We start from the raw sequence: 848568 nt of genomic DNA on the forward strand, positions 1-848568 counted from the left end.
AACACGCATTCTTCTCCGCACAGCATGCACCTTAATACAGGTAAAACACATCTTTGCCATATCGGTCAAAATGAAAGAAACCAAGTCATGTTCAGGTCTCTAAGCCGGGTTAGTCCCAGGATTTTTGATATCCGGTCCCGGTATCCAATGGCTCGGATTGTTTCTTCCCTTGTCGCAGGTGTTTTGTCTGTGACATGGTTTGCCATAACGAAATATAAGGACTAAGAATAGGATTCCTGCAATTAGTCCCAAAATGAGGGGAACTCCTCCAAAAATCGAATGGACGAAGTCTGGAAAAATACCCAGTATGGCTTTGAATGGTGTTAATGCCATCGAAAATACTGTCTTAAATACATTTGAGACTCCACTGGTATCAGAAATATTTAAGATTTCATTCAGGATTTCTGCGAAATGTATGGGGGAATTAGTTGATAACAATGAGTGAATCTCTGCAGTCGTGCTTGCGACTAGGAGATCATACGTTTCTTTTGATGACGTGAGCCTGGTCGGCGTCTGAAGAAGCACTGTTTTCATTCTGCTTAAAGTATCAACTCGAATAGAAGTAATTTTCAAGTTAGGCCATGTCCTTGCCTCCCTGTCTGGAAAGGAGCTGGGGAACAATAAGCGTCCACAGCACATGACCTTCGCAGTCGTACTAACGAGATAAGGAACCCCGGGCAGTAGACTACAACATCTGCGATCCACAATTAGAATGTAACTCCCGTTATAGAGTTTTTTAAAGAATGGTTCTATCTCTGCTGCAGGTGCGCCTAGCTGGTGACATGAAAGGTTATTTGAGTTCCCTTCACAGGCTCCATGCAAACTAATTCCATTACACAGAAGTGTACCGCTTAGTGACATTGCACAGTTATTGCCACTAAGAAACACTTTCTGTCCTTTATTACTGACACATGCATGTGAATAGGGCAAGTTCCATGTTGTCTTAATGTACCCTTTTCCCAATTTTTCGTACATGCCAGCCTGTATATATTTTTGGCAGTATTGAAACCTGAAAGTAGATATCGGAATATTAATTATCCCATGTATTATCCATTCAATGACAGGTCGTTCTGACATTGTCAATGGTAATCTCTCGAGTTTCTCAATGCTCAGGATTGTATAATCAGCACCCTTCTGTGCCATACTGATCTGTTTATCAGTAAGGTTAAAGATATTGAATAGTGACGTTGTGTTGATTAAACGCCAAGGCACATAGCCTGAACGCAGGTTTTGTAACGTCCAGCCAAGCTGTACAATAGAACGCAATTGAGACTGACCGTGTTGTAACAACAGTAAGTCTTGCGATATTATGTCGATTGCTGATGACACAATGCTGTCCAATGAAAAGATTCTGGAGGACAGAGTCATTAACCCATTGTCCACTACAGAAAGCGATTTTTCCAAATTAATACGGTCAATTTCCCGTATACTTTCTGCTGTCTCAATTTGAGTTATCTTCCAGGCCTCGTTGTAAGCTGCATATATGGAGGCTGCTATGAAGCGTTTTTGACGCTGTTTGCGCGGTCCCATAATGAAATCACGCAAGTCAGCACCATCAGTAAGTAAAGTTAGGTGTTGCTTAATTTCTGTCAGTGTGGAAGTTTTTAGCCATTGAAGGCAGAGTTTGCCCACACTGTAGGTGGTGATTATCCCTGTGTGTTGTCTTTGGGAATATCTAGGGTCTGGCCTGGTCAATGTGAACCCCTGTGTTTTGTTCAGGAATCTGTCTTGACAGTTATTAGTATCTGTGGGCCAGATCAACCATTGTTTCCAATCAGGATTTGTTCTGTTTTGGTTTAATACATAGTTTACGTCTATCTCTTCATCTGCAGAGTTATTGCTGTTCATTGTTGGTTTTGGAATAGACGGTTTATTTAAGTCTTTGATTTTGGCTAATCCAAGACAGGTAGTTTGTTGAATACTTTCATTCAAGAATATAATTTGTTCTGGGATCATGCAGGCTCTAAACAATGATTCTATACCTTGTACTTGCCATTCTTTTGTACCCCAAACACTTTTTACTTCAACATTTTTGTCCCAATAATCAAAACCAAATGTATTCATTTGTTCAAAAAATGAGTCCGAATATATCAATTTCGTGTTTGTAAGCATGGTTTTTGTTCCTGTCTTATTTGACAATTTGAAATAAAATGTTTCAGCATTACTTGTGTTGAACCCTGAAAAGTATGAATATTTGTCATAAAAGGTTCTTGAGCTTCCTTTTGGAGGGGTTGCACAATGTTCCCATTGATTATAATTTAAAACATTTCGAGGTTGTGCTGATTTATGTAAAAAATGGTTACCATAGTGGTTGTAGCAGTACATACTACATAATTAGATGAACCCTGCAAATAATCATGTTTGGTAAATTTAGCAGACATCACTAGATCAGACATCATGTTATTAATACTTTCAAAGTCCCAATCATCAGCAAATGAGTTTGGTTTTACAAAGTCACTCAACGAGATCTTGATTTGGTGTGGATATTTGAGGATCTCAACCGGACCATAAATTTCATAGTCAGTATTGTCCCATGCTACCCCACCCGGTATAGGATTGGCTGTGAAATTGACTGAAGAAAGTTCTCTTTTCTTGACGTGTGAAGACGTGTGTGGCTTGAGGATCAAGTTGATTTTCTGGCTTGCTGTGTCCATTTTAGCATATTTTCCCTCAATGAAGCGTCCCAAACATAGTATCATGATGAGCCAAAGTATCAGGATAAATACACCAAAGGACACCCAAAATTCAATCCACGGAGAAATCAGATAGGTTTCTTTCAGCTGTTTCAAAAGTTCCTTAGCTTTATCTTTAAAAGTTTTTGTTGATGGCTGTGTCTTTGATTCACTTAGATCTTCAGAAGAATCATCAAAGTTGATGAAGTAGCCGGATGCCGTTCTGTCTATTGTTCCAATTGCTTCAGGATTACTGTTTCTTGCAGCTTCAGCATATTCATTTGTTACTTCATTGTAGGTTGGTGTGTCTCTACTAAATGTTTTTATTTGGGTTTTCAGAGGTGTGAGTTCCATTGCATTGTTGCATAGTCCTTGTTGTTGTTCTGTAGGCGTTTCGAATGTGATTAGCCTTTTAGTTAGCACCTCTGTACTTGTAGCAAACCTTGGTGTTCTACTACTTATCGGGAGTCCACTTGGCCTACTGTTTGTTATCGGCCACATGATTGTGGTTTTACCAGGTCGATGGATACAACTCGGTTCTCCTTTTTAACAGCAAGTGGCGGTAATACAACTGATCTTGTCCCGTTGATGGACAAGACAGGAACTGCTTTTCTGTAAGAAGGCCCAAATTCCTTCTTTACCGCGATCTTTTCTCTGACTAGATCCCCGATTTTTGGAATCCAGACAGGTCTTGCTGGGACAGGTGGTGGTTCTTCAGTGGTTGTTGGCTGCTGTTTCAACTTTATGTTGCTCAGGTCTTTTCTTGTTTCGTTTAAGTCCTGTAAAATAGCCAAACGATCTTTGATATCAAAGCTTTTTTCTTTCACCACTGAAGTCTGACTGTCAAGATCTAAGACTAGCATCCTAGTCCCAAACAGTAATTCGTACGGACTGAATCCCCTCAGAGAATTTCTTGGCAAGTTGTTTAGACTACGTTGGACACTTATTAGATGTTTGACCCACCCAGCTCCCGAACCTAATACCTTTGCTGTTATAGATTGCTTTATGCCTTGGTTTTTTCTTTACACCATCCCGTATCCCTCAGGAAGGAAGTGAGAAGAATCCCGCTTCGCTATGCTCATTTGGCCGTGCTTTCCCACAAGCTTGAGGGCTAAAGTGAAAACATTGGTCAAACATAGCATGCTCCTAGCGTATATGCCATTTAGACTCGCAAATCTTTGTATAACAGTCCCGACGTCAGCCGAGTGCTGGGGTCTACATTTATAAGTGGAAACTAGTCCTTATTTGTTAATGGGACGCATTATTTACACTTGTTTCACTGATTATTGTTTAACCCTTATTGAGTGAAACGCCATGGTATTACCCCGTTCCTCTCGCCGCTGCGATCTCTGTTGCAGCCCGGGCATTTTTTTACAAAAATGTGATGATGCAGGCTCATGCCTGGCCACCAGTACACTGATTGTAGTTCTTCCAGAGAATCTTTTAGTTTGAGGTGTCTGAGACCCTCGCCCATATGTGCGTCTGCTATTAACAAAGTTCTCCTGTCCTTGTTTGGAATTACTCTATCCCCCACTCCAGGGATTCGAGCAAAAGGAACGGAGTTCGCATCGATTATGTATGTATATTTGAGTGGATAACTTTTCGGTAACGCTGAGCAGTCGCCTTTTGATGACGTTTTCACCGCCAGCATTGTTTCACCATCAATGTATTTTACTGCACGCTTTTTTCTAGCTACGGAAGCCGATTCAGTTGCTACCGCTGTGGCTTTCTCAGCCAATGAATTCCCTGCAACGTGAACGCCATCACGCTGATGACTCAGTGAGTGTATCACGTGAGTCTTTGGTAGTTCTTTTTTTAACAGAACTATTTGTTCCCAAAGCAGTTTTTGCTTTATTGTTGCACCTGTGTCATCTTTGTAACCGTTTTGAATCCATTTCTGTAAATCGCTGTTATATGATTTGACGCAGTAATACGAATCGGACACTATGAGTGTCGGGAATTCGCGATCTGCATTATCTAGCGCCATTTTCAATGCTAATATTTCAGTCTGTTGTTCTGAATTAGTTTCTACTGAGTGTGTTTTTGTTAATAGAGGTCTTAGTATACCTCCGCGCCACACTTCTTTTGTAATCTCACATGTGGGGTTGTATGCTTGTTCTCCCCAAACGGATGGTTGAGCATGTCCGTCTGTATAGATTACACAAGCGTACTGTCGTAATGGCAGAATGTCGATTGGCAGAGGGAATATTCTTTCATATTCTAGATATTTTAGTTCCTCTAGTTCTGGATCAAAGTAGTATTTTACTTTGTCCATTGTAATGGAATTCACCCATTGTATCCATTCCGGATTCAATGCTGTTGTTGGTAAATTACACGGGGTTGTTAATGCCTCAAAGGCTGATTCCGCTGTTCTGACTGTGATGTGTCTACCGTCAGCTTTATCTTTTTCTCTAGCTATTGCGGTCTGAACTGCATGAACAATGTTTTCTTTAATGCTGAATTTCTTTTCAGCTTCTGTGTACAAGTGCGATTTGAATGTAATTGGTACCTTTTCTCCCTCATTAGAGGTCAGGTATGTGAATCCGCATCTTCCTGGGATGACTCGAATCACAAGGTTGCGTGTGTCATCACGTGTTTCTAATTTTGTTTTAATTAACATATCTGTTTGTAAGGATCTCAGAATTTCTGTGTGTTTTTGAGTCCAATTGGTTTTTTTAAAATCTGGTTTTATTAGATCATAAAGGGGTTTGACCCTTTTTGCGTAATTTGCAATGTATGTTCTTCCGAAATTTAGGAAGCCTAGAATTGACTGTAGGTTTTTTAGTGTTCTAGGTGCTTGGAGTACGGCACATTTCTCTAGGAAATTGTCAGCCAGGCTTTTGCCTTCACTTGATAATTCATATCCTAAGAACAGGACTGTTAGATGGGCAATTCTAGATTTTTTAAAGTTGAATTTGTAACCCTCTGCCGCGAACCCAAGTATTATGGTGTTCACTCTCTTCAAGTGAGTATCCAAGTCATCGTCTGTTAGGTATATGTCATCGACATAAGATAATGCTTCGTCATCATATGTTTGTAGTAACTCTGTTACCCTCGCTGAGAATACTCCTGGGCTGTTCTTGTACCCCTGGGGTAACCGACAGAATTCTTTTTGAGCGCCATTTATTGAGAACGCTGATAAGTATCTGCTCTCTGGTGCTATATTTTGACAAAAGAATCCATTAGAGATGTCTAAAGTTGTTTTGTATTTTTTGCGCACTATGTTATTCATTAGTGCAGCACTATGCGAGTTTTGTACTGCAAAAGTTTTGCAACATGAGTTAAGGTGTCTGTAATCCAAAACTAGACGATATGAATTGTCTGGTTTGGAGACAGGAAACAAAGGGTTGTTCATTTGTGAGGTGCAAGTTTCAATCACCCCCTGGTATTCTAGTTGATCTAGAATTTCTTTTACCTGTTTTTTAGCTTCTTGCTTGATTGGATACTGCCTTTGTGCAGTAGGTTGTGATTTTAACTGGATTTTGTGAGGAGGAGAGTCCTCATCCCATCCTACATGATTTTTATATAAAGCAGGAGCCTGAGCTACTGCCCACTTTCTTGCAAGTGTATATTTTTTATGAATTGGAATATGATTTGAGAAGGCAGGCATAATTATTTCTTCGCCATGTGGGCACTCCCTGACGAACTCTGGTGGCCAATCTTTTTCAGCTAGAAGGATGTCATAGCCCTTGGAGAGATTATCCCAAAAAAGGCCCCTTATTTTCCTAGTCTTATCCCCTTCTATACGTAAAGTTATTTCATATATTTTGTGAGGTTTGCTAACTCTGGTGTCTGCAGTTTCCACCTGAATGTATTCATTCGTGTCCACTGTCTCCAGATGATTCATAAGGACTTTGCGTGCTATGCTCACTTCTGCTGCGCTGTCTAGCATTGTCTGAGCCCACTCTCCGTTTTTCAGCTGTGTCCTCAGTATTCTCGGCATTGTTGAATACTTTAATACTGGCTACCTTCTTTTTTGGAAACTGTAATTTTTTATTTGGATGAGCAGGTTCCTTGTCTTTGGACTTGACGTGCCCTTCCCTGGGTTCCGATCGTCCTCTTCTTTCCGATTTCTGCGAGGAAGTCTGAAAAGATTGAGAGGGACGTGTATCAAAATCTTGATATCTATCCGGTTTCTTTATGTTATCCCTATTTCTAAGGTTGTATTTTTTCACAGAGGGCTCCTTTTGGGGAGACTTGGGTCCTTGGTCCGGAGATCTTTCTCTCCGCCGAGGAGACCTTCCTCTGGACTGGAATCTCTTTTCTTTTGGATTGGATTGTTTGTTTCCATCCCAGTTCTTCTTTTGACTGTTTAGATTATTTTTAATAAATATTTTTTCAGGACTTTCAATTAGTTGGGGCTTTACTGCTATTCCACCCAAACTATCTCTACCTAGTTCTTCATAGGATTTTTCTATAATTCTGGCAATTTCAGCTGGTTGGTCTGCTATATCTGTCTCTTTTAACCTATGGCGGATCGGCACATTCGCTGCTTCTCCTTTTATGTTGGCTAGTAATATTGCCGAGACCTGCTTGAAGTCTTTTAGTTATTTCATACCAAGAGTTAAAGCGGGTTCTGGACCGTATTCGTCTTGAATTTGTTTTAGCACATCTGGTATTACCGACATGGATGGTACACCATGTGTTTTTGTGTAAATGGAAGCAAAGACTGTACCCCAAGTGTCACAGTCCTCCACGTGTGGTGCGATTCCCATTGGAAGACAGATAGTCAGAATCCTGTGTTTATCCACAGGGGTGGTGTCTGGAAACACCGCCTCTATTTGGGTGATTTTTTGTGCTAACCAGAATGGTATTTGTTCCCGTTTAGCTGGTACTTTACCTAGGCAGGACTGTATGTTCTGTGGTGTAATTTTATTTGTGTTCCCCCAATGTGGGGTCAGCTGTGGAATTTTAACTACAGGTTGGATGGTTGAAGTCCGCATTACATATTGGACTAGTTGTCTATATATTTTAATTAATTGTTTTAGTTTTACTAAAACATCTGCTGCAGACATCCTTTCGATGTCTGGATGTGGTGTGTATCGGCTAGGACCGGCCACGTTGCTCCTGGTCTACCTAGTGGACCGAGCCTGGTGATGTGATTATTATGTTTTGGGGCGCCATTAAACAAGAGCAGGTGCTCTTGGAATTTGAGTGGTACTTCCACTTCCTCGAAAGGAGTGTAGGTATCCGGTGGTTCCTCTATTTTATAATAGTGGAACTCCTTTGTTACAGCATTTGCTGCTGGAAAGTGTATCCATGAATAGAATACCTCTGTCTGCCGATATTCGTGTGCCTCAATTACGAATATGACTGTACCACCTCTTGGTGTCAGTCCATTGTCTATAAGTTTTAACGTTATAGATCTTCTTATGTTGACCGGGATGAGTTTTATATCCGGGTCTGCTCCTTGCATAGTATTATCAGCTTCTATTATTTCAGCTGCTAATCTAGCTCTCTCTCTTTCATCATCACTTTCTGGCATTTTACTGTCAGGAAAGTTATTCTGTTTGTTTGCAGATCAGGTTTCTTACGGAAACAAGGATTAGATGCACAATATTTTGGAACTGTGTATCCTTCAACGTTGATTGAACCAAGAACCATACATAGGAGTTCCCTCCTGCGAGGTTTGGCGGATTTTACCTCTCACCCACTCCAGACGTCTTTGGAGTATTATGGGAAAAAGGGGTCTGAGTGAAAAAGCACGACTGAGTTACTCTAAAGTCTTGCGTTAGTTTTATCGCCTATCCAAACACGTTGGGCGCCATGTAGTGTAGTTCCTATTATCCCAATAGGCTCTGCGCATTGGAATAATACCTCCAATAGTATAGACCTAGACCAGACGTTAACTAGGTCTTCTACTGTCGATATTAGACTTAAAGTTTTGGGTTTGCCAGCTAGCTCAGAGTTCACTAGAAACTTTCTCGAATAGGCAAGGAGGAGTTGAACCTCCCTGGATAGACAAGAAGGGATTTAGTTTCTGACAACCATAGAACATGACAACTTTGCTCTCCCCTAATCAAGAGTGTATCTCTAGAGTCGTGTGAAAACAAAAGACAACTTATTTTACTCAGTCAGTACGTGCATTCTTAGTTTCACCAGATTGTAGAGAAAAGGAAGAGACGGGCGTGTTCAATAAAAGATGTTATTTATTGATCAGTCTCTTTTCTCGTACAAGAGAAATGGATCGATATTATTGCAATACTTATGGTTAAGTAAAGTGCATACAATAAAAGCAGAATTATAAAATAATACTGTAAAAACATTGATATGGTTTCTAAGCCATACGTTATTTAAAATGGACAGAATAGATACATACATATAAACATTTGACTAATCGTACTCAACTGGTGCTTCTAACTACGCCTACCCCAGTGTACCTGACCTAAGCCTAATACGTGGGCGGGGATAGAAAGTAGCAGTTTAAGTTAAGTTTGTTTTGCCAAGTGTCTGACTCAAGAATTCTCTGCAAGGGGTTATTCAGCTCCGTACCTGAGGTCTAGGATGGTTGAGGGATAGTATCTCTCGTCTGAGGTCTCGATATTCCAAGCTGCCTGCGAGGGCTGCTCGGAAGCGCCGGAGCTGGATTTCTCGGCAGGAGAAAGCAGCGTCTCGTTCTCAGCGCGTCAGGAAGGCGGGGCAGCTAGTGGGCTTCGCTCTCTGCTGGGCTTCGGCAAGTCTCACTGCTCCGATCTCGTCACCACCGCGTGTGTTTGCTTAAGGCAATGTCGGTAATATATATACCTGTAAGGTGCCGAGATTGACGTAAGGATGGACATAGATACGTCAATAAGGATGTCATACGAGCTGGTCGTTAGCACATTCTTTTACTGAAGTTCTCGGTGAAATCAAAACAATGGCCGCAGGGTTTTTCCCAGGTTGTCATAGGTTTGATTTGTTTTGAGGACTCCGAATGCCTTATCAGGGGCTGGAGGAATATTGCTTTGCCTAATTAGATGGCAAGCGTTATGACCTAATCAGATAACGCGCTCCTGTGCCGTGGTCTGGCGTAATCAGATAACGGTTTCTGCATCATGGGATGGCTGCTAGTTAACTCGTTAACCAGAATAGGGTCAGGAATAGGGGGATCGATACAGAACCTATAGGAATACATCACAGTTTTATCTAATTGTGCTCCTTTGATCATTACTTTGAAGCCTAGATGTGCTAGGATGCATATTCCAAATACTAAATGCACACAGAGATATTGTCAGATGGACCTTTAATGGGGCTTTTGAAGGAGTATACTAGATAGTTCTTTGCAAACAATCATGAGTCAACTGAGAGTAGAGCTACTGAGTGGGGGCATACAAATGTCCTCTTATAAGGAAGTGTATGGCACAGATATCTGGAGTTTAGCGACAGATGGAGCCATCTCTATCCAGTTTAGAAAAGAGGCAGGCACAGGAGGACTACCAGATGCTGATGGATCTTATAACTGTCCAGCAGAGGGTTGACACAATGTGACAGACAGACGATATCTTGTATAACCTATACAAGTACACACACACACAATACAGACAGAGATTGTTCTGAAAAGGGGTAAGTCCAGTCGTATGTTAGTTTGGCTCTGGAAGAGAGGGAGGCCACAAACATGTACTATATTTGAAGAATGCACGGGGCCGGGATATTGTGGCAAGAAACCGTATAAACGCGGAGTGTTGTGCACAATTGAAAGACTGCTTTTCCAGGTGCTGACTGTGCCCCCAGGAGAGCTAGAGAGGTACCTGGAAGGGAAGCGGGTCTCCCATGCCTTTCGGTGGGGCGGCGACAACTTTAGAAGTCACTATGGGATTGGCTGAATTGAAGGAAGTACTGAAGGTGTGAAAAAAGGTAAAGTGCCAGGTTCTGAAGGCATCCCAGCAGAGACGTATCAGATGATGTCTTTGCTCCTATTTAAAAAACTGCTGGAGGTGTTCACTGAAGCGTGTGAAAGAGGGAAGCTTCCTCACATAGAGAAAGAGGCACTTACCTCCAGATTCATGAAAGCCACATTCTGCAAATTCCAAATTGCGAAAATTACCGAATCGCAATTTAGAATTTGCAGAATGGGATTCATGTAGAAAAGCGATCAAAATAAGCGAATCGCAATCGGCCGCAATTGCCGTTTGCGATTTTGCCGAAATTGGAAAAAAATCGCAGATTCGCCCTTTTTCCGTGTTGAAATTGCGATCTTGAAATTACCGAAATCGCAAATTGCGAGATCGCAAAAACGGGAAGTCGCATTTCGAGCACAATGATGACATCACAACCAGGAAGTAGGCAGTTACCTGCCTCATTCTGCTAACTGAGCCTGAAAGTGGAAGCAGCACTTGCCAGAGCTCCACAACAGAGCACCTGCAGCAGCAAACCAGGACACAATCAACCCCAGAAAATGTCCCAGGAAGCAGCAGGGAGCAGTGCCCCTGGAAGAAAAAGGAAGATTACATTTTCCGAGCAGGAACTAGAATATTTAATTGAGGGAGTCACCAAGGACCATGACCGGCTCTTCGGGAAGGATTCAAGGAGGGTGCCTGAGGCGGACAAGAGGCGCATTTGGCTGCGCATCCGCGCTAAGGTCAATGCAGTGGGAGTGACCCAGCGCTCCATTGACAAACTCAGAAAGAGGTGGTATGACCTCAGAGGGCGTGCAAAAGAGAGAATTGCAGAGAGGTTGGGGGAGCGAATTGCAACCGGAGGAGGAGAACCCACCGTACCACTCAACACCCCACTGGAGGACCTTGCGGAGGACACCCTGAATCCCCAAGCATGCGTGGGGGTCACCTGGCTGGACTCCTCCCGACTCACCCAACAATCCCAAGGTAAGTGCCATGCGACTGCGACCCTGTCCCCTGACAATGGCCATGATTCCAGAGCTAACCATTAGAAAACCCCAGTCATGCAGGCCATGCACACCAGAAATGCCCAATTGCATTGTGGGACTTGTAGTGTGACCACAATTTCCAGAAAGCCCCATACAGCCAGACCTGTCAAGTGAGAGTCATTCCTAAAGCCAGTAAGGGAATGCTAGCCTGCATGCATGTAGCAACCTCCCATGTGCAAGAAACATGTCATTAATCACGGTCCCATTTACATCACAGGTGGCACAGAACAACCCAGCTCGGACAGTGAGGCCCTACACATTGACGACAACCCCGACGACACCGAGGGAGTGGGCCGTCCTTCACACCAACCAGGACCATAACAGGCAGCACCAGCAGCAATAGTACCACCACCTGCCCCTGTGGACAGTGCCACCCCTGCAGCCACATGCGCGCCTCAACCAGCCGGTGTAACACCCATGGCAGTGGCACAGGCCACAACAGTTGCAGCCTGGAGGCAGACAAGGCGCACAGCCACTGTGCGATCACAGTCCAGTGTACTAGTGAGGGAGCAGCGCGACACAACAACACGCGCACGCAGGGGGGAAATATCCGGGATCCTGGCCTGTCCATTGAACGTCGCATGCTCTGCGTCCATCAGAAGCAGGCACGTCTCTTGGCTGCCATCCACCTGAAGCTGCACAAGACTGCACGTAATGTGGGACAGCTCACTGACAGCATGCATGTCATGACCGCTGCTGTCCAAGAAAACACCCAGGTCCTGTTGTCCCAGCAGGATGTCAACCGCCGCCGCCACCGCCAGCTGCTGACCCGCCTGTCAGCTTACACACGCTCCAATCATATTATCGGGAATGCCACCTCCCAACTATCGCGTCGCTCCCTAGCGATGCAGATCCAAATGGTTCAGTGCTGCCAGGACGTCGCTAGGGCACTGGAGCAAGTCACCACAGCAGTGCAGGGTCTGCAGGCGACTGGCCATGGACAAGCTAGGGGGGGATGATGCCAGTGAGGGCAATTCCAGCCACAGCAGCCTGTTGTTGCCGCTGGTGACGGTACCCCGCCGCAGCACCAGGCCTACTGCAGCCTCACGGGCTAATGCTGAAGGGGAGGAAGTCAAAAGGCGACCTGGAGCTTCTGCCCGGAGACGCCACTGACTCTTCCTAATGTACCTGCAGGGCCATGCTGATGATACAAGCATGCCCTCTTCACAAACATGGGGATGTAATGTGTTAATACAGCTCTCATGCAATGTAAAAATAATATGACTACATTATTGTGAAAAAAACAATAAGGTTTAATATGCACAAGTTAATCTGACTCATGTCATTATTTCATTTGTCATGCATGAGTGAACTGTTGGGTGAGGGGAGTGGGTGCACTAGAAACAGTTCACTGCGATTTGGATGCGGCGCCTGTGTCCTTCAGCAGGATTCTCCCCCGTGCATGATGCACATGTGCAGGTGGGCGGTTGTCCCCGTCCGACTCACTGCCAGAGATCTCTACAGGTATCCTCCGCTTGGTAGCAATGTTGTGGAGTATTGCACACAGGGCCACGATGCGGCAGCAGACTTCAGGCTGGTATTTGAGGACCCCACCAGTCTTGTGTAGTATGCGGAATCGGCTCTTCAAAAGCCCAAATGTCCGCTCAATGCAATTTCTTGTGCGGCATTGTAACGCCGTTGCTGTAGTGTGGCAGGGTTGAGGTATGGGGTGAGGAGGTACTCACGGAGACCGTAGGCGCTGTCACCTGAATGAAAGGAGAAGAGGGTGAGTGCCTGTTATGCGCACCTACATGGTCGCGATGTACTGTTTGTTGGCATGTGTACTTACCTAGAAGGTATCCTTTGTCAAAGTCTCCCCTGGCCAGTCGTGTGTGCATGCCGCTGTGCCGGAATATGAAGGAGTCATGTGTGCTCCCCGGGTATTGTGCCACTATGTCCGTGATGATTGTCTTAGCGTTGCGCACAATCTGGATATTCAGTGGGTGGTAGCACTTGCGGTTCCGGTACATGTATTCTGTTTGTGCTGGTGGGCAGATGTGGGTACAGTCAATGCATCCAATGACATGGGGGAATTGCGCAATGTTGTAAAAATCAAGCTTGGTTTGATTCAAGTCCTGTTGGGTGGTCGGGAATTTGATGTAATGGTCAGCATGGCCTCCAGGAAACTGTTTAGGGAGCGTGACATGGTGCTCTGGGAGATCCCCCCTGCAACGGCAACTATCCCCTGGAAGCTTCCCGAGGCTAGGAGGTGCAGGCTGCACAAGACCTGGACATGGGTGGGCAGCGCATTGGTCCTCCTTGTTGGATGCTGCATCAGGGGGTCAAGGTCCCGGATGAGCTTTGTAATCATTGCCCCATTCAGCCGGTACTTTGAGTAGATTTGCTCCTCAGTTTGGCCCAGAAGTGTGATCCGCTGGCGGAATACTCGCTCCTGGATCCTGCGTCTGTTCCTTGCTGCAGCCTGGAGCCTTCGCCGCCTAACCACCATGTATAGTCCTGGCATTGTGAATGTCCTCATGCTCCTACTGTGTCTCCTTAAGTGTGTTTGGTCAGGGCCGCGTCTGTGGCTAGTTTAGGATTTTTTTTTTCATGGACTTCATGGTTACCACCTGGTTTGGGTTCTCCTTAAATTGCGCCTCACAAATTGCAATTTTGTGGTTTTTCGCAATTTGCGATTTTTGATGAATTTGGTTTGCGATTATTTAGCGAATTCGCAAGGTAAATCGCAGTTTCATTGCAATCTCGCAAATTCCGATTCGCTAAGGGGGTTCCACCTTGATTCTGCGATTTTATTTGCGAATTCGCAATATCTATTTTGCGAATTCGCAAGTTGTTCTTTTTTCATTTCATGAATTGCAGATCATTAAATTGCGATCGCAATAGCTAATTCGCAGCTATTGCGATCGCAATTTTGGTTGATGAATCTGCCTGCAAAAGTTTTGATTCCTAAAGAGGGTAAAGACTGAGTTATTAACATCCTATAGACCAGTGGTTCCCAAACTTTTTTGACCTGTGGCTCCCCTGACCTAACCGGCAGTTGGCAGTGGCTCCCCACCATTTTTTTACCGGTGGGTGGGTGGTGTGTACCTCCTGTTATCTTCCTTAACGTATTTGGGACGCAATGAAGGTTTTATAATGGTTGGAATGCTTGAATTATTAATCTCATCCACTGGCAATCACTTTGGCTGCATCCCAATCCATGTTTTTTTTTCCCCAACAGAGTGCCTGGTCCCAAACCCTTATTTATGCCAGCTGCTGCTTTCAGTACCTTTTGGGACTGAGACCCGCTCTGAGAAAATGGAACATTGAGTTTGGTCTGTCGTAATCAGTATTACCAGCCTTATTTTTACACTAAAAAGGTCTGTCCTTCCATCTGTGTGCCCATCTATATCCAAACATATTCAACCATTTGCACACCTATCCACCATATATCCTTCCGTCTATCATTTCACTCATCCATCCCTCCATCCACCCTTTCACTCATCCATCCATTATTCATCTACCCAACCTTTCACCCCATCCATCTGTACAATCATCCATCCATCCACTCTTCCACCCAGCCATCCATTCACTTACTCATCCATCCACCCATTCACTTATTCATCCATTCACCCAGTCATTTATCCTTCCACCCATTCACCCTTTCAGTCATTCATCCTCCCTTTCTCTCTACATCCCCCTTTCACTTATCCATCCATCTACCCACCCATTTACTCATCCATTCATGAATCCATCCATTGATCCTATTACTCATCCATTCTTTCACTCATCCAACCATCCGTTCACTCATCCAGCCATCCGTTCTCTCATCCATCCACCCTTTCACTTCACTCATCTATCCATCCTTTTGTCCATCTACCCCCTTTCACTAACTCATCAATCCTTACATCCACCCTTTCACTCATCCATCCATTCACCATTTCACTTATGAATTCATCCATCCACCCATTCACTTGCCCATCATCTACCCTTTCATTCATCCACCCATCCATCCTTTCACAAACCCATCCACCAATTCACTCGCCCATCAGCTGCCCCTTCACTCATCCATCCATCCTTTCACACACCCATCCACACTTTTACCCATCCATCTACCCTTCAACCCATACATCCATCTATTTACCTTTTCTCTCATCCATACTTCCATTCATTCACTCATCCATCCATCCTTTCTTTCATTATCTATCCATTCCCCCCTTTCATTCATGCATTCATCCTTTCAGTAATCCATCCAGCAATTCAGACATTCCTTCACTTATTTACTCACCCATCATTTCACATTATGAGCTGAGCCTTTTTGTCTGCAGAGTTGCAGGCAGAAGAGGCCCATCAAGAATGAACTACAGCAAGGGGTGGGCTGGTGGAGAGTTCACTATGCCCCTGCACATAGGCAGACTGAAAACGTAGAAGTTGCACAGTGCCAGGATGTGAGGTTACTGTAGCATGGTGTTGTTTCCAGGGCTTTAAGCGGTGTAAAAAAACTGGGGGGTCTCTTCAAAGGGGGGTGTTTGATGTAATTAAGAGCGCAGTTTAAAACACCTAGGCTAAAAATCTGTGCTTAGCATAGTGTTCCGCCTCACTGGTATTATGTTGTTTCTGTCATTGCATCCAGATATATAATACAGCAAGTATCATTACACCTCAACAAGCCAGGACTATTGGCTTTGTCAATGGTTGCTAGTTCCTTAAAAAAAAAAAAGGAGCAACCATGGCTTTGTTGAATACAATATTGAAAATACTTCAGTTCTAAAATGACAGGACAGTGAGAGAACGATAACCTGTTCTTTTTAACTTGTTTTACAGGCTTCTTTGAATTAAGTATTTTCTAACTGCAGCGTGGGCGTTTTACTTTTTATCGTACAGAATGCCCTTCGGTGCGCTTCTGTACCCTGAGGCCGCCACATGGTGTCACACCCCCAGACTGCCCCATTGTCATTCTGTATGTGGCAATCAGCGGCATACTGAATGACAATGGGCGGGTGGGGCTGCTCTTGTGCTCCTGGAGGAGTGCGAGGCGGCTCCATCAGGGGGGTGAGGCCTCTCACAGGGGAGCAGCGCTGCTCCCTATGATTGCCAAAATAAACAGATAAAAGAATTTACGGACAGTTGGTCACCCTAGTGTGCGCGGCGCCCCTGGCACCTCATTACGGCGCACCGAGGTGCCGCGGCGCACAGTTTGGGAACCACAGCTATAGACCCTTGTTAATGCTCAATACGGTCATTATGCTGTTGAGTAATGTTCTTGCCAATAGACTTTTCAGAGTTATGCTCCCTGATCCCAAACGATCAGAAGGGATTCCTTCTGGGTAGTAACACTGTTTAGGTTTCGCCTGGTGATCCGCTGCGCAGCAGCGTTCGCTCAGGCGAAATCTTATGTTTTTACCAGTATGGGGCTTTGTCCCGCCTTCTCTTCCATTGGCTAGCTCCGTAAATGGAGGCTAGCCATTGGAAGAGAGATCTGTCCGTAATTGCCGGAGCAGATTCGTGGGCGTTCTGGAGATTTTTACTCATCCCGCCCCTTTTAGAACGTCATGCGGCGGTGAGCGGATTATTTTTTTTTCTCGGTCATGTTTTGGTCTTTTTCGAAGTGTCTTTTGCCAGAGTGGGCTGCGAGATTTAAGTTGCCAGGAAGTACTTTGTATTTGCGATCAGGTAAGCAGCATTTTTCTTGTAATTTTGCCTTCCCCCGCCCCCCCTCCCGCTGTCTGTGTCTCCGTTCCCACCCCCCTCCATTGCTTTGTTAATGTTCCGTTCCACATTCTTAAGGGCCCTGTTTGGTGAGAGGGATAGGTGCTTGCTGCTGTCCTGCCCCCCCCTTGTTCGTGCTTGCTGTCCTGCCTTCCCCCGCCCCCCCTCCCGCTGCCGAGAAGTACAGGTCGAGGTGCCCCACATAGTCACACTGCTCAGTAATCGGCAACGTGCACAACTCCAGCGAGGCGCTGGGACTGGGTGTAAGCAGGACTGCCTCCTACTGGCCAGACCCGGTGTCCACAGAGGATGGAGGGGTGCGGGCGGATACGGGGGCTCGCCACCCGGTTGCTGATGGGGGGACTCCTGCTTCTCGCCGTGTGCTGGTGCTGGGCGCTGCATGGGGGTGCAGAGGTGAGTGCAGTATTATCATTCCATGTTAGCATTTTATTTTCAATAGCGCTTTCTATGACGAACGAGGCTTCAGAGCGCTTTCTAGGGAATTGAGGAAACAGCTAAATCTTTTTGTGCTTGTTTAATGTTCCGTTCCACATTCTTAAGGGCCCTGTTTGGTGAGAGGGATAAGTGCTTGCTGCTGTCCTGCCCCCCCCTTGTTCGTGCTTGCTGTCCTGCCTTCCCCCTCCCGCTGCCAAGAAGTACAGGTCGAGGCGCCCCACATAGTCACACTGCTCAGTAATCGACAACATGCACAACTCCAGCGAAGCGCTGGGACTGCATGTAAGCAGGACTGCCTCCTACTGGCCAGACCCGGTGTCCACAGAGGATGGAGGGGTGCGGGCGGATACGGGGGCTCGCCACCCGGTTGCTGATGCGGGGACTCCTGCTTCTCGCCATGTGCTGGTGCTGGGCGCTGCATGGGGGTGCAGAGGTGAGTGCAGTATTATCATTCCATGTTAGCATTTTATTTTCAATAGCGCTTCCTATGACGAACGAGGCTTCGGAGCGCTTTCTAGGGAATTGAGTAAACAGCTAAATCTTTTTGTGCTTGTTTAATGTTCCGTTCCACATTCTTAAGGGCCCTGTTTGGTGAGAGGGATAGGTGCTTGCTGCTGTCCTGCCCCCCCCTTGTTCGTGCTTGCTGTCCTGCCTTCCCCCGCCCCCCCTTCCCGCTGCCGAGAAGTACAGGTCGAGGTGCCCCACATAGTCACACTGCTCAGTAATCGGCAACGTGCACAACTCCAGAGAAGCGCTGGGACTGGGTGTAAGCAGGACTGCCTCCTACTGGCCAGACCCGGTGTCCACAGAGGATGGAGGGGTGCGGGCGGATACGGGGGCTCGCCACCTGGTTGCTGATGCGGGGACTCCTGCTTCTCGCCGTGTGCTGGTGCTGGGCACTGCATGGGGGTGCAGAGGTGAGTGCAGGATTATCATTCCATGTTAGCATTTTATTTTCAATAGCGCTTTCTATGACGAACGAGGCTTCGGAGCGCTTTCTAGGGAATTGAGTAAACAGCTAAATCTTTTTGTGCTTGTTTAATGTTCCGTTCCACATTCTTAAGGGCCCTGTTTGGTGAGAGGGAAAAGTGCTTGCTGCTGTCCTGCCCCCCCCTTGTTCGTGCTTGCTGTCCTGCCTTCCCCCGTCCCCCGCCCACCCCCTCCCTCTGCCAAGAAGTACAGGTCGAGGCGCCCCACATAGTCACACTGCTCAGTAATCGGCAACGTGCACAACTCCAGCAAGGCGCTGGGACTGGGTGTAAGCAGGACTGCCTCCTACTGGCCAGACCCGGTGTCCACAGAGGATGGAGGGGTGCGGGCGGATACGGGGGCTCGCCACCTGGTTGCTGATGCGGGGACTCATGCTTCTCGCCGTGTGCTGGTGCTGGGCGCTGCATGGGGGTGCAGAGGTGAGTGCAGTATTATCATTCTATGTTAGCATTTTATTTTCAATAGCGCTTTCTATGACGAACGAGGCTTCGGAGCGCTTTCTAGGGAATTGAGTAAACAGCTAAATCTTTTTGTGCTTGATTGGTAGAATCTGCGTTTTATTGGGTGTCTGTGAGCAGTATTATCGCATGAAGCAGAGAGATGTGAGAGGGGCAGAGACACGTTTCCATAGAGCTAGAAATACAACAACAGTGCAAGTACAGTGGGGCAATTTAGAAAAATCACATGCACACCATAGTCCCTGGCCTAACCCAGCCTACAATCTGGCCTCGTTAGATACTGAGAAACATCATAATATCTTTAAACACATATGAATAACGTTTTTACAGTGCATAACATGAAGAGAATCACCTCTTGTTGTTCCTAAATTTGCCAGTGAAGAAACACGAGGCACTACGCTGCAGGGTGGTCTGCCCAGGATCATACAGTTTGGGTAAACGTGGATGCTGGGATTCGAGCCTAGGTTTTCAGTTGGCATTATTCAGCCACACGAGGTATCTGCACAGTCTACTTTTGTAGAAAAAAAGACATTGCTTCGTGTATTAATGAAGTGTGGTCAATAAAACTTGCATGTCGAATATAGGGACCACTTGCTAACCAACCTGATACTTCACAAGACGTCTGTCCAGATAGTTAGATAGTGTGTGTTTGGCTGGCTCTGGGTGTGTGTGTGTGGCTCTGGGTGTGTGTGTGTGGTAGTAATTGCTGTCTGCTGAGCTCGTCCGTAGGGTACAATAGGTCTCACATTTGCGAGAGATTAAGCTAATGGCAATGTAAATGACAATGCCATTTATTTATCTGTTTTCAAAACCAACACATAAATACAAATGTTGTCATTTACAATGCCAATAGCTCTAACTTTTCCAAAGGCGAAGCCATTGCATTGTAAATGCTTGTTTTAATATTACGAGACTTTTGCATGTTATGTATGAGTAAGAGCCATCTGAAGACTAGTAGGCCATAGCATCCTTAGACCTGGAGCAGGCACCCAACACAGTGAATTAGAAATGTTAATAGGCAGTACTGCGAGGTATGGGTTTTGGTCCTGTCTTTATAAATTGGGTTAAATTACTATATACAGAGCACAAAGCTAGAGTTGGAATGGGAGAACTAGTATCTGACTCCCGACCCTTGGAAAGTATAATGCTGCAGGGTTGCCTGTTATCATTGTTAATATTTGTGGTGGTGATTGAGCCCCTACCAAGCAGATTACGACCAAGTATTCTTCCATGTGGTATCCGGGTTGAAGACACAACACATGCTGTCTCCCTTTATGCAGATGATGCACTTGTGTATTTACATGACCTGATTACATCGGATCAAACACTAGCTGGAAGAATTGGAGAAGTTTAGAGAGGTATCAGGGCTGCGCACTAATTGTTTAAAGTCTCAGCTGTTCTCCTTGGGAAAGACACAACTTTAGGTATTTGGTAGTGCAGGTAGCACATTGTCTGAGAGCCCATTACTTACTTAATTTGGGAACAATGGTGGATGGTTGAAGCTGTTCAGTAGACAATTTGGGAAATGCTGTCTGTTTTAATTATGGGCAGGATATCTGTCTCCAAAAATGGCACTTTTGCCACGATGCTTATATATTCTGCAAAACACAATGTGTCCTTGTAGTAAATTGGGTCACTGGTCCAGGGGGGTATAACCCTACTAAAGCAGCAACCACAGTTCTTGTCAGGGTGAAACACTAGCAAACCCCAAAGTAACCTGTGCTTAACCGTGTGGAAGCGTGGCACAAAGCAGGCAGGCTTAAATTAGAGGCAATGTGTAAAGTATTTATGCAGCATTTCAAATAGTGATAAAGTGAAAGCACAACACAAGAAAAATCTCACATCAATTTACAAAAATTGAGTACATTTACATAAATTATTTGAGACATAAACACCAAAATCAGTGGAATCGAAGATATGCAATTTTAAAGATTCAAGTGAAAATATTGCCTAGAAGCACAAAGCGCCAACTGAGGTCATCTGGTCGCGCTGGACTTGCACAAAGGCACAAAGGCACAAATTCAGGCTGACTGTGATGGAGTACAGGGTCAAAGTTAGGCCCGCTGAACAAACTACTTTAAATCCTGGTTGCAGAGTGTTGTGAGATACTGTGTAGAGTCTGTGTTGCGAGTGGCAGCTATACTAGAACAAAGCTGTGGGGCTACGATGTGAAATCCTGCATCGAGGATGAGTCACGCAGTGGCAGTTCAGAGGAGCTACGGGCTGTGAAACAATGTCCTGCATCATCATTGAGGATCCTGTTGACGTGGGGATTGAGATGAGAAGTCCTGTGTCAAGGATACGTCACACAGCTGCAATTGCGAGGAGTTGCGAATCGAGAACCTGCATCAGGGATGATTCGTGCAGTGGCACAGTGCGAGGAGATGCGTCCCACTGCACGGTTCTTCCCACAGGACTACAGCTGGGCTGGCAGAGCACCTTCAGACCCACCTCTGAGGGTCCAGGACTGGGGTGGCAACATTTGTGTGGCAAGACTTCAAGCAGACCGAGAAGAGGTGCTGGTTTAAAAGTGGCTGAAGCCTTTTCCACCCCCTGAAGCTCTGATCAGCTAAACACAATACAAAGGATTCATGCAAAATTACATGCGATTTAGAGTAGGTCATGCTCCGAGAGAGGAGGCTCTCTACCCATCATGGTGAAGGGTCGGATAGCTCTTTCCAAGATTACTTTATTACTTTGCTAACTTGCAAATCTCTGTACCTCTCAGCACATGCCGTTTACTGAACATATGTTGCGAGACCTGATTTGGAATAAGGATAGATGCAGAGTTGCCCCAGCCAAGCTACCACTTGTGACAGATAAAGGAGTCCTCATAGTGCCGATATTTGAACTTTACTACCTGGCTGGCCAGTCACAACCTTGCAGAGGTCTGTGCGGGAAAGGGATGGGGGTACTGAATATTGCACGGGAGCTGTTTCTCCTGAAACTGATAAAACCCGTGTCTCCCAACAGCCTGTTTCAGATGGCCTACAACAGTTATGGATGATCCCTGCAGGCCTCCCAAATGTGACACTATATGCGCTGGAGATCCCTTTGACATCCACACGCATCTTCATACAGCCATTGGTCGAGAGGGGGTGGAGACTTGGGAGTTCTTGGGTTTGGGCACACTTGGTGATCTGTTCCAATGGGATCTGGACAGAGACTTATCTACTGAATTGACAAAGCTATACTTGACAAGGCCACAGACCCATCAGCCGTCTTCGGACACAAGTGGGAACTTGATAAACGACACCCCCTGACTCCCAAGGAGTGGAACAGAGTTCTCATATATCCGCACAAGGTCTCACACAATGCCCACTTTCAGTACATGCATCAACAGAACATCCTGAATAGAGCCTAATTAACACCAGCCAGACTCCATAAAATGTATCCTACCGAGTTGCCCGACTGCACCCGCTACCGTAACCCTCAAGCACATTTTCTACACATGTTCTAGAACTGTGTGACCATGCACACTTTCTGGGATGAAGTCTACATGATCCTAACGAGGACCACAGGTTACCAGGACAAGAATTGCATTGTCAGCTGTATATTAGGCTTTTACAAACGCCAGAGGGTGGTGGGAGCAGCCAACGGATTCACTGACCTTTCCTTCTTGTTTGCCAGGCACACAATTACAATGACATGGAAAGCTCCATCACTGCCAGGGGTTTCGTAGAGGCAGAGCCCAGTGGTTCACTGGGCCATGGAAGAGTCCACGTCCTTGCACCAAGAGGAGATATGGTGCCTACTGCACACATTCCAAAGCGACCCCAACGACAACACACGTCTGCCCGGATTGTTCACGTAAGCAATATCGCATTCCCCTGACACACCCCCCAGGTAACATATCCCATTACTTGTCTTTGGCCCCTTCGCACCAGTCCGGCTACGGAGAGACAGATACTCCATGCATCAATGCGCCACCCGTGGACATTACCATAATTACCTCATTAAGCCCATAGTATGGGGCCATGCTCAAAATTGTTGTTGGTTTTCTTTTTTTCTATTTTCTTTTTTCGTACTGTCGAGAGTTATGAACTTGACTTTGTTTTACATGGTTTCTTTTAATGATTGTACACCTGTATGGAAGCATGATAAGTCACAGTACTATTGTGTTTGCTGAAAAACACAGAAAACTCAATAAAGATTTTTAAAAAAGGAAATGCTTGTGCTAGTGATGCTCCTCCCCTTTACCCCTGATGATCAGGGCGAGATGAAAAAGAACAGTGACTGTTTTAGTGTTTGTGAGAGTAATGCTTCTCAGGGCAGGTAACACTGGGGAAACAACCTTTACAACGTAACCATTACATCGCACTATATTTACAATGCAGTTATTACATTGCAACATCCTTTACATTGCATGACACTACAATGCACCCATTACATTGCATGTCACTACAATGCAGGTATTACATCACATGTCATTACAACGCATACCATTACAATGCATAGTACCCCCTACACTATCCAACACTTACCCTACTGTTGCACCCCCTGGAGTTAGAATAGTAATTTCTAACCCTACACTATCCAACACTTACCTTAAATGCAATGTAATGGTATGCGTTGTAATGATATACGTTGTAAAGGTATAATGCGATGTAATGGAATGCGTTGTAAGTGTAGTTTAAAAAAAATTGTTGTAGTGGTATGCATTGTAAATGTATGCATTGTAAAGGATGTTGCTATGTAAAAACTGTGTTGTAAAGGCATGCGTTGTAAATGTATGCATTGTAACGTCATACAGTCGTAACACTGGGGATGTCTCCAATCTGGAGCACCCAGAGCATAGGCACAATGAAGTTTAGGATCTTATATCTGGCTGTCATTCAGGCTTCCTATAGCAGTAAACAGACACACAAAAGGAAAGGGCCTGCCTATTAATGTCCTCACCTGAATAATAGAAACTGCATTCTCACCCCACACACTTAACCATCTACCAAACCTGCTGTGCTCAGGAAATAAATAATCAGCATCCCCTTCCCAACAAGGCACTCATCGAATTTCTAAGGGGAACCCTGTCTCCATTATTTTCCCACTTATGTGAGAATGTCACCAGCCTTAAGCCATAGGAATACTGGCAATACACTTCCACTGTCTGGAATGTCCTCTCTGAGAATCGTCCCGTTTGCGAACGGGAAAAAGGCACCTCTGGCCCTAAGTCTGTGCACTGCTATTAGCGATAAAACTTTCATTAAAGGTTGGTGATGCGTCTTCAGTTGGCTCTAGGAGCCCATGGTGAAATGTCCATATATTTTACGACTGACAAAGGCATTTTTGTAATGACACTACCGTAAGACGAGGGTGGAGTCTTCCTGTACTTTGCTCACGGAGAGAAATCCTTTGATAAAAGACCGGCGTGGTATCTAGATTACCAACGGAAACATTTTTCTGCATTGCACATTATAAAGGATAGGTTTTTATGATTTATGTCGCCTTACCCCGTCACTGAAAATATTTAGTATTAGCTCCATCCCTGTAGTTTCTTACACAAAACACATATCCATTACACATTGACAAGCCCACAGTGGGTGAAATGATTCAAACAGAGCGCTCCTTATGAGACACGTTAATTCATCGGCTTCCTCTCAATATCTGCACCCACATCATATTGTCCAAGTAACTGTTGAAAACTGCCTGTAAAAATGGTTTACTTCAACCTTATCTTATTTTTACATTCTTTTTGCTTCACTGGTGTGGAACTTTAAAGTCCCACAATGCATCCAGGATGGGTCTTTTGGGAACGGCAAACAGCTATCTAGGTTTTAATATAAAAGTTTTGCTACCACAGACACAAGGATAAAAGAGGCAACTTCACAATTCCTGCACATGATAAAATGAAGCACTTTTTGCCTTTGTTTAAATAGCCCGCAAAAGAGAACAATATCTACTTAGCACAAGACTTCAAGGTACATACATATACGTGGAGTTAATTATAGTAAACCTATACTTACCTATATATAAGTACCATTATGAAGGAGAAGAGTAGTTGTGTAGAGGGGACCAGTGCCCCCAAGGACCGTGTTTCGATAGCAGATTGAGGAGACTTTTCACCCTAGTGAACCCACTCTCCTACCTCGTACCTCAGTGCTGATGACAGGGGAGGCTGGCATATGTATATGGAAAGCAGTGCATGTCCCTTCCCCACGTATTTCCCGTACCCGAGTAGGAAGCAGTAGAGAGAAAGAATCATTGAGCCATACTGGGCATAAGTATAGCTCCTTTTTCCCGAGGCCAGCCTTTCTGCTCCTGCCCAGGTTGAAGGGTATGGAGACGGCTATCGTGTGCTCCTCTCCTTTGAGGGGGTAGGACATTTCTTTGCCTTGCCTCCTACTGGTGGCATAGTAGAAGGAAGACGAGTTCCCATGTTTTATCTCTCAACCAATCAATAAAAGTCTTCATTCAAATCTGAAAAAGATCATAAAAGCACAAAATAAAAACAATACAATGAAACATATATAATTCATACAACATCATAAATATTCTCAATTCATTCAGAATAGCTAAAAACATTTTTTTTAAATATAATAATAATAATAAAGGGAGTCTTATCGTGCGCAAACTTAGCCCAATGGGCGTCAAGGCGCCTAATTCCAGAACCAGCTCATAGCAATAACCCTGCGGTTCAGCCTGTGTAGGCCCTTGAAAAGCACCACGTTTTTAAGGCCTTTTTAAACAACGCTAGAGAAGGTAGAGTCTTGATCTCCATAGGCAGGATGTTCCAGAGCTGGGGGGCAGCAACAGAGAAGGCCCTGGCTCCCCATCTGGTGAGCTTGAAACGAGGGACAACAAGCTGGAATAGTCCCGAAGAGCGAAGACACCTTGTAGGATGGTAGCGAGTAAGCAGGGAGCTGATAGCGCCTTTAGGTCCATCCTCAAGAGCTCTGTAGGTCAGACAAAGAATTTTAAAATAAATTCTGTGCTGAATAGGCAGCCAATGTAGGTCTCTCCTCGCAGTAGTAGCAGAAGAAGCCCTAGACAGGTCTAGGACAAAACGTGCAGCAGCATTCTGCACGATTTGCAGCCGATGTATGAGGCCCTTGTTGGACTCCATGTAGAGAGAATTGCAATAATCTAACCTGGAACCAACAAGGGCGACTGCAATCTGCTTACGTGCTTGAAGAGACAAATAGCTGCAAATTCTATTGAGCGTCCTGATCACGCCCCAACAGGTTGCGACAGTCCGATTCACCTGAAGAGACATCGAGAGTGAAGTATCAAACACCAAATCACATCATTCTATTACAAACAATGCATTAAATCCATAAAAGAGCATGGGACTTTCTCCTAGGCATCTCAACTACCCTACTAGGTCCCCCCTCCATTGATTTTCTGCTTTGAATAGCCATCATAAAGAGTCTCTCATTGAGCCCGTAGCAGCCAATGTTACCAATAATTTTCATTACTCCGTGTCTAGGTCTTTCTTCTATCTCTCCCGTTTCGGGTGGGGAGGGAGAGGCTTAGGGTCAGGGAAGTTAGGCTGCTTCAGACTTGTTCAGGTTTAGAATTACAGGAAGTGGGATGGGCCTATTTGATATATTTGTGAAAGGAAGAGGAAGTCGGGCATCTAGGAAGGATGGGAAATGTAGTGTGCTTTTTAGGGCAAAGCCCACCAGACAACACAGCTGTCTGGTTGCGAAAGACTTCTAGGGCACATTCTGAAAGCTTCCCAGGGAATGCATTGCGCCCATTGCTTACCATTGGCTTTGTATTTTGCAACTCAGAATTGCTTGCTTTCTATTTGCTGTGTTTATTTTGTTTAAGGCTGTCCAGCAGGTCTTTGTTCATTCTGTGGAGCATAGTCTGTTTACAACCTACCTGACTGGCCCCTTGCATTCCTCCATGAGTGCTCGCTTTCTGGAAACTAATTTTCTTTTTCTTAAGACACTTAATATGCTGCTTTGCCTATAAGTGGTTTCCTGCCTCCTGTCTTTCTGCTGGGATGAGTCTACTTATCTTTGCCACTATCATCATCAGTCTTGCATCATGCCTGTGAGGAACAATGTTCTGTCTACGATCTTGTTTATGTTAGTCAATGATCTTTATTAATAGCATAACTTAAGCTTCCTCAAACACACGCCATGCCATAGGGACTGGAAGTAGAGGAGTGAGGGGGTGCTGAAGTACCCCCAAAATAAGCATTCTGGAGTTCAGAAGTGAATGAGCAGTAAACAAGCCGTTACATTTAGTTGGTTTTTTTTTGTGTTTTTAAAAAATTCTTTTTATTAAAGAAATACAAGAAAAACATTCGGCTGATGCCTTACATTACGGAGTAAGCAACACTTATACAGACCAACAGTGGGTAATGTACGGAAATTCCACAAGGTGAAAGCTAAATATCAAGTTACCATGGCATGCGATCGTTAAAGCACAGGAGGTATCGTTCCGACCAGTTTGACACTTTTCGTAAGTCCACCACCCTTAGAAACAGGATTTTTAAGGAGAAAAAGAATCAGAAAGTTCGAGTGGCAGGCAGGCTTAAAAGAATTAAACCATAACAAAACAACGATCGCTCCCCGTTTGTGGCACTTAAAGGCAATACATTATAAAGGATCTCTTGCACATCACCACCCCTAGGACCCGTCCACCCACCAATCAATACAACCCCTCAGGAAGGCATCTAATAACAGAAGAGGAACAGGATAATAAAGGTGAAAAACAAAAAGACAGACAATACAACAAAGCCCTACTCCCCACCCTGCACCCCTGCATAAGGCTTCCGCCCAACCCCAACTAGCAGTGTGCCTGTCGCCCCAACTAACTGTGTACTAAACGTAGAAAAGAAAAGTGGGGGAGGAAATCGACATACAGGCTCCCGGTCCCCCCTCCCCCCGCCAGAAACAACGACCCCTGAACGCATAACCAAAAACAATCAGGAAATTCAATCAGAGCTAACAGGGGAGGTTATAAACACCGTCCAACCCTTTGCAAGAATAGTGGTAGCAAACCCATGTCCATTGAAGCCACGATACAAGCCCCTTTCAGTCAATCTCAACCTTGGCCCTTACGGTCTGCAATACGAACTCCCACAGGTGGAACCACTCTCTCAACAGGATAAACAAGATGGAAAAAGAGGGCCAAAATGTTCAGTCCAGATAAGGTCAATAGTAGTGGTCCATCACAGATCCCAGTCTCACATAAGCGCCCCCTCTCCGACAGTAAGTCCCAATACTGTTTCCTCCGAGAACATGATGAAGCTGCCAGGGGGGAAGAAAATGTTGTTGCGGTTCGAGAGTGATTGAAGAGAGGCTCCGGGAACGGAGGGTCTAGTGGTTCCACCTTCGTCGGAAGAACTATTAGATGTGGCAATGCATTCACGATACCAGGGTTACATTCAGGTATTCGGTTACCAACCAAGGGCTCCAACACTGCATCCAGCACGAGGCCAACATCCACCGGCAAGGCATTTATCGTGGGAGGCTCGCACGTTTGGGCTCTTGCAATGGAGCAGAGTCCGGTCTCAGGCGCTCAGTCCCAGCTGCACAAGCGGACATTTTGTGGATCAAAACCTCCACATGAGAATGTAGAGCCCCGATGGCCATGAGGACGGTCCTCAGCGATGGTTCGCACTCCGTCCGACCCATCTCCGTTCAGTTAATTGCTGGCAAGATCTTCGTCCCCAGAGCTCCGGTTCTCCGGGGGAGCAGGCAAGAGCGGAGCGGGCGGTCACGGAGGGCGGTTGATCGTGTACCCCACAGCAGTCTATTCTCCGCTACCGCGAGTGAGGACCCCGACCCCACGAACCCGGGGAGAGGGCGCACCCGGTCTCCGGGACAGGGGACTCTGGCCCACGGCCACAGGAGCGTCGCGGCACCTCTTCTTCGGTGTTAAGCAGACCGAGCGACCGCCATCAGAATCGGGCAAAATGACCTCCGCAGCGAGAGACCGGACCCAACCTGGGTCCCACGGCCGATGTTGTTCAATTGTAACCCGGCCGGGCCAGTACTCGAGGCCCCGGCTCACCAGCCGGGTTAGGCCGAGAATTGCAACACGGTGTAACTTCGTCGATCAAGTCTGCAAAATGATCGGGATTGCACCACCGGGGTCAGCAACTATTCATCCACCTGGAGATCGGGCGTAAGATCAGGATACATAACAGGATAATCCGACGGGAGACGGAGGTCGGCGGACCTGGGAGCCTAAGCGGCCATCTTGTTCGCGAGCGTAGCTCCTCACGATTTACATTTAGTTTTTATCTTTTTACATTTGCTGTGCATTTACAGAGGTCAAATGTTAGGTTCTGCCTTCTGAGGGAAATTGGTGTTCAATATTCTTTCTCTGACTGCAAAGTTAGAGGATTTATGTGGCAATCTTGCTGGGTGCTAGGGGTGGAAAAGGCTGTAGGATATTATCATTTTCTAGCACACCACCAAGTTTAATTGCCAGTAAAGGAACTGTACAACTATGTCAGCATTTACCAGAAATAGGAAAGCACAAATGAAGCACTTTTTTTTAAAGTCTGAAGTGTGATGGAAACAAATATTTTACTATAATCAAAACAAATCAATACACTAGATGATGCTGATTTCCACACATTATAGTTTGTGTGCTGTATAGTTTAATCAGTAAAACTGTACGTCTGTGGAAATGTAATGGTAATTTCAATTGAAAATGTGTGGTCTGTAATGGCAGTGCGCTACCACACCATGCAATCTATGCTCTTTGTCACTCCACTCTACTCTATGCTCCTCCACTGTATTACGCTCTACTGCACTCTACGTCCCTCCAATCGACTTCATTCTACTCCACTCAACACTATGATGCTCTGCTCTATGCCACTCGGCGCTACTCCACTCCACAATACTCCACTCCATCATACAATACTCCACTCCACAATACTTTACTCCACTCTACCCTATGCCACTCTACTCTACGACATTGTATGCCACTCCCCCTACTCTACTCCACTGCACCCTATGACACTCCACACTACAATACTCTAATCCATTCTACTCTATGCCACTCCACAACACTATACTCCACTGAAAGCCACTCCACGACAATTACCTTTATTCAATTTTACGCCACTCCACACCACCTTACTCCCCTCCATTCCACTGTACAACACTCTATGACACTCCACTCTAAGATTCTACTCCACTCTACACCCAATTTACTCCACTCTATGTCCACTTTACTCCAAGACACTCTGCGCTACTCCACACATATTCCACTTGACATCACCCCACAACACTCTACGCCACTATATTCCACACTATGATACTCCACTCAAAGACGTTTTACGACATTCTACACCACTCCACAACACTATACTCCACTGTAATCCACTCCACGACCGACAATTCACTCTACTCCCTGTTACGCAACTCCCCACCACTTTACTCACCTCCACTCCACTGTACAAACACTCTATGACACTCCACTCTAACATTCTACTCCACTATACACTCAATGTACTCCACTCTATGTCGACTTTACTCCATGCTACTCCACACACATCACTACATCCTACGTCACTGCACAACACTCCACGCCACAATACTCCACAACACTCCACTCAAAGACACTTTACGACACCCTATGCCACTCCACGACATTCCACAACCCTCCATAACACTCCACTCTATGACACTCCACACCACTTTACTCCACTCTACTTCACCCTATGCTACTCCATTCTATGCCACTCTATTTCACTTTACGACGCTCTACTTCACTCAACACTATACTCCACACCACACTATCCACTCCAGAACACTCTACTCCACTCCATGACACTCAAGTCTTCGTCACTCCATACCACTCTGCAACTCTATCACAGTATGATACTCTACTCTACAACACTACTCCATTCCATTATAACCATCGATGCTAGTTTTCCCCCTCACCTCAAAGTTCATATAGTCCAGTATGCAACAGTGAATGATTTCAGTACAGCCCGGTCAGACCACGCATCATCGCAGGGTGTGCACACGATAAACACCACACGTACCACCAACTCAGTACACCGTAAATAATCGCCACGTGCCCTTGTTAAGGCAAAATTCAATAGTCAAAACACATTTTTACCAGTGCGGTCTGCCTGAACCACGCATCATCCACACAAACCGCCCCTACCTCAGTGCGCCACAACTCATGAACCCTTTTTGATAGAATGTTTTGTGTATTATTTCACATACAATGTTTCTACCTTTGAACAACAGAAGTCATAAACTGTTATGATTAAATATCTGTACCTGATATCATGATTACTATTCTACTTGTTAACAACAACAACGTAATAAAATGGAGTCGAGCACACGTGCCCGTACCCTCTTCAACTATCTATCTGTGTCTGTGTATTTATTGTGTTTGTAAAATGCTGCTCCTCTGACCTACCACATTATATTGTGGTATAAATAGCGTATGCAGCCAACTTACCTGTGACAGTCAGTGTGGGGTATTCCTCTTTTTTTTTTAAAAAGCATATTTATATAGCGCAACAACAACCCAAAACTATACCAGATATTTACATGAGCACCGTATTTACAATACATTTTTAGGCACGCGTACATTACGTCATTACTCTACAATAACAGGATGTGCAAGCAACTCCGAGACTCGAACACTGATTTCCAGCATCAAGTTCTACAGTGTACCTGAATGACCACATACGTATATATATTAGCTGCCCTTCATGTGCCAAATACTACAACTTAAACCTTTCACAGCCCTGTATTACTACAGCTACAACACTGAATATACAATATTCATTCCTAATCGCAGAAATACATTATGTCCACCATCTATTATGTATGCAACTATGAACGAATAAAGAGTAAGTGATACCCGTCCTTAAATGTTGGCCAAGTTGTGGAACTTTACAGACATAATGACACGTTTGCTTTTAAGACCCGGGTGACGTCTGCACTACAAAACGGACACCCGAATCTCTTAATTTCTTATATAGCGCATGACGGGACCATGCCCATAGCTCCGGAAATTATGCTTCAGAGCCTCGCGCAGCACTAGCATACGTCAGGCCAGCCCACTCCACTTACGCTACCAGGAAACACAAAAACGAAAAATGGCCCAGATTTCCATTGTAGTGATTTCTTAGTTTCAGGTCTAGTTGTCAGAACGGCACACACACTCCCTCATGGCTGGTATACACCCACACCACACCCATCCAACGCATCCGTCACTACACACGTGACCGTACCTATAAAAAAGACAGGGCGCACGTGCTGTACGCCATTTTAGAGTTGCTCCCATCGCAAGCGCTGTGATGGCCCGTCCTGGTGGTTCGGACGCCTCATATAGGCCCAAACCACGAACAGTGGGCCCACCACCACGTGCGTGGCCTCTTTGGTTACTGAGTTAGTGGTACCGGAAGGACTGAGCGGGTGAAGAACCTGCGATGATGATGATGCCAGCACGAGTATGTCGTTAGCCATATCAAGACTCAGCACCATATGTGGGACTTCTTAGTGGCAGAGCGGGACTGCATGATGTAGAAGGTGTCCTGTCCACGGAATGGTGAGCAGTGAGGCTTGGGTGCGCATCGGAGGGAGACGAAGGGCTGCAGCAGACTGGATACAAAAAAGCGACGCAGCGATTTAGTCGTACTCAGTCCCATATAGTGTATCTTATTGCGTGTATATATATTTTTTCCAATAGCAGGAACGTTTTTATAATCGGTCAAACGTCCGGAATATAAACTATACAAATAATTGTTTTTAAATGCGAGAGGGAACGTGTGTGAAAGGGCGATGTTATTCAACTCCACATTAAGATAGTAAAAAATACCAATCATAACATCTTTCTTTTACTATCTTTTAGATGTAGAGCTTCAGGGTGCATTATGTCCCGGCACGTGGTGAAAACCACACTGGTGACAGAAAGGTGAGCTGCGAATATTCTTTACAGTCACTCTCTCACTTCCTCTCTCCTTTGATAAAAAAATTACACACAATGTTAACTACCTTTTTATCTTACAGGTTGTGTTTCACAAATTGGTGTCCCCCCAACATCTCTAAAACTCAACGTTCGAGGATTCTGCGATGATGCGTGGCCATCGTAACAAGGGCTGGGCGTAGTTCGCGAAGTAGCGGCACTTCACACTATGCGAACTACGCGTAGCACTACACGAACTGCGTAGTGCCTTGTTGGCGCTGTGCAAGATGCCGTTTTCAATAATTGCACAGTGCGGACAAGCATCCGGCAGTGTGCAATCATTGAAAATGGCATCTTGCACAGTGCGAGCTGTAGTTTTCTGCCACTCGAGGAGATTTTTACTCGAGCGGCAGCTTTCTCAACGCGGACTGGTAGTTTCTCATCGCGAGCGGTCACGAGCATATGCGACCACTCGTAATGAGAAGCCAGACCTCCCCGCGTTAAGATTCTTGCCGAGCGGTTTATTTTCCACGCTCGCGATGGGCAACTTGAGGTTGCTGATCGCGAACAAGGCAAAAGTCTCGCAAGGATGTCATTTTGCTTGCTCACGGTCGCCAACTTCACGTTGAGGACCGCGAGCAAGCAAAAAATGACGGCTGCACTACACTAGGCGTGTTCGCACTGTGCTGCGTGCAGTTCACGTAGTGCGAAGTTGTGCAAACTACGCAAGCGTAGCGTAGTGCTTTACCCAGGGTTAATCGTAACAACTTCTGAGAAAGCTGCTTCGACATGCAGTGCACCCCCTTTGAATCAGGCCAATGGCACAAGGTGAGCAAAGAAGCTTGCTTCCAAAACAACGACAAGTCATCAGTGAAAGGAGAGAGTGTGTAGTGTGCAGCAGCTTCACTGCGTAGAAATGTACAATTACCCCCAGCCAGTGAGAATAGATAGGTTACAACAGTCTGAGGGGCAGATGTACAAGCCCCTTGTGCCACTTTTGTGTCACTTTTAACATGGGAAAAGTGCGCAAGGAGCTTCTAAATCTGCCTCTGACTTTCCAAGAAAAACACTCACCTCCGGACTCTGCGAGTCAATGGGGTGCAACAGTCTAGATACCCAATATTGAGAACTCACAGCTATGCAGTGGGAATGCATGGGATATACTACTTTGGAATAAAACAGCGCACAGACACCTCCTTACAGTGGAACTTGTTGTAATATAGTATCCTGAGTGTACAAATAAATAAACCAAAAATATACGTGTGCATTTGTATGTACTATGCTATTACTGACTCTATATACTATCTTTCAGATCACTAAACTGGAGGGTGCACTATGAAGCAACACGTGCTTGGACACACAACGGAGGCACAGGGTGAGCTACGAGTATTTTCTCCAGTATTAACTGCTCCATTCTTTAACTTTCTCTCTCTCAAACTTTTAAAGTTGTTTTTTCTCTCTTTCTCTCGCTCACTTTTTCTCACATCGTTTCTCTTTCTCTTTTAATGTTATGGACGCTGCTGTCCACTCTGACGTGTAGAACTAAAGCTGAGTTTAAGTTGTGGACTCTGTTGGTCACAGTGTTTACACAAGGTAAGCAGAGCGGCCTAGATATTCAATCCCTCCAATTAAATGCATTAGAATTAAAAGAGCTTATTTACAACCCCTTGTACCACTTTTGCGTCACTTTCAACATGAGAAAAGTAACACAAAAGTGGCGCAAGTGTCTTGTAAATAAGCCCTAAAGAATATTGTCCTCTATAATGACTTGATCTCTCACCTAATTCTGTCTCATCTCTAAATCATTTTAAAGACCTGTTGATCTATAGTGTAAATCTGACGCAGTATGCACTTCCAAACAGACACCGCTTGAACGCGGGCCTAAAAGACAAGTGAAATGTATCAGGCACACTGCAGACATATAAATAGGGAAATATCGCCAAGTGTTACCTTGACTTGTAATGTTCGACCTCATTTAGTCACATTGATCTAATTTTAAACACTAATTTTCTTTTTAGTTTTGCAGATTACATAGCGTACTTCTATTGGAGTCCATATCACATTTTGTTTATTATATTGTTTTGTTAAAGTTATTTTTCTAGTTATTTATTGTATTGTTATTTTTAAGTTACGTTTCCAGTTATTTATTGTTGTTTTAATAAAAGTTAATAAAAAAAAGTATATACGTCTTCTTTTTTGTGGGGTTGGCGGTCCCCAATAGAAATTATATTGATAATTTGAAGTATAATTCTGAGGCTAACTCTTTCACAGATCTTTCCCAGAGTCTATAGCCACGACTAACGGTTCCTATGGAAAAGTTTTAAAACTCCAGCACAGTAACTTTTTCCATTAGCAACATAGTGTGGTGAACTTCTAACCTCTGTGCTCACGTAAGTGTTCCATGAACTGTTACTATGCTAACAGGCAGAAATCTGTTTGGGGGTAGGGTTGAAAGGTACTGGCTGTACAGAAACTGTTATATTTACCCTGGATCCTCTACATGACAGAAAGGAAAGCAAAGTAAAACAAAACACTGTGTACCTGATTTACAACCCCCTTGAACCACTTTTGTGTCCAAGGCCCACCCCCTTCAAAATTAGAAGTGTGTGGGCCTCAATGATGCCACTCAAGGCCCGGGAACCACCACCCCCGGAGATTTGTGTATTGTGGGAGGCAGGCTGCGTAGCCTTCTGCCTGGAGCCCTCGAGGGCCCTGGGGACCACCACGCCCAGGGCCGGTTCCTACAGTGTCCCGGGGTGCCTACCCCCGGGACACTGCTGTTTGCTATAAGAGGGCGAGAGTCTCGCGCCTTCCGCCCTCCCATAGCAAACTTAGTTTCCATTTTGAAAGACAGAGCAGTGAAATCTGTTCTTACTTTCAAAATCCAAAGCAGATTGCATTTCCACATGCAAGTTAGCATCTCTCCATGCAGAAAAGCAATGCCGCCTCCCGAAGAACGCAGGAAGCCGGCGGGACCGTGGGGGCATTATGGCTCCCCCCACGGTCCCCAAATTTTTTTATAAGACCCGGGGGATACGATCCCCGGTAATATTAGAAAGTACTGATAGGGGCTATTTTTTTTTACAGAAAAAGTAAAAGTCGAGCACCCAGCGCAGTGCTCAGTGCGGTCCCCTGGTGTGCACGCGCTGGATGCACCACTCATAATCTGTTGGATGCGCGACTCCAGCGCCTTTGCTGCACAACCTCTACGCGTTTGGGAGCCGGCATTACTTTGCCACATCAGGACCTACTAACATGTAGCTCCCCATGTTGAAAAACAATCTGATTTAGATTTTGAAAGAGAGAACAGATTTCTTTTCTATGGGAGGGCGGGATGGACACCCCGGGACACTGCAGTAGCCGGCACTCCCACAATACATAAAGCCCCGGTGAGTGGTGGTCCCCGGGCTTTGGAGTCCTTCGACCCCTCCCCCCACCATTTTTTTTTGTAGCCCCGGGGGGTAACGGGGTCCTCAAGTGCTCAAGGAGGGGAGCCACGCAGTCCCCCTCCCCCAAAATACATAAAGCCCCCGGGTGATGGTCCCCGCGGCTTTGACGACCTTCGACCCCTCCCCCCACCATTATTTTCTTTTAAGCCCCGGGAGGGTGATGATCCCCGAGGCTGGGGGGGCCCCTCTGGGCCCCACATAAAATGAAATAATGTTGCCCCCGATATTTAACCCCCCGGGGACTAATTATTAAAAAAAACTGTTGTATTTTATTTATTTTACGGCACAGTCCACGCACCCTACATGGACATGCTGAGTTTTTAAAAAAGAATATGTGGGCCCTGGGGGTCCTTCTGGGGGTCTAGAGGGTAACATTATTTCTACCCTGCCTCCTTTCTCCGTTTTGCACACATATTCCACTGACTTCCTCAGCCTCGCTTCTACCGACACACAAAATGGCTGCCAACAGTTCCTGGTTTCGAATGTTTACAACCACTTGACAGCCAATCAGCATTCAGCGCGTGATCGGGATGGTGCGCTTATGGTACGATGACAATCCTCGCACACTCCGCGGATCCACCGCGCCCATAGATATATAAATGACTTTAACTGTAATTTTCTCAGGAATTATTGAACAGATTGACACCATATAAGCAAAAGGCACAAGTCAGAACTGAGGACTACCTCTTTGCCAAATTTTGTATAATTCTGTTCCACCGTTCGAGTTGCAGCTGTGGCTAAAGGTCCTATGGGAAATTGCATGGGTAAAACACGTTTTAGGACCCCCTTTTTTCTCAGCCCCCGCTTCACGAATCACTCCCAAACTTTCAGGTGAGGAGCGGAACTGAGCTGGCCAAAAGTTTGGAAATTTTCGCAAAGATTCATCAATTGGCGCCAAAGTTATTGGGAATAGAATGTTGCGGATTTCATTTGCATCATAGGTCCTAACTATAACTACCTACCGGCAACCATTTCCTTGCTATGGGAGTGCGGGATGGACACCCCGGGACACTGCAGGAGCTGGCACTCCCACAATACATAAAGCCCTGGGGAGTGGTTGTCCCCGGGGCTTTGGAGACCTTAAAGCCCCCCAGCCATGTTTCTTTTTGTAGCCCGGGGGGTAACGGGCCCTCAAGTGCTCCAGGAGGGGAGCCACGCAGTCCCCCTCCCATAATACATAAAGCCCCGAGGGGGTGATGGTCCCCGCTGCTTTGACGACCTTTGACCCCTCCCCCCACCATTTTTTTCTTTTTAGCCCCGGGAGTGACGATCCCTGAGGCTGGGGGGCCCCTCTTGGCCCCACATAAACTTTTATAATTTTGCCCCCGGTATTTAACCCCCCGGGGACTAATTATTAAAAAAAAATCAGTTTTATTATATTTATTTTACGGCACAGTCAACGCACCCTACACACACCTGCTGGGTTTTAAAAAAATGTAGGCCCTGGGGGTCCTTCTGGGACCCCCTAAGCAGGTCTAGAGGGTAAAATTATTACTACCCTGCCCCCTTTCTCCGTTTTGCACACATATTCCACTGACTTCCTCAGCCTCACTTCTACCGACGCACAAAATGGCTGCCAACAGTTCCTGGTTTCGAATGTTTACAACCACTTGACAGCCAATAAGCATTCAGCGCGTGATCGGGACGGTGCGCTTATGGAACGATAACAATCCTCGCCCACTCCGCGGATCCACCGCGCCCATAGATATATAAATGACTTTAACTGTAATTTTCTCAGGAACTACTGAACAGATTGACACCATATCAGCAAAAGGCACAAGACGGAACTGAGGACTACCTCTTTGCCAAATTTTGTGTAATTCCGTTCAGCTGTTCGGGCTGTAGCTGTGGCTAAAGGTCCTATGGGAAATTGCATGGGGAAAACGCGTTTTGGACACCCCTTTTTTCTCAGCCCTCGCTTCACGAATCACACCCAAACTTTCAGGGAGCGGAACTGAGCTAGCCAAAGGTTTGGAAAATTTCACAAAGATTCATCAATCGGCGCCAAAGTTATTGGGAATAGAATGTTGCGGATTTCCTATGCATAATAGGTCCTGACTATAACTACCTACTGGCGACCGCCAGTAGAATATATATATATATATATATATATATATATATATATATATATATATATATATATATATATATATATATATATATATATATATGTATATATATATATATATATATATATATACACATACATATATATATATATATATATATATATATATATATTACCTACTGGCGGTCGCCAGTAGATATATATAGTTAGGATTGATTTACATAGGGAAATCGCAACATTCTATTGGGAATAACTTTGGCGCCGGTTGAGGAATCTGCCTGAATTTTATAGCAACTTTGCCTCGCGGCGCTCCGGTCCTTCCCTGAAAGTTTGGGGGGGATTCGTCAAGCGGGGGCCGAGATAAAAGGGGGTCCCAAAACGTGTTTTCCCCATGTTAATTTCCATAGGGCGGTCTGTCGCACTTTTAGCTCGAACGGCTGAATGGATTTTCACCAAACTTGGCAAAATTGTAGGGACTGGTAGCCCGATGTGCCTTTGCTATGTCTCAAGATATGTGCTCCAGAGGATTTAGAGTAATTTAGGTTCAAAAAATGTATATATCTATGGCAGCTTACCCAAGAGCTTACCCGTACGCTTACGGTACACTCACGTACGCGTACCGTACGCGTACCTCTAGTGCGCGAGCTGCATTCTGATTGGCTGCCAATGTCTGTCAACACTCCAAAACAGAAACTGTTGGCAGCCATCTTGTGCCTCGGTAGACTGAGGTACAGGAAAGCAGAAAAACAAACGTGTAGAACTCAAAAAGGAGGCAGGGTAGAAGCATCCTGACCCCCTAGGCCTGCTCAGGGTGTCCAAAAAGGACCCCCAAGCCCCCCCCCAAAAAAAAACGGAAAATCGCGGAGTACGCTTACAGGATGCGTACCGGTACGCGTACCGGTACGTGTACCTCATTTTTTTACAAGAAAAAAAAAAAATTGGGGGGCTTTGTAGAAACACTCTGACCCCCCTAGGGCTGTTCAGGTGGTCCCATACGGATATTAACATATATAAATGTTATCCGCTAATAACATTTAAAAAACCTTGCGAGTTCACTGAAAAAAACAAAGGTTTCAGGCCTTATATAGTTAGGAATTAGCATTTAAAAAACCTTTGAAATTCACTGAAAAAAACCATAGGTTTCACACCAGTTATAGTTAGGAATTAGCATTTAAAAAACCTATGAAATTCTCTGACTAAACCATAGGTTTCACACCAGTTATAGTTAGGAATTAGCATTTAAAAAACCTATTAAATTTACTGAGAAAACCATAGGTTTGACACCAGTTATAGTTAGCTGAACATTTTACTCATACACACACACACCCCACACACATACCCCCACATACACACACCCCACACCCACCCCTCCCACACACACACCCACACACACCCCTACACACACCCACACACACCCCTACACACACACCCACACACACCCCACACACACACCCACACATCCTACACACACACACCCCACACACATACCCCCCCACACCCCCCCCACACACACACACGCCACACACACTTATTATTATTTTTTCTTTTTTTGAGGGGGTGCCCCACACACATACCCACACACAGACACCCCCCACACCCACCCCCCCACATACACCCCCACACATACCTCATACACCCACACCTCCACCCACACCCAAACACCCCACACACCCACACCCACACACACACCTTACACACCCACACCCCCACCTACACCCACACATCCCACACACCCCCACCCACACACACCTCACTCCCCCCCCCACACACACACACACCTCACAGACACACCCCACACATCCCCCACACACACCTCACCCCTTCCCCACACACACACACACCTCTGACACACACCTCACACACACACACACACACCACACACACCTCACACACACACTACTCTCACACACACACATCCACACCCCCCCACACACATACCCACACCCACACCCACACATCCTACACACACACACCCCACACACGTACCCCCCACACACACACCCCACACACACACCCCCACACACATACCACACACACACACACACTCATTATTTTTTTATTTTTTTGAGGGGTTGCCCCCACACATACCCCCACACACACACACCCCACACCCACCCCCCACACACACCCCCACCATACCTCATACACCCACACCTCCACCCACAGCCAAACACCCCACACACCCACACCCACACCATACACCCCGACACCCCCACCTACACCCACACACCCCACAAACCCCCACCCACACACACCTCACTCCCCCCCCACACACACACACACCTCACAGACACACCCCACACATCCCCCACACACACCTCGCCCCCCCCACACACACACCTCTGACACACACCCCACACATACACACACACACACACACACCCCACATACACACCTCACACACACACCCACACACACATGCCTCACCCCCACACACACCCACACACCCCCCCACACACACACACACCCACACACACACCCCACACACACATCCACACATCCTACACACACACACCCCACACACATACCCCCCCACACACACCCCACACCCATCCCCCCCCACACACACACCACACACACACACTCATTATTTTTTTTATTTTTTTGAGGGGATGCGTGCCCCGGTACACGTATCGGTACACGTACCGGTACGCGTACCCTGGAGGAAAAAAGAAAGACAGAGTTTTTTTAAAAATTAGCATTTTTATATAAATTGGAGGTAGTTCTGAAAAGAACTGTTTTTTATTCTTATTGTTGTTTTATATTTTTTTATTGTTTTTTTGTACCCTGCGACTTTAAAAAAAAATATATATATATTTTTTTTGCCTTGGGGGTCCTTGTGGGACCCCCTGAGCAGGCCTAGGGGGTCAGGGTGTTTCTACTCTGGCCCCTTTGCGAGTTTCACACCTTTGTTTCACTGCTTTCTTGTGCCTTTGTTCTAACAAGGCACAAGATGGCTGCCAGGGACACCCAGTATGCAAGGGGAATTAGTTCCCCCTCTTCAAACATGCACGGGGGCTGCGTTGCAGAGAGGTGTAAAAAGGGTGTGGCCTCATTACACCTCTATGCAATGCAGCCATCTGGTGCATACTGGAGGCTCCTGGTGGGCTAGTTGGCCCCCAGGGACCCCCATTATGCAAGGGGAATTAGTTCCCCCTCTGCAAACGCGCCAGGCGGCTGCGTTGCAGAGAGGTGTAACAAGGGGCATAGCCTCATTACACCTCTGCAATGCAGGGGCGTAACACAGGCCCCCACAGCCCCCGCGTTGCGGGGGGGCCACGCTCTCCAGGGAGCCCCGGGCCGGCCCACTCATTTGACTTACACATGCATGATTTTAATGGTGCGCTGTGCGCACGGCACGCCGCACGCCCGTTGTACCATCGTTTTGCAGCTTAGCTAAGCAGTGATCCTCCTCTTAATAAATTGTTGCACGGGCCCCGGCCGGGGCCCCTGAGCTCTTCAGAAATGGTGTGCGGGTCCCGGCCGGGGCACCTGGGGCTCGTCTTCAGAAATGGTGCGGGGGCCCCTGAGTCTCTTTAAATGCTGCACGGGCCCCGACCAGGGCCCCCTTCAGAAATGGTTTGCGGGCCCTGGCCGGGGCCCCTGAGGCACTCTTTCTATTAAATGGCGCCGGGACAGGGTGGGTTGTTTACTTGCAGGAGTTGCCCCGCCTACGCGCATTGTACAGGGTGGGGGGAATGCCCTGATTACCTTTTTCTGGACATGCGCATTGAGCGCACACGTATTTAAAAATGCGCAGGCGCCTAACTCTGAGCTGCAGGACAGGCCCTGGTCAGGTGAGTGAGTTTGCAGCCCATCCGACGGTCCGAGCGAGCCTAGTAGGCAGGAGGTGTGGTTGGGGGGGCGAGGACCGTCGGGGTGGCGGTGGCGTTGGCGGGTTGGTATTGGCGCGCGCGCATACCATTCCTGATCAATGCACAGCCTTTCCCCAGTACGTACACAAACACTTTTAGATCAGTGTAATGCTCCAAGTGTGTGCCTCACTCAAATCATGCACCGCAGTACCTGGAACCGAAACCTCTACACACTGCTGCACGGCCAGTGTAGTGTCATAGCTGACACTGTTAAGGGTTAACAATGTAAGCCTACACTAAACACCCACCCACCACTGATGTCACGAGGCACGTGACATCAGTCAATAAAAGGACATGAGCGCACGTGCTCGTGGCTCACTAACCCACTGTATATCTGGTGTCTGTGTCACCCTTATTGTTAGCATGTGGGCCTAGGGCCCACGACCACTACAATGGCGACGAGGGAGTGTTTCGAACTCCACGCGACGCAGCCACTGCAAAAGGGGAGGAGAATGCTGCCCGTGTGAAGAGCAACCCCCTGGTGAGGCAGCGCCGGCCGCCGAGAGGCCCGTGGGGCGACTGCGGTGCCCCGGGCCGCGTCACCGATGAAAAGCGAACCGGACAGAGCCCACCTGCACCGGCCGCAACTGGGCACCAAGCAGACCGTGCGGTGCCCACCCGCATCGACCGCAACTGCCCCGGTGAGGAAAGACCGGACGGAGCCCACCCGCCGCTGCCGGAGCCCGACTGCAAGGCCCGTAGGCCGGAGGTGAGCCGCGGAGATGTGAATGGCCCGGAGGGGTCGCATATGCCAGAAGCGACCCCCCCTCATTGATTGCGCAAAGCGGAGCTCACCCGCATGCCCAGAGCGCGAGACGGCCGACGATGAACCTTTAAAGAAGGCAAGACCAGCGGAGCCTACCCACGGCCTGCACGAAGCGACCCCGTGTGGAACTCTGACGCGGAGCCCACCCGCATGGTCAAGCGCCCCGCCGGGCGTGAAGCAGTCCGAAAATAAACTTTAAATAAAGCAGTGCCGGCAGAGCCCACCCGCGGCCTGCCTGAGGCGACCCCCGATGGACAACTTTTTCAGCAAGGCCTGCGGAGCCCACCCGCGGCCTGCCTGCGGCATCTCTCCCGCCGCCCGGCATGTGTGAAGAGCCGCGGGCGGAGAGGCGAAAGTAGAAGCAAGCGGGGCCGGACTGCAATGACGCCGACCGCCGCTGCCTGCCCCGAGAGAAAGAGTGAGGAGCGCCGTGATCTACTGCCGACACCCTGTACCCGCACCGCAGGAGAGAGTGCAGCGGTAGCAGCAAGGGGAGAATGATAATTAAGCGGAGCCTACCCGCTGTGATCGCTGACTCGCCCCACCTGCAAGAGCGCCAGCAGCCGATCTGAGCAATTCCCGCCCCCGCAGCCCGTGAACACTTTGCCGGCTGCTGAGGGTAGAGAGCAGGAAAAGAGAAAATAAATGCACCAACGGTAAAGAGCCAGTGGGTGCCCAACCCCACGAGACTGCACAGATCCTGCAAGTTCCCCCTCCCCGCCCGAGAACTGTCACGAGCTGCCAGGGCAGGGAGGAAGAAGCGTAAAGACTAGCATGGCCAGCGCTGGGGGGAGAAATGTGCCCCCACACTCTGTGCATCCCCCAAAAAAAAAAAAACTGTGAAAAGGCATCCAGCTGACAGCGAAAGCAAGCACCACAGCTGCAAGCTGCATACAGCCCCCAACTGCCCCAAGTTACGAAAAGGAAAAGAAAGGACTTACCTGCAGTGACTCCAGCCCCCTCCTGCACACTCCTGGCACCAACAGGTCCTGCAAGCAAGCTCAGGACTCCAAGCCCAAACAACATGGGAAGGAAAAATCACCAAGAGGAGGCGAGCTCCTGCTGAAGGGAATCCAGCCCACACTGCCATCTAGTGGTCACTGGGTGATATTGCGTCAGAAGAAGCACAAAGAAGCCAACAAGCACAAGACACAACAAGGGAAAGCCGACAAAGGTAAAGCAAGCCTGCAGCGACGCGGCCGAAGACGGAGACCCATCAACACTGCAGAAGTGACGCCTGTGGCCACAGGTGCTCACCGCAATCGCAGAAGACAACCTCACGCTGGACGGAGAGGAAGAGTCAAGATGTCTACCGCAAGCAGCAAGATCCAAAGGCAATCGACTGGAAGAGCGCAAGTGTACCCCGGACGCGGACAGTACAGGACAGCGCCTGAAAGTAAGGAAGCCACACCCAAAGCACCAGAAGACGTGCGAGGCAAGTAACCAAGTGTGAAGAAGAAAAGTGCGACACGCAAGTGGAAGAGCGACAACGCCAAAGAATCTAATGAACCGCAAGGAACAAAGCTACACTGAAGATGTATCACGACGGTACCAAGTGAAGCAAGAACTTGCCACTACACTGCACACTGACGTGCACCGGAAGAGTAACGCAAAGTTACCCCGCAGCCAAAAGGAGGCGAAACAACCAAGCAAGGTGAACGCCCCAAGAAGCTAAAGAGCCTCACCGGAAGCGAGCACGAGAAGTGCATCCACCGGAGAAGGTCCAGGGAGAGGTGAAGCTAACCCTCCGGAAAATCAGAGCACACGAAGAGCGCAGGAGAAACTGCGCCAACGCAAAAGCACTGCAGCAGAACCAATAGCGATCCCAACGGTCGCCGATAGCAAGAAGACTCACGAAGAGCAAGCTGTCCACCCCATCTGGTAGCAAAGAAGATCGCCCAGGAAAAGGATGATCCGACAAGCCGGAGGGGCACCCAAACAAAAGCCGATCACCCAAAATGATCGCCAGAAATGAAAGAAGAAATTCTGCCAAGTCAGGATGAATATGTCCTGCCAGAAGACGTCCGTAAACCGAGAGATCAGAAGACCCGGAGACACGGACGCAACACCAAGAGTAACTAGAAGTAATTCGTAGACAAGAGAGAAGATCGTAAGGACCGGTCCAGTCACCGAGGAGTGGAGAGAAGACAGTGTCCTAAAGACAGGACAAGACCAGAAGGAAACAGGCGGAGTGCACGCTGCTTGAAGAAGCCTGGTCAGCAAGACAAAGGAAGAAAGGTGACCGCACTGTGTCGTGAAAAGGAGAAGAGTGGCACGATGCCATGAAGAAGAGAACTGAAGAAGTCATGTGGCACGACGCCATCATCAACAACTTCTGGAAAAGGTGAAGAGAGGTGTAACAAGTCCCCACACCTACAAGAAGAAGAAGAGGTGAAACACTACAACATCGTGTACAGTGACCCGCACGTCCTGGAGAACACTGATAGCACCAAGAACAGAACAGGCACCTATTCACAAGACCCCGACGACCCGTGGACGGTAGGAGAGCACAGGCCGGACCATTGGCAACACCCACCTTTGGGATTGAGCGGAAGTCTGGAAGCTGAGGGAGCTCAGATGTCCTGAACAAGGAGAACTGACCAATCCACACCAGCCCGTGGAGATCCAAGGGGCAAAGGCCTCAGGGACACCGGTGGCAGAGGGTCCCAACACGAGAGATGAGTCCATCGCCGTCTAACCTGCACGTCCCAGGAAGATGAGGAACTTGTGCGCAAAGGCAAGAGTCAACAACTACCCTTCAGGTGGAGCTACGGACTTTGCGAGGTAGTACCCCATCGACTCCTCCATTCACACGCAGACTGTGGAGTTGGAGCAACGCTGTGGAATAATACCCGGCCCAGTGGAAACCTGGTAAAAGGGCCTCCGGTGATATCTCGTGGCAGGAGAACACCCGCGAGAGGGGCGTCCTAGTGAGAAGAATGTCCTTCGAACACTCCACCCTTTGAAAAGTGAAGCCACGCTGCCTACAGTGAAGAAACCGACGGACCAGCTGAAGACAACCCCATCCAAGTCTAACTCCTGGTCATCCTGTTTGACGTCATCCTCAAAAGCAAGATCTCCGTGGACTGACCACCACACGTCCACGGCGCAAGCAAAGAAGAACACGCCCACCGAGAACCAGGACGTCGAGCCAAGAAGAAATAGTCTCAGCAGCAATTTCCATCACCGTCATCAAGCAAGCAGCTGAAGAGACTCACTGTAAATTTGTAATTACTGTATATTTATGTACTTCCTCCCACAGGCTCGGACTTTGTGCCTTTCCTTAATTTTTATTAAAGTTTGGGAGGAATGTAGTGTCATAGCTGACACTGTTAAGGGTTAACAATGTAAGCCTACACTAAACACCCACCCACCACTGATGTCACGAGGCACGTGACATCAGTCAATAAAAGGAGCCGAGCGCACGTGCTCGTGGCTCACTAACCCACTGTATATCTGGTGTCTGTGTCACCCTTATTGTTAGCATGTGGGCCTAGGGCCCACGACCACAGCTCGGGCCACAAGACGCAGCTCTACAGATCAGCTGCACACACCACACGGCTGCCATCCATCCTCGTGCCCCCCAACGAGACGCCTCTGTGTGCCCCTTGCCTTCACCGAACTCCGCTGTGCGCTGCCAGCGTGCATGACCTGCCCCTTTGCCGCTTGCATACAAAGCCACTCTTGCCCCTCTGCCAGGCCATGGGTGGGAAAAGCACCCGTATTGCAAAGGAGTAGGGGGCACTCCCCGGACGGCGACGGACCCCTACCCTAACATTAACGAATGCGCAACTCAGCCGCAGCACGTGGCACAGCCCGAAGTCTCTCCCCTATTCCAAAATTCAATGGTACCACTACAGCCTACGCGAGGGGGGGGGGGCTGCCGTGGACTCTGCTTGCCACTGCAGAATTGTCTCAGCCCAAATGCATGCTGCTCTGTCCGCACTTACGCAGCTGCATTCCTGCCAACAAAGTGAACAAACCCACTTTCCCTCTGCGACCGAGGCAGCAGCCGAGCTTCCCCCCAGCACTCTGAGGAATTATAGGAGCTGCTGTTTCCCAAGGCAGGGTGAGCTTCCCATGCGGGGCGCGAACCTGCAACCTCAACCTTACACGCAGGAATATGCAACCTCCTCCAACCCACTGAGCTGCATTGTGCCTCCCACAAAATTGGCACGCACCATTATAGCTGCTGCTGTTTCCCAAGGCTGAGCTTCCCATGCGGGACTCGAACCTGTGACCTTAACCTTACACGCAGGAACATGCAACATCATCCAAACCACTGAGCTGCATTGTGCCTCCCACGAAATACAAGGGGGGGCCAATAGGCCCCCACGCAAGCATGGCGGGGCCCGGCCCCTCCCACACCCCGTCCCTTTCGGGGCCGCTTGCCCCGCGCCCTCGCCCCGGAAGTAGTTGTGCGCTTCCGGGGCGAGGGGGCGGGGCCGCGGCGGCGAAAGGGTTAAAAGCCTGGGGAGCGCGGGAAGCGGCCTCTTTGTGCCCGCGCTCCCAGGCTAGCTCCTCGCCCCACCGTGGGGCCGTGTAATTTTCTTTTTGTTTATTTTGCAGGTTACTCTTTCTTTCAGGCGCCGCTTGTGATTTCAGGACCTGGTATTTCGAGGACTGCAGTGGGTGTATCGTCGTGGACGCCGACCTACGGACGGAGCCGACGGAGAACTGCGGTGTGTGTGCTGCCGACCTGCGGAGGATTTCGGTGTCTACAGCGGCGTATCAGGGAAAGAGATATCCGGGATAGCGGAGCGAGGTCACCCAGGCCGACCGAGGTTTTCGGCGTCTACAGCGGCGTATCAGGGAAAGAGATATCCGGGATAGCGGAGCGAGGTCACTCCAGGCCGACCGGGCACAGAGGAAAGGGTCGTCAACGAGACACGAGGTATTGTGCGGGGCGTGGGGGGGCCTTAGCGGACGTGCGGAAGAGCCGGCATTAAGGTATTGGGGTGAGCGCGCTGCAGGCTGCTCATTGTGCGGGGTACAATTAAAAGCATTTGGCAGGTACGCGAGTGCCCCGAGAACAGTTTGCTAATTGTCGGGTTGTGCGATTGGCCGGGTGCAGGCGGGTCCAATTTGATGCGCGATCAGTGAAACCAAGTGAAGCAGGGACAGCTAGGGCAGAAGCCGGATGGGAGACCAGAAATCCCTTTATTAGCGAACCAATTTCTGCAAAGTGCTAGAGTTGACTTGTTTTTTAAAATTACGCTAAATTAACACGCTAAAGGTGCCCTGCATGTTTAAGTTGGGATGTATTGCCGCATATCACTGCTTTTATAATTTGTTTGAAGTTGCATGCTAAAGGTGCCCTGCCTGTTTATGTGTGATTTATTGCCAAAAATCCCTTTATTAGTGAAAACAATGGCAGCAAAGTGCTAAAGTGGACTGGTTTTGATATTTTAGCTGAATTAACACGCTAAAGGTGCCCTGCCTGTTTATGTAGGGATTTATTGCCGCATATCACTGCTGTTATATTTTATCTGAAGTTGCACGCTAGGTGCCCTGCCTGTTTATGCTGTGATCTATTGCCTCACATCACTGCGGTTTCGCGGAAAGGAAGTGTAGAGTTGATTTGTTTTACATTTTGACCGAATTAACACGCTAAAGGTGCCCGGCCGGTTTATGTTGGGTTCTATGTTCTCATACCACTGGTAGGGCTGAATTCTCACAGAAAAGGGGCACTTCTTATGTATTTGGTGTTTACTGTTCCCAGATCAAAGTGTCTCTAAGTAAAGCAGTTAAGTTTGGTTGTGCTGTTGCGAAGGGTGATCTGATTGCTTGTACTGCTTGCTGGACTTGGAGATAACGTGCTTTTTATTTTCAGGGAAGCAAGCCTAGGACCTAGGTCCGTGTGATCCAGCTCGGGCACCTTCAACTGGGTCAGGTACGGAGCACGGTGTGCTCATCAATATGTCTCAAAGAAGGGGCCATGCGAATGTGGGGTTAATGTTCCAAAAAATGATGCGCAGAATGTCTGCAATGGATAAGCGATGGGGGAAGTTTGATAAATTGAATAAGACTGTAGCGGAGTTGGGGGCTAAGGTGGATGCCCAGGCAGGCCCATCTGGAAGACCTAAGCGGACGATAGTACCGCCCAAGCCAAGGGGCGTCTTTGTGACACCACCCAGGCGGGCAAGAAATAAGAGGGTGGGGGGTCAGCCACAGAGTACTGCTCCCAGTTTACCTCCTGCTGTACCAATCCCGCCACCCCAGGTACCCCCTGCTGCCCCAATCCCGCCACCCCAGGTCCCGTTGGCCGTCCCAGTCCCGGTGCCCCAGTTGCCAGTGGCAGTACCAATTGTGCCAGTAATTCCGGTGGCAGCGCCGGTGCCACCCGTCGCGCCACCACATACTCCGGTGCCCCTGGGTGCGGCCCCTACTCCCATCCCCGCGTCGGGGCCAATGCCAATAGACCTGGCAGCTCAGGTGGCGGCTGTCCTCCCGTGGTTAGGGGGGGGTGCGTTGCCGGTCAATACGGCCCTTACAACGGAGCAGCAAACATTAGTGACTCAGATATTGTTGGCTAGTGGTAGGGGCGCCACGCCGCCTGCACCAGTTTCTCCCCAAACAGGTCCAGCGAATGATGGAGGCGGTGCCAAGACCGCGGAAGCAACGTTACCCAACAACAATGGTAAGGAGATTGCCCAGCCGCTGCTGGGCGAGGGAACATTGCCCTCTAGGGGAGAGTGCTTAGCACAGCATGTGTCACAAAGTGTGAAGGAAATGATATGGGCTGACAAGTATGTGAATATTTTTTCATTGCTGATAGATAACAGGGAATGGGAATATGCAAAATCACAGAAGGATATGTTGTTGCCCAGTGAATGGAGAGCGAAGTTGTACAAATTTAGGGTGGAGGAAAACATCATCAACTGGGTGAGGGCTTTTGCAGTGTACAGCGCAGTAATGGGCGAACGCTTTAAGGGAATGCAACCTGCCATGAACTGCTATCAGAGTAGAATAACAATGTACCATGAGAATCATGCAGGGGATGTATGGAAGGAATATGATGTCGCTTTCAGAAAATCCAAAGAATTTGATAAGACTTTGTCATGGGACAAGGTGGATTCTATCTCATGGCACAATCAATTCGAGAAGGGTCAGGGAGCAAGCACTAGCGCTACTGCGAATAAAGGTTATTCCCCCAGGCCGCAACAGCCGTTCCAACAGCCCTTTCGATCAGCACCAGGTGGGGAGACGGCCCAAAAACAGAGAACAAATGGAGGGGCGAAGGGGGTATGTTGGGACTTCAACAGGCGGACATGCCACAGGGCACCAGGCACCTGTAAGTTCAGGCACGCGTGCAATGTATGTGGGCACCCTTCCCACCCAGAAACAACATGCCGCAATAAAAACAGTGGTTCAGGAAACAGGGGTAGGAAAAAACCTGAATAGTAAGATCCACCCCATAATAGCGCATTCGCCCATTCAGTTGTCAGCTATGATCCCCTGGCTGAACAGGTACCCTAATCACACTTCTGCTAGGTTATTGCAAGAGGGTTTCACACATGGTTTCAAAATTCCTGCTGGGGGGTATGTCGGGAGACCACAGTGCAGAAATCAGCTATCAGTTCTTGCCAATCCGACACTGGTGTCGACAAAAATAGGTAAAGAGGTGCGTTTGGGTAGGGTAGCGGGACCGTTTCATGTCATTCCCACGCAGAATTTTGTGTGCTCTCCTCTGGGGGTGGTGCCTAAGAAGGAACAAGGGGAATTTAGGCTCATCCACAACTTGTCCGCTCCTAGGGGTACATCATTGAATGATGCTATTGATGATGCAGTTTGCAGTGTGAAGTATGCGTCCTTCGATCAGGCAGCGGACATGCTGAGGAGTTTGGGCGCGGGAACACTGATGGCTAAGTCAGACATTGAGTCAGCCTTTAGACTACTCCCGGTTCACCCAGAGGACCAGCACCTTTTAGGTTTCTCCTTCAAGGGGAAGTACTACATGGATAAGTGTATGCCCATGGGTTGTTCAATTTCATGTGCATATTTTGAACAGTTCAGCTCTTTTCTGGAATGGGCATTAAGACAGCGTTCGGGTCACCAGTGGGTTATGCACTACCTGGATGATTTTCTTTTTCTGGGTCCGGCGGGTTCACGGGAGTGTGCGTCAGCATTGCAGGAATTTTGCGTGCTCATGCGCTCTTTCGGGGTCCCGTTGGCGCAGGGGAAGACAGTTGGACCAGTAACATGCCTCGAATTTTTAGGCATTGAGCTGGATTCTGTAGAGGGTTGTTTTAGATTACCAGTGGAAAAGATCCAGAAATTCAAACAGACACTAGGACTGTGCTTGCAAGCGAAGAAAGTGAATTTAGGACTGTTGCAGCAGACAGTGGGGCAGTTGAATTTTGCATTAAGAGTAATTCCCGTGGCACGCCCCTTTTCACGCTCAATTGCACAGGCCATGAGGGGTCTTCGTGAAAAACATCACCGGACACGGCTATCTGCTGAGGTGCGTCAGGACATGCGGATATGGATTGCATTCCTGGCGGATTTCAATGGCAGAGTGCTGTGGGGTGCACCCACGGTGTCCTCGGAGGACATTGGTTTATGGACCGATGCGGCAGGCAGTGTTGGGTTTGGTGCCATCCTTGGCAAGAAATGGGTGGCACAGAAGTGGCCTGCCTGGTGGGAGGAGAGCGGGCTGACGGTGAACATTGGTTTCCTCGAGCTCTTCCCAATCTGGGTGGCACTGAAAGTCTGGCCCGAGGAGTTGGCCAACAGATCGGTAATATTCTGGTCAGACAATATGACAGTGGTTGAATGCATCAACCAGCAAGCTGCAAGGTGTCCATTCATTTTACGCCTGATCAAAGAGATTGTGCTGTGTTGCATGACAGGGAATGTACTTTTCAGAGCAAAACATGTCCCAGGGGTGTTAAACAATGCAGCTGATGCCCTTTCTCGCTTTAAGATGCAGGTGTTCAGGGATCACTTGCCGGAGGCGGAGACAACGCCGGCCCACTTCCCGGCGACTCTTTGGCAAATTGGTGCCCCCAACTACATGACCTCGTGGCAGCCAGCCTAGCACCCAAGACCAGGACGGCATACGAAGGGGCGTTCAGGTCTTACTGTCACTTTCTGGGACAGGGCTGGGAGAGTAGGTGGACTATGGAGGCTAGCTTCAATGGGTACTTATGCAACTTACACAGGGAAGGGCGCACGGTGGCGACAGCCAACAGGCACAAGGCCGCTATCTCCTTTTTCGCACGTGCAAAAGGGGGCAGGGACCCTATGAACAGCTTCCAGGCCCAGAAGGCATTAAAAGGATGGCGGCGCATGCAGCCCCCCTCCACAGATTCTAGGAAACCTATAGGTTTTGAACGTCTATCAGCAGTTCTCCTCGCGCTACCGGACACATGTAGCTCTACGTCTGAGGTGGGCCTCTTTAAAGCTGCTTTCTCTTTAGCTTTTTATGGGGCATTCAGGGTGGGTGAACTGGTGGCGGCCAACAAAGGTGACAGGATAGGCGGCCTTCAGCTGCGGGATATCAGCATAAAGGGCGACACTATGTGGATCAGCATCAGGAAATCTAAAACTGATCAGGAAGCTAGGGGCCAAAGCCTGGCGTTACATCGTGCAAGGAACAATCCCTGCTGCCCGGTGACACATGTTGAGGAACTGATAAGACAGCGGGCGCAGGAGTGTGTGGGGTCACTGCTAATGCATGGGGATGGGACTCCTTTGACCAGATTTCAGTTCCAGAGGGTACTAGCCATGAGTATGGCAAGAGCTGGTTATAACCACAAAGAGTTTGGGACGCACTCCTTCCGGATAGGGGCAGCCACGGAAGCAACAGCCAGGGGTTTGACCACAACTAGTGTGCAAAGGATTGGGAGATGGTCCTCAAGCGCTTATAAACGCTACGTGCGGTTGCACATGTTGTGAGAGCTGCCGCCATGTTGAGTATTGCTAATACCTGCTGTTTTTCTGGTTATTTACAGTTTCACGGGCCTGTGACGCAGGACGGAAACTACCCATGGATCATCAAGGCAACTTATCTACATCATGGAGGAACCAGGAGGACAGACAGAAGACAGTGGTCATCTGGGTAGTGGGGCATTCATATGTCAAGCGTGCTAACCAAAATTTTCTTGCAGGATCAGGCAAACAGAGGGTGGAGAGTAGGGGTGCACGGTCTCCTTCCATGGCAGGGGGGGGCTCCGCCTCAATCAGTTCAGGGACTATATGTCGGACTTACTAGCACGACATACTACACCTCCCTCGGCGGTGATCCTTCATTTAGGGGGGAATGATCTGGCAGGTCTGGGTAGAAGGGTCCTCCTGGAAGAAATTATATCAGCAGCGGGTTGGCTAGCGAAGCGGTTACCAGGTAGTGTTGTAGTATGGTCACAACTGATACCAAGGATGCAATGGAGAGGGGGAAACTCAGTCAGCGCGTTGAATAGCTCGTTAAAGAGGGTCAACAACAAGCTGGACAAGTTATTTAGAACTCCGGTCTTACAGACCATTCCTCATGGTTGCATCTGGGGGGAGCACTTCTACCTGCGGGACGGGGTTCACTTAACAGAGGAGGGGAATGCCCTTTTTATAAGAAACATCCTGGCATGGGTGGAAGTTTTTGCAGGGAGAGTATGATCTTTCTCGAAGGGGTGTGTTCTGGGGGGGGGCCAGATAGTCGGTTAACTACCTGGCCTGTGGCGGTAAGGTCATTAATCGGTGAGCAGCATTTTAAGGTCCTTACGGGGGGGCGGACCCATTCACGAAAGGGGCCGCCCGCGGGAGGGGCCATTGGTCTCTCTCAGAACTTCAGGGGCAGGATATGATATCCCGTTTTAAAGGGTGCGGGGGAGGGAGTCTACGCTTTCCTCAGGCTGGTAGCCACCCCTCACAACACTATGACGTCACTAAGGTGCGCGAGTGTCTGGGCCCTCCTGTTATGGTTAAATGGAGTTCAGGGAGCGCACGTGGGTGTAACGTGCCCTGGGTTGCGCATGCGCATCTCCAACGTGGGAGCGCAGCTGTAAAAGGATCTGACACCGGTTGGCGACCTTGCCGTAGGACTTTATTAAAAATATTAGAATGCAGTTTAATTTTCAGGATGATTAGACTCGGTTAGGAAACACGCTGTACTAGCTATTTGTTAAGGTTAGCCCATCATACCATGTCGAAACGGATGTCAATCTAATCTTCTGAAAAGTGTGCATTTTAATAATTGTCAGAAATGTTTATTTGATTAAAATTTTTGATTTGTTTTATATTTTAATAAATACGGCCAGGGGGGGGCCCTGTACCCCCCTTGACTTCCAAAGACCCCCATGTGTTGACTGGTTGAATTGGGTAATTCAGTCAGTGTCTTAAGGGGGGAGGTGGCCGGCAGTCCAAGACCATGATACAAGGGGGGGCCAATAGGCCCCCACGCAAGCATGGCGGGGCCCGGCCCCTCCCACACCCCGTCCCTTTCGGGGCCGCTTGCCCCGCGCCCTCGCCCCGGAAGTAGTTGTGCGCTTCCGGGGCGAGGGGGCGGGGCCGCGGCGGCGAAAGGGTTAAAAGCCTGGGGAGCGCGGGAAGCGGCCTCTTTGTGCCCGCGCTCCCAGGCTAGCTCCTCGCCCCACCGTGGGGCCGTGTAATTTTCCCCACCCTCCATCCCTTGGTAGCAGTCCTTAGGGCCTGGCAAATGGTAAGTATCAGGTTTGTCAATGTGCCGGACTGTAGGTTTAGGGGGCTTGATCCAGTAGGCCTTGTATTTTCCGTTTACTGGAAGGTAGAACAGATGTAAATATTTTGTGCAGTGTCGTGATATTTTAACTAAATTCTCTCCTTAGGCCTTTTTTCCGCTTACAGGAGTATGTGTATATGTATATGTTGTGTGCTTTGCTGTGTATTAACAATTTTCTCCTTAGGCCTTTTTTCCTTTTAGAATAGCAATGTCGTATTTATTATGTGTGTCTGGCGGTAAGGTCATTAATCGGTGAGCAGCATTTTAAGGTCCTTACGGGGGGGCGGACCCATTCACGAAAGGGGCCGCCCGCGGGAGGGGCCATTGGTCTCTCTCAGAACTTCAGGGGCAGGATATGATATCCCGTTTTAAAGGGTGCGGGGGAGGGAGTCTACGCTTTCCTCAGGCTGGTAGCCACCCCTCACAACACTATGACGTCACTAAGGTGCGCGAGTGTCTGGGCCCTCCTGTTATGGTTAAATGGAGTTCAGGGAGTGCACGTGGGTGTAACGTGCCCTGGGTTGCGCATGCGCATCTCCAACGTGGGAGCGCAGCTGTAAAAGGATCTGACACCGGTTGGCGACCTTGCCGTAGGACTTTATTAAAAATATTAGAATGCAGTTTAATTTTCAGGATGATTAGACTCGGTTAGGAAACACGCTGTACTAGCTATTTGTTAAGGTTAGCCCATCATACCATGTCGAAACGGATGTCAATCTAATCTTCTGAAAAGTGTGCATTTTAATAATTGTCAGAAATGTTTATTTGATTAAAATTTTTGATTTGTTTTATATTTTAATAAATACGGCCAGGGGGGGGCCCTGTACCCCCCTTGACTTCCAAAGACCCCCATGTGTTGACTGGTTGAATTGGGTAATTCAGTCAGTGTCTTAAGGGGGGAGGTGGCCGGCAGTCCAAGACCATGATTGGCACGCACCATTATAGGTGCTGCTGTTTCCCAAGGCTGAGCTTCCCATGCGGGACTCGAACCTGTGACCTTAACCTTACACGCAGGAACATGCAACCTCATCCAACCCACTGAGCTGCATTGTGCCTCCCACAAAATTGTCATGCACGTCCTCCCCTGTGGCGGCCGCGGTACAACACTTGGATCAGGCCCCTCGCTCAGGCCCAGGGCAGGGTATTATTACCGCCAAGCCTTTCCCCAGTACGTACACAGACACTTTTAGATCAGTGTAATGCTCCAATCAAACCATTGGCTGGCGAGCACGACGACAGAGACTTGTCTGAACCAAGCACTTAGGTCGGCTTCGGACAAACTAAGGCTTAGTCTGCAATAGTGTTTTCACTTTTCAAGACACATACACACTGCCCCAGAGCAGTGCAGTCGACGAAACCCTGGGGGCAGGTGGTGGGACGAAGGTCGAAGTGTCGTAGCACGAGCCAGGGTCATCTGAGGGATTGTAAGAGCTAGTCCATAAATCGTGTTAGGTTTTAATTTACATTTAATATTCCAACACTTAACTGCCTTGGACGTGGGTATTTAAAGCTACCAAATATATATTGCACCCGTTCGCATGGCCATACGGGTGCAGATCTACAATACAGACGTGGAACATCCTTTGTTTTTGGGAGTAGTGAATTATGTATAGTAAATACACACAGCAACGAGGTCTGAGCTTTCAAGTTTCTTGGGTACAGGCGTGGGTAACTCATCCAGTCTAGAATTTAAGGTTGCATCGTGGGACATGTAGTTCATTTTTATACCATTAAAAAAATCAGGACTACAAACACCAGCGTTCGAGTTTCCCATGTTTTCTAGAAAAAAACAGGACAGGTCTTTCTTGATCTTTTGGGATTTGTAGTTCTGTTTTATTTCATTACAAAATCAGGACTACAAGTAAATGAATACCAAAAGTAAACCTGGACTGTTTGTACTACTCACAAATGGCCTTTGGAAACCTTAGGAGGTTTAAATGTATTTTAACTTCACATCACCTTTATGAACCAACACTAAACTGGCTATTTAACAACTCTCTCTCAGCAAAACACAAGCAAGCACCCATGCAGAACCATGAAAATCCCATAACTGTGTCCAAGGGACACCCAGATTGTGTACCTGCAGCAGCGTCATGATAAGGGCTGAAAGTGCTAAACAATGCTGTCACAATGAAGACAATACCCGATTCGAATGACCTTAGGGACTATTTCAAATATGTAAAGGCAAGAGAAGGCTAATGCACTGCTAGAAATCTGGTGTGCTGAATATTTACAGTATTTGATTGCCTCAAATGTAAAGGTCTTTGTTGGAACGTTGTCCTTTCTGTAAGGTCACCCCACATTGTCTTTTTTTTTTCCTTTTTATGAGCCCTATTTTGCTGGCTATTTATTTGTGCTTTCCAATTTCTGATTTATTCTGCAATAGTTGAACTGTTCATTTACAGGCATCTACATTTTTGTTGTGTGCTAGAAAAATACAATTGTACATCCTTGCTCCAGAAGAGCTCCTAACAGACCCCGAGAGCAGGTGATGACACAGCAAAAGTGGAAATGTAGAGAGAGTGGAGAGAGAGAGAGTGGAGAGAGAGAGAGTGGAGAGAGAGAGAGAGTGGAGAGAGAGAGTGGAGAGAGAGTGGAGAGAGAGAGAGAGAGTGGAGAGAGAGAGGAGAGAGAGAGAGAGAGTGGAGAGAGAGAGAGTGGAGAGAGAGAGAGAGTGGAGAGAGAGGGAGAGAGAGAGTGGAGAGAGAGAGTAGAGAGAGAGAGAGAGACAGAGACAGAGAGAGACAGAGAGAGAGACAGAGACAGACAGAGAGAGAGAGAGAGACAGAGAGAGAGACAGAGACAGAGAGAGAGACAGAGACACAGAGAGAGACAGAGAGGAGAGTGGAGAGGGGGAGAGAGAAGAGAGAGAGAGAGTGGAGAGAGAGAGAGAGAGAGAGAGAGAGTGGAGAGAGAGAGAGAGAGAGAGAGTGGAGAGAGAGAGGAGAGAGAGAGAGATAGAGTGGAGAGAGAGAGAGTGGAGAGAGAGAGAGAGTGGAGAGAGAGAGTAGAGAGAGAGACAGAGAGACAGAGACAGGGAGAGAGACAGAGACACAGAGAGAGAGAGAGAGAGAGAGAGAGAGGAGAGTGGAGAGGGGGAGAGAGAAGAGAGAGGGTGTAGAGAGAGAGTGGAGAGAGATAGTGGAGAGAGTAGAGAGAAGAGAGAGGGTGTAGAGAGTAGAGAGAGAGAGTGGCGGGAGAGTAGTGAGAGAGTGGAGAGAGAGTAGAGAGAGAAAGTGGGGAGAGACAGTGGAGACAGAGTGGACAGAGTTGAGAGAGAGAGAGAGTGGAGAGTAGAGACTGACTGACTGACTCAGAGACTGAATACTCACTGACCGAGAGACTGACTGGCTGAGAAACTGAGAGAGAGAGATAGAGACTGGCTGACTGAGAGAGAGACTGACTGACTGACTGACTGAGGTAATGAGATACTGACTGACAGAGAGAGACAGAGAGAGAGGCAGAGACTGATTGACTGAGAGAGAGACTGGCTGACTGAGAGAGAGAGAGAGACTGGCTGAGAGAGAGAGAGAGAGAGACTGGCTGACTGAGAGAGAGAGAGACTGACTGACACAGAGAGAGAGAGAGAGAGAGAGAGAGAGAGAGAGAGAGAGAGACTGTGATGGAATTGGGGTCAAAGTGTGTATGAAGCTATGCAATGCCTCTTAAGATTGCTATTGTCTACTAATAAAAATGTATTCTCAAAATGTGCTCTTTGTAGTTTAATCTGCTTTTGAAATACTGCATTGTGGCATTGTCTAATGTTTTAAAACGGAAATGAGAAGGAGCAGTGGATGCACTATTGTCAAAACTGAACGATGAGTGGGCCCGATGTATATCATGACAGGAGTCTGCTTCAGGAAACCCACCTAAAATTGGGCAAACTTCCCCGGCGTACTGATGGCCGGGACCTGTAAGGAATGGACCATCCCCTATGATAACCTGCTGGCAGACTAAGCCCAACCTTTAACTCCACCATCCAGTGTTACTTACAACAGCTGTATTGGTGACAGTGGCGTAACAATAGCCCCGCATCCCCTGCAGTATGGCGGGTCGCATGCCTGAGAGCTCTAGAATGGCACGGAGACTGGCGGGGGGGCCCCCTCCATGTAGTTTGCAGGGGGGCCCCCTCAAGTTTCGTTTCGCCACTGCTGCAATGCAGCCCCCTGGCACATACTGGAGGTTCCAGGTGGGCTAGTTGGCCCCCAGGGGCCCCCAGTATGAAGGGGGAATGAGTTCCCCCTCTTCAAACATGCACAGGGGCTGCTTTGCAGAGAGGTGTAAAAAGGGCCGTGGCTTAATTACACCTCTCTGCAATGCAGTCCCCTGGTGCATACTGGAGATTCCTGGTGGGCTTTCAGGTCTTATATAGCTAGGAATTAGCATTTAAAAAACCTTTGAAATTCACTGAAAAAACCATAGGTTTCAGGCCTTATATAGTTAGGAATTAGCATTTAAAAAACCTTTGAAATTCACTGAAAAAACCATAGGTTTCAGGCCTTATATAGTTAGGAATTAGCATTTAAAAAAACCTTTGAAATTCACTGAAAAAACCATAGGTTTCAGGCCTTATATAGTTAGGAATTAGCATTTAAAAAAACCTTTGAAATTCACTGAAAAAACCATAGGTTTCAGGAGTTATATAGTTAGGAATTAGCTTTTACAAAACCTTTGAAATTCACTCAAAAAACTATAAGTTTTAGTGGTGTTATAGTTAGCTGGACATTTTACTCATACAAAACCATTGAAATTGCTCCTATATAGTTAGTTGTACTAAGTATATATCGCGCACCCGCAATCCACTGCTGATGATGTCACATATTAGATCATTCATGACATGGTCAGTGACATCACTGATGACATGTCAAATGACATCACTGATGACATCATCCACGTGACAATCACATACACCTTTTCATACACTATTACAATTTTTCATCACTCTTTGTAAAATACAGAGTATCATATTTAAATCCATTGTCACAGCAATACAAGTATCTAAAAATCCACTCAGTGATTCATACATGTATACACACATCTAATCCTTACCTATGGATTCACTTATACATGCTGTCAATGAACAATAGAACACTATCAAAAATACTTATACATCTATATCGACATTAAACAACAGCACGCATCCTATTCACATATGAAGTCAACCTACTCACTTATGCAAACAATGGATCATACTTGAGAAAATGGTCCTAAACCACAGAAGAGTAGGAGGAGCACTCGTGAGGGAGTTCTGGGCCTCACCTAGGAGCTCGCTCTCCCCAGTAATTGACATCTACAAGGCTAAAGTAGTGACATCAGCCTTGTATGGGGCTGAGCTGTGGGGCCACTGCCGATTGGATGCTCTAGCGGCAGCGGAGACCAAACTTCTAAAATCCATCATTTCCATTCCACTGAGCACGCCATCTGTACCAGTGCTGTTGGACACGGGCTGTAAGAGCATCAAAGACCAGGCTCAGCTTCGCCCTCTCCTACTATGGACACGAATTTGGAGGGGTGAGGATTTAAAATCTTACGCCGAGGGTTTGGGGGAAATAATGAGTCTGGGGGGTTGGGCCAAGATCAGATGGCTGAGTGAAACCAAGAAGCTCCTGGAGAAGATTGGTCTAGGGGACTGTTGGTCTTCACGCTCAGCCCCTCCAAAAGAAGTTGTTAAAGCGCTCTTTTGGAAATGGACGGCGGAGCGTCTAATCACAAACTCGAAGCACTGCAAGTCCACTGTCTCTTTTTTACAAACTAAAGATATTGTGGCCTTTGAACCCTACCTGGACCTGATCACACTCCCTTTTGACCGAGCCCTTTATTTTAAATTTAGAGTTGGATCCCTCCCGCTAGGAGCTGTGGTATCAAATTGGACATCAGTGGCCCGTGCCTCTCCGAATTGTGCATGTTGCCCGAACAGGGTTGAGTCCATTGTGCATGTACTATTTGAATGTCCGGACTATGCCAGGCCCCGGAGGTACTGGTTGAAACCCCTCTTCCAAACTTTGGGTACACGCAGCCACTTAGTCGCCCTGCGCATCCTAACCACGGACACTTCCCCCCCCATTGTGTGCGGAATAGCAAAATTTTTAAAACAGTTCTGGCTTATTCGATGTAAGAGATTGTCAGTAGCGGTTTAATTCTTTTTTAGCTAAGTTATTTATGGGCGCTCTATGTCCTTTTATCTTTTTTAAATGTGTTCTTATGCTGACTTCTTAAAGCTATGTCTTTCTGTATTTTGTAATGATTGTTTTGTATATGTGCTTATAAGATATCTTGCATATCGAATAAAAGCTTATGACTGACTGACTGGCAAACAATGGATCATACTTACATATTTACTTAGCAAAACACTTATACAAACAACACTTCTTCTATTCATTTAGATAGTAAGTCATACTTAGTGAATTATAAAATCATTATTACAAGTATACAGTTGTCCATACAGTCACTCACACAATCATTGTGTCTTATGTATACTTATTTATATACAACAACTGACACATACACTGCCTTTTATTTTTCTAGTTTGTTGGACCTGTACCTTTGAGAAATATATTTGCTCGTCACCACACCCATAAAGAGATTCCCTCACCCAAACTGTTAGAACATGTAGTTTTACCTTCATATATCTACTGAATAAACTATTCACACATCTTTGGACAGTCACACACCCTCCACCGAACCACACACACTTTCACACTCCCATACAAATACTCAGTTAACTAATCAATAACTAATATAGACTTTCACATAGCTAGTAACCAACTGTAGAATCAGTTTACACAACAACTGACAAAGTGATACAGATATTCACACAGTTTAGTCACTATCCACTATATTTAGTGAGACATTATAAATTGGTCAAGTAAACAGTCAATTACACTGCTACTAAATCCTCCATCCAAATATTTATTTATATATATCCACTCATTCTTCAATGCAAATTGCTATATATATAATGCATATTTAAATAACGAAGCAAACCACATTCACTGGATGATGTCATCAGTGATGTCATCAGTGATGTCATTTGAGATGTCATCAGTGATGTCACTGACCATGTCATGAATGATCTAATATGTGACATCATCAGCAGTGGATTGCGGGTGCGCGATATATACTTAGTACAACTAACTATATAGGAGCAATTTCAATGGTTTTGTATGAGTAAAATGTCCAGCTAACTATAACACCACTAAAACTTATAGTTTTTTGAGTGAATTTCAAATGTTTTGTAAAAGCTAATTCCTAACTATATAACTCCTGAAACCTATGGTTTTTTTCAGTGAACTTCAAAGGTTTTTTTAAATGCTAATTCCTAACTATATAAGGCCTGAAACCTATGGTTTTTTCAGTGATTTTGCAAGGTTTTTTAAATGCTAATTCTATTAGCGGATAACGTTTTTATATATTCAGACGTTTTTTAAAACTAATTCCTAACTATATACGGCCTGAAACCTATGGTTTTTTCAGTGAATATATATATATATATATATATATATAATTTTTTTGTCACTTTTTTTTGGGATAAGCCCATTTAGGGCCATGAAAGTATCATAAAAGAGAAAAGCACAAGCAATGTATTTTATGATTTGATGCGATATTGTTCAAAGCCAATATTTACTGTGATAATATTTTTCAGTCTGTTGTCACATGTTTTTAAACGGTTAACACTAGAGCACTTTATTTGAAATACGCCTTAAAAGACCACATGAACTGTTTTATTAGTAATACACTATAAGATGGCTGCTGCGAATGCAACCTAGGCACTGAAAACCATTTTCTATGTTGATGAATGTACATCATAATGTGGCTTTAAATGGCGTCACCGTGTGCACACAAACTGACACTGATGAAGCTTTTTTAAGTGAAACGCGTCTGTTAGGGGTGAGGGGTTTTCAATAAAGCAACTTTAAAACGGATACCTGCGTGCTTGCCATCTTTCAGCCTGGATTGGGAGTGAAAAAGTGTTCGAGTGTTTCAGCGATTCACCACCGCTGGCGAAAGCACCCGGGAATTGGAGGAGCGACGGCGGTGAAGAAGCGGTGCCTGAAGTTAATATGGCCGTCAGCCCCGAGGCGAAGTGAACCGCAAATGAGAAATCACTCGGAGAGCATACATCGAACTTCGAAAACAAAGGAAGAAGAAAGCACATGAGCCGCCCGCCCGTAGCATCAGAACGGTAGCAGGGTGAAACGTCGGACGACGCTTCTAGGCAACCCGCGACGAACTCGGTGAGTGCAGCGGCTGCGTTCTATAAGATTAAATTGTGTTCAGCCTCTGTCCCGCACTGGTACCGAAAAAATATTGCAAACCCCGCAAGAGTGAGAAGTCACTGCCCTACTTAGTAAAATAATAACGAGCTTTGAATAAACGGATATACAGCCATGTCAAACACTGATGAGCTCAGAGAGGAAAGGGAGTCAGCTGCTAATCTCATGTTTAAATCAGTAAATGAGAACCCGGCCAGAACCGAAAGTGCTATAACATCAGTGACACCTATAAGTAATTTAAAAATTCTATATCAAAGGCTGGAAAAGCTGCAAGAAAGGGAGGTAAGAAAGTGGTGGGAGGCCACCTCCCTCCAACGTTATGTAGACTGCAAAAGGATCCCAAGAGGGTTGCGTATCTTCACCGTGCCTTCCTACGAGAAACCGAATCCGGCCCTATTGAAAGAATGGGTGGAATACACAGCAGAATCAGTGAAGGGAATAGTACGCATGCTTATAAAATATACCTGGATAGATCGCGATGACTGCCTGAAGGAGATAACTGACCTGGAAGAACTGATTAAAAAAGAAAAAGATACAAAAACAAGTGAAGATCTAAGGAAAATGATGATGAAAAGAGTGAAAGAGTATGAATTGGGAATCAGAAAAAGGAAGCAAACAAAGTTTCAACATGACGAGCATGATTATATGACGGGGAGGATCCTGACTTTTGCTCATAAATTTGAGGCGACAAGGAAACGTCTCGCACAAGGCACTGCTGGCCCCAAAAACGCTGAAACCTCCGAATCAGAGGTGGAGTTGTCTGATGAAGAGCGAATGGGAGCACAGGCAAGTAAAGAACAACCAAAGGAAACGCCTTTTTTCGACGAATATCAAGTTATCAAGGAGACACGACAGAGGCCACAACAATGAAATCACCCCCCCAACAAAGCCAAAGAGGAAAACAAGGAGGGGCAAGAGGGGGAAATGCGGCAACCGCTTCACCAATGGTAACGAGGAGCGCATCAAGACGCAAGAACTGGTGAACAATATAGAAGAGAATAACATCATAAACCTCTCAAAAAGAACATTAACAGAGGATGAAATCAAGGTCCTTAAGAAAGGATTGAGCTTCTGTCCATCAAATGACCTTGATCTGGTCAACACCAGAATTGATTTATTTAGATATATTTGAAAACTAAAGTTTCAGAAAATCTTCGCGCAACAGCCAAAAAATCAGTCAAGCTGTGAAAATGTGAACAACATGGCGGAGAATACAATAGAAACAATGGAAGAGTTTCCGGACACACCCCTGACATTGGAATGCTAACACAAGACAATTTGGGGGAAAACAGCAATGAGTCACAAGTTGAGAATACTATCATCATTCAGGCTCGTGACCCGAGCAATATGAAAAACAAATCAAGGAAATTACCTAATGCTCCCAACGACGCAATTGATGTCTTTAATGAGGCCATTCAAATTGACTTAGAGAAACTAGCAAAAGAAAAAATGACATGAGAAAAATCGAACATTACGAGAAAAGAATGGGAAGCCATCAAATCCCTAAGAAATGACACCTCTATAGAGATAAAACCTTCTGACAAGGGAGGAAATATTGAGATCTTTTCAAAAGAACATTATGAACAGGAAGCCTTGAGACAACTGAGGGACCCTGACTGCTATACCATCATTAAAAGAGCAGAATATGTGAAAAGCACTATGGACTTCCAAAAAATGCTGGAAGAATGGAAACAAGAAGGAATGCTCAATATGGATGAATTTCTATTTTTACAATGTGAGGCACCAGTCCTGCCAACGTTTTACCATCTGCCAAAAGTCCACAAAAACGCCAAACGACCACCAGGGCGGCCGATAGTATAGTCTATCGGGAGTTTGCTAGAAAACACATCACGCTTCATTGATCATTTTCTGGCACCAATTGTGAAAGACTTACCCTCCTATGTGAGGGACACACAGGACTTTCTGAGACAAATAGACAATATAAACTGGGAACCCAACATGCTCTTGATCACACTGGACGTTGTCAACCTTTATACTTGCATTGCCCATGAGAACGGCCTAGCAGCAGCAAAATGGTTTTTGGATAAGAAACCAGAAAAGTACTGTCAACATAACTCCATGCTGCTGGAAATTATAACATTTTGTTTATATCATAACATCTTTCTTTTCTCAGGGCAACTCTACAAACAGATGAGGGGCACTTCGATGGGCTTGTGCTGCTCCCCTAGCTACGCGAACTTGTTCGTGGGCTGGTGGGAGAGGCACGAGGCATGGGGTGAGGCCAACGATCACTGGACTGAGAAAATTCTCTTATGGACGAGGTACATAGATGACCTCTTTGTTATTTGGCGCGGGGATCGGACCTCTGCTGAGGAATACATCTCCGCGCTGAATGACAATGATTGGAATCTAAGATTTACGAGCACAATCAGTGACATCAGTGTTTGTTACTTAGACTTGGAGGTCTATATTGAGAACGACAATATTCAAACAAGACTCTATAGGAAACCAACAGCGGGAAATGCTGTGCTTCATGCAGCAAGTCATCACCCAAAGAGTCTGACACAAAGCGTTCCCTATGGTGAATTCTTACGCCTGAAACGCAACTGCTCGGCGACAGAAGAATTCACATTAGCGAAGGATGAGGCTATAAAAAGATTCCAAGTCAGGGGGTACACTAATAGCATACTAAAACAAGCTGAAGAAAAAGCCTCCAAAATAAATAGAAAAGATCTCTTAGTAATCAAACCAACTCAGAAGTTGGCAGAACCAACAAGAATGATCACCAATTCCAGTACAAAAGCAGGAAAAATAGTGCAAATATTTAAGAAGAATTGGCACATCCTAACTACTGATCATGTGCTTAAAAGAGTTCTTCCAGAAAGACCGTTGATTACTTACCTCGTCCAAAGCCACTTCTCCTCCAAATCTCCGCCAACCAAACTCTCTAAAGCCAAAGGGTTCTTTCCATGTCTGCGGTGCAAGGCCTGTAAAGGTAGTAAAAAGTGTTGAACTCCCAGGAAGAACTAATGAAAACAAACCCAACAGGGAGATCAAAAAGCTTTTAAACTGTAACTCAGAGTACACCATTTACTGCCTAGAATGTCCCTGCGGAAAACGCTATATAGGGAGTACCATCAACCCCACAAAGTTAAGAATTCTAGAACACATGCGTGCCATAGCAAAAAATGATAAATCCTATCCAGTGGCACACCACTTTGCAGAATTACATCAAAGCAACAGGGATCTGTTGAGCTTTTACTGCATTGATCAAGTGGACCTCTCAGAAAGAGGGGGGGACAGGGTGAAGGCTCTACGTACTCTGGAATCAAAATACATAATAGATCTCAAAACCATGGCACCTTGGGGGCTCAATAATGATGAAGAAATGTGGGTGCACCTGTAAATTCTGAACTTTTTCAATCATGGGAGAAAAAAAAACCCGACCGAGAGGCTATTGAGAGAGAAATCCAAAGATGAGGAATAGAGATCCTGAACACTCATTAATGAACTCTTCATAGTAAATGACAGCCTGTAACCGCAGAGATTGAATGCAATCTAGGCCCATTCAGGGCCCAAACCAACCCAAAAACAAAAGGGATAAGCCTATTTAGGGCCATGAAAGTATCATAAAAGAGAAAAGCACAAGCAATGTATTTTATGATTTGATACGATATTCAATATTTACTGTGATAATATTTTTCAGTCTGTTGTCACGTTTTTAAACGGTTAACACTAGAGCACTTTATTTGAAATACGCCTTAAAAGACCACATGAACTGTTTTATTAGTAATACACTATAAGATGGCCGCTGCGAATGCAACCTAATTGCAAAAAACACAGTTTTTGTGAATGTACATCATAATGTGGCTTTAAATGGCGTCACCATGTGGACACAAACTGACACTGACGAAGCTTTTTTAAGCGAAACGCGTCTGTTAGGGGTGAGGGGTTTGCAATAAAGCAACTTTAAAACGGATACCTGCATGCTTGCCATCTTTCAGCCTGGATTGGGAGTGAAAAAGTGTTTGAATATATATATATGAATGAATATATATATATCCACTTGGAAGTACGAGAGAGCACACTACAGTAACCATAAGGCCATGAGGATGGCCACGCCCACAGGGGCGGGTTTTTGGAAACTACATGTGTACTCCCAGCCGCGTCTCCAGTCATTTTGCACGAAAAGCCACTGAAGAAAGGGTCACACCTGAAACGCGCCTGGCTTGATGTACTTTGAAATTCAGCTCTGTGATGTTTCCTGCTGGCAGGCTGTTGGGCCAATACATGTGAGCTTCAACTAACTTCGTGTGGCAAGTTCTTCAAATGGGTCTCCTGTTTTGTTGGATGTAAAGGCGGCCCTCACCCGGTCACGAAGACGAGCCCACCGCAGCAAGCGGGTCAGCGACGGCACCACGCAGGTGCTGCATTGGTCTGAACGAAGGCGAACTGGCGCCTTTGCAGGGAGGAACCGGTTAGGATAAGCTCCGGCCTGCAGCCACAAAGCAGGGCAGGTCCCGCCGCAGAGCTTGGCAGTAAATATTTTGTGAATTTTAAAGACTGTGACAGGCATCCACTTGGAAGTACGAGAGAGCACACTACATTAACCATAAGGCCATGAGGATGGCCACGCCCACAGGGGCGGGTTTTTGGAAACTACATGTGTACTCCCAGCAGCGTCTCCCGTCATTTTGCACGAAAAGCCACTGAAGAAAGGGTCACACCTGAAACGCGTCTGGCTTGATGTACTTTGAAATCCAGCACTGTGATGTTTCCTGCTGGCAGGCTGTTGGGCCAATAAATGTGAGCTTCAACTAACTTCGTGTGGCAAGTTCTTCAAATGGGTCTCCTGTTTTGTTGGATGTAAAGGCGGCCCTCACCCGGTCGCGAAGACAAGCCCACCACAGCAAGCGGGTCAGCGACGGCACCACGCAGGTGCTGCATTGGTCTGAACGAAGGCGAACTGGCGCCTTTGCAGGGAGGAACCGGTTCGGATAAGCTCCGGCCTGCAGCCACAAAGCAGGGCAGGTCCCGCCGCAGAGCTTGGCAGTAAATATTTTGTGAATATTAAAGACTGTGACAGGCATCCACTTGGAAGTACGAGAGAGCACACTACATTAACCATAAGGCCATGAGGATGGCCACGCCCACAGGGGCGGGTTTTTGGAAACTACAAGTGTACTCCCAGCCGCGTCTCCAGTCATTTTGCACGAAAAGCCACTGAAGAAAGGGTCACACCTGAAACGCGTCTGGCTTGATGTACTTTGAAATCCAGCTCTGTGATGTTTCCTGCTGGCAGGCTATTGGGCCAATAAATGTGAGCTTCAACTAACTTCGTGTGGCAAGTTCTTCAAATGGGTCTCCTGTTTTGTTGGATATATATATATATATATTCACTGAAAAAACCATAGGTTATAGACCATATATAGTTAGGGATTAGCATTTAAAAAACCTTATTTTACTCACACAAAACCATTGAAATTCCATATATAGTTAGTTGCACTAACTATATATCGCGCACCCGCAATCCACTGCTGATGATGTCACATATTACATCATTCATGACATGGTCAGTGACATCACTGATGACATCACTGATGACATCTCAAATGACATCACTGATGACATCATCCAGTGACTGTGTGTTTCTGTAAAGTTTAAATATGTTTTACATATTGAAGAATGAGTAGATGTAGAAGTGTCTGGATGAAGGATTTAGTAGGTGCGTGACTGACTGTATGAGTGAGTGATTAAATGTGTCTCACTGAGTGCATGGGTTAGTGACTAAACTGTCTTAATTTGTGCATCATTATGTCTGTTGTTCTGTAAACTGCTTCAGAAAAGGGGGTGGTGATGAACAGAGTGTCTGAATTAAGCAGACCACTCTTACCCAGTCCAAAGATCAGGACTTGATCCATCACCGTTATTTAGCTCACTGCCCCATCCCAGATCAGAACCTGGCTATATGCAAATTAGTCTGTCCCTGGCCCAGTGCATCATGGGAACAGGGCAGACCAAACTACCAAGCCAATTCTTCACCAGAAAGGAGACAAGCTTCCGGGGACCGGTTTCTGCCATTCCAGGCGTCGTCGGCCCGGCTTGCTTGAATCCTGATGGAGCAGTGAGCAAGGGACTCATGTCTGAGTATACCCTTCCACGCTTATGGTGGACAAAATGATTCAGAAAAGGGGGCCCTGTTCCCATGATGCATTGGGCCAGGGTCAGACTAATTTGCATATAGCCAGGTTCTTGACTGGGATGGTGCAGTGAGCTAAAAAACGGTGATGGATCAAGCCCTGATCTTTTGACTGGGTAGGAGTGTTCTGCTTAATTCAGATACTCTGTCCATCACCACCCCCTTTTGAATCGTTTTGGCCACCACAAGTGTGGAAGGGTATGCTCAGATGTGAGTCCCTTGCTCACTGCACCATCAGGATTCAAGCAAGCCGGGCCGAAGACGGCTGTAATGCCAGAAACCGGTCCCCGGAAGCTTGTTTCCTTTCCAGTAAAGAATTGGCTTGGTAGTTTGGTCTGCCCTGTTCCCATGATGCATTGGGCCAGGGTCAGACTAATTTGCATATAGCCAGGTTCTTGACTGGGATGGTGCAGTGAGCTAAAAAACGGTGATGGATCAAGCCCTGATCTTTTGACTGGGTAGGAGTGTTCTGCTTAATTCAGATACTCTGTCCATCACCACCCCCTTTTGAATCGTTCTGTAAACTGCAGCATGTGTTGGTCAGTAGCTATATGAGTAACTATATGGGTTATTGATTGATTGCCCAAGTATTTGTATGGGAAACTGAGTGTGTGTGGCTGGCTGGGAGGTGTGTGACTCTGTGCAGATCAATGTGTACTTGTATCAATGATTGTATAAGAGAGTAAGTATGTGTTAGTATATGTTTCAAAATGTAATGTGCTCTATGTTTAACTGTATAGATTAGAAAATGGAAGTGTGATTGATTATTTACAGGACTGACTAGGTGTGTGAGTAACTCCATGGATGAGTGACAGAGTGTGAGAGTCTGTATAGGTGTATGAGTGCATATGATAGTGTTGTAAAGATGAGTGATTGTATGTATGAATGATTGTATGGGTAAATGAGTGAATGTGTGTGTAAACATAGGAATCACTGAGTGCGTATGTAGTAACTAGTATTGGTGTGTCAATGGTTTCAAAAATTATACTCTGTATTTAACACTGGGTGTAACAGAGATTATATTAAAGTGTGAGGAGATGCATTGTATTGTCACATGAATGATATCATCAGTGATGTGGTCATTGATGTCAAATGAGATGTCATCAGTGATGTCATCAGTGATGTCATTTGAGATGTCATCAGTGATGTCATTTGAGATGTTATCAGTGATGTCATTTGAGATGTCATCAGTGATGTCATTTGAGATGTCATCAGTGATGTCATCAGTGATGTCACTGACCATGTCATGAATGATGTAATATGTGACATCATCAGCAGTGGATTGCGGGTGCGCGATATATAGTTAGTGCAACTAACTATATATGGAATTTCAATGGTTTTGTGTGAGTAAAATAAGGTTTTTTAAATGCTAATCCCTAACTATATATGGTCTATAAGCTATGGTTTTTTCAGTGAATTTTCAAGGTTTTTCAAATGCTAATTCCTAACTATATATGGTCTCTAACCTATGTTTTTTTCAGTGAATTTCAATGGTTTTTTAATAGCAAATATCATAAGCTGTCGAATGTCAAGTACGTGGTAAGTAAAAACATTTTCGTGTTTATGCACACTGATCTGCTTTGAATGCTGCCTTCTCCCCCTCATTTCTATTAGGAGTACTCTCTCTTTGCAGATAGTGAAGGGTAGTTAACGCAGGCCTTTGCCCCCGTTGTAATCCGTCGTGCCTGCTTCTCTCTCTCTCCATTTGATTGATTGTTATCCAAGCATTTACTGTTTTAGAATTGGTTCTCTTTGGTTCATTCTCTATTTACAAACAAGCACAGAGTCGCAATACTCTGTTTAGTCTTTGCAGATAGCGAAAAATCGTGTAAAAAAACAAAAGGAATCGAGCAAAATCAGTAGGCCACTAATGGGATCTCTTTTTGACCTCGCTAAAATAGAAACATTAGGAACAACCCCTCATGACAAACACGAAACTATTGAGATGAACTGAACTCCACACCATGATGGCTGCAATACAGCTCGGCTCCGCCACCCACCCAGCCCAAAATAACGATAAACTCTATGCAAATATTACAAATATATACAACACACCAGCAAAGTAACAGGGTAAAACATTTTATTAAACAATTATTTACATAACTATTTTATACTTTTTGTTGCCCGATCCGGCTAGCTCAATCGATCGAGCATGAAACTCATGCACTCTGATGGTTCAAAGTTTTGAGGAGTGCTTGTAACACTGTCTGAAGCCTATTTGCACTTGCTTCAGCTTCACTATTCTCAAAGTAAAGTGGGGGCTGTTTGAGGACGTGACTGCATTTGTGAACAATGTAATGCGGTGCCACCCTGAACCGCTTGACGGAGGCCCCCGAGGGACGGTGTGATGGCGCGGACTCGGAGGGGGCGCTTGGCTCCGGCTCCCTCCCCAAGTCGTGTTCTCCTGGTGCCTGAGATCGCCCCCGACATAGGTGGCCGGCTCCCGGGATCAAGCGGAACTTTTTGCCTTTTGGTAACTCTTCCATTCTTGACCTTGTCCCACAATCCGTTTCACCTAAAGACACGCTGTAGTGGGGCGCCCCTTTACCATTTCAGTTGCCATTCCGCCCGCTTTTGCTACACTGTGCCTCTTCCGCTATTCAGCTGTTTACCGCCCGCTCTTTCGACTACAGCGTCTCGCTCACCATGTAGTTGAGTTGCTCCCGCTCTTGCGGTGCAGCGATAGCCGGCTGCCACAGTACTCTCAAAATGGCGGCCGGCTCTTCAGATTTGGGCGTGGTCCACTAAAATTGCCCTGCGACACCTTGGAACTCGGACGCTTGTCTGCTAGAGATTGGGCTCCATTCTCGAAAGCGTCCCCTCAGCCTTGAAGATTCTACAAAAGTCTTGGGGGCCCCCGACTCCCGCAGGCTTCTGGTGGAGAGCGGCTAGCATTATTGGTCGTCGAATGGCCACGACGGAGCTACGAAATGGTGGTGCCCTCATGCTAACGCCAGCTTCAGTCTGAAACATCCAGAAACACTGTAGACTACCAATTCGATCAGTTCCGGTAGCGCCCCAACGTGACCCAGTAGAGAAGAACTAGCCCTCCCCTCTTTCACTGATGGTTCTTGTTGCCTGTCCCTTCTGTTGTCATTTAACAGAACTATTTAGCCTGCTGAAAGGGGTTGTGTTCCGACCGCTGGTTGGTGGAGACATTTTGACTATATTCTAGACCTGCGTTGTCGCGTAATGCGTCATATGACGCGCCGCGTTAGCGCATCCGGAAGTGATCCGGGGCGCGACGCGCAGCGCGTAACGTAAGCATAACAGGTCATGTGACTTGTTAATAAAACTTTTCATTGGTTCATTTTACTTTTCTTATTCTAATGATGCTTTCGAACATTATTTTTTCTTAAATATATGTTATAATGTTCCAGGCTAATGTACTTTCCCGGAAAATTTACAACTGTCCTGCAAGTAAAATATATTCCTTTTTCGAGAAAAAGGGCGTTTCTTCGTCCCATGACCAATCAATCAATCAATCAGGTCATTTATAGAGCGCACTACTCACCCGTAGGGTCTCAAGGCGCTGGGTGGGGGGGGGGTGCCGTTACTGCTCGAACAGCCAGGTCTTGAGCTTCTTCCTGAAGGAGAGGTGGTCTTGGGTCAGGCGCAGGTCGGTCGGGAGTGAGTTCCAGGTCTTGGCGGCCAGGTAGGAGAAGGACCTTCCTCCTGTTGTCGCTCTTCGGATGCGGGGGACGGCGGCGAGGGCGTGGCTGGTTGATCTGAGGAGGCGCTTGGGAGTGTAGAAGTTGATCCGGTTGTTGAGGTAGCTCGGGCCTTGGTCGTGTAGGGCTATGTGCGCGTGGGTGAGGAGACGGAAGGTGATTCTCTTGTTGACCGGGAGCCAATGCAGATCTCTCAGGTGTCCGGAGATGTGGCTGCGTCGGGGGATGTCGAGGATGAGTCTGGCCGAGGCGTTCTGGATCCGCTGGAGTCTCTTCTGGAGCTTGGCGGTGGTTCCGGCGTAGAGGGCGTTGCCGTAGTCCAGTCGGCTGGTGACGAGGGCCTGGGTGACCGTCTTCCTCGTCTCGGTGGGGATCCACCGGAAGATCTTACGTAGCATGCGCAGGATGTTGAAGCAAGACGAGGAGACGGCGTTTACTTGTCTGGTCATGGAGAGGGAGGAGTCCAGGATGAAGCCCAGGTTGCGTGCGTGGTCCGTCGGTTTGGGTGCGGTGCCCAGGGCGGGGGGCCACCAGGAGTCGTCCCAGGCGGAGGGCGAGGAGCCCAGGATGAGGACCTCCGTCTTGTCCGAGTTCAGTTTCAGGCGGCTGGTCGTCATCCATTCGGCTACATCTCTCATCCCTTCGTGCAGGTTGGCTCTGGCGGTGGCGGGGTCGTTGGTCAGGGAGAGGATCAGCTGGGTGTCGTCGGCGTAGGAGATGATGTTGAGGTTGTGTTGGCGTGCGATGGCCGCGAGGGGGCTCATGTAGACGTTGAAGAGGGTGGGGCTCAGTGAGGATCCTTGAGGGACGCCGCAGATGACTTTGGTGGCCTCTGACTTGTACGGTGATAGGCGGACTCTCTGTGTTCTTCCGTCGAGGAAGGAGGTGATCCATTCCAGTGCCTTGTCCTGGATTCCGATGTTGCCGAGGCGCTGTACTAGGGTGCGGTGGCAGACAGTGTCGAAAGCCGCGGAGAGGTCCAGGAGGATGAGGGCCGCTGTTTCTCCGTTGTCCATCAGGGTTCGAATGTCATCGGTGGCAGCGATGAGGGCGGTCTCGGTGCTGTGGTTCGCTCGGAAGCCAGACTGTGAGGGGTCGAGGGATCCATTCGTCTCGAGGAAGGCGGCCAGCTGTTTGTTGACGGTCTTCTCGATGACTTTGGCCGGGAACGGGAGGAGCGAGATGGGACGGTAGTTCTTGAGGTCGGTGGGGTCTGCTGTGGGTTTCTTTAGAAGAGCGCTGAGTTCGGCGTGCTTCCAGCTCTCAGGGAAGGTGGCGGTGTCGAAGGAGGTGTTGATGATGTCCCGCAGGTGGGGTGCGATGACAGCGTCGGCCTTGTTGAAGACGTGGTGAGGGCAGGGGTCAGTCGGAGATCCGGAGTGGATGGAGTTCATTGTGCGGATGGTGTCTTCGGTGCTGATCGGAGTCCAGGTGCGGAGGGTGGTGGTGGGTGGCGTTGTTGCGGTTGTGGCTTGCGTTGGTTGGTTGCTGAAGCTGTTGTGTATGTCCGCGATCTTGTTGTGGAAGTAGGACGCGAGGGAGTTGCAGAGGTCTTGCGACGGGGTGATGTCATTGTTTCCGGCGTTGGGGTTGGAGAGCTCTTTCACGATGTTGAAGAGTTCCTTGCAGTTGTGTGCGTTGTTGTCCAGCCGGTCCTTGTATGTATTTTTCTTGGTGGCGCGGATCAGTTGGTGGTGTTTCCGGGTGGCGAGCTTGAGGGTGGTCATGTTGTCCGTAGTTGGTTCCCTTCTCCAGACTTTCTCGAGGGCTCGACAGTTCTTCTTGGAGCTCTTGAGTTCGTCGGTGAACCATGGTGTTTTTCTGCTGCAGGGTCTGCTGGGTGGGGTTCTCAGAGGGGCGAGTTCGTCCGCGCAGTTGTTGATCCACTTCATGAGGTTGTCGGCGGCCTGGCTGGGGTTCGCTGAGCTGGCGGGAGGGTGCTGGCTCAGGGAAGCGGTGCGCTGGTCGGCTGTGATCTTGTTCCAGCTTCTTCGGGCAACCTGTTGCTGGTGGTGGTGGATCGTCGTTCTTTTGAAGGTGAAGTGGACGCAGCTGTGGTCCGTCCAGTGGAGTCCTGTTGCGTGGCTGAAGGTGACGTCTTTGCTGGATGAGAAGACGGCATCGAGTGTGTGTCCGGCGAGGTGGGTGGGGGTGGTCACCAGTTGCTTGAGTCCGAGGTTGGCGAGGTTGTCGAGCAGGGTGATGGTGTTGCGGTCGCTGTTGTTCTCCAGGTGGAAGTTGAGGTCCCCCAGGAGGATGTTGTCGGCGGAGGGGAGGGCATGCGGGCTGACGAAGTCGGCGATGTCCTTGCTGAATCGTGTGCGTGGACCCGGGGGTCGGTAGATCAGGGTGCCTCTGAGGGTGGTCTTCGTGTTGGTGTGGATCTGGAAGTGCAGGTGTTCAGCGGTGGTTAGGGTGTCGTCGGTGTTGGTCGTGATGCGGATGGTGTCTCTGTGGATGATGGCGATGCCTCCTCCCGTCTGGTTGGCGGTGCGGTCCCTCCGGATGATCTTGTAGCCCTCCGGGATGGCGATGGCGATGTCGGGGGCTGAGGAGGCGTTCATCCAGGTCTCGGTGAGGAAGGCAACGTCAGGGGCGGTGGTGTCGAGGAGGTTCCAGAGTTCTACGGCGTGTCTGTGGACGGAGCGGGTGTTGAGCAGGATGCACTTGAGGTGGTTGCTGCTGATGTTCGGCTTGGCGAGTGCTGGTGCAGGGTGAGTCCGGATGCAGGTGAACTTGCAGGCGTGGCAGCTGAAGGGTCCGTGGGTGTGCTTCGGGGCGGCTCGATGACATCCTGGGATGCGGCCGGTGTTGAGTGCGATGAGATCGGTGGCGTTGTAGGTTCGTCGGGTCGGCTTCCGTCGGTGGGGGCCAGGGGTCCTGGCACTGGGCGCGGTCCAGGCGCGGACGGGCGCAGACGGGCTTACCTTTGGCGCGCCTTCGGCGCACAATCGGCGCGCCCGCTGCGCGTCAACGCTGCGCGTTCGCACGGTCGCCATATAAGGCGAAGTGCGCGGGTGGGCGGAGCAGCTGGGAGGCGGGAGCGGGGAGGGAACAGAAGGAAAAAAGGGGCGGGGTCGGCGGTGGTGGCGGGAAGCGGGGGGCGGCGAGGAAGGCGGGAAACAGGAAGGAGAACGGGCAGAAACTACGAAGAAACAAGCACAAATGATAATCAAAAAACGCTTAACACGGGCAGAAACTACGAAAAAAACAAGCACAAATGATAATCAAAAAACGCTTAACACGGGCAAAAACTACGAAAAAACAAGCACAAATGGATAACAAAACAGAACAAAACAAACGACAGCAGGGTCAGCCGGCAGCGAGGCAGGCAGCGAGGCAGAGGGCACAGCAAAGGGGCACACGCAGCAGCTGGTGGCCGTGCGGCGCGGGGGTGTCCCACAAGTGGGAGCCGTTGAGCAAAAGAGGGTCGGCCTGCTGTCTTAGTCGCCGATACACCTGAATATGAGATTCTTATCGATCACTTTATGTTGCAGGAGTAGAAAACACAACAGCCCATGACCATTTATCTTTACTGCGTTCCTGCGTATTATACCTTTTACCCTTCATGTAATTGGTCTGCTTTATTTCACTTGCCTTTTACTGATTCTAAAACAGTGACTATTATTAAAAACTTTACCAATGTATATACTACTACTGGTAACCTGGTAGCCCCATCCCCGGATGAGTCCGAAGTTTCCCCTTGTGGTAGACGAATAAAATGGGCGAAACTGGTCTTATCCGAGGCAAAGGTAGGGGAAATTCAATCCCTTTTAACCCAGGCAGTAATAACCATTGGAACCTCCCTAGAAGGGGCGGTGGAGCTAGCGGGCTTTTTGTCTCCCTGGTAGTAGCCCTACCCAATGTGTTTACCATGTATCCAAACCAGTCGGGTAACAAAAAATCACAAAAAACAGTCGATGGTTGGTACACTCAAACCTGTAGGGTCCACAAGGCAAGGCTAGTAGAGGCGGTAAAACTTAAATCTCGAGGCGTGATTCAGGAAGCTAGGAAGGCCTATAACAAATCCCTCAAACTTGCCAGGATGGAATGGGAAGAAAACTTTTGGGATGACCTCCTCCAGGCTAGTAAGATCAGGGACTCAAGGGCCTTTTGGAATCTCATTAGCACTCGGAATCAACCCGATGCATCGATGAGACCCTGTAACATCCCGCCCCAAAACTGGGTAAAACACTTTGGGAATCTATATCTCCCTCCAATTGGGGAACTGATCTTGGGGATGGACCTTATACGTGAAATTGAACCCCTTGCCTATGATCTCTTCACTCCCCTAGAGATTGAGGGGGTTATAGGTTGGGTAGCACCGCGTAAGGCAGCGGGCCCTGATGGCTTACCAGGGGATCTTATGAGGGCATTCCCAACGGAGTGGGCTAGGGTTATAGCAGCTCTCCTGAACGATATCATGGCGGGAGGGGCAGTGCCAGAATCCTGGAAAGGGGCAGTGGTGGTCCCGATCTACAAAAAAGGGTGTAGGGAAACACCGGGGAATTACCGCCCTATAAGTCTGATAGACTCCACCCAAAAGATAGCCGGGAAAGCTATCCTTGGTAGGATTCTTTATTGGGTGGAGGAAAATAAAATCCTATCAGACTTTCAGGCAGGTTTTCGGGCAGGTATGGGGACAATAGAGCAGGTGTTTAGGCTGGCACTATTGGGGTGGAAGGTGGTGGAGCTAGGCAAGGGTAGTCTTTATTTGGCCTTTATAGATCTGAAGACTGCCTTTGACCTGGTTCCCCGGGAAGAGCTTTGGAGGGTACTCTATGAGATGGGACTTCCTCCTTACATCTTGTCCCTTCTCATTAGCCTTCATACCCATACCTATGCACAAGTCCGCTGGGGTAAGAATGGAGAGCTCACCGAGAAGATACCAGTGTCTAGGGGCGTAAGACAGGGCTGTGTCTTGGCTCCCACCCTCTTCTCGCTTTATGTGAACGGTGTGGTCAAACATCTTCAGCAAGAACCAGCCGACGCCCCCTGCCTCGGAGGAGTCCGCATCCCCACCCTACTCTTTGCGGACGACACGCTCCTGATTTCAAAGACCCCACAAGGCCTACAGAAATTGCTAACACGATTTCAGGAGTTTTGTACAGCAAAAGGGCTAACAATAAATGTGGATAAAACAAAATACTTAGTCCTAAACCCTCCTAAGAAACTGGGCCGCCCACCGTCACTTAACTCGATCCCTTTAGAAAAAGTAGCGGAATTCGACTACCTCGGCATTCGAATTACGGATAGGTTGTCCTGGGCAAACCACATTGAAAAAATGGTCCTCAACCATAGGAGAGTTGGAGGAGCCCTCATGAGGGAGTTCAGGGCCTCACCTAGGAGATCTCTTAGCCCAGTAATCGACATCTACAAGGCTAAAGTTGTGTCATCAGCCTTATATGGGGCTGAACTGTGGGGCCACTGTCGAATGGACACCCTAGTGACAGCGGAGAGTAAGCTACTGAAATCCATTATCTCCGTTCCACTGAGCACTCCCTCTGTACCAGTGTGGTTGGACACGGGCTGTAAAAATATCAAAGACCAGGCCCAGCTCCGGCCGCTCCTACTATGGACACGAATATGGAGGGCCGAAGAACTAAAGTCCTACGCTGATGCCCTGGGGGATATAATGAGTCTGGGGGGTTGGGCAAAGATAAGATGGTTAAGTGAAACTAAAAACCTCCTGGAGAAGATCGGCCTAGGAGATTGCTGGCCATCACGTTCAGCCCCTCCAAAAGAAGTGGTCAAGAAACTTTACTGGAAATGGATTTCGGAGCGCTTAAGTACAAACTCCAACCATTGCAAATCCACGGTTGCCTTTTTACAAATTAAAGACATTGTTGCCTTTGAACCCTACCTGGACATGATCACCATCCCCTTTGATCGATCACTTTATTTTAAATTCAGAGTTGGATCCCTCCCAGTAGGTGCTGTGGTATCGAAATGGACATCAGCGGGCCGCACTTCCCCTAATTGTGCATGCTGCCCGAGCAGGGTTGAGTCCATTGCCCATGTTCTATTTGAATGCCCGGATTATGCAAGGCCTAGGAGCTCTTGGCTGAAACCTCTATGTCGAAATATGGGCACACGTAACCACCTAGTAGCCTTGCGTATCCTAACCACAGACACTTCTCCCCCTTTAGTGTGTGGAATAGCAAAATTTTTAAAGCAGTTTTGGCTTATTCGTTGTAAGAGATTGTCAGTAGCTGTTTAATTCATTTTTTAGCTAATTTATTAATGGGCATTTCACGCCCTTTTATCCCTCTTAAATGAGTTTTATACTGGCTCTTGTACGGCATGTTTTTCTATTTTTGATACTGTAATGTTTGTATTCAAATGTGCTTACAAGATATCTTGCATATCGAATAAAAGCTTATGACACATATACATGACACATATACTACTACCATGTTTTCTTTTAAAAACCTTTATTGTGAAAATGTCATTATACAAATACGGGCCTATAACCACGTGGGCCGGCCACGGAGCAAACTGTAATCGTATATGATGAGTAGACATTTACACTGTAGAGGAACGTAACGGGCGGGCCATTAGGTTGCAAGAACTAAAGTGTCTAACAGTTGCGGAATTGGTGGACGTACATTTTATAATTAAAATACGACAGGGCCAGTTACAATAAAATTATCTAGATATACATTTGCGGGCAAGTACCATAGGTGACGTTAATTCGAACTTTCAATAGTACAGTAATCAATAACACATCAGAACTTAATATCAATAGGGATATCGAAATATTCAATCTATTCTCGTCCCCGCCCGCCATGTGCTTCAAAACTGCATACGTATCTCATGATATCAAGGTTGTGCAACCAGTACACAACAAGGAGTTACGAGTCCCATTTATTCCGGCGCCATTTTGGGCGAGGACGGGCAGGTCCAGGATATAGTCAAAATGTCTCTACCAACCATCGACTATGATGATGTTCATATGCTGTATTTATTAGAGTAACACTCATCTGTCCACATGAAATTAATTTGCCACAATCTAAACATGTCATTTTAATCTTTCCAAAGTTCTTCTAAATATTTGGGACCGTTTCCCTTGCCTCTGATGCTGTCAGTGCCACTTCTTTGATGAATGTACTGGCAGGTCGGGGGTTCTCCTCCAAATCTCTCTTTTATGCAGCACTATAATTAATCGGTGCCACCTCTCCATATGACGATGCATGGTATAGTTACCATAACTATATTTTTTTCGGTTCCTCTGGAGAGTACATCGTGGCAGATGAGGCAGGTAACGTACCGGGCATTTACTTTTTTTTGCATGTAGAGGAAAGGAAAAAAAATTCGAGCGTCCGAGTTCTAAGGTGTCCCAGGGCCATTTTAGTGGACCAGGCCCAAATCCAAAGAACAGGCCGCCATTTTGAGAGTCCTCTTGCAGCCGCCTGTCGCTGTAGCATCAAGAGCGGCCGAAACTCAGCTGAATGGCAACTGAAACGGTAAAGGGGCGCCCCACTACAGCAGACGAGCCTCCACCTAGGAAGGCCCGTTCACGCCGCCTCCCTCCCCCCCCTTCGGGCACCCCACGCCGTTATTCGGAGCAGGATTGTAGGATGGCCACACCAGTACGGCAACTTGCTAGACACCACCTCGGTGCCTACCGAATCTCAGCGCCTTGTGGTGTCTTCTATTCAGAAAACATTGTTGTGCTGCCTTCGACCTATTCGCCGCAAGTGCGCACGCAACTCAGCTGCATAGCTTGCTAGACACCACCTCGGTGCTAACCGAATCTCAGCGCCTTGTGGTGTCTTCTATTCCGAAAATATTGTTGCGCTGCCTTTGGCCCCATTCGCACATCGGTCCGCTACTGACGCCATCTCACAGGCCAACGGGGCACCCCACGCCGACTTTCAGCATTGTAGGATGGCCACACCAGTGCGGCAACTTACTAGACACCACCTCGGTGCCCTCCGGATCTTGGAATCTCAGCGCCTTGTGGTGTCTTCTATTCAGAAAATATTGTTGCGCTGCCTTTGGCCCCATTCGCACATCGGTCCGCTACTGCCGCCATCTCACAGGCCAACGGGGCGCCCCACGCCGACTTTCAGCATTGTAGGATGGCCACACCAGTGCGACAACTTGCTAGACACCACCTCGGTGCCATCCGGATCTTGGCATCTCAGCGCCTTGTGGTGTCTTCTATTCAGAAAATATTGTTGCGCTGCCTTTGGCCCCATTCGCACATCGGTCCGGTACTGCCGCCATCTCACAGGCCAACGGGGCGCCCCACGCCGACTTTCAGCATTGTAGGATGGCCACACCAGTGCGACAACTTGCTAGACACCACCTCGGTGCCATCCGGATCTTGGCATCTCAGCGCCTTGTGGTGTCTTCTATTCAGAAAATATTGTTGCGCTGCCTTTGGCCCCATTCGCACATCGGTCCGCTACTGCCGCCATCTCACAGGCCAACGGGGCGCCCCACGCCAACTTTCAGCATTGTAGGATGGCCACACCAGTGCGACAACTTGCTGGACACCACCTCGGTGCCATCCGGATCTTGGCGCGTTGTGCTGCCTTCGGCCTATTCGCACATCGGTCCGCTACTGACGCCGCCTCACGTGCCAACGGATTTTCTACGCTTTTTATACCCTATGCCGCATAACAGGTCATGTGACTTGTTTATAAAACTTTTCATTGGTTCATTTTACTTTTGGTTTCCTAGTGATGGAAGGCTTGATCATATGACCTAAAAATAACACTTTTCATTGGATGAAAACTATTTTTTTTTCCCAAACGATGAAAGCCCCACCTTGTTTCTGGATGTTTCAGACGGAAGCTGGCGTCAGCATGAAAGCACCACCATCTCGTGGCTCCGTCGTGGTCATTCCGCGAGCAATCATGGCAGCCGCTCCCCACCGGAAGCCTGCAGGAGTCGGGGGCCCCCAAGACTTTTGTAGAATCCTCAAGGCGGAGGGGACGCTTTCGAGAATGGGGTCCAAGACCTAGCAGACAAGCGTCCGATTTCCAAGGTGTCCCAGGGCCATTTCAGTGGACCAGGCCCAAAAAGGAAAGAGCCTGCCGCCATTTTGAGAGTCCTGTGACAGCCGCCTATCGCTGCACCGCAAGAGTGGGCGCAACTCAGCTGAATTGCGGATTTTGACACAGTGGACCAAAAGCGGACGGAATGGCAACTGAAACGGTAAAGGGGCGCCCCACTACAGCAGACGAGGCTCCACCTGGGGAGGCCCGTTCACGGAGCCTCCCCCCCCCCCCCGGGGCGCCCCACGCCGTTATTCGGAGAGCGGCAACTCAGCTGAATTGCGGATTTTGACACAGTGGACCAAAAGTGGACGGAATGGCAACTGAAACGGTAAAGGGGCGCCCCACTACAGCAGACGAGGCTCCACCTGGGGAGGCCCGTTCACGCCGCCTCCCCCTCCCCCCCCGGGGCGCCCCACGCCGTTATTCGGAGGGCGGCAACTTACTGGACATCACCTTGGTGCCATCGTTCTGCTGCCTTGGAACTATTCGCACAACAGACCGCTACTGATGACCCACCCCCCGCGACGCCCCACGCCGGATACCGAAATCAGTGCGGCACCCAGGCAACATCACCTGGGTGCCGTCCAGAAATCTAGACGTTGTGCTGCCTTGGGACTATTCGCACAACCGACCGCTACTTCCTTCTTTTTCCCTAAAAATGTTTAAATGTTTTTACTGTTTTTGTTTTGTTGTATATATTTATAAGTTATTAAAGTTTTATAATCCTACTACTTTGTTGGAGTGCTATATATTTTTAATGTGACACATAATTGTAAAAACTTTGATGTACAAAGAGTCATCCCTGGAATCTTCCGCTTCAGGCTCGGTCCCCTCCCCAATCACAATACAGGATGGTTTTCAGATAGTAGGAACGCGTGTGGTGTGACGGATCTCATCGGGTGTGGGCCTTGATCTACTATAACTCCTTTGAAGAGGGGTAATTCTTTACAGCTGGGGCCATAAACTACATCTGCAGGGCTAGCTGATAGCCTGGGACCGGCCTGGACAATCGGACACAGAGGAAGAGGAGTGTCAGAGGGTGCGGTAGTGAATAGGGCGAAAGGGAGGTGTCGGGCGGGCACAGGGTGTGATTCTCAGGGAAGAGCAGCGCAGATGGGGGGAGGTTTATTGCCCATGCATAAGACAGAGAGCGGGGGTGACCAGTGCCTGGGGGAGATGCTTGCGAGGGTGGGGAGCCATGCTAAGGATCGACAGCGTGCAGAGAGTGGGTCTGGTCAAGTCATCTAAAATGGCTGCCGTGCACGACAAAAGTGTGGCATTTGAAAAAAGGCAAGATGGCGCAGACAATGTTTTTCAACACTTCCTGATTTCCTTCGAATCGAACGTTAACAGACGTTGGGGCATATTACCAAAGTTAAGCGATATTTATCCCTAACGATGCTTAGCAACGAATTTTTTACCGCTAAGCATCGTCAGAAATTATCGCAGATAAACCTTGCTATTATCAAGGTTTATCGCAAATGCGATAAAAAACGGCCGCAATGCATTAATATCGCTGAAAAGTCAGCGATATTCATGCATTACCGAGCTAATGCTCTTAGCCATGTTATCCACCTCCCATTGGATAACATGGCTAAGAACTGCTCAGGGCAGGTGTTACTTTTTGGAGATATTCGCGCTTAGCGCGAATATCTCCAAAAGTTGGTAATAGGAGATAGCGATGTTAGCGACTGTTTCCAGTCGCTAACATCTTGGCATGCCCACTTTGCATGTCATTAGTGATAAATATCACTGACATGCAAAGTGGGGCCCAAGATGGTCGCTATCTCCTACTAGCGGTCGCTAACTGGTGTTAGCGACAGCTAGGTAATACGGAGATAATTTTATCTCCGCTTTCTTGGCTTTTAAAGCCAAAAAAGCGGAGATAAACCCCCTTGATAATATGCCCCGTTATCTCTCCCACACTACCGGTCCCCCTGGGCTTAAACGCCGAGATGGTAGGGACTGCATCCCGTGAAGATAGGCCGAGACGTCACTCAGCAGAAAAAAAAGTTTAAAAAAAGTCTATAAACATACAATAAGTTAAAAGTCAATCATTCTTCATTCCTTGTAGTACGCTCCCCAGTCCGCTTCCCGTTACGCTAACCGGGCGCACCCCACCAAAAAAACGCCCCGCGGAGCCCTTTTAAAGCCTCCACATCAAACCTATGGGGTCAGGGAGGATCTACTATGCACCCTTATGGTCATTTGCCCCTTCGCTTTGGCCTCCTCTTGTCTCTCGATCCTACCGAGAGACAAGATGGCGGCCGCTACGGACTGTTTGGAATGTTTACAGACGCCGGAGAACCAATCAGCTTCGCTTCACAAAGCTCCGTAACGCGAAAAGTACGCGAACTGGAGCGCTGCCCGTTCCGCTGTTACAGATATATATCTTTTTTTGAACGTTAATTTCTCAAAATCCACTGGAGCACATATATTGAGACCTAGCAAAGGCACATCGGGCTACCAGTCCCTACAATTTTGCCAAGTTTCGTGCAAATCCATTCAGCCGTTCGATTATTATTATTTATTATTTTTTTTGCCCCGCGGGGCCCTTTTAAAACCTCCACATCAAACCTAGGGGGTCAGGGAGGATCTACTATGCCCCCTTATGGTCATTTTCCCCTCGCTTTGGCCTCCTCTTGTCTCTCGATCCTACCGAGAGACAAGATGGCGGCCGCTACGGACTGGTTGGAATGTTTACAGACGCCGGAGAACCAATCAGCTTCGCTTCACAAAGCTCCATAACGCGAAAAGTACGCGAACTGGAGCGCTGCCCGGTCCGCTGTTACAGATATATATCTTTTTTTGAACGTTAATTTCTCAAAATCCACTGGAGCACATATATTGAGACCTAGCAAAGGCACATCGGGCTACCAGTCCCTACAATTTTGCCAAGTTTCGTGCAAATCCATTCAGCCGTTCGGGCTAAAAGTGAGGCCAACCGCCCTATGGAAAACTCAATGTTAAAAACACGTTTTGGGACCCCCCTTTTTTCTCGGCCCCCCCTTGACGAAACCCCCCCAAATTTTCAGGGGCTGCTCAGAAACAAAATGTTCAAATTTCCTGAAAATTTCAGCCAATTCCGTCCACAAACGCCAAAGTTATTAGACATAGAATTTTCAAAAATCCCATAGAGAAAAAATCCTAATTATATATACCTACTGGCGACCGCCAGTAGGTAATATATATATATATATAACTGCTCCTGGAACACCACAAGCGAGTCACTCTTGGGGCGGGTGCTGCAGCGCGGTGGTGTACCGCGATATTTATAAAGGCTCCACAATCTTTTCCATTTCCTGAAAAGAAAAAGCAGCACTCCCGGGATTTCAGCAAAAGCGATTTTATTTTCTCCTCAAGACAGACGCGTTTCGGGAAGGCTCCCTTCCTCGGTGTCAAACATTTAAGCGCTGCGCGGCGCCATTTTTAAAGCAAACGGTCAACCACAGATGATGAACAGAAACGAGGGGTGCTTGCGCGAAACACACAATGGTGAGCGCCATTTGTAAATGGAATATTTACAACAGAGTGAGCATTTTCAAATGACAGTGCAATTAATTCGCTATCTGCAGTTAAATATATGCACAACTAGACGATATAGTCTTTGTTAACTATGTTGCCGTGGATCGGCTATTGGCCCGCCCCCCGAGGGCAGAATGTTCTAATTTGTACGAAAAAAGGCCTCATGGAGCCCGAGGAGATTGAAATCCCCTCAGGCTATGTGAGGCCTTTGTTAAACATTGGAATGTTGAAGCTCTGGGCTTCTATCAGCTATTAGAAGCCTAGAGCACAACATTTTTTTCAATGGAGTTCCCAACATTCCAATGTTCTAATTATGAATATGTTATTTATCAATAGTTATTTATGCAATAAAGTGTCCTGGATGTTCAAATGTTTCAAAAGGGTCCTAAGGCATGTTCTAAAGATTCTAAAGTCCCTCGTCTACATAAACAGTATACTTCTCCAGTCATAGTGTCCCAGCATCTTACAAATATTTGTATAGTCAACTAATTAAGGCCCATCATAAAATATACTGTTCTTTTTTTCATAAGGAATTATTGCTACCTGTGACACAAAAATGATTCTCAGTGATAACCAGAATTCCTACAAATAAATTCAATTACTTTATGGACACTTTTCTCCATTTCGGGTGCAATACTTTCCTTTTATTTGTGATAAGACCATCAGATTTACTTTTTCTTTCAGCTGATGTTTTGAACATTCAGTGCTAATATTTTCTTTTAAGAATTCATCAAGGTTATTTCTCTTACCACTGTCATCTTCCCTAGTATTTTTCCACGGTTTTGTGATTTCGGTCGCTATTTTATTACATACAACAGCCTAATAAAAGATACATGCATAAAAACTGCTTAGAATCCAGTGCCACTTTCAATGCCTGTATTTCAGTAGTAGTTACACCAACATTCAATAAGGGAAACTGGAAGTATTCTATTGCTATCATCCTATCTCCCTCCTTGCTTCGTTATCTAAACTTTTCAGAAAGTTGAATACGCCAAGCTCTTTGTAGGAACATGCTACCAGACATACAATTTGTCTTCCGTGAAGGCTGGAGTACTCTACATCGGGGACTCAGTCTAGATGTGGTATCATCAAAATATGTTTTTACCAAGAAAGACTATCTTTGCTACACATTCAGATGTTGGGGCTCATAATGGAGTGGTTCATGAGCTATACAAAAAAGCTCCTCATGTTTAAACTCGTCTCTTGATTTTAAAATGGCAAGGGTAAAAGCTTCTCAGTGGAAGAGGCATCATTTTATTTTTCTAGTCTCCCTGTGCTTATGAGTTTATGTATTTCATAGACAAAACTGTTTTACAGGGTTTTACTGGGACTTTATCCAATCCAGCTTGCCACAGAGACACACAATTGTTGCCAGGCAACTCTCTCTGAGTGTGCTCAGGCTTGGCATTGTGACATAAAGATGGCCTGCTGACAGTCACACTCAGCTTACTGTGAATGGGCTTGGGAGAAGAGAGCCTGCAGGCACATTCTGCTGTGGGAGGAGCACCATCAGTTGCACTGGACGCAATTTGCTAGGACTGGGAGTGTGTGGCTACAGCCCAAGGATGGGACTGAGGGGTGAGAGCATCATGGAAGAGAAAAGGAAAGGAGGTGAGGAGGCACAGAGGTGTGTGTGTGTGGACTAGGGATATTCAAGTGATAAAAGGGTGTGCTATTCAATGGAAGCCACTGACAAAGAAGAGTGACCAGCCATTAATGTACAGAATAGACTTATACCTCATTTGACAGAGAATAGGATTGGTACTATTGATAAAGATTGCTAGCACAAGTATTTAATTCATATGTTTGGAAGAGAGTTATGGCTTAGTTATAAAGTAGAAATACAATGACTGACCTGTAAGGAAACAAGAAATGTAGGCTATGGGACACATGAACAATAGAAGATAAGAGTCCCCTGTCGAAGAGCTCTCTACATTTTGAAATGTAAGAACCCTGCCATTAGCCTCTCATGTGATTCTGTTCATGTAATTTCTCTCAGTAAAGGGGACAGGTCAACACCTTAGTCATAAACACAGCTGAATTTGCACTATTCAGACTCAAACAATTCCCTGAAAATGCAAACAAGGGCAATTAAATACTGGCAAGCAGGCAGAGATGAGGCGTTCATATAGACAGGAAATAATCTGAAATGCCAGCATTGGTGAGGAAATAGATTTAAGGGCTTCAAGTTGCGAACAGGAAGATTAAGTGATTATTAACCTGACAAAACCAACACAATTCCGGGCCCAAGCTAAGACTTTGGTGCCTATGATGTATATATAGTTAGTTGGTAGATAAGACCACTTAGAGGCCTGATATAGATATATCAAAGAGATTTACCCATTCGGTCTGTTCATATATTGATAGATAGGGATTTAAGTTACTCAAGTATAAATCACTCGTATCTGGTGGGCACAGAAGTTTCAATTACATATTTGTAAGCCTAGTGAGAGGACCATTGACAATCCTGTTTAATAACTTCCACTCCGTTTGAAGAGCAAATGAGTTAATAGCAAAGCCAATGTTGCAATTATCTCAAAGCTGGCGAAACATCCCAAACAATGCATCTCGGACAGGTCTATCACCCTAATGAACATAGTCCAAAATAGATTTTTGGGCCTGATTCACAAACTGCACTTTGTAGTACGTTTTCTAGTACTACAAAACTTACTCCAATGTGCTGTCCACAAACTGCACTTTTGTAGTAGCTTATACTGTTGAGTAAGTTTATGACTTTTCGGCATTCGCAACTGACACATTAGTAGTAACTTACACTGTTGTTGAAACTTACACTGTTGTAGTAGGTCGCTACCGCCATTATTTTCTGAGGGAGGGTGTTTCAGTACCAGTGGTTTGCCATGTGGAGTTAGTCCAGTTATTGATTATATTGTGGCATCAGCACTGATCACGGATATCGGTCTATATGACCCACGTTGATTTGCTGGCTTATTTTTCTTTATAAATATCATTATACGGACTACTTTCCATTAGGATAGTATTCCCTCACCATCAACGAACATAGCAGCAATATTAACTATTACAGAGTTGAAAATATGTACGAATTATATGTCTATCAGTGAACATTGCTTATGTACATTAGTGTAATGTGTGAAGCCCAGATCTTCAAAATGTAAATATCTCCAGATATCCATTAGACCATTTTCAACACAAATCATTTTAATTGCTTCTCCTACTCTAATTATTGGCTGAGGTGCCTTACTATTGATAGTGTCCATTGTAAAATCCATAATACCTTCAACGTCACCTAATAAAATGACCTCATGCTTCCAATCCATTAATTCCAATACTATACCTTCCCATACACTAGCATCATCCGTATTGGTGCCGTAGACCTCACAGAAATGTATTATTGAATGCTCCATTTGTATCTGAGCAAGTACTCACCTACCCTGTGCATTTGCTTTAATCTTTATTATTTTAATCTTCATATATCCAAGTTGAGCCCGGGAGGGCATCCTGGTGCAGATACTTAAATAATACGCAAATCTCCTGTACCCTATAACATCCACACTTGCACTCTACAATTTCTGATGAATTCTAAAATATATACCATGCTAATTACCATATTCTCCTTCTTTTTATGTGTAGCAACTTATCATGTGGATGGATTTTTTTTACAATAACTTAACACAGCAAGAACTAGGCCTGGGCCGAGTTAGCGGAACTCTGCGAAGTAACCAAAAACCTCTGCCACGCTATCCGGAGTTCCGCAAGCGGCAGAGTGCGTTTGGTCATGCAGTTTGCATTGATTTTCAGCGCTGGGTGTTTGTCCTGGGCTGTAAAATCAGTGCTACTGCACTATGCGCAGCACAAGAGGGTGCTGATTCTTAACTTGCTGCTCAAGTAGGTTTTCTACCTGAGCAGCAGCTTCTCAATGTGAATGGAAGGTTTCTCAATGTGAGCGGTGCAACCATCTGAGACCGCCAGTGTTGAGAAATCCGGCCACCCGTGCTGAGAAATTTTGCTAGGTGGTAAATTTTCTTTGCTCGCCCTTGCCAAACTCCACTCGTGAACTGGAGTTTTTTGAAAGTGCGGAAAACTCTGCAATCAGAATGGAGTTCACTGCTCAGGCCTAGCGAGAACCCAAATTTATCACTGGTATGACTGTCTAATTCTCGAAAAAAACACAATATATTCATTGACTTATTAACAAGCCAAGTAATCCTTACTTCACAGTACTTGTACCTGGTAAAAACATATAAAGTTACAAATTACAACGTATATGTATAACAAAAGGAATGTAACCAAAAACATAAAAGAAGGGCAGTTAGTTGCCATATATATATAACCAAACAAATTTGTGAAATTAGAAGAGGGACAGCAACTAGTAGCATAACTTCAGTCTTCCCGTGGCTGTTTCCCCAATTTGAATATATAGTCCACAAAAGGAGGTAGTCTGTGAGGTGGTCTACACACGAAGAACGATTTTGTCCTTTATTTGGTGTGTGTCCCAAATATTGCTTTAAATGTTCAAAATCGGACCTCTCCTTCAGAAAATAATGGTGATGCATTTTGCCCCTTTTAAATGTGGGCCTTTTCAGGACCGAGGAAGAACAGAAGTACAGTCCATGAGCCACCAGGCTCGTGTGGAACAGTGAGGTAGGCACTGCCCTGATTCCACCCAGGAAATCGACTCTCTTTGGAGTCTGTTTGAGAAAAGTAAAGACGACTGCCGGATATGTCGGAGAGAAATATGGCGGCTTAAAGACTGTACTTCTGTTCTTCCTCGGACCTGAAGATTTAAAAGGGCCAATTTTCTGGAGGAGACTTCCGATTTTGAACATTTAAAGCAGTATTTGGCAGGGACACCAGAGAAACAGAGGACAAAATCGTCCTCCATCTGTGGACCACTTCAAGGACTACCTCCTGTTGTAGACTGTATATTCAAATTGTGAACAGCCACATATGCTTTGAGTAACTGGAAGACTGAAGTTAAGCTCCTAGTTGCTGTCCCTCTTTTACTTTCACAAATTTGTTTGGATGTGTATATATGTAAGGGGATTTATTGCCCTTTTATGATTTTGGTTACATTGCTTTTGTTTTGTGTGTACATTGTAATTTGTAACTTTATATGGTTTTCTCAGGTACAACTACCATGAGGATTACTTAGCTTGTTCATAAGTTAATGAATACATTGTGTTTAGTGAGAATGTAACAGTGATACCAGTGATTAATTTGGGTTCTCACTGTGTTAAGTTAGTGTCAAAAAAGCTGTCACCATTGCATACCAATTATCTGTTCCCAATACTTATACCCAGGCATAGTGAGGCCATTCGGGTAAACTCCTAAAGTATGTTCCCAGTAACTTATCATGAATATGTCTCTGCTTCTCTGGTTTTAGCTCATTGACCCAATGTTTTTTTGCAGTTGCCACCATGTTAAAATGCAAAAACCTGATCTTTCAAAGATGAAAATATCCCGATCCAGACACAAGATACGGTCTTTGCTTTAGAAAATATTTCTTGCCTCAGGATAAAGTTAACAATTTAGGTCAATATTGCTCTAGCCTTGTCGCCCTTTTGTGTCTTTTGACTCTGGCATGTGTGATATCTATGTGATTTTTGTATCTGAGCATCAATGTCCCAATCAGACAGATCAGTGAATACTATCCTGAAAAGTTCAACAATAAGTTGTCTGACATCCTTCCCTTCAAGGCCTTCTTGAGTACCAAGGTTGCACTGAATATTGTGCCAATGCCGGTTTTCAAATCTTTTTGTCGTTTAAATCCTGCAACATACTTTCCTTTTTGTTGATGATGTCTTGGATCCTAGCATTAGACTCTTCTGTTTCATCAGTTTGTCGTCCCAAATTCGTAATGCATCCTAGAATGTCCCCTATCATATATGATATGAACACATGTTTGTGTCTTAGCTTGGTTTGGCCTAACTTCTGCATACGGAGTAATGGTTTCTTTCCGGTCCTTTAGTATGAACTGGAAAAAAATCAGTTAGTGTTGGTTTTCACCTGATCTCATCCAAAGATGTTTTTATGCAAGTAACAGACTGCAAATTAGTGCTTCTAACCCCTCCTGAGCATTTCTAGCAGGCAAGCCCCAGTCTGTATTGTTTGTTCCATGTTGCCTGCACTTGTACATTAGCCTTTGTTGGTGTACTGGCTCTGAGGCTGAAGCAGGGCTAGAACAAGTTTCAGCACTGCACCTTTTAGTAGACATTGTTATAGGACTTCTTCCTTCGTGTAGAGTTTGAGGTACATATACTTGTATTACTTTTATCAGATTGTTTATTTTCTCAGTGGCTTGCAATCAATACCATCCTTTCTTCCCTTCTTCTGACCACCAGAGCGAATATCAGAACGTTTAAAGTACCATCTCTTCAGGCCACTGATTCTGTGAGACTTTTATTTGATGCCTGTGTCTTTATTATCTTTATCCCGTGTAAACTTTTCCCCTTCAATCCCTTTTGATCTTTTTGTGAGGATAAGGCACTAAAATTGGAATCCCCTTGTCAGCCATTGGTATTTTGGCTTCACACTGCTCCTTATCCTCCATGTCCCTATCTCACCAGAATTTGTGAGCACAGAATTAAGTATGGGCCATTAAATGTTAAATGTTTGTATTGCTACTCCTTCTTTCTCTATCACTTTCCCTTTTTCATCTGACATCCTTTTATCAACAATAACCTAAGTTGCACCAGGTCTAGAGGAAGAGCAGCCTCTGCAACCGAAGCACCGTCTTCTTCCCCACAGTTAGATTTATTTTGTCGGCTGTTTCTTGCCTCAATTCGACAACAGCTGCAGCATTGTTACAGTTCTCCTCACTGGTAACATACTGGTTTCACAATACTCCCAACTTCTGAAGACTGACTGCAACCCTGTTCACTATCAAAGGCCTATACGCCTGTTGCAAAGGTCAAGCAGGGATATTTGCTGCTGCCTGTTGAATATACTCACGAGCAGCTAGGATACTATCCCATTCTGTTTCCCCCACCATAACTATTTATGCCGGACTCGAAAAGAGTGTACCCTCGCATCGTGTGGGTGGAAACCAAGACAGAAGCAAATACCGTGGCAACAAAGAATGGAGTGAAAGATGGCGGATAGCAATATGTAATGCATCGGAGCAACTTCTTTTCGCTCCACAAAAAAATGCAGAAAAGGTCATTTTAACTTATGGCACCGCATAATTTGTATACGTTTTATACGTTTTTGACTGGTCTTCAATTCAATAAAAGTTGGGTTCTTTCTGACAATGGGTGAGGTGCTCGACTCTGGTGGCAGCCACCTCCCCCTCCCTCACTCCCCCCATCGCACAAAGGCGAGCTTTCAAAAATCAGATTACAACAGCCAAGTTACACAATGCAGAAGATGTGCTCTTGTGGTTCGAAATATCATGACGTTTAATTTATTGTAGGTGGGTCAACGTGTCAGGAAGAGATTAGGAAATAATATGTAAATTGGAAGACACACACGTGTATAGTTTCACAAGAGCTATGAATGTTGAATATTTTGCTAGCTGCAGTGGAGAAGGCTGTCAGTAATATGTAACATTCTGTTACATGACATTAATTTTTAATGCTACAATTCCACCTAGGCTCTCTCTACACAGTGGTTGATACATGTCCATCTTTGCGTACACTATGTAGAATTTGAACACTTCAATACAGCATTAACGATGCCTTCACATTGCTTGGTAAGTAGCAAGGTCAACATTAAGTGAAAGTCACTGCATTAGTTATCTCTGAAGACACCCGCCAAACTCAAACAACTAGCTCTCATGTTTTCAACGATCAATCCTATTATTTATCAGTATGCTTAGTTCTAACTTCACTAAGTAGGTTTTACAATTTGTCACTTTTGTGGAATCATTATTAGGGACTATTTTGCAAAGTAGTTACAACGCTCTGACAACGTTGCATCTGCCCCAATAACAGAAGGCTTATCAAGCAGCGATGACATTGTGCCAACATGAGTCTGGGTCTTCATGGTGCACTTACATAGGACGCTATAACTTTTTTTACTCTGCTTGGTTTTCCAATCCAAACCTTCGTTTTCTTTACAGGACCATCATTCAACCAATAATGTATGTGCCAAAGGTTCCATCATCTGGGTCACTGAGATTTCTAATTTTACAGGAGAGGTTTGCAATAAATCTTTTTAGCAGATCCCAGCATTGTCATCCACAGGGGGAACGTATGTTCTACTAGGAAAATACGAGACTTTAGCGTTTTTTCACCTTCATCAAAATTGTCGGGTTGATTAACCTGCAGTTTAACCCATATTTTTCCTATCTGGGTCTGTGATTTTGATAAGTTACATTTTGGTTTATAGATGTGTTTTAAATCTGTAAAATATATTCTAAAGGATGTAGTCAGTTTCATCAGTTTCATTTGGTCTTTATTTCGAATAAAAAAATCATAAAAGACAATACAATATACAATCATTCACAATATAAGATCCACTGACATTTCCCTGGTAAAAATAAAATACAATACAACGAGCACATGAATTAATACTGCTAATATCCACATTAATCTAAAAAGCGTGATACAAAAATACATCTGGTTAGAACAATCAATGCAAGGGTATATTCAGTCTCTTAGTTCGGATCAGCCAGGCCCAACCCAGGAATTTAGCAACACAAACCACAACTGTTTCTGATCTAAGTACTTGTAGTTTTGTGAGTGCATCTCGGTGACCACTACAGTTCAGGGATGTACATATGGGTTTTAGCCATTTGCTTCTAGGCGATCGATAAACAGGACAACCGAAGAAAAGATGGCCAACACTTTCCTCCTGGTCAGGACACCAGAAGCATTTGTTTCCTGTCTTCGAGTCCCACTTTGCAGTAAAGGAGTTGACAGGCAAGGTGCCAGTACGGAACTGATGGTATAGTTTACGGTCTAACACCTTCGAGATCAAGTCCCAATACTGCTCAAGGGAAGGGATAACCTTGTGCATTAAAAATAAACCAGTTAAATTTACATCCAGGGATTGAGTTACTAAAATAGATTTTTTCCAGGCCCAAAAAAGCGCCTTGAACTCAGGTTTTGATGGAAAGATTGACCCCCCTGGATTGGACCATAGCTCAGGAAGGCCCATCATATACAGGATGTTTTTGACTTCCCTAAGCCATGGTATTTTTTGCGCGCCCCACATTGATTTTACCTCGTCTAATTCACGAGAAAAAAGACTAAGCTCTGGGGTAGTCCAGAGACGACGCCATAGTGCCACTACGCGATACTGTGCCATCTCGTTGATAGGTCTACAACCAAGATCTAGTAGCAAAGGTTTTGTGGGTGCAGACTGCGGGAGGCCTACCAGGTTCCGTAAGAACCTATTCTGTGCAACGGCCAAGCATTATAGATCCTTGTGGCCCCAGACATCAGCTCCATATAGGGTTGCAGCGACAACCTTGGCGTCATAGATCTTTAAGGCTGGTGTGATGCGCTTTGTTAGGGAGTTCCTTTGTTCGTGGACCAGACATCCAGCCAGCCGGTTAAATTTAAGTTTAGATGTCTCCAATTGGGGGTTCCAATTGAGTTGGTGATCAAGAGTCACACCTAGATATGTCATTACCTTGACCTGCTCAATTAGAACGCCATTTAAAGTGACTGAGCAATTAGGGGGGGTTTTCTTACAAAAAACCATAAATTTGGTTTTCTCAACATCTATTATCAAGTCATTTGTTTTACAAAACTCTGAGAATCTGTTCAGGGCTACCTGAAGCCCGCCTCTAGTTTTCGAAAGGAGGAGGGTATCGTCCGCGAAAATTAACATGGGGTATTTGAGACCGCCCAGGGTCGGTGCATCAGATTGTGTATTATAAAAATATTGGACCACCTGATTAATAAACAGAAGGAACATGGTGGGGGCCAAGACGCAGCCCTGGCGCACCCCACGTTGAACAGGGAAACTTTTGGTCACCTGCCCCTGGCTCCCCCACCTTACCTGAGCAAAATTATCCTCATGTAAACGCTGGACTAAGCTCAATAGCTCTAATGGAAGACCCATTGAACTAAGAGCCTCCCATAGCTTCTTCCTTGGGACTAGATCAAAGGCCGACTTAAGGTCGACAAATGCGGCGTATAAAACACCGCCACCCAAAAGGACCACCTTCCAAAAAAGCAGTGTAAAACGGAAGACCTGATCTATAGTGCTGGTGCCAAACCTAAACCCTGCCTGCATAGGGGAGAGTATATTGTTTGATTCAATCCAACCCTGAATTCTTGCTAACACCATTCTTGAGACTATTTTTTGGATCGAATCGATCAGACTAATGGGCCGGTAATTATTTGGGATGGAGCGGTCACCTTTTTTGTGTACTGGCAGAATTTCCGCCCCTTTCCAAGATTTGGGGATCTCAGCCCCAGCAGCAATGTTGTTAGCCAGTAGCGTAATGTAGGGAACCCAAAGGTCAAGGTTGAGTTTAAAGAGATCTGCTGGAATAGCATCTAGGCCAGGAGCTTTACCAGACTGTACAGACTCAAGGGCGTGCACAGTATCAGATTCTAAGAATATAAGTCTGTCTCCTATTTGTGGTAGGGTACACAGTGACGTAATTACAGTGGTTTGATCCGGTGCAACACTTGGATCTTTAAATTGGGCCGAAAAGAATTCCACCCAGGACTGGGCCGAGACGTGATTGTCGGGGGTTTGGGCAACTGAGTCCCTGCCCCGCCTGACAATAAGCCAAAATTCGGTTAAATTAGAGGATTGGCAGGCTCTGAGGAGATCGAGCCAATAAAAATCATCCCAGTCCCGCTTGGCTGCCCAGAGAGTATGCTTATAGCGCTGCCTAGCTGACCTAATATCATCCGTATTCCGAGCCTTAACAGCAGCTATTAAGTTACTGTGAGCGTCTCTACAACTCTTGGTGTACCATTTTTTGTGCACCTTTGTAGTAACAGACTTTGAGGGTTTGGTAAGAAGGTTTTTAAGGCCCAAAAAACACTCCTCGTGGAGATTGGTGATTGTAAAATCAACGTCACCAGAAGAGGATAATGGTGACATCCTACTCCACACATTCAGAACCTGCTCCTCAATCTTAGAAATAAGCGCTGGGTCAACTAAAACCCTGGACCATTTTACTCGCCGTCTGTTGTCGCACAAGACTACATCAGACGTTAAGCAATTAGTTCCAATGACTGGAGCACCCAAACCGGGGACCAAAATCTCCAGGGAAAGAGGGTTATGGTCACTCTCTGGTCGGGACTCTACCACCATATCTCTCACCATAAACCATGATTCGATATTAATCAATATATAGTCGATACGGCTGGAGCTCAGACCATTATCGAAGGTTTTAGTCCCTAAGCTGTCAGAGCGTGTGCGCCCATTAACAGCCCGAAGGCCCCATTCCAGACAAAGACCCAACCAATGTAAGGCTGCCTCAGTGCCCCTAACTCCCTTGGTGATGGTTAGCGGGGGAATATTCCAGGCAGTATCCTCCTCAGATCCCACATCCTCTGCCAAGGTAAATATGGGCTCGAAAGATGTGTTCATGTCACCCGCTACTATGACAGTCTGATCGACTTTAAAGTTCTTAAAAAGTTGATCGAGGTCATTCAGGACAGTTTGTTTCCTCCCACCCTGACAGCCACGGGCATAAACATCAATTAGGAGGAAATCCTTAGTGTTTGCTTTACTCAAAATAATACATAAGAGGTCAACACTCTCTACCAAAATTTCCTTAACATGAAAGCCCAGATTGTGTTTTATCCAAATGGTAAGGCCACCGGAGGCCCTACCCTTGGAACTCTGGATAGCAGGTTTGGTAAAGTTGAGATAACCCAGTCTAAATAAGGGGACTGTTGACCATGTTTCCTGGAAAACAACGATGTCATAGGAGTCAATGAAGTTGACCCAATCGTCGTTGTCCAGGCGTCCCCGTAACCCTGCAATATTCCAGGAGGCCACTCTTAATAGATTATCCGTGCCGATGGCAGGACCAGGACCATCATTCAACCAATAATGTATGTGCCAAAGGTTCCATCATCTGGGTCACTGAGATTTCTAATTTTACAGGAGAGGTTTGCAATAAATCTTTTTAGCAGATCCCAGCATTGTCATCCACAGGGGGAACGTATGTTCTACTAGGAAAATACGAGACTTTAGCGTTTTTTCACCTTCATCAAAATTGTCGGGTTGATTAACCTGCAGTTTAACCCATATTTTTCCTATCTGGGTCTGTGATTTTGATAAGTTACATTTTGGTTTATAGATGTGTTTTAAATCTGTAAAATATATTCTAAAGGATGTAAATAACTAATTTCTGCTTCGATGGGCAATGCTAAAATCTGCAATACGAAATGCACCAAATTAGCCTTTTTGGATTAAAAATAAATGGAAGTTTTTAGTCCCATTTTATGTCGAATGTTTTACTCTTTCATTTTCCATTACGCCAAAATAGATCAGAAATGTCGGCCTCGAAAAGAAGCTGGCAATCTCACTTATCTCCACAAAGTACTTTATATCATCTGCCCCTGGTAAGATTGGTGTGGTCGATCATCTCCAATGCATTCTTCTCATACTGATAAAATACAAGACGTCAGTCATTCTCACTTCACAAATCAACCAACACAAAAAGCACATGACAAACATTGTCTAAGAGAAAAAAATGTTTAATGAACACTTTGGTACAGTGACACAGACTGAATTTTCCAGAGATGGGGTGCCGCTCGAAGGCGTGGACACTAGGTGAATTTCTTTCTTCCTTCTGACTACGGATTGATGGAGGCTGACCAAGGAACTCTTACCGATAGAGGGGCAGAGTACTTCAGGACCAACAGCCGGTTCGGGACTGCGAGGACCAGCGGGCCTTGCGTGACATCATTGGCCGCAGCTGGGGCCTCTTCCCGCACCCTCCTCCCTTTCGTACTTAACGGCTCCCGGCCCCCGCTCCGCGGGTGCCGCTCGAAGGCGTGGACACTGGGTGAATTTCTTTCTTCCTTCTGGCTACGGATTAACGGAGGCTGACCAAGAAACTCTTACCGATAGAGGAGCAGAGTACTTCAGGACCAACAGCCGGTTCGGGACTGCGAGGACCAGCGGGCCTTGCGTGACCTCATTGGCCGCAGCTGGGGCCTCTTCCCGCATCCCTCCTTTCATCTATTTTAGCTACGCCTACATTCGCGTACGTGGGACGCGCGCGGGATTAGCCCGGGCAAAGCCCGGGCCAAGGGCGGGCCCGTTTAAGCCCATTCAAGCTCGTGCAAGGGCGAGGCGGGCCACCCCCCTTACATCTTAGCAACGTGTGTTTGTACTGTGTACCCCCGTAATTGTATTACTGTTTTGATATAATTGTAAATGGCAGCCAAGGAAGCTAGTAGTAAGATGGCTAGTGCAAACCTAATAGGTTCTATGGATAAATGTATTACCAGGGTGAATTCTGCCATTGATCGGAGTATTACAATCATGGAGAGGCGGGTTTCTCAGGATCTGGCACTTGCCAGAAGATCTTCAATGGGTCCAATAGCCAACGTCAGGACTCCGGCTAATCATTATAGCCCTAACAATCCTGATGTACTTCCCTCCCTGGAATCTTTAATTTCTGACCCGGTGGTTTGTGAAATTGACAATCTCTCTGAAGGGAACCAAACCACGGCCTCTGACTTGCTTTTGATAACCCCCCACGAACCACCAAAAGAGCCTAGTCCCGTCAGGGAGTATAATACTAGACAACTTCGGGAAAGGCGTCAAGGGGCTATCCCAAAAACCAAACAGCGTCTGGTCACTACTAATGCTCAAAAGTTGGAAAAAGTAATCAAACGCAAGGGAAAAGCTCCCATTGACAAAGGGCAGGCCCCTGAGACCACTAAGGCAATTGTACACACTCCTAAGGTAATCATGACCCCTGTGAGACTGCCTTTGGAGGTCGACGGGTTAGACAGTGGGGCACTTAATGGGTTGGATGTGGAGGACACCTTCATTAATAAGATATGAGATCTATTCAGACTTCTTCTCCGCCCAGTTGTTGAGAGGTTAACTAAGATCGAGGAAAAATTAGATAGGATTGGTATTGTGTCCTCTGATAAGGTTGATTCATGGAAAATGGTGAAAGTATCTAGGGTTGAAGTCCCTTCTACTAACCCTCTGAGAGCGGGACATACAAGCAAAGGTCCTAGGTGCAACACAGAGTAAAACGCCTCAAACAAATCTGGGAGATGGGACCTCGAAGGAACTATCTGCCAGCGAAGGAATTATTATCGATCTTCCCCCGGAAGTAAGTCCTTATCTGGTAGTTCTAGCAGGAGTACCAGTTTTGGAAAGAGATGACCATGAATCGTATGCATCTTTACGTAACAAGGTTGTGGCCTGGCTTAACAAATTTAGACTGCTACCTATGCATATCGTGAGTAGAATAATGATGGTTAAAAGGGTCTCGTGGGTGGGACACTCAGACAAGGACATTAGGGGGGATTGTGTCTTAGTCAACTTTGACGACCCCAGGACAGTAGGACACATTTGTAATTGGAAAAGCCATGGTCTGGGAACTTCCATTCTAGCCCTCCCATTGTCCTATTTTTATCCCTCCGGTTTTCCTCCTCCAACAGACGACGGTTGGACTTTAATACAAAGGAGAGGTGGGAGATTTAACCTTGGGGGAAACTTGAATCGCGGTGGTTGGTTAGGCCCCCAGTTTGTTCCATCTTTTATTCCCTGCCAAAACCAATACAGTGGATTGGAAGCTGTTGACTGACTTTCGGTACAGATAGGGGTCTCTCCTGTTTCTATTGTCCCTCCTAGAACTATTGATAGTAGTCCTCCCAGGCTACCAGAACCCCACGGTATTCCATTCCCAAAACTGGCCACTCCAATACATGGGGTTAATAAGGATAATGCCCAAGGTTTAATTTCAATTTTTTTTATTAAAACATATATTTGCATATCAGAAGATACAAACAGTACAGAGCAATGCAGGGGAGGGGGTATACATTCGGGGGTTGGTTGGGCTTGTTTTAGCCACAGGTTGTGCGCTGTATACATGGTGGTTGGCTTGTCCTTGATTGTCCAACATTACCCCCCTGGAGAGAGAAAGAAAGCGGAGAGGGAGATAGTGGGGGGGGGGATTTAGGTCTGGCGCGTTTCCAAGTGTGCGTCGAGTGCTTCCCACATGTCGTTCTTGGCGTTGTGCTCCTTCGAGAAGTTGCCAGCGATGTTGTCTGCGCCTCTGAGGAAGGTGACCCAGTTTATCCAGTTTTTGAAAGTGGCTTTGGCCGTGTTCTTCCAGTTTGTTAGTATGATTTTCACTGCTGCTGTCAGAAGGATGTCTACTAGGTCTCTTTCCTCCTTGTTTTCTAGGCAGTCCGTCATGAACCCTGTGGCGAGACCAACGAAAGTAATTGGTATCTCTTTGCCTGTGACGGCTTTGATGAAATTGTACACATTTCTCCAGAAGTTCCTGACTTTGTGACACTCGAAAATGAGGTGTTCCAGGCTTCTGTTTTCTTTGTCGCAGTTCCAACATGTTCCAGTGTCCCTTATGCCTGCTTTGTGTAGCCTCGCCGGTGTCCAGTAGGCTCTATGAAGGAGCCAGAATTTCGTTTGCGCCAATTGCGGCGTGACTTTGTTGGTTGTGGCTGACGTCCACAGTTTGCTTTTTTCTTCGTCACTGAGTTGTCTCTTTGTCAATGCTTCCCATGTGTTCATCACTTTCTTGTTTAGCGTGGATGTTTGGGGGCACAGTAGTCTGTAGATTTTCGCTGTGTGGTGGCCTGTGGCGTTGAGGTTGTCCATATATTTGATGATGGTCGGTGGTGTTTTGCTTAGGTTCGCCTTCGTTGTGGCCGTTTTTATTTTTAGGAATGTGTATAGTTCTATGTCTGGGAGGCCGTGAATTTGTTTCAGATTCTGGAAGGTGATAGGGGAGTTTCTCGTTTCCAGTTGATTTGGCGTGGTGACTCCACTCTTCATCCATGTTTCGTTGTCTAATGTCTTGCCCTGGTATAAAATCCTTGAGTTGTACCAGATTGATTCCCAGTTGGTACCCCCGATCCTCTGTTCCATAAGTTTGTCCACCTTCATTAGGGCTTTTTTTGTGTGTTTGATGATGGGGTTTAGTCTGTGAGGGTGTTTGTTCGCTGTGAGCAATGCAATTGGGTTTAGGCCCCCCAGGATGTTCCTTTCCACTTTCAGCCACTCCGGTTCGTAGTCTTGTGTGTTTGTGACCCAGAAAATTCCTTGCTTGGCTAGGCAGGCTGTTTGGAAGTGTTTGAAGTTCATTATGTTCAGCCCGCCCAAGTTTCTCGTTAGTCTCAGCTTCTGCAGACTGATTCTTGGTCTCTTGTCTCTCCATATCAATCTGTTTATTAGTTTGTCAAGCTTCTTGTGAAAGCTCTCTGTCATTGCTAGGGGCAGCATGCTGAGTGTGTAGTTGACGGCTGGTGTCACCATCATTTTAATTGTTTCAACCCTTCCCCACCAGCTGATGTATTTGGGCGACCAGAGGTCTAATCTCTCCTTTATCTTTTTCAGGGTGGCTTCTTTGTTGTGTTCTAGGGTAGCTTTTAGGTCTCTCCCGAACAGTAGTCCTAGATACTTGAGGGGTTTTGTTTGCCAGGCAAGGCCTGATTGGCCTAGTACTGCTCTTGTAGTGTGTATGTTCATCGGCTTGCACTCAGATTTATCCTTATTGAGCTTGTACTCTGAGGCGGCTGCGTAGTCTCCAATGGTCTCCATTAGGGCTGTGATTGATCTGGTCGGTGTTGTGGTTGTAATGAGAACGTCATCTGCGTATGCTGCCAGTTTTACCGTTTTGTTTTTGATTTTGACGCCGGTTATGTCGTTGTTGTCTCTTATCATGGCTAGTAAGGGTTCAAGTGCTAGCAGGCATAGTCCCGGTGATAGGGGGCAGCCTTGCCTTGTGCCCCTTTCTAGCGTTAAGGGTTCTGATGTGCCTTCATTCACCAGAACTCTGGCCCTTGGTTTGTTGTACAGGGCCATTACCATTGTTCTGTATTTAGTGCCCAGACAGAATTTCTCCATGCATGAGTCTAGGAAAGGCCAGGAAACTCTGTCAAACGCTTTCTCGGCGTCCAGTGCTATCATCACGGCCTGTTCTTCACTGTGTGTTGTTTGATTGATGAGGTGACAGAGCAGACGCGTGATGTCTTGGGATAGTCTGTTCTTGATGTAGCCTACTTGCGAGTTGTGGATCAGTAGTGGCAGGATTCTGTTTAGTCTGTTTGCCAATATTTTTGCGCAGATTTTGCAGTCCGCATTGATGAGTGATATGGGTCTATAGTTTTGCGGGAATTGCGGGTCTTTCCCTTCTTGGGTATCACGATGATGTTGGCTTCTGCCATTGAGTCGTCATTCTACCTCTGCGGATACAGTGTGTGTATGTCTCTGCCATGATTGGTCTCAGCTGTTCGAGGAATTTTTTGTAGAAGGTTGCGGTGTACCCATCTGGCCCCCGGTGCCTTGTTCGGTTTCAGCTGGTTGACTGCTGCATCGATTTCCGCATCTGTTATGTCCTCTTCGAGTAGCCCACTTTGTTCAGATGTGAGTGCTGGCAGATTGACTCTTCTGAGCAGGTTCTCCCCTCCGTCTGCGTCCAGGTTTGTGTCTGCCCTGTATAATTCCTGGTAGAAATGTCTGAAGACTTCTAGGATCCCTTTGTTCGTCGTCTGTGATTTGTTTGTTTTGTCCGTTATAGCTGCGATTGAGTGCTGCCTCTGCTTCGCTTTCAGGTATGATGCCAGTTGTTTCCCTGCCTTGTTGGCTGAGCATAGATTTATGGCTTTGAATTTATTTATCCATGTACCTGCTCTCTCACTCAGGATCTTGTTAAGCTCATATTTTTTCTTTATTAAGGTTGTTAGTGTATTTTTGTCTGTGATGTTTGCACAGTGTTCTTTCTCCAGGAGGCCAATTTGTTCTTCTAGTTCCTTTATCTTCTTGTTCCTGCCTCTGTTCATTCTGGCCTTGATGTTTATCAGCTTCCCCCTGATTGTTGCCTTTAGGGCGTCCCAGATGGTGCTTTTCTCTACTTCGTCATTGTCATTGAGGTCCAAATAGTCTTTAATGGCCTCTTCTATTTCCTTTATGTTGCTCGGGTCTTGTAGGATATCGCTGTTCAATCTCCATCTGCTAGTTGGTTTGTCGTTGTGTTTCCCGTACATTGAGAGTGTGATGTGCGCGTGGTCCGAGATGGTTATCGGTGCTATTTCTGTGTGGTCAATCAGGTGTGAGTGCGTGTTGGACATTAGAATGTAGTCTGTCCTGCTGTAGGAGTTGTGAGGATGTGAGTAGAAAGTATATTCGCATGCATCAGGGTGCTGCAGCCTCCATGGGTCTGTGAGTTGAAGCTTGGTGCAAACGTCTTTCAGGATGTTGGGATTGTGGGTGTCATGGCTTGCTCTGTGTGGGTGTCTGTCTGTTGCTTGGTCTAAGACTTGATTCATGTCTCCTGCCACGAGTAGGAGGTCTTCTTGGGGAATTTCTGATAGTTTTGTGGCAACCCCTTCCCAGAATCCTTTGTCATCCGAATTTGGTCCGTATATGTTGGCTACGTGTATTGTTTCGTCCCCTCTTTTCAGACTCGTTAGTAGTAGTATTCCTTCTTCATCTGTGTGTGTTTTTTCTAGGGTCAGGTTGGCCTTCCTGCTTACTATTGTGACTACCCCACGCTTCTTTTGCTTTGCCGGTGAGCAGAAGACTCCCCCTATCCACCTCGCTTTCAGGTGTGAGGCCTCTTCGTGTGAGAGCTTTGTTTCTTGTAGTACATAGACGTCCCCCTTCAGTTTTGCCAGACATTCGAGCGTCTTCCTGCGTTTGACTGGGAGGTTAAGGCCTTTGACATTTAGGGACACTACCTTGAGGTCTGTGGCTGGCCTGGCTTGTGTTGATGTGCTCATGGTGGTTTCTTGGTGTCGCCGCCTATCGGTGGGTCGTTTCGGTCACTTGCTGTGGGTGCCATCGGTCTACGCTTCTCGCTCAGAGATGCCCCCCTGGGCTGTGACTTGGTAAGAGTAGATATGTAGAGATAGTAAAGACATAAAGAAAAAGTAATGCATGCTTCTGTACCATGGTGTTCACTCGCAATCTCCCCTTCCCCTCCTCCCTCCGTCCTCCTCCCTCCCTCCCCTCCCCCCTCCCCCCGCTTTTTGAACTGTGAGCGTGTGACAGCAAGAGTCCTCCCTCTCTCCCTCTTCCCAAGTCGTAACTGTGCTGAAAGAATTCCCCGCCTGGCTCAATTGTGACTGTGAGAAAAAAAAGGATATGGTTGGACTGCTGCGCCTTCCGTGCCGTTGCGTGTGTTTGTCAGGTAGCTTGTTGTGTCCTTCTTCCTCTCCCCCATTCGCTTGGGGTAAGTTTTGGTCGGGTCGTCACGCTTGTGTTTGTCTAAAAAACAGACTGAGGTAGACAGAGGTTGCATACTTCGGTTGTGCAGGCGCTGCCCTGCGATTGTATCTTCTCTCTTCCAAGTTGAGGTAGGTATGTCATCAAAGTTAAAAACAGTGCTCGCCTGCCTTGGGCCGAAAGTGTTCCAGTGTCGGTTTAGGTGGGCTTTATTCCTCTCCGCCTTCTGCAGCATCTGACAAGGCCCTTCTCTTTGCCCCTGACCTCTTTGCCTCCATGTTTTCTGGTTCTGGCCCTCTTAGGTATCTCTTTAGTTCGTTGGGGTCCTCGAAAATCAGGGTGTTATTCCTGTCGGTTATTTGCATCCTGGACGGCCCGGCGAAGCTGGAGGTGATATTGTCTCTACGCATCTTATCCCGTAGGGCTAGGAACCCTTTCCTGGTCTCTACTGTGTGTTTAAAGTAGTCTTGCGTAATTGTTATCTTCTGGCTGTTTATGGTCAACGGTTGGCCCTTTCTGGCGACTGCAAAGATAGCATCTGTTTGGTTGCCACTCAGTGGTTTGCAGATGATTGGCCTTGGACTGTTGCTATTTTGGAGCTTCTTTGCTGGGATCCTGTACGCTTTTTCTATTTCGAAGGGCTTGTCGAATCTCAGACCTGTGAGTTTCGGTAGTATGTTTTCCAGCATAGCTGCGCATGATCCTGGGGCGTCTTCCTCTCCTTCTGGTACTCCCAGTAATCTTATGGTTCCTTTTCTGCTCTTATCGTCGTACTCTGCCTGGATTCTCTTCAGGGTGTTTGTCTTCCTTATTACAATGCCCAGGTCTTTGTGAGTCACTCTTGTGAGGTCTTCAAGGTCACCGACTCTTTTCTCTGCGGCATCTATTCTGCCGTCCGCCCTGCTTTGCGCTGCTCTTATGGCTATTAGTTCCATCTGGATGTTGTTCGTGGCTTTTGGCAGGTCGTTACCCTGGGTGATTTTCTTTAGGAGTGTATCTAGCGTAGTTGCTTCACTACTCTGGCCATTCTTGAGTTTACCTGGGGATTCTGGGTATTCGTTTCTGCTTTTTTCGGATCATTGGCGATCTTTTTATCTTCCTTACCCGCCATTGTTTCAAAATCTCTTCTGATCTGGTGCGTTAGGTGCCTGCCTGCTTTTTTCTGTCTGTCTGGGTTCTCCTTTGCGATTCCTGCTGCCTTTGTCGTCGTGCTGTGCTGTGTCAGAGGGCCCTCCCGAAAACGACTTGGCTCCTTGACTATCCTGGTTCTGGTCTTTGTCCCCGCCAGTTCCTTGGAGTACCTCCCCTTGGCTTAGTGGCTGTTGTTCTCCTTTGTTATGGTTGCTTGCCTTGAGCTGCGTGCTTCTTTCACTTAGCTGCTGGGACTTGTCGCGCTCCTCAGGTTGCGTGCCCGCTTATGTGCAGTGTTGGTGGGCAGATCCCTGCTGCGCCTGGTGCTCGTGTTGATTTCACTTTCTTCTGTGCTGGTTTTGTGTGCACACACCCACTCCAAGATGGCCGCCTTGTAGTGAGTGCTCGGTTACTTTTCGGGCCCTTCCCAATATGGCTGCCGCTTTATTTCTGTTTTCGCGAGGGCTCCCCCTTGGCCTAGACTCTCCGGTTGGCTCGTGTTATGGCTTCCGTTGCTGCTGGTGGCGTGTTGCTCCGTTTGCAGCTCTTGTCTCCTCTTAACAACAGGTGTGGCTTCGTTTCGGCCCTGCTTGCCAGTTCATGTGCCCACCTCAAGATGGCCGCCGCCACCGCACTACGAGTTTTTTTTTTTTAAATGTGCTCCGATCTACCTCTTGCCGCTCTCCAAGTGCTTCCCCCTTCACGTCGCTTGCTTGGATTCCGCTTGCTTCTATTGCCTCGGCGGTGCGCTCCGCCGCTGGCAGCCTCCTCTTATCGTCCTGCTTGCTACGCGGCTTCTGTCCACTTCTCCTTGTTTCCCACTCCATACTGTCCCCGGGTTGCCCCGCCTATGGCGCCTGCAGCTCCTGCCGTCGCTGCCTCCACTGCCAAGCCAAGCACCGAACGTTAGTGTCTGCTCTCCGCGCCTCTGGCTTGGTAAGAATTGTCGCCTCACAATGGCGCACAGCCTGTTTTGTTTTCGGTTTCGTTTCCCCGGGTGAGTGAGTGAGGGGGGGGGTGTGGGACTCACCGCTGCCGAGTGCGTATTGTCGCTTTTTCCGCTCGTCTTGCTACGCTCCTCTTTTACTTCTTCCTTTTGCAGGGCTCTGGTAGCCTGCGCTTGCGGTATTCCCCCCCTGGCTAATTGCTGGTCCCTTGGCTAAGCCTTACTTGTTGCCGCCATCTTGGGCTCTCCCCCGCTTCCTCTGCTCGTCTGCTTTTTCGCTCTTATCTCCTTTCCTGTTGCTTCTTGGGTGTGACTGGCTGCAGCTGCGTGTGCCCTCCACCTTCGCACACCTTCTCCTATGTAAACTTCCTTGCTGCGGGCTTCTACGCCGTTATTTTCGCCGCTAGTTCGACTTGGGGGTCGGGAGCTCTGGACCTAGGCGTGCTTCCTCCTCGCCATCCAAGCCACGCCCACCGATAATGCCCAAGGTTTAGACCACCCTTTAGGTTTGACGTTTTCTCTGGACTCCACTGTTCTGGCAGGAAGTGGTAACGATGGGCTCATGCAGCCTATAGTGCCTGTATTGGCATGTCCATTGATCCCAACCGTGGGTGGTGACAAAGGCTCTGGCCAGGGGTTATTCTCGCTACACGATGATGTTGCTCCCATTAATGGTTACAACAGTAACCTTAACATTATTTCATGGAATGTAGCGGGCCTACGCAAAAAATTACTACTCCCTGACTGGAATAACCTTATTGATAAATATTACCTGTGCATTTTCCAGGAAACTTGGTGCCTTGAGCCAATGTACAAGACGGGCTATTCTTCTTTTTATGTCCCAGCTACCTCTTCTTGGCGGGGTCGCCCGTCGGGCGGACTGTTAATTTGGGGCAAAATTGCGCTAAATTGTAAAATTACCCACCATCAAAGTACATCAATGGACCTGATGAGGCTAACGATTAGGGATCCTAAGGCTACAGTGACCCTGGAGCTCTTTAATATTTATGCCAGAGGTCTGCAAGGGGGGCTAAATCTCCGACTATTTCTGCGTTGGCAGATTTACTCCTAAGCTGCCCCACTGACTCCCTGTCCCTGATTGCCAGCGATTTTAACTGTACTTTCGAACCGCTGGCTGTGGACGGTGCTGGAGGATTTTACGATGAGGATGTTAGATTGGGCATACCGCAACTGACGATCGCACCAATTAAAAAATGGACACCGATTGTCATACAAATGAATGCCTTAATAATGGAGCATGCCCTTGTAGCTGTCAATGGGCGTACGCCATCTGATTTCTTGGGAGCCCATACATACAACAGGGTTTCGTGCCCAAGCAGAATAGATTACATCTTGGTTGATAAGAGGCTATGGAAATTTGTGAGTGTTATGACTGTCATTCCATCTATCCATAGCGATCATAATCCTCTGTCCCTTTGTATGCGGAACCAGTTGTTTAATGGGAAACCTCAGACTAGTAGCAGACCGAGGATGCTGACCAGGGAAATAATACCTTCTAATTGTAGAAGATTTATCAAATGGCAAAAATTCATCTTAGATGAACAAAAAACCACCGCCCTTGGGGAGATCGTAAGAGACCAAACTGAGAAGCTTTCCGCAATTTGCATCAACAAATTGGAACCCTCTCAGGCCGTTGTAACTTATGCTGAACAATTGATATGATGGGCGCTCTCCTCCTTGATACTCGGGCCAAAAGCCAACCCAGGAGCAGGAAACCTGCAGCCAAGTGGTATAATCAGCATTGCAGGGGGGCAAAATCAAAACTAATATCTGCCATTAAAGCTCGCGATGCCGTTGAGGTTCGCTTAGCCCGTATAGGCGAGCATTACTGGTGGCAAAGAGGGCGTGGGACAACACTCATTGGGAGGAGTTGAAGCTGGCTAGTCAGTCTAAGAATGGTGATAGGTTTTGGGCTTTGGTCAGAAGCTCAAATGGTGGCAACACTGATCCAATACCCAATCATATCACTGATGGGGAATAGTTTGACCACTTCAAGAGTCTGTATGAAGGGGCAGGGGTAATAGATAATAGTGGGCCCTTTGGACATGATCCATCACCCATGACAAACACTTCATCCATCATCGACCCTGTAGGGCAAAAAGAGGTCGAGGCAGCCATCAACAAAATTGTATCTGGGAAGGCATTGGGCCAGGACGGCATTCCAGGCGATCTATTCTGTGCCAATATCGAGCAATGGGCTAAGTTCTTCTCCCTTTTGATTAATGCTCTTCCTCAGGGGTCTCCGGTTCCGAGCTCTTGGAAAGGGGCCGAGATGATCTCAATTTACAAGAAGGGTCCAAGGGGAGACCCTGCCAACTATCGTCCAATCAGCCTTATTGATGCTGGTCAGAAGGTGATTGGCAGGGTCCTTCTGGAGAGGATCCTTTCATGGGCGGAGGAGAACAACATCATCTCCCAATTCCAGGCAGGCTTCAGGGCGTGCACAAGCACTGTTGACCAGGCATTTAGGCTGGTTTTGTTGCACTGGAAGATAGTAACCATTGGCAAGGGCGGCCTGTATTTGGCCTTTATTGACTTAAAGACCGCGTTTGACCTGGTTCCCAGAGAGTGCCTGTGAATGGTTTTGTGGGAGATGGGGTTTCCCTTGCCCAGTTTGAATCTGTTGGCCCGTATGCATGATGGAAATTATGCATGCATCCGGTGGGGTACACAGGAGCAGAAAACCGATAAAATCCCGGTAAATTGAGGTGTCCGCCAGGGATGCGTCCTGGCGCCGACCCTCTTTTCGTTGTTTGTTAATGGGGTTGTTTCTTTTTTGTCTGAAATTGACGCTGATGCCCCTACTCTGGCTCTGGCTGGAGTCAAAGTCCCTGCCATGCTCTTTGCGGATGATACGTTATTGGTATCTAAAACACCAATGGGGCTCCAGAAGCTCTTAGATCGTTTCTGTACTTTTTGTAACTTAAGGGGCTTGGTAATTAATACAACCAAAACCAAGCTCCTTTATTTTAACCCTAGCAGGAAAGCCAAATCCATGCTTACACTTGATGAGGTGCCCCTAGAGCGTGTTAAAATATTTGATTATCTAGGGATAAGGATATCAGATCAATTGAAATGGCACCCACACATTGAGAAAATGGCCTTAAATCACAAGCGTGTTCTGGGAGTCATTGGGAGGGAACATAGAGCCTCAATATCCAGACCCATAGCACCTGCACTGGAGATTTATGCTGCAAAAGCAGTAGGTAGTGCATTGTATGGAGCTGAGCTCTGGGGTTTCAACAATGTTGACCCGCTTGTTACAGCTGAAAATAAGTTTTTTAGAGAGCTCGTTTCATTACCTAGGGGTACTCCAACTAAGCCACTCCAGTGCGACATGGGACGCCGATCAATTAAAGACCTTATTACTTTGCATCCGCTTCTCTATTGGGCCCGTTTGTGGCGCACACCCGAGCTATCTAGCTATGCGGATGGCCTAAGAGAAGTCATGAATATGCAGGGGTCCCATAAAATTGTTTGGCTTACTAGGGTAAAGAGGCTTTTACTCGCTATTGGTTTTAATATTGCATGGGAGTCAGGTGTATCGGTGTCAAAACTGGATATTAAGAGAGCTTATTGGACATGGGTTGATACCCAAGATTTTAGAGATACCAACCTGGGCAGGTTGACAGATGAGTTCCGCTTACACAAGACAGTACATCGTCTTGAACCCTACCCGAATTTCATTAGGAAACCCAGAGACAGGGCACTTTACATTCAGTTCAGACTGGGAACTCTTCGGATTCGTGAACGCACTTGTAAGTGGAATCCACCCAACCAAACACCTGTTGATTGCCCGTTTTGTACCGATGTACCTGAAACTATCCCACATTTTTTCTTTGTATGTCGCGCTTATAATAAACCTAGGTCGAAATGGTTAAAACCTGTATGCCGCCAGCTTGAGACCAAGAATCACTCTTCTGCCCTCAGAATTTTGCAGACAGATCCTAACACCACCCTAGCTTGTGGGGTGGCCAAATTCCTTAGCTGGGCAGGGGGGTTGTATGACGAACCATCGCGCGCAATCGCATCGCGGCACTTTAGATCGCGGCCACGACATCGCATCGGCCGTTACACCGGCCATTATTTCGTCGCAAGCATTTGCGCCGCAAATGCGGCAATTTCATTGGATCGCGTGTCACATCGGCGATTTAACATCGCGCGACATGACAACGCGATGTGTTAGCCTCCAGTTAAAAAAAAAATGCGATGTATCCGATGTAAGGGGCGCTTCCCGTTCCCGTCTACCAGCAGCTCGTTCAATATCAATTAAGGCAGCCAGCAGAAAAGTCTGCAGTCTCTGAGAGCTTCCAAAGGCCTGATAGTGCCACTTATTAGTTTGGAAAACTAGGAAAATATTAATAATCAACAACCAAGTGGGAGCAGAGGAAACCGGAGACCTGCAGGGAATGGAGAAAAGCATTCTGGCATTGAAATGTGCGTTTGCATGCAGCAGGGACGCTTCCAGAGCAGGTTGAATAACATTTCTTGTGTCGGGTGTTTGCTGTGCGACTGGCGGTTGTGTTCAGGTAGCTCGTCCAGGTGTCAGTGGCAGCTGACAGGGCCCGGCTACCAGAGGAGGTTAAAACTCTGAGTTTATTCAAGTCACTTTTGGAAATAATAAATCACATTAGCCCATTATAACATGTGAAATCCAACATTCATTAGGTCGTTCCGGCATCCTTTCTCATTAAGTCTTATTTTTTTATCTGACCTCTTCTCCCCTCACGTAAAATGAGAGCTAATGAAAGTTGATTTTATTTATTTATTTCGTGAAATTGAATTTAGTCTCACAGGATTCGTCTGTATTGCCTCGCAGTAACACAGCACGAAGACAATCGTGCAAGGATTAAGAGTTTTGTGGTCGCTTATTGGCTCTCAGTTCCATTTTTGTGCTTGGCTGTGGCTCTGGAGGCCTTGCGCAAGTCTAACTGGGCTATGGTGTGACAAGCGAAGGCATTGTGGTATTTCATCGTTGATTACCACACATACCCGAATTATGAGTTTGGTGGCACCGTAGCTCTGAAGTTTTTCTCCTGTAAATTTCGGCAGGTCAAACCTTCAAATGTTGATGCAATGAGCACCAAAATGTGAATGTTATTCCCCGTTAGCGGGGACAAACTCATAATTGAGTGCCATTTAACATACTCAATGAATTCCAACACAGTGGTGTCAGATTTGATTGGGTGAACTAAATATCTGCCCAAACGCCGGGTCACTGTGAGTGAGGGCCAATGTCTTCCAATCTTAACTTACTCCAGCAGAGACCTACTCCATGCGTCACGACCATGATAATTGTTTTGTTCGTTCTTCCAGGCTAATAATGCATTATGAATTGAGAACTATATAATTGAAAATTAAAATAAAATGCTGTTGCCGAATTAGCCAATCAGAATTAATCATCACAAAGACAACAATCAAAGCCCAATTGTGTGACTAACAATGTGAGCAAAATAAATCAAAAGGACAGGATACAAAACAAAAAGAAGAAAAGAAAATGGAAACAAACTCATGATTCAAAATATAATCATAAGAAATTAATATTAAATGTTTTTCAAACTTATAGTTGCACAATCATTCATATTTAGTGAACTTGTTCACATAATTTATACAGACATGTTTTTTGTATATCATCCATGTTCTTATGGACAATGTTTGAAGTGTACTGCGATTGTCATTGCCGGTTTATCTATTTCTTAAGCACTATTAGTAATGCACAAAATAGTTTCTTGTTTCATCCGCAGATTCAACATTAGTGAATAAATACAAATATCTTAGAGACCACTACAATGTTGGCATAGTACCTTCAAGATACTTGCATTCAATATTCCAAATAAAAGCATAAGTGTCTCTCATCATTTTTTCAACATAGACTTTTATCAGTTATGAACTGGTGTATCCAATTTCACTGCACTTTGATTTATATCAAATCATAAACTGAACATTTTGTACTATGAGATCCTATTAACACTACAGGCCTAATATACTTATTTTGTAATTCAATACGAATGCTCAATAACATTGTTAAATAGAGCGGAGGTGTTTACCAACTGTGTTCCGTAACATTATTATTGTATTTGATGACAAAACCCATCCCATCCCACCCACCCAACCACCCATCCATCCATTAATCCACCATCATCCATCCACCCATCCCACCCACCCACATCCATCCACCCACCCATCCATCCACCCACCCGTCCATCCACCCATCCCATCCCACCCACCCATCCATCCATTAATCCACCATCACCCATCCACCCATCCCACCCACCCACATCCATCCACCTATGCCATCCATCCCACCCATCACCCATCCCACCCAACCACCCATCCATCCATTAATCCACCATCACCCATCCACCCATACCACCCACCCACATCCATCCACCCATGCCATCCATCCCACCCATCACCCATCCCACCCACCCACCCATCCATCCATTAATCCACCATCACCCATACACCCATCCCACCCACCCACCCACATCCATCCACCCATCCCATCCCACCCACCCACCCATCCATCAATCCACCATCACCCATCCACCCATCCCACCCACCCACATCCATCCACCCACCCATCCACCCACCTGCCCATCGACCCATCCCACCCACCCACCCATCCATCAATCCACGATCACCCATCCACCCATCCCACCCACCCACATCCATCCACCCATCCCACCCATCCATCCATTAATCCACGATCACCCATCCACCCATCCCACCCACCCACATCCATCCACCCACCCACATCCATCCACCCACCCATCCACCCACCCGTCCAACCACCCACCCACCCATCCATCCATCCCACCCACGCACATCCATCCACCCATCCCATCCCACCCACCCACCCATCCATTAATCCACGATCACCCATCCACCCAGCCACATCCATCCACCCATCCCATCCCACCCACCCACCCATCCATCCATTAATCCACCATCACCCATCCACCCATCCCACCCACCCACATCCATCCACCCACCCATCCACCCACCCGTCCAACCACCCACCCACCCATCCATCCATCCCACCCACCCACATCCATCCACCCACCCGTCCAACCACCCACCCACCCATCCACCCATCCCTCCATCCACCCACCCACCCATCGTGCGTGAAAAATACACTTGCCATCAAATGTTTAAAAAAAAAGAAGTATATTATCTTGCTATGAGTGGATGCTTGCAGGCTCCGTCTGACCACATCTTGTTGTAGTTATAGACACTGTGATTACGATATGAAATATGATGTGTTAATGTATTTCGAATTTGAAGACATAAAAGTATATTATTGTTAAATATTAAATATATATGGTCTTTGCAGCTTCCCATTTTAAGCGCAGCTTAAAGTAAACACTGCTATGAGTGGATGGTAGGAGGCTTGAACCTCGTCTGTCAGCACCAAAGTCTGTCTATGTTTCCGTCAGACCACATGTTGTTGCAGTGATTGACGCTGATGTTTCGCTTACTTTAAATAAACATACTTCCAAATATGCGCTGCTTTGCTTGTTTGTGCTCGCATATTCACATTTTATGTAAATTGTGCAATTTAGTAATTGTGCTCGCTGTCAAATAACTTAAATAAACATATGCGCTGCTTAATTCGATGTCATCAGCAATGCTTCACATTTTATGTAAATTGTGTTAATCGTATACTGCTCGGGAAGCGCCCCTTACATCGGATGCGATGGTTCGTCATACAACCATACTGCTCGCTGTCAAATAACTTAAATAAACAGAAACATGTGTTAATTGTGATTGTGATCTTTCATTTAAATCGATGTCATCAGCAATTGTGCTCGTATACTGAAATTACTTAAATAAACATATGCGCTGCTTCCCATTTGAAGTACATTATTGTGCTGTAAATTCGATGTCATGGTTAACGATGTAATATTCAATGCGATGCACTTGCATGTGTCCTGATGACATGCGATGTGATGACGGGCACGATGAAATCGGCGCGTTGCAATGTCAGCGCGATGCGATGTATCAGATGTAAGGGGCGCTTCCCCCTCTTCCCGGGCAGGGGTGGTCAGACTGAAAGACTTACGTTAATTTTACAAGGCGACTATCTTTTAACTCTGTTCAAAGCTGTAATTAGTTTAATGATTTCTTATTGTTGTATTCCTGATTAAGTGTTTTTTAATGCCTTTTATAAATCAATTGTATTTTTTAACTGCAAATGTGCTTTTTAAGATATTTCATATCGAAATAAAGCTTTGTACTACTAAAAAAAAAAAGAATTTTCCAGAACCTTTATTTAACATGATTCATATACCTCATGAAGGAAAGTCACCTTTTCTGCATGGTCACCCCAGACTTTTTTAGTTTTGCTGGACCTCATACTGTTGCGGTCTTTAGAACTCTGTGCAATTTAACCAGTGGTCGAGTGGCTGGGCCCCTCCTTTAAACATAGTTAAACTGTCTTATTGCTAAATGGCACATTTTAATTGCCTCTGAGACTCATACATATGGTGTAGAAAGTGCACACAAGGCCTGGAAGTTAAATGTTGTTTGTAGACTGCAGCATCTAGTTTGCCATCCAATATAGCAGCAGACCAACATGATTTCCAGTGGCGTAATGCAAGCAGATGGTGGTACCCTGCAAAATGTGAATAGATCAATGCTTAATTTGTGTCAGTGGTTACAGTGCTCGGCACAAGCACTTAATTATCAACAATGGCACGTATGACAGTCTGCCAAATGGAGGTGCTGTCTGTAATTTTGATAGGAGCACAACAGCCATGATTTTATAATATACTATTTAATAATAAAAATGACCAACACCTGCCACTGAAGCCATTTTTATAGCTTGGGTGGCCTGGAATAGTCTGAATTTCACACTTGTAGGATTGTCATGGTTGTAACTTGTGTTGGTACTATCATCGGCAGTGCTGGCAGAGGTCATTGGGTAGGGCAAGCAGCAGTGGCCTCCTGAGAAAGGCCCTGGCACTTACATTTTATTTTACAAAATAAGCACTGGAAGAGAGGCCGGAAGTCTCCTATATCTCACAGCTACTCATACAACCTGGACTGAATGAGGTTCCCCTGAGCAGTTGCCCCCAAGCCACAGGGGCTTGTGTTATGCTTCTGATTGCTCCAGAACTACCCTCTAAAGCCGGACTACTGTAGTGTAAAACCTGCATAGCGACCTTTTATAATGACTCTTTTACACAAGTAAAAACCCATCTTTTAAATAATAGTAAGTTGTCCCTTTGTGAACTTTTTAGCTACAAGCTAGGATGCATATTTAAAAGTCAGACATGCATATAAATAATGTTACCATGTCCCTACAGTGACAAGGCTCTAAAGGCTATTTTCACTGTGGCAGACCTAGCTGTCCTCTCTAAACAATAAGAGTGCAGATTACAATACTAATACTGCTAACTCAGAAGATAAACCACTTATTAAGCCACTATTTTTAATCGTTTTTATTAGTTATTAAAACTTCAATTCAATGGTGGGCATTGTTTTTAACACTGCTTGAGAGGTCTAAGCCATGCCAGCCTTTTACAAACTTGAACGAGAGAGAACAGGCTGCCAAATACATTTTTGGGTATCCTAGGTCTGGTTGCTGAGAGGCCCTGCTTTTGTCCTACTAGACTTCTGTCTTAGGGTTTATTATGGGTACAGTACCTGCTTCAAACTGGATTTTAGTGTTAGATGTGGAGGGAGTGGGACACTAGGATTACCATAGTACACCCCCCAGCCCTCAAAGCCCATATTTAGAGTGGCCAAAGACTTTCGACATCTTGAAAATGCCCTGACACATGACATTTTGCATTTGTTTGCAATAAGGGAAATAGGAACTGCTGTAGAAAGTGGGTAGGGCTACCCCATGGAACTTTTACTGCCATTGGTTAGGGAGTAGCCAGGAGTTACCCTACCTCCTACTTGCTAGTGCCAAGCATACATGTAGCCCTTTCAGGCACCCACTTAGGGACACTGTATGGACCTGCAGAAGTTAGGAAGAGGACTGGAACTCCTGTCTGTGACCTGAAAAACTAGACCAGCTTCCTCTAGTACCCAGGGCAAAGATGCAGCCTCTAAGTGTCCGTTGGCTAACCTCTTGTGTGGCTACAGGGAGACAACAAGCTGCAAGAAGCCTTTTCCTAGAAGTGCTTAGCTGACCAGTGGCAACTGGGCCTGGTATTGCCCTCTGCCTGACACCCTGTGAGTCTGTAGGTGTCTCCACTGAGGTTCTGGGGGTCTTTAGAAGTGTACTCCTGTGGCTGACTCGGAATTAAAAGAATAAATGAGAAGGCAAAATCTTTGACCAGGAACGAACCTGGCCATTCACCAGAATCCGGTGCTTGTGTCTGGCAGTGGTGGTTGTGGTCACACTCTGGTGAATGGCCCTGCCTATCCTCTGTGACATCCACTTAATATTTCATTAGGAGATCCTGTTGATGACCCTAGGAACCACTAGTTCACCTCTATTCATCTCTGCTACGGCCGCCATACATTGTTTGCTTGTTCTCATGCCTCCAAGGCACCAAGGGTAGCATATGGTCACCCGTTTTTTTGTTTGTTTTTTGTTAGAGTTTTCTATAGCGCAAACTAGACCCGACACATCGAGTATCAGAGCGCTTTACATAGCACCAGTTTCATTAAAGAAGGACACATTTGGGGGAGGAGCTACGATAGCAATCAAGATGGCCGCGTGAGTTCCCTGCTCCGCCGACCTCCGTCTCCTGCCAGTAGATTCCTGTCATATATCCTGAATTTGCACCCTGCCTTCTTGTGTCTGAACTGGTCTGGATCGCAATGGTGCAATCCTGAGATTTCTGCCATTCCGGTGGAAAAAGATACGTCGTGTGGCACTTTGCGGCCTACACCAGCTTGAAAGCCGGGGTCTCGAGTACTGGCCCAGCCGGGCTGAAGTTGAACAACATCGGCCGTGGTTGTGTGACAGGGTCCGGTCAGCTGAGGTGGCAAGTTTTCTTTTGACCCGCCCGCTACGGACGGCGATTGGTGTGCTTGGTATACATTGAAAGAGGGGTGACAACACATAATTGCAGCAGCGGACCGGGGTTCCTGGCCCGGTGGCCCGGTTTTGGGAGCGGCCGGTGCTCGCCGGGTGGGGTTCTCCGCCTGCGGTAGCTGCGTCCGGACTATCATTGTCGCCAACAGAGTGTCCCCCTCTGCAGTCTTCCATTCCGCATCCACTTGTTTTCCCCTCCGAGGGACGGGGCTCTCCGGAGCCGACACTATGATTGAGACCGAATGCAGTGTTGTGGAAGGAACCGGTAGTGTCCCGTCACTACTAACTGTGTTGGCGGCCATAGGGTCATTCCATGAGTGTATTGATGCACACCTACGCACAATGATAACTTGCTTGACTGGAATTGAGCGGACCGGACCGGACCCTGCTCCACTGCGGGAAGAGGAACTACTCGAGATGCCCTTGATGGCCACTTCGACGGGGGATCCAGACCCTGTGCTGTGGGAGGTGTCGGAGCCTTTGAACGGTGTTGCGTGTGAACGGAGAGAACACGAAGTGGTGACTGGATCGTGTGGCCTAAGACTAATGCTGATTATGGATGGACTACCTGCTGCTCCCCTTCCGGAACCCAACGCTGGGAACTATTGTCGGCCTGGGCCCGCGTTACTCCCCTGTGTGTCTAGGCCGCTAAGATGGCGGCCGCAACAACGCTGTGCATCCGTGAGGGCTAGGGGAGTCTCGGACCCTGGTGGAGTTATCGGCACTCTCCACCCGGTGCTACATCCTGGTTTTGACTCTGTTCCGATCTTTTTATGTTTTGACTATCTCGCTGAAACGGCTATTCGTCTGGAGGGGGTTCGGGTGTCTGCTCGAAGGAGACAAAGTTGAGATTGAGAGACTGGGTTTCACATCGAGTCTCGCTGGACATGGGGTTTGCGATGGAACTATCTATGGAAGGCAGGGCGGTATTTGAAGTTTCCCCTGTTATGCCACGAATTTACAGCTTACTACGTTTTTGATTTACTTCAGGGGATTCTTGGTTCGGGCGGGGGGAGGGTGGGCCGGGGATATGATAGACGATGCCCTCCTCCGTTTCTTCCTTCTTTTAGGGCTTAGTTAGCTGGGGCGACAGGCACGCTGCTAGTGGGTTGGGCTGTAGCCATCTGCAGGGGTGCAGGGTGGGGGGATGTTTTTTTTTTGTTTTGACTTTATTTTGTTTCTATGGCCTTCTCTTCTTTTCTTTCTTTCTTCTACGAGATGTGGGTGGATTATCCTGAGCTGCTCTGTTTCTCATATTCGGGTGTCATGTGTTCTGGCTATAATTATCCTGATTTTGCGGGTGGACGGGCCCTGAAGATTTCAGCCTAGCCGGGTTGTGGATTGTTATGTCCTTACTCCTGCTACGTATTTGCTAGTGTTGACGTCTCAGTCATCCTTTAATTGATATGTACCCCTTTAGTCTATTTGCCTGTTCACCTCCGCAATGTGCTCTGTTATACGGTACCCGATGTATGTACTCACTCTCTTGTTTTTTCTTCAAATAATAAAAATATATATATTAAAAAAAAAAGAAGGACACATTCATTTTTGTTAGGCACGGGGAGATTAAGTGATTTGCCCAGAATCACAAGATGTTTTGCGTCGATGCCGAGACACGAACCAGGTTCCCCAGCTTCAAGGTCGATCGCTCTAGCCATAAGGCTACATTCTCTCCACCCTTATGGTGGAAACTCCATATGCATGTTTGCGTATGTGCTGACACTGCCCAGAGAGTCACATATCACTGGTTACATGTGCCATCACGGGTATGATGAACCTTCCTGCTGTTACTATTATGGTGAGTAGCCAGTATGACTGCAGCTGACTGGCTACATCATAGAGGCCGTTCCTGCCCCGGGTTCTATGGCAGACTGGTGTGGAATATTATATCATCATCAAGGAGGTGTGGCACTCGGGCCTCAATGCTCTCCTTTCTGTGGACTCCAGATTTTTACATGCATTCTTAGGCTTCCCTATTTATAAAGTCTCAGGAAGTCTGAGGAGCGGTCATTCTGCAAATGCAGCCATTGCAGAAAGCAACTAATGAACAGCTCTCACTCCTGGCCTTTTATTGAATGGGGACAGAGGGCTCTGCAGGGGACAAGGCATCACACCTCATCAGTGATGAGGTTCCATCATAGATTCTGTTATACCACAGTATAGACTCCTCACTTTTCCCTACATTGAGATGCTATTGGACTGATTCCTTCTGTGGCCTACATCCTTTCCACATTGCGACCAATTATGTGACTGAACTGTATGGTGACTACTCACAGCCTGCCCACACTGTGAAACTGCTTAGAAGTCATGCATGTGTTATTTTTCACTGTGCACCGTTGGGCTTAGCTACTTACTGCATAGTGGGCAGTGTACTGCTGGTGAGGAGGCGGGTGTCAGTATGGGATTTTGGTACATTGAGTCTTGGATTATAACTTTTCTTGTGCACAGAATGACCTATGCATGGAATGTTTAGAAGCATTTGGATCTGCGCTACATGAGTCCTGTGTGTTTGTCTGCTCTCCATGCCGCCTGGCTGGTGACTCGTCTTGCATCAGATGGGATGGTCTACAGTGGGCCCACTGCCACTTGGTGCATCTACAGCGTTCTGCTTGCAAGCACAGACAATGTCACACGGTTGCCATTCCTGATGACTTCCACAGCTTAGACAGCTGTCAACACAGGACTGATCTTAATCGGGTGGGGTGAGTTTGCCGGTCACTGAGCAGTGTCAAACTACAGCAATATTCTAAAGTTGCACAGTCAAAATGGTTCCACATGAAAAGACTGCTGTACACAGCAGATATGCTTGTAGAAGGCCTGTGGAAGACCTAGGTCGATATGATAGAAAAATACAGTTATTAAAAACGTGAGGATCAGTCCCTAATAAGATGCTTTTAAGTGTCTGGGTGGGTTTCTCACTACCAGCAACACCCCTGCCCTAAATCTTTCCTTTTTTACTTTACCTATTTATTGTGAAACCTTGAGGTGGACTGATCCTATCAGACCAGGCCCAAGAATTAGTTGCAAATAGCTGGTCTTTGCAGCGGCTCACCCGGGACTGTAGAAAAAGTGTTGGGGGTGAGAGAGAGCTTGCATGACTGAATGTAATCACTCAACACAGAGAGTATTGGAGAGGGGGAAAAAAATGTTCATCCACTGTGTAATGAAGTAATGACCTTTGGTAAATTAATATGCAGTGAATGTGAAATTGTTGCCTGATAACTGCCACTGAATGACAGTGGCGGCTGGTGACATTTGAAATTGGTGAGGCGTAAAATTGGCGGTGGAGAAAAGTCCATACAGGAACAAACACTAGAGGCTATTAGAATGTTAGAGAAAAGTTGGCCGGTGATTTCATAATATGCGCCACACGAGATAACAGTCCTGCAGACTTCCCACACACTCACAAATGGAAAAGACAGCACATAAAGCAGGGGTACAAGCTTAACAGACTCAGCATAAACACTGCAGCTGAAACGCCCCTCAGCCATATGATACACATCGCTAAGCCGAAGTGGACAGATCAGGAAGCAGTACAGATCAGGAAGCAGCAGAGAGCATCCTTTAGGTTACTCATCACACATAGAACAGGCACAGCAGTGTCTGCAAACATGAAAGCGTCATTCGTGGAGTGCCTACTATCTGTAGCGTAAAGGGTGCCTCCCATATTGCTCCTAAAGAAAAGCACAGAGGTCCCAAGAGAATAATTAAAAAAGCCCAAAAGAGCGAGAGAGGAGTGAGAATGAGTGATTCTGTTTTTAAAATGTTGTGAGGACCAGAAAGGTTCTCACAAAACTGCTAAATTCAGACAAGTACTAACTCTGCAAGGACAACCGGGATGTGGGGTCCCTGAAGACTGTTAAGGGACATTTGTGTGATTGCATCGAAAAACTAAACACAATCTTATATTAGCTTCAGTCTGCTGTATAACTACCCCAGTGTCATGCAATCCCTAATGCGCTAACAAGGCCAGATGTCAATCCCGCTGCTGCGTCACACAGCTGCTGGCCCGGATAAAAAGCGACATGTGACAGGGTGGTCCTGCTCTGTAAGCCTGTCTCTGCGTCTCCAGGGAGAACCCGCTGCTGAAAATAAATATTTTAAAAAACTTACCTTGGCTTCCCGCGCTGACTCCCGACTCGAGTCCCGAGACTGCAAACTCCCGCCGTCCTGGATTTTGAATGCCGACGCTGCGTCTGACGTGGTGTGGGCTCTCGTCACTGAAGGCTGCAGGCAGCCTCCCTCCCCTCCATGGCAGCCAGCGCTGATTGGTTCGGCCGGCTGCCCTAACCGCGTCATTTCTCCTAGTCTGCATCCTGCAGAACGGAGAGAGTGGGAGGTGGCTTGGGGGAGCGGCTTGCCCACTGTTGCTAATACTGTCTGTTTGGACTGCTCTCAGGCTGTCCAAACAGTCAGTATTAACAACAGTGGGCAAGCCACTCCCCCAAGCCACTCCCCCCTGCCCTGAGGCTCGAGTAACCAGGAAGTTCTGCTGACTGCTTTCTCGCCGTGCGAGAAGGGCAGGCAGAAACAAATGGTAGTTATAAATAAATAACTACCATTTGTTTCTGCCTTCTTCTCGCATGGTGAGAAAGCAGGTGAGGCGGCGCCCAAACGCCCCCATGGAAGAACCGCCACTGCTGAATTAATAGTCTGACCGTTACTCCACAAAACAAATCATAATACGAATGCGTTGCCTGCCTTTAAATTGAAGACTCAAATCACACAAACATAATGGTGTCATGTATTAGGCAAACACAAGGAGATGATGGACAGATTGCTGAAACTTTTCAGGGACTCGCCCCAGTCACAGATCTGGGTTGAATCCATTATCATTCTTTAGCTCACTTCGAAAACCTCAGTTCAGACCCAGCTATATGCAAATCAGTCTTGACCCTGTGCCTCATGGGAACAGTCCAGCCCGAACTGCCAAGCCAGGTCTTCCCTGAACCAGAAAAAAGCATCCTGGGACCGGTTTCTGGGTAACACCCTTCATCAGCCAGGCTAGCTTGAATCTAGGGGCAAAGTGTGCAAGGGACCCACGTCTGGGCATACTCTGCCAACTTAGGGCAAACAGAGGAAACACAAGGAGTTGATGGACGGATCGGTGTCGTGTATTAGGCGCATATGACGCGATCAATTAACAGAAGTAGGATTTGAAATGTGCAACAGCGTGTTGCCACCAGAAATGAGGAAACGCTTACAATGGACACAGGACTCTCAATTGCCCACAGCTGCCTGTTCCATTCGTACCTCCCTTGTTCTTGTGCCATGGTACCACTGGTAATGTTCCTGCACCACTTAAGAATGTAGAGGAGACACAAACCAGCAACACGGAACATCTTTCAGCTCATTGCCAAATGGGGGAGTAAAGGATGATCAGAAACGCAAGAATTCCACGGAGTCAATGATGTTTATTAAGTTGCATACAAAAGGCAGCTGTCAGGGAGATCAATCAGCAAATGACCATCCAACCAGGGCACAAGTCATAAAAAAGAGGTGGGGGGACTGACCAGGTTAGGCAGTATCCAAGTGAAATTATGACGCGTGCCATCACAGTGCACGATGTGTGACATTGCTCATGATATAACAGGAAGTGACATCAGATACTAAGACCTTATACATGTTTATCAGGTATATACCTAGTACATTTCAGCACATTATGAAATTTAACAAATAAGATTTTGCGTCGGGTGGTGACAAAAAAGTGGTGAAACCCCAAAGCAAAATCTGGGCCTCAAGTAATATATTATTTTTTAAAACACTAACACAAAGAAAATGGCAACAAGGAGAAGCATGCTAGTAGATCTGTTCTGCATAATTGGTTGCAAAGTCTGCATTTTAAAATATTTTATGGGTTAAGGCATCCGCTGTAAAGGTGCCCAGTAAATCTCAGGGAATAGTAATAACGGTGAGATAACTCTGGAGGTGATTGTGTTTGTTGGAGAGATCTTTGTTATGTGAAGTCCCAGATTTTATTCAAAGTAGCATAGAAGGTTAATGTGTCACCTGCAAAGCACAACACGTATCCTGCAGATTACAGATTTTTATTTTAAGTAGATAGTAACGTGGGTCACTGCTTTTAACACAGAGATCCTTTTGTTTACTGCAGTTCATAAAATGTAATCCTTGTAATATAGCACAGTGAGATGAAGGACCTGTGGCTCCTACACCTTGTAACCATGGCTCATGTAACTCATCTTATGCATTTATTTACACATGTACATGATTTATTGTCAGTGTATAATGTGTATGTTACGTAAAGAGCTCTGGCATTAAGTTGCGTAGCGCTATAAAAGAAATAAAATTGTACTATTGAAACTTTTAATTGTGTAAATACTGGGATAGACCAACACACCTGACATTCGTACAGTACATGCATCTCTTATATACAAGGACTGAACAAAGGCAAAAGCATGCCTCTCTTAAGTACCTGTAAAGCGATAAGCTGTGTGCCTTTGTTTCCCTTCCTTCACTATCGATGTTATGCTTCTCCTACTCACCTCCTGCATTGCCTCCCACCACTTGTGCCCTCTGCTGCCCCACCAATGCCCTTTGCTGCTCTCTTCCATCCACCTCAACCGCACTCTTCGTTCTCTCCCACTATCTGCACACTTGTTACTCCCCTCACCATTCCCCTCATCTTCCTCACCAACCCCAACCCCCGCGCTTTTTATTTGCAGTCCTGCCAAGCGTCACGCAACAGGTGTGACACTCACGCATTTCAGTGCGGTGATCCGCATCACCGCACTGAATGCATTTGTCACGCATTTTGCCACCTGTGCCAGCGCGCCGGGAGCAGCTCCTGTGGGCCCGGGCTCTCTACAGTGAGAGTTATGCTGCTTTGCCCACTGTGCGCCTAAACAGAAACCAGACAGACACTGCAGTAGCTGAGCTCTCTGAGCTCGTGAGCGGCGCCGCCGCGCTACAATGTATCTCTCTGCCTGCTAGAGTCCGACGTCGACTTAGTGTTCCGTCGCCCGGCCTGCCCGCTCAGAGTCGATACAGCCTCAGAGCTGTCAATCAGGGTGGCGCAACAGGGCGCCAGGATTAAATCCGGATGTGCCGGCCTGGGATGGGCCGTCACGTCCGGAGGAAGCAGGAAGTTCAGAAGCGGCGGGTGATTAGAGAGAGTGCAGGCAGGTTGCGGCGCGCATGCATTCCTGACTCTGTCTCAAACATGCCCACCTGCCGCGGCCGCCCCCTGTGCAGCCCCCCCCCCCGCTAAAACACAGCTCTGCAGGGTCTGCAGCGCACCTTACATAGTCATGCGCATCGCGCAATTAAAAGTGCGCGCATGACTGGTGAGGAGAGGTATCACAGAGGCCGGAGATCACTGATAGGGACCGGGCTGCCGCCGGACATAATTAATTAGTTCTAGCCCCTGGCTCGCCTTGCAGTCTTCCCTGTCTTCTGCCGCCCGCAGGTGAGTCTATGACACCTCCGAGCCAGGAACAAGAAGTCCGTGTCAGAGGGTGGGGGTTGAAATTGGATGCATCATGGTGCGGGCGGCCGGGGTTATGTAGTATAGGCCCTCGTTCCGTTCTGTGCAATGCAGACCACGAAGATTGCTCAAGTTTGTGAGAGCGGGGATGATGGTTGCAGCTTGTGCACCATCGCGTGGCTGCAATAAATCAAACATTTTATTCATGTTGATTGTCACCTTTGCAATCATCATGATAAAAATGTTGGACTTATTTCAGCCACGCGATAATGCACACGCTGCAACCATCATCCCCGCTCTCCTCTCAGTCTCAGAAACTGCGGCCCCAGCGCCGTGAATTGCAGAGGGAGTGACATATTTCAGGGCTGGAATCTGAGGAGGCAGGCGACCGGGCCGGTCAGCCCGCCCCGCGGTAATTAACCCATCGCTACAGCTCGCGGCCTTGCTGTAGTAAGGTCAATCTCCCTGGGCATGTATGCAGGCAGGAGATTGCCAGTGTCTCGTTTTGAGAGTCAGTGTTGGTGACTGAGACTCTGTGGCGCCTTCAACAACAGGAACACCATCTACCGCCTGTACAGGAGGCGGGCACATTGAAAAGTAAGGAGAGACTTAGGAGACCGAGACATCTGCTTATTTAGCCGGTGTGCCGCCCACTACTAGGTTTCTGTAAACCAGGCACAAATGCGTGCACGGAGCTCCGTAGAAAAGTTTCATAATCATCTGCGGACGGGCTAAGTACGTACCAGCCAGAGCCTGTGCAGGTCGGGGCCGAGGGCAATTAAAGCGTACTTAATTAGAAAAAGAATAGCAGGATGTTGGACCTGCAGATAGCACAAAAACATTGGTAAAAGTATGATAGACACAGATTTTTCCCCAGATGACGAGATGCCAGCTCCTACTTTCTGCGAGTTACACAGACTCATGCCAACCTGCCATGTTTCTACACCTGACATACTTGCCTTGCTAACGCTGGTACTGTGTCACGAAGACTTCACAAGGAAGAGGCAGTAAACAGGAATGACTGGCTGTAAGTTCTTTTTTGGATGTTGTGGTTTCCGTTTCTCACCCTTCCAGTACCTCTCAGCAGAACATAGGCTGTGGGTACAAAGGCAGGGCATGCATAACACAGAGCCCCGCGTCTTCCACGGTGCCAGGGAGTCCTGGCTCCTGGGGCCCCCCTCAGCCACATTTCATCTTCGCCTTGAAAATCTCTCTTGGGCCCCTCAGCGTTTGGATCAACCCTTCGACGTCATCTGGGTCAATGGGTGTGTGACATCATTCTTCAGCCCTAGGCATTTTTGTGAATCTGTCAGTGATTATACGTGTATCAAGCAGCCACGTCCATCAGGTGATCTGACAGACAGCAGAGAGAAGCTCTGCAACCTCCCCTCCAAGGTGGGTATCACCTGCGTGTATACCGTGTATCCCATTCCACTAGCAGGAGAACACAGCAGTTGCGATCCTCGTGGGACTTCTGTCCGGCGCTCAGGAGGCCTCTATTACACAGATGCTTGCCCCATGTCGGACGAGAGTTGCCCTGTTCTTCACCTTGGGCTGTAGTTTATTAGACCACGTTATTTCTGGTCCTGATGCTCCATTATTTCCCTCAATGATATTGTGTCTGGTACCAGGTTATTGCCCAGTGAGAGCTGCACATTAGGAGCAGGAGGAAGCCAACTTAACCTGTCCCCAGCCCACTGGGCTGCGGCGCCGCCTCAGCAGCTGCTGTGAGGAGGAGTCTGCAGGCGGCATGACAAGTGCCAGAGAGTGAGCGCAGGTAAAGCATATTTATCCTAATTAAACTAAGTAAACATTATTTGTGCCACAAATTATGTGTTAATTGCTTATAAGGCTAGTAGACTGTGCAACTTACTCTTTTAATACACAATTCAGTTACTCAGTGGGTGTCTTTTTAAAAAAAGAAATTACAGCCTGGGGCTGGGCTGTGACCCCTAGGCTGTGAGTGTACCTCTCCTGTCCTTCGATTTCTGGTGTTTTGCTGAAGTTCTGAGACCTTCTTAGTGTTTCTTGTTGCTCAAATGGGTGTAATGTCTAATATTTAAGTGTTTCCCTGGTCTTCATTGCTTGATTTTGCTTGTGACAAAGTGTCACTCATAGTCGTTGAAATGTCACTCATAATGGCACTGAAATTATGAAAATGTCACACACAGCAATTTGAAACCTTGGCAGCTATGTATTTGCTGCTCCAACTAAGCTCAGAAAATAAAAAGACAAGTGAAAAATGCAGCCGCATTTGTTTTCTTATTTAGCCATGCTGCACATCATCTTGGACAGCAGGGCTAGAAACCATTGATAAAGCAATTATGTCGCAAAGGCTAAACCTGTTGGCTTTGTTAATGTGCTCCCGCACGGAGCATGTTTTACAAACACACCACTAGCAAGCGCTGTCTTTTAATTGACCAGTGACTGATGAAAATGTCACAAGTATCAAGGGAATCCTGCAGCAACACAAAGGCTGCTGGATGCATATATAACAGCTCAAACGACTCTAGTAGTAATAAGCGGCTGAAGCAGACAGCTATGTGCATTTACGCGGCACCAAAAAAGGTAGATCTGGGTGCGCACGGCCGTCGGCGGTACTCCTACTTTCGGGCATTTACACCTATAAAGAGACTGCCGAGGGAACGCTAGGAAACAGAGGACGTTATAGCTCACAAAGGACGTTATAGCTCCCTAGCGTAGCGTTCCCTCGGCAGTCTCTTCGGCACGGCGCCGCGCATAAACTTAAATTACTGAAACAGGGCTTCTGCTGAGACACTGCTTAAATGCCACAGCTTCACACGTCGTTGCTAGGGACGCAGAACAGTTCCAGCCTATAAACACAAGGCTGGATAATTGGCTGACTTGCAGATGGTGACGTTTTCCGGGGCAGAATGGCGAGCTCTTCCGGGACACTAGCTGGGCGGTTCTTAGAGGATGGGCGGGCCGTCCTTTCTGTAAGGGTTGCTTTTTCCAACCATTCGGAGGGGTTTCTTGGAAATACAGTCGTAAGACCCTCCCAAATACGCCCCTTTGCCTGTCAATCAATTTGAAACCAGCTGTTTTATTATCTTCTCTTGCCTTGGTGTATCACACAAGCAGTCGGATGAGAAAGATCGTCTGTCGAAAGGTAAGGACCACTTCGGGAATCTCACGTTTAGTTGGTGGGTTGGCATGTAGGCATAATAATAATAATAATGATGAGTTTCCCAGGCGTTGGTTATTCAGAACCGTTATCCAGAGCTGGCCTTTTTCAGTGTCAGAGGGAGCATAACATGCAATATTGACTTTCAGTTTAAGTAACCCATATTATAGCTGCCAAGTTAGCATTTTGCTTATGTGTGCCTTTTCCAGGTTTTCAGTTTTCTTATATGTGACATTTTAAAACCTAACGTGCGACATTTTGAGTGACAATTTGTTGCGAGAAAACATATTCAATCATCCTCAATCAAAGTCTGTTTATTTTGGATTTATAATGCGTAAAACAATTATAATGCAGTATCTCTTAATAAGGTTAAAACTTAACATTGTATTTGATTGCACACAAGATGCCAGTTGAAAAATTCTCAGGTAAAGTGCATTAAACAGGTCGTCAGTGTGGTGTGCAAATCAGCAAAGTGCAATGTCTCCAGTAGCTGTAACAGGAGAATGACCATTTAGTACCCCAGCAGAATAAAATGTTAAAATCGAAAACAAATGTCAATAAAATATTAGATTAAAAAAATCCAGACTAATGTCAGTTGCTGCTAAGAAAGCTGCCCGCATCGCTAGCAAAGTATCTTTTGCATGTAAGCCATACAGCGTATAAAAATTTAGCAACACCTATAACAATCGTATGTCCGGTATCAGAGCATAGGATTCTTAATCTAACTTCATACTGTCCGAAACCTAGCAATTGGCACAAAGGTTTGATCCACTTCTTGCGTGGAATTGTATACACACAACAAAAGAAAATAAGAACTGGTGCAGTTTTTCAGACTCCAGCTTACATGATGGACAAAAAGTGCTTGTGCATGTGTTATTTCCCCTGTTGATGGTGAAACTATAGATAGGTTATATACCATATCTGAATTTTAGATACAACTACTTAGGTAAAAAGAACTGGGATAATGTCAAAGAAAAATTAATACGCAGGGATGTTTTTGTGTTCTAAAAAATGATGAGTCAAACTTTCCCCCTTACAGCTCTATATTTCCTCTCGCAATAAGTACTCCCGTAACCTTCCTTTATCAATAGTTTAGGTCAGGGGTCTAAAACCATTTCTGGAATGCCAGCTACTTATGATCAGTGAAAATTGTTGTGAGCTACTGAAGGCCAAGTAACTCGCTCATTGTTACCAGCCATTCCCTCGCCCAGCTTCATTGACTTTAAACCTAATGTCCTTGGAGCCCGATACTATGGTTTGAACAAAATGATGTGACTAGGGGTACTGTGATAGGGCTGCCATGTGTGTCAGTGAGTGTGTGGTCTGTGGGGATGTATGAACATGTGTGTGAATGAATGAAATATGTGAATGTGTGACTGAGAGCCTGTGTCATAAGTATTTGTAGCACAGGACATACCTTTCACCATATGTGGCACCGTTACACTCACAAACATACAATAATATTTTTTAAATGGGAGAACTTTAAAGTGCAGAAAAATGTTCTGCAAAAATGTTCATAATATGGAAAAAAAAATTGCACTCTAAATTTCTCTCATTCAAAACAATTGCTGTATTTTTCACTTATAAATATGGCAGCATGTCGAACAGCCACTGCGATCAAGATGCCTGATGTGTGTAAATGCAACACTTTGAAATGGGAGAAAATCAAACTGAAGAGTTAACTATTTGTGTACATGCATTCCATAGAACTCATCGTTTTAATTTTCTCCCAAGTCAGTATGTCTTTTCAAAAAGAAAGCATATTACTCCCAGTGACCTGTAGACATGGTGCCATATTTAATACAGGAAAATACATTCGTCTGTTTAAATGTGCGGAATTTAAAGTAAAGAAACATGCTTCATAAAACATTAGGACTTAATTGGCTTAATTTAAAAGAGAAAAATATTAAGACAATGTTTCACAGAAACATTTTTCTTCACTTTAAGTTCTCCAATATAAAATAAAATTACTGTATTTTTCAGTTATAAATAAGGCACTGTGTCTACCATCCATTGGAAGCAAGATGCCTACTGTCTGTAAATCTGACACTTTGAAAATGGAGAAAATTAATAGGAAGAGTTAACAATCATTGTTAACTCTTTATTTTAATGTCTCATTTTAAAGATTTCAGAAATATCATTTTGTTCTTACGTTCCAATATTGATTTAAGAACTATTTTTATTTAAGACTTAAATACCTCAGTGCTTCAGTTCTGAACCTCTGTGACCCATAAGGATCATAAATCTGAGCGGCACACTCCTTGTTATGAGGCCCTGCTTCCTGCAGCCTGATAATAATGTAAAATAAATATAGCCTTTACTTAACTTAAAAAGGAAAACACAACCCTTATTTATTGAAGTTATTAGTTAAAAATAAACTCAAGGCTGGGAGCTACTTTGAAGGCTTCTGCGAGCTACTGGTAGCTTGCAATCAACTGGTTGGAGACACCTGGTTTAGATATTTTACAGGCTTCATCTGGAGAGGAAATTGAGTCTTAAATTGTGTAACCTACTTTTAATACAGGATAGCAAAGGAATTCTCAGATGACCCTGAGAGCTTAATAATTCCTTTAGTAGGAGCCTAAACCTAGACAAGAGTCTATGCCAGTATAGCAAAGATATCAGCATCAAAGTGAAAGAGATCAAGTATTACTAGTAATGGAAGACGGGGGGTACTCTGTGGGAGATTTATAAGGGAACTGAGGACTTATTTTCCACCAAAGTAACCCCATTGTCTTTTACATGACCCCATAGTTCTGAACCGTAAAGGGCCAAACCTTTAGCTTTGACATTGCAGATTTCTACAGTTGGGGAGAGGATTCTAGATTTAATTTGCTTTACAAGTTTGAGGACAGCCCTGGTTTCCTGCTGTAGCTTTAGTGTGCTCTTACATATGTGTAACGTCCAGTTAACTTTGTTTGATGATCTCACTCCCAGATAGACAAAATCTTACGTTTGCTCAAGCGGTACAATCTGCACTGTAATGGTAGTTCTCACAGCTTCTTAGGGATTTAACGCCATAAACTTGGTCTTGCTAATATTTAGCCCAAACCCCCTATCAGCACAGAATACTAAAACAAGCATTTACAATGCAATGGTCTCTGCAACATTAAAGGTAGAGCTATTGGCATTGCTCATGATTTTTTTTTTAAATCATAAATAAATGGCATTGGCATTTACATTGCCAATAGCTTAATCACTTGCATATGCGAGACCTATTGCATTAGCACCCACACACAGAGTAAGTAGTATAGTAGTAGAGTGTTCTTTCTGTAAGTTATGGTGTATATGCCCGGGCGGATGCAGGGTTTCTGATTGAAAGCCTGGGGGCAAAGAATCCCCCACACATATACGAGCTATGCAATGACCTCAACAAGTATCAACAGTGCTCATTAGAGTGAAGTTCAGGCTTTCGTGCCTGTTCAAAATCCCTGTGGGCTCTGCTGGCCCTGCACCTTTGCTGGGGAGGGGGGCGAGTTAGGGGGCACGTGACAATCAGATGTTAACAGTGCAACTAGTAACGAGTGCAGTTAATACAAACTTACAGGCTACAAATGTTGAGGGACCAGTAGAGTACTGCGTGAAACCTACAGCAACAGAACACTTCCTAAAACTTGCAAGTGCACGTGCACAGGCGACAAAGCACTCCTTGGAGCTAAACACACAGTATGCAAAATACTTCATGAAACAAAAAAAAACCACATACAGTCACCCAAGCGGTGCATGAATTCTAAATGTAGAATATCTGCAGACACCAAAACACAGCACTTGTCTTACAGTTCACAGAATACAGCAGCCAGCAAAAGAGTTTAAAACGCTGCATGTAACTTTTAGTCCGCCTTTCACTGCGCCAAGATCGAGGTTGCACGTGCCCGCAAAGTGTCAACAAAACTCGGAGTGATGCCCCAAGATGCAATCACAACAGCACACTCTGAACTTACCCAGGGGATGAGACTTCTAAGTTGAGTTCACAGCTGCGCCTCCGGTCTCGGACCCTGACCCCGGGCAGGCCAGGTCAGACCCTACCCTGGCTCGGGGGGCTTCTCTTACGTCCTGGGGCTGCGGTGTGACTGCTGGACAAGGAACAAGAATGCTGCAAGGCATCTCCTGGTAGAAAGGAGGGAGTGTCCTTCAGAGGTGTGGGTGTCTGCTCAAAACACAGGGTAAAGGGCTGGAGGTCGGAGGCAACGGAGCAGGGGCGTCGCCGCCTGTTGAATGAGGAAAGGGGTCATTGGGTGAGGGGAGGGGAGCGGTTGGGGGCTGAGGGCGTTTGTCGTCCCCCCCCCAACTAACGACCTGCAGAGTTCTGGACTGCAGCTGCCCAGCTGAGTGTATAGGAATGCAGCCCCTCCCCTCCAGCCACTGCAGAGCACACTCAACGCGCCCCCCCACCACGCTATCGTACCAAGAGACAGCCATGCCACCTTTGACCGTAATGGCTACCACCCTCAGACTCAACTCTCAGGGAAAACATCCTTTAACATACTAGAGCTGACAGACACATCCCAGCAGCTCATACCTACGGCGGTTCGACTCCCGTCCATCAGAAAAAATACACACGCATGTCCAGTCCAGTCCAGTCCAGGACAAATGCACAACATTTGGAGGCTGAGAAACAAAACGTACCTGCTCCTTAATCTGACGGGCAGGTCATTTCCACGGTTCTGGACAACAGACGAGCTTTCACCGAATCAGAAGCCGGAACAGAGTGTGAGGTACACCTTATTTCTCTGTTCCGATTTCTGATAGGATAAGAGGGCACATAAATTGGCAAGCCCTGAATCTCCATTATTTATCGGGCACGCTGCACTGCCTTAGCCAGTGCAAGCATGCCAGATATGTATTGTGCCAGTGTAAGGTTGGGCCGTATCAGCCCCCGCCTAACACATGCGCAATCCATTCATTGGAGCCCTCACCTGCTGCTGGCAATGGGATATGTCCGCTTTTACATGCAAATAAACGACCCATGAGAGCATTTGTTTCCATGTGAAAGCTGTACATTTTGGTCACCTGTTGCTCGCGCACTAGCTAAATACAATAAACAATGACTCATTTTAACGCTGCTCAATGTATCGACCTTGGCAGGATAAAAGACTGAGTTGACCCTACCGGGATTCAAACTTTAAATGTGCAGGTCACAATTGTGCATAGTGCTCAACTCACTAAGCTATCTTGCCGACATACGCTAGACAGCGATATATTTCTTATAATTTAATTACCGGCGGAGTTGTTCATTGGGCTTAGATGCGCTGCTGGTCCTGGGTGTGACCCCAGGCCTGCCATTACCCAGCACTTTGACTAACAGACGCTTCTATCCTGTCTCCGACTTCGTGTATGTAAGCCCGTGTAAATCAGCAGCACTGCCGCCGTCTCGGTTCTGCCTCCAACATTATCCATGACCGAAGGCGAAGCACTTTAGCTCCCGCTTCTGTTCAGTCGACTGTAATGAGGTCACATGGCAAACGGAACACCGCAAGTTCTGTTAGGAGAGCTAAGTAGACGAGAGAGATGGCAGCTCCGTGGGCAGAGAGTGGGGAGAGAGTGGGGGGAGGTGAGCAGCGGAAACAAGAAATGGGCACGCATAGAAGGCGCGAGGCGACAAGGAGGAGACAGACGGAAAGAAATAGGAACCTGGGAGGGAATCGTAATAGAGAAAGAAGTAAAGAAGAGAAGAGGGTGAAAATGAAAGGGTGAAGAGGGCGGTGATAAAGTAGAGGAAAACAGCAACCAGGGGGAAAGGGGGTTAACAAAACAAGTATTTAAAAAAACAAATGGCTGCAAGCAGGGAAAACGTGCGGAGACGCCAAGAAAAGCACAGGGAGGTAATGAGACGGCAGGGAAGGAAAAGCCCCGTTTGCCATCCAGTTGGCTTGCCGCCAAGCAGCACGACCATCTTTCTCCGAGGCTTGGCAGAAAGCCTCGGAGAAACACACGGTCATTTTCAGATTCGGGGGCGTGCTTTTAGGTTTGAGTGACGGATGACGTCACAGGTAGAAAGAAGCTAAAAAACACGCCCCAAATCCGAAAAAGACGGGGCTTAAGGGGAGTGACGCCCCTCTCCTCCAATGGCTGGCCAGCATTTACTAGGCCAGCCAATGGAGAAGAGGGGCAGGTTCAAGCCCCCTTACTAAAAAACATTAAATCTTCGGAGCTCCGCCCCCACTGCTTACAGCAGTGCGACGGAGTCCTCGACCTAAAAACAGTCTACTACAGCCTGAAGCCTGAAATAAAAAGTGTATTGTCCGCAAACAAGAGCGTGGGAATTTAAGTGGCACTTATTTTTGAAGCATCATTACCAGGAAAGATCGTTGATATATAGAGTGAAGAGGAGCAGAGTCAGAATGCAGCCCTGGCAGACTCTCTTCTCAATTTAAAAATAATCGGATAACTCTCCCCTATTCCCATACCTGACATGGGAGTTTGAAAAGAACCTCTAATATCTTTTCTGGGACCCCCATCAGGACTAAGACCTCCCATAGCTTATGACAGGAATGAAATTGAATGCTGATTTTAAACCAACAAAAGCCACGTGCAAGTTGCCCTTTTCCAGCACAAAATCTTTCCAGTAAACAATGCAGAAACAGAATAGTTGGTCAATTGTACTGGTTTTTGGTCGAAAGCCAGAATGAAGGTATGTTTAAATGCGATTCTCGACAACCCATTCAGACAGTTTCCCCAGAAGTTGTTGACAGAAAAGCTTCTGTAATGCATCAATTAGGCTGATGGATCTATAATTGCAGGGACCGCCCGCGGGGCCTTCATATATATGGAAACAGTTTCCGCATTCTGCCAAGATTTTGGTATGGGACCATCATCCAGAATAGAGCGAGAGAAAAGGTTAAGACAATGACCCCATATATATGGCTCAGCATGTCTAAATCACCCAGGATGCAGCCAGGGCCGGGAGCCTTCTCTGGGGCTATTGTCTTTAGCATCTCAAGACAATAGATAAGTTGAGAGGTGTTAGTCTTTTGTTTGATTTAGAGAGCCCCTTAATTTGCAGCCACACTTCGAATGGCTCCCATTTCTATATAGCGGCTCTCAAAATGCTCGACCCACACCTACAATTGGATATTGTAGACCACTGATCAGACAGCATGTCGACTGCCTTGTGTGATTATTCCCCAGAAGATCTTGAAGTCTCCTACTTTGGCTGCTTGCACCAGGTCACTCCAGACCTCGTTCTCCCAGTTTAGTTGGCATTAGTCAGCTCCTCTTTGTACTTCCTCTGCACCAGGGTGAATTCTACACGATTGTTAGCTTTTATAGACCTAACTAGATCAGCTTTTGAAAGCTTGCACTCACTTGCTAATAAACCATGGATGTTGGACGACGCTTTTATAATCCCTTGATAGCAGGTCATGTAAGCCAGTAAACTTTTCCTTGTGGTGTGAACGTATAAAAAGTGGGTCTGCAACAGATTGCAGTTATGTTCATTTAAGGAGATGATTGCGAACAATGCATCGTTGTGTGCATTATAATTTCTAGAACAGGGGTCTCCAATATTTTCTGTAATAAGTGCTAACTACTTTTATTCAATGAAAATCCTCCCAAACTACTAATATTATTAGAGGTGGGATAGTTACTGCATCAAACAAGATTACATTAGTAGCCATCATATGCCGATGTAATGAATAGTGATCACTTCTGTGCATGAGGCATGGTTGCGAGCAGTAATGTAAAAATGCTTTGTCAGTGTAGAATGCCTCTGCATGGATAATACATAACAGCCGTAAGTGCAATGTCTCTGTCACCAAGTTAATAATTACAGTAATACCTTTCCCCAATATAATTCGATTTTTCTCACTCAATTATCCACTTTAAATATATTTTGCAAATGTAACTATTTTTCTCCACAAATCAGCTTATGAGTTCTAAAAATGCACAGATTTTCCTCTCCAATGCATACTTTTCAATTTTGGTATACAAATATCATTAATTCAACTAAGCACAAGTGTCTAACTTATTTAACTAGACGGCACACAGGAGGGCTACTTACATGTATCTAGAGAGAGCTACCTGTGGGTCACGAGCTACTTGTTGGAGATGCATAATCTAGAAAGTCCTCAACACCGCAACACTGCACCTGCAGGTTCACTACTCTAATTCCTTTCATGCAAAGTGCGCATGTGAAAAGTCAGGTCTGGCTGTAGGTGTCAGTTACATAAGACATGACACATGGTCAGTCATGTCATGGACTTAGTACCTTACCATAATAATTGATTGAAATTGGTATTTACAATAGAGTATGTACATAGATTGAACTGCGTTTCCCATCCTCAACTAGAGACAGTATAAAATATTGCAAATTGTTTTAACTAGAAGTTTTTGGATATTATTGATGACTAATGTAGCGAACTAGCAGCCAGTACTCTGGGCCGGTGTACTATCGAGCTCTGTACCCCATCCAGGTCTGTCCCCCCCCCCCCCCCCCGTTTTGCGCATGCGCAAGAATGGTGCGCATTCGCACATTACGGCACATGACGTGGCACAACGCCCACCATCATTCCATGTACCCCCTAAAGTTTCGCATTTGCGCATGCTCTATTCAAAACATGCCCTGGCGTTGTGCGCTGCGGGTGCTGCTCTGCAGAGGCGAGAGAGGGCACTCGCAGGAGAGAGTGCTGCAGGACGGGGAGCCCATGGGAGGGAACCCCAGCACTCCCGCAGGCTACTGTGGGGGCGCCCGCACACACGCCCGAGGAAGGGTGGGCTGGGGGGCGCTACCGTGCACCCTCCCTGCTGTGCACCCCTGCCCGGTCCCTCACACCACCTCTGACGGACGGTGAAAGGCTACTCTGGGGGCGCCCCCACACATGTCCGAGGATGGGGGTCTACAGTACACCCCTGCCAGGGCGGAGGATGGGGAGGCACTCAGCCTGATCCTCCCCCACCCTTAAAGGATCTATGTGGGGTACCCCCTCGGCTCTTAGACAGTGTCGAGGATGGGGGCCCCCACCCGGGCGGCACACTACTCGCCTCCCCACACTTCTGAGTACGGTGAAGGGCTACTGTGTGGGGCCTCACGCGCCTCCCCCGCCGCCGTAGGATGGGGGGGGGGTCCTGCGAGAGAAGAAGGGGCTCCTCCCGTTTGTTGGGTGGGTGGGTGGGCGGGAAGCCACTATGGTGTGTGTAGGGCGGGTACAAAGCTCGATGGGGAAACAGCGGCAGATAGGCCGAACCTATCAAAATCTGCACCCCCGTGACGTAGGGGGTACAGAGCTCGATGGAGGTACAGCGCTCCTTAGAACACCGGACTAATGTGAAATGACAGCTGTGTGTGAGGCCAGTACCAGAAACCCTAATTCACCATGCCACAGGAAGGAGAGGACGGCAGGCCGATACTTTCAATGTTACTATGTATCAGTTTTTTATTTAAACAACGTAGCTGGGCCCAGGCTGAGATCTCCATAGCAACCCACTTCTCCAGGCCCGGCTTACACTCTGGCATGTGTATCAAGACTCTGTTGCAGCGTTTCGTTCCAAATAGGATCTAGCTTCAAGGTAATGTGTGACAATAGCATTTTATTGTGATTATGCAGACACCAGCACTTAAATGTGTTACAGTAGCCTGTGATACGCATTGTACTTGGCAGGCCTGGCACATTTTGGCATACACGCACAATAAGGATGTAATAACTGATTGAAGACATAGGCCATTCTGGTGGGGAGCTGCTAAATGTGACCAGGCAAGCTGCATGCATGGAGCTGGAGGTTAGGTTAGATGTTCTCACTGGCTGAGCAGACCCAGACCCTTTTGCATCCCCTCTCCTTTAGGGCCATCATCATCCATTTATTTTTGACAGTACCCCAACTACAAAATAGTGCGTTCTCCTTGCATCAGGTTTTCTTGTAAGCAAAAATGGTAGCTTTAGGACATGCAGCTGTTTGACGTCTCATTTAATGAAACTATCTTACTTAGATTGACCGCATCTTTCCAGGTAATAATTGACATTGTTATGATTAGGTCGAGCCTAGCGCAGTTCGCATGCGCTGCTCTAGGAAAACGACCTCTAGGAATCACTCTGGACTTTCCACACACTCGTGCGTGTGATTTGTTTTCTTCATTATTTAAATTGGTCTTTGCGTGTGTCTTTCTAATAAGACAGAACCCAATTGGGCAAAGGCGGCTGCATGTCCCACCTTTCCCAGTAAATGTACCCGCCTACGTCTTGCGGTATGAGCAGGGGCGCCATCTGTTCGGGGTCATGTAACCATCTGTTTTTAATTAGCTCATTCACCCCACTGCCGTGCTCAATCGCCCCGATTCTCTCTCATGCCATTCTTTTTAACCAATCCTCCCTTCCCATGCCACATGCACATTTTCTGTTTGCAATGAGAAACTTGTGCATTCGCTGTCAATGCTAGGCCCATTGCTGTTGACTTGTAGAAGGAGGAAGGCAATCTTAACTTTAAGGCAAGCACCCTATTAATCTTATGTTTGACCTCACAACCGCAGGTTCGAGCTCCAGCGCGTCTGCTCAGCCTTTCATCCTACTAGAGGCCTACAAACTAATTAACATTCATTTGGTTGGCAATAAACATCTGTTACTCAGCACCAAGATGCAGCATACTCCAGCCCCGCCTTTACTTGCACACTGGGATAGCTCACTTTCACCTCCTTTCAATTTCGGCTCCTGATTTTCTCTACTGTGCTCGCTTTCAGATTTGGTACTGGCATTATATAATGCAATCTTAACTTTAAGGCAAGCTCCCTCTTAATCTTATGTTTGACCTCACAACCGCAGGTTCGAGCTCCAGCGCGTCTGCTCAGCCTTTCATCCTACTAAAGGGCGACAAACTAATTAACATTCATTTGGTTGGCAATAAACATCTGTTACTCGGCACCAAGCTGCAGCTTACTCCAGCCCCGCCTTCACTTGCACACTGGGATAACTCACTTTCACCTCCTTTCAATTCGGCTCCTGATTTTCTATACTGTGCTCACTTTCTGATTTGGTACTGAGTTGGTACTGGCAAATATATAATAGGAGCCATCAGCAGCGGCGTGCAGGCTGTCATCTGTTTTGGGTCAGGTTTCATTTCCAGACCCTGCTGCTTTCATCAGAAGGCGCGTCCCCGCAATCCCACCTCTACAAAAGTGCGCTTTCATTTTCTCTAAAACACAAAGGAACAGAAACAAAATCAATTACGGTGACATCTTACTTTTCAGCGGAATCGTCAGTACCGTCTAATGAGCGGGACTTGGCCAACAAGCCTACCCTGGAAGGCTACAAGCAGCTGCTACCATAGTTAAAGCTCCTTAAAGCCCACTCATGTCTTGGTAAGAAAGGGAACAATCCTCGTGGGGTTTCAGTAAATAGCTACATTGTGATGCTTAACCATTTGTTGACCGGATGATCATGCTTCTGGTTAAACAAAACAGAAGAACTTTAGCAATTAGCATTTTACCCTAACTGTTGTGGAGAAAAAACAAACATCTCCAGCTGGTAGGCACAGCGTAACTCTACAGAGTGCATCTTTTCACTCCCCCACCTCAGAAATCTGCAAGCACTTCTCATTTCATTCCTTTTTATTTTTTACATTATGTAGCACGAATGAAGGTATCAAAGCACTTTACATGAGTACTAGTTCCTTTACAGAAATCTGCCCGGTGGGTGATAATATGCTGCATGGCTAAACACTTATAAGATCCCAAAGGGGAGACCTATTGGCTATGCCAATGCTTGTTTTTGTATTCTTGTTTTGCTACCATTGAAATATTAGATGATGAAAAGTTCAGAACTGGAAACAGTACCCTTAATGACCTGGAATGATGTGGTCATATTAATCTCACTGGGTGTGATAATATGTGCTTTATGCTTGTATTAAACCTGAGCGTATGTGTAGTAGTTTTGTTAATCTGAAGGACTACACGCCCCCTTCCTCTTCATTTTACCGTTGCTTTCTTTTGCACCGTAACAATTTTAACACCTCATCAGTGGATAACAAGGAACACGTCTCAGCAAGTGTATAATAGCGTACTGCTTTTGCCAAAATCCTCTATCTCTTTGAATTCATAAATCTGTTGGTGTGCCTCCACCCCCACATGCAGAGAACTGTTTTTCTGCTTTGAGGAAGCTCAGTATTACTTATATACACTCCAAACCTGTGCATTACAAAACAAGCATTTACAATGCAATGGTTTCGCCTTTTGAAAAGTTTGAGCTGTTGGCATTGTAAATGACAAATTTTTTATTTATGTGTTGGTTTTGAGAATAAATAAATAAATGGCATTGTCATTTACAATGCCAATAGCTTAATCTGAACTTGAACTGAAAGGGTCAAAATAAACACCATTTTAAATAGTTACTTCAGAGACGAGCACTTACACACGTTGACCTTCCAGGCACCCGGATCTCATATTTTACCATTGGCCACCACTGTGTACTTCATATATTTGATCCCATAGTTGGAAAAACGTGGTTGTGATAACTTTGCAGTAAAACCCCACTGAGCTACATTACCAACTTAGAGAGCTAGGAGGCAAAGTTCTACTTGAGAGGCTCCGAGGCTGCGTGAACTCTGCTTGCACAATGACCCTTCCTATTAATTCGGCTCACGGAAAGACAAGCCCTGAAATAATTATTAGGAGTTATTGTTTTTTTGTTTTTTTACCCCCAATAATAGAGGTCTTCATTGGCCATACAAAACAACTTCGTATCTCCCAAATCACGCATTAAAGTACTAGACATCGCATATGGGATCAGTGTGAGGGAGGAGTTAATGTGAGGGTACTGGCACTCTTTTAGGAGCAAACAGATATTACGGTAGTGCTTACCAGCACGTCTGTATTTCCATTTAAAAGCACAGGGTGGTGATTACAAGCAGTGCCATTGGGCAAATCTCCTTTTTTATTGGACCAACCCTGTTATCTGAGGACTTGAGCTGTTTTCCACATTCTGCTATAAAGTGTCTGTCCATTTCCAGACAGAGGGATCAAGCCCTGGTGCGATGCTCCCCCACAGGCAGGAGGCTGGTGTTTGTGCGCACCTGCTCGTACAGGAGACTTCCTGATTTCCGATGCGACCCTTATCAGGGAGCTCCTGGCGCAGCGCCGAGAAGCTTCAGGCCGGCGGGAGACAGGGCAAGTTGCCACCCGAGCACAACCTCGGACCATTAGCATCACCCGTGAGATTCAGCATCCCTCCTTTCACCCCGTACCTTGCTGAACACCTCCAGGTCATCGTCCTCGTCAAAGTCCAACGCATCAGTGCACAGGGGCAACGTGGCAGGTAGGGCTCCCGGGGGCTGGGCTGGGACGTGGTGGCGCAAGGGAGATGGGGGTGCTCCCCCAGTAGGTTCCACTCGCTGGACCTCGGGCCGGCTGACATGGCCCCGGGCAGCGACTTCAGTCATCCAGAGAGCGATTCTGGCGGCTGCCTTCCAGCGCGATGTAAGCCGTGCAGTAATCTTGTGTTTTTTCTCCGTATTTGGAGTGACGCCGGTTAGGCTTTATGTTTACTACTGTATGTTTTTTGTGACGTCACTAGCTCGGATCGGCGCCACATATTTGGGGTTGACGCAGATCGGTACGGGATGTGAAAGGATATATATGGGGTGTGAGAGGCGCTGGGTGATGGATCTGTTACGTGTGCGTTTCAAATGCAGGCACATATTGTGTTTTTTTGGAATTGCAGCAGGCATGACTCGTGCGGGATTTCAAGTTTCATTTCACGGGAAATGGCAGCGCGAGGGCAGTTTCCTGGGGAGAACGGAACATCTCGAGCATCCGCTCAGCCCCATCTCCATGAAAAAATGGCGGCCGCAAACATCAGGCAAAAAAAAAAAAAGTAAACACCCACTGCCTCATGATGCACGAAAATGGGCGGAGAGGGAAAAAATCGCCGGAATGCCCACGAATCGCCTCGCACAATGACGGACGCCTCTCTCTTCCAATGGCTAGCCTCCATTTATGGAGCTAGCCAATGGAAGACGGAGGCGGGACAGCCACCACATACTATTCTCAAAAGATTTCGCCTGCGCGAAACGCTGCTGCGCAGCTGTTCGCCAGGCGAAACCTAAAATGGATTATGCCCATAGATGCTGTTGTCGATGTAGCTGCTGAGCAGATGTGATAAAACATTAAATAAACCTCGTGATTCTAGCTACTATAATGGACACCAACTTACAGTCTGAATGACTGTAGAATGCAAACAACTAAATTTGGTTTCAGCAAATATATATTTTCTAGGAAATCGGCATTCTGGAAACGGGAACACCGAGATACAGGTCAATGGACGTATCAAGGTCCGCGTAGCAGCGTTTGGATGTGTCACTAACAGCGAGATAACACTTACTAATTCGTTATTCTTGATCCTTTTGATTATAATTTTGGCACAACATCATATACCCAACGATGTGAAACTCTGGTCTTTTATTACTATCATAGAAGCTTTTCCACAACAAATCGTTTGCTTTTTGATAAGCATACTTGTCAGCTCTCAACAGGATAAACAATATATTCGTTTGAGCCTTGAAAAAGCCCTGCGGGCGAAACGCGCGTCGGCTGCTGCTGTATATTCTGAAAATAAAGTGAAAAGTGGCAAAAAAGACCAGATTTTTGGGACTGTGATTGAAGCACTTCTTGGAGCCTAAATCTTGGAATATTGGAACAATGAACCGTTGGAAGCTTATTGGTGGGCGACTGTCCCACAGTGATCTTTATTCTTTGAATAACCTCTGTTGTTTTTGGGATTATAGATATAGTGATAGAGTGTGCTCTGGTGCAGCTTCAATATCTTTAATGATGATCATCAACAACAACCACAGCGGAGAGAGCTGCAAGATCTAGTGTCTGAACAGGCTTAGATGTCAAATAAGAATGTTTCTGTAACCCCTCACTACTGAAATGTACTGCATTCTTCACCGTAACATCACTATGACCATTATTACCCCCACCTAGAAGAAAAATATATTTTACAGTTTGTGGTGATGTATGGTCAGCTTTGGAGCAAAAACAGCCTGGAGTCGGGCTTACCTGCTCCAGTCAGGGACAGAAGATTGCTGAAGCACTAGGATACTCGTGCTGCTTTCTCTGCTTGACTATTACAGGCTGATGGTTGTGTCCACTCCTGTACTTGGAGATTAGGTGTGTTTGCATGTGTAAGTATTCACAGTGTGTTTTTTCCTGTCAGGGGAGCTGTGCTGTGGGGCTGCTGCATCATTTTTACTGTTCCTTTGGAATTATTGTGTGTTTCTGTGTTCATCCCTGTGCGTTTTGTTTTTTGTGTTTGTCGATCAAAGTTAGATGTAGATCGTTTAATCACCCTGTCTGCATGTCAATTCTTACATATGATGCAAGCTGTGTGCATGTTGTTTGGTAATGTAATCTAATGGTTTTGTTTATTGGTGTGTTACTAGGCCACAATCGCTGGGACTTAGAGCCTGATTATGATGTCAGGCGGACTGCCACTGATATCGGTCTGAGCACCACATTACTATGGGGCAGTCGGACTGCAGCAGTTGGGGGGAAAGACTGACTCCTCCAACAGGATCATCTGATCCCGACGGGGCAGCGGTCAGAATTGTACTTCCGACAGGAGGCGGTACCAAGGCAGGCACTACAGTCGGGATTATGATGTTCCTTTTCGACAGCCTTTTTTATGGCGGTCTGACCGCTATGAAAAGGCTGTCGGAAAGGGACTTTGGATGTCCCAAACAGGATCTGTCCCTCGTGGTCCACTGCAAAGTGGCACAGGGGGCACATGTAGTGCCCCCACGCACATCCATGCACTGTGTGCCATGCACCACATGGTGCATGGCACACCGTGCATGGATGTACGCAAAGTGCTTATTTACTCTGCGGCTTGTGCTGCAGCCCTTTTCCTGGGCCACAGCACAAGCTGCAGTGTAAATGAGCCCTTTCCGACAGCCACCATGGCGGTCATATCATAATTGGGCAGTTGGACCGCCGACTGCTTGTCGGGTGGTCTCCTGACTGCCGCAACAGCGGATAGCGGTCCGACTGCCCGATATTGTAATCGGGCCCTTAGTGTTTTTATAATCTTTTCATGTGTTTTGCATGGGTTTAGTGAACTGTGTTTCCTCGGTTGACACAGACCTGTTTTTATCTCTAAGTTGATACCTGGTTTAGTTGTTGGTTCAAGTTTATGATGGTATCAGATTCTATTTCATGGCTTTGCTTATTCAGAGCCACATTCATATAAGAATGCTGTGGAGACATTACACATGCAAACTTAAAGGATATACTGACAATTCTCAAAAAAATAAGTTTGTTTGAATATTAATTTGTTTTCCACCACTAAAAAGATTTTATCAAAATCCAGTGTTTTACCTACATTTTATCATTTTAAAAAAACCCACTGAAAACGTTAGTTTCTCACAATATGTTGCATTTACAATCTGAAATCAAATCGTTTTTTCTCATATCCCTAATTATGTATCTCGTGGTTGTGTTTCAGCTGTTGCACTCTTTAATTTTCCCCATTATTACATTAAAATATCCCACCCATCCAGAATTACTAATCTAAAAGTCTTCCTGGAAAATCTTACAAATTGGATGAACTAATATTCTGTAAAGGTGAATCCTTCAATAACTAATGCCCCAACCCCATTCTGAAGGCCCACTAACTACCCTACTCCAAAAAAGACTGGTACATTTCATTAACCTTGGCACATCACCCACCTTGGTCCTCGCTACCCAATCATTTGGATTGTCAGCAGGTCTCTTTCTGATCTGCTAAAACCTTGGGACTTTCTTTCATTTCAAAATTATATATGGGAATACAGCAAGAGAAATATTCAATGATGAGGTTATGAGAAAGAAGCAGGTAAGTCCCATGTTATAGGCACAATACAGACTACACGTATCATTGCTAAACAAGAGCATAGGTAAAAATCACTAACCTATCAGTTGAATGGAAGCATATCATAAACATCATAAATCAACAAAACATTCATAACCTAATAAATCAGTGTTTTAGCACAATATTATGTTACATTACATAGACCGCAGGGGTTGTAATAGAGATCCATGACTAAAAAGGGAAAAGCAGACCTCATGGGAGAATCAAGAGTAGAACAAGCATTTGCAATGCAATAGGTCTCGCATTAGGAAAGTTTGAGCTATTGGTATTGTAAATGACGAATTTTTTATTTATGTGTTGGTTTTGAAAATAGCTAAATTAATAGCTTTGTCATTTACAATGCCAATAGTTTTAACTTTCGCAAATGTGACACCTATAGCATTTGTAATGCAATATGTGTTGTATTTACGTGCCTTAGATGTATTGATATTACAAATAGCAATGGCTTTTAATTTTTTTAATAATTAGTACTTAAATAAAAGTTATAGTAATTTATAATGGCAATAGCTTAAACTTTTGTAAATAACTTTTGGGAAGATTATGTTCAGTGTATTTTATTGTGACGAAAATCCAAGAACAGAAGTGAAATATTAACATTTTTTTTGTGACATTTGAAATAAAGCTTGAAACATTGAGAGAACATATTTGAACCAGTTGTTGTTGAATTGAATGGTTGCACAGAGTGATGCTGTGGCGTTCAGTGGTTCGGAGCGATGCTGTGGCATTCATTGGTGCTGAGTGATGCTGGTGCGTTCAGTGGTGCTGAGTGATGCTGTGGCGTTCAGTGGTGCTGAGTGATGCTGTAGCATTGAGTGATGCTGTGGTGCTGAGTGATGCTGTGGTGCTGAGTGATGCTGTGGTGCTGAGTGATGCTGTGGTGCTGAGTGATGCTGTGGTGCCGAGTGATGCTGTGGTGCCGAGTGGTGCTGTGGTGCCGAGTGATGCAGTGGTGCCGAGTGGTGCTGTGGTGCCGAGTGGTGCTGTGGTGCCGAGTGATGCAGTGGTGCCGAGTGATGCAGTGGTGCCGAGTGATGCAGTGGTGCCGAGTGATGCAGTGGTGCCGAGTGATGCTGGGGCGCCGAGTGATGCTGGGGCGCCGAGTGATGCTGGGGCGCCGAGTGATGCTGGGGCGCCGAGTGATGCTGGGGCGCCGAGTGGTGCTGGGGCGCCGAGTGGTGCTGGGGCGCCGAGTGGTGCTGGGGCGTTGAGTGGTGTTGGGGCGTTGAGTAGTGCTGGGGCATTGAGTGGTGTTGAGTGATGCTGTGGCGTGGAGGGATGCTGTGGCGTGGAGTGATGCTGTGGCGTGGAGTGATGCTGTGGCGTGGAGTGATGCTGTGGAGTTGTGCTGTGGCGTGGAGTGGTGCTGTGGCGTGCAGTTGTGCTGTGGCATGGAGTGATGCTGTGGCGTGGTGCTGTGGCGTGGTGCTGTAGCGTGGAGTGGTGCTGTGGCTTGGAGTGAAGCTGAGTGATGCTGTTGCGTTGAGTGATGCTGTGGCGTTGAGTGATGCTGTGGCGTTGATTGATGCTGTGGCGTTGAGTGATGCTGTGGCGTTGAGTGGTGTTGAGTGAAGCTGAGTGATGCTGTGGCGTTGAGTGATGCTCTGGGGTTGAGTGGTGTTGAGTGAAGCTGAGTGATGCTGTAGCGTTGAGTGATGCTTAGTGATGCTGTGGCGTTTAGTGATGCTGTGGCGTTTAGTGATGCTGTGGCATTCAGTGGGGATGTATGACGTTACAACTCATACTTTTACAACGCATGCCATTACAACAAATTTTTTACAACGCAAAAACTTTTACAACGCATGTATTTACAACGCATGTTTTTACAACGCAGGTACCTTTACAACGCATACCATTACAACGTAAGTATTGGTAAGTATATATTACATTTTTTTTAATTTAAAATAATTGAAAATAATATAATTTAATTTAATTTAATTTTATTTTATTTTATTGATTTAATTTAAATTTAATTTTATTTTATTTTTACCTTATACCCCTGTACCCCAAAAACCCCAAACTGACCCTGAACCCTAAAAATACCCCTGTACCCCAAAAACCCAAAACTGACCCTGAACCCTAAAAATAACCCTTTACCCAAAAACCCAAAACTGACCCTGAACCCTAAAAATACCCCTGTACCCCAAAAACCCCAAACTGACCCTGAACCCTAAAAATACCCCTTTACCCAAAAACCCAAAACTGCCCCGAACCCTAAAAATACCCCTTTACCCAAAAACTGAAAACTGACCCTGAACCCTAAAAATACCCCTTTACCCAAAAACTGAAAACTGACCCTGAACCCTAAAAATACCCCTTTACCCAAAAACAGAAAACTGACCCTGAACCCTAAAAATACCCCTTTACCCAAAAACTGAAAACTGACCCTGAACCCTAAAAATACCCCTTTACCCAAAAACTAAAAACTGACCCTGAACCCTAAAAATGCCCCTTTACCCAAAAACTGAAAACTGACCCTGAACCCTAAAAATACCCCTTTACCCAAAAACTGAAAACTGACCCTGAACCCTAAAAATACCCCTTTACTCAAAAACTGAAAACTGACCCTGAACCCTAAAAATACCCCTTAAAAAAACCCAAACATATACATTTTAAAATATAATTATATACTTACCAATACTTACGTTGTAATGGTATGCGTTGTAAAGGTACCTGCGTTGTAAAAACATGCGTTGTAAATACATGCGTTGTAATGGTTTTTGCGTTGTAAAAGTTTCGTTGTAATGGTAGTGCGTTGTAAAAGTTGCGTTGTAATGGTTGTTTCCCATTCAGTGGAGGGATCCGTGAGTGGATGGATGGATCAATGGGTGGATGGATGGATGGATCAGTGAGGGGATGGAAGGTTGAATGGATCTATGAGTGAGTGGATGGATGATGAATGGATGGATCAGTGAGTGGATGGATGCATGGACGAATGGATGGATGGTGGGTGGAGGAATGGATGGAAGGCTCTGAGTGGATGGATGGATGGGCGGTAGGAAGAATGGATGCATGGATGAATGAGTGGATAAACGGATGGATGTATAGATGAATGGTAGTCACCGAGACAACTCAGAGCACATAGTACGCAATCAGTGCCTGCGTCTATGCAAGCCTCACGCACACCTGCCATTATGCAGGATCTGGGTTCTGCCACTATGCTATCTGCGTGGCTCACCCGCCCCGGCTCTCCCTGCTCCCTCCCCTTTGTACAGCGGGAACAGCTGTGCGAATAAATAAGCCTCGAATGACGGCACTTTATGTCGCCCCCGCCGCCACGAGTCTGCTGTAGTGGCTGAAATCGGCCTCAGAACAATGGGAGCCGCTCCGCAAGAGTAAGATAACAAGCATCAAAGGGCCGAGAGAGGGAGAGAAAAGAAAGCGCGAGGGGGAGGGAAATGTAAACAGAAAGGAAATAGGAACCCCTAGGCAGTTTAATGCGCGGTGAACGTTCTGCAAATGGGTTAATTCAAAGGAACATATCAGAGGGGACATGAGGGAGTGGGGAGAAGGGGGAGGGAGTAAAAGAAAACACGGCGAGAAGGACGACCGAAACAGAAAGGGATAGAATGACAGAAGAATAAAATAGTAGAGAAAATCAATGCAGAATGAAGGGGCGAGAAAAGGGGCGAGTGAGGCCGAGAGAGGAGAAAGGGTGTAATGAGTGTAAACGAGCAACGGAGAAAGGAAAAAAGGGAAGGGGTGAGTAGTAAAGAGGAATAGAAGAGGCTGGCAAGAGAGAACATGGATAGAAGTAGGGGGGGAATTAGGTTGATGCCAGAGATAAGGGGTTAGAGAAGATGGAAATGGAGAGAGGGAAGTGGAGAAGAGAATGGGCGGGAGGAAAGAGGTGGAAATGAATAATGGAGGGCGAGGGACACATAGCGATGGAATGGATTTGAAAAAAGTGAGATATTGGAAGAGTGAAATAGAGAGAGGGAAAAGAAGAACATGAGTCAGTAAAACAAATAAGTGTCTGCGGGAAGAAGGGATATCAACTAAGTGAAGGCGCTCAGGTGAAAAAAGTTACGCTGTATAACAAATGTGGCATGTTAGAGAAACATGGTGGCGAGTAAAGGTAATCAATGAGACATATGGTGTGTCACGTAAGTAACGAAGTTCAAAGTGGTGGAAAAGACTCTCTACTTTATATGGAAAAAGATAAGAATAGGCAGTGGTTTGTTGCCAGGAGACAAACGTTGCGTCCAAGATCTTAAAATGCAGCATGCCTGATGTTTCAAAAATGCGGGCTGGTATTTTATGCCGGCATTTGTTCGTGAACAAATTACAGGGTGCCTGGTGGGGGCAGAGAATTAGGCCGGCATCCGTTTGTAAATACATGCCCGGATGGGGCTGGCACAATGAACCCGTATGCAAGATGGTTCAATAAATGCATGGCTGGGAGGCGCGCTGAGCCTGATGCGCAGTGAAGGCTCGTGAATGAGTTAAAAACGGGGAGAAAATGCATTGACAGCATAAGCGCCTTGTGTGCCAGGATCTTTAAAAGTGCAGAGTGCCTGATGTTACAATGATGCGGAGACACGGCCTGGCGGCCGTGAAAGTGAAAGTACCGCTGGCCGGCCGCGGGCAGTGAATAATTAGGGGAGGAGAAATGGAGGACGCGCGGAGGAGAAATGCCTGAGGCCGAGCGAGCGCATGCTGGGGGAAGCTTCAGAAGCCTGTGGGAGGGAGGCTGATTGCTTTGATGTGGACGCAGATGGTGCCTGTGGGGGAAAAGCGTGTGCTTGTGTTCACGTGAACTGTTTGAAATCCGCCGATGGTTTGACAAATTATTTTGCCTACTAAAATTCCCCCCTATCCATTCCTTACGGAATGGGATAGGCAAGCCCTAAAAATAAAAAAAGGAGCTGCAGCTGGACTAACACTAAATGTGAAAAAAACTAAAAATGGAAATCTTATTAAGTCTCAGAATTGCCAAAGGAGAAAGAAGATAGCCAAAGACATAATTTTCTTAAATCACAGCCACGGCGAGATAGCAATTGCAGCCCTGTAGGTAGAAGACAGCTACTACTGAGAAGAAAAGCAATGACAAGTCTGGACAAAGTAACAAAGACATCTCGCTGACAAAAAAGATACGAATAGTTAAAGCAATGGTCTTTCCTTTAACAGTGTATGGATGTGAAAGCTGGACTAAAAAATGATTATAGAATTGACGCCTTCGAACTTTGGCACTGGCAACGGCTTCTGCATATCCCTTGGACTGCTATAAGACTGAATCAATCTCTACTTGACGAGCAAGCTGGAACTTTTGCTAGAATAGTTTATCATAAAAATTAAGCACAAATATTTTGACCACATAATGAGAAAAGAAGACTTTGGGGGGGGGGGGGGGGGGCAAATGACGGAAGGAAAATGGAAGAGAGGAAGACCAAGATCACGGTTGTTAGATACAAACAAGAATCTCCAAGACCTAAAGAACTCTTATCGACCGAAACAACGGAGGAATTTTATCCATTTAATCACCAAGTGTTAGACACGGCTGAATAGATAAAGACAACAGTGATTTTGGAAGTAACCACTACACACTTTATACTAATCTATGCTTAAAACAGGACACCCGACAACAAAACATCCAAAAAACAAACCTATCTTTCGCGGATAACTATACTGTGGTTAGAAGCCTTAGAAAATGAATTTTAACACAATGTATTTCCCGTTGATAGGTTTCTACAACCAATTTTTAGTAGAGAATATGTGCTTCAAGGTAGCATGTAAATACATTACCAAAGTCCAACATGAGAAGTATGCAAATATTTTGCAGTAGTGGTTACAAACATGCCACAGGTATTTTGAATTCATTTTGTAGATGTCTGTGGCACAAGGAAGGAAACATTTAATGCCTACGTATACTGGTATCCCAAAATCATAAAATACATTTGGGACCTCTAGGTACCAGCTGGTCATGAACAAGCTATTCACCAAAAAAAAACTGAAGGCAAGAGGCCCCTACAACAAACAGGAAATCCAATTCCTGTTAACCAGAGAAAAAAGTTGGCAGACTATAATCAGTAACTTATTTGTGTTTTTGATAAATAACAGAAAACTACTCCAAAGGTGATGGAATTTTTCCGTACCCTACATTTCTATGATCGTACTAAATGTCCTAAATGTGGTCTGGTGGCAGCTGACCGTATACATATGATTTATTTGTGCCCATTATTAGCAAAATTTTGGTGGGACATAGAAAATATTTTAACCCATAATCAACTGATCAATTTTTCGTTAAATGCCGCTGTGGTACTTTTAGCTATATACCCGGTTAGTCTTTAAATATACTATTTATAAAGATTTGCTAAATATTACATTGGCTTGTGCAAGACTGGTCGTAGCAAGGGCCTGGATTTCTCAGAATCCTCCTCATATAACTGAATGGTGGTCATTGGTTTATGAAATTCATACTATGGAAGAAGCTATTGCCAGGAATAGAGGAACTAAAGCCAAAATTAAGTTTATTAAAATATGGGGTAATTTTTTTGCTATGTCGGCAATGATTTGAACCATGTATGTGTTTTTTTTTTTTTTGTTTTTTTTTTCCTTTGTTTATGATATTATTAATTATTAGCAATGTGTCCTGAGTAGGAACTACTTCTATTACTTTTTTGTGTTTTTATTTTTCTAATACGTATCCGCATCAAATTGAATTCGATTTATTTTTTTCAGATTATGTATTCGATATGTTGATTTCCTTGACTTGCTTGTCAAAAAAAAATAAAAAAAAAAGAGAAATGGTGCCATCTTTCTGCGTGTGATGATAAAAGAACTAACAGTTCGAAAAAACGTCAAATTAAGAACAGTATAATACATTACACACAAAAATTAACAAAAACACATTTATGACAGGATTGGTCTTCATGAAGTCACGCAAGAATGAATCAAAAACATAACTAGAGATGTACTGTATGTAAATGGAAAGTAAAAAAAATGGAAAGTAGCAAATACTCCTTGACCTGTGCAATGTGATGTCGGTCAATCTGTGTCCAATTAAATGCAATTATAAGGAGGGAAAAATACAAACTTACCACCGTCTCTCTCTTGCACCCGGTGAGTATGTGCACTTTTAGCCTTGCTGTGTCCCGTATCGTCACTGTACTTGTTTTCAGGACTATTGGACCGCCGCAACATTTTATTTGGAGGTGAAGGATCTGCAGGATCTCGCATCTTTTCATGGCGGTAATCCCCGGAACTAGGATGAGTTTTCGACGAGTATTTAAGCGTCTAAAAAAAGAAAAAATTTGGACACTTCTACAAAAAGAAAATTATTTCTTAAGAAGATCAAAGATTTGTATCTTTTACGTATTCTCTACTGCTGTTAATGTGGAGCATCGAGTAATGTGCACAAACACTTCCTGTAAAGAAACTGCATATGTTTAAATTGATGCTCTGGCCAAAATAACATACTAAACTTTACTAGTAACGACAATAATCAAATGCTAAGAACTTTTTTGCGGGGTTTTTTAAACTACCATTTAGATTTAATAGTGGCTCTGCAGCAGCTTTCAGATTTCCATTAACACTGGTCCACAGACTATCCTGTGTCTTACAAGCAGATATGGGCAAAAGCATTTGTAGTTTTTTTTAGATCAGAACTAAAAAAAAAAACTTTGAATAATTTGCTTATGTACTGAAGGCATAAATCAGTTACTGATTTATAATTTCAGGATTCTCTCATTCAGCGGCACCACAAGTCAAGCCAACACTTTCTAAGAGTTGATGCTACCAATAGAGGAAAATGTATATACTAGGGGAAGGAAAGGACAAGCAGGGGAAACACCACTGGTTCAATAGTAAACTATGATGAAGTGAGCGAAGAGCTAAAAATATAAGCTCGATAATCAACACCACAGCCAGGCAGACCCCCATGGTCCAAATGTAATGCTCATATGGCGTTAACCTATAGTCATTTAACAGGTTGGCGTGGTTTGTATGGCAGCTGAGGCGATGTAGCTCACTATAATGCAGTAAAGCTAAGGTGTAAGTATTGTATTTGTGACAGGTCTATTAAAGTAGTAAGTCATTATTAAAACATACTTCACGTAACACGGGGGAGTAACATACAATAAGTAGGGTCTAACAGTGTTTTAAATGTAAATATAGAAGTGCAGGTTCTCTTTATTTGGAGTACCTGTTCGCTCCTAAAAAAATAAAAGTGCTGGAACTCATCCACTGTAATGTATTGCAGCAGTGCTTAGAAGTGCAGACACTACCCATCATGTTGAAGAAGTACAAGTACTCCGCACTAGACAGTACCTGCCCATTTAAAGCACTGGTGTCTACTCATAAAAAATAGTAAAGATGGTAGGAAATACAAACCTGCAAAAAAGTTAAGTGTTGTAAAGCAAAAGGTTTAATGGTCGATTTACTTCCGCACTTTACAATCGTATTTCACAGGTAATGATTTTTCCACTACCAGCACACCCAACACTATTTGTAAAATAAATACGTCACTGTCAGTCGGGGGTGTATCTATTAATTGTAATATGACTGCGAGGGGGCATGTTGATAGGTTCGGGCCTGTACTCTTCCTAGGCGCTACTGCCCTGTTACACACGGGACCATGTATGCAGGAGGAAGGGACTGGTGGAGGCGGGGCACTGCTAGAGCAGGGCACGACACCGCTGGCTCTGCAGCACCGGGGCCTGCGCTGCCCGGAAACCTCAGACTAAAGTACGGCGGCCCCAGCTGCGGATAGGTACCTGGTAAGGCTGCGACTCTCGCCGGTCGTGACAGCTGAAAAAGACCAATAAAAAGACAGCATAGAGGGGGCCGCCAGTCCCCGGAGAAGGGGTCCGTGTTATAGGGTGACATAGCTGCCAAGGTTTCAGATTGCTATGGGTGACATTTTTATAATTTCAGTGTAATTATGAGTGACATTTCATCCACTATGAGTGACACTTTTCTCGCCGAGCAAAATCAAGCAGTAATGATGAGGGAAATTTATAAACATAAGAAATGACAGCCATTTGAGCAACAAAAACCTCTAAGAAAATCCTAAAACTGCCTGAAATCACAGAAATGAAAGGGCACTAACCTAGTGCCATTGTAAACTGATCGTAGTTTTTTGGAGGAATATGCAGTGCATCATTGGCACAGTCAAGTGCTTTCAACAGTCCGAAATCACTGGTAGCGTTAAATGTATAATAAATACTTCTGTCTCTAGTAAAGTCACAACAATAGACTAGTGCACCTAGGTGGGGGGACGGGGGACGGAGGTGCCGATGTCCTTGAGAACAGTGTCTATGTCTGTTACACTCACTGGCTCAGCCAGTGGCGAAGTTATTCTGCCCCCTAGTGACGACGCTGGTGAGGAGCTCAGAAGGCAAAACTGGTCACGTTGGCACAGCTCTGCCAATGTGAGAAGAGCCGGCCCTAAACACCGCCAGCTCAGCCTCTCTCAGGACTCAGTGCAGAGTTCTAGAATTGCCAGGTCTTCTCGACAGCAATACTTAGTGTGGGCCTGGGCTGGGGCACAGGCTGCTGGAGTAATAAGAATCGGAACTACCCAATACTACACTAACCGCTCACAACTGTAACAACAATCTATACACGGCAGCTGCGGAGAAATGTTTACAAAGATGTCATTTTTGAACATTACAGTTTAGTTAATACCTTACCTGCTCTCTCAGGCAGTTAATTATTCATGCGTCATTGTGCAGCTGAGCCCGGCTGCGGCCCGGTAGGCTTAGTCCCATTTGCATGATATATCACCGCACCGTGCCTAACGACTCCCGCCGCAGCAAGCACCGGCCAGGACATGATGGTGTGGCTGCAACTCCAATGACTGCCCCGGTCTGTGCAGGGGTCTTAGCTCAGCCGCTGGTCGGGCCTGTTGCCTGTAACCATTGCACAATTTGTCATGCTGCGAGGCAGCGCGGCCATTGCATGCAGCCTACCAGAGTTTAATTGAACTGTACTACCAGCCCTCACTTCTTAGCTCGCACTGCGGCGATCATCACCACCGATGTTGACGGCGGCCATGAAACTCTCAACTCAAGTGAGTGACTACTCAAGTCACTCGATGCTGGCAGCCTCCCGCAGGTCCAACGCTGGTTTTATTGGCCCCGAGGACTCTTCGCTGCTATACAACACAAGCCGTGAGCGTGCACGCTCCCGAACTTCCGGTTTCGGGATGTGCACGCTCACGGCTGTCGTGGGGCGGGACTTCCGTCTTTTCGAGAAGCCCGCGCCCACGGAGTGAATGGCCCAGAGGACCGGTGGCAGCAGAAGTCAGGAGTGGCGGCTGAGGCCGCTGATACGGTAAGTGGGGCTTAGGGGGCTTGGCGCGTGTGTGTGTCTGTGCGTGTGTGTGAGTGTGTGTGTGTGTGAGTGCCTGCGCGTGTGTGTGAGTGCCTGCGCGTGTGTGTGAGTGCCTGCGCATGTGTGTGTGTGCGTGCCTGCGCATGTGTGTGTGTGCGTGCCTTCGGCCGGCCTGCAAAGCGCGTCCACAGACCCTGGTAGGCTCGTGCACCGCTCTGTCTCCCTTGGGAAGCAACTCGGCGGCAATAGGTCTCGAGCGAGACCTAAAAACAAGAGGAGAGAGAGAAAAAAGGATGATCATCAAAGATTAGTGCAAGGACACTGGATTTATGTGAGTGTGCGGCCGCAGCGATTTACGCATAATTATAGATTTGACACATTTGCCATGTAATCTGTCATCTGCCGCATAATCTGAAGATGTTAACAAAAAACGTAAGGTTTCTAGTTCAAAAGTTACAAAAAACACTGGGACAAGTGTTGCGGCGTACTGGAAGGACCTTTCTGTTGCTTATTGCTATATTTGGGTGTTAAACTGGTACTAATGAGGTGCAATCTATGCCCAGACAGTGTTAAGTTTAAATATGACTAAATAATGAAGTAATACTAATACAAAATGTGCCCCATTATGCTGCATACTTTGGCGTTTATTGCAACATAATTTACTAAAACCTGCCGCATAATTTGGCCCTCTCCTGCAGCATAATTCCAGTTGCCCTGGATTACTACAACAATAATAATGGAGACACAATCAAATATGTGAAGAGGAAGGAGGTAAAAAGACAGAATTTTCCAAATGTATCCAACAACAACTACAGTGGAATCCATATTTTGCATTAAGCTTTTTTCAGAGACGCGTTTTCAACAAACTAAACGTTTGGTGGATACACTGGAAGAGTGGGGGCGAGACCTTGACTGGTGCCAGCAGGCTGAAGAAACAGTGTATAGGAGTAGGGGGTGTGTTAAAAAATGGGAACGAATATGGGCGCCTTGGCGAAGATACAGAGGGTTGTGCTTGGGAGAATGATATGCATCATCCGAAATGGGGTGGAGTGGCGGTTGGTAGAGAGGGCCAAGACACTTGCTACACAAATTTATCATGGTATGTAGGTCTACCCGGAGAAACCTTTTCATGTGTTCTAGTCTCCTGTTCCCTCGAGAATAATATTATTGATGTACTGTATCAGCCTCACTGTGTACCAATGCAAGTGATTCCTGTAAAGTGTGGTCTTTTGAGCAATGTTAATAAAAAGAGTTTAAAAAAAAGAACATTTGGTGGATGTGTACAAATATGTGAGAAAAATAAAGGAAGCCAAATACTGCTTTTCTGGTAAGGGGAAAAAACATACGAGAGAGAAGGAAGGGAATAATACAAACAAGGAATTTGGGGACCTAACTGGTGCTCACATGCTGGGCAAGCTGAAAAATAATGATAATGAAACACATGTGACTACATTTTTGCAATAAAATGAATGGTAAAGAAAATACGTGTGGCTAAGTTACATAAAGGAAAAATTAAGAATTTGTCCCTTACTAGTGTTGGGTATTAAATATGATTTAAATGATTCACTGGTAACTAAGGATTTAGAAAAACAGGAGGACAAAAAGAAAGGAGCAGGAAAACAGAATGGGAACATAATAGCGAACTGGTGAACCCTAAACACTTATAACAAGATAATACGTTGGAAGTTAAGTAGATAGAAAATGGAAAATGGGGAAAAATATAATTACGATTAAAGGTGATCATGAAATAAAGGGCTCATTAGAACAATATGTATCCAGTGAAAAATTTGAAGACATCCTAATTAAGAACTGAAAGAACATTAAGACATCAAATCCACTAAATGAAAAGAGTGAATTGATGATGTTGCCTATACATTCTTGAAAATAACATAATCAATTAGGCCAACATTATTCTTTCTCCCAACGGTACATAAGGAATTCAAAATACCTTTGCGTTGGTCTACCGTATCTTCACAAGTCTTGTTGTTTAAAAGAGGTCACAGTATAATAGACTACTCCTGGTACCCATTTAAAAATCTAAGATCATACTTCAGGAACACAACAGATTTGCTAACTCACTCACAGAATGCACTGTGGTTGGAGTCCTACCAATTGATCACCATAGACGATTTAGTGTTATGTTAAACTTGTTAAACACCAAACGTGAGTTGAAGCATGCAAACACTTTGTACAGTAAAGAATAGCTCTCTACAAAAACATACTGAAATATTAGTGGAGATGATGCAGATCTGTCAAGCTTAATGTATTTCAGTTTAACTATCATTTATACAAACAGAGCTGTGGCACATTGATGGGATTTCTTTCTCTGACGGTCTCACTTTGGGCTGGTGGGAAAAGTAGTCAGATAATGACGGGCACATGAAAATAATGTAGAAAAAATGTGAGGCAGTTAAGATTTAAAGAAGACTTATTTATCATGTGGGATGGATCACAACAACCATTTAAGGACTATTTTTCGAAATGAAACAACCATGAAAACGGTTTGAAATTTGCAAATGACTACAGTAACAAAAAAGGAGCTTATCTAGAAACAGGCAACTATATTGAGAAAGGAAAAAAACAGACACAATTACATAGTGAAGAAACAGCAACTTGCAGTTTGCTGCATGCTCGTAGTTGCTTTAATCGCAATGTGACATGGATTTTTCCATTTGTAGAATTCCTTCACCTAAAATGAAATTATTCAAAGGAAACAATTTGAAAATCACAGTCTGATTACAAAATAATGCTCTAAGGAGAGAAAATATAAACAAGCAGTTGAAAAAGGATTGGGAAGAAAAAACAGGGAAGAAGGATAAAAAGAGCTACAGGAGCAACCAAAATACAGAAATGAAGGATGATTATGATGTACAAGTGTGCATCCAAAGAGCAAAAGAAATGCAAATATTACGAAAATGCAAAAGTGTGTTTTGCAGAAGATGATCCAAACATTGTGTACTTGTAGACTGGCTAATATATGTCTGAAATGTTAAAATTATGAAATGATGAACTAACAACTCAAAAAAGAAATCTAGGATGCTGCAAAGACCCATGTTACAATAAACTGAGCCTTCAAGATATATCTCTTTGTTATATTGGGTTAAAATGTGTGCTTTGATTCAGAAATGTTTTGAATCAATAGAGAATTCTTTACAATTCATTATACATATTGTGTCCCTTGCTTTTTGCATAAAACAATTCTTTATTAAAATACAAACTTAACTTTCTTGTTTCTATAGATAGTAAACTTCGCGGGACATGTACGATGAATTCTAATCAAGGTAAGCGTAGCTGAACTTCGTATGAAAGATGATGAATAGAGATTTGCATCTCACAGAAAAGTTAATAACGTTGGCTTGGCTCTCTGCACATATGAACAAGACTGCCCCTTAGTGATCTTTTACTTTAGACCTATGTCCAAGTATATAAAGAAATATTTTCTATCTATCTTGTTTCCAGTGTACTAGAATGCAAGGGCCAACAATTGGTTTATAGGTGGGACTTTCATATCATTACTGGTGTGTACAGGAGAGATAAAGAAACTCAGACTCTGAAAAGACAAATCCAGTGTTTCTCCAATTGCAGGAAAATATATCAAAATTAATTGGCAAAAGTATGATGTTTTCCTCCGTACTGCTTTTTTCATAGAGCTCACTTTGCTAATTGGAACATGAAATGGTCTATAGATTGGATAAAACACTAGAGGATTCAGTTGTTTAATGGACGATAAATAATGTTAAAAAAAAATACTTAACCCATCACCATTTGGATATGTATTTTTCTGAGATGTACTGTTCTCCCCTTACCTTTCTTGGAAAAATATTTACAAGACATGTAGAGGGGGTTTTACATTCTTTGTGGATTTACAGGAAAGGGTTGAATTTTCGGAAAAAAACTGTTGTTCAGGAGCATGGCAAAAGGAAGTTCTTTCTCCAGATTACAGACAGTTGCTATAGGGCTTTTATGTAATGAACAGCTCACTTTTGGATGCAGACTGACTAGAAACAGTCCCAGTATGGATCAACAGGGAAAATCACTGGCAGGATTTATGTGCTCCTTAAGAGTGTTATTGTCAATGGAGGTTAAGAGAGGAATGAAGTAGATTCTTCCAACAGAATCACATACTCTTAATATGTGGCAGAAAATGTGTATGGAACTGAAAGTTAATGTGGCAGTGTCACTTTGGGATAACCCATCTATCAACTTGGAGAATAACTCATTTAAGTGGAAAAAAGTTGCATTAATGTGGGGAATTTTAAAATAAATCCAGTGTGAGCTGATTCTGGTTTTATTGCGATCTAAATACCTTAAATTCCAATATAAGATTAAAAGCAGCAAATAAAGACTTTTGTAAGCTCTCCTCGTCACCTTTGATAACTCCCTGTCTTGGTCACTACATGCCCTTTTTTTGTTTTTAATGTACTGATGGATGCTCTTGTACTTTTTGGATTTCATATCATTTTCAAGGACTTTGCCCACTTTGTCATATTGTATGTCATTTTTTAATGTAATGTATTTCTTATTTTAGTATATTAATGTATATATATTTTGGTGTGTATGATATATATTTGTTTTGGCTTCACAACTTTGTAATAAGGTAACTGTCTTTCCAATAATGGTTTAATTAAGTCCATATTTGGACTTCCTGACTTTGGCGAGTAGCTGAGACCATTTTGAGGCAATATGGTTAGTCAGTTTCAAACTGTTTTTGATGGTTATTCTAATTATATATTTTGTAATATTATATCTATAAACGTACTCTTTATCTTCACTTTCTCAGTGCCTTATAGAAAATTAACAAAATCTCATGTTTTTCAAAAGTATATTGCTTATACATGTTGATCTTTTGGAGGTTAGAAATTATGACGTCTTTTTTTTGTCTTTGTGGATATTTAAAATCTATATGTTGTGGCTTGTTGCTTATTTTTTATCTGACCTCACTGTAGATCTGCTTCAGCATGATAGTCCAACAAACTGAGACAATTTCTTTTAAAATGTGTGCCATTTATTGAGTGCCGGTCAACCATACTGTGGGTTCTACACACAGGTTATTCAGGTCCACGCAGTCAGTCTGCCAGTGCAAAATGGATGCTGCAGTGGGTGAACTGTCAGGTTCTAGGTTTCCAATGGCGAAACAAGTTGATGCTCAGCCATCACAATTCTCGAAGTATCTCCACCTCAAAATGAAGTGAGGAAATGGCTGGACTACACCTCTGTGAATCCCTAAATTAGCCCAATTAGGCCAATACATTTTCAGTACAAATTCATTAGCAGTTAGATGTAGTCCAAGAGACTTTGACCCATTGCTTGAACATAGACTACCCCATTGTGTATTTTTAACATGTTGGCCTGACCACAGAGTTGAATTATACTTTTTATGTTTTAATCTTACCATCTGCTGACCAAAATAAAGCTGTAGGTTAGCTTTGAGTTTAACTTACAATTTTCTCTAGTCACTCGTGCCTTCCCTTGCAGGGGAGTTTTTTGGGTGATAATGCTTTTGGTTGCCTTAAAATACTAATACAGTAACAACTAGAACTACTTTGTTACTTAAGATGTAGCTCACTCATGCCACAAGTGTGTGACATTGGTGAGGTGAGTGCCCAGTGTCCTTTTAGTATTAATTAATACCATTAACTGATACTGAACCCTTTCAGGATTATCTATTCAACCGTAAGTACAGACTTCCTATCAATTTGTTTATATTGGGATTTCATTGCCCATTACCTCAGAGTACAGTTTTGTGTTTCCCAATAGTGTCTTCAATGACTCAGTATCTCATTGTATGGTTCTGTGGGAATAAGAGAGCAAGGATTAACATTTATCTGAGGAACAAAAGGGCGCTTTCATCTTTCAGCTCTGGGTTATTTATTTTAGACGCCATGTCACCGCTTCTGGGGCTTGCTAACTCAATGCTGTTGACCATTAACGTGTCTCCATAGACAGGAAAATGTACACACTGCCTATTTGGCATTCCGCCTCAAATTTACAGAGCAAAGACTATGTCTCTTGTAAAATGCTAATTTTACGTGTACCACTTGCTTTGCTCTGTCTTCCAGGAGGAAGTCTAGGGGACACCTGGATTCAACAAGCATTGACAAGCAGAATTGTTTTCTCATAGTACCCAGTGGCATTTAAGGATTATATCACAGAAAATTGTGAATTAGCAAATCCCAGTTCGTTTACAGTTAAAAGATCATGTGGTGCCTGGTCTCCAAATCTTATCTTGTTTTTTTAATGTCTCAAAATGGCAATAGCACTAAAGCATATTTCTAACATTTGCGTCCTGCCTTTTTAACTCATAAAACTTTGGTGAAATATTGGCTGCTTTTTTGCTATTTTCTCCATGCTTGGTCATATTAGGAAAAAGGTTTCTAATATTAAAGTGCACCCTATTTGTTTGGCTCAAGAAGTCCAATTAAGACCTTGTTCATTTCTTCCATTTTAAAAAAGGACAATATAAATAGCACGATTCCTTGTAACCATTACCGGCTTATGTTATATATGTTACATGCCAATTCCAGGCAGACACTGAGCCACACAATCTCGTCCTCTTGTATCTGTCTGGTTTTATCCTCAACACCGTAGGGAACCACCATTCTTCAGGGGATTGATTATCTGCTTTAGACTACTGACAAGAGCAGCACCAGCAGATTTTTGCATTTAGATATCTTAACATTTGATATAATGGACTATAAGATGATGTTCCGTTTTCTGCTATTTTCATAGGTTTGGTGGGCATTATCCACCAATGTTTTTAATCTTTTCTTTTATGGTGAATTCATTCGGTCCATATGGATTCTTCATGATCCTCTTGTGAAGGCCTCAGCAGTCCATTTTGCCACCTTTGGCATTTGATGTATATTTATACTTAAGAATCAATTACTATGGCCCTGTCATTTGCTCCTGTCCTCCATCTTCATCCTAAAAATACTGGTATTAAGAGATGCCTGTGTCAAGTGACAGTTGTCCCCCACCAGCCCTATTGGGAACAGTGCACTAGAACAAAATTCTTCTCCATTAGTTTGTTGTATTGTCCTAGGAGAGGTTACAGCCCTTGGGCAAAGTTGATAGAGGTGCAAAAGACTTGTTTGGTTAGGCGTGACATGCAAAGCAGTACTCTTTGGGGCTTACCTTCCCCAAAGAGCACTGCTTTTTTTTATCTCTTCTGGTGTCTGCAAGCTCTATGAGGTTAAAACATGTGCAAATGCGTTAGAAGTGTTGATCGATTCCCCTCTTCTAAATGTGGTGGAGTTTAGCACTATTTTTATTTGTTCCAGTGTTTGTAGTTAAAACAAATAGCAATCCATTTATTACATTGTTTAAAAGTTTTAGTGGAAGCTTTTTTTTTTTTAAATATATTTTATTGATTTTAATACAGAAAACAGAAAGACCGTTGGCATGGGTTAATTTCAAGGTTACAATCTTAAAATAATATTCGCAAATACGATTAGTTTCTTGCACCTCCCCTTCGCCAATACGATTCGTTTCTTGCACCTCCCCTCCCGTTATCATCTTTATATCAACCACAAACAAATCTCCCTCCCCCAACTCATCAACCCTCCTCAGCCTCATCTTCTGAGCTTTCATCATCCAATTCAGGAATGGGGTCACAGATGTTCCCTCTATACGTATTCCAGTTGTTCCATATTTTAGACCATTTGCGAGGGCATTTCCTAGACATATACACCGTTCTCTCCGTAACCATTGTAGCATCCATGTCTCTGCACCAAGCCCCCAAAGAAGGCACCGCAGCTGCTCCCCACTTTTGTGCCACATTCCTCTTGGCCACCATGAGGCCTAACGTCGCCCAGATTTGCCCATGTCTAGATAAGTCATTTGGCTCCCAGATATTGAGGAGGCATCTTCTCGGTTCGGGCAATAGGGAAACATGTAATGTTTGCGATACTGTACGCAGTATCCGGCACCAATAATCTGTTAGTAGAGGACAGTCCCAAATTGTGTGGAAAAAGGTGCCCTCGTTTCCACAGCCTCTCAAGCAATATGGGTGTTGAGTCCTACCGATTCTGTGAAGTGTAGTTCTTGTGAGATAGACTCTATGTAAGATTTTAAATTGCACCAGTCTGAGTCTGGCCGAAATTCCCACCTCCTTAGGGGAGGCGAGCGCCATCTGCCAATCTTCTTCCTCTAGGACATCAATATCTGCTGTCCATCTCTCTTTCAGTGTTGCCATGGGATCTGACATATTGTTTATGAGTTTGCGGTATGTGAAGGAGGTGGCGCTTTTAGCAATGAAGTCTGTGAGGAACCTATCTTCCAGCGGGGAGGCCTCCGGTACATTCTCAGTCTGGGGCAGAGCTGTTTGGAGTGCGTGTCTGATTTGCATGTAACAAAATAGTTCAGTTGGTGCAAGCTTGTATTGATGTCGAAGCTGGTCAAATGAGATAATCGCCCCCTTATCCCATAGGTCACCTACTGTGGAGATACCGATGCTATCCCAGTGTGCAAAACCCTTGCTGTTTCTGAGGGTCCCGAGTTGCTTCGTGTCCCACAGGGGTGTGAGTTTAGTTATGACCTCCTTCCATCCCAATTGGGTCTGAGCTGTATACCATGGCATAAAAGTGTGTTTCTTTGGGCCCACTAGCTTCTGCGCTCGCCTTCTATCATATAGGGCAGCTAGCATATTGTCTGTTCCCAGCTGTGCCCAATCAGACATGTAGGCTGGGTCTGTCCGAGGGGCATGTAGCCATTGTTTGATTACTTTAAGATGTGCAGCCCAATAGTAAAGGCGTATATTAGGGAGAGCCATGCCGCCATCATACCAACTGCGATGTAGTTTGACTTTAGCAATGCGTGCTGGTTTGTTGCCCCATAGGAGTGTGGACACTTGTGAAGCTATAGTTCTAAAATATTTTATGGGTACCAGATGTGGTGTATTCTCCAACGCATATAGAAATCGGGATAGGGCCATCATCTTGAATAGTGCAGCCTTACCCAATATTGTTATGGGCAGCGACTCCCAGTGTGTTACGTCTCTGCGTAGTCTTTCCAGCGGGGGTGCCAAATTCTTAGCGAAGAAGGTTACTGGGTCTCGTGTTATGTGTATACCTAGATATTTAAACGTGTTGTGGGAAACTGTCAGTGGACAGTGAGGTGGGAGTCGTGGTGTCAGGCCCTTCAGCGGGTATAAGACTGACTTATCCCAATTTATGGTGTATCCTGAAACTCTCCCAAATGTGTCGCATAACTTGAATAAAACCGGCAGAGTGTTTTCCGGGTCTGTCAGGTATACCAGAATGTCGTCTGCGTAGAGGGAAATACGGTCTTCCCATCCCTCTGCCCAAGTAATACCACGTAGAAGAGGTGTGGTACGAACTTGCGCCGCTAGGGGTTCTAAAACCATTGCAAAAAGGAGTGGCAACAGTGGGCATCCTTGCCTGGTTCTCCTGGCGAATGTTATTATTTCTGACAGTCGCCCGTTCACTGTCACGTGCCACTGGATCTGCATATAAGAGTCGGATCCATGCGCAAAATTTAGGGCCGAAGCCCAAGCGTGGAAGAACTGTAAATAGGTATGGCCATTCCACCATATCAAATGCCATTTTTGCGTCTAGTGAAAGAACCGCCGCCGTTTCTGTCAGTCTGTTCCCGCGCCAGCACACTGTGCAAACACTGTGCAAACGCCGGAGATTAAGTGCTGTGTTCCTGTTTGGCATAAAGCCCGATCGATCCGGGTGAATTGTGTTAGGGAGGTGTGCCTGCAGTCTATTCGCTATTAGTTTGGCCAGAATTTTGGACTCAGCATTGAGTAGTGATATTGGGCGATATGAGTTACATTCCGTCGGGGGCTTTCCAGGTTTTAGGATAGTCACAATGGTGGCCATTCTCTGGTCCAGCGGCAGTGTTCCCTGTTCCAGACTATTGTTGTACATTGCGAGTAAGTGCGGGCTGAGGGTTTGTGTCAGTAGTTTATAAAGTTCGAGTGGTAATCCATTGGGCCCCAACGCTTTGCCTGATTGCAGGGAGTTAATTGCTACTCCGACTTCCTCAACAGTGAGGTCTGCCTCGAGCTCCTCTGCAGCCTCCGGGTCAAGGCCCGGAAGCTCCACCTTGCGCAAAAAGGATGCAGCCTCCTCCTCCGTGGTTATCGAAGAAGAGGCGTACACCAGACTGAAATGATCAGCTAATGTCTTCACAATTTCTCCCGGGTCTGAAGTGAGATGGCCCTCGCTCGCGCGTATCTGTGCTATAGTACGGTTTCCCCGTTCCCTCCTGTCCAGCCATGCCAGCAATCTCCCAGCCTTATCGCCCACGTCGTAAAGTCTGTGCTTGGTCGCTGTGATGGCAGCCACCGTTTCTTGTCGCAAGTATTCCTTGTGTTGTTGTTGCCTCAGCAAAAGAGTGTGAGCTGAGTCAGGTGTGGGGTCGGCCGAGTGTGTAACGTCGTTACAAAAGGGGGGTTGAACCCATGCAGTCGCGGGGACCTGGGCGTAATGTGGTATATGAAAGGAGGGTCCCCGCACGGGGAACGTGTTGTGTGCGAAACACACACTCTTACAATTACTAGTTTAACTTAGACTGAAAGAGAAGGGGACATCAATCCAAATTACTTACAGAAGGTGTTGTCATTTATTTAACAATACCAGACTTTCACTATGATAGTACAAACATATTTACATCAATAAGTAAGCCCCAGTTGGGTGAGAACTAAAAGGGAGGGGGAAGGGAGAAGGGGTGTGCTCAGGGCGGTGTAAAGTCACAAAAGAATAAATACAATCATAAAGAAAGTGAATAATAACAATTTCAAATCAGATTCGGAATGACTCAAATACATGGCCTAAACAGTTAGGGCATACATTGAAAACTGTTAAGCTAGGAACATTTCACGGTCACACGCATAATTTGAAATAATCTGGGGCATGTGTTCCGGAAGTCCAAAGGAGAAAGAGCCGTCGACGTTTCGACCCCTGACAGTAGGATAAGTTAGATCCTTTAGCGGGGTCTTCATCAGGACAAGTGCAGAGAAGGAGGGAGGAGGTGTGGGGCAAGTAGATCTGTGGATTAAAACTACAGGTCAGACTTATTTAATAGTGCGACCTAATAAGTGTCATATGATTAAACACCAGAATAATACACAACTAATAATTCCATGGTGTCCGGGACCAACAGGGCCTCCAAACACAGGAAATGAGTAGGGCCAAGTACACGATCATGGTCAAACTCAGCAATACTAATTACCAACAGAGGAAAAAGGAAACAGTTTAAATTACTAAAGATTCTGTACAAAAGTATCACCTCAAGAAAGAACTTGAATCCGGAGTTGACACGTAGTCAAATTGGGTGTGATATAAGATTATCAGTAGTCGTTATTCAGACAGGACATTGTATCAGACTGGAATACGGACTCTAGGTTAAAGATTAAAAGATTAAAGGGACCGATTTAGTGACATCAAATTATCAATACGAAAACAAGTAATTAAAGTCATCATATCACTTACATTCGACCAAAAGGAGACGCACTGTCGGTCTTGAACACCCAGGGGTTATGGCTTAACGGCGTCTCTTTCACTATAAAAATAAATTCAAGAGGCCCCGCTAGTGAAGAAATACTTTACCCTATGAGCCTAGTTTAACACAAGTTATAGCGCAAGATATTTGTCCTTTTATAACTTACATGATCAGGACGCATCCATACTATTTTCATGGGTCGCCACTGTAAGAATATTAATATTAATAATGATAAATATTTCCTCAGCACAGCCGATCTAAGCGCTGTCAGGGAAACCTTCCACGGCTGACGACACTCAGCCCAATCACAGCGGCCACGCCCACCAACCTTAGGCCACGCCCCCTCACCCAGTACTTAGGCGCGCTGAAACGATAGCGCGACCAGAGAACTGGTTAGCTCCTGAGGCGGAAGCCGGGAGGAAAAACGCTAAAATTGCTTGTGTGTTTTAAATACTTTTACTCTTTTGTGATACTGTGATTTTAACTATTTAGAAGCCTACCTGCCACTCGACCACTGTTTCCTCAGCACAGCCGATCTAAGCGCTGTCAGGGAAACCTTCCACGGCTGACGACACTCAGCCCAATCACAGCGGCCACGCCCACCAACCTTAGGCCACGCCCCCTCATATCACATAAATGTGCTTCCCCCGGAAGCGCAGCGGACGAGCGCAGCGGGAGCGCCGTTTGCGCGCCGAAGGCGCGCCTAAGGCAAGCCCGTCTGCGCCCGTCCGCGATCGAACGCGGTCCAGGGCCATACCTTATGCCCCACAGGAGACTAGCATCCGTTGGAGCAAACAGGAACTGGCAAAATTTCGCCACAACACGGCCACTTCCTGCACTCATACCTTACGAGTGGAGGATAACATAGGTTGCGAAAACTGCCACTTCTCCTATGACCCTGACCCTGACGCGAACATGGCCACTTCGGATCACACCTTGCAATGCGGATTACTTAACTTGCGCTCGTTGCGGAAACATAAGCTAGATTTACACGACCTACTCACAGAGAAACGGTGGGACCTCATGTTTTTAACTGAGACCTGGCTTGACGAAGGTTCCACTCCGGATGCCCTTGAGGCACTCCCAGAGGGCTATACTATGCACAGACAGGATAGACCCAAAGGTAGAGGAGGCGGAATTGCAATCATAGCCCAAGAGAAATTACACTGCCAACTAGATCACTCCCCCATCCTACACAGTGAAGCAGGGAACTTCACCATCAAAGTGAATAACGGATATACACTGAAGGGCGTGCTAATCTACAGACCCCCGGGACCACTGGCCAGGTTCGAAGAGAGCCTGGTTGAGGGTATCATAGAGATGGCGCTATGTAAAGAAAAATTCCTGGTACTCGGAGACCTTAACCTTCATCTCAATGACCCCTCCGATAGCGTCAGTAAGAACTTCTGTCAGGCACTAGGAGCCCTCCAACTGAGCCAAATCGTTAGGGGTCCTACGCACCAACTTGGTCATCTGCTTGACCCTATTTTTGTTAACTGGAAAGAAATAGAAGCTTCTACCCCTATCCCGATCCCCTGGTCTGACCACCATTTAGTACCTTTCTCTATATACATTCCTGAAAGGAAAACCCCGCCACCAGTGGCACTTTACCACCTAAGGAGGAGATGGGCCACCTTCTCCCAGTCCAAATTTTGCGAGGCATTAACCAAAGGGGGTAACCCCGGAGGGAATGATGCCGATACAGCTAACATCAATCTGTGCAAGCGCATTAATGAGGCTCTTGACGCCACCGCTCCCCTCTCAAAAGCTAAAATAGGCAATCGTGCTCAAAAAACAGCCCCATGGTTCAATGACGAACTACGAGTCAGGAAAGCCGCACTGAAAAGAGCAGAAAGACACTGGCGGGGGGCACCCTCTAAAGAAACCAGGGACATCTACCTGAGTGTGAGGCGCCTCTATCATGGGCTAATTAGAAAGTCCAAATCAACCTACTATTCAGCTAGAATCAGTGAAGCTGGTAACTCTATGAAGGAGCTCTTTTTGATCTATAAAACTCTTTCTAGTGGAAAACCTGCTATTACCCCAACCGACTGCTCGCCTGAATCCTGCAATCAGATTGCAGATTTCTTCGCGAAAAAAATAACTAATATTTATTCGGCTTTCCCAACCCAGCCCATCACCGGGCTAGAATTCACTGAAAGACCCAGAACTTGGGGGGATAGACAAAGACTGACCAACTTTGTCACCCCGCCCTCAGATGAACTTCTAAAAATCTGTAGGTCCGTGAAATCGGGTTCTCCACGCGACCCTACTACCCCCAAACGTCTAATAGATAGTTTGGCGGTATTAGAACCCTACATACGACACCTACTGGACACATCTTTCAGCACCAAGACTGTGCCAAATGACTGGAAAAAGGCGGTGGTCCTACCCCTTAGAAAGAAACCGAACGTCAGTTTCGATAAACTTGACAATCTGAGACCAATTTCCCTTCTACCCTACCTGGCCAAAGTGGCAGAAAAAACGGTCAACCGGCAACTAATGGAGTTTGTGGATAAGGCAGCCTTACTTCACGACACCCAATTTGGTTTCCGTCCCCGCCACTCCACAGAATCTGCGCTGTTGACAGCGGTGGAGTCCCTACGCCAGGGGGCGGATGAGGGTCACACTATGGCCCTCATCCTATTGGACTTGAGCGCAGCATTCGACACTGTAGCTCACACCACCTTGCTACAGTGTCTGAATAGTGGAGGAATATCAGGAGCTGCACTCCAATGGATCCAATCCTACCTGACTGGGAGGAGTTTTCAGGTCCGCCAGGGAGACCACTACTCCAGGGACATAGATTTGGGCCAGGGAGTTCCCCAGGGATCATCCCTGAGCCCCACTCTTTTTAATCTCTACGTCTCCCCATTAGCCTCCATTGCCACAGGACACGGGCTGCAAATTGTGTCCTACGCCGATGACACGCAGCTGGTAATCTCCCTCTCGCGTGCACCCGACCTTGCTATGGACAGCTTCAGAAGTTGCATGCAAGACCTGGCAACTTGGATGTCCAGCAATTGCCTCAAACTTAACGGCAGCAAGACCGAGGTGCTCGTGATAGGGAAGAATCCGTCTGCGTGGTCATCGGCGTGGTGGCCACCATGCCTGGGGGAAGTTCCAACACCCCGACAGGAAGTCAAAAACCTAGGCATTTGGCTCGACTCGGACCTTTCCTTTGGACCCCAGATAGATCGGGTGGCGGGCGTCTGCTTCACTGTTCTGAAAAGCCTGCGGAAGGTCCTTGTCCTCTTGCCAACTTCGGCCCGCAGAACGCTGGTGCACGCGCTCGTTACATCACGGTTGGACTACGGTAACCTACTGTATCTGGGAGCAACCTGTAAGGCAGCTAACCGCCTTCAGGTGATACAGAATGCGGCAGCCCGCCTTATACTCAATCTCCCCAAAAGATCCAACTCCAAAGCTGCCCTTCAGACCCTCCACTGGCTGCCAGTAAAGAGCAGAATTGCATTCAAGGCCCTATGCACCTGTCATCGCATTTTGGCTGGAAAGGCGCCAGCCCCACTCAATAGCCTTATCACCAGGTATACACCAACACGCGCCTTACGCTCCTCTCACGGAGGCCTGTTAAAAGTCCCTAGGGTTAGCAGGACTCGCATGGGAGGGAGGTCCTTCCGTTACCTGGCGGCGAAGAGTTGGAATGACTTACCCCTCAACCTTCGCTTGGACCCCTCTGAAGCAAGCTTCCGAAAGAAATTGAAAACGCACCTCTTTCAAAATTAATTAGGCCTCCCCCTCCTTCTGTTTCTAAGCCCCAGTTCCAGCGCGGGGACACGCTTTCTGCGTAACCATGCGCTTTACAAAAATCCCTAATAATAATAATAATAAAGGACTTGTTCGATAACAGTTCCAAACAAAATAACCTATTTGGTCAAATATAGAAAATTTTGACATACCTCTGATACTGTCTTGGTATGTTTAGAATATATCGTTATTTCCTATACTCAGTCTGAGACTCGTCAGCAGCATGGGTTGGGCTGCCGCATCAATCGGCGTCACAAGGAACTACTATTGTTAGTAGTCGTGGTTATTTAAGCCTACGAGAGAAGGGAACCCGTCAGAAGGTCATTCTGGGATCTTAAATTAAACACCCGGAAAAAACACAAGTAGTTATTAAGAGGTGGGGGGTAAAGATTTTTACCAGCTTTCGAAAGGCCGCTGCATTCAAGCTCGCATCCGAACAAACTCCGCCAGGCTGCTACGCGGAGTTTGGGGGCGGGGTCAGTACTAAACTCAATGCCATAGACATAAAGGAGTTACTAAACCGTTCGTAAATACTCAGAGCATTATCGAATGTTTGTCGCATTGTCAATTAATTTCATAGAAAATATAATACAAACAATAATCAGAAGTTTGATGTTTCTAAAAATTGACAAGTCGGACTAAATCATCAACAGAACTCGAAATGGCCTGAAAACGAGCAACTCTCTCGCAGGAGGTTGTAGTCGTCGAAATGGCCCTTATGGGAAAACATTTAAAACTGATAAGATTACATTGCTCGTGCACTTCTCCAGCATGAGAGTGTAGACGAGCAGACAACAAATATACATAGATATAGTAGTATCCATCACAAAGGCAGTCCCGTGCAACCCTCAAGCCTGGGGTTATAAACGGGTCTGATTGGTGTTTACTGCCTCAGCGTCTTATTAGGGAATGGAAATGAACACACTCTCCAGGACTAGATACATATTGTCCCTATCTGATATATCTAATATTTTGAATGCTCAGAAGTTTTGGAGAGAATAAGAAATCGAGAATAGGTGCTTCATCCCAAGGCTGCCAATTGAGCCAGGCTGCTATCCTGTTCGTTCAACCCATTTTTAATTGTGTCCAAAAGGGACATCCATTTAGATTCGCGTGTGTTAAGGGCTGTACGCAGGTTACCTCCTCTTTTCCCCAAAGCTACTTTTTCAATAACTAGCCATTTGAGGTCGGACACCATATGTCCTGTCTTTTGCCAATGCTCAACCAAGGGGGCACCCAGCACTTTACAACGTATTCTGCTACAGTGGGACGAAATGCGGGATTTTATTTTCTGTTGAGTTTGTCCCACATAAACCTGGTTACATGGACATTGTATCATATAGATGACACAGGACGAGTTACAGTTGGTATAGTGCTTGAGAGTAAAAACCCGTCCCCCATGAGCAATAGACTTAGTCTGGATGGTGGCATCACAGGCGGTGCATGTGCCGCATCTGTAATGTCCAACCAAAGGTGGCAAGTTCCATAAGGTGGTTATTCTTGGTTGGCTTGCAGGTTCCAAATAAGAGTGAACCACCATATCTCGAATGTTTTTTGCCCTTTTAAATGAGTGAAGGGGAAGATGTGGTAGTTTGATCTCATCCGCCACCAGGGGCCAATTCTTATTGATAATTTGTTTTATCTTGTTACTTCGTGTAGAGAAGGTGGTGACACAGATGATACGTTCTGATTGTGTCTGACTATTAATTTCCGGGTCCAACAGGCTATCGCGTGGATTGTACCACGCTCGTTTTCTTGCACGTTTCACCATTCGTGCGGGGTATCCTCGAGAGATTAAGCGATCATTTAAGGTCTCTGATTCCTTAATGTAGTTGGCACGAGTGGAGCAATTTCGCCTAAGTCTGAGAAACTGCCCCACAGGCAGGTTGTCCTTGAGGCCTCTCGGGTGGTGACTCCCATATTGCAGCAGAGAATTGCGCTCCGTCGATTTCCTGAACAATGTCGTCTCTAAATGGTCCCCGTTGACATAAATTGAGATATGTGATGGCAGCCACCGTTTCTTGTCGCAAGTATTCCTTGTGTTGTTGTTGCCTCAGCAAAAGAGTGTGAGCTGAGTCAGGTGTGGGGTCGGCCGAGTGTGTAACGTCAGCTGTCTGCAGCTCCTGTTCAAGTGTCGTGAGTTCATGGTGTTTTGTGCGTTTGTGTTCTGTTATGGATGAGATAGCTTGACCTCTAAGGACAGTCTTATAGGCCTCCCATAATATGGTTGGAGAGCTTACCGAGGTTTCGTTTTCGTTAAATAAATGTTTCGTGGCGTTACGGAGATCCCTACGAATGTGTGATATATGTAGATAGCCAGGATGTATGGGATAAATTCTCTTATAAGAGGTATGGGCAGAGGAGAGCGTCAATGTCACCGGGGAATGGTCTGAGATGCCTCTCGGCCCAATAGCGATATTGTCGACACATGTAAGGGTGGAGTCAAGGGCCAGGAAATAGTCTAGTCTGGATAGACTGTCGTGTACTGTTGAGTGGAAGGTGTATTGCTTGTCTAACGGATGTTTATGTCTCCATATATCCGTTAGTCCGAGTGCCTCTGTGAAGTTCCGTAAGCGGGAAACTCCAGTCGCTGTTGCACGTGTCGGGTGTCTGTCCATGCTAGCATCCATTGTGGCGTTAAAATCCCCACTAATAAGGAGGTCCCCGCTGGGCAGAGACAGTAGGAAATCACTAAGGGCCGGAAGAGCCACCGTTTGTAAAGCCGGGGGGATATACACTGATACCACGTTAACAAGTTTGCCTTCCCACTGGCCGTGTATCGCTGCAAATCTACCCTGATCGTCATGCTTGGTGTGTTTAACTATAAAGGGTGAATTTTTTCTCATTAATATTCCAGTTCCCCTCGACCCCGCTGAAAAATCTGCGTGCACCACCATTTTGAATCCCCACCTATCCATTGCCCTGCATGCCGCTCCCGTGAGGTGAGTCTCTTGTAGGAGTACCAGTGTTGGGGCCAGCCGTTTTAGGGCTCGGAGCACTAATCCTCGTTTAATTTTATCTCCTAAGCTGTGGACATTCCATGTAATCACTGTCAGCGGGGCCACGGGGGCTATCGGGTTCTCCGCCCGCACATTAGCGCTAGTTGAGTCCGTCCCCATGTCTATGTGGAGTGGGAAATGTGTAGTGTAACCTCGCCATGCCCTGTAAGTAAACAATAAGCAGTAGATGCCATGCCTTGGAGCCTTTTCCATTATGAATCACAACCAAAAAAACAAAACTTCGAATACCCCCAACCCACAATGCCGCCCCCCTCCCTGCCTCCCTGCCCGACGGACCTTGAACTGCCCGCCACCCCAACTTAGCAGAGTGCTCACTCCCAACCCACAACAGAGTACTTGCGTGTAGGGGTTACGGAGTCCGGCACGAGTGTAACCCCTCTTTCCGGGCTGGACCCGTGCATGCCCCCTGTCCAGAGCCGGCTTATAGAGATGTCAATGTGTATCTTAAGTGAACTGATAACAGTTCTTTCCAAATCGGTCCAAATAATTTCTAACCAGGGTGGTCTGCGTCCGTGCTTTGTGAATCGTGTTCGGCCTGCGTTAAGAGTTCTGGGCTGCCCATCTCTGCTCCGTCCGTTCGTCGACGCTGGTCTCTACCCCCACGTCTGGTTCCTTCTTTCGTCCTCCAACCTTCAAGCCAGTCATATGCCTCCTCAGGAGTCTCAAAAAACCAAGTCTTTCCTTCTGCCACCACTCTTAGTCTTCCCGGCAACAACATGGAATAGGGTACTTCGTGCGCTCGTAGAGCTTTTTTGACCTCCAGAAAACTGCGACGTCGTTTTGATACCGCTGCCGTGTAGTCAGGGAAGAAAGAGACGGAGGAGTTCTGCAGCCGAATTTGTGGGGAGACTCGTTCAGTTTGGAGAATAACATCTCTGTCCCTAAAGTTGAATAGGCGAGCGAGGACCGGTCTTGGGGGGGCCCCTGGCATGGCTTTTCCGCCCGGAACCCGATGCGCTTGTTCCACCGAAAAGAACATGGAGAGACCCTTAGGTTGCAGCCTAGTTTTCATCAAATCTTCCACAAACAAGTCCATTGCCTGGGTGCCCTCAGTTTCCGGAATACCTAAAATTCGAACATTATTCCTGCGAGAGCCCCCATCCTGATTGTCCAGCTTCTCTGCCAAAATTTTGTTTTCTGACTCGAGTCGCGAAACCGTTTTCTTCAACGCTGCTGTGTCGCTCACTAGTGACTTTGTGGTCTGCTCCACCTCTGTTACTCTGGTGGTGATTTTCTGGAAGTCTGCACGGAGTAACGACACGCCCGTTGAAATGGAGCCTACTTTAGTCTGTACGTTAGCCAATGCCGCCATTATGTCCTCCAAAGTCACTTTTTTGGGAGCGCCCTCCCCTTGTGCTCCACTCGACGAGCTTCTCCCCTCTTGCAACGGGGGAAAGTCCTTAGTGTATGCATATTTATCCAGTTTAGCTTGCGTCGTAAGATTTCTGGGGCCTCTGCCCGACATGATGTTACTCTTAGGTGGCCACAGGGATTGTGATGCTGAGTTTATGTTGGACTAGCGGACTCCGAGATCGCAGCAGAGTGATGTTCCCACTGTTGCCCACCGTCTCTCTTCAGGTTTCACAGTACAATCACCATCTAGGGGGGGGGGGTGAGGGGACACAGGGGAGTGTCTGTGCTTCTCTGCTTCACTAGTATGATTCCCAGTGGATATGGGGGCTTTATCCCTTGAAGATTCGTGTTGCACTACGGAGGCAAAGTGTCTTGTTGTCACCTGCAGGACTGTCTGCAGGGCGCAGGGGGCCACCTGTACCATGTGGGGGGGTCGCGTCGTAAATTACTGAAGTACGTTTCCACAAGTCTTTCCAGGCCCCACCGGTAGTTACATGTGCACGGGCTTAATTGGTTCAGTTCGAGTGACCCTCCAGGGCCGAGACACCACTGCTACCTTTCTGCTCGCGTGTGCGTTTCTCTGCGGACTTTTCACGGCCTACTCCGGCACTCCTGGGCCGTTCTCGGCCTGTTATGGCGCTGGGCCCCTCTGTCCCTCTTATCCGGCCCCTCCGCCACGCCCGTGCAGCGATGTATCGTGGAGTTTCAGGGGCACCGTGCGCCCGCTCGCTTCAGCTCAGAGAAGGGCCTTTTAGCGCTCCATCAGATGCGGGGGCTGCCTGGGCTGACTGAGCTGCCGAAATCCCGGCCTCCGTAGTGTGAACGGGCCGTCGGTCCGAGGCCGCTTGATGTCCTGTGTGACGCCGCACTCAGCCGCGGCAAGTCGTTGATGGGCCTCTGAGCACCGCCCCCCGAGTGTTGTATGGGTCGCCGCTCTGTTGTTGCGCCCAGCTGCTCAGTTCCGCGTCCTCGGCCCCATGGTTGCGCTCCTACCTCGGTGCAGTCACCGCATACAGAGGGGTGTTGGGAACAGTCCCGCAGGTCTTGGATATGAACCCCCTGCCGGCCCCTCGAAATCACCACCGCAGCACTTTCCCTCGGGTCCCTCCGGGCAGCTGAAGCACTCGAGGCCCCGACTTCTGTCGTGGAGGTAGGCCACCAATCTTCTGTACGATCTTTCCCTGGTTACATGCGGCGGATCAGCTCCGGGACCGGGTCATTCAACGCCGCTCGGTCATGGACACGCACGGGCGGCCCAGCCTCCCGTTAAGGTGCAGGATAAGTGATCGGATGTAGCGTGAAGGGCACCTCAGCTCCGGAGCTCCTTCAGCAAGCAGCCATCTTCACCGGCCGCTAGCCACGCCCTCCCGTGGAAGCTTTTAATGTTTTCTTTTTTATTACTTTTTTAAAGAGAAGATATTTAAAAAAAGGGGAGTACTCCCTCTTCTTCCCTCTTGAGCATGGCAGAGGTGGGGGTCAGGGGAGAATAAAACTTGAACTCACCTCCCACACCCTTAGGCTAAATTCTAGGGCGCCAAACATCTTTTGGGCCATTGGGCAAGGCTGGAATAACAGTTCATGGAGCCAATGATGCTCCTTAGTGCCTGGTACTATTGATCTGGGGCGCCCATGTGATCATGATAATCAGCTCTTCTTGAGGTCCTTACTAATGGCTGGACTATTGAAACACATTAAAGCTGTTACCATTCGTTCTCATTATTGTGTGGTGGTCTTGATATTCTTTTATTCATGGGCAATTGATGATCCCTACTGCTTGGGGCATTAAGTCTTACTAATGTTGGAGCCATCAGAACAAAGTGTTGTTAATGTCTATCAATTCCTGGTTCTGTTAATGATTATTTTTAAATGTGTCTGTTATGGCCAATTTCTAGCGGTGAAATTGAGCCTCTTAAAGCCCAGAGTTCATTGGCATCATGAAATTTCTTTTGTAACCACAAACACTCATTAAAGTCATTAGAATAAAATTTAGCTAAGGTTGATATTTGGTCTTTAGCACCTGCAGCATAAAACATCAAGAGACAGAAAGTATAACAGTTATGCTAGTAAGTTAACGTTAGTGTTGTAAGCACTGTTTATCTTCCATTTCTTAACTAAGTTTTTCTTGAGTACCAGAGAGAAGGGGAGAAAGGTAAAAGAAATGGAAAGAGAGTAAGAGAGAATATTTACATAACCATTGGGAAACCCACCACCCAGCTGTATGGTCTCCATTCCTCTGGTTTTTTCATGAAGTTAGCTATTCATAATAATGTAATTTGAAGCCAATATCAATTACCTACAGATTTGGTTTTCTGTGACGTTAAGTGTGGATGGAAACTTAATTTCTCTATTACTCCTACCAGAGAGCGTAGCCATTGTGCCTAGCAAGGACAAGTAAGCTGGCCAGTCTTGTATTACAACTTGAGCTAAACATGGAATTGGACCCCCTGTTCTGGAATACTTACTCGTCTACCCATTGCAAAGAAATCTCTGAGAGCTTAGTACCTGTACTTGTATCTATCAAGTAATTTATTCAAGCTGTTAATTTCTGGCCTAAGATTCAGGCATTGTTTCTCCTACATTTTGGTAGAGGTAGCACGCTCCTTAAGTGTCTTACAAAATGTGTGCTACTTCATTTGTGAAGCACTGTCACCTGCTGTGGCACACCGAGCAGCTCAGCTTCCTAGGCACAAGTTTGCTGGGTGTGCACTTCTCGGGAGATGGTCTAGTCTTGGTGCTCCTGCAGTCCACATCTGCTGTAGGGGTTTGGCTGGTCTGCCTATAGTGTGCCTATCTGCAGATTTTTTTCCACGTCTCTTATTGGGCTCTGTGATTGGGCACCAGTAGTTTCCAGGCATTCTCCATGGCTCCAGTCTTTGCTACCAGCACTTCACTCATGCCGGTTGGGGTTTTTGGCACTAGGGAGCAACAGTAGGGGCAAACCAGAGGGCCTGGGTGATTGTGAATAAGAAAGCACTTGCCTCATGTACTCCCTGCACCACTCCATAGTATGTTCTACTCACTGTGATGGCACCACTATATCCGTTTCAAATTAATGATGTTTACTTTAGAATACCTTGCTACTAGTCTCCTACCTACCCAGTAAAGAGGCCTGTTTCCTGTACTGTTTCCTCTGCCGTCACCTCCTATATGTCCCTGTTTAAGGTGGATTTCTTTAGAGAGGGACATATCCCAATACTTTCGATGTGATAGTCTGTCAGGTTCATCATCTCCTGAGCTACTCCATTTTGTTGCTTTCCCTTGTTTTATTTGAAGGATTCTGCCGTTTGAACTTTAGTTTTCCCTTTGGAATTCCACTGGCCTTCTGAGTCATGTTCTGCTTTATCCTGGGGACAGCCTAGTGCCCTCCTTTTATTCAGGTGTTCTCTTAACTTTTGCCATTTTTCACCTTCTACAAGGATTTTGACATCTGACTTGTTAAGGAGCCTTTTGTGCCTTTTCTGCTTTTTCCTTCTACTGGAACTCTTCTGAGACATTAGCCATCTCTCATGACTTCCAAAGTGAAATCTGGCACCGTAGCTATAGGAACTGGTCTCACTTTCTTCTGGAAAACGAAAAGAAAGTTTTACTGTTGCCTTCCGCCCTTAATAAGCATATGGACTGTTCCCATGTCATTGAAAAAGCAAGGCAACTTTGCCATATATGTACTTAGTCACTTCATTGACTGCCCTTGGGCCTATAGTATCAAGTTTTAAGTGTGATTGTCTCACTTGTGCAGCATACATTTTGAAGCGACCACCATATTTCTCTTCTGAATTGTTGTTAGCAACAGGCTTTTACTATAGTCAAAGCAGGAATTTTTTTCTATTTGACATACATGTGGTCAGAAATTCAATGTCTCGGCCTGCTTCAGAACATCCCTCAAATTTTAGAATTCAGTTCCTCTATGTCTATCACCTTCATTTCTTCTCTTGGGGGTAAGAATGGAAAACATTCTTGAGTTTTTTTGTTGATTCTCAGCAGTAAACTAGCAATGCTGTTTGTTTTCTGTTGGGGCTGGTATGCTGTATTGCACTATAAATCTATTTACTTAAAATGTCTGTCTTTTGTTTACTGTGTATTAAGACGTGTTCATATTGGCATTTGTATTTGTACTAGTTTATAGTTACTTTATTCTTCGCCGGGTCTACCCTCCAAATACTGTAATTAATAAACAACATAGATAATGTTGAAAGTATTTGGGACAGATTGATGTCTCAGAAACGCCATGTGAGCCCTCACGGTTAAAGGCTAGCCTATTAACATGAATTTGATTTTTAGGAGTGGCTTACTATTTACCTAAACCTTTTGGAACATGTATATGATGTATAGTATATGATGTACTGATTTTCGCATAATTGCCCCGTTACTTACTATATGGTGGCTTTGGAATGGTTTACTTAAATAAGTTGATCAAAGTAATTATTTTCTTTCTGCAATTCTGCTGCTCCCAAGTGATGGAGATGGCACGTGTGTTATTTTTGTTTCTCACGATGTATCATACCTTATCGGAATGGGAATCGCCCGGCCATGGGTCTGCGGTTCCACATACCTAATTACAATGCGACCGCACATGCGGTCATAAACTCACATTTCCCTATGGGAGCTTGTGCTTTGGCCGTAGCACAAGCTCCCATAGAGAAAATAGGAGGGCCTGCCACATGGTGCAGGGATTCACAGGGGGCCCCTTAGGCCCCCAACTGGAGGCCGGTGGGTTAAGGGGGCCCTGCTAGGGGCCCTCGATGTCGCTTTCCAACAGGTTTTCCATGTAGAAAAGCCCAACAAGGAAAAAGCCTGTCGGAAACGACATCATAATCCCAATGGCGAAAAGCTGTCCATTGGGATTACGTGCCAGTCACCGACTGGCTGATGAGCTCCTTGAGCCTGTTGGAATCCAGCTGGAATGACCGGCCAGTTTCATTTTCGACCGCCTGCATTGCAATGCGGCGGTCGAAACTGAAACCGCGGTAAGAAGCTATCCGAGCCTCATTGTAATCGGGCCTTAAGTGATTCAGGCATTGCTAGTTGCTCCGCTTTGGACCACATTGGGCACACGTATGCATGTTATATTAGGCTTCCTTTCTTTACCACTCTCCTTCACGCCCCTCGCTTTTCTTTTGTCTTACTACTTCTCCCTTGTAGAAGCAAGTGTATAAATGTATCTAAGTGGCATTTGTCACCTTTGATTATTTTGTTCTCTTGTCCATATGGCATTTTGAGTTGGGGTGAACGTCTTTCTTATTCAGTGCAATAAATATGCAGGTAACGGAAGAGTATCAGCACTTAGGGCTCATGAACTAATAGGTTCTCAAAAAGTGGTTGCAAATTGCTCAGTCTTCTTTGCAAGTCAAATCTGATTTTGCGAACCGACCTTCACACAAATAGGTCCGTTCACTTAGTACCGAATTGCAGGGGGTCTTGAATGATCTGACAAATGTATATTCATGTCATGAATTCAATATCCCTTAGGCGGTCGCATTGGGCCGCAATCACAAGAATGGTGACCAACTAGGGACAGCAGACTACTATGTCTGTGATTGCGTTTAAGTACAGACATTTTTTCTTTTAATGTCTCCAGTTTTCGTTAAAAAAACAGTACTGCATTTTCTTGCTTTTTTTCAAGATTTACAAAGGGGAATTGTTCAAGGGGGACCCTTTTCCCTTTGCTAAAGGGGACCTCTTTCACTTGGCAAATCAGATACTGCCCCCTTTTGTAATGTCTGTATCTGAACAATGGTTTGCAACTGTAATTGTTTATGGTCGCAGACCATTGGTACATTACTCTCCGATTCGTAAATAGGATGGGGGGGTCGCCTCTTTCATGCCCCCTCTTATTTGTGATTACATAGGGTCGCCAAAGTGTTTTTTATGAGTCAGAAAGAGCTTGCCAATTCGGAAAAAAAGTTCATTATACATAAAGAAAACCCCTTTTTCGGTCGTAAACCCTCTGATTTTGCAAAGTGTAGGTTTAATGTGGGAAAAACACGAGGTAATGAGGCAGAACGTAAGAAGAACGTGTTTGATCCCTGGAAAGGAGTACCAACACCTGCCACTCCAATAGATATAGAACTTTGATTACATTTTAGACATTTGTGAGGAATCGTGCGTGCACACACAGTAGGGAAGAGAGAATGGGGTAAGAGATGACAGCCAGAGCAACAAACAACAACAACAACACAATTGCATGCAAATAATGGCAATTCAAGGTTACACATGGTTTGTGTTCACAGTAGTGCTTTGTAGATGAGGCCCCAGCTCACAGCAGGAGTGAAGTACGTATAATGGGAGAGCACAAGCACTTCTCATTGACAAATAAGTACTGTGGGACAGTGAATACTGGCACATCTGTATTTCAGTTTCAAGCACTGGTCTACTCTAAGTGCTGGTGCCCTTCGTTGGTTGGCAAACATAACTTCACTGAGTTTAGTCAGTATGGTTTTCAGAAGAACCGACTCCCTTCTGAACGTCTTTCCGTTCGCATAACGTGGAAGGTTAATTGTCAGGGCCAATCGCCCCATTCCCGACTAATGAATTTCTGCCACCAAGAACGCATGCCCCCAGGCACGTCATTTTCGTCCTGTCTCACATTCCCAGAAAATTGTATGTCAAATTGCTGACACAATATAATCACCCGCAAAGCTCCAAGCACAGTGCGTATTGATTCTTTTTCAAAACGACCAGTACGTTTAAGCTAGTGTGCTGATCAAGTATATCCAATGGGGCCACTCAGAAGGAAAGTGGTGAGTGATGAACATTGTTTTCTGCTTGAGCTCTATTAAAAAGTTTGCTTGTTGGATTGAGGGAACAGTAGCTATATCTCGCTATACAGTGTTTTTTTCTTCAGTTTGCACACCCAACATCGCATGGCTACCCTAAGTTATCTGTATCACTACAGAAGCCAGGTAACTCGCCCTTTTGACAGTGGCACCCCTCAACTTGAATGCTTTCCTGGACCATGGACCAAGTACTCCCTTGAACACCATTAAAACTACTAGCAAGAGCAGCTTACCTAGTGTCTCTTAGTATTCTTTTACTTTTCCAATACACCACTACATTTTTGACACATGTTCAGTTCACTAGACTTCTTTTAACGTTTATTTATAACTTGGATAGCAAGGTACATTCACAGGAATGTGCTAATGAACATAAAATTACACATATACATTTCTAGCTATATTTAGGTATTACAGAAGCATTCTCTCATCAGTCATTTAATAGGAGTATGACCCAGTATTGCAAGTTGGAAATCCGATATCTAGAGTGTTATATCAGTAGACGAATGGTAGTGCTACAATCTGAATTATATTTTAATTTGGTATCTGTCAGACCGTAAGCTCAACTGCCATTTGTTCATTCTCTCACCTTTGTAAGTATGCCTGGAGGGGACTATATTTAGCTCTTGGGATGAATGTTCGGGGGAGAGGAATGGCATCTACCCCGATATTGGCATTGCAATAAACGAGGTCACTCAGCCAGTTCGTAATTGTAGGTATTGGACTATCTCGCCACCCCATAAGAGCTCTCGACTTGGCCCGCAGTAGTGAGATAGAGTGCTAGATGTTGGACCACAATCCTGTCTGAGATTATATAAAAAAATTCAGGGGAATTTAGCAATAAACACATGTTAATACAAAGAGGCTCTCTGTGCGTCTTCAATGCTAGGGTTTTCACAACGGTGCTGTCAGTAGTCTCCTGTTATTTGCGTAAGTGCATTTCATTATACCATTACCTTGATAGCTCGCTTACAAAGACACCTATTCAGAAGGAAATTGGCAGAAACCTACAGTTTATGTGTAAACCCACCACAGTTTAGATTTCTCCTTAAAGGTCAAGACGTCTCAGCTAACCCTTTGCAAAAGACTACAATTTTGTTGGGCTCTGCTCAGCCCCTCTTTGGAAAGGATCACCCTTCACCAGCGAGTGGAACATATGAAGCAAACCATCTCATATGTCACTCTGAGAATACCAGTGTAGTGGTTTTCTAGGCATCATGCATTTTCGTGTTTCCTCTTGTTCATCTGGAAATTAGGCCTTTCAAAATCCATCTGGTTAGAAAGTTAGAATAACTTCAAGAGCCTCAGTCAAATAAAGTGTCTTTCTTAAGCAAGCCTGTGCACTCTATCTAATGGTGCCAATCTCTTCCCGGTGGCCAAATCGTTCAGCCACAGGTCACACACATAACAATGGTGCCCACTCTTCAATATGGGTGGGTAGTGCCCTGTTAGGACATCAACAATGGACTGTCAGTAGCTAAAATGAATTGAAGCTACACATAATTCACATGAAGAAAAAAAATCTCTTCTTTAGACTTAATGCATAGCTTCCTCTACTTCAAGTAGAAGTTCTACAGATCATCACAGACAACAGCCCTGCCATGTAACATGTGAACAAACAGGACTGAACAAAGCTTCACTTCCAGTGTGTGCTGGCTAGTCAACAGTACGTCTGGGTGATTCAGAATATCATCTTTCTTATGACTTTTCAACTCATGTACATGCTCAAGTAAGAAACGGTATCTAAGTGGATAATTTGAACAGCTAGTACCATGCTACTCACAAATATTAGATTAATAAATTGATCTTTCAGTCCATCTTCAGTAAGTGGGGTTTTCTCCGGATCAATCCATTTGTGACATCAGGCAGTCATCGCTGTCCTCTGCTCACATCTCATATGGCAGTAGAGGTGGAATTTCTATGGGGATGTTATTCATCTGGCTTGGTCAGGAACATTTTCGATGCATTTCTACCAACGCTAAACAATTCTACAAAAAGAAAATATTTGCAACAAGATAAAGAAAATGCTCTACTTCATATTCAGTTCGAAATAATTTTCAGACCTACTTTTTTGTTCTTCAGCAACTTTTTTCATAGCTTTATAAAGTGTGAACTTGTTCCAAAGGCGTTAGAGCTCTTTCCATGAACGCCAGATTACCTTAAACAAGATCAGACACATTTTTATGTTACTTTCTCTAGTTCTAGATATGCTTCTGCAAGGTGCAATGTTGTTCCATCCTGTCCTATCAGTTGCTGAACATGAGAGCCTGGCTCCTGAAAAGTTAGCATTTGGAAATGTGCACTTGTCAGACATAACCATTGCTGTTGCAATAAACAACCCAACCTCAGGCATCAGAATCTCAGATTGCCTTGTTTTGTCCCTGGTCTTTTTGAGCATTACTTTAAACCTTTAGTACCTTATTTACATAACATCTTGACTATCAATACATTTTTCTGATATAGGAATCTTGGTTGACTCCAACAGACATTACCCCTCAGCTATTGTAACCCACCTTAATTTCAATTGAGACAGTTGCTCCTTAAAAACCAAATGGGTTAGAAGGTACTTTGATTAAATGAAGTAGTTTTAGAAGGGAGAGCTCATGCCTCGTTCTTTCTCAGTGAGGTCTTAACTTGGTCCTTAAATCTTTCATGCACGCACAAACCATTTGGGCCAAAGGCATTTTATGATATTGACTTCTTCACATAGAAAACGTCTTTCATATTTGGTATGACCTCCTTAAACGTGTCATAGTTTCCCCCAAAAAAGAAGTGGTGCTGAGAACTGTCCTCTCTCCAGATATGAGGTTTTTGACCGGATTTCATGTTCAGCAACAGGGTCCAGGTGAAAGTATGACACTTGGGCAGGTGTGTGAGTGCTTAGCTAACATTTTTGTGATATGTTCACCTCACCTTAAACATACACACAGAAACTGTACCCAATCCATGGATGAATGACCCCACTCTGGGAATAGTATTGATCAGGCGGGCTTTCGCTTCATTGTTTGTTGGTTATGTATTGGAGGGCATGAATCCTAATGCTTGGATCCCTCTAGTTCCTCCCCTTTTTGGTTTATAGAACATCATCGTATCCAGGAAACCTCTATTTTCACCCAGTTCTTTCTGTTTTCAGCATTTAAGGGGCTGGGGAATTGACTTATCAACCATTTAAGGAGAGCGAGAGTCAGAATGTCAGAATGTGGACGATTTAAGTCCTACACTAGGGCCCATGACACACTGGCGACCCCACTTAAGTGCTGTGTGCCTTAACAACACTTTTAAAGAATTCGCAACTTTAGCATAACCTTTTATGAGGTCCTGCCTGCAGTGCAGACATACCCAGCCAGCTGTTATTGAGGAAAATAAAAAACTAACAGTACTGTAATCTCCATGATCGTAATGTATCTTGATTACATACACCACTGTGGCTGATAAGGTTTGAGGGTCCACGTTACCAAAGTACCCCTACTTGCATTTGATGGTGAATAATGTTTACTGTTTGTGAGCACTCTGTGTGGTTTTGATTTTTCCACAGTTAGCACACACTGCTGTGCATAGTAAATCCATAGCAATACGGTAGGTGTACATTGCTTTGCCAGCTAACACCTTTGAAAAGGTTATCTTAAATATGAAATCACCCAGCTATTCAAATTACCAGATACCTCTCGATCTAGCAAAACTATTCAGACACTGCCTAGCCCAAATTGGCTGTAGATCATAAACTCTTCTCCAAAAACAGATCTGTCCCCCATTCCTTACGAGTAGGTGCCTTAAACCCCCTTTTCAGCCTTCACGTTACCTATACAAAACAAAAAGAACTCTTCCCCCATTTCAGGGCTTCCTTTCGTAGCTAAAGTACTGGAATATTTGATAGCAGCTCAACTAAAATCATTCCTCAAATATAGTGACCTGATAGGTGAAGACCAAGCCGGTTTCCATGCGGATGACAGCACAGCAACTACTACCCGAAAACGAGTGGAAAATATTTACAATATGATTGATAGAAATAAACCTTAAACCTCCCTCCTAAAACGTCAGGACTTATCATCTGAATTGGACACCATCAACCACAACATCCTCCTATTCACTTAGAAAAATGGATTAAGACTTGTTGGAACTGTTCTGAAATTGTTTGAGTCACATCTCTCAAAAAGAGTCCATACTGTAAAATGTAATGAGCTCCCCTAGATAGAAACCCCGCTGGGTTTGTGGTTTCTTAGAGGCATCAATTGTCACATCCCTGTTGTTCATTGCCTACATTCAGCCATTAGATAAGCTTATGAGGGAATTGGATGTAAATTTCTTTCAAAAGGCAGAAAACATCCAGCACTACATTGGTTAACCACTCCAAAATGTAATCTCTCTCTCTCTCTCTCTCTCTCTCTCTCTCTCTCTCCGTCTCTCTCTCCGTCTCTGTCTCTCTCTCTGTCTCTCTCTCTGTCTTTCTCTCTCTTTCTCTCTCTCTTTCTCTTTCTTTCTCTCTTTCTCTCTTTCTCTCTTTCTCTCCTTCTCTCCTTCTTTCTTTCTTTCTTTCTTTCTTTCCTACTTTCTTACTTTCTTTCTTTCCTTCTTTCTTACTTTCTGTCTCCAAACTTCCTACTTTCCACCCTCCCTCCCCGAGATAGCACGTCTCCATACAACAAAATGGTTTTATATCCAAATTAGTTCATTCTGGCAAATCTCTAGATTTAAAACAGGACTAAAGCTTACATTTGAACTTGCAAGTCAGGAACATGTTTTAAAGACATCTATCTAAAACTGTTTTCTATCAATTACAACTACTCGGACACTGAAACTAGTAGCATGACTTAAAAATTGCTGTCCCAGCGTTATTTCTCACTTTGGCTATGGTTTCTGTAATGTTAAGACTTGAGCCACAAGCTTAAATCTTGGCAAACTCTGCCAAAAACAGAACTGAGCGGAAAATAGTGGGGTCATTGTCATTACTTATCTGCACATTTGCATACGTACTAGGGGTAACTGTGTGCAATCATTGCCATTATAATGAAATCATCTTCAGCCGCTCGCTCTAATAAACTAAATTTATTGGAGTTCATCTGATTTTTCAAATCTAGATTAATTTTCACTGTGTTCGGTAACCAGACACATTTTCAAGACCACAACAGTTTTACGCTTCTTATGCCCTTTTGTGATTAGATGTTCTATGCCTTACTCTTGAGCAATGAAACGGGTTGTTGTGTAGTTTTCTACAGACATGGCACCAGCTATGACCTCACTCATTTCATGTGTATGGGAAACTACAATAATTACGAATTGTTTAGTGTATTCTTTAAATGTGATGTGCAGAAGAAAACAATGCTTTCTCCATCTTACCTTCAGGGTCAGATTCACCTATTGGGAAGTTAGGCAGTGTCCAATGGGCTCGTCTGAGAGGTCAGTGTGCGGCCCATTTTTAGGTCATGCTTACAGCTGTTGCGCTGTCAAGCAAGACTGTTGTATCTCCTCTGTGGGCTTTTGGCATGCCCATCATTGCTATTTCTTATTTATTGTGGCTTTCACAAATGCTGCCCTTTTTATTGGTGCATTCGTTGTAATTGACCCTCCTTTGGGTGCTTGGTTCCCACCCAGGCATTTTCACTCAGTAGTTCTTTTTTGTTGGCCATCCCAACCTGGTCATGCTTCCTCTTGGCACAGAGCAGGATGGCCCCTCCTCCCGCCTGTGAGCCTCCGGGGTCCTTCTGTTTGTCCATTTGTTTGTTCTAAACACCTGTGAATACTCGCTCACACTGAGAACACAGATTTTATATAGCGCAAACAAGGTATTGGAGGCTTTGCATGAGCGCCAGTTACATTACACAAGGACACATTCATGCTTTTAAGGCACTGGAAGATTAAGTGATTTGCCTGAATCACAGGATGTTGAGCTGATGCTGAGACTCGAACCTGTTTCCCCAGCTCTAAAGTTGGCATATGTGGCCATTACACCACATCCTCTCACGTTCAGGTTGGGGTGTGAAAGGGAGCTTTATCGATGTATTTAAGTTTTAAGGACATACTTAATGTGCTATTGTTTATTGTTTTCGAAGTGTCTGCTCGTAAAAGGTGTTTTATGGACAGAGTGGAGGGAGAAGAATTCTGCAATATCCTCTTGTTTTTAAATGTAATTTTGACTTATTCACAGGGTCAACTCCTAAACGCGTAGAAAATATGCCCTTTTCTTAGAACAGGAAAAATTGCTTAACAGTTTTTCATATTTCCATTTTTTATAGAACCCAAAGTAATAAGGCCTCTTCTTGACATCCTCCTTTCAGGAAAACCTGAATATAATCTTCTTAGATTGCTGCATATGATCTGTATATGAAACTATGCACTGCATACCATATATTTGCTTAGATAATACTCCTTGCTAAGTTTTACCTTGTGTGACTGTAAAGGGAGGCTCAATAAGGTTGCGACAGCCTTTCCAATGATATGTGACATCGGCCAACATTGCCTACGATAACTATTCCCTATCTCCTTGCTTTTAGGGTTCAGAGAATTGCAAACATGGGTGTCCTGCACCTGGTTGGCGCTACACAAAATGGATGAATATGTTGCTTGATTGTTTTTGACTCTGGGTGACTTCTTCGGTTCACTGTCTTTTCCATGTACTACCATGCTTTTAGGAAAGGCCATGTTGAGGACGCGATCAGCGTTTCGCTGCCAAGGAACTGCTCATATGACCAGGGCCCCAACATTAAATTGGTGAACCAGGCTCCATGCTGAGTGTGGCATTTGGAGCTGGGCGCTATGAAGCCTCACCCCCGCCTGGCCTCCTTCCACTGCCTCATGCATACTGCTTCTCCTCTGAGCACACTCATTTCATGTGCGTGGACTCAACTCCATGCATCTCTGGTGGGTACCTGCACCACAACTTTCTGTATGGACCGCTATGGTTTTCCTGGTTCCTGAAATGGAATCTGTATACTTAACACTTTGACAGCACCAAATAAAAGTAATACAGTCACTTGTCAAGATGACCGGGATCTGGAGGGCAAGGCCTTCTCATACGTTTTTATGATTTAAGATAAACAGTTTCCTCAACTTTTTGTGAAGTAACGGTCTCGAGATGGTTAATTCTAAGCTTTGACATGCGTTAGCAGAAGTGTAAGGCAGGGAGTCTTCTGTGTTGTGAAACTGAGGGGGAGCCAGCTAAACAATCCCTTTTTGCCAGGGTGCCTGCTTGCCTGAAAGAAATGTAAATGTGTGCAACTGATCCCTCTGCAAATGTAAAGGGTGCTTCAAAACTAGTATTAGCTTGAATTGAGAAATCACTTGAAGCTTCCTGAAGGCACATATTTATTCTTTTTGATTGGCATTGCAAGGGTTTTACCTGGTATGCTGAGAAGTGTATGTTTTTTTAGGGGCAGTTAAACAAAATACTTTATCACAGTTTGTTTATTACTAAAATCTATATTTTGGAAGCAACTTTTTATATGAAAGTTTTTTGCACATTTTGTAGCAGCCTATCATATATTGTGTATAACACAAGTTTCAAATAATCACTTGCATGTTCACAGGGCTTTCTGTCATAAAGTGGGACCTTGTAGCACTAAACATGCACAAGTCCCTATTCTCCACTGCACCAAGCAGAATTCAATACTGAGACTCTCTGGTTACAGACACAGACCTCTGCCGCGCATTAACTAATAGAGATTTCATAATGTACCATAGTGCATTTCCCACTGATTAACTGAACTTGCATGTATTGTTCATTTACGTTTTGCCTTATTTTAGTAATATAATATTTTATTTTAGCCATGCCTTTGATCACGACCCCATGCCTACTCACCCGGCCCCCTTTGCGCACACCATCAAAGGTCACATACTTTTTTAATGCACTTTGACCACTGAGTAAAATGTGTTGGATTTGAAAAAAAATCTGATTTTAAAACTGTTGTCGACTTTTGTGTACAGTATTCTCCACTTCAAATGAATGCTGATGTCCTAAATAAAGGTAACTTTCCCTCCCCAGCCTTCCCCGTTAGTTATTAGTTGAGAGTCGCGTCTGAAGGAGCCAGCAGCACTTCTTCCTGTTTCAAAGTCATTGTTTTATTGTTTTACTGTCAGAGGGCGTGTTTGCATTTCACAGTAACCCTCACTAGAGAAACCTTTACCTTGGCAGCGCCCTTTCTTCCTCGTCCCTACTAGCCCTTGTGTTGTGTGGAGTCCAGCAGGTAAGGCGTCTTGCAACCTCTGATTACCTCATTTGTACATATTTATTACCTAGTGCTTAGCAAAGGCGCGTTCACGCACACGGATTTATTGTGCACGGCTTTGTAAAGTACAGGTTCTTTAGTGAAACCCTCATACACTAGAAATGTACACGTATATCCGTTTCTTTTTGGGCTTTAGGTTCGTCGTAGTTTTGCTTCTCCGAGTCTAGCATTGCACAGCAGATCTGTGTACCTTCACGGATCGGACTCTGATTGGATGTTATCTCCGTACAATCAGCTTTCGATGATAATCTGTTTGTATTAGAGCGTTTCACGCCTCGTTTCCGAGCACAGTAAATAAGTTGAGGTTATACAATGTAATGGTTCTTCATGTGCCGACTTCGCAAGGATTGAAAGCTGAATCTTCGTGCTGGGATTCAAACGAATGACCTTCACGTCGCTGCAGAGGTCGGTGATGAATGGTCACTCTAAGGCTTACAGATGAGTAATACTGATATTTAAAACATTAGTGTAAAGTCTAGAAAATGTGGATTCTCTGCCATGCTTTCTCTTTTATTTGCAACTGGACAGTATGCTGACACTTTTTTGTTTTCGTTTTATGTGCTTCCAAATTGGAGTGCTAGTCTTGCGTGGTTGGGGAAGGGGCGGCAGAGGATTTCTTGTATGTTGGGATTGGTCAGATTAGATCATTGTAGTAGACAAATAGATACTTGCCCTATCTCCTTCTGAATTTAATTTCTCTAATTGTACAGGACAAAAAGGCAGCCTGAATTGAAGCCAGGCTAACCCATATGACTTTCAAAGTTGCTGTTTTTCCTGCCAGCAGAGTAAAATCAATACCTGATCATAAATAGGATAGAATTCTCCGGTTTGAGCTACCCCAAAAATTGCTATTTACAACCATGAATGTGAGTGTCTTAGATAGAGTACAGAATGGAAAGAGGGAAGGGATGTGTCTCTCAGATGTAGCTTTTAATCTAACATCACCAAATGTCCAATTTCTTATGTACATGATTTATTCATGCAGATAATTCACAGGAAAGACAAACTCTAATGGTTATAAATCCGAAAATAACTTGAACTGACATATAATATAAAGTATGTGCATTGTGAAGAAATTTAGATGGCCGTTGCAGAATGACTTCTGCCTGGGAGGCTCTTGGGTTGGACTACAATCCCAGTGACTCAGGAGCCCATTCCTTGAGCCTTACAAGCAGTGCTTGTATGTTGTCAAATTCATTTTTCCCCCACGAAATGTACAGGCGGTTCACAAAGAAATAGAAAATGTTCTGAAATTTTTAAGTGTAAACATTTTGATGGTTTTTGTATTACTGCTGTGTGCCTGAAGTGTGGGCGGAAGCCCAACATAATTTGCAGCATTTTAGAGATTCATTGTAAAAATTGTGCATTTTTGTTCAGTGGTTGACCGCTTGTGAACATGCATTTTTGTGTTTTTAGTGTAAATTTCTATTTTTGCATGCATCTTGTGACCCTTTCAGCCACACGTTTGTAAACATTTGAAGAAGATCAGTGCTCAGATGTTCGGTCCTGACATTTAATCCTATTGTGACCTTACCAAGAATTTACAGCCCACCCATTGCTTACCGTTGCTTGACTTCATTGTCACTTATCTCCTTGCATTTTATTCCATCCTTGATCCTGCTTTTTAGGCCCGTTGTCCTGGTCTGTTGCCTCCGACCCTGCCATTGCTTATATATTTCTGTAATACACTTTTGTCACACTCCTGATTCCGCTGCTTTTGTGTTAATTTCACTTTTTCCGCAGTATTTTGCGTCCTCCATTGCTTTTCTGACTTTTTTTTGCCAGTAAATGCTTACTTTCCTTTCTCGTTCTTCTCTGTACGAAGTTGAATTTTTTCCACAATTTTTTCTACTGCACTACTGTTTTCTATGTTTTTATGTGCACTTGTCCCTAAGCTCGGTCTCCCTCCCACTTTCATTTATTTTGTGGCTTTTGTAGGTATTGCTTTCATTTTTAATCCCACTCAGTGCTCCAGCTGTGCTCTTTTTGAGCAATATTTGCTTCCATTCTGAGCTCATTTGCATTTATGTGTATTTGCTCTTTGCGTGTCTTACGTTTATCCTACATGGCATTTGAGAGCTATCTTATGCCGACATATTTCATGTTTTCTTGTCCTTTTATTTTGTTTCTTCTCTTATGATTATGTAGCATTTTACATTTTCTCACTGATATACCCACTCCTCTATTTATTTCTCCCACCCACACGTACCAATTTCCTTTATTTTCCTCCCTCTCCTCCGCCATACCTTTGAAGCTCACCTGTTACCCTTGTCCATTGATTCCTAAGACTGTTATTGCCATTTGTTGAGTTGCTGATTCATCTCTGCACAGTTTAGTGAACAAGTTACTTACCTTTGGTAACGCACTTTCTGGTAGAGACTCTATCTGGTTGCAGGATCCTCACATTTTGAATTTTCCCTAGTGCCAGCATTGATCAAGAAACTTTAAAGCAGAACCTCTACATGCCAGTAGGTGGCACATGCAGCTTCACACTGACGCCATTCGTCTCCGGCAATGACATGCAGTGCCTATGTAGGTGCCACCCTCTGCATGCTGTCAGTTGCTTTCGAGAGCGTCTGTACCTCCAGATGCAGAGTCCCTAAAGCAAATTGATGTGACCAATGTGCTGATTCCTTGCCTTGGGTTCTTATTAATGGAAGTGCCCAATCACAGAATAAGGAGAGCCGGAGGGTCGGTGAGGAATTTGTGGCTAGATAGTCTCCACAAGAAAGAGCGTTAAAGAAAGCAAGTAGTTTGTTCTTCTGATAGAGCAGCAGGTTCGTCCGCTTATGAATAGATAACAATGCAGTACCTAAACACAAGGGTGGTAGTGATCCCTCAACAGGGAATGTACGCACATTCAAGAATACACTCTAGTCATCTATAAGATTATCGTGAAAAAGTAAAAAAAATATTTTAAGTCTGTACAAACGGGTGCTTGCTTAGCCCAAAACACCTACCACCTGAAGGTGTTATTTAGCATACATCCGTGTGCAACAACTTGTATCAAAAGATTGAGACTCCAGCAGCACTCCTTTAAGTTACATGTTGATCATACACCGTAACGATCACAATTCTTGGGACCTATAATTGTATACAAACAATGCAGTAGCTATTGGGGGCGCTAGAGGGCGCGCAAGCGGAATGGCTGCCTAGGCTGGTAGCTCCCGTGCCTCACTGCAAGATCCTACATATATCCTGTGCCACAAGGTGTTTTTTCTTCCCTCAAGTACCAGCACAGGGTGCAGGACGACGTCCTTCACACTCGACCCGAGTTTGAAGCTGCTGGGACCCGTGCAACGGAAGATATTGCCGCATTTGTCTGCAGCGGAGATAGCCTGATCTTTGAGGGCGCCCGGACCCGGCTACTGAGCACTACGGCACACCGCGGCTGACCACGAGGGGTTAGGCCGCGCCCTCCGTCATCCGCCCGAAGCTGAATCTGCAACCAGGAGAGGAGCCGACGGTTGGGGACGGGGTGCAGAGGCCTCTCTACCCCGCACCCTTCTGCCATCGGGGACTGCCTACCTCCGACGCCTGGACCGCGGGTGAGCTGACTCTGCCGCCGGGTGCGGGTTAAGCGCTGCAGCGCTCCTCGCGTGTCTGGGAGGCGGGCGGGTTTCTGGGCCCCGCACCGGGAGAGCGGAGGCCGCACGGAGCCTTGACGCGGCGCTGAGACCTCTCGCCCTTGCTCCCAGGGCGGTACCGAGCCGCCACGTCCAGTTCAACCGGGAGACGCCCGGGCTTCACAGGCTACACCCGCTATACTCCACAGCCACTGGCTCGCCTCCTAGCTGCATGGTGGGTCGCACCAGCTCCTTCATGGCTGCAGCTTGCTGACCACTCTGGCCTCCGCTGATTACTGCACCCCACCATTACAGAGAGGACACTGGGGGACCTGAGACGGGCTAGGACACTGCGCCCTTCCCCCGACGTTGGCTGCGGTCTCTCCTTGATGTCCTTATTAGGATCCTCCATGACTTTCAGTGCCTGACAAGACTACCGGCTACCTGTCTATTTACCGGCCTGTATACACTGACCTCCTACCCTACGGAAGGCGATCACGCCTACTGGATACCACGGCCATCATGGGGCGCCCGGATAACCGCCAAGCGAAATTGAGTTTTGATGGCGCCAAAAAAGGCGCCAAATCAGTGCCCAACGGTCCCGGTCCTTCGAGGGCTGTTACACCCCCATCAACTGATCTGGACCTTCACAGCCTCTTTCAGGAGATGCGGCAAGGATTCGCCACTGTGGTTGAAAAGGTGGACGGTGTCACTGCACGACTGGACGCACTGGTCCACAAAGTGGATCGCCATGAGGAGCGACTGACAACCATGGAACAACGTGTCTCTGATGGTGAGGATGTTTCCGCGACACACACGACGCACCTGGCCCGGATGGACAATTTGCTTCGCATTATAGCGGCTAAAAACGAGGACTTGGAGGCCCGCAGCCGCCGGAGCAACATACGAATCACGAATGTGCCGGAATCCACAGATACAGGCAGAATGGAGCTGTACGTCGAGAAGATGCTCAAGGGATCAATCGGTGAAGAAGCTTTTTCACCCCAATTCATTGTTGAACGAGCGCACCGGTCATTGGCGCCTATGCCAAAACCTGGCCTGCCACCCCGGCCCATCATAGCTAAACTGCTGAACTATCGAGACCGGGACACTGCACTGAGAGCGGCCCGCACTCAGCGCTCGCTGAATTACAATGGTATTGAGTTTTCCATATATCCGGACTTTACCCCGATGGTGCAGGAGGAACGACGTAAATTCCTCCCGGTGAAAAAGAAGTTGCGTGAGGCACAAGTAGATTATGCCCTCCTGTATCCGGCTAAGCTGCGGATCACGCATCAGGGCACACAGCGCTTTTTCACGAATCCACAGAAGGCTGAGGACTTCTTAAAATCACTGCGGAGAGCGCGTAGAGGAGAACGAGAAGCTGAGGCGGAGGCGTCTGATGAGGACTTACCGCCGGCACAGAATGCTCCTTGAATACTCGTGCGAACTATGTTGGTTCATTTCTCTCCACATGCTGCGTGGCGCCCATCATCCTATCTGCAGACGCTGCGCTGACTGCCTGCTTCGAACCTGCGAGGGAGTAACGCACCTGTGGTAATGTACATCGAGGCCCACTCTCTAGGCCCTATGCTCCGCCGAGGGTGGTACAGATGGGAGCTATGGGCCGGGAGGGTGCTGTGCACACTCTATGCCTAACCCCTACAGGGTGTTCCCCCTGGGACTGCTACTGTTTTTATTGTTGTTGTTGCAGGGACTAGAAGAGGATGGTTGGGTGGGGGGAGGATGGGGGGGGTTCATCGGCTACCGGCATGATTGGGATGCTGGGGTGGGAGGGAGGGTTGGCAGTTTTGAGACGAGGCAAATATTACTGGGACTGGGTATGCACATTATGCACCAAATTGTACTTTTCTCTAGATGGAATGATTTTGACCTACGCCTATTGCACTGGTTGGTACTGTTGTTTTTGCTATTAACCTACCTATGGCTACTTTAAATGCTAACTCTCAATTGACGACTATGTCTTGGAATGTTCGTGGTCTAAATAATGCTAAGAAGTGTCGTAATGTACTAGCCTATTTGGATAGACACCATGTGCAGGTTGCCATGATACAGGAAACCCACTTGCCGCCACGTGCTAACCCTACTTTTGCGAGTAGATGGGCTGGGGATCGGGTTTTCTCCTCGTACTCCACATATGCGAGAGGGGTGGCTATTATTGTGGCCCGCAATGTTCCGTTTTCTAAATGTGGGGAACTGATGGATGGTGAGGGGCGGTATGCACTGTTGTGGGGCAGGCTGGGGAGGGAGACTGTCACGTTTGCTGTTGCATATGCACCGAACTCGGATGATCCTACCTTCTTCTCTGCACTCTGGGGCAAAATCATGGCTGTGGGCTCACATCACGTCATCTGGGGAGGCGATTTCAACCTGGCTATAGTGCCACATCTAGATAGGGCGGATGGGCTATGCACTTACAAACCTAGAGCACGTGAGGCGCTGGAGGGGGTGCTTACAGAGGGCGAGCTGCTTGACGCTTGGAGACACTTGCACCCACTCAGGAGGGAAGGCACACACTTCACGTCTTACACGGGAACATGGGCACGCCTGGATTATATTCTTGTCACCAGGGAGATAGCATCAACATTAACAGGGGGAAGACACTTACCCAGGACATACTCTGACCACAGTCCTGTCGTGCTTCAATTCCACATGCCGGGATGGGATAACCCTAGACCACACTGGAGACTCCGCCCTAACATATTGCTCGACACCGTCTTTCGCACGGAACTAGCTGAAGAGATAGCCGCTTTTTTCCCTAGAAATAAGGGCTCTGTAGATTCGGTGGAACATATATGGGAGGCCTTTAAGGTCACCGTTAGGGGATACTGTATCTCTAAAAGTTGCGGAGTCTTACGCGACATACTCCGCACCATTGATACGTTAGAGAGAGAGCTAAAGGACCTGGAATGCCGGATGGTGGAAGACACTAACCCTACACTGCATGCACTTTTCAGGGAGACACTTTCTAAGTATGAGGAGGAGGTCTCCAGGGAATCCAATTTTCGTGGTAAACACTGGCGGGCCAGGAAATACTGCGAAGGAGATCGTCCTGGGAAGGTACTCGCAATGCTCACTCAGGCCCCTAAGGGTCGCAATGTTATTGTTGAACTCGAAGACGCTTCCGGCACCACCATTAGGGACTCGGATGAAATCCTCAACACATTCACTGCACACTATCATGCATTATATACCTCTATCTCGAGCTCCGAAGCGTCCTATACCAGCTATTTAAAGGATGTTGCGCTCTGCTGGCTAAGCGATGGGGATAGAGCATTCCTTGCGGCGCCTTTCGAACTTGACGAGATCCGTGATGCCATTATGTCCCTTCAGAATGGTAAAGCCCCTGGGCTGGATGGCATCCCTGCCGAATTTTACAAAGCTTATATCGATATAATGGCTCCAGTGTTACGTGAAGTGTACTCGGAGTCCCTTAGTGATGGCATTCTTCCTGGCTCCATGCGTGAAGTGGTTATCACTTCTCTTTTGAAACCCGGTAAGGACCCCTGTTCTTGCGACTCTTATCGTCCCCTTTCTCTCCTGAACTGTGATGTAAAAATTCTCGCTAAGGTTCTAGCCACCCGGCTATCCTTACTAATGACTCGAATCGTCCTACCGGATCAATCTGGCTTCGTGACTGGCCGGTCAACTTCGCACAATCTTCGTACCCTGTTCTCTCTCCTACGCACGGTTCATCCTGACACACCTGTCGCAGCTGTCTTCCTAGATGCGACTAAGGCCTTCGACTCTGTCGAATGGTCCTACTTATTTTCGGTGTTGGCTAGCATGGGATTCCCGCCTCTGTTTCTGTCTTGGGTTCGTCTGCTTTATACCCGTCCCACGGCGAGGATATTAATCAATGGTCGCCTGTCGCAACCTATTAACATCACCAGAGGCACGCGCCAGGGCTGCCCACTTTCTCCCTTACTATTTGCCATAGCGGTTGAGCCTCTCGCCTGTCGCCTGCGTCAACTACACCGAGACGGGGCGATACAATGCCTACAGCGACAAATCGACGTATCCCTTTATGCTGACGACATCACCATATATGTTAAACACCCAGAGATACACCTGAATCCCTTACTCAGGGAATTCATCTTATTTGGTGGGATGTCAGGGGTACACATTAACTGGTCTAAATCCCAGCTCTTTCCCCTGACGGCTGCGGTGGAAGATTTTCCTCTTGACTACCCATTGGAGTGGTGCCGGACGGACCTTAGATATCTGGGAATCCGTATCTCCCGGGATCGGGAAGAGACATTGCGATCTAATTATGGAGTAGCTATTACCAAGCTGACCTCCACTGTGGATCGTTGGATCACCATGCCGCTCTCCATGGCTGGCAGAGCATCCCTTATCAAGATGGTTATTCTCCCTCGCTTTCTCTACCTCTTCCTTAACATTCCCTACTACCCAGGCGCCTTTTTCTTTAAGACACTGAAAACGGAGGTGTGTAGGCTTTTCTGGGGAGGCAAGAATCCCCGGCTTAAATGGTCCACGCTTACTCTACCCTATGATAAAGGGGGCTTTGACGTCCCTGATTTTCTGGAATACTATCTATGTGCGCAGGCGCACTACACTTACCACTGGATGGCTCCCACGCCGTTCATGCCACATATAGCGGTAGAAGACTGGATAGTACACCCCCTTCCGCTAAGTGGACTACTCCACTGTCCGGAATCGGCCATCACCACACCGAACACCTCGGTATCATGCACAATGGATGCGTGGCGCCGGATAGCGAAACGGTTGTCCTGCCCCATACCCTATTCGCCGAAACTGCCGCTTACCTACCACCCTCATCTCACCCTACTGTGGGAACGGGGTTTTCGTAACCTCTGTGCAAAGATTAATGTCTCCTGCTGGGGCGACTTATTTGCTGACGGAAGCTTCAAAACGGCAGACCTTTTCTTCGCGGCACATGCCCGCACTCCCTTAGACTTGTTTTATTATGTGCGACTACGTGCGGGGTTGAGGGACATCTTACCTTCCTTTCCTAATGAACCGGAAGCTCTGCCACCCCTTCATTTCTTGCTATGTTCTCCAGACGGGACTCACTTGGTCTCTGGCCTCTATCGCCAACTTCGAAGCGCGGCCACGATGCCGGACTCTGGCGCACGGACGCGCTGGTCCGCTGAGCTGGCCACTGATGTCACGGACGAACAATGGCTATACTGCTGTGCGCTCACCTCCCGCATTTCTGCCAGCAGCAGATTGAAAATCATACATTACAAATTCCTACAGCGGATGTATTATACGCCAGTGAAAAAGCATAGATTTGGTCTTGCGAGGGATGATCACTGCACGCGCTGTCATGCAGCTCATGCGGATATGTTGCATCTTGCCTGGGAGTGCCCTCAGGTGTCACTTTACTGGCAACAAGTGTCGGGTGCCATTGAAGGCATGACTGGTACCAAAGTGCCCGTGGACCCCTTGGTGACAATTCTCGGATATACGCCACAGATCCCTAGTACATGCCGAAAATTCATTGACACTGCGCTGCTACTGGCCAAGCGGCGTGTGGCCTGTCGGTGGGGCCGGGGCAGGGCGCCCAAGTTCAAGGAATGGCTGGAGGATTTGACCCACTGTCAAGACCAATACACCACGTTTACTGAGCTGTTACCTCTGACCAGCCGACCTAAAGATATATGGGGTCCGCTGGTGACATATCTTCTAACGCGATCCACTGAGACTGACGCCTCTGACGATGCTCCTGATGTCGACCGATGATGCGTCCTCCGACCCTTACATCGACAACTGACCCTGGCCCCCTACATACCACACATGTTGGGCACTGCACACTGGGACATACTCTCTTTATGTTGGGATACACTGTCCGACATCTGATACACCACTCAGTCCTGGGTGCTGTAACCCCTCTTCCTGAGGTTGACTTACCCCCTCTTTCCCCCTCACCGCCGGCCAGGCCGCCCTCCTTCTAACATCTTAACAGACACACCCACATAACTTTGCCTTTCTGTACCACTTCTACATTCCACGCCACTGCGTTTGCCACTGTGGAAAGCTTCACTGGCTTAAGAAGTGACTGTGCCACAATGCTACTGTTCTATCATGAGAAGTTTCTACATTTTGCTGATGCCTTATTGATTTCATACCCACAGACTTCCGTAGAAGACTGAACTGCCTCTGGGTTTCTTTATGGTTGGGGGGTTCTAATTGTTTTTTAATGTTACGATACCGACTGTTGCTTCTAAAACCACTGTTCTACTGCGGCTCATCCTTCCAGTGCCTAACACGACTGACTGTGCTGTACTCCTTGTTCATGTATAGACTACGCCTCCGGGCCTCAGGGATGCCGGTTACAAGGCTGTGTATCGTTACGTAGACTATGCTGCCGGCCTCCGGGTTGTAGGCACGAACAGCTGTGTACTCTTTACTATCATGCTCAATAAAGCAGTGTTGAACTCAAAAAAAAAAAAAAAAAATAAAAATAAAAAAAAACAATGCAGTAGCTATTAACCCTTTAAGTGCTGCCGTCGGCCAACGGTCGTCACGGGCACTACCTCCCCAGTGCTGCGTGCGACCGCTGGACGTCCAGTTCAGCACTGGATAATGGACAGCGCAGCACTGGGGAGGTTTATTTACAAGCTCCTAAGGTGTTAAGAGGCGGGTCTGTGACTGGACTCAAATTACAAAGTCCTGAAGGACTAAGCGGGCATAATGCTGCTCTAGGTGTATCTGACTGTCCAAACAATCGTGCTTTGTGAACGTATGGAGAGACGCCCATGTAGCTGTCTGGAATATGTTTAGGACAGGGACTCTGCTAACAGAGTGATAGAAACTTTTGCCCGATATTCAGGCTTCACGATTCTGCCGACTATAATGCATTTTTTAAGACTTTCAGGTGAACTTTGATCAGACATTCGGTGCTCTGTGACATACTTTCATACTTCCCCGACTGTCATTTATTTTGAAACGCTTCACTTTATACCTTTTAAAATTTCACCGACCGTAATGCATTTTTACTTTGTGGTTGTGTTAACTTCCAATTGTAATGTTTTTTGAAACGCTTCAGTTTAAACGTTTTTTTACATTTCAACAACCGTAACGCAATACCAAGCAAACTAAGTTAATCCAGAAGGGACACTTAGCGGCAAAGGGTCTCCCTTGCAGCTTTCATAAGGGACATCTAGTGGTGGATTGCAGCCATTGCAGCCTCTCTAAAGGGACATCATTTTACATTGAACATGCTTCTGCTCCAGTATGTTAAGCAATACTCCATCTACCGTGTACCTCCCGATCTGTGGGTGTGTGCAAAAGTAATGGATAACATGCTGCATGGCTAAACACTTATAAGATCTCAAATGGAAAAACACATGGATAAAAGACGTTATCATTTACAATGTCAAGTTTCAAGTTTCAAGTTTCAAAATGCTTTATTCGGTTTGTACAAGTACAACCATATAGCAACACATATCAATACAGTTTAAAAACATATTTGTGTAAGTTGATTAATGAAACTTATTAAAATTACATCAATATCCATGCCAGTCTTATTAAGTCCATAAGATATATCTCATTGATAAACAGAATTAAATTTGGTCACTATGTATTATTTAGCAGCAGTTAAAACACGCCAAGTAGAAAAAAGTGCAAATCAGCAAAGACCTATATTGAGCATAAAGTGCAGTTAGTATGTGCAAAATATGCAAAGTTATAAATAAAGTGCAACGTCTGTTTGGTCTCTTAGGTATTTTAGCAGCGGTTTGTTTACAGAAAATTTGAAAAAGGCATTAGTGCAAGAAAAAGTGCAAAGCCGGAAGATAATCATTATCAAGGATACAATCAACGGTTAAAAAATACAGAGTGGATAAAATTCATATAAGAGAAATGCACATAGTTTAACAGTAACTCACAGTTATTCATTGGATGTGTTTACCAAAAGGAAAGAAGGGGGCTCATATAATAATTGATTTCCTATGCCCAATACATTTAAGAATATAGATGGCTACACGGTAACACACATTCGGGGAGGACAAGTCAAACAACAATTGCATTGCAGCTCTTATATTGCACGTACTGTGTTCCAAAAATAGTTGCTTCAAATAAAACTTTCTAAAACCAGAATAAAAGTTACAAAATAGAAAAAAATGGCAGATACTCTGTTTAGATTTTCCGTCACATGGGCACAGACATAACCCAGGTTTTTTAACAGTAGGGAAAGCCACCAAATGGTGGACTATACCCAACCTTAGGCGTGCTAAAACAAAGCGATGGGAGTTAATATTAACAAATGTGAGATAGAATGAAAATCCTATGCTTAGATTATACTCCAGATACAGTTTAAACGTACTTTGCATAGCATACTTCTTCGTTCTGGTGCCTTTTGCGTGATCCATAAAGATGGTTTTAAGGTCACGCTTCGTTAAAACAGATTCTGATAAAATATCTTTAAACATGTCCTGATCAAAAAGGATCTTGTACCAGGAGAAAATGTGTTTTAACCAGGGAATTTTCGAGTGCTGATCCAGTTTAATACAGTCTAAAATTACTTCCTGGGTGAACTTAGTTTCTTTTTTAGCCCATATGGATCGCCAAAGGGAAAGAGGACGCAGTGCGATCAAATCTGTGGCATGATTTAAACCTAGCTCTCTATGAGTGATCTCATTTGACGCTGAAACAGGGAGACATAGTAAACGTTTCAGGTACCTGTTTTCCTCTTGCTGGATGGATTGGGCAATCTGGGGATTATATCCCCATATCCCTGCTCCATATAGAGCACAGATACAGAGGACATTTACAATGTCAATAGCTCTAATTTTTTCAAATGCGAGACCTATTGCATTGTAAATGCTTGTCTGACAGGTTTTGGGTCTATGTGATGGTCTGTGGGTCGTTTTTTAATGCTAATGTCCCGTATACCATAAATATTGCCTGCAGCAAGCACAAATGCCTGCAGTCTCCTATACCTTGCAATATACCTAAGCAGTGTGTCTAAATAAGGTAAACATTGCCATGATTTGCAAATGTACCACTTTTTGAGCTATCTGGTTTGCTAAAGGGAGCCACTTTTATTTTGTTTCCTGGGCCTAGTTTCTGTCCCAGTCCGACCGTGATTACTTTTTGTGTTATCATTATTAGCAAACATTTCCTATCAGAAGATTACAGCCTAGCAGCAGAGTCCAGTTCTTCGTGCAGATATGATTGCTCCAAGGTTTATTCTTGCGGAGTCTTAAATTGTTTATTTTGGCATTGCAAATGGCGATTGTTGTTTTTTGGCCAATGATTCGCTGTGCTGGGTCAAACGTACACTTTGGACTCTTCTTCTGCAAATTATGTCTCACTGTACTTCAGAGAGGAGTAGAGTTGAATATCTTTAGATTTTTTTTGTTCGGTTATTGACTCTAGAAGGCTTGCCTTCGGGGGATAAATATCAAGTGGTGCATGGAGCTGCGTGTTATAAATAAAATAAACTAATGTCTTGCATTATGTGGAAAGCGTGCCTGCGCCACACTGCATCACGCACCGAATCTCACAATATTACTACTAGTCGCACAGTGAACACATTACTTATTCTTCCATACTCTAATCCTGTCCTGTACCAGGGGAGCTTTATTTCCGCACAGAAAGCATTTTAGACATGTATATATTAAATATTTAACCCTTGAATTATACGCTCGTGTTTGTTGATCATCTTCCTCCCATCAGATTCAGAGTTGTCTCCGTATGAATGCTCATGTAATGAGGGACTGCGGCACTACAAGTTCGCGACATGTCATAATACTTATTTTGCTACATCTAAATAGGTAAATGAGTGGGGGTTTTAATTTTGTGAATGTTTATGGAATATCTTTTTGGAAAGAGTTACTTTTTTGGCTCTTCATTCTTGCTGCAGCTGAAGTGCTCTGTGACCCAGCTAGCCATTTGCATTGCACAGAAAAACAACCCCTCCAAAAAGGAGCATTTGCAAAGTCTTTTCTTTAGGGTTGTACCAGAGGTAGGTTAGTTTGACCCACCATAGACACTTTACAGCCAGATTCTCAGCTCGCTGATGTTGAGCGAGCCTGCTGATAATTAAATTAATGTTGGTTCAGCGCCAACTTTCCATCAACGTGCACTGGCTTAGTTGGATGAACAGTTTTTAATAGTTTTAGTAAGTAATTCCTTCAAGTAGAAAATGTGGTCTTATACAAAAGCCATTTCAGAGATACAAATTGAGCGTTTGCCATTACTGGCCACCTAGTAGTCTAACCGGGGGCATAGAGTCTAAAGGAGCATGTGGCTGTGTGAGATGCACGCTTACCTCACCCACATTCTTATCTCTGGCTGGTACCTGCAGCGCGTGAAGTGCTGTGAGTGGTGGGAGTCAGTCAGTGTGCCAGGATGGATCACTGCAACTTAGTGAGCAATACAAGATGCCTGGGAGAGAAAAGAGAGGATGAAAGCAGGAGTAGATGGTGGAGAAGATGAGCAAGAAGAATGGAGGGAAGGGATAGGTAAGAGGGCGATCCAGCAGAGGAATGGAAATGGAATGATGGAGACTGGAGAGGGGAGTGAGGCTAACGTGATGGAACCTATACATTAGCGATTTGGGTGAGGTCAATATGAGAAAAATATAATTTCTCCTCATATTCTTTTTTTGAATTTGTTTATGAAAATTTTGCATAGCACACACAACAGTGTAGTGGTACGTTGAACATTTTAATACGTGGACATATTTTACAAAGAGATGACAATATCATAGTATAAGAGTTACCCTCAGGTTGGATTACATTGGGGAGAAATAACAACAATAGGTATTATGTCGATTGTTGGCATTGTGAAAAGGAATAAGGGAAAAGAAAAGGGAAGGGGATGTACTAATAGAAGCTTTGCAAGGATTCCAAGTAATGCGTGAGGTAGTCTGCTGTATATGTGCGTATTCAGCCAGGGTGTATCACCGATGGAGATCCTGTCTTGAAAGTAGAGGGCTATACTTAACGATCTGGTCAACGTGACATATTTCAGGGTTAGTCTGGCACCAGTGTGCGTGTTGCAACAGCAGCATTTTGCAAAAATAATGCATGAGCAATTGCATCATGCTGCCGAATGCAATAGTGGAGTATTAACACTGACATGAGGTGAACCCTTGGTAGCCGCGTGCAGGTCTCAGGAGAGCAGTTCATGGTGGGCGCTCATCAGTTTTGGTCTCAACATTAAGTAAAAAGGTCTCCCAGCATTCACCACCCATATGGGAGTTGCCTCTCATACTGAGCAGCCTGAGGGTGTGAGCCTCAGCCCTAGTCCACACCTCCAGAACACAAGGCCAATGCTGGAGCTCCGGGGGGGCAGGAGCTTTCCATTCCATAGCTATGTTGTGTTTGAACAAAACAAAGGCTAAGTCAATGAAGCAGTAGGTTTATCTCATTTCGCACGAGGGTGCAGTCCCACTGAGTGGCATTTGCGGGGTGGTTGCAAGAGTGTGTGCCGACATTTCTACCACTGCAGAGGTGACCGATAGCCATACCAGCGGTAATGCCGCGCAAGCCCACACCATGTGTAATTAGTCAGAGGTCTGTAGCTTACAGTGAGGACACACAGGGGAGAGTGCCGGTAACATGCACTGGATACGTTGTGGGGAGAGGGAAGTGTGGTGAACATAGTTGAACTGCGTGAAGCGGAACCTGGAACTGCGCAATATCCACTTGACCAGCAGCAGAGCACGGGCCCAGGCCGCATCAGAGATAAGCTGCTGTAGCACCCCGTCCCAGTTAGCGTGCACCTTCATTTTATGGTCAGGAAGAGGAATTTTCAGTGAAGTGTAGAGAATTGTGATGGCATGTCGAGTGTCCGCAGCCGTCACCAGTGTGTTCAGGATCACCAAGGTGGGCAGTTCATCATCCCCATTGTGTTATGTCCGGCGTAGCGCATGCCGAACTGTAGGAAAGGTAAAGAATTCACCAGTGTTCAGCCCGCAGGTGTCAACCATATCCTGGAAAGTCATGATTGTACCATTATAGAGGTTTCCCATGCGTGTTACCTCCCCGTCATTCCACAGGGCCAAGTCAGTATGGTGCGCTACATTACGCTGCCGCTGTAAATCCTGTATGGGACTTTGGGCCCTTATGGTTGCACGTACCAGCACCAGCAGGAGCGGGCCACCGACGTTTGTTCGATCTCATTCCGTGGGTGGACAATTGCATCAGAGAGCCTACCGTAAGTGATCACCTCCTTCAGTACTTCTTGCACAAGCAAAGTTTCTTGGCAGTGTGCCATGCACAGCAACGTCATCGGCCATTGGAATTCTGCCGCCACACAGTAAAGCTTGAAGTTGGGTGCCTCGAGTCCGCTGGAGAGCTTTCCCCCTCCTATAAGAGGGCAAACACATATCCACCCTATTTTTGAGATATCACGATCATTTATATGTTCTGTCCCACCAGTATGGATGTGGCAGGAACCTAGCTCACTTACTGAGTATGTCCTCAAAGCAGCACATAAATATGAATGAGGTGCGGATATTGAGATTTGGCCAACTTGATGAGAGTAACTGTTGGTGTTTGGTCCGCGACAAACTTGAGATCATGTCTGAGCACTGCCACCTGGGGATGGTGATTAATGGTAAATTGACACTGCAGCCTATACTTCTAATTACTAGAAACGGTCTAGAGTTTCAAAAGTAGACTTACTAATGAATGGGATGTGACATAATTTATGGGGAACCGAAGTTTGTTATGTGCACTTTTTATTTTACATTGGCGACTAATTTCCTTGCAGTCTTTGTAAGTTGTAAAGAATTATGGTATGTTGTGAAGAATTGTGGCCATAGGCTGTTGGTCCATTTCCTAAAACAATTATGAATGAAGCAACAACCACTTTGTTTAATTTTTGGTTTAGCATCGATTTCCACAAAACAGTCACTGCACAGTGTAGTAGATGCACAACAGAAGATGCCCTTTCTTGCAGAGCTCAGCATTCGAAGTGTAATAACACCAATCTAGTCTAAAAGGTAACTTCCAGCTACTGCTGCTGAAGCATCATTACACCACATTTAACTAAAGTAGCCTGTGGTCAGGAGGGCATGTTTTAAGCACAAGATCCACATTATGCTATGTCTGCTTTATCCTCTTCATCCAGTTCATCTGAAGTGTTGTAAACATAATAAAAACACTGGTTCTCCACTTTCCTCACTATTTTCCATGTGCTGGATTTTGGTGTTCGTTTTATTTGTTAGTGTTTTATGTTTATAGTAGACTCGCCTGAGAGAGTCTGGCCTTCTCCTAGATTCTAATATTAGTTTCTTCATTATTATAATTAGTAGTTGTAGTTGTAATAGTAGTGCTTTGTATTATTATTGGTATTGTTATTATTATTATTATTATTACTGTTAATATTTTTAATATTATTACACACCATTGCAATCACTTGTGCCTTCTTAACCAGCTCATATTTACTACCCCAGGCAGGATGGAATGCTTAGTTTGGCTTGGCCAAAATCTAGTCTGTGAGCGGCAGATTACACCAATCTCAAAACCTGGTGTAAAATGTAAAAGAAATGGTTAACCACTCAGCACAGTCTTACTGTGAATCCATTGTAATGAATGTTTAGAACACTTTAAGGCATCGAAATACCAAATTAAAATGCCTCCGCAATACCAACCTGTTTTTGGTTAAGACCTAACAAAAGTAATAACTTGTTTTATATAGTTGTGTTTAGTCAGCCATTGTATAGCTAACAATCTACCTTTAATAGGTCTGCCTTTCGATAGTCCAGGGTTTGACTGTCACAATGAGCACTCATATTAGGTTTCAGTCAAGCTAGCGCCAAGGCAACTCTGGGTATATGCTCGCTTTTGGTATAAATATTAAAGAACTTATGAAAATTTCAGTCACAGCCTAATAGTTGCTTACCTTACCAGCTCATGGTTACTTTTATGTCAAAGGCCACTGCTTCCTCTTGTTTATTATATAGTTCGAGTTCATTGGTTGCTAAAAATACAGTTTTGATTGTCCAATCAACTGCTATTCTAAGGCCGGCCATTTCGGAGTTCGGCGAATAGTGGCCGGAAGGTGTGCTTGGATTGTCAAAGAGGTAGTCCCAATATTCCACTATCATTCCATTTTATAAAGAAGGCAAGGTGCCATTAAGAAATCATGTGTAACTCTCAGGTTTCGTTAGTAACATGCAGTGAACATATCACTTCCATAATATGAGTGGGTACACTTTAATGGTAGCACTGTCTATACCAATCACTGAAAGGTTTATGAGACTGTATCTGCAGTGGTCGTGGATAAACGAGTTTGGAAGTGCACTAGGTTATTTATGATAATTTTTTCTTTAATTGATATTCTACATTGTTATGAAGCCTTTTATACAGATCCAGTGGCAGGAAGATGTTTTTGGACAGTGTGTGTGTGTGGGGGGGGGTATTGTAATTTAACAATTTAACACTGGTTTTGCAGGACCCTGGATACCATTGAGCTCCAGTTGGATTGGCCATATGCTCCGTCAGTGCTCTTTATCTGAAAGAAACAGGTTAGTATTAGATTCCTTACCTTAAAATATCTCCAGGCGTCAGACTGGATCCGGAAAATTTTGCGTAGCAGTACCCATGCGCGTCGGTAGGCGTCGTCCGCGGCTCCGCGTGCGCCGTGATGACGTCGTCGGAGTACTTAGACGCCGCCTCCGCGCGCTGACGTCAGTTCTTTTTTCCGCGCCAGCAAGCGCAGATCTGGAAAAAGTTGTACCCTAGCCAATTTTTGACTATCTTTTTACGATCCTTTTTGATCTACTTTTGAAGTCTCTCGAATCCGACAGTGCCGGTAGGGATACCCGGGTTCAAGCACTCCGCCAACTGCAACCGACTGATGTCGGTTACCGACCCCCATCGCCGGTGCCTGCACTGTCTAGGCCCGGACCACGACGACAAGTCTGCTCCGACTGCTGGGCCCTGATGTCTAAAGCTAGACTGGAGCGGTCCCGTAAGCGACTCGAGCTTTGGTAGTCCGCCCCGAAAGGAGGTCGAGGGACCGGTCGCGGGGCCGGAGTCACCGCAGTTCCGGGAGTCGTCATCGGTCTTTGGGCTCGAAGTCCACAGGTAAGAGGTACAAGAAGTCGAAAAGGCACCATCGGTCTTCTGACTCCCCCCGACGCTCGCGCGATGCGGCCGGGGGTTCGGGTGACACCGCCCACACGGCCCGGAGCCGCAGGTGTCGCAGCCTGCTCCATACCCGCCGGTCCCTGGGCAGACCGCGACGCCGGGGGAGATTGATGACTTCCTCATGGCCATGAGGTCGCTCGCTCCTCCGTCGGGTTCCGCGGCGCCTTCGGGCCAAGCGGTCCCGACTGGGTCCCCACGCGGGCCGGGTGCTTCGGCCCTGGCACCGTCGGGTGCTTCGGCCCTGGCACCGTCGGGTGCTTTGGCCCTGGCACCGTCGGGTGCTTTGGCCCTGGCACCGTCGGGTGCTTTGGCCCTGGCACCGTCGGGTGCTTTGGCCCTGGCACCGTCGGGTGCTTTGGCCCTGGCACCGTCGGGTGCTTCGGCCCCGGCGCCGTCGGTGACTTCGATCCGGACGCCGCAGGGCCCCACTGGATCCGGCTCCGGGTTCCGGGTCGCCGCCGGTCGACCTCACGACCTCGCCGGCCCCAAGGGTGTCGCCCCCGGCGCCGTCCCAGGACGACGCCGTCCCTGGTCCTGCCCTCGAGTCTGAGCGGCGCCGCTCTCGACGCTGATGGGAGATTTTTACTTCTACGACCCAGGCGATGGGTGACGAGGGGGATTGGGAGGGGTCTGAGGACCCTCTGGCACGTGAGTGTCAGTCTTCTGCGGACTGGACAGGAGAGCTTGGGGATGCCAGTGGTCTGGACACTTCGCCCAACACTGGTTTTGCCTCCCCTCCTAGCGTGGCTACGGAGGAGGGGGCTGTCTATAGCATGGTGCTGATGAGGGTGGCCAAGGCCTTGGGCCTTGAGCTCTCCGTCACGGCTGTTATTATTATTATTATTATTATTATGCGTTCTTATATAGCGCTCGATTACCCGTAGGCATCTCGGCGCTTGCCTTGGGAACCCGTCCTGGCTTTTCCCTGTGAGATACCCATACTGGGCATCCCCAAGGTGAAAGCCAGGCATCCCGCCGCGAGGGGCCGTAGTGGAGATTAAGCAGGCTAATGCCCAGATCTGCAGAGTGTGAACCCATGATTCGAGTAGGCACCGAAACGAGAATTATCAAGTCCGTGGATAATTGGGCTCAAGACCCTGCCGCGTCGGGAATTGAACCCTGGTCCCGGGTCTGACCTCTGCTTCAGGGTCTGCCTCCTCTAACCAGTGAGCCACACTTCTCCACTGTGAGGAGTAACCTCCTCACTGAGGTCCTTAAACCGCAGGCAAGCTCGGCCGAGCCTCTGCTGCCGTTTAATGAGGCCTTATCAGACGTTCTTCTGGGCACTTGGTCCAAGCCCGCTACAGGTCAGCCTGTGGATAGGAACGTGGCCAGGCGCCACCGCCCGGCTCCGGGCGACCCTTGCTTTCTGTCTACCACCCCACCCTCGAGAGCCTGGTCATCCAGGCCTCTAATTCCCAGACTGCATTCCCGTCGGCTCCCCCCCGACCGGGAATCCAAGATGTACGAGCAATACGGAAAGAAAGTATTCTCTTCCCTGAGTTTAGGATTGCGGTCAGTCAACACAGCATGCCTCTTGGGCCGCTACACCCACTCTCTGTGGGATACGGTCGCGGACGTGCTGCCAGAATGCCCGGTGGAGGTCCGGGCTAAACTCGACCAAGCCCTTGTGGAGGGTCGAGATGCGGCGCGTTATTCCATCCGGTGTTGGCTGGACACTACTGACTCACTGGGCAGAGCGATGGCAACGACGGTGGCGATTCGTCGCCACGCCTGGTTGAGATCTGCCAATTTCTCGGCTGATGTCCAAAACACACTTATGGACATGCCGATCGATGGCCGTCGCCTCTTCGGCGACAAAGCAGACCATGCGCTCGAGCGCTTTAAGGACTCAAGGGCTACGGCCAAGTCCTTGGGCCTCTCGGCCCCGCGCCAGCAAACGACTGCTTTTCGCTCCTTTCGTGGCCAAGGAAGGGGCGCCCCCACACGTTCTGCCATCCACGGGCCGCAAACTACCATTCAGCGCGGCGGCGGACGTGGAAACCGCCGTGGTGGCGGTCGGGGACAACGGCGAGGCCAGTCCACACCAGCCCCTGCAGCATCCGCCTCAAAACCTTCCTAGTCCGAGTTTTCAGGCCCTTTTGACGCCGGTGGGGGGCAGGGTTCACCACCTCCACTGGCACACTGTCACATCGGACAGGGTGGGTGCTGCAAATCGTCCGAAGGGGCTACTCCCTCCCCTTCAAGGCGACCCCTCCAGCCATGCCACCGCAGTACCACCACATGTCGGGGGATCACTTGCAACTTCTGCAAGAGGAAGTTACGGCCCTCTTGGCCAAGGGGGGGGGGCATCGAGCGCATTCCTGGGCCAGAAGTAGGGTGTGGTTGTTACTCCCACTACTTTCTGGTACCCAAGAAGGGCAAAGGGGGCCTACGCCCAAGTGGATCTAAGGAACGTCAAAGGCTTCCTCCGGAAGGAGAAGTTCAAGATGCTGACACTGGCTCAGGTCTTAGCTGCCCTGGACCCAGGAGACTGGATGGTAGCGTTGGACTTGCAGGACGCTTATTTTCATATCCCCGTCCTGCCGGCCCACCGACGCTACCTGCGGTTCATGGTAGGCCACAAGCACTTTCAGTTTACCGTGCTCCAATTCGGCCTTACCAGCGCCCCACAGGTGTTCACGAAAGTGATGGTGGTGGTCGCAGCTCATCTGCGCAGGTTAGGGGTTTCAGTCTTCCCCTACCTCGATGACTGGTTGTTGAAGGCGGGCTCGCCCCAGACAGTCATCAGCCACCTCCAGACTACGACCGACCTCCTGCACCTGCTGGGGTTCTCCATCAATGTGCCGAAGTCACACCTGTGCCCCTCTCATAAGCTCCTCTTCATCGGAGCTGTTCTGGACTCGGCGCAGTTTCGGGTTTATCCTCCCGAGCAGTGGGTTCGGGATATTCAGGCTCTGGTTCCGATCTTTCAGCCTTTATCCTGAGTCTCGGTCAGGTTGACTCTGTGGCTTCTGGGGCTGATGGCCTCCTGCATCCTTCTGGTGCATCACGCCCAGTGGCTGATGCGGGCTCTGCAGTGAGACCTGAAGTTTCAGTGGGCCCAGCATCAGGGCAACCTGTCCGACCACGTCCTGATCTCGGAGGGCACTGCGAGACAGTTGCAGTGGTGGCTGACGGACCGCCAGGGCTGGGGGGGCCACATGGGAGAGGCGGAGATCAGAGGCCTCTGGTCTCCGGCGGAGTCCCGGCTCCACATCAACCTTCTGGAGCTGCGGGCGATCCGGCTTGCACTGAAGGCATTCCTCCCCTCTGTCCGGGGGAGTTTAGTGCAGGTGTTCACGGACAACACCACCGCCATGTGGTACTGCAACAAACAGGGCGGGGTGGGGTCGTGGACCCTATGCCAGGAGGCTCTGCGTCTATGGCAGTGGATGGAACATCAGGGCGTGACCCTGGTGGTTCAACACCTGGCAGATTCTCTGAACGCCAGGGCGGACGAACTCCGCCGTCGGTGCATGATGGATCACGAATGGCGTCTGAACTCGGACGTGGCGCAAGGCCTCTTTCAGCAGTGGGGAGAGCCTTGGTTAGATCTATTCGCCACAGAAGAGAACGCGCAATGTCATCAGTTCTGCGCGTTGGAATTTCCAAGGCGGCACTCGCTCGGAGACGCTTTTCGTCACGAGTGGAGTTGCGGTCTGTTGTACGCCTTTCCGCCTATACCACTTCTGCCCAGAGTGCTGAAGAAGATCAAGCGCGACCGGGCCCAAGTCATCCTTGTGGCTCCGGACTGGGCCCAAAGATACTGATATCCTGAGCTACTCGGCATGTCAGTCGATCCCCCGATTCATCTGCCTCTTCAGGAGGACCTTCTGTCGCAGCAGCAGGGGACGGTCCTCCACCCGAACCTGTCCAGTCTCCACCTCCATGCTTGGAGATTGAGCGGCAACAGTTGAGCCATTTGACTTGCCTCCTGAAGTCTGTGACGTAATTCTGGCAGCCAGGCGTCCCTCCACAAAATCGGTATACGCCTGCAGGTGGAACAAATTTGTGGCATAGTGCACAGCAAAGGCTGTGGATCCCCTTTCTGCCCCTCTTTCACAGGTTCTCCTCTTCCTTCTTTCTCTTGCTCAGCAGGGCTCTGCTCTGGGCACTATCAAGGGCTACCTTTCTGCCCTTTCCACCTTCTTGAGGCTACCTGATCAGCCGTCTTTGTTCAAGTCCCCAATTGTTAACAGATTTTTGAAGGGCATCACTCATATGTTTCCCCCTGTTCCTTTCGTGATGCCCCAGTGGGACTTGAATCTGGTTTTGACTTACCTGATGTGCGCTCCCTTTGAGCCACTTCATAACTGTCCTCTTCGCCTTCTTACTCTGAAGACTGCTTTCCTGGTTGCCGTCACCTCTACCAGGAGAGTGAGTGAGCTCCAGGCCCTTTCCTCTAAACCTCCTTTCCTTTTTGTCCATCCGGACATGGTGCTGTTGTGGACAAGACCCTCTTTCCTGCCCAAGGTAGTCACAGCCTTCCACATCGGGCAGTCCATCACCTTGTCCACCTTTTTTCCGCATCCCTCTAAAGAGGAAGAGCAGCTCCATCGTCTGGACCCAAAACGTATGCTGTCATTCTATTTAGACCGCACACGCCAGTTACGGGTGGATGACCAACTCTTTGTTGGTTATGTGGGCGCTAAGAAGGGGCGGGCTGTGCACAAACGGACCATCTCTCGGTGGGTCCTGTTGTGCATCAAGGCATGCTACTCTTTGGCTAAAAAGGAGCCTCCTGTTGGGCTGAGGGCCCATTCCACTCGGGCCACGGCGGTTACTACTGCCCTGGGCCGGGGAGTCCCCTTGCAGGACATTTGTCAGGCAGCTACGTGGGCCTCGCTGCACACGTTTGCAAGACACTACTGCCTGGACAGCCAAGTCCGGAGGGATGGCTTCTTTGGCCTTTCTGTCCTCCAGGACTTTCTGCTGTGATCATTGGTTTGCAGACCCACCACCGGGGTTGGTATTGCTGGGGTATCTATTCTAAGTGAAGGAATCTAATACTAACCTGTTTCTTTCAGATGCACAAGTTACTTACCTTCGGTAACAATATATCTGTAAGAAACAGTAGTTCGTATTAGATTCCATACCGCCCCACCCATCCTCCCCGTTCTGTGAACCGATATCTAGGGTTGAGGTCATCCCCTTTCAGGGCCCTAGTTTCATGGCACCAGTGTTGGTTTTTATCATGGCTCTGCGTTTCTGGCGCGGAAAAGCTGTGTATAAGAACTGACGTCAGCGCGCGGAGGCGGCATCTAAGTACTCCGACGACGTCATCACGGCGCCCACGACGCCGACGACGGCCGCGGACGACGCCTACCGACGCGCATGGGTACTGCTACGCAAACATTTCCGGATCCAGTCTGACACCTGGGGATATTCTACGGTAAGGAATCTAATACTAACTACTGTTTCTTACAGATATATCGTTACCGAAGGTAAGTAACTTGTGCTTCTCTACTATTGAATCTCCAGCGATAGCTTGACTAACCAGTCATGGCATCCTCCATGAGACGGTAGCAGGATTCAAACTCTGAAACCCAGAAGATCTCTGCTAGGCCATGGCCGAGGATCACACATAATTCTAGAACTTGCGTAATAAAGTGATCAAGCCCATTTAAGGAACGACTGTCCTATAAATTCTCATTTGTTCTAACCCATAAACACACACTTATCTTGCATCTATCTGTTTTGTCTTCTTTAATGCAGTTTTTTCTGGTCTATATTTTTATGAAGAGTGCGATTGTTTTGCCTGTTTAGGTCAAGCCTAGCGCAGCGTACATTTGCTGCTCTGCGAGGCTTCTTGTATCTACTCTTATCTATGCTGTGTGGGTCTGACTCCCCCCACACATTGGGTTGGCTTTTGCGTGTGTCTATTTCTAAACGTAGCCTGCAAATGGCTACGGGTGGGAGCATGTCCCACCTCTTCTGAAAAGGTTCACTCCCACTGCGTTTTGCCTGCGGCAGCGAGCAGCGATGCACAGGGCGGCATCTGCTGTGCCTCCTTGTCTCCGTGTGCCCGCCCCTACCACTCCTCTTTGTGTCCCTTTAGATTTCCGCCCTCCGCTCGTATTTGGAATGTTGTTTTCTGGCTTTCAGAAGCACCGTTGCGGATGCTGCCAGCGTCTTGTGCTAGGGGCCCAGCTCCTCGTCAGTTAATGCACCTTCTCCTTTTTTCCAGACACAGAGTATTTTTATTTTACAAATGCTCCCTTCTCATTGCTGAAATCCACCCACCAGCGTGTTGAAAGACCCCAATCAGAGATGGGATAGCCTCGCACACGTGCGCATGGAAACAGGGGCACTGCCCCCTCACTACTCCGACATTACACTTTGGGTGTACCTCTTTTCAACTACTCAACCTTTTGTTAAAAGGAGGAGCATTTAAATTGCTGGCACATTGCCTAACCATCAGAGGGGTCAGGCCACTGGTGCCTGGCAGTGTGGCAACTCAACAAGCTCTGTGCCAAATACATCCAAGGTGGGCGCATTCAGTACGTGCAGTTAAAGAGACTTGGAGCCAAGGTGCAGCAAGCAGAAGGGTGGGTTCACCTGATGGCACCAGAGGTCTGCCATGTGTGCCACTAAGCTCTTTTTTCCAAGGAGCTGTGGGCCAGTGCGGACGGCTCCCTGTTGGGTCTTCGTGCATCGGGGTCACCCCAGGGCAGCACTGCTTGTGCACCCCTCTCCCTGCCATCTGCTGTCCTCACCTCTGTTCTGCTGCTTGCTTCGCCCCCCCTTCTCGCACCCCCGCTCGTAAAGGCGCATCTGGTACCCGAAAGAGGCACTGCCTCTCCCCTGCTTCTAACGCGGGCGGTCTCGCATGATCGCCATATTTCTTGCCTGTCCCTGCTCTGTCTAAACTTCCGAGCGTGCTCCTCCTCGGCACAGGTGTGTAATGCCTTCCTCTTCCCTCCTCTTCATTACAAGCTCTGATGCTGCCGCGCCCATGCATGAATGCCAGCCCAGAGTATCCGAATGTGTAGAACTTCATAAAACAATCTTTTCCTTGGCTTTGCTTTTTAGGTCTGCTTCAGAGGCCTCTTGAGCGGTCTCCTCGCCAGCCTGTTAGATTTCCAAACAGATTGGCATCTCCGAAAACTCAGTAGGGCTGGGACGGGTAATGTCAGTCAGTGCCTCGGTAAAGCGTTTATAACTGAGGACGAGTCAGTCACTTACCTGGCCTGTGCCTCAGAAAGGGTGTTGAAGCTGCGTCAAAGTCACTCACTGAAAGAGCCAGACACATATCAGAATGGTGGTTCTGAAACACCAGTAGGGCCAGAGAAGGCCAGGGCCCCTGGAAGACTGGTGGGGCCTCTACAGTCACTTACTTATCAGGCTCCTGAAAGGTCAGAAAGTCTTGGGCAGTCAGTCACATGCGATGCCTATGTCTCAGAGATGGTACCAGATTTAACCTCTGTCTAAACACTTATAAGGTCCCAAAGGTGAGCCCTATTGGCTATGCCAATGCTTGTTTTATACCTGGTGGTAGCCCAGATGTTTTGAGTTTAATATAATATTCTTATTTATAGCGGCTTTCAGCCACTCCTCTTCATTGATCAGTCTGTTATTGTGTAATTTATATTTTGTTCTCGGCACTACAGCATACAAATGGAAAAGTGAGTTAGCCTCTTCAGCTGTTTACTAACTTCATAGTAGGTAAGGCCTGCCCTTTCACATCTACACACAAAGTAGTTCCATTCAGTTCCAGGGACTACTATGTAAGTGTGGGCTTTTTGAGACCAAACACATTTTGTTTTACTGAGAAAGCCCAGGAACTTGACAGCAATGCAGTTCTGCAAAAACCATGACAAAACAACTATTGGCAAAGCCGTAAAGGCTGTTAGCCAACACCAGACCTATAGGTTTTGCATAGCTGGCGTTAGTAAATTTGTTTTTAACCATAATTTATATGCAATACATAATTCTACCCAGGAACTTTGAGTCTGTCCTCTTCATCTATTGGTCTGCTCTAGCGGTATTAAGATTTTTTTCGGACAGAAGGTCATCCCACTTCAGCCATTGGCATGCCTGATTGTGAGAAGTGGCATTCTTCTTGTGCACAATGTGCACATCTGCACAGTAATAAATCCCATTCTCGGCCAGGGATTACTTGTGCAATGTGCACTTTTACATTTAACAAATATATTTTTAGACAATTCTGGATTGATATACTATTCAGATACTCTTTTGACGATGGAGCTGGAATAACATATGTGGTTCATAACATTGGATATTTTCATGTTTATTACTAAATTTTGTATATGATGTACATTTTTCTAAAAATGTGTTTTGCATCAGATTAATGTATGAATTAATTTGCTGATTTTGTCATGTTGCAAGCTGTTGCTAATACTTTTTTGACAGTGTCCAAGTCCATTTTTGTCTTTAAGTGTATGTTATTGTGAATTGTATATACATGTTAGTTCATGTGTGAATTTGATGAGTCTGTGTTTCTTTTTCAGTCCCCCAAAAATTGTTTTGATTAACTTTTAAAGAAAAGGGAATGGTCTAATAAAAATTCCATTCAGACAGATAAAAGAGTTGACTGTTTGTTGCTCCATGAGTAGTAGGAGTCTACGGTAGTACGGAGCCGGGTTCTTTGTTTTGTGTTCTGATTGTGAAAAGTGGCATTCTTCTTGTGCACAGTGCACATCTGCACAGTAATCAATCCCATTCTGGGCCAGGGATTACTTGTGCAATGTGCACTTTTACACTTAACAAATATATTTTGTTTTTTAGATAATTCTTGTTTTATTTGGGAGAGTATCCAGCAGCACCCCAAACACTGCTACTAGGGTGCATGTGTGACACGTGTCTTGATATAAAAAAAATTCACAAACAAAATAAGCATTGGCAAAGCCAAAGGCCAGGAGACAACCTCTGACATATTAGCTTTGGCAATGCTTCAAATTATTTATTCCCTTTTCTACCTGAACTGGGTAGGGTTAAGGAGAGCAATGCAACTCCGTACCCTTACTTCTTTGAACTGTCTCGCTTTTTATGTACCATTTTTAGGTTAAGCCTAGACAGAGCTTGTGCTGTCTCTTTGAGACATGTTTTATTCTATTTTGTGGCTTACAGCCCGCATCCTACTTTTCATTTGTCAGTGTCCTTAAAAATTCCTTGCTTGTAAATGGTTAATCATGTCTCTTTGTCTCATCTTTTAGTCAATTGTTAACTCCCACAGAGCAGAGCCCCAGGACTTGTACTCTTCCACTTGGCCAATTTTATTTCCTGGCTTGGGTACTATTTTTTAAATTTTCAACAAGCACTTCCCACAAGTGTGCTGTTTTCTTTAACTTGCTCAGCGTGCCACCCTCTTCAGGACCGCCGCGCATCCTCTGCTCTCTATGCGTATTTTCTTTCCTTTGCTATTCACATGAGTGCCTGTGACTTGTCTTTATATGACTTCAGAGGATTTCATTTAAAATCTATTACCCACTCTCCATACATTCTGTTCTGTTTGGGCTTCCTATCAGCTCCCCCTTCCTGCTGTTGTTAAACACGCTCCTTTTATTTACCACCCCCTCCTGCTTTTCATTGGCCTTTTTGACATAGCACAAACTCCACCGAAGGTATCGGAGCACTTTACAAGAACAAAAGTTGCATTAGCTGGACACAGAGAGATTAACACAACACAGGATGCGAGCCTCAAGTTAAGACTCGAACCCTGTTCGCCAGTTTCAAGGTCTGATGCTCTAGCCCTTGCGCCACATCCTCTCCCCTTAAGATCAGCATATAAGATCTCTGGCACTCCTTTGGAACGTACAATTATAATGCATTTCCATTATGAGTTTCAAAGCAGCACCGGCCATCTTGTTTTCTAATGCTGCTACCAAATTCAGTTCACTCTTTTGCTGCAGCCTCTGCCTGACCCTGACAACCGCTTGAGATGTACATTAAGAACCCAGCCCCGCATCTCTTTGGTGACCCAAGCCTGGTCTGGGTCAGTGGATGGTCAAGACCTCTTCCTAATGGAGCTCTCCTGCCTACAGTAAGGTACCAGCATCTGTTCTACTGCCTTTTGACCTGCCCGAGTATGAGAGGCTTAAGATGAATGCAGCACAGGGGAGTGACACGTAGACTTGTCTGTTGATTATAATTTCCTCAGTACTCAACATTACTGGTACTTTTTCAGTCACTGTGTCATTCAAGTCAATTTGAAGTTGTCTTCTTATGCTCTGCTTCTTATTGTTAACTTCCTCCACCACAGATGTGGTAATCACTTCATACAACTTTGTACTTGGCGACTTTAATACCTGATTCCTTCTGCTCCTTTTTCTACTCAGTTTCTCTTTAGGTTATTAAGTCTATGAGAGCTCGATCTATTTTGTACAAAGAGACAATATCTCAGTTCTTTGTTCTTGACTTTGTGAGGTCAGTGTCTTTGGAAATGTCCCCATTCGTTTTGTTTGAGTTTGTGCGCTTGTTGTGTCTGATAATGCCTTGGATGACTGTGGTTTGTTCTGTTCCTATAGGGGTGAGTTTGCTTTGTGCACCCAGGTAGTGTCATCATTAATTGTACTAGTTTTCGCGTGCTTGGTGTGACTGTCGATGCCATAGTCTTTATATTTGATTGTATTCATTTACCCGGGACCAGATGGTATTCCCCCGATCTTTTTAAGTCTGACCCACTTTTTGGGCTCCGGTCCTTGTGGCTGTATTCAATGCAGCTGTTCAGACTGGTTGCCCTGAGTCTTGGGCTACCTCCAGTATAGTCTCCATTTTCGAGAAGGGAGATCGGAATAGCACTTTTTGCCATAGGCCAATCTCACTTCTCGATTCAGTGGTTAAGGTGGTGGGCTGAGTACGTTTAGAAAGACTTTCCACCTGGGCAGAAGATTAGAAGATCTTATCAGATGTCCAGTTTGGATTTTGCCCTGGGAGGTCTACCGTGGCCCAGTGCCTTAATTTAACCATGGTTTTAAGCAAGTATACTGTGGCGCTTCCAGGTACTGTCTATTTGGCCTTCATGGATCTGTCCTCCGCATTTGATTGCGTGAACAGGGTTAAATTGTGGCAGTCCATAAGGGTCATGGGGGTAGAGAACATCATTGTCAACTTCTTGGAGGAAATTCATAGGTCGACCAAGGCCAATGTCCGATTCTCCCAGGATCTCCGTGTTTCACGGGACTTTAATATTAACAGGGGAGTACGGCAAGGATGCATTCTGGCCACATTTGTGTTCAATTTATACATCAATGACCTTGGTAGAGCCATGAGAGCAACAGGGGTGGATTATCCGTATGTGGGGCGCCGAGGTCTTCCTGTCCTTCTATATGCAGACAACGCAGTCCTTCTTTCAAGAACTGCTGGAAGTTTGCATCCTTGTTAGATGCTTTTACTGATTTTATGACGGACAAGGACCTATCCATCAATGACTCAAAATCTTATGTAACGCTGGTGGGGTCCCGTCCCCCAAAAAGCTTTCAATTTAGAGTTGGCCCTGCAAAAGTTCCCTGTACTAACGTTTTTTCTTATCTCGGGGTGCTATTGGACGACCAGTTAAAATGGGGGCCATTAGTTTGTGGGAAAAAGGGGGATCTGGCTCGGGTGTACGATGTCATATTGAATTTTGCTTCAAAATTCGGGAAAAGACCACTTGCAGCCATGCTGAAAATTTTTCAAGCAAAAAGTGTGGCCACAGCTACCTATGGAAGCGAAATTTGGGGTTATATCCCCGCAAATTCCCTTCAGGTGACTGAGAATACCTTCCTGAAGCGACTGTTGTGTGTTCCGCGTGGTTTGTCTAACCTGGTGGCCCATTAAGAACTGGGGGTCCCCTTTCTAAGTGACATCTTGGCATTACGTCCACTCTTGTTTTGGCTGAAATGTTGGATGAATAAGGCACTTACTTTGACCCATCTGATTTTAAAGGAGTGTATGTCTATTGACAATGTGTCCCAAATACCATGGCTTAAATACATTAAAAGTAGTCGTGAAGGGTTGGGGCGTGCTGATCTATATTCCAACCCTGAATGTATTGTTAAGAAAGATGTGAAGATAATTAGAGAATCCTTCCTCACACTAAGAAAACTGGAACGGGATGAGAGGGAATTATGGAAACCAAATGTTCATACTTTTTAACGCTCAAAACGAGTCCATCAACTGACCATATCTTTTGGGGACCCTATCCACACATGAGCATGTTTTATTGACTAGGTTTCGCATGAATCTTTTTCACCTCCTGCTTGCTAGGCCAAGAGGGTGCAGTAGAGGGCAATTGTTGACACCCGGTGGCTGCGACGGTCAGTCTCCACAGGATTTGCTACATTTTGTATTTTTTTGTACTTTTTTATGCGATACCTCGTAGACATTTTTTAGTCCCCATTTTAAAGAGGATTAATTTTACCCAGGCTCGTCCTGCCCTCCTGTATCTGCAATTGGTGAAGGAGGACTGTATATTTTTTATTGTTGGTTATTTAAAATTCTTGGTAAGAACCAGGGCTTGTTTAGATACTTAGGTATAGTTTGGGAATTTTGAATGGACTCTCAGGGCGTTGAAGATCAGTTTACCTTTGAAGTGTATCAACAATTTTTGGGGGATGTGGTTTGTCCAGGTTTCAGGCATTTTATTGTCCGTGAGTAAAGTAAATTAGGAGGGGATGTAACAGGCTTCTCTTTTTATATTATATAAGGCACTTTTTAATGAAATGTTTTAATGAAATATGGATGTTATGTAACTTTTATGGTTTACTTTAGTGAAACCGAATAAAGTTGATTTGATTTGATTTGATTCCTTGTGCTTCTTTTTCTACTCGGTTTCTCTTAAGGTTATCAAGTCTATGAGAGCTCGATCTATTTTGTACAAAGAGGCAATATCTTAGTTCTTTGTTCTTGACTTTGTCTTTGGAAATGTCCCCATTAGTTTTGCTTGAGTATGTACGCCTGTTGCGTCTGATAATGCCTTGGTTGACTGTTGTTTGTTCTGTTCCTATAGGGGTAAGTTGAATGTTCATTATAGTGTGTGTTTGCCTTTGTGCACTCAGGTGGTGTCATCATTTATTGTAGTAGTTTTTGCGTGCTTGGTGTGGCTGACGATGCCACTGGCTTTATATTTCAGTGTATTCAGTTACCATTATTAATTTTATCTGGTTGTGGGTAGTTAGTGTAACTTCTTGAGACTTGAATATTAAACGTGGTCGTGTATTTGGGTGTCTTTGTACTTTCTATATGGTTATGTCTGTTTGATGTGACTGACTATCTCCTTTCTTATCACATTCGGTTGCCTTTGACTGTCAGTGACCCCTGTTCTGTGTGTGGTTGCTCTGAATGGCAATGTCCCAGTCCATCATATTAAGAAGTGTGTTTGTTATGGCTGAACGTCCATGCTTACTTTTACTGTGTTTTTGGTATGGATGGCAAGGTCCTTGTTCCATTGTTTCGTTATGTGAAAAAAAATTGGCAGGCCTAATACTTCACTACATTTGGCTATGGGAGGTTGTGTGTTGTTGAAGTTGTAGGAAGTCTTTGTATTTTGAGCGTGTGCTTGGAGTGCAATAGATTCCCTTGTTCTGTCTATTAGGCTTTGTGCAGGTGGTGTGTTGGGTGGGATTTTCATTGATTGCATTCTGTGTGTTCGTTTCTGCATTGTAATGTGCATTTGAGATAGCAGTTAATGCCTTGTTTCATTGTGTCTCGGGTGCAGTTATATTTGTTTCTGTTGTACTGTTGTAATTGCTGTGTACCTGGGAAGTTCCTTTTGCTTGCTGTATTCTCTGGGAGATCGTCAATTATAAACTGAGCTAGTGTGACTCCCTTGGGGCCTGGGTGTTTTGCAAGAACTTGTTGGCTCTAGACAAACATCTGAAGGGAACATTTTGAGGTTATCTAACTGCATGACAGTGTTGATGCTTGTAGCATTTCTGAGAGCAGTGCAGAAGTGGTATGTGTGGCGCCTCTTGGCAGGGCAGAGATGCTGCTTGTCGTATCTCTTATTGTGAGGCTATGTTGGTAGTTGTGGGTGCTCTGATGCCAGGTCGGTGTTGGTGCTTGTGCTTGCAGCATCTCTGATGAATGGGTATGTTTGATATCTGGGCCATCTTTTATCTTAGGTCAGTGGCATCTCAGGTTTAGTACTTCTGGTATCTCTGATCGTAGGGCAGTGTTGGCACCTTTGGCATCTCGTGGGCTGGGCAAGGCTGGCAGCAAAACCTTAATGGGGTCATGAAAGTTCTAATGCTTGTGGCACACCTGGTTTCAGGGGTAGCAGCATTTGCAGATACAGGAATGTAGTGTTGCGTGTGGCATCATCGTGGAAATGGCCACTGTGGTATCCCCTACAGCAGGTAAGTGATGTGAGCTGTGGAAATGATTAACACTGGAGCTTATATTAAGAACCTGCTTTTACATGTCACTTCAAACTGCACTTTTGCCGTTTCTAAGTGCTGTATATAACAGGTGTTAGTGGTACCCAGTTTCATGGTGCTTATTTGACTGAAGTTGGAGCCTTTCCTGAGCGCAAATGCATGTCCTGCAGACCAAAGCAGATGCCAACAGAGAGCGTTTAATCAGTTAGCCATCTTGTCATGTCTACCGTACGCCATTTGCACTGGCAGGGCATTTTTTTAGGGTCTGGGATTCTTCACAATATGGCAGGTTGTCGGTGCTTGTGACATTTCTGAAAGCAGGACATCTATAAGTACAGTGTACAGTGTGCAGTGGCACCTCTGACACCTCTGAATGCAGTGCAATGGTGGTACATGTGAGATCTCAGAGTGCAGTACGTTGGTAGTGAGTATGGTGTTGCCTTAAAAAGCCTTGGAATGTTTCCATCAATGTTTCCTGAAGCAAGCATGTATTCCTGAATCAGACTTCGTGGCCCTGTGTGTAGTAATTATATAGATTGTCAATCCCTGACTGCACAGCACCCAGTATGCATATTGTTATGAATGATAGGGTGGTCACCGGTATTTTAAACTTAATATTACTATTAATATGATGTAATGCGTACTGTATATGACTAGAAATGTAGTGGTAACGTATGGTAAAATTGAGTCATTCAATGGAATCTAGATCACTTTCATTATGCGTCTACTAACTAAATCAATGGCATACATGTATTGCAAGCAGGGCAGCAGGGTATATGTGCTTGACTGACTGTTTAATGTAATGATAGATAATGCAATAGTACCAGTAGAACTTAGATGTAGCCTCAGCTTATATATAGAGGAAGACTGTTGTGTTGTATTTTTAAATTAAGTAGGCATTATGTACGTTTGTTTTTAGAATTATGTTTTAATTGGGAAATTGTTTTTTTTATAATGCTGTTTTAGACGCACTTAATTTTATTGTGCACAATCATTTTACTATGTGTCACTGTATGGCTTAATGCTGAAACAGTGAAGACAATTTCGATTTGATTTGATTCTCAGCAGGGTGTCTTGAAGCAAATAGAAACACTGGGAGGCAAATCACTTCATATAGTGCTGCTCTACCGAGAAGTGAGAGGGGCGCCTTTCTCCAGTGCTTTGCATCACTCTGAAAGTCACCTAGTCCCATAGGCAAATTATGTCAATGAAACATGTCCACGTTACTTGTAACCTTTCTGCATTTTCTTGATGTTTATTTCTGTCATCTTTTAGGTGAGATGTTGCTTTAAGCAAAAAGCATATTGCTTGTTCAGCCACTTCCTGAGTGCTTTAGAGGTGAGGGAAAGAGAACCCTCAGAGAAAGTGTTCTGAGGCAGAGGTTTTAGCTCGGGAAGTGAAAGCTCAGCAAGTGAGCATCCTTCCCATGACCTTATCTCAAATGGATATTGAAGAAAGAGAAGGATGCCAGTGTGCCAAGTCCCAAGGGTGACCTTGTGAAAGATTCACATTGTAGCATGTTTTCTTGTGAACTGTAGAGCTTTTGTAGGGAGAGAGGGGCGGTTCTTTGTAAGGTTACGATTGACTGAGAGCGAGTATAAGTGATTAAAGGAACCTGTAGGTAGCTGCATGAGATAGCGCAGTTGACTTTGTAAGAGTGAACTCTACTTGTCTTTTAGGGATGGACTTCGTACTAGAAGCCAACCCTGCCCCTCGGGCACTTGACAAAACTGCCCGTTATGAAGAGCAGGTCCTGGAAATATAGCATTTAACTTCATCTGCTCTAACGGCGCAAGGTTGTTTTAGAATTATGTCTTTGTGGGGTATGCAGCTCCGGATCAGTCTAAGAGCCAGGTCTTGAGGTCCTTCCTGAACGTGTGCAGGGATGGAGAGCGTCTGATGTTTACAGGGAGCTCGTTCCAGGTCTTGGCTGTGATGTAGGAGCAGGCTCTCCTGCCTGATCTGTTTCTGCGGATGCGGTCGACCTCTGCCAGGGTGAGGCCGGCGGAACGGAGGTTCCTCTTGGGTACGTGGAAGGAGACTCTCTCGTTGAGGTGTTTGGGTCCGATGTTGAGGAGCAATTTGTAGGCGTCGGTGAGGAGTTTGAAGGTAACCCTCTTCTCCACGGGGAGCCAGTGGAGGTCTCGTAGGTGTTGGGTCATGTGTTCATGACACAGTGTCCCGAGGATGAGTCTGGCTGCGAGTTCTGGATGGTTTAGAGTGTGTGTAGAAGGGTTCTGTTGATTCCGGCGTAGAGGGCGTTGCCGTAGTCTAGTCTGCTGGTTATGAGCGCGTGGGTGACAGTCCTTCTGCAATCGGGGGGATCCATTTGAAGGTCTTGCGGAGGATGCGCAGGCAGTTCAAACTGGTGAAAGCGAAGGCGTTGATCTGGCAGTTCATGGAGAGGGAGGATTCGAGGATGATGCTGAGGTTTTGTGCGTGATCTGTGGGGGTGGGTGAACTCCTGAGGGCAGAGGGCCATCAGATGTTGTCCCAGGCGGAGGTGCAGGGTCCGAGGATTAGGACCTCGGTTTTCTCTGAGTTGAGCTTCAAGCAGCTGTCTTTCAACCAGGCTGCGACGTCCTTCATTCCTTCCTGGAAGCAGAGTCTGGTGTCTTCGGGATTCTTCGTGAATAAGAGGATGAGCTGGGTGTCATACTATGCTGACCCCATGTTGTCTGACTATGGCGGCGAGGGGGGCCGTGTAGATGTTGAAAAGCGTGGGGCTGAGTGATGATCCTTGGGGTACTCCGCAGTTGATCTGTGTGGGTCCGGAGAGGAAGGGAGGGAGTCTAATCCTCTGGGTTGTGCCGGAAGATTGGATCCAGGTGAGGGCGGCTCCTTGTATCCCTGCATCATGAAGTCTGGCTGTGAGCGTGTGATGTTAGACGGTGTCGAAGACTATGGAGAGGTCTAGAAGTATGAGGGCCGCAGTGTGTCCCTGGTTGAGTAGCATGCAGATGTCATCAGTGGCGGCAAGGAGGGCGGTCTCGGTGATGGTATTGCTGCAGAATCCAGACTGGGAGGCATGTAGGATGGAGTGCTCTTCGATTAAGGTGGTCAGCTGAGTGTTTATGTGTCTCTCAGTGGCTTTGGCTGCGAAGGGGAGGAGAGAGATGGGCCAGTAGTTTTTCAGGTCCGTTTGGTCGGCCATGGGTTTCTTGAGGAGGGGTTTAACCTCCGATTGCTTCCAGTCGTCTGGGAAGGTGCCGGATCTGAGGGAGGCATTGATGGTCCGTCCTAGTTCGGGTGCGATGGTGGCCCTGTGGAAGATGTGCGGTGGGCTGGGGTCCGTCGGGGCGCCTGAGTGGGTTTTCTTCTTGGTCGCGGTGATGTGTTCGACGGTGGCGGGAGTCCAGGTCATGACGGTTGGTTTAACTGTGGTGGTGGGAAGGGGGGTGGTGTACGGCATCTGTTTGCTGAAGTTGTCGTAGAGGTCCTTGATCTTAAGATGGAAGTAGGTGCTGAGCTTGTTGCAGAGTTCCTGGGAAGGTGAGATGTCCGTGGCTTCGCTGGGGGGTTTGGCGAAATGCTGTATGACGTTGAACAGTTCTTTGGCGTTGGTCGCGTTGGTATGGACATTGTCCCTGATGAAGGTCCATTTGATGTCTCTTATGCGCTGGTGGTATTCCTGTGGTTTTTCCGTGTTTTTCTGGTTTTTCCAGGTTTTCTCTAGGCGTCTGCAGGTGCGCCTGGCTTCTTGTAGTTCTGTGGTGAACCAGGCGGCATTCAGAGGGCGTCGTTTGGCGGGGTGTCGGAGGGGTGCAAGCTTGTCGACGCAGCAGGAGATCCAGCTGTTAAATTCCTTGGCTGCGGAGTTGGCGTTGGTTGTGGCGCTGGTGAGGTCTTGGAGGCGGGTGGTGTTGAGGTGTACCTCTGTGACCTTGCTCCAGTTCCTTTGTGGTGGGCGCGGGGTGAGCTTGGGTGCGGTGGTGGTGTTGAAGGTGAAGTGAACGCAGTGGTGGTCCGTCCAGAGGGTCTAGGTCAGGGTTCCCCAAACCGGTCCTGGAGGGCCGGATCCATGCCAGATTTTTAAAATAACTACATGTATCTAAATGGGGATATACAAAAAATCTGGCATGGATTCGGCCCTCCAGGACCGGTTTGGAGAACCCTGGTCTAGGTGGTGTGACTGAAGCGGATGTTTGTCCCTCCTGCGAAGATGGAGTCGAGGGTGTGTCCAGCTCTGAGAGTGGGCGTGTTGACGAGCTGCTTCAGTCCGAGGTTGTCAAGGAGCATGGTGGAGTCGGGGTCGCTGCAGTTGTCGAGGTGGAAGTTCAAGTCCCCGAGTAGAATGCACTTTTTAATATTATACAGGCCCTCTCCAATCCAGTCTGTATGGGCAATAAGGTGGTTGCAACGCAAAGACTTTGTGATGAGATTGCTGCCCACTTTAATGAAAAGATCACCAAAATTGTTGTAGGTCTTAACCCAAGTAACATTAGCTGTCAGGATGAACTACCTCAGACACCAGTCGAAGAACCACAGGCAGAAATATCTCTAGAGTGTTTCCAACCTCTTACCGAGGACACCTTTAATAGCCTTGCTCAAAGTGTATCCTCTCTGTCTCTCTATAATCTCTGTCCTTATATCTAGAGGAAAATCACTTGCTAGACAAGGACCGGTTTGTGTTCCGACCAGGCCACGAAACTGAAACAGCCCTAGTGACCTTATTGGAAAATCTACGAATGCGAGCCGACAATGGTAATCCATCTGTACTAGTGTTACTAGACGTGTTGGCCGCATTCAATATGGTGAGTCATTCAATACTGCTGGAAAGACTGGAGAATATAGGTGTGAAAAGACAGCCACTGAAGTGGCTGCAATCATACTTGACGGGTAGACAACAGGCTGTGACCATGACACCATTCACATCCACTAAGACCCTGGTGTGCCAAGGGGTGGCACAGGGCTCTGCGATAAGCCCCATTCTTTCAACATCTACTTGCGCCCTTTGATCCCTATTATCAAGTCTTTTGGAATTGACCTGGTTAACTACGACGACACCCAACTGGTGTTCTCCCTGGAAGGGAATCTAGCAGTAACTATGGACACATTCCAGGAATGTATGCAACAGACCTCCAATTGGCTTAGGAGAAACTCCCTACAATTTAACGGGGGGAAAACAGAGGTTGTATATTGCTCCACTGCTAAAATATCTTGGTATCTGCCGTTGGAGTTCAGACTTACCCCTAAGGACAAACCTTTGATCCCAGTTAAAACTGTGCGTAACCTAGGAGTTTTGGTAGATGACAACCTCCAAATGGAGTCACAAGCCAACAAAACGGTTAGTGTCTGTTTCTCCCTGCTAAGAGCGCTTCAAAAAATTCTCCCACTATGGCCTGGTGACACTAGACCCCTTGTAGTGAGGAGTTTAATTCTGAGTAGACTGGACTACTGCAACTCTCTGTTCTGGGAGCACCACAATCGGTTTTACGGGGGTTGCAGAGAGTCCAGTCTATAGCAGCAAAACTGGTGTTAAATAGTCAGCTCAGATCCTCAACGGCGTTGGCCCTAAAGGATCTTAATTGGTTGCCCATCAAGGAGAGAATTCATTTTAAGTCTCTCTGCATTGTATTCAGAGCAGCACATGGTCTGGGTCCAGTGCCTTTGCAGGAAAAACTTACCTGGTATAATCCTGGGAGAAATCATCATTCTTCCAGTGTAAATCTGGTAATGACCAACAGATTTAAGAAGTCCAGGATGGGAGGCAGAGCATTTGGTGTAGCAGCGTCACACCTCTGGATTGATTTGCCCCAGAGTATCAGACCATCTAATTCCCTTTTCTTTTTAGAAAAACCTTAAAAACCTGCCTTTTTCCTAGGAATGAGAAAAATGAGCTTAATGAGCTTTCTACTTGCAAATAGGATCTTTGCTTGCTGATGCCATCTGTTAAGTTGCAGCGCCAGGATACCGGTAGGGTGACAGTTCGCGCCATATAAGTCTATAATACAATAAAATGTAGTCCGTGGAAGTGATGGCGTGGGGTGTAACGAGCTCGACGATGGTAGTTGCGGACTGGGTGCGAGGTCCCGGGGGTCTGTAGACAAGGGTGCCGTGTAGCGTGGTCCTGGAGCTGGTCTGGAGCTGGGGGTGGAGGTGTTCTGTGTTGGGGAGAGGGTCACTCGTGCTGGAGGTGGAGAGTCAGAGGGGGATCTTGTGTGCGATGGCGAGTCCTCCTCCTGGGTGGTGGGGGTGGTCCTTTCTCTGGATCTTGTAGCCTTCTGGGATGGCAGTGGCGATGTCGGGGACGGACGTGGCGTTGGTTCAGGTTTCTGTGAAGAAGGCGACCTCGGGCGAGAGGGTGTCGATCAGGTCCCAGATCTCTATGGCGTGTCGGTAGCGCACGTTGAGGAGGATGCATGTCAGGGCTTCGGTGGTGCGTGCGTCTGGCCGGCCTTCTACGGTCGGGGGGGGTTTGTCGATGGTAAAGGATCTTTGGCAGGTTCTGCACGAGAACTGTCCGTGGGTGGTGTTCGGTGAGGATCTTTCGCAGTCGATGTGTCTTCCGGGATTGAGTGCGCGGAGGGCGGTGGAATCGTAATGGTGGGGCCTTGGAGATTCAAGGTTCCTGGCGCTGGCCGCGGTCGGGACGCGGAGGGGCGCAGACGGGCTTGCCTTAGGCACGCCAGCTGCGCGACTGCCCAGGGGCCGCCATTAAGAACGGGAGGGACGATCAGCTGGAAGGTGGGATCGGCAGTGGAGGGGGCGGGGCGCAGGAACAGTGCTGCGGTAAAAGGAAGCAGGGAGACGGCGAGAACCGGGTGACAACTTGACTAGAGAGAAGGAGTAAAGGAGTAAATACAACAATGCAAAAACGGCACAACAGTATCTACTGGACCATAATAATTAATAAAATAATTACTCAGGCAGAGGAGACTGGCACGCAGGGGACTCGAACCCCTCACAGGAGGAGGAGAGGAGGCTCAACGGCGGAGAAATGAGCGCAGAGCTGCCGGGGAGAGAGTGTGTCCTCGACCAGGGTCAAGGGACATACTTGCGATCCCCCGCAGCAGCCGCCATTAAGAAGGGGAGCAACCATTGCATACTGGCGTAGCATGGCCTTTGTGCAAGAAGGCTGACTAGTGCCGGGAGGCCATATTTGGGGTGCGCTGGGCCCTTCACACCCCAGGGCTGCACTAATGATAGCTTCCGTGTTTTTCCTTCCAAAACGCAGCTAATGCTCAAGAAGGGACTTGACACAAACTGGATAATCCTGGATCCCCAAGGGACATGAGTTGACTTTACAATGACTCAACCTGAACAGTAAAATTGTATATGTAATGCGTTGAGCTAGTTCCCCAGATTGAAAAAATCAGCCTGCGACATAGTTCGGTTGATGTCTGACAGCACAGTGTATCATGATGTGAATTCCAAGCAATAGTCGCTCCAGGCCACGGGCTGCCACATCTCCTATGCAGGGCTGTAATTGTGCAGGGCAGTAGGGACTGCTTGAAATGTCCTAATTTCACTGGTTTGTCTCATATATGAGGTGGTGAAGGCTGGCCTGTTCAGGAGAGTGTTCGCTGTAAATATAAATGTAGCTCAGTGCCCTTGCTGTGAAGTAATGTTTTTATCAACCAACAGCCTTAGTAAGGTGTGAGTTGTTTGTCCTAGAAATGGTATGTTCATTACGTTTGCCTAGCCTGCTTTCACTGCATATCAGTTTCATGGTGCTAAGGATTCACTGAACAGGCAAAGTACAGCTAAAATATCTTAAATGAGAGCAGGTAAACTTGACTGGATGGCACAAGTCACGCTCCCATTTTCCAAACATTAACAAAACCCATCTTCTTCTTCGTAGACCCATAACTTGAAGGAGTGCGGGCGCGTCCACAAATTCATTCATACATGTGGGCTGCCGAAGCTTTAAGCAGGCATGGAAGGCTGGTTGCTTAAGGAAGCTTTTGCACCTAATGCAGCAGTTCCACTATGTCATAGAAATACTGATGTCTTGTTAGTTATCCCCTCTATATATATATATATATATATATATATATATATATATATAAGCAGTCCTAGTCCCGTCCAATAATGGCGGAACCAAACAGGTCAAGACCTCAGAAGCCTCACGCCCAGCAAAATGAAATAGCCACAAAGAATGCCAGGAATCCAAGAATGGAAAGCAGGGAAGACGGTTTATTTAAATAAAGATATATATATATATATATCTTAGGGTAGCGGCATGTAAGTCTAGATTTACTATTCTTAACTCCCATCTGCATACCTTGAAGATATGTATATCGTAAAGGTAAATATATGTGAAGTTAAGCATAGTAAACATGTATTTAGCTTCACAATATTTGATATTAAGACCTCAATATTTTGTGCCCTCGATATGCTTATGGAAACCCTGCTTTTCTGCTGACATTACTTTCCCCATCCTTGCCGTCAGTCAGAGTTTTCTGCCCACCGCGCTTGCCTTTCATCCTGCTCTCTTCTTTGGTTGTGCAAGGATAGAGGCTAAAGCCAGAGATATATCGATGTCCGTCAACCCTGACCATTTGTCATTGTTGAAGGTCAGACGAGAGGAAGGCACAGTGCCATCTGAACTCTGGCTGACCCAACAGCTGAGGTCCTCATCCGGAAGTCTCAATGAATTGCCATTGATTCCCTGTCTGCTAAATGATCCATATATCACTGCCCCTTTGGGCCATTAAAAAGAGAGCTGATGGTTGCACAGCGTCCCCAAGGCCTACATGTGCACGTGTGCCAAGAGCTGATGCAGCTTCCTTGGTGTCGTGACCTCGTGTGACCTTGACGTGTCTATTACCATCCTGTAGCGCTCCCATACCATACCACTGGGTGACGACTGCAGTTGATCTGTAATGTCCGCCTCTGAGTTTTTGTGCATCTGAAGATTAGGCAGCGTTCAAGGTGTCCTGCCATCTTTGATTTTTCTGTTTTTAGCGATAGTCTGATGTAGCCTCATCAGTTAAATTGTCATATACTTAATATCAGGCCACAATGCCTATTTTTTGTAAGGTTTTTATTATGCGCGACTGTTGATTTTCATGAAACACATACAATAGGCAGACTTGTGCAATGTATTTAATCTTATTTTTTATTCTGATTGTGGTGTGACCTTTGTGCATCCATCCTCTTGTAGTAGTCATTTACCACTTTGGCAATCAATAATTTATCAATGCCTTATTTAATTGCTCAAGATAGTCAATGTATATTGTACAGTTAATAAAAACAGTAACAAACAGACATATAGAATACAAACAAGCAGAGTTAAAACTTTACATTAAAACTACAATTGAATTAGTCTAACATTTGCTGTATGCATTGGTACAAATATAGAAGTAGTGAATATTATAAAGTCATTTATTTTTAATACGATTTGTGAGTGACTTTGCTTCTTAGATGGTTTGTGCCCGCATGTTTATCGTGATTTCTTTTGCATCGAATTCATCCCATCGCCTGTTATTCTTTTCACATCTCCCGCGTACAAGCTTTCCTTAATGCCCGTGTGCAATCCTTCAGCAATGAGAAGGTGCCCTCACAGGAAATGATTGATGTCTTTCCATGGGTGTCCAAGCGTCGCACTTTCTTAACCGGTAATGGAAGTTGTAATCTGAGATCAGTGGCTTGCTTTCATATTGGGTATGGTCAGACTTTGCTGTCGAAGTGCTTCACGAGACCATAATGTTAGTTGAAATAAAATATTTTAAATAATCTGTAAAATCCGATATTTACGGCAGAAGTCGAATTTCTAGTGACACTTTGTGTACTTTTTTGAACAAATCATTTTTATCACGTTCCCACATAGAAAGAAACAAACCAATGAGCAAGCGTCCGTGTTGACGTCAAACCATTTAGATTGTTTAGAGTACCAAAGCAGTACTTGCATCACAAGTAAGAGATCCCTGTCTCCTTCCCTCACTTTATATCCTACAACATCAACTTTGTCAGTCAGCATAAAGTATCGTAGGTGTTTACACCACCATAGGGGATTGGAGCAACGTATATGTAAAGAGTCTCGGTGTCTGTAATGTGTATTTGTATAGCGCACACCTCACCTGGGATGGTATCCAGGTGCTGAAAAAGGAGTAGTATTGGTCGAGCCAGGGTCAGGATTAGGTGATGGGCTAGCTATTTAGCTTCTTGCAGTTTTCAAGAACTGAGGGATAGGCTCTGATGTGCTGGGGCAGGTCGTTCCAAAGTTTAGGAGCTAGGTGGGAGAAGGCACAACCACTGGGTCTGGTTCTGGGTTTTCGGAAGGGTGGGTTACAGTAGGAGCCTGGCTGAGCAGGGGTGTCGGGTAGTTTTGTGGAAGTTTATGCAGTTGTTGAGACGTGAGAGGTTACTGTTATGTAATGCTTTGCAGGTGTACGTGAGGTGTTTGAAGAGTGCTTTTTGTGGATATGGAGCCAGTTGAGCTCTTTGAGGTGGGGGGTGATGTGAGTGTGGGTGGGGTGTTGATGGTGAGCCTGGCCACTGAGTTTTTTTTATGGTCTGAAGACTTCTGGTCAGTTGAGTGTTGATTCCAGCATGGAGTGTGTTGCTGTAGTCCACCTTGCTGGTGAGTAGGGCTTGGATGACTCTTGTGCGAGTGTTTTGGAAGCACAACACAGAGACTGTGTTTACTTGGCCAGTCGTGGTGAGTTGGTTGTTGATTGCTATTCCGAGGTTCCTTGCATGGGTTGCCAGGAGAAGTATGGGTCTGAGTTTGACAGGCCACAGGTGGAATCCCAGAGTGAGGTGTCTTTGCCGAAGATGACTATTTCGATCTTGTCTCTGTTGAACTTGAGGCAGTTGGTGTTCATGCATCTGGCGACTTTGGTCATGCGGACAAAGAAATTGGTCTGGTTGTTTGGCACTTTTTTTTGGAGAGGGAGAGTATGAGCTAGGATATGATGTTGATTCCATGGGCACAGATTAAGCTAGCAAGTGGGGTCATGTAGGTGTTTAATAGAGTGGGGTTGAATGCAGTGGCGTAACACAGGCCCTCGCATCCCCTGGGGTGCGGTGCGGGGAGGCGAGTTGCAGAGGGTCCCCTCAGCACAGTATTCTGGCCTGAGAGGTTCATATTCAATTTGGAGTGGGGGGCCCTCAATGTATCTTGCAGGGGGGCCCCCATCAAGTTTCGTTATGTCACTGGCTGAATGAAGATCCTTATCTAACTCCACAGATGAAGTTGATGGCATCTGGGGTGAAGGGGGCCAGGCTTACTGTCAGGGTGCGGCGATCAGGAAGATATAAATCCAGTGAAGTGCTACAGGACCTTGGATGCCGATTTGTGCAGTTGTTGAATAAGAATGGGATGGGAGACAGTGTTGATGGCTGCACAAAGATCCAGTAGGATGAGGGCCACGTAGTCACCTCTGTCCATGATCATCCAGATGTCATCTGTGGTGACAATGAGGGCTGTCTCTGTACTGTGGTTGGATCTGAATCCAGATTGAGTGGCGTCGAAGAGGTGTTGTCAGTGAGGTGGGTTGTTGGGTGTTTATCATCTTTCCATTACTTTATTCTGGCAGGGCAGCAGGGAGATAGGCTGGTAATTTTGGTAGTGTCTTCAGGTCTGCTGAGGGTTTCTTGAAGGGGAGAAGTGCTGTTGTGTGTTTCCAGGTATCCAGATGGGTGGCTGTAATTGAGTCATTCAAGATCAGGGTGAGAGCTGTGCTGATGGGGTCAAGTAATTTGCTGAAGACGCGATGAGAGTAGGGGTCTGATGGTGCTTTGTATTGTCTGGACTGCATTGCTGTTGCAGTTTCTGGAGTGGTGGTGGTGGGCGAGGTGGTCAGGGTGGTCTTTTCGGTGTTGGTAGAGATAGGTAGGAGGGCAGCAAAAGTAGTAAGGTCCAGTTAGGGCTTGATGTTTTCATAGTTGTTGGTGATCTTGTTGCTGAAGAATAGGGACAGCTGGGTGCAGAGGTTCTGAGAGGGGTTACACTGGTGGAGCTTGCTGCTGGATAGGTGAAGTCTTTCTCGGTGGCAAAGATTTCCTTGTTGCTGTTGGTTGTTTTTTCGATGTTGTTGGTGAACACAGAACATTTAGTCACTCTGATTTGTTAATGCTAGTATTTGAGGGTGGATTTGTAGGTGCTCATGTCGGTGTCATTCTGACTTCGTCTCCCTCTGCGTTCAAATTGCTTGCAGTGATGTTTGGTGAAACTGAGCTCTTCCGATCTGGTGGCTCTGTTAGCTTTGAGAGGAGCCAGGGTAAACAGGTGTTCAAGTTGCTTATGGATCCTTGTTTTTGTGTTAAGGACAGTACTGTTGGAGTTCAAAAGATCAGTACACTTCTCAGATCTTGTTTCAGTCCCGTCGTGAAGAATTGGTGATGGTGTTTCTACAGTGGTGTAGCATGGGTATATGTCTGGTGCTATTTAGTACTGTTGCTTATGCCAAAAAAGGACAAACCCTCTTCCACAATCATCACGGATCCCTGCCTCCAACAGCAAGGGTTTTCACCAATTTCCTTCTGGCTCCGCAGCAGGGAAATAGTGATCCCCGCACTCTAAAAGAGAGTAGGGAATCGCAAGGAGGGGGAAGAGACATCTGTCATTTTTTTGGGCAGCTGTTCCGTTGCTCCCCTTCTCTGAAGGAGGCCCTAAATGTCAGATGCTTTTTCAGCTGAAGGGCGAGCCCAGCAATTAGGAGTTTCACCTAATCAGACCTGTGAAGACATAATAATGCTTTCTAGACCTTTGAGGAGTGTCCTTCAAGTCTACCGCATGCATGGACGAAGCCTGAAAGTGGCATTGCCATTGCTCTAATGTTCTGCCTCACTGTGTAATGCGACATTTCCAGTTATTCCTCCCAAAACCAACCCAGCCATCATGTAAGGGTCTCAGTTGAAATGGAGGAGATCTACTCTGATAACGAAGTGCAGGGGAGTGGACCAGGAGCAGTGACTGGAGTGCACATAGCCTCATTATCAGTTATGTTGTCATGAATCACCTTTCCTTGTTAGGATATAAATAGGTAACCAAATTCAGGGCTCGAACACAGAAGATGACGAAATAACCTGTCAGTCGGACAGTAAGGGCGAGGCACTATGTTCCATTAATCCCTATACCAGTTTTACTAGCGAGCCTAATTGCCATCACTCTCCAGTGCCAGGGTAACATTTGCAGCCTACAGGCAGCTCTGCATGAGTATGTAATCAGTACTGTCTGGTCCTTTGTGGAAGGGAAGCGGAAGCCCAAAAGAAGGAACGGTACATCAAAGGGATGGAGTATCCCAACACTGTTTTCACAGCTGCCAGGTTTTCTGTCCAGAAAGGTTGGATATGGGGACAATCCCAAACAGACATGCTTGACATCTCCCAAAAGACCACATTCCTCCAACAGAGTGCCCTCATAGATGAGTACAATCTGTGTTGTTTAGCTTGGGAGAGGTAATGGTCAAATATCCCTTTGTAATGAGCCTCTCTTCCCAAGAGAGTTCAAGAACTTTGCACTGAGTCCTGCCAAAGACACATCCATCGGGCCTTTTCCAACTCACCTACCAGAGCTGTAGCCCATTTTCGCTTGTGAGGATTATGCACTGGAGATGCATTTTCCAATAAAAGCGTGTACATGGCTAAGATAATGCCTTTTGAACTACTAGCCAATTTCACATATTTTCAAGATGAGTCAGATCCTGAGTAAGTGGCACCTTAACAATGATGATCAAATCCCAGTGTCTCGGTTGGGCATAATGGAGCCCTTCTGAGCAATTGACCATAAAGATACACCTAGTGGCATCAAAGGTAGTATCTCACTATTATGAAGCATGGCCAGTATTGTGGACAATCTCCTGACCACCACTTTTCATACGGGCCAGGCATTAACACAGATGAAAAGACTTGGTAAAAGAGCGTTGGGGTGTGTGGTAAGGGGCTTGAAGTCAGACCAGAAAATTTTTGTTAGCATGTCACAAACAACATGCATGTTGTTTGTAGGAGTGCTAAGGTAGGCATTTGTGGGTCTATCCTGCTTAGACTTCCATATCAGGACTTGTGGAGTTCTGATCACTACCACTCAATCCATGTGTGACCAGTTTGTCCGTTGCCCATAGAGTCCAATCTGAGAGAACGTGTATCTGAGCTTGTCTATAGTATGGTGGAAAGTTTGGAAGGGGAAGTCTCCTGTTGTGCTGAATTTTGCCACTCGATAAAAGAGCTATGATGTCAGGATTTGGGAACTTCATCCATAGTAGGGGTTTCTGTATTCAACCCTGTTGCTTTGCTCGCGTGCTCGTCTGTCTTTCCGAGAGAATTGTTTTTTCGTTTTTTTTGCTTGAATAATATAATGATTTCACTTTGTCATAAGTGTGATGCTTATACAACTGAATCTTGAATATGTTTGGAAACAAAAACAACTATAACATTTTTTTTTAAATAAATAAACAAATATAAAAAAGAAAAGTCATTTGTGTGGTAAGATTCTATTGCTGTGAGAAAATATTTTATCAGAGTCACTACCGATTTGTAAATTAGACAGGCCAGATAAGACGTTTTTTGATATATATTGTTTCTTTTTCACCCCTCCTCTTGGGCCTTAAAGTATTAGGGGGATACCTTTGTGCCCTTATGGCCACTGCTATTCAGTGCCACAGTGCAAGTGCTCCCTATGTTAAATTGATGTATTGATTAGTGACTCCATGATTGGGCTATTTGATTTACTTGTCAGACCCTAGTTCAGTGCACCATGTGTGCCCAGGGCTTGTAAATCAAATGCTGCTCGTGGGCCTGCAGCACTGGTTGTGCCATCCACAGAAGCAGCTTGAAAAGTGTGTCTCAGGCCTGCCATTGCAGAGCCTATGTGAAGTATGTCGACTTGGCCAGTGCACCCACTTGCCAGTCCCTAAACCTTCCCTTTTCTTCATATCAGACACCCCTATTGTAGGCACAAGGGCAGGGTGCATTGTAAGTATTAGGTAGGACATGCCCTGGTGTGTGTGGCATGCCCTAATAGTGAATTACAGGCATTTTCGTTTTTCACTATTGCAAGGCTACCTGTTCTCCATAGGCCAGAATGGGCAGTTTGATTATTACATCTTATAATCCTAACTGACTCAGGGAACACTGTAGAAATTCCAATTTAGTTTGCCTGAACTCAGAATGAGAAAATACATCTTTTAGTGAAGTTGGTTTTAACATTCTGTGTTTGAAAATACGACTTTTAGAAAGTAGGTATTTTCTTGTCTAACTATCCAAGCCTGCCTCTGCTAGGTTGTGTATTCATTGTCTGGAGTTTGCGTGACAGGGCTGGGGGATTCCAGGAGACAGAATGAGTCAGCCCAGTGGTGAATAGGGAGATCTGCATGTAGATGGGAGGGAGGAGTTGCACCTGGGACCTGAATAGGGCTGGGCCTTCCCTCCACAATGCTGGCTCCACCCCCTGGGGTGCGGCTGATGTCTCTGCCCTGCACTGTGAAAGAAGAGGAGGAATCATGTCAACAAAGTGCTCCAGGGCTGTGCTTTCCATCCACAATGCTGGCTCCACCTCCTGTGGGGCGTCCGATGTTTCTGCCCTGCACTGTGAAACGAAAGAAGGGGTTATGTCAACAAAGTGCTCCAGAACTGGTTTGGACTGGGCAAAGGCCCCTCTGCCTTCAGAGAACAAAGAGAAAAGTAGTATCAATATTGGGACCCAGACCCTAGATCTTTGGATCACTTCTGGGAACAAGACGAACCTTTTGCCAAGGAGAAGAACCATGGAAGCTGCAGGAGTTTGGACTGCCCCTCTGCCTGGGTGCTGTATGCTGGGTTGGCCTGCAGTGGTTTCTTTATTGCCAAGGAAAGGAGAAGGAACTTTCAAAGAACTTTCATCATCTTACAGAATATTTCTCCAAGGGCTTGAATTGTGCGTGCCTCCTGCTGAAGTCTCAGGGACAAAAGACTTCACCACCAGCTCCCCTCAGAATTCCCAGCAAGGAAATTCAATCTGCAGAAACCTGCATGTCGCTGGGAGCTGGAAGCGCGATGTAACGAGAAGAAGCGTGTCGTCGCTGTAGCTGTAGTCGTCGCATCGCCGGAGAAGCGTGCTGCTGCCGCATCTCCCAGGAAGCATGTCTTCGTCGAAGCTGTCTGCTGTCGCATCACCGGAGAAGCATGACGCCATCAAGAGGGTCGCCGTCGCATCACCGGAGAAGCTTGTCGCAGGGCCTGTCGTGGCTCCAAGGTACAGCGTCGTCGCAAGGCTGCCAGGGCGTGTACGCATCGTCTTAGCATTGTCACATCAAGGGTGCCATCTTCTCGCATCGCACCTGGATTGTCGCATCGCGGCACCATCTTGCGCATTGCAACCAGGCCGCAGGCCGAGAACCTACGCATCACCCCCAAACCAGAAAGGATCACGACGCATCCCCTACTCTGCGCAAGCATTGAGGCGCGACGCATTATCTCCCCCGGAGTATGGAACGGACGCATCTCCCACTCTGCGAGCCTTTTGTTTGTTTTGCGTTACGCATCCAGGTACTTTTGTGAGAACTGTGTCGCATTTATCACCAACTTGAACTAAGTAATTTCTACTATCTTTAAGTCAATCTTAAGTACAGCATTGTGGATTTTTGTCGTTTGTGGTCATGTGTTAAACTCCCTTGAACTATTCACTTTAAAGTACTCTTCTGTGTGTACTCCTTTATGTTAGTCTGCAATCCTCCTCAAAACCAGATCAATTGTGATGCAATAATAGGGGTAAATATCCACCTCCCCAAGGGCAGCGTTTGAAGGCCCATTTCAAAGAAAGTGTAATTGGTGCCTGATTCGAGATTACTTTGAAGGATTATTGTTTACCAAGCATAATCCATTTGTGAATAACTCTGCTGGATGTGAGAGAAAAATGAGTATTCTCGCTGATTTGCGTGGTGTCCATGCCATAGGTTGCTCAAACATAGATCATGAAGTATGGTTTTGCAGGTTTTCAAGAAGGCATGGAGTGTACCACTGATGTTCCTGACCAGTTTTTCTTAGCATTCCACACCAGGTTAAATTCCCCTGTGTACTCTATAGTTCCCTCGACAAAGTCCAATATGGCGCTGAAGAAGGAAGAAATCATGTTTTCTTGGCCAGTATTGGAAATATACACCATAGAGACAGTAACTCGCCTATCACATTTCTGGCCAGTATCTCTACCGTACCTCCTCTTCTTATCTTTTCTACTGGCAGTAGGGATGAAATTCGGGAATCTGTGTAAAAACAAGGCAACAGCTTTGTGCTTTGTTCAAGCTGATAAGCAGCAAGTTATGGAGCAGTGTTTATGTTAAAGGTGTGGCTTTTGTGGCTATCAAAGGTGTGATTCCTTTATAGCTATGACATCAAGTCGCCGCTCCACCCCCAAAATGTTGCCAGAGTTTAACCTTCATATTGAGGAAAGTTAATCCTTCAACATTGAGTGATACTATTTTAACCGTCAAAAGGTGCAGGACATCTATGATGATGAGATGAGTCACCCAGACTAGCTAGCATTCGTCTGCCTATATCCATTTCATGTGACGCAGTCTAGTACAGAAGATAACTTGATGATGCTGACAACCTTTGTGTACTCCCCTCCTAACAGTCGAATCCTAGAACCCCTGTGAATCAAACCATAGGTATTAAAAAGGATGGCAGTAAAAACAAGGGGCTTGAGCCAGTGCTCAAGACTGATACCCTCATGTAGAAGCAAACTGTCTGGGTCTGAGTATAGCAGGTCACAATTGTGCTGCAGATGTGTAGCTGTTCCAGGCACCTGCCACCCAGCCTCAAGTGATGGTGCCAATCTTAGCTCCCAGTACAGCATTGAGTTCTGCAAGGCCTTTGGCAAGGTCTGTCTTGATCTCAAACCACAATTCAGCTTTGAAAAGCTGTAGGCTGTCAAGAAGGGATGCTTTGGTTAGTGCCATATCTTTGAATATGACTGGTTGTGTTGAGGTATGGTAGCTGTATGCAGGATGTGCAGGCGTTCTAAACAGGACTAAGGCAGTGGTAAAGTAGCTGACTCTCTTCTGAGCATGCTTATTTGGAGACCTGAAACACCCAACCTTCCACGAGGCAGAAGATCAGGACTATTGCGTGAGCAGGATGAGCAAACACCCAGCAGCGGATAGCCAGTCGCTACAGCATGTGCTACTTGCTGTTCCATGCTGCATCCTTTTTTAAGGGAGAATATGAAGGAAATTGCAACAACAGTTCAAGTTCCCAAAGTGCTCCAGGAATCCTGAATAAGAGAACAGCTTTAGGCTCAAGTCCTGGGTGTAAGCACTTCTTGGCACCATGCACAGCTTTCAAGGCCTCACAGTGCCTGCACACCCAAGATGTCCTCGGGGATCTCTAGCAATAGGCCATGTCTCCTGAGGCAAAAAGTGACAAGGGAGTGACCATAGCTATGCCCAAGGGATTAAGATGGTTTTTGGATGATTAGGGTGAGATTAGGCCTAATGCCCCAGAGTGAGATCAGAGTCCCAAGTAGTGTTTCTCGTTAGTGATTGCAACTCGCCTATGTGTCTAGAACAGGCCCAGTAAAAGCCAACATTGGAGCTCCTGCTTCTGGTTGTATGGGTCTGGGGAAACCATTGTCTTCCCCATAATCCTCCTATGGTCCGATGACACGGCTCTCTGACTCTCAAAATGCATCAGCTTAATGGAGCAGTCCAGGGAATGCGTTGTCTGGCTCTTTTCTTCTCTGCTCCACTTCCAGGACTGTTGCATCCGCCTACTCACTGATCAATTCGAGGCCATCAAAGCACAAGTTTCATACTGCAAATCTGAAAATGCTGTGAGTCAAGCGAACACTCCCTCACCCTCCTTATTTTTTCATTCTGTCTCCTTCTTTATAAAAGCTTAACACATTTAAGATGGGCCTCGCAGGGAAGGCTGATGATGTTAAACCTTATGGGAGCCCCTTAGCGTTTTCTTAGGTCCCCATAATGGCAACAACGGCCCTTGTACATTTTTTGAGCTAATTGAATACCCACTTTTTCCCACGTTTTTTGCTGTTTCAATTCTTGGATTGTTGTGCTGAATATGTTGTATTCATAGGCTCTGTGTGACGACCAGCTTTTTAAGATACCTGTTAATAGGTTAAATGGTGTTGACCTTTTGTTTTTGACTGGGGTTAGATGGTGCAGTTATTACAGTCTATGATATAAGTTTGAACTGTGTGTCTATCATACTAACATGCACTTTTTATCGTTCCAAATGTATAATATATATTTTGTCTATTTTTTTTGTCAAGTGAGCAAACACTCGTCCATTCCTAGATGTGGGTTGGCGAGCCCATTCAAGGGACATTTCAGTACCAAGAGCAATGGTAAGTCAGAACCTTTAATGGTGTTGATTTGATGTAACTTTGGATGCCAGTTTCAGGATTGTGTGGTAGTTACCCAGGTGTGTTGTGTTACTGGTCAGATCAGGTTATTTGCCAACACTCCGTTAAGATGTCTTTCCCTCTGCCAGTCTTTGACGATTGTGGTCTTCCTCTTAGCTCAGCCTGTTTAATGAGGCTGCGGTCAAACCTGACTCCTTCAAGTTGCTTATGCTGCTGAATAGGCATTCCTATAGCTCTGGCTAGACTTCAGAGGAACTGATGGGTAGCAGACGGGTTGCCAATGGGCGATTGGCTAAAATTCGTTACCATACTTATTCTTTGTGACATCTGTAGTCTTATGCTGCAGTTCAGAGTTCAGTATCTATTTTTATAAGCGACTCAAAGTCTACATGCTAATACGTTTTGCAGCAGTGCACGTGGCCCAACCATTTTATCTTCAAATTGCAAAGTTAATCTCTTTCTGTTAGGAAGACTTCTGAGTCTATTTGCCCTCTTCTCAACAGGTCCTAATTTGTGGAGTACCTTAGAATGCTGCACCATCCATCAAGGCATTAAACTCCCAGACTCAGAATGTAGCTTCAGTTGTGGTGTTTTGCTTGGGTTGAAACATTTTAAATCGATATGTTTTACAGTTAATGTTTTCCTATCTGATTAGTGTTCACAAAAGGATAAAATTGCAGTGCGTGTTGGACATGATCACATAGGCGCCATCAAATGTTCCTCTTGACCCTATGCTGTAGGGATCTGGCCTTCAAAAGTTGTGTGCGTTACATTGGAGGTTGGGATGTTGGGGCTAGAGCAGACCACGTTTCAGTTGTTATGTTGTGCTAGGACATATGGCTCTATTGTACTGCAATTCTTAAAGAAACAAACATACAACAGTAATTGCATACAATATAAATTAATGCATGTGAAGCCAAGACAAGCCTTCTAATGACCAAAATAATCTATTTACTGTAGAAATGAAGACATTAATAAGTATTTACTAGAAGCCAGCTCAAAAGTTCTGCTAGTCAATAATACAAAGTAGTCATTAATTCAAAATTGTCTCGCTCCATGTTTTAACAGTCCGGAGTAACAACCATGCTTTTCCATTTGTAGAAATGGAGTACATATGGCCATTAAATACTGTGCTCTTAATGGCTGAATAAACCCTGCAGTATTTTCAACCGTTTTTGCTTGCAACATCTTTAGCCTCATCAATGGCTGGTTCACGTTAACCACATCCTTACTAAAAGCAACAAAAATGTCCTTGGGTAAGCCTTTGGTCCATCCAGAAAGAAGTACAAATATGTCCTGCTGTGTGGAACACGAAAACCCGCTCAATAAGTACTCGGAACCTTTGGTTGTTTTTCTGGAGTGATGCAGAAGATCATTTCTCAATTTCAAGGCTTGTGCACACGACTGAATTCAGCTAGAACCGTTTTTTTTAACTGAGTGGTCACTCTTGGTAGCGTTATCTAGCCTCAGAACGACTGGATTATTTGTTTTTCTAGACGGGCACACCAGGCTTAATTTTGGAAAGTTCCTAGAGCTGGAGTTCGATTGCTGGTAGCCAAAATGTATCCTCTGACTTAGAGATGGATATTTTAATATTCTTGGTGGCATTAGATATCTTAATCTTACCCTGTAAGAGGTCAGTCTTCAATTGATCAGATCTGTGCCCATGTTCTCCCTTAAGCCTTTCTATAGGCAAACAGGGCGGAGTTTCCAGACATTTTCACGCAATGCTAGAAGAACTCTAGTTGGTAGTTCAGATAGGTATCTGGGCAGCTGCTCTTCAGTTCTAAAATGTATTTGGAAATTATTAAGGCTGCACAACTTGGCACCACCTTCATAGATATTAAAGTAATGAGACATCCATGTCCAAGAAGGCTTGTCGCAAAAAGGTTAGTGGAATCCCTGTAAATTAGGCAACGCGTTTCGATAAGGGTAATTCTGGAGATTTGTGCATGGCAGAAACTGGAAACGTAGGAGAGGGTTCTACAGAGGCATAAGTATGGCAAATGCAATTAAATTAAACTGTTTTGTATTTGGTAATTGTAGAACTGTCTTGTGTGTAATTTTATGATGGTTGTTTCATTCTCAACTTGAAGTTTGTTATAATGAAGTGTGTTTGCTGTTCTAGCTTTCTGCACTGGTTCTTCTGGCCGCTTGACTGACCAGTTCCGGATTCGCGACCACATGGTGTCTCACTACCGTAAAATTCTTTCAGCCAAAGGTAAAAATGTATGCACGCAAAGGACCTCATGCTGTTTGATTTATGTTTTTAGAGTGCGAAATGCAAAGCTGTACCTACCCAGGGAGTTAACAAAGTCAAAATGTCCATATTCCTCTCCTTGACTCTTTTTTGATCCCTTTGATATCGTTTTTTGGGTGTGATGGCAGATAAAGTCATTGATTTTTATGTTAACGGTATCAGCTAGCCACTATATTCATGTTGTAGATTAATGATAAAAATAAACTTCTCTTTACCTCAGTAAAACGTTTTACAAAGTGCAATAAATCATTTTTGAGCCAGTTTCACTCCATACTCTGATAAGAAACTCAAACACGTTTCTCTTCTAAAAATCGTCTAACTCAATATCAAAGCTAGAAAATTGAATCCTTCAACTTCATAGAGCACTCACAAAAGAGCATCAATTGAGAATGGGTTATGTGTCCAAATGTTTTTTATTTCATTTGTTCATCCTGTGTTTCAGAATGAAACAATGAGTTTATTTGGCCTTACACTAATAGTTGGTAGGAGATGATTAAAGTATTGGGGTATAGACCATGTTACTAGAACCCCATCCTGCAGGCTGCCTTCCTGTTCTCCACGGTAAATATATGTAGTAAGTGATGACTGGGCCACCTCATTCCCCTGATTGTATATGAAGTGTGTTCAGGTGTGCATGGGTACATGTGAGGTGTTGAACACATTGGAGTCTCCCACATGTATGTAGCTCCGAAGGTTGTATTGTGCTCCTTAGGGTTTTCGTGCGAGATTTTCCTCTCCCTACCTGCCCTCTTGTGCTGCTCTTCTTATTCCCATTCTCACTAGAATCCATTTTAAAGCCAAATACAGCTGCCTGTTTTGTGATTTCATTTTGGAGGAGGGTGTTCATTGGTTCACCTTAGTGGTTTGGTCTAACTTTTGATTTGATAGTTGGATTGGCCGAACTGCCCCAGGGCGCGATATAAACTTGTTACTTTAGCATATCCAGTGTTCACCTTTTAATTGAAGATGTTTGGCATGCCCCTATAAAGGAACAAGAGAACCATGGACAGAATTCTTGGTTGTATCTCTTTGAGGGGAAGAAATGTACCCTTAGAACTAAAGAGAAGATAGCTGCTGGTAAGCACCGCTATAGAAGGAAGTAGGCTACCTTGAGAGCTTAAGAAGTTTGCACTGCTGGAGAGTGAGATCCAGTTGTGCCTATCCTGCTATGAGGCATTCTGACCTGCTGTTTAACCTGATCTTAAGAAGCTGATGAATGTCAGTTGAAGTGCTCAAGAAGTATGCTGTTGCAGACCAAAGAGTGACACCAGTGTAGCACCCGATGGTGGTGGCCTGCCACCCTTGAGATCCCCTGAACTTGGAGTATTTTGCTTTCTTCAGTAAGTGGCCACCATTGCAGGCCTCAGACTAGAATGTATGACCTCCTTGAGGCTCTTCAAGTGGTGTCCCAGCACCTGCCCTGAGCTGCTGACCTCGGGCCAGCAAACCACTCTGATCATCACAAGCAGCCAGAAAATAAGTTGTGTTCCCCCAGCACCCCAGCCATTTTCCCTGAGTCCAGCGCAGTATCATGAGACAAAACGACCATCCAGCGTCACTAGGAAAGTCTTATCTATTTTTTTCAAAAGTAACCCTGCTTAAACATTATATTTATTGCAAGTGATACATGGGCTATCTGAACTAGTTATTCTGTCCGACAACTCCCTCCAAGAGTAATCTTTGTCTGTTTGATCTCATGACCCCCTGAAAGTCAAAGTCTAAGAAGGAGGCAATTGACACATCGGTAATTTTATAGTAGTATGTAGTACTTATGTTTCCAAGGGGAGAGGTAACTCTTGTAACAAGGGTTGTAACAAGGGTTGCCTAACTGCTCTTAAGTTACACGGCACTGGAGAACTGCCCGACAGTCTCGATTAGCCACAATTTCTCAGAATGTCACCTCTTCACTTCGATCTTGGGACCCAAATCCTGTCATTGCTTCCCCTAGATTTCTTTTCTAACCTTACCTTCTGCTCTCAGGGTCTGACCCTGAGGACCGCGTAAAGACGATTTAGTTCACAGTATGCGTGTAACAAGCCGCCAGCTTAACTAATGTACTTAATGATTTTCTGAAGTACATCAATAGGCGGATGACTTAAACTCCTCAGAAACCTTTTTACGTGTGTGTCTAGCTACAATATCTGTAAAAAGTTATCATCCACTAGCTCGTCCCTGATTTATTCTCCATGGTTAGCCAGGGAAGTCTTTTTAGGTCTCGGCTAGCGTAGGCTGCGCACATGCGCAGTCTCGCTGGCGAGATTTAATGACTTGGAGTAGCGAGGTTAAGCCCCGCCCCTCTTCTCCATTGGCTGGCCTCCTAAACGGTGGCCAGCCTTTGGAGAAGAGGTCCCAGTGATGACATTCTTTCGATCTAAGCCCCGTCCTTTTCGGATTGGGGGCGTGTTTTTGACTTTCTTTCTCCCCTCTTCTCCATTGGCTGGAATGTAAACAACAGTCAAAAATAAGCCTGTTGTTTACATTCCAGCCAATAGAGAAGAGGGGAGAAAGGAAAAACCCGCCCCCCAGTCTGAAAAGGATGGGGCTTACAGACTACTGCTTCCTGTCTCGCTGTTTAGGCGTGTCTGTTGTTTAGACGTGAGCCTACGCAATGCTTGATGGGTTTTTGCCTGGAAGTGGCAGTGATTCAGTCAACACTTAGACGGCCTCGGACATGGACACCAGGCAGCCTTAACCCTCCAAAACGGAAAACAATAACGGCGAACTTGGCAAAGAAATAGACATCGCGCCTGACTTGTCAGACGGCCTTGGACAAACACCAGGCAGCCTCAAAATTTCAAAACGAATAAACATTGACGGCATATTTGAATAAGAGACAACGCGCCTGACTCACCCCACGAGACAGTGGTGAGCCAGGCACAAAAGCGAATGGACGAACCCATATCTTTGAACTGAGGTTCCAAATACAATTGCAGTTTGCTTTGATGAGAGCAAGATACTGTCCTGACGAGAACTCCAAAACAATGGGTGTTCGAAACGCGTAGACTGTTTAGAAGCCTAAAAATTGAGAAATTAATAATTGATGTATAAAAATTGTACATATTTTTTGTCGTGAAACAAATATTGGCTTTTTTGTTGTGAATATTATTATTCCAGCATTTATCAAATCATTTACGTTTTGCTTTTTGTTGTTTGTAGTGGGCTGATTGATGTATGAATGAAGACTGAATGTTGATTAGGATGCATTTTTTTGTAAATATGTAAGTTTAGTTTGAGAAGAATATATCAGAATTGTTGAGTACACCAGGTTTTAATATTTTGCACAATACATGTAAAAATTGTTACCTAAATAAGAAACGTATAATTAAAAATTCAAGTAAATAAAAAAAAGTCGAATTTAATTCAACGAACACATTGTCTTACCCGTGTGTTTCGAGGAAACATTTGTTTCAGTTTTAAATTAGCGGCATTAGTAACTCTTTCGTTCATTATATGGGTTTTTGCCTGAGGCATTCCTCTGGGTTCAGCTGCCTCCTGCCTGGCACCAGAGCCTTAGCTCCGCCCCCGCCCAATGTCACTATGCCCCCTTACGGGCAATATCGAGTTCCCACGGTCGTTGGATGAATAAATTGTCACCGTGAACCACAAATGCATGGTGTGTGCAGCTCCAGAGGGGGCTAAGCCCCTGGACTGTGTGTTCAGGCTGCGACGCGAGAGTAACAGTATTCAGATGGCTCTGCGTGCGAGCAGGCTCGGCTCCCCCGCGGGGACCGCTCTGGAGCCCGGGAGAAGCGTGCAGACAGCCGAGCATCCCAGGACCCTGCCCGTGCTTGAACTGCGTGTGAGGTGAGACAGAGAAGGTGAAATCGCTGCTCCCCTCTGCTCAGGTCGCTGCAGGGCCTGCGCAGGAAGCCACACAATTTAGCGGCTATCTTGGAAGAGGCAGCGGTCTTCATAACTCCAATGCTGTTGAACACATCTCCTTTAATATTACACCTTTGCTTGTAATATAATTATTAACTAAATGGTGATATGTATTCTACTCCAGCATCGCATGAAGAAAAGTGCTTCCATATATTTTACAGTATTGAACGCTTAGGAATACTCTTACTAAGGCTGAGCTGTCAGTGGGGAGGGAGGGCTGCGTCATCAGTGGAATGCTGTGACACTCTTGAAAGTGCCCCGTCAGTGGAGAGGGCAGTGGGAGAATGCCTGGTCAGTGAGGGAATGGCATGCCAGTGGGGAGGGAGTGTGCTACAAGTGTGATAATGCCCATCAGTGCATTGCAGGGGGAGACTGATCTGTCAGTGGGGAGGGCAGAGAGCTACAAGTAGGAGAATGCCCCTCAGTGTCAGCAGGGGGGAGAATGACATGCCAGTGGAGAGGGCAGTGTGCTACAAGTTGGAGAATGCCCTCTGTGTCAGCAGTGCCCTGCAAGTGGGAGAATGCCATGCCAGTGGGGAGGGCAGTGTGCTACAAGTAGTGTCAGCACGGGGGAGAATGCCATGTCCGTGGGGGGGCAGTGTGCTACAAGTAGGAGAATGCCCCCAGTGTCAGCAGGGGAGAGAATGCCATGCCAGTGGGGAGGGTAGTGTGCTATAAGTGGGAGAATGCCCCACAGTGTCAGCAGTGCCCTGCAGGGGGGAGATTACCTTGGCAGTGGAGGGAGCAGTGCCATCTGTGGAATGCTCCGACAGTGTTGAAAGTGGTCCAACAGTGCAGAGGGGAAATGCTTGATCAGCGAGGGAATGCCATGCCGGTAGGAGGGCAATGTCTTGCAAATCAAAAAGCAATGCACAATGAATGGCCCTTTGTGATGTCATTTTAACATTGCACCTTAACAAAAAAAGATTTCGGAAGGCTGTGTGTGTGGCTCTGTGTGTATGGCTCTGTGTGTGTGTGTGTGTGTGTGTGTGTGTGTGTGTGTGTGTGTGGCTCTGTGTGTGTGTGTGTAGCTCTGTGTGTGTGTAGCTCTGTGTGTGTGTGTGTATAGCTCTGTGTGTGTGTGGCTATGTGTGTGTGTGTGGCTCTGTGTGTGGCTCTGTGTGTGTGTGTGGATGTGTGTGTGTGTGTGGCTCTGTGTGTGTGTGTGTGGCTCTGTGTGTGTGTGGCTCTGTGTGTGTGTGTGTGTGTGTGTGGCTCTGTGTGTGTGTGTGGCTCTGTGTGTTTGTGTAGCTCTGCGTGTGTGTGGCTCTGTGTGTGTGTGGCTCTGTGTGTGTGTGGCTCTGTGTGTGTGTGTGGCTCTGTGTGTGTGAGTGTGGCTCTGTGTGTGTGTGTGTGTGGCTGTGAGTGTGTGTGTGGCTGTGAGTGTGTGTGTGGCTCTGTGTGTGTGTGTGGCTCTGTGTGTGTCGCTCTGTATGTGTGTGGCTCTGTGTGTGTGGCTCTGTGTGTGTGTGTGTGTGTGGCCCTGTGTGTGGGTGCAAATGCATTATATCTCGCATTTGCACACTCTGGAACTCTCTTCCCATCGAACTCAGGCAGGTCTCTGGCCTTCTCGCATTTAGAAGGCACTTGAAAACTTGGCTTTTCCCAAATCCCTAGCTTGTTTCAGCTGCCCCCCTCTTTTTTCGATACGAGTCTGTCAGTGCCAGGATGCCTCTCTGAGGTGATAGTGCGCTTTAGAAGTTAAATAAATAAATAATTTGCAAGAGATATTGGCATTGTAAATGACAATGCCATTTATTTATCTGTTTTCAAAACCAACACATAAATACAAATGTTGTCATTTACAATGCCAATAGCTCTAACTTTTGCAAAGGCGAGTCCGTTGCATTGTAAATGCTTGTTCTTCTAAGTCTCATTCAAACCAACTTGATGCACATACCGGCCCCTGCCTCTAGTCTGTGTTGACAAATCCTCTGATATCGCACTAATTCTTCGATAATCACCCTGATTTCACCTTTTGATCCCTGTGCATCAATTGTACTAAAAGACACTTTCACCTTTCTGCCAATCAACTCTTCTCTTTTAGGAATGAACTGAAATGTTCCTCCTATTATATTATGTCCACTATTTTTTCACAGTACATGCACTATAGACGTTCTCCTGTATTCTTTGAGATTATTTTAGCAAAATATGTAAATCCTTTCAGTATGTATGCTTGTTAATGTGTATTATAGAAAATGTTCCTGTACTCTGGTAACCTGCTTTAGGCATGGGATCCCCAGTGTCAAAGATATTGAAACATGCAGGTGGTGAATTGGCTAACCTTGGTTACTGCACTGATTGGATCTGGGTACAAACCGCTGCAGGTCACATTTGGCACGTCTTTTGTGCAATTTATAACAAGTTGAATAACTTGGGCTGTGAGTGCACTATAAACACAATCTGCAAAGTTTATTTTAAAAGTGTAAGACTGACTCCCGCCTGAAAAAGTGATATATTCCATATTCAATCACAGTTTACGCCTAAGTGCATATGACCCCAAGCATGCCTATTGTTAGCACATATGCATACATTATGCCTATGTTGCACTTAGTTTAGACCTGTGGGGTTTCCTAGTGAACTTTCCAAGGCGTGTTAACATGAATGTGTATGTTGGGAACTCTGTGTGCATTCAGCCATTCTCTAACCCACTTCCCTCATAAACAAATAATATTTGATTTCATTGGATGTAAGTACTGCTGGATTTGTTAGAAAGTAGTCAAATAATTCCACTTTTAATAGGGGTGGGATGTGTGTGTTTGAGTACGAATGAGGGATATAGCAAAATATTTGTATTAAATTAAAATCCGATCCATAAAAAAAGGAAAAAAACACAATTTCTCCTTTTATACACATGCATATTAGTGCTAATTAAGAACAGTGCATTCAGTGCGTGAGAATAAAGAAATTGGCATGTCTGCAGTGCACATCAATAACATAAATGTATATTTGTAAATGTTAATCAGAAGAGTTTGTAATTTATCCAAACATTCTTAAATTAGGGCCATACATTGTGCATATTCTAATTTATGAGTGTGTTTATGGCCTTGTCCTGGCCCAGTTAATGAATTGTGGTAGACTGGCTATTTTATTATCATCTTAATTGGGCAGACTGAAATGCTTTTTCAGTAGCGTACACCTCGATCTCATTTGTTAGCATTGTAAGCAGCAGCATGTAATGACCTCGACCTCCGTTTTGTTTTGAACAGGTCCTAACTAGTTGGACTGTTGTGTGACTTAGCGTATTTCTAGCTAATAATGATGTTGCAATAGGACCTTAAAAATGTTACTCTACCGGTGTTGGTGAACAGACTATTCAGTACATTATTTAACATTACCATATTTGGATTGTATTTCTCAGACCTGCCATTCACCGTGAGCTGACTTTGTATCAATAACTGTTCTTCTTTTGATTTATGTAGCTGCCGTGGACTGTTCAGAGCCCAAAAGTATGACCACAAGCATTAAATGTAAGTGACTTCTCGTAAAATGTTTTTTTCTTTGTTTGTGTTTTTTTTTTAGACCAACTCACGATTCGGTCCTTCTAACATACCCTCTATTTCCGTTTCCCAGACGTGTTGTAAATAATATCTTGATTGAAAAAGCCTGGCTGACTTGTACCAGAGAACACTGATCACATTCGTCTAAGGTCATTGTCCAAGGGCTGTTTGATTTCAGATACCGAGCTAAGTGACAGGAGATTGCACAGAGTCAAAAGAGAGACACTGAAACTATGCCATTAGAGTGCACTCGTTTCACAAACCCTCTCAAAGTGGGCACTTATGTTGTAAGGACTTGACAACGAAAGGATGGGGCGGGTTCCCCCTTGGAATAATGTAGTATGTTACAAGCAATAGCACATTGACCAACATGCCTGTTGGTAGAACTTTTAGTTTATTTCTCTTATTTTAAGTGCTCCTTTGTATTCTATTTGAAGAAACTGTGAATCTGCTTGAAGTAAACGGAAACGAGCATTTGCAATGCAATAGGTCTCACAGTTGCGAGATTAAATCTGACCTATTGGCATTGTAAAGGACCATGCCTCTTATTGAGTTCTACAAAGGGCCATCTATGGGTTCTTTTACCCCGGTTAAACACGTCTGAAATGCTTTATTAACCTACACTTGAAACTGGTTGGCACCCAGGGGCATTCCATCTAGACAACACATGTAGAGGGGTTTAAGCTGCATACAGCTTCTCGGAACTGCTAGACGTACGTATGCTCCAGAGCATGGCATGGCTTTGGTTAGGGACACAAATGAAAAGGAACCATGGAACAGAAAGAAGTCTTTAAAGCGCTGTATAATTATGTCCGAGATCAGGAAACGCTGCCCAGTACTTCAGCAAACTGGCCTTGTTTACAGCTACAGAATGAAAATCTAAAGCTGCACTTTTACACTGGTAGGCCAGCCATTTTTAGGATTACCGAAACGAGGTCCTGGTTGTCAGGGGAACCAAGATTCCTCACCCTTTAGAAAGGCTGGAGCTGAGCTCACAAAACCTCGTGACTGCAGCGAAAAGAAGTTACTCTGAAGTGCAAATCTTGCTCCTGCCCCCAAAAATATGGCTTGTGTGCTGAAGAGCGAGGAAGGTGACTTGGCTCGTGTGCCAGCAGGAGAGGTCTGCGGTTGTGCGTCGCTTCCCGCCTCAGCCGGCTCCTGGGGTTGGCTCCTGTGACGTCCTTGGGCAAAGGGAGGAGGGCAGGAAGGAACCTAGGGAGGGAAGGCGGGGACTGGGAGGTGTTTTCCAGGTCTAAAAAGGGCAGCAGGCACAGACAGCCTGGCTCGGCGTCAGAGAGAGACTTGGAGATTTTATAGATATATTATTAAAAAGTTACAGGAACTACAAGCATTGCATAAACACATGATGTGCGTGAAGCGGGCGCCATAGTAATTACATTTAAACAAGCATTTGTAATGCAATAGGTCTCGCATTAGGAAAGTTTGAGCTATTGGTATTGTAAATGACACATTTTTTATTTCTGTGTTGGTTTTGAAAATAGCGAAATTAATAGCTTTGTCATTTACAATGCTAATAGTTATAACTTTCGCAAACGCGACACCTATAGCATTTGTAATGCAATATATGTTGTATTTACATGACTTGGATGTATTGCTATTACAAATAACAATTGCTTTTTATTTAATTAATACTTAAATAAAAGTTATTGTAATGTATAATAGCAATAGCTTAAACTTTTGTAAATAACTTTTGTGAAGTTTATGTTCAGTGTATTTTATTCTGACGAAAATCCAAGAACAGAAGTGAAATATTAACATCTTTTTGTGACATTCGTAATAAAGGTTGAAACATTGAGAACATATTTGAACCAGTTGTTGTTGAATGGTTGCACAGATTGATGCTCTGGTGGCGCTGAGTGATGTTGTGGTGGCGACGAGGGATGCTGTGGTGTTTAGTGATGCTGTGGTGGTGCTGAGTGATGCTGTGGTGGTGCTGAGTGATGCTGTGGTGGTGCTGAGTGATGCTGTGGTGGTGCTGAGTGATGCTGTGGTGGTGCTGAGTGATGCTGTGGTGGTGCTGAGTGATGCTGTGGTGGTGCTGAGTGATGCTGTGGTCGTGCTGAGTGATGCTGTGGTGCTGAGTGATGCTGTGGTGCTGAGTGATGCTGTGGTGCTGAGTGATGCTGTGGTGCTGAGTGATGCTGTGGTGGTGCTGAGTGATACTGTGGTGGTGCTGAGTGATGCTGTGATGATGCGATAGATAGAGTGAGGGCGATAGATTGATAGAGAGAGTGAGGGCGATAGATAGAGAGAGTGAGGGCGATAGATAGAGAGAGTGAGTGCGATAGAGAGAGTGAGTGCGATAGATAGAGTGAGGCATATAGATATATAGATAGAGTGAGGCAGATAGATAGATAGACAGATAGAGTGAGGGCGATAGATAGAGAGGACGATAGATAGATAGATAGATAGATAGATAGATAGATAGATAGATAGCGTGAGGGCGATAGATAGACAGATAGATAGATAGAGGGCGATAGATAGATAGATAGATAGATAGATAGATAGATAGATAGATAGAGTGAGGGAGATAGATAGATAGATAGATAGATAGATAGCTAGATAGACTGCGTTTAAGAGACGAGAATTAAACGTCGATTCATTTATTCTTTTGAGTTGTAAAACAGTCCCTCATGCAATTTTTAATTGCAGCACACTAAAGGCGCAAACCTTTTGTAAATAATTCCCTTTCACTGTATAGGTTTACGGATTTAGCAATGTGTTCCCCAATCTATTTCACATGGGATCGCAATATTCACTGTGCGCAGTACCCAGAGGCATAGCTATCAGGAATGAAGCAGGTGCAGTGGCACCGGGTTTCAGCAGTATAAAGGGCCCGTTGCCCCTACTTATTGCTGATTTTTGTTACCAAACGAAGGACATTGAGGGATGGGGTGGTGCATTCCCCTTTCTTGCATTCAGGCTCCTGGCACCTTGTTTACTCCTCTGCTGGTAGTACCACAAGTCAGGGCACATTTCCGCAACAAAATCTGTGTGACATTGTGTAAAAGTACACAAGCTGTTTTTACATATATATGCTGTGTAAAGGCCGGATGTGTGAATAATGAGTTCTTGTTTATCCAGGGATGATCCAACGTAGATTGGCATGTAATGCTATACTTCTGTAGCTGATATACACCATAATGCCACTATCGTGTGCAAAATATTAAATAAATTTAACTTTACAGGCACCTTAACACTTCTACTTGTGACGAAAAATCAGGCGTCCGTAGTTCGGGAAGTAGAGGCGCTGGAAGGGCGTGTAGGATGGGAAACGGGAAAACACTTCACCAGCACACATGCGCAGACCACACAAAGAGCCTGCAATCAGAGAATTGAAAGTCGCGAGCTTCATTGTGAGACTGTACGCGCGACTCCGATGACAGCGAGAGCGCGTGCGCACAAATTATGGTAGTGACATATGCACAGGTACGAGTTGCGTTTGGGAGTTCACGCGCATGTCTAGTTATCCAGTTTGGCTTTTGAGCTTGCGCGCTGTTCTAATTTGGTGCACGAGCTGCTGTACCCGCTCTTTGGTTGGCTCAGAGCGGTGGCGAGCGCTCGGGAGAAAGGAGCGCGAGAGCCCAAGGCAATGGCGGCGGCAGAAGAGCGAGGGAGGCATTTTTATAAAGCGCGGACAACAGTAGTGATATTTGAAGCAAAAATTACAAGTGAGCATGTTACAAAAGCAAACGTTACGTTACATGAGGCAATAGTGACAATTGTGCAAGTATCAAGAGCAAACAAAATACAGGACGTAGCAAACGATATGTTACTAGACGAAACAAGCTTCTCAACATTGCTGTGTGGGGGGTGGGGGGGTGGGCGGGGGAGCAGCAGGCAGATGCGAGTGGAGCGCGCGCTGGAGAGGGAGGGGGTGGGAGGACTAGGCAGCGGGAGAGCGGGAGAAAGGAGCGCGAGAGCCCAAGGCAATGGCGGCGGCAGAAGAGCGAGGGAGGCGTTTTTATATAGCGCGGACAACAGTAGTGATACATGAAGCAAAAATTACAAGTGAGCATGTTACAAAAGCATACGTTACATGAGGCAATAGTGACAATTGTGCCAGTATCAAGATCAAACAAAATACAAGAGGTAGCAAACGATATGTTACTAGAGGAAACAAGCTTCTCCGCATTGCTGTGTGAGGGGTGGGGTGGTGGGCGGGGGAGCAGCAGGCAGATGCTAGTGGAGCGCACACTGATGCGAGTGGAGCGCGCCCTGGAGAGAGAGGAGGTGGGAGGACTAGGCAGCTGAATGCAGCATGCACAAAGTGAAGAGCCAATGAAAGCTCTTGAAAAAAATTCCCGTGGGGAGAATGCGCGTGATTGTACTCACATGAACTGTACTAAATCCGCAATGGTTCAAGAGCCTGTTTTGCCTACTATACTCCCGTCTATTTATCCCTGCGGGATAGAATAGTCGAGACCTAAAAAGCATCAAAGCGGGCACCGTACTGAAACAACGAGCAGCGCCCATGTATATAATATGTATGTGGTACGACGGCCTGTAAAGCTCATGGCATTCCTCTAGTAGGAAAAACGCATTACAGAAAATAGTGCTTATAGATTAAATAAGACAACCGAGGTAAAAGGGCCAGTCTCATGGGAGGTTACAAATGAAGACAAGGTGGTACTACAGAGGGACTAACAAGACTATTAACCAATTGGAAGCCAGCATTTACGAAGGACAGTGACACAAGCCAATGACAAATATTGGTAGAGAGGGGCTTCAAGTACATACGTCAATACAGCATGCCTTGCAGAGCTGCGTATGTGCTGCACAGGCTCGCCCTAAAACATGCTAGGTTACTGTGGCCATTATGTGCCCTAATCTGCAGAAGGGTTGCTTGGTGGTTCTTGTAGCAACCATAAACTATTTTCAGGGTGAGCTGTCGAAATCTTTGCTCTCCAAATGTACAAGATGCCACTGCCATACTAGTAGTTGAAACATAAACAAGATACAGCTCAAGTTGGGGGGAGTAGTTAGTCAGTTCTAAGATCTGACTTGTGGCACTTGCCACCTTCTTAAGTCTGCCACAGACCTGCTACCTAGACTTTGTATCGCCACTGAAAACCCATGTCATTGAAAACCCATGGTTTCACATGTAGTTGACTTAGTGGACTAATGCATCCATTGTAGGGGCCTGTGTTCGGCCAGAGGGTCCCCTCGGGCTTTTTTTCTTTTTGAGTACCATTGAGTATGGTAACAATAAAAAACTGTGATTCAGCGCCAAGATACCCTTCTGGGTGAACGTGCACTTTACAAATAGATGTTATGTTATGTTACAACTCTCTCACACTGACAACCCCCCCTAGCGACTATCTGTTCATCATTGTGTTTAAGGGCAGTGGGTTTCAAGTACAGAGCTGGTCCAACTTGGATGGTATAGATTGCTTGGCTAATAATTCTACTATTGCTGACTATCTTGGACCCTTAAGCCTAAAATCTGCTAACCTGAATTCTAAGTAAACATTCAATACCACATCCACCAGCATGCAAGTTGTATGGTGCTGTATATGTTGCAAGTGCCATCTCGTTCTTCATATGAAACTCACCGATAATCAGAACTTAATGTGGCGCATACCATGACATAACATGTGTATTTGTGAAGTGCATATTTACCCATGGGCATCTTGGCACTGAATAACAGATGTTTATTGTTACCCAACTCAATGGGTAACAACTTTAGAAAAGATTGGTGTAAGACATAAGGACAGAATTTGTTGTAAAAGCAGCAGGGAAAGCCAGTTCCAATAGCAAAATGTCAGCTGAAGAGTTAATACTGTCATCGGCTTTAGTGGAGATAAGAGGTTCTTTCAAGACTGGTGCTTCTCAGACATAAAATTACTGAAATAATTCACATGCTCTCATTTGTTGTTCTTTGTGTCTACTTTCCCTTTGCGCAGTCTCCTTAGATTTCCATATTTTAATTTATATTTTAATACAACCTATTTTAATTCATCATTATGTGGTCCCCTCATGGACCCCTGAGACACCAGCCAGATTAATTGTTTAGAGCCAAGTCAGTACAGCAAGGCATGAGGCCCGAGTTGGTATTGCCAAGCAGCGGTCTTTTCGGAGGGTGTGAAAGTGGTTCAAATGACAACATAATGAGTTTAGTGGGGAGCTGTGTCATGGCTTAGAAATCAGTACTAGTTGTCTTGTTTGTGGAATTTCAACAATTTAACAGTAGCATTTCTGTAAATATGAACATTTGTCTCTATTTCTGATTGTTAGATCTGGGGTCTCTAGTTGGCAGAGGTAGGTACCAATGTCCATATAGGGACCCTTGCTTCTAGTCAGGGTAAGGGGGATACACTCTTTAGATAACCCCTGCTCACCCCTTTGGTAGCTTGGCACGAGCAGACAGGCTTATCAAAGCAATGTGTAAAGTATTTGTACCAAGACTCACTGTAGCACAGTGAAAACACCACAAATGGAGTCCACACCAGTTTAGAAAAATAAACGTATTTAATCTAAACTAGACAAGAACAAGACTACAAAAATCCAACATACACAGTTCAAGAATATGGTTTCCAAAGAGTTCTTAAGGTTGTGTTAAAATAATCCACAGTTGCGTCACGTTTTAGCCAACAGTACCTTTAGATGCGGCAAAAAGTTCCAAGTGAAAGCTGCAGCGTTGAAAAACAAGCGATGCGTCACTCCTGAGACCCTGGGGAGGCGATGCGACAACCCAGCTGGATGCAGCAGGCGTGTTGGGGTGACTCCGGTCTGTATGGGGAGGGATGCGATACCTTGTGTGGATTTCGGTGCGCAGGTTTCGTAGGAAGCGTCTCGTAAAGGTACGATGCGACGATCTTCGGGACAGCGACGATCTCAGGTGCAGCGGCGATGCGCAGCGTTGATCTTCTCCTCTGGCGGCCCCTCGATGCGATGGCTCTACGACGACTCTCGCAGCGACGTGATGCGGTCCGCAGGCAAGAGGTGCGACGATCTCACCCAGTGACAACAGGCTCTTCGACGATACTCGCTGCGATGGTACTTTTCCCGAACAGGAGCGATGTGTTCCGCAAGCGAAGGATGCGCCGGTTCTTGCAGCGGCAACAGGCGCTGCGACGATCTCTATCTTCGCGGCGGCGGGAATTTCCTCGCACTGACGGGGATGCGCTCCGCAAGCGAGCGATGCTTGAAACTTTGCAGAAAGTTTTTAGTATCTTCCTTTTCCAGTTTCCCAACAACAGTTACAACTTCCAAAGGCACAACAACTGGCCCAAGCACTCTAGGAAGGACAGAACTCTCTCAGTAGAGTTCAGGGAAGCTGGGGGTAAAGTCCTTTTGTTCCTGGGACTTCTTAACAGGGAGCCAGCTCTACTCAGGCCCTTGGAGATCTCTTCAAGCAAGGGGACACAGCACAAAGCAAAGTACTTCCCCTCTCCTTGGCAGCAAAACAACTGCAGGTCAGCCCACAAACACACAGCAGGACAGTCCTTCCTCTTCAGTCTTCCAGCTTTCTCCTTGGCAGAGGTTCCTTCTTGATTCCAAGATGATCTCATTTTCTGTAGTCAGGGGTCCGGTACTTATACCCCTAAAAGTCTTTGTTCCCTTTGTGCAGGAGGGCTCTGAGCCCGGTCTGAACCAGTTCTGGGTGTTCCTTGAGCACTTTGTTTTCTTGGCCTCTCCTTTCCTTTCAGAGAGAGGGGCAGGGTCGTCAGCCGCCCAGTGGAGCCAGCATTGTGGAAGGCAGGCACAACCCCCTTCCACCACTCTAGATGCAGATAGAGCTATTCAGCCCAGGGATGGCCCACTCAGCCTCTGGGAGCCACCCAGCCCCTGCCACTCACAAACCAGACAGCAAATTCACAAACAGGCCAAGGCACACAGAAAGGTCAGACAAGAGAACAGCTACTTTCTAAAAGTGCTGTTCTCAAACACCGGATTTAAAAACCACCTTTCCTAAAAGATGTGTTATTAAATTCTGAGTTCAGGGATACCAGACTTTTATGTCCTATCTTGCTCCTTGGGAAGATATGCTGGTAGCCACTGTAGCCAGCATTCCCCATGATAGCCTATGGGCAAGATAGCCTTACAATAGTGAAAAACGAAAATGGCTGTAATTCACTACCAGCGCATGTCACCTGCACTAGTACATGCTCCACCTTTCACATACACTGCACCCTGCCCAGGGGTGTACCTTGGGCCTTCCATAGGGGTGTCCAATGTGTACAGAAAGGGAATGGTTAGGCCTGGTCAATGGGGACACTGGTCAGGTTGACATGGCAGTTCACAGACTGCACACAGGCACTGCGGTGGCAGGCCTGAGACACCATTTTAGGGCTACTCATGTGGGTGGCACAATCAGTGCTGCAGGCCCACTAGTAGCATTTGAATCACAAGCCCTGGCACACTCAGTGCACTTTTCTAGGGACTTCTTGGTGATACAAATTTGCCAATCATGGATAAACAATTACACTAACAATTTACTCAGGGAGCACTTGCACTTTGACACTGATCAGCAGTGGCAAAGTGCCCAAAGCATCTAAACCAGCAAAAACGAAATCCAGCACAGCGTAAAAAATACAGGAGGTAGAGGCAAAAAGACAGATGAAACCACGCCAAAGATGCCAGGTCTAACACTGATGGTATCCGAGCTTCTGGTAGCAGGATTGAGGACGCTGTTCTTGGTTCATTTATTTCATCTTGACGTGCACTGCAAGTACAGGTTCGGAGGTTCTGGGCATGGCATGATGCCTTTGACTTTTACCAGGCTCAGACAGAACATTTAGAACCAGATATTAGCTGGACAGTAGAATGGAAGTGTAGCCAGTTGACGGATGTGTATCATAGAACAAATCAAAACCAGGATTCCACAAACCATTCAGTTCAAATCAAATCAAAACAAGATTTATTCGGAATATAACTATATCCATAAAAGCGTTCTACAAAAAGGAAAAGAAAAAAGAGCATCAATAGATTCATCACAGGATTTCGATAATCATACAATTAAAATGCTCAAAACTAGATTTCTCATAAAAACAATTCATCCGGAATGGGTCAATTTAAAGACACGTTTTCCACATGTTTAAAAATGACAGTGTGCTAATCAAACTTGGATGTCATCACATGGACAATGAAATAATATGCATACAATTACTCAATTTCATGATTTAAAATTTCTAGATGTAAAATTTCTAGATGTAAAAAGTTCCTTTCTTCGCTTAAGGGCCAACTGAACAAAAACAATAACCGCGTTACATTTAGAAACATTTTCTAAATTACAGATCTGATAAAAAGCGCTCTTATAAGAATACAGTCTGTTAGCGATAAAAGGAGGGTGTAAAATGAATTTCCTAATATCCCTATACAAGTTACAAAACAATAAAAAGTGCAGAGTGCTTTGGGGGGATTTGCCGTCACATGGGCACTTATGTAATTTTGTGCTCCACTTACCCATCTTAGGGAATGCTGTCTGATAGTGGAGGGTACTCAAACTTAATCTTGTTAGATAAAATCTATGTTGAGTGCTCCTAATAAATATAAGACATGGTTGGGTGCCCCGGGAGAATTTCCCTTCACAATAGGATTTGACACATGGTTTTAAACTCATCGCAGCTCTAGTTTTTTCCCTAGATTTAAAAAATCTCCTTTTTAAATCCACCTTACTATAAGTCTGGATCCTCACAGGGTCTCTAAAATCGACATTCAGTTAAATTTGGGGAAGGGTGGTGTTGGAAATAATCATCTTTTGCGTGGTATTTCTCCATACGTTTTCTCTTTACTACCCTATTTTTTCTGAACCCCTTTTCTTTTAGCTGTAGGACTCTGCCACTTTATTCCTACTAACCAGTTATAAAGTGCTTGCGTTCTCCCTTCCAAACATGGTAAAATTCATAAACCCCTGATTGGTGCATTCAGTTTAAATTCTAAAGAAATTGCAAAGGTCAGTTGGCTAACCTGTTTGAGCCATAGGGACACAACAAGATGCCATAGGCCTCTCTGGCTTTCCAACTGACCAGGCCGAACTGGACCTGACCTTCTCCTCCCTACTGGCTTCTGTAGGAGTGAGTCCTGACTTCCCAAGTGCTGTCTTCAATGTCCTGCACCCTTGGCTGGAGTCAGAATGTACTCCTCCCTGTGCAACTGAAGGTTTCACCGGATCTGATGCAGTGAGTGCATAACAATGCACACCTTCTAAAAAGTGATGAAGTCCAAGCGAACCGTTTGGTTACTAGCATGTGAGAAACAATAACTTTTCTTAAAATAACCCTCAACCCCACAAAAGGTTCCTTGGTAGCATGCTTCATCATCGGGTTCTTCCCGCCCGGTGCGGGACGTGCTACGACCGACGGATACGTGGGGGCACTTTTATGTGGAGTGAAGTTATGTGTCAGAGTGAACTCTTATTGTTTTTTCATAATTTACAGAGGAGATCGAGTCCACTGACTGATATATCTCTTCACTCCCTTCCTTGTTTTTTGGCATACCAATGCAGGGCCTTGCATTACAGCCCAGCACAGCTCCTGATCAGCACCTTGACAGACCTCAAGCAGGGTGGAACAAAGTCTCGCATCACAGCATTGTGCAGCCCCTGCACCAAGGACAAAAGGTACAACTCACTTTCAGCCGCACCCTATGCCATACCGGACCAGCGCTCCATCGCTATCAGCCTGAACTTTCAACTTTTTCCTGGTTCGACGCAATCAGATACTTGCAGTTGGGAAAGTGGACCTTTTTTGCTCTAGTTTCACCTTGAACTTTAAAAGCTCCTAAATCTGGTTGTACTGATTGGATTCTAATATTTTTGGTGGCATTTTACTTTATTACTGTTTCAGTGCTGCAAAATTACACGCTACCTCCAAGTTAAGCTTGACTGCTTTTGTGGCAGGCTACCAGAGGGCTGAACACCGGTTGACTTAGTGACGAGTGTGGTTCACTCAGACAGGGATTGTGGTTGTTGCTTGACAAGTTCATCACCCTCTCCGCCACTCTCCTGGTGTGCACCCTCTATTTAGTGTTGGATGAGCCAACATTTTTCTGCCAACAGAAAGCTGTGGAAAGCTTAGACATACTGACATTGTGCTGTCAGTCGAAGTTTCTCAGACCATCCACCCTATTTAGGGCAGACGTTAATACATACTTTTTTTTGTTGTTTGCGATCACCTTGCAAAGCTTGGCTCTCCCTAACATGAAATCAAATTAATGACTCCCAAAACACTGGGTGAAAACTCAAATCGTCTGAGGTACTTTTTTTTGGGGGGGGGGGGAGTTTCTGTCGACTTCCTTCACTGTAATTTACAACATTCTAAAACTAAAAAGAGGTGGATTATATCAGGTTTGGAAAACACCAGAAATGCTATAACATGACTTTAGCCCAATAGTGACATCACAGACAAATCAAATGATGTGACACTATACCCAGTTCAGATGATAGGACAGTGGGGGTTTGGAATTAGATGACATGATGAGAAATATATGACATGGCAAAGATTGTCTTTTACTCAATCAAGGATACTTTAATGTCACTAACATAGCTGCAAAAGCAAATATCAATGCATGGCTCATTTATTTGCTCTATGCTATTACATACTAAATATAACAGTTTAATGAAATGACGAACATGTGTTTAAAATTCCTTACTGGATTGTGTACAATATATAGAACAGTGTGATTTTAGCTGTACAGGTATTGATTTTATGAATTACATTTTATCTGAATCAGCAGTTAAAGAAACAACTCAAAGTAGTGTAATCGTGTCAGCTCGTGGCTCAAGCCACTGCTCCAAAGCATACATTCAAGGAACTACGCCACTTTTGGAGTCTTAATCATAAGTCTCTTTATGCTTGGTTTGCTGGCTTTCACCTCTTAGAAGCTTCACTTTGCAGCTTCCTTATAAGCAGTTTAATGACTGACAAATCTGTGGGGTGAAAAAGTAGTCTCCCAGATCACTATGTTGGCAGGTAGAAGTCTTTTCTGCTCTCTTTCAGTAACTGTGGGTATGCTATGTCTCTGTTGAATGTCTTTCTACATGTCTCTGCTGCTCTACGTATGAATGTGCTGTGTCTGTTTCTGTCTGCCACTGCAGAGGGTTATCGGTTCTGTATTGATTTCTCTTGCTATTCCATGTGTTTTTGCTATGTCTTGTCTGTCTGTGTGGTTGTATTTGATGGGTGCATATGGTTGATTTCTGCTGTCTGTCTGTTAAAGTATGTCATTTCTGCTGTGTGTCTGTTTCAGTGTGTTGTTTTTGCTGTGTGACTCTGTTGCAGTGTGCCGTATCCGCAGTGTCTCTGGTGCATCAGAGAAGTTGTAGATTGGAAGAGATAGTCAAAAGAAACATACAGTAGAAGAAAAGGCAGATGGCAGCTACATATAAGCTGCTTTGTATCACCCACTAAGCAATACATTGAACAGGACTGCTTTTCATCAGGAATAAAATCACCAAATACATTGAACGAAGGAACATCCGCTCCAGATTGGCACCTGGCCTTGAAACCCCTTCATACAAAAAAAAAATAGGTGGTATGTAAGTAGTGTAGTTCCTATATCCCTGATAAGCTCTGCGCATTGGAATAATATACACTATAGATTTGACATAGGACTGAGGTCAGTATGTCTCTATTGAGTACATCAAACTTAATTACTTGTGTGTGCCAGCTAACTCGGAGGTCACTAGAAACTTTCTTGAATGAACAAGAAGGGATTCATTTCTGACAACCGCATAAACATGACACCTTTGTTTCCCTTAGAGTCGGAACAATATCTTCAGAGTCGCGGAAACAATAGATTACAGTTTCACTCAGTCAATCATGCATGCTTCGTTTCTGCAGAGTTGCACAGAAATAGAAAGATGGGCGTTTCAATAAAAGGGTTTATTGAACAGTCTTATTTCTCATGCAAGAGATATGAACTGCTACAATCGTAAGACAGAATGTGATGTATAATGCGTACAGCGTTTGCGGTAATATAAAATAATACTGCAATAGCATGGTCTGTAGCTATGACATATATACAAATACATACATAAATAACACAGGCTAAAATACTCAACTGGTGCTTCTAAAATAATCCTACCCCAGTGTACCTAACCTAAGTCTAGTACCAGGGAAGAAGTAGGTGCCTGTTTTAGCTATAGATTAGTTTAGTTGTGCCAAGAGTTGCCAAAAGTTTCTCTAGGTTATAATCAACTCCATTCGGTTCTCTATGAATAGTTCTACTATAGGCAGATTACTTGTGCCAAACAATGAAAAATACAAATTTGGAGGAAAGAAAATGTATCATAGGAAAAAAGTTCTGAAGTTAGTACCTTGTTTTGAAAAATGAAGGTCAAATTCATAGTCTCTCAGTACACTGTGTTCCAAAATCAAAAGTCAGTGTTAGGGCTTGGAGAAAACATGAAATCTTCTATTTCTGTAGACAAAAAGTTGTCTACCGTTGTCGGTGAAAGTTGGAATACCTTGTTTAGAAGATTAACCGCACATGGATGTGAACTATTGCCTTCAGCATTGGCCGCATCAGCATTGTTCGAATTGGATGTTACCTGCACGCCTGTTGATTCCTCTCGTACCTCAGCAGGTGCAATTTGCGTCTGTGAGATCTCAATGAATGCCGTCATCAGAATTGGTAGCCGCTAGGGACAACACAGAGCATGGTCCAGCAGAGTATCAACATCCGTTGGCATGACTGATGGCTAGCACGCATTCTTCACCGCAAAGCAGGCAGCGTAGAACACGTAAGATGCAATCTTGCCAGATTGGTCTGAATGACAGAAACCATGTGCTTCTAATTCTCGTAGACGAGTTAAACCCAAAATGTGGAAGATGCGCTCACGACACTTCATCTCTTGCAGAGCTCTCTCCACGGTGAATTGGGTGTAGCTGGTGATTTGGCTTGCCATATCGTAGTAGCAGGAGCAAAAATAGTATCCCTGCAATGAGTCCCAAAAGAAGGGGCTGTCCGCCAAACACAGAGTGCACAAAGTTTGGAATGATTCCGAGAACTGCTTGAAGAGGTGCTAACAGACCGGAAAACACTGTCTTAAATACATGTACAATACCGCTTGTATCAGACATGTTTAAGATACGACCTAACATTTCTGAGAAATGTATAGGGCAGTTTGTATTCAAAAGGGCATGTATCTCGGCAGAAGTCCTTGCGATTTGTAAATCATAGGTCTCTTTGGCCGAGGTCAGTGGCACAGTTTTTGCAAAAGAATGGCTTTCATTCTGCTTAGAGTATCAATTCATATAGAAGAGATGTTCAGTGAAGGCCATAAATGCGACTCCCTGGCTGTCTTGGTTTGTGGAAACAATACTTGCATACAGCAAGTGACCTTGGATGTAACGGTCACTAGATATGGGATACCTGGCAACATGCCACAGCAGCTGTGATCGTTCAACCTGAGGTAACTTCCATTTGAAAGTTGTCCGAAAATTGGATCAATCACTGCAGCTGGTGAACCTTGCAGGTGACCGGATAAGTTGTGAGAGGAACCATCGAAGGCCCGTGTAAATTAATACCCTGGCAAAGGAGAGTACCGCTTAGTGCGTTTTCACAGTTTGAACCGCTAAGAAACACTTCACACCCCCCACCCCAACATCTGTGTGTGTATGGTAAATCCCAGGATGTCTTGATGTATTCTTTACCCAACCTTTCATATTTGCCTGCTGGTATGTGTTTTAGGCAATACTGAAAATGGAAAATTGTAACCGGCAGAGTGATTGTTCCATGTATTATCCATTCAGTAGCTGGTTTTTCTGCCACTGTGAATGGTAATCTTTCCAGTTTTTCAATGCTCAGCAACATATAGTCTGCTCCCCTTTGTGCCAGTTTGATCTGTTTATCAGTGAAATTGAATTCTGAAAACAGTGACGTAGTATTGATTAAACGCCAAGGCACATAGCCTGAACGCATGGTGCGTCTAACCTAATAGCATGATAGAACGTAGCTGAGACTGACCATGTTGCAACATGACCAAGTCTTGTTCCGTGATGTCTATGCCAGAAGACACAATGCTGTCCAATGAATATATCCTGGACGACAGAGTCGTTAACCCATTGTCTACTATAGAGAGAGATTTCTCTGAATTAATACGATCAATTTCTTGTGTTTGTTCTGCAGTCCCTGCTTGCGTAAATCTTCCATATTTCGTTATATGCAGCATATATTGACAGCATATATGAAACATTTTTTAGACTGTTTTCTTGGTCCTAACAAGAATTCCCTAAGGTCTGCACCATCTTTAAGTAAAGATAAGGTTTGTTTAACATCCTGTAGTGTAGCTTTCTGTAGCCAATCAAGGCATAGCTTCCCTACACTGTATGTTGTTATTTCCCCAGGATGCTGTCTTTAGAACATATCTCTGGTTCGGCCTATTGACTTTGAAACCTTGAGTTTTGTTCAGGAATCGATCTTGACAGTTGTTTGTGTCTATGGGCCAGAGAAACCATTGGTTCCCATCTGAATCTGATCTGTTGTGATGCAAAATATTATGTACGTCACCCTCCCCCGTGTAGAGCTATTACTCGCAGGTATTGGTATGGTCGGTGTGTTCATGTCCTTGATCTTGGCTAACCCAAGGCAAGAGGTTTGTTGGACAGTGTCATTCAAAAACATAATTTGCTCAGGGATGATACATGGTCCTAACAAAACTTATACCCCCTGCACTTGCCAATCTTTTGAATCCCAGACAGTTTTTGTCTCAATGTTGTCTTTCCAAAAGTCGAAACCCTGTCTAGACAGTTGGGCATTAAAGGCTGCAGAATTAATCTGTTTTGTATTGGTTAACATACTTTTCATTCCTGTTCTGTTCACATTTCTAAAGTAAAATGTTTCTGCATTGGATACATTGAAACCTGAAAAATATGGAAACGTATTCGCAAAAGTTTTTGAGCTACCCTTTGGAGGTGTAGGACAATGTTCCTATTTGTGCAAGAAATGATGACCATTATGGTTATAGCAATACATTTGTTCGTAGTCTGATGAACCCTCTAAAAATTCATGATTTGTGAATACTGCAGACATCTCTAGATCCGACATCATATTTTTAACAGTCTCAAGTCCCAATTATCAGAAAAGGTACTAGAGGTAATAAAGTAATTTAATGAAATCTTGAATAAGTGTGGAATCTTCAACAGCTCCGACTGGTCAAAAATGTCATATTCTGTTTTGTCCCAAGCTATACCATCAGGCATAGGAATGGCTGTGATGTTCACTGTTGACAAGTCTCTTTGTTCACGATGGGATGATTTGTGTGGCTTCAGAAGTAAGTTCACTTGTTGTGTCCATTTTTACATATCTTCCATTTATCAGCATACCCAGAGTTATTACCAGAGCTAACCAAAGTAGAAGAACAAATATTCCCAACACAATCCAAAGTTCAATCCACGGTGAAACCAGATAAGTTTTTTTCCAGGTGATGAAAAAAGTCAGTTGCTTGTTCTTTGAAAGTTCTTTTTGCTGGCGTTGTTTCACGTGTTTCAGGACGAACTGTTATTTGGGTCTCAAGAGGTACAAGTTCCATAGCTTTGTTGCTTAGTCCTTCTTTTCTCACTGCAGATTCTTCAATGGTGATGAGTCTCTCAGTTTGAACCTCTTGGATTGTAGCTAGAGGAGTGCGCCTGCTACATTGGCGAAGTCCACTTGGCCTACTGCTTAGTATCGGCCACATAGTGTGGTTTGATCAGGTCGATAGACACAAATCGGTTCTCCTTTTTATCAGCAAGGGGCGGTAGTATCACTGTTTTTGTTCCGTTGATTGCTAGGACAGGTACTGGTTGTCTGTAAGAAGGCCCAAATTCCTTCTTGTCCGCGATCTTTTCTCTGACTAGATCACCAAGCTTTGGGATCCAGACAGGCCTTGCTGGGGCAGTTGTTTTTTCCCCAGTGGTGGTTAGCTTCAGGAACACGTTGCTTTGTTTAGTTCTTAGTTCATTTAAGTTCTGTAAAACAGCCAAACAATCTTTGATATCAAATTTCTTATTTTCCACCACTGTTGTATGACAGTCAAGGTCCGGAACCAACATTCTTGTCCCAAATAGGACCTCATATGGAGTGACACCCCCTAGGGAACTTCTTGGCAAGTTGTTAAGTGCACGTTGAACCCCATTTAGATGTTTGACCCACCGTCACCTGAACCTAATACCCTAGCTGTTATAGACTGCTTTATGTCCCAGTTTTTTCTTTCCACAACAGAATTTCCCTCAGGATGGAATGGAGAAGAGTACCGCAATGCAACGCTGAAACCGGCTATGGCTTCTTTGTAAGCTCGAGAGCTAAACGCAGGATACTGGTCAGAATGTAGCGTTCCTATTGTGTATGTGCCGATAAAGACTCGCAAATCTTTTATAACAGTTTGAGCGTCAGCCGAGCGCTGAGGCCACATCCAAAGGAACCTAGAACACGAATCCACTGCGACCATGATATACTTATAGTTACCATCCCTTTGTAAGGGACTGCAGTGGTCCAGATAAACACACACTAATGGTTTATCTGAGATTAACAGGGGGGTTGGGCGCAGGATGTTTCACAGTAGAGATTTTCATCTTTTGACACATTTCACAATCCAGGACATAGTTTCTGGTCTGTTTCCTAATGCCTGGCCACCAGTACCTCTGTTTTAATAACGACACTGTGGCAGAAACACCTGCATGAGCAGAGGCGAGCCCTTCATGTGCTGCTAGGATTAGTCCTAATCTCTGTTCCATGTTTGGAATAACCCTATCCCCCACTCCAGGGATTCGAGCAAACGGAACATTGTTTGTATCAGTTAAATATGAGTATTTGAGTGGAAACCCTTTAGGTAACTTACTACCACTGCCTTTGCTTGAAGCATTGACCGAAAGCATTATTTCACTCTCTATTTTCGTTTTTGAACGAGTGATTATAGCTACGGAAGCTGATTGCACAGCCCCCTTCGTGGCTTCCTCAGCCAATGAATTCCCTTCAATGTGAACGCCATCACGTTGATGACTCCGCGTGTGTATCACGTGAGTGTTTTGCAGTCTGTTTCGCAACTGAACTACTTGTTCCCAAAGCGTTTTATGCCTGATTGTGCTACCTTTTGCATCTTTGAACCCATATTGAAGCCAGTTCTGTAAATATTCATTATAGGATTGTACACAATAGAAAGAATCGCACACTATGAGTGTGAGGAATTTGCGATCCGTATTTTCAAGTGCCATGATGAATGCTTATAGTTCAGCTTGCTGAGCTGTACAATCTCCTAGAGATTGCTTTTTTGTGACCATAGGTCTAAATTTGCCATCGCGCATACAACCTTTAACGATCGTACATGCCGCACTATAAGCTTGCTTACCCCCCCCCCCCGTAGCGGGTCGTGCAGATCCATCAGTATAAATTATTAATTCATACTCGTCTAGAGGTAGAATTTCAATAGGCAGAGGACATTCTTGTTCGTATTGCAGGAATGCTTGTGTTTTCAAATAAGGATCAAAAACGTATTCAACATCAGTTGCAGCAAGAGAATTAACCCATTGTATCCATCTCGGATGTAAAGCTTTAGCATTCGGAATGCTCGCTTTTGTCACTGCCCCTAAGGCAAGTACAGGAGTTACGGCTATTATGCGTTTCCCCTGTGCTAGAGCTCTTTCTTTTGCTACAGCGGTTTGAACTGTTGTCAGAATTTTTTTTGTAGAAGTGAATTTTATTTCTGCTTGTGTATACAAATGTGATTTGTATACAATTGGTACTTTTTCACCCTCGTTAAAAGTTAAGTAGGTGAATCCGCATTGAACCGGAATGATTCGGATCACTAAGTTGCTTACATTTACGCATGTTTGTAAGTGTTTAGTTGCTAACATGTCTGTAGTGAACGCAAAATTTCGGTGTGTTTTTGTGTACAATTTATTGTTTTAAAACCAGGTTTGATTAATTCGTAGAGAGGTTTAACCCTTTCTGCGTAGTTTGGAATGTAAGTTCTTCCAAAATTCTGGAAACCTAGAATCCACTGAAGAGCGTTTTTGGAGGTTGAAACAGCGCACATTTTTTAGGTCGAGGACCTAAAGGCTGCGCTTGCGCAGTCTGGGGTCGGAGAATTAATGCTTCTTAGTAGGGCTTAAGAACCCGCCTCCCTGCCCCGTCTCTCCTCCATTGGCTGGCTTCCTAAACGGAGGCCAGCCATTGGAGGAGAGATGAGTCACTCCGATTTAGCCCCGTCTTTTTCGGATTTGGGGGCGTAGGTTTTGCTGTTCTTTAGACAGTGACGTTGTCTGTCACTCAAAACAGCAAAACCTCGCCCCCGAATCCGAAAAATTCGGAAGCTGGCGGGCGCCATTTTTTCTCGTCGCCCTGCTCTCTCCCTCCTCCCATTCCGAGCTCCAGGCGTCGTAGGCACAGACTCTAGTTCATCCTCGTTCTTGCCTTCTGCCCCCAGGTAAGGTTCCTAACTGTTGTCTGTTTAGCGATATCTCCTCCAACTCGGAACCCTCCCTCTCGTGTTGTATGTCCGTGTCTTTTGTGGGTTGTGTGGCTTGCTCGGGCTGCTGCTGGGGCGGTAGTTGCTCTCCGGAGGCCGGCTCGGGCTGGTGCCGCACCGCAAACCTTGCTCCTCCACCAGCCGAACAGCAAGTGTCAGCTACCAGAACAGACTCCACCTCCACCCACTGAGTACGGGGTACAGTCTTACATTTAAGGCCCTTCACTCTCATATCTTAGCTAAATCTCGCCTATGCCGACAAACGTTTAGACTGCTCTGAAGCCTGCACCTCCCCAGCTTGGTTCAAACCTCCCAGCCCTGCTGGCGGCCATGACCTCCGCGCACCCGTCCCTTACTCCCCGCAGAGCGCTGTAAAGCCGTTTTGGTGTAGGCGCTACACAAAAAGAAAATCGTATTGTTATGCATATTTGCACAAATGGTGGACGCATTTGGGCTCCATTCCGTTTTGGTCGAAAATGTGACAGGGATTATCCAGGACGGCGTAGCTGATTCTTTCTCGAGGCGCACACCACAGACCCCCGTGGACAGGTGTTCCTCGTCGTCAAGAACATTCCTCACGACAGGAGCTCTCTGACCGGAACAGATCAATCCACACTCAGCCTGCTCTGGTAGAAGCCAGGTATGCGCTTCAAAGTGTCCCCTGCTCCTCTTGGCACGGGGCCCTTGTACCACACACCAGTGGAAGCAGTGCCGCCATGGCAACGCCGATTTCCCGCCATGATACCCGGCTGTCGCTTTAGGGGCGGATGACGGGCAGTTGTAGGGGACCGAAGACCCGGGGAGTTCACAGCCCCCCTCTCTTCGGTTAATTGGATTTGGCTCAAGGTCAGCAAACACCAGCTCAGCGGCCGAAGCCCGGCTCCAGGCGCTACCCAGCAGTCGGCTCAGAGGTCGGCGTGGCCATTTGCGTCGCCAGTCAGTGACATGTATCGTGTAATTAGGGCACACTCTGCAATCTTGTAATGAAAGGCTAATAAACAGGCTCGCGCAGAGCGACTTCATTAGTCGGGGAAAGCAACGCGATATGGCGGGGTGATGGCCTGGAAGTGACAACTGTGTCTGCACACAGGAGAGCGTGGCTGGAGGGAGAGGTGGGTGAGGCAACAAGTAACATGGAGAGTCGAGCCAGACTCGAGCTAAGAGTCCGGCTGGGCTCTCAGAGCACGATTCGAGTCAGGATCACACAGTTTGGTCACACGTGGAACCAGGATTTTTAGTTTCTCGTTATGCAATTCACCTATTAGGTGGCTACCTCCGTCTCTCGTTTTTAACATCAAATGTTCATGCTTTGTTTTTAATTCTATGTGCGTGACGGTAGTGCATGGATGGCAGGCAGAATCCACTTTATATCTGGGCTCGTTTTGGGCTTGAGCATCTGAGAGCACATCGAGCTGAGACAGAGCCAGGTCTATGGCTTGAGCCTGGTTCGAGCCTTAACTGTCTCGCTCACCTCTAACTGGAGCTTCACTCCGGCATGTAAACCAGTGACTGTCCCTGCCCCAGCATCTCACCTGCCCTTTAAATCAGCGGAAATGAATTACATTTGTTGATGAAACACCCGAAGCTCCAGCCTATTCTTCGGGTCTCCATCGACCTGCGGCCTAGCCCTCATCCTGGAGTATTATGGGGTGTCGCATCTTTTGGTTTTAAAGAAACAAAACCCACGGAGTAAGGTTTGATATTGTAAACCAAACAAGCATTGGCAAAACCAAGTAGGCCATGCTATGAAAGAGCGAGCACCGAGCTATTGTCTGTGCAGGGCAGGCAGTGGTCGAAGTGGGGGGGGAAAAAAGTAGGGAAACTGTGGGCGGAGAATCAGAGGTTGAGAATAACCTGAGGACTGGCTCAATGGGTGGAGTCAGAGGTGTGGCCAGAAAGAACAAAACATCCCATTTTTTGTATTTATTTGGCACTTTCACGCAAAATAATTTGAAATACTCGACAACTGGAATTATGCAGCAATTGAGGATCAAATTATTTGGCAGTGTAGACTAAATTATTTGGCCAGAAAAAGCTAAGTTTGCAACGTGATGATGCGGCACATTTTGTGGTAATAATACTTCATTATTAGGTCGATTCTCCGCTTCTTCTCACACCCAGAGCAGCTCCCTCTCTGCGCAGATCACACCTCCTGTAAAATCTCACGCTCTGTCCCTTCTCGATGACTGCATCTGAGCGCCACATCGCCTCTCCCTCCCCAGCCTGTCTCCATCACCTCTCCCTCCCCAGACTCTCTCCAGTACCTTCACCTCTGCGTCCCCCCCAGTCTCCAGCACAATGAGTACACCCTCCAAATCTACTCCAAAAACTATATCTGGTCTCTTCGTTCGACCTCTTTTATCCACCGCTGCATATCCCCCCCTTCTGCCTCACCACGAACCCCTGCACGGACTCACAGTCCACCCTCACAGCCTCTGTCCCTGCAGCATATCTCGCCTCAGCCTACCCTGGGCCTCGCAGTGTGGGCTCCCCCTCTCTCACCTCACCCGCACAGTCCCTCCCCTCTGTCATCTTGCACCCTCATCCCTCCATCACTTCCACCCCTCTGTCTCTGCGCACCCTCACAGTTCCTCCCCTCCGTCGCCGCGCACCCTCACAGTCCTACCCCTTTATCACCTCTCACCCTCACAGTCCCACCCCTCGCACCCTCACTGTCCCACCCCTCTGTCACCTCTCACAGTCCCACCCCTCTCACCCTCACAGTCCCACCCCTCTGTCACCTCTCACCCTCACAGTCCCTCCCCTCTGTCATCTTGCACCCTCACCCCTCTATCACTTCCACCCCTCTGTCACCTCTCACCCTCACAGTCACAGTCCCACCCCTCGCACCCTCACAGTCCCACCCCTGTCTCACCTCTCACCCTCACAGTCCCACCCCTCTCTCACCTCTCACGCTCACAGCCCCACCCCTCGCACCCTCACAGCCCCACCCCCTGCATTAAACTACTGCTTTCACTCTCTGCGGTGTCTCTTCCCATCCTCCTCACGCCCTCGTCCTCTCAGCCCCCCCTCCCCTCACAGTGTTATCCCTGCATCACCACGAACCGTCTGCCCACCGACACTCCTTGCCTGCATTTCTCCACCCTTACATCCTCACCGTGTGCAGACCCCCGACCTCACATCTCCCACTCCTCCGTCACCCACCCTGTTACACCTCCCAGCCTTGCGTCGCCCCCTCCCTCACCTCACCCTCACAGCTGTATCCCTCACCTGTTACGCGCCTGCACGCTCTCACCATCCACTCGCTTCCTTCCCATCGTACCTCTCACCCCTGCATCACCTTGCCCCCTGCTTCACCCCACCCTTACACCCTCTGCCTCACCCCACCCTCATTTCACCACCCTCGCAGTGTCACTACATCATCCCTGCCCCCCCTTTCTTCATCCCTCCCTATGTCTCACCCCACCCTCACACCCTGCATACCTCCTCCCCCCCCGCAGACTCCCAGCGCCTGACCCCATTCATGCTGAAAGCTGGCAGTGTTTGCTGCATCTCGTGATTAACCCCTTCGTGCCCTGTCGGTGCTGCTGGGAGCTATGCCTGCCCTCCTCCGGAGCAGACTCCGCACTCTGCCTTAAACATCTGCCCTTTGGGACTGCCCTCGTACTCGGCACCCCTGCCCTGCCCCTACCTACGGTGGGCAGGAGCCCCCAACGCCAGAGGAGCCCACTGGGGGCACTGAGCAGAGAGGAACTTTTCATTTGTGGAGTAAGGGGAGTTTAAAGGGCTGAGGATGACGTCACACGGGAAGCTGCGGAAGGAGCGAGGGGTGCTGGCGGAGTACGAGAGCCAAGTCAAAGGTGAGTGCCCCCCCCCGGGGGTAGGTGTGTGTCTGAGGCCTGCTGGAAGGGTGGGAGCTGTGGTGTCCGTGAGCGGGAAGTGGTATAAACATCATCATTCCGTGGGGTCTACACTCCTCTCAGTGCATCTCATCTCCCCCGATAAAGCATTGATGTCTACACCTCTCTCAGTGCATCTCATCTCCCCCCGCTACAGCACTGAGGCTATATCATCTGTCAGTGTATCTCAAGCACCCTACTGTCAGAAACTGAGGCTGACACACCTCTCTCAGTGCATCTCACCCTCTGCTGCCAGAGACTGCGGCCTCATCATGTCAGTGTATCTCACCCCCTGCTGCCACAGAACTAAGACTGAGGCCTGCACACCTCTCAGTGCATGTCAACTTTCCTTCTGCCCGAGAAATGACACATACATAGCTCTATCAGTGCATCTCACCCCACCCCTGCTGCCAGAGAACTGAGGCCTGCACAGCTATTGCCATTGTAAATGACAATACCATTTATTTATGTTTAAAAAAAAAAAAGAAAAAAAATGTCATAAGCAATGCCAATAGCTCTACCTTTAATAATGCCGAGACCATTGCATTGTAAATGCTTGTCTAAAAAGTTGGCTGCCAGGCTTTTGCCTTCACTTGATAGCTCATATCCTAAGAAAAGGATGTTGGGATGGGCAATTCTTGATTTTTTAAAGTTGAATTTGTACCCTTCAGAGGCGAAGCCCAGTATAATGGTGTTCACCCTGTTCAAGTGCCTATCCAGGTTATCGTCTGTCAGATAGATATCATCAACATATGACAATGCCTTGTCATCATAAGTTTGTAGTAACTCTGTTACTCTTGCTGATAATAACCCAGGACTATTCTTGAATCCTTGAGGAAGACAACAGAACTGACTTCTTCTCCCCATTATTGACAAAGCGGTCAAATACCTACGTTCACGTGCAATGTTTTGACAAAAGAAACCATTTGAAATGTCTAATGTGGTTTTATATTTTTTACGCACAATGTTATTCATTAATGCTGTACTGGGTGCATTTTGCACTGCAAATGTTTTGCAACAAGAGTTTAGATGTCTGTAACCCAAAACTAGACGATATGTATTGTCTGGTTTGGAAACAGGAAACAAAGGATTGTTCATTGATGAGGTGCATATTTCAATCACCCCTTGATATTCAAGTTGATATAAGATCTCCCTGCCCTCTTTTTTAGCTTCTTGCTTAACTGGGTACTGCCTTTGTGCAGTTGGTTGATTTTTTAACTGGATTTTGTGGTGAGTTTGAGTCCTCATCCCATCCTACATGATTTTTGTATAATGCTGGGGCTTGTGCAACTGCCAATTTCCTGGCATAAGTATATTTTAAATGTATTAGAATATGAATAGAGAAGGCTGGCATAATGATGTCTTCGCCATGTGGGCACTCCCTGGCAAATTCTGGTGGCCAGTCTTGTTCAGCCAGAAGTATATTGTAACCCTTTGAAAGTCGCTCCCAAAAGAGTGCTTTCACTTTTCTTGGTATGTCTCCCTCTATCCGGAGTGTTATTTCATATAACCTAAGTGGAGAACTAACCCTGGTATCTGCAGTTTCAACTTCAATGTCTTCATTCAAGTCCACTTTCTACAGAAGTCCCTTCAGGTTCTGGCGAGCTATTGTTACTTCTGCTGCGCTGTCCAACATTGTCTGAGCCCATTCTCCGTTCTTGAGTGGAGTCCTCAAGATCCTCTGCATGTCTGATTTTTAGACCTGCTACCTTCTTTTTGGTGTATTGAGGTTGTGCTTTGCTTTTCTGAACGTGTTGATCGTCTTTGGACTTCACACGTTCTTCCTTGTTCTCTGACCGTCCTCTTCTTTCGGATGTCTGTGACGATATCTGAAAGGTACAAGAGGAACGTGTATCAGTATCTTGATACCTGTCAGGTTTTCTCAAATTATCCCTATTCCTGAGGCTATACCTCCTTTCGGAGGGCTTCTTATGAGGAGACCTACCTCTGCAATGAAAACACTTGTCTTTGGAAGGTTGTTTGCTATTTTCCCTCTTCTTTTTCGAAGATGTAGGAGTATTTTTAGTAAAGACCTTTTCAGGACTTTCAGACAGTTGTTGTTTAACTGTATAATTCTATTAACCTTTGTATGTTACTAAGTAATTCCTCGTCCGACATTGATTCAACGTCAGGGTCAGGTGTGTAGCCGGCTATGGCGGACCATGTTGCTCCTGGTCTACTTAGTGGACCGAGCCTGGTAATGTGATTTAAATGTTTAAGGGCGCCTTTAAACCAGAGATTATGCTCCTGGTGTGTGAGTGGAATTTCAACATCCTCGAAATTGATATATTCCTCGGGTGGATCATCTTCTTTGTAGAAGTGAAACATATATGTTACTGGATCTTATTCAGGGAATACTATCCATGAGTAGAATACCTTTGTCTGGTGATATTCATGTGCCTCTATCACAAAAACTGCTCTATCACCTCTTGATGCTAAGCCATGTTTTAACAGTTTTAGAGTGATGGATCTCCTTAATTTTGGAGAAATGATTATAGCATTCTCGTCGGTTTCTTGGAAACCTGTAAAGTTAAAAGCTGCTTTGATTGGATCAGCCGCAGCTCCAACGGTTTCGGTGTTGTTTCCGTTTTCGGTCATTGAGAAATGAAAATTGCAGAGAAAGTTTCAATGGAACAAAGATAAGGTGCACAATATTTTGGAACACTATTTCCTTCAACATTGAACAAACCAAAAAGCTAATTCATAGGATTTTTTGTCCTACTCAGCTATGGCGAATATTATCCCTTATCCACCCCAGACGTCTGTTAGAGTATTACAAGTAAAGGGGTCTCTGAGAAATGCACGACTGAGTTACTTCAGTATCTAGCGTTAAATGAGTGCCTTACCAAAACGTTGGGCGCCATGTAGTGCAGTTCCTATATCCCTGATAGGCTCTGCGCATTGGAATAATATACACTATAGATTTGACATAGGACTGAGGTCAGTATGTCTCTATCGAGTACAATAAACTTAATTATTTGTGTGTGCCAGCTAACTCAGAGGTCACTAGAAACATTCTCGAATGAACAAGAAGGGATTAGTTTCTGACAACCGCATAAACATGACAACTTAGTTTCCCTTAGAGTCGGAACAATATCTTCAGAGTCGTGGAAACAATAGATTACAGTTTCACTCAATCAATCGTGCATGCTTCGTTTCTACAGAGTTGCACAGAAATAGAGAGATGGGCGTTTCAATAAAAGGATTTTTTGAACAGTCTTATTTCTCATGCAAGAGATGAACTGCTACAATCGTAAGACAGAATGTGAAGTATAATGCGTACAGCGTTAGCAGTAATATAAAATAATACTGCAATAGCATGGTCTATAGCTATGACATATATAAAAATACATACATAAATAACACAGGCTAAAATACTCAAATGGTGCTTCTAAAATAATCCTACCCCAGTGTACCTAACCTAAGTCTGGTACGAGGACAGACGTGGGTGCTGTTTTAGCTATAGTTTAGTTTAGTTTAGTTGTGCCAAGAGTTGCCAAAAGTTTCTCTAGGTTCTAATCAACTCCATACCTTAGAATGAGAGAGGTTGGTATATCTTTCCCGGGACTCGATCGCTAACACCTCGCAAGGGGAGTCAGAAACACTGATGCTGTATTCTTGGCGAGGAGGATGACAGCGTCTGGTCAGTGCGTCAGTTGGGGAGTTGACTTCCTTTGGGTCCTTGCTGTGTCGAGCCTCGTCGTGCAAGTAGGTAGCCGAACCACACTGTGCCTTACCATAACAAGTGCAGGTATATTTATAGTTTGAAGGGGTTTAGAAATGCCAGTATTGACGTACAAGTCGGGCATATGAACGTCATGAATGAACCCCTAAGGAATAGATGTTCATGCATAATGAATGAGTTCTTGGAGAAATCAATATTCAGGCAAGGGGAAGTACTATAGGCTTAAGAGTCTGGTTTCCCAAGAACTCGTTGTGATGAAGAGGATCGGATGTAGTTGACCATGCCTGTATTTGGTTAGCATGAGCAATGCCTAAATAAGGGCTGGCTTTCTATGCCTAAATAAGGGCAATGTGAGTTGTACCTATATAAGGGCATAGTCAGGAAATCTATATACGGTTCTAAATCGACACACATGTCTTTATCTGTTCAAGCAGCCAAAGTATGGAATTTATTACCCCTAAACATAAGATCCATGGATAACTATCTTATCTTCAGAAGACTACTCACAAGTTGGCTGTTTCCTACATAACCACCATACTCAAACACTAAAGTACAGAATATCCATGTGCATGTACACATTTATAATTGTAATATATGTATGTATCTAGATATGTGTATTTCTTTGTACAAACATGTATAACTATGGTTTTTAAAATGTATAGATATTCTTTATGTCTGCTTAAGCAAATGTGTATATTACTTCTGGTTAAATATATATATATATTTGTATGGTTAACTAGTAAATAGGTCACTGCAGATTTTGAATATGTTATTTGATTAGATGCTTATAGGTCTATGTTTTATTTATCTATCACAATATGTAAATATTATCAGAACAATTCTACCTAGAAGTGCTTCACTATTGAAATACTGAGGAAAATATAACATCACAAAATATATATTGGTCAAACAAATACAGAAATAAATTAGCATCAAGTACAGCAACACTTGAAAGTCTGATATTATACAACACATCTTTAAATCTCAATATATTATCTTCCTTATACATGCATACCCCTTCTATGTATTTATGTATCTTTATATTTTTTACTTTGCTCCTACTGTAGAAGAAAAAAGACTTTAGATCTCTCCAATGCACTTCTCTGTCTCACCCTATACCTCTCTCAATATATCTTCTACCTCTGCTCTCTGACTCATCTCGAGCCTCATTCTTCTATTATGATCTCCAAAATAACCCTTTATAGACTCTTCGCTCATGTATCCCTTATTGGCTTACACCAAACCTCATTTTACTACTATGATCTCCCAAACAATCCTTTCTAGAGACACTTCCCTCCTCAGTCTCTCCTTTCTTTCATCCCAAACCTCACCTCATCTTGCTACTATGATCTTGCAAATAACACTTTAAAGAATCTTCTCTCTTCTATCTCTCCATTATCCTAATACACCACTAATCCTTTTTAGGTTCTGAAGTAGCATGCCTCTCGCAGAAAAGTGCTTCAACGCCTCGTCAGGGGTAGTGAGCGCGATAACAATACAATTAAAATTACAATCATGTTTTCAGATGCTCTTCTTTTTTCATAAAGACACAGTGCACTACTAGCCTGGTATAGTCCTACCATGGTGACACATTGCCAATGGGTACAGCATATAGTTTATCTGTATATCGCCGGGGTCTATCTGTCTGTCCAATCCCACACTAAAATACAGGGTAAGGTTATGCACCTTCCATTAAATGACCAGCTCCTCTATACCTACTCCTCCTGATATCTGTGCACCTTATTAGGCGGGAGATGTAGCAGAATCTTTTCTATGCATAGTTTTTGTGAAGCCCTCTACAAGGAGAATAGTTTGGGCGCTGTGTCACAGATATTGCTTTTCCCCCAATTTTAAAGCCATGCAAATCATTCAGCTTGGCAGAGGAGATGTCCACTTAATCCATGAAGGAATGATTTGCCTCATTTACTGCTGTGTACCAAAAATCGTAGAAATGATTCCACACCTCCAGTGATGGAAGACCACATGCCCGTTTGGAAGGGGGAAATCTGCTTTCCTTTATTCATATTTTTTCTGTTCAATTTTTATTTTTTTCAATCTCGCGACCTTTTGCTCATTCAGCAACCTCACAATTAGTAGTTGAGATATACAGTTCTTTTAAAATGGTTGAGAGAGACATAGTTCAGGAGGATATTGAGCTACGCTTTTTACTCTCCCAGCGTATGTGTGATAGAATAGAGTGTTGAGGGGGGCGGGGGGGGTGAGATCGGTTTGAACTTGTCTCGACATCTGTATCTTAAGTCTGATTCTACTTATGTAACCAATAAAAATGGTGGCACTAGTATACATTGTTGGTACTCCAAAATATGAAACAAATTTGCACCATCGATCTATAAGTAACTTAATTCAATATTTACATATGTCATGCACACAGTCAATTCCTATTGTCTGTAGAAAAAATAGTTCTTATACCAGTGTAACTTTCACACTACTTTGACTGCTTTTCTTCTCCAGTGCAGCATCGTCTCGATCAGCCCCTCCATCAACACTGTTTGGGATACTAACCTATCCCTCAGTTTCCATTAGCTTTTGTTAAGCAAATCCAAGTCATCTCTTGCACGGACTCCTGCAGCTTTTGTTTATTGAGGAGATATTGGGGACAGTAGCAGACAAGTGTCAATTATCTTAGCATTTTGGGGCTAGCAACAACTTTTGTGGCTTGCATTCCTTAAGCTTGTTACAGTATATATTGTTTTACACCAACATTACAACAACAGTGATATCTATACCTATATGGGTACAGGATGTTCACAATTAATTGAATCTCCATATGTTGTTTTAAACTAACAATACAACAACAGTGCTATATGTAAATAGATGGGCAGAGGATATTCCTAATTGATTGCGTCTACTCCAACACATCCTCGGGCATTCTTCTAGCATTGTCACAATAGCTCTATGACCTGGATTCAGAACAATGGCCACCCACTTTCTGAGCTTTCAAAATCAGTAGACCCGCAAAGAGAAGCAAACTGAGCCAATACACTTATAGCTCACTGCAGTGGTATTCTGTCATTGGTTACACCCCAAAATAGACCTTTTCATCTCAAAGCAAAACATGCATGTGCTCTTTTCCCATCATGGTTGAGAATAACTCTTCTCTTCCTCAGTGACATGTTCCTCAATGGGATTATCATAATCTGGATATTTACTATAAATCCTCCCCTTTCCTATTAATCTAAAGTTAATTCAGAAGATGAAAACTGTAAGGCCTGCACGTCAATCAAACAAGCAAGATATATATATTTGTAATATCTTTACTAGCAATTAAGAATAAACTCCATTCACCTGGTCAAGACCCGGTACAATAACATAAAACATATTTGCAGCATAATGTCTCCATTTCTCGCAGAGGATTCCCAGAAGAAAATAATCAGTGTATGACGTCCTTGGTCTGGCACAGGAGGCGGGGGGTGCACATGCATGATAACATCACTGGGAGAATGTGATGCAGCGGCCAGAGCTGCCAACTCGGAAATTGGGTATCCGATTCAGAGTCTCTGCATCCGTGCAACATCCTGTGATTCTGGGCAAATCACTTAATCTCCCCGTGCCCATGGACAGCGCTTGGATACCCTTACAAGTGATAAGCTGCACAATGTAAATCTACAAACACATAAGAATAAGGCATACATCTGTGAACAAACTGCTGGGGGAACAATGGGAAGGCAGCCACCGGACACCCACCGTATGTTCTTGCAGCCATACCTTCCTTGGTCTCCGTCACAAAGCTCTATCAGTGCTTATTGGGAGGGAGAGTGCGGGGCGGGAGATACCAATCATGCTAGAGTGCTTCCTGGCCTACTTCCACCAGCTGGAAGGCCTACACCTCAGCTCCTTCGGAGCGAACCATCCACTCCTTCCCCTCTATCCTCCTCCAGTTGATCCACCATCGCACCCCACAACTCCAAGTCCCACTCCGCATGCTCATCCATAAGTACCTTTGTAAGCCTACATTCTTCAGCCACCGCTCACTCTTAACAGGTCAGTTCTCCATTTGCCCAGCATCTGCGGAGCCGAACGTTCCCAGTTCATATCAATACAATGCCTGGCAAGCACTAATCTCAATTGGGAAAACTTATATTCCATCTTCCCTGGGAACAGCAAAAGTTACAGTAGAAAATGGCTTGCCGTCACCTCCCCACTGACGCCTCCTATCAGCTGCTCCACCCACTGCACCCCAGTCCAGAAAGTTTCCAGTTCATAGATTGTCCACTTTACATGAATGAATTCAGCTGGGGTTTCATTGCAGCCTACACAGCGCGCCGATCGCTCCGGAAAGTCCCTATGTAACCACTGTTGTGTCAGGTAGGCCTATGGAGGTAATAGAACTGCGTCAACTTAAGCCGAGCATTGCTGGCTGTTTCTCGCATCTGTTCCCTAGCAAGCTTCCATTCTTTGTCTGTGATAGGGACGTCAAAGTCTCTATTCCAATTGTCGCGTGGGCTACGTCCACCTGTCTATCTTCTTTCAGGGCAGCATACAACTCGGAAATGAGGCCCTATTCGAATCTGGGTCCAACATTACCATCAGGACATGGAACTTGCTCGGCTCCTCGGGGAAACCCGTCCATATCTCACAGACCATACAAGACACATTTGTGTGTCCTGTAAAACTGGTCCTGGTCCCAGCCCAAAAAGTGTCCCTGCCTCTGCCTGCATCACAAAGGAATTATTCAAAAACAGGTCTCCCACCCTCTGACAATCTCCATAATCAAGCAAAATCTTGAAGCGATAATTACAAAATAACCATAAAAGTCTAGATCACAAATATATGTTAAAACATGAATGCCACATTAAGTAAATGAAAGACTTTCAAACTAATTAAAAAAGCATGACATTTTGGTGTAAAGAATCAGCATTTAGGAAAATGCCCACAGCAAAGTATCCTTGTTATCATTTGTAAGAATCTTTGTTAGTATTTTTAAGAAGCATAGGGCTGGTCTGCGTCTCTCCAGTCTATAATTCTGCAACAAAGGAATTAAAAATCGAACTGTATACAATTGGAACACTCACAGAAAGCAACAAAATGTAGTAAAGTCTAGGGTTAAGTTTTATCACAGGGATAGGCAATAATCAAAGTATTATTGTACTGACCCAGCGGAAAGGAAAGATAACTACGTATAGTGCCTAATTTGAATCTAGTTAAAAGAGGTATATGCCAAGTATGTGAGACTATTGACACAAACTGCTCCAAGTCCAGTGATGTCTGTGTAATGGCATATTGTCTCAGAGGACTTCTGCTGCTCCTCCCCTTCTCTTAATATGCGTCTTCGGTCAATGTATGACATCTTTGCCTAAGGATTATCCTTTTTAGGTCGAGCCAAGCGCAACGCACATGTGCTGCTCTATGGGAGGCTTCTTGTGAGCACTCCAACACTTCCCGTGTGGGTCTGGCAACTCGCACACATTTAATTGGCATTTGCGTGTGGCTTTCAATAATGAAAGCACGCAAATGGCCAAAGGCGGGCGCATGTCCCACCTCGTTGTTTACTGGTCACTCCCAAAGCTTTTTGTTTGCGGGAGCGAGCAGCGGCGTGCAGGATGGTATCTTCATTCCTTACATTCCTTGCAGTGTGCGCGCACCACTCGTGGTCTTCTTGTCTTCGTCACGATCTTCTTGTTATTAGCAGAGGCCATCTTATGTGTGGAGTTCAACAAAGTGGAAATACAACAGGATGACATTTCCACTGAGGCATTCAGTTGTAGCTAGACAATAGTGCTGAAATGGATGTCAGCGAGGGGCACGTGTTACACGGAAAAGCATGTGGCTGACAGAAGTGTTCTCATTTGTCCTGTATTCACTCGAACCTTTGTTGGTAAATTCGTAGAGGCTGACATCACTGTGAACCAGGTCGGCCAGGTTACGTTGAACTTGGCAATCTGCCGTACACTCCAGGTCTGACACCCGCCATTGTTAACGGACAGCTGCAGGAGAACTGCTAAATCACAGAGACAGAGGTAAGCCAGCTGCTTCTCGAACCTCTCCGGATGTATTTTACAGCATTCCTCTGGTGGATCAGATGGAAGGTTTTGTCTTGGAGCAGGAGATACAATTCTGGATTTGCTCCTTACGCGGAAACCAACAGGGTAAGCTTGGCAATGCAATGTCACCACAACTGTGGAATCCCGTAAGATGTGGATCCCTGCTCCTGCTTGTATGTATGCACTCCCTCTGGATTTACTTTGCAGGTGATGGCTACAGATCCTTAAAGTTGATGGAGACGTCTGGATCCCGCTAGTTCTGCTAGGAGTCTTCAGTAAAGGGGACTAAATGTCTGTGTGAGCTACAGAAGAGACGCACAACAGGCTAAGACGATACTGCTGACCAAGCTGAAAATCTGCCTTTCGGCGGCCACAATCCTTCTACAATTCCATTTGAATGGCAACCCAAAGGGGTACTGTGCCTGCGCCAGAATCCGGGAAGCCTTAATGGGTCATCACTGACTTCCATCATAAATCATCCTCTGGGTCAGAGGTAAATGCAACAAACAGTGCACACGTTCACTCACTCAGCCAAAGATCTGGCACAGTCAGAGGCATTGGTAAACTCTCATTGTGGCAGTGATTACCTCAACACTATATTACTACAGGGAGGTCATTTTAGCAGATAAACTTCTCAAAAAGTTTAAACAAGCATTGGCATAGCCAATAGGTCTCGCCTTTGGGACCTTATAAGTGTTTAGCCATGCAACAGTTGATGTTGTTGCACCAAAGATATTGTGCTGCATAACTAAATATTTATAAGGTCCCAAAAGCGAGACCGGTTGGCTATGCCAATGCTTCTTTGAGTAATGAAGTGGGATTGAAAAATAAAGCTGGTGTAAATTTAAATACACAGAGGTAGCAAATTGAAATCCCAGTTAAGGCAATCATCAGTAATTTGTATGTTTAGGTTTGCTTGTTTCTTTTTCCAAACCAATATCCACAGTAACAAAGGAGCTAATTTTATATAGTCTTCAACATAATAAAACTCTAGTTTTTCATGTATAAAATGATAAGGACGCAGCAGCACAAGTGATTTTCCTCAACTTGAAGATTTTTCAGTGGGCTGTAACCCCAAATACTAGGACCATATTTTAAAATTGGTAGGCACGGGGGCGTGTCCAAGATGGCGGCGGAGCAAGACGTGTCTTTCCGTCTCTCCGGCGCCGCTTTCTGCTCAGCCTTGTGTAGAGCCCTAGCAGTGCCCATCCACGACTGATCCCGACTCACCTGGGAGCCTCGATCTGCCCGGTGTTCGCCGGTACCGGAGGGGAGCTGCGTTGGCTGCATTCGGTGGTCAGACGGACCTGCGGCGCCCCAGGCTGGGTTGCTCCGCTACGGCATCTGGGAGCCTGCACTACGGAGGAAGGGAGCCCTTGTGGCAGCCTCCTGACACCGGCGCCCGGCGAATAGTCGCGCTTGACCTGCCCGGCTCAATGGAAGCCACTGCGGGACCCGCGGTAGTGAGGAGCGGGCCCGCCTGTGGTGAGAGGCCGTGTCCCGCCCACAAGCAGGAGTTTCCCGCCTGGTGTCGCACAGCTCGGAGCGGCGTAGAAGAGGTGGGGGCTGGCTCCCATATTGCGAGGAGGCTTTCCCTTGTGCCGCTAGCTGACGGCCTAGTTGGGGCACGCTGCCTGGCCCGGGGACGAGTGAGGGCTGCACCAGCTTGGAGTGGGGCCTGCCCTTGAGACGGAGCGGTCGTTGCCATCTTGGGCCCAGCACTCTCGGTGGGCTTGCCTCGGCTCCCAGCGGCGACGGAGCAGTTGAAGGACCCTACGGCCAGCGGAGCGAGCTTTGGCCTGGCGGCCTGGGAGGCGGCGATCAGCGGAGAGGCGACCTGTGAAGAGGTGGCCTAGCTCGACGTAAGGTAGGAGAGCGGGGGCTGTCCAGAGCCGGGGGGAGGTTCGGTCCGTGTGTCGGCAGACGGTGGGGGGCTGGTGTGGTGGTGGGGCAGTGGGCCATCGGGACTTCCCTCCCCCCTCCCTCACCCTCCCCCTCCTACAGAACAGGACTTGTGGGCCCCTGTTGGACACGACTGGACCGTCAGCGGGGTGTGGGGAGCCGCGGTGCCCCCCCCCCACCCCCCGAGAGGCTGCCCTTCGCTTAGTAGACAGAGCACTTGGCACTGCACTCCTCCCGCGCAGTGATCGACGTACGACTGGCGATGCCTGCGAGCGCTGCTACTAGGTCGGGGCCTTGCCACCTCCGCTGACGGCCATTTCGCCATGTTGACGAGTAGACCCCGAAAAAAGAAGCCCACTAAGGACACGTCGGGCACGCCGGGGAGTCTTCCCCCCGCGAAATCCACCGAGAAGTCACCACGCCCAGGAGACGACGACGCACCAGCCACCAAGGCCTTCATGATGGAACTCTTCGCTGCCATTAAGGAGGATATTTCTGAGCTGCGCTCCCAGTTAGCGTCGGATCTCCGGGAGGTGCGACGCGACATCGACGAAGTGGGAGAAAGAGTGGCTACATTGGAGGAACACGACGTGCACATGGCTGGCGACATTCACCGCCTACAACAGAATATAATTCGGCTCACCGAGCAAAACCTTGACCTCCAGGCCCATGCTGAGGACCTGGAGAACAGATCACGCAGGAATAATATTCGGATCCGAGCGGTGACTTGGCAGGGAGAGGGGTCTGACCTACGAGAATACGTGTAGGCCCTGTTCAAACACGTGTTGAATGTGGACGACTTTACATCCATCACCATGGACAGAGTGCACAGGGTGGGCCTCCCAAGAGGTCCCAAAGCGCCCCCGCCAGATATATTAGTATGTGTCCACGACTTCCAGTTGAAGGAACGGATCCTCCGTAAGGCTCGCGCCCTTAATCCCCTGCATTTTCGGGAGCATCGGCCATTGCTTTTTCAGGACTTGGCGGCTTCTACTTTGACCAAGCGCAGAGACTTCAAACCAGTGCCCTCCTATTTAAAAGACCGGGACATCCCCTACTCCTGGGGGCATCCCTTCAGACTGATTTTTAGGTTCAACGGCAAACTAGTCCAGGGCCGCTCCCTAGCGGCGACCCTTGCCCTCCTGGGCTTGTAGGACCCCGAGGCTCCATCTGATGATACGACCCAGGCTTCCGGGGAACGTAAGCAATCGATGGCTTGCCAGCGGGTCGGAGGGCCTCCACGTGCGGCGAACCCTGACGTCTCTACAAGCCGTGAGCGAGTAGCGGCGGTTGCATCGGTAGCGCTGGTGACGGAGGCATCCGGGGCCTCCTGAAAGTCATGTCCTTCAACGGGCACTGCTAGCTCTATTGAGGGCGCCGGAGGGAGTGATTCATGAGAGCTCAGCGTACTCCCTGTTTGTCCCCGGCGAGTATTGGACCCTGGCCAAGGGCCACCGACTGATGGGCCTGAAGTCTGGGCCACTGGACTCTGGGTTGCATTTGTTGTCATGCTGTTTCTTTTTATTGGTTATTCTTCTCATTTTCCGAGTTGGGGTTTGGTTGGGTTCTAGGGTGGGGGTGTGGGGGGACGGGAGGGACTCCTGGTGGCGGCTGTTTTTTCTTGATATTCCTTTTCCCTTCTGGCAGCATGGGGCAGAGTGCAGTTACTGCGGGGCACGCAGGCGCGGGAACAGGCGACGAGCTTGCGAGATCCTCCCTTGCGTTGTTAAGAGCACAATATTCCCCCTGATGCTATGTCTCCCATAACGATTGCCACTTGGAATGTGAAGGGCCTTAACTCTCCGCAGAAGAGGCTCAAGGTGTGGAAATATATAGTGGACCATCACCTGGATGTCGTGGCCCTACAAGAAATGCACCTGGCGAGATCTGACGAGCTACGCCTTAAGCATAAGCTCTTTCCCCTCATCTACCGATCCTCTGCTGCCACAAAACACCGAGGGGTGGCCCTCCTTTTTCGTGCAGCGATTCAGTTCCAGCCTTTGGGGGTGCAGAATGATAGAGAGGGTCGCCGGGTGATGGTGAAGGTGCTTCTTCGGGGACAGCTTTGCACCTTTGTAGCGCTCTACGCACCCAATGCGGGCCAAGCGGCCTTTCTTTCCACACTCCTGGAGAAACTAACAGACTTCGTGGAAGGCCTCTCCTCCTCATGGGTGATTTTAACCTCATCTGGGACAAGGGGCTTGACAGCACACACAATGAGGTCGGATGCGGGGTCTTTTGGGCGGGAGCTACGTCACCGCTTTAGCGACATGGGACTCCTAGAACCTTGGAGGGTAGTTTATCCCCAGACACGAGATTACACGTTTTTCTCCCACGTCCACAGAACGTACTCGCGCCTAGACTATGTGTTTATCAGTCAATCCCTGCAGGGTGCTCTACAAGAAGTCAAAATCTTTCCGCTCGCAGTCTCTGACCATAGCCTTTATTCGGTCTGCTTACAATGGCGGGGCCCAGATGGTATTTTCCACCCGCCCTCGTTAGGGACAGGGAGTCCTACATTAAGCTGCGCGCTGCAGTCTCGGGGTTCTTTGAAACTAACCCTCCGGAGGACACTTCAGTGTTTACCAACTGGGACACCCTGAAAGCGGTTATCCGGGGCGAATGTATTGCCCTCAACTCTGTGCTCAATCGGAGTGCGAATCCCTTGAATCTGAACTCACGGCTGTGGAAGTTGCCCACAAAGCGAATCCCACGCGCCAAAAGCAGTGGGAGCTCACTGCTCTTTGAGGCAAACTTCGGGCCATTTATTTTAATAGGACGGAGCTCAAGCTCCTTAAGCTCCGGCAGCTCTCCTATTCCCAGGGCAATAAGTTAGGCAAACACCTGGCACGTCTGCTCTGGGCTAAGAGGGAGAAGGAGTATATAGGGGGAATCCTGGACCCGGCGAGTCGCGTCGTCCATAGGGATGAGGAGAAGGCGGCCCTGTTTGGTTCATTTTATACAGACCTCTACTCGGGGAATTCCCTAGATGGTGATGCCCAGCAGACATTCCTCGATTCCCTCCCCCTTCCTCAGGTTTCTGCAGCTTGGAATGACCAGCTGGCTGCCCCCATTACCCTGGAGGAGGTTACTATGGCGATCTCCTCATTGAAGCCCAATAAAGCCCCCGGCCCGATGGCTACACATAGCTTTTTTATAAGACATTTGCCCCGGAGCTTTCCTCGCACCTAGTCTCGCTTTTCAACACCATGGCTGAAGAGAGCAGGACGATGGATACCATGGCGGAACGGTAATATCCGTTATACCTAAGCCGGGGAAAGACTCTCAGTGCTGTTCCTCATATAGGCCAATTGCCCTACTTAACATTGATGCCAAGCTACACTCCTCTATCCTTGCCAAACGCCTAAATGGTCTTATGCCCCTCCTTATTCACCCTGACTAGTCTGGGTTCATTAAGGGACGACAGACCCATGATAACACCCGCCGGATTGTTCATCTCATAGAAAAAGTCAACAAACTTCGGGTCACGGCCATCCTCGTAGGCCTGGACGCGGAGAAGGCCTTCGACCTGGTCAACTGGGCCTTCCTCTTCCGAGTGATGGCCGCCTTTGGCTTCTCTGCCAAATTTGTTGTGATGATTCAGGCGAACTATCGTGGTCCCACCTCCAGGGTGATGGTCAATGGCACGAGCTCTGGTCTATTCAGGCATTCGCGGGGGACACGGCAGGGTTGCCCCCTCTCCCCCTTGCTGTTTGCCCTCAGCATTGAACCCCTGGCGATAGCGGTGCGACAAAACGCGACCATTCAGGGGATCCAGTTTACAGGCGATCCCCACAAGATCTCGCTCTTTGTCATCCTGCTGTCCCTCACGGAACCTGAGAGCTCTCTCCCTAGCCTTCACACACAGCCTGCGCGCTTTGAGTCCCTCTCTGGCTTCAAGGTCAATGCCAGCAAGTCTTTCATTCTTAACCTCTCCCTCCCTTCAGAAAGGGCGGAACGGCTCCGATCCTCCACAACGCTCGCCTGGGGGTGTCTTTGACCCCCTCCCACCGGGGCCTCTTTCAAGCTAATTTTCCCCCTCTCCTCACGCAACTCCAAACCGAATTGCCGAAATGGAAGCCGCTCTTCTTCTCGTGGTTGGGCTGCATCCATGCTATTAAAATGACCCTACTACCTAGACTCCTCTATCTCTTTCAGGCACTCCCTATTCACCTTGAACCCGACTATTTCCAGAAACTCAGGTCCTCGCTGCTCCGCTTCATTTGGCAAGGGGGCAGGGCACGTTTTCCCTTTGCCTTGTTGCGTCGGCCTCGTGCTGAGGGCGGAGTGGGTCTGTCGGACTTGCAGATGTACTACAAGGCAGCCCAATTACGGGTGCTGGTTGAGTGGTCTCAGAAGGATTCTGAGAAACATTGGCTTCATATGGACCGCAGCGTGACGGGCCGGACCATATGGGATTTGGTCTGGCGCCCTCGCAGGGATAGACCTTTGAACGCGTACCTGAGCACACCCACACGCACCACACAAAAGATCTGGGACACTCTAACAGACGACGACCGGTGGACCACCTTCCCGTCCCCCTACACTCCGATCCATCACACGTCCCTTTTCCCCCCGGCCCTCCGGGAGGGCCCCTGTGACGCCTGAAAGCGGGGCGGGTGTCTTGCCTTGATTCATCTATTCCGCAATGGGGTGCCCCTTACCTTTCAGGAATGTCGGGATGAATTTCACTTACCAGCCACTGAATCTTACCACTACATCCAACTCATGCACTGGGCTCTTCACCCTCCCATTAGAGACGCTGCTACCCCCCCCCCCCCTTGACCAAATTTGAGGCCTTTCTTGCTAAGTCCTCCTCGATGAAGGGAGTGATCTCCTTTATCTATTCTTTCTTGCTTAAAACCTGCACCGCGCCGCGACCTCGATATATGGCTATGTGGGAGGACCTGCTGCAGCGCCCCATCTCCGATGAGGAGTGGACTCATCTGTGGGCTGATACCCATTGCTTTAATCAGTCTATCGCCCTCAAAGAAGCCCACCTCAAGACGATGATGGACTGGTACCTCCACCCTTCTAAACTTCGGCGGATATTCCCCGCCACTTCCGACAGGTGCTGGAGAGGGTGTGGCCCACTGGGGGACTTTCGTCACATTTGGTGGGACTGTCCCTCCATTAGACCCTACTGGGAAGAAATTTTAGCGCACATAAAGGAGATGCTTGGCTATCCTATTCCCACGGACATGGCGGGGTCCTTTGGGGGCTCCGCGATCCCTCCCTACTACATCAAACACGGGCAGACAAGGCGATTATGTGGCTGTGCGTTGGGGCTGCCAAGATAACCCTAGCGGCAGCCTGGAAGAAGAAGGAGGCTCCCGCCGTGTCCTTTAGGCACGCACGCCTTTGGCAACTCCTAAGCTTAGAACGCATGGCGGACATCTTCAGGGATGGATTTAAGAACTTTATCTTTAAATGGGGCCCACTGGTCACTCTCCTCTCACGTGGTCTCCCTTCTGCGTTATGGCCTCCCACCCTTAGGGCTCTACATCTCTTCCAAATATGAACATATTATACTGCCTGCTGAGCCTCTACCTACTGGTTCAGTTGTTTCCCTTGCTGTCCCATTGGTCTTTTCTTTTTTTCTTTTAGTAGTTGTTGCTGCCACCAGGGGGGAAGCAGGGGGCGGGGGGCGGGGAGGTGGGGGACTCAGGGGACGGAGGGAGGGTGGGGTGGTGGGGTCTGGTTGCATGGGGGGGACGGGGAGGGGGGGTCTGTTTTTTCTTGTTCCAATTCAATGCTTGGCCTGCCTTCCTTGAGGCCATGTTGCTATGTCCAGTCCTTCTTTGTCTCCCTTAGCAGGAATTTGGGGTCTTCACTCCTTCGCTTATTCAGGATGTTTGCTTATTGACTTGCGACTGCATTTGCAGGGACAGTCTGTCCAGTGGGGTATGGCACATGACTCTTAAATATTCTGTTAGTCCCACAGCGGGAGTCTTGCTCCCTTCTGCGCCTGTCGTTTTGCAGCTCTGTTGCTTACACTGCCTATTATTGCCTCATCCTGGCTGTACTCTGTCCAACGTGGGAAATTCTGCTATGGCTATGTATTGTTTTATTAAGCTGTCAGGTACTTTCCTCGCACTTGAAATTTTCAATAAACATACCTTTGACAAAAAAAAATTGGTAGGCACTTATGAGCAGATATAAAACCGTTTTTAGCGGTTGCAAATGGCAAAATCGGCTAGTTTGCGATGGCTAAAAGGGGTTGTAGCATGTACAAAACCTATTTTGTGAGTCGGTAACCTATTACCGACTCGCAAAATAGGGTTTGCGAGTCACTATTAAAAAGGGGCGTGCCACAGGCCTATCCAGCATGCCTTTGCCAAATAACACACGCCTAATGTTCTAATGTAAATGCAAATAATATGGGCGATAGTGGGCACCCCTGTCTCTTACTTCTGCCAATAGGAAGTTCCTCAGAGGTATGCCCATTGATGCGTATGCGTGCTAAGGGGTCTGTGTACAGTAGACTTATCGAGCGCAGTAACGCTTCCGGCATCCCCATATGCGCCATTACCGTAAACATGTATTTTCATTCTTTTGAATCAAATGTCTTTGCAGCATACAGTAAAACCACCGATGACGGCAGAGAAGGATTCAATTGATGCAATAAAGCAAATAGGATGCACAAGTTATAGGCGGTAGATCTGAATGTCATGAACTCGGACCGGTCAGCAACATGAGATTAGGAAATAATGGTTGCAAATGAGTGGCTATAATTTGGCTAAAACTTTAGTACCTATGTTGATTATAGACAGGGGGGTCCATTTGACTCACAGTGTTCTGGGGCTTTGTTGAGTTTCAACAGCGTCACTATTGATGCTTCGTGCAAGAATGGTGGTAGCTGTCGCTTATGGTTATCCTCCTCATACATAGCATGTGGGTGTGGGGCAAAGAGTTCTGAAAATTCTTATAAAATTCACTACTCAGACCATCTACCCCGGGTGCTTTATCATTGGGGCGGTGTCTATAGTGTCTTTGATCTCCTCTAATGTAATGGGTTACACTAGATATTCTTGCTGTCCATGCGACAGCCACGCTAGTGCCACATCATCAAAAAAATTCCCTACCTCATCTGTCGTTGCTGCTGTGCGAGTACCATTGAGGTTTGTGTAAAATTGTTTGAAAGCAGTTAATATGGAAGGTGTGTCATACTGGTCACTTGCTTCCAGGGTAGTTATCTTTACTATATGGTCTGACCAGTTTGGTTTTCTCAGTTTCGCAGCCAGACTATTCCCCCCGCACCCCTAATAGGAGCATGCAATTTTGCAAGACGATGTTTGAACAAGAACTGCAATCTTGCACAGCTAAGTTTTCAGATTTGGTTACGTTCTCCCTGATTGCAGCCAGGATAGTATGTTGTTCTCATAGTCCATTTCAAGCTCACTCAAGGTATCTTCAGTCTTTTGTAACTTACTGAGTATTGAGCCTGTGTAGTGATAGATATGCCTTTAATCGTTACCTTAAACACCTCCCACAGGGTTCCTTCCCCCCCACAAAGCCTTCATTGTTTAGGGAATAGATCTAATAGAGCGGTGGCCTGACATCTCCATGTAAATGGGACAGGTGTCATTGTGGGGGGTCTTGATTTCACTGGTGGGTGGTCCGATAATGTTCTGGTCGTGTAATTCCCATTTTCCTCTTTCTTGCTTATTCATATGTCAAAATGTTAACGTACATAATAAAAAAAACTTGCTATAAATTATCCACTGATTTGTCATTTTTGGGGGCCAACTGAGAAGGATTCAGGGGATGATTTAAAATTTGACAGAGAGGGTACTACATCACAATAGTGACAAAATACCCTATCCACCAAACTCGCTTTCTAAGTAGCTAGACTGACAGATCCTACTCGGGTCTCCTTTGGCAACATACTCCTCTGACAGCAGTAAGCAGTACAGAGGTTAGCTATCTGAACATCCACCCAACTTAAAAATAATTGTCATATGGCTTTTATTTCTGTCCCTCACCATCACCACCACCACCTCCAGCCTTGGGTGTTTGTTTTTGAAAAAATGAAAATTTCAAACATTCACAGCATTTACAAGAACTGCTGTGTACGCGGTCCCTGCAAATGTTAGGACATGTCAGCAGGCTGTCATCTTGGTATAAAAATGATCGAATTAGGATTGAGGTTAGTAATGTATTGTTAATTGGGATTTGTAGGTGCAGAGATATTTTTCCTTCAGGGTGGTATTTGTGGTTCTCCAGTATTGAATCTTTCTTAGATTCACATGCTTGTATCTTCTCCGTCATCATGGTGGGAGTCTCACGGTAAAAGAATGACCATAGCAGTAAAAGAAAAACTGCATAGAAAAACCCATAGGGAACATTGTTTGGTAACCTAACATCATCATTATGTGGTCCAAAACCCAGCCAATCAGCTGCCAGCCCTGACATCACACTCCCCAGCAGAGCCACCATACCTCAGATTTCCAACCGCCTTTGTATGAGAAGGAGTCTCCCTGAGCCTTGCTCAGTTTTGTTCTTTCTATATGCAAGTTTTTTCATCTAGATTGAAGGTACTGTTTTCCATCTTACATCTAAAACGGCTGAAAGCCCAAAAAAGAGGCTTTTCAGGCCCTGCAGATCTTGTGGGTAGGCCAGACTATATTCTGAAGACCTCCACAAAGATTGTTTGTACTGTCTACACCCAAAACATGTGCCTAAGGACTGCAAGCACTGCTGAACCTTTTCTGCTAAAACGTTAAAGGACAGAGAGGCACGCTTACTGTTGTGGCTTCAGAAAAAGAAGTCCACCTCAGAATCTGACTCAGAAGACGATTCTAAAACTCAATCTTCTAAAAAGCGGAAGTCAACTACTTCTGAGAAGAAAGCGGAGTCTAAAAAGCAAAAAACTAAAGACAAGAAGGAGTCTTCATCTTCTCTTCCTCATACACTGCTAAAAAAGTCTTCAGATTCAAGGGTAGTGTTTCCAAGCACAGTCGACGAAGTCTGGGGTGTCTCCGGCGCTTGTTCCTGTGAAAACATCGACAACACCGTCGACGACGAACAATCTCGATGACGACAGCTCCGTCAACGTCAGTGACTAAAACAGTGCCGTCGAAGAAAGGTTTGTCGACGACATCGTCGACGGGAAGAGCGTCGTTGACGGCACCGTCGACGACAACCTCGTCGACGATAATTCAAATTTATTGGTCATCGACTTCGTCTACGGGAGCAGCGTCGGCAGGAGCTCCATCGACGAAGACCTTTAAGTCTCCAATGTCAAAATCTTTGATCTCGATCAAAACTTTTCCACCGTCGACGGTCAAGAAAGCTACAAAATGTACTATTTGGACAAAAAATTCTGCTCTTCCGCCATCAAATCTGCTGGATTTACAAGAATCGGAGGATGAAGAGTCGTTGGAAGCAGCCTATAGTCCCTCACAACTACAAATCAAGAGTCAGGACACAGATGAAGAAGAGTGCCAGGAGGTTTAAGGGGATTTTTCTTTTAAAGACCGCCCAGTATCCGACTCTAAACTATATGAATCGTTCCAGCAGTCATACGAGTATGAAGAGGAAACACAGCCTGATGTGAGGGAGGAGTCCTTTTCAGTGCCTGTTTCTCTAGTGACTGATTTATGACTCAAGATTGACTATTATCGTTGTTTTCCTGACGCTAACGCTCCTGCCTCGAATACGTCAGGCGGTTCTACTCAAGCTTCGGTGGTTCAACCTCCGCCTACAGTGCAAAAGTTAAGATCTCCCCCAATAATTACAATTAGGGATGATTTCGCAGAGCGTGATGGAGAAGACCAGCCAGAAGAAGGGGGGCTTCCTCAGGAGAATCCAGTAGGTATGGAATGGGATCAAAATATCTTGCCTACGACACCGTCTCCATCGCTGTCGCCAGCAAATTCTCCACCGCAGGACATTAGAGGATTCCACAACATTATGGAAAAAGCCTCCAAGAGGTTTGAGCTTCCACTACCAGTGCAGGAAACAGAATGTTTCCTATACAAGTTCATAGAAGAATCATATCTGGGACGAGGGCTTGAAGATTACAAAAAATCCAGCCTCGGTGCCCAGAATTGAGAAGAAATATCGGGCCCAGAGTCTTCTCCTGCATGCCTAATTGGACATCCGCATTCAGAATCAGTAGTGATGCAAGCGGCTCAGAGACAATCCAAAATCCAGTCTCGACTTCTGCAGCTCCTCCCGACAAGGAAGGAAGACGGATGGATGGCGCGGGAAAGCGTTTTGCTGTAATGGCAGCGGCTTCCATTAGAGCTTAAAACGCTCTAGCTCTGATAAATCGTTACAATAGACAAATGTGGTCAGACATTGCACCGTTGTTAGCTCATCTTCCAGATGACAAAAAGGAAGAAGCGGCCTCCTTATACAAGATGGAGCTAGGGCGGCCTCTGAATCCATCGATATTGCTATGGATGTTTCGTCTGTGGCGTTTAGACAAATGGCGGGAGCAGTGGCACTCCGGAGATGAGGCTGGCTAAATGCCACTTCATTCAGACCGGAAGTTCAGGCTAAAATTGTAGATATGCCTTTTGACAGAGAGAATCTCTTCGGAAAGCATATAGACGATGCTCTCCAAGGAATAAAATCTGACACAGACACAGCATTAGCACTAGGTTCTCTGCAACAAGGTAGATTCCAGTCCTTTCAAAGAAGAGGTTCTAGAGGCCAATACAATCAAAGATCTTCGTACCTGTCCATTAGGTACCAACCTTACAGTCAACAAGGGTATCGCCAGTTTTCGAGCAACCAGTAGTTTCGTTCTTCAAACACTCCGTACCATCAGCAATCCAGAGGGAAGAATACTGCGAGAGGAAAATCGCAACAATCCAATCGAAGACAGTGACTTTACCAGAGCGCCCGCCACTTGGTCAGACCTCAAAAACGATCATTACCTTTCTCTCTTTTCTCAACAATAGCTGTCGATAACAACAGACAGATGGGTACTGGACGTGATACATCAAGGCCATACCTTAGAATTTTTAGAGAAGCACCCGAATCAACCACCTGTTCACAGAAAACAACAACATCTTTCAGCCCTCAAAGCAGAAATATTATCTCTTATGGTGAAAGGGGCAATAGAGGAAGTTCCGCTTCAACAGTGAGGGAAAGGATTTTACTTGCATCTCTTTCTGATAAAGAAAAAGCAGACGTCCAAATACAGGCAGGTAATGGACCTAAGAGGTTTGAACCAATTCATCGAAAATATACCCTTTTGTATGCTATCTCTTCAGGAGATCCTCCTGATGCTACGCAAAGGAAACTACATTGCATCCCTAGACCTCTTAGATGCCTATTTCCATATTCCAATTCACATAAAACACAGGCAGTTTCTGCGTTTCATGGTGGCAGGGCACCACTACCAATTCAAAGTCTTACCCTTTGGTCTAAAATCGGTGCCAAGGGTCTTCACGAAGTGCATGGCGCCAGTAGCAGCGCACCTGAGACTACAAGGCCACCAAATGTAACCATACCTGGACGACTGGCTCATAAAAGGTGCATCATACCAGGATGCCCTGCACTCTCTACAATGCTGCATGGATCTCTTACATAGTCTGGTACTACGGATCAACTTAGAAAAATCGTCTCTTATTCCGTCACAATACCTTCAGTTTCTAGGAGACATGCTTCACACAAAGGAAGCAAAGGCTTATCCTTCAGAGAAGCGTACTCCAAAAATCTTAAACCTGGCGTCACAATTGCGAACAAAAATGTGCACTTCAGTGAGAATCTTCAAGTCCTTGTTCGGGATGATGTCTTCATATATCCCCTTGCTTCCCAATTGTCGATTGCACATAAGGGCACTCCAAGAGCTTCTCGACAAGCAATGGGTGCAACACCAAGGGTCCTTCGAAGATCGTATTACCTCACTCCTCAGATTCAGGCAGCCCTGGTGGAGTATCAGAAAACCTTTGACAAAAGGTCTGCTCTTCGAACCTCAACGTCCCAGTTACATTATGACGACAGATGCATCACTTCAAGGTTGGGGAGCACACCTCCAGGACCTCGAAATACAAGGACATTGGTCCACCCACGAAGTTCAACTTCATATCAGTTTGTTGGAGCTAAAAGCAGTGTTCTTGGGTTTACAGGCGTTCCTCCCCAAATCCACGATTCAACGATACTGGTCAGGACAGACAATTCGACGACAATGTTTTATCTATTAAAACAAGGCGGTACAAAATCCAAACTCCTATCGAAACAAGCTCAAGAGATTTGGAAATGATTTCTAATACACAACATCTCTCGCCAACTCCAGCACGTTCCAGGGGTGCAGAACACATGGGCAGATATCCTGAGCAGATCAGCTAGTGTTTCCCACGATTGGGAATTAGGTCAAAGCCAACTTCTAAGATTGTTTCGTCAGTGGGGCACCCCATCTCTCAATCTTTCCGCAAGCCACCACAACTCGAAAAGCAAGCACTTTGCAAGCAGTTTCCCCATTGCAGGATCTTGGGGCAATGCACTGCATCTACGCTGGACAGGAATGTTTGCGTACGCATTTCCTCCATTCCCTCTGATATCGAGAGTGTTACAGTAAATGAGGTTGGAACCGTGCCATTTAATTCTGATAGCCCCGGCATGGCTGAGACAGGTCTGGTTCTCAGAGCTCCTCCAGTTGTCGGTGGCCCCCAGAATACAGTTTCGACTAATTCAGTACATGATCCCTATGAACGACGGACAAATTCTCCATCCAAATTTGACATCGCTGAACTTGATATACTCGCCCACTCTCGGGCAGTTTCAACAAATAAAAGTTATACAGCAAAATGGAAGAGATTTTGCCAGTGGTGTGCATCTCAAGCTCTGCATCACTTTTATGCCTCTCCAGAGCAAATTCTACCGTACCTTTTACATCTGGCTAAAGCAGGTCTCTCTCATGCGTCTCTCAAGGTGCATCTGGCAGCTATTTCAAGATATCGCAGAGTACCAAACCATCCATCGCTTTGGTCGCAAAGAGTGATAAAAGAATTTCTTAAAGGACTCTTCAGAGTCTTTCCTTCAGTTCAGCACCCGTTAGTCCCTTGGCAGCTCAATATGGTTCTCGACGCAGCTCATAAAGCCGCCGTTTGAGCCAGTACATAAAGCGGAATTACAGTTCATTTCTTGGAAGACGGCTTTGCTATTAGCCCTCACGTCAGCGAGGAGGGTCAGTGAAATTCAGGCCTTCTCTATTGCAGAATCATTCCTTCAATTCAGGTAAGATAAAGTTATCATCAGGATGAATCCAACATTCATTCCTAAGGTCTATTCCATTTTTCATCCTAATGAACCTGTAGTGTTGCATACATTCTTTAAAGATCCTTCTTCGGCAGCGGAAAAAACCCTGCAAGCTCTGGACTTCAAACGATGTTTAAAATTCTATATTGACAAAACAAAATCATTTCGAAAAACAAACCAACTATTTTTGTCCTTTTCTGAGCCTAGAAAAGGGTTAGCTCTGTCCAGATCTAATATTTTGAGATGGATAACGTCTGCTATTTCCTTATGCCACGAGAAAGCTGGCAACTTCAGCGGCTCTGTTCGCGGGAGTATCGCTACCAGACATCTTCAGAACAGCAACATGGAAGAATGTACACACCTTTACTAGACACTATTGTCTGGACACTGCGTGGAAGGAGGATGCCGCAGTGGGACAAGCAGTTCTACGTCATTTGTTTCAATAAGGTATTTCTCAAACTATATATATTTATGTATTTGTAAAAGCCAGACGGGCTGACTGATAATAAATTACTTTGCCAGCACACAGTCTCGTCAACTTGTGGTGTTTGCTACTTGGGAGGATATATATATATATATATATATATATATATATATATATATATATATATATACATATGCATATTGATGGTCATCTTTACATAGAAGTTGTCTTTACATAACAAAATATTGGATTACTTCTAGGTGTTCATAATATCCTAGTGATAAGGGGCAGGGCCCTGAGAGAATAGGGGGTTCAATCCTGGAAACGCAATTCGGTATAAGTACTGCTCTCTATTGTGATACAAGCATGTTAATCTATGAAAGATTCAATACTGGAGAAAAAAACAGTTACTTACCTGTACACTATGGGTCTCCTGTATTGATATCTTTCATAGATTCACATGCGACCCGCCCGCCTCCCCGTTTCTCAGGTAGACCATTTTACCTCTAGATATATCCTTGGCTCTCACTCAGGTCTGGAAATCTGAGGTATGGTGGAGAGTGTGATGTCAGGGCTGGCAGCTGATTGGCTGGGTTTTGTACCACATAATGATGATGTTCGGTTACCAAACAATGTTGTTCCCTATGGGTGTTTCTATGTAGTTTTTTTTTTTTACTGCTATGGTCCTTCTTTTACCGTGAGACTCCCACCGTGACGACGGGGAAGATACAAGCATGTGAATCTATGAAAGATATCAATACCTGAGAATCATAGTGTACAGGTAAGTAACTAGTTTTTTACATCCCCACTACCCCACCTGCATCCAATGGTATAATGTGGATAATGCATAAGCGATGTGAGTAAATATTAAGGATATGACGTCCTATTTGGTGGCATACATTTGGTGGAAAAAGGCTAGTATGGTTCTGATGTTAATTTTCTTAGGCTGAAAACGGTGCCAGTTAATAAATATAAAAAATCCTTCGGGAATCTTCTGCTGTATTCATTACTGCTGTATTCATTACCCTGAACTGCATCCTAGATCAACTTTAATGAGGGCACTCTTGTTGCACCCTTTCCCAGAAGCCTAGCACATTAGATTGGAAAACTAATATAAGAGTTTGTTACTGATAACAAAAGGATAGTGATGTTTACCTTCTACATGCTGTTTGGGACAATTATTATTTTCGAACAACATATTATTTTCTCTGTTTCATTAAAGGCAGCCATATTGGCAGTAGACGCTACCTTCGCTGTGGATAGCCACCACTGACTATTTAGTTGTGACAGTGACTAGACTGCATAGCAGACCAGCATTGCTGACCAATTTCTTCCAGAACACACCAAATTTAAGCAGCTAAAATGTAAGGAGAATCATCCCTATTCTTAATGCCCCAAATAGTTACTAACATTATTCCCCCCTTCCATGGAAAGCCACAAAGCCTTCACTAAAGTCAGGAAATCTATATAATAATGTTTTATTATTAAAACTTACATCTACTTGGATTCAAATACACTCTCCTCTACTCTTGAGAAATCATACAGTACCCCTTTTGCGAAATGTAAGATCAGCAATTAAACACTGTAACCAGATCTCTCAATTGTTTTGTTGTCTACCAGAAACATAATTACAGTAAAACTCAAACTTCATGCGTGATGGACTTTTGACACCCAACTATTGCATCTTGAGAAGCGATTCACCTGAAAAGCCAGGAGGGGTCAAGCTATTATTTATAAAAATAATTTAAACATCAAAATAAATCCTTTCAAAAAGCATTCCAATGTGAATTGTGATCCTGCAAATGCAAAATTGGAGACCTGATGGTGAATATATTTTTACTTTGCCATTAGCTGCAAACCCCGACCCACTACATTTTCAGCTACCATTATGGAAGATAAGAGAATTTTGTACAAAATAATAATAGGCTAGATAGGCTAATTGTCTTGAAGGGACTTCAGTTGCCACTTTGATAGCCCAGGTGAAAGTTCGTTAAAGGAATTTGAAATGTATAACCCAACCCGCTCATCAGTCAGGACATCTTCCAGATGCATTTTGACTTCCCCTGTTCTTGAATGTGAGGCCGATCATTGCATTTTGTTTACCTGATCTCATCATCTAGGAGTACCCTTTTTACTTCTACTTTAGGTTCAAGGCCTAATTATAAATAGATTAGATTATGGTAACGCCCTATTATTGGCAACAAATGAAAATCTCTTGAAAAAGTTGCAGGTCTTGCAAAATACTGCAGCACGTCTAGTGCTGAACTTACCACGAATGTCCTCCTCTGCCCCCTGCCTCAAGGAGCTACATTGGCTCCCGGTAAAGAAGCGAATCACGTTTAAAATCTTGTGTCTGACACATAAACAAATGTACGGAAAAGGCCCAAAATATTGGACCCGCAATCTTACCTGGTATGAGCCAAGCAGACAACTTAGATCAAGTAACAAATCACTGCTTACCCCGCGGCCAATCCAAATGGCCAGAAATGGGGGTCGAGCTTTTTCTTTCCTGGCACCCTCTCTTTGGAATAAAATGCAGTTGAATTTGCGAACTACCACTGAACATCTCAGGTTTCGCAAGAAACTCAAAACCTGGCTGTTTTGCTGATTTTAGCCATTCTTCTGGCCAGTGTCGTCTGCAAGCGCCATGAGACTCCTTTGGATGTGATATGTGCGCGCTATAAATGCTCCTGACTTGACTTGACTTGACTTCTAAAATTCAAGAAGCATGAAAGGACACACTCACTCGGAAAACAAAGACTGTGGGGAGAAATGGGAAATCCTTCTTCACTAGGGAAACTAGTGAGTAGATCACACCCAGCTTTGCCCAGAACTCAGAACATTTCATTAAAATGACTTAGACAAGGCTTTAACTACCTTAGATCAAAATCTAACCACCCCATTGGGTAACACAGTGAGCATTACATCTCAAAACTACTCCGTGAACTCCGCCCATAATTAACAACTTTATTGTGTAGCTGTAGCCCTCCATAAAAAAAAAAATTCTATCAAAAAACTGTTACTCTGCCTGAATTGCTTCAGCTCGCAACACCGGTAAAGAACTATTCAAAACAATATACAAATTGACAGCACCAGACCAGCAGCAGTCCCAATCTCTGCCCAATAAACTCTCTCAATTCTTTGTCGCCAACATTGAAAAGATTTGACTAGAGATAAAAAGAAAAGGACACAAATATTAGGTCTACTAATTGTTCACCATACCACAACAAAACCAAAACAAACTTGGCTGTTTTATAGAAACATCATCTCAGGAAGTGGAGATTATGAGCAGTACCCACTGCAGCCATATTTCAAGCACACATCATGAAGCAACTAGGCCCTCTCTTTATCAGTGACATAGTCAACTGGTTAAAGTCTGCCCTAGAATCAAGGTACAATACCAGTTGAGTGGAATCATAAATGATCAACTCTCTCCTAAAAAAGCCATCTTTGTCAGCAGATGATCCAAGTAACTTGTGTCCAATATCAGAGTTTCCATACCTAGGAAAAACAATAGAAAAAGTAGTCCATGCACTAGAGATTAATAACATATTCAATCACATGAAAGAAACTAAAGTTCTCATGGGTCCCACTGGGGAAGGATGTTTGTTAAGAATATGCAAAACTCTGGTGAACAACTCCCCAGATCTGTTTTCGACATTACGGGCCAACTGGGAGGGTTGGCTGGGCTTAGTGGAAGATTTTGACTGGAGAGACGCATGTATGTCCCCTACGGAGTTGGTCATTTAATTAAAACATTGATTTATCCAAATTAAATATCTTCACATAACTTACCCCACACCACTGATATTATGGCAAGCAAGCAATTTGGGGCACCGGCATGCTCTCACTCCCCTGAGCCACATGCACACATTTCCATGTGATATGGGAATGTCCTTTAACTTGGCAATATATGCAGGCTGTTTGTGCTTCTCTATCAGTAGTGCTGGGGACACCAATAGACCCATGTCTGTGGGTGATATTGTTGGGTATTATGTAAAACATTGGGGAAACCCGAGGGGATCGTAACCCTTTTAAGGATTTTTACAACACATGCCAAAAAGGGCATTGCTAAATCCTGGAGCTCTCCATCCTCACTATCCCTGGCAATGGACTGGTGTGCCAAACACAAACAGGAAGAATCAATTTATATATCCAAGTGGTGTCCTCTAAAGTATAAAAAGATCTAGGGGAAAAGTGTTAGCATATTACGGTCTGGGCTAATACAAAATTGAACTAATTTGGACTCTAAGGTTTGCTGGAGTCTTTTTTTCTTTGTTTCGGATGTATATCATGTACTGTCCCTGTACTGGGACCTTATAAGTGTTTAGCCATGCAATAGTTAATGTTGTTGCACCAAGGATATTGTGCTGGAAAACTAAACATTTATAAGGTCCCAAAGGCGAGACCTATTGGGTATGCCAATGCTTGTTTTACTTGCAACAAGGCACAAAGTAGAGGCGCTAGGGGGCGCACAGCGGAATGGTTGGGTGATTACACAGCTCCACCGGACGGCTCACAAGACGCGACCTGAGCGGTCTATTTCGACCCCCACGACCACCAATGAGCACAGATTCGGGGATGTGAATACATCCTGCCCCGAATGCGGCGAGTACAAGTGCCCATAATGCGCTATATCGACATGAAACGGCACAAATCCCTGGTGTAACTGGCGCGAGGTAACAAGATGGCGGCCGCCGCCGCGAGCGACTGCTGAACGCTAAGACACCGCGATCATTATGGCCCCTGTGACTAATCCAGCGAGGAACTGTGAGTACTGCCCACGTGACCACAGGCTCGCCCAGTACGAAATAACTGAGTGACCAGGACCCAACGCGGCGAAGCAGTGAGGGGCCCCTTTAAGAAACGCGAACCGGCGGGGCGCAAAATGGCGGCGCCCATGGGCACAGCGATGTCTGTTGAGGTGTGGACAGGAGGCAGGCAAAACTAAGGCTGGATGTAACGGAAGACAGCGTCGGAGTCTGGTGCACTTCCCACCGACGATAGCACATTTGACCCGGAGCGCGCAGTGAGTGTAACACTCGGAGGGTAAATTAGGCGCGAAATGGTGCAATCTCGATCCCTGGACAGCGAGGCGCCTTGAACACCGGATCGGGGACACAGCGCGACGCCACTGCTGGCCGCCTCCGATTGGATACCGAGCGGATACCTGGGCTCGGGAAACTGCGTGATGTGGGTATGTGGAACTGGCGTTCGCATTACGGCAGAGACCAGCACATGAATGCGAACGAGGGGCCGTCAAGCTGTGGCCGGTGTTCCGAATGGTAGCTGTAGCGCGCACAGAGAGGCAATACCACTGAGGCGGCGTGCTGAGACACATAGTGCTGGGCATGGTAACGTCGTGGCAACTGCGCGGAAGAGTAACATATGGTGGCAACTCCCAGCATTGAGGTCGGCAGATAAGCACAGTCCAGGGGAACGCGAGCCTTGTCAGGAAAGGTACACGGACCAGGCGGCACATCACAAGTAGGGACACCCCGTCATCCTGTGCACATCGAGCATACAAGTGCTGCCAAGATCGAAATCTCTGCAAATAAAAAAGGAGAGAGGAAAAAAAAAGGAAAACCTGTAACATCGGAGGGTCTTGTTTGAGGGAGGCCAGATACACGTTTAGCGCGACAGATCGGACGTGGAGATAAGAGGCTGCTGCGAGGTGACAGGTCCGCAAAAGGCAGGTACCCACCGCTGGAGAACCATACTCACACGCAGCTTCGCAGCTCTTGACAGGCGGGAGGAGAGGCCAAGCAACTGAGGAAACTGGGGGACCACTGTGTTGGAGTGCCCCCCGGGATCATCACTCGGGGTGCGACTGCGGTGGCGGCGACCAGAACCACCAGACCCAAGCGGCAACAGGCGGTTGCAGAGCCTCCTGGAACACCTAAGATGGGGAAACCAGATAAACAGCAGCAAAAAATCTCTTTTGAGAACAAGAAAGCACCAAAAGTCACGGAGCACGCGCCAGAAGGGGAAGGGGCGCCCACTATGGAACCTATATCCAACATGGAGAAGATATTACTGTCCATACAAGCGAATGTACAAGATATCAACGGGAAACTAGATAACCTAACCTGTAGAATGGACGGAATGTCAGACAAACTTGAGAAACATGGTGAAAGGCTGGATAACGCCGAAGAAAGGATATCCACAGTGGAGGACGAATCGCGTGCCACGACCAGCAAATGCACCGGAATGGAACGCGTCCTGGAGGTGATTAAAGCAAGGGAGGAAGATTTGGAAGCACGCTCACGACGCAATAATGTGCGTATCACGGGCCTGCCAGAATCCACAAACACGGGCAAGATGGAGATCTACATCGAGCAACTATGCAGAGACATTTTTGGAACGGAGGCCCTGTCTCACATTTTCATAGTTGAAAGAGCCCACAGATCCTTATCGCCCAGACCAAAACCAGGAGCACCTCCAAGGCCAATAGTGGCAAGAATCTTCAATTACCGCGACAGAGACACCATTCTGCGACTGGCACGCGAGAAAGGGAAAATTACACATCAAGGAAACGCCCTAGAGTTCTATCCGGATCACACGGTGGCGGTTCAACAAGCGAGGAAGGAATTTGCAACTGTTAAGGCCAAGCTCAGAGAATTAAACGTGGGATATTCCATGCTGTACCCGGCGAGGCTGCGGGTGACGTGGAATGACAAAGCAGTGGTGTTGCCATCCCCAAAAGCAGCCCAGGAATTTGTTAAAAAGGTGGTACAGCACAACAAGCAACGTGCACGAGATGATCAACACACGGACTCAGACGGAGCAGAGTAAGAAAGGAGGGGGAAATATGCAGACTTATGGTAAGAATCTCTGTTATATAACTCCAGGAGGACAGCATGCGCGGACCCTGTGGGCCGCAGACTTGTAGGCTCTTTGCTAGCGCGCATTGGAACTGAACCGATCTCAATAATGGCACGAATGGAACTAAATGCATGAAGGCTACTAGAACTTTGCATATTTCTGCATGATCGCGCTGCGGCCACACTTACACGAGGGTCCCGAAATGTCTGGTGTGGTGCGATGTAGCTCTCCTGCGTGGATGACCGCGTATGGGGGAGTCTAGATTGCGAATCTATAAAGCACTGTGTCGAACTAATGGGTTGGTAGTGCAGGACCACCCTACTAGAGTGGTGGTGTACCGTTAATAACATGCACGTGGGACATCAGCTGCTACGGGGAGCTGCACTGTCACGCCAGAGAGACCGAGGTCTGTTGGGTGGATCCGAGTTGGATAGACATCATACACATATATGTATTGTGAGTATGTGAGTCGTCCGCACCCATTACGTTGGGTGTAGAGTTGTGCCCCAGGCGGACCTCCAAAAGGGTAACCCCCACCAAAGTTAGTTGCATTTGACTGTTTTTTTTCACTATTTTATATATATTTTTTTCTCTTTTTCTTAAGGGATGTTTACAATGGGGAAATGGCTTCGGCAGAATTGGGATGCTGGAGTGGGTGGGGCGGGGGGCAGGGGAGACTTTTTCAGGTTTTGAGACTGAAACAGGTACCATATGTTCATCTACGTGGTGTGGGTGGGCGAGGGGCGGATGAAATGCACTTGGTCTCAACTGGGGAAATGCAGTGATGTTCCGTATTTGAGTGTCATCTAATACTTAGAAGGATTCAGAGATTTTATGGATGGCACAGGTAGCTGGAGAAACCAGTAGAAATCATATCAACCTCCTCACATGGAATGTCCGGGGTTTAACTCAACCGAAAAAAATAAGACAGATATTTGCTTACTTAAAAAGATGGGAAGTGGATATTGCTGTATTGCAGGAGACACATATTGCACCTAACACGCATGCACGGATAGGGGGACGGTGGTCGGAATCCTCATATGTGGCTAACTACTCCTCTTACTCGAGAGGAGTGATCACGCTAATCCGCAGAGGTGTGAACTTTGCGGTACATACGACTATAAGTGAACCCAATGGTAGATGTTATTGTGTCAGGCATGCTACGCGGGCATAAGATAACGCTTCTAAATGTGTACGGCCCGAACATGGACGCCCCATAATTTTTCCAGCAACTGTGGGCACATCTCCAAACACTAGCGAATACTCACATCATATGCGGGGGGGACTGGAACGTTACAATGGAGGAGGGGGTGGACCGTTCCTCACACTCATTAGAACCACATAAGCACGCCAGGGCCAAACTTCAGCACATGCTCTCAGACCTTTTACTGACAGACATTTGGAGGAACAAATTCCCAGAAGCCCCGGGAGCCACACATGTTTCCGCGGCCCATCATAGCTGGTCACGCTTAGACTACTGGCTGGGATCGGACGGCATTGCGTTGTGGTCAAGAGATATAAGGGTCTTGCCCAGGACTCTATCGGACCACAATCCTGTGTTATTGGCCCTTGTACTGCCGAACTATATCACACCCCCTTTTCACTGGAGATTTAATTCCAGCGCACTCACAGACGTGATTTACGCAGACACCATCCACAAAGCGATCAAAGAATACTTCCTCACAAACGAACCTATGGTAAAGGACCCGGGACTATTATGGGAAGCATTTAAGGCCACGGTACGGGGGGTATGCATGAGCACCACGATAGGTATTCTAAAAGATATCCGAAGACAAATTACACGTTGTGAGACACGCATGAGGGCAGTGGAATTAGCCTACGAATCCACCCAAGATATCGCCATTTTGGGTGAACTGAGAACACTACACTCAGAGCATCAGACATTCGTCGACGACGAAATTAAGTACTTAGATAAGAAACACTCAGCCAGATCGTATGGGGAGGGGGGCAGGCCAGGAAGTGTGCTGGCGGCCAAAATTTGCGATGGCAAAGGGCACACACCTGTCCTGCGTATTAAAACGGATGATGGTTCGCTCCACACACAAGCTACGGACATCTTAAAATGTTTTCTAGAAGGGTACGAGGAGCTATACAGGTCACGACCGATAGCATCAGGGGGAAGACACTTTTAGCTATCTAGAAAATGTGGCAATAGGCTGGCTCTCAGACGGACAGAGGGAACTGTTAGCATCGCCCATCACGGTAGAAGAAGTGACTGAAGTAATTGGATCTCTCCCAAATGGGAAAGCACCAGGCCCTGATGGGTACACTAATGAACTTTACAAACGATTTGTAGACATCCTTGCCCACACATGGTGGAAATGTATGGAGCAGCGTTCGAACAGTCAGAATTACCCCCAACATTGCGTGAAGCGGCAATAATAGCACTCCTCAAGCCTACTAAAGATCCGGAGGTGTGCGACTCCTACAGGCCGCTTTCACTTATTAACACAGACTCTAAAATACTAGCGAAGTTACTTGCCATGCGTCTGAAACCGCTAATGACGAGGCTGGTCCTACCAGATCAGGCAGGGTTTATCCCTACACGTTCCACTTCCCATAACACTAGATCGCTGTTCGCCCTTTCACATTATCTTCATCCATCGACAAGAGCAGTAGCGGTTATGCTAGATGCCGCTATGGCCTTTGACTCCATAGAATGGGAATATTTGATTACTATTCTACATAGAATGGGATTCCCCAAACGATTTGTACAGTGGGTATCACTCATATACACGAAACCGTGTGCCAGAGTACGCATAAATGGTTATGTGTCAGATTAATTTCCTATTCAGCGTGGCACCAGGCAGGGATGCCCGCTTTCACCGCTGTTATTCGCGTTAGCACTCGAACCCTTAGCCTGCATAATAAGACAGAATTACAAAGAATCGGCGCTTCAGTTCCCATCCAGACCCCTGCACATCTCTCTATACGCAGATGACATGCTGCTATATATCCGTGACCCCAACACACATTTAAATCCAATCTTGCGTGAATACATCAAATTTGGTGGCCACTCAGGATTGGCCATAAACTGGTCCAAGTCTTCCATCATACCCCTGACAGACATGACAACCCCTCAGGACACTGACTACCCTTTGGAGTGGCAGTCGGACCCTGTCAGGTATTTAGGTGTGTTGTACCATAGAGACCCCGAAGTGGTTATCAGATCAAACTATGGCACAGTCATAGTCAAACTGGAAGATAAGATAACACGCTGGATACAACTACCCCTATCGTTAGCGGATCGTATAGCGATCGTAAAGATGAACATACTGCCTAAGCTATTGTACCTCTTTAATAACATTCCTATTGAACCACCGGCAGCTGTGTTCCGTCGAATAAAGACACTTGTACTAAGACTTATATGGGCTGGTAAACAGGCACGTGTAGACCTTAGGACACTCACACTTCTGTATATTAGGGGAGGCTTCGGAGTGCCAGATTTTTTATTGTACTACTTATGCGCTCAAGCGCAATACGCCGCATATTGGTTTCACAAAGTACCTTATCTCACACACACTGCTATTGAGGAGGGAGATGCGTCACCAATACCATTGACATCGATCCTATCCCATACCCGACAGCCCCTACATGCACAGGACATTAACACAGTCGACACCACCTTTAAGGCTTGGAGAAAATTGGGACGATTAGCGCATAAGACACCATTGTACGCACCTGCGATGCCTTTACCTTTCCATCAAGCATTATCAGTCACAGGGGAAAAAGTAGGCATGTCACTACTGCAACAAGTAGGTATTGGAAAAATGGGTGACATGTTCCATGAGGGCTCCTTTGTTAACACAGAAGACCTGGAGTATATCCAAAATAAAACACCCATGTTTCAATTCGCGCACTATAGGCTGAAACGTGCAATGCAGGCCCACTACCCAACATTTCCCATTGAACCTGATAGCCTGAACACACTACAGCTGATCATTACCACACAGGATATGTCTCATCTGGTATCTAGACTGTACACCACAGCAATGGCTGAGATACTGTACACCGCTGACAGGGCCAAAGCAAGATGGGACGGGGTACTTGAGGAACCACTATCTGAAATTGAATGGCAACAAACATGTGCATTAACACAAATACTTACTCCGAATGGTAATTTAAGAATTATTCATTATACGTTTATCCATCAGGCATACTACACACCTTAGCGCATGTACAAATTTGGTCTACAGGACACCGACAGGTGTAAACGATGTAATGGAGAAAGGGCGGGGTTTGCACATCTGGCTTGGTACTGTCCTGCGGTGCATGAGTACTGGCTGGAAGTGGTCAATACGCTGTCAACTATGCTCGGGGTTGAGATAGAATGTACAATTCGCACTTGTCTGCTGGGTGTGATACAGCAACTCCGAGCTACACGGCGCAAATTTTGTGCAATAGCTAGCGCTGTTGTTGTCCAAGAGACAGATTGCACAATGCTGGCACAGTAAACAAGTGCCCAAAACATCCAGATGGCTGCTAGATATGGCCAGCTGTAGAGACAAACTACAGACCTACGAAGAAGAATTGCCTGCAAAAGTCAGGCCTAAGGGCTTTTGGTGCTTTCTTTCGGACTACTTGCTGACGCTGAATGCGGACGAGGAGGATTGAACCAGTTGTAAGAACTACTTTATGGGAGTTGAGAGTCATTTAGTCCCAAGAGTCTATAAACACCGTGATACAATTTTACATTACCACTGAACTAGGTTGCTTGTAAGAGTCTCATTTTTTAAGTTCAATTTTATTTCTTAAGGTATTTGAAGTTGACAATCTACAAAATGTTAAAACTCTAGACCTCATGATCTGCATTATAATGCCGGAATTAACATGGAAATGTTTAGTAATGATTGTACAATGAGTCCATATATTCTGTCTATTGCTTTGCAGCCGGCCCCAGGGTTGTAGGCACATGGCTGTGTATGATTAACGACTTGTAATAAAGGTCTTCCAAAAATTTAAAAAAAATTAAAATAAAAAAAAAACAAGGCACAAAGTATCACCCGCACAAAGGTTTATCAGATAAGATGTCATGTTATGTTAAGTATGCATGGAGCAATATAAATGGAAACCCTTCCCTCTTCTATCCCTCCACTATCCTACTCAATCCAAATAACTAACATGTCCACCACTCAAATTACTTTCATATTTCCATTTACTAATTCACCACTAGTCCTTTATGGTTCCAGAGTAACATGCTACTCGCCGAAAAAACGCTTCAACGCCTCGTATGGGGTGGTAATCGCCATATAAATGCAATTACAATGCAATACAATAATACAGCAGCTATCTGGGTCCGGAAAAAACAGCACTGCCTGACCACAAGGCAAGTTTATATAGGACAGTATTTAGACTTTCATTTTATAGCGGTGGGTTGGTTTCTCAGTTCAGTAGGATCCTTTACTCCTTCCTCTGCCTCATTTAGAGCCCGCCATGCATTTTATCAGTTTAGGAAGCCACCATGGATTTGCACTTTTATGGGAAGATGATGCTGCCCTTTATGACTCATCCTTCAGTTATTTAAAAATTGTATTACTGTTAACCGTGTTAGAAGGCTGCCAGAAATTGGACTGCACCATTCCAAGCTGTCAATATCTGCAACAGTTCTTTGCTCGGTTTTCCCTAAATCCATCTATCACAGTGCTCAAATGAACCCTGCTTTAGTAGAGGTAATCAGTACTCAATTTTTTTTAAAATGCCTGCCGGGAACATGGCTAACAGCCGACAAGCTATAAATGCAACTTTCTCTTTCTTTTTTCAAATAAACAAGGCAGCGTTATTGTATTATAATCAATGTGACTGGAATAAAAGGCATTCACTGAGAGAAAAAATCAGACAAATTGAACCTCGAAATAATGCGCGTAAAGGAGAAAATCTAAAGTCAATAGAAGGCCCAGTCAGTAATCTGAACAGAGAGCGGGCCTGTGACCAAGCAGGCGTCCAGCTCTAAGAACGAAACCATAAACCTTTTTTCAGGGCTCAAGTCCTAAATGAGTGGTGCGCGTGAGGGGGCCACAGCGAGCGATCTGTTTTCAATTATCGCGCCCATGTCTGGGCACGATAATTCAAAACAGATGCCACCCGTGCGGGTAACCGCAAGCATTAGGCCGTGGGCGGAGCAAAGGCGGGACATGCACCCGCCTTTGCCCAATTATGTGCTGTCTTTCCTAAAAAGACGCGCGCAAAGGCCAATAGTCTGTGACACAAATCTGTTCACACGCACAAGCGTGTGGTCAGATTTTTGAAGCCCCTTACAAAAAGTCTCGCAGGGCAGCGCATGCGCGCTGGCTCAGGTGAGACCTAAAAAGCACCTGCTAGCAGGTTTTAGACAAGTACACAACTAGTAGTAACATCATTTATGGATGACATGCGGAGACTGTAGACCAGGGAACTTGTTGAAGGTGTATCCTTCTGGTCCTCTCCCCTGCATCGCATACCAATGGTCACCCACTTCTGATTTCTAGACTGGAAACTATATTGCCATAAGGTGACTGACCAACTAGTGACCAGTGACTGCTGCCGTCAGGCTTGAGCCAAAAAACAGAAAAGCCAGTAAATATGTTATCCCAAAAAAGACTGGGGGTGTCAGGCCAATTTTGGACCTAAATCTGCTCCTCCTGTTACAGACCTTTCCCAGAATTTCATGTGTAGATTTGAATGAACTGAGATCATGCTTCTGGGAGAAGCCCCCCTCCTATGGACATCGAATTGGTGGCCAACGGATCTGGGCCCTCTCCCTTCCCTTAAACGTACAGTTAAAAACCTGGGGATTCGTCTTGACCACAATCTCAGTCTGAAAGAACATGTTAATCAAACAGCAGGCTCCTGCTTCCATGTTATTAGTATGCTGCGTAGAGTTTTCCCTCTTCTCCCTGACTCTGCTCGGAAAACCATAGTCCAGGAAATGGTCCTGAGCCGCCTGGACTACTGTAATGGTCTGCTGATCTCGGCAAATGATGCCCTGCTAAGCAGACTGCGTGTGGTGCAGAACACGGCGGCTCGGCTGGATCTCAATGTTCCACCTCGGACCCCTTCACTACTCCTTCTTACGGAACTTCATTGGCTCCCTATCCGCCAAAGGATTAAGTTTAAAACGTGCTGTATCATTTACAAGCCACTGTTCAATCTAGGTCCCTCCTATATCGCTGAAACATTCCTGCCTTACATTCCTCCCAGATCCCTACGTTCAGGTGCCAAGCACCTTCTGGTGGTACCACGAATAAAAAGGGCCAGACTAGGTGGAAGAGCTCTCTCTTATTGCGGCCCGCTCCTATGGAATGAACTTCCGCTTCACTTAAGACAGTGCTCCGAACACTTGCAGTTCAGGAAAATGCTCAAAACTTTTCTCTTCTGTCATTGCTGATACTGCTGAATGCATTGCTATCTTTCTACAGTCCTGCTGAAGCCCAGAGATACCCCATTCGGGGGTCGATTCTAGCGCTATATAAACAAATACAAATGCAAATTGTTTAGCATCATCTTGTGAAAAACTGGACTAAGTTTTGTGAGTTGCAATCCAAAAAGATCACAATTCCTGGCCAATTGTTGACGTATTTTCATAAGTAGCCTTAAAGATAGCTATTCCAATGGAACTCCCGTTGGTGCCTGATGGCTAGAGCAACATTTGCAGTTGGCAACACTCAGGACAGTTGGGAAGTGACCTGCTGGGGCCCTGAGACCGTTGTATCGCCCAAAGCCTTTATATTTTGAAAGACTCTGGAGGGTAGGAATAGAACTACATCACCATAGTTTAAAAAAATACATATTTGTAGTTTTGTAAATTTAGAATTTTTTATTAACCCTTTGATGCTCTATGGGTGGGAGGACCTAGCTGATGTATACCATTTCCAACCTGTGATTGTTTAAATGCTGATGTCAGAACCTCTCCAGAGGGCTACAAGGCAGGGAGGAGCTACAGCGACCAACCGGGGGGGTTGAGGTCTTTTACTTCTGATGTCTCTAGCCTGACCTAATATAGCACTTGACTCTCAGTAGTAGCGTGAGTCACGCAGTCCAAGGATCCCTCGGGTGGAGGTGGATACAGGGGGGAGAATACAGGCTCAGAACTCAACATATGCGCAGTAGAATCAATACATTTTTGCCCAGCCAAATACTCACTTTTATGATAAAAGAAGTATTGTATTTTTACCGTTATCAGCACAAAGAGAAATAGGACATTCACAAACAACTAATGTTGGGACTTTAGTGTTTTGTAGGCAGTTCCCTGTGCCCCACTCCCTCCTTGCACTAGCTATAGCAGTTATTCCCAGTTTACCATAGGCACTCAGCCACAATTAGAGGTAATCTCCACTGTCCTGATTGAATCTGAACTACCTGCTGCTAAGTGGGGGAAAATTGTTTTAGCTCCACTATCCTGAATGAATCTGAAGTAATTTTTACTAAGCAGGTAAAAATTGTTTCAGCTCCACTATCCGGAATGAATCTGAAGTACTTGCTGCAAAGTGGGAGGAACATTGTTTTTAAAAATATACTGTTTTAAATACTTGCTATTTTGCACTGTTGCGTTGTTGCGGCTCTGATGAGGTAGCGGTAAGAGGATGGGGCACTGGGACCAAAGAGGTGCCATTTTGCTTGGCAGCACTCTAGTGTACCAGGTTCCCACAGATTAAGCACCTATATAATGATGGCCCCAGCACAGATGCACAGCGGAGGCGTGCCTTAAGCCCGCCAGTGCCCGTCCGCGTCCCGATCGTGGTCAGCGCCAGCCTTAATGCTGGTTGCATACCAGAGGTAAGACCCTATATCACCTACACTTCTGCTGAGTTACATGACATAAGAACCATTATTAGGAACTTTTGTAACCCTGTATTACTGAACTGCGAGGGCCCTGTTAATTGCCTCTTTTGCAAACTTCCCCGTCACCCTTTAAATTTAGGAGTTCGGGAGAGGATGGGCATCTATAACCTGATTGATGATGAGCAAATAGATACCCTGTTTATGGCCAAAACCTTTCTAAGTGAAGATTCTTGCCAGACTTGCAATTGGCCCTCCCTCCAAACTATGCGTGTTTACACTTAGAGAGCACATGCGGGGTGGTAGGGTAACCATAGCATTTAGAAAGACACTGAAATGCTCCACTTTCCAAGTCAAAGAACTGGTAGGTGCAAAAGCCCTAAGTTTTTGCATTTCACCCTCCTCCCACTGCTTTGTGAGGGTCTTGCTTTATAAACTCCAGGTTATGCGTGAGACTTTACTAACTCCATCGCTCACGCACTCACACATAAAAAAATGAATATGCAAGCTTTACAATCCTGGACGATTTCAACACTCAGATGGACATCCCTTCTGATAGCTTAGTTCTGAATCCGTCTGATACGCTTGTGGCTGTTGATTTATCTATGACATCTGCGCAATATTTTCCAATACCTCAATAGCTCTTCCAAGCCCCAGGGAGGTCAAATGATCAGGCCATTTACTAGTACCTTTCTCCTGGCCCTGGTCCTCTCCCAAGAGTAAGACAAGAGTGGGTCCATCCCCTGGGAACTGAGACTAGAACAAGGTTGATAAATCCTTGTTGAAGGAGATATTGGCATCTACTTAACCTGCAATAACCAGTAACATTGTGTCAGAAAAGGTGACGGTGAACAATTGGCTTATAGAGGCCACTAACACGGTTGCCACCGCTTAAGGACTATAAGACACCGACCCTCTGCCCGCTGGCTCAGTAACAAATTATCAGGAGAAAGAGAGTACTGTAAGAAATTAGAACATCAATGGAAAAAACACTATTCTGAAATAGACAAAACCCAGGGTAAAGCTGCCTTGAGCACTTACCATAATAATCGGAAGCTTGCAAGATTCTTAGTTGCAACTTGGGTAGTGAAGCGAACAATAACGCAAAATACATTTTCAAAATTGTGTCTGATTTTACGGATCCAAAAGTAATTGCACCCCCGCTTGAGACAAATGCATCCTTATGCACAAGGCTGAGGGCCTTATTATGACTTTCTTGGTGTGGCAGCTCCCTGTTGCCACCCCGGCAAAGCCATAGGAATCCAGGTCGGGCGGTCCTGCGGTGACTGGCCCACGGTGGTGCAGTGCTAGGGCTCATATGCAACCCTTAGCAGGGCACCAAAATGGGAACGCCATTGCACGTTCCTGTGGGGCATGGGTGCGGGAACTGGGGGTGCATGCAGACAGGGGGGCACACAATGTGCCCCCCGCATGCCTCCCCTGGTGCAGAGGCACCAGGGGGGCCTTTGTTGCCTCACGGCCACACTTTTATGGCGTGCTCACCGCCATGAAAACTGTGGTGGTGGGGAAACTCCTAATATCCTTGTCGGTGCCACAGCAGCACTGCCAGTATGTTAGGGGACTCCGACTCCTGCAAGACCACAAGTGATAGCAGATCTCTGGCGGCAGCAGCAGTCCCATGGCAGCCTGACTGCCCAACTTGTTATTGGGCGGTTGGACCACTTGTGCGGCGATAGCCCCCCTCACCCCCCCCACCTCCCGCCACCATGGGTTTGGCAGTCCATTGCCAAACTCAAAATAAGGCCCAAGTATGTTCTCCAGGGAAAAATCTTTTAAAATACAGGGCGATCTTTTAAATACAAAGGGCAGTGAGCCAACAGGTGATGCTCTAAATCAAATAATGTCCCCTGCTCAGGGTTAACTGTTGCAGATCCACTCTTATACTGTAGAAGAATTGAATATTTTTTTTATAAATGCAAATCTGGCTTGATACGACACCCCATGAGATCCTGTTACAATGCTTTGGCATTATTGGAGCTGAGGGGACTGCCCTAGCCTGGCTGGGTTCCTTTTCTGGACCAGAATAAACAGCCTTGTGGCTTAAGTCGTTTTTCTCTGAAGTGAAGATTCTTAAGTGTGGAGTCCCTCAGGGCTCGGCCCTGAGCCGCACACTTTTTAATAATTAATATTTATGCCGCTAGCATAACTAATGTATCATTTGATGTGTAAATGGTTTCTTATGCAGTCTGCCACTCAGCTTCTGAGGACTTATGACAACAAGGCGTTGGAAGCAAAGTCCACATTTGCAGCTTGCATGGTAGCAGTGATGGGGTGGCTTAAACCCAACTGTGTATTATGTAACCCACAGAAAACTGAGGTTTTGTTGTTTGGTGCCAAGCCCATGCCCAGATGGTCAGGGGACTGACCAATTAGTTGCACCCCCCCACGCCCACGGAGATTCTAGGTGCCTAGGAGTGTACGTTGATGCACATCTATCTTTCAAATTTCAGATCTCAGCAGTGGTTAAAACCTCTTGCTGGTTACTCAGGATGTTAAAAAACATATATTAACTGCTTGCCCAGGCATTGATCCTCTCCAGACTGGACTACACTAACATTTTTTACATTTGGCTTCAGAACTACTTAAAAAAGCAACGGCAAATGATGCAGAATAAAATAATTAATTTTTTTATTAAACTTCCCAAACATGCCTCGATTCTCAATACTGTAACCAATTGCAATGGCTACCAGTGAAACAAGCATTGGCGTAGCCAATAGGTCTCGCTTTTGGGACCTTATAAGTATTTAGTTATGCAGCACAATATCCTTGGTGCAACAACTGTTGCACGGCTAAGCACTAATGAGGTCCCAAAGGCGAGACCTATTGGCTACGCCAATGCTTGTTCTGAAACCAAAAAGAAAATTTCATAGCTCAACGATTTGCAGCTTGTCAATGGGGTTATATTCTCTTGTTTGGTGAATCTAAACCAAATTAAAAAGAGTGGACCTGACTCACAAAGGCGCCGCTGTCAGTCAGTCTTGTATTAGCCATGGGTTCAGGAGTAAACTAGAAGAAATACATAAGTAACTCCAATCTAGTTACAACGCTAGGATCCAGGGACCCTCTTGGATATAGTAATTGTTGCCCTTAAAGTTCGTACTGCAGAGTTGCGACTCTAGCTATCCCGAGTATTACCTAATCCTTAAAGGAAGTCATATTATGCTCCATCTGTTGTTCCGTCCACCTCCAAACTCCCTCCTTGTTGCCTGCCCCACACAAAAAAGAGAAACACATTTTGTACATTATTGAGTGAGTCATTCCGGAAGCAGGTCTTGAACTCATGATTCCGGAGGCCGCCCCTGTGCTTTAACCTTTGCAGCTCACTTCCTTTCGCGATGCCCTAATGTACTCGTGGAAACAATGAGGCCCAGGTCAACAAAAGGAAGTTTATAGAGCGATAGAGTCACATTATGAGCATTCATTAAACCTTTGAACAGTGCGATTAAAATGAGCAGTTTAGTGTAAATCTTTAAAGGAAGCTTTGCACAACTAAAATTTTACTCTGTTATTGTGCCAAACGATTAAAACGCATATCTGTACAAAATACATAACATTTGGAACATATTTGTAAATATCCATGTAATCTCACCTGCCACTCATTCAAACAATGAGGAACACAATATATATGCTACACGAGCTCATTGGTGACGTCACAAAAAGTGAGCTGATACAACATTAGACCTTGATGCTGTCGCGGGAGATCACATTTTGTGACTATTGAAAGATCATTCACTGAGGATTTCTTAAACCCCCTCATAATCAGTGTACTATAATAGTTCAAATACTGTCCGCAAAAATGAAACTGACGGAAACAGAGAGGGAGGGGGGAGTGCGAGCAGAGGAGCCTGAATAAAGCTGACGAGAAGGGAGGGGGTAGTGCAGAGGAGCATTAAGGAAGCAGATGAGAAGGGAGGGGGAAGTGCAGAGGAGCATGAAGGAGCTGTCAAGAAAGGAGGGGGGAGTGCAGAGGAGCATGAAGGAAGCTGACGAGAAGGGAGGGGGGAGTGAAGAGTAGCATGAAGGAAGCTGATGAGAAGGGAGGGGGAATGCGAGCAGAGGAGCCATTACAGAAACCCAGATACCAGCTGTGCATGTGCACACCCTCTTGAACGCAAGCAAGCTGGAGGCCAGCAGCCTGTGGTGTGGGTAGCACTTTGAAAACCCACTTACTAAAAGTCTTGCCAGATCGCGCATGCGCTGGGTCAGGCGAGACCTAAAAAATGATCATTTTTAAAGTGCTGACTGTGGCTCATTCAACCTTTTATAAGGCTGGTCCTAAATTCCTGTCCAACAGGATTTTCGAATACTGTCCAAAAAGACTTTGCGTTCAGTCAGCCCGATTACTGGCTATTCTTTACACTAAACAGAAGAAGTTGGGCGGTTCCACCTGCCCTTTTTTGGCAGCCGGGTACTAGAACAATCTCCCTCTTCTACTTAGATGTATCCCAGAGAAAAACATATTTCAAAAGCAACTGAAAACATACTTGTTCAAACTGTAGGGTGGTTGATATTCTCCTTTTTTGGCCATCTGCCTTAGCGCCAGGACACTCCTAGTAGCTGCGTGCTTTAGTAATTCATTCATTTAGTTATTCATTCATTTATTCATAGGCAACATCCAGGTTAAGCCCCACTAGTAGACCGAGTCTCAAGAGTCCACTCTGAGTCCGTATCAAAGTCAAAAGTGTTCCAGCGCTATCTAGCAAGCAAGTTCCCCCTGGGCAGACTGGTCCAACTTCAGTCTTACTCGCACCTATAAAATCAAAGCGTCCGGAGTTCCTGAGTGCTTCCCATTGCAGGCACCGAAGTGACAGCGGATGATTAAGGTCAGTCCATTGCATGCAGCCCAGGTGGGCTGATTTCAGCGATCCTTAAATTCCTCACATGCAGTAGCGCTCCCCCAGCATCCGGAGGTTTCTCACGGGTACATCTTTCCACCCCTCTCTTGATGGCAGAAGGTGATGCGAAGTTTCTTATGCTGGTCCTGCTTTCTAATGTAGGTGCCTGTGGCAATCCCACAACAGGCTCACTCCCCCGGTGGCACACCCGGTCAGGTCACAATTCTTGCTAGTTCCAATGACCCCTTCTGGCATACGGGGTCACCATACCTCTGCTGTACATGGGCAAGATGCATATGCCATAACTGTGACACCTCCTGGCATACGGGGTTGTCTGTTCTTCACCGCGCAGGGGCTGCTGCTGACTCCACATGGCAGTCCCTCCACTGTGGCCATTCTTGGCCCTTCTTGTCATGCAAGGTCGCCGAGTCTAGCTGTACACTGGCTCTGGCACAATCAATACAGCGATATACACAGCTCACTTCACGATTGCCCTCCCATTGCATTCGGAGGGCAGGGGTACATATCCATTACCATGCAGAGGACTTCTCCGTCCCAACAGCTGAGTATTATGATTTTTAAATTGATTTCACACTTTAAAGAACTATGACTCTTCTTGAAAGCATTTCTGCACATAGATTTTTTTCTACATGGTTTTGGCTAACAGCACATTTCATGTGTGGGTGCCTCCTACAAATGTCCAATTTATTTTAAAGTTATTTTATAGCAATGCTTTAAAACATTGCTAAAAGAAAATGCTTTTGGACTATTATTGGACCCGGTCATTGAATTCAATGTTGATTCCAGGCTTGCATATGCCAATTCCAAATATGGGGATTTCAAAACAACTGGGTGTAGAAGGCACAGGTTGCAGTCTGGTTGACAACTGGCTTAAGATTCAACTAGATCTATAAGTCTGGGAACAAACACCACTGGCAGTGCGTAAATAGCCAGATTTACTCCAAATGTTTGTGAATCGTTCTGCCTTCCCGCTACTGCTCCTGGTATTATGGGGACAAAAGTGCTGCCCTACTACCAACTGAGTACTGAGATTCACCAATGGGTCCTTTGTGCAACCTTTTAACTTTGCACCATGGTCAACTACATAATTTTCAGCGGTGGAGCAAGCACTGGGATTTCTTTTCTTTGTAGGTGGAACCTTCCTTCCATAAATCCCACCAAATCTTTCTTGTACACTTAAAAGCTGCCTTCCCTTTACCATCCTACAGAGATGTGTTAATGTAACTGCACAGCACATTAATGTGTTTCATTAATGTCTACAACTTAATAAGTTGTCACCTATAGCTTTTGTAACTTGTGTTTTGAATAAAGTCAGCATTTGTATGATAAATGGTGTCTTGTTGACTACATAGGTGACCTGTAGGAAAGGGCAGACTCTACTCCTATGCCTTATGAAATATACGAACATAGCATATGAAGAAGTTAGTCTAAACTGGGGTTGGGAGGGACAGCACCAGTGGTTCTGATAAGTAGGACTACATGCCCTTCCACTTGGTATGAAGATTCATTGCTCCACAAAACCGGTAGATTGCTGCCATACAAGGGCTTAGAGGAGAAACTTGGTCTAGCATGCCAGCAGTGTTCATTGAAACATTTAAAGATGGAGCCAAGAGATAGTGATATTTTCCCCATTATCCTAATGTGTTCTCCACTTGCCACAGGTTAGAGTAAGCAATGACTGTGAATAGTGTCCAGGCTCCTGGATTGTGAGATCGGTTCCAAGGAGCCAGAGTACCACTTCAGCATTTTCTTCCTTCCACCATGGAACTGCAGTCCCCCCTCAACACCTCCCATTCCCCAAACTCAAAGCCCTCTCTGCCTTCCACCAAGAACGTTATTTTACAAATCTTTCAGCTCAAACCCACTTTGGGCCTGATTCACAAAGGTGAACTTACACTTTTATGTACGTTTACGATTGCTATTCACAAAGGGATTTATAAGTAGTATCTTTACAAGTTTTGAGTCCCCGCACATAAAAAGACCTATGTTTTTATGTTCGAAGACTCCACACTCATAAAGGTACTACTTTTAAATCCCTTTGTGAATAGCAGACAATCGTAAACATACATGAATGTGTAAATGTACCTTTTTGAATCAGCCCCTGTGTACTTTGTTGGTGTAACCGTGTCGACTTTTGTAAGAGAAAAACACCCATTGTACCACTTGAACTTGTTCTTGATTTACATATATCAATATGTTTGATGAATTTCAGTTATGCAAGAAACTATTTCAAACGAGCTGCTTTAGAGTACATTGTAGTTTCCAGCACTGTCTTCCCTTGTGAAATCTTATTTTCTCAAATGTAGTTCTGTGAACTTATGACAGATCAAAGCAACTGATTTTGTGGGAGCGTTCAGTTCTGCAGCTGCATTTTAATCGTGAGGTTCCTAATATTAAATATGTTAAAATTATAAAAACATAGTGTCACTTTGTGTATTAGATCCTGAGATTGAGAAGCAAAATAAACAAAAAGGGCATAAAGGCGGGCATGGAAAAAGAAAACAATAAAAAAAGTGCAAATCATACTAACAACACATAAACATATGACAAAAAGTAAACCGTGCAAGGATTCACAAAAATCACATACATGAGCAGAATATTACAATAATTTACATTTGATGAGTGTCCCTGGAGCATGCCTGTTTGTACTGTATGGGCATAGCCGAATATAAATGAAGACAAGTTGTGCACTCAGCATAGCTACTATTGATGTTTGTGTGTTTGAGTAAGACTCTCAATGCATCACCTCTTTGCATGTGAAAAGAATATTTTTTAAGGAATGTTGTGACCGCATAATTAAACTGCATTTTCCTTTGGGGTTTTCAAGACAGTGACCAGCAGCGGAGGGAAAAACTAAAGAAGGACATACGACAATTTGAAAAGCTTCTGTCACTCGGCTACCTTTCTCGCCCCGGTTCTGCTGATAGTTTTCGACTTAATTCTGCTCTCCCTAAGAAGGTAATGCTTTTTTCTTTTTTATGGTTTTATTTAAAAAACACATTTTGCTTCTTTTATGACATTACTGGTTATATCTAAATGTTTTCAAATGATCAATAAGCAGGTAAGATGGCTCATTAGGTGCAATTTGCTTGCGTCTTCCTGAGGTTGTTGAGTTTTGCACCATCGACATGGGAAAAGTTAACAAATATTATCATACAGCACTTGAGTAACCAGGTTCACTGGAAGCACTAAAGGAAAAGTATACAAGATTATGAAGTTTGTTGAAAAAAGATAATACTATAAAGAGTGAAATCAGAATGGATCATGAGAGCAAAAGTCATGAAATTGTGTTGGTAGGGGACAAATGCAATGTTGGTCTGTTTGTAGTTCTTCATAACGCAACCTCATATTTCTTCACATTAATATCCTTGATTCTTGGTGTGTATGTGTGTGTACAATTCAAAATCTACATGTACGAAATTGTTAACATTTGGAATAGTTTCTCTAGTCAGTGTTGTGACATTTTCTTTATCACTGAGATTGGCACTTAGTCCAAATCCCACAGTAGGCTCCTTGGTTCACACAACCGCTGGAGTTTGAAAGATTAGATGATCTCGTAAAGTAATATTACATTTATCCACATTAAAATCTCCCTGTTCTTGCAATCCACCTGACTGCATGATCCCCATTATCTGCACTAGTTATAACGCAACAGCTTTGCTTTTCTAGCGCACATCATTTTGCATGATTACAGCTCATGGGATCATTCAAGGAAACAAAACGTCAAAAGTATGCCCATTAATGCCAATTCAATATTGTACCATGAAGAAGCCATCCAATGAAAAGAAAAAGCGTATCCTGTTGCTCAGTTTTAAAGCATAAAATAACAATAAGTGTTCTGGAATTTCCCATTGTTTGAAGATGTCTGGTTGGGCTGTAAAATCTTTTGTGGAATTGTTTAATCAATCAATCAAGAAAATCTTTATTCAACCATGTACTGATCCTAAAAGCGCATATGATAAATACAAGATTCATAATCAATTATAAAAAGAAAGCAGCCAGTACAATCATTTAAAAAAAGTTGTTTTTTAAATCTAAAATCACAGTAACACACTTCCATTACATAAGATTACCTGCTTTTCATATCAGCAATTGTGTGACTAAGTGTTACATAGCAAATTTCTGGGGTAGCCAGGGATGAATCCCTCTTTGTATGAGCTAAAGTGTCTGTGCAAAAGAGCTGGGTGTAGAAATGGGGCTCTTATCAAGCCGTACAATGTGCAAAACCGCACAAAGTGCGCAGTAGACTAGGTGGAACCGGCATCACACGGACACTGCATATCCAGGTTAACCCACTAACCAGCAGAAGGGAAGGCCACTAATGCTGAGTTTGATTTAATTGTAGCCTTGTCAGGTAAAATCTGTACTGTGGGTGGCTTATCCAGGATAGGTAAGAGTCGGTTCCAGAAGCAATATAAATCTGCATTTAACTGATGGTAGCACTGGAGGTAAGAGACTTTTCAATTTTGATTTCTTTTCTATGGTAAGTAAACATCTCTTTAACCCTTACTTTTGTCTGGGGGCTTAAGCCTTTTGGGGAATTAAAGAGGTCACTTAGACCTAGGTTGTAAAAATCCTTTTTTACATAGGTGATCCATGGAATGCCGTTCATGTTGTCAAGGTTCAAACAGTCCCTCAAAACTTCCCTAGAAAAACCATCCAGATGAGTGCTCCATATTTTGACCCATAATAATAAAGGACCGTTCTATACGAAACGAATCTTCTAACAATCTCATCCCTAATTCTGCATGTGTAATAACATTTGGGGTAGTTTTAGATAATGCTAAAAGTCTGCATAAAAACGTATTTTCTACTATCTGTAGCTTCCTTGCACCTGTCTAACCCCACACTCCTGCCCCATAGGAGCCAAGAGATGAGCACATGACTTTGACACAGCTGAATCCTCTTCCTGATCGGTTTGTGCCCCAATTCTGTTGGAAAACCTCAAGATCGCATCCCCAGCTACTTTAATTTTTTGTGATCTTTGGTAAATCAAACTATCCCAGGAGCCGTTAGTATCAATCAGGAGGCCTAGATAATTAAAAGTAGATACCTTTTCTTTTGGGGTTCCTCCAATATTGAAATGCTTAGTCTTCATACTTTTGGTGCCACAACTCCTTATAAAAGATTTGTGGTGATTTACCTTAAGATTTAAATTATTCATAAAATCATTAAAATCCTTTAATATGTTTTGTAGACCATTTGCCGTTAGCCCCAGAAGAACTGCATTATTCTTATACAAGAGAACTGGCAATAGGCGAGAACCGATTTGCAGAATGACTTTACTACAGTCCCCTAAAAAATTATTGAGAGAATTAATAAAAAAGAAAAACAGGAACAGAGCCATAATACATCCCTGCCTCACTCCTTTGTTCGCCCTTATTGATTTTGTATTATCCCCATTCAATGTGTAGCGTACTTTAATAGTTGTATCACAATGCATACGCTTAATTAGATCCAGCAGTAAGGAATCCACACCCACCTGTTCCATTAAAATCCACAGGTTCTCCCTGTCAACTAGATCAAAAGCACAGGAGAGGTCCATAAATGCCATATAAAGGGCACCTCTCCTGGTTTTGACATACTTTCCCTAAATAAGATTGTAGTTTAGAGCTTGTTCTATCAGCCCTAAACGTGGTCGGAAACTATATTGTAAAGGTGAAAAAAAGGAGGCGGAGTCTGCCCAGTCCTCTAGTTTTTCTAAAACAACCCACCCAAAGATCTTGGCTGTACTATCTATGAGTGATATTGGGCGGTAGCAGGCTGGGGAATTCCAGTCACCCTTTTTAGGTCTCGCCTGAGCCAATGCGCCTGCGCATTGCTCCGGCGAGATTATAGTAAGCGGAAAAGAACAGTGTACCAAAACGGCTGTGGATCGCATACAGTTCATGTGATCTATGCGCGTGCACAGAGCCAGCCACATAACACACCACCATTTGTCTGTGCCTCGGCATCAGACTTTAAAGGCGGCTGCTCTCCCGCACCCCCCCCCCCGCGCGTGCACATCGCGCACCACCATTTGTCTGTGCCTTTGCACCGGACCTCAAAGGCTGCCGCTCCCCATCACCCTCACCCCGTCACCCTCACCCTCAAACCCCCTCACCCTCTCACACCCTCACCCACCCTCACACACCCTCACAACCTCACACCCTCACACCCCTCACCCTCACAACCCTCTCACCCTCACACCCCCACACACCCTCACACCGCCACATCACTCTGGGACACCACCACATCACTCTGGGACACAGCCACATCACTCTGGGACACCACCACATCACTCTGGGACACCACCACATCACTCAGGGACACCACCACATCACTCGGGGATACCACCACATCACTCGGGGACACCACCACATCACTCGGGGACACCACCACATCACTCGGGGACACCACCACATCACTCGGGGACACCACCACATCACTCGGGGACACCACCACATCACTCGGGGACACCACCACATCACTCGGGGACACCACCACATCACTCTGGGACACCACCACATCACTCTGGGACACCACCACATCACTCAGCCCAACCACATCATCACTCAGCACCACAACAGCACTGTCCTTGCTTGCTACCAATAAGCAATGCCATAGCCAATAGGACTCGCATTAGGAAAGTGTAAGCTATTGGCTTTGTGAATAACAATGCTATTTATATATTTTCAAAGCCAACACATATTTAAAAAATGTGTCATTTACAATACCAATAGCTCACACTTTCCTAATGCGAGACCTATTGCTTTGCAAATGCTTGTTAAAGATTGGGATAATTATAGCCACACTCCAGGACTCAAATTACCCCGTACTGCTGCCCTCAAGACATTCATCTATAGAGGAGCCCAGAAGTCAATATTATGCTTACAAAGATCTGCTGGGACCCCATCAGGGCTTGGGGCCTTAACATTCACTGCAGTCTGAATGGCTGCAGTGACAGAAGGAAGGTTTATAAGATCAACTAGCCATTCCTACTTTATTAGCTGCTGGTCAGGCCTTGTCATCTTATCATGGGCAATTCTCTCTTGATCTAAATTAAAAACTGTTGAGAATTAGTTAAACCAGTCCTGTTCAAGGATGTGACTCTATGCCGTTTAGGGGATTATCAGTAACAACAGGTCGGTTTACAACCTCCCAAAATAATATATTCAGTCAGCTGCCTTTTCTAGGTCATCCCAGGCCTTAGTTCTAATCTGCGGTCTCATTTTTTCTAATGTTATCCTATAGCTTTTCCTGGCTGCCCTAATGTCCTCTAAATTTCGGGGAACTTTATTGAGGGAGTATTTTACAGTTTTCAGAGCTGCTGTGCAATTAGGACTAAACCAGGTGGTAACTGGTTTCGCTGGTTTGGTTGTATACAATTCAGATGGCACAAAATTGATCTTTTGTATAAGCCCTCCAAAATCGTTTATGGGGCAATGTACTGGGAAAGACAGTTTGTAATATCAGCAATGGCCTTACTTGTCAAATTATTTAAAAACGTATCTGGATTTATATTCCTCCAGTTGATTCGTACCCTTTACTTATTGTGTAATTTCGGGGATCCTATTGATTGCCATTCTCTCTGCTGACAGACTAAACTCAAAACGTAAAGAAAAGGTATTGTGATCACTAAATGGAAGCTGGCACACCTCATACTGCAAAAGATGATCTGCAAGGTCAGCTGTTAGGAGGATGAAATCTATAATGCTCCCTTTTCCTCTCCCTGTGAACGTTTGATAACTTGAATTGCTCTGATTGTAATAGTGTGAGGCACAAATCAGATTATGTATTAAAATTAACTGGTTTAGGGATTCGCCATAAACTGAGTGTTTAAAATGGTTCATGGCATCCACTTGTAGATTTGTGTATCCGCAGATGCTTTTCCCACTATAAGGGCACTTGGTAATATTTAAATACCCTGCCCACTAATTGAATTAACACTGTTCCGTTGTTTTTCCACACAGTTTAACAATAGCGTCCGCAATTCATGTACAATGTCCACAGGTAGTAAAGTGAAAAAATTAAAATAATAATTTACAAGGATCAGTTTTAACAAATGTCTCACTTGTAATATCAAAATCTGGTAGCATGGTATTGATGCTATAACTTTCACCGAAAGGATTTTGAGAGCACATGAAACAAAAATGGCCAAACTCCTTTGCCCCTTCCAACAGGTGATTTAGTGCCTTGGGAGAAATATGACTTATATTCATTACTAGTGATCGGGTCAGCAGCCAATGTGTTCCTGGCAGCACACAATGTCATAGTTTTGAAGAAAACATCAACCAATCTTCAATCAATATTACATTTATTTCACATTAAAAGTGCATAAAAGTACATAAAATTCACTGCAAACTATTAATACATTACTAAAAAACAATATGGTAAAGATGACCACATTTTATCAAATCAGAATGCCAACCCTTACCAATAGGGCTAATTAGCCTTTAATCTACGCATTTGGACATTCAAATATTGTGTAGGAGCAGGGGGAAGATGAACGTATATCTCCTTTTATGACCCACACAATTAGGCCATCATTAGCTGATGTCGATTAAATCACAGTAACTTTATATTAACAGTCTTCCTAGTTTATAGAACAGCTTGTAAAACGAACGCCATCTTAAAACAAACAAAAGGTGTATCTAACTGTAACAGAACTAAAACAGCCGAGGAGTGATTACACAAGGTGAGCTTAAGGGCAATAGCGGGACAATAAACTTTTTCCTCTCCGTCACATATAAGGCACAGAAAAAAAAGTGTGAAGTAGTTTGTCTAGATAAGGCGTCGCACAGACATACTGGTAAATGGTTTAGTGAATGTGTATTTTCTGGGAAGCCCAACGTCAGAGGAACGTAGTTTAATCTTAATCTTGTCAGCAAATAACGGTGCTGGGGATTCACAACAAAAGAAAGATAAGAGGAACTACCGCGTAACACAGGAGGTGAGGCCAGGTAAGTAATTACTGTGCTTTTTAATGTATTCCTCTCCCTATCTGTTCACTTTTCTATATAAAGAGAGCTCTTTCGCTCTTGACTTGGGGTACGAATCACAGCTGCTAGGATTTTTATATAAATCCTCCAGGCCCATGGAAGTAAGTGTCTGTCTTACATACATTAACCAAGGAATAGTTTCAGCACGATCAAGTTTCATGATGTCACTTATGATGTGCTGGTTAAGACGGACGGATGCCTTTTCCAGACTTAAAGCCTCAGCAGTAGCGGGGCCATTTTGATCGTATCGCTTATGTAAGGCAGCCCCAATTCCTTATAGGCAAATATAATTGCTGCAGGTACCTGGAATTGACAAAAGCCTTGTAGCGAACTTCTCCTCAATGACTTGCAGCTCTTCTATGTATGCGGTTCCCCAAATTGCGGCCCCATATGTGGCTATGGTGATTGATTTTGCTGTATGCATTTTAATAAATTCTTCAATTAGTTTACTACCCATACTTTTTGCAAATTTAAATAACGCACCTATGCTTTAATCCTAAAATTTGCCCTGTTTGACACCATCTCAGACCACTTTAGTTTGGAATCGAATAGGCTGCGAAGATAGGCAAATTTGCCCACCCGATCTGTGCTTTGCCCTCTATATAAAACGTTCTCCGTTTTTGCTTGTCCCCGCCAACTGACAGAACAAAGGTCTTTGTTTTGTTCACTTGCAGATCTAATTCTGCCATAAAAGATGAATGTTGTGATGCTATTCTGTAAGGCCACCGATGTTCTAGCCAACAATACTGCGTCATCTGTATACAGCAGAATAGGAAGCTTTATAGAGGTTATATGGTTAACATCCTTACTTTTCTCTCTCAACACCATATTTAATCGGTTTGTGTACAGTGAGAAGAGAAATGGGGCTAGGACACAACCCTGCCTTACTTCTTTCTGAATATTAAAAGTCCAGGTGCACTCCCCCTACTTTCCAAAACTTACCATTACTACTGCCTGCATATATAATTGTTTAATAAATAAAATTATCCCTGCGTTCACTCCCATGGCCTCCAAATTGGACCATAGTTTATAGTGGGCCACAGGGTCAAATGCTGCTGAAAGGTCCATTAAGGACATGTGGAGCTACACACTGGAGCAATTACATATTTTGACACTATCAGGGTTAAATTTAGGCACTGATCGAGGCTCTCCCTGCCCTTTCGGAAGCCATATTGAACCGTAGCTAAGATGTTTTTATCCTCTGCCCACTCCTCTAATCGATTTAACAGAAGTCTTCCCAATAATTTTGCTGGTCTGTCTATTAGGAAGATCGGACGGTAGTTAGTTGGGTTTGACCCATCCCCCTTCTTGTATATCGGGATGATGACTGATTTCTTCCAGGAGGGCAGGAGGCCTATTTTGCTAATTTCATTGAATACAATTGTTAGAAGGGGGGCCCATAAGGTTCTATTTGCAAGAAAGAGGTCTAACGGGACCCCATGTGGTCCAGCCGCCTTCATAGCAGAGGACTGAGAGAGGGCCAATACTATTCCTTTCATTTCAAAAGGCAACTTCGGTATTTCCCCTTGATCTAGACCGGTTAGTCCCTCACACGACATTCCCTTATATTTAAAGATTGACTGAAAGGGAGTTACCTAGGATTCTTCACCTATGTATGTGTCTAGTGATGGACCTCCATGTTCTTGCAGGAAGGGTGAATTAACTACCTTCCAAAAGGCTTTACTATCCCTGGTAATTGATGCTTAGGTTAGATTCTCCCAAGCTTCTGCCTTAAGTTCATTGAGTCTTATATATGCCCTCCTGCACTCTATAATTAAGTTTCCGGTTCTTGGTGTGATTTTAGTGCTTTTCTAAGATTTGCTGCTGCAAGGGAGCAATTCTTATTGAACCACCTATTAATAGCACAGGATTTTTTTCCTTTTTTGGGGGGGGCATTAAATATAGTCAATTGCATTCCAGAATCTTTCCAAACGCCTCGATCACCTGCTGTTCGTTTGCTTGAGGATCTAGACATATCAAAACCCCATATTTATTTTCCATTACAATCTCTTTTAGCAGGGTATTTATGTCCACTTTATCCCATCTTAGGGTGTACCCTTTCTTAATTTGTAGAGTTGGTTTCGGGGCATATTTTACCATCTTTCTGTGGAAAACCATAGCTCAATAAAGCCTGGTCACAAAGATGAGACATCTTAACCTTATTTTTTTGAGGTGCCGCTAAAAGTGTCAGAGGAAATTATGTAGTCAATAGAGGAACATGTCCCAGCCCTGTAGAAAGTGGGGTCCAGCTCACCAGTACCTACTTTAAAATAGTTTGTGATTTCGTGCTGCCACAAGATCAGTAGTTTATTTAGGGCATTACCAGAACCTACATGATTGAAATGGCAGATTGCCCTGCCATTATGATCCGTTACCCCGCACAGTCATGGCTCATCTTTAGGGCAGCTACTGGCGTTAAAATCAACTACCCAGAGGATTAATAAGGGTTTGGGGTGATTATAGATCAAGTCCTCCAAAATTCTACAAAGCTCCTCTACCACAGAGACTGAATTCACAAAGTTAATATAGAAATGTATTAACAGAAAGTCTCTTGTTGTGTCCCTTTGCAATTAGTATGTGGGGATAAGGGGAGTTATTCCAGAAAGACAGTATTTTAAAATCTATAGTATTTGAATTCAGGGTTAAGATGCCTCCCTTTGCTCTTCCCCTTATTGATGGCAATGCTGGGGTATGGAAGGAGCGAAAGCCATTATGTATATATTATCCTCCACTCATGTTTCCTACAAACATATTATATGTCAGTTTTTCAGTTCCTCTTTCCATTCGATGTTGTCCCTTTTATTTTTATAACCAGCTATATTCCACGTTATGAGTGTTGGCTCATTTTCATCTGTTCTTGTTGAATCTTCCTCTATTTGATAAGAGCCTATCTGATTAGGGCATATCTCACACAAAAGTGGGTCAGATCTCTTTTTTATCAGCTCTGTATCAATATGTCTTGTAAGTTCTGTTCTGGAGTGTCTTCTTTTATGATCACCCTGGTTTACCTTAATTGTAGAAAACGAGGCATGACTGAGTCAATCCATACTCTCTAATATGGAGAATCTGTTTCTGATTGGAATACATAGGCTCTCATTCACTGGCGGTCTAAAAGGATTTCCCATGACCCTACCTGGTGGCCTGTAGGATATCGGCAAATCTGAACACGGTGGTTTAAAGAACTAACCTAACAGAACAACATAAATTTGAGAGTTTAGGGAGGGAGCTGATGGTAATTGATTTAACAGGTCGCCCAGTAAGCAAGGATTATCGAAATTAACGATGATGCAATTACCCTCAATTATTTTTACAGATGATCCCACCCACGGGATTCTCCTAGTCATGATCAGGTGGACCTGTATAAGGGGGCCAGCTCTAGTGAACTTCGTTATCCAATACCGTGCTTTATCTACGAGTTGACCGGTAGTTTCTTGTTGATTTTCTCTTAGAACCGGGACGTTAAGCATTATTAAAACATATGGGCATGTAGCAGGGGGTACATTTATGTAATTATTTTTACTTTCTCTCCGCATGATATCCGCATACTGAATCGACCTCCCAGGTCCCAGTAGGCTTCACCCTGAACAACTGTCACTATCTTCCGTACGTAAATTAGAGCATTGTGGCACTACCATAGCTAGATTCAGTTACTCTCCCCTTGATGGTGCCTACGTTTTGAGTATTACTTGGTCTGTGACTTGTGTTAATTGTGCCGGGATGGAGTTGTGGGTCTAGCATCCTTTGTGCCTGGTGAGGTGTTATTTGTGCACCAATAACCTGGTGGGTTCCAGTGAGGTTTTCAATTGGAGTTGGATTTGATTGTGTCATAACATCTTCGTCCCCCAACCTAACGAGTTTATTGGATGCTTAATCCTGCAACATGCACTCTATGGAAGCCAAACGTAATGTTATTGGTTGCAATAGCAAAGACAGTTTATCACAGAGTTTGTCACAAAGCTTATCCCACTTTTCACCCCCATTATCAGACGACAATGCTACATTAATCGAAAGATCTCGGTGACCAACTTTAGGCTTTCTCAAAAGGCACCGCTGTGGCCTCTTTGAAATATTAGGGGGATGTTCTTTAGTAAGGCCTCTTTTCCTTTTCCCAGTGTCTTTGGCTGTGGGGATCCCAGGGAGTTCCGAGCTTGAAGTGGGACGGGAATTAATACAGTTCGATGACTCGGGAAGCATGGATTTTGGGGTTGCTTCGCTTGATGTCAAGAGTTGGGTTAAAGTCTCTGATGTTAAAAAAAAAGCTCAGGGTCACTATTCCCGCCCCACATTGAGAGTCTTTTCTCTGTCACGGCAATCTCTTTAGCAATGGCTTTTGCTGCTTTTGCTAAAAAAGAGTCTAAGGTAGTAATGGTTACCTCTTCTGGTGCTGATGGGATTGTCTTCTTCTTGCCCATTTTTACTTATCCCTCCAAAGTCTTCCACTAGAGAACCAAGTGTCAGAGGGAGAGCCCAGCCTCTTCCGGGTTCTGACGGGAGAGCCCAGCCTCTTCAGGGTTCTGACGGGTGCGGACGGGCCTGCCCTTAGTCCGGGGGCGTCCGCGCGCATCCCACGCTATGGGAACCAGAGCGCGCCTTTAAAGGTGCCAGGCTGCTCCTCCCACCTCCCTCTGGTGAGTAGTAAGCAGTTTTTGCCGGGGGACCGAGTCCACCCCAGCATGAAGCGGCGGCTCACGCTGCGCAAGGCACAGAGCAGCAAATGGCAGGAAAACAGAGGAAAGGCGTCCGTGCACCAAATGTCAGCAATATTCCATGAAAGGATTTGAATGCCTCAACCACGCTCAGCATCTGTCTTTGCTTTAGTCGGAGTATAGTTGAACTGTTGACTGCTCTGATTCGAGTGCCAATCACTGAAATATCTGATAAAGGTTCAAATCGATTGGTGTGGGCAAAATTCACCTGGGGTGGGGGGCATATTTAGGGGAGGTCTTTTCTGCTGGTTCGGCCAAATGTTAAAATGATAACCAGGAAGCGCTGGGTAAAAAAAACAATGGGTAAGCCCATAGCTTGCTAAAAATTAAGTTAACAGAGTTCAGGCGAGATAACAAGATATGCACAAGCTCTGGGACCTTAAAATTATACAATCCCCTTCAGCATGTTTCACAGAAGGGCCAACCCAATTTACTCTACGTACCATGATAATCTCATCAAAGGTGACTATATCACAATCTGTGTTCTTCCTACACCAATGGGCAGCTTTGTTAATAAGGCTTTGGCAGGATTCCTGTGTGCCTTTTACCAAGGAAGGGGCTCCCACTAAAATCATGTTGGGGGCTTCTAGTGGATGAACATAGAAACCGTCTGATTTCTGTGTGACACACTGTTTATCCCCAGGATGGAACGTATTCTATCTCTACCAATCTGGGGTGCACCTGATTTGTTTCTATACATGCCTTCTACTGTCCCTTGATTATTGACGCACCTTAGAGTGCTAGAATCGGGCTCCTTTGTATATGCTCTGAAGGGGTATCCAACAGCTGTTAAAGACAGGCCTGCGGCTCGAGCTTTAGTTGCAGGGAGGAGGACTGCATCCTGAATAACCGGGCTTCCTCGCGAAGTCTCTATTTGTTGCACCTTTTTTTGTGATTTCCACTAGGGATGCAAGATCTTCTTGTTTTCCCAATGCGAGACAGTACAGGCTTCAGAGAATCTGTTAGGATGTTAGTTATACTAGGATAGAATTCTTCTAAGAGGGCTTGAAGTATTTCTTCTTTTTGACAAATCTCTGCGGTATTTCCATCCAGAACTGGACTAAGCATATGTTTTTGATTGCCCCAATGTTGCTTTTTGGAGGTAGTTTCCGGTTAAACACTTTTTCTTTTTCCCCCTTTGGCTTTTGTACTTTCAGCTCCACTCACAATCTGTGTCTCAGTTTTAGTGTGAAGATGGCTGATAGAGCGATTATAAAGTACTTTAGGGGGAAGGGGGACTGTAGGTTGGATCACCTGACTATCATCAGCCCCTTCCCTTTTCAACTCTTGGTCTAAACCCATACAGGAAGAAGAAAGACATCCTGCCTTCTGCCAGTTCTGTTTCTTTGTTTAGAACTCCAACAGCCTGTTGAAGAAACACATCAAGAGTGGTGCCAGGGAGTGAGAGCGCTAGGGTTCTCTTGTGCTTCCCCATCCCAAGTAACAAATTATTCTGCGCAGTAATTATTTCACATTAATCCAGAAAGAAAATACTTAAGGTAAATTAGAGCAAATAAAGTTGATTTGATTTTGATTTGTGTAGATAGCACAGATCATAAATAACAGTACCTTGCAAGATCCCTTTACTGCAAAAGTCCCTCCTACGGTAAAACCTCGAGGGGGTCCCAGCCCGGGCTGAGACATGCCCACTCTTGGCCGGGCCACCCCCGTGTGGAACCTGCGTGCGTCTTGCACTGTGCAACGCCTCCGATCAATTTATGGCACTCCGGCGCCTCAACGAAGCGTCACAAGCAAAGGTTGCTGGGGAGCGAGTTCTCCTCCTCAGCGCAGCACACCAACTCCCAGGCAGGCAGTCAGGTCGAGAGTGTGGAATTGTTCATAAGATGGCCCCTTTAATGAATCATTCTTCTAAAGCCTGGTACTGGCCTGTTGTTCACTTTAAGTGCATCCAGCATTGTTTCAGTACCAGAATATTGTCTTTTAAATGACCGGCAACAAAATTCAATGCAAGATCATATCTTGCACAATATCATCAACCTGAGTAGGTGTGGAGTTGGAATATTAAATCTGCATTCCCCTATCTGCTTACTTTGGAAGTATTGTGCAAGTCGGGATCTTGCAGTCAATATTTTTGTATTTGACATTTTGAAATGCATTGGTTATAGAGTAACAGCTAGATTATTGGTGTTGTGAAATATTCTGTTTCAATATTCTTTGTAAATATCACTCTTTATTGCCTATTCGTGCATCCAGATACTCCCCTATTACTTCCAATATGAGTAGTTGTGAGTTTACATTTCTAAACCTGCCCTCACGGGGGGTTCATTTGTATGACCAATGGATGAACATGGCCTGTATTGGAGTTCACTTGAGACCTTATTTGGATGATTGTGTGGTGGCATTATTTATTTCCTGAAAAACTTCAGTCCCATATGGAGCTGGTAATTCTCTTCGATTTATGGCCATCTGTCAATGTCCGAGCATCAGGTCTGGCACATTGCTTTTCCATTTCTGCCTCTCCAGTATTTACTTATTAACACTTCAGTCCATTCCAATTGACTTTATTCCATCCCTGTTTGCCAGTTCTCTGGATCTCAGGCTTCTTGTGTCTCAATTGTGAGAGTAGTCCACATGGATCTTCTTTGTGATCTCAGGAGTAAGTGTCTAGGTTAGGCCTCACTTTCTTCCTTTGGACCTAAAGAAATGTAGCTCCACATGCTCTTTAGAGTATGTGGACCACAGATCATCCCATCAGATCCTCCTCTTCCTTATGTGCTTTAGAAAAGAAGGTCCTTATTGACCCTCAAGGCCTTTGTAGCTTTTTCTGGAGGGTTTCAGGAGTTTGCTCTCACATACCACACCCTTGCTAACAAAAAGGTGTGGCATGCATGTTTTTAGCAGCAATGTGGTAGTAGGTCCATCAACATTAGAAGTCTCTTAGCAGTTCATATGATTGGACTTCAGCAGGAGGATGAAGGATTGATTTTAGCGCAGCCAGCCACAGACACTTCATAGATAGTCACAAGCACGCTGAAGTTGTAGGTCCCTTAGTATAAGGTTCTATTTAAAAAAACATATAAGATCATAATGGAGCTGTCAGGATATAAATGGAAAATGCAAGTGAGGGATCATGCAGGGGTGCAGGTGATAGTGGGAGACTATTTTTTACAATAAGGGTTGTGGGATGATGCATGAGTGTGGCCAAGTCAGGGCACGAACAGTTGTGTTGGGGTCTGGGGCTTGACAACCAGTAGTACAGGGGTATATAGTGAACTAGCATGCTTGTGATTGGGGCAATACAAGGCAAGAGACTGGCTGGTTGTTGGGGACTTAGATGAAGGGCCGGGGACCAACGTGGAAGCTCTGATGTGTTGGAAATCTGAGGTGCAGGAAGAACTTGAAAGCATGGGGCATGGAGATAAGCATTCTTGGAGATTGGAGAATGATAAGACTGAGGCACAAGCAGTTGACAGGTTTCTGTGCAAGGGAAAGAGACAAGGAAGGATATAAGGTATGTTCCTGATTCGGCACAGAAATTTTGCATATACATAATAAACCGTTCATGACTGTGTACTGATGAATATACTATTGAGACTGAATAATAGGGATAACTGTTTATTTTAGATTTCAATAATTGTGTTAAGCATGACCTCTTAATGAAAGTGTACCTGCTAAGTAATTTTCTTATTGAGCTATTTTTGGTGACTTGTTTGGCTCCCCATACCGCTAGCAACCATTTCAGAGTTTCTCAGAATGAAAGGTGATGCTGTAAGAGAATGGGATAATAGGGGAAAATAGTAGTCAAGGATAACAAGCTGTTAAAATTCACAACACCTAGAATAGTTGCATTCCACTTTCTATTATCCAGATGATAAGCATGGCTAATATATGTGAGGAATTCTAAAATATGCAAAATTATTGCACCATTTTGTAATCTTAAATTTTGCATCTGGCCCATCTCAGGTTAGTATGTAGTCAGTTCATAATTTGATGTCATTCGACTCAAGGAAAGGTGTTATGGAAGGTTAATTTCCCTTCTGAACTTGAGATAGTCTTCCTGATGTGAAGGGGGCTCAGGATCGACTGCACAAGGATTATTCAACCAACACCATTCTTGTTCAATGGAGCGGGAGTGATCTTGTTATTGGATGGCACTCTCGGGTTTCAGTTGTAGACTGAATTGTGTTTGATTAATAATAGACAGTGCACAGATGTTGAAGCCTTGGAAAAATATTGAATAGTTTGCAAATTATGGTTATATTGTTCTGATGTATATTTTTTATCGACAGATCTATGTGCTCTATTCCAGTATAGAAGCATTTGTTATGCTAATTTCAGTTGACCAAGGTGCGCTTCAGGTTTAGAGTATAACATATTTACTATTTTTTTCATGTTAACATCTATCAGCTACAAAGGAAGAATAATTAATCTATTACCATTAGCTGTGCTGTAGAAAGAGTATCTTTAAAATTGAGACAGCAGTGTGATTATGCACCGATGGTGCGGCATTTGTTTTTCTATTAATGACTACACTTTGCCTCTGCTAATCGGCATAATTAGCATATGGCAGTTTTGGAAAGTAATAGCCATGCATGGTATGTATGGTTGACAGCACAGACCTTTATAAAATGGGAAATAGGGGTTCACTAGTGTAGAGTAAAGGAAGAAGTGTCTTAGCCAGCTTTACCTTTTAGCCAGTTTAGTGGTCTCGGGGGTAAATAGAGTCTCTGCAACACCATGCTCCTAGGCTCAGCGAGAGCAAAGTGCTCAGAGACACAGCGAAGCAAACAGAAAGAATAGCACCACTAGTGAAGTTTGTGTGAGAGCCCCTTCTTGAAGTTCCATTGAGTACATTGAGGAAGAGAGTGAGTCTAACTGCCACAGATAATGCTCCTGCCGAAATGTACTGGCAGAGACCAAATGAAGACAGACACCTGACAGGGAAAATAACATCTGGTATTGTACATATGTGGAGGAACTTTAGTGTAAGGGAAATTCTCCCTTGGAATTAACTAACATATACACCACAGTCATATACGCATCATTCTCACGAATATATATCAACAGGAGAGAAACCCAACACAATTATAGACTTACAGTAAATCATATAAAAACATCCAAAATATTTTATCTGTTACCCATAAATGTAGGCATTCCTTAGTGACATAAATTATTAAAAACACAAATTCATATAACATATGTGCAATAGATCCTAATAACAAAAGTGACAACAAGAGTCATAACCACATAGGATATTCCAGACTCAATAGTTCCTAGGACGCCATTGTTGTTTTAAATTCAAGGAACTATTGAGTATGGAATTTCCTATGTGGGTATGACTCTAAAGTAATAGATTCAATCGAATTAATGTTTTTTATGATGATTTTTTAAGATATCATGCGCTGTTGTCTCTTGTTGTCACTTTTTTATTAGGATCAATTGCACATATGTTATATGAATTTGTATTTTAATAATATGTGTTTTTTAATAATTTGTGTCACTAATGAATGTCTACATTTATGGGTAACAAATAACATATTTTTGATGTTTTTATATGATTTACTGTAAGTCTATAATTGTGTTAGGTTTCTCTCCTGTTAATATATGTTCGTGAGAATGATGCGTATTTTGGATATATGACTGTGGTGTATATGTTAGTTCATTCCAAGGGAGAATTTCTCTTAGACTAAAGTCATTTCACTGGCACCCTGTCCCTTGGATAGTAGGGCTACTCCCTCCTTCTTTTTGACATGTGTGGAAGAAACCAATAGAATGAGGCGTGCAGGACAAACCAAGTGCTGAAGATATGTATAAAACAAACACCCATTGTTATTGACCCTGCCTGTGCAGAAGCAAAGGTTAGTCGAAGAGTAAAGTAAACTATCTACAAGTCTACACCAAGACGCCCAAAAACGTGGTTCCTACCACAAGATTGGACTATTTTACAGGGTTTTACATTGTATGCAATGTCCTAAAGATATGAGGTGGATCTGTTATAGTTTTGGGCCTACAGCATTGGCTATGTTCATCGAAGGCTGCAAGGAGTGAGTAGCAGACTGTTCCCCAACCCTTTGAAGAAGCGGAAGCCAAACTGAGACGTAAGGCCTGTGATGTTTCACATGGCAGGCCTAGGAACCCTCAGTGAATGAATGAGGAATGGTTCAACTTGAAGGTTGTAGCTGCAACCTGTTGACACATAGAGCAAGCAATGAGGTAGAAGCAAGGGGTGCCTATACATGTAGCCAGAAAATAGCACAATTTGTACTTGTTCAGTAGGCCTCAGCAGCAGGCCTCTGCTGAAATGGTACATGTTCAGCAAGTGTGGATGGCACTCTATGCAGTGTATTTCTAGCTTTGAGGGTGTGCCAACGCGTGGAGAAATTTGCTGTCCAGAGGTTCTGTTATCCTAGGGGCACCCCTGAAGTTGTCTTTGTTTCTGCAGATGGTGGGACATAGCTAGAGGTACAGACACAGCCTCAGCTTCTCGTACCTCCAGGTCCAATAGCAGGAAAAACGATGGAAACCTTGGTAGCACTGTCCTTTATATAGCCTCATCTGCCTAGGGTTGTCTGTTAACAAGAACTGGTGGCTCCAGGGAAAAGTAGTTTTTTTATTTCTGTGGGAGTTTGAGCACCACATAAACTACTTTCTCCTGTCATGAAGACTACAGCGAGGTTAACAGCCACCTGAATCCAAGGTGAGATGACCCTCCCCATATCTAGAAGAATTCAATGTGGTCACCAGATCTCTTGACTCCAGAGGCCAATGCATGGACCAATAAACAAGTCCTCTCTTCTCTGTCCAGGCACTGCTAATGGTGAGGTCTAGCAGTTCTGGGTCCTCTGTGATACCATGGTCTTTCCTAAAGCTGTAGCCAGTCCAATGAGCTCTGCTGCTGATTAAGATGTTGGCCTTTATGGGCCAGAGCGGTTTGTATATATTCTTCTCCAATACATTAGGCAAGCTTCTCAGCCCTAGGAATGGAGAACCTGTGGTAAGACAGGACAGTAATCCATTTCCGCCGGCCTGCCAAAAGTGAGGAGCTTGATTACAATCCTGTTCATGTGAATGAGAGACAGTCTGTCAAAGTTGCAGCTAATGAAGTTCTGCCCATGACCCCATAATGTCCCCTCATAAGAGCCCAACCTTTCACCAAGGGCTGAAAAGAATACAATACGTGAACACTGAATTATTGCGTATTGAAAATAATTCTGCCGACTTCTAAGTGATCCATTTCTAATATCAAAGACCGTGAATCGAAACAAGCCATTTCTTGCCCCCTCTAGTTTTTAGGTTTCGCCTAGCGAAGGCTGCGCTTGCGCTGTCTCCGCTGGGAGAAAACTGATATTTTCAGAGAATGGGGCTTGAACCCGCCCCTCTTCTCCATTGGCTGGCCTCGTAAATGCTGGCCAGCCATTGGAGGAGAGGGGCGTCACTCCGTTCAAGCGCTGTCTTTTTCAGATTCGGGGGCTGTGGTAAATAAATAAATAATACCTCTATTTTTGAATGGATAAATGAATAACAGATAGCTCAATAAATAAGAGTCAAGATTCGAGGTAGTAGGAGTTTTGCAGGTTTAATACAGCATAAGGACAGGAACAGGACAACCTGCACAGGAATAGGATGGCAGCGCTGCCGGGGGCAGGATCGGAATCGGCGTAACATTTAATAACAGTGCACGATCATATATACTAAAACAGTTGCATTACAATACATACGATAGGCGGAGCAGTGGGTGTGGTCAATAGCAGTCGCGAAAGATAAGGGTGAAAGTAGGTGTAACAGAGGCGTATACATAGACATGTGATGCAAACGTAACAGAATATGTCATAAATGGGGCGGAAACATGGAGGGGGCTACCTAAGGAGCCGGGACCTCTGACCTAATGGTGCGCGCAAACTGGCAATGACGTGTTACTAGGAGAAGCTGGGGGCTACGAACTCTGTGCTAGGAGCAGAGACTGAAGTCTGGAGAGTCAGGGCGACATGTACCTAAACAGTATCTAATATCTGATGTTTAGAGAACATGTTGATATAAACTAAGAGTCAGGAGGGGAGAGGCTAACGGACTCCAAGACTGGAGCATGCATTATTCTACATGTAGTGCGTGATGAAGAATATTAAATGACCATTAAATGCAGTATTTCTCTTACATGGAGACGTAAAGGCTAGACTATGATGGTAACTGTTGATGCAGTTCAGTAGCTTTAGGAATGCAGAGAAGGAGGACTAACTGATAACTGGAATCATAACATACTCTTGGCAGACTCAGAGGCAGAGCCAGGCTGAACCGGGCACTGTGAGGCAGGAAGTAAGTGAAGGGTCAGGAACACAGGTGGGGACTATATCGCTCCTCAGCGAGGCTCAGGAGACAGAAGCTGAATCTGGTGTCCAGGCCCTTTTGAGGCCTAGAAACGGGGACTTTACAATGGAATAACGTGCACACTGAGAAACGTGGCAACGTAGCTTTACATAGGCCTGATATTCGTAGTATTCACGAGAACTGGAAACTGGCATACTAGAGATGGACACAACTGTAATTGCGTCTTTAATCGAACATGGTGAATACATATGCATATCAATCATGCACACATAACATATGATGGATGACACGTAGGGACACAGAACATGGCAAAATTTACTTTTCCACATTCCCTCATTGTCACTACGTTTCCATCAGGAAACATCAATATTCATGATACCATCTATCATTTCATACAGTATCATTTGCTCGTCTCGAATTTTCTGGGAACGGGTTTTAGAACGGGACTTGGGACTAGGAATACAAGAGGTAGCACAAATGCCGCAAATCGCAGGGCCACATTGTATACAGAGGCAGCAGCTGAATATGATTGCTACTGTAATACCTAGAAAGGACAAGACTTTCCATCCCCAAGCGGAAATTATATTCCAGAACCAACCGGACCATGTCCAGGTGCCTGGATCTTGGTGTAACAGATGGGCAATTTTATGGAGTCTGGTTATAGCTGAATAAACAGACGGCGCGTTATTTGGAATGAAAATGCAGCAACTAGATCCGATGACTCTACAGGCCCCGCCCCTATCAGCCAGTATGACGTCAAGGACGAGACGATTCTGGAGCACGACAAATCTCATAGCAGATTGCTCTTCGGTTAAGTTACCTAGAGCAGAGGCAGTCTCATTTACTACAGCTTCAAGGGTTCTGGTTAACCTACGGATTAGCTTACTGTTCTGGATAGGTCCTATAAAGAAGAAGAAACCTCTATTGAAATCTGTATACTGTTCTAGAGCAGTTTCAGTATAATCGACAATTGGGGACTCAATCTCCCTTCTATGTCTAAGGTGTACTAGATGTGTGTTTCTATGATAATCAGATGGGGCTAGGAAAACTGGTGGCAGTAGGAAGGCAATGTAACAGGTTCCCTCCCAATTGAGGGGCAGACGAACATATGCGGTCTGACCACAAACAAAATAAGAATGACGTGAAGCTTTGAAAATAGATTTCCCACTGTCACTATACTTGACAATAGTAGTACAATCGCTGTGTCCTACATGTACGGAACCATTATTTCTAACACATAATTCGCCTTTGACTGGTAGTACTGAAATAGCAGGTAAGTCTGGAGTGGAATCAGACTGAACATTCAGGACCATGAAATTCGAAGAATGAATACAGATAAAACGCATAACTGGTGCAGGAAATCATAATACTGAGAAATAATATGAAACATAGAAAAACGATACATCGGATTGAGTTTTGACTAACTCTCTCACTATGGGGGTCTATTTTATACATGTCAGAAACCGGTCTAACCGTTTCACCTAGGGGAGGACTTAGACAATCAAACTGGCTGACTTATTTTACTAGACCTTAATTTCTTCTTATACTCCTGTTGCGGAGTTTTCTCTAACAGGGAGGGTGCAGTATCATTGTCTTTTGTGGGACAGTCCTTAAGAATAGTGCTTTGGCAGTCCTTTAAATCCTGGGAAATGTTCTTTGAAACTGGTTTCAATCCATAAAATTTCTTGATGTGCGAAAGATGCACCCAGCCTTTGCGTCCCTCCAACTTCACGGCTGTACGGGTGGCCAGGAGGACCTGTCGGGGCTCCTTCCAGCGAGGCTCCAGCGGACTTGAACGATCGAAATTTCGCACTAGGACCATGGATCCGGGAACGATTTCATGCGGTGCCACCTCGGTATTGTCTGGAAATGCGGCGGCAACCTGTGAACGACAAGAGTTGAGGGCAGACATCAAGGAAGCTAGGTAATCTGTCAGCATATTACTTGAAACATCGGTAATACTTCGGGGTCTAGGAGTACCCCACATGTTAGGGGGGCGGCCGAATACGACCTCGTACGGGGACAGACCTGATCTGGAATGTGCGACCATGCGCATATAGAACAGGGCAACTGGCAGAGCTATTAGCCAGTCCACACCTTTCTCTTGACAAACTTTTGCAATTCGAATTTTCAGGGTCTGATTATGTCTCTCTACGAGACCGGCTGCTTCAGGATGGCGTACACAATGGAACTTCCACTGGTACCCTAACAAAAGGGACACGTGTTTCATGAGTTCAGATGAGAATGGCTGGCCGTTGTCAGAATATACGACCCTAGGGAGTCCGTAACGGGGGAAGAACTCACGAACCAACTGCTTGGCAGTGGTCGCGGCTGTGTAATCTGGGACTGGATATGCTTCTGTCCACCTGGACAAAGCGCATACAACTACGAGGACATACTTGAAACCTCGACATCGCTCCATCTGAATGTAATCCATCTGGAGGACTTCAAAAGGGTGGTCAGGAGGCTGGAATCCCCCTTGTTCCACCGGGACACTTTTACCTGGATTAAACTGACAACATATCATACAGGTACGGACTTTCTGCTTGGCTGCAGCTCGTAAATGTTTGTTGAACCAAATATTCTGGATACTGTCTAACATAGCTTTTTCTCCTAAATGTGCTGGACTATGTGCGGTATTAATAATGACTTGAACCATGGAGTCGGGGAGAAACCATGTGGCTTTACCTTTTGTTAACCATCCCTGATCTGTCTGGACCCCTCCTTGTTCGGACCATTTCTTGATTTCATCGGGAGTAGCATGTAACTGGATATCTATGACATCTTGAGTAGGGTCTTTGACTGTCATACATGTAGTCGGATCTGGAGTGTGTGTCGGTGTCTTATTAACTGGAATGTCTGGAGTCTGAGCTGTAAGCTTGGCTGTGCGATCTGCTAGATCATTACCCTGGGAAATAATGTCAGTAACTTTCGTATGTGCTTTGCATTTCATGATAGCAATGGATGTCGGTAAATGTATTGCATCTAACAGAGCTTGAATAAGGAGACCATGCTGAATCTTGGTTCCATGAGAAGTCATGAAACCTCTCTCCTGCCAGAGTACTCCGAAGTCGTGTACAACTCCAAATGCGTAACGTGAATCTGTATAAACATTAACTTTCAGGCTCTTAGCGTGTATGCAGGCTTGAGTCAGAGCAACTAGCTCCGCTGCTTGAGCAGACAGGGTGTCAATGCGGTGTGTTTCAATAACTTCAGTGTCAGTAGTCACTGCATACGCGGCTACTAGTTCTCCTGTACTTGTTCTCATACATGAACCATCCACATAAAGTGTCAGGTCGGGATCTGGTAATGGAATATCTGTCAGATCTTGTCTTGGCTTTGTCATGATGTTAACTACTTCCACACAGTCGTGTGTGGCAGAATTCGAAGTAACTGATGGTAACAATGTAGCAGGATTTAAAACGTTGCAGCGTCTGATTTCTATGTGTGGCTGGAACAGTGTCAATTCATAACCTGTTAAACGTGCAATTGTCAAGTGCTGAGTTTGTGTTCGGTTTAAAAGAACTTCCACGGAGTGTGGAACTTGTACTGTCAAGGAATGTCCTAATACTATGGAATCACTTTGTCTGATAGCTAGTGCTGTGGCTGCAACTGACTTGAGGCACGCAGGCAGAGCCTGGGCTACAGGATCTAATGTGCTCGAAAAATAAGCACAAGGCTTGTATTGTCCTGCTTGATCTTGTGTGAGGACAGATAATGCTGTACCTTCGCGTTCTGTGACGAAAAGTGTAAAAGGCTTACTGTAGTTCGGTGTTGCTAGAACTGGAGCTTGACATAAAGCTTTCTTTAACTCATTGAAACTAAGTGTATGTTCAGATGTCCAAGGGAGGACAGTCGATACGGCTGCCTCCTGTGTCGTTAACTGTATCAGTGGTTTAGCTAGAAATGCATACTGAGGAATCCATTGTCTGCAGTAAGAAGTGAGGCCAATAAAAGCACGTACCTCCTTCTGGGTCTTGGGCTGAGGAAGACTCGCTATTAACTGGATACGATCTGGTGTCAACTGCCTACCCCACTTGGACAGTAAGTGTCCTAAGTAGACCACTTGCTGGACACAGAATTGAAGCTTCGAAGGGGACACCTTGTGCCCCATCTCGGCTAGGAAATACAAGACTGTAAGGGATGCTTGTTCGCAAGCATGTTCAGAACGGGCTGTGATCAGTAGATCATCGACATACTGGAGCAGGGCAGTGTCAGTTGGCATGTGAATGTTGTCTAGTTGTCTCTTTAGTGCTTGACTGTAAATACTAGGACTTTCTGTGAAACCTTGAGGAGCGCGTGTGAACATATAGCTCCTTCCATTTAAACAAAATCCGAAAAGAAACTGGCTGTCTGGATGAATGGGAACACTGAAGAACGCGTTCTTGAGGTCTATGACCGTAAAAAATGAGGCTTCAGAATCAATGGCTGTCAATAGGGAAGAGATATCTGGGACAACTGGGTACTGGGGAATAATACATTTGTTAAGCTCTCGAAGGTCAATCACTAATCGATATACTGGAGGTGCATTTGGATCAGTACGTTTCATGACTGGAATGATCGGAGAATTACATACATTGGAGTCAGTTTCTACAACTACTCCTTGAGCGATGAGCTCGTCAATAATTTTGGATAAGGCTGCTACAGCCTCAGGAGGCAATCTGTACTGCCTGATTCGTGGTAACACTACACCTGGCTTGAGAGTCACACGATGGGGTGTGATTTGCATATAACCAACATCAGTTGGACCTTGCGCCCATAGATGCTGCGGAACATTAGACAATCTTGGATCAAAATCTCGTAATACATAGTGACCCTTGAAGTCACGTAGGAACAATCGTATTCCCTCTGGGGAACAGCATATAACTGCACCTAACTCTTTCAGTGTTTTAATGCCTAATAGATTCTCTGGACATGACTTAGTAAGTAACAGATCAGTAGTGCGGGACAATGGACCTACTTCTAGAGTAACTGGCTTTGATATTTCATTTACAATAGGTTTTCCTGAAAATCCAAGGGAAACATTTCTAGAGCCTGAGAGCGGAGCCCCTGGAACTTCGGCGTGACTTATAGTGGTCCTACTTGCCCCTGTATCAATCAGAAACTTTCTATCTTTCCCTAATACTTGACTGTGAACATAGGGACCTTATTGATCTACAGGTATCTCGATGAGAGGCAAGCCTACCTCCCTCTCCAGGCTGTTTCATGAATACGGTTGATACTCTGGATATTCTGACTGTGCATACTGGTACATCTGCTGTGTAACATGCTGTGTTGCAGCGATAGGCTGCGGTGCTGTAACTGTCCGTGGTGCATTCTGTGACTGAGGAGTCTGTGTAACTTGTTCTTGTCTCGGCGGACGTGGTCTTTCTTTAGTCTTACCGGTAGCTATGTTGTGTTTCAGAACTGCACACTCGTTTATAAAATGACCTGGCTGTTTACAATAATTGCAGTTTCCTTTAACGGGAGCTGCAGGATGACTGGCTTGATTTGGTCCCCTCTTCTGACTGTCTTGAGGAACAGATTGTGCAACTAGTACTTTCATTTTCGTGTCTTTCATACGTTTCCTTTCATGATCTTGCTCTTCTCTGATTCTATTCTGGTGATATTGAAGCATCTGTAACATCTGGGATGGGGTATTAGCTTGCCAGGTACTTTCGACTTTCAAAACTCGATTCTTAACTTGTGGACTTGAATTCTCGACTAGTTTAGTAACAAAAAGATGAGGGTATGATTCACTACTCGTTTTGAGGCCACTGTTTATAATAAAACATTTTTCAAATCTAGAGTAAAAATCACTAGTGTCTTCGTCTTGTTTCTGTTTACATGCTGAGATTGCATCCCAGTCTTCCTTTTTAGTTGCTAATAGTCTGGGCAAAACTTGTATTAATAGTTCAGGTAATTCTTTACATTTATCTCCAAGACCGGTACCTGGTACTCGTGCCTTGTCTTCAGCTTCTAGAACTGCCCAATCGATCTTTTTCTCTCCCACCTCCCATTCTTTTTCCTTGAGTTTCTCGTATACCCCTGCGGGCAATAAGACTTTTAACATTTTAATAATATCTGGATACGTGTATTCTCCCATACGGAGCATGTCTTTTAATTCTCGGTGGAACCCTGCTGGATCTTTATCATGACAGGGAATTAACTTTTTCATCTCTAAGAGTTCCATCTTTGTGATAGGGGTGTAAACAAACACTCGTTGCATTTCACCACCCTCTGTCTTAACTGGATGCACTTCTCGTAACGGATTCTGTCTGTCTATGTAAAAGGGTTTACTTTCTGGAGGTGAGACATGAACAAAATGCGGGTTCAAAAACGTTCTGTATTTGTGGCGCTGTTCTAGAATGACACTAATCAAATCAGTACCTAAACCTTTCCATTTATACTGGAGTAACTCGTTCAGGACATCATGTAACGGACCTGGATCAGAATGTTGACCCTCATACAGAGTAATGAGGTGCTGGATCATATACATACCCACCAGTCGTTGCTCGGCTGGGGGCAATTTCAGAAACATTTGTGCCACTATTTCGTCTGGAAAAGTGGTAGAATCAGTAATCCATCGGACTGCTGATCGGGCTAGTTCTTGTTCATGCATAGTACTTAATTCACTGTAACCGATTCGTGATTTCAGAATATGGTCGGTAGCTTGAAATACTTGTTCTAGAGAAACTTGTTCTGATGCTGGATGATGTAAAACTGACTTGTGTTCTAGGCGCAAATGGCGATCTGGAAATCTAGATTTTCCTACATACGCTATTCTGGCGGGATTCTCGTCGTCTACCTCTTCAGTAGAAGAGTCATTTTCTTTCTCGTTTACTTGTGCTGCTTTACGTTGTTCGTGTAACTTTATTATTTCTTTACGGATTTTCTTGTACATACTCTCTATACTACTGATAGTCTTGTGCTTACCCTCGGCTATATTATCACTCCACCTTGTCAGGATTTTCATTTCGGCCTGATCTTTAGTCGGGGAATCTTGTTCTCTTATTAGACAATTAATCAGGAACTTTAATAACATGAGCTGGATCTCAGCTTTCCTTTGAGACATGACTTCACTAATACTTTCTGGATCATCCCCTGTACGGATGAAACGATATATTCTGTCTAGATCTTCCTTCATATTCGGTAAAGTGACTAGATACTCGGTCACCTTTCTCACGCGTAATGAATATAAAACCATATTATCCTCGCCTGGGACTGGATCATAGCCACATTCGGTAAGGGCTTTTCTTATTTCTGCAACAGACTGATACCTGGGCGTACGCTGTGACGCTTGTGCATGTAATTCGGCTAACGTTAAACGCTTGTGTGGCGGCGGGGTTCCTGGAGGACCTCCCCCAGCGGCCCCTAAACTAGAGTCGTCTACTGATGCTCTTCGTCCTGGCAGAGTGGGAAATGGAAATGCAGGCTGGACTTGTATGGCGGGCTGGACCGGGGGTACCGTAACAGGTACTCCGGTGTCTGGAGGAGCGGGAAGTGCCTGATTTACAGGGACTGGCGGAGCGGGATTTGCATATTCTGGGACTGTGTCGTCCAAATAGGACGAAATGAAAATATCAGCTGCGGTCGGTTTGTGACGTAGCTTGGTCGGAACTAATGGTGGCGGAAAATTACTGGATGCCTCTGGGGTCGCTTTTGGCAAGCCCTCGGCAAGAAGAGGATACATACCCTTGATGAGGGCATGCCTCTGTCTGTCTGACTGTTCGGTTTTAACTCGTTCACCAATCTCGATTAATTCCCTTTCTTGGGCTCGTTCTAAGGATTCTCGACTTATTTCTGACTTTCTGATTTCTTTTTCGGTTCTTTTATGAGATTCTTTGCGCCATAGCTCGATGGCATCTTTCTGTGACTGTCTGGCTTTCTTTTTCCATAATGCTTCTTCTACTCGCATGATGCACTCGGCATCCCATGTGCCTGATACAGGCCATCTATACTTTTCTTCTAACTGTTTGGTATACTCTACCCATAAATCTAGATATAGTATGGCACTTATGCCATGCTTTTGATACATAAAATGACCTGGACTGTCCCTAGGCGGGACAGGAACTGCTTCTTCTAGCAGACCCTTTCTAGTTTTTAACTGACGTAATCTCGAAAAGAGGGACATTGCAAACTTGAATCTGAACACAATACAATACACGAGGAACAATAACAATTGAGAAAACAATTCAGGCATACCACGACATTGAAAATACATTGAATAACATTATGAAGCAACAGTTCGGACAGAATACTACCTGGAACACTGAGAACAGAAACACATGAATTTCTCGAGAACGGAACAGACTAGAATTACTGGATGCGCTGCTGAAACAGCACGGAACATACCGGTCCCATAAAGGGACGCATCAAGACCCGTATCCACCTAGGTGAACACTTCGTTTCAGATCTGCGTACCCAGACCCATCGGACCAGAGACAATTTAGATTGACCCTGTCTAGATACTACCCCAGCAACGGTACTCACCGGGCAGCAAGAACGGAAGGCCTCGAACTGGACTGGACTGCTTCGACGCCGGACGGACGAACTTCGGACTTCTGTTACGGGTGGGCCTCCGGATACCTCGGACCTTGGACTCTCGGCTTGGGCTCTGGTCGGGACTCGCCGCGTTCCTCCACCGTCTCGTCTGGATGCTGGACCGCCTCCTCCGTCTCCTCCGTGGGCCTGAGGGATACTTAAAGCAGAAATATCTGCCGGTGCGCAGAAGAGTTCCGTCACGACTGCAGAGGGTCAGGGGGCCGGCGTGGCTTCACCGACGCGTGGGGAAAGGGCAAGTCCCTATTCGGGCGCCATTATGTGGTAAATAAATAAATAATACCTCTATTTTTGAATGGATAAATGAATAACAGATAGCTCAATAAATAAGAGTCAAGATTCGAGGTAGTAGGAGTTTTGCAGGTTTAATACAGCATAAGGACAGGAACAGGACAACCTGCACAGGAATAGGATGGCAGCGCTGCCGGGGGCAGGATCGGAATCGGCGTAACATTTAATAACAGTGCACGATCATATATACTAAAACAGTTGCATTACAATACATACGATAGGCGGAGCAGTGGGTGTGGTCAATAGCAGTCGCGAAAGATAAGGGTGAAAGTAGGTGTAACAGAGGCGTATACATAGACATGTGATGCAAACGTAACAGAATATGTCATAAATGGGGCGGAAACATGGAGGGGGCTACCTAAGGAGCCGGGACCTCTGACCTAATGGTGCGCGCAAACTGGCAATGACGTGTTACTAGGAGAAGCTGGGGGCTACGAACTCTGTGCTAGGAGCAGAGACTGAAGTCTGGAGAGTCAGGGCGACATGTACCTAAACAGTATCTAATATCTGATGTTTAGAGAACATGTTGATATAAACTAAGAGTCAGGAGGGGAGAGGCTAACGGACTCCAAGACTGGAGCATGCATTATTCTACATGTAGTGCGTGATGAAGAATATTAAATGACCATTAAATGCAGTATTTCTCTTACATGGAGACGTAAAGGCTAGACTATGATGGTAACTGTTGATGCAGTTCAGTAGCTTTAGGAATGCAGAGAAGGAGGACTAACTGATAACTGGAATCATAACATACTCTTGGCAGACTCAGAGGCAGAGCCAGGCTGAACCGGGCACTGTGAGGCAGGAAGTAAGTGAAGGGTCAGGAACACAGGTGGGGGCTATATCGCTCCTCAGCGAGGCTCAGGAGACAGAAGCTGAATCTGGTGTCCAGGCCCTTTTGAGGCCTAGAAACGGGGACTTTACAATGGAATAACGTGCACACTGAGAAACGTGGCAAAGTAGCTTTACATAGGCCTGATATTCGTAGTATTCACGAGAACTGGAAACTGGCATACTAGAGATGGACACAACTGTAATTGCGTCTTTAATCGAACATGGTGAATACATATGCATATCAATCATGCACACATAACATATGATGGATGACACGTAGGGACACAGAACATGGCAAAATTTACTTTTCCACAGGGCATATGCAGTTTTTAACTCTGTGACGTCATCCGTCACTCAACTGCAAAAACCACGCCCCCGAATGCGAAAATGGCGGTGCTTTTCTTATGCCATTTCTGCCCGACTGCCGCCGGAAGAAGTACAGAAGCTGCCGAGTCCTCCGCCCCAGCCGGTGAGTGCTTGCTTTTCTGCGCCCCCCTGTTCCTCGTTCTGCTCGCTTTTCGGCCCCCCCAACCCCCCTGTTCCTCCGTTGTGCTCGGCCCCCCCCACCCTCCCACAATATTTTACTTAAATTGACCTTTGTAATTCCCAAAGGCCGCTGACGATATGTCTTTCCACAGGTTGTGCACCGAGTATTTTCTCTTCTCTTTCTAGTTGTATTCCAGTTCTTCGTGTAAGTGTTTGTTTTCGGCTTACGTCCTGACCTCTTTGGCCCGGAGTTGACTCAAGCAAACACAGACAGACTCCCTTTTATTGTTCAACACTCCCTTTGTACAGAGAGGTGAAACGTGCATCTGAAGTGAGCAAATGTGACTCACTGCGTTTCGATTGCCTGGAAACAACCAATAATATTCAGTTTTTATCTTTTATACTGTGAAGGAGAGGACAGCGAACGATACACCCAGGATCACACAATTGCCAGATGAAGTGGCAACGCCGGGATTAGTGCCTAGGTTACGGGCCAGCCATGTAGCCGCCATGGCACACGCTTTCCCTTCTTGCAGACATCCCCACCTCTTTATTCTCTGTACAGACGTTCGCCTTGAAGGCTCCCTCAGCAGCAATGCTGTAGATCGACGCCTCTTCAGGGGTAGTAGGCGCTATATAAATGCAATCACAATACAGGCGTTCTGCCTGCCTCGGCCTGGGAATCCTCCGGGGACCCTAGGCTGCTGACAGTGACTGCCACCCTCTGAGTTTTCTTACAGCAGCTGCAATTTTTAATACTTGCCGAATGCTCCCTTTGAATGTTTATGCAATGAGAGCAGGGTTTACAGAAAACCACTGGGGTTAACCCCCCAGTGCAAATGTGTTCTGGGTGTGACTGGCCGGGTTCCCCACCCCGTGCTTAAAAACACGTTTGGTTGAAATTTTACACACCAGGCGACACGTGTTGTCTTTGGGGTGCGCCTTCGTTTTTTGGTTGCATTGTAATTGTTACTGGGCACACTTGCGCCTACGCGCGTGGAGATGTGAGCTATCATCAAGCGTCTCAGCGCCTCACTTGGAGTAGCAAGCGCTATGCAAGAGCTACAAATAAAACACATAGTAGCTGGTTTAAAGATATTGTTCCAAACGCTACATAGATATATTAATCTTCCGGTCAGTCACACATACTGGTACTGTAGGGTTTGCTCCTGGCCTCCCGACCCCTGAGAGTGGTGGCGCAGTGGCAAGGGCAGCTGACTCTGGAGCATGGGACTCACGGTTCGATCCCTGGCGACGGCAGCAGGTGACTCTGGGCAGTAGCTCACTTAATCTTCCCGATGGCCCCCAGCACCTTGACACCCTTAGGGGTAATTGTTCGCGCTGTACAAATACCGGCATTTCATTAATGCACCTACTTGTGTCTGAACCCAATACTAACCTGCTAGAATTCATTCCTCCGTAGCTGACGTCAACACCATTGGCATTTGTGTCCATGCACCTCTTTACCTCTCAGTAGTGCTTAGACGCAGGGTGGACAGGTGCTCTACAGAGCTCTAACAATACATTATATAGGATATCCCCATTCCGAATTGGATAAGAGATCTCAGCAAGTTACATCATTGCAGAAAAGAATGTGAAATCTGCCTCTCACATGTTCTGACATGGACTGACTCCGCCTTTCATCCTTCCGAGCCCCCCCTCTATAGGCAGTAAAGATAGTAGTGCTGTCCAGCAGTACAATAACAAAACTTGCCTTGCCACCACGTGTTCTCAAGGTGGGTGGGTGGCTCTCTGTGGGTGTGTGGGTGGGTGCAAATGCAATAAGTCTCGCATTTGCGAGAGATTAAGCTATTGACATTGTAAATGATAATGCCATTTATTTATCTGTTTTCAAAACCAACACATAAATACAAATTGTCATTTACAATGCCAATAGCTCTAACTTTGGCAAAGGCGAGACCGTTGCTTTGTAAATGCTTGTTAATCTCTGTAGTGAAAGATGTTTCATGGGTATGTGTCCTGAGCCATCTATCCACCACGTTTCTGTTGTCTTACCCCCACTCACTCTTGGCCGGTGTATAAAGCATCTCAAGAATGATTGGTCAGGTATTTTATAGTCTTTAGTAAAAGATACCCAACAAGCAAACACACATATGTGGTGATGCAGGTGGTCCAGCCAGCACCCAAGGCCTTTGACCTTGATGTTTATTTTACTCTGTTTTTCCTTAATACATTTCTATTGAGATTTTGTCAAATGAAACAGAAAATACTTACAGCCAAGTTTAGGTCTACCGGTACATGATGGGAATGAGGCAAAACGGTAATATCAGCAGTTACAAAATAAAGTTGAGTAATATCATTTATATTGTACTATGAATATCTAAACTATTGCATACATGAAAATGAGGAACATTTCCTATGGTTGAAATATTAGATCAGAATGAATTTAAAGCTAAATCAAGCAGTCATAAGGAACAGGTACTAGTATGCTGGAGAGGAAAGAATTATAGGGTAAGGAGAAAGTGGGAACACAGTGTGCTGTTTGAAGGAACCCCCCCCCCCCCCCCCCCACATATCATTTCATTGTAAGTTCTTAGGAAACCACAAGGCAATCGAAACATAATATGGAAAAAGACTGAATTACAACAGACTTGATACTCTGAGATTTTGACCTTTGTAAGAGCCAAGAGAATGAATGCTGGATTTCCTCTTTGACAATAGCAGATCAGAGTTATAAACCTTGTGCCAGGCTACATTTTCAAAGAAGTGATGCATGATATTTCAAATCTGGTTGGTACTGTTTCAAGTTTGAAGTTGAAGTTTGAAGTTTATTGATTTGTATAGCGCTGAATCACCCTGAGGGGTATCTCTGCGCTTAGGACGGAAGAAATCAGCTGGGGCAAAGAACTAGAAAAGGTGAGTTTTCAGGAGCTTTCTGAACTGGGAAAGGTTCTGACAGTTATGAAGCTGGAGAGGTAGCTTATTCCAAAAGGCCGGGGCAAGGTAAGAGAAAGCTTTGCCTCCGCTGCGCGCATTTTAAATTCTAGGGGTGCATAATAAAAGTTCAGAGCCTGATCTAAGCAAACCTGAAGGGGTGTACATCGCTAGTTTGTTTGAAAGATAGGAAGGGCCTTGACCATTAAGGGCTTTGAAGATAGTGCAGCCTATTTTGAATTTTACCCGCTTTCTCACGGGGAGCCAGTGGAGTTTATTAAGGAGGGGAACAGAGGGTGTTCTGGACGGGGCGTCAGCTGTGAGACGGGCAGCAGTGTTCTGCACCACTTGTAGCTTATTAAGGGAGCCTTCGTTTGCCGAGAATAGCAAAGCGTTACAATAATCTAGTCTACTTCTACTTAGTACCAAGGCTTGCATTAACGTTTTTTTGGTGGAAGAGTGTAGAAGGGGGAAGATCCTTCTAAGTAGACTAAGGATGTAGAAGCAGGAGCCAGCAGTAGTATTTGCATGAGCATCAAGAGTTAGGTTTTGATCAATTCTTATGCCTAGGTTCTTGACACACTTCCTTAGGGGCCAGGGCATGAACCAGCTCCTCAGGCCACTAGTTGGGCGACCAGCATATGTTGCTGCTCCTCCAAACAGCATGATTTCTGATTTTTCAGCGTTTAGTTGAAGGAAATTAATCCAGATCCAGGCAGCGATAGCCTTCATGCCTTCGTAGAAAATGAGCTGTATATCTGGTCTGTTTTTATCAAATGTGAGGAGGAGCTGGGTGTCGTCTGCGTATGAAATGGGATTGAACCCTAAGGACCTCATGAGTTTAGCCAGGGGGGTAACATATATATTGAAAAGGGTGGGGCTCAGGCATGAGCCCTGCGGAACCCCCTTTGTCACTTTGGTGGGCATAGATTTATAAGTTCCTAGAGTAACAGTCTGTGTTCTATCAGTTAGGAAGTCAGTCATCCATTGCAAGGAGATAATTTGCTCCACTACGGATATTACATTGAAAGCCTTGTTCAGTAATGAGAGGCACGGAATACTTAATGAGTGGGTGGAGGTTTAAAGCATTAACTTTGTCAAGATGCTTGTTTGTCAGTAGGTCTCTCTTGGGATGTAGTGAAATGTGGCCTGTGTACTTGGTAAAGATGATAGAGGGGTCAATGTATGAAGATTTTTTGTTCATACTTTACTTCCACTCTCAATTTCACCATCTCTCATGTCCCTTAAGATTAACATCTCCCATACTTTCCATACACAGCAACATGAAGCAGTTGCAAACTACTCAGCCCTGGTTATAACGTTCAATGAATCTTCATTTCTAAACATATTAAAGGATCAGGAAATCCCTTGTGGGGCTTGCCGAGTCTATGATGGCCATAGGAGACATTAGTTTTGTTAGGTACAAAGACTGTGGTTGTATGCAATTAGAGGACCTGTTAAAATTTGACATATTCTTTTCCTTTGAGGATGCACAGTATGCTTTTCATGTTTAACAGTCCCAATTACTACAGTATAAATGGTTGCTTAAAGAAACCACAAAATCATGCGAGGCGCTCCTTCAGGTACCAGGAGCATTTGCTTTGTTTTCTGTGTTGCTGGACCGAACGATGGACATGTAATGCAGTTTCCCATTTATATAGAGCACATCAAGACCACAGTGGATGAAAAGTGTTGCTCGTAAAGGGTCTGTGAGGCTGAAATACCTGCTAAATATTGGATCATAGCGTTTAGAAATGTTAATGCTTATCTGTCAAATGGTAGATTTAAAAAACCACAAGTTTAATCTAGTACATCACACTTACATGATTTGTTCAATACTGCATAAAATGGACCATAATAGTAACAGTACTTGTCCTAAATGCATAATGATGAGTTATTTAATTTGTTCAGGGATAGCACTAGGTGTTGCGGAGCTCTGGGACAATGTGTTTAGCACATTTTTGGATCCGATAAACAAGAGCTCCTTTGGCCAGTCTACTTGGGCTCTCCCCAATAGGTACAAACGATAGATTCAAAGAGAAACCAACAATGTTGGCTCTTGCTTTGGCTATGCACAGTATAGTAATAAATTGGCTGAGTTCAGAAATAAATAATCAAATGGGGAAGGATCACTTGTCCTGCATGGTTCATGCAGGACAAGTGATCCTTCCCCATTTGATTATTTGTATCGATATTAGGAAATTGAAGGATCACAATTTCCTCCTCCCTCTCTTTGATTATATGAGGTCAGAAATACCCTGGAAAGAGGACTTGCTGGGGGACCGGACTGTGGTGGAAGAAGTCTGCAGGAAATGATTAATAAAAACGTCTTGCTAGAGTGTGACCTGACTGACTGGAGAATATTAGTCCATGCGCTTCTGTACCCTCCCGATAAGCTTTTGCCTTGACTTCACATGAAATTCATGTGTGCGAGCATTGACGAAATGTCGATGGACAGATAGGAACAGGTGTGACTACACTAACACACGAGGACAGAAGATACTCTTAATGAAGTGTCTTGTGTATTGGCCGTGGCCCAAGCAGGTATATTTATTGGGGTGTCGCTTTTGTGTATGCTCTGACCAACATGCATGTGAGCTGTCTGCTCTCTTTTGATCGCTTTTTATGTTTTTACTTTGTGTGTATACACGTCTACATTGTTGTAAAATAAATAATGAAACAAATTCATAAAAATTGTCAGAAAAGCTTGTCTGATAGAGCACCATGTTTCTGCAGGATCTTGTATTTCTGTTGCCCATCAGTGAGCCATCTTTAGATTAATGAACTGTGTGGTGGAAGGTTTACACCCAATACAGTTTAAATGTATCATGTACTTTTGTGAACAAATTAAGGGTTTGCTATAAATAGCTTTTTCTTTAGAATTACAAAATTCTTCTTACTAATAATGGCAAGCATGTCTAATGTTTTTGCAAAGAACATTAGGTGTTCTCTGCCTTATTACTTAAATGGATGTTGTTAGACCTGTCAGCCTTAAGGTGGTCTTCCCCTAAACTTTTTGCCTACCTCCTCCACTTTTTGCTTATGTCGTTTTTGCTGGCCTTAGGGCTCTGCACCGTTTACCACTGCTATCCAGTACTAAAGTGCATGTGCTCACTCCTCAAAACATGGTAAGATTGGCTTGTCCCCAATTGCCATATTTAATTTACTTGTGCTTCCCTAGTAGAGTGGCACTACATGTGCCAAGGGCACCTTCATGGTGTGTTCCATTAGTTCCTCTGCTATCAGATAAACACTTCACTGCTTAGTTGTCTATGCCGTCTTGCCAGACATGTTCTCTAGCGTTTGCACAGAGCTTGTACTGGTCAGCTGGCCTTTTTAAAAGTGTTAAAGCTGTCAGTTCATTATGATTTTTTTAATTGGATTAACACATAGCTAGGACAGTATATTTGATAATTTAATAATTATTTATGTACGGGAGCTCAAACATTAGCTCAGTATTACATTTGCTTCTATAATCCGTTTGAACATCTGCTCCTCTTTAAGCTTGTCATATTTCGTAGAGCTGCAGTCTGTGAGCCTGACTAAATATGATTTAAAAGCACTTTTGAGGACTTATGTCAACTTTTCCTTTTAGTTTTTTTATTTTTGAACTTGTCTTCTGATAAGTGTTCTTAAAACAGTTGAGATGGATACACAAAGTTACAAAACGTGAAGGGAGCAAGTCAGCAACAAATGTACACTTTGCATTTGTTTACTGGATAGTTTCATGTTTCAAGGAGCACTGATAACTAAACCGTTCCAACCAGGGGTCTATTTTTAGATGCCGTCATGATTTAATGGCGGTGAGTTGTGCAAGTGTTTGTCTAACGGTACGGATAAAGTATTTATCTATAGCTATGTTTTTTTCACTCCATTGGTGGCTTTCACTTCTGTCTTTTCGTTACTTTGGATAATAGCTCGCAAAATAAAATGGTCTAATTTCAAAATATAAGGAAAATGTAATAACATGAACATGACCATTGGCCGTGCATTGCTGCTAAACACAGGTTTTCTCATTGTGGTCTCCTAATAAAACAAGCATTGGAAATGCAATAGGGCTCGCATTAGGAAAGTTTGAGCTATTGGTCTTATAAATAATTTTTTTTTATTTATGTGTTATTTTTGAAAATAGCTAAATTAATAGCTTTGTCATTTACAATGCCAATAGTTATAACTTTTGCAAATGTGACACCTATCGCATTTGTAATGCAATATGTGTTGCATTTACGTGACTTAGATGTATTGATATTACAAATAACAATGGCTTTTAATTTTTTTTAAATAATTAATACTTAACCCCATGCGCGCTACACATTTTCCCGCTGTGCGCTGACTTTTTTTAAATCCCGCGGTTCATGACGAGCTCAGCTCGTCATGAGTGTACGACAGGCGTAACTCATGACGAGCTGAGCTCGTCATGAGCGTCGAAGGGGTTAAATAAAAGTTATTGTAATTTATAATGGCAATAGCTTAAACTTTTGTAAATAACTTTTGTGAAGATTATGTTCAGTGCATAATATTGTGACGAAAATCCAATAACAGAAGTGAAATAGTAACATCTTTTTGTGACATTTGTAATAAAGCTTGAAACATTGAGAGAACATATTTGAACCAGCTGTTGTTGAATGGTTGCACAGATTGATGGTGTGGTGGCGCGGAGTGATGTTGTGGTGGCGACGAGTGATGCTGTGGCGTTCAGTGATGCTGTGGTAGCGCATAGTGATGTTGAGGTGCCCCTGAGTGATGCTGCTGAGTGATGCTGTTGTGATGCGATAGATAGTGAGGGCGATAGATAGAGGGAGAGCGATAGATAGATAGAGGGAGGGCGATAGATAGATAGATAGATAGATAGATAGATAGATAGATAGATAGATAGATAGAGATAGATAGAGTGAGGGCGATAGCTAGACAGATAGATAGAGTGAGGGCGATAGATAGATAGAGGGAGGGCAATAGATAGATAGAGGGAGGGCAATAGATAGAGTGAGTGCGATATAGACAGATAAGGTGAGGGCGATAGATAGATAGACAGATAGAGTGAGGGCGATAGATAGAGTGGGTGTCACTTTTCTGAACTTCGCTTGAACCCCACTAGTGCATGACTGGAACGCAGGAAAGACCCTGTATTTAGCTGGTGGAATAGAAACATGCGTCAGTATGTCTTACAGTGTGGTGACACCACTTCTATCCCACCTGCCCACCCTCTTATCTACTCTTTAAACCCATTGACTCAAGAGAAAGAAAGAAAGAGAGAAAGGGAAAGAAAGAAAGGGAAAGGGAAAGAAAGAGAGAAAGGGAAAGGAAAAAAGAGAGAAGGAAAGGGAAATAAAGATAGAGAAAGAGAAAGAAAGAGAAATAAATAAAAAGAAAGACATAGGGAAAGAGAAACTAAGAAAGAGAGAAAGAAAGAGAAAGAAGAGAGAAAGTAAGAAAGAAATAGGGGAAAGAGAGAAACAAAGAGAAACAAAGAGAGAAAGAGAGGAAGAAAGAAAGAGAAAGGGAGAGAAAGAGAAAGAGAGAAAGAAAGAAAGAAAGAAAAAGAAAGAAAAACAGAGAGAAAGGGAAAGACAGAAAGAAAGAAAGAAAAACAAATAGAAAGAAAGAAAAAGAAAGAAAGGAAGGAAGGAAATGTAAGGAAGAAAGAAAAAGGAAGACAGAAAGAAAGAAAGAAAGACATTGGTGTGGTAGCTAGTATGTGCTGAGTGACCGTGAACTTAGATGTCTGGTAAAACAGACACCCACGTGGGCAGCTGGGACGACCTGGTTTCTGTACACAGAGCTCAGAGGAACAGCCTCAGCAGACTCCAGGTTTCACTGAGGGCATTTCAAAGTGCCAGACTGCATTTTAACTCGGGCTGACGTCATTTCAATTGAAAGGCAGACATTCGGGGAGGAGCTCGTCTCCTCGCTCTACAAATTACTAATTGACTCTACAAACAAGTCGAAACAAGCAAAAGAAGACCTCAAACACACTTAAAGTCACATATCACATCCTAAACAAAAACACGAACACACACACCAACGGAGGTCACCACAGATACCTGAAAAGCAAGCATTGGCTGTGCAAACACATATGTTAAAACACATCTAACAACAGGAACTGCATCTGCCATAATGATTTGCGGTATGTAATGCTGACCTGCAGTGTGCCCCCGCACCCCCTACCCTTTTGAAAATTGGACCAATTTGCCTGAAAACAATGACGTTCAAAAGAAAGGCCTGAACTGGGACCCGGAGTGGCAGGGACCCGGAATAGCTGCTGACGTGATGCCATCTAAGAAGGAAAGCAGCTCCCAGGGTTGCCAGGTTGGGCTATTTCCCACACAGATGGGTGCCATTTTTCCCATTTGTGCGAGAAAAAAAAACACCTCGCAAGGGAGAGATGTTTGGGCTGGTTTGTGCTCTGTGTGCGTGTTGTTTGGTGCCTTATGAATGTCTGATTGTATGGTGCACTCTCTCCTGAGGATAGCCAATTGCTGCTATGCTCATTGTGAGTGCCTACCGTAGGCAGGCTGTAGCCCCCCCTCTCCCATCCCACGCTCTGAGGCAGTAGCAGGCTAACACGGGCACACACACAGTCATGACAGAAGGAGTTACATTAAGGCGCAATGGCAATCTGTGCGCCTAAATGTTACTACTTGTGTCACTGGGGACAGCATCCTCCGGTGGTGTTCGGTCGCGAGGCTGTCATTCTAATTCAGCTGCCAATGATGGCCCCGTTTGTAGGGAATTGCCCCGCATGCCCAGTGTGTGCACGTGCTCCAGTGAGCAGGGTGAATGGTGCTAAAACGAGAGTCAAGCCTGGATGCGACTGGGACTGAAAGAGAAAGTCTCCTCTTCTGCGCTTTCATGTCACACGTCTGGCCTGATGCCCAGCCTGAGAAGAAAGATTACTAATAATGACAAAATAAATCTGTTGGTTAATGTACCCAATGCAGACATCTATGTTTTGTCTAATCAAAGGTTTGACTCATTATAACGTAGCACAGAGGGTTAATGTCCCTGCTGCAAAGCACACTTCTTTTATTGCTTCAAGTTTTTAAGTTACAGTCCTTGTAACATTACTCCGGAAAGTTCATAAATCACCCAGTGCAGTGAATACAAGATCCCCACAAGGCACGGAAATTCCTCACGGTGCTGTGCGTGTAACCTGACCCACGAGGAGAGGACTGCAACTGCCAGCCTGCACGCCCCTGCAAGCAAAAGGCTGTGGGAGTGACCATTTGGTAACAAGCTACAATAAAACAAGACGGAGGGCATTGCTGGGGGGGAGGGGGGGGCAGAACGACGATGAGGGAGAGACACAGCCAAGCAGACGTGAATAATTAAGTGGGTGAGAAATGCGCTGGGAGGGCTGCCTTTGATGTGGTAATGCGAGGCAGGCAGGCAGGCTGCTGGTGGCATTGTGCACGCGCTTTTTAGGGCTTGCGCTTGCGCAATGACCTAAAAAGCACATGCACTTCAAGGAATCGCCAGTAGAATCGCCAGTGGTGGTTAAACTCTGGATAAGCCGCAATAGAGCTTCGCCAGCTATGCGCAGAAGCGCATCAGCAGGCGAGCCCTAAAAATGTTCTGACAGCTGTTTTGCTGCGCTTGAATCAAGTGTGCAGCGGGGGCCTGCAGCTGTGCTTCTCAGAATTCTAAAATTGTCTTTAATTGCAGTTCATATAGAAATATTCAATGCCCCTGCTACCAGTCTATTGTATTAAAAAAAGGTTCATCAAGGAGGGTATTGTGATGCCAGAGCTTTACTGTTCTTGATACCACTGGTGCTCCGGTTTCATCCAAGTAAACTAAAATGCAGAGAATCTGTAAAACTCTACCAGCTGGAAATAAAGAAAGCACAAGCATTCTATTATGAAGGAAAAATTAACTTAGCAGCTAACACCACCCGGGAAATTTTCTGCATCACAAAAAACCTTCTAGAGCCCCCAGCCCTTCAGATACACAACAAATTGAATCGCCAGGCCATTGCACTGAACTTGCTGAATTCTTCCACAGAAAGATTCAAGATATTTATAATACTTTTCCTGTTTCCATATGCCTCCAAGACCCTTTAGCAATGGAAAAGTCCACCCTCTCCACTGAGCAGGTACTGGAGGAATAACCTGCTATGAATTTGGATATCTTATCGGAAATGTTCTCCCAAATTAATTCTGACTCTCCTCTCGGCCCAGGGTCCCAACACTTCCTACGCAAAGTCAAAGAAGTAGTGCTTCCATTTCTTCTGGTTGAGTCCCAGCTCCCTGGAAGCTTCCCATGGTGAAGGCTCTGCTTAAAAAGCCTGAATCCTGATGTCCTGGGTAACTACCGCCCTATCTCCTTGCTCCCTGGGATCTGTAAGATCCTAGAGAAATATGTTGATATGATCCTCTCTGACTTCTTGGAAACTCATAAACTCCTTCACTAATCACAGACTGGGTTCCGTCCTCAACATGGAACAGAAACTGTTTTGCTGGCCGTGGTTGAAGAATCCAAGAGAATTGTTGATCAGGGAGGAGCAGTAGCCACCATCCTCCACTACCTAAGCTCGGCATTCGACACGTCAACTTTGATATCCTTTTGAACAGACTTAGCACGGTCAAAGTTTCTGGGTGTTCTATCACCTGGCTCGGGTCCTACCTAGATGGTAGATCATTCCAGGTATTTGCAGGAGATTCTATTTCCAAGCACTTACTGCTCAGCTGTGGAGTGCCTCAGGGTTCTACCCTGAGCCTCACACTATTTAATGTATACATGAAGCCACTTGCAGACATTATTTTGCCATACTTGATCAAAATCGTCACATATGCTGACGATACACAATTGGTGGTTACCCTCAACCACCACCAGAGCACCCGATCCGACCTGGAAGCTTGCTTAATGAAAGTGGCATCATGATTGGACCACTCCTGTCTTAAAGTTAATGGTGGAAATACAGAGCTTATGCTCCTGGACAACTCTCTGAGTATGGAGCCTAATTTTGCCTGGCCACCCTGCCTTGTCCCTGCCCCCACCCCTAATACTAAAATTAAAAGCTTAGGTGTCTGGTTGGATAAATCTTTTCAATTCGTGCACCAAGTAGTGATGTTGGCAGGGGCCTGCTATAGCATCCTCAGACTCCTGCGGAAAATTCTTCCTCTCCTTCCTTAGAGAGCAAGAAAAATTATGGTCCAGGCCCTGGTCTTCTCTCGATTGGACTATGGGAACTCCCTTTACTTGGGAGCTCCCAACGCAACGATAAGGAAACTCCAAGTCGTTCAGAACTGTGCTGCTCAGCTACTACTCGGTACGCCCAGAACTCAATTGGCTAGGCCAGCCCTGAAGTCCTTACGTTGACTTCCTATCTCGGATAGAATAAAGTTCATATCTTTGTGCATAGCCCACAGAACCTTATGGGAGAAGTGCCCCTCAATAAATGAGTCTCTCGTCTCTTTTTACCACCCCACAAGCTGTCTGTTTGGCTAATCTAAATCTGGCCGTAATCCCCAAACGTAAAAGGGTGAGATGTGGAGGAAAGTCCTTCACGCACAACGTTTCCAGACTCTGGAATACTCTTCCTGGACATCTTTGGTAAGAGTCACATCATCTTCCTATTCGCAAACCCTTTGAAACCTTTCTGTTCCAAAACGCTCCTATTTAAACCATTTAGGTCCTTTCTGTCTAGTGCTGGGATGCTTCCCAGTAGCTATGCGCTCAATAAATGTTGTATTAAATTAAATTTAAATTAAATCACAACGATATATGCTGTTAAGATGTATGGCTACACTCATATCAGTCATGTTGACTAGGCAAAAGGTGCTTCTGGCTTTATATGTGGCATAAAAGTGCAACATGCCATACAATATAAAGATATTATTGCATGTCACCGAGGAGTTGCATGTCCATATAGAGGAATGACAGCTGCATGGACCAGAGCATGGGTACTCGCAAACATTTACCTGTGGGCCAAAAGGTTTGGTCGCTGATGGGACCGAGGGCCACACAGATACCATCACTGAATCGGGGTGAGTGTGGGGGGAGGCGAAGCATGTACATCAACTGGCTGATTTGAATTGCACAATGTGGAAACCGAAAACCCAAGAACAATCCCGGCTTTTCAGTTGACTAATATGTGTGATCTTGGGCGATTGTTTTAATTTTACTTTCCTTCCTTTTCCTTCATTTTCACATACAAGAGGACTTCGAAATATATGACTTCAGAATGTGCGCTGTACAAAAACTTCTCATGTGTTTCATATGATAAACTATAATGTTCATGTATGGTTGCAACCCCAGGCACCCAAATGTTGCACATATTAACTGACGTGCCTCTTAGTTCACTATTGGCCTTGTTGCCAGGATGGTAGTGAAGCATGAATGTTTCTAAATTCATGTATGAAAACTCTCTCCTTTTAAAAAAAAAAATACTTCTCAATGCGCTGATAGAATCTGCTTTACTGAGGTAAAAGGTTATTTATATTAATGAAATACACTTTTTGAGTTTTTAAGAGACTTTATCATATTTGTTCACGGTTGCTGCAAGATGTCTTTATAAATGAAGGACTCCGTAGTTATTAACTCTCTTTAGCTGCAAAGACGCACAACATCCTGTGATTCTGGGCAAATCACTTAATCTCCCCGTGCCTAACAAAAATGAATGTGTCTTCATGTAACACAACTGGTGCTCGTGTAAAATCGTTCTGATACCTGATACCGAATTTTAATGTTAGTAATGTTAGTGCTGCTGTTGACCAGAGGGTAGCAGTAGCACCTAAAGGTCAGGAGGGCCCCATGCGCCCCCACCTCCCCCCGCCCCCCAATGTAATGGAGTGAAGTATGCCAGCTTAGTTATTCCTGAATAACCCATCATTCCGGTGGAACTGGCAACTTCTATTTTTTAATTTCCTCATGGTATTTGGCGTTCATAGCTCTTAATTTCTAACCTGATTGTATCTGGTGATTATGCATTCATAACACCATATTCTGTCAAGGTATGTTTGCCAGTTTGTGTTTTAAGTTATTTTAACAAATTTAAGGTTCTGTGGAAATTGTTTCTTAGCATAGTTCTATAAGAGAAGTTGTTTCATTGATAGTTTAACGCTGTTGTTCTCTGTTCCAGAGCTTGTATGGCACCGAAGACAACAATATGGTCAACAACATTATCTCCCCCTGCATGGAGAATCAACATTTCTCTTCACCACGATCAACTTTTTCTTCACCTGAACAGTACCTGGTCTCAGCCAACACAGCTGGAGGGGGTCAAAACTCTTCCTGGAAATGCTTGAGTTCTTCCACGTCCGGCATAAGCGTTGGAATCTCCTCTGTGAAACGACTATGCAATACCACATCAATCTCCTCCCCTGATGTCAATATACCCAAAGAGGATAGTTGTCACAAGTTTCAGGACCCCCTTGCTAAAACGTACAGTGGAGATCTCCTTGAAAGACATTCACATCACTTTACAGACAGTCATCAGCCATTTAAACCGCGCACTTTGAAGACACAGGCCAAGTCGGTTCTTTCTCAATACAGGTACTACACACCACCAAGGAGGAAAAGACGGGAAGGCATGAAGGAGGCGTGGACGCAGACTGACAAGCGGTAAGTACAGAGAGGTTTATTTACAGAAACTTTGGGAAATGAGGTTAGTCAGTAGGGTTTCAAAGGAGAAATGAAGAGGTTGCTGCAAATATAAAAATAATGTCTTTCTGTCCCACTGTGAATAATAATTGGTTGCCACCCACACCACTGCCATCACATCCAACTTTCTCTATTTTCCGTTGGACCATTATTACCAGAGCCATAATTAGCCAAGCCTTTTAGGTGACCCACTCATATTTGAACCAGTGTGTCCATGGTATTCATTTGATTTTTCAGTGTTTCTCTTTCCCAGTATAAACTGAACCTTTGCACAAATATTTGGTAAGTTTCTTAGAGTTATTAAGTGAGGTGTGTGTACTTTTAGGACCGACTATTGTGTTTGTATTTTGCTACGGTGTAGTTCAACTGCGACTTAGGAAACCAGATTCCTGGTGTAAGCTCCAGACTTATTTCTCTAGAAAGACTCTAATGCCTTTGCCACGCCTTCCAAAAATCCTGATATGAAAGTACCAGTTATTTACCTGTAACAGATTGCTTCTTGAAGTCTTTAGCCTGTGGCACTTCATATAGATTCCTCAGTCTATATAGGGACCCCATGTACAATATTTTTGACTGCCTTGCAATTAAAGGACCCAGCTTTAGAGTATGTCTAGACATAAAAATATGTTCATGTCAATAAACTCAACTGCATTCCCTCAAAGAGAGAGATTGGCACAGTGAACGCACGTTCTGGATCGTATGATGATCTGGGAATACATGTGCACGCGCAAAAGGTTCTCCATCGAGGGATCTTCATTAGCATGAAGAAAACATTGAAGATCTGCAGGCTTGTGCTCAGTCCTGGAATGCGTTTTTACGAGAGACAAACTCATGCTAATCGTAAGAAAAACAATGCCTATCCCAAAGTACAAATATTATTTTTATGTCTTGGACAGAGAGAGAGAGAGAGAGAGAGAAAGAAAGTGTGTGTGTGTGTGTGTGTTGCTCGAGTGAAGGGTTGGGTAATGTGGGTGTGTATCACAAAACATTTGCCAAATTATGCGACATTGCTGAGTAACCTTTTTTCATTTTTGCCCATTGATAAAAGAAATGATGTCTATAGGTATACAACCTTACATAGTATAATAGTTGCTCTGGCCTTTGACGGTATCCAAAGATCTCTTTAAGTTCAGAGCGCAGCTCAGTGGTGGTTTCTCACCCAGTCCATTTTTCTACTCTGTGTGTAGGATCTTTTTTGCCTTTTCAATAAGTCCTTTTTGTCACTTCACACAAAGCTTCCTACTACCCAGTTTATTATAATGATTTATTCTGTCAGACAGGTGATGTAAAGGGGTTTGATTTAAATTACATTTCTCTCTTTAAATGGTGCCACTTTTCTGACCTGAATCTGTCCAGAGGGTGTGTCAGGATTGGACAGGCAAGATGTCTAGAGTGGCAAAACATCAAAACAGTTAAGGTATCCTCATACAGTTTCGCTGATTATTGAATCTTGAATTAGACCTGTACATTGTGAGCTACAGTAAAGGTAATCTCCGTGCATGACAAGAGGCTCCCTATACTACTCCCAGACCCATTTTCGTTCGGCCTCCTTGAGGCACTAAACAGACCGGGATGGGAGTCCAAATACCATGACACTCATGAAAGTAGGGCTAGAGACAGAGACCGAAACGACAGGATGATCAGCATATCCCGGCTTCTACTGATGCTGACGATGAGCATTCCCAACAGCTGCTTGATACCCTCCTTCCCTTAACGGAATATCTTTGGCCCGGAGGTAGAATAACAGCCCATGACTCCTGGCAATATGACGCGCAAACAGATACATTGGTAAATTTGCAAATTGAGGTTTTTCGCCGTTGTACTTTCCCCGCTGATTTAATCAAGGAACCTTGTAGTTCACTATAATCATTTTAGATGCCTTCTCTGCTAAAGATGGCTCCTGCGTCACATATATAAGTACCTGCATTCAAGCAGCCTCTTCTGGTATCCCAAATGGGTATTTCTTCATACATTAGCTTTGTGTTAGGAAAAAAACCCATAATAGAAGTGAATTTCACAGATTCATAGGGTTTTATATGCTATGGCTTGAATGGAAGCCACACACCTAATCTGGTGGCAGTGCAGTATCTTGTCATCTGAGGCAGAAAGCTTTGCTTATGTCCTCTCTACAGTATGAGACTTGTTGCATGTCAGTAGTTGTTGGGGTCTTCATTGTTTCTGGTTCCCTATAGATAAGGGCCCACCGCAGTTAACTGACTCTCTGGCATCAGGAATGCAGTACTTTTCAACCAGGATAAGTTTCGATACATGTAAGTTTTTTTAAATCTATATATGATTACACATATTTATAGCTCAGAGTGTAATGCTTGTTCAACCACTACAGCTTTAATACACAAACGCATAAAGATCAGAATCGGTGGTTCCTCTCAACATGTTAATGCAATCCAGAAAAAAAGTATATCCTGACAAATATGCAATGCACAACACATCCCACCATATTTCACAGTTACTTAAGTGGTTATCTTCCTGTTTTTTCACCACTCTTGCATGGTAGAGCATACATTTCTCATATTCATCATTTGTAAATGTGTTGAAAAGTTCTCGTTCTCATCCTCTGTAGACAGGCCGGGCCATTTTGAGCAATGTTTGCAATGTTGTGAAACTGAAGCAAATCTGTTTCACATCGTTTTTGATGCTTGAGTGATAATGAATAGAGCAAACAATCTTCAGACAGACCTCATTAGAAAGCAACTTTGCTACATTTTTGGTACGTGTGCAAACTATTGTGTAATATCGCCCAGACTACTATTTAAGCAAAATCTTCTTATCGATCAAGCAAGAAAAACTATGCAAAATAAATATGTCCTTTCTTTTCATTGATGGTATTCATTGGGGGTAAAAATGGCTATTGGTTATCAATTGTAATAAGGGCCACTGTCAACATCTGTGTTCAGTTTGGTACGTACAGGCCTCATGCCACATAAATTATAACATTAAAGATCTACCAAAAGTTCAGGTCTGCTAAGGGTACTACAAGTCACTGTTAAGAACACCTAGTTCTTCATTTAAATATTGCTTACAGTTGTATTTAGAGTTTTGCCTGAAAATGCAGCATTAACGTGCACTAACAAGGTTAAATACCGCCAGTAATTGTAATGTTCTTTTGGTTTAATGTTACCATTACCATTATCTGCTATTAAGCATTGCCGGTAGTTACCAATAGATATCACTGTAAACAGCGTCAATGTTTAAATGGGATCAGCGTGGGTAAATGACACAATAACTTTACTAGCTTTGTGTGCTCCTTGGCTACTTCATACTCTCTCTGACAAGTGACCGCCTAAACTTGTGTTGAAATGTCTGCCATCTGCAAGAGTTATCCCTCCCTATACCTGGGAAATCCTTCCTTTGTAGGCGTGGCATGCTCAAGCAGCTGCAGTTCAGTCCTCGAGGCTAGTGCATCTACCCAAACTGATCAAAATGATCCAACCGATGGCGGCATGCAATGTTTGGAGCTTACCATATGCTCAAGTACTGTCACCCAAGGACAAGGTACTCAAACATGTGGATCGTCTTTGGCCCAAGTGAATTTGGAGCTTCCTCACACGGTGCTCTAAACAGAGAAAAACACCAGACAAGTGAAGTAGCTGCATGGGAAGAGTATTGTCTTTGTTGTGGGTATGGTACAGGTCAACTGAATAGGTTGAATGGAGGGCCTGGTAAAGATTGTTCGGTTTTGGGGGGGAAATCTGCTTCTAATGGCTTACAACTGAAGACGTCAGGATTTTAAGATCTTTTTGGTTAGAAGATTAGCAGCTCTGATAACATATCATAGAAATAGGACAGGCAAGAGGGCACTAGCTATAGGTAGTCCGCTTGATAATTTCGATTTGTTGGGAGGCAGGCAGAATGAGGCTCATATTTTCCTTAAACTAAATTTCCTTTAACTAAAATTTTAATTCTTTGGTCTAACAGTGATGATGCTCGTGATTTTAAGTTAATTTCGTAAAGATGAGTAATAATTATATATTTATATCAGTCATTTGAACGGCCAACTGATGATAATGGTCTTCAGTCCTCAGTCAGCTCTGGAGTTGATCCATTATTACAATATGGGGAGTCAATCAAGTGGCATAAGAAACAAGTTTCAAATAAATTATTTTCAGATCACAGTTTGTCAGAAGCAGAGGGAGATATTGATGTCTTTCCCGAACAACAATGTGTGTGAACCAGGACATTTCTCCATAAGACTTATTATTTTCATATTTGAAGCAATCAGTTGTTTGAAGCTTATGTAGTTTGTATGTATGTATGTATGTATGTATTTAATGCTTGTTAAGCGCGACTGTCACCCAGAGGGTATCCTGGCGCTGAGTTTGTGCATAGGGCCTTAGAATAACTCGTGCAAAATGAATATTGGAGCAATACAATCATAGCTCATACATACCGCATGTCACTTAGGTAATGTATGATATGATTTTTGAGAAGACTACTAAGCAGTGCAACATGTAAGGAGAAGAATTTAATGTAAATAATACTGTATCGCCATTGCTGAGAGTAGATGTAATTTTATATATTATGCAAAACAAATTAAGATGTTTCCTCTGCTGTTAATTATCATGATTCACAGACTGTTGCTAGAGTGCTAATTGTGCAGTTTGCAGATGATTCCTAAATGTGTTTGCAATACTAACAACATTTGCAACTTCACACATTATCACAGCATATACCTCAAAGACAACAATGCGAATGGAGAAAACTATGGTAATCTTCTCAATGACATCGAAGACCTAATCTTAGAGTTAAAAAAGTCAGTTGAACTGAGCCGGGTGCCTGATCTCAAAACAAACTGTGCGTTTTTGACTATTGTAGAAGTTGTTTTAATAACTTTAATAACCAGACTGCTCATTCTATTGAGTTAGACAAAAATGTGTTACAGGGCACTGTGCATTTTGAACGCCTCATTTTATTCTGTGGGTTTTGTCCTTTACTTTGTAAATGTTGGGGATGTACATTGATATAGTACTGTAGGAAGCCCCACCTTGTACTGAGTTTAATACGCTGACAAGAAATAATAGTAAAATCTTAAAAAAAGAATGGGTTAATTTAAAAGTAATGTTGGGGCCATCAAAATGCAAGCGTTTAGCTATTCATCTGAGCTCCAACCTTTAACAGTGTATCACAGATACTAGATTCAGTTAATTTTTTAATGCCCATCAGCCAAATCACAGAGATTGCCTAATGACTGCCAAAAGCAACCAGTTTGTTGGTGCTGTTTCCTTCGTTTGCTAGCTTCTGTTCCTCAAATTGTTTTTAAGGTGGTGTATTTGATTCTAATTGGCTCTAAGAAATTTGTCTCCCTCTTCGGAGGCACTAACTACAGCTTGGAACACCACAAGATATGAGTTATCTCGTAGGGGATTTCCATGTATAGTCATAAGCGTTGAATAGTCCCGCCCATCTTCGGGGCCCCCAGAACACTATATCCAATAAAAGTTCTTAAGTGCTGAAGTTCGCCTTTCTTTGGGAAGGCCTTGAAATGCCACTTAAAAGTCATAATGCCGCCTTGGCGCCGGCTACAGTGGTCAGAGTTCTTCATCTTAGAATGGCAAAAGAAGAGATTGTAATTATATATGGTCTCAGTACATGGATTTTTAGGTCTCGCCTAGCGAACGCAGCGCATGCGGTGCTTCGCTTGGCGAGACTCTATTGTCGCGCTTTGGAGCACGAAGGGAGACAAACCATGTGCGTGCACGGGCTGGCGATGTGCGCACGCATGGCGTCTCCTCACGCTCCTCGCAGCCTTGTCGTGCGAGCACCACTCACTGGCCGCTTCTTTCTATTGGTGCCCGCTCCTCGCAGGGATCTCGCGAGCTTATTTTTTTAAAGGTCGGGCTTTGGAATGGTGGTGCATAGTTAGCAGAGCTTTATTCCAGCCACTTATTCCCCTATGAGGTGCTATAAAAGTCTAGGACCAGGCGTCACCAATGGGGGATGTCACTTCATTAAGACATTTGCATTAAACCATCATCACCCACTTTCCACTCACAGAAGACTTTGAGGGGCACTTTGTAACTCCGTGTGGACCTGTTGGTGTGCAAGTGCCTCTGACAAAACCAGAACCTAGTACCCCATCTCCATAAAACTGGTCACTAGTAGGTGAAGGCTAAGTATACAAAACAGAAAGGAAATGCAGGGAAGTAGTGTAGTCAATGGCCAAAACTCTGCTGTGTGTTAGGAAGAACTGTAGCAGTTCACCACCTATGTCCAGAAATATTGAATGTTTACAGCGAAGGGCAGCACCAAAGAACGGAAGAGCCAAGAGTTCTATTGAATCTATTGCAACAAATGAAAGTACCGAGTTTTGGCTGAGGCGCTTATACCTCGACATACGGGAAGTCCTGTTTTTAACCATAAAGGAGCTGGGTATATTTATATTATGTATAATACTGGATTGGAAAGATCTAGTGCTACAAGTAAAAAGCTGACATTTTCCGGACTGCTTCCAACGGGGCAGAAGTTGCAGAATGTCAGCGGGATCAGGAAGTACCTCCTGTGCACGTGTTTTTTAAAGGAGAGTATATAAGGTCTCTCATGGGGCCCTGTCCTCTACATTTAGGAACGGGGGTGCGGGGGGGAGGGGGTAGGTGACTTATCGAGTCATCACGTGGCAGCAAAGAAATGTCCTGAGAGAAAGGCGGCATTGAAACCCAGACACTAAAGCTAAGGCTTGGGGTGTCCCATCTCCTTTTTGCTAGACCCTTGAGAGTAATGGAGGTGTACATTGTGTTCTTTCAGGGAGCCTATGGGCCACACTTACAGAGGGATGTGGTTCATTCTCGGTAGTTGTGGAGTCTTGGGTTATCATAACGGCCAGTGAGGAAGGAACTCTTCTCGAATCTCAGGATTTCTCAATCTCTGCCTTCAGTCTGTTTTACAAATCTAAGCCCGCCTGCTCTGTGAAATCAAACATGAGCTCTTCTTCTAACACCTTTCCGTACCTTTCCTCACACAGGTGCTTTTAACTGATGCCGAGAACAGAGCCAGCTTTGTCCAATGTAGTCTCGTCATAAAACTCCATAGAAACAGATCTTCAATAGCAATCGTCTAGAATGACTGCTGTCAGTTTTCCAGATGGCCTGGGTAAAGAAAAGAACTGTGAAAATAAATATTTAGATTCCAGTATTGTGGGTAAATAGAAAGCAGAGCACTTTTTTGGCGAGGCTTCAGTGTATAGCTCCACAGAAATGGATCATTGGCTCTTGGTCCGTGCGATGGCACGGTGCCAAGACACCGAGCACTTCTTACTTCCCTCTCTCTCGCGGAAGGTTCAAAAGTTGTAAACGTCTGGAGTACGTCTCGCACCAGACTGACTTCAAGCTTGTGGTCCAGCTTCACAGTGATGCTGAGCATGTAGCTAGCCCAGTCCCTCGTTACAGAAACAATATTTTAAAATCGTACGCAGTAGTTCATGAACTTATATTTCTGCATACCTTTTCTTTAGTTAAGTGCTCCACTCTGAAGGTAGTCCTTAACTTTCCAAAGTGTAGCAGTGTAGACTCAAGTTTTGTTTTGTGTTATTGATCCTAAAATGGAAGATGGTATTCCTGCTCCTATTTGTTCATCTTTCAGATTATTTTTTTCAAAATGAGTCCCCAGGTCCAAAATGCACTCTAACTAAAATGTAAAACGTTAAACTTTTTTTTTAGATCCCCAGCCTACAAAGAACTGGTGTATATGGCTTCTGTTGTGAACCATGGTTCTAATTCTAGATGGTACCTTCTGTGTTGGTTGCAGCCTAGTGAACAGTTGCTTATTGCGGTTTGCACACAGAAGATTACAGCAATCAAGTCAAAATCCATCTATTTTCACAATTGACATATTTCCGTCTTCATCCAGGAAAAAAAGTCTGCAGTGTCTTGGGCTTTATGTGGTGATGGTGCTTGTTTTTTGGAGACTACATTTACATGCTAATGCATAAATGTAGCTGAATCCAAAGTTATTATTTGTTTTTACCTTGATTAATGTGGAAACAAAGCTGCCGTGTGGGCAATTTGAATGTATATGGGTGACGAGAAAATGTGTTTCTAACAATGGGGAACAATTGCTCAGTTTTACTGCTTGCGAGGAGTAACCAGTTGTTACCTGTACATTCTTTGTTATCCTTGACCAGTTCTTTAAGTCTTTAAGCATTGAGTCCCAGGTTGAAAATTGTAGGGCATACCTTATCCACTAACGGTTCATATAAAGATGTAAGTAGAAGTTAAACTCATGGTTCTAAAGTTCTGAGCTTAGTGGCAGTCTACTGCTAGACAAACATTTGAACACTAAATCCAGTATATGTTCTATTTCCCTCAAGCATGGTATGATTCAAACTGTTTTCAGTAGCTTATTTGTTCCCAGGATTTCATGCAGTTTTCAGTCTAAATATATAGGGTTACCATATTCAGGGTCGTAGAGAGAAGTAGTGTCCTGTTTTTAGTTTGAGCCTGGGCAGTGCACACGCTGTTCTGCGAGGCATGCTGTATTGGAGTATGGACTTGATTCCCATATTTGCATTGGCTTGTGTCATTGTCCTTTGTAATAGCTGGCTTCTGATTTGTTAATAGGCTTGTTAGTCTCTCCTTAGTACCATCTTGTCTTCATTTCTAACCTCCCTTGAGGACTGGCCCTTTTACTTTGATTGTTATACAGTACGTCTGTAAGCACTATTTTCTTTAATGAGTTTCTCCTACTGCAGTCACTACATGCTTTCCTGTAACATTCAGTGCGCCATGCATGCTTAAACTTTCCAAGCAGCCTGGAACAATGGCGGCCACTTCTTTGCAGCGAAATAGGTCTCGCATTTACAAGTGTTTGATCTATTTATTGGCATTGTAAATGAAAATGCCTTTTTATTTGTATAATTATTAAAACAGATACATAAAAGGCATTGTCATTTACAATGCAAATAGCTTAAACTCTCGCAAATGCGAGACTTATTGCATTGCAAATGCTTGTTTGTAATAGCACACAAAAAGAACCGTCACAAATCCTGTGTCCGGGCAGTAGTATCTAGTGAACGTATGGACTGACCTCCAGGTAGCTGCCTTGCAAATATCCGCTAAGGGAATATTCCTCATTAAGCAGCAGTAGCTGCCTTGCCTCTGCTAGAGTGAGCTTTGGGCCTACCAAGCAGCAGACAATGGAAGAGACAATCCACATAGATATCGACTGTTTAGAAGTAGCTAAACCTGTGCGTACTGGGCCATAATTGATAAACATCTGTTGTGAGCTACGAATGGCCTTGGCCTTGTACTAATAGAATGTTTTTACTCTTACAATATCTAACAAGTGGAGAGCTCTCTCCGCTGGGAATGAAGAGTTTGGAAAGAATGTGGGTAAAGCAATAGCCTGGTTTACGTGGAAGTCTGAGACCACTTTAGGGAGGAACTTAGGATGCATGCGTAGCACCACTTTGGAAGAGTGGAAGACTGTGTAAGGCTCATGGATGCTAAGGGCCTGGATCTCACTAACTCTCCTAGCTGATGTAATGGCCACCAGGAAAGCAGTTTTCCATGTGAGATGCTGTAATGAAGCTTTGTGAATGGATTCAAAGGGAGGAAGCATGAGTCGAGAAAGTACTACTTTTAACTACCACAGAGGAGAAGGACGTCTAATGGCAGGAAAAACCTTCTATAAAGGAAATCTTTAATAACTGGAATCCTAAAGAAAGAGATTTGTGAAGAAATGTATTGGTATGCCGTGAAAGCAGACAAGTGGACTCTGACTAAAGAATATTGAGGGTCAGAATTGGCATGATGTAATAAATAGAGGAGAATGACTTCTCCCTGGCAAGAGGTTGGATTGATCTGTTTGGAGGAACACCAAATACAAAATCGTCTCCGTTTAAGAGCATAAGCTGCTCATGTAGATGGTTGCTTTGCTTCCTTTAAAATGTCCATACAGTCCTGAGGTAGGTTTAGACTACCATACTGTGGTATCTCAGGAGCCATGCTGCCTAACACAAGGAGGAAAGGCTGGGGTGTAGCAGTTGGTCTTTGAACTTCGTGAGAAGGTCCGGCCTGCAAGGCAGCCTGAGATGTGGACGGCTAGACTGGTGAAGGAAGTCCGGGAACCACAGTTGTCTCGGACATTCTGGGGTGATGATAATCATCTTGACTGTCATGGACACCAGTTTGTGCAGGACTGCCATTATCAGTGGTATTGGAGGAAAAGCGTAAAGAAATTTGTTCAACCAGTCAATCCATAGGGCATTCCCTAGTGACCCTGTATGGTAAAATCTGGAGGCGAGGTTGCAGCAGTTTTAGATCTCGCCTAGGCAGCCCTTGCGCTGTCTCTTCGAGACAGGCTGTATTCAGGATATGGGCCTAAAGCTCCGCTCACTTTCAGTCCATCTTTTTAATTGGCTCCTGTCTCTGTCCTTTGTAAATGCTGGCTTTTCATTGGTCTATAGGCTTAGTAGTCCCTCCTAAGTACCGCCTTGTCTCTTCTTGTAACCTCCCATGAGGACACCCACTTTTACTTGTGTTGTTACTCCCTAGGTTTCAATTACAGCTTCAAGGTACTACTTTCTTAAAAGGCTTAAGGTAGGACACACACTTGGTCCTAAGCTAGACTGGCAGTGGTTAATTCCCTCACTAGAACATCTCACATTTATATGAAACGTCTATCAATGTCCCTTCCTCAGCTCCACACAGAGTACAACCTAATCTGATATTAATGTAATACTTTTGTTACATTTCAAAGCTTCTAATTGTATATATGGACATAGCTATTTGAATGTACTCGCAGTACTGTCTTACATGCAATGCATTATGGGTAGGGTGGATTTACCATATCTTCTGCAGAGTGCAGTACCATATGTGAGCAAAATCGGCCGTCCAAGCAAATGTAATGAATTTACCAATTGATGAAATACGTTACTTTCACTATTAAACTGCCAACTTCTGTAAAAAATGCAAAAAGTAGTCAGGTGAAGGCTAAGTCATTGTGTGATAATGTTCTAATTTCTTAAGTCATTTATTCTATAAAACTGGTTAAAGGAGAGCATCAACCTTCCATAAAAAAGAGAACTTTTTGATCCAAATCAACTGCCACTGAATAGTCGAATGTGATGCTCTGATGATCACCTTGAAGTATGTATACTTGGGTCTTTTTAAAATCTATTGATGCTTATGACTTGGGACCAGTAGGTCTCAAAATAAATGCCTCTCTGATTCTTCCTCAGTCTACCTTTTACGGCCTTCTTGATTGCAGAACTATTCTTCAGTATCTGTGAGAGATAATTAAAATGTCTTCTGTGGTCATTTGAGCTAATTCTTGGCATGATACTCCAGGCAATGTATTGTGTTCAGGAAACCTAACATTAAGTTATTCATGACAATAAGTTTCTCCTGGCAGGGTCTTGGCATAGGCATGCTCTAACTCTGGCAGCCATGTAGTTTAAGAAGTGAATGGAATATGTAGATCTCCAACATGCCTATTTCTTAACTCAGTGAATGAGCAGTATTATATGTTTCTGGAACTTACAGCCTCAAATCAGTACTATCAATAGAGATGGCTAATGTTCAGCCTGAATTCTAATCCTACTAGTGCATTAATATTGTTTCAGTATGGTAGATCCATCTGCTTCTAAGTTCCTTGGTACCCTTACTAATGTGGGTGGCCAAGTTGTGCACTGCCTTCTTTCCAGGAGAATTTCAGTCAGCAACAATCTGTATAATCTGGGCTTCACTATCAACCAGTGGAACATCTTTTCACCCATTCTGTAACTTCAGTCTTGAGCTTCTGTTTCCATGTCAATATCACCTGTCTTTCAATGGGGCTCATTTTCTAGTACTAGTCTAGAATGATTCAATTTTGCAGCCACATGGCGGTGAAAGCTTGTTCGTCCACCTGAACAGACTCCTTCCTCAGGCTCTGACTTACCCTGACCAAGGACTCCTCTTAGTACCACTCTGAAGGTCCCTACAGAAAACATTGGATTTGTGGTTTGTGGAATCACCATAAAAAGATTTGCGCATTAACCACCTGGAGCTCACAGTAATCTTCTGTTTTCCCTTTCTGGAGACACTTGTCTTTACAGACAGCAAGACCATTTGTTTTATTTTAACAAGCAGGAATGAACTGCGGTTCAGTCTCTCTGCCCCTAACAGTTCACATTCAGTACGATATATAATTAACATTTTTAGGTCTCGCGTCTAGAGGTGCAGTGCGCAGCACGAGACCTTTTGTAGGGGGGGTTTAAAACGGGTCTAGGAATTGCACACACTTGTGCGTGTACTTTTCCTTTTGGGGCAGGCTATTGGCCTTTGTGTGCATCTTTTTAGTCAAAGACAGCACGCAATTGGCCAAAGGCGGACGCATTGCTCCGCCCATGGCCTATCGGTGTCTATTACGCGCACCGATGGTCATGTGGTTTCAATAATCGTGCCCAGACACGGGCGCGATAATTGAAACCACATGGCTCGCTGTGGCGTGCTCGCATCACTCGTGGGCTTTTTTTTTTTTTTAGTTCCATTTCACAGGGAAGCAAGTACATGAAAGAAGGAAAGAGAGGTGGGCTGGTTGGCGCACCACTCGTTCTCGTAGCTTTTTGTATAATGGTTTAATGGTGTTGCGCTGTGTTACACGCTGAGTCACATTCTAACCAATAAGAAAAGGTTGTTTATGCGTCACTCTAGTGTACTGTTACACGGTGAGTAGCTGCTGATATAAATGTCTAGTTTTTTTAAAGGTATCAGGCACCCTGGCGACAAGGCTTGTTTCTTCTTCGGATGCCTCTCACGTCACAGTAGAGGAGACCCTTCTCTCCTTTCAGCCTGCATGAACGGTTGGTTTTTCATTACAAAAAAGTGGGACCTGTTCTAACCAAATTAATAAAAATTGAGAACCTCAGAGCAATTCACGATGTTACTATTTATCTTTCAAGAAAGGTGTTTTAAAATGGATGTTTACAGAGTCTACTGGTATTACTGAAGCAGATGAAGTTTTTTTCCTGCATTTATAGAAAGGACCTGGATAAGAAATGCTGGTGCACATCGTGTGTGGTTTTTTTTTAACATGATGACAAACAAATTGTACAAATGCACTTCCCCCTTCATTGCACAACGTGCGTACATGCTCGTCAGTGCACTGTATGATATGCACAACAAAAAGTTTCACAGTAGCGCGCCGTCATTTCCTCTCAGAATGGTATCGTAGAGAGACAGATATGGAAGCTAGCCAAGTGGTCGGTGCTTCTGAAGAGCCAGAGATATGTACACGACATGCCACCGGCTTTAGACCCCCGGCAACTGCCCGTCGTTCATATCGTCATGGGATTATTCGAAGCTCAGTACCACATATAATCACAACTGGGTGAAGTCAAGGCCAAGGAAGGAGAGAGGAGAGGCCTTTTCATATCTGATCCTGACACCAGCCTCTGAGACTATTAAACACTCAGGGGACCGGATGTGACAGAGACGCACTAGTGGGCATGTTTAACGTTCTCAGGTCTGACATCATGGAAGATTCTAGAAGAGATGGGAGAGCATCTGCGTCAAAGCATGAGGTGTCTAGAAGGAAGGCTGACTGAACGGACCGCTCGTTGCTGACAAATCCGGTATTCTGGTTGTCAAGAGTTTGAACTCCACCAAGGCAAATAGAGCCACCCATTCTTCGGAGATGTGTAAATTAAAAACCATGATTTGGTTAACAGTAGCGTCTTTTATTTAAAGCACCGGGAAATGGCAGCAATGTGACAGTTTGAGCTACATAAAAGAAAGTGTTATAAACATCTGCCTGTGAAGTCTAGAAGAATCCATTGAGGAGCCCACGGGAGCACGGGTCTCCACTTTGTGCTCAGAGCACGTGCATATCTCTTCTGTGGATCCCGGGACGTCACAGCATCCAGCTGTGTTACAGGTCCACTGCCAGCCTCTTCCTAGTCACTCCAAATGTGGCTCTCAGTTAAGGTTATTTATCAGCTGTGGACATTGCAACCTCAGGGCGATGTAGGGTTTAGAATAGGCTGGAAGGCATATTTCCTATTCTAACTCCGTACTAGAATATTTAGAGAAAGTGCATTTATTTCCAAAATAATCCAGGGGGCTTATTAACCATTCAAATTCCAGTCCAGGAATATTTTGAAAAAAAATAAAACATTCCCCAAGTGTTTTAAAAAAAAAAGAGGGTAGAATTGTCTGAATGCCACTTGATGCAAAAAACTAGGAAAATCTCTGTGGAAGTAGGACTCCATCGAGCCAACACATGATCCAATTGTGTTATCTTGAGCAAATTACTTCACCTCCATGTGTCTCGGTTCCCTTATATATCAAAATGTGAAACACAGATGCAAAAACCAAGCCCTTTTGTTAGTTAGTCACCTATAACAAATTTGGAAATTTGCGTCGAAGTATTTTCCTGCCCGTAACAGAAGGTATCTGACCTATGGAAACTTTCATATCACAAACACCAAGAACATCGCTCGAACTCATCAAACACACATACGTCCAGAACAGCTAGAAGATGCCATAAAGCCACATTACCACGTTGAATACCATTTATACCAGCTGGGAAGGTCACCCTCCTAATAGAGGCTGAAGCAGCAGTAAAAACCTGCAGATGCACCACTGAGACAATACATCAACATCATACACCAACAGTTCATTGGCAGATACTTGTTTATTCTAGTGATTTACTTTTGAAGCAATCACGGCACGCCGCGCTGTAGCTTGAAACATCCTAAGCTAAAACATGGCGTGCTGCATTGCTTCAAAACTAAATTAATAGAATAAAAAAGCGGGTAGAGGACATATTTCTTTCCATTTATTTACTTTTGTATCAATAGCAGTACGCTGCGCTTTAGCTTTAATTATTTCAAGTTAAACCGCAGTGTGCCATCATTACTACAAAACTAAATATATTGAAATAAAGGCTGCAGACGAAATTGGGTTACTTTTGAGCACAATGCCTTCAGCTTTAAAATAGGTGCCACGACGCCACGCTTTTTATTGTTAAGCGGCTCGCCAAAAACAAATTTTACTACACTCCACGCTATAGATTCGCCCTCCTTCGGCGCTGCTCATTTTTTAGGTTTCGTCTGGCCGTAGCACTGCGCAGCAGTGCTCGCGCAGGCGAAATCTTATGATCCTACAGTTTGAGGCTTTGTCCCGCCTTCTCTTCCATTGGCTAGCTCCATAAATGGAGGCTAGCCATTGGAAGAGATGGTTGTCAATTACTCTTTCCCCGTCACAACGCGATTCGGGGGCGTTTCCGTATCTTTTTTTAAGTCCCGCCCTCTCCTCTTCCCATTGGCTGGAATTTTACCTTCCAGCCAATGGTAAGGGGAGAGCACGAAAAACACGCCCCCGAATCCCTACAGGGCGCGCTGTGCTTTCCGAGCAGCGTCTACCGAGGACATGAGGTAAGCTTCTGCCCCCCTGTTTGTGCTGTTCTTCGTGCCCCTGCCCCCCTGTTTGTGCCGTTTTTCCTGCCTCCCTGTTTGTGCCGTTGTTTCTTGCCTCTGACTCCCTGTTTGTGCACCCCTTCCCTCCGCCCGCAGCTCTCCTTTGTCCCGCTCTAGCCCCCCTTCCCTCTACCCATGTATTCTTTGCCAGTAGACGCCGTCACACTCGGTCGCCGGGAAGCCCATACAGGTCGGTCTCCCTGCCGACACCCAGACACAGGGGGACAAGGACCCCGGGGTCTATGGGGCTCTTGGGCCTTGAGGTGGGTTTCCAGGGAGCCCGTAACGTTGTTGATGCCCTCCGGGGGGGGCGTGCTGGCCGGCATTGTTACAGGAACCCGTTCCGTTGTCGGACCGCAGGCGCAGCGTTCTCCTTAGCTGAGATATGGGGCATGCTTCGGGCAGTTGAGAGCGAAGGTCTGTCTTTGCGCCCCTTCTTGAGATGGCTGCACGTGTGCCCGCACTTGTTTGTGGCGTGTAGCCAGTTTCAGACACAAGGTTGTGGTAAATGTTCGTAGTTTAATGGGCGGATGGGGGCAAGCGCACACCGCCTTTTTGAGGCGGGGTGTTGGCCTAACGGCCAGGGCGTCCGACTTCGAAGCGGGTGAAGTGGGTTCGAGTCTTGGCAAGGACGCTGAACTTCACGTGATTTTGGGCAAATCACTTAATATCCCCGTGCCTCTAGGAATGTTAAGCACATCCAAAGCTACCAAAATATCGGCACGTCCCAGCAATTTAGACCTCTGTTACTGCACGGGACGATGCGCTGTAATGTCACACACCCACAATGGCTTCAAAGCAGGGAGCAGGGGTCAATTTTGACGCAATGCAATGTTTAGGGATGACTGTGAGAGGAATGCCGTGTTGGGCTAACATACATGTATCTTGCGAAAGCACTAATGGCTCTACGCGTTCGGCGCTGTCCGACGCTATTAATGGAAGAGGGGCGGGTTCGATCCCACAGTAAGGATGTCGCACAAATGGTCCCAGCACCAAGGGAATGATTTTATGACTTTCAATAAACGCTAAGGTGCCAAATGACTCCAGGTCAGCAGGAACCTCGTTATCAAGTGCCTGATTCCATTTAGAGACGCTTGTTTAAATTATGCATTCTCATTTGTTCTGCTCCAAATAACGAAGACGCTGGGATATTCTTGTGTTTACATATGAATTCAAAGCGCCAAATTCAACATGAGAATCTGGATCCTGGCTAGGGATGGGAGCAAGCTAGACATGTCTGCTTAAAAGGTTGTGAGGAGAGAGTCTAGGAATGGAGAGCACATTATAGCAGAAGGAAGGCCCCGACTGTGGCACTGGTACTCGGTTTCTTGTGACAGGGACTGAAGCGGGGTCTGGGCCTTGGTAGTTGTTACCCCCAGGGGTTAACCACACAGCAGGCATTCTGAGCCCCCCTCTCTGCCATGGCAGATGCTATTGGGCCATTGCAGCACATGGGTTACAGCATGTGCAGCCACCATTTTAACGTCTTTCATACATAGAAAGGGTACATACATCACAGGCAGTGGGAGTGAGCAGCCCTCACACACAATGACAGAGGCGCAGCACAGGCACCGGAAGTGAGCAGCCCTCACACAGAGGTGCAGCACAGGCACCAGAAGGGAACAACCCTCAAACACAAAGGTGCAGACCGTGCAGCACAGGCACCGGAAGTAGGCAGCCCTCACACACAATGGTGTACCATGTGGAGTACTCACAGAGGTGAAGCACATGCGCCAGAAGAACATTTGGGACACCTACACTTATTCTTTTCAATTTAGGCACTTGAGGCGCGGCACAAAAGTGACAGTGCAAGCATTTCTCACACAGAACAGCTAGAACATAGACTGGTGGCGGCGGCTGGGCTTTACCTGGTGTTCATGGTGGGGGAGCTAGTGAGTATATAAAACGTTATAAATAAAATAAATAAATAAGGTGCACTTTCACCGGCAATGCCAGTCTGCGGGGCAAGCTGCTGCTTTGTATCCCCTTTGAGGGGTGGGGGGGATGGGGTTCTTAAATTCCATACTAATCCATTATGAGGGGAGACTGGTGGAATGGGCTTGGTCCGGTGGAAAGAAACTGCTCCTGCCAGAGCGCTATATTAACAAGGCACCAGAGTGCCACTTTTCGGCGCAAGGGCCATTCCATCGCATGGGTTAGAGAGAGTTTGTACTTCGTATTTACCACTGGAATCTATACGAAAAGGAGTTGGTGCTGTTCACTATCCATGCAGACACCTTCTTCGTAGGTTGCGGGGTGTATTAGTGGTTGTGGAGCAATTTTCAGGGTGAATGTTGCAGAGATCGCGATTTCATTAAGCAAAATGTAAATGTGACATAACAACCCTTTTGAATGATGAGAACTGGGTTGTTGGCTTCCAGCTCTGCTTGTGCGTGCGGTAAGTGTGAACAGGAAATATTCAAGCAACTTCTTAGCATAGTGACTGGGGCTGTAATCTCGTTTTGTCTGTCATTGTCTGGTTTTTTTTGTAAGCTTGATGGCATCGGCACATCTTCTCACTTATTGAGAGAACCTGTTGCACGCTTGCGATCACACAAACACACTTGCCTGAAAATGTTGCATGTTGGTCCCTTTTGCAGTGCCCTGGAACACTTTGAGTAGTGGTACCACTAGAGACTTGGCCATGGTAAGGTAGTGTTGATCTGCACTGGGTCTTCAATGGAATTTTGAGTGCAGTCAAAAAACCCTAATCCGCAATACGAGCAGACTTGTGTATGATATTTCCAGACTTTTTAATTTCAGACACTGATATTTACATTAGGTAAATCTTCCATTAATTTTACCGCTTTTTGTGATAGATTTGTATGATTTCAAGAAACCATACTACTCTGTGTGTGTGGCTCTGTGTGTGTGTGTGTGGCTCTGTGTGTGTGTGTGTGTGGTTCTGTGTGTGTGTGGGTCTCTGTGTGTGTGTGGGTGTGGGTCTGTGTGTTTGTGTGTGGCATTTGCAAGAGATTAAGCTATTGGCATTGTAAATGACAATGCCATTTATTTATCTGTTTTCAAAACCAACATATAAATAAAAATTGTCATTTACAATGCCAATAGCTCTAACTTTTGCAAAGGCGAGACCGTTGCATTGTAAATGCTTGTTTTCCACCTTGTTGCGTTTGGCAGTGAGCAGGGTGTGATGAGGAGAGGTACTGCCTCGAGCCTCTCCTCCATTAACTCGACACAGCCGAACATGCTTGATTACCACCATTTTTTGTATAGCACAACTTTGACGGCTGCATTGCCATTTAGTGACATTAGGTGCCATCAAGTGCAGACTTGCACATATTTCCTATGGTGTAAGGTCCGAACAGGTTCCGCAAGCTTCCCGATCAACTGACCAAGTGACATTGAGTAGGCTGCTAGGTGTTGTGTTTGAGGATGGTGTGTTGAGTTTGAGGATGATGTGTTGAGTGAGTGAGGTTTGCAGCTTTGGTAAACAGGCTTTTTTGCTGGATTGTTTAGTGCCCGATAATAGCATATAAAAGTCTTGCGTATAGCAGTATCTTGTGACCCCCTCACCAGTATGCGTGTTACTTCTCCCTATGCCGGTGTTTGTGCCTCGACAACGAACAAATCCGCCTGCAAGTAGACTAATGCTATCCTCTCTGTTGTTCAGATCTTACCCCATTCTCTGCTTTCCAGGGATTGGAGGTGCTGGGTCAGATGCTCTTGCTGCACCTCTTTTCTGAGTGCAGAAGTCCATTGAAGCTTACAAAGTACTGACTGCTGACACAACACAGTGGCTAGCCTTTTATTCAATGTGTAAAAAAATGTACACAATGGACAAGTTTTAAGTATGATGGCTACAGTCAAGGCACTTGCAGTTACATATTTTTATGCAGTGGTAATTCCCCATTCTAAGTTCTCTATACAGTGCTGCAGCTATATCTCTATTCATACATCATCTTTTTTTTTTTTTTTTAAACCACATAGGTAAAACACATTGTCGTTTACAACGGCAATACCTCTAACTCGAGACCTATTGCATTGTAAATGCCTGTTAAGGTAGCATTTTATCTTGAAGGGAAGAGAAACACTCATTATACTCTGTGTATTACATTATGTTCCACACGAGGGCAGAGAAAATAGCAACATTCTGTTGCATATTAAAAACCTGGGGCTTATTAGGAATAGTAAACACGTTAATGTTTGAGAATATTGATTGATTTTATTAAGCGCTACACACACCCACAAATCTTATTGATGCTTAGCTATAAGGAAAGATTTAGGAGAGTCAGTACGTGGGTGGCTTCAATACTTGGCTACTTGATAAAAAATATTTGATGGCTTTCCTGAAAGTTAAGTGATCAAGGAATTGGTCCTAACGATCGAGGGAATGCGTTCTACAACTTAGCAGCTTGATACTGGAATGTTTCTCCTCCCCTGTGTGCTTTGTTTGCATTAGGGATATATATAGTAGGAAACTGCTGGATGGCCTTACAGGTCTCTTCAAACAGTATTGCTTCAAAGGATAAACAAAATCTGCCAGTTCACCTTTTTAGAATATTTTATGCTTCTGATCGCTACTTCGAACCGCAGATTCCTCACCTTTTGAATTTGTCCAGGCTATCTAACTATTAGCTCCTCCGCACCAGTTGGTGTCGCCATTGTCCTCCACAACTCTAAACACGATGATACCGAGTTGCAAATACGCAAGAACAATCGCCTAGGCACACATAAGAGAGAGTAAAATGTGTGTGATCACAGTATACAAGAACACAGCAATAAGTATCTTACAGATGAAAGGAAAAAAGCTCTTCAATTGGCGACAATGTCTGGTTAAATAAAGTTGAATCTTTTAATCCTTTTCAATCAATCAATCAAGAAATTTGTATAGCGCGCTACTCACCCGGAGGTTCTCAAGGCGCTTTGGGGGGGGGGGGAGGGGTCCGCTACTGCTCGAACAGCCAGGTCTTGAGTTGCTTCCTGAAGGAGAGGTGGTCTTGGGTAAGACGAACGTGGATGGGGAGGGAGTTCCAGGTCTTGGCTGCCAGGTAGGAGAAGGATCTTCCTCCCATGGTGGCTCTTCGGATGCGTGGAACGGCGGCGAGGGCGTGGCTGGTCAATCGAAGTCAAACGTACGCACCACCCTTGTGCGCTAGGTCAGCACTTTCTCTTTTTTCTCACTCTACGGAGACACAAAGCTCCACTCCCAACTTTTTTGGTGATTTTTAGCAAATTCTTGAAGAAAATGCCCTAACAGCGTGCAAAGTTTACTTCCCCTCAAATGGCAGGGTTTAAGCCATACTGCACTTTGAGGAAACACGTGGTTAGTGGTTAAGGACCAGCACAGCATTAGTCTGTGGTGCCTCAGCATCCAACAGGACTTCCAGCCCTTCTACAAATGCTCCTGGATGCATCTGATGGCCATAATTGAACTGGAAGTCAAGCTTTATGTCGCTAAAAACAAGAAGACAATTCACAAGGTCATTCCCAGTCCTGTTGACACCCTTGGGTAAGTCCAGGACGAAATCAAATGGTAGGTCCAAACATAAAAAGTCAAATCAGGGTTTGATTCTTCCACAGAGTTCTCAGTTTTGGAAATAGTCGCACCATTGGAAATCTAAGGGGCTGACTCTGAGTTCAACATCCCATTCTGTGCCGACCTCTGGAGCTGATGTACCCCAACTTTGCTGGGCCTTTGTGGATTTTGCAGCAGATGGGGGCCTTCAAGAAGACCATAACGCAGCTGCATCAAAAGGTCCTGGGTCCCTTTGGTGCACCTCTGTGTTCTACGGATCTACTGGGGCCTTTAGTTGGACCTCCACTGGCAGGACCTTCCCCTCTACAGACTGTTCCCATTCGGTTTCAGCCTGGACCTCCGCTGACTCGTGGCCAATCATTTTGCCTCATGTAGTGAAGGACACAGCTCTAGATGTGCTGGTGCAGGAATCCATCTGAACTGTATCCCTTTCTCCAGAGGTGGGTTTGACAAGAGCTTGCTGCAGGGGTGTGGAATTCCTATAGCCCGATGTCCAGGACACATGTTTGGGGTCAAGGACAAGAAGTTTCCATGTTTTTTGTCCTTGGGACAAGTAGGCCCAACCCCCTGCAGCACAAACCCTGTGGCTGCCAGATTACACTACCACATTTTAGATCAGGGAAGAGCATTGTCTGCAGTTAAAGGAATAGTTGTGCTCATGTGTTATTGCTGGTCGAACATTTATTTAGGGTTCAGTAATACAAAAGCTTTTTTATTAGGGGGAGCGCTCTAAGGACATTTTGCAAGTTCAGCCTGCACTACTGAGTGGTTCCTGTATAAAAAATTTTTACACACGTTTCCAAAGTTTAACAATATAAGGCTATATATTAGACTTCTAGGATGCTCTCTGATTAGATGCAAATATATGCAAAAGCTTGAAAGCAACATTGGTGATTTTTTGCTTTCAAAATAAAATAATCATTAAAAAAATGCTACTAGGAAAAAAATGTTTTGCAAACTACTGTGAAATTTTCTGTACCATTTCTTTGAACAGTCACGAAATGTGTTGATGCATGGTAGTATTCCCAAAACTATTCATAATGGAAAAATCAGTGTAGCCAGTTGCAACAAAATTATAGGGAACATGAAAAGAAAGAAGCATTGGCAAAGCCAAGAGGTATGACTTTGGTAGTCAGCCTTTTGGTTATATCAATGCATGCCTTGTTTTGACATGGGTTTTGTACAACTTTATCACTGGGGGAGCTGCAGGTGCCTCATCATTATAACAAACATTGGCAAAAGCAAAAATATTTTTGGTCTCAAAAACAAAACATTGCCACAAAACTACTTTGTGTGCAGGTGCCTCATCATTATAACAAACGTTGGCAAAAGCAAAAAATATTTTTGGTTTAAAAAACAAAACATTGCCACAAAACTACTTTGCGTACCAATATGCTCCTGGTGAAAGAGCAGAATGCTGTCACTCACAGTCAAGCCAGCCGGTAGATAGAGAGAGATATAGTTTTAATAAAAAACATAACACCAGACCTAAATAGGGGCCCAATTCTTAAAGTAAGTCACAAAAGTGCACCCATGCTATATGTTCTTGCAGTAGTGCAGATTTGCGGCATTCATGAATTCACAAGAATTTATGGAAGTAGGTCAGGAAATTGTACTCCTAGAAAATATTTGTGAACTGAATTTTAACACTGGCAAATACTCATGTGTAGATTTGCTCATGGGAAAATCTGTTGCACAGTAATAAGTTCACTTTCCCACGACCACTTTTTTGCACAACCCTGGAAGAAGTTTTACCTCTACCCTTGTCATGAGTTTATTTCCAACTTTTCTCTATATGGAACAAATTAGAGATAAGCTGATGAAAAACCCAGAAAACATGCAAATTAGTTTGCTTGCAGAGACTTAAAAGGGTTCCAACCATGGGGAACTATTGCTTACCACTACCTCCAGCCCAGTATGAAGATCTGTGGAAATGTGGCAAACCAAGGGAACTGCTAGTATACACACCCTACTATAATATGAGCTCTGGCATAATCAGAGAGGCTAATATTGGAGCTCTTATATAATGAGATTGCTGCCACAATTTGTTGCCGCACTACATGGCACCAGAGGGACAAGTGGATTTTGTTAAAGGAACAGTAGTTTTATGAAGCAATCTGTTACATAGACAAGTAGATATTTTATCAAATTCCACACCCCTGTTGCTCCATGCCACACTTTGAAAAGACTAAAGTGCAACTTGCTGTTGAGGATTACTCCTCTCCTGATCGTCTGCAGCGTTATCATTATTACTGAAGATTGAATGCCTTTTTTGATTTTAAATCCTATGCCATCCAAGGGCTTGAACAGGTTCCCCTCAATGCGGACAATAATAAGGAGGCAGACAGCTTACTCCCTTATCATTATCCCGAGGCTGGCCTATATCCTGAACTTCAGAATGCCAGTGGCTTGGACATTTCATGTGAAAACAAACTGAATTCACCCATGAGGCATCCTGCTGTTTAGAATCTTGCTCTGACAAGAAGGTTGGGTCTACTCGCAGACTGAAGAAAGTAGTTAACTCTATTCTTGTTTCTATGGGTCACGTTCTTCACTGTGACCGCTTACCATTTAGGAAGGTGTTCTGTTCTCTTTCTTAACGTAGAATCAGTCAAGCCTCTCCACTAGGCAGCATTATGGCACTGTATGCCAACTGCTTTGTGCATTTTTGATTCAGCTGTGGTTGGTTGGGCTGTTTCACTGTGAGTCTTTCTTCTTGGCATTACTCTTTGTTGCAGGTTGGGAGTTTCTGCATGGTACGTGAGCCAGGTTCAAGACGGTATTTGTTTTATAATGGTTAAACACAGTAAATTAGTTCAGACACTGAAACTTCAGAATCAAAATTCTTTCCTTTTAACTTAGTTATGTTCCAAGCCAGATATTTCCTTGGTAAGTTAAATTACTTTATTATCTGTTTTTATAGTTACCTTATGAATACATTATGGCAAGATATTCCTTCCTTGGTTTCCAGTTTCTGGTTTATTCTATCTGGGAGTTTAAAAGGGAACTGGTTAGCCTGCATGGTGTGTCGGAAATGTTCTTTTGATTCCTTTGCTTACTACAGAAGGCTTCAAGTTTTCTTCCTGCGTCTGCTACAAAGATTTCAGCTGCTGTTCTTGGTCTGTATGTATTCTAAGAGAAAAAAAGCAAGAGCAAAATACCGCTTAGAGCTGAGGTTTTCTTCAGTCTTACACCCTTGCCACTCTTCATCCAGTTACCATTGTGGACTCAGAAGTGGAAATAGGAGGCTACTTGCCTGATCTTCGAACTAAAACGTGACAAGAAGACTGTCTCTGATGACTTGCAATTGACACCTATTGAGGAAAACGCCACCTTCCCATGGTAGTGCTTAGGGTTGCGGAGGTTTTGGACTTGCTGTTTCCCTGAGTGGAGACTAAGGTGAACTTGTTGACTAAAATTCCTCAACCCAGGCATCAGCTGTCGACAAAGCCCTTTCATGATTTTGGTGAGATATGGGGATTGGGCAGCTGGGTCAGAGATCACAGCAGCATGGTCTGACTCAGGGAGTCTCTAGGCAATGTAAGCCTAGTGTGCAGTTTCTCGATGCAGAGGCACAATCCTCTGGGGCACAGGTTCTTTTTGCTATTTCTGTCTGAAACCTTTCTTATGGATGGCTGCTCCCACACTTCCCAGGGCACAGAGATCACTCCTCAGTATTCCTGTTCTAATGGACCCACATACCACCAGGTATCTTTCATTTTCTGACAGACCGGGAATGTGGATTCTCTGGATGCACTTTTAGAACAGGATTTGGGTGGTCCTTCCTTCAAATGTCATTTCAAGGCTGCTTTCTAGACATTGTTGTAGAGTGATACCCCTCACAGCAGGGTAGTCTCCAAATTGGAACACTAACATCAGAGGCACAAAAAAGGCGTGAGCTTTCTGCACCTGGCCTTCGACAGACACATTGAGCACTGCTCACGGAAGAAACAAAAGGTTGGCCTCACCTAAGAGGGTCAATTCTTTGCACCTTATCAGAGACTGCAGTTTTCACCCTTCATCCCAAACATCTAAATTGCAGGGCTGCAGCACTAATCTGCAGTTTTGCTCAGCAAAAAGCCTAAATGGATTTCTAAAGGAGCTTTGTCCACTCTGTCCTCAATCAGTGTCTAGTTCTCCTACCTCCAGCTTAATCACTGTTGGCATTCACTTCCCCTGTCTGGGAGAGCAACCTTGCCTCCATCTTGTGGACAGGAACAGTCAAGAGGCTTCCAAAATGGAATCCACTGGCCTCCATTACACTGGCTCACTTATACACACAATGCAGGTACCACACAGTCCGCATCCAAACACATACATAACATACACTTGGGATGTTAGTGCTAGGATCTGGGTTAGAGCAAAGAATCTGAACTTTTCATGAGTGGGCTGTAGGCGCCTACTCCATAGACTCGGGTAGAAAGGTCTGGTCACAGATATGAATTCCCAAAACACGGCTGTCACCACCATCCTACATGCTTAACCCACGATTGGAGCACTATTTCACTGTCAGTAAATGAAGGCATGCATAGTGTGCCCCTTCAGGTAATGGTAAAGAACTTTATTGACTGTGCGTTTACTTAACATCTATACAGTATAGAACACATAGACATCGCCCTCCTCCCAAAACACCCTACCCCGTTTAAAACCCTATATTCAGCTTTAAGATAGCATAAAAACCTCCGAGAGTCTCAAGTTGTGTGAAAGTTCAGCAGAGTTGTTCTCTCCATAATGCCTATTGTAAATAGAAACGTTCTTAAAAAGCCCCCGTAAGGCCCTGGTTAAATTTCTGATTCCGGTGATTCCAGTAGCTTTGCAAGAAATTCCTAAATTAGGTGACCGCTAGCATGATTAGAACACCAGATGGTTCTCGTTGCTATATAACAAGGTCCTTGAGTTGTTATTGTTATTGTTAACTACAGCTTATATAGCGCTAAATCACCGTCGGGTCTCAAGGAGCTATTGACAGAAGAAAAGCTATGCTAACAGAAAGGCAGATACATAAAGCCCTGGCACTAAGAAGAGCTTAGTGGCGTTTTAAATGGAAATCAAGTGCAGTTCTAACTTGATGGGTAAACTTACCAACCCTAGCAAGTAGACAAGTCATGGTTTCTGAAAAGCACCAATCTGAAGCCTCTCTGCAAGTTCTATGGCTCAAATTGCGTAGGGCCGGGCGCAGCAAACGGTGACGGTCGCTGGCCAGTTTTGTACAGCAGCATAATAAGTGAAACCAAGATTCTCTATGGTAGTTGCATAATCGGCAGGCAATAGTACAGTCAGTTCGTGCCCATTTTGGGTTAAAGTCCATGATCCTAAGGGCCAGGAGGCGCAGATACGGAATTTTCTTTCTTGCTTTAGTGGAAAGTGAGTCTTGAAAATATGGTTGGGGTTTACCGGGAATGTATGACTTATCCAGGGCCAGTGTGAGAGGGTTGTTCCGGAGTGATGACTGATCCAGTTCAAATGAAATGGTCTGGACTTGGCACTTTACAGCTAGGGCCCAGGCAGAATGAGGAATTTCATGAAGGGGCAAGCTCTTTCCCTCAATTTTCAGTAGGTCAATTTCTTGTTCCAACTTAGAGTGCCATGGGGAGCCCGCTTCTCCAAATATAATTTTAAAGAAATGTTTAAGATTATTTTCTGGGGCTTTCAAAACTCTGATATAGTATTTTAACAAGTCCCCCTGTAATACCAACTCCGGGCATTTCAAGCCTATTTCCAGCCTTAGCCTAGTGTTCCTTGCCTGTCTGGGAGCATGTAACACAGACTTGTAGGCTTTCATCTGGGCCGCATTGATAACTTTCTCAAATGCTCCTGGGTAGGCTAGGTGGCCATACGTAATAGCAGGAATCAGTTTTGCCCTAAGTACGGTCAACATCGGTTCTATTGATGGACTAACTAGGCGATGACTAAGACGTCTAAGGGACAGGATTATTTTGTAGATTCTCGGTTTTAACTCCTTTAAATGTTTGGCTGCAGTAGCCCTCTCTGACACCCATACGCCCAGATAGTTATAGCATGTGGCTGTACTGATTTGGTGCTCACCCAAAGTCCATGTTGCTTGTTTTTTGTGATGGTATTTACCAAAGATTACTATCTTTGTCTTGCTCTCGTTGATTCGTAGGCTGTTTTCCTCATTGTATATTGCAAGACTGTTTAATGCTCTTTGGAGCCCCACCCTGGTGTGGTCCATGACCACCGTGTCGTCTGCGTACTGGAGTGTTCCCAAGACCAGCTTCCCCATTCTCGGAGGTACCAGATTGGCATCTTCCAGGGCTCGCCCCATGTCCACTGTATACAAGTTGAAGAGTAGGGGGGCCAAGACACATCCCTGCTTTAGTGCAGAATTAGTTTCAATTCTTGATGTTGTGATTGTTGGGCTTAATTTCACCCGAACCCATGTCCCCTCATAGAGGGCTTTTATGGCTTTGAGCAGGGCTTGAGGGATCCCCCAGGAGTCAAGTTTTGCCCATAGCCGACTTCTGTTTACTCGGTCAAAGGCCGTGGAATAGTCAATAAAACAACAAAACAGGGGCAATTTATTCCGCAAAACGGCTTACTTTGAGAGGTAGGACAGCGTTATGATGTTGTCCAAGGTGGAACTATTTGCCCTAAAGCCAGTCTGAGAAGGCGGGAGAATGCCGTTCTTGTCCACCCAGGCCTCTAAGTCCCTGAGTAATAGGCGGGCATATACCTTGGCTTCTATGTCGAGAAGGGCTATGAGCCTGTAGTTAGCCGGGTTCGAGTGGTCACCCTTCTTATGAATTGGAAATAGGACCGAGCCTTTCCAAGATGTTGGTAAAATTGTTGTAGAGAATGAATGATTAAAAAGCGGGGTGAGTATAGATGCAAAAAAGGCAGGGGCAGTTTTGAAGACCTGGGCTGGAATGCCATTTGGGCCAGGGGCCCCATCTGATCTTATGGCTCTAATGTACCTTACGGTGTCCTCCTCTGTGTATCTGGCGGGCTGACTGGGCCCTGTGATGACTTTCAGCGCGCTCTGAGGTTTAGTAGTTACAGCTTCCACCTGCGACCACTCTGAGCTGCGGGGGTCCTTCTTGTTTACCCCGCAGGTGTACAGCCCCTTCACATACTGTTACCACACAATGCTTGACACACTGTTTTCCTTGTGCTCGCTTCTGGGGCTCAGGCTATTAATGTATCGCCATAGCTTACTGTTGTCTTTTTCTTTAATTAGGGAGAACACTTTGAGACAGTTCTTTTCTGTCATCTGTCTTTTCAACTCCCAGACTTTCTTCTTGTAAGTGGCTCGCAGAGCAGGGATGGAGGACATCTGTGACCCGTAGATGCCTTTCTTTTTTGCCTTGATTGCCTTGTTAAGGGCTTGTTTGCTTTGAGTCAAGCTCCGCGGTTTTTGACGTCTTAACCAGGAGTGTTTTAGACAGCTTCTTGCTTGATTGGTATTACCCAAGTTCTTCAGTAAATCCATGGTCAGTGCTTCCCAAAAATGTGTGATGTTCTTTATGTCTTGTGTGTTTAGTTCTGCCTCCCTTTTAGCTACAAACTCCAACAGGCTATGACTGAGGTTGGTCGTCCATTTTATTCTTTTGAGAATAAGATGACGTTCGTCGCCTGTGGTTGCTCCGATTATTTCCTGTGCTTCCACCTGTGCCCGCGCCAAATTGAAAGAAGCGCATAGGGGTCTGTGGTCACTTTCATCTCTATCGTCCACAGTGAAATCACATAATTTATGGGCCAGCCATTCATTGGTGAAAATATAATCAATGGTGGAAACATTCCTGAAGGTCGGTTTAGCGATCCATGTGGGATGGCTAGTTTTTTTGTCACATGTGTGGATTGTAGATTAACATTTTTAAAAAGTGAAATCAGAAAGCCCAACTTCTTACTTTGGGGTGCAACAGGGGTCTGACCCAGGCCTCTTATATTGAAGTCACCCACCATTAACACATTGTGATGCTCAAAGCTCATGAGTAGATTTTCCTACTGGTGAGAGATTCCATGGCCTGATACTTTTGATGTTTGGTTGGGTTAATGTAACAATTGATTAATAATAGTGAGTGGGACTCTTGTCCCGTTTTCAGCCCCTCTATTGTAATTGCTTGAAGGTCAGATGACGCCACTTTTAGTTCTCTGATTTTAAATTTGCAAGCATGACTTACAAAAATGGATAGGCCCCCCGACGGGCGTCCAAAGATGGTCCTTTTGGTCGCTGATATGAAGTATTCATAGAAGCCGCCAATTGGGGTGGTTGTCCTCGCCCAGGTCTCCTGAAAACACAATATGTCCCCCTGTGCGAGATGGTCTAGTGAGGCCATGTCTCTAAAAATGTTACTTAGCCCAGCAATGTTCCATGAAATAATGGTTAACCTACAATCTTGGCCGCTAAATTGGTTTGAGCTTGCTCTGTTTTCATGGTTATGTATTTGGTTAGGGACCCTGTCGCCATGTGACCTCCGTATGGTCCAGTCTTTGCTGGAGTCGCTGCACTCTTCGCTGTGTGTCTCTAAGCGAGATATTAATTTTTAACGGGGATCTTGACCTCCCTGTATTCGCCCCCCACCTATGCTTTTGGTCCTTGTACCTTTAAGGACTGATGTAGGTTCTTGCTGACCATGATTAAGCGTTAAGACGTGTGGATATTTTGGCGCACTGATGACAGTGACTTCGATACCCCATTCTGCAAGTTGTGATGCTTCCTTGAGGACGGCATGTTGGGCCTGCTGTTGTGCGAAACCAACTAGAGTGGAGTCGCCATGGGTATCCTTCTCCAGGCTATTGAACTGTACCCATTCGATCTTATCTGAGGTAATTTGTGCCAAGGATTCAATATGACCAAAGATGTGGTTCCGTGAATTCTGAACCCGTTTTATAAATGGCATGGTTTCGTTACGAATTTGATATTAGCGAACCGTAACTAGTTAGTGCGGCAAGTATGAGTGTATTCGTCATGTTAGACCGATGGATTCACTACGTATTTAGGGATTTCGTTCTGAACCCTTGGGTTCCATTTTGTGTATGGCAGCCATTTTGTGGTAGCCCTCACATAGGCTGATGACTGTGGCTGAACTAGTCTTTTTAAGGACATGTATACCTTAGCTCCAGTTCGTGCTGACTCCTGTTTGACCTGAGTGAACTGACCCTGTTGCCTGAAGCTGACCTCGTTAAACCAGTTCCTGCCCTTTAGCTGATCTAGATTAAGGATCAGAGCACAGGACATCGTAAAGTTTTACTGCACACAAATATGCTTTATCTTACTCTCACCTGTTTCTGCTTCTTTCTTTATGGTCTATTTATGATTGGGGTGTGGCCTTTTTTTATTATGGGTTCGTTCGACCTGTCTAAAGAAGAATGTTGGGTTTGACCGATGATTGATCATGGGCTGGGCAACTGAAAAGTGGGTTTTACCGTCATGCAATACTTTTGTTGTAGAAACATGTGATTGGTTAAACTATAAACAAGGAATGTTTGCCTGAAGCATAATGTTTGGCATAAAAAGGGATGACTTGCTTTGTAAAGTTGAGCAGTTTCTTGAGTTGTACACCGTGTTGTATTGCTGGGATTTCTGCTACTAGCTGCAGCTAATAAATTTGATCTCTGACGCCACCTAGAAGTATTCCGTGTCTCTGTATACCAAGGCAAGGGAATCCAGAGGACTTCGGGCGTGTCCCTGGCGCCGCTGGGTACTTGAGAGCCCAGTTCTTCAGTTGGCGCGGCCAACGTGGGGCGACTTCAGTGGTACCGGTCCAAGCCCGAAGATTGCGAGGAGCCACGTGAGGAAACTCTGGAGGAGGGCCCCCACTTCATCGACCCCTGCTTGTCGACGTGGACCGAAGGTCTTTTCTGCGAGGCTTCCTGCTTTCCAACGGCTACGAAGGACTGCTGCCCTGACTGTCGCCTTGTCTTGGACCCTCCGGTTGATGTTTGTAAAGCGAGACGATAGACGGTCTTCTGGTGGCGTGACAGATATTTGGTTAAGTATAAGTGGGTCGCTCCCACGACTTTGTTTGGTTCCTTGGTTTTGATTTGGTTGCTGCAGTACCCAAAGCCGAAGGGCTTGTATATTTACGAGTGTATCATTTTTTGATTCCCTTTGAAGTTTGAAACCAGACTAGTGAGCAAGATGCCTGGTCTTGGTAAATTTGGTAATTGGTTTGTTTGTGGTTGTAACAGGGATTCCCGATTAGAGGATTCATGTCCGATACCTCCGGTTGGAACTCCGACTTATGAGCTCTATTCTAAACACGGAGTGGGCCCTATTACTTATAACGAAGTATGGGTCAGCTACACGAAAAAAGATGGTGTTTTACAATGGCCCCCACATGGTAGTTTTGAAACAGAGATTTTAGACAATCTAGAAGTTAGGCTATTTAGGAAGAAAGCCCGGCCGGCAATGTTTGACTCTTTCCGCCTTTGGCGAAAGGAAGCCAAACAGAGAGAAATTAAACAAGCTAAGAGAGATAAGAAAGATAAGAATATGTCAGTACTACAAGCTGCTAGGCAGTATAGGGATGATGGAGAGGAGCGAGCGAGTGAAGTTTTAGATAGGCAGCGTTGCATGGCCCTAGATAAATGTTATACCGTCTCCTCCTCCGAAATTGATTGAAGACCTTGAAAAACATCCTTTGATCTCTCATCTACTGAGATTACCACCTCCTTATGTGCAGGGTGCTACTGCACCTCTATTACCCCCGGTTGTTCCACCCTTTGTTGTTCAACCTCCTGCTGTTGTTCAGCCACCCGGTACTCCACAGATGGTTTTACCTCCTCCTGCGCAACCCGCTCTAGGGTCGCCAACTTTGCTACCAGCCTTGCCTCAAACTCCTTTGCCTTCTACTTCTGCATCTGAGACTCCTACTGTTCTTATTCCTACACCTTCTTTGCCTCAGAATACTTATTCTCCTGTTCTTATGTCTGCTTCTTCTCCTTCTGTTCGAAAACGAATGAAAGAAACTGTTTCTAATTTGTTGTCTCCATTGTTTGGGTCACTGAATATGACCCCTGTTTCGGAACGTAAGCAGAGTCGTAGTCCGCTTCCTAGTTCCGAGGAACGGGCAGTGATGGATTTGTTGGCTCGTAAATGGATTATAAATGCCTCAAGGTATAGTTTGCCAGCAGTTATGGATGTTTTCTTTCAGTGGGAACCGCCTAAGCAAAGGTATGTTTTTGATGTGATGTGTATGTTTCTGCGTCAGGAATGGGAAGATAATGATTTGGGGTTGATCCCGCAGGAACTACTTGATGGTCATTCGGATTTTGCTAAGGGGATGATAGTGGAATCTGATATTACAGACGCCGTAGAGACGATACTGGCTTTTAGGTCTAGACTTCCGCCTCAGACATTGTACAAACCTGATCCCTCTGTTAGGAGAAAAGCGAGACAGTATCCCATGAGAGAGGTTCCTCCACTTTGGAAAGAAGGAGACGCAACTGCTAATCTGCCTATTTTGCCACATTTTCAGCGAGTATGGGTACATGTTCCTTGGAAGAGAGCAGAGGTCTTGGCTCTTAAGCAGACCTTACCTGACCCTCGTAAGAATCCTGCTGGTTATTACAAGGAGTTGTCTCAGACAGTAGAAGCATGTATTATGAATTTAGCTGACATAGAAATGTTGATGGGTAATGTAGTTCCGCAACCTTTGTGGGCGAAGATTCGTCATGAGAATCATGCAGCAGAATTAGGAGATACTTGGGCGAATATTACTGCTGCAGATGGTAGACAAGTAGGAGGTGCTAAACCTGAACCTTTGATTTCAGAATTGCCAGGTAGAATTAATAATTTAATGAAAACGATGATGCCTGCGTTACGAGTGAATTGGGATAAGTTAGCAGCATGTAAGCAGAAAAAAGACGAGAGTGTGTCTGACTTCTTCACTAGGTTTGAAGAGACGTTTATCAATCACAGTGGTCAGGATATGAGTACGGAAGGTGGTCAAAGGTTGTTCGTGGGTAAATTTGTCTTTAATTTGCTTCCCGAACTTTCCAATAAGTTGAAAGACTCTGAGAGTTCATGGGCTGTTTCTTCGTCGGCCCAGATATTGGCTACTGCCCAATATTACGAGAATAGGGATAAAGATGAGAAGGATAAAGTGGAGAAGAAAATGAAAGATTTAAAGACGAAAGTTCTTTTGCAGCAAGCTTATCCGCCTCGTCAGAATCAGCCTCAGTTTCAGCAACCTCCGCAATTTCAGAGATTGTTACAGAAGCCTGAGCCATATGCTCAGCAATTCTTTCCTGGCCCTAATCAGTGTGCTTATTGTAGAGAGGAAGGTCATTTCAAGAATAGTTGCCCGGCTTTGATACAACGTGCGAATGGTGCACCTGGTCAGAGAGGTCGTGGTGGTTTTCAGCAAGCGCCTAGAGGAAGAGGTCGTGGTGTGATCCCCCAGAATGAGCGTTCTTCTTCCCTACAGAATTCTGCGAATTATTTCGACAGGCAGAATGCTCCGAGTGGACAGTCTGCCCAGTATTATGTTGAGGATTACTATGTCGAAGGTGAGAGTTCTGGTTATAATGATAGCTAGGACAGCCATGGGCAAAGAGAGGGGGTAGTGTCAGTTCCAGTAGATCAGAGTGGACCTAATGTTGAAGTGATTACATCAGGTGTAGTAGAGCCTTTTCTTTTGGATACTGGTGCGACAAAGAGTTCTATTATGCATTCTAAACTCCCTGGCGCACCTTTGTCTGGCTTAACCAATGTTTCCGTAGGATTTTCAGGCGCCCCAGTTCGTAATCCGATTTCTATTCCTTTGTTCCTTTCTATTGGCCCTTGTGAATTGGAAGCTCCACTTATTCTAACGACTGGTTGTAATGAGAATCTGTTGGGATTGGACTTGCTGAAAAGATTGTATGCGACATTGCATTGTTCTCCTTCGGGAGTACAGCTTACCCTTGGTAAGAACGTGATTTCTCCAACGTATTTGTCGAAAGATTGTTTGCCACTGGAATTGCGTTCGCTTCCTGATACGCTTTGGGCTACGGGTCCAAATGATGTTGGCCTTTTGCAGATTCCACCGTATGTTGTTACGCTCAAATCGAATGCTAGATTGCCTCGTATGCCCCAATATAAAATCTCAAGTGATGGCGAGAGAGCTCTTTTGGCGATCATTTATGATTTGATTGAGAAGGGTGTAATTGAAGAAACGAGAGGTAATGTGTGTAACAGTCCTGTTTTGCCTGTCCTTAAGCGTACTGATGCTTCTCAGCCACCTGTGTATCGGTTTGTGATCGATCTTCGAGAAGTGAATAAGATTGTTGTGCCACAGTTTCCTGTTGTCCCTGATATCACTGCTTTGTTGACTCTGATTCCTGCTTCGGCAGCTTGGTTTTCTGTTATTGACCTGAAGAATGCTTTTTCTTCAGTATTCCGATTGCTGAGGGGAGTAGAGATATTTTTGGCTTCTCTTTAGGAGAACGAAGCTTCCGGTTTAAGAGAGCTCCCCAAGGTTATTGTGAATGTCCTTCAATCTATGGTCAGGCTTTGAAAACTCAGCTTGATGGTTTTGTGTTGCCTGCTGGTGCTACTCTTATTCAGTACGTTGATGATTTGTTGATTACTGCTGATGATGAAAAGATTTGTAAAGAGGCTACTCTTTCGTTGTTGCGGTATTTGTTTGACCTTCGAAGTTACAGTATTGCAGCCAAGAAGTAACCTACTTAGGTCATCTCTTGTCGAAGGAGGGAAGGCGATTGACCCCAGAAAGAATTCAAGCGATTGAACAAATGAGTGTGCCATCCACACAGAGAGGTTCGTGCTTTTTTGGGTATTACATCGTATTGTAGGCAATTGATCCCCAATTTTTCACTGTTGGCGAAACCTCTGTTAGCATTGACTACGAAAGATACTCCGTATCCTCTTCCTTGGTCTGATGAATGCCAGAAAAGTTTTTCTGAATTACGTGATGCATTGTGTTCGGCTCCTGTGTTGGGTACTCCAGACTATAGCAAGCCTTTTACGTTGTACGTGCACGAGAGAGAAGGTTGTGCGTTGTCAGTGTTGACACAATCTTTTGGGGACAAGCAGCGTCCATGCGCGTATTTTTCGGCAACGTTAGACCCAGTTGCTAAAGCATTGCAGAGTTGTTTGAGAGCTACAGCCGCAGCGGCTGTTTCTATCCGACAGTCTGCTGGTTTGGTATTGGATAATACGTTGATTGTGATGGTTCCGCATGCAGTGGATACTTTATTAAACAGGACTAAGACACAGCACCTTACTAGAGCACGTCTTTCAGGTTACGAGTTGACACTGTTGGCTAGCCATGTTCATATTAAGAGATGTAACGTGTTGAATCCAGCTACGTTGTTACCGATCTCTACAGAGACGGATGCTCAAGAACAGCATGATTGTTTTCTTCATACAGAGGAAGAAACAAAAGCTAGAGTGGACCTTAAGGACACTCCTTTTGATAATGTTGATGGTACGTTGTGGGTTGATGGTTCGTGTTTCAAGCTTCCGAATGGTGAAATGACTGCAGCGTATGCTATCACAACTTTATATACAGTTGTTGAGACAGCGTGCATACCACAGAATTCTGCGCAAGCAGCAGAATTGATTGCACTGACACGAGCGTGTGTGTTGTCAGAAGGAAAATGAGTGAATGTTTATACCGATAGCCAGTATGCGTTTGGTGTTGCTCACAGTTTTGGGCGTTTGTGGAGAGAACGAGGGTTCCTTACTTCCCATGGTACTAAAATTCAACATGGGCAGTTAGTGAATGAACTTTTGGAATCTCTCACTCTCCCAAAACAGATTGCCATAGTGAAGTGCAGTGCGCATAAGAAAGTTGTGGACGATGTTGGTTGAGGGAATGCGTTTGCGGATGAAGTTGCGAAGGAAACAGCGAAAGATATGATGAGCCGTATGTATGTTGCAGGCCCAGCTAATTGGGTTATGGCTGGTGGAATGTGTGAAGACACGATAGAAAGTGTGAAGATGATTCAGGCTGAAGCTACAGAAAAGGAAATGAATGTTTGGAGAGAGAGTACGGGTATGTTGGATTCTACAGGTTGTTGGATTGAGTTGTCGGAACACCAGCGATGGTTGTTGCCAGACGCGTATGTGCTCCCAGTGGTTACAATGGCTCATGGATTGGCTCATATAAGTTCGAAAGGGATATTCAAGTTGTTGGCTCCAGTTTGGCAGAATGCTGGAATCCCGAAATGTGCAGAGAACGTGGTGAAACATTGTATGATCTGTCTGCAATATAATCCTGGTAAGGGAATCCCAACTCCAGCTGGTCATTTTGCTCCTCCGACGTATCCGTTTGAGGTGATACAGTTAGATTATATTCACATGGAGAGATGCAACAACCTAAAATACGTTCTTGTGGTTGTTTGCGCCTTTTCTAGATGGATAGAGGCTTACCCCCTAAAAGATAATACTGCCTTGTCGACAGCCAAGGTTTTGTTGAGAGAGTATTTCCCTAGGTATGGTTTGCCGAGAATTGTATGGTCGGACCATGGGAGTGAATTTGTGGGTCAGATCATGAAGAAAGTATGTTCTGGATTGGGTATTAACCAAAAGTTCCACGCAGCGAATCACTCCCAGTCTGCTGGACTTGTTGAATGTTACAATGGTACGCTTAAGCTGAAATTGGCTAAGGTACAAGCGAGCACTGGTCTTACATGGCCAGATGCCTTGCCGTTGGCTCTTTTGTCAACAAGGACGACTGTGCATTCTAGAGTGGGACTTAGTCCGTATGAGATTGTGTTGTGTCGTCCAGCAAATGTTTGGAGTGTGCCTCGTCCGAAAGAATACAGCAGTATTGAATACCCTATGTTGGTGGATTACTTGCATGACTTGACTGCTAAATTACGTGTTCTCCACCAACAGGTCTATGACAGTCTGCCGACAGCCACTACAGATCCAGGCCACGTACTTGAACCTGGACAGTACGTTCTTGTGAAGAATTTTCAGCGTACCAAGAACTTGCAGCCTAGATGGACCGGCCCCTATCTGATTTTGCTGGTTACTAGAACCGCTGTTAGAGTAGCAGGCAAAAAGAACTGGGTGCATGCCACCCACTGTAAAAAAGTTCCTTTGCCTTTGCCATATGAACAGTGGGTAAGGGATGGTAAAGCTGATTTTGATTGTGAGAAGGTCCCTAGATTCATTCCATTTAGTGATGCTCATTTGACGTGGACACGGTCTGAACGTGAGGATGATGAAGTTCTACAAGCTGCTGTGCCTCCGCTTTGAGATTGGACACCACTGAACCTGAACTATTATTCCAAAGTCAAACGAAGCCTGGAAAAGACCGTTATAATCTACGACCTAGGGACAATGAACTAATAAAGTGAATAATTCCTTTTTGATTTTTGGAACTGAACTCTCTCAGCCAAGAAACTTTTTTGGTATATTTTTGTGAACCACCATCCGGGTTCGGCTGTAGGGTCACGGTGTAAAGACTAGGGAGTGCAGCCGAAGGCGCAAGGTCGACGGTTCTGGTTGGTCTAAGGGAGTTCCCTGGGCTGACAGAAGCATTCTTTAGCAGAAGAAAATCAACCGCCGTGAACAGCAACAGTTAGAGGATGGAGTTTTTGTGATGGAGAGGGCTGCCGAGAAAATGAACTTTAAAATAAAACTGTGTAAATTAATGCATAGCAAATGTTTTCTGATAATATGTGTTTTGATGTTTTTAAGCATGACGTTAGCATTGGTGGGTTGGATTATTTTCACTACCCAATTGACTTCTGCACCCACCTCCCAACCTATGTCTTTTCCTACTACTACTTCTTTACATTCTTTTCATATTTTACCTGAACACGAGCAAATTAGAAGGTCGGAATTTGTGAATAATTCCTTTGTGCAACTTCTGCATCAACACCAGTTAGTAGTGAACACCACTAATTGTTGGGTGTGTGGTCTTATGCCACATACTATGGATAGAGGTACTCCTTATCTGGTTCTGCCGTTCAGTTACAATGGGTCCGTATGGGCATATCAGACGATGTTTGTTTATGCCATCGAAGTCTATCCCCTGCGTTCCATGAGAGATAACTCAAGTAATAAAGCCTTGGTGAAGGGAATTGCAGATATGAGCAGAGATATCGAAATGTATAAGACTATTCCCAAGGATGAGTTACTAGCATATGTTGGTTGGAATGCAACCAGATATAGTATTAGTCTGGGTGAGAAGCAGAGACGAAAAAGGTCACCTCCGATTTGGATTGTACCCCATCGTGGTCATTTTTGTCTGCAAGGGAAAGGCAAGAATCCGAGAGCTCAGTTACGGAAGAGTGTTTGTACTCAGACGTATGTTTTTGCGTCCCAAACTTCCCCACCGTTTTTAGCAGCTAAGGGCACGTATTTTGTCTGCTATGATAGAGCATATACATGGTTGCCCCCTGATTTTTCGTGGTACAAAAGGGGGTGGTGATGGACGGAGCATCTAAATCAATCAAACACTCACACCCAGTCAAAGGATCTGGGTTTAATCCATCACCGTTCTTTAGCCCGCTCTGCCACCCCAGTTCAGACATGGCTATATGCAAATCAGTCTGACCCTGTGCCTCATGGGATCAGTCCAGACCGAACTGCCAAGCCATGTCTTCCCTGGACCGTAAACAAGCTTCCGAGGACCGGTTTCTGGCATTCCAGCCGTCTTCAGCCCGGCTTGCTTGAATCCAGTGGCAAAGTGAGCAAGGGACTCACGTCTGAGCATACCCTGCCACACTTATGGCGGCCAAAAGTGGTACAAAAGGGGATGGTGATGGACGGAGCATCTGAATCAATCAAACACTCACCCCCAGTCAAAGGATCTGGGTTTAATCCATCACCGTTCTTTAGCCCACTCTGCCACCCCAGTTCAGACATGGCTATATGCAAATCAGTCTGACCCTGTGCCTCATGGGAACAGTCCTGCCCGAACTGCCAAGCCATGTCTTCCCTGGACCGGAAACAAGCTTCCGAGGACCGGTTTCTGGCATTCCGGGATTTTTCGGGCACATGTTATGTGGCGTATTTGTTGCCTCCTACGTATACTGCTGCTGTAGATTACCACAGGACGAGAGTTGTTAGAGGTGTCTTCGATCAGGAAGATACCGCTGGACAAGAAGTGGGAGACTTTTTTATGGGTTTCCTACCGTTTTTTTGGGACCTATGGCAAACAGTAGAAACTTACGGCAATTAACGAGAGTGGTTGAATCCACCGTGAATGAAACTGCCGGTGCCCTTAGTAATCTGACCGCTGAGCTTCAAGCGGATCGCCTTATGACATTACAGAATCGAATGGTTTTGGACGTCATACTTGCGGACCGAGGAGGGGTATGTAAAGTGATCCAATCGAGTTGCTGCGTTTTCATTCCAGATAATGCTCCTACAGTATACGAGGCCATTTCCAGACTGCATAAGATCTCCGAGTCTATACATGTGGATAAAGGAGATTGGTCGTTGACTGGATGGTTTTAGGGATTGTTATCCACTTGGGGATGGAAGATTCTGATGATCATTGGGATGGTTTTCGCGATTCTCTTCTCATGTTGTCTCTGTGTACAGTGTGGCCCTGCCATATGTGGCCTTTATACTACTACGTGTGTGAGAAGACCTGTCTCGAGAGAAGTCCTGAGTAACACGATGATGCTCCAGCAGCATCTTGATGATCTGATGAATATTGACATCGACTCAGACGCAGACTGAGTGATTGCCTATGTAAGGGCAAAAGGAGGGTCTGTGGTTCCGTTAATTCTGAACCCGTTTTATAAATGGCATGGTTTTGTTATGAATTTGATATTAGCGAACCGTAACTAGTTAGTGCGGCAAGTATGAGTGTTTTCGTCATGTTAGACCGATGGATTCACTACGTATTTAGGGATTTCGTTCTGAACCCTTGGGTTCCATTTTGTGTATGGCAGCCATTTTGTGGTTGCCCTCACATAGGCTGATGACTGTGGCTGAACTAGTCTTTTTAAGGACATGTATACCTTAGCTCCAGTTCGTGCTGACTCCTGTTTGACCTGAGTGAACTGACCCTGTTGCCTGAAGCTGACCTCGTTAAACCAGTTCCTGCCCTTTAGCTGATCTAGATTAAGGATCAGAGCACAGGACATCGTAAAGTTTTACTGCACACAAATATGCTTTATCTTACTCTCACCTGTTTCTGCTCCTTTCTTTATGGTCTATTTATGATTGAGTTGTGGCCTTTTTTTATTATGGGTTCGTTCGACCTGTCTAAAGAAGAATGTTGGGTTTGACCGATGATTGATCATGGGCTGGGCAACTGAAAAGTGTGTTTTACCGTCATGCAATACTTTTGTTGTAGAAACATGTGATTGGTTAAACTATAAACAAAGAATGTTTGCCTGAAGCATAATGTTTGGCATAAAAAGGGATGACTTGCTTTGTAAAGTTGAGCAGTTTCTTGCGTTGTACACCGTGTTGTATTGCTGGGATTTCTGCTACTAGCTGCAGCTAATAAATTTGATCTCTGACGCCACCTAGAAGTATTCCGTGTCTCTGTATACCAAGGCAAGGGAATCCAGAGGACTTCGGGCGTGTCCCTGGCGCTGCTGGGTACTTGAGATCCCAGTTCTTCAAAGAGGTGGACAATGTTAGACCTGTTTAGAATGTCATAAGAGCCTTTGGCTGTATATCTGGGAGTAAGCAGCACCTCATGTGTTACAGGTTGATTATTATGCTGAGGGGGCACAATATCTGCCCTTCTCCCAGGATGATGTGCCTCTGAAAGTTTGAGTTTAGAGGATTTTTATGGATGACTCCTGGCCGCTGTCTGCATGGCGCCTTATTGGCGATTCAACCTCTCTTTGATCTTCTTGCGGCTCACCCTGGTCTGTTTAAGGGTTATTTACAGTCCTATTTTGGTGCACCCAGCCTGGGGGATTATAAGCCCTGGGTTGTATGTCAGCGTCCTCCTGTGATGTCCTTTGATGAACTTCCTCTTCATGGGTTCTCGCCAGAGTTAGCCCAACCATGTGTGGGCCCTCTCGATGGATAATCTGTTGGCTTTGGGCCTCACCTGGGGTGGAGGGTTCATCTTTTGTCTTCATGGTCTTAGTTTTCTGTTTAAAGTTGAAAATGGGGAAAAGCGGCTTTGGGCTGCTTTTGTTTTCTATAGCACCAGGAGTTAATGTTGCTGGTAATATATGTCTACTTTTGGCTTTGGATTTCTTAAGTTGTTTCTTTAGTCTTTTTTTTGCCCTCCTTGACAGCGGTGCATGCGCCCCTGCCGGTGCACCTTCAGCCTTCACCTCAGAAAAATCGGCATCGTGTGAATCATCATCAGTGGTGGTGTCAAAAACCAGGTCCTCAAGGTCCCCATTCCCTTGTGATTCCTGAATGATGTTTTTGATTGGCCCTGCTGGTGGCTCCTTGAGTAGGCAGCTAACCGCAGTGCAATAGTTGGTCTTTTCTGGTAGCACCGTCTTCGCATCTAATAGCTTTTGGGTTGTTTGTTCTAAGGGGGGCGTCTCTCTTTGTCCCTTGGCTAAAACTAACAAGTCCTTTAGTACTTCTGGTAGTCCTGACCATTTTTCTATGATGGCGGCGCAGGAGTTAGTGTGAGCCGCGTTGGTATTATGGACTTCAAGTAAGACCTTTAGTTTTGCCAGCTTGTCGTCCTGGCGCACCAGGTGTTGAGCCATTGAGTTCAGCAAGTCGATTTGTACTTCCATCTTTGTGGACTGCCATAGCAACGCCCTGGCCATTGTGTCCTGTACTTCTCTTATTGCTGACAGGTTTAACTCTGTAAGTGTGGCTTCTTCCGTTGTATCCTGCTGATGTGCTTGGCCCAACGGGCTCCAACCCTCAGTTTGGAGCGTTCTAAGGGCGGCAGTTCTTCTTGAGTTTATTGGTGTTGCATCCAATGTTCATTCAATGGACTGTTCTAGTTTTTGCAGGAATGAGGTTGTTAAAACTTCCATTCTGGGGGAGGTTATCTTCTGGTGTATCTGGGGTGTCTCCGTTGAGTTTGATCTCTTGCATTTACTCATTGGAGGATTGGCTGCAACTACCTCATTAAGCTCATCGTTCTCCACTACTGTAGGTCTCTGATGAATGTCGGCTGTGATCCGTATTGGGCTCTTTACCCTGGCGGTGGTCTTAAGACCGGTCTCGGGACTGCCGGTTTTCTGTGTGGTGGCTGACTCACAGGAATGATGTCCCCTCTGGCCCTTGTTGGACTCTGGGGCTCCCAGTTTGGAGACGATCTCTGTCTCCACTAGCCTCTCATCCGCGGCTATTAGACCACTGGAGGCCTGAAAGAAGTGAGTAATGAGTCCTTGAGGGAGGATGTTGCCATTGAATGGTTCCTGGAATTGTTGAGAAGTTATGCTCCTTGTTATCCTTCTTTGTGCTGTGCCTTCAGGGTCCACCTCCACCTCCATCTCCGCGCCTGGCTTTGTCTTTTTAAGCGTCATCCTTAGGCACCGGTAACTGAGGTGTCTGAGGCACTGAAAGAATCTATACGGTGCAACTCAGTGCTTATGGGCCCCCTTGTTAATATGTGCCACCTTGTTGGCTCCGGTCTGGATTACCGGTTCTCCGGTCTTAGCTTGTGACTTACAGCAGCGGTGGAGCTGGTGGGGGGGGCAAACGTGGCGGGCCCCCCCCCCCTACAGCGGCGGTGTTATCACAGCGCTTAAAACACAGCGCTCACACCTGCCTGCCTGCAGCTCCTTGCCCCTCGCTCACGGCAGTGCTGTGCTGCAACCTCGGTGGCCCAGAAGTGGTCTCACGGTCAGCCTCACGGTCAGAGAGGCAGCAGGCAGCAGATGGGAGACAGCAGCCGGTCCGCTTTATCCTCCCTTTTCCTCCCTTTCCCTGCCGTGCTAGGAACTCAGTGGAACCAGACCCCAGCCCTGGGCCGATTTCGATGCGAATCAAGCCCCAGCCCGGGTGCGGAGTCCTGGCAGGTGTGAGGCGTGCAGCGTTTTGATGGCTGGGGGGCGGGCTGAGCTGTGCTGAGCTGAGCTGTGCTGTGTTGTGCTGCGATGGCGGCCGCGGCGGTGTCCTGCTTGTGCAAGTAATGGCAGAGCTTTTGGCAGCGCTTTTCAATGGACTGTCGCGGTTCGGCAGAAGCTCCGCAGTTCTCCGCAGCAATGGGCTGGCGGCTACCGGCTACCGACCTACCGGCTACCAGGAGCCCGCTCTGCTGCCGCTGCTCACTCGCGGTGTGCTCCGGCGTTTCTGGCGTGCTAGCTTTCCTGCGCTCTAGTGACCTCCAGCCCCTTCAGGTCACAAGACAGGTAAGGACCTCACTTATGTCAAAGACATTAAATCCAGTTGTGCTATATTTGTATCGACATGTTTCAGCCAATGACCTTGAAAGTGTTGCAGCTTTCATCAGGATCAAAAAAGTGCTACTGCTGAAAGAAGTGAAAACAAACTGTGAGAATGAAATTGTGCAAAACCAGTGATCCGTGGTTTCCAGCGGAGAGATTTCACTGGTAGTACCTGCAGAAGTCAGGTCTAGTGCCTCAGCTGTCCTTGGCATGGATGCTCAAGGAGCAAGAACATCTCCAACCTTGAAATAACGGTGGAGGAGGCAGCTGGCAATGCCGGAGAACAGGGCAGACCTGCAGGTACTACAAGTGAAATCTCTCAGCTGAAAACCACGGATGGTTTTGTATTCAAATATCGTACCAGAGTTTTGCTCAGTTTCATTCTCACTGTTGTTCAACTTCTTTCAGCAGTGGCACTCTTTTGATTCTGATGAGAGCGGCAACACTTTCAAGGTCATTAGCTGAAACATGTGGATCCAAATATAGCACTGCTTTCAATAATTTACATGTCTTTATATTTCATTGGACTTTTTCCACAACAAATATGGCTTGTTTAGCAGTTTCTGTAATATTTGTGTGGACTTATGCCTGCAGATTTACCTTTGCCATATCACTTGTCTCTAGGCCTAGTGGGCTAGTTCAGAGGATGCGACTGAACACATAAGTGTCTACATTTTGGGGTGACGGTATTTCTCTGAGGTATTCCATTTGGAGCTGGCTTTAGTTAGCATTGGCGGCTCGCATAGGGCGTGCTGCGGTGGGGTGGGGGCAGAGGAAGGGCAGGGGAGAGTAGTAAACTTACACATACAACGGAAAAGGAAGGAAATTAATTATTACATTCCTCCATTCCATCGTATGTCCAAGTTTACTCCTCCCCGCCCCGCAGCACGCCCTATGCTAGCCGCCACTGTTAGTTAGTCTGCTTGTCTTCTGATTGATCTAGATAACTGTGGTCGGCCATTGTGCAAATGAAATTTCGTCCTCAGAATGATCTCTACTGATGAAGTTATAGATTAAAACGTCTATTCTGCATCACTTTGGAGGACTGCAAAGTGACAACCAAACATTTTTTCTGATGGAGACTTCTAACTGCAGCCTCCTCACGTTGTGAATTTTCCCCAGGCGTCAGATGGGATCCGATAACGTTTGTAGCAATTCCCTCACTTATTGGTAGACGGTGGTGTGTGGTTCTGCATCAATTCTGTCCCAGATGTGACATCGGAGCCCTTCAATGAATACACCTACCCCTACGCTGACGTCAGTTCCTTTTTTCTGCGCCTGCCAATGCAGATCCGGAGCTACTCGAATCCTGTCACTCCTGTCGGAGATATTTCCTCCAATTTTTCAGTGTGCAGACAGTTAGACAGTTTCACCCGTTAACCCCCTTAAATCATAGGGTCTAAACCGTGTTGTGACTGTCACTGACAGATGTTGATGATGGACACCGAAGATGTCTGTTTATGGTGCCTCCGCTCCAAGCACAACTTTGTGTTGTGTCTGTGCTGCGCAAAATGAGCAAAAAGGTCATCCACAACCACAAGGCCAAACTAACAATCACCAGTCCGCTGATTAAAAAAGTGCTAACCGTCGAAGTTGAGTGTGTGGACGTGCTCCTGATCCCAAAGTTGCTCCAGTGACCAGTCATCATTGAGGTCAGAGGCTCAGGTAAGTCAAAGAAGTCCCACAAGTAGCATAAAAAATATTGAATCAATGGTCTCCTTTGTCCTGCCACTCCCACCACTCAGAGTTACACAATGCCCCATGCAACTCTAAGCAGCAGAGCTGTTCTGCAAACCTCCCAATCCACTCCTTCCTCCTGCGAAACCGATCCTAACACTAGTCCTGCTTTGGTCCCACCCTGAACAGATAGCTCCAACAGCTGAAGACGGCCATGGACCATATCTTCGGTGCCACAATCAGACCCCCCAGGATATAGCGGCATGGATTGGCAAATTTAGCGGCACAAAAATGAAAATTTAGCGGCACAAAAATGGAAATTTAGCGGCATTTAGCGGCATTTTATTTTGGGGTTTTTGCAACACCAAACACAGATATCTTACTGTTTGACCTTGCCCACGTAACGCTTGTTCCTGTGCCTGAGTGTCTAGCACTTATTGCAGTACTATACCTCAAATTATACTCTGTTTTCTCTTATAACTGCACACTTGTCACTTTCATCTCCTCTTGTGCACTTTTGACTACCTCATGCATTTTTGGTTGCTCACAATTTTTACTCAAGTATTTTGTTTGCTCACGGTTGTCACTATTACCTTTACTACCTCATGTATTTTTGGTTGCTCACAGTTTTTACTACCTCATGTATTTTGTTTGCTCACAAATGTCACTATTACCTTATGTAAGTAACGTATGTTTTTGCAATCTGTCCTTTTGTAATGTTTCTCATTATGTTTCATCTCTGTTCCTAATGTGAAGCGCTCTGACGCCTTCAGGTAAAGTCCGCGCTATATAAAAATGCATAAATAAATAAATAATAAAAACTTTACCCAAGGCCGGGCGAGGCCTGCAATAAAAGATTTTCCCTCTCTCCTCTTCCACATCTCCACTGCCCCCCTCCCACCCGGGCAGCGCTTCTTAACGCAGCTGCTTTTAAACTTGCCTACGGACGGTACCTGTCAGTGTTCTGTTCGCCGCCGGCCGGCTTTCCTCCTGCTGCGAGTCTCTGAGGAATGAGGAAGAGTCTTCCTGTGTGTCGCTGCCGCTTCGTGCTCTCTCCCCCTCTTGCTGGTGTGGTGCTGGTCTTCTCCCTCTCTCGGCCGCCGTGGTCTTCTCCCTCTCTCGGCCGCCGTGGTCTTCTCCCTCTCTCGGCCGCCGTGGTCTTCTCCCTCACGCGTCCTCGACCTCCTGGCTCCTTCTCTTCTCGCCGCGCAAGCCGCAAATCAAATGGAAAATGGGTGCGGAAACGGGAAACGGCAAATTTCGCGGGCTTTATGCCAAATATCGCGGCATTTGCAGAGATCGCGCGATTTCGCGATTTTTTTGCAAATCGCGAAATCGCGATAAGCTGGAGGGTCTGCACAATAGATTCCTTTGGAATACATTCGGGCACCACAGATCCAAGGGGGCCTCTAGTCAGTCTACCTTGTGCCACATCCATCCTGGGCATTGACTGCCCCACTTAACCTCACCTTGAGGCTGACCCTGTCCCTGACTTCGGGTCTAGCAAATACAGACCTAATGCCATCCACGGGCAGTGCTTAATTTTATAATAAAATGAGTGATGTGCCCAAAGCTCTGCTCAAAAACGTGTGGTCGGTGCCACCAAGGCTACATAGTCTTAAATCAACCTCATGCTCTTCCATCTATTTTTAGACACTCTTGTCCCTTTAACTCACTTGTGCAGGTTCCTCCTTTCTCTCTTTGTGACGCGTTTATGGTCTTTCTCTTCCTTCTTTCACCTTTGTTTGTTTTTCCTTCTTTTGATTACAGGAAATGTCCAATGACTAAAAATAAGTGCCGGTCCCAAAAATGAGTGCAGGTGAGCGTCAGCGGCAAAACATTAAACACTGTCCACCGCCCCACGCTCAGTGCAATGCACAACACTGCGTTTGGTGCCACAACTTATGCCATGGGTGCGTGTATTGACACTGATCTGCCACTGTCTGTACTTAGCTCTGCCAGTTCATTAGTTCCCCCAACAGCAGTACCTCTTCATGGCTTCAGTAGGGTTTACCAGCAGAAGCAGACAATACCCTCCCTAGCAGCGAGTTCCCCACTCTTTTCACGGTTGAGGCTAGGGATCGGGCCAACAGCATCCAGGCTCCCAGGGGCAACAAGCTACCCAAACCCCAGCCCCAGCCCCTCCCCAAATGACCGCCACAAAAAACGCGGACATTTTTCCTTGGAAGCATGCACTCAGCTGGTAGGAGGTTGCATCACATTCCCCAGCTGGAAGAGTGTCAAGTCAAATCAATGAGTGCCCCAGATTGTGCAAAACAGATATTCACTTATTTTTATGCACCAAACCTTCGGATATGCCACCTGTACCACAACACCACACGGAGAACCACTTGTCCATACTCTGTAAATGTTAAACCTCTGTTGACCAACGGGGCAATAGAGTGTGCCGTCTTTAGAGATCAGGAATGGTTGCTCCTCCTGGAGGACTATATCCCATTCCAGGTCTTCACCCTCTGAACTTCTTCCTCTGGAAGGGCAAGTTCCCTAGTCCAAATTCTGTTTTGGATCCAGGAGACTGGATGTTAACACTGGACTTGCAGGACGCATATTTTCACATCCCTGTCCTACTCTACCACAGACTTCCCTGTGGTTTCGGGTAGGCTGAGAGCACTTTCAGTTCCCCGTGCTCCCCTTTGGCCGTACCAGGGCACCTCGAGTGTTCACATAAGGGATGGTGGTGGTCACAGTGTATGTGCGGAGGTTGTGAATTCCAGCCTTCCCATACCTTAACGACTGGCTGACTCGCCACAGTCGTAACCCAATTCCAGACAATGGTCTTGCTATTGACATCTCTGGGGTTTCCCATCAACATGTTAGTCACCCTTGATTCTTTCACAATGGTTCCCCTCCTTTTGAACCATCCTGGAAAGGTGCTTTTCTGATCCATCTCTCCACCTTATGGAATCCAGTACATTCAAGCTATGATCCTATTGTTTTATCCCTTGAACTGGGTCTCAGTGAGATTGTGTCTGGGGCTTCTGGGTCTCTTGGCCTCCTGTGTCATGCTCAGGGTCCATGCCAGGTGGCACATGGGGGCTCTGCATATGGGATCTGAAGTCTCTGTGGGTTCAGTATCAAGTGGGTATATTGGAGTCCATCCATATGTGGAAAAAAACTGCAGAAGATCTGCAGTAGTGCATGCTCAACCGTGAGTGGAACAGTAGGAGACACTACACCCTACCCCATCTAGATCTAACGGTCATGATGGATTCATTGTTGCTGGGTTGGGAAGGACATCAGAGAGAGGCAGAGGTTAGAGGACTCTGGGTCTGAAGCAGAGGCTCGTCCCCACATCAACTTGTTGGAGTTCCGAGCAATCCACTTGGCACTGAAAGCTTTCCTCCAAACCATCAAGGGGAGCAGGTGCAAGTTCTCACAGGCAACACAGCCATCACGTAGTATTGCCACAAGGCAGATTGTGGTTGTGGATCCTGTGTCAGGAGGCTCTGTGCCTCTGGAAGTGGCTGAACTCTCAGGTCATGTCCTGGATAGCACAGCACCTGGCAGGATCTTTAAACGCCAGGGCAGACAAACTCAGCCGGTGGTGCCTAGCAGATCATGAATGGCGGTTACATTCTAATGTGGAACAAAATTTTTCCTGAAATGAAGAGTACCCTGGCTTGATCTATTCGCCACCTGAGAGAGTGCGCAGTGTCTAAGCTTTTGCATGTTGGAGTTCCCTAGGCAATCCTTCTTCAGACATGCCTTGTCCTGGAATTGGGGGTCAGGACTCCTGTATGCCCTTTCTCCTCTTTTTCTCCTGCCCATAGTACTGAAAAAGATCAGGAAAGACAGGGTCCTACTCATCTTAGTGACTCCGGACTAAACAAGGGGAGCGTGATATCCGGAACTTTTGGCCATGAGAACATCCTCCAATTAGGCTGGCTTTTTGGGAATACCTCCTGTTGCGGCAACAAGGTCGAGTCTTGCACCCAAGCCTGCACAATCTACACCTCCAGGCATGGAAATTGAACAGCAATGCTTGACTGCTTTGACCTTTCTCCCAACGTGATTGGTATCATCCTGACAGCCAAACGTCCATTTACCAAATCTGTTTAATCAGGACCCTCGGATAAATTTGTTTTCCGGTGCTCCTCCCAACATTCACAACCTCTGAATCCTTAGTTGGCAGATGTTCTCTTATTTTGTCTGTCTTTAGTCCAGCAAGGCCTCGCTGCAGCACCATTTAAACGTTTCCTTTCAGTCTTCATATGTTTACAGGATCAGCCATCCCTCGACAAGTCACCTTTTGTAATATGTTTTCTGAAGGCGCTGACCCATATGTTCCTGCCAACACCTTTTGTGATGAGGCAGTGGGGCCTTAATTTGGTTCTCACTTAGCTAATGTGCTCTCAGTTCAAACCTATGCACAGTTGTCCTTTGCATCTAAGAGCTCTCTATGTTCTACAACCATACACTTATTTTTTTTCCAGGCAAGCTGGTCCCTCTGCACAAAAGGAGCATTCCTGTTAAGGGTGGTTATGGGCTTCCACATAGGGCGGGCAATCCATCACCTTGCCCGCAGTCTATGGCCCAGCTCACCCCTCTAAGGAGGAGTAACCGTTTCACCGCTTGACCACCAAGAGAGCCCGTGGCTTTTAAAAAGATAGGGCCAGAGATTACCGACTGATGACCAGCTAATACAGTCCATTAATAAAGTTCCATAAAGTGCACACTACCATATTCTGATTTCTGTGGTTCCACGTCCCTCAGCGCGGATTGAGTTCAGAAAGTAAGAAACTGATGTCACTGTGTAGGTGGCTCATACATATAAGGGCCCCAATGTCCCATCAGTGGCAGGACAGATCTGATACAGAGGCTGCACGACACTACCTACTGATTCTCAAGGGAATTACTATGACAGTTTCAGTTTCCTGGGCCAGACTGATGCCTTGGGAAAATTCACAAGGTGAAGAGTTTGCAGTTAGATAGAGTTTCTAGCAGAAGAGGCATTACTGAGATAAGTAACTTAATCATATAGGAATTTATGGACACTAATCAATTTTTTGTGTGGAATTTCACATACGTGTAACAGCTCCTTTTGTTTGTCTCTGATTTCACTTATCTGTGTTTTGCTGTTGTTGATCCCCCTTAGTTTTCTGTCCAGTTTTAGTACAAAAAAACGTCATAATTGTTTTGTTCTGGTCCATGTAAGACAGTGTACGCCTTTACTTATGAATTATGTGTATACATTTGTTATATATTTTAGGAGAGGACACAATTGACACCTTTCTTTTGATTCTTTCAAAATGTGATTATAATCTCCTATTTGAATGATTCCTTCTGGAGCATTTGTGTGTTGGATGTTTTGTTTTTGAAACTAAGGTTGTAGGTTACAATAAGCTCTAATACAAATATGTTTTTCTTAAGGCAACCTGAAACCCCCTCGAAGAAAGATGCTCCTCCATCCCAAAGAAAGAGACTGCAGGTAAGCACCAATATAATTTTTTCACTAGCATGTTTTTATTTAGAAAGGGAACCCTGTAGTAAATACCAGGTTTTGCTTTAGATATGTATTGTTATTATATAACTCATCCTAGACTCCAACGCATAACTGTTGTTAAGGAATTTACAACACAGCTGTAGACAATCTTTCACAGAGAAACATTTCTTATTTTATAGTGAAAAAAGAAAATAGGGTATATCCAAAGGAAGAGCCTAGTCTGCTGCAATACTTTTTTTTTCAAATCTTGCTTTATCAGCTTTTATAGTTAAACTTTACAAGCATACACTTCAAGCAAACTGTCAATAAACACACACCACATAGTTGAATGACAGTTGAATTATAGACATTGTGATCTCTGCTCCCCTAATACAACAGGAAGAGGTTATTCTCCACATGGTGTGGTGGGTTATAAAATCATGCATTTCCCTTGATACATGGACATGCACTCCCCTTTACAGTTCTGGAGTATTAATTGCAGATCTCTCCCACAACACAAGTACAATATTTACGACTTTATTATTGATGAACAACCGGATGCAGTATTTCTCACAGAGACCTGGTTACATGATAGTTCTGGCCCAGATATTGCCGCTGCAATTCCCCCTAATTACGTTATCGTAAGAAAGGATAGGGTCTCTGGCAAGGGGGGGGGGGATAGCTGTGATTTTCAAATCTATGTACACCTGTAAATTTGAAGATATCTCTCTTAAAGGATGTGAGGCAGCCTTGTTTAAGTTAATTATTAGTCCTCTGTTTACATTGACAGGCTTACTAATCTATCGCCCTCCTGGGAATGCCAATCCCTGGGTTTCTTCCTTACCGGATTTCCTGGCCCCTTTACTACTTAGAGCAGCCAATTTTACGATTATTGGGGATTTAAATATCCATCTTGAAGATCTCGACTGTACATCTAGTAAACAGCTCATTTCTATTCTTGAAGTTTTCAACATTCAGCTACTGAATTCTGCCCCTACACACCATGCTGGTCATTTATTAGATCCCATCTTGTCAAATCTACAGTTAGACTGCTCCCAGAAAGCACGCCCAATAGAATGGTCCGATCATTATGCTGTTCCTTTCTCATTAGATATTACTCGGACAGCAGCTAGGATCGCAAAAGGGAAAGATAAACAGACACGCAGTTGGGGGAAAATTAACATGCTAGAACTTAATAAACAATTACTGAGGACACTCCCAAACACTGACCTACCCATCACTGCACTAAATTGTGCAGTTGATCAGTGGTTAAATAATGCTGTTAATTACACGCTTCCTCTGACATTTAAGAAATCCATGCCTCATCACCCCCCTGCACCATGGTTTTCCGATAAGCTTAAGTGCCTCCGCACTCAATGTAAGACTCTAGAAAGAAAGTGGAGGCTCAACTATTCTCCTACTCGTAAAGCAGCTTATAGAGAAGCTCTGAAGGGCTATCACAAAAGCTGTAAAACAGCTAGAGCGGACTTTACTAAAAAAGTAGTTTCAGACGCACAAAATTGCCCCAAGATGCTTTTCTCAGTTGTAAAAAAACTAACTGGTGCAGACTCTACTCCTATGCCTCCCGCGCTTGACGCGGTCCAATGTCAATCTTTAGCTGATTTTTTTATCAAGAAAATTGACATGATTTATGACCTCTTTACCTCGCCACCGGTGGCGACATCCTCTGCATCTGGCCTTAATCAGTTATCTGCTAATCTTGATGCTGTCACCAAACTCTCTGTATGGCAACCATTAGACAATGCTTCTTTTTTTTCTTGTCTAAACAGTGTGCGCTCTGGTTCTCCGTGCGATGCGCTTCCGGTTAAAATACTGAAACAACTAGATTCCTCTACCCATCAGATCTTTGTCAAATTGCTAAATGCCTCACTTGCTGAGGCTCATATCCCCCAGCCATGGAAACACGCGATGGTAGTGCCCTTGTTAAAAAAGACTGGTGCTGATATTTTAAACCCCGCAAATTTTCGTCCTATATCTCTGCTGCCCACTTTTTCTAAAGTGTTAGAGAGATACATTAACACCCAACTTACTGAATTGGTGGAAAGTTCTGGTTTTCTACACCCATCCCAGTCAGGTTTTCGGACTCGCTATTCGACCGAGACAGCCCTCCTTGTGGTGACAGAGAGTCTGCGACACGGTGTCGATTAGGGCGAAACTATGGCACTCATCCTGTTGGATTTGAGCGCAGCTTTCGACACCGTGTCACATTCCATCCTTCTTGACTCTCTGCGGTCCCTTGGTGTGACTGGTACGGCCTTAGCTTGGGTGGCCTCCTTTCTTGGGGAGCGAACCTTTCAAGTATTTTCCGCTAAGGCGGCATCAGCGGTCTGTCCATCAGCGCGGGGTGTCCCCCAGGGGTCAATACTCAGCCCCCTATTGTTCAATATATATGTAAAACCCTTGGCTAACATGGTTGAGCAGGCGGGGCTGACTCTGTTTTCTTACGCAGATGACACCCAGATTGTCTTCTCCCTATCAGGGAGAGACGAGAATAATCCCTCCGCACTAAAATCTGGCCTCATTCTTGTGGCTGACTGGATGCAGAGAAACTGTCTCAAACTGAATGGGGAGAAGACAGAGGTGGTCATTCTGGGGAAAAACAAGAACCTCTGGGGCCCTCAACATTGGCCAAATGAGATGGGCTCACTTCCTGTGCCCACACATGCTGTACGTAATTTGGGTGTCCAAATTGACGACAAGCGAACAATGAAGCAGCAGGCCACTAAGGTCGCGGCAACCTGTTTTTCTACCCTCAGGTGGCTACAAAAGATCCTATGGATGCTTCCCATCCCTTTCCGTAGAACGGTTGTCCAGGCATTGATAACATCTCGCCTGGACTATGGGAACATATTATATTTGGGGGCTGATGTAGCCACTGTTAAAACATTACAGGTGGTACAAAATGCGGCTGCGCGACTTCTGAAGAATGTTCCTAGAAGAACTTCGGCAGCACCTGCCTGCAATGATCTCCATTGGCTTAAGGTCGCTAGTCGCATAAAGTTTAAGACACTGTGCTACATGTTCAGAATAAAGGAAGGCACTGCACCTACATACCTACAAAAGCTGGTGCAACCTTACAGGCCCAAACGTACTTTGCGATCCTCGGAAATTGGAAATTTCATTGTACCAAGATTTAAGCTGGTAAGGATGGGGGGACGCTCCTTTTCCTATCTTGGTCCTAAATATTGAAATGCCCTTCCTACAGCCCTTAAATTAGAGACCAGTCTTCTTCGCTTTCACAGAACACTGAAAACGCTGTTGTTCACATAAATAGTTGGTTCCTGTATGATGGCTTATCTGACATCTTCTTCTTCAGTCTATCTTATCCCTAGCGCCGGGAAACCCACTGTGGGTAGCTGTGCGCGGTAAAAAGATCAAATAAAAAAAATAAAAAATAAAAACTTCTTAGTGGAGTATGAAATGGTGCTACGCTAGTAAGAACAATAAATACAATCATAGACCCCATGCCCTGTGTAAATACGCATGCCTTATCGACCCATGACCTTATTACTACAGCGCCCCGTCTCTTCAGTCCACTGTTCAAGTAAGGACACTCATCACTGTTGTCCCTCCCCCCCCCAAAAAAAACGCTATGAGACACTGGGCATGTCCCCTCAGAGTCACTTTCTTGGCTCAGGTCCTCCAACTTCACAACCTCCCTTGCGGCACCCAGAGGAATCCAAGGCTACCCCTACATAATAGGCCATGTCCCACACTTGCGGCATAGCAATATGGCATTTGTATAGTATCAATGCTAGATCAATCATGCGACATTCTAACTTATTCTTTTTTGGTCCCACTCATCAAACCTTATTGGAAGAAGCCCGGGTTAAGAGCCTGCACCCTAACCACCAGGTCCGAAAAATCGGATAGCATACTAGCCCAAGCTTTTTGAATGTCCGGGCATTCCCTTACCATGTGATAAAAACCAGCCTCAAGAGCATTGCATCGAGGACATACTGATAACAATTTGGTGAAAGGTAGGATTGATGCAAATAATTAAATTGCAGCAGTTTGAACCTTGAATTGCGCAAGACCAATTTAGTGCATCTTTTGGCACCAGTCCACTGCTTGACCTTATTGTCTGTCTGTATGTACTGGGCCCACCTGGCTCTAGCGTTGTCACACTATTTCACCAGCTGTACTTGCCATGCGTTGCACAAGCCTTCTACAGCCCGGCGCCCTCCCTCATGTGCTAGCAGGCAGTGTAATGTTGCATTCAACTGTGGCTCCACCTGGCTCCAAGCATTGGCCATTGCACGTGCCAGTGCACCATACATCAGAATAAGGCCTAGGCTTATTCCATAGGTGTCCAACAGGTGCTCAAACATGCATAGTTTTATCTGAAAGTATAAGTCCCCCACCACAGGATGACCATGGTTTCAGGCATCCCTGAGGCGCGTGTCCGCCTACCAGTCTTGAAACCGCTGCACAACCCTGTGCACGACTGTTACTGGCTTCAGAGGGATGGAGCGATGTTCAATAACATCCCTTATGCAATTGAGGTTCCCCCCCCACCCCCATGAGCTGGGGAACACACATGTCATACAGGAGTTCCAGGAGCAAGTGGCTAAAATACTACAATTGCTGTACGTTCGGGCATATATTGCTACAATGAACAAAGGTTGGCCATCCTAAAGACCTTCCAGCACCACATATCGACCATCTGAGCCTGTCTGTGTGCACTGCATATATGGGACCCCCATCACCACCCAGATCAGCAATCACCTTGCGTATGGAGAATGTGTGGTCCCGTAGCTCTGTCCACCCCATCTGCGTGCTATTTTCAGGAGTTCCACCCTCGTGAGGTGGGTCTCCTGTAAGCTGGTGCATGTGTTTTAAATATGAATGTACCATGTGTCGTTTCTGGTGAGTAGCCATTCCAAATACATTCCAAGGTCACTATCGCCATTAACCCTTCCAATGTCTAAAGAGGGGTGTACTTTCACCTCAGGTGAGGGGCTCATACTCCAACAACCCCCATGGACCAGGCAGGAGCTAGGCAGTTGCGTTGAGGCCGGATTGCCAATAATGTATGGGGTAGCACACCTTCCTTCCCCAAGAAAGCTAAATTGGCCTCCTTCATTAACCCCCAAGATAGAACATAAACACAAACTATACATCCGGAGGATATCCACCTATTGTATAATGAGCTGGGGGCATAGCAGTCAGCACGAGGTGCCAGTCACAACCTGTTGTCCAGGCCCCAGTCCACTAGTAAGAGTTCCGCCATCAGCCAGGTTAACGATGCTCAGGGGGCTATCCAGGCACACTACAGGTCCAATCATGTTGGATCATCTGCCAGTCGAGGTGTCAACACTCTGAAGCACATCATCCTCTAGCCTGTTCTGATCCCTGGTTCATGGGTGTCTGCGATCTGCGAGTTTACTGGGCTGGAGGTCTGACACCACCCATCCTTGATCACTTGGGCCCTAGTCTCCGCGACCCCTATATGTGTTGCACGTCCCTTTGTTCACTTTATGTGGGGCTTCCAGTTGTGCATTCGCTCCCATCTTCTGGGCTCGGGTCCCTCTGCAGGTTGGTGCACTGATGCCTTTTGTCTAAAGCCAGTCGGTTGCATCCATAGGAGTCAAAAAAAGGTTGCCTCACCCTCCCCTACAATCCTCAATTTCGCCAGGTACATCAGGGAGTAGCATATGTCCAACACCTTTGGGTGCTTTTTGCTTTCCTTGTTGGTGGCACATTGGCTCTGGACCGCCGCAGTATAGTCCAGGCATATGTTCACATATTGACCATTAATCTTCCAGGGCCCTTTAGAACGGGCTATTTGAAGCAACAGGTCTCTGTCTCTGAAATTTAAAAGACCGGTCACCATTGGGAGCGGGAGGCCCCCAGAGGAGGAGTGCGACCTTGCACCCTGTGGGCCCGCTCCACTGAGAAAAACTTTGAAGTCTTACTGTGTAGTACCGCAGTTGACAGCCAGGTTTCAACAAACAGGTTGGAACTGGAGCCCTCTTAGTGCTCTGGTAGCCCAACAATCCTCACATTGTTGCCCCTTGAGCGCCTCTCTGCACGGAAGTGTCATGATTTCGACCCGGACCCCTTATTTGATCCTGAATTTCACACACTGTGAGCCGCAGCGTGGTGAGTGTGCAGGGCTCGAGTCGGGGTACCACGCGGGTGGACGGCGTCCCCCCACTTAATTTACCGGGTGGATGCCGTCCCCCCTGCCAAACAGCTGGACTTCACTCTTTGGCCTCTCTTGGACGAGATCGGATGCACCTTTCGTGACGTCACTTCCGATCGTGACGTCACTTCCGGTGACAGCGTCCCCCCACTTCTCTTTTTAGGACTCGTGCCCTGTGAGTGTGTACTCAGCATCATCAACCCTACTCACTAGCTTTCTGTGATTGACTTGCAAAAAAGTGACCTCGAAGGCCACGGTCTTTTTTGTGTTTGAAGCTTTGATTTGACATTTTGTATGGCAAGCAGACTATCATCATATTTAGAGGTATGTGACTCCAGAGTGGCCTCCACATGGCCAATCATAGTGTCTCCCAACAGAGCCAACACCTTCTTGGCTGAATGTAAAGAGGCAGGATTAGGCTTGACCAGCTTGTTTTTGCCCTTGGCAGTCACAGTGAGTCAGGGTGGGGGGGGGCGGACTTGGGTCCACTACTCCCCAGCCCCCCCCCCCCCCCCCCCCCCCGCCAGCTCAAACGAACAGAGGTTTTGATCCCATCCCAGGGGGTAAAGATGCGTAGAACCCTCTGTCACATTGCCCGGTAGCCCATGTTCACATCAAGGTGCATAATGAGTCCAATACCCTAGCTGCCCAAGCGCTGTCATAGCTCTTACCCGGTTCAGGACCCTGCACAGGTCAGGCGCTTCTAGGGTCCTACTCAGTGTGTTAGCAGATGCGGTGAGGAGCAGCCTCGTCCCCCAGGTGAAGGATAATGACATGGGCCCCAGAAGAAGGCTAAACCGGAGCTTAGGCACCGCATGACTGCTCTCTGCGCCATCATTCTTCCACGGTACTTTAAGTCCTGCACCAACCTTTTCAATATTATATGTTAAAAACTGTTGAAATCATTGTAGCTGAGGTCTTTTATGGCGTAAATCTGTTCTGGACTCATTTGCTGTGCGTCATTCTGCCATCTAGTGGTTGAGCTTGGAATTGTAACTTGTTTTCTCCAAGTTAAAATTGTGTATATTGACCACCTGATACGAATGACCAACTGTGAAGAAGTCTCAAGCCCGAATGGGCAACTCATGTAGACATCATGTTCAGATTGTTTAGCTGTGTGCTGCTAAAGCTTGCATCATCAATTCCTACATAAACACAAAAGTAAGCATCTAGGCAGAGCATGCTTTGGGTCAGCTCCCTTCAGGCGTTGGCTTTCCTGCATTATTCCTGCTTCGTGATTGCTTGGATGGGCTGTCCATCAATCACACTGCTTTTCCCAGACCTTACACTTAAATAGCATTTATATAGCGCTTACTATTCCTGTCAAGGCATTTAAGTTGTCCTGTTGAGTTTGCATTTAGGATTTAAGGGTGGCCATGAAGTAGTTTTTTCAGCTGTTAATGTCTCACCCCCTTCTTGTGATGCCAACCGCCCTCTGCCAGAACCACCCCATACTTCTCTCCTAACTTTGATGCCACCGGGTGCTCGTTTCTATGCGGAGCACCCAAGCTTTAGTGACCTGATGCATTTACCACAATCCAACTAATGGTGGTGTCTACTTTCCATTAGAGAACCAACTCTTTGACGTCACTAACAACTGCATGCCGTACAAGTAGGGTTTCCAAACTTGTGTTGCTGGACCCGCTGATAAGATTTAATGCTACTAAAAGTTCATCTGCTGCTGTCTCCAAGTCTATGCTGAAATAGAAATGTAGTGTTCTTGTCTGGTTCCCCGTTACTGCTGCTAGCTGATTTTGCAAGTGCTCTTTACCACTATCATCAGGTTCTGAAGGACACTAGATGTCAGGACAAACCATCATCAAGAAAACCGAAGTAGGCTGATACAGGAGCGCAAGAATATATATACTGTGACGTACAGTGTCCAAAGGATCAGTTTCCCTCTTGTAATGTTTCCTAAGACATGATTTACATAATGCATGTAATACGTGCCTTGCATGAGACCAGGGATTTTAAAACTGCCAATTGAAATGTTGGGGTGCATACTCAAAGGCATTGGGACACACAACAGCTGAGAAGTTGTCTACCGATGAAGCCAATAAGACATTTTATTGAACTCTGAAAAAGAGCACAACAAAATTATAGCTGTAGGACACAGGGACAGATTTTGATTTGGAAGATGAGGATATGTTAGAGAATTGATTCATAGATTTACACAAAAATCCTTATAGCATTTATGAGTGTTAAAAATCCCTTGATCAAATTTAAACAGATTCTAGAAATGGGACCTAATTGGAATTTCCAAGCAATACAACATTTGGGAGCTCCAAAGATATAAAATCACTTGAGCAGCAGCATGAGGAATGTTAGGCTGGCTGACTGTGAGCTATTCAGTACTTCAAACTCATAGTGTGTGAAGAATGGCAGTGAAGTACATGACAGGCCTCCTTTTCCAAATCGGATGATTTCTAGGTCCTTTAAGAAGAAAATATTAGCACAAATGTGCAAAACATTGATAAATAATTCCCTAGATGTATTTGGGAAGAAGTCCAACTATGCCTTAGAGGAGTGCCAGTTAGATCCAAAGCCAGGTTGATTTTTTAAAGGGTGTATTATAAACATAGCTGGCTATTGTTGCTTGGGAAAGCAAAAATGGTAAGTTCCAGAGTGCATTTGGGAGGCTGAGAGTTGAAACATTTTTCCAAATGGTATTCCAATGGCCATGAATCCTGAAATTCTTGGTTAATGTGGAGTAAAGTTTGAACATGTATTCTTCAGGTGTGGATAGACTTCATGGCCAGAATTGTAAAGTTGAGCAAGAAAACCCCTATCGAAATACAGTAAACTGTTGTCCATTGTAGTATGGGTAGCACAGTGTGATGTGGCCCAAGCTGTGTGAAGGCCTGATTCCCCCAAACACTGAGACATGGTGCTCAACTGTGAACTAGTGTATGAATGGGATAGCAACATATGCAACTAACCAGATTCCGCCCGTTGTAGGCTAGCAGTTCAGCAGGATTTATGGCTCTCTAAATGGCCTGGCATATCTACAGTGCACATCATTATGGTCAACATGTGGACCATCTGTCCCAGGTGTGTATGACTTGGAACATTCCAGGTGGGATGTGTGAGATCAGGTCATAACAGCATCCACCCACACTTAACCCAATAAAGTAATTTACGAAAATACAATAATATACTGGGAGATAATTTCTGACACCTGCTTTCACAAGCTCAGTCCCGTCACCAATATGCAATGTTGCTAAGGCACTGAAGTTCTCAGTGACCAATAGTAACTTTGCAGCAGCCTTCTTTTGCCTTCACAAATTTGTTTTAAGGTAATCATTTTTTAGCTGCCAATATGATGCTGACTCCTGTGGCCTCAATTTATCCAAGCAAATAGTGTGGAGCAATTAGTTTATTTTCCAAGGTACTTATGTTAAAATGTTTTGCGTCTAGAGTCATTAATTTCAGGAACACCATGACAATATCAATTGGTATTTCAGCTCCTTACTCTACAATTGGGAAACAATTGGTTGGTCTTCTGAACACTAAGAATCTTTCTTGGGCAGTTCCTCATTCTTCCCTTACAGGTCTCACCCCCATAATCTTAACACCCATTCATTGCCTGCTTCTTAAAGGGTTTTTTTTTACCTCAGAGTTTCTGATTTTAGTTCTTTTCATGGGTAAAGCAAGGTAGATTGTCTTCAGTCTTTGGTCCATGGGTTCCCAGAGAACCGCATAGGATGTTCTGGACTTTCTGGTTGGGTTGGACCTCACAGTGGTGTGGCTGTCTCACCTCATGTCCCGTTTGGTTCATCTTAGAGGCATCACATAGTTCTGCATCAGGAGCCACCTACTTTGAATCTGAGATATGGGAATCCGCAATGTTCTATTGCAAGTCCTCTGTATAGGCGTCTTTAATGTACTCTGCAAAAAGTAGCTCAGACAGGTCTTGACAGAAGACTGCATTTGTCCCTTTTATTGTTAATATAGATCTTTTTGCTACTATGCACCCTTGCCCCATGCTATTACTTGAGAGTGTCTGTACAGTTCTCCGAGTATTTAGTGTGCCTAAACCTCTTTACTGGGACTTTTAATTTTCTCACTAACATTCAGTACTTTCTTGTCTGAGTGCCTCTGAGAAGCAAATGGTACAGTGAACCTGCTGCCTTCTGGTCATCATTCAACTTGTTCATTATTCACTTATTGGCTCACAGTATAAATAATTATACATACATTCATACCTATGAAGTTGTTTTCCACCAGCTTCATGGAGATTCTATGAATGAGGAGCAGTGAGTAGAGGATGAACAGGCGGCACTGTGGATAATGCGTATATCTGCATGTTTTGCCTTTTTCTAGCTCCATCTGTTTCAGCTAGAGGGCCACAACTACTGCCAAACTTAAAGGAGCAGATATACGATTTGAGAGCTGTGAAGGGGTGCTCATTCTGGGACATCTCATTGTTAGGGGTGAGATTCCGCGTTGGGTACTGAGTGATCTTTCTGCAGTGCATGACAGTCCAAGAGGGAGTCATTTATCCTTGCTGTATTCCCACCTACCTTCATTTTCCTGATCTCGCACTCCTTAATTACTACAGCCATATAAATTGCGTTTATTACAGAAGGTTGAGCAAGATCTAGTATAACACAGTTTCCATCACATTGACAATATATTTCAAAACAACTATACATGCCTCAAACCCTACATTTTACAAATATTAAAAAAACAGTTTTGAATTCATCTTCCTCTTCCACAGTTGGCTGTCTGGTTCTAATTCTGTTTCGTGGTTTGATTTAGATCTTTTGTTGTTATTGTTTGGTGGGTGAGTTCCATGTATAGCAGAGGAGACGTCAAGAATGCTGAATGTTCCTAATATTGAAGTCTATGGAACTATGGAAGATAGTTTAGGAGCATCAGTGTCTAATGGTGCTTGCGTGGTCAGCACTACCGAACCTCTATAAAGATGTTGACTTCTTGATTTTGTTTCTTTTATGCTGCAGGTCACCAGTCTTAATACCATTCAGAAAGCCCAATGGGTTAATGCACAAACTGTAGAGCTTTATGTTTCACACCTCCATCACAGGATGCAATCATAGATAGATCATTATGTTTAATGCCCTTGCTGCAGAAATGTGTATGTTGCAGGTTTCGGTCGTAGTGACAGGCCTCCCTCAGGGGTAGGGCACTCGCAGTGTGAGTTATGTATTAAAAGAGTCCTAGTGTTTAAAATAAATTATTTTAAAAAAAGAAAGAAAATGTGCATTATTGCAACGCAGTAGGAACCAAGAAAATGTGTGCCTTATAGCGCACCATGAAAACTAAAAAGTAGTGTGCATGATTTCATCATTGTGTGTTGGACAAATCTGTGGTTTGCTGCATGCCAGCTTTTGGGCAAAGTTGCAGTACTGTAGCAGGTCGGAGTCTGAGGACTATCGTTTACATGGAGAACAATGTGCATTGCTGTCAGTCCGCGAGTCCGGCAGGCGTCTGTAAAGTTTAAATCTGCTTTGAATATATGGCCCAAACCCCCACTCTGCATTATAAACTAATGTTGTTTGAACTGTGTATTCGGTTAAATCTGCTTTGAAAGTTCTCTGTTAGTAAGTTTTAAAAAAATTGAGGTGAGGAGCAATTCATTTTAAATTTTAACAATGATTTGACCAATATTGGCATAGTGTAAATGTGATTCATTTACAACAGCTTTTCTTAAACGTGGCTGGGATAGCAAAAATTATGCACAGAGTTCTAGCTTTAGTATACTTATAAGTATACCAATTACTACAACATTTGAGGTAAAAAGCATATTGTTGTGTTAGTCAAAGGAGGCGTAACACAACATCTGCAGCTGTACATTTTTGTTGGGTTTCTCTTACTTCATGTTGTTATGTTTGCCAGCCATTGTAGGTTGTACTCTTTGTCGGAGACTGTAGTGCAGTTGTTGCAGCCTGCAACATCTTCCTTGAAGTCTGTGCTTCTAGATGTTTGAAACTGGTGCTGAAGTTGGGTTTTATATTTCTGCATATTGCAGACCTGTGGTGTGGGTGTGTGTGTGTGTCTGATCTATGCCCATCTCTAATTGATGATGGTGTTACCAGTGCTTGTGCCCTGCTGCCCTTTTGCTTATACATGAGGCGTGCCCATATGCAAAGAAAAAAAACTTTCACTCTCTCCAATGCAGTAGTCTGTCTCACCCTACACCTCTCTCAGTAAATTGTCTAACTCCACTCTGACTCATCACAAACCTCATTCTACTACTATCATCTCCAAATAACCATTTCTAGACTCTTTCCTCCTCTATCCCTCCTGGCTCACTCCAAATCTCATTCTAAAACCCTTTTTAAATTCTTCTCTAGTGTACTCCTCCTGTTATTCATCCCAAAAGGCTTGTACTACTATAATCTCCATTATACCTTTCTAGAGACTCTCCCCTCCTCCATCTCTCCTTTTCACTCATCCCAAACCTCATCTTACTACTATGATCTCCCAAATAGCACTTTCTAGATTATTGCCTCTTCTATCCCTCTATTATCCCATTCAATCCAACTAACAGACTCACATGTCCACCACTCAAATTATTTCATATTTCCCTATACTAATCCACCACTAATCCTTTTGGGTTCCGGAGTAGCGTGCAACCTGCCGAAAAGCGCTTTGACACCTTGTCAGGGGGAGTAAGTGATATATAAATACAATTACAATGAATAAAAGTCAGATTATCCCAATTGCTATTGTCCATGGTAAAATATTTCAATTGCTCCCCTTTCACAATAGTGTCAGTAGTGGTGAGAGAAAATGTGCTTGCCAAGGTGTCACTGCTCCCGGTCCACTCACCTGCACTTCGTCATCATAGAGTAGCTCTTCTCCATCTCTGCTGAGATGATTGCTTGTGCACTTTACAGGCAGGCAGAACATTAGAACAAGGGGCATGCTATCTTCAGGCTTCTTCTCATTATAGTGTACTCATTATAGTGTAGATTTGAAGCACACTCCTCAGAGGTCCAGGAAACATCATCATGGCCTTACATGTCCGAGTAGGTCGAGCTCCTCTATTTGCTGGGGCCATCCGTCAGCTCAAAAAGTATCTGACATTCAAGACCTCCTGTAGATTAGGCAGGCAACTGAACAGCTGCTTCAAATTGGCAGATATCTGGTCCACCCTTCTTGCAATTCCCCGGCCTCATTTAGACTGCAAGGATCACTGTTTTCCTGCAGTGGAGCCACCTGGGAATGGGTGATGGTGTGAGAGGGGCTATCCTGTTTTTGCATAAGCAATATAATTAAGTGGAGGCATAAATTACATTTTCCATTAAAGCTGTATCCCACAATATGCATGCCCCCCTAGTTCCCCTGATGAAACACCCAAGACTGTCTTTCCTGTCGGAGTCCAGCCCCTGTGCCAGACTGAGAGTGATGAAACTCACAAAAATGGGAGATGTGTACCTGGATGGTACCTTCATAGCCATGAATCAGATCAGGGAAGGCGAGGAGCTTACAGTGTTAGATAAAATTACATACTTCCAGCTGCGAGCTGCGCTGCGCGCTTACCACCCTTCCTTACCCGAGGCGCCAGCCACTTTCCAAGCCCTGGAGAGATTTCTAAAGAACACATCCCCGCACAAGTTAATCATGCGCCTCTACACAGACATTCAAAACACTGCATGCGATACCCGAGCCTGACAGGAGTGGGAGACTGTGTTAGGCACACCTATCACACAGGAGCAGTGGGCATCCTGCTGCGCACAGGTGCGTGCCCTTTCCCGAATTAGAGGCTGCACCTTATACATTTTAACTTCTTGCATCGCACATACAGAACCCCTGCATGGCTCATGCAACTAGGATTGGCTTCAGAGGCACACTCCCAGCGTTGTAGGACACCTGACACAGCCTTTCGACACCTAGCATGGGAATGCTCCCAGATTCACTAATACTGGGGGACTGTATTTGATGCAACAGATGAAATGGCGGGCTCACCCATAAATAGATCCCCACTGACGGCATTGTTAGGATACGCAAAGGACATACCTACGGAGTGCAGACGGCTCTGTGCGGTACTACTGCTGCTCGCTAAAAGACACATCGCAATGACATGGGTCAGGGCAGGTGCCCCCAAGAAAGCAATGTGGCTCAGGGACTCAGGGATGCGGCGATGCCCACTCAATCCAGACCTAAAGATATCCCTTCCAACAATATATTAATGCACATACAGCAGATGAGGCTGCCTCCCTATGCACCAGTGATAGATGAATGGCTCTGCTTACTGCCTCACCCGCCACGGAGTGCCAAATGAGACTCACCACAAGACCTGATGGCGCACTCTAAACACCTCTCTCTCTCTCCCTTGTTTTCCCTCATACTCTCCCTACCCCCTCCATCAGTTTTATGCTTAGTGATAAGCTCCCCGAAGCGGAAGAGATACGACCAATGGATGTTAGACAGATTCCTGAGTTTGCAATTAGACCTCATTGTGAGTCTAAACAAAGAGCTAGCGTGGGGAACGCTAAGAGAATACACAATCCAATAGGCCTCAATTGAACAATGGACATTGCACAGTGAAGTGAAACTGTCGACATGCTGTATATGCAAGCTCGAATGTGATAACTAATGTAAATGTTTTATAATAAGACGTTTTAAATAGAAAAAGCTGTATCCCACAGTTCTGTGGTCATTGTGTCACCACCATATACTTCTCTACCTGTCTATTATTAGATGATGTTGGAAACTGTCTGGCAGCATTACTTGCGCCAGAACTGAGGAAGTTGGCTATTAATGGTAGTTGCTAAGGGAGTCCCACTCTTCTATTGTTGATGACTTACAAAATGTATTTAATTTTCAGAAGTTTTATATAGCTGCAGTGTTTATTGATGCCCATCATGTGGTAACCCCAGACATTCCTAAGAACCAGCTCAAGGTGTTAGTCTCTGTAGAATGCTGCTGATGCACCTGACCATGTAGAACATATTGCACAAGCCAAACAAGACCTCCATTGAAAAACAGTAGCCTAAACCATTGAATTTAAGTCTTTGGTCCTGGTGCATCAAGCACTAAAGATAAGATGGCCGCATACCCACATGATTCCTTACTCAAAATTCCCACATCAAGAAAGAACTCTTGCAGCAGTTGTTGCTTCTTCACAATTGGACCACAGACATGTGCAATGCTTGGTCAAACGAGCTGAGAAAGACTGAGAAGAGGGCAGCTTTTGGGAGAAGACTGAAATCCTGATTATTCCCTAAATAGATTGCTGCCTCGTGCTTAATGATGCACTGTTTTGGTATATTTAACTGCTCTAGTGCAAAGAAACCCATGGAGTAATAAGGGATTTTTAACAAACTTTAACATAACTGATGGCTTATCAAGTTGACTTGGTAGAAAAGTAGTGTCCACATAATGACCAGAAAAATCTGATCATTCAAGATTTCCAGATTAACCATTTAAAATAATTGTTTAATTTGGATAGCATTTATACACATGTTCTAGACCTCAAACTCGATGGTAAAGCACTTAATAGGAGAAACTGATAAGAGGTGTAGATGGGAAGAATATTAGTCTTAATAAACATCAGTGAACACAAGGTGGAGATCCATTACAAGCCCTAAGACCTATGTAACATACATTTTAGAGTAAGGTAGCCTTTTATGGTGGTTCAGAGAGGGCTGTACAGTTGAACAACTCTGATGAAGACTAAAGTCAACGAGCTTTTGCAATGCAATACTGAAATGTAGATTTATTGGCTTTGCAAATGGAAATGAAATATGACATCCTCCTGCCTTTCTTTTTTATTTATTGATTTTTATTGCAATGGTGGCATGCCTCGCTTTATCTTTAGATGTTTAAAGCTAAAGCGCCGCGTGCCGCCATTGCCACAAAAGTAAAATAATTATGGGCCGCAGTATCATTTGTCTATTTATTCACTTTAGTAGCAATCGTGGCAAGCTACGCTTTAGCTTAATATGATTAAAAATAACGCGTGGCATGCCGTGATTGCTATAAAAGTAAATACATTGAAAAGAAATGCGCAGTCGGCCTGCCTGCCTTTGTTTTTTTTTTAATTGACTTTGGTAGCTAAAGCGTGGTGTGCCGCCATTGCCACAAAAGTAAATAAATTGAAAAAAAAAGTTGAGCGGAGAAAAACTAGGAAGAACAGCAGCAATAATGGGAGGGAGGGGGTGCGTCTGTAAGCGAGGAGGCAACAGATGGCCAACCAAAAGGAACCAAGCACCCAACAGCGAGACAGATGGACACTGTTGACCAACCACAGTAAAGGAATTTCCAAAAGGCAGGCCAACCAACCAGAAGTGCTGAGCGGAGCTTAAAGCCACTTTCTGAATACAACATGTATCGAAGAGACAGCGCAAGCACTGCCTAGGCGAGACCAAAAATGGAAGGGAGCACAATCAAGAGTTAATGGTGCAAGATTTGCAAATAATTTTTAGTTTAGTTTTGAAGTCCCTTAGAGTGGTAGCAGGTTGACTGCTAGAGTTATTCCAGAGAAATAGCTTTTCAAGGTTATCTTATTTTCCTTGTTGGCAAACAACTGTTTTGCTGGTTGTACCTTCCAGAAATTTTGTTTTGTGCGAAAGGTATTCAACAGCGCCACTGGGTAGTGCTTTATGTGTGTTACAGGCTGTGTTGTATCACCACAAGCTTGTTTGCTTAGACATTTTTACCAGGCCTAGTGAGAGCTGATCAATTGCCCTGGTTCCAGAGATCAGTTAGGCAGCAAAGTGTTAAATGCTTTTAGGGGGTTTGAAGTTTAAGTCTTTTTTAGACAAATCGATTAAATAATCCATTCTCCTATTTACTGCATAAAATCACCATTGACTTTAGTCTTCTAGTCTGCTTCTGGAAGAAAGAATTTTGATATTTCTCTCATCTGAGTTTGTGGCTAGTTCTAGACGAAGCCACTAAAATTATGCGGCAGGGGAGGGCCAAATTATGCAGCAGGTTAACAAAATAATGTGACCTAATGCAGCTCATTTTGTGATAGGCTACTTAACAATTTTGCCACTTTTTCACATGTGAACACTGTCTGTGCAAAGGTTTTGTCTAATTAGTACCAATTTAACATCCAAATATATCAATAAGACTATGATTAGGACCGCAGTAAGCAAATGAAAAATGTCCTGTCGACCTTAACACATGGCCTTCCACTGCGTGGCCATGGCCTTCCACTGCGTGGAAAAACAGGGTGCCGCAATTTGAGTAAACTTTGATCCAGTTAAGCTAGAAACACATTTTTTTGTTAAAATATGCAGATTATGCAGCAGAAGATTAATTATATGGCAAATGAGGCAAATCTATTATTATGCAGAAAATGAAGTGGTCACAGAATCACATAATTCCTGTGGTTCTGGCTACAGCTTTAATATATGCCTCTAAATCGAATTTGATTTTATGGATTCAAGAACGATGCTTGTGGATTTTGTTGTGTTTGGCATCACATATACAGTCAATACTTTTTTGGTCCTCCCTTATCACTTTCAAGCTAGGGAGGTTCTAGTACATATCTATGAACCATCATATTATGTGTATTTTAATAAAACCCAAAAGGGGTCCCATGCATCCTGGTGAATCTTACATTTAAGAAAAAGTGTGTCTATATAAAGTGCCTCACATAAGCAAAGAGCGATTGGCAGGTTCTCGCCAATGTGTCCCCTCTTTCATCATCAGCAACTTTCCCGTATTAGAGAACTGAGCCAACACCCAAAACAAGTGCAGAAAAAAGTTTTGCGTGTGTGTAACCTAAAAACTACTATTTGTGTATGGTACATAGCTCAATAAACTCCCTATGTATGCCGTGAAGTGAGGAGAACTTCTCTCGTAGGGGATTTTCATGTATAGTCATAAGCATTGAATAGTCCCGCCCATCTGTGGGGACCCCAGAGCACTTTATCCAATATAACTTCTTAAGTGCTGACGCTCACCATTCTTTGGGAAAGCCTTTAAAAGTCACTTAAGAAAGTCATAACACAGCAAAGGACAAGGCTACATTGGCCAGAAATATTCATCTTGGAGTGGCAAAAGAACAGGTTGCAATGAAATATGCGCCCAGTACCTGAATAATTTTGTAAGGGCACAAAAGAAGAACCTTCACAAACCCTTTTGCTATGTGAGAAAGAGAGATGAAGAAGTGCAAGTCAATGTAGCCCAGAGGCTGACATATAATCAGAAGAAAAAAGGAGACTGTGTCTTTAAAAGCAGAATGACCTCCACTATCCCATCATGCTCAGCCAGAGGCAGTTACACCAGTTCTTTTTAAGGCTGTACTAGATGAGTAATAATGGAGCATGACATTGGGAGGGTTGCTTATGACTTGTCATGGAAATACTATACAAGAGAACTGGAGTTACAGGTAAGAAATTATACCTTCTCTTGTAGGGGAGTTCCATGTATAGTTATTAGAGTTGAATAGAATAGCAAGCTCATCCCCCCTGAAGCGGTGGAGTAGACAGAACCACAAATGCATGTACAAAGCTAGACAAAGAGATTTCTGAAGGATGCTTGTCCTACTTGAGCATCTACTCTAGCATCTGTGTCAAGGCAGTAGTGTCAAGTGAATGTGTGGATTGATCTCCAAGTAGCTTCTTTGCAGATATCCGCCAAGGGGATATTCGGCATCAAAGCCGTAGTGGATGCCTTTCCTCTAGTAGTATCTTTAATAGCTAGAACCCTAAAGAAAGAGGTTTGTGAAGGACTTTTTCTGTATGCCGTTCAGTCAGACAGGTGTACTCTGATTGACGAGTATTGGAAACTAGATTTAGCAGGGTGTTGCAAATACGAGACAATGACATCCTTTTGACAAGAAGTGGGATTGATCTGCCTGGAAGAGCACCAAATGCAAAATCTTTCTCCATTTAAAGGTGTAGGCCGATCGTGTAGCGGGTCGTTTTGCTTCCTTTAGAATGTTCAGACAGCCGTGAGATAGGTTTATGTGATCATACTGAACTATCTCAGGAGCCATGCTGCCAAACTCAAGGAGGAGAGGTTGGTGTGTAGAAGTTAACTTCTGAACTTCGTGAGAAGGTCCGGCCTGCATGGCAGCCTGAGATGTGGACGGATAGACTGGGGAAGCAAGTCTGGGAACCACAGTTGTCTCGGCCATTCTGGTGGGTGTGTATCACTTACAACGCAACTTTTACGTCGTAATGCTGTTACAACGCAGCTATTACAACGCAGGATCCATTACAACGCATGGCATTACAACGCATGGCATTACATCGCAGATACTATTACAACGCATACCATTACATCGTAAGTATTGGTAAGTATATAATTTATTTTAATTTTATTTAATATTATATAAATGATTTAATTAATATTAATTATAAATAAAAATAAATAAAAATATTTATTTATGTTTTTAAATATTATAAATTAATATTTATTATTTTAAGTATTATAAATTAATATTTATTATTTTAAGTAATTTTTTAAATAAATATGAGTATAGGAGTATATGTATAGGTGTTTGGGGGTACAGGGTGTTTTTAGGTTTCAAGGTAGGGTTTGGGTTTTGGGGTACAGGGGTGTTTTTAGGTTTCAGGGTAGGGTTTGGGTTTTGGGATACAGGGGTGTTTTTAGGTTTCAGGGTAGGGTTTGGGTTTTGGGGTACAGGGGTGTTTTTAGGTTTCAGGGCAGGGTTTGGGTTTTGGGGTACAGGGGTGTTTTTAGGTTTCAGGGCAGGGTTTGGGTTTTGGGGTACAGGGGTGTTTTTAGGTTTCAGGGCAGGGTTTGGGTTTTGGGGTACAGGGGTGTTTTTAGGTTTCAGGGCAGGGTTTGGGTTTTGGGGTACAGGGGTGTTTTTAGGTTTCAGGGTAGGGTTTGGGTTTTGGGGTACAGGGGTGTTTTTAGGTTTCAGGACAGGGTTTGGGTTTTGGGGTACAGGGGTGTTTTTAGGTTTCAGGGCAGGGTTTGGGTTTTGGGGTACAGGGGTGTTTTTAGGTTTCAGGGTAGGGTTTGGGTTTTGGGATACAGGGGTGTTTTTAGGTTTCAGGACAGGGTTTGGGTTTTGGGGTACAGGGGTGTTTTTAGGTTTCAGGGCAGGGTTTGGGTTTTGGGGTACAGGGGTGTTTTTAGGTTTTAGGACAAGGTTTGGGTTTTGGGGTACAGGGGTGTTTTTAGGTTTTAGGGCAGGGTTTGGCTTTAGGGATAATTAAATTATATTTACCATTTTTAAATTAAATGAAATATATTTAATAAATTAAATTAATTATTTTACATTAATTACATTTTTTAATTAAATTAAATTAATTACAATTTTTATTATATTTACATTTATTAAATAGATATTATTTTATTAAATTAAATTAATGACAATTTTTAAATGTCTTTTAATTAAATTATTTAAAAAAATTTAATTACAATAAACTAAATAACATTTTAAAAAAAAAGTCAACTTACCTATATTTACGATGTAATGCCATGCGTTGTAATAGCACCTGCGATGTAATGCCATGCATTGTAATGACATCCGTTGTAATGGATCCCGCGTTGTAAAATCTGCGTTGTAACGGAACGCGTTGTAAAATAACGCGTTGTAACATCATAGATCCGGATCATCCTGGCTGTCGTGGTGGACAGTTTGCGCAGGACTGCCGGTATCAGAGGTATTGGAGGAAAAGCGAACACATGGATGATAAAATCTGGCGGCAAAGTTGCTGCATTTTTTGTCATAAATCACTTTCCATCTGCTGTGACAGCTCTACTTCTGTCACTTAATTGGTGCAGTGGCTCACGGCTTTGAGGCTTTAACTTGCTACTGAATGTCTGGCATTTATGGCCCCTTGCCTGGGCTGTAGGTGCTGATTCTGCCCCACGCTGACCGTTTCTTACTGTTTTGTCTGCCCTCTAGTATCCCTGCCGTAAGGCATCCCAAGGACCTTATCCAGGCACTTGCCTCAAGAGTCCCTGCCGTAATGCATTCCAAGGACCTTGTTCAGGCAATTGTCCTTTTACCTCCTTATGTGAAGATATTTCTTGTTAAACCTCGTGACCCCCAGTCCCCTTGTCACACTGTGGGGGCAATGTCTGCATTCTCTCGTGTTGGTGGGTGGGATAAATTTTTTCCGGCGACAACGCTGGGGACTGCTTGTCCCGGTCGACTTTTAGGTCACGGTTGTGACCATGCCCTTCTTTCCAATTGGGCCCTTTGAACCCAAACTCTCTTGGTCACTCACTGGCTTTTACTTTGGCGTGCTCTCGCGCCCTGTCGTTGCTGTGACATTTGTTTGCTGTCCACGGAGGGGGGGGAGTAGAAGCTTTCTCTCTAGGGTTGGCTTCCCCTCCCGGTCGGCGGTACAACTTTTAGACATACTGCACAGCGGTCGTGCTTCTGTACAGCATGGCTAAAAGACCTTGACAAAGCCAATATCTCTCGAATAGGCAATGCCTATTGGATTTGCCAGTGCTTTTTTTGTCTTTCAAACGGTTCCAGGAAATCTCAGTTCATATTAAATGTACTTTTCACATGTACTTTTCAAGCTTCTCTCAGTATAATTAGAAACTATATTTTTCCAAAAGCATTTAATTTAACATCTTTTCAAAGGAGGGTGGTTTTACCAGACACAGGTCTTTTCTCTCCAATGGCAGTCCTATTTACAAATAAAAACCTATTTTAGCCGGGCACTTTCTTGTACTTAATTTGAGTAATGCATCCAGCAAACCTGAGGAGAACGAGAGGCCCAGAGCTGTCATTTCAAGAGCAAAATAAACACAGCGCTTTGTGTTGACTCACCTGAATGATTGGCAATTACATGTCTTTTATATTAAAATGTCAGTCTTATTGTTTGTGGTGCATCATAGAGAATGTGAATAACAGACGTATTTTACCCAAGGGTGCCATCAAAACTGGAAACAACTGGAGTTATGCTGCATTTTAGCTATTTGAGAAAAATAATACTAAAACAGCCTCTCGAGAAAATAACTTAGTCCACACGGTGGCCACGTTTCAAGATGTTACTTTTTTTTACGCATGAACACTGAAATTGCACGTGACGCGAGCCTTATTGTACTTGCTGCATCTTTAGCCATGAACTAGTAGATAGATTCGGTGTGTTTCAAAATGCCAGATTTTGATTCCTTTACTTCGGATTGCATTAAAATGAAATTTCCCGACCGTCGAACTTTGGCAAAAGATATGGTGTGCCTTTGGTCGACCATGCTTTGTTACAAGATGCGACACATCAGCACTACTGTATATGCAGGTTTATTAGAAATTTCAAAGTGTCATCATTGGCAGCAGGTCGAGGTCACTCTCCTCTTGATGTAATGATTCAAGATAGAAGACTGTCTTGTGGTTCAGGATTGGTTTCTCTGGCAACTTTTGTACCAGAATTTCATTTTCCTTCAGAATCAGAAGCCTCAGCAGTTTTACTTGAGGTATGTCTTGGTGTTCAGGTTCACTTGCACCTCTTGCTCTGACCGTAGTCATGATTCAGATTTTCCTGGGAGACCCAGTGGTAAAGCCCATCACTGATATCCGCTATTCAAGTCTAAACACATTGGGTTATCCAGTGATGCGAAGATAGAAGAATCGGGTAGTAGCACACACCATTAGTGAGTAGCACACACCATCAGTAAGTAGCATACACCATCAGTAAGTAGCATACACCATCAGTGCCTGTGAAATAATGGGTAATCTATGAGGCATGGTAGTCAGGGGCTTCAAAGAAGATATGGTATTCACGGTTTGACCTGTCGAAAAGTGAAATAAGGCTCTAATTTATCTAATCTGTGCCCCTCACACACTAAAATTTTGGATAAAGTCGCTTAGCCATAGTTGACATTGAAAAATCTACACTAATTAATGTAGGCACTGCTTCTAATCCATTAACCTGACTACAACTGGTGCGTAATATTATTACGCATTAGAGGTCTTCGAGAGCTACAGACCTGCATGAACTGCCAACAATCTTTTTTTTAAAAAAGATTCACACTTCTGGATCTCTTGTTTAACCCCGTTACTGCAGAGTTGTATTAGTGGCAGATTCGCTGAGTGGTTCTGTAATTACAACCTCTATAAAAGAAAGGAAATCCTGGTGACCTCTGTAATTACTGCTTTATAGCACATTTGGATGTAGACGCCACATTTTTTGTCTACCTTTTATTAAAGAAGCTTGAAGACTGACTTCAAACAAACTTCATTGAGTGTCATTAAGAACTCCCTTGTATGCCTACCACTTTGTTGCTCTTCTGTCCGTATACGAATGATTACACTGGAAAAACGTTTTTGCATAGTCTCTTATGTGCATGACAAAGACGCTATCCGTCAGTACCTCAGTTTTCGGTGTTATTCGAGGCCTAATGTATCTGAAATTCAGGGTAAAGGTCAGTAGGGAATTCTCAGAGAGGAACCTATTAAGGGAGTTTGAATCATGAAAAATCTTGCTATCCTCTCTACGTCCCAGCACATAATCTAGCGTGCAGTATTATTTTTGAACGTGGGAGTAATATGAATGTACTTTATCTGTCAGGTGTTGATGTCGCTTCCCATCTGATAAGTAAAATTCAGATATGGTATTTGAGAGCGGTCTCTATGCCAGGTTTCAAAACAGTCCAAGACAGTTAAAGTCACCTGCCCATTTAACCACGCACCGAGGTAAGTGGACACAGCTCTCAACACAGTCTGAAAGAATGCTTTGTCGTCTATATTTGGGGAATACACATTTACCAGGCAGGTGTTAATGCCGTCTGGGAGACCAAACAGATTAACGTACCTACCCAGTTGGATTGGATTTGCATCTTGCGTTTGAGGTAATCCAGCTGATTCGCGCACCCGCCAGGAGTACTCTCCTCTTGATAATAACCATGGACCTAGGGTGATGATGCCTGTTACATTCAGAGCCTAAATATACATATGAGAGGGAGTACTGCTTCTATTCTAAGATTGGTCTATGAGTATTTGGGGAACTGATAAGGTTTACAACGACAGAACATTACAGTGTGACGACTTGAGTACAGCCCTGATGAAGTCATTGGTTTATGCACCTAATGACGAAATACGTGTTGGCTACAGGATTGACCAAAGTGGCTACGTGATTCATTGAAGTCATCTGAATTCATGTGAAGAAGAAAAAATAAAATACAAAGGAACTTACTTTATTCTGTACTGACATATTTTGGAAATTTGGTTGCTCGGGACTGATTTACTTGTTCAGATTGATGATTTTGTCCTCATCAGAGTTGAGGGTGTTGCCGTGTTGGTGGCCACTCTTTTCCCCTTGGAAGCGCCAAAAGATAACTTGAGATGTATACAGGTTTGCGCAATTGACAACCTTGCCACAGGGATTATTGTATTTAAAGAAATTAATTGGCCAGGACTACAGGTGTGGAGACCTCAGTAAGTTAGAGGACGAGGTGAATGTCTTTGTAAACGTTTTGAACCTTTAATGTCAAGAAATTCTGTCTGCAATGTGTACTTTTAAGGGCATGATGAAAGAGTTAGCTGTTTTAGTTTTAATACAGCTCATTAACCAGAATCACAGTTTTTTCAAAATGCACTTGTATGTATATGAGAGATGGTATATGCAGATGTGCAGTGTCAGATGTTCTTTTTAGTACCATTGTTGAGTTCGAGATGAAGCCATGTCTCATGAGAGAAGCCTCAATTGAGTCATATTACAGTTTGAGCATCTGCATATATAGTTTATGCTGTGCAATTTTTTCATATGTATTTGTTTTAAAAGGTTTAATTTTTTAGTCAACTAAAACTGCATTGCAAGAGGTCCCATGTGTGCAGTGAGGAAAAATCACTTGTATATAGTTGTTTTTCTGTGGAATGTCATTGTAACATGTAGCCTGTAAGTCAGTAAACCGTATTCCTCTCATGGCAATTTTGTCTTACTGTGATAATAACTTTAAATGTGACCTTTGCACTTTATTAATGAATGTGCGAATTGATCCAGACAGCACATGTCATTTAGTCATATTTATTTTCACTGTGATGGTATAAATAGTAAAATGAAATATTCCATTTATTGCCATTGTGAGGAGTGGTTATGGTTCACAAGAAGTGAAACGCCAAGGGGGACAATGTAGTGTTTTAATTATGCTGATGCGAAAGACTTGTTTGTGCAGAAAATATCTTGCAGAGAGGAATGTTCTGCTCAAATCACCTTTAAGTGATATATTACAGGACCTTTTATTTTTCTACAAAAAGAGAATGTTAACATGAAAGTCACACAGAATTGTAGCAAGGCACATTTTGCTCTGAATAAAGTGAATTTCGTCAAATTTTGCACAGGTGTAAGGAATTCTGTATTATTTTTCATGTAAAAATATTTTGCACACCCATTGTTATGATTTTCCGTGCCACCCATATCTGTAATAACCTCTTACACATTATACAGATTAGCATTTATGGTTTAGACCATACTGTATTTTTTCATGTTTAGTGGTTATAATAAAAGATGCTTACAGTTGTAAGCTCAACATTATGCATCAAATCTTTTCAGTCAAATCAAATTACAATAGCTGTAGTTGACGAGTTTGGCACCTGCTATGTTTTGCGTTTTGCCGATGTTGTTTTTATCACATGCTATCACCAAAGTGGCCTTCTGAGCATAGTGGGCACATTAGTTCTGTAGTAGGGGATCTCTGTGTAAAGTCATAATCATGTGAATAGTCCCGCCCATGTGCGTGGACCCGGGAGCACTTCAATAGATATACCCCCAGATGCATCAAGCTCCCATTTTGCGATTCCTTATCAGCGAAAAATAAGGATTCACTAATAAGGAATAGCAAAATGCTATGCATGAAGATCTCGCTTATAAAATAGCGATTTCTTAAAATTCCTTAATTGCGACGTGCAAATTGCGAGTCGCAATTAAGGAATACCTTCCCATTCAATCCTATGGGCCTAGAGGCCCATAGGAATGAATGGGAAGACAATCTCAATTTGCGATTCTCAATTAGAGAATCGCAAATTGAGATTGCAATTTCAAGGGTGCCAGGGTGTCAAAAGGACACCCTGTTGCACCCCTGAAATCTGCATATGGGTACATCTTGCACACACACAGGCCCTAAGGGCATGTTTGTGTGTAAAATGGAACTTTGAAAAATGGACTTTAGTGCATTTTTCAAAGTTTTTGCAAATTACCATGAAGTTCAACTTCATGGTAATTTGCGCCCCCTATTAGCAAAATCGCTAATTTTTTAACTTTAATGCATTGCATTTAAGAAATATCAATTTGAGATTCCTTAAATGCATAAGCAATTTAAGTAATCACAATTTTGCGATTTCTTAAATTGTGATTTTTGCATTTGGGATGATGCATCCCAAATGCAAAAATACCGGTCGCAAAGGGGCAGATTCTGAGAATCTGCCCCTTTGCGAGCGGTTTTTAGCTTGATGCACCTGGGCCATAGTCTCTTAAGTTGTCCTCTTCTGCAGTCCTGCATAGACACTTAAGAGATAATAAAAGACAATAATGCGGCCGAAAACAACTAGGCTACTCTGGCCATTACTTTATCCTGAAGTGAAAAAGATAGCCAGGTAACAGTTAAATTTAACTATTTTACTAAGTTTCACACATTGTTTTGGCTCTATCGTCAATGAGAGCCAGGAGTGCGCCGGGTAGTGATGGTCTAACTGTGTCATTTTACAAAACATATTCTGACCTGTTAATCCCTCGACTATTGACACTCAGTCAGTCAGTATTATTTATTCGGCATTTAAATAACACCATAAAAGTACAACTTTTAAAATATACAAACATTTCTTTAAACTAAAAAAGACAACACACTTAGTCCATCAATTCATAGTAATGGAGGGAATTAAAAAGACTGTGTTTTCTCTTCTCAATACAATAACAATTATCATGTTCCAATAGTGGACCTTAGACTAACTGAGGTTCTTAAAAAATTTGTCACGCAAAATAAGGTCAGGGGATCTCTAGACACTTATAAAAAACAAGGGCATCTCTCGCTGATTTAAAATTAGCCTTCTTTAAAAGATCAATTAAAAAACGGCGCATGGGCATTAGATAAAATGGGAATAGTAGTACAAAATGAAGGGTATCCTGCAGAGATCGGTGATCGCAGCCGCAGGGACCCTTTGACTCAACTAAGTCAGTGAAACCCACAGGGTCAGCTAGTAGATGGTGAAATAAGTTGAGCCTAAAACGCGTTAATAAAAACCTATCTTGTGGATTATATACAAGAGCAAGATAGGGCTCTAGCCCACTACAGGATCTCACTATTGCATACGCCTGAATGGTCTGCATGTTATTTGCGTGAGCTTCCCGTATAATAACTTTACGCTTGACAAGTTTTTCATTCACTCTTGCTTGATCCTGTTTGGTGATACTTTGTGGGTTTGAAAACAGATTTCCACAACCAATACCCTCAAGGCCCCCTTTCACGTATTTCAACCAGGGAATGGACATACCTTTCTCCCTGCCCATGCAGTCTAGAATAATTTGCTGGGTTAAGTTGGCTTCCTGGTTAACCCATAATTTTAACCAGGCCACCAAGGGCCTATTTCTTACTCTATCTTCCAAATACTTACAGCCTAGTTCCTCATGTACTATGTAGGATGATACGCATTGAGGAACTTTTAAAAGCCTCATCAAATGTTTGTTTTCCTGTTTTTGCAATTTATCTACATTCGCTATCCCCCACAGTTCTGCCCCATATACTGCTTTAGCAACAGAGACCGAGTTGTACATAGTCATCATTTGCTCTGGGGACCAACGGCCCAATCGGCGACCAAAATTCATGATCGCTCCAGAACTAGCTGCCAGCTTATTTCTGTGCCCCTCAATCAAAGGTTTAAAAGTCAAATTCCTGTCAAATAAAATGCCCAAATATAAAAAAGTCTGAACTTTAGCCAGACTTGTGGGGCCTATTCTATAGTTAAAATCTTTCCCATTATGTTTTGGACCCACCTCCATGACATATGATTTCGTCAGGTTGACGGATAGATCTAAACCATTCATGAACTCGACAAACCCATCAATCAGACGCTGCAGACCCAGTGGCGTACGCACCAGCAGGACTTAAAAAGAGGTCTGCTCTAAGCTTACTCTGGGCTAAAGAGCATCCTTTGTCAAACCATTTAGGCTTAATTGGTGCCTTGCCATTCCCCGTCGTATGCAATAGGCTATCTACTAGCCGTCCTAAATCCTCAAATGCCTCGACCAGCTGAGGCCCACTAATCTCCAAATGAAAGCACACCTCCAAATACTTTGTACCCTTTACCACTAGTGAATTATAAAAGATTTCCCCATCCAGTTTTGCCCATTTTAGACGTCTACCCTGGTCAATGACTGTCTCCCTGACATCTATTACTCTCCTTTTTAGGTTTCGCCCTGCAATCGATCGCAAAGCGATCGTCGCAGCGAAACCTATTGTGATCGTTTCTGCTTTCAAGGAGTCAAGGGAGACAGGAGACAAGTGATGTGCACGCGCAACCTTCCGAACTGGGATCAGGTCGCGCGCGTTTCCTGTCTCCCATGGCTCCTTGGAAGTAGGCACACACACGCACTCACACACACACATACAGACCCCCCCCCCGCCGCGCATACACACAGTCACACACACACACATAGAGATCCACCCCGCCGCCGCGTATACACACATGCAGGCACACACACATAGAGAAATCCGCCGCCGCCGCCGCGCATACACACCCGCACACACACATAGAGAACCCCGCAGCCCGCATGCACACACACATACATACAGAACCCCCCGGCCCTCCGGCGCTCACACACACATCTCGTACCTCAGCTCGGCATGTCTTCCGGCCTGTCTTCTCATCACAGCTAGCGCAGGGACAGCCAACGTGCACGAGCACGGCGACGGCGTCTCCTGCGCTACAACCGTGGTTTCGGTTTCGCGGCCCAACCTTGTTGTAATTACCTGGCGGATGGTTGCCACGGTGTGGTCGGCACCTGCGCTACTTACACTTGGAACAACAAAGCTGCTATCGGGTGAATGGTTTAAAGGTAAACCCAGATACGATTACCTGTTTTGTAGGTAGCATTTGTGAACATGCTTCTAGACAGCATATTTCAACAGGCAACAGACTGCAGTACTAAAGGTTTAGAGCAGCACAGTTTGCTTAACTAGTTAAAATGCGGGCCTATTCACAGCTTACAAAATAGATGCCTTGGATGCGTTGTGCTCTCTCTGCTCTCCCTGGGGACCTGCCGGCCTCCTGCACATACGGTGCCTGGAACTGCTGCTGGGCTCTCCAGTTACAGGGATCTGTGCCCCAATCAGTGCCTAGGGGAGTCCCAGGTGGCCCCCACCGAGGTCAGGGCCGGTCTGAAGCAGCCAGGAGATGGCCTGGCCCCCAGGGGCCACGGGTCCCAGGTCAGCAAGCTCACCTGCCGTGTCCCCCTACAGTCCCCTTTCTGGCAGCACCAAGCCCCCGTTCAGCCATGGCTGTCCCTCACCTTCCATCTGGTGCGGCTCCCGTCTGTCCGCCCGTAGGTTTATTCGCCCCTATGCTCTCGCAGCACCCCCCTTTTGCCCTCGGTCACTAGTCTGTTCACAGACCTTCCTCCACTCTCAACTCTCAACTCTCCTCGAACTCTACCCCCTCTGCCGACCTTCACACCCGCTGATGCGACCTCTCCTACCTGCAGCACCCCGGCTGCCTCCTCAGGCCTAGGTGTTCCTTCCACGCCTCCCCCTCTCTTCAGAGGGAGATGCACACCCCAGATCCAGGTTCAGTAAACTTATTTCTACCATCGCCCATATTCGAATGTTAGAATAGTTAGTTACGAATGCACACTCCAAATAAATTACAAGTTTATGCCTTGCCATGACATATACGTCCTCTATCATTTCTTTCACTACCATTTCGGTCCTTTGGTCTAGATAGGTTGAGCCTGTAGTTGTCAGAATAGCTTACTGGTGCAAATGATAATCACAGGAAGGTCCGTTCTCCACACAGTACAGCTGTGGGTTATGGCGCCTGTTGAGAGCCTAGAGCAAATGAATCCCTTTAAGTAATGCATGTGGGAAGAGATTAGCTGCCTTGCAATATTCTTTACCACCATCCTTCAGCACGAGAGGTGAGAGCCGTGTTCTTCTCTTCAACTTCATTAATTCAGCCTATCCGTGGTTCTTCTAAATGCAGGTGGCTTTATTCTATGTTCTGCAATCCTCACCACCAATAATATTGTTTGCGCGCATCCTAAGCTTTTGACTATTTAGTTTCTGGCACATTGCCACTGGATGCACCTGAGAACTGCAAAGGGAAAGACTCAATATTTCCACTAGCCCATTCCCCAACGAATCCCAGTGGTCTGTGCCTTGACTAGTGGTTATTTGAGTGGAAGTGAATGGATTATTCTCCACATGTCAAATCATATACTTTTTTGTATTAATATCCTTAGATAGTTCTGAGGGTAGTGACACTTTTTTTAAATTGCGGGTGAAAATGTAAGGATCAAATTTCTACAGTTATAGGCAATATTGAGATCAGTCTGAAATCATACTATACGTGAAATGTATTGGGAAGAGAAGACCAGGCATGTTACTGCACTTAATATTTATAAACCACATGACAAACTGAAGTACATTTGTTGCTTAAACATTTAGTGTCACTATCAAAGTAAATCTGTGTGGAACAACACTCAACAATAACACGCAGGCAACAAACTTTCTATAGAGTAACACTTATAACTGAAATAAATGTTTGAGTGAAAATTGAGAGCTATTTAGTAAGTTCGTTATCTTGAAATCACTGTCTACCACTATTAGTAACTTTCTCTAGGTACCCTCAGGGTATACAACTTGGTGCACTAATTCAAATACTCCTCGGGTGTCTCCAAACGCAAAAAACAGAATCAGAAATTAGGAAAAATACCAGAATGTAGAACAATAAATTTTGCAAAGCTGCGTCATAATACACACCCTTTGCCTCCTAGCATTGGATTTTTACGTCTCTAAAGCTACTACGTCTTACACTAACCGAATGTTAGCATGAAAACGGTTTGCCTATTTTGGCATGGCAATTCCTCTTTAATGTTAATAGCCATAAACATGTTAATCTTCGTCATCATGGCATTTCAATAACTCCAATGATTGGTATAGTTAAGACTTGTTCAAATGTCTCACAGTTCAAATCACCTACTGATTCTAAACTTGAGCTGAAGCCGATCCATAAAACACAATAAAACACAGCTGTCAAGCACATAAAGGGCGGACATTATAGCAAGTGTGAAGAATAAATACATAAAATCGAATATAAAAAATCAAATGCACAGACAAACCAAAATATAAAGTGACTTAGAACAAGAAAATTACTTTTTTATCTCCTTATTCAGTTCTTAAGTGTCTCAAAATCAACGCATACTACATATAAATCGGCCCGTGGCACTCACATTTTTCTGTGTAGCACTTGGCATTTTACCTTTCGTTAGCTCCCTCTTGGGGTTCCCATCATTACATACACCATGAAAAGAAAGGACACTCACGCAGTCTGAATAACACGCGTGTGCATTTGAAAGTACCGAGGTCGGCATTTGAGCTACATATTACAAAAGCTAACAAGCATTGGCATAGCCAATTGGTCTCGCCTTTGGGACCTTATAAGTGTTTAGCTATGCATCAATTGATGTTTTTGCACCAAGGATATTGTGCTGTATAATTAAATACTTAGAAGGTCCCAAAGGCGAAACCTATTGGCTATGCCAATGCTTGATATTTTTCTGTTTACCCGCGACATTACCATTGTCACAGTAAAGGGGGTTATGGTCACTAAAACCACTACACTCAATATTGAAATCTAATATTCTTTGTTTTATTGAGTGAGACACAATTACAAAGTCAATGTAGGAGCTGCACCCTCTTCCCTTAAAGGTCGAGTTAACCCCACTTTCTGAGTTAAGAGGTATGAGGTCCATTGAGTGTACCAAATCGAAGTTTGTCATCATTGTATTAAATTTGACCCCCTCTATTGTGTGGTCAAAATGGGCACCCACCTCCATGTTGCAGGAAGACCAGTTATCTTTAAAGGGTATCAATTGTGGACATAGATGGCAATTAAAATCCCCTGCAATTAAAATTTGTGGGGCTAGGACATCTTTCATCTTCTCTATCTGTGTACCTAGCCGATCTCCCAACTCTTCCAATCTGCACCCCCCTGGGTTATAAAAATTTACAATGATTAGATTAAGATCCCTTGTTTTCAGCTGTACTGCCAACATACAGTCTGACTTCCAGTTGAGATCCTTCCATGTTCCTTCTATAGTCAAACCGACCCACAGGAGAAGACCACCTCTCGCTCTCCCTGCTCTGGATCTGGCTGCTTGGATAACGAACAGTTTATAGCCCTCCAGATTAAAGTTAGTTGGATTCACTTCCCAGGTCTCTTGGGCACAAATTACATTGTATTCGTTTACATATTCCAACAATTCATTGTTTCCGAATTTGGCTGATAGTCCCGCCACATTCCAGGACAGTAGTTCAAGGGTATTCCACTCACTTAGCTTTATTGGTCCTTTAACTGGATGGGGTCCTCTAGCTTTTTCCACTATGGGTATTGATTCTGATGAGACGATACCCACCCCATTTCCGCCTTTCTGGGTTTGCAGTCAATCACAGTTCGACAGACCAGACAGTGCCTCGAACCTGTTTTGTAACCTTATATTCCGTGGGGGGTAATAATTCAGTGCCTCACTCCCTGTTGCATTTCCCCATTGTGAGGTCTGCACTGGTGCATAGAAGTACATAAGAGGGAGGGCTTGAATTCGGGACCTAAGATCTTTTTGTGCCCAGTTACAAATATATTCAACACATCTTCTGTCCCTGAAATTAATGATAATACAATCCCCCCTACTGACTTTGCCTGCCTGCCCACCCAATTGACTCTTCTAACCAGCAGTATCTCTGCACACATATGGACTGGTAAAGGCCGATTTTCATAAAGCCAATAGGTACACTTGTTTTTTAACTCCATATAGGTTTCCCTCTTTCCCTGTTCTAACGATGGCACCCATGCTAGTATTACCACATAGGGGGCTGAGGCTGGAGGGAGATCTATTGTTTGCCGGTTGGGTACAGTACGGGTTATTGGTGGTTTTGGCACCGGTTGAGGTTGTACTACAAAATTACTGCCCACCCCAATTCCTTCCCTACCTATTTGTTCAGGTTGAGGAGCCCCTGCTGGATTAATCCGTGAGCCCGTAGCACTGGCTGTCAAGAGATTATTTACTGCAGAAAGATGACTGCCAATTAAGGGGACATCAGGATTTAATGGGACATTAGAGTTAGTATTAGTGCACTCAATTCTTTGCCCTGCCCCTTTTGGCTCTGTACAGTGTAAGTCACCGCCCTGCTTTCCCCTTGTTTGCGCTGATGCGAGCAAACGTTCCATGCACACCAGTCTCGATTCGATCCGGTCCAGTCTATCATGTATCGGGTGAATTGTTCTTTTAACAATACTTTCCAATCTTTTCCAAAAAAAAGAGTCAGGTTCACCCGCTGCTTCTCCCTCCTTGTTTGGGAATTTATTAACTCCTTCATTTGCCGGTACCAAATTATGTGGGCATAATGATGTGGTAGCTGTCAAACTCTCTTTGGGCACCGCATCCTTAGCTTTTTTTGCCTTTCTTTCTACTGCTTGCATTTGCACCTCTGTGCGTTTTCTTTTTAATGATGCTAGGCTCTGCAGTGTCTGTGCCGCCCCTGTTTTGGCACTTCTGGCTGATCTGGTCTTTACATTAGGTGATGGGTGCCTTTTCGGATGGTTGCTCCCATTGGCCCAGTTGTTAAAGCATTTGCAACTATGTCCGAGGGTGCGAGGCACTCTGCTAGCTGTAAAATGCAGCTTCCATCACCTCATTCACTAGAAATCATTGTATCCTGGAGGTCAGTCACTTGGGCAGCCGGAGATCTTGCCCTTGCCAGATTTCCCATTGATGACCGCTTATCTAGTAGATTGTCAAGAGATAATCTCTTTTCAGTCAGTTTAATATCTTTAGCCAAGGCGCTTGACACTCTTACCAGAAAATTGTCTAGAGTGCCCATTAGAGCCCCCCCAGTACTTGTTCTACTATTTCCTCCTATGGGTTGTGATGTAGCCATAATGTTCTCACTTGCAGCTGTTTTACGGCAATATGAGTCCCACACAGAATCAGTCAAACAGGCTGAAGAGATACAGGGGTTCACTAACCTTTTTCGGTGAGTTGTAGGTGTTAAGGGGCTGGCCCGTCCCGTCCTGGTCTGGTCTTGAACGGGCTTAAACGGCCCCGCCCGTGGCCCAGGCTTCGCCCGGCTCGTCCTGCAAAGCAGGTCTCTGCTCTGATTATATGCGCCTCCTAGCGCTGGCGCGGCGTCAATGGAGCGCGCCGCCGCTACGGCAGCCGGGAATTGTAGTCCCGGGGCGGTGGATCAGCTTCTGCACCCAGTGACTCCTGACGGTGGCGGCGTTGCCCCAGTGCAGTGGGCTAAGGCACCTGAAGGTTCCTGGCGGTTGCAGCGTTGCCGCGGGTAAAATGCGACACAGGTAGGCTCTCTGACACTCATTGAGAACATGATTCAGAAAAGGGGGTGGTGATGGACAGAGCATCTGAATTAAGCAGAACACTCCTACCCAGTCAAAAGATCAGGGCTTGATCCATCACCGTTTTTTAGCTCACTGCACCATCCCAGCTCAGAACCTGGCTATATGCAAATTAGTCTGACCCTGGCCCAGTGCATCATGGGAACAGGGCAGACCAAACTACCAAGCCAATTCTTTACTGGAAAGGAAACAAGCTTCCGGGGACCGGTTTCTGGCATTACAGCCGTCTTCGGCCCGGCTTGAATGAATCCTGATGGTGCAGTGAGCAAGGGACTCATGTCTGAGCATACCCTTCCACTCCTATAGTGGCCAAAACGATTCAGAAAAGGGGGTGGTGATGGACAGAGCATCTGAATTAAGCAGAACACTCCTACCCAGTCAAAAGATCAGGGCTTGATCCATCACCGTTTTTTTTAGCTCACTGCACCATCCCAGCTCAGAACCTGGCTATATGCAAATTAGTCTGACCCTGGCCCAGTGCATAATGGGAACAGGGCAGACCAAACTACCAAGACAATTCTTTACTGGAAAGGAAACAAGCTTCCGGGGACCGGTTTCTGGCATTACAGCCGTCTTCGGCCCGGCTTGCTTGAATCCTGATGGTGCAGTGAGCAAGGGACTCATGTCTGAGCATACCCTTCCACTCCTATAGTGGCCAAAACGATTCAGAAAAGGGGATGGTGAAGGACAGAGCATCTGAATTAACCAGAACACTCCTACCCAGTCAAAAGATCAGGGCTTGATCCATCACCGTTTTTTAGCTCACTGCACCATCCCAGCTCAGAACCTGGCTATATGCAAATTAGTCTGACCCTGGCCCAGTGCATCATGGGAACAGGGCAGACCAAACTACCAAGCTAATTCTTTACTGGAAAGGAAACAAGCTTCCGGGGACCGGTTTCTGGCATTACAGCCGTCTTCGGCCCGGCTTGCTTGAATCCTGATGGTGCAGTGAGCAAGGGACTCATGTCTGAGCATACCCTTCCACTCCAATAGTGGCCAAAACGATTCAGAAAAGGGGGTGGTGATGGACAGAGCATCTGAATTAAGCAGAACACTCCTACCCAGTCAAAAGATCAGGGCTTGATCCATCACCGTTTTTTAGCTCACTGCACCATCCCAGCTCAGAACCTGGCTATTTGCAAATTAGTCTGACCCTGGCCCAGTGCATCATGGGAACAGGGCAGACCAAACTACCAAGCCAATTCTTTACTGGAAAGGAAACAAGCTTCCGGGGACCGGTTTCTGGCATTACAGCCGTCTTCGGCCCGGCTTGCTTGAATCCTGATGGTGCAGTGAGCAAGGGACTCATGTCTGAGCATACCCTTCCACTCCTATAGTGGCCAAAACACATGACAGAACATGGCAGAGTCAGGTGAGATGCCCCCCACGATGCGGGAAGCAATCTCAAACCTTGGAAAAACCCCGGGGGACTAATCATCTTACCGCCCACTATCGTTAATTAAATGTTGACGCGAAGATATTTGCAAAAATAATCGCTAACCGCCTCAGCCCTCTGGTCACCTCACCGGTTGCCCCTGAGCAGGCGGGCTTCGCCCCCAGTCGCAACCTTACTTATAATTTGCGGACGGTGTTTGCGGCATTCCAGCATACCCGCCCGGATGTCTCTGCTGTCGTGGTCTTTTTAGACATGGAAAAGACCTTCGACTCCGTCAAGTGGCCTTTGCTGAGACAAGTTCTGAGTCTCATGGGGGTGGGGGAACTATTCCTCCAACTCCTGAACACACGTTATGCATCCCCTACGGCTCGTATTCGTATTGGGTCACTGACCACGGACCCCATCAGTATCTTTACGTCCTAGTAGCTGAACCCCTTGCGTGTGTTCTACGCGAATATCACGGACACCTTTGTATACGGTTCCCCACATACAAGCTGATTGTGTCCACATATGCAGACGACACATTACTATACGTCCGCGACCCGGAGGAAAACCTACCTGCTGTGTTGCGTGAAGTAGTCTTGTTCAGCTCCCTTTCGGGTATTCACGTGAACTGGAACAAATCACTCATGTTCCCGCTCACACTTGCCACTAAGAGATTCGAACTGGAATATCCCATGCAGTGGACCACAGATGCGGTTCGTTATTTAGGGATCCGGCTACATACAGACTCGGAGGTGGTTCTCAGGGAGAACTACGGGGTGGCTGTTTCCAAACTGGAAGATGATATTACCAAGTGGATTGGCCTGCCTTTGTCCTTGATGGGTCGCATTTCCCTCATGAAAATGATAGTGCTACTGATAGAGATCGCAGGTCACCCGGCCAATAATTTCACCATACACGTACCGGGCCCATATATTTTCCAATTTATATCATATACATTAATCAGGTGACCTTACACTCTACTACCAGTGTAACCCTGGTTCCTTCCTATTATCTCTACCTGTACCCGACTTACCAATCCACCGTTACGGGTACCTATGACCACAATGGATCAGGGAGCTAGCTGTGAAAGAAAGGCAGATAACCAAAATACCAACATATACTCTTATACTTTCATTAAATGACCACAGACTACTGGGAAGTTTCAAAGTGTTATCTAGATTTCAGATTCGGAAAGCATACAGTTTATAACTAAAAGGCAATCAATAATCAGAATAACAAACAGCACATAACCATATAGAAAGTAAATCAGGGCATTTATGAGTCTATAGGAAGATAATGCTAAACAGATTTCAAGAATGGAACTTAAGAAAGTATAACTAAAAATGGGCAAATTTATGAACGTACTAGAATTACACTACGGGGAAATACTTCAACAGTTGGGTGAGAAGTTAGAAAATCCTATACAGCTATAGGAAGGGTAGGAAATTGGAACACGCTATAGTTCTAGAAACCTTACTTCAATCAATTAGAGAGGAGAAAATTATAAACCACATCTATATTTCATAAACGGTATGAAGAATTGTGCTTTAAGGAAGGGTAACATAGGAACATGCTAGAAAAATAGCAATAACGTATGAGCTTTCATTCAGTAGCTTTGCGAAAGCATGGAAAATCAAATATGCGCAAGGGTGTGTCTTTATTAAAGCAAAAGACAGAAAATAGAAGGTGCAGTATAGAGTTTCAGCACTATATATTTACCTAGAATGGTGTGAAGACCAACCCTGGCCACGGATCAGTCAAGGACAAGAAAAACCCCAAGGAAGGACAGTCATCAATGGGACAGCAGGTGCAGAATGGACATCCCAGGACAGGACAGGAAAACCAGATTAGGATCAGGACAGGACCACCAAGGCACGACCAGCACCCGCAGTTTGGAAGCAACGCCTGCGCCCCACCCTCTCTGCAGCTATCGGCCAGAACCCCGATTGGGTTAGCGAACTCCCCAGCAAAGTGCTCTGCCAGCACTTAAGGTTTAGTAAAACCTCTTGAGTCTATGGTATATTTCGGACAGAGTGCTCCGCAGCCCTCTGTATCAGTCACCTATTGGGTGCGTTGGGTCAGTGACAGGTCAGCTATTCGGACAAGTCGGACGATTTCTCTAGCTAAACCTAGGCTAGTTATACTGTTTTAGGGTCAGTGTACCACCCCCCAAATGTTGCAAGTGTCAGAATCCCCAATTTCGATTGGTCCCCTAGTAGGATAGGTTAACACACCAATCAGAACAAACTTCTACAAGTCTAAATTACCATTTCTGGGACCGCCTAGCAAATTTAGGGTTCCCATGCGATATTATACAGAATACAATGAAAACATTACAAATGTAACAATTGCGGTACATTGCAGCTCCATCCTGATGGGTCGCAGGTCACGTTCTCAGGAGCATCTTGACTGTGGCTGCCAGCTGGCTGCGTTCCACTGTTCAAGGTTGTCTTCCCTCTGCCAGGGTGACATGCGCAGTAGGGAATTTCAAGATGGGGTTTTCTTCCCTCCCAGGCCCATAAGTTGCGACACATGAAAAAGTAAGCGAAAACAAGTTAGAACACAAGAAATAAATGAATTCACTGTATACCATGAATAGCTACTCTATACCCCTTTAATTGTAATATACTATTGCGTGAGTGTTTTAGTGCAGACAGACAATAACATAGAACATTCGCGCAAGCTTCACCATGTGAATACACAGACAGCCATCTTAGAAGCAAGTGCGCAAGCACAAAGATTCCCATCAGAACTGCAAGTACGTCACGTCACGTGAGTGTGACTAACGCATGCGCAGATGAAACCCCGCCAAGCAGCGCCCATTTTTAGTTACGAGGGTTATTGCGTTAGTAAACACATAGGCAAGCGTCACTAGGACACCCCAAATGTCAGAATAAAGGGAAATTAGTAAGACGAACAGGTTGAATTACATGGTTATAAGTTATTCGAGGTTCATGAGTACGAGCAAGCCGCGTAATATGCGAATTCTTGCTCCATCACTACCTCGTTTCCTGTTCCTGTTCAGTAATATACCCATGGTACTATCGAGCCTGTTTTTTCAACAACTACACTCACTTATAATCTGACTGGCATGGGCCGGCAAGCAACCCAGAGTTGCTTGGAAAATCCTCATCCGTCCATGTGCGGAGGGTGGTCTGAATGCTCCGGACCTGAAGCTCTATTATCGAGCTGCGCAAAGCGCACATGCGTACCACTGGATACACGGCCCAGCGAACATCCCGCACATACGTATCAAATCTATTGTTGCTGCCCCAGTCCCTCTACCCGCGCTGATGTCCTACCCTCGAGACCGCCGGACGGGTTTCCTTGACTCTCTGAACGCTGTTACCCATGCCTGGTACCACATGATGGATGCGCAGGCCTGCACGCTTCTGTACGCCCCGAAGGCACCCCTCGCCTGGTGTTCGTGGCTTGCCCCATGTAAGGATAAGGGGGTGTTGGCAGCGCTGTCCGCACTAGACATGAATCACATGGGAGACTTATTTTCAGGCGGTATAGCCCGTACCTGGGACGAGCTGGAGACTGAGAGCGCCACTTGCCCCTTCTCTCCCGCTTTCAATTCCACGGGGTCAGGCACGCACTTAAAGACCTGCGGGGGGAAGACATGGCGGAACCCCCGGTGATCACGGCATATGATTATGTCATCAACGCAAAGACTTCGGCCAAGTTAATAACGAACCTGTATCGAGGCGCTCTCTCTGAGAAAATGACGGAATACACTAAGCCTCACTTAGCATGGCAGACCGACCTGGCGGTGGACCTACCGGACGAAACGTCGCAATACTGTTGTGCTAATACCAAAAGAATATCACTCAATGGTCGCCACCAGCAGCTGCACTTTAAGTTTTCAAACTGGGTTTACTACACCCCAGAACGGCTCTATTGATACGGGCTTCGGGAGAGCCCAAGCTGTGAGAGATGCGGAGTGCAGTTTGCAGATTCTTTACATGTGGCCTGGTCCTGCCTGGGAATTTTAGCCTTTTGGAGCACAGTTTTTGAGGAAGTGAATAGAATTACGGAACTTACACTACTCCCAACTCCCCTGCTGGCTATTCTGGGGTACTCTAAGACCATTAAGACGGAACACAGACGACTGGTGGACATAGCCTTTCTTGTGGTCAAGAGAGGCGTGGCACACTCTTGGATGTGCGGTCAGGTACCGACGCTTTCCCAGTGGACTAAGGAAATGCTCTACTGCTGTACACAAACTGAATTATATAAGGACTTACATCTCAAACACACATGAGACGGACAGGACTGTGATGGAAGGGAAGTCGCACGCAAATTTGCCTCCGCACGCTAGAGAATAGGTAAGTTACTATGTTGGAATGGTCACGGGGACTCTGGGCTGGTTTTGAGAATCGGATAGCTATACCCCTAGTGGTCTTTAACTGGGTACGCAAAGTGAGACTATGCTTTTATTATGTGCAAGTATAGTTTATTGCTTCAGAGCTTCTGTCATCCTTCCTGACTGGTGTTTATATACTGCATTGTCGCTGATTCATGCTAATAATGTTTGTGCCTGTCCTTTGTTTTCTTTGTTTCTTTTTTGAAATGCCAATAAATGTAATAATAATAATAAACTTTATTCGGAATTTCAAAAATTGGAAATCCATAAAAGCGATGCATAATAAAATCTGCAGTGCAAGGCAGTTTACAAATAACATTGAAATTACATATCTAATTTTTAATAAGTCAATTAGTTTGTTCAATACAGTTAATTTAAAGATTTTTTCTGTGTCTGTATATACACTTCAAGAAGTTGAGAACATGGTAGCAGGTGGCTTCAGTGTCCAAAAGCTGCAGGCTCAACATGGCTGGTCGACATTGTCTAAGACCCCAAGATTTTAGGAGAGTCAGTAGCCAAACTTTACGAAGTTCTTGATAAAATTTACAGAACACGACGGTGTGGAGGGTGGTTTGTATTGATTTTTCGTCACAAGGACATAAAGGTGGATTTGAATCCCAGACGTTTGGGGTTGGAAAAGCTACCAGCTTGTGAAATATATTTAATCTGAATCTTATCAGAAGGTAGCGATCAAAAGTACCAATGTTGAGGGTTAAGTAGGGCTGAATTGAAAAGGTGGATTGAACCGTTATTGCGTGTTGAACGGACTGTTTCCCTACTTCCGATTGTAGTCTTAGGTTTTCCAAGTGTCCCAGAGCTAATGTTTTTAGATTGTTCTTTGTAAGTTCTACAATTTTTTCAGGATTTAGGTAGTATTGCTCTTCTCCGAGGTCGATGAAGAAGTTCCTGATGTAGGCTAGCCATTTAATTTTTAAAGCATGGTCCAAGGACATTGCATCAGCCAGTATCGCCTTTGAGAGTTCGTTTTTTTCTGAAGCCCAAATGCGGCGCCATAGGAGTAGTGGTTGTATTTTTGCAAGATCTTCGATGTGTGGGACGCCCAATTCTGTATGGCAGGCATAAATCGAAGATCGCTTTGGGGCTGACAAGAGAAATCTAAAGAAGTTATTTTCTGCTACTTGCAGGGAGGTGACGTCCGTGTGACCCCATAGGCCTGCTCCATATAGAGCTGTTGATTGACATTTGGCTTTATATATTGTCAACAGTTCCATGGGCGGTCGTTTTCCCAGTTTTTGTGTAAACGTCACCAATGCTGCTAATGCTCTTTTAAAGCAGTGTTTCCTGGCTTCCACTGCCTTTTTCCAGGAGAGTTTGTTGTCTATTATGACTCCTAGGTAGCAATATTCAGTTGTGGGGTCTATTTTTTGGGTGTTGAGGGTAATGGTTTTTTGATGTTTTCTCCCGACCCCGGCTGTCATCACGAAAGTCTTTTTCACATTTATGTGAAGATCTAGGGTTCTCATAAATTGAGAGTATCTGTTTAGGGTCTTTTGGAGTTCGCAAGGAGTTCGTGCCAGGAGGACAGCGTCGTCCGCATAGAGCAGAGCGGGGATCGGGCGATGTTTAGCCTGCGGGAGATCCCAGGCGCCCTTCAGAAGCTCTACCTCCAGGTTGTTAGTGTAGAGGGAGAAAAGGAAGGGCGCCAGGACACATCCTTGTCTGACCCCGCGCTCCACTCTGAATGACGCTGTCAGTTCTCCCTTTGTGCCGTATCGAATTCTTGCGGTAGGATTGGAATACAGTTCCCTTAAAAAGTTCAAAAGTGGAGGATCTACCCCCATTTGGGCTAAAAGGGACCATAGTTTAGTATGAGAGACACAGTCAAAGGCCGCGGACAAGTCCACGTAAATCATGTAAAGTTTTTCTTTTTGGCTTGCACATATTTTCCAAAAATAACCGAGAGGTTCAGGGCTTGTTCCACGGTTCCTAGTCCCTCTCTAAAACCAAATTGCAGGTCAGATAGTATACCTCTCTCCTCCACCCAATCCTGAAGTCGTTCCAGGATCACTCTGCCTGCCATCTTCCCCAATGAATCCAACAAAGAAATTGGGCGGTAGCAAGCGGGGTCCTGGCGGTTACCTTTCTTAAATATCGGTACCATAATGGAGCTTGTCCATGAGTCCAGGATTCCTTTCTTTGCCGTTGCGGTGCATACCCTTGTAATGATCGGGGCCCAAAGATCTATTTTGTATTTAAAAAAGTCAGCCGGGACTCCGTCTGGGCCTGGAGCTTTTCCATTTTTGGTTGAATTCAGTGCCAGAAGGATCTCAGAAATTTCAAAGTTTAAATCTATAGGGTATATTGGAGGTATTTCTTTTTCCTCTTCTATTTCTTGGTCGGAGGATGATTTTTGAAAACTTTTAGTGAAGTGAGCTACCCATTCTGCTGCCTCTATTGTGACTTCAATTTTTGGGAGTGTGTCATCAACCAGAAAAGGAGTTCTTAGTATTCTCCAGAAGGCTTCAGTGTTTTTATCCTGTGCGCTGATATGGAGTTCATTCCAAAGGGTTTGCTTAAGTTCCTCTTTTCTCTTTTTTCTAATTTTATGGTATTCCCTTCTTAGGGTGGATATAGTATGAGGATCTCTTTCGTCTTTGTTTAGGGCTAATTTAAGTTTTGTATGGGCCTGGGTGCACTCTTGATTAAACCAACCTTTTAATCGGTGTGGTCCAGCTTTGTGTTTTGCGGTGAGTAGAACCTTTATTTTGGCCATAATTTGGGCAAAGTTGTTAAGAAGTTCCTCATCTTCTGTCGACATATCCAGGCAGTTCTTAATTTGGGGGTACACTGACTCTATCAGATCTTTAGTGAGTTCCTCTGGGTTTATTTTCCCCCACTTAATTGAATACCCATTTAGTTTATCCATGCTTATGTTTTCCTGGGTCAATGCACTAGCTATTATCATAGGAGGAGTTTGTTGGTGGTTTATTATCACTTCCATTTTTAATATAGCGTGGTCGCTTTGGGAGTTCGGTGTGACTTCAAAGTTTTTTACTCTAGGTTGTAGGGTTGCTGATATTATTATGAAGTCAACCGTGGTGCTGAAACCTCTTCCTATATAGGTCGGTGCTAGTGAGTTGGTTCCATAATCCAAGGTATTTGCTACTTGGAGGTCCAGGTCTGATAGGAGATCGTTCATTATTCTACCCATGTTTTTATGTGAGAAGTGGATAAGAGAAAGACCTTCCTCTGTCACCATACCAGGACATTTTTGCTTGGGTTGGGTACATGTGTGTAGGTTAAAATCGCCTACCCATATTATAGATACCGCACCTCTTGCTCCTTGTTTCTGTCTAAGGGTAGTTAGTTTTTTGTGGAGGTGAGCCAGAACTCTCTGAAACTCTGGTTCGTCAAGGTTATTATAGAAGTTAATAATAACTACGAACTCTTTTTTCGGTGAGGAGAGACCGAGGATCTGGAAGTTAGGGTCCAGTTCAATGATATTTATTTTGGTGTTTTGAATGGTGTTGGCTACATAGATGTTTAATCCTCCCTTTGGTCTACCCCTCTGTCCCACTGACGCAGGGGAAAAGTATGTCTTATACCCCTGTAAATGCTGTTCTAGTTGTGACCACGTCTCCTGTAGGCAGATTATTTGATGTCTATGCACATGGTACATGATTGTCCCATCCTCCACCTTTGTCCTTAACCCTGCGACATTCCAGGAGATCAGGCTTAAAGTTGTTGGATTGTTATTAAGGATTTTAACTTTTTGTAGTCCATTAGGAATCTCTGGGTCTACAGGGGTTAGAGGAGGGTCCAAAGATACCATTGGGTCAGTGCTATTTAGAAACTGTTCTTCTGGCTGTAGTAGTCAGTCGACACACTCTAGAGCACTATACTTATTTGTTAAGAGAAGGCCGTTCCAACCATCCCAACGTGGGGGGTCGCTGTAATTTCTCCACTGTTCTTGTCCTCTCCATTCGTCCCTTTCTCTGCCTTGATGGTTAGGACCTAGTGGGTTGAAAGGAGGGGGCCGTCCTTGCCACGGTTGCTGCCACTGGTGAGTGGTATGTTGTGTGGGTTGAGGAGGCTGCTGCCACTGTTGGGAAAAATGGTATGAAGGTTGTAGAGGTTGAGAGGGTTGTTGCCACTGGAAAGTTGTATGTTGTGGTATTTGTGGGAATCGTGGGGTATATGGAGGTTGCTGCCACTGATACGTGGTGTATTCTGGGGGGTGTGAGAACCCTCTATTTGCTGGGAAGGTGGAGCTGGAAAAGTTTTGTCTTGGAGGTGTGGGTAGGAAATAACACAAGGGAAGTGGGTTTATTTGAGTGGCAGGTCCACTGCTGGGTGTGTTGCAGATATAGTTTGCTGCCCCTATCTCCCTAAATTTGATGGTGATAACGTCACCCGCTATGGTCTTCGTGTTCCTGCCCACCCAGTCACCTCTACGTACAGAAAAAATCTGACCACTGATATGAGTAGGTAAGGGTTTATGCAGTTGGAGCCACTGGGCACATTTATTCCTTAGCTCTGCGAAAGTTTCTCTGACATCCTCCTTCAGTGGAGGTACGGCCGTTAAGACGACCACGAAGGGGGAAACTTCCGGTGGCAGATTGATTATTTTAGAGCGAACCTGCTTTGTCTTAAGTTCTTGAGTTTTATCTAAGGGGGAAAGTACTGCTGGAATGGTAGTGTAACCATTTATGCCCTTAGCTTGGTGGTTGTCTGTTTTGGTTGAACCTGTAGAAGTTTTCGGGGCTGTTTGAGTTGCTGAAGCTGAACCTACGGCAATAGGGGTGAATGGGGAAACATCTGATTTACTCCCTTTTTGGGTTTGAAGCTGTACAGCTGGTGCCTTGGTAGCTAGTGGGGTATTGGACTTGATCGATGTGTCTGTTACATGGTTGGTGCAGGGTGTATTTTTGGGAAGTACTTTTTTTGCCCCGTGCAGTTGTGAAGGCCCAATCCCGCTTGTCTTGGTACCACATTTCAGATTAATAAGTGACGTGAGTCTGTCAAGCTTAGATATTAGAGGTTTGATTTGTGCCGCTATTGTGGCTTCGAGATCTGATTTAAGGTCTATTACCATGTTTTCAACCCAGCAAGGTATGCCTGACACAGAGTTGGGGATAGGTGAGATCAAGTTGTGATTCTTGACTTTTACTTTGGGTTTTTCCTTAGTCTTGGGCGCAGCCTTGATGGAAGTGGTAGTGCCTCTCCCTGATTCTATCAGTTCTGGAATCATTCCTGTATCAGGTATATGGGGATGACTAGCTGCACTCTGCTCTAGCTTATCAGGTGCTTGGCATGCTTCTAAATCTGGAGTAGCCTCAAGGTCAACATATGACAGATCGAAATCTGAATGAGTCACAGATAGGTCTACTGCGTTCGGGACAGTCAGTGTGGGGACAGCCTTTAAGGGTAAGGGTAGAGAACAATTATTAGCGGTCTGGTGGGAAGGGGAGCTTGCAGTTGCAAGGGAGCCCAGAGATGAACGTTTAGCATTTATGAGATCCAGGGAAACTCTTTTTTCCAACAGGATAATGCTCTTGTCAATGGTTTCATTGACCCGGGAGATGAAGTGATCTATGGGACCTGTCACTTGTGCCACGGACGTAGCTTTTTTGGTGTTGCTTCTAGTTCTAATACGCATGGTGGACATCTGCGATATGAAGCAAGGTACTGCGACGTGGGCCTGACAGGAGGTAGACAATAAGTCCTGTGGCTGGCCACTCTATGTTGTAATGTGAGATGAGAATCACTGGTCCGCCTACCTTACGTGTGATGGAGAGAAAAAGGATGCTGGGGTTCTGTGCCGGGGCCGTCGTCTGCCGTCCTCGAACGGCCTCAAACGGCCCTGTCTTTGCCCAGTCTTCGCCCGGGCTGCGTCCCGCGCTGCGGGAGTAAGATGTTGTTAAGTAGGGGGCGTAATAGGGCGGGGGGCGGGCCAGCAGGGGGAGCGGACCGGAAGCTATACGTCGGTCTTGCAGGGACTTCTGGGAAATGAAGTCCCCGCACGCTCGCAGCCCCGCTGGTGCCTCACGCCCCTCACCGCCTTTCCGCCTTGGTCCGATGTTATTCCTCCCAGCTGATGTAACGTCCAACACCCGGTGACGAGGCGGCACCCGCGAAGCGGGTGCGGCGAGAAGTGGTCTGGAGAAGAGAGCTGGGGGTCTAATGCGCTGCTGGACTTGTGGTCTGGTGCACTGCTGTGTCTCGTGAATCCAGCCAGGTACGTCTGTTTTGGTCAATAAGCGTCCCGCTCGCTAAAGGGCAGGAACGCTTTTAAGTGCCTTTGATGGGCGGGGGGCGGGCCAGCAGGGAGAGCGGACCGGAAGCTATACGTCGGTTTTGCAGGGACTTCTGGGAAATGAAGTCCCCGCACGCTCGCAGCCCCGCTGGTGCCTCACGCCCCTCACCGCCTTTCCGCCTTGGTCCGATGTTATTCCTCCCAGCTGATGTAACGTCCAACACCCGGTGACGAGGCGGCACCCGCGAAGCGGGTGCGGCGAGAAGTGGGCTGGAGAAGAGAGCTGGGGGTCTAATGCGCTGCTGGACTTGTGGTCTGGTGCACTGCTGTGTCTCGTGAATCCAGCCAGGTACGTCTGTTTTGGTCAATAAGCGTCCCGCTCGCTAAAGGGCAGGAACGCTTTTAAGTGCCTTTGATGGGCGGGGGGCGGGCCAGCAGGGAGAGCGGACCGGAAGCTATACGTCGGTCTTGCAGGGACTTCTGGGAAATGAAGTCCCCGCAGGCTCGCAGCCCCGCTGGTGCCTCACGCCCCTCACCGCCTTTCCGCCTTGGTCCGATGTTATTCCTCCCAGCTGATGTAACGTCCAACACCCGGTGACGAGGCGGCACCCGCGAAGCGGGTGCGGCGAGAAGTGGGCTGGAGAAGAGAGCTGGGGGTCTAATGCGCTGCTGGACTTGTGGTCTGGTGCACTGCTGTGTCTCGTGAATCCAGCCAGGTACGTCTGTTTTGGTCAATAAGCGTCCCCTGTAAATAAATGTATTAATTTTAAAAAAAAAGGATTGATGTTAACTCCATCAAAGGTCCTATCTTAAGAGAACTGTTGAATCGCTGTTCTTCGATGCCTGTACAAGCTTTTAGAATGAGCTTGCCCCTGAGGTCTGCAAGTACAAAGGTACGTAAATGGTGATAGTTCAGGAGCTTTTTACATCAAGCCAGGCACACTGTTGGGACTCTTTTTAAGTGATTTTCACAAACACTCAGTACACATTGCCATGTATAGTGTGATATGGCCTTCATTCCCACCTCATTTGTTAGATTAGTAATACGAGAATTTATAAAGGTCCTGATTGAAAGTATTCACAATTGCACCTACCAGTGCACCATGGAGCATTCACACAACAAAAAATGGTATTCAAAGAATATCTACTTACATACAAAACTCTATTGTGCTTACTTCAAGAGTTGGATCCCAATATGTCAATATTGAATGTTTGCATCTTCACTTGGGCTACCAGCCTATCAGGGTTGTCCTTCGCCGAATGCAAATCCCCGATGTGTAGGAATGAAAAAGAGTAGAATATATCTATTTTTTGATTGCCCAGGTTAGAAACATTAGTGTGATGATCAGTTATAAATCTGATGAAAATATGTGCCTACATTATTTCTGTAAATAATATTATATATGCAAATAAAATGTGCTAATGGTTTGTTAACCTGCTAAGAATTAAATAAATAAAGGAAAATGTATCTGTTCAGTGTAGAGTTCTACCTTCAAGCCACGTTTGGAGTACATATTGTCTGCTTTTTGTTAGGAAAAGCAACATTTGTATGGGATTTAAAATAGAAATTAGTACTTTTGGAATGCCCCAGTACTCGCTACTTCCCCAATTCCCTTGCCTAACCATCCCCTCAAACGAACTTTCTTCACAAGATTGAGCTGAATCTTTAGTTAGAACAATGCCAAGTTGCTGCAAGATGTCTGGGTCAAAATTATTAAGCCCAGACGTTCATTTTCTGTGGAAATACGGACTCAAACCTAATTACAAATTCGCTGTTGCAACTCTGCGGTGCACATGTTGTCGTCATTCTACTCCTGTGTTCAACCCCCACCTGTTTCCACTGTCGAGTGAACGGATTTAGTATGTTCCGTCCTGTTTATGACATCACTCCTCGAGGTTCCATGTTCTTTCCTTAGTGCTTCTCTTCATATGTCCTGTAACATTTGTGTGGCTGGTTGCAGGGTACTTTAGTCGCATGCCTTGCCTGACTCCCTTTCTGCTGGACCTAGCACTACCGGTCTTTTAAACAGGTTGATGATTTGTTAACTCGGAATATTGAAATGGAGTCTAAGAAAGAACGCCCATCACGTGTGACGTCCGCTATGGTTCATCCCTTGGAGCAACAGAAGCTGATAAAACCAACTGAAGAAAATGAGAAAAAAGCAGCAACTGTCCCTCAGCCGGAACCCATTGTTCAAAGTCTGGACCTTGAAGAAAAGCCAATCTGCCTTTCGCCTAAACTTTCTTTTCTCTCATTGATTGAAGAGAACAGCCTGGATAATATCCTTCTCTCCTTTCATGAAGAGTTTAAAGTCCTAGATTACAAATTTGAGCAGGTGGCTAATACCCTGGACGATATGCACAAACAGATGAACTACTTTCTCGACAGAGCCACAGTGGCAGAGAGCCGCATCGACAATCTTGAAGATGGGAGTTCTAAAATTGCTGCCAGCATTTTTGCACTACAGACTGACATCTCTCTAGTTTCTGATGACATGAGCAGTCTCGCCGCAATGCGCGCAAGGCTTAGACAGTTGGCCCAAGACGTTCAAAAATTCAAAACACGAAATGTCAGCGAGGTATGGTATATCATCTGATACATTATTTTCGATATTACCCATCTCCTGCCAGTGCCACGTGGACCCCCATTCAATTTCCTTGTAATGTTCTCTTAACTCTCTCTTGTGGTTGGGATCCTTCATTGACTTGAATCATATACGAGAAACACCCCTTTCTGAATGTATTTTTCTATCCATTTCAAGCACACTACTCCCCTTGAGGTGAAAACTGTGTGAACTAAACATATCTAACCTCAAAAATATCCAATTTGCTCATAAATGTGGCCGTTAGATCAATGCATACTCTCATTTCTCACTGCTGAGCCAAAAGCTATTTCCGAAGCCTTCACATGGAAAAAAAACTCACTTTGTCCTGAACTCACCAGGGCGGGTACATTTTCATGGTTCTGGTTTGATCTTTTTAATTCTGGGGCTTCTGAGAAATTATTTTATTGCAAGAGAGGGGCTAGGAGCAGTACATTACACAGTGCTTTGTTTGCTGCCTACTGTTAAAGAGTGTCAATTGCTTTGCATCATTGCCACCGCATACTGGAGAAGCCATGCCCATGAGGGCATATCGATGAATGTTTGCCGTCTATGGAGTTCTGGGTATAGGTCTGTCAATGTTATTCTTGTCGACCAGGTCCTTGCTCCCAATCCTCAGCTTTCGTTTACCATTGAGTTGAGGTTTTTATTCGTTTGCTTTTGTTTAACTAACACATCGGCTACTAACTTCCAAGACAAGGCCTAGGACTTGACATATGTTATCCTACTAACATAGAGCTTTCTGGCAACCCCATCTGTGTGTGAGGGAAGCGTGAACTGCTTCTTGCTATTACTGTGCCTGTTTGATGAGCAAGGAAACGTAACTGCTGCTACCCATGCTGTACCTGTCAGGTGTGCACAGTGAGGCCTGGCAAAATACTGCCCGTGCCTTACACGTATTGTGTGCTTATAAAATGCTTGTCCTGTACCCTTTTGGTGGGGGTGGTCTTCCACATAACCCCTCCCCTTGTTCAAAGGGGCCTGGCTGTAATACGAGTGGTGCAGTGGGAGATCGAGTCTTCCCTGCACACGCTGCACATTTCAGATGCTGCAGGGGAAGATTTTTAGTTGATTTCTTTGTTTTCTCATTCCTGGGCTGGGGAAGCATTTAAGACAGACCCAGGCAGGCAGGAGAGATGGAATTCTTGGTCGATATATGACGTGATTGTGCGAGCTTCTCATCCTGAGCTGTCTTCTTCTTGATTGGATGACTGTAAAGTAGTGCAGCTCAAGCCAGTTCAAGTGCAGATGTGCCACGGGTGAGGTGGAGCACTGACAGCCCGTGTGAATGAAGAGGTTGATGACTGGTCACTTCCCAAGAAGGTGCAGCTCCTCTCGTGAGACCACCGTGTGATGCATGTGATGTGTCCAGGTTTGCAAGGAGAGAGCTTTCAGGCAGCCACCAACATTTCTTTGCATCCAGTAACTAAGTCGCCGTTCTCACCTGCTTTAGACCCAAAGTAGCTATTCTGAGTCATGCACATGCAGTTCAAGTCAGTTTCAGGTATGGTAGTCGAGCCCAATGGCAGAGCAGAGTATCACTACCAGAATGTTTCCTGCATTTGACGGAATGGAGACACTGTACAAGGGGTGTAAGGAACAGTGGCAGTACCTTGGAGGTGGTATCCCATGGTTATCACTGCATCAGAGAGGTTATGGGGAAGCTAGTGAGGCCCTGCACTCCCCTTAACTTTGGAGGCACGGTTGTGGGTCAGGGTGACCAGTCATCTTTCCATACCGGTGATGGAGGAGGAGTGCACACACTGCTAGCCCACTCACTTCCTTGGTACCTTCTCATCCATGCATAATGGACTGTGGAGGGAGACACTGGCAGTACTGAATAACCAAAATGCCAGCCACACAACATGACCGGGACCCTAGAGGCCTGCAGCAGGAAGTGGTGGGATATTATCTCTCACCCTATGTAGGTGGGGGAAGTCTGTGGTGGACAGGTGGAGGGATGGCATCCAATGCAGTACTTTATGTAGGGTCGGTGTTGCAGGTTGAGATGCGATGATGGATGAGCACATGAAATTGTGAACCAGACATCTGTTTCTGTGCTGGGTAGTTGGAGATAGGTGTGGTTGGTGTGGGACGAACAGGATGGAAAGTCAGATAGGATTTTAGCAGTTTGATGGTCTAACCAGTAAGTTTACAGGATGACTCTATATCATCAAGGATGCTATTTTAACAATAGAATATGTTCTGGGAATCATTGCTTTGGATCATCACAAGTCAACCAATTGAACTAACACACCTGAGAGTGATCTGGGAAAGTGGTGTCCCTCGTGACATGGGATCAACAGGTAGCCTTAATGTCTGGTGTGAGGACGATGGTGGGCCTGCTTAAGAGGATGTGTGTATGGTTGATGTTATGTTCTTGGGAGAGAGAAGAATTCTGATTGGTCCAGAAGGTGAGCCGACAGGGGGAACACTAATTACAGGAGTAGGAAATGTGTGTTCCAGCTGAGAAGGATCCTGGCTAGGAGGAGGAGAACACAGGTAATGATGCTGATTGGCAAGTTCCACGCATGCCAGAGATGGTCAAACAAAGCATCGGGAGGGAACCCAGAGCTATTAGCAGTGAGAGTCAGGAGTGTTAAGCAGTATAGGAGGGTGAGTAGGAAGGACGACTTGATCGGAGAAAAAGGAACAGATCATTTAGCTACAAGGATCGGTGGGAAGGTAAACCGGAACAGGGACTGTCAAACTTGCAGAAGGTCGACTTGGCTCTTTCCTTCCAGTGGTTGGCCTCGAGCGCATGCTGCCTTACACAAGTGCCTGCTGCCTTACACATGTGCCTGCAAAGAGACCTGTGTGGCTTGATATGGACATTCAGAGACACTGATACTACTGATCGGGGTACAGTGGGCCAGACCAAAGGTAATGAAGGGTCCACTGCACTGCATTTATGGCTACCTTACTGCAAGCCATGGAGACGGTGGCGTTAGGATGGGGAGGTTATTATTGTTGCCTGTTTTAGCGTCATCCTTGCCACACCATTGCCTGTTGTGTGTATGAGGGAAACATGCACATCCGTTGCCATGCTCCACCTTCTCTTCTGCCTATGCTGTGCTTATTATTATATGTTTTTAGGGAAGCATGTATATGTGCTCTATGTGCTGTGCCCGTTCTGTGTGAGGGGAACGCGCACTGCTGCTAGCTGTGTGGCAGTTGTTGTGTGTGGGAAAGGTTGCATGTATTGGATATATTCTACCTGTATTCCACCTAGTGTGTGTGGGAGGGGATTGTCGCCTAGCCTCTGCCAGTGTTGTCTCTGGCTGCACTGTACTTTCTCTGTATGTAAGGGAAGCATGCACCTGTGTTAGCTGTGCTGCACCTATGCTTTTTGGGTGGACGTTTGCACAGCGGTGCACATTTCCTTGAGATTTCTTGAACACACAAGACATGTATCATTCCATACTGAATATATATTCTGTCTTGTTTGTGGAGCTTGAGATAACCTTTCCATTGCTTTTTTAAATGGACGGTTCCCTTTGAAGGGAAAGTTTAGCGATACAGTTGGTGTTTCCGTCACAAGACAAGAGTTAAGTAGCAGTGGCATTGGACAAGGTTCTATTAACCCCCAGGAGTCCGCTGCCACCCTGTTGAGATCATCTCAGTAATTTTTAAATACAATTTGTTCCACAAAGTACAAGGTAGTCTGTGAGATAGGTGATTTGTCGCACTAAAATATTAACGTGATCAAATCACTCTGTCTTATTCATTTTCCAAAATTGCTGAGTCGGAGTTTTTAAAAAGAAGCAAAACCCTAAATTAAGCATGGTTTTACAAATCTGAACAGATACATGTATTTAAAATTATTTGTGTCCAATGTCTCAACAATTAAGGCTTCTGTGCATACAAAAGCCTTCTATGAAGCCTAACCAATGCAAATCAAGCTGACATCCTTCAAATTTGAAGTTTAAAACCTCTGATTCATCCTCTCTTGCGACTAGGTTGAATGGAAGATATGTTTTTGACTTGCACAGCTAAAACACCTATATAGTAGTGCCATAGTTAAACCCTTTTTAGGTCGAAGTCTACCAGACAGCACCATTTTGTGGTTTGCTAAAGATATTTTGGGGACATTAAGAAAGCTGACCTGGGAAATCATTTCACCCATTGCTTGCCATTGGCTTTGTGAATTGTAACTCACATGTTCTGGCTTTCCTTTTGCTGGCTTTATATCTCCGTTAGGCTTTCCCGCTTGAGTTCGTCTTTCCAGTTGCCCAAACCTTGTTTACTGTATTCATCCACAAACTCGCTTTCTGTAAACAGAGGCCTGTAAATCTTGTTCTTATCTTTTCTCATTTGCTGTCCATTCAAAGATAGAGGTCAAATGTTAAGCTCTCTCTTCTTTTAGCACATAACAAAAAAAACTTAACTGTGCTGATGTTTCAGAATATATCAGAATTAGTACACAGGAAGTGCAATTTAAAAAAAAATTCTGATCTCTGATGGAAACAAATATTTGAATATGGTCAAAACACATCATTACACTAGGTGATGACACTTGCACACATTATCGTTTGTGTGCAGTAAAACCGTTTTTCGGTGCAAACGTAATCGTCATTTCAATTATAAATGTGTTGTCTGTAATGGCAGTGTGCTACCACACCATGCATACTTCACACTACACCACTCCACGCCCCTCCACTCTATGCCACGCCTCTCCACTCTACGACATGCCACTCCACTGTATGCCCCTCCACTCTAAGACATTCAATGACATGCCACACAACTCCAGTCTACACCACTCACTCCACAACCCAACTCACAACTCCACTTTACACCCCTCCACTCCATACCACTTTAAGCACTCCACTCTACCCACTCCACTTCAATGTACCCCAATCTTCCCCACCCCACTTTGCTACAATCTACCCCAATCCACCTCACTCCATTCCACTGAATCTCCTTACTTCACTCCACTCTACCCAGCTCCAATTTACCCCACCCCACTTTACCCACCTCACTCAAATCTACCCCACTCCAATCTTCCCCACTTCAATCTACCCCAATCCACTCCACTACGATCCAGTCTTTCCCACTCCACCACAATCTACCACGCTCCAATCTAGCCCTCTCCACTGCAATCTACCCCACCCCACGCCAATATACTCCATTCCAATGTACCCCACTCTGCTTAATCTGACCCAATAAACCCCACCCCACTCCAGTCAACCCCACTCCACCCCAATCTACTGCACTCCACTCAAATCTACTGCACTCCCCTCAGATATACCCCACTCTGTTCCAATCTACCCCAGTCCAACCCACTTTACTCCAATCTACTTGACTCCACTCCAATCTACCCCCTCTACTCCCCTCCAGTCTACCTCAGTCCAATTTACTCCACTCATTCCAGTGTACCACACTCCACTGCAATCTATCCAACTCATCTCCACCCCAATCTACCCCACTCCACCATGCTATAATACACCCAATCTACCCCACTCCAGCCTACCCCACTCCACTCTACACCAATCTACCCCACCCCACTGTTCCTAAGTCTACCCCACTCCAATCTACCCCAATATATCCCACTCCACCCCAATCTATCCCACTCCACCCCAATCTATCCCGATCTACCCTATTACTATCTACTCCACTCCAATCAACCCCACTTCGATCCACCCCACTGTTCCCCAGTAACAGTAATACTTGAAGTCTAGTGTATCGCCTCCCCAATGTATTTGAAATGTGTATTAATAATCGATAAAGATATGTTAAAAAAATAATCCTAAGTATTGCATAAGCGTTTTTAATCAAAAGCTGATTGTTAGTTCAGGATTGATCATGTGTGAATGTGCTGTCTTTTTGCATTCAATCACACTCCTACTTGCCCTAGCAATCAGTTTCTACGAAAAAAACTTTTGGATTCCTTAAAATGTCCGAGAAATTATACACATCTGCACAAACCGCTCCCTGATCTATACATCTGTACACAGCTAGACTGCCCAAAAGCCTCTTTGTGACTGCACGGTTTCCCAACCACTGCTTTACATGGTCAAGCACATAGAGACTCCAAGCACCTACAATTCTTGTGTTGGGAAAGGGGCGTGCCTGCACTTTTCACCGAAGACCGAGTACCTCATCCCAGTAGGCAGCTTGTACGCTGGCAAATGAGCACGTGGCCTTCGAGCTTTTAGGCAGGTCCTGTCTTTGTCGCCTTTGACACAAAGACCGTCCGTGGTCTCCAGCTTTGTCCATACCAAGCTCCATTGCTGCCTGGGGTCTACCACCAGTGTGTAGTCACTCTCAAATGTAAACATGCAGTTGCTGAGGTCATATTGTGTGTACGTTGTGTGTTTTTGTGTATTGTTGAGGTGAGGTTCAAATTGTAGAAATGGCTTGGGGGGTCCCTGGCTTTCAGTTGTGATTTATTAGGGTCCAGAGAAGTGAAAAGGTTGAGAGCCTCTGCTGTAGTGTATAGAGCATGCATGTGTTTTCCTTGCACCACCTTACACATGCTGTGCATATTCCACTCCTTTGCCTGAGGACACGAGCTTACCATTCCTTGGTGAGGTCTTTGCTTCACGGAATACACAACCTCTTCTTTCATTTACAATTATCTCCAAGAAGTACATGATGAACTCGAAGAGTGGGCGAGAATGCCACCTATGACAGAGGCTAAAATAACAGATTAGCACGGGGGATAAGAGATGTAGTTATATGAAAGCCCTGTCAGGGATGGTTGAACACTTTTGAGAGATGTCTTGTTTTGATAGATAGAATCATGGTAAAGGGGTCATCCAGTGAATGATGTCACAACGGGCCCCGAAGTCCAACCAGGCATCACACAAATGAGTTATGGAATCCTGAGTATTGCAGACCCTAGTAAATAGCATAAAAATAGTATCATTGCGCTTTAACTGTATCTCAGTGATAGGTAATGACGCGAGATTACTTTAAGGGATTCCAATATTTATTTTTCCACCACTGGCCCATTTCAATACTGCTTTCAGATTACATTAATATTCTGATTTTATGCATTAATATCCTGATCAATATTTTCAGCTCATTGAGGTGCTCCTTGGTGAAAATCTGCACAATCAGTAACATGCACAATCCAAAAGTGATGAATGGAGAAGCCAGAATCAATTTGACCCAGCGATAAATGCCTTGGGCTCATTCCATTTTTATCATTTTTAGCTTATTTGTGCTGTTACAGACAGTACGATCACATGCAAAGCAGATATGGCCTCTCCCCAAAAGGGGCACTTAGGCCAAACTGCCAGGCCACGCCTGCTCTGAAGTGGAACACGAACAGCCCTTCCACCCCGGGGCCTAGTCATAACACACATCCTCACTTTCACCAAGTATTTCATTTATTTACGGGTTCTTGTAAAGTACTACTGAACGCCTTTACTCTCTGAGTGGAATACATTTAACCAGGGTTCTCTTTCAATAGCAAGCAAACGTGTTGCAGTAAATGTGACAACATACAGCAATGAAGTATGACCCTAACGCAGCACTTTATGAAGGTAAAGTATATGTAATTGGACGATTTGCTGTGTGCCTCGATTTATCCCACAATTTAGGTCTATTTCTTGTCCCTGGTTTATGCTGTGATGACATCTTGCTAAGGCCTTAATGTTTTAATTTTTGTTTGTGGGCCGGAAAGCAATAACCATGTTTTCTCTTTTTGCTGATGCTAAACAGAATCAGCAAAACCCCCTGGGCAACCACATAGGTCTGTGCTGACAAAAACAGAAATGTGATAATGATTGGCTTTACCATTGCTTTTTTGTTATGAGTGAGACTTCCCTGAACTTAGGTATAGGGTTTACAACATGATATTGATATCAAAACTGAGCCTCCCTTACTGGTTGCCTTCTGAACAGGGAAAGTAAAAAATGGGATACTGCGTATATTTCTCCCCCAAGAATCGATCTTTGCTAGCAGATGTTACCATGGCCTTCCAAAAACGGTGGGATGGAGAAAATGTGGCCTAGATGTAAGACTTTCTTGGATTTCTAAGGACACTGAGAACCTGAAGCAAGAGCTATATTTGCAGGAAGCAGGCTTACTGCCAGCCATATTATTGAGCTAATCATGATCCGCAAGGCATATTTTATTTTAGTGTACTATCTGAAAAGTCAGCTGGCCAGTCTTGAGGATGATTAAAACAGAATTATTATAATCCAATGGCACTGCTCTTTTCCATAGAGCTCGCGGTAGCTGCAAACATTTTCTTGGAGTGCAGACATCTGAAACCTTCTTGACCATAAGATTTTTTTTAAATGGCAAAAGGGAAGATGCCCATCAGTGAGATTTGAAATAATTACTAAATTCTATCTTCTAACCATGACCAGCCTCTCTTCACTGTGCTAGATGAAACAAAATGCCAAGGATAAGCATTTTGGTTGCTTAGTATTTTATCTGTAGAAGATCTATCAGTGAATCACCCAATTTATTTTCGGCTCACCTATCCCCCACGGGCAAACATTCCTCTTAATATCATTCTGAACTTGACATTCTGATATTTCCAATCGAAGTACTGGAGCTAATTGGCTCTCTTGTAAAGCTCTTAAATAAACTTTAAATTTCATATCAATTTCAGGAGATAGAGGTTTTATTTGGTCAAATAGTAGCCCACATTTTTCACATATGTGCTCATGACACATGTTTTACTCAGGTCTTTTAAACCTTAGAGCTGTCCAAAGACTGCAACTTAAAGTAGGAAAAGTAAAAATAAAAACAGTGGGGATATCGCTTCTTTTATACTTTGGCCCATGAGATTCCCCGAAGCCTAAGACGTATAGTAATAGATAGTGATTTCAAATAACTTCGTTTGAGTTGCCTAACTGGGTGCCACGTTAATTGTTGTTAGTGAAGTAAGTAATAATCCATCCATAAATATGTTTTGTGTTGTTGCCAAAACTGTATATATGAACATTTCTGTCTTGCTGTTTTAGTTGAACTTTGAGCTTGAAATTAAATGTGTAGATCATTTATGCAAATGTGCCTTCACTAGTATTTGTACATTCACATAACGAAATAAAAAAGAATAAACATGAATATGGTTACTGAAATATGTTTGTGATTAACTCGAGCCTGTAAAATGCTTTAATTATGTACTGATAAATCTAATGGGCTGTGAGATTTAGTTCATTCAGTCAGGTTTTCAGGTGCTATAGCGTCGTAAGGGGTCCCTATTTGAAGTATTTTGCATAATGATAATTGTTTATGCCCTGGACGTGCCAATGTGTTTGAATAGCAGATGGGTGTGTGACCAGTGATGTTTGAGAGGTTTATGTACGCCCCCTATGCCAAATGTAGTGAACTCAAAACTTATTGGGATTGATGGAAAATAATGGAACAGTCACAACCATTTTAGGAGAGTATTGAGTTGCCTTCTATAGTTCCATCTACAAGTGATATGTTGGCAATCATTTACCTCCGTATGTCATGCATGACTCTTATGACATGCGCGTAAATATATCTCTGCCATTTTGGGTCCGTGTCCATTGTCCAAGCGGCATATTGAGCATAGGGACGCGACACCGGTACAATATTCACAGTGATAGTGGCCGTTTAGTTAATGTTGGCCTATCTGTTCTAGTCTGTATTTCTTTTCTGTAAATGCTTGCATAGAAAATATCTCTGTATTAAATATATTTCATTGTTTTTAATGCATAGTTATTCATTCAACTGTCAGGATAATGTAATTATTCTTTATTATGTTATGGGTGATGCTGGTGGAACTTCATAGTATAGTATTCTTCAGACCATTTTGGGTTTGTTACTAAGATTAAGCTATTTTCCCATATTATCTTTAGAATCCTTTCTCCCAATCTTGACTCCCCTCTTTCACTACTGCAGAGCAGTCTCGTACCTATTTTGACTTAAAAGAACGTATTTGTATCCTTTTACTGCATTGACGGCATAGTCTTACAGATATGGAGGATCATTCTTGCGTATGATTCAGGACTCAACTTTAAAGTTGCTTCTAAGCAATGCATATCCAGGCTGAAGCGTATCAAAGGGACTCTTTCCTTAGAAAGCCTAATTGCTCTCTAGCAAGGTTGACACTACAAAACATCCATTAATACATGTGAACATACATACTTTGTGGAATCTATTATGAATGTGTTACACAATTTTTGCCACCTATTTCCACGCCACTCAAGTGGTCATTCTGTAAGAGGAAAGTATACCTGAGCAGCATTTTTGCAGATGATATAGAACAGTTAGAATGAAATGTGTTTGTGCATAACAGGGGTGTACATAATTATTTGGATACTTATTCTAGAACCGAAATTTCAGTTGGCCAGTTTGGTAAATGAAACTTAAAGTCACAGCCTTGAATGTGCTCCACTCTGTGATAGTGTTAAATAAAAAAGTACTCCGAATGCTCACTGCTGAGATATGCGTGTGTAGCCTTCAGGTCACAGGTTCGAATCGTAGTTAGGCCAGCTAATCTAGACATTCTTCTACACTTGACAAGTTAAGTATAATTAAAGTGGGTACTAGTTAAATTCTTTATTTAGATATATAAAAGCATATCTTTAAAAGATTCTTCCAGCACATTAAGTACAATTTACAGATTAAAAAACAAAATAAAATGTGGCCTTCTTATCAGTGCTTACTGCAACGTGTCAAATTAAAAATTAGCACTCCCGGACAATGCAGACGAGGTAAAAGTACATATCATTCTACACAGTTATCAGCAAGGCATTAGCCGTTTCCAATTTTTCTAAAAGACTATAAACTTGCTGAACGAATTTGGCCAATTTTATATTTAAAACAGTGTTCTCTAAGGACAGAGCAGCAATAATGGCGTGCCTACAAGTCCGAACTCCCAGCCTGTTCCATTCTGGCCTGAGTAGGCGTCTGCGTTGGAGAATAAAGAAAGGGCATGTACAAAGCACGTGCAAAAAAGTTTCATTTGCTGCCCCACACCCTCTGCACATTAGATCAACTCTTTTTCGACGCCATACTGGGAGATTTTGAAGGAAGCACCAGTCTCCCAGTCTTAGGGCGATCAAGCATCGCTTTAGATGATAAGAAAATGTTGTCGAAAGGTAATTGGCCGGGGATAATCGTTTATAAGAGTTGGCTACTGCCCAGGCATGACTGCGTTTCGCAAGAAGAGCTTTGTCCATGATCAGGGATTTCAGTCTTATACCTTTTTTGATTGTGTTTTTGAAAGCAGTCTGGCTTGGATTAAGGGCCCAGAGATCCGCAGCAGACATTTGTTGAATGTGGTCATTTTGGAGGCGGCCGAATGATCCCCCCGGATTGCTCACACTGATTTCGTTCCAGACAAGGAATTCCAAGGTACCAGCTTCTGCCTGTCTTAACTTGTGGATCAGGTTAAGATATGAGCCAACGTTGGAGGTTTCATAGTTAATTAAGCCCAGCTCTAGTCTGACCTGTGCTGGCGAGGAGGAACTCGGGAGGTGAAGCAATTTCTTGTAGAGTTTAGTTGTTAGTTTATTTAAGGTATTGTTCATTTTACCCTTAAAGATCTCTATGCCATACGAAAGTGTGGGCCCGATCTTTGCTCTGAGCACTTCCAGTAAGGGCAAAACAGTGGGGCCTGAGAGTCTCCTCGATAGCTTAGCCAAGGACACCATTAACGCTGTAGCCTTGGCTGCAATCACAGTGTTCTGTTTGGTGAAACTGCCCCTGGAGTCCAAATGGACCCCTAAGTATTTGTAAGATTGGCCGATTGCGATGCTTTCATTATCTATTGTCCAGCCTCCGCCGCTGTAGCGTTTTTTGCCGAACGGAACAACCATGGTTTTTTTCATGTTGATTTCTAGCTGGTTGTTGGCCGTATATTGCATTAAGGCATCAAGGAGTCTTTGTAACCCCACTCTGGTAAGACTGGACAGTGCCAGGTCGTCGGCATATAAGAGATTGCATAACGCTGTGCCTCCTACTTTTGGTGGATGGCTGATTACCTTCTCTAGAGAGCTTGATAAGTCAGCAATGAATAGATTAAAGAGGAGGGGGGGCCAGCACGCATCCCTGTTTGACACCACGAGAGGTCCAGATTTTCCGGGAGAGTTGCGAGCCAGTCCCTAATTTCACTCGAACCCATGTGTTGGAATACAGCAGGATGATTGAATTCAGGATATTGTCTGGGATTCCCCACTGCCTCAGTTTTTGCCACAGAGCAGCCCTGGGCACCCTGTCAAATGCTGCTTTGAAGTCGACAAAGCAGCAATAGATCGACCTGGAGTTTGAAAGAGCTTTGTCAATGATGGTGGAGATTGTCAGTAAGTTTGTCATTGTACCTGATTTGGCAACGAACCCTGTTTGATTCAGGGGAATCAGATTGTTGTCCATTGCCCATTGTCTGAGATCCTCCAAAATGAGGCCTGCAAAGTGCTTTGCCTCTATATCCAGCAAGGCGATTAATCTGTAGTTGTTCGGGTTGCCTCGTGCTCCAGCTTTATAAATGGGATGGATAATAGCACCTCTCCAAGAATCCGGAATGGTTTGAGAGCTCAGCGTGTAATTAAAGAGATTTAATAGCACCTTGGACCAGAAAGGGATGTCGGACTTGAATAGCTTTTGTGGCAGGCCATTCGGGCCTGGTGCTCCGTCTTGTCTCCCTTTCGTCAGTGCTTTAACTACTCTTTCTTCAGACAATTCATCGGGTGAGGTAAGCCCCTGCATTGAATCGGGTGGGAGATTCGATGCTGCGCCCGTGCCAGTGTCAAAAGCCCATGTTGATCCAGGGCGGTCAGGGTGATCTTGTGCCTGCAAATGCTCTGTTAAGTATGAGATCCAGTCTGCCTTCTGAATGTTCGCTGATCCAAAAGATGTTATGTTTCGATCGGTGCTGTTGACAAGTGACCAAAATTTCTTTGAGTTCTTTTGCTTGCTTTCCCATACCAGTTTGACCCAGAATTGAGATTCCTGGGCATTTTTCTCTAGGGTGACTGCCCTCCTGAGTGCCTTTTGGGCATGACGGTATGTAACGAGGAAGCTGCTGTTCTCTGGAAATTTTAATAACAACCTCAGTGCGTTGTTTCTCGTTCTTTTTAGTGGTTTTATTATGGGGAGGGGGTACTATTTAAAAACTATTTAGATTGATTCGAAACAGCTGAATTGTAGCTCAAACTCTATTAAAAAAGTTGTTATAGATGTTTACAAGGTTAAAATATTGAAACAAGCATGTGAATCTATACTAGATTCAATACCATAAATAAACTGTTACTTCCTTCTAACAGTGGACGTCCAGATGTGAAAGTGAAGTCTAAGCCTCATTTACGTAAGATGACGGTTTTAGGAACCTGTATGAAAGGTACACTAACTTAGTATTGGGATGCGACGATTTACGGCCTTCTTAATATCATAGGGATGTTAAACTTTGAAACGCAATCACATGAAGTGGCTAAGAAAGTGTTCAGAGAGCCTAATGAGCTTATTATGTATTTTGGACGCCACTAACAATGCAAAACGTTTGCTGCAGATAAATGATCGTTTCTTTCCTTTCTTTAAATCAAGCAGTTATGGGACCCTTTTTCTTGACGTGTATAAGAGGTTTTATTAATCAAGCACAAAACTGTGAATAAAAACTCTGCATGAATCTTTCCACTACAGTTGAAGAGGACTACATCAAAAGTATTTTGTTTTCTGTATTTCATATATTTGTCATAAAGCTCGCAGCATTGTGTATGAAGTATTAGTTAATGAAACACGTTGTGAACTACTTTCAGTGAACGCTTGTGATTTTCTGCCTCCAGAAGGAGAACCTGTACAGTGTCATTTACGTGAAAGGATCTTAGTAATTGATGTACACACGATCCTTAACGAGATAAGATCAAATATTTTTAGAGAACAAATAACCAAGATCTCATTTTCAAAATCGTTTTTTTTTTAATGGACGTGTTTCTCATTACAACATCAGGTTTGTTTTTAACTGTGTCATTGCTTATGATGCCATGTTCGCTTACTTCTCCAGAGTGAAGATGTTGAGACCTCATCTCCTTCTGATCTAGAAGACAAGTTGGATTCATTCCAAGTGCCAGAGAATCATAAGAAGCACGAAGAACCGGAAAAAGACCAAAACCAGCAGTACACTTCGTCAAGGTACAATGTTTGCAATGAAAATCATGGATACAGATCTGCTTCCTGGTGCTCTGATTGTCAATTTTAATTTTAGCGTATTCATTGTGTTTACATAGCAAGCACTCAGCACAGTTACACCACTGCCTTTGAGCACTTCAGTTGGGAGGACGGGATGGAAGTTACATTTGCGCACAGGTATCGAATAGGTGGATCCATTACCTAAGCGCCATCTTTCTATATAGGAAGATGGCGCTTAGGTAATGTTTTCAAATTATAAGAGTTTCTAGTCAACTCTTTTATTTTGGTTCCAGGTGGAGGGGCAGCTGTTGGGAGTCAGAGCTTCGGCAGAGCACTGAACTTTGCGACTGTTGTGTATTCCCCAAACATTTTGATTTCTCTTCAGATGTAAAGAGACAAGCAATCAATGAGAGTGGTTTGTGAAAGCCAGATGTAGATTTCTGGTCCGGTTTGGAAAGCTAGCCCAGGACACAATCAACCAAAGCTTTATGGACAAGGCACATAGTTTTGATTTGCATCCATTTGCAAACAAGGCTGGGACATCAGTAAGGGTCTTGGGGTCTGTTCACTTCGAGAGTTAGGTGGGGCGCTCGGTAGAGGTGGTCAAACCAGGGGCGTAGCTAGAGCTTGTGGCGCCCGGGGCTATCCCACAGGTTGCCGCCCCTGGGGGTTGGGGGAAGGGGTGCTGGGGAATAAGTACGGCGAGCACTTGAAAGAGGTCCGAGAGACATGTAGTATCGCTGCTAATAGTTACCTCGATCAATCATGCAAGTTACATACATGATGGTCCAAGGCTACACAGTTGAATACACTGGGGACCGGCAGTACAAAGAAGAACACACAGACTGCATAATCGAACTGGGGACTCAGAAAAAACGCATGTAACATCCATCAGAGAGATGTATGAACGATTACCTGGTAATCCCCTTAGCACAATGCAAACATACACATACATGACACTGTTCGGGGATCCATCATCAACAGCTGACATTAAATGACCAAACATCATGGTCCCCCCATTAAAGCAGTGGAGACATGCACAAACGTGATGTGCTCTGACTTGAGGTACAATAATGCAATGACGAACTCAGAACAGCATGAACTACTGAGGGGAGGTGGGGGGCAGGGTGGTACACATAAAGCCTGGCCTTAGAACAGATTCACACCAGTCAGACCCACACCATTGCAGCCAGAGACATTCTGCCAAACTCCTAGTGCCTACTGCTTGGTGCCGATCTAAGTTGGAGTGTGTGCAACAGCTAAGTTCAATTCAAGTCAAGGGAGATTTCTAATTTCTGAGTATCTTGTCACCAACCTAGTATCAGCCTGCATTAATTGAGAGTTGCACTAGTGGGCCACCACAGCAGCAAGCCACTATAGCAACAACAAAGTTCGACCCTGCAGGGTTACAGCATCACCATCCACCAAAGCATCCAGGCCTATCAACAGTGCCGGCTTCTTAACAGATGTGTTCTCATTCCTTGAGAATCCCAGGCCCCGCCAACTTGCCTTACCAGCACCCATCAGGATGCAGAGCCGTAGCGGAAAGGCACCTGAAATCAACACAGAAATGGAAAATATAGTGGTGTATGCCAAATAAGAACACGTCCCCATGGCACGATGCGGGCAGAGCACATCTCCCTTAACACCCTTGACACCAATCCATGCCGTTGCAGTGTCAGCACGAGAACACATCTCCCCACCCTTCACTTTAGGGGGTGTCAGAACACATCCATCTTGCTCTCCCTACACCCAGGGCATGCAGCAGTACGGAACACATCAACCTTGTCCCCCCTAAGCCGCATTGCCTGGTGTGTCCACCTCACCCTACTGTACGGCAGTGCCACAACATGCCCCCCTACATTTCCCTTCACTCTCATGCCTGCAGTTCCAATCCACACATCCTTCCTTGCTCCCTCTTGACCCCAAATAACGCAGTGTCAAATATATCCGATCCCCTCTATGACAGCGTGTGCAGTGCCAGGACAGTCCACTGCCTGTCTGCATCTGTCTCCATCCCCCGGCACCTGCATTGCAGAACAGCTCTTGTTCCCACTTCCCGCAGTGCGAGCAAAATCTCACCTCTTATTTTCCCTCTACTGCGTGCGGTGGAAGCAGTGCAAGATCACAGGCCCCAGTTGATGTATACGGTTCTCTGTCTCCTCCCTGGCCCACCTTCACTCTGCATAGTGGCAGCTAGGTTTCAGGTTGCTATTTGTGACATTTTCATAATGTCAGTGTAATTATGAGTGACATTTCAACTACTATGAGTGACAATTTCTCGCAAGTAAATCAAGTAATGAAGACGAGGGAAACGTATCAATATCAGAAACTGCACCCATTTGAGCAACGAGAAACTCTAAGAATTCACTGAAATAAAGTGTGCAACAGGACCAAACACTTCCTGACTGGGTAAAGCATTTGGTACAAGTTTCATTGAGACTTACATTTGGTCCCAAAATCTTACCAAATAAAACAATAAAAAAACACTTTAGATTTTTGTTTGATTCTTGAACAGCCTGCACTTACTGAGTTGGACACATATGTGTGCCTTTCCACCATTAGTTTTTTTACAAGCCCCTTTGTGAAGCATAAGTACTTGGGGTAGATTTGCAAGCCCCTTGCACCACTTTTGCGTCACTTTTAACATGGGGAAAAGTGACGCAAAAGTAGCGCAAGGGGCTTGTAAATCTGCCCCTTGATTTTTCCCATAGACTCGTTTGGAAGCCTGGCCTGATGAAGAACCAATATTTTGAACAATCAGGGTTGAAACCCACAGCATTGACTTTCAACAAGGACAACAACTTTTAGTTTTGAGTCTGGGAGAGGCAGAGAACTGTGGCCTTACTCCTAACAAGACTGCAGATGCTGCCCACTCTGCACTGATTTCAATGGCCACAAGGCAATGACCATACCGTCAAACCAACAAATTAACCGGGAGAGCCGAGCCAGAGCCAAACCAACGGCCTGGCTCGGATCTTAGAGCCCATGCATGAGTCAGGCTCTGAAAATATTTGCTATGTAAATCATACAGCAAACATCATATAAAATATCATATCTTCTCTTTATATTTATTTAACATTTGGATGCTTTGACATTAATGAGGGCACTTTATTGCATGGCACTTGTGACTTATTTAAAGTGATAGTGCTAGTTTTATCAACTGATAGTCTGAACTCACATTTTTTAATGTGCATTTATATGCGATGATGAAGAAAAATGAGTTTTGTTGAAATAAAATATTTGCCTAAGACCATACAAATTAGGTAGGGAAACCGCAATTTATCCAGGTTTTCTGGTTTCACCTTGTACAAATCAGACAGTGAATGGGTATCTATTTGTCTTTCCTTATGTTAAGGCTTTGTGTTTACCTCCTAATGCATTTTTTTTTTTAATATAATGCTAACGCGACCTGAATGTATTGAAGCTTATTACATGAGCACTAGTTACATGCATTGTTTATAGGCATGGAGAGATAAAGTGATTTGCCCAGAATCACACAATGGTGAGCCGATGCGGAGATTCGAACCTGGTTCCCCCGGTCAACCGTCGGCATCTCGGACCATAACGATACGTTAGGTTAGAGGGAGCATGGAAGGTGCTGGGGGTGGAAACAGGAAGAAGCCACATGAAAGCTCAGCTCGGTATGTGCTCGAGTTTCCAACTAGGTATAGGCTAGGAAAAAAAAGTGGTTACAAAAAATTGTTCTGTTCCAAATATTCAGGGACTTGCGTGGTCACCATGGTCAAGAGACTGTTTGCAGCATAAGTAAGGCATAATATATGCCAAGCCCTCTGTTCATTCATTGCAGTTTTTCAACAGCGTGGTAATGATGCTATTTATAAGTTCCTCAGTGCTAATGCCAGTGGTTAGAGAGGCCTTTATACATTTTGGCATGAGTAGGTAGGGAGGTCCAGTTTGAAAACCTCTACGTTGCCGTGGTCAGACGAATGACAGATCACTTCAGAGATATTTAGATTTTTTTACTTGCTTCCTTTACTGGTGATGTTGGCCTGGGAGGGGTCTCAATGTCCTAGAACAGAACAACTGATGGCTATTGATTCAGATTGTTTTGAATTTGTTTTGGAAGAAAAACTATTTCTAATGAAGAAGTATCATGTGGTGTTTGCCGTGAGGTAGTAGCGAGCTCGGTTTCAATCTTACAGAGTTGATTTGACAAGTTGTCATATTCAGAGGTAGAGGATTGAAAATCAATTTCTAGGGTCTGAGAAGTATGAGTTTGTTTCAACAGCTGAATGTAGGCATTACAGGGGGTCGTCCAGGAACTTTTTAAATATACTGCTGTTCTTGTGCATTTTAGCAGTGTGGAACTCCTTGGGAAAACACGTACTGTGTGCAGATTTTCTGACGTGGCTTAGTATTCTTGTGAAGATTCATCTGGTTGAGACCTGTTGACACGCCCCTTTCCATGAAGTGAACCCAGCACCTAATCTATAGCTGGAAAATCAAAGATCTTGGTCACTTGAAGTTAGGGTTTATGGTCCTAATTTTCATAATGGGTAGTAAATGTCATGAACTGTCTGAACAGGAGAACAGTATACAGCTAGAAGCCATGAGGCTCCGAAGCTGGTATAGGTGAAGCTCAAGTGGGGAAGGGTACTCCGTATGGCTGACTGGATGTTCATAAAAATGTATGACTGCTCATGTCATTGACAGAGTAGTTCAAGATGTCATGAACTCATATGCTAATGACCATCAGCATAAGGTATTGCTTTGAGATGGTGAACACGTATTTGACAAAGTTGAGTAGATCAGAGATGAAAGACGTGCTGTAAAAACAGTGATAGCTTGTCGGACAAGCAAATTCTGAGGGTGAACTGATGAGCCTTTTGAGGATTAAGTTGCTCAGGTATGCAAAAGATTAGCTTACTCACTTACTACATTGCACTATCAGTAGAGAAGGATGTAGTTCTGTTGTGTGCCTGGCATGAATGTTTTTTTAATAATGTAACAGATTGATGTCTTGTACAGTAACTGGTGAACAGAAGAGGTAGCTGATTTCATAAAAAAGAAAACACTTGACTTATCGGGCACTTTTTAAAAAACTGTGATGACACCAACACCCACTTCTTTTACCAGGTCTTTTCTTTTTGGGGACTTTAATTGAAAGCAGAGAACATAGATGTCTGCCTTACTAAGGCCGACCTGCAAGCAGCAGTTGATGTAGTAGGTGGCTGCTTAAGCAGGCAGGGCTGGAGATGGTGTTCGGCTTGCATTCACATTAGTTTAATATCAACATATCCAGAGTCATGCTGGCATTCACAAGATAAGCACTGAGCAGTAGTGCGTGTGACAGAGCTGCACTGAATGCCGATAGTGTATTTATCCTTTTGAAATGTCATAATCCTTGAGCTGTGTAGAAGACCTTCCTGAGGATGATTGAAAGTTCAAGGTTCTGGGATTTTTTTTGTCTTTCAAAATCGTTTTTGCTCTCCAGGCAGGATCAGTGATCTGTGGACCTGTAAAGGATTCGCAGATATTTGCTGGTGTCAAAACCTTAACTTCCCAGATACTGATATTACCTCTATTGCTTCTTCTAGTCTCCCTCCCCATCTCTGATACTTTGGCTCAGTTGCACTCTGGTCATGTCTCTCCCCTTCTCTCGAGCCTTGTAACTTCAACCCTGGACCTATTCCATCATCTTATTCCCTTTATTCCTTCTCACAAATCACACTGCCTCAGCCCCCAGACTTTAGCTCACACCTGGCCTTGTGTAGAAATACTGTCTACAGCACTTACCTTATATGGCAACATCCTGCTTACTTAATGAGCTTGCTTTCTTATCTCTCCTTTATTCCTACAATTCTTCGCCCAGTCTAATCAGTAGTACATCCAATATCTGGTTACATTTATCTTCTTTTTATAAAGGTCAGCCAAACAACACCAAGGATTGGGTTAACCCTTTACATGTAACCGAAGAAGGCAAAATGTTGAAAAAGATAATGGCAACAAACTAAAACGGTCTCAAAATGTAATAGGAGAAAAGGGACAGTGGAAAAAGAACAGAGAAGGCAGATATTTTGGGGTATTGATTGGGGAGAATAAGAAAGAAGGCAGAGATTTATGAGATTAGGAGTAATGGTGAACCTGTAAGCGAGGAGGTTTTGGACAAATCTGATGACAACCCCCATGACCTCTGAGTATGCAACTCTCTTCACCTCCGAGATCTTCACTCTTCCGTCTTCCCTCTGCCTGCTACACCCCTACCCTTAATCATCTTCCTAGGACTAGCTTTTTTAGGTCTCGCTGGCGTTGCAGGGCGAAGCCCTGCCGCCAACGAGACTTATAGCCGCCTTGCTCCCTGCCAAGGGAGTCAGAGCAGTGAGCGAGCAGCTCCAGACCTGTGCACGAGCCGACTCAGGTCCGTGAACGCGCGGGAACGTCAACGTGCACGTTCACGCGCGTCACGCTCCTGTCCTCCTGCGTCTCTTCTCAGGCGCGCTCCAGGCCGACTTGCGGTGTGCGTCACAGCGTGTTCCAGCGTTTCTGTGGCCGTAGGTAAGTGAGGGCCGGGGGGGGGAGGAATTGTTTTTTGCTTATTTGTTTGCTTGTTTAAAAGGCAGTGGGTTAAATTAGGCAGGCTATTAACGTGAAACAAGTTTGCTTATCCTGTAAAGAAGGGGGAACTTATGTCGGCCGTTAGAGTAGCAACAGGTTAGAACAGTAATTTGGGCAGCAGTCTTAAGAGTAGTTAGGACTAGAGTATGTGGAATACCATTAAGACTCCAGTATATAAAGCAAGAGGGTACAAATGAACTACTGCAGTGTTAAGCTATGTGAGGATATGTCCCAGCAAACGTGTGGGTGAAGGGCAGGGCCTCTGTAATTATGCAACTGTGCTACTAAAGTAATTTTCGCCTAATTTTAGAATTGCCACAATCAGTCATCTGTTGCATAATTAGCAGGTTTTAACAAAATTGTTTCTAGGTCCAACTGTATCAACCATAATGCGTCTGTTATAAGCTTGTTTCTTGATTTAGCTGCACTGGAGTTTAAGCTATCGGGCTTACAGTAGCTGATGGGGAGGGGTGGGGTGAGGGGGTGGGAGGCAGTTGGTGCTCTTGAAGAGCAATAGTATTCTTTAAAGAGTATTGCAAAATTAAAATATACTGGATACGTTCATACAGATGTTAAGGTTCAAATGCTGTTGTATCTGCAATGGTGGCAAGTTGGGCAGTGTTTTGAGGGTAACTTGGCATTCATTGTGAGTTTGATCAGAAACCTGCTTATTGCTAAGCCTATTTTGAGTTGAGATTATAAACGTGAACAAAGTTCCAGTGGCTTAATGGAAACGTTAGTAGAATGTTGTGGCGAATGTTATGCCATGCATTAATTGCAATGACAAGTGTGAGCTCCTATTTGAAAGCAATATCAAACTGCTTCTAAAATGTTCATAGGACATTGACATGATTGGCGTTGCTAGAATCCGAAGAGTTGTTACGGTTAAAAGAGAGGGAAAGTAGAGCGTTTGGGTATTGATCAACAAGTAACATGGGCTATGGGGAAATGGGGCTAGGCTGTCCATACAAGTGCCACACAAAGTAAAGTAAGTAGATGGTTGGAAATGTATGCTGGTGCTAAATGTAATAATAGTGGTACAATTGGTTACCACACTATCCGTTTAATGTGTAGATGAGTTTTTGTCTAGAGTTTTTAACTTAAACTTTCTTTAGTCTCGTGGACTCTAAAGCAATCATACTATTTGGTAAAATACACACACTTGATTTGTTCTCCATTCTGTCCATCAAAACATCCACCCCCAGTCAAAACTATGGATTTAGGCTGAGATCTCTTACTGGGGTGAATGTATGACATTGTTCTGCATTCTGTCCATCATTTGTTCTTTTTTCATTTGTCACCCGAGTGGGACGGGTATACACAGACGTGGGTCCTGTGCTATTCATGCCACTGGAGACAAGCTATCATGGCTGATGAGGGCTGAAAGCCCGAAACCGGTCCATGGATGCTTGTGTCCAGTCCATGGAGGGCCTGGCTTAGCAGTTGGGCTGGACTGTTCCCATTGGGTGCAGGGTCAAGACTGATTTGCATATGGCTGGGTCCAAACTGGAATGGCATGGTGAGCAAATAAAAAATGGATTTGGGCCCAGATCTCTGTACTGGGGTGAATGTATGATTGTTCCGCATTCTGTCCAGCAATTCTTTTTGCATAATATTTGGTAACTTGGAGAAAAGTGATCGTTAATACAGGCCAGTGTTTTAGTTTATTAACCTGAGGTCCGGACACACTTCTGGACCAATCTGTAGGTTCCTGACTAGAAAGCTAAATAACAGAGTAATCAATTGTATTTAAAAGGTAAAATTATCAACTTAAAGCCTTCTGTAAACGTGAAGAAATCTGATATTGTAAGGTTAACAATTATGTCTGCGTTAAGATAATTTCACAGGAACAGTGCAAGAGCATCAAACTGAAAAAAATGTGGACAACGAGTGATCTCGATTAAATTTAGAAGAGCTCCAACCTTTTTATTAATTGTGTGTTTGAGAAATAAGGTGTTTCATCATTTGTTTAAATGTGTCTTTGTTGTGTATTTTGTGGTTATGATAAAAAAAATGCTGAGGTTCGGGTTTCCCTGGCTTCCAGTAACTGGTCTGTGGTGCCTTCTGCTATCAATGATTCAGTAGGGGTCCCTGATTTCCAGTATTTAAGTGGGGGGGTCAACTGATATTAAAAGGTTAAGACCCACTGTTATAGACTTTAATGAGAGATTCATCAAAATAGGTTCAGGCTATGGAGGTGTCTGGAATTTCACTGCCACAATGTATTGGATTGTGGCGGTAAAAGTAATACATTTGTATTAATAAGGTTAGTGTGGTCACACAAAACTGTGGCTCCTTAATGCAAGTGAAATTTTGATTGATCTTAGCAGGCTTTGAAAGAGGCATGAGGACTGTTTCTAGTTAAGAATGGGTGTCATACACTATATTGTGATTTATATTGGAAGCCCTAACCTTTTCACAATATTAGACAAGCTTTTTATCTCAGTGTCGGGTGTAACCACCAGTTGGGCTTCCATTATGGTAAACATCAATTAGTACGTGGCTGTTACAGCGCGTACCATTACTTCGCACGCGTTACAAGTCATATTCTCCATTACGTCGTAGACCTGTTTTATTTTGTCCAGGTTTTTAAGAAGGAAGCATAGCTCTCTATTAATTTCGGTGGGGTGCCTTTTACTCATTAAATTGTCAATATCCTGGTAATTATCTCGTTATAATCAAAGCATGGCCTAAAAGGTGATAAGGTAAATATATCAGGAGAAGTGTGCCATCTGTCAAAGCAAAATTAAGGTATAAAAGCATACATTAAACTGAAAAGCTGCCCTGACCCATTTCTGGCAGCTCGAGCAATAATAGTCTAATTTTTGGGGGCATCCTCTAACTCAACAGAGTTCCATTTCATAGTACATTCTATGGAAATGTCAAGGATCCTGAATAAACATCTCCATGTTCCCTCCCAGTAACGTCTTGGTTGTGGATGGAGCCAAAATATGTTGACAGACAAATCGATTTGGCCAAATCCTCAGGCAGATCTGCTTTTTGTCCTACCTACTGGGGCCATTAGAATCCTTGAAAAGTAAATCCTACGTAGTATTTTCAGTTTAGCCCATCCTTTATGAATATTTCCCTCAACGTGAAGTGCTTCTTCCATTCTCCACACTTAACATATCCAAGTCCGCTGTCAAACTTGTTGTGAGTTTTCAGAGAATGTCAAGTGAATGAATATTTTCTTTGTGATGAGGCATTGAAGAACTTTACCAGAGGCAGCTCCCTGCTGTGGGAACCCAAGTTAATCCACTGTTCCTTCGTTATTGTGCATATTTGTACTAAACTTGTGCTCTCAAGTGAACCTTTCCCAGCATTCACTTGTTTCTTCATGTTGGATTGTTGTTAGGAGTTGGCTGTGATGAATAGTGGGGGTGAGGTATGGTATTAAAGCTAAACGGGATGCGTTACAATGGATTTATGATCTTTGGAATGAGGTGTGGGCAATTTTCAGATTTGCCATAATGGCGATTAAGGCAAACATAACGGGATTTGTTTACAGAGGAGGCATTCAGGGATGGAAAATAGAAAGGTATCGTTCAAAGGAAAAAAGGGGAGGGAACAATTTGAAGTGAACTGATTTAATTCATGATTGCATGCGCTCTCAAAGAGCCCTCTATATTGCTTTCTGAAGACGCAGCACTGTAGAAAGCAGCATAATTTGTGATCTAGTACTCCATCTACTTTGGTGGTTACTAGCTTCAGACAGTCTGCCCACTGCTCAACTACTAATAGGCAACCTCTCCAGCATAGACATCCTCAGTTGTTATGTAATTGGATAAATATTGGAAATTATAATAGATTTAGGCAGTGCTTAAAGGAAGCGATTAGCTCTTGATCATAGCTACATGAGAGTTTACAGGATAAATAATGCAAGCATTGAAAAATACATACTGGTAATGCTGTAGCAGAAGTCTGCTGTGTACGTGTAATTTTTTCATTGTATTACATAAGCATAATGGACTTGTTTGGGGGACCTTGGTTTTGCATGGCACAAGATAGGGCAGGGAAGAGCCTCTCAGTCAATGGACATGTATTGCCTTTTTAGGTCTCGTAGACCTGCGTTGTAGTGCGCATGCACTGCTCGCTCTGCGATGCTTATTGTAATCGAGATTTCCGAAGTGGAGTTGAAGCCCCGCCCATCATTCTTATTGGCTGGCGTCATCGTTTATGCTAACTGCTGGCTTCTGATTCAAAATGAGGTTTCTTTGTTACCGCCCTGTCTCCTTTTTGGACGGCCTATCCAGACTGGATTGTTTACTTGCAGCGCTACACTGTCTCCTTTTACTAGTCGGTAATCACTTATTTCTTCATTCGTGCAATGGCGACCGCTTCTGATTAAGTTATACGAGTCCAGGCCGAGGCTTGAACCCTGAAAATTTAAGATAACTTTGGTCGGTGGGGCCGGATCACCCCCTGGCTCGTGGCATGCAGAGTTATGCGTTCTGGGGGAGGGCGACCTGTGCGACTGGTATTACTCGTTATTTCTCTGAACGGGATTCCCCTGATGGACACTCATAGAGCTCTGCAGCACGTTACATTAGAGCGTGTTTCTCCATCCACATAGTCTTGTAGTTTGGCATTGTAATTCACAAATTTTCTGCCAGGTTCGTACCCTCGGCTGAAGATGTGCACTGAATATCGCATCTGTACGGAACTTTTCCAACCTCGAGGACGTTTCTTGCAGCTTCATGTAGACTGATCCCAATTTCCATCTGACACAAGTACATTTTCCGGGTCTGTCTTTCGAGAAAAGCAGGGCCATGTGTTAGCCGTGGGAAAGCCGTTTTATTTGCACGGCCGGGCGGGCCTGTGGGTGCCGTCCGCAGAAGCCCCACATAGGCAGCGATGGTCTGAAGCCCCCGCTGCAGATTATAGAGAAACCTCGGGGCCTTCCTAGGTCGTTCCACTAACACATATATGCAAACACCATATCCTTCCTAGAACCAACAAGGTGTAAAGTGCAATACCACAGCGCCTAGCGCCCCAAAGCAACCGCGAGGTGAGCTGTATAGAAAGGAGGACACAGTAAACAGTGAGGACGTATATGTGAGAACAAAGGGCGATGGGGCCGTGAGTAGTATCCAAACTACTGTACTTGGAGAATATGTTCGTTTAAAGAGACTAATAGACATGGCTGCGATGTAATTTATACGGATATATCTTCAAGCGGATACTCCGTTTTAGCATTCGTAGTGAGTTAAAGGGTGTAAAATTAATAGTAATTATGGCGCAGTTCAAGGACTGCGCCTAGAGAGGAGAGGTAGCCCCGTGGCTACTATTCTAGCATTGTACATTTGGAGATCTCACAAAAGCGTGTGACCTGGGTCAGACTGATGTGTGGCCCAGCGACATGTAAAAAGGAAGCATTTTGACTAAATCATATATTGGTCCATCTAGCACTCAAACTTCAACTTAAATCTTGAAAAAACTTTCATCCGTTAGTGGTTGTGCTACGGCAACCTTTAAGTGTTTAGTCTATGAACACTATATCACATTAGCGCAAATTTGGAGACAGCGGGAACTACCACTAGCTGGGTGGTGGTGTGCAGAATTATATTTGAACCAGGTTGGTTCTCATCTTCAGTTACGTGACAATAAACCTTCTTTTAACGCAATGATTAAAATTGAGAAAAGCGTTGAAAGAAGGTTTATTGTAACGTAACTGAAGATGAGAACCAACCTGGTTCAAATATAATTGTGCACACCACCACCCAGCCAGTGGGAGTTCCCGCTGTCTCCAAATTTGCGCTAAAAGGAAGCATTTGCAATGCAATAGGTCTAGCATTTAATTGAGTTTTAGCTATTGTCATCGTAAATGGCTGACTTTTATTTGTTTTGGTTTTTTAAATTTAAATAAAAGGAATTCTCAATTACAATGCCAATAGCTTTAACTCGCGTAAATGCGAGACCTATTGCATTGCAAATGCTTGTCCTATATATGACTCTGACTGAACTTCTTGTCTTATCAAAGACAATCAACTGCTGCTTCTTCTGATCCTAGTCGCTCATCCCTTTTATGTCCCTTTAATCCTTAAATTTGAACCTTCTGTCACTTGTTCTTTATTCTCTCTGTCTTTCATATGGAATAGAAAGCGAGAGAGAATGAAAAACTTAAATGGCAGCCACTGAAGAGAAGCAAAAGGAGACAAGACCAATGCAAAAGGAAGATGACAGTGGGAGTCAGGTTGAGAAGTTTAAGAAGGAGTGAAGAGGGGCCACATCTATGGCAGGGTTGCCAACAATAAGAGATGGGCAGTAGTGAAGATGAGAAAACACTAAGATTTATTATAGTTTGGAAGGTAAAATAGGGTCAGATTTGACAAGATTATATAAGAAGCAGAGGTAATGTATTTGGAAATGGAGAGGAAGTTATTAAAGATCACAATGAGATCATTATCTAAAGAGGAAAGATAGAAGATTAGGAGGGATTGATATAGAAAGGGGAAGGCAGAACATGGGGAAAATGCATATTTGTTATGAGTATATTCAATTGGAAATGAGTAGCAAGTCATCCCGGATTGGATAAAGGATAAAGAGTAGTTTCTTTCCTGTAACTCCAGTTCTGTAGTAGGGGTATCTCTGTTATAGTCATAATCTAGTGAATAGTCCCGCCCATGTGCGTGGACCCCGGAGCAATCAAAAATAATCTCTTACAGTGTCAAAAAATGCAGAAATGCATAGACACTTAAGAGAAATTTTAAAGACAGATAATGCAGCCAAAAAGGCTACACTGTCCAGTACTTCAACTAGAAATTCCACCATAAAATCCACAAAACAGCAAAAGCCTGTACAGATTTCCATTGCTTTAACAGCAAACTCCCTCAGGAATGATAGAGAACAGAACCTGGACAGACAAGCCCCATAGGCTGCCATTATGTGGCTTAAATAGGATACTGTGCCTTTAAGGAACCTTCCATAACCTTCTCCCAGTATCCCAGAATGCATAGCAGGTCCAACTTAGTTTCAGTTCTTTTTTCCGGCTCCTGCAAGCAGGACCCTGGAGCATTGAGCTCTCCCTTTTCAAGGGTTTTGTTGGTGTTTTTACACTAAATTTGATTTTTGGTGCTTTTAAAGTACTTTAGTGACTTTCTTCTTGGGTTCCTGCACTCTTTTATTGTCCATAATGCCAGCATTATTTGACAAATGCCCGGAGTGCTCCAGGAAGAAGGCCAAGTCAGACCCCCATGAGGCCTGTATCCTCTGCCTTCCCTCTTCCCACAGCCCTGAGGACTGTGTGATCTGTAGAGGCTTCTCTGGAAGGACCCTGAAGGACAGGAGAAAGATCAGACTTCAGGGACTTGAAGAAAGAAGATTGAAGGCACGAGGTAGGTCAGGAGGGGCTCCTTCTGCCCATGCTGAGGCCTCTGGGGGGCTCCCCAGGGGCAGGAAGTCCAGCCCGCGCCCAAGATCTCCGTCTGGGTCAGTTGCGATGACCACGACGTCGAGAGGGAGGTCCACGGCCAGTTCCCGGTCTCCCCAGGGCTCTGGGTTGAGAAAACGTCGCCCGTCGATGTCGAGGGACGTGTTCCGGCCGCCGTCGAGGCCGGTGTCAATCTCCTCGTCGTCGGCGTCGAGTGGTCGACATCGGAGGACCCGGCGTCGGCGCTCGCCGTCGAGGCGACACCGCCGTTCGCCGTCAAGGACATCGTCGTCGAGGGGATCCTCGTCATCGAGACCGCCGTCGAGACGGGAGAAGTCTCCGGCGCCGAAGACGTCGACGTCGAAACATTCAAAGGGATCGACGTCGAGGCGATCCAAGAGGTCGAGGTCGAGACGTACGAAGAGGTCGAGGTCGCCGTCGAGGCGCCATCGCTCGTCGTCGAGGTTTCGTGGTTCGTCCATCTGGTCGGGGTCGACGTCGAGACGTGGACACCGGTCGACGTCGAAGAGTGAGAAACGGTCGACGCCGAAGGGCCACTCGACGTCTAAGGATCCCCGGTCGTCGTCTGGGCACCGATCTTCAGCGTCTGGAGGCCGTAGGGACAGGCCTAGGACTGTGGGGGGCTCCCCACGGTCCGAACAGGATGATGGCTCGCCGGGAACGGCGTATTCCGAGGTTTATACCCCGAAGAAGCCTTCTGCACCTCCTTCGCTGCCTCTTTTACCGAAGGGTCCGCCTCCGAAGGCTCCGACCCCTCCGCCAGTGCCTCCTCTGCCGGTTCCGCAGGCCCCGCGTCCGGTTACTCCCCCGCCCCCGGTTCCGCCGAGGGCGGTGTCGATGCCCAAGTTTCCGACGCCACCGAAGAAGACTCCTAGGAAGCCTAAGGCTTCTGAACCAGGGAGGCCAGCGGAACGTCCGCGACCCAAGAGATCGAGGTCTCGCTCGGGGAGAAGGGACAGATCTAGGAGTGGACGTGGTTCTTCATCGAGATCCAGGCATCGCCATAGGAGGCGTAGGTCCAGGTCACGTTCTGCATCTGGGACCCGTTCTTACTCTCCCACACTGTCTGATTCGCCGGAGACTAGAGTGTCCCCGATAGACGATATAGGCACATTCCAGGAGGTTCTCCTGCGTGGAGCGGCGAAGTTGGGGATCAAGGTTGAAGCGCCTACACCTTCGACTTCGGTGATCTTTGAGACATTACATTAAAAAAAAAACACATGTCTCGCCCCCTGCTGCCTCTGGTGCCGGGGCTCCTCGAGCCGGCTGAACAGCTCTTCCTGACACCGGCAGTGGTGAAGTCTGCGCCTTCCAGGCTCCTCAAAAAGTACAGAGCTCCGGACTCGGACCCAGCCTTCTTGAGAAAGGACCCGGTGCCGGATTCGGTAATTGTGACGGCGGCCCGGAAGCTTCATGCCACCTCCCCTGCATCCACGGTGCCTCCAGACAAGGAGAGCCGCTGGATCGACTCTGCTGGTCGGAAGGCGTGTGGTACGTCCTCCTCTTCGATGAAAGCTGCCAGTGACTCGGCGTTGTTGGGACGTTACGACCGTGCACTGTGGGACTCAATGGAGCAGTTTGCAGACCTCGTTCCTCGAGACCGCAAAGAGGACTTCATGGAGATCGTCCAGGAGGGGATGCTGGTCTCTAACCAGGCCATCAGCGCCGCGGCGGATATCTCCTTGCTGTCTGCGCACGGATACTGCCACGGGATTAACCAGAGACGCCATGCTTGGCTCAGGTTGACGTCGCTTAAACCGGAAGCACAACAACGTGTAGCGAATCTCCCGTTTTCCGGAGATACCCTCTTCGGAAAACACGCGGATGACGAGATGGCCAGGATGAAGGCCGAGGCGGAGACCCTGACGGCGGTGGGCTTGGAGAAGCCCAAGGAGAAGAAACCCTACCGCCAGTTCCAATAGCGGTTCGGGTCGCAGGGTCGTGGAAGGGGGCAGTCTGCCGGACAACATCAGCAGCAGCAACAGCAGCAGCAGTACAGAAGGCCCTTCCAGAAACGCCAGGGGGGTAGAGGTAGACAGCAGTCCTCTACCGCTTCCAAGGGCCCGGCCGGGTCTCGACCCTGAGCTGTTACTTCCCCCTCGTCCGTTACCCGCTCCGGTGGGGGGAAGCGTTCAATTTTTTCTGGCAGAGTGGAGAAAAATTACTCGGGACAAGTGGGTGCTGAATATTGTTTGTAATGGATACAGTCTGCGTTTCACCAGCCCTCCTCCATCGATTCCTCCCGTCAGCTCGCAGTATCAACTGCGCGAGCTTCAGGCGGAGGCAGACATTCTGCTAAGGAAAAGGGCGATAGAAGACGTACCTCTGTCTCAAAGAGGAAGAGGTCTTTACTCTCGGTTCTTTCTTGTCCGCAAGAAGGACAAAAACGAGTTCAGGCCCATTCTGGATTTGCGACAGGCAAACAAGTGGATTCGCAGAGAAAAGTTTTGCATGCTGTCGTTGCAGCAAATCTACCCTCAGCTGCAACGAAGAGATTGGATGTGTGCCATAGATCTACAGGACGCATACTTCCACGTGCCCATTGCATGCAAACACAGGAAGTTTCTGCGCTTTCAAGTCGGCACCAATCACTATCAGTACACGGTGCTGCCCTTCGGGCTGAAGTCTGCACCCAGGACATTCTCGAAATGTATGGCAGTGGTAGCAGCACACCTGCGGAAGAACAAGGTGTTTGTCTACCCGTACCTGGACGATTGGTTGATCAAGGCCTCCTCCTTCTCGGAAGCTCAAGCACACTTCCAGAAGACGTGCGTTCTCTTGAACAAGCTGGGGTTGCACATCAACATGTCCAAGTCGGTCCCGATTCCGGTCCAGCGCATCCAGTACTTGGGAGCCTCCATCAATACACTGTCAGCAAGCGTGTCTCCTTCGGAAGAGCGGCGTTTATCACTCCTTCGGAAGGCTCAGGCTCTCATGTCTACTCCATCCACGACAGTGAGGACGGTGTCTTCTCTGCTGGGATCGATGGCCTCGTGTATCTTCCTGACGCCACATGCGCGGCTGCACATGAGACCGCTGCAGGAGTGCTTGGAGGATCAATGGGACCAGAGGAGAGGATCTTGGGACGACAAGATAAGACTGTCTCTGCATGCTCTTCAGTCTCTGAAGTGGTGGTGCTCGAAGGAGAATCTCCTCAGAGGGGTTCCCTTCCACAAGGACATTCCCACACAGACGATCGTGACGGATGCTTCTCTCCAGGGCTGGGGAGCGCACTCCGGGGACCTACAAATTCAAGGGACGTGGTCCCAGATGGAGTCCACGTACCACATCAATTTCCTGGAACTCAGGGCTGTGCACTTGGCACTGAAGGCTTTTCACCCGTCCTTTCAGACCAACTCTCTGCTTGTTCAGACAGACAACACGACAACGATGTATTACCTCAACAAGCAGGGGGGCTCGAGATCGCGCACTCTGTCGCAGGAGGCGCAGGCGATCTGGCACTGGCTTCTGGCTCGAGGACTGTCGATAACGGCCACCCATTTGCCAGGTGTGCAGAATGTTCAGGCAGACGAACTGAGCAGACTCATTCAGGAAAACCACGAATGGGTCATAAACGACGAAGTACTAGGAGAAGTCTTCGCAAGGTGGGGAACTCCAGACGTGGATCTGTTCGCCACCACCGAAAACAGCAAATGCCGAGGCTTCGCCTCCAGGTACTACCAGCCGGGGACGCTGGGGAACGCGTTATGGATCAACTGGTCGAACAGCTTTCTGTACGCTTTTCCACCAATTCCCCTGATTCCGGCGGTTCTCATCAAGCTGTCCCAGTCCAGGGCGCGGATGATCCTGATTGCCCCGGAATGGCCCAGACAGTGGTGGTTCACGGACCTGCTTCACCGCTCTCTCCTTCCTCACATGAAGCTGCCGTGCAGGCCGGACCTTCTCACGAAGTTCGGGGGGCGGATGGTTCACCCCAACCTCTCGTCTTTGAGTTTGGCGGCATGGCTCCTGAAATAGTGCAATATGGCCATCTGAATCTCCCAGAGGATTGTATGGACATACTGAAGGAGGCTAAGCGACCTTCCACTAGGACTTCTTATGCTTACAAGTGGAAGAGGTTTTGCATCTGGTGCAAGTCTAAGAACTATGACCCTACGACATGCAAGGAAGATGTCATCCTTCCATATCTACTACATCTGGCGCAGTCGGGCCTTAATGTCCATTCCATTAAGGTTCATCTGGCTGCTTTGACTGCCTACAGGAAAGGCCCTTCACAGACTTCCTTCTTCCAGATCCCTGTGATCAAAGATTTTTTGGAAGGCTTGAAGAAAGTGTTCCCTCCTGTCAGGCTTCCTTCGCCTTCGTGGGACTTGAATGTGGTGCTGTCCAGATTGATGAAGGAGCCTTTTGAACCCATTCATAAGGCTTCGTTGCAGCACCTGTCCTGGAAGGCGGCGTTCCTCGTGGCCATTACATCGGCCCGCAGGGTGAGTGAGATTCAGGCGTTGTGTTGCCAAGAACCTTATACTGTGTTTCATGCTGCTAAGGTTGTTATGCGTACTCACCCTAAATTTCTTTCCAAGGTTGTTTCTGATTTTCATATCAATCAGACTATCACTTTGCCTACGTTCTTTCAGAATCCGTCATCTCCAGCGGAAAGGTCTTTACATTCCCTGGATGTGAGGAGGGTGCTGAAGTTTTATCTTGATAAGACTAAAGATATTCGTAGGTCTGACCAATTGTTCATTAATTATGGCTCAGTCAGGACAGGTCTTGCTACCTCTAAACAGTCCATTTCTAGGTGGATTGTGTCCTGTATACAATTGTGTTACTGCAAAGCTAATAAGACCTTAGGGGGTAAACCTAAGGCTCATTCCACCAGAGGCAAAGCTGCCACGACAGCTATGCTTCGCAATGTTCCCTTTGCAGAGATCTGCAAGGCGGCCACTTGGAAGTCGGTCCATACCTTTGCTAAGCATTACTGCCTGGACACTGATGCCAGGGCAGACGCTCAGGTTGGGCAGGCTTCGCTGCGGAATTTGTTCGCACAATAGTGGCGTGATTTTCATATTCTCCACCGCCGCTTGATGTGGGGATGGGCTTGCCATTCTATTCACTAGATTATGACTATACACAGAGATCCCCTACTACAGAAGGAGTAGTTTCTGTCCTATAACTCCAGTTCTGTAGTAGGGGTATCTCTGTTATAGTCATAAGCGCCCGCCCTCCTCCCCGGTGGAGATTTGTTCAGGTACATAATGCTACAGGTCTGGCGTTTTTCCGCCTTCAAAAAGAACTGAAACTAAGTTGGACCTGCTATGCATTCTGGGATACTGGGAGAAGGTTCTGGAAGGTTCCTTAAAGGCACAGTATCCTATTTAAGCCACATAATGGCAGCCTATGGGGCTTGTCTGTCCAGGTTCTTCTCTCTATCATTCCTGAGGGAGTTTGCTGTTAAAGCAATGGAAATCTGTACAGGCTTTTGCTGTTTAGTGGATTTTATGGTGGAATTTCTAGTTGAAGTACTGGACAGTGTAGCCTTTTTGGCTGCATTATCTGTCTTTAAAATTTCTCTTAAGTGTCTATGCATTTCTGCATTTTTTGACACTGTAAGAGATTATTTTTGATTGCTCCGGGGTCCACGCACATGGGCGGGACTATTCACTAGATTATGACTATAACAGAGATACCCCTACTACAGAACTGGAGTTACAGGAAAGAAACTACTCTTTATCCTTTATCCAATCCGGGATGACTTGCTACTCATTTCCAATTGAATATACTCATAACAAATATGCATTTTCCCCATGTTCTGCCTTCCCCTTTCTATATCAATCCCTCCTAATCTTCTATCTTTCCTCTTTAGATAATGATCTCATTGTGATCTTTAATAACTTCCTCTCCATTTCCAAATACATTACCTCTGCTTCTTATATAATCTTGTCAAATCTGACCCTATTTTACCTTCCAAACTATAATAAATCTTAGTGTTTTCTCATCTTCACTACTGCCCATCTCTTATTGTTGGCAACCCTGCCTTAGATGTGGCCCCTCTTCACTCTTTCTTAAACTTCTCAACCTGACTCCCACTGTCATCTTCCTTTTGCATTGGTCTTGTCTCCTTTTGCTTCTCTTCAGTGGCTGCCATTTAAGTTTTTCATTCTCTCTCGCTTTCTATGTATTACCTTGGCTATGCCTCCCTATTTTCTTTGCTAGCGATCAATCTCTACATTTCTTCTCACTTTATTCAGTCAATCTGCTTATTTCTTTTTACACCTCCCCATCCTCCTGGTGATCAGTCATACTTCGAATAATTTCCATTTCTTGTACCTAACATTGAAATGCCATCTCCATATCAATTTCTTATGTCCCTGCTCCTCCCTTTTTTCACTCCCTTTTGAGGGATTATCATCTATTCTCATTTTTCTTCCCTAGTAAGTAACTACTCATATGCTGTTCTCATGTAATATTGTTGCCATTGTTTCATTTACTTGCACAAAACCTTGGCAAAAGTACTATACACAATCAATAAAGTAACTAGGGCTACTAGGATTTGAGGAAAATTTGGAGGTCCAACATGTCTATATTGTCTGCCTTTGATTATACATTCAATTTCAGGATACGAAGTATTAAAATTGGTCTACAAGAGCTTTACTGTGTGGCCAATGGTGTATAAATCTTCAAGGGTCAAGACAGATTGCATTACCTTGGTGTGTACTTGATTCATCACAGTTTGTTTTTACTTCCATTTTGCGTATCATCTTATATTCCTCCCAAGGATCCTTGGACTGCTTGAATTTCCAGTGAGATCAGGAAGTCACTATGTATCCTCTTGTCGAACATATGTGTATGAAGGGGTGACAGAAGCCTTAAAGAAGGGTGTACGACCATATATTTAATCCATTCAGCCTTCCTTAGAACAGATAATCGGGTAAACTATAATGGCCCTCCCAGTTCAATATTCTGTAATATTTGCCTCGGTTGGAAAGTAAGGATGGATCCGTTGTAACTAAATTATTTCTATTTCCTTATTGCCTTGCAGTCTGGGAGAAGATAAATCATATCCTTTACTCCTTAAAATGTGAAAATCAGGAGGAAGCAGAATGAACGAGTGAGATCCATACATTCTCAGTCATCTCATGATATCCTGTTATTGAGTGACTGAACAGTGGAAAGGTTAGGTCATTATTTCCAAAGAGTTACATCCAACCCTCCCCACTGCCACGTTTTCTACTCTTGAATACCACAACTACATTTTGTTCATTTCTGGTCATGATATTGGCACCTCTCTTTAATGCATCAATGTATAATGGTTTGATAGTCTACTCTATTTACAACATACCATGTGTTGACAAAGCCTAGAGGACAGCCATCCTTTTTAAAGACATAACAGAAGTCACTAGGGTCAGCATGGGTAGATCACAACCTTTGATATTTTTTCTAAAATGTCCTGATCCCGATAAAGAAATAATTCAATTATACTGCACATGGTGTGAATTATTTAGTGCACTGTTAATAGAAGCCTCACTTCATTTTCGTCATTTTGGTGCTTGATATTTGCTCTTCATTTATTATCATCTCTGCATGTGAGCAAATACTTGCATTAGCAGGAGCTGTGTTGTGTTGAAGATTCATTAACTCTTGGAAGTGTTTTTATTAACTGTTTTATGTTTTGCTAACATTGCCCTGTGTGAAGTACAGAAAGAACAAATAACTTCCAACAAACCAAGCATTGACCAGACCTTGGGCATGGCAATCTGTTGATTAAATCTATTGCATGTATCAATTCTTCAAAGAGAAAAATACAAAAGCAGCGAGTAGTCCTGGCAGTTAGGCCATCTGGCCTTATGGCACATAAGTGTACTTCACGCTTCGCTTTTATGCCACAGCAACAACTGTCAAACTTTATGGAGGAGTCGGACCGGTCCACGAGAAGGCTCTTGTCTTTTCAAGAGATAAGGGCTATGGTGGTCATTGCAGGATTGCAAAGTCTTTCCTCATTGCCCCATGAGTTAGAAAATCTGATTCATGCCGAAGGCTACATTTATAACTGTAGGACAAAGATGGCTGCTCTCGCCATCCGCAAAGCTAAAGATACACGTGTAGGGACAAAAAAATGCACGCGCATGTGGACAGCCCAACACCATCTTTGTGCACACACACTTGCATTTTTTTGTCCCTACGCGTGCAACGAGGCGTGCTTTCACTTTCTCAGACAGGCTGAAGGGCCCGGCTGCAGTACTGAGGAATCCACCATGGCGCGCAGCCACCGCTCGACCCCAGGAGCTGGTGCAAGGCTTCCCGCGAGCATTGCTTGTTTTTTAAAGGATCCAGATGCATCATATGCGGTCTTTAAACAATTAACTGTATGCTGCCCGTGGAAACATGCAGAACTCAACTGCCTGGCTACAAACTCAACTTAAACTAAAAAAACTGTTAGGCACCAAAAACCACTTTAAATATGTAATAACTTTCCGTAACACATTATTTAACCTGCAAATACCCATATGCCAATAGCTGAATTAAGTATATTTTGTAGTGAGAGGGAGGACAACTGGATTTTCTGCTAGAACTCAGATCCCTTCAGCTCGCCTGTCCTCGGAGACCCACAGTGGCTTACCCAAGTCATCCACATATCCCACTAGACCTGCGTCCCACTAAGACTTCTCATCAAATGCCCCGTGGCACACCACCGCCTAGTAAACACAATAACACAACAACAATCTTGGCTCAGCATCCACACGCCACCGCCGACCTCATTTCAACTCTGCCCCACGTTCCCCTTAAGACCCTCATCTGTATATCCTTCTTCTGCCTCGCAAGCCCTGTTCAGCCATCCGATTCCCCACACCATTCCAAATCCCCCTCCTCTGGTATACCCTCCGACACTTACCCCGCTACTCTCTGCCAGCTTTTCTGTTTTCCCTGCTCCTCCTATGGTGCAGCTCAGCAGCTGACAGCCACGCCCCTCTCACACGTGACCCAACAAAAAACTTGGTAAATGGGCCTCACCCCTCATAGTCATAATCTCCCCGTAATAACACGGAGAGGAAGGTGTTACGAATCAACTCACAAGCGCAAAGAGGAACATCAACAAGTTTGGGACCCTATATTGTATTTACCAGGCATTTTCCTGTAGTAAATTCACCTGGGAAAAAGTGCGGGGTATATGGTAATTACCGCAAAATCCAATCCATGTGCATACAGCTGTTTGCGAGCGGTCAGAAAAAAATGGGTGGCTTGTATCGAAGGCATCAGAAATCTAGTTGCATCTCAGCCTGACTATGAAGAAGCCTTGTAGGATGTAATACTTCACATTAAAAACATTAGACTCCAGAAGTTCAAAATGTAACAGATGCGATAATTATAGCTATTCTGAGTTTGTATGGAATTAAAGGTGGATTTGGGTGCCCGCGTCACCAAAAATCTGCATGTCCCACTAAACACGGGGCATATTCCCCTTGTTAAATTCTAGCAGGTATTACTTATGTGCTCTCTTTATTGCATCTGGTAATTACCGGGATTGTTAAACAATGCATATAATTGCAATCCTTGACCAAAGGATCGCAATACATTTTTTTTTGTAAAACTCTTTTTATTGGTACTTGTTTGATGATGAGATAAACATGGAGACGTGAAATTAGACGTGTCTAGTTTCATCCCTTTAAGGCACACAAGTTGATTGTCTTTTCAAAGAAAAAGACTTCCACTCAGTTTATGAGGTTAAACATTTACTGGGTTAAATTGTCTCTTCATTCAATCCATTTCAATATATTTTCTCATTTATTTGCATGTGCAATATAACTTTATGCATTTGAGGCAATGTCGTTTCTTGGTATCCAATGCATTTCGGGCATTATGAGCATGCCCTTCATCAGGGAATTGACACTGTGAATATAATATAATAACAGTTATGTTGTTGTCCTTTTAGCTTACATGTGAACATGATATCTATTGGTAACAGTGTGACAGCTAAACATTGTGAAAACATAATAATGCATGGTAATGTTGAGTAAAGTTCTTTGTACAATTGAGTGCAGAAAAACATGACAACGAAATCGTGGCAACAAAATCAAAATCAAGGAATGTCGAGTTACTCACAAGCCTTTTCTTGAGTGTTGCGTTATATCTGTAAGCAACATAAAAACGACTATTACTGGCGTGCTCAGTAACGGTCGGGGAGACTTTAAATTAATCTGTTATTGTGTACTGACCTGAGATGCTTGCGCGTATTCTACTCCACGAATGGGCTCGAAAAAACGGCTGCTCGGAAACATCTCCGGCTGCGCTTTAGTTAGTTGAAAAAAGTTCCGGTCATGTGATCATCTGTATGGTAGACAGACTACCGATAATATCTACTCGGAAATTGGTGATCAAAATCTAGTATGAACGGGGGTGCAGCGGATCAAATGTAACTGTGATAGAAAATAGAAAAATAGGGTGGGGTGACAAATATGATAATTGCGGGTTAGTGTGGATAAAAGCAAACGGAGTAAAAACGGAAAAGTCTCATGGGGGTTGTGAACCCCGGGTGAGCCGATGTGTGTGGTGAAGTGCTCAAAACGTAGAGCTATCTACACTGTAATGATATTTAGTAGTAGGTTGATGTGTGTGTGTGATTAGTGTCTATCAAGGTCTCGCATAGTATATACAAGGTACAGTCATTAGAGCAATATTTACAATATTTACAAGTAACATGACAGTTCGATTCTATCATTTAATCCCGCTGGCTTCTGTGTCGACAGTTTTTGAATCCAAAAGTTCTCTCTTCTGAGGAGGTGTTTGGTGTTATCTCTCCCCTCAATTTTCTCTACGGTCTCTAGGATGGTAAACTTCATTTGGGAAATGTTGTGATGTTGTTCAACAAAGTGGGCTGACAAGGCTGACTTGATGTTCTTCAGTCGTATGTTGGATTTATGTTCTGTTAGACGCACTTTGATGCACCGTTCTGTTTTGCCAACATATATCTTTCCACAAGGACATCTTATTCCATAGATGTTGGTGTCGCATGTCGCATTTACTTTGAGTTTAATTGGGTACCCTTGTGTGGGGTGGTTGATCGTGTTGCCTTTAATTATGTTATTGCAACTGCCGCAATTGAGGCAAGGTTTGGTACCTTGATATGTTGTGGGTTTGGGGGGTCTGTTTTGTAAAATTTCCCCAAGATTCTTAGCTCTCGTAAATGCAAATATTGGTGGTGAAATAAAGGATTGTTTGAAATCAGGTTCCATATTCAATATTGGCCAGTGTTTCAAAATAGTTTTCTTGTATTATTTGCTTGTAGTGGAGAATTTAGAAACTACTACCATGCGTGTCTGTTCTGGTTTCTTCGTTGGTGTTAAAAGTGTTTTTCGGTCGATATCATCAATTCTCTTTTAGGTTTCATTTATGAGAGTTTGGGGATATCCTCGGTTTGTGAATTTGTTTATGGTTTCCTCTAGTCTGACATTGAGGGTATGTTCTTCAGAGGAAATTCTTTTGACCCTGGCCATCTGTGAAAAAGGTAAGTTCCGTATCAAATTAGGCTCATGAAAACTTGAATATAGTAACATGTTGTTTCTATCCGTCGGTTTTACATAGAGATCCGTGGTCAATCCATGTGGGGTTAAGGTGATTTTGACATCTAGAAAGTTCACAGAAGTGTCAGATGTATCCCAAGTGAGTTGAATACGTTGGTCAATATCATTGAACTTGTGCAATTGAGTGAGAAGTTTCTCCTCCGAGTTTGTCCAGCCCAGCGCAGCGCAGCCGGAGATGTTTCCGAGCAGCCGTTTTTTCGAGCCCATTCGTGGAGTAGAATACGCGCAAACCAGCATCTCAGGTCAGTACACAATAACAGATTAATTTAAAGTCTCCCCGACCGTTACTGAGCACGCCAGTAATAGTCGTTTTTATGTTGCTTACAGATATAACGCAACACTCAAGAAAAGGCTTGTGAGTAACTCGACATTCCTTGATTTTGATTTTGTCGCCACGATTTCGTTGTCATGTTTTTCTGCACTCAATTGTACAAAGAACTTTACTCAACATTACCATGCATTATTATGTTTTCACAATGTTTAGCTGTCACACTGTTACCAATAGATATCATGTTCACATGTAAGCTAAAAGGACAACAACATAACTGTTATTATATTATATTCACAGTGTCAATTCCCTGATGAAGGGCATGCTCATAATGCCCGAAATGCATTGGATACCAAGAAACGACATTGCCTCAAATGCATAAAGTTATATTGCACATGCAAATAAATGAGAAAATATATTGAAATGGATTGAATGAAGAGACAATTTAACCCAGTAAATGTTTAACCTCATAAACTGAGTGGAAGTCTTTTTCTTTGAAAAGACAATCAACTTGTGTGCCTTAAAGGGATGAAACTAGACACGTCTAATTTCACTTCTAATTCATTAACTCTGACGCCGTTGGACCTACGCCGTCACCTTTAGGAGCACCATAAAAAAGCCAACTTGTTCTTAGTAAAACAGTACTACAATATTCAAGCAGTGCATCTATCCTATATTCGATTTATAAACATGGAGACAGCATATCTGTGCAAAGGATCGCAATTTAATGGTACACTTGTAACCAATCCCTCTGGGATTTGTTGGATTTTTGATAGTTCAGCTCAATGTTGTTATAACCTTATTATAATGACAGAGACACTTTGATGCGGAGGCCCTCATTTCAAGTCGGTAATTTTTTAGGGTTCAATAATTATTGTAACTGATGAAATCCGACACCAAGTTGTTCGGTATTTATTGAATGTGATAATTTTCGGTTACCATGACTTTTTTGAGGAAAAACATGCAGATTTTGGTTTTTAATGCACCAAAATCTGCATGGTCCAGTAAATACCAGACATTTTCCATCAGATACATATCAACAGGTTTGGCCTGCCGATATTTATCACATAACTCAATTCCAATATGAGTGCTGACTGGTGTCATCGCACATATTGGAATTATCGACCCACCCAAAGTTTCCCCCTCAAGTTTCCCAGGTCCTTGTGAGTGGGTCACCACTCCTGATATTGTGTATGCATTCTGGGATTTGTAGTCCCATTGACTACATTATAAAATCAAGTCTGCAGGTCCCAGATACAGAGGAAAAAAAAACCTAGGCTGGGCAATGTATTTGCACGTTTATCCGAGAAACGTGAGATCTTTGCATCAGGTTACGCATTACAGTGGTTCGTCAATTAGGTATACTTGCAAACCTAAATTGTCTTTAATTTTCAACTGTATTCCTAGAGCGATAAAAGTATGATGAAATCACAATCATGTGCAAATTAAAATCACACTTGTGGACCTATTATGGGAACATAGCTGTGATGTTCATGACTTGGAAAGAGAGTGCGAGAGGTCACTACTGTCTCCAGTGCGGTAAGTTATAATTTGTGTTGGGTTCTAGTCCAGAGATCTTATTTGTACCGTTGGCCTGATTTTATGTACTGCCAGTCTTGCCAAAAAAGCAGGGTAACAATATGCTAAACAAGCATTGGCATAGCCAATAGGTCTCTCCTTTGGGACCGTATAAGTGTTTAGTTATCCAGCACAATATCCTTGGTGCAACAATATCACATGTTGCAGGGCTAAACGCTAATAAGGTCCCAAAGGCGAGACCTATGGCTATGCCAATGCTTCTTTCACTAGGGTAAGAGCTTCAGAAAATCCAAGGTAGAGAAAGCTCTTTCACCTGACTGACATGTAATACATTGTAAGCTTGAATGAATGAATAATTATCTTAGTTTCATTTAAGAGATGTGGAATCTTTGTTTAAATAAGTCAATAAACCAGGTCTTTGAAGAATTTAGAAATAATGCAGATGTATTGGTTTTTGTAGAAATAGCTATATTTCTGAGTAAGATGCTAGTCTAGGTTAATATCATAAATCAGTCACATTTTTTAACACATGCTCTTAGGATTTTGGTTGCCATATGTAAGTGATTTATTCTGCCAATGTAGCAATTCCTTTTTTTGTTTTCTTTCCCTTTAGTTTGCCATCCACAGAATATTTGACGTCCCATTCGCCATTAATGCAGAAAGTAAAAAACGAGTAAGTATCATGTTGTATTATATTTTGGACAGTGAGTACTCCTCTTTCTGAGAAATGTTCAACAAAGGAAACGTTATTGCATTTAATTTGAAAAATGATAGATTTGATCGGAATAAGCTTCTCATACAATTTATTTTTAATCATCACTGATCTAAAAAGGGAGTATGTCAATATGAGTTTGCTTTGATCTATTGTGGGCCTAAAAATGAACTTTAATGCACGGAAGTTACATAAAATGTCCAAAGAGAGTTTGTAAATTTGAAAGCTCACTCAGTACAGTTCTTTTTATTTTAAAAAATAATTACAGGAAGAAAGCTAAATGTAATTTTGCTTGGTCGCTTTAAAAGCTATACAGTTTATTACTAAATTTCCTTTACAGTAATTTAACCATATTATATTGTCGTTTCGAGTGGGAACATGTCTGAAATTACCCTTGAAAGCCAGAAGAGTGCAATTTTAAAATAAGACTGTTTAATGCCATAAAGATGTTCATTTTATGAAAAGCTACAATTTGCTCATCAAATAATAGTGTAATTAATTCTGTCAGTTTGCTTGTTAAAGGGTCGCAACTAAGTAAGCAGCATTCTCAAGTCTGTAATAGGAATAGAGTACCCAAATGCAGGTATATAGTGTTTACAAACCTCGAGATCCAAATATTTTTAAGGGACAAAAGGGGCTGCCTATTTTAGGGACTTGCAGATAGTGCCTAATCTGAAATGGGAATTAATAGGTCTAGTAACGATTATTCAGCAGATGACTCTAGATCATAGGGACACCCTGTTCCAGTCCTAGGGTCTCCTTTTACAAACAACTAGTACTTGTGTTGGTCGATTTGAGTTGAAATGAATCAACAATATAACACCCAGAAAACATTAAATTGTAAAAGTCTCACTCTTGTCATAGGTTCATTTGGTAAGCTTATATATTGAAAGGAGCAGATCAAACCAGGGACTATGCCAAGATCATATTGACTTAATATGGTCATAGTTTTCCTCTATTCTTGTCATGGGCACTGGGCCCAGCTACACAAGGCGGGTACCATTTTTATCAGGATAAGTGTTGGAATCTGGGCAGTAGGGACTTTACTGCTCTCAGAATCCAAAACATTCCCTCACAGACATTTGAGGACAATGCTCGATTTTAGCCAAAGTTTAAGGTTTGCAGGGGAATATGAGTAAGGACACTATGTGGGATCGACAAACGTCACACCGCCCTGGATCCCTAGGTTTCAGAAATGCTAAGGGTTCCATCTGAACTATAGCCTGACGGAGTACAGATATTCACCATGACAAGTGAGAGGAAACTGGGATTTATCCCATCTTTCCATGCCATATGTCAAAACTATGTTCAAAACAATACAAATTTCCTCTCACTTATCATGGGTATGGAGATAGAGTTGCTGTAGCCCGCAGGGGGTCAGAAAGACTATTGAGGCATTGAGGGTGAGGATGCAACCTGATGGCAGAAAGACATTGGGTCCTTTCTGGGGAGGGGGCATGGCCTGATGCCAGAGTGAGCTATTCAGTCTTTTTTTTTTGCTAAGCTGACTAGTTTCTGCTTCCTGCCCCCAGTGGGGAAGATTGGGGTAAACCTCTCAGTTTGCCCTCAGGGTAGGCAGAAAGACTATTGCTCCTTTTGGGTTGGTAAATGCGAAAAGAACAATTGATGGACAGAATGCAGAACAATGCCATACATTCACCCCAGTACAGAGATCTGGACCTAACCCCCTTTTTTCACCAGTGGCTTTTTGCCCCTCTCCTCCCCCCGTTGGCAGATTGGGGATAAACCCCAGGGAGGGCAGAGCATGCTCTGTGTGCCCCCTAAATCCAGGACAGGTCCATGACCTCTTTCATGTCAATGGTCAGGCCCAGGAGCACATGCTAAATTAACATAAGGCTGTGGACAAAATCAAAAACCACGATACTAGCTATTTACAGTTGGGCACTCGGAATATGGGAACAGATTAGAAATATAGATTCGGAATTCTACAGTGACAATTGACCACCAGTTTTAGCAAAACAAGAGAGTTGTCTGATAGGGATCTAGCCAGAATTTCAGCCTGCTTAGCCAAATGTGTCAATTCTCACTAGAGCAATAGCCCAATCTTTTCATGATGATCCATTGTTCACCTCAGATTGGATCTGGATTAACAAGTAGCAGCAGAGCTTTATATGAGTGGGCCTGTAGGCCCCTACTTATGTAACACCTTTGAAATGGTCAGAATGCAAGTTGCGTTAGCACCCTAGTAGCTAGACTCAAATTAACCACATTTTAGCCTAAATAGGCCTCAGAACTATTCTTCTCAAGGTCAGTATCGGTCTTTACATCGCTGAACAGAGGAAATAGGAATAGGGAAAACTATTTCCCCATGACATCCTTGTAAAAGTGCGGAACATCAATAATTGGGCCATACCCATCAATCAAGGTCATTTGGCCAATCTTTAAGCCCACAGAATCATGTATTATTGTGATCAACACCCGGTGCTAAATAATATCTCTTCCTTTGGCCATACATTTCCATGTGCTTTCTATTTAGTCTTTTCATGCTGTGTTTTTCTCCGTGCTTTTGATGAAGCCGTTGGCGGTGGTCATCTTGACAATGCAAACAAAGTCCTCAACCAGGCAACCAAATCTTGAAATACCAGCAGAATTTTCACAATGTGACAAATTGGCAAACGCGATAGGCAGGAATATTCTTTATGTTGCTCTGCAAAGCCTAAAAAGAAAATCCCACAAAATGTTCGGAAAAGGAATGACCATAAATAATAGGCCATCTATCTAGCAGAGTTTACCTTGGCTTATATTCTATTATCTTTTTCTTTAGAGGAAACTTTAACACCAATCAGTTTACTCCGGACTGGGAAAGCCCCAGGGTTAGATAAACATCCTGGAGATCTGTTTAAAGCAGAGCGCTATATTTGGGGACCACTGCTTCAAACATTCCTTAATGCCATCCTGCGAGGGGGGTATATCCCCCCCGACCTAGAAAGGTGCGGAAATAATCCCCATATTTAAAAAAGGGAATGAAGTAGACCCCTCTAATTATACGCCAATAAGTCTTATAGATGTCTCCCAGAAAATGTTCAGCAAAATAATCCTGTTACGTCTTCAAAATTGGATAGAGGATAATAACATTCTTTCTCATCTGCAGGTATGTTTTAGGGCCTCCACGAGCACACTAGACAAGGTGTTCTGATTTCTTTTGCTCATTTGGAAAAAAGTGAAGATCAGGAGGGGCCACTTGTATGTCGTTTTTGTCGACCTTAAAACGGCATTTGACTCCATAGATCGCAATAATCTCTGGGCTGTTCTTAGGGATCTAGGACTCCTCAGTGACCTACTCCAATTATTGGTTCACTTACAGCAAGACAACTATGCCAAAGTCTGGTGGAATTGTGATGGCAGTCTCACTAATAATATATCCGTCACCAATGAGGTTCGCTAGGGCTGTGTGCTTGTCCCGACCCTGTTCACCCTGTATATAAATGGATTTATAAGTGAACTTTATGATTGTACAGGTGACCTGCCAAGATTAGCTGGTAGCCTTATACCCTCTTTGCTATTTGCAGATAATACTCTGCTCATTTCTAAAACTCCAATGGGCATTCAGAATATGTGTGTTATCTAAGTTCGCTGAAGCATGCAAGGATCGGGGCCTAGACAAAAACTGCTCAAAGACAGTCTATGGTTTTTAATCCCTACAACTCCACCAAGGGGAAAGTGAAACTGGGTACCCAATCCTTAGAACAGGTCAAGGCCCTCTACTACCTGGGAATCAAAATTTGTGACAATTTAGCTTGGACTCCCCTAATTCAGAAGAGCGTATTTACACTCCAGCATGCAGATTGTGCATTAGCAAAAAGGGTAGAACGCTCAGCTTTCCGCCTAATTTCACCTACCCTCTGAAATCCACCGGGCCAAAGGCCTAGGTGCGGCTCTTTATGGGGCAGAACTGTGGGGGCTGGAGCATCTGAAACAGCTAGATGTTGCTGAAAATACATTTCTAAGTGCGATTCTCAACCTCTCATTGTATACACCCCTATTAAGCCTATGCCTTGACCTTGGTTTAAAGACTATCATCCATTTTGCTTTCCTCAAGGTCTTTTTGTTCTGGGTGAGACTCTGGACTAGTAGCACCCAGATTCCTTTAAAGGACACAGTGGAGGAATTATTAATCCTCCAAAGACATACAGTGCAACTGCTTTGGTTTAACAAGGTTAAGGAGTGGCTTTTTAGATTGGCCTTGGGAATAATGTGGGAGGCTCCGCAGCCCATTACAAAAAAAATGGTCCCCTTGCTGAAAAAGAGGTATTGAGATTTTGTTAATTCTACGTGCACTGTTGTCAAGGCACTCTGCACTTTAACTTCCACTTTTTTATGTTAAAAGCTGTTTTAAGTTAGATTTGTATATGGATGAAGTTGAACCCCCCACCCAGGCACAAGCACTTTATATACAATTTAGGATTGAGGTTCTTCCACTGAATGCAATGAAAAACAGTTGGGCAAATGCCACCGTATCTCCTTTGTGCCCGTCCTGTCATTCCACCTCAGAGACTATAGAACATTTCATTTTCTTCTGTCCCATTTATGTAAATTTAAGCAAAACTTGGATAATCCCGGCCTGCCAACTGCATTCTTTATCACGTCCCTCTGATGCTTTACGCATATTCGGGTCAGACACGCAAAGGTGGCTTGTTTGACAATATCAAGATATTTGCTTTATGCCTGGTGGCAGAGGCCTAAAGTGGCAAAATAATATTCTGATGTAGGCTTATTGAATAAGCAGGGAACGCCAATTTCTGCAGGATCTGTTTTCTGGTTGAAGAAACACCCACAAACAGTTCTAAAGTGATTTTATTTAAGGCACTGGGAGAGAAAAGGCATGTCCCCTTTGTTGTTGAAAAAAGTAGAGTAAAGTTTTTACCAATTCTTTAAAATATACAAGTGGGCTTTGGCTCTGCTTAGACCAAGATCTCTTTCCCACCTCATACTATTGACTGTTTGGTATATAATTCCACCTTCCAGGGGCATTTTGTTTGGAGTGCAAATGAGGCTATTTGGTTCCTAAAAAGTATACTCAATCAACACACTATAACGGCATTGAATCCTTCCGTGCATTCTGTACAGTAAGCAATAATTTTTTCCTACTTTTCCCCCAGCTTTAGTAAAGCCAAACAGGCATGCTTAAAAGTGACTAACAGCATTTTAGCCTGTTACACGCATAAATATAATTTGTGAATGCTTCCATCGACAACACCTGGCAAAGCATGACGTTTTGGGCTGTCCACAGCTTGTTGTACCAGTCGATAACAAAGATGCTGTGGATTATATATGTGTTCACATAATAATTTTGCAAAGCCAATATTACAGAGGTGTATTGAAAGATATCTCTGTCTTGTAGTAATCATTGAGAAACCAACTTCAGTCGGCCTTCCAGCAGGAATCTTCTGCGTATGCTAATGTATTTCTTTACTTATTTCACATTTTTTGTTTAGCACATTCTACCCAAAATAGGTGTTTTTGAGTTTTACAGTGCATACAAAATAAAGTTTAAGAATCTTTACATTAGAACTGTAAGGTTAAAAGTAGTAGTGAGATCAAGTATACCTATAGGAAATAACATTAATCCAATTGGAAACAATATCATTGATCTAAGAGAAGAGGGGAGAAAACTTGCATATCAACTAGGAGTTTGCCTATTCATGTTTTAGATTGTATAGACTTTTAAACAATGACTCTGATTTGCGCTACACTGTGCTGTAGGTATCTCGATCCTTGCTGTCATTGTTGTATGTTATTAAAATATATTAGAAAAACGAATAGGGAGAAAAATCGGAGATCGTCGATGTTGGACGAATAGCACGAAAAACAAAGAGCATTACTTTATTTAAATAAACAATGGATATTAGCACTTGGACTTGAACATTAGGAGCTCGTCAGCCAATCATTATACTCCATTTTATGGCTACATTTCAGAGTTCTCCCTTTTCTGGTTCTTTTTAACATTATAGTTCCACAGAGGAAGCATTCTGTAGCTGATAGCTCTCAATTAGTTTCCTGAGATGGTGAATGTTTCGTGAAAAACAAAACTCTATCCTCCGGTGGCATTCCCAAAGCTCCATTTAACATTATAGTCCCAAAGAGGGAGCATTCTCTAGCTTATAGCTCCCAACAAGTTTCCTGAGATGGTGAATGTTTTGTGAAAAACAAATCTCCATCCTCTGGTGGCACTCCCAAAGCATCTTGTCTAACAGCTGCCAGCACACAGACCGATATCTGGGCTGCTCCCCTGGTTTTTAGTCACGGGAACCCCAAAGGAAAATAAAAACAAATGTTTTATACTTTTCTTCGGCTGACTGGGGCTTCCCTTCACCAAAAGCAATGACTCTAGAAATCAACACAGACATCTATGTACTGGCAGCTCCTTCAGAAAAGGCTGAGAGAGCTCCGGAGGAGGATGGGGCTGTTTACATCAAAGCATACCAGACAATACAGCTGCCTGGTTTGCTAACGACATCTTGAGAACATTCAGAAAACTTCCCTGGGAATGTATTCTGCACATTGCTTGCCATTGGCTTTGTGGTTCGTAACTCAGATTTGCTTGTTATCTATTTGCTGGCTCTATTTGTTTAGGCTGTCCAGCTTGAGTTTGTCCCTTCCCTTGCCCAAAGCCTATTTACTGTATTCTTCCAACAGCACTGGATTTCTGTAAACAGGCCTTTAAATGTTATTATCTTGTCACGTTAGCTGTGCATTCAAAGACAGATGTCAGGCTCTGTCTTCCAATGAGCTTGGTGTTTACTGTTCTTTCTCAGGCTTCAAAGTGAGAAGATTTATGTGACAATCATGGTGCCTACTGGGGTAGAGCTTGAGGAATGATGTTATTTTTTCTAGAACACAACAACATTGTAATGTCTGTAAATGAACTGTGCAGATATTCCAGAATATATCAGAATTAGAAAAGCACATTCTGTGGTAAGAAGCACAGTTTGCAGTAATTCTGAAGTGTGATAGAAACAAATATTTTAATACGATCAAAACAAATCAATACACTAGGTGATGGCATTTTCACGCATTATAGTTTGTGTGCTGTATACTTTTATCAGTAAAACTCTATGTATGTGCAAATGTAATGGTCATTTCAATTGAAGATGTGTTTGTAATGCTCAAATATAAATTTACCTTGAAAAAACAAAGACAAGAGGCGGTTGACAAAACAGGAACATTTAGTTTAATTAAACACTTGGTCTGGAGTACAACCCAGAGAAACCGGCCTATGGACTGTCTCACCATACAATCAATTTGTGCAGGCTTCTATACAGTTTGGGGTACAATAAAAGTACATCCGGCAAACCTTGTTTGTTATCAAACAACCCTTTATTTATGGTTCCACAGACAAGGCACACATTCCTTTACCAAGTAAAGGTGGCTCGACCTTGTGTAGACACAAAGTGGGCCAGTGGATAGTGTGTTCAGATGTCCAGCATGAGGACCACATGATCACTGCGTGTACTGTGTGTGCTGTTTCCTGATTAGCTTTGTGTTCCTAACTCCATGTGGCATCTACCTTTATGGTGTTTGAGAATGCGTGCACCCCTCTGGCCATATGTAATTTATAGGGTTCAATTTCTCTGGACCATTGTGGTGATGCTGCTCTTATCTGAGGGATGGAGCTGAGCTTCCTGTTTGCGCATATGTTTGCCGGCTACTTGCCACCCCACTCTACTCTTAAGCAATGCACTCTATGCTAATGCACTCTACTCTGTACCACTCCATTCTAGACCAGTGCACTCTACGACCCTCTAATCTACTCTGCACTTTATGCCACTGTACTCTACTGTGCACCACTCCACTCTACTGAAACAATCTACTCCACAACACTGTACTCAGTGCCACTGCCCTCGACGCCGCTGAATTCAGCACCACTCTACTCTGTGCCTCTGCACTTTTCATCACTGCACTCTACGCCAATGCATTCAGCACTACTTTACTCAAAACCAATGCACTCTACGCCAATCTATTCTGTACCACTGCACTCTATACCACTCTATTCTACTCTGCATCACTGTACTCTATGCTACTGCTCTCTATACCACTCTACTCTGCACCACTCTACGCTACTGTGCACGCCACCATTTAGCTCAACGCCACTCCACTGTACTCTGGGCCACTGCATTCTATGCCAATGCACTCTACATCACTTTACTCAAAACCAATGCACTCTACACCAATGTACTTTACACTACTGCACTCTACGACAGTCTACTCTGCAACACTGCACTTCATGCTACTCTATTCTACTCTGCCCCACTGTACTCAACACCACTGCACAACGCCACTCAACTCTGCACCACTCTACGCTAGTGCGCTATATGCCAATGTACTATACAGCACTTCACTGTACAACAATGCACTTTGCAACACTGCACTCTTTGCCATTGCACTCTACGCCAATGCACTATACACAACTTTACTGAAAACCAGCTGCCAAAAAATCACTGCTGTACTCTGCACCAAGCTACTCTGTGCCACTCTACTCTGCACCACTGCACTCTATGACACTCTACTCTGCAAGACTGCACTCTCTGTCACTGAACTCAATGGCCCTCTACCCTGCACCCCTACACATTGCACTCTGTCACTGCACTCTATTCTACTCTACACCACTGCTCTGCATCACTCTACTCTGTGCCACTGCACTCTACTCTGCATCACAGAACTCTCTGCCACTGAACTCCATGCCAGTCTACTCTGCACCTCTCAACTCTACATCACTCTGCTGCACTCAACATCAATTCACTGTACACCACTACACTCTGCATCACTCCACGCCACTCAGATGTGTTCTGCACCACCGCACTCTGCACCATTCCACGCCACTGCACTCTATGCCACTCTACTCTGCACCGCTGAACTCTACCCTACACCACACCACTCTAATCTAAGCTGAGCCACTCCACTCTACAGCAATTCACTGCACTCTGAAACTCTTTTTTTGACATTCTATGGGGGGGGGGGGGCTATACCCTTATTCACTCAACTGCAAGGCAATAAAGGGCTGTTATTTTATTTAATTTGTATTTATGTTTGAGGGAAGAGTAGTCAGTCAGTCAAAATACTTTATTCGGTTTATATTAAAACCATAAAAGCATACTAAACATTTTATATCAAAGAATTATAAAACCATAAATTACATTAAAAATATTTTTTTTTAAATTAAAACACTATACATATATTCAATTCATTTTGGGTTAATTACTTTAAAAAAAAACACATATCAAGGCTGAGGCATCCATACATTCAATTAATTCAGGTTGATGCATTGGGACAGGTTATACATAGCTTATTTTTTCTCTTTATTCTAACAGCCGCAGTAAGGAAACTATCAACATTAAAAATTTCCCACACATTTGATAATAACTGCAGATAGAGAAGAGCTGTCTTGACTAGCAAGAAGCCTTTGTTTGCTAAAATTGGGAGGATAAAATGCTTCCGAATTTGAAGAAGGTGCTCACAGAAGAAAATAAAGTGTGTTATGTCCTGTACAGAGAAATCATCACATGAACATATCCCCAGATCTTCCACCCTCTTCCAACCTGGTGATTCTGCAAGGAGGAAATGAAATTGGTTCAGCCTGAATCTAACCAGTAGGAATCGATGATTGGGATTTGTGACGATATTCAAATGTGGTGCAATTGTCAGGGTAGTCTTCCGCAATTGGTGAGGCCTTACAGTCGGCTTTGCCAACTCCCTTTCTTCTCTAGCCAAGGCAGCCATTAATAAATATAAATCCTTTACCCATTTGACGTCCCCCTTCAAAAGCTTTTCGGGCGAGTTATATATCTCGGGTAGGCCTAATTTCACTGTCAAATTATAAACATATCTAAGCCAGGGGATACGATTCCCATGATCAAGATCTAAACAGTCTTTTAATATTTCCTGGTTTAGCTCTAGTTCCGGGTTCAACCAAGTCAATATCCATTTTAAAAGAGGGTCAATGGCTATTAAATCCTCCACAAAACCAGCTCCACACTCCTGGTGAACAATGTAGCCAGTTGTGGATTGTGGGACAGATAAAATATTTCTAAAAACGTATCTTCAACAACCTGAATTGCCTTCATATTCCTAATTCCCCAAATGTCCACACCGTACATTGCGAGGGAGACGCATTTCGCTCCGCATATTTTCAAAAGGGCTTGCATTGGTCTAGCCCCCAATTTACGTGCAAAGCCCAAAACAGCAGACGTCGATCTGGCCAGGACATTTCTTTTCGCTAGAATTTGTGGTGTCCAAGAGCCTTGGTCGTCGAATATAATACCTAAATACGGGAAGGTGGAAACCCTAGACAACACATTCCCCTTGCAATTAAAGGTTTTAGCCCTTTTAGTTTTACAACCAGTTAGCATTGTGTGTGACTTGAAGAAGTTGACACTAAGGTCTAAGGATTTCATCAAGGCCGCAAAAGAATTTAAAAGAAGTTGTAACCCCACTGCAGTTCGTGCTAAAAGGGCGGCATCATCTGCATAAAGGAGTGCCGGGATCCGGCGTTTCCCAACACGCGGAATATCTTTACATGCTTCGCATAAAACAGAGTCCAAATTATTAATATAAAGGGTAAAAAGTAAGGGGGCCAAGATGCACCCCTGCCTAACACCATTGGCAATACGTATTCCTCCAGTACAATTGCCCATCTGGTCATATCTCACGGTGGCAGATAAATCCCTGTGCAGGTCTGCAAGGAAATAAACAATATTTCTGTCAACTCCTAATGTCTGAAGTATAACCCATAGTTTGTACCTGTTCACTCGGTCAAAGGCCGAGGAAAGGTCCATAATTTCCAGAAAGAGTGCACCCTTCTTGGCAACTGTATACTTCCCAATCAGGAGGTGTAAATTGAGGCATTGATCTGAGATGCCCCTACCCTTCCTGAATCTATATTGCAGATCTGAGAGGGTTTTCGTTTCCGCAAGCCATACCGTGAGTTGACTAAGCACTACCCTTCCAAGTACCTTAAACTGCGGAATCAATGAGGAAGATCGGGCGATAACAACAAGGATCCCCTCTGTTTCCTTTTTTAAAAATAGGTACTATTACCGACTCAGACCACGTGTTAGACCCGATTGACAGGTCTTATTAAAAACATTATACAATATTTTAGACCATGTTTTAACATTAGATTTAAAGAGATCAGCCGGCACGCCGTCCGGTCCCGGGGCCTTATTGCTCGTCATCTGATTTATTGCCTCTAACACTTCTAACTCTGAAAAAAATAAAGTATATGCCTCAGTCTTGAAATCAGAATTGACACAAGTGTCTTCCCCATCATATACTAATTTAAAATGATTATGCCAGACCTGCTCCTGAATGCCACAGTCAAGCTGACTATTAAAAGAATCTTGAAAGAAGGGCTTGTTGACCACTTCCCAGAATTTAGCACTATTTTTGATGACATCAGTGGATAATAACTCATTCCAAGCCTCATTTCCGATCTCCTTTTTCCGGTTTGTTAAGGCCAATTTATAGGTTTTCCTCAATGCAGCTATGATTGACTTATCCAATGGATTTGATAGATTTTAAAGCAGCCAACAACTTCCGATGGGCTACTGAACAATTATGGTCAAACCATCTCTCCCCTACTATGTCCTGACCTTTACATGGCCGTTTGAGATCCAATGCGATCTGGGCACAGATTTTAGTGTAAGCCACAAGAACATCCTCATGCCCAGCACTTTCATTCATGCAGATAGACATCTCATGACCTGCCGTAGCCAATAAATTAGCATGGAAATCCTGGGGTACCACCCGGCACCATTTAATTCTACGGACTTGGTCTGTGGGCCGTATGTCTAATTTACCCACCGTTCTATTGGTTTTTTCTAGTTTCTTTAAGTCATCCGCCAAGGTCAGAGAGACAGGATTATGGTTATTTACCCTATTGGTCAGCGCTGCGCTGATAAAAATGTAATCAATAATTGACCCAATACCCTTGCCCTTAAAGGTTGGAACTGTCACGCCCCCATCAGATGACTTCGGATGGATCAGGCCATTTTCTGCCACCAATTCCTCCAGGTAGACTCCCTGTGATGTATGTTCAAAGTGGGTGTCTTCTTGGTCTACCGGACCTAAACTATCCCAGACATAGCAATTTTGGTTACAACAATGTACATTAAGATCACCCAAAACAATAACCGAATAAGATTTAGTATTTTTCTTGCTAAATAATTCGAGAAAATGATGTAGACTGGCTAAATGTTCATTTATAAATGCTCTTTCAAAGGAATTATAAAAATTTACAATAAGCAAAGTACGACCATCAATGGACACAATTTGTACTGCCAGACAATAAGGTGAACCTGTCTCCAATTTAGTGTAAGTGCCAGCAATTTTCAAGAAGATCAGGGCTAATAACCCACCCTTCGCCCTCCCCATGGAAGAGGCTATTGCTGGTAACAAATAAGTTGTATAACAGAACAGGTTATTGATGTCCCAAGTTTCCTGTAACCCAATAATATCGGACTCAGTTAGACAAGCCCTCCACCTGGCATCGTCAGACTTATTCTTTAGCCCCGCAATATTCCAGCTGAGTATCTTCGTGCCTACGTGAATTTTCCTATTAGGGATACCTGACACTAATATTCCCTCATTAGAGGCCGACCTGCTATCTATAATGGTCTTTGTTGGTACTGAGGGGCCCAGTCAATCTATCTCCTCTAGACTTGTAAATGTCTCAAATCTATTATGGGTGGGTACAGTGAACTCATAGGTACCCTGGGTTTGTGTTCTGTCTGTTGGCTCGACCCTTCCTCTTATAATTGGTAATGTATTTCTGTAAAAGACCCTAAGGGTAAAATACTGATACCAACCCCACTTACGTTCTTAGTTCCGGCCCTCTCTAGGATCAAATTAACAATTTGCGGGGATCCAAAATTTAATATCACGCAGTCGCCTCTACTAGTTTTAACAGAATTCCCTATCCAGGCAAACCTGCGTGTCATTTTAAATTCTCTAATTAGACAACTGCCAAGCCCTGTTGAGTTATTCAGGTGATGGAGGGCTTTATTCCTAAGGGAGGCCCAATGTTCCTCCGTTCCAGATTGCAGTGGGGGTACATTTGACAAAATAACGGTGTAAGGAGTGGCCTCTGGGGGTAAATTAAACTGATTAGCTCTATTTCGTCAAAGGTGTGCTCCCTGGTCCACTCCTATATGTGGATCCTCACTTAAATCAGGTCTTCTCCTCTCATTAATTTGTGGGACACGCTTGCTACCTCTCGTTACTGGGGAAGCTTGAATACCAGTATTGCAGCCTATGCCAGACACAACAAGCGGCTGGTTTGGTGCAACAACTAGTCCCCCAGTCTGATTAGTGGGCCCATCAAGCCCTCCACTAGATGGGATAAATTGTGGGAAGAGTAATTAACAGCCACTATTGCCCACAGAAGCGATTAATAGCGCTTAATTGAAATAAGCGTATTACTTTGCCAGACCCAGTACATGTGCATTCAGTTATATTTGTGGACTGCTAAGGATAGTAGTTTAATATGCATATCTTATAGTAGTTATTATTCTGGTGGTATCTGCTGTGTTAGAAACCATTGGCCACATGAGCTTATTTCCTGTATAAACCATGACTGACAATGTCACATCAATCAGTCTAAATTGATGTGATGTAACACCGAATTCCTGGTGTTTATCTGGGTTACAACACTTTGTTTGGTTTGACGTGTATGGTGCTTGCTCTATTCCTGGTGAACATATTGCTTTATATACATATTCTAATGAGCCTTGGCTCAGTGTCCTTCAGCCATTGTCTGGTTGTGCTCCGTAACCTTCAGCTGTTGAATTTAAACATTGTCACATGTTGGATCTGCCCACAGGAGTTTTTTTTTTTTTTTTGTTTAAGAAATTTTTATTAGGCATTTAGTAAGTAATACAAAAAACAAGTCATGAATATTAAGTGAAAAGTACAATGGTAAATAGCAATTAAATGACATGAATAATCAGAAAAAAGTGCTAGAGGTGAAGAAAAGAAAGAAGAAAGAGAAGATAAGGAAAAGGGAAAAGAAAACAGAGAAAGAAAGAAAAGAGCAAAAAGGAGAAAGAGAGAAGAAAAAGATGAGCAAGAATTACTACGTGGGATTAAAAGCACGTAATAAGGGTGGAGGATTAGAAGAAAGGTAAGAAGTGAAAGGAAGCCAGAGTAGATCAGATTTAATTTTTAAAGGGACAGAGGTGGATGATGCAATAGAGATTCTGTGTTCATCACAGATAAAGTTCCACCAAGCGTGGACAGAAAGCTTAGAGTTATCCTTCCAACACGATAAAATAACTTTAAACGCAAGAGCAATAAACAGGTCTAATAACTTAGCGGAAGAAGATACAATGTCAATATCATCAGATAAGGAACCTAGAAACACATTCAATAGAGATAACGGGGCGGAAAAGGAAAACATTGGCATGCAGATGTTCCAAATTTCATTCCAAAAGGATACAACAGGGGAACATTCGTATAGTTGCTGTTTGAGAGTACCAGGTTCCTTGGAACATGACAAACATAGAGGTGAGGAAACTTGAGAGAACTTATGGATACTAACCGGGGTAATAACCACTCTATGATAAATAAAAAATAAAGATTGCGTAATACGTGCAGCAACAGATATTTTAAAAAGTTTGGACCATAAACGATCCCATAATGCAATAGATAAGGAGACATCCAAGTCAGTCTCCCAAGCAATCTCTACATTAGATTTAGAACGTTCTGAAACATTAGACAACAAAATTGAATACACAAGTGCAGCTTTAGGAAGTTGGGTAGAGAATAATGGGTATAGTGGAGTGGTGGGGGTGAAGGGAGAAAAGGAAAGAGATGGGGAGAGGGAAGATAGATGGGATTGGATAGAAGATGTGATAATGGTATATTCAGTAACAAACGATGAAGGCAAATTTAATACATTTTGCAATGTCGGGAAGGGAATAAGGGAAGAATCAGTAAAAAACTGATGTACAAATAGGATACCCTTTTCTTTCCAGTGTTTAAAGTAAAATGATTTACCTTTGTATCTAATGAATTTGTTGTACCACACCACAGAGGCTAGGAAACATTGGCAAGTTGCCGTTTTGTCAGGAGCGCCATGAAACCGCTTGGTGAACGTGCGCGGTAAAAATGCTTTTAACGTAACGTAACGAGAGGGGATAAAGTAGAAGAAAAAACAGAGTGAAGTAGAAATTGGGAATATTTCAAAATGGGACATTTAGACAGAAAAGTACAATTGGAGATGAAAACAATATGCTGAAATGAGAAATCTTTGAGAAGGGAGCGTTCCAGGAGAACCCACTTAGGCGCAGGGATGTCAACAAAGTCATAAGCTAAGGAAAAGGACTGTTTAATAAGAAAGGCAGAATGGTATGATTTAAAATCAGGAAAGCGAACACCACCTTCTTGTTTAGGTCGAATTAACTTGTGTAGTGCAATGCGTGGATGTTTGTTACTCCATAAAAATTTTATACAAAGAGAATTGATACGTGTAAAATAGGATTTAGGAATTTTAAAAGGGAGCATGGAAACAGTGTATAGAACATGAGGGGTAATCATCATTTTAATAGTATCTAATCTACCCCACCAGGAAAGAAATAATGGGGACCAAATTTGAAGGAGGGATTGAATTTTATTAAGGAAGGAATCAAAGGTTAATTTAAGGGTGTCTTTCAGTGAGGAGGAAAACCAAATGCCAAGGTATTTAATTTTGGTGGGACACCACGCAAAATCTGTATTTTGAAACATGTATTGGAAGCAAAGTGGATTAAGGGGTAGAACTTCTGTTTTTGATAAGTTAAGCTTATAACCTGATATGGAGGAGTACAAACTAACTTCATTCAAAAAATGAGGAAGGGAGGATTCTGGGTTGGACATATATATCAGAACATCATCCGCATAAGCAGACAATTTGGTTTCTGTGGAGGAGAACGTAAGGCCAGTAATATTAGAGTTGGAACGAATACGCTCTAAAAAAGGTTCGAGACATAAAATAAATAACAAGGGGGAAAGGGGACATCCTTGTCTCGTGCCTCTATTCAATGAAAAAAACCTGGAAAATTGGTTATTGACAAATATACTGGCACGAGGGGAAGAATAAAGTAGTTGAACCAAGGAGATGAAAGAGGGACCAAAGCCAAACCATTTGAGAGTACGAAACATGAATTGCCAATTAATACGATCAAAAGCTTTTTCAGGGTGTAGGGAAAGGGCCGCTAATGGGACTTTAACATGTTTAGCTTGCGCAATGACATTGGAAAACAAACGAGAATTATCAGCAGCGAGTCTGCCCTTCACAAAACCCACTTGATCTGTTTTAATTAAACAAGGAATAATAGAATCTAGACGAGAGGCAAGGATTTTAGCAAAAATTTTGCAATCATAATTAATTAATGAAATGGGTCGGTAGTTTTTACATTGCGAGTGGTCTTTATCAGGCTTAGGAATAATGACAATGAGAGCGTCCAAAAAGGACCCAGAGGCTTTGGCATCAGAGATAAATGAATTAAATAATTGAAGGAGCTTAGGTGCAAAGAAGGATTGAAAAGAAGAATAGAATTCAACAGGCAACCATCGATTTCTTAAGATGGTTAATGGCTGTAATAATTTCATGAAGAGTGATTTCCCGTTCCAATAGAGCGAAATCCATTGGGAGCTGGGAGGCCCTCAAAAAATGTCGATAAGTTTGCCTCAGAGGGGTGTGTATCATCTGAGTATAAAGCCTGGTAATAATTATGAAATACCTCAGCAATATCTTCGTCATAAGTGACTAGTTTTTTTGAAGAGTCATTAAAGATCGGACCTACCATTTTACGTTCAGATTTAATTTTCAAATAATTTGCCAACATTTTCCCAGCTTTATTCTGGCCTCCATGGAATTTGGATTTAATTTTAAGAAGAGTGTGACAAGCTTCATTGGTGATAATTTTGTTAAGGTCAGTTTTGGCTAGGATTAGCTCCTGAAGAGCCGAGGAGGACTTAGAGGAAAAATAAGAATGTTCAAGACGTTTGATCGTTTTGAGCTGGTCTTCATATTTTTGTCTATTGAGCTTCTTCTTTTTGGAAACATAGGATATAGTAAATGCTCTAAAGGAAGCTTTAAAAGCATCACAAGTAATGGGAATGGAAGTGTCCAGAGGGTTATTAAAGGAGAAGAACTCTTTGAAAAATGTCATACTCTCTTTCATAAAGGCATCATCAGATAAAAGAAAAGAATTACATTTCCAACGACTGAATTTAGAGGAGATGAGGGAAAGATCCAGGATAGTATATACAGGAGCATGATCAGAGATAAAAATAGAGCCAATGACAGACTTTTGAATGGAGGGCAAAAGAGACTTACTAACCATAAGATAATCAATTCGTGAGCGGGTGTGGTGAACCTTAGTAAAAAAAAGTATATTCAAGCAAATCTGGGTTGCACAACTTCCAAGAAACATATAAAGGACGACAAGCAATGGCAGATTGAAAACTCTTGTGGGATTTATCAGGTTGAAATTTACTGGAGGATAATCTATCTGAAAAAGGGTCTAACCATTGATTAAAATCACCAGCAACGATAAAATCAGGGCAGTCTATGGACGAAATTAAAACTTTTATATCTTTCCAAAATTTTGGATCAGGGCGAACAGGACCATATATATTAAGTAATACCATCGTTTTATTTTGAATAACAACCTTTGCCATTGCCCAATGTCCTTCAGCATCATTACTAGAAGAAACAATTGGAACATTTAAAGCTTTATGAAACAGTATAGCAACCCCTCCCTTTTTTGAATAGCAGGTGAAAATACAACCTGGCCCACCCATTGTCTTTTAAGCTTAAGAGATTCAACATCAGAACAATGCGTTTCCTGAAGAAAAACAACCTGTGAATGCAATTTAGATAAATGAGACATTACCTTTTGACGCTTGACAGGATGACCAAGACCTCGCACATTCCACGAGACAAAATTACACATGGTGGTGAGAGGGGAGGATGGGTGACAGTTGAAGGAAACACTTGGTAAGGAGGTCACTACATAAGGAAAGACAAAAATTGCATGAGTAATCAAAAGAAAGGACTCCCACAATGCTCATGACACTAAGACCATATAAAACCATGAATATAAAAAATGACAATATGAAAAACAAAAAGAGAAGTAGAGATCGCTCAGGAATAGCACAACATGGAAAATGGGAAGAAAAGCAAAAAAACAAAAAGAAAGAGAAAAAAAAAGAAAGAGAGAAAAAATAGAAGAGAGCAGAGACTAGAAGTAAACAGATCAAGGCACAAAGGCCTGAACGGAGAAAGTAACCAAAACATCTGAGGCGAAGATGCGTCAGCGAGAGAACTCAGCCCATGAGCTACCAAAAGATAGGACGGTTACAAAAAGGAAAAACACAAGGATGTGAGGACAGAACCTCAAGGAATAGATCCAGAATAAAGGAGACGAAGCAAAAGAGGTCAAAAAGAGTCAAAGAACAACAGTGAACAAATGGAAGAAGAGAAAACACTAATGAGCAGTGTCCATATTGGACGGAGAGACACTCAGAAGATATTCGTGCAGTTTTTGCGGATCATCATAGGATCTGGTACGGCCATTATGCGTGATCTTGCAGAAACAGGGATGTAGGATTCCATATTGAATGTTCAGTTGTCGCATTTAAGGTCGCAGATTCAAGAACTCTTTGCGTCGTGCGTTCGTAGCCGAGGAAAGGTCCTGTGAGATAAAAATTTTATGACCAGACCACTGAAGACGACGTTTGATCCTGGCATCTTTCAGGACAGACATTAATTCTGTGAATTAGAGAAACAGTAGAATGATGCCACGTGGTTTGGAGGAGTTGGAGTTAATACGCCCAAGACGATGGGCCCTCTGGATATTAAGAGGGTGCGAAGTTGGTTGAAGATCCAAAAGTTCCTGAAGAAATTTACGTATAAAGGATACCATATCAGGACCCTCCAAATTTTCCGGAACACCATAAACGCGTAGGTTGTTCCTACGGTTACGATTCTCCAAATCCTCGGTATGAAGTTTGAGTTTGAGGATCTCCTGTTCCAACAATGGAATTTTAGTTGAGACATCTTGAATATCGCTCACACGTTGTTCCAAATTCAAAACTTTGCCCTCCATAACAGCCCAGCGCTCTTCAATTTGTTGAAGTTTTGCATTAGTAGCGGACATAAAGGGTTGGAGACCACACACCTCTTCAAGAATGGAGTCTAAAACAGGATTAGAAGAAGATGGAATAGGAGAAGGCGGGTTAGTCTTAGGCCTCTTAGGCGTGGTTCCAGTTTGTGACATTTTAGGAGAGGTGGAATTATTTGCCATATTTGATGGACACCCGTGAAATTGCCGTAAGCCGATAGGTACCAACAAAGAACAGCAAGGACCAAAGAACTGGCTTAGAGATACTCAGGCAGTAAGCGGGGCATACAGGGCGTGGCTTAAAATGAAACCGCAAAAAGGAGCATCCAAAAACGCACTACTCTTGAGTGCTAATACCCTCACTGGATTATGAGTATCAAGAGAAAACCAGCAATACTGTGTAAAAAGAACCACAGCATAAAAAAGAGAGCATCAATGTAAGCCAGTACAGATAGATGTCGGTAGTTCGTATAGGTAAAGGCACTTTAAAGATGTTGTCACCAAAGGAAAATAGCAGAGGCACAATGAAGACTTAACCCAGTAGCTCCTAAAATGGCGGCCGTGGTTTCTCCACACAAAAAGGAAAAAACAAGTCCAATATAAAATTAGAGAGCTGGAAGACACAGGAGGCAAAGGATATGAGCTCAATTGGAAAATAAAAGCAAAGAATTCCAAGGACAATGTCTCAGAAGCAGGCACATGAGAGACCCTCAAAAAGACGTGAAGCACTGCACATCAATGGAACCTAAAATGGCGGCCATATCTCGTCAGAGAGAGTGAATTAACAGCAAAAAAACAGAAGCAGAATGCATTGGGTACTCAAAAAGGGTTAAAGCGCTGTTAAAAATAATGAAGCCATGCCATAAAGATTTGTCAAAGTCACCAAAAGTAGGCAGGAAGAAGCGCAGCATTAATGCAGGTGTAAGGAGACACTCGCGGCAAACAGGAAACAAAATGGCGGCCGCCCGAGTTGAGTAGACAGCTCAAATTACCGGGTGAAATATCTGCCTGTCCGTCGTTGGTAGACACTGCACAGCTGTTTCCCCATATTCTGTACCCCTTCCGACGCCACTGCCGCTGAGAAAAGCCGCTCAAAAAACGGCTGGAAAAGACCTCACGGCATCCGCGGTTTTGTCCAGAGCGGAGCTCACGGGAAGTCCGTCCTCTGCAGCTGGCGCGCAAGCCACGCCCCCCACAGGAGTTTTTTAAACTCACAATTGTTTATTGGCTTTTGGAGTGTCGCCTTCTACTTCCAGTGGCCTGCATGAGGAGTTATTTTTACAACTGAAACCAGTCGGTGAGTTGACCTGTAGCACTGCAGAGTGAACGTTAACAAAAGCACCTGAAATGTGAACGCCACAGAAAAAAAGTGTTCTTTTTTCCCTAGAACATTCAATTTTCATATGCTTTTGTTTGCACTTACTCCCCACTGTGCTGGTCAAACAAGCATTAGTAAAGCTAGGCAGTGTGATGTCTGCACAGCGTGCACACGTTTTGAGTGTCAAGGCATACAAATGGAAAACCTATCTACAGAGCCAATGCTTGCTTATGTCAGGTATTTAAACACTCACCACAGAGGGTTCCTAGCATTATTAATAAAATTACCATCTACCTTACAACTGGAAACTGTGATAATAGAGTTCCTTACAAGAGTTACACTGAGAAGATGTACATTTTAAGTCATTTGCAGAAGGTCAACATACTTTCTGGCCTCTGGGGGTCTGAGGAAGGCTGTTCCAAAAGGCAGGGGTCGTGATTAAAAAGGTGCATTCACCTTTGCGGTGCCACCAGCGCTTGCGAGGTAGCTTTGACTTTATAGAAAGATGGAGTCACTCCATAGTGGGTGCGGCAAGTACAACAAAGCTCTTTAAGTTCACCTTTCTGGGGGTGGGATTCAGAGCAAGGACTGCTGAGGAAGAGAGGTTGGAATACATTACAAAGGAGATGAGCAGTCTCATGTGGAATCAGCCCCAGTAAATATTTGTGGGGGCCTTAATACTATGAAATTGCTCTATTTCATCCATGAACCCACTTTAGTTATTACTATTGAACTGTGGGCTTCTTGCCTAAGGCAGGTCACAGTCTTGAGGTGAAAGAAACAAGCAAAGGACACTGCCTTCTTTGGTGAGATTAAGGGAAGGTCAGTGTTTCTTGCTGCTAACTGTGGGGCATTAGCACGTGATGGATGGGCAAAATGTCGGGGTTCAAGTGCGAGCGTTGCATGCACCACCATGAGTACTCTTAACTTTGGTTTACTGGTTATATGCTTGAGCCAGGGGCTGGCCATCCAGTCACTCATTTCAACCATGCACTGTTTAGGTTTCGCTGGAGGGCGGAGCTCTTAGCTCCGCCTCCAGAGAAATCTCTTGATTTCCAGTAAGGAGAATGGAATACGCCCCCCTGTCCCATTGGCTAGCTCCATAAATGGAGGCTAGCCATTGGAACAGAGATCTGTCCGTCAAGGCCGGACCAGATTCGGGGGCGTTCCCGAGATTTTTTCCCAGGGCGGAGTTACGTTTTTTCCCGTTCCCTCCCCTTTCACTGATGCGCTGTCCATTCCCGCCCCCTCCGTGTGCCTTTCCGCCCCCCCCTCGCTGTCCTGTGCACGTTTCCCGCCGTCCGTGTCCTCTCCCGCCCCCTCCCGCCGTCCGTGTCCTCTCCCGCCCCCTCCCGCCGTCCGTGTCCTCTCCCGCCCCCTCCCGCCGTCCGTGTCCTCTCCCGCCCCCTCCCGCCGTCCGTGTCCACTCCCGCCCCCTCCCGCCGTCCGTGTCCACTCCCGCCCCCTCCCGCCGTCCGTGTCCACTCCCGCCCCCTCCCGCCGTCCGTGTCCTCTCCCGCCCCCTCCCGCCGTCCGTGTCCACTCCCGCCCCCTCCCGCCGTCCGTGTTCACTCCCGCCCCCTCCCGCCGTCCGTGTCCACTCCCGCCCCCTCAAATCAGCCCCGCAGGCAGTCAGTCACAAGACACCAGGCTCTTCTGCCTGTATGTGAATTACTCTTAATTAAGTATTTGATTTGATCAGGAGAGTTAAGTAGTGTCAGGAGGAACATGCGCATGCCATACAAAGGCGTAGCGGACACCAAGAGGAAACGAATTAAGGTCTTATAAAGACCATCTTACAATAATGAACAGAAATGTAACTTTTCCGTCCCTGCGCGACCTTCATGCACGCGTAAGCAATTTGTCCCAAAAGGGCATCCTTTCCCAGTCTCACCAGAGTTCTGTACTGGGAACAGTACACCTCCCACTTACCCACTAGTTAGGCCTATATCTGTGCCATCGCAGTACCCGCGGGACAGGCTAAAATACTTACAGAGCTCAACATGTCCTGAACCAGCGAGGCCCATCTGATAACTATGAACAGTAAAGAAGGATTCAAGATAATATATTTCCTAACGACTGAAACATTTAAAGTGCGTCATACAAAATAAAGAAAAATAGAAAATTCAAAATATCTCCGAAGAAAAGTCGCAGCTGGTTTTCGGTGAGTGGCAAACAGCAAATGTCTTTCGTGAGAAGCAAAGTCGGGACCACCCGCTGATCAGTACCCGGCCCGGCCACGGATGAGACCATAGGAGAAGATAATTTAATTATTATGGCGTTTACAGACCAGGGGGACGCAGTAGTGCTACTACTCACCCCCACATAACTAACGTAGGATAGAACATGGCGCCCTCCCTAGAAGAAGGGGAACATTATTTTCGAGCAAGGACGTTACTGTGTTTTTTTTCTGGCCAATATTTACAAGCAGTTCTGGCCACTCATTAATTATCAAGTTACAAGACACGACTAAACATCATTTCGTACCTCGTGCACCCAGAGGTCGAAGTGGGCGGAATCGGAGAGGCACGACGTGCCTTTACTTTTTTGATTCATGAAAAACGTTCCCCGACTTTTGTTTACAAAGATAACCGTCCCGGGACGGTTAATTCCGATGGTTTAAATGCTTCAGCTGAAGTGTGATTCAGCGAGTCTCCTGTGCTGTGAAACTGGCTCCAGAGACACAGCTAAACAAGAAACATGCCTTCTTGCCAGAGAGTCTGCTTGTTTAATGAAATGCAAATTCCTGCAACCAGCGAATTCTGCAAATGTAAGGATGCCTGGAGCGGGTACTGGCTTTATTGATCTAATCTAATCAAATAATGCTTTATTTGATCACTTTTATCATAAAAGCAATATGCAACAAACATACAAAACATAAAAAAATCTGTGGGGGTTCGCATCAAGTTAAAACATGATTAAACTGAGTTTTCAAGTTGCTAAATTTATAAAAGGTTATGCAGTAAGGGAGGATACTAGTAAGGAAAACAAGTTGGAGCCCGGCACAGCGGCTCATTACTGTAGCTGGAAGAGGCTTTTGCCAAACGGGCAGGCTGTTTAAGGCAGATGGCATCTGCGCGCGTTCACATGAACGCAAGCTTTAGGCCCCATGAACGCAAGCTTTAGGTCAGTGGGTCGCACTTTGGAAAGCCCCTTTACTATAAGTCGAGCAACAGCCCATGCGCTGTTCTAGCTCGACCTAAAAAGGGCCAGAGTAATGATTTTTCCTTTTGTTAAAATTGTAAAAACAAGAATGAATAAAATCCGTAGAAGGGGAGGCGTTAAAACACCACCAAACAGTAATATGTAAGACGTAAATATGTACAAACTATAGAGGAACTCTCACAAACAAGGGGAATGTATCTCAAAATTGGACACTTTTTTTTTTAACGCATACGTTCCACGAGGGGTTCAACATTAGTGGGCTCCTCAACATATTATGATAGATCTGAAATGAGAGAGGAGCTGCCATTATCACTTTTCACTCGGCATGTGAGAGTCCTTCAAAGCTTTATGTCTGATATTCAAGAACTTGGCCACCCCACAGGAAAACAAGCATTTACAATGCAACGGTTTCGCCTTTGGAAAAGTTTGAGCTATTGGCATTGTAAATGACAAAATTTGTATTTATGTGTTGGTTTTGAAAACAGATAAATAAATGGCATTGTCATTTACATTGCTAATAGCTCTAACTTTTCCAAAGGCGAAACCGTTGCATTGTAAATGCTTGTTTTATGCCCCTTTCACCTCCGCACAGGTCTGGCCGTGCCTTAGGGGCGCACAGATATCTGTCCGTAAAACACATGCGAAGGCCAAAGGGCCTCATAGATGCGGATCTATTCCAAATATTGTTGTATATTGGATTGTGAATTTCGTCATCTGGGACGTATAGCTTGATGAATGTGTGTGGGTGGCTATAGCGATTAATTGCAAGAATTAAATGCAATTGCAGCAGAGCACAATAAATTTAATCTAGCTAATCTAAAATTAACTAATTTTAAAGTGAGAATAATGAAATGGAAAACTGACTGCACACAAAACTGTCAATGAGCCTCATGCTATGCTAGGCACGCTTTATTTTGCATACAGCCTGTCTTGTTGTTGTGTGCATTGTGCTCGATCTGGAGCTATTTCATCTCAAGGCGCTTCTTTAAAAGGAGCCACCTATAAAGATCAGCCAGACCGAGAATCCAAAGAACAGATGTGTTGGAAGATGATGAATTTGATGGTAGTTAATAAACTGCGGTCTCTGGAGCATTGGCAACAGTAAGGAGCCCAGGTCATAAGCTTTGTAGCACGCACATGGGAATCCAGACATGTTTATGTCTGGCGTTAGCCAAGGCCGTTTCATTTTACTAAAATAATATGTAGAATGTACCTGTTGGGGGTTTCAGTCAGCCCTCTGCAATCAGTGGTCTGTTACTGTGTCACTCTCATGTTCATTGAATCCAATACAGCGTACAGCATGGGGCAATGAGTCAGCCAACTTCAGCAATTGGCTGAATTCAGCGTGAGGGGTGACATTCTTCCGTGTAACCAGGAGCACATCCATACACAAATTAGTTGCCTTTACTGCCAGGGACTACTGTGGCAATGTTTAATGTTTGCGAACAAAACATATTTTTTATGTTTAGCCATTTTTTCTTATTTATTTATATATTTAGATTGATGAGGGCTTGGAAGCTTTCTGCATAATCAAGTTTTGCAAAAATCATGGCAAAACAAAACTGGCATTGACAAAGCCAAAGTGATGTCAGGCCAGCACCAGACATATTAGCTGTGATAATGCTTGATTATATTTATAGCACTATTTTGCAGCTGAATAATACTCATGCTTGAAGCAGTTTAAAACTAAAAGGCTGACTCAACCATGCAAGGATCAGTATTTGTGATATGCAGCTTCATCTGATGCACATCTCTTTAGCGGGCACACTAACCCTATTTTTTTAAAAAGTTTTCTGTGGCATGTTGTATGTTGAATTTCCATAGGTTCAATGTAGGATGCTATGGGAGGACATCATTTGAAGAGGTGATTCTTTAGCTATAAACGGAGGATAGCAGGTTGACGTTCAATCTAAGATCGATAGGAAGATAGTTCCAGGAAGTGGTGGAAGCCCCAGAAAATGATTGATTATGAACATAGGAGGTTCCAAATCGATAACTGTGCAGAAAGACTCTATCCTAGCTTTGTAGCTCTTCTTTGCCACCAGAGATTTTGAGTAGGTCCCTAAAATGTCAGAGTAGGTTAGGATGTAACTTCTTGTAACTGAGACATGCGAGCTTGATCTAAGTTAATGCCTCACTAGGGACCCATAAATTAAATTGATTTATTTTGGAGTTTATTTCAGCTTTGTTTTTGTTTTATTAATTTTATTTGTAAAGGGTTCAATTTAGAGTATTTATAGTGACTGCACCACGAAGGTATGTGAAATGCATTGTTTCTATATTCTTTCTGTAAGGTAAGCCATTTCAGACATTTGGTTGATTTTGTATATGGGGTCTTTTTGCCAAGACGTGCACTTATTTTGTTAGGGCCCTGTTCAGAGGGCCACGTGGCACACATGGGCTATTGGGTCCAACCATTTGATTGGAGGCTTTTTTCTCCTGATGCCCCAGGGCATCACTTACTATGGTTCCTGAGTAACTGGGCCAAGTACCCATTCTGTACCTAACTCTCAGGATTGCATGGTCTGGGCAGTCCAAGACTCCTTCGTGGGGGAGGTGTGGATACAGAGAAGTGAATATGGGCTCACAACTCAAAATGCATCAGTAATAAATCATTGTCCTACCAAATACTTTTGTAACAAAAGAGATGTATTTTATTTCTACTGTTACCACACAAAGGAAGAACACAGCGTACACACACACAATTACACAGTCTTGCCCTGAGGTTGGGGCTCTAGTGTCTCTCTCGTGTTGCACTCACTCCTCGGGTTAGCGATTGTGGTTATTCCCCATTAACTACGAGTAACATCTAGGGTATACCCCACTATTGGGCCGAGTCTCAATAGTCCACTACGACTCTGATTTAAAGTCTTTAGTAATTTTGGCAGCAAGTTTCCCCAAGGCCGTAAGGCCCAAATGATGTCTAACCCGCTACAGAAGAAGGGAAGCATTGAGAGTCCTGGAGTGCTATGGCAGCAGCTTAAGTTCAACCCAGGTAAATCGCTCGCATGCAGACGCTGCGGCTGTACTCAGCAGGTCATGGCTCACTCCCTCGTGGTCACACTCTTGCAGCGATCAGAGGTTTCCTGCTGCTCTCGCCTGAGAGGTAAGTGTTCACACGTTATGAGGATCTTGTTCTTGGTTCTACTCAGTGACAGTGCTCCATCAGCGTTCTCTCTCATCCATCATTGGTCAAACCACTTGCAGTCCTTGTTGTTCCCGGTGACCTACAGGTCACCACTTCATGCTGTTCATGGGCTCCGGCCGGATCAACACGGCAAAGGTTTCTCACAGCAGCTCCTCCTGGCATATGGAGTTCCGCACTGAGTCGCAAAAGGCTTCGGCTCGTACCACACAGTAGTCTTTCTCCTCGGTCGCCCCTCCTGTCTTTCTCCTGGGTGGCCCTTCGTGTCATACGGTGGTCATTGCAACCCTACAGTGCAAGGCTTCACCGCATGGCAGTCTTTACCTTGGCTATCTTCACGGCGGTCCTCTCCTATGAATATATGGCGGTCACCGACTCAGTACTGCATATGGGTAATGACCCAATCGGGCTGCAGCCACCTCCTTACACCTCGCACAGGGGCTCCCCTCGACATGGCTCCCCTCTGGACCTTACTTCTTTCAACGCTCTCCTCTTCCTCACAGGCCACACTGGTCTTTGCAAGCAGTCAGGGGCTGGTGCTTCAGGTTCCCGGGGCTGGTGGTCTTGGATGTCCTTGGTGATGTCCCTTCACCCAGCAGGGAGACTAACAAGCCTTGGCCCCCAATCCTGGTCACAGGCAGAAGTCTTGCAGACCTGCCCCATCTCACACAGTCTGTCTGGTTTCTTGGCACATGACAGTTTTTGGGTTCTCAACCTCCCACTCCTTTAGCCCTTTTCCAGACACCAAATGTGATTAGTGTCTGTGTATTTGAAGTTTTATTTTAGGGTTCTGCTTCTTTTGAAGTGCATGCTCCTCTAGGCTTTTTTAGGTTGCAGCCTACCAGACAGCATAGTTGTCTGGTTTGCTAAAGACATCTTGAGGACATTCAGAAAGTTGACCTTGGAATGCATCCTCCCCGTGGCTCGCTTTTTCTTGCTTTCCATTTGCTGGCTTTATTTGTTTTAGGCTGTCCAGCTTGAGTTCATACCTTCCCTTGCCCATTATCCTTCCGAGTGTTCCCTTTCTGCAAACATGCCATTAAATCTTGTTCTTATCTCGTCACAATTGCTGTGCATTCTGTGAGGGCGCTTTTTTACTTTTCATTCTCTGACTTCAAATTGACAGGATTTATGTGACAATCTTGCTGGTTACTGGAGGTAGAAAATAGTTTTTTCTAGCACACAACAACATTTAAGTGAACTGTGTAAGAATTTCAGAATTAGGAACACAAATGAAGCACATTTTGGGTTATTTCTGTAATGTGTTGGAAGCAATTACTTTAATATGATCAAAACAACACTAGGTGATGCAATTTCTACGCATTTTAGACTGTGTTGTCTAGTTTTATTAGTAAAACTGTATGTCTGTTAAATCGTAATGGTCCTTGGCAGTGGGCAACCACACCATGAAAACTCCACTCTTTGTCACTCCACTCTGCACCACTTCACACCACTGCACTCTACTCTGCACCACTCCACTTTACACCACTTCACGCCCTTCACTCTGCACCACTCCACTCTACCAACTGCCCTCTACGTGACTACACTCTACGCCACTTTACCTCACTCTGCACCACTCCACCGATGCCACTGTACTCTATGCCATTCTACTCTTAATAACTGCACTCTATGCCAATGCACTCTACACAGCTGCACTGTACTTTGCATCACTGTACTCTGCACCACTGCTTTCTACTACACTCTACTCTGTAAAAGTACACTCTCCGCCACTGATCTCTATTCCACTCTATGCTACTCCACGCCACTCTACGCTACTCCACGCCACTCTACGCTACTCCACTCTACGCCACTGCACTCTACACCACTATAATCTGCACCACTCTATGTTGCTCTACTCTGCACCAGTTTACAGCACTGCACTCTATGCCACTAAACTCTACTCTGCATCACTGACTTCTGCATCACTCAACTCTACGCCTCTCCACCCTGTACCACTCTACGCCACTCTGCTTTACGCCACTGAACTTTGCACTACTCTGCGCCATTCCACTCTGCCCTACTCCATGCCACTGCACTCTACTATGCACCACTCTAATCTATGCCACTGCATTCTATGATGCTGCATTGTACGCCTCTGAATCCAATGCCACTGCACTCCTTTCCACTGCACTCTGCCAAATTCTTCTTTTTTGCCTGTCACTGCCACACGCTACTCTTTGGTGGGGACTCCAAGCCCCAGAACGCTCAGTGCTCCCAGGAGGGAGGAGACTGCACCCAGCTAGCGCTTCAAAAAGCGCAGACAACACCCCAGCGCAGGAAGCTACTAAATTCTTCTTTTTTGCCAGTCACTGCCACACGTTACTCTATGGTGGGGACTTCAAGCCCCAGAATGCTCCGCGCTCCCTTGAGGGAGGAGACTGCACCCGGCTGGCGCTTCAAAAAGCGACGACAATACAGCAGCGCGGGACGCTGCTAAATTCTTCTTTTTTGCCTGTCACTGCCACACGTTACTCCTTGGTGAGGATTCCAAGCCCCAGAACGCTCCGCACTCCCAGGAGGGAGGAGACTGCACCCGGCTAGTGCTTCAAAAAGCGCCGACAACACTGCATCACAGGATAAGGGCCGCGCCTGGGCCAAGGGCGGGCCCGTACTAGCCCGTCAGGGGCCGGAAGAGGCTGGGCTACATCTCTTGGCCCTGTTATCTGGGACAAGAAGAACACTGGAAACCCCCTAGTAAGCATACAGTTATCTGACTAATATTCCTACTGGTGAGGGCGCACATGTGGTCTTTCCTTTTTTCGCCCCATTGTAATGGTATGCATGGCGGACGCTGAGGGGAGAAATAATAAGTACAGTGCCTTAAGGCCTTGGTCCTTGCAGCTTTCATTTATTTAAGTTTATAGACTCTGGCCATGGGCAAAAGAAAACTACGGAGTACAATTCGGGGAGTATAGGCAGTAGACCAAAAGGTGATAATATGACCCTGCTGAAATACCTCATGGGGCGGTTGGAGCCCTCGAAAAACAGATATCGACAGTAGAGGTGTCCTTAACTAAGGATTCACAGGGTTCTTTACTAACTGGCAAAGAAAATGGACTACAATATGTCAGGAATAGGGAGCCTGGCACTTTAACTAATATGGATAAGGAGCCCTTAAATGGATATATACAGGTAATTAGAGATGAGATATCTCTTAGTGTCCCAGAGCCTGAGTTACTCCCTCCACCAAAAAGAACTTGTTATACAAAAACAAAGGATAAATCTGATAACTTGCGGCCCCTTAAACATCAGGTACCCCCTGCGTCTGTTTCACATAAGCTTAAAGTTAATAAACAACAGGAGAAAAGTAATCAGTTAACCCATAAAGGTAGAGAGAAGGATTTGGCTTTAAGAAATAGAAGCAAGGGTAACTTTGCCACCTCCACCGCAAGTGAAATTAATGGGCTAGCAAGTTTGATAACTGAGCTTACTGAGTATATTAGACAATCGATCGGTACGTTAGAGGTAAGATTAGACAAAATAGAAGCTGGGTTGGAATAGATTATAGAGAAACAACATTTAAACTGCATAAAGGTATCAACTACCAAACATATAACTGAGGATAGAGCTGGTAATGTTTTAAAATCTCCCAAGCGGCTATTGTCAGTTACCACTACGAGCACTGGGAATCAGACTGCTGAGAGGGATAGAAACCACAGCGCGCAAAGACCTAAGATGTGAAGTGAATCTTTGAGAGGCAGAGTACAATCTAAGGAGTCAGATCCTAGAAGGGCAGGAGCAGGGATGCCGGAAGTACAGATGGGTGGGCCTCCGGCCAGAGATTCACGACCCAGCCTAGGACTCCTTACCGCTAATATAAACGATTATCCATGCAATTTGCAGAACTTGAATCTGCCCTCTGCTGCAACTCCGTATACAGTTGTTTTGGCTAACGTCCCCCCCACCACCAGAGGGGGGTTAATGAAACATGGGATACCCTGAGGAATAGTACTATCCATTGCCTGGGACAAAGAGTAGGTTTAACATATGAGATGTTTTCTATTTTTAAGATGGTAAGACGCATCTCGTGGGTGGGCACAAATAGGAAAGCTTTTAGAGGGGATTGCGTGGTTCTGTCCTTGGGGAACCCTTCTTTGGTGTGAGAAATCTTTTTCAGAGCCCACAACATTAATAACAAGATGGAGGGCATACAAGTTCTCCCGTTGGGATATTTTTACCAGCCCAAAACAACTAATGGATTCCTCAGTATGCACCACTCCTTACTGCCTACCACTTTCTCAACTTATAATCTAGAGGTTTCTAATAGATTTGGGCCTCTTCAATCTTTAGATGAAAATGATTGACTCCTCGTTAGTAGTGAACAACGTACTGACGAAGACAGATTGACACATCTAATTATTAATGAGAGATATCCACCTAGCCAGCTAGGGTAATTTAATACTGAGCAGACACAGATAATGAGTAGCAGGGGGGAATTGGATGGTTTATGGTCTAGTGAATTTGGTGATGAAAGTATGATTAACGAGTCAAAGACGACTGGGGTTATGACTATCAGATTAACACCACTCCCAATGCAGGGGCATCTACAGGTATTGCTCTGCTTTCCTGGAATATAGCTGGTCTGCAAACTAAGATGAATTACTCCATTTGGATAGATTTCATCCGCCGCTTCGATATTTTATTTTTACAGGAGACCTCGTTGCTGGATGAAGTAAATATTGATGGGTATAAAACCTATCATACGCCATCAATACGGTCAACCTATTGGAGACATAAAGGAGGTATATGTGTTTATGTCTCCAATTTATTGGGGGCTGAAAGAATTGAAATGATCAAATCGATTATGTTTTATCAAATGTTTATTATTTACTTGAATTGTAATACAGCTGTGTCTGTGCTTAATTTTTATAATAATACTGAGATGGGCCAATTGGATGATGTCCTAAAGTAAATTAGTGAGGAATTGGACAAAATTAGAGCATCTAAAAATTTGGATATGATTACTATCTGGGGAGGTAATTTTAATGTTAGCATTTGTGCTCAGGCTGGACCTGGGCATTGCGGTGTAGTGAATGAAGAGAACGAACCCCTGACACATTTTATACATACTGACAGGGAAGAAAAGCTTAATGACTTGATGACCACACTCAACCTGGGTTTTGCTAACAGGTTGTGCCCCCGTTGGTGGATTTTGATCATACATTCATTGGCAGAGGTTGTAAATCTATAATTGATTTTATCATCGTGCCAAATCGTTCTGCTGCTTGGTTTGGCAATTTTAAAATTCACCCTGTCATTTTGAGTGACCACCTGCCCTTACGTATTAATATCACCCTCCCTAAGTGGGGGGTTTATTCTGAAATTAATAGTTTGGCTTGGACTCAGAATATTGCTTTGGTTCTTCAGAATGGATACTCCCTGAGATGAGGTACGAAAGATCCGGAGGTGCTTAATAAAAGGATCATTACCAAAGCATATGATTATTTAATGGTGTGCTTACAAGATAATGCTGCCCCCGATGATATTTTGGGGGCTTTTGCTCAAATAACCAACGTGGTCCAAAATGCGCTTACTGCTCAGACTAAGTGAACTCCTAATAAGGAAAAAGGATGATTCAATTCAAATTGTACTAGGACTTATTCTAGATTAAAGATCGCACTTTATAGTACGGTGAGAGACTAGGGGGAATTCAGAGAAAGCAGGAAGGCATATAATCTTGCCAGAAAGGTAAGAAAGAAGGAACTAAAAGAGCAAGCTTTGGATGCTCTTTATGAAGCATCCCTTCGTAGGGATTGTACCTCATTCTGGCAGGCAGTAAACGCCCCATTTTTCTCTAATAATGATAGGGCAAGGATAGAGGTTGCAGTAGATGAAAAATCATGGATTGATTTCTTCTCAAATGTTTACAGTTATAAGGGGATAAAGATATTTATCCAGCCTCAGAACCCCACCATTGTGAAGGACCCAAAGGCTTCTCCACCATTGAATTACATATAACAAATGAGGAGGTAATGGCAGCCATTAATGCTAGCAAGGGAGGTGTAAGGCACCGGGTCCCGATGGTGTGCCGATGGACCTTTTTAAATCCAGCCCATTATTATGGTCCACTTTGTTAACTCGGGTTATAGAAGCTTGTTGTGTTAGGGGATTTATTCGAATTTGGTCTGAATCTGTGATCATACCGATTTTTAACCGCATGCGCGCTAGCGGTTTTCCCGCTGCGCGCTGCGATTTTGAAAATCCCGCGTTACGTGACAAGGTCAGCTCGTCATCCGCGTAGCGCAGGTTACGCCCATGACGAGCTGACCTTGTCATTAGCGCCGAAGGGATTAAAAAGGGGGAGCGGGACAATCCTGCCTGCTACCGACCAATATCGCTTTTAGATGCTTTGGCGAAGGTAGCAGGCAGGATCGTCTTGAACAGATTACAGACATGGGCTGAAGATAATAATATCCTGAGTGCGGTTCAATATGGTTTTAGACAGGGGTTAGGCACTAATGAGCAGGTTTTAAATGTAAGTTTAGTAATGGGGAAGTACATACAAGATAAGGCTGGTAAACTCTATGTAGCCTTCGTAGACCTCACAGCTACTTTCGATTGTGTCATTCACTATAGTCTATGGAAAACTTTGAGGGACCTAAAGGTTGATCCTGCTTTGCTGCAATTTTTAAGACAGCTATACGCGGGGGCCAGTGCTAAGGTGAGGTTTGGGCTAAAGGGAGAATGCACTGCTTCATTTCACGTGGAGAGGGGGGTGAGGCAAGGCTGCGTCCTGGCCCTTTTCCTTTTCTCTCCATATACTAATGCTGTAGAGGCCGGGGCAAGAGACCCCCCCACGAGTTAACAGTAAGCCAATAGTATCTCTTCTCTACGCAGATGACGCATTGCTCATGGCCAGAACGCAACTGGGCCTACAGCGAGCCCTTGCTACGTACATCACCTTTATGGATAGCCGAGGATTTAAATTAAATGTCAAAAAAACATTTGTAATGTCCTGTGGGAAGGGGAGAGGTAAATGTAGTATTCTGCCAATGGGAAATGATAAGATAGACTCTACTAGCACGTTTTCTTATTTGGGCGTGCTTTTTGAGCGCACTGGCTCATGGGGAGCGGCGATCAAGAGTAGGCCTCTCCTTTTTAGGAGGTCAATTGCGGCAGTGTTTTACTTTGCAAATAAAATAGGCAAAAGGCCCCCGGAGATCTTACTCAAAATGTATCAAGCAAAGTGCATGAGTATCGCCAGGTTCGGAGCAGGAATTTGGACATTTCATGATATCTCCCCAATTCAATTAGCTGAAAATATATTTTTAAGATTTATTTTAGCAGTCCCACAGAGTTCCCCAGTCTTTAATTGTCACAGTGAATTGGGAATTCCGTATATTTCGGACTTGATAAGAATGCAACCCCTTTTATTATGGCATCGTGTTTGGACATCTACTTGTACAGGATTGAATAGAGATATCATTACGGATATAATGAAATTGGATCATGTTTTTAGGATAAACGGGATCAATTATATAAGAAATATTTTATATGATATTGATCGCTATGACTTGTATACCTGTCCAGAAACTGTGAGCTCTATTTCTAGGAAAGGTTTTAAACTATTATGTATGTCACATTTAGAGTCTCTGAGAGCTGCTCAGGAGATGAATAAATATACGGTGATTCAGCATCAATTGACACTGGTAACCTATTGTATCCAACCCCATGATCTGACGTGGTGTATGGGAGGGTACGAGGGATATGTACTTACAAGGTTTAGGTTTATATGAGAATAAAATGATTTGATAACAAGCAGCGTTTCTGTGGGCAATTGTTCATACTGGAATTTCTTGGTACTTTAGATTAATGGGAACTTCCCGCTCATGTTATTATTAATTCTGAACTCCCTGGAGGGTTGTTCCCCCGTATCCTTTTATTAAGTTCAGGGTTCCCTTTGTGTTATATATACTTAACTGTTTTCACCGACTGGACAGCTTTCCTAATATTAATGATTGGTCTAGAAACGTATGCAAGTGTCCATGTGATTATATCTAAACTCAAACAACTATGCATGTGATTCTTTTCTGTAAATTGTATTGAAATGAAAGAGCAAGATGGATTCTGCCATTTTTAAAACAAGGAGGGTGGAGGCAATGTCGACCGCCTTTCTATATTTACAATTTTTAGAAAATGTATATTGTGATCATCATGATCGGCTTCTTGAAAAGCATAATGAGAAAAAGAAAGCATAATCTTAAAATATAGTATTCCAACCAAATGATTTATTAATTGATGGAACTGTCCTGAAATAGAAGTTGTTTAGATAATTGGTCTACTGAATTGCTACTTTTTAAGATTGTTTAAACTGTGACTTTTATGATTTTAATGTCCTGAAATCGAATAAAGTATTTTTTGATCTGATCACTGCACTCTATGCCACTATACTCTTCAACACTCTATGATAATGTATTCTACTCCAGTCCACTCTACGTTACTTCTGTGTAAGCAACTCTACACGACTCCTCACTATGCCACTCCAATACACAACACTATCTGCCAGTCCACTCTACAACACTCTACGCCATTCCACTCCACGCTACTCTCCTCTACGCCACTAACTTTTAGCCATGCTGAACAGCAGCCACGCTAGTGAACAGCATGGGTAAAACACATTGGCAAAGCAAATAGCTCTTGCATAGGCAAGACCTATTGGTTTTGCCAATGCTTGTTCCTATTGAAAAGCAGTTTGTCACAACAGGGGTGTCTCCGAAGCTGATAGTCCCACAACACAGGCCATGGGAGTGACTAGAGTTCACACCTGGATGTCAGCCACAGTGATATGTTCATCAGAAGGTTAGCCAAGGGCTCCCAGCTCTACTCTTTACAATTCTCTTATCAGTCCCATCTTCTTTTTGAGATGTGCCTAGGACCGTTCCTTGTGACATCACACTGAATCAAAGAGCACGCTTTGAAGTGTACAGGGGAGGGCTGGTCCTCCTCTCCCCGGTGTGTGTCCCATATGGCTTACAGAATGCAGCAATCCACAAATCTGTCTGGGGGATCTCTCTACTTCCTCTCTAAGCTTCATCATGCAGGTATGGGTCTCCCAATATGGAACCCAGGACCTTCCATGTACTGTACCATTCCAGGCACATGTACACCCAGTGCATGTATACAGCATAAATGCACTGCATAATACTGTATCCTCCATGTACCATACCATTCCGAGGCACACATACATCCAGTATTTGCACGTAAGATGCGCACACTGCCCAGCACTGTATCCTTTATGTATTGATCACTCACAGATACACATACACTCAGCACAAGCACTCATCCTGTACACACTGCATGCTTCAAGTATTGTACCACTACCGGGTTCACATACACTCAGCACATGTACTTATCCAGCACACAATGCACACTTCATGTATTGCACCACTTACATGTACACATACACCCAGCACATGCACTTATCCTCCGCGCACTGCACAGCACTACATTCTTCAGGCACTATGCTTGTATTGCACAAGGGTAGGGCATAGCCACACATACACCCAGCGCAGATATACCATTTCTGCACTTCACACCAACCTGATATAGACCACCAGTGAGTTAAGCACGCAGCAGCTGAACTTTAAAAAGTAAATGAGCTTCTAGGCCTCATTCCAGTGACACTGGTCAAAAGGGATCTGTTCACTCCTACTGACCACTACACGGTTTGCTGCCACCCCGCTATCGTGTTGCTTAACTCCTAGTGAAGGCAGTGGCTTTCTACCACTATCAGACATCCCTCCGAGTCCAGCAAGATCGCAATCCGCGAGACAGGCCCATGTCCTGACACAAGTGCATGATCCAGATTTGCTTGAGACAACAAAAATCAGCATTCGGGATCCAAACATTACTACACAGCAGGGGTGCACGTCCATTACCATGCAGAGGACTTTTCCGTTCCAACAATTGTTATCTTCTTTTCATAAGGCATTGGGCTTGTTTTATACTTCACACTTGGTAACTCAGAAGAAGTTTTAGGTACTCCCAAACATTTGTAACGGGGATGCGCATAAAGTAATGGAATCTCCCCCAGTGGCAGGTGTGCTGAGAGCTGACATTTCCCTGCTAGCCACCTCCTCCATCAACTGTTATGCCATCCCTGGTAATGCCCAGTATTCGTAACTCCTAGTATTGGTAATGCAGTCACCAGTGGGTGAAAGAAGCCCCAAGTAATGTTGTGATAAGAACATGCTGCACTTCTCTTTCTAAGAACTTTAAATACCATGAGGTAGTAATACAGTTATGATACTCAATTTACAGTCCTCGTAAGAATGGAAGGCCAAGTCTAAACAAATTCCTAGGCAACTAACTGTTTATATCACAATGTCTCATATATTACTATGAAGGCCAAGTGTGCACAAAAGATGAAAAATACAAACGTTATTTTGGCAAAAAACTGTAAAAACAATGATAATCAAAGTCTTTAATAATACATAACTAATTAAAAACACAATAAATCACAACAAACATTCATCAATACATGCATTCAGTAGTCTAAAATAAGATTTGATAACATATAGGCAGGAATACTAAGTAGAATCTCTGCATGGATGTTATTCAAATTGAACAAATAGTGAAACCTCTACCTTCAGGGTCCACATCTATGAACTGGTATTCGTCATTATTTTGAAACAGTACAGCAAAAAATGTGATATTCAGAATCTGACAAATTATCTTTTCAGTGTGAGAAGAAATATAGTGGCTTGAATTATCGATGAATCTTTATGGAATCAAGTCTACGCGCATGAAGATAGAGGTTTCACTATTTTTTTTTTCAATTCGAATTAAATTAGTCTTGTATTATTACAGACATGGAATATCATTGTTTTTATAGTTATTGTGCTAAAATAAAGTTTGCATATTGTGTCTTTTGTGTACACTTGGCCTAATATATCAGACATTCTGATATAAACAGTTAGTTGCCTAGGGATTTCTTTAGACAGTTGTGTTTTCCCTGCCCTGGGAACGTTTATCAGTAGCAGGGTGTCCTGATAGTTACTTTGGAAGGCCAATTCTGCCTTGTTGGGTTACAAACTTGTGACCTTCAGATCATGATACTGTTCGCAGCGATCGTTCAACTCACCCATCCTCCAGCTTATAATAGAATTCTATTTATATGGTACGTACAGGTGCCTGTTCATGCCCAGCATTACATCTTCATATATCCAAATGCCCTGAAGGTGAGGTTAAATACCTCACTGCACAGTGGATGGGCTGGGTTCTGACCGTGTGCTCTGATCATGGCCCATACCAGTGGAGTCCTCCGTTTTAAACCTTTTGTGCCACTAATTCATGCAGTGTCTGTCTCAAAGATAAGTGTATAGTAGACATGCAGAACCTTAAGCCCTGCCAATCTGAGTCTGTTTAAACAGCACATTGTGCCATTAATCAAAATAGAATTACATTTTTTGATAACCTGTAGTGAACTAAAATGTTGCGGGAACACTCATTCCACGATTACTGGTGCCTAAAGCCATATGGGATGATTTGTGGACCTTTTCAGCAGATACAGCTGGCAGAATTTTGTAAATTACTAACAAGAATATGTGCTGATGGCCTTGAGCATAGAACCGCTGTTGGTGACACTGCTTTCCTTGTCGCTGTAAGTGAAACAAGGGATCTTGCAGTTGTACTCCTGTCACACCACTCATCAGCTACGAACGACTGGCATTAAAATATGGGTGACGGTTAAAAGTACATACTCAGTAAGACAGTGGTGAATACCAGCAACCAGTGTGCATCAGCAAAGGTCGCACCCCTTTGTCAACTGTTAACAAAGCTGCACAGTCCTGCATGATTGATTTGTGCATTTATTTATGTCTAATGCTGTACGGATCCCTAGTGCTGCCTCTAATATTTCCATAGGAGACTAGTGTTGCTGTAGATGTTCATTTCTCATGATGATTTGGAACCTAGCTCTCTGCGGATAGATACGCACCAGCAAAAACCTTTGGTGTTCTAGATCCCTCACACTTTGACATATGTCTAGTACAGCTACAGATCTCTAGGGCCTTATCACGAGTTGCTCGTAATAATCTGGCCCATACCTTAACCATTATTAATTCATAGGTGGGAATTACGAGTTTGAAGGTATTTAACTCATCTGATATTTGACCGATGCATGAAATAACTCCACCTTTATTAAACTTCTGCCGAAATTTAACTGGGGATAGACATACGTTATTTTCAGTATTTTGTTTTGTTTTAATCTGTTTATTGAAATTTCGCACTGAGCAAGCAGACCTATAATAGTATACACAATATAACCACAGTAGCGACCCTTTGGTATTGGGACTAAAGGTCCATTAAGTATACAAAGTGTCATGCAGGGGAAAATCAAACATCATATATTAAAGGGCCGCTTGTCCTTAACAATTGTGACTTGGGTTCAAGTTCAAGTTCAAGGATTTGTATAGCGCGTTACTCACCCAGAGGGTCTCAAGGCGCTTGGGGAGGGGGTTCATTATTTATCGAATAGCCAGGTTTTAAGTTCTTTTCTGAAGGAGATGTGGTTCTGTGTGAGGCGGAGGTGAGTGGGGATTGAGTTCCAGGACTTGGCCGCTAAGTAGGAGAAGGATCTACCTCCCATGGTGGATCTTTGGATACGCGGGACTGCGGCGAGGCCTTGATTGGAGGATCTTAGTTGGCGGTTGGGTGTATAGAAGGATAGTCGAGAGTTGAGGCATTCGGGTCCTAGTTTGTAGAGGGCCTTGTGTGCGTGGGTGAGGAGACGGAATGTTATTCTCTTGTTGACGGGAAGCCAGTGGAGGTCTTTCAGGTGGCCGGTAATATGTTCTTGGCGAGGGATGTCCAAAATGAGTCTCGCCGATGCGTTTTGGATGCGTTGGAGTTTTTTCTGTAGTTTGGCTGTAATTCCGGCGTAGAGGGTGTTTCCGTAGTCTAGTCGACTCGTAACCAGTGCGTGGGTGACAGTCTTTCTTGTCTCGATGGGGATCCAATGGAAGATTTTTTGAGCATACGAAGTACGTTGAAGCAGGAGGATGAGACGGCGTTGACTTGTCTGGTCATCGAGAGGGAGGAGTCTAGGATGAAACCTAGATTGCGTGCGTGGTCCGTGGGTATGGGTGCGGAGCCCAGGTCCGAAGGCCACCATGAGTCGTCCCAGGCAGAGGGGGATGATCCTAGGATGAGCACTTCAGTTTTGTCTGAGTTAAGTTTTAGGCGGCTGTTTTTCATCCATATGGCTACTTCTTTCATGCCTTCGTGAAGATTGGTTTTGGCGGTGTTGGGGTCTTTGGTGAGGGAAAGGATCAGCTGGGTGTCGTCAGCGTAGGAGATGATGTTGAGGTTGTGTTGGCGCGCGATGGAGGCGAGTGGACTCATGTAGACGTTGAAGAGGGTGGGACTAAGTGATGATCCTTGTGGTACACCGCAGATGACTTCGGTGGCCTCTGATTTTAATGGGGGAAGGCGTACTCTCTGGGTTCTTCCGGCGAGGAACGAGATGATCCAGTCCAAGGCTTTACCTTTTATGCCAATGTTGCTGAGGCGTTGTATGAGGGTGTTGTGACAGACAGTGTCGAAGGTGGCGAAGAGGTCAAGTAGAATGAGGGCCACTGTTTCTCCGTTGTCCAGTAGTGTTCGGATGTCGTCTGTTGCAGTGATGAGGGCGGTTTCGGTGCTGTGTTTGGCTCGAAAGCCGGATTGTGATGGATCGAGGGAGTTGTTGGATTCCAGGAAGGTGGCGAGTTGGCTATTGACGGCTTTTTCAATGACTTTGGCCGGGAATGGGAGGAGGGATATGGGGCGGTAGTTTTTAAGTTCAGAGGGGTCTGCTGTGGGTTTCTTCAGGAGGGCGCTGACTTCGGCATGTTTCCAACTTTCTGGGAAGGTAGCAGAGTTGAAGGAACGGTTGATGACATCCCGGAGATGGAGTGCGATGATGGAGTCTGCTTTGTTGTAGATGTGGTGGGGACATGGGTCGGTTGGCGAGCCAGAGTGAATGGAATTCATTAGGCGAATGGTGTCTTCAGTGGTGATTGGGTTCCAGGCGTTGAGGTGGTTGGAGGGCGGTTTAGGTTCTGAGGGTGGTGGAGAGGATTGTTCGTTGGAATTGTTTTCGAAGCTGTTATGTATGTCGGCAATTTTGTTGTAGAAGGAGGATAATGAGTCGCAGAGGTCTTGGGACGGAGTGATGTCGTTTGAGGCTGCGGTGGGGTTGGTGAATTCCTTGACGATGTTGAAAAGTACCTTGCTGTTATGGGCGTTGTTGTCGAGTCGATTCTTGAATGCTGATTTCTTGGTGGATCGAATCAGCTGGTGGTGTTTGCGGGTGGCTGACTTGAGGGTGGTCATGTTGTCGGTGGTTGGGTTTCTTCTCCATGTTTTCTCGAGAGTATGGCATAGCTTCTTGGATTTCTTGAGGTCATCGTTGAACCAGGGGGCCTTTTTGTCTTGTTTGGTGTGATGGTTTTTCAAGGGTGCTAGTTCGTCAGCGCTGTGAGTGATCCATTGTTTGAATTTGATGGCAGCTTGGTTTGGGTCCAAAGAGAGGGCGGGCGGGTTCTGGTTGAGCGATGTGAGGAGTTGGTCGGTGGTGATTTTGTTCCATTTTCTCCGGGGGATAGGTTGTGGGGGGTTATGGGTCGAGGTTGTTTTGTGGCTGAAGTGAACACAACAGTGGTCCGTCCAATGGAGAGCTGTGGTATGATCGAAGGAGATGTGTTTGCTGGAGGTGAAGATTGGGTCGAGCGTATGTCCGGCTACATGGGTGGGGGTGTCAACAAGTTGTTTGAGGCAGAGATTGGCCAGGTTGTCCAAAAGGGTGGTGGTGTTGTTGTCGTTTTTCTTTTCCAGGTGGAAGTTGAGGTCTCCTAGTAGAATGTAGTTCTCGGAGGCGAGGGCATGTGGACTGATGAAGTCAGTGATGTCTTCGCTGAATTGTTTATGGGTTCCTGGTGGTCTGTAGATGAGGGTGCCTCTAAGTGTGGTTCTGGGGTCGGTGTGGATCTGGAAGTGGAGGTGTTCAGCGGTTGTAAGGTTATCGTCGGAGCTGGTCGTGATTTTGATGGTGTTCTTATGGACGATGGCGATGCCTCCTCCTGTTTGGACGGTGCGGTCTTTCCGGATGATCTTGTAATTGTCAGGGATTGCAATGGCGATGTCGGGTGTTGATGATGCGTTCATCCATGTTTCAGTAAGGAAGGCGACATCCGGTGATGTAGTGTCGAGTAGATCCCAGAGTTCAGTGGCGTGTCTGTGGACCGAGCGGGTGTTCAGCAGGATGCACTTCAGGTGGTTAGAGTCGGAGTTGTGTTTGGGGTTAGTGGATGTGGTATGGGTCTTATCGCTGGTAAATTTGCAGGAGCGACAGGCGAAGGGGCCGTGGGTACGTCCCGGGGCAGCTACGTAGCATTGTGGTGTGTGTCCGGGGTTAAGGGCGAGGAGAGTTGCGGCGTCATACGAGAGGCGAGTGGGCTGGGTAAGGCGGGGACCAGGGTGTCTGGCGCTGGGCGCGGTCCAGGCGCGGACGGGCGTAGACGGGCTTACCTTTGGCGCACATGGGGCGCGACCGCTGCGCGTGAACGCTGCGCGAAAATGCATCTGTCATATGCGGATAGTGGAGGGGGAGGGGCGAGGGAGGGTCATCTGGGAAGCGGGAGCGGGGGTGGAGACTTGGGTAAGGAGCCACAACAACAACAATGCAAACAAAATGGTCGCAGGCCAGAAGCCAAACAGGATTGAGGCGCAAACGGTAACAACGCGGTACAAGTGGCAATGGTACCGGCACAACCAGACAGCAATCAGCAATACACTCGGCGCAGCACTGCTCAAAAGTCTATCAAGGCGTTTTTTCACTTAATGAGCTACGAACAAAATGCGCATCGGTATTAATTAATTATTTGGTTATCTCGCGCTACAATGTACTTGCGGTACTTCGTGCAGGCAGTGGCAAAGGCTAAGGCAGCAGACAGTAGTGTAGGAGTCTGGTAGAGCGGGGAGCAGCGTGAGGGAGCGACGCTTCTGTAAAGTACAGGACGGTCACGCCATTTGGTACGCATAATGCTGACAATCCAATCATGTTATGTCACAGATTTGAACAATGGGAGTAGGGTTCAACAGAATAAGGACAAAGTAAGTTGAAAGAGGGGAGGGGTTAACCACCAGTGACAAGCTGCTGTGATGCACTGCATAAGATAGCTATCCGTGTGTATAAGATGTTGAGCATCCATGTGCTAGCTAGCTGACCAAATAAGGTAGAAATCTGCCCTAGATATATTATAGAGGACATACATACTGAAAAGTATTCCCAAATTATGACATTGTAACTCTCTGGTCCCCTGCTCTCCCTTGGGAGCCCCCAGAGGCTGCATCTAGTTTCTGCAGATCGGCTACAAAAGCACCCCAACTATTGGCTAGTGAAAATTTGCAGAGACCCAGCAGGTCCTCCCTCTGCAGGGTGACACCCTCCACCCGGGCCCAGTTAAGTAAAGAGCAGCACCAAGCTACTACATGTGGGGCCACCACTGTTTTCCACCGCTTAGTGATTAGGCGTTTAGCGTTAATTAGGCCAAAGTCTAGGAATCCGGAAGTGACCCTATTGTTCCTGCCCCTCTTGAAGAGGTGTAATATATAGACCTCCCATTGAAAAGGGATGTCGCGTTCAGTGCAGCAGGCCAGGGTGGCCGCCACGGCAGTCGAGTACTCTCCGAGGGCACAGCACTGCCATAGCATATGCACAAGTCCTGCATTATTTAAGTGACGTCTAGAGCAGGCTGAGTCCGTGCGGTAAAAGTACTTATTAATCTGGGCGAGGGTGAGGTATGCTCGGTGTAGGATAAAAAGCTGAATTTGGCGAATATCATTATTAGCGTACCTTGTTATCAGGGGTGAAATAAAAAGCCACAACTCTTAATCAGGCCCCTAATGTTGTTGGTAACTGGGGGCACTGATCCCCACTGTTGCCACAGGTCCCTAACGTTGCTGCTGGCCACAGGTCGTACAGATCCCCATTGCTGACGCAGAAACCTATTGTTTTTATTGAAATCAGCTGCTTTTGCCTCACATTCCCAGGGGTTCCAGTGCTGCCACAGTCCCATATTACCTTTGGCATGTGTCAAGAATGAAAAGAAAAGGATTTAAACTTAGTTGGAAGGATGCTGGATCAAGGTTCTTCTGTTTGAGAGAGCTCAGCTCATTTTGGAAAATGTTTTTAGTGGGTAGTGTTTTTATCGTTTTAGAATGGAAGCAATTCCTAGCACTGATGCAATCTCTGCAGCAGTTAAACTCTGACCTTCCCAATTGTGCTTTAACCTCTGTGTTCTCATTACAGGGAAGAAGAAGTGCAATATCTGGAATTTGTCGCTGATGTGACCAATGAAATCCTGACTCTTGGTTTATTCTCAAACAGGTTAGAGTTTAAACACCCATGGTTCTTAAAGAATACAAGTCAGATTTTGAACAGATGTGCTGGTTTAAGTCTTTTGAAATTCATGAATCTGTGTTTGTGTATCTCTCTCGCTCTCTCCCTGTCTCTCTCTCTCCCTATATATATATATTACCTACTGGCGATAGCCAGTAGGTATATATAGTTAGGACCTAGCTACCAAATCCGCAACATTCTATTGGGAATAACTTTGGCGCCGGTTGAGGAATTTGCGTGTAATTTTCCAACATTTTGGCCAGCTCCGCTGCGCTCCTTCCCTGAAAGTTTCGGGGAGATTCGTGACGTGGGGGCTGAGAGAAAAGGGGGGTCCCAAAACGTGTTTTCCCCATGTTAATTTCCATAGGACGTTCTGACAAGGCTACAGCCTGAACCGCTGAACGGATTTACACCAAACTTGGCAAAATTGTAGGGACTGGTACGCAGAAGTGCCTTTGCTATATTTGGTGAAAATTGCTCCAGTGGTTTTTATGAAAATTAACTTCAAAAACACATATATATCTGGGCGGAGCCTAACCACACATCTCATCGTGAGATCTGATTGGCTGTCAGCACTTCATCCAAGAAGTGTTGGCAGCCATCTTGGGACCAATATACATGATAGCACCTCATTAAAAAGCATTGTAGTTAATAGAGGGTTTTAGGACTTTAGTTACATTATAAATCATTTGTTGATGGTACCATACTCATTTTAGGAATTGTGGTGTGTTCTAAGGTGATTTTACCATGTGAAAAAGCCTTCTGCTGGGATATCATGAATCATGTTTGAAAGAAAACTATTATCTCATGCTTTTCCCCACAGTGGTTTGGAAGGGGATCTATAAGCTAAACTGAAAGCATATTTTCTGTAAATTCACATTATCTTTCTCAGTCATGTGAGAATGAAGTCTGACATTCTCAGTAAAACATGTACATCCAACAAGGACAGAGACTGTCAGTTGACTCCTTTGTATTCTACTGCAGCCTCCTAGAGTGTTCTAAAGAACAACTAGAGCGCTAACAGTCCTACTTATTACAAAGGTATGGCACACCTGAAGCCATCTTGATTGGAATAAAGTGGTAACTCTTAAAACATTTAATTTAAAAAGGAACAAAATGAGGGGGTATATTTGGCAGAAAGAAAAATTAGGGCACATTTTGAGTGACTTCCCAAATCCTCTTCTATTTCATTAAAAAATTCTGACATGCAGTCTCCCAAGATGGCCACCAGAGACAAAAGAGCCCAAATGTAGCCCAAATATTACCCAGATGTAGCCCAAGTATAACCCAATGACAGAATGTCCCAGAGTGTTCTAAAGAACAACTAGAGCGCTAACAGTCTTACTTATGACAAAAGTATGGCACACCAGAAGCCATCTTGATAGGAATGAAGTGGTAAGTCTGAAAACATTTAATTTAAAAAGGAACAAAATGAGGGGGTTCATTTTGTCATAGAAATAGAAAGTATGATTAGCAGCAGACTTCCCTGGTGAGCAGTAGCTTTACTACAGTGATCTAATGAGCAACTAGAGTGCTAACATTCAGAATTTATGGCAAATGTGTGACACATCTGAATGCCTTCTTGATGGAACCAAAGTAAACAAGCATTGAAAATGCAATAGATCTCGCCCTCGTTTAAGTTAAAGCCATTCTGTTTGTAATGAGGTGGCTTTTTAGCTTTGCTTTTATTAGTGTTTTTAAAGCTTTCATGTAAATAACATGCATATGTATGCATATATGTATGCATGCATTTATATTTGTATTTATATAGATATGCAGATTATATATATTTATATATGTATGTATATATATATATACACATACCTAAATGCATATATATGCATATATATATGTGTATATGTGTGCGTGTAGAGAGAGGTAGAGAGGTAGAGGTAGAGAGGTAGAGGGGTAGAGACTAGTAGAGAAAGAAGTAGAGAGAGGTAGAGAGGTAGAGAGAAGAGAGTGAGTAATAGAGTGGAGAGTGAGTAGTAGAGAGTAGTAGAGAGCAGTAGAGAGAGTAGCAGAGAGTGGGTAGTAGAGAGTAGTAGAGTGAATAGAGTGAGTAGTAGAGAGTGAGTAGTAGAGAGTGAGTAGTAGAGAGTAAGTAGTAGAGTGAGTAGTAGAGAGCAGTAGAGAGTAGTAAGGAGTGAGTAGTAGAGAGTAGTAGAGAGTGAGTAGCAGAGAGAGAATAGTAGAGAGTAGTAGAGAGTGAGTAGTAGAGTGAGTAGTAGAGAGAGAGTAGTAGAGTGTGTAGTAGAGAGTAGTAGAGAGTGAGTAGTAGTGAGTAGTAGAGCGTGAGTAGTAGAGAGAGAGAGTAGTAGAGTGAGTAGTAGAGAGAAGTAGAGAGTGAGTAGTAGAGAGTGAGTAGTAGAGAGTGAGTAGTAAAGAGTGAGTAGTAAAGAGTGAGTAGTAGAGAGAGAGTAGTAGAGAGTGAGGAGTAGAGAGTAGTAGAGAGTAGTAGATAGTGAGTAGTAGGAAGTGAGTAGTAGAGAGAGAGTAGTAGAGAGTAGTAGAGAATGAGTAGTAGAGAGTGAGTATTAGAGAGTAGTGGAGTAGTAGAGAGTAAGTAGTAGAGAGTAGTGGAGAATATTCCAAAGTTTGGCACAGCACCACTTGCACAATAAGTCCAATCAAATCATATCACTTAGAGTTCTTATTGAAGCGCTGAATCTAGGTGTATATTCAAATGCTTTTATTTTCCTTAAGTTTATGTACCACAGCCAGCCGACGCCTTTCGTTCTGTACAACAGAACTTCTTCAGGGCTTTCTTATTTCCTTCAAGTTATGTCGGTATCCTGTTGTCATATAACTAGATATTTCTTCCAAATGTTAGACGAGACGTAAGTACATTCTTATTCAAAGTGACTAGGTATCAATTTTACCCACACAATTCGGGCAGACTTGAGTAATTTATAGCATCTTCAAAGTCAGTCTTTCAAAAATTCCAAAGTATAGGACATGATAATCCAAATCCAAATGTTTCTCAAGAAAAGTCATTTTCAATCGTTCGGAATTTGGGCGTTTGGGCAGATATGACCCAGGGACCCCCAGTATGCAAGGGGAATTAGTCCCCCCTCTGCAAACGTGCCAGTGGCCTGCGTTGCAGAGAGATGTAAAAAGAGGCATACCCTCATTACACCTCTGTGCAATGCAGCCCCCTGGCGCATACTGGAGGTTCCAGGTGGGCTAGTTGGCCCCCAGGGACCCCCAGTATGCAAGGGGAATTAGTTCCCCCTCTGCAAACGCGCCAGGGGGCTGCGTTGCAGAGAGGTGTAACAAGGGGCATAGCCTCATTACACTTCTGCAATGCAGCCCCCTGGCGCATACTGGAGGTTCAAGGTGGGCTAGTTGGCCCCCAGGGACCCCCAGTGTGCAAGGGGAATTAGTTCCCCCTCTTCAAACATGCACGGGGGCTGCGTTGCAGAGAGGTGTAAAAAGGGGCGTGGCTTCATTACACCTCTCTGCAATGCAGTCCCCTGGTGCATACTTGAGATTCCTGGTGGGCTTTCAGGTCTTATATAGTTAGGAATTAGCATTAAAAAAAAACTTTGAAATTCACTGAAAAAAACATAGGTTTCAGGCCTTATATAGTTAGGAATTAGCATTTGCAATGCAGTCCCCTGGCGCATACTTGAGATTCCTGGTGGGCTTTCAGGTCTTATATAGTTAGGAATTAGCATTAAAAAAAACTTTGAAATTCACTGAAAAAAACATAGGTTTCAGGACTTATATAGTTAGGAATTAGCATTTAAAAAAACCTTGCAAATTCTGTGAAAAAAACCATAGGTTTCAGGCCTTATATAGTTAGGAATTAGCATTTAAAAACCTTTGAAATTCACTGAAAAAACCATAGGTTTCAGGCCTTATATAGTTAGGAATTAGCATTTAAAAAACCTTTAAAATTCACTCAAAAACTATAAGTTTTAGGGGTGTTATAGTTAGCTGGACATTTCAATCATACAAAACCATTGAAATCGCTCCTATATAGTTAGTTGTACTAACTATATTTCGCGCACCCGCAATCCACTGCTGATTATGTCACATATTACATCATTCATGACATGGTCAGTGAAATCACTGATGACATCTCAAATGACATCACTGATGACATCATCCACGTGACAATCACATACACCTTTTCATACACTAGTAAAATCTTTCATCACTCTTTGTAAAATACAGAGTATCATATTTGAATCCATTCTTACAGCAATACAAGTATCTAAAAACCCACTCAGTGATTCATAGATGTATACACACATCTAATCACTTACCTGTAGATTCACTCATACATGCTGTCAATGAACAATAGAACACTATCAAAAATACTTATACACCTAAATCGACATTACACACCAGCACACATCCTATTCACATATGAAGTCATCCTACTCACTTATGCAAACAATGGATCATACTTGCATATTTACCTAGCTACACACTTATACAAACACAACTTCATCTACTCATTTAGATAGTAAGTCATACTTAGTGAATTATAAAATCATTATTACAAGTATAAAGTTATCCATAGTCACTCACACAATCATTGAGTCTTATGTATACTTATTAATATACAACAACTGACACATACACTGCCTTTTATTTTTCTAGTTTGTTGGACATGTACCATTGAGAAATATATTTGCTCATCACCACACCCATAAAGATATTCACTCACCCAAACAACTGTTAGAACATGTAGTTTTAACTTCATATATCTAGTGAATCAATTATTCACACATCTTTGGGCAGTCACACCCCCCCCCCCCACCGAACCACACACACATTCACTCTCCCATACAAATATTCAGTTAACTAATCAATAACTAATACAGACTTTCACATAGCTAGTAACCAACTGGAGAACCAGTTTACACAACAACTGACAAAGTGATACAGTTTAGTCACTATCCACTATATTTAGTGAGACACTATAAATTGGTCAAGTAAACAGTCAATTACACTGCTACTAAATCCTCCATCCAAATATTTATTTTTATATATCCACTCATTCTTCAATGCAAATTGCTATATTTATAATGCATGTTTAAATAACGAAGCAAACCACATTCACTGGATGATGTCATCAGTGATGTCATTTGAGATGTCATCAGTGATGTCACTGACCATGTCATGAATGATGTAATATGTGACATCATCAGCAGTGGATTGCGGGTGCGCGAAATATAGTTAGGTCAACTAACTATATAGGAGCAATTTCAATGGTTTTGTATGAGTGAAATGTCCAGCTAACTATAACACCCCTAAAACTTATAGTTTTTTGAGTGAATTTTAAAGGTTTTTTTAAATGCTAATTCCTAACTATGTAAGGCCTGAAACCTATGGTTTTTTCAGTGTATATATATATATAGATATATAGATATGTTGAGGAAAATCACAGTTGAAGGGTGACGTATGGGTGTGGCTCAAACAAGTAAAACCATTAAAATTCGCCTTTTATGGTTAGCAATGCTCTCAACTCATGCCGTAATTCATATTATCCACCACATTGTTGGCTTCATGGCTTTTTTATGTGTGTCAGTTCAAAACTGGTGTCATGAGCATGGTGGGGATGTGAGCAATAGCTTGTGTTTACAGTGTCCAAATCCATAACTGAGAAATGCCATTGGTTTTAATGTATTTGAGTCTGAACCATATCTCACTTTTTGACATTTTTTTTCCCAGTGAACTTTATCTTTTCATAAAAAGAGATGGGCTGCGGCTCAATGACTTCAGCGTGAATTTATTATACAAGCAGCAAAAAAAGCCTGACGCCTTTCAGAGCTCACGCTCCTTGCTCACTGCCTAAATCGGGCTTTTTTTGCTGCTTGAATAATAAATACACGCTGAAGGAATTGAGCCGTGGCCCGCCTCTTTTTACGTTTTGAATGAAGGGACTGATGGTGCATTGCAGGGGTACGCTACCCTGCTGCGGGCTCGCCGTCATATATATAGAGCATATTTCCTTTTTCAGCACAAAATAACAAAAGATCTGTAGGAGATGGATACGACAGACCTGCTTAAACATTGGAGTCAGGCAACATCAGGTTGCCTACAGAATCCTGAAAAATGATACCACAGGACCAATAGTTTAAGCGGTCAGTCGCTTCCTATTCTCGTTCTGAATTAAAAGAGAAAAGTTTTTGCACATAGCTGGAGCCGATCATTAAAACCAAAACTAAACCCATGTGATCTCGAAAATTGACTTATCGGCACAAATGAATTGCACGCTGTTAACAAAAACGTATTATTGCTACCGTAGTGCCGTGTTTTTATAATGCATGTTGTTTTACATGTTATTAGTTGACAACTGCTTTTAAGAATTTTAGCTATGCCCTTCTTTATCTATTTTAGATATGTCTGATGACCTTTTATCTTGTTTAATTGTCTTATAACCTAAGTTTCGATTGTACATGTATTTGTACACGTTGATGGTTTTAAGTAAATAACCGAATAAAGTTATTCAAAGATATATATATATATATATACATATATATCTTTGAATAACTTTATTCGGTTATTCGGCTCTTTGTTGTGGAATACGGAAGGTGAGCTCTCGGCCCACCAGAAGCAACAACTTGTGGAATCTACAGTACCGAGGCTTTCCAGGTACGAGCAAGACCCCTTCTCGACGAGGGCAACGCGGCAGGAAGCAGTAGTTCCGGTTTTGGAACTCCATTACGCTCTCCGGCGTGGAGAAAGCAGCAACGCCCCTGCTTGGCCGTAAATGTGTTTCAGTGGGCGGTCGGCCAGAACCTGTGTTCCTACCTGCTACGGGACCGGAGCTGAGCCACGGCAACCCCCGGAAAACACTCAGGAGCAAGCAGTGAGAAGGTGCGCGGCAACGGGCAGGACATTCATTTCCAGGTACCCGTTTGTCGTTTTTGGTGCTGTTTAATATACTAGCCAAAGCATATAGCGCTTTACGAAATGGCCGCCGACAGACTACGCAATCGTGCACAGGCTGCAGAATCCATGTTTCTTGATTCCCCGGCTGGGGGGTCAATTAGTGCCACACCACCAATACAGGACACGGGAACCCCTACAATTAAAGACCTCTTTAAACAACTTGAGCGACTAATGCGAGCAGAGCAATCCAAGTGGTGGGAGCATCGTTCTCTCTCCCGCTATTTGGAGGTGGGGCGGGTACCGAGGGGTTTGCGTAGCACCATTGCCCCCAGCTATGACGACCCGGACCCGGCTATGCTAGCTGAATGGGCAGAAGCCAATCTTGACTGCTCAAAAGTATACTTGCGCATTTTGGTAAAATATGCCGAAAGCGACCGCATAAAGCTACAGTTGAAAATAGATGCATTGGAAGATGAGATTTCCAAACATGAAACCAATGATGCCATTACCAAGATACGGGCAGATATGATGATTCGCTTGGCTAAGGAGGAAGAAACAATCAAAAGAAGGAAAACATTCAAGTTCGAAAGAGATAGAGCTGACTATGCGAATGGCCAGGTCTTTACTTTTGCCAAAAAGTATGACGCTGTTAAAGCCAAAGCACGCTCCAATTTGACCAATCAACAAGCAAGGGAAGAAACCTTGCTCCCGGCAACCTCTTTTTCAAGTTTAAGTTCGGCGGTGGAAAGTGATCCGGAAATGGACCCCAACCGTGATGCAGTTTTGGGGTTTACCAAACTATCCTTGGCGCAGGAGGTGGATTGCCTGTGTCAGGATCGACGGGAAACTCTCCGTTCACACAAAGCCCGCGCTCCAAAAAACAGCGGGCAAACCGCAAACGCTGGGAACGCCGGAAATGCTGCTCCAGGAACATCAAAAGACAGCAATCAGGGCAAGTCAACCTATTGGAAGCGCAATCAGAAAAGAAGTCGCAAACCCAAACAAAATCAGTGATCAATCTCACAAACTTGGTACTCACACCAGCGGAAACAGCGGTATTAAGTTTAGGACTTTCATACTGTCCGCCTTGTAACATGAACTATGCGGACACACGAATGGATCTTTACAAATTCACGAGGAAATTGAAACTTAAAAAATTCTTCGAGTTACATCCGAAAGATCCTATGCCACCAACTATAACATCTAGTCCTACCTTCCAGAGTACCCAAAGCCAAGCCACCTTCAATACCATATGGGATTTACAGCAACAATCATCAGCGGGCAACTTGAGGGAAGTCCCACTTGTACCTGTTGGGAGTCAAACGACATCTTTTAAGCCCAAATCTACTTTCCAGCCAATTATGGCCCATGATAATTTGGATTCTTTTCAAGAGATTGTAGTGAGTGATATCAAACAACTATACACCGCTATCAACAAAAAGAAATTTCAAATTTCCAAACAAAACCAATGTTACTACCAATTGACCAAGAAACTAAGATCCAATAACGATATCATTGTAAAAGAGGCCGATAAGGGCGGGAATGTCGTCCTCTGGCCGAGAAAGATGTATCTTGATCAAGCGGAACTGCAACTAAACGATATATCATGCTACCGCAGAAGTAACATTCAAATTGTGAAAAACTCATGGACTGAACAAATTAACAAGCTTCAGATTTGGCGAAGTGCAGGGCTTTTATCGCATGAGGAGTTTAGATACCTCAAAAAAGAACATCCGGTAATTCCCTCCTTCTATTTACTCCCCAAAGTGCATAAGGACAGTTTGACACCGCCCGGACGCCCTATCATCTCGGCAATAGATAGTTCCTTGGAACATGTATCTAAATACATTGATTTTTTTCTTCAGTCCCATGTCAGGAACCTGGGTTCTTTTGTAAAGGACTCTTTTGATTTCCTGGCAAAACTTGCAGAATTCGCATGGGATGATGATATGGTGCTCATGACTTTGGATGTTTCATCTCTCTATACGTCTATCAGGCATGTGGATGGTCTTAAGGCCTTGGACCATTACCTCAATAAAGATCTACCTCATCCAACTGCACATAACAAAATGTTGATCGAAATGACCAAAATGTGCTTGGAACAGAACTTTTCATTTTCAATGGCGTAATTTACCATCAGATAAGGGGTGTGGCAATGGGGGCCCGCTTCTCTCCCAGCTACGCGTGTTTACACGTGGGGCTGTGGGAGGAGCAGGTCCTGGCTACTCAATACCATGAGACTTTGTGTAACAACATTGCCCTTTATCTTCGCTACATTGATGATGTCTTTATTATTTGGAGAGGTAATCAGGAAAATGCCAGGGCTTTTGTTAATTTGATCAATGTGAACAATGTCAATCTCAACTTTACTGCAACTTTAAGTTCTGACGTGATTTGCTTTTTGGATGTGGAGGTTTTTGTGAGGGATTCTACCCTGAATACTAGGCTCTACCGGAAACCGAGTGCTGGCAATACCATATTACATTCGAATAGCCAACATCCCGCCCATTTGATTCGAAGCATTCCTTTCGGGGAAATGCTTCGAATCCGGCGGATTTGCAGCACTGATGCCGAATGTGCTATCGCACAAGAGGCATGCAAAGGACGTTTCCTTGAAAGGGGCTATTCCTTAGATGTTATTACGAAAGCTATTCGTCGTTCTAACTCTACAAGCAGGCAAGAGGCTCTTATTCCCAAATCTAGGAGAGATAACATGGTGAATTCCATTTCAGAAGAGGGACAAATGAGTGCTCCATGACTTATTCTAGCTTTTAATCGTCAGCATGGAGCTTTGCGTAAAATCATAAATAAAAACTGGAACTTGGTCCGCAGTGACCCTGTAATTGGTCCCAATATTGGTACCAAACCCATCCTGACCTTCAGGAAGTCCCCTTCCATGTCCAAAACCTTGGTGAGTAACACCTTATAGCCCAAGATCTCTACTACTTGGGGGGCATTAAGGAAAGGCTTTAAAACATGCCCCCAATGTAAAGCCTGCCGCCAGGGCACCAACAGAACCCATTTCCTAAGCCCCTTCCAACAACATCCAACCCCCATTACTAAATGGCTTAACTGCAAAACTGAGTTTGCTATTTATGTGTTGGAATGCCCTTGTGGGCTTCAATATGTGGGCAGCACTAAGCTGCCCGCCCACAAGCGCATACTTCAACACATACGAGCAATAACAGGGCACGATCAGAACTACCCGGTTGCCAGGCATTTTCAGGAGAAACACTTTGGTGTCCCTGATAAACTCCAATATTTCCTAATTGACTGTGTTGAACCCTCAAGGAGAGGAGGAGACCGTGAGGCCAAACTCCGTCTTCTCGAGACAAGATACATCTTGGAGCTTAACACCAAGCACCCAAACGGTCTCAACGATAGAGAAGATCTTTATACTTGTTTATAGGACTTTGGAGTTTCTTATTAAGACCTGTCCGGGTGCAATTTACTCATTGATCTGTGTACATATTTCCCTTTTCTGTATCATATAACTGTATTCAATGATGAATTGATTCTTTTAGAATGGTTTAGATTGTTGGCACATGTTTTTAATATTGGATAATTTTAAATAACTACTAGCACTTTAATGATCTTTGCACTATCTCCTTTTTGCACTTTTTTGACTATTCCAGTCTTTCAAATGTGACATGCCCACTTGGGCTTTATTCCAGAGAATTAATTATCGAAGGCATTTGACTAACGCTGCTGCATTTGATTGAAGAGCGATTGTTTTTAAAGAGGGTTCTTTTCTATGAAAGCGAACAATAGTTGTACATAGATAATGTTGATTATCATGTAAATATATCAATTTGTTTGCTTTTTTCTCTCATATGAATTTTCCCCTATTAACATGCTCTTCTTTCTAAAAAGTCGGGTTACATGATTTTTTGGAATGTGCAAATGGTCATTTATATTTGTGGTTCATTGTAAGCACTTTTTGACTATTTTTTGCACTGCAGCGGCGCTTCTATTGTATAGTATTTTGTCCATGCCTATGATTTCATTAATTGCACTGTCACTTTAAATAGCTTCATCAAGCTTGTGTAGTTTGTCATGTGATCAAGCCTCCCTGGAGGCGAAACGCGTCATGGCGGCAGCGCTGGCTCTATTGGAATAAACTTTCTTTGCACCAGCAATCTTTGGGTCGGCTCTTTGTTGTGGAATACGGAAGGTGAGCTCTCGGCCCACCAGAAGCAGCAACTTGTGGAATATATACATATATATATATATATGTATATATGTATGTAAATCAAGGTCCACAAAAGTGCCACACATCCTTGCGGAAGACTGATTTGTCTCTTCCAATGAAGGATTCCTAAAAAATACAGCCATTTATATAGATCCTTTATTATTTCCATATGTTGCGTAACTGCCAGCATATTGCAAGGACATTATATAGAAATATAGATCACCAATTGGATTAAGGGCATGTGCGCATTTTTTTTAAACTAGACCGGTGAGTTTTCATGAACATAATAGAATGCTCATCGGCCTGATTCAGTTTTGCTTAAGGGAAAACATCTTTGTGCATGATGAGGTCTTTTATTGTCAAAAGAAGGGAACGGCAATGGGCACCTGCTTCGCCCCCAGCTTCACGAACCTCGTGATGGGCTGGCGGGAGGAGCAGGTGACTCGGGCAGAGGAAAATCAATCGTATACCCCATATTTTAAAATGAACTTGTTATATTGACGATATACTCCTGTTATGGAATGGTCCCCAGAAGAAAGCATGTCTGTTCTGGAACAAGTTAAACAACAATCCTCATAACCTGAGATTTACCATCACTATGAGTTCTGAAAAGATTGACTTTCTGGACGTTAGGGCATGGGTAGAAGGTATCAAAGTACATACCACAATACATCAAAGCGAAATGGCAGGGAATAGCGTACTGCATTATAGGAGTCTTCATCCCAAAAATAGATTAACAGCATCCCTTATGGGAAAATGCTGAGGCTCAAAAACATGTGTAGTATAGAGAGCGAGCTTTTAAAACAGACCACATATATAAAGCAACAATTTCGAGAGAGGGGGATATACCTTTAAGGTTATTAGCTTAGCTGCTAAGAAGGCAAAGCCCCTGACTAGGGATCAATTACTTGACCTTAATGCAAATAGGAATCCTAAGGAGAAATGTATACACTTCATCACCACATTCAATGCGTCTCCCCACAGAATTCATGAACTTATGTGTAAGCATTGGGTCATTTTGAAGAATGATGCTAACCTTGGTCCGTAATTATCCATCAAACCCTCTATCACGTACAGGAGGGGAAAGACCTTTGGGGACAATCTTACACATAGTTATCACAATAGAACCCAGAAACAGGACACTTGCTATGGCATCTAAAGGGTTTCATAAATGCGGACGTCGCAAAACATGTAGATTTATTTCCAACACCTCAGTGGACTTAATTTCCAGTGGACACACAAACGGAAGATAGGCCAGTTCCTTAACTGTGCTTCTGACTTTATTTGTTTTGCAATGTCCGTGATCATCAATGTATGTGGGCAACACAATTTTTCCATTAAATTTTGGAGCATCAACGTGCTATTAAGAACTTAGATTCTGCTTATCCTGTAGCACAACATTTTTATGATAAACACCAGAGTGATGTATTGAAACTCAAGTTCTTTGTCATAGATAAGGTGGAGAGAAGTATACGAGGGGTCAATCGGGTCAGGCTGTTGAGACAACCAGAGTCAAGATACATCTTAGACCTGCACACAAATTTCCTCTCCGGGTTAAACAAGGATGAGGAATTAGAAATACATCTGGGGTGAATCTATCATTATTCAAATTGAATCCTACCCCTATACTGTTCAATAACCCCAGCTCTACCTGTCAGCTATCACAGTGGATAAGACCCTTCCTTTATTATTCCTTTGTTATTGGTATTTGGTGTCCAGCTTCCCCATTTTAAAAGATTTAATAGTTTTAAAAGCCTTGAAATCTGCAAATCAATGTTTTGATATAATTAGTATCCTCTGCACACGCTTTACATACAATTCAAACTTCAATTTGACAAAAAGTGTAAAAAAAAATACAGGAATAAAGTTCTGTAGTTTTTGTTCTTTTTTTCTTTTAATCCAACACCGCCCAGCCAACATGTGTTTCGTCGCTTGGGGATCACCCCACAAGTTCTTCGGGGCTTTAGGGCTCTTTAAGTCCTAAATTCAAGTCCTCTCCTATGTGTGAAAGCCATATTCGCGTATTGAACCGGTTCAATATGCGAATATGGCATTCACACATACTCAAAGAAGGCGTACTCACCCAAGATATTGCTGTATTTAAAACTTCTACCTACGTGGAGCAACTGGACAAGTCACTGCACTCTGGATTTGTATCCAGTCAATAAGGTTGAACCCAAGAATATTACCAACAGTTGAAACCATAGTTCGGTTTTTTATACATTGACCAGCCGGGTCGGAAGTATAATCGGCGGAGAGGACTTGAATTTAGGACTTCAAGAGCCCTACAGCCCTGAAGAAGTTGTGGGGTGATCCCCAAGTGATGAAACACGTGTTGGTTAGGCGGTGTTGGATTAAAAGAAAAAAAGAACAAAAACTTCAGAACTTTGTTCCTGTTTTTTTTTTTTACACTTGTCAAATTTAAGTTTGAATCGCATGTAAAGCGTGCCCAGAGGATCAAATGATATCGCAACCACTATGGCAATGGCGTGTATTTACAAGGAAAATGCACAAATGAATAACATGACTGTGGTGCAACATTAAAAATTGTAAAACTAATAAAGAAATGTAAACAAAAAAAGCGTGTGCAGAGGATACTAATTATGATAAGTTTGGCTTTTAGCTCAACATTGGAGGATCTAGGGTGTGTACCCTTACCTCTTGCACCGTATAGAATAAGGGAACCCAAGATTGACTCAATAGGCGCCGTTCCTCCCAATGAATGACACCCCCCTCAGTGAAGTACGCAATATTTTGATATGTTTTTGAAAGCTTACTAGCTCATGCATAACTCAACAAAGTGTTATCCCTAGGACTTGGATAGAATGCCATATGATAATGGGGTACTCTCTCCCTGAGCCGAAAGAAACAGCCACACTGTGAAGTTTCTCTGAATCTTAGGATTTGGTAGGGGCACTTGCCTGTTATTGCCATATTGCTTTATGCTCTCCATGTCTTTTTCCAATGTGTTATTTCTCAGATAGAAATTGTTAGAATTGAATATCATATTGAATGATTAATTAGCTGATGAAATTTGGAATTATTTATTTTTGATTGTGTGTCACTATAGGCACCTATATTTTGTATGTAAGTATAGGGTTCTGTTTCACTGAAAATATCAGATGGGGATATTACAGTGGAGGAATCTATTGCCTCCGATTGCACCTTGATAGTCTTCACCTGTTTATAACAAACTAGCAATTCGGGTTGAGTGGTATGACAGAAGTTTTTATATTCTAAGTTTTTATTAACTAGTTTTTACAATTTGCACATGTATGAATTTCTTTTTGGATAATTTTAGCACTCAAATCCTTGTTACATGGTGAATACTTAAGCATTGTCAAATGAAATGTTAAATTTGTGTGCTGGTGCAACTGTGTTACATGGCAATAAGAATTATTTTGTCCGTGTTCAGAATGTTTTTTTATTTATTGTTCACGGATGGTGGGGCATGTTTCACCTTGACAAAGGCTTGTTGAAAGCCGAAACGTGTCTGAGTGGTTAAAAAGCGTCCGGATAAAATATTTTCCTGCACACGCATCTTGGAATGCCAGCGGTTGTCGATCGATTGAAGTTTGGATGTATATATATATGTGTGTGTGTGTGTGTGCATATATATATATATATATATATATATTACCTACTGGCGGTCGCCAGTAGGTATATATAGTTAGGATTTTTTCTCTATGGGATTTTTGAAAATTCTATGTCTAATAACTTTGGCGTTTGTGGACGGAATTGGCTGAAATTTTCAGGAAAATGGAACATTTTGTTTCTGAGCAGCCCCTAAAAATTTGGGGGGGTTTCGTCAAGGGGGGGCCGAGAAAAAAGGGGGGTCCCAAAACGTGTTTTTAACATTGAGTTTCCCATAGGGCGGTTGGCCTCACTTTTAGCCCGAACGGCTGAATGGATTTGCACGAAACTTGGCAAAATTGTAGGGACTGGTAGCCCGATGTGCCTTTGCTAGGTCTCAATATATGTGCTTCAGTGGATTTTGAGAAATTAACGTTCAAAAAAAGATATATATCTGTAACAGCGGACCGGGCAGCGCTCCGGTTCGCGGACTTTTCGCGGTACGGAGCTTTGCGAAGCGAAGCTGATTCGTTCTCCGGCGTCTGTGAACATTCCAAACAGTCCGTAGCGGCCGCCATCTTGTCTCTCGGTAGGATCGAGAGACAAGAGGAGGCCAAAGCGAAGGGGCAAATGACCATAAGGGGGCATAGTAGATCCTCGCTGACCCCCTAGGTTTGATGTGGATGTTTTAAAAGGGCCCCGCGGGGCAAAAAAAAAAAATAATAATAATAATCGAACGGCTGAATGGATTTGCACGAAACTTGGCAAAATATTAGGGACTGGTAGCCCGATGTGCCTTTGCTAGGTCTCAATATATGTGCTCCAGTGGATTTTGAGAAATTAACGTTCAAAAAAAGATATATATCTGTAACAGCGCTCCGCTTCGCGTACTTTTCGCGTTACGGAGCTTTGCGAAGCTGATTGGTTCTCCGGCGTCTGTAAACATTCCAAACAGTCCGTAGCGGCCGCCATCTTGTCTCTCGGTAGGATCGAGAGACAAGAGGAGGCCAAAGCGAAGGGGCAAATGACCATAAGGGGGCATAGTAGAGCCTTCCTGACCTCTTAGGTTTGATGTACCATTTTGCCAAGTTTGGTGTAATTCCGTTCAGCCATTCAGGCTGTAGACGTATGTAAATGTCCTATGGAAAATTGCATGGGGAAAACACATTTGAAAGTGTTGAAATTTAGAACCAATTAAAATGTTACTTTGGTTTTGTATTTGTGTGTGATGAAAGTTAATTGGTTATGTATATATCTCAAATGAGAGGAAACCACAGCCATTTTGTGATACTACTGTCTGAGGTACATTTGTGAGGAATTTTTGGTGGTGAATTTCTGGTGTTTGATTTACACAGTACTAACACTTCTCCTACTTTTAAAAAGGTGAGTTTTTAATTTGTAAGGGGAACTATGTTGTACACTTGAAGATAATTTGAAAAATGTTTTCTGTTATTTATTTGCAGTCGTTCTGTTATACTAAATACTTGATAAAGTTAGTTTTATATTATGTATTACTAAAAACGATAAATGAAAGTGATTATTTTTTTCTGCAATTTACAGCAAGCAATTTCAAAATAAAATGGCTCACAATGAAGAGACCGTGGCAATTTCTTTTGAATTGTCCACTACATTGATTGAAATTGACAGCAGCAATAATGAAATATTGTCACAAGGAGGAGATGACTTGAATGATTCCACTACATTGATTGAAATTGACAGCACCAATAATGAAATATTGTCACAAGGAGGAGATGACTTGAATGATTTTTTTGATCAATCTGTTGATGGCGAATTTATCGAATGTTTGGAGACCATAGAGTTACAAGAATCATCATTGCAGACTTTTAATGAGGAGATTCCAGATGAGATGATTGAAGAGGAAATTCCTGATGAGGACATGTTACTAGTTCTTTCAAATTTAGAAAATTCAGAAGAATAAATTTATATTTAGAAATCAAAAATTGTTTGAGACATTATTCATTTTTATTTTTAATTTATGAGGTTGTAGCGAAGTGATTGTAGTATAAAATGAGACTTATAGTATAGAGTGCAACATTTTTATGTTACATGGTAAGTTTACTCATATTTACTTCCCTTCTCCCACTATATTATCTCCAATGTGTATTTGACATCTCTTCTTCATCTCCGGCCTCCTTTCTCTCACTGTCTGTCTCTGATGCATCTTATCGCTGCCATTTTGTGTAATTACAGAAGAGAGTAAAATAAAATAGTTCGGAACGTGAAAAGGGGGCAAAGTAGAGTACCCCTCACCCCCTAGGCCTTCTCAGGCGGTCCCAAAAGGATCAGTTTCTGCTTTCCTGAGAGATTATGGTATGAGTTCCATATACCACAATAATTTGCATTACAACATGCAAGATATATATCTCCTATTACCAACTTTTGGAGATATTCGCGCTAAGCGCGAATATCTCCAAAAACTAACACCTGCCCTGAGCAGTTCTTAGCCATGTTATCCAATGGGAGGTGGATAACATGGCTAAGAGCATTAGCTCGGTAATGCATGAATATCGCTGAGTTTTCAGCGATATTAATGCATTGCGGTCGTTTTTTATCGCATTTGCGATAAACCTTGATAATAGCAAGGTTTATCTTCGATAATTTCTGACGATGCTTAGCGGTAAAAAATTCGTTGGTAAGCATCGTTAGCGATATATATCGCTTAACTTTGGTAATATGCACCAACGTCTGTTAACGTTCGATTCGAAGGAAATGAGGAAGTGTTGAAAAACATTGTTTGCGCCATCTTGCCTTTTTTGAAATGCCACACTTTTGTCGTGCACGGCAGCCATTTTAGATGCCTTGACCAGACCCACTCTCTGCACGCTGTCGATTCGTAGCATGGCTCCCCCTCGCAAGCATCTTCCCCAGGCACTGCTCACCCCCGCTCTCTGTCTTATGCATGGGCAATAAACCTCTCCCCATCTGTGCTGCTCTTCCCTGAGAATCACACCCTGTGCCCGCCCGACACCTCCCTTTCGCCCTATTCACTACCGCACCCTCTGACACTCCTCTTCCTCTGTGTCCGATTGTCCAGGCTATCAGCTAGCCCTGCAGATGTAGTTTATGGCCCCAGCTGTAAAGAATCACCCCTCTTCAAAGGAGTTATAGTAGATCAAGGCCCACACCCGATGAGATCCGTCACACCACACGTGTTCCTACTATCTGAAAACCATCCTGTATTGTGATTGGGGAGGGGACCGAGCCTGAAGCGGAAGATTCCAGGGATGACTCTTTGTACATCAAAGTTTTTACATTTATGTGTCACATTAAAAATATATAGCACTCCAACAAAGTAGTAGGATTATAAAACTTTAATAACTTATAAATATATACAACAAAACAAAAACAGTAAAAACATTTAAACAACGAAGAGACCGTGGCAATTTCTTTTGAATTATCCAATACATTTATTGAAATTGACAGCACCAATAACGAAATATTCTCACAAGGAGGAGATGATTTGAATGATTTTTTTGATCAATCTCTTGATGGCGAATTTATCGAATGTTTGGAGACCATAGAGTTACAAGAATCATCATTGCAGACTTTTTATGAGGAAATTCCTGATGAGGACATGTTACTAGTTCTTTCAAATTATGAAAATTCAGAAGATGTTGCCTGGGGGTGGGTCGTCAGTAGCAGTCTGTTGTGCGAATAGTTCGAAGGCAGCAGAACGCGCTGAAATCTAGATGGCACGAAGGTGATGTCTAGTAAGTTGCCGCCCAGCAAATAACGGCGTGGGGCGCCGCGGGGGTGAGTGAGTCCAGTAGGCACCACAGCTATTCTTACCGGCATTGCAGAATTACTGCTGGGGACAATGCCTGTGCTGTAGCAGGGTCACAGCAGAAACAAAAAGGATTCTGTTGAAGATGTTGTTGGTTTTCAATTTGAAAACAGTTCTGGTGTCAACTGCTATGCTAATGTAGTGGTTAATGTTTTGTTTTCTCTAGAAAATGTAAAAGAGGGGGAGGCAGTCCAAAGTTCTGGTAAAAGGGCAAAGGAAAGGTTCGGTGGTTTGAACTATCAGTCAAAAAGGGGAGGGGGTGCAACAATTTTTCCTACCCGGTCACAGTGTGCTTTCACCGGAACTGAGGTTTGCAGGATTCTAGTAATTCAAAGTGAGGCTGGCGCCAGCATGGGAGCGTCGACGTCCCGCGGATACAGTTTCGTCACTCCACGGGCGATCATGGCAGTCATTCCCCATCGGGGGTGTCTGCGGGGGTCGGAGACTCCCGCGGCTCCTCTAGAATCTTCAAGGTCGTGGAGGACTACGGTGGTGGAGTCAACCAGTGACCGGGCCATTTCTTTATGCTGGGCCCGCTCTTGCCAGGTCGATCGCCATTTTGAGAGTTCGGTAGCTACTGGCGATCGCGGGGTCAAATGAGCGGACGGGCTCCACCCTGCCGGGCGAGACGTTGCAGCATCGCCACAGTGGAAGAACCCTTTTCCGGGCGCCTGGAGCGCTGAGGGTGCAGGTGGGAAGCCTCCACTGGGGGGGCGGGAGAGGCCTGTTCGCACCGTCTCTCCCTCCCAGTGCACCCCACGGCGTCTCGCTTGAGATTTGTTATGGCCGGACCAGGCGATGTGGACGAGGGGGGGGGGGTCGGAGGCATGTGCAAGACATCCCCCCCAGTGTTGTCAAAGCCATTATTGAAGAAAGAAGAAATGTCCCGTCCGTCTTCGGGCCGGGCTTCCGGTGGATGTCGGCCGGACGCCCCTTGCTCTGGCCCCATGAACGGGTTCCTTGGTTTATCGGCTGCAGCCGGATCCCATCGGCCCCGGCCGTTGGTGGCCGGACCAGTAGAGAATGTGGCGGGACTACCTGCAACTGTCAAGGGCCACCGCGGCCGGACTGGGAGAGAGAGGGGAGGGTCGAGGACACGGACATTCCCCCCCTGCAACTCTCCAGCGTTGTCAATCCCCCTGGCCGGGTCCCGCTGGCCTTGGCCTCTCCTCCGGCTACACCCTACGTGATGATCTCCTGGCCGAGGCGTGGCAGCAGGACCCGCCTTATATGTGTTGCTTCCGGCTGGGCGTAGCCGAAAACCTGTTGCACTTTGGAAGTTTCTAGAATGGGGCGGATGTCTGCTGACTTCTATCTTTCCCAGTTTGCCGTTATTTGGCCGTGGCAGGCGGTGGGACAGACACGTTTTGGGGCAGTGAGGGGCGATGTTTTCAGGTTTCTTATTACGGGCTTACTTCTAACGTTTCTTGTTTCTAGGACAATAATAGGTTTTATCATTACGTATTGTTATCGTTTCTTTGTTTGTTATTTAATAAAAAGTTCATCAGTGGCCTACTGATTTTCGTTTTCCTATTCTTTTCTTTCCAGGTTGTTTCATGCTAAAGTTTCTGTTAACAGGATACAGTGATCACTTCGTTATTATTGCATATGTCCTTTTCACTAGGGGTGCTCTCTTGTTGGGCCAGATGACCTATCTCTAGTAAATGGTCCGGGTGAAACAGGTGCATCAATCAGTGGGGAGTAGATAGGCATGACAGATTACAACGGGGGAGAAAGGTCCGCATTACCTACACTTTCACTACTTGCAAAGATTTTCCTACGTTTATTTGCAAACAGGGAATACCTCCAAAAAGAACTAATTCCCAAACAGTCAATGTTCGTACAATCAATCAATCAATGAGGAATGAAATAGGTACGACGTGTTAAAGGCTTGCGTTACCTACCCTTCACTATCTGCAAAGGGAGAGAGAATATTCCTATTCTTCTTCGTTTGCAGGCAGAGAAGATCCTTAAGAGAACCAACTTCGAACAATTCAATGCTCGATTCAAACAATCAACAAGGGGTACTGTGAACACAAATGAACGCCGCTTATGTACATACACATTGCTATTTTCAACAGGTTGTTCCTAATGTTTCTATTTTAGCGAGGTCAAAAAGAGATCCCATTAGTGGCCTACTGATTTTGCTCGATTCCTTTTGTTTTTTTACACGATTTTTCGCTATCTGCAAAGACTAAACAGAGTATTGCGACTCTGTGCTTGTTTGTAAATAGAGAATGAAGCAAAGAGAACAATCAATCAAATGGAGAGAGAAGCAGGCACGACGGATTACAACGGGGGCAAAGGCCTGCGTTAACTACCCTTCACTATCTGCAAAGAGAGAGTACTCCTAATAGAAATGAGGGGTGGGGGGCAGCATTCAAAGCAGATCAGTGTGCATAAACACGAAAATGTTTTTACTTACCACGTACTTGACATTCGACAGCTTATGATATTTGCTATTAAAAAACCATTGAAATTCACTGAAAAAACCATAGGTTATAGACCATATATAGTTAGGAATTAGCATTTACAAAACCTTGAAAATTCACTGAAAAAACCATAGGTTATAGACCATATATAGTTAGGAATTAGCATTTACAAAACCTTGAAAATTCACTGAAAAAACCATAGGTTAGAGACCATATATAGTTAGCTGGACATTTTATTGACATAAAACCAATGAAATTCCATATATAGTTAGTTGCACTAACTATATATCGCGCACCCGCAATCCACTGCTGATGATGTCACATATTACATCATTCATGACATGGTCAGTGACATCACTGATGATATCACTGATGACATCTCAAATGACATCACTGAGAAAGAGAGAGAGAGAGAGAGAGAGAGAGAGAGAGAGATCTCTTTATTGACAGATTATAGCACGTGCATGAATGACATATGACCACCACCATCCACACATTGCAGTGGTCTCTCTCTCTCTCTCTCTCTCTTGCTCTCTGTTTTTAAAGTATTGTATCCCATTGTGGTTGCTGACAATGGTGAATTGAGAAGGACTGCTTTATTTAGCATTCACTTTAAAAGATTTTGTGCATAAATAAAAAGCTTTTGCAGTCAAGAAGGTCATTATAACAGTTCTAATTACAGAGCAGCATTTAAATAGAAGGTTAAATGTCGTACTGGGTGTGTTGATGCGTTTGTTCTTCTACCAGTGGGATTATTATCTGGTGGGCCTGCCGCTCAAAATATGGATAAATATCCACCCACATAAGTGTCTTTGTTAAAGACAAAGCACATTACAGTACACTATTATTTACGCAGTCTGTTTTTGCCTTAGTAGAGATTACATGCAGAATTGCTCTAGCTAACACGTTCTTGGAGAGAGCAAAAGACAGCCTGCTGGCTTCCAGGAACCTGTAGAAAATTTATCCGACCACAATTCCCCAGTGAAAAGTGGGAGCCCAGGACCGTGCACACACGGTGTAATAAGCCAGAGTATCAGATGTTCATTGCACAATCGGATAATGATGCTAAACCGCAAATGGTATTAATATCGCCAGGGATGCTCTGGAAAGATGAGTAAAGTGTGCTGTGTTACTAAACGACAAGCCAGTATCTGATCTGATCTGATCTGAAAGGTTTGTCCCTATTTTGGGCCCTTTCTAAACACTGGAGGAGGAGGTTGATTTGCAAAATTGGCACCCAGGTGAAACATTGGCTATTCATTGTCTAAGTGATGGTGCTGTTTCAGGCTCGAATAAAATGTATTCTCAGTTACACCGATTAAAGAGGTAAGGAACTTGAAATATGTTTGAGGTCGTAAAATAGTACCTTGAAGCATGGTCAAATCAGTGCCTATTCCCTGCCCCCTTGGTCTGCTCAACTTACCTTTCCTCCATACTTTCCTCCTACTAAAGGAATTGGATGTACCTGACCTACAGCCTTTGTGCAGCTTTTCTTTTTTGTTATTATTGACAGGATCATTTTGCTTTCTCTGTGACTGTACATTGTGAGAAACTATGGCTTTCATGTTCACTACGGAAAGAGTTGGAAGAGTGCTGCAAAACCTAAGATGGGAGGGGGAAAAGTGGGAGACTGAATCTAAACATTTTGGAAACAATGCTTTGAACATCTAAGGGAAACCCCTGTCAAGAATATGCTTGGACCATCCAGGGTTAATCTTGACCCGGAAAGGAGAGGATCGAAATGGAGGAAGTTCCCCACCACAAAGGAAGTAGGATAAGAAGCGGACGCTGCAGAGGAGGGCGAGGACACAGCGAGCTGGTTTGAGGAGTGGTGGACGGCACCAGCCAACATGCCGAAGCCTGCGTTGTGACCACGGCTGTGAGTAAACAGGAAGAGGGGCAGACACGGGCACTCACTGAGGAACCAGGGAGCACTTGGGAGGGAATAAGGAATACCCTCCGGGTAAAAGCTTGCAACATAGCCTTTTAACTAGAGCAGAAAGGACAACTAACAGTGATAACATGGGCTTGGCTGCACAAAAGAGAAACTGACATTTATCTAGGAAAGGGGAACGGAGAGAAACCAGAAGAAATGGCACTTGTATTTAAGGATCTTGGACACTACCTCTAGGACACCCACAGTTTAAGGGGGTGAACCATCTATGCCTGTAAAGCACTAGTGATGGTGAAGGGAGCACTTGGGTGAGGCAACCCCAATCACGGCTGGACCTGAAGTAACCATAACATGCCTCCCCACATAGTGAGTTAGTTCTTCATTTTTATCTTAATGCGAAACCCCTAGAGCCGTATATTACATAGTGAAAGACATGACAGATAGATGGCTGAAGCCGGAAACTGCCACCAAAGAATAGATGTTAGAAAAGACCTATAGTGAGCAGTTTTTGGCCTCCTTATATCTTCCGGTGTAAAAATGGGTGAAACAACATAGCCAGCTAACCCTGAAAACTGCTGTAGAAATAGCTGGTTCACACAGTAGGGCCCAAGAAACTCAGGGAGGTCGATAATTTGGGAACACAAGAGGAAGGGGGATGGGGCCTTAAAGACGCTTGATACCAATGGGACACAGGCAGTCTGACACTGTTCCCCTGAGTCCCAGAATGGGTCAAATACATATCCCACTCAGACCGCAGTGTTTTAATTGTGGGGGCATACAACATATAGCTCAATATTGCACTCAGAAAGTAGACTGATGGAAATAAGATTATCCTATATTGTATGTAACCCACACCGCCAACCACCCTATCTTTGCCTTTTGAAAGTGAATGGGAACGTGATACCTGTGTTATTAGACACAGGCTATCGACTGAGAGTAATGAAGCCCCAACTTCTTCATGGGGAACTCCTCAAACAAACCGGTGTGGTAACTATCCAGTATATTCATGGATACAAAATGGTATACCCAGTAGTAAGGGTGGATGTGCATCACAAGAGAGAGTAATCTGTACCTCTTCAGATGGGATTGATCTCAAAACTACCAGAACCTTTTATTGTCAGGACTGACCATCTGACCTGGAATCATTGGTGAAAGACTCCTAGAAAGAAAGGGACTCGTGGTGGGAGGTAACCCTTTTTTCAGGAGTAGATGATGAACAGCCTTCCCCCAAACTCGAGAAAAGCAGAAAACGTGGAATAACTTTACCTCTTTATAAAGAGGAGAGGATTTTGGAGTCGGATAGGAGTTTTAAAGCTGCTCGGAGAGAAGATCCCCTTTTCAGTGAAGCATGGACAAAAGCCAACTGAAGAAAAAGACTTACAAGCGATACGTTGCCAGTTTTTAAAAAAAGAGGTCCTGCAATATATGAAGGGGGGGAGACGCGACCGGTGCAGCTACTTGTGCCAGAACACTTCATGGATAAAGTTCTATTTTTAGCAGTCATTTGTTGGGGGGAGGGGCTGGACGGGGGGTCATTTTGGCCCAGAAAAAAATGCAAAGGCCATTGTATTTATGGACAGGCCAATAGATATTGCCAAGAGTGCGTCATTTGCCAGAAAAATAGCAAATATCAACCCGAGGGCTCCCTTGTGCCCACTACCTTTCATAGATGTGCCCGTCTTCTAGGTAGCAAAGGACATCAAAAGACCTCTTATTCCCTACCGTAGTGGGTAACAATTTGTCTTAGTTATGGTAGTGTGAGGAGGAGCCCGCCTTTACCCCTATGATCTCTCCCCACCGGAGCTTTACAGGTGAGTTGCCGTCTGTCGGCCTGGACCAGAGAAGGTTAACTAACCCGGACTCCTCTTCCCTGCAGGAACGCCCCGGGAAGAGCACCAACCAATGGGAAGAGACCTGGGGCATTAGAAGGGAGGACCTGCGCGAGAGGGAGAGAACCCCGAAGATACCACGAACAAAGAGGTGGACACGCTGAACACGGACAAGGGAAACCTACCACGAGAGAAGACCGGACCGAACAAGGACCGACCCAAGAGCCGCGCCGTTCCCGAAGAAGACTAGGACGACATCGTGACTGGTGAAGCAGAGGTCTGGTCGTAGGATTGATGGACGCCCCCGGAGGACGCCTGTATGCCGCCGTAACTCTGGAGAGTTAGGGCAGACGCGGTATGTGAATTGGGCCAGGGGGTGGGGGAGGGAGGTAACCATAATGGGAGGACGGGTACGGTAATTTAATTTAGTTACACACAGGTTTGCTTTTGGGAGGGGAGTGGGCACGATGTGACCTTTTTGCAGCCCTTTCTATCTGACCCTCAGTACGTCTTCTACTTTAATGAAAGCGGGCGTAAACATAACGAGTGTTGACCCGGACATTCTGTTCTTTGCATGCCATAGATCCGACCGATATTCACTCTGATGGTGGTATCCTAGTTCTCTATACTCTCATTTGCCTTATATAGGAGCCCATGTCCTGAAGTAAGGAACAAGCTAAAAGACAATTATATTGTTTTGTTTTTCTCCAAGTGAATAGCACTAATTTCTCCCTAACTTCCTGCACTATCCTTACCTTAAGTGCACTCGGTGTCCCTACCACCCTGGTGATGGTACTCTTTTGACAAACTGTGACAAATATACTTCTGTCTCTTCTTTTTACACGCTACCCGGGAAACGTCAACACCACCCACTGGGAGAAGAGGAAAATTGGCAGAGGAAGCTCAGCGACAGCCTGAATCCAACATCCACAAGACCCACCTGTGTTATTTGTGTTATTTGTATACCAAGATTTAAATAAATATGCCAAAATATATCCACGCCTAAGACCTCCTAGCTTCTTTTTCCGCCCGTCCCTCTCACAGGTAGACTATGGAACCCAGTTTCCAGAAGCAGTCCCCCAGCGACATCCCAACCCTACTCAGATAACCCAGGCCATGTTTGAGATATTCTCAAGGGCGAGGTTTCCTCAAGAAATACTTACCCATCAGGGGAGCCCCTTTACTTCTAAACTTAAGAGGTAGATGTATGAACAATTGGGGATCCATGAAATAAAGACAGCAGCTTATCACCCCCAGACTGATGGGGCTGGTTGAGCAATATACTGCCGCCTTGAAAACTACTCTGAAGAAACTCCTGTAATTAGAAACCAGGAAGTGGAAAAAAATTCTGCCGGTAGCCCTGTTCTCTATACGTTGTAAGGAAAAGAGGAGCACTGAGTTTTCTCAGTTTGAGTTATTGTTTGGGGCAGGAACACCCCGTACCTTATTATACATTGGCCAGAGGGGTATGGGAACAAGAGAGGGACGAGTCCAAACCTTTCCTTGAATTTGTCAGTGACCCTAAAAACTTGCATAACCAAAACTAGAGAAATAATGAGAATACATTTAGAAAGGGGGCAAAGGATTCAGAAGGAGCAATATGGCAAGAAAGCCAAGCTTCAAACTTTTTTTGTAGGTGACTATGTCCTATTACTGTTGCCTTCCTCTTACCACAAAATGTTAAGCCAATATCCGGGTCCCTCTAGGGTCATTGAACAGGTAACCCCGGTAACTTACAACCTAGAGATCAATACTGTAGAAAAGGAATTTCAGATTTACCATTTCAATCGGCTAAAAAACAAGAGGAACCTCTCCCAGTTCTCTACATAAAGAACGAGATGCTGTGTGATCAGGATGTGCAGTGTATAGACCCAGAGTTAGACCCTGAAAAGAGACAGATATTGGGGAAATACCTAGAAGTATTTCCAGTTTTTTTTCTACAACTCCTGAACGCACCCAGATAATCCAACATTCTGTTGTTATGGAGACTGGTACAGCTCAAAATCTATAGATTCCCCGAAGCCCGGCGTGGTGCCATAGAAGAGGAGGTACAGAGGATGTTTCAAATAGAAGTTATCGAACCCTCAATAAGCGAGTAGAACTCTCTCATTGCATTAGTCCCAAAGCCGAACGGTACTATGTAGTTTTGTATTGACTTCCGAGAAGTCAATAAAATCTCCAAATGTGATACTTATCCATTTCCACGTATCTATGAAATATTTGAGAGACTAAACCCAGTGTATTAGCCCTTTAGGTTTGTGTGAAGGATACTGGCATATACCCCTAAATCCAAATGATAAGGAGATAACAACTTTCTCCACACCAGGGGGGCTTTATCAATTCACAGTATTACCTTTTGGGTTACAGGGAGGGCCCGCCACATCCCCCCAAAAAAATGATTAACATGATATTTAGGCCCCAGGGCCTATGTAGCCGCAAACGTAGATGATATCATCATCCACAGCGTTAACTGGGATCGCCATCTGTACATTTACAGGCCGTCCTACAGGATTTGCAACAAGTGGGGCTTAAGGTTAACCCTGCGAAGAGCTCTTTAGCTGCCAAATAAGTAAAGTATTTTGGTTATTTGTTGGGGAAAGGACTGCTATGACCCCAGATATAGAAAGTGTCTGCCATACTACAAGTTCCCTTCCCAAAAACATAAATAGATCTGCAATCATTTCTTGGGCTGTTGGGGTATTACTGAAGGTTCATTCCAAAATTCTCCCTTTGGCCACCCCACTTTAATGATTTGTTAACAACCAGCCGAGAGACCGACAAGGAACTACGGACTCCATCCCCTAGTTATTGAACGCTTTTAAATTGTTGCAGAATGTCCTAACACCAAATCACATTTTACGTACACCTGATTATTCAAAGAAGTGTATCTTACAAACTGATGCTTTTGGGGTCAGATTGGGGGCAGTACTTTCCCAGGAATCTGAAACTAAGGTTGATAAACCCTTGGTTTATATTAGAAGAAAACTGTTTTCCTAGGGAATGCCATCACGTGATAGAAGAAAATGAAGGACTGGCCACTAAGTGGTCTATTGAAACTTTCCATTATTTCCTTGGAGGGCAAGAGCTTGACTTGTACGCCGACCTTGCCCCCTTAGAGTGGATGACTCAAAACAAAGGCAATAATGCCAGAATATTATGGTGGGTTTTAGCTCTTCAGGTTTAAGACATATCGTAGAAAGGGAAGAGAGCAAACCAATGCAGACTTCCTTTCCTGATACCTTTAGTGGAGAATTTCTTCTGAGGAAGAAAGTAAGGGAGGAGAGATGTAAAAATCCGCCACACCCCCAACCCACTTACCTTAGATAGGGACAAAGGACGCCATAGACAGGCCCGACAAATGCTGATAGCATCTAGAAAATAGGGGAAAAAAAGCATCACGTTAACAAATAGGGGGGGCTGACACTGCATAATAAAGAGGCGCCGAAAGGAGGAGGAACTAGAGAAGAGAAAAGGAAGACGGACGCCAAGGAAGTGGCCTGGAAAATCCAGGAGAATGTGAACCTTGAGGCAGAAGAAAATGCTGACGGAGGAAGCACCGGAGTAGAGGAAGAGTCAGAGGACTACAATGCGACCCGGAAGGTAGAGGATCGAAGCGGAGGAAGGTTCTCCACCTCAAGGGAAGCAGGACAAGAAGCAGACGTTGCAGAGGAGGACGAGGACACGGAGAGTGGTGGATGCCACAATTCTCGAGTTGTGGTCATGGTGGTGAGTAAACGGAAAGGAGGGCAGACACTGGCACTCACTAAAGGACCAGGTGGCACTTGGGAGGCATGGGGAGTGAGTAAGGAATATCCTCAGGGTAAAAGCCTGCTTCATAGCCCTTAAAGAAAGCAGAAAGTACAACGAACAGTGGAGAAAGTGCAACGAACAGTGATAACACAGTTTTGACAGTGCAAAAGGGAGTCCCTGACTTTATCTAGGAAAGGGGAGAGGGAAAAAACCAGAAGAAATAACACTACTGTTTAAGGATCTGAGCACTACCTCTAGAGCACCCGCAGTTTAAGGGGGTGAACCATCGATGTTTGCAAATCAAGGGTGATGATGAAGAGAGCACTCGTATGAGGCAACCCGAATCACAGCTGGACCTGAAGTAACTATAACATGACTCCTCACATAGTGAATTAGTATTTAGTTTAATCTTAAACATGACATTACCTAGCATATTCTCCCATTTCTTGAGGGGTGCTGGTGGTGAACTATCGACTAGGAGCTGGCAAGAAAAGAGAAGAGGAGAGCCATTTACCAGGCATCGCTATCCCTGAGGAGAAACTAACAAACATGCCAATCTAAGACAACTCACGGATGCCAATTTTTCACTTGAAATAAAAGTCATAAGTAATCTGGATTGGCATCCTAAGCCATATTTCCGACTGTCCCTCCACAGTATAGAACATGAATAATCATAGCTTGTCTATGGTCATAAAAGCAAGAAAGGCACCCAGGAGCAACAGGCCATAAATTGCACACATGCATGGCAGTTCAAACCAAGAGATCAACAAGAATCCCCACCAAAGCCGGCTGTAGACTCTAAGCTGACTGGTGCCCACCATGGTAAAAGTTGGAAATACAATTAGTAGAGGGAACGTAAACAATGTGGCCCAAATCTTAGAAGGCATTCTCATGAAATCGGAGTGTATTCCAATAAAACATTTCTCTAGGGCCTTCAATAGCAAACCCTTATACCAGGTCAAGCAGAGCCTTGAATTGTCAGGCATAACACAAAGGGCAAACGTCATCAGACAGTGGCCCATAGCGATCATACCATACTTGCAAAGGCAACCAAGATCCAAAAATACCAACACTATAAAGACAAGCCCAGGCCTCCAATCAACCAATTCTGTTTCCACCTAAAACCAACAGTGGTTCTTTCTTTTATTGAACTGCCTGTATTTCACAATGCAATTCAAGTGTCTTTCCTTGTCCAGCATGTTTGTATAATATTTGACAACTGGACAAAAGTAGGATTGTGTCACAGAGACAAGTGCCAGCCCCCAGTCCAGACCCTAAGGCTCATATACTACCCTCAGCAAGAACCCTTACAGTCCAGGAAATATCACCCCAAGAACAACAGTAATAAATAAAGAAAAATAACAGATACAGAAGATGTGCTCAGCCTTAGGAAAAATAAACCACTGGATCGGGTGTGAGGGTCCTCGCTGATGAAAAAGAAATGGGTCGGCACTCATACAGAAGAATGGCAGCATCTTTGCTATTATTTTTATTAAGTATTACCTAGGATCAGCAGGTACATGAAGAAATATGAACATTTGAAGCTCCAGAATGTGCTTTTTGTTGTGGCTTATTGAGTATATTTGTTACATATTAAGTATCTGCTTGTTAGAGATCTTGAATGGGAAAGTATCTGCAGTTTATTTACACTGGAGGTCTAATTAGCAAACCCTTTGGTATGCCTCTGGGTAGGCTTAGATAATTTTTGCCATAGTAACCAGTCCTTTTGTGGTAGTTCATAAATCAAAATGTCCTATCATAGCCCCTTCTTTTTTATCATTCTGGGAAAAGAAGTTTCCTAGGACATGTCCGGAAATATACGAATTATACGCCTTGCTGTAGTTTTAAAGAATTGATTTGATCTGGCTTTACCCAAAACTTCCTTGTTCATATGATAATGTAATAAGGCCAGGATCATACGATGATAGAAGCTGGGTTTGGGCTTGGATCCAACCTATGGGTCACATAGATTTGATTTTTTAGTTCTCCCTCTGATAATTTTCGCTTTAGGAACCTTCCACACCCTCAGGAATTTCCAGGAACCTCAGATTCATGTAAAGAGATCTGTTCTCAAGGTCTTTTTATTCCTGATTTTCAGAGCACTTTCGTTCTTCCTGTGTTGAGACTCAAACATGTCTTCCACCACACCTCTTCCAAGATTCCATTAAGCTTGTGGGAAAATATGATAACTTAAAATCAACTTTGTTCAATTTAGTCCCTATCTGCTTTACTTCCTTACTACTTTTATATTGAACGATTATATATAATAGTACACTTTGTAGGATCTCCAGTAAAGTGTCCTGCATGTTTTTTGAATTCATTAAATTTTGATTTCAAATTGTAACTTCACACTTTTGTCTCCGGTGTGAAAAAGTAGAGGCAGATAGTTCTACTTAAGGATCCTCATCATCTTCTGAATTTCTTCCTGTTTTTTCATACATATCAATTTCTTCATAGTTAGAAAATATGTTCTGCTCCTCTCTGTTCATAATGGTCAGGCTTTATATATTTGGCTTCATTTGGTTGATCATATTTTTGGCTTTATGTGCATTGTAGGGCTGCTTTCCTCTTGTATTGGACACAATTTTGTTCTGTTTTCTGAGTTTGTCATAAATTCCTTCAGCATGCATTCAGCACAGCATTGGGTTTATCAAGTCCTTCTGGTACCTTTAGCGCTAAGTTATATGTAGGTTCCTTGATGATGACCACATTTTAGTTTGAGATGGGAGCAATTGTTGGAGGGAGATTCTTGGGGTCGTTATTATTCAGGTGTAGTAATGGGAGACTGCATCTTTGTGAAGGACCTAAACGTTTATTTTTTATTTTTAAATGTTCAACATTTGCCATATTGGGCTTTATCATGGAGGATTCAATTTTTTCAAGGCAGATCATCTGCAAGTCATTTATGGGTAGTCCTCATTTTTATGATCTCCGTGCATACCTCCTCAGTATTGCACGTTATTGATTGTAGTTGATGTTCTGCTTATATTTGGGCATTTTTTTGTATCTCTGTAGTATTTTCGAAGAGAGTACTGATAGCTAGAGTTTCTGCTCATTTTTTCTCATGGTTACCTGCCAGATACATTTGAAGCCATTCTGTTGGTTCATATGCCTTTTCTTCTGAAGGCTCTTTCAAATATGTTAGACTTTTAATTTAATTTGCCTTATTTGATAGATACTTCTAACCGCTGATTCCTTACCTCAGGATATTCCCCAGACATCATACTGAATCTCGAAAATCTTGAGCAGTACCTCTGCATGCGGGTAGGGGGCGTCGATTTGCTCTGCATCATCTGCACTGTAAAATACATGCACGATGCCTTTATAGGCCGCCTCAGCGCACTTACATCAGTTCTTTTTAGGTCGAGGCTACCGTCGCACTGCGAAGCAGTGGGCGGAGCCGAAGATCTTATGACTTCTACAGTGGGGCTTTAACCCGCCTCTCTCTTCCATTGGCTAGCTTCATAAATGAAGGCTAGCCATTGGAAGAGATGTGTGTCACTCAGTGCTTGAGCAGATTCGTGGGCGTTTCTTGCTTTTTTTTAAGTCCCGTCCCTTTTTCATCGTCATTCGGAGGTGGGCGTTTACTTTTTTTTTTTTTTGCCGGCGCTTTTGTTTTGCCATTTCCCCCGACCGCCGCTGGAAGAAGTCATCCTCAGGTGAGTGCTTGCTGTCCTGCCCCCCCCCCTTGTTCATGCTTACTGTCCTGCCCCCCCCTTGTTCGTGCTTGCTGTCCTGCCCTCCCCGGCACCCCCATCCCGCTGTCCGTGTCTCCGTTCCCACCCCCCCTCCATTGCTTTGCATGTGCTTGTTTCTCAAGTCGGCAACGCTCTATCTACTGTGTTATAATATCAAGTAAAACTTGTAAATCCGTTCTTAACCGTACATTCCTATAAGAGGCGGGCACTGTGAAATGCCCAGCGGTACACGGATACGCAAACACAGAGAGAGGCGCTATACACGGACTTTAATCAAACGTGTGCCCGTTATACCTTAGGGACTGTGTAGGGTCGGCGGTGGTGGGAAGAGAAGCTTCGCCTGTCCGCTGAGCCGTGCACGTCTGGTGCTGTTCCGGGTTTCTAGCCCCATGTCGGTAGGTGTCGAGATGCGATCAGAAGCGGCCCTTGAAGCCCTCCCACGCGGCGCTTGTGAGTCGGAGCTCCGGAGGACGCTGCTGCTCAGGTTATGCTGCCGGTTAGGGCAGCGGGCTCTCCACGCCGCACACACCCCACAGATGCCCTACACAGCTGAAGCGAGGCGCGGTGCAGTCTGGTTACAAGCCGCGCTCTTTTACAATTCACGTTTATTGACTCAGGAAAACACACCACCGACTGGATTCGAGTGACTTCCGGCTGCGGTATGGCTGCTTCAATTATGCGACAGGGTTGTACAGATGTGTCCTCTGTGACTGGTACATTTATAGGCCTGAAAATGAGAATTGCAGCAAACACAACAAATGGAAGACAGTTGCTAATATTAAAAAAACAACACAATGTCCGTTTTTCGAACCCATATTTTAGTGCCAATAAAGAAACTTTATAATCTATGTACAGATTGTTTAAAGATACTAATCAATAAATTAACATCTTCAATAGAAAACTAAACTTTGACATAAAGAACACGAAAACACTGCCGCTTCGGCAATCACATATTCCGGATTTGACACGGATCCACGAATCCACTGGCTTCACTGCAAACGAACAAAAACAGACGAGGCTAAACATGTGCAGTGTGTTTACAGAACAGCAACGGGTATGTACAGCGGGCTGCGACTCGGAGCACGCCCCCCGGGGACACCTCTGTAGGGGTTAAAGCTGAAGTGTCACAAACTGTCCATAATTGGCACTCCTCCTTGGGGGAGGCACTCGGTGTGCCGCGAGTCAGGCAAAGTGCCCGGTCCCGGCAGCAATACATCGCATTTCATCTATCACCATTGGACATGTAACAAAAAAATAATAAAATACATCTATCACCATTGGACATGTAACAAAAAAAATAATAATATACCGCTCCGGTACGCTCCCGTTCTTCTGTAAACGTAGAAAAGTCAATGTAAAAGTTAAAAAGCGTCTTCTTTTTCAACAGTACTTCAGTGGTGTGTTTCGAACAGTGCTTCATCGATAGACTTTTCAAGTCCGAGTTGTCAATAAATAACCCCAGACCCCTCCCAGTTCATTTCCTCGCTGGAGCCCATCACCCCGACAAAAAACAACTGCAGAGCGCACGGGAGTCACGCACAGGCTGTGGGGGCGAGGGGTGTCTGTCGCCGGGGTCCTGCCCCGCACCCCCTCCGCCCTCGGGCTCAGTGCCTCCAGTTTTGCCGGGCTGCCTTCCTCACATGAGCTGCGGCTGCTGCATGGCCTCCTGGTGCGCCGAGGGGTACCATGAGGTGTAGCTGGGGATGTAGGCGCCCGGGCCCCCCGAAGAGCCCTTTCCGCTCGAGCCGGCCGTGTTCCACACCAGGGCCACCGGGGGCGAGCTGGCAGCCAGGGCCCGCCCGTTGGCGAGGGCGCTGCTATCCAGACCGGCGCCTCCCTGATTCATCAGCTTCTTGAACTTGGAGCGCTTGTTCTGGAACCAGATCTTCACCTGGGAACAGAGAGAAACGGTTACCACGTGTGATCTGGGGCCAAACAGATTCTGGCGGAATTTCTACTTTAATAAAGCAGCGCGATGTGCCCTGACAATTCCGTGGCCTACCAGGGCACTTAACCAGAGCAAGAAAGACTGCCAAAACACATCTAAAAAAATCCTGCACTATAACTAACCGATCGTGTGAATTACAAAGCCATGAAACTGCTCTTTTTAACAAGAGTAAGGCGCCTTCCACAGATGTCATTGCCTAAGAAATTAGTAGGTTTGCACTGCAGAGAAAACTGTTCTATTGAGAATAAACGAATATTCCAATGTAGTAAAACTCCTTTAAAGGGCACTTGTTCTTATCACGTACAGGTCACACATATTTCCTGAAATTGATTTTTTTTAAAACAATATTTTGTACAGGACATATTAGCAAACCATGTGTGTTGTCCAGACAGGGATAATAATAAAAATAGATGGTTTAATTCTGCTATAATGTCTGTAATGACTCGATATTTCGCACAATAGCAGAGCCTGTGACATCTGCCTTTTGTGAGGTGTGTGCTCACCATTGTGCGCGTGTACATGCACATGTATTAGTATGCGCCTTGAAGCCTGTGTGCGCTTCTGCGCTTGTGTCATGTCTGTTTGGATGTAACCCTAAGCCTGTGATTGTGACTGCGTGTTACTCTGCGCCGTGACTTGTGTATGTTCCTTTTGCATGTGTGGGATCGGGGTAGTGTTGTTCTTCGGTGCCTGTGATACATGGCTAAATAACACACACAGCCACTAGATAAAGGTGGTCGTTTTTTCTTGTTCTTTAAACGTTTCATTTTCACACTTTCTCAAGGTGCTCCTGACATCCTTTAGCAGCTCCTCTGCCGGTTGTGCACACTTCGAATCTACCTCTCTGATCAGGGCATCGAGGGATGAAATTTCCTGAAGTCGTTTAATTGTATTTGCTTTTTCTGTCCTGGTGTTTTTTTTCTGAATCTCCTCCAGTCTCGCGAGAGTGGCGTCTTCCTCTTCTCGCAGAAGCTGGCGCGTTGTTAAAATTCCGCCAGAGTTTTCGTCTTCTTAGCTTCCACACCCTTTGTGTGGTACACACTATAGTCATGCATAAGTCACACTACACAAGGCACAACCTACACCAGTGATAATGGGTATAGTCTTTAAACCTGCCCTACCTGCAGTAAATGAAGTGCAGCAGGTATTGGACGTTACCTGGAAGGTGAAGTCAGAGCTGCTATAATATTGTGACCTGCTAGGGTTCAGAACAAGTTTGCAATTTAAAAGACTTTCACTTCAGAAAATCAGTGTTGGGCACATTATGCACAACTGTCCTTATGTGTCGATGGTGCTAACTGGAGGCACATCTTTGCTATTCTCATAGGGATTATTATTCAGCAGGCCTACAAGGAGGTTAAGCCTGAACTCAGAGTTACTTGAGCTAATGGAAGACAAAATCAATAGTCTCTTCCAAAAATCCTCCAGTACCCTACTTCACGGTACGGGAGCATTTCAACGCTCCGGTTTTTGTGATGCTCCCCTGCCCCCTCGTTGGTTGTGCTTGCTGTTCTGCCCCCCCCCCTCGTTGGTTGTGCTTGCTGTCTGCCCCCCCCCCCTCGTTGGTTGTGCTTGCTGTCCTGCCTCCCCCCTCGTTGTGCTTACTTGTGATCCGGTTTTTGTGCCTCTGTTCCCTGCTTGTGATCTGGTTTTTGTGTTGCTCCCCTGCCCCATCGTTGGTTGTGCTTGCTGTGTTGCTCCCCTGCCCCCTCGTTGGTTGTGCTTGCTGTCCTGCCCCCCCGTTGGTTGTGCTTGCTGTCCTGCCCCCACCCCCCCTCGTTGGTTGCGCTTGCTTGTGATCCGTTTTTTGTGCCTTTGTGCCTCTGTGCCCTGCTTGTGATCCGGTTTTTCGTGCCTCTGTTCCCTATCGCGTTACTGGGCAGAGAGTTGTGTGTGGCTTTGTGTGTGTGTGTGGCTCTGTATGTGGCTCTGTGTGTGGGTGACTCTGTGTGTGTGTGTGTGTTTGTGTGTGTGTGTGTGTGTGTGTGTGGGTGGGTGCGTGTGGGTGGCTTTGTGTGTGAGTGGCTCTATGTGGGTGCAAATGCAATAGGTCTTGCATTTGCGAGAGATTAAGCTATTGGCATTGTAAATGACAATTCCATTTATTTATGTTTTAAAAACAAAAACATAAATAATGTCATGAGCAATGCCAATAGCTCTAACTTTAACAATGCCGAGATCAAGCATTGTAAATGCTTGTTTTTTTTTTTTTGCATCATCAGAACAGATCCGGAGAGAGATACCTGAGTCAATTATTTGAAAAATTTCTGGGACGTTTTGGCGAACTTTTTTAGCTAGTCTCCCAGTGTGCACAAGGATGCCCCCGTATAACCCAGTGAGGTTTAAACCCTCAGGTTCCTGTCACAGACATATGTCTTTGACAGACCCCAACCTGGTTTGACTCTGGTGCCTGGCCTGTGAAGACTGTCATGCCATGCATCCCAAGGTGCTACAGAAGCAGTTCCTGAACCCCCTGGTTGCCTGAAGCCAGTCAACACCGCAACTCTCCAGGTGACGATTGTGCGGTAGGTCCCGGGTCCACTCACGGAGCCATTCTCTGTGCTCATCACTGCGTTCTTAAATCATTGTCGGGTAAGTCCCACAAAAAGTTCTTTGACTTCACCATGCAAGTCCAAGTCTTCAGGCAAGGCGCAGGAACATCACATGTCTAGGCCATGCTCCCATGTGTCACTGGTGGAGCCTGGGTGTGCTCTGTGCCTCCCAGAGTTTCCTTGAACAATCCCCTCACATTTGAAGAAGTTTTATGCTGTCTTGTGGTTCCACAGGTTTTATGTGGCCATGCACTTCATATTGGGTGGGCCGACTCCTCTGGAGCCACTTAAGGTCCAATGGGTACCGCAGGTTCACCCCATGGGTTCCACAGGTACCCCCACTGGGTTCCTGCTGGCTGGTCCGCCCTCAGCCCAAGTCGAGCCTCTTGGATCCGGTTCTGGATCCAGATTGGTTGCAGTCGAAAGATTGCAACCTTCCTTAGAGCCAGTTCCAGCTCCATTGTTCCTGGTGCTGCCAACACCCCAAGGTGGCATCAGCCCCATTGTCCTACCTTAATCTGATAAGGAGCCGTACCGGCGTCACCCGACACTGACTCCAGCTGGAACTCAACCTTCTGATTTGGTGGAGTACGGCTACTCATAACACCTTGGAAGAGCCCGAAGATAACTAGTATGAAGAACTGGTAGGTGGATGCCAGTGGTTTATATATATCTCCCCACTGACTTGGTCTCTCCTCCTAGTGTGGCTACAAGGGAAGGGGCTTCCTTTGCCATGATGGTGAGGAGGGCGGCTGAGGTCTTGAATCTTAAGCTACCCTTGATGACAGTCAAGACAAACGCCTTTACAGAGATGCTTCAGCCGTGAATCACCCCCACATACCCTCTCCTCCCTTTTAATGAAGCCCTCACAGATGTTCTGCTCAGGATATGGGCCAAGCCCTGTTCAGGCGCCCTTGTGCACAAGACAATTGCCCCCACCACAACCCTACTCCTGGGGACCCTGACTTCCTCACCCAGCAACACACTCCAAAGAGCCTGGTCCTCCGTTCCTCCACATCTAAACCTGGTGCGTTCCCGAACACACAGCCGGAAAGAGAATACAAGACTATGGATATCATTGGTAAGAGGATGTTATCTTCACCCAGCCTTGCACTGCAGTCTGTGTACACTGCGTGCATCTTGAGCTGATATACCCACACAGTTTTGGATTCGATTGCGCAAATGCTGCCCATGGTCTTGGAGGAGGTCCGAGCCATCCTGACCCAGGAATTTCTCATGGCAATAAAGCAAATTCAGTGCTCGAGCGTTATTAGGACAGCAGGGTGACGGCCTTGTCATTGGGTCTCTCCATGGCCCCACTTCAGCCCCAGTCTGCCTTTCGGCCCTTCCGTGGCTACAGTAGGGGCTACCAGCCACATCCATTCTCACCCAGCCACCAAGGCCAACAGGCTGCCAAGTCATTTTGTGGCAGCGGATGCAGCACCTACAAGCCCTGATGGACCCACTGCCACTCAGTCCCCCACCTCTCCCACCCCCCCCCCCCCCAATCCCCAAGGCACCCACAGCTCCAAACCCCTTTGGTTTGCACACACACCATTACTGTCAATCAGTCAATAGCAGGATTAGGCACCACTTGCCCCACTGGCAAACCATAACATTGATCACATGGGGTGATCCTAATTGTTCAGCAGGGCCACAACTTTCTATTCACAGAAACCACACCAGCCATGCCATCCTTAGACTGGCTCATGGAGAACCACTTCACCCTGCTTCTTCAGGAAGTGCAGCCTTTTGGTCAAAGGAGCCATCAAGATGGTGTCGGCATCAAAAGTAGGTCGTGGTTACCATTCCAGCTACTTTCTGGAGCCCAAGAAGGATGGAAGTCTCCGCTTTTATTAAACCTGCCCCCTTTCAATTCCTTCCTGAAGAAGAAATTAAAGATGCTCACATTGGTTGAGGTCCTGTCTACTCTGGAAATGGATGATAGCATTGGACTTGTAAGACATCTATTTTCACATATCCACCCAGCCTGTCTACACACATTACCTGCGGTTCATGGCACTTTCAGCTAGCTGTGCTCCCTTTTGGCTTTACCAGCACCCCTCGGTGTTTACCAAGGTGATCGTGGTGGTCACAGCCCATGTACAGAGGTCAGCGGTTCCAGTCTCCCCTACCTCGAGCTCACCCCAGGCAATCGGCTCCCAAATCCAGACTACAGCGGACCTCCTGCATTCACCCGGTTCAATATTAAAGGTTTCCAAGTTACAGACACTTCAATATTAAAGGTTTTCAAGTTACAGGCACTTCCTTTCGTCAGAGCCATTCTGGACACAGGTGCAGCTTTGTGCTTATCCTCTGGAGCTACATGTCCAGGATACTCAGACTTTCATTTCAATGTACATAACACACAAAAAAGAAGGGGGTAGGGGTTACATTCCCAACCCCGGCCTCCCCAATCACAATCTATATCACACAATAAAGAGGTGGGAAAGCTACTTCCGGTGGTGGCACTTGCTCAGTGAGTAAAAACTGCCCTCACTCACAAGTTTGTGACGTGCTTCATCATCAGGCTTTCTATCTGACACCCCAGCGCACACCAACACTTGAGATGAAGCAAAAGGGAGAAGAAGACAATACAATTTTTCACGCGCTTTACGAATAAAAGTGATGGACACCTGCGGTTCAATGTAATGGAAATTACCCAATAATTAAATATTCCGATATGGGCTCTATATCTTTCTCTGCATATGTAGATTGCATGCACCTTATCTGTGTTGCTCTTGTTTTCACCACGATCTTCTGAGGCTCGTTATTTTTCATTATCTTCTTGCTATTGTCTACCTTTGGGTCTCTCAACCTTTGGGACTCTACCAATGGCAATAGTTCAGAATGTGATAAATGCAATACATGAGCCACTGAAAGAACCTTTTTGTGACTGTTTACTGGGCTAAGACTTAGCAGCTAAGTGTTCTTTCTATTTCACCCCTCAACAGAGCGTTTGGATTGTATCAATGCGCTCTTTGTCTATTGAAACCGTCCAATCTTCTAAACTGCATTGCAAGTCATTGATAATGCTGTGGACTATGTTTCATTGGCCTCATTTGTAAATTAGGCATTTCTTGCTGCAACTTCATACCGCAAGAGAGATTTTGTTTGTGTTAAAAATGGCTGGGTTCCTCCAGGATGTGTTGTTGAGTTATTGCCAATGTTTTCCAAGCCTGTTTTTTTTCAGTGTTATTGCCAATGTTTTCCAAGCCTGTTTTTTTTCAGTGTTATTGCCAATGTTTTCCAAGCCTGTTTTTTTTCAGTGTTATTGCCAATGTTTTCCACGCCTGTTTTTTCATTGTTATTGCCAATGTTTTCCAAGCCTGTTTTTTTCAGTGTTCTGCGGTCTGTGTCGGGCCTCATGATTGCATCACTTTACTCCTTCAGCTTCCTGAATCCATGACCCAGACTGATGGGGCATTGTAGGGCTGACTAGGCAGCAGTCAAATGGGCTAGGGGCCAGTTTGCACTGAGAGGGGGAGGCTGCTTGGGTCTTATTATTTTCTCGCAACTTGTTCCTCCAGCCATGTTTTTTCCAGAAAGGGAATGGGGTGGAATGTTGATGCTTTTTCGTAGCTGGATGTTTGGGGATTTCAATTTTTCCCGGGACTACGCACTCTTTTACTAAGCTTGTGCCTTCTTGAATCCTTTCAAATATCACATATATGCTTCACTGTCCAATGGTAAATTTACATGGTGGGCCTGGTGCAAGGCAGTGCTTGAGGTGATTGCTATAGCTGGGGTGCATAAGGAGGTGCTGGCTTTCATGTCAGTTTTGGCATGTCATTTAGCAACTCTTCTGTCTAAGAGAACCGCTTTCATTGCAGATTGCTGTTACAGCTTTCCAGCTGCCCACACTTTGCATAACATAAGGAATTGGGCCCCACATACATCGAGGCGATTTGAAACAACCCCAAGCAAACGGGGTTAATATATCATGATTGTCTTACATTAAAGCATGCTTCACGTCCTTGGGCATACATTCTCTGTTTTCAAATCCATTCAGCATGAACAAGTCAGAGAAGTGCTGGCTGAAGTGTACTTTTCTAGCGGGCAGGCGACTAAAGAGGGATTTAGCCGAACTCGAGAAGCCCACTAACAGGCAGCTCATTCCACTGCAAACTAGTGTTGGTATTGAGCCTTACCTGCAGTCTGCAGGTAAACAGTGGGAAAGGACTCTTGTTTTGGGTCAGATTAGGCACCATCTGCAGCTTGCTTAGATTTCCCTTGTGGCAGTATCGGGGGGGGGGTGGGCGGGGGGGGGGAATATTTTGTCAATGTGCTTACATGACTATGCTCCTCCCCAAACTGTACTTCATTTTATCTTTTCTGTAAATATTATGCTATATATACTAGATGCTTTTTAATTCCTATGTTGAAAACCTATAAACTCAACATGTGCAGAAGACTGGCTCGTGTATTTATTCAGTCATTGCAAGACCCGGCAGCATGTAAATGTAAATTGATACTTGTATAGCGCACTACTCACCTGCAAGGGTCTCAAGGCGCTTGTACGAATACCGCTGTGGAACCCATCCTGGCTTTCCCTGTGAGGTGTCCACACCTGAGCATGTACCGCTGTTCAAATTATTTTTACATTCCACCGTCCGCTGTCAAACCAGTATGTACTTTTAATGTTGAATGCATTATATCGAATGTTTTAACTTTGCACATTTATGATTAATTATATTTAATGGAATAAAAGTGCTGTTTGATTTGATTGCTAAAATCTTAACTGCTGTCTGGATCAAATCCCCCTCTTACATCCAGTCATAGAGCTAATATGTTTATTTTTTCATTTATTATTTATTTCGGTTAAAAATAACCATAAAAGATTTCACAAAACAGTACAATTGTTTCCACAATACATCTTGAGGTGTAAAATACAATACAATGCTGCATGATTCGTTATGAAGTCAACCTGGATTTAACCAACCAATTTAGCGATGTTCTAGCGGTATCGCAAGTTACATAAATATTAAATAATTAAAAAATATTAATAAAAAAAACAGATTTGAGGAACAACTCTTTCAGGACAATGTAAAAAAAAAACCTATGTGAACACATAAAAACCAGTTAAATACATTTTTTTTTAAAAAGGATATTCTCATAAAACAGACTTTGTACGAATATATAAATAAATATATATTTCCTTTAGTTCTAGTAAAGTGCACGTGCCAAGGTCATAATAATTTCCCATACATTTTCTCAGCCTAGAGTTTCAGGCCTTCCCTTTTCCTTATCAAGCTTACACCAAACAAATATAATAATAAATAATAATAATATCCACATTTGTAAAGCGCACAATCACCCGTTAGGGTCTCTAGGCGCTGGGGGCCGTAGGGAAGATTAAGCAAGCTATTGCCCAGAGTCACATGGTGCTGGGCTAATCTGCCGCCGGTGCCGGGGATCGAACCGTGATCCCCAGATTCCGGAGTCAGTCACCCTGGCCGCGGCGCCACACCTCTTCCTAATATCAACTAACGCTGAAAACCATAGTCTTCCTGGTGTCAGAACGTAATAGTCTTTCTGCTTCAAGGCAGGATCTAGTACCAAGCAAATGGCTAATAGGTTTTATCCATTTATTCCTACAGCGCGCATAGGCCGGACTGAAGAACAGCAGATGTCTCATTCTCCATTACACCTAAGACACATGAAACACATCTGTCCTCCTCATCGTTGCCCAGCGCCCATTTTACTGTATTTTACTTTATTTGTAGGATACCATATCGATATTCAAGGTATGAAGACTTGGCTAGTTGTGGCTGTATTTCATCCATTAAGGGTTAAAAATTCCAAACCATTTTCATTTGAAGGAACAGTGTGGTTAATGACCCAACCCTAGAAGAATGGGTTATGGAATCATGTATAAAGGACCAGTACGTTTCCTTCAAGAGCTTTTTTGAGGCAAATGTCAAGTCGGACGGCTCATCACAGTAATGCTTTAATCTCAATTTAAGAAACCAATCATGAATGTGCTTTAACCAAAGCAACCCCACACCTTCATTTAATCCAAGAATTTCTTCAAGACCCTCCCTGTAGTGGATAAGCTCTTCTGTACTCCGTAAGCGAACCCAAAACAACAATGGTCTAAGGTTAGCCTGGTCATCCACACAATTAAAATTTAAATTAATTAATACAGGAATCAGTGGTGTTCGTGTGGGCAAACTTACTATTTTTCTAAAAAAACTTATTTTCACCCACCTTGAATGTTCCATTGACCACGGGACCCCACAGCTCTTCCCCGTGCAATGAAGCCGATTGTGCTTTATATTTGTACACTTCAAGAGCGGGTGAAATTGCTTTAGATGTACGGCTTTCGATTTTCCTTATTAATGGGAATGTGTTCTGGAGAAGTATAGTTCTACTTTTTTCTAGCTGGAGCCTCCAGGTCAGTTTTGAATCCAAGGTAATACACAAATAATTAAAATCATGCACAAACTTGATTATCTGGTTATCCGCAGTTACATTTTTCTTAAAAGTTTTGTGAGGATTCAGTGACATATATTTTGTTTTACTGGGGTTTATTTCTAACCTCTTGGCTTTACAGTATTTCCCAAATGAGTTTATTAAATTTTGTAAACCTTTCGGTGTTTGGGAAATTAAAATCGTATCATCAGCAAAGAGGAGTGCCGGTACAGGCAGCCCTCCTAGCCTGGGGAGTCATGATCACATCCCAAGAGATGATCAGGGATGTCGTTACCATATAAAGAAAATAAGGTCGGAGCTAAAACGCACCCCTGTCTTACCCCCCTATTAACCCTAATCGGTTCAGTTAATTTGCCTCGTGGACCCCATCTGACCTTTGCCCAATTGGCTTCATGTACTCTTATTATTTGTAAAAGAATTTCCCCCGGGACCCCTTGATCCTTTAATGACTTCCACAGGAGATTTCTAGGGACAAGATCGAAAGCTACTTTTAGGTCCACAAAGACGATATACAGATGTCCCTTCCTGAATATTATATATTTCTAGGCTATACAAAGGAATCTAAAAACCTGGTCAATCGTGGCAGTCTTCACTCTAAAACCTGCCTGATACTGTGATAAAATGTTATGTTCCTCAATCCATTCAATCAGTCTGTTTAAAATTTGCCTGGCATATACCTTCTGCAAAACATCGATAAGACTAATTGGTCGGTAATGTGATGGGTTATGCCGGTCACCCTTCCTAAAAATAGTCGTAATCTCTGCCTCTTTCCAAGTTTCAGGTAGTGGAGCGCCTGAAGCAAGAGAATTGCACAACAAATCAATATAGGGGCCCCACACACCTTTATCGTGCTTCCAAAGGTCTCCAGGCTTTTTTTCAGGACCCGGCGCCTTCCCTGGCTTTAGTGCATCTAAGGCTATGAGGGTTTCCTTTAAGCTAAAGGATAAAGGTGCAGTGTTTAATGTAGTTTCGTAACTCATTGGGCAAAAGTCAATATAATTTGGGGAAGAGGAGTAGAGACTAGAAAGATGTGTTGTCCAAGTATTGGCATCTAAAAAAATGTCCCTACTGCATCTACCATTTTTGTTGCCCTTTGAGATTAGCTGCCAAAAGCCAACTTGGTCTTTTGCTTTCGCTGCTACTAATTGTTCATCCCAGATGTTCGCCTCCCATTCTTTCTTTGAGGAGGTTAACAGTTGCTTATACTCTGTCCTTTTTTCCCTTAAAGCCACTGTGTTTTTAGCTTTCGAAGCCGCAATGAGCTAATTTTTTACGGTACGACATACTTTATTATACCATGGGTTTTTCAACTCAGCCGCCACCGTAATCGCATTGTTAGCTTTCTTTGAAATTTTACTTAGTATAGGTACTGAGTCCTTTACTAAATTACAGTGGATATCTCCTATTGTTACTTACAAGTGGATCTATGATTCCACTGCCAAGTTCCCCTGTGGACAGTGTCAAACATAATGGATAATAGTCACTCTCTACTCTAGTTTCGACTTTTAAGTCAGTGCCCATTGTTCAAAGCTCAGCTGAGATCATTATGTAGTCTAAATGGCTTTTTATAGCCTTTCTAATGTATGTGTGGGCTGCTGGGCTATCGGATGGTAGACAGCTGTTACAAGCTCTCAAGAGTGTCCTGAAACAAGTCTTAGTAACTGAGCCACCACTGCTGTACAAGGCACTACTATCTGGCTGTCCAGTAGTGGAATGTTATTGGCCAAATTCATCCTGAAACATATATTTTTTAGCCCCAATACAGGTTCGTGTTTGAGATTGCAATCGCCTCCCACTATTTTCAATGCCCTTACCTCAATCGTGCTTAAAAAGTTATCTAACTGCTCAATTACCGTCAATTGTTTGCTTGTTAAAAATGGTCTAGAGTATATGTTTATTATATAGACTTCCTTTTTGTCGGGGGTATAACATTTTACTCCAAGGATGTCCTCTGCACATATATCGACTGGTTTGACATCTAAACCAAGAGTAACCTTTACCCAAATACAGAGGCCTCCTGAAGGCCTCCCTCTAACAGAGGGGATAGCACATTTACTAAAAGTGTTGTAGCCTACTTTATGTAGAGGTTCTATGGCCCAAGTTTCTTGCTGCATAATTATATCTTCCTGGTCAATGTATGCCTGCCATGCAGCATCTTCTGAATTCCTTCTGAGACCTGCAACATTCCAGGAGACCAATACTATCTCCCTTCGACTTCCTACCTCACTTTATTCCATACACCCAGTTGCTGTGCTTAGTATGCAATCAAGTCTAGTATGCCTTGTGTCTTTGTCTACAGGAACCATATTTAGAGTGGTAGTAATAACCATGGCAGACCCTTCCTCCTGAAGTTGCAGAGTTACTGCAGAAGATTCTACACATGGCACTGATAATTGTCAGTCTTGGGCATCCAAGTCTGACAATACTTGGTATCTGTTTGTCAGTGGCACTGCATGCTGTCTAGTTGTTAGATTCCATGAAGTTTGTCCGTAAAACAAAACCAGTGGAAATGCATAAATGTTGGTATTCGTCAAGCGTAACTCCTCATTTCTGTTCAGAATCTGACGTATCAACTGTGGCCGACGAAAGTTTACCACTATACAATCCCCTTCTATGTTTTTAATAGAGTGGCCAAGCCAGCCTACCCTGCGGACCATTATTATTTCCTTTGTATCGCTTAGTTGAAAATCCTTATGTTTAGCTAGCCAGGACCGGAACTCTGCGCGCAGTGGTCGCAGCCCTAGCTCTGGTGGAATGATCATGCAAACCTCAAGGGGTTTCTTCTTGGCCAGTGCGCAGCAGATTTTAATGCAGGGGCCGATCAACTGGGAGACGTTCCGTTTCTGCACAGCCTTTTCCTTCTTAACTCCGACATACCCGAAGAAGAGTTGATCGTCTACCCGTAACTCTTTCGAGCGGTCATGGTAGAATGACAATGTTGTTTTTGGACCACCAGTTGGTGGAGTCGCTCCTCTTCCTTAGAAGGATCTGGCGTAGCCAAAAAGGTAGGCAGATGATGGACTGGGCAACATGAAAGGGAGTGCCAACCTTTGGCAGTAAGGAAGCTTTAGTGCGAAGAACCAGCTTGTCTAGGAAGATGCTTAGATGACAAAGCCTGAAGCTCACTGACCCACCGAGCAGATGTTACGCCCACTAGGAAAGTATCTTGACTTAGGAAGCCTGAGGGGACAGTTGTTTAGCTGCTCAAATGGAACACACATCAGAAATGTGAGTACTAGTTTGAAGTCCTAATAAGACATAATGAAAGGTGAAGGTGGAAAAGTAGGTTGAAGACCTCTCAAAAATTCTATTTACAATATGGGATTTGAACAAGGATGGCTGATCCGGCAGCCGCAGTAAGGCAGAGATGGCAGACAAATAGTCCTTTAAGATGCAAAAAGGAGAGTCTGGCTGGAAAGAATAAATAGAAGGTCCTGAGAAAGGGGAGTAGAAACAGGGCCGGACTGGCAGTACCGGGCGTTTCCCCGTGAGGCTGGAAGGATAGGGGCTAGTTTTGTTACTAGGAGCCGGTTTTGCAACGGTGCTGCAATATCATCCACCAGTAACAAAAGCAGCAAGCAAGTGTTTCCAGCTGCCCAGGGCCAGGCAGTGCTACCCCAGGTCATGGTCTGAGAAGTGTGTCAGTGCTGCTTTGAGTTCCCAGTCCAGCCGTGAGTAAAAAGGGGGGTCAACTTGCTTTTCTGAAAACCATGTCACCAGCAGCAGGCGTATACCATCTTGGTGGAGGGAAGCATGGCTGCCAAGATAGCATTGCAGTCTTTGGGTGGAAGGTCGAAAGCTGTACATTGTTGTAGCTCAATCTCCACACATGAAGGCGGATCGTTTACAGGTTCAGGTAACGACCACTCCTCTGCTGCTGTGACGGGACATCCTCTCAAAGAGGCAGCCTGATCTGAGGACCAATGACCATGTTCAACAGCTCAGGATACCAAACTCTTCGAGCCCAGTCCGGAGCCACAAGGATGATGGGGCCTGGTCGTTCTCGATCTTTTTAAGAACTCTGGGTAGGAGTGGTATGGGCAGAAAGGCGTACAAGAGACCTTTGCTCCACTTGAGACAAAAAGTGTCTCCAAAGTAGATCCTCCTTGGAAACTCCTGCACACAGAAGTGTATTGTGCATTTTCAGATCTAACTAAGGCTTTCCCCACTGCTGATAGAGACGTTGCACCACCTCTTAGACAGAGATACCATTCATGATCCACTAGGCATCTTTGGCTGAATTTGTCCACCCTAAGTTCAGATAGCCCGCCAGGTGTTGAACCACCAGCGATATGCCCGGACATTCCAGCCATCTCCCAAGGTGCAGGACCTCTTGACAAAGGGTCCATGACCCCACCCACCCTGTTCGTTGTAGTGCACACAGCAGTGGTGTTGTCCGTGAGCCCCTGAACTAACCTTCCCTTTTTAGAGGGTAAAAAGGCTTTCAATGCCAGCAGGATCGCCCGGAACTCCAGTAGGTTGATGTGGAGTCTGGATTCCACAAGAGACCAAAGGCCTCTGATCTCCACCTCTTCCATATGGGCACCCCATCCCAGGAGTGACACATCTGTCTCCACTGTCAGATCTGGTTGTGGAAGGGAGAGAGGTCTGTCCCTTACCCAGTTGCAGTTTGTTAACCACCACTGCAGGTCTTTTGCAGTTCCCTCTGAGATCTGGACCATTTCGGAGAGATCCCCTGATGCTGTTTCCACTGAAACTTCAAGTCACACTGCAGAGCCTACATATGCCAGCGGGCATGTGTCACAAGCAGGATGCAGGAGCCCCTGAGACCCAGTAGTCAGCCTCAGAGTCAGTCACACCAAAACACAGGCTAAAGGCAAAAACATTGGTATCATAGCCTGAATATCCTGGATTTACCATTCTGGAGGGTAAGCCTGAAACTGCACCATGTCCAGAACAACTCAGATAAAAGGGATCATCTGGGAGGGAGTCAGGTGTGACTTCAGCACATTGATCGTAAACCCCATTGAGTGCAGGAGGTCCGTATAAGTCAGGAGGTTGGAGATGACTGACTGGAAGGAGCTCCCTTTAACAGCCAGTTGTCCAGATAGGGGAAGACTGGAACCCTTGATTGCGGCAGATGAGCTGCAACCACCGCCATCACCTTGGTGAACACCAGAGGGGCGCTGTAAGCCCGAAAGAGACACCGCAAATTGAAAGGGCACGTGGCCCTCAGTATACCACCTGCAAGAGAGGAATGTGGAAGTATGTTGCCTGCAAGTCCAACACTACCAACCATTCTCCTGGGACAAGGGCAGACAGAACATGAGCGAGTACAGAACGTGAGAGAGCATGAGTATTTTGAATTTCTCCTTTTTTTGGAAGCATTTGAAAGGGCGCATGGCTAGGAAAGGACAAGACCTCCATCCTTCTTGGGCACCAGTAAGTAGCAGGAGTAGCAACAACGACCTACTTCTGATGCTGGCACCCTCTTTGTGGCTCCCTTGACCGAAAGAGCCACCACATCCTGGTGGAGTAAGGATAGATGGTCCTGCCTCAGCCTGTCATGAGTGGATGGCATAGGTGGAGGGGTAGTCACGAAGGGGAGGGAGTAGGCCCTCCGGACAATCTGGAGAGCCCAGAGGTCTGATGTTATTGACTTCCAGTTGTGCAGGTGATGGCATATCCTGCCACCCACTGGTTGCCCATGATGGTCAGAGGGCAGACTAGAGAGGCTACAAGACTACATCTGCCAGGTGGGTGGTGGACTGGACCAACCTCTGGCTGCCTGACCAGAGAAGTCTATGAAATGAAATTAAATGAAAAAAGATTTTTAAAGTGCAACAAATGCCTGAAAGCGTCAAGGCGCTAGCTGCAGTTAGTCTGGGATGATAAAGGAAAAAAATACCGTAAGTAGAAATATTGCTTAATCCTACTTCTATCCTTACAGAGTGAAAAGAAAGTTTTAAGGGCCTTCAAAAAAGAAATATGGAATTGAAGACTGGTGATGGATCGAGGGAGCAAATTCAACTGCTTGGATGCAGGCACTGAGAAGGCTTTACCTCCCCATCTTGATTTTCAGTGCTTGGGAACAATGAATAGATTTTTACCTTAGGATCTCAGCGGTCTTGGGGAGTGTAACATTGGAATATGTTCCTAAGTTTTACTGGGCCTGTCTTGTAAAAAGCCTTATAGACAATGCAAAGAGCCTTAAATGTAATGCCTTTGCTCGTGGGTAACCAGTGAAATTTATGAATCCCCTCAGAAACTGATTGAGTCTGGGGACTTGAAGAATTACTCTAGCTGCAGCATTTTGAACCAGCTGCAATTTGGCGAATGAAGCCTTATTAATTCCAGGTAAAGAGCATTACAGTAATCGAGCCTGGACATAATAAGTGCCAGAACCACTTGCTTTCGTGCTTGGAGAGGGATAAAAGGAAACACTTTTCTAAGGAGGAGGTCGAGACAGTCCTGTTGACCTGGACATTGAAGGAAAGATTTTTGTCAACCAGAACTCCGAGTTTAGTGGCATTCGTAGGAACGGGTAAGGCTCTCAGCCTGTCTGGCCACCACAGAGTGGACAAGACAGATGGTTGACCTCCAAAGATTAAGACTTCCTTTTTGTCTGCATTGAGTTTTAGGTAGTTACTTTCCATCTATGTGGTCACAGCCTGCATGCATTTTTTTTTTAATTGATGGCATCCATGTCCCTGGAGATGATACGATGATTTAAGTGTCATCTTCATAGGACAATGCTTGGAGACCAAAGGATTTTTTAAGTTGGGGAAACATTCAAGTTGAATAATGTGTGGCTCAGGGAGAAACCCTGAGACGCCCCACATGGCAAAGTTATGGGCTCCGAGCAAAACTGGTTCATTATTACCACCTGAGACCTGTCGCTCAGAAAAGATGCAACTGTTTGAATACCAGGTCTGTGACCCCCAGAACCTGGAGCCGTTCTGAATGTTCTAGGTACTGAATCTTTAGCCATGCAGGGTCTGGGATGCTTGTGGGCTGTGGTTGCTGGGCAGGTAGAAGTGAGACTGGAATCCCTTTTCCGTGGCCATGAAAGGAGGGAAAGGCGGACTGAGGTTGACGGGCCATGGAAAGACCTAAGGACTGGGTCATACCCCTGCTGTACTTGAAGCGCTCCAGCAGAGAGTCGGCCTTGTCTCCAAAGAGATGGCAGCCATCAAAGGGCATGTCCACAAGAGAAGTTTGTACATCCACTGAAATCTAGTTGTTCTCAGCTAGGCTTGACACCTTAAGACCACCGATGAAGAAACCACTCTGCCTAGCAAGTCGGTCATGTCCAGCCCACATCTGATTGTGAACTAGGCTGCATCTCTCCATTAGCCATAGCTTGAGCCATAGCTTGAGGGAGCATGGCCCGAGCCGCCTCCGAGAACATAGGCAGCACCTGCGTTACCAAATCCCACAAGGAATGGGAGTATTAGCCCAAGAGGCATAGGGTATTCACAGACCACAATGCCAGACTGGCGCAAGAAAACATTTTCTTGCCTAAGCTGTCTAGCACCTTAGATTCCCTATCCGGTGGAGTGGTAGGGAATGCACCAGGATTTACGTGTGAAGTGTAGTCTTGGACAACCTAACCCTCCAGGGTGGAGTGTTGGGTGAAAAAGGAGGGGTCCCCTGGGGCGGAGCGATGGCAGCGGACAATTGTCCTGTTCTCAGGAGCCCCTGTGCACTGCTTAGAAATATCGTCAGCAAGAATATCGTTGTCAAGAATATTGATTTTAAGATAAGTAATATTGATTTTTAAAATATCTAGGTCATTAATATTGTTTGCAAAAATATAGTTGTTTAAAACATCGCTCTTTAATGATTGATATGTATTTTAGTGTATATTGTAAATTAATATGATGTACATTTTCTGTACAGTTATTGTTTATAAAAATATATATTTGTAAATTTTTTAGTAGATATGTAATTCATTTTTATGGGTTTCTAGGGTATAGGGTGGAAAGTAATGTAATTATAATACATTAATGATAATTGTTTATTTAGTATTTAATTGATATTTATGTTAATTGTGCTATTCAATTTTTTAATGTAAATTTTATGTGCGGGTTGTAGGGTTTATAGGGGTAATGGGTGGGAAATAATTTATTTGTAATAAATTAATAATTTGTTTTTTATTAATAAATAATTCATTGATGGTTATGTAATTTCTTTTGTAGGTACGGGTTGTGGGATTTATAGATGTAAAGGGTGCAAAGTAATTATTAATTAATCAATTGATAATTATGTTAATTGTGTCATTGTTTCTTGCGGGTTGTGGAGTTTATATGGATGAGTAGGAAGTCATTTTTTGTAATTAATTAGTTAATATTCATGAAGTGATCATTATTTTAATTGTTAATTTTCTAGGTGCAGGTTGTGGGGTTTATAGGGGTAAAGGGTGAAGAGAGAATTAGTTTAAATTAATTCATAAATTTGTTAAATAGTATTAATTATTTAATTGACAATCTTTTTAATTGTGTAATTAATTATCTTTTAAGTTTAATTTTAGGTGTGGGTTGTGGGGTTTATAGGGGTAAAGGGTCGGAAGTTAATGAATTTTAATGAAGTTATATTTAGTTTTTAATTAATAATATTTGTTTAATTGATAATTATGTTCATTGCACTTTTTTTTTTAAAGATTTTAGATGTGGGCTGTGGGTTTTGTAGAAGTATGGGGTGGGAAGTAACTTAATTTTAAGTAATTATTAAATGTGTAATTAATATTTATTAAATTGATTATTAATTATGTTAATTGTGAAAATAATGTTCTATGTGTTTTGTAGGCGTATATTGTGGGAAGTGAATTAATTATCATTGACGAATAATTAATATTTAACTAATGACAATTAGTTAGTTGATAACTATTATTTGATACCGATTGTTAGTTGTATATTCCTTACCTTAGAATTTCTCCTAGGTGTCACTCTTGAAACAGAGATTTTTTCTTCAGCAGTACCCTTGCGCATCGTTGGTTGGCTTAGTGTCCATCGTCAGCGTTGTGGGCTCCGGGATGACGTCGCAGGACCTACATAAATGCTGCCCATTCTAAGCCAACCTAAGTGCAGATCCGGAGAGGGCTACCCCTGTAGCGGTTTTTTGGCTAGTCTTTTTCGACTTTTGGCGAGTTCTTTTTCGAGTCTTCGAACTCCTAGTGCTTTGTGGGATGTCTCAACGTCAGACCGGCTTAAAGCCTCGCGGCTCCTGTCATCGGGCGATGTCCGTGACGGATCCATACCTTGTGTTCCTCTGGTGTCAGGACCCCGCGAAGACCCGGAGTCATGCTCAGAGTGCCGGGCAGTGAACCCAAAGGCTTTGCAGGAGTGGTCCCGAAAACTGCTGGAGGCCGAGCACTCGGCTCCACGTTGTTCCTGTTCTCGTTCGAGGACAAGGTCTTATGAACGGCCGCAGAGCCCACACTCCTCTCACTCGAAGTCATCTAGGAGATCTTCGAGTAAGTCAGGGAAACACAAGAAGTCGAAGAAGCACAGGCATACTTCGACTTCTCCCCTTCGTTCGGCTGACAGAACACGTGATCCCGAGCATCGTCGCTGGAAGGCTCTGCCTCTGGCACCTACTTCTGACACAACGCCGATCCTCCCTCCCTTTCGGGAGCCGGAGCATCCTCTACCCAGATTCAGAAATTTTGTGAGGTCTTGTACCTCATCTTTGGACAGTCTGGCTCTGCTGGCATGCCTTTGGGCCCCATAGAGTTGGTCGGGGCACTGGGCCTTAGACGCTGGCAACCCCAGGGGGTCCCCATGGATCCAGATCTGGATCGATTCCGGTCGATCCCACTTGACATTCCCCAATGTTGATCCTGATGACGACCGTGCCCCCGGGAGGCGCCGACCCCATCTTCAACCCTGAAGTGGACACGGAGCCAGAACGATGTCCCTCGACGTCGATTCCAATGCCGTAAGGAACTTTTGCCACTGTGTTAATAACTGGTGTTTCTTTTGGGCCAGCAGGTGAGGAAGAGAACTGCTTTACCTGCCCAGATCTGAAAGAAACAGGTTAGTGTTAGATTCCTTACCTTCGGCGTCAGACTGGATCCCGAAAGTTTTGCGTAGCAGTACCCTTGAGCGTCGGTAGGCGTTGCCCGCGGCTCCGCGTTCGGCGTCGTTGGCACTGTGATGACCTCGTCGGAGTACTTAGGCGCCGCACTCGCGTGCTGACGTCAGTTCTTCTTTTTTCCGCGCCCGCAAGCGCAGATCCGGATAAAGCAGTACTTTAGTCATTTTTTTATTAACTTTTTCGATCCTTTTTGATCTTTCTTCGAGTCTTTACGACTCTCGGTGCCGGTAGGGATGCCCGGGTTCAAGCCCTGTACGGATTGCAACCATCTGATGTCGGTTACCGATCCCCACCGCCGGTGCCTCTATTGCCTTGGGGCCGACCACGGCGACAGGTCGTGCCCCGACTGCCAGGCCCTGATGTCGAAGGCTAGGTGGGAACGGTCCCGTAAGCGCCTCGAGATCCGGCAGTCGGCCCGCGCCGCTCACGGTCCCGGTCCAGGAGGGGGTCGAGGGACCGGTCATTATCGGAGCTCGGCAAATCGTCACCATTCGTCGGGCTCCATGTCCTCCGGTAAGAGGCACAAGAAGTCGAAGAGGCGACATCGCTCTTCCGACTCCCCCCGACGCGCGCACGATGTGGCCGGGGGTTCAGGCGACACCACCCACGCGGCTCCGTCGCAGCCGCAGGCTTCGCGGCCTGCCCCATACCCGCCGGTCTCTGGGCCGAACGCCGGAGGAGATTGAGGCCTTCCTCATGGCCATGAGGTCGCTCTCTCCTCCGTCAGGTTCCCCGGCGCCGTCGGGTGCTTCGGCCGCGGCGCCTTTGGGTGCTTCGGCGCCGTCAGCGACTTCGGTCCCTGCGCCACAGGGCCCCACTGGATCCGGTTCCAAATCCGTGTCGCCGCTGGACGACCTTACGACCCCACCGGCGTCGACACAAGGATGTCGCCCTCAGCGCTGTCCCCGGACGACACCGACCCTGGTCCTCCCCTCGGTCCGGATCCGGCTCCGTCCTTTGCACCCGATTTTTAGGAGATGGAGGGCGAGGGTGACTGGGAGGGGTCTGAGGACCTCTGACACAGGCGAGTCAGTCATTTCAGGACTGGACAGACGACCTAGGGGACGCCAGTGGTTTCGACACTTCACCTGACACTGGCTTTGTCTCCCCTTCTACCGTGGCTACGGAGGAGGGGGCTGCTTATAGTGTGGTGCTGACGAGAGCGGCCAAGGCCTTGGCTCTTGAGCTCCCCGTCGCGACTGTGAGGTCGAACATCCTCACTGAGGTCCATAAACCGCAGGTAAGCTCTTCGGAGCCTCTACTGCCGTTTAATGAGGCTCTCATGGACGTCCTGTTGGGCACCTGGTCCAGGCCCGCTACAGCTTCCCCTGTAGATAGGAACGTCGCCAGGCGCCACCGCCCAGCTCCGGGCGACCCTAGTTTTCTGTTCACCCACCCCACCCCCTGGTTATCCAGGCCTCTACTTCCCAGTCCACTTTCCCGACTGCACCTCCAGATCGGGAATCCAAAAGGTATGAACAGTTTGGCAAGAAACTGTTCTCCTCCCTCAGTTTGGGGTTGCGGTCAGTCAACACCGCATGCCTTTTGGGCCGTTACACCCACTCTCTGTGGGATACGGTTGCGGCCGTGCTGCCGGAGTGCCCGGAGGAGACCCGGGTGAAGCTCGCTCAAGCCCTTGCGGAGGGACGAGACGCAGCGTGGTACTCCATTCGATGTGGATGATACCACGGACTCGCTGGGCAGGGCAATGTCAACGATGGTGGCGGTTCGCCGCCACGCCTGGCTGAGGTCCGACACCTTTTCGGCTGATGTCCAGAACACCCTCATGGACATGCCATTCGATGGCAGCCACCTCTTCGGTGGCAAGGCAGATCATGCGCTTGAACGCTTCAAGGACTCCAGGGCTACGGCAAAGTCCTTGGGCCTGTCGAGCCAGCGTCAGCCATCTTCTGCCTTTCGCTTCTTTCGTGGCCAAGGAAGGGCCGCCCCTTCACGTCCTGCCAGCCAAGGGCCGCAGTTTAACATCCAGCGTGGTGGCGGATGTGGTAACCGTCGTGGCGGTGCCAGGGGACAATGGCGAGGCCAGCCCACATCCACCCCCGCAGCATCCGCCTCAAAGCCCTCCTAGTCCGATCTTTCAGGCCCATTTGACGCCAGTGGGGGGCAGGGTCCGCCATCACCTCCTCTAATGGCGCAACATCACTTCGGACAAGTGGGTGCTGCAAATAGTCTGAAGAGGCTACTCCCTCCCCTTCGAGGCGACCCCTCCAGCCATGCCACCGCAGTACCACCGCGTGTCGGGGGATCACTTGCAACTTCTGCAAGAGGAAGTATTGGCCCTCTTGGCCAAGGGGGCCATCGAGCGAGTTCCTGGGCCAGAAGTAGGGTGTGGTTGCTATTCCCACTACTTTCTGGTTCCCAAGAAGGGCAAAGTGGGCCTACGCCCTATCTTGGACCTGCGGAACGTTAACGGCTTCCTCCGGAAGGAGAAGTTCGAGATGCTGACTTTGGCTCAGGTCTTAGCTGCACTGGACCCCGGAGACTGGATGGTAGCGTTGGACTTGCAGGACGCGTATTTCCACATCCCCGTCCTGCCTGCCTACCGGTGTTACCTGCGGTTCACGGTAGGCCACGAGCACTTCCAGTTCACCGTGCTCCCCTTTGGCCTTACCAGCGCCTCACGGGTGTTCACGAAAGTGATGGCGGTGGTCGCAGCTCATATGCGCAGGTTAGGGGTGTCAGTCTTCCCCTACCTCGACGACTGGTTGTTGAAGGCGGACTCACTCCGGACAGTCGTCAGCCACTTCCAGACTACGGCCGACCTCCTGCTCTTGCTGGGGTTTTCCATCAGTGTGCCGAAGTCACACCTGTATCCCTCTCAAAAGCTCCTCTTCATCGGAGCAGTTCTGGATTCGGCGCAGTTTCGGGTTTATCCTCCCGAACAGCGGGTTCGGAATATTCAGGCTCTGATTCCGATCTTTCAGCCTTATTCCCGGGTCTCGGTCAGGTTGATGCTGCGGCTTCTGGGGGCTGATGGCCTCCTGCATCCTTCTGGTGCATCACGCAGGTAGCGGATGCGGGCTCTGCAGTGGGACCTGAAGTTTCAGTGGGCCCAGCATCAGGGCAACCTGTCCGAACATGTCCTGATCTCGGAGGGTACTGCGAGACAGTTGCAGTGGTGGCTCACGGACCGCGATTGGGTCAGCGGCAGATCCCTCTCCCTACCCCAACCGGAGCACGTAGTTGTGACGGATGCGTCCCTCCTGGGCTGGGGGGCCCACATGGGAGAGGCGGAGATCAGAGGCCTCTGGTCTCCGGTGGAGTCCCGGCTCCACATCAACCTTCTGGAGCTGCGAGCGATCCGGCTTGCACTGAAGGCATTCTTTCCCTCTGTCCGGGGAAGTGTAGTGCAGGTGTTCACGGACAACACCACCGCCATGTGGTACTGCAACAAACAGGGCGGGTGGGGTTGTGGACCCTTTGCCAGGAGGCTCTGCGCCTCTGACAATGGCTGGAACACCAGGGCGTCACCCTGGTGGTTCAACACCTGGCAGGTTCCCTGAATGCCAGGGCAGACAAACTCAGCAGTCGGTGCATGATGGATCACGAATGGCGTCTGAACTCGGACGTGGCGCAAGGTCTCTTTCGGCAGCGGGGAGAGCCTTGGTTAGATCTATTCGCCACAGAAGAGAACGCGCAATGTCATCAGTTCTGCGCGTTGGAATTTCCAAGGCGGCACTCACTCTGCGACGCTTTTCGTCGCGAGTGGAGTTGTGGTCTGTTGTACACCTTTCCACCTATACCACTTCTGCCCAGAGGTCTGAAGAAGATCAGGCGCGACCGGGCCCACGTCATCCTTGTGGCTCCGGACTGAGCACGAAGATACTGGTATCCCGAGCTACTCAGCATGTCAGTTGATCCCCCGATTCATTTGCCTCTTCAGCAGGACCTTCTGTCGCAGCAGCAGGGGACGGTCCTCTACCCGAACCTGTCCAGCCTCCACCTCCATGCGTGGAGATTGAGCGGCGGCAGTTGAGGCCATTTGACTTGCCTCCTGAAGTCTGTGATGTCATTCTGGCAGCCAGGCGTCGCTCCACGAAAACGGTATATGCCAGCAGGTGGAACAAATTTGTGGCATGATGCACAGCAAAGGCTGTGGATCCTCTTTCTGCCCCCCTTTCAGAGGTTCTCCTCTTTCTTCTTTCTCTTGCCCAGCAGGACTCTGCTCTGGGCACTATCATAGGCTACCTCTCTGACATTTCGGCCTTCTTAAGGCTTCCTGATCAGCCTTCTCTTTTCAAGTCCCCTGTTGTAAATAGATTCTTGAAGGGCATCACTCACATGTTTCCTCCTGTTCCTTTCGTGATGCCTCAGTGGGACTTGAATCTTGTTTTGACTTATCTGATGTGCGCTCCCTTTGAGCCACTTCACAATTGTCCTCTCCGTCTTCTTACTCTTAAGACTACATTCCTGGTTGCCATCACCTCTGCCAGGAGAGTGAGTGAGCTCCAGGCTCTTTCTTCTAAACCTCCTTTCCTCTCTGTCCATCCGGACAAAGTTGTCTTGATAACACGTCCCTCTTTCCTGCCCAAAGTAGTGGCAGCCTTCCACATCGGGCAGTCCATCACCTTGCCCACCTTCTTTCCGCCTCTGCATCCCTCGAAAGAGGAAGAAAGGCTCCACTGTCTGGACCCAAAACGTGCGCTCTCATTCTATCTGGACCGCACACGCCAGTTCCGGGTGGATGACCAGCTCTTTGTTGGTTACGTGGGTGCTAAGAAGGGTCGGGCGGTGCATAAACGGACCATTTCTCGATGGGTTGTTTTGTGCATAAAGGCTTGTTATTCTCTGGCTAAAAAGGAGCCTCCAGTGTGGCTGCGTGCCCATTCCACTTGGGCCACGGCGGCTACTACTGCCCTGGGTCGGGGAGTCCCCTTGCAGGACATCTGTCAGGCAGCTACGTGGGCCTCGCTGCACATGTTCGCTAGACACTACTGCCTGGACAGCCAAGTCCGGAGAGACGGCTTCTTTGGCCGTTTGGTTCTCCAGGACTTTCTGGTGTGATTTTGGTTCGCAGACCCCCCACCGGGGTTGGTATTGCTGGGGTATCTATTCTAAGGTAAGGAATATTACACTAACCTGTTTCTTTCAGATGCACAAGTTACTTACCTTCGGTAACGATATATCTGTGAGAAACGGTAGTTAGTGTTAGATTCCTTACCGCCCCACTCATCCTCCCCGCTCTGCGAACCAATATCTAGGGTTAAGGACATCCCTTTGAGGGCCCTAGTTTCATGGCACCAGTGTCGGTTTTTATCATGGCTCTCTGGCGCGGAGAAAGCTATATATAAGAACTGAGGTCAGCGTGAGAGGAAGGCGTCTAAGTACTCAGACGACGTCATCACGGAGCCGACGACGGACGCGGAGCCGCGGACGACGCCTACCGACGTGCAAGGGTACTGCTACGCAAATCTTTCCGGATCCAGTCTGACGCCTGGGGATATTCTAAGGTAAGGAATCTAACATTAACTACTGTTTCTTACAGATATATCGTTACTGAAGGTAAGTAACTTGTGCCTTAAGGAACCGGACTGGCAAATGGACCTGGGTGATGCCAGTGGTCTGGACACGTCCCCTGGCACTGCCTTGCTTTCTCCCCCTACAGTCGCTATGGAGGAGGGAGATTCCTATGTTGTGGTGGTGAGGAGAGCAGTTGAGGTCCTCGGCCTCAAGTTCCCTACAGTGGCAGTCGGGATTAACCTCCTGACAGAGGTGTTTCAGCCGACGGCTTCCTCTTCTGAACCCCTTTTGCTGTTTAATGAAGCCCTCACAGATGTCCTTCTGGGCACTTGGTCCGTGCCCAGCACAGGGGCTCCTGGGCATAGAATGATTGCCCGCCGCCACTGCCCCGGCCGACCCAGTGTTCCCCACCCAACACCCTTCCCCTGAGAGCTTGGTGGTCCAAGCTGCTTCATCAATAGGCGCATTCCTTTTCTGCTCCCCCAGATATGGAATCCAAGAAGCTGGACCTCCTTGGGAAGATGATGTTGTCTTCCTCCAGATTGGCATTGCAGTTGGTGAATACCACATGCCTCTTGGGCCGATCCTCCCATACTATCTGGGATACGGTCGCGCAGGTGCTGCCTTAGTGCCTGGAGAAGGCTGAGGCTGTTCTCGCTCAAGAAGTTGCCGATGGGAGGGACGCACCCAAATTCGCCATAAGATGTGGACTGGATAACACTGACTCACCTGACAGAACAAATTATAAATTAAAAGTATTAATGTAATTGTTTTTTAAGTAGATATATGTAATTATATATATTATATATGTGTAACTTTTTTAATTAGGTTTATTTGTTAAAATATATATTAAATCTATTTTGTATAATTTTACTATTTAGTATATTTAATATTTATTATTTTAATGTATATATATATTCAAAAAACTATTTTTAATACAACAATATTTATTTGAACATTATATTTTTTCTTCGATATTTTTATACTTACCATTATAAGTATAGACATACCATATTTTTTATATTGCTATTTGGTCATGATATTTTGGTAAGGGGATATTTTAGGCATTGATATTTTGTCATTGCACCGACTCTTTTCATCCAGCAACATGCAGATGAAACTAAGCCCTAGATAAACGTACCAGCTGTAGAAGGCATCAACAGACCCGAAGACCACTTTGAAACCCTTCAATGATGAATAGCATCCTTCTCTCTTTAACTGAATCATATCAAAATAGGGACCTGTTTCTTTACAATAGGAAAATCGCTCCCTACCTGTTCAATGGTGCTCGTCTGCTGGCCCGATCAGTAAGCTTTATTGTGCACTAACATCTAACTTTTTAATCACTCATAAACAACTTGGCAAAAGCAGTCATTTTTGAGCATTCTAAAATCAGCAGCTTGCCTGGAGAGAGATCCAAAACCATGTACCATTTCCTTGAATAACACTTAATTGGCTCTGTCTTAAAACAAAAACACCTTTAAAATGTTCATGCAGCTGTTGTGAGAGCAGTAGCGATTCAGAAGGCCTACTCCAGGTTAAGTTATCAAAAATAAAACTGTGAATAGTATATGCGTGCATCTCTGAATATGCTGCCACTTGACAATAATTTTGGCCATATTTTCGCCATACAAAGTGCATTGATGGCATCAGGTTGCCCACTCATGGCAAGATGTGACCCTTGCTTACTGGAGGTAATTCTTGGATTATTTGGGTACCTATGTGCTTGAATTTTCCCAGCCCTCCTAGTTGCGTGTTTTATCTCTGGACATTAATTACTCCAGGATTCATTTTAGATAATTCATTTCAGATGTCTGTGTTTTTTTTATTTTATTTGTATTTATAACTTCTTATTGCAAAAGTAAACAAAGCAGTGTAGTGACAATACGAATATCACATGGCTTGAAACCTGAGGTCCGATCTGAATACTTTAGGACAATAAATACAATCAATAGCATTCCTATCCTCTCCTTCTCTCCAATAGGTCTTCTTAGTCCAGTTGTACATTGCAAGTGACCCATGGTGCTTGGTTGCTCCACCGGCTCACAGATCATTTGGGGCAGCCCCGGCTCTCATAAACTGCCCTTTCTTCTAGCATGCACCAGTCTATGTCCATCTCCCATTCATTCAGTGTAGGGGTCAGTGCAGCCCTCCATAATTTGGCAATGTTTCTCTTAGCAACCATAAATCCTAGTGTTACCCAGAGGTGTTTCATGCTACTTAGATCTATCATGTCCCACACATTTATAAGACACCACTTTGGCGACTTATATATCTTGAGGCGCGCTCCTCGCAGTTTGAAGAATGACGTCCTGGTCTCTATAGTTAAAGATGCGAGCGATGATAGGAAGCTGCGGAGCTCCCGGTCTCGGCGGGACCCCAGGGATCCTGTGAGCCTGCTCCACCGAAAAGTAGTTGCAAAGTCCTCTGGGCTGCAGATATTTGAGTATTAGCTCCTCCACAAAAATATCCGATGATCGGCCCTCGGCATGCTCCAGTACGCCAATAATTTGGATATAATTGCGGCATGCACACCACTCAGCATCCTCTATCCGTGTCTCTAGTGTGGCAACAGATTCCTTTACATCCCCAATTTGGGCCTGTAGTGACTTTGAAACTGTTTGGAACGTAGTAATGGAGTTCTCAGCCACTTTCATCCGAGTGCCAACATTTCACAGATCTGCATGCATTAACGTTACCTCTGCGGTTACAGAGTCAATTTTGCTTTCCCTTGTATCGCCGCCATGAGGTCTTGACGAGTTAGGGCATCTTGGGCACCCCCGAGGCCTGCAGTGTCTCCTCTATCCTTGCAGGAGTTTTTAACTTGGGGTGTGCAAATTTATCCATTTTAGTTTGGAGGCCTGAACAGGGACACTTGCCTCTAGTCATTCCTCCCGTTGCTGACTATGCAGAGCCTCTGGTCACTCTGGCGCCCCACGCTGCACACAACGCAGCTCAAAGTGGGGTGAAGGTAGGTACTCCCTGCCACCTAAACGGAAGGCAAATGCCATTGTGGCCTGTCGGGTTCCCTCACTCACCACACAGATTTGGGGTCTTCACCGCAGCGCAACAAGGCCAGAGGCTGCCAACACAGTGTAATGGTGCCCGGACTTCCACCTTCAACCTCAGAGAATTTGCTCAACCTCGGGTCCTTAATCCTGCATTCAGATCCAAGTCTTGGACAGAGGGGGTAAGAGGGTGGGGGAGCACCTCTCAAATTCTCCTATGTCACAACAGTCCAGGTGCCACCTCATCCCTCCTCTCCTGTCGAATCAGATCCAACTCTCTGTGTTTCCAAGGAGCTACCATCTCATTCAGGTCCCCACAGTACCTTGCTGTGTCAGGAGGGTTGATTACCGTCCCCAATCTGGGACTATCTCGCAGAGTCTCTCGCCGTAGAGGCCAGGCCTTCCCAGATCAATCAACCCTCACCATGTCGTGGCGAGGATTGCACAGCAAGATTCCTCTCCGGTGCCCGGTGTGGTGTGCCCCTCCCTGTAGCTCTCAAGCTAGAGTTGCAACCGGGCGCATCTCAAGGTCCGGCCGTCTCATACACTCGAGGGTTTCAGCTTCCACACTGCCTTTTCTTGCCTGCAGCTGGGATCCGGTTGAGCGTGTTGGCACTGGGGATCTCGTTTAGTAGTGCATCGGACCGTATCTCTGGGCCCACTCATTCAGGCACACTAGTCGGCTCCGCCTTATTCCAGGCCGAGGATGCGTTGCACAGCAGGGGCCTTAGTCAGCAGCTGCCCAGAAGCCGCTTCTTCTCACCAGCCGGGGGTCTCGTTCGGCGTTTCCGTCTCTGGGTCAAGCCCAACCGGTTATCACAGAGGCTATCTGCAGATAAAAGAACGGATATGCTGGGGGAATAGTTGCCAAGATCAGAGTTGGCTTAAGCTGCAGCAATCAATATTGTTCCGCGGTCAGCCATGCCCCCCAAATGCATGTGTTTTGAATTGTTTTTGCATTAAAATCAGATTAATAGCATTATTTTAGTCCACTGGTAATCTCAGATTTCCTTATTTCTTGTAGCCTGTAGAAAGCAGTGTTGCTTACACATATTTTTTCTAAATATTTATTTTAAATACAAAAATCTTGTATTAACTTAGAAGTATTTATTTGCTCTTTAAAAGTATTGAATGAGTGGATGCCTTCCATAAACCCTCCTTTCCTTTATCTTCCCCTTTACTCCTTGTATCCTTTTCTCTTCTTTAATTAATGATATCAATCTCTTTTAGCATCTGGCCACATTCATGAATTCCATACTGCAGATATAGAACCTCGGCACATCGTGGATATTGTAATGTAATGTAATCTTCTTTTGTATAGCGCGGGTTACACTCCATGGAGCATCTTGGCGCTTTTGAGAAAGGAGAACAGGTGTTATTGTTCGTGTGGGAGAGCGTGACAGGTGAACTATATAAGGTTTTTACAGTGTGTGTCGGGTAGGGTGTATATCCAAGCTTTAAGGGTCTTTCTGAAGAGAGTTTCGGTGGGGATATGTTGGAAGGGGGTGGTAATGTGTTCCAGGCCTTAGACCCCAGGACTGCTAGAGCTTTTCCTCCTTTGGTTTTAAGTCGGAACTTGGGTATGGTGAGGAGGTTGTCACCTTGGGATCTCAGGCAACGTGTAGGGATGTAGTGTTTAAACATGTTTTCAATGTATTTTGGTCCAGTTTTATTGAAAGCCCTGAAAGTGATTAACAGGATCTTAAAAAGCACCCTTTTATGAATAGGGAGCCAGTGCAGGGTGTTCATTGCTATCGTGGCCGAGGTCCTTCTTTTCCATCCTAGGACTAGTCTGGCTGCTGCATCTTGCACCACTTGTAGTTTGTGGCAAACTGTTCTGCTGGTTCCTGCGTACAGACTGTTGCAGTAGTCAAGACGGGAGGTGACGAGGGCCACTGCAACAGTCTTCCTAACTGAGAGGGGGATGAGGTTGAAAAATTTCCTAAGCTTTTTTATTATGCCGAAGCAGGTCCCCGCCACGGCTACTGCTTGTTGTTGGAAGTTCATGGAGGGGTCGAATTTTATCCCTAGATTTCTTACTGCATTGGCCGTGTTAGGGGGAGCAATAGTGTCTTCTGGCCACCACAGAATAGGGTTAAAGATGTTTCCCTTGCCGAGAGGTAGAATTTCGGTCTTCCCTGTATTGCATTTGAGATGATTTGTTTCCATCCAGTGGAATGTAGCTTCTAGGCAGTTTTTAAGTTTGGTCTCTGCTACGCCAGTATCGTCCTCCATCACTAGGATGAGTTGTGTATCATCGGTGTATGAAATGGTGGCTATTCCATAAGATGATATAAGGGCGATCAAAGGGGCCATATATACATTAAAAAGTGTAGGGCTCAGGCATGAGCCCTGTGGCACTCCTGTGTTTAGACGTTTTTCTTCTGACCTAAACTGTCCCAGGGTGACTATTTGTCATCTGTTGGCCAGAAAGCTTTTCAACCAGTCCAGTACTTTGCCTCCCGTCCCTGCCGCGGCTAACCGGTCTATTAGGATGGTATGACATACCGTATCAAAAGCCGCGGACAGGTCAAGGAGCACCAGGACTGCTTTCTTTCCCTGGTCCAGCGCTGCCCTGAGTGTTTCGGCGGAGAAAATTAGGGCTGATTCGGTCGAGTGCTGTGCTCTAAACCCAGCTTGATTTGGGTGCCAGATGTTATTGGCCTCTAAAAAGGTGGTAAGCTGTTGATTAACTGATTTTTCTGTACGTTTACAGAAAGTGGGGAGCAGCGAGATTGGTCTTAGATTATTGAGGGTGGAGGGGTCTGGTAAAGTTTTTTTTTGTAACGGCTTTACTGCTGCCAGTTTCCATTCTTCAGGGACTATTCCCATGGTGAGCGAGGAATTAATGATATTGTTAATATATGGGTTGACAATCTCTACCAGGGTGTGGAGTACAACGGGGGGGCAGGCATCAAAGGGTGAGCCCGATTTGGTTTTTAGTATTTGTGCCCGGGATTCTTCCAGGCTCACTGGTTTAAAGGAAGAGAAAAGGTCCGTCGTCAAGTTAGCTCTGTTGTGTTGGGACTCATCCTGGGATGGGGGATGGGGGAAATCTATGGTAAGCGCCTGTATTTTGTCATGAAAGTAGTCTGCGATATTATTACACAGAGTTTGGGAGGGGGGGATGTCTCTCTGCAAAGTGTTGGGGTTTCTGTAGGTATTAACAAATATTGAAGATTTCTTTTTGTTTATTGTTGGTGTTTGTTATGGCTTTGATGTAGAAATCCTTTTTGGTGGTTTTTATCATTCCATGATAGTGCCGGCGGGCCATTTTATACCAATACTGATCGTTTATTTCATAGTTATGGCGCCAGGTCCGTTCTAGAGCCCTAACCTTTCTTTGCTCTTCCTTTAGGGTCGGGGAGAACCAGGGAGCAGAGGTTCGATGATATTTATTTCCTCTCGGTCTAGGTGTGGCTTTGTCCTTCTCCATGGGAAGGGCCTTCATCCATTCCCTAAAGGTCTGGCTATCCTTTCCGGGATCCCCTGTCGTGGGCGGTATGGTTTCAAGTGCCTTCGTTAGAAACTCTGGTTTTCCTATCAGCTCCTTCCAGTGAGGGTCTCCCTGGGATATATAGGGTTTATTCCCCAGTTTGTGTTTTTCTATCACTTGAAGGGAAAAGGGGATATAGCTATGATCAGACCATATCAGTTTTTGTGGGTTCTTTACCAGGAGCGTGTCTAGGTTGGAGCAGATGCAGGCCAGAGACCTTCAATACCCCTCCCACTCCCACCACGAAGGTTAGGAACCTCGGAGTCACCTTCGACGATGGTCTAATCTTTATGGACCACGCCATTAAAACAGTGTCTATGGCACACCTGAAACTAAAAATGATCAGGAAAATTCGTCCTTTTCTCCCTGACACTGCCATTAAGACTCTTGTCACTGCCCTTGTCCTTTCATCTTTGGACTATTGTAACGGGCTATTCCTAAATGCTCAAACCAGAGTCATCACAAAACTCCAATCGGCTCAAAACGCGGCGGCTCGTCTGCTCTCTGGCAAGACAAAGTTTGAATCTATCTCCAAAGATATAAAGGATTTTCACTGGCTCACGATACAAAAAAGAATTCACTTTAAATCACTCTGCATTGTGTTCAAAGCAGTGAACAATCAAGGACCCCACTACCTAAAAACTCAACTACAACGCTATAAACCCACCAGAGCCTTACGATCAGCCACTCTCAATCAACTGATTGTCCCCCGCACCAAAACAGTCACCTGGGGTGACCGACGCTTTCTGGTGGCGGCCCCCAGACTCTGGAACACCCTGCCTCCTAACATCAGACAAAGTGCCACGCTCCTCCAATTCCGTAAACTCCTGAAAACTTGGCTGTTTACTCAATAACTATCTCTGTTTAATTAACCGGTCCCTAACTTCACAGCTTGTATTTAACAAATGATTTATCAGCGCCAAGACGCCCATGGGTAAATGCAGCGCTCTATAAATATTAAAAATAAATAAATAAATAAATAAATGGTATGACCAGCAATGTGTGTAGGTAAGGTGGTAAGTATTTTTAGGCCTAGAATGTTCGTCATGTCAGTAAAGCCTATGGTGGTTTGGTCTGAGATGAAGTCTAGATGTATATTGATATCCCCTAGGATCGTAAAGTTTGAGGTTTTCAGGGCAAGATCACCTATCGCATCACCAATACTGTTTATAAATTCTGTGGGAGTCCCAGGTGGCCGATATATAAGTGCTCCTGAGAAGGTGAAAGAGTCATGCGCCTTAAGCGCAAAGCCTAGGCTTTCTGCGCCTTTGATGCCTGGAATTGAAAATGTTTGGCAGCTTAGAGTTTCCTTATACACAATAGCTATTCCTCCTCCTCTCTGAATGGGTCTGTTTTCTCTAGATATAAGATACCCTTGAGGGAGAGCGATCGTGACATCTGGGGTGCTATCAGGAGTTAGCCAGGTTTCTGTCATGAATAGACAGTCTAGCTCTTTTTCTGAGATTAGGTCAAAGATGTGTTGGGCATGCTTGCCCATAGACCTAACATTGACCAGTCCACATTGCAGGGTGTCCTTTCTTTTATGCAACTTAGGGCTCCTTGTTTGGGTGTAGCCAAAGGTTTTCCTACATGTTTTACATCTCCAAGTTCTATCCCCGTCTCTATGTTCAAGGGTTCCTCACAGTTACAAGGTATTTTATTCAGACCCTAGCAAGGATTCTTTAGAGTATGTTAAGGATGGGCCAGGGGATGTGGCCCTAGGTCCGGTCGTGGCACAGACGGGCGCAGACAGGCTTACCTTAGGCGCACCTTCGGCGCCGCCGCTGCGCCCGTCCGCTGCGCCTCCTGGTGGAAGCATCATTTTATGCTGTTAATGGCGTGAGGGCGGGAAGGGGCTAAGCAATAGTCTCTCGCCCTGCTCCAAGATGGCGGGCCCCCAAGCAGCGACTACTCGGCTGCTGTGGGGATAGAGATCGGGCAGAGTGGCCCAAGTGAACCAGACTCATGTTCGGTGCGAGTCTTTGGGGCAGCAATCCGCTATCACACAGCGGTAAATGGCAGTTCCGTGTCTAGGATCGCGTAAGTGCACAAATTTGAATTTTTAAGGTTCCCAAAGTCAAAATTAAAATCAGTGGTAATTTTAAGAAACACAAGTAATACAACAATTTAAAACACACTTCGTCCCGGCTTTCCGCCTCAGGACTTCAGTCGCGCACAACCATACACACTCTTATTCAGCGGGGTGTGCTTCTAATGCGACTTTTATGCTGTCAGTGGCGTGAGGGCGGGGAGGGGCTAAGCAATAGTCTCTCGCCCTGCTCCAAGATGGCGGGCCCCCAAGCAGCGACTACTCGGCTGCTGTGGGGATAGAGAGCGGGCAGAGTGGCCCAAGTGAACCAGACTTAGGTTCGGTGCGAGTCTTTGGGGCAGCAATCCGCTATCACACAGCGGTAAATGGCAGTTCCGTGTCTAGGATCGAGTAAGTGCACAAATTTGAATTTTTAAGGTTCCCAAAGTCAAAATTAAAATCAGTGGTAATTTTAAGAAACACAAGTAATACAACGATTTAAAACACTCTTCGTCCCGGCTTTCCGCCTCAGGACTTCAGTCGCGCACAACCACACACACTCTTATTTACATTGATCTACTGAAGACATCCTTTTGCGGGTGAAGTAGCTACTAACCTTTTTGCCACACCTTTTATAATGTGTGGAATAGTTGCGCCACCATGTGCATATTGCAGGCAAGCAAGACATGTTCGCTTTGCAAATGCTTGTTCATTTTTAATGGCAACGATATAATTAATTTAATTAACAGAAGACTCTCCACCCCTTGTTTAAAGTATTCCTTACTTTAATTACTTTTGCATTCTATAACCCATTGTAATTACTAATTATTACCTGATTTTTTTCTAAATTTTGTTTACTTGTTTAAAGCAATCCTTTCTGTTAAAACAGGCTTTACCATTCTTACATGAACCTACCAGTACCACCATCCTGCTCAAAGAGACAGAGCCAGGAAGAACGCAACATGACCATCAACAAAGGCTATATTTGAGCAATATTCAGATGGCCCTGACGCACCACAGACACTGATCCGTCATTACTAGGGTGGTACTTTGCACAATTGTTTTTTAGTTTTGCAACAAGTCAGCCTCTGTCACAAGCTAGCATTTTAGAAGATATTTAAACAAATGCTGAACACATTATCGTTCTGATGGAGACTTCTTTTAATTTCAGATTCCTCTTCTTTCGAATAGGCTCAGGCATCAGACTGGATCTGGAAACCTTTGAGCATTATGTCTGCATGCCGGTTTGTGTTGCTGCCAGGCTCTGCACTGATGCGTCTCTGCTCTGGAAATGACGCGCGGGCCTCTAAAGGCACCACTTTCGTACGTTGACGTCAGTTCCTTTCTTTTCGTTCCACTAGACAGTGATTCAGAGCTCTCTTTTTCATCTCTCAGAGACATTTACCTAAAAAAATTAGTTGGAATTCAACATTATGCAATAGAATGTCACATTTAAAAGGGTCAGGTTTCAAGCCCTGCAAGTACTGTCGTGAACAGATAATTGTGACAGATCCCCATCAGGTGTGCTTAGGGTCGATTCACATTTCTAAGACCTGCAGCAACTGCGCATCTAGAAAACCAAAGGTTATCCGGGACCTCAAGACGAAATTCTACATACCCAAACATAAGAAGACCCCATGATGGTACCAGTTTAAGTTGAGAACCAAGTAGAAGGTTCTGTCCCGGTCCCAGTCCTATTCTTGCTCTAGAAGTTGACAAAGCCTTTCCCAAAGCCAGTCTTTGTCGAGATCCAAATCGTCGGGTAGGTCCAAAGAGAAGCATAAAAAATCAAAGTGGGTCTCACCTCCCTCTTGCATTCACCTGAGAAGGCATGGGGGCAGCACCATGACTTTTGGCCTTGCTGCTGGAGGTCATCAATTTCAGTGCTGATCCTGCAATTGGTTCCGGCACAAGCTGAGTTTACCGGGCTGTCCACCACTGCGAAATAGATCGAAGTGTTCTTCGAATCTTTGCCTACTCCTTCTGGTATGCATCTTCGGGCTCCAAGCTGTTGCTGAAGTCCTCAATTCTGGACAAGGAGATACCTATTATTCTCACTGACTCCGCTTCAGCAGCGGTCGCCCTTGACTTTGACTGAAGGCACCACCCACCTGCTGTCGAGGCCCCAGTTAATTTGCTGTCTCCACAAGAGAGAACACATATGTTATATTACCTTTTTGCCACAGACTCAGACAATAATTATAAAGCGAGTAAAGAGTTTGCTCAGCAGTGTCATGGCGACAACTGTTGTGATGACTTGCAGGACACCAGTGGCCCTTATACCTACCCTCAATCAGGTCTTCTCTCACCCCCTGGTCCAGCATCCGAAGATTCAACCTCCTACACCATGGTGATACGTGTCACTGCTAAAGTGCATGACCTCAGCTACCCACGTTCGATTTTAAAACTAATGTGCTAATGGACTTGCTCCAGCCGGGGCAAATATTTTTGGAGCCCCCTTTGCTATTTAATGAGGCTCTGAAAGTTACCTTGTTGGGGACCTGGGCCAAACCTTGCTCTGCTTACTCGCCACATCATCGTCCTTCCCCTGGCGACCCTACTTTCCTGCCGGTCTCAGCACCTCTACCCTGAAAGTTTTGTTGGACAGGCATCAACCAGCAGGACTAACCACAATACGTTTACAACCACTCCCCCATAGGAAATCCAAGTTAGTAGAGATCTTTGGGAGGCAATTTGTTTTCCTGGCTCTCTGTTCTGTAAACCCCAGGTGTCTCCTGGAACAGTATTCACATGCCCTTTGGGATTCGGTGGCTCAAGTCCTCCTAGGTGTGCCTGAAGATCTTCGATCCTCTCCTTGCCTAGGCTATACAGTACGGTAGTCGGTAGTGTCGTTGCCAAATTCACAATTCGTTGTGGCTTGGACTCCACCAATTCTATGGGGCAGGCCATTGGCACCAAGGTTGACATTAGCCGACACACTTGGTAGCGGTCCAAAAGACCTGCGTTGGTTGTTACTGTACTGTGTTTGGGTCAGCGAGAAACCCTTATCCCTTCCCCACCAGAAGCTGATAGTGGTGGTCAATGCATTGCCTCTAGGGTGAGGGTGGCCATCTGGGAGAGGTGATCTCCCACAGATTCCTGGCTCCATGTCAACGGTGCTATGGGGCATCCGCTTGGCACTGAAAGCATTCCTTCCATCCACCAAGGGGCGACTGGTACAGGTGCTCACGGACAACCCCAACGCCGTGTGGTACTGTAATAAACAGAGCAGGACGGGGATCACTGTCCCTGTGTCAGGAAGCCTTGCACCTCCAGAAGTGGCATGACCACCAGGGAATTTTCCTGGCAGTAAACCACCTAGCAGGATCATTGAATGTCAAGGCGGACAAGCCCAACCATCTGTGCCTAGTAGATCACAAGTGGCGATTACACCCGGAGTTGCCGCAAGGTCTCTTCCATAAAAGGGGAGAACTTGGCTCGATCTGTTTGCCACTTGAAAGAACACACAATGTCAGCACTTCAGCAATTTCCAAGGTGTTTCCCACTCAGAGATGCTTTCCACTTTGAGTAGAACTCGGGACTCCTTCATGCCTTTCCATTGATACCACTCCTGACCTGATTTCTCAAGAGGGTCAGGACTGACCAAGCGCAAGGCATCCTCCGGATTAGTCATGCTCCAAGGCATGAGCATCTGTCTTCCGATCAGATTGCGCCTTTGGGAGAATCTGCTGGTGCAGCAGTTGAGCAGGATTCTGCAACCTGGGCTTTACAGACTCCACCTTCATGCTGGTAGACTGAGCAGCTACAGCTGGACACCTTTGACCTTCCTCCAGAGGTGGGTGTTGTTATTTTGGCAGCCAGGGTCCCTCGACAAAAACTCTATATGCCTGTTGTTGGGACAAATTTGTGACTTGGTGTGGCAGATAGAAACTCCTTCCTGACCAAGTTATCCCAACGTTTTGTATTTTGGCCCTAGCTTGGTAAGCCCTTGATGTGGGCATTGTTAAAGTGTAGCTTTTGGCTCTTTCAGTTATTTTCCAGTTGCTGGATCAGCCCTCTTTGTTTAAGTATACAGTGTTTATGTGATTTTTGAAAGGGTTACATTTGTTTCCTCCCTCGCCCTTCATTATGTCATAGTTGGACCTTAACTTGGTCCTCAGTTTTCTGATGTGCACACATTTGAGCCACTTTTACAGCTTTTCCTAACGAATCCTGACATTGAAGACAGTGTTCCTCATAGCCATAACATTTGCGTTGTGTGTGAGTGAACCTCAGGCTCTCTGTGTTCTCTGCTATACATAATTTCTTTCTCAGACAAACTGGTTTTGCACATAAGGATATCTTTCTTACCTAAGGTTGTGACGCTGTTCCACATGGCTCAAAACATCACCTTGCCAGGGTTCTGTGCTGAGCCTCACCATCTAAGGAGGAAGAGAAACTCCATCACTGGGACCCCAAGAGAGCACTGAGCTTCAACATAGATCAGTCCAAATAAAACTGGGTGGCCGATCAGCTGTTTGTGGAGTTTGCTGGATTGAAAAAATACAAGGCTGTACAGAAAAGCCCCCTCACTCTGAATTGTGCTCTGAATTATGATCTGCTCTGCACTGGCTAAAAAGACAGCCTCCGGAAGTTCTCTGTGCTCATTCTACCAGGGCCAGTTGCTACCACTGCGTTAGCATGCGGTGTCTCTGCCAGACAGCTACGTGGGCGTCCCTCCATACGTTCACAAAGCGCTACTGTCTGGACAGTTAGGATCTCAGAGCAGGCTTCTTTGCCCACATGGTCCTGCAGGCCTTTCTAATGTGAATACACTCGTAGATCCACCTCTGAATAGGTACTGTTTTGGTATCTATTTGAAAAGTGAGTAACCTGTGGCTAGAAGCCTCTATTAGAAGAACAAGTTACTTATCTTCGGTAACGCTCTTTCAGATAGAGAAACTATTTTGCTGCAGATTCCTCACCAAGCCTCCCACCCTCCCCATTCTATGATCAGGCTTCATCCGTTAATAAGATCCCAAGTCTAGAAATCTGTACAGTGGTCACACCAATTAGCTTTTTGGGCTCTGCATCTGGAGGTGTGGACAGTCTTAGAAACCACTGTGTGGGAGTGGTGCCTTTATAGGCCCTGCATGTAAGTCCCAGAGTGAAACAGTGTCAGTAGGGAGCCACACACAGAGGTAACGCTGAACAGTTTGAGGATAGTCTGACTCCTGAGAATATTCAGAAGGTGAATAACCTGTGGCTATAAAGAGTCTCTACCAGAAAGAGTGTTACCATAAGGTAAGTAACTTGTTCAACCTCTAGTACTGTATGCATGGCCATTGTTTCATGTAAAGAGCTCTGCTTGATACATGCTGAGGCTTGTGGTATTTAAACACTGTTATAAATAATAAACTACACATGGAAAGTGAACTCTAGTAATATATCGAACATGGAAACTTGAACCATGACACTATCAAGAACAATATAGGTGCACACGAAAGGTAAACCTCTCAAACTATGGGCCTGATTTAGATCTTAGTGGGGCTACCGTCGTACATCTGCAGGAGCGGCGGTTCCAAGAACTCCGTTGAGCCTATGGCTTTCTGTCCGCCTTATTTAGATGTAGCATCAGAAAGACTGTTTCCCACCATGTCTGCGGTCTTCTCTGCCTGCTAACAGTATCCTGCGTCAGGCCAGTGGATTTGCGCCTAGCCAATTTAGATGTCCCTTTTGTCCTGGCACTGTCCTTGTGGCGGATCCTGACGGAGTGAGCCCCTGGTGTTGTGGAGACCGGTAAGTACTACTCATTATAGCCCCACACTACACATATATGTTTTGAATGGGTCAAAATGTTTATGTAGGTTATGTGTAATGCCATTTTTTCACAAATATGCTTAGTACACCAACACACTCTATTGAATGTACACCCATAGGCACCACAAGCAGAAGACCCACAAACCACCCAAAAACTTCAATACAGGTGTGTACATTTTACCCTGATAAGTTGTAAGATGAACACTTAAGCATGACACATGAAAAAATTGCATGTTAGAGCAATGTAAAAATATATGAAGCAAACACAAATGTTAACGCACAATTCATAGTGAGACAAGTGACACAGAAGCCTACCTTAGATTCCAGCAACAACGGGGTTGCTTAGCGTCGTGGGTAAGAATCAGCAGTACAGGAAGGACCTGAACAGTGGGGTACAAGTGGGAAACCGAAAAAAGTACGTTTTCACCTCTTTGATTCCCCAACAGTTTGTGCCTTTCCATTGAGGTAACTTTGTCCCCGCCACAGTTGCCTCAATGGAAAGGCACATCGTAATAGGCACAGTAGTAATGTTGGCAGGACTCCCTCCAACAGCCACTTTTACCTATGATGCCATCAACACAGGAAGATTCTGGTGGAGAAGGCTGGACTCCTACGGTCTTTCCTCCATAGACCCCCAAACATCTAAATACAGTGGGTGGACCACAAAGGCGACGGCCTGGAAAACTGTCAGAAAAGCAATGTCAAGAAGAGATCCGTCAACAACTAAATCAGGCCCTATATATTTGTGAAGATTCTTCAAATTATGGAGACTATACCTCCCATTCCATCTAGACAAGCCACTTCCTAAGTCATGTGTATCTCATAGGTGGTGAGTTCTCTATCCAAGGTCCACATGCCTGCCAAATTGTACTCAAGGAAAATACCTCCAAACTGATACCAGTCCTTCCAAATCTAACACTTCTGTGGCATTTCCAGACTCATAGTAGTCCAGCCCCTTCCTCCACCCCTCCATTGAGGCTCTTGATCATTCCATGCTTTAGCAGTGTCACCTTTGCCCACCAGAAGACCCAGGCACAACTAGGCCATTTTTTATCTGTTACTGTCTATATCGACCATGATGTGTCAGTGTCATTTTGGGGTCTATAGGAAGCCTCCAACCTAGAACCACCCAGTCCCCGTGCAAGTAAGCACTACTTTCCAAAAGGGGACTATCTTCTTACAGTTCCAAACAGTGTACATTAAGTCACCACACTGTGACAAGAATCTCAAACAAAGCAATAGTTATCACCCCCTGCTTCAGTTGCTGTATGGAATGATATGTTGAAAATAACAATATATTATTCAATAGTGCCACTAATGTATTGGCAAGGCATGGTAAAGAACTTGTGCTTCTGAATCCGGTCACTACACAGCATATATATTTACAAATGCTATTGAATCTTTTTAGTGGTGAGTATCCTGTTTTTGTTGATTGGCAGATGTTTCATTGCTTCCTTTGCATGGGGAGAATGTCCCAGACATATGAAAGAAGGTGGAATCTGATGGGGTCTGAGTAAATATGTTAGTACTAAGAGTAACATTCTTCTTGGTTCCTGACCTTACAATGAAAATTAATGTTGTAGTTGATGTCCAAGCTATATACTGGTCTAACTTGCAATGTTTGTGTTTTCTCATAACTTCTTCTTAGGGTTTTGGAAAGAGTGTTTGAGCGCCACGTGGAACAAAATCGCCATCGCTTAGATGAGGTAAGCCCTTCCTTCTTTGACAATTGTTTAAAAACTCCATGTTATTGTCTAGTTGGACATATGCAATACGACGCCAGGATGTCTTGGTGATCTGAATGCTCTCCACTGAGAAGTGTGGCGTTCTCAAGGTCATTAGATCAGGATCTGGCAGACTCAACCTTCCATCCTTCCAAGGTCGTTACATTGAGTAACATCAATTGAGTCAGAGTCAGATCTCTTTTTTACACTATCTAGAAATTGCACAACTGTGGTTTGATGCGCCATTTAAAAAATGCTATTAGTAATATTGTTACCAGGCTGTTCTTTTGAAAAGGTGGCAGTTTTACTGAGTGCAATAAAACAAACCTGGCAAGTATATCAAGGAATTTATGGCGGAGTATACACATCAAAATACATTTTATTTCTGTCTTAAGCACAAGATTGTTAGCACTGTAAGACAGTATTAACTTATTAATAGTGTGTGCCTTACTGTGTATTTGCCACCATAAGAGGATCCTATTTCTAGAGTCTCACTGGGTAGAATTTGCACACTACACAAATACTATGTTGATAATTGTTTCCACTCGTGCGTCAGCTGTGTCAATTACCAATGTATTTCTAATTATGCATTTGCATCATAAAGCGGCATAAGGGGTAAGTCAGGGAGAGATACCAGTAAAGTTTTCTACGGAATGATGACCTTAGTTAATTGCTCGTTCTTTTTCAATATTACATATTGGTCGAAAGAAATGACCATAGGTGAAATATTGAAGAGTGCACTTTGTATGCAAGAATCCAATGTGACCTTCAACATGGTTTTCTGCTACATATCCTTGTCTTTTTTTTTTTCAACAGGGGAAAATGCACCACCTCTTGGACATCCTCCGATCGGACCTGGGTTATAAAAGGGAGAGCCCTGAAGATCTCAACAGCAGTAAAAATCCTAGTTTCTTACTCAGGAAGACCCCAAGATCTAAATTGACGCTGGATACAGAGATGTTAGACAAAGGCACTGAGAGGTATAATTATCTGAGAAAGGAAAGTTTGTCACCACCTGTGCAGCTACAAATGGAAAGGCTTTTAGAGAAGGAAATTGCACAACCAGCAAATGGAGAACATATCCTGAATGATTTTCTAACGGAAGAGCTGAGACAACCTAAGAATTTGGGTATGAACCAGGACACAGATCCACTCTCCTCAGATCATGATGCTGAACTGTCATTGACTCCTGACCTAAATCCCCTCCCATTAGATAAGGATCCCGTTCAAGATTTCCCAGAAAAGGATGTGAATTCCAAACCACTGGATCAGAATGTGAATCCACTCTCATCACACCAGGAAGAACGGGCAGATGTTTTGCACACTCCAGAACCATTGTTGAACAATTCTGACTCTTGCTGTGTTCTTCAAAGGCAGTCAAAAGAAATAGAAAAGCTTGAAAGATATTTTGCACGTTCTATCGCAGTTTCTGTTGAGAATAGTGTGTCTTCATTTCATCCTGGAGCTGACCCCAGTGGAGCAGGTGATGTGCAAAATGAAAAAAATGATGTTTTTTTCCAATAAAATCCATATAGGTTGGTAATACAAGAACATTACATACACAATGGTTACTTGTGGTGTACTGTCCAACTTGCCTAGGCATGGAAAGAAGAAAAAAGTGTTGATGAGGATGTCATTAAATTATCAATTAAAAATGATGACTGAGAAAATAGTTTGTGTACTATCTAGTCAAACAAAGCTGTATAGATAGAAGAGTAGATGGGAGGGAACCCGGAACAGTTACAGAATAATTTGGATCATAAAATGAAGACATTTATTATGTATAATTTTAAATGTGATACTTCCAGAGCAAGTTTTTTAAAATTCCATGGGTACGTTTAAACTTGGATGTCAAGTGAACATCCTGAAAGTCCAAACACATGTCAAGTTAACCACACAGTATATACCTTATTTCCGTATAGGTTTATATTGATATCCTGAAGTCCGTGCATAAATTCCACTGTCCCGACTAACAACACTTATCATAATTTGCCGAAACTGCTCAGAGTCAATTAACATACACATTGTTTGCGTTTCCTTTTCAGACCTGTACTGTGTATAGGATCTTGGCAAGATCTTAGCACTTTTCCTAAATTCATGAAAACATGTTGAACCATATCAGGAGTCGAAAAATCCACTCTCCCGCTCGCATTTGCAAGGCTGATTTAATTATGACAGCTATATTTTGGTTCTACTCGCCCTTTCTAGCTAGTAGGAAGACAAACTGACTTTTGACCTCTGTCTCTGAAAGCAGAGCAAATGTGACAAGATAGCAAGATTTAAAGGCATCTTTATTGCTCACAAAGTGAATGAGTGATAAAAAATGCATTTAAATCTTGTTAACTTGTCACATTTGCTCGGCTTTCAGAGACAGAGGTTAAGTGCATTACACTTAGGTCGAGTAGATTTTTTAAAGTTACTATGATTTTTCGAGCCCGCATATTAATGTTCTTTTGCCTAAGAGCAAGTGGGTATTTTCTTAAAAGAAAGATGAAAGTAATATGTGTAGTTGAAAAGCATCCTTGCAATAATTCACATTGGTCAGTGCTTTGTATGGGTATGGAGCTTAAAACACGCAGTTTCATCTGGTAGTATACATCATCCCATACAAATCAAGGTCTATTCAGAACATTAGTAATAGGGTGACTGCAGATTAGGGACCAATCATTTGTTATGTTTTGCAATAATTTTCGTACCGTGGAGATGATTAGTTAAAGGGTGAGTATTTTGATAGACCATCCTCATCCATAATGTTACTTGTTGATGTCACATGAACGTTTACTGAGGTCTGTCAAGATTCTGAATAATGAACTGGCTGTGAAAAGAATACTCAAACATCTGGTCAAGTACAGAGGCACAGTTGTGTAATAGCTTGCTTCTAAGCACAAGAGACCAATAATGCCACATGTAGGATCCGCTTTAGTGAGTAGACAAGGCTTTTTCTTCCTGTATCAATGGCTAATGAGAACAGTTCAATTCCAAGTCATTTAAAGATAGAGGGACATTGTTGGTGTCCGATTTGATAGATGTTGAATAGTATTGTGGATAATATTGATCCCTGAGGTACTCCACAGGATGTAGAGGTAAAACCAGATTAACAGAGTGGGGGAACTATGGACCGAGTGTGAGAAGTAAGAAACTATTCAAACCAGATCAAAAAGTGCCACTACTTTTTAGGCCGGAAAAGAAGATTATAAAATCAGTTGTATCAAACACAGCAAATAAATCAAGTAAGAGTAGGGCTTTATTGTCTTCTTTGTTAATACGTCTGAAATCATCTAAAATATAGTGACCAACTCAGTGCTATATACTACTCTAACTCCAGTTTATCCTGGATGGAGCAGATTATATATATCAGTGAAAGGCTGGAATTGGTTGAAAACCAACTTTTCAAGAACTTTTGTGAGAAATAGCAGGAGATAAACGGTGCTGAAATATTTAGGTTTGGAAGACAAAAGAAAGGGTTTATTTAGGAACGGTTTTGTAATGGCTGCTTTCCAGTTATCTGGGACCTCGCAAGGGAGTAAAACGTATTTTGATATCATCTGCATGTAAAGGAGCAAATGATGTCATGGTATGGGCAGGCCATAGGTCCAGAGAGGAGCTGGAAGTTTTGGAGCTAGAAATCACCTGCATACTTTTTTAGATTGATTCCTCTAAAAAAAAAAAAAACCTGCTGGATATAGCTACATTGGTCGTTCCTGCTGTGTGAATGAGGTGGATCATCAACAGTAGTTTTGGCATGAATAAGACGATCCTTGTCTGTTGTGTTCCTAATATCTCTAAATAATATTAAACAAGGTGTCTCAGATTAGTAGAGAGCTCAGAAACTGGACTTTTTTAACCAGTGCCAGTATAGTCGGTAAACTGTATCTGCCACTCAACACAGCACACCTTGAGCACAAATGTTGTACAAGGGCAGGTGTGTGTACAAAACAACATTTGCACATTTTGTATACACACATCCTAAGGCGACGGTCTGACCGCTGTTATAGATGTTGTGGGACCGACAGCACGTTGGTGTCAGTCCAACCGACATCGTAACCGGCCCCTTCGTTTAGATGAGCTAATCCTCAACTTCCTTTGCTTCAAGTTGTCATCAAGAGCATCTAGCTGTTTCTAGAGACTACGAGGGATTGCAAAAATAATGCATGACACCTGTTTTATATTAGGAGGATGTGACCCCTCTGTGGTACATATGTGATAAACATTTTAATTAAGATAGGCACCTGCATACTGCTCTGCTTCCCCATTGACCATTTTCATTTGTTGCACGACTGATTCTACCTCATTTCCTTTTAGCTCAACAGATGTGTTCCAGTACAACAACAAAAAATTATCAATGCAACATTAACCCCCATGGCCTTTAATTTTGACCATTGGAGGCATCTATTCAACCATTTAAAAGCTGGGCGCATATCTGTGTAGGCTCAAAACAAGTATTGGTTACACAGTTTACCATGTTTAATTGCTAAAACAGCAATCCATTGTCCTCGGTCTTTCCCAAGACCTGGTTTGACAACTGTTAGCCATTTTCTCTTTGTTGGTAGTTACAGAGATCCTCTATTCCCTTTTTTTATGCATTTCTGTGTACGCATCCCCACTCTACCACGCTCTGGAGCCTGTTGGCTACCCAAAGATTTCACTTTTTTTTTAACTTTCTACCAGAGGCAGGGCAATCAATGGTCCATAGAGCATTTGTGTTCTTTCTTACACCTTAAGCAATCCTTTGCCGGAGGCGTGCATGATTTTATTTTAATGGATTGATGTATCTTCCTTCTAGCATCTTTTTGATGTTCAAATCCCCCCACACCCCAGAACCTAGTATGATTTGAAATAGTAAACAAAAAAAATTCTGAAACGAGTTAGTTTTATATTTGTGTTCTACCTTTAAAATAATTTTTTTTTTTTTTTTTTTACCATTTATCATATGAAATGTAGCAATGTTTATGTAGTACTGCCACTTTCAAACTGAGTAAAATAACTTGTGAGTCTAACCAAGAAGCGAGTGGAGTAATACAGATTGAAGCTGAGTGTTAGGTCTTGGGCATTGACAGTTTGTATGTTGTATGTTTTATCTCGAAATCAATGACATTTATGCACTGGATATAAAACAGATTAGTAAAGCACTTGTCCATATGTAGCCTAAAAGATATTGAGACAGTTTAAGGATGCAATGGGCAGTCAGCCAAAGAGGCAGTGTCAGTGATTTTGACAATATACACAAGTGCGCTCTTCAGTTAAAGTGTTTTTGGAGAAAAAGGTGCCCAATTATTTCAAAGGCTTAGTGCTAACTCCTGGGTAAATATATCACTTAAGCTGCTAATTTGTTAACATATGTGAATCGCTCAGATCCAGAAGGTCAGTCACGTGCTAAAGGTTTACTCAGGTTCTAAATGCAATAAAACTTTAATTTCTTAACTTGGAGTGGTTTCTTTAATGAGTGTAAACTCTTTATTTTACAATGTTAGTTTTATGATGTTGGTATTTGGTATGCTTCGCTCTGCAGCTCCTAATGCAGCCAAGCTGAGGACTTTTTTCAAAGAAAACATATTTGTTTAAATATGCATTCGGTCTTGTTGCATTTGTTTTGAAGGCTTACTTTAGGTAATGCTCTATTGCCATGTGATCAGAACCAGATGCTGAGGGCTTGTGCAGGAGAGAAGTGTGCAGTAAGTGATGGTAGTAATAGGTTTCTTGGTAGAATCTATAGGACACAGAAGATCAGCAAATTGGATAAAAAACATATCTGTGTTTCATACGACTGACAATCTTGTCCAGGTCACTGCTACTTTAAGCTTTGTCAAATACTGAGCTATTGATCAACCAATTGGAGGCTTTATCTGCCCCACTGTTTAGAGTAGCCATTATATGGATAATGCTTGCATTTATTGTGATACCTGATTTGTGTCTAATTGCAATGATGTGATGCTTGTTTATTTCACACAGCAGACTTTTTTAATTACTAATATGGGGGAGGATGCAGGAGTCAAACTCCAATTTGAATTTTAGAAAAAAAATGTAGACGTTTGCATGTCAGCAATGTTCAAAATTAGAAGGGTATGGGAGAACAAAAGAAAGTAAATTGTAAAGTAAGAATGATCTGGAATTTCCTGTAAACAAAAGATTGTGAATTGGTGTTTTCTTCATCTCTCTGGTGTTCCGTATACTGCAGATTTGGTCACCTTATGGCCAAGATTGTACATTGGTGCTATTTGGCAATACTACTCTGTGACTGTATCAGACAATGCCCCACACCACCACCCAAAAAATGTCTATATATTCTTGAAAAAGATATTATAGAATTAATGAAAGTTGAAAATAATTTTAGCAAAACTAGCCTTGTAGTTGGAGTTTTTAATTTGTGGTCTTATCAGAGCAAAAACATTTAAATCCGCTATTTTATCATGCACTCAGAGGCCATGAGCTACAAATAAATGATAACATTAATGACTAATGAAGTAGCCCATATTCTAGATTTATAAATTTGCGAGGGTGCTCTGCACATAAGGAACGTATGAGTGGCAACATGGGGATCTGAACACTGTTTCGCAGACCATCAAGGCCAAACTGTCCAGGGAAACTTGTAAGCATATCAGGCTCATGAAGTCATGGTCTTCTTGACCAGTCAGCAGCAAGTCTAATGGTGACCAGCAAGACCAGGCTGTAAAAAAGACCCTCTAGACTTAGGAGGAGAGAGTCAAACTGAGGAATGAGACCAGGATCATTTGTAGCTAACTCCAGAGGATGTAGGAACCAGGCGAAGGTAGGTCAGTCTCTGCAACAGGACGAGACTGTAGGTAAACTGTCTCATGAATAGAATCACCATCCGGTGAAAGGCAGACAACTCTCTGTTCCTGTAAAAGGCGCCTGTGGCCCAGACCTGTGGGTTCACACACTAGCTCAGAAAGACAGGAAGATAGCAATTCAGGAACTCCTCAAAGACGCCCAAGTCCGGAATTCCCCAGAGATCAAAGACATCCTAAATAAAATGAAGGATCCATTCTCCAATATCTTGAGACCCAAAGGTGGCAGAAGTGCCAATCTGCATTGTACTCTGTGGTGATGATGATGATGTGAAAACAGTGCTTCCAGAAGTCTCTGACAAAAGCTGTATGGATTATTGATCTTTGCCCCCATGCCTGTTCACAGGATGAATTGCAGGTAAATTGCCCATCCTTAGAAATGTACTGCAATTAGCCTTGTTTCTGGCCCAACTCTGACTGGCAAGGGTGCAAACAATAACCTCCAGAGTATTAATTTGTAGTTATTGTTGAATTAACTACCATGTGCATTCTGTGAATAAACCATTTGGGTTAGCTTCTCAGACTAACCAGTGGGTATCTGACATTACCATTGCAGCACCTAATGTTTGATTATAACTAGGGAAGCAGAGAACAGGATCCTTGCCCAGCAAGATATGGTCTGACTAGGACAGGCTCAAATTAAGATGGTCTAAATTCCATTTAAAAAAACCAAATTATTTTTATTGATAATACAACAAGGCATTTGGCAGTAATTACATCAGAGCAATCAAGGGCAGCCGCAGTAAACCCAGTGCATGGGCTCATAGTACTACTGTTTGTCCACATTCCTTCATCTGTTCCCAGTAGGCCCCTCTTCGAGTATATCATATCTCAGATTTGTAGAGACACTTGGCCTCGCGGAGGGGGCCCAGGCACAGACTTCCCCGAAAGACTTTCCATTTGCCCCAGATCTGTTCCCATTTCTTGGGACAACGCCTGCTTTCATATACAACTTCCTCAGCCACCATACTGAGTCCATATCTTTTTCCCAGTCTCGGAGAGTTGGTGCGGTGGACGCTGCACACAAACGAGCGATATTATGTTTGGCCATCGTTATTCCCAAGGTCACCCAAGCCTAGTTAGATCAGTATCTTCCCATATGTTTAAAAGACACCACTTAGGCAATGGCACCAGCTCAACCCCCTGACACCTCACTCATGCATGATGTTATTGCCTCCCAGAAACCTCCCACCACTGGGCATTCCCATAATATGTCATAGAATGGACCCTCCCGCCACCCTGTCTTCGACGACCAGAGTCCAATACCCTGTCCATCTTGATTAGGGTATAGCCCAAGAAATTGGATCTATGCAGAGTCCTGAGCTGCAGTAGTCTGAACCTTGCTGATATTGCCACCTCCTTGTGGAAGGCAAGCGCCCCCGGACAATCCTTGTCTGCTAGCTCCCCCAAGTCTGCATGCCACTGTTCTTGGAGACAAGGAAGAGGGTCCAGGAAGTTGTTAATGAGCTTTTAATAGGTCATGGAGATTGCGCTGTGGCCCATATGTTCAGTTTGGTGCCTGTCCTCCAGCGGGGAAGATTCCAGGAGCTCTTGGGATAGCCGCCAGGAGAGCGTCTCTAATTTGCAGGTATCTAAATGTTTTGGTAACTGCCAGACCTAGTCTTGCTGCAACGTGATGAAAGGAATCCCCCCCCCCCGGACTACAGGTCACTCACTCTGGGGACACCTATGGTGTCCCACTTGTCGAAGCCGAGACATCTGCTCAGCATGCCCAGCTTCTCCATAGCGGGATTGCTTGTGGTACCTTATTTTGCCACCCCATCTATCTATGCACCGCGTGACAAATCTGAACTGTGTATTTCGTTGGTCCCGCAAGATGGATGTGTCTAGGATCAGTATCCCTTGCATATCCTACCAGGTGCAGGACATACCAATCCATTCGATATGGAGATTCTTCTGCCTTTCGGTGTTCCCATTGATTAATAGCCACCTGTTGTGCAGCCCAGTAATTATTTCCGGACGTCAGGCAGCGCTATCCCACTGTCTTACCTCCCCGTATCAATTTCTCTTTGGCTATCCACTGGAGTTTCCCATCCCACAGTAGAGCTCTAAGCTCACCTTCTACTGCCCTAAAATAGGGCTGTGGGACCAGGTGTGTATTCCTTTTTTTTGGGGGGGGAATATTTGTATTTGTCAACAAGACGGCACAAACAACAACAACAAAAATACAGAGCTACTCATTAATCACTTTCTCTAATAACATCAATCCTAGTTAATGTATCATATACATTAAAATATAAGCCCCCATATAGACTTTAATCAGAGATTGACGCCCCTCACATTTGCCAAAGCATATTCAGTTGCGTAGATTTCCTTAATCAACATCCACCAATCACTTATAAGTGGAGGGTTCGGACTGATCCAAACTCGAGCAATTACCAATCTAGCTATTACCAACAAAATCAAAAGTAACCGGTTCTGTCTATAATTGAAATTTTCGGGACCCAACATTATATCTCTAACAGTGAGGGAGAGATCTATCCCCAACTTTTGAGAACATATCTGGCCCACCTGCTGCCAAAAACTGTCTAGTTTAGAACAAGTTACAAACATATGTGTGATATTTGTTGCAAAAAGATCGCATCTGGGGAATTTTACTCAAGTGCTACCAGAACCTGCAGAAGCCCACTTAGCTATCGGGAGTGTAGTAATGAAAACAGACAGTACGAAGATGTTGCTTTCGTAAGTTAGTAGCATATACAGATTGTTAGAACTGTCAGCCCTTTGGGTGGTCCCTCCTTATTTTTCTTCCTTTTTGCCTTCTATTTTTGTGTCCACTGTGATTTTTGGGTGTGTTGGCTTAAAAACTCTGGGTGCACCATCATTACTGATTGACCCACTTTTCCCCACTGTCTCCACAGGAGTGGGGCTCCCAAATTGGCCCAGGGGATCTACCAGGACGTGAACTGAGGAAGGCAGAACATTCTTAAAGGTGGTGAGTGCTGCCGCCTCCAGTGGGAGGTATAGCCTGGTTGAAGTACCCCTTAGAGCCCCTGCTGCCGCCTGGAGCGTTAGTGGGACATGACTGCCCTTCACGTTACCTCCGTGATCCCAGGGTTTTCCTCGCGCTGCAGGATCTCATTTATAAATACCACAGCTAGCCCGGGATCCCCCCGTGCTTCAAGCCCTAATTGACTCACCGCTGCAGCCCCCGAGAGATTCTCTCGTGCGTGGGGCCTAACGTGCCAGTTATCGGCCTCCGCCCCTGGGGTGATTGCTGCTGAGAAGTCTTAGTCATCGCTGCGGCCCGGACTGGGAGGGGAAGCCGGCCCGCGCTGAAGTGAAGCTGAGTGAAGATTGGGAGAGACGCTGGGCGGAGTCGCCTAGCGACCGAGGCTCCAACCCAGCGCGTCACTCTCCCTCGTCAGTGCTTCCTTCCCCTGCTGCCGCCGAACAATGCTGTCTTGCCGTCTCTGGCGCTGTGGGCTTAGCGGGGACACCGAGTGAGGCGGAATTATAAGCAGGGAACCCCCCTTTTTTTTCCCGTGTGGGGGTGCCAGCTTCCTTGCATCAACAACAGTCCTCAGGTGAGGAGCTGAGGAACTTGTGCACGCTGGGCCCGAGGTGTGGAGGTCTTGTTAGCGGCCCCAGTTGACAGGATAACGGGAGTGTTCTTCCCCACACTGTTGGAAGTCCTTAAAGTGTGAGAATTAGTCCTGCCTACCTGAGGCCTAGAAAGATATTGCCTGCTCTGGGAAGGGATAAAGGGAGAGAACGTGCCGAATAAGGGGGGGGGGAATGTTTATAACTAAGTTCCCCACATGCCAGTGGCGACTCTGCATGGGCCTGATCTTTTGGTTAACCCTGTATCACTACTTCAGTTACCTGGGTCCTCTCCTCAAGTGAATTTATTTGATCTGCTTTCCCAGATTGGTACAAGGAGCTGTTTCTCTGAAATAATACCAATTCCTGTTACTGTGTAATTTTATGCCGAGAAGAGGGTTAATAACTTTTGTGCCATCTTCTTGAACTTTCATGTAGGTCAAGCAAATAGATGACTAAAGACTTGATGGTAATCGTATTTAATCTTCTTCATTGGGAATATTTATGTATTTATCTATTTATGTAATTGATGGTGTAAATACCAGTCTAATTCTTAACCAACGCTGTTAATCCCTCGCTTGGTTATAGTGTACTACAAATGGCACATTTGCAATGTTATTGAATTCTGCTTGATAATGCTCTGAACCAAATGTAATGAAATTTTCTTTCCCTTACTTAATGCTTATACTTGAATTTTGCATTGCTCAAGTCTTAACTGATGAAATGTGTTGACAATTTCAAACCTATCGAACATGATAGATAAACATTTCTACTTTTCTAAAGACGGTGTGGTGTCATTTTTAAGTAGAGGTGCGCTGAGTTGCTGTGGTGAGTGTGACGCAAGTACAACACGGTTGCCTTGAAGTTAGGCCTTCCCACTTGGTGCCAGGCTACCCTAGGTGGACAGGTGACCCCGGGTCCAACATATTGGTGTTCAGCGGTGGGATTAGGGCTTGTGCTTGCGTTCACTTGACACGCACCACGCACCCTACACCTGAATTTTTGTTTTTCTTTTCCGATTGGAGTTTTCTCCTGGTTAGTCTCTTTAATTGGCAGTTTTGTTTTTTCCAAAATCCTTTCTTGTGGTGGTGATAAGTAGCTCCTATTTGACACCTCTCTGTTGAGTAACCCAAACAAATGTCTGAGGGCCGGTCTGGCAAAATGGAGTTCGAGCTGGCTGAGTTAGAGACTTACTCAGTGACACAGCTTAAGGAATTTTGTCAGGAGAAAGGGATGTTCTTTAGGCGAGGTGCGAAGAAAGCGGAACTTCAAACCAGCTTGAGACAATGGGTAGCAGCTCACCCAGATGGGGGGAGGGATGAGGAAGAAGGGGAGCCTGACCCCATCGCAGAATTGGACATGCTGTACCAAACCGAAGAGGGGAATCTGTTACCAGGTCCTGGGACACCTTCGAGGGCGGGCAGTAGTGTGTCTGGAAGGAGCCTGTCCTCAGCAGAATTAGCGGACAGGAGGGAGAAGAGGCAACTAAAATTGGAGTTGGCCCGATTGGAGAAGGAGCGGGAGGAAAGGAGGTTCATCCTTGAACTTACTTTAAGGGAGTTAGACCTCAACGCTCTGCAGATAGGGACCTCCAGTAATCCTATTGGTGGCAGCGTACCTAAGGAAGTTACCAGGGAGCCCAGACCCTACCTGCCCAAAGATGTAGTTGCCAGTTTCAGTGTAGGAGATGACATTGCCAAATGTTTGGCTACCTATGAGGTCTCGCTAAAAGCCCATGGGATTTCAGAGAGTCATTGGGGGGGGTGGCCTGTATAAATACATGCTCTCCGGTGGGGAGGGATGCACTTTTAGCTCTGGAACAGGAGGAACAGACCAATTACCCCACAATGAAGATTGCCTTGATCAGGAAGTTTGGGCTGACCCCTGAAAAATATCGGCAGAAATTTCGGAACAGCCATAAACTAACTACACAAAACTGGGTGGATTTTTTGGACTACGCTAAGAAGGCATTAGAGGGCTGGGTGCAAGGCAGTGAGGTTACTGATTACGAGGGATTGTATAATCTGTTCCTGAAGGAGCACCTCCTCGAGAAATGTTTTCCGGAGCTGCGTCAACACCTGGTGGACTGTAAGCTGACTAGCCCTAGGAATCTTGCAGAGGAGGCGGACATCTGGGCTAGTACCCGTGTCCTCAAAGGGAACTGGAGGGGATTACCAAAGGACCGGTCAGGGCGCTCCACAGAAGAAAGAGGGGGGAGACAAAAAGAAGGAGTTCTCAAAAGGCCCCCAAAATAGCTCGCAGGGGAAGGGGTTAGGTTTCACTTCCAAGGTTGGTCAACAAAAAACCCCTTATCCTGACCGAAGTCAGCAGCCTAGGGTTGTCCGCTGTTACGAGTGTGGCGAAATTGGGCACTATAAGGGGGGGATACCAAGTGCTCCAACTGGAGGAAAAACCCCTGGGGTGGCGAGTGCAGTGCTCGGGGAGGAGCAGAGGTGAGTGGGAAGGGCTAACCCTAGTGTCCCTGGGAGACAGGGAGATGGTTCCTAAGGTCCATGTGCCTCCAAATACCATAAAGTATAGGCAATGGGTCACCATCAACGGCCAGAGAGGGCAGGCCCTGAGGGACACAGGTGCCAGTATGACCATGGGAAGGAGACAGCTGGTGTCCCCAGACCAGGTGATTTCTAATGTACTCCACCCAGCTGCGATGGCTGACGGCAGAATAGGTCACTATCCCGTGGCCGAAGTTCCCTTTGAGTGGGGAGGGGTTGCGGGCCCTCTACGAGTTGCGGTGAGCCCTGCCGTGCCAGTCAATTGTCTGTTGGGAAATGACCTGGAGCACAATGCTTGGAAAGAGGTGGAGTTCCAGACACATACAGAAATGCTGGGATCACCTGTTTGGACCTGTGCAAGCACACGGTCCGCGACTGCCCGGAGGGGGAGTTCGCAAGGGCTGGAGCCTGGAACAAAGGCACAGCCAGCTGCCAACAAGGGGAAGATCCGGGGACGGGGAAAACCTACCTCTGCGTCCACACCCCGTGAGATAGATGGGGCACCCTGCGGTGGTGGTCCCAGAGTCCACGGAGGGGTATGTTGTCTCCCTGGAGGACTTACCCATCGCTGCGGAGTGGCAAGTGGAGGGAGGACCCACCAGGGAGGAGTTTTGTCAAGGGGAGAAGGAGTGCCCTACCCTTGAGGGTCTGAGGCGACAGGCCGAAGCCCAGGAAGCAGGTAACATTTCAGGGAACTTTCACATTTACTGGGTGGATGGCCTTCTCTACAGTGAACTCAAGGCTCCGGTGCACGGTTCGTCCCGGGCCTTAGTAGTTCCCCAGCGTTACCGAGCCTTTCTTTTGGAGTTGGCTCACGAAATTCCTTTGGCAGGACACCTGGGCCAGGACAAGACCTTTGCCCGGCTTGTCTCACATTTCTATTGGCCTCAGATGAGGGTTGCGTCCGACACTTTTTGTAGGACGTGTGTGTCCTGTCAAGCCAGTGGGAAAACAGGGGTTAAGCTGAAGGCTCCCCTGGAACCGCTACCTGTCGTTAGCACCCCCTTTGAAAGGGTGGGCATCGACATTGTTGGGCCATTGGATCCACCAACTTCTGCTGGTCACAGGTTTATCCTCGTTCTGGTGGATCACGCCACCCGGTACCCAGAGGCTATTCCTCTGAGCACCATTACTGCACCTGCTGTGGCCCGGGCACTGATGAGGATTTTTACCCAAGTGGGTTTCCCCAAGGAAGTTGTGTCTGACAGGGGGGCCAACTTCATGTAGCATACATGCGTGCTATGTGGAAGGAATGTGGAGTCACATACAGGTTCTCCACCCCTTACCACCCCCAGACCAATGGTCTGGTGGAAAGGTTTAAGAAAACCCTGAAGGGCATGATCAGGAGTCTGCCTGAGAACCTGCGGAGGAAATGGGACCATTTCCATTTTATTTCATTTGTATCGCGCATAAATCACCCGAAGGTCTCAGAGCGCTAGTAGGCAAAAAGGATTCTCATGACCAACTGATCCAGGGAGTAGGAGTACTCAACTGGCTAGAAGAGCCAGGTTTTCAGTTGTTTTCTAAATTTCATGTGGTCGGGCTCTAACCTCAGCTGAATAGGGATGGACATCCTCCTACCCTGTTTGTTGTTCTCATACATGGAGGTGCCACAGAAAGGAGTGGGATTTAGCCCCTTTAGGTTTCTGTATGGGCACCCTGTTAGAGGACCTCTCAGCCTGGTGAAAGATGGATGGGAAAAGACTCCCAGGAGGCTTCCCCAGGATGTGGTGAGTTACATGCTGGCTTTGCATTGCCAAATGGCTAAGTTGTGGAAGCAAGTTTCTGACAACCTTGAAGCCAGCCAGGCGGTCATGAAAGAGTGGTACGACCACAATGCTCACCCAGTGGAGTTGGAGCCTTTACAGAAGGTGTGGTTCATGGAACCTGGAGAGCTTAATGCCCTCCAGGATCGCTGGTCAGGCCCCTTTGAGGTGGTTGAGAAGAAGGGCAAGGTCACCTATGTGGTGGACCTTAAGACCCCCAGGCAGCCCCATCGGGTGCTCCATGTCAACCGTCTCAAGCCCCACCATGAGAGATCCGAGGTCACTTTGATGATGGTGACTGATGGGACAGAGGAAGAGGAAAGTGAGCCTCTCCCTGATCTCTTTGCGTCCCAAGAAAAGGATGGGTCGGTGGAGGGGGTGATCCTCTCACCATCCCTGACTCCCGAACAACGGAGAAACTGCCGTCAAGTCCTGGAGCAGTATTCCTCGCTGTTCTCTCTTATCCCGGGAAGGACCCACCTGTGTACCCATGATGTGGACACAGGGAACAGCCCACCTGTGAAGTCCAAGTCCTACCGGCTGTCAGATAAGGTGAAGGCCAGCATCCACAGTGAAGTCACTAAGATGCTGCAGCTGGGAGTGATTGAACCTTCAAGCAGCCCCATGTCCAGTCCAGTGGTTCTGGTACCAAAAGCTGTCCCGCCGGGCACTACCCCGGAACTCAGGTTCTGTGTGGATTACAGGCGTCTGAACTCTGTGACAAAGACCGATGCCCATCCTATCCCAAGGGCGGATGAGCTCATTGACCGGCTGGGAGCTGCCCAATACCGAAGTACCTTCGACCTCACATCAGGGTACTGGCAGATCTCCCTTACAGATGGAGCAAGGGAGAGGTCAGCCTTCTACCAGTTCTGTGTGATGCCCTTTGGGCTCAAGAACGCCCCTGCCACTTTTCAGCGGCTGGTGAACCAGGTCCTCTCCGGTATAGAGGCCTTCTCTGCTGCCTATCTTGATGACATCGCTGTCTTCAGCAGCAGCTGGGAGGACCATTTGTGTCACCTCCGGGCAGTCCTTCAGGCCCTGCAGCAGGCAGGCCTGACGATCAAGGCGAGCAAGTGCCAGATCGGGCAGGGATCGGTAGTGTACTTAGGCTACTTGGTGGGCCGGGGTAAGGTGCAGCCCCTCCAGGCTAAGATTGAGACTATCATGGCCCAAACTGAGGTCCGAGCTTTTCTGGGCCTCACAGGATACTACCGCCGCTTTGTCAAGGGATATGGTACTATCGTGGCTCCCTTGACCTAGCTCACATCCAAGAAACAACCTCGACGGGTATTCTGGACTGAGGCGTGTCAATGAGCTTTTGACACCCTAAAACAAGCTATGTGCGCTGCTCCTGTCCTAAGGGCCCCTGACTTCTCCAAAGAGTTTATCGTCCAAACAGACGCATCGGAGCATGGCATTGGGGCAGTGCTGTCGCAGCTCAACGAGGAGGGTCTGGACCAACCTGTGGTTTTCCTTTCTAGGAGACTGCTCCCCCGGGAACAGAGGTGGAATGCGATCGAACGAGAAGCTTTTGCAGTGGTATGGGCCCTGAAGAAGTTGCAGCCATATCAGTTTGGCTCGCACTTCCACGTTCAGACCGACCACCGGCCCTTTCGTTGGCTGATGCAAATGAGGGGTGAGAATCCTAAGTTGCTAAGGTGGTCCATCTCCCTACAGGGGATGGACTTCAGGGTGGAGCATCGACCAGGAGAGGAGCACGCCAACGCTCACGGTCTCTCAAGGTACTTCTGCCTTAGTGACGAGAACTCCCAAGGGGTTGGGTAGCTCTCACCGGTTTCAGCTGGGGGGGGCGCATGTTAGACCTGTCAGCCCTTTGGGTGGTCCCTCCTTATTTTTCTTCCTTTTTGCCTTCTATTTTTGTGTCCACTGTGATTTTTGGGTGTGTTGGCTTAAAAACTCTGGGCGCACCATCATTACTGATTAATGGTGGGGCACAGGCACTCCTTTTAAAATGGAGGATAGGTGCGCTGTCACAAAATGGTGGCCTGTCAGAATTTGCCTCAGAGCTTTGGGCCATAGGGTGACATGAGGGGTTCCAGAACCTTCTCGACCACTCTGGACACTCTGGGCCCAGGCTATATAAGATGGAATGTTGGGCGGCTATTTTGGGGAGAGTGAGGAGAAAAGAGTGGTCACTGAGGGGCTGGTTGGAGTACAGGCTGCTGAGTGAGGAGGTCGGCGCACTGAAGGGGTTGATCGCCTTTTGGGGCTGCTGCCCGTCCCAGTTAACGCTGCCCCCCACCTGTTGATCTGACCTTGCTTTTAATCTACGCCCGGACCCACTTTTCCCCAGTGTCTCCACAGGAGTGGGGCTCCCAAATTGGCCCAGGGGATCTACCAGGACGTGAACTGAGGAAGGCAGAACATTCGTAAAGGTGGTGAGTGCTGCCGCCTCCAGTGGGAGGTGTAGCCTGGTTGAAGTACCCCTTAGAGCCCCTGCTGCCGCCTGGAGCGTTAGTGGGACAGGACTGCCCTTCACGTTACCTCCGTGATCCCAGGGTTTTCCTCACGCTGCAGGATCTTATTTAGAAATACCACAGCTAGCCCGGGATCCCCTGTGCTTCAAACCCTAATTGACTCACCGCTGCAGCCCCCGAGAGATTCTCTCGTGCGTGGGGCCTAATGTGCCAGTTACCGGCCTCTGCCCCTGGGGTGATTGCTGCTGGGAAGTCTTAGTCATCGCTGCGGCCCGGACTGGGAGGGGAAGCCGGCCCGCGCTGAAGTGAAGCTGAGTGAAGATTGGGAGAGACGCTGGGCGGAGTCGCCTAGCGACCGAGGCTCCAACCCAGCGCGTCACTCTCCCTCGTCAGTGCTTCCTCCTCCTGCTGCCGCCGAACAACGCTGTCTTGCTGTCTCTGGCGCTGTGGGCATAGCGGGGACACCGAGTGAGGCAGAATTATAAGCAGGGAACCCCCCCCTTTTTTCCCGTGTGGGGGTGCCAGCTTCCTTCCATCAACAACAGTCCTCAGGTGAGGAGCTGAGGAACATGTGCACGCTGGGCCCGAGGTGTGGAGGTCTTGTTAGCGGCCCCAGTTGACAGGATAACGGGGGTGTTCTTCCCCACACTGTTGGATGTCCTTAAAGTGTGAGAATTAGTCCTGCCTACCTGAGGCCTAGAAAGATATTGCCTGGTCTGGGAAGGGATAAAGGGAGAGAACCTGCCGAATAAGGGGGGGGGGGAATGTTTAGAACTAAGTTCCCCCCATTCCAGTGGCGTCTCTGCATGGGCCTGATCTTTTGGTTAACCCTGTATCACTACTTCAGTTACCTGGGTTCTGTCCTCAAGTGAATTTATTTGATCTGCTTTCCCAGAATGGTACAAGGAGCTGTTTCTCTGAAATAATACCAATCTTAACATGTCGGTCGGTCCCGGAGGACTTTTCTCTATTTCCGTGGCTGCCGGGTGATCCACTGCAGCCTCTCCTCGCTCTGGGCCCACGCCACCTCAGTCGTACTCTCCGGACTCTCTCTCTGCGGCAGGCTGCTCCTCTCACTCCTGGCCCCCAAAACCAGCAGCCACGTGGAACAGGAGGGGCTCCACTGCCGCAAATCGGCTTCTTCTCGCTCCAACTACTGTGCTGCAGTCTCTCGAGTTGGACCAGCCAACGAGTCCTGATGTCTGGTTTCTGGAGTGCCAGCTCACATTGGGACCTGGCCGCCACACACAGATAGGCCGCTAACTGTTTTCCATGTCTTAGGCTTCCCGGGCTGATCATGCCTCACCGGCCGGCCACGGTCGCACATTAGTTCCTCAGGTAACATATAATGTGTCAGATTGTGTGGGATTTAGACGGTGGGTTGTGGGCACCCCACTAGTGAGCGGCCATCTTCCTCGGCGTTCGGCCATGCCATGCCCCAAATGACTTTTTTGAATCATCTGGTAGTGGATTGGGCCTAGAAAAATGGCCTTGAGGGAGGCTGCCAAGAGGCCCATCCGGTGTGCCATACTTCTCAAGGGGGTGTGAGGAGAAGCCTATTGTCATCGTGATTAGAGTGATTTTCATGCAAAGCTTGAGAGTGCAAGAAGTGAAATCCATAGTGATCCCCAGAAAGTTCATCAACTGAGGAGTACAAGAGGACTTTTGAGAGCTTAGTAAGAAGCCACGATTGTGGAGAAGAGGGACAATTGAGTTGAGATAAACTAGAGTGGTTGGGTTTAAGTGCATCAGCTGGAAGTCATCCAGTTGTCCAATGAAGGGAATGCCTTTGAACCGGAGGTAAGATATCACCACGTACAGAACCTTTGTGAAACACCAAAGGGCAAAATGTCTGAAAATAGTAGACCGTGAAACAGCCACGTCTCATCCCTTCATTAAGAATTTCAAGAAGTACCTGCTCTCGTGTTTCCCATATAGAGGTGGAAAAGTAGATATCTTTCAGGTCTAACTTGGCCATCCACTCACCTGAAAAAAGCATGTTCCTTAGAAGATTTATGCCTTTCCTCTGAAATGTAAGTGATTGAAGTACTTAACATTTATAACAACTCTCAGCCTTTTCTTTTCCTGTTTTACCAAGAAGAGAAAGCTAACGAAACAACCTTGGATAGGTGAAGAAATTATTGGGACATTCCCGGACACTTGACCGATGACTTTGTCCATAATGGTGCTGTCATCTTGGGGACAAAATATTGGAATGTGGACACTTGAAATGAAGGGGGAGAGTGCAAAAAGCTATTTGATAAACAGCAAATATCTGTAGGACACCCTCACACCGCCGAACACCTACACTTCCGGATCCACATCGACCCGAACACCACCCTCAGAGGAACACTCATCTACAGACCCCCCGGACCCCGGGCTCAGTTCAGCGACTCCATCGCCCACCTCGCCAGCACCCATGCACTCACCTCCACGGACTACATCCTCCTGGGGGACCTGAATTTCCACCTCGGAAACAACAACAACGCTAACTCCGCCACCCTGATCGACAACCTAGCCAACCTCGGCCTCAGACAACTCATCACCGCCCCCACCCACACCTCCGGCCACACGCTGGACCCCGTCTTCTCCACAAGCACCCACGTCACCTTCGACCACACCACCGAACTCCACTGGACCGACCACCACTGCATCCATTTCACCTTCAAGAAACCAACCACGCACCACCGCACCCAAAAGCTGCCTCGCCGCTGCTGGGGCAAAGTCACCTAAGACCAGCTGATCACCACCCTTGCCCAGAACCCACCCACCGACCCCCACCAACCCAGACACCGCAGCCCGCAACCTCAGACAGTGGATCGACGACTGCGCCAACACCCTCGACCCGCTCAAGAAACCCTCCAACAGCCATGCCAGCAAGAGAGCCACCTGGTTTACCGACAAACTCCAGACCTCCTAACGCGCATGCCGAAAACTGGAGAAAATATGGCTCCACGAACGCACACTGGACAACCACGAAGCCCACAAGGACGCCACCCGCAGACATCACCACCTCATCAGACTAGCCAAGAGATCCACCTTCAAAGACCGCCTGGATAACAACTCACACGATAGCAAAGAGCTCTTCAGCATCGTAAAGGAACTCTCCAACCCCAGTGCCAACACCAACGACATCCCGCCCTCGCAAGAACAGTCCGACTCACTAGCCATCTTCTTCCATCGCAAGATCGCTGACATCCACGGCAGCTTCAACACCACGACTGCCCCGACTACGCCAGACTCCACCTCCCCTGTGAACACCACCAGCGCCATCCGCCTGACCTCCTGGTCCAACGTCAATGACGACGAGACACGCAAGGTCATGAACTCCATCCACTCAGGGTCTCTGTCAGACCCGTGCCCACACCACGTATTCAACAAAGCAGACGCAGCTATCACACCCCGATTATGGAAGGTCATCAACATCTCCTTCGAAACAGCGACAGTCCCGGAAAGCTGGAATCACACCGAAATCAACGCCCTCCTCAAGAAGCCCAAGGCGGACTCCAAGGACCTCAAGAACTTCCGGCCCATCTCCCTGCTCCAATTCCCGGCAAAGGTCATCGAAAAAATTGTCAACAAGCAACTGGCCCGCCACCTGGAAGACAACAACATCCTGGACCCATCCCAATCCAGATTCAGACGAAACCACAGCACGGAGACAGCCCTCATCGCCGCCACAGACAACATCAGACGCCAACTAGACAATAGCAAAACATCAGCCCTCATCCTCCTGGACCTGTCGGCCCCCTTTGACACGGTCTGACATCGCACTCTAAAGACACGCCTCCTAGAAGCCGGAATCTAAGAGAAGGCCCTTGACTGGACCACGTCCTTCCTCTCTGGCAGAACCCAGAGCGTCTGCCTCCCACCCTTCCAATCTGTAGCCACCGACATCATCTGCGGCATCCCCCAGGGCTCATCCCTCAGCCCGACTCTGTTTAACATCTACATGGCCCCCCTCCCGCAAGTGGCCCGCCATCACGACCTCAACATCATCTCCTACGCCGATGACACCAACCTCACTCTCTCCCTCACCAAGGACCCACACACTGCCAAAACCAACCTTCACGAGGGAATGAAGGCCGTCACCGACTGGTTGAGGAGCAGCCGTCTGAAGCTGAACTCGGACAAGACGGAGGTCCTCATCCTCTGACCCACCCCCTCAGCCTGGGACGACTCCTGGTGGCCGACCACACTGGGAACAGCAACAACACCCACCGACCATGCACGCAACCTAGGAGTCATCCTTGACTCCTCCCTCTCCATGTCTAAGCAGGTCAATGCCATCTCCTCCTCCTGCTACAACACCCTCCGCATGCTCCGCAGGATCTACAAGTGGATCCCGACCAAAACAAGAAAAACGGTTACACAGGCCCTCGTCAGCATCAGACTGGACTACGGCAACGCACTCTACGCAGGAATCCCAGCCAAACACCTACGACGATTACAACGCACTTAAAACGCCTCCGCCCGACTGTTCGTCAACGTCCCCCGCCGCAGCCACATCACCCCCCACCTGAGAGACCTACACTGGCTCCCCGTCGACAAGAGGATCACCTTCAAGCTCCTCACCCACGCACACAAAGCTCTCCACAGCGCCAGACCAGCCTACCTGAACAGCAGACTCAGCTTCTACACTCCCACCCGCCAGCCTCGCACTCGCCACTGTCCCCCGCATCCAATGAACGCCCTCCGGCGGAGATCCTTCTCCTACCTCGCCGCCAAGACCTGGAACACCCCCCCTACCCACATACGACAGACCCAAGACCTACTCGCCTTCAGAAGACTCCTCAAGACCTGGCTCTTCAAGCAGTAGCCGCACCCCCCCTCCCCTCAGCGCCTTGGGACCCTCACGGGTAAGTAGCGCGCTCTAAAAGTACTCCGATTGATTGATGAAAGGAAGAAAGACAAACCTGGGTGGGGAAAGCTAGAGGGTATACCCAGGGGAGTCAAAGTGGTGAGTGTTGCTTAAAGCCTCATGCTGCACCTCAGGTAGCACTTGCAGAACTCGTCACAGATAGAGACTTTGGGTGAAGACATCATGTCCACAAACCAAAGAAACGTACATCCCAAACAACTGAATAAAACTTTCTGTTGATGACCAGCTATGACAAAAAGGCTTGAAAAACATGCATTTGAGGCTGAACTAAGCCTTGTCCAAAGGGATGAAGATAGAGACAAGCTTGCAAAGGGAATTACACTTATCCTAAAAGAGGAGGCTATTTGTTTACTCAAGAAAGGGCTCAGAAGAAAGTTCAGCTGTCTTGGGGTCCATGCAAAATAATATGGTTCGGCATGCTCACTAGAGAAGATGGTGGGGTGCACATGACCCAGGAAAACCAGAGTCCACCCCTTCCAGAATCAGGGTCAGCTGTCTCTAGTGTAGTTACATTGTTTTCATGAGTATCCATTAGCCACACAAGAGTAGTCTAGGACGTGGCACAGGTTCAACCCACAATAAATGCTATTATGGATATCCTCACTTGTGCATTGCAGAAAAGACAGGCAATAACTCAACTTCGAGTAACGTAGACCTTGGGAGGGATGGCAGGGTGAGGGCACTATGCGCAGAGCATGATGCGAGCTGCTTTTTCCAATGGAGAGGCGAACAACTGAAAGGTAAACACATTGACCTGCATCAACCCAGATGAACATCGGTTTGCTGTAGAGAGCCAGAATGATAGGCTCAACAGATGAGCTGTTGACAGATAGGCCTTGCGTAACAGTACAAGGGACACGGAAACTGGAGTGAGGGAAGGAGAACCCCTGGTGCCTTCTTTCACGTCAGATATACATAAAAGGGATTTTACTGTGTAAGGGGGAGGACCAGTTAGCTCCAAACCCACACGCTAGTATAGGTGGACACATGGTAAAGAGCGGTACACATACTTCCTGGATTCTCAAGCTGTAATGCCTTCTTAATCCATATCTCCCTGTGAAGATCTTTTGTTTTCCATTTCTTTTTTAAAATATATATTCCTTGTAGAGCAATTTTTGCCTATCGCAGAAAAACACAACAGAGGGCAGAAAGAAAGAGGTCGAGAGCAAGATGCTGCAGTAAGTAGAAGTTTAATAAAATTATTGTAGCAAAAATATCAGTTGCTAGGCAACCCAGATGTGGAGTGTATGAATTGAAGCTAGCCACCCAGTCATTAAGGAACAATGTACACAGTGTCACGGGGAGCAAGGGAAGACAGACAGAGATCCTGTGGGCCTCAGAATATAAAGACAGTGTGCATCTGTTGACAAGAGGTGGGGACACACTGGAAAGGATGCAGCTAGAATCTGGAGAGGACATGAGTCTGAAAGTCAGCAATAAAGTGGCATTTCTATGCTTGTGAAATTACCTTACCTGAACTTCCAATTACATCATAACGTGTTTACATATTCCTGCTGGGAGTGTTAAAAATCTGTTTTGCATATAATGCCAGGTCCTACCTTAAAATTACTAATAAACTAAAATGAAGATGCTGCCCGCGATGTCAAGGCGCCAAAACATTGAAAAAACAGATTCAGTGGCCCTAAAAGTGGCTACCAAGCTCTAGCCCAGGCCCAGTTTGGAATCACAACCATAACATCTATTTAATCAATCCATATTACTTCAATGCCTAAGAATGATTTTCACAGTTGCTCTCTATAACCCGTGAAAGAGTAATTCTGAATTGAATCCTGTGCTTTGACTCCCAGTCACTCCAGTTTTGTTGTGTAGCATTTTAAAATCTAAGCATAATTTACAGATTCATGCCCTTATATAGGTATAATTCACATTGCCCTTATATAGGCATAGAAATCATAACCATATTTAGACATAGCCCACGCAGTCCAAATACAGGCATGGTTCCTTCCACTTGTTCAAAAAAGCCACAACGATTGCTTGTAAAACTCTGCTTCAGCAGTCAGGGACATCCCCTTGCTTGAATATTGATTTGTCCTAGAAATCATGGAGTTTTCAAAGAACTGCCATTACCCTGGGGTTCTTTGGTGACGTTATTATGTCCAACTTTACGTCAAACTAGGCACCTTCAAGGTATAAATATGCTACACTTGCCCTAGCAAACACACGGTGGTTCGGAGCAGCTCGACTATCTACTTGCCTGACGCAGCTCGCTACAGCAAGTGCCGAAGGAAGCCTACCCTTCAGCTGACGCACTGATCGAGAGTCTGCCTTTCTCTCGCTGAGAATCCAGCTCCAGTGTTTCCAAGCTCCCCATGCGGGGGGTTGGGAAATCGAGTCCCGAGACAGAGATACTAGACCTTCTTCATTCTAAAACCAAGGTACGGAGCTGATTAGACCCTAGGAGAAATCTTGGATAGATTCTTGGCAAAGAAACAAAACCTTTGCTACACCACACTTACTTCTTTCCTCGTACTAGACCTAGGTTAGGTACATTGGGGTAGGCGTATTTTAGAAGCACCAGTTGAGTACTTCTAGCCTTTGTTATTTATGTATGTATTTTTATGGCTTAGAAACCATACAATGCTTTTACGGTTTTATTTTATAATACTCTTCTTGCTGTACGCATTATACTTTGCAGCCAGTATTACGATTGTCGCAGTTCACTTTACTTGCATGAGAAAGAAGACTGTTCAATAAATCCTTTTATTGAAAACGCCCGTCTCTCTATTTCTCTGCACCTCTGGTGAAACGAAGCATGCACGATTGACTGAGTAAAATATCTATCTATTGTTTCCACGACTCTGAAGATACTTTTATTCTTGGGGAAACAAAGTTGTCATGTTTATGCGGTTGTCAGAAACGAATCCCTTCTTGGTTATTCGAGAAAGTTTCTAGTGACCTCTGAGCTAGCTGGCACTCACAATTAAGTCTAATATATTCGATAGAGATCTAGTCGACCTCAGTCCTACGTCAAATCTATAGGATATATTATACCAATCCGCAGAATCTATTGGGAATATAGGAACTACACTACAGTTTGACTCCTGTATTAATTGGCTCTTGCACACTTACTCTGGGGATAAGAGAGAGAGAGAAGTATTATATGGAAATTCAAAGAAGATTAGCAATCAGATTAAGATTAGTGTTAACAAAGTATCCGGGGTCTTGCATGGGAGATTAGATTCTCCTTAGTCTCTGTTGTGTCTAAGGGCCTTTAAAAAGGAACTCTCCATTCTTTCTCCATGAAAGGTAACCCATGAAACAACATCAATCATATCCTGCGTCAGCACATCAGTTATAAAAACTGTGGTACTTTTTGTTTCAAGTTTGTTTCATTTTGCCAGGTTAGGCTGTACAAACATTGTTTAAAATATGTTTTAAAGTCAAAAGTTTAAAAAAGAAAATGTGCAGAAAGAGAAGGTGATTGGAAATGTAATACACGTTTACAAGTATGGTTTATAAAAATATGAGAGAGGAAGAATGAAGAGTGGATAGAAGTAAAGACAGAAGAGGAGAATAGGTATTTAGCAGGAGAGAGAGTGAGAAAGAGATAGAAAGGAGAGGGATAGGAAGGGATAGGTGGTAGGACGAGGGGGCTGGCTTCGCTTCATACCGAAGGAATGTGGGCGGTAGTTATGTTTTGTATGAAAAGGATAGGCTTCCTTTGTGTGAGGGCCCTGCCTAAGGTTGATTAGATTTCTGCAGTTAAAGATCAAGTTTGTCCCATAAGCTTTTTGAGGGGATAGAGTTAAGGTTTTCAAATGGATAGTACTGTCAGCATTTCTAATTAAGCACACCCAAGCCCACTAAGTTTGGAATGAAACATGCTTGGTATTCTATCAATCACATTGGGTGGCTTTGATGTCTATCAATAGTAGTAGGACTAGAAGGTGGGGATCAGGGTCATTGGAGGTTAAGTGGGAGGCCCATGAACAGTTGGGCTAAAATAGTGTTACATGAGTTGAGTGGTCTAAATATGAAAGATATCATTGGTGATGTGTTTGATAATTATCCACAGGGAATGTATGTGTTTACAGTTGAAGAGCTTGAGGTCTTTATGCTGAGGGTTCCGAGCAGTTCCAACAAAAGTCAGCTTCTACAAGGTCAAGATTGAATCATTTTTGTGGGGTCCAAAATGTGGGGTCCATCACCCCTTTTGTGTTAGGCCCAGAATTTGCAGTGGAATGGCAAAGGGGAAACTCCTGTGCATCAGGGATTGGACCTAAATGGTGGCCCATTGTTTTCAATTCAGGGATTTATGTATATTGTAAAACATGAAAAATCACAATTTTCATATGTGTGTTTTGTTTTTAGTGTTGCTACTATCTAGGAACTTGTACAGCAGCAATATGATTTTTTGAAGACACTCTTTCAAGGAATATAATGTTTTCCTGTGATTGTGGTTCATCTAGCTTCCCAAGCGCAGATTTGAGTTGCAGAAAGGTTTAGAAGTCCAGGTCTGGTATGTTGTATTTTTCTTATAAAATGGCATCTGATATGGGGTGTTGAGTTGAGGCAATGTCTTTGAGAAAATGCATTTCTCTTTCCGCCCAACTTCCCCTTAAAACGCTTTTCACATCTGTCTTAATTTTTGGATTAAAGGTACAAGGTGGCCATTTCTGAGCCTCAGATTTTTGTGACATATCTTGTCTAAATATTTTATGCCATTTATGGTGATGTCTCTTAATATGTTACATTAGTGGCATACCTTAAGTTCATCTACTGTTAAGGTGTTTATGAGGGAGAAGGGTTTTACTAGGTCAGATTCGATTCCCACCCAAGGAAATAAGGGCTATTTAATTATGTCTAGCCATTGGCAGGCTTGCCTCACTATTAAGGCAGATTGGTAGCTAAAGAAGTTGGATAGACCAATGTCCCCATTTGGTGTCTTTGTTTTAAGTTTGGAGAGGGAAATTCTCACGTTTTTATTATTCCAGATGAATCCTTATATAGGTTTGGCTAGTCTTTTGTAGAAATGTGTTGATAAGTGTAATGGATATCAACAACAAGCGAGGGTCCCTAATAACAGCAATACTAGGAGAAGGAGGCAGGGAGCGCATTCAAACAAAAACACAAAACCTCTCCTAGAGAACACACTAAATCTAAAGGTGATACACCCATAGATTAATATATATCAACATTGTCCCACACAAAAAGAATTCTTTGAAAAACATATTTCTTATTTATTTCTTATAGATATACACAAAAACTGTTTCATAAAAATATTCAAGATAATTTACCAATATAAATATACAACACAACCCCCAATCATCCTGAAACAACCAAACATCCTCGCAATCAACCAAGCAACCATACACAATTACACAACAATACACAATACAATATAGTAAAAACAATACAGAAAAAGAAGAACAAAACAATAAACTGGTAATCAATTAACACAAACAACAAAGCAAAAAGCGCCGACGCGCATTTCGGAAAGGACAACTATCCACAGTTCCTTCATCAGGGCGCAAACATTTTATATACAATTTCTTTCAAAGTGTAGATTTCTTCACTTTTAATAGGGTTGATAATTCAGGTTGATAATTCAAGAAGTAACCAAACAGGGGGGCTCAATCTTGAGATCAATATATACAAACTGAATAGTCTCTGTAGGGACAATGGAACAAAAATAAGCATATATGTATATAATTCAAAAAATGATCAATAGTTTCGGCTGCTGGAGAACCTCTACCAGAATGTAGAACCACACAGGCCTCCGTGTCTAACAAAGTAGGAAAAGTGCTGACACAAAAGTATGAAAGAAAAATTAAAATCATCAGGTGCAGACACCAAGAAATAAGAGAAAGAGTTAAAGTCAATGAGTTCGTCACCCGTGAAAAGAAAACAACAGACATGTACAAAAATTAGCCCTATACCAAGAGTATCACATAAGAACCTACCCGATGCACAATGCAGGCAGTAAGATCAATACTCCTTAAGAAGGTGGCCCGCCACACTTCCCCGGGCTCAAGGGCCTAATGTAAAGGAACAAACACAAATAGACACTACATAAAAAAACCTTACATGAACCAAGGGCACCTACATGTCAGGAGTCAGGATCGCAGTCACTGTACTACCATGACTACCTCTTAAATCAAGTGGTCAAGCAGACATATAGGGAGCAAAAGACAAGCTCGAAGGTGAACCGATACAGTGGGCAACTAGAGGGCGTGAGGCAAGGAATAAATATTTATTTAAACTAAATCAAACGATCACGTGGGCATATACATAGAAAAAAGACAAAACGTGTATGTCTTTAATTCTTAAAAAGTCGAAGCCAACGTGTATGATAGACAAACCCCGCCTGGATATTTACTCCAATACATCCGTGTAAATTAAACTGAGCGCCACACTATTAAGGGGGTACGTACACAATGCTAAGGAAGTACTCGTGGTATAAATGAATTCAAAAGTGACTTACCCTCACAAGATATGTTCCACGAGCCCGTGGATGGGGAATGGGGAATACAAACGATAAAAGACCAAGAAGGGAGATAGACATACGTATAACAATTATGTATGCAAAAGGTATCAATCTCGCGAGGTTTCAAGATAGACAGTCCAGGGAGTCCAGGAAATGCCCAAAGTATACAGAATATCCCGCACAAAGCGGGGACTGAAAAAGAGACACAAAGAAAACTCGTAACCAACAAAATCAATATACAAGGCTGGACTAGCACAATATCACCCGTATAGCCGAGCCCTCCCATCAAACGGCAGGGACTCCAAAAGAGATTTACGAAACTACCGTTTTCATACCTGGGGCCAAGTTTCTCCTTCCTCGATGTCAACGGTTTCTTCAAAACGAACGCAGGAAAAAATGGAACGCCGGAAAGATCAGAAAACAACTGCAATAAGCCTCCACAGTAATTCCAAACTGGTGTGTGTCACACGTCATTCTAGTATTAACAACCAACTACGTCAAATTGTTTGTTCTCAATGGCACATTCTTCACCTACCAGCAACAGGCAATACACACCACCTGTGAGTAGCTGGCGATCACCAACATAGAGGGAGGACTGGTGAAACTGTGTTGGCACTGCCAAGCGCCATATTGGAAGAGGATCACTGAAACTAGTTTATACTACCTTGCCCCATAAGAGGAAATCACTAATATGGAAAAAGGACTGGCGGGCCAAGAAAGTCCTGCCCAGACGCCATATTGGGTGAAGATCGTACAAAAAGGAAACTGATCGCCATAAGACACCTGATCAGTCGAATTGAGGGACTGACATTCAATCATCATTCTGACATTTTAGTCTCTATGGACATAGAGGTGCTTTACACTGCTATCCCCCAGAGAGGTGCTCTAGAAGCAGTTAAAAAAGCCTTAGAGAGGAGTAACAACTCGGTGGACAATCTTTTTATTTTGGAATGTTTGAGTACAGTTCTCCAAGAAAACTATTTTGAATTGAATAAATCCATCTTTAAGTAAGTGCAACGTGCTAGTATGGGCGCAGCCTGCGCACCCAATGTGGCTAACATCTACATGGAAGAATTTGAGGACCACTTTATTTTTAATGAAATCGCCCCTTTTTTTTTTAAATATTTGTCATTGGTATCGTTTTATTGACAATATTTTTTTCATTTGGAGGGGGCCAGAAGAACAGCTAGAGAATTTACTTTTTAGCTCAATTTATGTGACCCGCATCTTAAATTTAGTATTAATGCAAGTAGAAACCAGATTGAATTCCTGGATATATGGATTCAAGCTGTGGAGGGAGTGATTGAAGTATCACTCTTCACTAAACCAACTGCACGTAATACGCTTCTCCAATACCAGAATTTCCATCCACGCAGCCAGAAAGATGGCATTCCATTCAGCCAGTTTTTAAGGCTGGGACGTAATTGCACTAATATAAGAAATTTTTAGATCCATGCTGAAGAACTAAGAAGTAAATTACTTAGACGCGGCTATCCTCCAGGACCCCTCAAAGAATCCTATAAGAGGGCAAAATATTATAACAGAGATGCCCTATTAGAAAATAGGAAGGAGGACAGTAATTCCAAACTGGTGTGTGTCACACGTCATTCTAGTATTAACAACCAACTACGTCAAATTGTTTGTTCTCAATGGCACATTCTTCATTCGGGCCAAGGACCGACCATACCCAAACCAGTCTTTGCATTCCGTAGAAATAAGAATCTCCGGAATCATTTGGTTCATTCCAAATTCAACACCACTGTGTTACCTCTTTAGAAGTCCATCACGGGTGAGAATCCCATCTATGGTACTCACAGATGTGGCAATTGTCAGGCTTGTAGCTCAGCAATTGTTTCTGCAGAAATGGTATGGGGTAAGAGGAAGTTCGCAATGAAAGAAATGACAAATTGTAGATCGGCCAATGTGGTCTATCTCATATTATGCCCATGCCCTAAGGGATATGTGGGCGAGACGAGTCGTGAGTTTAGAATCAGACTCAGTGAGCATAGGTCTGCCATTAAGAACAACAAAAGAGGGGCTTCTCTAGTGGTACATGGGCAGGAAAAACAACATTCACTGTCCGACATGAAAAAAAATGAGAAGGTCCAAAAACCTCAGGATAATAACATCAATGGCCTGAGAGCAAAAAGAGAGGTTTTCTGGATTTACACTTTACAGACAGCGGTCTCAGGTATTAATGAATCCATTCCTTGGCATAATGCACTGTTATGATCACAGAACACCCTAGATGTGAGCTGTGGTGTGTGACATCCTTTTGTGGTTTTTGATCCGTTCCATGATTAAGACTGTAGCTTTATCTAACCATCAATAGACCATCGTTTATAACCTGGTGCCTGTAAATGCAGGGGGGTACCATAGGTACTCCCCATGTGCACCCCCACCCCCCTTCACCCTGGGGGCCCGCAAGGGGCCCCCAGAAGCAAAGTTCCACATGGTTTTCCACGGCGGAAAAGCAGCCGCGGAAAAGCATGTTTAAACACACATCCTAATTTGGCTGACGGTGTCTTGCAGACACCGCCACCAAATGGCGCTCAACACCCCGCGTATCAGCGGCGGACGGACCTGCTGACCGCCGCTGTTCCCACCGCCATCATAATCCGGCGGTGGGTGTTTTCTGTGACCGCGGCGGTGAATCTGCATCCTCCGGGCCGGCGGTGGCTTCCACCGGCCCGGAGGTTGCGGATTCTCCGCAATCATAATCGACCCTTTAGTGTGTTCTCTAGGAGAGGTTGTGTGTTTTTGTTTGGATAAGTGTAATGGAAACATACTTGTAATGAAATTAACTTGTGTGTTAATCATTTGAATGCAGTCAATTTTGCCCCACTAGGTTATGAAACTTAGGGGCTAATTACGATGTTGGTCAGAAAGGCTCCAAATGGCATTTCGTTTTTCCTAGCCTGTGTCGGAACCCATGTTTCCAACCGACTTGGAAACATTTCTGACTACCTGATTACAATACAAAGTAACCGTTCGGTCTTTCCGACTCGGTTCCGACCGGCATTCGGAGAGTCGGTCGGAGCTGAATCGTACAGCTTTACCGATCGCGTTTCCGACTGAGTAACTACGATGTCGGATTCGGACAGCCTTTCCGAGTCAGTTTGACTGACGCGGATCAGCTGTCGGAAACTGACTTTGGGGACCTGTGGCAGGCCCTCCTTCACCCGGAGGCCTCCGGTTAGGCCACGCGGGGTACCCATGGGGTTGCTGCCACAGGGGATGGTTTTCCGCAACCTCCCCGCTTTTCAAAGGAAGCCTGTGTTGTTGGTCAGAACACAGGCTCCCCAGAACACAGGCTCCCATTGAAGTCAATGGGAGTCCAACCGAACGGTGTTCGGAATCATCGTAAACGGTCGGTTGGACTCCCTGAACAAGGAGTAGGTCGGAATGAGGGCCATAGTTAATCAGGGGTCTGTTAGATTTGTAATCTTGGATTATAGGTCTTTCTCAATGTGATCTCTTTTGGTATTCAGGCAAAATATTGAGTTGAAAGTATCGATGTACAAGAATATCAGATCTAAAATATCGTGACATGGAAATATCAATGTCAAGAAAATCGATCTCAAGAATATCAATTTGAAGGCCATATCCATTTTTTAAGTATAGAAGTCATTAATATCATTTTCAAAATTGTAGTTTAAAATATTGTTTTTTAAATTATTGTTAAGTATTTTAGTTTATATTTTAAATGTATATGATGTCATTTTTTTGTATAATTATTGTCTTTTTTAAATATATTTGATAAGCTTTAAGTAGTTATTATATTTAATCTAATAACATTTTGTGTTTAGTTCCGTAGCAGATTGTGGGTTTTATAAGGGTATAGGGTGGAAAGTAATGCATTTGTAATTCATTATTAATTAATTGTTGTTTAATAATTAAAAATTAAGTATACCAATTGTGTATTTTTTTGGGGGTGCAGGCTGTGGGTAATAGCGGTAGTGGGTGGAAAGTAATTTATTTTTAATTGATTCATATTTTTGGGTAAATTAATTAATTATGTTAATTGTTTATTTTTTGCTATGTGGTTATGAGGGTTATGGGTGGAAGTAATTTATGTTTAGTTAATAATTGTTTAGCAATTAAAATGAATTAATTGATGATCATATTTAATTGTTTAATTTATTTTAGGTGTGGGTCGTGGGATCAATAGGGGTAAAGTGCCAGGAGTAAATTCATTTTAATTAATTAATAATTAGTTGTTAACTACTATAAATTATTTAATTGACAATTGTTTTAATTATGTAATTTTTTTGTTTGATTTTAGGTGTGGGCTTTGGAGTTTATAGGGGTAAAGGGTGGGAAGTTATTTCATTTTAATGAATTTATATTCAGTTTTTAATAAATATTTGTTTAATTGATCATTTATTTTGTTACTTGTATTAAATTATTTGTTTTAGATTGTATATGTGGGTTGGTGGTTTTGTAGGGGTATGGGGTGGGAGGTAAATTAATTTAAAGTAATGAATATTTTATATTATTATTAATTAATAATGCGATAATTAATTGTTAAATGTGCAAATTTTTTTTGATGCATTTTATGAGTGTGTTGTGTGTTTTGTGGGGGTATATTGTGGGAAGTACATTAATCATAATTAGTTAATATTTAATTAATGATAATTAGTTTGTTAAATATTAATAGTGTAAAAAAATATTTTAAGTACATTTTTTGCTGTAGCTTGAGAATTTTGTGAGGGTATGTGGTGGTAAGAACAATATTAAATGTACACTAATAATTTTTTTGTTAAATAATTTAAAAAACGTTTTTTATGAAAATAGTTTTTGAATTTTATTTATAATAATATTTATAGGAATTTGTGTTATGTATTTAACAAATTTTTTTTAATAAGTATATATATGTTTACAATATGTTTAGATTGTTTTTAGTTTAATTTGTTTTTGAAGTAATTTTATTATGTTTAAGATATTTTGTTGCTTTTTGTTGTTGTACTAATTTGAGTGGGAATAGTAAAATCTACCCCTGTGCTATCCAACCCTTTTCCTACTGTTGCACTTATTGGAGTGGGAATAGTACATTTTCCTCCTACGCAATCCAACACTTTCCCTGCTGTTGCACTTATTGGAGTGAGAATAGTAAATCTTACCCCTCCGCAATCCAACACTTTCCCTACTGTTGTAATTGCTGGAGTGGGAATAGTACATTTTGATCCTCCACTATCCAACACTTTCCCTAATTTTGTAAAAAAAAAAAAGTAAATCTGTAGTTGTAAAGCGCAAACTACTCACCCTTACGAGCCTCAAGGCACTGGGGGCCGTCTTGGAAATTAAGTGAGCTATTGCGCAGAGTCACATGGTGCTGAGATGAGCTGCCGCGGGAGTCGGTGATCAAACCGTGAACCCTTTGCTCCAAAGTCAGCTGTCCTGGCCGCTGCACCACACCTTGTACTGCCTAGAGTGGAAATAGCAACTTTTACCCTTCTGCTATCAAACACTTTCCCTACTGTTGCATTTATTGGAGGGGGAATAGTAAATTTAACCCCTCCGCTATCTAACACTTTCCCAGCTGTTGCACTTATTGGAGAGGGAATAATACATTTGATCCCTCTGCTATCCAACACTTTCCCTACTGTTGCACTTATTGGAGTGGGAATAGTAAATTCAACCCCTCCGGAATCCAACACTTTCCCTACTGTTGTACTTGTTGGAGTGGAAATAGTAAACTTTACCCCTCCACTAGCCAACACTTGCCCTACTGTTGTACTGGCTGGAGTGGGAATAGCAAATTTAACCCCTCTGTATCCAACACTTTCCCTACTGTTGTAGTGGCTGGAGTGGGAAAAGTAAATTGTAACCCTCCGCTATCCAGCACTTTCCCTACTGTTGTACTTAGTCGAGTGGGAATCGTAAATGTTACCCTTCTGTACTGCAACAGTTTCCCTTCTGTTGTAGTGGCTGAAATGGTTATAGTAAATGAAACCTATCTATAATTAAATATTTTTACTAGTAGTGTATGTATTGGTGGGTGATTTGTAAATGTTACCAAGTTTTTTTATTTTTGTGTTGCGTGAAGTGGGATTTGGCAGTTTTTAAATATATTTATTATAACACTAGTTTGTTTTAAATAAATTGTAGTGCGAATAGTATATGTATTAATTTGTATATTTTATTTTGTATTTGATATTGTTATAATTTATATTATTGTCTTTTTGTTTATTTAAAATTATATTTTTTATTATTGATGTTTTAAAAAGTCAATGTTTATACATTTTAAGAATTTTTCGTTATTTAGGTTTATTTAGGTTTTTAATGTAATTAGAATCGTTTATTTAAAATGTTTATTGTATTAGTATATATATATATATCTATATATATGTATATATATATTACCTACTGGCAGTCGCCAGTAGGTAGTTATAGTTAGGACCTACTTTCCATAGGAAATCCACAACATTCTATTTGGAATAACTTCGGCGCTGGTGGACGAATCTTCACAAATTTCTCCAATAAAATGGCCTGCTCTGCTCCGCTCCTTCCCTGAAGGTTTGGGGGTGATTCGTCAAGTGGGGGCTGAGAAAAAAGGGGGGTCCCAAAACATGTTTTCCCCATGCAATTTTCCATAGGGCCCTTTAGCCAGGGCTACAGCCCGAATGGCTCAACGGAATTACACCAAATTTGGCAGAGAGGTAGAGTTCAGTTCGCAGATTGTGCTTTTTGTTAAATGGTTCCGTTCAGTAGTTCCTGAGAAAATCGAAAGTAAAATCATAGTGATATCTAGAGACGAAGTACGTCACGCGTACCGAAATCCGTACAATTACGAGCATGAGCTGCATGCTGATTGGATGTCAACTGTCTGTCAACACTCCAAACCAGGAAGTGTTGGCAGCCATCTTGTGCCTCGGTCGCACCGAGTCACAAGAAAACAGTAAAACAAAGTTGAAAAATAAGGAAAGGTGGCAGGGTAGACACATGTTGACCCTCTAGGCCTGCTCAGGGGGTCCCACATGGATCTTTAGGCGCAAAAATAAATTTAAAAAACGCGGGGTACGCGTATGGTACTTGTACGGAGTGGAAAAGGAAAAAAAAACTAGAAGTTCGTTTTATTCTTAATTAGCTCCCGGGGGCAATTTTTTTCTATAATGGGGGGCTTGGAAGTGTCCAACGGGAATAAAAGAATGAGAAAAAAAACTAATGTCGAGGACAGCGATGCTCCAGCTTCCTGCGTTTTATCAGGTCAATAGACTGTTTCCCATAACACAAACGTTTATTGCAATAAATGCATAGAATTTTAACTTTAGCAAAATCAGGATCAATTTGTGGGTGTGGACTGCTTGCTGAAAATGCTGGTGTCGCAGTTGATATGCTTGGTGCAGCAACAGGTGGGTTGTCCTTCAACCTCTGTAATGCAGCTCGAGCAAAGTTGTTGGGGTGTAAGTTCTTCATGTGTCGCTCCATATTTGCTGTGCCAAATGAGTATTTTTGTGGTGGATCACCCCTTGAAAGAGTTTGGAAAATTTTACAGGTTACTTTTGGAGCATTAACCTTTTTTTGCCCTTCTGGAAAAGTAGAAAAGTGCCAAATTAGAGCTTCTTTCCTTTTCTTTGGAGGTTCTTCAGGAATCAAATATTCCTCTGAAGAATGGCTGGAAGATGAGTCCATTGCTGTTATTATGGTAAACTTCGTTCTATTTGACAAGATTCTCAGAAGAGTTGCTTCTTCTTAGAAAGTCAAAGTAGAATTATTAAAATGGAATGGAGGTTTCAACAGTTGTAATAGGAATTGTTATGAACCAATCAAATCTCTTCTTTTAAAGTCACATGGCTTTGACTACGCTTACGCTGTGATTAAGGTACTCTTAGGAAGCGAGTACGCATAACGTTCCACCGTGATTGTGTAATTGCTTTTAAAAGTAATATAGGATTATTGGAACTTAAAAAAAAATGTTTTCATAATTATCCTAGATAATGTTTTCTGTTAGTATGCTAATTAAATACCTAAAGATATTTTTTTAAACAATTAAAAACATTCGCGTCTTTGCGTACGGGGCGCTATACATGTCGGTACACGGAAGCTTTGATGCGACGTGTAACGTGAAAGCGTATTCGTAGCGTATGCTGAGAATGATTAGCAATACAAACTATGGTGCGATCACTCTCTCACTGTCAAATCAAAGCTCAGGGCGCCCTATGAGAATGGTTAGAAGTGGTCACTCATTGGAGATCCGATTCAGCTGTGTGGCTTATCCACGGTATCATAACGTTACTTTTTAGCCTGTTTGAGTTTGAGGTTTGCATGAAATACTATGCTATAGGCAGATATGGATCTTTAGGCAGCACTTATCTACATGAAGCTTGGTTATTATCATTTACATATAGGTGCCTGAGGGAGGGAAAAGAAGTCTATCTGAATGGCGAGGATTGCACAATAGCACCAGATCACTCCTTAATTTGTAGACACATAGGATTGCATGGCTCTTGTAATCAAGATGCGCCTAATTTGGCCTGAGTTTTGAAAGGCACTCCGACACCTGCTATCATACCAATGTTCAGTTTACTGGAAACGTGAATTATTTAATTTGAAATAATGCAGATTGTTGTGCAATGTTAGCACAATATAAATAAACAATGGTCCTAGACCTATTGATCAAGACAGTTGACCCAATCAATCTTCATTCGATCATTTTGACATTCCAGAGCACTTCAACTGAATCTGCTCCAATTTTAGTTAATAGTCTTAGGTAAAAGAACACAACAAGCCACTACAACCCAAAACAGAGATACAATGTATTTTAATTCATTGTCTCATATTTTTGAATTTATTTAATACAATAAAGAGCTGTTTCAATAAGTAAAAACCAACAGATAGGTTGCCCATATGGAGCGTGCAAAGGAGAGTGATCAGAGTGTTAAGTGAATGAAGAAAAGAAAGGAAATTCACAGCAATAAATATCACAAATTCACATTATTTGTCAATCAATAACGGTGTTCTAATTTTGCCGTATTGAGTACCTGGCCAAACAGAAGTTACTAAAAAACCATTACATTCAAGATTTTACAGGGACATTCATGCCCTCAGTGAGCACTGTGACAAATCAAGGTTATGGTCCAAGGTAAGAAAGGGGGGGCGTCGACGTTTCGACTCGACTTAGGGCCAACCGGTCATTTGAACCTGGGGCATGCGAGTCTTCATCAGGACAAAGAGAAGAATGGGCAACCAAGGGGTGTCGATGACCCTAAAAAATTAATAAAGGGAAGTATTACCCAATGGTAGTGGCAATAGTGATTCAATAAAAAAAGGGGGGGAGGGGAGCCTTGCGCTTACCCTGGGTTGGAGAACCAACGAGGTATGTATTCTCTTACAATAGTGCGTACTCCCGTGAAATAAAATTGTACAGTGCGTCTAGACTTAATCAATTCTGTTTATAAGTCATCCATTCAACCCATATATATGAGTCATAGTGGATGAGAAATTACCTTAAATGTAGACGGATCAATCATCCACTTAAGGGGAGGGCACAATGTTCCATATATGTACCAAGGTCGGGCTGATAGTACCTAGAAAGTTACAGGCAACATCAGTCCACTGAGCTGGCTCATTGTAAAGTGAATACAGCTAATAATAGCCAACAATATTTACCTTATCGTCATTTAATATTCTTTTGGTACATCCAAAGCTCCTGTCAACTCAATTCAGGCAGCTGTTTTAATGAAAAGAAATCGGAGGGAAAAACGTAAGTGATTCACTCCATTAAAATGATTTATTAAAAATCGGCCGAAGCACAATATCAGTAAAGAGAAACGGGGCATTCAGCTCATGAAAAGCCCCTCAGACACAAAGAAACAGTCACAAGGATTACCGTTTTGGCAGCGTTTTTCTGCGTGAAAAGGGAGCCGAGCCTGGGTTCCACAGGGACGCAGCAACAATGGGCTCACTTCCGTGTCCGGGTTAATAGGTAACGACTGCCTGCTAAAGATAGTCATAGAAAGAGGACTGTCCTCCGTGGTTTAGAGATAATTGTTGTGCGTGTTCAACCAGACCAAGAGTGTTAAAAGGGGACCAAGGGTGTTGGTAGAAAACCCAAGGATGGACTACCAATACACATTTGAGATCCCGAATGCATAGTTCATATTATTCCGATTTTCGGCAAAATGATCAGCCGCCATTTTGCTTTGGGACAAACGTTACCAAGATAATAGAGTATCGGGCCACAGACGATACTTGCAAATACACATTGGATACAACTAAAACAGTGTAGTGCGAAAATGTTGTACATTCTTGGCATGTGCATAATTACATTCCGATATGATAATAAAACCTTTTTCAGATCAATATTGACAGCATAATTGATAGCCATTATGACAAATTTACAACATTACATTGTATCATGCAATATGACATTTTGATAGAGAAAGAAGGCATAATCCATGTTCTTATTATCATGTAATCTGACACTTAGATGGAAAAGCCAGTTTTTTTGTTAATCACACGCATAATTACATAGTCATAATAGGTGCCAACGACGGTAGAGTACCTGACTGACCAGGAGTGTTATATGTAACATATCTAGATGAATGTATACATTGTATGTTTTAACATATAATCAAACAGTACTCAAACATTAAATGGGGATTGTGATTTTTCATATCCTCAACAATGACACCTGTTTGTTTATCTCCTCCAATTCGTTCAGGCCCTTATTGACTGTGTATATCCATTTACACTCCCTTCTGTTTAAAGTGCAATGTTAGCAGGCATCGCTTACATGATTACGGTAACTGAGCGTGTGGTTTGCTATAAAAAAAGTTGTGTTTACTCCTCTGCATGGGAAGCTGGATGTTTCCATCTGGCCGTCGATTCCGACCTTGAAAGAAGAGTCAACCAAATGAGCCGTATAAGAGCGCTATTGTCTCAAAAGAGGTCGTTCTTACATCTGCTAGAGAAACATGTGTCTTTCATGTAGCAAACACCCGCACAGAAGTGCATGATTTATTAAATACAGACGTGCCCCTGCATTTTAGGGAGTTAATTTAGAGTATCTTTAATGCGTCCTTGACTACGGGGTTACCTTACTTTTTTAAAGTTAGAAGCAGTGGCCTTGTGACTTCTTTTCAAACTATATTTTGTGTCTTCTCTGCATTTTTTCATTCGATCTTTTCCCGCATCTTTGGTGGATTCCCCTTAATACTCGCATTAGTTGCCGGTGTGCTTCTATTAATTTGTTTACTTAAATATGGATGCACATCCTGCAGCACACGAGAATATGTCCCGGCTGTTGCTGGTCCGCAACCGAATGCTTAGTTATTACGGAGCGCTGCCTCTGGCTACATTGAGTGCAGCTTATGGATTATCGTTTGGATTCTCCTTTTTCACATGCGTTCAACCTGTCTTCCATTGCCTGAGCTGCGATTTCGACTGGGCCCTGGATTTGTGTCTCTGCTGTACGGTGTCTCCCAACACGGATTATGACCAGCTGATGAGCCCCTTAGTGGTTCATGACTTGCTCTGTTCTGGCGGCGGGATTATGGCCTTAGCAGCGATACATGGAATATTGGGACATTGGAATGTTTTTGCAGCGGCGCATGACTTCTTGGCACGCAGTTACATTGAAGATGACCCGAGTTTTCCTCCGATGGTGACAGAGGCTCCGGTTGTTGAGGAACATGTATGTTCATTCTCACTATTGAATTGGATGGCTGAAATGTTTTCAAATGAGAACAATGACTTCCTCTTGGAGGCTGTTGCTACATACTGTGCTTATACACTGTTGGATTAAGACTCTTTGATTTTTCTACCTATTCTTTATTATTTAGTTACTGTTTTCTATCAAACAGCGAATAATTTTTTTTGCAAATTTGAACTTGACTCTGCTTTTCAGGCTTGGACTCTGCTTTTCTTTTTTTTTTTTTTTTTTTTTTTTTTAAAACCTTTGTTGAGGAATAGAAGGAGATACATGCGCAGGCCCACAACCATCAAGGCCGGCCGCAAAGACATCACTAGAATCAGGAGAGTCGCCAACATTAGACCAACCATCAAACAGGAAATTTCAACATGCACTATACAGAAGTACGGGGCGCGCGACGTAGGATAGGAGGTTTTCGTTTTAAATTTTAAATGAAAAAAGGGGGGGGCTGCAGCAACAAGGACTGTGCATCATACAAAAGGAACACAAAAAAGACAGGGGGGACGTATCACAGATACAATCAGAAAGAGGCAAGACTATAGCAACTATACCATTGAAGCAACCACAATGACAAAACGGAATGATAAGCAACGGCACAGAAAACAACATTACCAAAGCTGATCCCCGCAAGCCCATCCCCAGGAACCGGAACAAGAGGCACATTCAAACCCCGGAAAAAGAAAAAAGGCACAAGACCCATGGACAGTCAACCCCAAAGAAACAGAAAAGGGAAGGAAAGCCAAAAGTAAGAAAAAAGGAAGGCCCATAGAAACTGAAACGGACAAAAATAAAGAACCCTACCCCCACCCAACACGCATGCAGAGGCTACGGCCTACCCCCCCCCCTAGCAGTGTGTCTGTCGCCCTAAAAGAGTACCCGAAATATAGATAAAGAAAAAGGGAAAAGGAAGAAAGGTTATCACAAAAGTGCGGAGGAGGGCCATATACGTAAGTTCAAAACAGTCAGCATGGAAATCCTCGGCCACCCATCTCCGGATCCCGACCCAAAGCAACGATATTCAACTCCACCGTCTATCTCCCGCAGCCCCAGCAGTACAAGCTACCGCAGTCAATGATAAGGGAGCGGCCTCATCCCTGGCCCCTTCGAACGGGGGTATCGATGTAGTCCAGCCGCACGGTCGCCATCTTGAACAGCACAATGAAACGAAGTAGCCCCAGCAGAGAAGGATACTGTCCAACAAAGTCTGTCCATCTCAATGCCACGACAGCGACGATGATAGAAGGGGGGGCAATGCACTGTAACGGACCATCAACGTCCGCCGGCCAAAGCGGTAGCATCCGAGTCAGGAGAAAGCCATAAGCGTCGCCAGCAGAGCACCAGGGAATAGCCAGGCATAGCTTCCAAGAACGAGTCTTCGGCCAGTCCATAAACCCACCTTCCTCAAACCACTCCGCCAACTTTTCAACCGACACGGAAGCATCAGCGGGTGCACGCACTCGCAATGCCCCTGAGAGTGCCCGGGCAGGCACTCCACTGCAGTCGGGAATCGGATGTGGCGCATTGCCCTGCATTCGAAAAGCAACTCGTCCCACCGGGGGCATGTAGAGGGAAATAGAGTCCAGCCGGTCCCCTAAGTCTCGGGCAACATCTTGTAGATCAGATCTCAAAGTACCCAAGGCACATAGGATATCTCGAATCCCCAGTGGCGCGGCATAAGGAAGAGGGGCAGCCGGTCCCTGCACACGGGATCCTCGAAGGAGCTGTGGGTTCAGAGGCTGGTCTCCATCGTAAGCGCCGCGTAGCCGGTCGCCCCCTCCGGATTCTGAATAACCTGGCCTGGTGGAGGGTACAGGAGTAGCACACACCATGCCTACACAATGCACGGTACAGGAGCAATCTGGGCGGTCAGACATCTCACCGGCAGCAACCTGGAGGAATCACAGGCGCAGGGGACACCGCCAACAATATGGCGTCTACCGCAACTCTGAAAAGGATAAGCGATCTTTCAGCGCCTGCCGCGGTGCAGAGCGGAGACACAATGTTGCACTTCAAACACAACAGTCCCCAAGCGCGAGAATGAGCAAAACCGGCAAATCTCCACAGTAGTTAACCCAGCATAGTAGCCGTTCCCGCTGGTCGTGTCCGCCCCGCTTCAGCATCAGAGGAGATTGCAAATATGGCCGGCCATTACGAAACAAAGACCCGATCAGCTTCAGCCAGCGCCGGACAGGGAGTGAGGGCGCCCCGGCACTTCCACTGCATGGGGCGCGCAAAGAGACACACCGCTGGAGGCAGAATCGCCTCCCGGTCCCGAAAAGTCAACTTAGAAACAGGATCGGTGACATAAGGAGGTGTGGGCCAGGAGGAAGACGGAGCGGTCGGCGGAGCCGAGAGATCAAGCGGCCATCATGGATCTCCGTTAAGCCCCTCCCCGGACTCTGCTTTTCTAATTCGCCCACGTTTATATCATGTGCTTCGATCGAGGGAGGGTGTCGTGGGCTGAGCCTTGCACTCACACCGTGTTAAGTTTGCATGGGTTTATTAGAAGCTTAAACGCCATTTTTGTTTTCCTGCTCTGCTTTGCACACAACACTCACTTGTGATATCGTTTAGAGAAGGCTGAGTATTTTGCTTCACATGAGAATAATTTGTTATGCTACATTTCTAGACTGCCTCACTAGTTTAGTGTGTATAGTTAGAGCATGGAACATCAAGGTTATCTTGGATACTGTGCCTGTTATACGGAATGATCCTCGCACGTTCGACCCATAACACATATGCAGCTGTGGCCACCTCTGGTACTGGCGCGTTTAATAATGTATTGTGGAGGCATAATTACACACAGTTGGAGAACATTTGTATCCTGACAGTTTGTGCAGAACTCAATGTGATCCACTACTGCTGAGTACCAGAGGTATGGGTCCGCCCATGTAATCCTATGAGACCTTCTATAGCTATAAACTAACCTGGTAGGTAGGGAGGGTGAATTGTAGGTATATTTTAAATCTGTTTCCCTTTAGCATTATAGGATGCTTTCTCCCTTTGTATTTTATGGAATAATAACAATGCTGACAACCTTGTTTCTGATAATATGTTTGGTTGTATTGTCTAAGGTACTGCGCATGAGATTACGCCGTTAGAAATAAACATTTCAAACTTGCACGTGTCTTTATTTACTCCTTGTTTTGGACTGGTGTAAGACTATAACGAAAGAGGGCTCTTTTTATCCACCTTACTGGAGGTAATCTAAGTTGCATGATCTGGGTTGACTAGTCATTGGTGTTTTTGCAATAGGATGAAGAACCAATGAGTCACTGATTGCTAGTCTGGTAGGGGGTTCGAGTACTAAGGTGGGTTTCGGTACACCGTAATTCACTGAGGTCCTAAGTCTTTATGCACAGTTCTGTGTAGGAGCATAATTCCTGCAATAGTAGTTACAACAAAAAGGCTCGATAAAGGGCCTTGAGTTTGAATCAGAATATGACATTAAAGAATAATTGATAACCCCAGCCAAGAAAGGGAGCAAGTGTGCACATTTACAGTGCCTTCGGCCGGGGTAGTTGTTACAATATAAAGGGTTGATAAAGGCCTGCACTTTGAATAGGAATATGAAATAGAAGAATAGTTGATAATCACAGCTAAGGAATGCAGCAAGTTGTTGTGTGGATGATGTGTTGAATGAGTGGAAGATGAAAAAGGTGAAAAATAAGAAAGGCTGGAGACACGCAAACTACCCACTGCCTTGTCAGTGAAGTGGATCTTTGGATTTCCAGCTCATTACACAGATAGGGTGTTGGATTCCGCAGTGGGAGCAAGAGAAACAAGTACCACATCTAAGGAAGCAAGCTAGTTCATAAAGTACACACAGTGTGCGGTAGAAAGGACGCAAGAAAGGACGGAAGTGTGCAAATTACCCACTGCTATTCACGGGTAGTAGTTACCAAGAAGGCTGAATAAAGGGCCTGCACTTTGAATTTGAATTAAAGAAGAATAATTGATAAGCCCAGCCAAGAAAGGCAGCAAGTAGGTGTGTGTATTTGTGGATGATGTGTTGATTGAGCGGAAGATGAATAAGGTGAAAAATAAGAGAGGCTGCAGAGATGCAAACTTTCCATTTCTTTGTAAGGGTAGTGGATGTTTAGTTTTCCAGTGCATATATATATACGAGAATATATATATATATATATATTCACTTTAAAAAATCATAGGTTTTAGGCACGTTATAGTTAGGAATTAGCATTTAAAAACCTTGCACATTTACGGAAAAAACCATAGGTTTTAGCCACGTTATAGTTAAGAATTAGCATTTAAAAAACCTTAGAAATTCACTGAAAAAAACAGGTTTCACATATGTTATAGTTAGCTGGACATTTCACTCATACAAAACCATTGAAATTCTCCCGGTATAGTTAGTTCAGCTAACTATAACTCGCACGCCCGCAATCCACTGCTGATGACGTCACATATTACATCACTCATGACATGATCAGTAACATCACTCATGACATCACTCATGACATCTCAAATGACATATCAAATGACATCACTGATTACATCATCCTTGTGAAAGAGTGGCAGACCTCCTCTCACCCTAATATAACCTTTGATAAACAGATTGAAAAATAGAAACTAAAATTTTCAAAACAATGGAGATACCTATACCAGTTAGAAGAACCGATTCAGTAATTCCAAAATCTACATACATATCCACTCATTCACCAACAGTTCTTTATAGTCACTCATACATGTAGTCACTCATCATATGTACTCATACACCTATACATCCTGTTACACACTAATAGTCATCCATAGGGTTACTCACACATATACTCACACATGCAAAAAAAACTATCAAACATCCATTTACTTGCATATACAGCTATACATACACCACTACACTTACTTCTACAGAAACCTACACATACTTACTCTCTTAAACAATCACATATAGAAACACATACTTATTTATACAGCAACTCTTCCAATCTTTCACTCTCATATATACTCACTTATATACATCAATGCTCACATATACTAGTTTAAAACATATGTACTTACTCATAAAGACACTATTGAGACAGTCATTCACTCACTAACACACCCATACACACACTCATCCAGTCAGTGTTTCCCAAACTGTGGTCCGCGGATCCCCAGGGGTCCGTCACACATTCCCAGGGGGTCCGTAGGCAACAGTTTTAAAAGCACAGAAACATTTCTTGTATAATTAGCAGCTTTCCAGCAACAATAAAAGTGTCAAGAGAATGCCAGTGATTAATGTACCTGCTGGAGAGCTAGGAGAGTTTTGTTCAGTGGCAGATTTGATTTAACTAATGTAGCACAAAGGATTATTGTGCCTACTGCAAAGAACGTGTAACATGCATCTTACAAAGCAGCATTTTATGTGCCTAGGTTGGTGGTTACTGCTTTTTGTCACAGAGATTCCTTTATTACTGTGCACCTCATAAGTGACAATCTGACCTATAAACTGTCATCAAAGAGCTGCTTGCAAACTGCATGGTACCAGTTAGTAACTTATATTTTGTCCCTGTTATTCATTATCCTGATGCTGCTAAAAAGATATATTTGGGTGGGAATACATTTTTAATGTTAAAGTCAATGCTAGCCACTGTGATATGCTCTGAATCCTGAGTTTTTGCTTTTCCAGACCAAGCACTCTTTAAACATTTTATATACACACTGATTTACATGCATGATTCAATGTCTCTATATGTGTGTGATGTAAAGTGCTCTGACATCCTACAATGATATGAGAGATGCTCCAAAACAAATGAAATACATGTGACAGAGGGGCTATTACTTCATTATAAAATACTAAGGGCCATATGTACGATCTGTTTTTATATGCGCGAAAGGGGTTCGCGAACCCGTTTGCGCATGCAAAAACCTATTGGGCCATGTATATAGCCTATTTCGCGAGCCGCAATTTGTTTGCGACTCTCTAAATAGGTTTTGCAACTTGCTATTTGGAAGGGGCATTCCCTTCCAAATAGCGAGTCTCAAAACCATGTACAAATGTTTTGCGGTGTCATAACAGTCACAATTACCACCTACTTCAAGTAGATGGTAATGCATTCGCAATTGGGAATGGGTCCCCAGGGGACCCCTTCCCCTTTGCAAATGCATGCAAAATTATTTTTAAGGTCAGGCAGTGGTCCCAGGGACCTCTGCCAGCCCTTAGAAAATGAAATGATAACGTTTCATTTTCTTTTTTTTTTTAAATGCATGGTAAACAGGCTGCATTTTTTTTTTAAACTGCTTTATTTAAAAGCAGTCCGAGACACGGTGGCCTGCAGAGCCCAGCAGACCACCATCGCTGGGAGGGCTGGCATTCCCAATGGGCTCGCAAATTGCGAGAGGCTCATTAATATTAATGAACCTCGCAATTTGCGACCCTATTGGGAATCCCAAACAGTGTTAAACAAACTGTTGTACATTTTATTTAGCGACTCGCAATTTGTCGCCAATTGCGAGGCGCTAATTGAAATGGTCGTACATCTGGCCCCAAAATCCTTAGTACTTTGAGTATTTGTTTTGTGTGCACACGTGTATTTTTTTCGAATTACTGTTTTAGTGTTTGAAATTTAACTCATACAAATTGCTTGTGGGTCCCCGGCTTCCAGTGGTGACTCAATGGGGGTCCTCAGGAGTCAAAAGTTTGGGAACCACTGCACTAAGTAATATCCCACAGCGAACCATACAGACAGTCATACTGATACTCCAAAAACCAATTAATAACCCATATACACGCTCATGTAGAGCTACTCAACAACTCATGCAGCCAGTTATACACAAAGTGAGACACCGATAGAGATATTTAAATATTTTAACATTACTCGCTAATACATGTATTCACTAAGATACACTAAGATACACTTAATAAGTCAGTTATACAATCAATTTTACAAAAAAAACATCCATTTAGACACCTATTTACCCATTTATTCTTCCATCGACCTTTAGATATAAATATATAAAAAATATTTATTTTTCAGAAAGACACACATTCACTGGATGATGTCATCAGTGATGTCATTTGAGATGTCATGAGTGATGTCACTGACCATGTCATGAGTGATGTAATATGTGACGTCATCAGCAGTGGATTGCGGGCGCGCGAGTTATAGTTAGCTGAACTAACTATAACGGGGGAATTTCAATGGTTTTGTATGAGTAAAATGGCCAGCTAACTATAACATGTGTGAAACCTATGTTTTTTTCAGTGAATATATATATATATATATCTCCAAACAACATCCCACCAATGTAGAGAAGCAAGAGGCCACACGGGGGAATCCTGTCAGAGGCCTTTAATAGGACAATGCGGCATAATGCATTTTGGCGCTCCAGCACCTTCATCAGATGCCCCTACAAACACAGCAAGGTTGCACCCACACCTATATGAACCTCGTGCTGCTCTCCCATTGGTTGGGGAGCTCCACCCCACGATCACCTAACGACACGCCCACTGTAGTTTGGATGTATCAACTACAAATCCCAGAGTTCACTTTGCTGGAATGGGGGGGGGGACAAAGACCAAAATAGTCCCGATGCCAGGGGTAAGGAGTGCAATGCTCAGATGGATGGCCCTGTGTTGGATGACATGTCCTCAGGCTTCCTTGGGTCCCCACTGACGTTCAAGCCCCTCGTACAAACAACAGGCGGGACAGGAGGTGGGATACAGTGATTCCCGCCACCTCGTGAAGTCACGATCTGTTCCCGGCAGAAGCCCTATCCCACGTCTGTACTCAGGGGCGGGCAGGAGTAACCAAATCCTTGGTGCAAGTAGAAAACAGTATCAGCTGAACCAGCTATGTTCCGGGCACTTAGCAGAACGGGGCCTCTTAAGCACGCCACTGGCAGCGTGCGAAAAATCCAAACAACACCCCTCCAATATATATTTATTTTTTATATTACCTTGTTTTAATCATTTTAAAATTATAATATAAATTAAAATGATTAGTTCAAATTATGTTTAAGTAAATATATGTAAATATATTAATAATTATATATGTGTTTAACTTTTTTTAATTGAGTTAATTTGTCATATTTGTTAAATATATTAACTTAATATATTTTGAAAACAATATTTAGTACAACAATATTAATTATATCGATATTTTTTTCAAAATGTTTGTAATTATCATTATAAAGATATGAAGACAATATTTTTGGCAACAATATTTTGGTCGCGATATTTTTGTATTGCGCTATTTACAGGGGCGTTATTCTGTCAGTGAACGATCTCTTGTGTAATATCAGTTTCTCATAAATTCTATTTCAAGGTATTTTAATTGACTAGCCTGCCACATGAGCCCAGCGATTACAAGAATGGCTGGGAAACACAAGTGGTTCAGTGGGAAGGCCTCCGTTTTTTCATCATTTAGTGATTATCTTGAGAAATTAGTATAGTCATTGATTACTTTAAGAATTTTGGATTTCACAAGTTCCGCATTTTCTGTAAAGATTAGAAAGTCATCTGCGTATGCTGCATTTTTTGCCGGAGTTAGAGGAAAACGTGATTCCTTTGATGAGTGGGTTCAAACACATGGCAGTTAGCAAAGATTTTATAACTAGTAGAAATAGTAATGGTGACAAGGGTCAACGTTGTCTGGTACCTTGTGATAGCCTTAATTTCTTTGACAAGTAGCCTTTAATTCTAATGGAAGTTGATGGTTGGGTATATAAAACTATAAACATGCATTTAAAGAAAGTTCCTTAATTTATTTTTTGTAGAACTGAATGCAAGAAAGTCAACAAAACCATATCAAGGGTTTTTTCTGTGTCCAATGTCATGGCTATTGTTGGAGAGGGTAGTACTTTGTCTTCTCTAGAACATGCCCAAATAGTCCTAGATTATCTGGTTTGTATCTACCTTTAATTAATCCTGTTTGTGTAGGTGTATAAGTGTAGCTAGGACTTTTTCCAGTCCCACGGGCAGGATCTTTGCACATGTTTTGCAGTCAACTGTGAGTAGTGAGATTGGCCTCTCATTTTTGGGATCCATGGGATCTTTCGCATTCTTATGTATCACCATTATTGTGTCATCCGAGGCAGTCTCTTGAATTTCACCTGTGGTTTTAAAATGGGCAAATAGTTCTTCCAGCTGTGGTAGCAAGGTCTTCTGTATAAGGAAGCAGGAAAACTATCCGGGCACAGGCCTTTGACACATTTTGGGGATTGAATAGCTTTAATTATTTCAGATATTTGTATTTCCTTGTTTATTCAGCATATGATTCTTCATATAATATGGGAAGTTTTAGTTTATTTAGGTAGGTCTGGCATTCTGTCGCCGACCAAAACCATGTGGTCTCGATCGGAGCTAGTGCCTTTTACTTTTGACAGGCCTGGAGAGGAATGGGAGGGGTCTGAAAACCAGCATCCTTTTGATGAGAATGAGAACAACTGGTATAAGGAACTGGCTGAGGCCAGTGGTTAGAAACCTCGCTTGACACTGGCTTGGTCTCTCCTCCTACCATGGCTACAGAGGAGGGAGCCTCTTTTGCTACGGTGGTACATAGGGCCGCTGAGGTCCTGGATCTTAAGCTGCCCACAGTGGCAGTCTAGACGAACGCCTTGACAGAGCTGGTTCAGCCGGGAGTCAACCATACCGATGTCCTACTCAGGGCCTGATCCAAGCCCTGCACATGGATAGAATGTTTGTCCTCCGCCATTGCCAAGGTCCTGTGAAGCCCAATTTCCTTAACCAGCACCTCACTCAAAAGAGCTTTGTGGCCCAAGCCTTCAGAGGTAGGATCAACCTGACACATTCCCTACCACTCCACTGGATAGGGGATCCAAGATATGGGATACCCTTAGCAAGAGAATGGTCTCTTCTGCCAACCTTGAACTTCGGTGGTCGAATACCACATGCTTTTTGGGCCCATATTCCCATACAATCTGGGATTCGGTTGTGCAAGTGCTGCCTATGGTCTCGGAAGAGGCCCAAGCCATACTATCACAAGATATCACCGAAAGGCAGGGACGCAGAAAAGTTCACCATGTGCTGTGGACTAGACATGACCAAGTCAAAAAAGGGAGGGGGACGAGGAGCTAGTTGAGGTCCAGTGTCCGTGTTCCGGATATTAGTATCAAAACCAAGTAAGGGGGATCACTGTTCCATCTGCATGTGTGCTGTAGTTTACACGCTCACATCAGATAAAGAGAGAAGAAGAGGTTGGAAGCCCTGGAGAAGGGTAAAAAAGAAGAACTAGGTCTCTATGTGAGTGAAGCAAGGAGGGATGGGGGAAGACATCTTTTGTCTCTTGTTGCCCTCATACACCCCGAAGGATGTCATGCTTCATCATTCGGCGGTGCTGCTCGTCGGGCCGGCGCTGCAATGCCCTACAATTCCCCCGAAGGGTCACTTTATCGGAGATCTTTTGAGAGAACAGCCGTATGATGAGTGTGGGTATGGGGGGAGGGTCCTGTGGAGTGATCGTGTAGGAAGGGAAGTGAGTAAAAATGGCTAGGGCCGGCCCGACAAGGAGCACCGCCCAATGATGAAGCCCGACATCCTTCGGGGTGTGTGAGGGCAACAAGAGACAAAAGATGTCTTCCCCGTCCCATCTTGCTTTTCTCACATAGAGACCTAGGGCCTAGATGTAGGTAATTCCCATTTACAGACTCTTAAATACCGAATTTTACCGATTCGGTATTTAAGAGTCTGTAAATGGGAAGGGGGCAGATTGAGGTAATTCCGAATTCAGGAATACCAAATCTGTAAGATTCGGTATTTACCGATTCGGTAAATACCGAATCGGTATTGCCCATTGATTCCTATGTGCCTTGAAGCCCATAGGAATCAATGGGCAATACCGATTTGGTATTTACCGAATCGGTAAATACCGAATCCTGCAAGGGTGCAAGGGGTGTCCCTTGTACACCCTCTAGCACCCCAAGTACAGGCGTGTGTGACATGTGGCACACATACATGCCCTAAGGGCATGTCTGTGTGTCACATGGCACAGGTGTGCATGCACAGATGTGCATGCACATCTGAATTCGGTATTTTATCACACAATAGGATTATGTGGTAAAATACCGACTCTTAAGGGCCTGTGGCACTCTTAGGAGTGTCAGCTACATATGGATTTACCGATTCGGTAAATATACCGATTCGTTATTTTATTGAATCGGTATATTTACCGAATCTGTAAAATTACCGATTCTTAAAATAACATGCCCCTACATCTGAAAACCCTAATGCCGTTTCTGACCGGTATTAGAGCTCCTACATCTAGTTCTTCTTTTTTACCCTTCTCCTGGGCTTCCAACCTCTTCTTCTCTCTTTATCTGATGTGAGCGTGTAAACTACAGCACACATGTGGACCAGACATGACCGACGAGGTTTGTAGACAATGATTTTGTTGTCGGTGGCATTGCACCCCATGCCTGGCTGCGAACCACTGTTTTTTATGGAGCTGCCCAAGCTTTGCTTCTGGACATGCCCTTTGATGGCTCCTTTCTTTTTGGAGAGAAGGGGTACTCAGCGCTGGAGCGCTTTAAGGACAGCAGAGCTAGGACCAGGTCCTTCGGCTTGTCTGTGGCCACTCATCACCCCCAGTCGCCCTTTTTGTGGCCACAGAAGGGGTCTCAAACCATGTCTGTACCCTCCTAGCCATCACAGCCAACAGACTTCCCAGCCTTTTTTGTAGCTAGCTCTCTTGGCCAAGGGAGTCATAGAGAGTCTGCCAGCATCAGAAGTAGATTGTGGTTGCTATTTCCACTACTTTCTGGTGTCCAAGAAGGTTGGAGGTCTTTGTCCTATCCTAGACCTGTGCCATCTCAATCTCTTCCTGAAAAGGAGAAATTCTAAATGCTCGCCTAAGTCCAGTAAGCCATGGACCCCAGTCCTACAGGGCTTTTTGATTTAAAATTGGCTTGGCATACCCGACTTGGAGGAGGCATTGCTAGAGTATCTATTATGTAAGAGCTCTCTGTCATGAAGTCTCTATCAGATGAACAAGTTACTTACCTTTGGTAATCCCTTATCTGGTAGAGACGCTATCTGACCACAGATTACTGACCCTCCGATCTTACCCGCTGCACAAGCTGATTGCAGTATAAGGGACACCCTTCTCAGGGCATTAGCTTTTTCACACCAGTGGTCAGTTCTCATCTTGGCTCTGTGCACCTGGTGTGGATAGTTGCAAAAGTAACTGACATCAGCGCACTGCGGTGGCGCTTATACAGTTACCACGGATGTCACTTCCGGCACAAACTATGCCGACAACATGGATCAGGGCAACGCCACCTACTGGCACGTCGGGGTACTGTTAAAAAAACTTCCAGGTCCAGTTTGACGCCTGGGGATTATTCTAAAATAAGGAATCTGCGGCTAGATAGAGGCTCGACCAGATAAGGTGTTACCGGTATGTAACTTGTTCTTCTGGATCATATAGAATCTCCGCATTTATCCTCCAGATTCTGAGGACGATTCACAAAGGGGCCCACACTCATGGCAAGGCCCCGCAGTCTTGACAATGTGTAACTGCAGTGCAGAGGTTCCACCACAAGTGCGGGCCCCCACCATGACTATGGGGCCTCCTTCACAATTGCTGAGGCCCTTTGTACATCAGGCCCTTTGTCTTTCTTTTGTGAATTAGCAATATCTTGGGATTGGTTACATTGGCAGTCAGCAGATTATTGGTTAATAGGTAGTCTATTCTTGTTATTGTCTTGTGAAGTTGGGAGTAAAAGGTAAATCCGCTACCTGTTCTGATGGTGCCATAAATTATTAAAGTTATGGTCTTGGATTAGTTGTCTCATTTGCAGGTGCAACCTATTTGGTTGGAATTTGCAGGATGGGATTCTATCTAAAGTTATGTTCAGAGAGGGATTGAAATGATCCCCTATTTGTATTCCAGTATTATTTAGGACAGTGCTTCCCAATCTTTTTATATCCAGGACTCACTTATTAGAAAGACAAGCTGTGGCGACCTGCCTAGCTTTTATGGACATGACATGGCCAATTTTTTAATGTAACTAAGTCATCATGTGGAAGCTCACTGTCATTTACAGTTAACATATTTTCCAATGAAATGGCCTCTAAATGTGCACAGTCTTACAGCTTTACTGATAAAACTATACTGCATAAAATAGTGCATGGAAATCGGGTTTTAGTGAATATTTATCATGTGTACACCAGAAAGTAAAGAGTCTTAATTTGTTTTGATCCTATTAAATCTTAAAACCAACAAAAGAATTCACCATGTGAGGAGACTGAATTTTGGAGGGGGCAGGGACTTGTGCCTAGAGCTACCTGAGTAGCCCTCAACAAATCCCTCGATGCCCCCTTTCCACCCAAAAAAACAATGGGTCGATGAGGTTGTCGCCGACATCCTGAAGTGTTCTCACATTCGTTAATGGGCATCGGCTTCTTACAACCTAAAAAAAAGAATAGGAAAGCCACTCTGTGCAGTTCTTTCCAGCTGCCTTCCCTGCCAACGTGCCATTTTGGCTTCTCACCATGTGACTGTGTGAAGAAAGCCGAAATACTGTGACACACAGTGGCACCGTGTAAGTTGGCAGGTCTGGTTAAAGGTAAAAAGGAACCATAGAAAAGGAGGGAAAAAATTAACACCTTTAGAATTCTTCCATTGTGAAAAACTATCCAATAGCTCAACGGTTCCTTTCGTAAGAGATATTCTGAAGTTCTGCATGTGTTTAGAAATCAGAAGAAGCTCAGGCGAGAGACTTTTTTCATCTTTTTAGTGAAGAGTCTTAAGAACGTTCTCACTTTAACAGATTGTCTTGCATACCCTCATTTCATAACACAGCATGATTTGTGCAGTTGGGGTCCGCAGGGATTTTAAATAGGGAAGCAGCAGGATTTTATGTGCTTGAATAAGTGATTTGCAGAGAAGGATCCACATGATAATGATTGGTCTTTTGATAGACATAATGGGCACAATGTTGAAGAGTTGTTGTCTTTCTTCAACCTGCTTCATCTCTTGTAGAGCCATTTGTCTTAATCTTAGCATCAGGATCCACCTTCTGTGTTCTTGCACCTATTTATGAACTAGGTATTGTTGATGTTGTTCTAACAGCTTGTGGATGCACACTGTTTCACTGGAACTATGCTATACCTGGCTGATGTGCCCTAACTAGGGTGAAACTGGTCCTAGGTTGTTTGCGTTTTGGTTCAGGGAGAACCTGGCATATCAGGCTGTATTGTTCCCATTGCAGCAGGGGCAAGACTGGTTGCATAAGGCTGGGTCCAAACCGAGGATGCATGGTGTGCAGAATAACAATGGACTGGGATGCTGTCTCGAGTAATTACCAGTGGAAGAGTTTGGTGGGGGGAGCGCATGAAAAAGTTGACTAGGGACAGGACACAAGGGATGCTGCATTGGAAGGCAGAGAGCTCCCAGTACCAACAAGAGAGGCCTTGGTGGTGTCTGTACCTAAGTAAGGTAGGTCTATAGAGAAGTCAGCCACCCATAGGCCTCTTTCAATGCTTAACTTAGGGCCAGATGTAGGTAAATACCATTTACCGATTCTAAAATACCGAATTTTACCGATTCAGTATTTTAGAATGGGTAACTGATGTGTAGGTATTCATTCGGTAATTTATACCGAATCTGTAAAATTCGGTAAATACCGATTCGGTATTTTCCGATTCGGTATTCCCCATTCATTCCTATGGGCCTGGAGGCCCACAGGAATGAATGGGAATTACCGAATCGGTAAATACCGAATCGGTAAGAGTGGGAAGACCTACAAGCGTGGCAGGGTGTCAAATTGACACCCTGTTGCACCCCTGAATAGTGCATGGGTGCACATGTGGCACACATACATGCCCTAAGGGCATGTATGTCTGCCATATGGCACTGTTAAAAAAGCACAAAATTGTTTTTTTAACGGTTTTCGTTATTTACCACCAAAACGAATCCTTACAAGTGAAAAGCACTAATTGAGTGCTTCCTACATTAAGGATTCGGTAATTTACCGAATCGGTATTTAAGAATTCGGTAATTTACCGATTCCTTAAATTACAGATTTGGTAAATTACCGAATCCTCAAATTAGGCCCCTACATCTCAAATGCTCAAATTTCGGCTGTTACCGACCGGTATTAGGCTTCCTACATCTGGCCCTTAGATTGTAAAATACTCAGCCATATCCTGGCTAACTAGTTGTATCCTCACTTACCTTCTTTGGCTCATATAGATCAAAATGGGTTCATATCTACACATAATGCATCCCTTTACAGAAATATTGCAGTGGCTCTATCTCAAAGCAGTCATGACTCGAATTTTACTTGGGCTTGATAGATTGAATTGCTATACCCTAATACAGTGGCAAGAGTGAAGACAAAAAAATGTTTTACCTTCTATAATACCTTATCCTGTAGAATATCTAGCTGAAAACTCCTCACACATTTTTAACACAATTTTTCAAAATACAAACAGGAAAGGAAAAAGGCAGTACTGGGCAATCATTATCCCACCAATCGATCAAAAAATCCCTCCTAGTGCAAATTAGTAAAGGCCCTTGTTATTAATGATGCCTTGAGGTGTCGGTAGGGGGGGATGAAATGGCCCGCATAGGAGGGGGCCAAAGTTAAGAGATGTTGTAGATTGACATATGTGACTTATGGGATTTGCATATGCAGGATTAACGTGGTCTAGGCCATATCTTTAGGGACCAATATGGTGTGACTGCCAAACAGGGTAGAACTGTGATATTAACCATGGGGCCGGGAACATGGGCAGAACCCTTACCTTAGAATATTTCCCAGGTGTCATACTAGAACCCGAAAATCTAGAGCAGTACCGCTCCATGCCCATAGGTTGGTGGCGCTGATCGGTATCGCAAGCGTCATACATGTCAGATGTGACGTGCGTTGTGCCTATACAGGCACCATCCCAGCATACTGACATCTGTTCCTTCCTCCTCTTTGGAATGGTGAGGTGGAGCTAAGAAGGTCAGCAGCTTGGTACTCTGGTGACGTTGAAAGCAGGCACCACCTTCAACAAAAAAGAGGCATGGTTGCAGAAGACCATTTTTGGGGGGATGAAATGGATATATCGAAGGGCTGAACCCTGGCAAAGATTATGAATTCGAGTCCAGGGTGAGTTTGGATTCAGGACTGGATCGAAATAATTTGAGGATAATACATAGAAATAAACTTTGGCACGCTGACCTGTTCAGTAATTAATTCGTGGAAAGTTATCCTATTCTATGATACTCAATTTAGACAAGGAGCAATGAATAGTTTGCTGTTCAATGTAATGTATATAAGATACACAAATTTGGTAATATTATCAATACATTTAGTTCAGAAGCAAAAATTGCAATGACATGGTGCTCCAAGGATGGAGGGCACAATACAGTAAACCTCCTGTAGAAAGGTGGATCAGCAGCCGACACGTGTTTCGTTACAAAGTCACGTTTTCAAGGCTTAAAAACAATAAATAAATTTCGCTTGAATTTCAGTGACGTCCAGGGTCTTCTTGTGAAGTTGACCGAGTCCTATTCAATGACTTTGTAAATGTCGTCCAAAGCGATAACAGCGCAACACAATTTCAGTGAGTCCAATAATAGTCTGAGGACAAATCTGCTGGCAGAGACACAGCCAAAGCAACATCCCTAACATGTGGGGCTCTTCAGAGGGGTCATGGACACTCAAAAATGAGGTACATAGTCTCATAACATTATTTTAGTTGGTTAATGGTGACACCGGCTCCAGGAAAGTCAGGGATACATGGAGTGGACAGAAGTGCAGGCTCCATAGGGAAGTTTGGGAGCTACGCTTTGATTTGTGGCATTGTCATTGCACCTCGTCCTGTAACTTGGGCCAGAGTGGCAAAGTCAAAGAACTCTTCAACTTCTTGGATTTCTTCTTGTGGGACTTACCCGACGACTACTTTTTCGGACCTTGATGGATGACTGGTGGGAGTGACTACTCAAGTGAACCTAAGACCATCCACATGACTGGGGCCTGGCATGGTGCAGAGTGGTCGGTTGTCGAGAGGCAAGGAGTTTCATGCTGCACTAACGGATAGGTTTTGGATGCACTGGCTGACAGTCGAGCCAGGCCCTGGAGTTGTGGTCCAGCTACAGGCACCACAAACAAACTAAGTGGGAGTCTGTTACTGACATTTGCCTGTAACAGGCTCCACATGGTTTAAAACCCACAGGTTTATTAGGGGATATCCCTAAAGCACACTAGTACCAAAAAGTTCAGAAACGGTCAACAAAAGTTAAAAAAAATAAAAAGTAGTCAATAATTGACTGAGGTAGCTCTTCTAGATCCGCGCTTGTGGTGAGCAAAGAATATAACTGATGTCAGCATGCTAGAGTGGCACCTATATAGGCTCCGCCGAAATCACATCTGGCATGGAGGATGCCTACAACGCAGAGCCAATCTGCGGCACGCAGACATAGTACTCCAGATCTTCGGGATCCAGTCTGATACCTGGAGAATATTCAAAGGTAAATAATCTGTGGCTACAAGTCTCTATCAGAAAGGTGGTTATATGTCTCAACAATTGCCAGAATTCCTGCCACAGCTCACCTCTCTTGACTATCACAATATACTGGCATCACTCGTATCATTCCTCCCAACACTTATGAATGAACAAACGACTTTTGATCATAATACATGCTGTTGGTAATAGCTAGCTGCAGCTGGTGTACCCCAGTTTGTTTGAAAAGGCTTAGTAGCTTTTACAAATGTTTTACCGTGTATTTGCAAGGTCAGGTTTCAGGCGCCATAGAAACATCCAGAAAGTACACCAGAATAAGCATCAAGCAATCGGCATAGATGACCTCAACGTGAACCTTCAGGAAGACAACCCTCATCAAATGAATCCCCTGCATCTGTTCCTTTCTATAAGCAATTAGAATGCGACCTCTGTGAACATTCTAAATCACCTTCTAGAAGAAAGTCTTTTCAAATTAATTATATGCACCTGTTTCTTGCTATAAGCAATTGGAACTTGACCTTTGTGAACATTCTAAAGCACCTTCAAGAAGGCAGCCTCTTCAAGTTAATTATCTGCACATGTTCCTTGTTACAAGCAATTAGAATGTGACCTTTATGAACGTTCTAAAGCAGCCTTATTTAAAGACCGTGGGTCGGGGTAAGTGGACGAGGGAGACCAAGATAAGGTGGAAGTGTTGTTATTTGCATGTAGTTATAGTTGCACTATGATGTAACTGGATTGCAGTAACCATAACAACCTACTGTGCACTGGAAGTGTTGCTGTGAGTGAAAGGTGCAGTGACACAAGTGATTAAGGAACAACGTGAAGCAGCACAAAAGCAGTAAAACAATAAATTGTGGGAGTCAAACAGATATTTTTACAATTACAAGTACAATTTCATTGTTTGCAAATGACCCTTGGTGGCCGCGAATGGCGTTGTGGAGTCAACGGCGTTTCTACCTATTTAAATCAAGGTCATCATCAGGACGATAGTTACATAATTCTGGAATAGTGTTGTATAGAATCGGAAAGGAAACAAAGGATAATCAAGTGGATTAGAGCCCAGAGAAAGAAGAAACAAGCAATGAAACGCTAGAGAATGCTAGATGATTCATGAAGGGATACCTGATGGCACTTAGGGGAGGGAGAAACCACGAGATAGGGAGGAAATCTGTTCGTCTAGGACTGCTGAAAGAACAGAGGACCAGTGGTCAAGGTAAGGGTGTCATGTCCTGTCAAATGCGCCTGCCTAAACTACTAGGACCAGAAGGCTAAGTGAGTGGGAGGAGACTGCAAAGCCATTTAGGGAGGAACTGCCTGCACACTCGCTGTACATAATTCTTGATTTTTGAACCAGTGCCTGGCTATTCTGTTCGTTCCTGAATCTGCTGTTCTGGGATTTTCTTCTTTGGACAAGAGCTTCTGGTGTAGCGGCTGCTGCACGCTTTCACTGTTGACCTTTCTCTGCGTGTTCTGGCAGACTCTATTCGTCTTTCACTCGCGTTCTCGGCTGAGACGCGGAGCGAGTGGTGTTTGCTTATGAACTTGGATGTGAACGCCTTGCGGCTGCTGGCGTTCAGGAATTTGATTACTGTTGCCCTGAAGCTCAGAAGGAAACGAGCATTCTTTCCTGCTCGCGTTCTCGGCTGAGACGCGAGGCAGGACACATGAGAGCGGGCGCTTTGATAAAACATTTGTGTTTGGTCTCCCAGCTCCTGAGTTCGTCAGTCAGCGTCTGTTACGGAGATCCCTATGCCAAGAGGCGTGAGTACAACTAGACTCTTCTAACAGTACTGTTGGCTATGCTTTATGTACTTTGAACTGTTAGGGGACCTCGCTTACTGGATTATTTACCGTTGCTTGTGAGGGTTGAACAAGCAGGATATGGATTGAGTTTGAACTATTTTGGAAAACCTCATTTGTTTGGATTTGTTATTCTTGGAACCATTTTGGGATTTAGTTACTTTTTGATTATTCTTTTGGAATCCAATTCCTACGAGACATGCCTTCTACAAACAAATTTTGATCTTTTTCTAAAGCCATATTTAGGAAGGGGATTCACGATTATTTCTTGTCCTAGGGGAGGCTGGAAGGTATGAGAGAGTGTGTGGCTAATGAGATTCGTGTCAGACTGGTTGTTTGACGGAGTATAACTTGTTCTTTTTGTGTTGAAGGACAACTTGGTGTGTTTACAGAGAAAAGACTCCACTATTCTTTAGAGGGAAAGAGAAACAATTAAGTAAGCTTCTGGATGGTCATTCCTGTAGTGAGAAGTACTGAGAGTAGTTAGCATGTAATGTACTTACCTTTGTGTTTTCTCTTTCTTCTCGTTTCAGCTTCCCTTTCCCGTTCCAGACCCTTCCCTACCTTTTCCCTCGCCTGATCCCCTCTATGCTCTGTGTATATTATATCATTCAGAGTGTAGGGAGATCTGGAGGTGGACCCCTTTTTAGCAACGACGCTGATCCTGAGGAGGCGCAGAGCGTGACAGAATCACGTACCCAAGTATATACCTCCTCCCGGTCAGCGTTGTTTGAGGGATGGCCTCTCTGGATGATGTGCTGCAAGCCCTGGTGCTGGTGCAACAAGAGTTAGAGACTTCGCGAGCGGAAACAGCGGCCCTAAAGAGAGGCTAGACAGGTAGGCTAGAAATCCGTTTGATGCTTCTGCAGGTGTTCCCCAAATTCAAGTGACTGTGCCTCCTCCCATACCGTTGGCTAGTCCCGAAAGGTATGCGGGTGACCCTCTTAAGATTCAGACCTTCCTTACACAAATAACATTACATTTTTCTTGTAGGCCTGCTTCTTTTCCGACTAACCTATCGAGAGTGGCATTCGCTATTTCATATCTCACTGGTGATGCAGCGAATTGGGCAGTCCCGTTAGTCCGCAACGATGATCCTCTGTTGGCAGATTGGGACGATTTCCGAAAAGAATTTGAAAGGGTGTTCGATAGGCGAGCAACAACTTTAAGTGCTGATCGTGAACTCTTAGGTTTGCGTCAGGGTGGAAAAGGACTGGTGTCTTACATGACTAGCTTTAATAGATTAGTAGTGGAGACGTCTTGGCCGGAGGAAAAACGAATGGCTCTGTACTATCAGGGGCTGAATGATAACATAAAAGATGTGTTGGCCCAGATTGATCCTCAGCCTAAAACCTGTACTGATCTGATCAACCTTACGTTAAGATTGGATCACCGTATGACAGAGAGGGGAGGTACTCATAAGAGAGGCGAGCGTTCAGGAGGAGTAGTGGAATCGACAGGTGCGATTCGAGCTAAAGACATGGGACAAGAGCCTATGGAAATAGGAGCAGTGAGACCTCCTTTGACTAAGAGTGAGAGGGAGAGCAGACGTGCACAAGGACTGTGCATGTACTGTGGAAAAAAGGGACATTATGTTAGGGATTGTACTGTGAAGCCTAAGAAAAGGACTCCTTATTTTCACAATAAGCAGGTAGCTGTTTCACAGGTAGTCTCTGTTGCTGAATCTTCTCTTGACCTTCGGAACACCATCCGGCTCAGTGTCCTGCTCCGGAATGGAAGATTCCTTCTTTGGAGGTGTCCACTATGACGAGTACAGAAAAGCACAAAGTTCTATCTATGTATCTTAGAGCTGACAGTCGCAAATTTCAGGTGGCCACTATGATAGATTCAGGTGCGACTGGAAACTTCATTGATTATGGGTTGGTGAACCGTTTAGGTTTAACGAAGGTACCTACCTTGCAGCCCGAATCGGTGTTGGCTGTTGACGGTACACCATTGAAGTCAGGACCCATTACTGAACACACCGACGTTCTTGATCTCATCATGCCGGGAGAAGTTATGGATCATTGTGAGGGAGTGGTGTTGAACATCATTGCAGCCCCACAATATGAAATTATTTTGGGCATGCCATGGTTGTGTCGTCACAATACCTCCATAGATTGGAAAAAGAAAACCTTATGTTTCGAGTCGGAAGTATGTTTAACACAGTGTTTGAAGTTGCATGAGTCTCATGTGGTTGCGTTAACCCATGCTTTCAGAGTAGCCACTGCAGCAGAGAATGATGTGGTGTTGCCTACTGAGTACTTGGATTATATTGAGGTTTTTAGTGAAATCAAGGTTGAATCGCTTCCGCCCCATAGGGCTTATGACTGGCGAATAGACTTGGTGGAGGGGGCGGTGGTTCCATCTTGCAGAGTATATGCCCTATCGGAGTCGGAAACCAGACATCTGAAAGAGTACTTGGAACATTTTTGTTCCATAGGTTTCATCCGACCTTCTAGGTCTCCGGCAGCATCTCCTCTTTTTTTTATTTCTAAAGCCAATGGGGAGTTGCGCACATGCATCGATTTTAGACAGCTTAATAAAATCACGATAAGGAATAGGTAGCCGCTTCCACTCATCCCAGTTTTGCTGGATCAGGTGCGAGAGGCCAAGATCTATACACGATTGGACTTGCGTGGGGCCTATTACCTGGTACGCATTCAGGCTGGTGATGAGTGGAAGACAGCATTCAAAACCCGTTTTGGCTTATATGAGTATTTGGTAATGCCGTTCTGGTTGTGTAACGCCCCGGCGGCATTCCAATACTTCCTGAATGACATCATGAAGGAGTACTTAGATCAGTTTGTCGTTATTTACATCAACGACATTCTGATCTACTCAGATACTCAGGCACAACACATAGGACATGTTCTCTTGATTTTACAGCGACTGCAGGAGAATAGGTTATTCTGTAAACTCAGTAAATGTGAGTTTAACGTGCAAGAAGTAGAGTTTTTGGGAGTGATCCTCAATCCAAGTGGTTTTCGAATGGCGGAGCGAAAGGTGGAAGCAGTGCGAATGTGGCCGGTCCCAAAGACGGTAAGGGAGGTGCAATGTTTCTTGGGCTTTTCAAACTATTATCGGAGGTTTATAGCCCATTTTTCTCAGTTAGCTTCTCCGATTACCCGCTTACTGAGAAAAGGTGTACCTTTTATGTGGACTCCGGAAGCCACAAGTTCCTTTGTGGCGCTTAAAGAGGCATTTAGCACAGACCCTATTCTGACGCACCCTCAGATGGATGTCCCTTTTGTAGTGGAAGCTGATGCATCGGATGTGGCAAAAGGGGATGTTCTATCCCAAAGAAACAAACAAACAGGACAGCTGCATCCAGTGGCATTTTTGTCCAAAAAGCTTAGTCCTACGGAAACAAATTACACAATCGCAGAAAAAGAACTATTGGCTGTGAAAAAGCATTCCAAGAATGGAGACACTATCTATGGGGGGGACAGCACCCCATAACAGTATATTCGGACCATCGCAATCTTCAATATATGAAGACGGCAAGGCATTTATCACAAAGACAGATGCGGTGGATGCTGTTTTTTGCAGAATTCAAATTTACCATAACCTACCGACCTGGAGCTGAGAACAGAAAGGCGGATTCCTTGTCTAGACAGACTGAGGCAGACGGCCCTTTCAAGAACGAACCAAAGTCCATCCTTTCACCGGAAGCGGTGCTGTGTACGGTTTCTGTTGACCGTTTCTTGGAAACAGTATCAAACCATCATACCCCAGCACAATGGAAGGAGTGGGCTGAGAGACACGTAGGGCGATCTTTGAAGCATGGTCTGCCCATGTACCAAAATCGGTTGTTTCTTCATGTCCCGTGCGTTGAGACTAATGGCGTTTATTTGGTGTCATAATGTAATGATGGCTGGACATCCGGGACATCAAAAGACCATCCATGCCATGCAGAGACAATTTTGGTGGGACGGCATGTCGAAAGACGTAAGGGACTGGATTGACCAATGTGAGACTTGTGCGAGAGCAAAGAGCGAACAAACCAAAGCCAAAGGTCTGCTCATGCCTCTCCCTACCCCATCTAGGCCATGGCAGGTGATTAGCGTGGATTTTGTGTTGGGACTCCCGCTGGATAACGGTTGTAACGCTATCCTGGTGGTGGTGGATAGCTTCACAAAAATGGGACATTTTATTCCCTTCAAGAACCTTCCAACGGCCTCACAGACTGCGCAACTGCTGCTCACACATGTGATTTGTCTCCATGGTTTGCCCAAGGCTATAATATCGGATCGAGGACCTCAGTTTGTCGCCAGGTTTTGGCGCATGTGGTGCAAGGCGCTTGACATCTCAGCCGATTTATCGACTAGTTTCCATCCCCAGACTGACGGGCAAACCGAAAGGTTGAATCAGACACTTAAAAAATATTTGCGCTGTTATGCTGATGAAGCAGCGACCTCCTGGGTGTCCTTGTTGTGGTTGGCTGAACTGTCATATAATAATGCTTGGCACTGTTCCACTGGCGAGACGCCTTTTAGGGCCAACTCGGGATTTCACGCAGTGACTTTGCCTTTGTCAATCCCGAGCGATGTGGTGAATCATCCCACGGTGGCCGGTCAGGTGAGGGCTCTCTTGAAAATACATCGTCGGGTCCAATGTCATCTGGATAAAGCCAAGTCGACCTACAAGAAATGGGAGGACAGACGCCGTCAGGAGGGCCCGGTGTATCATGTGGGTGACATGGTATGGCTTTCGACTAGGAACATTCGTTTTCGTTTACACAGCGTGTTTCATCCTCGCTTCATTGGGCCTTACGCTGTTGTCCGGCGCTTGAACCCTGTGGCTTACAAACTGAAACTCCCGGCGTCGTTGAGGATTCATCCCGTCTTTCATTGCAGCTTGTTGAAGCCTGCTCGTGCTGCTCGGCGCAGGGTGGTGCCACCTGTGCTGAAGGACGGGCAGTTGGAGTATGAGGTGCGCCGCATTCAGGATGCCAAGTATCGTCAGGGCAAGCTTTGGTACTTGGTGTCCTGGAAGGGTTATTCGGCTGAGGACGATTCCTGGGAGCCGTGTTCTGGGGTCCACGCGCCTGCCGCGGTGCGGAGGTTCTATGTTCGCCATCCGGAGAAGCCTGGTGCTAGGAGGCGCTTGGGGGGTGGGCATACTGTCATGTCCTGTCAAATGCGCCTGCCTAAACTACTAGGACCAGAAGGCTAAGCGAGTGGGAGGAGACTGCAAAGCCATTTAGGGAGGAACGGCCTGCACACTCGCTGTACGTGATTCTTGATTTTTGAACCAGTGCCTGGCTATTCTGTTCGTTCCTGAATCTGCTGTTCTGGGATTTTCTTCTTTGGACAAGAGCTTCTGGTGTAGCGGCTGCTGCACGCTTTCACTGTTGACCTTTCTCTGCATGTTCTGGCAGACTCTATTCGTCTTTCGCTCGCGTTCTCGGCTGAGATGCGGAGCGAGTGGTGTTTGCTTATGAACTTGGATGTGAACGCCTTGCGGCTGCTAGCATTCAGGAATTTGATTACTGTTGCCCTGAAGCTCAGAAGGAAACGAGCATTCTTTCCTGCCCGCGTTCTCGGCTGAGACGCGAGGCAGGACACATGAGAGCGGGCGCTTTGATAAAACATTTGCGTTTGGTCTCCCAGCTCCTGAGTTCGTCAGTCAGCGTCTGTTACGGAGATCCCTATGCCAAGGGGCGTGAGTACAACTAGACTCTTCTAACAGTACTGTTGGCTATGCTTTATGTACTTTGAACTGTTAGGGGACCTCGCTTACTGGATTATTTACCGTTGCTTGTGAGGGTTGAACAAGCAGGATATGGATTGAGTTCGAACTATTTAGGAAAACCTCATTTGTTTGGATTTGTTATTCTTGGAACCATTTTTGGATTTAGTTACTTTTTGATTATTCTTTTGGAATCCAATTCCTACGAGACATGCCTTCTACAAACAATTTTTGATCTTTTTCTAAAGCCATATTTAGGAAGGGGATTCACGATTATTTCTTGTCCTAGGGGAGGCTGGAAGGTATGAGAGAGTGTGTGGCTAATGAGATTCGTGTCAGACTGGTTGTTTGACGGAGTATAACTTGTTCTTTTTGTGTTGTAGGACAACTTGGTGTTTTTACAGAGAAAAGACTCCACTATTCTTTAGAGGGAAAGAGAAATAATTAAGTAAGCTTCTGGATGGTCATTCCTGTAGTGAGAAGTACTGAGAGTAGTTAGCATGTAATGTACTTACCTTTGTGTTTTCTCTCTCTTCTAGTTTCAGCTTCCCTTTCCCGTTCCATACCCTTCCCTACCTTTTCCCTCGCCTGATCCCCTCTATGCTCTGTGTATATTATATCATTCAGAGTGTAGGGAGATCTGGAGGTGGACCCCTTTTTAGCAACGACGCTGATCCTGAGGAGGCGCAGAGCGTGACAAAGGGAGTGGGAACACAGTGTGTCGGTGTAAGCTGGTGCCCTCTTGGGAGTTACCTTTTGGACGTCAATGGATTGAAGACCGGCATGTGACGAGCTGCGGTCTAATGGGAGAAAGGAAAGGGACACGGATGGGGGTTACTAATAGGAACTGGGCGGATAGCCTCTAAGCAAAGGTACTGGCGCTGTAAAGCAACATGGTCTCACCTTGGTGATCAATTTCACCGGCAGCAGGGAAACAATGTCTTCAAGGGGATGTTCACGACCGGCAGTGTCGTGATCCTGGAAAACGGGCTTAGTACGAGGTGACGAGTAAAGCGTCTCGACCCATCTGCCTGGCATATCCGGTATAAGTGGAAGCCGGCAGGCTGGTCACGGGACCGCATTTGGTATGGGAGCTGGTGCGTTGGAGCTGGCGAGTTGCGTGCTCCTGGGGGACTGAAAAGAGAGAATACGGCAGACTCAAGATGGCGGTCTGAGTGTAGACACCGAGGTATAGTGACATTGCATATTACGATGGCGGTCTCATCGACTTTATACAATTAAAAGGAGATCAATGTGACACAAAGGGTTTCAATGAGTAACGAAATTGAGAAAAACATGAATTACAGTGTTTTACACCTTCAACACATTGAAAATAATAAATGCAGAACACATTTAGGCTTGCATGACTAGCGCGAGGTTAGCGAGGAGGACAATGCATAAATTACTGCGTTTTAACACTTTTGGCCAATTGAAATTAATCAAAACAGATCGTGATATACATTAAGGTTTTCATGACTAGTGCATAATTGGCAAGGAGAACAAGGTATTCATGATTTAAGCGTGACAATGTATATAAATTAAAGCGTGAATTAAAAAGGCCAGGTACAGAAAAACAATTATTCGAGTGTCAAAGGGCATATATTGAACATCACAACCGTTGGCTTGGCCTGAGAGAAAATGATGAACCACGTTGTGGGGAGAGAACATTGTGTCCGAAACGGTTTGTATTAGGTATGCATGCACAATTATCAATGATTACAGACGTTCATAAATATTATGTACACGAATTAGCATGAAACAAACGGCATATCAGGAAATCATGGGTTCCCATTACATGTGTAAGAAGAACGGATTACCCGCAGGCTAGGTCACCGGGGTAAGGTTCCTAGATAAAGCAATTAGGGGTGGCAGGCTACTCTGTAAAACAAGTGAACCAAGTGGACCACAGGGTTCACGTTAGCAAGGTTGGGGTAGGTAAGGGGCATAGGACACAGAGTATGGCATCTAAACTGTGGTGATCACTGTGTTCCACTCATCAAGAGAGTTGAGTCCCTGGGCAACAAAGTTGCAGCATGTGATCCACCTGCATTCACATTTATTCAGGAGTAGTTGGAGGTTGCCGCCACGGATGGGTAGTAATGGACGGTCTATGACCTGCCATGTCATGTCTGTCTCAGAGTGATTGTGTTCTTTAAAATGGGTCACCAGGGGTTGCAGTAGTAACATTGCATCTAATGTGACTCTTGTGTTGGGCAATGTGTTGCTTCACCATCTGGGTGGTTTGGCCAATGTAAAGTAAATTGCACGGGAAACGGATCGCATAGATGACGTTATTACAGCGACAATTGGAGAATTGTTTCAGTTGATATGTACGTTCTGTGGTGACAAATACTTTGGTGTTACTAGTAAGGTCACAAACATTGCAGGTCTGACATTTGAAATGGCCTATGATGGGCGGGAGCCCCCAAAAAGATGTTACTGTTTGGTTATTCTTTTCTTTAAGTGGCCATGTAATGGTGTGGACCATTTGTCTGAGAGGTTGTTACCTCTTTTGTATGAGAGCAACAGGGGTTGCTTGAAGTATGGAAAGGTGCGGAGCAAAGTCCAGTTTTTTTTATTATCTTGACAACCTTGTTGCTAGAAGGGCTGTAGGTTGAGACAAATGGAATGCATAGGTTTTGGCGTTTGATCGAAGGTGTCAGAATTATATCTCTATGGCTGTACCACGCACGTTTGAGAGCCTTTCTGACCAGATGTTTAGGGTACCCTCTGTTGGTCAATTTCTCAGAAAGGATGGCAGCCTCACGAAAATAGTCCTTGCGCCACTTACAATTCCTCCGGGTAGGTCATCACGTATACCCCGGGGATGATAGCTAGAGTATAGCAACATTGTGTTGCTTTCTGTTGACTGTACAGGGTAGTGCCAATGGTACCATCCTCTACGTGCAGTGTGAGGTCTAGGAATGGTAAGTCATTGTTCCTGATGTCTGAGGTGAAGGTGAGGTGGGGTTGGTTGTCATTGAGCCTTGAAACAAAGGAGGATAGGTCTTCTTGTTGTCCATGCCACAGGAGAAGGATGTCATCTATGTAGCGACGCCATAGTGTAATATTATTCAGAAAAGGGTTTTGAATGGAAAGGATAAGTGTAGTTTCCAAGTGGTGGACATAAAGGACAGCAAAATTGGGGGCGAAGCAAGCACCCATAGAGACTCCTTTAATCTGGCGGTAGTAACTGTCCTTGTACAAAAAGTAATTATTGGTCAGAGCGATGTGAAGGGGTTTGATTATGAAGTCAATAGGAATACGCATCGGTCTCGATCGAGTATCCAACAGATGTTTCATCACTGCCAGACCCTCTGTGTTTGGGAATGTTGGTATAAAACGATTCTATGTTGAGGCCAGCCATAAGGTCAGTTTTTATGTTGAATGGGAAATCTTCAGTGATATTGATCAAGTGAGTGCTATCCTTAACAAAGGTGTTGGTGGGTGGAACACATTCCCACTGGTTTCAAGATGGAACCGCAACCGGATACTATTGGGCTGCCCGGTGGTGTGGAGGGGTTTTTGTGCACTTTGGGCAATGTATAGATCACAGGTGTTCTGGGGTGTGGGTTATTGAGGAAGGCATGTTGTTTTTTACAAATGATGCCGGCATTGAGTGCCTCAGTGGTGACTGTGGATATTTTGTCCTGAATGGTAGTGAGGGGGTCTGATGTCAAGATACGGTAGTGTGTGGTGGTATTAAGCTGGCGAAGGATTTCGCCATCATATTTGTCTTGATCCATCACAACTATGCCACTGCCTTTTATTTAATTTATTTATTTGATAAAGTTTTATAAAGTGCGAACCAGATCCCGAGGGATATCGAAGCGCTTTACAAAAGGATGAAAGGGAGAATACTACTCCAATAGTGATATCAAGTAAGATTGCCAAACAGTTGTAGTCACAAAAATCACATACAGGTGATACACAACGAGAAGAGAGGGAGACTACAGCTCCAGTAACGTTATCAGATAAGGATACCAAACAGTTATAGTCAAAATAATCACAGACAGGTGGTACACAGCGAGTAATGAAATGAACAGACCAATAACAGGTTGCTACAGGGGGCAAACCTTTCATCTGAGAGGAGCAGAGAGCAAAAAGACAGGATGGTATAAAGGATGTAGAGTCAATCAACACCTGTTGTAGGATCAGTGGTTGCGCACGAATGCACATCGGCCAAATTAAGGTAAGAATTTGTTCATTAGGAATCTTTTGGCTTCAAGTTTCAAAGCAGTTATTGATGATATTCTGTGCAAATCCGGTGGAAGAGAGTTCCAGATCTTTGGTGCAGCACCTGAGAAGGCTCGACGACAAGTTCTCTTTTTATTCATGATACGTGGTTTCAGGAGGAAGTTATTGGCGCTTTTTGAAGCTTTCCGCCACATGATAATTCAAGCTTTTGTGCTAGGTCCCTGGGGGTGTTGTCATGCAGGGCTTTGTTTGCTAGAACGATAATCTTTAACTGGAATTGGGCTTCGTAGGGCAACTATTTAAGAGACTTTAGGACTGGGGAAATGTGCTAATTTTGTTTGGTACCAGTAACTAGTCTGGCCGCAACGTTCAGTGCTGACCTCAGTGGAGCCAGGGTGTACTTGGGAAGGCCACAGAGCATAGCGCTGCCATAATCTAGCCTTGATAAGACCAGTGCTTGGACCATTTGTTTGAAGTCATTTTGTGGAAGAAAGGGCTTGATATTTCTGAGTGTCCTCATCAAGTGATTAGCTCCCTTACATACGTTGCTGATATGATTTTTCATATTCAGGTGCTTGTCCAAGGTGATTCCGAGGAATTTGGCAGAGTTAATGATGAGAGGGGTGCAATTGAAAGCAGTGAGGTGAGTCAACCAAAGGTCTAACTTGAAGGGGTGGTTCGGAGGAGAGATGAGAAGGAATTCAGTTTTGGCGGTGTTGAGCAGGAGGTGGTTCTCAGTTAACCAATTTTGAGTAGACGTTAAGGAAAAGTTGAGTGAAATGATGTTATCCAGGAATGAGATTTTCAGGTAAAGTTGTGTGTCGTCAGCGTACATATGGAAGGGAATGTTCATGTCATTTAGTGAATTAGCCAGAGGTTCCAAAAAGAGGTTGAAAAGGATAGGAGAGAGGGCAGACCCTCGAGGGACACCCATGAGTACTGGAGAGGACTGGGAGAGGGAGTGGTTTGCCATAACTCTTTGTGTGATGTGGTGGAGGAAGGAGGAGAAACATTGTAACACCAGACCCAAGATTCCCATCCTGTTCTTCAGAGTGGAAAGGAAGTTGTCATGATTAATGGTGTTGAATGCGGAGAAAAGATCAAGGAGCATAAGGAGGCAGGAGTCATTTTGATTGAGTATATTTAATATGTCGTCCATAACATGCGTGAGTGCCGATTCTGTGCTGTGCCCCTTCCAAATTCCTGATTGATGTTGGTTAAGGAGTCGGAAATTCTCCAGGTGAGCACAAAGCTGGGATTGTACACATTTTTCGAGTAGTTTAGCTAGAGTGGGGATGTTAGATATGGGGCGGAAATTATTAAATTCAAGTTTCACTACGGTTGTTTTTTTTAGTATGGGTGATACCTGCACTGCTTTTAGACAGTCTGGGATCGTGACTTGGGATAGAGAAGCGTTTACTATCCTTGTCCAAGTGGGGATGAGAGCATTATTGATCTCTTTGAAAATGGTCGGGGTCATTGACGTGGTTGGATGGATTGATGTTCTGAAGAATCCTGTTGATGTCTTTTTCACTGAATGGGGTAAAGGTGCTCCATGAGGCCTTATTCTTGATGATCAGGCTTGTGAGATTGGGCTTTCTATGACAAGAGGTAGTGCCGACCCAGAAACTGGCAGTAGAGCCTTCTTGGAGGCAAGTTCACAGGAGATGAGTCTTGATTTCTCAATGAAGAAAGCAGAAAATTCATCGCCAGACGGTGGGCTGACATTGGAGACAGAGTGATTTGTATCCCCAGTTGATTGTTGTTTGACCAGTTCAAAGAGTTTCATGGGGCGATTAGTGGCTTGATAAAGTTGTAGTCTGAAGTAATCTGCCTTAGCGCACTTTATTTGCTTGTTGTAAATACTCCTGACATCTCTAAGGAATTTTAGGTGTTCCAAGGAGGGATTTGACTTCCAGGCTCGTTCAGCTGCCCTAAGCTTGCATTGTTCTGTGTTTAGATTGTCGTTGTACCATGGTTTGGATTTATTTGCTGAGGAATTTTTTAGTTGAAGTTGTGCTATGTCATACAAGATGTTAGAGATGGCCGAGTTGTAAGCGTCTGTGAGTAACTGAACCTCACACGAGTCGTATTGGGAGGAAAAGGCAGTTTTACAGTGGGCAGCTAATTCAACTGGGTATATTGATCTGAAATCCCTTTTCCAGATCCTAGATTTTGTTGAATGAGCCTTCTTCAACTTCACCTCCATGTTGATATAAAAGAGAATGCAGTGGTGATCTAACAAATCGCAAGGGGTAATGGATTCCAGTGTGATTGACTGCCCTTTCGAGATAATGAGGTCTAAAGTTTCACCTTGTTGTGTGTTGATTGGTCACAGTGCTGCTTAAGATCATGATCCTTCAAAAAGTCTTTAAGGCAAAAAAACGCTTGGTCATTAGGATTAGACCAGTGGAGATTGAAATCGCCAAGAAAGATTTGGGACACGGCTGGGTCGACATTACTCGAGATTATCTCCAATAGTTGTTCAATGAAGGGGAGGTTGTCTCCCGGAGGGTGATAAAAGGTGTGAAGTTTGCAGACCGGCCGGTTGTTACTTGCGATGTTGAGACAAAGATATTCACAGGCAGAGGGCGGAGAGGACTCTATGTGGGAAATCGAGAGTGTGTTCCTATGAATGCAGGCTAGGCCCCCTCCTTTGTCAGCGGGTTTTATGACTATATTCTTATTGTCGTTCAGGCTGTTTATGGCAAGTTTTTCTGTAAGTGGCAGATTGTAGGGAACAAATTCAGACTGATGTAGTTCTTTAACTTTGTGCAAAACAAGTTTTTCGGAAGTTAAGATTTCGGGTGGCATCATTGAGGTAGGTGGCAAAAAAAGTAGAGGCAGGTTTAAATTGTGGCGGCAACCTCCAACTACTCCTGAATAAATGGGAATGCAGGTGGATCACATGCTGCAACTCTGTTGCCCAGTGACTCAACTCTCTTGATGAGTGGAACACAGTGATCACTGTAGTTTAGATGCCATACTCTGTGTCCTATACCCCTTACCTACTCCTACCTTGCTACCGTGAACCCTGTGGTCCACTTGGTTCACTCATTTCACAGAGTAGCCTGCCACCCCTAATTGCTCTATCTAGGAACCTTACCCCGGTGACCTAGCCTGCAGGTAATCCGTTCTTCTTACACATGTAATGGGAACCCATGATTTCCTGATATGCCGTTTGTTGCATGCTAATTCGTGTACATAATACTTATGATCGTCTATAATCATCGATACAAACCATTTGGCACACAATGTTTTCTCCCCACACCGTGGTTCATCATTTTCTCTCAGGCCAACCAATGGTTGTGATGTTCAATATATGCCCTTTGACACTCGAATAATTGTTTTTCTGTACCTGGCCTTTTTAATTCACGCTTTAATTGTATAAACATTGTCACGTTTAAATCATGAATACCTTGTCCTCCTTGCCAATTACGCACTTGTCATGACAACCTTAATGTATATCACAATCTGTTTTGATTCATTTCAATTGGCAGAAAGTGTTAAAATACAGTAATTCATACATTGTCCTCCTAGCTAACCTCGCGCTAGTCATGCAAGCCTAAATGTATTCTGCATTTATTATTTTCAATTTGTTGAAAGTGTAAAACACTGTAATTCATGTTTTTTTTCTCAATTTCGTTACTCATTGCAACCCTTAGTTTCATATTGATCTCCTTTTAATTGTATAAAGTCACAGAGACCGCCGTCGTAATATGCAATGTCACTATACCTCGGTGTCTACACTCAGACGGCCACCTTGAGTCTACCCTATTCTATCCTTTCAGTCCCCCGCGGCACGCAACTCGCCAGCTCCAACGCACCAGCTCCCGTACCAAGCATGCTCACGTGACCGCCTGCCGGCTTCCAGTTATACCGGATATGCCAGGCAGAATGGTAGAGACACTTTACTCGTCACCTCGGACTAAGCCCGATATCCAGGATCACGACACTGCTGGTCGTGAACGTGCCCTTGCAGACAACGTTTCCCCTGCTCGCCGGTTGAATTGAACACCAAGGTAAGACCATGTCGCTTTACAGCGCCGGTCGCTTTTCTTACAGGCTTTCCACCTGGTTCCTGTTAGTAACCCCCGTCCGTGCCCGTTTCCTTTCTCCCTTTAGACCGCAGCTCTTCACACACCGGTCTTCAATCCATTGACGTCCAACAGGTAACTCCCAAGCGGGCACCAGCTTACACCGACACACTGTGTCCCTACACCCTTACCTTGACCACTTGTCCTCTGTTCTTTCAGCAGTCCCAGACAAACAGATTTCCTCCCTCACTCATGGATTCTCCCTCCCCTAAGTGCCATCAGGTATCCATTCATGAATCACCTAGCATTCGCTAGTGTTTCATTGCTTGTTTCTTCTTCCTCTGGGCTCTACTCCAATGGGTTATCCTTTGTTTCCTTTCTGATTCTATACAGCACTATTCCAGAATTATGTAACCATCGTCCTGATGATGACCTTGATTTAAATAGGTCGAAACGCCGTCTGCTCCACAACGCCATTCGCGGCCACCAAAGGGTAATTTGCAAACAATCAAATTGTATTTGTAATTGTAAAAACATCTGTTTGATCCCCACAATTTATTGTTTTACTGCTTTTTTCGCTGCTTCACGTTGTTCCTTAATCACTTGTGTCACTGCGCCGTTCACTCACAGCAACACTTCCAGTGCACAGTCCACCCTGAATGATATTTCAGTTGAAACATTGTTCTTTTGTTACAAAGCTTACACGGTCTCAGCTGGGTCAACGGGTTTACTCCTGTTTCTGTTTTCTTATTTAAAGACCGTGCACACTTCTACCCTTCGCTTATCCGCTTGGCCTGCCATTTATCTTTTTCCCAACTTCCAGTACTCTGTCTTGCCAGCTCCCTTGAGCCTCCTGGTTCAACCTCACTACAAACATCCCGCATTAGTCTCGAGCCTGGATGGAAAAAAGAAGAAGAAAAGAAGAGACAAATTAATCGACTTGAGTTTACTACGCGCTGAGCTTGGATGCAACTGTTGAAAGTTAGGCTAAAACCGTCAACATTATCGGCGCCCTCTTGCTCTTCTCGAACCTTTTTCGTGCGCGTAAACAGCCGCCATTTTGAACACCATGGCTTCCCTGCCCTTTCCTGATAACCAGCGCGTCTCTCTTCCTCTCCTAGCCTCACGGCCACCCCCCCGCATGCTGACAACCCCCTCGCCCTCACATGTCTCGGGTCATAAACCCCTCTCCAGCGCAGCCCGGCCTCGGAATCCCATCCTGTTCCCAGCGCAACACCTCCCTTCTTCCCTTCCATGATCCCAGGTCCTTTTGATGCAAACCCCCTTTTCCTGTGTGCCCGTCTGTCTTCCCCGCTCCCAGGCTGCCATCTGGCTCTGCGGATACTGTTTATTACCCCCAGTACAGTAGGAAGCTTCCCTCATCAAAGGACCCCCGAGTTGATCAAAGCCCCCACCCCATGAGATCCGATCGAACCCCACACATTCCGTGAATCGGCGGAATATCCAACTGTGCGATGATCACCACCTATTGTGACCGGGGTGGGGACTTCAACTGTAACTATGTGTGGGAACGGACCTGAAGGGGAGATTCCGAGGATGCCTTTTCGTACATCAAAGTATTAACGAGAATGTGTTTCATGCAATAAAGTGATTAACTTGTGTATAAGAGGCCAGGCCTCAGAGATGCGAGTAGAGCACCTCAGAACGATACCTGCTGTCCGTTTTGCTGTGTTCTCCTCCGGAGAGAATAAAACCTTGTTTCCTGCCTTCCAGTCTCCAGCGCCTGCCTCTTCAGTACTTTAACTTCCTTGTGGGTTTAAGAGGCGACACCGCCGGGCAATACTTAAGGATCTTATATTCTGGTTGGTAGTGTCCCCCTTTTACAATTGGCGTCCCAAGCGTGGGGCCCTTCAGCGACCCGTGGATCCAGTGGGAGAGGTCCCGACGACAGAGTGAACGACTGCAACGATCGGGAACGCGTCTGTCCGATAGACCCTCGTCTGACAGCCGATCATCCGAACTTCACTGGTTCCGAACAGACCTCTCTCGAGTGATCTACGGTCCTGACTGGGAACCATCAGGAGTGCCGCGAGGATAACGGAGAAGAGAGGACGATCGGGCGCTGGATTCGGAAGACAAGAAACTGTCCATGCGGTCCGGGTAAGGTCGTGTAAACACGACAAGTTGCGAAATGATTGCTTGATTGCTTGATTGTTTAAAAAAAATATATATATATACTAGTATTGCTCTTCTTATTTATTTGGAGATTCGCTGTCTGCAAACGGAGAAACAACGGGCTCTCTCTCTTTGCAAGCAGTGGAGGATAGGTAGGGCAGCAGCCGTGCTTATTCTTTTTTCCCCCACTCAATAATTACTTGAAACTGAACTGTTGTTCGCAAAACTATTGTTTTCTGGAGATTCTCTGTCTGCAAACAGGGAAGAGACCACCCTTTTTGCAGATAGTGAAAAGGGTAGGTAACGCAGATCTTTGCGGACCTACTCATTCTCCCCATTGAATATTTATTGGTCTTTTTGTTATTTTGATCCATGAGGTATTCACTGCCTGCAAACAACGTAGAATAGAAATATTCTGTCCAGTCTTTGCACCTAGTGATAAGATAGGCAGTGCTGACTTTTTAGTCCCTCGTTACGAGCCGTCATGTCTGTCTTCTCCCCACTGATTAGTAGCCTGTTTAGCCCGGACCGCTTATTAGAGATGGACCATCCAGCCCCACTGGAAGGCACCCCTAATAAGGACATGTTCATGAAGCATGGATCGACCGCTATAGCCTATAGTAAACTATGGCATAAATATACGAAAAAGGGTCAAGAAAGTCAGTGGCCCCTGATAGGATCCTTCGATGATGATAAAATAAAAACGCTAGAAACTGCCCTGGGTAAAAACAAGACAACACCCACCATGCTTGACAGTTTCGGAATGTGGCGAAAAGAAACTGAACAACGTAAAAAGAAAACTGAGAGTAGGTTGGAAAAAGAGCTGCGAAAAGCAGCCCACCTAGCTGCCCAGAAACTAGAAAAAGAGATAAAGGAAAGAGAGAAAGCTAAACAGAAACTAGAAATGGAAACACCAAGCCAGTGTCCGGTTAGAACTCCCTCCATGCTCTACCCTGATTTACCCTCGAAACAACGAGCCAACGAGGACCTGCTATTAGGTCCTCCTATCATCTACATGCCCCCTCCATATGCCCCTTCCCAACCCTTAGCGCAGCACGCGCCACCCCCAGGTACAAACGAAGGTACCGCCACAGCTTCGGCCCCAATGGCCTCTGTGCCAGCCGAACCCCTTGTATTAAAAACCGCATCAACAACAACGTTAGACGACCATGAGCCTCGAGGGGCTGGCCCTGCAAGAACAAGCAGACTAAGCAAAGATGAGCGAGCGGGGATCGACAAAATAGCAAGGACACTGGTAGAAAGGAAGGATGATGAAGAGTACATCACGGATATGTTCAGCTCGTATACAGGGAGTCACAGACGACATTTTACCGTACAACTGTGTTATCATGTCTTGAATGCATACGAGGACCGATATCGAGACAACGGTCCCGGGAGCCTAACGACTCTGTACCGGAAGGTCGATATCGGGGATGAGGGCGAGTGTGATGTGTCGGACCTCCTTACGCGTACGCTTGAGGTTTTCCGCCACCTCACTGAACGAGAGCCGGGAGCTAAATCCGCGACCTCCGTAGTGACCAAACCACCAACCGAGCAATCTAACACCATGATGCCGATACGAGAGGCTGCCCCTTACTGGGTTCCTCCCCGAGGTACAGGGACTCACGATGATGCAAACAACCAAGATGCGAAGGGAAGGGTAGTGTACAACTGGGTCTACCAGCCATGGGACCGGCAAGAGATTCTGACATTCCGGAAATCTCTACCCGACCTACGTAAAAACCCCACTGCCTTCTATACTGAATTGGGTACAGCCCTGGGCTCAACGATTATGACCCTGGCTGACATCGACTTGTTCTTCGGGTTATGTCTACCAGCTGATGTGTGGAAGCAAATCCGGAAAGTCGACCACCTTGAGCTGTTTGGACAAACCTGGTCACAACTCAATGACCTGGATAAACAACGGGGACCAGGACAAAAGCCTTTGAAATCCCTTCTAGACCTTCCAGATAAAATCGTAGAGAAATTAAAAACCCTGATCCCAGAAAAGAAAGTGGACTGGTCGATAGTAACAGCCTGTCGCCAGAAACCCCAGGAGGATGTATCGGAATACTTCTCCCGGTTTGAAACGGTGTTCTCCGATTACAGCGGCCAGGACATGACCAATGCAACCGGACACCATCTGTTTGTCCAGAATTATGTCAAGGGCCTGTCATCGGAGATCTCCCAGAAACTACAGGCCAGCGAGAGTAGTTGGGCAGCCTCCAAACCTACAGCGATTCTCCAAATGGCCCAATATTATGAGCATCAGAAAAATGAAAACGATAGGGCAACAGAGAAAAAGAAGAAGGACTTAAAGGAGAGGGTGATGATTGCCAAACTGCAAGGGGCGACTATAGGACGAGACCAATATCGGGGAAACTACCAGACGAACGTCCCTAAGACTACATTTCCCCAGGACCGCACTCTGACTTCCTACAGTGGACGCACAGACCTTAGAGAGAACCAGTGCGCTTTCTGCAAAGGGACTGGCCATTGGAAATCCCAGTGCCCAGTTCTTCTGGAAATGATCAGAAACAAAGACCCCAGGGACGTAGCAAACGGACCGAGACCTAAGGGACAACAGCGAGGGCCCCCAAATGACGCGACTAACGACAGATCAGGCAGACCAAATACGTTCGATCGACCCAGGCAGAACCAATATCAACAATCTGACTATGAAGACACCCACAACTTCGCATAGGACAGCCAAGGGCAAGGGAGGGATCCAGTCGAGCTCTATGTTGACCAGCAGGGCCCTTACGTCACTGCTAAGGTCCTGGGTACCAAGTCTCCATTTCTGGTAGACACTGGCGCAACACGTAGTGCGTTATCTAAACGACTGATTCCAAGGGCACCCTTGTCTGGCTCACTCATAACATCGATAGGTTTCGATGGAACGCCCTCCACCAACCCTTTGTCTGCCCCGATTCTCTTTGACGTAGAAAACAACACCGCTGACACCACGTTCTTGCTCTCCTCCAATAGCCCTGACGCCATTATGGGACTTGACTTACTGAAACACTTCCGAGCGACGATCAGGTGTTCTCAAGATGGAGTTCGAGTGTTTCTTTACGACAACCCCGTTCTGCTTAGACATTGCTCTCCCCAACACATGTTTTCCATCACCGACGCTGACGCATCCCTGCTTGACACTCTACCTCCGTATCTGTGGACCAAAGCGGATTCGGACGTAGGGTGTATGTTAATTGACCCAGTACACATTACTGTCCGACCAGACGTAACACTCCCAAAACTCCCACAATATCGGATATCGCCAGAGGGCGAGAAGGCATTGGTAATGATTATCCAGTCACTGATAGACGCAGGAGTGGTAGAGGAAGTGGTTAGCAACATTTGCAACAGCCCTATCTTGCCCATTATCAAGAAGCAGGGAGAGGGAGATGAGAAAGCATACCGTTTTATCATCGACCTCCGAGAGATCAACAAAGTGGTGGTACCCCAGTACCCTGTGGTCTCAGACATCACCACCATCCTGACCTTGATTCCTTCTACTGCCACCACCTTTACCGTCATCGACCTCAAGAACGCATTCTTTTCCATCCCCATCCACCCAGACAGCCGATATCTCTTCGGCTTTACCCTAAAAGCCCGCTCATATAGGTTTTGCCGAGCGCCCCAGGGCTACACGGAAAGCCCTAGCATCTACAGCCAGGCCCTCAAAAGACAGCTAGACCAAGTCCAGTTACCCGACGGAGTGGTGTTGGTACAATATGTCGATGACATCCTTTTGGCAGCCGACACCACCCCTCTAGCGGTTACTGCCACCATTCAACTCTTGCACTTCCTTGCGGAAAATGGCCACAAGGTCTCCAAGAAGAAGTTGCAATTCTGCCTACCCCAGGTCACTTACCTAGGCCACCTTTTGTCCAAAGATGGAAGAAAACTCACTCCTGATCGAATCCAAACCATTCTAGATACCCCTGTCCCTAAGACCCAGAAGCAGGTTCGCTCCCTATTAGGCCTCACCTCCTTCTGCCGGCAATGGTTACCAAACTTCAGCCTCGTTGTAAAACCACTGCTTTCTCTGCTAAACAAAGACGTCCCTTTCCCACTCCCGTGGACCCCTGAGTGTCAAACCTCCTTCACGGAACTGCGAGATGCCCCTTGCTCAGCCCCCGTCCTAGGTACCCCTGATTACAAAAAGCCCTTCTCCCTTTACACTCACGAAAGGGAGGGGTGCGCTTTATCTGTCCTGACCCAGGCCATCGGCCCTAAGCAACGACCGTGCGCTTACTTCTCTGCCACTCTTGACCCTGTCGCCAGAGCCTTGCCTGCCTGCCTTCGAGCTGTAGCTGCTGCTGCAATCTCTATCCGACAGAGTGAGGGGATTGTACTCTCGAATTCCCTCACGGTACTGGTACCCCATGCAGTCGACACCCTCCTGAACCAAACCAAGACGCAACATCTGACGAGCGCACGACTGACTGGATACGAACTGACTTTGCTTGCCCCCCATATCACCCTGAAAAGATGCACCACACTGAACCCGGCAACTCTGTTACCCTTGCCAGAGAACGATCCCAATGTGCACCCTGCGCATGAATGCGTGACTCTTACGGACGAACAAACCAGGAGTAGGGTTGACCTCAGAGACACGGCTTTCCCTGACCCCGACGGGGAGCTGTGGGTGGACGGTTCTTGCATCAAACTCTCCGACGGTACCACTTCCGCTGCCTATGCAGTCACCACAGCTCGAACCGTAGTAGAAACAGCCCGCATCACCCAGCGATCTGCCCAGGCAGCGGAACTGATTGCTTTGACACGAGCCTGCATCCTGGCAACAGGAACCACAACGAACATTTACACCGACAGCCAGTATGCCTTCGGGGTGGTTCACCATTTTGGGCTCCTTTGGAGGGAAAGGGGATTCCTGACCTCGCACGGCACACCCATTTTGCACGGGGATCTAGTCTCCGCCTTAATCGAAGCTGTCCTTCTCCCCAACAAGCTTGCCGTCATCAAATGTCAGGCACACAAGAAGGTAACAGACATTATTGGACAGGGAAATGCACTAGCCGACATCACTGCCCGAACGACAGCTGAAAATAGGACGACGACACATATGTACGTAACCAGGTCACAAGCGGAAAAATGGACTGACGCTGGAGACCCTATCAGGGACATTCAAACAGCTAGCACACAACACGAGTTGACTGAATGGACACGGGTGGGGTTAAAAGACGATGAAGGCTGCTGGCGGACAAAAGACACAAACAAATGGTTGCTACCTGATTCATACCTGATTCCCATACTGACCATGGCACACTCCCCTGCCCACATAGGATCAGCCCCCATGATCGAACTTGTCTCCAGGGTTTGGCACAATGATAAGATCCCAGATTCCGCCAAACGCCTGGTCCAGCAATGCTTAATATGCCTGCAACACAACCCCGGGAAAGGAACTGTAGTACCCCGGGGGGGATTTGGGGTCCCAAACCACCCATTTGAAGTCCTGCAGATGGACTACATCCAGCTAGACAGATGCCAAGGCCTGAAATATGTACTTGTTGTGGTGTGCGCATTTAGCAAGTGGGTGGAAGCATATCCAACCCGTGACAACACCGCTATGGCCACTGCAAAGGTTCTGTTAAAGGAGTTTTTCCCCCGTTATGGCCTCTGTCGTGTTTTATGGAGTGATAATGGTCCCCACTTCATAGCCAAAGTTATCCAGCTCATCCTAAATGGGTTGGGTATTAAACAAAAATTCCACGCAGTCTTCCACCCCCAATCTGCTGGGCTTGTCGAACGACACAATGCCACACTAAAGCTTAAACTGGCCAAAATAGTGGCTACCACGGGCCTGAAATGGCCAGACGCCCTCCCACTGGCATTGCTATCGATGCGCTCTACCCCCACCCGACATCACTTAACTCCTTATGAAGTTGTCTTCGGTCGACCCATGAGCGTCTGGTCTGCCCCGAAACCAACTTCCATTCATGACGTTCCGGACGTCCTAATGTCTGATTATCTGTATAAATTGACTGAAACTCTGTCTGTCCTTCATCAGCAGGTGCAGCAGGCCATCCCCGATGCTTCCAGGGGTCCGGGTCACGCCATCCAGCCGGGGGACTTCGTGTTGATCCGGAATTTTCAGCGATCAAAGAGTTTGGAACCCCGGTGGACGGGCCCCTGGCAAGTGCTAATCACCACTCGGACCGCACTTCGAGTGGAGGGGAAGAAGCACTGGCTGCACGCCCATCACTGCAAAAAGGTCTCCTCAGCCCTGGCCACGACAGACAACGTCAACACCCAAGAAGAGCTCCTGAACCAGGACCGACCATCGTTGAACTGCTATCCTGACACAGAGACACTTGAACTTTCAAAACATCCTGACCCCACTGTACCATCTCGAGAAGGGTATTTCCTGCGTCGAAAGGAGGGAGCTTCGGCTAAGTAGGCCACGGACTAGGTTAAAGGATCTCAGAACGGTGACCCAAACTACCAAGGGTTACCTGGAGAGAAGCTAAACTAAGTCTGTGGTCCTGCCCACTACCGAGCACCTTGAAGACGAAGATGATGGAAGCGCCAGATAAGAAGATGATGGAAGCGCCAAATAAGAAGCCGACGGAGACAGCAGGAAATACCCACTACAGAACTCCGAGAACAGACAGACTCCATAGCTCAAAGACAATTGCACTCTTCATCGTAATCCTCTTCTGCTTTCTCCTCATGACCGCACTCTGGATTATGGAAGAGCATGCACCTGCTCGCGAAACATTCCTAACCACTGCTCAGCCTACAACCATGAAGGAACATTATCTAATTTCGCTCTCTCCTCAACTAAGAGAGAGGCGAAAGGAATTTTGGAATAACTCTTTCGTGCAGCTGCTTCACCAACACAATCTTGCCACCAATGCCACCAACTGCTGGATCTGTGGGTTGCTGCCCCATGCCACTGGACATTCAATACCATTCATCCCTTCACCCTTCTCTGTTCACGGCTCCTGCCTTGCTTGGCTGATCCTCCTACAAGAAAGCTATAAGGACAATGCCACCTCAGGCAGAACCATAACGCATTTCTCCCACGGGGTCCGACAAAACAAAACGAAGATACACTTCTGCCCGCAGACCTCCAACGATTCAATCCAAATGGACATCCCGGCTAAAGAACGGATCGAAATACAGGTGTTCAACAATCCAACCAGACCCACCTTCTCCTATCTGCGGAAACGAACGGCGGCCACTCTGACTGTGGCCTTGTCGGTCATCAACGTCACAGGCCACATGTGCGTAGAAGGACTTGGGACACAGCTGGTGGGTCGCAGCGCCTGCCGTTTTACCAGAACTTTGGATTCCACGGATCCACCTTCCTTTGTGGCATCACCAAACATGTATTTCGTCTGCGGCACCAAGGCCTACACCTGGCTCCCCAAAGGCTGGGGGGGCACTTGTTTCATCTCCTTCATCCTACCTCCGACTTATGTGGCCCCAGCGAATCACCATAGACAAAAACGAGCCAAAGACATTGAACAAACCGACTCAACAGGAGCACAGTTCCTCGATGCCATGAAAGGACTCGTCCCCCTCTGGGGCCCGATGGCAAACAGCCGTGCCATCCGACACCTGACTCAGGCAGTTGAGACAACTATGAACATCACAGCTGGTATCTTTGCTAACAACACTGCCGAGCTCCAAGCGGTCCGTCTGGTGGCTCTCCAGAACCGCCTTGTTCTAGACGTGGTTCTGGCGGACCGTGGAGGAGCATGCCGCATTATTGGGTCCAGCTGTTGTACATATATACCAGACAACTCACCATCAGTGTACAAAGCCATTGAACATCTCCACAGACTCTCTTCGGAAGTCCACCAAGAACAAGAAGAATGGTCGCTTGGTGGTTGGTTCTGGGACTCCATTAAGAACTGGGGCTGGAGACTGCTCGCCATTATCCTGATTCCTGTGGTCGTAATATGTGGTCTATGCTTAGGAATTCAATGTCTGCCACCTTTGTGTTCTTTATGTGCAAGTTGTATTTTCCCCAAAACTGTGGACTTTGGAAACGAACACATGAGAGCATTATACGATACCGAGGTTAGGAATTTGATGAAAATTGACATTGAGTAAGCAAGTTGGCTAGATATGTTGAAAAGGGAGGACTGTTGAAAGTTAGGCTAAAACCGTCAACATTATCGGCGCCCTCTTGCTCTTCTCGAACCTTTTTCGTGCGCGTAAACAGCCGCCATTTTGAACACCATGGCTTCCCTGCCCTTTCCTGTTAACCAGCGCGTCTCTCTCCCTCTCCTAGCCTCACGGCCACCCCCCCGCATGCTGACAACCCCCTCGCCCTCACATGTCTCGGGTCATAAACCCCTCTCCAGCGCAGCCCGGCCTCGGAATCCCATCCTGTTCCCAGCGCAACACCTCCCTTCTTCCCTTCCATGATCCCAGGTCCTTTTGATGCAAACCCCCTTTTCCTGTGTGCCCGTCTGTCTTCCCCGCTCCCAGGCCGCCATCTGGCTCTGCGGATACTGTTTATTACCCCCCAGTACAGTAGGAAGCTTCCCTCATCAAAGGACCCCCGAGTTGATCAAAGCCCCCACCCCATGAGATCCGATCGAACCCCACACATTCCGTGAATCGGCGGAATATCCAACTGTGCGATGATCACCACCTATTGTGACCGGGGTGGGGACTTCAACTGTAACTATGTGTGGGAACGGACCTGAAGGGGAGATTCCGAGGATGCCTTTTCGTACATCAAAGTATTAACGAGAATGTGTTTCATGCAATAAAGTGATTAACTTGTGTATAAGAGGCCAGGCCTCAGAGATGCGAGTAGAGCACCTCAGAACGATACCTGCTGTCCGTTTTGCTGTGTTCTCCTCCGGAGAGAATAAAACCTTGTTTCCTGCCTTCCAGTCTCCAGCGCCTGCCTCTTCAGTACTTTAACTTCCTTGTGGGTTTAAGAGGTGACACCGCCGGGCAATACTTAAGGATCTTATATTCTGGTTGGTAGTGTCCCCCTTTTACACAACAACGTGCTGCAAACAAAGGTAACCAGTGTTTTTGTTCAACTTGTTCATGCCCACAGCACCAGCAGGGCTCTGCCAGAGCGGACTTGGGTAACACTAACTTGGTCCAAATTTGCTTTTGGGTTTAGTGCTGAAATCATACTCACTACAGTTTCAAAAATTGTGATAAAGGAGCCTCTACGGACAATCTAAATGAAAACAAAACAAAAAAACTAAAGGTTGGTTGAGATTTAAAAAGCTTTCGTGAGGGGATATCTTAAGAGATAGAGTTAATACTAGACTAAAGCCTTGTTATTAGATTGTTTATAGGTATTGTATCTGCCTGTCCATTCATCAGATTGTTGTGAATGCCTGCTGCAGTGCTGCAGTTGAGTGGAATAACCATAGTATTTTTGACTCTACACGCTTTATCCATCCCAACCCTCTTCCCCCCGGGATTTGTCACTGGAGCAGTGTCTCCTCCTGTAAACCGAGGGCAAGTCTCTGGAGGATTTGGGAACTAGCATCGCCTACCCATTGTAATCATCTGGGATCCAGGTAGGTGGCTTATGACAGCATTACTGCATACATAAGGTAGAAGACAGAGATGCCCTCTTTCCCTGCTCTTTTTCGCTATTGCAATAGACGTTTACTGTGGTTGCTTGAGCAGAGGGGCATGTAAGTGCTATATCGCTATTAGATGGTATACACACTGTTTGCTTCTATGTGAACAACCTATTTCTGTATGCTTGAGTTGGGCCAGTGGATTTGAGGCTGATGGCACAATGCCTGGCAACATTTTGGAAACTTCTCTGAGCTTAATTCCAAGAAATCTATGACTTGGTCCTTTCTGGTTGTACCAGACAGTACAGAGCCTAATATGGGTGACCTTGGGATAACATGGGCTCCACACACTTTTAAACATCTGTGTGTAAACATATACCACCGTGCCACTGACCTCCGCGATGGTAATTTGGGTACTGTACCAAAGGCATTGAAGGGTAATATAGCATTCTGGTACTCCCTCCAATTGCCGATTATGGCCGGATTGGCCTGTACTAAAATAGTAATTTTGCCCAGGTTACTGTATTTTTTTTACTAACTTGCTAGTGTGGGTTCCAGTGAAATGGTTTAAACAAATTGACTCACTTATCAGGGAACTGATCTGGGATGGTGGCGTCATAGACTATTGTTGGAAACACTTAAAAGACTTGTTTTATCGAGCTGCTTAAGTGCACCAGATTATCAATAATGTTATCTGGCAGTACAGCTGCAATGCTTAGCAAGATAACTGGATTGAACCTAATCTGCAAGCCCTCATAGCCTTTATACTGATTAAGACGTCCAGAAGGCAGGGCTACACAATACTACTTTCTGTCACTCTACATCTGATAGGGACTTCTAGCTGTAGATTCCTTACCTTAGAAATACACCCAGGTGTAAAACTGGATCCAAAACATTTTGAGGAGTACACCTGTGTGCCGGTATTGATGTGAACAGTGCCTGTATAGGTGAACTGACATCACATCTTTCTGCGCCATCCAGTGCAGATCCGGAGAGAGCTACACTAGTCAATTTTTGACTGACCATTTTTGACTTACTGTCGTGATTTGTTTGGGAATTGTTTTTCTCCTGGTGTGTTAGGGATGTCCCCTAAAAAACAGTGTCTTTCAAACCCCGTTGCACCTGTCACTTGTGTTTTTTTGTGGTGCTTGTAGCGGGACTACAACTCCAAGGCCTGCAAGGACTGCAGCGCCATGAACACAAAGGTTCTGAGTGAACATTCTGTAAAGCTGCTTGCTGCTCAACGCCAGACGACCCCATGACGCTCTTGATCCCAGCCATGTGGAAGGTCCAAGACCACTCGCAGAACACTCCTGAATATCATCGTCCCAATAAATGTCATCTGATAAGTCCCACAAACAAAAGAAGTCCAAGCATTCTTCTTTTTGCCGTACCAGTCAAAGTCATCCGATGAGGTCCAGGAACAATGACACCACTCAAAAGTGTCATCAAAATACTGTCTGTGTCTGCAGAATAGACACTGAACGCAGACACTGAATGCTGAAATGCTGGGCCGGCAGCCACAGCGGGAGAAGCCACAGCAGGAGAGCCACAGCAGGAGAAGCCACAGGAAGCTGCAGGTCATGCTTAGGAGATGCTGTGATGGGAGAAGGAAGTTGAGGCTCTTCGGGGGATATTTGGAACACTATGGGTGTTGAGCTCCCACTCCCCCTTCTACAGCCCCACCCATTGTCACCAAAACGGCAGAAGATCTCGAGCAGTAGAGGCACCCAAGGTAAGCCTCTCTGCCTAGGTGCCACATCGCTTCTCGCTTCCACCTCCCGCTCATCGCCCACAATTTAACAACTCAATAACCGAGTAACCCTGCCTCCCCATTAGCCCGTTATAGGGCACAAGACAAAAGACATTCTAGGACTCCTGCGGCAGCGACAGTCTCTACGTGGTTGGAGCAGTGGAGAGGGTGTAGTGTAGTTCCTAAATTCCCAATAGGCTCTGCGCATTGGAATAATATAAACAGCAGTGTAGACGTAGGACTGAGGTCATCTAGGTCTCTACTGACTATATTAGACTTAATTAGTTTTGCCAGCTTGCTCAGAGGTCACTAGAAACTTTCTCGAATGTTCAGGAGAGAGTTAACTCTTCAGATTTAGACAAGAACGGATTAGTTTCTGACAACCGCATAAACATGACAACTTTGCTCCCTCAGAATAAAGAGTATATCTCTAGAGTCGTGTGAAAACAATAGACCGTTATTTCACTCAGTCAATCGTGCATACTTAGTTTCACCAGAGTGCAGAGAAATAGAGAGACAGTCGTTTTCAATAAAAGGTGTTATTTATTGAGCAGTCTTCTTTCTCATGCAAGAGAAATGAGTTGCCACAATTGCAATACTTATCATGAAGTAAAGTACGTACAGTAAAAGGAGTATTATGAAATAATACTGTAAAAGCATTGATATGGTTTCTTAGCCATATGATACTTTAAAATGGATAAAATATATACATACATAAAAACATTGACTAACGTACTCAACTGGTGCTTCTAAGATACGCCTCCCCCGGTGTACCTGACCTAAGCCTAATACGTGGGAAGGAGTAAGTAAGTTGCAGTTTAAGTTAAGTTGTTTTTTTGCCAAGAATCTGAATCAAGAATTATCTTAAGGGTTTAGTCAGCTCCGTACCTTGGTTCTAGAATGTAGGAGGTCTTGTATCTCTTTCTCAGGACTCGATCTCCCAGCAACCCGCAAGGGTGACTGGAAACACCGGAGCTGGAATTTCTCGGCAGGAGAAAAGACAGCGTCTCTCTCAGTGCGTCAAAGGGGAGGGGCGGCTTCCTTCGGCTCTCGCATCAGCTGGGCATCCGGGCAAGTAGATAGCCGCTCTGCTCCAAATCCCCGTGTGTTTGCTTAAGGCAACGTTGGTATATTTATACCTGGAAGGTGCCGGGTTTTACGTAAGGTTGGACATAAGACGTCACTAAGAACTAACAGTTCTTTCTGGACTCCAGGAGTTCTTGTGCAAATCAAAACAAAAGCAGGGGGATTTCCCGGGCTGCTGGAGGCTTGGTTTGTTTAAAGAATGCGTTGTACTTTCTAGGAGTCTAGGGGAGTAGCCTTGCCGTAGTTGGACTGCATTGGCTATTACTAAATATGGATATGATTCTTATGCCTTTATAAGGATATTATTTGCTATAACCATATAAGGGCATAAATCGGGGATATTTTATTAGGGTCCTAAATAGATTCACAACACCCACTCCACGTATTAATGTCCATCATTACTAAATACTAAGCAATACTAAACATATAACGATGCATGTGTGTTTTCCAACCCACCCCAAAATACATAAATTGCATTTGAAATGATGTATGGTGTATATACACGAAAATGAGTATTGGTATTGTACGTTTTTTAAGCAGTGGTATCATTCAGTTAAATGCATATATAAATGGCTGAATGATTTGCGAAAATTACACATGAAATGGCTCTAAATACAGAAAAGAAGGTAGAGACCATTTCATCACATATTTATACAATACTGTACATGTGCTAGAGGCTGAGGTAAAATATTGTCTCTAGAGTTCCTAAAATAGAAGCTCTGTTCTCTAAGAATAGTTCTACTTTAAGCAGAGTACCATGCGCCAGAAAAAGGTAAATATTTTGGAAGTGAAAAAAATAATTTCGCTTTCAGGGGAAAAAATAGTTCCAAATGTTTTTAGTAGTTTTGTTTATCAAAAACTGAAGGCCGAATTCAGAGTTCAGGGAACGCTGTGTGCTCGTTGTTTTTAAAAGTTATTCTCGTTGACTAGAGAGAACATCATATCAGACAGGCTTGCAAAAAATTGGTCTACAACATCAGGTGAAAGTTCGACCAAGTTCGAAAATGCTGAAACAGTGCATATGTGAGAGTGATTGCTATCATCGATGTCGGGATCAGCAATGCTCACAGAAGGTTGTACCTGTTTGGTGCTGCTTTCCTCTCGTACTTCACCACCACCTACTCGTAATGGTGAAGTCTCAACGAATGCCGTCATCAGAATAGGTAGCCGCTGGGGACAACACGTTGCATGAGTCGTTACCGGACCTAGCAAAGTATCGATATCCATTGGTACTGCTGATGGTAGTGTAAGACAGACGTCCAACACGCATTCTTCTCCACATAGCAGACATCGAAGCACAGGTAAGATGCAATCTTGCCAGATTGGTCTGAATGAAAGAAACCAGGTTGCACTTAGATCTCTTAGCCGGGCTAATCCGAGGACTTTAGTGATTCGGTCTCGGTAGCGTATTGCTAGGATTGTTTCTTCCATTGTAGCTGGAGTTTTGTCTGTGGCTTGGCTTGCCATATTGGAGCAGAAGGATCAAAAATAAAATTCCTGCTACGAGTCCCAAAAGAAGAGGCAGGCCGCCGAAAAGGGAATGCACAAAATTCGGGAAAATGCCCAGAACTGTTTCAAAGGGTGCTAACAGTCCCGAATAAATTGTCTTAAATACATGTGCGATGCCATTGGTATCAGACATGTTTAAAAGTTGACCTAACATTACTACAAAATGCACGGGGCAATTTGTTGATAATAGGGAATGTATCTCTGTCGCTGTCCTTGCAACTTGCAGATCATACGTCTCTTTGGACGAGGTTAAAGGCACAGTTGTCTGTAAAATAATAGACTTCATTCTGCTTAAAGTATCAATTCGAATAGAAGAGATATTCAAAGAAGGCCATATTGCGGCCTCCATGTCTGGATTGCTGTCTGGATACAATACTTGCATACAGCAAGTGACCATGGAACGAACGCTCACGAGATAGGCTTTTCCTGGCACCATGCCACAACAGCTGTGGTCACTTATTAGAACGTAGCTGCCGTTGGAAAGCTGTCAAAGAATGGCTCTATCTGTGTTGCAGGAGTGCCGTGCAGGTGACATGAAAGGTTATTTGAAGACCCTTCGCAGGCTCCATGCAAGTTAATACCTTGACACAGAAGTGTACCACTTAGTGATTTTTTAAAATTGTTACCACTAAGGAATACCTCCTTTTCCCCTTCACTATAACATTTGTGTGTATAAGGTAAATTCCATGTTGACTTGATGTATCCTTTACCCAACCTTTCATTCAGGCCTGCTAGTATATATTTTTGGCAATACTTAAACTGGAAAGTTGTTATTGGGATTGTAATCGTTCCATGTATTATCCATTCAATGACAGGTCTCTCTGACATTGTCAATGGTAATCTCTCAAGTTTTTCAATGCTCAGAATCGTATAGTCTGCTCCTTTTTGTGCCCAACTGATTTGTTTATCAGTAAGGTTAAAGATAGAGAATAATGACGTTGTGTTGATTAAACGCCATGGCACGTAGCCTGAACGCAAGGTTTGTAACGTCCAGCCTAGCTGTACAATAGAACGTAATTGGGACTGACCATGTTGTAGCATTAGCAAGTCCTGCTCTATTATATCAATAGCAGATGATACAATGCTGTCCAGTGAATATAATCTGGAGGACAGAGTCGTTAACCCATTGTCCACTACAGAAAGTGATTTTTCCAAATTTATACGATCAATTTCTCGTATTTTTTCTGCAGTTTCAATTTGCATTACTTTCCAAGCTTCGTTGTAAGCAGCATATATACAGGCATATATGAAACGTTTTTGACGCTGTTTGCGTGCTCCCAGTATGAAATCACGCAAGTCAGCACCGTCTTTAAGTAAAGTCAAGTGTTGCTTAATTTCAGCCAGTGTGGATTTCTGTAGAACTCAAGGCATAGTTTCCCTACACTGTATGTTGTAACTATCCCTGGATGTGGTCTCTGGGAATATCTAGGGTCTGGCCTGGTCTGTTTAAACCCCTGTGTTTTGTTCAGGAATCTATCTTGACAGTTATTTGTGTCTGTGGGCCAGATCAACCATTTTTTCCAATCACGATTTGTTCTGTTTTGGTGTAAAATATGGGATACGTCTATCTCCACATCTGTAGTGCTATTACTATCAGGTATGGGCTTCGGAATAGACGGTTTATTTAAGTCTTTTATCTTGGCTAAACCAAGACAGGTTGTTTGTTGAATGGTGTCATTCAGGAATATTATCTGTTCTGGGTTCATGCAGGCTGTAAATAATGCTTCTAAACCTTGGACCTGCCAGTCTTTAGTACCCCAGATGGTTTTTGTTTCAATGTTGTTTTTCCAAAAGTCAAAACCAAATGTAGTCATTTTTTCATAAAATGGTTCAGAGTAAATCAATTTAGTATTTGTCAACATTGTTTTCATTCCTGTCTTATTTAACATTCTAAAATAAAACGTTTCTGCATCACTTGTGTTAAACCCTGAGAAGTATGGGAATTTCTTATAAAATGTTTTCGAGCTGCCTTTAGACGGTGTTGCACAATGTTCCCATTGGTTATAACTAAAAACATTTCTAGATTGAGCAGTTTTATGCAAATAGTGATGACCATAATGATTATAACAGTACATTTCTTCATAGTTTGATGAACCCTGCAAGTAATCATGTTCTGTGAATTTAGCTAGGGGTTATCGAAACGCGTAGACCCCCTCTACCCAGCATTAGGAATATTCTATTGATTATCAAGCATTTCAAAACTTCTCATTTGCTCTTTCCAATGCTATGTTTTCTAAATCACGAAATTGTAAATATTGCTGTGTAATTCTTATATGTGTGTATATATCAATGTGCTGTTGTGTATGAGTGTTTGAATGAAAGCTGGTAGTTTGTTTAAAATTGTCTCTTTGTTTGTAAATAATTGTCCCTTTATATGTGACGTGGAGCCAAATAAGTGTTGTTTGTATTTAAACAAGAAAAAGTGTTCATTTATATGATATTTGTGATGCAAAATTAATAAAATTCGTTGGATTAACTCCGGATAAAACATCTCCTGAGAGTTACTGTTTGGTTCAGTAATTCGAGCGATCATCCATGATCCAAGTCTAAGTAGTGTGGCAATAGTGGTGCTCGTTTTGGTTTATAGTTACTGTGAATTTAGCTGACATTACTAAATCTGACATCATATTATTAATATTTTCAAAGTCCCAATCATCAGAGAAAGTACTTGGTTTTACGAAGTCACTTAATGAAACCTTGAACTGGTGTGGATATTTCAAGAGCTCAATCGGGCCATAAATTTCATAATCCGTTTTGTCCCATGCTACCCCACCGGGTATTGGATTGGCTGTGATGTTCACTGATGACAGTTCTCTTTTCTCGATGTGAGATGACTTGTGAGGCTTAGGACCAAGTTAATGTTCTGACTTGCTGTGTCCATTGTACTATATTTTCCTTCAATGAATTTTCCCAAACATAGAACCATGATGAGCCAAAGCAGGAGGAAAAGTACACCTAACACAATCCAAAATTCAATCCATGGAGAAATCAGATAAGTTTCTTTGAGTTGATGAAAGAGTTCAGTTACTTTGTCTTTGAAAGTTTTTGTTGCTGGCGTTTCTTCATGTTCACTTGGATCATCAGAAAAGTCATCGAAATTGATAGTAGCCAGTAGCCAGATGCAGTTCTGTCAATTGTTGGAATTGCTTCCGGATTTTCATTTGTCTTTGCATTTTTCTTTGTTTCAATAGCATAGTCTGATGCTACATCATTGTAGACTGGTGTTTCTTGACGAACTGTTGCAATTTGGGTTTCAAGAGGCACAAGTTCCATGGCTTTGTTGCATAGTCCTTTTTTGTTCACTGCAGGTTTATCAAAAGTGATTAGTCTCTCAGTTTGAACCTCTTGGATTGTAGCAAGATTTGGTCTTCTGCTACTTCTTGGGAGTCCACTGGGCCTACTACTTATTATTGGCCACATGATTGTGGTATTACCAGGTCGATGGATACAACTCTGTTCTCCTTTTTACCAGCAAGGGGCGGTAGTACTACTGATCTTGTTCCGCTGACAGCTAAGACAGCTACTGCTTTTCTGTAAGAAGGCCCAAATTCCTTCTTCACCGCGATCTTCTCTCTGACTAGATCCCCAATCTTTGGAATCCAGACAGGTCTTGCTGGGACAGGTGTTTTTTCTTTAGTGGCTGTTGGCTTTAACTTTATATTACTCAGACTTCTTCTTGTTTCATTTAAGTCCTGTAAAACAGCCAAACCATCTTTGATATCAAAGGCTTTTTCTTCTACCACTGAAGTCTGACAATCTAGATCCTGGATATGCATTCTAGTGCCGAACAATAGTTCGTACGGAGTGATACCTTTTAGAGAATTTCTTGGCAGATTGTTAAGACTACGTTGGACACTTGTTAAATGTTTGACCCACCCATCACCCGAACCTAATACCCTCGCCGTTATAGATTGCTTTATGTCACGGTTTTTTCTTTCCACTACCGCATTACCCTCAGGATGGAAGGGGGAAGAGTACCGCAATGCAATGCCCATGCTGGTCATGGCCTCTTTGTAAGCTCGAGAGCTAAACGCAGGACCTTGGTCAGAATGTAGCATGCCAATTGCGTATGTACCGATAAAGACTCGCAAATCTTTTATAACAGTTCTAGCATCAGCCGAGCGCTGGGGCCACATCCAAATGAATCTCGTGCAGGAATCCACTGCGACCATGATATATTTATAGTTGCCATCCCTTTGTAAGGGACCACAGTGGTCCAGGTAAACACAAGCTAATGGTTTATCTGACATCAGAAGGGGCGTCTGTGCTGGTCGTTTCACTGTTGATACTTCCATTCTTTTGGCATATTTCACATTCTAGAACATAGTTTCTAGTCTGTTTCGTCATGCGTGGCCACCAATATCTCTGTTTTAATAATGATATTGTGGCGGAAACACCAGCATGCGCAGAAGCGAGCCCTTCGTGTGCCGCTAAAATTAGTCCTATCCTGTGTTCCATGTTTGGAATTGCCCTATCCCCCACTCCAGGGATTCGAGCAAAGGAACATTATTCGCATCAGTTATGTATGAGTACTTTACTGGAAAGCCTTCCGGGAGTGTTTTTCTATCATCTTTTACTGAAGCACTGACAGCTTGCATTATGTTGCTGTCTATTTTTGTTTTTGACCGGGTGATAGCAGCTACGGAAGCCGTTTGCACAGCTGCCTTCACGGCTTCATCAGCAAATGAATTACCCGCAACCTGAACGCCATCACGTTGATGACTCAGTGTATGTATCACGTGAGTCTTTTGTGGTTCTTTCTGTAAAAGAACTACTTGTTCCCAAAGCGTTTTATGCTTGATTGTGCTACCTTTTGCATCTTTGAAGCCGTTTTGAACCCAGTTCTGCAAGTATTCATTGTAAGACTGGACGCAGTAATATGAATCGCACACTATTAGTGTGGGGAATTCGCGATCGGTATTTTCAAGCGCCATCTTAAATGCTAGTAGTTCAGCTCACTGAGCTGTACAATCTCCTAGAGATTGGGTTTTAGTGACCAGTGGTCTAAATTTTCCTTCGTGCCAACGACCTTTAACAATTGCGCACGCAGCACTGTAAGCTTGTTTACCCCCAACTGCGGGCTGTGCTGATCCGTCTGTATATATTATACAGCCGTAATGTTCCAGAGGCAGGATTTCGGTTGGCAGAGGACATTCATATTCATATTGGAGAAATTCTTGTGTTTTTAAATTAGGATCAAATTTGTATACTACGTCTGATGCAGCAAGAGAATTAACCCATTGTATCCATCTCAGATGTAGTGCTTTAGCATTTGGAATGCTTGCTCTTGTTACTGCTTCTAGGGCAGGTACTGGTGTAACGATTATTATTCGTTTACCTTGTGCTAGGGCTCTTTCTTTTGCTACAGCAGTTTGAACCGCAGTTAGAATTTTTTCAGTAGAACTGAATTTCATTTCAGCTTTGTGTACAAGTGTGATTTGTAAGCTATTGGTACCGTTTCTCCCTCATTAGGGGTCAGGTACGTGAATCCACATCTCTCTGGGATGACTCGGATTACAAGGTTGTGTGTGTTTTCGCGAGTTTGCAGTTTTGTTTTAGTTAACATGTCTGTTTGTAATGATCTTAAAATCTCTGTGTGTTTCTGAGTCCAATTAATTGCTTTGAAATCAGGTTTTATTAATTCATAGAGAGGTTTAACCCTCTCAGCATAATTTAGAATGTATGTTCTTCCAAAATTCAGGAAACCTAGTATTGATTGTAAGTTCTTCAGCGTTTTAGGTGCTTGGAGTACAGCACACTTCTCTAAGAAGTTGTCTGCTAGGCGTTTGCCTTCACTTGATAATTCATATCCTAAAAACAGGACAGTTAGATGAGCAATTTGTGACTTTTTAAAGTTGAATTTATACCCTTCAGCTGCGAACCCAAGTATTATGGTGTTCACTCTTTTCAAGTGTGTCTCCAGGTCATCATCTGTGAGATAGATGTCATTAACATATGATAATGCCTCATCATCATATATTTGTAGTAACTCTGTTACCCTTGCTGAGAATAATCCTGGGCTATTCTTGAATCCCTGTGGACAGAATTGTTTTTGCGACCCAATTGTTGAGAAAGCGATCAAATACCTGCTTTCAGGTGCAATGTTTTGACAAAAGAAACCATTTGAGATATCTAATGTTGTTTTATATTTTTTGCGCACAATGTTATTCATTAGTGCTGCACTGTGTGAGTTTTGTACTGCAAATGTTTTGCAGCAGGGGTTTAGGTGTCTGTAGTCCAAAACTAGACGATATGAATAGTCTGGCTTGGAGACAGGAAACAAAGGATTGTTCATTTGTGAGGTGCATGTTTCAATCACCCCCTGATATTCAAGCTGATCTAAGATCTCCCTGACTTGCTTTTTAGGTTCTTGCTTAACAGGATACTGCCTTTGTGCAGTAGGTTGATTTTTTAACTGGATTTTGTGTGAGGAGAATCCTCATCCCATCCTACATGATTTTTATATAATGCCGGAGCTTGGGCTACTGCCCATTTTCTTGCAAATGTATTTTTTTTATGAATTGGAATATGAATTGAGAAGGCAGGCATAATCATTTCTTCGCCATGAGGGCACTCCCTGACAAACTCTGGTGGCCAGTCTTTCTCAGCTAACAGGATGTCACAGCCTTTCGAAAGGTTATTCCAAAAGAGACCCCTTACTTTCCTAGTTTTGTCCCCCTCTATACGCAATGTTATTTCGTATAACTTAAGGGGTTTGCTAACTCTGGTGTCTGCAGTTTCCACTTGAATGTATTCATTCGTGTCAACGGTCTCCAGAAGATTCATCAGGATCTTGCGAGTTATGGTTACTTCTGCTGCACTGTCTAGCATTGTCTGGGCCCACTCTCCGTTTTTCAGTTGTGTCCTCAGTATCCTCTGCATGTTTTATTTTAATACTAGCTACCTTCTTTCTTGGAAATTGTAATATTTTACTTTGGTGAGCAGGTTCCTTGTCATTGGACTTGATGTGCTCTTCCTTGTGTTCTGACCGTCCTCTTCTTTCCGATTTCTGTGAGGAAGTCTGAAAAGATCGAGAGGGACGTGTATCAATATCTTGATATCTGTCAGGTTTTCTTAATTTATCCCTATCTCTAAGGTTGTATCTTTTCTCAGAGGGCTCCCTTTGGGGAGACTTTCCTCCTCGTTCTGGAGATCTATCTCTCCGTTGAGGAGACCTTCCTCTGGACTGGAAACGTTTTTCTCTGGGAGTGGATTGTTTATTACCCTCCCAACTCTTTTTTGGAGTGTTTAGATTATTTTTAATAAATGGTTTTTCAGGATTTTCAGTTAGTTGGGTTTTACTGGTTTCCCACCCAAACTATCTTTTCCTAGTTCTTCATAGGATTTTTCTATGATTCTGGCAAGTTCAAAAGGTTGTTCTGCTATATCTGTTTCTTTCAATTTCTGGAGGTATATTATATCGTCCATAGCCAATTGAACTAATTCTCTTTATGCCTTTGTTAATTCTTTTAGTTTAACTAAGAGTTCTTCACTTGACATTTCTTCAATGTCGGGTTGTGGTGTGTAGCTGGCTAGAACCGGCCACATTGCTCCTGGCCTACCTAGTGGACCGAGCCTGGTAATGTGATTTTGATGTTTTAGGCCGCCATCAAACCAGAGCAGGTGCTCTTGGTAAGTTAGTGGGATTTCAACGTCCTCGAAAGGAGCGTATTCATCCGGAGGTTCCTCTATTTTGTAATAGTGGAATTCGTGTGTTACAGCATGTGCTGCTGGAAATTGTATCCATGAATAGAATACCTCTGTCTGCCGATACTCATGGGCCTCTACCACGAATATGACTGTACCACCCTGTGATGATACTCCATTTTCTATAAGTTTTTTAGTTATAGTTCTTCTTACATTTACCGGAATGATTATAGCATTCGGGTCTTCATCTTGGAGACTTGTGTCATCCGCTAGGAGTTGAGCTGCTATTCTAGCTCTCTCTCTTTCGTCTTCACTTTCCCCCATTTTACTGACAGAAAGTTTTGTTGCAGATCAAGTTTCAAGGAAACAAAGATTAGGTGCACAATATTTTGAAACACTGTATCCTTCAACGTTGACTAAACCAAAAACTAATACATAGGAATCTCTTCCTACTAAGTTCCGGTGGATATTAACCTTTTACCCACTCCAGACATCTTTTGGAGTTTTTACGGGAAAAAGGGTCTGTGTGAAAAAGCACGACTGAGTGACTCTAATGTCTTGCGTTAGATTATCGCCTTACCAAACGTTGGGCGCCATGTAGTGTAGTTCCTATATTCCCAATAGGCTGTGCGCATTGGAATAATATAAACAGCAGTGTAGACGTAGGACTGAGGTCATCTAGGTCTCTACTGACTATATTAGACTTAATTAGTTTTGCCAGCTAGCTCAGAGGTCACTAGAAACTTTCTCGAATGTTCAGGAGAGAGTTAACTCTCCAGATTTAGACAAGAAGGGATTCGTTTCTGACAACCGCATAAACATGACAACTTTGCTCCGTCAGAATAAAGAGTATATCTCTAGAGTCGTGTGAATAACAATAAACGGTTATTTCACTCAGTCAATCGTGCATACTTAGTTTCATCAGAGTGCAGAGAAATAGAGAGACGGGCGTTTTCTAATAAAAGGTGTTATTTATTGAGCAGTCTTCTTTCTCATGCAAGAGAAATGAGTTGCCACAATTGCAATACTTATCATGAAGTAAAGTACGTACAGTAAAAGGAGTATTATGAAATAATACTGTAAAAGCATTGATATGGTTTCTTAGCCATATGATACTTTAAAATGGATAAAATATATACATACATAAAAACATTGACTAACGTACTCAACTGGTGCCTCTAAGATACGCCTACCCCGGTCTACCTGACCTAAGCCTAATACGTTGGAAGGAGTAAGTAAGTTGCAGTTTAAGTTAAGTTGGTTTTTTGCCAAGAATCTGAATCAAGAATTCTCTTAAGGGTTTAGTCAGCTCCGTACCTTGGTTCTAGAATGTAGGAGGTTTTGTATCTCTCTCTCAGGACTCGATCTCCAAGCAACCCGCAAGGGGACTGAAACACCGGAGCTGGAATTTCTCGACAGGAGAAAAGGCAGCGTCTCTCTCAGTGCGTCAAAGGGAAGGGGCGGCTTCCTTCGGCTCTCGCATCAGCTGGGCTTCCGGGCAAGTAGATAGCCGCTCTGCTCCAAACCACCATGTGTTTGCTTGAGGCAACGTTGGTATATTTATACCTGGAAGGTGCCGGGTTTGACGTAAGGTTGGGCATAAGACGTCACTAAGAACTAACAGTTCTTTCTGGACTCCAGGAGTTCTTGTGCAAATCAAAACAAAAGCAGGGGGATTTCCCGGGCTGCTGGAGGCTTGGTTTGTTTAAAGAACGTGTTGTACTTTCTAGGAGTCTAGGGGAGTAGCCTTGCCGTATTTGGACTGCATTGGCTATTACTAAATATGGATATGATTCTTATGCCTTTATAAGGATATTATTTGTTATAACCATATAGGGCATACATCGGGGATATTTAATTAGGGTCCTAGATAGATTCACAACAAGGGAAGCGGGGATTTAGTAGGGTAGTCGCTTAGTAGCACCACATTTGGTTGAGCCTGGACATGCAGAAGCAGCCCACTTGGCTGAGGTGTGGCTTGTGTGCCGGTTGGTTGCTGCATCCCTACTTCTACTTCCCTCCCTCTCAGAATAGACTTCATGCCAACTTAATTCAGAGCGCTTTAAACAATTCCCTGCCCATCGTCAATTGATAGGATGACTATGGCTAAGGCACTGTGATCTATTTGTGCCACCTTCAGGCAGTGAAGTTTCCAGCTTATTCAAACAAGTAAAAACAAATTGTATTGCCTTATTAAATGACACAAACACTATGAAATCAAATTCAAGCACTAAGGTAGACAATATTTAATGCACAACTACCGTCTAATCATCTGCCACTTCAAATGCTGTACACCATAAGTTTTAAGTTGATAACCCATCATCCCCTTAACAAGCACTAACAAAGCTGGACAATCTCTAGTTAAATTCTTTCACAGCCCAGATAAGAAATCTGGTAGAAGAGCAAAACCAGCACAATTCATAAAATATGTGCTCATAGTGCACAGTAAACAAGAAACACACAGAACTTTTCTTCTGGAAACTTGAAGCTATGTCAAGGAAGGCACTGACAATGACACAGTTACAGATAGGAACACCCCCGCAACCCAAAATAGGGACAACAGTACAATGTACTAGGCCAACATGGCTGCTACTAAGACCTCAATGGCTACCAACCTACGCAGCAGCAGCAGGAAAGCAGTCGGGAAAATCACTGCATATGTCCTGAAAAAGGAAAGGGGTACCTTTCCTCCCGGAACCCCTGATCCCATGCTGCGTTCACTTATGACAGCCTATTTGGAAGCAGAACAAGTTATAGGGCCCGGCAGACCGAGCATTAGCTCATGCCCAAAGCTAGGGGACATAAGCTCAATAATAGAACTATGATCAATTATACTTGACCTACCACCATCACAAAATATGGGACATGGGGTAAATGATGCACGATATGGGCAAGAATCGCTCCACTCCAATAACCCAGCCCAATATAGAGTCAACTGCGGCGCAGTTCCACTGAGAGCATGGACATGAGACCGGAGCAGTGTAGGTCGTCCGGCGACACGAATCAAACTGAAGGACCAGCCCTGAGTGGACCACCCCAAAATCTTGAATTCAGATCAGGAACTGAGGCATCAACTCACCCAGAACTCTCGGAGCCCTTACAAGGGACCCTCCACTTCCTCTCCTTTGGATCTCTCTCATACACAGGACAAACTTCTAAGGTCCATTAATTCTTCACTGATGACATATACAAACGACCTGACATTGCAGTCACTCAAACTTAAAGTTCAGATGGAAACCCTATAAGTAATGGTGTCCACCATGGAGGAAATGGCCATGAAGATTGAAAAAATTGACGAGATCAGCAAAAAGGTGGCCACAAAAGCCTGTCTTTGCCCAAAGTTAGTGGGAAAATGGTCCACGCTGCTATCATCCTCGCCATATTGGTCGCTGACCTGAAGGAAATAAACAACATTCCTCCAGGCATGCAATGCACTAGGGAAGTAGAAGGTGGAACACAAAAGACTGGTACTCCTCTCACGACGATGGAAAAACAACAACAAGTTTATCAGATGAAAAGAGAGGAAGAGGTGGCTTGCCGATATGTGCATCTCCTCATAAGCAAAAATATTAACAAACATAGGAGCAAATGGAAACTTGCAACTGTCTAGATGAAGGGGTAAGTCAGCACATAATTGAGCTGCTAACACAGAGAGTAAAAAAGGCTTAACGAAGCGCAAAAAAAAATGAAAACATAGCACATAAAAATGGCGCACTAAGGGGCATAGTAACAACGGCGAGTGATAATCATCGCTGGCTGTGCTTAGCGATAATTATATTATCGTAGGCTATCTCTGGTATTTATCGCCCTGGTAGCGCGTAATTAACAACGTGTTACTCCAGGGCGTTAAAAATTCCAGAGATACAGAGGTTATCTCCCTTTTGCAGGGAACATCACTGGTTTTCCAGCGATGTTCCCTGCAAAAGGGCAATAACCTTGTTGATATGACCCACAGGGTCGTATCAGCATAATCCACCCCCTATGTTAGGGCGTTTCCGAAATTATTAAAGCAGCATGTTGTTCACCGTTTTATAACACATATAGAAGTAAAAGCAGCGGATGTAGAATGGTTTAACAGAACTTTAATGTCTAAGATGTGGAGATATTTCATGGCCTACAACACCCACAGATATGTCAATGTTCTACAGGCTTTTATAGATGTTTATAACGCCAGTTATCACCGAACCATCAAAACAACACCCCTAGAGGTAACGCCTGGTAATTCGTTTAGGGTCTGGAGAACGGTTTACAGGCGCCATTTCACTTCATAACGCCAGTTATCACCGAACCATCAAAACAACACCCATTGAGGTGAGGCCTGGTAATTCATTAAAGGTCTGGAGAACAGTGTTCGGGCGCCATTTTGCTATAAGGGTGAAGAAATCTTTTTTAAAAAGCTGATCATGCTAGGATTTCAAAGTTGAAATGTGTCTTTACTAAGGGGTACCAGCAGACTTTTAACAATGAGATATTTATAGTGGAAATAGGGGTTGTATATTTACAGGTTAAAGGACTAGAATGGTGAAGAGGTGGCAGGCGTCTTATACAAGGAAGAGTTACTAATGGTCCCCGATGATCCGCACAGGGTATATAGCATTGAAAAGGTTCTGAAAAGGAAAGGTAGAGGGGCTAACAGCAAGGCATTTGTCAAATGGCTGGGATGGCCTGTGAAATTTAACAGTTGGGTGTTGGCTAGCTCCCTGAAGGGTTTGTGAATTTTGGGACTGTCTAGAGCTGGCCATGAGATGGAGACAGTGCCCGTTTATATTACCCTGCTGTCCAATGCCTCTAAGGACATATTTCCAGACAACCAATGCGTTAACGTGGCCCTTTGAGCATACATGCCAGCTTTCCACACTGCTTTTACCCAAATGTTACAAGTGTTGTTGACCCCATCAACAAATCCATATCCAGCATTGAAACGTATGCGAATATTCATCTGATGCTAGATACCATCAGAAGGAAGGTGTTTGTTAAAGTCCCAGGCCCCAATACCACATTTAACTGTTCTGGTAAATTAAGAAGGGTTTTAGGCACTGTTTTAGTGTTTTAGGCACTGTGCAACATATGAGAAGTCCGGTAGAACTGGATCACACATGCCCTGATATTAACGGGGGTTCTATACACTTTACGTGTATGGCGATATTGTAGAGGTACATAGTTATTCCCCATTGTTAAGATGGGTACATGTGCAGGGCGAAAATTATATGATAGTCAATGTTAGACCTGACATCATTGGCGTGAGTCTCCCTTCCATTTTTGACGGGTTGCCTCCTCTGTTTTGATATCTTTTTGTTGGTTATATGTTTGGGCACTGTGCCACTGCTAATCAGTGCCACAGTGCAAGTGCTCCTTATGTAAAATTGATGTACTAATTAGTGATTGCATGATTGGGTTATTTGATTTACTTGTCAGACCCTAGTACAGTGCACCATGTGTGCCCAGGACTTGTACGTCAAATGCTGCTGGTGGCCTTGCAGGACTGGTTGTGCCACCCACAGAAACAGCTTGTAAAGTGTGTCTCCGGCCTGCCATTGCAAGGCCTGTGTACAGTCTGTGACTGCCATGTCGACTTGGCCAAGTGCACCTACTTGCCAGTCTCTAAACCTTCCCTTTACTTCATATTAGACACCCCTATGGTAGGCCGAAGGGCAGGGTGCATTGTAAGTATAAGGTAGGATATGCCCTAATGTGTGTAGCATGTTCTAATAGTGAATTACAGCCATTATCGTTTTTCACCATTGAAGGCTACCATAGGCCAGAATGGGCAGTTAGATTATTACATTCTTATAATCCTAACTGACTCAGAGAACATGGTAGAAATTCAAATTTAGTATGCCTGAACTCAGAATAATAAAATACATCTTTTAGTAAAGTTGGTTTTAATATTCTGTGTTTGAAAATACCACTTTTAGAAAGTAGGTATTTTCTTGCCTAACTGTCCAGGCCTGCCTCTGCTAGGTTGTGTATTCCTTGTCTGGGTTTGTGAGTGACAGGGCTGGGGGATTCCAGGAGACAGGCAGGGGCAGCCCAGTGGTGAATAGAGAGATCTGCATCTAGATGGGAGGGAGGAGTTGAACCTGGGACCTGAATAGGGCTGGGCCTTCCCTCTACAATGCTGGCTCCACACCCTGTCGCTTGTCTGATGTCTCTGCCCTGCACTGTGAAAGGAGAGAAGGAATCTTGTCAACAAAGTGCTCCAGAGCTGTACCTTCCCTCCCCTCTGCAGGCTCCACCTCCTGTGGGGCGGCTGATGTCTCTGCCCTGCACAGTGAAAGGAAGAAGAGAGTCATGTAAACAAAGTGCTGAGAAACTAGTTTGGACTAGGCAGAGGCCTCTGTGCCTTCAGAGAACAAAGGATTTTGGGGTATAAATATTGGGACCCTGATCCCAAGAAATTAGATCACTTCCAGAACAAGAAACCTTTCTGCCAAGGAGAAGAACCAAGGAAGCTGCAGGAGTTTGGACTGCACCTCTGCCAGTGTGCTGTTTGCTGGGTTGGCCTGCAGTGGTTGCTTAATTGCTAAGGGAAAGGAGAAGGAACTTTGTAAGGACTTTCATCTACAGAATATTCTCCAAGGGCTTGAACTGTGCTTGCCTCCTGCTGAAGTCTCAGGGACAAAAGACTTCACCTTCAGCTCCCCACTGAATTTCCTTGCTGGGAATTCTGACTCCAGACACTTGCTGTCACTGGGAGCTGGAAGTGCGACGCATCGAGAAGAAGCGTGTCGCCGCCGCAGCTGAAATCATCGCATCGTCGGAGAAGCGAGCCTTCGCCGCGACTCCCTAAAAGCATGCGTTCATCGAAGCTGCCTGCTGTCACATCACCAGAGAAGCATGACGCCATTGTGAGAGTCGCCATCACATCACGGGAGAAGCATGTCGCAGGGCCTGTCTCGGCTCCAAAGTACAGAATCGTCGCAAGGCTGCCAGGGCGTCATCACATCGCCACGTCAAGGGCGCCATCTTCTCGCATCACAACTGGATCATCGCATCGCATCAAGGCGCCATCTTGCGCAATGCAACAGGCCCACAGGCCGAGAATCTACGCATCATCTCCGCACCGGTAAGGCTCACGACGCATCCCCTACTCTGGCAAGCATTGAGGCAGGACGCAGCCCTTCCCCTGGATCACGGAACCGACGTATCTCCCCTTTTGCGAGCCTTTTGCTCACTTTGAGTTATGCATCCAGGTACTTTGTTGAGAACTTTGTCGCATTTACCATCAACTTCAACTAAGCAACGTTTTATCATCTTTTGAGCAATTTTAAGTGTAGTAGTGTGGATTTTTGTCGTTTGTGGTCTTGTGTTTAAATCTATATATAGAATACTTATTTTTATAAAACCTGTGTTGTGTCCTTCTGTAGTGTTTTCACTGTATTACTGTGTATATTCACAAATGCTTAACACACTGCCTCTGAGATAAGCCTGTCTGCTCGTTCCAAGCTACCAAGGAGGTGAGCAGGGGTTATTAAGGAGTGTAATCCCCTTATCCTGACTTAGAAGTAAGGGTCCCTATTTGGGCAAAGGTGAATACCATTGCCAACTAGAGACCCCCAGATCTAACAGCCAATATTCAATATAACAAGGCTGACTGTATAGCAGTTTTCTAAAAACCATTTTGGCACTTTTTCAATTATGATCTTCAACGACCAGTCTGAGCCAGTGTCCTTTAAATATGGGAAAGTTATTGTTAAGCTTCATTTACGACCGAGACTCAACATCAACTATTAAGAAGACATCATGGTGGTCATGAAAACGACGGACTACCCCCTGAAATATGGGCAGAAAGACCCCACAACCTCATCTTTAACACAGATCCTCATTACAAGGGTAAGACCCTCCTGATCGTCCCCCGCTGCAAACTCCAACGCAAGGGAGGGCGCAGGTTTGCTACGCTTGCCACTAAACTGTGGAATTCTCTCACCCTGGAGATTCGATCTTGTTCCACTCTTCTTCAGTTTAGGCGGCACCTTAAAACCTGGCTATTCGCTCAGACTTTGGTATAACCTTCTCTCAGCCTTTTGAGTTGCAGTTCTTCACTTTCTGTTGGTCAGCGCCATGAAACCCCCGGGTGTACGAGCGCTTTATAAATTCTTGTTAAGATAAGATAAGATAAGGGTGGAAAATACTGGGTGGCAGTGTCTATGGATAGTGACAAGGTTGTATTGTTTAAAAGTACAGCCAAGTTCCCTGAACATAGCATCTATACATAACCCATATTGAAGTATGTGAAAAAAGCTGCAGTGTGTGTTGAGTTTAACAAGATGAGGGTCCAAGATTCGCTAGCCATCACATGTGAGGAACACTGTATACATTTTATTAGTAAAATGTCAGAGGGTATGACGGTTAGAAATTTCTTAAATCTTTATTCGAATGACCTTGTTAAGAATGACCGGATAGTTTTGAAAAATGTAAAAGAAAACACAGGGGCCATGAACCATTCTGTTAAAACAGAATACACCGTATGTCAAAATTGTAAAGTCGTGAAACATCTGTATGTTTAATGATGAATATCTAAAATAAAGGAATTTAAAAACACAAATTCAGACTGTGTATTTTTTTTCCTGACACATACAACATAATGAAAATGTTTTAAAAGATGACCCAAACAGACTGAAAAGTTAAAAGTGTGTTTTACATTCATTTTTGTAGGATAAGTATTACATTGACAGCATTACAAAAGAAATATAAGAAGAAAAAATCAGACACGAATTTTAGATAATGCATAACTATACACATAGGCAATGGATACATGAGTTCAAAAAGTCTGGAGAAACATCAGGTTGTAAGCCATGTGTGGGGTTTAGCCAATGTCTTTTTTTGAGGTGCAGCAGATGTAACAGGATTGCTCCAAGCAGGGAATAGCCGTGAAATGCCAGAAGCGGCCGGCGATGGCGGGATGAGGGGGTTATCAAACTTTCAAGTAGGTGCCTGTGGTCGCCGTTACCCACGAGCGTTGGAGGGATATTGAGTTACGTGGAGGCTCGCAGAAACTGTTCCCAACCTCTAGGAGCATTTTAGTGCATTAGGGGTTTGGTGTGCATGAGGCCTTTGACTAGGTCGTACATGTGTGACCCAACAATCGGCTGACCTTTGTAGAGGAATTCGCCACACTCAGTGCACGATGTTAGGTCTTTAGAAGATGCAAGTTTCCTCATCAACATTTGCGAGGTCCCGTGGTACGTTTGACTTATATTTTTTAAGAGGTCATCAACAAAGATATTTGAGGTTGATGATGGGTCCTGCTGCAGTTGTTGTTGATGTTGAGGTGCTGGAGGGGGTGCTGAGTGCCGTTTAGTGTCTGGGGCATAGAGAGTTACCATATTTCTTTGGGTATTCCACTGTTTGTAGTAGTTTAAAAAATGTTTCAGGAAGTTGCTGTAAAGGTTTGCTTTGTCGTACAGATTTAGTTCTGTCCTGCTCAAAATGTCTTTAATTTTAGCATCCAGCCGCAGAGTCTCTTTTTTTCTTATATCCCATACATTGTCTGTAGAGGGTCCCAAACTGTTGTCTCTGTACCAAATACATCTTTGAGGCATGCTCCATCACTGTTCCGAGAGGATACTCGTAATTATGGGTATAGCTATGCCCAAAGAAGAGCCTATAAAACCGCCAGACTGTTTACCCATTCTTTTGCTAGGAAATGAGCGAGGTCCTTTCATTACTGAGCTTCTCGATGGAGTGCTGCTTCTTCTTAACACTTGTAACTGATGCTTTGATAAAGGGATGTTACCTTTCAGGGTGTTTAGGGCTATTTCTGAAATGGCTGCCACGAAATCTTCAGAAGGCGCGCACAGGATGACCTTTCTGTGCTGGGGACTGGATGTAACCATTATTTTAAGGTGAGCTAAATTACGCCTTAGGCAGCTAGACATGGTCATCACCTTATATTATAAAGTCAGAATTGTAAATGTCACTAAAAGTCTTCAACACGTCTTTTTATATGCTTTGGGTTTGGTTTTAGGGGTGTAAGCGACAGGGATTTCAGGGAGGGGGGAATATAAAATGTAAATGTAAATGTAAATGTAGGTGTACTTATATAGCGCAAACCTGTCACCCAAAGGGCATCCTGGCGCTTGCTTAGGGAACCCGTCCTGGTATTCCCCTGTGAGAAACCCCGGCAGGGTGTCCACAAGGTGAAAGCCAGGCATCCCGCCGCGAGGGGCCGTAGTGGAGATTAAGCAAGCTATTGCCCAGAGTTGCAGAGTGTGACCCCGTGATTCGAGTAGGCACCGGAGCGAGAATTGTCGAGTCCGTGGAATTTTGAGCCCGAGACCCGCCGAGGCGGGGAATCGAACCCTGGTCCACGGTTGATCTCAGCTTCCGGGTCTGCCGCCTCTAACCACTGAGCCACGCTTCTCCACCAATATCTAGAGTATTATTTTTTAAGCTGACCAACAAGTAGCCATGGGGTTTTTCCGTAGTGTCATTAAAAGCCTCCATGAAGAACTGGGTGTTTCCAGGGTACATCAGTTTAGCTCTGATGGATATTTGCTGTTTGTCACAGGGGGTTTGAAATAAAACAAGGTATGAGGTGTTGAGAGCTTTAGAACGACTGTTCTTACCCTTGTAAAACAGGTTCTGCACAATGTAGCATATGATTAGATTGCGGTGGTGTGAATATTGAGTAAGAGTTATCACAGAAACACCTTGCCACTGTACTTACACCATTCACCGTTTCCGCATTCTGTGAGTGGATTGCTGCTGAATCCAGTCCGTGTTTTCACACTCACTCTGGCCGCAACGCACGGCTGACTTGCAGAACGACGACGAGGGAGATACCACCGTGGCCTCAGACCCCCCGGATCCCAGCCTGCCTTCCTGATGCTCCCGCTGACCCGCTCACCTGTAAGCGGCGAATTTTTCAACGGTGAACTGCGAGCGGATAGTGGGGGAGTAAGGTGGAAGGGAGCAAGGTGTCTTTGCCCCTTGCGGAGTGCAGTCTTCGAGCCGCGTGGACGCTGCAGAGCCCCGGAGGACGCCCCCAGCAGTTGCACCTGGACAGGCATTTGGACCGGTGTGGGCAAGCTCGCGGTAAGCCACCCTCCCGCACGCCCTTCTGGTGCCTCCGCTTGCTTTTACCCCCATTTGCAAGGGGGGCTGCCGCTGCCGAGGACTCAGTTCTGGGGGCTGTGGCATTAGTTGTTCGTCTGTATCTGCGCCCACTCTCGCCCGCCCAGCCCGCCTCTTCCCCTCATTAGCGGTTGGCAAAACGGATCGTGGCTGTGGATAGGGGTCGCTGCTGCAATTGAGGATTGTGCTCTGTGGAGAGCTGAACGCCAGAGAGCCGGAGAACCAGACCCCCATTTCACGAGCAAGCAGCGAGCCTCTCCTCTCTGCCTCTCCCCGCAGCCCGCCAAGTGCTGAGCCCCCCGCTGGAGGGGGACAAGGGGGTGGCAAGGAGACTGGGGAGTGCGGTGGGAACCTGTGCAGCAGAAATCTGAGAAAGCCAGGAAAACGGTGTCGCACTGTTAGTAATTTGACGTACTGTTCTTGGACTGTTGCCGTCATAGGCCTATCGTCTGGTGGATTGCGCCATTTGCAGCTTTTTCACCATTACTCCTGGGCTGCCATAGTTCCTGGTGGGTACCAGGGAGAGTGCAAGCTGTAACATTAGCGGGATTGCTATGGAGACTTCAAAACCGCTTAGGAAATTACCTTGGAGAAAGGGCACCGTTTTACGTGATGTCTCCCCAGGGGCCGCCCAGCAGCACGTGCCACCACCCCAGGACAAAACTCTCCACACTGATGGCTTGTCGTCACAATCCTGGATCAGTGACTTTTTCGGCAACCCCACTCCTCCAACAGGCTCTCCCCCTACCGTAGTATCACAGGACGACGCGGAAATAAATGTGGATATCCTGGGCCATGACAATCTTTCCACTCCCAGCCCTGTCCGCTTCAAAAGCTCACCTTCGGAAAATCCTCATTCATCCTCGCCTAAAGCCTTTGTCTCACATGAGAATCTCCAGGTGTGTACGCTTTCCCAGGACGACGCCACCACAACCCACGACAGCCCCACTGTTTCACCAAGTGCCCTTTCCACTGGCTTGGGGAACCTACCTGAACCTGTCTCCAGCTCAGACTCAACAAACTTTATTACAAACACCACTGTAATTAATACCGCGGGCAAGCTACAAGTCCAAGTCCAAGTCCACAGCAGAGCGCCATCGACTTCTCCAGAATATTCTGATAACTGCAACATGGCAGATTTGACACCTAAGCCCTTATCACAATACAGCCTAGGTTCAGGTGCTCTCCAAATCAGCCAGAAGGACCCTTTATCTTTAAAAAAGAGCCTAAAGTTTGAAAGCCCCCTGTCATCCAAGCAATTCTTGGCCTCTCTGCAAGCCCGAATTGAGGAATCCCTTGCCCACACACCGGGCCTCAGCTCGCATTCCAACTCCTCTAGTACTATACAAGATGAGCAAGAGCTACCTGTGTTTGCTCCCATGGGTTCGACAAACTCTATCTCGGTCTCGCTGACATCTCTTCATGTAAAGCAAGACGCAATTGCTGCAGCCATGCTTTGGCAATCTCAGAAAATGGAACTGCAGATTGACCTAATTCAAACTCTGGCCTCAGCATTGTCTGACCTGGGCTCCAGGCTAAGCTCTCTTGAAAGGCCTGCAGGGCCGCAGGATAACTCGAATCTCTGTTCCTGCTCTCCAATAATTAATAAACTTTCCTCTCTCCCAGAAATTCTGGGAGCACTTTTGGAGAGTGTGAAGAGCAACATCAAGGGAAATGGGACAGTGAAACTCCCACAAGAGCCCCAAACCTCAATCCCCTCCGAGGAGTTTTTACACACTGCTACATTAGCCGACTCTCTATCAGGGAGAAAATCTACCTCTCCGTTTTCTGATTTAGACCCTAATAGCTCGGCTAGTTCGCTACTGGGGACCAGCCCAGGGACTCCCCAAGCGGGCCCAAAACGTACTGACTTGAGCAGCCTAACACCGACGAAATCAGCGATTCAGCGGCCCAACCCTACTAACACAGCCTATAAAAATACGAAACACACGCCCTCCAGTCTCCCAATGAAACCTTCACTATCAAGGAGGGAGAGAAAGAAACTGAAAAAACAATCTAAAAAACAACGTCTAGCGAAAGGGAGAGTGGGACTTGACGGGCCAGCGGCTCTTAGTATTCCAGCCATCAAACCCAAGAACCTTCCGTATTATCCAATTTTCAATCTGGCCTTAAAACCCAACACGGAAACTATCGGGACAAGCACGACCCAGGTGTGCAATAAGGACACCACAGAACAAACTGTGCCACCAATACAGGGTATGCCGGTGGGATCACCCCCGGTTCTGGGAGTCAGCGAACTACACTCCACAATGGCAACGTATGGATCCCTGCCGAGCAAAATCAAAGGAATTGCTACCCATGACCTAGGCCTTGGGAGCCAGAACAATACTGCACATCCTGCAGCCCCATTGCCAGGCGCTTGGAACAGCCGAATCAATGGCCAGGGACAGGCAAATGTTTTGAAAGGTGAACCCCAAATTACACCAGAGGGTGTAGGGATGAACTGTTCTACGTACCACATGCCAGAAGTTCCAATCAAAGACTGCGGGGACTCCTCTACACAAATACAGAGGCTTTTTCAGCCCCAACCCATACATGCCCTGGGAGCGAAAAGCCATCAGGAGGGGAACAATAATTCATCTGAAGCACAACCACAACAACTGAAGGGGACCGCATGTTTGATTGAATTACTGAGGAGTCAGAACCACCAAAATCTGGAAAAAGATGCTGAACTCGTCTTCTTCCCCCATTATGCCCATAAGGGCCCACATGACATCCTCAACAGAAACAACCTTATTCGGCTACTTAACAACGTTCCAGCGCTGTCTGGGGTCAATTCTTCGGACCTTACTTTGGTCAAGTTTTTCTCAATACCAGGCAAAGGGGGCTCAGAGGCAACTTTAACAATGTGGTCCCGGGTATCCATGAGGGATGCAATCCTTGGTGAAGCAAGTATATTTGAAAACTGGGGCATAGAAATGTGGGTGCCTACACAACAAAAATATCCACATGTTCTCCTTCCAGCGGCCCCTACGAGGCAGCAAATTAGTGTTCTTAAGGGGTCAAGGGGCGCAACTCACGGCTGGCTCCCAGAAGCCACGAAAACGGATAATTTTATAAACATTTCATGTAATAACAACCATCGCCTGGTGAGCTGCAAATTGAGTCGCCCCGCCCATGTCACTGATAACTGCCACGGGCAGTCTCACCCAGAGTTTGCAAACACATCTGCCTGGCAGTGCTCCTCCTAACGGGGAAGTCAACTGGTCAGATTATAATCTGACTATTATGTCCTGGAATGTGGCTGGGCTAAAGTCAACGATCGCTTCTAAATCAGCCGTGGATTATCTGAACAAGAGTGACATCATCTGTCTACAGGAGACTTGGTCTCTAGCCCCTACACCTCTCCTCGGCTATTATGAACTTTTTCAACCAGCTACTCAGGTCAACACCCATGGAAGACCCTCTGGGGGTCTCTCTACTTTCATCAAGCACAGGTGTAAGATTGTGGCTACCCCCATCCTTCGGAACTTAATGACAGGGCAGACCCTATTAATTACCGGCATCTCATCCTCAGGCAAGGCCTTCTCCTTGCTTCTAATCAACTGTTACCACAATTCATCGAAATTTACAAAAGTAACTGCCACAGAGCGACTGATTAAACATCTGGAAGATCTGTTATTGGAATTTGCATTCGCCGAGGTTCTGCTATTAGGGGATTTTAACATCAAAGATCTGGTTATTAACGCCCGCCCTGCCATCAGAACCAAAGAGCAAGAACTCATGTTAACATTCCTAATTAATCATAATCTATGCTCAGCAAAGCAAATCAGAATGGAACAGAATCCAGGGACTCATTGCTCACCAACTTTTAAGAACATCTCGACAATTGATTATATTTTCCTTTCACCGTTACTGGGAAATAAATTAACCAGGATGGAAATTCCTACCCGTCACGAGAGTGACCATAACCCCTTAACGGTAACAATGCAACTGCTAGTGCCAGTCGCCGCTGAAATAACAGTGGTGGGGCACTCAACGCTGGCAGAACTACACACAGTAGTTAGAAGAATCAAATGGGATACATCGGGCTCCGCCAAAGTGGGCATCTGGCTTACAGGAGAAACTCCTAATTTCAGGCACAACTCTATCACTGACCTACATCGTCGATGGGATAACGCCATTATACAATTGCAAGATCTCTTAACGGGCCCCAAGGCTCAACATAAATCACACGGGCCACGCTCGAAGCGGACCTATGACCCAGAGCTAGCCACCAAAAGGAAAGCCCTAAGGAAGGCCGAGCACCTGTACAAATTGAATGGCACAGTACACTCCGCCAATAACATGGTTCTACTGCGCAAGGACTTCAGAAAATCAGTATGGGCTGCTAAGAGACTAAAAGATCAGAATGAGTGGATAAAAATATTCGCCCTGTTAAGGGGCAAAAACCTGTCCCAGTTCTGGAACTACATGAATAAGCTCCGCTCGTCGAATAACAACAGAGGGAACGCAGTTTGCGAAGAAGACTGGGTCCAACATGTAACTCAATTATACTGTTGTGACATGGCGGACCCCGTGGTGATCGAACTTAGAGACCGTGTCGAACCCACCCTGACAGAGATCCATGAGTTGACCTCTGCAGCTGATGTCTCCAAATTTTTGAAGGTCATGAAAAACGTTGGGGCTCCCGGGCCCAATGGCCTCCCTGCTGGGGTTTTCAAATGTGCTCTGGAGGAGTGGGCCGCACTTCTTGCCTCATTATACAACAACGTGTTTATGACTTGTCAGCTTCCAGACTCTTGGCTAGGTTCGATCCTATGCCCCATATTTAAGAAAGGAGACTCCACACTCCCAGCCAACTACCGACTTATTGCCCTATTAGATCTTGAGGCGAAGGCATATGCCCGGTGTCTTCTTAAGCTCTTAGAAGATTGGGTAGCAGAAAACAACATTCTACCTTACTTCCAACCAGGGTTTCGCTCCTCGGCCTCCACCATAGATAACATCATCTCCTTGGCTTTTCTGAGTCAACAGGTAGCACAAAAAAAACATCTTCCACTATACTGCTGCTTTATAGACTACAGCGCAGCCTTTGACAAAGTGTCTCGCGACATTTTATGGAGGAAACTGGACAAATGGGGGATTACACAGAGCCTGCTAGGAGCCCTAATCTCCCTGCACAAGAACACCTGGGTACGAATTAAAACTGGCCCAAAGACAGTCTCCAGAAAAATTGTCATCGGAGACGGCTTGAAGCAAGGCTGTGTTCTTGCCCCTCTTTTGTTCAATCTTTACACTGTTGACCTGGGAACATACCTGGAAAAGAGCAACCTTCTCCCGCCAAAGCTGGGCCTTGCAAAAAGGAATCTGCATATTCTACCATATGCCGATGATATTGTCATAATGGACCAGACAAAATCGGGGCTCCAACGAGCACTAAGTAAGCTCCACACAGACAATACTGCCAACACACTAAAAATTAATCAAGAAAAAACCAAGGTGATGATGTTCGGCAGCTGTAAGAACAAAAGAAGTCTAAGGTGGCACATTGGGCCCGCAAAGATCAACCCAACTTCAAAATATAATTATTTGGGAGTATGGTTCTGCGAGACTTCTAGACCAACAGCTCACTTAGCTGTCCTGAAAAAAAGAGCTGGTGCAATAACATACTCCCTGACTCGACTGAACCAGTCTCTGAGCAGCCCTTCCGCAGAACCCATTCTGAAGGTGATCAAAGCTTCACTTTTCCCTGCCTTAAATTATGGACATCAGGCCTTCCCTGGCGCTTGCTCTGCTAGTCTTGACCACGCCCAAGTCTCCATCTATAAAAAAATCTTTCACCTTCCGAAATTTATTCAGAGGGCAAGACTACGTCTGGAGCTGGGTCTACAAAGACAGTCCATCTATTGCGAGGCAGATAATCTGAAATATTTCATAAGATCACTAAAAGCTGCAGACACCACCCTAAAATTCCTCCTAAAAGATATCTTTACCAGCCCTGGAAATCCATGGAATCGTCAGATTACAAAGGCCATTAAATCGCTAGAAATTGACAACTCACTGCTAACTTCAGACACTATTCCATACTCAGTCTGGAAAAAAGTCATCAACAAGCAGGTGAAACTAATCTCCCATCGGACCGACCTCCAGGCTTTAAATACACCTACTGCCTTGTTTTCCCTGAATGCCTCATACCAGCCTGGGGTACCGCAATTCTATCTGCTAGAAAACCTGAACGCAGTGGCACGGAAGAATATAATGTTTGTGCGCCTCCTAGGCCTGTGCTCGACGGCCTCTTACAGATGGGCTCCCTCAAAGGAGGGGGGGGCCTGCAGGCTGTGCACATACCACACCGAATCATGACCGCATCTACTGTGCTGTTGCTCTGCCATGGATGCCCCCAGAAGATCACTCCTAAAACCCTTATTTTTAAATTGGGGTGTTAGGTCATGCTGGGAGGCGACAGCCTTGTGCTTTACCTCCACAGACATTCAAGCGCTCGCTAGGATTGGAAAATTTGTGAGACTTTTGGCTAATCTCTTTATACCCTACCCGGACCCAGTGCTTCCTGTCCCTCCACCCCAAAAACTTATCACAGACTATTTTTGCCCCCTGGTTTAGCAACTTCTGTCTTAATTTTTCAATTTTGGGCGAAAGCACCAGTGTGATAACACTGGAAACGATAAGACTGTTTTTATATGTATAGACCTTTTAAAACTGACAATGTATCTTTCCAGTTTTGTTTCTTGAAGTGATAACTGTGCTAATGTCGACATTTTATAGCAATGGTTTTAATTAACTGCGCTAACCAAATAAAAACTTGAAACTTGAGTAAGAGTTGTCTCTAACTCATGATGATCCCCATCTTCACACATAAAGTCACCACAGTTACCATGTTTACAAGGTTTGTCGATAGCAGCTCATCGCCATTGAGATTATTAGGTATACCTTCTATAAACCTGATATGTAGAAAACTATGGGATAGTTTGATATACAGATCTTGCCAGCAAGGATAAAGCCACACAATATTGTTAGGTGTTTGGTATAAAACACCTGCAGCATGTTCTAAGCGCTTTTTTATTAAGTAGCTTTTACCAGAGTTTAAGGGAACTACTAAAACGCAGGAGAATGGATGCTGTAATCTGGTGTACATAGTGTAGGGGTCAGCTGCTCTAATGTGTCTAATAACCGTACAGCAGTGTTTTATAGTCTGCAATCAAGACCCTTTTATCAAAAACAACGAGTAAGGTTTTATGGGGTTGTGTTGTTATTTACCACTTCTTTTTGGATCTGACTATGCTGGGTTCATTCACAACTATGATTTGATCATTTTTACGATTATCCAATGCCGAGTATTCGTGCACCAGATCCTTCAGGCTGTCAAAATAAATGTTTAGGGTGTTGTTGACATTTAATGTTATACCTTTGACTTTAATACATTCTTTGTCGTTGTTGGTTCTGTAAGAATAGGTTTTAGGCCCTGACGGAGGGAATTCAACTGCATAATCACTCTTATCAAGTTCACTGGTCAAATTACCTACATAATCACCTAGCGAAGGGTCTTCATCCCCAGGCTTACTCGCAAAAATAACTGAGTCTGTATCATGATACAAACATCGGTCCTGTAGTTTATCCATAACCCTATAAAGCTCTAAACATGTGTGAGCTGTCGTAAAGCATGCTATGAAGATGTTTATATTGTTACATGTAGAGGGGTACTCTTGTGTGTATTTCCAACACAAAGCCCCGGTCTCGTCATTGATAAACTCGCAGCTGGACACCTCGAAACACTCCGCAAAAAGGTACTTAAACAGTTTGTGAGGATCTGTGATTATGGTTGTGTTTGACAGGTTTGTACGCTTTGTGAACTTTCTCCATATACTCTCTAGGCCCTATACTCTGCAGCACATGTTCGATAGAGGGGGAACATTAGCTTCCCAACGACTCTGTATGGTAGTACCGGAAAGTAAAGCCTCGTAGGAGGGTAGATCTGGCACTTAACTAACACAAAGTATTCAGAAATGGGTTTAAGTCTCTACATATGATGGTGGGGTGGCCTAAGGGGTAGAAATTAATTTTGTTCACAAATGGATACAGACTAGTGAAATCATAGTAGCGTATTTTCACACCCTAACCCGCGGCCCTGTACAGCTCTATAGCGTTTGTACGACCCCCAAATAAGGCATCGCGGGGCTCCAGAGGCTCTGGTAAATCATGACTCTTAATAAAAGAGCAGAGTTCCGCATTGGATGTTGGCATATCTAACCACTCATGCTCCCAAAGGGTCCTCATAATAGCCACCGTTTTCAACATATTGTGCCTTCATCAGAGTACATCTGTGTAGGTGTTCAAACTTGGTACCCAACAGTCTGTTAAGCTCATGGGGCTTGTAACACTGAGGACAACCATAGTAAAAACAACCATTGTATTCAAAGACAGTCTGAACACCCTTAATTACAGCGTACCCATCTTGGTAATAAGGTCCCAGGATGTATTCACCACCCTATAAGGTGTTCTGAACCCTGTAAGGTGTCTTTTGCAGAGACGTACATGAGCCATTGGATAAGAGGGGGTTGAATAACGTTTCTTTTTACTGTTATAGAGGCCTAGTGTGACTAGATACTTTCAGGTCTTAAAAATATATGCTTGTAGATGGAAATGCACATGGAAGCCAGAGTGATGTTTTGAAAGCGGTCTATGTATTCTATGGATTTAGTGAGGGGTATTGGGTTTCAAGACCTTTACCTTCTTAGTCATGGCCAATAGAACATCTCTGAAGAGGTTGCAGGCTTTTCGCAGGATCATTACATCCGCCTAACAATAAGCTTTCAATTCTGTTTGAAAATGAAACTAATTTTCATGGTTTTCACTGTACTTCTTTAGAAATCCCTCTTTCTCATATACACAACACCGTAGCTGTTGGGAGACTGTCGGGAGACTGCATGGACTGCACATAATTCTTGTTCGCCAAGGTGTTAAAAAAGTGTGGAAAATAACCTTTACATCCTGGGAAACCAAAGGCTTTTGACAGCTTGCTCAATTTCATGGTCAAATATTGCAGGGTGTCTATGGACCTTATTTGTAAAGGTCCAGCAGTTAACAAAATCAGGTTGGAACCCTGGTTGATGAGTTCTATGGGGATCTATTCACAAATCATATTTCGCAAATTAAAGTCATATGCTCTTGAGTTATGTGCCAGTACGGTATACCCTTTGAATTTTGTTTGAATGAATGTGTTAAGGAAGTCACCCATGCATGAGTGCCCTTCAAACTCCCAGTTGTCACCCAAAGTTAGTTTTCAGGCATAAATATAGTTAGGTTGGTGTAACCCAGTCTCTTGTGTACACTCTATATCGAATATAGTCTTCGGTTTTGGGCTGTGGTCGACCTTTAACCATGCATCAATAATGTTCTGTTCCAGCCCTAAAAGACATACGACACCTTGGACATTTCATGCCTTTGCATTTGTGATCTGCTTTCACATATAAGACCACACTCATTGCAATCTGATTTAGGGATGCACATAACATCATGGTTGTGTATGCTCGAACAGTCTTGCGAGCGACAAAACAGATTACAGTTGCTACACCTCACCTTCAGGGCTACATTTACAACGCAACCGGCTCTTTGACACATCTTACAGTGCATTTCACACTGGTGATTTGCCAGAGTGCTGTAGATGTGATCGCAATGGGTGCGCACATACTTGGCTACTAGAAAACGTTTACGGTTAAAAAAAACATTAAAGTGATTTTCATGATGGAGGACATATACAGTCTTGTTTTTCACATGTTCCCCGGTTGTAAAGTACTTCCAAGAACCGTTGTGATAAATAACTTTCACAGTAACAGCAAAATAGTTCTCAAAAAGACCTATGTCCCCAAAGCAGACCAAGCGATTTGGAGGTATTTCAAGCATCAAATGGGCTTTAGATGCTTTAGACCTGATGACAGCATCAGGGGTGCTACGATCCAGCAGTAACCCCACAATGCTGGCTGCCAGACAGACGTTAGACGCAAAACTTTTAAAGTTGAGCAACCAACAATGTTTCTTTCCAAAGATTTTACTGTACAGAACGCTCTTTAAAGGATGGGAAACACCCTCCTCACGCCACGTACAATGAGCGCGATGACTGTGAAGGAACCATAGGCGACTAGTTCAGCCTTACTCTGTAAAATCCTAGAGAAGTTTTCTAGAATTTCCACAACGTCAAACGCATCACATGGTCACCGTTTGGTGAACTAGGGGCTGTCATGGCCCTGCCCCATGAAGTGTAGTTGGAAAAAAACATTAGGACCCACATCGTGCAACAATCTTTCTATAAGCATTTGCACCGCCTGATGTATGGCTATAACCCCCATGATCAGAGGACCTTATATGGTGTAGGTTAACAAACTTAAATTCCTCATAATGCTCTTTAGTGTCAAATCTCTACACAGTACGGCTGTAACTTTTAACGCTCCCTAAAAGCACGGGCTCTGAATCCTCAGATTGAGGAATAGTTCTTGCTGGGGAGCGACTAGATGAATTATTTTGTTTGTTTGGGCTTAGCAAGGGCTCTGGTGTGTTTTTAAGCCGCTGTGTGGCGCATAGTCTGGCTTTCTTTTGTTTACTTATTAAAAGAGTGTGTTGCTTAGCGCTATCATACCATTTTTCCTTTTTATTGGCTCATCCCTTTTTAGGTAACATTCCAGAACCTATTTGAACAGTTTGGCCTGTGTTTGTGAGCGCCATACTTGTAGAGGCCTCTGCTACAGGCCCTACATATGGCCCACTACGTGTTCAGGGTGTTAGAGTATCGCAGCTGTGCCCCCTGAATGCTTAAAGCTGCCTACCTTGGGGCAGTTCTCTCCTGAACGTATGTATTGTCCTCTATTAGGTATTGATTTATATGTTTCAATCATAGGGTGCGGTGCTTTGAGACTTTTTTTGAGGGGCTCTATGCACTTTTTGCTCCTGAGACAGCAAAGGAATTGCAGGGATTTAGTCAGTGTAGTGAAGACCTTTTCAATTATGTGTAGGCTTATTACCAACTGTGGAATACTGGTTATTAGGGGACGTCGGAGGTCTAGTCACACCTGTATAGCACTTATGGCTGTCGATGCTGCTTGACATGCTTGTAAGGCCATGTTTTTACAAAGTTTACCCCTCTGAAGTATCTTCCTATGTGCGTCCGTCATGATCATGTCTCCGCTTACCATCTTCCCCAGTTTTAAGGTCCTACAATTCACCTGACATTTTAGTTTTTTAACTGTCAGCTGTATATCTTTGATGTGAGCCCCTAGTACAGCTTTCGGATCTAGAGAATAACATTTGGGTGCATTAGGGATGAACATAGGGCAGGGTTGTATAATACCCTGAAGCATCAGCGGGACCGCACTCAGGCTACCCTCATCAACCCCATTCTGCACTGCGGGATCAAAGAAAGAGGGTCCCAATATGAACAGCCTGGGGCTCCCGAGGACGGTTCCCCACTAGACACAACTTCCAAACTTTGATTTTGGTAGCCGCTCAATCCACTACTACTATCAAGGTGCATTGAGGCTTGTGTTGGGAGTTTTACACCGGACACAGGAATGGATGGGTTGTACAGTCCAGGTGGTGTGATGGGGACATGGGGTATGGGGAGTTTATATGTTGGTCAAAATAATCAAGGGGCCCAGTGGTGTAGGAATTATCAGGCTGGGGGTCAGGTGTATGTTTAACCTGTGTCTGCAACCCCCCTTTGTCCATATTAGGAGGACCACTGTGCACGGCTTCTGCGGGTGTATTGATACTCTCCACCAGCCCTGCAAGGGTCTTCTGAAACCCTATACACTCAGTATAAGGAGCCTCTAAGGGTTGATCATTTTCAATAGGGGTGTCCCTAAGCCTGTTAGGACTCATTATAGTTGGTTTTGGGGTTGACCCTACGGTGAACTTGTCTTCACAGACCATCACATTCTTTGAACTTCTAGAGTTCTTCTGAGTACGGGGCATCTGTTGCGGTGTAACAGTCTTGTTTAAGGCTCCGGCTACTGGATCTAATTGTAACTCTCTGATCACCTGCTTCTTCTTAAGGTTTTTTTTGAGAGGCGATTCACTTTTGAGATCTGGAGCGGTTTTAGATCCTGAACATTTAGAGGTCTGTGTGGTAATGGGACCATTCTGCGGTGTAAAGATTGTTTTTAAAGAGAGGTCTAAAGGGACTGTTTGCGGCTCTGGGAAATCCTGTTTCTTCTTACTACTTTCTAAGGATAACTGGTTCACTTTTGGGTTTTGGGGCTGTTGCATATATGCTGCACTGCTTTTACACAAACCCTGCTGTGTCATTTCTGGACTGTAGCACACATCCTCTTTGGTCTCCAAATTCTTGCAGAAATGGCATTCCTGTACTAGTGTTCAACGCATTGGATGGTGGCTTGCCTTGAAATGTCAATGCAGTGTTGGGCCTTGGGGATATGCACATAGTCAGAGCATAGTTTGTCCTGGCACACATGACTACTCACACCTTTTGCTGTAGGGGGGATGTTCTGCAGTGTCTTTGTGATGTCCCTTAAAGGGACCAACGTCCTCTTGGCCTTACATAGTTCTTCTCCAGGAAACATTTGAGGTGTTTCTAGTCTATAAATATAAATATAAATATATATATATATATATATATATATATATATATATATATATATATATATATATATATACACACAACACACACACACATATATATATATATAATCCTATGCTTAAAAACTTTGATAGAAAAACAGACATTTGAGGTGAGCAGATCTAGAGTGTCGCTGATGTTGAGAGTGCTCTAACAGGAGCTGCTTTCCACCTAAACTGAGACCTACCCAGAGTTCTCTCCTTCTTTTTTGCATAATTTATGCGTCACTCAATGCCTGAAAGGGTTTTGTTTTGACTTAATACTGGGTGCTCCCTTGTGTCTGGAAAAAGCTATACCTCTCTGAAGAGCTCTAATTAGAGCGAAACACTGTGTCAGGGGTTGCTTTTACTCATTTCAGGTTGGCTTGAGTTGGTATTTTACCAATTCAAAGCTGTAATATTGTGCCTGGAGTGATAAATGGCTTTTGTTATTTTACAGCTCGGCAAGGACTGCACTGTACTAGTCCTATGCTTAAAGACTTTGCTGTTTAAATGGCAAAAGACTTTGTCATTTTCTATCTCGGCGTGGATAGCACTGTGCTAATCCTATGCTTAAAAACTTTGATAGAAAAACAGACATTTGAGGTGAGCAGATCTAGAGTGTCGCTGGTGTTGGGAGTGCTCTATCAGGAGCTGCTTTCCACCTAAACTGAGACCTACCCAGAGTTCTCTCCTTCTTTTTTGCATAATTTATGCGTCACTCTATGCCTGAAAGTTTTTTTTTTAACTTAATACTGGGTGCTCCCTTGTGTCTGGACAAAGCTATACCTCTCTGAAGAGCTCTAATTAGAGCGAAACACTGTGTCAGGGGTTGCTTTTACTCATTTCAGGTTGGCTTGAGTTGGTATTTTACCAATTCAAAGCTCTAATATTGTGCCTGGAGTGATAAATGGCTTTTGTTATTTTACAGCTCGGCAAGGACTGCACTGTACTAGTCCTATGCTTAAAGACTTTGCTGTTTAAATGGCAAAAGACTTTGTCATTTTCTATCTCGGCGTAGATAGCACTGTGCTAATCCTATGCTTAAAAACTTTGATAGAAAAACAGACATTTGAGGTGAGCAGATCTAGAATGTCGCTGGTGTTGAGAGTGCTCTAACAGGAGCTGCTTTCCACCTAAACTGAGACCTACCCAGAGTTCTCTCCTTCTTTTTTGCATAATGTATGCGTCACTCTATGCCTGAAAGGGTTTTGTTTCGATATATATATATATATTCTCCAAAGTTGCCCCAGAGCATAGAGACGCCACTGCACCAGCAGGGTGTTCTCCAAACCTTTTATTGAAAAAACAGCACACCTTTGGCTCGTTTATTTATGTTGCCCTGGCGCGTTTTGATGATCATTCATCTTAATCATAGGGCGGGGCTCCAAAGACAAAACGTGGATAATGTACCACAACCTTCCTTTTTCCCTAAGCATGCCCTCTCCAGTGAAAAGCATGCTGGGGGTTGCAGTGTTAAATTAAACCTCAGCAGGCTCCATGTCATTGCCATTTATTTCAAAACACCCCAATGTTAAAAGCAAGTCTCTTTCTGCTGTTTCTAGCCCTCCAGTGGGCTTTGAGGAAAGATGTGCGGTTTCAAATTTCTTCCCCACTGTGCTGGAATCGGGCTGCCATCCTGTCTGCAGCACCACAGACCTGTTTTTTTTTAATCAGGCGCTGCATCTCCCACGGCCACTATCCGCCGTGTAACATATTCTCCAAAGTTGCCCCAGAGCATAGAGATGCCACTCCACCAGCAGGGTGTTCTCCGAACCTTTTATTGAAAAAACAGCACACCTTTGGCTCGTTTATTTATGTTGCCCTGACGCGTTTTGATGATCATTCATCTTTTTTTAATGTTCACAGAAATTTTTATTGAGAGAGATAAAGCGAGCATTACAATAATGAGCATATATCAGGCATGGTTCAAATATCAACAAAAGCTTAATATAAGGGAACAGAAGGGGGATAAATTAAATACAAACAATAAGGAATTTAGGCATTGCATCAGTACAATTTCAAGTGTCACAACAACCATAGGTGCTAGATAATCACACATCTTATTGAGGTCAGTATCATGGACAAAGAAGTAATACGTTCTATGACAAGTGTATATAAACAATTAAGCTGGTAGGTATTGAAAGGGTTCTATCGAGAGAGGTGCATGTGGACATCAGATACTCATGGCGGTTTGAACAGGTCGAAGTGAGCGTCGAGCGAGGACCATAGTTTCCTATGTGGGGGACGCCAAGGTGTAGAGGCAAGCGCTATATTGTCGTCTCCTCTGAGATTTGAAACCCAGTTGAGCCAGTGGGGGAAAGAGGCTTTGCCTGTGTCCTTCCCGTTATGCAATATGATTTTAACCGCTGCCGTCAAGAGTAGGTCAAGTAGGGCTTTGTCATTTTCATTGAGGGTGACAGCTTTGGTAAAACCCAAGACTAAGGTTGCAAATTCTCTCGGGAGCGAAATATGTAGTACTTTGGTAATGAACTCGAAGATTCTATCCCAGTAGGCGGAGACACAAGGGCATTTGAATATTAGATGTTCAAGGTTTCCCCCCCCCCTCCGCCATACAATTCCAGCAGGAGTCATCTTCTTTGATGTTGTGCAAGAAGAGTCTCCTGGGAGTCCAGAAGGCTTTATGGAGAAGCCAGAATTTAGTTTGGGATAGCGTAGGGCTAATTTTGTGTCGTGTGGTTGACTCCCATATTCTGGCCCACTCTACTTACGAAGTAGGTGTGGAAGAGTATGAATCCCAGAAGGATTGTGTGGGTGTTGTCAGGTTGGAACTTTGTGGGCGGATCAACTTGTATATTCTGGACACCTGGTGACCCAGTCTATTAAGTGTGTGTAGGTAATCAGGGAGGGAGGGGGTGATGTCGTTCAGATCTGCTTTGGAGAGTGCCACTTTTTTTTTTTTTTGAAAACCTTTATTGATATCAAAAGAAGACAAGTAGAGGCCCACAACCATGCCGGCCGGCCGCAGTGTACAAAACAGTCAGGAGTCATCAGGCAAATAGTACATAATCAATCAACACAAAGCAGAGGCCGTATAATCGCAATAGGGAAAAAGAAATACAGAAACTAAAGGGCTAAAACACAGGAGTAAAGAAGGCTTAATTTTACAATAAGGGGAGAGGACATATGACAGGCACAATTGCAATAAGGAGGCATCCGATATCCCGTAATCAACCTCAACATTAAGAAGGGGGCGTGGGGCAAAATATCAGGGGGACAACACAATGCATTCAAGAAATCAGGATATGTGAGATACAGTCAACCCCTGAGCGTTATCCTCGTAACACGCCCGCCACCCGGGACACTACCAAGCCAGAACAGTGGGATCGGAAGACAATGCATGAAAACCCGCCCGTCACAGTACCCTCTGGGACGCAGGAAGGGAAAAAGGGAAGGGGGACTAGGTAGGGAGGGGGGAAGAGGAAGGGAAAGGAAAATGGAGGGAAGAAAAACCAAACAATAAAAGGGAATAGGGAAATATGAAAAAAGAAAGGTAAAAGACACGCCGACACGGCGCCCCATGGTGAGAGGACAGGAGACAAAAGGATTAACGGTCCAAGCGGGGCATGGCAATCGGATGAAAAGACAGCAAAAATGTAGCAGGAGGAGTAACGACGCCATACCCCCACCCGAAACACACCATAGGAGGTCGGGACAGACGCGGCCTCACGAAAAAGATATACAAAAGGGCCATAGAACCAGAAGACAAACAAAAAATAGAACCCAACCCACCCGTCCCACCCTGCACCCCTGTAGAAGGCTACGGCCTACCCTTCAAACAGCGTGCCTGTCGCCCTAAACCAGAACCCGAAATATAGCAAGAAGAAAGAAGGAAAAACGAGACAAAAAGACCACAAAAGAGGAGAAAGAAAACAGGAGGGAGGAGCAGAAGAGCTATAATACAAACGATAGGCCACAGCCCTCCGCCCAACCGGACAAATACAATCAAAAAACAGACCAGGATGTCACCCCATCACGCGCCACCAAATATTAGGAGAAGGGGACCTCCCACCCCTCTACAATCAGAGACAAGTGTGCAACGAAATCGCATACCGGGAATCAAGCAGAAGTCGTACATTTCACCCCCAACCCTTCCGAGCAACAAACCCCACCCACCACATGGCAATGTACAACCACATACTAAATACGAAATCAGCAGATAATCGAGTGGAATGGAGACTAGCATAGCTACGTGGGGAGTAGATAGATCGACAAGTGAGCAATAGTTCAAACTGAAAGTATCGATGCATCAACAATAGAAGCACGAGCCATGAGAAACAGGAGTTCAGTTGCGCCACTGGAGCGGGCGAGGTGGTCCCATTTTTAAACTCAGGCAAAGTCATCGAAGCAGGCACAGGAGGAAGTCCACCCATAAATCCAGGCAACAATGTCGAACAGGGTCGCAGTACAGCATCCGAGTCCCCGGGGCCCGAACCTTGAAAAGCAGGGCGCCCCAAATTCACCAGCACATTACACGATCTTCGATCAGCGGTGGAGACACTCAGGTCAATCGAGGGGGGTGAGGCAATGGAGGCATCGAAATAAGAGGGCGACAAGAAGAAACGGCCGCCCAAAATGGCGGCGGATCGTGGCGGACCCACCGAGACGCCCAGGGCCAGGGAAGCGTACAGGGATCTGAGGGCTTCCAGGATATCTCCGACCGTCGGCTCACGCCCACCAGATCCGATCCCCACACAATCAGGCAACTCGGGCCCGCCGCCACAAGGTGACTCTCGATCCAGAGGGCCAGCCGCCATTTCGTGATCAGCCCAATCGCCGCCCACGAGGACCCCCGGAAATAACAGTTCTCAAATGTAGGACTTTACAAGCGCCGGGGGTCCCAGCAAGTGGAAAACAGCACAAGCGCCTATGCTGAGAACACTTATTAACAGACAGGAGTGAATCTGGCCGGTGTTTAGAATAAAGCATAAACTACCTGCATTTTCATTTAGCAGCTGGGAATTTATTCCTTATTTCAACAATTATTTCAATTCAACAATTACACAATATTTATAGTGCATGGAACGAGCAACAATTTTGTAAATCTGTATGTATCGTGAAAATATTTACATGTGAACAAAATTATTTACACACTCTCAACATTCGTGGCCTTCCAATCATACAAAATACTTGCAAACACAAAAGTCAGTGGAACAATACAAAACCAAAAGACAATTCAATACACAAATACAAAAATACAAAAAATACATGAAACCACGTGTTGGTCATGAATTAATAGGATGAATCCCTAGAGCTTTTGTAGTGAATTTTTAAATGTCTTTGTAACTGAATTTCTGAGTGGAAATATTCTTTTTAAAGAAGTTAATACATCTGCTGATTCGTAACGCAAAAATTGTAGACCAAATACGTGGGAAGGTGGTCGACGCGTTTCGAACCCGTGTGAATTATGGGGTTCTCCTCAGGACCTGTATTGGTTCTGTGGAAAAATCAAAAAGGGGTACTTAGTCTGACAAACTAATTCAGAAAGAGAGAGACACTCACCCTGAGTCCAACCCAAGCCTACCTTTAGCAATTGAACCAAGTTTGCAATGAAAAGTCGGAAATTCAAAGTTTTTCACCAAGGTGCGCATTCAGAAGCTGTGAAAAAAGAAATAAAACACGCGCGCTTAGTTTCAGAACCTACAGAGTCTGGTTTGGCTGCGGAGCGCGATGGTGGTTGTTTACCTGCACTGCCGTCAGAAGCTGTGTGGGCGCGTTTGATCCATGCTGCGCGGAGCGGGTTTGATTTCCGCCTCAGTTTCACTGTGAATGAAGCGTGGGAAAGGTGGAAATCTGTGGTTAGTTTTGCGGAAGGGCTTATGTGGTCGAGGCAAAGCGATCAGCCTAAGAGCTACATACCGGGTTACACAGCGAGTCCTTTGTCCTCAGAGTCCAAGTGCAGAGTGAATCAGGGCTGCAAGGCTGTTTGGACTGATACTTCCTGGTTGTTAGGGCCCTCAGAGAATTCTGGGACTTGTAGTTCACATCTAGGCGAGTCTGCGAGTTTTGGTGATTCATGTGTTAGATTTATATATCTCAGACATTTCGTTCAATCCTTGCATCGATGTGTTGAATTTCATTATAAGTAATGCTTCTCGTTGCGCTAATTTGGCATCCAAATCTCCGCCCCTAGGGTCTTTTTCAATTTTTGACAGTACTGTCCATCTTAGGTCCGATTGTTTGTGTTGCATATTGGTCCAATGATTCACTAGTGGCGCGTTTTCCACGCTTCTCCTTATTCGGGACTTATGCTGAGTAATCCTGCTCCTTACTTCTTGTGTGGTCTTGCCTATGTAAACCAAAGGGCACGGGCAAATAATGGCGTACACAACATTTTTGGTTTTACAATTTGTAAATGTTTCGTGCTTCCAATGAATGTTTTCAAATGTAAAGACAGAGTCCTCAATCGTTTCATCGCAGCATGTGCATGTGCCGCATTTGTGGTGGCCTTTGGCGGGTGGTAATCCAAAAAGACTTTGGAGGGTGGGTGATTTCGCCAGCGGCAAGGCAGCTCTTATGACGTGGTTAGCTATGCTTTTTTCTTTTTTAAATGCAAACAACGGCGGTGTGGACAGATCTTCATGCAGATTCTTGAGTAGATGCCAATTGGACAAAATCAGTTTTTTATATTGATTGGCTGCTGGGCAAAAGGTGGTAACGCATACCATTCTTCTAAGGTCTTGTTTCACTTTCTTTTCAAGCAGGGTTTCCCTAGGGGTCCACCATGCTCTTTTGAGTGAATTTTTAAGAAGTTTTTTGGGGTAACCTCTGAGTGTCAGGCGTTCTTTTAAGTGGCCTGCGTGTTTAAAGTATTCTTCTTTGGTTGAACAATTCCGTCGAATTCTGAGGAATTGCCCATAGGGCAAATTCTCTTTTAAATTTCGCGGATGGTTGCTGGTGAAATGTAGCGCTTTATTTCTATCCGATGGTTTGCGAAATAAAGTGGTACTGAGTCCTTGGGCTTGTGGTTGAATTTCCACATCTAGAAATGTAATGGATTCCTTTGATGATGTGGCTGAAAATTGGATATCGGCTGTTCTTGAGTTAAGCCATTCCACAAACTTGTTCAGGTCTTCTTGGTTTCCTGTCCAGATTAGAAACAGATCGTCTATGTAGCGCATATAGTTGGAAATATGATGGCCATACGGGTTATTATTGTAAATAAATTTTTCTTCAAACAGACCCATAAACATTATCGCCAGCTCCGGAGCAAAGGGGCAACCCATCGCCACCCCTTTTATTTGAAAAAAGAATTCTGAGTCGAAGGTGAAGAAATTCTTTTGTAATGTCAAACGGGCTAGATCGAGAATGAAATTTGTTGGGACTCTCATAGGTCGTTCACGATTCTCCAGAAAGAATGTCAAGGTTTCAAGTGCCTGTTCTTGCGGAATCTGAGTGTATAAGGACACTACATCTAGTGTCACTAACAGTTGATTCTCACTATTGAAGTCAATCGACGCTATTCGGTTCAAAAACGCCGTGGTGTCTTTCAAGTGAGCGGGGATAGTCTCAATAAAAGGTTTAAAGAAGAAGTCAATATACTTCGCCACCGGTTCAAACAGTGAGTCGCAGCCAGATATAATTGGCCGACCAGGGGGATTGATCTCATTTTTGTGCAGTTTAGGGAGAACATAGAACACAGGGGTTCTGGGACATTTATTTTGTAAAAATACAAATTCCTTTGGCCCGACAAAGCCCTGGTCAAATCCTTTCTGGATTATGTCAAACATCTGATTTTTTATGTCTACCGTAGGATCTTTGCCGATGCGCCTGTAGCAATTTTGGTCATTGAGTTGACAGAGGACCTCGTTCTTATATTTATTAACATCCCATATAACAATTGCTCCGCCTTTGTCGGCCTGCTTTACCACAATGTTGTTATCATTCTTAATAGTTGATATAGCATCCTTCTCTTCTTTTGTAAGATTGTATTTTACAAATGTTTTCTTTTTTTCAAGTGCGGAAATTCCTGAGAGCACCGTTCGTTCAAATGTGCTAACTTCCTTTGGGATGTTTGGTCCTTTTGGACAAAACGACGATTTCTTTCTTAGTCCTGTCACTTCTTCTATTTGGGTATCTTCGGACCCTTGAAAAAAGGTTTTCAGGCGAATTTTTCGACAAAATTCTAGTGTTTCCAATTTCATTTTGACGTAATCCGTAGGGCGTGATGGAACAAAGTTAAGTCCTTTTGTTAGTATAGATGTTTCAGCTGAAGTAAGAGTTCTGTTAGACAGGTTGAAGATGGGGGAATTGGTTAGTTCTTTTAGAACTTCTGGCGTGTTCGCATCTCCCATGGTTGGGTTGACCCGGTCCTGCCTCGGGGTTTTGGTTGGCCGCGTCCTAAAAAAGGCTGTTGATTCTGCTGTTGGTATTGGCCTGGTCGGTTATCCGTTCTATTTTGGTATTGACGATTAGTATTGTCAGGCTCACTACCGGACGATGAAGTTGTATCAGAAAATGTAATGAATTTTTGGCGGGATCTTCCTTGGTTGCCCTGTAGAAATCGACGTGAGTCGGGCCGTGTGTAGAAATCCTTAATTAAATAAGGATAAGCGGACTCCAATGAAAAATTCTTCCTATCAGTTTCGAATTTATTACTTTTCTGGGCAACTGTTACGTCTTTGAATTCTAAAATGTCTTTATCTATTTTGTCCAGAAGTGTTTTTGAATCTGTAATTAATTGGTTATTTTCAATCTCTCTCTGAAGGATGGATATTTCTTCCAGTTCTTTGACTGAGATCCTGTGTGCTGTTTCGATGGTCAAGACCATAAGGTCACGGCTACACTTGGTTTCAATTCCGCTGAAGTCCTTTTTATAATCTGGGTCTTCAGTGAAGATCACAGGGATGTTACGGACAATTAGTCCTGCTGGGATGGTTCCAGCCCGAAGGTGTTGAAGTAAAAAATGGCCGTGTAGGTCCGTCCGGATCTGTTTTTTGCGTAGGCGAGTTAGTTTGTCCGACTCGTTTTGTGTGTTAGCTGTGACACTAAGGGTTGCTGAGGCAAACACTGGGGGGTCTCTCATTAATTTCTGTATATGTTCCTCACTAAAGGAAACAGTATCTTTCTCGGCCATACCAAAAAGAAATAAAAAATAATGTGGGAAGTACGTGAAAAAGTGAATTTTAAGAAGAAAGTGGTGAAAACAAATAACCAAGCACAATGGCCCGACAGCTGGGCACAACACGACTTAGACAATGCACAATTACCCTGAGACAGGCTTTACCGTCTAACAGGACCTCACGAGCGTCCGCTCGCTATAAGAACCAAAAAACACACAAGGGTCTTGGCTCTTTACTCAGCACGGCTGAGCCAAACTGAACTGGAAAACAGCACAAGCGCCTATGCTGAGAACACTTATTAACAGACAGGAGTGAATCTGGCCGGTGTTTAGAATAAAGCATAAACTACCTGCATTTTCATTTAGCAGCTGGGAATTTATTCCTTATTTCAACAAATATTTCAATTCAACAATTACACAATATTTATAGTGCATGGAACGAGCAACAATTTTGTAAATCTGTATGTATCGTGAAAATATTTACATGTGAACAAAATTATTTACACACTCTCAACATTCGTGGCCTTCCAATCATACAAAATACTTGCAAACACAAAAGTCAGTGGAACAATACAAAACCAAAAGACAATTCAATACACAAATACAAAAATACAAAAAATACATGAAACCACGTGTTGGTCATGAATTAATAGGATGAATCCCTAGAGCTTTTGTAGTGAATTTTTAAATGTCTTTGTAACTGAATTTCTGAGTGGAAATATTCTTTTTAAAGAAGTTAATACATCTGCTGATTCGTAACGCAAAAATTGTAGACCAAATACGTGGGAAGGTGGTCGACGCGTTTCGAACCCGTGTGAATTATGGGGTTCTCCTCAGGACCTGTATTGGTTCTGTGGAAAAATCAAAAAGGGGTACTTAGTCTGACAAACTAATTCAGAAAGAGAGAGACACTCACCCTGAGTCCAACCCAAGCCTACCTTTAGCAATTGAACCAAGTTTGCAATGAAAAGTCGGAAATTCAAAGTTTTTCACCAAGGTGCGCATTCAGAAGCTGTGAAAAAAGAAATAAAACACGCGCGCTTAGTTTCAGAACCTACAGAGTCTGGTTTGGCTGCGGAGCGCGATGGTGGTTGTTTACCTGCACTGCCGTCAGAAGCTGTGTGGGCGCGTTTGATCCATGCTGCGCGGAGCGGGTTTGATTTCCGCCTCAGTTTCACTGTGAATGAAGCGTGGGAAAGGTGGAAATCTGTGGTTAGTTTTGCGGAAGGGCTTATGTGGTCGAGGCAAAGCGATCAGCCTAAGAGCTACATACCGGGTTACACAGCGAGTCCTTTGTCCTCAGAGTCCAAGTGCAGAGTGAATCAGGGCTGCAAGGCTGTTTGGACTGATACTTCCTGGTTGTTAGGGCCCTCAGAGAATTCTGGGACTTGTAGTTCACATCTAGGCGAGTCTGCGAGTTTTGGTGATTCATGTGTTAGATTTATATATCTCAGACATTTCGTTCAATCCTTGTATCGATGTGTTGAATTTCATTATAAGTAATGCTTCTCGTTGCGCTAATTTGGCATCCAAATCTCCGCCCCTAGGGTCTTTTTCAATTTTTGACAGTACTGTCCATCTTAGGTCCGATTGTTTGTGTTGCATATTGGTCCAATGATTCACTAGTGGCGCGTTTTCCACGCTTCTCCTTATTCGGGACTTATGCTGAGTAATCCTGCTCCTTACTTCTTGTGTGGTCTTGCCTATGTAAACCAAAGGGCACGGGCAAATAATGGCGTACACAACATTTTTGGTTTTACAATTTGTAAATGTTTCGTGCTTCCAATGAATGTTTTCAAATGTAAAGACAGAGTCCTCAATCGTTTCATCGCAGCATGTGCATGTGCAGAGACAAGTGTGCAACGAAATCGCATACCGGGAATCAAGCAGAAGTCGTACATTTCACCCCCAACCCTTCCGAGCAACAAACCCCACCCACCACATGGCAATGTACAACCACATACTAAATACGAAATCAGCAGATAATCGAGTGGAATGGAGACTAGCATAGCTACGTGGGGAGTAGATAGATCGACAAGTGAGCAATAGTTCAAACTGAAAGTATCGATGCATCAACAATAGAAGCACGAGCCATGAGAAACAGGAGTTCAGTTGCGCCACTGGAGCGGGCGAGGTGGTCCCATTTTTAAACTCAGGCAAAGTCATCGAAGCAGGCACAGGAGGAAGTCCACCCATAAATCCAGGCAACAATGTCGAACAGGGTCGCAGTACAGCATCCGAGTCCCCGGGGCCCGAACCTTGAAAAGCAGGGCGCCCCAAATTCACCAGCACATTACACGATCTTCGATCAGCGGTGGAGACACTCAGGTCAATCGAGGGGGGTGAGGCAATGGAGGCATCGAAATAAGAGGGCGACAAGAAGAAACGGCCGCCCAAAATGGCGGCGGATCGTGGCGGACCCACCGAGACGCCCAGGGCCAGGGAAGCGTACAGGGATCTGAGGGCTTCCAGGATATCTCCGACCGTCGGCTCACGCCCACCAGATCCGATCCCCACACAATCAGGCAACTCGGGCCCGCCGCCACAAGGTGACTCTCGATCCAGAGGGCCAGCCGCCATTTCGTGATCAGCCCAATCGCCGCCCACGAGGACCCCCGGAAATAACAGTTCTCAAATGTAGGACTTTACAAGCGCCGGGGGTCCCAGCAAGGGCGGCCTCGATGCCAAAAGGATGTCCGCCCAAAACGGGTCTCCGCCCGCACCAGCACCGGTGCCCCAAACAAGCAGAGTCCGGGCCTCGAGGACCAGGGCCGCCGGACAAAGCAGCGGCGGGGGAAGACCCCCTCTCAGAATCAGGTCCCGGGGCTTCTCACCCACGTCTGCCACGCGACCAGCAGGACAGGTCCGGGTCAGGATCGCCGGGATCTTCGCACATCGGCTCACAACACTGGTTCTCGCTCTCGGCCGGGGCCGAGAGCCGTCGGATCCCACCGGCCAGGTCCCGGTCCAAGTCTCACAGAGGCCCCGATCTCTCGGAGGGCGGAACTCCGGAGCCACTGCACGTCAAGACCCCGGGGTCAGATGGTAAGTACAAACAAGCCGTAATGTTTCCAGTTCCCCAAAAGTGTGCCGTCCCGGGACAGGATAAAAGACAGGATAGGCGGTCAGGATGGAGGGCTGCGGGAGCCGAGCTAAAAGGCGACCATCACGGCCGCGAGCTAGGCTCCTCCCCTGAGAGTGCCACTTTGAGGTGCAAGAAGTAATAGAAATCTATGCGCTGAAGTTGAAACCTATTTTGTAATTCGCAGAAAGTGAGTGGCGACGAACCTTCAAATAGTTGATGAGGGAAGTGTATACCCTTCTCTATCCAAGTAAGATTATTCAGTGGTTTCCCTTTGTATAACAATTTGTTATTGTGCCACAACGATTCCCACTTCGATTTACGGAATTGGTGGGGTAAAAATTTGCTTACATGAAGGAGGGCAGCCTTCGTGTGTCTGAAGATGGTACCTGAGTTTACAGTGGGTTGTGGTTTGGTGGTGAGGAGGGCGGAGGGGTCAAGGCCCTGAAGAAGGGAATTTTCCACCGACAGCCACACCGGGGTGTAGTCTGTGTGTGGAGTTAGCCAGAATGACCCCTGTCTGGCTAAAAATGCAGTTTGATAGAGCTTAAAGTCAGCCAGATTGACGCCTCCCAGGGATTTATCAAGACGTAATTTTCTCAGGCTAATTCTGGCCTTTTTCCCTTGCCAAAGGAAAGAGAAAATCAGTTTATCAAGCTTGGAGAGGAATTCTTTGGAGAATGTGAGGGGTAGCATAGTGCTCAGGTAGTTGATTAATGGCGATATGATCATTTTTATAGATTCAACCCTTCCCCACCAAGTGATAAAACGTGGGGACCAGCCACCAAGGATTCTTTTAACTTTTGTCAGTGTCATCGTCTCGTTGTGTTTGATTGTGCTCAGTAATTTATCGGTGAATTCAATCCCTAGGTATTTTATAACTTCTGTTTGCCAAGCTAGACCCGAGTTACCAAGAACTTCTTTGGTTGTGAAGATGTTTAGTGGTTTGACTTCGGATTTATCTTTGTTTAGCTTGTATCCAGACAGGTACGAGTATTTGCTGATTGAGGTCATGAGTCCCTCGATTGATTTGGCCGGATTTTCCGTCGCAATCAATATATCATCAGCATATGCTGCTAATTTTATCTGAGTATCTCCAAAGGAGACTCCCTGAATGTCTTTATTCCGTTTGATGTCAGTTAGAAGGGGTTCAAGGGCCAGAAGGAAGAGTGCCGGTGAAAGTGGGCAACCCTGTCTGGTGCCTTGGTAGAGGCGAAATGGATTGGAAAGGGTGCCATTGAGTGCTATTCGAGCTGATGGGGAGGAGTAAAGGGCCATCACCATTGTGATGAATGAGTGACCGAGGTTGAATGAACGCATACAGTGTTGAAGAAAAGACCATGAAACCTTATGGAAGGCCTTTTCAGCGTCCAGGGTGATCGCGACCATCGGAGATTGGCAGTTGGTAGCTTTCTCTAATATATGGCACAGGAGCCTGGTGTTGTCATTTGACATCCTGTGTTTCAGGAAGCCAACTTGCGATGGGCTTATCAGGTTGGGAAGAACAGCGTTTAAGCGGTTTGCCAAGATCTTGGCATATATCTTGCAATCAAGATTTATTAGAGAGATGGGGCGGTAGTTTTTGGTGTGGAGAGGGTCTTTCCCTTCTTTAGGGATTACGATTATTGTAGCCTCATTTATTGAAGGTGAGATACATCCGCTGGACGCCGTAGAGTTGAGAACAGTGTGGAGCGTAGGGGTAAGTTGGCTTTCAAAGGCTTTATAGAAGGATGCAGTGAAGCCGTCTGGGCCAGGGGCTTTGTTGTTTTTTAGAGATTTGATGGCCGCTGAGATCTCTGTTTTATTGATGGTGGATCCTAACCGTAGTTTGTCAGCTTCTGAAAGTTTAGGAAGGTCGAGAGACTCAAGGTAGTCGGTGCAAGCTGCTATGTCCAGCGGCTTGACATTCTTATAAAGCTCTTCATAGAAGGTTTTAAATGTGTCTAGAATTTTGGGCTGATTGGTGTGGGTATTATTTGCAGAGCCTTTTATTGAAGAGATGGTTGACAGCTTTTGTTTATGTTTGAGATATGAAGCTAGCAATTTACCTGCTTTGTTCCCTTCGCACAGCTTTAGGGCTTTGAAACGGTTGATCCAAACGCCCGCTCTTTTACTAGTTATGGTATTGTATTCATATTTCTTTTTAGTGAGGAGGTCGAGGGGTTTGGGATCTTGGGGGTTGGCTTTGTGCTGGGCTTCTAGGATTCTGATATCTAGTTCCAGTTGTTCCATGTCTTTGTTTAATGTTTTATTGGTTTTGGCTCTAATATCTATAATGACTCCACGGATTGTGGCCTTAAGAGCATCCCATAGAGTGTTAGGCGTGGTATTTGCGGTATTGTTAGCAGTAAGTATTCCTCAATGGCGTTCGCTATCCTGAGCTTGTCCTCTGGATTGGTTAGAATTTCTTCATTAAAGCGCCATCTTCTAGGTGGGCGGATCGAGCGGGAGCCGGCAAGTTTGGTATGGATACATGCATGGTCGGAAACCAGTTTGGGGGCAATTCCAGTTTCTTCAATCAGATGTACGAATGAGGTGGATAACAGGATAAAATCAATACGTGAATAGGAGTTGTGCGGAGCAGAATAAAAGGTGTAGTCTCTCCCATCGGGGTTCTGGAGCCGCCAATCCTTAAGGCAGTAGCGCTCACAGAGGCGTAGAAGGGCCTCATGCGACCTTGAGGGGTGGAATGAGCATTTGGACTGTCTGTCTAATATGGGGTCGAGGGGCAGGTTAAAATCGCCCCCCACTATTAGAAGGTCGTCTTGAGGGATATGTTCGATAGACCGAGAGACTGAGTCCCAGAACGTGGGATCATCGGAATTAGGGCCATAGATATTCACTACGTGAATGGGATCATCCTCTCTGCGCGGATGGGTCACTAATAATCTGCCTTCTGTGTCGTGAGTGTGTGATAATAGTGTCAGATTGGCTTTTTTCGATAGCAGTGTGATTACTCCACCCTTCTTGTGTGGTGCAGGAGAGGATAAGACATGGGACGACCAGAGGATGTTAAGGAAGCGCAAGTCATCTTCAGATAGCTTGGTTTCCTGCAGAAGGACGATGTCCCCTTTTGTTTTTGCAAGATAATCAAACACTTTCCGCCTTTTCACCGGATGGTTAAGTCCTTTGACATTTAGGGAGATTATGTTAAGATTGTCTGTTATTGAGTTGGTGTTAGACATTGGTGTTATATTTTACCGCTAGATGGAAAGCTGGCGGTGAAAGATGAGAAGAGCGAGTTTTCGTGACAAATTCGTGCACATTACTCTGGCAGTATTGGTTAAGATTTAATGTGACATTTGTTAATAAGACGTAAACATTGGAGAGTTGAGATGCGTGCCTACAGCAAGGGGTGGGGAAACAATAAGGGATCAAGCGGACTTGGCGTGGTGGGTTGTGAATGGTATCACTGCGAAAATTAAACACCATAAAAAACAGAATACGATACAAAATGAGGAGGAAGCTTCTTAAACTCTGACATGTGTCTGCTCCTATATACTCTCTCTTTTCCCCTGCCCCTAGGAGAACCCTCCCTATCCCCCCCTCCCTCCCTCCCCCCCAAATACGTAAGTAGGGAGTACGACGACAGTACCATGCTATGCAAAACAGGAGTAACAATAACAGTAGTAAGTACATAATATCAATCCCAAAGATGAACGTAGATGGCTAGTATATCGAACAAGTAAGTGTCTCACAGTAAACTTTTAGCAAAAATACGAGTAAACAGGTCATAAGTAGGCATTGACCTGGCATAAAACAAGTAGGCAAAGAACTGTTTTTAAGACTATGGAGCTACGTAGTAAACACGCACATGGTGTACCTGTTGGGATAACCTACCCACATTAAGTGTGAAGTTTGTGGAGTATTAGATCCAAGTTTGAAGGAGCTACCTGGAAATGAGCAATTTGTACTAACTGTACCCATTGTACTAATTGTAACAATCTGCGCAAAGCAGGAATCATTCAGAAACGCAAGCAGTCTTACATTACAAGAAGTCACTGTGTTGGCCTAAGAGGCCAAGGCTATAAACTCACGGTACTGAGGGTTCGGTGAGACTGGAAGTCAGTATCTAGGGCCGGATGCCAAGAGTCGAATAAAGTTCTACTGTGAAGGAGCATCATGAGGCATCTGCCGCGATTCCTCTGTGGGAGTAACGAAAAGCAGTGGAGCTAACTGGCTACGTCGTGTTGGCTCGGACAAGTGGTCTTCCTTTTGTTGGAAAGGCCAATTGATTGGTCCATTTCTTGAGTTGGGCATTCTTCGAGATGGCGTGCCAGGTCTCTCGGATCCGTGAAGAATCTTGGACGACCATTTATCATGATTCGGAACTTGGCGGGTCCTGCGAAAGAGAAGGGGATGTTCTTGGATCTAAGTTTGGGACGGAGGTCCAGGAAACCCTTGCGTACATCCATCGTATCTTTGGAGAAGTCCTGCGTGAAGATGATCTTGTGGCCTTCCCAGATAATGGAGTGATTTTTCCTTGCATATTGGAGAATCTATTCAGCGTGTTGAAATCTAAGCGGTTTGCATATCATTGGCCTGGGCCCTTTAGCATGATTGCTCGTGAAGGTAAGGATCCTATGCGCCCTGTCCAATTCGAGGCCATGTTGGAACTCAGTCTTGGTGATCATGGGGATCCATGATTCTAGGAAAGCCACGCAAGAGTCAGCATCTTTTTCTGCGTTTTCTGGTATGCCGAAAATTCTAACGTTTCCCCGTCTGTTACGGTCCTCCAACTCCGCATTATGTCGTCTGAGGGCGTCGGTGGTGTTTTCCAGGCGCTGGATTCTGGATGTTGATTGACGCGACAGATCTTCCACTTCGCTAATCCGTTGCTCTGCGGCTCCCAGGCCTGAGTTTAAAGCGCTCATGTCGGCCCTAATCGCAGTCAGTTCGAGTTGCATTGAGTCAGTGTTAGCTTTGGTTGATTTGGAGATATCTGTAAGGTCTGACAGTTTCTTCAAGATCATCTCCATCGTAGCCGCCATGTCCGCTTTGCTTTTAATGGGGAGTCGGAAATCAGAGGTTCTGGTTTCACCTTCTTTGGGTTGTTTCTGTCTTCTCTGTTTGCCATTGTGGTAGGGTAGGCTGGCACTAGTAGCCTCGCTGATTTGTGTAGAAGGAGCTTGATTCAAGAGGATCCAGATGGTGAGCGCGAGTAAACAGTGGTCAGTGTCCAGTGCGTGGGCAAGAGCGGGTGGTCAGGATACCAAGGTCTCAAGGATGAGAGGGTGGTACGTGTCAGTCACCAGAAGCACAGGAGCGTGGGCAGCCGATCACTCTCGTTAGCATTGGGTTTGTGTTGGTTAATGCCTTCAACAGTCAAGGATAGAGCTAATAAAACACACTTGTAGGAGACCGCCTCCACGTGGCAATAGTAACAACAACCCAGCGCACATTCCTCAAGTCGGAAGTGATGAAAACTATTGCTGGTCGGAGGGCATATGCTGGACGAGGTTACTGCCTCCTGACTTTGATTTCCGCCGACTTGGTAGAGGTACAAGGGCTAATGGTGGCGCTCTCCCTGCTCTCCCTGTTCTTAGTTGTGCGGGTTCGTGATGGGTAGAGAATCCCTCTACTGGTGATAGCAGTGGGACAATAGCCCAGTAGAAATCTTGGCTAAGCGCTGGTTAGAGTGCCTCATGTAATGATAGGGAGAGGTGGTTGATGCACTTTTCCTCCGTTTGCCTGGTATTTAGACGCTTGGAGGAGGCGATCGCGTAACTGGAGGAGCCGCCATTTTGGGGTTAGGCAGGACGTGCCGAACAGACTATTGTTGCGGGTGATTTAGGTGGTGATCCTCACCTTAAAAGGAGATCGGCAATGGCTTTGAGGAGGTACACATTCCTCCGGTTACTTCGGCCACGGTCGGCGGTAGTGGGGAGAGAAACCATTGCGCTCCGTCAGGCAAAACCGTCATGACATTGAGGCGCCATTTTAGGTGACACAGATCTCGGCGCGTGGAGGAGTGAAAATCCTGCTTAAATCCACAAATAGGGTTCAACCGAACCCGTTCAGGAATTTCGAAGGGTGCCACATATGTTTAGGCAACGAAGTCTGCGAACACCAGTTGAAGAGCGTCTCGATTGTGGTGGGAAAGGGATCGAAGTCGCTCTCCTGTACTGCGGAGCTCCAGGTTAGGCGGCCATTCCCACTGCCGTCCAAGCCACGCCCCCTCGATGATCATTCATCTTAATCATAGGGCGGGGCTCCAAAGACAAAACGTGGATAATGCACCACAACCTTACTTTTTCCCTAAGCATGCCCTCTCCAGTGAAAAGCATGCTGGGGGTTGTAGTGCCAAGTTAAACCTCAGCAGGCTCCACGTCATTGCCATTTATTTCAAAACACCCCAATGTTAAAAGCAAGTCTCTTTCTGCTGTTTCTAGCCCTCCAGTGGGCTTTGAGGAAATATGTGCGTCTCTATGCTCTGGGGCAACTTTGGAGAATATATATATATACCGTTGTATTAGTGCCGTTGTATAAAGGGTTGTGCAGAAGTTATGGGGTCCGTATATATATATATATATTATTGAAAATAAGGATCTTGTACAAAATCTTACATTACCAAAAGACACTCACACGGACCCCATAACTTCTGCACAACCCTTTATACAACAGCACTAATACAACGGTACTATATGCTGGAGGCCCTTGCTGTTTGAGACAATAAAACCTAAGAGTTCTTTTGACACCTTTTGTAAAAACACACCTATTATTGGTCTTTGCACAGCTAATTTCTTTGAAGCCGTTCCTTTTTAGGGCACTGCAGACTTCCTTTTCAGTAACCCATTCTTTGCTCGCGGCTCTGCTTCATACCCCAGACTACCATCCTTGCATGACTCCACAGAACCTCTAAAGAAAAAACCAAAGTCACACATACAACAAAAAATGTACCCTCAGCAACCCTTCTGATGAGCTTTCCTACAGTTCACCTATGGGTTTTTGGACTATCACATCCTAAGGCTTACATACCATTTAGGGTCCTTTTTATTTACCTGTAAGAGCAGGATTATGTCGAACGCCAAGTGGAGCATCTTGACCATCCAGGATCTGCTGTGGAGCGTCGACCGACAACTGTACTTTGGTGTCATAACCTTCAAAAACACCCATACATGAGAATACAATTTGAAAAACACCCTGGTTAACAAAGAGTCTCAGAACTATAGAACTCTAAATACCCATACCTTGGTTAAAGGTAAGTATTTCTTCATCACGTATTTATTTAAGGAAGATCCTGTGGGGGTAGAGCAGACAGGGCTGTTTTAAAAATAAATCTAGTAAAACACTGAATTACCATTTGTAACTCATACCTCAGAAAACGCTAATCCATAATGCATAACGCCCTGTCTACAGGAACATTCCCTGTTTGTAAATATTTGGCACTCTGGTAATACAAAAGAGACATTTCACCAACCACTACAGATGTATTCAAATGGTTATATAATGACCCTTATACTACTGCTGGATGTCAGGCTATTTTGCAACATATGCATATTACATAGAGACAATCAATAATACATGTTTAAAGCAGCGCATAAGCAATATTACATAATCCTGAGGTCTACAAGCTGTAGGAACCAGCTGTCACCCCTACTAGTAAACAGCACAGTTAAAGTCTGAGGAGCAACAACTCAGTATTGAAAACTGAACCACATAGTTGTGGGTATTTTTTAAATAATCAACCCTGATTTATACCCCAGGACCTCTTGTGCAGCATTAATCTATGCTCATATCTATACTAATCAGGGTGCAAGATGTTATTTGCCAGCATTTACTAATTCAGCATTCTATCGTGGGATTTTAATTTATAACCTGTCAGTAACAAAGGGTCCTCTCGTAGGAAAAATAGTAACTCATGGACCTATTTTCATTATATGCACTTTGTGGACTGCTCGGAACACATTCTAAGTAGCAGGCATATTAATCCTGTGTGCAATTTTATGATCATCTAAAACCTACACTCGACAAAATGCTCATCTCACCCCTCGAAGAACATTATTCATAGGGGGTATGTTACATTTTTTTATTTTTTATTTATCCGAGGCCCACCTATTATGCTGCTGTACAGCATTACACAACGCCCGTTGCATATTTCTGAAGCCAATCTTATTACACCATGGCATAGGATTTGTCACAGAGGCTCAAAACCTTCCATTTTCATTGGAAATAGTGACAGACAGGGCCACATTAGGTACATTCATACATATGGCATGCACATTGCTAAGGACAAACTGCCCTAAACCACACCCCAACTGCCGGACTCCAGTAGTGAGCTCAATAAGCTCAGTACTTAGAATTTAGCACTTTTATGTAATTATTTTTAGGCTAACCGTCAGATGAAGTGAAATAGAATTATGTAAGAACAAACTTTTTACATTGACTTTTATTCAGCACCATCATTTTTAGCTTGCTATTTTTGTAATAGTTTTAAGTAATCATACAATAAAGTTCATTCATTCATTCACTCAAGGCTTTGCTTCTCCACAGAGCCTGTGCCTGGGGCCGCTCCATGCCTTCCAGAGTTTACTGGAGCCAGAACAACCCCTACCCAACTCAAGGAGTTTTAAGAGGCCATGCACCACATATTTGGGTGACACAACCCCTCTGGAGCCTCTTCTGGCCTCACTGTTCGGGCGTGGGGTGGTACCCCTACTACAGTCCCGCCGACGCTACCACCTTTGGTGCCATTCAGGCCTCATGGATCCTGAGCGACTCCACGCATAAGACCCCGATCTTTGACGGAGTCTGCTCCAGTGCCGTCGTTCCCAGCACCACTGAGCTGCCCTGAGGTACCCGTCAGAAGCTGCCTCCGACGGGTACCATGCTCTCCAAGTCAGAGCCGGCGCTTTTTTTTTTCGATAGGCCTGGGGAGAGAGACAATTGGAAGGGGTCAAAGGCCCCTTATGCATTCCACCACCTCTTAGATGAACTAAAGGACAACTGCTATGAGGAACTTGCGGATGCCAGTGGAAAAAACACCTTACCTGACACTGGAATGGTCTCTTCTCCTACAGTACAGTAGGGAGGAGGGAACTCCTTTGCAATGGTGGTGTGGAGAGCTGCTATGGTCCTGGCCCTTACATTGCAATCTGTGGCAGTCAAGACAAATGCCTATATTGGCGCTTCAGCTGGGAGTAGCTCCCAATGAACCTCTTCTCCCATTCAATGAAGCCCTTAGGAACGTCCTGTTTGGATTCTGGTCCAACCACTCAACAGGACTCCTCTGCACAGCTGCCCACAGCCATCGCCCTGCTCTAGGGAACCCCAGTTTCTTCACTCAGAATCCCACAGAGCTTGGTGGTCTTTGGCAAAAGGGTGTTCTCTTCTGCCAGATTAGCGGTGCAGTCGGTGAACATTACATACCTGTTGGGCCAATACCCACACACGTTGTGGGATTCGGGTGCACAAGTGCGGACTATGGTCTCGGAGGAGGCCTGAGCCATTCTCACCCAAGCCATATGAGATATTTGTTATTTGTTATTTGTTATTATGGGTTTATATAGCGCCGGGTCACCTACAGGTCTCAGGGCGCTTTGACCACAGAACATAACAACCGAGAAAGAGAAGGGGTGGGGTGCCTAAGCTGGACTAAGTGCTGTTCGGAACAAGCTGGTCTTCAAGGCTTTCCTGAAGCGGAGTAGATTCTCCTCCTTTCGGAGTGTTTCAGGCAGGGCATTCCAAAGCTTCGGTAATACAACCGAAAAAGATCTCCCACCCATTGTGGCCAGCTTAAAACGGGGACATACAAGGAGTTTGGCATCAGAGGACCTGAGATTTCTTTCCGGTCTGTATATCTCGATCCGTTCCTTGATGTAGGTCGGGGCCTTCCCGTAGATGGCTTTGTGGGCTATGCAGAGGCCTTTGAAAACAGACCTCTGTCCAGTTGGTAGCCAATGTAGATCTTTTAATAGTGGAGAGGCATGCGTTCTCCGCGGGAGATTGAAGATAAGTCTTGCGGCGTCATTTAAGACTACCTGAAGTCTGTTTGTTAGTATTTTTGGCAGGCCTAGGTAGAGCGCATTGCCGTAATCTAGTCTTGACACTATAGTGGCCGAGACCACTGTGCGTAGCATCGACTGGGAGAGAAGAGGGACCAGTTTACGCAGCTGTCTTAGAAGACCTGTACAAGTGCCAACCACGGTGGAAACCTGGTTGGTCATTGAGAGGCCACTGTCCAGTTTAATGCCCAGACTTTTAACCGTGGCTGCCGGCTGTGGGGTTGGGCCCAGCTCCTGGGGCCAGTACAAATCGCTCCAGGAGGTGCATTTAGATGGTATTATCAGCACCTCTGTCTTTTCCGGGTTGATTTTGAGCTGGTTGATGGACATCCAGTGGACCGTGTATCGGAGTATATCTTGCGCGTGCAACTGGGCATGTGTTGTATCATCTATGCCCAGCAGCAGCTGTGTGTCATCAGCATAGTTGAATACTCGACAGCCCATTCCCGCTAGTGTGTTAATCAGGGGCTGCAGATAAATGTTAAACAGGAGTGGGGAAAGTGCTGAGCCCTGGGGGACGCCACAAGTCAGACTTCCCACTCCTGATACACTATCTCCCATCTGGATTCTCTGCGTTCTCCCAGATAGAAATGATTCCAGCCACTGAAGGGCTAGACCCTGGATCCCAAACCCAGCCAGCCTGTTCAGCAGGATGGGGTGGCTGACAGATAGGCAAGATGCAGCAAAGTTCACCATCATATGTGGGTTGGACACAACGGACTCTCTAGGCAGGGATACTGCACCATCAGTGGCACTCAGACACCAATCCTGGTTGAGAAGCACTGGCTTTTCGGGGATGTCCATGCCTCTTTATGGACGTGCCCTTTGATGGCTCTCGCCTTTTTGGCAAAAAGGAAGACTCAGTGATGGTGTGCTTTAAAGATATCAGGGCTACAACAAGATCTTTGGGCCTATGTGTGGCACCCGACCAACCTCAGTCTGCCTTTTGCCCCTTACATGGCTACTGTAGGGGCTGCCAACTGCATCTTTGCCTTCTCAACCACCAAGGCCAACAGACTTCCCAGGCATTTTGTGGATGCAGACGTGCTTCCCACAGACAACGTGGGGCTACCAGCCAGAGGTTGAGCTTTCCACCTACCCCACCCTATCCCTGGCAGCTGCCCCAAGCCCCTTTAGTTTACCCTGATACCAGCACAGACACCCAGTGGGAGGCAGGATACATCATCCCTTGCCCCACTGGCAGTCCATTACATTTGACAAGTGGGTTCTTCAAATCATCCATAAGGGATACTACATCACCTTTCTAGAACTCCCCCTCACCCATGCCACCATCTGGCACTGGCTGACTAAGGACCATCTCTCCTTGCTGTCTCACAAAGTATTGGCTCTTTTGGCCAAAGGAGCCACCAAGCTTCAGAAGTAGACCTTGGTTGTTATTCCCGTTACTTTCTGGTGCCCAAAAAGGATGGAAGTCTCTGTCTCATTCTAGACCTGTGTTTTCTCAACTTCTTCCTGAAAAAAGAGAAATTTAAGATGCTCATATTAATTCAAGTTCTGCCTGCCCTGGAGACTGGATGGGAGCATTGGGTTTTCAGGATGCCTACTTCCATATTCCCATCCTGCCTGCCCTGGGGTGTTACCTGTGATTCTTAGTGGGTCATGAGCACTGTCAGTTTTCTTTGGTCCCCTTTGGCCTTACCAGTGCCCTTCGGGTGTTCACCAAAGGGATGGCTGTGGTTTCAGGAAATGTGGAGAGGTCAGGGGTTCCAGTCTTCCCCTACTTCACAGACTGTCTGCTGAAGGCAAGTACGCCCGAGGTAGTTGTCTCCTACCTCCAGACTATGGCTGACCTACTGCACTCGTTATAAACATGCATATTTTCATATTACCGATCGACTGACGGTAAAATCCTTTCAAAACGGATTCGTGAATTGAACACCATTTTTACAAAATCTGCCTCTCGATTCACGATGGTTTCGCTATCATTTGGCATTTTTTAGACTTTTCCTGAAGGCCAAAGCAATTAATTCTCAAGCTTAATTTATCAAGCGTGCCGAGAGCAACCAAGTACTCAATAGTCACCCTACCAGATTAATCCTGGTAATACTTTTCCAGATCAGCAAATAGAGACATAAAGATCACAACATTTAACCACAGTGTTGGTTACTTACCACAGCTGCTTGCTAACTCCGCTACAAGGCATGGAAATGCCATGGCTAGCAGAGGTGAGAACTAGTTTATGTAGGATTAATTACAAACATATCTTTAATAGCCCTAATGAGCTAGACACCGTAAAGAAAAAACATCTCCAGGAAGCCCTATATAGGCACTATAGAAAGGATAGACTCAATAGGGGTAGTAAACCTAGTGTAGCTACTTTTATGAACATTGAGATTGATCAACAACTGGTTAGTTACCTGACTAAACCTATGGGCCACGCGGAGCATGGTCTCCTCTTTTGTCTGAGGACAGGGACTGTGAAATATTTATTACGCTTTCCCCTTGACTTTCAAATCAATCTTGATCTTGTTCCATGCCCATGCGATGGACGCTCAGGCCAAACCACATTACATTTTTTATTTTTTTGTAAGTTTTAAAGACAATAACCTGAATTGTTTTTACTTCCCTTTTTTAAATAACACTCATACGTCAATTAAAGAGATGCATATAGGATGCTTCTTAATCTAGGAGATGGTGAATTAATATTCTGTTTGGGGGCCTTTTTGAAAATTGCTATTCTCACGTGTAATACGAGGAACACTGTATAAACTATATTTGCATCCTTGATTGTAGAACAATTGCCACAGTCCTCTGGTGTCTCCAACATAATCCCTTCCTGATGAAGACCCTTATCTAAATAATTCTGTATTGTGGGTCGAAACATCGCCAACTTCAGCAGTGGACTGTTTTTTAATTTGATTGAGGATTTCAACACTCCTGTTGCCTCCTATTACATGTATATATTTGCATTAGGTATGGCATTTTAACACTATTGGAAATATTGACACACTCCCATTGAGGCAGGCCTTGACACTTTCTTCCTGGAATATCGCAGGCCTTGAAGCAAAAAATGTGTCACCGGAAGGGTGCAAATTTATAGAGGGCACAGATATTTGGGCATTCCAGGAGACATGGTCTGTTGAAGGTGTCTTCCACGTTGGCTATGTGGAAAATTAGTACGATTTTGGTAAACATTATCTGCGCCATCTTGCCTTTCCCCCTGATGCCACACTTTTTGTCATGCGCGCCCGCCATTTTAGGTGCCTCGATCGGATGTATGACGTTATAACGCATACTATTACTCCGCAGACCATTACAACGCGACTTTTACTCCGCATACCGTTACAACGCATAGCGCCTTGGGGCGCTGGATAGTGGTAAGTATAATTTACTATTCTAACTCCAGTCCCCGTGGACCCTAGGGAAGGTGTTGGATAGTAAATTATACTTATTCCCTATCCTAGAGCGCCCCCCAGCGCAATGCGTTGTAATGGTATGCGGAGTCAAAGTCGCGTTGTAATGGTAGTGCGGAGTAAAAGATCCGTTGTAACGGGTGTATACCGCCTCGATCAGAACAGCCCTTTTTGCATGCCACTGGCCCCCGACATAGCCCTTCGCCCTCACCAAGCCTGCACGCTGACCAACCCCCCCTGCTCGCACCTGCCTTGAGTCATAAACCCCTCTTCAGCGCAGCTCTGCCTCAGAACCCCCTCCTGTTCCCAGCGCGACACCTCCCTTCATTCCTTTCATGGCCCCCGGCCCTTTGATGTAAACCCCTTTTTCCCCGTGTGCCCGTTTGCCTTCCTCGTTCCCAGGCCGACACCTAGCTCTGCCGATACTATTCCTTGCCCCTCCCCGTACAGTAGAAAGCTTCCCTCATCAAAGGACCCCCGAGTTGATCAAAGCCCCCACCCCATGAGATCCGATCGAACCCCCCACATTCCATGAATCGGCGGAATATCCAGCTGCGCGATAATCATCACCTGTTGTGACCAGGGTGGGGACTTCTACTGTAAATGTGTGTGGGAACGGGCCCGAAGGGGAGATTCCGGGAATGTCTTTCCGTACATTAAAGCATTGCCATGAACATGTAATCTGTAATAAAGCAATAAAACCTGTATATAAGAGGCCAGGCCTCAGAGATGCGGTTAGAGCACCTCGTGACGATACTTGCTGTCCGAACCGATGTGTTCTCCTCCGGAGAGAATAAACCTTGTTTCCTGCCTTCCCGCCTCCAGCGCCCGCCTCTTCATTGGTTAATATTCTGTGGGTTCAAGTGGTGACACCGCCGGGCAATACTTAAGGATCTTTGTTCATCAGTTGTCCGCGACCTTTTTTATCAATTGGCGTCCCAAGCGTGGGGCCCATCAGCGACTCGTGGATCCAGTGGGAGAGGTCCTGACGACAGAGTGAACGACTGCAACGATCGGGAGCGCGCCTGTCCGATAGACCCTCGTCTGACAGCCGATCATCCGAACTTCACTGGTTCCGAACAGACCTCTCTCGAGTGATCTACAGTCCTGACTGGGAACCATCAGGAGTGCCGCGAAGATTACGAGAAAAAGAGGACGATCGGGCGCTGGATTCGGAAGACAGGAAACTGTCCATGCGGTCCGGGTAAGGTCGTGTAAACACGACGAATGGCGAAATGATTATTTGAATTGTTTAGAAAATACTAGTATTACTCATTGTTAATTTATTTGGAGATCTACTGTCTGCAAACGGAGAAACAACAGGCTCTCTCTTTGCAAGCAGTGGAGGATAGGTAATGCAACCGCCGCGCCTATCTTTCTCCCCCATTGATTAATTATCTGAAACTGAACTATTGTTCGCGGACTGTTTTTCTGGAGATTTTCTGTCTGCAAACAGGAGAGGCCCCCCTCCCCTTTTTGCAGATAGCGAAAGGGTAAGGTAACGCAGACCTTTGCGGGCCTACTTATTCTCCCCACTGAGTTATTTTTACCGAACATTGACTATTTGATATTGGTCCATGAGGTATTCACTGCCTGCAAACAACGTAGAATAGGAATATTCTGTCTAGTCTTTGCACACAGTGATAAGATAGGCAGTGCTGACTTTTTGTCCCCATTGTGCTCCGTCATGTCTGTCTTCTCCCCACTGATTAATAGCCTGTTTAGCCCGGACCGCTTATTAGAGGTGAACCATCCGGCCCCACTGGAAGGCACCCCTAATAAGGACATGTTCATGAAGCATGGATTTATTGCTATAGCCTATAACAAACTGGGGCATAAATATACGAAAAAGGATCAAGAAAGTCAGTGGCCACTGATAGGATCCTTCGATAATGACAAAATAAAAACATTAGAAACAGCCCTTGGTAAAAACAAGACAACGCCCACTATGCTTGATAGTTTCGGCATGTGGCGCAAAGAAACTGAACAACGTAAAAGGAAAATTGAGAGTAGGTTGGAAAAAGAGCTGCGAAAAGCAGCCCACCTAGCTGCTCAGAAATTAGAAAAAGAGATAAAGGAAAGGGAGAAAGCCAAACAGAAACTAGAAAGGGAAACCTCAAGCCAGTGCCCGGTCAGAACGTCCTCCACGCTTTACCCTGATCTTCCCTCGAAACAACGAGCCAACGATGATCTGCTGTTAGGTCCTCCGATCATCTACATGCCCCCTCCGTATGCCCCCTCCCAACCCTTAGCACAACACTCACCACCCCCAGGTACAAACGAAGGTAGTGCCACAGCTTCGGCCCCCATGGTCTCTGTGCCGGCCGAACCTCTTGCACCAAATGCTCCACAAACTGCAACGTTAGGTGACCCTGAGACCCGAAGGACCGGTTCCGCGAGAACGAACAGACTAAGCAAAGATGAGCTAACAGGGATCGACAAGATAGTAAGAACACTGGTAGAAAGGAAGGAAGGTGAAGAGTACATCACGGATATGTTTAAATCGTATACAGGGAGTTACAGACGACACTTTACTGTACGACTGTGTTACCATGTCTTGAACGCATACGAGGACCGATACCAAGACAAAGGTCCCGAGAGCCTAACGACTCTGTACCGGAAGGTCGATATCGGGGATGAGGGCGAGAGTGATGTGACGGACCTCCTTACGCGTACGCTTGAGGTCTTCCGCCACCTCACTGAATGAGAATCGGGAACTAAATCCCCGACATCCGTGGCGACCGGACCACAAACTGGGCAATCTAACACCATGATGCCGATACGAGAGGCTGCCCCTTACTGGGTTCCTCCGCGAGGTTCAGGGACTCACGATGATGCAAACCATCAAGATGCAAAGGAAGAGTAGTGTACAACTGGGTCTACCAGCCATGGGACCGACAAGAGATTCTGACATTCCGGAAATCTCTACCCGACCTACGTAAAAACCCCACTGCCTTCTATACTGAATTAGGTACAGCCCTAGGTTCAACAATAATGACATTGGCTGACATCGACTTGTTTTTTGGGTTATGTCTACCAGCTGATGTGTGGAAGCAAATCCGGAAAGTCGACCACCTTGAGCTGTTCGGACACACTTGGTCACAACTCGATACTGTCGATAAACAACGAGGACCTGGACAAAAGCCTTTAAAAGCCATCCTAGACCTCCCAGATAAAATTGTACAGAAATTAAAAACCCTGATCCCAGAAAAGAAAGTGGACTGGTCGATAGTAACGGCCTGTCGCCAGAAACCCCAGGAGGATGTATCAGAATACTTCTCCCGGTTTGAAACGGTGTTCTCCGATTACAGCGGCCAGGACATGACCACTGCAACCGGACACCATCTGTTTGTCCAGAATTATGTCAAGGGTCTGTTGTCAGAGGTCTCTCAGAAACTGCAGGCTAGCGAGAGTAGTTGGGCAGCCTCCAAACCTACGGCTATCCTCCAGATGGCCCAGTATTATGAACACCAGAAAAACGAAAACGATAGGGCAACAGAGAAAAAGAAGAAGGACTTGAAAGAGAGGGTGATGATGGCCCAACTGCAAGGGGTGGCTATAGGGCGAGACCAATACCGGGGAAACTACCAGACGAACGCCCCTAAGGCTACATTTCCCCAGGACCGCACTTTGACTCCCCACGCCGGACGTACAGACCTTAGACAGGACCAGTGCGCCTTTTGCAAAGGAACTGGCCACTGGAAATCCCAGTGCCCAGTTCTTCTGGAAATAATCAGAAACAAAGACCCCAAGGACATAGTAAATGGACCAAGAAGTAAGGGACAGCAGCGAGGGCTCCCAAGCGACACAACTAACGACAGATCAGGCAGACCAAATACATTTGATCGACCCCGACAGAACCAATACCAGCAATCCGACTACGATGACGCCCACGACTTTGCATAGGACTGCCAGGGACAAGGGAGGGATCCAGTCGAGCTCTATGTTGACCAACAAGGCCCTTACGTCACTGCTAAGGTCCTGGGTACCAAGTCTCCATTTCTGGTAGACACTGGCGCAACACGTAGTGCGTTATCTAAACGACTGATTCCGGGGGCACCCTTGTCTGGCTCACTTATAACATCGACAGGTTTCGATGGAACGCCCTCCACTAACCCTTTGTCTGCCCCGATCCTCTTTGACGTAGAAAATAACACCACTGACACCACGTTTTTGCTTTCCTCAAATAGCCCTGACGCCATTATGGGACTTGATTTACTGAAACACTTCCGAGCGACAATCAGATGTTCCCAAGACGGAGTTCGAGTTTTCCTTTACGACAACCCCGTTCTGCTTAGACATTGCCCTCCCCGACGCATGTTTTCCATCACCGATGCCGACACATCCCTGCTCGACACCCTGCCTCCGTATCTGTGGGCCAAAACGGATTCGGACGTAGGGCGCATGTTGATTGACCCAGTACACATTACTGTCCAACCCGATGCAACACTCCCGAAACTTCCACAATATCGGATATCGCCCGAGGGCGAGAAGGCATTTGTAAAGATTATTCAGTCACTAATAGATGCAGGAGTGGTAGAGGAAGTGGTAAGCAACGTTTGCAATAGCCCTATCTTGCCCATCATCAAGAAACAGGGAGAGGGAGATGAGAAGGCATACCGTTTTATCATCGACCTTCGAGAGGTCAACAAAGTAGTAGTACCCCAGTACCCTGTGGTCTCAGACATCACCACCATCCTGACTTTGATTCCTCCTACTGCCACCACCTTCACTGTCATTGACCTCAAAAACGCGTTCTTTTCCATCCCCATCCACCCAGATAGCCGATACCTCTTCGGCTTCACCCTGAAAAATCGCTCGTATAGGTTCTGCCGAGCACCCCAGGGCTACACAGAAAGCCCTAGCATTTACAGCCAGGCCCTCAAGAGACAACTGGATCAAGTCCAGTTACCCGACGGAGTGGTGTTAGTGCAATATGTCGATGACATCCTTTTGGCAGCCGACACCGCTCCCTTAGCAGTCACAGCCACCATTCAACTCCTACACTTCCTTGCGGAAAATGGCCACAAGGTCTCCAAGAAGAAGTTACAATTCTGCCAATCCCAGGTCACTTACCTAGGCCACCTTTTGTCCAAAGAAGGAAGGAAACTCACCCCTGATCGAATCCAAACCATTCTCGAAACCCCTGTCCCTAAGACCCAGAAACAGGTTCGCTCCCTACTAGGCCTCACCTCCTTCTGCCGACAATGGTTACCAAACTTTAGCCTTGTAGTTAAACCGCTGCTTTCTCTGCTAAGTAAAGACGTCCCCTTCCCACTCCCTTGGACCGCTGAGTGTCAAACCTCCTTCACGGAACTACGAGATGCCCTTTGTTCGGCCCCTGTCCTAGGTACCCCCGATTACAAAAAGCCCTTCTTCCTTTACACCCACGAAAGGGAGGGGTGTGCTTTATCTGTCCTGACCCAGGCCGTCGGCCCAAAGCAACGACCGTGTGCTTACTTCTCTGCCACTCTTGACCCTGTAGCCAGAGCCTTGCCTGCCTGCCTTCGAGCTGTAGCTGCTGCTGCAATCTCTATCCGACAGAGTGAGGGGATCGTACTCTCGAACTCCCTCACGGTACTGGTACCCCATGCAGTTGACACCCTCCTGAACCAAACCAAGACACAACACCTAACGAGTGCACGACTGACTGGATACGAACTGACTTTGCTTGCACCCCATATCACCCTGAAGAGATGCACCACACTGAACCCGGCAACTCTGTTACCCTTGCCAGAGAACGATCCCAATGTGCACCCTGTGCATGACTGCGTGACCCTTACGGACGAACAGACTAGGAGTAGGGTTGATCTCAGAGACACAGCCTTCCCTGACCCTGACGGGGAGCTGTGGGTGGACGGTTCTTGCATCAAACTCCCCGACGGCACCACTTCCGCTGCCTATGCGGTCACCACGGCTCGAACTGTAGTCGAGACAGCCCGCACCACGCAACGATCTGCCCAGGCAGCGGAACTGATTGCCCTGACACGAGCCTGCATTTTGGCAGCAGGAACCACAGCGAACATTTACACCGACAGCCAGTATGCCTTTGGGGTGGTTCACCATTTTGGGCTCCTCTGGAGAGAAAGGGGATTCCTGACCTCACACGGCACCCCCATTTTACACGGGGACCTAGTCTCCGCCTTGATCGAAGCTGTCCTCCTCCCCAAGAAGCTTGCTGTCATCAAATGCCAGGCACACAAAAAGGTGACAGACATTATTGGACAGGGAAATGCACTAGCCGACATCACTGCCCGAACGACAGCTGAAAACAGGACGACAACACGTATGTACGTGACCCGGTCACAAGCAGAAAAATGGACTGACGCTAGGGACACTATTCGAGACATTCAAATGGCTAGCACACAGCACGAACTGACGGAATGGGCACGGGTGGGGTTGAAAGATGACGAAGGCTGCTGGCGGACAAAAGACACGAACAAATGGTTGCTACCCGATTCATACCTGATTCCCATACTGACTATGGCACACTCCCCTGCCCACATAGGATCAGCTCCCATGATTGAACTTGTCTCCAGAGTTTGGCACAATGATAAAATCACAGACTCCGACAAACGTCTGGTTCAACAGTGCTTGATATGCCTGCAGCACAACCCCGGGAAGGGAACTGTAGTGCCCCGGGGGGGATTTGGGGTCCCAGATCACCCGTTCGAAGTCCTGCAGATGGACTACATCCAACTAGACAGATGCCAAGGCCTGAAATATGTACTTGTCGTGGTGTGCGCATTTAGCAAATGGGTGGAAGCATATCCGACCCGTGACAACACTGCTATGGCCACTGCAAAAGTACTGTTAAAGGAGTTTTTCCCCCGTTACGGCCTTTGTCGTATTTTATGGAGCGATAATGGCCCCCACTTCATAGCCGAAGTCATCCAACTCATCTTAAAGGGGTTGGGCATCAAACAGAAGTTCCACGCAGTCTTCCACCCCCAGTCTGCTGGACTTGTTGAACGACACAATGCCACACTGAAGCTTAAACTAGCCAAGATAGTGGCTACCACAGGTCTGAAGTGGCCAGACGCCCTCCCACTGGCATTGCTATCGATGCGTTCCACCCCCACCAAACATCACTTGACATCTTATGAAGTTGTTTTCGGCCGACCCATGAGCGTCTGGTCAGCACCGAAACCGACTTCCATCCATGACGTCCCGGACGTTCTAATGTCTGATTATCTGTATAAATTGACTAAAACTCTGTCTGTCATTCATCAGCAGGTGCAGCAGGCCATCCCCGATGCTTCCAGGGGTCCGGGACACACCATCCAACCCGGGGATTTCGTGCTGATCCGAAATTTTCAGCGGTAGAAGAGTTTGGAACCCCGGTGGACGGGCCCCTGGCAAGTGTTAATCACCACCCGGACAGCTCTTCGTGTGGAGGGGAAAAGGCATTGGCTGCACGCACACCACTGTAAGAAGGTCTCCTCGACCCTGGCCACGACAGACAACATCGACAACCAAGAAGAGCTCCTGAACACGGATCGACCGTCGCTAACCTGCTATCCTGATACCGAGACACTTGAACTTTCGAGATTCTCTGATCCCACCGTGCCATCCAGAGAAGGGTATTTCCTGCGTCGAAAGGAGGGAGCTTCGGCTAAGTAGACCACAAACCAAGTTGAATCTCAGAACGGTGGCCCAAAGCAACCAAGGGTTACCTGGAGAGAAGCTAACTAAGTCTGAGGTTCTGCCCACTACCGAGCACCTTGAAAATGAAGATGATGGAAGCGCCAGATAAGAAGATGATGGAAGCGCCAAATAAGAAGATGATGGGGACAACAGGAAATACCCATTACAGAAACCCAAGAACAGACAGACTCCCCAGCTCAAAGACAATTGCACTCTTCATCGCAATCCTTTTTTGCTTTCTCCTCATGACCACACTCTGGATTGTGGAAGAGAATGCACCCGCTCACGAAACATTCTTGACCACCGCTCAGCCTACCACTATAAAGGAACATTATCTGATTTCGCTCTCTCCTCAACTCCGAGAGAGACGAAAAGAGTTCTGGAATAACTCTTTCGTCCAACTACTTCACCAACACAACCTCGCCACCAATGCTACCAACTGTTGGATCTGTGGGTTGCTACCCCACGCCACTGGACACTCGATACCATTCATCCCTTCGCCCTTCTCAGTCCATGGTTTGCCTTGCTTGGCTGATCCTCCTGCAAGAAAGCTATAGGGACAATACCACCTCCAGCAAAACCGCAACGCATTTCTCCCACGGGGTCAGGCGAAACAGAACAAAGACACACTTCTGCCCGCAGACCTCCAACGACTCAACCCAAATGGACATCCCTGCTAAAGAGCGAGTCGAAATGCAAGTGTTCAACAATCCAACCAGGCCCACCTACTCCTACCTACGGAAACGAACGGCCGCCACCTTGACTGTAGCCCTGTCAGTCATCAACGTCACAGGCCACCTGTGCATAGAAGGACTTGGGACACAGCTGGTGGGTCACAGTGCTTGCCGTTTTACCAGAACCTTGGACTCCATGGATCCACCTTCCTTTGTATCGTCCCCGAACATGTATTTCGTCTGTGGCACAAAAGCCTACACCTGGCTCCCCAAAGGCTGGGGGGGCACTTGTTTCATCTCTTTCATCCTTCCTCCGACTTATGTGGCTCCAGCGAATCACCATAGACAAAAACGAGCCAAGGACATTGAGCAAGCCGACTCAACTGGGGCGCAGTTCCTCGATGCTATGAAGGGACTTGTTCCTCTCTGGGGCCCAATGGCGAACAGCCGTGCCATCCGTCATCTAGCTCAGGCCGTCGAGACGACAATGAACATCACGGCTGGTATCTTTGCTAACAACACCGCTGAACTCCAAGCGGTCCGCTTGGTGGCCCTTCAGAACCGCCTTGTCCTGGATGTGGTTCTTGCGGACCGTGGTGGAGCATGCCGCATTATTGGGTCCAGCTGCTGTACATACATTCCGGACAACTCGCCCCCAGTGTACAAGGCCATCGAACATCTTCACAGACTCTCTTCAGAAGTCCACCAGGAGCAGGAAGAATGGTCGCTTGGTGGTTGGTTCTGGAACACCGTTAAGACCTGGGGCTGGAGACTGTTCACCATTATCCTGATTCCTGTAGTTGTAATATGTGGTCTATGCTTAGGAATCCAATGCCTGCCACCCCTGTGCTCATTATGCGCAAACTGTATTTGCCCTAAGACTGTGGACTTTGGAAACGAACGCATGGGAGCTTTATATGACGCTGAGGTTAAGAATTTGATGAAGATTGACATTGAGTAGACAAGATGTCTTGAATATGTTAAAGGGAGGACTGTGGAAAATTAGTACGATTTTGGTAAACATTATCTGCGCCATCTTGCCTTTCCCCCTGATGCCACACTTTTTGTTGTGCGCGCCCGCCATTTTAGGTGCCTCGATCAGAACAGCCCTTTTTGCATGCCACTGGCCCCCGACATAGCCCTTTGCCCTCACCAAGCCTGCACGCTGACCAACCCCCCCTGCTCGCACCTGCCTTGAGTCATAAACCCCTCTTCAGCGCAGCTCTGCCTCAGAACCCCCTCCTGTTCCCAGCGCGACACCTCCCTTCATTCCTTTCATGGCCCCCGGCCCTTTGATGTAAACCCCTTTTTCCCCGTGTGCCCGTTTGCCTTCCTCGTTCCCAGGCCGACATCTAGCTCTGCGATACTATTCCTTGCCCCTCCCCGTACAGTAGAAAGCTTCCCTCATCAAAGGACCCCCGAGTTGATCAAAGCCCCCACCCCATGAGATCCGATCGAACCCCCCACATTCCATGAATCGGCGGAATATCCAGCTGCGCGATAATCATCACCTGTTGTGACCAGGGTGGGGACTTCTACTGTAAATGTGTGTGGGAACGGGCCCGAAGGGGAGATTCCGGGAATGTCTTTCCGTACATTAATTATTTACCACAAGGGGTGGTGATGGACAGAGTCTCTGAATTAAGCAGAGTACTCTCACCCAGTCAAGAGATCAGGGCTAGATCCAACACCGTTTTTTAGCTCATTGCACCATCCCAGTTTCAGAACCTGGCTGTATGCAAATTAGTCTGTCCCTGGCCCAGTGCATCATGGGAACAGGGCAGACCAGACTACAAAAGCCAATTCTTACACTGGGAAGGAAACAAGCTTCCGGGGACCGGTTTCTGCCATTTCAGGCGTCTTCGGCCCGGCTTGCTTGAATCCTGATGGTGCAATGAGCAAGGGACTCACATCTGAGTATACCCTTCCACGCTTAGGGTGGACAAAATTATTTACCACAAGGGGTGGTGATGGACAGAGTCTCTGAATTAAGCAGAGTACTCTCACCCAGTCAAGAGATCAGGGCTAGATCCAACACCGTTTTTTAGCTCATTGCACCATCCCAGTTTCAGAACCTGGCTGTATGCAAATTAGTCTGTCCCTGGCCCAGTGCATCATGGGAACAGGGCAGACCAGACTACAAAAGCCAATTCTTACACTGGGAAGGAAACAAGCTTCCGGGGACCGGTTTCTGCCATTTCAGGCGTCTTCGGCCCGGCTTGCTTGAATCCTGATGGTGCAATGAGCAAGGGACTCACATCTGAGTATACCCTTCCACGCTTAGGGTGGACAAAATTATTTACCACAAGGGGTGGTGATGGACAGAGTCTCTGAATTAAGCAGAGTACTCTCACCCAGTCAAGAGATCAGGGCTAGATCCAACACCGTTTTTTAGCTCATTGCACCATCCCAGTTTCAGAACCTGGCTGTATGCAAATTAGTCTGTCCCTGGCCCAGTGCATCATGGGAACAGGGCAGACCAGACTACAAAAGCCAATTCTTACACTGGGAAGGAAACAAGCTTCCGGGGACCGGTTTCTGCCATTTCAGGCGTCTTCGGCCCGGCTTGCTTGAATCCTGATGGTGCAATGAGCAAGGGACTCACATCTGAGTATACCCTTCCACGCTTAGGGTGGACAAAATTATTTACCACAAGGGGTGGTGATGGACAGAGTCTCTGAATTAAGCAGAGTACTCTCACCCAGTCAAGAGATCAGGGCTAGATTCAACACCGTTTTTTAGCTCATTGCACCATCCCAGTTTCAGAACCTGGCTGTATGCAAATTAGTCTGTCCCTGGCCCAGTGCATCATGGGAACAGGGCAGACCAGACTACAAAAGCCAATTCTTACACTGGGAAGGAAACAAGCTTCCGGGGACCGGTTTCTGCCATTTCAGGCGTCTTCGGCCCGGCTTGCTTGAATCCTGATGGTGCAATGAGCAAGGGACTCACATCTGAGTATACCCTTCCACGCTTAGGGTGGACAAAATTGATTACCACAAGGGGTGGTGATGGACAGAGTCTCTGAATTAAGCAGAGTACTCTCACCCAGTCAAGAGATCAGGGCTAGATCCAACACCGTTTTTTAGCTCATTGCACCATCCCAGTTTCAGAACCTGGCTGTATGCAAATTAGTCTGTCCCTGGCCCAGTGCATCATGGGAACAGGGCAGACCAGACTACAAAAGCCAATTCTTACACTGGGAAGGAAACAAGCTTCCGGGGACCGGTTTCTGCCATTTCATGCGTCTTCGGCCCGGCTTGCTTGAATCCTGATGGTGCAATGAGCAAGGGACTCACATCTGAGTATACCCTTCCACGCTTAGGGTGGACAAAATTATTTACCACAAGGGGTGGTGATGGACAGAGTCTCTGAATTAAGCAGAGTACTCTCACCCAGTCAAGAGATCAGGGCTAGATCCAACACCGTTTTTTAGCTCATTGCACCATCCCAGTTTCAGAACCTGGCTGTATGCAAATTAGTCTGTCCCTGGCCCAGTGCATCATGGGAACAGGGCAGACCAGACTACAAAAGCCAATTCTTACACTGGGAAGGAAACAAGCTTCCGGGGACCGGTTTCTGCCATTTCAGGCGTCTTCGGCCCGGCTTGCTTGAATCCTGATGGTGCAATGAGCAAGGGACTCACATCTGAGTATACCCTTCCACGCTTAGGGTGGACAAAATTGTTTACCACAAGGGGTGGTGATGGACAGAGTCTCTGAATTAAGCAGAGTACTCTCACCCAGTCAAGAGATCAGGGCTAGATCCAACACCGTTTTTTAGCTCATTGCACCATCCCAGTTTCAGAACCTGGCTGTATGCAAATTAGTCTGTCCCTGGCCCAGTGCATCATGGGAACAGGGCAGACCAGACTACAAAAGCCAATTCTTACACTGGGAAGGAAACAAGCTTCCGGGGACCGGTTTCTGCCATTTCAGGCGTCTTCGGCCCGGCTTGCTTGAATCCTGATGGTGCAATGAGCAAGGGACTCACATCTGAGTATACCCTTCCACGCTTAGGGTGGACAAAATTATTTACCACAAGGGGTGGTGATGGACAGAGTCTCTGAATTAAGCAGAGTACTCTCACCCAGTCAAGAGATCAGGGCTAGATCCAACACCGTTTTTTAGCTCATTGCACCATCCCAGTTTCAGAACCTGGCTGTATGCAAATTAGTCTGTCCCTGGCCCAGTGCATCATGGGAACAGGGCAGACCAGACTACAAAAGCCAATTCTTACACTGGGAAGGAAACAAGCTTCCGGGGACCGGTTTCTGCCATTTCAGGCGTCTTCGGCCCGGCTTGCTTGAATCCTGATGGTGCAATGAGCAAGGGACTCACATCTGAGTATACCCTTCCACGCTTAGGGTGGACAAAATTATTTACCACAAGGGGTGGTGATGGACAGAGTCTCTGAATTAAGCAGAGTACTCTCACCCAGTCAAGAGATCAGGGCTAGATCCAACACCGTTTTTTAGCTCATTGCACCATCCCAGTTTCAGAACCTGGCTGTATGCAAATTAGTCTGTCCCTGGCCCAGTGCATCATGGGAACAGGGCAGACCAGACTACAAAAGCCAATTCTTACACTGGGAAGGAAACAAGCTTCCGGGGACCGGTTTCTGCCATTTCAGGCGTCTTCGGCCCGGCTTGCTTGAATCCTGATGGTGCAATGAGCAAGGGACTCACATCTGAGTATACCCTTCCACGCTTAGGGTGGACAAAATTATTTACCACAAGGGGTGGTGATGGACAGAGTCTCTGAATTAAGCAGAGTACTCTCACCCAGTCAAGAGATCAGGGCTAGATCCAACACCGTTTTTTAGCTCATTGCACCATCCCAGTTTCAGAACCTGGCTGTATGCAAATTAGTCTGTCCCTGGCCCAGTGCATCATGGGAACAGGGCAGACCAGACTACAAAAGCCAATTCTTACACTGGGAAGGAAACAAGCTTCCGGGGACCGGTTTCTGCCATTTCAGGCGTCTTCGGCCCGGCTTGCTTGAATCCTGATGGTGCAATGAGCAAGGGACTCACATCTGAGTATACCCTTCCACGCTTAGGGTGGACAAAATTATTTACCACAAGGGGTGGTGATGGACAGAGTCTCTGAATTAAGCAGAGTACTCTCACCCAGTCAAGAGATCAGGGCTAGATCCAACACCGTTTTTTTGCTCAGTCAGCTCTGTCCATCACCACCCCTTGTTGTTAATTATTTTGTCCACCCTAAGCGTGGAAGGGTATGCTCAGACATGAGTCCCTTGCTCACTGCACCATCAGGATTCAAGCAAGCCGGGCCGAAGAGGCTGAAATGCCAGAAACCGGTCCCCGGTAGCTTGTTTCCTTTCCAGTGTAAGAATTGGCTTTGTAGTTTGGTTTGCCCTGTTCCCATCATGCACTGGGACAGGAACAGGCTAATTTGCATACAGCCAGGTTCTGAAACTGGGATGATGCAGTGAGCTAAAAAACGGTGTTGGATCTAGCCCTGATCTCTTGACTGGGTGAGAGTTTTCTGCTTAATTCAGAGACTCTGTCCATCACCACCCCTTGTTGTTAATTATTTTGTCCACCCTAAGCGTGGAAGGGTATGCTCAGACATGAGTCCCTTGCTCACTGCACCATCAGGATTCAAGCAAGCCGGGCCGAAGAGGCTGAAATGCCAGAAACCGGTCCCCGGTAGCTTGTTTCCTTTCCAGTGTAAGAATTGGCTTTGTAGTTTGGTTTGCCCTGTTCCCATCATGCACTGGGACAGGAACAGGCTAATTTGCATACAGCCAGGTTCTGAAACTGGGATGATGCAGTGAGCTAAAAAACGGTGTTGGATCTAGCCCTGATCTCTTGACTGGGTGAGAGTTTTCTGCTTAATTCAGAGACTCTGTCCATCACCACCCCTTGTTGTTAATTATTTTGTCCACCCTAAGCGTGGAAGGGTATGCTCAGACATGAGTCCCTTGCTCACTGCACCATCAGGATTCAAGCAAGCCGGGCCGAAGAGGCTGAAATGCCAGAAACCGGTCCCCGGTAGCTTGTTTCCTTTCCAGTGTAAGAATTGGCTTTGTAGTTTGGTTTGCCCTGTTCCCATCATGCACTGGGACAGGAACAGACTAATTTGCATACAGCCAGGTTCTGAAACTGGGATGATGCAGTGAGCTAAAAAACGGTGTTGGATCTAGCCCTGATCTCTTGACTGGGTGAGAGTTTTCTGCTTAATTCAGAGACTCTGTCCATCACCACCCCTTGTTGTTAATTATTTTGTCCACCCTAAGCGTGGAAGGGTATGCTCAGACATGAGTCCCTTGCTCACTGCACCATCAGGATTCAAGCAAGCCGGGCCGAAGAGGCTGAAATGCCAGAAACCGGTCCCCGGTAGCTTGTTTCCTTTCCAGTGTAAGAATTGGCTTTGTAGTTTGGTTTGCCCTGTTCCCATCATGCACTGGGACAGGAACAGACTAATTTGCATACAGCCAGGTTCTGAAACTGGGATGATGCAGTGAGCTAAAAAACGGTGTTGGATCTAGCCCTGATCTCTTGACTGGGTGAGAGTTTTCTGCTTAATTCAGAGACTCTGTCCATCACCACCCCTTGTTGTTAATTATTTTGTCCACCCTAAGCGTGGAAGGGTATGCTCAGACATGAGTCCCTTGCTCACTGCACCATCAGGATTCAAGCAAGCCGGGCCGAAGAGGCTGAAATGCCAGAAACCGGTCCCCGGTAGCTTGTTTCCTTTCCAGTGTAAGAATTGGCTTTGTAGTTTGGTTTGCCCTGTTCCCATCATGCACTGGGACAGGAACAGACTAATTTGCATACAGCCAGGTTCTGAAACTGGGATGATGCAGTGAGCTAAAAAACGGTGTTGGATCTAGCCCTGATCTCTTGACTGGGTGAGAGTTTTCTGCTTAATTCAGAGACTCTGTCCATCACCACCCCTTGTTGTTAATTATTTTGTCCACCCTAAGCGTGGAAGGGTATGCTCAGACATGAGTCCCTTGCTCACTGCACCATCAGGATTCAAGCAAGCCGGGCCGAAGAGGCTGAAATGCCAGAAACCGGTCCCCGGTAGCTTGTTTCCTTTCCAGTGTAAGAATTGGCTTTGTAGTTTGGTTTGCCCTGTTCCCATCATGCACTGGGACAGGAACAGACTAATTTGCATACAGCCAGGTTCTGAAATTGGGATGATGCAGTGAGCTAAAAAACGGTGTTGGATCTAGCCCTGATCTCTTGACTGGGTGAGAGTTTTCTGCTTAATTCAGAGACTCTGTCCATCACCACCCCTTGTTGTTAATTATTTTGTCCACCCTAAGCGTGGAAGGGTATGCTCAGACATGAGTCCCTTGCTCACTGCACCATCAGGATTCAAGCAAGCCGGGCCGAAGAGGCTGAAATGCCAGAAACCGGTCCCCGGTAGCTTGTTTCCTTTCCAGTGTAAGAATTGGCTTTGTAGTTTGGTTTGCCCTGTTCCCATCATGCACTGGGACAGGAACAGACTAATTTGCATACAGCCAGGTTCTGAAACTGGGATGATGCAGTGAGCTAAAAAACGGTGTTGGATCTAGCCCTGATCTCTTGACTGGGTGAGAGTTTTCTGCTTAATTCAGAGACTCTGTCCATCACCACCCCTTGTTGTTAATTATTTTGTCCACCCTAAGCGTGGAAGGGTATGCTCAGACATGAGTCCCTTGCTCACTGCACCATCAGGATTCAAGCAAGCCGGGCCGAAGAGGCTGAAATGCCAGAAACCGGTCCCCGGTAGCTTGTTTCCTTTCCAGTGTAAGAATTGGCTTTGTAGTTTGGTTTGCCCTGTTCCCATCATGCACTGGGACAGGAACAGACTAATTTGCATACAGCCAGGTTCTGAAACTGGGATGATGCAGTGAGCTAAAAAACGGTGTTGGATCTAGCCCTGATCTCTTGACTGGGTGAGAGTTTTCTGCTTAATTCAGAGACTCTGTCCATCACCACCCCTTGTTGTTAATTATTTTGTCCACCCTAAGCGTGGAAGGGTATGCTCAGACATGAGTCCCTTGCTCACTGCACCATCAGGATTCAAGCAAGCCGGGCCGAAGAGGCTGAAATGCCAGAAACCGGTCCCCGGTAGCTTGTTTCCTTTCCAGTGTAAGAATTGGCTTTGTAGTTTGGTTTGCCCTGTTCCCATCATGCACTGGGACAGGAACAGACTAATTTGCATACAGCCAGGTTCTGAAACTGGGATGATGCAGTGAGCTAAAAAACGGTGTTGGATCTAGCCCTGATCTCTTGACTGGGTGAGAGTTTTCTGCTTAATTCAGAGACTCTGTCCATCACCACCCCTTGTTGTTAATTATTTTGTCCACCCTAAGCGTGGAAGGGTATGCTCAGACATGAGTCCCTTGCTCACTGCACCATCAGGATTCAAGCAAGCCGGGCCGAAGAGGCTGAAATGCCAGAAACCGGTCCCCGGTAGCTTGTTTCCTTTCCAGTGTAAGAATTGGCTTTGTAGTTTGGTTTGCCCTGTTCCCATCATGCACTGGGACAGGAACAGACTAATTTGCATACAGCCAGGTTCTGAAACTGGGATGATGCAGTGAGCTAAAAAACGGTGTTGGATCTAGCCCTGATCTCTTGACTGGGTGAGAGTTTTCTGCTCAATTCAGAGACTCTGTCCATCACCACCCCTTGTTGTTAATTATTTCCGTACATTAAAGCATTGCCATGAACATGTAATCTGTAATAAAGCAATAAAACCTGTATATAAGAGGCCAGGCCTCAGAGATGCGGTTAGAGCACCTTGTGACGATACTTGCTGTCCGAACCGATGTGTTCTCCTCCGGAGAGAATAAACCTTGTTTCCTGCCTTCCCGCCTCCAGCGCCCGCCTCTTCATTGGTTAATATTCTGTGGGTTCAAGAGGTGACACCGCAGGCCAATACTTAAGGATCTTTGTTCATCAGTTGTCCGCGACCTTTTTTATCAGCTACTTAAACTTCTTCAAAGCAGCTATAAGGGGTGAAAGAGGACGACCCGTTGGGGGTCTGACTTGTTGGGTTCGCCAAACCGAGGGCGTAAGGATAGATGAGGTTTATATAGATAGCCCAGATATCTTGGCCCTTAGGGTCAGTTCATCCAAAGACCTTGATATAACCATCTACAATGTCTATTCAAGGGGACTACCGGGTGGCAGGAGTTCGAGTGTCATCACATTCTTAGAAAACCACCTGATTCAGGATGTTAATTCTAGTAGACATATTGTTGCTGGTGATTTTAATACCACCTTCGAACCCCTGGGCAATGATGATGGTAACCTTAGCGAAGACTCAGATACCGTTTGGGGGATCCCCCCTCTGGAACTTACTCCCATAAGGAAATGGTCTGAGGCTGCCCTACAACTAAAGGGGCTGTGCCTGGAGCAGGGCATGAGGGCGGTTAATGGCAGGACATTGTCCGATAGACACAGTGCCGTGACATTTGACAATGGTAGGTCAGAAAGCCGCATTGACTATATTTTGGTTAACGTGGAACTGTAGCCGCTTATCCTAGACATGGCGGTACAGAGCAGACCTGAAAGTGATCATAATCCCTTGGTTTGCAAAGTAGATGATAAAAGCTTTACTTGTACCCCCGCTCAGGAAGAAGCTGTTTGTCCTAACATTTTAACTACTGCCAATGATTTAAGAAGGGTTCGGTGGCCACGGATAGTTGCCAACGACAGGGATGTCAAACAGATCAGGGCTATGGTTTCCAAGTCTGTGGTTAAACTTGTGGCCTGTGAATCTCAGGTAGTGCCTAATGATACCATACTGGGAGTTCATACTGATTTATTTAACGGGCTGAAAGGGTTCTTTATCAAAAATATTCAGGGTAAAAAGATTAAGACACCGAAACCAAGATCATGGTATAATAACATGTGCAGAACTGCCCAAAAAGGTCTGGTCGAAGCCATTAAATCAAGGTCTCAAGGACTAATCAAGCAGTGCAGATCTAATTACAAATTAGTGATAAGATAAGCAAAGAGAGAATGGGATGAGGATCGCTGGAAGGATCTGCTTAATGCTTGCCAGGGGAGGAACATGGTTAAATTCTGGGAACTACTCAAGTGGGGGAATAGCCCGCAGGATAAAGGCCCGGTAAATCATGTTGAGCCCCTGCTTTGGGTTTCCTTCTTTGAAGCACAGTTTAGGGCCCCGCATAGCATCATTGATGTTGCCTTGTCTATCCAAGTTGACAGTCCACTGGAGTTTACAAATGGAGAGGTGGAATATGTACTCAAAAGAATTCAGAGTGGAAAGGCACCAGGCCCTGACTGTATCCCAGCAGACTTATTTAAGCAGGATTTATAGTTATGGGTTCCATACATTAAGCTTTTAGCCAACGTTATTGCCCAAGGAGCCCCGGTTCCTTGGGCAGAGATCATTCCAATTTTTAAGAAGGGAGACCGCTCTGCCCCGGCCAATTATAGGCCTATCAGCTTAATTGATGCTTTGCAAAAGATCGTAGCTCGATTGATCTTGGGAAGGATACAGGGATGGTTGTTGTACGAGGATATTCTGTCTCCCATAAAGGCGGGATTTAGGTCTCACACGGGCACCCTCAACCAAGCTCTCGGATTTGTTTTGATCTACTGGAAGGAGGTCTTTCTAGGCGGGGGCTTGATCTTTGCGGCCTTTGTGGACCTAAAGTCTGCCTTTGATCTTGTCCCTAGGATAAGGCTGTGGGAGGTTTTAATTAAAATTGGGATGCCCAAAGAGATGGTTGCCATTTTAGTTAAACTGCATGAACACACAAATGCACAGGTTCGATGGGGAAAACCAGGTGAGGTCACCGAAAAATTTGCGGTGAACAAAGGCGTCCGGCAGGGGTGTGTGCTGGCCCCCACCCTGTTTTCTATATTTATCAACGGGGTGGTCCAGTACTTTACCAACTACCCAACGGATGCGCCGGCATTGGCTGGCATGAAAGTGCCCCTCCTCATGTTCGCGGACGACACCATGATGATATCAAAAACTCGGCAGGGATTACAACTGGCCCTGTCTCAGTTCGAGGTATTCTGCCGCGAGCATGAGTTGGTTGTCAATGTAGGCAAAACCAAGTTTATGGTGCTTCACAGGTCCAAGCCAGTAAAAGCACGGGTCCATATGGATGGCGAAATGCTGGGGCAGACCGATGTTTTCACCTATTTGTGTGTTACCTTTAATGACAAACTGAACTGGAAGCCTCAAATAGATACCTTAGCCTTAAAACATGCTCAGTTAGCTGGTGCTCTGCTTAAGGAGCATAGTCTGTCCCTCTCCAGGCCTATTGCTATGATTGTCAATATCTACAAAACCAAAATCTCTCCAGCTATTCTTTATGGTGCCGAACTTTGGGGTTTCACTAACTTATCCCCCCTCTCCACAGCCCAGAACAAAATCATGAGATCTATAGTGGGTCTACCCCAATCCTCTCCTAGAATTCCCCTGTTATATGACCTTGGTTGTCATGCAATAGAAGATGTTGCCCGGTACAGACCATTGGCATTCTGGAGACGACTCTGGACAACTACTGAGCTCCACTTATACGCCAAGGCATTATTGAAAGTTAGGGGGCTAAGTCATTCCCACAGGATCTCTTGGTTTTCTGGTATCAAAGCATTGTTAATAGACATAGGGATGAGGAATCTTTGGGATCACCCCGACACTGCAGAATTTCCATCAAAAAAGCTCCTTTAAGCAGCGTATTGGGAGCTGATCAAAGTGAAGAGATTCTCCACCCATATATTCCCGTCGTTGTCAAGAGATTTCCTCGAAATCAGGGATGAACCCCATCTGGAAGCCTACTGGGACCTTGTAACAAAGCGTCTAGATCGCAAGTTATACCATCAGTTTAGGGTTGGTACATTGCCCTTGCGGTGCTTCACAAGTAAGTGGGACACCGCTTCTAGCAATAAGTGCAAGCACTGCAAAGTTTTGATAGAAGATATAGACCATCTCTTATTTGTTTGCCCGGTTTATCATAATCCGAAGAGAACTTGGTTGAAACCAGTCTGTAAGCTTATGGGGACTAGTTCAGCTATGGTGGCAAAGAGATTTCTGAAAAACGACCCTTCTGATTATGTAATTATAGGAGTTGCTAAGTTCTTGAGCTGGGCATGGGTCTTGCGCGCAAAAAATGGTGGGTAAAAGTAATCAAGTAAAGTCCCTGATTTCATGTCTATATTGTTTTTAATAATGTGGCCTAAATAGATTTTAAATTAGTTGTGATATGAATGCATAAGTCTTTTGCTGGGGTAAATATTTAATATACTTTTTAACTTATTTTAATATCTTCATATGATACTGTATATGTGTGTATTTATTATTGTGATGGTGTAGTAAGTGTGAAGTTTTACTCTTGTAATTCTGGATTATGATTTATGGTTGATTTATGTAAATATGTATTTTTGATAACTATTCCCCAGATTCATCAAAGTCATGTTTTGCGAGTCCTTAATAGCGAATTTTAAGGATTCGCTATTAAAGACTCGCAAAACGGGATGCATGTAGAAATCGCAATATTTTTTGCGATTTCTACTGATTCCTTATTTGTGATTCGCTAATTGCTAATCGCAAATAAGGAATGACTTTCCCATTAGGCCCATAGGAATGAATGGGGAGTCATTCCTTATTTGCGATTAGCAATTAGCGATTCGCAAATAAGGAAGCAATTTCAAGGGTGACAGGGTGTCCAAAGGACACCCAGTTGCACCCCTAAAATGGTAATGTACATTGGTGTTGCGCACACGCATGTCCCAAGGACATGTGTGCGTGTAACATACAACTTAGAAAAATGCACTAAAGTGCATTTTTCTAACTTTTTGCTATTTACCACGTAGTTAGACTACGCGGTAAATAGCGGCCCCAGATTGCGAATTCGCAATTTTGAAATGTTTCATGCATTGCATTTAAGGAATCTCAAATTGAGATTCCTTAAATGCAAATAATCGCAATGTAGCAATTTCTAAAATTGCGATTTTTGCATTTGGGATGATGCATCCCAAATGCAAAAATACCGCTCGCAAAGAGCCAGATTCTGAGAATCTGGCCCTTTGCGAGCGGATTTTGGTTTGATAAATCTGGCCCTATGTCTTTTATGATGAAGAATCGCAATAAAGACTTATGAAATGAACACTATTTATTCCTACATCATTCTTACTGTGCCCTCACACAAATAGGAGCACCTTCTTTAAGATTGATACTGAGAATTTTTAAATCAAGTTCTTGTTTGAAACAAGACCTTTTCTTTGTGAATAATGAAAATAAACCTACAAATCGAATATCAAACCTTACTAATGGAGGTTTTCTTAGAACTATAGCCATGGAAGTCTAGGGATCACTTGTGTCTGTATTAATCGTCCTACCCAGGTCCCCAGGTAACTGGGTTGCCTCTTATTCTAAAATGTGGTCTGCACCATGTAAGCAGGGGGACGAGAGGTATTAGATGAGGATATACAAGTAGAAGAGCTGATAGAGGCATTAAAACACAGTGGTAAGGCACTGGGGTCCAATTCCTTCCAGGCCAGGCTGAATTGTTCAAGCAGCTATCTGATTAGGTGTCACACCACATTCTCCAGCTGCTGCTAGAATCTACCGAGGAACGCTGCCTCCCACTGGATGTGCTGATGGCCAAAATAATACTGATAAATAGTTGGTAAATTACTGGATTAAGGCACCTCATTCAGGTGCATATTCCTCCTAAACCAAGAGCGCCAGTTAATAGAAACAAACGTTGCTAATTGTTTGCAAATGCTAATGCACCTAGATTTATCCAGACCAGGCAGAATTTATCCCTACTAGGCCAATATGGCACAATCTCAGGTGCCCATTACGGACACCGGAAACATGCCAAAATATGTCTGGAGCCAGCCGCAGTCCTATCAATGGGCCTTTAAAAGGCATTTGATTCTTTGGAGTGGCCTTTCCTCTAGGCATACCTGAAATAAACAGGCTTTGTCCCGTTGTCATTTCCTGGTGTCTTTTCTCTATAAGTGTCTTATGGCAAGGTTAAAGGTCAATGGGAAGAGGTCAGTGCTAATTTCCCACGAAACAGAGGCACTTGGCAGAGGCCTGAGGGGTATATTATCAAGGGGTTTTATCTCCGCTTTTTTGGCTTTCAAAGCCAAGAAAGCGGAGATAAAATTATCTCCCTATTACCAAGCTGTCGCTAACACCAGTTAGCGACAGCTAATAGGAGATAGCGACCATCATGGGCCCCACTTTGCATGTCAGTGATATTTATCACTAATGATATGCAAAGTGGGCGTGCCAAGATGTTAGCGACTGGAAACAGTCGCTAACATCGCTATCTCCTATTACCAACTTTTGGAGATATTTGCGCTAAGGGCGAATATCTCCAAAAGCTAACACCTGCCCTGAGCAGTTCTTAGCCATGTTATCCAATGGGAGGTGGATAACATGGCTAAGAGCATTTGCTCGATAATGCATGAATATCGCTGACTTTTCAGCGATATTCATGCATTGCGGGCGTTTTTTATCGCATTTGCGATAAACCTTGCTAATAGCAAGGTTTATCTGCGATAAAAATCGCCGATGTGCGGCGATAATTTTTGTCTCTAAACAAGTTAGAGACAAAAATTATCGCTAGTTGTTGATAATATACCCCTGAGTTCCTTCATTTAACCTATCGAATCCTTGGCATGCTGACTTTGAAGAGATTAATTGGAAGAGGACTGAGGTGGAGTGGGAGGAAGTTTATTATATGAAGAGGGTATACTATTCTAGCTGACAGACCCTTTAACTTCAGTTAGTAGAACCCTGGATATTGGTAGTATATCTGGCCTCTACTCAGGCCTTCGGCTGAACTGATCTAATTTTATATTATTCTCACTCACATATAGGACCACTGCGGCTGATTGGCCCCATCCCCTTCAAATTGCCAGGAAAACTTCCAATATTTGGGAATCTCCAAAATTAGGGAAAAATGCATGTTCCTTGTAAGAGCACGTAAATCCCCTTTACACAATATAGAGGGGATGTGACACATTGGAAGAGCACACCAGTTTGTGTGCCAGGGACATATTTTGGTGATCGAGATAGACTAGTGCGACCTTCATTACAGGACGGGGGGTTATCCATGATCTCACCTGCCACACTCTGTTTGAGAGTGTATGGGGGAGGATTTGTGCTATTAGATAGGAGAAAATATTACTGACTCTTGCCAAAGTGTATTATTCTGTGAAGAATCGAGTTCTCACTAATATGTGTACAGTACCTCAGCTCAAAATGTACCAGACGAGCCATAACTCTAGGGAACAGTGTTGAAAACCACTGGCTACTTTCAAGCTGCCTCTGCAATATAGAAAGTAGTAAGGGAGGGTGTAGAAACAGTAAATGAAAAGGCTAGTACATTTGTTCCCAAAACAAATATGTGCTATAAATATTTGCAAAATAAAATGTAATATTAATCAAACATGTCTAATACAAAATATTCAGATTAAGCTACAATATGGCTCGGTGACCCTGTCAGGTCTACCCAAAGCAAGAAAAGCTCTTAATGCTGCAGCAAGACCGGTAACAGGTAACTGGTAACTAGTAACATGCTTTGACCACATCACCCCATTGCTTAGTTATCTAGACTGGCTCCCCCTTGAGGCAAGAACTCAACTGAAAATTGCCCGCCTCACACACAAAGCATGACATTTTAACAAACCAAATTACCTGGCAGAAAAGATTTGAATCTCCGTGGCAGCCGCCACCTAAGAAGTGCTAACTCAGGTTTGAACCTCCTGGATTCCAAAAATAAAACTCGCTAACACGCTCCTTGTCTGGGGCGGCGCCAAGGATCTGAAACTCCTTACCACCCAAGGTATATTCAAACCTATCGACCCACTTTTTTAAAAAGAGGTGAAAAAGATCCTAATGAATAGATTCCTTGCATAGACTTTTGGGGAGCCCTTCCCCAGGGCGCAAGGAACGTCACAATGACAGTAATTTCTAGATTGGTCCGAAGCACTTCGTTTACAGGAGAACCCTCTAAAACATTGCTCCCCTGGGTACCTGGATCTGAATAGTTTCAGAGCAGCAGCAAAATACCCACCATAAAGATGATAGATCAATGCAGACAAATGGAATACTAATGGACTGACGGTTGTTTAAGGTGATATCTGTTGCAACAGCCTATTGTGGATCTTTACTTTTGATGTACCTGTCTATACCTATCATTTGGCCTATTCAACCCTATGTACAGCGCTCTGATACCCTTGGGTTATATGCGCGGTTTATAAAACACTCTAAATATAACAAAAAAATAAGCTGTTTCGCTTTATTCAGAGGTATACACCAGACCTGCAGTAAAATGTAACTTCAAAATCAGTATTAAATATTCTAATTAATCCTCCTTTTTTAAGTACTAAACGTACCAAAGAAGAAATAGGGTCAATAAAATAGTCAAAATAAACACCTGCAAACAAAATCATTTCTATTTGTTAAGAATGCTAGCCAAAAATGCAAAAAATGGAATTATGATTATTTTTTCTATTCACTCATTACCATTTATACCATTAAGGCCATCCAGCAGGAATGATTCCATTTAAGCTAATGTTTCACAGGAAACAATTAATTTGACATCTTTTGTGTGCACTGCAGTGCCTCTCTTCGACTCCCTCTAGTGCTCCCATTTTAGCACGTCTCTGTTTTGGCCCGCCTCAACATCTCCTGCGGCATCTTACCTCACTCCTCTTCTTACTCCGTCCCCCCACCTTTGGTCCCAGCTCCCTGGTAGAGGGGGTGGAAGCCAGTGCAATTTGTGGGGTGTCCTAGAGAGGGGATTAGCCAATGCGTTAATGATGCTGACCATGTTACTCAGGCACGTGAGGCCCATTGCCCTGAGAGGGCTCTAGAGAAGTAATTCTTGGAGGCAGTGGCAGCTCATCGTCAAAGGTGGAGGAGCGTCGCCCACTGCTTTTAAGCAGAGTCACTAAAGGGAAAATAAAATTATAATAACGAAGTTATCATCATTTAATTTTTTCCTTGTTGCAGCAGCTTTGCGGCACAGGCGGGGCTGCTCTGCTGACAGAGCGCGGGCGGGGAGAAGTGATTTGCACTCCCTAAAGTGTGGATGAATGTTTGGCTGGCCCTCTGGGACCGGACAAACATTCATGCAGACTGTGCATGTTCTCCATGCAGGCTGCACAACCTGCATGAAGACCATGCCCAGCCTCCCATTCTCTGGCTGAGCGCCGATCTACGGCGCTCAGACCAATCACAACACATTGAATATCAGGAGGCTGAGAGCCGGGTGCATCCTGCTTCCTGCCCTGGAAGCGGGGAAGAGGACCGAGATGAGGAGGAGACGGCGGGCAGCAGATAGGCAAGTGTATATTTTCATTTTCTTTTTTATTTCATTCCCTCCTGCCCCCCCCCCCATTGATTATGTGCAGGAAGAAACATCTTCCTGCACACAATCTCTCCCTGCAACGCAGATACCCTTGCACTATGGTGCAAGGGTTCCTGCGTTGATGCTAGGCAGCTAAATTTAGCGCCAACGCAGGGAGAAATGCAGGGCTGCACCATATTGTTGTATATATGGTGCAACCCAGCTTTTCAGAAGTGGCGGGCGCTGCGTTAAGCCAAGAAGGCTAATGCTGTGCTCCGTCACTTCCATTGTAAATATGCCACTACATTTCCAGCTCTAATTCCAACAGTGGCATTCCTGCTTTTCATGCCCCAAGGACTAATACTATGGGCAAGACTACGGATCATATACGGTCCAGCAAAACTGTAAAATATCTTTTAGCAAATGCTACGCACATCACAAATGATATATTCATAAAATGAAAAAACTGGTTTCAAGAAAATGTAACACCTATAAATAAAAATTCTCAAAATTACCAAAAAGAATCAGTCACATTGCTTTTTAAAAATCAGAGTCCTTTCCAATTATCTCAACTATCCCAAAATAATGGATAGAATTATTTCGTTTTTTAGAGTAATGGTGGACTTTCAGAATTAGGTAAAGTGTTCACTCTTTTTCTTCAAATGTACCTTAATTGATGCCCTTTTAAACTATATTTATTATGTGCCTTAGTCTTCACTATTGTACCCTTAACTCTGGTTTAAACTTTACCATAAGTGACTTTTAGAAGACATTTTATGTTAGTCATGACATTCAATGAACGCTAGAGGTCGCTAGAGCGCCAGAGAGTGACCACGTCGCCAGAGAGCCAGAGAGCTGAACGCGCCGAGGCGAGTGGAGTCCCAGAAAGCTATTGGAGTATCGGAGCATCGGAGCAGCCGGACCGCATCGCCGAGCCACACCGCACCGCATCGTTGAAAAGTAACCCCAAAATACGGCCACCATAAATCTAAGTTTAAGTTCCACTTAAAGCCGCCCCGCTTTCCATGCGGGTGGGACGCTGCCTAACCTAGTGGAATCAGCCCGGAACCGGGAGGCCTCGGTGCTGAGCTGAGCTGAGCTGCCCCTGAGCTGTGCCTGTGCCGGCACCGATGTTAGAAGCCAGAGCCAGGGCCAGGTTAAGAGCTGGGAGCTGGGGCTGAAAGTGATTCCTCTGATCCCCTTGGCCTTGGCCCGCCAGCGGTAGCGGCAGTAACGGTGGAGCAGCAGCAGCTTTGGATATGCCCCCTGGCTGCCGGTAGCTGCCGGTGACTGGTGAGTGGTGGCGGAGAGGCGAGCGGTGGTCGGTGGACGGTGGCCAGAGCGAATTGTGGACAAGGCGAGGCCAGGCAGCGGGGAAAGGGCAAAAAGGTAAGAGGGAGTCAGGACACAGCCTCATCCCGCCTCACCCACCCAGTGTTGTCTGGTACTCCTTAGTACTTAGCACTGCCTAAACACTGCCTAACTTTGCCTAACATTGCCTTACACTGCCTAATACTGCCTCATACCGACCACCTGTATCATCACCGCATTGCGCTGCACCTTACCGCAAACAAGATAGCCGAGGGAATGCACCCAATCCACGTTTGTAGGCCACCCCTGGCCAACACCCAAGATCTGAGTGGATGTAAGGCGAGTGAGTGGGGAATCAGCTGGATAGATGTACCAGCAGCGCAGCAATTAAGCACATCTCTGAGAAATCCTGTGCCACTACCAGCAGCAAGCGCCCAAGCAAAGCCAAGTTAAGCCAAGGAAAGCTAAGCAGAGCTCGAGTCGGAGTGGAAGCTTGAACTGTTGTGGGGCCCGGGGTAAGTGGAGCAAGTGTGATAAGTGGACAATGGTGGGTTGAGTCAAGGACGTAAGACACCCAGGCACTTAGTCACACAGACCTCATCAAGCAACGCCAACGCCCACGAGGAGTACCGAAAGGGGGAGAAGCCTTAACCTCTTTGGCATTAACCAACATTAATCAACCTAAGGCGCCTCCAACTGAGTAAAAAAAACACAGAACCTCCAACTGAGTAAAAAACCATAGAACCTCAAGGCTGGTGGAAAAAAAAAAGAGATGAGGTCTGGGAGAACACGAACGAATCCACCAAATAATGCAAAGAAAAAAGCTAAGACTAAATCTTCCACTCCCCCCCCCCCCCCGAGGGTAGTGCGGCCATCACATTAATCCCTCCTATTTACTCAATCTTTGGTACTATGAACCCTACCGGCAAATTTTCATTTTTGAAAGACCCTGTATCAGCTATATACACAATGCCGGCAACACCAAATGGACTGCAAAAACCAATGTCGCCAAACAAAGTACAAAATTGACGGACACAAGCACTCCTCTGTTTATTTCTAACACCAATGTAGAAAGGGCTAATGGAACAGAGGAAACACCCAAGTGTGTGGATTCTACCCAGGAGAAAAATAAATACATGATACTAACTCAAGCCCAAGTGCAAATGGAAAATAAAAGACACAACCCAGTTCAAGGACAAGGACAAGAGAAACCACTAATATCATCAAGAGTATCCAACAGGACCTTGGATTACCCTACTGAAGGATACTCAATAAGATGTACACCAAACAAAAAACTGAATAAAACTGAAAGGATTTCTATAATACCAGTTCCATCAACTAGTGACATAAACCATGATCAGTCAATGACTGGAAGCCAGCAGGCCACAAGCAATAGTGACGAACGTCACAATACTAGCACGCATATAAGCTACATCCAAACAGTCATTCAACCCCAAGGCTGGACTCGTGCTTAAGCCAAGTAATGATAAAATCTACAAAAAAGACAAAGGAGTGTAACCCCTGGTGGGCGCCCCAAACGCCCTCACATAACAAAGGAAGCACAACAATACACCAAGACCACTTGGACATAAATGCAACCGAAAGTAATTCCGAGCAAATAAAATTCCACAATGAATCAATAACTACTACAAAGGTGGTCCAGGAAGAAACACCAAACGGTTGGGATAAAAAAAAAACCGCTAATTAAGGATCCTCTAATCAAAAACATAATTGAGATATTCAGCGGATCGAATCAGGAAGCGATCACTGATGCACTTACAGATTCAACAAATGGACTTGATGTAGATGGTCAAAAGGAACCTTCAATTATAGAAATCTCATGTGTTTCAACTGTGGCCGATATAGCAATAATAAAAAGTCCCTACACGCGGCAAAAAAAAATCAAGGGGAGGCAAAATGTCACAACACCGAAAGAACAAGCACATCTGGAAATCAACATCAATCACAAAAAAGTGAACCAGCGTCAGCAAGAAGTAGGGCACGATATCAACGAAAACTTGGAATCAATAATCACATTACACAGTGCCCTGGGGTGTATACTGGAAACTTCTATCAAAACTCTCAATATGCAGTCAGACAAACTCGATATTCAAATACATCTTATGAGCACAATGGCGGAATATATATCTGGTATAAACAAAAAATTAGACACCATGGCCAGCACATTTAACATCATTAAGGATCCGATTCACCCCTGGGCATCATCCCAGACATGTACTTGCTATCCAATACTGGAAAAACTGAAGGATTTGCCATCAATACTTAAAGACATCTTACAGGAATGCAAGCATGCTAACCAGAGCAATAACAGTACACCAATTGGAAGCGATCTTATTTCTTTTGAGCATTGTAAAAACATAAAAAAAAAAATTATATAGCTAAAGCTAGAAAGAGCAACGCAGACCAAACAATAGCACCGGTACAGCAAATAGTAGACCAAAAAAAGAAACAAAATAAATCAATACCTATATTTGATGAAATAACAGAGGAACCGAAAACAACACATGTTATTCCTTCTGTTGGACAAATCAACCAGTTCAAACTACTAGAAATAGATCAATCCAACCAGGATGGGGCAAAAAATCAAAACAACCAGAAAGGTCTAACTAAGCGGCAGAAAAAACGGGCGAGGAAAAACAGAAATCAGCTGTCAAATTGTTTACCTGCAAATAAGCAGACGCAGGTTAATTTTTCTATCTTTGATCGGGCCAAAACTAAATCAAAACATGAACCTAATACTAAAGAGGGGACACACCAGCCATCCTCAAGGGTAGAAAAAGAATGTAAAGGTTGGAAGAGTTTACCCAAAGAAGAGGGACAAAAGCCCATGCTTAAAAGCCCTAATGATCCGGCCCAGACGACATCATCAAAAACATCTATGCACAAAGAGGGGGATGCCCTAGCTAAAACCTTAGGAGCTGGGAACCCCACCAACATTGATCATATGAGTTCATCGACTGCCTCAAGTTGTATAGAATGGAGCACGGATCAAGGGACCAGCAACGTAGCACAATTAAATAAAACTCCAGAGAGTCTGCGGTGCGAGCCGCAAAAAACGGGGTTCAACCCCCGCCAAAAAGAACGTACGTCACATGAGTACAAAAAGTACTCCACAATTGGGCATGAACACAACATGTACGAGGCAAGCAATCTCGGACCCCAATGTGTGGTCGCTACAGGTGCGTATATGAATCATAAAGCGCCCTCTATTCTGATCACCATTCCAAGCGCCAATCCCACATCAGGGAAAAGTGACAACAAAAACAACAGACAAATAATAACAAAGGTGGACAGAAACACTCACGATCAAATACAAGTAACGATAACCACAGATAATAATGTAATGCAACAAAACACAGAAATAACAAACGCAGAAAGGATAGGACCCTGCCCTGTGATTGCCGCCGCTGAATATGTGCATCACTTAGAACAGACCGGTCCAAAACGAGCAGACCGGGAAGTAAAGGCTACGGCTAGTAAGTCAATTACGCAAACCCAGAACGATGCTTACAATCAAATAGCAAAATATCTGCATGTTAACGCAAAGGACTATGAAAGTCACAAATCAACGAAACCTTGGCCAAATGAAAAAAACACATATTATCAGTGAGCAAGTCACTGAGATGAAAACAGCAACATCAGGAAAGTTACTTTTCGTCCCCAACTACGAGCCACAAGGCTCACAAAACGTTTTAAACCGAGGGAATATTCTCCATCTGACATCTGTAATTCCAAGTCTTAGCCACTTAACATCAGCTGATCTACTATCAATTGAATGTATTACTTTAGGGGACAACGGGGCAAAGGAAGGCACACTTGCAACCTGGAGGAACGTAGGAATAGTAAAAAGCATTCTTACTGAAATGGCTAAATTTGAAGAGTGGGGAATTACTCTGAAAGAAGAAGTAAAATTGGGTTATCCATCTCCCCTACTAAGAAAGTGAGGCAAAAGAGAAGACCACACGCGGATTAGTCGATCCACACATTCAGTACTGCAAGGCGCCAGGGGGGCTGAATCAGTCAACAACGAACACCTGAGACAGAAAATGTGTCCCAACAGTAATTGAACCCACTGCCAGGCAGGCGAGATCGAAGGAAATTTCTCCTGGAACATCGCAGGAGCAAAAGACATCCTAAACAATAGTAGAAAGACTGCGACCTGGGATACATACGACTTCAAAGCCTTAAAGGAAACATGGTTAACAGAGCCAATTGATGTACCAGGCAGATTATGCTTCCACGTAAGTGCGACTCGCCCTCAGCATTATGGGCGCGCAAGGGGGGACTTTCGGTATACATAACCACTGCGCTGAAGATCAATGCCTCACAATTGGCCACATCGGCACCGGATATGCAAATCATCAAATTGGAGAGCACAACACAGGGCAAAACTAGAACTATCATTTTAATTAACATATATGCCCACCCAAAAAGTACAGTTAAAAAAGAGCTCTTTCAACGTATCATTAATGTTGTATCTAATATCCGCCTTGAACAACCAAGATGGGAGATTATCGTCACCGGCGATTTCAATACTAATCTCCTACACCATCCGGAAGATGAGGACAATATTACCGTAGCAAATTAACTGTGGGACGTTGAACCCCAGGAGATTCCACCGATCAAGAAGACAGATAAAGTGGGTAGGCAGTTGATGTGGGACCTTGAGCATCTCGGCCTACGGGTAATAAATGGAAGAACCAACCAGGAAAAAAAAAACGCTACCACCTATACAGGTCACAGTGCAAGCTAAATCCTGGATTATACAATAGTAACATTACCTTTGTTAAGTCTAATTAAAAATGTTCAAATAATCTGTTCTCTAGACAGTGATCACTCAATGCAACACATTGAGATGAAATTGACCTCTTCTAGGCACTTACAAGCACCAACGATAGCAGGTAAAACTTCAACAATCAATCTGAAGCGATTAAGGTGGACAAGCAACACACTTCCTCAAATAGCGCAGGACGCCAAGAAGCTATTCCAAATGTCAACTCAAGAGAATGACTTGTGCTCAGAAACTTGGTCTGACTTTCTGGAAAAGCTACCCAGGACCAGTAACAACTCTAAAAAGAAGACCTCTTACAAGAGCAACACCAATCTCACAAAAAGCACACTCTCCTTGAGGAGACATTTGCAGAAGCTTACAAGACAAGCGCAAGGTCACAGGATAAATCCAAGTATCTGGCAAGAGGTTCGAATAACAAGGAAACAATATAAGAAACTTATTCGGACGGAAAAAAAAAACAAGCCAATGACTTCTGGACCAAACTCTTGCACAACATAAAAAAATCTGATTCCAGGGCTTTCTGGTTGCAAGTCAACTCTATGAACAGATCAGCACAACCAATAAGTATGACCTGCATCACTGAAATTGTATGGGCCCAACACATAGTCGATACCTTTTCAATAAAGTCATCGACACACCTGACAACAACTGCAACAAATGCAAGTGAAACACCAAGAATAGTGGACCAAGAAGGCATGGCTTGTGTTTGGTCAAACACTTCGATCAACCATCAGGAAGGCATGGGTCAACCATTGTGGACAGGCGATGAACTTCTAATATTACAAATATTACAAATAATCATGAAAAGCAGGCAAGACAGCGCACCAGGACCGAACGGCATCCCGCAGGCAATTTACAAACTGGACCCTCAGTACTGGGCCTGTAAATTCAATCACCTGTTTCGATCAATAAGCAACACAGGTCGAGTTCCAGAAAGCTGGAGGGGAGCTATCATTAATCCAATCTATAAAGGCGGAGACCGCAAAAATCCAACTAATTATCGCCTGATAACCCTCATCGATGCAGAAGCAAAATACTATGCATCCCTGGTGTTAGCTGATCTTGCTCAATGGTCCGATATGAACAACAAAATCCCGATAAATTAGACAGGGTTTCGTCGTGGCACGGGCACTATGGCAAATACAATGGAACTGTGCCTGATTGCTGAAAAAAGTCTACAAAACCATCAAGAACTCTACACCTGTTTCGTGGACTTCAAGGCGGCCTTTGACCTTGTCAGTAGGCAATTACTTTGGACAAAATTGAAGCAGCAGGGTCTGCCAGACTCAATCCTAACGCCAATCATCGACCTGTATACCAATACTTGGATGCAGGTAAAGATTGACAACGGACAGCGGTTAACCCGGAAGATCAGTACCTTTGATGGACTAAAACAAGGCTGTGTGCTGGCCCCCCACCTTTTTAATTTATTTATGGCTGACTTGACTACAAGCCTTGACCAGACCAATGGTCATCCACCCCGGCTAGGCAATCTCCGTGTAACACATCTATCCTATGCCGAGGATGTGGTTCTGCTTAACCAGACAAGAATAGGCTTGCAACGTCTATTGCAAGAACTGACCAGATACACAAAACAGAACTTGCTAGAAATAAATAGCAAGAAAACATAGATCATGGTTATAACTCGACCCCACAAAGCACCACCAACTTTCACAATAGACAATGTTAAATTGGAAGTGGTGGAAAATTATAAGTATCTGGGGATACAACTGGACAAGCGCCTTAATTTCTCTACGCACTTCAACGGCATTGAAAAGAAGGGCATTGCTCTGCTGCACGCATTCAGCAACTTAGCGACCAAACTCAAAGGCCCTCTGGTCTCCCCCCTGCTAACTGTAATGAAAGCTAAGCTACTCCCAACAATAGCATACGGGAGTGTATTACATTATGGTAAGAGTGCACAGCTCATGGACAAAATACAAACGAAAATCTACAAGCGTGTATTCGCCTTACCAAACAATGCATCACCTGCACAAGTAAGACTTGAATTCGGTTTGCAATCCCAAGTGTTGCTGAAAAAGTATGAGACTGTCAAATTTTGGTATGATGTCTGGATGAATCAGGAAATTGTGGTCTACCGTGCCATGTGGGAAGCAATCCATAAGAGTCCCAACTCCCACTATGCCAAGTACTTAAGACTATCACTAGAAACGACTGAGTTGGCAGCACTTTGGGAAACTAAGCTTCCAGTTCTATCATTTAAACAGATGGTAAAGAAGGCTGCCAACAGGCACTCGTTGCTCAACGACAAGTTAACCTTTAGTCATCGAACTCACGCCTGGATGACAATTCAATCATATAAAAAGCCTGTACCGGCAGCCTATCTAGACCTCGCTTTCTCACCATTTATTAAACATAAATATCTAAATCTAAGACTGGGCAACCTCCCAACAAATGCTGATCAACCGAAATAGCGGCCCCATGAATGTATGGAATGCGATTTTTGTGGTGCGGGAAGACAAGACCTCATCCATCTGATTTGCATTTGTCCTGTTCTGAATCAGGAACGTCGGAGTTGGCTAAAGGCCAAGTTCAAGGAACATGGAATTCGCACCTGTCGGTCTGCGATCATACAAATCCTATGCTCAGTGGACCCTCAATTCATCTGCAGAGCAGTCAAATTTATTGCCAATCTTGAGAAAAAACGAGGGCTATTGGCAAAGACTTGAACCTGCAATACGATCTCCATATCTATGTGGCTGAGCCATGGTCCTTGACAAGTTTATCCTGAAGTTCGAATATCATCTTCATTTTATAAATTTTATCTTTCATATAGCAGTGTTAACTCCCTGCTTTTTAAACATTGTGGTATTTTATATTTTTTAATGGTTTTTATTAACTATACAATAAAGAATTCATTCATTTAGTGACTACGTCCCAGATTACAACTGGACCAGTTAATGCTGATTTGGTGTGCAGAGCACTAAAAACTGCATGTTATGCCACATTATTTTGGGCAGTGCTCATAATTGGTGCTATTTATTGCATGTGATAAATTCAGTTTCCTGAATTCTCAAATTCAATCAAGTGGAAGCAAATCCATCCAGGGTATTCGTAATCTGAACAGAAGTAGAGTCTGAATATGTTTCCTTTTCCATGTTTGTTTAGGACAGGAAATGAGCCTAAAATATTGCTAATCATGAATGCCCATTGCTTTTTGATGGTGTGTTCACTTCATACAGGGCGAGTAATGTAAGAATGCACATTTTAATCTGTGAATAGACAGACATTCACTGATCACAATGAATTTTCTTTTGTGCATGTGAACATTAATAGGCTTACATTTACTTTGGTTGTTAAAATGTTCATTGCCTATAATTAATCTACTTACTCTTTTCTCAATGTACATTCATTTGAGCAAATGAACATTGATTAGACTGAGTTTGACTTCTTCGTGGATAGGTAGCAAGCAACTCCAATGGTTGTACGTTGATGGAAGAGTGAGGAGCAACGTGGATGGAAAAAGTATTGCTGTCAGCCCTGTGTGCTCATGGACCGATGGTGTCATGATGCAGCATATATGTAGCAGTGTTTAAGTCTGAAGTGAAGCGAAGATGAGTGAGAAACGTAGTCACTAACAATATTCCTATCACTTTTGTGCATTGTTGGTAGGTTTTTACTGTGACCGGTGGGGAGACGGTTTGATGTGGGGCATGGTAAGCACAGGGGTGCTCTTATCTTGCGGCAATATTGCAGATCCACTAAAGCTTGATATGCCGCCAATAAAAGTGGGAGAAGCTAATACCTACCATCTGTATCTAGGTGACTGACAGCTTTTTGAGACTGTTGGAGTGTGGTACTGCTTTGCAGTATGGTCGTCACCTGTTACTTGATGGTTGCCACAAAGTGTTGTCTGCCAGAAGAGATGGTTTTGTGGTCTGAGGATGGAGGATGGGACTTACTTCTGAAATAATATTCCTTGCTACCGGTTTTCATGATAAGATGGTCAGCAAGGGCTTACACAGGGAGATAGAGGGTCATATTTACAAGGGGATTGCGTCACTGGAACGTCACTTTTTCTGACGTTCCAGTGGCGCAGTGACCTGCTCCATATTTACAAAGGGGCGTTAAGCCACTTGGTGTGGCTTAACACTGCTTTGTAAATATGATATCCTTTCAGGCAGATATCTGCGTGAAGGGGGCGTGCAATTCGACACGCAACACCCATTGCTTTTTGGCGCTGCCACGGATTTACAAGGATCTGTAAATCTGAGGCAGCACCAAAAAAGAATGCCATTCTGAAGCAGGCATTAGATTGGCGCAACGAGGAGGAATACTTTTATTTCTCCTCATTTTTGCTCTTTGTGTCTTGCATTCTGCAGCACACACAGAAAGAGCAAATCGCCTTCAAAGATTGTGTATGTGCAGGAAGGTGTCTCTTCCTGCACAGAAATAATCATTCCTTGCAACACAGACACCCTTGCGCTATAGTGCAAGGGTGCCTGCATTGCAGGGATGATTTCCTGCAACGCAGACACTCTTGCACCAAAGTGCACTACAATCTTTAAAACCAATTTGCTCTTTCAATGTGTGCTGCAGAATGCAGCACACATTGAAAAAGCAAAACCAAGGAGAAATAAAACTAGTTCTCCTCGTTGCGCTAATTTAACGGCTGCTTCAGAATTGCGTTAGTTGCACTATGGTGCAAGGGTGTCTGCGTTGCAGGAAATCATCCCTGCAATGGCGGCACCCTTGCACTGTGGCGCAAGGGTGTCTGTGTTGGCACTAGGCAGCTATTTTTGGTGCCAGCACAAGGGAAAATACAGGGGTGCGCCAAATTCTTGTAACTATGGTGCATCCCTGTGTTTTTTAAATGACGCGGCGCTGTAAAATTGCTCATCGTGTTGCACCATTTCCCAGTAAATATGCTCCAGAGTGTTCTAAGTAGAGGAGTTCATCGTGTTATGGACTTCTGAGATGGGACTGTTGTCAAGCTTTGAGCAAAGTACTTTGGTGTTGACAATAATTCCACGGTACAAAAGGGGGTGGTGATGGACGGAGCATCTGAACCAATCAAACACTCACACCCAGTCAAAAGATCTGGGTTTGATCCATCACCGTTCTTTAGCCCACTCTGCCACCCCAGTTCAGACATGGCGTATGCAAATCAGTCTGACCCTGTGCCTCATGGGAACAGTCCAGGCCGAACTGCCAAGCCATGCCTTCCCTGGACCGGAAATAAGATTCCAAGGACCGGGTTCTGGCATTCCAGCCGTCTTCAGCCCGGCTTGCTTGAATCCAGTGGCAAAGTGAGCAAATAACTCACGTCTGAGCATACCCTTATTAAGGGGGTGGTGATGGACGGAGCATCTGAACCAATCAAACACTAACCCCTCGTCCATCATCCCCTTTTGTATCGCTTTGTTCGCCCTAAGTATGGCAGGGTATGCTCAGACGTGAGTCCCTTGCTCTCTTGGCCACTGGATTCAAGATAGCCTGGCTGATGAGGATTATGAATCCGAAACCGGTCCCAGGATGCTTGTTTCCGGTCCAGGGAAGACATGGCTCGGCAGTTCGGGCTGGACTGTTCCCATGAGGCACAGGGTCAGACTGATTTGCATATAGTCATGTCTGAACTGGGGTGGCCGAGTGAGCTAAAGAATGGTGATGGATTAATCCCAGATCAGTTGACTGGGGGTGAGTGTTTGATTTGCTCAAACGCTCCGTCCATCATCCCCTTTTGTATCGCTTTGTTCGCCCTAAGTGTGGCAGGGTATGCTCAGACGTGAGTCCCTTGCTCACTTGGCCACTGGATTCAAGATAGCCTGGCTGATGAGGATTATGAATCCGAAACCGGTCCCAGGATGCTTGTTTCCGGTCCAGGGAAGACATGGCTTGGCAGTTCGGGCTGGACTGTTCCCATGAGGCACAGGGTCAGACTGATTTGCATATAGTCATGTCTGAACTGGGGTGGCCGAGTGAGCTAAAGAATGGTGATGGATTAAACCCAGATCAGTTGACTGGGGGTGAGTGTTTGATTTGCTCAAACGCTCCGCCCATCATCCCCTTTTGTATCGCTTTGTTCGCCCTAAGTGTGGCAGGGTATGCTCAGACGTGAGTCCCTTGCTCACTTGGCCACTGGATTCAAGATAGCCTGGCTGATGAGGATTATGAATCTGAAACCGGTCCCAGGATGCTTGTTTCCGGTCCAGGGAAGACATGGCTTGGCAGTTCGGGGTGGACTGTTCCCATGAGGCACAGGGTCAGACTGATTTGCATATAGTCATGTCTGAACTGGGGTGGCCGAGTGAGCTAAAGAATGGTGATGGATTAAACCCAGATCAGTTGACTGGGGGTGAGTGTTTGATTTGCTCAAACGCTCCGTCCATCATCCCCTTTTGTATCGCTTTGTTCGACAATAATTCCACTGCCGCTATGTCAATAGTTAGAGTACACACAAAACATCAACCACATAACGTACAGAGGAAGAGAGACACAGGCATCATTTGTCTGCTGCTTGAGTTCAGCAAAGAGGCTGTCAAGATAGGAAATGGATGTGATTCTTAGTCAAAGAAATATATATATCTGATGTGCAGTAATGACAGATGAAACCCAACTAAGTAGTGAATATTGAATCTTTCTTAGCTAACTCCATGGCGGATGCACTGTAATGAGCTCCACACCGACCAGGATACAGATACTTACTCTCTGCTTTCTTACCTTCAACACCGCCTTTTACTCTCCTGGAATCACTCTCTGTTTATGGTTTCTATTATCCCTTCCTCTGATGTTGACCTGACCCTAGAGGGAATTATGCTTTGGAGCTCCAATGGGAACAGTGGTCTTTTCGCTTGTTTTGATGGCCGATTTGTAAATCCTTGTGTAACACTGGAAGTGGAACTTGTCGCTACAGTCATTTCACTTCTTCTATTGATGTCTATCGTTGGAGGAGTCATTCAGTCTTCTTTTCTCTTATGCAACTGAGATATCAAAGAAGAATTGAAGGTGATAGTTGAGTTTGATGAAGCTGAATTTGTTCCAAAGTCTTTGTTGGGTATTTTTGGTCTGTAATGCTGTAAAACTGGTACTGGGCGGCAGGTTAATATTGAAAGAGTTGAAGAGGTGGTCTCTCTGGACGACAGGAAGATTTCGTTTCCAGTCACCGTGTAGAGTCCTACTGGGGAAATGAGTGTATCTAGAGTATGCCCAGCTGAGTGCATTGTTGAAGAGACAATTTGGAAGTTGAGATTATTCTGTTTGACTGGGTGGTTTATGTTTGGGTGTGTTTTGATTGGTCAAACCAGATGCTCAAGTTCCACAGGATGCAGAGGTTCTTGTGGGATTTGGTCACATTGAGGAGGGAAGAAGCTTTGTAGATAGAGTGAGTCTTCCCCAAGGCATTGTTATTGTCCTAGGCACAGCATGTGGCTGGCCATAGGCATCTAGCCAGTGGGTAGAGAGCAATGGAAAATCATAAATAAAGCAGACAAGACAGAGCGGGAGACGGAAACCGGTAGAGTTAATGATTAAGGGTGACAATGAAACAATTGGGTATGGCAGAGAGAGATTTAGAAAAAAGGCTAGAAATGTGCGAGCAGGCCTAAGAGTCTCTGGGAAGCCTGAACTGACCACTCACTCCATAGAATCTAAAGGCGTACCTCTCATAATCGTTTTGTTTAGGTGAAAAGGTACTGGAGAGAAAGAGAAACTAGCTTTTTTGAGGAGAGAGACAAATAGGGTTAGAAAGGTACTGTCTGTAACTATGGTTTAAGACCGTGGGAAGCTGGGCTAGCAGAAGGGAAGATACATGAAATGGAGATTACTAAGTGTAGGTGTTTTCTGTCTTGGAGTACCTGCTTCATTCTCAGATGAGCGGGCTTTGATTTGCATGCAACTTTGCTTAATATTTTCATGAACGGTATATCCACCAAACAATTTGACCCTACTACTCTTTAAAGGTATGTTCCAAGTTTAGGGGCCAGTTCTTTACTTCGATGGACGTTCATTCACTAAAATGGCAGTGACTTTACCTACTTTCATTGCCATTGGCAGCATAGGGTAACCGTTTGACACACACAGTAGCTCTTGAACATTTAGGTATTTGCTGACCAGTCTCCAGGTGGAGGGGAAAGCAAATAAACTAACACACACAAAGAAACAGGGCTTTTAGAGTACTGTTTACTTTTTGATCCTGCCACGGTCGTCATGACTCCTGAAGAATTTGTAAGAGCAGTACCTTGGGTACCAGTTGATAAACTAGGGCAGCAATAGCTGCACCTCATGGAATTCCGTGTATGATGAGTTGGCAGCATGGCTAATCTTTCGGGTCTGGTGTAACAGCATATCTTTTTTAAACACCAATTGCATCTCAGTCTATATCCCTACCAAACATTTCAAACCAAGAAAAGTTGATGGGAGTTATATCAGATCCAATGAATACATTTTCTTCTATGTGTTACAGAGCTTGGACATGAGGCCTTCCCCACTCACCAGCAAGAGAGGGGTTTATTATTGTTACATATTATTCTGCCAATAACATACAAGTATTGTGTGCAGGTAAATGTACCAATAACAGGACATGCGTTTAAACTGTTCTATTTTCTATCACTGTTCTAAATCTTCCTTTGGAGAAGGATACTCAAATATCTTGTTAAATGTGTGTTTATTTTTAAGGCCTATTAGGTAGATGTGTCTGGCCCTATGTTTCTGGAATTTATAATTTGTCATAGATTGATGTACACAATAGAACCTGACATTCTACATCGTACTACGTATAATGTCCAAATATGTAACAAAATTAGAACTTTTGCCTTTCACTGTGCTATAATTCATTTAGAACCATAAAACTCCTAAAATGGTATTAAACCCTGTTATGCTGAAAGTAATGTTTCTTACCCAGTGTGCTTTAAAATGCATACTTGCCAAACGTAGTCTAGAAGAATGACCATCCCCCATGTTATACGTTGTACCTAAACAGCAAAGTGACCCTCCCACCCACCCCCAGGTAATTTTGACATGGCTATAATGATATCTCCGTGCCAACTGCTTGACGTGTTAGCGCGGCCCGCCCCAAACCTCTAGTTGCTCCCCTTGTACTGCGCATACAGACCCCAGTAACACAAGGAGCCTAGGTGGGGTGAGGGGTGAATTGGGGGCTCAATGGGCACTTAAGGGAATGGCCAAGTATTCCCCACAGAGTACAATACCTGGTTAGGCTCAACATGGTCTAGTAACATGGGAGATGGAGCTATGTTGCCCACATGGCACTCCTTGTCCTGCATTTTTCTTTTAGTGCTGTTCCTCCTCCCCTAGGCTTTTTCCAGGCGCAAAGGTCTGGACCATGTGTGCACATAAACATCAGCCGGCTAGAGGTGGACACACAGCATTGTGTACTGAATGGTTGTGCACTCAAGCTAGCCAAAATTAATCTCTATAAAGGAGCCAACATATTATTAAGAAAAACTCTGGAGCATGAGGAACAAAATCATCATAAACTCCAAAGGGGAGGTAGTCTGGCTAATCTAAGAATTCACTGAAAGAGTTTCTTCATTTACAAAAGAAGAACATTGGAGGGTCTGTGACACAGTTAATGGCAAGGTATGAATGTAGTTCAAATGCAAAAAAATGCAAATTCTTTCAAAATATAGCTTGGCAAATATTAAAGTAATTACTGGAATCAATGTTCAATCATCCATCATGCAAGAGATTTACAAAAATAACCATTGTATAGCAATAGAAATCAATTACAAAATATAATGCACTGTTTTAATTTCAATATGATTACCTCAGGACAGAAAAAAGTTTGGGGTAACTCAATCACAATAGCAAAACACAGGAGTTCCAAGGGCTCCTTGGATGACGTCCAGGCACCTGTAGAACAGATTTCACAAACATACCATTCCCAGGAGGTGGGTTGATGGATGGTTAGATAAGGAAATCCAGAGATCTGATTTGGCAAAGTGTCCGTTCCGCCGCACCTCAGAATCCAGTCAGCAGGGCTTTGTGAAGGTGTGGAAGAAAGCCCATGTCGCGGCCTTACAAACTTTCTACATTTGGGACTGCTCTGTGAAGTGCAGAAGAGGTTAACGTAGCCCTGGTGGAATGGGCTCTCATCTCTCCAGGAGACTCTTTCTTGGCATAGGGCATAGCACATCTTGTTAAAGCAGATGATGCAAAGTGAGAGAGTGTTCTTTTGCACAGCCTTATCTTTTTTAGCACCACGCAATCCAACTAAGGGCTGGTCATCTGAACGGAATTCCTTGGTAAGATACAGGTAGTAATTAACCGCTTGACTAGGATCAAGCCTATTCAACGGTTCCTCTTGTTTCAAAGGATGGTGGGGTAGAGGTTAGGAGGGTGATGGATTAACGGAGCTGGAGAGGGGTTTTCATTTTATTTTAAAAGTTTTATATAGCGCTAGCTTGACCTGTAGGTATCAGAGCGCTTTACATACACCCTTTAAGTACACCCTTAGGAAGGAAAGCAGCCCTTGTTTGCCATACCAACTTATTTGGAAATAAATAAGTGACTGGAGATCAACAGCTAATGGCATGCAGCTGATTAACTCTTCTAGCAGAAGTGATAGCAACCCAAAACAGTTTTGAGAGTTAACATTCGTATGGTAAAACGTTAGTCTTGGATTTGCATTATTAGCATCATTAAATCACTTTTGTCTTACCCAACAGAACCCCTTTTTTTCTTAACCATTAATTACCCAGGTTCTGAGGGACACAAGGTTACCCCTTTTTCTTTAAACCCCCCAACAAAAAGGTGACAACTAAATTTAAAATCTCAATGGGGAAACCACAAAGAGAGCGAAAGGAAACAAATTTATCAGACTCTTGAGGAATGTTATAACAAGGGACAATCTCATAAAAAGGGATGGCCGGTCCACCACACAGAGTAATACAGACAAGGCAGACAGATACCCCTTAACAGTGGCAATAGTACTGTACCATTCTCAGGGAGCAGAATAAAGCGGAAGTGATACTGTTCACCTGCTCTTTAAGCTTCATTTCATAATCTAAGAGGTAACTGAGATTCTTCACTTTATGTGTGGGTTCGGTAACAGGGCCCAACTTGACTGGCCACCAGGCCATTGTCTAAAATGAGGGATTGTTGCCATAAAGGATGTCCTCAGTTTTTGTGGCATTCAATTTGAGACATATTTTGTCCATCCAATTGCCAACAAGATGCTCATTGGAGTGAATGTAGCGCTTTATAAATGTATTAATTAATTAATTAATTCATTCATTCATTCAATTTTGTTCTCGCACATCCTAAAGGCAGAGCTGGTCTTTTCTTCGGCCATACTTGGGGGCCCCACTATTCTGCACTTTTGTGGCCATTGCAGGGCGATCCTAGGAGGGGCCTCTGATCTGAAACTGCCAGCACTAAAAGATCCTGGTGTGGTGATCCATAGGCCCTGAGGGGGTTATGTGATCGAGTTCTGCACTCTATGTGGAGAGTTGGAATTAGTGCAGTCACTGTAGTAGGTGGGCCGGTGACGCTGTAGCCTAAGTTTAAGAACCACATTACCGTATAGGGAGTATTAAAAGCACAGAAGCACTATGCTCTAGGAATCTGTGGTTATACTGGTTGTTACGTCATGCCTATAGTGATTTATGTGATCTAATTCTGTAGCATACTATTGCAGTTTGATGCCCTAATGTTGTGAGTTAAGCCAGTTACACCTGGCAATGATAGGGTGACGAGTACCCTGCTCAGAATCTGCATAATTTGTATAGGGAGGGTGTAACGTGTCTCTATGCCTAATGTTTTTCATGTCCCAGGACACCCCCGCGCTGCACGGCCACCAGCTGTTGTGTGTGCTCCTCTCCTCGCTGATCCCGACCCTCTGTCTCGCTGAGCCCGACCCTCCGCCGGTATCTGCGTGTGCTCCTAACCTTTTTTCCCCACTTGTGCCGTTTTATTTCTTGTTGTCTCCAATTTGTGCTGTTTTCTCTATTTTTGGTCTCCCATTTGTGCTGTTTATTGTCTCTTCCCCATTTGAGTTATTTGCACCTGCATTGTGCTCTCCCAGTGCCGTGTTTGTATTATTATTAGCCCCCTGTGCCTGCCCGCCCCGCTCCCCGCTTCCTGCTGCCGTGCTAGCGGCCACGCCCCCTTTTCCTTCTGTGCCCTCCCCGCTCCCGCCTCCCAGCTGCTCCTCCCTCCCTTCCACTTGGCCATAAATGGCAACCGCGCGGCGCAGGACAGTGTGACCTGTCCCAGGACACCCCCGCGCCGCACGGCCACCAGCTGTTGTGTGTGCTCCTCTCCTCGCTGAGCCCGCCTCGCTGATCCCGACCCTCTGTCTCGCTGAGCCCGACCCTCCGCCGGTATCTGCGTGTGCTCCTAACCTTTTTTCCCCACTTGTGCCGTTTTATTTCTTGTTGTCTCCAATTTGTGCTGTTTTCTCTATTTTTGGTCTCCCATTTGTGCTGTTTATTGTCTCTTCCCCATTTGAGTTATTTGCACCTGCATTGTGCTCTCCCAGTGCCGTGTTTGTATTATTATTAGCCCCCTGTGCCTGCCCGCCCCGCTCCCCGCTTCCTGCTGCCGTGCTAGCGGCCACGCCCCCTTTTCCTTCTGTGCCCTCCCCGCTCCCGCCTCCCAGCTGCTCCTCCCTCCCTTCCACTTGGCCATAAATGGCAACCGCGCGGCGCAGGACAGTGTGACCTGTCCCAGGACACCCCCGCGCCGCACGGCCACCAGCTGTTGTGTGTGCTCCTCTCCTCGCTGAGCCCGCCTCGCTGATCCCGACCCTCTGTCTCGCTGAGCCCGACCCTCCGCCGGTATCTGCGTGTGCTCCTAACCTTTTTTCCCCACTTGTGCCGTTTTATTTCTTGTTGTCTCCAATTTGTGCTGTTTTCTCTATTTTTGGTCTCCCATTTGTGCTGCTTATTGTCTCTTCCCCATTTGAGTTATTTGCACCTGCATTGTGCTCTCCCAGTGCCGTGTTTGTATTATTATTAGCCCCCTGTGCCTGCCCGCCCCGCTCCCCGCTTCCTGCTGCCAAACCAGCGGCCACGCCCCTTTCCTTCTGTGCCCTCCCCGCTCCCGCCTCCCAGCTGCTCCTCCCTCCCTCCGACTTGGCCATAAATGGCGACCGCGCGGCGCAGGTGAGTGTGACCTGTCCCAGGACACTCCGCGCCGCACGGCCACCAGCTGTTGTGTGTGCTCCTCTCCTCGCTGAGCCCGCCTCGCTGATCCCGACCCTCTGTCTCGCTGAGCCCGACCCTCCGCCGGTATCTGCGTGTGCTCCTAACCTTTTTTCCCCACTTGTGCCGTTTTATTTCTTGTTGTCTCCAATTTGTGCTGTTTTCTCTATTTTTGGTCTCCCATTTGTGCTGTTTATTGTCTCTTCCCCATTTGAGTTATTTGCACCTGCATTGTGCTCTCCCAGTGCCGTGTTTGTATTATTATTAGCCCCCTGTGCCTGCCCGCCCCGCTCCCCGCTGCCGTGCTAGCGGCCACGCCCCCTTTTCCTTCTGTGCCCTCCCCGCTCCCGCCTCCCAGCTGCTCCTCCCTCCCTCCCACTTGGCCCTAAATGGCAACCGCGCCGGCGCGCCAAAGGTAAGCCCGTCTGCGCCCGTCCGCGCCTGGACCGCGCCCAGCCCCCACCGACGCAAGACGACCCGACAGACCTACGACGCCGCCGCCCTCAACGCACTCAATTCCGGCTGGAACCCTGCCTGCTGCCGGGCCGCCCCGAAACGCTTCCACGGACCCTTCACCTGCACAACCTGCAAATTCACGTGCCTCCGAACCTGCACCGCGCCCGCCAAGCCAAACCCCAGCTGCGACCTCAAGTGCATCCTGCTCAACACCCGCTCCGTCCACAGACACGCCGTCGAACTCTGGAACCTGCTCGACACAACATCACCAGACGTCGCATTCCTCACTGAAACATGGATGAACGCCTCCTCAGCCCCCGACATCGCCATCGCCATCCCGGATGGATACAAGATCATCAGGAGGGACCGCGTCAACCAGACCGGAGGAGGAATCGCCATCGTCCACAAGAACACCATCCGCATCACGACCGACGCCGACAACACCTTCAACGCCGCCGAACACCTCCACTTCCAGATTCACACCGACCCTAAGACGACCCTCAGAGGCACCCTCATCTACAGACCCCCGGGACCATGCACACAATTCAGCGAAGACATCACGGACTTCATCAGCCCACACGCCCTCCCCTCCGCCGACTACATCCTCCTAGGGGACCTCAACTTCCACCTGGAGAACAACAAGGACGCAACACCGTCACCCTGCTGGACAACCTCGCCAACCTCGGACTCAAGCAACTGGTCAACACCCCCACCCACTACGCCGGCCACACACTTGACCCAGTCTTCTCATCCAGCAAGCACATCGCCTTCAGCCACTCCACCGGACTTCACTGGACCGACCAGAGCTGCGTCCACTTCAGCTTCATAAAAACCACTACCCACCACCACCCGCAACAGGTTCCTCACAGAAGCTGGAGCAAGATCACCGCCGACCAGCTCACCACCTCCCTCAGCCAGAACCCACCTGCCAGCACACCGGACCCCAACGAAGCAGCCCGCAACTTCAAGCAATGGCTGACCGCCTGCGCCAACGACCTCGCACCACTGAAGAACCCTCCCAGCAGACCCAGAAGCAAGAAGGCCCCCTGGTTCACCGACGAACTCAAGGACTCCAAGAAGACCTGCCGCACCCTCGAGAAAGCCTGGCTCCTCGAACGGACCACTGACAACATGACCGCCCTCAAACATGCGACCCGCAAGCACCACCAGCTCATCCGCACCACCAAGAAGAAATCACTGAAGGATCGACTGGACAACAACGCCCACGACAGCAAGGAACTCTTCAGCATCGTCAAGGAGTTCTCCAACCCAGGACCGGCAACAACGACATCACCCCCTCACAAGATCTCTGCGACTCCCTCGCCTCGTTCTTCCACCGCAAGATTGCCGACATCCACAACAGCTTCGGCGCACCATCCTCGCACCCAACCGTCGAACCAACGCACCCCACCACCACCCTCCGCACCTGGACCGCAGTGACCACCGAAGACACAGCCCGCACGATGAACACCATCCACTCCGGATCTCCGACTGACCCCTGCCCCCACCACGTCTTCAACAAGGCCGACTCCACCATCGCACCCCAACTCCGAGACGTTATCAACACCTCCTTCGACACCGCCACCTTCCCGGAGAGCTGGAAGCATGCCGAGCTCAGCGCCCTACTGAAGAAACCAACAGCGAACCCCACCGACCTCAAAAACTTCCGCCCCATCTCGCTCCTCCCTTTTCCTGCCAAAGTCATTGAGAAGATCGTCAACAGACAGCTTGCCGCCTTCCGCGAGACGAATGGATCCCTCGACCCCTCGCAGTCCGGCTTCAGAGCCAACCACAGCACCGAGACCGCCCTCAACGCAGCCACCGACGACATCCGAGCCCTTCTCGACAACGGGGAAACAGCGGCACTCATCCTCCTGGACCTCTCCGCCGCGTTCGACACTGTCTGCCACCGCACCCTAGTCCAACGCCTCAGCAACACCGGCATCCAAGAGAAGGCATTGAAGTGGATCATCTCGTTCCTCGCTGGAAGAACACAGAGAGTCCGCCTCCCCCCGTTTCGTTCCGAGGCCGCCGAAGTCATCTGCGGCGTCCTGCAAGGATCATCACTCAGCCCCACCCTCTTCAACGTCTACATGAGACCTCTCGCAGCCATCGCACGCCAACACAACCTCAACATCATCTCCTACGCTGACGACACCCAGCTGATCCTCTCCCTCACCAGAGACCCCGACACCGCCAGAACCAGCCTCCACGAAGGGATGAAAGACGTCACCGAGTGGATGAAGAACAGCCACCTGAAACTGAACTCAGACAAGACGGAAGTCCTCATCCTTGGACCATCACCCTCCGCCTGGGACGACTCCTGGTGGCCCCCAGCCCTGGGCACCGCCCCCAAGCCGACAGACCACGCACGCAACCTGGGCTTCATCCTGGACTCCTCCCTCTCGATGACCAGACAAGTCAACGCAGTCTCCTCTTCATGCTTTCACACCCTCCGCATGCTCCGCAAGATCTTCCGATGGATCCCGATCGAAACCAGGAAGATGGTCACCCAGGCCCTCGTCACCAGCCGGCTGGACTACGGAAACACCCTCTACGCCGGAACCACTGCCAAGATACAGAAAAGACTGCAACGCATCCAGAACGCCTCCGCCCGACTCATCCTGGACATCCCTCGACGCAGCCACATCAGGAACCTGCACTGGCTCCCCGTCAACAAGAGGATCACGTTCAGGCTCCTCACCCACGCACACAAGTCTCTCCACAACCTGGGCCCCAAGTACCTCAACGACCGCCTGACCTTCCACATGCCCACCCGCCAGCTACCGTCCGCTGGCCTCGCCGTCGCCGCCGTACCACGCATCCGAAGAGCCACCACCGGAGGCAGATCCTTCTCCTACCTGGCGGCCAAGACATGGAACTCCCTCCCCATCCACCTTCGGCTGACCCAGGACCACCTCGCCTTCAGGAGACAACTCAAGACCTGGCTGTTCGAGCAGTAGCGACCCCCTTCCCCCAAGCGCCTTGAGACCCTTCCGGGTGAGTAGCGCGCTATACAAGTGTTATGATTGATTGATTGATGATGGTCTTAGGACATGTGCAACTTATAAGTAATTACTTTATTCCACAAAATGTGTAATAACAATTGCATAGTTGGCAAAGGGATTTATGTGATTGTGGTCTAATATGTTTTATATACAATATAAGTGATATTTGTTTATATCTATTTGAAGTCTCTTTTTTGTGGTGTGCCTAGTCTAGTGTGTCACTGGTGTGGGTGTTGTGCAAACGCTTTACACATTGCCTCTGGGATAAGCCTGACTGCTCTGCCAAGCTACCAAGTAGGTGAGCAGGGGTTATCTTGTGTGTGTAACGTCCTTACCCCGACTAGAGTGGTGAGTTCTGCCTGGCTTAGGCGCATACCCTGGCCAACCAGAAACCCAACTTTTAACACCACCCTTCTAGCCTATTATCAATCGTATCAAATTCAGGCCATATGGTGATTTATGTGATCTAATTTTCCAGCAAACTACTGCAGTTTGATGCCCTAATGTTGTGCGTGAATCCAGACACACCTGGCAATGATAGGGTGACGAGTACCCTTCTCAGAAACTGCACAATTTGCATAGGGAGGGTGTAACGTGTCACTATGCCAAATGTTTTTCATCATGGTCCTAGGACATGTGCAACTTATAAGTAATTACTTTATTGCACTAAATGTGTTATGCCAATTGCCTAGTTGGCAAAGGGATTTATGCGATTGTGGTCCAATATGTTTTATATACAATATAAGTGATATTTGTTATTATCTATGTGGAGTCTCTTTTTGTGGTGTGCCTAGTGTGTCACTGGTGTGAGTGTTGTGCAAACGCTTTACACATTGCTCTGGGATAAGCCTGACTGCTCTGCCAAGCTACCAAGAGGGTGAGCAGGGGTTATCTTGTGTGTGTAACGTACTTATCCCGCCTAGAGTGATGTGTTCTGCCTGGCTTAGGCGCATACCTAGGCCAACCAGAAAATTACCCTTTTAGCCTATTATCAATCGTATCAAATTCAGGTCATATGGCCATGCTTGAAGGTTTACTTCTGTTCTTGCTAGTAGTCTGTGGAATTGTTCCATATTCCCTGCACCCCACCCCAACCTACAGAAGAAGCAATACTTTTTTTTATACAGGTTTTATGCTGCTGTTTCTTAGTGCAAAACCAACAGTTGATGTTTTTGCATTTGTCACCTCGAGTGGGATGGGTATGCTCAGACGTGAGTCCCATGCTCTCCACACCACTGGAGTCAAGCTAGCCAGGCTGATGACGGCTGATAGCCAGAAACCGGTCCTTGGATGCTTGATTCCGGTCCAGGAAAGACATGGCTTGGCAGTTCGGGCTGGACTGTTCCCATGAGGCACAGGGTCAAGGCTGATTTGCATATGGCCATGTCTGACCTGGGGTGGTGTGGAGTGGATTTATGCCCAGATCTCTGTACTGGGGTGAATGTATGACATTGTTCTGCATTCAGTCCATCAATTGTTGCTTTTGCAGCTGTTTCTTAGTGGGCATTTTTCAAAGCTACATAGTTTCCAGGGAATTGCAGGCATTTTACCGCAGGGAAATCAGAGACGTGCTCTTGACACCAGTGTTTGTCCCACAGCGATTCAGGGGCGGCTCCTCCACTAAGGCAGAGAAGCATTGCCACACTGCTCTCAAAGCATTGGAAAAGGGAAAAATAAAATGAAAATAACGTTATTATCATTTTATTTTTTGTTGCTGCTTGGCGGGGTTGGTGGCTCAGGGAGGAGAAATGGTTCATGCACTTAAGGTCACATGATGGGTAGGCCGGCCGTGTTAGGTGCACTTTGCATATTCTCCACTGGGCTGCAATGCACAGCCTGGGTGGAGAACATGCATAGGCACCAAACCACAGTGCTCAGACCAATCACGTTGCTTTGCAGCTTAGGGGAGCCTGTGTGCTTTCAGTTTCTTCCTGATTCGGCGTCAGGAAGAAAAGCAGAGAGACGGCGGAAGAGATAAGTGTTTAAAAATGTATATATTTTTCAAAAATATATATTTTTCAAACACCTCCCCCACCACCCCCGTTCCCTACCAGCCACCACTGCAGCAATTGCAGTTTTTTATGCAATTTCTTTATATAGGGGGTGCCCCACGTTCTCCGGCTCCCCTCCCCACTGGCATTTTGCCACCACTAACTGAAGCGCAAAATATCAGTTGTAAAAATAAAAGCGGCCCGAAGTCCGCATACCGTTTCCAGGCACAAATTGACTTGTTCAAGGCGCTTTTTACTTTTCCATTAACCATAAACGTTTTTATTTTAGGTATAAGCAAAAAAAGACACCCGAGGTAGAAATACAGGTGTAGGCATTTGAAAGAGCTAAATTCATGGCAATTGCCTACTTATGTATCAACTAGAGTCGAGTATCATCTGAAAACAGGATATCCATATCAAGATTAAACTGGTCATCTTCACATCCTGAGGTACCCGCCAAGCAACACTTTAGACCATCTCCAGCCATGTCCCCTAGATCCTAATGAACGTCTGTGGGCATCTATGTGCATTGTAGTTACAGTACATGTCTGAATTTAAGAATTAATGAGATTTGTGTAATTGTAATTTGTTACATGGCTATATGAATAATTTCATAGTGCTATCTTTCCATATGTTGTTTAAAGTGTAAATTCCAATAATATCCCAAGGCCTGAATTAGAGGCACATTATAGGAAAAACTCATTGTAAAGTCATGCGTGGTAAAGGCATACTCGTTGTAACATCCTGGGTGGTAACAGTACCCGCATCATAACTGCTGCATTGTTAAGGTATTGCGTGGCAACGGCTGCATTGCAATGGCTGTTTCTATAATTAAAGTAGTCTTGTAGCTGTCAGGAGCCAATCTCCTTGCCACAATGTGGTTTCTAGACTAATACCTTTATACCAAGCTATAGGATATGATACCGTGCATTGCACCGCGCCATTAGTACTTATGTGGTGACCTCAGAGATGTCCTATGGGATCTTGACCAGGCATAGGTCGGCTTCAGGGTTGGCGTCCGGAAAATAGTGTAACCCCAGTCTGTATGTTGGATCGTCCCAATCATTAAACATCCAGTCATTAATTGTTGTGAGGTGGCTGCTTAGTAATAAAGTTGTATGTCAGCCATTGCTAATCCTCGTTCATATGTGTCCTGCATACCTTTGACAGAAGCTATCCTTGTTTACCAGGCCACAAAAAGTTCTGCAGTGTGGTTTTCAGTTTGTTAAAGAAGGATTGTGGAATACTGTAGGGGAAGTTTTGTAGGAGGTATAACAATTTGGGAAGAGCAATCAATTGAAAAAGGGCTGTTCTACTGGGTTATCGATAAGCAGTACGCTTCCCATTTATGGACGTTGTGGTCAAGTTGTATCAGCAAGGAAAGAGATGTTTAGGCTTCTTGCCTTGTAAGTGTGCATTTTGAGATGTATCCCTAGATATCTGACATAACCTTTATGCATTTGGAGTGGAGGATGCCAGAGCGTTGCCACATATGCTTGACCAATGGGCACCAATAGGGATTTTTTCCAGTTAACCATTAACCCAGTCGCGCTGGCGTTGAGAGGTACGATTTGCATTATATGAGGACCTGGTGTATGCAGCTTGTACAAGAGGAGAAGCACGTTGTTAACATACAATGAGAGACGATCTCCTGGGTGATCACCTCATCGAAAGCCCTCCACTCAAGCATCTATCCTAATCAGTTCGGTGAGAGGCTTGATAACCAATGCAAATAGGAGTGGGTATAGGGGACAACCTTGTCGGGTACTCCTCTCAATCAGGAATGGGTTTGAGAGGGTTCTGTTCAGAATAGAGGGCCCCAGTTTTGACCCAGATGTGGGTCCCGTGCTCTCCATGCCACTGGAGTCAGGCTATCCTGGCTGATGAGGGGGGAAACCTTGAAACCGGTCCTAGGATTCTTATTTCCAGTTCAGGGAGGACCTGGCCTGGCAGTTTGGGCTGGACTGTTCCCATTGGACTCAGGGTCAAGGCTGATTTGCATATGGCTGGGTTCAAACTGTAATGGCATGGGGAGCAACACGACGATGGATTTAAGCCCAGATCTCTGTACTGGGGTGAATGTATGACATTGTACTGCATTCTGTTCATTAATTGTTTTTGTTAGCATCTCTCACCCCGAGTGGGACGGGTATGCCCTCACGTGGGTACTGTGCTCTCGTGGGTACTGTGCTCTCCTGGGTACTGTGCTCTCCATGCCACTGGAGTCAAGCTATCCTGACTGATGAGGGATGAGACCCTGAAACCAGTACTAGGATGATTGTTTCCAGTCGAGGGAGGGCCGGGCCTGGCAGTTTGGGCTGAACTATTCCCATTGGGCGCAGGTTCAAGACTGATTTGCATATAGCTGGATACAAACTGGAATGGCATGTGGAGCAAAAAAAACGATGGATTTAGGCCCAGATTTCTGTACTGGGGTGAATGTATGACATTGTTCTGCATTCTGCCCATCAATTGTTCTTTTTTCTTATCGCTGCGTCTGCGCATAAAGCCATTCAGGTCTATGTGTATTAATGTTGTAATAACCTTGACCAGCCGATATGCTAGTATCTTTGCTAAACATTTTGTTGCTGTGTTGAGGAATGAGATTGGATGAGAATTGCTTGGGGGTGTTTACTTGGTTTCAAGATAATCCCAATTGTTGACCTATGTAGCCATACTAGCATTTATTAGGTCCTAATTACTCTCATACAACAAATGCAAGTGGAGATTGATCTGTGACAGGAACTTTTTAAAGCATTCAACTGGGAATCCATTCAGTCCCGGTATTCTCCCAGAGTGTAGCCCCAAAATTGCCACTCCTATTCTGGGCATGGTTATGATCTAGATTGAGATAGATCTGGTTAGTGTGTCAGATGAAGAAACTTGACTAGGTCTGTAACGAATAGGTTTACCTACTCACCTTGGGATGGAATACAGCATGCGTATAATGACCAGTAATAGGTGGCAAAGGTGTCCGTTATGAACCTTGCATCTAACTATATTGACATCTCCATCTATTATATATGGGATCACCAGTGATTGCATCTCATGAGTGGCTAACCAGTGTAATAGTTTCATAGGTTTGTCCCTGGATTCATATTTTTTTTTTACCTTAGAAGGCCATCCAAATTTAGTAGTCCTGGTTAATGGATCTCTCTCTGACTTGGGCCCTGGAGAACTTAACTAGCCTATGATATAGTGAGAGGTTGGGGCCTGCTACCAGATGCTCAAACTTGAGCACCTGTATCTCAAGGGCAACTTTTTGTGCCTCCTGATCTCAGTTGTGAGATCTTATAAAAGCCCTGGCCCATCCCTTACCACAATTTTGATGGCATCCCAAATGGTGATATGTGAGGGAACAGAATCCTGAGTAAGAAATGTTACTTAACTGTAACTGTAGGTCTCCAGTATTGGAAGCTTTCATAGATTCACATGCTTGAATCATTGCCCCTCGTCATTATGGGAGTCCCGGGTACTTTAAATAAGTAGTAGTAATAGTAGATGGGTATAGACTAGAAAAAGCCTAGGCCTCTTAGTTTATTAACTTATCACTGTCATTCAAAAAAGAGACCAAACTTTGCCTTAACCAATCAACATGAATCACCCTCTAGAACACTCCAGAGAGAAGCTCAGTACCTCAGATTTTCGAGCACTAGTGCTAAAGTTAATATGCTGCGATATATCAAGGTGAGCTTCCCCCAGGGAGGAGGGCAAATCGAATGTGAATCAATGAAAGCTTCCAATACTGGAGAACTACAGTTACAGGTAAGTAACTTATTTATTTCTCCAGTATTGGAACTTTCATAGATTTACATGCTTGAATCAGAATAGCAAGCAGTTAACTAAAAGGAATATGTTTCAATAAAATCTGCAAGACATCTCTAAACAAATGACAACCATAATCATATCAATAACCATTAAGGAATACATTCCTTTATGCGTCAAACAAGCGAATGGAAATTTGATACAGCAGAAGAGGTGGGGGTAGACAGGGGTAGCTCACCATAGTGGAACAGATGCCGAAGTACTGCTTGACCCACGGCTGTGTCGTTTAGAACTGCTGAATCCAGGCAGTAGTGTCTAGTAAATATGTGTCTATTCTTCTACATTGCTACACTGCAAATCTCAGGAAGCGACACTCCTTCGTTAACGTGGAAATCAGATGGAACCTTGGCTTTGAATTTTGGATTTGTACGGAGGAGAATTCCATTCATTTTAAATTGCAAGAAGGGTTCCTCTATAACAAAAGCCTGACTTTCACTGACCTGGCTGGCTCAGGTCAGGGCCAGAAGTAAAGCCAATTTCCATGACAGGAACTTGATCTCTGCTGAATGAATTGGTTCAAAAGGAGGTTTTAATTGTGAAAGAACGGTGTTCAACTGCCAGGCCAGAGGTGGAGGCCTTATAGGAGGAAAAACTCGAAACAGCCCTTTGAGAATCTCCTTGATTATTCTAGAAAACCACAAAGGTTGAGAGGAAAGTGATCTTCTGTAATGGGAGATGGCCGCTAGGTGAACCTTTATTGAATTATGCGCCAAACCTCCTCTCTCCCCTCTGCTCTTTGCTATGGCGATTGAGCCTTTGGCGTGCCGAATCCGTCAACTGCACAGAGCCAGTGCTGTCCACTGCTTTCAGCGACAAATTGGGGTATCGCTGTATGCGGATGATATTACGCTATATGTAAAACATCCCCAAACCAACCTTAATCCTATTTTGCGGGACTTTCTTGTCTTTGGCAGACTGTCTGGGGTGCATGTGAATTGGAAGAAGTCTCAATTTTTCCCGCTCACGAGTGCCGTTACGAAATTCCAGTTGGACTTTCCGCTCGAATGGTGTGACACAGATCTTAGATACTTGGGTATAGTAATATCTTTGGACAAGGACGTGACACTTAGATCGAACTATGGAGTGGCCATCACTAAATTAGCTGATAATGTAACGCGCTGGAAAGCTCTGCCGCTGTCGATGGCAGGCAGGGCGTCGCTTATAAAGATGGTGGTGCTACCTCAATTCCTATACCTATTCCAAAATATACCATATATTCCAGGCGTCTTTTTCTTTAAACAACTGCGCTCGGAGCTATTGCGTCTCTTTTGGGGAGGCAAGCAACCTCGGCTGCGATGGACCATCATTACCCAGCCTTATGAGGCAGGAGGCTTTGATGTGCCGGATTTCGAACTTTACTACGCCGCTGCCCAAGCGCAATATGCGTATCATTGGGTGAAACCCACGCCATGCATGCCGGTAATCGCTGCTGAGGACTGGATCGCGCGTCCTATTCCTCTTAATGGTCTGATATTGGGTACGGTCAAGGATATAACCACGCCGTTTACCACGGTCACTTGCACCATTGATGCGTGGAGTAGGATAGTGCGGTTCGTAGGTGCCACGCAATTGTATTCCCCGGTACTTCCTCTTTCGTATCACCCTCGCATAACACTCTTACAAGAAACAGGATTTCAGTTGATGTGTATGCGCGTGAAAATCTCTGTGTGGGGGGACTTGTTCCTAAATGGACGGTTCCGTACCAAGGACCAGCTGTTTCATGCAGTTACACCTACGCCGTTGGAGGTGTTCTACTACATCCGCTATGACAGGGATTGAGGGAAGTGTTGCCCAACTTTCCGGAGGAACCGGAAGTGGTCCTGTCATTGCATACCATGCTTATGTCGGACGGCCGCCATCTTGTTTCTCGACTTTATAATACCATTAGGTCAGGGAGTCAAGGGCCTGAGAGCTCGGCGCGGCAACATTGGACTGTAGACTTCGACCGAGATATTACTGACGACCAATGGCACTACTGCTGTGCGGTCACGGCTAATATTACGTCAAGCAGTAGGCTGAAGATCATTCATTTTAAATTTTTGCAAAGATTCTATTATACACCTGTGAGAAAATTGCGCTTTCAATTGGCAGATACCGATCAATGCGACCGCTGCAATACAGCGGGGCGGGTTTCTTACATTTAGCTTGGGAATGCCCAGGAGTTTTCGACTACCGGACGCAGGTACAGGCCGCACTACAGGTTATGACGTCTGGGGCAGTTGCCAGAGACCCGCTAATTATGCTATTAGGATACACTAGGGATGTACCCAAATCTATTAGAAAGTTCACGGATATCGCACTATTACTAGCTAAGAGGCGAGTTGCTTGTCGCTGGGGGCGGGGTAGGGCTCCTAAGTTTAAGGAATGGCTTGATGACTTGGTTTATTGTCAGGACCAGAATACTATCTATGCAGAATTGACACCAGTACAGAGCAGGCCGAAGGATATATGGGGACCTCTCAAGATATATTTGTTAAGGGACACGGCGATATCTACAGATTCAGAGGTTGACAGTTGAATGATGCGGCTATGTCTATCGCATACCCAGAACCCTTCACGAGGATACTTTAAGAGGCACGCCGCAATCCCCTGACAAGGAAGCTGTAGGGGATAGATTGTGGGGAAGGCATGGTCCCGCCCAGTTCATAGACAGGATAGGGGTTTACACAAGGCGACACACACGCTACACTCTACGTGCCTTGATACCGAAAGGGTATGTCTTCTTGAAATGACCTGGGACTGCTGCTATCAATTGTCTGACCGCTTCATGCTACTACCCATGTTACATATCTATAGGACTGTCCATGCCTGCTTATTACTATGTATTGTTTGATAAAATGAACCGCATAAGCTATTCTGTGTGCCGGATATCTGCCCGTGCTAGCCATTTGCCCATGTACAGTGCCTATATGCTGATCAAGCGATTGTGATATGTACATATGTGACCTCTATGGTTGTTTCTTCTTTGTGCTGTTTACCGAGAAAAACTTAATAAATAAAGTTTACAAAAAAAAAAAAAATTATGCGCCAAACCTGATTTTGCCAGCCAGCTGCAAAAGGTAAGGTAAGACCTGCTCTGGAGAAGAGGACAGTGGATGTATACCCGCTTGATGGCACCAGATGCAGAAACGTTTCCATTTGAGACGGTACATTTTGTTGGTATTGTCTGCCTTAGCTCTGGCTAAGATATCTTGACATTCCCCAGAATTCAGGAGCCATGCTGATAAATGTAGGCTCCTGGGATCAGGGTGCAGGATCTGCCCCTGGTTCATAGTCAGAAGATTAGGCAACACTGAAAGCCGGAACTGCAGGAACTGCGATAAAAGCAGCAGCTCCTTGTACCAGTGTTGATGTGGCCATGTTGGAGCGATGAGGATCAGTTTGCATGGTTCGCACTTCATCTTCCTCAGGACTCTTGGGAGAAGAGGAATGGGGAGGGGGAAGCGCAAGCAAAGATGACAGACCATGCAATTGAAAAGGCATTCCCCCATGACCCCTGTTGAGGATACCAACATGCTTAGTACCAGCATTTGCGGTTCTGGGGAGTTGCGAACAGGTTCAATTCTGGTGAGCATCAGCGTAGGAAGATGTGGTGCAGGGTTTGCTGGTGCAATTTCCATTCGTGGCACGTCATGAGCCTGCTGAGTGTGTCTGCAATCGTATTCTTATGTCCTGGAACGTGATCCGCTCAGAGAATTGTGAACTATAGCCTTTCACAACTTCTGTGCTTCTCTGGAAAGCTGGTGAGATTATATGCCACCTTGCTTGTTTACATAGTGCATCGTTGTAGTATTGTCCGTATGGACAAGCACTGATGAATGCTGAATCCTGGGAAAAAAAGCCTGGAGGGCTAGATGTACTGCTTTTAATTTCAATAGATTTATGTGGGATTGACTTTGAATCCAATGCCACTTGAAGCTCTTGGAGATAAGCTCCCCATCCCTCTAGTGATGCATTCGTGGTAATCACAAATGGGGGGGCGCTATGTGTCGTACAGACAGCCCTGCTGACAGATGAGTTTTGTCTTCCCACCACTTCAATGACTCTGGCATGATTGGAGTTATCTTGATGTCGTTGAACGAGCCTTTGGACTGTGTCCACTGCTTGTCTGTTCATCCTGCATCAGTCACAATATGAGGCGACAGAATGGGATCAGTGGTATGCATGATGACATCATTCCCAAGACAGACTTATACAGTCGAACTGAAAGAGACTTTTTTCTTTTGATAGACTTTGTGAGCATAAGAAGCCAGTGTTGATGTTCCTCCGCAGGATAAGCCTTTAAGTACCCTGTGTCTAACTTGGCTCCTAGAAAGACAATCTTTTGCAATGGGCTCTGACTGGATCTCTGCTGGCTGAGAGTGAGACCCAGCCATCAGAAGAGAAGTGTGCAGGCCTTTCTACACACTCATGGTGCCGAATTGGTAGGTGCCTATATCATCCAGTTGTCCAGATATGAGAAGATTTGATGTTGATGTCGCTGCGACTGGAGCAAGGCATTTCGTAAAAAGGCTAGGAGCATATTTGAGTTAGAAGGGGAGCACTTTAAACTGGAAATGGCGTCCAGCATCCATAAACTCCCAAAAATGTCTCTGCTCATCCAATTTGTTTCTGGCATCTGTACCCAAAATCAAGAGAGCCTGCTCCGGTGGCCGCTCTTTCTCTTACAATGCCTCTAGACTATGGAACACCCTTCCTAGTCATCTTCAATCAACGGCCCATCATCTTTCCTTTCAAAAGCAATTGAAGACCTGGCTATTCCAGAATATGTCTTAGAACCCCTAACTCTACTTGTCACTAGCGCTGGGATGCCTGCGGGTAGCTATGCGCTTAACAAATGCTGATTAATAATAATAAACCTCAGGTATTTCCTGTGCCTTGGGTGAATGGGTAAGTAGGAATAAGCATATTGGAGGTCTAATGAGGTCATGAAATCGTCTTGGTTTAGGAGTTTCAGTACCTCTTGCAAATGGTTGTTTTTTCAGGTAGACGTTGAGGCTTCTGAGGTCCAAAATTGGTGGCCACTGCCTTTGCTTCTTTCTGATTATGAAGAAATGGGAATAGAAACTTCTGACACTGTGGGCGACTGGCACTTTCTCGATTGCCACTTTATGGACCATGGCTTTGACCTCTTGTTGAAGAGCTGTGAGATGCTTTTGATGGAAAGGTTGTGGTGGGTTTGAAGGCGGTTTTTGGATAAATTCCAGTGTATGTCCAAATTGCACAAGGTGAAGAACTGACCCTTCCGTGGTAATGGTTTTCCATTGGTGAAGGTGACTGGAAATTTTGCCTGCGAGATACAAAAGTTTCTTGATAGGAGAAATTGAGGAGAGTGCTGTGTGGGAATTGGAGCCGGAGCCTGTACCATACAAAAGTTTCTTGATAGGAGAAATTGAGGAGAGTGCTGTGTGGGAATTGGAGCCAGGGCCTGTACCATATCATTGTCGGCAGACAAAATCCTTGCCCGCCCGTGCTGATTTTCCTCTGTTCGATCTGACATGTTAAGACTGAGGAGGTTGTCGTTGTTGGAACTGGCAACTGTAAGATTGAGTATTTGAGGAGTATGCTGGGTAACGGAATTGTTGATACCCTCCCCTGGGGAACAACCATTACAACGCGGGTTTTACCATGCGATGTTACAACGCGTGGTTAAACCACGCATACCATTACATCGCATGTGCTTTTACAACGCATGCGATGTAATGTGTAATGGTGGTGGCGGGAACGGCTATCCACGTCGTTGTGAGGAAACTTAGGCTGTTTCCTCACAACAACGTGAAGCAAGCAGGAAGGAGGAAGCAGGATCCGACGGCGACGCTGGAGAGGAGAGAGGTACGGGGGTTTGTGCATGGGGTGGGGGTTACTTTCATAGGGTTTAGGGTAGTTTAAATGTAGTGTTTTTTTAAAAACGTTTTAGTGTATGTTGTGGTGTTGTCGTGTTTGTTTAGTGTAGTGTATTAGGGAGGGTAGTGTAATGTTTATGTAGTGTAGTGATTTAGGTTTTAGGGTAGTGTTGTAGTGTTTGTTTATTGTAGTGTATTAGGGTAGTGTAATACTGTGTTTTTAACTATTACCTGCCATTCTCACGTGCTGCTCTCTTCGTGAAGCGGATTTAAGCGCTCACGAGCAATCTATCTTCACTTGCTGCCACTGCGAGGGGTTGATTGCGGCCACGCCCACCACCCTTAGGCCACGCCCCCAACACTGACTCTTAAACGCGCTGAAACGCGAGCGCGAGCAGAGTTCAGAAGGCTCCTGAGGCAAAATAGCCGGGAGAAGTCATTGTGATATTTCTTTTTAAACGTGTGGTGTAATACTGTGTTTTTAACTATTACCTGCCATTCTCACGTGCTGCTCTCTTCGTGAAGCGGATTTAAGCGCTCACGAGCAATCTATCTTCACTTGCTGCCACTGCGAGGGGTTGATTGCGGCCACGCCCACCACCCTTAGGACACCCCCCCCATCTCTCACAATATAAACATGTGCGTACCCCGGAGGCGCAGCGGACGGGCGCAGCGGGCGCGCCGTTTGCGCGCCGAAGGCGCGCCTAAGGCAAGCCCGTCTGCGCCCGTCCGCGACCAGACTGCGACCGCGGCCGGCCATGCTGCCCGGGAGGTTAGGAAGATGGGCCGGATTACTTGGTCACCCTCAGAACTGTGGGCGCTTAACACGGATGTAAGCTGCAAGGATCACATGATGATGCTGGGGTCTAGGTCTTCACCGAAGACTTGTGAGCGCTGCGGGTTTTCATTAGGGGCCTATGGCGATGTGTTACCTGGAAAAACAGCAGTGCTTAGGACAGTGTGTTTTAAAGCAGCCCTTTTAAACTGCAGATCATTGCCTAAGCACGCGGATGACATCTGGTCGCTCCTAGAGGATCACGAGTGGGACGCTCTGTTCCTAACAGAGACCTGGCTTCGGGAGGATAACCTGACGGCTATTGCATTAGCCGTCCCTAAGGGGTACAAAATGTGTTTTGCTAATCGAGGTGAGGGCAAGACAGGGGGAGGTGTAGCGGTGATAGTTAAGGCAGCTTTCACGCTTACCTCATCAACTCCTTTCCAGATAGCAGGAGCGGAAGGAATACATTTTGGTATCCAGCTAGGTCCTCAGGTCACACTGGCTGGGTTACTAGTTTATCGTCCCCCGGGTGGCTCCACTGCCAGCTTGGAATCTTTACTGGACACGGTTGTGCAGAGTTCACTCTTACACCCTCACTTCCTCCTACTAGGGGACTTTAATGTTCACGTGGATAAGGATAAATGCTCTCTAGCGGAAACATTACGGTCCACACTGTTGACTGCTAGTCTGACGTTGTGTAATGAGGGTCCTACTCATAGAGCAGGCCATACGCTAGATCTAATCTTCAGCAATGGGAACACTGTAAAAGCAAAACCGGCTATTCCACTGACTTGGTCAGATCATTTTCTTGTGCCTTTCTCGGTGGAAATAGATACGCCCAGGCCAGCTAGGTCCAAATGCACTTATATTAAAAGGCATTGGAGTAAGCTAACCCCTTCAGCCATGGGCCCGGTTCTGGACCTGAATAAACCTGTGTTAACTACGGATAGCAATACTAACGTGCTAATATTTAACAACTGGATTAAGAACATGATGGACTCAGTAGCCCCCGCTAAACGCGTAATTTCACATAGGGAGTCTCCATCGGCCCCTTGGTTCTCGGGTGATCTCAGAGCTGAAAAGAAGGCATGCAAAAAACTAGAGAGGTTATGGAGAGTAAGATATGGAGACGCAGAAAGGGACCTGTATAAAGCTGCACTAAAAAATCTACAAAAGGCAGTGAGAAAGGCTAAGAAAGCCTACTTCGCTACCAGTATCCGAGAAGCAGAGCACTCAAGCAAGGAAGTTTTTAAAGTGGTGCAATCTTTTTTTAAACCCACTTGTATAGAAAGAGAGGTTTCCCCATCCTTGGCACTGTGTACCAGCATTTCGGAGTTCTTTGAGTGCAAGATACAAAAAGTGTACGACTCCTTTGGCCCGGAGGTCAGGACGGAGAGATCGGACACTGTAGTAAAAACTGGGCCAGTAGTAGTGTTTGAGCAGTTCCATCTGATTGACCTTGACGCAGTCATTAAGGAGCTCCAAAAATGTAAATCGGGGGCTCCTGATGACCCCTGCCCGCCAAAACTCTGGAAATCTATCACTGATTTCGTGGCCCCCACTCTGCAGTCTATTTGGAATGGATCCATCACCTCGGGATCATTCCCGGACGCCTGGAAGCATGCCACTCTCCTTCCACTGAAAAAAAAAAGCAAATGGAGACCCGCTGGATTTGAGCAACCTACGGCCAATCTCTCTCCTAGCAGCCCCCGGGAAAATGCTGGAGAAGTTAATACAGCGTCAGTTGAATACGTTCATAGAAGAAAATGCTGTCCTACATGAGACGCAATCGGGCTTTAGACCGGGCTTTAGCACGGAGACGGCTCTGATTGAAGTAGCGGAATCAGTGAGGTGGTCGATGGATGCCGGGGAATCAGCTATGCTGGTTCTCCTGGATCTATCGGCCGCCTTTGATTCGGTAGATCATGTTAGGCTCATCCAGCGGCTGGCTGAGATAGGGATAAAAGATCAAGCATTGAGCTGGATTCAGTCGTACCTATCACTAAGAACACAGAAGGTGGCATTAGATCAGATTGTCTCAAAACCCTCCAAGTTGAAATGTGGTGTTCCCCAGGGGTCGGCACTAAGCCCGCTACTATTTAATGTTTATTTGGCTCCTCTGTTCACACTTATTTCAAACTGGGGGGTCAAAGCAATCTCATATGCTGATGACACCCAGCTGGTGTTTCCATACTCGGAGGTGTCGGAAGAGGCCTTTGCGACTTTTAAGGGATGCCTCCGAGATGTGGCCAGATGGATGAACGCCAATAAACTTAAATTGAATACTGAGAAGACCGAGGTTATCTTCTTTGGCAAGGGGTTGCCCCCCCCTGCAGAACTTTGGTGGCCGGTGGAAATGGGAACACCTCCGTCACCGAGCCAGAGCGCGAAAAATGTGGGAGTCCGATGGGATAGCAATCTCTCCTTCGCTTCCCATATTCAGCAGGTTGCTGGTTGCTGTCTCACCAAGTTGAGAAATCTACGCAAGATCTTGAGACTACTACCAGTAGAGTGCCGTAAAATGGTGGTCCATGCTACAATAACATCGAGGCTGGACTACGCAAACGGACTCTATCTCGGCCTCCCACGGTATCTAATCCAGCGCCTTCAGACGGTACAGAATGCGGCTGCGAGACTGCTGAGGTGCATTCCTTTCAAACACTCTGTCTCTCCGCATCTACGGGCAATGCACTGGCTCCCAGTGGCCAGCCGGGTCAAGTTCAAAACCCTGACGCTGGCTTTTAGGTCCCTGTTTGGCACTTGCCCTAACTACCTGAAAGTTAGACTCCCCAGGTATCACCAGTCTCGGTCCCTCCGCTCCAACGGGCAGGTGAAGATTGTGATCCCACGAGTGCGAAGGGCACGGCTGGGCGGAAGAACGTTCTCGGCCAATGTGGCGGGGCTATGGAACTCTCTTCCTTCCGCTCTCCAACAGGCCCCCTCAGAAGCCTGTTTTAAACGACTGCTGAAAACCTGGCTTTTCACTCCACAACGTTAAGCATGCCACATGACTTCTACGGCCGTTCTGTTCTTATAGCGCCGGGATACCTCCTTGTGAGGCAACTGTTCGCGCTCTATAAAACTCTTTATTATTATTATTATTATTATTAGTGTAGGGGTGGGAGTAGTGTGGGTAGCTTAGTAGTGTTTTAGGGTTTAGGGTAGTGTAGGGGGGAGGGTAGTGTAGGGGTGAGAGTAGTGTGGGTAGCGTAGTAGTGTTGTAGGGTTTAGGGTAGTGTAGGGGTGGGAGTAGTGTGGGTAGCGTAGTAGTGTTTTAGGGTTTAGGGTAGTGTAGGGGTGGGAGTAGTGTGGGTAGCTTAGTAGTGTTTTAGGATTTTTGGGTTGGGGTAGTGTAGGGGTGGGAGTAGTGTGGGTAGCGTAGTATTGTTTTAGGGTTTAGAGTAGTGTAGGGGTGGGAGTAGTGTGGGTAGCATAGTAGTGTTTTAGGGTTTAGGGTAGTGTAGGGGGTGGGAGTAGTGTAGGGGGTGGGAGTAGTGTGGGGGTGGGAGTAGTGTGGGGGGTGGGAGTAGTGTGGGGGGTGGGAGTAGTGTGGGGGGTGGGAGTAGTGTGGTAGTGTTTTTGGGTTGGGGTAGTGTAGGGGTGGGAGTAGTGTGGGTAGCGTAGTAGTGTTTTAGGGTTTAGGGTAGTGTAGGGGTGGGAGTAGTGTGGGTAGCATAGTAGTGTTTTAGGGTTTAGGGTAGTGTAAGGGTGGGAGTAGTGTGGGTAGCGTAGTAGGGTTTTAGGGTTTAGGGTAGTGTAGGGGTGGGGGTAGTGTAGTAGTGTGGTAGTATTTTTGGGTTTGGGTAGTGTAGGGGTGGGAGTAGTGTGGGTAGCGTAGTAGTGTTTTAGTTTTTAGGGTAGTGTAGGGGTGGGAGTAGTCTGGGTAGTGTAGTAGTGTGGTAGTGTTTTTGTGTTGGGGTAGTGTAGGGGTGGGAGTAGTGTGGGTAGCGTAGTAGTGTTTTAGGGTTTAGGGTAGTGCAGGGGTGGGAGTAGTGTGGGTAGCGTAGTAGTGTTTTAGGGTTTAGGGTAGTGTAGGGGTGGGAATAGGTGGGTAGTGTAGTAGTGTGGTAGTGTTTTTGGGTTGGGGTAGTGTAGGGGTGGGAGTAGTGTGGGTAGCGTAGTAGTGGTTTAGGGTAGTGTAGGGGTGGGAGTAGTGTGGGTAGCGTAGTAGTGTTTTAGGGTTTAGGGTAGTGTAGGGGTGGGAGTAGTGTGGGTAGTGTAGTGTGGTAGTGTTTTTGGGTTAGGGGTAGTGTAGGGGTGGGAGTAGTGTGTTGTGTAGGTGTAGGGGTAGGGGTAGGGTTGTCACTTACCTTGCATACTTTTACCAGGAGTATAGCTTTACCACGCATGCCTTTGCATTGTAATGGCATGCGTGGTAAAGGCATACTCGTGGTAAAAGTATGCGATGTAATGGAATGCGATGCCATTGACATTGCGTAGTAATACCCGCGTTGTAATGGCATGCGTGGTATTAGTACGCGATGTAATGACATACATCCCCTCCCCTGTAGGAAGACTGCCCTTTCCCTCTGGACCCTCAAAAAGGCGTTTTATTGAACTGCAGCATCTCCAAAGAATTGGCAGTATCCGTGTCCGCCTTTATTGTTCTAAGGGCCTCCCCCACCTGGCTTCCAAAGAGGTCCTCTCCATCATATGGTAGGTCCAAGATCAAGGTACATATCTGAGGACTTAAGTATTAAGTTTGCTTACCCATAGAAACTTACCTTCACAATATTTTTGACCTCGAAATTCTGGAACCAATATTATGTTCACACTATGTTTTTTTAAATAAACTTTTTATTGAAACATTTTCTATTTTCACAGAATAACCAAATAATCCTTGGTACAAAGAGGAACACAAGGCAGTACATTTCCATCATCTGATCACAGGCATCTTACTTATATGTTAAAATCCACATGTGTCTTTCTTGGCTAGTACAAGTTGTATGCCATCAGGCACCAGCCTCCCCCATCTCATCCAGTGTGTGCGTGTTCGTCTCGCTCTCTCCCTGGGTTGCAACTGGAGGTAGTGAAGCACGCTACGTACTGGTCAATTCCAGCCCATAGTACCTGAGCCAGGGACGCCAAATCTCAAAGAATTTTTGAGGGCACCTCTCATTTTGTATGTCACTTGCTCTGCCCCCATATACATGTCCATCCCCGCCTTCCATTCTCGCAGAGTTGGTACCTGCGGCACACCCCAGTACCTGGCTATGTCTCTTTTAGCAACCACTAGTCCCAGGTTACAGAGGATGAGGGCACGTCTGGGTAAGTCTATTTCTGAGGCTATGCCCAGCAGTGCTTACTTAGCATTCCTTGGTAGCTGTGTCCCTACTATCTCGCTTAACTCCCTAATTATTTTTGGCCAGTATCTTTGTATGTGTATGCACTCCCATAGGGTGTCAATGTATGTGCCCCCTTCTGTTATACAGCGGAGGCAGCCAGGGATTCCACCCGTCCCATTTTGTGAAGGCGGGACCTTGTCATGCATGACCTATGAAGGATTTCAAATTGAATTAAGCGCGATCTTGATTTAATAGCCACTTCCCTCTGATGCATTAGGGCAACTTCCTAATCTACATCTTCTATTTCACCCAAAGTAGATTCCCAGCGGCTCCTCTGGCCTTTCAAATTGTCTGGCACGTTATTTATAAGGGCCTTGCATGTCCAGGAGATGGCCTTCTCTACTATTTCCCCTTGGAGGAATCTTCCCTACAGCGGTGCGAACTAGGGTGTGCTCGCAATATCTATTCTCTCAGCGTTCCAGGTGTGTTGTAATTGCATATATTTGTATTTTTGACTGCCACTCAGCTGGAAGTCTCGCTGTAGGGCGTCAAATGTGATCAGGGAGCCTTCCTTTATTAGGGCTCCCACTTTGGAAATTTCGATCAAATCCCAGTCTTTGAATCCCTACAATGTCCCTATTTCTGGGAGGCGCATGCCTGCCCATAACAGGGTCTCCCATGTGACCTTCTTGTCCCAACCCATATGTTTTACTGCACCTTTCCACGCCTCCACTGTCCTCTGGGTGGCCGGCAGTAGTTGTTTAGAGCCCTTCCTTCCATATATGTAAAGGTAGTTTACGTGTGTCTCAAATTGGCGTTGCTCCAGTGAATACACCGGATGTGTTCCTGACAAGTGCCCCCACTCGTTAATTACTATCAGATGTCCTGCGTCATAGTAGGATCTTATGCCTGGAAGGGCGATACCTCCTTTATACTGATTGCGATATAGTGTTTGGAGTGCTATCCTTGGTTGCCCTCCGTCCCACAGGAGCGCACGCACCTCCCTGTCTATTGTCCCAAAAATGTCTTCCGCACACTATATTTTTATCCAATATTTTGTGCTAACACCTCTGTATGTTTTTTTTACTCCAGATATTATGCCTTCTTTCTCTGTTATCCTATCAACGTCATTTCGAAGAGCTCGTCGGAGATCAATGCTCACCTCACTAATTTTACTTTCCAAGGAAGTACATGTGTCATTGATCACCTACTAAATCTTTCAGTTTTTCATCTCTCCTAGGTAACGTCTATGGAGTCTCCACTGGGGCCAATTGCTCGGTAAATGTGTCAATGGTGATTTTCCCACCGGACGCCTCAACCTTGCCCATGCTTGGAGGAGGAAATAGATTAAGTCTTGTGTGTTTCTGGGAGGAGCAACTTGTATGGAGCGAAAAAGGAAGAGTGATTATTTAGGGAGATATTGACTTATTCACAGAATTCTGGTCCAGCCTACCACCCATACTGGCAGGCGGGCACAAGCTGCTCTGGCCCAATGTTCGTCTTCAGCTGTCTATATCCAGTTGTCAGGCGATCAGGCCACACCCTGTCCCAAGCCAAACAGTGTTGATTAACGGCTCTCACATGCGTAGGGACATGTCAGTCTGGATGGATGGAGAGAAATAAGCTATCACCCAGCTACTGAATGATTCTTTGCTTCAGTAAGTTACTATAGGGAGGTCTGCCTGCCTCACTTACAATTGTCTACAAAGCTTTAAATCAGCAGCCTTTATGGCTCTTCCTTCCATTCACAGATTTGGATGCACGTCTGTTTCCTCTTCAGAGGCGCTGGGGCTGCTTTAAGTAAGTGGGAAGACATGTCCGGATACCCAAATTCAGTAGTTAGTGATATTTTTTGCGCCAGTTCAAACACAAAAAAGTAAACTATGGGCCAGCAGGGATAGCACCCTTGTCTGGTCTCAGCAGGAGGTCTCTGGGATTGGGAGGCTCAATCCCCTGCCCCCTCCGTCAATTGATCAGGCCCAGGCCTCCCGTCTAGCAGAATGCAAAAGCAACATAACCCAGATGGATCGGTTGGCACTGCAGCTACCCTGTTCCTAGAGGAATAGTACCTCACCTGTGGCCTTCTGCAGTCACCGCCAAGGGCTTGGTTTTCCCATATCTGACCTGGAGACCACTCTGCGCCACCCATTAGGCCCTCTAGGGCTACTGGATCTCCGGCAGCTGGGCCAAACCAAACAAGGTCATGGGCCAGCATTCATGCAACATCCGCATTTCCCTTGCCTTGGGTGTCCCGGGTGCTTGAGGCACCGAGCAGCCATTGGACAGGTGAATATGCATCCCATGCTTCTTTTCGCTAATGCTCATGGGCCACATCTATAATGGTCTGTGGAGGATATCGGAGATGCCAAAGAGAGCCTAAAAAGTGGCAGCTGCCATGTTCACTAGCCCACCACGCACAGAACCTAGACATCTTGCATCAAAACTTTGAATAGGGCAAATAACAACCTCTGAATCTAAGTTCTCTGGATTTTCTATGATGAATCTAAATTTGAGAGCAGTCCAGTATGAACAAGTTAAATTAAAGAAAAACAATTCATCAAGTTGAAGCTTTGAAATAATTAGCATCTCAACCCTTGTGTAACATAAAACTCCTAGGTCACTCAAGCACTGTGCACTTGGTTTGTGATACCTTCAGAACTGCATTTATAGAAGAAAGGACAGCTCTTCATAACATCACACCTTAGAACAGCAGGGGTATCAGGAAATTGCATCCTGGAAAATGCAGCGCCAATGTACCTCTGGTTGCCTATGAAATATATTCAAAAACAACAATGTGTGGTTGTGGAAGGCACTTAGACCTTAGAGACAAAGAAAATATTATAGGCATTTGAAGGACACTGTAATAAAATTAAGCACTTTCCAATGTGGTATGACTTCAAATATTTATTTCCATGGCAAAAATAGACTATATTCATTTTACATAAATGACACTGTACACATTCAGTCATAAAAACATTTCCTGTCTATCAAATATAATATATCCATTGTCTTATAAACCAATTTTAAAAGTTTTAAAGCTGTAATGATCATATATGTTGACAGTGGTAGCCAGGCACACTCAAATTGGCTAACCATGGCGCCTGCGAAAATAATACTTTAGAAAATGTACTATTACATGTACGGAGTATAAATATATGCCTGTTGACTGGCTTGAGAGTAAATTGCGGCAGGTGGTTAGTAAAGCCTACCTATATCACTTTGTTGGGTCCACAATGTGCAGTGTGCAAAGGCTCAGAACTGAATCATCAAAGGTAGCCATGGTCCAGCTTTGTATCACACATCTACGGTCTGTTTGCGATAAAATTCTGCCATTTTCTTACATCTTGCAGTTTGCGTTTTCAAAGCTAATGAGAATTTTCCCAACAACACTAACAAACATTTCCACTAGCTTGCCTACTTCGAGTCTTTAAAGTGCATAGAGATCTAAAGGGCAATGATGTTTGATGACAGCTTAAAAAACTGACTTTAGTGAAATCGTTTTTTATAACATGACCATAAGAGTTACTCAAGGAGAGGGGTCATATAATGCATCTTAAGTTTTCTTTCTGTAAAATATGAAACATAAATGATTACAACTTTTGTAAAAGTCATATTTCCGACAAACTAAAACCTCATTACATCAAAGTAGGCTCCGCGTATGGAGTAGGATTTAATATGAGCTACTTGTACATGACCACATCTGTATTACAAATCCTGCACTGGGTGCGTGATAACATAACTGTTAACTTAATGAGTAAAACCTTATACCACACATACTAATTTGTATTTAACCTTTGTGTTTGTAGTGAAAACCAAGCTATGAAGCCAGCCTTAGAGTCTCTCTTAGCTAATGAACTGCATTATGCCTGGCACGAAAAACATGGCAGCCATCTTGAAATATACCGCCTAGTGCTGGGAAACTGTCATCTTCGAAGCTGGTCCTATCTGCTTTGTCACTTCATGCCTCCTTCTTCCACAGAGATTCAAATACAGTCCACACAATTAAATCGAGAAGAAACATTTGTGTGTGCTGTCATTGAAAGTTATTTACCCCACTCCCAACCAGTAACAGAGGATCTAGTTTGTCGAAGTCACTGTACACCTCACTGCATCAGTCCTTGGAAAGGTGCAAGTCTATCAAACTTAAATGCTTGCACAAATGAAGCAGATTAAAGAAAAGCAATATACACAACCCATGAGATGAAAAAGTTAACATTATAAATGGCCCTAAAAACATAGGAAAACAGGATAAGTGAATCTAGAATTGCAAATGTGCTTTCTTCTTCCTACAAGTAAAGTTTTTAGTACAAACTAAAAGCAAATTAAAAAGAAAAGGAATTCCATTCTGTTTTTTCCCCGCAACAAGATGCCAGTTTGGTAATACTTGTATACTAGAGTAAAAACCCGTTTTGAGGGGAACAAAGGGTCTGGTTAATTGGAGTGCCAAGATGGTCAGGTCTGGGAAATAATTGTATGCTGTTATGTCAGCTTTGCTTCCAGATTTGTTTGGATTTCTTTTATTTGCATTTCTGGAATTTTCATAAAAAAGATCATGGAAACAAAATGAAAAAATACAGCAACGTCTTTCTGCTTTACAACTGGGACATGCTTCTTCTATTCTCCCCAACACCATTTAGTCTTTTTCATATATTAAAGGGATATTCTGCACATTTGTTTTTTATATATATGCATGTAGATTCGTTTTTATGTCAAAATCTATGCGGCACACAGAAATCTTTCAAGAATACACACTGCGGCCAATCAAGACATTCTGTGAACCACATTGGGTAATCCCAAATCGATCTGGCCAGTGCAATTTACCTGAACATCCCTGTTCAAAAAACAAGACACTCTCTTGTATGTGCAATACAACTATTCAATAGTATTCACCTACAAAACACTTCCAAAGGCTACCTGTCGAAATATGCATGATGGATGCATTGTACAATTAAAATTTAATAATAGGACATTGCTATATAATCACTCAACTTTGGAGCTGTCTGCATTATGTCGATCACACCCTCCAACATTTCTGAATGCAACATAATATTAGATTATAAAACTATATGTAATCTATCATAAAATATATTTTTTTATTTTTTATTTGGGGGTCGACAACTTTATTGCAGAATCACACCCGGGGACATTATGTTCAGCTGTTGCTATCCCAACTTTTGTATTTTCCATAAAGGAACGAGTACATTTTTTTGACAGACATACATTTTGGATCATTTTCAAATACGATGAATCAAAGATTCCTGGTGCGGTTTTACTTCCTGTGCAACAGAGTAGATTATCTAGTGAAAGCATTAGAAGGGGTTGTTCACCTATGAGTCAGCTTTTGATTTTGCTCTTATTTGTAGACAAGAGATGCAAAACCAGAAGATGGTTTGCTTTCCATTACATAACATAACTTGTATTTGTAAAGCACACATTCACCCAGAAGCGTACCATGGGGCTGAATAACAGATGTTCATTAGAATACTGCTTTCACATAGAAATACAGCTTACGCAAAAAAATATTTTATTTACATAATAGAAGAATCAGGAGAATTTAAAGAAAAGTTTAGGCTAACGAAATGTATCTTGCATTGCAGGATTCTACACAATTTCTACAGTCTACCCGGGTTGAGTGTATATTGAAATACGTTTTCTCAATCAGTTTGATGCACAGACTTGTAAATGTACTAAAACACTATGCAACGTGATGCCATAAGGACCTGAGCATCTTGGGCCCATTCACAGGAAATTCCCAAAACTCATATACACAGATAGATGTTTATCTTCATTTGATTGTAGATTTATACATTTCTGAAATTCTCAAAGGCTGCCAGGAATACAACAGGAAAGCTGCGACAAACGCATTTTCCCCAGGAGTACTCCTAAAAAAAAGTTTGAGGAGTCCCATGTACGCGATTATGAAGGCATTTACGTATATACAATTTTGTGGTTTTTGTAAAGAGTTACTTCCCAAAATGTATGAATGACCATAATTGCACTTTAATCTTTACCTTTCGTCTCCAGGGTAAACTATTTCCACCCATGGTCATGTAGAAATTGATTTATCACTGTTCTCAGGTTCTTGACATGAGAATATGTCTGACCGGACCCAATCCAATATAAATCATTACTTGTAGAGGACACCTTTAAAAAGGTGTATCTGATGGAGGAGACTGACTGTATACTGCTAAGGCAAAGAATATCTAATAACTTTATAGGGCTAACTTAGATTGAATAAACTTATTTTGTAACTCTTTACAAAAAGAACGAAAATTTAGTACGGAGTCTCAGCAGCACAGGAAATGCTTTGCTGGGCTCGCACTTGCTACTCTAAAGGTGTTATCTCAGAACATCACTTTCTTAGTTCCCACGGTAAGAAAAGTAAACATATTGAGAACTGCAACTGCAAGATGTCCAGTTTTGTTGTATGCCAAAAAGGAAAGGGCTGCATTGTGGACTATCCAATGTATAATGCATAGTGATTTGCGGGTCATTCGTTGTGTAACAGGAACCTAGTTGAGTTAGGCCAGAGTCTAATGTGGTCATTCTTGCTTAGCACAGCCTTTCTAGACATGTCATAACGGGGACAGTAAGCGCTTTGGGAAACCAAGACTGATGCTCTTACTGTAATCAAGGAGAGCATGGACAAAAGTCCAAACACGCTGAGGGATTTCCAATTAAATAAATATCTGGTTTCTAGGATGGAAAATGGTTTGTGAATATCCAAATATGAAGTACATTGGTGGGCATTTCCAGACATTCAGGACATTCTCCTTGCCACTAGATTAATATTTAGTTAAACGTAAAGATGAGCGTGAATATAAAAAAATCTTTGCATGCAAAACAATGTTTTGGGAATAGCGAGGATGCCTTTTACACTTGTTAAAAAGGTTATTGGCACATTCGTTTATTTATAAAGATTTTACACCACTGCCCTACCTGTATGAACATACTCTACATTATAACAACCATAGAGAAAGGTTTGTTTACAACATGATTGTCAGCCATCATTAAAAATTACACTTGTAAATAGCTTTATGAATTAGGTCCTTAGCCAATCAGCTGTCCAAAGAATTGAAGAAATGGGGTAAGTTTAGAGAAAGGGGCGCCTGCTTTAATTTTACTATTGACTCTAACATTAGTCCCTACATGTCCTTCTCTTGCATGTCCTCTTCGTCCCACGCTTTGTAATTAAGGGCAATAAATTTGAACAAGCATTTTCAATGCAATGGTCTCGCATTCACAAGAGTTTTATCTATTGGCACTGTAAATGACAATGCCTTTTATTTATGTGCTGTTGTTAAAACAGATAAATAAAAGGCATTGTCATTTACAATGCCAATAGCTTAAACTCTCGCAAATGCGAGACATATAGCATTGCACATGCGTTCTGAGCTTGTGCTATAAAAATTTGTTTAAAACATTAGGAGAGAGCGTGTCCACAAAACTATTTGAGAAAATAGTGCTTGGACGCTATAATCAAAGCCTTCCAAGTAACAACACACATAACAGGGTGTCACCATGGGAGGTTACAAAATGAGACCATGTGGTACTAAGGAGGGACTACTAAGCCTCTTGAGCAATCAACAGCCACAGTTTACAGAGGACAACGACACAAGCTAATGAAAAATATGGGCGGAGAGTGGGTGGAGCTTCAAGTCCCTACCTGAATACAGCATGCCTCGCAGAGCAGCGCTTGTGCATGCACTGCCCAGGCTCGACCAAAAAAAGATAAGTGTGCCATCTGCCTCTCCGGGGGTAGTGCCATCTCACTCAGTAAGACGGAGATGAGGACAACCTGATTCATGGTAATGAAGTTTACCAGTAAGTAGTCGTTTCATTCCCTGCTTGTCTGATTATGCGTTCAGGGAATAAATAATTACTTTGCGCATTTACAGCATTAGGAGCAGGCTTCTTGTAATTTATTACTACTGTGCAAGTGAGCTCAATTAACCTGAGAAACATGAACCCTGGAGCCCGCTGAACAAGATTACAGGTTACATACAGCTTTTATTTATCTAACCTGCCCTACAGTAGCAGGCAATCTTAATAAGATTTACACATAGAATTCTTCCCTTTTCATTACTGGCCATGTATCTATTACAGCAATGGATCGCAAATAGTTAAAAACATTTTTTTACAGAGTTTTATATAACGCAAACTTGACCCAAAGGTATCGGGTATCAGAGCGCTTTACACGAGCACCAGTTGTGTTACATGAGGACACTTTTGTTTTGTTAGACATGGGGAGATTAAGTGATTTGCACAGAATCACAGGACGTTGCGCGTCTTTGCCGAGACTTGAACCCGGTTCCCCAGATTAGAGGTCGACCGCCCTTGCCGTTAGGCCAACTCCTCTCCCCAAATAGTATTTTGTATTTTAAAGACATGTAATGTTTAATCAACTTTATGATACATGTCGGTTACAATTGGAAAGCAGTAAAATTAACACATGAGTAAGTACTCTGTGCCTGCTCTTTAGCTGTTGTTACTGTGCGTAGCTGGTTAAGATAACTGTGCCGATGTAAGGAACCCGTTTAAATTGTATTTTATGTCCACACCATATGCCAACTTTGGAATTATTTCCTCGTTTAATTGTGGGACCCAAGAGAGATGAGATGGT

The 848568-nt window shown here is 45.1% G+C and overlaps 1 protein-coding gene across 2 annotated transcripts; it reads left to right on the forward strand.

Moving 5' to 3' along the window:
- The first annotated feature begins 128235 nt into the window (after nt 1-128235).
- On the forward strand, nt 128236-633200 carry SPATA7 (spermatogenesis associated 7). Of its 2 annotated transcripts, XM_078660014.1 has the most exons (13): nt 128236-128372; nt 158728-158769; nt 242247-242321; nt 244468-244560; nt 251904-251951; nt 323785-323915; nt 367055-367536; nt 417768-417825; nt 480975-481102; nt 509029-509088; nt 553173-553250; nt 627704-627761; nt 628596-633200. In XM_078660014.1, the coding sequence occupies exons 2-13, from the start codon at nt 158754-158756 to the stop codon at nt 629301-629303; spliced, it is 1935 nt and encodes a 644-aa protein (XP_078516140.1). In that variant the 5' UTR covers nt 128236-128372; nt 158728-158753; the 3' UTR covers nt 629304-633200. The 2 variants fall into 2 exon arrangements, with proteins under 2 accessions (XP_078516140.1, XP_078516141.1); XM_078660015.1 differs by lacking the exons at nt 128236-128372; nt 158728-158769 and adding an exon at nt 189950-190045.
- The last annotated feature ends 215368 nt before the right edge of the window (nt 633201-848568 follow it).

Source organism: Lissotriton helveticus, chromosome 9 (genome assembly GCF_964261635.1).
Source record: "Lissotriton helveticus chromosome 9, aLisHel1.1, whole genome shotgun sequence".
Classification (NCBI taxonomy): domain Eukaryota; kingdom Metazoa; phylum Chordata; class Amphibia; order Caudata; family Salamandridae; genus Lissotriton; species Lissotriton helveticus.

What these genes read in the sequence shown, in the direction of transcription:
- SPATA7 (XM_078660014.1), top strand. An exon ending in CCCAAAGAAAGAGACTGCAG is followed by an intron (nt 417,826 to 480,974) that starts GTAAGCACCAAT and finishes TTACTTCTCCAG; the next exon opens with AGTGAAGATGTTGAGACCTC. An exon ending in ATCGCCATCGCTTAGATGAG is followed by an intron (nt 627,762 to 628,595) that starts GTAAGCCCTTCC and finishes TTTTTTCAACAG; the next exon opens with GGGAAAATGCACCACCTCTT.